General features: G+C 35.5%; 32 protein-coding genes, 3 non-coding genes and 5 pseudogenes across 41 annotated transcripts; 21 read left to right on the top strand and 19 right to left on the bottom strand.

The window, feature by feature from the left end:
• Positions 1 to 5,296: 5,296 nt before the first annotated feature.
• On the bottom strand, positions 5,297 to 11,062 carry LOC131842446 (uncharacterized). The gene is made up of 3 exons (XM_059190979.1): positions 10,319 to 11,062; positions 7,964 to 8,194; positions 5,297 to 5,485 (listed from the first exon to the last, which is right to left on the bottom strand). Exons 1-3 carry the CDS (start codon positions 11,060 to 11,062, stop codon positions 5,297 to 5,299), a joined length of 1,164 nt encoding a protein of 387 aa, XP_059046962.1.
• Positions 11,063 to 15,720: 4,658 nt separating this feature from the next.
• Positions 15,721 to 26,842, bottom strand: LOC131842187 (uncharacterized). Its single transcript, XM_059190724.1, has 3 exons — positions 26,081 to 26,842; positions 17,904 to 18,134; positions 15,721 to 15,903 (listed from the first exon to the last, which is right to left on the bottom strand). Exons 1-3 carry the CDS (start codon positions 26,840 to 26,842, stop codon positions 15,721 to 15,723), a joined length of 1,176 nt encoding a protein of 391 aa, XP_059046707.1.
• Positions 26,843 to 30,353: 3,511 nt separating this feature from the next.
• On the bottom strand, positions 30,354 to 31,322 carry LOC131842440 (D-erythronate dehydrogenase-like). The gene has a single exon (XM_059190972.1). The coding sequence runs from the start codon at positions 31,320 to 31,322 to the stop codon at positions 30,354 to 30,356; it is 969 nt and encodes a 322-aa protein (XP_059046955.1).
• A 2,388-nt stretch (positions 31,323 to 33,710) lies between these two features.
• LOC131842430 (uncharacterized) lies at positions 33,711 to 36,474 on the top strand. The gene is made up of 3 exons (XM_059190965.1): positions 33,711 to 34,481; positions 35,106 to 35,336; positions 36,286 to 36,474. The coding sequence occupies exons 1-3, from the start codon at positions 33,726 to 33,728 to the stop codon at positions 36,472 to 36,474; spliced, it is 1,176 nt and encodes a 391-aa protein (XP_059046948.1). The 5' UTR covers positions 33,711 to 33,725.
• Positions 36,475 to 38,699: 2,225 nt separating this feature from the next.
• LOC131842168 (nose resistant to fluoxetine protein 6-like) lies at positions 38,700 to 70,388 on the top strand. Its single transcript, XM_059190700.1, has 12 exons — positions 38,700 to 38,943; positions 44,684 to 44,823; positions 50,595 to 50,928; positions 51,031 to 51,145; positions 53,066 to 53,153; positions 54,501 to 54,667; positions 56,017 to 56,202; positions 56,489 to 56,662; positions 57,927 to 58,077; positions 58,758 to 58,944; positions 60,012 to 60,154; positions 70,216 to 70,388. Exons 1-12 carry the CDS (start codon positions 38,874 to 38,876, stop codon positions 70,375 to 70,377), a joined length of 1,917 nt encoding a protein of 638 aa, XP_059046683.1. The 5' UTR covers positions 38,700 to 38,873; the 3' UTR covers positions 70,378 to 70,388.
• Positions 70,389 to 72,240: 1,852 nt separating this feature from the next.
• On the top strand, positions 72,241 to 87,240 carry LOC131842422 (nose resistant to fluoxetine protein 6-like). Its single transcript, XM_059190956.1, has 12 exons — positions 72,241 to 72,310; positions 75,885 to 76,024; positions 76,316 to 76,649; positions 77,079 to 77,193; positions 78,094 to 78,181; positions 78,684 to 78,850; positions 80,768 to 80,953; positions 81,365 to 81,538; positions 82,264 to 82,414; positions 83,917 to 84,103; positions 85,351 to 85,493; positions 87,004 to 87,240. The coding sequence occupies exons 1-12, from the start codon at positions 72,241 to 72,243 to the stop codon at positions 87,238 to 87,240; spliced, it is 1,992 nt and encodes a 663-aa protein (XP_059046939.1).
• A 1,550-nt stretch (positions 87,241 to 88,790) lies between these two features.
• LOC131842410 (nose resistant to fluoxetine protein 6-like) lies at positions 88,791 to 112,425 on the top strand (annotated as a pseudogene).
• A 10,939-nt stretch (positions 112,426 to 123,364) lies between these two features.
• Positions 123,365 to 139,753, top strand: LOC131842399 (nose resistant to fluoxetine protein 6-like). The gene is given in 12 exon segments (XM_059190938.1): positions 123,365 to 123,434; positions 125,321 to 125,457; positions 126,550 to 126,898; positions 128,341 to 128,449; positions 129,391 to 129,478; positions 130,453 to 130,619; positions 132,036 to 132,220; positions 133,663 to 133,834; positions 136,638 to 136,782; positions 137,334 to 137,511; positions 138,297 to 138,439; positions 139,252 to 139,753. Coding segments are annotated over 12 exon segments (1,998 nt in total). The 3' UTR covers positions 139,507 to 139,753.
• A 27,832-nt stretch (positions 139,754 to 167,585) lies between these two features.
• On the top strand, positions 167,586 to 175,667 carry LOC131842096 (uncharacterized). The gene is made up of 6 exons (XM_059190603.1): positions 167,586 to 167,724; positions 171,446 to 171,512; positions 171,577 to 171,683; positions 173,493 to 173,641; positions 174,805 to 174,960; positions 175,318 to 175,667. Exons 1-6 carry the CDS (start codon positions 167,623 to 167,625, stop codon positions 175,484 to 175,486), a joined length of 750 nt encoding a protein of 249 aa, XP_059046586.1. The 5' UTR covers positions 167,586 to 167,622; the 3' UTR covers positions 175,487 to 175,667.
• Positions 175,668 to 199,180: 23,513 nt separating this feature from the next.
• Positions 199,181 to 204,528, bottom strand: LOC131842104 (glutathione S-transferase E14-like). Of its 2 annotated transcripts, none has more exons than XM_059190616.1 (5): positions 204,380 to 204,528; positions 202,620 to 202,779; positions 201,850 to 202,047; positions 200,700 to 200,816; positions 199,181 to 199,369 (listed from the first exon to the last, which is right to left on the bottom strand). In XM_059190616.1, the coding sequence occupies exons 1-5, from the start codon at positions 204,451 to 204,453 to the stop codon at positions 199,181 to 199,183; spliced, it is 738 nt and encodes a 245-aa protein (XP_059046599.1). In that variant the 5' UTR covers positions 204,454 to 204,528. The 2 variants fall into 2 exon arrangements, 1 of the variants encoding a protein (XP_059046599.1); XR_009357478.1 differs by having other exon boundaries at positions 199,279 to 199,369; positions 200,700 to 200,812.
• A 1,752-nt stretch (positions 204,529 to 206,280) lies between these two features.
• On the top strand, positions 206,281 to 211,357 carry LOC131842081 (glutathione S-transferase 1-like). Of its 3 annotated transcripts, none has more exons than XM_059190582.1 (7): positions 206,281 to 206,333; positions 207,360 to 207,498; positions 208,663 to 208,721; positions 209,117 to 209,258; positions 210,185 to 210,378; positions 211,028 to 211,125; positions 211,205 to 211,357. In XM_059190582.1, the coding sequence occupies exons 2-7, from the start codon at positions 207,409 to 207,411 to the stop codon at positions 211,300 to 211,302; spliced, it is 681 nt and encodes a 226-aa protein (XP_059046565.1). In that variant the 5' UTR covers positions 206,281 to 206,333; positions 207,360 to 207,408; the 3' UTR covers positions 211,303 to 211,357. The 3 variants fall into 3 exon arrangements, with proteins under 3 accessions (XP_059046565.1, XP_059046556.1, XP_059046574.1); XM_059190573.1 differs by lacking the exon at positions 206,281 to 206,333 and adding an exon at positions 206,479 to 206,558; XM_059190591.1 differs by lacking the exon at positions 206,281 to 206,333 and adding an exon at positions 207,205 to 207,280.
• A 600-nt stretch (positions 211,358 to 211,957) lies between these two features.
• On the top strand, positions 211,958 to 214,725 carry LOC131842040 (uncharacterized). The gene has a single exon (XM_059190476.1). It carries the CDS (start codon positions 212,370 to 212,372, stop codon positions 213,684 to 213,686), a length of 1,317 nt encoding a protein of 438 aa, XP_059046459.1. The 5' UTR covers positions 211,958 to 212,369; the 3' UTR covers positions 213,687 to 214,725.
• Positions 214,726 to 220,625: 5,900 nt separating this feature from the next.
• Positions 220,626 to 232,776, top strand: LOC131842388 (uncharacterized). The gene is made up of 5 exons (XM_059190927.1): positions 220,626 to 220,879; positions 220,967 to 222,600; positions 229,164 to 229,400; positions 231,175 to 231,410; positions 232,480 to 232,776. The coding sequence occupies exons 1-5, from the start codon at positions 220,684 to 220,686 to the stop codon at positions 232,703 to 232,705; spliced, it is 2,529 nt and encodes an 842-aa protein (XP_059046910.1). The 5' UTR covers positions 220,626 to 220,683; the 3' UTR covers positions 232,706 to 232,776.
• LOC131842005 (dnaJ homolog subfamily C member 2) lies at positions 224,354 to 228,737 on the bottom strand. Its single transcript, XM_059190440.1, has 2 exons — positions 227,629 to 228,737; positions 224,354 to 226,765 (listed from the first exon to the last, which is right to left on the bottom strand). The coding sequence occupies exons 1-2, from the start codon at positions 228,496 to 228,498 to the stop codon at positions 225,776 to 225,778; spliced, it is 1,860 nt and encodes a 619-aa protein (XP_059046423.1). The 5' UTR covers positions 228,499 to 228,737; the 3' UTR covers positions 224,354 to 225,775.
• Positions 232,777 to 235,261: 2,485 nt separating the features above from the next.
• On the bottom strand, positions 235,262 to 239,421 carry LOC131842110 (small ribosomal subunit protein uS4). Its single transcript, XM_059190632.1, has 4 exons — positions 239,336 to 239,421; positions 238,745 to 238,976; positions 237,778 to 237,964; positions 235,262 to 235,474 (listed from the first exon to the last, which is right to left on the bottom strand). The coding sequence occupies exons 2-4, from the start codon at positions 238,965 to 238,967 to the stop codon at positions 235,300 to 235,302; spliced, it is 585 nt and encodes a 194-aa protein (XP_059046615.1). The 5' UTR covers positions 238,968 to 238,976; positions 239,336 to 239,421; the 3' UTR covers positions 235,262 to 235,299.
• A 661-nt stretch (positions 239,422 to 240,082) lies between these two features.
• Positions 240,083 to 251,453, bottom strand: LOC131842132 (protein KRI1 homolog). Its single transcript, XM_059190655.1, has 11 exons — positions 251,164 to 251,453; positions 250,004 to 250,207; positions 248,926 to 249,071; positions 248,048 to 248,196; positions 247,642 to 247,786; positions 245,840 to 246,049; positions 244,858 to 244,993; positions 243,394 to 243,479; positions 242,593 to 242,877; positions 241,816 to 241,985; positions 240,083 to 240,974 (listed from the first exon to the last, which is right to left on the bottom strand). Exons 1-11 carry the CDS (start codon positions 251,276 to 251,278, stop codon positions 240,134 to 240,136), a joined length of 2,487 nt encoding a protein of 828 aa, XP_059046638.1. The 5' UTR covers positions 251,279 to 251,453; the 3' UTR covers positions 240,083 to 240,133.
• Positions 251,454 to 251,959: 506 nt separating this feature from the next.
• LOC131842151 (cleavage and polyadenylation specificity factor 73-like) lies at positions 251,960 to 269,068 on the top strand. The gene is made up of 16 exons (XM_059190677.1): positions 251,960 to 252,169; positions 252,637 to 252,700; positions 253,155 to 253,252; positions 253,758 to 253,886; positions 254,494 to 254,671; positions 255,275 to 255,364; positions 256,020 to 256,170; positions 256,530 to 256,705; positions 264,016 to 264,145; positions 264,958 to 265,133; positions 265,655 to 265,795; positions 266,108 to 266,216; positions 267,094 to 267,149; positions 267,591 to 267,851; positions 268,600 to 268,722; positions 268,907 to 269,068. The coding sequence occupies exons 1-16, from the start codon at positions 252,096 to 252,098 to the stop codon at positions 269,030 to 269,032; spliced, it is 2,082 nt and encodes a 693-aa protein (XP_059046660.1). The 5' UTR covers positions 251,960 to 252,095; the 3' UTR covers positions 269,033 to 269,068.
• LOC131842014 (delta(24)-sterol reductase-like) lies at positions 256,716 to 262,586 on the bottom strand. Of its 3 annotated transcripts, none has more exons than XM_059190460.1 (5): positions 262,524 to 262,586; positions 261,096 to 261,189; positions 260,273 to 260,463; positions 258,998 to 259,265; positions 256,716 to 258,329 (listed from the first exon to the last, which is right to left on the bottom strand). In XM_059190460.1, the coding sequence occupies exons 3-5, from the start codon at positions 260,459 to 260,461 to the stop codon at positions 257,182 to 257,184; spliced, it is 1,605 nt and encodes a 534-aa protein (XP_059046443.1). In that variant the 5' UTR covers positions 260,462 to 260,463; positions 261,096 to 261,189; positions 262,524 to 262,586; the 3' UTR covers positions 256,716 to 257,181. The 3 variants fall into 3 exon arrangements, with proteins under 3 accessions (XP_059046443.1, XP_059046433.1, XP_059046439.1); XM_059190450.1 differs by having other exon boundaries at positions 262,422 to 262,551; XM_059190456.1 differs by lacking the exon at positions 262,524 to 262,586 and adding an exon at positions 262,242 to 262,408.
• A 2,337-nt stretch (positions 269,069 to 271,405) lies between the features above and the next one.
• LOC131842159 (cleavage and polyadenylation specificity factor 73-like) lies at positions 271,406 to 290,962 on the top strand. Its single transcript, XM_059190690.1, is given in 18 exon segments — positions 271,406 to 271,639; positions 272,565 to 272,628; positions 273,168 to 273,265; positions 274,295 to 274,423; positions 276,599 to 276,776; positions 280,576 to 280,653; positions 282,735 to 282,813; positions 282,816 to 282,860; positions 282,863 to 282,895; positions 283,777 to 283,952; positions 285,113 to 285,242; positions 286,050 to 286,225; positions 286,501 to 286,641; positions 286,777 to 286,885; positions 289,191 to 289,375; positions 289,531 to 289,656; positions 290,475 to 290,597; positions 290,791 to 290,962. Coding segments are annotated over 18 exon segments (2,070 nt in total). The 5' UTR covers positions 271,406 to 271,565; the 3' UTR covers positions 290,917 to 290,962.
• A 3,589-nt stretch (positions 290,963 to 294,551) lies between these two features.
• Positions 294,552 to 305,973, bottom strand: LOC131842305 (general transcription factor IIH subunit 4). Its single transcript, XM_059190847.1, has 11 exons — positions 305,709 to 305,973; positions 305,241 to 305,345; positions 304,151 to 304,282; positions 303,302 to 303,487; positions 302,278 to 302,350; positions 300,878 to 300,985; positions 298,366 to 298,449; positions 297,030 to 297,232; positions 296,157 to 296,271; positions 295,331 to 295,471; positions 294,552 to 294,763 (listed from the first exon to the last, which is right to left on the bottom strand). Exons 1-11 carry the CDS (start codon positions 305,858 to 305,860, stop codon positions 294,623 to 294,625), a joined length of 1,440 nt encoding a protein of 479 aa, XP_059046830.1. The 5' UTR covers positions 305,861 to 305,973; the 3' UTR covers positions 294,552 to 294,622.
• A 493-nt stretch (positions 305,974 to 306,466) lies between these two features.
• LOC131842316 (pro-epidermal growth factor-like) lies at positions 306,467 to 309,400 on the top strand. The gene has a single exon (XM_059190859.1). The coding sequence runs from the start codon at positions 306,884 to 306,886 to the stop codon at positions 307,568 to 307,570; it is 687 nt and encodes a 228-aa protein (XP_059046842.1). The 5' UTR covers positions 306,467 to 306,883; the 3' UTR covers positions 307,571 to 309,400.
• Positions 309,401 to 364,661: 55,261 nt separating this feature from the next.
• On the bottom strand, positions 364,662 to 948,196 carry LOC131842522 (protein prickle-like). 2 transcript variants are annotated; one of them, XM_059191084.1, is made up of 8 exons: positions 947,873 to 948,196; positions 902,116 to 902,274; positions 897,145 to 897,384; positions 523,339 to 523,843; positions 512,075 to 512,188; positions 510,798 to 510,926; positions 381,988 to 382,191; positions 364,662 to 366,443 (listed from the first exon to the last, which is right to left on the bottom strand). In XM_059191084.1, the coding sequence occupies exons 3-8, from the start codon at positions 897,258 to 897,260 to the stop codon at positions 365,400 to 365,402; spliced, it is 2,112 nt and encodes a 703-aa protein (XP_059047067.1). In that variant the 5' UTR covers positions 897,261 to 897,384; positions 902,116 to 902,274; positions 947,873 to 948,196; the 3' UTR covers positions 364,662 to 365,399. The 2 variants fall into 2 exon arrangements, with proteins under 2 accessions (XP_059047067.1, XP_059047076.1); XM_059191093.1 differs by lacking the exon at positions 902,116 to 902,274.
• Positions 447,276 to 448,589, top strand: LOC131842572 (uncharacterized). The gene is made up of 2 exons (XM_059191150.1): positions 447,276 to 447,723; positions 448,007 to 448,589. The coding sequence occupies exons 1-2, from the start codon at positions 447,283 to 447,285 to the stop codon at positions 448,028 to 448,030; spliced, it is 465 nt and encodes a 154-aa protein (XP_059047133.1). The 5' UTR covers positions 447,276 to 447,282; the 3' UTR covers positions 448,031 to 448,589.
• On the top strand, positions 680,424 to 683,093 carry LOC131842533 (glucose dehydrogenase [FAD, quinone]-like). Its single transcript, XM_059191105.1, has 3 exons — positions 680,424 to 680,837; positions 681,465 to 681,580; positions 681,665 to 683,093. The coding sequence occupies exons 1-3, from the start codon at positions 680,472 to 680,474 to the stop codon at positions 683,091 to 683,093; spliced, it is 1,911 nt and encodes a 636-aa protein (XP_059047088.1). The 5' UTR covers positions 680,424 to 680,471.
• Positions 700,774 to 702,539, bottom strand: LOC131842563 (uncharacterized). The gene has a single exon (XM_059191138.1). It carries the CDS (start codon positions 702,476 to 702,478, stop codon positions 701,999 to 702,001), a length of 480 nt encoding a protein of 159 aa, XP_059047121.1. The 5' UTR covers positions 702,479 to 702,539; the 3' UTR covers positions 700,774 to 701,998.
• On the top strand, positions 720,847 to 725,803 carry LOC131842602 (general odorant-binding protein 1-like). The gene is made up of 4 exons (XM_059191181.1): positions 720,847 to 720,864; positions 723,774 to 723,848; positions 724,796 to 724,979; positions 725,622 to 725,803. Exons 1-4 carry the CDS (start codon positions 720,853 to 720,855, stop codon positions 725,801 to 725,803), a joined length of 453 nt encoding a protein of 150 aa, XP_059047164.1. The 5' UTR covers positions 720,847 to 720,852.
• Positions 731,465 to 733,834, bottom strand: LOC131842591 (general odorant-binding protein 1-like). Its single transcript, XM_059191171.1, has 3 exons — positions 733,691 to 733,834; positions 732,443 to 732,623; positions 731,465 to 731,646 (listed from the first exon to the last, which is right to left on the bottom strand). Exons 1-3 carry the CDS (start codon positions 733,817 to 733,819, stop codon positions 731,465 to 731,467), a joined length of 492 nt encoding a protein of 163 aa, XP_059047154.1. The 5' UTR covers positions 733,820 to 733,834.
• Positions 740,876 to 742,847, bottom strand: LOC131842580 (pheromone-binding protein-like). Its single transcript, XM_059191161.1, has 3 exons — positions 742,713 to 742,847; positions 742,133 to 742,313; positions 740,876 to 741,057 (listed from the first exon to the last, which is right to left on the bottom strand). Exons 1-3 carry the CDS (start codon positions 742,845 to 742,847, stop codon positions 740,876 to 740,878), a joined length of 498 nt encoding a protein of 165 aa, XP_059047144.1.
• Positions 744,673 to 747,599, bottom strand: LOC131842612 (general odorant-binding protein 2-like). Its single transcript, XM_059191193.1, has 3 exons — positions 747,343 to 747,599; positions 746,194 to 746,374; positions 744,673 to 744,871 (listed from the first exon to the last, which is right to left on the bottom strand). The coding sequence occupies exons 1-3, from the start codon at positions 747,475 to 747,477 to the stop codon at positions 744,693 to 744,695; spliced, it is 495 nt and encodes a 164-aa protein (XP_059047176.1). The 5' UTR covers positions 747,478 to 747,599; the 3' UTR covers positions 744,673 to 744,692.
• Trnaw-cca (transfer RNA tryptophan (anticodon CCA)) lies at positions 870,896 to 870,967 on the bottom strand. The gene has a single exon. It is a non-coding gene; the product is annotated as a tRNA-Trp (tRNA).
• On the top strand, positions 921,397 to 932,700 carry LOC131842543 (solute carrier family 22 member 1-like). The gene is made up of 7 exons (XM_059191117.1): positions 921,397 to 921,617; positions 922,085 to 922,283; positions 923,656 to 923,756; positions 927,242 to 927,393; positions 927,863 to 928,480; positions 931,255 to 931,436; positions 932,509 to 932,700. Exons 1-7 carry the CDS (start codon positions 921,451 to 921,453, stop codon positions 932,698 to 932,700), a joined length of 1,611 nt encoding a protein of 536 aa, XP_059047100.1. The 5' UTR covers positions 921,397 to 921,450.
• Positions 948,197 to 997,242: 49,046 nt separating the features above from the next.
• Positions 997,243 to 997,314, top strand: Trnaa-ugc (transfer RNA alanine (anticodon UGC)). The gene has a single exon. It is a non-coding gene; the product is annotated as a tRNA-Ala (tRNA).
• Positions 997,315 to 997,828: 514 nt separating this feature from the next.
• On the bottom strand, positions 997,829 to 997,900 carry Trnaw-cca (transfer RNA tryptophan (anticodon CCA)). Its single transcript has one exon. It is a non-coding gene; the product is annotated as a tRNA-Trp (tRNA).
• Positions 997,901 to 1,016,788: 18,888 nt separating this feature from the next.
• LOC131841976 (tafazzin) lies at positions 1,016,789 to 1,034,194 on the top strand. The gene is made up of 5 exons (XM_059190405.1): positions 1,016,789 to 1,017,037; positions 1,020,915 to 1,021,040; positions 1,032,370 to 1,032,518; positions 1,033,093 to 1,033,376; positions 1,033,945 to 1,034,194. The coding sequence occupies exons 1-5, from the start codon at positions 1,016,923 to 1,016,925 to the stop codon at positions 1,034,183 to 1,034,185; spliced, it is 915 nt and encodes a 304-aa protein (XP_059046388.1). The 5' UTR covers positions 1,016,789 to 1,016,922; the 3' UTR covers positions 1,034,186 to 1,034,194.
• A 6,457-nt stretch (positions 1,034,195 to 1,040,651) lies between these two features.
• LOC131841969 (enhancer of mRNA-decapping protein 3) lies at positions 1,040,652 to 1,043,105 on the bottom strand. The gene is made up of 4 exons (XM_059190393.1): positions 1,042,904 to 1,043,105; positions 1,042,676 to 1,042,824; positions 1,042,154 to 1,042,291; positions 1,040,652 to 1,041,801 (listed from the first exon to the last, which is right to left on the bottom strand). Exons 1-4 carry the CDS (start codon positions 1,043,056 to 1,043,058, stop codon positions 1,040,720 to 1,040,722), a joined length of 1,524 nt encoding a protein of 507 aa, XP_059046376.1. The 5' UTR covers positions 1,043,059 to 1,043,105; the 3' UTR covers positions 1,040,652 to 1,040,719.
• A 2,560-nt stretch (positions 1,043,106 to 1,045,665) lies between these two features.
• Positions 1,045,666 to 1,060,210, top strand: LOC131842375 (uncharacterized). The gene is made up of 12 exons (XM_059190921.1): positions 1,045,666 to 1,045,887; positions 1,046,201 to 1,046,348; positions 1,046,575 to 1,046,706; positions 1,053,586 to 1,053,742; positions 1,053,842 to 1,053,944; positions 1,056,878 to 1,056,998; positions 1,057,101 to 1,057,220; positions 1,057,622 to 1,057,807; positions 1,057,914 to 1,058,458; positions 1,058,839 to 1,058,931; positions 1,059,339 to 1,059,540; positions 1,059,621 to 1,060,210. Exons 1-12 carry the CDS (start codon positions 1,045,666 to 1,045,668, stop codon positions 1,060,208 to 1,060,210), a joined length of 2,619 nt encoding a protein of 872 aa, XP_059046904.1.
• A 10,156-nt stretch (positions 1,060,211 to 1,070,366) lies between these two features.
• Positions 1,070,367 to 1,073,474, bottom strand: LOC131842367 (guanine nucleotide-binding protein subunit beta-5-like; annotated as a pseudogene).
• A 642-nt stretch (positions 1,073,475 to 1,074,116) lies between these two features.
• LOC131842358 (transmembrane protein 209-like) lies at positions 1,074,117 to 1,082,989 on the top strand (annotated as a pseudogene).
• A 42-nt stretch (positions 1,082,990 to 1,083,031) lies between these two features.
• On the bottom strand, positions 1,083,032 to 1,084,232 carry LOC131842347 (pachytene checkpoint protein 2 homolog; annotated as a pseudogene).
• Positions 1,084,233 to 1,085,024: 792 nt separating this feature from the next.
• LOC131842338 (uncharacterized) lies at positions 1,085,025 to 1,096,215 on the top strand (annotated as a pseudogene).
• Positions 1,096,216 to 1,096,810: the final 595 nt, after the last annotated feature.

Below are 1,096,810 nucleotides of genomic sequence, written 5' to 3'. Positions count from 1 at the left end.
AAAATATGATTATTGCCGACGTGCCGCGCGACTGCAAACCGGACAATTGATAGGAATAAAAATATATATGAACTAGCTGTCCCGGCAAACGTTGTTTTGCCATATAAATTAATAACGCTATAAAAAATAGGGGTTGATGATAGAAGGGTGAAAATTTTGGATTGTATGTATTTTTGTATGTTCTATCATAAAAAAATAGAAACTAAATATTTTGTCTAAAAAATAAATAAAAAAAATTAGGGGTGGACTACCCCTAACATTCAGGGGGATGAAAAAGAGATGTTAGCCGATTCTCAGACCTACTCAATACGCTCACAAAATATCATGAGAATCGGTCAAGCCGTTTCGGAGGAGTATGGGAACGAAAACTGTGACACGAGAATTTTATATATAAGATAACCATACAAATATATAAATGATTATTTACCTTTTACTCTTATCTAATATATATTGTTTGTTTGTAGGGTGTATCTATAAGATTCTGTTTGTTACTTACCTGTATACCTACTTATCTGGTAATTAAATTGATCCCACCGCTTGTGCTTAGATAGCGACCCCTAAGCAGTTATCACTTCCCTCACACCGCAGGCCACTATCCCCACGCTATGCATATATAGCGCAAGCGACACGGACAGCTGTAAACTTCAATCATGGTTTCATTCCTGAGTATATCACCACTCCACGCTTACCTGCATCGGCATTAATGATTATTCTTTTACATTTTTAAGTAAACAACGTTTACGGATATTGTAATCTCAAAAATTGAACCCACACCTCTGCTATGTTCTTCAAGATGATGATTTCTAATAAGTAATAGAGGCTGCCTCAAAATCAGTGCTGTATTAGTGCACTTCACTTCGTATTGTCAATGGAAGCTGCCTCAGCTGTAGCTGAGTACATTATGTATGTTTTTTACTTATTTTGTGTGTGTTTGGTAATCTGTTAATGTTGGAAATAAAGATTTTATCTATCCATCCACTGTGCTGTGCTCTAGGAATTAACTACGTTTACTTTCATGGGAGACTTTATGGATAGTGATTGTGCTTGAGTGTCAAGCGTAACCAATACTAGCCGCTATTTCCTTGTTCCGTATTCCGAACCTCCTTAGTCTAAGCAGGTTGTATCACCGGCTTGCTTACTGGAGCAAAGGACGCTCGGTAAGACTGGCCACATAAAAACATGCGGCCACTTAAATTACAAAAAAGGAATAAAAAAACAATTGAAAATAAGGACTGGAATTAAAAGGACGCTCCGTATTTTTATCTATATAAAACAAGATAATTAAGGAATTATTTAACACAATATAATTGTTTTTGATGAAAATATACACTGTAGAGTGCGTGGCCACTAAACAGTACTACACATCGGGACGTTCCTGAGCAAAGGTGAGTAAGTGTGGTGTTACATTGCTTACTTTGGGGTGTTCGGAGTGTGGAAGACGTTCTTCCAGGTCGAAATCGTATTTTTACTTCCTTTTTCATTAATTATTTTCTTTTCAATAAATACAGTCCACTCTCTCTTTTATATATTAATTTATAAGGATTCGTAATCCAACATTCCTATTAGCAATTAATTATTATTTACAACTTGGAAAATGTGCATAGAGATCTTGCAGAGCAAGATTCAGAGCTCTGTTAAAACTATGTTCTGTGCTAATGTTATTAATTCTTTGATAAACCTACCTAACTAACCTATTGCATTTCAATTTTTTTATAAAGTAATGTACTTGTTTACGATTAACATGTTATCGCTATAATTTTGAATTGGTTTGAAAATATTCTTTAATTAAGTAAATTTAACGTTCCTTTTAATAAAATACGGACATTATCAGATTTCTGTTTAATTGTCAGATTTAGTAGAAATTCTTGAGAATATGCGATCCAAGATAACGTTTTTAACCATTCATTACATCTCAATATTTTCGATGGTAATATTGTGATAATATTAAAATTTGATTTGATTAGATTGACGTACGCGCAGAATGATTCTTAAAAAGTATTAGAATAGAATAGAAAATCATTTATTCAAATAAACTTACACTTTTGAATAGTCGTCACATTTTTTTTTATATTCTGATATTGGGCATAGTTTTATGTTTTGTACAGAGTGGTATAGGATATATCGAGGCCAAAACTAGTGTTAATAGATTTGAATACACTAATAAAAGCAATAACGTATGTTAATAACACACTGATTTTACCTAAATGTCGTTTCACACAAGTTTCTTGCTCATTCTGCGTTCCGAATGTGTGGTAGAATCAAAATATGACTATTCAAAAGTGCTTGTAATAAGTATATTTGAATAAAGATTATTTCTATTTCTATTTGAATCTGAGATATAGTTTGTAGGAGTTCCGTAACTCTATATGTAAGAAAGACATATAATATATCGGCGAAAATCAACACACTTTTGTTTATATATTTGTTGTAGCACAGGGGGTGTGATAAAGTGATGCAAATCAGCACGTTCTATAGTAGATTGTGACAGTGTACATTTTATCTAACGACACGTAGGTCACGCAGTTGCACATATACATAGTTTATGTAATTAGTGTAAGCTAGAGTAATTCAAGATGTAACAGTTAATATACAAGTTACACCCTACTGTGTGTGTTTACTCTCACCACCCCTCCTGTCATCACAGGGGAAAATAGTTGCAGCATCAAACATGACAATGTTGTAAGATTGCTGCCATCCCTTCGATGAATTTGATATGTCATTTGTGTTTTCCATCACCGAGAAGATGGTCGGAAATTGAAACAGAAGTTTTAATACCCAGATTTGATCTTACGACCTTATATGTCTATATATTAGTGTGTACACTAACATATAGACATACTAGATGAAAACCCGGCTTCGCTCGGGTGAAATGTGGGTAGATATTTCTGTAGTCATCGGTTCTCATGGAATATTAAAAGTAAGCAAGGCATAGATTTGTAAAGATTCGTTCATTGTGTTTAATAAATATAGTAAATAAAAAGTGCAAAAGTTTTTATACAAATAATTTTTATTTTTTGTAAATTTTAAGTTGGGCTAAAAAGAACTTGTATCCAGAGCCGTAAAACAAATTAATAAAAAAAATTGCCAAATTTGTCTCTCAATCGGTCAATTTCAGGTTTAAAGAAAAAACACATACTCATTTATCATAAAAAAGTGTCAAAAACAATATTTTCGCGAAACGTCAACGACCGAAGAAAATGCTAGTGAAATGAAAAGATGATTACGGCTGTATGGGCTTAGACTTGCCTTTCCATTACGGATAAATAAAACAAAAAAAAAAATGAAAAGATGGCGACTGCGGTTTGTTTGTAAGTGTCATTAGAATTTAACGAAATACTCCATAATCCGAATTTTGCGGATATATGTTGTCGACTCGAAATCAATATTTTTTTATGTTTTGTTATTCACATAAGATTTCGTTTCCGTCTACCGTACCCCTTGATGGAATTATTAATATAGATAAGGTAAGGTATAAACGAAGTTGGAACAAAAAATAAAAATCATTCACATGTCACATTTATTTTCAATAAATTATTAAATTAATTAATTACAAAGCAAAATACTATCATTTGTTAAGTTTCTCTCAATTTGAGCCCGAGTTTTATTATACTTTTTATTATTATATGTGTGCTAAAGGCAAATTAATTATTTATCACAGTAAAATTACGGGATTCTATGCTCCCGAAATATGACGAATTCTATAATAATAAACAAACTGTGATAAGATCCCGTGATCTCTTAACCTTACATGCAGTACAACCCTGATTATAGGGATCAAATAAAAGCAGGGGTATTCCGTAAGTATAATCCAAAATCTGGATAACCGATTTCAAAGACAATATTTAAATTTTAATAATTTTCCATTATATAATGGGTTTCATTTAGATAACACGATAATAATCTATGTTTGTAGTATGAAGACAACATTTATTAAAATATAGAACTTAAAATAGAGTATTGAGAAATGCTGGAATGTTCTACAGCGGAGAGGAATAAAATAGTTAAATAATGTTGTTTTTTTTTTTATTAATAATGGGTTTGCGCTTGGTCTTACCTCATCTGATGGTAAATGATGGTAAGACCTAGGATGTAGCGCGCTTACCCAGAAGATATCTATTCACCATAGACTTGAAGAATCCGGGGTTGTATTTCTCCGGGAACACAAAAGCTGGAAGTGTGTTCCACTCTTTTGCAGGAAGGACGATGCGAACCACTCAGTGCGAATGTGCGGAACGTGTAAACCTGATCGAGGATTTGAGGGATGATTGATAGACATTTATTATATTTATGAAATGAAAATGCAACGTTGTGTTAATGTCTCTGTTAATTTTGAATTTTATTCTTTTTTAGCTTTCTTTTTTATTATGTTTTGCGGACATGGCAACGCACATGTTTGTAGGCTGCCAGTTACATTTACTTCTTATATAGAAATTATACATTTCTTCTTTTGTTTTTTGGGTTGTTTTGATTATTGTCAGATTTTTGTAGCACCTGTAGTACAGAGACCTACATAGATCTATTGTGCTCGCCCTTTTCAAAGTTCGCTACCTAGACCCGTCAGGGACAAGAATTGAAGGATATTCTTAGGAGCGATGGTTTTTATCTCGTCCGGAAAGAGTGTAAACTTTCCAAAGGAGATATTTCGTTTATGCATGAGTGGGCTACAACCACATAGGATGTGTAGTGGCGTTTCCTCTTCAGTTTGGCAGAATATGCAGATTTTTGTCGTGCATAGGCCTAGTTTTGCCATATGCCATATAATTAGATGTTTCCTTAACGGCGTTTAAAGACAGACAAAAGTATATGACACATTGGGTACAGTGTCCTGTCTCGATGTGTCGCGTCCGATACCATGTTTTTTTTTTAATTTTATTTTATTCATTCATCAGTTAATGAATTTCATCAGCAATGCTCTTGTCAGTGGAGCTCTTGCCACTTTCCACGATCTTCCACCGTACTCTTTATACCTTTATACGTCACGACTCCATTCTGTATTTCACTTGCTTGATGTAGCTGTACCTTGGTCTTCACCTACCCCTCTTTTCTTCTATTTTTCTCTCAATCATATTTTTTTGTTTAGTGTTTTATATTAGTGTGAAAAAAGTACTATGACAAAATTTGATATTGTAATTGTATTTTTAATTCCCATTAATCGCAATGAATGTAAACAGATCTCTTTAAAACTCAACTCTAAAGCATTGAATTATATCTCAATATTCCTTAAACACCCAATGAGAATGCAGCATAAAATGTATGGCGAAAGAAATAGGTTACACAATACATAGTAAACATCATATTAGATGAGGCCCCATCTTAAATAATCATTGATGATTCCGTTAATCCTCTCTTTAAACCACGGTCCAGTTTTCGTTTGTGTAACAGGTTCGATACCACGGTGGCCGCGCTGCACCGTTGGTGCTTTCTCATCTTGTTCACTCACAATTGGCAGGAATAAAATCGCCATTATGAGTCCGTATGGTAAATACTGAAAGAAAGAAAACAATTTTTTATTTATATGTAGTTAACACTAAATGTAACAAGTGACTACGTCAGCGTGGATATAAAAATCTGAAATTTGAATTTTTAAAATTAGAATTATTTACTCCTTATAATATTAAATATCTGTAGGTGAAAATGCCATCAAATTTGATCCAGTCGTTTCGGAAATTAACAAGAAAAAACATACTAACAGAGAGACAAAAAAATATTATTTTCTGATGGAGTACCGTATATACTTTCATATCCATTTAGTAAAAAGCTGTTAATTTGATATTATAAACAAACACTACAATTTTATTTTCTTTTTTTAATGACAATACTTCCATATAATCTTTCATCTCCCCTATCAACTACCTACAACCCTTTTTTCGCATTTAAACGTAGCCTATGGCCTTTCTCTGGGTCTAGACTATCTGTGTACTAAATTTCATTTAAATCGGTTCAGTGGTTTTGACGTGAAAGCAAGACAGACAAACAGACAGATAGACTGAGTTACTTTCACATTCATAATATTAGTAAGGATAAATACGCCTACGCGTCTCAGACAGGCAAATATTTGGATATGTGTTTTTGTAATGTCGTTAGTTGTAGTAATAGTTTTGTAACATGATTTTATGTATAAATAAAATATAATATATTATATATTATTATATATCTTATTTAAAAAACAGCAATATTCATAATATTAATACAAGATTTAAAGACAAACTTGCTGTCCCCAAGTATCGTTTAGAAAAAGTTAATAGGTCTTTTATGGGAATAGGTATAAAAATTTACAATAAGATACCAAAGGATATGTTGGAATTACCCTTAAATAAATTCAAAACATCTGTTAAATCATATTTACTGAGCAAAGCCTATTACTCACTAAACGATTGCTTGAATGACGAGTGTGCATGGCAATAGTTGTTCATGCACTGAATTTTCATTTAATGTTAGACATAGACACCTATATAAATATACATTGTAAATAAACTGGCTTTAAAAAAAAAAGTAATTCAATTGAGTTTCTTGCCAGTTCTTCTCAATTGGATCTATATACCGAACTGGACGGTAGGGAAAAAAATAAAATTATAATGTAAAAATTTGACGTTCATAAGCGGCTAAAATGTCCTACATGAATAAATGATTTTTGAATTTTGAATTTTTGAATTTTATTATAATAAAATATAATACGTCCGGTGAAGCTGTAAAGGCCAACTGCGGCCAACAGCATTAGAGTAGTCCGAAAAACAAAACGGTCGCGCTCTCTTATGCATACGCCACCGGCGAAGAAACACCGCCGGCGCAACAACCAAGAAAACCCCACTCCGGCCGGCCGACCCATAGGATAAGAAACAAATAGAAAAACAGTCCACATATAGAAAATCGAAGATCTTTTATTTAATGTACCCCACAATATGATTTTATGTGGTCAGTTCGAGAATCATCTGACGTTTTACTACATAAGTGATTCATTTTCTTCAGTTCAGTCTTTCTTACAGGTAGCAATGTGCTTAATGTTTTCATTTAAATCGATCTTAAATTCTGTATGCATATTTATATATAGCGAATACGAATACAATAACTAAGACCGAAAAATTCTGAGTTCGGTTCTAACTGATACCAAATAACTTAATGGATAACGTCGATACTAAACTAAATTAATCTGAATTATGTAGATAGGCTAATCCTCTGCATATTATTCAAATATGCCCAGTGCAAAGTAGATATGTCAAGTATTGTCCAATGTTGCAATCATTACGACGTCATCAGTAGATAAGGTCTAAGAATTTTTATTATTAAATAAATTATTATTAAAAAACATCTATATATATATATATATTCTTGCCAAGTTTGTATATGAAATGCGTAGGTTTTATTGTATATGGCAATAAAAGAACAAGACAAGGTCATTAGGACAGAATAATTCACACAGCGCCATCTAGTCCGTAAGCTACCGTACTTCTGATGGTCGCGGGTTCGATTCCTGCACAAATACTTGTATTAATGACTATGATCCCACACCCAGATCGATACAAACAGTTTCGATCTGGGTGTTTTCTACATAGAATATACATATATTGCACACATAATATACCTACATAGAAAACACACAGACCGATACAAACAATCATACTCATTAATACTCATTTACACATAAATTTATTTCTTAAAATAGCATATGCTGGTTGTCACTCTATTCTCCCAAGTTTGAATATAAAAAAATAATCTGTATTATTGTAAACATGTACAACATTTATTTGAAAAGAATACGAGCTGAGTTTCTTGTCAGTACTTCTCAAATCGAAATCATTCCGAACTGACGGTAGATTTGACAAATCAGAAGAGTCTGTATTAGACCTACATGAATAAAGATATTTTGAATTTTAACTATGAATACAAATGTTTGTATCGTGCGAGGAATCGAACGTGTGCTAAAACTGCTAGACTACTTGACTGTCAAATGAATAACAATATTTACCTGTTTCAAATCATGCTCGAAGTTTGTTTTTGAGTATATATAATCTGGATTGAGTTTCAATGACCGCAATATATTGCTTAATTCCTTGTAATAGTGATCCATCAGTGCTTGGAAGTGTCTGCGTCGAAACTGCTCATCAGATCCCGTGAAGATGAAGTACAGAAGATCGGACAACGGGGAGCCACTCTGGATTGAGTGGAACGATGTGGGCACCACCTCGAGACTACCGTTCTGAAATAGCAAATAAACCAGTGCTACTTATAGTAATTTAATAAATGAACTTCAAATAAGTACCGTAGCTTGAAATTGTTGGGACATGCGTACAAAACAAGCTCGATCGATCAGATGAAGCAGGGATCGAAATTATGACGACGTTTCAAGCCCTAGCGGTGCTCTTACACTAAAGTCATATCCGTCAGGCGGGAGTTGGCCTTCAGCCATTCCATAAGTCCTTCCGCGGGTTTGAAGTGCCATCTGCACTCGCTATCGTCCGGTGAAACTGTAAAGGCCAGCTGCGGCCGAAAAAAGACACAAACTGGAGGCAGAAACGGGCGAAACAAAGAAACCACATGTATCCCATGTGGAATATGGGAGATAGATGTACAAAATAATTTCTCTCCTTTCTCCAAAGCAAAATTTTAAAATGTTGAAACCACTGTTAAGTCTATGAAGGTGGGACAGGCTATATGAATAAGGAAAAAATACCTAAATGGATAAAAAACATAGAGTGACCCAAGGGGATACATAAGAAGCAAAAGACAAATTAAAAGATGGGAAAAAGTAGGTCTAAAAGAGCAAAGGACCGGATACTACGGGAATACTTGGAGGAGACCTAAGTTACATCACGACATACTGTTAACATTCAGATGAACAAAAACAATTAATTAAATAGTAACTAACAGGAATACAGTTACTGCAAAATATATGTATAATTAGAATAAAAATTAAGCTTAAAGTAAACTTAAGTTAAGTTAATAGTAAAGGCTATTTGAAAAGAATACGAGCTGAGTTTCTTGTCAGTTCTCCTCTACTCGAAATTATTCCGAACTGACGGTAGATTTGACATATCATAAGAGTCTGTAATAGACTACATGAATAAAGATATTTTGAATTTGAATTGGAAATTTAAATTTGCATTAGTTCTCTTGTACCAAGCTCTGCTTCGCTACGGACTAGATGGCGCTGTGTGAATTATTCTGCCCTAATGACCTTGTCTTGGTCTTTTATTACCAAATACACTTAAACCTACACATTTTATAAATGCGAAAGTTTGCTAGAATGTATGAGTAATGTAGACGATTTTTAATAATAAAAATCATTCCGAACTGACGGTAGATTTGAAATATCATAGTCTTTAATTGTAGGTCTATTACAGAATGAATAAAGATATTTTGAATTTGAATTAATATTGTTTATCTTTCTCCTCATTTATTAGTTCTCTCTCTTATATTTCAATTTTTCTCATGACACTTGGCTCGTATTTGTCTACAAACACTTGGTATGGCGATAGATAACCATCTTGTATGGACTACTGAATAATTCTTACGTGAATCATTGATAGCTGATAATATTGCCGCATTTTAATAGCAAGACTCACAATTCTCATGATAATATAGTATCGTCAATATATTTATCAAATTGTTGTTTTACCCGCGACTTTGTACCTTTTTTGTTTGCTTGTAGTCTAATTTAAAATATATTATACCAGTCCACCACCGTCATTACCGTATTGTGGTATAGAATAGAATAGAAAATCACTTATTCAAATAAATTTACATTGAAGCACTTTTGAATAGTCAACACATTTCAACCTACCGCTCATTCGGAAAGCTGTCTCATCACAAGAAGAACGAGACAGAAACTTGCGTGTTGCTCTTTGAAATAATTTTATTGTTACTTTACATTTTAAGTTGAAGTGTGTGAATACAAACTACCAATTAATAATTGAACTAATTCCATTAAATACTCATTATGTATTGCAGCATATCGCGGATATTTCGTTTTTACTTAGCATTAATTTTGATTTTTTGCGTGATGTTAAATAGCTGATCTATACATATAAATAAAATTGGAGTGCCCGTTTGTAATATTGAAATAACCGTCTTTTAGTAGATGCATATGAATATAAATACGGTACATACACCAAAATAACATTTTTTACTATTTTTATCTGTCTGTCTGTCGGTCTGTTTGTTCCGGCTAATCTCTGAAATACAGTCATGTTTGCATAATGCAAACATTTGTATTCATAACTACTAGGATATTAGACTGTGTGCGACTGTACGATTTCTGCAAGGACTAGAACCCGCGCCTATCCAATATAAGATGGTCTGTTAAACTGTTACAATTACATACCTTATGAACTTTATGTAATATATTACTTGGTCTATAGTCTCCGTGGCACAGAACTGGACGTTGATATGACTTCTGAATATCATACAAAGACACTGCACTCACTTTATTCAGATAAACTTTCAATTTATTTTTATTTTGGTCCGATATTACGGCAAGAGTAGCCTCAACACGCTGTTTATAAGCAGTATCTGCAACTCCAGAATATATATCTTCTTGTGCATTCGCTTTCTTTACAAACTCATTAAACTCAACCGGGTTATTGTCTCTGTATGCCATAGACAACGCATGTATCTTAGCTAGAGATTCCACAGATTTGGCAGCGTATTTCCAATCTATACACTTTAGTCTGTTAAATGGAATAAAACCTTTTGGTTGTAAATCTTCAACCACTATTGTTTCTTCCAGTTCTTTTGGGTTGTATCCATACAATTTGGGCATAACTAATTTCTTTTCAGGTGGTATATCGCATGCATTTTGTATGTCTTCATATGTCTTGTGTAATTCCATGTGCATTGAATGCTCTAGGTCGAACATAGCTGTTTGTTTGGCATCTTTCTTGATGGCGACTCTTGCAAACATATGAAGATCTTCTTTTCCAACTTCAGTTATAGTGACTGTATACGGCACATATGAAGTGTAACTGATACCTTCATAGTAAACTAGATTGACAGCAACACTAGGATTCTCATATTTGTTCTCCTTAACGATTTCGTTCAATAGTTTGTGTAGAATTTGTGACGCCATCTCTAGTTCTGTTACTATCACGGAAGTTTGCAATACTAAAAAGAATTCAAGTAATTACATACTATTTATAGATGGCAGATAATATTTTATCGATTTTCTTTAACGCACATTAAATTTAGATAATTTATAAGTACCGTAATAAAATTGCAAGGTGCCAGAAGCGTGGAAAATGAGTTATTTTTTTAATTAAAAATGAATAGATAGAGGAACCGTAATCAGCGATTCATAATTGATAGATGGTATTGAGGTACCAAAGTTATCTTATTATGAAAAATATCTGATAGGATTTCTTTGAAATTTTATAATCGGTAGATATTCAAATTTCATCAGAATTGCTTTAGAAAGGTGCACCTTGAACTTTTAGTTTTAAGGGTCATTTTTTATTCACCCTCAATAGGTCCCAAATGTAGTTTCTTTTTTAAATTTGTATATTCAAATACCATCATGGACGTCATATTAATTTAACTTAAGATTTTTCATGTTTCATTCATTTACATCCTTATTTCCTTACTAAATACTAAACTTGAAACTTAGTGCAATGATGGCTGGCTCATCCGTCATACTCGTGAACGGGTGCTGCTTGTGGGGACTGGTCTGTTCGGGTTGTGAACACTGATTAAATTTTTTGTTCTTTGCGATAGCATATGCTGGTGGTCACTCTATTCTCCCAAATTTGAATTTTAATGACTATGTATTATTATAAACATGTTCCACTATTATTTGAAAAGAAAAAACGAGCTCAGTTTCTTGACAGTTCTTCTCATCTTGATATCATTGCGAACTGACGGTAGATTTGACATATCATAAGAGTCTATAATAGACCTACATTAATAAAGATATTTTGAATTTGAATTCGAATTTTGAATTTGAAAGTTTGTATGTATAGATATTTGTTCTTTCATGTAAAAATTTTTTCATAAGACTACTGATTTTGATAAAACTACAGTAATATAGCTTATATATCACAATAAAATATAGGCTATAATTTAAAAATATATTATATAAATTGAGAGAAATATAATGATAAATGTCAAGTGTGTGATGCAGACGAATAGATATGTGCAGATCAGCTAGTAATTAATAAAACTAATTTCAGTTTTAACATTTATTTATCAATTCTTAAATTATGTGCCGATACCGATTTTTTTACATTGCTTTTTTTTTAAAGATGATTATATACATCATCATCATCATCATCATCATCGCAGCCCGGAAGACGTCCACTGCTGAACATAGGCCTCCCCCAAAGGTCTCCACGACGATCGGTCCTGCGCTGCTCGCATCCAATGCCTTCCAGCAATTATATACATTTATTCTTTTAATTAACTATTTCATTAACTTACAAATTGATTATTTTTTAATTTATCAGTAATAGTTTTTTGGGGTTTTTCAAGAAGGGTATATTAAGGTTTCATAAGAGTCGGCAACGCGTATGTGACACCCTTGTTGTTTCAGGCGTCCATAGGCTACGGTAACCGTTTACCGTTTGTATAGAATATATATATATAAAATATATGTATTTACTAATAAATATAATTATATGTACAATATAATACAGTTTACATATAACTTTATTTATTTGGACATACATATATTTTCAACATCAATTACGACCTTGCGTAACCTTGACTCATGCTATCTATAGGATACAAACTCAATATATATATGATATGTATAATTTAACAATTAGCTAATGATATATATAATTACTAATATATAATTATTTGTTTGTGTCGCTTCATTTGATTTTTTTGTTTTGTATTAATATATCATTAATCAAGTTTTAATTATTTTTAAATTAATTAATATAGGTATTAATCATTGATAATAGTACAGTGTTTCTATGATATAATCAGTTAATAAGATAACATGCCTATTACCGATTTCGGCATTTTCAATTGTTATTGCTAAATAATATTATAGAAATATCTCTATTCATAGCTGACAATATTATCTGATTGTACAATGAGTGTGTAGCGGTTTCTATGTTGTTTTAAAACCACTAGTTATGATGAATAGAATAGAATAGAAAATCATTTATTCAAATAAACTTAATTTAAGCGCTTTTGAATAGTCAACATTTTTTTTAATCTACCGCTTATTCGGAAAGCTGTCTCATCACAAGAAGAATAAGCAAGAAACTTGTGTGTTGCTCTTTTAAACAATCCTTGTAAGTTCACATTTTACAAGTCGAAACGTGTGAATACAAACTACCAACCAGCGCTAATTTATTTAGGCTCAAATATAAAAACACAATTAGATTAAATCAGTCGTAGTTATAAGAGCAGACCAGTCCCTACAAGCAGCACTCGTTCACGAGTATGACGGATGAGCCAGCCATCACTGCGCTAAACCATATTTTAGGGAGCCCAATGACGCGGCCCAACACGCCGCCACATGTCTGGACATTTTAGTGAGCATGACTACTCATTCCACTCGACCACGTCACAGCTACAAAAATTACTATATAGTAGTTACAGTATTCGCACTTTACATGAGGATGCATACGGCAATCAATACAAAAGCCGCTACGCTATCATATATCAAGAAAGCAGTATGAAAAATAAATTATAAAGTTTTCCGCAAATAAACTTATGATGACTGATGACGACTTAGGCCCTGATGCCGGCCACCGAAGGTTCAGGGAGAGAACCCCAAGTGCCTGAGACAAGTAACACGTGTGTAGGTTAAAAGGGCCCTTTTAGAATGCATTAACACTCACCTTCACTACTTGTGGTATCCTCCCAGTCCCAACTGATAAACCCCCCAATGCCTACAATATTCACAATTACCTATCTCTTATTTGTTTTTATAATAATAAACACTCCAACCTTTTCGCTCCAAAGCTCCCGCTACGTCAGTTCCATCCATCAGTCTACTTGTCAATGTCACAAAGATTATTTAGGCTCCGCACTCTGCCGTTTCGTTTCAGATTACTCTGAATGCCTTAGATAAAGAAACATGATTATTGATTTTACCATTTTTAATTAATGGTGTTTGACACGATAGTTAACATTTGATTGTCGCATGCATCGTCCTTGATAATGTGTATTCATTAAAGAGGGAAGGGGATTGTTGAATGCACCATTCGGGTTGACCTCCACGCGGCTCTCCCGGAAATTTTCATCCATAAAAATTGTGTATTTATTTAAAACAACAATTATTCATAGGAGCAACACGCTAGTTTCTTACATTCTTTTTGTAATGAATCTGCGTTCTGAATAAGTGATAGAATAACAATTTTTATAATTGAGACTATGCACATCGATATTTCTATGTACATTTTGTCAGTCTATTATCATCTATAATATACATCCTTTCTACTAACAACATCATATTATTACCCTGCAACTCTAATATATCAACTATAATCTTAATATATATATATATATATATATATATATATATATATATATATATAATAATATATTTGATTGCCATATTAAATAAATCTAACATTTTTTTAGTTTTATTATATTATAATTTTGTCATTCGTCTAAATTACGATGTCATGAGAAATAAAAATCTTTAAACGAAAAACTACTAAATATGTATTTTGCTGGTATTTATATTTCATTTCTATCTTATTAATTAATATATAAAGGTGAAAGTTTGTGAGTATGGATCAATGTTTGTTACTCTTTCACGAAAAAGCTACTGAACGGATTTGGATGAAACTTTACAGTTTATACAGCTTACACATAAGAATAACATATAGACTATACATTTCAAGCAGGTGTAACCGCGGGCTCAGCTAGTATTAAATAAAACAATTATTTTTAGTTATGAAGTTTTAAATTTAGTCAATCATGTCATATCCTTAACAAAAATTTTAAAATATAATGTTTGTTTATATGAAAACTACACACATGCAATAACTACAGAGATTTATCATCACAGAGTACTTTCTGGAATTTACTATTTATATTCATACATTCTACATATAAATAAGTTTAATTACATATATAATTGAACATAATTCATTCATTTATTCTTTCATTACTTAATTTAATACAAATAGCATAATTACAATTAACATTAAGCATGTTTACTGAAATCCCTAGACCTTTTCAGTCAAAATACTTTATTTTTACTCATTTCGTGGACAGATTATCCAATAAATAAATTATTTTACAATTTTTTAAATACAACTGCATTGCATAATCCATTCTCAATTTATTTATTAGTTATAATTTATACTCAGATTAAATTAATTTAAAAACTACTACTACTAATAACATGCTTAAAATAAACGTTAAACTTTAACAAATTAAAAACTGTTAAAGCTGCTTTTACACGATATGTTTTTTCGCGCGTGATATTGCGCGCGAAAGTCAGCGGGCGCCATCTTGAGTTGATCTATTAAAAAAATATTTCTAGTGGTTTAATAGTTTAGCTCGGCGCTTTACTTCCGATGGTCGCCAGTTCGATTCCTAGCACGGCACAAACGTTTGTAACTACGAATACGATTGTTTGCATCGGTTTAGGTGTTTTCTTTGTATATTATGTATGTATTTTTAAAACAAATGCATATAAGTATTCTATCAGTTGGCTAGTACCCAAAACAGAAGTACGACTTAGCTCCGGTTGTCTTTGCGTGTATTGTCCAGGAAAATAAAAAAGTCTTGTCTATGTAACATTATTGTCTATGGTCTTCGCTAAATAATTTCGTATCGGATGCAATCCGCGATGAGTTCAGTGAATCTTTGGGCGAATAACTCATTTGGCTTCACGACGAAGCTGTCGAAATCTGCATCTCCGTCCATGCGGGGAGCACTTTCTGCCTCAACTGTTATTATTGGTAACAGGAACACACCTAGAAGTACGGCAAATGGCAGCATCTGCAATTAAAAAATATATAATTAAAGCTATAGCTTTAAACAAATACATACATAGAAAACACCCAGACCGATGCAAACAATCATACTCATGAATATAAGTTTGCACCGTGCGAGGAATCGAACCCGCAACCATCGGAAGTAGGGCGGTATGCTAAACCCTGCATCTTTTATAAAAGATACAGGGTCATACCCATTTGACGTCCTCGGTGGTCTAGCGGTTTACCTACTGCCGATGGTTGCGCGTTCGATTCCTCGCACGGTGCCAACACTTATATTCTTTGCAGCGGTCTGTTTTCTATGTATAATATGTATGTATTTATGGAAAAAACAAATCTATGTATTTGTATCAGTTATCTAGTACCCATAACACACGCTATAGCTAGCTTAACTTGAGCCTAGATGGCGCTGTGTGAATTGTCCTGAGATTATTATTATTATACATATCCTGGAAGGGTACAGGTTGAGGCCTCACAGGTTATTTATTATGGATGATAATAGAATGGTGCACCCGCCTGCGCTAACGGTTTACGCTGGCGGGGCACCAGTTGATGAGTATGAGGTCAGATCAGTTAACCCATCGTGGTAAATTCATGAGTAATTTAATATGATAATTTCCAGGAGGAACGTAGAGATCAATTTGCAAAGTTACAAATGAGGTTATTCGTCCACATTACTAACAATTCGCGTCCTCCAGTGCCTAGCGTGTTTAAAACATAGAATAACCCATATAAATCTCTCATTATTTTTAAATTTAATAATAAAAACTGTCAATTCACACAGCGAAACTTATACCCCCAAAAAAGTTGAGTTTTAGTCGAGTTGCCGATATTTCGACAGTTATCAACCGCCATGATTTTAACAGCAGCGGGTAGATGGGAAATATTTTTTTTTATTATTATATTCGTCTACCTTCACACGTCGTCATTTGTTGTTTGCTTTTTTTTCTACATTCGTCCATCACCTTTTCAATGATGGAACGGGCAAGGATCCTTAGACTGTACAGCCTAGTCTACTATTAAACTTCTTCATATTTGTATAAGTATATTTATTTTTCTAAAATAAAAGTAGCCTAAAGAACTAAAAATTATTTTGTTCGTTTTAATTTATTCTTTGCATTAGGTACTGATAGGTTCAAACTAATACATTTACATTCTCCATCATTCCTTATTTTATCCCCATTCAACCCCCATGATTGAATTTATCAAAATCCTATTTAAGCGAAAGTCTTCATCATAGTAGCTCCAATCTTTAATTTCAGTTCAATCTGGCGAAAATCTAAGAAGATTTATACAAACTTTCATCCCTTATTTTATCCCCTTAGGTGTGGAATTTATCAAATCCTTTCTTAGGGGATGTCTACGTCATAGTATCTTTATGCAAGCAAAGTCTCAGCCTGATCGGTTTAAAATTGACAAAGTTTCATACAAACTTTCATCCTCTATTTTATCCCCTTGGGGGTAGAATTAATCAAAATCCTTTCTTAGCGGATGCCTACGTCACAACATCTACCTCTACGCCAAATTTCAGCCCGATCCGTCCAGTGGTTTGGGCTGTGCGTTGATAGATCACAATGTCAGTCACCTTTGAGTTATATACATGAACAAAACTTAAATTCCTATTCAAAATTTAAGTCTTGTCCATGTCCTTATATCAATTATTTGCTACGTTTACATTCAGCCGCTTCCCCTGCCACTCGCGCTGCCGGGCGACAACTGAACGAGAGGGCTGAATGTAAAAACACGCTGCCACTCGCGCTGCCATTCCTTTGACTCGAGCACGAAAAACCGACTATCGAGGGAGCGCCGGGCAAGCGCGAGTGGCAGTGCCAATGGCATGGGAAGTGTTTCCACTCGTGTTTACACTCTCGCGCGGCTCACTTCCCTGCCCACTTGGGCTGAGTGTAAATTGAGCATAAAGTTCTATCGATATAGAGGTAATGTATAAATATATAGGTATATATATTTGCTACTATTGAAACTCTAAACAAAATATATACTAACTTCCTTAAAGTCAACGTCGAACTTCTCTCTCGGGTACACGTCTGCTGGGTCTATCTGGAACCTGGCCAGCGCCAGGCATAACTGCTGGTAGTAATGCTCGACGAGCTGTTGGTAGTGGTTCTCTCTGAACTTCTGGTCGGACCCCACGAAAATGAAGTAGATGAGGTCAGAAACTGGGCTGCCGGCGCGCAGAGTCTGGTAGTCCACAGGTATGACTTGGAGGGAGTCGTCCTGCAAATTACCGTAGATATTTTTGTAGCTGTATTTTGGCGTTTACTTATCGTAAAGGGCAGTACCATCGCATCAACATTTCGTCGGTTAAATAGAAAAATGACAGTATTGAAAATGTATTTTTTTTACAAAACAAGCATTTAAAGTTTTTAATTTAAATAAATTATTTTTCTTTTGCGTGTAGAATGTAGAAGGGTGAAAATGTAGGGTTGTGTTTTTAATAGCGAATCGTAAAAAATGATGTCAAAAAAAGGAAAATTATTTTTTCGGTGGGCCAACCTTTTCACTTAGGGGTATAAAAATTAGATAACAGCCTATTTTCAGATCTACTGAGTATATACATTATAAACTAGCTGTTCCTGCGACTTCGTCTGCGTAGAATTTAACTTTGTTTTTCTAAAATAAAAGTAGCCCAAGTTACTCCTTACTACATCAGCTACCTGCCAAACGATCTCCCGTCAAAATCGGTCTAGCCATTTCAAAGATTAACCGGAACAAACAGACAGACAGACAGACAGACAGACCAAAATTGTTTAAAAAAATATTTTGGTCATCATCATCATCATCATCGCAGCCCGGAAGACGTCCACTGCTGGACATAGGCCTCCCCCAAAGATCTCCACGACGATCGGTCCTGCGCTGCTCGCATCCAATGCCTTCCCGCAATCTTGACCAGATCGTCGGTCCACCTTGCTGGAGGCCTTCCCACGCTGCGTCTTCCGGTACGTGGTCGCCACTCGAGGACTTTACTGCCCCAACGGCCATCTGTCCTACGAGCTATGTGCCCTAATATTTTGGTGTATGTACCATATTTATATTCATATGCATGTAGTAAAAAACAGTTATTTTAATATTACAAACAGACACTTCAATGTTATTTATATGTATAGATGAACAGGTTTAATGCGGATCGAAACAAATTACACTTGACAAGATTTGGACTTGACTTTTTTAGCCGTCACCTTGGAGTCATACATTATTGTAAATATCACTAGCTATAACATAAAAAAACTAACAATTTATAAAAACATAAATTGTTACAAAAAGTCTTTGGCTAACGTCGCGACTCATTTTAGCTTACTTTTTGTAACAATTTATGTTTCGACTCAGCTGCAACACTCAACCGAGAGTTGGTAGGTACTTTGCCTAGAAGTAGAGTAGCCAGTTTTTTTTCAGCCTATAAGGGGCAAATGCATAAATAGGCAAAAACATACGGGAATATAGTTTTAAACCCGGGACAAATAAACAAAATTATATAAGTGACAACCTTTATTCTTTTAAATTAGGGGTACGAACTAGAGATGTGCCTACTCGTAATAAACTCGAGTTAACTCGAGTTGAAATTCAGGTAACTTGAGTTTTTTTTTGTGGATGATAATGGAATGGTGCACCCGCCTGCGCTAACGGTATACGCTGGCGAGGCACCAGTGGAGGATGATAAGATGATGATGAGCATGAGGTCAGGTCAGCTAGCCCATCGTGACAAATTCACCAGGAATTTAACACGATGGTTACCAGGGGGAACCGCGTGGAGGTCGACCTGACATGGTACATTGCTAGCAATGGGGTTATCAATCCACATTACTAACAATCCCCTTCCCCCCAGGTAACTTGAGTTTTTTTTTTATGGATGATTATGGAATGGTGCACCCGCCTGCGCTAACGGTTTACGCTGGCGGGGCACCAGTGGAGGGTGATAATATGAGCATGAGGTCAGGTCAGTTAGCCCATCGTGACAAATTCACCAGGAATTTAACACGATGGTTTCCAGGGGGAACCGCGTGGAGGTCAACCTGAATTGGTACATTGCTAGCAATGGGGTCATGAGACCACATTACTAACAATCCCCTTCCCCCCAGGTAACCTGAGTTGACTTGAGTGACCTGGAATAAAAAGGGTTATCTAATGTTTTTGGACGCAGCTAGCCTTGAAATCTTCACCGAACTATAGGGGGAGAGTAGAAATAACACTTTAAAGCCGCAGAAGGACTTATAGAACGCATAATCATTTTAATGATAACATAATCGGACGAATATGCGTAAAAAAATGATAACAACCTCAAATCAATGTTGAAATATTTGTGACGAGTGAAAATTGTATGATATGAAATGATCGGAAAATTTCATGTCATTGTCGGTTCGATGACAGAATCATGCTCTCACTCTTTCACTTGATTCATTCATTTACCAGTTGAATTCTTCCAAGTCGAGTTGGCAAAATTCAACTCGAGTTATGCCAACTCGACTTGGAAGAATTCAACTATCGAGATAACTCAGGTTGACACATCTCTGTAGTACATCTAGTACGAACGTTGCGTGCGTGAATATTTTGGACTACCATAGATCGATCAATTTAATAATAAAAAACGGAGCACAGTTCGAATACGGGACAGAGTCAGTCCCGTCGGGACATTTTAAACTAAAATACGGGACGTCCCGGGAAATACTATAGAAATAGAAATAGAAATAGAAATAGAAATAATCTTTATTCAAATAAACTCATTACAAGCACTTTTGAATAGTCATATTTTGATTCTACCACTCATTCGGAATGCAGATTCATCACAAGAAGAATGAGCAAGAAACTTGTGTGTTGCTCTTATATATAAAACTATATTGCAACTATACTGTATATAAAATTTCATTGGAATTGGATCAGTAGTTATGGCGTGAAAGTGAGACAGATAGACAGACAGACAGAGTTACTTTCGCATTTATAATATTAACTAAGGAAGTAAGGATGTATATATATAGACTAGACTATATATGACATACTGCGCCGACCCCAAATAACGGTGTAAAGGCAAGACAATGTGCGGATAGTGTCACAAACGGTGCTATTTTATCGGTACATTTAACAGCACAATACAATATTCTAGGAGAGGCCTTGATCTCCCTTGATCTCGGACGTAGTAAACCGCTGCCGAGGTCATCTCACAATTGGTACTGAGGAACACCGGTGTAACAGGCCTGGTGGCCTCATCAGGCGCGGATGAATGAATTCAATTGAGTCAATGGCCTAAATTTCACGCTTCACGATTATGTCCTATAAAACTTTCGTGGACTTTTTTAATGACCTTTATAGTGATATTTGGTTGTTAGTAAAGTGCCTTGAGTAAACAATTTCTCAAGTTGCATTGTGAGATATTTCTTTGTATGACAAATATTGCTCTCTCTTTCCTTTTTTTTTTTATTATGATTAATAAAATAATACATAATATATACCCTGGACAATACTGTACTCAATTTGACAGAGTCTGCACTCAATTTGCCAGAAAAAAATTCAAATGTGTTATAAAATATAAAATATAAAATAATTTCTTTGTAAAATAGCTTATTATAAAATTGAAGAATTTATAAATGATAATAATGTTTTTGTAGAAAATATCTAACTTAAAATTCATAGCGCTGACAATGTTATCTGATTGAACAGAGATTAAGTGCGTAGCGTTTTCCATGTTGATTGTCGCATGCCTAATCCTTGTTGTTAATTAAATACAAGCAAATCAATATTTATTTAAAAGAGCAACACACAAGTTTCTTGCTCATTCTTCTTGCGATGAGTCTGCATTCCGAATGAGCGGTAAAATCAAAAAACTTGATTATTCAAAAATGCTTATATTAAGTTTATTTGAATAAAGATTATTTCTATTTCTAAAAATTAACACAGCGCCATCTAGTCCCACGATAAACAGAGCTTGTGTTATGGGGGTACTAGACAACTGACATATAAGCGGCTAAAATGTCCTAAATGAATTACTTTTGATTTGATATCAAATCAAAAATAGTTATAATATAATATTTATATCGAATAAAAAAAAACATACACATATTTATAATAACATATAGGTATAATATTAATAGAAAACACACAGATACAAACAGTCGTACTTATGAATACAAATGTTTGTTCCGTGCGAGGAATCGAACACGCGACCTTGGACGACGTTAGATCGTCAAGCACACAAAAATACGTTTTTAAAGCAATATAGACATAGAATTTGAAAAATACTTTTTTTCCCCATTTACTATATATCTTTCTTATCCAAACCAGTTTATACGTTTTTTTTTCTCAAAATAAGATGGCAACCCTAGATGAGACTGAGGTACCCACGCGAACAATTTGTTACAAAATCTACCTTGTAATAACGTACACATGGTTGCAAATTCAATATTTAATACAGTCTAATCACAAAGTAGAAATGATTAGAACAATACTCATTACCTTTTATAGATATCATTAATTCACGCGTATTTCATATACTATCTTTTACTATATTTCTTTCTTATCCAAACCAGTTTATACGTTTTTTTTTCTCAAAAAAAGATGGCAACCCTAGATGAGACTGAGGTACCCACGCAAACAATATGTTACAAAATCTACCTTGTAATAACGTACACATGGTTGCAAATTGAATATTTAATACAGTCTAATCACAAAGTAGAAATGATTAGAACAATACTCATTACCTTTTATAGATATCACTAATTCACGCGTATTTCATATATTTCATGACAAAAACATATGTTTAACCTTAAGTTATAACTTAAATTAACACTTTATAACTAAAAACCCAGTCAAAGTTCAAGGTTTTCAACTTAAATCGTTTGTAAAGTTCCGGGATAGTACTGACATCTTATATAGTTGGTAACCGGCAGAATTTTAAGTTAATATCCCAAGATTATTGAAATCAAAGTCAAAATTATTTATTCCTATAGATATTTTCAGTCCTTTATAACGTTAATATTTATTACCAGCTGTACCCTCGACGTCGTCCGTGTGGAATTTAACTTTATTTTTCTAAAATAAAAGATTTTTTCTAAAATGAAAGTACCCTAAGTTACTCCTTATTACATCAACTACCCGCCAATTAAAGTCCCGTCAAAATCGGTCCAGTCATTTCAGAGATTAGCCAGAACAAACAGATAGACAGACAAAAATTGTAAAAAATGTTAGTTTGGTGTATGTACCGTGTTTGTATTCATATGCATGTAGTAAAAAACGGTTATTTCAATATTACAAATAGATACTCCAGTTTTATTTATATGTATAGATTTACTAGTAAAATATGTATAAAACATATATAGATAATTTAGATGTAATTCAGAATAAATCATTGGACATCATTCAATGTTTATACAACTATGTAATGTTATATTATCTGTGGGTATACGAAATATTAACGAGTTATTAATATTTCGTATACCCACAGATAATAAAATATTACATAGTTGTATTAACGTCTTCTCATAATATTAAAATACCTTGAACACAATGATAATACTGATGTACAATGTATTTAACATTGTACATGAGTATTATCTAGTAAAACAAACTAAACACATCTAATAATACATCTAATTGACGACCTCGGTGGTCTAGCGGTCTGGCACACCGCTTTACGACCGATGGTCGCGGGTTCGGTTCCTCGCACGGTACAAACATTTGTATTCATGAGTATGATTGTTTGTATCGGTCTGGGTGTTTTCTATGTATAATATGTATGTATTTACAAAAAAAAAAAATCATGTATTTGTATCAGTTATCTAGTACCCATAACACAAGCTTTAGCTAGCTTAACTTGGGACAAGATGGTGTTGTGTGAATTGTCCTGAGATTATTATTATTATTATTATATATTCTAATTTGTTTTAATATTAATTCTAGTGTTAATATTAAAAATAATTTTAATAATTATTAATTTATTCTTGATTTCACTTTTAATTATTTTGTTAAATTTCTTTAAATTCAGTTTGACTTTAACCACCAGGGGTAAGGAATTATATTATAAGTTGAGGGAATGCCTGGAGGTCGACTATTTTATATCTAGGATATTTATACATATAAATAAAATTGGTGTCTGTTTGTAATATGGAAATTTACTACCATACCGTTTCTTTACTACTTGCATATAAATATAAATACGGCACATACACCAAATTTTTTTTTTTCAATGTTTGTCTGTTTAAATGTTTGTTCCGGCTAATCTCTGAAATAACTGGAACGATTTTGACGGGACTTTTTTTGGCAGGTAGCTGATGTAATAAGGAGTAATTTAGGATACTTTTATTTTAGAAAATGAACGGTACATTCAGCTAGTCCAGTAATAAAATCTTGCAAATCATGTCTCCAAGCCATGTATGTGTACAACGTGATAAAATTGCTGGGTCAAAAAGATATTTTGGAAACTAATGGCAAAAACTTAAAGTATTTATATTGAATCTATATACTGAACTGGGCGGTAGGAAAAAAAATATAATACATTTAAAAAATGGGACCTTCATAAGCGGCTGAAATGTCCTACATGAATAAATGATTTTTGAATTTGAATTTGAATATATTTGATGTTCATTTATCTATCTACCAGCTACTCGCCCCGGCTTCGCACGGGTGTACATGTATTATATATATAAACCTTCCTCTTGAATGACTAGATCTATTAAAAAAAAACCGCTTCCAAATCTGTTGCGAAGTCTTAAAGATTTAAGCATACATAGGTACGGACAGACAGCGACAGCGACTTTATTTTATACTATGTAATGATTTTGTTTTTTTTTCTTCTCTTTTATTCTCAGCTTTTTTATAATTGAGAAGAACTGACAAGAAACTCAAGTGAATTACTTTTTTTAAAGCCATTTTGTTAATATTGTTTACTTATTTAGGTTAATGGTCAGTATAATTCAAAATGCTAACTACCACTTGTAAACATGAACATCAATACATTATTCCTGAGATCTCATCTGTTAAGGGTTGCCTGGCTCTAGCGTTGCCAGACGTCCTGAATTTTTCGGGACGTCCCGTATTTTAGGCTTACTTTAAAATGTCCCGGCGGGACTGACTCTGTCCCGTATTCGAATAGTGCTCCGTTTTTTATTATCGATCGATCTACGTTAGACAAAAATACTCACGCACGCAACGTTCGTACCCTTAATTTAATAAAAAGCGATTTGATGATGACATTTTAATTACGATTATAATTGTATTGATTTTTATAAATGTGTTAAAACCAATAAAAACATACAAACTGACTTGCTCCTCAGAAAAATATATAAAAAGATGTAGAATGTTACTATATAATTTTGTTTTTTATTTGTCCCGGGTAAAAAACTAAATTCCCGTATTTTCTTGCCTATTTAAACGTTTGCCCCTTCTAGGCTGAAAAAAAATCTGGCAACTCTAATATTCCCGGACATTACGTTGGTACGTTTTACCTTTCATACAAGGTTTAAGACGACGCATCACAAATATTGAAGGTAGTAATATTATTTTTTCTCAGCAATTACAAATCATTCGGGGCTGATAATTATATATTTCATTTTTGACATCTTTGATATCATATCCATTATTCTTGTTACAGGATTGATCAATATTTTTGTAGAAAATATTTATCTTAAAATTCATAACGCTGACAATGTCATCTGATTGAATAGAGATTAAATGTGTAGCGGTTTCTATGTCGATTGTCGCATGCTAATCATTGTTAATGTAAATGTAATTAAAATAATCTATATTTAGAACAGAAACACACAAGTTTATTGCTCATTCTTAAAACAATATTTATAAAAAAGATCAACACACAAGTTTCTTGTGATGAGTCTACATTCCGAATGAGCGGTAAAATAAAAAAAAATGTGCTTACATTAAGTTTATTTGAATAAAGAATATGTCTATTTCTATTTCAACTTTTGTAGTGAAGAAAAATCGCAAATAATGGTCTCATAAAACATAGATTTACATGGTATGAGAAAACGGGACTGATTAAAGACTAAAATTTTTCAATATACCTACATTATACTAAATACACACTTAAAGAAAGCCATTCAGATGTATATAATAACCAATAGCTTTGTAAAAGATGAGCCATAGGTAACCACGCAAGCAACTTCACTGTTATTTTATTTAATTAAGTAATATAAACACGTAGATAACATTTTAAAAAAACTCACCTGTTTCTTATATAATAAATTACTCGGCCGATAGTCTCCGTGAATTAATACAGACTTTCCGAGAGGTCTGTAATACTTCATGAATGATTCCATGCTCGTATGTTTCTCCATAAACTTCATAACTCGTCCCTTATGTTCATCATTGAGCACCTGTATTGAACTCTCTACCATCCTTTCCCAAACTTTCTTTGTACTATCTTCTTCTCCTCCCATCTGGTATACCAATTCTTTACATATCTTTTCGTGCTCTTCAGGCGATTCCTTCTCGAAAACAAATGACAATGCATGAAACTTAGCTAATGTCTCAATAGCTTTAGAAGCATATTGCCAGTCCACAGATTTGAATCTGTTATACGTCTCGTACCCACGTGCAACAAGATTATTCAGCACGACCGTTTCCTCCCCCCGTTTAGGGCTACCGCCGTAAAATTTCGGGAAGACAAACTTTTCATCGTCGGGTACCGAATATTTGGACTGGTAGCCGTCCCAAACCGTCGCCAGATCGTTGTAAAACGTCTGCTCGGTCGTAAACATTCGATCTACAGTTGATTTATTGCGTATTTTCTCACCAACTATTGCCACTTTCGCGAAAAGGTCCAGATCGTCTTTTCCTGAGGAAGAAATGGTCGCGAAGAATATAGCTGAGGTGTAGTTCGCGCCGCCACTGTTGAAACCCTTGATGTCGATATTGTGGTTTGTGTAATCATTTCTCTCCGCGATTTCAACGAGCACTTGACGAAGTGAGCACTCAGCGTCCGCCATTGTGGACGTTTATTTTAATACTGTTCGGTAATGCCACGTGATTGAGATATAAAGTGTAGTTTGATTGTCGACAAAATTCAGAGTAATCTCGCAGAATGCAGGCCTACTCTTGCGTATATTATCACAATATGTGTCACCTCGACTCTCCTATTACACCGGTATCTTTATTTGTAATTCTATATTGTCATCTACTATTTTTTCTCTTTCTTTCATTAGGATTTTTGTAGAAACTGTCATGTATATGTCAAAGCACATGTCAGTCCAATGGGACCTACCCTAAAACTAATAACTTTACAAGTGGGCAAATTACCTTAGCCGCATTATCTGACGAATCAGTTGTTTTATGCACACTATACAGCTTTCCGATTAGCGGTAGATTAAAAAAATGTAATGACTATTCAAAAGTGCTTCAATGTAAGTTTATTTGAATAAATGATTTTCTATTCTATTCTTATTCTATTGGTTGGTAGTTTGTATTCACACGTTTCGACTTGTAAATGTAAACTTACAAGGATTATTTAAAAGAGCAACACACAAGTTTCTTGCTCGTTCTTCTTGTGATGAGACAGCTTTCCGAACGAGTGGTAGATAAAAAACAAATTATTATGACTATTCAAAAGTGCTTCAATGTAAGTTTATTTGAATAAATGATTTTCTATTCTATTCTTATTCTATGGTCTCACTTTGTTTTATGCAGTAGACTCACATTCCAGACACATTCCATCAGTCATCATTTAGTGTAGGTATTTTATTCGTAGCTACGGGTTTGATCTGATCACTGTTTTACTTTCTATATTAACTTTTAACTTATCTTAGTATTGATCTGTCTGGTAGGTAGCTAGTACTGTTTATAGTAACAAATCTAAATGTTGATGATTAAAAATCTACAATTACCTTTACCCCTCCAGATTGAATATGCCGTACAAATAAGGATGTAGTTTAAAAATTTAAATGGCTTTTAAATATATCAACATGATGTTAATTTTACAAATTATTATTTGTTTTTTACTTTACATAAATTCATCTTTATCATTCACACTTCATATTCACAGTGAGTATGGACGGATGTTTGTTACTCTTTCACGCAAAAACTACAGAACGGATTTTGATAAAACTTTACAGTGATATATGCTTATATATCAGAATAACATATAGGCTATGATTTAATAATGTATGTATGTAATTAGTGTTTATAATTGTGTGTATTTGTATACAATCTTCCTAAGTATCTCCCTTATTGGGACTCTGTAAAGCTCACTTAGTGTGACGTAAATAAATAAATAAATAAGATATTATGTAAATTTTATGTTCATAAATTTTCATAAACTATTATATGTCATATATTATATGTATTCTACTTTATTTTCATTAATTTATATGGAAGATCAAGAACTGTGAAATCTTCATAATATGCGCTGTTGTATAAGAACCTAGACTTTTTTATTATTACCTTTACTTACGATGCTTACGTCGTAGAAATCTCACATATTTGCACCAAGCGGTTTTTTTTGTGGATGATAATGGAATGGTGCACCCGCCTGCGTTAACGGTTTGCTCATCTTATCATCCTCCACTGGTGTCCCGACACCAGTGGAGGATGATAAGATGAGCATTAGGTCAGATCAGTTAGCCCATCGTGACAAATTCACCAGGAATTTAACACGATGGTTTCCAGGGGAACCGCGTGGAGGTCGACCTGACAAGGTGCATTGCTAGCAATGGGGTTATCAATCCACATTACTAACAATCCTTCTTCCCTGCACCGAGCGGTTCACGTCATCATTTTGAATACGCATCGCCAAAGAGTGGAAGCTTTGTCCAGCTTTCGTGTTCCCGGAGAAATACACCCCGGATTGTTTTCTACAAATAAAATCCTGTATCAAGTATGTCAGGAAGAACTAAATGGATCAGAGAGCCTGACCATACACTTATTTAGCCACGTAAAATTATTAACAACGATATGATTACCAGATCCATAAAAAACTAGAAAATATTACTAATACGTCAAGTCTATAGTGTATAGATATCCTCTGGGTGTGCGCATGCGCTTTTCTTTATTTCTTTCTTCCTTTTAATTTTGTACAGTTGTTTTGAAACTGAATTAAGTAAATGTAATCCAAATAAATATTGTCGATTAATTCTTTGTTTGATATGAACTAACACAATTAATGAGGAAATCGAATCGAAGCATAAAAATGTAATTAATTCTCGTAGTATTTCAGTATGTATTTTCTGAAACATATTACTTGATCAATAAAGTCATAATTAAACGATCACTTAAATAACAAACGTGCATGGAAAAATTTTTTTAAAACGTGATTCTCATTTAGTGTTAGACATAGACTATATATATATTTTTTTTCTTTTGAATAGACTATATATGTAAACAAAGGAATCTAACTTTTAATAAAAAATAAATTCTGTTGTGTTTCTTTTCAATTGAAACTGTGTACGAGACATAAAAACTCTTTTGTGTTTATTTTAAATTTAGAATGCGCTGCGCATTTATTTGTTTTATGAATATAAATATTAGAGATATGTGAAAATACCATCATGGAGTTTCATTTATCTGCACAATTTTAAATTATGATTTATACAAACTGAATACTGAACTGGACGGTAGAGAAATAATATTAATACAAAATCTTGACGTTCTTAAGCGGCAGAAACGTCCTACATGAATAAATAATTTTTTAATTTAATTTGATTTATTAATTAATACATAACTTACATGAGCGCCTACTAAATTATAACTGCAATTGTCATCAGAAACTATTTTGCGTTATAAATTTAAATTCTTATTATAAAGCGTTTTGAAGATAACTCTATAAAATATTATACTATGCTTATCCTTCTACAGTTATGCTATATAACTAAGTATATCTTATAACTATATAAGATAGACTTTATACCGTTCCTTAGAGTCTTTGATTTCATAATGAAATTTGATGTCATGACATAAATTACCGTATCATCATTAATAATAACAATGGACATTTTTTTTAAATATACAGGTCGATACTAAGAATCAAATGCATGAATACAAATGTTTGTAACGTACGAGGAATAGAACCCGCAACCGTCGGAGGACAGGCGGCGTGACCACCGAGGCCGACGACAACAACTCAGCTATCAAATACTATGTTTATTTTATTTTATCCCATAATTTACATGTAGCATACACAGTATAATTAATGCGGTACGTTCATTTCATAAATTGCAGGAAAATCACAATGAACCTTGACACTAAATGACTACTTTAGTTCCGTATAACTACAGATTAAATAATAGTTCAACTATATTTGTATAACATGGAGGTCGTATAGTATGTACTTGTTACAATATTAATAAGGCTGAAGAGTTTGGTTCGTTGAGTTTTTAGGCTAGTCCAAAATGAAACAACCCAAATTAAATACTTTAATAAAAACATTACGAATTTTTCCACGAAAGAGGTTTGGTAGGTATTTAACAGTTAGAAAAGAAACAACAGAGTCAGTACTTAAGAGCATCTCTAAATAGAGCCTGATTTTTTGTTCTGTTCTTCCTGAATGTATTCCCTGAGAACATCAACGAAATTGGTGTCCACATGAAATCCCAGTTTCAGAGCACGGGAGTTGTCAAACTTAATCGGCAATGACTCGACCATGTGGCAGATTTTCTCGTCTCTTTTAAAACGCACTAATGCCACGGCCTTCGGACCAGATACTTCTTCCAGAGCTCTTAGTTGTTCTTCTACAGATACAGCGAACCCCGGCAAATTGATTCCACGCCAGTCTCCCAGAACATCAGCTGAGATGGTTGCAGCATGAATAATATTATGCACAACTGTACCAGGGCTGGATATCCAAATCTTCTGGTCTTCACGTACAGGACATACAGCTTGTTCTCCATTCAACGGTTCCCGAAGAATACCACTGGCGTAAGATGTCATGGCTGTATTGGGTCTACCAGCACGAATACTAACAGTAGGTAGCCGTACAAAGCGGCCATCTAAAAACTTCCTCCTCGAATAATCATTTATTAATAGCTCACACATCGCCTTAGCAGTCCCATAAGATGTTTGGGGCATTGTTGCTGTTTTATCGTTAATAACATCTGGCAGTTCACCTCCAAAAACTCCGCAAGTGCTAGCAAAAACGAATATCAGTGATGGGACGGTTCTTCTGGCAGCTTCTAATAGTGCTCTAGTTGCGTCAAAATTCACGGATAGTCCGAGATCGAAATCCGATTCAGATTGTCCACTGACGACGGCAGCGAGATGGAAGAATACATTGCAATCTGCATCAATGAGGCGTTCAGCAGCGCCTGGTATTCTCAAATCAAGGGCAAGTACACTAACTCGTGGATCAGAACGTTGAGCCGGGCGGATGGCATCCACTAAAACTAGTTGTGTAATAAGCAATGGAGAATTGGACTTCAGCAAAGCATCAGCCAACTGAGATCCTAGGAATCCAGCAGCACCTGTCACTACAACCTTCATGTTGACAGACAATGCGCAAACTGATCGAACCTATGATGTTCTATGTCTCAAAATATTGATAATGTTCATATAAGTCAAATGTCAATTAAGATAATGTTTCATTATTATCATATTATGTAACTTTTACTGTTATAAAATATTGATTGTTACCCAAGATTTCACCTACTTTTTATACGAAAATTTGCCTGTGTTTATTTGATACTAGCTGTGCCCCCGTTTTCACCCGCATGAAATTTATAGCCTATAGGCTATTCTAATGTACAATCTATATTACTGTAAAGTTTCATTAAAACTGTTCAGTAGTTTTCGCGAGAAAGAATAACAAACATCCATCCATATTTATAATATTAATAAGATTATCATAAACAATTTCGTATATTCACTCAAAAAATAATCAATTGATTGAGCGCTGTAACAAAATTGAAACTCGCTAACGTTTGTTTTGTAGAAAGTCCATACGTATTTTACTTTATAATTTTTTTTTTGTACCTGTATTTGAAACCGACCAATAAACCTTATATACACGAGTGTAGTGTTTTGGTTTATAGTACCCTTAGGACCTTGTGGTTTTATCAAGGTAGTGGACCCAAGATACTCCCAGCTTTCCCCTTTAGGAAAGCCTTTGGCCAGAGGATATAAGGATGACTTTCCTAAGGGGTTTTTTACCAGCTCTCGGGTCACAAGAAACCTCGATAAGCGCTGAAACACTGGTCAAAAATATTTTAGCTTCCTGGCTACATGAGACTAAAGTCTCCACGACAAAATGCAAAAACCAATACAATTCCCCCAGATTCGAATTCAGTCAGATTACAAACTAAAAAATACATCTGTTTACAGCTATAATACCACAGACAAATATAATTGACACATTAAAATGCGAAGATTATAAAAACTGGTTAAGTTCATTATTTTGCATCTACAATATTTTTTACGTGAACCACTCATGATATTCGTCACAACAATCATCATGATGATGACCGAGACATCAAAATCATGTTATCGTTTAAACGTGACAGTGGTTGTACATTTTATATAATATTTTTATATCATAAGATAATTATAATAAGGTCTTTCACATACGTTAGTTAAACTCATTCTGATTTTTTAAATATTTCTTTCATTTCTTATTTCTTACTAGCTACTCGTCCAGGTTTCTCACGGGTGTACATGTATTATATATAAACCTTCCTCTTGAATCAATCTATTAAAATTACCCGCTTTAAAATCCGTTGCGTACTTTTAAAGATTTAAGCATACATAGAGACGGACAGACAGCGACAGCGACTTTATTTTATACTATGTAATGATTTTGAACGGCGAAAGAATTTTATATATAAGATAATATTGAAACTACAGAATGAACTATTAATCAATGAGTGAGTATAGTGGCCTTCATTTTACGTGTAAAATAATTGTATTTTACACGTAAATAATAGTGAAAGGATTCAGCTACTCAGTGAAAAATTTGCTCAACGAGCAAAACACTGATTTTCAGTAGCAGCACAGCGGTGGTGCGTGCAGCGACATATTCACTTAGCAATCTTAAAAATAATAAAATAAATAAATCAAAATAAATATATGTATAATAATATTAATTTAAATATATATCAATATAAATTCAAATAACCGTTGACGCAGATCAGCACCTAAGCAACCAAAGGCTTTCAACTACATATATAAGTCAAATCAAACGAAATCAAAATATTATGTAGGTCTATTACAGACTCTTGTGATATGTACTATAAAGCTATGGAGAACTGACAAGAAACTCAGCTCTTGTTCTTTTCAAATTAACTTGTACATGATTACGAAAACACAGATTCATTTTGATTAGTTTGGGCGTATATGATTTATTTGATGTAAGTACCCACTATAATGAGACATCAGGAGATGAAAATCAAGGTTTCTGTAATCTTATAGAAACCATGAACGAGTGCCGCTTGTATGGACTGGTCTGCTCCTTCACTACGACTGATTTAATCTTATTGTATATTTATATTTGACCCAAAAAATTAGTGCTGGTTGGTAGTTTGTATTCACACGTTTCGACTTGTAAATGTAAACTTACAAGGATTATTTAAAAGAGCAACACACAAATTTCTTGCTCGTTCTTCTTGTGATGAGACAGCTTTCCGAATGAGTGGTAGATAAAAAACAAATTATTATGACTATTCAAAAGTGCTTAAATTAAGTTTATTTGAATAAATAATTTTCTATTCTATTTTATTCTATTTCTTGATTCTACACTGTTACTCGTTTGTCACGGCTCTAAATCATTCTTATCACCAACGTACGCACCTTGTATGTTTTATCATAAACTTGTTAAAAAGATAAGCCGATTTTATTTATTAATACAAATGAAATATCATTAAAATCACAACACTGAACACAACATGACGAAACATGTCGGAGCGCGAGGAAATTTTGCGTGAAGCAGTCGATATCATTGCTAAAGATTATAAATTTACAAACTATAATGTTACAGTTACATCCATAACTACGGGCGGTGCTAATTATACTGCAGTGCTATTTCTCGTTACTGTATCCGAAGTGGACAAGGAAAATTTAGAGTTATTCGTGAAATTCAATATATTCAGTGAGGAATTTTGTTCAGAATTACACTACCGTGGTTACGAGCTGGAGCGTTTTACTTACACGGAATTAGCAAATATATATAAAGCAATAGAAGATGAACACAAATTGGCAGCTGAAGATAGGTTTGTTATACCTCAATACTATGGTAATCCTAATATTACAAAGGATATTTTGGTTTTAGAGAATTTAGTAGCAAAAGGTTACACAATGCTGGACAGATTTGCATCAATAGATTGGGAATATGCTTGCAAAGCTGTGGAAGAACTTGCTAAGTTTCATGCTTTATCTATACCCCATAGAGACGAACGTTCTAGTAGTTTTAAAGCTGCAATGAGTAGAAATAGTGGTTTAATATACTTCCTTGAAAGTATTAGAAACTCGTATCCTGATGTAGTAGAAAAAGCTATAGATGCAACAGATGATAAAAATAAAGAAAGATTAAGAAAATTTGTAGAGGGAACAGATATTTACGAGAAACATGTGGGATACTATAATCCTTTGCGTAGACGATTTATAATACATGGGGACTACCGTGTCAGCAACTTAATGCACAAATTAAACGAGGTAATTTGAGCCTTAATAATACTATATAAAGTTTATTTTTTATTTTAATTACATTTAGCTTTCATAGGTCTTGTTTACAGACTACCTCACTTTCATAGAAACTATCGACATTGTAGTAGCGGCAAAAATAATCAGTTATTATAAATATCTATATTAAAAGTAGCCGTTCCGGCAAACGTTGTTTTGTCTTAAAATATAAAAAAAAATAGGGGTGGACTATCCCTAACATTTAGGGGAATGAAAAATAGATGGTGGCCGATTCTCTGACCTACTCAATACGCTCACAAAATTTCATGAGAATCGATCAAGCCGTTTCGGAGGAGTATGGGAACGAAAACTGTGACACGAGAATTTTATATATAAGATTAGGAGTTGAAGGTGGAATGGTAAATATAGTTGTATGATGTAATAAAGAGTAACTTAGGCTACTTTTATTTGAGAAAAATAAAGTTAAATTCCACGCGGACGAAGTCGCGTGTACATCTAGTAATACATAATGATCAAAATTCTTATTCAAAAATTCTTTACGCTGTATATTTTATGTGCATCAAATACTTGATTTTTTTTTGTCTTATAAGGTTTTTGCTTCATTTATTCATATGAATCTACAACATTTTTTTACAGGATGGGTCTATTCTTATTGTCCCGTTGGACTACCAAACCATACAGATGGGTAGTCCCGTACTGGATTTGCTGTACTTTATCTACACGGGTTCTGATGAGGCATTCAGGAGAGAGCACTATGAACGACTCATCGATCGATATTATACTGAACTGTGCCGGGCGTTGAGTAACCTGGATATAAATTCGGATGACGTCTATCCTAGGGAAGATTATGAGTACGATCTGAAAGAGGTATGAAGAATTTTTATTACCTCCAATTATATGTGTATTCTCTTCTCTAGTAGCTGTATCGCGGCGGTGCTTACCTTACTTTACCTTATAAATTTATGCAGTAATCGTAGATTGGACAAAATTTCATTAGAAGCTGTCCAATACTGTATTCTCCACCGTCCAGTTCTGTATATAGATCCAATTGAGAAGAACTGGCAAGAAACTCAATTGAATATTTTATTTTATTTTTTTAAAAGCCAGTTTATTTACAATGTATATATATATAGGTGTCTATGTCTAACATTAAATGAAAATCCCGTACATGAACAACTATTGCCATGCACGCTCGTCATTCTTTCATTGTTATCTTTGGTAATAGGCTTTTTACCATGGCTTTACCTGAACTAGACAAAACTAGGAGAAATTATTAATATGGACTAATATCCATATAGCCAGTAAATCTAGTAATGTAACCAGGTTTTTTTTGTGGATGATAATGGAATGGTGCACTCGCCTGCGCTAACGGTTTACGCTGGCGGGGTACCAGTGGGGGATGATAGGATGAACATGAGGCCAGGTCAGTTGGCCCATCATGAAAAATTCACCAGTAATTTATCACGATGGTTTCCAGGGGGGGCCGTGAGGGGGTCAACCTGATATGGTGCATTGCTAGCATTGGGGTTTTAGTCCACATTACTAACAATCCCATTTCCCCCCTAACATGTCAGGTTGACTTCATGCGGTTCCCCCTGGAAAATATCGTAATCGTCATTATAAAGTGGTCGTCGCGTCCTGTGAATTTACCACGATGGGCTAACTGACTTGATCTCATGCTCATCTTATCATCCTCCACCGGTACCCCGCCAGAAAGAATCGTTAGCGCGAGCACCGTTCCATTATCATCCATAAAAAAAATATCGGATTCTTGATTGATCTCGTCACAATCTACTATTACTAAACTAAACTTCAGTTTTCAGATTTCGGCCTCATTACCTGCATGTGTTTTCTCCCATTGATCACTGTGGAGACAGAAAACGCTCCCAAAGTGGGAGATGATCCCAATGAGATTCTCGAATTTGTGACACCCAAGTACAGCTCACAATTTTTGGAGAAATGGAATGGTGTTATCAACAACTATATCGAATGGGAGATAATATAATTGCACTGTCTTACTATCTCTGATGAACGCGACTGTTGACTGGTAGATAATGCCATCAGGCATTAAGTTCGCCATGTAATTTAGTGTGCAAAAGAATAAATAAATAAATATTTCAATATTTTCTAGAAAACATTACAGCTTTTATTATGGGGTTTTAAATTATTTGGTTTACTACTCTGATACAGTCCTGTAACATCTCGTAAGAGTCACACGACATAAAATACTTGTGTTAATCATTACATAGTATAAAACAAAGTAAAGAATACGAGCTGAGTTTCTTGTCAGTTCTTCTCATCTCGAAATCATTCCGCACTGACGGTAGATTTGACATATCATAACAGTTTGTAAGACCTACATCAATAAAGATATTTTGAACTCGAATTATGGAGTGCAATGCATAAATAAATATATTTTCATTTTGTATTTATCCCTACTAAAATAAACTCCTATAAGTATCTCACGTATGATTATTTGCTATTGTAATTTCATTAGGCGCTTTGTGCCATGTCTACACAAATTGTTTATTAAAGCCCTCTACACATTTTTACACTTAGACTATAAGCTGGTCAAGTCACTTTACTTAAGTGGAAGGAACCGATAGCTGTGGGTAGCACCAATACTAGACCTACCATGCTCCACAAGTTTGTATATCACAGAGAACTCACCGAGATAATGATCAATCATTTATTCTCAAGAGGACTATATCTAGATAGGTATATCTGGTATGTACACTCGTGCTAAAACCTGGTAAGCCGATTTAGATATATAAGTACATATATACTTATTATTTACGTATACTTTTCATGAGAATTAGTAAATAGTAACAACTGCAGTTAAGCGTCGAAATTCGACAAGTAAAACATACATAAGCAATATTTTAATATAGGTGACAAACAAACAATGACCATATTGTTTTAATCTATGTCAACCTTCAGTCAAATTCAAACGGGGATAGAAACTACCACGGCCTGTGCCGAGGTTCGAATCCCTAGCCCTATGCCCTCAGACTAAAAGCGTATCCATCAGCCGCTCCATATATAAGTCCATTCTCTTGTTTGAAGTGCCATCTGCATCTGATAAGGGGGGTCCTATAAAGTAATTACTTATATGGCAATATAGTATTTGCTATCCAGCTTATAAGCTTCATATTCTTAAGATGGATAGCATAGATAGATAGACCAAGGGTTTTCAAAATTAAAATTAGTTGCTTCGCATTACTATCTATTTAAAACTTTTCTTAAAATTATTCAAAAATATAACACCGTTAACCTTCTATGTAGAATACCGTAGCAAGAATGAATGTAATCTTTTCAATCTGTCAATCTTACTCACTCTTGCACATTCGTTCATTCTCGTCTTCATTTTCCGTTCCGTTACAACAAATTTTTGAACAAAATTACAAAAAATAAGAGCTAAGTTTCTTGTCAGTTCTTGTCATCTCGAAATCATTCCGAACTGACGGTAGATTTGAGATATTCATGACTCCTATAGTCTGAATTTTGAAAGTGAGGGAATTTTGAATTTTGAACACATTAAAAATATTTCCTATATTATATATATAATTTAATAGGAACCACGTGGAAGCCAACCTAAGTAAGTCCGTACTAGAATTGTTCAGATTAAAAATAGGTTGATCTAACTTTTTTGTTTATACGTTTGAAATTAAAGACTTGCTACAATATGTCTGTAATAGAGAAATTCTAATCGGTTAAACAGTTTTCGAGATTGCAAGAACAAAATTAAAAATAAAAAAAAATTTTTGACCTCCATAACACAAGCAACCAATTTAATATTCAATGTACACAGACACGGCTCATAAGATTTTATTATCTGTATGTTCTAAATTTAAACAATTCTAAATTTAAAAAACGAGTACATTTAAAAAAAAAAATTACAAGTATATGACATTTGTTATTGACGTATTCTAATTTCAAAACATTTTTTTAATTCTCCCATTAAAAACTGCCTGCAACATTCATAATTGCGTTTATTATATTATATAGCATTGTTAGTTGGGTACTAACGGCGTCACAATGCCACTAAGGTCAGTGCAAGTCGTAAGTAGATCAAATAAGGATAACGTTTAATACTCACATCTTAAGTAGATACATCACTGTGGTCTGTCACACAGTAAAAACAGACGTCCGTTGCCTCATTGCCAAAAAAAAAACAAATATTTTTAAGACTTAGAACATGCAAGTGGCCAGTGTTAAATAAATAATATTTTTGTGATATTTCAAACTTATTAAATTAAAGAGTATTTTGAACTTAAATAAAATTTTAATAACTAAATAATAAGTAAAATTAAGTTAAATAATTATAACATGCTCAATTAGATAAATATATTTTTTACCATTCATACGGTTCCTAAACGTTTTTTTAAATAATTGGCGGTAAAAATGGTGTCGGGTGTTTTTATATTTTTATTTCTTGTGAAATGTTCTTCGGCTGTGATTTATAGAATAAATGGTATGTTATTTGTATTCAAATACTAACTATATTTAAGCCAACTGGCAACCCTTCCGAGATTGGCGGGAAAATCGGGAGCCATTTTTCTTTCCTTATCTTGCAGCTTTGGCCGATGACGGCCCTGGTAGTGGTCTACCTGTTTAGCACACCGCTTTACTAAGTTCGCGGGTTCAATTTCTCGCAGGCTAACATTTGTACATATCATCATCTACTTCTTAAAAACATATTACGCCGACCACAAATAAATGGGATAAGCCATTTATTTGTGGTCGGCGTAATATGTTTTTCTCTTCCATTCATCCCTGTTCGCAGTCATCTCGTTCTTTACTTCCTTTCTTACACTTTCACACAGTCCATCCATCTCTTTTTCGGCCTTTCTCTGCCCTTATAACCATCCACATTCATATGTAACACCTTCCTTAAAATATTATCTTCATTCCTACGCATTACATGTCCATACCACGATAGACGATTACTCTTCAATCTTCATTTGTACATATAATATGTATTTATTTGCAAAAAAAAGTATCCACATATTTATATCAGTTGTCTAGTACACATAACACAACTCTGCTTATCTTGGGGCTAGATGGCGCTGTGTGTATTGTCCTGAGTGTTATTATTATTATAAAAAAAGTCCAGACATGTGGCGGTGAGGTGGGCCGGGTCATTGGGTTCCCTAAAATATGGTCGAGGGCTGTGATGAGTGGCTCATCCGTCATAATAATAATAATAATAATCATGGGGTTGGGATTCCGGGGCGGCTCACTCCCGGGAAAGATGCAGAAAGCGGTGCTGTTAGATTCTGCCCGCATTGTACGCCGGTTTCTCTCCCTGGGGCCCTGAACCCCGGCCGACTGTGCTTCTACCGGAGGTATGTTGCCATCTCCTCTCCTTAAGAGGGGAGATGAGAATATTTGGAAAATAATAATAATAATAATCTCAGGACAATTCACACAGCGCCATCTAGACCCAAGTTAAGCTAACTAAAGCTTGTGTTATGGGTAGATAACTGATACAAGTACAAAGATATTTTTTTGTTTCGTAAATACATACATATTATACATAGAAAACACCCAGACCGATACAAACAATCATACTCATGAATACAAATGTTTGTGCCGTGCGAGGAATCGAACCCGCGACCATCAGACGTAAAGCGGTGTTCTACACCGCTAGGCCACCGAGGTCGTCAAACATGAACAAGTGTTGCTTGTAGGGACTGGTCTGCTCTAATCAGTACGACTGATTTAATCTTATTGTGTATTTAATATTTCACCCTAATAAATTATTTCTAGTTGGTAGTTAGTATTCACACATTTCGACTTAAAAATGTAAAGTTACAACGATTATTTAAAAGAGCAACACGCAAGTTTCTTGCTCATTCTTCTTGTAATAAAACAGCTTCCAAATGAGCGGTAGATTAAAAGAAGGTTGACTATTCAAACGTGCTTAAATTAAGAATAGAATAGAAATCATTTATTCAAATAAACTTACATTGAAGCACTTTTGAATAGTCATTACATTTTTTAATCTGCCGCTCGTTCGGAAAGCTGTCTCGTCACAAGAAGAACGAGCAAGAAACTTGCGTATTGCTCTTTTAAATAATTTTATTATTACTTTACATTTTTAAGTTTAAGTGTATGAATACAAACCACCAATTAGCACTAATTCAATTAAATACTCAAATAGAAAAAATATTGAATATATAACCAACTGGTTAAACAATTAATAAGAGGAAATCAGTCATAGTGATTAGAGCAGACCAGTCCCTACAAGCAGTACCCGTTCACGAGTATGACGGATGAGCCAGCCATCACTGCGCTCGACCATATTTTAGGGAGCCCAATGACCCGGCCCACCGCCACGCCGCCACAAATCTGGACATTTTAGTGAGCATGACTACTCAAAACACTAGACTACGTCAAAGCTACTTACAATTGCTATCTGATAGTTATAGTATTCACATTTTACATAAGAATGCATGCGGCAATCAATACAAAAACCGCTCAAAATCAATTAAATCAAGAAAGCAATGAGAAATTTAAATTATAACGTTATATGCTAATTGATTTCAAGTTGATTTGAATAAAGGATTTTCTATTCTATACCATTCTTGGATTAGAGATTACAGACCAGCTTTTCTGACGAACTACTTCAATGTATCTCAAATCAAATCAAAATATCATTATTTGTAACGTTAATCAACAATCAACAATAATAATTTTATGGTAAATTGTTACGTTCGCGACTTCAACCTCGTTGGATAGTAAAGCGGTATGCTAAACCACTACATCTCAGGGGGATGGGGATTGTTAGTAATAGGGACTCATGACCCCATTACTAGCAATGCACCATATCAGGTCGACCTGCACGCGGTTCCCCCTGGAAATCATCGTGATAAATTCCTAGTGAATTTGTCACGATGAGCTAACTGACCTGACCTCATACTCATCTTATCATCCTCCACTGGTGCCCCGCCAGCTTAAACCGTTAGCGCAGGCGGGTGCACCATTCCATTATCATCCATAAAAAAAAAAAAAAAACCACTACATCTCTGAGGCTGTACACAAATATTGTGTGGATTTTACTTGGATATAGTAAAATTTTCCTGAATATATTAGTAGTAAATTTCACTTCATGGGGACAACACCAATCGCTCCCTTCGCACAACTAGAAGATTTTTACTTCATGTCCCGGCACATTTGTCCGGTTTTGTCCATCATTCTTTCGCCGTTCAGGCTATCAAACTTTGGAACGACTTACCCCTTGACATCAGGACTGCTGCGAGTAAAATTTCTTTCAAGCTAAGATTGCGAAACCATTGTCTTAACATCTAATTTTGTATACTATCATATATTATTTCTTATATATTTTTCTCTTTAGCATTAAGTTTCTTCATTTTTACTACAAGACGAATCATATATATGTTTTTGTATCTATTGTAATATGCTTACACTGTCGGCTGTAATCACTATTTCATTGTCAGATTATTGGTCCCCTCCAACACGTTGACTCTGTCAAGTATCTTGGACTTCACCTAGATCGTCGACTCACCTGGAAGAAACACATAAAGGCAAAACGGGATGAAACAAATATAAAATTCAGAAATCTGGAGTTCCTACTTGGCAGGAGATCATCTCTGGCCATGGAGAACAAACTTCTTATATACAAGGTTGCACTCAAACCAATCTGGACATACGGCATTCAGTTATGGGGAAGCGCCTGTCACTCGAATATCGAAATTCTCCAAAGATGTCAAAACTGCATCCTAAAGTGCATCTTAAAAGCTCCATGGTTCATCACCAACTCTGAGGTTCACCACTTTGCCAGCATCGCCACAGTCAGGGAAGAAATTGGGAAATCAAGTATCAAATATAAGGCCCGCCTTGCTATACACCCAAACGAATTAGCTCAGAAACTTCTAGCTAACAACCCAGCAAAAAGATTGAAAAGATCAAATATCCTTGAGCTGGATGAAAGATTTCTAGCTAGCTGAAACATGGGGACCTTGTCAAAGGATAGAGATCCTCCCACGCCCACTACCAACAACTCACCTGCTTATAGTACCAGTACTGATTGCAGATACCTACCTACCAAAAAAAAAAAAAAGATTATTGGTCATATATTTATGTGTGTATGGTATATTTTTGTATGTATATATGTATTTTTGTGTATATTTGTAAGAATATTTATGTATTTACATGTGTATATACATTATGGAATCACCTTCCAGCAATGGTATTTCCGAACCGATACGATATTGAAACCTTCAAGAAAAGAGCTTATTCCTTTTTAAAAGGCCGACAACGTACTTGCAATTCCCCTGGTGTTGCGGGTGCTCATGGGCGGCGGTAATCACTTACCATCAGGTTAGCCGCATGCTCCTTTGTCCCCTGAGTTATAAATATATATATATATATATATATATATATATATATTTATCTTATCTTATTTATAAAAATATATATACATCGCACCGCCAACAACTTATCTCTGCACAACTCATGGTTGACTGGTAGAAAATGCCATTAGGTGTTAAGTCCGCCATATGTACTTTTTACCTATGTATGACGTGCATTAAAGTTATTTAAATAAAATAAATAAATAAAGTAACTAGTTTCAATAAAACACAATCACACGAAGAATAGTGCGTATTGCAATCCAAGACATGGTCATGAACCGTAGTTCAAGTTTACAAATGGACCAGACACGGCTCGCGGAAACTTGTTACACATTCCTGCTGCGTCAACGAGACCTCGGTAACATTGTGATGTCGTTTTATTTCATCAAACAGCATATTTGCGAGGATCAAACATGTTATGCAACGAGGTTGTACCTTTTTCGGGCATAAGTTACGTTGCTGGCGGAAATTTATATTTATATACATGTATTTATCTAAGAATACTTGAAGGTCTCGGTTGCCTAGAAGTTTAGCATACTGTTTTCCTTCTGATAGTGACGGGTTCGATTCTTCGCCATTTACCATCAGGCGGGCCGTATTGATCGCCAAAAAAAAGTAAATTATTGTGACTATAATCTAAACTAATATTATACAGCTGAAGAGTTTGTTTGTTTGAACGCCCTAATCTCAGGAAATACTGGTTCGAATTGAAAAATTATTATTGTGTTGGATAGTCTATTTGTTGAGGAAGGCTTTAAGCTATATAACATTACGCTACGACCTATAGAAGCGGAGCATCAGTGAAAAATATTGCAAATGAAACACAGACGAAATGAGCAACTTCGTCAGCTATTCATTCATATATTAATGTAACTGGGTATTGGAACACGTCTCTTTATTGCGTACTTCCAGCGTCTGCTAACTTCGTTCAGCCATGTGGCCCGTCGGTAACCAGATAATTTGGAAAAATTAATAATGGTAGGCCACGTGGACGGAAGAAGGGGCACAGGTCCGTCATACTCGTGATCGGGCTGCTTGTGGGGACTGGTCAGTTCGGGTTACGAACACTGATTAGACTATTTGCTTTTGCTGGTGATCACTCTATTCTCCCGAATTTTAATTTAAAAATGAATCTGTATTATTGTAAACATGTACAACGTTTATTTGAAAAGAATACCAGCTGAGTTTCTTGTCAGTTCTTCTCTTCTCATTTCGAAATCATTCCGAACTGACGGTAGATTTGACATATTCTTTATTCTTTATTGTACACACACACACATAATAAAAAAAAATTATACAGAATAAATATAATGTACAAGGGCGAGCTTATATCTAAAAAGAGATTTCTTCCAGCAAACCTACAAAATGTTATAGGATCGTGTATTAAATAGAATAGTCATACATACGTGTACGAAAAGAGGAGATATTAAAATAGATTTGACATATCATAAGAGTCTGTAATAGATCTACATAAATAAATATTTTGAATTTTGATTTTTTTTTAAATTCTATAAAACAAAATGTCAAGCTTGATTAGTACCACAGCCTATAAACAATCAGTAGCCTAGAATATCCAAGGTATTAGGTATTGTGTGGCGACCCAGACAGGTCATAAGAGTCTGTAATAGACCTACATGAATGAATAAAGATATTTTAAAGTAGGGCACCTGCATGATGAACTGAATCCGTTCGATGCCGTCAAGCGACATACGCAGCAAAGATACTTGTAGAGATCTGGTTGGAAGAAGCATTCCTGGTGGTCACAAACCTCAGCCTTGAGGAATCGACAAAGAAGAAGAAATCGCAATATTCTTATGGGTTTTTTATCTGTTTTAGAGAGCGAGTATGACAGATTCCCGCCACTGTACGGTCTGGACGACTACGAGGCATGTATGCTGGACCCGGATGCTGTGTACTGCGTGGGAGACTACGATCTCTATTCTGATGAAAAGTCCGAACTGATGAGTCTTCTGCAGGTAATTCATAATCATTATATTTATTTATTTAATTAACTTTAATGCAGATAATACAAAATATAGTAAAGTAAATTTGGCAAACTTAACACCATACGGCACTTTCTACCAGGCAATATATTTAATTATAACTAAAATGCAACAAAATATAAACAGAACGAAAAATAAAATATATACCTACTGTATACATATCAGGTTCACCTCCACGCGGTCCCCCCTGGAAAAAACGTTATAAATTCTTGTTGAATTTGTCACGGTGGGCTAACTGACCTGACTTCATGTTCATCTTATCATCCTCCACCGGTGCCCCGCCAGGGTATACCGTAAGCGAATGCGGGTGCACCATTCCATTCCATCCATAAAAATAAACAAATGAAGAACAGTGGAGCATAATCTTATAACCAACAAAAAGATTTATCGATGTCGCCTTAAAGAATTTAGAATCACTTGGAAACACTACTGAAAATTAATAACGACGACCTCGATGGTCCAGCGATCTAGCACACCGCTTTACGTCCGATAGTCGCGGGTTCGATTCCTCGCACGGCACAAACATTTGTAACAATGAGTATGATTGTTTGTATCGGTCTGGGTGTTTTCTATGTATAATATGTATGTATTTACGAAAACAAAATTATCTATGTACTTGTATCAGTTATCTAGTACCCATAACACAAGCTTTAGCTAGCTTAACTTGGGACTAGATGGCGCTGTGTGAATTGTCCTGAGATTTTTTTTTTATATTTTTTTTATAATAAAAATTTATTCAGCATCATCGTACAGAGTAAAAAATAAAACTTCCTCCGAAAGGGCCTCCACTCAGCTAGTGCCGCAGCGTATAACTACAGCGCGATTAGGCCGTATGGTCTCGTACCTTTACCTAACCATTTGTGGATAAAATATACTACTAATGTTATCTGTGCTACTACTCAGATCTGTATCCATGGGTATTACCTGTGGTAATTCCAACCACGCGGTAGTTATTTAGGAATTTATTCACTACAAAGTTGATACGCACTTCAAGTAATTAATAATAGGCACATGTTAATAATAGGCAATTTACTATACAGGGTGGTTCACTATAATCGCTAATTGCGAAATAACAAGTAGAGTAGCAAATACATGTATTTCTGGTATATATTTTTTTTTATGAGTGTATAATGAAATGGTGCACTAAAGGTAACTGCGCTACGCTGACGGGGTGCCAGTGGATGATGATAAGATGAGTATTAGATCATATCAGTTAGCATCGTGGCAAATTGGTGAATTTGCCACGATGCAATGATGAACAAATGATTTGCAAATTGGTGATTCTAACTGATCACCTAGTCACGTTGTAGATCCCCTCCTCTACAATAGACCTATTACGAAAAGCCGTCATACTAAACACATGCCGAATAGTAAGAAAATTTCTTTCTTCGTCACATAAGTCATCCATGCTTGGCTAAGGCCCGCGTGTTTGAATATATTACCCCCGTAAAAAGGGAAATATAATATATATATATATATATATATAATAATCTCAGGACAATTGACACAGCGCCATCTAGACCCAAGTTAAGCTAGCTGAAGCTTGTGTTATGGGTACTAGATAACTGATACAGATACATAAATTTTATTTTTTTGTAAATACATACATATTATACATAGAAAACACCCAGACAGACAGATACAAACAATCATACTCATGAAAACAAATGTTTGTGCCGTGCGAGGAATCGAACCCGCAACCATCGGTCGTAAAGCGGTGTGCTAGACCTCTGGACCACCGAGGTCGTCGACCGAGATGTACCATGTAAGGTTGTCCCTGGAAACCATCGTTATAAATTTCAGGTGATTTTATCATGATAGGCTATCTAACTTGATCTTATGTTCATCTTATCATTCCCCAATGGTGCACCATTCCATTATCTATACATATAAATAAAATTGGAGTGTCTGTTTGTAATATTGAAATAACCGTTTTTTACTACATACTATGAATATAAATGCGGTACATACACCAAAATATTTTTTTTACAATTTTTGTCTGTCTGTCTGTTTATTCCGGCTATTCTCTGAAATGGCTGGACCTATGTTGACGGGACTTTTTTTGGAAAGTAGCTGATGTAACAAGTAACTTAGGCTACATTTATTTTAGAAAAATAAACTTAAATTCCACGCGGACGAAGTCGCGTTATATCTATAATCGTTATCAATTACAGCTTAGAGTAAATTATAATGTTGTTACACTTAGATTTAATTACAATGTCAAAAGGTTAGTATATATTCCACAAATGGCCATGCATTGTTTATTTAATAGTAGTAATTACTAGAGTTAATTACAGAGGAGTTATGTAGCGGAAGGCCGTATGTCAACAGTCAAATTGGATTAGGTTTGTTACCGGTGTGTCGCTTACACATACACACACAGGTCACATATTTTTTAGGGGATCAAATTCAAATTCAAATTCAAAATATCTTTATTCATGTAGGTCTATTACAGACTCTTATGATATGTCAAATCTACCGTCAGTTCGGAATGATATCGAGATGAGAAGAACTGACTCAGCTCGTATTTTTTTCAAATAACAGTGGAACATGTTTATAATAATACATAGTCATAAAATTCAAATTTGGGAGAATAGAGTGACCACCAGCATATGCTATCTATCATAGGATGATAATGTAATGTAATGTAATGATGTTGGACTCCAATCTCCGCGATTTGCCTCTCATCTGGGCCGTTGTACAAGTAGAGCCAGGGCACTATAGTAGCCAGCCAAGATAATAAAAAAAAAAATACGAATAGGTCGTATTATTTTGTGAAGATTTTATTTCAAACATTTATACATATTTCTTAACGTTATCGAGATTTTGAAAAAAAGCGTTTTTCAACCCTTTCTTTAATTGTTTCATCCCTTTCGCCTCAATTTAATTCAAAATTTCTTTCTGAATTTTGATTTCAGTTGAGGGGAAAGGATTGATATTTAAAAAACTTGTCACATCATGGTTTCAAAATTAAATACATTCAAAACTTTTACCATAAACAGACTGTCTTGCTTGATATATATATATATATATCAAGCAAGACACTTTTATGGTAAAAGTGTTGTATGATATATATATATATTATGATTTCTTTAAAAATAGTAAAGTACTGAATTTATAATTTTTCTTTTCTCTGAGTATATTTTTTCCATTTAACTCTCTATATATATATGTATATATTTGGTATATATTTAAGTTTATGTATATATATTATATTTATGTAATAAATTATAATATCTCTCAGGTGTATATATATATGGTATTGTTTTTTCTTGTTCTGTTTATATTTTGTTGCATTTTGTTTACGTTTATCATTTTGTACCGCCAACAATTATTCTCTGTACCACCTATGGTTGCCTGGTAGAAAATGCCGCATGGTGTTAAGTCCGCCAAATGTACTGTACTATTATTGTATTGTGTGCATTAAACTTAAATAAATAAATGAAGGTAAAAAAAATCGTCAAATAGCAAAATATTTACATGTTCTTCGTTGGTTAATGTCTCACACAATATCTGACCATACGTGGCGACATGTTATGTTTTTCCTTAAGCAAAGAGCTTTGCAAAAAGTCAACTTCCTCATTTTCAAATGGAACTATTTATTTGGTGGGAACGAAGACATCTTCAGGGTCGCCACAGAACGTAATACCTTGGATATTCTAGGCTACTGATTGTTTATAGGCTGTGGTACTAATCAAGCAGGCAGGATATTTTGTTTTATAGAAATAAAATTTAAAAAAACCATTCACCATTCTAAATATCTTTATTCATATAGGTCTATTACAGACTCTCGATATGTCAAATCTACCGTCAGTTCGAAATGAATTCCAGATGAGAAGAACTGATAAGAAACTCAGCTTGTATTATTTTCAAATAAATGTTGTACATGTTTACAATAATACAGATTCATTTAAATTCAATTTGGGAGTATAGAGTTAGCACCGGCATATGCTATTGCAAAAGCAAAAAGTCTAATTAGTGTTCGTCACAACCAGACCAGTCTCCACAAGCAGCACTCGTTCACGAGTATGACGGATGAGCCAACCATCAAAATATAAATAGAAGTATAAATAATCTTTATTCAAATGAACTCAATACGAGCACTTTTGAACAGTTTTGATTCTACCACTCATTCGGAATGCAGAACCCTTTACTTAACGTATCGTTATAATTCGCCCAATTTACATATGATTTTTTCAAATTAGGTATTCATTCATTCATTCATAATTTAAGAGCTACGCTCTTATCGGTGAGGCTCTTGCCACTTTCCGCGATCTTCCATCATGCTTTTTAATTCTTGATACGACACAACTCCCATTTTGTCCTCAATTTGTTTGATAAAATTAGGTATAGTCTAGTGTTATTCTGATGTATAAGCTATATTACTGTAAAGTTTCTTTAGGTATCTACATTTTTTTTTTATGATTATATCTTGTATTTCTGCTAAGTTTCTTTATCTAAATACATTCTTTTTCTATGATAATGGCATGGTGTTCTCGCCTGCGCTAACGGTTTACGCTTGAGGGGCACCAGTTGAGGATATGATGAGCATGAGGTCAGGTCAGTTAGCCCATCGTGACAAATTCACCAGGAATTTATCACGATGGTTTCCAGGGGGAACTGCGTGGAGGTCAACCTGACATGGTACATTGCTAGCAATAAGATCATCAGTTCACAGTACTAACAACCTCTATCCCCCTTATAACAAACTAGATTAACATACTACAACTAAATACATTAAGAAAATCTTTTACTAGATGCTTGCAAATATAAAAAGTTTTTAGTTTTTTTTTCTTTTTTGCACTTTGCATCTTTGAGAAAGTTTTCATGTAATATTTTTTATTTTTATTTGTGTTTAGAAAAAATATCGAAAGTTATATTATACAAGAATCTATCTTCGGTTCACTTACCGTGCATAGGGAGATACGTGAGTCAATGACCTCTCCGTATACCACTACAATAGAGATATGGTCCATGTGTATGCCAAAACTAAACCTGTCCTGTTGTTCGTAGGTACTTACTTTGTACGTGATGTAGTAACTAAACATTTAAAACAGGTCACACAGTCCAACCGTCATGAACACATTAATAATCATATTCTGACTTCAGAACAAAATAGAATATAAATTCTTTATTCGCATTGACGACCTCGATGATCTAGCGGTCTAGCACACCGCTTTACATCCGATGGTTGCGGGTTCGATTCCTCGCATGGCACAAACATTTGTATTAATGAGTATGATTATTTGTATTGGTCTGGGTGTTTTCTATGTATATATTTATGCAAAAAAAAAATCTCTATATTTGTATCAGTTGTCTAGTACCCGTAACACAAGCTTCAGCTAGCTTAACTTGGGTCTAGATGGCGCTGTGTAAATTGTCCTGAGATTATTATTATTCAATTCATCTTAAATATAAGCATATTTCGATAGTCATACTTAATTCAATGAACCTATCTCTAATATAAAAAATCACATCACAATAAAAACAAGAAACTTGCGTGTTGCTCTATTAAATAACTATTGTAACGTTACATTTTTAAGTTTAAATGTGTGAATACAAACTACTAGTTGGTAATGCTAGTCAAAATAGTTAACTAATTCATGAGAGTCAAAATATTAACAATACAATTAACTGGTTAAATCTGTACATATAAATAAAATGCAATAACTGCAAAATTATTTTTTCTACGATTACTGCAAACTTTATTCTATTTTACAATAAAAAAATCTAATTAATTGCAGAAATATTCGGATTATACACTCAAACATTTCAATCACACGCAAATACACCGTGGAGTTTGTGTTACGAAGACATGCAAACACTTTATGAACAAACAGACAGTTAATAAAACGGAGGACCTAGAATCGACCCTTGCGGCATGCCTCAACGAAAGTGTTTGGAACGATTATCAACTTCAAGTTAAACTCAATAAGATACAATATTGTAAACGAGCTGGTGAGAAACAAACTGTGGATATTAGTGATGCTATGATGGCGATTGTATGTTTGGTTATCATAGCATTAAATGTTATAGGCAGTTGTTATGATTCTACGTTCTGGAAGAAGGAAGACAAAGGTATGCCTTTTTGTATATTTAATAGTAAAATATACCATACTCACAAACTTTCGCGTTTATAATATTATTAAGATATGAAATATTTTTAAATTATTTTTTTAGGAAATCCATATTTGTTATCGTTTTCTGTGCGCAAGAATTGGAGTAAATTGATAGCGCCTAGCGAGAGAGGAACCGATCCCAGACTTGACAGGCTTAAACTTTTCAATGGATTGAGGTGAGTTACCATCATAATATTAATATGCGAAGAAAAACTTTGGACCTCTTTTTCAATGAGTTGAGGTGATTTACCATCTTAATATTAACATGTAAAACAAAAGTTTTGTACCTCTTTTTCAATGGATTGAGGTGAGATACCATCATAATATTAATATGCGAAGAAAAACTTTGTACCCCTTTTTCAATGAGTTGAGGTGATTTACCATCTTAATATTAACATGTAAAACAAAAGTTTTGTACCCCTTTTTCAATGGATTGAGGTGAGATACCATCATAATATTAATATGCGAAGAAAAACTTTGTACCCCTTTTTCAATGAGTTGAGGTGATTTACCATCTTAATATTAACATGTAAAACAAAAGTTTTGTACCCCTTTTTATGAAAATTACGCGGGCGGAAAAGTTATCAATTCTCGCACACTTATAGTTTATATAAAGAAGGAGTCCAGAAAGCTAATATTTTTTCTGAATTATGCATATAAAATACATTAAATCAATAAGTAAACCAATACACATACCATAACATTTGACATATACACGCATATATACTTTTAGTTTTTGACAATAGAAACTTAATAATCTTCAAACTTACAATTTAAATTAATTATGCTGGAATTTCTACAACTGGATGATAAACTTGTTCCTATAAATATATATCGATGTATATGTGCTTTCTTATGTATATATTAACTCACTACTACTTTCATTGACTAAGATGAACCTATGATTGAGATGCCTATGATTTTCTCCAACCCAAATACTGCGCGTATGCCATTCATCACGATTTGTTGAGCTTTTAATACACCAACAGGTAACAAATTAACAAGCTGTGCCCTCAGTTAGACCGCTGTATTATTATAAGTTTCATTAAAATTTTATCTCATTAGTTTTTACGTGAAAGAATAACCATTCACCCATTCACAAACTTCTGTGTTTAGTAATTAGTAAGATTCATACGCCATGTACAATCGTCATAAAAGTTGTACATATAAAAAAATATAAATAAATAATATGTCTTCACGACTAATATACAAGATGGGATAGTTATTATTAACTGAGTTCTTCTCATCTCGAAATCATTTCGAACTGACGGTATATTTGACATATCATAAGAGTCTGTAAAAGACCTACATGAATAAAGATATTTTGAATTTGAATTTCGAGTAATTTCGATATTATACATTTGAAAAGAATATAGCAAACGCGAAGCTACCGCCATCTCTCGAAATTGGGTTGCATCAGAGGCGAATCGTGAATTTGTGGGGCCCTGGGGTAAATCTACATCCCCCGTTCCTTTCGATAGACGCTCATTGCGTGGTCTGTTAAAATCTGCCAAGATTTAAATGTCAAATAAAACAGTTTCCAAAAAAAGCTTACTATAAAATTGAAGAATTCGTTAACGATAATAATGTTTTTATAGAAAAACTTATAATTAACATTCTAGATATTGTGTCTAAAATAGCTGTTCCCGCGACTTCGTCCGCGTGGAATTTAACTTTAGTTGTCCAAAATAAAAGAATTTTGTCTAAAATAAAAGTAGCCTAAGTTACTCGTTATCACTCAGCTACCTCTCAAAAAAGTCCCGTCAAAATCGGTCCAGCCATTTCAGAGATTAGCCGGAACAAACAGACAGACAGACAGACAAAAATTATAAAAAATGTTGTTTTGGTGTATGTACCGTATTATACCGTATATTCATATGCATGTAGTAAAAAACGGTTATTTCAATATTACAAACAGACACTACAATTTTATTTCTATGTATGCATACATATCAGTTTCAGTGGGGACTGGGGGCCTTTTGTATCCTCGGGGCCCTGGGCTGCAGCCCAAAAAGCCCTTAGGTAGATCCGCCCCTGGGTTGCATACTGACTTGAAATATTATAATAGTCTAATTTAACCTTCTTTCTGTTTCTAGAACAATAACGATGATCTGCGTCTTCTTTTCACATGCAACTCTTATCATGTCATACTCCTACATCTCCAACCCTCTGTTTGTTGAAAAGGTGAGTTACTATAACTTATTATTATAAAATATTTTATTATTTAATTTAATTAAAAATATTTTGTTTTAAATACAATACGAATATAAGCAAAGGAAATTTACATGCCAATTATGTTCTGACGGTCGGTGATTTTTTTTTAAAAGACAAAGAAAGTTCAATTTACTTACTTACTGGCAGCTACCCCGGACAAAGAATTAGTCTAGCTATTCAAAGAGGGAACGCTGCCAGTATCTTCGGAACGTTGCCTAAAGGGACCCCTTTTATTAATATATTTTAGTCATTCTATTATATTTTTTAAGCTTTTTAATTTTAGGTTCTTAGTTGTACAATTAGGTTATGAAAATAAATTGATAATATTTAAAAAAAAATACTTATTTATTTAAATATAATTACAATTAGGATTATCGATTGATTGGACTTATAGCTACATTAAGTTAATTCGTTCATCTGAAAGCCTCGGTAGTTTTGTATATCGCTTCACTTCCGGCGGTCGCGGGTTCGATTTTTCGCACGGTGCAAACATTTGTATTCATGAGTATAATTGTTTGTATCGATTTGCGTGTTTTCATTAATTACGTATGTATTTATAAAAAATGTATCTTAGTATTCATATCAGTTGTCTAGTACCCATAACTCAAGCTCTGCTTACCGTGGGACTAGATGGCGCTGTGTTAATTGTCCAGGGTTATTTTTTTTTTGTTATGTGCAACAAGGGTTTAAAATAAAAACTATTGGTTATTATATACATCTAAATTATTCTATTTAAGTGTGTACTTAGTATATTTATGTAATATTATATTATCTGTGGTATAATGCATACTGGAAAAATTGAGGCTTAAATCAGTCTGGTTTTCTTATACCATATAAATCTATGTTTTATAAGACCATTCTTTGAGATTTTCTCCCTGTTACAAAAGTTAATTAATCATGTAACGAGAACAATAATAATAAATAAATAAATAATAATAACAGGACAATTCACATAGCGCCATCTAGACCCAAGTTAAGCTAGCTAAAGCTTGTGTTATGGGTACTAGACAACTGATACATATACATAGATATTTTTTTTTGTAAATATATACATAGAAAACACCCAGACCGATACAAACAATCATACTCATGAATACAAAATGTTTGTGCCGTGCAAGGAATCGAACCCGCGACCACGGTCGTAAAGCGGTGTGCTAGACCGCTACACCACCGAGTTCGTCAACAATGTATATGATGTCAAAGATATGAAAAATGAAATACCTAAATATCAGCCCCGAAGGATTTGCAACTGCTGAGAAGAATTGAGATTACTAACTTCAATATTTGCGATGCGATTTGTAAAATGATGATTTACAGGCATATGATGATCCGCTGAAGCAATTACTGTACAATGGGAGTCTGGTGACGCATTCCTTCTTCGTGATGTCTGCGTTCCTACTGGCCTACAATCTTCAGATACACAGCGAAAAACACGTCATCACGTGGAAGCATTTCCCGAGGGGAGTACTCCTGAGGTGGCTTAGGTAAGACATGTAATATTATCTTGCCTATGGTAAAACTAACAGATTTTATACTTAACTAGCTATGCACCTCGATTTCGCACAATTATTCGCAATTATTCTAGTCTTTCAATATTTTAACCGAGCTTGAGTGGAAATAAAATTAATAAAATGTCTAAAATAAAAGTAGCCAAGTACTCTGTACACTTATTCACGCGCGAATAGACTTTCACGCGGGAAATACAAATAATTATAAAGTTTTTGATAATTTATATATCTTAGACATAATTATAGAGGTTTTGATTTATATATCTTATTACTAGGTATTATTAATGCTCATTGTGCGTATGGTTCATGACAGTTCACTTTCTACACGCGCGTAAAAAGTGCAATCACGCGCGCTGACTTTCCCGCGCTAAATCGCGCTCACTCCTGATTGCGCATGAAAGAACGTATCGTGTAAAGGCAGCAATACTTTACATTTACACGCACATTCTTTCTTGCGTAAAGCCGATTCCAGCGTGAAAGAACGTGTCGTGTAAAGACAGCAATGGTTTAAATATACATGCACATTCTTTCTTGCGTAAAGCCGATTCCAGCGTGAAAGAACATGTCGTAAAAAGGCAGCAATAGTACATTTACATGCACACTCTTTCTTGCGTGAAAGCCGATTCCAGCGTGAAATAACGTGCCATGTAAAGACAGCAATACTCATAGTTTACATTTACATGCACATTCTTTTTTGCGTGAAAGCCGATTCCAGCGTGAAAGAACATGTCGTAAAAAGGCAGCAATAGTACATTTACATGCACATTCTTTCTTGCGTGAAAGCCGATTCCACGTGAAATTACGTGTCGTGTAAAAACAGCAATGGTTTACATTTACATGCACATTCTTTTCTGTGTCAAAGCGGATTCCATCGTGAAAGAAAGTGTCGTGTAAAGGCAGCAATGGTTTACATTTACATGCACATTCTTTCCTGCGTGAAAGCCGATTCCAGCGTGAAAGAACGTGTCGTGTAAAGGCAGTAATGGTTTACATTTATATGCACATTCTTTCCTGCATGAAAGCCGATTCCAGCGTGAAAGAACGTGTCGTGTAAAGGCAGCAATAGTTTACATTTACATGCACATTCAAGGATTAGGCATGCGACAATCAACATAGAAACCGCTACGCACTTAATCTCTGTTCAATCAGATAACATTGTCAGCGCTATGAATTTTAAGTTAGATATTTTCTACAAAAACATCATTATCATTTATAAATTCTTCAATTTTATAGTAATAGAAAATATTTTATGACACATTTGATTTTTTTTCTGGCAAATTGAGCAAATTGAGTAAATGTTGCGTTTATCTAAATTGTTTATACAGACTAACCCCAATGTACGCGTTAATGTTGGGCACCATATCAACTGTGATGCGTCACATGGGCGACGGCCCGCTGTGGCAGCTGGTGGTCACCAGCGAGTCGGCCGCCTGCAGACAGTACTGGTGGGCGCATGTCCTCTACATCAACAACTATATCTACGACGACGCGTGGTGTACACCGCAGACTTGGTATGTAAACATCTTTAAAATACCATTTTATCATAAAAAAAAAAAATTTGAATATCTGACGAACTTATTCCCCTCTATTTTTGTTTTTTTTTAAATGATGATAATGATCCACCCAATGTGATGGTTTCCAGGGAGAAATGCGTGGTTGTTATGATATATTGCTAACTTCTATTGCTTCTATATCTACCAGATTCAAGTCAAATGTTGCCACCACGAAGTAAATAATTGATCATTTCTACCTACTTCTTCTGAGACAGTCATGATGGTATACAAAATAAATAACCAGGTACCTGGCATCGGACACTCAGATGTTCGGCCTCTGTCTGCTGCTGTGTGTGATGATGAAGACCCCTCGGTCTAGGAAGATAATGCTGACGGTGCTCTTCGTGTATTCATTGCTGGTGGTAGCTGCTCACACGTACTTCCAGAACTTGGACGCTGTGGTGTTGCAAAAACCTGAGTATGTAGCAGGAAATCTTATTTGGAACGATATGTAGAAAATTTATAATATTTCCCCAACAGCTGTAAGCTGTCTTTACACGATACGATCTTTCACGCGCTCAAACTAAAGCTGAAAAGCCAGGGCGCGCAATCCTGAAATATTTATTACAAGTAATTTAACTTTTTTAAATTAATTTATTTGTTATTAGGCAGATTTTTTTTTTAATTTTTAATTTTATTTATACTCTTTATTCCACCACAAAAACAAAAATTACAGAACAAAAAAAACAATTAAAATAGAAAATATACATTACCTAATACAAAAGGCGGTCTATTGCTAAGCAATCTTTCTTTCTTTTCGTTCAATCTCTCCCAGACTACCTTTGGGTGGTTAGAGAAATAAAAATATGAAAACATTTTTATTTTCCAAAGACTCATTTAAGAAATATAAATTATCAGTAATTCTATAATTACATTTTTCTCCAGTCAAATATCCGCCATTTTGCAGTAAATAATGAATTATATATTATAAGAAGGCGCGAAAGCACGCACGTTTGGAATGCGCTCAAAGTTTTTGAGATTGGATGGATAGAAGGATGGACAGTTGTTTGTTAGTCTTTCACACAAAAACTAGTTAAAGGATTTTAATGAAACTTTACAATAATATTACTTGTACGTCAGAATAACACGTAATAACCAATTTGGTACTGGGCTGTAATGCTCAAACGCCGATTTTTAGTTTCGATTGAAATTTGATTTAATTATGAATGTGGATGGTTATAAGGGTAGAGGAAGGCTGAAAAAGAAATGGATGGACTGTATGAAAGATGAATAGAATAGAATAGAAAAACATTTATTCAAATTAATTTAATTTAAGCACTTTTGTATAGTCAACATTTTTTTTTAAATATACCGCCTATTCGGAAAGCTGTCTCATCATAAGAAGAATAAGCAAGAAACTTGTGTGTTGCTCTTTAAAACAATCCTTGTAAGTTCACATTTTACAAGTCGAAACGTGTGAATTCAAGCTACCAACCAGCACTAATTTGTTTAGGCTCAAATATAAAAACACAATAAGATTAAATCAGTCGTGGTGATAAGAACGGACCAGTTCCTACAAGCAGCACTCGTTCACGAGTATGACGCATGAGCCAGCCATCACTGCGCCCGACCGTATATTAACGAGATGACTGCGAACATGGATGAATGGAAGAGAAAAACATATTACGCCGACCACAAATAAATGGGATGAAGCAGATGATGATGTCTATTCTTAATTCCAGATCATTCCGCAGCGTGTATGCTTATGACGCCACCTTCAGGCTGCTGTACGCCCGCGGCCACACCAACCTCTCCACGTACACCCTGGGCCTCGCCGGCGGGTTCCTCACTTATTATTTACAGACAGAGAAGAAAGACTTGAAAAATTATAAGGTAAGAGTGCAAGGAAATCATTTATTGACATGGCAACAAAGTCATATTATACCTAGTGACATGGCAACAAAGTCATATTATACCTAGTCGATATCTATATATATAAATGAAATTGGAGTGTCTGTTTGTAATTGAAATAACCGTTTTTTACTACATGCATATGAATATAAATACGGTACATACACCAAAATAACATTTTTTACAATTTTTGTCTGTTTGTTTGTTCCGGCTAATATCTGAAATGGCTAGACCGATTTTGACGGGACTTTTATTGGCAGGTAGCTGATGTAATAAGGAGTAACTTACGCAACTTTTATTTTAGAAAAATTCTTTGATTTTAGAAAAACAGAGTTAAATTCCACGCGGACGAAGTCGCGTGTACAGCTGATATATTAATATAATCTCAAAGTTAGCTATTCAAAGAGGTAACAGGTTACTAACCTGACAGTATCTTCGGAACTTTGCCTAAAGGGACGCCTTTTAATAATATACTTTAGTTATTATATTATATTTTTTAAGCTTTTTAATTTTAGTTTCTTAAGTTATTATTGTACAGGTAAAAATTAGAAAATGTGAAATGTATTTGGTTTTGGCAAAGATCAGTGTTTGGATATACTTTATGTGACCCATATAATATGTAATAAAAAAACATTAATCTCAAAGTTGTGTATCTTTTACAGAACTATCGTTGGGCATTTTGGTTGTTGTTCCCTATGGGTGTGGCCGTTATACTATCCGGTGGTATCTTCTACATAGACGGCGTCACTCTGCCCACAATCGTGACAGTCCTGTACGCGACACTCTACAAGCCGATCTTCCAAATCCTTGTAGTCGCTTTTATCATTGGATGCATTCTTAAATTTGATAGTAAGTATATTGAAATTTGACGACCTCGAGGATGTAGCGGTCTAGCGCTGGTCGCGGGTTCGATTCCTAGCACGGCACAAACATTTGTATTCATGAGTATGATTGTTTGTATCGATGTGGGTGTTTTCTGTGTATAATATGTAAGAAATACGAAAACAAACATTATCTATGTATTTATATTAGTTATCTGGTACCTATAACAGAAGCTTTAGCTAGCTTAACTTGGGACTAGATGGCGCTGTGTGAATTGTCCTGAGAATAGAATAGAATAGAATAGAAAATCATTTATTCAAATAAACTTACATTGAAGCACTTTTGAATAGTCATCACATTTTTTTAATCTACCGCTCATTCGGAAAGCTGTCATCACAAGAAGAACGAGCAAGAAACTTGTGGAAGATTGTGTTTCGGTAGTACGGTAAGATAAGGTAGTGAGAGTGAGGTATAGGGTAGTGAAATTATAAGATACAGGTAGGTAGAGACAAGATGGAACGTGTTATCACGCTCGTCCTATGATAATGTGATGTTCTAAGAAGGGGCTATACATAGGTTAGGTCATAATAATATTGAGTAATATTTTTGCTGTACGTATTTGTTATATAGCAGTAGTTGATTTGTTTTAAATTGAAATAAAAAGAATATTTTTAATGTATTGTACGTTGATTTTAATAATGACCCCACGGAATGTTCGAGAAGGAGTGCAAAATTGTATATAACATAACATCGATGTTCTGTGCCTGACGTTCGAAATTTGAAATTAGAAAATTTATTTTTAAATAAAGTAAAGGGCTATTTGTGATCGCTAGCAATATTAATGTAATGATTATTATTACTTTTCTTCTCTTCTTTTATCTGTTATAAAAAAAAATACTCGCCCACACGGGCCTTAGCTAAGTGTGGGTGAGTATTGTGTATATAATGTGGTATATGAAGATGTTATTACTAAGGACATTTTTTCTTTCTTCTTCTTCATTCTTTTTTCTTCTTTTCTCCTTCTTCTTTCTTTTTCTTTAATTGTTCTTTTTTATTTCTTTCAAGTTGTTATTATTGTGTGTTGTCTCCAACAGCGGTGTACCGCGGCATAGTGGAGTGGCGCGGCTTCACTTGGTGCGGCCGGGTATCCTACATCACATTCTTCGTGCACACACTATTCCAGCGAGCATGCCTCGGACTCCAGACCACGCCCTATCACATGTCGGAATATAACATCGTAAGTCTATATATATAAGACCTAAAATTGTTTAATCATATAGCTAGTTGATCCGGCAAACGTGAGGGATACAGTATTGTTGCAATGTATGTATCAGGCGTCCATAAGCTACGGTAACCGTTTACCATCAGATGAGCCGTATGCTTGTTTGCCACCTACCTGGTATAAAAAAGGACCATGTCAGATTGACCTCCACCCGGTTCACCCTGGAAACAGTCATGATAAATTTCTAGTGAATTTACCACGATGGGCTAACTGACCTGACCTCATACTCATCTTATCATCCTCCACTGGTGCTCCGTTGAGAATGTATCATTCCTTTAGCATCCAATAAAAAAAGGCCCGGCAAACGTCTTACCAAAAATAGGGTGGTGGTAGAATGGTGGATATTTAGAACCTATTTATCGACTGCATCGGTGGTCAGTTTAGCACACTTTACTTTCGTATGAGTTCGATTCCTCATATATTTACCAAAAATATACCCAAGTATTTATATCTAGTGTCCATAACACAAGCTCTGCTCAACTTGGGACTAGATGGCGCTGTGTGAATTGTCCTGAATATTATTGTTATTATAAAAAAATGTCCAGACATGTGGCGGCGTGGTGGGTTATTTTATATTTAATATTCCATCATCTCCTTCTTCCTTATCCCATTTATTTGGGGTCGGCGTAATATGTTTTCTCTTCCATTCATCCCTGTTCGCAGTCGTAGTTATTTACTTCCTTTCTTATCATATCATCTTTCACACAGTCCATCCATCTCTTTTTCGGCCTTCCTCTGCCCTTATAACCATCCACATTCATATGTAACACCTTCCTTAAAATATTATCTTCATCCTTAGGATTACATGTCCATATTACGTATCTACGTATTTAATATTTGACCCTAATAAATTAGTACTAGTTGGTAGTTTGTATTCACAAATTTCGACTTAAAAATGTAAAATTACAATGATTATTTGAAAGAAAGAAAGAAAGAAAAATATTTTATTCAGTGCAATGTAAAAAATACAATATAAACAACAAACGAAAAAAAAGAGCAAATATTTAAAAGAAAGACGCGAGTTAAACCGCGTAACGGGTGAAACCGCGGGCACAGCTAGTCTATACATATAAATAAAATTGGAGAGTCTGTTTGTAATATTGTAATAACCGTTTTTTACTACATGCATATGACAGACATGTGGCGGGCGGCGTGGTGGGTTATTTTGTATTTAATATTTGATCCTAATATATTAATACTAGTTGGTAGTTTGTATTCATTAACATAGTAAATTTGGACTTAAAAATGTAAAGTTACAACGATTATTTAAAAGAAACACACAGGTTACTTGCTGATTTTCTTGTCATAAGATAGTTTTCCCAATGAGTGGTAGATTAAAAGAACGGTAACTGTGACTATTCAGAGATGCTTAAATTAAGTTGATTTGAATAAAGGATTTTCTATTCTTGGAGTACAACCCAGTTAAGAGAGAATAAATTGTCGTGAAATATTTTTATATCTGCTTCTTCTTTTGTACGAGCTAGTATCGTACATTATTTTGCAGCACTAATATTGAGTTTTACATTTCATATTTCACCAAAATGAGTTCGCATTTGGTCATCAACAGCGCCGTGTACCCATTATATCATTAATCAGTTATATTTTAAGTTTTAATCAAGTATCTATCATTATCATTTATCAGATTTACCTATCAGAATCTTTATAGTGTTAACTATCGTGTGACGCACCATTAATTAAAAATGGTAAAGTCAATAATCATGTAACCTGAAACGGAACGTCAGAGGCCAGAGCTAAAGTAATCTATGTGACATTGACAAGTGGATGACGGATGATTGAACGTACGCAGCGGGAGTTTTGGAGCGAAAAAGTTGGAGTGTTTATATTATTATAAAAACAAATAAGAGATAGGTAATTGTGAATATTGTAGGATTGAGGTGTTTCTCTCCCTGACTAACCGGTATTACGCCTAAGTCGTCAGGATACTAGTGATTTTAAAAGTTCAGAAGCGGTACCAATCCCGCCTACAAATTCGACCGTAAGGTAATTCTGACTAGAAGTTGTGGTAAGTGAATTTACGTTAATAACACGCATACCATTAAACGCAGTATCTTACTTGTTTTATTGAACTTTTGGATGGATTGCTTTCTACATATTAAATAGATTTAGTATGTACGATAACTTGCGAGAGTAATGACATGACATGTAGCACGATATTGAGGTATACAATATACCTAAGAAAGAAGTATTATGAATACATTAAGTATAAAACAACATGGATATCTAATTAGTTTAAAATACAGAGTAACTATTGTTATGTTATTAATGCCTATGATAGAGTATGATAGGATATCAACAGATTGGAAACAGTCACATTAACTATGTTGACATACAGGTTGAACATGAGAATACGTACCATGTTATACATATAAACAGTGTAATGGTATTGCTGAGTTTGTTGCTAATTCACAGTAAATTAGTCAAACTTACTGTTCAGTTTTGTGTGTTTGTTCTACGTGAATTGAATTGAAGAATTGTTATTATTTCTTTACATAGGTACACATATATGTTTGATGATCCCATTTCAGATAAATGACAATCACAGGCATAGTCCAGGTATATGTCTTGATTGTGGTTATAGTCCCAAATTGAGATACTGTCATATATATATTATATTGGTTGATACTTTGATATGTGTTTATTAATGAATTAATAAAGCATATTAATATAGATAGACACAGTATTTTGTCGACATAAACTGATACAAGCTACATAACATGTTATATTTCATAATATTACATATTAAAGACATTTTAGATGCTATCTCATGATTAGCTGTGAAGCTCTCAGTGAAAATAGTACTTAACTCTGATAGTACAATTATTATATTTATTTCTTGCTGTGTTTTGAATTTTATAAATGTACATATATATAGCAATGGCTAACAATTGGTAGTAAACTCCAATGTTAAAAACCGAATAACTGTAAACTATTATTATTAATAGTTCCTTATTTAATTATTAATTAGTATAAAATCCAATTGAGATCTATTAGGATCCTCAAGGTTATCATAATCATATGATATTGATTATTAATGTGTTGAAAAAGCACCTAGAGATGATATCCAATTCCTCAAAGGTGTCATATTATGCTGGAATTATATATTATATGTATGCTCATATTGAATGTATTATACGTTTGAGCAATTGGTTCACTTCTTTGATGCTTCTCTTGAAATTCATTAGAATGGCCCTTAGCAGCCATTGTTGATCAATAAAGGTACTTAAGGTCCTGTACAGGTACCTGTAGCTATGTACATTTGTCATTTGAGACAATGTTTAGTAAGTGATTGTTGGAATTTATAAGCACCCAATTAATATGTGACATGTTAGAAAGTGATAGATTACAGGTAAGACTATTCTTACATGGTTCAGTTTTGTAAACTATGAAGTTGTCTTTTAACCTAAAGAAAGGCTTTTGGTAAAGCCAGAAATGGATGTTGTTGGGTCTTGATTGTACAAAAGACCTGTTGACTTTAGTTTAGTTTTATAATTTATGAAGTTGTCTTTTAACCTAAAGAAAAGCTTTTGGTAAAGCCAGAAATGAATGTTGTTGGCTCTTGATTGTATTATTGATTGTACAAGAAACCTGTTGAATTTTCTAAACAATACTTGAGCAACAAGTTTGTCTTTAAATTTACTATTAGTGTTATGAATATGAATAAAAGTTTTTGGAAATAAGTTAATATTTGTGTACATACAGAATGTTTGGGATATATATATATTGAGTCGCAACAGTGAGAGTATTTGCCTTTTGGTGAGTTATAACTCTCCATACAGTAAATTGCACAAAATGTCATGATTTTATAATATGAATATGTACAACATAAGACAATTGTTATCACAATAATGAAAATAGACTATTGTAATATATTGCAATGTATTGCTATATTGTCCAATCTTGTGTACTGCATAAGTTAATGAACTGAAGATTTGCTGCAAGGATCTGAGCTTAAGTTATCCATTGAGTTTTATTATTTAGTGTCATTTGTAGAATGACAGTACTAAGAAACTATAAAGTGGACAGATTCATTGTTAAATTTGTATTGGAATTGAAATGTCAACCAAGGAGGAAATAATAATTGTTTAAATTCAAATTGTATTATATATTTGTGAAGTACAGATAATAAAAAAAAAAATAGAATATATAGAATATATTATTGAATATTAATATAAATAAATGTATATCAGAAGATGATAATAACTGATTTAAAGCATTCATGAGTTAATAATGAACTCATCTTGAAGTTAGCACATGGATTGTGTCAAACAGTGTGGTCTAGAATTGTGAAATTTGGATAATAAACTTTATAATTCAGATATTATAGCAGGAAAATGGAAATAAATGAGTGCATAGCACTCTTTTGTTGTATATAGGTATGGACAGATGGGAGAGAATTAAGTGAATACATGTAAACTGTGATATGGTGAAATAGAGGAGAAAGGAATAATTGGATACTATTTTTAAATGGTTTATGTAACTTACCTTTTATGTATTTGTATACTACAGGATTATAAAATATTTTATGATTTGACTAATGAAGTTTCTGTATATTAATTAGTTATTATTAAATAGTCTCTGTGGGAGGCAATGTTAAGATATTCAAAGTACATAAGCTTTAAAATTATTATAGAGGAAAATTATGAGACACAGACAGACAAGATTGTTAGGAAAGTAAAGAGATATGGATATTCTAGAAAACTTTGCTGATGACCTTGGTAATGTGGTTATTAATAGGCTGTATAACTTTCCATGCATGGAAATTCGTTCCCATTCTATACAACCGTTATATATTTATGAGAATTCCTGATTGTTGGTGTTTTATGCTATGCCTTTATAAGCATGTGGTTTGTTTTATTTAATATAACTTTGTTACCAAAGAAGATGAGACTGAAGTTAGTCGGTTTTATGAAGATAGCACTCCTACACTGTGCCACACTTCCAATTATCTTCTGTGAATCTACTGTACTGTAGAGGACAGTGCATGGCGATTTCGGTATAGCTATGACAGGAATATATAAGTAAAAAAAAAAAAAAAAAAGAAGAATAGGAAAAATCCTCATTATCTTGTGAACACAAGTTAATCACTGCAAATGTAACTTAGATTGAAAGTGAGATGTTGGTATCCGTTGGGATGAACAGTGATTCACAAGCACAGTATCAGTATAATTTATAGAAGAAAAAAATATATAAATAGCAATGATTCAAAAGAAGATTGTATCATATGTACAGGTATAAATACATATAGTAATGCCTATTTAACATTTAAATAGTATTGTGATTGATTGGATTGTATGACGCCATATAATGAAATGAAAAATTTATAAGCCAAGAGACCAGTGATAGCCAAAGAATATATATATATATATATATATATATATATATAAGAAAATGGCAGAGACGACAGACAAAAGAAAAGTAGGAAAAAAAAAAAAAGGAAACAGCAGGAAAAGACTGGTTGCAAACTTCCATAGGGAGAGACGTGGATAGTCAGTATGGAGGAGCTGCTTTATGAATATGGATACTGGCGTAATTTATGACATTTTTATATGGTTTACTGATGGATAATAAACTACTTTATGAATAGCATATATGTAGAATGAAAAATAAATACTGCATGGTCTAAGTTGTAAGTTTTACATGTTATAGAGAAGTATTTGTTGAGAAAATGTTTGCGAGCTTAGCCATTGTTCTTTAATTATAATGGTATTATAGTGAATACAAATTTAAGAAGCACAGGTAGTTAAAAGAAAAAAAAACAAAAGGACAATTGATTGTTGTTAAATGTATGAGCATTAAAGTTTTGAAAAGTGTACATGGGTATACTAGATTTAAGTCGAAAGGATCCTATTGAACCTATAACTGTTTTAAGAGACCTTTATATCCAATTCAAATAAAATGAGAGAGAATATAAGTTGTGGAAGTAAGGCTATATCTGTCAATTTAATATATAAGAAAAGTTACTAGAGGATATAAATGAAAGTTAAGATATAAGAATGTTAAATATTGTTAAGGATTACAGTTTACAGTTATAAATTACTGTTGTAGATGGTTTTGCCAATTTTATTAATTTCTAGTTAACCTTTGTTAAATCTTGAGATATTGTATCTATTAAGATTTTAATTAAATAAAAAAAAAAAAAGAATAATCGAAGCGTATAATGATAAATTAACGAGCATGTAAGAATTGTTGGGATACATGTTGACTCAATTGACTTGAATATGAGATTGGATGTGTTGTATTTAGACCATTGTAGCTTTTGACATAATTGTTGAGTTGAAGTAAAATAAAAGTGTTAACTAAGGCTTTTAATAGTGAACTCATCAACATATAAGAATTGATGTTGTCACTTGCATAGCATACGAGAACGGATGTATTAAATAAGTGAGGGCGTTTTAATGTTGAATTGTACAAAATTACAGGTGTAGAGATATTGGAAGTTTATAATAATAACGGTGATGTTGTTTTCAAATATTTGGTTGATATTCATCAGATAAATAAGATTGAATTAAATTTAAAGCGTTGTCTTTGAATACGACGGAAGTTAAAATTTTTATAAGTAATGATCAACGCAATCAAATGCTGGGCATTTGATTCCATAGATTAGTCTGAGCACCTATGTGCACTTGTATGTGTGGCTCAACGCCCTTTGGAGAAATCGGATTGACTATTGTACTAACTAAATAGTTTAAATTGAAATTAATCCTTTCAGAACTGATTTTATGTGTCTGGAATTTAAATATAACTAATGGCTTGATAACATGGTCTGCTAGTAAGCAGAAAGTTACAGCCGAATACGCAGAATATTTTAGAAAATGTGTTGTAATTAATGGGAAATTAGAAGAGGTGCTAATTTATAGAACCCAGACACCGTATACAGACACTTTAGAAATATTATGAATAAAGCGCTCGAGGTGTACAAGATAGTTACACTGCAAGATTGTAGTAAGGACGATCACAAGGTAAAATTTGATACACCTCGATGGAAAATAGTCGGTAAATATACGCGGTGAAGAGTTGTACATGAACGAATAGATCTGAAAGATTAAGGAATGCTAGTGATACAATGATGAGTTACAATCGATGACAAGCTGAATTATGAGCAAAATGGCTAATAGAACGGGCGGTTGATATGACAATGAAAAATGATTTGCAATACTTCGATGAAATTATGAGATTAATATAATAATCATATGACTATGAATACGGTTTATGGATTTTAAGGTAAATGATGGTGATTTAGATTTGATGATATACTGATGAGATGATTGCGCTGAGATCGCGGCTGATGGTTCCGTATACGTTAGTTCACGGAGAAAATGGGGATCCGCGTATGCTCAATGCGACGTACAACGAACGACTCGCTTTTTGTTGATGCTACTTAAGATTTGGTAGATAATAATAGGAGTAGGGTACGTGGTAGTAATATATTGCAAGTTCGTTCAGAAATTGATAGATATATATCAACCAGATATATAATTCGAATTTGGTACATAATTAAATTGAATTAACTTATGATTAAATGTTATAAAGTCCTTTAAAGCGTTGGAGAAATAGTAAAATGGAACCAGGAAATCCAGTTCTTAAAGAAATGTAATAGAATAAAAAGTAATAGTAAAATTTGATGGGAGTGCATATAACCCATAGTTGAGTTGCAATGTAGAGCACTTGAGGCTGAAGTAAAAATAGCATAGTACCATAAAGAATATGACTAGTTGGAGGCCGTAACTCCTTGCGTGCGCAAGCGGTGAATGCCTCATTGAGAAAATGATCAGTTGTTAAATATTTGATGTGTTTCAGTTGGAGGCCGTAGTTCCTTGTGGCGGCAAGCGGTGGCTGAGTCTAATGAGAATCTGACCAGTTTGAGGCCGTAACTCCTTGTGTGGGCAAGCGGTGGCTGAGTCTAATGAGAATTTGACCAGTTTGAGGCCGTAGCTCCTTGTGCGGGCAAGCGGTGGCTGAGTCTAATAAAATCCAGATCTGTTGAGACCGTAGCCATAGTGGGCAAGCGGTGGCATTTTTTTAATGTTTTGTTTTAACAGGTATTTCACTAATTAGCTAGGCAGCCGTGTTTGCAGAGATGCTGACTAGTACCTGGTGTGAAAAATTAAGTGATACAACTTAAGGCGGAAAAATATAACAAAAACTGAATTCATGATGTTGAAATGTAATGTGTAGTTGTCAGTGGCAACTTTCATATTTTAAGTATGTAAATTATCTCAAACTAAATTTTATATGATTTTAATTTTATTATATTACCCGATGTTAACTGTTATGATAATATCGAATGAGGCCCTTCGATAACGTTGGATGGCCGAAGTGGCTACGAATACCATCGATTAAATATAAAGTGAATAGTAGGCTTACTAAACTCACGTTCGTTTAACGAAAGTTGGTAATTCGTTTTATGGAGATTGCGCAGGGTTTTGCAACGGACTCCCGGAGTCTGTACTCAATTTGCCAGAAAAAGAAATCAAATGTGTCATAAAATATTTTCTTTGTAAAAAAAAAAAGGCTTATTATAAAATTGAAGAATTTATAAAGGTCATCATTTATAAATCAGCGTATTTTTAGAAAATATCTAACTTGAAATTCATAGCGCTGTCAATGTTGTTTGATTAAATATAAGTAAATCAATATTTATTTAAAGGAGCAATACACAGGTTTCTTGTTTATTCTTCTTGTGATGAAACTGCGTTCCGAATGAGCGATAGATTAAAAAAACTTGACTACTCAAGGGTGCTTGTGTTGAGTTTATTTGAATAAAGATTATTTCTATTTCACATTAATCTGGAACAGTGGGTTTTGGTTTATGTTAAACTGGTGTTGTAAAGAAAATTTGGATCAGTATCTACAATCATTTATAGTCCCCTAAATGTACAGGGTTCAAAGGGTGCAATAGATTACTTGACCAGTGACCTGATGGTATTATTAAGTAAATCATAACAGAAATTCAATGAATTATGTTATATTAAAATAATTCTCTGGTAAATCAAGAGTATCGTCGAAGTAAAATAGTAGTAGTAGTATTGAGGGTATTAGAACCACTTGAATAATATTGACCTGTTATTTTCTATTGGTTAGGTGAAGGCAGACAGCGATTTTGTTCTAATTTTATGTCACGAGAATATTACTTTCCCTTTATATTTTTTTTTCTCTATATATGTAGGTAATTAAGTTTTACCTTTTGTAATGTGATATGTTAAACTTATCTGTTAAAATATTCATGCGAGAAATGTAAAGTTCTATTTTGGAGGTATAAAAAAAAATGCAATGTTCATAAGATCGGAAACTTACATTGTGATGGTGATATGTTACAGTCTGACTCATAGAAGTCAATCACCGCCAAATAATTGTTTGTTACTCTAAAAGGTTGTTCATGTTTTTGGGTGATTTGGATTATGTAAATTAATATATGTTATGCTATATTTTGTACATTTCTGAATGCATGCCGAAACTTAGCTCTGTTAGTATTGATTTTAGATTGTAAACCTTTGACAGTATACTAAGATAGTCAATGTTATGAAAGTAATGTATATCTTTAGTTTATTTAATTTAGTATTTGTTATATGATCCTGTAGACACTATATCCTTTGATAAGCATGACTACGCTCATCAGTTACCTATGTGTCTGGGCCAGACACTATTGCAGGATGGCCGACTGTTAACTATCGTGTGACGCACCATTAATTAAAAATGGTAAAGTCAATAATCATGTAACCTGAAACGGAACGTCAGAGGCCAGAGCTAAAGTAATCTATGTGACATTGACAAGTGGATGACGGATGATTGAACGTACGCAGCGGGAGTTTTGGAGCGAAAAAGTTGGAGTGTTTATATTATTATAAAAACAAATAAGAGATAGGTAATTGTGAATATTGTAGGATTGAGGTGTTTCTCTCCCTGACTAACCGGTATTACGCCTAAGTCGTCAGGATACTAGTGATTTTAAAAATAGTTTCGGTACAACCCGTACATATTTCTTTCTTACATTTCAGTCAATGCTGCTATTAGCAACAACAGCTGGTTCCTTCATTGTGGCAGCCATTTTGTGGGTCCTTATAGAAGCGCCCATCAATGGCATCACGAAGATATTCATGCAACCGCAAACAACAAAACCACCATCAACTCAGTCAACACAACAAAATGGACAGTTGTAAATAAATTTGTTGTTACGAAATGATTTTTATTGTTCAATCTCTTATGGCATCATAAAAATATTCGTGCAACCGCAAACAACAAAACCACCGCCAACTCAGTCAACACAACAAAATGGACAGTTGTAATAAAATTTGTTGTTACGAAATGTTTTTTTATTGTTCAATCTCTTATGGCATCACGAAAATATTCATGCAATTGCAAACAACAAAACCATCATCAAATCAGTCAACACAACAAAATGGACAGTTGTAATAAAATTGGTTGTTACGAAATGTTTTTTTATTGTTCAATCTCTTATGGCATCACGAAGATATTCAAGCAATTGCAAACAACAAAACCACCATCAACTCAGTCAACACAACAAAACGGATAGTTGTAAATAAATGTATTGTTACGAAATGTTTTTTATTGTTCAATCTCTTATGGCATCATGAAAATATTCGTGCAACCGCAAACAACAAAACCATTGCCAAGTCAGTCAATACAACACAACGGATAGTTGTAAATAAATTTGTTGTTACAAAATGTTTTTTATTGTTCAATCTCTTATGGCATCACGAAGATATTCAAGCAATTGCAAACAACAAAACCATTGCCAAGTCAGTCAATACAACACAACGAATAGTTGTAAATAAATTTGTTGTTACGAAATGTTTTTTATTGTTCAATCTCTTATGGCATCACGAAGATATTCAAGCAATTGCAAACAACAAAACCATTGCCAAGTCAGTCAATACAACACAACGAATAGTTGTAAATAAATTTGTTGTTACGAAATGTTTTTTATTGTTCAATCTCTTATGGCATCACGAAGATATTCATGCACCCGCAAACAACAAAACCACCGTCAACTCAGTCAACACAACAAAACGGATAGTAACATGTTTTTTATTGTTCAATCTCTTATAGAGCTAAGCTAGGACATAAAGTCAGGCACATTGCAGCCCTGAGAAGGCGGGCGCGTGTACCCTCGCTACTTCTCCTGCAGAACAGTAGTGGTCCCTTTATTAAGATGAATCCCCGCCGTCGGAACTGCGGATGAATGGACCCGTAGCTCAGGCAATAACCGGTAGAGGTCCACCTTGGGGATTCAGTCGTTAGTATGTCCGCGAATCTACTGAACTGATTGCAAATTCGATTTGCACATTGTGTGCAATTTAATCCAACTTAAAGATAGGATAACTTACATGTCAATTTATAGTCGCAATATTATTTTATTCAAGAACCTTAGCTACAGCAACGCGTGGCCGGGTATACTATAAATTTCAACGGGTAAAACCGCGAGCACAGCTAGTCTATACATATAAATAAAATTAGAGAGTCCGTTTGTAATATTGTAATAATCGTTTTTTACTACATACATATGAATATAAATACGATACATACACCAAAATAATATTTTTTACAATTTTTGTCTATCTGTCTGTCTGTTTGATCTGGCTAATTTCTGAAATGGCTGTACCGATTTTCACGAGACTTTTATTGCAGGTAGCTGATGTAATAAGGATTAACTTAGGCTACTTTTATTTTAGAAAAATAAATTCCACGCGTACGAAGTCGCAGGAACAGCTAGTAATAGATAAATTTCAAATCTATCTCATCTTTTTATAAATCATATACTATATTTTAATTCGTCAGCCTACACGAACCTGAAACGCTAGACACGTACTGTTTCCTAATAATAAACACACATTTGAAGGTTAAACAGAAATTAGCTAAAATATATAATATTTAAAAAATATATGAATATTAATATTCAACAGAACATAGTGTAGGTACAACGCGGGCGGATGTACTTGAGTTACACTTTATAAGTGGTTACCATCTCATTGTACTCTCGTCTGCAGTGCAAGGTGGTAGGTATGGTGTCGCGTGTGATATTCCTATTATTCCTCCTGAAGAGTTGTTCTGCTGTGATATATAGCGTAAATGGTGAGTACACTATCGTAATTCTTACATCACAAGCGATTGAAAAAGTCTGTGGAAAATATAGCGTAAATAATGAGTACCTACGCTATTGTAAATCTTATATCACAAGCGTCTGAAAAAGATTTTGGAAAATATAGTGTAAATGATGAATATACTATCGTAATTCTTATATGACAAGTGTTTGAAAAAATCTGTGGAAAATATAGAGTAAATGATGAGTACACTATTGTAATTCTTATATCACAAGCGTTTGAAAAAGACTTCGGAAAATATAGCGTACATGTTGAGTACACTATTGTAATTCTTATATCATAAGCCTTTGATAAAGACTTTGGAAAATATAGAGTAAATGATGAATACACTATCGAATTCTTATATCACAAGCGTTTGAAAAATCTGTGGAAAATATAGCGTAAATGATGAATATACTATCGTAATTCTTATATCCCAAGCGTTTGAAAAGACTTTGGAAAATATAGCGTAAATAGTGAGTAAACTATCGTAATTCTTACTTCACAAGCGTTTGAAAAACACTGTAAAATATAGCGTACATAGTGAGTACTGACACGTTTTAAAAATGCGGTGGAAAATCTCCCTTCGAAAATTAAACCAAGCAGTTATTAATATTGTTGCTACCTGCTTGATTTGCTTATTTTTAAACTTTCACCTTTAATACGCATTGGTAATATAGTTTAATGGGTTTTAATATTATTAATTTTATGGTAAATAAAAGTATTTACCTCTCGTTTCGACTAAGTTACACTAGCCGTGGTCATGAGCTGACTAATTCAGCTCGGACCTCAGAAAGTCAGCTTGTGAGCAGTGCAAGTGTATCATATCACACAACCACAGCTTAGAAAACTGGTTGGTTTGCGTATTTGTAAACTTTCGCGTTTAATACACATTATTAATATATTTCAACGGGTTTTAACACGAATAATTTTTGGTGCATTAGCTATCGTCACGAGGTGAGTCAGTCATATCGTGACCACGGCTAGTGCAACCTAGTCGAAACGTCAAGAGTTAAACCTTTATTTACCATAAAATTACTCGTGTTAAAACCTATTTAACTATGTTAATAACGTAAAGCAAATCCAAAATATTAAAAATAAGCAAACCAACCATCTTTGTAAGCTGTGTATCAATTGTAGACTGCAGATTAAGCAGTGAAATTATAGGATAAGAGGCATGGCATCTTAGTACTCTGGAATGACAACGCAAGAGTGGTATTACGAGTGTAACATGATTACGTGATATCCGTAGTGCTGTTCATGTATATAGGCTACGATTACCATTCACCACTAGGTGGGCCGTCAGTTTCGTTGTCAGTTTAGTGTGTTTACTTATACTAAACAACCGATAGAAATACTTAAACTGTTTTTTTACAAATACATAATACATAAAGAAAAGACCAATAAAAACAATCCTAAACGTAAACACAAATGTTTGTATCATGCGAGGAATCAAACCCAGGACTATCGGAAATAAGGAGGTGTGCTAAACCTCTAACCAACTGATACTATACCATTAACATCGAAATAGCAGGAAACACGTCTTCTAAACCAGAAATAGTAATCGTAATAACGAAAGCAAGTTAGTCATGAGACTTACTACGGAGTTCAGTCCATATTTTTGTCAATCTTCAATATCATCATATTAAATACAAAATTATTGAATTTCTGTACCCTCTTTATTTAATATTTAATTCTATAGAAATTGAACACATTAATCTCACTAGAAATATATGTCAATGCATTTGAATATAAGGAAAAAAAATAATCAATGAGCATTAAGACCATTTGAAAAAAAAAACAATCAAAAAGACAAAAACAGTCTCTTATTCCTTCGTATACAGAGAAAACATTAACAGTTGAATTAAATGTAATATTATAAAAAGAAAGAGTGAATTTTGTTCCTTCCCTATTAGTGACCAAATTCCTGTGACAAGACTAGAGCGAGTCGTATGACTTGGAAGCTATATCCGAACTCTGTTCTTTGCCTGAGGATGCCTATTCACCCATAGGGAAAGTCATAACGCTTCCAGTAGCGGTCGTCAGGTTTCTGCATTAAATATATGGAGTCTAACACATGCTAATAGTAGAGGAATTAAACACAATAATATGAATGCATTAATTAAAGACTTACGCAAACATACACCTAATTCGATAAAACAGAACATATACTTGCTATATTCGTTTGAGCTAATAGGAATAAGGTTGGATCATCAGATAAGGAATAAAACGGACAACGCAAACGCAAAAAGAATCATGTAGGTTGTTGCTTACGTACTGGCATACTTTTATAGTTCATATATTATATTTTTCTAAAGAATTTTATTATATTATATATTTTTGTATACAGAACATTTTAATATTAAATAAAGATTGTGACAGTCAAATAAAGATTCTATCCGTTCCAAGCCTAATACTGTACGAATACGAAATATAAGAGCCCACGAAACTGGACTATTCGCATGCGGTGATGAGACTATAAAAGTGGATGAATTTTAAACGAGCTGGTTAGGATTCCATGGATTAACCGTGCGGGTTCCGGGTCCATTGTGTGACAGAGAGGGAAACTCCGAGCAGTTCCCAGGACTTGTGAGATAGGTTTGAGGGATAGGTTCCCAAGTGTAGGTTTAATAGACCTCTTGCAAACGTACATCAATACTCACTTTCACCGCCTGTGTTTCATTCTCTGCCTAACCAAATCTGGTAGGAGCTTGCCAGTGCAACTTTAGACACACGTTCTAATATAAAACATACTGCAGTACTAGAGAGGCTATGATCTTTTTATTCCTCTTCCTAGTGTACCTTCCTTCGCTAGTATTCCCACTTCGACCATATATAAATTAACCATGGCTATTATTCGTTAATTTGTTTATTATTTCTTAATATTTACCAATAACTATCAAAATCGACCTCTGAAACTCTTCTAATGCTGTTTACATAGATATTACCAAGATAATTTTTATATCAATCTAAATTTAATGTTTTAATATTGAACACAAATTATTTTAGTAGTCTTGAAGTATTTTTTTCGTTAAATATCGTCACGTTAAACGTTCAAACACGTACTTTTTAAACGTTTACCTTGAACTGAAAGATCATCGCTGTTGTATTCTATTGTCATCAAACTTACGTAAATAGTGTGAAAAAATAACATGGTTAATAGATGAAAACATACATATACATATTCTCACAAGTCTAATCGTAGTTGTGGTAGGCAGAAGCATTATCAAACGATATAATCTTAATATAATGCTCAACATGACCTAATTTTGCTTAGACTATTCAAATCCAACGAAACAGGAGAGTCTATACCTGTATAGATTAATTTGGTTTGTTAACAATGTTAGTCTAATATTCGAGTAAAGCTAGTGATTTAGTTTTAGCTTAGTGGCCGTGATTCTCACTAAATGTGAGAATCTTTATCTACAATTATTTTTATCATCTTCAAAAGACCGTTCCTACGCTCGTGAGCGACGTTGGGGTGTGTGTGATTCTTACCCACAGGGTGTACCTACGAGCGCCATAAGTATATTAAGTTTTAATTTTTTTGTGTATTTTTTATTTAGAGAGCGAGTATGACAAATTCCCACCACTGTACGGTCTGGACGACTACGAAGCATGTATGCTGGACCCGGATGCTGTGTACTGCGTGGGAGACTACGATCTCTATTCTGATGGGAAATCCGAACTGATGAGAATTCTACAGGTACTATATTTCTTATTGTATTATTATATATTTTGTTGTGCTGATATTTTTTTGAAATATGTAGAAAAATGATCAACATTTTATAGTATTTTAAGTAATATTTTATATTTTAAGAATTCAAGTTCACTTAATACCAATCTTGACAACACACGAAGAATAGTACATATATGTATTGCTAAGAGTTTCTTTATGCATCTTCTTTACTATGCGTTTTAACTATCACTTAAACTTCAACCACAAAAAGGTCAGCTCATATCGAGTTTAAATTTATTAAAGTGCATTTGCTTATAGGAATACTCAGAGCATACACTCAAACATTTCAATCATACACAACTACACCGTGGTGTATGTGTTACGAGAACATGCAAGAATTTTTTGAAGAACAGATCACTGGGTAACGAAGCGGACCTAGAATCGATCCTTTCGGCATGCCTCAACGAAAGTGTTTGGAACGATTACGAACTTCAGGCAAAACTTAACAATATACAATACTGCAAAAGAGCTGGAGACAAAATTAAATTAGACATTACAGATGCTATAATAGCAGCAATATATTTGATTATAATAGCGCTGAACATCATTGGTAGCTTGTATGATTCTAAGGTTAAAAACAAAGAAGGCAAAGGTATTATGATTTTTATTAATATGTTATAAAATATACTCTTTTAAATTTTACGTGATCATTATTAATGCGTATAATTAAGAAAATAACAAGATGTAACCACGGAATATTTGCATCGACGCTACTGTTCACATTGTCCGTGAGCATGACGGTTGTAAGACTGCCGAAATAGCGGAAACTGAATAAGAATAAACGAAACGTGGTTATATCCCGTGATTTTCTTAATTACAATTATTAATATTATAAATGCAAAAGTTCGTAAGTATGGATAAATAGATGGAAGAATGGCTGTTTGATAATCTTTGACGCAAAAACTACTGAACCGGTTTTATCAGACTTTACAGTAGCTTATCCATCAGAATAACACATATAAACTTCGTCCGGGTGGTTGTTGTGTATTATAAAATATTCATCAAAAATGATAACTTTCAGGTAATCCATTTTTATTAGCATTTTCTGTGCGTAAGAATTGGAAGAAATTGATAGCTTCAAGCGATAGAGGAATGGACCCCAGACTCGACAGGCTCAAACTCTTCAATGCACTGAGGTGAGTTTATATTGACATGTTATAATATAATGAAATTAATTCTGAAATCATTTTATAAACAAAAATCAATAAAAAACAAGCACAAATTGCTATGGAATTCAGTGTTTTGCTACTTGAGTGATTCTCCGCACTGAGCTAAGAGCTATTTTGTATTGCTGTAGCACATACATGCAGGTGTACCTATATACGTATTGGTTTCAAGAATTAATAATATATACTGCTTCTAAGTAAACCAATATATATGTAATAAAGATACAAATAAACTTCTTGTATATATATCAGATATAATTAACCAATTTGTTAACAAAATAGTATACGCATATTTTTCCCCTCTTCAAATTTGAAGGAATAATGGAAAAGTCTATCGACTTATTTTAAAAGCAATATTTAAAAAATGTCTACCACTAATTCAACTTTAACAAGTTACATTTTCAATCAATAAAGGTCCATCTTCTATTTATTTAATTTCAATACCCTTAAAGATTCTTGTTGACACTACATTTTTAACTAGGTATGTTGTACATGTTTCTACATTTCCTTTTCTATCAATATATTCAATGATTTTTAATGATTGCAAGTCTGTTTTTTTTGACAATATAAAAATATAAATATACTACCTATAAAAATAAATATTGCTATTGAAAAATAGGGGTTGGTAATAGACGGGTGAAAATTTTGGGTTGTATCTATTTCTTAATGCCACCCTTAACACTTAGAGGTATAAAAATTAGTTATGAATCTATTCTCAGACCTACTGAATATACATAAAAATTCATCAAAATCGGTCAAGCCGATTTGGAGGAGTATAAACTCGTAACCTGACATGAGAATTTTATATATTAGATACATCAATTTACTCGTTTAAAAATTTTAAACTATTACGTTGTTTTTCATTTCTAGAGCGCTGACTATGGTGCTGGTTTTTTTTTCACACGCGAGTCTTGCAATGTCCTATTCGTACATATCAAATCCGCTTTTTGTTGAAAAGGTGAGTACTTTATAGTTATTTGGTTGTTTATATTTTTTGTCGCTCTCTGTGATTTAGTGGTTTAGGACACCGCCTCAGTTCCGATGGTCGCGGGTTCGATTCCTCACACGGCACAAACATTTGTATTCATGAGCATGATTGTTTGTATCGGTCTACGTCTTTCCTATGAACTGTGTGAACTGTCACACAGTTTACACAGCACCATTATTATTATTATTTATATTTAAAATTGAGATTTCTTTTATAGTTTTTTTGTATTAAATTTCTTCCATAAATATTTGTATTCCATTATATTCTACAAATTTTAAGAAATTACCTAACATTTGTTGTTCATTAATTTACATAAGTACCGTTTAGCAACAATTTTATGTTAACATTTCTAAGTTCTGATATTTAGTCTCTTGAGATGACCGATTATTTAATATTAAGAATACGTTTACAATTAGTTTTTCTTTATATTTACGTGTCGCCTACACTATGTAATGATTACTTTGTATTTCAGGCATATGAGGATCCAATGAAGCACTTGTTGTTCAACGGTACTCTAGTGACCCAATCCTTTTTCGTGATGTCCGCGTTTCTGCTGGCATATAACCTTCAAATTTACAGCGAGAAACATCCAATCACATGGGTCCAGTTTCCAAAAGGAATATTGTTAAGATATCTCAGGTAATAAATGTTTTTGTTTTATCATGTGGAAGAATCTGCAGAAGACCGTCCACTCACTAGAGGGGCAAGACGAGAGGGTGTGTTTACCTTGGGACTAGATGACATTGTGTGAATTGTCTATGGGTATAATTATTATTCAGGGCCCTCAACTTGTTTGTAATGTAATGTAATGACGATCTCGGTAGTCCAGCAGTCTAGTGAATCCCTTTACGACCGATGGTCGCGGGTTCGATTCCTCGCACGGCACAAATATTTGTATTCATGAGTATGATTGTTTGTATCTGTCTGGGTGTTTTCTATGTATAATATGTATGTATTTACAAAAAAAAACAAAAAATATCTAGGTATGTATGTATATGTATCAGTTATAAAGTACCCATAACACAAGCTTTAGCTAGCTTAACTTGGGTCTAGATGGCGCTGTGTGAATTGTCCTGAGATTATTATATTATTATTATTATGTAATGGACTCCAGATAAGTTGGACTCCATTCTCCGCAATTAACCTCTCATTTGGGCCGTTGTGCGTGTAGAGCCAGACTAACAAAGTAGCCAGCCAAGCTCCTCCTAAAAGCGCAGAGGTCTCCTAGTGTCTTCACAGGCTTCACAGAGCGACCTCACCGTTCCGAGGATTTGTTTTCGTTGTGTGGTCACTGCTTCTCCTTTTCTTTCTTCATCCATTCCATCCATCCAATTCTTCATCCAAGATTACGTGAGCAGCCATTTCTTCGGCTTCAAAGCAGCCCCGACAAAGAGGACTGTCGACTATGTGTATAGGTGTTTGTTTAAGGGACAGTGGCCCGTGATTGTTTAACATTCCAATTTAAAATGCTTGCAATATTTTCGTATCTCTAATTCAAAAGTCTCCGGAACAAAGAGACTCCAACATTTGACGACACAAGTGAAGTAGCAGCTTAGTGGCGGTATTGTAAAATTAAAATTACTAGAACAAAATCGTTGCACATTTAATCGCTGTAGGTAGATATAAGCGACTAGCTGTGCCTGCGACTTCGTCCGCATGGATCAGTGATCTTGACAAAATATAGAGAAAAATGTAATAATCGAACCCAATGTAGGATACAAAAAGTTTCCTCGTTATAGCTTCAAAAATGACGATTTTCTATACAAACTGTCATCCCCTTAATGATAACAATTTTACAAACTCAGTCATATTTATTTATATTTAATGAACAGCCTAAAAATAAGTTTCAACTTTCTAGTTTTAAAAATGACGACCCTTTCAACCCCTTACTACCCTTTATACGCATTAAAAAGTATCCTTATACGCATTATTCAGGGTCCAGACTATCTGTGTACCAAATTTCATTAAAATTGGTTCAGTAGTTTTGGCATGAAAGCGAGACAGACAGACAGACAGAATTACTTTCGCATTTATAATATTAGTAAAGAAGTAAGGATAAGAACGGCGACGTATAGGCGCTCCTAAGACTAACTGACTAACTGACAGGAATGAGTGCTGATGAGATGAGGTAGGGGGCAAACGGACCTCGGACCTGTCGTCGAACTGTTAGGAGGCTGACCCCGTTTGGTTTTTTAAAAAAAACCTTTTTAAAACACAACACAAAAGTCACTTGATTTCAGATAGTTTATTTCGAAAATGTGGTTTCACAAGTTATTATATTAACAAACTTATCCCAAACCATGTAGGTGCAAGTGAAATGAGTTATCGACGCGGACTGGTTTGACTAACTGTCTAAATTGTTTTTATATAACGATGTAAATCGGGAATTATTCAGGCTCAGCATTTTCTTTGTACTGGGCTCGGGCATAACAGAACGACGCAATACAATAGACAATAAAGTACTTGTTTAACAAACGCAATAGTTATAATATTTGTATGTTTACCTATTTTAAGAAACTATGCTACAAGTTAAAAAAATGTTTCATTGTTTGACAGATTGACTCCTATTTACGCCTTGTTGTTGGGAACAGTAGCAACACTGATGCGGTACTTAGGCGATGGTCCAATGTGGCAACATATGGTCACCAGCGAGTCGATCGTCTGCAGACAGTACTTTTGGGCGCACATCCTGTACTTCAACAACTATATATACGATGACGCGGTGTGTTCACCACAGACTTGGTAAGAATTCATTTATTCTTTACTATCTGTGCCCGCGACTTCGTCGAAGGCGAAGGTTTATATATATAATACATGTACACCCGGACGAAGTCGGGGCGAGTAGCTAGTTATATTACATGTGTAATAGTAGTAATATAATCTTGTAACTCAAAGCATGCTGTGGGTACCTTAAATATGAGAACAGTTAGTATCATCATCTGCTTCTTCCATATCCCTTTTATTTGGGCGTCGGCGTAATATGTTTTTCTCTTCCATTCATCTCTGTTCGCAGTTTTCTGGACTTGCTTCTTACGTTCCACCCGCCCGTTATGGTACAAGTATAAGACCATTAATTTCTATTTTATTAGAATCACGACATATTTTTATTGCAGTATCTTGTGTTGGTAATCCTTAAAAATAAATTATAATCAGGTACTTGGCGTCGGACACGCAGATGTTCTGCGTAGGTCTGCTGGTCTGTGTGATGGCTCGGACTCCACGGTCAAGGAAGATAGTGCTGTCACTGCTGTTAATAATCTCACTCCTCATCGTTGCTGGGCATACGTATTATCAACATTTGGACGCTGTCGTACTGCAAACACCCGAGTAAGTCATCAACCATTTCAATTCTTTATTCATGCGAAATTGGTTACACTTGATCTTAGCTGATCTGTAGAAGACCTACAATGAAGCTAGGTTAACTAAAATATGCCTATGTACCATCTGTTTGAAAAATAGAATAAAATAGAAAATCCTGTATTCAAACAAACTTAAATTTAAGCACTTTTTAATAGTCATATTATTTTTTTGCTTATTTAAAATGTATAATCACAAGAAGAACAAGCAACGAACTTGCATGTTGTTGTTAAATAATTATTGTAAGTACATTTTTAAGTTCAAATTTGTGAATACAAACTACCAACTAGCACTAATTCGAATAGTCAGAAATTGTATTGTTACAAAAACTTATTGCAGGAAGAGTATTCCATCATTCCATGGCAGTTCGTATTAAAAATACGAATCACGAAAAATGCTTCGTGCGAGTTTGTGAAATTTCAATGACCTGAGAATTCAGCTCCAGTATTTGGTCATACAAACCAATACTCATGAATACAAATGAAAAAAACAAAACAACAGAATTGTAGAAGCATAACTAATATAAAATTTTGCATGTCTTCATATAAGACGGATTGTATGGAACCATATGTACTTTATAACATCTGTGCACACCACATTTCTCGCAAAATAAAATCATTTCGAATATTCATGAGTATTGGTACCACCACCACCGCCACTAAGTAAAACTAAACCACTATACCACATATTTGCAGAACATACCGTACCATGTACGCCCATGACGACACGTTCCGGCTGGTGTACAGTCGCGGCCACACCAACATGTCCACGTACACCCTCGGCCTCGCCGGCGGCTTCTTCACATATTACTTGCAAACGGAGAAGAAAAGCGTGAAGGATTATAGTGTAAGTATAGCTTTACATTTAGTTAATATGAATTGCTTATTAGCAGTTATTTGTTTAGCTTACGAACATTCCGCACCGGATATGTCCTCAGATTTCGGATTTAGATTCGGTCGTCCGCCAGAAAGTCCTCAGAAAGTCTTTTCACTCTACCAGCCGCTATTGCCAAAAAGGTAGTGTGAGAATGATGGCGCTGCGAATTCCCGAGGGTAATACTGTCAGAGCTCCCAATTAGATTTCTTTATTCAAATAAACTAATGCGACAATAGTCTATTTTTTCCGTCAATCACAAGAAGAACGAGCAAGAAACTTGCGTGTTGCTCTTTTAAATAATTTTATTATTACTTTACATTTTTAAGTTTAAGTGTGTGAATACAAACCACCAATTAGCACTAATTCAATTAAATACTCAAAAAGAAAAAAAATATTGAATACATAACCAACTGGTTAAACAATTAATAAGAGGAAATCAGTCATAGTGATTAGAAATGAGAAAATAAAATTATAACGTTGTATGCTAATAAACTAATTATTTACTTGATATGTTGTCATCTATGAATTCGTCTATCCTGTAATAGGCTTTCTTACATAAAAATTGTTTAATATAAGATTTCAATTGCCTCTCTGTCAGATTTAATGCAGATTCTGGCAGTTTATTATAAAATCTTATGCAATTACCATAGAATGAATTACTGATTTTGTGCAGATGACATTTAGGTAAAATAAGCTTATTTAGATTTCTTACGTTAATGCGACATACTATTTCTTCCGTCAATACACCAATGGTTAAGTCATAATAATAGGTACCCCTTAAACTCCTATGGATACCATAGGAGTTTTAGGAGTTGAGTGTATACACTCAATTTCTAGACTGAAACCTGAGGACTGAGGTGCTAGACTGAAACCTTTAAGGGGCGTATACGCCCCTTTAGGATTTAAGGTTAGCACCTACTTCGTCGAGAACCTGGGAGCTTGAAATGATAGATGCGTGAGAGACAGAATAAAAGTGTTTTAGAAAATATGCTGCTACATACAGTAGTTTATTACTAATAAGTACTATTGACTACATTGCTAGCAATGGCAGGTTTACAATAGGTTTTCATACAATCTGCTTTGAAATTACCATGGTTTCTTAATGGAGAATTAGCAATTATGTCCAACATGTCGTGACATCGTTGTCGTTCTGTCATCCTTCGCTGGTGTCCCGCCATCGTAGGATGTAGCATAACCACCCATTAAAAGTATATATTTGATGAATATATTTTTATAAAATTAAATTTAAATTTGACGTCTCCAAGTCTAAGGCCTCCCTCAGGGCTCGTAACTCGGTCCTATACACATATAGACTAACATTTGACTGGGTTTGATAATGGTGTTTCCGTCATCGGGGAGTCCATCAAAAATGTAAATTCACACTTTTTTTTGTTTCGCACAGCTTTTATCTATAACCGTTTGAGTATAATTCAGGGTTGTAAAACACTAAGCAATGACGCTCTCTTTTACAGAAATTCCGAGTGCTCATATGGCTTACAGTGCCTCTGTGTGTTGCGGTGATAATGACAGGAAGCTTCTTTTACGAGGATGGTCACCCACAGCCTACCGTCGTCACTGTCCTGTACGCCACATTCTACAAGCTCGTCTTTCAAATACTTATGACATCTTTCATTATTGGCTGCATTCTTAAAGTTGAAAGTAAGTGCCATTCTATTCGTCACTACATCATTTATGTTTTATACACATTGTATGTGTAAATCTATACATCTAAACATATAAATAAAATTGGAGTGTCTGTTTGTAATATTGAAATAACCGTTTTTTATTACATGCATATGAATAAATACGGTACATACACCAACATAACAATTTTTACAATTTTGGTCTGTCTGTCTGTCTGTCTGTTTGTTCCGGCTAATCTAAACGATTTTGACGGGACTTTTTTTGGCAGGTAGCTGATGTAATAAGGAGTAACTTAGGCTACTTTTAATGTAAAAAACAAAGTTACATTCCACGCAAACGAAGTCGCGAAGCCTAGCAGTCTCAATATATAAAAATTACGTGTCACGTCCGCTATGGTCTAAACTACTGAACCGATTGCAAATTTGATTTGCACATTGTGTGCAATTTGATCCAACTTGAAAGATAGGATAGCTTAAATCTCAATTTATAGTCGCAATAATATTTTATACAAGAACTTTAGTCTAGCCGGGTCTGCTAGTAGAAATATAAGCTTTATTGAAATACACTTAACCAATAACAGAGCTGGTGCGGCATGTGAAGCGGCTGAAAAAGCCAAAACATGTAAATACAGGGGTCTAGGCTCCGAATATGATTTTGGTGTCGAGACTCTTAGTCCGTGGGGTCCTAGCGCTATAAGACTTTTCAAAGAAATAACGAAAAGGTTAGTCGACATCACAGAAGACCGAAGAGCTGGCAGCTGCCTCGGACAAAGAATTAGTTTAGCTATTCAAAGAGGGAACGCTGCCAGTATCTTCGGAACGTTGCCTAAAGGGACCCCTTTTAATAATATATTTTAGTCATCATATTATTATTTTTTAAGCTTTTTAATTTTAGGTTCTTAGTTGTACAATTAGATTATGTAAATAATAAATTAATATATTTATAAGAGATAAACTGTTGTCTGCGTCTTAACATAGGCAATTTTGTAACTTCAATTCCCGTTACAAATGAGAGGGGATCGATCGGAGCATCGAACTATTTAAAACCTAACAATACATACCTAAATATTCTTTTTAAATAAATGTTGTATCGTAAACCTGTACAACATTTATTTGAAAAGAGTACGAGCAGAGTTTCTTGTCAGTTCTTCTCATCTCGAAATCACTCCGAACTAACAGTAGATTTAACTTATCATAAGAGTCTGAAATAGACCTACATGAATAAAGATATTTTGCATTTTGAATTTTATTTGTTTTCTGCAGCGGTATATCGCGGTATAGTGGAATGGCGTGGCTTCACCTGGTGCGGCCGAGTGTCCTATATTTCCTTCTTCATTCACACAATGTTCCAGCGAGCATACCTCGGTCTCCAAACCACGCCTTATTACATGTCTGCATTCAATATCGTAAGTATATATTGTATTTTGAGGACATACATAAATCACACATTATACGCATTTTCATGAAGTTTGACACCACAAACAAACCGGAAGTGTGTAATATTACAGACTACACCCACATCAGGTATAACCACAGATAAGATATTACACACTTACAATAATATTTTTTCCGGAAACTGTTCGTCTGTACATAAATTCATTTTGAAGGTTTCACCCTCATTAGCAATCCAGAAAAATACAAATATGTTACATCCAGATCATTTTTGTATAATACCATTTTAACACTACGTGCAATTGCCAAATGGGACTCCTTTTAATAATATATTTTAGTTATTGTATTATATTTTTTAATCCTACCTATTATATATAGATATAGAATAAGTATTCTTTAAATTATGTATTTTAGAAAGATTAAATAAAATGTTAAATCAATATTTTTTTGTTATAGTAACATTATTGCAATAATTGCATAGTGTTTATTTCATATTTTTTAAGGCATGATAATGTAATAATACACCCTCTATACTAACGATATCTCCTGCTGGGGTATATCTATATCTATAATAAAAGATGATATGATAAGTGTGAGGTCAAGTCACTAGACTATCATACCAAATTCGATAGAAATTAACAACGATGGTCTCCAGGGGAAACCGCAAGAAAGTCGACCAGACATGGTACATTGTCAGCAAAGAGATCAATTTAACATTACTAACAATCCGCTTTCATACCGAAGTTTATCAAGCTGAAGAGTAGTCACACTTCTACATTTGCTGGACAGAGCAAAGCCACACTAATACTCACTGAACAACGACCATGCATGGCAATAGTTGTTCATGCACAGGATTTTCATTTAATGTTAGACATAGACACCTATATAAATATACATTATAAATACTCTGCTTTTAAAAAAAAAAATTCAATTGAGTTTCTTGCAAGTTCTTCTAAATTAGATAATACTGAACTAGACGGTAGGGAAAAGTTATAATTATAAAAAAATATTGACGTTCATAAGCGGCTAATATGTTCTATATTATATGTTCTATAAATCTTACGGCAAAGTAGTTGTACTACTATGTACTATATATTTAATGTTTATATTTATTAATGTTATTTTATTCTATTTTGTTATCTCTAGTATATGTAATTGGTTTGTATTTATTAGTTGTAATTTTGTTTTAATTATTATCATTAATATTTTAAATAGTGCCCTCTCTCTCCCCCCCTTTTATATATATATTTTTGGTGCCACTGAAAACCAGCTGTATGTTCACCTAGGACATACATTAAAGCTGAGTGGAGCCATTTCTGTGCATTATTGGATGTAAAAAATGTTTATTTTATGTTTATTTTCAATTATGGTAAATTAAGTTTAATTATATGTACATTTTATTTGCTCGTTTTTTCGTTTGTTGTTTATATTGTATTTTTTACATTGCACTGAATAAAATATTTTTCTTTCTTTCTTTCTTATATCAATAAATGATTTTTTCATTTGAATTTGTCTTTATTCCAGGCTAATCTATTGCTAGCAACAGTAGTCGTATCATTTATCGTCGCCGCAATACTGTGGATCCTAATAGAAGCACCAATAGCTGCTATCACCAAAGCAATACTACAACCGCAATCGTCACGGCCTAAATCAACACCGGCCCAAACATCACCATCTCTCTCATCACCACCTACATCATCACCGCCTACATCATCACCGGGCCTACCATCAGCGCCTCAAGAACAGAACGGTCAAGTTTAATATATGTATATACTTGTAATTAAAATAAAAAACGTAATTAGTCATATAATACCAAAATTTTAATGTTAACCGAATGTACATAAAATCGAAAATAAACGTAAATAAAACTAAATATATATGGTATTTAATTTTTGATTCCTTAATTTCATCTATTTTGTATTTTTCGAAATACAACTTAAATAAAAAACACAAAAAATTCTTCAGACTTTTTAGCGTATTTCAGTATGTTAGCCCTGATACATCCTTAAGTTTCCTAATTATTGGTCTCTCAATAATATTTGTACCTACTCGTTCACGATGAGAGGAACGAGAAATAATAATGTTTAAAGATGGAAGAAATGAAGATTTCTACCTTGACGAACCTGCCATCACCAAGGCAATACTGCAACAGCAATCGTCACGGCCTAAATCAACACCGGCCCAAACATCACCATCTCTCTCATCATCTACCTGCATCATCACCGCCTACATCATCACCGGGTCTACCATCTGCGCCTCAAGAACAGAACGGCAACTTTAATATATGTATATACTTGTAATTAAAAAAATATAGTAATTAGTCATATAATACAAAATTTTAGTGTTAACTAAATGTATATAAAATCAAAAATAAACGTAAATATAACTAAATATGGTATTTATTTTTTTGTTCACAATTTTGTTTGTTTAGTATTTTAATGAGTTTTTAGCGTATTTCAGTATATTAGCCCTGTTGTCCTGTTGTGTGTATGTCCCTGAGTTTCCTAATTATTATAGAAAGAAAAATAATAATGTTGAGATATAGTATTACGTAGATATACAATATATATATATGATAGATGAGGTATAGCATAGAGATATAGTAAAGGTATCTGTAACATAATAAATAAAGAATGACAACCCACACAGCGCCATCTAGTACCAAGCTAAGCAGAGCTTGTCTTATGGGTACTAGATAACGGTATATCCATTATCTAGTACCCATAATACTTAAATATATTTTTTTTAAAATACATACATAATTTACATATAAAACACCCAGGACAGTACAAGCAATCATACTCATAAATACAAATGTATGCACCATGTGAGATAAGTGTTATGTGGGAATGAAACACGCAACCATCGGACATGAGATGCTGTCCTTAACCGCTAGACTACCGAGGCCGTCAATTCAGTGCAACAATATATTTTGTACATCTTCATTCATTCACAGTTACGTGTCCACACTTTAGAAGCTGTGTTGAGAAATGGTAATAGATATGCATCTGTTGCAGTACCACGCAAACGGCAGTAGCTAATGAACGGTCACCATGTCTCGTCTTATAAAAAACAAGATCAATGGTAGCACGATTTCATAATATCACTCTTCATATACCGAGACAGACTCGTTCCCATATAAAAACACATATGAAATTTACATTTATATCTAATACAATTTATTTAAATTTAATTTATTTAATGAAATTCTTAATATTTATTAAATTCATAATTAAAATAAATGTGTAGGTAATATATGTAGAAGTTATAATATATGAAGAGAAATATATGTAGAATTTGAACGCTGTAAAATGAGTGTGTTAGTGTTATTAATTTTGTGCATTATTAAGGGAACTACTGGTGTTATATACAGATTGAATGGTAAGTATATATATGTAAATATCTTTAACATTATAAATTCAGTAAAAAATAAGAACAGTCATGAATAGTAATATTATGCAAGGATTGAACCCGGACCATATGAAGATGAGGTAGGGCTAAACCGCTAGACCACTAGTCTAAACTTTGTCATTATCAAAATTTATTAGACAGACAATATATGTACAATTAATTTATAAGAGAACTAACGATCTTTAACTTAAAGCACAGATGGTGAATTAGATATCTGTAACAATACATGTTCACAAATAATCAAATTATGTTTATATAAAATTGACTTCTAGAAGAAAAAAAAATACAAAAGAATTACAGTTACTTTTCTTCCAGATTCTTCTTAACTGAAGTTTAATATAATTAAATATTCGTTTATATGTAAATAAAAATAAATGTAATTGTAATGAGTTAAACTAGATGTAAATAAAACAAAATAATTTCAAAGAATACAGACCTATAGGTATATTTAAAATTAATTTATACTTATGAACTAGTAGAGAATCAAAATGACAATATCTTTATACATGTAGGTTTATTACAGACTCTTATGATATCATATAATACATTAGGTGTACCTTCCCAGGGTGCATTATTTACTATTTATCAGGATATTTTTGGTACACAAAAAAAAAGAAAATAAGAACATAAAGCCTAGCCTTGCCTTGCCAAGTTTTTACTTTCATTGCCGTTTACCACGCAATCCAAACCTGATATTACAAACGCGAAAGCTATGTTTATGGATGGATCGAAGTTCCCACGCGGTTTCCTTTGAAAACCATGATATTTTGAACAATTGTCCTCAGCATTACCTATGGTTGACTGGTAGAATACCGCATGGTGTTAAGTCCGCCAAATGTGCTTTTTTTTTTATTAAATGTTGAGGGTTTATTCCGGAGAATATGCCACCCGCATAGACGATACATAATATCTAAATTATGATACGTTTCTTTGTTTAATACCAACATTGACTATATTAGACGACTATACCAGGGCGGTATGATATAACTTGTTTTGTGAGCCACTAACCATTGAGTGTTATGAATTTGACGCAGAAATATAGGTGAGGGTCGCGTAAACAAACGTAAACAGTTACCTAATCAGTTACGAACTTGGATACCAAAGAAATTTAGAGTTGGAAGCCTTGGAGGGGCAGTGTTGCGACAACTCTGGGGTTTTTGTTGTGGTAAAGATGCGATCTAATCTGGTTCTAACTCACTCACTCACTCACTCACTCACTCACTCTAACTAACTCTAAACTAGCGGGAAACTTATTGAAATATTACATAACACTAGCAGTTCCCGCGACTTCGTCCGCGTGGAATTTTATTTTATTTTTCTAAAATTAAGACTTTTTCTAAAATAAAAATAGCCTAAGTCACTTCTTATTACATCAGCTACCTGCCAAAAAAGTCCCGTCAAAATCGGTCCAGCCATTTCAGAGACATGCCGGAACAAACAGACGTGTAAAAAATGTTATTTTGGTATATGTACCGTATTTATATTCACATACATGTAGTGAAAAACGGTTATTTCAATATTACAAACACACACTCCAAATTTATTTATATGTATAAATGAACAGCATTGGCATTATGCATGAGCAGCCAAAACACATCTTTTAAAACTGTGGTAAGATGGCGCTGTGTGAATTATCCCGAGGTATTATCATTATATAATAATAAGGGCAATGGAAGGCCAAAAAAAAGATGGATGGACTGTGTGAAAGATGATATGGTAAGAAAGGAAGTTAATAACGCGATGACTGCGAACAGGAGATGAATGGAAGTGAAAAACATATTACGACGACCACAAATAAATGGGAAAAGGAAGAAGCAGATGATGATTATCATTATATAATCTAAAAAATTTTGCGATGTATCACTGTATACAACTACTACAAATATAGTCAAAATAAACAAACCTGGACAATTAACACAACGCCATCTAGTCCCACGGTAAGCAGAGCTTATGTTATGGGTACTACACAACTGATATAAATCTTAATAATATAATATTATTATATAAACACGAAAGTTTGTGAGCATGGATGTTTGTTACTCTTTCACGCAAAAACTACAGAACGGATTTTGATGAAACTTTACAGTAATATAGCTTATACATCAGAATAACACATAGACTATATTTTTTATTGAAATTTAACGTTGAAACTTAGATATTTTTTATTTTAAATACATACATACGTAATGTACATAGGAAACAAAAAATAAACTATAATATTTTATTACAGAGCATGATTTCAATCGTATGCCACCTATATACCGCATGGACTCCTATGAACCGTGTCTCCAGAAACCTGGTGGACTGTACTGCTCAGTGGACTTGACATTAGTAGCTGATGAGCCTAGCGACCTGCTCACTATGATTCAGGTATACTTGTTACTAATATTATAAATATGAAAGTTTGTCAGTATAGATGGATGTTTGTTACACTTTCAAGCAAAAACTATTTATCGGATTTTGGTGAAACTTTACAGTAATAATAAAATATGGTCGAGCGCAGTGATGGCTGACTCATCCGTTATACCCGTGAACGGCTGCTTGTAGGGACTGGTCTGCTCTAATCACTATGACTGATTTCCTCTTATCAATTGTTTAACCAGTTGGTTATATATTCAATATTTTTTCTATTTGAATATTTAATTGAATTAGTGCTAATTGGTGGTTTGTATTCACACACTTAAACTTAAAAATGTAAAGTAATAATACATTATTTAAAAGAGCAACACACAAGTTTCTTGCTCGTTCTTCTTGTGATGAGACAGCTTTCCGAATGAGCGGTAGATTAAAAAAATCTAATGACTATTCAAAAGTGCTTCAATGTAAGTTTATTTGAATAAATGATTTTCTATTCTATTCTATTCTATTCTATTCTATAGGTTATAAAATTCATTCGCGTGAAACTGTGTGAGTACAGATGGATGGTTGTTACATTTTCACGCAAAAACTATTGAACTGATTTTGGTGAAACTTTACAGTAATATAGCTTTTAAATTAGAATAATACATCCTTACTAATATTATAAATGCAAAAGTAACTCTGTCTGTCTGTCTGTCTGTCTCGCTTTCACGTCAAAACTACTGAACCAATTTAAATGAAATTTGGTACACAGATAGTCTAGACCCTGAGAAAGGACATAGGCTACTTTTTAATGCGAATAAAGGGTTGTAAGCTTACTTTTAGGCTGTTCATTAAATACTACAAATAAGTTTGTAAAATTGTTACCCTTAAGGAGATGAACGGTTATATGGAAGTATCGTCATTTTTAAAACTAGAATTTTGAAACTTATTTTTAGGCTGTTCATTAAATACTACAAATAAGTTTGTAAAATTGTTACCCTTAAGGGGATAAAAAATAGGAGATGAAAGTTTGTAAAAATTTTTGAAGCTATAACGAGGAATCTTTTTTCTTTGCCCTTCTTGGGTTAGACTATTAAATATTTTTTCTATATTTGGTCAAGGTCACTGTAACACACACAGCTAGTCATTCATTAAAAAAAACATAACAAAACCGTATTATTCATATTTAAACCATCAATCTTTCCTTATCCATATCTTATCCACACACAGCATACTAACAACTGTTGCGAGTATACCTGATTGTCCGCTCCAGAGGCACTGGATATCGTTGCATTGTCACTGGGTCAGTGCTTCTGGACGTGGACACAGATATATGAATTAAATATATCTCTGTGTCTGTATATTATATGTTACTAACATAGTTTTATACGTTTTTACTAACACAATATGGATGTAATCCGAATTAAAATAAATAATAATAATTATGACTGAGTGTATGAATGTATGAGACATAAAAACTCACTTTTTAATTATTTTTAATTTCGAATACGCCTCGCATTCATTTGTTTTACAAACAAAAATATTATTAAAGAGTTGTGAATACACCATCATGGTGTTCCATTTATCTCCACAAATTTATAGAATGAGTTCTTCAATCAAGAATACTCAGTAATTTAATAGTTCAAGCAATTAACCAACCAAGTCATTTCCAATTAAATTATAATTGTATGTATGTATTGTATTGTATTTATAACTTTGAAACCTCAAAAGGTGCAGGTCAATTGTGCATAATTATAAATAGTAAACTATTAAAATATTATTGTGCCTACTTGAAACGGTTAGAATATTATTGTAGGTATAATATTTAAGTGTATTTTTTTTATTTATGTGGTTTTATATTGAATCTCCTTTTTTTTTTATTGGATTGATTGGGCTATTGTCAGATGTGTAGCACCTGTAGCACTGCGACCTACATAGATCTATTGTGCTCGCCCTTTTCAGAGTTCGCTACCTAGACCCGTCAGGGACAAGAATTGAAGGATATTCTTAGGAGCGATCGTTTTTATCTCCTCGGGAAAGAGTGTAAACTTTCTAAAGGAGATATTTCGTTTATGCATGAGTGGGTTACAACCACATAGGATGTGAAGCGGCGTTTCCTCTTCAGTTTGGCAGAATCTGCAGATACTTGTCGTGCATAGGCCTAGCTTAGCCATATGCTTGTTCAATTTGCAGTGTCCTGTGAGGGCCCTAGTCATCATGCATATGTTGTTTTTACTCAATAGCAGTAGTCTATTGGAGTATTTGTTCGAGAAGCCCGATATCGACTCCTTTCAATACAGCGTTTGCGCTATCGGTGTAAGCTCGCTAGTATTAGGGGTGAAACTTAAATTAATAATTTTTACTGGTCCGACGGACATGCAGCGAAATTATACTTAGTTAGTATAACTACCAACCACCGACCATCAGTCATTCAAAGTTGGTTTATGTCTGATTTTTTTTAATTCTCTGATGATATTATTAAGTGGTACTGACATTTTTTCTTGTAATATTTAAAAATACTAGTGTTCAAACTGTGGTCAAAATTCGCCCATAATAAAAAAATACAAAACGATCTTCGAAGCAGCAATAACTATTAAATAAAAGAGTATATATGAGTATATACTGAACTGGACGGTAGGGAAAAAAAAAGACATATATATTGTAAAAATTTGATGTTCATAAGCGGCTAAAATGTCCTACATGAATAATTGATTTTTGAATTTGAATTTGAGTGTGTGAAATAATCAATGTTTTTTCTATAAATTTATTAATCCTTACAAATGTTATGAATGCTAACTACCGAACCGATTTAAATGAAATTTCGAACATACATAGTCTAGACCCTGAAAAAGGTTATAGGCTACTTTTTAATGCGAAAAATTATTGTAAGGGGTTGAAAGGGGTGATGAAAGGTTGTATGGAAGTATCGTCATTTTTAAAGATAGAAAATTATTTTTTAGGCTCTTAATTAAATATAAATAAACTAGCTACTTGCACCGGCTTTGCCCGGGTGTACATGTATTATATATATAAACCTTCCTCTTGAGTTTTAAAGATTTAAGCATACATAGGGACGGACAGACAGCGACAGCGACTTTGTTTTATACTATGTAGTGATGATATGACATTCAAAGTTTGTGAAGATTTTATTTTACCTTTAGGCGGTAAAATAGGAAACTACTGGAATAGACCCACGCGGACGAAGTCACGGGCACAGCTATTTATGCAAATTTATTAAACATTATTAACATTTAATTATTTATTAAACGAAAATACCACTCTGCGCCCGTTTACATTACATAGTATAAAATAAAGTCGCTGTCGCTGTCTGTCCCTATGTATGCTAAAATCTTTAAAACTACGCGACGGATTTTGAAGCGGTTTTTTTAATAGATAGAGTGATTCTAGAAGAAGGTTTATATGTATAGTACATGTACACCCGTGCGAAATTTTACACTCCTCTATTATGTATGTTTTTATTGATATAATATATAGGATGCAAGGAGGACGTGGCTCAAAGACCAGTTGCCTGTTGAGACTGCCTTTATTATTCATATTATTTTTTTATAATATACTAGTTGTCCCGGCAAACGTTGTTTTGCCTTAAAATAAAAAAAAATTAGGGGTGGACTACCCCTAACGTTTAGGGGGATGAAAAATAGATGTTGGCCGATTCTCAGACCTACTCAATACGCTCACAAAATTTCATGAGAATCGGTCAAGCCATTTCGGAGGAGTATGGGAACGAAAACTGTGACACGAGAATTTTATATATAAGATTTTATAATAATTCACAATTACCTACACCTCCGTCCGCGGAATTTTCAAAAATAATGATTTTCGCTTCACGTATAATGACTATTTGTGGTTTTCTTATATATATATTTTTTTATAATATAACCAAATACCACAAGAAGACCTCGCCAGTTAGTTTTCATTAGTTTCGTTTTTTTTCGGACTACTCTAATGCTGTTGGCCGCAGCTGGCCTTTACAGCTTCACCGGACGATAGCGGGCGAGTGCAGATGGCACTCCAAACTAAGGAAGGACTTACGGAGCGGCTGAAGACCAACTACTGCCTAACGGACGAGTTTAGTCTGAGGGCACCGCTAGGGGTTCGAACCTCGGTTCTGGCTGTCATAATTTCGATCCCCGTTTGAATTGGACGGGGGATCGATCGAATTTTTAGGGGATTAGTTTCATGTGACGAGGTAGGTCGTTTAAATATTTCTAGATAGAATAATTATTTTGCTATTTGTTTCAGGAATATTCTGCGCACACAGCAAAGCATTTCAACCATACACGTCTCCATTACTACATATGTGTGACGGAAACTTGCGAACAGTTTTATACCAACGAAGCAGATCTCACGCGGACCATAGAGAAATGCTTCAACGATACTCTCTGGTCGGAATACAGATTAAAAACTAAAGTATCCGATGTTCTCTGTGACAGACAAGGAGAGAGCATACAGATCGATAATGTTGATCTTTTGATAGCATTTATTATTGTAATACTATTGTTCCTGAACGTCGTTGGAAGTATATACGGATATTTGCATGCTTCATATAAAATTGCAGGTATATTAGCAATATTTTTTTAATTCAAATTCAAATTCAAAAAATCGTTTATTCTCATAGGATATACTAGCCGCTTAAGAACCTAAATTTTTTAATATTATCATGTTTTTCCCTACCCTCCAGTTCAGTATATAGATCCAATTGAGAAGAACTGGCAGAAAACTCAATTCTATTACTTATTTTTTCTTTTTAAATGTCAGTTCATTAACAATGTATATTTATATAGATGTCTATGACTAACATTAAATGAAAATCCCGTGCATGAACAACTATTGCCATGCACGCTCGTCATTCAAGTAATCGTTTAGTGTGTAATAGGCTTTGCTCAATAAATATAATTTAACAGATGCTTTTAATTTATTAGGCATTTTATTGGCAGGCAGCTGATGTAATAAGGAGTAACTTAGGCTACTTTTATTTCAGAAAAATAAAGTTAAATTCCACGCGGACCAAGTCGCGGGTACAGCTAGTACAATATAAATACTCTCACTGGACCGACCTTGGACCAAACCTAATGTTTGGGTTGGGTTATAAAATGTATATTAATTAACTAAATAGAGGCCAAGATTGAATTGTAAACAACAAACAAGAAAAACCGGTTGAAAGTATCTTTCTAACTAAATTATATTACCATCACACGTAACATTCAATCTATGAATTAATGTAATCTATATTAATTGATAGATTGAATTTGACGACCTCGGTGCGGTCTAGCGGTTTAACACACCACTTGGTCCGATGGTCGCGGGTTCGATTTCTTACAAAGTACTGAGATTTGTATTAATGAGTATGATTGTTTGTATTGATCTGGGTGTTTTCTATGTATTTACTAAACAATATTTAAGTATTTATATCAGTTGTTAACACAAGATCTGCTTGTGGTGGGACTAGATGGCGTTGTGTTAATTGTTTTTGGGTATTATATATTTATTTATTTTAATAAAACTAAAGAAGAAAAGATAAAAAAATATATATATATATGCATATATAAATATATATATATATATATATATTTATATATGCATTTATTTCTAACAATTATCTAGTACATATAACACAAGCTCCACTTATATAGATGACGTTGTATCAATTTTTCATTTATATTTTAATTATATGTATATAATAGTATACATATAATTAAAATATAATTTATTCAAATGAACATAACACAAGCTCCGCTTAACGTATAGCGTAGCGGCTTTTGTAATGATTGCCGCATGCATCCTCATGTAATGTGCGAATACTGTAACTACCATATAGTAATTTTTGTAGCTGTGACGTGGTCGAGTGGAATGAGTAGTCATACTCACTAAAATGTCCAGACATGTGGCGGCGTGGTGGGCCGTGTCATTGGGCTCCCTAAAATATGGTCGAGCGCAGTGATGGCTGGCTCATACGTCATACTCGTGAACGAGTGCTGCTTGTAGGGACTGGTCTACTCTTATCACTACGACTGATTTAATCTTATTGTGTTTTTATATTTGAGCCTAAATAAATTAGTGCTGGTTGGTAGTTTGTATTCACACGTTTCGACTTGTAAAATGTGAACTTACAAAGATTGTTTAAAAGAGCAACACACAAGTTTCTTGCTTATTCTCCTTGTGATGAGACAGCTTTCCGAATAAGCGGTAGATTTAAAAAAATGTTAACTATTAAAAAGTGCTTAAATTAAGTTTATTTGAATAAATGATTTTCTATTCTATTCTATTAACTTGGGACTAAATGACGCTGTGTGAATTGTTCAGTGATTTATTAATATATACGAGTACATATAATAAAAATATAATGTATTCCAATGAATCTTAATTTACAGAGAATAATCTTCTTCTCTCATTCTCCGTGTGTCGTAACTGGAAGCAGCTCATCTCTCCATCTTCTTACCAGAGCGAGCATGCAACTAGATTGCGAAGTTTAAATGGTTGGAGGTAATTAAATTGTATCATAATTATCATCCAGTGGTCGAAATACGACCATTATTAATCTGTACATATAAATAAAATTGGAGTGTCTGTTTGTAATATTGAAATAACCGTTTTTTACTACATGCATCTAAATATATATAACTCAAAGGTGACTGAGTGACATAGTGATCTATCAACGCACAGCCCAAACTGCTGGACGGATCGGGCTGAAATTTAGTAAGCAGGTAGATTTTATGACGTAGGCATAAGAAAGGATTTTGATTAATTCTACCCTCAAGGGGATAAAATAGAGGATGAAAGTTTGTATGAAACTTTGTTAATTTTAAACCGATCAGGCAGAGACTTTGCATGCATAAAGCTTCAATGACGTAGGCATCCCCTAAGAAAGGATTTCGAAATTCCATTCCTAAAGGGATAACTTAACGCGAGCTTAGCCGCGAACAAAATCTAGTATGAATATAAATACGGTACATACACTAAAATAACATCTTTTACAATTTTTGTCTATCTGTCTGTTTGTTCCTGCTAATCTCTGAAATGGCAGAACCGATTTTGACGGTACTTTTATTAGCAGGTAGCTGATGTAATACGGCGTAACTTAGGCTACTTTTATTTTAGAAAAATTCTTTTATTTTGGAATAATAAAGTTTTATATTTATATGGATACCATAGATTAGATGCAATAAAGAGTTTTAAATAAACAACATTCCAAACCTTAAGGTGATACATTTAACGATCGTGATGATCATGATCATGATACATAATCGATTGCAGGTCAATAATTATGATGCTGGTGATCGTGGCTCACATCATACTACCAACGGTATTGTCTCTTGAAAATGTACAGCATTTTGAACAGGTCAGCTAACAGTTTACTTCAAATTCAAAAATCATTTATTCATGTAGGACATTTTAGCCGCTTATGAACGTCAAGTTTTTACGTTATAATTTTTTTCCCTACCGTCCAGTTCAATATATCAATATATTAGTTTTATAATATTAATTCATATATAGTGTTAGTCTATAAGGTATCTTAATCATTACATAGTGTAAAACAAAGTCGCTGTCGCTGTCTGTCCGTCCCTATATATGCTTAAATCTTTACAACTACGCAACAGAGACCAGAGCCCCATGGGGATGGGTTGTGCTGGTATTGGTGGACCTGTGTGTCCAACAGTGCCTCGGGATTGCATAGGCGCGACGTGGTGGCGCGGCGTTCAGGGAGACCCGGTGAAACGGCTAACCGCTGGCTGCCCGCATGTTGTTGGGTTCCCGAACCCAGGGATTACATAATCTCCGCCCTGGGAGGCTGAACCGCCGCCTGTGCATAATCCCTGGTGTAGTAGTCGTGCCGGAGGAGGAGACCGGAGTGGACCCGGCTGCTACACCAGTGGGGGGACCGGGGGCCCTTCCGGCCGCCGTGCCACCAAGTCGCCCAACCTGTGCAATGCTGGGGTGCGTTGATGCACCTTTTGCCCTTTCTGATACCAGCGCAACCATTCCCCTTTAACCTTAAAAAAAAAAAAAATACTGCCATACTACCATGACCAGAAGTAAAAAAAGGAAATTTAGTACTTCAGCGGCACCCCAATCCACATTAGATATGGATTTCTGTAATATCAGGGGACTTCACGGAAACATCAATGCGGTCCACCATCACCTTGAGACCGCAAAGCCGACCCTCTTATTCCTTACGGAGACGCAGATATCCTCTCCGGCTGACACTTCATACCTGCTGTACGCTGGGTATAAACTCGAGCACAAATTTGTGCGTCGTGCCGGGGTTTGTTTGTATGTCCGGGAAGATATCTGCTGTCGCCGCCTTCTTGGTCTAGAAGAAAAAGACCTGTCAATCCTATGGGTTCGCATTGATCAGGGTGACTACACCGGCATCTATGCGTGCCTGTACAGGTCTCATAGCGGTGACGAGGATACGACTCGTCTGTTTGAGCACCTTCAATTGACGTCTGATAAAGTTCTTGAGCAGTATCCCTCCGCAAGTCTAGTGATACTTGGAGACTTCAATGCCCATCACATCGAGTGGCTCCGTTCTCGGCTCACCGACCACGCGGGGAGAACTGCTCACGAGTTTGCTCTGGCCTATGGATTCTCGCAACTGGTTCATTCTCCAACGAGAATACCTGATATCGAGACCCATACGAGCTCCTTACTGGACCTTCTGCTGACTACACGACCGGACGGATATTCAGTGACCGTGGAGGCACCACTTGGTTCTTCGGATCACTGCCTTATCCGATCCCAGGTACTGTGCACAAAACCTGCTATATCCCGACCTCCTTGTCAACGTCGTATATGGCATTATAAATCTGCAGATTGGGACAGATTGCGAGAATTTTACGCATCGTACCCATGGAAGCAGTACTGCTTTGCATCAAAAGACGTCGATACCTGTACAGCCGCCGTTACTGAAGTCATACTTGCGGGTATGGAATGTTTTATTCCAAATCTGCTTGTTTCTTCAGGGGCGAAAAAGCGACCGTGGTTTAATAGATCATGCAGAGAAGCCAGACAGGCTAAACAAACTGCTTATCTGGCTTGGACCACGGCTCGTTCCAACAGTGATGTTGACGTATCTGATGCAAGGCGGAATTTAAATGCTGCATCCAGGTTTAGTAAGAGAGTAATTGCTAGAGCCAAATTCGACTTCGTCAGTAAAATTGGTGAACGACTAGCACGACATCCATCTGGAAGTCGTGCCTTTTGGTCGCTTGCCAAAGCTGCCGAAGGTAACTTTAGTCAGTCGTCCTTACCACCACTACGGAAGCCGGATGATAACTTGGCAATCAGTGCAAAAGAGAAGGCCGATTTGTTGTGCGCTCTTTTTGCCTCAAATTCGACTTTGGACGCCGGGGACACCATACCTACTACCATCCCATGGTGTGGTAACTCTATGCCGGAAATATCCGTAACGCAACGGCGTGTCCGGCGAGAGTTACTGTCTCTTGACGTCCACAAGTCGAATGGGCCAGACGGCATACCGGTATTGGTGTTAAAGAAGTGTGCTCCGGAGTTGTGTCCCGTACTCACGCGCCTTTTCGCGCTTTCGTACTCCTCTGGGCAATTTCCGTCTTCATGGAAGACCACCCTTGTGCACCCTGTGCCAAAAAAGGGCGACAGATCAAACCCATCGAACTACAGGCCTATCGCTATCGCATCTCTACTCTCCAAGGTGATGGAGCGTGTAATTAACACACAGCTCCTGGGATACCTAGAGGATCACGATCTATTGAGCGATCGTCAATATGGCTTTCGCCATAATCGCTCAACTGGTGATCTTTTAGTGTATCTCACACACCGTTGAGCTCTTGCCATCGAGAGTAAAGGTGAGGCATTGGCAGTCACCCTTGACATGGCGAAGGCATTCGATCGGGTTTGGCATCAAGGTCTTCTATCGAAATTGCCCTCGTACGGTATACCAGAGGGATTATGCAAATGGGTCGCTAGTTTTTTGTCTGGCAGATGCATCAAAACCGTAGTCGACGGTAGTTGCTCCGATAGCATGGACATTAACGCTGGCGTCCCGCAAGGCTCCGTTCTCTCCCCGACACTGTTTTTGCTGCATATCAATGATTTGTTAACTACAGTTAACATTCATTGTTATGCGGATGACAGTACTGGGGACGCATTTTACACGGGCCGTGCTAATATCCCTCTTTCCGTTGTGGAGGCAAACTGCGAACAGCTTGTGTCTGAAATCGAGAGTACTCTTACCAGAGTCTCCGATTGGGGGCGACTGAACTTAGTTCAATTCAACCCTACCAAGACACAAGCCTGCGCGTTCACCGCTAAGAAAACCTCTTTTGCTGTGGCTCCGCAATTCCAGAACACGTCCATTACCATCTCTAAGAGTATTGGGATTCTCGGTATCGACATCTCTAGCACAGTTGAGTTCCGTAGTCACCTCGAAGAAAAGGTTAAGCTGGCATCCAAAAAACTCGGTGTGCTCAATAGAGCGAAGCGGTACTTCACTGCGGACCAGAGACTCCTCTTATATAAGTCTCAAGTTCGGCCGCACATGGAGTACTGCTCTCATCTTTGGGCAGGAGCACCTGGATACCAGCTCGGTCCTTTTGACTCGGTTCAGAGACGTGCTATGAGAATTGTCGATGATCCCAATCTCTCTGACGGTATCGAGCCACTTAGTTTGAGGCGAGACTTCGCTTCGCTTTGTGTGTTCTACCGATTATACAACGGACTGTGTTCTGAGGAATTGTTCGACATGATGCCTACGGCCACCTTTCACCATCGCACCGCTCGCCATCGACAGGGAATTCATTCCCACACGCTGGAACCTAAGTGGTCTCGGACAGTGCGGTTTCAGAGGAGCTTCCTCCCGCGTACACTTAGATTGTGGAATGAACTTCCTGCCGAGGTTTTCTCACGAGACTACAGCTTGGGGTTTTTCAAGAAGGGTATATTAAGGTTTCTTAAGGGTCGGCAACGCGCACGTGACACCCCTGGTGCTTCAGGCGTCCATAGGCTACGGTAACCATTTACCATCAGATGGGCCGTATGCTTGTTTGCCACCATAGTAGTATAAAAAAAAAAAAAAACAGATTTTGATGCATTTTTAATAGATAGAGTGATTCAATAGGAAGGTTTATATGTATAATACATGTACACCCGGGCGAAGCGGGCGAGGAACTAGTAATATTATATAAACGCGAAAGTTTGTGAGTATAGATGTTTGTTGATCTTTCACGCAAAAACTACTGAACTGATTTTGATGAAAGTTTATAGTATTATAGCTTATACATCAGAATAATATATAGGCTATATATTTTATATTGAAATGTAACGCAGGTGACACAGCTAGTTTCTAATATGGCAGAGTATCTTGAAATAAATAATATATTATACTTATATTATTGATAACCTCGATGGTTTAGCAGTTTAGAATGCTGCTTTACCTTCGATGGTCGCGGGTTCCATTCCTCGCACAGCACAAACATTTATATAATCACTAGCTGTCCCGGCAAACTTTGTTTTGCCTTAAAATAAAAAAAAAAATTAGGTTTGGATTACCCGTAACATTTAGGGGGATGAAAAATAGATGTTGGCCGATTCTCAGACCTACTCAATACGCTCACAAAATTTCATGAGAATCGGTCTAGCCGTTTCGGAGGAGTATGGGAACGAAAACTTTGACACGAGAATTTTATATATAAGAGATGAGTATGATTATTTGTATCGGTCTGGGAGTTTTCTATGTAAATACCCATAACATAAGTTTTAGCTAACTTAACTTGGGTCTAGATGGCGCTGTGTGTATTGTCCAGATATTATTATTATTATTTGGATATTTTCTATACCTACATATTGTGTATGTATTTAAAAAAATATATCTAAGTAGGTCTAAAGTCTAAGAGGTATACTAAACCGCTAGGGTTTAGTATACCGCTTCACTGATGGTCGCAAGTTCGATTCTTCGCAAGGTACATTTGTGTTCATGAATCGAATAATATTTTCTATGTATATTATGTATGCATTTCTAAAATGAATATCTAAGTATTTATATCAGTTGTCTAGTACCCATAACACAAGCTCTGGTTACAGGGGCGGATCGACCTAAGGGCTTTTTGGGCTGTAGCCCAGAGCCCCGGGGATACAAAGGGCCGCCAGTCCCCACTGAAACGATATTTAGAACATAAAAAATATCTAGAATGTTAAAAAACCTTACATAAGGTTGGTTTGGAAAGGAACGGGGAATTTCTGGTCACTTGTTTTTGGTCGGTGTATTATTTTAGTTGAATAATATAATTAGGTACGTTAGGTAGGCCCCTAAGTAGATTTAGCCCAGGGCCCCACAAATTCACGATCCGCCCCTGTCTGCTTAGTTTAGAACTAGATGGCGCTGTATGAATCGTCTAGGGGTCATCATCATTGCCTTGCCTTTATCCCATTATTTGGGGTCGGCGCAGTATGTCATTCTCTTCCACTGATCTCTATCAGTCGTCATATCTAAACATACTCTTCTTTTATTCATATCATCTTTCACACAATCCATCCATCTTTTCTTAGGGCGTCCCCTCCCTTTACATCCATCCACATTCATATTATACACTTTCCATAAGACATGGTCCTCATTCCTCCGCATAACATGCCCATACCAGCTCAATCTGTTACCTCGTAACTTTTCTATAACCGGCGCAACTTTCAAACTTCCTCTTATATACTCATTCCTTATTCTGTCATTCCTGGTAACCCCACACATCCATCTTAACATATGAATTGTCTAGGGGTATTATTTTTATTTTACTTTCTGCTTTCTACACTCTGTTCCACCATAACTTTAATAAAATTAAATTATACGAAACAGATGTATGACAACGTGGGGTACCATATATTCTTCGACGGCGGTCTCATCATTCAGACCTTCTTCATAATGTCCGGGTTGTTACTGGTGTACAACCTGCTGAGCTACGCCGAACAGCACGAGCTGACGTGGACGTGTCTCCCGAGAGGGGTGATGCTGAGGTGGTTGAGGTTAGTTCTGATTGACGGTAATGGACTTATGAAACTCATACACTTATGTGGTTAATATTTTGACTGTAATGAATGAGTGCTATTTGGTATCTTGTATTCACACATTTTAACTTAAAAATGTAAAGTTACAATCATTATTTAAAAGAACAAGAAAGTTTTTTTTCGTTCTTCTTGTGAAGAGACAGAATGAGGGATATATTAAAACAATTATAACTACTCAAAGATGCTTAATTTTGAAAAAAGAATTGCCTAGTCTTCTTCTAGAATCTTCTGTAGATTATTATCTTGAAAGATCATAAATTGAAATGTATGTTTCTGCAGGATAATACCACCATATGCAATCGTATTGGCTTTTACTTCAACTTGGCTCAGGTTCGCAGGATCAGGACCATTATGGAAGGTAACGTACAAGATTACTTTCATTCATTGGGCTCCCTAAAATATGGTCGAGCGCAGTGATGGCTGGCTCATACGTCATACTCGTGAACGAGTGCTGCTTGTAGAGACTGGTCTTTTCTTATCACTACGACTGAATTAATCTTATTGTGTAATTATATTTGAGCCTAAAAAAATTAGTGCTGGTTGGTAGTTTGTAAAATGTGAACTTACAAGGATTGTTTAAAAGAGCAACACACAAGTTTCTTGCTCATTCTTCTTGTGATGAGACAGCTTTCCGAATGAGCGGTAGATTTAAAACATAATTGTTATGACTATTCAAAAATTAAGTTTATTTGAATAAATGATTTTCAATTCTATTGTATTGTACTTCTTATAATTTATTAATATTTCTTTTAGTTCTACTTAAATTGGCATATATATTAAGTAATAAATTATTTTTAATATTAACTATGAAATACATATTTTAATAAGGAAACATGTTTTTACCTGTGGAGCATTTTCCATCATACATTTATAGGTTAAGAACACTCTTTCACAACCCTTTTCGCCATCACCTACTGGCGCTGAGTTGACTGTAAAACTAATGGCAAACACGATTATGGTCACCAGATGTTAAGTGTTACTCTGTTACCATTCGCATTGTCATTCCTGATGACTAAAGTCATGCCTATGCCTAACTCGAATACAGCTTCCAATGCTCACTACTTAGCCGTAGCTATAGGTGACACTGAGAGGTGTAGATTACTTTGAACAACGTCCATTTTCTTTCAAACTGGAACACAAGTTACAAACTAAGCTGTTTCGGCAGAAATACGTGAATTGCTCAATGGCGAATTTATCACAAATTATTCATAATATTTTCCAGAGATAAACATATTTAAGGCAGGAATAATAGTATTCTGTGATTATATTTTTTATACCAGGAAGGTGGCTGTCAAGCATACGGCCCATCTGATGGTAAATGTTTACGGTAGCCTAAGGACGCCTGAAACATCAAAGATGTCATATGCGCGTCGCTGACCCTTAAGAACCTTTCTTGAAAAACCCCATGCGATCTCAAGAGAAAACCAAACACCAGAGTTGTTACGTGCGCATTGCAGACTCTTAAAAAACCTTTTATATACCCTTAAAAAACCTCATGCTGACTCTAGAGAAAACCTCAGCAGGTAGTTCATTCAATACAAGTGTTATTGAACAGTTTTACTTCCTTATTTTCAGAATCTTGTCGAAACAGAAGTCACCGCCTGCCACCAAGACTGGTGGTATCATATCCTGCTGATCAACAATTACATTGACAAGTCACAGTGTATGCCTCAAACTTGGTATAATATCTTTTATAATAGTACTAGATGCTCTTTCTTCTTTTGCCTGGCCTTGGTCCCATTTATTTGGGGTCAGCCCGTCTGGTCAGTCTTCGCCAGGACGTTCTGTCCTGGCTCGTCAGGGATGTTATTTTGGCGCTTTTTATATCCCTCTCAATAACGGACATCCATGTGAGACGGGGTCTGCCGCGTCTTCTAGGCTGGGTACTTATGTCAAGCACTGTTCTTGTCATGTGGTCTGATGGTCGCCGCATGACATGACTGTACCGCCTTAGGCGGCTCTCTGAAATGTTCTCCTGTATGGGAGTCACATTAAAACTACCTCGAACGTGGATGTTTTTGATGTGGTCCAACATTGTTATGCCACCAGCCCATCTTAGCATTCTCATTTCTGCGACTGCGAAAATTCTTTATATTATATATATATATATATATATATATATATATATATATATATATATATATATATAATATAAAGAATATATAAAAGATATATCATAATTTAAACTCGTATCATTTCACATTTATGTTTTTGATGGGATACATAAGAAAATACCCAGACCGATACAAACTATACTCATAAATACAAATGTTTGTGCCGTGCGAGGAATCGAACCCGCGACCATCGGACGTAAAGCGTTGTACCGCTAGACCACCGAGGTCGTATATTTTTTCACTATCATCCGTTCTCATTAATAACCCTTTGTATAAAGGTTATTTTTAATAACCCTTTTTATATTGGTTATTATTAATAACGGCTCAGCATGTCTTATTACTATTGCTAGATATATCAACTCCATGTACAGCACATCCTGTGCTCAAAGACCGAAAGCCGCGGCCTACAAAAACCCTCCCTTTTATACAGAGAAGATATAAGTAGGGGTTATATGCAACTAGTTTAACGATACCGAGTAATAATGAAACTACCTTCTTTTAATATAAAATATCAGATTTTTCGACAATATCGATGTGAACCCTAACAGATGCATGTAGAAAAAAACGGTTATTTCAATATTAGAAACAGACACTCCAATTTTATTTACATGTATAGATTAATAATGGTCGTATTTCGACCACTGGATGAAAATTATAACAATATTATAAATATATATGCTTCACAGGTATTTAGCTGCTGACATGCAGCTACAAGCTCTCGGAATGGCCGTCTTCGTCCTATTCAAAAGCGACAGAAGTAAAAAGCTGGCAATGTACACAATGCTACTAGCAGGACTCGTAATTCCACCACTTCATACTTATATACAAGGCTTGAACGGAACTCTCATTGTATCACCAGAGTAAGTACATAACTAGATATAATAATTGTTCTTTTTTAAATATTAAATAATAACAATCGAAGTATTTACTTTAATTATTTTATTTTTTATTCTGTGTCATTAGAATAGCGAGCAAGCTGATTGTCTATCGGCTATCTAATGGCAAATGGGAGCTTTAGCCTAAGTTCATACTTAACTATGTGACCGTATATACCAAATAATATACAAAATGTACATAAAATCATAAAAATATTATAACCGCGAAAGTTTGTGAGTTTAGATGGAAGTTTGTTACTCTTTCACGCAAAAACTACTGAACAAATTGTTTGTGAGTTTAGACGGAAGTTTGTTACTATTTCATGCAAAATCTACTGAACGAATTTGGATTTTAACTTCACAGTAATATAGCTTATATATTAGAATAACATATAGCTAGAAATAATAAATAAAAAACCCTGGAAAATATACCACACAACACGTACAACACACAACGTATTATTATTAGGAGAGATCCATATCCTGTAATTCCTGTGTTATCCTGTAATTTATCAATGGGATATTAGTTATGGCGGACACCAGTAGAGGATGAAGAGATGGGCATGAGGTCAGGTCAGTTGGGCTAACTGGCAAATTCACCAGGAATTCATCAAGATGGTTTCTAGGGGAATGCGTAGTGGTCAATCTGATTGCCACATTGCTAGCAATGGGGTCATCAGCCATATTACTAACAAGCACCTTCCCTTAAACAGGGTACTGTCATCTCTCTTCATGTCAGATCCCACCTTCAACAACGTGTATAAGCGAGGCCACACCAACATGGCAGGCTTCGCCATGGGCATGCTGACAGGATACTACGTGTATCGCTGGCAGAGGACTGGATTTGATATAAACAAATTCAAAGTAATGGAGATTTTCAATAATAATAATGACACAGGAAATAGAAATAGAAATAATCTTTATTCAAAAAACTCATTACAAGCACTTCTGAATATTTTGATTCTACCACTCATTCGGAATGCAGATTCATCACAAGAAGAATGAGCAAGAAACTTGTGTGTTGCTGTTTTTAATAGATGTTTTTTTATATAAATAATTACAGTATAACAAGTAAGAGGCATGCGATAATCAACATAGAAATCGCTACGCACTCATTATTAGTGTAATCAGATAATATTGTCAGTGCTATGGATTTAAAGTTTTTCTATAAAAACATTATTATCGTTAACGAATTCTTCAATTTTATAGTAAGCTTTTTTGCAAAGGGACTGTTTTATTTGACATTTAAATCTTTTTCTGGCAGATTTATAACAGACTCTGGTATTTTATTGTAAAACCTTACGCAATTGACATAAAACGAATTACTAACTTTGCCAAACGACATTTAGGTAAAATCAGTTTGTTATTGTTAATAAACGGACAATTTATTCATACAATAATCAGAACTTACTGCTATCTATACAAATAAATAAAAGTGTCTGTTTGTAAAGTTAAAATTCAAATTAACAAATATTTATTAATAGCTATGAATGTATATAAAGAACTTAGAATTTGTTTTATTTTAACTTTTACTTCTGTCTGTCTTGTCTTGTCTATTCTGCTAATCTCTGATTTTGACGACTATTCCACTCTCACACTCTACTTCTATTTTAGAAATTTTCTTTATATTCTTAACAAAGATGGCGCAGCTCATTCTGAGCACGGCGTACAGCTGTCTTACGACAGTGACGACAACTTTCATTTCATTCCGTTAATAAAACTATATTTATTATACAATAATCATAACTCTAATAAGAGCAGTAAATTAAATTAAATTAAAAAATAGAGTAATCTATTGCTAAATAAGATCACTCTAGTTCTTCACCATCTTCTTAATTCCAGAAGTGCCGTGTTCTGTACTGGCTGTTAATACCACTTGGAGTCTGTATAATTCTTATGATGATCATCTATCATCATCATCAACCATCTTAGCACGGCGTCCCATTGATTTCTGGCGGTGGTCTTACTTTTATTTGGAATGATATTTAAACTAGAAGGTAACTATGCATTACGTGTTTCTTAAAAGAAAATCATCATTTCATCATCAACCTTTATCCCATTATTTGGGGTCGGCGCAGTTTGCGCAATGGGATAAAGGTTGATAATGAAATGATGATGATCATCATGATCATCAACCTTTATCCCATTATTTGGGGTCGGCGCAGTTTGCGCAATGGGATAAAGTTTGATAATGAAATGATGATGATGATCATCATCAATTGATACCTATCAGCCATCGTTTCTTAAAAGTTTACTTTTTTATTATACAATTGGTTGATTCGCGCAACTTTCTCTGTACAACACTTACTGACATTTATCGTTATATTTCGCCCAATTTACATAACACATTTTTAAATTATAGCCTATGTGTTATTCTGATGTATAAAGTTCTGTAAGTTTCACTAAAATCTGTGTGAAACACTAAAAAACATCCTGGATGGATCCATACTCACAAACTTTCGCGTTTAGTATTAGTAAGATTAACTATAACTAATATAATAAAATTCGTGGAGCTTTGGGGGAACAAAAGACGTCTTCCGTGATGATGATGATGATGAAGAAACTAACTTAATATAATAAATTAAAAAATAAATCCAATAATCTTAATATCTATTAAAAAATAAATATGAAATATGTGTAGAACTAATTTTAATAATAATCTACACATAAAAATAAAATTGGAGTGTCTGTTTGCATTATTGAAATAACCGTTTTTGCATATGAATATTTTTTACAATTTTTGTCTATCAGTTTATCAACTGTCTGTGTTGCAGACTCTTTGCACATTTTTATATATTTATTTTTCTACCAATTTTAATTGTATTTTCTTTTAGAATTGTCATATATTTTTATTGTCACTTTTTGCCTACAACCGTTTGTACACGTACCTATCTTCATTATAAGTATTTACCATTTTCTATCCATTGTTTGATTTACATTACACATACAGTCCACTCATTCTATCACCTACAGTCTGTCTGTCTGTTTGTTCCGGCTAATCTCTGAAATGGCTAGACCGATTTTGTCGCGACTTTTTGGCAGGTAGCTGCCAAAGTTGCCTAAGTTACTCCTTATTACATAGGAGTAACTTAGGCAACTTTTCTTTTAGAAAAATTCTTTTATTTTAGAAAAATAAAGTTAATTTACACGCGGACGAAGTCTAGAGTACAGCTAGTGCAGTAATAAAAATATGTATTAAAAGACCAATATTATATATTTATTTCTATTTATATTTACAGATACATACAGAGGTATTTTCGAGTGGTCCGGTTGGACTCCAATGGGCCGGCTCTCTTACTGCGTGTACTTGATCCACATGCTGCCTATAAGGTGGCTCGGAGGACTGAATACTGAACTCACACATATCTCCTTCTATCAAATGGTTAGTAATTTTACCATCATCATCTGCTTCTTCCTTATCCCATTTATTTGTGGTCGGCGTAATATGTTTATCTCTTCCATTCATCTCTGTTCGCAGTCATCCCGTTATTTACTCCCTTTCTCACCATGTCATTTTTTACCACAGTCCATCCATCTCTTTTTCGGTCTTCCTCTACCCTTATAACCATCCACATTCATATGTAACACCGTCCTTAGGATATGATCTTCATTCCTACACATTACGTGCCCATACCACGATAGACGATTACTCTTTAACCTCTCCGACACCGGCGCCACTTTCATACTTCCTCTGATGTATTCATTAATAATGGTTAGTAATTTTAAATTAATATTTACCGTACCCAAGTAATTCACCACCCTGACTTATATGTCTGTTTGCGCCTTTTAGTGAGTATCGAATTTTTAGAATAATCGACTTTCATTAAAAATAAATTTTTAGTGAAAGTTGATTTTCTCGATCGTCTCGATCGACTCAAGGCTAGTCTTTAATTTACTTGAAAATGACTTACAATGTGGTTGCGTACGATAATGCGTATGCAATCGTTGACAGATTTTGAATATAAACTGTAACGGTTAACTTATTGTCTCTGGCCCTCTGACCCGACGTTGCAGAGTTGCTATATAGAAATAATATTTTGCGCCACATATAGTACAACCACAGATAACATAATATGGTACAACCGAACAATGTCCTAACCTCAATAATGTCCTAAGGTTCTAAGTTCGAATCTGGCCGATATGAATATTGTGTCAATATATATTTTGCGTTCGGATTATATGTATTTTGTTTTCATTTAATATCACACGGTTAACAATTATTTCTGCAATTTTTTATGGATGATAATGGAATGGTACACCCTCCTGCACTAACGGTTTACGCTGGTGAAGCACCAGTGGAGGATGATAAGATGAGTATGAGGTTGGGCCAATAAGCTCATAGTAATAAATTCAGCATGAATTTATCACGACGGTTTCTAGGAGTACCACGTGGAGGTCTACCTGACACAGTGTATTGTCTATTCTCTGCATTATATGGTCACGTCAAATGTCTACCTTTTGTATTGTGTGTGTTGAGGTTAAATAAATAAATAATTCCCCGATAATAGATACGTTTATAATAGACCAGCAGGCAGTAGGATCGTCGTCTGACAAGTTGACCTCAATATGCAACAGGTTATTGGTACGTCAAGTGTTGCTACAACTACAATATTGACAGGTGACTACCACATCGGGTATGAAGAATGTAATTTTAATAAAAAAAATGTTCTATTGCCTGGTATCTCTATATTAACACGTGAAGTAAAAACTTTGTACCCTATTTTACGAAAATTACGCGAACGAAGGCGTATAAAATTTTGCAGACTTATACATAGAGTTACTTAGAGAAGAAGTGCAGAATACTATTTCTTATTTTAATTATAAATAAATAAAAACATCATACACACTACCAGGTATTTGACACACACATGCATATATTATGTTTGTTGTTAAAATACATATTTTTTTATTGCCGGTTCAAATATCTTTTTGAATTTTTCCAGTTAAACGATTTCATTGCTATCCAGTGCATCACCCTTGCTGCATCGGTACCCTTCTGGCTGATGGTGGAACGTCCGATAACACGCGTTATAGCTTTACTCACTACTTCAAACAAGGAGATGGTTGATGGCCAATCCCAGTTAAAGAAGAAGTTAGGAAATTCTAAAAGAACTGATAAGAAATCTCAAACAAAAGTACGAGATTCCCACAAATAAATAAAAGATTTATATCCAAAAGTCTGTATGTCGTATGTAGTGTTTTTGTTCTTGTTGTATCATCTCTTTGGTTACCAATACACTTTTCAGTTACCATTCCCTTTTGGGTTACCAACACAGTTATCGGTTACTAACCCGGTTTTAGGTTACCAGTGTGCTGTAGAATATTTATAAGCTTTTATCTACCCCTAAATAATAAGTGGTTTAAAGAGTTATGTTACATTAAAAGTTTATTAAAGAGTTATTTATAAGCTATTAGTATAAATTTGTTCTTTTTAACAAAAATTCTAAAAAAATTCTAAAATTATTTATTCATGTAGGACATATTAGCCGCTTATGAACGTCAAATTTGTTACATTATATTTTTTATTTTTTCTCTTCCAGTATCTACACATATAAATAAAATTGGAGTGCCTGTTTGTAATAGAATAGAATAGAATAGAAAATCATTTATTCAAATAAACTTAATTTAAGCACTTTCGGAATCAATCGGAATATTAGCAAAAAAATCTTGGAAAATATGAACTATATCTTTTGTATAAACAAGTAATTGGGATTTCCTTTGTGATATTATTATAAATGCATAATTATTTAATTATTATTTATTAAGTGGAAGATACTATCGATCGACAGATATTGTACTCTTACTATTGTATAATAAAAATATACAACTAATAATAAACCCTATTTCTGTTAACCATCTTCACATTAATAAGTACGTGTACAGTCACGTAAAACCGCAAAAATGTTAAGTCCTATTTTATTACTAAAAGAGCTGCTATCTACAGTTTTACACGCTCATGGTGTGCATAAGTTTTTTCAAAATAATTTTTTAGCAGAGCAAAAAACCGATGTTGTAAATTTCAGCCTTCTAAACTTCGTTGATTTCCAGTGGTCTGTTGAAACCCCAAGTGTACATTAACTCTTATAGGATTTTCTCTTTAATTTCTTTCATATTTCGCGCACCATCTTCAAATCTTTCTTCAGTCTTTGCTCTTCGACGTCTGTTCTCATCTTCTTTCCTATTTCTTATGCTCCCTTTTTTGTGGCTAAAACATCTGCTAGAAATTATTTACCTGGCTCAAGTATGCCAAATGAGGGATCATCTCCCTTAGCTGGTGTCAATAGTAACTTTAGGGGGTTCATTGAAGCTTCGATCATTAAGAAGAAAGGAACTCCCACTAAGTATGTCATTGATGTAATACCAAATCGCGTTATTTCCTGAAATTATAATAAATCTATTAATTTTGACAGCTAACTCTTAATCTTTCTCTGATGGAGTTGATAAAATAGCATTGCATTTGGACATATTGATATTTGTCTTTCTACACAGTAATTACATGAACTCGATAAACGTACATTTGACGATTACACATACTTCGATCACATCATGAGTCATGACAAATACGCCAGCTGATCCATGGGAGGATTGATGAAAAAGAAGGTGACATTCCTGGTTGAAGAACTTGAGGGAAAGGTTTGACTATAGCACGATCGAAGTGCTCTTTAGAAAAGCAGCTTCAGGAACCAATATTGCCATGGTGTTGTCCAACCTATGAAACCATATGAAAAGCATATATATAGCATATATATATATAGTTTGTACAGTAGTGACATTTTAAAATTGGTTGGGCAGGGAGAGAAACACGAGCGGTGAAGGTGAGTATTAAGGGACTTAAACCTACACCCGGGATACAATTTCCGGAAACTGCTCGGAGTTTCCCTCTCTGGCACACGATGGACCCAGCATCCGCACGGTAAATCCATAGAATGCTAAGAAGTTCATCTCTAAGTAAATAACATAAATTACGAGTAGACTATAGAATTTATAGTTATTTTTAAACTTTCGTGTTCATCTGCGTGGAATCCAGTCATAAATAAATTTAAGCAAAGTTCAGTAGCATCAACAGTCAATAAGTGTACGGATACCGTGAGTGCTGTGGGTCGCGAACTTTCGTTGAACAATTTAGTGACGGTAGATGAAAAAACTGCTGTCACCTATCTACATTGACATCGCTGTTACTCCAGTCAGCTCGTGACCACGGCTAGTGCAACCTAATCGAAACGTCGAGAGAGGTAAATACATTTATTTGCCATAAAATTAGTTCGTGTTAAGACCCGGTTAATAATATATATCTTATATATAAAATTCTCGTGTCACAGTTTTCGTTCCCATACTCCTCCGAAACGGCTTGACCGATTCCCATGAAATTTTGTGAGCGTATTGAGTAGGTCTGAGAATCAGCCAACATCTATTTTTCATCCCCCTAAATGTTAGGCGTAGTCCACCCCTAATTTTTTTTTTATTTTAAGGCAAAACAACGTTTGCCGGGACAGCTAGTAATGTATAGAATATATCATTTACCAAACTTAAATAATTCAGAGTAATGAGTTCGGTCTGGAACCCTGCGACCATGTGAACAAAGTTCATATGCAGAAAGTATACAGTGTATGTGAGACGACCACTGATCACCCAGCCATCCCATTCCAATATTTTGACGAGGAAAACTAAAAACATAATTTTAAAAAAAAGTATGTCTGTTTGTTCTTGTTAATCTCTGAAACCGACCGATTTTGACGGAGCTTTCACCCGCAGATAGCTAATGTCATAAGCAGTGATTAATTGACCGATTTAAGCTACTTTTATTCTCTCTTTTTCTTCTCACAGTACAAACATTCTTATTCATGAGTATGATTGTTTTTTATGCATATATTTACAACAAAAATGTATTTAAGTTGTCTATTAGTTGTGTAGTACCCACACAAGCTGTGCTTAGCTTGTGTCGAGATAGCGTTGTGTAAATTGTTTATTTACAGTTTTATTATCATAATAAAACTGTAAAGCTCACTTAGTGTGTGACGTAAATAAATAAATAAATAATTTAATTTAATTTAGCCTTGGTTTTCCGAAAAAAAAAAATAAATAAAATAAAATAAAATAATATTAATGCGAGTAGTAAAATCTTAGTACCCCTTTTTAAGAAAACTTCATACTTCTCCGTCGAGGAGTATGAAATTTACACACTTCATTCATCATTACATAGTATAAAAAAATAAAACAAAGTCGCTGTCGCTGTCTGTGTAGCTGTATGTATGCTTAAATTTTTAGAACTACGCAACGGATTTTGAAGCAGTATATTTTTAATAGATAAAGTGATTCAAGAGGTGGTCATCCGTCATACTCGTGAACGGTTGCTGCTTGTGGGGACTGGTCTGATTGGGTTGCGAACACTGATTAGACTCTTTACTTTTGCAATAGCATATACTGGTAGTCACTCTATTCTCTGAAGTTTGAATTTAAAAGTTAATCTGTATTATTAGACGGCCTCGGTGGTCTAGCGGTCTAGCACACCGCTTTACGTCCGATGGTCGCGGGTTCGATTCCTCGCACGGCACAAACATTTGTATTCATGAGTATGATTGTTTGTATCGGTCTGGGTATTTTCTATGTATAATATGTATGTATTTAAGAAAAAAATATATATGTATTTGTATCAGTTGTCTAGTACCCATAACACAAGCTTTAGTTAGCTTAACTTGGGTCTAGATGGCGCTGTGTGAATTGTCCTGAGATTATTATTATTATTATTATTATTATCCAAAAATTCTCATCTCCCCTCTTAAGGAGAGGAGATGGCAACATACCCCCGGCAGAAGCACAGGGTCGGCATGGGGTTTTTCAAGAAGGGTATATTAAGGTTTCTTAAGGGTCGGCAACGCGCACGTGACACCCCTGATGTTTCAGGCGTTCATAGGCTACGGTAACCATTTACCATCAGATGGGACGTATGCATGATTGTCACCATCGTAGTATAAAAAAAATCTGGACTGTTTGTATTACAAACAGTGATACGCGTGAATAGAAATATTAGTATTGCGCGAGAATTGAACACGGAACTCTCTAATGGTCGTCTAATATTAATCACAATGGAATATTTACAGTAACATAGTATTACATATTATTTCTTTTTTTTCCAAAAATTCTCATCTCCCCTCTTAAGGAGAGAAGAAGGCAACATACCCCCGGCAAAAGCACAGTCGGCCGGGGTTCAGGGCCCCAGGGAGAGAAACCGGCGTACAATGCGGGCAGAATCTAAGAGCACCGCTTTCTGCATCTTTCCCGGGAGTGAGCCGCCTCTGAATCCCAACCGTCTGAGATGTTGCTCCAGACTGGTTGGGATAAGACCGTTCACCGATATAACGATTGGAATGATTTATTATTATTATTAATATTATTGTAAACACGTACAATATTCGACCGGCATGGCTGACGGCGCTAAACAAAACATGTTTGTACTCTCTATGTGAAACTGTTACCTAGATTAGAGATGTGCTAACTCGTAAACATGACTCGAGTTACCTGGAATAAACAGTTTTTTTTTTATTTTTCGAATAATACTAATGTTTTTGGCCCCTGTGGTTCGGTGAAGCTTTCAAGGTTAGCCTTGAAAGCTTCACCGAACCATAGGGGGCGAGTAGAAATGGCATTTCAAAGCGGAAGGACTTATGGAACGCATAATCATATTAATGATGCGAAAAAAAAAAATAACGACCTGAAATAAATATTGAAACATTTGTGACGAGTAAATATTGTATGAAAAGAACCTTGAACTAAAACTCGTTGTACGTGGATACCTAACTAACATACCTTTACAATTATGTAATAAACTAAAGTATAAATAAACCAAACTAAAAGTCACACATGTATAATGATATTGAAATACAAAAATAATGCATTTGGGTAATTTTAAGAATTAAGACACAGTTAAGCAATACTTTTTTTACCTGTTGTTTTTTTTTCTTTTTATTCGACTGGTAATAACAGAACAGAAAACAAAATAGTAACTTTTTTGGATTTAGTAAAAAAGTGAGAAAATAGTATTAAATGAAATCGCTTCCGGTGTCTGATCGCTTAGATCTTTTACTCTACGCAAGTTTTTTAGAATAGATACAGTAATTCAAGAGTAATATATATAAAATACACTCGTACGAAGCCGGGGCGGACAACGACTTGACGATTATTTAAAAAATATTCAGTTAATTTTGAAATACTCAAGTAGGTGGAAGAGAAAATAGATTAATAATTTAGATTTCCGTAGCAGAATATACCAGTCATCATCTCAGCTAGGAAGACGTCCACTGCTGATATACCAGTAATTCCAGCAAAATATCTTATTTCAATATGACTAAATTTAGGCACTTGGAATAAGTTAGTACGTTACATAACTTTTGTTTATTTTTAGAGCAATATTTCATCTCCCTAACCTTTAGCCTGTACCTACTAATATTTTAGAAAAAAAAACTTATCTTACACCGTTGATTGCCACCAAAATTTTGATTTTTGGATCTTCACTAGACTTCACTTGTGATTTATGGAGAAACATAAGAATATTCGAATGTCTGAAATTAAAAATAATAATAATACACGTGTTAAAATTACTAAAAAAACAATTAATTATTCATTGTTTTTTTAGTAATTTTAATAACAATTTAACATACATTATTTTTATATAAATTTCTAATAAAAAGTATTTTTGTTAGGAATTTTATCCGTGAAATTTGTTCAGTATTTTTATATTAATTAATTATGATTTTTTATATGTATTTCATTAAATTTATAAAGATGATTTTGTATGTACATCTAGATATATATAACTCAAAGGTGACTGACTGACATAGTGATCTATCAACGCACAGCACAAACCACTGGACGGATCGGATTAATTTTGATAAATTCCACCCCTAAGGGAATAAAATAGGTGATGAAAGTTTGTATGAAAGTAGAGTACAGTAAAGCCGCAAAAACTATACCTAGTAGTCTAGTTATCGTATATACTTTCAATATGCATTTAGTGAAAAGCTGTTAATTTGAATCTACAAACAGATAATTCAATTTTATTAATTCATATAGAAAAGTCACTAAAACCGACAGTGCCAAAAACCTCAATTGAAAGTACTTACCACTTATTTCAAAACCAAAACACTTTTCATATAGCAATACAAAAAGAAAACTGAAACAAATCATTTCGAAGAAAACACCTTCGACGCTAAGAATTGCCAGACGATAAATTTAATTATAAGTTATTTATTTTAATATTTTTTGTTCAATAACATATGCAAAACTGCACCAAGATCGACAAGAATAAGGTAAGATTTTAGTCACAGGTCAAAAGGTCGGTTTCTCTGTAAGTGCCTATTGTATGCATTTTCCATAATATATAATAAATAATAATACTATACTAATATAATAAATTCTAAAATATGTCTGTCTCTTTCTTTCTTTATACGAGTAAAGGATTATAGTTAGATTAGACAAAGATAGATATAGGTGCCAAGAAGACGTAATTTAATTATTATTGTAAAAATTATCTGGATGAAAGTAGATGCAGATAAAGTTGCAATTTGCAATTGCAATGCAGTAGCGAGTTAGATCCCTGGAGATTCCGTAGCCCCTCGTAGTTAAATTAAAAAAAAAAGTGTTTCACATATAGAAAGTTACATTATCAGACAATTAACAATTAATAATTAATTAAAAAAGGAAGAGACTCTCATATTAATTTTTCTGTATTTAACAGATTTATTTTAACCTTTCTTTATTTAACAGCTGGTCCTTCAAATTTGATCAAGTACTGTTAGTTTTTTGAGTTATCCTTATTAATACAAAGGTAAATAATGGAATGTGAATGAAGGAGATTGTGAGTAATGTGGACTGGTGATTTTATTGCTAGCAATGTACCATTTCAGGTTGACCTCCACGCGGTTCCCCCTGGAAACCATCGTGATAAATTTCTGGTTAATTTGTCACGATGGCTAACTGACCTGACCTCATGTACATCTTATCATCCTCCACTGGTGCCCCGCCAGCGTAAACCGTTTGCGCAGGCGGGTGCACCATTCCACTATCATCCATAAAAAAAGAAAAATTAATAATGGAATGTAGTAGTAGTACCTTATCTGTGTTAATGGTATTGAAGAGAGTTTTTTCTGATCTCTAGATGTTATTATCTTAATCTTATTAATATAATAAACACGAAAGTTTGTATGCATGGATCTTTGTTACTCTTTCACGCAATAACAACTGGACGGATTTTGATGAAACTTTACAGTAATATAGTATATATTCTATTCTATTCTATTCTATAGCTTATGCATCAGAATAATATATAGGCTATTTATTGAAATAGTATAAAATATAATAGAATAGAATATTCCTAATTCAAATAAATATAAATTTAAGCACTTTTGAATAGTAATTACATATTTTTTAATATACCTATTTAATTAGGGAATCTTCTATACTAACAATGAAAACTGTAATCACTAAACATATATCTTTAATTTGTAGCCTTAAATATATTTGTACTTCCAACCATTACATCACTTTGATAACTGTTATAATGTATTTATGTAATAAATGTGACAATATATACCTATATTTTCTCTACAGTTCCCTTCTGATCTCCTTTTTATTTTTATCTCTATAATTTTATATCCTTTTTATTTTTATGTCATTATATTTTGGCGCCAAGTTATTTTACCTTTTTAAAAGCAACGGAACAAACCCAAACAGCTTTAATAATGAGACAATATTCAAAGTAACAACCACTCATTCAGATAGGTTCTCATCGCAAGAAGAACGAGAATGAAATTTGCGTGTTTGTCTTTTAAATAAAGTAGCTGTAGTGTATATATTTTTTTAATATACCGCTCATTCGCAAAGGTTTCTCATCACAAGAAGAACCAGGATAAGTTCCGTATTGTTTTTTTTTTTAATAATTTAGCTGTAACTTTACATTTTGAAACTGAACTCTGAATACATACTACCAACTAGCACTAATTCATTACAGTCAAATCAACTAGTTGAATAACTAAATAAAGGTAAATCCAATCTATACATCTATACATATAATAAAATTGGAGTGTCTGTTTGTAATATTGATATAACCGTTTTTTACAACATGCATATGAATATAAATACGGAACATACACCAAAAAAACACTTTTTAAAATGTTTGTTTGTCTGTCGGTCTGTTTGTTCCGGCTAATCTCTGAAATGGCTGGACCGATTTTAACGGGACTTTCTTTAGTAGGTAGCTGATGTAATAGGGAGTAACTTAGGCTGTTTTTATTTTAGAAAAATAAAGTTAAATTCCACGCGGACGAAGTCGCAGGAACAGGCAGTTAATAAATATAATTTAGACAATCTGTAATTGCACTCAGGCGAGGCCGGGCGTTGTCGCTAGTGTTAATAAAATGGTAGATGACGCGTAAGGATTTTAGAATAATACAAATAACTTGGAGTGTCATGTTAGTCGAACATGATACCTACCAGTACATACGCTGTTTTCATCTCAACTTACAACATAGCACAAAGTTTAGCGTAGTGGCGTCACCTTCATATATAACATCTGTTTTATAACAAATATAGTTATTTTTTATCAATATAGACTTTGCACAAAATTGTCTATATGTGTAACTATCTCACCTAGAGTTAGAGTTCACATAAATATTTAAAAAAAAATCCGATTTTTAAAATGATATTAAAAGAAGGCAGTTTGTGTTTAGTATATTGGGTACTTCATTAAGTACCCAATATAAAGATTATTACAAATATTGTTAATAACGCCATCTAGTATTTATAGGCCGAACTAAGTTATTTGTCATAATCTTTACATTACTCCCGCTTCTCTTCCTACTACACTGATTTCGGTCTATAAATTCGGAGGTCGGTAGTTGAATAATCCTCTTTCGTTGGGTGAGCCACGGCATTCAGTCGACGAGCGCTGAGCGTGCCGGTTGTGTTTTGGATACTAAAGTGAATTGTATTAGAAATGGGTTTACCCCGGTCTTAGTTGGACCTGGGGGGAAGCTACAAGTAGTGAAGGTGAGTGTTAATGCATTCTAAAAGGTCCTTTTAAACTTACACAAGTCACGGGCGCTACTTGGGGTTTCCCTTGCAGTAGCCGGCTTCAAAGCCTAAGTCGTCATCAGTAATTTGTGCTTCTTACACTAGGGAGAGATTATTGGGGACCAAAACCCCATTGCCAGGGTACTAATCTTTCTTTCTTTTCTTCGACCCCAATAATTTTGTTTTCGTCGTACTCAGTTAATTCTTTGAGTTGATTATTATTGTTTTAGCTGCTGTATCATTTCCTCGACGTCTTTCCTTTATGTTTCGTATCCCCGGTTCCTCTGGAAACCATTGTGATAAATTCTTGGTGAATTTGCAACCATGGGCAAACTCATACTTATGAATGCAAATGTTTATATTGTACATGTAATCGAACCCCCGACCGTCGGAAATAAGACGGTATACTAAACCGCAAGATTACCAAGGACGGTCACTAGTGCATATTATTGACAAACCTCCTTGATGGAATTGTTGTTTTTTTTCAATCTTATCTTAATAATATTTAAAATGTGAAAGTTTGTTACGAATTTTGATGAATCTTTACAGTAATATACATAGTAGAATAACATTTAGACTATACATTTTATGCAAATGAAACCGCGGGCACAGTTAGTAGATCATAATGAATTCATGCACCCACCTGCGCTAACGGTATACACTGGCGGGGCACCAGTGGAGGATGAGCTTAAGGTCAGGTCAGTTAGTTGTGACAAATTCATCAGGAATTTAACGGATTTAAAAGATGGTTTCCAGGGGGAACCGCGTGGATGTCAACCTCACATATTCTATTGCTAGCAATGGGTTTATTTATCCACATTACTAATTCTCTTCCTCTTATTTATTTACTATAGGCTATACGAACAAACTAGAGTAAGACCTTAAAGCTGTTTCGGTTTAGCTCCTTATTTCAACCGGGGAGTCTGAACATAACTAAAATACGTCGTGGTAATTGTTGAAGAAACAGCAGCTAGTCTTCCTAACAATGAACTCAAAGTATTAACTGAACAAGAAGAAAACAAAATATTGATAGTAGTGATTCCGAAGAAAAGGAAGAAAGATATAGCTTTGTTTAACGCTGTTTCGTTTAGTGCTAGAACTTATTGGAACTTATCCCCCGCGCTATGCGGGGTCTTACTGTATCAATAAAATTTGCTATAGTTTGTTCAAATTTGGTAGACTATGGTCCGGTTGAAAACCAGCGCCGCACAGAAGCATCCTGCCAGCAGGCCTACGCGGAACCGGGTCCTTTTGCCTTCTTTAATTAAGTAAGTTTTATAACACCACTAGCTTTTGCTCGCAGCTTCGCTCGCGTTAATTTATCCCTTTAGGCGTAGAATTTATCAAAATCCTTGCTTAGGGGATGCCTACATCATAGTAGCTTTATGCATGCAAAATCTCAGCCCGATCGGTTTAAAATTGACAAAGTTTCATTCAAACTTTCATCCCCTATTTTATCCTCTTGGAGGTAGAATTAATCAAAATCCTTTCTTAGCGGATGCCTACGTCATAACATCTACCTGCATGTCAAATTTCAGCCCGATCCGTCCAGTGGTTTGGGCTGTGCGTTGATAGATCACTATGTCAGTCACCTTTGAGTTATATATATTTAGATTCTTTAAGATTTTTTTTTCTGCGACAAAAATTAATCAATCGTGTAACGAGAACACTTAAACAAAATAATGCAAATCCATAAAGTGATAACGTCGGTGTAAGTAAACGTAAGTGAAAAATGAAATACCTAAATATCAGCCCTGAATGATTTGTAATTGCTGTGAAAAATTTAGATTACTAACTTCAATATTTGCGATGCGTCGTCATATATGTATTTTCTTTTATATTGTATTCCATAATATCATTGGCAAAGCTATAAAAGATTCTTATTCTAATATTTCATAAGCAACAAGTGTATACTTAGTCTTTGAATGTTATACAATTACGTTACTTTACATATTTAAATATATAATTTTAGTTAGTTTTTTACATGTATCTATTAGTTTCACTGCGGTGTCTGTCTATAGCACAGCAAAGATGGGTCTCAAAATACTTGCAATTGTTTTAGTGTTGTTAAATAAAAGGTGTTTTGGATTCGAAATATCTGGTAGGTTTATGGTGACAGATTTTTAGGTATTCATTATTGTAACTCACACGGCGCCATTTAGTCCCAAGCAAATCTTGTGTTATAAGTACTAAACAACTGATATAAATACTTAGATACTTTTTTTGTAAATACATTCATATTATACATAGACTGTAGTTTTTAATGTAAATTTACCGAAAAAAACTTTGTACAAAATTGTTTGGCAGATTACCTCTAAAAAATTTCTATCAACATGACAACCTTGGTGGTCTAGTGGTTTAGCACACCGCCTTTCTTCCGATGGTCGCGGGTTCGATTCGCGCGGTGCAAACATTTTATATTTATGAGTATGATTGTTTATATCGGTCTTGGTTTTTTCTATATATGCATTTACAAAAAAAGTGTTTGAAAATTTGTTTAATACCCATAACACAAGCTCTGCTTAGCTTGATACTAGATGGCGCTGTGTGAACTGTCCAAGGTTATGATATTATTATTAATACCATTCAGCTTGCTATATAAACTGCGTCAGTTTGTAGGTTATGATAAAGCAATGAAATTTATTTTTATTTACTACGATGGTGGCAAACAATCGTACAACTCATCTGTTGGTAAACGGTTACCATAGCTATGGACGCTTGAAACATCAGAGGTATCACGTGCGCGTTGCCTTAAAAAACCTTATGCCCTTCTTGAAAACCCATGCTGTAGTCTCTCGAATTCAATCCTAAGTGTACGCGAGAGAAAGCTCCTCTGTAACCGCACTGTCCGAGACCACTTACATAGGTTCCAGCGTGTGAGGATGAATTCTTTGTTGATGCAAGCGCTGCGATGGTAAAAGATAGCCGTGGGCATCATGTAGAGCAATTCTTCAGAACAGAAATTACAGGGTACGTAAGATATAGGTATGATGTGACCAATTTAGCGGTCACATCATACCACGTCACATATAGTCGTCACAGGTCAGACTGCAATGTCTGCGAGAGTCACCTTGACTGATTATGTAATATTTTAACAGCGACAAACTACCGCCACGTCATCGAGTAACTATATAACCTTTGTATCTAATAATAGAAATACTAGCAACATTTCAGCAAATGACTATAACCAAATTACATTCATCAAACAAAATTTTTACGTGACTAAAATGGCCTACAAGCTGACTGCCCACCTGATGGTAAATGGGAATCTTCGTGGACAGCAGACAGCACTATGGAACTCATATCTTGGGATCGTATCACAATGTTAGTTACCATAATCCTACCAAACGGCTTGATCGATTTCTATGAATATTCGTATGCATATTTAGTAGGTCTGACAATCGGCTACTATCTATTTTTCATACCCCTAAGTGGTAAGGAATATCCACACTTAAATGTATTTTTTTTATTTTCTCGACATAATATTTTATTTTCATTTTATTATTATTTAGGTTTGAATTGAAAAATACAGACAACCCTAAATTTTTACCCTTCTAGCTATCAACCCCAATTTTAATAGCGATTTTAATTTATATGGCAAAACAACGTTTGCGTCAGCTAGTAATTATGTAAAAGTACTTATTTCTACTAGACTTACGGAATAAGCTGCTTGACAGTTCAAAAAGGTTAGAATAAAGTACCTAGCAGATGATATTTTCATCTGGTGAACACCATGATTGGCTCACCTGTCTTAATCTACATCTAATCTTCTTCCACTGGTATCCTGCCAGCTTCAGCACATGAGCATAAACTAAAACAGAAGCTGGGAGAATACCAGTGAACTAACTACGAGTGGGAGAATACCAGTGAACACCATGATGGGCTCATCTGTCTTAATCTACATCTAATAATCTTCCACTGGTATTCTGCCAGCTTCTGTTTTAGTTTATGCTCATCCACTGTATCCTTAATATTTCTCGTCTGCAGATGAGGAATATGACAAAATGCCGCCACTGTTCCGTCTCGACGAGTACCACAAGTGTATAAGATACGACGGCGTGTACTGTCAGATTAAGTTGGACCTGTTTGCAGAACCCGAAAACGGCCTTATGACATTTATCAAAGTATGTACCACATACATTATCATCTGATGTGACTTGCCTACGTTTATATTTTGTATTGGTTTTGAATTTAAAAAAATATATCTTTATATCTTACATTATCGTAATCTTTTTTATTTTTCAAGATATTAAATAGTAAACATGTCTACTTATCTAGTCGTAAGTTCTATTGTATTATGTACGTACTACATCCATTATATTTTTTATTTTTACACAGATTATAAATTGCAAAAATGTTATTTATCTGCCTGTATGTTAAGATTTCTCGTAAAAACGTTTGAATGAAATAGGAAATTAATTTTCAGATAATGTTGTTAAATATAGATAGATTAACTTAGAAACCTTTGGGTGTCTTTGGGTGATTTCTACTAGCAACTTTAGTTGAGACGAACTGGCAAGAAACTCAACCACTACATGTTTTATTAGATCTGTTAGATACTCCAGTGGAGAAGAACTGTTAAGAAACTCAACTGTTACATGTTTTATTAGATCTGTTAGATACTCCAGTGGAGAAGAACTGTTAAGAAACTCAACTGCTACTTGTTTTATTAGATCTGTTAGATACTCCAGTGGAGAAGAACTGTTAAGAAACTCAACTGTTACATGTTTTATTAGATCTGTTAGATACTTCAGTGGAGAAGAACTGTTAAGAAACTCAACTGCTACATGTTTTATTAGATCTGTTAGATACTCCAGTGGAGAAGAACTGTTAAGAAACTCAACTGCTACATGTTTTATTAGATCTGTTAGATACTCCAGTGGAGAAGAACTGTTAAGAAACTCAACTGCTACATGTTTTATTAGATCTGTTAGATACTCCAGTGGAGAAGAACTGTCAAGAAACTCAACTGCTACATGTTTTATTAGCTCTGTTAGATACTCCAGTGGAGAAGAACTGTTAAGAAACTCGACTGCTACATGTTGTTTGTTTTATATATTTTTTAAGATAGATTTTTTTATTATTTTTCTCCAGGGCTCGTCATATTTTTATTCACTAACCCTACCGTCAAATTCGGCTAGCTACTTCAGTTGAGAAGAACTGGCAAGAAACTTAAATGCAATTATTTTTTAATATTACTTTTTATTTTCCTCCAGGACTATTCTGAATCTACTCACTTAAGACATTACAATCACTCGTATTTGGAAGAAGGGATATGCGTCACAACAACTTGTAAAGACTACATCAGAGATCGGAACTTGGACGATCCTGAGGATGTGAAGTCTATCATAGAAGAATGTAGGAACGACAGCATCTGGCAGGAGTACGGATTGCAGGCGAGAGTCTCCTTGGTGTACAATTGCGACAGGAAAACAGACCAGAGTCAGGTGGACCTCCTCGACTGGCTGGTGCTGGGCTTGTTAATCACCATCGTACTGATCAACGTGACCGCTACCACTTATGATTGTATGCTTGATGATAATGCAAAAGTGAACTTGAGCAAAGGTATATTTCTCATATAATCTTATTTATTCTATTCCTAAATCCAGCAGTCAAAATTACTAGATGGTAACGGCACGCATAACGTGATATCTGTAATATCACGTTATCACCAATACCATTCATGCGTTACCATTCACGAAGATTGATATGTTGCGACTATCCTGCAATTTCACTGACCTGACCTAGAATATCAAACAAGCTGATGGATCTCTTCTGAAGGTAACGAATACCATATACGTCACCTAGAGACATCACGTTATCATGTGATACTCACACATGCGTTGCCATTTTGGTTGCTTGAGAAGTTGTGACTCCTTCTTATCCTGTTGTTTTTTTGTTTTTTTAATGTAACAAAAGAGCGCTTCTTTCTTCTTTCAATTCACTAATTCTTCTTGTGATTTAGACTTAGCTTTCCGAATGAGTGGTAGATTATAAAAAGTGCTTAAATTAAGTTTATTTTAATAAATGATTTTCTATTCTATTCTATACATTTTACACTGCAAGCTGGTTAATTAGGTGCAATAAATTAGACTGAGGTAGCCAAGCTCAAGTGTTTTAACATAGTCCACCATATAAGTGAAGTAAAATTATAGGAGAATCAGTTGCTTTGACTGACATTTTTAAATAAAATTCAATGTATACTTTCTCACTCTGTCTCGTTTCACTTAACACTATGAACTGAACTGGACATTGGGTTTTGGGTTTTATAAATATAAAATATATCGATAGATAAACATATTCTTTGTTCACCAAATACAAACATATAGCATACTAGCTTTTGCCAGCGGCTTCGCTCGCGTTAGTTTATCCCCTTAGGGGTGGAATTTATCAAAATCCTTTCTTAGGGGGTGCCTACGTCATAGTGACTTTATGCATGCAATCTCTCAGCCCGATCGGTTTAAAATTGACAAACTTTCGTCCCCTGTTTTTTCCCTTGGGGGTGGAATTTATCAAAATCCTTTCTTAGCGGGGATGCTACGTCATAACATCTACCTGTATGCCAAGTTTCAGTCCTTTGAGTTATATATATTTAGATATGAGTTACAGAGAATACATGTACAAATAAAAGAAACGATGGCTCTATGTGCTGCTAAGATGACTAGAAAAAAATAAATGTCATCATCATCATCATCATCATCATCGCAGCCCGGAAGACGTCCACTGCTGGACATAGGCCTCCCCCAAAGATCTCCACGACGATCGGTCCCGCGCTGCTCGCGCAATGTATCAATGCTTAAACTGTAAATGAATAAAGTTAATAACTTTTTAGATTATTGATTTTAAAATCCACATTTTTAAAATAGTGCTTTTTATAATTGTGATATATAAGTTGTGTAATGCTTATGTTTTAGTTACCTCCTCCTGTACTGACAGAGTACAAGATGAATACTATTCATCTTGCAAGCTTCTGTTTCACTACTATAATGTGTAATTGAATATTACAGGCCAGAGAATATTTCTGTGCTTCTCGGTAATTCGCAACTGGAAATATCTGAAGTCACCGCCCAGCACTGACCCCAAAATTAGCATATTCAAGGGAATTAATGCGATGAGGTAATTCTCTTTCATTTGTCACTAAAATCCTAATCTTATTAATATTCTTAACGCGAAAGTTTGTGAGTATGGATGGATGTTTATTAATTGTTCATCTACAGAAATGTAGTATAATCAACAAAAAAACAGCTGTTTTTTTTTTGTGTTGATAATGGAATGGTGCACCCGCCTGCGCTAACGGTTTACGCTGGCGGGGCACCAGTGCAGGATGATAAGATGAGCATGAGGTCAGGTCAGTTAGCCCAACGTGCAAATTCATCAGTAATTTAACACGAGGTCGACCTGACATGGTACATTGCTAGCAATGGGGTTATCAATCCACATTACTAACAATCCCCTCCCCCCAAAAACAGCTGTTTCATAATCTGAGCAGTTATTAAATGTTAATTTTATAATGTGACGTCATAAAAATTTAATAGATAACTCCTGCCGCTCCTGGTCAAATCGTTTTTACATTGCGTAACGAAATTTATTACTCCTGCCACCCCTTATCACATAATGTCACACTTCGTCACAAATTTGATAACTCCTGCCACCTCTTGTCACATAATGTCACACTACGTCACGAATTTTATAACTCCTGCTACCCCTTGTCACATAATGGTCACGAAATTAATAACATCTACCGCCTCTTGTAAGGCAGTGTCACACTACGTCATGAAATGGATAAATCCTGGCATACCTTGTTACAAAATATCACACTACGTTACGAAATTGATAACTTCTGCCACATTTTGTCACTCCATGTCACACTACGTCACGAAATTGGTAACTCCTGCCACCTCTTGTCACATAAAGTCACACTATGTCACGAAATTGATAACTCCTGCCACCCCTTGTCACATAATGTCACACTTCGTCAACATTATCTCCTTCCTTAACGTGTAACATAATGGTGGTGGCACATGGTGAACCTGATACTACATGTCGTAATATTTCAGAACCGTGACGTCATTTCTGGTCATACTGGCGCACGTAGTGTGTGTTTTCACATTGGGATCTGTGTACAACACACATGAATATGAACAGGTGAGTGGTACCTTATTTTTTCTTATCCTTATGTTGCACTTTTTATTATACCACGGTGGTGGCAAACAGGCATTCGGCCCATCTGATGATAGTATTATTATACTACGCCTAACAATCTGGATATATACCATATTAAATACATACATAATAAACATAGAAAACAACCAGACCAATACAAACAATCAGACTCATGAATACAAATGTTAGCACCGTGCGAGGAATCGAACCCGCGACCATCGGAAGTAAAGCAGTGTATTAAACCGCTATACCACCGAGGCCGTCGTGATATCATATCTGTCTAGAAATTCATATCACATCTGTCTTTTGTTAGCTTTTATCGACTAAGCAGTTGAAATTGAAAAGCAATTAAAATTATAATGTAAAAATATTTTCGTTAAAATGCAGCTACTAACGTGAATAATTATTTTTGAATTTGTATGGATTTTAATTAATTTTGGAATGAAAACATTATTTGTGATCATGCCAAAATTATATTATAAAGAGTTTTTCCATCACATTAAAAAAAACGCGGGAAACATCTTTTCTATAAGTTTAAACAAGCTGCTAAAACCGCTGATGTTCGCACTGATCACTCTCAGTTTTTTTGTGTAATCTGTGCAAATTCACAAGAACAACATTTATGACCGAAGGACTGTTTTGGGCTGGTAAACATAAAAAAAAAGGTAATAAAAGAATGACCAATGACATTTTCCTATATAAAGTAATAGACAAATTACATAAGTAATATATAAAGAGGTGCTATTACGGCTGGCAACGGCAGTGAAATAGGGTAATATAAATAAAATTACTTACCAAACTTATAGATGTATTTAGTGGTAGCGTATATGACACAATGTAGCAAAACAATATAATAAAAAATATATGGTTTAAAAATAGAAATATCTATAAAAAGAGGTCTGTCGCCAACATGTGCCTCGAGCACTATTGCATTTGATTACTGATTATAATTGCAGTCATTCTCGCTTCCACATTTCAAAATCCTGTGGCACGGGATGCACTCAGTCCAAATGTTCTTCGTGATGTCGGGATTACTGTTGGCTTACAATATGCAAGCAGGATCTGAGACGAAGAAGATTACGTGGAAAATGGTGCCGTATATACTGTTACACAGATTCTGGAGGTCAGTGTTGACTGTTATGAATGATATGATATAATATAATATAATATTTCAGGACAATTCACACAGCGCCATCTAGTCCCAAGCTAAGCAGAGCTTGTGTTATGGGTACTAGACAACTGATATAAATACATGGATACATTTTTTTAATTAATAAATACTTACATATTATACATAAGCAACACCCAGACCGATAAAAATAATCATCATACTCATGAATATAAATGTTTGTACCGTGCGAGGAATCGAACCCGCGACCATCGATACTAAGGCAGCGTGCTAAACCACTAGATCACCGAAATACATATATTATATACATAGAAAACACCCAGACCGACACAAACAATCATCTCATGAATACAAATGTTTGTACCGTGCGAGGAATCGAACCCGCGACCATCGGATAGTAAAGCGGTGTGCTACACCACTAGACCACCGAGGCTGTCAGGATATATGAATGATATGATAATGATATATGAGGAAAAGCTAGCATATTATAATATACTAACTTTTTTCTGATATGACTTAATCCGCGTGACAACAAAGCAAAATATTGACTTGTAAAAAGTTGAATTTTTTAATGAAATTGAATCTGATGAATAGGAATAATCTACATATTTTTTAAACAGCACTACTGTTACCACTTACCATCTGATGAGCCGGTAGGTCATTGTCCGATTTAATTACATAAAAATATAGACGACAATTAAGCTAATTGGTAGGTATGCAATAAGAAGCTTACTATAAAATTAAAGAATTCGTTAACGATAATAATGTTTTTATAGAAAAACTTTAAATCCATAGCACTGACAATATTATCTGATTACACTAATAATGAGTGCGTAGCGATTTCTATATTGGTTATCGCATGTTATATTGTAATTATTTATATAAAAAAACATCTATTAAAAAGAGCAACACACAAGTTTCTCGCTCATTCTTCTTGTGATGAATCTGCATTCCGAATGAGTGGTAGAATCAAAATATGACTATTCAAAAGTGCTTGTAATGAGTTTATTTGAATAAAGATTATTTCTATTTCTATTATTTTTATATTTTTAAAGCCCTACTAAAAAGAGATTTATTATAAATTGGTCGAGCTATGTTTGTTTAGAAACTGACTCACGATAGTTCTTTTTCCACAATATATTTATTTATTTCTGATAAACCAAGACCTATTACAAGCACAATAATACAAACATAATTAAAACATAGAAGCCGCTTACAGGTTTTCGCAAATAGAAATGAAGCAAGATAGAAATGAAATTTACAGGACTAAAACGAGAGGCCAAGATCCTAATATGAAAAATATAGTAATAACACAGATAACATAATATTACATAGTAATAATAAGAAATGTTTAATTATATCAACTTAACTATAAACCTAAAACCTAAAAATAATTTGATACCGTTGCAGATTAACACCAGGATTTGCAGTGATGCTCGCATTCACGGCCACGTGGCTCCGTCACCTGGGATCCGGCCCGCTGTGGACCAAACAAGTGGTGTCGGTGTCGGCCCAGTGTCGCCAGTACTGGTGGACGCATTTACTGTACATCAATAACTACTTCAGTGACAACGTGGTTTGCCTGACGCTTTAGTGCACACTCAGGTAATTTTGATCCCCGATTTGAATTGGACGGAGGATCATCGGACCCCAGCTAAACAGTTGTGTCACAATAATCAATCAACTAAATAGATTAGTCGTAAAAGTCGTAGATTTCCAAACTCAAAGGTTTAGTCTATTGTTCCAAATTATTTTTTACTAACAGTTAGAATAGAAAATCATTTATTCAAATAAACTTAATTTAAACACTTTTGAATAGTCATAACAATTTGTTTTTTATCTACCACTCGTTCGGAAAGCTGTCTCATCACAAGAAGAACGAGCAAGAAACTTGTGTGTTGCTCTTTTAAATAATCCTTGTAAGTTTACATATACAAGTCGAAACATGTGAATACAAACTACCAACAAGCACTAATTTTTTGGGTCAAATATAAATATGCAATAAGATTAAATCAGTCGTAGTGATAAGAGGAGACCAGTCCCTACAAGCAGCACTCGTTCACGAGTATGACGGATGAGCCAGCCATCACTGCGCTCGACCATATTTTAGGGAGCCCAATGACCCGACCCACCACGCCGCCACATTTCTGGACATTTTAGTGAGCATGACTACTCATTCCACACGACCACGTCACAGCTACAAAAATTACTATATGGTAGTTCAATCAATACAAAAGCCGCTACGCTATCGTATATCAAGAAAGCAGTATGAAAAATAAATTATAACGTTGTCCTCAAATAAACTTATAACAATCCCTTTCAAATTCAACTTCAAAAATCATTTATTCATGTAGGACATTTTAGCCGCTTATGAACGTCAAATTTTTACATTCTAATTTTATTTTTTTTTTCCTACTGTCCAGTCCTTTCTCATTTTTATTGAGGATTTTAGGCTATTGTTAGGTGCTAAGACCTATGACACTACGACCTGCATAGATCTATTGTTCTCGCCCTTTTTCAAAGCTCCATACCAAGACATGTCAAGGACAAGAATTGAAGGATATTCTTAGGAGCGATGGTTTTTATCTCTTCAGGACAGACTGTAAACTTTATAAAGGAGATATTTCGTTTATGCTTGAGAGGGCTACGAGCACATAGGATGTGTAGTGGCGTTTACTCTTCTGCTTGGAAAAATCTGGAGATATTGTTTAGCTAAGGACTAAATTTTGACGACCTTGGTGGTATAGCGGTCCAGCACACCGCTTTATGTCCAATGGTCGCGGGTTCGATTCCTCGCACGGCACAAACATTTGTATTCACGAGTATGATTGTTTGTATCGGTCTGGGTATTTTCTATGTATAATATGTATGTATTTACGAAAAAAAAAAACTCTGTATTTATATCAGTTATCTAGTACCCATAACACAAGCTTTAGCTAGCTTAACTTGGGACTAGATGGCGCTGTGTGAATTGAGATTATTATTATTATTATAATTTCGCCATGTGTTAATTCAAATAAACCCCGTCTCGTCTATAGGTATTCAGCGGCTGACACCCAGATGTTCTACATCGGTATAGTAGTGCATATATTGACTGTGGCCCAACACAGAAGCCTGGTGTTGGGTGGTCTGGTCGTCCTGGGCATGATACTACCCGCGCTTCATGCCTGGTACTACGACCTGCATGCTCTGATGGTTTTCTCCCCTGAGTAAGTATATTCAATCATACATCATAAAATTTTCTATCATGGAATTTTTATTAAATAATTTACAATTTTTAATACATACACACTAGCTGTAAACGTTGTTTTGCTATAAAAACAAAACCTATTTTTTGACCCTTCTACCACCACCTCAGTTGTTTTTTTTTAACACAGGGGACAAACAAAAATTGCTAGAAATACATATTTTTTGTAAACTAAATAAGGTTGCCTAAAAAAGTTACTCCTTATTACATTAGATACCTGCCAAAAAAAGTCCCGTCAAATTTGGTCCAGCCTTATTGTAAATATAAAAAATGTATTCTGTAATATTGTTTACTAGATACTCGCTCCGGCTTCGCACGGGTGTACATGTATAATACATACGAATCTTTCTCTTGAATCACTTATCTATTAAAAAAAATGTACCGTTTTAATTCATATGCATGTAGTATAAAACGGTTAATCCAATTTTTTTTTAATTTAATATATGATAATGGAATGATGCACCCGCCTGCGTTAACGGTTTACGCTGGCGGGGCACCAGGTGAACGATAATGAGCATGAGGTCAGGTCAGTTAGCCCATCGTGACAAATTCACCAAGAATTTAACATGATGGTTTCCAGGGGGAACCGCGTGGAGGTCGACCTGACGTATATTGGGGGATCATTAGTCCACATTATTAACAACCCCGTTCCCCCAAGTTTCAAAGATTTAAGCATACATAGAGACGGACAGACTGCGACAGCGACTTTATTTTATACTATGTAATTATATCTTTTCGATGTCTTTCCTTTACTATATGTTACAAATAAGGTATACCTGCACTATACTATACTTACACGGCGCTTAAGTTATAATAATAATACGATATTATTGATAAACAACATGACATACCGATTTTCGTTTGTTATTTTGTTTTGACCTTGACCTTTGTCACAAGTTATTTAAAAAAAAATCACAAATGTCACCCATTCAACTGTTTTCAAGTAATGTTCACCATGGAATGGTAATGTGATAATTAATTTTATGGTACAATGGGACTAGCATGTATTTTGAGTTTGTACAAAAATGTCCCTAAAATTTTTGTTTATTTTTTTTATTTTTTCTTTAAATTTTAAGAGAAATTAAAAAAAACCGTTTCTAAACGTCGACATGTCGCAAATTTTAAAAGAAATTAAAATAAAAACAATACTGTTTTCAGAACGTCGACTTGTCACAATATACATATTGCTGTTATATATAAATATATTTAACTACCTCCATGTAAAATCGTAAGTCCGTTGCTGTGCGTAAAAACAGATTCGAATTCATATCTCGGTCCGGTTATTTCTTACTTAATGCGCCCGACTTTTTCACATCCACCCCTATTGCTATATAATATGTGTATAGCAAATTCCACAATTCATGTTTAGCGTCACTATTGTGGCACATCTCTAGTGACGCATCAGTGTTCCGCTCTCAGTATCACTATGTAATATTGTTATCTGTGGTATCAGTGTTAAACCATATTGTAGCCTGTTTTTACTGTAATTTAATATTAATACTATAAATAATATATATATTATTTTATAATAATATTAGTCATTTATCGTTCGACAATGAACTTATTGTCTTATACATATAAATAAAATTGGAGTGTCTTTTTGTAATATTGAAATAACACGTTTTTTCCTACATGCATATGAATATAAATACGGTACATGCACCAAAATAACATTTTTTACAATTTTTGTCTATCTGTCTGTCGGTCTGCTTGTTCCGGCTAATCTCTGAAATGGCTGGACCGATTTTGACGGGAGTTTTTTTGGCAGGTAGCTGATGTAATAAGGAGTAACTTAGGCTACTTTTATTTTCAATTCCACGCGGACGAAGTCACGGGAAAAGCTAGTTATAAATACAACCAGAAGTGACAAGACATTCTACCTATACAATATAACAATTCATTCTCCCGACATTTATCATCCACCCGAACTGCTATAGAATATATGTATGCCATAATTTTTGTTTAAGCCGTTAAAACAAAGAGCGTAACAAATAAACATACTAACAAACTCATTTTCACCTTTATAATATTAGATACAATAAACTGTATACCTACTGGCCATTTTTTCGGACTACTCTAATGCTGTTGGCCGCAGCTGGCCTTTACAGCTTCACCGGACGATAGGGGGCGAGTGCAGATGGCACTCCAAACCAAGGAAGGATTTATGGAGCAGCTGAAGGCCAACTCCCGCCTGACGGATACGACTTTAGTCTGAGGGCACCGCTATGGGTTCGAACCTCGGCTCTACGTAGTCGGCTCGGTAACGACCCTTAAGAAACCTTCACCCTTTTTAAAAGCCCCATCCTAGTCTCTAATGAAAACGGCGTCAAGCAGTTCATTACAAAATCTAAGTGTATAAGGTGAGAAGCCGTCCTAATAAAATCGCCATGTCTGAAACGACTTAACTTCTAGTTTCATGTGAGGTTGAATTGTTATGTTTGTTATGAGTATTCCGAAGACATAAGTAAATCGTTCATCAGAAAAATAATGTTAGTATTTAGGATTAGGAAATATACGTAAGTAAATCTGGCCTCACATTTTTAGGTTCACTCGGACGATAGTTCTTCAGTTTTGTTAGCGGAGGAGTGTCGCATAGGATAGGAAAATCCTTTTATTGAACCTCATAATGTGAAACCAGATAAATAATAAAATTGTATATTTTCGCCCAAACTATAACAGTGTCGCATAGGATAGGAAAATCGTCATTCTGAACCCACTAGTGTGAGACCCGATTAACAAACCGATGTTATTTAAATTTGTATCAGATTCGCCCGAACGATAAACACGGCCGATTTCCGTCTGCTGTACATCATCGGTCACAACAACATAATATGCTACGTGTTTGGAATGTACGCCGGTTATAAGTTGTACGATTACCGTAAGAACGGCATCACACTTGCGGGTAACAAGGTATGTACTATATGTTAATAACTCTAGACATAACATGGCGCCATCTAGTTCTAAACTAGAGTAAAGATATACCGACATATAGTCGTTTATGTATATAGGCTATGGTTAACATTTACCATCATATGGGCAGCCCGTTTGTTAGCCAGTTCAATTACATAAATAATAAATTTAATTATATATTTGTACATTCAATGCAAGAGTTGAGTTGAGTAGAGTGACTAGAGTTGCCATGTTGCCAACCATTAATATTTGGATTATATATATGTTATATATATATAATCGTCAATACTTCCATATAACCTTTCATCCCCTTTCAACCATTTTTTCGGATTAAAAAGTAGTCTATGTCCTTTCTCAGGTTCTAGACTATCTGTGTACCAAATTTCGTTTAAATCAGTTCAGTGATTTTGGCGAGAAAAGACTGACAGACAGACACACAGAGTTACTTTCGCATTTATATCATTAGTAGAGATAGAAATTTATCATTGAAGCCAGAACGATGAAACTTCTAGTTTAGGTAGTCTCTATCTATAAAAAAGTTACATTTATAGGTGCACAAGTATATCTACTGGTCCTGCATACCAGCTATCATCGGACTGGCGCTAGTGGGTAGCATTTTCTACGGACCAACACCACTGCTGGTGAGGATGCTGTACCAGAGTACCCACCGCATCGTCATAGGAGGCGCTGCCGTCTACTTGATCATGGGCTTCACCATGAAACTAGACAGTAAGTAATCAACATGATATCATTATAATTTGTTTACGTGATAATGGAATGGTGCACCCGTCTGCGCACGATTTACGCTGGCGGGGCACCAGTGGAGGTTGATAAGATGAGCATGAAGTCAGTTAGACCATCGTGACAAATTAACCAAGAATTGTTAATGATGAGTTGTGTATTCCTTTGCCAAGTTCGAATTTACTGCCCCCAGAACGTGCAGCCCGGGGCATGGGCCCCGTGTTGCCCCCGCTAGATCCGAAGCCGACTATAACGATATGAGGGGGAAAGGGTATTGTTAGTAATGTGAACTGATGTTCTTATTGCTAGGAATGTACCATATCAGGTTGACCTCCACGCGGTTCCCACTGGAAACCATCGAGATAAATTTCTGGTTAATTTACCTCGATTAGCTAATTAAGCTGATCTCATGTTCATCTTATCATCCTTGACTAGTGCTTCGCCAGCGTAAACCGTTAGCGAAAGCGGGTGCATCATTCCAGAAATATTCATAAAAAAACCCATCTGCGTTTACTCTGTTATATGGTTATGAAGTAGTTTCAGTTTTTTTATAGCATAGGGGACAAACGAGCGAGAGGCTCATCAGATGGTAAGTGATTACCGCCGCCCATGAGCACCCGCAACACTAGCGGGCTTGCAAGTGCGTGTCCGGCCTTGTAAGAGGGGACATTCCCTTTTCTGGAAGGTTTCAATATCGTATCGGTTCGGAAATACTGGATAAATGCTGTAAGGCGATGTGTTCCACAAGTTAATATTCGAATATTGGTTGACAGCTTTCCTTACGAGCATATTCGATTGGGACGGGTGGGCGGTGTCGGGGCGGCTCACCTATACCGTCTACTTACTACACATGAACATCATCCATTACCTGATCGGGTCCAAGTCCGTGCTCATAGAAGTGAAATACTTCTCACTGGTAAGTAACAGTTTGACTCATACATATAATTAGTAAATCACGGTATCTTACCACGTTTTATTTTTATTGAGTTCCCCATATTTGGGCAGTTTTCCACGGCCATCATGATCACGGGTAAACTGAAGAGCAGCGGGTAGGTGGTACAGAAATCTACAAATAACAATTTCGTCTGTGTCACACTTTCACTGTTTTTGCAATATTTTTCATATGCAGTCCAATACACTCCTGTTGATCACAACGTGATGTTATATAACCACCCAAAACCGCCTTTCTTGTGTTAAAAGAATTTTCAAAATCGGTTCAATAAACCCAGAGTTTCCCAAAACCTAGTAATTCTAGTTTTTTTTTAATTCTACACTCATTAGTAGGTATGTGTGAGACCAGACCAGATAGATTCATTCTAGATCGGAACTCTATTGAATGCCTGATGATGCCGGCGAAACACGTGTCGCCATATGCGTGTAAACTCAATAACGGTCGGAATTTGATCACCAATGTTCAAAATACTTGTATCTAATGGTGGTAAAGTCTCCGTACTGAATATTTGTGGTCTCACACATACTAATGGTAGTGAAATATTTTACATTTAAATGAAACTTCTATATAGACGTAGGATTTTTCGGTCAAAAAGCTTTACCGTCGCATGGAAAGTGTAGACGACATATTGTGTTGTGACAGAAAGAGAAAGGCTGGTAGAAGCGGAGAGAGAACGGCAGTCCGTTGTAGTTCCACTTCTGTGTCCCACCACACATTCCCTTTTTATTTGTATCCATTTATATTCACTAAACCACAATATTTTTCTTCTTTTCCAGATGTTGCTGCTATTTGGAGTCCTGGTGATGTCATACTTAATTTCTATCCCATTCTACCTGATGGTGGAAGCTCCAATGGACCCCATACTTAAACTAATATTAGCCAAAAATGACGACAAAAGCATACCTGACCACGGCAAGTCGAATGCATCAGAAGTTAAAAAGAAGGCAGATTTATTTCAGAAAGAAATTCAAAAGGAGTTAATTAACACTGGTGTTAATAAACCCGTGAAAGAAGATGACAAAAATAAATAGAAATACTAATTAGGGAAGCATCAGCAATAAATATGAGATGTGTAGGAAAGGGAGGCAGAACCGAATCCTAACCTAACCAACCTCATGGGGGTCATATTTGGTCTTGGCAGATATTACGAATTTTTACATAACATACAATGTAAAATTTGCAAGTTATTAACCTAATTTAATTAAGATATATTTCTCAATTAAGACATGGCATTATTGTGATGTTTAATGTGTAAACCCTCATATAGTTGGAAATACAATCTTGATACTTTTAATTTCGGATAATAAATTTCATAAACTACTCCTATTTTTACATGTGAAAGTGGAAAAGTGTGGAAACCTACTAATAATAACCCTGGATGATTCACAGTGACATTTAGTCCCAAGCTAAGCAGAGCTTGTTTTATGGCTCCTAGACAACTGATATAAATAAATACATTTGTTATAATACATACATAACATACGTATAATCTACACAAGAAACACCCAGATCAATACATACAATCATACTCGTGAATACAAATGTTTGTACAGTGCGAGGAATCGAACTCGCGACTATCGGAAAATAAGGCAGAGTGCGATTGTTATCAGAATTCATTTACGATCTGAATAGCAGCCTTCTGTACTGCATATATGTAGTTATTTGCCGAAAGTCTTGATACAGGGATAATTCGATAATACTAGAAGCTACGGTGTAAATAAAACAAAGTTTTATAATATTTTCCCTTTTATTATCTCAGGAATTTTGTTTTCATATTAATATAATATCATAGTTTCATTATAATGAATACATGTCAGCAGGTAATGACGAATGCACGAACGCTGGTACCCGACTGGCTCCCTCATAGCATAACAAAAATATACATAAACATACGAGCTCATACCCATTAAAATTCCGCTTCTAGCCATTTTGCCGCCGAATAGCAGCCGGTGTGACTAGCGCACAAAATAAGAAAAACTACTACGACTGTACAAAACAGAAAAGTCGCAACATAACACAGCCATCGAAAGAAATTGATACATAATTAAATTTAAATTAGGTCGTTATTAGCGTAGTCGGCTACAAATTAACATTAACCTCGGAGTACCCACATTCAATAATAAAATTATTTGGTCGTACACGCTATATAGATTATTACAAACGTACACAACTTGTTTTATATAAACATTTAATTTACTTTATATACCATATTATGTACCTAGTAGAATTTATCTAACTTTTCATTTAACTACAACGAAGTGCAATAAACAGTTTGTATTCACGTAATCATATAGCTATAACGATTTAAAAATATAATAGTATATATGTATCTGTAAAAAAATGCAGTCAGCTTAAACGTAACCTTCAAGGTGGATGCACACATAAATGCGCCAATAACAAACGTATTTTTAACACGTTAAAGACCGCTCACAAAGATGCCCACTGGTGAGTCACCCCGCAACGAAAGAACATTTATACGTTGGGACCGGGTGATCACGCGTGGGCACTTTATTGAAATAAATCTAGGGGTTAAATAATGTCTACCTCAAATTATTGTACACTAAAAACATATTTAAATAATAGTATACGTAATTAACAATAAAAAAATGCCGGTCCCTATGTGAGAAATACTATTTTTCAATGCGGTCTTCAACGTGTTAAGGATTTGTTATATACATCTGAAGAAGCAAGAAATGCAAACAAAGCTTTTCAGACATATTACTCCGTACACCTACATAACACTAAAACCAGTGACAATATCGGAACTTTAGTCGGACTACCATAATACTGCTCGGAACTGTCTTTTACAGCTTCACCGGACGATAGAGCCCCCTCACTCCACTCCAAATCCGCGAAAGGACTCATGGAGCGGCTAAATGCTAACTCGCGCCTGATGGATACGACTAGAATGTCGTAGCTGTAACATGCTGAGCTGAGCCGAATGGTAGTGCTAAAATCAACTTAACGGACACAACTGTGAGAAATTGGTAGCGATTTCGCTACACATGTGGCGATCTAGGGAGATATCCGGTGCTTACTACCACTACTCCGATGTTGCCTCTGTTTTTAATTTCCCAATTAAAATACTAAGAATTCTGCGTTGTATGTTACTTGAAACGCGTTTAGATGTGTATCCACCTTTACAGAAGCGAAAACGCGATAAAACTATGTAAGTTGCAACTTACGATATGTGAATAAGTTTTTAAGCTACCATTTAAGGAATCACATCAGTATGTGAAGTTTATTTATGAGTTCGAAGGGCGTTTTCACAAATAACTACACTCGATATACATTTATTGTTAAAGATTTGAATAACGTCTAAAGATAAATCAAATAATGTTGCCATCTAAAAAAATAAACGTAGTAAGTAGAAAAGCACAAATTATGAGACAAGATATGAATTCAAGTCACATCGTTTTTTATGAAATATGTCGCCTAGAAATCGCTATGTGTAAATAGAAATATCTATAGTACGTCGCTAAATCACAATAACTTGATTATATACGTTTAATTGTATGTTGATATCTAATTATTGTATTCGGTGGACTAGTTTTGCGTCCCATGCGCCTGCGTAACACACAGCGTGATATGATAGTCAAATTGTACTTCGATATTGTTTAGCGTCTATATATGGGCTAATCTCATAATGACGACAATTTTAATCGTATAAAAAAATACTAAGACAAAATTAGACACAATGACAACTTTACTAAATATTTACCAGAAAAAATAAACGGAACTGTTGTGTTTATATTGATGATATAATACAATGGTCGAACCCTCGATCCCATGCTTTAATAACCGATTAAACAAACAATTATTAATTTGATAAACAACTTAAAATAATATTTGTGCCAAATATATTCTACTAAATAATTTAGTACCAATTTAATAATAGATTTGCTCTCCGCGTTACTAAACATTTTTAGTTTGCAAATAATTGCAAGAAAATTTATGGTATAATTAAAGTTTACTATTATATACTGACTTCCTCAGATCAGTATTAATTTAATTAATAATAAAAACAAAGTTATACGTTTCGTTTATGCGCGTGCCAAGATTTCATCATTTCCAAATTGTATGGTAAAACAGATGCTACCATCGTTGAAAAATAAAAGTCTATTACACAATGATCGTGCTCATTATTATTAGGGGAAAACTTCCTAGTACTAATCCTTCTATACTTATTAATACGTTTTAACAAATTTCATAAGTTACGACTCCTTACTAATAATAGCATAGCACAATCATGTACAATAGGCCCAGAATACAAACGACACAATTACGCCCCATAGGAAACGAAACGAAATGATCTTGACACTTCAAAACTATTAAAATATTTCGTTGCACGTACAAAAGCGGTGAATAAAATCGGCTAATCATAACGTACGAGATAAACATCGACGCTGCAAAACGTTTGAACATTTATGCTTTTAAATCTATAGATACATTACAACAACGATGGATATAATTTACTCAACAGACGTGATATCGCTACATTTGCGTGATAGATTTTGGGGACATCCTATACCGTAACATTCTTTCTATGGGTGCTACAGACCTAGAACCATGTTTTGTGGACTATGGCTCAGTATTCGAACATTCCCAAGCCTGGTCTCGCCTACATATCCCTAAGACTCATTCCACTTAAGCAATTAATGATAATATATTCCACTATACTACAAGCTAAGGCGCGCGGTCTCAAGTAATACTGAACGAAATAGCTTTCTTCCGCTATTAGTTGATAAATGATGCACGAGCGATTAGGACAACACATGGAAATTTCCCTAACAGATACATTTTAATTTAAAGCTTTAAGACGCTCAAATTACGACTAACCAGTGGCCAATACAATCCCGCGCACCGTCACTACCGACTTAGCTTACCTGTATTATATCAAATTTACTCATTCCATTATTTAGGTATTAGCTTTAAATACACATATACACGTCAACGTCAAGAATTAAAGTTTATTTTATTCCGCTATCACTGAAAGTACATATTATATTGTATACTTGATAACAGACACTGGTCGAACGCACCGCGCGGACCCTATCGAGTATAATAACTATTAAAAAAACTATCGATAAATACAAGTATACAAGAATATCAATTGACTGAGAACTCTTAGCGAAAATATACATTTCTATAAATTCCAACAACACAATAAACGTTTGAAATAATATTAAACATTTAATATTAATTATAGCTAAATTTATATGTTAAGTCGTACAGGTACCTACTTAAGTTATCCTAGTTAAGCAAAATATATTCTCAAGTATCAAGAACGAACGGTCGAAATAAAAACGAGCGGTCGCATTGTCCGCGCGACACGTCCAGCCACAAACAACAGCGCCTAGGAAAGAGATAACAACGTTAGGATATACCCAATAAACACATTGGTATTCAAATTATAGTTATATGTTTAGATTATAATTATTACCTATTAACTAACGGCTACTTGTGGAGACATTTAAAAAAACTTAGACGCCATATTGGCTTTTCTAGTTTTGTTTTTAAATATCTCCACAAGAGTGTGCTAATGTAATTATTGTACCGGAGGCGGCGCGTAGGGCCCGTGCGTACGTAAGCAAGTGGAGTTGCCACACTACGCATAAATACTACCATAGTGGTAGAAAATTATAATTTTTATACCAACTTTTTTTTCATATTTTATTGAACATTTTTATTTACCCAAAGGAACCTACGTTTGCGTATAATTTACTATAAATCATTATATGCAATAATTCACATTAACTTCTTATTAATCTATATTTGGATTGGATTGCAAACCAGCCGTTGATAGACCGTGAGCGGTGATTTGAAGCGACTATACTGCATCTTTTTCACTCGCGATATTATACGCTAATGCAAGAAAGAGGCGACGATACAAACATAGCGATTAGAAAGGCACTACAGAATAAAAATTCGCGCCGCGGTAGCCACCGTCCAGACTCCCAACAATACAATAAACGTTTGCGTATTAGTAGTTTTTTTATACATTTTTTTATATAATAGTGTGTGAAATTTGAGTGATTAAATGTTGCAGACTATGAAGTTTTCTACATAAGTGTACGATGAATCTTTCCAACCATACAAACGCCTGTCGACATAACTAATTCCTGCTGACTTCACTATAACCAATGTCTGCAATACTGAACATTACAAATTTATTTTTTTAATAATTTCAAATGAGTCACGTCGACTAAACCATTTGTATGATTACCACGACGTCTTCATTTCAACCAAACTGATACCACATTCAGCACACCGTGTAAAATATAACAAAAACAAAACAAACATTCGGTTAAATTCATAACAGTTGTACTTCGACAGACATTTTGAACAGTTTATACAAAACAAATATATTTTTATACAACGTAAGTATATTAGGGCCACCCATATATTACGCACAATGTCACAGCTCGACACATTTCTTAGACTCTCCCTTTAGTATTACATGTTACATGTTTTGCAATTTTGTACATTACTACAGACACATACTGTTTAAAATTTGAGGTGGTCATTATTTATACGTATAAGTACAGTATTAAATATACGTGAAGACTGTATGTGAACATCGAGCGAGTTCCAATAGCAACAAACGAAGACGCGTGAAGGTAGACGCATATGTCTGCCCATAAAAGATTTATTTACCATTTACCATCTACCCGCTGCTGTTCAGTTTACCCGTGATCATGGCGGTTGAAACACTGCCGAAATATCGGAAACTCAATAAAAATAAAACCTGTAAAGATCCCGTGATTTTTACTAATGATACGTATATTAGAGAAATATTTTTAAGTTTATCATAAAAATTCAAATATCGTGTTTTATATTAAGGTTTGAAATGTTACGTGAGGATATTTAGTACCCTTTTCATTCTTTGTCACAAAATTCGCTCTTTGTCAACCCCTTCTTAATTTATTTCCGTCATACTCGTGAACGAGTGCTGCTTCTAGGAACTGGTCCGCTCTAATCACTACGACTGAATCACTCTTATATAATTCTCAACCAGTTGGTTATATCTTTAATATTTTCTCTATTTGAGTATTTAATTTAATTAGTGCTAATGGTAGTTTGTATTCACACACTTCAATTTAAATGTAACAACAAAATTATATAAAAGAGCAACACGCAAGTTTCTTGCTCATTCTTCTTGTGAAGACAGCATTCCACGGTAGATTAAAAAAAACGTGATGGCTATTCAAAAGTGATTCAATGTAAGTTTATTTGAATAAATAATTTTCTATTCTATTCTTTCGCGTTCTCTCGTCAACATGTAGCGTAATGTATGGTTGGCCGGTTACATTTAACGGTGAATAAAAAGTACACATCTAAATATACAAAACATTATAATAACTATATCGAATAAATCAATTACTATACATATAATAAGTTAAAATATCTAATATACAGTTTTTTATATTGTACACATATTTAAATTGCCTAATTATATAAAGAAATAGGCAGATAATAGTTTGAAACGGTCAAACTTGATGGAATAATATTGATAGTCTTTGATAAATGGATTTATTTAAGACACCATTGGGCACCTGATACGTGTTTCAATTGAAATCCCTGAGAAATTGACAGGTGATTGTTTGGGTTATTCGGACCGACGTTAGGTCGCCCTAACAATGAAATATTCAGACGTTAGGTCGCCCTAACAACGAGATGGGGCCTGCCCATCACCAACTACGCGATCTCGCGACTACGGCAATCGCGTTCGTAAGTACTTTTTTAGATAGTTCTTTAGTTTTTTAGTGGTTAAGAAATTACTTAATTCCAATGGTCGCGGGTTCGGTTCCTCGCAAGGCACAGTCATTTTTATTAATAAGTATGATTGTTTGTATCAGTCTGGGTGTTTTCTATATATAATCTGTATGTATTTACGAAAAAAATATCTATGTATTTGTATCAGTTATCTAGTACCCATAAGCTAGCTTAACTTGGGTCTGGATGGCGCTGTGTGAATTGTCCTGAGATTATTATTATGAATACAAGACACCCCCTCGTCACCCATTCGGCAGGGTACGATATTTTGATATACGATAACAAAACTACTACTAAATTGTGATGAAATAACGCTCGACCCAACCCCGATAAATTGGGCCTACCTATCAAGTGCCAAATCATGTCCTACTTAGACTCTTGTTTGCAAATTTTATCTATTATAGAATTAAGACATCAATTGCGGATTTTCGAAATAACAACTATGCCGATCTGCAAAGTTTCTTGACAATAAATTTATTATTTATTAAAAGCAATTGGCAGAAGTTAAGTAAAGAATAGGTTTGAATTTACTTTATCTAAATTATCTCGACTTTTAGATAAAAAAATAATATTATTGATAATAATTGCATGCTGATTTGTTTGGATGTTTTGTATGAAATACAAAAATTAATAAATTGTTAGTAAATAGGATGTATAAATTAATTAACATAAAGATTTTTATTGGTTTTTAAGTATCTTTAAAGGAATATATTGTTTAATGTACGTAATGAATCTTATACTTTGTAGCTTTAGCAAACACAGTATAAACACTAATAAATTAAATAATTTCCAAAAAAAAAACTTCAATTACAATAACAATTTTAAGAAAAATAGTACAATTAAATAAAGTTAACGAGTCACACGAGTGCCTCAATCTGAGCAATTCTTAATTGTTAGGTAATTGAATTATTCCCGCTTAAATGCCAATAGAAATCATTATCAATAGAAATCATTAATATTTCTTGCACATAATAATAATTAATCAGACTATACACATGAAGCTATTAGGCCTCGTTACAGACAACAACAATATAATACATTTTTATTACTACATAACCTTAAAATTGCCGCAGTTCGACCAAAAAAATGTTTTTTTTATAATAATATGAAGTTTAAGTAAATAGTCGTAAGGTACTATTCATGTGAATAGGCGGCGGTGTCTATTTTAAATTAGGTGGGGTATCATTAGCTTCAGACTCGCAATAACAAATTGAGAAAATGTTATGTCGTAGTGTATAACAAATTTGAGAAAATCGTCTTTGTTTATATTAGGTATGCAAATTTGCTATACAATACTATCACGATGTCTTTGTAAAGCTTGTAAAAGAAATTAACTGTTTTTTCTGAAATATTTTATACACTGTGGCATAACAATTTTGAGAAAAATTAAGAATTTTCTATTTCTTCTATTGAACTTGATCCCAAAGCTGAATATGTACCCGTTTGTATTTTTTATATGTATAATAGTATTATATATTATATATAGCTTTGAAACTAGGATGCTTCACCAAACGTCGGTCAGTACAGCGTCAGTCGTAGATCATTCATAGCTTTAGATTGCGTGATGTATATGTTCCTAAATTGACTGCTTTGGAACTTATAAGTAAATAAATATTTTAATACCCTCCTATTTAAAAAAAAAACTCTAACATCTAACATATTTATTGAACGGTTTTGCCCTTTCTTTAGTCATATTATAAATCTAAGAATCAGACAAAACATTCTGACTGTTGTTTTTGTATTTATACAGATTCATTTTAACAATTTTTTTTACCGATCTGCGACGTTTATTACCGCGCTATTATAAGCTGTGGTTCGACCGGGACCCCTACAATTTGTATTCAAATTGACTAGTAATACTTTAAATTAAAAATCGCTAAAGGAATAAATAGTAAAAGAAAATAGTCTGTGCGTGTCTATGCCAATTCTGTTGTAATAGAATTTAACTCATGCCGTCCCTTTCTAAACTGGAAACAAATGAAGGAGGCATGATCTTCCCTTTTCGATTCGTAGAGTACCGAATTAACATTACTCTGAAATAAAAATTGGTCGATAAACAAATCGAATAATAGTATTATATATATCTATGATTTAATATCATAATGCAATTCGAGTGACATATGAGTATTACAATATTATTGTCGATAAAATATCTCGATTAAAACCGATCAATCGAGATACCTATGCGAAGATCTGTAGCTGCACAGACTAACGTTAATTATCTGATCTTAACAGTAAAACTTAGTCGTTTCAACTAAAATGGCCGTTCGTGGAATGCTGAATCTCATATCATACAAAACAATTATCCGACTGTACATATAGTTACGACGTAATCGTAAAACAAAGATGGACGAACACAAAAGTGCATTGAACCCTTGCATCGCGACGTCTCAACCTGTCTTACCGAGAAGAAAACCCAGCTCGGACCTCAATAAGGTCACTTCTCTTGCTTAGATATTGCTAGAGCCAGCTGCAACTCTGCGTCTTCCTGCCTCCGCCTGGCCTCGGCTTCGGCTTCCAATTTCTTGGATTCCGCTGACGCCCACGCCCACTGCTGCTCCTCAGACGGCAAGAACTCAGCGCTGCCGCCCTCCTGCGAAGCCGCCTTCTTCTTATCTTTATTATGTTTCCTTCCTATCCCGCCTATCGTGTGGACCAGCGACTTGGCATACTTGACCGGTTTCGGCGACTTCTCTTTCTTATTGGGTAGCGTGTTCGAGGGCCAGGTCTCGTTTAAGTTCTTATTGTGATCGGTGCCCCAGTCGGCCGCCCAGTTCTCGGACTTGTTGGCCCAGTTGTCCGTCTTCCAATCTGTGCTTGTGGAGTTCGTGTTCTTCGTGGTGGTGTTCGACCACGTGTCCTTGGGTCGGGCGGTGGGTTTGGACCACGCGTCGTCTGCGGCCCAGTCCTCGTTGGGCCAGGCCGCCCACGTGTTGCTGTTTGTATCCGAGAGAGAAGTCGCCTTGAACTCCGAGAGGGCGGTGGGCTTGAAGTCTGAAAGTACGGGCTTGAAGTCTGACCGCGTCGCGAACGGGTCGTAGGCGACGGGCGGGGCGGAGGCGCGGCCGCTGTGTTTGTCCGGCCGCGGGAAGCTGCCGTTGGCGGCGGGGGCGGCGGGGGCGGCGGGGGCGGCCCCGAACAAGTCCCCGGTCTCGAAGGTGGCGGCGACGGAGGTGGGCCTCGGGAAAGCATCCGCCTTCGAGTCGACGGCGTCGGAGAACGGGTCCGCGATGTTAAACGGGTCCTCGTATCTGTAGTCCTTGAACGGGTCCTCGGTGAAGTCCATAGTGTTGGCGCGGGTCTGGACGCAACACAAACGGTGTGAGTGAGAGGTGTGTGTGTTAGCTGGGTGTGAGGGAGAGAGATAGAGTGTACGCACGTGTCGCCCGCTCCGCCGCCGCGTCCACTTAGCGCTGCAATGTGGGGACAAGCACACGAGCAGTGGTTAGCATGTTAGTGGTCAACGTGATAGATGATAAATACTAATGGCCACCACCTGGTCTATGACTGTTATATGATATTACAAAAATTCTGTTAAAAGTATTTTTTTATACTGGTCATATTTAGTAAACAATTTTGAGATTAAGAAATCTCTACGTCAAACATCTATTAAATCTATGATATCTAAATTGTTTTGTCCTTATCTTTAAAGCCAATTTCTTAATTTCAAAACCTATGGACTACACAGTTATAATGTTAAAAATCCGTTTGCAGAAAGAGATAATGTTTATAAGGAGTCATAAATAATTTACGTCGCACGAGAATGGGGTCAATAAAGTTTACCAAGAAATGGGAAGAGTAGAATTATATATTAATTCATTTCGTAACATAATTAATTAATTTCAAAGTCTAGATTTGATTAATAAATATTTTAAATGTAAATTAAATCTAATTGTAAAACTACAGCTTGTTTGTTAATTCAATAATTTCTAGTTCTTAAATAGTATCATAAGAAAACCTATAACAAAGTTTAGGACACTTAAAAACATCACGATGTTCTTATGACGTAATTTATGAATGACCCCTAAACTGGAAAATATCTACATATATTACCATTTTAACTAATTTATAAATGGACAATTTCAAAATAAAAACATGTCAATATTGTTTACTAAACCGACCAGCTATAATAAAAATCTATTTTATCTTTTAAATCTTATTTTTTTTAACAACCACGTCGTGACCATATAAATACATTAGAAGAATATTAAATAGTTATTGTATAATACAGATATAATTGTTAGGTACGGTTTGTAAAGAAAATGATATAAATAAATGAAAATAATAATTAAAATATATGTAAAATAAAATAAATAAAATGGAATAGAGGAAGTATGGTTCATGCATGATAGCTAAAACGACGACCGCTACAAAGTAGAGCAAACGACGACAAAGTTTCTTGCAATAATTTTTGCTAATGTTTCAATTGTAACTGTCATATGCAACCAAGTTGGAATTGCTATTTAGTGATAAGGCCGCCCATTGTTACCTATATATTGTAACTAGATACTCGCCCCGGCTTTTCCCAGATGTACATGTATTATATATATAAACCTTCATCTTGAATCAATCTATCTATTAAAAAAAAAACGCTTCAAAATCCGTTGCGTAGTTTTAAAGATTTAAGCATACATAGGGACGAACAGACAGCGACAGCGAATTTGTTTTATACTATGTAATGATTGTTTTTTTTTATATTTGGTATACATATTAATTTATGTAATTGTTATTTTCTTTCTGCGAGAGGAAAAATAAAAAGATTTTTCGTTCTCTTTGTCTACATTTACATACACATTCTTTCCCGCGTGTCGCCAGTGAAGAAATGTACGTGTAAAGGAAACTAATGTCTTTATTAAAGAAATAATAATCCAATACTCATACAATAATGAACGAATTTTAATTAGGTTTTTCGGTTTCGCGCTTTAACAATCAGTAATTATGCCATAGACTACTACTTTTTATCCTTGTCAATCATTAGACATGGACAAAGACGCGTGCATAATCTAGTTACAACATCAACATTTTACTAAAAGATTACTACAACGAACTACTAAAACCATCTACTTTTCTATGTATAATATCTAAGAAAAAGCAGTAATAAAATAACGTAAATTAAACAAGACTTAATTCAACAAACATAGCTAACTTGAATCCTGGTAAAATCGTAATATGACTAACATTGAAAATTTAAATGCGTGAGTAACAAATATAATCATCAAAATCAGTCTAAAACTCAACAAAATATCACGTATACCCATAAAAAACAGTGGAATTGCTAACTTACTCCTTTTTAAAATCAGTTAAGCATATTTTAATTTATTCCCAATTTCTAATGTAATAATTTATATAATTATTACACAATATATGGTAATGGTACACAACATACTCCGTAATTAAATTTAAACATGAATCTGTATTCTTGTAATCATATACAAGCTCATTTGAAAAGAATACGAGCTGAGTTTCTTATCAGTTCTTAGCTCGAACGCACTCCGAACTGACGCTAGATTGGACATATCATAAGAGTCTGTAATAGACCTACATGAATATAGATATTTTGATTTTAGTACACTAACAAAGCAGAAGTGATTACAATACTAATAAATATAAAAAATTAAAATTATGAATGAGTTATTGTAATAATAAAAATACGATGCATCCAAATCTTTATGAATAAAATAGGCTACAACTGATAAGCTATACAGAATCCAAACTCATTCTGAGTTTTTTTTCTGTTAAGATATTAGAGATAAGGACTAACAGGAATATTTTTATATATTTATTTGTACACTTTACATCAATGGTTATAACCAAAATATTTAACAGCAACCCCTACACTAAGCTCAAGGCTTGTATCGCAGGAATCAGAAATCTTTAATTACAGAAATATTAATTTAAAACGAAGAATATATTGTTACGAAGCAGGTTTTATGACTATTTGGCGCTGTTTGGTCGCATAATAGTCAACTAGGCTACCAAGCTATATCCGAACTCTATTCAATGGCTGATGAAGCCTCGTTCAGATGAGAAACACGTGACTCAATAACGGTCGGAATTTAATCACCAACAGAAGGTCGTAACGCTTCCAGTAGCGGTGGTCAGGTTTCCACACTGAATATTTGTGGTCTCACATGCTAATGGTAGCGATTAAATAAAATAATATAAATACTTTAAGTATTACTAATAAGTAATACTATTTCATTATGTTGTGGTATTGTTATCTGGCACGTGTGATTAAGTATGCCTGCGTTAGGTACAAACTGAAAACCAGCGCTGGACGCCCATCAGTCCAGCAATAGCTGAGTTTGTACCTATTGCCAATCATGTTAAATATGTATAAATGTGTAGCTGTGTAACTGTGCTGATGTTGGCAATAAATGGATTTATTATTATTATTATTATTAAAAAAAAAAAGTAAACAGGAATATTCGACACTATTTTCCTCACTTACATAACATAAATTAAGCTCATTTTAATAAATATAATAATAAATGTCTAGTAAAGACTCGACAAAACTTCGTATGAGTGTATTTTATAGATATTTATTATATATCTTATTAATATTATAAACACGAAAGTTTGTGATTATTGATAAATATTTGTTACTCTCACGCAAAAACTACTGAACGGATTTTGGTGAAACTTTACAGTAATGTAGCTTATACATCAGAATAACATATAGGCTATAAATTTCACCCGTGTAAAACCGCGGGTATAGCTAGTATAATTATATTATTTGAATAGATATATTCGTTAAATCAGTTACATATTTTTAAGTCTATATTTATACATTACTCTGTCTAGTATTAACAAAGTACAATCCAATAGTTGTTTAAACAAGAACCACATTGCTATTCTACGACATTTTATTCATAAAGACCATATGAATGTTACATAAATGTTAGAAGCCGTGAAAAGCGAAGCCAAAAACATTGTACGACCTTCATATCTGCTTACAACACGTTGTTAAAAATATTACAACGACTTTAGAAAGAAATCCAGGTCATCGGGTCACGTTTAGTTTTACTGTACCGTGAATATATAATGAGATATTAACACATTATGAGCGGGACAGGTATATATACCTATATTAATCATTACATAGAATAACAAAGTCGCTGTCGCTGTCTGTCCGTACCTATGTATGCTTAAATCTTTAAAATTACGCAACGGATTTTGAAGCGGTTTTTTTTAATAGAATAGAATAGAAAATCATTTATTCAAATAAACTTAATTTAAGCACTTTTGAATAGTCATAACAATTTGTTTTTTATCTACCACTCGTTCGGAAAGCTGTCTCATCACAAGAAGAACGAGCAAGAAACTTGTGTGTTGCTCTTTTAAATAATCCTTGTAAGTTTACATTTACAAGTCGAAACGTGTGAATACAAACTACCAACAAGCACTAATTTTTTGGGTCAAATATAATCATGCAATAAGATTAAATCAGTCGTAGTGATAAGAGCAGACCTGTCCCTACAAGCAGCACTCGTTCACGAGTATGACGGATGAGCCAGCCATCACTGCGCTCGACTAGAATAGATAGGAGTGATTCAAGAGGAAGGTTTATATGTATAATACATATACACCCGTGTAAAGCCGGGGCGAGTAGCTAGTGAATATATATATATTATACTAGCTACTCGCCCCGGCTTCGCACGGGTGTACATGTATTATATATACGGGTATACGAGTGTACATACATAGGGACAGACAGCGACAGCGACTTTGTTATACTATGTAATGATATGTATATATATTTTTCCATTGTGTCACTTAAAATTACTTATTTTGAACAGGTAATATCTTCCTGGCTTTTAAACGACAATGTGCGGAACGAGTTCTAGTACCTTATATGTGGCAATAAGTGGCAATAAATGGCAATACACTTATAAGTGGCAATACTCAGAACGAGTATAAACAGCGGGGCAGATAGCCCTGCTCATAATGTGTTAAGTGTGGAACGGTGTCAGTTCGTAAAACTTCAATGAAACAATGCATTTCTTTATAAAGCAGATATGAATTCAGCCAAGTTTCAGAGAATGGCATTTTTAAACAGAGAAAGTAAAACATATTCGTGTTCTAATAATGCCTAACAAACTTAACAATGTATTGTTTTAAATTAAACACGGGCATTATATATACGTATAATTAGGAAAATTATTACTATATGTATATTATTATTTAATTTTGGACATTTAACAATTTAAATAATTATGATATTCGTTGTTAACATTTGTTACATTTTAATATTAAAAAGAATTTATTTAAATAAATAAGTACCGCATATATGTGTCATATGCATTTAGTGTAAAGCTGTTACTATGAACTTATATACAGACATCTCAATTTTATATATTTGTATGGATTGTTCTCTAAAACTCAGTATTAGGTATTATTATTTACTGAAAAGATAAAACGGATCCCCATATGATACAACTTTATCTGTCCGTCTGCGCCTGAATACAATTTAATTAAAAAAACAACGAGACTGACATTTTACGTCAAAATTAAAAAAATAAATTGCCATTAAATGCAATATATAAAAATTTAACTGTCCGTCTGCGCCTGAATACATTTTATTAAAAAAAAACAACGAGTCCACGAGACTGACATTTTACGTTAAAATTAAAAAAAAAAGCTATTAAATGCAATAAACAAAAATCTGTCTGTCCGTCTGCGCCTGACTACATAAATTTTAAAAAAAAAACAACGAGTCTACTTGATTGACATTTTTCGTCAAAATTAAAAATAAAATTGCTATTAAATGCAATAAATAAAATGCCATTCTCCGAACCTATATACAAGTATATACATACAACGGTGTGTTACATACATTTTACTTTCTCTGCCGCATAAACAAACAGAAATTATAAAGTTTAGCAGTCTCTACGCAGTACATCATGCTCACTCGCTCACATCACACGGGGGAGTGGGACAGGGGGTAAATAAACACTTGCAGTAATTAAAAAAAAACAAATAAATTGTACACATTACATAACCTTCTATTCTCGTGATCATTCATTTAATACTTAAAAATAATATCCATACGAGCGCCCAATAATTATTTATAAGAAATCTCGAAAACACTCCGAACTGAAGGTAGATTTGACATATCATAAGAGTCCGTAATAGACCTACAGAATAAAAATATATTCATTTGATTCGACAAGCACGTAGACGGCACCTATTTGATTTATGTAATTGTTTCATGGAAAAGAACAGTGCTGGCCGAGCGAGTTCCCATTTCTCTTGCGCTGAGTCTACTCAATGGTGTCGGGTAATCAATTTCCAGAGATAGATTTATTTATTTTAGCAGAATGGCAGTGGATAACAATTAAAAATTAAGTAATAAGTAAATTTTTATTGTTGTAATTACTTTTATTTTTTTAATATATTATATTTTTAATAAGTGATCGTAATGGGAAACTGTAAAGCTCTCTTAGTTTTTATATTAATAAATAAAATTAATACATAAGTATTCACAACTGGACGTATTTTTATTTAATAATCAACTTTGTCATTATCATTTTATCATTACCAACTAAGTGCAGCGATCAACCACTACAACATATATAATTTTTGTGGTAACAACTATAATTAGGACTAGAATAAGAATAACTTTTATTTCGGAAAACTTACCCGAGGTACAGTTTGTCTATTAACTCACACGAATCTATACTTGTATCGTGGAAGTCAAAGCAAGTGAAATTAATATTGTTACGGCATTAATATGATATTGTCATGAATATCAAGTATTATTCAGTGGTAATAGTAAAACAAGGAACGTAAAACAAAGATTAAGAAAGTAATAATTAATTGATTCCACTGCCGCCTCCCTTATACCTACGAATCCAACGCTCATAACCTCAAAAATATCAGGCGCTCCCAACAAACAAAATCACGACTAAAACCTATATGTAATATGTACAATTGTAAACAACTGTGAAATAAGTTTAAAACAATAATAAAATAATCTGAAAATCAAACATTAGCCTATACGGGTTATAATCATTACATTTAAATTAATAAAAATCTAATTATATCGCCGGTTTATAACTAAAAGATATATATTATATTATTCAGAAACACAATGTATATATACTATGTTATATATTCAAAACGCATTTAGTTTGCAATAAATAACTTACTTACTATTGAGTTTATAAACAAGATGATTTATCAGGAGAATATTTACACAATATTGTTGGCATAGTATAAACAGGCGATACAATATGATATAAATCTGTTCAATATAATTCATTCGAAACAGTACAGTAATTTTTGAGATATATATTAATGTTATATTTTTAAATATATATTGTAGTAACAAATGTAATTGGTATTAAATTTTTAAGTATTTTACAGACATAATAATCTACTTATCCAGCAATTCATATAGCTGTAAGTAAAAATAAAATTATTTCTGGTATTGAATTTTAATACTTGAGATGTTTTTTAAGATATTATAATAAGTAATAATAATTTGATTGTTTAGTAGTTATGTCAGTTGTAATGTTAAGTTTCTGAAGGAGTGTGTGTATGTATTTATAATTTGTAATAAATATATATTTAGTAAACTGTCTTGGTACGGTTTGATTGTTGTGTTAAGTATTTAGATATTGTTGTTATAATTGTACGGTGCAACCATACGTTTCTCAGTCTAACACGACCTTTCAATCGATGAGTCCGGGAAGGAACCTCAAAGAACTTACGCGTGCTTCCTAACATTACGATATCATAATTATTTTTATATATTGTATTCATTGTTTATGAATTTATGATTTAATTCAAACACACAACAATCAACTTATTTTATAAAGGTTTTTATTTAATAAAGGTTTGAAATGCAGCCGAGTATTATATTAAGTTATAAAACATATTTATAACTACTTTTGAATAGTCACAACAGTCCATATTGCACAGTTACAGTTATATATATATATAGTTTAGTCCAATTATTTTGAATTATAAACTAATGTGTAATGACAGTTTACTAAATACATAATAGCATGTGTGCATGTGTGCGTGTGTGTGCGTGCGTGCGTGCGTGCGTACCTTGTGCGGGGGCGCGGGTCGGGGCGGCGCGGGGCGGGGCGGGGGCAGCTTGTTGGTCTTGGGCGGGAGGCTGGGCGCGTGCAGCACCGCGAACGGGTCCTCCTCCCACGCTCCGCCGCCGCCGCCGCCGTCCACGCCCTGCCACGTACACACTCCTCACATTAAACTCTATCTCCACCATATATTCATAGTCGACATCCGTAGTCTAGCGGTGTGCTAAACACCGCCTCATTTACATTATATATTAACTAGCTCGCCCCGGCTTCGCACGGGTATACATGTATTATGTATATATCTTCCTCTAGAATCAATTCAGTCGCTGTCGCTGTCTGTCCCTATGTATGCTTAAATCTTTAAAACTACGCAACGGATTTTGAATCGGGGTTTTTAATAGATAGAGTGATTCAAGAAGAAGATTTATATATATAATACATGTACACCCGTGCGAAGCTGGTTACCAATATAAAAACAATACACAAATATAATTGTCCATAATAAACCATAGAGCACTCACATTGTTGTTATTAAGTTTAGTATTGTCTGTGGATGAGAACGCGTCGCCGGCGAACGGGTCCACGGTAGATGCGAACGGGTCCGTACTGAAACCGTCCTGTAACAATTAAATGCATACACTCGCCTTTCGTTCAAAAATACAGTTTAAAGTTAGACAAAACTCTTCGCTATGTACATTTTAATTAGAATAGAATAGAAAATCATTTATTCAAATATGTGTGTATATGACTATTCAAAAGTGCGTCAATATAAGTTATATTGACAAACTTTTGGATAGTCATCACATTTTTTTTTAATCTAACGCTCATTCGGAAAGCTGTCTCATCACAAGAAGAACGAGAAAGAAACTTGTGTGTTGCTCTTTTAAATAATTTTATTCTTACTTTACAATTTAAATTTAAGTGTGTCAATACAAACTACCGATTTGGACTAATTAAATTAAATAATCAAATAGAAATAATATTGAATACACAACAACTGGTTAAACAATTAATAAGAGGAAATCAGTCATAGTGATTAGAGCAAACCAGGCCTTACAAGCAGCACCTGTTCACGAGTATGACGGATGAGCCGACCATATTTTAGGGAGCCCAATGACCAGGTCCATCACGCCGCCACAAGTCTGGACATTTTAGTGATCATGACTACTCAAAACACCACCACCAATTAAAACACATACTAGTCATTGGACTCCTTAAAATATGGTCGAACGCAGTGATGGCTGGCTCCGTCCGTCATACTCGTGAACGAGTGCTGCTTGTGGGGACTGGTCTGCTCTAATTATTACGACTGATTTACTCTTATTTAGTTACTCAACCGGTTGTATATTTAATATTTTGTCTATTTGTCAATTTAATTGAATTAGTGCTAGTTGGCAGTCTGTATTTTCACACTTCAACTTAAAAATGTAAAGTAACTATAAAATTGTTCAAAGAGCAAGACGCCAGTTTCTTGCTCGTTCTTTTTGTGAAGACAATTTTCCGAATGAGCAGTAGATTGAAAAAAATGTGATGACTATTCAAAAGTGTTTCAATATAAGTTTATTTGAATATATCATTTTCTATTCTATTCTATAAATAAAGTGTGGTATGTTCAGTGTTAATTAGTCATTCCTGATATTATACTGCATTAAGATATACTACTTTGCTTGTTTCTGATTCAGGTTCAATAATAAACATGAACTAAAAAAGAACGTTAAAGTTATAAGTTTAAAGATTAGTAAAGTGTTGTACCTGCAGCTGGTCGGAGGGCGCGAAGGGGTCCGCGGGGGCGAAGGGGTCGGCCGCCAGCCGCCCCGCCGCCTCCTGCGGGGGCTCCTCCTCCTGCGGATCATTGTATATGTATTTTGAATATTTTTTAATTCTAGTAACTATACGTAATACAAAGTAGACAGTTAATCTATATTATGATAAATTATCTATATCAATATACGAAGCAACAATTTTGTACCCCTTTTTACTGAAATTGCGCATTGGACGTACAAAATTTCGCACTCTATTTTGTTTATATGGCGGAGTGCAAATGCTAATATTTTTTTAAAATTATACATATAAAAAACATAAGGGGGAGGATGCGAAAGAAGGAAGATGGAAGAGGGAGAGAATGCGACTTAGGGTCAGAGGGGTGGGAATGCAAAAGGGAAAGAAGGGGAGAACGCTAGTTAGGGTGTGAGCGAGTGAGAATGCGAGAGGAACAGAGGAGGAGAGTGAGAGAGAGCTGGAGTACTTACGAGAGCGTCGTTAGGCGTGGAGCCGCGCACGATGCGCTCGAGGTGGACCTGAGAGAACTGCGGCTGCAGCGACAGGTGCGCGTGGGCCGCCGCGCCCTCCGCCTCCAGCGCCGCCGTCGCCGTCTCGATCAGCCGCAGCTGCTCTTCTAAGTGAGCTATCTTTATGTTCGCCTGCGCAACATACAAACAAATTTGTTCAACCTTGTTATAATTCTAACGCAAGTCTATGTATATTTTGAACGTAATAAATAAGTGAACAAACTATAAGAACATAAATAAATTATATATTGTTTTCTATGTCTGTTGGCCGCGCGCTCGGTGTCCCGCAGCGTGGGGCGGCCCCCGCCCCCGCCCCCGCCCCCGCCCCCGTACCTGTCCGACCGCGAGCACGGTGCGGCTGGTGGCGGCGGTGGCGCGGTCGGCGGCGCCCTGCGCGGCCGCCAGCTCGTCCCGCAGCGCGCGCTCGGTGTCCCGCAGCGTGGGGCGGCCCCCGCCCCCGCCCCCGCCCCCGCCCCGCCCCCGTACCTGTCCGACCGCGAGCACGGTGCGGCTGGTGGCGGCGGTGGCGCGGTCGGCGGCGCCCTGCGCGGCCGCCAGCTCGTCCCGCAGCGCGCGCTCGGTGTCCCGCAGCGTGGGGCGGCCCCCGCCCCCGCCCCCGCCCCCGGCCCCGCCCCCGTACCTGTCCGACCGCGAGCACGGTGCGGCTGGTGGCGGCGGTGGCGCGGTCGGCGGCGCCCTGCGCGGCCGCCAGCTCGTCCCGCAGCGCGCGCTCGGTGTCCCGCAGCGTGGGGCGGCCCCCGCCCCCGCCCCCGCCCCGCCCCCGTACCTGTCCGACCGCGAGCACGGTGCGGCTGGTGGCGGCGGTGGCGCGGTCGGCGGCGCCCTGCGCGGCCGCCAGCTCGTCCCGCAGCGCGCGCTCGGTGTCCCGCAGCGTGGGGCGGCCCCCGCCCCCGCCCCCGCCCCCGCCCCGCCCCCGTACCTGTCCGACCGCGAGCACGGTGCGGCTGGTGGCGGCGGTGGCGCGGTCGGCGGCGCCCTGCGCGGCCGCCAGCTCGTCCCGCAGCGCGCGCTCGGTGTCCCGCAGCGTGGGGCGGCCCCCGCCCCCGCCCCCGCCCCGCCCCCGTACCTGTCCGACCGCGAGCACGGTGCGGCTGGTGGCGGCGGTGGCGCGGTCGGCGGCGCCCTGCGCGGCCGCCAGCTCGTCCCGCAGCGCGCGCTCGGTGTCCCGCAGCGTGGGGCGGCCCCCGCCCCCGCCCCCGCCCCCGCCCCGCCCCCGTACCTGTCCGACCGCGAGCACGGTGCGGCTGGTGGCGGCGGTGGCGCGGTCGGCGGCGCCCTGCGCGGCCGCCAGCTCGTCCCGCAGCGCGCGCTCGGTGTCCCGCAGCGTGGGGCGGCCCCCGCCCCCGCCCCCGCCCCGCCCCCGTACCTGTCCGACCGCGAGCACGGTGCGGCTGGTGGCGGCGGTGGCGCGGTCGGCGGCGCCCTGCGCGGCCGCCAGCTCGTCCCGCAGCGCGCGCTCGGTGTCCCGCAGCGTGGGGCGGCCCCCGCCCCCGCCCCCGCCCCCGCCCCGCCCCCGTACCTGTCCGACCGCGAGCACGGTGCGGCTGGTGGCGGCGGTGGCGCGGTCGGCGGCGCCCTGCGCGGCCGCCAGCTCGTCCCGCAGCGCGCGCTCGGTGTCCCGCAGCGTGGGGCGGCCCCCGCCCCCGCCCCGCCCCCGTACCTGTCCGACCGCGAGCACGGTGCGGCTGGTGGCGGCGGTGGCGCGGTCGGCGGCGCCCTGCGCGGCCGCCAGCTCGTCCCGCAGCGCGCGCTCGGTGTCCCGCAGCGTGGGGCGGCCCCCGCCCCCGCCCCCGCCCCCGCCGCCGCCCCCGTACCTGTCCGACCGCGAGCACGGTGCGGCTGGTGGCGGCGGTGGCGCGGTCGGCGGCGCCCTGCGCGGCCGCCAGCTCGTCCCGCAGCGCGCGCTCGGTGTCCCGCAGCGTGGGGCGGCCCCCGCCCCCGTCCCGCCCCCGTACCTGTCCGACCGCGAGCACGGTGCGGCTGGTGGCGGCGGTGGCGCGGTCGGCGGCGCCTGCGCGGCCGCCAGCTCGTCCCGCAGCGCGCGCTCGGTGTCCCGCAGCGTGGGGCGGCCCCCGCCCCCGTCCCGCCCCCGTACCTGTCCGACCGCGAGCACGGTGCGGCTGGTGGCGGCGGTGGCGCGGTCGGCGGCGCCCTGCGCGGCCGCCAGCTCGTCCCGCAGCGCGCGCTCGGTGTCCCGCAGCGTGGGGCGGCCCCCGCCCCCGCCCCCGCCCCCGCCCCCGTACCTGTCCGACCGCGAGCACGGTGCGGCTGGTGGCGGCGGTGGCGCGGTCGGCGGCGCCCTGCGCGGCCGCCAGCTCGTCCCGCAGCGCGCGCTCGGTGTCCCGCAGCGTGGGGCGGCCCCCGCCCCCGCCCCCGCCCCCGCCCCCGTACCTGTCCGACCGCGAGCACGGTGCGGCTGGTGGCGGCGGTGGCGCGGTCGGCGGCGCCCTGCGCGGCCGCCAGCTCGTCCCGCAGCGCGCGCTCGGTGTCCCGCAGCGTGGGGCGGCCCCCGCCCCCGTCCCGCCCCCGTACCTGTCCGACCGCGAGCACGGTGCGGCTGGTGGCGGCGGCGTGGCGCGGCGCGGCCGCCAGCTCGGCGCGCGCGCTCGGTGCGCGGCCGCCAGTCCCGCCCCCGTCGTCCCGCAGCGCGCGCTCGCGGGCCCTCCTCGTGGTGTGGGGTGGGGCGGCCCCCGCCCCCGTCCCGCCCCCGTACCTGTCCGACCGCGAGCACGGTGCGGCTGGTGGCGGCGGTGGCGCGGTCGGCGGCGCCCTGCGCGGCCGCCAGCTCGTCCCGCAGCGCGCGCTCGGTGTCCCGCAGCGTGGGGCGGCCCCCGCCCCCGCCCCGCCCCCGCCCCCGTACCTGTCCGACCGCGAGCACGGTGCGGCTGGTGGCGGCGGTGGCGCGGTCGGCGGCGCCCTGCGCGGCCGCCAGCTCGTCCCGCAGCGCGCGCTCGGTGTCCCGCAGCGTGGGGCGGCCCCCGCCCCCGCCCCCGCCCCCGCCCCCGTACCTGTCCGACCGCGAGCACGGTGCGGCTGGTGGCGGCGGTGGCGCGGTCGGCGGCGCCCTGCGCGGCCGCCAGCTCGTCCCGCAGCGCGCGCTCGGTGTCCCGCAGCGTGGGGCGGCCCCCGCCCCCGTCCCGCCCCCGTACCTGTCCGACCGCGAGCACGGTGCGGCTGGTGGCGGCGGTGGCGCGGTCGGCGGCGCCCTGCGCGGCCGCCAGCTCGTCCCGCAGCGCGCGCTCGGTGTCCCGCAGCGTGGGGCGGCCCCCGCCCCGCCCCCGTCCCGCCCCCGTACCTGTCCGACCGCGAGCACGGTGCGGCTGGTGGCGGCGGTGGCGCGGTCGGCGGCGCCCTGCGCGGCCGCCAGCTCGTCCCGCAGCGCGCGCTCGGTGTCCCGCAGCGTGGGGCGGCCCCCGCCCCCGCCCCCGCCCCCGCCCCCGTACCTGTCCGACCGCGAGCACGGTGCGGCTGGTGGCGGCGGTGGCGCGGTCGGCGGCGGCGCGGCCGCCAGCTGCAGCGCGCGCTCGGTGTCCCCAGCTGGGGCGGCGCCCCCCCCAGCGCGCGCCGCGAGCACGGTGCGGCTGGTCCGCGGTCGGCAGCGTGTCCCGCAGCGCGCGCTCGGTGTCCCGCAGCGAGGGGCGGCCCCGCCCCCGCCCCCGCCCCCGTACCTGTCCGACCGCGAGCACGGTGCGGCTGGTGGCGGCGGTGGCGCGGTCGGCGGCGCCCTGCGCGGCCGCCAGCTCGTCCCGCAGCGCGCGCTCGGTGTCCCGCAGCGTGGGGCGGCCCCCGCCCCCGCCCCCGCCCCGCCCCCGTACCTGTCCGACCGCGAGCACGGTGCGGCTGGTGGCGGCGGTGGCGCGGTCGGCGGCGCCCTGCGCGGCCGCCAGCTCGTCCCGCAGCGCGCGCTCGGTGTCCCGCAGCGTGGGGCGGCCCCCGCCCCCGCCCCCGCCCCGCCCCCGTACCTGTCCGACCGCGCGACGTTTATAATAGCTACCTTTACACGTATGCTCTTACACGCGCGAATTGGTTCTCACGCAGGAAATAATTTGCGTGTAAACGTAAACGTGGACAAAGAGAACGAGAAAGACTGTGCGCGCCGCCAGTTCGTTCCTTTTAGTTTAAAAAAAACGAAACGCCCAAACACGCGAAAGAATCAATAAAGTAAAAGATTAAATTCCCGCGCAAAATCGCGCATGAAAGAAAGAATGTGTCGTGTAAAGGCAGCTATTATGCTATACAATCATGCCTATATCCGATATACGCGACAACGTCTCCCGAAGCACGTTCTTATTGATTCTGACGACACTATAACGATAGTTATTCTCACTACAGGTCCACCCGTACCGTCCCGAACAGACTATCACACACACACACGACACCGTCCTCGCCGACGAAGACGACGACCTCAACCAAACCATACCCCGCAATAAACCGGACGGCTGCGCGTGCCCGGGTGCTCCACACCAGTGCCCCTGACGCTCCTCCGATTCTCCCGTCCAATTTAAACCGGAATCGAAATTACGACCAATCGTATCCGTCAGGCGGGAGTTGACCTTTAGTCGCTCCATAAGTCCTTCCGCGAGTTTGGAGTGCCATCTGCACTCGCCCCTTACGTCCGATGAAGCTCTAAAGGCCAGCTGCGGCCAACAGCATTACAGTTGTCCGAAAAATAAAACATTAATTATAAAAATATATCGGCATGATTACGTTCTAATACATTGCATTTGATACGATATTACTGAACGTATTTATTAAAAAAAATACAGACGCAAAGAAGTAATATTGCCACCGAAAAAAAACTGCTCCAAATCATATATGTTTTACTTTTTTGCCTAGAAAAAGATTATAGTATAAATATATACATAAAAATACTTTACGTATAATAAAAAAAACTGACGCTAATAAGTTGTAATAAACAAACCAACATACCTGTGACTTCAGATCATTTAACCTCTTTTGTGCTTCGCCTTTTTGGTTTTCTAACTGTTTCAGTGTTGCCGTCAGTGTGTCCAGCTCACTCTGTTAAAAAACACATTCTTATCAATAAATTTTGTTTGACCTTAATCAGAATATTGTATACCAGTCAAGTCAGTCCAATGACTACTGTATGGTGTTTTATTAAAAAAATTGAGATATTTATATAAGTTGTCTCGTACAACATTTATTTGAAAAGAATAAGAGCTGAGTTTCTTGTCAGTTCTTCTCACCTGGAAATCATTCCGAACAGACAGTAAATTTGACATATCATAAGTCTGTAATAGACCTATATGATTAAAGATATTTTGTTTTTTTTAATGTCTCTTGGGCACAGGCCATGTTATATGCTGACAATGTGATTTCCTATACGAATTTCATTGCTATATATGTTAACATTTTTATTGAACTCTCTGTTCTCGATAATTCTGTGTGTGTATGAGTGTGATTGTGCATGTGTGCGTGCGTATGCGTGTATATGTAGTACCTGGAGGCCGTCTGCTTCCCCGCCTTTGACGGTGAGCTCCCGCTGCTTGGTGGCCAGCTCGGCCTCCAGCGAGAGCCGTTCTCTGGCCAGCGCGTCCACCTCCCGCGCGATCACCTCCATCTCAGGCGTCGGCTGCGGGCCCAGGCTCACCGGCTCGATCTTCTGTTAAACAATAATAATTTGCATCTTTAATTAAGTTTGGGGTATTACTCGGTGCTACAGAAACCTGTAGCACTGCGATCTGCATAGATCTACTACTCTTTCCCTATTTAAGAATTTTCTGTCTAGGCCCGTCAAAGATTCAAATTGAAGGATATTCTTAGGAACGATGATTTTTATCTTCCGAGGATAATTAAATTGCTTACTTAATAATACAAATGCAGACAATTTCTGATCACAAACTACAACGGAATGTATGCTATAAGGACTACACGCTCACTGTTTTCACTATAAATTCAAGAAATTGAATACAACCGTGCGAACTTCCTATATTTAATACTATAAAATTTATTTTATTTTATGGAGCAGTTTTTTGTCACGAATTTATTTTATATCGTTTTTTTTATGGAGCAGTCTGAAGCAAGGCGTAACATATACAGCTTATTTTATTTTTATAAATCTAGTTTTAATTCTTAATTTGAAATTCTTAATTCGAAAATAGGTGTCGATTACTTTTTGTTTGATGTTTTATTCGAAATGTTGAAATACTGCATTTTAATTTGTTTTCTATTTTTGACAGTCACCAAAATTGTAAATTGTGAAAACAAAATAAATATAACATTTTTCAATAAGAGTATTGTATATCAATTTGATTATGATTCTGGAGATAGTTCGGTTTACACCAGTAAGTTATATTTTTTCACAAAATTTTCAGATCGAAATTTTTCATAATTTACACTAGCAATACCGCATGTCATTACCCGCGTGGTTTCCAGCCTCTGTTACTAGTTAATGTGGAGTATTTAAATTGTAAATGTGCAACAATATTTAAAATTGATCAAGCTTTCTTTGATTATATCCGTTACAGAAATAAAAATGTTCAAATTTTTCATCTTTTTAATAATAGTATTTTAAAGGTTAATTCCTGGCAAAATTAAGATATTACTAATAATAATAGAAATAAATAATACGAGCTGAGTTTCTTGTCACTTCTTCTCGTCTTGAATTCAATCCGAACTTACGGTAGATTTGACATATCATACATAATATATACAGAAAGACCCGGACAACAATCATACTTATGAATACAAATTCGATCCTTTGAGAAATCGAACTCGCGACCGCCGGTAGGAAAGCTTTAGTTCACTTATAGTTGGTGACAAACGGAAATTAGATCATAGCTGAAAGCAATGGTAGGTGAATACATGTGTTTAGTTCATATAGTGGACTAGCTGTACCCGTGACGCATGTAATTTTACTTTATTAATCTAAAATTTTAAAAAAATTCTAAAATAAAAGTAGCTTAAGTTACTCCTTATTACTTCAGCTACCTGCCAATAAAAGTCTCGTCAAAATCGGTCCAGCCATTTCAGAGATTAGCCGGAACAAAGAGACTGACAAAAATTTTAAAAAATATTATTTTGGTGTATGCATTACATGCATGTAATAAGAAACGGTTATTTCAATATTACAAACAGGCACTCCAATTTTATATGTAAGTATAGATAACGCGACCGAGTTGGACCTGCCGTCCAAGAGTGTGGCGGCGTACGAAGGCGCCGTGGTCACCCTACACTGTGAAGTATACGTCGCCGACAAAAGAGAAGTCACATGGCACTACGCGAGAAATACTAAAGTACTATTCACTATCATTATTTTTTACAAGCGGTACCCGCGACTTCGTCCGCGTGGAATATTACTTTATTTTTCTAAAGTAAAAGTAGCCTAAGTTACTCCTTATTACATCAGCTACCTGCCAATAAAAGTCCAGTCAAAATCGGTCTAGCCGATGAACAAACAGACAGACAGACGAAAAAGTAAAAAATGTTGTTTTAGTGTATGTACCGTATTTATATTCATATGCATGTAGTAAAAAACAGTTATTTCAATATTACAAACAGATACTACAATTTTATTTATATGTATAGATATATGTTAGGGAAGAGGGAGTAGGAATTTTAGAAAGGCTAAGGTGGCATAGCTCTAAAAAGTTTGGGAAACACTGCTCTAGCTGATCATTAAGTTTTTTTTTTAATGTGTAATGGGACTGCCTGACAACCAGCGCTGTATAGGTGCACCTCATTAAGGTTGTGCTTATATCAGCAACAGCTGAGACAGCTCCTATTGCCAACTTTCTATATTATTATTTATTACTCATTTTGTGTCTTATTGTAAACTGTATTATTTGTGTTATGTTGGCAATAAATCTATTATCTATCTATCTATCATGTCGGAGAACATTGCGGGTTTAAAGAGGTCTTTAGAGCAGCAGCTTTAAGAATCAAAATTACCATGATGTTGATGTTTCAGTCTTTATATAACCTGACATTCAACCTTGTTCATGGAGACACTATGGTCCAGGACGCGTATGGTCACTTGACAGTATACCAAATGACATCAAACGACGCCGGCGTGTACCGTTGCCAGGCTGGAAACAGTATTGGTGGTCTTGTAATATTAGAAGTGGTCGCAGACACCGACCGGTATACCGTCGTTAGTATATTTACGTAATTGGATAGGCTACCGGCCCACCTGACGATAAGTGGTGCATGAAGAGCGCCAAGAACATCATTATCATGTGATATCTGCAGGACATCCATGCGTTGACATTTTAAAGAATTTTAATATATGCTCTGCTCATATTGAACTACATGGTCGTGTGTGAATTGTCCTGAGATATTATTATATTGTAGAGCGGTGGTTATCACCTCACCACTGTAGTCTTATATATGATGTGATGAGGTGTCGCTACATAATATATTGTTTGGGGGGAAGGGAATTGTTAGTAATGTGGATTGATAACCCCATTGCTAGCAATGTATCTTGTCAGGTTGACCTCCACGCGGTTCCCCCTGGAAACCATCGTGTTAAATTCATGGTGAATTTGTCACGATGGGCTAACTGACCTGACCTCATGTTCATCTTATCATCCTCCACTGGTGCCCCGCCAGCGTAAACCGTTAGCGCAGGCGGGTGCATCATTCCATTATCATCCACAAAAAAAAAAAATATATTGTTTATTGTAGTATGTAGGTAGTGAGTATATTGTACATTGTGTGCGCTGCATGGTGCGGGTGACAGTTATAAATTTTACATTTAACATTTGCTACATTTAAGTTATCACCTCACCACTGTAGTCTTATATATGATGTGATGAGGTGTCGCTACATAATATATTGTTTATTGTAGTATGTAGGTAGTGAGTATATTGTACATTGTGTGCGCTGCATGGTGCGAGTGACAGTTATAAATTTTACATTTAACAATTGCTACATTTAAGTTATCACCTCACCACTTTAGTCTTATATATGATGTGATGAGGTGTCGCTACATAATATATTGTTTATTGTAGTATGTAGGTAGTGAGTATATTGTACATTGTGTGCGCTGCATGGTGCGGGTGACAGTTATAAATTTTACATTTAACATTTGCTACATTTAAGTTATCACCTCACCACTTTAGTCTTATATATGATGTGATGAGGTGTCGCTACATAATATATTGTTTATTGTAGTATGTAGGTAGTGAGTATATTGTACATTGTGTGCGCTGCATGGTGCGAGTGACAGTTATAAATGTTACATTTAACAATTGCTACATTTAAGTTATCACCTCACCACTGTAGTCTTATATATGATGTGATGAGGTGTCGCTACATAATATATTGTTTATTGTAGTATGTAGGTAGTGAGTATATTGTACATTGTGTGCGCTGCATGGTGCGGGTGACAGTTATAAATTTTACATTTAACATTTGCTACATTTAAGTTATCACCTCACCACTGTAGTCTTATATATGATGTGATGATGTGTCGCTACATAATATATTGTTTATTGTAGTATGTAGGTAGTGAGTATATTGTACATTGTGTGCGCTGCATGGTGCGGGTGACAGTTATAAATTTTACATTTAACATTTGCTACATTTAAGTTATCACCTCACCACTGTAGTCTTATATATGATGTGATGATGTGTCGCTACATAATATATTGTTTATTGTAGTATGTAGGTAGTGACTATATTGTACATTGTGTGCGCTGCATGGTGCGGGTGACAGTTATAAATTTTACATTTAAGTTAATACAGTTATTAATGATTTAATATATTACGAATGTGGTACAGCTGAAATACTAAGTCATAATTTGTAAATCGCGGCCACTTTTTAGAGTGAAACGAAACGTTAATCAAACTGTCACCCACACCATGCTATAGCGCACATGGTATACTTACATTTAACAATTGCTACATTTAAGTTAATGCAGTTATTAATGATTTAATATATTACGAATGTGCTGCAGCTGAAATACTAAGTCATAATTTGTAAATCGCGGCAACTTTTAAGAGTGAAACGAAACGTTAATCAAACTGTCACCCACACCGTGCTATAACGCACATGGTATACTAACATTTAACAATTGCTACATTTAAGTTAATGCAGTTATTAATGATTTAATATATTACGAATGTGGTACAGCTGAAATACTAAGTCATAATTTGTAAATTGCGGCAACTTTTAAGAGTGAAACGAAACGTAATCAAACTGTCACCCACACCATGCTATAACGCACATGGTATACTAACATTTAACAATTGCTACATTTAAGTTAATGCAGTTATTAATGATTTAATATATTACGAATGTGGTACAACTGAAATACTAAGTCATAATTTGTAAATCGCGGCAACTTTTAAGAGTGAAACGAAACGTAATCAAACTGTCACCCACACCATGCTATAACGCACATGGTATACTAACATTTAACAATTGCTACATTTAAGTTAATGCAGTTATTAATGATTTAATATATTACGAATGTGGTACAGCTGAAATACTAAGTCATAATTTGTAAATCGCGGCAACTTTTAACAGTGAAACGAAACGTAATCAAACTGTCACCCACACCATGCTATAGCGCACATGGTATACTAAGTATATTAGATAGTGTGCTACATGGCTTATTAGTAACGCGTTCAATCGACGCGGAGTCGGGACGTGGACTGATTTACACTGAACTTAAATATACGTTAATGAAGACGTAAACGAATGGAAGGGTCTCAGGTATTGACAGAAATATTACAAATGTGGGCGTAATACCATTGTAGGTAAAACCCCATAGCTCTAAAGGCCCGTACGGGTCATCGGAGCACGTATTAGAAGCGTACAATCTGAAATTGTTCACTTATTGGTCCGCATGGAGCGAGTGCAGTGCGTGCGGACATGTGGGAAGGAGACGACGATATGGCATGTGCTATGTTACACTAGCTAACCATCGGGTACGAACATATACGAGTATATACTATCTCACTCGTCCAACTTCGTCTGCATCAAATTTTCCCCGTTTTTGCGACATTTTTCAATGCAGCTCCACTTCTGTTGGTCCTAGCATTTACACGCCTATGACAATCACAAGTAACGTGTCTTTCTATTGATTGAAGAATTTTCAAAATCGGTTCTGTAGTAATTATAAATTTAATTATCTTTACAAGTTTAAGTTAGTAGATAAGTAAGAAATGATAGATATGTCCTACAACCTTTACCTTTTCATAAGATTAGAATTTATAAATCAAGGAGGTATTTGAGTTTGTTTATTATGTAAGGCAATCTCGGATACTACTGATCCGATTTTGAAAATCCTTTTAGTGTTGTATAGCCCAATTATCAAAGAAGGCAGTAGGCTATATAAAATCACGCTACGCGATACCAATAGGCGCGGAGCTGCGTGAAAAAATTTGCAAGAATGGGAAAATGTAACGCAGACGAATTAAATTATATGTTATAACTAGTTATGATAATAGTAATAATAATGTTATGTATGCGTGCCCTAACAGGGTCATGATCGAAAACTAATTATAAACATCTTTCATTGTAATATTATGGAATGCAATAAATATTGAGTATTGAGTATTGAGTTCATTCATTCATTCATAATTTAAGAGCTACGCTCTTGTCGGTGGAGCTCTTGTCACTTGAGTATTGAGTAAGTTGCATAATACAGTTTTATTACCTCCGATCGATTCCCCGTCCAATTCCAACGAGGATCAAAATAACGACGACCTGAGCCGAGGTTCGAACCCCAAAAACCCTTGCAATACCCTCAGACTAAATCGGTAGCTTGTACATGTTTACAAAAATACAGATTCATTTTTAAATTCAAATTTGGGACAATAGAGTGACCACTAGCATATAAAAAACATACATCTGTCTGTTTTAGGTTAAAACCAAGAAAAGAGCATATAATCAAACATCAACAATGAATAATTATTCAAAATTATTTCAAGGTAATATATTTTCATTTATTCAAAATTGCTTTACCTATTAATACATTTAGTTACAAACTTGCAGTGTTTCCGGGTGGACTACCTTGTCGATCCAAGTTTCTCCCGCGGTATATACGAAATATCCCGACCGTTCAGAACAGGAAGAACGAAATCATGATCGGCATGTGCAAGGTATGTTATATGCAAATGAAGTTTAAGATAAGGAAGGGGTTAATATACATATATTTTTCACAGAATTCATTTATTTGAAAAAAGTCCCAGCAAATAGAAATTAGCATATTTCCATTTATAGCATGGGTTCCATGGAGTCTTTGCGAGAGTGCTTTAAGGAATCAAATATCCTCACCGTTGCTTGTCAATATATTTATGAAAATATCATGTATGCCAGGAAGAATATAGACAGTTTCAAAAGAGTTAGTGATTGCACTAATAAAAGCTTACGTAACAATAACAAACTGATTTTACCTAAATGTCGTTTGGCTAAAGTTAGTAATTCGTTTTATGGCAATTGCGTAAGATTTTACAATAAAATACCAGAGTCTGTTATAAATCTGCCAGAAAAAAGAATTAAATGTCAAATAAAACACTTCCTTTGCAAAAAAGCTTACTATAAAATTGAAGAATTCGTTAACGATAATAATGTTTTTGTAGAAAAATTTTAAATACATAGCACTGACAATATTATCTGATTACACTAATAATGAGTGCGTAGCGATTTCTATGTTGATTATCGCATGCCTCTTACTTGTTACACTGTAATTATTTATATAAAAAAATATCTATTAAATAGAGCAACACACAAGTTTCTTGCTCATTCTTCTTGTAATGAATCTGCATTCCGAATGAGTGGTAGAATCAAAATATGACTATTCAAAAGTGCTTGTAATGAGTTTATTTGAATAAAGATTATTTGTATTTCTATTTCCTTCGAATTCACGCAATTTGACGGCCTCGGTGGTCTTGCTGTTTAGGAGTGTTACCTTACTTCCGATGGTCGCGGGTTCGATTCCTCGCACGGCACAAACATATGTATTCATATGTTTGTGCCGTGCGTATGATTGTTTGTATCCGGTGTTTTCTATGTATAACATGTATATATTTACGAAAAAAAAAGTATCTATGTATTTGTATCAGTTATCTAGTACCCATAACAAAAGCTTTAGTTGACGTAACTTGGGTCTGAATGGCGCTGTGTGAATTTTCCTGAGATTAGCTTAGCGGCAGTTTTAAACTGTCTGAATCGTCTTGTCATATATTTTATTATTTCAATATTTATTTTTTATTATATCATTTATTTAAAACATAAACATAATAATAGGTATTATTTGAGCTTGTGTGTAACAGCTTAGACCACAGCATCACTTAACATCAGGTGAGATTGCGGTCAAAAACGCTCAAATTATGATAAAAAAAAAAAATTACAAAACTACTGAACAAACGATGACATCCACAGAAATATAAAACTGTATTGCGAATATCGACACCATTCTACGAGTTTATATAATTCCAAAAAATATGTTATAACGTTACCTACGTCTAATAAAAATTATTTTTAATTAAAATTTATCAAAAGAAAGAAGACAATAAAGTTATAAACTGGGATGTAATGTATATGAAATTTCGGATACGGATAAGTTTCGCATAGGAATGATTATTATACGGATACGGATACGGATATGAAATTATTTCGGATTATCCGTTAGTTTCGGATAATTTCGGTTACGGATATAATTTTTTAAGGAATTTCAAAAATAAAATACAAATAGCTAATAAAATGGTTACATAACGTGTCTCAATTAGGCTCCGCCCCTATCCGATATTGTCAGATACTTTTATTTCGGATTAGGTTATGTAGATTAGGAGCTCCCTAACATCCCGGGTTATAAATAATAAAAAATAATGTGAAAGTGTGGAGATATTCAAGTCGTTTATGTCTGCGAGGATAAATGAAGTAATTTCAATTATAAAATGTCTACTCAGGTGGCATGCAGTACTAGCAGCACATTGGTCCTGACGAGAGGCGTCAGTGGGCTGTCCAGGGCTTGGCAGACGGCGGGGCGCCGTTGGCCGGCGGTGCAACGTATTATTTTTGCACCAGTCGGATCCCCACTCATTATACGCTGCCCGGGGTAATGTTTGTCATAAAAAAATTACATAAATTTCACTATATCCCAATTTTTGTTCATTCAGTTATCCATAATTTAGCGAGCCGTCCCAATTTCACACGGATAGGTACATCGCAAATCTTTAAATTTCTCGGTTTGTTCTATAACCGTGTTTCCTAACCTTTTTAATGGCAGGCCCTTATCCTACTTTCTAAAATTCTTATAAGCTTATATTCCCCCCATATTACATACGTAATTTATAACATTAAAACAATAAATTGTTTCAGGAAGAAATCACAAACTTATTCATAAGACAGTAAAAAACTTCATGAAATTTGATATTCACATTCCATATGCTTTTAATAAAGAATCCATTTTCAAATTGGCCGCCTTTGGGGAATGCCAGAAACACTGATCTATACTATATAACACGCATTTATTGTACACTAGCTGTCCCGGCAAACGTTGTTTTGCCATATAAATTAATAACGCTATAAAAAAATAGGGGTTGATGATAGAAGGGTGAAAATTTAGGATTGAATGTATTTTTGTATGTTGTATCATAAAAAAATAGAAACTAAAAATTTTGTCTAAGAAATAAAAAAAAAAATTTAGGGGTGGACTTCACCTAACATTTAGGGGGATGAAAAATAGATGTTGGCCGATTCTCAGACCTACTCAATACGCTCACAAAATTTCATAAGAATCGGTCATGCCGTTTCGGAGGAGTATGGGAACGAAAACTGTGACATGAGAATTTTATATATAAGATATAAATCTCTTGAATCACTATCTATTGCTGAAAACTGCATTAAAATCTCAGACCTACTCAATACGCTCACAAAATTTCATAAGAATCGGTCAAGCCGTTTCGGAGGAGTATGGGAACGAAAACTGTGACACGAGAATTTTATATATAAGATATAAATCTCTTGAATCACTATCTATTGCTGAGAACTGCATTAAAATCCGTTGAGGAATTTAAGTTTATTTGCATTGTTACTTATATAAATGCCTATGTCTAACGTTAAATGAAAATCCCGTGCATGAACAACTATTGCCATACACGTTTGTCATTTAAGTAATCCTTTATTGAGTAAAAGGGTACTTCAATATCATATCGAAGGCAAGTAGCCTTCGATATGATATTGAAGTACCCTGTTTAATACACACGGCTGTTGATACAGATCTGCCCTCCGTGATATGCCGCTATCATGGCGCGTGGGTACCAGTAGAGTTTGCCCAGCGAGACTGCGTGAGAACAGCGGCGGGAGGCTGCATCTCAATGCGAGGGATCATATAGTTATTTCTACTCTACAACCCACCGACAGCGCCCTCTACAGGTCACTTGTATTTTTTATTTTATTGTAGTAAAACTCGCTCTTCTGTAGATCTCGAATATTTCCTAACTAGACACACGTAACCTCTAGGTGAACTGTTTTAGTTAGACTCGCTCTTATGACTTTTCAAAGACCTAGATGCAGACTTCATATCGTATCGTAGAAATAAAGAGACAAAAACTAATTTACATATTCTTCTAAATGAATTTCAACAATTCATTTAAATACTTTAAAAAAGGAAAGAGACTATCTACTATCTATCTTTAACCAAAACTTTCTGGAGTTTATCCGGCTCGAAGGACCATATATTTTTATATGGTCCTTCGAGCCGGATAACTCAAGAGCTTTATTTATCGACAGCTGTTGGGAGAACGGTGACCTAGCGGGTACAGTGAAGTTGGTGGTATGGGATGGTGCTGCGCCCCGCTGGAACCACCGCAACTGTCTCATAACTTTGGTTTGCGGAGCTACGTTTGCATGGAGACTTGCACTTAGAGCGCTGCGTAATAAGCGACGCACGATACGCTGAATTATTCCTTTATGGTTTTACTCTGAATTCGTTAATTTTTATAACTAAGTTGATACCTCACCTATATGCGATGTGTCACTTAATGTGTGCGGTACATGTATAAATGTTATGTTCTCGAATTAATTTAAACGTTTGTTTATTTATTACAAGCGATACGATATCTTAATAAGTGTTCGAGTCATTTCAGTTTTTGTTGAATAAAAGCAATTTATAACCTAAATTTGCCTTTTATATTAAATATCTTTTCTTACACCTCCTCTAGAGTTTTGATACTCAACACTTTAGCCTCTCAAGTGAGGATGAGTGTTATAGTATATTTAGATGTTCACATTGTATTCAAGTCTATAGGCGACAAATTATCAAATCCTAAAAATATTGCTAAAAATATGAATTACACATTGTAACAAAATTTTCTGAAAAGATCAACCAATCAACCATTCTCGCGGACGATGTAAATTCGTTGAGTTCGAATGTAGGTCACCACACGCAGTACGTAATGTGCACGTACCTGGGGCGCGGCGAAGTTTGCGAATCCGGTGTCGGGGGCGGCGGGCGCGCGGCACGACGGCGGCACCATGTCGGGCGCCAGCGCGGCCGGCGGGGGCTCCCCGCGCAGCGCGCGCCGCACCAGCCACATCGACAGCGCGAACTGCTCGCGGGACAGCAGGCCCGCGCCGCCCGTGTCGCACAGCGCCCTGCACACACACACACACACACACACACACTCACACCGGCCACATCGACAGCGCGAACTGCTCGCGGGACAGCAGGCCCGCGCCGCCCGTGTCGCACAGCGCCCTGCACACACACACACACACACACACTCACACCGGCCACATCGACAGCGCGAACTGCTCGCGGGACAGCAGGCCCGCGCCGCCCGTGTCGCACAGCGCCCTGCACACACACACACACACACACACACACACACACACACACACACACACACACACACACACACACTCACACCGGGCACATCGACAGCGCGAACTGCTCGCGGGACAGCAGGCCCGCGCCGCCCGTGTCGCACAGCGCCCTGCACACACACACACACACACACACACACACACACTCACACCGGCCACATCGACAGCGCGAACTGCTCGCGGGACAGCAGGCCCGCGCCGCCCGTGTCGCACAGCGCCCTGCACACACACACACACACACACACACACTCACCCCGGCCACATCGACAGCGCGAACTGCTCGCGGGACAGCTGGCCCGCGCCGCCCGTGTCGCACAGCGCCCTGCACACACACACACACACACACACACACACACACACACACACACACACACACACACACACACCGGCCACATCGACAGCGCGAACTGCTCGCGGGACAGCAGGCCCGCGCCGCCCGTGTCGCACAGCGCCCTGCACACACACACACACACACACACACACACACACACACACACACACACACACACACTCACACCGGCCACATCGACAGCGCGAACTGCTCGCGGGACAGCAGGCCCGCGCCGCCCGTGTCGCACAGCGCCCTGCACACACACACACACACACACACACACACACACACCGGCCACATCGACAGCGCGAACTGCTCGCGGGACAGCAGGCCCGCGCCGCCCGTGTCGCACAGCGCCCCACACACACACACACACACACACACTCACACCGGCCACATCGACAGCGCGAACTGCTCGCGGGACAGCAGGCCCGCGCCGTCCACACACACACGTGCACGCGTGCTGCCCGCACAGCGCCCTGCACACACACACACACACACACACACACACACTCACACCGGCCACATCGACAGCGCGAACTGCTCGCGGGACAGCAGGCCCGCGCCGCCCGTGTCGCACAGCGCCCTGCACACACACACACACACACACACACTCACACCGGCCACATCGACAGCGCGAACTGCTCGCGGGACAGCAGGCCCGCGCCGCCCGTGTCGCACAGCGCCCTGCACACACACACACACACACACAGTGCACGCGTGCTGCCCGCGCAGCCGCTCCACCACTGCACGCACACACACACACACACACACACACACACACACACACACACACACACACACACACACACACACACACTCACACCGGCCACATCGACAGCGCGAACTGCTCGCGGGACAGCAGGCCCGCGCCGCCCGTGTCGCACAGCGCCCTGCACACACACACACACACACACACACACACACACACACACACACACACACACACACACACACACACACCGCACACACACACACACACACACACACACACACACACTCACACCGGCCACATCGACAGCGCGAACTGCTCGCGGGACAGCAGGCCCGCGCCGCCCGTGTCGCACAGCGCCCTGCACACACACACACACACACACACTCACACACACACACACACACACACACACACACACACACACACACACACACACACACACACACACACACACACACACTCACACGGGCCACTTCGACAGCGCGACCTGCTCGCGGCACAGCAGGCCCGCGCCGCCCGTGTCGCACAGCGCCACACACACACACACACACACACACACACACACACACACACACACACACACACACACACACACACACTCACACCGGCCACATCGACAGCGCGAACTGCTCGCGGGACAGCAGGCCCGCGCCGCCCGTGTCGCACAGCGCCCTGCACACACACACACACACACACACACACACACACACACACTCACACCGGCCACATCGACAGCGCGAACTGCTCGCGGGACAGCAGGCCCGCGCCGCCCACACACACACACACACACACACACACACACTCACACCGGCCACATCGACCGCGCGAACTGCTCGCGGGACAGCAGGCCCGCGCCGCCCGTGTCGCACAGCGCCCTGCACACACACACACACACACACACACACACACACACTCACACCGGCCACATCGACCGCGCGAACTGCTCGCGGGACAGCCGGCCCGCGCCGCCCGTGTCGCACAGCGCCCTGCACACACACACACACACACACACACACTCACACCGGCCACATCGACAGCGCGAACTGCTCGCGGGACAGCAGGCCCGCGCCGTCCGTGTCGCACAGCGCCCTGCACACACACACACACACACACACTCACACCGGCCACATCGACAGCGCGAACTGCTCGCGGGACAGCAGGCACGCGCCGCCCGTGTCGCACACACACACACACACACACACACACACACACACACTCACACCGGCCACATCGACAGCGCGAACTGCTCGCGGGACAGCAGGCCCGCGCCGCCCGTGTCGCACAGCGCCCTGCACACACACACACACACACACACACACACTCACACCGGGCACATCGACAGCGCGAACTGCTCGCGGGACAGCAGGCCCGCGCCGCCCGTGTCGCACAGCGCCCTGCACACACACACACACACACACACTCACACCGGCCACATCGACAGCGCGAACTGCTCGCGGGACAGCAGGCCCGCGCCGCCCGTGTCGCACAGCGCCCTGCACACACCCACACACACACACACACACCCCGGCCACATCGACAGCGCGAACTGCTCGGGACACACACACGCGCCGCCCGTGTCGCACAGCGCCGCGCTGCACACACACACACACACACACACACACTCACACCGGCCACATCGACAGCGCGAACTGCTCGCGGGACAGCAGGCCCGCGCCGCCCGTGTCGCACAGCGCCCTGCACACACACACACACACACACACACACACACACCGGGCCACATCGACAGCGCGAACTGCTCGCGGGACAGCAGGCCCGCGCCGCCCGTGTCGCACAGCGCCCTGCACACACACACACACACACACACACACACTCACACCGGCCACATCGACAGCGCGAACTGCTCGCGGGACAGCAGGCCCGCGCCGCCCGTGTCGCACAGCGCCCTGCACACACACACACACACACACACACACACACTCACACCGGGCACATCGACAGCGCGAACTGCTCGCGGGACAGCTGGCCGGCGCCGCCCGTGTCGCACAGCGCCCTGCACACACACACACACACACACTCACACCGGCCACATCGACAGCGCGAACTGCTCGCGGGACACACACACACACGCGCCGCCCGTGTCACACACACACACACACACACACACACTCACACCGGCCACATCGACAGCGCGAACTGCTCGCGGGACACACACCCGCGCCGCCCGTGCGCACAGCGCCCTGCACACACACACACACACACACACTCACACCGGCCACATCGACAGCGCGAACTGCTGAATATTGTGCGTGGAGCACTGGATTGACGCACACACACACACACACACACACACACACTCACACCGGCCACATCGACAGCGCGAACTGCTCGCGGGACAGCAGGCCCGCGCCGCCCGTGTCGCACAGCGCCCTGCACACACACACACACACACACACACTCACACCGGCCACATCGACAGCGCGAACTGCTCGCGGGACAGCAGGCCCGCGCCGCCCACACACACACACACACACACACACACACTCACACCGGCCACATCGACAGCGCGAACTGCTCGCGGGACAGCAGGCCCGCGCCGCCCGTGTCGCACAGCGCCCCGCACACACACACACACACACACACACACACACTCACACCGGCCACATCGACAGCGCGAACTGCTCGCGGGACAGCAGGCCCGCGCCGCCCGTGTCGCACAGCGCCCTGCACACACACACACACACACACACCCTCACACCGGCCACATCGACAGCGCGAACTGCTCGCGGGACAGCAGGCCCGCGCCGCCCGTGTCGCACAGCGCACACACACACACACACACACACACTCACACCGGCCACATCGACAGCGCGAACTGCTCGCGGGACAGCAGGCCCGCGCCGCCCGTGTCGCACAGCGCCCTGCACACACACACACACACACACACACACACACACCCCACATCGACAGCGCGAACTGCTCGCGGGACAGCAGGCCCGCGCCGCCCGTGTCGCACAGCGCCCTGCACACACACACACACACACACACACACACACTCACACCGGCCACATCGACACGCGAACTGCTCGCGGGACAGCACACGCCGTCCGTGTCGCACACACACACACACACACACACACACACACTCACACCGGCCACATCGACAGCGCGAACTGCTCGCGGGACAGCAGGCCCGCGCCGCCCGTGTCGCACAGCGCCCTGCACACACACACACACACACACAGTGCACGCGTGCTGCCCGCGCAGCCGCTCCACCTGCACACACACACACACACACACAGTGCACGCGTGCTGCCCGCGCAGCCGCTCCACCTGCACGCACACACACACACACACACACACACACACACACACACACACACACACACACACACACACACACACACACACTCACACCGGCCACATCGACAGCGCGAACTGCTCGCGGGACAGCAGGCCGCGCCGCCCGTGTCGCACAGCGCCCTGCACACACACACACACACACACACACACACACTCACACCGGCCACATCGACAGCGCGAACTGCTCGCGGGACAGCAGGCCCGCGCCGCCCGTGTCGCACAGCGCCCTGCACACACACACACACACACACACACACACACACACACACACACACACACACACTCACACCGGCCACATCGACAGCGCGAACTGCTCGCGGGACAGCTGGCCCGCGCCGCCCGTGTCGCACAGCGCCCTGCACACACACACACACACACACACACACACTCACACCGGCCACATCGACAGCGCGAACTGCTCGCGGGACAGCAGGCCCGCGCCCGTGTCGCACAGCGCCCTGCACACACACACACACACACACACACACCGGCCACATCGACAGCGCGAACTGCTCGCGGGAAGCAGGACCACGCAGAACCGTGTCGCACAGCGCCCTGCACACACACACACACACACACACACTCACACCGGCCACATCGACAGCGCGACACACACACACCGCGCCGCCCGTGTCGCACAGCGCCCTGCACACACACACACACACACACACACACACTCACACCGGCCACATCGACAGCGCGAACTGCTCGGGGGACAGCAGGCCCGCGCCGCCCGTGTCGCACAGCGCCCTGCACACACACACACACACACACACACACACACTCACACCGGCCACATCGACAGCGCGAACTGCTCGCGCGGGACAGCAGGCCCGCGCCGCCCGTGTCGCACAGCGCCCTGCACACACACACACACACACACACACACTCACACCGGCCACATCGACAGCGCGAACTGCTCGCGGGACAGCAGGCCCGCGCCGCCCGTGTCGCACAGCGCCCTGCACACACACACACACACACACACTCACACCGGCCACATCGACAGCGCGAACTGCTCGCGGGACAGCAGGCCCGCGCCGCCCGTGTCGCACAGCGCCCTGCACACACACACACACACACACACACACACACTCACACCGGCCACATCGACAGCGCGAACTGCTCGCGGGACAGCAGGCCCGCGCCGCCCGTGTCGCACAGCGCCCTGCACACACACACACACACACAGTCCCATACCGTGCCTCCTAACTCCATTCTCACTCATCTACACTCACACCGCAGCAACATTTCACCTCCATAAACACAGTACTTTAAACTCAAATTTTGACATAAATTTTATCACTGAGCACAAAAATCTCTGTAATAAGAGTTTTCAGCAGTATAATGGACTATTAGTTCACTTTTTTCTTTCTCTTGCCAAGTGCAAGCTGAAGAGTTCATAGATCTAATCTTAGACTGTCATCAAACAAACAGACACCTGATTATTACCAATATTGGTTTCATTAGACATACTTATTAGTTTTTACAAATAAAGTTATTGCGAAAATAGATATCTTGAACTGGTTTGAATGTATTTTGTAAGAGTATTTAATTGAACTGACCATATGTGCGCTAAAGTCTGCTGCGGCAGGCCGGTCTGCAGGAAGGTGTTCTTGATCTCGGCGCCGGACACGAACCCGTCCCGGTCCGCGTCCGCCACCGCGAACTGCGCGTCCGACTGCGCCAGCTCGCTCGCCGACACCACCCACGACGGGCCGCCCACGCCGCTCGCCGAGCTCAGCGACGATATTAGGGGCGCCGTTTGTGTGGGAGGCTGCCAGTTCAATTTTACGGTGCACATTTAAACAATCAGCTCGAAAGCACTCAGAACCGACAAAAGATTTGACACATCATAAAAGGCTGTAATAGACCTACACGAGTAAATATACTTTGATTGGATTTGACAGTCTAAACATAGCGAGACGAGAAGTCAGGTTCTATAGTCTAGTCCCTGTTCGTAACTTTTGCGTCGATTCACTAAAAACATTAATTTATAACAGTTTAGAAAATATGAAGCGACTCACACTAGAAAGATCCAGCAGCCCCTCGAGCAGCGTCGCGTTGGAGGATGGGGGCTGGTGCGGGGGCGCGTGCGGGCGCGGCGGGGGGCGCGGCTGCGGCGAGGGGGGCCGCGAGGGGGGCCGCGACGGGGGCCGCGACGGGGGCCGCGCCGCCCGCACGCGCAGCTCGGGGGGCAGCGTCGACGGCACCAGCCGTGTCTCCAGCGCCTTGTACACCAGGTGCATCGCCTGCCATACCACATGTTTGAGGTTAATTCAAACCGGCCAATATTATCCTAGGAAATGTCTATTAGGCATAAGCTGTGGCTTGAAATTCCTTATTTTATGGTCCGTTCGAGCCGGATAACGCAATTGTAATATGCAACAAAAAATACATTTAACGGAGACTGTAACAGAGGACCGAAAGGTAAATATATATTATGATGCACTGGTATACTAATGCACGAACTATGGCCTAAATGTGAGGGAAAGGGAGTCTATTATACATTATCTGTTTTTTATCATGAAAAACTAAAATTTTAATCAAAAACACATTTATTCAGTGATATATATTAAGAGGTAAACTTTATTTCATAAATGCTTATATTTATACTTCCCATTTGTAATAATGTTACTAAATATATTATGAATAAAAATATTATAAAATTAATATTATTAAAAAATACTAAATATAACTCACCACCATGAATTCATGCCTGTCCAGCATACCATCTTTGTCCTGGTCGGCCAGATCCCAGATCCTGCCCAAAATATCTATCGGCAATGTAGATTCCACAAGCATTCCTTTTACCTGAAACATTTAGAAATGTTATTAGAGGTTTAAAATCAAAGTATCTTCAGATTCATCATCAGATTATGTTTAAATTAAATTTGAAATAAGATCCTAGTATGTAACTTGGTAAACTGGTAATCAACGTCTTTGTGATAGACTCGACCCATTGACTCTGCGGCGAGATATTTCATCTCTGTGCATTTTCTACCGTATATATCACGGTGAGTGTTCTGAGGAATTGTTCGGATTAATACCAGCCGCTGAGTTTCATCACCGTACCACCCGCCAGAAACTAAATTACCATCCTGATCATCTGGATGAATGACGGTTTCCACAATGCGGTTTTCTAAATACTTTTTGCCACGTACAACAAAAAAAATTAGATGGAGAAAAAAATTAACTACTTATTAGTTACGGCACTTTCAAGCAAATCTGTCATGATGGGTTAACTGACTTGACCTCATGCTCATCTTATCATCCACCACTGGTGCCACGCCAGCGTAAAGCAGCGCAGGCGGGTGCACCATTCCCTCATCCATAAACAGATACCTTGTTGCCGGCTATGAGTCCGTTGCTGGGCTGCAGCGAGTCGAACAGCTGGTTGTACTTGTCGCGCTCGGCCGGCTTGATGGTCCAGTCGACGGCGGACGGGTCCTTGGGAGCTGCCGGGGACGGCGACGGCGCCGCCGGCCGCCCGGGCGGCATCCCGCCAGGGGGCACCTTCGGTATCTCACCCTGGGAAACATTACCCTACATAATACTAGTTGTACCCGCGACTTTGTCCGGATAAAAAAAGGACCTTGACCAAATAACAATAATCTCAGGACAATTCACACAACGCCATCAAGACCCAAGTTAAGCTAGCTAAAGCTTGTGTTATGGGTTCTAGTTGTTGTTGTTGTTTTTACTTAATGATTTAACACTAAACTTTACTATCAGTTAGAAATTTACAAAAAATCAAAACCAGATAAGAATGGGTGGTCTACCCAAAACCGATACATATGGCTAGGGGTCTACGACACAAATAAGTTTGGGAACCTCTGGTCTATGCACAGAATTTCATTCAAACCGTACAGTAGTTTTGGAGTGAAAGCCAGACAGATAGAGTTACTTTCGCATTTATAATATTAGTAAGTACCATTTTTTTTTCATCTTTATTTAAGTATAACAAAATCAATACAAATAGATATACATCTAAGAGTACACAAACATATTTTTTGCGTTACACAGACAATAAGTCTTTTTTAACATATAACAGTACCCAAATAATATATACAATAAATGTGACGATCAATAATTAACTCTATAAAAATATTTATGTACGGTTTGATAAATATACCTACATAATACAACAATGAAACAAAAATAATATACAACTAGTATTAGAGCTACAATAACATTAATTTTGCCTGAGTCATGTCATGAATTAGCAATTTGAGGGTAGAAGTGTAAAGTTTAGATCGGTCGGTCGCCAACAGTCCATACCCACTATTCATTAAGAAAATAGTGATGGGGTAAGCGATATCGACGATAAGTTGCTGAGTATGGTAAGTTGTGCAATCTAGTTTTTCCTATTGCTGAGACCAGAAGATTGGGGTGTTTTGGATTTTTGTTCAGGTAAAATCTTTTAGATATAGATAAGATATGTTTTTTAATAAAAGGGAGCTTAATGTTGTAATGTAATTTCTTTAAATTACACTTAAGCGGTGTATCAAAAGCTGTTTAGTAAGTACCATTGCATTAGGCGAGAATATAAAAAAGTCGGGTGGGCGAGTTCTAAATGTGGCTATTTATGTGCATCGATTTTACAATAAACGTTTTATGGCATTGCTGGCAAGCATTATTAGGACGCAGTTCAGTGCTCTTTAGTTTTATATGCGACTCACTGTAACCCGCGGCGATGTCCAAATCTTATTGGAATCCGTCCAGTAGTTTTCGAGGGAACGCGGACGAAGTCGCGGGAACAGCAAGTTATAAATACATTTTTTTTTTTCGAACTACTCTAATGCTGTTGGCCGTAGCTGGCCTTTACAGCTTCACCGGACGTTATGGGGCGAGTGCAGATGGCACTCCAAACCCGCGGTCTGAGGGCACCACTAGGGGTTCGAACCTCGGCTCAGGCCGTCGTAATTTCGATCCCCGTTTGAATTGGACGGGGGATCGATCGGAGGGGGACAATAAATACATCCAGATAGTTATAAATACAACCAGAAGTGACAAGACATTCTACCTATACAATATAACAATTCATTCTCCCGACATTTATCGTCCACCCGAATATGAACTGCTATAGAATATATGTATGCCATAATTTTTGTTTAAGCCGTTAAAACAAAGAGCGTAACAAATAAACATACTAACAAACTCATTTTCACATTTATATATAATACAAGTGCTCACCACTTTGGGCGGGGCCGTCTCCGAGTGTATGTTGCTCATGTTGATGTCCTTGCCGGCCTGCGCCAGCGCCACCAGTTTCAACGCCACGAACAAACCCGGCTGCAAACGAGACCATCACCAATTATTACTACAGCACTATAAACTATAATGACATATTGTTATAGTTACCCCCTTTTATTATAGTTATATATTCAAGAATTAAAGAGCATGATGGAAGATCGTGGAAAGTGGCAAGAGCTCCACCGACAAGAGCGTAGCTCTTAAATTATGAATGAATGAATGAATGTATTCAGTAAGGGGATTGTTAGTAATGATTCCATTCAAATTCAATGAGGCAAATATTCTCACCGTTGCTTCTCAATTTATATATCCAAATATCCTATATGTTCATAAAAATCTTGACTCATTTCCAAAAAACAGCAATATTCATAATATTAATACTAGATTTAAAGACAAACTTGCTGTCCCCAAGTATCGTTTAGAAAAAGTTAATAGGTCTTTTATGGGAATAGGTACAAACATTTACAATAAGATACCAAAGGGTATACTGGAATTACCATTAAATAAATTCAAAACATCTGTTAAATCACATTTACTAAGCAAAGCCTATTACTCACTAAACGATTACTTGAATGACGAGCGTGGATGGCAATAGTTGTTTTTTAGCACGGGATTTTCATTTAATGTTAGACATAGACACCTATATAAATATACATTGTAAATAAACTAGCTTAAAAAAAAAGTAAATACAATTGAGTTTCCTGTCAGTTCTTCTCAATTGGATCTATATAATGAACTGGACGGTAGGGAAAAAAATAAAATTATAATGTAAAACATTTGACGTTCATAAGCGGCTAAAACTATATATATGAATAAATGATTTTTGTATTTGAATTTAGTTGTACAAGCTTATAAAACTGTTTTAAACTTGACGCGGTCATTATTTATACGTATAATTAGTAAAAATCACGGGATCTTACCACGTTTTATATTATTTGCTGAGTTCCCGATATTTCGGGAGTGTTTCAACCACCATGATCACGGGTAAACTGTTACCCGTGATCATGGTGGTTGAAACACTACCGAAATCAGATCCCGTGATTTTTACTAATTAAAATATTAGTACTCTTGCATGTGCAAATATTAATATTTTATAACATTATTTTTTTAATTTTTTTTATAACAAAACACAGTTCAATAGTTTATATATTTTAAACAGATAATATATTTTAAATTCGTTTCCATAAAACAATGTTTTTATGACTAGTCTGTATTTACTTTTATTATATTACTGTGCCTTGGACGTGTGCCCTTTAAAGCAAAGTTTTATCTATCTATCTACACATAAATGGTGAATAAACAAAAATAATAGTTACTCTTGCACTACTGTTATCTAATCACGTCGGCTCATCTCACTTGTGATAATAACTACTACATACAACAATGTCCTTAGTACACTACAATCTATACAGACGTTATTTATCGCATATATTGAATAGACATATGTATATACTAGCTTTTGCCCGCGGCTTCGCTCGCGTTAAATATAGTTTTGGCGGCTTTAATTTTGTTTAGCGTGTGTAAAAAATTAAGGCGAGGAAATGTCTTCATCATAGTAGCTCCAATCTTTAATTTCAGTTCAGTCAGTCGAAAATCTAAGAAGATTTATACAAACTTTCATCCCCTATTTTATCCCCTTAGGGTAGAATTTATCAAAATCCTTTCTTAGTGGATGGCTACGTCATAGTAGCTTTTTGCATGCAAAGTCTCAGTGCGATCGGTTTAAAATTGACAAAGTTTCATACAAACTTTCATCCCCTATTTTATCCCCTTGAGGGTAAAATTCATCAAAATCCTTTCTTAGCGTATGCCTACGTCACAACATCTACCTGCATACCAAATTTCAGCTCGATTAGTACAGTGGTTTGGGCTGTGCGTTGATAGATCACTACGTCAGTCAGTCACCTTTGAGTTATATATATTTAGATAAATACTTTTAAATAAATTCAAAACATCAGTTAAATCATATTCATTGACCAAAGCCTACACTAAACAATTACTTGAATGACAAACGTGCATTATAATAGTAGTTCATGCACGGGATTTCCAATATTAGACATAGACACCTACATAAAAACATAATGTAAATAAAATTACTTTTTAAAATAAAGAACTTAAGTTGAGGCATATGCCAGTTCTTCTCAACTGAATCTGTATACTGAACTGGATGGTAGGCTAAAATGTACATACAAAAAAAATTTGACATAAACGGTTGAAATATTCTACATGAGTAAGTAATTTTTTACTTGATTTGATTGTATTATATTCAGCTGAGTTTTATTACACAAGAATTTTATATATTAGATAGTAAACTGAGATTTATTTTATCATTCATCGAATAAGATAAAAATTGTAAATAATATTATTTTGGTGTATGTACCGTATTTATATTCATATGCATGTAGTAAAAAGCGGTTATTTCAATATAACAAACAGACACAATTTTTATATGTATAGATTATGTATAATGTGTAAAAATTAAAATTATTTATTCCCCTAGTGTCATCGAACTATAAGCAGAATTCATTTCTCTGGCGAGCTAGCAACAATTTTAATAAACTATCTAAAACAGTTAATATAGATATATTTTGTAATAATATAAAATCAACGAGACACCAACTAAGTGAGCACCTTTTTAAATAACAATTAATTATTATTGAAAATCATGTATATGTATATATTTCTATAAATTTACTATTTGTTACTGTACTCTTGTTAATTAATTTCATATTCTCTGTTAACTTTATAATGCCTTTATACGTAGTGATGTAATTTTTTTAAGAATTAGTCTATTGTTATTAGTGAAAGCCTGTCAGTGGCTTACTATGACATATATATTGATTTTATTTAAGATGTACTTGAATAGCCTTGGTTTTCCTTTAATAAATAAATAAATAAATAAATATAGGAGAATTTAATTATACTTACATTAAGAATATCAAAAAAAATAGTCTTTAAATAACACATACATCCATCTGTGTCCAATGTACACGCTAAACCTCATGGCTTAACCATTTTCAATGCAATTTTAAGATTTCACCGTTTTAAATGCAGTCACCAGTACACAGTAAGACACTTCCTGTGACATTTTTATTTATAAATTCCAATCGGTGTACAAACAAAAATGTTAAAACATATTTTTTTATGTATATTTCTAAATATCCTTTCTTCCATACAACACGGAACGACGCTAACCTTCAATAAAGGCTCCAAATACAACACGGAACACATTTTTAATAAATTCCAATCGGTGTAGGTACAAACAAAAATGTTAAATCATATTTTTTATGAATATTTCTAAATATCCTTTCTTCCATACACGGAACAAAATCATGCTCACAGATAACTAATAAATCATAGAATTATCACAGCACTTCAGAATAAAATCAATTGTAAATATACACAGATATAAATATATATATATATATATATATATATATATATATATTACGATATATACACAAATAGAGTTACCTTTAATGTTATTTTGCAAACACCAACCTAGTGTTTATCGTAATTATTCCTATGAGTCTGTGTTCAATAGAAATGATAGTGATGTGACGACAAATTTATATGCATATCCATAATAACTGCCCACTCCAATAATAGAGAATAAAATATAAATAACATTTAACTTAACTTTAACTTTAACTTTGAAGACTGTATTATAAAATCTTATTGCTCACATAGGGACTGGCATTTTTTTTATTGTTTATCTATACATCTATACATATAAATGAAATTGGAGTGTCTGTTTGTAATATTGAAATAACCGTTCTTTACTATAGATATATATTTAGATATCAACTACCAATTCTCTGATAATGATAAGGGCATCATTCCTAACGGCTAGATGTATTTAGATAGACTTTTTTTTTTATAATTGTCACAACACTGTTTGTTTAGAAGGAAAAATATAAATGGAATATCATGAGGAAAAGTTAGAAAGTTTAATAAAAAAATCCCTAGAAAAATATATTAACAGATAGATATTTGAATTTGATATAGTTCGCAGCTTTTTCTATGTTGATTGTCGCACGCCTACACATTGTTAATGTGTATTTACTTAACGACATTAATTCAAAAGAGCAACACGCAAGTTATATGTTCATTCTTGTCAGTCGGCGTTCTGAATGAGTAGTAGAATAAAAAATAGCTATTAAAAAGTGTTTATATTAAGTTTATTTGAATAAAGTATATTTCTATTTTCTTCATTACTAGCTACTAACCTCTGCTTCGCACATGTGTACATGTATTATATATATAAAACTTCCATTAGAATCACTCTATCTTTTAAAAAAACCGTTTCAAAATCCGTTGCGTAGTTTTAAAGATTTAAGCATACATAGGGACGGACAGACAGCGACAGCGACTTTGTTTTATACTATGTAATGATTTGGTTTTATCTTCTCTCCATTTACCGAGCAAATATTGAAGACTTGATCTCATTTTCAGTTAGATAGTTTATAATATTATCAAAAATATTTCAGTTACAAAATAATGTAACTTAAGCTCGGATATCAACCGGTATCCGTTACATTGGTAACAAGTATGGCGTCCCTGTGGGCATCACTAGCGCGGCCGGGCGTCATGTTGCGGCAGATAACGTACTATCATTAAACTTGTAATTAAACATGAACATCCGCACCGTCTCCACTAAGTCAATATACATTTAATTTTATACTATTTGATATAAGTATAATTTAGAAAAAGTCAATGGGCCTTGTCAATACACATTTAATTTTATACTAAAAGTCAAAGTCAAGGTCTTTTATAGGAATGGGTATCAAATTTACAATAAGTATCTTTAATCTTTATAAATAAAATTGGAGTGTCTATTTGTAATATTGAAATAACACTTTTTTGAATACATGCATATGAATTTAAGCCCGCCTATTGTACAACGCAATAAAGTTTAAATAAATAAATAAATAAAAACATAAATATAAAAACATAAACATAAGGTAGATAATTTATTTGCTTCAACATTTACAACAACATTACAAATGTTCGCCTCATATTCAGGGGGCATGCAAACAAGAATTAATTAAGCATAAATAATTATTTTACAATTTTTGTCTGTCTGTCTGTCTGTTCCGGCCAATCTCTGAAATGGCTGGATCGATTTTGACGGGACTTTTTTTGGCAGGTAGCTGATGTAATAAGGAGTAACTTAGGCTACTTTTAGCTAAGAAAAATATTTTATTTTAGAAAAATAAATTTGCAAAATTCCACGCGGACGATATCGCGCGTACAGCTAGTAAATAATAAATTCTTTATTGTGAATCCAGATGAAATATAACAAGTAAAACATGATAAACAGAGTTGTATATTTAATTTACCTTTAAAGTCATAATTGCATTATTATTTCATGTCGGTTAATAATATTTTTAACACAAGTGTGTCTATATTAATTGCAACAGAACTAAAATTGACAGGCTGTGTCAACAGATCTAGTTTTATTATTGCACCACTGCGCTAGGTTCATGTAGTTTATGTTGTTTTGTACAATTATTGTGACACTTGTGATACCCCTGGTGTTTACGATGTTTACAATACGCGTCCATAGACCACGGTCACCGTTTACCATCAGATGGACCATATAAATGTTTGCCACCTATGTTAACATTTTTGGGAATTCGTAAATCTCCTCCGTCTCCTAATTAAAATTATATGGAATGTCAACTGCAATTTCTCATTATATATTGGAAAATTGCATTCTTCATTAACAACTTCCTAGTGATTTCTTCCTAGAACCTATTATTTAACTTTCTTAAGTGAACAATTCAAATTTTTAATGTTATAAATGTTATATGTTACATAGAGGGGGGGGGCATAAGAATTTTAAAAAGTGTAAGGTGGGTCATGCCCCTAAAAAGGTTGAGAAACACTGCTTAATATAGATTGTATTGAAATGAAATGAAATAATCTTTATTCAAATAAACTGAATATAAGCACTTTTGAATAGTCACATTTTTTATTCTACCACTCATTCGGAATACAGACTCCTCACAAGAAGAAAGAGCAGGAAACTTCTGTTTTGCTCTTTTAAATAAATGTTGTAATTTTTCAAGTTCACACAGTTATTAGGGTCAAAGAAGAGCACTGAACCGCGTCCTCTATTCTCCCAAATTTGAATTTAAAAATGAATCTATATTATTGTAAAAATCTAATTAAGATTTACACTGATGTTAGCTGGCCTTATATATTTTTTACTATCCATTCTTCAACTTTTTATCATTGTTCAACTGATTGATGTTTTAAAAAAACTACTATGTATAATTGTACTAGAATTTACTATGATATTGTACAGAGATAGATTTTATCTATTTGTTTGCATGCATACCTTAGTCTCACGTATTTCAGTCGCTTTGTAAGTTATTTCTATTTATTCATTACATACATAGTATAAAACAAAGTCGCTGTCGCTGTCTGCCCCTATGTATGCTTAAATCTTTAAAACTACGCAATGGATTTTGAAGCGGTTTTAATAGATAGAGTGATTCAAGAGGAAGGTTAATATATATAATACATGTACATCCGTGCCGGGGCGAGTAACTAGGAATTAATATAAGGCAGTGAAATTACAGGAAAAGTGGCATTATATTAATGGCATCTGAATGACGAAATATGAAGTCATGTCACTATTATTATCTATTATTATTTTAATATTAATTTATTTCATTTGGAAAGTGTATAATATGAATGTGGATGGATGTAAAGGGAGGGGACGCCCTAAGAAAAGATGGATGGATTGTGTGAAAGATGATATGAATAAAAGAAGAGTATGTTCAGATATGACGACCGATAGAGAGCAGTGGAAGAGAATGACACACTGCGCCGACACCAAATAATGGAATAACGGCAAGGCAATGATGAATTTGTTTCATACCTAACAAAGACAATAAACAATAGTCCTTTGCCATCAAATGTTTGACATATTTCATGATTATAAGTTTATTTAAGGTGTGACAACATAACAAACTAAGTTTCTTTTTATATTAGATAAATAAAAATACTTTATTATAATAATAAATGTGTTAAAACACATTTATTGTATTAGATAAAACTGCAATGTGATTTATATTGATTATTTATATTAATTAAGATTTCAATAAACAAACCTAAGCATTGAAATCAATAAAACCCTATTTATTGTAGAAAGAATAACGAAAATTGGAGCAGTCCAGGCGGACAAGTCAAGACTGTTCCAATTTTCAGAATAGTTCAGGATAGACATCCTAAACTTAACATTGGATTGTGGCGTTATACACTATTTAAACCTCTTAAATATATACTAGCATATTAAAACAACATAATGTAGTCAATAAAGATCTAAGTGACATTGTAATTAACAAAGATTTAAAAAAATACAATTATAATGAAATGTTCCTTTGGAGTTGGTTACATCAAGTGTACACATGGCATCTCTCTGAAAATCATACTATATAGTCACTGGGATGCAGATGAGTAAAGTTTCCAATGGGTAGCCAGCCACTCTACATGACAGCATCACAGAACATACAGTCCTGAAACTGATCGCAAATGTACTCAGAGAAAAAAAATACATACAGTAATTTCATACTGATATAGAATATAATAGTTTACATGAATTTTCTATTCTATTCTACACTAGCTGACACGCGCAACATCGTCTGCGTTCTATTTCCCCGCCTTTTGCAATATCTTTCATTACAGCTCCGCTCCTATTGGTTGTAGCGTAATGTTATATAGCTTAATGACTGCCTCGAGAAATGGACTATCGAACACAAAAAGAAGTTTTCAATTCAAACCAGTAATTCCTGTGATCAACACGTTCAAACAAATAAACAAACTCTTATTTTTAATATTAAGCGCGTTCAAACAAACAAACCCCTATTTTAATATCAGCATGAAATGACTATACAGTATTATTATCAGAGTGATACAATCTGTAATAGAATATAAACTACAAATATAGTAATAAAAACATACTTTGTTCATCAACTTTATCCCTCACTAACAATACTAGTAGTAGTACATAACCTGGTTTATACCGCTAAAGATATTGTAACCTGGTTTCCACTTTGTCCAGGTAACCCTTTCCAGTAGGATCAGATAGATCCCAGATCTTGCTGAGTACAACATCGCTGAGTTGGGACTTTTTGAGGAACCTCGCTGCCTCGGGAGCCTGTATGGCCCCAGTGCCATTGGGATCAACCTGCAATTGATCAATAAAATAGTACATTCATTGATTGATGTGACCCTGAAATGTCTGGCTATAAAATACACAGGACAATCTAGAAGGAGCATTCTGAAGGTACTTATAATGAATAGAATAGAATAGAAAATCATTTATTCAAATAAACTTACATTGAAGCACTTTTGAATAGTCATTACATTTTTTAATCTACCGCTCGTTCCGAAAAAAGCTGTCTCATCACAAGAAGAACGAGCAAGAAACTTGCGTGTTGCTCTTTTAAATAATTTTATTATTACTTTACATTTTTAAGTTTAAGTGTGTGAATACAAACCAACAATTAGCACTAATTCTATTAAATACTCAAATAGAAAAAATATTGAATATATAACCAACTGGTTAAACAAATCAGTAGAGTGATACCTTTCCAAATATAGTAATAAAAACATACTTACTTTGTCCAGGTAACCTTCTTGTATACAACATCGCTGAGTTGGGACTTTTTGAGGAACCAAGAGGAAATCAGTCATAGTGATTAGAATGTTTATGTTTTAGAATGTTTGCCATAATGTTGGTTCATAATTAAATTACTATGATAGTAAAGATACATTATCAACCAATATGGCTTAAATTGAAATTTATTTCATTAAAGGATTTTGTATTCTATTCTATTTGCAATGAGTGTTTTAATCAGTTATCCACTGGAGTGGCAAACTCATGTGACATATGACATGCAAAGTGGCAGTTGACCTCCACACTGTCCTTTCTAGACCTCAGAATGGATTATTACTGATGAATCCATCACAATAGGCTATGATGTTTATATTGTTATTCATATCTATAGGTCATGTTAACATAGATTTTTAGTAGATGATATAGAAATGTTGCCTATGCCTTTAGTTACTCCCCTCCGATTGACCCCCCGTCCAATTCAAACGGGGATCGAAATTACGACGACCTGAGCCGAGGTTCGAACCCCTAGTGGTGCCCTCAGACTAAAGTCGTATCCGTCAGGCAGGAGTTGGCCTTCAGCCGCTCCATAAGTCCTTCCGCGGGTTTGGAGTGCCATCTGCACTCGCCCCTAACGTCCGGTGAAGCTGTAAAGGCTAGCTACGGCCAACAGCATTAGAGTAGTCCGAAACAAAAAAAAAGCCTTTAGTTACTATATATGCTAATGGAACACCAGTGGGAGGTGATAATATGATGATGCAGCCAGTTGTGTCATTTAAGCCACTGTGATGGTTTACCAGGAACTAAGTACTTCTAGTAAGTAAGTATTTAGTAGATGATAGATGATAAATAATGTTGCCTACGCCTTTAGTTACTATATATGCTAATGGAAAGGTGAAGTGAAGTGAAGAAGTGAAGTGGAGTGAAGAAGTGAAGTGAAGAAGTGAAGTGAAGTGAAGAAGATAAAGTGGAAGGTGGTATGATAATGAAGCCAGTTGTGTCTTTTAAGCCCCTGTGATAGTTTACCAGGAACTAAGTACTTCTAGTATTTCTAGATCTTGTATGACTAGTAAATATTTTCTGAAGTAACTGCAATCACAGGTTGATTGCAGTTACTTCAGAAATACTTACTGTATGTATATATGGTATATTGCATGCAATGGAGCATTAGTCCTCATTACTAACAATACTACCCTCTGATCAGAGGGTTTACTAGAAATATATATTGTAGAAAAAAAAAATATTCTTACTAGAAACTATAGTTATGTAATTTGCAAACAAAACTTAACTAACTTGAGATAACATACTAAATAACACTAGATAAGCTAGTTTTTATGATCTCTGTTAACTAAAGATATTGTTAATAGCAGAATATGAGGAAATGTTTACTGTTAGACATAAATAGCTAACTTTGGCCACATTCTGCCTAATAGTCAGTGTTTTAGATTCATTGTAATAACTAAATTATGAGATACCTACAATGTAGGAGGCTACTTAGTAATGAAGACTTGTGTACCCCTTGTTAATATTGTACAATGACGAGTTGACCTCCACACTGTCATCTCCAGAAACCACTGTGCCTACTCTTGTAATATTGCCAATGTTTTTTTTTTTTGACAATTCACATAGCGCTATTTAGTCCCAAGTTAAGCTTTCTAAAGCTTGTGTTACAGGTACTAGATAACTGATACAAGTACTTAAATATTATTTTTTTGTAAATACACACATATTATACATAGAAAACACCCAGACTGATACAAACCATCATACTCATGAATATAAATGTGTGTGCTGTGTGAGGAATCTAACCCGTGACCATCATACGTAACATGGTGTGCTAGACCGCTAAACAACAGAGATTGTCAAACACTTGAGACCCTTCCATTAGTTTATGTCTCCACATTAAATAATTTAAGTTCAGTGTAAAACAGTCAACAACTTGATTCCACATCAAATGTATGTGTTACTAATAAGCCATATAGCACACTATCTAATAAACTTACTAATGTACAATAAATAATACAATTATTTCACTGTGAGTAGTAGTGAGTAGTAGGTAGTGAGTATACACTACCTAGATACTACAATAAACAATGTATTATGTAGCGATACCTCATCAGATCACTATGGATTATTACTGATGAATTCACCACAATAGGCTATTTAGAAAATAGTTATTTAACTTTTGTAGTCATTTAAGATGTGCTTTTCAATACTTTTTTATTTTAAATAATGTATTTTTTATGGATGATGTAATGGAATGGTACACCTACCTGCGCTAACGGTTTACGCTGGTGGGGCACCAAGGAAGGATGATAAGATGAACATAAGGTCAGGTCAGTTAGCCAATTGTGAGAAATTTACCAGGAATTTATCGCAATTGTTTCCAGGGGGAACCGCGTTAAGTAATGTATTTAAAAATACAGAAATAAATTCATCTTTATCCTAGTCAATTAAGATGACAATAAATCTGTGATGTAGTTATATAGATTTCAGTTAGGATGACAATTAATTTGAGACCACCGTAATAGGCTAGCTAGGATGTCCGTTAATTATCTTTATCCTAGGATAACTATTAAGTAAGTTTGATTAATTTGATTTCATTCACATATTATCAACCTCTACTAGCTCCCAGCCACCCCAGCTCCCAGGTGGCTACCCAGTCAGCTCATACCATTAGCACAGGCTGCACCATTCCATAATCACCCATTAAAGAACTACAATGTAGATAAAATTGTATAAGACAATAGAGTAATCACTGTAGTAACAATGAAGTGTCTTTACAAACAATATAATAATTGTATTCCTTATGTAGATGACTTTTTTATACTACAAGAAATGCATACAGTTTGTAGATCTGATGGAGTCACTAGCTATTAGATAGATAGATGTGCATTCATTTATATATTTAGGTGTTTAAACTTACACACAATAAATATATTTTTATATTTGCTAATTAGTTAACAAATAAATCATTTTAACTTGCAATAAATGCTGAATTAACATATTACTAGTTAGTATGTCCATATAGCTCATTCCTATTGGAAAATTTCAAGAATGTAATGTGGGTGCAGGAAACATACAAATCGATAATTTGACAATTTCCTATAATTCGATATGCATTACTAAACAATCATGAAGAAAAATTAACATCAGAAAGATGTAAGAAAACGATACTTACTTGATGGTAATAAGCCTCGTATATTGCACAGTGGGTCCCTGCCACCTGCAACGTTTCAATCCTCATTTTAAGAGCTATAATTTCACGTTAATACAGTAATACAACACATAATTCAAATTTATAAAAGGGTGTGACATTTCAACACTGTCCCTGACATTCGGTGTTCGCGCAAAAACTTTACTAAGTTGTATTATTTACGATACACTACATTCCCGTTTGAAACATAATCACTGCACATTATTTAGATATAATACTATTGTCGTCTAATCCAGTAGAGATAATAAAATTCGTTACTATTTGGAATAGCGTATATCTATAGTAGTACACTTTAACATGATATATTTCAATTAATTATGTACATATAGGTTAATTGAAGATCACCACTAATAAATTAAATAATAAACTTCAATTAGTGTTAAGCACAAACTAATAGGCACTTCGATAACTATTTAATTTCAATTAATTCTACCTGAGTAGGAGAAGGCAAGGCAGCCATTTTTCACATCTCTTCGTCGACCAATCAATAGCAGTCAGAGATTATAGACTTTGACATAAGAGACAGGACAAACTAAAGGAACTACTCCAAGACATGTCTATGATTCTAGAATATAGTACTCATCGATTACGACGTTGTACAATCAAATGAAAAATAATGTAACATTTGCTATATTATTATTCCTATATGTTATTGTTAGTTTTAAACATAATTTCACTACTGCTTTATTTACAAAATGTGCGTGAATTTACCGATAACACGTGCAACTACATGTTATTCAAACGTATATAATATTCCCTTTTACTTCAATGATAGAATATGAACGAATAACACTAATGCTTTTTTAGCTCACTGTTACATTTTTTTTGTGGATTATAATGAAATGGTGCATCCACCTGTGAAAACGGTTTACGCTGGCGGGGCACCAATGGAGGATGATAAGATGAGCATGAGGTTAAGTCAGTTAGCCCATCGTAGCAAATTCACCAATATATTTTTTTTTTATTAGATAAACATATAGTTTATTCTTCTCAATTCATCAATTTTGAATGTATTTTCTTGTCATATGTTTTTTATTGTCTCTTTTTTGCCTTACAACCGTTTGTACACGTATCTTCATTATAAGTATTTACCATTTTCTATCCATTGTTTGATTTATAGCACACATACAGTCCACTCATTCTATCGCATTTTGGTCCTACATCGGTAGAAATCCAACATTTACATGTTACAAGGTTTGTGTAGAAAGTTCAGATTTAGGTGAGACTTTCAATTGCTCTTAGACAACTCACAAAGATGGATAACAACAATTTTGTAATAAATAAAAACATATATGAATGTTATAGTATTGTTTTAATTTTTTCAACAAACACATTCAAACGTTTCAGTCCACGTCTGTTTATTTCGAAACAAGGCAACGCATCTAACTTTTGTAACCAACTTTTTAAATTTTTATGCCGATCCAATAAGGGCAATAAAAGCTGAAGAGAAGATATTGTCGCTGCGCAACAGATATCGCACAGGTATACCTGAAAAAAAAAGTATATCTATTATATCACAGGTGGACCAACTCTTAATTTATTTCTCCATTCATGGGGCTTTAATAATATCTTAGAGTGGAGAGGAGTTTCAGTAGTGGGGACCTTCGCTAATCATGTATCATATCAGTTAGTTGTTGTTAGTTGACGACCTCGGTGGTCTATCGATCTAGTACACCGCTTCACGTCCTATGGTCACGGGTTCGATTCCTCGCACGGCACAAACATTTGTATTCATGAGTATGATTGTTTGTATCGGTCTGGGTATTTTCTATGTATAATATGTATGTATTTACGAAAAAAAATATTATATAGTATATATATAGTATTTGTATCAGTTGTCTAGTACCTATAACACAAGCTTTAGCAAGCCTAACTTGATTCTAGATGGCGCTGTGTGAATTGTCATGTGATTATTATTATCAGTTAGTCCACGCGATTCATCCTGAAAACCATCGTGGTTAAATCCTTGTGATTTTGCCAGAATCCTCTAACTCACGTGACTTCACTCTCATCCTATCACCTTCCACCTGCCCCACCATCGTATTCCTCTACCGTAGGCGAAACACGTAGCATTATCACGATCAAAAATAAGACTAACATGTTACAAAAGTGAGTTATCATGGCTGTATTGGCAACACACTTGGATACACAATTAGATAGTGCTCAAAACGAAAGTAGGGGCTTACTGTACCAACCAATAGCAGCCACATGAATTTCAACTCATATATTATAGATACATTTCTTTAGCAATAATTGTTCAAGTAGCATTGAACCCTTTTCTTTAATGTACCCCTCAATCAACGAGTATTATCAATTTATTTAATGTACCCCTCAATCAACGAGTATTATCAATTTATTTAATGTACCCCTCAATCAACGAGTATTATCAATCAATCACGGAGCTGTAGGCTTAAACCCAAATATTCTCCCGACGTTGAGACTCGAATAAAGTACTCATTGACTTTAGAAAAGCAGCCTGTCTTTTACTACACCACTAAAGTGAATGTTTCTGGGGATAAAGAGGATTGTTAGTAATGGACTGATGATCTCATTGCTAGCAATGTATCATGTCAGGTTGACCTCCACGCGGTTCCCTCTGGAAACCATCGTGATAAATTCCTGGTGAATTTGTCACGATGGGCTAACTAACCTGACCTCATGTTCATCTTATCATCCTCCACTGGTGCCCCGCCAGCGTAAACCGTTAGCGCAGGCGGGTGCTCCATTCCATTATCATCCTTAAAAAAATGTGAATGTTTGTCAATAACTTTTGTGACCAACTTGCCGGTTTAAGACCATTTCCTCAAGTCATGCTTACTTTATCACCCGCTAACCAAGTACGTTCGCTAAGTCGGTTGTCTAAGTAATCCAAAAGGCGGTACCAATCTTTCACTTTTTCTTCATCAGCAGGCCATTTTCCGGTGAAGTATTCTGTCTGGAAAGAAAATATTATTAGAAAAATGGACATCGAATAAATAAATAACCCTGGACAATAAACACAGCGCCATCTATTCCCAAGAAAAATAGAGATCGATCACAGCGCCATCTAGTTCCACGGTAGGTGGAGCTTGTGTTATTGGTACTAGACAACTGAAAATATATATTTATTTTATAACTTGAAAATATATACATAATATACATAGAAAACAAACCGATCGATACAAACAATCGTACTCATGAATACAAGGAACTAGATGGCGCTGTGACATGGACGGAATATTTATTTATTTATTACTAACTGTGCCCGCGGTTTCAAGCGCATGAAATTTACATCCTATATGTTATTCTGATGTATAAACTATATTACTGTAAAGTTTCATCAAAATCCGTTCAGTAGTTTTTGCGTGAAAGAGTAACAAACATCTATCCGTACTCACAAACTTTTGCGTTTATAATATTAATAATAATAAGATTTATATGCATTGGAAATATCAATTTAATTTTATTTGTGTTTTGTTATTGCAATGACATCTATACATATAAATAAAATTGGAGTATCTGTTTGTAATATTGAAATAACCATTTTTACTATATTCACATGTATATAAATACGGTATCATCAAAATAACAGTTTTTACTATTTTTGTCCGTCTGCATGTCGGTCTGTTTATCTTTGGCATGTATGGACCGATTTTGACGCGATTTTTTTGGTAGGTAATGTAATAAGGAGTAACTTAGGCTACTTTTATTTAAAAAAATTAAATAATATTCGTACTTTACTACACGTATTTTACTACATGTATATGAATATAAATTCAGTACATACACAAAAATAACGTTTTTTACAATTTTTGTCTGTGTCTGAAATGGCTGGGCTGATTTTGACGGGACTATTTTTGGTAGGTAGCTAATGTAATAAGGAGTAACGTAGGCTACTTTTATTTTAGAAAAATAAAGTTAAACTTAATTCCACGCGGACGAAATAGCGCTAGTAATAAATAATGTTAATAAAATTAAATATGACTCACGTATATCGCACTGTCGATTGGGAATAATTCGGCAGAATTGAAGAATAACATCTGATCTATTTGAGCCTTCGTGGATGCGTCCCTGGGGTATATTTTTCTGGTTTTACTTTTACCACAAAGATATATTGCGATAGCGTGGCTGTCTCGTATAACGTCATCTCCTGCTACCAAAGCAGGCACTTTTTGTAAAGGGTTTATCTGAAAATGAAAGCAGAAATACTGCAGTATTTTTTTTAATAGTAATAATAATATAATCTACACATATGAATAAAATTGGAGTGCCTAGACTTGTAAACGCTGTTAGTATATTGCTACTAAATATATAATATAATAATAAAATAAGGAATTTACTAAAATTAGATTTAGAATAAATTACTATCAAATGAGCCAGCCAACTGTACTCGTAACTTCGTCCGCGTGAAATTTAACTTATATTTTTTTTTAATACAAGAATTTTTCTAAAAAAAGTAGCCTAAGTCTCCTTATTACATCAGCTACCTGCCGAAAAAAGTCCCGTCAAAATCGGTCGAGCCATTTCAGAGATTAGCCTGAACAAACAGACAGACAGACAAAAATTGTAAAAAATGTTATTTTGGTGTATGTACCGTATTTATATTCATATGCATGTAGTAAAAAACTGTTATTTCAATATTACAAACAGACACTCCAATTTTATATGTATAGATGTATAGATATATGTGATATTATAGTAAAATTTTGTGTATATCATTATTTAAGTAAGTAGAACACATCTTTATGTACGTACAAACCTTTGTATAAAATTTAGTCCTATGTTCCGAACAAAACAGATCAATGTGGTGAAACTTCAGCTCTATATCTAGCACCGACGCCGTCATCAGGACGAACCTCACGGGGGGTGACACCTCATCTCCATATAAAACAGGTTTATTTTCGAAGACGTGTGTTTTTCTGTAAATTAAGAAAATTATTCTTATGTATATAATAAATAAAGTCTATTTGCATTTGAATATTTAATTTCTAGATACGTAGTACTTTTTCGGATATACCATCATGACAGTAATCCCAAATGGGGTAATCAGAGATAGTGTCAATTATCAATGTTTTGCTGAACACAATACTTGACGTACCTATGTACATTTCACTTTGAAGCCAACGTGGAAGGGTGCAAGCTTGGTTTGGTTTATTATCGGTGCAATATGAAGACTCAGAAATATAAATTGACTATTTGATATAGATTTGAACTCACTACGTTTCGGCTAAGCGGTAGTAATAAACCATTACACCGCGACACTCTCAAACTGTGACCCTTTGTAATTAAATTTCATTTACAAAAGTTTGCCTTCAAACCTATGACCCCCTTTGTACCATACCGCTACGTTATAAATTTGGCGATGAAACACGACGAATGAGATAATTATGTACTTATTATTATTATTATATATATTTAATCTGTAAGTATGTATTGTTCTGGGTTCATTGAATACGAGAAACAATAAAATAAACAGTCTTTATTTACATTTTTTCTTTAATTGTTCCATCCACCCTTTTTTTACTGTGCGTATGCGCTCCTTAGTCGTGAATTTAACTCAAACAGTAAAGTAAGAATTCACTCAATCTCCTCTAGTGACGATACCATGTTTTCTTGTCTCACAAGCTACTTTAATAACTTGACTTAATTCAATTACAATCGGTACAGTTAGTAGATACTATTATATCATGAGTTCCATGTACTATGAGGCCCTGACATGGAGTGAAGGTCATGATTGTTTGGTGGGCGAGCTTACGCATTCATCATCTGTGGCGCGAATCAGAATCATGACCTCATTGTAAACAGGTATCAATAGAGCTGCGCACGCGCACGCGAATTCAATAATGGCTGACAAATTGACAGCTGACATATAAATTGGAGGGAATTGCTAATATCTACTAATAGATAGATTAAACAAAGATAGTAAACTTTATAAATATACAATTTAATTCAAGTGACTCTAATAAAATTAGCAACAAAATTAAACTAAAAACCTACGAGTTGATAGTTCTATTTTGTTAAAAAAAACATTTAATTCAATGGCCTTGACCTTGATCAAAAGTTTATACTGCAAAGTATTGGTTCAGTTGCCAAATAAAATACAATATTTACAATCTATCACAATTTCTTTTCATTAGACTGTACACAAGAATATTTTATAAAATGCTATAAGATGTTTTAATCCTTGTCATTTATTCAAGAGTTACATTCCTTTAATATAAACAATAAGAACAAAAAAAAATAGAGTGATACAATTATTAAAAAGTGATGATATTGAAATTCAATTTGATAAAGTAAATGAAAATTCTGAAATTAATATACGTATATCTATTAATATCTTCATTCAAGCGAAAAAATAGCAAATATAACTACAAATTCATGCCTTTTCGTTTACCTATATTTTATTAATTTAATATTTCTAATATACCTGCACAGATTCCAGAAAAATACATATCAGAAACTTTTGAAAATAAATAATCACAGAGTAAATAATTAAAAAAAAATAAAAACATTACTCACCTTGGAGCATTATGACTACAAAAGCGATTTAATGTACGTATTCGAATATTACTTGTGACGTTCCTAATGAACATTATACCATTTAACTTATTATAATTGTCTATTCGCTAATCAGTCTGTCAATGAAACACGTCCTTCTCGTTTTAATACAAAATAACAACAGCAAGTCTTGAACGCAACTCTCGTATATTATTAGGACGCTCGGTCGCGTCTATTTAGAATAGTGATGTAAATAATATTGGTCTCTGCTTATGGTGAAGTAATCTGTTTAAACGATATTAAACTGTAAATCGCATTAATAAAGTCCAAACTTGTATACAATGCATGAAATAAATGTGATTCGTTACCTTATTTCATTATTCATTCAGTGTTACCTTCCAAACAACCGTTAGACTTATCAATTGACTTTAAAAGATTGTATTTTTGTATATTACCATGAAATATTATCTTATCTGTGATATTACCAAAGATATATATACACATATACGTATGTGTACTGTACATATTGAATCAAATAAATCACTTGTAATTTCAAATTTGAAAGCTTTTGACTAAATGCATGTCAAAGTATATACAGCACTTACATACAAAGATTAATTTTAAAAAAATTGACTGTCTGTTCTTGTTCTCTGAAATGGCTGGACCGATTTCGACGGTACTTTCACTCGCAGATAGCTAATGTCATGAGCACTGATTAGTCTACTTTTATTTTAGAAATTTTATAAGTTTATTATCCATGCGAACGTTGTCGTTGATAACTGCTAGTTATGCAATAACTTCGACAATTTTCAAATGATTTTGTATATTCATATTTTAACAGATAGTTTTGTCTTTGCCACATATTGGATACCTTTTTTGGTGGATAACCTTGCGTTTTTAATCATACCGATTTATTTATAAAATATGGACGTGTTTTCTCGGCATTTTTCTAAAATAAGAATAAGAACGAATCCAATATTACCTGAAAATATAATATTGTGCTATAAAATAACAATTTTCTATTTATATGGTATATTCTAATCATCTAGATTAATATGTCTACTAGGTAATTTAGAAGTGGTTATATGGACGATCATATCTAAATTACCTTATGTACCTCTTATCAATACCACAGAACACGGAAGTAGGTACCTACTTATTTTAATCTATGGGAAAGGCAGCTGTCCTTCAGTGTAAATTACTATATATTAGGTATAAAAAAAACCGCTATCGGGCCTATAAAATCTGATTTTTTTATAACACAGGGAAAAAACGAGCATGCAGCTCACCTCATGGTAAATGATTACCGCCGCCCATGAACACCGGCTACACCAGTCGAATTGCAAGTACGTTGTCGGCAAGCTCTTTTCTTGAAGGTTTCAATATCGTATCGGTTCGGAAATACCATTGCTGGAAGGTGATGACACAATGTGGTTGTGCGTGGCAAAAAGTTTCTAGAAAACCACACTGTGGAGGACCGCCATTCATCCAGATGATCAGGATGGTATTTTAGTTTCTGGCGATTCGAACAATTCCTCAGAACACTCACCGTAATACATGCGGTAGAAAATGCACAGAGATGCAATATCTCGCCGCCAATGGGTCGAGTCTGTCACGTAGACGTTGATTACCAATGGAAGTAGCTGATATTGTGGTGCAGAGAGATGAGAACAGCATTCCATTTGTGGCCGGATCTGCGCCTTGTATAATTGCAAGCGATGGGCCGCCGTGCAATACCGTCTCACTGTACTGATCACACCAAGCTTTTTTTAGGCTATTTTAGCCTTATCCTCCAAATGACCGCAAAACTGAACGTCACTGGATATATACAGTGTATCAGTTTGAGTTTTGCGGACGCCAACACCCTTTTAAAAAACAAAAAAACAAATTAATTTCTTCTTTTTTACACAGTTTTGCGGACGCCAAGGACCTCGATATTAAGAACCTGACTTACCTCCCCTGGGTCAGAAACTGGGTACACCATTTATAATTTACATCAAATTTCTGTTTTCCTTTGTGTATGTATACTGGCAGTTAACAATTTCTTTTAATGTAAAAAAAAACAAGACGTCAAACCTGCAGTCTCTTTTATACTTTTATTTTTAATAAAAATTTATAATAATATATAAAAAAATGAAATGAGTCAGCTGTGAAATATGGGCGCAGGCGGTAGTAGAAATGCAGTCGCCAGTAATTTAAAGTTAGACATTTTGTTTTTTATTTTTAAATATAAAAATGACAACCTAAACTTAGTCTAGCTGCTTAGCACGCTGCTTTCCTTCCGATGGTAGATTCCTTGCACGTTGCGAGCATTTCTATTCATCTATAGACTGTGTATTTATGCATATTATGTGTGTATCTAAGTATTTATATTAGTTGTCTAGTACCCATATTACAATATCTGTTTATCTAGAGACTAGATGACGCTGTGTGATGATCCACGATTATTGTTATTTCGCTGAAAATATTCCAAAATGATGGGTCTTCACTGACTACTGGTTTAATTTTATATCTTGTCGATGTTTTGCATCGCCAGAAAGTTAGTCAAAAATGTCAATTGACATCAGTGGGGTAGTAGATAGTGGAGTCTAGATAAAAAAACATTATTATATTATCAAAAAAAATCAAAATCAAAATATCTTTATTCGTGTGATCTATTACACTCTTAAGATATGTCAAATCTACCGTCAGTTCGGAATGATTTCGAGAATAGAAATAGAATAGAAAATCATTTATTCAAATAAACTTACATTGGAGCATTTTTGAATAGTCATATATTTTTTTTAATCTACCGCTCATTCGGAAAGCTGTCTCATCACAAGAAGAACGAGCAAGAAACTTGTGTGTTGAGATGAGAAGAACTGACAGGAATCTCGGCTCGTTTTATTTTCAAATATGGTTGTACATGTTTACAATAAATTAGTAAGTAATTAGTGTTCGTAACCAGTAGACCAGACTTGCAATCTGTTTGTAATATTAATATTTAAACAAATTATTTTAGGCATTGTACGTTATGGAAAACTGACCGCAGTCCACCGTGCCGAGCAGTGATGATGGCTCTGGACGCCATGAACCTGAGCATCACAGAAGTCGACTTAAATATGGATAAGGGCGAGCACAGAACTCCAGAAATGGTTACTGTATGTATGAAACTTATCAGATTTTAAACCAATACAGAATGTGTAGATTAATATCTGAAGGAAAAACTTTGGACTATTTTTACGAAAAAAAATATATATATGAAAATCTAAGTATTTATGTCAGGTTTCTTGTACCCAGCTTGAGACTAGATGGCGCTGTATGAATCATCCTGAGATTATTTTTTTTTTAAAGCAACCTATACTAATTTTCTCTGGTCAAATTCCACCTCTCCTCTCAAAAACATCCTCTGTGTTTTTAATAGATATTAATTTGATAATGGAATGGTGCACCCGACTGCGCTAATGATTTACGCTGGCGGGACGGCCAGTAAAGCATATGAGCAAGAAGTCAGGGTAGTTAGCCCATCGGGCGAAATTCACTAGGAATTTATCACGATGGTTTCCAGAGAAACTACGTGGAATTCAACTTGACATGGTACATTGCTAGCAATGGGGCCATCAGTCCATAGTACTAGCAATCGCCTTTTCCATGTTTATAATTACGATACATCTACTGTGTTCCTGACGTTTATGAGGTTGTAAACTTTGTGTATTTAAAGTAGATGGAATGGCTACATGTTAAAAATATCGTCAGTATAAACATGCCGCTGTGCTCTGTATGTTTATCCTTTCCATTGCTAACTGTCAAAATGACATTAACGCGCCATCTGTGAGACCAAATACAGGACTCACATATGGGAGTTTGGGCCCAACTGTGGAGCATCCAATATCGCTTCGAAGGAGTTTTATTACACGAGAATTTTATATATTAACCTTTTAAATATTAGCTGTCAAAATAACATTAACGCCCCATCTCTGAGACCAAATACAGGACTTGGACTCATAGATGGGGCTATAAAAAATTGTCCCCCAATATGGCACTACGTTTAGTAAGCTAGTTTCCTTTTTTTTTAATGTATACTTTCCCTAGGGGCTTTGAGCTAGTCACCCCAAAGTTTGTTGCCCCCGGAGTAGATGGGGAAATGGCAATTCATAATATTTAATTATCAATTAATAACTAAAAATAATGATTGATTAACTTAAAATAATGAAACAATTTCTCCAATCGGCAGAGTCTACATTACATTATAGATGTGACTTAATATGTTTTAATGCATTGATCTGTAATATATTTTAGCAAAACAACTGTTTTCCATATTACAGATGAATCCCCTTCAAACACTGCCAATATTTAAAGACAGAGAATTAGTTTTATATGACAGGTTAGTTATTCTCATATTACCTAACACGTCTTCATATTAACCAATCATTTTTACACTAGTGCTTTTCCTTTTGAGTATAATTGTACCTAAAAAAATATAATGTACTTCGTCCGCGTATTATAGTAACTTTAGCCTATCTGTGTACCAATTTTCATTTAAATGGGTTCAGTAGTTTTGACGTGAAAGCGAGACAGACAGACAGAATTACTTTCGCGTTTATCCGTCCGTCCCTATGTATGCTTAAATCTTTAAAACTACGTACGATTTTGAAGCGGTTTTATTTTAATAGATAGTGATTCTAGGGGAAGGTTTATATATATAATACATGTACACCCGGGCGAAGCCGGAGCGAATAGCTAGTTACTTATAAAACCAAATTGTTTGCCAAATTTAAGCCAAGCTATAACTACCTACCTGGCATCGAGATATAATAACTGCGGCCGACTACTACCCCTGGACCCTGGAGGTCGAGCTATTGTTGACCAGCTACTGCATTTCAATAGCGGCATCTTATACCCACTATATCGTTCTGCAGCAGTTAGTATTATCCATTTTGTAAAATTTGTCACCAACCTTTAGTCGACGAGCCATAGGTGAATTTCGAGATGTGATCTATCATATTATTATCTTATCGAATTTTAGTAAAATGCTGATGAAACAAATATAGGCATCTTATGACCCGCATCAAATAGCCTGGTCTATTGGTTTAGCACACCACTTGACTTACTATAATCGCGGGTTCGATTATCCGCACAAAACAAACATGTTCATGGGTTTTATTGCACAACAACAAATCTGCAGATTTTGCCAAACTAAAGAGGATACGCCACTACACATCCTGTGGCTGTAGCCCACTCATGCATAAACGAAATATCTCCTTTGGAAAGTTTACACTCTTTCCCGACGAGATACAAACCATCGCTCCTAAGAATATCCTTCAATTCTTGTCCCAGACGGGTCTAGGTAGCGAACTCTGAAAAAGGACGTGCACAATAGATCTATGTAGGTGGCAGTGCTACAAGTGCTACAGGCACCTGACAATAGCCCAAACAACCCAATAAAAAAAATGGATTTCATATAGCTGGATGTTTTCTAAGTAAATTAACAACAAACACTTGTAATATTGTTTTCATTAATCTGGATGTTTTCTAAGTAAATTAAATAAACAATAAATGTTAAATACATTGAGTATTTTTATCAATTGTCTAATATTCGTAACACAAAATCTGCTTATGTTGTGACTAGATGGCGCTGTGTGAATTATTCAAGGGTTATTATTATTATTATTATTATATAATATCTTCCTAGAACGAGAATGATATTTGTTGTCCCCTATTAGGCAATTAATGGCTATGAATTCCATGCAATGCATTATTAAAAGAAAGAAAGAAAAACTTATATTGATTATTGATATAAATATACATTTGATTGATATAATTATTCATCATTAACTATTGTTCCAGCATCCAATTTTATATGACAACTGCAATTTTGTGATGCCGCAACAAGTTTGTAATATACAATGTGCGTACCGTGACTTGGAATGCATGCTAGTTGGACGGACGTGGCTCGGAGGCAGCTGGCCTACACTTGGGGACATATCCATTGCCGCCACAATCAGCACCCTACAGATCTTAGTTCCGATAGATAAACTGAAGTAAGATTTCAATTATTACTAGCTGTACCCGCGACTTCGTCCGCGTGGAATTTAACATTATTTTTCTAAAATAAAAGTAACCTAAGTTGCTCCTTATTACATCAGCTACCTGCCAAAAAAAGTCCCGTCAAAATCGGTCCAACCATTTCAGAGATTAGCCGGAACAAACAGACTGACAAACAAAAATTGTAAAAAATGTTATTTTGGTATATGTAGCATATTTATATTCATACGCATGTAGTAAAAAACGATTATTTCAATATTACAAACAGACACTCCAATTTTATTTATATATATAGATACATATGGGGTCGTTCAAGTATTGCGTAAGCAGATTTATTACAATTATTTACCCCCATCCCCCTTGTCGCAAAAGTAAGCAAAGCTCTGACCGCCTCCTCCCGTGATTACATAAAAATTTTTTGATTAATGTATTGTTTTTTTAACAAAGACAATGTGAGGTTTGCCATTCGTGTAAAAAAGTATTCAACTATCGATGACGCAATCATCATCTAGACTCCCCCAACCCCATGTCATCCAAAATAAGCAAAGCAAAGACCCCCCCGCCCCCCCTATAGTGCTTACTTAATACTGGAACGGCCTCTATGCTGATCAACTAATACTTTTTGATCTCTTTGTGTAATTCCAGATATCCCCGATTATCTTCCTGGCTGTACCGGATGTCTGAAGAACTATTTTACATCACAGCCAACAAAAAGGGTCTCGGAGAATTTTCGAGAAGAATAGGCGAGTTATTCCTATTAGAAAATTATAGTTCATAAAAAAATATTTATTTTTTTATAAACGCTAATTTTGTCGGCTCCAGATTCCGGCTGTGTTTGTGATGAAAGAGAGTTCAAGTGTCCGCGAAGTTCAATAGGAAGACGCTCAGGTGCAGTCGGCGGCAAGAACGAGGATATATAACCAATAGAAAATATTTTTCATTCATACTTTCTTTTACAAATAAAAGTGTAACAAATATATACTTGTCGTACTCATGTTAAGTCTGAAAATTTATAAAACAATTGTTCATCTGCAGCTGTTTGCGTGTAAAAAGTAATTTTTTTTTTTACACTTGCTTTATATATTAGTTTATATTTCAGATTTTTAAATGCGTTTCGCTGACGATTCGATGTTGAATAAAGAAAATGAATTTTAATCTATCGATTTAGATATTCTTATGCAAGCACTATTGTGGAATGCTATCTTTTTTTTATACAGCTGTCACTGTCAGTATGGAATGTCATTGTCGTTTATGACCTTGACACAACATCCGTATATACATCCGTGTTGTCAACTTAGTAAATATATACATGGCTGTATAGGCACAGTTCTATTTGCCTTTATTTTAAAGATAACGAAACGAAAATTAAGTTTATATATAGACTGATTTAACTATTTTTCTGTTTATCAGCTATCTTGGAAATAAAGTACTTTTTATAAAATAGGTATACTTTATTACTTTTCAATTTTTCTCTGATTTATCAAAAATTAAACTTTGACACTACATTCGCAATGGGCGTAACGACCTTTACCCAGAGCCTTAAAACACAAAGTATAAAAAAACTGACGTCAATCCTCTTGACACTTTTTACTCAACAAAATAATTTCAATTATTTATTTGTATGTCACTCACTTATGTGGAATGTACGTACATACCTCAAACGTCGGTAGTGGAGAAGGGATAATGATAATTATGAACGAGTTGTGAACATAGTTACGTTAATTGCTATTAGTTATGTAGATTATCAAACGTCAAGTCGCTATTGTTTGTAGCCGCGAGTTCACAAGTGCAATCTAAAAACTTCACCATCATATTTTCCCACGGAATGCAAAGAAAGTCGTGAAAGGTTTAAGTCTGAAGCAGTGTTATGATTGTCAGTGCCTTATATTTAAAAGTTTTTATACACAATTAAGAAAAATATTACGATATGTTTTAACTGTTGACTTATTGGTATTGAAAATTGTGTTATTTGTTACAATACACGGCCATGGCGGGATTTCAAGCCCGCGATACTATGCCAAAAATGGGCCACGTGACGGACCTCCGGGAACAGTGGCTGGTGCGAGCTGATGGTGCACTGGCGCACCGTTTGCAAGACCGAGAGATATCCTCACATTTGTGTGAGAACAGGTACCGTAACCAGCAGATTCGTGAAGATTTTCCGCTCGCTTTAAACGAACAGAGAGGGATAGACCATGAATTGCATTTGCGTGAGGCATCGCGTGTGCGTCAAGCCGAGATAGACGCGGAAATAGCTAGAGAAATAGCCGAGATTAATCTACGTAGGCAGCGCCGTCAGCATTCCGAATTACTGCAGCAACCGAGCTCCTCTAGAGCACCGCCCCCTGCACCATTACCGGAGAGCAATGATCTTGATCCTGTACAACTCGGGTTGTCTCCTGTTGAGCTGGAAGAAATGAGGAAACGACTGGAACAAGAGGAATATGATGCAAGGTTAGCCAGAGAATTGAGTCATGAAGTGCAAGATCAAGATGCGTTATTAGCCGACATGCGATGTGCTGTTGAGGCTCAGGATGGAGAACTAGCGAGGCTCCTGCAGGAACGGGAGTATAAGAAACTGCAACGAGCAAAAGAGAAAGCAAGACAGAAGGCATTGTTGAAGAAACAGCAGCGGTTGGCGCAGCAAAGAGAGAATGATCTACCTCAATCTCAACAAGCAACACTATGTGATGCATACAGTAACCCACGTGATATAATAAGAGATAACAGACTTCGATTATGCAAATCTGTTGATTCCGATCTGAATTATGTTGAGCCGTTTGAAAAGGAACATATTCAGTCCAAAGCCAGTGCTTTACAATCAAAGGAAATATCCAACCAGTACTTCTCTCAAGAACCTGGTACTTCAAACAGCACTTACAGTCATGGTAGATCTGATTTGAATAGAGAGAGTTCACCAAGTGGCAATAATGCCTCGTTGCTGCAACATAGACAGCCTCCTCCACCACCGATGATGGGGAAGAAGCCCAGATTCCCCGACCCAGTGAGCATCAGGCCCGCATCCCACTATCCGACTGATAACCCTATACCAGTTAGCGACATTCCCCCGAGTCCCCCAGATGTGTCAAGTATACCACATAGTTATAGTGAAAATAACAATTTATACAGCTCTACATTTCCAATGGATAATGGTAACAGTCCTGCACAGCGCTTGGCTCATGATGGCAGAATGGACAATTCGAAAAGACTGTCAGTTATATCAGATATAACTGCTGAAGGCCTAGCCAAGAAAAAGAGTAAACAAGAAATGCAAAAAAAACGAAGGGCCTGTAAAATACAGTGATCCCTTTAAACCTCAACAAAGGTCATGTACTTAAGATTAACAAAATGATGATTGGAAGAAAACATCCAGATTTATCTGATACACACTCAAACAAGAATTATTTTGTGATAGATAATTAATAGCAGCTGATTTTATAGTCAATAGCATTACTCATTTTATTGAAGCTAATTCAATATTATAATATTTTCGAAAATAACAGATTTACTAAGTCACTGGATGACACGACACATCTACAAAAAAAATATTAAATATGATAAATTTCCCTATAATATGATAAATATGACTATATTTATCAAAACTGTGGCATTAGTTTTTTTTCATTGCTTTACATTAATGACAATTAATGTTTTTTTTATTAATAAAACTGACAATGATTATGGCAATCGAAAGAAAACATGAAAAGAATGAAAAGATGCAGAACACAAAAAATAGATTTGATTGAATTAAGAATCTCATTTAAAAAGAAAAAAGATTCTCATTTAAAAAAAGAATCTCATGCTTTTTTTTAATTCAGTAAAAATTAATAACAAGTATTGAATTGAATGATTATTGCTCAAAAGTTTATACATATATCAAAACATTTCAGTTATTTGCAACTGTATACTGATTATCTTTATACATTTAAGCTGTTTATTTAGTGTAGGATATTATTTATTTCATAATCTTAATATAAATTATATATATTTTGCAGATGTACCTGCATGTACCAATGAGCCATTTTTATAATTCTAAGGTCTTGTTGTGCCTTATGTAGAAGTTAAGTACTAAATTACATTCCAATTTGTGATTGGTCATTATTTTGTAATTCTAAATTTGAATATTAAGAGCACTGTATTAATAAAAAAATAATAGGTATTTTATGTCTTTAGAAACTAACATAACAGCTATTTTCTCATCTATTGTTTACCAATATATATAGTGTAATATATTTACAATTACTGCAGTATAAACTTTTAAGACATGTTATATGTTGACTTGGAACCTGTTCTGTAACACTTGCAATTCTTCCTTATTTCAAACAGATTAAAATTAAGGATATGTGATTATATATTGATTTTACATTTTGAAATTTAACATTTGATTGTTGCTATCAAAGACAACTCGCTGTAATTTTTATGTAACTTGCTTTTTAGCATTCAATCTCAACCCAAGCAAGGATGTGATAATTTTACTGATCATACATGAGATAACTCAAATAATATCTGCTATACCATATTGCTATGTTAAACTTGACATGGCAAATTCATTGACGTTAGGTAGACAGACATAAAAACCAAGAAGTACCAGAGCATTAGCATTACATAGGGTTGTATAAAATTGCAAGCTTATCTATGTAGTGTTAATAAAAATTAATGCCTTCATATTCACGGTAAAACTATAAAAACTGTACGCCAAAAACAGAAATAATAATAATAATAATATCTGTAGCAGTTGCCACACAATTTGTTTCAGAAAATATCAAATAAATCAAATTAAAAATCATGAATGTAGGACATTTTTAGCCACTAATGAATCAAGTTTTATTTATTTTTATAACTTTAATGCATGTAATTTCATAGTACATATAGCTGATTTAACATCATGATTATTGTATTAATAGTGAATCACTGAACTTAGAAATTCAATCTAGTTGAAATAAGGAATTATTGCAACAGCTTTAAATAATGAAACCCATGGATTTTGATTGGTGTGTGTCAAAACACTAACTACTATTGCAATTATAAGTCTTAAGTAATTGGATACTGCATTTTATTAGGACATTATTGATATTTTTTGTACTATTTTTATTATTATATTCTTATTGTAATAACATATAAAAACATATTAATGTTATATGTAGTCTCACTATGTTATACACTGCTCAATTTATAATTATCTATAAGTACTAAACATGTATTCAATCTATAACTAAGACTGACAGATTTAAAGTTAAACCCGTGTAGGTATTGAAACTTCTCGAATTTTTTTTGGTTTTTATAGCACATCTAAATTACCTTATGTACCTCTTATCAATACCTCAGAACACGGAAGTACTTATTTTAATCTGTGGGCAAGGCAGCTATCCCTCAATGTACATTACTATATTAAAAAAACCGCTATCAGGCCTACGAAATCAGATTTTTTTATATAAGACGGGAAAAACGAACATGCGGCTCAACTGATGGTAAATGATGACCGCCGCCCATGAGCACCCGCAACCACAAGAATTGCAAGTGCATTGCCGACCTTTTAAGAAGGAATATACCTCTTTTCTTGAAGGTTTCAATATCGCATCGGCTCGGAAATACCAACGCTGGAAAGTGTTTACATATCATCGCTAGAAGGTGATTCCACAATGTAGTTGTGCGCGGCAAAAAGTTTCAGTATCTGTCTCCAACCGGTGCTGGATATGTTGCATTAAAAATTTGTTATTTATTCCAGTATTAACTTTCTAGTATGTAAATCATAATGTTTGTAACTACCCTAGATTTGCATATAATATGAATGTTATTATTATGCTCATATTAAATATTTACACTATTTGCATAATGAGCAGGTCTATACACTAGACCACACTTTCCCTTTTATTAATATTTTCATTGTAACTTTATAAAGTTAGATCTGTTATTGAATTCATAAGTCTAATAACTTCCTTATTAAAGTTTTACTAGTTATGGATAGGGGATTAAAAAAAAACATTTGAACTAAAAAACAGTTCAAATGTTTTTTTTAATCCACTATTCATAACTAGTAAGACTTACATTATTCTCACATTCTCTCAAATTAGAAATATAGATTGAAACATTGAAACAAAAATGTTCTTGTGTTATTAACCTAATTAAGTTTTTAATAACTTTATTTTTAATGTAATAAGGTATATATATGAGTAATTAATAAATATAAATATATATATATATATATATATATATATATATATATATATATATACTAGGACAATGAACCTAACAGTAAAAACCTTAAATAACTTCATAACTTGTGTTATACACACTTTGGTATATTTTTAACAAGTTACTTGAAAACACTTGACCTCGTCTTGACAAAATGTATGTACAAATGTATGTAATTGCTATATAATTAATAATATTAATGTTTTTCCAATACAAATAGTTATTTTAGCAATATATCATTAGAAATATTCTTATCTATTGGATCTTATTACATACAAATATTAGTGATTATTATAAATATAAAACACACTCAATTGATTATTGTATAAGATTGTAATAATAATAATTTTAAGTAATAAGCTTTAATGGAATCTATAGGCCTTTATTGTGCCTTAACGGAACGGAACCAAACTTCAATAACTTAGTTACATTTTTTATAATTACTTATTAAGACGTATATGTAGTCATTTCTCGTGAAAACACGAGAACTATATGCATAGCCATATGAATGGATGTATAAACATATATATAAATTTTGCTGGAGAGCCCCTCTATAAGTTTGCAATATGGAAGATTTTAATTACAATGAGTATTGGTTTTTTTAATCCAAGTGATTTCTGTCCTAATGTTATCCTGTGTCTATTTATGGGTTTATTTATATTAAGAACCTTCTTAGTAATAGGACAGCTAATTTAAAATATTAATATCCGGCTCGAAGGATCATTTGATTTATTAATTATTACAGTAAAATTGAACAAAGCCAGTGAATACGAACAGTTTAAAAAAATATTATTAGCTGATCCGGCAAACGTTGTTTTACCATATAAATTAATATTGCTTTTAAAAAATAGGGGTTGATGGTAGAAGTACGACAATTTATGATTGTATTTGATTTTTATATAAATTTTATTTTATTTGAAATCTTTTAAAAGAATAATGATAAACACATTCACTTATAATTTCGTCCATTGATTATATTATTATTGAACAACATTATTTGTTCTGTAGTAGATTATTATAATTTGAATACATATTATTTCCTTGAAACATTAAATTTGTCATTTTCACTCGAGCATGTCACTTTTATATATTTAGAAATTTCCATAAATAATACGAGAAACAAAAATTCTGTAATTTTTTTATGAACATTTTCGCGAACGCAGGTGATTTAGCATATTTGTAATTTATATAGATAGATAACTGCAGAATGCTAATTCTTATTTTGAAATCTTTATATATAAAAAATATATGTCACGTTGTTTGTCTTATAAACGACAGTGGAATGGTGCACCAGCCTGCGCTAAAGATGTTCACTGGCGGGGCACCAGTGGAGGATGATAGACTGAACATGAAGTCAGGTCAGTTAGCCCATTGTGACAAATTTACAGGGCATTTATCACAATGGTTTCCAGGGGAACTGCGTGGAGGTCAAACTAACATGGTACATTGCTAGCAATGGGATTTTCAGTCCACATTACTAACAATCCCCAACAGGTCGACCTCCACGCGGTTCCCCCTGGAAACCATCGTGATAAATTAGCGGTGAATTTGTCACGTTGGGCTAACTGATCTGACATCATGTTCATCTTATCATCCTCCACTGGTGCCCCACCAGCGTAAACCGTTAGCGCAGGCGGGTGCAGCATTCCACTATCATCCTCTAAAGAAAACAATCCCTTTTCCCCTACAGAGATACCAGTTAAGTATAAGTTAACTAGCTAACTCGGCAAACATTATTTTGCCATATACATTAATATCCCTATTAGAAATCAGGGGTTGGTCATAAGAGTTCAAAATGGCTTTATGTATTTTAATACCGAATCATATAAAATTTAAAACAAACAAATTGACAAAAAACATTTAAGGGTGGGTCACCCTTATCATTGAGGGGTATGAAAAATACATGATGCCCGATTATTAGATCTACCCGATATTTTTTTTTTTTGAGGATGATAATGGAATGGTGCACCCGCCTGCGATATCGGTTTACGCTGGCGGGGCACCAGTGGAGGATGATAAGATGAGCATGAGGTCAGGTCAGTTAGCCCATCGTGACAAATTCACCAGGAATTTAACACGATGGTTTCCAGGGAGAACCGCGTGGAGGTCGACCTGACATGGTACATTGTTATATATCCACATTATAACAATCCCCTTCCCCCCCTACCCGATATTTACAATTTCATAATAATCGGTAAGTGCGTGGAGTTTGGTAACATACACCGCGACACAGGAATTTTATATATTAGATATAGGTATGTACAGTTTTGCCATGCATTTCATCTATAATTCTACACATATAAATAAAATTGTAGTGTCTGTTTGTAATATTGAAATAACCGTCTTTTACCACACGCATATGAATATAAATACGATACATACACCAAAATAACATTTTTTACAATTTTTGTCTGTCTGTCTGTTTGTTCCGGCTAATCTCTGAAATGGCTGGACCGATTTTGACGGGACTTTTATTGGCAGGTAGCTGATGTATAAGGAGTAACTTAGGCTACTTTTATTTTAGAAAATGAAAGGTAAATTCCACGCCGACGAAGTAGCGGGGAATGGCTAGTGTTATATAAAAAAGAAATTTAATATGCTTTTAACGTTATTAAACGATGGAATAATTAATAGCGTTCACTTTAATACAGTTTATAGTAGTAATTGTTTATCTGGCGATCTGTGCTGTGATGCGACAAATAGATTTAATACACGAGTGCGCAGGCTGCAGAGAAAATTGGATTTTGTGAAATTCGTTTCTATTCGAGCAAGTTTATTGCCCAACAAGGTACATTACCAGTATTACCACAATAGAATTTAATGATAATGGAATGGTGCCCGTAGGTGCCTATAGTTTCCGCTGGTGGGGTACCAGAGGATGTTAAGATGATATATTATAATCTCAGGACAATTCACACAGCGCCATCTAGACCGATACAATTGTATTGTATTGTATGTTGGACTCCATTCTCCGCAATTAGCCTCTCATTCGGGCCGTTGTGTGTGTTAGACCGATACAAACAATCATACTCATGAATACAAAGGTTTGTGCCGTGCGAGGAATCGAACCCGCGACCGTCGGAAGTAAGGTAGTGTACTTGGAATGGAATGGTGCCCTCGCATGTGCTGACGGTTTACGCGCGTGGGGTACCAGAGGAGTATGGTGAAATGAAGGTAAAGTCAGGTCATTAAGCCCACCGTGGTGAATTCACTATGAATTTACCATGATGGTTTCCAGGGGGAACCGCATGGAGGTCAACCTGACATGGTATATTGCTAGCAATGGGGTTATTAGTACACATTACTAACAATCCCCTTTCCCCAGAGAAGGGAGTTAAAGAATTGTTAATAATAGACCTATTTCTAGCAATGAACTATAATATGTCAGCTCCACCATTGTGATTGTAATGCCTAGTAAATTCGCAATAATGGATTAACAACCTTTCATTCGCCATCCTATCAGTAATCTCCGGCCGCGCAGGTAGGGAATTTACATGTTCATTCATCATTAAAAATATACCTACTATAATATATAAACTACATAATATGTTTAACAACCTCGGTGGTCTAGCGGTTTTGCACACCGCCTAATTCTGATGCGGGTTTGATTCCCGCACGATGACATTTGTATTCAAAAGTATAATTGTTTATGTTAATCTGGATATTTTAGTAAGTACCTACATATATTGTGTATGTATTTACAAAAAAACATGTATACAAGTTACTAGGTACTAGATGGTGGTGTGTGAATTATCCATGGTTTTTATTATGTAGTACATATACATAAGTAATTTGTGATATTTTACATCTTGTCATGTAGAGATCCTCCAAGTTATATCACACTATAAGTATTGAATTAGCAATAATTCTTGTTTGAAATAAATAGTTTTATTTAAATGTAATTAATGAAATAGTTAAAATAATCAAACCCCGTTAAATCGAGTCTGTAATATCTATATACCAAGTAACATAATACTTTATAAAGAGCTATATACTCTGCTCTCCATATTATTATCTGTCATGCTAATGTCATGGTGTCGTTCGCATTACACTATAGCGCGCAAAGAGTATATTGAAAGAAAAAGAAAAAATAATAATAACAAAACAAAATGTCAGCGGCTAATGATAGTGATCCTCTATCTGATTCTCTTATTAATAATTTCTGTATGGACAATCAAGGAAAAGGCCATGGAAAATTGTGTAGCGACAAAAATAATTCAAGTTTTTTTGTTCCAGACTTACACACTCGTAGTTTTAAACAATATTTTGACAAAAAACTAGTTGAATATGATGAGCAGCACCAAGGTTTGTATTGTTTACGATTCCAATTATTTTTTTTCTCTAAATATTCACAACTATGACATGATATAGTCTATAATTTCTTTTTTTTAGGATCTCAACGTAAACCGTGGACGCAAGAAAGAACCCGGGAGATTATAGATGCAATAAAAAATGGTAGAGTAATTATGAATTCTGGACAGAGAAGAACTGCTATGGAGTATTACTGGATGTCCAAGTACGATATAATACAGGCCGGAAATGAAGATTATTTGATATCAAAGCAACAGTCGCCTACAGGACCCATAGTAAGAATTATACCTAGAGAACAATATTTCGATATTCTGAACCAAGTCCACGAGTCCTGCGGTCACGGGGGACGCGATAAAATGTTGTTTGATATAAAAAACAAATATTATATTCCAAAGAAAGCTGTAGAAATGTTCGTATCACTTTGCCCTGTGTGCGAATCAAAGAGGAATGTATCAAAACGAGTCATTTTGTCACGATCTATTGCATCACGTGAATTTAATTTAAGAGGCCAAATCGATCTAATAGATTTCCAGTCATGCCCCGATGGTGACTACAGATGGCTGCTAACATATCATGATTATTCTACAAAATTTCTCAATCTTCGTGCACTCAAAACAACAGACCCCGTTGAAATTGCTTCTGAATTGGTTAAAATATTCTTAATTTTCGGGGCACCCTGTATATTACAGTCTGACAACGGACGTGAATTTCCTAGGAGTGTAATCGCTGAATTGTCAGCGATGTGGCCTGACTGCAAAATTGTACATGGAAGCCCCATTTGTCCTAAACAAGATGGCGACACAATCTACCAAGACGTAGAAAGAACATTACAAGCCTGGATGAAAGAAAATAATCGTACGGACTGGTCTGTTGGCTGCTACTTTGTACAGTATAATAAGAATGCAGCAATCCACAATATGATTAAAAGAACCCCATATAAAGCAGTATTTGGATGTGAACCGAAAGCTGGTTTAAGTGCATCAGACTTTCCAGCGTCAGCACTAGAAACCATTGAAACAGAGGAACAGTTGGAAGCTCTATCTGAGCAGCAGTCCGCTGATGCTGCTTCTAGTGACAATTCTAATGACAATGATGACAATCTGAAGGCCTTTAACTCACCTGATGTCAAAGTTGAAAATTTTGAATCAGTCACTAATAATATCAAAATTGAGATTGACATATGTGAAGAGCGGATGTGTGAAACTTACGACAATACACTTGAAGCATCTAAATATGATGATGACAAGAGTGATAGTCTCGAAATTAAGGTTGAACCAGATATACATATTGAAAGCTATGCACCTCAAGCACTAAAACGGCCAGCTGAGAATACGATAGAAACTACAATTGTAAAGTTGCCAAAATTAGAAATTGGTACTGACGTCATCATTAATATTCCCAAAAGAGTAAAAAATGTGCAAGGAAAGATCGTAGACATTAGTAATGGCGTTTATAGAATTGGAACGAAAATGGGTACAATCAAAGATTGGTTTTTAAGACAAGATCTGCATATATCGCCTATAGCATATGGTAATGTGATATCCGACACTCAAATCTCTATAAGTGAAGCTGTGGCAAACCAGAGAGTGTTTGACGGCCAGATGTTCCCAAAGTGTGCATGTAAGCCCAACACGAGTCAGTGCAGAAACAATAGATGTGCTTGTTTTAAAAACAAAGTTCGCTGTGGCACTAAGTGCCACGGTCGTTTATCTTGTGTTAATATATAAGTTTTAATTTTATCATAAAACTTTCATTTTTTTACCTCATTATTTAGCTATGTTGGTGCGGTCGCTCCGTGAAGTCTGTGAAGACACCAGGCTTCGCTTCTGGGAGAAGCTTGGCTGGCTACTTTAGTAGGATCGGCTCTGCACGCACAACTGCTGATGTGAGGCTAAATATGAAGAATGGAGTCCAATTTACTTTACATTACAAATATAGCTGTTTTATGATCATGACACTGCATCTGCACATCTTCTGATGCTCGTACATTCAATTCCCGCGCAATATAAACAAATATTTTCATAGATATTAAACGAAGAATAAATATACACTTGTATTAGTCTAAGATTTAGATTAATACAAATATATATTCATAATAGAATAACTGACCAAGCAACTTCGTCTGCATTTCGTTTCCCCACCTTTTGCAATATTTTTCATTGCAGCCATGTTCCTATTTGTTGTAGCGTAATATTATATAGCTTATAACCTTCCACGACAAATGGGCTATCCAACACAAAAATAATATTTCAATTCGAAACGGTAGTTCCAGAGGTTAGCTCGTTCAAACTTCACAAGTTACGCGAATGTTACAGATAAAACAGAGATATATTTAGAAAAGAAAGAAAGAAAGAAAATTGTTTAATTGGTACACTGAAAATAATTTTTAAAATTAAATTTACATTTTATATTAATAATTAGAGTACCAACTAGGTCTCCGCTCAGCATATGTCGTGACGGGGTGCCACGACGCTGGTTTTCAGCGGACACCTTATATACAATTGTTGTTTTACCATATAAACTAAAATCGCTATTAAAAATTAGGGGTTGATAATAGAAGGGTGAAACTTGGTTGTATGTGTTTAAACTCTTCAGCTTTATAGTATAGATCTAAGGTTGATAATAGCCTATGACGATTCATTATGACTACAATAAAATAGCAGAGTAATTTGCAAATTGACTATATTTATCACAATAAACAAAAAATAAATACAAAAATAGGTATGTCACAAGTAAAATCTATTTAGTTTACGGCTAGTTATAAGGAGTAAAGGCCAATTTTATGAGGACTCCGCTATACTATAGTTATGTTAAATAAATTATAAGGGCACAATACACACTCAAATTAAATTAACCAGTGCAAGTTTGATAACGAATATAACGCTTTATATTGCGAATATACATCATGAAAGGGCTTCATATAAATCCCAATTTACACTCAGCCCGAGTGGGCAGGGAAGTGAGCAGCGCGAGTGTAAACACGATACTTCCCATGCCATAGGCGCTGCTACTCGCGCTGCCCGGCGCTCCCTCGATTGTTGGTTTTTCGTCAAAGGACTGGCAGCGTACGTTTACATTCAGCCCTCTCGCTTATTGTCGCTCGGCGTTTTAAGCGGAAGGTAAGGAAGAGTCGCCCGGTAAATAAGTATGAGGGCTGAGTGTAAACGACACTCACTCGCGTCGACTCTAACGCGGCAATAATTCCGGCAGCGCGAGTGGCAGGGGAAGCAGCTGAATGTAACGTAACATTAGTAGTCCTACTATTACAGTCATGAGTGGATACCTCTGACTCACCTACTTTTGAAAACGTGTTTCAGTTAGAAGGATGATATAATTTCACAAACTTTATTATCTGATACTGATATATAATAATAATCATCTCAGGACAATTCACACAGCGCCATCTAGACCCAAGTTAAGATAATTAAAGCTTGTGTTATGGGCACTAGATAACTGATATAAATACTTAGATATATATTTTTTGTAAATACATACATATTGTATATAGAAAACACCCAGACCGACACCAACAATTATACTCATGAATACATTTGTGCCGTGCGTGGAATCGAATCCGCGACCATCGGAAATAAGGCGGTGTGCTAAACAGCTAGACCACCGAGGCCGTCAAAATGCCAGATGTATCAAAATGTATTATTTATACATTTTTCATTATTCTCAATGAAGGCAGTATTATCACAGAGAATTAGATATATGTACAGAGTGAAAACTTTACAGCCAGTGCTCATTTTAGAAATGTATACCGAATGTATATGAACATGTTAACACATATTACATATTGTCGTTGATACTATTATTTGTATTACTTATCTCTTTTTTGATGTTTTTTAAACGCAAACAAGATGAGGAGTCGTCATCTTGTTTGCCATTAAAAAACATCAAAAATGAATCTGATAGTAAATAACCACCGCCTACATACATGGCCAGCAATACATGTTATCATATGCCCGTGATATCACTCCATCATCATCCCGGAGGACTAAGATGTTATGTCTTATCTTGTCTTACTGCCTTATAGCATTATGTCGACACAGCAAGTTTACTTAGATCTGAAATAGGTGAGACTGAGGTACCCAGACAGTCTTACAAAGTATGTGAGTGGTAATGTTCACAAGAATATTCATATCATTTACATTTCGTCGGATTACCAATTTCTAGATCGCCAATTATCAAACGCACTCTGCATATATACAAAGTAGTTTAAAAAAAAATCAATAAAAAATAATTTAAAATGGCTTCTATCAACAAAATAATTTATTGTGGTCAATTATACATTAATTTTTAAAAAGTGGTAAAACATTAGCTCTCATCCGCACCGAGTTATAGCGCGAGGAGTATGGTATATGTAACTTTACAATTTGATGAAGTTTTAAACTTTATCAAGACTCTCCACATTAAAAATATAAGATTATATATTCATTTGGTTTGGAGCAGAATATATTTTATTAAGGAATATTTCTGGGCTAACTGAGCCTCCGACTTTTTCCATAAAACTTTTTTTGTTTTTAAACTGAATAAAACTAAATAATTTTTTTACCTATTTCTGATGTTTCTGAACAATCCAAATAAATAAATCTTTTGTGAGATTAGTGCACCTAAAGGTACAAAAATGACAAAATCATTGTTTTTCGTATAAAATCCCATTAAAGATTTTTCTTAAATTATGGTATATTAGGAGTCATGTTGGTACGTAGTGCATATAAATTCTACGAGTGTTTTTAAGGCAGTATGTTTAAAGGTAATATATTTGTAACATGCAAAATATGTATTTTGTATCCAATGGTCCAGCTCGACAATTACTGTGGAACACTTATTTCCCATAAAATATGTATTTCTCAATTTGTTATACAACTAATTTGTAATTGAATGCTATTTAGCTAGGTTAGCGGCTTGTTTCTTTGCTTTAACTAACTCCACTAACTCTTTGTATCTCTTCATGCAGTCTTTTTTGGTACGATTAGGGATACACTGTGCTATCTTATCCCATCTCTCAGGAGTGCTAACTGGGAACGTTTTAATTGCTTGCTCTAGTAATTCCTGCTCTGTTTTTGTCCACTGCCTCTCCTCTTTGGAAGGCTCAGGTTTAGATACATCCTCTTTTGGTTTGGCTGTGCCATTAACTAATTTGGCTCCACCATCACTTTTAGATATACTATTATCATCAACACTGTTGACGACTTTCTTCTTTTCTTTCTCGAAGGTATCAAATGCTTCCTCATTGGCCGCCTTTTTGAGGCTGCTCTTTGAGAAATCAGAACTTTGCAAGTCCTTTGCTTTATTTAGAACATCTTTAGCAACAAACCGCTTGTCATCTGTAAATGTGCTGTGCTGATTAAGGAAATTGGCTACAACTTCCCATCTTTGATTGGTGCCAGCAGGGAACAAGTTGACAGCTTTTATCAGCAGCTGAGTCTGCTCCACTGACCACTCTATGGGTGCACGCACTGCGGAGTCCTTTTTCACTTTCAGTTCCTCTACTTTTTTTGTTTCAAACAAAGCTCGCCGTTCCGCCTCTAGCTTCTCTTCAGTATCTTTGACTGTTTTTAAAAATGCATTCCTACCATTCGATTCCAAATTCTTTATAAAATCCTGAAGTTCTACAACTTTCAGCATTTCACAAATCTTTTCTACAGCAGCCATGTGGGCCACAGATTCATCTTCAGTCTCAGAATAATAGTTATTTGCTTTGCACAGGTCTCTAAATGCTTTACGTTCTTTGCGAAGATTTTTCTTCATCTGTTCTCTTTCTGCTCTGGCTGCTTCTATTCTGGCTTTCTCAGCCTCCTCTGCTTTTTGTTTTGCTGCTTGTGCTTCTCTGATGAGACGCTCCTCTTCAGCTTTTTTAGCTTGTACGGCATCCTGAAATTACAAAATAATTATGTATTAATATCAGCATTAATTAATAGTATACCAAAAGATATTACAGATATACAAAAATAAAAATTTCCTTAAACAATAACTTAAACAGATTTTGAATATTTATCATATTATTCACATTTAATAAATATGCTTTATTAAACAAATAATCAAAATGGGTGTTTTTTAATTCAAACAATGGTTATTTTATTAATTAAAATACATTTCACAGTATATATTTAAATCTAAGGTGCTCTTGTCCTTACTTGTTAATATAGAGACAAGATTATCAATTTACTTATATCACTTTTAAATATGCCTGCTATTTACTTCCATTGTTACTGTCTTTGTGGTTACCACTTACCATCAGGTGGACTGTCAGCTTGTTTGCAAATTTATGCACTATATGAATGCATGTATCATTATATGCATATATATTTTTTCTCTTTCTCTCTTCTTATATTATAAACATATAAAATTCATAACTGAACTGGACACTGGTGTGATACTTGAAATATATTTATATATTATATAGAAGTGTTATGATTAGATTACTGAGTAATTATTAGCTCCAAATAGAGACTACATTCAGAAATTAATAAGTAAGGTGAATAAGAATACAAGCTGAGCTGAGTTTCTAGTCAGTTCTCATCTAGAAATAATTCCGAACTGACAGTAGATTTGATTTAAAAATGAATCTGTATTATTGTAAACATGTACAACATTTATTTGAAAAGAACATGAGCTGAGTTCCTTGTCAATACTACTAATCTCGAAATCATTCCGAACTGATGGTAGATTTGACATATCATAAGAGTCTGTAATAGACCTACATGAATAAAGATATTTTGAATTTTTTTACTTACTTGTCTGGCACGTTTGGCAGCTAACTTCTTATCTTTGTCCTCCTGTTTGAACCTCAGAATCCTAGGATCATTTGCATACGCCAAATCCACTAAACTCCTTATTCTCGCCATCTCCTCCTTTTTTAGCTTAGCTCTAGCCGCCTTATTCTGCTTCTCTATCCATCTACGCTCCTCTCTGTCTGCTCCCCTCTCTTTCTCCTCTTCATCTAAATACGAGAACTCTCGCCATGAGTCAAACTCGTACCAGAAAGCATAAAACTTCTCCACTTGCTCCCGTAGACTGTTTTCATTACCTAACAAAGGCACATGTCTCTTTTCAGACCAACGAGAGTTAATTTCAAAATACTTTCCAAATGCCTTGTAAAATCCTTCCTTTTTAATTTCTGTCGTTGAAGGTAATGAGTCATCAACTAAAGGATCAACTGAATCGTAAGACCTCCGTTTTACAGGAGTCCCAAGTATTTCATAGGCCTTAGTAATACAAGTAAAGTAGTCGTCATCACTGCGAATCTCTTCGCCTAAACCTTTACGCTTGTCAGGATGGTGCTTTAACACTTTCTGTCTGTACGCCCGTTTAATATCTTCATCAGTAGCGCTGTTACGAAGATTTTTCATACCTAGCACAGCATAGTGGTCCTGGTTCTTCCAGTCCTTAGGGTCCAAGCTCCGTAGGTACTCGACGTCGTCGTCGAAGATGACTTCTTCAGTCTTCTCTTTGGAGCTCGAAGTACTAAACAAAGCATTCTCACCGTGGCACTTTATGCTGTAGTATCTTAGGAATGCTGCACCAGCGCACTCTACTTTTCTCTTCTTAAACGGCCATGGCACAGCTATCACTCGACAATTGCTATTGGAATCTCCGTCACTCATTTTAAATTTATATTATTAGTAAAATGTGGAGAAGATACTAACATAACCTATAAGTATGGTAAACACGTCCGAAATGTGTCTCGTGTTCACCACTATTTCGTATTATATATTCGACAAAAGTTGACAAGAAAACTAGAGCATTGCAAATATCACAATTGTTACACTAAATTAATCATAATTCTGTCCTTAATGTAAACGCGCCATGAAAAGTTACAATTATCTTAAATCGGCAGGCAGACATTGAATGAATGAAATATGAATGAATGAGCATGAATGAATTTAATTAGTAACCATTAAAGTCGTAGATAGAGTATAGTTCTCTCTGTCTATGTGAACGGTAAATTATTGTCGAGCTTATTACCTAAAAAAATAAGTCAATGTAGAATGGTTTATTTTAAACTCTCAATTCAATTCTTCAGTTTCAAGTTTCGCCATGCAAATGCTAATGCGATGAAGCTTAATTACCTTCTATCTATAGTCAAGAAGGTAACAAAAAAAAATCATCATGGCAGCCAACATAGTAAATAGAGTCAGCTGACTAATGACAGTTTAACTATCGCATATGTCAAAAAATTTAAACAATTTTATGCATTGTTTAGATTTAATTGCATTTACTTATTATTTTTTATATTGAAGTATTTTTAAGTAACGCCTAAGAGTAATAGACATTAAATAAAATGAGTAATGATTTAGATAATTTATTTAAACCAATAGTAGTTGTAACAGGATTTGGGCCTTTTTTAAACCATCCTATAAATGCTAGTTGGGAGGCGGTAAAACTGATGAACAAAGAAGAAATCGAGAAGAAACATAACGTGGAACTTGTGCTGATAGAAATACCAGTGACGTATGAGAATGTGGATGAGTTTGTGCCCGCTATATGGGAGACTCATGAACCTAAAGTAAGTTTAATTACTGCCTTTCTTTTTGGTCTTTTCATAGAACTATATAGACTATCTGTTACTAGCTTTTGCCCGCGGCTTCGCTCGCGGTAATTTATTCCCTTAAAGGTGGAATTTATCAAAATACTTTCTTAGGGGATGCCTACGTCATAGTAGATTTATGCATGAAAAGTCTCAGCCAGATCGGTTTAAAATTGACAAAGTTTCATATAAACTTTCATTCCCTATTTTATTCCCTTTGGGTGTAGAATTAATCAAAATCCTTTCTTAGCAGATGCCTATGTCTTAACATCTACCTGTATGCCAAATTTCACTCCGATCCATCCAATGGTTTGGGCTGTGCATTGATAGATCACTATGTCAGTCACCTTTGAGTTATATATTATTTGTTAATTGGGACCTAAATAATATTAAAAAAAAAATATTAAAGATTTAATTAAGATATCTGTATATTTTTATTTACTCTTTGTGTTGACTGTAGAGATAAGACTTAGATATTGATAAGTTGTAACTGAATTATTCTTATATTTATTTAGGGATATATGTCGTGATATGATAATGCCAGTCCATTGTTCCTTAATACTTGTCTTATCATGTATTATAAACAAGACATTAGCAGACAATGATACAGTATCAGACAGTAAACTATTATAGTAAAACTATCAACATTGAATAAATAAAAGAATTTAATCTAATTTATTTTAAACAATGATTTCTCAATTATGAATATTATTGTTCACTAGCTGTACCCACAACTCATCCACATGGAATTTAACTTTATTTTTCTAAAATAGAAGTAGTCTAAATTACTCCTTATTACGTCAGCTACCTGCTAAAAAAGGTCCCATCAAAATCGGTTCAGGCATTTCAGAGTTTAGCCAGAACAAACAGACATAAATTGTAAAAAATGTTACTTTGGTGTATGTACCATATTTATATTTATATGCATGTAGTAATGGTTATTTCAATATTACAAACAGATACTCCAATTTTATTTATATGTGTAGATGCATAGCTTATGGATTTTCAAAATCTCTCTGTATTAAATATTTCACATCTAAATTTGCTAAAATTTAGATTTGTGTGTTAATAAACCATATACAAACAGAATGTCACAATCCATTAATTTTAATTATATATGTGTTCATAATTTAAAAGATGTTGGTGGAGCTCTTGCCACCTTTCACGATCTTCCATCATGGACATATATTTTTATATAATCTCTCTGTATTAAATATATTATTAAGATTTCACACAACTTAGTTACAGATTAAAGTGCAGATTTAGATATGTGTTTTATGTTGCAAGGAAGTCCAAACCCACAGGGTACAGATCTCATTCTTGTTGCCACTGTTATAACATACTTTCAAAAATATGTAATTTTTTGCTATAACACTGGCTAGAATGACATCCATAGACTATTTTCTCACAAAGTACCCACTTTAGTACATAAAAGATACATAGAAATTCAGATTAAAAATAAATTTAATCATGTAGCACATTTTAGCTGCTTATGAACGTAAATTTTTTTATATTATATTTTTTTCCTAGCGTTCAGTTCAGTACATAGATCAAATTGAGAAGAACTCACAAGAAACTCAATTGTATTACTTTTTTTTAAAAGCCAGTTGATTTACAATGTATATTTATTTATATAGGTGTCTACGTCTTACATTTAATGAAAATGCCGTGCATGAACAACTATTGCCATGCATGCTTGTCATTCAAGTAATTGTTGTAGGAAATGTTAAGTTATCCTACACGTTAATTACAGTTTATGCTACACGTTGGAGTGTCAGGAGCAGCTGATAAATTAACACTAGAGACGCAAGCACACAAGAAAGGTTACCAGCGTATGGATTACTTCGACAAAGTTCAGCCCATGTGCTCTGCCGAGGGCGCCATGAGGCTGTACACCAAGTTGAATGTGGAGAAGATATGTAAACAGTTCAATGATGGAAATCCACCTGAGGAGAACACTGCCGCTGTGCCATCCAAAGATGCTGGGAGGTGTGTATTTTTTAATATGTTGTGAGAATGGCAAACAAGGTAAACGCAGATCACCTCGGCAATAATGTCGCGTCATACAGCTCTATGAAGAGCACATTCTTATGTGACACCCATGATACCACTTATTCTATATACATTATATATGTATTTACAAAAAAAAAATATCTATATATTTATGCAGTTGACTAACACAAGCTCTGCTTACCCTAGCACTAGATGGCATTATGTGAATTGTCCTGAGATATTATTATTTCGGAGTACTAAAATGTCATGCTTTTAATTCTTTCGCTGCCTTATCTCTACTTTCAACCCAAAACAAGGCTTACAAAACAAGCTGGAATGAAAATATTTTAACAATGTATTTATAAAAGAATGGTATTTCCATTAGTCGTCTATCGCCTGGTACTTACACAATTTAGTTTTGGACTAGATTGCACTAAGTAAATTATCAGTTATATTAATACGTAAAGCAAAAACTTTGTACCCCTTTTTACGAAAATTGCGCGGATAGGAGTATAAAATTTCGCACACTTATAGTTTATAGTTTAAAAGGAGTGCAAAATGCTAAGATTTCTGTTTAATTATAAATAAAGAATAGATTAAATCAATAAATATGATGATTTAATTACACACACTACTATTTATTTGACACACCCATAATAATAATAATAATAATAATAATCTCATCTAGACACACATACTTAATATACATAGAAAACACCCAGACCGATACAAACAATCATACTCATGAATACAAATGTTTGTGCCGTGCGAGGAATCGAACCCGCGACCATCGGACGTAAAGCGGTGTGTTAGACCGCTAGACCACCGAGGTCGTCAAATACACATAGAACTTTTTATTTATTTGGTAGATCACTTATGATCACTAGCTGGCCCGGCCACGCGTTTCTGTGGCTAAGGTTCTCGAATAAAATAATATTGCGACTATAAATTGAGATGTAAGCTATCCTATCTTTCGAGTTGGATCAAATTGCACACAATGTGCAAAGCAAATCAAAACGTGACACGTAATTTTTATATATAAATATATTTTTTATATACATTTCAGATACATATGCGAATATACATACTACACGTCGCTAAGTGTGGACAACACTAGAACACTCTTCGTCCACGTGCCAGACTTCCAGGTGTACTCCTCGGAGCAGACAGCGAGAGGCCTAGAACGTATCCTCGACCTGTGCATGGAGCAGATAAACGACTTGGATTTGACCAAAACAACTGAAGATGTACAAAATATCGACCTAAGTGCTGATAAAGACAATGAAGTATAGTTCCTTATTACATTTTGTTAAGTAATTTACTAGTGTATATAATCATTATTATAGATCAAATATTTATAAAACTCGAACTATTTAATCATCTAAGATATTTTATACATTTGATGTTGATTTTATATATTAATCTAAGGCTGAAATGGTAACATACATACTTCCGTAAGAGGATCATCATCACGACCTATTGTCCCTGATTTTAACAAAAAGGAAACATGTGCTGCCCTCCTAACGGTACAAGTTGAAGCTTATTTGCTTTTGCAGTTACATTAATTACATTTAAAAAAAACTTCCATTTCGGCAGCTTCATTTGAAGAACTAGGATTCACTTCTCTCCAGTAAAATAGTAGAGTTCTACCCTTATTGGATTCTTGTCATGGTAATTGCTATTGTAAAGTTATTATAGGCAACCGATTTTCCTAAAAATGGCAAAAAATGGTTTAATTAGTATTATATAATATTATATTTATAAATAATATTAAGTACGTACTGTGATTGTGAACTAATGTATTGTATTGTGTACATATTATAATTATACGTAGTTAATTTGTATATAAGTGATAATAACGTTGTTAATAAATAATTACAAATAATGTAATTTAAGTTTTTATTTCACAGTAACTGTATGCGGCGGCGTAGCATAGTAGAATGAATATTATTTATTTATTTAACTTAAAATTAACTGTTACTAGATGGAATATAGCTTCCTTTTTTATGAATGAATACAGAATGGTGGATACCTGCGCTACTAATGAGGCGGGGCTCCAATAGTGATGAGCATATAGATGTATTCAAGTCTGTTGGCCCATAGTGGCAACTGCCTCCAGGGGGACCGCGTGGTCTTAGCAAGTTCTACGAACAATAACTAATAATTTCTGCCGGGGAGGTGGAGATGTGTTAGTTAGTAATGTGGACAATATCCACATTGCTGGCAATGTACCATGTAAGGTTGACCTCCACGCGGTGCCGGAAACAATCGTGATAAATTGTAGGTGTATTTGTCACAATGGGCTAACTGACCTCATTCTCGTCTTATCATCCTCCAATGGTGACCCTAAAAATTGCCATTGAATTATTTCCCGCCGTCTGTATGTTCTTTTTAATGGATGATGCACCCGCTTACGTTAACAGTTTAAACTGGCGAGCCTCCGTGGAGGATGACAAAATGAACTTAAAGTGAGATCAATTAACTCATTTTAATAAATAGCAATTTACCAGTGGTTTCCGGGTGAAACGTGGAAAACATGGCACATTGCTACCATTGGTGCTATTAGTCCACATTACAATCCTCTTCTATGACCTTTATTAACGAAAGACGAGAAAGGGGCTTCGTAAAACCGACATAACCAAGGATAATTCTAAAAACATGATAGTTGTGATGTAATTCACGGAGTCTACCCTTTTTTATATATACATTACGTGTATAGTCGTGGGGATTAGGACAAGCCCGTTTTTTTTATATATATTCAAATTCAAATTCAAAAATCATTTATTCATGTAGGACATTTTCATTTTATGAACGTCAAGTTTTTAAATCATTTTTTGTCCCTACCATCCAGTTCGGTATATAGATCCAATTGAGAAGAACTGGCAAGAAACTCAATTGAATTACTTTTTTTTAAAAGCCAGTTTATTCATAATGTTTATTTATATAGGTGTCTATGTGTATTAAATGAAAATCCCGTGCATGAAAAACTGTTGGAGCGTGCATCGCTCGTCATTCAAGTAATTATTTAGTGAGTAAGAGGCTTTGCTCAGTAAATATGATTTAACAGTTGTTTTTAATTTATTTAATGGTAATTCCAATATATCCTTTAGTATCTTATTGTAAATGTTTATACCTATTCCCAAAAATACCTATTGAATTTTTCTAAACGATATTTGGGGACAGCAAGTTTGTCTTTAAATCTAGTATTAATATTATGAATATTGCTGTTTTTTGGAAATAAGTCAATATTTTTATGAACATATAGGATATTTGAATATATAAATTGAGAAGCAACGGTGAGAATATTTTGCCTCTTTGAATTTGAATCTCATTAATAACAATCTCCTTACTCTTCATACAGTAGATCGTTCGAATGGCACGTTTTTGTAATATGAATATATTTTTAATATCTGCCGCTTTTCCCCATAATAATATTCCATATGAGAGTAAACTATGAAAATAACTAAAATAGACCAATCTAGCAGTATCAGCATCAGTTTACTGTCTAACCTTACGCACGGCAAAAGCTGCTGAACTCAGTTTCGCTGCAAGACTGAATTTGTGCACCCCATTGTGTTTTATTATCTAATGTGATTCCTAGAAAGACAGTAGATTCTATAAATTCGAGAGATTCGTCATTTAATTTAATATTGCAATTAGTATTAAAACTTTTAGACAGAGAGAAATTAACACATTTTGTTTTTTTAGCGTTTAACATAAGATTGTTAGTTGTAAACCAGTGCAGGAGACGCCGCAAAGCACTATTTACATCGTCATTATACACGTATATAGCTAAGTGGAGATTAGGACAAGCAGCAAGCAAGGACTGTTTAAAATAAAATGACGTGTTTGTGTATAAACAAATTGTTTATTTTAAGATGTTAAGTTAATCCTCTTCCTCGTCGTTGGTGGCGCCGCCAGCCTGTCCCTTGCGCAGGTTCTTCCTCTTGACGCGGCCGGGCCTGCCGCCGCCGAAGGGTGACTTCAGTGAGAAGTCAATATGCTTGCCAGAGTCCAGGCGGACGATGAACGATGGGATGTTTACCACTTGCTTGCGGACACTGTAGGGAGAAATAGGACTATTAATTTTTGTAAACTATATATTGAAAGCATAACTTCATTATATAATATAAAACAATGTTGCTGTCGGCCTGTCCGTCCCTATGTATGATTAAATCTTTAAAACTACGCAGCAGATTTTTTTAATAGATAACATGATTCAAGAGGAAGGTTTATATGTATAATACATGTACACCCAGGCGAAGCCGTGGCGAGTAGCTACTATATGTATAAAATAATTAAGCAACTCTGAACTGTGGCTGATTCTGAAATGAATTCAGGCATTGGGCCTTGAGAACTTAGGGATATAAGTGTATATAAATGTAACACTATTTTTTTCTACTTGGCACCGAAAATTTTAAGTAATGTTGAACAAAATCTTTAAAAGAAATAATAGGCTAGTTTCTTTATCAATCTTCTTGTACTGAATTTGCTTTCTGAGTGAGTGATAGAATAAAAAAATGATTATTATTATTATTTCAAGTATAAATACTTTCTATTTTTAATTTTGAATACCAAATTAATATATTACGAAATTACAGATAAATTCTTACATATAACTCACATATTTATATTTAATTAGTTAAACAAGCTACTGCTCTTTTTTATATTCAAGCACACTTGTTTGTTTTCATAATCGTTTCATAGTGTAATCGACCATGGTATTAGCAAAGACACATTTTACCACTGCTGGTGGCATGATGGTAAAATTACTATCTATTATCATATATTTATATATTTCTCTATTGTGTTTATTATCTCATTTTTTTTTATTTTAAAATTATTAACTACTTCAGCCGCGATTTGGCTTACAGCTAAAGTTTTAATTCTTTAATGTGTTCCTCTGGAGGGGATGTTAAATACATATATATTATATTATATATATATTAGATCTTGTTAATTCAAATGTAATGTGATTTCGCATATTTATATCTTTTGTTTAATCTTTTTGTGATTATTAACAATATGTTTAGCCAATAAGTCGTACGAATTCAGAGCTTTTTAATGATAGCAATGAGATCATAGGAAGAGCGCTGATACCAAATATTCGGAACGTTTGTTAGTGATCATGTTGTTCTTTGCTGAAAATCGGACATTCGCTATTCGATGCTCAAATGTTTTGTCACTGAATCCGTCACAGGGGCAACGCGCATTGTCCACGATGTGGAAACGATTAAGGTACATATATGTGCAAAATCTACCCTGTATCATCGTAAGCACAGATATTATATTATATTAAAGTCCGTTAGTTTTCTGTTCCCGCGCGTTTCCTTCCCCTCCCTAACTAGTAACAAACGGACTGGACAGCGGCCTTGAGGCGCGCGCGCATTGTGTTGTGAATTAAAATAAATTAGAACTGTGTTAACCTACTGTGAAGCTGAAAAGCTAGCGAAGATACCTTCGAGACCCTGAAGCCCAAGAAATCCACAGAACCATAAAGGTAAATAAATGACTGACGCTTCCCTAACATTTTGGTAGCAGAGTAGTTTCCCTAACAATATATGATCATTGGGTATACATTACCTGGTGAACTATACAGTTCAAACACATTTCAAGACATTGAATTCAACATAAGTTGAGAATCAAGTGGTCTCTATGACAAATGCTTCGCAGTACAAAACATTAACAGCCTCTCATGCTGCCTGTGGTCACCTGCATTTATATTTATGCTTGTAAGACTTTTATTTTTAAACATATTTTCATAAATATCAATTAAATTTTTATCTATTTACTAATGAAAAATTGTCTTTCTCTTTCAAGCTGGTTTCTTTATTTAAAAGAAAGGGATAAAACACTTGAGCGGCTTTGTAGTACTTAGTATTTATGAATTGGTGGTAATGTTACTTAGTAATGTGAGAGAAAATTATAATTATTATAATTATTTCAATATTTTATATTATGAACATATCCTGGAACTAGGACCAATGAGGACCTAGGACCACAGAACTGATATGCTCGTAATCTTAGGGCTGACTGTAAATATAACTCTGGGAAAAAAAAAATATATCATACTGGTTAATAGGTATATATATGTATATAATTTATTATATTAATAATTAAAATCAAATATTTCCAATCATGTAGGTTTATTACAGACTCCTATGATATGTCAAATCTACAGTCAGTTTGGGGTTCAAATTTTTAGGTGAGAAGAACTGACAAAAAACTCAGTCTATTACACTCACTTAGGAGTGAATTTGAGCCGAGAAGAACTGACAAGAAACTCATCTCATATTCTTTTCAAAAAGGGTTGCATATGTTCAATAAGTAAAAGTAACTATAGAAAGATTAAATCAATAATTACCGGATATGCCTCTGCCTGATAAGGATGCGAGCGTGATGGATTGACTTTGCCAGACCAGCCTTGAACACCTGTGTCTGCAGACGACGCTCCAAGAAATCTTCAATTTTCAGACCCAGCACGTAATCCAGTTTCATCTGCTTCTCGTCCAGCACACCGATTCTGACCAGTCGTCGCAGGAGGGCATTGCCTGTGAATTGTTTTATGATTAGTTGCAATCGTAGATAATAGTGAATGTTATTGAGTATGTATGTTGATGTCAGAAAACTATGTGATCAACATATATGTTATGACAAGAGGTTGCCAGTTATAATATCATCATGTAGGTTTTCCTGATTCTTTTTTATATGTCTTGCAATCGGCTCATTCGCCTTTATCTTTATTGTGGGAATCTGTTGATGCAAGAACTGTATCTCCAGTGAGGAAACCGTTGCATTTTACTTTTTCTGGTATATTATAGATGTTTCACTCCAGTGTCAAGTTCGGTGTTGCATATTATACCTATATCCCTTCCATAACTATTGCATTTTGGTACTTATGATTAGTAATGTGGACTAATAACCTCAATATACCATGACAGGTTAACCTTCGCCTCCATGAGGTTCCCCCGAAACCATAATGTTAAATTGTTTGTTAATTTCCCATGATGCACTAACTGACCTGACCTCATACACATCTTATCAACCTCAACTGGTGGCTCGCCAGCGTATACAGTTAGCGCAGGCGAGGGCACAATTTCATTATCATTCCTTTAAAAAAAAACTAGCATTCTCCCATAGCAAGCCACATATACTTTGATTCTCCTTGTATTGTATACACTAGACAAAAAACAAATTATTATATTATGCGAGGAATCGAACCCGCGACCATTAGATTTAAGCCGGTGTGCAAAACCGCTAAACCATCAAGGCAGTACGAGTTGAAAATTTTATAACCTAAAAAAAAGACATATGCTAGAACCGTGGCCTACCTTCAAACAATCTCTTGGGATCTTTCTCTTCAAGTGTGAGCAACTCACGAGCAGCTTTACGGATGCGAGCGAGGGTGTACTTCACCCTCCATACTTCACGCTTGTTACGCAGACCGTACTCGCCGATGATCTTCAACTCTTGGTCGAGACGCGCCTTCTCGAACGGACGCCGGGGCGTCACGTACGTTTTGGAGAATACCGATGGTACTCTGTTGTTCACCATTTTGGCGAGCTAAATACATTATAACAGTATGATTAAAACAATTGTAGCTAAGCATTAAACAAAAAAAATTTGATTGTAAATTTATGTCGCCACGCACTACTGCAAATACAAAACCGGTTAATGTATTTGGGTATCAATGCTAGTGGCTATATTATAGCCCCATTAATCCCACCTGTCGATTAATAATATTTGAATCACCAGGTTCTACTCGGAGGCATGTTATACAAATCAGTTTTAATCTTAAAAACTTACAGACCTTTAATTATTAAAATAAAAATAATAGCACTTGAATGATTGCATGTACTGAATAAAGTATTTATTTTCGATAAATATTACGTATTTTAACGCTTTTAATTATATTAACATACCTGAATCCGTCAGCACGGGTCGCCTTAAAAATGAAAAGAGAAATAACTTATACTTTTGACATCGACAAAAACATGATATGACAGTGACATTACAATTGACACTATGACAGCTTTTTTTTTCTTCTGTTCTACGGCTCTGAATACAAGCTTATTTTAAAATATTTGTGACATTCCCAAAAAATCACATTATGAAGAAAGCTTCTATTTATAAGGAAGTCGTCATAGTGACCCCCACAAAAAGGGGTTAGATATAAAAATTTGGTTCCTCATGATTCATCATTGTCAATTTTTTTATTAAATTGTTATTACCGCTCTAGATGCATTTTCAGGTTAATTTTTCTAGAGTCAATTTATTAAGGCATATTCTTTTCTATAACAATTAAAATGTATCGTATACTAAACTAAGAAATATTCAATTAGGCTACAGTTATGAATAATTGTTAAAAAACAAAGAATGTAATAAAACATTGCCGTGAATTTACTATACATAAATATTTTTATGGGCCTCGTTTACTTATACCACAGATAACATAATATTACATACTTATACAAAATGTCACAGTTTGATAAGAATTATTGTTAAAATTTAATTTGATCATAACTAAAAACAGGGAAATAACTGTTTCACAAATTTGTATAATAAATTTGTCTTGCTTTAGAAGCTATGTAGAAAACTAAGTTAATTGTGTTCGTTATAAAGAGACGAGGTGAAAATAAAAACATAAATTGTAATATAATCTTATTTTATTTACAAGTTCATTTTATAAACATATATAATATAGCAAATATTGCGATAGTTTAAAATTTCTTATATTTCAAGAAACTTCTATACTTCTTAGGATTTAATCCATACGCTTTTAGCCTTTCATCCGACAATTTGCCAAGGGGATTCTGTGGTGACTTATTTTGCGTCTGTTCATTTTTGAATTTATTTTTCTTCGATTTCTTGTTATTAAATTCCTTCTTCAATGTGTCTTTATTTGGAAGCTCTGTCTGTTTATTTTTCTTCTTTTTCTTTTTATTTGGCACCTGATTATTTGTATTTGAATCTAGTTTACGTTTTAAAGTGCCACTTTCATTTTTAATATCATTTTTTCGTGGTGTATCTAATATCGTGCCATTACTTACTTGACTAGGCTCTACATTAGTTATGGATTCCACAATAAATCCATCCTTACGTTTCTTTTTACTTTTCACTTTTTCATTAGAATTCATGGTTTCTATATGAATATTATCACTAAAACTGTTGCTAAGTTTCTTATTCTTTTTCTTTCGTTTATCATTTCCATTATGTAGTTTATCATTAACATCTGTTAAATTTTGATTTGAATTACTAAAATCATTTATTTTTTCTACATCATTATTTTCTACGAGTTCCTTTCCAGTTTCTTCAGCAACTTTTTCTTTACGTTTTTTCTTTTTCTTACTATGTTTATCAGAATTAGATGTAGTAACATTATTAGGTTTATTGTCATTCTCAGATTCATTATCATTAGCACCTCTATCAGAATTAGATACATTGACATCATTAGTTTTGTCATCCTGTTGACTTTCTTCAAGAGATACATCTTTATTTTTACCCTTTTTCTTTTTCTTCTTTTTAGTGCCTTCTTGGACAGGCACTACGATTTCTGGCTCCCTGAAAATATAATACTTATTACTTAAATTGACATATTCGAGTATTGTATACATATGTTTGAGGTAGACTGTATACGGGTGTTTGTGTGAGTACCTAATTTTCACACATTGTAGCCGTCAGCAGCTTCCTATAAAGATGTGTTTTGGTTGTAGGCAGTGAAATTACAGGATAAGAGGCATGACTTCATAGTCATCTGGGATTGCAAGGCATGTATGGTATCACGTTTCATCATCTGTTACATTTATTTGAATATGTTTTTCGCTTCCAATGTTCGATGTTATTTACTATCATCTTTCACACAGTAGTGCTGTTAAAATATTATCCTCGTTCCTACGCATTACATGTCCATACCATGATCGACGATTACTCTTCAACCTCCTACAGGCAAAAGTATGATCATATGTGTTCTCAATTGCAAGCCATGAGTGGTATGTTGATGTTACATGATGATCATATAGGCAAATATAAACACTTATGATCAGATGTGCTCTCAGTTTGCTGCAGCATGCTGGTCTATTGAAAAGTGCTAATCAAGCCAATTTGTTTGGATTATTGAAAAGATAAGAAAAAGAACATTTACTTAAAGTTCTTATTAAGAGAAAAAAAATGCTATATGTATTAGCTTAGAAAGTGCTTATTAAGCTAATTTATTTGGATTATTGAAAAAGGCTAGCTTTTATATATATATATTATTATATATACTATTTATAAGTTTTATTCTGACAGACAAGTTAATTTTGTTCCTCTTTATTTCTAATTCACAGCCTCAGTTCATCGGCTTGTCGTAAGACATAGCTCCTCTAATAGTCTTTTCATTCAGACAACTTAAAATTGTACTTACTCAGGTAAGTCCTGGAACAAGCTGGGCAGCATCTTTTTCTTAAGGCGATGGTCCTGTGCGCGTTGTGCATACGTCTTCACCTCTCCTCGCTCCACGTTTTCCGGTCGGTGCTTCACTATCTTCTTCAGAGGCACCCACTGTGTCAGTTCTTTGTCGTCTGCTAGCAGAATCTAGAAGCAATATATTTTTTACATAATACTAAAATATATGTAATATGTTTTTTATACCACGATTGTGGCTATCTATTATACAGCCCGCCAGCCCAGCCAGATGGTAAATGGTTACCATAGCGTATGAACGTCTGAAACACAGGGGTGTCACGTGCGTGTTGTTGATCCTTAAGAAACCTTAGTATTTCAAAAACATGTACTTTCAAAAGAAAACCTCAGCAAGTAGTTCCACAATATAAGCATATGTGGGAGGAATCTCTGAAACAGCACTGTCCAAGACTACAAGCTGTCTAATACCCATAACACAAGATCTGCTTATCTTGAGATTAGAGGGTGTTGTGTGAAATGTTCAAAGATATTATTATATTAGTATACTAGCTACCCGCACTGGCTTCATAAAACTTCCTCATGAATCACTCTATCTATTGCTAAAAACTGCATTAAAACCGTTGCGTATTTTAAACAAGCTTAATTGTTACGGGTGCCCTTAAATGATAATATGTAATTTTAGGTATACTAACATAGGCTAAGTACAATTGTTAATAACAAATTGGATCAATGTTATCTTAATAAATAAATTTAAATAAAATAAAAAAAAATTACTAACCTCCTCAATAGTCAATCCATAATCATTCGGCACGACTTCTCTGTATTTAAACCTAGTGGGCAGATCACCGCCTATAACATCCTCACAGTCCATCTTGTAATACTCATCCATATACTCAGCATATGTTTTCTCCGCTGTAGTTGGGATAAACTTGGGTTTCTTCACGTTAAGAAGATGGTGAAGCTTGGATTTTCGCTTCCGATTGCGACGTTTTTTAACCAAACTCTGTTGGATTTCTTCAAGGAGGTTCGCTCTGGCTTGTTTCGGGTCATAATCGGCGTCCATCTGTGTAATTTGAATTCATGCATTCATTTGAGTATTTAATTAAATTAGTGCTAATGCTACATATATTCTATGTTATTCTAGAATAATCTATGAGCCAGCCATCGGTCGAGCGTAGTGATGGCTGGCTCATCAGTCATACTTGTGAATGAATGCTGCTTCTAGGGACTGGTCTGCTCTAATCACTACGAGATTTATTCTTATTTAGTTGCTCAACCAGTTGGTTGTATATTTCATATTTTCTCTATTTGAGTATTTAATTGAATTAGTGCTAATAGTGTAGTGGTAGTTTGTATTCACACACTTCAACTTAAAAATGTAAAGGAACAATACAATAATTTAAAAGAGCAACACGCAAGATTCTTGCTCGTTCTTCATGGGTGAGACAGCTTTCCGAATGAGTGGTAGATTGAAATGTGATGACTATTCAAAAGTGCTTCAATGTAAGTTTGTTCGAATAAATGATTTTTTATTCTATTTAATTAGCGTAATTCATAATAATAAAAAAGTTACACGTACATTGAAATCATCATCTTCACAATGTGGTACAGCATCACCGTACTTTTGTTCGTCTTGATTGTCTGTCTCATATTTGTCCCAGTTTTCTGAAATAAAAAGAAAATGAATGGGTATTAATAAAACTGGTTAATAGAAAACAAAGTTTGTTTTTATGCTGTTTTTTATAACACAGGGGACAAACGAGCATGCGGCTCACCTGATGGTAAGTGATTACCGCCGCCCATGAGCACCCGCAACACCAGGAGATTTGCAAGTACGTTGTCGGCCTTTCAAAAAGGAATAAGCTCTTTTCTTGAAGGTTTCAATATCGTATCGATTCGGAAATACCATTGCTGGAAGGTGATTCCACAATGTGGTTGTTGGAAAACCGCACTGTGGAAGACCGCCATTCACCCAGATGATCAGGATGGTTAAAGTTTAAGCTGTTATCCAGGGGCGGATCGTAAATTTGTGGGTCCCTGGGCTAAATCTACTTAGGGTCTACCTAATTATATTACTCAACAAAAAAAAAATACACCGGCCCAAAATTGCTTGTTCCTTTCGATAGACGCTCACTTGCATGGGATTGAAGTCAAATTACATGGGTTGCAAACTTTATGATATGTTTTTTAACATTCTAGGTATTTTTTTTATATTCTAAATATCGTTTCAGTGGGGATAGGGGGCGCATTGTATCCTCGGGGCCCCGGGAACAAAATATATGCATTCATATAGGTGTATTAATGACATTTGTGATAAGTCAAATCTACCGTTAGTTATGTAATGTTGTTTGAGCTGAGAATAACTGACAAAAAATAGTACTAACTCGTCTCAAAACAGATTATAATTAAAAAGAAAACATATAAAACTAAAGAATACATTATTTATAATTTATATTCTGTATTATTGTAAACATGTACAGCATTTATTTGAATAGAATACGAGCTGAGTTTCTTGTCAGTTCTCTTCATCTTGAAATCATTCCGAACTGACGGTAGATTTGACATATCATAAAAGTCTGTAATAGACCTACATGAATAAAGATATTTTGGATTTGAAAAAATACATCATCATTAAATAGTATAAAACAAATTCGCTGTCTGTCCCTATGTATGCTTAAATCTTTAAAACTACGCAACGGATTTTGACGCGGTTTTTTTTAATATATAGAGTGATTCAAGAGGAATGTTTATTATATATATACCTTCCTCTTGAATCACTCTATCTATTGTTAACGAAGAAGGAAACTAGGTTCCTTTTGAAAACCGTCTTAATTAAGTCCTGGTTAATTAACCATGATGAGCTAACTAACCTGACTTCATGCTTATCCTATCATCCTACACCATGCTATTTTGATCCCTTAAAAATACATAATACATGTACACCCGTGCGAAGCCGAGGTGAGTAGATAGTTAAATAATAAAGTATATTAAAGGATGTCCTCTCCATTCTTCTTCAAAAGCTCAAATGATATAACTATATTACCAATCTCAAGTTCTTCATCCAAGTCGGGGAATCTTGGTTTCTCCGTATCTGCTTCTCCGTAGTATTCTTCGTCGAACAATGCGCGCATGCGGCGATCGTGTTCCTCAGGGTCGAAGTCACCCTCGATGTCTTGCTCCTAGTGGAATTAAATTTATTAATGGTTGAAAATCGACACCTATACATTTAAATTTACGGCCTCGGTGGTCTATCTGTTAAGCACACTTTACTTCCGATGGATCGCGGATTCGATTCCTCGTACGGTGCAAACATTTTGTATTTATGAGTATGATTATTTGTATCTATCTAGGTGTTTCCTATGTATAAAATGTAAGTGTCTATGTTTTATATTTTCTCAATTTGAGTATATAATTGAATTAGTGCTAGTTGGTAGTTTGTATTCACACACTTCAACTTAAAAATGTAAACTAACAATAAAATTATTTAAAAGAGCAATCTTCTTGTGATGACTGCTTTCTGAATGAGCGGTAGATTAAAATATGAAGACTATTCAATAGTGCATCAATTTAAGTTTATTTGAATAAATGATTTTCTATTCTTTTCTATCTGTTGTCTATAACCCATGCCACAAGCTCTGTTTTGCTTAGGACTAGATGGCGCTGTGTGGATTGTCTTGAGATATTATTATTATTAAATTATAAGTTTGAACATTATGAAGGTTCTATTGTCAAAGACTATACTCCTATAATCACAGGCACAGGCAATAAATAAAAGATTATATATGCGTGTATATCAAATAGTAGTGTAATGTTTTTTTTGTTTAATGTATTGTCTGTCAGGTATAATTAAAAAAAATATATATTTGTATTCTGCACTATATAACCTTCTCTATATAAACTATAAGTGTACGAAATTTCATAGTCTTCCGTCCGCGTAATTGTCTTAAAAAGGGGTAATAATTTATTATCACTGGTTATTGGAGAAGTTAATAATTGAATAAAAACAAGTGAAATTGTATTTTTACCTCAAAGGCGAGATCTTCATTTCCCGTAACCTCTTTGATCCTAGCGATCTTCTCCTGTATCTCTTTCAGTTTGAGCGCCTTCAGCCGCGCGATCTCTTCCATTTTCTTGTTCTTCTCCTCTTCCTTGCGGGTGCGCACTTCAGCTCGTTTCCGTGCGCGCCGGTCATCCTTGGGCCGGATGTAGTTCATTGTGCGCGGGAATCTTTTCAACTGTATTCATAGAAGAATAAAAATTATTTAATAACAAAAATAATAGGCTGGAAATTACAAAATTACAGGATAAGAGGTCTAACATCTTAGTCTCCCGGAATGCATTGTGTTGTGCCCACGTGAAATTTATAGTCTACTAGCAGACTCGGCCACGAGTTGCACTGGCTAAGGTTCTTGAATAAAATAATATTGCGACTATAAACTGAGATGTAAGCTATCCTATCTTTCAAGTTGGATCAAATTGCATACAATGTGCAAATCAAATTTGCAATCGGTTCAGTAGTTTAGGAGTCCATCGCGGACAAACACCGTGATACGTAATTTTTATATATAGGCTATATGTTATTTTGATGTATAGGGGCCGTTCAAGTATTACGTAAGCACTATTTGGGGGGGGGGGGTCTTTGCTTTGCTTATTTTGGATGACATGGGGGAGGGGGAATTTGATGATGATTACGTCATCGGTAATTATTTACTTTTTACACAAATGTCAACCCTCACATCGTCTTTGCTAAAAAAAATCAATACATTAAAAAAAATGTTTACGTAAGCATGGGGGAGGTGATCGGTAACAACGACAAAGGTGTGTGGGGGTTAATTGTAATAAATGTGTGTACGTTCAAATATATAACGGCCCCATAAATATATACCATCAAGTTTCATCAAAATCCGTTCAGTAGTCTTTGCGTGAACGAGTAACAAACATTCATCCATGCTCACAAACTTTTGCGTTATTAAAGAGACTGAATTTGCAGCTTATCCTGCAAATTCACTTACACACAACCAAATACATTTTAGTTTTACAAAATAAATCTAGATTAAAAAATAAATCTTAGTTGTCCGGATGTGATCGGTGACAACGACGGTGTGTGGTCGGGTGTTACATGGTAATATGATGTGTGTAGTGCCATTCAAATATATAGACATTTTATACGTACCATCAGATGTCATTCTCTTCAGCTTGTCTCTATCAGTCCTATATATTATACATACTTTTTTTTATTCATATCATCTTTCACACAAAATCCAAAGCTTTTCTTAAGGGACACAGTTACCTAGATACATCAAAATAATAATTCATTTAATAATGTCTAGTAAGACAAATTCAATATTGTCTACTAAGCATTCCTGTGTCTAAACATGTCACCCCACCTTACATTTTCCTATTGTTATTTAGTATGTAAGATCAATATTTCTATGTACATATTGTCAGTTTATTATAATCTGTAATATACATCGTCTCGACCAACAACATAGTATCACTCAGCCGTAACATGAAGCATTTTTTTTTTAATAAAAAGTATGTTCATTCTAATACCTCCAAGAAAATGTGTACAAAATATCATGACGATCGGTTCAGTAGTTTTTGCGTGAAAGCGTAACAGACATTCTTACTTTAACATTTATAATATTAGTAAGGATATTCCTACACCAAAGATATATTTTTTTAATATCTTGTTCATGTATTCACAGTGATATTGTACAATACCTTTATTTAATTTTCTATCAACAAATATATAATCTATGTTCTATTGTACAATATTTTTTGTCTATGTTTATAACTGAATGGTATTGTAAATTAACATACTTACATATTCCTCATCAGGTTCCTCGAACCGGAAGTTGTAGGCCCTCTCAAACTTGCCCTGCTCTTCCACCATCTTCTCATCAGCTTCTAGGTCTTCATCGTCACGCATCTGCTCTGCAGCGTCACCAATATCACCATCGTCTAAATATCTGTCACACAGAATAATTTGTTTGTGACGGTGTGCTTTTTACGTAAAAAATATATATGTATGTATTTGTATCAGTTATCTAGTACCCACAACACAAGCTTTAGCTAGCTTAACTTGGGTCTAGATGGCGCTGTGTGAATTGTCCTGATTATTATTATTTATATCAGTTGTCTAGTACCTATACCACAAGCTTTGCTTAGCTTGGGACTGGATAGTGCTTAAGAATTGTCCTTAAATATTATTATCATTTAACTGTACTTACTTCTTATTTAGTATGTAGTCTCTGAGGAAAGCTTCACCATCATTCAATTTGGGATCTGACCACAATGCCTTCAGGGGTTCCAAATCTTTCTCGGCTTCATCATCTATGTGCTTGGCTTTACCAATTAGGTAGTCCTTTAGTTTGCCACCCTGAATATAAAACACATTGATTTATTTCAAACTAGCTGTACATGCGACTACATCCGTGTGGAATTTAACTTTATTTTCATTAAAGAAAAGAACTTTCTAAAACAAAAGTATCCTAAGTTACTCCTTATCATCAGCTACCTGCCATTTCAAAGATTAGCCAGAACAGACAGACAAAAATTGTAAAAAAAAATATTTTGGTGTATGTTCATATCATGTAGTAAAAAACGATTATTTCTATATTACAAACAGACACTCCAATTTGATTTATAAGTATAGAAGATGTATAGATAAACATAGGTGTGGGACTGTCTGTAGAGCAGCCAACGATGGTGGTAATTAAAGGCGCAATATGAAAGTATAGTAGAAGGCAAGAGCAAAAAGGAATAATAAAAACATAACCATAGCAACTAAATATTCATATATAAATATTTAAAAATAAGGATTGTTGTGCCAGCCAGCGGCCCAAATGTAAGGAGTACTGTACAATAGGCATACATTACTTGTCATTGTAGAATATAATGTCCCATTAACTTTGCCTGTTTTAGGCATGCATAAGTTAAAATTAATTAAAGATTATTAATTATTAATTCTTCTTGTTTCAGCATATATTTGTCCACTGCTGGACGTATGCCTCTTGCATAATTATTAATTATTACATAAAAATTAGTTCATTATTTAAAACATTTGTCCTCAGAGCAATAATAAAAAATTGTATTAACAGAGACATACCTTTTGATTTTTTCTATTGTCATCTTCTCCATTATTCTCCACATTAACTTCGCATTTCTTCTCAATACTAAATATATTGCCGTCATTCTCATCATCATCATCATCACTGTCAGCAAATGTCAACGTTTTTGTTTTGGTCTCCTTTTCTGCAATTTTTTTAGTAAGATTACAATATTTTACATTGATTAGGAGTAGTCACAAATAAAACAGACATAGCTTTTGTATAAACTTGTTTACATATATACCTCAGTCTTAGAGGATATAAAAACCATCACTCCTAAGAATATTCTTAAAATCTCGCTCCCTTTTTCAGAGTCCACTACTTAGACATCATGTCATGTCATCCACTTACCACTTTCTTTAAAAGAGGGAAAAAATTATAAAATATTTATAAGAAATCTCAAGACATTGTTGATTCAAAAACATTATTATACAATTTTAGAATATAAAAGTGACATGTTGAATTAAGTATTATACAATTTTAATAATTTAATATATACAGTTTCAATTTATTAATTATTACTATTTTTATTATTATTATTATTATATATCATATAAAAAATAACTCGTCCTCCTCTCTTCTCTCCGCTTGCTGCCCAACAGGGTCCATAATTAACCTACTTTGAAATGTACCTGTGTATCTATCTACTGTAAAATTATGGAATGCAAAGCTTAAATAAATAAATAGACTCGTCAGAAGTCTAGGTAGTGGACTCTGAAAAAGGGGGAGCACAATAGATCTATGTAGATTGCAGTGCTACAAGTCCAAGCACCTGACCATAACCCAAACCCACTGTTATATACTAAAGTGGGTACTTTGTAAAAAAGAGTCAATAGATGTCATTCTGGTCAGTATAATTTGTGCTTCGAAAAATACGTGTTTTAGTGAGTATATAATACCCACCAATAAAAAAAAAATTCTGCTGTCATGTCAGGTGTTAGGATGATGTGTTGAAGTCAGAAGAGATATGTTATGAATTAAATTACAAGTTTATCTCTGTATAAGTGTGTATTTGTTTGGTTTAATGTGTATACATTAAACCAAATACTCCTAAATTTACTGTTATGGAAAACGTACCTGTTTCTTTTTTCACCTCATCATCAAAAAATGTATAATTTGTATCATATATCCTTGGGTCTTTAGTTTTTAGCAGTGCAAGGGTTTTGAGGAACTGTTTCTCCGTTTCCTCATTGACTTCCAGCTGCTCATCACTTTCATCTTCACTGTCAGATGTTGCCGATGCATTACCGTCTAATGCTTTTGAACCATACTTCTGTTCCACTGGAAAATTAAAGAAAAATAAAATAAAATGTGTAACATTATGTATGAATATTTTAGTAATAAAGATTATAAATAAATATTTATTTTTAGTCATAAATGTTTGTGCTTTTTTTGTTTCTCTTTTATTTATAGCTAGCAGTACCCGCGACTTTGTCTGCTTGGAATTTAAGTTATTTTTCTAAAATAAAAGTAGCCTAAGTTATTCCTTATTAATCAGCTACCTGCCAAAAAAAGTCCCATCAAAATCAGTCCAGCCATTTCAGAGGTTAGCCGGTACAAACTGACAGATAGACAAAAATTGGAAAAAATATTTTGGTGTATGCGCCATATTTGTATTGCACATTTTTACTACATATGCATGTAGTAAAAAAAGGTTATTTCAATGTTACAAACAGACACTCCAATTTTATTTATATGTATAGATAATAAGATTATGACACAGTCCAGTTTCTTCATCAGAACTTCACATCACCCATCATCATCATTATTTCAGGATATAACTATAAATTTTGTTGACAAAATTTATGGTTATCTTAATCCCTTGTCACAGCTGATCATACGTAAAGTATATTCAATATTTTTTTAAATAAAGTAGTTGATAATTATGTGAATGTCTCCTGCAAAAGCCACAAGCTACTGCTATAATCAGCCATCCACCTACTAAATGGTTTACTAAAAGTTTAATATTATGGCATACAAATAAATAAATGTTTAATAGGACAAAAGTAGTGACAAATGAAAATGGAAAAATATTAATTACAGAATTTGGTAAAAGTGGACAAGCTTCCACTAAGAATTATGCCGTAAATACAAAAGCAGGTACTTAATCAATTTGGCAGTAAATTTGATGGAAGACTTAATTAATAGATAACCATAATTTAGTACACATTTATTATAAATTGGTTCCCTAAACGGGTAATTAATTAGATAATTCCTTTAAGTACAATTATACTCACATTTATGCATTTCCTCCTTTTCGCGCCATGCGTCGTATTTCTTTGCGTATTCATTTTCAGTTTTAAATGAAACTTCTTCGTCGGAATCTTCTTCAAATAATTTATTTTTAGACATTTTTCACTATTAGACTATTTCAGTTAAGTCTATGAATTAGTGTAAATATTCATTTACCATTCCACAACACCATATGTAATGGAAATTGCAATTTAAATAAACATAAAAATTTAAACCATAATAATTGACGAAATTAACCTATTCAATTCAGACAACATTGTACATGTTTTTGACAGTGATTAATTTTTTCCATCTCTATTTTTGATAATGGACCAGGCAAAGATCTTTAGATCGTACAGCTTAGTCTTGTTGACGGCGTTTGATAGTAGTACAAGAGCGAATAAGAAACAAGCGTAATACGCTTTTAACTGTTTAAAATCGTACTTACTTGTAAATTTTTTTATCACAAACCACATTTTTATTTAATTGAACAAAATTAAAATTTAGTAAATTTAGAAAAAAAGAAGTATAATTAAAAATAAAATAAATCGAAAAGAAAATCGAATTTTGCCAAATTATTGTTGTGAAGTTGTAAAATTATTTTTATTAATAAACGACTCTTTGAATTCTATATTGTTTTTTTCTCTCTTCTTTTGACTCCGGCGGAATTCTATATTTAATCGCATATATTTATGAGTTAAAAGAGAGAAGATTATCACAGTGTAATTTGGATATTACTAAAAGACAAATAGTCTTTGTGATCTGTGATATACTCTGTGATTTCTGCATTGCTGATTTGAGAATACCGTACTGCACTGTACCGCTTATCATATTTTTGTATTATTACTGCAAATAAAGCAACCTAACGAATATTACAATAAAAAAAATATTTTCATTATTTTAAATATTGTTATGAATTATAAATTTTAGAGCTACAATGACTACTAACCCAAGAAAAGGCACCGATCCGGTACCTTTTGAGGAGAGCGACCAACTCACTATTAGACCATTGTAAATATACTTTTTATCTCGTAATATAAGGCATGTTTCTTAAATATACAAAGCTGTAGATAGCTGAGAACTCGTTTATTAACTAGTCATTAGTTTGTAATAATTTTTAGAATTTATTTCTATCTCTGGACCTTACGCCAGATCTCATACGATGTAAACAGAGAGAACCAGCTGATATGCCATCTATCTTTGATAACAACTGTAGCACTTTTTATTGATATATTTGCCCTGGCGAATTATAGGTTATGTAGTCCCGGCATTTACTCAGAATTTCAAAACAAGTTAAAAAGTTACTAGAAAGACTTCGATTTTTGTATGTCAATGTTTACATTTAAACAATAGTCACTTGATAAAAAATACGTTTACAGAACTATAGTAGCTTATATTTTTGTGAAGATATATTAAAGAAGGACTTGGTCTATTCTTACCTAAAAAAAGCACACATAAAATAGAGTTAATTATTGCAGAGGAGCTGGTCAGGAGGTAGGAAGATCATGTATAATGTTGGAGTTCAAAGGCAAAAAGATTATGGTAAGTTCCTGTATCTTGTCCTTATTGTAGTTAATTTACATTTTCTAGCAATAAATTAGACATTAATAATAATGTTGTATTACTGTATAATAATAAATAATAATGTCCCTCCCTCAAATATGGTTGAGTACAATGATGGCTGGCTCATACGTCATACTCGTGAACGGGTGCTGCTTGTGGGGACTGGTCTGTTCAGGTTGTGAACACTGATTAAATTTTTTGTTCTTTGCTGGTGGTCACTCTATTCTCCCAAATTTGAATTTTAATAACTGTATTTATCATAAACATGTTCCACGAGTTTCGTGTCAGTTCTTCTCATCTCGATATCATTCCGAACTGACGGTAGATTTGACATATCATAAGAGTCTGTAATAGACCTACATGAATAAAGATATTTTGAATTTTTGAATTTTGAATGTTTTTTGTGTATCTGTGACTACTGTTTCTTTTTTAGTTGGACTGTGGCATACATCCGGGGTTATCAGGCATGGATGCATTGCCATTTGTGGATTTGATTGAAGCGGATGAAGTTGATTTACTACTTATATCACAGTAAGTTTTTGTCTACTTTCTTATTATGCTAAAATGTAGTGTAATTTTACAATACAAATTAAAATGTAAACCAAATTATAAACTAGATATAAATTAATTTAAACATCTTCATATTCAATCAAATTGTAGAAGTTATTATTCTTATTAATTTGACATTCATAAGCTTATAAAATGTCCTACATGAATAAATTATTTTTTAATTTGAATTCGAACTCAATGTAAGCACTTTTAAATAGTCATATTTTTTTATTCTACCACTCATTTGGAATGCAGACTCATCACAAGAAGAAAGAGAAAGAAACTTGTGTGTTCTTCTTTTAAATAAATTATTTTAAATAAGTAAATACACAGTAACAAGTAAGAGGCATGCAATAGTCAACATAGAAACTGCTATGCAGTCACAAAGCTGTAGAAACAAGAACTTACAGTGTTTAATAAAAGTATTTACAATTTTAATCATTGTCTATATTTAAATATTAATAGAGTATTGGTTTCTATATTACAGTTTCCACTTGGATCACAGTGGAGCCCTGCCCTGGTTCCTGACGAAAACCTCGTTTAAAGGCAGAGTGTTCATGACGCATGCCACTAAAGCTATTTACAGATGGCTCGTGTCTGATTACATCAAAGTTAGGTGAGTATTCAGTAACAGTTCTTTTACATAATAATAAAATAATACAGGAGTATTCATGTAGCTCCATCTAGTCCCAATCTAGATAGAAATAGTACTATAATAATAATAATCTCAGGACAATTCACACAGCGCCATCTAGTCCCAAGTTAAGTTAGCTAATGATTGTGTTAGGGTAATAGATAACTGATACAAGTACATAGATATTTTTTTTCGTAAATACATACATGTTATACATAGAAAACATCCAGACTGATACAAACAATCATACTCATGAATATAAATGTTTGTGCCGTGCGAGGAATCGAACCCGCGACCATTGGACCTAAAGCGATGTGCTAGACCACCGAGGTCGTCAGCTATACAAATATACTATAGGTATTAAACAAATATACAGATATTATATTTTTAATATCCAAAAAGTTTCAGTTAATAAATATATTAGTTTTTATCAAGATAAGTGACCCATGAATTAGATCTAAGTATAAGTAATATGTATTAGATCTAATAGATGATTAGAATATTAGATTAATATAACAACATGCAGTTTGATTCTTTGCCTATTATTATTAAATTAAATTAGAAAAAAAACCATCTTTATTTTTTTCAGTAACATATCTACAGAACAGATGCTGTACACAGAGTCGGATTTAGAATCGTCTATGGATCGAATAGAAACCATAAACTTCCATGAGGAGAAGGATGTCCGCGGTGTGAGGTTCTGGGCTTACAACGCCGGCCACGTGCTCGGAGCTGCCATGTTCATGATCGAAATTGCTGGTGTCAAGGTGTGTACATACATATGAGTATACAATATAAATAAAAAAATATTATTTAATTAAATCTTTACATAGTATAAAAACAAATAAAAAAGAAAATTTAATCTTTACGTAGTATAAAATGAAGTTGATTCCGCTATGTGTTCCCTTAGATATTTTAAGCTACGCAAAGTATTATGCAGTTTTTAGCAATAAACAGATTGATTCAAGACTTATGTTTATACATATAAAATACATGTACACCTGTGCGAAACCGTAAAGTTACTGAGTAAGATTTTAAGGTTTGTTTGTTGTAGTAAAAAATTCGTTAATTTATAGAAAACTATGTTTTTTGCAAGTTACATTAGCAGTATAATTTTTTTTATCTCATGAAAAAATCTTCGAAAAACTGTCTTTCCGCCATACGGAGGACGAGGGTGTGTGGGATTCTTACCCAATAAAAAACCACACGGTGTACCTAAGTGCGCCATTGGCGGAGTCGAATATGAGCTCGCGTTAGAATTCTACTGCGGCTCATTACGTCCTCGCCTTCGGCTGAAAATCTGCTTCATGTGTTATACCAACATAACACTTATGTATATAGATATACTATAAAAAACTATTTGTGTACAGGTGTTGTACACAGGTGACTTCTCAAGACAGGAGGACAGGCATCTGATGGCCGCCGAAATACCCACAGTGCAACCCGACGTCCTTATTACTGTAAGTCATTAGGTGCATAATTGTCACTTCTCTTACGTGATCATATTTAATTTTAAAAAAGTAATATTATTTTCATGAGTAACAGGAAAGTAATTAAAGTACCATTAATGTATTTCATTTTTAATATGACTTTTTATGACATTTGTAATGTAAGGATTTTATTATAAAAACACGTCTTCATATAATATATGTATGAATAAACAACGGATCATAAAAAGAATAACTAAAATTGGTTTAGTACAGAAATAATCTTTAATCAAATAAACTTCATGTAAGCATTTTTGAATAGACATATTTTTTAAAATGTCCCTCATTTTAACGCACACTTATCACAAGAAGAAGGAGCAAGAAACTTGCATGTTGCTTTTTTAAATAAATGTTGTTCCTTGTTAATCGATTAGTTACACAATAAATAAATACTTAATTTATTTATTGTATAACTAATCCATTAACAGGGATTAATCATACAATAATCAACATAGAAACCGCTACGCACTTAATCATTGTGCAATCAGATAGTGTTGTCATTACTATGAATTTTATATTCCTGTATAGAGATGTACTTACAGAAATTACAGTTGAATTTATACCTTCGCTGCCTTAGAATTCGATTCAAAATTGAATACACAGTTTATGTTGATAACTTGTTGCGCAGGAGTCTACTTACGGGACGCACATCCACGAGAAACGGGAAGAGCGCGAGAGTCGGTTCACCGGATTGGTCAGCGAGATCGTCACACGAGGCGGCCGTTGTCTTATACCAGTGTTTGCACTTGGACGAGCCCAGGAGCTGCTACTTATACTCGGTTAGTATACTCATGAAGAGGAAACGCCACTACACATCCTATGTGGTTGTAGCCAATTCTTGCATAAAGTATCTCCTTTGTAAAGTATACATTCTATTCTGAGGAGATAACAACCGTGCCTCCTAAGAATATTCTTCAATTTTTGTCCCTTACGGGTTTATTGCGGTCTTTGAAAAAGTGACGAGCACAATAAATCTATATAGGTCGTAGTACATACAGGACTAAAGAAACTGGCAAAAGCCCAAACCCCAACCAAATTGTGTCATTTTATTAACATTATTAGATGACGACTACAAACACGGATGAAATCCCAGGCACTGGTTATTAATAAAGATCATCACAATTTGTTTGTCTTCTAGATGAGTACTGGTCACTGCACCCCGAGCTGCAGGACATCCCAATCTACTACGCGTCGTCGCTCGCCAAGAAGTGCATGGCGGTGTACCAGACGTACATCAACGCGATGAACGACCGCATCCGGCGGCAGATCGCGATCAACAACCCGTTCGTATTCAGACACATATCCAATCTTAAGGTAGGTAATTTTTTTTTAAATTAGTACTATTTTTAGGCACAGGAAGACAATTTTTAAAATATGTATATATAGTATGTACACACTGCTTAAACTAGTTGTAATGTATATGTACTAGGTTGAAGGAAGTGATATGCAGGGCCCCAGATATGGGACTTGCTTTGACGCCTGCTGGCTCTTGCTATATGGTGTTTGCTGGTAAGAAGCGAGCAAGCATTGGAATGGTACTTGTGGGGATACATGCACATCACACGCCCTTCTGAATATACGAGTTAACGATTACCCTTTGCACTGTTCCAGTTATTTCGGTGGTTTTCCTAACCCTTATAAGACAGTACGAATATCAAACAGTTGAGAAGGAGACTAAATGTATAAATAGTTTAAGAATAAGTTTAAGTTTTTAAGAATGGAAATAAATAAACAAACTATAACAATTACAATTTTAAACTTATGACTTCGTTACATATCATTACACATCATCAGTCTTTTATAGCGTGCTCTTCACCGATGGAAAACACGTCAATCTCGGGCTTCACTTTATCGTACAAATGCGGGAATGCGCCCTCCGCTTTATACTTCTTCCTCACTTTCTCATATAGCGACAGATCAAACATTTCTTCAAATTCTTCCCTCGTCATAAATAGGTCTGCGTATAAGAACGAATACCCGCCTACATCTCTCGTGAACTTCTCCATTTTCCTCATAGCGTCCACTGGGTTATACGCCTTTTTCTCTTTAACCTTACCAGGAACGCCATAAACTCCCAAATCGTTATACATCGCGTAATCAGTACCTGGAACTAGATACTTTTTATCAGGATGCTTAAGTTGACCAGACGATGGACCACGATCAATTATTTTGCACGGATATACCAGCAGCGGAAACTTCTCGAACAGTACACTGGCGGTTTCGATCTGTTTCTCCAATTCTTTGATTGGTAACACGATATCCTGAAACACTTGTCTCACGAACGTGTACGCCCTTATGCCGGGTGTTGTTGTGAATTTAAGGAAGGCCGGTTTTGGGGGAAGTAGCCAACCGAAAAGGAGTCTGAATAAAGGATTGTTACCGAACGATAACATGTCTTCCACTACCCAGAATATAGCTCTGTTGTGTCTCAGCAAATAATCTCGTAGTGGTATCAGCTCAACCGACTCTCCTTTCCTCAAGAAGCTCTCGACGTGTTTGTAAAACCAAGGTTTATGCCATTGGGAACACCGGTTAACTGTTATTTTTGGATCGTAATCAGCATAGTCACCAATCATAATTACAGCTTCTTCTTTGCTGAATATAGTGCCTTCAATGTAATCAGGGAAGACCTCAGGATTCTGTTCGTTAGCCCCAGAAAGTTCTCTGATCATGTCGCAGTATTTCTTCTGCCCTTTAACTGGAATGTACTTGATTTTGATGAAGGGCTTTATTTTGACTATTTTTAATGTCAGTGCTACGAGGAATCCTAAGCTGCCGTGACTCCAGGGTAAGGCTTTGTAAAGATCGGAGTTCTCGTTATTTGCCGTGGCTGTAACCAGAGAGCCATCGCCGAGAATCACATCGTAGCTGGTAATTGTTTCATGGTAAAGACCAGCTTTGTGCGAGTGTGTTGACATCCCCGTACCGAAGGCCAGACCTGGTGACAAGACGAGGCGTAGTTATGAATATGTCTACGTCGGTTTTTGAAGTAAATTAACATGAATGATGAAATGATGACGGATCTTTTGGCTCGATGGCTCGATGGATCTTTTGGATCACCTCACTACTGTAGAGTTATGTATGATGTGATGAGGTTGGTGTGTACTTCATTTATTTGTTTCCTCTAGTATCTAGGTAGTGAGTATACAGATGGAATGATTGTACTATATTAGTAAGTTTATTTGATAGTGTGTACATGGTTTATTAGTAACGCGGAGTCGTAACGTGAACTCACTCTACACTAAACTTATTTTTTTTTTGTGTTATGTTAAGGAAGTAAGGAAGTTTTGTTATGGAAGGGTGCCGAGTGTTGATAGAAATATGTAGTGGTGTAGGCAGTGTAGACACAATCTGTATCAGTCCTTTGAACGTTATATATACTTAAATTGTGTTTACACAATGGAATGTTTATTATAGGATGGCCTGAGCCGAGGTTCGAACCCCTAGTGGTGCCCTCAGACTAAAGTCATATTCGTCAGGCGGGAGTTGCCCTTCAGCCGCTCCATAAGTCCTAAGGGTTCGCAGTGCCATCTGCACTCGCCCCCTATTATCCGGTAAAGGCCAACTCAAAATAGTCAGAACACAAATAAATATCTAAGTTCTTACCTCCCAAAGTAGCGTCAGTGAGCTCTATGGTGACTGCTAAAGAATATCCCCTGGGTATCAAGTACTCAGTAATGGCGCCGATGGTGACCATTGGCTCCACCGTCACGGTCATAGCCTGCTCGTCCAGCTGCAGTATGTCGTACAGCGGTACTGCGACCTGGTGGTGAAGGTGCTTCGGGAAGAAGGTGGTAGACAGCGAGAGCCAGTTGGGCCGTGAGATGCAGAGCAGGCGTCTGTCTTTTTCTGGCAACTTGTTCCATTGTTGTACCTGAATTTAATTAGACATTACGCAACAGATTTTAATGCAGTTTCCAGCGATAGATAGATTGAAAAGAAATGTTTATGTGCATACTGCATGAATATTATAATAAAGAAAACCCGAGTTATTCAAAGATTTGTAACACCCGTGTGTCCAATTATTTTCAACAAATAACACAAAAATAATCAGGACATGACCTCCTTGAGGTAAACATAATGAAATTTATACAGAAACTAGTTTGGTTACACCGCCATTGATAGAAATTATCGACTACTCGTGTAAATTCAAGACGGCACGTGTGTCGCACTAACTAGAGCTGCTACAAAAAATCTGAGGGTAGATTCGAAATCATCGAAACCTCGTGCAGTAATAAAACAAGTTTCGTTCTTTACATGGTCTACTGTAAATGAAAGATTTCTTCACATTTTCTCCATTAATACACAAGTTGGGACGGCCAGCTGTTACATTGAATTACATTATTTATTATAGTTACATTGAATGTTTAATTTCAAAGCGTGAGTCTAATTGTTTAATTCAAATATCCAAAACCATCTTGTATGCCTGAAGTAGATGCGGTGATAGATCGTGGCCGTGGATACAGATTCATATATGTGTGAATTCGTGGTTTCATGTCAAATAAGTCGTACATTTGACCTTAGCCTGTATCCCCCTGACGGCACTGTCATGCCGGTTGCGGTTACTAACCAGGCTGTGCAGGGAGATAGATGGTGGCTATAGATATCATGTCAAATAAGTCGTACAATTGACCTTGGCCTGTGTTCCCCTGACGGCATTGTCATGTCGGTTGGGGTCGCTGACTAGGCTCCGCAGCGAGATAGATGGAGATAAATGGTGGCTGTAGATATCATGTCAAATAAGTCGTACAATTGACCTTGGCCTGTATTCCCCTGACGGCATTGTCAAGTCGGTTGGGGTCGCTGACTAGGCACCGCAGCGAGATAGATGGAGATAAATGGTGGCTGGAGATATCAAGTCAAATAAGTCGTACAATTGACCTTGGCCTGTATTCCCCTGACGGCACTGTCATGCCGGTTGGGGTCGCTGAAGAGGTTCCGCAGGAATGCTCGCACCCTCAGCAGCACCGAGAACAGGAAGCTGGCTGGCAGGCAGAACACGCATACGACCAGCTCGCGGTGATCCTCCAGCCACCGGACCAGCCGCTGCTTAGCTGGCGACGATAACATTGCTGTAAACAACAGGCCACAGGTGTAGTATTTTATCGAATGAGGTCTAAAAATAGAATAGAATAGAAATAATCTCTATTCTTTATCTAAATATAATTAGAACTCAAAGGTGACTGACATAGTGATCTATCAACGCACAGGCTGACACACACAACATCGGGCTGTAATTTGGCATGCAGGTAGATGTTGTGACGTAGGCATCCGCTAAGAAAGGATTTTCTTTCATTCTACCCCCAAGGGGATAAAATAGAGACTTTGTCAATTTTAAACATAAACTTTGCTTGCTATGCTACGTAGGTATCCCCTAAGAATGGATTTTTTGATAAATTCAACCCCTAAGGGGATAAATTAACGCGAGCGAAGTCGCGGGCAAAAGCTAGTTTACAAATAAAGTACAGCAACTAATCCACAATTCTATATTTTTCTAAATATGTACAAGCACATTTGAAAAGAATAAGAGCTGAGTTTCTTGTCAGTTCTTATCTCGTATGCACTCCGAACTTACGGTAGAATTTGACATATCATAAGAGTCTGTTTTATAATGCATTTTTGAATAATAAAAATGCTTATATTTAAATTTACTTGAAGAATTTTCTATTCTATTGTATATGTTGAGCGTATGATAGTTACATACCTGTTTTAGTTGAGGTTACACCGTGACTGCTAGGGTTGTAGTGTCGGTCAGATTATTGAGTGATTTGATTGCACTATCTAATCACATTGAACACCTGTGGGTTTAAAATAGTTAAGCCGACAATGACAGGTAGTAATTATAATAATGTTTACTTCAAAAACAATTTACAGAGATTAACTTACATAGGTCTTAAGAATATGGACAGGGGGAAAGGGTATTGGAAGTAATGTGGACTGATGATCTTATTGCTAGCAATGTACCTTGACAGGTTGATCTCCACGCGGTTCCACTGGAAACCATCGTGATAAATTCTTGGTGACTGACCTGACCCTATGCTCATCTTATCATCCTCCACTGGTGCCCCACCAGCGTATATCGTTAGCGCAGGCGGGTGCACCATTTCATTATCATCCATAAAAAAAATACCGAATGATAATGAAATAAATTGGTCAGTTGCGTACATTTACAACGATCTCAATATACGTAACTTTTATCACAGCTAGACTATGTTTTACCTATTATATTACTGTAATCGGTCAATAGGTAGGTTATAATAATAATATTTATATATTTATTTAAAAAATAATAATTTTAAATGAGACTGAATTGCATATATCTTAACTTACGTAGATCTTCACAATACAATAACAATGAAACAAAGTGATTTGTTGTGTACATTTACGTTTTCATCACTAAGCATCATCATCATTACATAGTATAAAACAAAGTCGCTGTCGCTGTCTGTCCGTCCCTATGTATGCTTAAATCTTTGAAGCTACGCAACGGATTTTTAAGTGATTTTTTTAATAGATAGAGTGATTCAAGAGGAAGATTTATATGTATATAATACATGTACACCCGGGCGAAACCGGGGCGAGTAGCTAGTTATTCATTACGGAGTATAAAATAAAGTCGCTGTCGCTGTCTGTCCGTCCCTATATATGCTTAAATCTTTGAAACTACGCAACGGATTTTGAAGCGGTTTTTTTAATAGATAAAGTGATTCTAAGGGAAGGTTTATATATATAATACATGTACACCCGTGCGAAGTCGGAGCGAGTAGCTAGTAGCTTGTATAACAGCTTACTATGTTTTATCTATGATATTACTGTTATAAGTCAATAGATAGCTAATATAATAACTTACGCAAGTCTTAACAATTCTGAATGACAATGAAACAAATTGGTTAGTTGTGTACATTTACAACGATCTCAAAACTAAGTGTCGCTTTTATCATAGCTGGACTATAGTTTCTTTATTCTATCACAGTTATAGGTTATAATAATGTTTATTTCAAAACAACAATTTTAAATAAGACTGACTTACACAGATCTTAAAAATACGAAATACAATGAAACGAAGTGATTCGTTGTCTACATTTACAACAATTTCAACACTAAACGTTTGTATCACAAGACTATGTTTTACCTATTATGTTACTGTTGTAGGTTAATACATAAACCATAGAGACTGCGATCTATATAATTGGATATGATCATTATTCACGTTGTGTGTAACTTCACACTGTTGGCAATGACCTTCGAATTAAAATATTTATCCTAGCATTATCAGCTCTATTGCTGTTGTAATAGAATTGAGAGTGGTATGCGACGTGCGGGTATGTTTATCAAATAGTGTATTACAATTTGTTGGATATTTTTGGAAATAAGAGATTTCAGCAGTAAATTAAATATTAAAATATATTAAAACTAGCTGTGTGAGCGGTTTCACTCGCGTTGAATTTCAATAAATTCAAAAATCATTTATTCATGTAGGACATTTTAGCCGCTTATGAACGTCAAGTTTTTACATTATAATTTTTTTCCCTACCGTCCAGTTCGGTATATAGATCCAATTGAGAAGAACTGGCAAGAAACTCAATTGAATTACTTACTTTTTTTTAAAAGCCAGTTTATTTACAATGCATAGGTATTTATATAGGTGTCTATGTCTAACATTAAATGAAAATCCCGAATATATAACTATTGCCATGCACGCTCGTCATTCAAGTAACCGTTTAGGGAGTAATAGGCCTTGCTCAGTAAATGTGATTTAACAGATGTTTAGAATTTATTTAAGGGTAATTCCAATATATCCTTTGGTATCTTATTGTAAATTTTTTATACCTATTCTCATAAAAGACTTATTAACTTTTTCTAAACGATACTTAGGGACAGCAAGTTTGTCTTTAAATCTAGTATTAATATTATGAATATTGCTGTTTTTTGGAATAAAAATATAGCCTACGTGTTATTCTGATCATCAAAATCCGTTCAGTAGGTTTAGCGGAAAGAGTAACACAGATCAATACTTACAAACTTTCGCGTTATAATATTAATGTGATGATATTATTTATACGTAGTTATAAGAAAAAAATCCTGAGATACAAAAATGGCATACTCTATAAAAATATACAATAGATTAATTCTGCGATACGATCTACATTATACTTTCAACAGATATAGTGATGTTTGTTCAGATTCTGGTTTGTTTTTCTTTTTGTTACGAGTCAAATAAATTTAGTTAACTGTATAATTAGGTCATATTATATCGCGACCAAAAAAGTTAATATATTAATTATAAGTAAATTCTTAATTAATGATGTAATGTCATTAAATAATTAATTATTCAGTTTAATATTCTTAAATATAATTAGTCAAAAACATATTCATAATCCGTCAATTTTCAGAAATTTGATAGATTTAAATTATTAATATTGTCAATTTAATTTGTTCTTTTCACCATTTGATTTCAACGAACACTTTAGGAGATATCTTAGTTTAATAAAAGAAGAATTGATGTTCTAGATATTGACCCCGTGCGAAGGCGGAGTGAACCCACTCCGCTAGTGTTTACATAATATTAGTGTAAACTAAGCAGTAGGGGTATATATATATATGAGTTGTGTTACTTGTTACAGGGTATAGATCATTTCGAGGACATAGGTCCGTGCGTGATCATGGCGTCGCCGGGTATGATGCAGTCGGGGCTGTCGCGCGAACTGTTCGAGTCGTGGTGCACGGACCCCAAGAACGGTGTTATTATCGCAGGTTAAATGTTACTTTACACGTATGGTCTCTGAATCAATGATTCTCCCTGAAACGGCTGGTTGGTAGGTATATGGGTGTAATGGAGGAAGGAAATTTATATAGCACAGGGGACAAACGAGCTTGCGGCTTATCTGATGATGTGAGTAAGTAGTTTAATTGCATTACCACTAGTATCAATACTTAAATTAAAATTAACATGTGTACGGTTGAATTTGAAATTAAAATTACACAAGTTTGTCACACTAGGCTTCCATGCTATATCCGAACTCTTTCAACGCCTGACGATGCCTCGTCCACAGGCGAAACACGTGTCGCAATATGGGTGTAGACTCAATAACGGTCGGATCTCGGAGATGTTAAAGAGTAATCGTCTATCGTGGTATGGGCATGTAATGCGTAGGAATGAAGATCATATCCAAAGGACGGTATTACATATGAATGTGGATGGTTATAAAGGTAGAGGAAGACCGAAAAAGAGATGGATGGACTGTGTGAAAGATGATATGGTGAGAAAGGGAGTAAATAACAAGATGATTGCGAACAGGGATGAATGGAAGAGAAAAACATATTACGCCGACCTTAAATAAATGGGATAAAAAGCAGATGATGACTCAATAACGGTAGGAATATGATCGCCATTAGAGAAGGTCGTAACAGTAGTCAAGTTTCCACACCGAATATTTGTGGTATCACACATGCTAATTGTAGCAGAATTAAACAAAATAATGTAAACTCATCAAGTAGTGAAATGGACTTCCGCAAATTAACATCTAATTCGATTAAACTGTTATAAAAATTAATGTATATGTCAGGCTACTGCGTGGAAGGCACGCTCGCAAAGACGATCCTATCGGAGCCGGAGGAGATCACCTCGATGTCGGGGCAGAAGCTCCCGCTGAAGATGTCGGTGGACTACATATCGTTCTCAGCGCACACAGACTACCAGCAGACGTCGGAGTTCATCAACATACTGAAACCGCCACACGTGGTACGTATATAGGTGATACTAAATTATTTGCGTTCGCTTCTACACCGAATAGTAAATGTCAAACATTTAAAACGGAATACTTCCATTTATTAGATACTATTGTTGAGAAAAATATGTTTAGCTGCCTTTGCACGACATATTCTTTCAGGAGCTCGAGAAAGCCAGCGTGCGCAATCGTAAGGGATTGCAATTTAACTATTTTTGTTCAGTCTTTGGCTTATTTGTGTGAATGATTCATTCCACATTCGTTTAAAATTTTTATTTCTTTTCAGATGTTTTATTTTTTAGAGATAGGTTTAAAATTTGTAAATTATTAATAACTCTATAGTTATGTTTTTGCTCCATAGTAAGATGCCCGCCATTTTGTAATGATAAAATTAATTATTAGAAGTTTAAGCGTGAAAACCGATTCGCGCGTGAACGAACGTACCTGTAAGGTAACTATTGAGCGTACGTGTAAAGGCAGCTAATGAGCCCCCGTGTAAAGGCAGGTAATGTATGTGGTGTTGTGTTGTGTGCAGGTGCTGGTGCACGGTGAGCAGAACGAGATGTCCCGACTGAAGGCCGCGCTGCAACGAGAACACCGCGGCCGCCTCGCGCTGCACACGCCGCGCAACACGCAGCTGCTCGCGCTCACCTTCCGCGGAGACCGTACCGCCAAGGTACGTACAACATACATTCATGTGAATAGAAAGTATATACTTAGTTATCCGCAATTAGCCTCTCATTTGGGCCATTGTGCTTGTAGAACTGAGAGTACTAAAGTAGCCAAACAAGCTCCTCCTAGAAGCTCAAGCCTTTTGGTGTCTTCACAAGCTTCACGCATCGACCTCACTGTGCCAAGAATTTGAATATGTTGTGTGGCCACTGCAAGCACTCCAGGATTACGTGTGCGGTCGTTTCCTCGGCTTCAAAGCAGTTCCTACAGAGAGGACTGTCTAGTTAATTGAAAATATTTTGTATGACATCACCAGGTGATGGGGTCGCTAGCTATGGACCCACCGAAGGCTGGTAACGAGTTACAAGGCATCCTCGTCAAGAGGAACTTCAATTATCACATACTGGCTCCCTCGGACCTCAACAGTAAGTTATGATATACATTTTTTTTGGACTAAAGCTATTTCACCGCTGTTTAAAGCTTTTTGTGTTCACCGGACGATAGGTGGCAAATGCAGATGACACTCCAAATCTTCGGAAGGACTTATGGAGCAGCCGACTGGCAACTCCCGTCTGACGGATATGACTTTAGTCTGAAGGCACTGCTAGGGATACGAACTTCGGCTTAGGCTGTCGTAATTTCGTTGTCCGTTTGGATCGGGGGATCATTCGCAAGAGGTAGCAAGTTACAGTTAAAAAACATTGCTACTCGCGATTGGCATTGTGCACATGCAGTGGAGGCTTCGAATGTAACAACGTTTATTGCGGACTTCAATCATATTATATGTTCATCAGCATATGCGTCAACATCGTGTGGTCATCATATCCCTATCCCGTCATTTTCTATTCTTTCCTCTTCCTTTCATCTTTCCCTCTCGCTCCTAATACCTCCACCATTAGGTTATGGCAAATGCGGGGCAAGAGGAAATGATTTTCTGGGGTTTTTTTAACGGACGATAATGGTGTGGTTCACTCGCCTGCGCTAACGGTTTATGCTGGCGGCCACCAGTGGAGGATAGGATGTGCATGAGATCAGTTCAGTTAGTCCTTTGGTAAATCCGTTTTGGCGTTGAGGGGGCAAGTGAGTGGCGTGGGAAACTAAGTATCTAGGTACCATACTTGAACCTGCCCTATTCTAGGAGATATTTAACCGAGTTACCTGGGGGTTGTTGTAATTTTAACTCTGGATACGATCAGTGTCCGCCAGATTATCGTATTTTTCTTTGGTTCCAGCTAATAAAAGGCTGTGAATTTGTAAGATCATAAGTGCGCTACACCATAAAAAAATTGCGTTTCTTATCAGAATACACGGAGCTGAGCCAGTCGGAGGTGACGCAGCGTTACTGCAGCTCGCGCCATGTGGACGAAGGTACCCACCACCACCACCACCACCACCACCACCACCACCGTCACCCGGTCGGACATTTCGCGGACTACGGGGGTCTACGCCCCGGCGTTACTGCGGCACCACCATGGTGTCGACATGTTCGCGGACGCGCTGGTGGCGGGCGTGCTGCGGCCGCCGCGCTGCCCGCGCCCCGCCACCTGCCGGCGCCCACTTCATCACGGAACCACCACCACCACCACCACCACCACCACCGCACAGCCGGTGTCGGACATGTTCGCGGACGCGCTACGGCTGCATAGCGCCCCGCCATCTCGCATCTTCGACCACGACACCACCACCACCACCACCACCACCTTGTACTACGGTGGCCGGTGTCGGACATGTTCGCGGACGCGCTGGTGGCGGGCGCTGGCATGTTATTTCCGCGCCCCGCCATGCCGCTCGCGCCCAAGCTCCGCATGCACTTCGCAGGATGCAAACATTTGTATTCGTGCTGGCGGCCGCCGCGCTGCCCGCGCCCCGCCATTGCTCGCGTATTGCGGACTGCACTTCAAGGTACACCACCACCACCATTGTTCCACCACCACCACCAGGCGCAGCCGGTGTCGGACATGTTCGCGGACGCGCTGGTGGCGGGCGTGCTGGCGGCCGCCGCGCTGCCCGCGCCCCGCCACCTGCCGCTCGCGCCCAAGCTGGACCGCATGCACTTCAAGGTACACCACCACCACCACCACCACCACCACCACCACCACCGTCACAGCCGGTGTCGGACATGTTCGCGGACGCGCTGGTGGCGGGCGTGCTGGCGGCCGCCGCGCTGCCCGCGCCCCGCCACCTGCCGCTCGCGCCCAAGCTGGACCGCATGCACTTCAAGGTACACCACCACCACCACCACCACCACCACCACCACCACCACCACCGTCACAGCCGGTGTCGGACATGTTCGCGGACGCGCTGGTGGCGGGCGTGCTGGCGGCCGCCGCGCTGCCCGCGCCCCGCCACCTGCCGCTCGCGCCCAAGCTGGACCGCATGCACTTCAAGGTACACCACCACCACCACCACCACCACCACCACCACCACCACCACCACCACCACCGTCACAGCCGGTGTCGGACATGTTCGCGGACGCGCTGGTGGCGGGCGTGCTGGCGGCCGCCGCGCTGCCCGCGCCCCGCCACCTGCCGCTCGCGCCCAAGCTGGACCGCATGCACTTCAAGGTACACCACCACCACCACCACCACCACCACCACCACCACCACCACCACCACCGTCACAGCCGGTGTCGGACATGTTCGCGGACGCGCTGGTGGCGGGCGAGATGGACGCCGCCACCAGTTACTCAGAGGTTATATTTTCCATGATTTGCTATGAGCTTATTTCCAATTTTAATTAATTAAAACTAACATTTGTTATATCCTTACTAGTCCTATACATCGCTAACTGTATATGTTTTTCCATTAGGAGTGCGTGATAGAGATGCTGCAAGAAATGTTTGGTGAGGACTCCGTGCCGAAGATGTTCAAGGGTGAAAAGTTATACGTGGAGGTGGACGGCAAACGGGCAGACATCGACCTGCTGAATATGGTAACGTGTCAAGTTTCCAAACTGAATATTTATGGTCTCACACATGTTATTTGTAGCGGAATTCAACAAAATAATATAAATCCCTTAAGTATTGAAATGGACTTCCGCAAAATAAGACCTAATTCGAATAAATACAGGTCGTTAGCGCCAGATTTAGTTTGCAGTGAATGTTTGTTTGGTGCAGGAGGTGAGCTGTCCGTCGGACTCGTCCCTGGAGCGCGTGGTGCAGTGCGCCGTGTCCAAGCTGTACGCGGCGCTGGCGCCCGTCAAGCCGCCGCCGCCGCCGCCGCAACCCTCGCAGCCCTGCTGATGACCTCACTTACTGATACTGACAAACCAAACTCCGCTGTTGTACCACTCATACTTCCGAACATCGCTTGTTGACGAACAATTATAGCTTTTATTGTCTATCCATACTTTTTCGTTTTGTTCTGTTTAAGGAAAGGGACCTGAGTGTCCCATACAGCTATATCTGCATGTTTCTGATATTCCTAATTTCATATGTCTGCCCGTAAATTTTTTTTTTGTTCTGTTTATCCTTTAAAGTTAAGCAAAGGGAACTGCATGTTCATAGAGTCTAGTCTGCATATTTTTGATGTCCCTAATTTTATGTTTCTGTAGACATTTTTTCCCCCATTCGTCTATTTACTTTTCTAATGATGAAACAGGCAAAGATCCTTAAACCGTACAGCCTAGCCTACTTTAAATCTCTTCATATATGTAGTAAGACCAAAGGCCAATTTTTATGTAATTTTTTTTATTATAGTTTCATTATTGCTTTCATTCATCTTCAAAATTGAAGTCTTGTATATTTGAAGTTCTATAGAGTTAACGTATAAATAAATAGGTACATATTTTACAAAATCATCGGAGATCATAACGTTATCATAACGGCTTATCGGCAAAGACTTCAACACCATACCAACCCTCTAGCAACAACTCTCTTGAACTCTAGGGATTACATATGCAGGCTAAAAAGGTCACGTCTGGCTACGATTTAAAACAGCAGATGTATATAAAAGGAGGACCACATTACTGGATGTGGTAACTCAAAGCGACAGATAACGAAAGCTATAAAATCTGATAAAAGCTAATTGCCTGATCGCAGATAGATAAGGAAATATAAAAAGAATGTTACAAAATTAGTCAACTTGTTTTGGGATGTCGTACAGTTTCTTGTAAATGTCCAGCAAATTATCAATAAAGACCAAGCGTTGAATATTATAAGTGTAGATTTTTCGGTTTTTATAAACTTTAGATTTAGTGAACCAAGGAGAGGTATGAAAATGTTTGTTAATGGAGTAAAACCAATTACCCTTGGTCTTTAGTCGACTGCTAGAGTTGCCACTGTTCAACTCATTTTTGATGAAAACTTGTAAAGTATAGAAAAAATGTTGGAATAAGGTATGGCAATAAAAACTATATCGGAACTTGGTTTGGCAACATCCTTAACAACGCCAATGTCATTGTTAGTGATAGTTCTTGCCAGGAAATCTGCGTTTTCATTTCTGGAAACGCCAAAGTGATGGTGTCCATAATAAAATATCATAACACACCAATGAAAGCTCATATAATAGTTGCTTAATGCTATCTATGATATAATTGGTTGTATAATGTACTTTGAAGAGCTGTTAAGACACTCACACTGTCTGTGTCAATTAACCAGAGCATTTCTATGAGAGGATAACAATTTTAGCATAAATCTTTGTTTTAAATACCAGAATCTCAGGTTTAATGATGATATAAAGCACTACTTGTAAGGAATTGATAGGGGTTGTTTTCACACATTTTATCCGTTTATGAACGTAAATTTTTTTGTACTAATATTTCTTCCCTACCGTCCAGTTCAATATAATAAACAAAATACCATTAAATAACATTTTATTTTGTAATATTAGCTGAAATTGTTTACGACACAGCAACAAATGAGTGATGTGTGGCGCGCTGTGACAAGACTGTTGTTATATTGTGTTAATGTAGACTTTAATATCTAGTAATAAAGGATATTTTTTATTATACATGATGTTTGATTATTTTTATATTAATATAAGGGAAGCAAAACTTTATACACCTTTTTATGAAAATTAGGCAGACAAAAGAGTACGAGATTTCAGACACAGTTTATATAGAGTGCAGAATGCTAATATTTTTTTATTAATAATAAAAAAAATATTAATAAACACTAAATAATTAAACATAAATCATCATCAGCCCGGAAGGCGTTCACTGCTGGACAAAGGCCTCCCCCAAAGATCTCCACGACGATCGGTCCTGCGCTGCTCGCATCCAATGCCTTCCAGCGATCTTGACCAGTTAAAAATAAATGTTACATTTAAATCAAAAGAAAAACGCGCCCGCTATGTTTAACGTTTCCCGCCTTTTTTTCTACTTTTGTTTTTTTTACAATGATTAATTTTTTTATCTTTTTTTTTGCTAATGGTCCAAGCAAAGATCCTTAGACCGTACAGCCTAGTCTAGTTGACGGTGTTTGATAGTGTGCGAGGCAAGCTTACAAGAGCGAATAAGGTACAATCGTAACTCGCCTTAAACTGCTTAAAATTGTACCTTGACGTCAATTTAGGTAAAAAGAATGAAAACGAAGATTATCACAGAATAATTACTAAAAAACAAATAGTGTTTCTGATCTGTGATGTACTCTGTGATTTTGCATTGCGCCTGCGCTTATTTGATAAAATAAAATGTTGATAAAGTCATATTGCTTATCATATTTTTATATTATTACTGTAAAGAAAGCTACCAAACGGATATTAAATGTTAATACATGTTAAAATATATTTGCATTAGTTTCAAACTTGTTATGAATTACTAATTTTAGAATTACAATGACTACTAACCCAAGAACGGGCACTGATCCGGTACCTTTTGAGGAGAGTGACCAACTCACTATTAGACCATTGTAAATATACCTTTTATCACATAACATAAGTCTTGTTTCTTAAATATTCCAACCTATAGATACCTGGAATCTCGTTTTTTAGTTGCTTAATAATTAATATGTTTTAGAACTTGAAAGCTGTAGACAGAAAACCAGCTGATATCCTATCTATCTTTGATAACGACGCCTTGCTTTTCAATAGTCTTATTTTAACACCTTTCCCCAGGTCAAAGGTCACGGGACCCTATATGATTATTGTTCCTCGTGACCTCTTTCTTTTGAGGCCCCTCCCATAGGGGTCCAGCGAAGGGTAGCAGCACCTAGCACTTTTTATTCGTACAAAATTATAGGTTATATAGTCCCGCCACTTACTCAAGCTTAGTCCAACCTATGTAATCATTTAGGAGTTTAAAACACAGGTTAAGAAGTTACACTAATATTTTAAAGAGCAGAGGCTTCATATTACTGTTTAAACTTAAACGATGTAGTCACCTGATTAAAAAAAATACATCTACAGAGCTATGATAGCAGATAGCAGAGATGTATTCTATGTGGTTAAGTTTCTATGGGGTACAGGTAGCACATACTAACAGTAAAGGTGAGAGTGTTGGTATGTCTGTCTATTTGTTACAAATAAATGGCTACATCATTACATAGTATAAAACAAAGTCTCTGTCACTGTCTGTCCGTCCCTATGTATGCTTAAATCTTTAAAACTATGCAACAGATTTTGAAGTGGTTTTTTTAATAGATAGTGTAATTCTAGAGGACGGTTGGTATAGATAATATGTGCAGACCCGTGTGAAGCAGGGGCGAGTAACTAGTTAATTTATATGAAGATGTACACTATATTAAGGAAGGACATAGGGTATTTTTATGTAAAAAAGCATACAAAGTCACAGTACGAGTCAAACAAGTAGTACTTCATAAAATTTAATTATTGCAGAGGAGCTGGTCAGGAGGTGGGAAGATCATGTATAATGTTGGAGTTCAAAGGCAAAAAGATTATGGTAAGTTGTTCTTTTATGGCAATTGGTCTTTATTTTTATGACCATTTATCATGTATCCGAGGCACACACTGGTTACAAAAAGTACATAAGTACATCCAAAATGCTAAATAATTTTAGTCTTTCTGATGTAGAAACTGGAAATGACAACACAAATTTGTTTAGTAATAATCTGAGTACATATATATAATATATAACTCAACTAGCTGACCCTGCAAACACTGTTTTGCCATATAAATTAAAATCACCATTAAAATAGGAGTTAATGGTAGGTATTTAGGGTTGTATGTATTTTTTAATGCCACATTATAAATAAATAAAAAAATATATTAGGGGTGGACAACCCATATCACTTAGGGAAAATAGTAGCCGATTCTCAGATCTGAATTCTAATTCTAAGTATTTATATCTGTGGTCTAGTACCCATAACACAAGCTCGTTACCATGGTACTGTGTTAATTGTCCAGGGTTATTAATTCATTTATTTTTTTATTTACTGTATATGAGTAAATAATAATTTGTGTATCACTGTTTTTTTTTAGTTGGACTGTGGCATACATCCGGGGTTATCAGGCATGGATGCATTGCCATTTGTGGATTTGATTGAAGCGGATGAAGTTGATGTACTACTTATATCACAGTAAGTTGTTGTCTACTTTCTTATTATGCTAAAATGTATTGTTGTTTTGCAATGTAGTCAGTTTTTCTCATATCAAAATCATCTCAAACTGACGGTAGATTTGACATATCATAAGAGTCTGTAAATTTGACAAATAAATATTGAATTCCTTGTTTCTATCGAAAGATATAAAGTAACAAACATGAGACAAAATATATTGACATGCCCCGTCTTTGCACGGGTGGCATAAATCTTTGATTTCTTAAATACAAGATGTTTGTACTGTGCAAGGAAATGCACCAGCAACCATCAGAAGTTATGTGGTGTGTTAAACTGCAAGACCATGAGGCTGTCGATGTCTAAATTAAATCCAATAATTTGATTTGGCTTTTTTGTATTAATATTTTTTCTCTACCTTCCAGTTCAGTAAAAATTAAAACTTCAACTTTAATAATGAGTCAATACTTAGAAGTATAGACTTATAATTAAATTTGATCTGAAAATAAATTACTATGCTAAATTACTTTTGCAAAAATACGCCAGTTACTGGCCTGGAAGTATTCAAAAACATATTTATTTATTATAACACACAACATACCTTACCAGGTGTAGATGTTAATTATGTTACATTGTTAATTTATTTAAAGAATTACTAAATAAATGTTATTATTCCACAAATGATTATTTAAATGATAATAATGGATTGTATTATTAGTTTTTAAAAAAATAATGTGATAATAATGTATTGTAATAATAATTTTAAATATAATAACGTGATAATAATGTAATATAAATATTATTGTAAGATTTTACACGCCAGAAACGGCAGGGCATGTTTGAAACTATTATAATTTTAAGACCATTATGTACACATGTTCCAGTAAATAAATTGAATTGAATTGTATTGTGAAATGCCAACGATGTGGTATGCTTAGCAATAGACATGTCTACATTTTCTTCTTATGATCATCAGGTACCAAGGCAGGGGACTTGGCACATCTGTCATAAATTACTTTGCTAATTAACAGAGTATTGGTTTCTATATTACAGTTTCCACCTGGACCACAGTGGAGCCCTGCCCTGGTTCCTCACAAAAACCTCGTTTAAAGGCAGAGTGTTCATGACTCACCCTACTAAAGCTATTTACAGATGGCTCGTGTCTGATTATATCAAAGTTAGGTGAGTACACAGTATTTAGTGACTGTTTTTCTGTTTCTTACATAATAAAAAATTATACAGACAATTTGACGGCCTCGGTTAGCTTAGCACACTGCTTTACATCCGATGGGCGCGGGTTCGATTCCTCGCACGGTGCAAACATTTGTATTCATGAGTATGATTGTTTGTATCGGTCTGGGTGTTTTCTATGTATATTACGTATGTATTTATAAAAAAAACTAAGTATTTATGTCAGTTGTCTAGTATCTAAAATACAAGCTCTGCTTACCGTGGGACTAGATGGCGCAGTGTTAATTGTCCAGGTTTATTTTTTTATTTATTATTCATGCAGCTCCATCTAGTCCCAAACTAGGCATAGACTTTTAGACAGGTTTTAAACTTGATATAATAGTTTTTATCGGTATAATTAACCCTTGTCAAAGTATTAGAACAAAAGTTTGAATTTATAGGTTCTATATTTAATAGATAGCAATGCAAATAAGGGTCCCCATACACACCGCCGTCTTAAACTACGCTGGGGTCCTTGGGCACGCAAGAATTCGGGGCCCTTTTGGAAAGAAAAAAAAAAAGCTCATTAGGTATAAGAACATAGGAATAGGTGAAGTAATGGGTATAATGACGTAGTATATGCCTTGTAAATACCTTCTGATAACATTACTGATTTGTGAAAAGTGTAGTGTGCCCGACAAAAATCTTTTGAGATTAAATGTGTGAGAAAAATTGTCAGACCTTCCGGGGCCCCCTGAGAATGGGGGCCCTGGGTACGGGCCCCGTGTGCCCTTAAAGTAAAGACGGTATTGCCCATACATTATGAAAGAACTTTTTATAAATGCATCATTGACAGAGAATTGAAACTTAAATCTAATAATGTAAATCGAAGTTACATATATTAATACTCATAACTCAATATTTATTACCTTCCATAATATTGCAATGAATGATGTTCATAATTGGTTTTAGATCATTATGGACCCTGTTAGGGCACGCAAACATAACATTTTTATTATTATAACTAACTATAACATATAATTTAATATTATTCATACATTTATCTATTACTAGCTTTTGCCCGCGGCTTCGCTCGCGTTAATTTATCCCCTTAGGGGTGGAATTTATCAAAATCCCTTCTTAGGGGATGCCTTCGTCATAGTAGCTTTATGCATGCAAAGTCTCAGCCCATTCGGTTTAAAATTGACAGTTTCATATAAACTTTCATCCCCTATTTTATCCCCTTGGGGGTAGAATTAATCAAAATCCTTTCTTAGCGGATGCCTACGTCACAACATCGACCTGCATGCCTAACTTAAGCCCGATCCGTCCAGTGATTTGGGCTGTGCGTTGATAGATCACTACGTCAGTCACCTTTGAGTTATATATATTTAGATAATATGACATTAATTAAATATTACATAAACACTAAAATATATCATTTAAATATTAATTTACATTATAATATTGTTTTTTAAATAGTAAATCCTTTCAGTATTTTCTAAATAGGCTATTCTTATTCAAAGTTCGTATAGAATAGTAAATCTAATAGATCGTAGGGTACAGATTCTTGAAGTCTTAGTTTAATATAACAGCATGCAGTTTGGTTCTTTTTTTTCTTTTGTAATGGCTTGGCACAATGATGCATTTGCCAACATCAAAGTTTGGGAAACTATAGAAAATCATTTATTCAAATAAACTTACATTGAAGCACTTTTGAATAGTCATCACATTTTTTTTAATCTACCGCTCATTCAGAAAGCTGTCTCATCATAAGAAGAACGAGCAAGACACTTGCGTGTTGCTCTTTTAAATAGATTTATTCTTACTTTACATTTTTAAGTTTAAGTGTGTGAATATAAACTACCAATAGCACTAATTCAATTAAATAATCAAATAGAAAAAATATTGAATATACAACCAACTGGTTAAACAATTAATAAGAGGAAATCAGTCGTAGTGATTAGAGCAGACCAGTCCCTACAAGCAGCATAGAATAGAATTTGGTATAGGATAATTTTGGATTTTGGGATATAGATCAGGGAAGATAAGGAGAGATATGAAATAAATGTTTGAAGATTATATATTTACAATAAATATTAATACTAATATTGAAAGATTGGTTCTATGCCGACTAAATTCGATTTTTTTTTCTGAATTAGAAAAAAAGTCTTTATTTTTTTCCAGTAACATATCTACAGAGCAGATGCTGTACACAGAGTCGGATTTAGAATCGTCTATGGATCGAATAGAAACCATAAACTTCCATGAGGAGAAGGATGTCCGCGGTGTGAGATTCTGGGCTTACAACGCCGGCCACGTGCTCGGAGCTGCCATGTTCATGATCGAAATTGCTGGTGTCAAGGTGTACATACAAAGATATATAACGTGTCAATATGTTAATTCCTATAAATATATAATAGAAATACGAAATGTAGTATTTAATTTAATCTTCACATACTATAAAAAGTTGCTTCCGCTGTCTGTTTCGCTTAGATCTTTTAAACTACGGAACGGATTTTAATGCAGTTTTTAGTAACAGATAGAGTGATTCAAGAGGGAGGTTTATATGTATAATATATGCACACCCGTGCAAAGCCGGGTAGCTAGTAATATACTAAAGAAAGTTAAGATTTTTATGTTTGTTTGTTATATTCAAAAATACTTTATTTCAATTCATTTATATATAGAAGACTATGTTGTCAGCTAGTTAATAGTAGCTTTATTACATAGTATAAAACAAAGTCGCTGTCGCTGTCTGTCCGTCCCTATGTATGCTTAAATGTTTAAAACTACGCAACGGATTTTGAAGCGTTTTTTAATATATAGAGTGATTCAAGAGGAAGGTTTATATGTATAATACATGTACACCCGTGTGAGCCGGGGTGGGTAGCTAGTTTAGTATAAAATGAAGTCGGTCCTGCTGGCCGATTGCTTAGATATTTTAAACTACGCAACGGATTTTAATGCAGTTTTTGGCAATAGATAGAGTGATTCAAGAGGAAGGTTTATATGTAGTACCCGCGACTTCGTGCGCGTGGAATTTTGCAACACTACTTTATTTTTCTAAAATTAATGTAGCCTAAGTCATTCCTTATTACATCAGCAACATGCCAATAAAAGTCCTGTCAAAATCGTTCCAGCCATTTCAGAGATTAGCCGGAACAAACAGACAGACAGACAAAAATTGTAAAAAATGTTATTTTGGTGTATGTACCGTTTTTACACTCATATGCATGTAGTAAAAAACGGTTATTTCAATATTACAAACAGACACTCCAATTTTATTTATATGTATAGATATATGTACACCCGTGCAAAATCGGGTAGCTAGTAATATAATAAAGAAAGTTAAGATTTTTATGATGTTTGTTTGTTATACTCAAAAATACTTTATTTCAATTCATTTATCTCTAGAAGACTATGTTGGCAGTAGCTTTTTTGTAATAAGAGTAAAAATCTTCAGAAAAGACCGTCCACCCCGCCAGGAGGGGTGACAATATGGTGTGTGAAATTCATTTATCTCTAGAAGACTATGTTGGCACTGAGTAACAGTAGCTTTTTTGTAATAAGAGTAAAAATCTTCAGAAAAGACCGTCCACCCCGCCAGGAGGGGTGACAAAAAGCTGATTGAGATTAATTTCTATTCATATATCTCTAGAAGACTATGTTGACACTGAGTAACAGTAGCTTTTTTGTAATAAGTGGAAAAATCTTCAGAAAAGACCGTCCACCCCGCCAGGAGGGGTGACAATATGGTGTGTGAGATTCATTTCTATTCATTTATCTCTAGAAGACTATGTTGACACTGAGTAACAGTAGCTTTTTTGTAATAAGAGTAAAAATCTTCAGAAAAGACCGTCCACCCCGCCAGGAGGGGTGGTGTGTGACAATTCATTTATCTCTAGGTTGTGAGAGATTTTTTGTAATAAGAGTTCTCCATTCATTTGTGTGATCTATTCATTTATATCTAGAAGACTATGTTGACACTGAGTAACAGTAGCTTTTTTGTAATAAGTGGAAAAATCTTCAGAAAAGACCGTCCACCCCGCCAGGAGGGGTGACAATATGGTGTGTGAGATTCATTTCTATTCATTTATCTCTAGAAGACTATGTTGACACTGAGTAACAGTAGCTTTTTTGTAATAAGAGTAAAAATCTCCAGAAAAGACCGTCCACCCCGCCAGGAGGGGTGACAGTATGGTGTGTGAGATTCATTTCTATTCATTTATCTCTAGAAGACTATGTTGACACTGAGTAACAGTAGCTTTTTTGTAATAAGTGGAAAAATCTTCAGAAAAGACCGTCCACCCCGCCAGGAGGGGTGACAATATGGTGTGTGAGATTCATTTCTATTCATTTATCTCTAGAAGACTATGTTGACACTGAGTAACAGTAGCTTTTTTGTAATAAGAGTAAAAATCTTCAGAAAAGACCGTCCACCCCGCCAGGAGGGGTGACAATATGGTGTGAGAGATTAATTTCTATTCATTTATCTCTAGAAGACTATGTTGGCACTGAGTAACAGTAGCTTTTTTGTAATAAGAGTGAAAATCTCCAGAAAAGACCGTCCACCCCGCCAGGAGGGGTGACAATATGGTGTGTGAGATTAATTTCTATTCATTTATCTCTAGAAGACTATGTTGGCACTGAGTAACAGTAGCTTTTTTGTAATAAGAGTAAAAATCTTCAGAAAAGACCGTCCACCCCGCCAGGAGGGGTGACAATATGGTGTGAGAGATTAATTTCTATTCATTTATCTCTAGAAGACTATGTTGGCACTGAGTAACAGTAGCTTTTTTGTAATAAGAGTGAAAATCTCCAGAAAAGACCGTCCACCCCGCCAGGAGGGGTGACAATATGGTGTGTGAGATTAATTTCTATTCATTTATCTCTAGAAGACTATGTTGACACTGAGTAACAGTAGCTTTTTTGTAATAAGTGGAAAAATCTTCAGAAAAGACCGTCCACCCCGCCAGGAGGGGTGACAATATGGTGTGTGAGATTCATTTCTATTCATTTATCTCTAGAAGACTATGTTGGCACTGAGTAACAGTAGCTTTTTTGTAATAAGTGGAAAAATCTCCAGAAAAGACCGTCCACCCCGCCAGGAGGGGTGATAATAAGGTGTGTGGGATTCATTTCAATTGATTTATCTCTACAAGACTATGTTGACACTGAGTAACAGTAGCTTATTTTGTAATAATAGTAAAAATCTCCAGAAAAGACCGTCCATCCCGCCAGGAGGGGTGACAGTATGGTGTGTGCGATTATACCACACGATTCTTAACCACTAAAATACCACACGGTGTACATACGAGCGCACTTGTCGAAGTTCGAGTTGAGAGCTTGCGTTAGCATTCTACCTGACTCTTCAGAAGTAATATTAGCTAACATCTATATATATAACTCAAACGTGACTGACATAGTGATCTATCAACGCACAGCCCAAACCACTGGACGGATCGGACTGAAATTTGGCATGCAGGTAGATGTTATGACGTAGGCATCCGCTAAGAAAGGATTTTGATTAATTCTACCCCCAAGGGGATAAAATAGGGGATGAAAGTTTGTATGAAACTTTGTCAATTTTAAGCCGATCGGGCTGAGACTTTGAATGCATAAATCTACTATGACGTAGGCATCCCCTAAGAAAGGATTTTGATAAATTCCACCCCTAAGGGGATAAAATTTTATTTATATGTATATATAAAATCAAGTGTATGGACAACGTGGTACTTTAGATATACATGCATATTTAACACACTCGGCTCTATTACGCCCTCGCGAGAAGAAGAGAAGGCGTAAAATCTGCCCGAACCGAAAGTTCGGGCAGATTTTACGCCTTCTGTGTTATAACCATCATAACGCACTTATTTCACAACCTTTATATACAAAAATTACATGTCACGTTGTTTGTCCGCGATGGATTCCTAAACTACTGAACCGATTGCAAATTTGATTTGCACATGGTGTGCAATTTGACCCAACTTGAAAGATAGGATAGCTTACATCTCAATTTATAGTTGCAATATTATTTTATTACAAATTATTTTTATATATAAAGAAACTTGCCACAGCAACGCGTGGCCGCGTTGGTAGTATTTCCACTAGGATATTGGTGTTCTGTGGCTAATATACTATAAAAAACTATTTGTGTACAGGTGTTGTACACAGGTGACTTCTCAAGACAGGAGGACAGGCATCTGATGGCCGCTGAAATACCCACAGTGCAACCCGACGTCCTTATTACTGTAAGTCATTAGGTGCATAATTGTCACTTCTATTACTTGATCATATTTTAATTTAAAAAGGTAATCTAAATATATATAACTCAAAGGTGACTGACATAGTGATCTATCAACGCACAGCCCAAACCACTGGACGGATCCGGCTGAAATTTGACATGCAGGTAGATGTTATGACGTAAGCATCCCGCTAAGAAAGGATTTTGATTAATTCTACTCCCAAGGGGATAAAATATGGGATGAAAGTTTGTATAAAATTTTGTCATTTTTAAACCGATCGGGCTCAGACTTTGCATGCATAAAGCTACTATGACGTAGGCATCTCCTAAGAAAGGATTTTGATAAATTCCTCCCCTAAGGGGATAAATTAACGCGAGCGAAGCCGCGGGCAAAAGTTAGTTTTAATATATATGTAAATAATATAGTAATATATATAATAAAAATCTTAATCATATAAACCAAAAGGTTTGATTAAAAAATTTATTTACCATGATACATAGTTGATCTAGATTATACTTGTATTTTTTTATAATCTTTTTAAGGCAAAATAAATAAAAAAATCATCTATCTATCTATCTATCTATCTAAATTTCATCGGCAAAGGTGCCAAATGTCAAAACTCAGAATGACATTTGTAAAGTAAGTATGGATTGTTGGGCTTAGACTCTGCCTTTCTTATAAGGATAAATAAAATTTAAAAAAAAGTAAGGATTTTGTTCTAAAAACACTCCACTTCACATAGTAGAGATGTGCTATCTCGTAATAAACATAACTCGAGTTAACACGAGTTGAAATTCAGGTAACTCGAGTTAACTCGAGTTGACAGTGTTTTTTTTAATTTTTCGAACAAATCTATTGTTTTTGGCCGCAGCTAGCCTTGAAAGCTTCACCGAACCATAGGGGGCAAGTAGAAATGGCACTTCAAAGCCGCGGAAGGATTTATAGAACACATAATAATTTTAATAATTATGACGAATATAGGACGAATATGAGAACAAATAAATGATAACGACCTCAATTGATTTGAGAATGAATATTATAAATATTGAAACATTTGTGACGAGTGAAAATTGTATGATATGAAATGATCGGAAAATTTCATGTCATTGTCAGTTCGACGACAGAATCATGTTCTCGCTCTTTCACTTGATTCGTTCATTTACCAGTTGAATACTTCCAACTCGAGTTGGCAGAATTCAATTCGAGTTAACTCAAATTCACCGCAACTCGAGTTGACACATCTCTATCACATAGTATATAACAGAATAAACAATGGATCACAAAAATAATGACTAAAGTTGGTTCTGTATAGAAATAATTATTCAAATAAACTTAATACAATCACTTTTGAATAGTCATATTTTAAAGAACATGCCACTCATTCGGAACGCAGACTCATCACAAGAAGAATGAGCAAGAAAGTTGCGTGTTAGCTTTTTAAATAAATACATATACAATACATAACATAGTATATAACAGAATAAACAATGGATCACAAAAATAATGACTAAAGTTGGTTCTGTATAGAAATAATTATTCAAATAAACTTAATACAATCACTTTTGAATAGTCATATTTTAAAGAACATGCCACTCATTCGGAACGCAGACTCATCACAAGAAGAATGAGCAAGAAAGTTGCGTGTTAGCTTTTTAAATAAATGCTGTTCTAAGTAAATACACATTAGCAAGGATTAGGCATGCGACAATCAACGTAAAGACCGCTGCGCAATCTTGTAATGTCAGTACTATGAATCTTATTAATATTATAAATGCAAAAATTTGTAAGTATGGATGTTTGTTACTCTTTCACGTAAAATTACTGAACGGATTTTGATGACACTTTGCAGTAATACAGCTTATTCTATTTATTAGTTAGTATATAGTCAGTATATATCCTATCTCTATTATTATTAGAATAACACACAGGCTATATTTTATATTGGAATTTAACGCAGATGAAACCGCGGGCACAGCTTGTATTTATATTCCTGTATAGAGATACTTACATATAGAAAATACAGTTGAATTTATTCCTTCGCTGCCTTAGAATTCGATTCAAAATTGAATACACAGTTGACGTTGGTAACTTGTTGCGCAGGAGTCTACGTAAACGAGAAACGGGAAGAGCGCGAGAGTCGGTTCACCGGATTGGTCAAGAGATCGTCACACGAGGCGGCCGTTGTCTTATACCAGTGTTTGCATTGGACGAGCCCAGGAGCTGCTACTTATACTCGGTTAGTATACTCATGGAGAGGAATCGTCAGTTTCAAAATATGGGTCAACATATAGGTTGCTATTATTGCTATACATTTGTGTTTTTTTGTTGTTTTACATTTCTATCAGTTGTCTAGTACCTATAACAAAAGCACTAATTATTTTGGAACTAGATGACGCTGTATTTATGAACACAGGACATGTTATTAAAAAAAACTTATTATATTAAATTTTGTCATTTGATTAACGTTAACGTTGCTTCTCAATACATTTATGAAAATATCATCTATGCCAGAAGGAATATAGACAGTTTCAAAAGAGTTAGTGATTGCACTAATAAAAGTTTACGTAAACTGATTTTACCTAAATGTCGTTTGGCTAAAGTTATTAATTCGTTTTATGGCAATTGCGTAAGGTTTTACAATAAAATACCAGAGTCTGTTATAAATCTGCCAGAAAAAAGATTTAAATGTCAAATAAAACAGTTCCTTTGCTAAAAAGCTTACTATAAAATTGAAGAATTCGTTAATGATAATAATGTTTTTATAGAAAAACTTTAAATATATAGCACTGACTTTATTATCTGATTACATTAATAATGAGTGTTGAATGAATGAATTATCGCATGCCTCTTACTTGTTATACTGTAATTATTTATATAAAAAAAAACATCTATTAAAAAGAGCAACACACAAGTTTCTTGCTCATTCTTCTTGTGATGAATCTGCGTTCCGAATGAGTGGTAGAATCAAAATATGACTATTCAAAAATGCTTGTAATGAGTTTATTTGAATAAAGATTATTACTATTTCTATTTGTTATTAGATGACGACTACAAACACGGATGAAATCGCAGGCACTGGTTATTAATAAAGATCATCACAATTTGTTTGTCTTCTAGATGAGTACTGGTCACTGCACCTCGAGCTGCAGGACATCCCAATCTACTACGCGTCGTCGCTCGCCAAGAAGTGCATGGCGGTGTACCAGACGTACATCAACGCGATGAACGACCGCATCCGGCGGCAGATCGCGATCAACAACCCGTTCGTATTCAGACACATATCCAACCTCAAGGTGGGTGATGGTGTAATATATTTTTTTAATAGCTTACAATTTTTAAGTACAGGAAGTCTACCTGCATCTCAGCCATGTGTCAAACTTGTGGCCATCGAGCTCCTTGTGTTCCTCCAGCAGAAGTTGGACGTAATGGACGAAGTAAGTGCAGTAAATCTTCAGCGAAGGCGAATATGCTGGTCGAAGACCGAAGGAAGGAAGGAAGACCGAGTCACCGTTTGATCAAAGGTGATCAAATGGTGTCTCGCAGACTTGACAGGACACAGAAAAGCTTGTAGGATGTAGTACCGCCGCTGAAGGAGATCAACCCTGACGACGTGCAGACTTTTGTGGCGAAAGACCTTAATAAACTTCCTCCCGACACATTCGACCATGTCGATGTAACCTGCTCACTAAAGGATATCATGTCCTTATAAAAGAGTTTAGCCGACGTGAGGTAATGTTTTAACGCGTCCGAAGAAATTATTCGTGAGCTGCGTAAGGAGGTGGACAGTTTACGGATTCACAAAACGTATCTAGGTCATCGGATGACGTTACAAATATCAAGACGCGGCGTGGAGCATGCCTAGATGTCTCTGCGGTGGATTCAGTATTTTCGCCGTCGACACTGACGTCATCGGTTATCGTGTCGCCGCGAGTCACTTCTCGGCTCGCGTCCCCCGCCCGCATGTCGCGGCTCCCGTGGAAGCATTGCGAACAATCCTCGGTGCAACCACATCGTCGAAATTTTCCCGCAGTCGTTGCAAAAACCAATTGCTTCAGTACAGCGACATGTGCTAAAATCGGCACTTAACATATAGGGTCATTATTTGTGCTGCCACTGGTAAGCGTGATGATGATCGCTTCGTTGTGGTACAAAAGAAGATGCGCACAAAGAGGGCCAATCAGAACCACTGTGGCCAACTTCCACTGCGCTTAACTTCCTGTTGCGTGCTGCAACATCGACCACGGCAATGTACCTGTCCCGTCTACACTACGACACCAAGGAGCGGGACATTGTCAACTACATACGGACCAGGAGAAACCTGACATTGAGTAGTCAAGTTTCCACACCGAATATTTGTGGTCTCACACATGCTAATTGTAGCGGAATTAAACATAATAATATAAATCGATCAAATACTCATACTATTAGTTTACAGTTTGTATGTTTGTTACAGGGTATAGATCATTTCGAGGACATAGGTCCGTGCGTGATCTTGGCGTCCCCGGGTGTGATGCAGTCGGGACTGTCGCGAGAACTGTTCGAATTATGGTGCACGGATTCCAAGAACGGCGTTATTATTGCAGGTTCAATGTTATATTATGAAAAAAAGTTTAAATGACTGAGCAAAGGAATTTCGACTTTTAGTTATTAACAGCAAATGTTGGTGACCTACTGTTTATTAGGTTTGGCTATTGTCAGGTGCTTTGATTAGCACTGCTACATAGATCCATTGTCCTCGCTCTTTATCAGAGTTTGCAACCTAGACCCGTCAAGGACAAGAATTGAGGGATATTCTTAGGAGCGATGGTTTTTATTTCCTCGGGATAGAGTGTAAACTTTCCAAAGGAGATATTACGTTTATCATGAGTGGGCTACAACCACATAGGATATGTAGTGGCGTTTCCTCTTCAGTTTGGCAAAATCTCTTTTTGTCGTGCACAGGCCTAGGTGTGCCACATGTTTGTTCAATTTGCAGTATCCTGTGAGGGCCCTAGCCATGATACATATGTTGTTTATACTCTATGGCCAAAAAAAATCAAAGAATGAATCAATTTGTATATTTTTATAGAACATGTAACTTGTTTATCTCAATAATTTTCTAATGTCAACCTATAAACCATATTTATATATGTTATATTTTATTTACTGCATCAATATCTATTTCCAAAACCTACCTGAAGGTAAGTGGTAATTCTTAAATATATACATGGACAGCATCACGGACATCATGTTTTTTTTAATGTCTGATAATGGAATGGCGCACTCGCCTGCGCTAACGGTATACGCTGGCGGAGCACCAGTGGAGGATGATGAACATGAGGTCAGGTCAGTTAGTCCATCGTGACAATTCACCTTGAATTTATCACTCATAAATTAAATGAATAAATCAGGCTACTGCGTGGAAGGCACGCTCGCCAAGACGATCCTATCGGAGCCGGAGGAGATCACCTCGATGTCGGGGCAGAAGCTGCCGCTGAAGATGTCGGTGGACTACATATCGTTCTCAGCGCACACAGACTACCAGCAGACGTCGGAGTTCATCAACATACTGAAACCGCCACACGTGGTACGTATATAGGTGATACTAAATTATCTGCGTTCACTTCTACAGAACATAGTAAATGTCAAATATATTTAAAACTGAATACATAAAACTACTACTACTGAGTGTGCGTGTAAAGGCAGCTAATGAGCTTACGTGTAAAGATAGCTAATAATTCACTGTGTAAAGGCATCTATTGAGCGTATGTGTAAAGGCAGCTAATGAGCGTAGGTGTAAAGGCAACTACTGAGCTTACGTATAAATGGCGGGTAATTAATATGGTAGTATATGCTGTGCAGGTGTTGGTGCACGGCGAGCAGTACGAGATGTCTCGATTGAAGGCGGCGCTGCAACGAGAACACCGCGGCCGCATTGTGCTTCACACGCCGCGCAACACGCAGCTGCTCGCGCTTACTTTCCGCGGAGATCGCACTGCCAAGGTACATACATGTGCCGCCTGGCGCTGCACACGCCGTACAATTGTATGAACTAGTCCGACATTGCAATGGAGATATTTCAATTTGGTTTGAGGAGTGTGGATGATTTGATTACAGTAGTTACTATTATATCACCAGGTGATGGGGTCGCTAGCTATGGATCCACCGAATGCTGGTAACCAGTTACAAGGCATCCTCGTCAAGAGGAACTTTAATTATCACATACTGGCACCTTCGGATCTCAACAGTAAGTTGTATCATTATTTGCTATAGAGCAAGATACATTTTTTCGGACTACTCTGTTGGCTGCAGCTAGCCTTTACAGCTTCACCGGACGATAGGCGAATGCAGATTGCACTCCCATGGAAGACCTTAAGGAGCGGCTGAAAGCCAACTTACGCCTGACGGATACGACTTTGGTATGAGAGCATCGAACTCAGACCCCTCTTCCCCACTGGGCATACTGAGCATGTGCCCAGGGCCCTAGTCTAATCTAGTCCCTACTCCATTACCAAACGATAACCGATAGCTAGTCTACTCTCATCTGAAATCAGTCTTAACAAATGCTTACCGAATATAGTCAACTTGTTCGTTTTTGTTAAATTTTTTTTATAAATGTCGAGCAAGACCTTGTACCCCTCATCACATAACGACTTTTTAAAAATTTTTTTGCCTGGTTTGTTTTGAAAGTATGGCATCCTCCTGTACATCTCAAAAGATTCATGATTAAAATGACTTTGTCTATTCTAACAAAATAGTGCTTTATTACTATGGTCACAGGGTCACATTATCCTAATGTGCCCAGGCCCTCTAATAGGTGAAAGACGGCCCTGACCGAACTATCGCACTAAGGGTTCGAATCTCGACTCAGGCTGCCGTAATTTCGAACCCCGTTTTAATCGGACGGGGGACCTTTCGGAGCAAGTTAACAGCGATAGAATGGAATCGCGCGCTACAATCATATGTTGGCCATCTTCACGAATGTAGTGATGTAGATTGCGCGCTCCATTCATATGTTGGCCATCTTCACGAATGTAGTGATGTAGATTGCGCGCTCCATTCATATGTTGGCCATCTTCACGAATGTAGTGATGTAGATTGCGCGCTCCATTCATATGTTGGCCATCTTCACGAATGTAGTGATGTAGATTGCGCGCTCCATTCATATGTTGGCCATCTTCACGAATGTAGTGATGTAGATTGCGCGCTCCATTCATATGTTGGCCATCTTCACGAATGTAGTGATGTAGATTGCGCGCTCCATTCATATGTTGGCCATCTTCACGAATGTAGTGATGTAGATTGCGCGCTCCATTCATATGTTGGCCATCTTCACGAATGTAGTGATGTAGATTGCGCGCTCCATTCATATGTTGGCCATCTTCACGAATGTAGTGATGTAGATTGCGCGCTCCATTCATATGTTGGCCATCTTCACGAATGTAGTGATGTAGATTGCGCGCTCCATTCATATGTTGGCCATCTTCACGAATGTAGTGATGTAGATTGCGCGCTCCATTCATATGTTGGCCATCTTCACGAATGTAGTGATGTAGATTGCGCGCTCCATTCATATGTTGGCCATCTTCACGAATGTAGTGATGTAGATTGCGCGCTCCATTCATATGTTGGCCATCTTCACGAATGTAGTGATGTAGATTGCGCGCTCCATTCATATGTTGGCCATCTTCACGAATGTAGTGATGTAGATTGCGCGCTCCATTCATATGTTGGCCATCTTCACGAATGTAGTGATGTAGATTGCGCGCTCCATTCATATGTTGGCCATCTTCACGAATGTAGTGATGTAGATTGCGCGCTCCATTCATATGTTGGCCATCTTCACGAATGTAGTGATGTAGATTGCGCGCTCCATTCATATGTTGGCCATCTTCACGAATGTAGTGATGTAGATTGCGCGCTCCATTCATATGTTGGCCATCTTCACGAATGTAGTGATGTAGATTGCGCGCTCCATTCATATGTTGGCCATCTTCACGAATGTAGTGATGTAGATTGCGCGCTCCATTCATATGTTGGCCATCTTCACGAATGTAGTGATGTAGATTGCGCGCTCCATTCATATGTTGGCCATCTTCACGAATGTAGTGATGTAGATTGCGCGCTCCATTCATATGTTGGCCATCTTCACGAATGTAGTGATGTAGATTGCGCGCTCCATTCATATGTTGGCCATCTTCACGAATGTAGTGATGTAGATTGCGCGCTCCATTCATATGTTGGCCATCTTCACGAATGTAGTGATGTAGATTGCGCGCTCCATTCATATGTTAGCCATCTTCACGAATGTAGTGATGTAGATTGCGCGCTCCATTCATATGTTGGCCATCTTCACGAATGTAGCCATGTTGATTGCGCGCATATGTAGGCATCAGTATCATGTGATCATTGTATCCCTAACCCGTCTTTTCCCTTTCAACCTTCCCTTTTGCCTTAGTCATAAGCTAATGTCCCCATTTTGGGGCTGCGCCCACGTGTAGAGCAAGAGTGTGCTGCACCATAAAAAAATCAGTAATTGCGTTTTTAATCAGATTACACGGAGCTAAGTCAGTCGGAGGTGACGCAGCGGCAATCAATTCACTACGGGGGGTCGCCGGCGTTACTGCGGCACGTGGTGATGCAGCTCGCGGGCCACGTGGACATCATCACGGAAACGCGCTGGCGGCTCTACGGCTGCATAGATCTGCATCTCGACCACGACACCATCACCCTCGAGGTACCTTGTACTACGGTGGTCTAGCAGTCTAGCAGTCTAGCACATGTTATTTCCGATGTTCGCGGGTTCGATTCCTCGCAGGATGCAAACATTTGTATTCGTAGTATGGTTGTTGATTGTCGTGTATTGCGCTGAGTGTATTGTTCGTGTTCCAGTGGCAGGCGCAGCCGGTGTCGGACATGTTCGCGGACGCGCTGGTGGCGGGCGTGCTGGCGGCCGCCGCGCTGCCCGCGCCCCGCCACCTGCCGCTCGCGCCCAAGCTGGACCGCATGCACTTCAAGGTACACCACCACCACCACCACCACCACCACCACCACCACCGTCACAGCCGGTGTCGGACATGTTCGCGGACGCGCTGGTGGCGGGCGTGCTGGCGGCCGCCGCGCTGCCCGCGCCCCGCCACCTGCCGCTCGCGCCCAAGCTGGACCGCATGCACTTCAAGGTACACCACCACCACCACCACCACCACCACCACCACCACCACCACCACCACCACCACCACCACCACCACCACCACCACCACCACCACCACCACCACCACCACCACCACCACCACCACCACCACCGTCACAGCCGGTGTCGGACATGTTCGCGGACGCGCTGGTGGCGGGCGTGCTGGCGGCCGCCGCGCTGCCCGCGCCCCGCCACCTGCCGCTCGCGCCCAAGCTGGACCGCATGCACTTCAAGGTACACCACCACCACCACCACCACCACCACCACCACCACCGTCACAGCCGGTGTCGGACATGTTCGCGGACGCGCTGCGGCGGACCGCATGCACTGGCACAGCCGGTGTCGGACATGTTCGCGGACGCTGCCCGCGCCCCGCTGCCCGCGCCCCGCCACCTGCCGCTCGCGCCCAAGCTGGACCGCATGCACTTCAAGGTACACCACCACCACCACCACCACCACCACCACCACCACCACCACCACCACCACCGTCACAGCCGGTGTCGGACATGTTCGCGGACGCGCTGCTGGAGGTTACATTTTCCATCATTTGCTATGAGCTTATTTCCAATTTTAATTAATTAAAACTAACATTTGTTATATCCTTACTAGTCCTATACATCGCTAACTGTATATGTTTTTCCATTAGGAGTGCGTGATAGAGATGCTGCAAGAAATGTTTGGTGAGGACTCCGTGCCGAAGATGTTCAAGGGTGAAAAGTTATACGTGGAGGTGGACGGCAAACGGGCAGACATCGACCTGCTGAATATGGTAACGTGTCAAGTTTCCAAACTGAATATTTATGGTCTCACACATGTCATTTGTAGCGGAATTCAACAAAATAATATAAATCCCTTAAGTAGTGAAATGAACTTCCGCAAAACAAGACCTAATTCGAATAAATACAGGTCGTTAGCGACGGTCATTAACACGATGGCGGCGAATGAATGTTTGTTTGGTGCAGGAGGTGAGCTGTCCGTCGGACTCGTCCCTGGAGCGCGTGGTGCAGTGCGCCGTGTCCAAGCTGTACGCGGCGCTGGCGCCCGTCAAGCCGCCGCCGCCGCCGCCGCAACCCTCGCAGCCCTGCTGATGACCTCACTTACTGATACTGACAAACCAAACTCCGCTGTTGTACCACAGAGTTTCAAAGATAGTTTGTTTTTTTTCGGACTACTCTATTGGCTGCAACTGTAAAGACGTTTGTTGACCAACAATTGTCGCTTTTATTTTAATAGAAACAAAATAGTCTATGGACTGAGAATTGTTTTTTCGTTCTGTGTATCCTTTAAAGTATGGGCTAAGGGACCTGCGCCTATACAGTCATGTTTTATGTTCTATCTTAAGTATTTCCCTGGCTGTATGGGCGCATTTCTTTGCCTTTCCATTTAATGATAAACAAATTAAAAAAAAGTATTTATACCGCCAAAAAGTGAGTTATGAAATATTATCTGATCGATCATATAAAAATCTAAATATAAATTTATACTTTATCTAATAATAAATTATATCTATTAAAAACGCAATGTTTAAGTACCATCTATCTATAATTATCATGTTTTAATTTACATCCTTTATTGTGTTAATTTAATAAATAAATGAACGAAATACCATTGCATACATTTTTTTTTTGGAATTTTAACAAAAACAGCCAACAAATGAGTGATGTATGGCGCGTTGTGACAAGACTGTTGTTATGTTGTGTTAATGTAGACTCTAAGGTCTCCCATCCTCAAAAGGTGGATGAATAGGAGATGGCCACTGACGTACCGCATGACGCAGATACTGTCCGGGCACGGCTGCTTTGGGCGGTATCTGTGTCATGTGGCGAGGAAGGAGCCGACGACCGGCTGCCACGAATGCGGAGGTGTAGAGGACACGGCGCAACACACGCTGGAAATATGTCCAGCGTTTGAGAGTGAGCGCCGTGTCCTCACACGAATAGTGGGGGACGATCTCTCGCTGCCGAATTTAGTTCGGAGGATGGTCAGTAGCGAGAGATCGTGGCTGGCGGTGAGCTCCTTCTGCGAGGAAGTTATCTCGCGGAAGGAGGCGGCGGAAAGGGAGCGGGAGTCAGCTCGTCCCGCTTCCCTCCGCCGCAGAAGAGCCAGGCCTAGAGGTGGGAGCGTATCCAACTCCGTCCCCCTCTATCCCCCACTGGGGCCGGGGTGACTGCCTTGAGGGAGGCAGTCCCCCCAATCCAAAGGCCCCGGAGGTGTGCGCGTGTACCCACACGCCTCCACAATGGAGTAGGGCGAAATAGGTCGCCCTAACCACTAAACGAGATGGGGCCTGCCCTACAACATCTACAGGGCGGGCCGTCGCCGTCGGAGCTGGGGTAGAATGCACTTGCGAATCCCCTGGCTCCGGCATAGGCGCTCGTAGGTACACCGTGTGGTTTTTAGTGAGTCAAGTCTCACACACCACCTCGCCATCCCTCCGGCGAGGTGACGGTCTTTTGAAGATTTTCCACACGTTAAAAAAAAAAAAAAAAGACTCTAAGGTCTAGTAAATAAAGGATAATTTTTATTATACATGAAGTTTGATTATCAATATATTAACACGGGAAGGAAAAACTCGACGCAAAGTTGTTGCGTTAGCTAGTTCATTATAAAAATATATAAATTTAGTTTGTTATACGTATTTAGCTTATTATATATAAATATATATAACTCAAAGGTGACTGACTGACTGACATAGTGATCTATCAACGCACAGCCCAAACCACTGGACGGATCGGGCTGAAATTTGGCAAGCAAGTAGATGTTATGACGTAGGCATCCGCTAAGAAAGGATTTTGATTAATTCTACCTCCAAAGGGAAAAAATAGGGGATGAAAGTTTGTATGAAACTTTGTCAATTTTAAACCGATCAGGCTGAAACTTTGCATGCATAAAGCTACTATGACGTAGGCATCCAGAAAGGAATTTGATAAATTCTACCCCTAAGGGGATATATTAACGCGAGCGAAACCGCGGGCAAAAGCTAGTTCAGATATATAGAAGCTTAACTCGTGTCGTGTTAAACTTCTCTCGTGTCACTAGAGCAAAAGGCATAGGCTAAATGCATTCCATTGCAAATACTATTGGTATGCAACTCACGATTATTCAATGAGTAGACAACACAGTTTTTTTTTTCTTAAGATTTCGAAAATAAAATACTAGTTGAAAGAAACAATATATTTACAAGTAGTATTAAACATCAACGCATTACCATTCATTCATTAACATTAAAAAAAAATATATTTTTAAACTATATTACACTATATCTTAGTATAAAGTGTAGTTGACAATTTATATAATACAAACATATATTTTAGCGATTTTGACATTAAAACTAGTCTGTACATCCTGCATTACTTTAATGTCAAAATTACTATAAACTGACACTGACATATATGTTTTTTTCTTTTTAATGGCTTGGCACTCCTGTGATTTTGCCAATATACAAAATTTGCGAAACAATCGTTCAGGTAAAGGAAATTTTGGACGATACGTTTACAGGATCAGATAAGTGGACAAAAGGATAAATTTTCATTTCATTGCATTCTTCTTGACGTCAATATTTGACAATGCCTCTGATTACACCATCTCGGATAGTAGTCGTGATTATATGATATTATAATTATGCTTTGTTACAATCAATATACTTGAGTGGAGAAGAGTACTCTTTTATATACATAGGATGTCGAGAGGCGAGGAATAGAGACACCGACCGTACGAAGTTTCTCGAATAAATACAAGATTTTTGGCCTTTGATAAGAGGACATTTTGGCAAACAAATGACGGTCCACATGATGGTAACTGGCAACCGTTGCCTATATACATGAACAGCACTACAGACATCAGATTATCATTTGAAAATCGTGATAGCACTCTTGCCAATGTTGCCTTTCCAGAGAGCTAAGATATCATACCATTGCAATTTCACTGCCTAACTGCCTAATCTCATAGTAAGCTAAACGATTTTTTATCGATTTTTTACAGTCTCTTTAGTTCATGTAAAGAAAACATAAATTTGAATTTTACGTTCCTTGTCATCTCTAAAAGACTAGATAATTGATTGATTTATTGATTTATAACTTACATTGAAGCACTTTTGAATAGTCATCACATTTTATTTAATCTACCGCTCATTCGGAAGGCTGTCTCATCATGTTTGGAGTGATTATATTAATAATCACTCTGGACAATTCACATAGCGCCATCTAGTTCCAAGTAGGTACTAGTACTAGATTGCACTATACACCTCGCAAAACAATATATTCTAGGGATAGGTGTATTACATCTGCAAAGATATTTGGCCATTAATTTTCATTGATAATTTGTTTATTTCGACGACTGGTGGCAACAGCTGGCGTTTACAGCTTCACCGGACGATAGGGGGACGAGTGCAGATGGCACTCCAAACCAAAGGACTTATGAGGATATGAAGGCCATCTCCCGCCTGACGGACACGACTTTAGTCTGAGGATTCCACTGGGGATTAAAACCTTGGCTCAGGCCGTAATTTCGATCCCCGTTTTAATTAAACGGGTATCGATGAGAGGGGTGATGGTAGATGATGCACTAACACTTGGAGGGGTGAAAAGGATTGTTAGCAATGTTGACTAATTACTCCATCGCTAACAATGTACCATGTCAGGACTTCCACGCGGTTCCCCCTGGAAACCATCGTGATAAATTTCTGGTGAATTTGTCAAGATGGGCCAACTGACCTGACCCTCCACTGGAACCCTGCCAGCGTAAACCGTTAGCGCAGGTGGGTGCATCATTCCATAATCATCCTTTAAAATAAAACTAGCTCTTGGAGTGCTTCTTCCAGTACTTCTTGACGTCGTCGTGTCCGCTGCGTGTGACCACCATGGTGCGGGTGCGCTCGTTGTGCCACGTCAGCACGCCCTGACTCTTGGCGTAGTCGCGGAGCACCACGAAGTCCGCCTGTACCGAGATCAAATTTAAATGTTAGATGATTACATACTGTTAGATGGTAGATTAGATCCTAGCAGCAGTTTGGTACATTGAGTTAATTTTCCGATGGTAAAAGATTCAATCCTCGATCAACACATCGTTTGTTAAATAGAAAAATGAGAAGACAAGATTTTAAGTTTCTTTTCATTTATTTAAATTATTTTTTCCTTTAAAGTTTTAAACTTACACAGAAGTATTATATATCATTTTTAGATAATGATTAAGATGGTGTAGTTAATTTAATTGACTTAAACTTACACAATGTCAGTATTACATATCATTTTAAAAGTGTTTAGATAATGATTAAGACGGCGTGGTTAATTTAATTGACTTATATGAAAGGTCTAGGCAATTCTAGCTTCTAGTTTTGAAACAATGACATTTTATTTAGTTATTGAGGGTTATTTATTTAATAAAACATTACAGATACTACAATGTACTTGACACACATATATATGTATTTCTTTCTTCCATAAGATAGACATATATCTATCTACTTCTCATTCCCATTAGATAGATAGATAGATAAGTGCTCACCTGTGATAGGAACTGATTGTACACGACACCCTCAGTGTAGGTGAACCGGTTCCTCTCCGTCTCCCACAGCCGTATCTGGTCCACCACAGTGGGAGGCAGCACGGAATTCGACCGGATGCCGCCAGTCTCTGTATTCAGCATCTATAAACATTAAAAAAAAGTATTTTAAGACGGCCTCAGTGGTCTAGCCAGGGGCGGATCGTGAATTTGTGGGGCCCTGGGTTAAATCTACTTATTTTTTTATTTATTTATTTAAGCTTTGCATTCCATAATTTTACAGTAAATAGATAGACAGGTACATTTCAAAGGTTAGGTAGGTTAATTATGGACCCTGTTGGGCAGCAAGCGGAAGAGAAGAGAGGAGGACGAGTTATTTTTTATATAATATATAATAATAATAAAAAAATAGTAATAATAATTAATAATTTGAAATTGTATATATATTTAATTCAATATGTCATTTTTATATTCTAAAATTATATAATCACATTTTTTAATCAATAATGTCTTGAGATTTCTTATAAATATTTTATCATTTTTTATCTCTTTTAAAGAAAGTGGTAAGTGGTTATATATATTTATGGATGACACCTTACAACACACTTAGAAAAATTACACAGATTAAAAATACACAGATCAAAAGCAAGCGACCAGAAATTCCCCGTTCCTTTCGATAGACGCGCACTTGCATAGGTTGATAGGTTTTTGAACATCCCACATTTTTTTATATTCTAAATCGACCGGGAAATCGATCGGGAATCGTAGATCCCCGTTTAAATTGGACGGTGGATCGGTCAGTAGGGAAGGGGTGGTAAGTGGTGATGACCTGCGGGTGCGAGTGGTGGTGCAGGTAGTGCAGTATCTGCTGCGCCGTGATGCCGCCACGCAGAGCAGCGCGGACAGACTCGCGGGTCAGTACGCCCACCACCAGGTTCGGGAACCTGCACACAGACAACTACAATGAAAGTCAAAATTAAAATAAAAAAACAATCAAATCCAATACGAAAATTTCGAAATTATAATCATGTAGTATGATTGTGTCTTGACACAAGTTTTAATTATATTTAACATCTTTCTTAAATTATTTGCACATTTTGACGCACTCAACACTTGCTATCCCACACTTGACTGGCCATGATCTCATTTAGAGATAGTCCGTCTTTGTTCACATTATTTCTAAAGAACATAATGTATTTGAGTGCTATAAAGAATATATACACTTTATTTAGCTTGGAACTAGATGGCGCTGTGTGAATTGTTCTGAGATGATATTACCATTATCTATACATATAAATATAATTGGAGTGTCTGTTTGTAATATTGAAATAAGCATTTTTACTATATTCAAATGAATATAAATATGGTACATACATCAAAATAACAGTTTTTACTATTTTTGTCCGTCTGCATGTCGGTCTGTTTATCATTGGCACGTATGGACCGATTTTGACGCGAATTTTTTTGGTAGGTAGCTGATGTAATAAGGAGTAACTTAGGCTACTTTTATTTAAAAAAATTAAACAATATTCCACGCAGACGAAGTCGCGGCAACAGCTAGTACTAAAATAAAATAAAAGATGTACCAAATGAACCTACATGAATAATAAATATATTTTGAATCGATTTGACACTAGTGCCTTACCAGTGTAATACCTTTAAGATATACAACAATTCTATCACGATTAATAAAAATACTGACCTATACATAAGCTCGGTGAAGAGTCCCAGCAATGCGACTTGTAGGTTGGTCTGTGTGTACGCATACACGCGGTAGTTGGTCTCCACCACGATGTAGCCGGGCTGCGCCTGCGACTGCGGGCCGAGCTCCGGGCCCGCACTGGAGCCCCGTACCCGCGCGATATTCAGCGCCAGCCGCGTCGGGTAAAAACGGCCCGCTTTACGCTGCAACCCAACATCAAGTTACGATTATAAAAAAATAAAAAAAATTCAGACTTGATCCATTTTTTTAGTAAAGCATAATAACATAACTTACCCTATGTTAGTAATAAACTCTATACATATAAATAAACGTTACGATTATAAAAAAATTCAGACTTGATCCATTTTTTTAGTAAAGCATAATAACATAACTTACCCTATGTTAGTAATAAACTCTATACATATAAATAAAATTGGAGTGTCAGTTTGTAATATTGAAATAACAGTTTTTTACTACATGCGTATGAATATAAATACGGCGCATACACCAAAAAAAAGTCCAGTCAAAATCGGTCCAGCCATTTCAGAGATTACCCGAAACAAACAGTCAGACAGACAGACAAAAATTGTAAAAAATATTATTTTAGTGTGTGCACTGTATTTATATTCATATGCATGTAGTAAAAAACGGTTATTTTAATATTACAAACAGACACTCCAATTTTATTTATATGTATTATTACATAGTATAAAACAAAGTCGCTGTCTGTCCGTCCCTATGTATGCTTATATCTTTAAATCTACGCACGGATTTTGAAGCGGGTTGTTTTAATAGATAGAGTGATTCAAGAGGAAGGTTTATATGTATAATACATGTACACCCGGGCGAAGCCTGGGCGAGTAGCTAGTAGATGTATAGATTAAACTTGTACTGTATGAATGAATAAATGAAACTCTTTATTGTTCCTCTCATAGAAAAGATTTAGACAATCTTATATATAAAATTCTCGTGTCACAGTTTTCGTTCCCATACTCCTCCGAAACGGCTTGACCGATTCTCATGAAATTTTGTGAGCGTATTGAGTAGGTCTGAGAATCGGCCAACATCTATTTTTCATCCCCCTAAATGTTAGGGGTAGTCCACCCCTAATTTTTTTTTTATTTTAAGACAAAACAACGTTTGTAGGGACAGCTAGTTATGTATAAAATGAAAAAAAAACCAATAATAAACAAGACTTATATATAACAATGCAGCCTTATCGCCTGCAAGAGATCGCTTCACGATCTCCTTCAGGCAACCTTAGTACTGTATTAAATTAAAACCCACTGACATCGAGGAAACCCGGATATTGATGTATAGTTAAAACAATATATACCTTTCTTTGATAAACCAGTCCAAATTCTCTCAAATGCTGCAGGAACACCAGCATGTTATTGCTCATACCTTCTGTACTGTAATCCTATAACATAAATTAAATATATATAAAAATCTCGTGTCACATTGTTAGTTACCATACTCCTCCGAAACCGCTTGACTGATTTTTATGACATTTTATATATGAAATACCATCCTGATCATCTGGATGAATGGCGGTCTTCCACAGTGCGGTTTTCTAGAAACTTTTTCCTCGCACAACCACATTGTGGAATCACCTTCCAGCAATGGTATTTCTGAACCGATACGATATTGAAACCTTCAAGAAAAGAGCTTATTCCTTTTTAAAAGGCCGACAACGTACTTGCAATTCCCCTGGTGTTGCGGGTGCTCATGGGCGGCGGTAATCACTTACCATCAGGTGATGCATGCTCGTTTGTCCCGTGTTATAAAAAAAAAAAAACATATTCGGCAGGTCTGAGAATCGGATACTGTCTATTTTTCATACCCGTAAGTGATAAGGGGTGTCCATCGCTAACATTTATTTAATGGACATTTTTTTTTGTTTTTATAATGTGGCATTAAAAACACATACAACCCTAGATTTTCACCTTTCTACCACCAACCCCTATTTTAATATTAGTATTTAAATTTAAATGGCAAAATATTAATTTAAATACTAATATTAAAAATAGGGTGTAGTTGGTACGTGTATGCTAGTATGGTGGGTGTTAGTAATATATAAAATCCTCGTGTCCTTGAAAAACCATTGTGTTAAATTCCTAGCGAATTTGTCTCGATGGACAAACTCACCTGACCTCACCTTCATCTTCCCCGTTAAATTGTAAGTGAATATATATTAACATCCATTAAAAAAACATATATTCATTGGATGTTGAGAAATAGAAATAATCTTTATTCAAATAAACTCATTACAAGCACTTTTGAATAGATGTCACACTTTTAGTAGTTTGTTAAAATAAGTTAAATAAAATCCGGATTGTGTGAAAGAATATAATTATGTGACATAAGTTATGTAATATATATAGTTAGCACTGTAGTTCGTAAGGAGGTTCTTTGTCCATTCACAAAATCGCACAATTTAGCATCTAGTAGCACCGAATACCACTGCCCTGGAGCATCCTGCGTCACACGACGGCAGTCGACACGGGTACTAGCGGTGTAGGCCGTTTAGCACTCAGGTCGTGCGGTGTTCCGGGCCGGAGATTTGAACCCCAATTCGGGGTTTATAATTCCTTTAAAAATGGTCTTGCAAGTATATACTAGTATATATTGCGAAACAGCAAAATAAAAGCGTAGAATTCCAGCTTAAGAATAGAATCGGTAGCAGAAGCAAGTACGTGTCCACCGTGTAGGTAATCTCGACCTAACACGTAGGCCGTTGCATGTTGATTTAATAAAATAATCTTTCGCATTTATTTTTATTTTATATAATTTTTAATAAAGTGCATAGTATGAGTAAATAAGTTTTTGAATAGTCATATTTTGATTCTACCACTCATTCGGAATGCAGATTCATCACAAGAAACTTGTGTGTTGCTCTTTTAAATAGATGTTTTTTTATATAAATAATTACAGTATAACAAGAGGTTATACTGATAACATTGTCAGCACTATAGATTTTAAATTTGTCTTTAAAAAGATTAGAGATTACAGGATAATGGTGAATGACATTTTAGTCCTTCGCAATGGCAACACATGTTACTATCACTATAACTTGTTGACCGCTGTTAATGTACAGGCGACAGTTTTTTTTATTTGTTCATATTTATTTTAATTTATTTGGCCTATTGTCAGGTCACCTATAGCACTGAGACCTGTATAGATCTATTTTGCTCGCGCTTTTTAAAGTTGGCTACCTAGACCCGTTAGGGTTAAGAATTGAAGGATATTCTTAGGAGCGATGGTTTTTATCTCCTCGGGTAAGAGTGTAAACTTTCCAAAGGAGATATTTCGTTTATGCATGAGTGGGCTACAACCACATAGGATGTGTAGTGGCGTTTCCTCTTTTGCTTGACATAATATGCTGATTGTTGTTACGCTGAGTCCATTTTGCTATGTGTTTATTCAATTTACGGTGTTTATATAGGCAATTGTTATATCAAATATTTGTAAATTAAACAAGCATATGGCTAAACTAGGCCTACTAGGCGTTATTCTTGTTGGTTAATTTCACAGGTTTTTTTTCATAGGCTTGTAGTCTATATGTATAATTTCCGTACATGTATATACTTGTTTATAGATTTGTGTATGTAATATTTTGAAACGAATAAAAATTTTATCTATCTCATCATCATCATCGCAGCCCGGAAGACATCCACTGCTGGACATAGGCCTCCCCCAAAGATCTCCACGACGATCGGTCCTGCGCTGCTCGCATCCAATGTCTTCCAGCGATCTTGACCAGATCGTCGGTCCACCTTGCTGGAGGCCTTCCCACGCTGCGTCTTCTTATCTATCTATCTAAGGAATAAATAAATTGTAATACTCACTTTGCCTAGGGTACTAAAACTGAGTTGATAAAGAAAAGCGAGGCACTCCGCAGCGCTCAAACTTCTTTTTTCAGCCGTGTGCAAGTAATGCTGAAGGAACAGCCACACCTGAAAAAAAAAGCAATAAAAAAATCAACACATTTATTTATTTAAGCTTTATTGTCCACTAGCTTTTACTCGCGGCTTCGCTTAATTTCTTGACAAAGTTTCATAAAAACTTTCATCCCCTATTTTATCCCCTTGGGGGTGGAATTTATCAAAATCCTTTCTTAGCGGATGCCTACGTCATAACATCTACCTGCATGCCAAATTTTAGCCCGATCCGTCCAGTGGTTTGGGCTGCGCGTTGATAGATCACTATGTCAGTTACCATTGTTTTATATATATTTGTTCATCAATTACAATTTTTATTAATATTTTAAGTTAGGACTAATTTATTTTCTTTATATATATGGTCCCATGTGGGTAAAAGCATCCTCCAGCTTGTTCCATTGTCCTCTATTCACAGCCACACTCATCCAGTTTTCCCCGGCCACTTCTTTAATGTCATCAGACCATCTTATCCTCTGTCGACCTACTCGCCTTTTCCCTGTCGGTCCCAGCCACTTTGTTAGTTGATAATCAACACATACAAATCATCATCATCATCATCTGCTTCTTCCTTATCCCATTTATTTGGGGTCGGCGTAATATGTTTTTCTCTTCCATTCATCTCTGTTCGCAGTCATTCCGTTATTTACTCCCTTTCTCACCATATCATCTTTCACACAGTCCATCCATCTCTTTTTCGGTTCCATCCACATTCATATGTAACACCGTCCTTAGGATATGATCTTCATTCCTACGCATTACATGCCCATACCAAGATAGACAATTACTCTTTAACCTCTCTGACATCGGTGCCACTTTCATACTTCCTCTGATGTATCCATTCTTTATCTTGTCTATCCTCGTCACACCACACATCCATCTCAACATTCGCATTTCAATTGCATGCAGTCGTCTTTCATGCGTCACATTTAGGGCCAGCACTCTGATCCATACAAAATAGCAGGCCGGATCATGGTCTTGTCAATTTTGACCTTAAGTTTAAGGGGAACTCGTGAGTCGCACGTCGTCGCCGTAACCTGCCGCCACTTCATCCAACCTGAGCTAATCCTGTGCTTTATGGTTCGGTCTAATTCGCCATTGCTTTGGAGGAGTGAACCTAAATACCGGAAATCGGAGCAGATCGGCAATGGAGCTCATTTAGTGATATGATATCAACACATACAAATAATAATAATATTTAATAAGCATAAATAAGTCATGCTGTCTATAAAGTTCGAACTTGTGGCGACTTCGACTATATGACATAGTGTAATAAATTTATACATAGTCTAAAAAGGTAGGTATGATACCTGTTTCGCAGTGCTAAGTAGAAGAAATTGAAATCCGGCACGAGTGATCACGGCAGAACCGTCTTCAGCATCTCTGTGGATTTACAGAAAAAAAATATTTAGTACCACCTATTTTTTTAAAGAAAACTGCATGCAACTGAAATGCGAATGTTGAGATGGATGTGTGGTGTGACAAGAATGGATAAGATAAAGAATGAATACATTAGAGGAAGTATGAAAGTGGCGGCGGTGTCGGAGAGGTTGAAGAGTGATCGTCTGTCGTGGTGGGCATGTAATGCGTAGGAATGAAGATCATATTTTAAGGAAGGTGTTACATATGTCTGTGGATGGTTATAAGGGCAGGGGAAGGCCGAAAAAGAGATGGATGGACTGTGTGAAAGATGATATGGTAAGAAAGGAAGTAAATAACGAGATGACTGCGAACAGGGATGAATGGAAGAGAAAAACATATTACGACGACCACAAATAAATAGGATAAGGAAGAAGCAGATGATGATCATAACTATCTATTATTTTTGTGGAATTTATATATATATTTTTAAATAAATAAAAGTAGTCACAGTTATTCTTTATAACATTAGCTAGCGAGTATAAGTCCAGTCAAAATCGGTCCAGCCTTTTCAGAGATTATGAAAAACAAACTGACACACAGAAAATTATTATTTTTTATGTAGAGAGAGAGTAATTTCAAATGCATACGGAAGTATACAACTTCCGTATGCATTTGAAATTACGAACATATGATACAATTTTATGTATATTTATAAAGATTTTTATCGTAGATAGCGGTTTACGCACCTTGGTTTACTTCTAGTGGTCGCGGGTTTGATTCCTCGCACGGAAACATATGCAAACATTTGTATTCATGAGTTTGATTATTTGTATCAGTCGTGTATAATAAAAAAATATCTATGTATTTATATCAGTTGTCTAATACCCATAACACAAGCTTTGCTCACCGTGGAACTAGATGGCGTGTTAATTGTTCTGAAATTTTAGTTACAAAAAATAGAACAGACGGTACCTGGTCATTAAGCCAGCATGGAGTAGTATCCTCACAGCATCAGCACTGATCCCCTCGGTCTGTGCGCTGCCCACCATGTAATGCAGCACACACTCCCACCTCTCTAGGGCGTACGCGTCGAGGAACGCGACGTCACGCGCTTTCCCATCAGGTTCTAGTGATGACGACATGCTCCATGGTCGACCACTGTAGAAGCACAATAATATTTAATACTAGATTTTCCTGCGACTTCGTCCGCGTGAAACTTATCTTTATTTTTCTAAAATAAAAGTAGCCTAAGTTACTCCAGCCAATTCAGAGAGTAGCCGGAACAAACAGACAGAGATACAAAAATTGTAAAAATGTTATTTTGGTGTATTACCATATTTATATTCATATGCATGTAGTAAAAAATGGTTATCTCAATATTACAAACAGACACTCCAATTTTATTTATATGTATAGATGTCGCCTATACGATAGTCGCCAGTTGTCAATGGCTCTGCCATTGTCAAATGGCGACACTGGGATGTCAACCCCACATCTGAAGATTGTTAGAAATGTAATTTGTTAATACAAAGATCACTTTGAAATATAAATTGACACAAAGTTTGCCTCTGTGGTTTAGCTGTATACCACCTTAATTTAGATGGTATTTGTGTCATATTAAGCTGCAAACCTTCACTATTCAGAGTTAATTGTAAACCATATACAAATCTGAAAGCCGGGTAGAATATTCAGGAGTAGAATCACCTTAAAAAAGGCATATTTCTCATTAATCCATAATTTATAAGCTACCCTCCTGTTGGTGGAGCTCTGCCACTTCCCAAGATCATTCATAATACACACATAAAAAAATAATAATTTTACCCTCCCAAAAGAGCAACCTTCAGATTCTTCTTAAAGGATTGTGCCAGCATCCAGCCGGGCATGCCTCCAGGGATCGGGGCCTCCTGCCATACTGAGAGTTCTGACAGAGCCTCACAGGCTTTGCTTTGTTCTCTGTGGAAAATATGTTATGAATTGATTTAATGCATATATTAATATTGGAGATATATGATACAATATGACCTCACTTAGTGGTGGGGATACATTCCAATAAGTTCCAGTGCTAAACAAAACAGCATTAAACAAGGTTATCTTTCTTTCTTTTCTTCGGAATTATTACTTTTTGTTTTCTTCTTGTTCAAAGAATTCTTTGAACTCATTCTTAGAAAGACTAGCTGCTGTTTATAGAACTATTTCCTCAATATATTTTTGTAATATTCCTTTATTTCAACCACGGGAGGGTTGAAATACAGAATTGCTATATAAAACAGTGTTAAGCACTTACTGAATTTCAATTTAATTTTATTGTAAGATAAAAAAAAATCTAAATAATAATATAAGAACAATAAATAAATGTGTATAGACAAACAAACATAAACACATAATATAATAAAAATGCTTGCACACTCTGACATAGCACTCTGGATATTATTAATTTTGCTACTATACAAATACTAGTAAATATATGAATTTTTGAGATAAAACAAAATTTGCTCATGAAGTAATAAAATAAATTCTCATTATGAAATTCTTAGGAACTCTGTATATGTCATCAAATTTAATTATGATTAATGTTGAAAGGTAACTAACAAACAGAAAATTTAAGATTTTACAGTGGATTCAGAAATTGTTTGTTTTATTATTGGTAAAACATTTTAGTAACATATTGTAAATTTTTAATACAAATGCACCCCCTTAGTTGCAGAAACCTTTCGCTTCATTAGTAAACTTATTAAACCTAGTTACTGTAACAGTTTTTTTTTATACTACTATGGTGACAAACAAGCATAACGGCCCATCCGATGGTAAATGGTTACAGTAGCCTAAGGATGCCTGAAACAAATTATTATTGTAATTGAAATAAATAAATGAATTTTAACGATTTTATATGACAACCTGGCACAGTACTTACTTGGCATATGTTTGGGAGACCCAGGACGTAACAACAGCTTGTGGCACGGGCTGTTCAACAAATAGCAACCGGATCACAAAGTGTCGAGCCAGTTCTGGCAATTCTCTGTGGGAGTAAGTATAATTTTGCTAAAGTAGGTTTTTTTTTTCTTTAACATCAAGCAATCAGTCTTCCGGACTATAAACAGATTTATTGACCGTTGTAAAATCTCGTGAGAGGCGATTCTGAGAATCCGGCCTCAGATATTCCAGCTTATGTCAGGTTGTTGAAGTCTGGTATTTTACGTCTGCCAAATAATCAGGCAATGTCAGTTGAACTTAAAGGTATCTTTTATTCTTCATAATGCTGGTTTTGAGCAGTTATAAGAACACGAAGGAAATATTAATAAAATAAAACTATTATAACCTTAAAATAAGAATATATAAACTGACAATGTTAAATACATAGTAATGTAGTGTGTTCACTTACCGGTAAACTGCTAAACATATCGTAGGATAATTATACAGTGTCTCAAGAAACTGAGGAGATCTACTTTTTAAATATTCGTGAAGATCTTTGCACTGTAAAGTTGGTGATGGATTTAAATTCAAAGAACTTTTCGATTTAGATGACTCAGACATTATGTGCAATATTATAAACTATGAGAAAATAAATGATGTTATGGAATAATTTAAGGGAACATTATGAAATTCAAAAAACGAAGTGAAAAACATATTAACATAACAAACAAAAGTAAAAACTGGGATTGATGCACAGATCAGAAAAAATTGATTGATTGATTTATAAGTGACATTTTTAGCACAGATCTGTAATGAATTTGACATAAGTCGATCAATAAGATAGTAATCACTATGTTTGTAAATTTAGAAAGTTTAATTATAAGACTTTCACTTAGTATTTGTTCATTCTAGTGTTATTAATTAAATTCACCGATAACAATTTACATTATCAGTAAAATAATTTGGAACGACAATAGATTCATTTAAAACTGTATTACATTATAAGATGTGTGGAATCACAACTAAATTATAAGATCATAAATACAGGATTGAATAAAAAAAAATTAAATTCACGCATTATTCCTAAGCTATATAAAATATTGTAAAACTATACAATGATATGAAAAGTTCATGAAAATATAATCATAAATTATTTGGTTTGATTCCACATACTTGATAATGTAATAATCACTTATAGAAAAGTTGACTTACATACACTATAATACTTTATGTTTGTGCGTACAATAGTTGAATAGCCACACCACAAACACTAAACGCACACAGAAGCAGAAAGCACCGAGTTCACCGCATTCATTCTCGTCGGCAGATGGCGGATGTAGTAGACGCCTTCCGTCAGTCGCGCATAGACAACTCGTCGAGCACAGTGTGATCGCGATTCGCTCAGCACCATTTTGTGTGTATCGTTTCGAACGGGACATTGTGTGTATATGTGCTCCGTGAATAATTGTAAACCACGACTATTCAAGTTTCAAGTCGTATTCTGTGTTTCACTTTCGACATGGCCACGGAAGGATCGATGTGATATCTCGGGCGCTCGTAGAAACCGCGCCTCCGTCATGAGCGAGTGATCGTCGTAAAAAAAAGTGAACACAGGAAACATGTCTGGGCGGACCGCCGACGCGGATGCGATCGAAGGGTTTGAGTTCGAAATTCGAAAGCGGTCATGTCATCGCCTCTCGGATTTCGTATAAGTCACCGTCCAATGTCAAAATCGTGCACGTACCGCGAGCGCCGACCCTCCGGATCGTGCGGAAAATGCGATCGTTGGTAGTTTGGTGGGCGGCGCTGTCGGCGGCCTGGGCGCTGGCGGCCGCCTGCTCCAGCTCCATCTCCAAGCGGCCCGCCCGCCCGCAGCGCCCGCAGCGCCCGCAGCCGCAGCCGCAGCCGCAGCCCAGGCTCAACGTCACCTTCCCCACGTTCAAGTGCGAGCCGGACTACTCGGAGTACTACTGCCTCAATGGCGGAGTGTGTTTCACAGTGGTGATATCGGACAGTCCCATCTATAACTGTGAGTGCCGTAGTGGTTTTGTGGGCCAGAGGTGTGAGTTCAAGGACCTGGACGACTCGTACGTGCTGACGAGCCGGCACCTCATGATGGAGACGGCGTCGATCGCGGGCGGCGCGACCGTCGCGGTGTTCCTCGCCATTCTAGTCTGTTTCGGCGCGTGGGTGCGCCTCCACCGGCGGGCGAAGGCGCCCCCGTTCTCGGAGGAGCGCGGCCAGGTCCAGCTGGTGGCGGTGGCGGCGCCCCGAGGCCGCGTCTCGCTGTGCAAGGCTCCTGCGCCGGCCCCCGCGCCCGTCCACCGCTAGGGCTCCCCTCCCGGTCAGTGTAACCGGCCACCGGACTATTTGCCTTGTTTATATTGTATCTGGTGTACATATAGATAGATTATGTGTTAAGTTATGTCGAGATAACAAAAGATATGAGAAAATTTATGTGATAATTATTTTACGAAGTTTATAATTTATTTCCAAGGAATTTCTTTTGTATATACTGATCAGATACCTTTGGAAGTTGTGGTTACATTGTGAAAAACTAAATTCGAGTCACCCAGTGTTCATTTCTTGAGTTCAACATGATTTTGTTGATGGCAACATGTTCAGTATATGTTGGATGTGTGAGATTGAACATCAACCATGTACCTAATGCTACTCGCTCCAAGTAGATCTGTTATAATGTTATGTATTGTTGTCGGCTCTGTATCACCAGGTACAAAAGCCTGCTGTCCTCTCGGGCTGAGGAGGCTCTCTCCAGTTACAGTCACAGTTTACATAGACTTAGCGCTGGATAAAGTGGAGAGATGCCTGTTCAGCCCGGGAGGGTGGTGTGTGCAGTGCAAGGTCTCCACTGTGACCGAGCACTGTGCACTGCATGTTATTGTTTGTTATTGTAGCAAATTACTCGGTACCCTAGGTACATGTGCAGGCTGACTGCTCTGCCACTGTACTATTTATGTAAATGTGAATCTATGTTAATTGTATTTATTAGTGTTGCATTCTATACAAATAGAATTGTGATGAATTTGTATGCTCATGCAATGTGTGGACAGCGAGTAGCGCACAGTTGGTTCCTGCTGTAAGAGGCATGAGCCCGCACATTCCATCTCGCGCATAGAGTATTTTACTGGTTCAGTATTATTTTGTAATACGAGAGTTAAGCTGGCAGCTTTACATTATTTTTAATTTATACCTGATATCCCATGGGATAGTGCTGTATTATATTTGTTTGAAGGCTGAAAGTGCCCTTGATGAAAGGCTTCTTGTAAATATAGCCTGTGTAGGTATTTATTAGATATTTATGATCGTTTATTTATTGACTGCTTTACTTAGTTAATCTTGATCTGTCGCATCGAACGCCTAACCGAGCGGATAACGGTTGCATTTTCATTTCACCCTGCTAAGCATGGCCTCGCGTCTGTACCCATTGTAATCTCATCATGAATCTCCAAGTCTTATGTAAAAATTGTAACATTACATTGGATGGTGTATAAATTGTCACTCTGTCATGTAAGCTGCAAGCTGTCCAGGCTTTCTTGTCTACGTTCTTGCCGCGCGGCGGTGTCCAGCATTGTTCAGAACTGCAGTGCAGTCCTACAGGCCTGTACCGATAACGTTTGTGTATCTGTGGAAAAACTGGTAGCTACCATCTTTGTAATGTCCAAGTCCAATGCTCGACAGCTGTCGCTTCTTAATTATATGCTCTCTATTTAACACGTAATGTAATTTCTTATTTCGTTTGGCAGCTTACATTGTGGAGCGATTACAAAAAAATAGCAAATTTTGTCTGTGGGCTGTGACATCACGGCGGCCAGGTGCTAGCGAGCCGGTGGGGTTTTTTATTCTAGACTGTTGGATAATATTCCTATGTATTTGATATGTGTGACGATCACGTTGGCCCACCGGCCCGCCAGCTCGCTGGCCGGCCTACTCTATCCTACCACGAGCTTGTGATGAAAGTGTCGACGTTGTGACGGGGAATCCGTGTTGTCAATTGATTCATATGAGATTGTTTATATGAACATTCCAAAGTATTTGTAAAATATTACCTACATTGCTAATTTTGAAGTATCTGTTAAGACACTACTTGTTAATTATACAGTTTTCTATTGATCATTTGTTAAAAGAAAATTATATGAAACTAAATCCTTAACAAATGTTTTTCATTCATCTCACAATACTATATGGGATTACTTCTATTATTCGGGCAGGCAGGTACCCGAGACTACTGGAGTTCTCACGTTCCGTTCATTATTACGTTTTCGTTCATTATTATTTTACTGTTGGCTAAATATATAAATTTGCAATAGCAGCATGCTGGTGGTCACTATTCTCCCAAAATTGAATTTAAAAATTTATCTATTATTATAAACATGTACAACATTTATTTGAAAAGAATAAGAGCTAAGTTTCTTGTCAGTTCTTCTCATTTCGAAATCATTCCGAACTGACGGTAGATTTGACATATCATAACAGTCTGTAATAGACCTACATTAATAAAGATATTTCGAATTGATTTGAAATGTTGCACTAAAAATGTTAATTGTAATAATCTTGAACTAGTTTTAGTTAAAGATTGGAAATATTAACGCATCGCGGTTTAGATGAACACGTTTGGTTTCTTTGATCTAATAAAATGTTGGGCAATGTTCGGAAAGTAGTGAGGTCAAAACGACGTCACAGCCGCCCACACCAGTGATTGGTTTTCGTAAACTTGTGCAATGTTTTCCGCACACCTGTACCGTGAGTACAATAATAAATACTACGGCACGTTCTGTGCGATAGCCTCAACAATATACAACACTGAAATTGACCAATGAACCGGCAGTAACATAATTGCTGACACGCGAACGAAAGTTTTCTATTGAATTAATTTCTAATCGAGTAGTCTGGTCGGGGCGATTGTAAAGAATCATGAATCACGGCCTCGTAGGAGCGTTCCGTGGTCCATGAAAGAGTTTAGAAAAAGTATAAGCAACGGCAAACAAGGAGCGACGCGACGGCAGTCCATTGAGCGCGTCTGGGAGCATAATTTTTATGAATACCCGAGTCGAGCGGACCGGTCCGCCACCGGCGTCGCTGCATAGAGTTCATTGAATGAGTGGCCGTGCCCGAGCGTTTGTTGACATTCCCCGAAAACCTGCCTCGCCCGGAATAGCTGAGTATCACACCCGCCTCCCGATGGACGGACACCGACCAAAATAAACGTACCACCGCACTACATTAAATGCCCTATTTGGAGCTCGATGCTAACATTACGAAGGTAGCTACTCATTCGTCATCTATGCAGGATGCCGAAGGATTACGTGCTTGTGTGTCACTTGGTTTCGCCTACGTCCACTCTTGTCGCAGTCTTGTAATGATTCATTGATATGTGTAACATGCAGATTTGGTTCTTCCAAACCACGGATGTTATGGATATGAAATTTCGGATACGGATAGGTTTCGGATGTAGGAATGATTATTATATATATTATACGGATGCGGATATGAAATTATTTCGGATTATCCGTAAGTTTCGGTTACGGATAATAATGTTAGAAGGAATTTCAAAAGTAAAATGCAAATAGCTAATAAAATGATTACATAACGTGATCCAATTAGGCTCTGCCCCTATCTGATATTATCCGTAACTTTTATTTCGGATTCGGTTACGGTTACGGAGCTCCCTAACATCCCTGGTACAAACATGTAAATAGGTCAACACCCTCGATGTATCAATACGGGAAATCATCTTACATAAGAAAATGCAATAGAATGAGAATATATTCAATCATGCTCATGATTAATCACTGTTTACTCATTCTATAAATAACGTTGCTACTTATAAAATACACCTGCGCGAACTTGTACACGTAGTTCCTTTCCCGTTATTTCAGAAATTTCTATCTATAATTAAGGGAATGTAATATTAAATTAAAATCCTTCGCTTTGCTCGTGTAAACTAAATTGTTTTCTATGTGTCTAGGATTTGATCTGTGTACCAAATATCTTTAAAATCTATACGTTCGGTTGATAATGAGACAGCTTTCCGAATGAGCGGTAGATTAAAAGAATGATAACTATGACTATTCAAAAGTGCTTAAATTAAGTTTATTTGAATAAAAGATTTCCTATTCTATTCTATTCTATTCTATTCTATTCTAATGAATGCATTCAATCCATTTTTTTATTACGTCAGATGTGTCTTAAAATTGTTTCTGTCTGTCCTGTAATGTCTATGGTACCTATAGAGATATATATACGTCTACAGGTGAGATATAATTCCTATCAGATCTATTATATATATAAGTATAATAATTATGAAAAGAGATGTTACATTAAAATCAAAACATATCTACATTGTATACGTTTTGTATTGCATCTTGATGCCTTATATTTTACAATTTTCAGATAATGTGTTCTACATTCTTTAAATTTATCCGATAGGTAGGTAGGTATATCGGGTAATTTTAGACGAAATACTATTTAATATAGTAGGTTAACTATGTAATACTATATGAAATCGTTTCTGTTGATGTTGTGAGGCAATACAAAATAACTTCAATTGATAATGAGGCAATACAAAAATGATATATTTAAGACGGAGCCACGCCCGTAGACGATTTTGAAAGACTGCTGCGGTTTTGAAGAGTTATCAACTCCAGGATATGTAAAAAATTTGTTTAAATTTATGGTTTACACATTGACATTAGAAAAAATTGCATAAATACAATTGACATCTTCATCATCTAATATTATAAATGCGAAACTGTGAGTATGGATGGATGTTTGTTACTCTTTCACGCAAAAACTACTGAACAAATTTGGATGAAACTTTACAGTAATGTAGGTTATACATCATAATAAGACATAGGCTATAATTTAAAAAGATACTATATAAATTGGGCGATATATAATGATAAGTGTGATGCAAAAGAAAGTTGCAAGGGTCAGCTAGTAGTCGAAAAAAATGTAGAAAAGATGATGCTTGATGTTCAATTAGATTCCGTCAGTCTTTATATTTTCTTTATGGTGGTCATTACGACGGTGGTATACAAGCATAAGGCCCATCTGATGGTAAACGGGCAGATCCGGTTTAACCGTAGGGTGTATGATTCAAGGCCTATTTACTATGTGGTTAAAAAAAAAACAGTTATAAGTTGACCATATTGTTCCGGTTTCAGTCTGTCTGTCCCAGTCAAAGCAAAAATGCTTATGTATTTCTAAACTGATAGTGTAAGTAAAAAAAAAACAGAATGGGATGTTTCCATGCTTCAAACAAGTAAAATGTACAAGTAAATTCCCTTCTGTACTTTCATATTTGATAACAAATAAATGGTAAGTGAAGCGGAGGTATCAAATGTGTCTGATGAGTGAGAGGTGCTGAGGGTTTTAATGAGGAAAATACGGAGATTAAATAAAATGCGACTAGTATGACAGCGATATATAATAGAAAGGTATATGTCAAAGAATATTATTACAAAATTTAAAAGTAGTATAAAATCTTATCAAGGAGTTCGCTACAGTAAGTTTAGATACAATCTTTTCTCTACTGATATTATTTTTATATTAATATGTAGCCCAGGGGTAAGCTACCTTTTTAATGAACAGACCAATTTACATAAAAAAATATTTAGAATAAAAATTTATAAAACTTGAAAAAAATAAAGATTCTCTGTACAAATTTTAATGCAAATTTTAGCTTTGCATGTTTAAACATGTCGCCGACAAGTGAATACATCATCACAAAAAATTGTTTCAGTTTAGAATGCTACAATTTAATTAAAATTAATTAAATAACAATATATTTATGGTAGAAAGTCGAAAATATATATTCAAATATAGAAATGCATGGCGGGTCGCATCAACATGTTTATTTGGCTCCAAGTGGCCTGCGGGCCGCGTGTTGCTTTTCCCTAATATAGCATATTTTTTAATGTGTAAAAAGCTCTTGCAAAGTCCATCCATCGAGTGACAGAGAGTGGACCTATGTGGGAATTTTACCCATTAAAAAAAACCACACGGAACGCCTCGAGGCGCCGTGGCGGTTCGGAGTCATGGGGTCGAAAGTATCCTTGTTGCTTAACCACAGATTATTAGCTCAAAATTTCAGAGGTATTTTGTCAAAACATTTTGCACAGGTTTCCTTGAATGTTTCATCTGTTCTTGCCGCTTGTATTAATAATAATAACCCTGGACAATTCACAGCGCCATCCAGTCCTAAGCTATGCCGAGTTTGTATTATGGGTATTAGACAATTGATATAAATACATAGATATTTTTTTTTGTAAATACATACATACATAATATACATAGAAGACACAAAGACCGATACAAACAATCATACTGATGAATATAAATATTTGCACCGTGGTAGGAATGGAACCTGGGACCATAAGACGTAAAGCGGTGTACTAAACCCCTAGAACACCGAGGTTGTCAATGAACTCCCGTATACAGTACAAGCCATGTTATTCCGACAATCTATATATGTAATAAATAGATTTTTATTCATATTTATTTTATCTACTACTGGTCTATATTATAAATACCTTATGGTATAACATACTTATGAAATAATGATATAAATTTTTTGTGTGATCACGGCACTGATGATGGTAATCTGCCACGGTAGCGCCGATACACCACACCTTTCGACCAGTAGTCCTCCTTCATGAAGGTGCAGCATGTTGGTGGGGATTCGGGCCATATTTTTAAATTCGCTTCAATATTCCTTGATTAATTAAAAGTCAAATCAAAATATCTTTATTCATGTAGGTCTATTACAGACTCTTATGATATGTCAAATCTACCGTCGGTTCGGAGTGCGTTCGAGTTAAGAATTGATAAGAAACTCAGCTCTTATTAATTTCAAATGAGACTGTATATGAATACTAAAATACAGATTTAGTTTGAGAGAAAACAGTGACGATCAGCATATGCTATTGCAATTTTGTCAAAAGGAAAATTAAATCTGTTTTCTTTGTAATCTTATTTTAAATGTCAGACATGAATGTACCCGCATTTTGGAAATATTGTATAGCGAACTGGATTCTAATAATAATAAAAATATACTAATTCAACCAGTTACTTTTCAGTTCTTCTCAATTGCAGTAGCTAGCAGATTTGGATTGTATGGTAGAAAAAGGAAATTAAAAAAAAATACATAAATGCCTAAAATGTCATATCTGTACAAATAAATAATTAAGTAAGTAAGTAATAATTGCAGTGTTTATAATTCCAATTTAACAGCTTTTTATTAAATGCATATGAAAGTATATAAGGGACTTAGGTACATCAAAAATTAATTTTTAACATTATTATCTGTATGCCTGTTTTTTCTTGGTAAACTCTGAAATGACTGTACCGATTTTAATGTGACTTCCACTTTCAGATAGCTAAAATTATAAGGAGTAACTTAGGATACTATTATTTTCGAGAATTTATTTATTTCAATAAAAACAAAGTTAATTTCAATGCGCATGAAGTTAGTCACGCTAGTATGACAATATGAATTGATGTGGTTTTCCTTCAACAAGTACAGACTTTATCGGCAAATGCAGACCTATACCTTCGTCAAAAATTACTTTATAGATACAAGAAAACATAAAATACAGTCAGAAGTATTTGAATAATCGCGAGCATACAGAAAACCATGGAGGGAACTTTGGAGAAATAGAAATAGAAATAATCTTTATTCAAATAAACTCATAACAAGCGCTTTTGAATAGTCGTATATTGTTTCTACCACTCATTCGGAATGCAGATTCATCACAAGAAGAATGAGCAAGAAACTTGGGTGTTGCTCTTTTTAATAGATGTTTTTTTTATATAAATAATTACAGTATAACAAGTAAGAGGCTTGCGATAATCAATATAGAAATCTTAGAAAAATTAGTGCAGTCAGATAATATTGTCAGCGCTATGGATTTTAAGTTTTTCTATAAAAATATTATTATCGTTAACGAAATCTTCAATTTTATTCTAAGCTTTTTTACAAAGGAAGTGTTGTATATGACATTTAAATCTTTTTTCAGGCAGATTTATAACAGACTTTGGTATCTAAATATATATAACTCAAAGGTGACTGACATAGTAATCTATCAACGCACAGCCCAAACAACTGGACGGATCGGGCTGAAATTTGGCATGCAGGTAGATGTTATGACGTAGGCAACCGCTAAGAAAGGATTTTGATTAATTCTACCCCCAAGGGGATAAAATAGGGGATGAAAGTTGTATGAAACTTTGTCAATTTTAAACCGATCGGGCTGAGACTTTGCATGCATAAAGCTACTATGACGTAGGCATCCCTTAAGAAAGTATTTTGATAAATTCCACCCCTAAGAGGATAAGTTGACGCGAGCGAAACCGCAGGCAAAAGTTAGTTTTGTTATAAAACCTTACACTTTTGTTTGTACTTTTGTTTTGACTTAAGTTTTGGTAAATTTAATATAATGCCTATTTAACATTGGTTTTCAGGTGCTATTGTATGCTGAGCGAAAGTATATGTACATATATACTTTCAACATCAATTACATAGTTCTGTGATAGACGATCCACATCAAAAAAGCCTGTGAATGAACACATCAACTCAAGGCGATTGTCTCACAGTCGCTTAGTGATATTCACCAACTTACGTATTCCATTCCGACCATCGTATCCTGACCTTCCTCACCTCTCTCAGACGGTGATGGGGAAGGCAAAAGCCGGAGGCTCGTAGTTGGCATGCGGGTCTGGCTGTTGGTTTTGAGGTATAGACGATGCGTCGTTCTGCCCACGCGTGGTTCGTTTATAGGCAACGCTAGTGGTCATTGAGTCCAATTAACATGCCTACGTGCCCAGCCCACTTGTCATTACCTTGCTCGCGAAAATTTAACGACGACTTGTAAGGCACTGCACGGCCCGGTATAGTCTACAAGGCTCTTTACCGTATATACTATATACTAGCTGATAACCGCGACTTCGTACGCGTGGAAATAAAATATTTCAATTTTCCAATATATAAGTCAATCCATATAATATTGGCTATCTGCAAGTAGGAGTGCCGTTAAAATCGGTGCAGCCGTTTCAGAGTTCTACAAGAACATACAGAAAGACTTTTTTTTTTGTACGTGTACGTAAAAAAAAAAATTTCTGTGTGGTATACACACGCCGCAAAGCGTAAAATACCCGGCAAAAAAACAACAACACAAAAACAACAGAACAAAATATACCAAGAATAATAATAATATCTCAGGACAATTCACACAGCGCCATCTAGTCCTAAGCTAAACAGAGCTTGTGTTATGGGTACTAGACAACTTATATAAATACATTTTTTTTTTTTTTTTTGTAAATAAATACATATTATACATAGAAAACACCCAAACCGATACAAACAATCATACTCATGAATACAATTGTTTGTATCGTGCGGGGAATTGAACCCTTTGACTTCCGATGGTCGCCATCGGAAGTCAAGCGGTATGCTAAACCACTACACCACCGGGGCTGTCAATAATCAATACGTTTATGATTAGCCAGTATTCAACAGATTCTCCTCATTCTGCCATCACCACAAATAGAACGTATTAAGGTCAGTAGTGTATTTTCCTTGGGTGCTCTCCATCCAGGACTGACACTGAGGTGAAGGTTGGGGCCTCCACTTTGCCCCGGCATCAATTCCGGGGCAACAACCCCTGGGTGTAATGGATTGTAAGCATTTTAAAACTTATCTATACATATAAATAAAATTGGAGTGTCTGTTTGTAATATTGAAATAATCTTTTTTTTATTACATGCATATGAATATAAATACGGTACGTACACCAAAATAACATTTTTTACAATATTTTCCTATCTGTCTGTTCTGGCCAATCTCTGAAATGGGTGGACTGATTATGACGGGACTTTTTTGGAAGGTAGCTGATGTAATAAGGAGTAACTTAGGCTACTTTTATTTTAGAAAAATAAAGTTATATTCCACGCGGGCGAAGTAGCGAGTACAGCTAGTAACAAATACAATTAAACTAAACTTAACCTAAATTAAGAATTAGTTAACGATTTTTCTTTTGAGATTCAGTGCCTCATATTGCGGGTTATTTGACAATAATTAACTTATAAATTAAACTTAACCTAACTTAGGAGTTAGTGCTATACTTGGAGACTATTTTTTTTTGAGGTTTTGTATTTTCATTGTAAGACCAAGTTAACTTGGGTTAACTGAAAAAAAAATTGAGATTTTTTGTTGTTTTTTTTTTCTACCTTTAAGTATGGCATTTATATAAATATTAAGTATTTATACCTTGGTTACCCTCTGTGACCTCTGGCTACTTGGTTACCCTCTGTGACAATGCAGGTAGCTACTAATATAGCACCTGTGTCGACGGGGCTGTCAGTTTATCTGGCTCGTCAGCCTGGAAGCCCATCTTCCAGCCGAGTGCCGCTTCCGGCGGCAGATGGCGGCGCGTGCGCGGCGTGCGTGCGCGCAACAAAAAACATCGTCATAGATTAAGCAAGTGAAGTTTAATTGGTCGTACAGCCATTTTTATTCATTTCTATTACAAGTTCGTAAGTAATGGCTTATTTGTTTTTTATAATTATTTTATCGCGTGTCGATTAAGTGTTGATTAGTGTACTTGTGTCTTAATAAAAAAAATATAGTGTAGGGGACAAATGAGCTTGTGACTTAGTAGGTTAGTTGTGCAAGTAGTTTCTTAATAAAAAAATCGGCTAGCATTTTTTATAGTGTAGGGGACAAATGAGCTTGTGACTTAGTAGGTTACGTGTGCAAGTAGTTTCTTAATAAAAAAATAGGCTAGCTTTTTTTTATAGTGTAGGGGACAAATGAGCTTGTGACTTAGTAGGTTACGTGTGCAAGTAGTTTCTTAATAAAAAAATCAGCTAGCTTTTTTTTTTTTTATAGTGTAGGGGACAAATGAGCTTGCGACTTAGTAGGTTACTTGTCCAAGTAGTTTCTTAATAAAAAAATCGCTAGCATTTTTTTATAGTGTAGGGGACAAATGAGCTTGTGACTTAGTAGGTTACTTGTCCAAGTAGTTTAATAAAAAAAAGGCTAGGATTTTTTATAGTGTAGGGGACAAATGAGCTTGTGACTTAGTAGGTTACGTGTGCAAGTAGTTTCTTAATAAAAAAATAGGCTAGCTTTTTTTTATAGTGTAGGGGACAAATGAGCTTGTGACTTGGTAGGATACTTGTGCAAGTAGTTTCTTAATAAAAACATCAGCTAGCATTGTTTTATAGTGTAGGGGACAAACGAGCTTGCGACTTATGTGATGGTAAGTTACCGCCGCTCATGAGCACCCGCTACACCAGGGGAATTGCAAGTGCGTTGCCGGCGTTTAAGAAGGAATAAGCTCATTTCTTGAAGGTTTGAATTCGGAAATGTTATTGCTAGAATTATTCTGTCTGCCGTAGGGGATTGTATTAGAGGCTAGTCTCCATATTGGGTTGACCACCACGCGGTCTCCTTTAAAAACCACCGTGAGTAAATTGCTTGACTAACTCCATCATGTTCCTGCGGGATATTCCATCAACATATACCGTCGAGGGAAGGGGATTATTAGTAATGTGGACTGATGACCTTATTGCTACCATGTCATAAAACAATAAATAATATCAAAATAATATATCTCTCAGATGGGATCATTTTCATCATCCTCCACTGGTGCCCAAGCTAAGCAGAGCTTATATTATGGGTACTAGACAACTGATATAAATACATATATACATTTTTTTGAGACAATTACAAAACACCCAGGTCAGGGAGGGGATAGTCAGCAGTGTGGACTAATGACCTCATTACTAGCAATGCACCATGTCATGCTGACTTCCACGTGGTTTCCCCTAGAAACCATCATGATAAATTGCTGGTGAATTTGTCTCGTTGGGCTAACTGACTTGACCTCATGCTCATCTTATCATCCTCCACTGGTGTCCTGCCAGCGTAAACAGTTAGCGCAGGTAGGTGTACTATTCCTTATCATCTACAAAAAAAACACCCAGGTGTATACAAATAATCATACTCATGAATGTTTTCACCGTGCGAGGAATCGAATCTGCCCCCTCTGGAAGTAAGGCGTCATCTGAAATATATATATATTTTGAATATGCCATCCATATATTTATTTAGTTTTTGAAATGTCCTGTCTCTTCAAATATCTCAAATTGCATGCTCTTTGTGCGTGCTTCCAAGCTCCTTGAACCAGTCCGGCAACTCGGGTGGCCTGAAAAAATCAACGCACGTGTCATCGGCTGTCATTGTTTAATCGAGTGCCATCGAATATTGATCGGACGATAACGTTGTATCGATACTTATCGATATATCTGCTCTTAAACTGTTTGCTTTGAAAGCTGTTCCGGTCGATTGCTGAGATATGGCAGTCAAATGATATGACACCTTAGTTTTTTTGAAACAGTGCTGGTAATAGAATATACGGTATATCTGATGGTAAATAACTATCTTAGCCTATAGACGGCTGAAACACCATGGGTGTCAATACGCGTTGATGCTTTTAAAGTAGTCCTTGAGATAAATAAATAAGTAACCCTGGACAATTAACACAGCGCATCTAGTCCCACGGTAAGCAGAGCTCGTGTTATGGGTACTAGACGACTGATATAAATACTTAGGTACTTTTTTTGCAATTATATACATATATAGATAGAAAACACCCAGACCAATAACAATCGTAATTCAAATTCAAATTCCCTGGACAATTAACACAGCGCCATCTAGTCCCACGGTAAACAGAGCTCGTGTTATGGCTAGACAACTGATATAAATATATAGATACTTTTTTATGTAAATACATACATAATAAAACCAGACTAATTCAAACAATATATTGAACACAAATGATTGCACTGTGCGAGGAATCGAACGCAATATCATCGGAGATAAAGCGGCGTGCCAAACCACTACACCACCGAGGCTATCATGAAGTACACTGGATATATTTTTTTTAATATGTCGTACATAATAGCTGTATTACGTGACCTATCGATCTTAACAGACATTAATTAAGTAATCCCATAATTATAGAAGCACAGCATTATTAGTACCTAGTAATAATTGAAAAATATGTCAGACTACCAATTGTACGTAATTTGCTGCATACTGTGGTTGCACATGACCTTTTTAAATTATTTATGAAGTTATTTTTTTTTCTGGGTATCATGGTTGATGATGTATGACGTTCTTAATCATTTTAATAATAGAGTGTATAAATATCTAAGAGATATTGTATTTATGCAATATCTTTTTTGTTTATATGATTATATAAAAAATTTAAAAACCCCGATGGTCTAGTGGTTCAGCGAAGCGATTTAGTCCGTACAAACATAGAATAGAATTTTATTAACTCGTTTTTACAGTAATAACATAAGAAGTACAAGACTAATTCACACATTAAAAAACGGAGTCAATGTGGAGCATAATGCTGGAAATAGTTTCCAGCGCTGATTTTCAGTTGGGCTCTCAGTACGGACGCGCATATATTAAGTAAGTAAGAATAAATTATTTAAAAGAGCAACACACAAGTTTCTTGCTTGTTCTTCTTGTGATGAGACAGCATTCCGAATGAGCGGTACATTAAAAAAAAAAATTTTACGACTATTCAAAGTGCTTCAATGTAAGTTTATTTGAATAAATGATTTTCTATTCTATTCTATTACAATTAAAAAATACGTATACATAAACTTAATAAATCAGATATTATAGAATAAAAATAAAAATAATCATATCAAGAGAAAAAGTATAGAAATAATAAAAAGGAAAATTATAATAGGAAAACATTATATACGTAATGGATAAATCGATTTGTATTTATGAGTATGATTGTTTGTATCGGTTTGTATGGTTATAAGGGCAGAGGAAGGCCGAAAAAGAGATGGATGGACTGTGTGAAAGATGATATGGTAAGAAAGGAAGTAAATAACGCGATGACTGCGAACAGGGATGAATGGAAGAGAAAAACATATTACGCCGACCACAAATAAATGGGATAAGGAAGAAGCAAATGATGACGATGATTGTTTGTATCGGTCTGAGTCTATGTATAATTGTATACAATATAATATAAATCTTTTATTTATATATATCAGTTGTCTAGTACAAAACACAAGCTTTCCTTGATAAAAAAATTGTATGTCAGATTTTTGGGCATGTATGATATATTTTTATATTTATAAAATTTGACGTTCTTAAGCGGCTAAAATGCCCTACATGAATAAATGATTTTTGAATTTTAAATTTTATATTGTAGGAATGTTTATAGGGATATATTTATTGTATGTATAATTGTATTTTTTTTTTGTGGATCATAATGAAATGGTGCTTCCGCCTGCGCTAACGGTTTACGCTGGCGGGGCACCAGTGGAGGATGATAAGATGAGCATGAAGTTAGGTCAGTTAGCCCATCGTGACAAATTCACCAGTATTTTATCACGATGGTCTCCAGGGGGAACCGTGTGGAGGTCGACCTGAGTCGGTCCATTGCTAGCAATGGGGTTATCAATCCACATTACTAACAATTCCCTTCCCCCTGTATATCATCATCATCATCTGCTTCTTCCTTATCCCATTTATTTGGGGTCGGCGTAATATGTTTTTTCCTTCCCCCTGTATAATGGTATTGATATTTATGTATATATTTATTTGTGTGTGTTGTTATAAAAATATTATGATATTATTCACGAGTATGACTGTTTGTATTGGTCTGAGTGTTTCTATGTATATTATGTATGTATTTAGAAATAAATAATAAAATAACATAATATAATATACTCAGATATTTTATTTGTAAATACATACATACATAATTTACATAGAAATCAGTTTAAGTTGTCTAGTACCCATAACACAAGCTCTGCTTACCGTGGGACTAGATGGCGCTGTGTTAATTGTCCAAGATTATTTATTTATTGCAATTCCATGAAGGACGTTTTAAAAGTACGTAGATATGATTTAATATCGTGATAACAACTCCACTGGAATGCACTGATTTCCCTTGTTCAAATTATTAAATGATTTTCGTTAATTTATTAAGGTATGATTCATTGATAATATATTTCGTTTGTATTACAACAGGTGTTGGATTGAGTGTTTTTATTATAATACTAGCTGTACCCGCGACTGCGTCCGCGTGGAAAAATAACTTTATTTTTTTAAACTAAAGAAGAACTACACGCTCCTAATTATGTTATTATATTGATTGTAATCTGTTTTGTATGCTAATAAATAAATAAATAAAAAAAGATTTTTTCTAGAAATGAAAGTAGCCTAAGTTACTCCTTATTACATCAGCTAGATGCAATAAGGAGTAACTTGCCAAAAAAAATCGCGTCAAAATCGGTCCAGCCATTTCATAGATTAGCCAAAACAAACAGACAGACAGACAAAAATTGTAAAAAATGTTATTTTGGTGTGTGTACCGTATTTATATTCATATGCACGTAGTAAAAAACGGTTATTACAATATTACAAACAGACACTCCAATTTTATTTATATGTATAGACAATTATTTCATTGTTAAATAAACATGTGTTTTTCTGAAACACCTTTCTGTGCCAGATATCGAGGCGTGACAGTAGCTTGTTGCTATTTGTTGTTTACTGCCATTTCTAACCGACTTTAAAAGTATTAAAGATCACAGTGGTCCAGCGGTTTAGCATATCGCTCTACTTTTGATGGTCGCGGGTTCGATTTTGCGCATGGCACAAACATTTGTATTCATGAGTATGATTGTTTGTATCGATCTGGGTGTTTTCTATGTATAATATATATGTATTTACAAAAAAAAATCTATGTATATGTATCAGTTGTCTAGTACCCATAACACAAGCTTTAGCTAGCTTAACTTGGGTCTAGATGGCGCTGTGTGAATTATCCTGAAAAAAAAAGTGTTTTCAATTTGACGGACGATATGTGCGTTTTAATAAAACTGCAATCTAGATGGCGCTGTTTGAATTGTCCTGAAAAAAAAACAGTGTTTGACGATAAGTGCGTTTTAATAAAACTGTAATGTAGGGCCCTAGGGATCCCGTGCTTTCATTAGCCCCAGGGCCCTTAGTTACCTAACGATGCTACTGATTATCATCCACTAAAAAAAATACAAATATAATGATGCGTAAAACGTTATCTTGTTAGTACAGAATAGAATAGAATAGAATAGAAAATCATTTATTCAAATAAACTTACATTGAAGCACTTTTGAACAGTTATTACATTTTTTTTAAACTACCGCTTATTTTGTTATCTTGTTAGTACTTAGCATAGTAATATAATTCGCTTAGAACATTCGCGAACAAAACAGCTTCCTTCCGACTGAACACAATAGATCCCACGACAGTCTGCCAGACTGCCGGCATGCTGAGTTGGATAGTTCTAGAGAAAATCTAATGGTATTTCTTTAATGTAATTGGAGTGACAAACAGACGGACTGACGGTAAACGGTAACCGTCGCTTGTGTATGAAAGAAAGAAAGACAAAACATTATTGTCAACCATTATTAACAAACATAAATATACTTAAGTACAAACATATATGAACAGCACTACGGACATTACGTTATTTTATTTATATTTATAAATACTTGCTGCACCCGCGACTGCGTCTGCGTGGAATTTTCTAAAATATAAAGATTTTTCTAAAATAAAGGTAGTCTAAGTTACTCCTCATTATATCAGCTACCTGCCAATAAAAGTCCCGTCAAAATCGGCCCAGCCATTTCAGAGATTAGGCGGAACAAACAGACTGACAGACAAAAATTTTTAAAAATATTATTTCTGTGTATGTATTTATTTATATTCACCGTATTATTTATATTACCGTATTTATATTCATACGCATTTAGTAAAAAACGGTTATTTCAATATTACAAACAGATACTCCAATTTTATTTATATGTATAGATATATAGACTACCTGACCCCGTAAATGTTATTTTGCCATATAAACTAAATAAAAAAATAGGAGTTGGTGATAGAAGGGTGAAAATTTAGGGTTGTATTATATATATTTAATTTATTTATACCTACGTATTTTTTTAAATTTATATGCTTAAAAATACTGCCTCCTAATTTCTGTTTGCCCTATAGTTGACTAGGAGAAAATACCTAAAGGTGTTAATGTCCATATGCACCATTATGTTTGTAATTGTGCATTAAATCTTTAATCTATATATATATATCTATGTATGTATATATATCTAAATATATATAACTCAAAGGTTACTGACATAGTGATCTATCAACGCACAGCCCAAACCACCGGACGGATTGGGCTGAAATTTGGCATGCAGGTAGATGTTATGACGTAGGTATAACTAAGAAAGGATTTTGATTAATTCTAGCCCCCAATGGGATAAAATAGGGGATGAAAGTTCGTATGAAACTTTCTATGAAAATTAACGCGTGCGAAGCCACGGGCAAAAGCTAGTAAATAAATAAAACCCGTATCGAGAGTGGTACGTTATTTTGTAAAATAAAAAACATAAGGTAGTTTAATGTATGGAGCAATTGGCATGTTTGTTTATTTCATTCACGATGAGTCAAACGTGTGTGATTTTTTTGTTACTCAATAATTGTCTCACTCTTATCTCGTTTTCAGTAAATTTACTAGGCGCGACGTATTGTTGTGCTAATTCTTTATTTATTTATATCATTAGTTAATTCTGTGCTCCTGGCCAATGATAATTAAAAATAAGAGTGTCTATGCCCGGACGTGTAGCCGCCATGTTTTTTATACGGTTGGCACTTTAGCTGTTCATTTGACTTGACTTCACTCATGTAGGTACCATTATACGGTATAATACGGACAAATATATTCCGATATTTTATTAATTCTTTATTTTTATATAATAGCTGATGGTTGACCTGTTGGAAAATAATAATAATATCCATAGACAAATCACACAGCGTCATCTAGTCCCGAGTTAAACAGACCTTGCGTAGAAAAAAGTAAAAAAAAGTATTTATTAGTTGTCTAGTACTAAAGGCTGTACGGTCTAAGGATCTTTGCCTGTTACATCATTGAAAAGGAGATGGACGAATATGGGAAAGAAAATGTCTATACTAGACAACTGATAGAAATACTTTTTTTTTTGTAAATACATACAGAGTATACATAGAAAACACAAATGTTTATACCATGCGAGGAATCGAAACAGCGACTATCGGAAGTAGAAGTATGCTAAATTACTAGACCAGCGAAACCTTCAATCGTTATTTTTCTTTGTTACGCTTCATTAGAAATAATAAACAACTTTCAATGATGTTCCCAAAACAGACCATCAAATTATCAAGCAATAATTACTTAATTGAAGGTTGAGTAACTGATGAATATCATTAACTAACTGATTTTCGCGCCCTTATTCATAAAAGGCCACATATCACTAATATTAATACGCGAAGCAAAGACTTTGTACACCAGATCTTTCTCTAGCGTTGAAAGTGGCAACGCTAGTACTGACAGAGTCGAAGAAATAATTTCAGGAAGGGCTTTTGACCAGATATCAGCGGGAGATCACCCTCGGCCGGTTAACCAAGGCGTGGAAGGTAAATGAAGAAACCATCACATAAAATTCCCTAATAAATTGAATACGTCAAGATCTCCATCGACAAGAGCGACGCTTTTAAATTATGAATGAAATGACCTTTTTACGAAAATTGCGTCGGCGCGGCGGAGGAGTACGAATTTTCGCACACTTATAGTTCATATAGAGAAGGAGTGCAAAATACTAATATAATTTTAAAAATATGGATAAAAAATACATTAAATCATCAAATAAAACATAACACATACTACCATTATATTATACGACTGATAACTAAACTTCAATGTCAAATATTTTCAATATTGTTAATTGTTTATAGAACAGGAGATTCTTAATCCCTGGAACATATATTTTTTTGTACAACGAGTTCTATGTGGAAGAGAAGACTTCTTGAAATCTACCATAGTGAAGAGATTATTCCGTGTTCTCTCCAGGAAAGTATATTAAGAAATTCAAGAACATTTATTACACTGAACGACTACATTATCTCAACAATTCAAAACATTTAAAAAATATATAAATATATCAAGAAAATAAAAAATATGTAGACATGGCTGTATGGGCGCAGTTTCCTTTGCCTTTCCGCTAAAAAATAAACAGAAAAAAAAGTTAATTTACAAATCATCGAATCGAGGTTTGTATCTGACTTTTTGGCGGGAAGTCAAATAGAGCGGGTGTTTTAAATATTTTTCCTTTATTTTATATTTTATTTATATTCAATAATTTGTATATATAGGTACAACTAACATAATTTGTAGTTAATTACAGTTCTAAAATGGGAAGTAAGCGCAGAAAGCGCAAAGCCGATGATAATTGCTCCCCAGAAAATTCGAGGGATGTCGACAGTCCAGATTCTGACTCCTCAATGGATGAGGATAAGTATAAAGTTTTTAAAATCGATAATTACTGTCGCCAATATCCTGAGGATGGAGGAAATTTTGAATATATAGTTATTTATGAAAGTACCGATACGAGGCCTTTAGGCGACAGAGACCTTATGTCCCTTGGCGCCTGTCTTAAGCGCCAAAGCAAGGGTATAAAACGTTTCAAGAGAATTAATAAATATAAAGTTGGAGCCATTTTTGAAAGGCCAGGTTTAGCCAACATAGCATTAAATAACACCAAAGTACAAAAAGATTTACATGTTAAAGCCACAATACCTGCAACATTAACAGAAATAACAGGGGTCATAAAAAACGTACCTATATACATGTCAAACAAAAGTATTTACAATGGTATTTCCAGCTCCAGAGACGTCGTCTCGGTGCGCCGGTTTATGCGAAGAAGTCGTGATGAAGATGGTAACACAAGTTTTCTGCCCACCCAATCAGTCGCCATTACCTTTGCCTGTCCCACACTCCCTACGAATGTCGATATCAGGTTTGTATCTGTATTTATTGTATCTGTGCTATTATCGAAGTAATCTATGAATCAAGTTTTTGACAATAGAACCTTAAACTTTTAATATAAATTATTTATGTTTGTCGAATTTCGACCATTGAGCTACTAGTAGTTAATTTGAGTTGACATTGCTGTTATCGGCAACAGAATCTTCTCATTAATGTGAATAATATGTTAAAACAACGCCCATGGATTGCCTAATTCGTATAAATCTGCTCTTCCGCTTGGTGGGTCATCTGAACGTCCTTGGAGTGTGGTCGAGCTGTCTGGAAGTGTTGCGGCCCAATTTGTTCAATTAAATAATACAGTTGAATATATTTACGCCTACTTGTCTCTAGTACGCATCAAATAGTCTATAGCGAAAAGCCAAACTAAACCATTACTCACTCTATTCTCACAAATTTGAATTTAAAAATCAGTCTGTATTATTTTAAACATGTTACAACGTTTATTTGAAAAGAATACGAGCTGAGTTTCTTGTCAGTTCTTCTCATCTCGAAATCATTCCGAACTGACGGTAGATTTGACATATCACAAGAGTCTGTAATAGGCCTACATGAATAAATGTATTTTGAATTGAATAAACTTGTAATTAATTGCATCTGTCAGTTGTTTATTAGTATTAACTAGCTGATAAAATATAAATTAAAATCACTATTAGAAAATAGGGGTTGGTGATAGAAGGGTGAAAATTTGGAGGGTTGTATGTGTTTTTAGTGCCACATTATAAAAAAATTACAAAATAAAAAAATATAATGTTACGGGTGGATCAGTTATCACTTGGGGGTATAAAAAATTGACTGTAGCCGATTCTCAGACCTACTGAAAATGCATATAGAATTCAAAAAGATCGGTCAAGCCATTTCGGAAAAAATGTAAAATGAAATGAAAAATATATAAGATTACTAACTCAATATTGACCACTGTTGAGCCGATCTAAGTCCCTCCTTTGGTTTGGAGTGCCATCTGCACTCGCCCCCTATCGTCCGGTGGAGGAGTAAAGGCCAGCTGCGGCCAACAGCATCAGAATAGTTAAAAAAAGTTAAATACATGCTTAACAGTAAAACTCATCAGTATAAGATCTGTACAAAGCTATACAACGTCATAACAGGACCGGTACTGTCGGCTGTAACGTCATCGCACCTTATATGGGGCGCATCTCCCACGCTGCGCGCGCGCAGATTTTTGCATCACATCCTTCGTAATCACCCTTTTATGTTTCATATTTTTGTCGTAAAACGATTGAATATATATGGTTATTTCTACAGAGTATACCAAGTTTAAAATAAGGTATAGAACTCGTGAAACTGAACTCTTTAAACGCGCGATAACCGATAATATTCTATGTCCACGCGGGCGAATCCGCGGGCGGATAGCTAGTCTATACATATAAATAAAATTGGAGTGTCTGTTTGTAATATTGAAATAACCGTTTTTTACTACATGCACATGAATATAAATACAATACATACACCAAAATAACATTTTTTTACAATTTTTGTCTGTCTGTCTGTTTGTTCCGGCTAATCTCTGAAATGACTGGACCGATTTTGACGGGACTTTTTTGGCAGGTAGCTGATGTAATAAGGAGTAACTTAGGCTACTTTTATTTTAGAAAAATAAAGTTAAATTCCACGCGAACGAAGTCGCGGGAACAGCTAGTAATAAATATAATAAGAACAGAAAAACGGACATTATTTCTTTTATTTATTATTTCTCTTTAGACTTTAGTATAATTATATCGTGATCATTTATTTATATGGAATGAGAGATGATATTTTACCGAACGAAAATCACACCGACACACAAGAACCCGAACGAAATCGCGAGTACAGCTTCGTCAAGTCATTCCTTGCACTTGTACGATGTTAGTTTCGTGTTTATAATGTAGGACCACTATTGAAGAGTTACGACTTATTCCTTAATCAATCTTATCGCCCACTGCTCGGGTCGGAGATCAAATCTGTACCTCGAAGTGTAATTTCTAAACGCAAAGGTTTAAGTTGACCTTACTACATGTTACTAATATTATAAACGCGGAAGTTTGTGAGTGTGGATGTAGGGATGGACGGGTGTTTGTTAGTTTGTAATAAAAACTACTGAACAGATTTTAATGAAACTTTATTACAATATAGCACATACATCAGAATTTCACGTAGGTAAAACTGTCCGCACAGCTAGTATTTTATGCTGCATTGTAATTAAAATATCTGGATTTAATTGAAAAAATGTCGATATTTGTGAAGGATAAGTACTTGCTCTGCAATTTACTAATTTACTTGAACTCTTGTATATCTACGTTATTTTACAAAAACTCCATTACCGACATCAAATCATCATTTTGTACCTCGTGGATATCTTTTGTTATTTTTAATTAACTAGTTCTGCTCTCAGTATCACTCGCATGAAATATGTAGCCTATATGTTATTCCATGTATAAGCTACATTATTGTAAAGTTTCATCAAAATCCGTTTAGTAGATTTTGCATGTAAAAGTCTAGTGAAAAATTTATCCATCCATACTGACAAAGTTTCGCTTTATAATATTAGTAAGATATTTATGTACATAAATACCTGTACTAACAACATTGTAAAACTGTTTATATCATAAAAAAAATCAAGTAACGTCAGTCTTGCCATTCCAGAGAACTAAGATGTCATGCCTATTCTGTAATTTCACTGTCTTATCTGCACCCTACAACCGATATAGTTTACAAAACTATCTGCTTGTTAGCCTAAATAGATGAAATATAGGTATCCGACGACTTTGTACCCTAAATTCTTGAGGCCCGAATCATGAGCAAGGTAAATCATCAGTATCCTGCTTACGGCAATTGTCGTAATGGCGTTTCCCGCGCAAAAGTGACGTTAGTTTACAAATGGCTGCCGGCGGCCGCCGCGGTCGACTTGAGGTTTGAGATGGCGCCTATGAAGTCACGTAGGTTTTACAAGGAAACAGGAAATTATAAATAGGTGTATATGAATAAATTATGCCTGTATATTATACCTACCTTCATTTTTTTTATACCTACAGGTATTAAAAAAAAGGTTTTCCACAGATATTTAAAAAAAGTCCTTTTAAATTTTTTGAAATTGTTTACAGGTAAGAAAAATATATACATATATTTTTCATCGGTTTTAGATATATTTTTGTTTTATTTACATAGATCAGTCATATAAAAATTGAATAAGAGAGGTGAACTTCCTAGTACTTCATGGATTCACCGTGCGGTTCCGGGGCCATCGTGTGGCAGAGAGGTAAACTCCGAGCAGTTCCCGGGACGGGTGTAGGTTTCAGGGGACCCTTGCGTACGTCAACACTCACCTTCACCGCTCGTATTTGTCTCCCTGCACAGCCAAATCTGTTAGGAACCTGCTAGTACAGCTTTAGATACACTTTCTAGTATAAAGCTTACTGCATTTCTAGACATACCAAGATCGTTTAGAATACAGTGAATCGATTTGATCAATAAAACGAAATTAGATATGGAATAAATTTAGTTTTAAAAAAAGTGCCTCATTTGGACTCCTTTTTGAAACTTGTTAAAAGTAGGTAGTGCTTTCAAAAACAGTTTAACTCAATAATTTTTCAGATCTGGGACTGTTCAAATTACAGTTTGATATTTAATTAATATAGACATTGTAATTTAATAATTTAGAGTTTCATTTGTGAACCATACGTAACTATATATATAACAGTTTTTCTTTATCAACAGTTTAAAAAATATACTTTTACAGCGTTTTCTCCAAAGCAGAGAGTTTAATAGAGTAATAGGTAAATGCAATACATATATGTAGTAGTATCAATTTATGAGAAATACACACTGTCAACTCAATTTATCAGAAATATCTTTTTATATTTCTTTAAAATTTTGGGCACTTTTGTTAGTACAAAAGTTAAGTTAAGTTAATCTAATAACTATATCCCTTCACCAGTGAGCAAATTGCCTTTGCAGCACTATCTGGAGAATCAGCCAAAATTTTTTGAAAGAAAAAAGATAAAAATACTATAACTACGGTATTATTCGCGTAGTAAGTATGTTTTCGAGGCGAATGTGGATCAAGTCGATGACTTCACTTCCCCGGCAGGAAGTGTGTGGGAGCGGTCAGTTCTTAGCTCTAGACAGGGCTGCGACTGAACTAGACACCTCGGCCAATATGTTTATGGCCAAAATGTTTGTATCAAACCCGTGACATCGGGAGTAAGGCAATGAGCTAAAACACTACACCACTAAGGTCGATGATGATGATGATGAAGACCATGACCTAGTGTATCATGAATGCAGGTAACAGCTGACCGTTTATGAATATTTATGTTCTTTTTAATGATTTCTTGAGACGAAAAAAAATCGACTCTTGTGTAAACAAAGACTATATTTTTTATTTCTTATGGTTAAAGTATGTAATATTATATTATCTGTGGTTAAACTTAACTTAACCGACTAACATGACCTAATTTATTTTCATAACACTAATGATCTGCTCAATAATTGTACTCCTACCAAGCCGGAATATAGTAGAAAGAAATTTATTTAAAGAATATTGGAATCCATAGACAATATTGGTTATAGAGTACACATCCTTGCGCCTAGAGTCTAGACACAGACCAACCTACCTACTTATAGCCCCCACCTATATTTAGGTCAAGTGGATTTACATTAAGATTTTAGAAAGAAAAATAATATTATTCTTGAATAAACATAAGTTAATTCATTCTGACTAATCATTGACTATTCTTTTAATTAATTCAGATTTCATTTTGACTAATCGTTATTTTATTATTCTAGCTCAGACTCCGGAAGCAGAATCAGCTAAGAAGAACATGTTTTACTCATCTCTAAGTAGTTTATAATTTATAAGAATTGCGACTCTGAAGTGGCAATGGGCAGGGCACATAGCTCGTAGGACAGATGGCCGTTGGGGCAGTAAAGTCCTCGAGTGGCGACCACGAACCGGAAGACGCAGCGTGGGAAGGCCTCCAGCAAGGTGGACCGACGATCTGGTCAAGATCGCTGGAAGGCATTGGATACGAGCAGCGCAGGACCGATCGTCGTGGAGATCTTTGACGGAGGCCTATGTCCAGCAGTGGACGTCTTCCGGGCTGTGATGATGATGATGAAGTAGTTTATAATAATACTAGCTACCCATCCCGGCTTCGCCCGGGTGTACATGTATTATACCTATAAACCGTCCTCTTGAATCTCTCTATCTATTAAAAAAACTCGCTTCAAAATTTGTTGTGTAGTTTTAAAGATTTAAGCATAGGGACGGACAGACAGCGACAGCGACTTTGTTTTATACTATGTAATAATTTAGTTTAACAGCCTCAGTGATTTAGCGGGTTAGCGCACGCTCTGCTTCTGATGATCTCGGGTTCTATTCCACGTAAGGTACAAACATTTGTATAATTGAGTATGATTGTTTGTAGTGGTCTGGGTGCTTTCTATGTAAGTATATATATTATGTACGCATTTATTGAGGAAATTTATATAACTGGACGGGAAGGGCTGAAAATTAAGCCCAGTGGCGTGCTACAGTGGGCTGATGATGTTGATGAATGAATGGATGAATGGATGAAATAAAATAGAAATAGAAATAATCTTTATTCAAATAAACTTAATATAAGAACTTTTGAATAGTCAAGTTTCTTTATTCTACCGCTTATTCGGAATGCAGATTCATCACAAGAAAAATAAGCAAGAAATGATGAATGAATGAATGTATGAATGGATGAATGGATGAATGGATGAATGGATGAAATAAAAACATTCATGTCATTGTAAAAATTATGCGTAACACTATAACACTATTGTATTTACTATTCTTGCTAAAAAAAGTTATCAATGAAATTTGTTATTTTCTCTTGTAACTACACCGCAGCCCAGGAATGTTGATGAACAAAAGATTTTTTTTTTCACAATTTTTACGCAGATTACTAAACAAATAGATCCACAGGTTCGTTTAAACTCAACAATAGTTACCCAATTGTAACCTGTGGCACAGGTGTCTGAGCTATTGTTATTCGAAATATTTAAAATATAATAACTTTTTTTTTCAAAACCAAGTAGGCTTGGGAATCGGTTATTTTCTCACGGAACGGCAGAAGACTATTTCGCCATTCATAAATTGAAACAAAACAATGTCGATTTGTGAATGAGTTACTGCAATATTTTACCTGAAACTATTGTTAGAGGATTGCAGGAGTGAATGTGTTAACAATAAACCAGGGTTTGTAAAATATTTAACTACTATGAGAAAGTACAAACTTGCTGATACAAAGTATCGTTTAGAAAGCGATAGTAGGTCTGTTATATGTACGTATTATATAATTATATATATAAATATATATCCTTAGGATATTCTAGAAGAATCTGTCAGAAAGTTTATTACATCTATACATATAAATAAATTGGAGTGTCCGTTTGTAATTTTGAAATAACCGTTTTTTACACATACATATGAATATAAATACCCTATTTATATTCATATGTATATATACCAAAATAACATTTTTTACAATTTCTATCTGTCTGTCTGTTTGTTCCGACTAATCTCTGAAACGGCTAGACCGATTTTGACGGGACTTTTTTTGGCAGGTAGCTGATATAATAAGGAGTAACTTAGCCTACTTTTATTTTAGAAAAATAAATATAATTTTCACGCGGACGAAGTCGCGGGAACAGCTAGTACATAAATATACTCGACACTTCATGGCTTAAATGAAACATATATGACGTTAGGTATTCTTGTGTGGGATTTTCAATTTAATATTTTATTTAGATTGATTTTAAAAAGTACAATAGTACAGTTTCTTGACTATTCTTTAAAGCTGGAAATTTCCTCAGTAATTTCAACATCATACTTCAGAGTTCTCATTTATGAAGAGCTCTTACAGCATTCTGGAGTCTTGGTAAAGAAATTAGCAGAAAATCAATGTGTTTTTGTTCATTATAAAGGAGCTCTTACTGTCATCTGAAGTGTTGGTAATGAAATCTTGAGCCGTGTTTTTGTATTCCCAGTAACAATTTAAGGATTCTAGCAATAGCTATGGACAATTTTCAAACTTCTAATGCAGTTGCAGCAGCCACAGTTGGCCTTCACAGATTCATCACATGAGAAAGAGGACGAGAGACTGCGCTCCAACACGCGGTAGAACTTATGGAGTGGCTGGAGACCAACTCTTGGCTTATAAATTTGCCTTTTGTCAGGACACTGCTATTGGTTTGAACTTCGAACAATTGTGTAGAGTATTATTATTGCCGGCCTGGTCTAGTAGTTTAGCATACCACTTCACGTCTTATGGTCGCGGGTTTGATTTCTCACACGGTACAAACATTTGTATTCATGAGATGATTGTTTGTATCGGTCTGGGTATTTTCTATGTATAATATTTAATTATGAAAAAACACGTCTATGTGTTTGTATCAGTTATCTAGTGCGCATAACACAAGCTATCTTGGGTCTAGATGGCGCTGTGTGAAATGTCCTGAGATTATTATTATTAGGGGCTGAGCGATATTTCTTTGTCATCATCATTGACTTGCTTTCATTCCATTATGTGTGGTCGTCGCAGTATACCTATCTCTTCCATTGCTCTCTATCGGCCGTCATATCTGAGCATACTCTCCTTTTATTTATGCCATCTTTCACACAATCCATCCGTCTTTTTAGGGGGTCTTCTCCCTTTCCATCCGATATTTTAGACGACCTCGCTAGACCATAGCGGTCAAGTACACCGCTTTACGACCGATGGTCGCGGGTTCGAGTCCTCGCACGGCACAAACATTTGTATTCATGAGTATGATTGTATCGTTTTGGGTGTTTTCTATGTATAACATGTATGTATTTACAAAAAAAAAATATCTATGTATATGTATCAGTTATCTAATACCCATAACACAAGCTCAAGCTAACTTAACTTGGGTCTAGATGGCGCTGTGTGAATTGTCCTAAGATTATTATTATTATTATTTCTCTTGTTTTCTCTTTTCATTTTGGGATTTTTCTACTCAAAATATGACAACGACAACCCCATTCTAATTATATTAAATAATAAAAAAAATTAAAAATCAACTTAAAAAACTTAAACTAATATACCATTATACCATTCAGAACAACATCTTGGCTGCATCGGATGCTGGTTCTGCCAATATTTCATGAAATACTCTTATGTCTAACCTATTTAACTTTAAAATTTGGAATCTGATATTTCTTTGTATATATATGTTGTTCTATATATGTTTGGCTTGGTAAATTCTGTCCTAGTATTTAAAGTACATAAGTAAATATTGTCAAATTTCTAAACATTACTCGCACTATTTCTTAACCGATAGCGTCATCAGTTTCACACGGTGAAACACCCACTAATCTAGTCTTATCATAAAGTTCAAACAAAAGGATTGTGTCATCGACGTCGAAAGATATGTGACACACGACCAACATGATTACAATGATAATCAACATGTAGCCAAATTGAAAGAATAACAATTCATAAACACAAAACCGAAATAAACAAAGACTTATACAAAAAAGTCTCTGGATGCACCGAGGACTCGACAAATCGCCCGACCGATCGAGTGACAAATCGACTTGGAAACCTTCCTAATAACAAGTGCAATTAAATATCTTACTAATATTAAAAACGCGAAAGTTTGTGAGTATGGTTGTCTGTGATGTTTGTTACTCTTTCACGCAAAAACTACTGAACGAATATTAATGAAACTTTACATCAGGAATTTATCACTAAATATTAGTGATCTCACACATTGTAGTAAAATAATATAAAACCATCAAGTAGTGAACTGCACTTCCGCCACTCCTAATTTGATAAAATTAATTCATTAGCGTACAGTTTAATTTGCAAAAAATTGCATTTGTCCAACCTATGATACAATATATCTACTTTTTAAATTACATTAAGATCTGTTCAAACGTTCAGAAAGACTCGAATTTGACTTACCTATATATCAGATACCTTACCTATATACACATAGGCTATAAATTTCTTGCTGGTGAAACCGAGAGCACAACTAGTTTTTTATCATGGATGATACTGGGATGGTTGACCCGCCTGCGCTAACGGTTTACACAGGCGGGGCACCAGTGGAGGATGATAAGATGAGCATGAGGTCAGGTCAGTTTGCCCATCGTGATTATTAACCAGGAATTAACCACGATGGTTTCCAGGGGGAACCGAGCGGAGGTCGACCTAAGGGTCCCCATTGCTAGCAATATACCATCATTGCTAGCAATGGGGACGCTAGACCCCATTACTCTACTCTACTCAACAGTGTCGTTAATCGATTTCCTGAGCTGGACATATTTACATGTGACTTGTTGAATTTTAGCAGAATGGCAATGGATTTCCTACATAATACGTAAAATTGTAGGTTGTTATTGTTTTAATATATATATATTTGTAATTTATCATATTTTTGTATAATTTATCCTAAGTCAGCATATTGGGAAGCTGTAAGGCTCGCTTTTGTTGTCAATAAATAAATCATTATTACACAGTATAAAACAAAGTCGCTATCGCTATCTGTCCGTCCCTATGTATGCTTAAATCTTTACAACTAGGCAACGGATTTTGAAAGGGTTTTTTTAAATAGATAGAGTGATTCAAGAGGAAGGTTTATATGTATAATATATGTACACCCGGGCGAAGCCGGGGCAAGTAGTTAGTAATAAATAAATAATTCCTTCCCTCCCGGGCGTAACTGGTAAAAAATAATTGTAAAAGTTTGACAATTAAATGTGTTCAGAAATCTGTGTTCGGTCAGAAATAAGGAGAAATTACAACATACGCCACTTAATACATCTTTTTTTATTTTTTTATACCAATAGGTGGCAAACAGGCATACGGCCCAGCTGATGGTAAACGGTTACCGTAGCCTATGGACGCCTAAAACACCAGGGGTGTCACATGCGCGTTGCCGACCCTTAAGAAACCTTAATATATCCTTCTTGAAAAACCCCATGCTGTAGTCTCTCGAGAAAACCTATGTTCAGTAAAAGCATATTAGGTGGCTCCTACGATATATAATAAAATACCTAAGAGAATAAAGCTTACTGATGACATTAGACATTTTAAATATTATTAGATAAGAATTATTATAGCGTAAATGAATTTCTCTACAACGAAGATTTGTACGCGTAATTGCAGAAGACAGGGGAACTTCTATCGATTTCTTAAGATCTTTGTAACCTGTAATTCACAAATGAAGAATTTGAATTTGCATTGTAAAAGTTTCGCGTGGTATTTTGTTGTTTATTAGACATGATTTTGTTATTACCTGTTTTGAAGAATGGCCGTAATCACAACGCCATTTCGCACGTGTTGTGACAATGGGAAAACTACAAAGAGCACAGCCGTAGATAGCAGCACTCAGGTAAATGGTCAGTTTACACCATCTGTTTCAGATATAGACAGTGCATCTTTGTTAACAGTAAGTCATATAGTTTGGTAGACAATAGTGTAAGTTAAAACGTTTTTATTTTAAAACAATGTTAAGTTAACTAAACTGCATAGGTATAAAACTACAGAAACAATTTTAAATTCACTTAATTTTTAAAATATTAGGTACTAGCTTGCCCGCGTGATTTCGTCTGCATTACACTTATCATTATATTTCGCCCAATTTACATAATATCTTTTAAAATTATAGCGTATCCGTTATGTTATTAAGCTATGTCACTGTAAAGTTTCATCACAATCCGTTCAGTACATTATATTTTTATGATTTTGTGTGAATTAAGATCTCCTTTTTTAAAGTCGAAATAAACATAATATTTTTTTACTTATTCGGAACGCAGACTCATCACAAGAAGAATGAGCAAAAAACTTATGTGTTGCTCGTTTAAATAATTATTTTATAGCGTTATATTTTTAAGATTCCGTGTGAATTAAGATATTTTTTTTTAAGTTGGAATAAACTTAATATAAGCATTTTTGAATAGTCATAGTTTTTATCATACCACACATTTGGAACGCAGCCTCATCACAAGAAGAATTTGCAAGATACTTGCGTGCTGCTTTTTCATTTTAAAAAGCGGCAAACGAGTTTGTAATATTGCCAGCATTATATTTTTAAGATTTCGGGTGAATTAAGACCTCCTTTTTTTAAGTCGGAATGAACTTAATATAGACTTAAAATGTAAATAAATTTTTGTCTGTCTGTCTGTCAGTCTGTTTGCTCCGGCTAATCTCTGAAATGGCTGGACCAATTTTGACGGGACTTTTTTTGGAAGGTAGCTGATGTAATAAGGAGTAACTTAGGCTACTTTTATTTTAGAAAAATAAAGTTAAATGCCACGCGGATGAAGTCGCGGGAACAGGTAGTTAAAAATAAAATAATGTTATCTGTGGTATTAGTGAATTGAGATCCTTTTTTTTTAAGTCGACTCACAATAAAGCAATAATTGAACCGGTACCTCAAAGCGAGTAACTAAGTGACACCCGCAAAATGTCAGTTACAACAATTTGAATATCCTGGCGCCACGCCTCACGTCACGCGTCCACTTGTGTGATTGTATGATTGCCTCATGATTGGATGATTGGCTCGTGTACATGTTACTGTCACTCGATGTGACATCCTCATCAGACGTATGAGTCGGTACTTGGATCACTCCGTTCACAATGCTGAACTAAAACAAAACGATGAAAGTGTGATATGATTATTTTACCGCGACTTCGGGGCTAAGTTACTCCTTAATACATCACCTACCTGCCAATAAAAGTCCGGTCAAAATCGGTCCAGCCATTTCAGAGATTAGCCGGAACAAACAGACAAACAGACAAAAATTATAAAAAATGTTATTTTGGTGTATGTAGCGTATTTATATTCATATGCATGTAGTAAATAACGGTTATTTCAATATTACAAACAGACGCTCCAATTTTATTTACATGTATAGATTTCGTTTGCGTGCAATTAAAATATATATTTTTTTCAAAGATAAAAGTAACCACAGCTAGTGCTTGTCAATATTTTCCAGAGATCAGTAGGAGCAAACAGTATAATAAAACTCATATTTCTTAAGACTATTAAAAAAATTGTAGTTGCTTATTTACTTCGTTCCTAAATAAAATTACAATAAAATAAAAGTTCAAACCGAGTACCTACCTATGTTAGCAAAACAAGTTGCTTGCACTAGATAAAATGATATAAGTTTTTTGTTCTGAAAATCGGTTATTCCGGTTTATTCCAGGTTTTCCCTTTCTTAGCACTTTATTTATTTTTTCTACTCAATTATAGGTTTAATTTTGTTTTTCTTTTGCATTGTATTGGGGCCTCGTTGTATTGTAGGCTCTTGTTTTTGTGTGCCTCGTATTTGTTGAATGTTTATCGATTAATTTTTTTTTCAATGGAGGGAAGCATGTTGGGTTACAACAGGAGAAAGAGAGCTACGGACATGAGTTATCACACGTTGGGACGAAGTCACTGTTGTAGCATGTAACCTCAATGGTTTATAATATTTTGACGTCGATCGTCACTCTACTTCTTGTATTACAATTCTACTAATGTCTACCAATATGTGTTGTTTTCTTTAATAATATTTTTCTCCAATAGTCACAACTAAAGTTAAAAGGTTGAAGTGGAAAGAGAGCTACGGACATAAGAGTTATCACAGGTAGGGACGAAGTCACAACAAAAGTTAAAAGATTGAAATGGAAGTGGACAGGTCACACACTAAGGGAAATATGAGATAGACGAAAACTGTAACTGAGTGGATTCCCCGTTATAAAACGAAACGAAAAAGAGGAAGACAATACAAGAGATGGTCTGATAACCATCCAGAAAGATTGCCAAACTGTGGCTCCGATTGACAAAACATAGGAACACATGTAAAACGCTGGAGGAGGCCTTTGTGTCTAAAGGACACGTTGACTCAGAGATTGATGTGCAGAATTAAAAGTAACATAAAACGTATATATAACTAATATTTCTTTTATCTTTTAAACTTTTAATTAAATATATTGTTAGATTGTATAATTTTGTGTCAATTAATAAAGGCTTTGAATTTGAATTTGATTTTGAATATTATTTTATTTTATTTCTTCGTGCAGCCGATTTTAATTAAAAATATGATAGTTATCATTTTAAACAGGTTTTAGGTGTACAGGTAGATAACATGCATCCGTCGATATATTTCTCTGTAAGCGCAGTTATCTTTGATTGGTCATTTTCCGCTGTTAGCTACTTACGTCAACCTGAACGCAAATAAAACTGTTTATTTGGGTCATCACACGGTGACAAATGCTCTGATATCTCACTTCCTTGACACTAGAATTGCTTGTGGAAAATTCTATAGAGGGTTTTTTTAATACTCATTATGTACTGAAATTTTCTTAAATACTCCGCAGTACTACACTAAATACATATGAAAGTATATAAGGCAGTTACATCATATTTTTTATTAAATGTCTATCGATCAGTTTATCTATTTGTTCTTGGTGTTCTCTGAAATGGCTGGACAGATTTTGACAGGACTTTCACTCGCAGATAGCTAATGTAATAAGGAGTAACTTAAATTTATTTCAATTTTCGAAAAACCTTGATCACGCATCAAGAATTAAAAAGATCAGTGAAAAGGATCATTTATATGCGAGTTCACAGCAAAGACAGATATGACGGCTTGTATGCACCTACATTTGTTACAGAAATATAAATATAACGATAGTGTATTTTGTTTTATTTTGTCATTGCTTCCTTTGTCGTTGGAGCCCAATAATTATATGTGGTGGTAGGCAGATGTTAAAATGTATATTACATTGTACACTTATTAATTTTGCCATTTAGTAATTCCAAGTGCGTCTGAATAATTAGGACTGGTGTTTTTTAAACTTAGACCGGCTACGTGCCGTGGTTATTCTCTGGTCGTTGTTTATGGATAACTATTTATTTATGGTTTATGATTTAACGTCTGAACGTCATTTAAACCTTCAAATAGAAATAGAAATAATCTTTATTCAAATAAACTCAATATTCGACTTCCTACTCATCAAGAATATTGAGTAAAAAACTTGTATTGATGAGTATTATTGTTTGTATCGGTCTGGTTGTTTTCAATGTATAGTATTTACAAATAAATATGTATATATATATATATATACATATATATGTATTTATATCAGTTGTCTAGTACATAACACAAGCTCAGCTTACCGTGGGACTAGATGGCGCTGTGTTAATTGTCCAGGGTTATTTATTTATTAAAGGACCTTTAAGCTTAGACCATACCATAAATATATCTCTTTATTGTTTATTAACAACTACTAATTAATTATAACTAAATAATAATAATAATCGCTCTGTAAGAATTACGCGTCAAGAAAATTACTCATTATATAAATATTCCGCAACTTCGTTGTCTGACACATGTTATAGAAGGGAAATACCTAATCTAGGTACATTATACTTAAAACGCATATTTATAAGTTACCCAGTAAAAATATTTGCATTATTATACTCCACTAGCTGTGCTCGCGGTTTCATACGCGTGTTTATAGAGTTTTTTTTAATTCTTACATTTATTTAGGGAATTTTGTCATAATATGATAATGCCAGTCCCATAGTATCTTATTACTAATCTTATCTTCTACTGTACAATGAAAATAAAAATTTTGCTGGCGATGATACAGGATCAGATAGTGGACCATGTTTATAGAGTTTCTTGTCAGTTCTTCTCATCTCGAAATCATTCCGAAGTGGCGGTACATTTGACATATCGTAAGAGTCTGTAGTAGACCTACATGAATAGAGGTATTCTAATTTTTTATAGTCTATGTCATTCTGATGTATAAGCTATATTATTGTAAAGTTTCATTAGAATCCGTTCAGTCGTTTTTGCGTGAAAGAGTAACAAACATCCATTCATCTATTCATCCATATATACAAATGTTCGTCTGCAACGCACTTCACATTTATCATTATATATTTCGCTGACTTTACATGATATATTTTTTAATTGTTGCCTATATGTTATACCTATATCTGGAGTATAGATTTAGCTTTGTATGCGTGTGAGACGTGGACATTAAATCAAAAGGAAAGAGACAAACTGGAGGCTTTTGATGTGGTGCTGGAGAAGGATGGAAAGAATTAGCTGGAAGGATAAAGTAAGAAACGAAGAAGTACCACACAGGGTAAAAGAAAAAAGGCAGATATTGAACACAATAGAAAATAGACGAGGAAACATGTTAGGACACTTGATACGGCACGATGATTTCATGAAAATTATTATTGAGGGGAAAATAGAAGGAGAGAGGGGGAGGGGAAGACCAAGGAATAGCTACATCAAACAAATTGAGGACAAAATGGGAGTCGTGTCGTATCAAGAATTAAAGAGCATGATGGAGGATCGCGGAAAGTGGCAAGAGCTCCACCGACAAGAGCGTAGCTCTTAAATTATGAATGAATGTTATTCAGATGTGTAAGCTATATTACTGTAAATTTCATCAAAATCCAGTCGGTAGTTTTTGCGTGAAAGAGCAACAAACATTCGTCCATACTCACAAACTTTAGCGTTTATAATATTAGTAAAATATATCTTATCATCAATACATAGTATAAAACAAAGTCGCTGGCGCTGTCTGTCCGTCCCTATGTATGTATATATCTTTAAAACTACGTACGCTGTGAGTGTGTGATTCAAGAGGAAGGTTTATATATGTAATACATGTACACCCGTGCGAAGCTGGGGCGAGTAGCTAGTTAATAATGTAAACACGAAAATTTTAAAGTTTTTATTCATCTTAATATTTTTTGAATAAAATTTATAACGGTACGGCTTTTTGACCATTACTTCTAATCCTATATTAGAAAAAAGTAAATGTAAAGATGAATCACAAGGACGTCCTTGCCACTGCTAAGATGCCACCAAAAAAAAATACAATTCAGTTTCTGAGCGCATTCCAAACGCATTCCAAATTCGAATGTATATTTGAATGAAATGACTCACAAGACGTAAACTTTTTCGCGGTAATCGAGTGAGTTTTCTCGCGATCTGTCAAACGTGTATGCGGTTTGAGTCATTCTGTACCGAACGGCCTTGCGCATCTAAACTGACAAGGTTCCAACCATTCTGTCTGTTCACACATTTGTGATTCAGTTGCAACTTTGTGTAATTAAGTCCGTGTCCGAGAAGTGCTACTATTACTGCTACCTGCATAACAAGTTTCTGTTGGACTTTGCACATTGCAGATATTCCTATGGTTATGATTTATGTTAGTTTACATTACGTATGATTTTTATTATTATTTATTTTCTGCATCTAGCCATGTAGCGTTCTAGTGTCAAAAGAGGTCAGTGAAATTATACGGTGGTATGATACCTTAGTTGTTCCGTATTCAAAATACTTTCTTAGTATTTTCAGATTGAATCATCGGCTTCCTAAATTCTAGTGTATTCGGCAATACTGGCCACTAAGAAACAATGTCAGCCACTTACTCGTAAATTAAAATAAATATTTAATTTAAAGTTAGATCTGTTATAAGAGCTCAAATTTATATTATACAGCTAGTGCAGCTAGCACTTGCGACTTCGTCCGCGTGGAATTTAACCTACATTTTCTAAAATAAAAGTAGCCTAAGTTACTCCTTATTACATCTGCTACCTGCCAAAAAAAGACCTGTCGAAATCGGTCCAGCATTCAGAGATTAGCCGGAACAAACAGACCGACAGACAGACAGACAGACAAAAATTGTAAAAACTGTTGTTTTGGTGTATGTACCGTATTTATATTCATATGCGTGTAGTAAAAAACGGTTATTTAAATATTACAAACAGACACTCCAATTTTATTTACATGTATAGATAAACAAGAAAGTAGTAAATTCATGTAATTGTTCAAAATTCAAAAGTGCTTAAATTAAGTTAATTTGAATAAATGATTTTCTATTCTATTCTATTGTTATTACTAACTTGATCTCATCTTATCATCCTCCACTGGTGCCCTGCTAGCGTAAATCGTTAGCGCAGGTGGGCACACCATTCTATTATAATTATCATTATCACATTCATTCAAAAAATTCATTCATTCACAAATCTTCTACTCTGTTAGACGTTCTAGCATTTTCGTAGCCAATTTTCTAGAAAATAAAAATCATTGAACTATAATTAAATTTAATGTATTTTTAATAATAAAATACAACCGAGTATTATATTTTAAAATATTAATAATAATTAATAAATGTAGCCTAAGGTACTTTTTATTATATTAGTTATCGGGTGAAAGTCCCATCAAAATTTATCCATCCGTTTCAGAGAACAAACAGACCGACAAAAATTTGTTAATTTTTTCGATGTTAGTAACGTATGTACTTTCATATGAATATTCTAAGTTACTCCTTATAATTTTAGCTATCTATGAGTGAAAGTGCCTTTTTTTCGGACTACTCTAATGCTGTTGGCCGCAGCTGGCCTTTACAGCTTCACCGGACGATAGGGGGCGAGTGCAGATGGCACTCCAAACCAAAGGAAGGACTTATGGAACGGCTGAAGGCCAACTCCCGCCTGACGGATACGACTTTAGTCTGAGGTCACCGCTAGGGGTTCGAACCTCGGCTCAGGCCGTTGTAACATAGGTCCCCGTTTGAATTGGATGGGGGTTCGATCGGAAGGGATGTGAAAGTGCCGTCAAAATCTATAGAGCCGTTTCAGAGATTAGCAAGAATAAACAGACAGAGAGACAAAAAAATATAATTAAATTTTAATGTACTTAGATATCGATTTTTTATAATTAAAATTGTAATGTATGCACCGTATATACTTCCATACGAATTGAGTGAAAATCTGTTAATTTCACAAACAGACACCTCAAATTTATATATTTGTATGGACAATTTAAGTATTGTCATACCACCAGATAAACTGTCTGTTTGTTTGTCTTTACGACTGATACCTGTCTATACATACTCATGCTTTCTCACTATTTAGAGTGAGACAAAAAAAGAGTGAGTACTCACTTTCACAAACTAGGCGAGCGAGTGACCACAGACTATCAAATTACATAGGGGGTCACTCGGATATCGATTTGACTGTTTGTCTGTTCGTATTACCCACCGGCAATTGTAATACTGTAGCATTTGTCCAAGGTCTGGTATTGTATTAATTCATATTTACCTTCGAGAATATTATTGTGAGTGCAATGATGGCTGGCTCATCCGTCATACTCGTGAACGCGTGCTGCTTGTGGGGACTGGTCTGTTCGGGTTACGAACACTGATTAGACTATTTGCTTTTGTAATAGCATATGCTGGTGGTCACTCTATTCTCCCAAATTTGAATTTAAAAATAAATCTGTGTTATTGTAAACATGTAGAACATTTATTTGAAAAGAATACGAGCTGCATTTCTTGTCAGTTCTTCTCATCTCGAAATTATTCCGAACTGACGGTAGATTTGACATATCATAAGTCTGTAATAGGCCTACATGAATTAAAATATTTTGATTTGATTTGATCTGGGTGTGACAGCCAGAGGTACTTTCGATGTTGCTTCGTAGGGAATGTAAGAATTCATTCCTCTATTGACGGCCTCAGTGGTCTAGCGGTTTAGTATGCTGCTTTACTTCCGATGGTCGCGGGTTCGATTCCTCGCAAGATACAAACATTTGTATTTATGAGTATGATGATATTGATATATATGTATATGATTGTTTGTATCGGTTTGTATGTTTTCTGTGTCTGTATGTATAATAAGTATATATATACAAAAAATAATGTATTTGAGTATTTCTATCTGTTGTCTAGTACCCATAACATAAGCTCTACTTAGCTCTATTTTTTTTGCTTTATGGTGCACCCGCCTGCGCTAACGGTTTACGCTGGCGGGGCACCAGTGGAGGATGATAAGATGAACATAAGGTCAGGTCAGTTAGCACATAGTGGTATATTCAACATAAATTTATCACGATGGTTTCCAGGGGGAACCGCGTGGAGGTCAACCTGACATGGTAGAAATGGGGTTATTAGTCATTACTAACAATCCCGTTCCTTTCTAGCTTGGAACTAAATAGCGCTATGTGAATTGTCCAGAATTATTATGATAACTATATGTATTATATCATTACATAGTATAAAATAAAGTTGAGTTACCTTGAAGAGGTCCTTGCGAGAACATTATTCCAAATTTCTTTAATAGTATTCAACCAAACTTCTATTGACATATGATATTATATAAACTCCATGAGATTACATGAATATTCATTATTTGTAGTTTAGATTTATATTTTTTTTTTATATGTAATCCATAAACTTATATATTTTATATTGGTATATTACTATTTTTATATATTTGCATCTGTATTATAATTTTTGTTTTTCTTTTTTTCTTTTAATTAATTATTAAAGTGCACCGCCTTATTATCTCTGATCAACGCGACTGTTGACTGGTAGAGAATGCCATCAGGCATTAAGTCTGCCATGTTTGTGTCCAAAGGAATAAATAAATAAATATAAAATAAAGTCGCTGTCGCTATCTGTCCCTACATATGCTTAAATCTTTAAAACTACGCAACGGATTTTGAAGCGGTTTTTTTAATAGATAGTGTAATTCAAGAGAAGGTTTATATATATAATACATGTACACCCGTGCGAAACCGGGACGAGTAGCTAGTCCTATATAAATGTAGATAATATATTTTCAATGCAATTGCTCATAAAGTTAAAAAAAAATATGTTAAAATTTCAGCGGATTATATATAAATAAAGTCGCTGTCGCTATCTGTCCCTACATATGCTTAAATCTTTAAAACTACGCAACGGATTTCGAAGCGGTTTTTTTTATTAGACAGATTGATTCAAGAGGAAGGTTTATATATATAATACATGTACATCTGTGCGAAGCCGGGGCAAGTAGTTAGTTATTACTAAACATATCACTGCCTGTGAGTGTTAAGTCCACGTGCAGCTATATTTGTGTATCTGTGCATTAAAGATTTAATTCATTCATTCATTCATAATTTAAGAGCTACGCTCTTGTCGGTGGAGCTCTTGCCACTTTCCGCGATCTTCCATCATGCTCTTTAATTCTTGATACGACACGACTCCCGTTTTGTCCTCAATTTGTTTGACGTAGCTATTCCTTAGTCTTCCAAGTTTTAATAAACAAAATAAATAAATATCTTCTAAGTTACTTGCCGGCTGAAATAGGTGAGACTGAGGTACTAAAAGAATGAAAAAGAAAAAACCTACAGAGTTGCCTCTCTAGGTTGTTTCTTTTCCTTTCTTTTGCCTCAGATTTTACCGCCATCTTAAACTAACGGTTCGCCGAGTTAACTGACATATCGTAACCAAAACGTAGTTGCGTGTTTCTAAAAAAAATCAATAGAAATCGGTCCAATTACTGGCACTGCGATAACATTACTATTTGACGCCAACGGCATTTTTAACCTCACGCGGTTACATGTAGTAGTTAAAAGTAGGGTTGCCAATATTAAAATAAGCGTCGTACGAAGAAATGCAATATATGATAAAATCTCGCATTTTGGGCCAATTTGCCTCTGAAACCTCGTATATATTTGTACCCATTTTCATACGCGTTTTATTACTTATATTTATATATAACTCAAAGGTGACTGACATAGTGATCTATCAACGCACAGCCCAAATCACTGGACAGATCGGGCTGAAATTTGGCAAGCAGCTAGATGTAGGCATCCGCTAAGAAAGAATTTTGATTAATTCTACCCCCAAGGGGATAAAATGGGGGATGAAAGTTTGTATGAAACTTTGTCGATTTTAAACCGATCGGGCTGAGACTTTGCATGCTTAAAGCCACTATGACGTACGCGAGATGCGTACGTCATAGTGGCTTTATGCAAGAAAGAATTTTAATAAATTCCACCTCTAAGAGAATAAATTAGCGAGCGAAGCCGCGGGCAAGAGCTAGTTATTTATATTCATATGCATTTGGCTCAATTTGCCTCTGAAACCTCGTATATATTTGTACCCATTTTCATACGCGTTTTATTACTTATATTTATTTTCATATGCGACTTTGCGACTTCCAGCGATTTCGCCCGCGTGGAATGTAACTTTATTTTTCTAAAATAAATCCTTATCACTGATCTTTTCAATTCTTGATGCGTGATCAAGGTTTTTCGAAAAGTGAAATAAATTTAAGTTACTTCTTATTACAACAGCTACCTGCCAAAAAAAGTCCTGTCAAAATCGGTCCAGCCAATTCAAAGATTAGCCGGAACAAACAGACAGACAGACAAAATTGTAAAAAATGTTATTTTTGAGTTACCGTACTCGTATTTATATTCATATGCGTGTAGTAAAAAACGGTTATTTCAATATTACAAACAGACACACCAATATTTATATGTATAGATGTGGATGAATTTCCTGGTGCGTTGGCATCCCTTGTTAAAACTGACGCGGTTTTACACAATGTGTTTAGGAATTTCACCGTGAAGTATTTCTATCGGATTCATGGGGTCGTTAGCGAGTTTTGGGTTAATTATTTGGTTTATAACATGCCCATTGTGTTAGGACTCTTGCATATTGACAGTAGCGCCCGCGGCTGTTCTCTGCACGCCTAAAAGAAAGGTCCCTTCGATGGGAACCGTACCCGTGGTCTTGGCGGATGTCTTGTGCGATCCATGGCCATTGCGGTATGTCGAGGAGGTTAGCCATCAGGTATTTAGCCGGCAGGAGTCCAGACTCCTGCCGGCTGCCTGCTGCCTGCCTAGCCCAACTTCTCAATAAAAAAAATAAACAGTAATTATTTATTCATGTAAAAAATCATTTATTCATGTAGGACATTTTAGCCGCATATGAACGTCAAATTTTAATTTTCTCCCTACCGTCCAGTTCTGTATATAGATGAGAACAACTGGCAAGAAACTCAATTGAATTGCTTTTTTTTTAAAAGCCAATTTATTTACAATGTATATTTATATAGGTGTCTATGTCTAACATTAAATGAAAATCCAGTGCATGAACAACTATTGCCATCCACGCTCTTCATTCAAGTAATCGTTTAGTGAGTATAGTCTTTGCTCAATAAATATGATTTAACAGATGTTTTGAATTTATTTTAAGGGTAATTCTAACATCCTTTGGTATCTTATTGTAAATTTTATAACTATTCCCATAAAAGACCTATTGACTTTTTCTAAACGATATTTTAGAATTTGGTAGTGGAGTTACGTATTACACTCAATATGGATGACGCAATTGTGTTGGTATACCGAAGAATAATGGCGACATTAATAAACGTTATCGTGATTAAAAACTGTTGTAAATAACGCACAAATCATGAACCCCCTACCCTGCAGACTATACGCGTCGTAAACCATACGTTTGGACGGTAGCCATGAGTTTATATGGATCATAAATACCTAATTAGAATAATACGATATTGGGAAAGATGATTGTTAGTAATGAACACATCACTTGAAATGTACTATGTTAGGTTGCCCTCCACGCAGTTTTATATAGAAACCATCTTGATAAATTTGAGCACAATAGATCAATACAGATCGCTGTTTTGAAACCTCGTCGAGGATTTGAAGGAAGGTTGTCAGATTTTAAAATGTTTATGAAATAAAAATGCAATGTTGCGATAATGTCTGTAAATTTGAATTTTGTTCTTTTTTTTCAACTTTCTTTTTTATTATATTTTGTGGACATGGCAACGCACATATTTGTAGGCTGCCAGTTATATTTATTTATTATATAGAATTGTACACTGTGCTACAAATTGTCTTTAGCATAGAGTAATAGCTCAAATCCCTTAATAAAAAAATAGTCGAAAATAATACGATTATATGTTAAATTTACATATTATACTTGTAGATTTAAGAATAAACAGCATAATGCGTTGTATTATAAATAGCTCCAGTCGGTATAGAACTAAGGATTCTAAACTCTCTAATCCACCCAAACCACTAATCCCCAAAAGCACCAAACAAAATTCGAGGCAATAAATTAGCAATTATTTAACGGGGGTTATATTTTAACGGATTTTATTTTCACTAGTTAACTTTGTTTCGTGACAAGTGACACTTGTAACTTAGCTATGTTAATGGCCAAAAACGTTTTATTAAGCAAAGCGGGCCGTATAATTAAGCTATAAATTATACTTCACCAGTTATAATAACAGATTATTAAGTTGTTGGCTTATTAACGGTTTGCTACTGGCCGAAATTGTCACGTACTTTAGCCAATTTGGCAATATCGCCATTGCTCTATCAGCAGAGTGACGGTTTTAGATTTTGTTCGTCAATTAAATTTTATTATACAGAAATAATGTATCGTCAATTAAATTTATTATAGAAAAATAATGTTTCTACAAAATACTTACCACGAAATTCCTAAAAATGTAATTTTGAACAACATCAAATAATAAAGGTGCAACACGCAAGTTTCTTGCTCATTCTTGTTGATGATTCTGCGTTCCGAATGAGTGGTAGAATAAATAAAATATGATTATTCAAAAATGTTTATGTTAAGTTTATTTGAATGTAGATTACTTCTATTTATATTTCTTCTCACTTTAATCGATTTAGAATTAGTTAATTAGTAAATTGAATAAAATAAATCAACAAAATTGCCGTAGAATTGGAGCTGTTATTTAGATAAAAAATCCGTTTTTAATCGATACAAAATTAGTAGGTATGGGTTTAAAAATGTTTAATAAAGTGTACAATTAAAAAAAAGGATCAGAATAAAAGTATAGTAACGTACATTGTGATCAATGGGTAAGTGAACTGTATGTATGAGATGAATGAAAGTATGGTAAAAGATAAAAAAATGGTAACAACTTTTTATGTAGACACAAACACAAGTGAAAAAGTGACAATAATAAAAATTTTAAATCTAAAAATAAAAAAAAAATATATTAATCTTGATACAAAAATAAATATTATAAATATATGCAAAGACTTTCCAACATTACAAAACAGAACATAAATTATTATGAACATATTGTTTTAAAGTCGTTAAAAAAACATGCGAAGACAGTCAATAATGAAAAGGGGTGGAATAATATTATAATTAGTTAACACGTCAGAATGTTGAACTATCGATTTCACACTTGCAATAAAAAATACCCCATCGAAGGGCACAGATCTGCCTACCCCCGTGCGGTGAGCGTGAATAAATGCATACCTTACAGGTGGCGTCACGGTGCGCGCGCGCACCTGATGGCTTATTGATTTTTACTGTCATTGGTACGTACTTGAAATAATCTGTCTTGACACACAGATAGACACAAATGCAGGTAGCTATTACATATTTGTTATTGCGTTTGTATATACACTAACTAACAGACACGGCCACGCGTTGCTGTGGCTAAGTTTCTTGAATAAATTAATATTGCGACTGTAAATTGAGATGTAAGCTATCCTATCTTTCAAGTTGGATCAAATTGCACACAATATGCAAATCAAATTTGCAATAAGTTCAATAGTTTAGGAGTCTATCGCGGATAAACAATGTGAAACTTAATTTTTATATATAAAGATTATAATATCTCAGGACAATTAACACAGGTCCAGCTAGTCCTAAGCTCACTCCAGTCTCACTGGACACTGCAAATTGAATAAACACATGGCAACTTTTGGCCTCAGCTTAATAATAATATTGCTAGAATAACTGCAGAATTTGACAAAGGAAGAGGAAACGTCACTGCACTATGTGGTTGTAGCCCACTCATGCATAAACGAAATATCTCCTTTGGAAACTATACACTCTTTCCCGACGAGATAAAAACCATCGCTCCTAAGAATATTCTTCAATTCTTGTCCCTGACGGGTCTAGGTAGCGAACTCTCAGGTTTTTAGCACCTGACAATATCCCAAAACCCTCAATAAAAAAAAATGGTCCCAACCTAAGCAGAGAGAATACACCCCTTGTAAACCTTAGAAGTTAATATAATGTTTATAGGTTTACTAAAATTATTTTTTTCTGGAATATTAAGCAGGCTAATCGATATATTTTTAACTTTTCGTTCGATTTTAATATTTTTAATTAAGTTAAATTTAATTATTATATTCTTCTAAATATATATAATTCAAAGTGATCTCTCAACGCACAGCCCAAACCACTCGACGGATCGGGCTGAAATTTGGCATGCAAGTAGATGTTATGACGTAGGCATCCGCTAAGACTGGATTTTTATTAATTCTATTCCCAAGGGGATGAAATAGGGGATGAAAGTTTGTATGAAACTTTGTCAATTTTAAACCGATCGTGCTGAGACTTTGCATGCATAAAGCTACTATGACGTAAGCATCCCCTAAGAAAGTATTTTGATAAATTCCACCCTTAAGGGGTTAAATTAACGCGAGCGAAGCCGCGGGCAAAAGTTAGTTTCTATATAAATTCCCAAAAACATTGTATATATTGTTATACCAATAACAAATGTCAACGCAAACTCAAACATTTAGCAATAACGATATTCTATATTACTCTATTCTGAAACACACAAAAAACAATCATCAAAATATTTACCCATTACGTACATTTATAATTTTTCAAAACACAGTCTTCAAGGGCATATATTTGCGTACAAAGTACAATTATCATTTTGACTCGTCCTAAACCTTGAACTTTGTATTATTCACAGCAAAAAGTTATATCAACTAATGTTATTTGAACCAATTAAGTGTTAATAATGCGGTGTCGTCGCTTCTTTGCGTGTAAGTGATATCAAGATAAAGTATATAATTGTCCAATCGACTTTAACTATTATAAATACCCCACTCGACAGAAGTGACAAAATAATAACAGAGGGTTAATTTCCACCCTAATTCGCTTCTATGCGCGGGTTCATTTACAAAGTATATTAAGGGTAGATGTGAGAGTCCTGCGTTAGTGAGTAAAAATGTGCATTTTGTGTATGTAATATATTAGAATGCACATTTATATTGATTCAGTATATATATTTGTTGACTTTAGATATCCGTATAAAATTAATTCAATTAGAAGTATAAATATCTTTAAAAAATAAAAAAAAATCGTCGTCAATAAATCAATCAACGTCAAATATTTTATATTAATATTTTTTCCTTACCGTCCATTTCAGACTGATTCAATTGAAGAACTGACTTGAGAAGAGAGACTTGACTTGAGAAGAAGAACTGACAAGGAACTCAACAAATTTCTTTTTTTTAAAAGCCAGTTTATTTACATTGTCACAATATTATGTATATTCACATTTATTTTTATTTACTCATCACATTTACAGCCACTTATGTAAATTTTTTTTATAAATCCGAACACATTATTATTTTAATTATTCTTTATTGCATGTAATAAAGTTTGTACTATTACATGCGAGCAAAATGATATTCTTAGGGTAGAAGATTGTTAGCGCAATATTGTACTCATTAATTTTTTTTTTATATAACATATGCTGGTTGTCACTTTATTCTCCCAAATTTTAATTTAAATGAAATAGTATTATTGTAAATATGTACAACATAAAAAAAAAATACGAGCTGAGTTTCTTGTCAGTTCTTTTCATCTCGAAATCATTCCGACCTGACGGTAGATTTGACATATCATAAGAGTCTGTAATAGACCTACATACATGAATAAAGATATTTTGAATTTTGAATTGAATTTGAATTCAATAATAATAATAGTCTTAAGACAATTCACATAGCGCCATCTAGACCCAAGTTAAGCTAGCTAAAGCTTGTGTTACAGGTACTAGATAACTGATACATATACATTTAGTGCAGGGAAACTAACAAGAAACTCAACTGATACATTTCTTTACAAAACTACATGAAGTGCCATTCCTGTTCTATAAAAAAAATCTAAATATCTTTATTCACGTAGGTCTATTACAGACTCTTATGATATGTCAAATCTACCGTCAGTTCGGAATGATTTCAAAATGAGAAGAACTGACAAGAAACTCAGCTCGTATTCTTTTCAAATAAGCATTGACGTTTATAAAATACACATTCATTTTTAAATTCAAATTTGGGAGAATGTATTGAAGGTACTCAATTCATTTCTGCAACATGTTTATTCTGTAACCCTTCCAATGTTTGTAGGACCGCGAAAAATCATTAATCACTATGTTAATACACATTTAATGACTTAATGACTGAGTGCGGTACACGCTGCTTAAAATATTAGCCACCCCTCACTATACCAAAGGGGTGAGTTATTATTGAAACTTCTGTTTGGAGCGTACCTTCAAGGTTATTAGCGACGGCTCCGCTAGCCGTTGATCCCTCTAATTGAGTTTAAAACATATAATTATAAATGCAAACGTTTAATCTGTTGGGAATTAGTGTAAGTGATATTATTTTGAAATAGTAATTACGATATTTATTTATTAATAACATGTTGTTAGTATTTAAATGATATCATTGAATATTGGTTGGTCATTTACAACACAAATGTTTGTAGTATATCACGATATAAGTGCGTTATGATGGTATATCACACGAACCGGAATTTTAGGGCGGGCGATGGCGTAATAAAATAGTGTGTTAATTTTTTACAACACACTTGCGTAGAATAAGCATTAAAAATCATGTTTTATTTTTAACTAGCTTCTCATTCCAGCTTCGCCCGTGTGTACATGTATTATACATACAAACCTTCCTCTTGAATCACTCTATCTATTAAAAAAACCGCATCAAAATCCGTTGCGTAGTTTTAAAGATTTAAGCATACATAGGGACGGGCAGTGACAGCGACATCGACTTTGTAATGTATACTATGTAACTATTATTGAAATATTTAGTGAATATATAAATTTTACAGTGATACGTATTTCCTGTTGTTTTACTTTTTAAATCAGAGCAATTCCTACTGGTTGACATTTGATAAAAAAATAGCAAATAATAAAAAATAGGGCAACACGCGTGCGTTATAAATGCAAATAGTGAAGTTATATCTCATAACAGCACATGGAAGCCATACACTTCACTATTTGCGTTTATAACGCACGAGTGTTTTATGAACTGCTTTATATATTGAAAATCGGTGAAATTTGTTCCACTTTACAAGCCAAAAACCGGTGAATTTGAAATTTTCTTAATGTACTCACGCAATGAGTTTGAAGTTATAATTTCTGTATATTATTTAAAAGTGATACGTAAGTGAAATCGAGTCAAATATGATAAGTATAGTATTGATAGTTATATATTGTTTTAGATATATTATTTGTAAAGGAAAATAACAATAATAATAATAGAAATAGAAATAGAAATAATCTTTATTGAAATAAACTTAATATAAGCACTTTTGAGTAGCCACATTTTTTTATTCTACCACTCATTCGGAACACAGACTCATCACAAGAAGAATGAGCAAGAAACCTGTGTGTTGCTCTTTAACAAGACAACTCTCATCTAGGCCCAATCTAAGCAGATTACTTTACAATAATCTTTATTATATAAAATATTATGACTATTAAATTCGTGTTCGGGATTTTCATTTAATGTTAGACATAGACACCTATATAAATACCTATGCATTGTAAATAAACTGGATTTAAAAAAAAAGTAATTCAATTGAGTTTCTTGCCAGTTCTTCTCAATTGGATCTATATACCGAACTGGACGGTAGGGAAAAAAAATATAATGTAAAAACTTTTCATTAATTTTCAAAAAATATATATATATTAAATAATGAAGATAATATTTAGTGTTACATATGAATGTGGATGGTTATAAGGACAGAGGAAGGCCGATAAAGAGATGGAAGGACTGTGCGATAGATGATATCGTGAGAAATGGAGTAAATAACGAGATGACTGCGAACAGAGATGAATGGAAGAAAAAAACATATTACGACGACCACAAATAAATGGGACAAGGAAGGAGCAGATGATGAAATATATAAATTAAATCATCTTTATTACATAGTATAAAACAAAGTCACTGTCGCTGTCTGTCCGTCCCTATATATGCTTAAATCTTTAAAACTACGCAACGAATTTTGAAGCGGTTTTTTTTAATAGATAGAGTGATTCAAGAGGAAGGTTTATATGTGTAATACATGTACACCCGTGCGAAGCCGGGGCAAGTAGTTAGTAATTTAAAAATATTCCAATATAGATATTTATTCTCCTTTTTCGTGAAAATTGTTTACTTTCATGACTTTTTTAGAACGTTTACGACAAATACCATCAATGTGTTTGGGAGTAAGGTATGAATTCAACCCTATTGTTATTTCCCATGGAGCATGGGTTAACGAAATGAAGTCTAGCCGGCGTTATGGCAACTTATGGCGGCAAGCCTGCCATAGGTTAAATGACGCATATTTCGTATCAATAGGGTTGTAACTTGAATAGAATAGAATAGAATATTGACATGATTTTTTTTCATCCCCGTAGTCGAAGTGTACAAATATACAACTCGATGTACAAATCAAAACCTGTTATCCTATATGGCATACGGCCAATCTGATGGTAAAAGGTTTGTCATATATTGATAGCTTGATTGTTTTATATCGTATTTTTTAATGACAATGAATGTAGTTGAATATTTTCTTTACATTACTGTAACTTGTGTGTGTGACTTTAACGCAAATTGAAGTTTTATCTATCTATCTTTATCTATATTTATTTGTCTTACCAGCGAAGTGGTATAAAAAATATTGTACATTGTCAGACAATGTACAATATTTTCGTGTATATATGAGACTGTAAAATAGTAATATTATATATATATATATATATTTTATCTATACATATAAATAAAATTGTAGAGTCAGTTTGTAATATTGAAATAACCGTTTTAACTACATGCATATGAATATAAATACGGTACATACACCAAAATAACACTTTTTACAATTTATGTCTGTCTGTTTGTTCCGGCTAATCTCTGAAACGGCAGGACCGATTTTGACGGGACTTTTTTTGGCAGGTTGCTGATGTAATAAGGAGTAACTTAGGCTACTTTTATTTTAGAAAATTCTTTTATTTTAGAAGAATAAATTTAAACTCCACGCGGACGAATTCGCGTGTACAGCTAGTTATAAATATAACATTTAGGTATTTTTGTCAACGTGGCTGTTAAGTCTCCTGCATTGAAATGCCTGAATTTTTCATCAGATAATTTCGAAATATTACATCTTTCAGCAATGGTAAACTATTTATTTATTTAAGCTTTGCATTCCATAATTTTACAGTAAATAGATAGACAGGTACATTTCAAAGTAGGTTAATTATGGACCCTGTTGGGCAGCAAGCGGAAGAGAAGAGAGGAGGATGAGTTATTTTTTATATAATATATAATAATAAAAAAATAGTAATAAATTAATAATTTGAAATTTTATATATTTAATTACTAAAATTGTATAATAACATTTTTTAATCAATAATGTCTTGAGATTTCTTATAAATATTTTATCATTTTTTATCTCTTTTAAAGAAAGTGGTAAGTGGTTATATATGTTTATGGATGACACCAGAAGACCACTTGAATGTAGTGCTAACGTGGAGGAAGGAAGAACTAGGTGACGACCTTCCGTCATTATTAATATTATTATTAATAATTAACATTATAACGTCATTGACTACTAACCATTTATTTATTTATTTATTTATTCTTTTGCACACAAAATTGTATACATGGCGGACTTAATGCCTGATGGCATTCTCTACCAGTCAACCGACGCGTTGATCAGAGATAGTATAGCGGTGCAATTTTACAAGTATTAAATAGATTAATACAGAAAAAATATGTATAAAGGTGTATATATATATATATATATATATATAAACGTACAAATATACTCTTAAAGTTATATAATTACATAAATAAAGCGAAATATATAACCATATAACCATCACTCAGTTTAGGTCGCAATTAAATATCTTTGTCATATAATTGGATTTGCAAAAACTTGTGTAAGTAATAAAGAATTTTTTATTTCAGTTGCTATTAACTTGACTTGGGACTATCTATCCTAAATGTATAAATGATTTAGTGTTATGAAACTTATAAGAAGTTTATTAAAGTTAACTCGGTGACCTCGACCTCGGTGGTCTAGCGGTCTAGCACACCGCTTTACGTCTGATGGTCGCGGGTTCGATTCCTCGCACGGCACAAACATTTGTATTCATTAGTTTGTATCGGTCTGGGTATTTTCTATGTATAATATGTATGTATTTACGAAAAAAAAAGTCAATGTATATTTGTATCAGTATCTAGTACCCATAACACAAGCTTTAGCTACATTAACTTGGGTCTAGATGGCGCTGTGTGAATTGTCCTGAGATTATTATATTATTATAACTAAAATTATTATTAAACGATATTTTAGTGGCAACCCTGGGCACATAGAGCACCAGACAGACAAATAGGCCGACATTGTATTGAAATATGACATTTTTACGTTGAACGCGATTTAGTTTGTTATTTTCATTACAGTACGTACTGGTACACGCGACTCCATCCAATGTATTTGGTAAATGTTTGAAGTATTAAGTATATAATCACAATCTGTTCCGGCAAACGTTGTTTTGCCATATAAATAAACATTGCTATTAAAATATAGGGGTTGGTGGTAGAAGGGTGAAAATTTAAGATTGTATGTATTCTTTCATGCCACATAATAAAAAAATAAAATTAAAATTTATCGAAAACAATGAAAAAATATTTTTTAGGGTGAGCCACCCTTGACACTTAGGGGTATAAAAATTAGTTATAAACCTATTCTCAGACCTACTGAATATACATATAAAATTTCATCAAAATCGGTCAAGCCGTTTCGGAGGAGTATAAACACGAAACCTGTAACACGAGAATTTTATATATTAGATATTACTAAAGCTAAGCCGTTAATAATATGATTATATAATGAAATAGAATAGAATACAGTAGAGTAGAGTGGAGTGGAGTAGAATAGAATAGAGAAATTATTTTATTGTAAGCACTTTTTCATATGTAATTCCCATTTTTTTAATCTACCACTCATTCAGAAAGCATCAATATCGCATGCTCAAAAAGAACGAGCAAGAAACTTGCGTGAAATGTTCTAATTTTACATTTTTAGGTTAAGCACTCATTCGTTAGAGTTAAAATATTAAATACACACATCCAACTGGTTGAGTAATTATAATTTTAGCCGATTTATAAAAATGTTATTTAATTTGACTGCAATTTTTATTCACTAGGAAGATTGTGTAAATATTGCGTATTAGTTTCATATAGCAGGGTTCAGTATATTTTTTTATGGAATGACAAGAAATTGTTTCAGGAATATTGGTCAATATCAGAGTTAAAATCATCATATTTTCATAAATATATTTGAGTATTATTTTTTTTACTTTAGGCTACTAGTGGCCGATATTTTTTTGCTCGATGATAATGGAATGGTGCACTCGGCTGCGTTTACGGTTTAGGCTGGCGGGGCACCAGTGGAGGATGCTAAGATGAATCTGAGGTGAGGTATTTGACCTCACATTCACAGTACATCTTGACAAATTTACTAGGAATATGTCATATTGTAATTTGAAAATGAACACGAGAAAATATGTGAAATGGCGCAAAATCGAATATAGTTTTTAAAATAATATACGTGTTCCAAATTCAAATTAATAAAAAAGTAAAAAAAAAAAATTTTTTTTTTTTAATTTTTAGCAGTATTTATGATTACACTAGTTATATATGTAACTAGCTCCACCCGAGGCTTTGTCCGCGTGGAATTTAACTTTATTCTTCTCAAATAAAAGTAGCCTAAGTCACTCTTTATTACATCAGCTACCTGAAAAAAGTCTCGTCAAAATCGGTCCAGCCATTTCCGAGATTAACCGGAACAAACAGACAGATAAAAATTGTAAAAAATATTATTTTGGTGTATGTACCGTATTTATATTCATATGCATGTAGTAAAAACGGTTATTTCAATATTACAAACAGACACTCCAATTTTATTTACATGTATAGATATTATTTTCGAGTAGACATTGTTATTTCCCTCCCCATACGTCTAGACCGGTATCAGTCTCCGGTTGGATGAATCTGCTATAAATTCTTTTGCAAGCACAGCACAGACATTGTTGTAGAGTCGGATTTTATACGAATTGGTACTTTATACTTTAAATATAATTCAGGGTTGTCTACTACCATACTTGTGTCTAGAAACATGACATTTTTAAAGGCCTCGGTGGTCTAGCGGTATAGGACACCGCTTTTCATCCGATGGTCGCGGGTTCGATTCCTTGGACTGTAACACTTGTATTCTTGGGTATGATTGTTTGTATTTGTCTGGGTGATAATATGTTATATACTTACAAAAAATATATATCTACGTATTTATATCAGTTGTCTAGTACCCAGAAAACAAGCTCTGCTTACCGTGGGACTAGATAGCGCTGTGTTAGTTGTCCAGGAATATTTATTATAAATTAATTTCCTCCCGGTCCAAAACTTTATGAATCTATTTTTTTTAAAAGGATCACGCATGTTTTTTCTCTTTGTTCTTGTGATGAGTCTGCGTTCCGAATGAGTGGTAGAAAAAAATATGACTACTCGAAAGTTTATTTGAATAAAGATTATTACTATTTCAATGCCTCAGATTATGTCTACCACCTCGTCACAAGGTCTGCTGAGGGTGGGACGTTGCCACAATGGATCTCTGCAGGTCGCAGTACTACAGGTCTAAGCACAGAGTAAGCGGAGGGTGGGATGTTGTGGCGCACAATGGATCTCTGCAGGTCGCAGTGCAGATCTAAGCACAGAGTAATAGACCAATCCCCTTTATAAAAAAAAATAATATAATAATAATACTAATATATTTTATGTACTACTAGCTAGCTGTGCCCGGGGTCGCCCGCGTAACATTTATAGCTTATACTAGCTGTCCCAACAAAGTTGTTTTGCCTTAAAATAAAATAAAAAATTAGGGGTGGACTACCCCTAACATTTAGGGGGATGAAAAATAGATGTTGGCCGATTCTCAGACCTACTCAATACGCTCACAAAATTTCATGAGAATCGGTCAAGCCGTTTCGGAGGAGTATGGGAACGAAAACTGTGACACGAGAATTTTATATATAAGATGTTATTCTGTTGCATAAGCTATAATACTGTAAAATTTCAATAAAATCTGTTCAGTAGTTTTTGCGTGAAAGAGTAACAAACATCCATCCATTCATCCATCGATATTTATAAACTTTCGCGTTTATATTATAATAAAATTATTTAGTAGAAATCTTAGTAATTTATAATAATATTACTAAGATTATTACTAAATGATGACAACCCTAGTTGTAGTAGCGTTTGCTTGTCAAACTTGGGGTTGCCATAAAACTCTCGAATTGTCTTCTAACTTTATAATGACTTAACTTCTTTCAAAGTGCTAGTAGATATTTCATATGAATTCTTTGTAGAAATTAAATACATTGTTTTCATAATTTGTTCCAATAAAATGACCAGCCAGTTCGACTTTATGATTTTTTTATTAACGACATTGTTTTGTAGTTTTCGATGGATGATTGATTTCTGTAAACTTTTAGAGTTTATTGACTTGGTGTAGCGTACTGCTGCACTTTTAGATTGTCGCAACTTCATTTCCAGTGCAATAGTAATTTTTATACCAACGAGTCTATGTATATACATATTTATATATATACATTCAAGTTACGAAATATTTAAGTTTTGCCTGAAGTTATCAATGAAAGTACATATCTTTCTGTCTGTCTGTTGTGCGTGTGGGAACCCGCCCACAATACACCACTGACAGACAATACGACCCAACTTAAAGAGAAATTTAGATATATCTATGTACAGGGTGGCCCATAAGTCACTTTATATTTTGAGTTATTTCATTTTCAAAATGTAAAGTGGCTTCTGGGCCACCCTGTAGTATGTACAGGGTGGCCCTATATTCATAACATTAATACTAGATTTAGGGGGAAAGGGGATTGTTAGTAATGTGAACTGTTGATCATATTGCTAGCAATGTACTATGTCAGGTTGACCTCCACGCGGTTCCCCCTGGAAACCATCGTGATAAATTCATGGTGATTTTACCACGATGGGCTAACTGATCCGATCTCATGCTCATCTTATCATCCTCCACTGGTACCCCGCCAGTATACATACATACATACATTTCATATTATACCAATTTCATATGTATGGAAGAATTAATAATAATAATATCTATTTCATATTACAGCACCGCAAATAAATATGATTTGATTTGATATATATGTGCTCTGTTTTACGCTACTTTAGGTTTTATTATCTTTATTATAATAACTAGTTATTACCTGTATCTTGCGTGTATTTCAACTTTTTTTAATTCAATTAATTAAATCTAAATTAAAAAGAGCCTAACTTATTCCTTATAATATTAGCTATCTTCCAGTATATATAGCTATAGTCTAAACTAAAGAGGAAACGCCACTACACATCCTATGTGGTTGCAGCCCACTCATGCATAAACGAAATATCTCCTTTGGTAAGTTTACACTCTTTCCCGAGGAGAAAAAAACCATCGCTCCTAAGAATATCCTTCAATTCTTGTCCCTGACGGGTCTAGGTAGCGAACTCTGAAAAAGCACAATAGATCTATGTAGGTCGCTGTACTACAGGTGCTACAAACATCTGACAATAGCCCAAACAACCCAAGAAAAAAATCCTCCAGTAAAAGTCCCGTCAAAATCGGTCCAGTCGTTTCAGAGATTTTCAAAAACAAACAGACGAAAATTTATAAAAATAATTTTATTGAAGAATCATATATACTTTCATATGCACTTAGTGTGAAGCTGTATTAAAATCCGTTGCGTAGTTTAATAGATGTAAATGAACAGATAGCGAAAGCGACTTCACTTTATACTACCTAAAGATGAACAATATGTTCATCATGGTAATAGGTATATGTTAAAAAAAACACGACGTTATTTAAAACCGTTTTAATCGTTTTTAGTTATTACAAATAACTTTCCAAACATTACATCCTTACATATTAATTGTTTATTTGTACATTATACGAGCGCATCCATATAAAATACTATACACTAATACAAATACGATATAAAATAAGTTTTTGGGGGAAACATTCTGACTTTAGTCGCTGAAATATGCTAATAATATTTATGTCTCCATAAAAGTTTTATAAATCACATAAAATAACCCATAGATTTTGTGAAACCCTATGCTTTACCACTTAAGTAATATTGTTTTTATTGTTTAGGTAGTACGGTTATTTATTTATTGGTATAACTTTATTGAACACTGGCAAGTCGCTTTGCACGAATGCATTATTTGGATTTCTCGGCTCGTTCTGTACTATAACACACATGTGTTATACATATAAATAATCCTCTTGAATCACTCTATCTATTGCTGGAAACTGCATTAAAATCTGTTGCGTAATTTAAAAGATATAAGCGAAAAGACAACGGAAGCGACTCCATTTCATACTATCAAGCTTTACACGGATGCATTACAAAACTTTGAATTTCTCGGCTCGTTCTGTACTATAACACACATGTGTTATACATATAAATATTCGTCTTGAATCACTCTATCTACTGCTAAAACTGCATTAAAATCCGTTGCGTAATTTTAAAGATATAAGCGAATAAACAGTGACGGCGTCTATGTTTTATCCTATGTAACTAGCGACCCGTCAAAGCTTTACACGGATGCATTATAAATATTTTAATTTCTCGGCTTATTGTTACTGTAACACACATGTATTATACATATAAATATTCCTCTTGAATCACTCTATCTACTGCTGAAAACTGCATTAAAATCCGTTGCGTAATTTTAAAGATATAAGCGAATAAACAGTGACGGCGACTTTGTTATACTATGTAAAGATTTAGGGAAGAATATAATATAAAATATAATATAATATAATATAATATAAATAGCAAAAGTGTAAGAAATTACTACCAAGGTTATGAAAGGAAAAGAAATACGCCATGCTCTGCTGACCCGTGAATTTGATCTGCGTCGCGTATTTCCCTAGTTTTTGCGACAGTTTCCATTGCAGCTCAGCTCCCACTAGTTATAGCGTGATGTTATATTGCTTATGAAACTCACAAGTAACGTGGTTTTCTGTTGGTAATTGAATTTTATAAATCGGTTTAGTAGATCCAGAGATCTCCACTACAATCTCACAAACTTTACATCTATATAATATTATATAGATAGATAGGTCTATCTCATCTATCTAACATTAATATAGATTTACACAGAGGTAATTCACGCAGGGAGTCCTTCAATTCTTAGAAATGTAGTATTACAAAATCCAGGGTATATTTTAAATTAAATAGTTGATTTTATATATTAAAAAAGTGATTTAGAATGCGAATGCGTCAGTATGTTTATCATCTTCCATTTATTAATTGTTATTATATTAGTATCGGGGTTTTTTTATATTATTCTATACAATATATCAAATTTTTACAATGTTACAATTGCTTAAATACAAAGGCAATTTTAAACTAATCGTAGCTACAGTTTCCCTTACATTATTTACATAGGTATAATATTTGAACACACGTTTTTCAAAATAGGTGAATTAAAAAATAATACATCGCCTCTTTGTACTTATATTTCGTTTTACATTTACAAAACGTTAACTTAACTTACACTTAAATAACTTACAGTTAGCACTAATCTAAGTGGCAAAGTGGGATATGTTTTAAATTAATCATTTAATGAATAAGATATGGTATTTTTTTTTTAAACATGTCGATTAATAATTTATATATTAAACTCCCGGATAAGTTAAAGCTGATGTACTTACAATATCAGATCACTAACTTAGGCCTCAACAACACTTTTACAAAGAAAAAACAGCGGTGCGATGATTCAACCCTTCCGTGTGACGTGAAAAGGTGTGGAATTGTATGAATGGAACGTCACATTTAGAAACGATTAACTACAAATTATGCGTTCGGATATAAATTTGTCGAAATCTCTATTCATAAGGTAAGTCTTTTATATAGATAGGGAATGCATTACGCTCGTGTGGACGTCACAACACGATTACTGTCATGCTGCGATCGCATGCCGCCGCACACCTGGTTTTATTACATAAATATTATTTGTTACTTACACCCTTTTTTGTAGTGCACCATTCGGCGAAGATAATGGGATATCATAAAGGAAGACAATTCGTTTTTCACTAACATTTCTTACAATACTATGGCGATCAGTGGCTAAACTACTTGAGTCAGTCTTCGTATCGGAGGTTGTGTCACTAGGAGGGACTTTGAGGCACTATAAGAACCCAAGATCACGAGATGATACAGTTCTTGTCGTTTTGAGCATTCTTCCTCTGTCGTTCACGTTTCGCACACGCGACCACGTCGTTGGGAATGTATGATATCCTAACGCCGCCGTATGCTCTCCTAGTCGGTAGTGTATAGGACTCTGCTGACGAGGACGAGGAAGAACATGTGCTGCAGTAGCTGCTCGCGTCGTCGTCTCTCACCTTCTGTCTTCTTACAGGCTCGTCAGGTTCGAATGCTTCGTTGTCGTCACCGCAAAACCGAACCGTTCTCCCGCCTCTAGGTTTCCTCGCAGATTTCTTTCCATCAACTAACGTTAACTCCGGCATTGATGAAGAATGCCCCGGAGTAACTACCGCTTGAGCTTCGACAGGATGCGGCGGCTTCCAATCCTCAGGCGATTCTTCTTCTACATGATCTTCAGAAGTAGGCGTAGGTTGTATTTGGTGTTCAGTCATGGACTGTTCTAATCTTAGATCTGCCAACGCTCTGTCTAGGCTAAGGCAAGCATGTGGCGGTGGCGGGGGATGAGGCGGAGGGGATTCTGGACATAGGGAGACACTTGGCTCGGAATCTGCATCTATATGTTGAGGTGAAGGACCTCTTTGTGGCGTTCGTGGAGGCGACTTCGGAGAAGGCGCTCTTCTCGGTCGAGGCACTCTTGGCGGTCGAGGTCCAGGACCTGAAGAATCGGAAGGCGTCGGTGGCTCACCTTTTGAACACGCTATGGAACAATAGATAGCCCCTTTGCGTGGTAAGAATGGGCGACCCAGTAAACTCGCTCTGCACGTATGGCAGGCAAAGCATCTCTCAGTTGCGTGCCAGTGTTGTCCTTCATGTGACATTTGGCCTTGATCCACACCCACTGGTTCTCCGCAGGCGTCGCAGTACTCCGCGAAGCAGTTATCGAAGCAAGGCAAGCAGTAAGGCCGGGCTTCTCTCATGATATACCTTTGCCCGCCGAGTTGTCTTGAACACTCCGCGCAGGCGAAATGTTTCATATGCCACGCTCGTCCTTCCGCTTCTGTGCACTCGTCTGCTAGGATGATCTGTGGGAGAGAAAAAAGTTTTTTAATATCTGCGTCAGCTTTTAATGAGGGGTAAATATCGCCTATATACATTATATCATCAAGACCGTCACAAAATACAGGGTGATTTCAGAGGAGTTTCCTTCCGCGTACACATAGATTGTGGAATGAACTTCCTGCCGAGGTTTTCCCACGAGAATACAGCATGGGGTTTTTCAAGAAGGGTATATTAAGGTTTCTTAAGGGTCGGCAACGCGCAAGTGATACCCCTGGTGTTTCAGGCGTTCTCCTACGTCCCCTCTCCCCATTTACCATCACATGGGCCGTATGCTTGATTGCCACCCTAGTAGTATAAAAAAAAAAAAGGGTGATGCCTGTGGTAGCTCTCACGGGATGCCTTTACGTAAGTGTAAGGTGTTATGCTGTACTCTGTAATATGACTGCCATATTCTTTTGATACTGAAGATAGTTTCAGAACCAAGCTGCTGACAGTAGAATTAAGCGAGACATTATTATTTACAGTACAGTACAGTATATGTACAACATATAATCAGCGTTGCAGCTTCGGCTGCAGCTATATGCTGAGAGTCCTTTTTTGCTAAATATATCTATATTCTTATTATTATACTAGCTGTACCAGCGACGTCGTCTGCGTGGAATTTATGTTTATATTTCTAAAAATTTTTTTATTTCTAAAATAAAAGTAGTCTATGTTTCTTCTTATTACATCCGCTACCTGCCAGAAAATGTCCCGTCAAAATCGGTCCAGCCATTTCAGTGATTAGCCGGGACAAACAGACAGACATACAAAATTGTAAAAAATGTTATTTTGGTGTATGTACCGTATTTATATTCATAGGCATGTAGTATAAAACGGCTGTTTCAGTATTACAAACAGACACTTTAATTTTATTTATATGTATAGATGTATAAATTGTTCAGTCTCTAGATGACAGACATAAAAACTACTTTAGCATTATGATGAGTTCATGGCGAACATTTTAACACAGTGTGTTTAGTTATCATTTTTATTAATTTATATATACGTTTCACACACGCAGTCTAAGTGAATTGAAATGACCAATCACTGACCAGTTTCTTGACTGGTCGTACTATAGCCAATCACAACAGCAATCAGCTGATCACGAAAAGAAGTCTTGTCTCTCGATTCGATGCGAACAGCGGTTGCAACGTAGCTAAGTGTTATAAAATACAAATTTAAGCCAAAGAACTCTATGAACCATCATCATTCCTCAAGTTGTGAAACCTGAAGTGGACAGCAGATCCGAAGTGGAAACCCGAAGAGCAAAACGCAACAAGGAAGAATCGATCCCCGGCTCTTCCAGGGGAATATACGACGATCCGGCTATATGTAAGTAGTGCTTGGTCTATCTTTCCACAGAGACTAGCGTGTGTCTTACAGAAGTCTCCCAAAGTATCACCGGTTCTACCGAATTGATACACAGTGAATCTATAATCCATTATCAGATATCAAGCTTCGTCTTCAATTTACCATGTATAAATCAGTTGTCTAATTAATTAGCTGGATAAACAAGTTTAATTACGATTATTATTCATCGTGGTTATCACTGATTGTGCGGGTCGACGGTTCAGTGCTGTCGACCCCAAGAAAGTTGTGCTGCCAACAATAGCTTGGGAAGTGTTCCCACGGTCCACGCTTGCTCTTGTTCATTAGTGGACTGGCCGCCCATTATTAATATTTCAAAACGGTATTTTGTGTCAAGAAATGCAACTGCTCTCGACATTTTTGTTACCTAAATCTATACTAATGTTATAAAGCTGAGGAGTCTGTATGTTTGTTTGAACGCGCTAATCTCAGGAATTGATGGTTCGAATTGAAAAATTCTGTTTGTGTTGGATAGTCTATTTGTCGAGGAAGGTTTTAAGCTATATAACATTACGCTACGACCAATAGGAGCGGAGCTGCAATGAAAAATATTGTAAAAGGTGGGGAAATAAAACGCAGACGAAGTTACGCGGCACAGCTAGTCTTATATGTAGAGTTTTACATTCGTTTGTAAAGAGCAACAGCTCGGATTCAAACCTATTAAGGTTCAATCTGCATTGAGAATGCTACGGTAGAATTTCTCTATGTAATTTTTTTATATAAGCCCGCATACTTAGTAATTATTACAGGTGAATTCTGTAGTCTTGGTAAGAGCTATTTTGAGAAAACTTTATTTATTTGACACTAGCTGTGCCCGCGACTTTGTCCCTGTGGAATAGACGACGATTGACAAATTTTCATACAAATGTTCATCGCCTATTTTACTTTAGGGTGTAATTTTTACAAACTGAATGTTATATTGAATAAACAACCTAAAATATAAGTTTCAAGCTTTTAGCTTTAGAAATGACGATACTTTCATTTAATTACAACTTTCAACCTTTTTTTCGCAATAAAAAGTACCCTATGACCTATCTCAGGGTCTAGACTACCTATGTACCAAATTTCATTTCAATCGGTGTAGTAGTTTTAGCGTGAAAGCGCGACTGACAGACCGACTTACTTTCGCATTTATAATATTAACTAAGTATTTAGATTTGGAAATGATAAAAGAAATTTTAATTTTAAACAAGAACAGACCAGATTTTATTTTATCATAATTGTAATGCGAAAACTTGATAGTCCACCGTTTTACGCGTATGAAAAACTTGTACTAAATATGAATTTAATACATCCAAGGTTATGTGTACGATATGAAAGTTTTAATAATACACTACAACGTTTCACCTTGTAAGTTTTACTAACAGGAATCAAAGTCGTACATCATTTATTCACGGCCTATAAATTATGTATCAACTACAAGTCAATGGTTTGAATTTTCTAATCGATTCCGAAGGTAACTTTGAAAGTATATTTAATTAAATGTATTAACACATATCACTGACAATATTATCTGATTACACTAATAATGAGTGCGTAGCGATTTCTATGTTGATTGTCGCATGCCTCTTACTTGTTACACTGTAATTATTTATATAAAAAAAAAAAACATCTATTAAAAAGTCACACAAGTTTTCATTCTTCTTGTGATGAATCTGCATTCCGAATGAGTGGTAGAATCAAAATATGACTATTCAAAAGTGCTTGTAATGAGTTTATTTGAATAAAGATTATTTCTATTTATAATATTATTTCTAAATGACACATATCCTCATTATTATATATTTTGGATGTACAGGAATCATTACATAGTATAAAACATAATCGCTGTCGCTGTCTGTCCGTCCCTTACATCTTTAAAACTACGCAACGGATTTTGAACCAGTTTTTTAATGGATAGATTCAAGAGGAAAGTTTATATGTATAATACATGTACTCCCGGGCGAAGCCGGGGCGAGTAGCTAGTTTAAAATAAAATATATTAAGAAATACTTATTAAAATATACGCTAGAAAAGTATGACGACCTCGGTGGTCTAGCGGTCTAGCACACCGCTTTACGACCGATGGTCGCGGGTTCGATTCCTCGCACGGCACAAACATTTACATTCATGAGTATGATTGTTTGTATATAATATGTATGTATTTACAAAAAAAAATCTATGTACATGTATCAGTTATCTAGTACCCATAACACAAGTTTTAGCTAACTTAACTTGGGTCTAGATGGCGCTGTGTGAATTGTCCTGAGATTATTATTATTATGTAAAATAATGTATGTAATTTTTTAAATCAGTTGGGCATTTCTTTTAGAGTTTATCCATTGTAAAGATTGAAAATTTTGCCTCTATATTATACCAAGTGAGGGGGGTGGGGTAGAGTACATAGCTCGTAGGACAGATGGCCGTTGGGGCAATAAAGTCCTCGAGTGACGACCACGGACCTGAAGACGCAGCCTGGGAAGGCCTCCAGCAACGTGGACCGATTGTCGTGGAGATCTTTGGGAGAGGCCTATGTCCAGCAGTGGACGTCTTCCGGGCTGCGATGATGATGATAATGATGGGTGGGGATTGTTCGTTATGGGGATTAGAGGCCTCACTAGTAATGGACCAGTCTGTTTGACCTCCATGCGATTCCCTCTAGAAACCACCGTGGTTAAAAAATAGTCTATGTACATCCCTATGCAGCAGCGCTCTAATCAAATAGCCCCGGAGATATGAGCGTATTGCGTACAGCGTGTACGCAATTGAGTAGGGCGAGATAGGTCGCCCTAACAACGAGATGGGGCCTACCCTACCCCATCAAGACAAAGCTGTCGTAGAGTAGAATGCTAACGTGACGTCGCAACTCCAGCAATGGCGCTCGTACCTACACTGTGTGGTTTTTTTAGTGGGTAAGAATCCTATACACACCCGGTCACATCCCCACTGGTGAGATAGTTTCGTGATGCTGTCCCACTGCTGGTGGTCACTGTATTCTCCCAAATTTAAATTTAAAAATGAATCTGTATTATTGTAAACATGTACAACATTTATTTGAAAAGAATACGAGCTGAGTTTCTTGTCAGTTCTTCTCATCTCGAAATCATTCCGAACTGACGGTAGATTTGACATATCATAAGAGTCTGTAATAGACCTACATGAATAAAGATATTTTATTTTTTGTTTTTTTTTTTATTTTGAATTTTTTTTAAATTTGAATTGTAATAAAAATAAAAATTGTGTGATACGAACTATTTTAATATTATATTTCTTTAAGCTTTAGTAATAACTTAGAAATCTTATTAATATTATAAACGCGAAAGTTTCTAAGTATGGATGTTTTTTACTCTTTTACCTAAAAACTACTGAACGGGTTTTGATGAAACTTTACAGTAACATAGCATAAACATCAGAATAACACATAGGCTATATTTTATATTGAAATTTAATGCGGGTGCACCCGCGGGCTCAGTTAGTATATAATAATAGTATGGAATAGTTTAAATAACTATGAGTTCTAGTTGGTATTATTGCTTTATGTGAGCACCCAGAACATGTCCTTATTCCCAGTTGGGGTCGGCCAGCTCTCATGCACCGAGATTCAATTATAGGGGCATGGGAGCGACGGTAATCTGACCATTATCAGTGGATTGCGCAACTGCCATTGTCTGCCGAATGGACCTAGATTCTGTTCCTGCTGTTTCAAGTTTTGCATCATTGGTGTACGTAACAATTTTTTTCTAATGTTGTCGTAGTCATTGACAGTGTCACATTTGGCTGGACCGATTTTGACGGGACTTTTATTGGCAGATAGCTGATGTAAAAGGAGTAACTTAGGCTATATTTATTTTAGAAAAAAAATAGAAAAATTAAGTTAAATTTCACTCGGACGCGGGTACAGCTAGTAGAAAATAAAATGGTAAGAAATTAGGTACAATTTCCCAAAGTTACGATGAGGCTAGTACCGACTCGTCCCCCCCCTCTTCTTCCAACTTTTCTCAAATCTGAGAAGTCAATTCAATTTTGCAATTATTGTAACTTTGACATGCAAAAACTATATCTTCTTTCTTATATATAAAAATGAAATGACGTTGTTTGTCTCGCTAGAACTCGAGACCGGCTGTACCGATTTGGCTAATTTTGGTTCTGAAATATTTGTAGAACTCCAAAGGAAGGTTTAAATAGGAGGATATTGCATGGAAAGTGGTAAAAACAACAATTTTATTTTTCCATGTAATCACAGAAAAAAAGCTTAAATGGTGAATTACCTAACTTCATTATTAATTTCAAGAAGATCTGATTACACTCAGACCAAGTGTGTAGATCATTTAAGGTACGCAGTAATATATCTCATTCAATTTTTTGTGTAAATCCACCGGATATACATCTTCTGGCATTTGACGGCAGAGGTGGCGATTGGGCGTGGTATATTAGGAATATCTAAGCGGACTGTTTACTTTACCAGTTTTAATTACCAGTGAGGTAAGTGAACTGCGGGTAGGGTTTTCGCTCGACATTTCTAGAATCGAGAAAAAATGAGAAATTGACGCAAAAGTCGAGACGAGTAAAATCGCTGATCAGAGATTTATTAAAATAAAATCTGTAAAATTGAATAAAAAGTGCGCTATTTTTTAACTCTATGTCAGTACACAGTACTATGTGTAGGCGAAGAAGCGGGGCGGGAGACAGTAGGCACTCTTCCTTTTTTTTACTACTATGGTGAATAACAACAAGCCTTGCTGCCAAACTGTTAGAACCTCAAACTTCCGAACTAAATAGAATGCCCAAAAATAACATTCTCTGTAATTAAACATTTCAAATATTGAATACCAAGAGTTTAAAAATTTCTTCCTGCTTATTTATCAAGAATCGCGCCCCTCTCTCACTTCACTCATCTAGATTCGACACGGAAAAAAAGGCAAATAATCCTAGACAAAAATTGTACTCCTAAATAAAAAAAATATAGTTTACTTCATGAAATAAAAAAAAAAAATATAGTTATAATTAAACTTAATTTACATGAACAAAACAAGAAAATGATTATATAATGCAAAATGGCTCTGGAGAAATTCTAGAAGAAGTAAGATATACCGAGAAATCGAAAACCCTAACTGAGGGCAAGGTGACCGATACGGTGTATACAAGCTTTATCAGTAGGTAACTGCAGACGACATAGGGGCGCAGGAGGTTGGTGTGTCATTGAATACAACCAGACAAATAGGTCGCGGTTTGGACGAAGAGTCAACACTAGGCTTCCAAGCTATATCCGAACTCTATTCAACTCTTGATGATCCCTCGTTCAGAGGCGAAATACGTGTCGCGATATGGGTGTAGACTCAATAACGGTCGGAATTTGATTACCATTAGAGAAGGTCGTAACGGTAGTCAAGTTTCCACACCGAATATTTGTGGTCTCATACATGCTAATTGTAGCGGAATTAAACAAAATAATATAAATCCTCAAGTAGTGAAATGGACTTCCGCAAAATGACATCTAATTCGATTAAATTAAATAAATAGGTTGATTTTATCAGACTAACTGACGCGTGCGACAACGTCTGTGACACATTTTCAACATCACGTAATGGAGCCGATGGTCAAACATTTGTATTCATGACTGATTGACACGAGGTTTTTTATTATAATATGATGTATTTACGGAAAAAAAATATCTATGTATATGTGTCAGTTATCTAGTACCCATAACACATGCTTCATCTAGCTTAACTTGGGTCTAGATGGCTGCAGAAAAAAATTTCAACATCACGTAATGGAGCCGATGGTTTGATTTAATACACGACGGTACAAACATGTGTATTGAAACACTACTGTTAGTGTTTGATTCCACGCACGGTACAAATTATGTATGTATTTACAAAAATATCTAAGAATTTATATCAATTGTCTAATATCCATAAATCTGCTTAGAGACTAGATGGCTTTGTGTGAATTTTCCAGGAATGTTATATAGTGATTAGTAAAATGGTTGGATGTTAACCACCACTCGAAGTTATTATACAATTCCTTACACTGACTGTCTATGAATATAATAAAACTAAACACTTCACCACGTTTGACACGTGGTGTATATCTGTATGACTAGTCCGAGAGCTGGATGCAAAGATTAATGTTAAACAATATACTCATATTTTGTTGGATATACCAAAATATTTACCGCAAAATTAACGTGGGACCAATACGGGAGAAAATTTCCGTCAAATGGAGAATCAATAATTAATTATAGTAAATAATATAATAGTTTATTTATTTACCAAAATTGCAGTATTACCAATACAATCACAATAGCATTGATTCCCACACTAGGCTGGGCCTGCAAAGATTAGGAACCGAATATATCTTATAATAATATTTAAGCAAAATTAACGTACAATTTGCTAAGCTAAAATATCAAAATTATCTAGCAAAAAATATAGTAATGTGTGAGGTCCGTCAAATGGAGAATCTGTGTGTAGGTGGTCCATAATTAAAATCCGTTTTCAAATCATCATAATTCACAAAATATTACTTTTATCTCTTCGATTTAGTTTTTTAGATTTGACAATTTGCTAATTTTATTGCTCAATATTAAACTACCAGGCTTTTAATTAAAATCCGTTTAAAACACACAAAATATACACCCAATATGAAATTCTAATATTGGCTTTTAGAAGAACATGCTTTTACTAAGCTGATTGATTGCTGTTTGACCTCCCTTTAAAAATATCTCTACTATAGTTCATAGGTTAGTAGTTATAATAACTTCCTAAGAATGCACCATACAAACTACCTCGCAATAAGAGTTTTTTTTTCAGACTACTCTAATGCAACTGGGTTTTACAGCTTCACCGGACGATAGGTGGCGAGTGCAGATGGCACTCCAAACCTGCGGAAGGATTATGGAGCGGCTGAAGGCCAACTCCTGCCTGACGGATACGACTTTAGTCTGAGGGCACCACTAGGGGTTCGAACCTCGGCTCAGGCCGTCGTAATATCGCTCCCCGTTTGATTGGACGGGGATCGATCGGGGAAAGAAGAGTACTCTTTCTTCTCAAAACAACAATTATAGGGGACTCCTCAACAATTAATAGAATAGAAAATAACTGTAATATTGTAGCAAATTGTTTGCAATAGACGTAATTTCTTATTTTTATTTTATTTATTTAAACAGCTTATAAATTCCACGCGGACGAAGTCCCGTGTACAGCTAGCATGAAATAAATGAACCCCCTCCAAACTGCATGTGTCTCTCGGTCTAGACGTTTTAATAAACACAACTGAGCTATGTTACAGTGACTACACAATGGACTCTCGCACCCGACGGAATTCCAAACCTGTTGAGACATGGTCACATTTTATGTTAAAACTATTACACATATGAACTACATTCACATATGCATAACTGTATAATATGGACTTATTTATTTATTTACTAGCTACTCGCACAGGTGTACATGTATTATATATATAAACCTTCCGATTGAATCACTCTATGTATTAAAAAAACCGCGTCAAAATCTGTTGCGTAGTTTTAAAGATTTAAGCATACATAGGGACAGACAGCGACAGCGACTTTGAAGTATATTGTAAACAACATAAACAGACAATAAGTTATAAGGCACAAAAGGCGGTCTTATCGCCTATAATCTCTGTAATGGCTGGACAGATTTTGATGGAACTTTTTTTAGTAGCTTATGTAATAAGGAGTACCTTAATCAACTTTTATTTTAAAAAATAAAGTTTAATTCCACGCGGAGGAAGTCGCGGCTACAATTAGTATAAAATAAAATGTATTATTTTTGCCTTGAAATTTTTCTAATTCCTAAATAGACTAGCACGGTCTATATCGACTGGGCCAAGGCTTCTATGACACCGTAATGGCGTTAGCGTGACGCAAACATCTTTATTTTACTACTTATCATTTGATCGTAATAAATTTCTTTCTAGATCATTAGCGTAATAGATAACTTTTTTTTTATAACACAAGGGACAAACGAGCATGCGGCTCACCTGATGGTAAGTGATTACCACCGCCCATGAACACCTAATACCAATAGCAAGTACGTTGTCGGCCTTTTAAAAAGGAATAAGCTCTTTTCTTGAAGGTTTCCATATCGTATCGGTTCGGAAATACCATTGCTGGAAGGTGATTCCACAATGTGGTTGTGCGAGGCAAAAAGTTTCTAGAAAACCGTACTTTGGAGGACCGCCATTCATCCAGATGATCAGGATGGTATTTTAGTTTCTGGCGGGTGGTACGGTGGTGAAACTCAGCAGCTGGTATTAATCCGAACAATTCTCAGAACACTCCCCGTGACATATGCGGTAACTGAATAAACTAATGTACGGATTTACTCGTGAATGTAACATCAAAATTATCTTGACTGAATGAAGGAATTGATAATGAATGAACTTTGACGGCCCCAGTAGTCTAATGCAGCACACACCTTTCTTCCGTTGGTTCGATTCCTAGCACGGCACAAACATTTCTATTCCTGAGTTTATATGATTTATATGTGTAATACACATGTATAATACACCCCTGCGAAGCTGGGGTGGGTAGCTAGTGTATTACATACATAAACCATCCTCTGGAATCACTCTATCTATTAAAAAAACCGCTTCAAAATCCGTTGCGTAGTTTTAAAGATTTAAGCATAGATAGGGACGGGCAGACGGCGAGAGCGACTTTGTTTTATACTATGTAATGATGTACACCCATGCGAAGCCGGGGCGAGTAGCTAGTAAATAAATAAAAAGAATAAAATAACCTTATTATGTCAGCATTGCGGGTGTGGATAGGTAAAGTTAGGCCGCAATTGCTACTGCAGTGCCAGTAAACTATGACATTTACTTGTCTGCATCATTAGTTTTATTTTAGGGTAAAATTTCTATTCAATGCTATAAAAATAATAATAATATCTTAAGACTATTCACATAGCGCCATCTAGTGGAAAGTTTTTGTGTTATTTTAGACAATTAATATAAAAACAGATTTTGTTAATACATTTTATCTATACTCAATTCACACAGCTCTATAAAAATAATAATAATATCTTTTTTTCTAAATAGATATTATAGAAAAAAAAAATATAATATAATAACCGGACAATTCACACAGCGCCATCTAGTGGAAAGCTAAGTAGAGCTTATGTTATGGGTACTTAGATAATTAATATAAAAACAGATTTTGTTAATACATTTTATCTATAGTCAGGACAATTCACACAGCGCCATCTAGTCGCAAGCTAAACGAAGCTTGTGTTATATGTAATTTGAAAGTAATATAAAACAGATTTTTTTTATATTTTTTTTTCTATAATATATCCGGACAATTCACATAGCGCCATCTAGTGGAAAGTTAAGTAGAACTTGTGTTACTTAGATAATTAATATAAAACCAGATTTTTTGTTAATACATTTTTTTCTATAATATCTCAGGACAATTCACACAGCGCCATCTAGTGGAAAACTAAGTTGAACTTATGTTATGGGTACTTAGACAATGAATATAAAACGTTGATTTTTTTGTTAACACATTTTTTTTCTATAATTTGTCAGGAAAATTCACACAGCGCCATCTAGTCTCAAGTTAACTTGGTAGAACCTGTGGACTGAGACTGCGATCCTGTGACTCCAGCAATAGGCGCTTCGTCGATCGACCTTGGAGTTTTTAGTTAGCAGGAGCTATGTATATATGTATATTTAAAAAAAATTGTATCTATGTATTCATTGGTTGTCTGCATAGCTAAATAGCGCTGTGAGAATAGTCCTGAGATATTATAGAAAAAATATGTACTAACAAAAAAATATCTATTTTTGAATATTAATTATCTAAGTACCTATAACATAACCTCTGCTTAGCTTTCCACTAGATGGCGGTATGTGAATTGTTCTGAGATATTATTATTATTTTAATAGTATCGAATATTTTCTGCATCTGGTACAATACAGAATATAAATAAATATTTCAACACAAACTGTCAGTATGATATTGAGAGCCGTCCTTTTCTTCTTTAAGACGGTACCGTCAACGGAGCATGACATGAACGTGGTACGGATAATGAGTCTTGTTTTACCTGACATATTAATATAATGTCGTGATAGATAGACATAAAGGCACAACGCTTATCACTGTATCGACATGCGACGGCTGTCTCGGTAAAAAGTTGCAATTTATGGGACCCACTGATCGGTTTATTATTTTGAGAACATATTTGTATTTGACTACATTGTAACTGGCTGTTTTCTATGTATTTATTATTATATAGCGTCCTAATTATCATTTGAGTAATTCTTGATACATCTTACAATAGATTTGTGACTTTATTTTGTGCATTCAGACAGATTTTACGATTTTTTTTATATAGCACGGGGTGGGATCATGTATTATACATATAAACCTTCCTCTTGAATCACTCTATCTATTCAAATAAACACCTAAAGTCGCTTGAAATGTACACGACATGTATACTAATAAAAATCTTATATTTGATGACTCTGATGATGATTTTTGGGGACAAACTAAGAACACTTAAGCATCATGTAACACAAATTCATAGTAACGTGTCAGATAATACAATTAGGATGTCTAACCAACAGCATACATAGGGACGGACAGACAACGACAGCGACTTTGTTTTATACTATGTAATGACTAGCGACACGTTATGGCTTCGCACGGATGTATTACAAATCTTTTAATTTCTCGTCTTATTCTATACTATAATACACAAGTATTGTACACACAAACCTTCCTCTTGAATTCTCTATCTATTTCTGAAATTTGCATTAAAATCCGTTGCGTAGTTTAAAAGATATAGGCGAACAGACACGTCACATCACAGCCTGTTTACGTCTAAACGGTTGAACTTGAAATAATCAAATTGGGCTTGAAGATAGACTGTATGATGAGGTTGGACATAGACTATTTATCTTTAAAAAGCAGGCGAAGTCACGGGAAATAGTATGCGTTTAATCATCATTGTGGAATCACCTTCCAACATTGGTGTTACCTATATGATATTGAAACCTTCAAGAAAGAGTTTATTCCTTCTTAAAAGGCCGACAACTTGCAATTCCCCTGATGTTGCGGGTGCTCAATGGCGGCGGTAATCACTTACCATCAGGTGAGCCGCAAGCTCGTTTGTCCCCTGTCTTTGCATAGTATAAAATAAAGTTTCCATCTCCGTTTGTTCGCTTATATCTTTTAAACTACGAAACTGATTTTAATGCAGTTTTCAGCAATAGATAGAGTGATTCAAGAGGAAGGTTTATATGTATAATACATGCGTGTTATAGTATAGAAAAAGCCGAGAAATTCAAACATTTGTAATGGATCTGCGCAAAGCCGGGACGGGTCACTAATAAATAATAAATAATAAATAAATTTGAGATTTATTCCACAGGAAAATAAACTTAAATTGGCATGGCTATTATAGCTAGCCAAAAAATGGCATTAAGGCTTTACATAAATTATTTTAATGTAAGGCTTATAAAATACTGATATGCTGAAACGTTCGAGTCACCCTCGACCCAAATATCGTTATCAGTGGTACACTTATTCAAGGCGATTCGTGTAGGGCCGGCCGACGTTTCCGTTGCCCACGGAACCCTGAAAGCGAAGGGTTCCGTTGATTTATTGATGCACAACTGTCGAGGTCGTTGCACTCCGCCTTGAAAGCCTGCACACTGTATTATAACTATATGTACGTTATTTTCAAGTAGCTATACGTTTTATATGCAATTCGAATGGAAAACTAGGTGGCAGTCTACCTGATGGTAAGTGGTAACCGTCGCCATCAGAAGTACAGACAATTTTATCAAGTAACACCCGTATTACCACTAATGCGTCGCCGTTAAGAAGGCCTAAAACGTATGCTTCAATACATTACTGCATTTGTGAATAGATTTTCTTGTGTAACTACAATTGAGAATGCCAAAACCAGCGATTGCAATGATATTATAGTTTTTATTCTGCGGATTTTACAAGCTGAAGAGGAAACGCCACTACATATTCTATGTGGTTGTAGCCCACTCATGTATAAACGAAATAACTTCTATGGATATTATGAACTCTATTCCGAGGGGATACAAACCAACGCTCCTAAGATTATCTTTCAATTAGATTTCCTGACGGGTCTAAGTAAACAAATTTGAAAAAGGGCAAGCATCTGACAATAGCCCAAAATCTTAAAAAAAAAATCTATAAATATTGTTTTATTTTTATTTATTTGCTTTATTTGTTTTTAGAGATTTTGGTATGATTATTAATGCAATAAAATGTCAATTGCCGCAATGTCGTTAGAAAGTTGATTGGGGGCGCCACTGTGTTATGCTCGGGGCTCACTAGCGCCATCTCTATTCTACATTACATTTCTGAAATTAATGTGATGGGGTTTTTGCGGATGGTAGAGAGAAAATACATTCTGAGGAGACTTTTAAGTCACGGCATGAAGCCAGCCCGGCGAGCGACAATTGAATTTAGCTATAGGACTCCTTCAGTCGGCTGCTGAAAAATAGCCGGCCTCTCCGCAAATAATTCCTAATTTTTATACATATTTGAACTTTATTAACAATTATCGCATATATAAAAATTAATTACTGTTCGTTAGTATCGCTAAAACTCGATAACGGCTGAACCGATTTGGCTAATTTTAGTCTTGAAATATTCGTGGAAGTCCAGAGAAGGTTTGAACGGTGATAAAATATGAACAAATTGCATGTAAAGTAGTAGCTACAAACGGCTGATACCTGTTAAACAGGGTGCGTTCAGAAATTTCTTACGTAACTACACTTCGAAAATTCTTAGACATATTTAATTTTGAGAAGGAACGTAGTTGGCGGGGTCAGCTAGTATATAATATATATGTCTGTCGGTCTGTCTCGTTTTCACGTCAAAACTACTGCACAGATTTAAATGAAATTTGGTACACAGATAGTCTAAACCTTGAGAAAGTACGTTTTTAATGCGAAAAAGGGATTGTAAGGGGTTGAAAGAGGACAAGTAAGTTTATATGGAAATCATCATTTTCGAAGGTACAACGATGAAACTTTGTTTCAATTGCGTTTTTTGATATTAGATAATAGATTATTTTTCTTTATTTGGTCAAGGTTTGGTCAATAGCACCAGGACGAAGTCGCGGGCACAGCTAGTATGTAATATAAAAGTCACCCCTTAATTCACACACCAGAAGGCTACAATTACGAATTGCCAAAATGGATTGGCGATGAACCTATATCCTGCCGGAACAGATACGAGATACCATCGCCAAAATGCCATGAGGGCTATCCAATACTGCAATTTCACCCTAATTTGCACCCTAATATATTCCATTATATTATTCTGCATTGTAACAATGTTGATTTATGACTGACAATAACTTTGCCAAAAGTTGTACCGACCCGAGCTCTTTTTGCCTCATATAACATGCAACTATTGCATGCATTCTCGTATCATTACATAGTATAAAACAAAGTCGCTGTCGCTGTCTGTCTGTCCCTATGTATGCTTAAATCTTTAAAACTACGCAACGGATTTTGAAGCGTTTTTGTTAATAGATAGACTGATTCAAGAGGAAAGTTTATATATATATGTAATACATGTACACCCGTGCGAAGTCGGGGCGAATACCTAGTTACATAGTATAAAACAAAGTCGCTGTCGCTATTTGTCCCTATGTAGGCTTAAATCTTTAAAACTACGAAACAGATTTTGAAGAGGTTTTTTTAATAGATAATGAATGAATGAATATTATTCTGTATGTAACCAATGTGACATACAATCATATCTTGTGATCACCTAGACCAGAGGTTCCCAAACTTTTGTGTGTCGTAGACCCCTTGCCATAATTTTCGGTTTTGGTTAGACCTGCCATTCTTACCTGGTATTGATTTCTTGTAAATTTCTAACTGTAGTAAAGTTTAGTGTAATGTAATGTAATGTATGTTGGACTCCAGTCTCCGCAATTAGCCTCTCATTCGGGCCGTTGTGCGTGCAGAGCCAGACTACTAAAGTAGCCAGCCAAGCTCCTCCCAGAAGCTTTAAGGTTTAGTGTTAAAAACATAAAGTAAAAACAACAAGATGACCGGTGTCGTAGACCCCTTGTAGTTTGGCATGGACACCTGGGGGTCGATATAGAACACTTTGGAAATCACTGACCTAGGCGCTTAAAATCTCACCTCATCACAAGCTGAACACCTGGGCTTCATCTTCTCAGCGTGATGGCGGCCGCAGTACAACAGCCCGTCCTTCCAGAAGTAGACCAGGTCGACCAGTAGTTCTTGGCAGGTGGAGCAGACGAAGCAGGCGGGGTGCCAGCGCGCCGAAGGTCCAGCTCTTGCCGCTGACACGCACATGTCTCCTGCTGACATGGACTCCTCGCACTGTGGAAGACCAGAATATATTATTACTTTACCAGATTTATATAAAGTCAGTTTTATACTGTTTTAAACTTGACGCGGTCATTATTTATACGTATAATTAGTAAAAATCACGGGATCTTACCACGTTTTATATTTATTTACTGAGTTCCCGATATTTCGGTAGTGTTTCAGCCACCATGATCACGGGTAGACTGAAGAGCATATAAGTTGTAGTTGTGGGAGCTCATACATCGGACAGACAAAAAGAACAATAGCCCGTCGCATTGCTGAACATATAAAAGCTATTAAAAACAACGATCCACGTAAATCAGCCATAGCGGAACACTTGTTGGGATCGGGACCCAATCACTGGATTGAACTACACCAACCAAAAGTGTTAACATCAGAACGGCATTATATCCCAAGAATGGTTAGAGAGGCCATTGAAATACAGAAATATAAAAATTTCAATCGAGAAGACGGTTATAGATTCTCTAATGCCTGGAATCCAGTGATTGGTTTAATTAAACAAATACAAAAAACACTATCGGAAAGTGTATTAAATGTACGTAAAGATACTGTGAGTACAGTTTGCCGAGATGAATATCGAGCGAGTTCCAGTAGTAGCAACAAACGAAGACGTGTGAAGGTAGACACATATGTCTGCCCATAAAAAGATTTCATTTTCATCTACCCGCTGCTCTTCAGTTTACCCGTGATCACTACCGAAATATCGGGAACTCAGCAAATAAATATAAAACGTGGTAAGATCCCGTGATTTTTACTAATTATACGTATAAAGTCAGTTTTATTTTTCGGAAATCCATTTCATTATTTGATGGATACACCGATTTACCTCCGTTGGTCGCGGGTTCGATTCCTCGCATGGTACCAACACTTTGTATTCATAAGTATGATTGTCTGTATCGGTCTGAGTGTTTTCTATGTATGTTATGTGTGTATTAAAAATCTTAGTATTTATATCAGTTGCCTAGTACCCATAACATTCACTCTACTTGCACACTCTACTTTTTGTGTGACTAGACAGCGCTGAGTTAATTGTCCAGGGTGAATTAATAAAAAAAAATTAGTAGTTATTAATGTTTGTACCGTAACTTTAAAAGTTAAAATATACAGGTAACTGAAAAGTGACTGAAGTGAAACTCAAAAGTAGCTGTTAAGCAGCTTGCTTTGCAGCTGTTTTTTTATTAAATATTAAAGGGTCATCACTACTTAATGGATTTGTTTAATTTTGTTTAATTCCGCTACAATTAGCATGTGTGAGACCACAAATATTCGGTGTGGAAACTTGACTACCGTTACGACCTTCCCTAATGGTGATCAAATTCCGACCGTTATTGAGTCTACACTCATACCGCGACACGTGTGTCGCCTCTGAACGAGGCATCATCAGGCGTTGAATACAGTTTGGACATAGCTTGGAAGTGTAGAGTTCACATTTCGGCTAGTCGCAGTTTGGTAGCGTATATGCAATTTTTTTGTAACGTAATTATCACAATTTATACACTGTTGACATTTTTATTAAGGGCCTCGGTGGTCGCGGGTTCGAGTCCTGTTGGAGATATTCAGTGGATTATATACAGCAGGAAATATAATTATTCCCGATCTGATACAGTTGCACGTTACATATCAACTGTTTACTTATTTTAAATGTGATGGATTAGACATTTTCTTCTAAAATCAATGTGTCTAATAATTCCTCGCACGGCGCAAATGATTTTGTATTTGTATTCATGAGTATAATTGTTTGTATGGGTCTTTATGTGTGTATTTACAACATATTTAATTGAATTAGTGCTAATTGGTGGTTTGTATTCACACACTTAAACTTAAAAATGTTATGTAATAATTAAATTATTTAAAAGAGCAACACGCAAGTTTCTTGCTCGTTCTTCTTGTGATGAGACAGCTTTCCGAATGAGCGGTAGATTAAAAAATGTAATGACTATTCAAAAGTGCTTCAATGTAAGTTTATTTGAATAAATGATTTTCTATTCTATTCTATACAAAAAATATCCAAGTATTGATATCAGTTGTCTTGTGCCCGTAACACAAGCTCTGCGTACCGTGGGACTAGATGACGCTGTTAATTGTCCAGGGCTATTTATTTATTACATTATTTAAATTGGAACATTATACGAGTAGATTACAAACAATTCAAAACTAGTTGAGTTGTGTCATAGTCTATTTATTTTTATTTATTTAAGATTTGTAGTCCATAATGTTATCTGTTGGGCACAGCAAGCGTAAGAGAAGAGGGAAGTACGAGATCATTGTTATGAAATAATACGTTGTTTTGCCTTATAAAAAAAAATAAAAATTAGGGTTGGACTATCCCTAACATTTAGGGGGATGAAAAATAGATGTTGGCCGATTCTCAGACCTACTCAATACGCTCACAAAATTTCATGAGAATCGGTCAAGCCGTTTCGGAGGAGTATGGGAACGAAAACTGTGACACGAGAATTTTATATATAAGATAACTCAAAGGTGACTGACTGACATAGTGATCTATCAACGCACAGCCCAAACCACTGGACGGATCGGGCTGAAATGTGGCATGCAGGTAGATGTTATGACGTAGGCACCCGCTAAGAAAGGATTTTGATTAATTCTACCCCCAAGGGGATAAAATAGGGGTTGAAAGTTTGTATGAAACTTTGTCAATTTCAAACCTATCGGGTTGAGACTTTGCATGCATAAAGCTACTATTAAGATTAGGATCATCTCATACTTTCATCGTAATTCACGCGGGATGTCCCGCGGTATATAGCTAGTATGTAATATATCTAATTATGTATCAACTATTGGTAATGACGTAATGTATATATTAATATAATCAGTGGCACACAATAAAATGACCTTGGCTTGTCACGGGAGGTCATCGATTGTTCCCGGTATGGTCTAGGAGCAGCTGTCGGTCCACATATGGTCATCAGTCATGAGTTTATTATAATCCGTTCACTCAACTCTTTGGATACTAATTGTATTGTATAATTTTAGGTATACCATTTTTTTTATACTACTGTGGTCGCAAACAAGCATACGGCCCATCTGATGGTAAATGGTTAATCATATAAATAAAGTTGGAGTATCTGTTTGTAATATTGAAATAACCGTTTTTTACTACATGCATATGAATATAAATACGGCACATACACCAAAATAACATGTTTTACAATTTTTGTCTGTCTGTCTGTCTGTTTGATCCGGCTAATCTCTGAAATAGCTGGACCGATTTTGACGGAACTGTTATTGGCAGGTAGCTACTGTAATAAACAGTAACTTAAGCTACTTTTATTTTAGAAATATCTTGGATCTATATACCGAACTGGATGTTAGAGAAAAAATTAAAATTACAATGTAAAAAACTTGACGTTTATAAGCGGCTAAAATGTCCCACATAAATAAATGATTTTTGTAATTGAATATGAAAAATAAAGTTAAATTCCACGCGAACGAAGTCGCGTGTACATCTAGTCAAAAATGTAATAAGTAATATCTCCTTACTGCAACATTATCTACAAAACGTTGATTGGTTGATAGCTCGCATTACTCGCATTCAAGTGCAGCAGAACTTGAAGCCGGAATGTGTGAATCACTTGTGCGCACCACTAAAATAAACACCAATGAAAGAGATTCCTCCACACTGTCGTACTAAGTCCATTGTTGTAGCATATATTATATAATATAGGTATGCATTTTAGCGTGATCATTATATCTACCATATATACATAACTCTCTTTGCATTCGCTGTAATGATTGCGCCAAACGGGACATGGCCACATTTCAAATAGACCACGTGGCTGGAAAAGATTGCAATCAGTAGAGCAGATTGGCGCAAACGCGTAATGGAAGGTCGAAGGGTTTGCGATGATGCCTGGCTTCAAAGGCTTGGTGACAAGAGATGGAAGCGCCACCTAGGCGGCTCAATACAGACTACTGCCAATAATTTCCCTTGTCGAGCCTGTAGTATCATATCATTCAGCAAAACTGTTAGAAACATCTAGAAACTTCCTCGACAAATGACATTCATTCATTTAGTTGAATGAAATTTAAATGTCATTCTGACGTTTAAATTTCATTCAACTACTAATGCGCGCCAAATTCAAATAATGAATGTCAATGACTTTCATTTACATATATATATATATATATATATATATACTAGCTGTCCAGGGAAACATTGTTTTGCCTCAAAATAAAAAAAAATTAGGGGTGGATTCCCCTAACATTTAGGGGGATGAAAAATAGATGTTGGCCGATTCTCAGACCTACTCAATACGCTCACAAAATTTCATGAGAATCGGTCAAGTCGTTTCGGAGGAGTATGGGAACGAAAACTGTGACACGAGAATTTTATATATAAGATTGATATATATAACTAACTACTCGCCCCAACTGCGCCCTTCAATTCCAACGGCAAACTTAAAAAGTATCAAACGTAAAATTAAAAAAAAAAACAAATAAATTTATCATAGTTCAGTATTTATATGTTCTCTAAAAAATCTGTTAATTACTAGAACTAATAAAAAATGATTATGAATAAAGGAATACGAATTTCTTATCTATTTTCAGATACGAACCTCGAATATCGCGTTGAGGTACTCGGAAATATGCTTGCAGGCACGTAGGGTTCCGTACCTTCTTAGAATGCATATTGTTAACAATACTGGCTGACTATTTAATCTACAATATATAGTTACGGGTGTCCCGTAGAACACACAGCTTATCGATGTAAAACATTCATTCATTGGGTCATTGGGCTCCCTAAAATATAGTCGAGCGCAGTGATGGCTGGCTCATCCGTCATACTCGTGAGCGAGTGCTGCTTGTAGGGACTGGTCTGCTCTTATCACTACGACTGATTTAATCTTATTGCATATTTGACCCAAAAAATTTGTGCTTGTTGGTTGTTTGTCTTAACACGTTTCGACTTGTAAATGTAAACTTACAAGGATTATTTAAAAGAGCAACACGCAAGTTTCTTCTTGTTCTCGTTCTTCTTGTGATGAGACAGCTTTCCGAACGAGTCGTAGATAAAAAACAAATTATGTTGACTATTCAAAAGTGCTTAAATTAAGTTTATTTGAATAAATGATTTTCTATTCTATTTATATCCTGCTAGATCAATACCCCGTGCATTCAAACGGGGATCGAAATTACGACAGCCGAAGTCGAAGTTCGTATCCCTAGCGGTGCCCTCAGACTAAAGTCGTATCCGTCGGGCAGGAGGTGGCCTTCAGCCGCTCCATAAGTCCTTCCGCGGGTTTGGAGTGCCATCTGCACTCGATCCTTATCTCCCGGTGAAGCTGTCAAGGCCAATAGCAATAGGGGCTGTTCAAGTATTACGTAAGCAGATTTATCACAATTATTTACCCCCCATCCCCCGTTGTCAGCAAAAGTAAGCAAAGCTATTTCCACCCATGCTTACGTAAACATCTCTCAATTATATATATTGTTTTTTTAGCAAAGACAATGTGAGGGTTGCCATTCGTGTAAAATATATAAATTACGACCGATGACGTAATCATCATACAATCCCCCAAATATGTCATCCAAAATAAGAAAAGAAAAGACCCCCCGCCCCCTATAGTGCTTATGTAATACTCCTGAACGGCCCCATAGCAATATAATAGTCCGAATGAAAATGGGGGGATTATTAGTAAAGGGAACTTGTCAGTTACCTGTCAAAATGAGCTTCAACTATTTGACGTTGTGGTAAGTAGGGACTTTCAATTATATATAACACTAGCGACTCGCCTCGGCTTCGCACGGGTGTACATGTATTATATATACCTTCCTCTTGAATCACTATTTATGAATACGTAAAAAATATAGTATGTATTAATATCAGTCGTCTAGTACCCATAAGTTCTGCTTAGCCTGGGACTAGATGGTGCTGTATGAATTGTCCTGAGTTCTGACTTATAATTATTATTACTGCACTATAGTCTAACACGTGGGGTCGTAAGAATCTCGCACACAAAGCTCTCCGTCTGGCTGAAGACAGCCGTAGCCACGCCGCAGACGCGTTCTGACTCACTCTGTTCCGCCCCGCTATAGCTAAGCTACAAGTTATGACGTTGAAGCGGGTTTTTTACTCATAATGTATTTAACTACCATTAGGTGCCAACGCCAGCGCTAACGGTTTACGCTGGGCACCAGTGGAGGATGATAAAACGAGCATGAGGTCTGGTTAGTTATTCCATTTTGACGACCTCGGTGGTCTAGCGGTCTAGCACACCGCTTTACGTCCGATGGTCGCGGGTTCGATTCCTCGCACGGCACAAACATTTGTATTCATGAATATGATTGTTTGTATCGGTCTGGGTATTTTCTATGTATAATATGTATGTATTTACGAAAAAAAAAATTATCTATGTATTTGTATCAGTTATCTAGTACCCATAACACAAGCTTTAGCTAGCTTAACTTGGGTCTAGATGGCGCTGTGTGAATTGTCCTGAGATTATTATTATTATTATTTTATCTCGATCACGATAGTTTCCGTTGAGGGGATCTCTGTAGAACTTCCCTGTAGAGCTCAACCTGACACCGTACATTTGTAATTTATTTATTTATTTACGTCACACTAAGGTGAGTTCACCGTTTCCCAATATGCCTACTTAGAAAGATTGTATACATATACACACACTCATAAACACTGGTTACTCATACATACACTAATTACACAAGAAAAAAATAAAATAAAAATAATAATAATCTTAATATCTCGACCTGGCTCACGAGGTACCGAAATGTATGTATGGTGTCCACGAAATCATTCAAATCGTTATATCGGTGAACGGTCTTATCCCAAACACAGTCTGGAGCAACATCTCAGACGGTTGGATTCCGGCGCTGTCCCGTGAAAGATGCAGATTAGCGGTGCTCTTATTATTTTGCCCGCATTGTACGCCGGTTTCTCTCCCTGTGTGAACCCCGGCCGACTTATGTAACTAGGGGGTATGTGTGTGTAAAAAAAAAAAATCTTAATTTTCCATACTACTTAAATAATCTACTGCCATCCTACGAAACTCCAGCAAATTACTAGTAAGGGAATCGTCAGTAATGTACCATGCTAGGTTGAGCTTCAAGCGGTTCGCCGTCGAAATCTTCGTGATTAATTCCTAGTGAATTTGCCACTATGTCCTAACTGACCTGACCTCCTGCCCACCTTATCATCCTCCACTGGTGCCCCGCCAGTGTAAACCATTAGCGCAGGCGGGTGCACCATTCCATTTTCATCTATTAAAAAACTGTATAATCGCTCGGAGTTGGTAACTTACGCCGACAGACTTAGCGTTCATTCATTCAAGATTTAACTATTGTTCAATATGAATTGAGTTATTTAAATCATTGAATTAATATGAGCATAGATTTTTATTTCAAAGGCATGTGTTGAGTTGGAAATGTTACGTACGTTAATTATGTAGGCTTGAGCCGAGGTTCGAACCCCTAACCTTATACACAAGTAGTGTCAGGCAGGATCGCTATAGTAACAGCTTTTCGCTATATGCATATAAAAATATGTACCGATTTACGGAACTTACATCAAAATATTGATTTAAAAAAAATGTCTGTCTGTTCGTTTGTTATTGCTGATGTCATCAAAACGGCTGGATCCATTTAAACGTAACTTTAAATCTCAGATAGGTGATATAAGGAGTAACTTAGGCTATTATATTAGAAATTTTATTAATTATAATTATGACAAAAATTCCACGCAGACGACTCCGCGAGTAACAGCTAGTTATTAAATAAAGTAATTTGTTAATTTTCCGACGGTTTCCTCTTTTACGCTTCCTCGCTTTTATATTCTCCTATAGACGGTATTTACATATTTATATCGGTCTAGTTCGATTCCTGTGTGAATTATCGCACGGTGCACACATTTATATATATATATATACTTTATTGTACTTATTACATTAATAAATAAAGACAGTTATACAAAAATACCAAGAAATTGAAGTTCCAAGACACACTTGCATCTGCCACTGTTCATACTTGGCTCTTAAGTAAGTGGGGTATTTTATTTCTCCCAATATAGTATAGTTATTTATTTATTTAAGTCACACTATCCCAGGATAGGAGAACCTTTATGTATCAACGTGCCATTTTTTCCAAAAAATGTTTAATGGGGTCATTGACGTGCCATCAAATAATTTTGACTTTCTGATTATTTGGAAAATAATAATAATAAATACTATAAAAACTCTCTTTGAAATAAAGTAAACAAAAGAGGTACATTTTGGATTGTTTTCATTACACGCATAAATTAAATTACTGTAACATTAGTGTGACTTCTGTTGCTGCAGGTTAGATGACAAATAATTTATGTCAGGCTTGTACGATGTTACTTTTAGCAAAATGCATGCTGAACTGGATTCATCTGTCAAACGGTTTCTAACCGAGTTTAGTGTTATTCATCTCTGAAAATAATGACTCGCAGGCATAGGTAGGTGGAAATATTGTTAAAATAGCATGAGCCAGCTTCTTCAAACAGTTTTATGATCGATGACCTGGCCAAAATATTGTGTCGCGTGCGTCAATGGTACTCGTGTCATTGGTTCGCCTACCCTGATCTACAGTTATTATTCTATGTGTGATACGTCGTGTTCCCTCTAGACATTTGTATTGCTCTGTGCGGTCAATCGATAATTCGGTGAACCAATCCTACGTCTAACTAATGAGTAACCATACCAGCTTTCACTGATATTGTTCTCGAGACGTGACAGACCGACGGACGAACAGCTGAGCGGCGGAAACGGCGCAGGACGTGACGTCACGGGATGTTACCGTAGGTTAGAGGAGGGGCTCTATGGTACCGCGGCTGAATACCTAATAGAGAGATGAGTAAGTAAGCAAATCCATCTTATTTAATAGTAATATACACATATAAATAAAATTGTAGTGTCTGTTTGTAATATTGAAGTAACCGTTTTTTACTACACGCATATGAATATATATGTAATAAATGTTATTTTGGTGTATGTACGGCACATACACCAAAATAACATTTATTACAATTTTTGTCTCTCTGTCTGGCTGTTTGTTCTGGCTAATCTCTGTATCAATAACAAATCCTATATATAAATCTCTGACACATAATAAAAATATGTAAATAAAAATTTTATACAAAATAAAAAATAATGTTAGGTATATATAGATATAGGAAGCCGTTTCGGAGGAGTATTGGAACGAAAACTGTGACACGAGAATTTTATATATAAGATATGTATCTAAATACAATATTAGCATCCGTACAAAACCGGGGCGGGTCGTTAGTCATCTCCAAATAGTATATATCATTTCGTGACAGATCATCGCTCAGTAATCGCATCAAAATTAACTCCAAGACCACACCGTAGATAGAGAAAAATAAGAGGTCAATCACGTAAAAATCTCATCACAACTTAAATAGGGTCTTGGAACAAATCGGCGTTAATTTGTTAAAAAACCCGAGCGGTGGACGATCAAACAGTGATCACGGTTACCGCCCCTCGAGACGCCGCCGTGATACCAGGGTTGCCACCCGTACTTTATGATAAAGAATTAAAACTTAAATTACTGTTTAATTATATTTCCTATTTGTAATTTGATATCTTTGGGATTTTGAAAAGTTTAGTCGTAAGTATCTTTTTATTAAACGAAATTTATCGATTGGTGCTGACTGAATCTATATTATACATTATTTATTTTAATTTAAACATAGACTGTAAAGATGCTGTGCAATTATTTAGTAGATATATCAATTTTATACAAACTGTAAGAAGCAAAAAAATATGTTTTTTAATATAATAAATAAAGAAAAATGAATTGTACTCTATTTAGATACTATATAAATTTTCTTTTTAAATAAAAAATAAAGAAAAATAAATTGTAGTTTATTTTGATACTATCTAAATTTTCTTTTTAAGTATAAAAATAAATTGTATTTTATTTTGGTACTATATAAATTTTCTTTTTAAATATAAAAATAAAGCAAAATAAATCATACTTTATTTTGATACTACGTCCTTTTCTTACCTATAATAACCAATGTACTTTAACTGTACAAAAAGGTGACAACCCTACGTGAAACGAAGCCGCTTTCTTAATTATATGCCAAAAACCCACAAAACTACAAAATATGCCTCCAACGTTTGATTATAAGGTGTACCGGCCAACTTTGAAATCGCTGAACACATCTTGGTTTGCTTCAGCAAAAACTGACAGCGATTGGTGCCGGGTTTGGACAAATATTTCGGCGAATTGATTACAAGGTGTCGCTCTGTTTTGTGATAAATTATTGCGCAAATATTGGTGTTGGTTTAATGACCGCCCACCAACATTGTGCGAGCTGATTTGTTAGTGTGGCTAGTTTGGTAGGAGTTATGATAATTTGCGTGATATAATGTAGGACCACCAACGAGATATCTTTTATAAAAGATAACAGATAAAAAGATAAATGGTAGTCGATCGGTTTAGCACTACGCTTTACTTACAATGGTCGTGGATTAGATTCTTCACACGGCACAAACATTCGTATTTCTTTTTATGTTATTTAGTTAGTTAGTTTTCTATGTATGTTATTTATATTTATTTATTCTTTAATGCAGTTTTAAAATTGTATAATTTGGCGAGCTTAATGCCATATCGTATTCTCTACTAGCTAACTATTAGGTAAGAACAGAAAGCGGTTGATGGGTAGTTGTGGCAAAGAACTAACTTATAATTTTACCTAAATATGTCTTTAAAAATACTTACAAATATACATACATAAATATATACCTACTATAATACATACAATACATAATAAAAAAAAAAAATGTATCTACGTAAACGTATATATCTAGTTTTGCTAATACAAAACTCTAGAAGCTTTGAACTAGATGGCGCTGCGTGAGTTGTCCTGAGTTATTATTATTATTATTATACATTAAAAAATATGTGTATAAAAGTTTCAGATGGTAATAAAATTCTTAAAGAAATAAATTAAAGAAATATGAAATTTCAATGTCTAAATATTGAATACTAGTTGTGCTCGTATATATACATCAGAATAACAAATATGCTATATTTTAAGAAGATATTATGTAAATTGGACAAAATATAATATAATGATATATATGTCAAGTAAGTATGATGCAGACGAAGTTGCGCGGCTCAGCTAGTATACACATATGTATGTTTGTATCTCCTAAAAGAAAATATCTAATACTAGCTCAGCTCGCAGTTTCATCCGCATGAAATTTATACCCCATATGTTATTCTATCGTATAAGCTATATTACTGTAAAGTTTCAACAAAATCCGTTCAGTACTTTTTGCGTGAAAGAGTAAAAACATCCATCCATACTCACAAACTTTCGTGTTTCTTATATTAATAAGATATTGTAGGGTACCAATATTTTTTATGTAACTGAAGTCGTCACCTATTTAGTTAAATAAATACATGCTCGCTCATGCATTGCTAATCTGGATTACTAAGATGTTATGCGTCGGTATTTTGTAATTTCAGTGTATTAGTAACGGATTGGTAGGCTTCAGACTTGTCTTCAAATCTTTCTTCCTTTATACTAGTGGTGGCTCAATTATTAGTAACGGATTGGTAGGCTTCAGACTTGTCTTCAAATCTTTCTTCCTTTATACTAGTGGTGGCTCAATTATTAGTAACGGATTGATAGACTTCAGACTTGTCTTCATAATCTTTCTTCCTTTATACTAGTGGTGGCTCAATTATTAGTAACGGATTGGTAGGCTTCAGACTTGTCTTCAAATCTTTCTTCCTTTATACTAGTGGTGGCTCAATTATTAGTAACGGATTGGTAGGCTTCAGACTTGTCTTCAAATCTTTCTTCCTTTATACTAGTGGTGGCTCAATTATTACTAACGGATTGGTAGGCTTCAGACTTGTCTTCAAATCTTTCTTCCTTTATACTAGTGGTGGCTCAATTATTACTAACGGATTGGTAGGCTTCAGACTTGTCTTCAAATCTTTCTTCCTTTATTCTAGTGGTGGCTCAATTATTAGTAACGGATTGGTAGGCTTCAGACTTGTCTTCAAATCTTTCTTCCTTTATACTAGTGGTGGCTCAATTATTACTAACGGATTGGTAGGCTTCAGACTTCTCTTCAAATCTTTCTTCCTTTATTCTAGTGGTGGCTCAATTATTACTAACGGATTGGTAGGCTTCAGACTTGTCTTCAAACCTTTCTTCCTTTATACTAGTGGTGGCTCAGTTATTAGTAACGGATTGGTAGGCTTCAGACTTGTCTTCAAATCTTTCTTCCTTTATACTAGTGGTGGCTCAATTATTACTAACGGATTGGTAGGCTTCAGACTTGTCTTCAAATCTTTCTTCCTTTATACTAGTGGTGGCGCAATGATCGAAATTCGACTATAATTAATTTAAGTTATAAGGTTGTTTTTAAAAGAAAAATATATTTGCTCCTTTTTTACTTTGTTAATATTGTATGTTTATACATACTTATATATTAATAGTGTATATAAATGTTTGTTTATATATGTATATTCCGTGAGGAGAAGAATAAAGAATTTTCATTTCGTTTAAATTATTTAAAAACCAATACAAAACAGAAGGCTACGAATAACGTACCGATTAATAACTTTACAAACTAGAGCCATAAGTTTGATCATTATTAAGGTACTACTGTCATATAATGGACATATTTCTATGAGTGTGTCAAATAAATGGTAGTGGTGTGTAATGTTTTTTTTATTGAAATAACGTGAAATAATGAGGTCAGATCAGTAATCACATGACAATATCATCATGAATTTGTTTATGGTTTTCAAAGGGATCCGCGTCCAGTATTCAAAATTCAAAAATCATTTATTCATGTAGGACATTTTAGCCGCTTATGAACGTCAAGTTTTTACATTATAATTTTTTTCCCTACCGTCCAGTTCGGTATATAGATCCAATTGGAGACTAGTATTAATTCGAGAAGAACTGGCAAGAAACTCAATTGAATTACTTTTTTTTTAAAAGCCAGTTTATCTACAATGTATATTTACATAGGTGTCTATGTCTAAAATTAAATGAATCCCGTACATGAACAACTAAAGCCATGCACGCTCGTCATTCAAGTAATCGTTTAGTGAGTAATGGGCTAAAGTAATTCAACTGAGTTTCTTGCCAATTTTTGAGTTTGAATAATGCCAATGTCAGTATATGGTATGGTATATACATTGCTAGTAATAGGATCAAAATATTTCTACGTAACTAGCTGTCCCGGCAAACGTTCTTTTGCCCTAAAATAAAAAAAAAATAGGGGTGGACTACCCCTAACATTTAGGGGGATGAAATAGATGTTGGCCGATTCTCAGACCTACTCAATACGCTCACAAAATTTCATGAGAATCGGTCAAGCCGTTTCGGAGGAGTATGGGAACGAAAACTGTGACACGAGAATTTTATATATAAGATAAATATTTATGTTACATCAAAAATAGAATAACAAAGTTGTAAGTAGTTTTGTATAAACTATTACTATTGGAACTCTAAAATTAGTTTTAGTATGAATTCGTATGTGTTGTCGATGTCTGGGGTATAAAGCAGGCTATCATCCGATGTTTGCCCAAACTTATCCACCGCTGTTTGCCTTGTATTCATAGCTCTCTAAACTATCGATGGGATTGTGTTATGCATCAGTGAAACAAGAAATCTATTCATCTATACATATAAATAAAATTGGAGTGTCTGTTTGTAACATTGACATAACAATTTCCTTCCTCCACTACCAAGTAATTTCAATCATTGGTTGACCACTATTATTAGTAATTATAGCTGTACCCGCGACTTCGTCTGCGTGGAATTTAACTTTATTTTTCTAGAATTAAAGTAACCTAAGTTACTCCCTATTACATCAGCTACCTGCCAAAAAAAATCCCATCTAAATCGGTCCAGCCATTTCAGAGATTACCCGGAACAAACAGATAGACAGACAAAAATTGTAAAAAAAATTGTTTCGGTGTATGTACCGTATTTATATTTATTTCAATATTATTTCAATATCACAAACAGATACTCCAATTTTATTTATAAGTATATTAATTACATGCATTTTTTTAATTAATAAACTTTGCACTCCTTCCATATGAAATGTAACTGTGCTAAATTTCACGTAACACGTATTAATATTATGATAACAATCTTTGTGACCGTTATCGAACACGCGACCATCGGATGTAAAGTGGCGTGCTAAACCGTTAGACCACCGGGGCCGGCAAATATAGTTTACATATTACTTTAAAATAGTCCATAAACATACAGTATTGGATATCTTGTATGTTTGTTACTAACGGTAAAGTTTGTGACTATAGATGGATGTTTGTTACTCTTTCACGCAAAAACTACTGAACTGATTTCTATGAAACTTTACAGCAATATAGCTTATACATCAGAATAACATATAGGCTATAAATTTCAAGCGGACCGAAACCGCGGACACAGCTACTATATATACATTTTACAGTAATGAAGAGTTACGAGTTTATTTTGTTAATCATTAATTATAAAAATCCTACAAATATTTCGTTTAATTAATTAACTGGACATAAGTAAGTAATTAAGCCTTCGTTATACCTCATTATTCACTTCCGTTACACTTGGAATATGTTTGTACGTCACACGATGATAATAAACCGTAGTAATCTATTAAGAAAAATATTAAAATTAGTTGTTACAACAAATAAGATCTAAGAGACATTAAAATCACCGTCACAATCATCCCTTAATCTATTATATATTCTCCATTATAAATAATCAATTTTACGGAAGTATACTTTGTAAAAAGTCGACAAATTAGGAGACAAATGAGCTTGGTTTATTAGGGGACAAATGAGCTTGGTATATTAGGGGACAAATGAGCTTGGTTTATTAGGGGACAAATGAGCTTGGTTTATTAGGGGACAAATGAGCTTGGTTTATTAGGGGACAAATGAGGTTGGTATATTAGGGGACAAATGAGCTTGGTTTAGTAGGGGACAAATGAACTTGGTTTATTAGGGGACAAATGAGCTTGGTTTATTAGGGGACAAATGAGCTTGGTTTATTAGGGGACAAATGAGCTTGGTTTATTAGGGGACAAATGAGCTTGGTTTATTAGGGGACAAATGAGGTTGGTATATTAGGGGACAAATGAGCTTGGTTTATTAGGGGACAAATGAGCTTGGATTATTAGGGGACAAATGAGCTTGGTTTATTAGGGGACAAATGAGCTTGGTTTATTAGGGGACAAATGAGCTTGGATTATTAGGGGACAAATGAGCTTGGATTATTAGGGGACAAATGAACTTGGATTATTAGGGGACAAATGAGCTTGGTTTATTAGGGGACAAATGAACTTGGATTATTAGGGGACAAATGAGCTTGGATTATTAGGGGACAAATGAACTTGGATTATTAGGGGACAAATGAGCTTGGATTATTAGGGGACAAATGAACTTGGATTATTAGGGGACAAATGAGCTTGGTTTATTAGGGGACAAATGAGCTTGGATTATTAGGGGACAAATGAGCTCGGTTTATTAGGGGACAAATGAGCTTGGTTCATCTTAAGGTAAGTGATTACCGCCCATGCACTCGCAACACCAGGGGAATTGCAACTGCGTTGACGGCTTTTTAAGAAGGAATAAGCTCTGTTCTTGAAGGTTTCAATATCGTATCGGTTCGGAATACCATTGCTGGAAGGTGATACCAAAAAGTTTGAGAAATGGATATGCTTTAAAGAGTTAAAGGGTCAGATAAAATCTAATGTTGATATAATTTAATGTAAGGATGACATCTTGATTCTGAAATATTCTGAAGCGCAAGTCCATAATTTATTAATACGAAAATGTGTTTTGTTAGGTTTCCTTCTAGATTCATTTCTAGGTCATTTTCTAGATTTATTCTTACTAATATTATAAATACGAAAGTAGGGATGTTTGTTACTCTTTCACGCAAAAACTACTGAACCGATCATCATGAAATATTGTACACATGCTCTTGGAGGTATTAGAATGAACATAGGATACTTTTTATTCCAATAAAACATGCGAGCGAAGCTGTTGGCAAAAGCTAGTATTTAATAGATAATAAATAAATAAACCTGGGCAATTAACACATCTAGTCATCAGTCCATCTAGTCCCAAGCAAACAGAGCTTGTGTTATAGGTACTAGACAACTGATATAAGTACATATATTTTTTTGTAAATACATACATAATATATATAGAAAACACCCAGATCGATATAAACAATCATACTCATGAATACAAATGTTTGTGCCGTGCGAGGAATCGAACCCGCGACCATCGGAAGTAAAGCTATGTGCTAAACCGCTAAACCAGTGGGGCCGTCTAAATAGACTTATTAATTAAAAAATGTGTTGATATATCCTGCATAATATGCTCCACGGTAGTATATATAGTGTGATGTATGTTTGTCTGTTTGTTTGTTTGTGGAGTGCTGGCGCTGCGACGGTGTGGGAGTCACGGCCGCGTCTCGAGTACGCTACACTCGCTGTTTGTTTGTTTGTCCAACCGAACGCACTTTTCATTCCAATAAAATATCTCTTACTTTATTTGAATATATTTAGGAGGCACTAAATAAATATGAGTTGGGTTATTTAACCCATATATGTTTTTATGAATAAAGATGTTATTATAGAAAATTATTACAATACACACAGATATCTATACAAATAAATAAAATAGAAGTGTCCGTTTGTAATATCAAATTTATTCTCACTAAATATATAAGTGTACACAGTAATAAAATTACATTTGTATTTTTGTTCTTGTTAATCTCTAAAATGGCTGTACCGATTTTAATGGGACTTTCACTCGCAGATAGCTAATATTATAAGAGATAACTAAAGTTATTTTTATTTTAGATATGCAATTTATTTTATTAAATAAAAATGTTTAATTCCACGCGGTCGAAATCGCAGGCAATATAAAAGAAAAACTTATATATTGGGATGGAAGCGTAGTTTTAGCATGGAACTTTTTATATTAGTATGGAAATTGTACATTTTTCTTCAAACTTAGAAGAATCTTTACATATTATAAAACAAAGTTGAGGCAGCTGTCTGTTCGCTTAGGAATATCTTAAAATAATGTAACGGATTTTAATGCAGTTTTCGACAATAAATAGAGTGATTCAAAACGAAAGTTTATATGTATAACTAGCTTTTGCCCGCGGCTTCGCTCGCGTTAATTTATCCCCTTAGGGGTGGAATTTATCAAAATCCTTTCTTAGGGAATGCCTACGTCATAGTAGCTTTATGCATGCAAATTCTCAGCCCGATTGGTTTAAAATTGACAAAGTTTCATACAAACTTTCATCCCCTATTTTATCTCTTTGGGGGTAGAATTAATCAAAATCCTTTCTATGGCGGATGTCGTCATAACATCTACCTGCTTGCCAAATTGTAGCCCGATCCGTCCAGTGGTTTGGGCTGTGCGTTGTTAGATCACTATGTCAGTCACCTTTGAGTTATAGTTAAATATAACTTTAAAATAATTTATAAAATATAACTTTGAGTATAGTTAAATTACGCAACGGATTATAATGCAGTTTTCAGCAATAGTATAAAGCTTTCTCTTGAAACACTCTATGTGTTTCAAGAGAAAGCTTTATACATGCGTGTACGTATAGTACGTATAGAATACGAGAAGCCGGAATGGGTCGCAAGTTATTTATAGTTATTAAATATGTAATTAAATTATGCCTTTTTCAGGTAAAAATAGAGTTGTAAAGATAATATAGAGCTTTTTTATAGCACAGGGGACAAACGAGCTTACGGCTTACCTGATGGTAAGTGATTACCGCCTCGTATAAGCTCTCTTAAGACTACAGGAATTGCAAGAGTGTTGCCAGCTCTTTAACAAGGAATAAGCCTTTTCCTTGACGATTTTAATATCGTATCGTTTCGGAAATCCCATTGCTGGAAGGTGATTCCACAATGTGGTCGTGTGTGGCAAACAGTTTCTAGAAAAATGCCTCATGGAGGACCGCCATTCATCCAGATAATCAGGATGGTATTTTAGTTTCTGGCGGGTATGATGGTGAAACTCAGCAGCTGGTATTGATTCGAACAAAAGCTTGATAAAATCAATATTAACGCGAGCAAAATCAAGGATAAAATCTAGTTTATTGTGTAAATGAGAACCAGTTTTTTAAGCAATTTACTGTCAAAATCCCGGGAACCCCAAACCCACACGTAGCGCCAGTAAACTCGTGGCCATAAAACTTATTTACTCCAATAAACTATCAGATCCACAATGTATCGACAGGCCTTATAAAATAGACGTCACTTGCAGGGACGGATCGTGAATTTGTGGGGCCCTGGGCTAAATCTACAATAGAATAGAATAGAAATTCATTTATTCAAATGAACTTAATTTAAACACTTTTGAATAGTCGTAACAATTTGTTTTAATCTACCGCTCATTCGGAAAACTGTCTCATCATAAGAAGAACGAGCAAGAAACTGGTCTGTTGCTCTTTTAAATAATCCTTGCAAGTTCACATTTTACAAGTCGAAATGTGTGAATACAAACTACCAATCAGCACTAATTTATTAGGGTCAAATATAAATAAACAATAAGATTAAATCAGTCGTAGTGATAAGAGCAGACCAGTCCCTACAAGCAGCACTCGTTCACGAGTATGACAGATGAGCCAGCCATCACTGCGCTCGACCTTATTTTTATTAGTTAGTTAACTAATCTACTTAGGTGCCTACCTACCGTACCTATATTACTCAACTAAAAAAATACACCGACCAAAAACAAGCGACCAGAAATTCCCCGTTCCTTTCGATAGACGCGCACTTGCATGTGTTGATTGCTCTCAGGTTTGCCAACCTTATGATAGGTTTTTTAACATTCTAGATATTTTTTTATATCCTAAATATCGTATCCCCGGGGCCCTGGGCTGCAGTCTAAAAAGCCCTTAGGTAGATCCGCCCCTGGTCACTTGTAAAAAATCGAACTTGGGGGTCTAGTCGAGCTCGTGTGGGAACGGCCGCCGCGTGAAATCTCTGCGCCACAGTGGACTTTAGAAAAAACTGTATGTCTCACTGTCGGTCATTGTGTAGACACGGAACTATTCGGAAATTGTTATAGTTGCTTGATATCCTATGAGGTTGTTTTTTAATGGATATTTCACAATTAAAAAAAACCTATACCTAACCTATTATTTGTCTAGCTAGCACCTAGCTGTACCCGCGACTTCGTCCGTTTGAAATATCACTTTATTTTTTTAAATAAAAGCAAGCAAACAATCATACTTATGAATACAAATGTTTGTACCGTGCGAGGAACCGTACCGTCAAAATAAAGGTACATTAAACATAATTATATACTTTCAAATATACAAAAACCTGTTTTTAGTGAAGTTTAAAAAATAATAATAATCTCAGGACAATTCACACAGCGCCATCTAGTCCCAAGTTAAGCTAGCTAAAGCTTGTGTTACGGGTACTAGATAACTGATACAAATATATAGATATTTTTTTTCGTAAATACATACATAATATAAATAGAAAATACCCAGACCGATACAAACAATCATACTCATGAATACAAATGTTTGTGCCGTGCGAGGAATCGAACCCGCGACCATCGGACGTAAAGCGGTGTGCTAGACCGCTAGACCACCGAGGTAGTTAAGTTTAAGAATAGTCTTACTACATTATTAAAATTATTTATTTCGCAAGAATAGCAATGCATGACTCCTCATGCCTACTCATACCACGGTCCTATCATGACCACATGACGCTATTGGCAATCCACGATTATAACCGAGTCGCTTTCCATCATGTGGGCTAATTGCCATTCGAGTTAAATAAAAAAATTGTGTAGAACGCTGGGGCAGTTGCTTTCCGTTGGTTCCACTAGCTGGTGTTTTTTTAATTGTCATTATTGAATATTGTCGCTGGGGCAGTTGCTTTCCATCCTGTAGACCAACTTGCCATTGCTGCTAAATAAAAAAATTGTGTATACTCTTTGTGGCGTCGGTTCCACTGTCCCTTGGTAAGTGTTTTTTTAATTGGTATCTTTGAAACAATGCGCCGGGGTATTGCTTTCCATCGTGTGGACCAACTTGCCATCAGTCATGCTCGCTATAAAGTTCAAACTTGTGGCAGCGTGGTGGGCTGGGTCGATGTGCTCCCTCTAATATGGTTGAGTGCAATGATGGCTGTCTCATCCGTCATACTCGTGAACGGAAGCCGCTTGTGGGGACTGGTCTGTTCAGGTTGCGAACATTGATTAGATTTTTTGTTTTTTGCAATAGCATATGCTGGTGGTTATTCTATTCTCCCAAATCTGAATTTAAATGACTGTGTATTATTGTAAACATGTACAACATTTATTTGAAAAGAATACGAGCTGAGTTTCCTGTCAGTTCTTCTCATCTCGAAATCATTCTGAACTGACGGTAGATCTGACAGATCATAAGAGTCTGTGACAGACCTACATGAATAAATATATTTTGAATTTGAATTTGAATTAACAGTTTTGGTTTACAATATTTTCCCATAAATTCAGGTTTGAAGAATCATCCCCTACTTTTCAAATAATGAAGGACTTTTGATACTTTTGAATTCATGTAAAATAAAAAAATTATGTGGAACCTTCGTGTGGTTGGTTCCACTCTCACTGGTCACTGTTTTTTTAATTGTCAACATTGAAACAATGCGCCGGTAAGCGATAATTAAGAGAGGGTCTCAAGTTCACATTTTTTCTACATTCTACATTTTTTGTGAGCAATATTTTTTGTTCGTAGGAATCTAATCCAATTCGCTTTTGAGGCGTCGACTAATTGATTGGTTTGGTGTTGACGCTGTTGCGTTATCGAGTCAGATATTTACCTACGACCATTGGACGTTTATGTTCATTTTGTTACTATAGAACATATCTAAGCTTAAAGTTTTCTTCGGTGAATGGACTATCTAACACAAAAAAATATTTTTTTTTTCAAATTCAAATTAAAAAATCATGTAGGACATTTTAGCTGATTATGAACGTAAAATTTTTTTCCCTACCGTCCAGTTCAGTATATACATCCAATTAAGAAGAAATCTTCAGCTTTATAATATTATTATTAGTGCTTGTTTGTATGAACGCGCTAATCTCAGGAACTACTGATTGGAATTGAAAGTCAATTGAGTTTCTTGCCAGTTCTTCTCAATTGGATCTATATACAGAACTGGACGTTAGGCAATATTATAATATAAAAAATTTGACGTTCATAAGCGGCTAAAATATCCTATATAAATAAATGAATTTTAAAATAAAACTATTTGTGTTGGATAGTCCATTTGTCGTGGAAGGCTTTAAGCTATATAACATTACGCTACGACCAATAGGAGCGGAGCTGCAAGTAAAAATATTGCAAAAGTTGTTGAAATGAAACGCAGACGAAGTTGCGTGGATCGGCTAGTAATGAATGAAATGGGGAATAAAAATAATTCATTTTCATTCATTCATAATTTAAGAGCTACACTCTTGTCTGTGGAGCTCTTGCCACTTTCCGCGATCTTCCATCATGCTCTTTAATTCTTGATACGACACGACTCCCATTTTGTCCTCAATTTGTTTGACGTAGCTATTCCTTGGTCTTCCCCTCCCCCTCTTTCCTTCTATTTTCCCCTCAATAATAATTTTCATGAAATCATCGCGCCGTATCAAGTGTCCTAACATTTTTCCTCGTCCTAACATTTTTATATGTAGAAAATCTATATATAAAAATACTATGTAATACAAAAGTATGACGTTCATAAGTGGCTTAAATGTAAATATATGTGTACATATATCTTTACTAGCTACTCGCCCCGGCTTCGCCCGGGTGTACATGTATTATACCTATAAAACTTCCTCCAGAATCACTCTATCTATTTAATAAACCGCTTCAAAATTTGTTGCGTAGTTTTAAAGATTCAAGCATACATAAGGACGGACAGATAGCGACTTTATTTTATACTATTACCCACCCCGGCTTTGCACGGGTATACATGTATTATACATATAAACCTTCCTTCAGAATAACTCTCTCTTTTTAAAAAGCGCTTTAATTTAAGCATACATGGGGACAGTCAGACAGCGACAGGGACTTTGTTTTATACTATATAATGATGAATAAGTGATTTTTTAATTTGAAATATAAATATTAAGTGTAGTATTTGTACAATAAAATCAAAAATATTTTTTATTCTATAAAACTTTTTTCTAAGAAAAAGAGATTTTAATTTTTACTAATTGGCGAACCACATCCTCTTACTTCCGATGGTCGCGGGTTCGATTCCTCGCACGGCACAAACATTTGTATCCATAAGTATGATTGTTTGTATCGTTCTGGATATTTTAGTGATTGGCCTGCCGCAAATATTTTTAAATATCTACTCCATAGTTAAGAAATCAAAATGAAGTTAAAAAATATTAAATTCATTAAGTTAAAATTCCGAGCCGTGTGGGGCGTGGTGAAATACAAAAACAATTAAAATGTATACACGCGCTAACCGTTTACCGGCTAAAGGTGGACGCACACTAAAACGAGTCTTTTTTTTTACTCTAATACTGTTGGCCGCATCTGACCTTTATAGCTTCACCGGACGATAGGGGCGAGTGCAAAGAGCTTGTATAAGAGACCTTTTGTCTATGACCTTACATTTTATCTGAATCACTTTAAAATACCTCACCCTTTTTAAAGTACTCTTATTTTTACTTTATTCATCACTAGATACTTGTCCCGGGTGTACATGTATCTAAATATATATAACTATGATCTCACTATCACCTTCGTGACTGACGTAGTGATCTATCAACGCACAGCCCAAACCACTGGACGGATCGGGCTGAAATTTGGCATGCAGGTAGATGTTATGACGTAGGCATCCGCTAAGAAAAGATTTTGATTAATTATATCTCCAAAGGGATAAAATAGGGGATCAAAGTTTGTATGAAACTTTGTCAATTTTAAACCGATCGGGCTGAGACTTTGCATGCATAAAGCTACTATGACGTAGGTAGCTCGTAAGAAAGGATTTTGATAAATTTCACCCCTAATTAACGCGAGCGAAGCCGCGAGCAAAAGCTAGTTATATATATAAACCTCCCTCTTGAATCACTCTATATATTAAAATAAACCACTACAAAATCTGTTGCGTAGTTTTAAAGATTTAAGCATACATAGGGACGGACAGACAGCGATAGCAACTTTATTTTATACTATGTAATTGATTGGAGAAAGTATTAATATTTTGTATGTATGTTACAGAAATAGGAAATTATAAACTCCCAGAGTCTGTACTCAATTTGCCAGAAAAAAAATTCAAATGTGTCATAAAATATTATCTTTGTAAAAAAGCTTATTATAAAATTGAAGAATTTATAAATGATAATAATGTTTTTGTAGAAAATATCTAACTTAAAATTCATAGCGCTGACAATGTTATCTGATTGTCGCATGCCTAATCCTTGTTCTTAATTAAATATAAGTAAACCAATATTTATTTAAAAGAGCAACACACAAGTTTCTTGCTTATTCTTCTTGTGATGAATCTGCATTCCGAATAAGTGGTAGAATAAAAAAATATATATATATATTATATATATATATATATATCTATTCTATTCTATTCTATTCTATAGGGACTTTGTAGAAAGTCGTCTGCATAGGCATCTTATTACCTATCTTCATATGTAGACATATCCCAAGCAGTCTATTTTAGGTAACTGCAAACTCAATATAATAACTCGATTCCTCACACGTATTATAAAAAAAACCGTTTGAATCCTGGACGGATCTTCTATAAATGTCGTAAATTCAATTCCATTCAATTCAAAATATCTTTACTCATGTAGGGGTTTTTTGTTTTTTTTTTGGGACTACTCTAATGCTGTTGGCCGCAGCTGGCCTTTACAGCTTCACCGGACGATAGGGGGCGAGTGCAGATGGCACTCCAAACCAAAGGAAGGACTTATGGAGCGGCTGAAGGCCAACTCCCGCCTGACACGACTTTAGTCTGAGGACACCACTAGGGGTTCGAACCTCGGCTCAGGCCGTCGTAATTTCGATCCCAGTTTGAATTGGACGGGGGATCGATCGGAGGGGGAATCATGTAGGGGATCTACAATAAATGTCTTGTAAATGTAAATGTATGTTGGACTCCAGTCTCCGCAATTAGCCTCTCATTCGGGCCGTTGTGCGTGCAGAGCCAGACTACTAAAGTAGCCAGCCAAGCTCCTCCCAGAAGCGCAGAAGACTCCTGGTGTCTTCGCAGGCTTCACGGAGCGACCTCACCGTTCCGAGGATTTGTTTTCGTTGTTGGGCCACTGCCGTGCACTCCAGGATTACGTGAGCCGCCGTTTCTTCAGCTTCAAAGCAGCCCCGACAAAGGGGACTGTCTGTAGCATCAATTTTGTATAAGTGTTTGTTTAAGGAACAATGGCCCGTTATTGTCCCTATCATTATTTTGAGGTTATGTCTATCTAGATTAAGTAGTCGCGTGAATTGTCACGTGTCTTAAATTCAATTCCATTAAATTCAAAATATCTTTATTCATGTAGGTCTATTATAGACTCTTATAAATATTGAAGTACCATTTATTACATACGATTAGTGCAAACTGCTGTTAGTGTATCTGTCATACTTTAGTTTCGTTTATCTTTTGTTTAATGTTGAATAATATGGTGTTTACAGTGCACTCATTGTACTGCGTGGGAACGCTGCAACGGTGAATACATCGCTATCTTATCGACAGTCGATAACGTGGTACGTGTAGCAGTTTTGCTCAACTAATCTGTCTTATGAAACCATTACTACCAGATGTTTGATTATGTAAAACGATTGCTAACTATGTTCATTTGAAACAGATTAACTGAAATTAAACATTTCGAAGAGTGCGTGGCGTGACGAGCGTGCATGGCAATACTACCGTCCAGTTCGGTATATAGATCCAATTGAGAAGAACTGGCAAGAAACTCAATTGAATTACTTTTTTTTTAAAGCCTATTACTCACTAAACGATTACTTGAATGACGAGTGTGCATGGCAATAGTTGTTCATGCACGGGATTTTAATTTAATGTTAGACATAGACACCGATATAAATATACATTGTAAATAAACAGGTGCTTACAAAACTTAAAAAAAAAAAGTAATTCAATTGAGTTTCTTGCAAGTTCTTCTCAATTGGATCTATATACCGAACTGGACGGTAGGGAAAAATTATAATATAAAAAAAATTACATTCATAAGCTAAAATGTCCTACATGAATAATTGATTGAATGATTTATGAATTTGAATTTGAATTTGGAATTCAGTCATACTACATACAGCCGCCTTTTTTTTTATACTGCTATGGTGGCAAACAAGCATACGGCCCATCTGATGGTAAATGGTTACCGTAGCCTGATAAGTTGTAATCTAATTATTAAATACTAGTTATTACCCGCGGTTTTATCAGCATTGAATCCACTAAATAAGTACCCTATGTTCATTCTAATAACTCCAAGAATATGAGTACAAAATTTAATAATGATCGGTTCAGTAGTTTTTGCGTGAAAGCGTAACAAAACATACCTACCTCACTTGACTAAACGTTTTTCACCTGATCATCGACAATTCGAAACGATTCTAGCTATCCTATACAATGTCCAGATGTAGGATATATATATGTTTACTTGTTTGTTTATACATAAAGGTATAAGAGAGTAAACAGATTTTAAAACAAACTTCACTTGTTCCTACGTGGTCGCCGCTCAAAACCCTCACCATTAATAAAACGCACCAAATATTGACAAAGATTTTTGAATTCACATTTCATGGAAATAAACACAATAATGTGGGGTGGTATTCATGGGCACAATGGCTCTGAGGCCATATCGACTTTGTGCCGCCGCTCGCCTAATCTTCGAAACTACGCATTCCTCACACTACGTGGTGAAAAAACTTCGGCAATGCTGTATAGGGGTCCCTTTTACTTGGTCCCGTACGTTGGTAAATAGTTACATAGGTGGAGTACATTTTATTATATTATACAATAGAATCCGGGCGATTTTTTTAAGGTTAAAATTGTTCTTTCCGATTTTGTAAAGTAAAGTTGACGAGCGAAATATTTTCGAGACTTGTGAAATTATTGAATAATAGCTGTCTATCTGTCTGTCTGTTATTTTGATGTATAAGCTATATTACTGTAAAGTTTCATCAAAATCCGTTCAGTAGTTTTTGCGTGAAAGAGTAACAAACATCCGTACATACTGAAAAACTTTCGCGTTTATCTATACATATAAATAAAATTGGAGTGTCTGTTTGTAATATCGAAATAACCGTTTTTTACTACATTGATACACCAAAATAACATTTTCGTGATTTCACCCTCGTGAAATTTATATATATATATATATATGTTATTCTGTATAAGCTATATCACTATACATTTCATAAAAATCCGTTCAGTATTTTTTGCTTGAAAGAGTAACAAACAAACATACTCATAAACTTTCACGTTTATAATATTTATATATATTCTTTATTGCACAGATAATAAAAAGATATTATAATTTAGAGACAATGTGAGCAAAGGTCGACTTATCCCTAGAAGAGATCTCTTCCAGTCAACCTAAAACAGTGGGATATGTGGTACTGAGTGGGTAATAACTGGTGCAAACAAAAAAAAATGTCAAAGGATAGATACTAAATAAAATTCAAATAACAAATTGTATAATCTAATAATAATAATATCATTAAGTTAAGATGATTTTTCTTTTCTTCTTTCCGAGTAATTTCTATATTTATCTGCATTATAGTGTTCACTTATTTGTTATTTATGTCTTCTTGTATGTAAGTTGTTATCGACGTAATATCGGCTCGTTAGCCATAGCTCCATATATATTTAAAAGCGGCGCTTGCGCAAAAAAAATGGACTCCCTTCCCTCTTGCGCACGGCGGTCCGTGTACGCTCGGCTCGAGACGATAGATAATAAACTGCTAGTGTTTCCACATACACTACATGCATGATGAAAGAAGAAGAAAGTTCGTAATATTATGAATATGAAAGTTAGCTTTACTAAGTTGTTAATTATATCTTCTAATCTACTCATGTTACAGCGTTTGTAACAAAACTGCTTCGAAGCGGCTTTACCGATTTTTAAGAAATTTTGTGTGTATATTCAGTAGGTCTGAAAATAGGAAGCAAACTAGTTTTCTTATCCTAAATAATAAGTGTTGTCCACTCCAGAAAAATATTTATTATTTTCTGGACAATTTTTTTTATGATTTCAATTTAAGGCGACGCCGTGATAAACTATTACTTCAAAATCGGGCCCCGCGGTCTGCGCACCTCATGCACCCCGATAGTTTTACGTATCGCCGATCGACCGCCAGCGCTCGCTCGCTCTCCCCGTACCACGATATCACGAACACGCGTCCGTGTCGCAATGTAACGCGTGAATCAAGTAGACGAAGCTTCGGTCCCCAATTGAACAAAACTATTACGGAGTCTTCCTGTTTGTTTATATAATTTATATTTATGAAGGCACATTGATATTTTAGAATTTACAATACAGTGGAACTAACTACGATACGAATTAATTATAAAGATTCTTAAAGTAAAGAATTAAATAGAAATATTGAGGTAGAGTTACATATTTCCGTGATTATAATTAACGTAAACTAGTGCTTTTATTACTATCTTTGAAAGAAACACCAAAAAATAATCTTTGTGTTTTCCGTATATATTGTAATTGGTAATTACGACGTTTATTTATTTGCCAACGACATTTTTTTGAAACAGCTAGATATTTTAATGTATACTACATTAACTTACTTACGTTAAATGAAATGTGAAAATATACGAAGGTTAGTTACTTTATAAAAGAGACAGTAAGTCTACGTTTCTGTGAATGATAGGTATATCAATTAAAAAATCTATATATATTATATATTTGATACAATAAACCTAAATTTAGCAATAATGTATGTGACTTTAATTTTATTTATTTGATACGCGTAGTGGACATTATTTCTTTATGTTTTAGAAAGTATATTTTTAAAAATGCGTAAGTAATTTAACATTATATGTAAGTAAAGTACGTAAAGATATACACTTTATGACAAAATAGTAAAACTTTTACAGTAATTTATAAATTATTATAATAAATATTAAGTTTTAATTACATGTAATAAGTTTTTTACTAACACTATATGTAATTCCGAATTAAAAATAAATAAAAATAAATAAAAAGGACGTGAACAATTACAACCTAAACATAAAAGATCTATTAACTTCATACAAATGAAATTATTGAATAAATATAGGTTTGAACATGATTATTTATATTTTTATGCATAATTTAATGACTATTCTGCAAACCTTCTCTATATAAACTATAAGTACGCGAAATTTCATATTCATCCGTCCGCGCTGTTTTTCGTAAAAAGGATAAAAAGTTATTACGATAAAAAGAAAAGGATAAAAAGTTGTCACGTATTAATACATACGTTTTAATAAATTTATATAATACTTTTCATTATTTCACTTTTTTATTTATTTATTTCCTTGGACCTACCAAGGAATCTTAATTTTACGGCAAAATAATAAGGGAGATGGATAGTGGACATGTTTGCCATGAGTGAGCGAGACAGATATGACGCCACTTTTACCAAAGGCAACAAAAGTAAGTAAAATAAAGAAAAATCTTAACCTAGTTTAGGTTTATTTAAATAAGGATAATATTGAGGAAAACTTTTAGTTTGAACTCGTTGTACGTGAAACGGATGCATTTCGGGTCTTTGTAAAATACGATGTGCTGTGCTATTACAATAAGAAAGAACGGGAAAAAGAAAAAAAAAAGAAAAAAGAAGAAAATTATTTTCGTTTGTGTACAAACGAAAATACTTTGGTCATCTGCGACCTTTTGAAACACTTCTTCCTCGTAAGGAAAGCGAGTTCTACCTCCAGCCCGTATTTGATTCGGGAAATGGCCGCCCTCCGTGAGTGCGGCCGGTACATATAAGCAGTGATCTGGATAGCGCTCTAAATTTGGATATCTTTCACGATAAAGCCTAGCGGCAGCAATTGCATTGCATCTGCATTCCTCATAAATGAGGTGCTTGTTCGCAATTTTTTGTGAAGTAAATAACAAGGATACCAACACAAAAGTCCAATTCCAAAAGAGACAACCCAAAGTTGTCGGTATGGAATCAACAAGTTCAATTCACAAAAATCCAAGTCCAAAAAGAGAAGCCAACAACAGCGAATACGGAAAGACGCGCAGTAGGCTGAGCTGAAGCTGAAACAGAATGAGCAAAATGTACTAACTGGTGTCAGACTGGTAGCGTAGCCATTTGCTTGGTATGGCGACTGTATCTGTTTCATTCGCGCGCGTTTAAACGACGCATCTCCGTCTCACTGCGTGGCACATCTGTCTCCCTCGCTCACGACAACATGTCCACTACCCATTTCTCTCATCATTTTGCCGTAAGATTAAGAACCTACTACTATAAGCTTGTGTGAATAAGAAACATTTGAACGGAATAAAATGGGTTAGCAAAAATCGGGTTACTTGAGGTTTTTTTCTCGTTTTTTTTTAGTATGAAACTAACAAGTATTGTACATTTATAATCCTGATTAAATGTCCGAACTTTTAATGGTACTTGCCAACGCACTTTAGTACATTTTTTTAAAAGAGGGCTTTTCAAACTCGACAATTTATGAAAATTTTAAATATAGTTTAACAAATAGTCTTAATTCTAGAAAACTTGGGGCAATTGTGTCATTATTTTTTACTGTGATTCTAGAAATGTTATTTGGCTTTATGGTTCCAAAGTTTAAATGAACAAAAATAATAAAAATTAACCACAATGACCGAATAATGGTTATAGTTTGACCAAATTTCTAAGTTTTTCTTTAATGCCCCTAATTTTCAAACTGCATGGAATAGATTTTTTTCTGATTTTTCTCATGATGGTTACAATCAATTCTCTCACTGCTTGAAATTGAGTTCTGGGACAGCCTGTATAGTATAATCGAAGCCAAATATTTCACCATTACTTTGATTTGCTTTCCATAGCTACAAAGAAAAGTGCTTATCTAGACTTACTACAGATAAAAAGTACTTATCGGGGAAAATAAAGTTGAAAATATGTCACAAATATTTATGTGATACTCCAACATATAGTCGGACAGACAACAATGATTAATTAAATAATATTTTTGTGAAATTATTGACAATCAATAATTTTTTGATTACACTAAATATGTAGTAACATTGAGAAAAAAATACTTTATTTTGGATTCAATATTATATATTATTAGTATTAGTACGTATAACATTTATTCGTATAAGTAAATAAAATAGTGTAAAAAATGTAAAAAGGGTAACTAAATGATTACATTACTTGAAATAGTAAAAGAATTAAGTTACAGCAATATTTAATTTTTGTATAAATTCATAGACGACTCCACGATTTTACTTTGTTATAATGAGTCAGTCGATTTTTTCTTTGGGTGTAGGGTTGTCACTTCGCCAATCCTAATAGCCGAACAGACCATCCAGTTTGGCGGGACATATTGGTAAAAAGGCCGGATACCCTACATTATTGAGGGTTTTGTGTCTCAATATCATGTAAATATTATATTATATATATATATAATTTTGTAAATTATTATTAATAAGTGTTACTTTAGGTGCGACCCGTCAAAATATTAAAAATTTAAATTGGCCCGTTGATAAAAAAGGTTGCTCACCCCTGTTCTAGATAAACAGTTATCAACATTTTAAAATTCTTCTTAACGTCTAATGAAAGGTAATTGCATAAATAAGTATTATTTACCTGTACCTGTTACTTCAGCAACTAACGAAATAAAAAAACATCTAAGCAAAACAAAACTTCTTGAGTTAAGAAATAAAAAATAAAATTAGTTTTACAATAAAATAATGTAAAATCCTACCAAACGGCGTACAAGACTATTTATTTTAGCCAGATGCCAAAAAAAGTCCCGTCAAAATCAGTGCAACCATTTCAGAGATCAGCCGGAACAAACAGACAGACAGACAGACAAAATTGGTAAAAAATGTTATTTTGGTGTATGTAACGTATTTATATTTATATGCATGTAGTAAAAAACGGTTATTTCAATATTACCAACAAACACTCCAATTTTATTTATATGTATAGATAATGGGAGTGCCCCATTTTTATTTATAAATAACTACGAAATCAAAATAATGTAAAATTTGTTTATATTTTCTTAACCATTTCTTTACATTAATACTAAAAGTTTTTTATCATTTTTAACAATTAATTGTCATACTTTACAAATTATTACTTAGTATTACATTCGTATTATGTACAATAAATCATTACTAACTGTATTAACTTAAATACAGTAATTGTTAAATGTAAAATTAGTAACTGTCACCCGCACCATACTATAGCGTACGCAGTATAGTATGACGAAATAATTTACGATTTGATAGCGAGGCGAGCTCTCCGCGCTAAGCACAGGTCCGACGTTGGCAGGGGCCGGGGACTGACTGACTTGCTCTAACTCTCATACAAAACAACTTGTGAGCAAGAGATTTTTTTTGCGGAAAAACAGTTTATCTTGTTTAAAATAAAAACTATTGGTTATTATATACATCTGAATGGTACTATTTATGTGCCTATTTAGTATAATGTATATTAGAAAATTCGAGTCTTAAATCAGTCCCGTTTTCTTATACGAATCAAAAATATATTTTATAAGACCAATCTTTGAGATTTTTTTCTCTGCTACAAAAGTTAATCAATCATGTAACGGGAACTGTCAATATGATGTCAAAGATCTGAAAAATGAAATACCTAAATATCAGCCCCGAATGATTTGTAATTGCTGAGAAAAGTTAAGGTATCTGAGGTCAATATTTGCGATGCGTCGCCTTAATAAAAAAACAATCTCAGGACACTTCACACAGCTCCACCTAGACCCAAGTTAAACTAACTAAAGGGTGTGTTATGGGTACTAGATATATAGAATAAATATTTTTTTTTTCTTAAATACATACATATTATTCATAGAAAACACCCAGACCGATACAAACAATCATACTCATTAATACCAATGTTTGTACCGTGTGAGGAATCGAACCCGCGACCATCGGAGGTAAGGATGTATGCTGAACCGCTAGATGCCTTAATAAAAATGCTTTTAATAGTACATAATATCTACCAAAAATCGCTTGATAAATACTATTAAATACCTTAAAGAACACACGAAGAAAGAACCACGAACCCTGATGAAGCGGTACCCGAAAACTGGCTACGATACAATAATGCTTACCTATGAATAATAAGATAAAAATAATAAAAAAAAAACGTCGCACACAATCGCGGCCGCATGCAGACAGTCCTCCATTATATATATACAATGCAGTACGCATGTACGTCTGTTTGCGGCTCACACTCACGTGGCATCAGGGTTGCCACATTTCATTTCTTTTAATTCAATCATAACGCATACAAATGTTATTAATTAAAATTAGTGACTGTTAATCATAATCTTATTAATATTATAAATACGAAAGTATGTAAGTATGGATGTTCGTTACATTTACACGCAAAAACTACTGAACGGATTTTGATTAAACTGTACAGTAATATGGCTTATGCACCATAAAAACACTTTTGAAATTTATATATTGAAATTTAACGCAAGTGAATCCGCTGGCACAGTTAGTGTAATATAATAACCCAATTCACACAGCGCCATCTAGTCCCAAGCTAAGCAGAGCTTGTGTTATGGGTACGAGACAATTTATATGTAAACTAAATGTGTGTTTAGTTTTTTCGTAAATACATACATAATATATATAGAAAATACCCAAATCGATACAATAATATCCATGAATACAAATGTTTGTACCGTCGATGAATCTGAACCGCACCCGTCTAAAGCAAGGCGGCATGCTAAACACCGAGACTCACGTTTTAATTAATAAAAAACTATTAAATTTCCATATATTTTTTTAAATAAGTGATTTTTTATTGTGTGACTTTAAAATAAGTATATTCCAGTTCTCTTCCACGTTGCGATGCACGCAAAAACTACTGAACCGATTATCATGAAATTTAGTACACATATTCTTGGAGGTATTACAATGAACGGAGGATATGGTTTATAAAAAAAACGAATATTTTTTTTATAAAAAATAAAAATATATAATATCAATATTTTACCACTTCAGTGCCATCTAGCGGCCAATAATGAAATTAATCAATTGACTATAGTTTCAGCTAATTGGAATTTTTGAGGTTAGGTGACACTACATTCACATTAGATGGAACGTTCCTATATTTAATAGATGCAATACGAGCGAAGCCGCGGGTTAAAGCTAGTATATTATAATTGTGTAACGCGTCGTATATAAATAAATAAGCACTTTTAAAATTAAAATCTAGAAATGTCGGTGTCGACAGCCCTATACAGATTATTTTGTCATCAATCGGATTGTATAGTTTGATGTCGTTAAGTAATGCGTGAGTTTATTGTGTGAGATCTCATACATTTTGTAAATAATTGTGTATGACTGGAGGTCACGGGTGTTTGGTGTAGTGGACTGAACTGTAGAAATAGAAATAGAAATAATCTTCATTCAAATAAACTCATTACAAGCACTTTTGAATAGTCATATTTTGATTCTACCACTCATTCGGAATTAGCTTGGGAGTAAGTTTTTAGAATGGAATTAAATAGAAAATCATTTATATTGTTTAAATTATTAACCGTGTCTTAACACGAATAATTTTATGGCAAACTAGCTGTTCTCGCGATTTCGTCCGCGTGGAATTTAACTTTATTTTCCATAATAAAAGTAGCCTAAGTTACTCCTTATTACATCAGCTAAATGCCAAAAAAAAGTCTCGTCAAAATCGGTCCAGCCATTTCATTGATTAGCCGGAACAAACAGACAGACGGATAAAGATTGTAAAATAAATTGTTTATGTGTATGTACCATATTTATATGCATGTAGTAAAAAACGGTTATTTCAATATTACAAACAGACACTCCAATTTATTTATATAATATAGATAAGAGTGATAGAAATAGAGATATATATCCTGCTATAAGTGCGAAACGTATAGTTGATATCAAATCTATTAGTATATAAGGTAGACCCCGCTGAGATGTTGCCAGTGAAATAAATATTTGTTCAAATTTCGTATTATCATTACTTATTATTATTACTCATACAAACAACATCGTTAACTAAACAAACTGTATTGATACATACAATAATGTAAAAAGTAACGTAGTTATGTCTTTGGAGGCCGCGGTGGTCTAGCGGTTAACACCGCTTTACTTTCGATGGTCGCGGGTTCGATTCCTCGCATTTGTATTCATTAGTATGATTGTTTGTATCGGTTTGGGTGTTTTCTATATGTATTATGTATGTATTAACAAAAAAAGTATTTATGTATTTATGACTTAAAGAATAAAACCATATCTTTTGCCATAAAAATGGCATTGGTAAAATTTGTCAAAAATTTAATTGTTATTTCGATTAATCTATACATCTATACATATAAATAAAATTGGAGTGTCTGATTGTAATATTGAAATAACCGTTTTTTACTACATGCATATGAATATAAATATGGTACATACACCAAAATAACACTTTTTACAATTTTTGTCGGTCTGTTTGTTCCCGCTAATCTCTGAAATGGCTGGACCGATTTTGACGGGACTTTTTTTGGCAGATAGCTGATGTAATAAGGAGTAACTTAGTCTACTTTTATTTTAGAAAAATCAAATCAAATTCCACGCGAATGAAGTCGCTGGTAAACCTATTAATAAAAGTAGTGGTCAACCATTGTTTGTAATACGACAATAATTAATTTAACATTCAGTAAGACTATAGACAAATAATATTAATAAAAAAACTAACATACACTTTAAGAAACAGTGACATAATAATACAAAGAAGTACCCCGCCTCTTGCCATCTATCCTAAAAAATACAGAAAGTTATCCATTTTTATACGACTTCATACACAATACTATAAGAACGCTATAGATGTAATTAATAGTTGATTTATATTTGTAGAATGTAATTGTTTGGCTGTAAGGAGATTTCCAGGGCCGTAAAATACTTAATAAAAAAAAAACAAATGACAAGGAACCTGTCACACGTCATCGCGCCACGAGGCGATATGCAGGCGAAGTGGAACAGTAACATGGGATAAAGTATAAGGGTGTCTTACAATGAGTATTTTATTATATCCACATAATCGTATGACGAACGAGTTAACAAGCCGCGAACGAGACATGGGTGTGTCTCGATGACACTAGTGATGGGACATGTACACTACAATCGAATGATTTAAAATAGAATTTGATTATAAATAAAAAATGGTATGGGATTTTTCAATAAACGAAGGACGACCTCGGTGGTCTAGCACAGCGCTTTACGACCGATGGTCGCGGGTTCGATTCCTCGCACGGCATAAACATTTGTATTCATGAGTATGATATGATATGTATGTATTTATAAAAAAAAACTATGTATATGTATCAGTTATCTAGTGCCCATAACACAAGCTTTAGCTAGCTTAACTCGGGTCTAGATGACGCTGTGTGAATTGTCCTGAGATTATTATTATTATTATAATTATAATAAGGGTATATTAAGGTTCTAAAGAGTCGGCAATGCGCACGTGACACCCCTAGTGTTTCAGGCGTCCATAGGCTACGGTAACTATTTACCATCAGAGTGTCAATTTATATTTCCGGCGATGAAAACACCGGTAACAAACCCAATGATGGAGGAAGACTTGCCGGATCTCTTATTGTATCTTATTAATATAACAAACGCGGAAGTTCGTTAATGTCTATAGATGGATGGATATTTGTTATTCTTATACGCAAAAACTACTGAATGGATTTTAATGAAACTTTACAATAATACAGCTCATACATCAGAAAAAAACATACAAATATTTAAAAAGATATTAGTAAATTGGGTGAAATATAATGATAAATGTCGAGTAAGTGTGATACAGGCTATATTACTGCAAAGTTCATGCACACAAATCGTATCGCATTTACAAATTCGTAAGATGCATCTTAGTCTATGTGTGTCACATCACTAGCTCGATTGAAAAAACTAATAAATATACAACCGTAAGTTTAGAAATTATTAAAAAAAAGTCTGTGATGATGCGTTATCTAAATAGGTTGTATAATAGCGTCTGTTGATTGTATTGTGCCTTCGTTGTCGAGGGTTTATCTAGTTTTATCTACTGATAATTTACTCGTTTATATTAGCAACTAACTTAAAAGGAAGGGGAAATACATACATACATATTATACATATAAAACACCTAGACCGATACAAAAAAAACATGCTCATGAATACAAATGTTTGTGCCGTGCGAGGAATCGAACCCGCGACCATTGGAAGTGTAGCGGTGTGCTATACCGCTATTCATTAGTACGATTGTTTGTATCGGACTGGGTGTTTTCTATATATACTACTAGCTACTCGCCCAAGGTTCGCCTGGGTGTACATGTATTATATATATAAACCTTCCTCTTGAATCACTATCTATTTAAAAAGAAAAAACCGCTTCAAAATCCGTTGCATAGTTTTAAAGATTTAAGCATACATAGGGACGGACTGACAGCGACAGCGACTTTGTTTTATAATATGTAATTATGTATGTATTAACAAAAATAATGTATGTATGTGTTCATATCAGTAGTCTAGTACCTATAACACAAGCTCTGCTTAACTTGGGACTAGATGGCGCTGTGTGAATTGTCCTGAGATATTATGATTACGTTTTTTTTTATTTTGGTCAAAAAAATATATATTTAAATTTCGTAAAAATAACTTATTAATATTAAAATATATTTTTTCATTTCATGTAATGAAGAGCTCATTAAGGAACGTAATCAATAAATACATCAATTAACTGTAAAATATCATTTAAATATATTGTTTTTTCTCTTAAATTGGTTCTTGGGTGTCCATATGTTAATATTATATTATATGCGACCATGGGAAGTAAGGCGGTGTGCTAAACCACTAGACCACCGTAAATATAAACTAATTTTGAAAAGAATCATCAAAATCGGCAAAGCATGTTGACAATTTTCAGTTCCAGAACTTATTTCCGAATTACCTCAGCAAGTTGATATACTGCGGGAATAAATGTTCGGATTATCTTAGTATAGAGCAAACTAATTACATTCATAAATTGAACAATTTAATATACAATATGACATATTATAATAATGATGTTATTAGTTTTTTTGATATTAATAAATTTATAAAAGACATTGTTTAACTAATTAAATTTATTGACTTTTACAATTAATTGATAGTAAAATGTATCAATTACATTTTATTACATTTTATTGACATTCAAAATTTATAATTATTTATCATTGTTATTAATTTATCTATTAATTGGACATACTGCCACAATTTTATTTATTTTGTATAATGTTTTTCTGTCATGTAAGAGTCTGTAGTCATAAAAATTGTTACTGGATGAGAGTATCCAATAAGTAGTGTAATTTACACTAAGTATCATACAGTAGATTAATTTGACTTGTCATAAGTGTCTGTGATGGACCTACATGAATAAAGCTATATTTGATTTGATTTGATTTGATAAAGGCAAGCATATGATGAGTCATCATCACCATACTAATTTTCTGACAATTGAAGTCTAATATTTGAAGGCCTCGGTAGTCTAGTGGTTTGGCACACCGCCATACTTATGTTGGTCGCGGGTTCGATTCCTCGCACAGTACAAACATTTGCGTACTAGAATACGTTATGAGGTGTCCTAACTAGAATGTTTCAAACAATACGTTGTCCTTCCTACATATAGCATATAAAATATATCCAATAAGGTTTTAATTGAAAAATTATAATGTACACATATATTGTTATTTTTTTGAAGTACTTGTCAACATGATTGATAGGTTCATGAGAGTTCACGTGTCAAAATGTCAAGTACATTCGTCGAACGTTAAATTTTCCGTGTAATAAATAATGGACAGGAGGAAAAGCTTGACAAATAATAGGGCTAAGGAAAATTCGGGTGGTCCAAGTCGTTTATCAGAGTCGAACATTGTCCACTTATCTGTTCAAACAACAAGCCCATTTCTCAATAGAATGAACGGTACCAAACACACAAATACAGAACATGGCAATAATATTGTCGATAGAAATATTCAGACACATAATATGTTTAGTAAAAAACTTACTAGCAAATCATATTCGGCTATATCTGAAGTCTTTATAAATGAAATTATTAATAAGACTGTATTTGGGCAAAATGATTCATCATACGATATAGAACGGTCAAGTGACAAGGAACAAAAAGGTAAAATTAATAAACTTATAGAAAATAAAGCAGAATTCACACATTCAACGCAAAGTTTTAATAGCAATTATTTCAGTACTCAATTTAATAACTCTGAAAAAGACACAAAGAAATTTTTAATATATTTACTTAAACAGAATCAAGAGTCTGTAAAAAGAACTTTAAAATATGGAATAGATGAGGTCACTACAACTGAAAGTTTCACTATATCTGACGCGAAAATATCTCAATCTATTATGAGTGAAAAGAAATATAAAGAAAAGATGACATATTGCCGTCCAGTACACAATTTCTATAACCAAGAGCTAATATATAAAACTATGCAAAGAAACGATAGATTGCAGAAAATTGTAAAGAAATTGGCAATAGCTCGACAAAAAGAGAAACAGAGTGAAGCTTGGAATAATTACATAAATGATTTGAAGAATAGACAATTGTATAATAACAAACAAGATAAAATGATATATCAAAATGATTCTGATGAACGCGAATACTCTGATGTTATTAAAGGCTATTATGGTACAGAAGATGCTTGCAAACAGTCAAATCCATGTAGAAACTTATTAAGAGATGTTTATGAAAATTGTAATACATTTTCAACAAATAATTTTCATAAAGACCCTAATTTTCATAAAAATGAAAATGGTAATACAGTAACGCCGTGTCACTACTCACCTTATCTCTATGAAAATAATTCTGATTGCTATCCTATGTCATCCCAAGGAAGACTGATACTGCTAAACAGAGAAGCACAAAGAAATCAATTTGTAGAACATTGGGAAAACCGTCCTGCTAGCGGACGTTACCACCAAAATACGATAATCGTGGATCCCAATTTATATAAAACCCGTAAAAGACTCAAAAGTTTTGATTCTAAGCGATCGCCAACAACTCAAAATCAATTAAATTGTTCATTAAAAAGTTTATCTATTCAAACAGATAACACAGTAATACCGTTTTCTCAGGTAACAGAGCATAAATGCATTAATACAGAAAAAGAAACTTTAAAAGATAGATATAATGCTGTAGCAGATAATGTTGAAAGATTAAGACAAAAAATATATGGTTCACAGAAACAACCGAAATGCAATTCCTTAGCAAGTATAGAAAGTAAATTAGATATATTAATAAAATCGATAAATACATTTATGCTTGAAGTGAAGGCAAAAAACAATTTGGACAAAGGTAATAAAATAAGTGCTTCAGTATCTTGTAAATCAAGTAGTACTAATAACAAAATTAACATAGCCACAAACGATCCTTTTGGGATTATTAAAACTGAACAAATAATTTGTGGAATGGTATGTAATAAATCTGGAAATAACATAGCAATTTCAGAATTTCAAACAGCGTGCAGATCAAAAAAGTCATCTAATTTGGACAAAATGTTAATTGAAGAATTGGACAAAAGTGATAAAGTTAAGAAAGATATAGATGACATACTAAATGGGCAAACGAGTCGTCCTTGTGCTGTTCAAATAAGTTTTGATATACCTACTAGAGATCGATCGACTGAGGTAACTAAATCTCTCTCGAAAGCTAAAGTAGAAAATATAGAAAATGAAATTATAGAGGAAATTGCGACAAATGGTTCGAGACACGAAAAGCGCATGACAATAGCTGTGAATACAGAACCATTAGGTTTGTTAGCTCTGCTCAGAGTATCTAGAGAGACGATACGACAGATTCTATCGTACATGCCAAATATACCGTACCAGTCCTATTTTTCAACGATGACAAGACCGCAATTACAGAGGAGCTGCACTTCGCATTATGTGTGCAATATTTGTGGAGCGGCTTTTGAGAAGCCGTCACAATTGAGTGATCATATTAGGAGTCACAATTTGGGTGAAACAAGGTAATGTATATAATAATAATATAATAATCTCAGGACAGTTCACACAGCGCTATCTAAACCCAAGTTAAGCTAGCTAAAGCTTGTGTTATGGGTACTAGATAACTGATACAAATACATACATATTACACATAGAAAATACCCAGACCGATACAAACAATCATGAATACAAATGTTTGTGCCGTGTGAGGAATCGAACCCGCGACCATCGGCAGCAAGGCGGTGTGCAATAACACTAGACCATCGAGGGCGTCAATCGAAATAATAAGTACCATTTCAGTATAATTAATTGACTTTGCATTGTAGATAAATAAACATTATTTTCTCAGTGTAGTAAGATTCTTAGGTTGTAATAAAGATGGATTTCTAATTCCAAAATCACATAAACTGAGAGCATTATGGTACAGTAGAATAATTATTCTAATATATAACAAAAAACATTAGGTCGATTTATATTTGTTTCTCTGGTAACATCGATGACAAACCAATAAAATTGAGTATTGGTGGTGGAATCGTCTCTTATTCTTCTTGTGATAAGACAGCTGTCCGAATAAGCGGTAGATTTAAAAAAAAATTGTTGACTATTCAAAAGTGTTTAAATTGAGTTTATTTGAATAAATGATTTTCTATTCTATTCTATCTACGTAGACTTTTTACAGTCTCGATATCATAATTTCTGTATTCTTTCAGGGACTGCTGTGTATGCCGTCACATTCTAGATGTTCAGCGTCGCAGTTCCCCTGGACTCTTCGCTTGCCGGTACTGCGGTCAGCGGTTCACAAGGGCATACTGTTGTGAGCTGCATCAGGAGTCGTGCGCCAGGAGACTGGGCAAACGTCATGATATTGACTCCAGCCTCATGCTGCTGAAGTAGTGTCCAAAGTTATGTTTGATGTCAATCAATCCCTGGCGACCATATTCTGTGTCAATGATTTGTATATCGCTGTATATTTTTTTGTAAATTATGTTTAATTTTGTCAATAAATTTGGTATTAATATTTTATATGGATTATTTGGACTTGTTCTTATTTATTGTTATAGTTATCTATATAAATAAATGGAACTAAAATGTTCGTTTGTAGTTTCAAATCAACAGCTTTTCCTTAAATGCATATGTAGAGTAAAGTGACTACATCAAAAATTAATAAATAAAGTGTTGTCTATTTTTGTGATTAAAAATCTGTGAAATGGCTGAACCGATTACGACGGGACTTTCACTCGCAAGTAGCTAATGTCATGAGTAACTTAGTCTACTTATTATTTTAGAAATTATACTCATTTTATTAAAAAAAATGCTAAATGAGAACAGACGAGCACCGCGCCTTAGTTGAGAATAAATAAATATACTGTCACATATATTTTGTTTATCTCAATATGTCTAGGCGAATTTCTCTACATTTTTTGTGGCCGATGCGGGGTGGACGAAATCTTTATTCTTCGACATAAGGGCATAATTGGGTAGAGGTAAAATAACGCTGTCAATAGAGCCTTTGTGATGGCCGCACACATCCATCATGCTTGTTTGTCAGCCTCAGGCCCATTATAGTGAAATGGGCATAAAATTCCGTCCATACATTTCAATACTTAATGCAACATTAAGTGTAATTAAGTCACATTTGAGGGTAATACTTAGTAATGATTTTACTATTATAAATACGATATGCAGAGACTATTGTGTTTATTTAAATGTGTGTTAATTCATATTGTAGTTTGCACTCTTTATTAAAACTGGATATAAAGGTTTTGACTATAGATTTATAATAAGTGATTCTGACGGACTAAAGATATATTTTTGGCGTATGGATGATTATAGAAATGAATCACATAATTACCTCAATTATACTTTGAAAGTGTTTTTTATAATGTTTTAATTTAACAAACATATGCACAAAATATTGGATTATTAATTTAAAAGTGGAACTATTTATTTCCTAGCTGTGCCCGCGCTTCGTCCGCGTGAATTCCGAATGAGTGGTAGAATCAAAATATGACTATTCAAAAATGCTTGTAATGAGTTTATTTGAATAAAGATTATTTCTATTTCTATTTAACTTTATTTTTCTAAAATAAAATTTTTTTTCTGAATTCAAGTTGCCAAGTTACTCCTTATTTTATCAGCTACCTGCCAATAAAAGTCCCGTCAAAATCGGTCCAGCCGTTTCAGAGATTAGCCAGAAGAAACAGACAGACAAAAATTGTAAAAAAAAATATTTTGGTGTATGTACCGTATTTATATTCATATGCATGTAGTAAAAACGGTTACTTCAATATTACAAACAGACACTCCAATTTTATTTAGTTTAGAAACATTCCTACGTGGTAACTTTATTAATATTATAAATCCGAAATTAACTCTGTCTGTTTAGTGAGAAAAAAGGGTTGTAAAATGGAATTCTACACACACTATATATAAATATATATGTATATATATAGAATTCCATTGGAAGATGGAAGGTGAAAAATTTTTAACTTATTTTTTAGGCTGTTGCTTGAGTAGGATGGAATTCTAGAATTATTATATATATATATAAAATTCTTAAAAAATAAGTTTTTTTTTTTTTTTTATATACATATATATACTTTAATATTATAATATTTATTTATTAAATAAAAAATAAGTTAAAAGCTTTCATCTCCCATATCAACCCATTACTATTGGAAGATATGAGAAGAAACATATTTTTTGTATAATATGTTTGGTATTTATAATTAATCTAACTTCCTAGTACAGATTTTCCATAGCTAATGAACGGGTGTTTTGCTTTCTTATAAATAATGTCAGTTTGTTCAGTACATAACGACGACCTCGGTGGTCCAGCGGTCTAGTACACCGCTTTACGACCGATGGTCGCGGGTTCGATTCCTCGCACGGCACAAACATTTGTATTCATGAGTATGATTGTTTGTATCGGTCTGGGTGTTTTCTATATATAATATGTATGTATTTACAAAAAAAAAAAATATCTATGTATTTGTATCAGTTATCTAGTACCCATAACACAAGCTTTAGCTAGCTTAACTTGGGTCTAGATGGCGCTGTGTGAATTGTCCTAAGATTATTATATTATTATTATTATTATAACTTACGTATGTAAACTTTCTTTGAACGATTGTGTAAGTATTTACGTCCTAGGTGGCCCTCTACGGTGCTCCAGTTTATTTATTTGCTAAATATTTTTTTATCAAATTCACAAAAGTTCGTGTCAAGTATAACACCATTTCTTAGTAAAAAGTATTTGTAACTATCAACAGCTTAGTCCATTCATAACAACATGTCGGTGTCTTTTTTTATTATTAAGTATCGGTATTTTCTTCATACAGTGTTGCCAACAAAGTTTGATTAAATCCACTAGATGGTGTTTAGAGGGTTCTCCTAACTATCAAATTAATAAATGTATATTAACACAGAGACAGAAATGTCTACTGATTTATAAATATATAATAATATTTATAAGGACTGTGCTACTATGCATATGAATATAAATATGGTACATACACCAAAAAACCAGTTTTTACAATTTTTGTCTGTCTGTCTGTCGGTAACTGTTTTTCCTTGTATTCTTAAATGGCTGGACTGTATTTTGACGGAAATGTCTACTTTTTTTTGGCAATATATAATAATATAATATATAAGGAGTAACTTTTGTATATTTTTATGTTTTTAAAAATATAGAAAATTTATATATTTTCCATCGTCATTTTTGTTCTGCTAGTTATATATACAAAGTTAATATCAATTTTAAAATTCATTTCTTCATCGGAATAGTAAGACGTAAACATGTGTACACCATCATCTGCTTCTTCCTTATCCTTATATTCGTGGTCGGCGTAATGTTTTGCTCTTTTTTTATACTACTATGGTGGCAAACAGGCATACGGCCCATCTGATGGTAAACGGTTACCGTAGCCTATAGACGCCTGAAACACCAGGGGCGTCACGTGCGCGTCGCGGATCCTTAAGAAACGTTTTTTTTATTTCTTTTTAAATTTAGAGACTTTTGTACCATCTAAGTACATGTCAGTCCCATTGTACCCTAAAACCAATCACTCCATTACCTCACCAGTGAACAAATTGCCTTTTATTTAGAAAAATAAAGTTATTTTCCCGAAGGATCGGCTAATATATACAGTTTGTATAAATGGCACCAACATCTAATATATTTATTTCATGGTCTCACGTTATTCCATGTCGTAGACTCTCATTCCTGACACACTCCATCAGCAAATAATATACTGATATGTATAAGGTGACACGGTAGTAATAGAAACAACTGTTATGCACAAGTACTGGTTTATTACTAACTGTGTTTGAGTTACAGGCTCTCTAACATTATTAGGAGGTAGTCATAATAGTAGTGGTAGGTAGGTAGCTACACATCATATACCCTTTTTAAAAACCCTACCTATAGGCTCTTCCATTCATCCCTGTTCGCAGTCATCTCGTTATTGAGATTACAATGAATGACATATTTCTAATTTGTATTATTTCATTGTTTCCAAGCCATTACAAACTGTCCACTGAAAGGGTACATTTGGTCAAATAATCTAATCCTAGTGGTAAAATCGTTAAACAGGCAACACTATTCACAACAGACAGGGGAGAATAAACTCATTTAGTGGACAATTTCCGTAGCAGTATCCTTTTAATAAAAAGGATTTTTTGCATACCAGTACGCGTGTGGAGGTGCAAATTCAATAATAAGGTGCAACACAATAGCTTTTTGTGCAGTCGGCGAGCACACGGCATCACTAAACCCAGCGGGTTGTCTGGCGGTAATTTTAGAGTTTTAATTTATATATTACCGTTAAATATTTGGCGGACACACGTAAGAATGTGTCCGCTCTATTTGTTTAGGTGAAACTGTATTGTGAACGTGGGAAGGGCTATAAAACAATTCTTAGTCTACTGACCGCGAGGTTTCTAGGTTTTTTTGTGATTTCTCTTTTATTGCACTTATAAGTTTGGTATGATGTCCAAGGATAGTTCTGACGGCCTCGGTGGTTTAGCGGTTTAGTACACCGCCTCATTTCCGATGGTCGCCGGTTCGATTCCTCGCACGGTACAAAAATCGAATTGTACGATTATTTGTAACAATGTTGGTGGTTCCTATGTATAATATATAAAAACATATAGATATTCATATCAGTTGCCCAGCACCCATAATATAAGCACTACTTAGCATCAGGCTGTGGTGCGCTATGCGTGTGGAATTGTCCTGAGATATTTTTACTATTATTACTAGCTGACCCCGCTGTTTTGCCATATAAATTAAAATCGCTATTAAAAAATAGGGGTTGATGCCAGAAGGGTGGAAATTTAGCGTTGTTTGTATTTTCAATATCACATTATAAAAAAAATAAAATGTTAGGAATGCACAACCCTTATCACTTAGGGGTATGAAAAATAGATAGTAGCCGATTTTCTGACCTACTGAATATGAATGTAAAATTTCATAAAAATTGGTCAATCCGTTTCGTAGGAGTATGGTAACTAACATTGTGACACGAGAATTTTGTATATAAGATAATGTAATTGGCATGGTTACATGATGGCTAGCCTGATGGTAGGTGGTAGCCGCGGATATATACATGAACAGCATGTGACCGTCATGCTTTGTCCTGTAATTTCTCCTTATCTCTATTATTATAGTTATGCTACTATAGTTACAACTTCCGTCAGGTGACGCGTCAGGTTGCTTGCCATTAGATAAAATAAAAAAATGCAGTATAAAAAAATTTAATAACAAAAACCAATAAGATAATGGCCCGTGCACAAGGTGTCTATCATATCTGAGGCACGCTCCCAAATATTGATTCTCGTATAAAACCGCCGCTTCAGTTATCTCTAAGTTTGTAAGTTTTTTCGTTTGTTTGTCACGGTGGCAGGTGCCTGTATTCATAATTAGGTTACCAAATAAATGATAAGTTTCGAACAAGTCACTTTTGTCATGTTTTTTGTAGGGTCCCGTGGCAAACAACCGATGCATCACATCCAGGAGTAATGACTGAACACAATCACTTGTTATGATTATCATTATGTATATGATGAATGCATACTGATATATTCGAAAAAGATCTATGTTAATACATTTATTGGGGCACATATAAATATGTTGCACGACTGTCTTACCACAAATAATTCCCTCTATATCTATACATATAAATAAAATTGGAGTGTCTGTTTGTAATATTGAAATAACCGTCTTTTACTACATGCATATGAATATAAATACACATACACCAAAATAATATTTTTTTAAATTTTTTGGTGTCTGTCTGTTTGTTCCGGCTAATGTCTGAAATGGCTGGACCGATTTTGATGGAACTTTTATTGGCAGGTAGCTGATGTAATAAGGAGTAACTTAGACTACTTTTATTTACAATAAAAAATATCCATTATAAATAGAAAACACCCAGATCTATACAAACAATTATACTCATGAATACAAATGTTTGTGTCGTGCGAGGAATCGAACCCGCGACCATCGGAAGTAAGGCGATGTGCTACACCACTAGACAATCGAGACCGTCTAATTATATTTATAAGACACTCCCCTACAGTGTGACGTCACATTTTGACATTTGAACGGTTTTCGTTAATATCACGTTTTAATATTATATCAACACTAGCTACTCGCCCCGGCTTCACACGGATGTACATGTATTATATATATAAACCTTCCTCTTTAATCACTCTATCTATTAAAAATACTGCTTCAGAATCCGTTGCGTAGTTTTAAAGATTTCAGCATACATAGGGACGGACAGCGACAGCGACTTTGTTTTATACTATGTAATGATGATGATAATCAACTTCCAACCCTACTGTGTGTTTACTCTCACCAATTCACCACCGATCATATCATCACAAAGTACTGCTCCCACGCAGACTTGTGATTATTTCTCGAATGAAATCCATTAAAATTTCAACTCGGCGTTATCTTTGTAATCGTACGCATTATAAAAATAATTTTGACCATTCTTTATACCCCGACCCAATCTGGACAGGTCCCAGCGCGCCCAAAATAAAATTAAGTTATTCAAAACCATCCCTTTGTGGATAAAACGATGCAATCCTTTTATCAGAACGTATCTAAATTGAACAATTAACATTCTGATCTTTATGTGTTCGGATTTAAAGTGTGGATTCGTTTAATTTATTTTATGATAAACTGAAGTAGTGCTAAGCAATTTCCTTATAAAGATAAATAAGGTTGAAATGTAAAATTGTTAGGTTTTTTAATAAACATGATGCTTGTTCTGATTTGGATGTAGCAGAACAACTGTATGATTTTTGGCTTCATTACATAGTATAAAAAAGTCGCTGTCGCTGTCTGTCCCTATGTATGCTTAAATATTTAAAACCACGCAACGGATTTTGTAGCGGTTTTTTAAATAGATAGAGTGATTCAAGAGGAAGGTTTATATGTATAATATATGTACACGTGTGCGAAGCCGGGATGTGTAGCTAGTTAAGATATAAAACAAGATATGCAGTTGACAAAATTGAGCAATTTTAATTCAACATAACCAAAATACATAATAAAGTTTTCATCAACTTTATTATGTATTTTGGTTATGTTGAATTAAAAAGGAGAGTTGATTTAATAAACAACATGTTTTTGTCATAAACTAACACAATACTATATTATTCAGCAAAATAAAGAATAATGCTTTTGTTACAAAAAAATAAAATAAATTATTTATACAATTACTAGCTACTCACCCCGGCTTTGCACGGGTGTATAATACCTGTATTATATATACAAACCTTCCGCTTGAATCACTCTATCTTTTAAAAGGAATCGCTTCAAAATCCGTTGCGTAGTTTTAAAGATTTAAGCATACATAGGGACAGACAGCGACAGCGACTTTATATTATACTATGTAATGATAAGGATTACCTTAGGTTTTTTTTAAAGTACATATTTTAAATTTTTTTATAATATATTTTGATGCTACCACTCATTCGGAACGCAGACTCATTACAAGAAGAATGTTTTTTTTTTCGGACTACTCTAATACTGTTGGCCGCAGCTGGCCTTTACAGCTTCACTGGACGTTAGGGGGCGAGTGCAGATGGCACTCCAAACCCGCAGACTTATGGAGAGACTGAAGGCAAACTCCCGCCTGACGGATACGACTTTAGTCTGAGGGCACCGCTAGGGGTTCAAACCTCACTCAGGCAGTTGTAATTTCGATCCCCGTTAGAATTGCACGGGGGATCGATCGGAGGAGGGTTAGAAGAACGATCTAGAAACTCACGCGTTGCTCTTTTAGATCTGTTCAGAATTAGTTTAGTAAATTGCAACTGTAATTTTAGCAAATTCAAACGCAAAAATCTCTAGTAGTCTCGCGTTGTATGAACTGGTATTATAGAAGCATTTATACATAAATGAGCATTCAGACTGTCTGTTTCCTCGGTATAGCGGAAACTGATGCAAATGTCCGTATGAGGAGCGCGCCGTTGTCATGTCGAACACGTGACTCGCATTACCAACATAGCACCCGACTTATAAATAGGATGTCTTGTCAAACACAACACTAACTTCGTAAGATTCTCTTATTAAATAAATTTAAATTAGCGAAAGTCTAAGGTAGTATGATCTATAATTTTTATCTAATAATATCTCAGGACAATTCACACAGCGCCATCTAGTCCCAAGCTAAGCAGAGCTTGTGTTATGGGTACTAGACAACAGATATAAATACATGGATGCATTTTGTTTTGTAAATAAATACATATTATACATAGAAAACACCCAGACCGATACAAACAATCATACTCATGAATACACATGTTTGTACCGTGCGAGGAATCGAACCCGCGACCATCGGATAGTAAGCGGTATGCTAGACCACCGAGCCTGTCAATATTATCTATATATACATACTAGCAGCGCCCGCGATTTCACCCGCGTTAAATTTCAATATAAAATATAGCCTATATGTTATTCTGATGTATAAGCTATATTACTGTGAAGTTTCATCAGAATCCGTTCAGTAGTTTTTGCGTGAAAGAGTAACAAACATGTAACCATACTCACAAACTTTCGCGTTTATTAACATTCTAGAGGTTTATAAAAATTCTATATGTGGACATTCTGTACATAGAAAAAAAACGCCAAAACTGACTCAGTGTCAGTGGGATATTAGAAGAGAAAAATGTAGAACAAATTTTGATTTTTTTCAAATTTATTGTCTCTGTTTGTACAGGCTAATCTCGGAAACTGTTGGACCGATTTAAATGAAATTTTAAATGGAGGTAGCTTGCATCCGCGGTCATCATCTTAGATACCTTTAATCACGGAAGATTAAAGAGTTCCCGTGGGATAGTTAAAAATGTACAGTAACTTATATACAACTTAGCTTATTCTTATTACACAACATCCTTAAGTAGTAAAGAGCATTTTGACCAAAGGCACAGAGTGAGGATGACACGCCAATTGTTAATTTTGGTCCAGTATTTTAGCTATCTGCTAGTGAAAGTTTCGTCACAATCGGTCCAGCCTATTCAATGATTATTAACAATTTGTTGGACAAAATATATTTTTTTATATAAGTACCGTATACACTTTCATATGCATTTAATGAAAAGCTATTTGAAGTTATAAACAGACACTTCTGTTTTATTTACTTGTATAGATTTATACAGTCATACTAGCTGTACCCGCGACTACGTCCACGTGGAATTTAACATTATTTTTCTAAAATAAAAGGAGCCTAAGTTACTTCTTATTACATCAGCTACCTGTCAAAAAAAGTACCGTAAAAATCGGTATGTTATTTTGGTGTATGTACCGTATTCATATGCATATAGTAAAAAACGGTTATTTCAATATTACAAACAGACACTCCAATTTTATCCCTTTCTACGCAGTAAGCCAGTGCTTCGAGGAGCTGGTTCAATTCCTAGACGTTTCATGTTTTTTTTTTATAACACAGGGGACAAACGAGCATGCGGCTCACCTGATGGTAAGTGATTACCACCGCCCATGAGCACCCGCAACACCAGGGGAATTGCAAGTACGTTGTCGGCCTTTTAAAAAGGTATAAGCTCTTTTGAAGGTTTCAATATCGTATCGGTTCGCAAATACCATTGCTGGAAGGTGATTCCACAATGTGGTTGTGCGAGGCAAAAAGTTTCTAGAAAACCGCACTGTGGAAGACCGCCATTCATCCAGATGATCAGGATGGTATTTCAGTTTCTGGCGGGTGGTACGGTGGTTAAACTCAGCAGCTGGTATTAATCTGAACAATTCCTCAGAACACTCCCCGTGATATATGCGGTAGAAAATGCACAGAGATGCAATATCTCGCCGTAAAGTCAATGGGTCGAGTCCATCACATAGACGTTGATTACCAAACACTCTTCAAACACTCTTATTTATATGTATAGATGTATAGATGAATCGACAGCATAAATCTTTGAATTAGCAATAAAGAACTATTTATTTCCAAAACATGAAGACGGCGCTCGTGTTAACAATACATCTTTTGTGAATGTCTTAACAATGATCCGATAGATATGTAAACGAGATGTGATCACTAATAGCCTATTGTTATGATTAACATATACAGAAATTATCAAGTACTCTATGGAGATTGAAAATCATATTTTCCTTAGGGATGATAACGGAATGGTGCACTCGCCTGCGCTAACGGGGTACGCAAGCGGGGTACCAGTGGAGGATGACAAGATGAATGAGCCCAGGTCAGTAAGCCCATCGTGGTAAATTCACCAGAAACCAAAGATCAATCTTGTGTGTTGCTTTTTTAAATCAATGTTGTTTTAATTAGAATAGAATAGAAATATTCATCATTCATTTATTCAAATAAACATAATATAAGCACTTTTGAATAGTCACATTTTTTTATTCTACCACTCATTCGGAATGCAGACTCATCACAAGAAGAATGAGCAAGAAACTTGTGTGTTGCTCTTTTAAATAAATGTTGTTTTAATTAGAATAGAATAGAATAGAAAATCATTTATTCAAATAAATTTAATATGAGCAATTTTGAATAGTCATATTTTTTTTATTCTACCACTCATTCGGAATGCAGACTTATCACAAGAAGAATGAGCAAGAAACTTGTGTGTTGCTCTTTTAAATAAATGTTGTTTTAATTAGAATAGAATAGAATATAAAATCATTTATTCAAATAAACTTAATATAAGCACTTTTGAATAGTCACATTTTTTTATTCTACCACTCATTCGGAATGCAGACTCATCACAAGAAGAATGAGCAAGAAACTTGTGTGTTGCTCTTTTAAATAAATGTTGTTTTAATTAGAATAGAATAGAATAGAAAATCATTTATTCAAATAAACTTAATATGAGCACTTTTGAATACTCACATTTTTTTATTCTACCGCTCATTCGGAACGCAGACTTATCACAAGAAGAATGAGCAAGAAACTTCTGTGTTGCTCTTTTAAATAAATGTTGTTTTAATTAGAATAGAATAGAATAGAAAGTCATTTATTCAAATAAACTTAATACGAGCACTTCACTTTCGAATAGTCAATTTTTTTTATTCTACCGCTCATTCGGAACGCAGACTCATCACAAGAAGAATGAGTAAGAAACTTGTGTGTTGCTCTTTTAAATAAATGTTGTTTTAATTAGAATAGAATAGAATAGAAAATCATTTATTCAAATAAACTTAATACGAGCACTTCACTTTTGAATAGTCAATTTTTTTTATTCTACCGCTCATTCGGAACGCAGACTCATAACAAGAAGAATGAGAAAGAAACTTGCGTGTTGCTCTTTTAAATAATCATTGTAACGTTACATTTCTGAGTAAGAAATGTGTGAATACAAACCACCAACTAGTATTAATTCATTACAGTAATCATTTTAAAACCAACTTTTTAACACATTTATTCTAAAGTCAACATAATTAAGTCATATATAAAGAACCATAACAAAAAATACTAAATTTTAAAAGCAATATAATACGGTGTTTTTAAATATTGGCACCGATAACCCAATCGTTCACCATTTAGTGGTATCTGATCACTTTATCTGCAAATTAAATGTATAATAAAATGACGGTGGGTCGAGCCGTGTCACTGATAAGCGGGTGGCGCCTTGGGGCATTCCACCATAGCTCTCACGCTCCTAGATGTGACATTTTCTTTGGATTTATATATTATACTAGCTGACCTGTGCAACTTCGTCTGCGTTTCCCCACCTTTTGCAATATTTTTCATTGCAGCTCCGCTCCTATTGGTCTTAGCGTAATGTTATATAGCTTAAAGCCTTCCTCGACAAATGGACTATCCAATATAAAAATATATTTTCATTTCGAACCAGTAGTTCCTGAGATAAGCGCGCTCAAACAAACAAACTCTTCAGCTTTATAATATTCGTAAATTCGTATATAATTATAGTATAGTAGATATCTAATATTCGTATATTAGATATCTACTATACTACGATATTATATATACTTATAACCAATTTTTTTATATAACTGGAATGGTAAGTTGGCAGTTTATCTGATTGATACTGGTAGCTCATATTTATATGTATTGATATTATAAAGAGGTAAAGTTTGTTTGTTTGTTTGGAGTAATCTCCGGTTTCTCTGATCCGATTTTAAAAAATCTTTCAATGTTAAAACGGAATATTATCCCCGAGTACTACTATATATGTACCTTAACAGCCTTTATGGTCTAGCATTATGGAACACCGCTTTACTTCAAATGGTCGTGGGTTCGATTCGTCGCACGGTGCAAACATGTAGTCTTATGTATGATTGTTTGTATCGGTCTGGATGTTTTCTATGTATATTATATATATTAAAACCATCTAATTATTAATATCAGTTACTAGTTCATATAACACAAGCTCTGCTTAGCTTGGGACTAGATGGCGCTGTGTGAATTGTCCTGACTTTTATAATTATCATAATTATTATTACATTGTATAAAACAAAGTCGCTGTCGCTGTCCGTCTCTATGTATGCTTAAATCTTTAAAACTACGCAACGGATTTTGAAGCGTTTTTTTTAATACATAGAGTGATTCAAGAGAAAGGTTTATATATATATAACATGTACACCCGTGCGAAGCCGGGGCGAATAGCTAGTTATTATTATATAACGAAGTTCGAAAAAATATTTTCTCATATTCACACTGTAATTAGATGTGCTCTTCCAGCATTAAATATACGCTGTAGATATATATTGAGGACATGGTCAGTACTGTACCATACATGTTGTATGGCAGCCATACATTAGGGAGCGCGGGCGGGTTGTCATTTTTTTCTGTCCGCTCGCGTCTCCATACTAAGCGACAATCAGTGTATTGTGTTCTTGGAACAGGTTCATACATCGGCTCAATAATGTTTTGGATGAGGCATTTGCCTAAACATGATGCTGTTTATATAAATAATTCAAATACAAAAATAATTTATTTATGTAGGACATTTTAGCCGCTTATGAACGAAACATTTTTTAAATTATATTTTTTTCCCTACCGCCCAGTTCAGTATATAGATCCAATTGAAAACTGGCAAAAAACTCAATTGAATTACATTTTTTTTAAGCTAGTTCATTTACAATGTATATTTATATAGGTGTCTATGTCTAACATTAAATGAAAATCCCGTACATGAACAACTATTGCCATGCACGCTCGTCATTCAAGTAATCGTTTAGTGAGTAATAATAGGCTTTGCTCAGTAAATATAATTTAACAGATGTTTTGAATTTATTTAAGGGTAATTCCAGTATATCCTTTGATATCTTATTGTAAATTTTTATACCTATTCCCATAAAAGACCTATTGACTTTTTCTAAACGATACTTGGGGACAGCAAGTTTGTCTTTAAATCTAGTTTTAATGTTATGAATATTGCTGTTTTTTGGAAATAAGTCAAGATTTTTGTGAACATATATTTATTTATTTATTGCAGTATCATAAAAATATAAAGCACATACATATAGCGTGTGGTTGAGTTTTTACAATTTTTTGTGACGCCCTGTAAGGGTATGGCAATATGACACAACATACCTATATTATATATATATATATTTACATATATATACAACAGGACCTCATAATATTATAATTCAAATGTCATAAAAAGGCTCCTATACAATATATAATAAATGTAAATTACAAAATATCATTGAAATCTAAAACCTTCCTATTCAAAGTCAATGATTATAATACCAATGTCTGCATTAAACCTAGTATAACTATAAATCTACATTGAAATATTCATTAATATTGTAATATATTTTATTGAAAAGGAATTGTTTCAGTATTTTATCAAATTGTCTATCTTGAACGGCTTTTGAATTAGGATAATACATATATGACAATAATATTAAAACGTATTATATATTCGAATTCGTGACCTTTAAATTGCAACAGTACACCACTGTGTTACGACGTTCTCTCTTTACAACATGTAGAAAATTTAGGGACCTTAAACTCAAATTCAAATTCAAAATATCTTTATTCATGTAGGTCTATTACAGACTCTTATGATATGTCAAATGTACCGTCAGTTCGGAATGATTTCGAGATGAGAAGAACTGAAAAGAAGCTCAGCTCGTATTCTTTTCAAATAAATGTTGTACAGATTTACAATAATACTATTTCATTTAAATTCAAATTTGGCAGAATAGAGTGACCACCAGCATATGATATCGCAAAGAACAAAAAAATTAATCAGTGTTCGCAACCTGAACAGACCAGTCCCCACAAGCAGCACCCGTTCACGAGTATGACGGATGAGCCAGCCATCATTGCACTCAACCATATTAGCGGGAGCACATCGACCCGGCCCACCACGCCGCCACAAGTTTGAACTTTATAGCGAGCATGACAGTTTCGAGTTACTCCACTAATAGTACTCGAATTTGAAAAGAATATTTCAAATAAATGTTTGATAATTTACAATTATCAAATAATTTATTATTTCGAGGCGGAACATACATATTAATGCCTGTCTATTATTTGACTTATACAAAAAAGTTTTTGTTCTACCATCGCAAAACAATATTTAAATTATTCTATAAACTTATTCACAACGATATCACTTCCCATCGTAAAATATAATTATTAAGTTTCTAAGATTGATGTATAGAAAAACGTCTATGCAGTTTATTATAATGGTTTTACAATAGAATAGTCTATAGCAGTGATTCCCAAAGTTACACTAATAATGAGTGCATAGCGATTTCTATATTGATTATCGCATGCCTCTTACTTGTTACATTGTAATTATTTATATAAAAAAGACATCTATTAAAAAGAGCAACACACAAGTTTCTTGTTCATTCTTCTTGTGATGAATCTGCATTCCGAATGAGTGGTAGAATCAAAATATGACTATTCAGAAGTGCTTGTAATGAGTTTATTTGAATAAAGATTATTTCTATTTCTATTTCTTGTCTATATAGACCCCCAGGGGTCTGTGACAAACTGCAAGCGGTCTACGACAGGTCATCTTGTTGTTTTTACTTTATGTATTTAATATTATTTTAAAACCTTTATATATTATTCTAAAAACACATAAAAAACGAAACTCTTTCATATTCCTAATAACAACCTACAGTTATCTTCATACACTTAAATTACACATGCACACACATTCTTTCTTACTACTAATTTAGATACTATATCTGTACTTGTTAAGTTATTCTTAAAATTGTTCAATTAGTTTTATATATTGTCAAATTTATAATGTTTGATTTGTACTTTTAAATTAGTCCTTATTCTGTTTGTCACGCTCTGTTTTATTTTCTTTTGCTAAGTCACTGAAAACCTGTTATTGGCTTTCTTAAGATATGTACTGTTGATTAATGTATTAGATTGTAAGCTGTTGGTTTTCTGATAAATAAATAAATAAATAGTAAACATTACTACAGTTAGAAATTTACAATAAATCAATATCAGGTAAGAACGGGGGGTCTACACAAGATCTAAAAATACGACACGGGTTCTAAGGGGTCTTCTAAAAGATTGGGAACCTGTGGTCTATGGTATTCTATTATTATCTATTGTTCAGAATACAATATGAATAAATCATCCAGACAAATATAAGAATTTTTATGTTTATGTAGTAAAACTCAGTATTTTGTATTATTCTAACAAAAACATCTGATTAGGATTAGTACTTCTAGTAGTTTCTATTTTCCTCTATTCTTTGATTTCCCATACAAACTTCCATCCCCTAGTTCACGTGCAAGAGGTGTAGCGGTTTAGTACACCGTTTCACTTCCGTTGATCGCGGGTTCGGTTCTTCGCACAGTGAGTAGTTTATTCAGAAATGTCTTTCAATTTAATTTATTTCGCAAATCGTTGTTGTACTGATTTCAAAGTTTATTCTCGTTACAATAAATTCAAATTCATGTAAATAATTATTTATTTATGTAACACAATTTTACAATTACAATCTATAGTTGTTGAAGACTCTTTTTAAGGATTTCTGTGTGACGAGAGGCTCCACTCTTCCATAGCATATATCATACATTTGCAAAAAGTTTCTAATTTATTACACTATATATTTATTTATATAATTGTATTTTAAAATGCATACATTATATATATATATATATGTATGTATGAGTGTGTGTAAATCTCCTCTCTCTTCTCTCTTAAACCTTTTTTTATTGCAGTAAACGTATTATTAGTGAAACCATATCAGTGGCTTAGTATGACGTCTATATTGATTTTATTTAAGACTAGCTGTTCCCGCGATTTCGTCCGCGTAGAATTTAACTTTATTTGTCTAAAATTTAAGAATTTTTTCTAAAATAAAAGTCGCCTAAGTTACTCCCTATTACATAAGCTACCTGCCAAAAAATGTCCCGTTAAAATCGGTCCAGCCATTTCAGAGATTAGCCGGAACAAACAGACCGACAGACAGACAGACAAAAATTTAGACAGACAGATAAAAAGTGGGTTTTTGGTATATGTACCGTATTTATATTGATATGCATGTAGTAAAAATCGGTTATTTCAATATTACAAACAGACACTCAAATTTTATTTATATGTATAGATGTACTTAAATAGCCTTGGTTTTCTTTTAATAATAATTATCTAATATGGTTGAGTGCAATGATGGCTGGCTCATCCGTCATACTCGTGAACGGGTGCTGCTAGTAGGGACTGGTCTGTTCAGGTTGCGAACACTGATTAGATTTTTTGATTTTTTTTTGTATAGTATATGCTGGTGGTCACTCTATTCTCCCAAATTTGAATTTAATTGAAATAGTATTGTTGTAAATATGTACAACATTTAAAAAAAAAATACGTGCTGAGTTTCTTGTCAGTTCTTCTCATCTCGAAATCATTCAGAACTGACGGTAGATTTGACATGAGTCTGTAATAGACCTACATGAATAAATATATTTTGAATTTAAATTTGAATAAATAAATAAGTAAAGTTATATCTCTTGGTTTCTCTGTGGCGATATCCTTTTGTTCTATGTTTTATTGTGTTGTCTATGTGTATTCCTCAGTTTTGTTTTTCTTTACTATCATCACAAAAAAAAGTAAACAAGAATAATAAAAAAAAGAAAGTAATGACTTTTTTTTATTATTTTTGTTTACTTTTTTTTTTATAAATATTACACTTTTTACTCTACTTATTATATATTATTGTTGGCCGATTCTCAGACCTACTCAATACGCTCACAAAATTTCATGAGAATCGGTCAAGCGATTTCGGAGGAGTATGGGAACGAAAACTGTGACACGAGAATTTTATATATAACATTATACCAAGGAATGTCCAAACGGAGATTCATTAGTAACTCGTCGACAACCACGACAGGAATCCGCCGTTGGCGGGCAATATAAGATAAATAAAAATATAACGATCTCTTATCAGATCGGTACACTGATAATGGATTGACCCATTTACTGCGTGAATCATCCATTACTAACGCACAAACTCGGTTTGTACCCGAAAACAGCTCAGGTTTAGGAGATCTGTGTGGAACGAGCGGAAAATACAAATTTGTCGACGCGTCTGACTGTTAATTTTGTAGGTATCTTGTTGGTATGTTTATATTGAAGTTAAAAAGACTAATTAGGACAATTTATAGTACATCATATTATCTAAATTCTGTTTTCTACTAGCTGTTCTCCACATAAGGACAATTTATAGTATTTATTTATTTTTATTTATAACTCTTTATTGCACCTTAAAAACAATCCAAAAAAAAAAACAATATTCATAATGTACAGAAAGGTAGGCTAGGCACAAAAGGCGGTCTTATGGCTAAAGCGATTTCTTCCAGACAACCTTTGGGTAGAGGAGAAAAGACAGAAGGACAGAAGTACATCATATTATCTAAATTCTGTTTTCTACTAGCTGTTCCCGACTTCGTTCGTGTGGAATTTAACTTTATTTTACTAAAATAAAAGTAGCCTAAGTTACTCCTTATTACATCAGCTATCTGCTAAAAACATTCCCGTCAAAATCGGTCCAGTCATTTCAGAGATTAGCCGGAACAAACAGACAGACAGACAAAAATTGTAAAAAATGTTATTTTGGTGTATATACCGTGTATATATTCATATGCATGTAGTAAAAACGCTTATTTCAATATTACAAACAGACACTCCAATTTTATATATATGTATAGATATTTTATAATAAATTAAATTTTATTTTCTACTAGCTGTTCCCGCGACATCGTCCGCGTGGAAGTTAACTTTATTTATATATTACTCATTTACTTTTTCACGCAATGGCTACTAAACGGATTTCGATAAAACTTTACAGTGATATAGCCTATACATCAGAATAACACATAGGCTATAATTTAAAAATATATTAAATAAATTGTGCAAAATATAATGATAAAAATCAAGTCAAATAGATATGCAGACAAGAGAGAATAGAATAGAATAGAAAATAATTTATTCAAATAAACTTAATTTAAGCCCTTTTGAATAGTCATAACAATTATTTTTTTAATCTACCGCTCATTCGGAAAGCTGTCTCTTCACAAGAAGAACGAGCAAGAAACTTGCGTGTTGCTCTTTTAAATAATTCTTGTAAGTTCACATTATACAATTCGAAAGACGTGAATACAAACTACCAGCCAGCATTAATTTATTAGGGTTAAATATAAATATCGAAATATATATAAATATATACAAATATCTAAATATATATAAATATCGAAATATATATAAATATCTAAATATATATAACTCAAAGTGACTGGCGTAGTGATCTATCAACGCACAGCCCAAACCACTGGACGGATCGGGCTGAAATTTGGCATGCAGGTAGATGTTATGACGTAGGCATCCGCTAAGAAAGTATTAATTGATTAATTTTATCCCCAAGGGGATAAAATAGGGGATGAAAGTTTGTATGAAACTTTGTCAATTTTAAACCGATCGGGCTGAGACTTTGCATGCTAAAACTACTATGACGTAGGCATCCCCTAAGAAAGGATTTTGATAAATTCCACCCCTAAGGGGATAAATTAACGCGATCGAAGCCGCGGGCAAAAGCTAGTACATAATAAGATTAAATCAGTCGTAGTGATAAGAGCAGATCAGTCTACAAACAGCACTCGTTCACGAGTATGACGGATGAGAGTAATGAGAGGAGTGTAAATAAACATTCGGAGTAGTTGCAAATAAATATTTATCACGACAATTTCTTAAATTAGTTTCTATCAATAACAATAATTCATTTAAATATTTAAGCATAGAAATATGTTACTGGCATTGTTATATAAGTAGTAACTCTTACAATGGTAACGTTTGTTAAAATCAAAATTCCCCAAACTACATCATATTATTTTCCATGCGTCGTTATAAATCGTAGAACTGATTGTAGACGTTGATAAGGGAACGTTGAACTAAATCAATGGCCGGCCAAATTGAGGGAAATGGGGAGAAAATCTAGACTTTTACATGCCTACAGAACATTAAGAGTACAATCACGGTGATGGATTTTTTGTATACGATTCTAGATATCATTTTGAGAACCTTTAGTAATATTATAAACTAACTTACAGACTCATATATAATACTTACTAATATTATTCGACAGCCTCAGTGGTCTAGTTGTTTAGCACACCGCTTTACTATGCGATGGTGGTGGGTTCGATTCCTTGCACGGTACAAACATTTGTATTCATGAGTATGATTGTCGACAGCCTCGGTGGTCTAGTTGTTTAGCACACCGCTTTACTATCCGATGGTCGTGGGTTCGATCCCTCGTACGGCACAAACTCGTATGTTTGTATCTGTCTGGGCATTTTCTATGTATAATATGTATGTATTTACGAAAAAAAAACTATGTACTTGTATCAGTTATCTAGTACCCGTAACACAAGCTTCAGCTAGCTTAACTTGGGTCTAGATGGAGCTGTGTGAATTGTCCTGAGATTATTATTATTATTATTCTTCTATCTATCGTCTCATTCTCTCAGCTTTTGCTGGTGTTTTTTTATTATTATTATTTGTATATTTTGTTTTATCAGTTTTTTTTATTATTATTATTATGGTCGTGACTACTTGGTGGCTACTAGTTCTTTTAATTACTTGTGGGTCACAATGAAACTCTCACTCCTTGAATGAAAGCTACTTTCATCTGTTTTCACAACTCTGTTTCAAATATTTGTTGTTACAACCGGGACATAGATATAGCAGGATTCAGTCAATAGTTAATATTGAGTCAAAATATGATTTCATTCATTCATAATTTAAGCTGGAGTCGGTGGAGCTCCCGCCACCTTCCACGAACTTCTATCAGTCCTTTTAGCTGTTGATACGACACGACTCCAACTTTTTCTTTCAAAAAATGATATTATAGCTTATTATAGATAAGATAGCAAATTCAATGTATCGTAAAAACATGCAAACATACAAAGTTAAATGTTCGACTATGGGTAGAGTTGGACCGACTCTACCCATAGTCAAACATTTAATACAATATAATATATTTACAAATAGATACCTATATAAGCATAAACTGTAAAAATAAATTGGTTTTAAAAGAAAGAAATTCAATCGAGTTTCATGCCAGTACATCTCAATCGAGTCTGTAACAAAACTTGACATCCATAAGCGGCTAAAATGTCCTAGACGAATAAATGATTTTCGAATTTCTATATCTATAGCAAATCCAATTTATACTAAAATATGCAAAGAAGTTAAAAAACTCGTCGCGTGCACAGAGCAACCCAATTCGATGGAATCTATATCTAAATATATGTAACTCAAAGGTGACTGACATAGTGATCTATCAAAGCACAATCTAAACCACTGGACGGATCGGGCTGAAATTTGGCATGCAGGTAGATGTTATGACGTAGGCATCCGCTAAGAAAGGATTTTGATTAATTCTACCCCCAAGGGAATGAAATAGGGGATGAAAGTTTGTATGAAATTTTGTCAATTTTAAACCGATCGGGCTGAGACTTTGCAAGCATAAATCTACTATGACGTAGGCATCCCCTAAGAAAGGATTTTGTTAAATTCCACTTTTCAAATAACAATTCAATTTTTTAAAGATACGAGCTGAGTTTCTTGTCAGTTCTTTTCATCTGGAAATCATTCCGAACTGTTATGATGTAGGCATCCGCTAAGAAAGGATTTTAATTAATTCTACCCCCAAGGGAATAAAATAAGGGATGAAAGTTTGTATGAAACTTTGTCAATTTTAAACCGATCGGGCTGAGATTTTGCATGAATAAATCTACTATGAATCTATATAAATAGGATTTTGATAAATTCCTCTCCTAAGTCTTCGATCACGTTAATGTATCCCACATTAACGCGATCGAAGCCGCGGGCAAAAGCTAGTAAGAAATAAAAGGGATCTGTTTTGAAACGCAACGAGTCCGAGCTGTAAACAAAACAATTATTTTGTCTTACTGTCTGAGAGGTATTCGGCGAACGAGTTAGCTCACGGCAGGCGAGCTGCGGCAATTATCCTATATTTTGTTTGTATATGTACATCAAAATGATATAATTGCGGAATCCTTCGAGATATCTCAAAGGATAGTTGAAAGTCTTACATTCAAACATAAAAAAAAATCCTATTTGTTATTCTGATGCATACGCTATATTATTACAGTAATATAGCTCAGTTTCATAGAAACCCGTTCAATAGTTTTTGCGTGAAAGAATAACAAACATCCATACTTTCAAACTATAGTATTACATCATCGTTATCTTTATGTAGTATAAAATAAAGTCGCTGTCGCTGTCTGTCCGTCCCTATGTATGCTTAAATCTTTAAAACTACGCAACGGATTTTTTAGTAGATAGAGTGATTCAAGAGGAAGGTTTATATATATAATATATGTACAGCAGTGCGAAGCCGGGGCGAGTATCTAGTATAATATAAATAAGATTAAGATTAGTAACTATAGCACGCGGTGTTGCGTGGAATACAGTACATATATTGTTACTTGCTTGTTGATAATTTTACTGAAAGGTAGGTCTATTGGTTTATCTTATATATAAAATTCTCGTGTCACAGTTTTCACAAGTTACTCCTTATTACATCAGCTACCTACTAAATAAGTCCCATCAAAATCGGTCCAGCCATTTCAGGGATTAGCCGGAACAAACAGACAGACAGACAAAAATTGTAAAAAAATGTTATTTTGGTGCATGTACCGTATTTATATTCATATGCATGTAGTAAAAAACGGTTATTTCAATATTACAAACAGACACTCCAATTTTATTTATATGTATAGATATAGATATATACATACACTACTGAATGTACAGGATTTGAGACAAGTTTCTTCCAAATTCTGAATAAAACTTTCATATAAAAAATTATGTGATAGAAGCAGAATTATATGTGTAAATGCTATAAAAATTAACCCGCAGTTTTATTTAATTTCAGCTATAATTAATGACTGCTGAATATTCGGTTCAAGACACCACTACGCGTATTTATAATTGTGTAAAAGTGATGTTAATAACTCTTTAGTTTATATAAAGAAAATCATCATCATCATCATCATCGCAGCCCGGAAGACGTCCACTGCTGGACATAGGCCTCCCTCAAAGATCACCACGACGATCGGTCCTGCGCTGCTCGCATCCAATGCCTTCCAGCGATCTTGACCAGATCGTCGGTCCACCTTGCTGGAGGCCTTCCCACGCTGCGTCTTCCGGTCCGTGGTCGCCACTCGAGGACTTTACTGCCCCAACGGCCATCTGTCCTACGAGCTATGTTCCCTGCCCATTGGCACTTCAAAGTCGCAATTCTTCAATAAAGAAAATATAAATTTGAAAATTGTACTTTCCTTGTCATCGTTAGAACAATAGAAAATAAAGACTTCATCGTGAAATATAATTGTGATATAATATTTTAGTTTCCTCTTTTATTGATGCCCTATCTACGAACCTAATTATAATTCAATATCTATTATTATATATATTGTGTTTGCTGTACTGCCCAATATTAAGTAATACCTTGACTAACGTGACCATTTTCTCTTTGACTCAAAACGGAAGATTGGTTTATTTACGTTTAATAGACAGGCAATGAAAAAACAAAATATTAAAGCTATTCAGAAAAAGTTAGCTTAAAAGTTAAGTAGTACCGGGTGAACAAATTTGCTTTAATATAGCTAGTGATGTTAGAACGAGGTTTGCAATCGATGTCTAGACTGGCTGGTATGGCAGATGAAGTATGTTTGAATATTTGAAAAGAGAGTGTGTTTTGTCATCTTGTCTGTTGTCGTATTGATGTATCTATAACTTATCTGTATATTGTATTAAATGTGTTTTTATATTATTTTATTTTGATTAGAAATATATTTTGTTTATCTTATTCTACGTTATTTACTTGAACACCACTATAGTTACTCTGTTAACGTGAGAAGTTCGGAGGTAACTTCCCTCACAGGTTATGGGCAGCAAAAATCAAGTAAATACGAATACAGGAGTGTATTAAGGATATATGATTTACGAAAACGGTGAGAGCATCCCTATTTCTATTCAATATAAAAACACAAGTACGGAGATGAGTATACCATCAACATCGAGTGCGGGATCTGGACTCCCAGCGATAGAGAAACTGCAAGGGAGTAGCAACTTCGATACATGGAAGTTTGATGTGGAGTGTATTTTAGTCCATGATGATCTGTGGCAGTATGTAGAAAAAGTACCTAACCCTGAAGATGTTGTAGCACGTCGAGGAGATCAAAAGGCACGTACTAAAATTTGTCTATTGATTGAAAACCATTGCAAGGTACATGTTCGAAAAGCAACGAGTGCATTTCAAACATGGAACAATTTAAAAACAGCATATGAGGATAAAGGCGTTAATAATAGGTGCAGACTACTATCAAAACTAGTAAGCCTAAAGCTTAACATGTTTAATTCAATAACCGAATATGTTACTGAGCTTATGAGAGTAGCGAATCAGTTAGCAGACCTTGGAAAGGAGGTTGACGATGAGCTGTTGGCAGCCCTGATGCTACAAGGTTTACCAGATAAATACACACCAATGAGGTTGGCATTAGAGAATGCTAATACTGAATTATCTTCAGATTATGTAAAAACAAAACTTTTACAATTGGATGACAACAAAGCAAGTACGAGTACAAGCTTTACAGTTTCAAATAATTCAGCATTAACAGCGAAACCGAAGAAAAAGTTTGTTCAGAGGAAACAAACAGAGAAAAAGAAAATAAAATGCTTTATTTGCGAAGGTCCACACAAAGCATGTGACTGTCCGCACAATCCGAGAGAAGCTAAAACTGCTCACACAATGACGGCATTAGCTTTAAAGCATCAATAATCTATATCAAGAGAACACGATGAAACATGGATTATAGATTCTGGAGCATCGACACATATGAGTTCTAGAAGAAATTGTATGTATAACTATGTAGAGGCTAGTAATAAGGTAGAAATATTTTGCGCGGATGGAGGTAAGGTATATGGTGAAGGTTTTGGTGTGATGACGAATGAGTCATTAAATATTACTATTGGAGGTGTAATGTATGTACCAAAGCTTGAATCAAACCTATTGAGTGTAAGTAGACTGGTCAAAAGCGACAAGGTTGTTGTTTTCTCAGAGAATGGCTGTAATATCTATAATAAGAATGAATGTATTGTGAAAGGTAAGATTTGGTTGGAAGGTGTGCTTGATAGAGGTGTATACAAACTAAAATCTTCTTCACAGGAAAGTGCATTAGCGACTACACAAAGCGGAGGCTTGGAGCTATGGCACAAAAGGTTAGCGCATTTAGGAGTACGTAACCTTAAATTGCTAAGAGATAAAATGGCAACAGGGGTAAGTTTCAAGAATGCACCTACTTGCAATTTACAATGTGTAGCATGCCTGATGGGTAAACAAACAAGACAACCATTTCTTAAATATACAAAGGCTACGAGAGCCAAAGAACTTCTAGAGTTAGTTCACTCAGATATTAGTGGTCCAATGACTGAGGAGTCTATCGGAGGTCATAGATACTATATAACATTTATCGATGATTATTCTCGAAAAACTTTTGTATACTTTATTAAGCATAAGAGTGAAGCTTTTGATAAGATTAAACTTTTTAAAACTTTTACAGAAAAACAAACTGGTAAAAAGTTAAAGGTCTTGAGAACAGACAATGGAAGAGAATATGTAAATAATCAAGTAGACGAGTATCTAAGGGAACATGGCATTAAGCGTCAACTCTCGAATGCGTACACACCTGAGCAAAACGGAGTTGCCGAACGTGCAAATCGCACTATAGCAGAGAAGGCACGTGCGATGCTACAAGAAGCAGGTCTCCCTACTCGTTTATGGGCAGAAGCGGTGAATACTGCAGTCTATTTGAAGAATAGAAGTCCAACAGTTGCAGTTAGAAATAAGACACCTGAAGAGGTATGGACTGGCAGAAAAATTAACCTAAACCACCTAAGAATTTTCGGATGTAGGGCGTTTGCACATATCCCAGATGTCAAAAGGACAAAATGGCTTCCTAAAAGCAAAGAAGTTATTTTTGTTGGATATTCCGAAGAATCAAAGGGATATAAATTATTCGACCCCTCAACAGAAAATTGTTACGGATCTAGAGATGTCATATTTTTTGAAAACCAGTATTACCGCATAAACGATGAAAACAAAGAACAAAAGTATACAACCGTCAACCTTGATAATGTTTCAGAGGAAGCTAAACAACCCAATGAGAACTTTCAACATGAAGAAGCAGTTCAGGAAGAGGATTTGCAAAGGAATGATGGAGATCATACCAATGTAATCACGGAAACTGAGAATGCTGAATACGAAGTTGACCGGTGTACATCATTTGAAGACAGTCTAAATGAAGAACCTACAACCGTAAGTGGAGAAGCTGAAGTGCAAGAAAGGAGATATCCGACTCGAGTAAGGAAACCTGTCCAATTTCCTGATTACGTCACTTACCAAGCGATATCAGAAGATGATCCACTTAATGTTAGAGAGGCACTGTCTAGAAAAGATGCCAAGCTATGGAGAGACGCTATACAGGAAGAACTAGATGCACTAAAGAAGAACAAAACTTGGGTCCTAGTGAAGCCTGACCAAGCGAGTAACATTGTTGATTCGAAATGGTTATTCCGAATCAAAAAGGAGGCGGGGAATAAAACTCGATACAAGGCTCGCTTAGTTGCCCGAGGCTTCAGTCAAAGGAAAGGCATTGATTATGATGAGACATTCTCCCCTGTAGTGCGACATAGCTCACTGAGACTGTTGATAGCTTTGGCTGCGCAAAATGGTCTACAGATAGACCACATGGATGTCAAAACAGCTTTCTTAAATGGTAATCTCAATGAAGTTGTTTATATGAGGCAACCACCAGGCTTTGAAGAAAAAGGTAAAGAGGATTATGTATGTCTATTAAAGAAATCTTTGTATGGTTTGAAGCAGGCACCACGTTCCTGGAACCTGAAGTTACATACCGAGCTAGAGAGCTTAAACTTCAAGCGCTGCAAGAATGAACCCTGTGTATATACAAGGAGAACAGAGAAGAATTCTATCATCCTTATAGTATATGTAGACGACATTCTTATCCTCTATAATAATTCACACGAAATGCAAAAAGTTAAAAGTGACTTGATGTCAAAATTTGAAATGAAGGATTTAGGAAAGGCGGAGTTGTTCTTGGGCATGAGGCTCAGACAAGAGAAAGGCCGCATTAAAATAGATCAGGAAGAGTATATAGAAAAACTCTTACGCAAATTTCGGATGGAAGACTGTAAACCAGTTGCCACTCCAGCTGTTCCTGGTCAACATTTTATAAAACCAGACAATATGCATAGGCCAGATGAGAAAGTTCCATATAAGGAACTTATAGGTTCACTCATGTATCTTGCTGTATGTACAAGACCCGATATTGCACACGCAGTGAATTTTATGAGTCAATTTTGCAATTGTTTTGAGGAAGTTCACTAGACAGCAACGAAAAGGATCCTGAGATACCTTAAAGGTACGAAAAGTTTGGGACTGGTATATTACAGGGATGAACGAGGAACAGTTCAAGGTTTCTGTGACGCTGATCATGCACATGATATAGTCGACAGAAAGTCCTATTCCGGAAATGTATTTAAGATGGCAAAAGGAGCCACTTCATGGCAAAGCACTAAACAAAGAAGTGTTGCCATATCAACCGCTGAGGCTGAATATGTCAGTCTGTCAGAAGCTTCCAAGGAAGCTGTCTTTTTAAAGCGTTTCCTAGAGGAACTCTTGGGTAAGGAAGAGCCACCGCTAACAATCCACTCAGATAGTCAGTCTGCTATAGCGATAGCAAATAATCCAGTACACCATCAGCAAACCAAACATGTGGATGTACGTTATCACTTTGTGCGAGAGACTCTAGAGAATGGAGTAATAGATTTGAAATATTTGGAGATAAAGTTAATGATTGCTGATATTATGACAAAGGCAGTGCATAGAGGCAAGCATGAGTTCTGTCGTAGTGAGATGGGTGTTGTGGATTAGTTTGTGTGTGAGAGGATTGTGAGGAGTATGCTACTGAGAGAAAGTCTGAAGGCAACGATTGAGGAAGAGTGTTAGAACGAGGTTTGCAATCGATGTCTAGACTGGCTGGTATGGCAGATGAAGTATGTTTGAATATTTGAAAAGAGAGTGTGTTTTGTCATCTTGTCTGTCGTCGTATTGATGTATCTATAACTTATCTGTATATTGTATTAAATGTGTTTTTATATTATTTTATTTTGATTAGAAATATATTTTGTTTATCTTATTCTACGTTATTTACTTGAACACCACTATAGTTACTCTGTTAACGTGAGAAGTTCGGAGGTAACTTCCCTCACAAGTGAAGCTAATAAGTAAGACCACAGATAATAGAATACAAAATTATTTATACAAATAATCTTAATTTAAGCACTTTTGAATAGTCATAACAATTCTTTTTAATCTACCGCTCATTTGGAAGGCTGTCTCATCACAAGAAGAACGAGTAAGAAACTTGTGTGTGCTCTTTTAAATAATCCTTGTAAGTTCATATTTTACAAGTCGAAACGTGTGAATACAAACTACCAAACAGCACTCATAAATATTACATAGTAAGACTGTGAAAGTTTTGGCATGTTTTTTCTATCTATTCACTTTAATTTATTAACAATAACATCACAACCGACCGCAACAGCAAAATCAAAATCGACTACACAACCTTTCGTGGAGTTTCCAAAAAGAGGACAATTTTGCATCCCCTTCAATTTGTGGACACCGGGACTCGTAATTATAAAATGGGACAGTCCCGCTTAAAATAGGACTTCTGGTCACGTTAACCATAAACCATAATCGTATTAACAAACGAAAGTTATTGAAAACTATACACGCAAACTATAGATGAGTATATAAATTAGCAAATTGACTATTTATTGTACTCTTGACTATTAAAGGCACATTACAACAATTCCTACGTAGAAAGTTTCGTTAGATTTTTAAGTCCGATTTTTTTTTATAACACCGCTTTGTTATATGTGTGTATCAGTTCGGAAATACCATTGCTGGAAGGTGATTCCACAATGTGGTTTTGAGTGGCAAAAAGTTTCTGGAAAATCGCATCTGGAGGACTGTGGAGGACCGCCGTTCATGGCGGTCCTCCACAGTCCTCCAGATGATGAGGATGGTATTTTAGAAAATTATGAATTATAGAGGACGCGTTACTCGAATATTATAATTAGGCGGCCGTCTGAGAAATAAGCAATGGCGAGGAAGAGTTAATGAGCAGCCCAGAGTAATTATATCCTAGTTTTTTTTACAATATAGTATGGTTGAGTGCATTGATGGCTGGCTCATCCGTCATACTCGTGACCGGGTGCTGCTTGTGGGGACTGGTCTGTACAGGCTACGAACACTAATTAGACTATTTGTTTTGCAATAGCCTATGATGGTGGTAACTCTATTCTCCCAAATTTGAATTTAAAATTTAATCTGTATTATTGTAAACATGTACAACATTTATTTGAAAAGAATACGAGCTGAGTTTCTTGTCAGTTCTTCTCATCTCGAAATCATACCGAACTGACGGTAGATTTGACACATCATAAGAGTCTGTAATAGGCCTACATGAATAAAGATATTTTGAATTTTAATTTAAATAACACTTGATTTGATAATTAATTATTTCATCATCATCATCATCATCATTTCAGCCCGGAAGACGTCCACTGCTGAACAAAGGCCTCTCCCAAAAATCTTCATAACGATCAATAGACCTACATGAACAAAGATACTTTGAATTTAAATTTAAATAACACTTGATTTGGTAACTAATTATTTCATCATCATTTCAGCCCGGAAGACGTCCACTGCTGAACAAAGGCCTCTCCCAAAAATCTTCATTACGATCAATAGACCTACATGAACAAAGATACTTTGAATTTTAATTTAAATAACACTTGATTTGGTAACTAATTATTTCATCATCATTTCAGCCCGGAAGACGTCCACTGCAGAACAAAGGCCTCTCCCAAAAATTTTCACGGCGATCAACGCAAGCAACGCTTTCCAGCGATCTTGACCAGATCGTCGGTCCACCTCGTCTGAGACTCTCACAATTACTTATTTATTTTTAAGAGATATAATATTATTACTAATTGAAGAATCTTAAATTTAAGCATTTTTATACAGCGATCTTGACCAGATCGTCGGTCCACCTTGTCTGAGACTCTTACAATTACTTATTTATTTTTAAGAGATATTATTACTAATTGAAGAATCTTAAATTTAAGCATTTTTAGACAGTCATATATATCTTTCAAAACTGTCATTAGTACTTCATAATGCGTCTGCGAGCCCTACTTGATTACACAATTATCTTAAACTAGCTGTTCCCGTGACTTCGTCTGCGTGGAATTTACCTTTATTTTTCTAAAATAAAAGTAGCTTAAAGAACTAAAAATTATTTTGTTCGTCTTAATTTATTCGTTCCATTAGTGATAGGTTCAAACTAATACATTTACATCCTGCATCATTCCTTATTTTATCCCCATGGGGGTTGAATTTATCGATATCCTATTTAAGCGAATCTCTTCATCATAGTAGCTCCATCTTTAATTTCAGTTCAATCAGTCGAAAATCTAAGAAGATTTATACAAACTTTCATCCCCTATTTTATCTCCTTAGGAGTGGAATTTAACAAAATCCTTTCTTAGGGGATGCCTACGTTATAGTAGCTTTATGGATGCAAAGTGTCAGCCCGATCGGTTCAAAATTGACAAAGTTTCATACAAAGTTTCATCCCTTATTTTATCCCTTTGGGGGTAGAATTAATCAAAATCCTTTCTTAGCGGATGCCCACGTCATAACATCTACCTGCATGCCAAATTTCAGCCCGATCCGTCCAGTGGTTTGGACTGTGCGTTGATAGATCACTATGTCAGTCACCTTTGAGTTATATATATTTAAGAAGATATTTCCCACGCCCATTCAGACACATCCCTAAACAAAGTAGGTAATAAAACACTCTGTGCGTGACATTATTTAGTTTAGCCTAGGTTTTAAGGCGGGGCGATATTTCGTGCCTAGGTCCTATGTAATTACCGGCCAGTGCTAGGTCGATGTAACGACCTTCGCGTTTCGTGGTGACCATTTGTTTTTTTTTCGAACATTATAAGTCTGCTGAGTTTGTTTAGTAGCCACTACGGGTACATAACGGTTATTGGACACACAATATTTGTGTTACCAACTTGTTTGCATAGTAACTGTTGGAAACTTATAAACTTATTTATTTTTTTAATTATTTTTTTTTTATTTGTTTTTTATTTTTTTATAACACAGGGGACAAACGAGCATGCGGCTCACCTGATGGTAAATGATTACCTCCGCTCATGAGCACCCGCTACACCAGGGATATTGCAATAACGTTGTCGGCCTTTTAAAAAGGAATAAGCTCTTTTGTTGAAGGTTTCAATATCGTATCGGTTCGGAAATACCATTGCTGGAAGGTGATTCCATAATGTGGTTGTGCGAGGCAAAAAGTTTCTAGAAAACCGCCATTCATCCAGATGATCAGGATGGTATTTTAGTTTCTGGCGGGTGGTACGGTGGTGAAACTCAGCAGCTGGTATTAATCCGAACAATTGCTCAGAACACTCCCCGTGATATATAGTAGAAAATGCACAGAGATTTTATAATCCTATACTGTTTTTACATGTGACATAAGTAAGTCATTCCGATATTCTACAACCATACCGATGCCGTTTTCTTTGCTTGTCGTATTTATCCTTCACAGGAACTTTCGATTTCGATATATACAATTTTTCTGAAAGTAGTTTTGTTACATTTCTTTCACGTGTAAAATCTGATGGGATAGTTACGAAGCATTGTCAACTGTGACGGTCTAGTGGTTTAACACACCGCCTTACTCCCGATGATCGCGGGTTCGATTCCTTACACAGTGCAAACATTTGTATATGTATGATTGTTTGTATCGGTCTTGGAATATTATATATGTATCTATGTAATTGACTAATCTTTGTACCAAGTTATGAGCTTTTAAGCATCGTAAGGCAGAAGCTTACAGAAGCCTGAAATGAATGACCGCGACATTTAAAAGCTGTCCGTTTGAACGACTGTTGATTTTAAGAGATGTTTAACGCTTATTACCTACTTCCTTCACGCGAACACGCAGAATGTCATATTGTTTTTATATATGTAAATAACGGAGGGAGCATTTCAACATTTCAAGAAAAGAAATGAAGCAAAAACTAATTGACCGCTTTAAGTACATATTACGCTATATACCTAGAGTTGAGGTGTGAGAGTATAATTGTAGGTTACAACGATCAGTAACTGCGATTGGTATTTCTGTTTAGAATTAAGTAAACTTTTTGACTTGATAGTATGTAGAAATTAAAAACAAATAAATGCTAACACGTTTCATTCATCATTTTTCATAAATTAACTTATTAGGAAGGGAGAATAGAGAACACAAGTTACAAAAATGCAATAGCTTATGCAGGTGGACTACATGCTTCTTAATTTAGAAATGATTTTCTAGTCTAGATATAGAATCTAGATTTTTTAATTGAAAAGATTAGGAGCCTAGTTATTTGTCAGTTCTTCTTAGCTCGAAAGCACTCCGAACTGACAGTAGATTTGATATATCACGAGAATCTTTAATAGACCAGTGTGATATTTTGATTGGATTTGATTTGGTAGAAGATGCTGACGAAATTTAATATAATTATAAGTTACTAATTGTTATCTAATGTAAATTTCGCACTAGTCTTACTAATATTATAAACACGAAAGTTTTTGAGTATGGATGGATGTTTGTTACTCTTTCTCGCAAAAACTACTAAACGGATTTTGATGAAACTTTACAGAAATGTAGCTTATACATCAGAATATCACATAGGCTATAATTTAGTAAGATATTATTTAAATCGGGCGAAATATAATGACAAATGTGAAATAAGTGTGATGCAGATGAAGGGCAGGTCAGCCAGTCTTATTAATATTTTATTGTACTATATAAATGCGAAAGTTTGTGAGTATGGATAGTAGTTTGTTACTCTTTCACGCAAAAACTACTGAACGGATTTTGATGAAACTTTACAGAAATATAGCTTATATATCTGAATACGTTATAATTTAAAAAGATATTGTTTATTTGGGTGAAATACAATGTTAAATGTCGAGTAAGTGTGATGCAGATAAAGTCAGGTCAGCTAGCATATTATAAAGAAAAATGGTTTTAAACTATAAGGACCGTGGCAACTAGTACTTTAAACGTAATTCCTCAAAGGTCAAAGAAAGCTACCCCCGGTTGTTGTGTTGTCGATTTCACGCTCGATTCGGATCGTGATTGTTTCAAACACACCTGTCTGTCCGTCTGTCCGTCATGGTACCTTGTTTTGGTTTTTATTGCGTAATTTACTTGAGCACTTATATTCCTTTGTACATTAACCTTTCTGCTTACGTTTCCTGTTGCACGATGAGAATGTATACGTTGATAATAAAATAAAACGTTTATGAAGCTCAAAGAGTCTGCTAAATATTTGTAATGTTACTATTAATTTAAATTAACCCTGGTTTCGAGATCCTGGGATCAAATCCTCCAGTTGTGATGCCGACAAATTTGCACAAAACAATCAGAATTCCGGTGCATCAAACACCGGATGTAATATATATATCGATGATATTTTTAACATTCTATCAACAGATGTGCTATACTTAGATCTCTTTTGTGCTATACTTCCTATGATTCACAAATGCGATCGATAAATTCGGATTAATTCAAATTGTCACTCACGTGCTCCTGCACCCACCGCAGAATTCACCTTTCTCCTATTTTTTACAACAAAACTTGCGAACATACCTGAAATGAAAGAAAAAACACCATTAGACGAGAACACAATGGGATATACAGAAAAGGTCGTGTAACAGATGGTGGATCTATAAAATTGAGCTCTCATTATAAATAGTGCAAGAAAGGTGCAAACATGTGAGCAGATCGAAAGGGAATCCGCAACTGTATAATTTGTGTATAACAGTGATCCTGCATTTATTGCGCACACGCATGATACAGTTTTGTGTCTTCTTATACCAGACATTACTATGTCATTTATAAAACATCTTTTAATTGTAGTTTTATTTGCAATAACGGCACTTTTTATAAAGGTACCAAATTGTTCTATAGTTCAAGACGTATCTGTTTTTATAAGTAATATATCGTATACGAAAAATAACACAATATTTTAACCAGTTTTTATAGTATTTGAAACAGAATAGTTTATTTATAACGTAACATAAATACAATGTCGCTTAACTTTAACTTGTGAAGTATTTTGTACATATTTTGTAACCTCAATATACAATAAATCAATAAACAATATGAAAACAACATCACTTTATGAAGGTAATGTAATAAGATTGATTGCAGTCATAAAATAATTAATTAATTAAGTATGATGTCCTTTATTCGATTTATTGTTGGCACTTTACTGTTTCTTGTAATAAAATTTTATTACTATTTAGTAAGTTGCTATTTTGTAATATCAATATTAAATTGTTCATTATATTTACTTAATTCTTTATTTTATTAGATATTTTTCAACATATCAATAAAATTGTTTTCATTTCTTTATCAAAGAACATGTCTCGACATGCACACCTTGTCGTCTATCGTTTGTTAAATCATAACCAAAGGGAGCTACGACTAAATATAATTCAATATACACCCTCTTCCTGCCAAATATACGGTCCGCACTCTCAATCACACACTGCAGTTCAATGGACTCTATCAAAAAGCAATAAGGATCGTTTTTGTATGTGAAATAATTGGGTTCTGACGCGCACCGACGCAGGTGTGCCACAAGGATCTGCTTTAGGACCGCACTTATTTTAGATTCACAATCTCGAGACACGTGGCTGAGGGTGGTATCGCAGAAAAACTAACACAGCTTTCGACTTCCGTATGGCACAAATATAAACAGAATTATCGCCATAATGTTTTTCCGGCTTTGTGAGTTTGTATTGCTGATTTAGTCCTTGAGTGGGCTTGTGCCAATTATAAGAGCTCTGAAGATTGGGTCAATCGTTTTTGATGGGGCGACGGCTTTGAGCTATTGGGGGAGTGTTGATACTTACTTCCTTACTAATATTATAAATATCAAAGTTTGTTGGTTTGTTACCTTTTGCCTCTTTATGTATATCAATTCTTATAAAATGAGTTATAAATGTATTTGTGATTATTTTTTTACTTTGTAAAATATCTTTATACATATTTTAATATTCATATTTTTAAACATTAAACATATTTACTGAGCAAACCCACTTATTAGTGACAAACGTCGTGATAGTAGTTGTTCCTGCATGAGATTTTGATTTAATGTTAGACATAGACATCTAAATAAGTAAACAATGTTACTAAATTGGCTTATAAACAGAAAATCAGTTGAATTTTTTGTCAGTTACTGTTAATTAATTCTATAGACTGCACTGGACGGTAAAACATAGATTAAATAATAATGTTTATACATGAATGAACAATATTGTATTTTTCATGCGCATGAAGTCTTTTCATTATTATACATACAAATATATTTAGAAATTTTTGCTATGCTACTATAATATCTGCATGTGACTTTGTCTGAATGATCATACTTGATATATCATAAAAGTGGCCTATATCTTCATCCTAAACATTACGAATATGTCCAATTTCATGCAGATTGGTTAAGTCGTTTAGATAAGAAAGCACAAGAACAAGCAAATTAATCTTCACATTTTCACCATCATATAGGATTATCTGAGTATCTCGCCAATTAATTAACTGGACATTCTCACAAATTAGTGCCATTTCTATGATTACTATCTGATTTGTAATGGTTGTAGGTTATGTGTGGGTTGGTTTACCATAAATCGATGGTTTGGTAGAGGTCGGGAGGAGACTGAGTGCCTGTCAAATCAGCTTGTATCGTGCGGCCGCTTACGGGCGGCGATTTTATAGCGGCGTTTTAGTGAATTTACGTTTCAACTAGGGTTGCCAATAATACTTTATAATAACATATCCTACTTTATTTTTGGTAATTATACTTTATAGTTTCACATAAACTACGCAATAATACTTTATTTTCAAGCTTTACTGTGATGCGTAAAACAAAATACTCATTATGGGTACTTAACGATTTAGAATTACTGAACGAAATGTTAGATGTCAGTTGTGAGTTGTGACATTTGTCACAGCTCTAGTGTTAAAAGCACACAATAATACGTCTTTAAAGCAATAAAAACATGAAATATGAAAAATATTTTTTTCCCCCTAATACTTTATTTTTTTCCTATCCAGATTAGTTTATACGATTTTTTGTATAAAAAAAAGTTGGCAACCCTAGTTTCAACTAGTCAGCTTTCGGGGTAATGCGCTTGCCTAGTCGGCTTGTTACGTATTGGTCGTTTCGTAGACTTTTTTGTTGGTGCGAGTTAAAAATTTCGTGAGCATGTATTAAAATTGGTTTTAGAAATTTACTAAAAAGTAAAGTAATACATAATATTTATAATGTATATAATAATAACATTAATAGAATATATTGACTGGTAGGAAAGCCATCAGGCATTAAGACCGCCGTTTTTTTTTGTGTGCAAAAGAATAAATAAATAATATTTTTTATTATTTAATAGATATATTAATTCATTAGCTTTTTATATTATTAAGACTAATGTATAAAATATATAGTTGCAATTATTTAATTTTTCTTAAACACTATAAGTATATATAGTATAAATGAGGCACCAAGAACTCTACTAGGAGGATATGACTTAAAATATCGTCGGTTAAATAGAAAAACAAATTACATTTTTGTCTTGTCTTGTAGACAAGCTTTTAAAGTTTTTAAATTTACACAGATGTATTATATAATATTTTAAAAGTATTTAGATAATGATTAAGACGGCGTGGTTAATTTAATTGACTTATATAAAAGGAGACATTACTAGCTTCTGATTTTGAAATATGTCATTTTTATATTTATTCAACGATATTTATAACATACATATTGTTTATGGTTTGTTGATCATTAGAAAAAAATCGTAAATAAATTAAATAGCTATTATTAATTTACATTATTCATTAAGTAATGTAATTTATTTGTGAATCATTAGGTATTGTAATTTGGCGAGCCGAACATTTGTAAACCTAAAATCATTAGTTAAATCATACAGAAACAAAATATAAATAACAAGCAATTATAAACAATATTTATCAGCAATAACTGTACACGTTAATTACGGTTAGTTTTAACATTTTAAATTTATGACTAAATATTTTTATGTTCCCAAAATGTGCCAATATGGCATAACTTCACAATATGGCGGCGTGATAAAAATCGGCCGGTTTGACAAATAGTGGCGGAGGCACGCCACATCACGTGTTACCGGGGGACCTACTTACAGGCTCACCGTCCACCGTCCACCATCCACCATCCACCCCCGGGGTGACCGCGCTCCGAGATCAGCTTTTGGAAACTATGCCGTTCATTATTGATCGGATGAAATCATTACATAGTATAAAATAAAGTCATAGTATAAAATCGCAACGGCTTTTGTTTTTTTTAATAGATAGAGTTATTCAAGAGGAAGGTTTATATATATAATACATGTACACCCGTGCGAAGCCGGGGCTAATAGATTGTTTGTTTATGTATATTTTTTACATTTATTTTTGACTCAATAACTGCAGAACATTTTATTGGAAAGATATAGACCAAATTTCCTAATACTACTACTTACTTAACTAGATACGTTTACACACATAAATATACATTTTTTTATACAGATATTTAACAATAATAAAAACCGTGGACAATTAACACAGCGCCATCTAGTTTCACGGTAAGCAGAGCTTGTGTTATGGGTACTAGACAACTGATACAAATACTTAGATATATTTTTTGTAAATACATACATAATATATATAGAAAATACACAGACGGATACAATTCTTGCAGTTATGGAATATAACTTCACTCACAACGCACGCGTTTTTTATGAGTTACATTATATATTACTAGTCTACTTCGTCGGCGTGGAATTTAACTTTATTTTTCTAAAATTAAGGTAGCCTAAGTTACTCCTTATTACATCAGCTGCCGTCCAAAAAAAGTCCCATCTAAATCGGTCCAGCCATTTCAGAGATTAGCCGGACCAAACAGACAGACAGACAAAAATTATAAAAAATGTTATTTTAGTGTATGTACCGTATTTATATTCATATGCATGTAGTAAAAAACTGTTATTTCAATATTACAAACAGACACTCCAATTTTATTTATATGTATAGATAATCAGCTAAATTACATCCACTTTACAAGCAAGTGTGTTGAAAAACCTACTAATTTGATATTACAAACTGACACATCAATTTTATTTATATATGTAGATTATCTCCGTAATCAATTAAGATGTAAATCTATTACAGATTATCTTCCTTATAAACAAATTCTGATATATCAAATTGAATAAATAATTTAATCAAATTAATTAATTTTTTATATTTCCCTCATAATTGTTTATTATGAACAAAACATATACATTGCGGCACGCGCAACTGTGCAAATGCTATATCTACCCTCTAATATCACCCTTATCTAAATTTAATCTTACATTTAAAGATGTGATATGTATACATACACAATAAAAGTACCTTCGATTTTGAATCATACCACCTTGTAATAAGGAAATTATCTTTTTGGGTAACCACTACCGACATCTTAGTCTAATTCCTAACCCCTCATATAAATTGCTTAGTTTTAAAATATGCCTATAAGTCTGTCTTGATACCTTATTCAAACGTAATAGGGGCTAAAATGCAATGTGATATTAATATATGATGTAAAAACTATATTTGTATTTTAACAAAAAGAGGCTTTTTTAGAAGGCCAGCCGTAGCCAACGCGAGCGAACGCCAGATGGCGTTGAAGGGGCATTGACTCTTTAATTTTTTTTTGTTTTTTTTTATTTGCTCCAAAAATCGCGACCCCTAAGTGCGGCTAAGGAATTATACGTCTGCCGCCATTTAATTTAGTTTAAGTAGCTCAATTGCGGTCGGTAACAATTTTCTTGTAAAACTCTCGCTTTAAGCTCTCAAATGATTGTTTAATGTTATTAATAACCATTTTGAGAGTGAATTTTGTATAGGAGAGCGCAACTTTGTTGAACAAAATGGTAATATGGTTGGAAGAAAAACAAAAAATAATTGTACAAACACAAAGTTGCTATGTTACGAAGAATAATCCTATGGAATTTACGTATTATATAAGAATAGAATACTTATACAATCGAATAAGATATCAACGACCACGTTTTATATCTATTACTGTTTTTTTTTAAATAACCAGTTCGGATACATTAACCAACCATAATCACACAGTCTGCATATAACTGGCCGTAAAATAAGAGCGAACTGGAATTAAGAAAAACTGCAACGACCGCAAAAGTTCAAATTTCAAAAATAGAACGGCACGTGCGTTTGGATACGCCTTCGAAAGTAATTGTACGTTGTTAGTGCTTCACCTGCAAGATATTCTGCGTGCTTTGCGTTTTGTTTTTTTTTTTAAATAAATGTTTAAGACAAATTATGAGTATTCAACTCAAATGTTACTTTATTTATATGAAACGAAGATCGTAAATGACAATATGGGATTCAGTAAACAAATCTATTTAAGGATTAATACATTTCCCCCTCTGATCGATTCCCCGTCCCCCTCCGATCGACCTCCCGTCCGATTCAAACGGGGATCGATATTACAACGGCCTGAGCCGAGGTTCGAAACCCTAGTGGTGTCCTCAGACTAAAGTCGTATCCGTCAGGCGGGAGTTGGCCTTCAGCCGCTCCATAAGTCCTTCCTTGGTTTGGAGTGCCATCTGCACTCGCCCCCTATCGTCCGGTGAAGCTGTAAAGGCCAGCTGCGGCCAACAGCATTAGAGTAGTCCGAAAAGAATACATTTTTGTTATGTAATCAAGAACAGATATTTACGTCTTCATTTACGTGGTTTTTTTTTATTGAAAAATGTATATATATATATATATATATATATATTTGTGTTCACTGCTTATAAACCGAGGTAGACATACCTCTGTCCCACTTATCCTAGTCAAGCAACCTATTTTGTAAGATGTTTGAAGAGTTTCTAGTCAATACTTGGCTCGAATGAACTGACGGTAAATTTGACACATCATAAGAGTCTGTAATAGACCTACATGAATATAGATATTTATTTTTATTTTGGTTTAATGTGAAATATACTACTAGTTGACGAATTAATACAAAATTTCCCTTTAGTGATTTATTGATTAAATTAGAAATAATATTGATTTGAAGCACTTTTGAATAGTCATTTTTGATTCCACATCTTCATTCGGAATGCGGATTCAGACACCACTAGTTGATGAATTGATAAAAAAAAATCATTTCAATGATTTATAGAATTAAATAGAAACAACATTGATTTGAAGCACTTTTGAATAGTCATTTTTGATTCCACATCTTCATTCGGAATGCGGATTCAGACACCACTGGTTGATGAATTTATATAAAAAAAATCATTTTAATGATTTATAGAATTAAATAGAAATAACATTGATTTGAAGCACTTTTGAATAGTCATTTTTTGATTCCATAGATTCAATGCGGATTCAAATAATGAATTGATTTATTGATTAAATTAGAAATAATATTGATTTGAAGCACTTTTGAGTAGTCATTTTTTGATTCCACTCCCGCATTCGGAATGCGGATTCAGCCAAGTATTACGTGCAAGATATAATAATCTCCACATTTGAATCATTTCATCTTCAAAACAATATTCTTTGGGCACGCACGGTCAAGTCGTTAGCAGAATTATGCAGAATCCCTCCACATCTGACCAATTATTTGTTGGTGCTCTTAAATCATTCATAACTAGCTGAACTCGCGACTTCGTCCGCGTGGAAATAAACTTTATTTTCCTAAAATAAAAGTAGCTTAAGTTACTCCTTATTTCATCAGCTACCTGCTAAAAAAGTCCCGTCAAAATCGGTCCAGCCATTTCAGAGATTAGCCAGAACAAACAGACAGACAGACAGACAAAAATGTAAAAAATGTTATTTTGGTGTATGTACCATATTTATATTCATATGCATGTAGTAAAAAACGGTTATTGCAATATTACAAACAGACACTCCAATTTTATTTATATGTATAGATATGATATTACGTAAGGGAGCACGCGATGATATGATGGCTGACATCACGATATATCCCGGAACATTTTTATGCATACACGAGATTTTCGAACTCCACTATTATTATAGTGGTGTTTACGAAAATGAGAGTGCAGGGCGTGTTCCAAACACGTGGAATGAAACTGCATAAAATGCATATTATTATTAATATATAACATAACATATCATTTATCTTATATATAAAATTCTCGTGTCACAGTTTTCGTTCCCATACTCCTCCGAAACGGCTTGATCGATTCTCATGAAATTTTGTGAGCGTATTGAGTATGTCTGAGAATCGGCCAACATCTATTTTTCATCCCCCTAAATGTTAGGGGTAGTCCACCATTAATTTTTTATTTTTATTTTAAGGCAAAACAACGTTTGCCGGGACAGCTAGTAATCTATCTATATATAGATTTATAACTCAAAGGTGACTGACATAGTGATCTATCAACGCACAGCCCAAACAACAGGACGGATCGGACTGAAAATGCAGGTAGATGTTATAACGTAGGCATCCGCTAAGAAAGGATTTGATTAATTCTACCCCCAAGGGAATAAAACAGGGGATGAAACTTTGTCAATTTTAAACCGATCGGGCTGAGACTTTGCATGTATAAATCTACTATGACGTAGGCATATCCTAAGAAAGGATTTTGATAAATACCACTTTTCAAATCACAATTCAATTTTTTAAAGATACTAGCTCAGTTTCTTGTCAGTTCTTTTCATCTGGAAATCATTCCGAACTGACGGTAGATTTGACATATCATAAGAGTCTGTAATAGACCTACATGAATATAGAAATGTTGACATTTTGGTATTCATCAGTTTGACATTGCAATTACATAAAAAAAATACGAGCCACAACTATCGATTGCTAGAATAATCATCGAAATCAGTGCAGTATTAACCAAGATGTTTGTGTAACATAATTATTATATTATTGTAGAGTATATTAGTTTGTAGATGTTATTTTGACATCTCCCATCAGCCGCGTAGCATATGTTTGATACATGCAAATTATGTCAAGTTGTCACGTGGATTCAGCGCAAAAACATCCCAGCTGCGCGCGCAGCTGCGTCGTGGACCGTGCTAACTGTATAGTGAGATGAGCCGCCAGGTGGCGCGCGCTTAAATGCAAGACGCGATGTGAACTCGGAGTTGCCAACCGTCAGGTTTTCTCAGGACATGTCCTAGTTATTGTAGTATTCTAAGACATCCTAATAATAATAATAATACTAATCACACACACTACACATATATACACGGCACACACACACACACACTCTGCACTTACTTGATTTCGGCCCGTAAGTGTTGCCATCTCCTCATCATTCATTTTAAGAGGTTTGGTGATGAGAATATTTCAAAGGAAATATAAACATATATATAATAACAAATGTTTTGACCCCCGACTGTAAATGGGAGATATATAATATACATATATAAAAAAAAAAAGCCGTCTCTCAACACATGGATAATTCACACAGCACCATCTAAGGCCCGCGTGTTTGAATGTATTACCCCTGTAAATGGGAGATATATATATATAATAATAATAACTTGTGTTATATATATTACACAGATAAGTGATACAAATACTTAGATTTTTTTCGTAAATACTGTATGTATTTACGAAAACATATCTATTATAAATAAAAAAACCCAGATCGATACAAACAATCATACTCATGAATACAAATGTTTGTGCCGTGCGAGGAATAGAACCGGCGACGATCTGAAGAGAGGCGGTGTGATACACTACTAGACCACCGAGGCTGTCAAATGAACAGTTTAACAGCCATTTAAGTATCACATAAGCAGATATATTACAGTTATTTACCCCCCCTCCCATCCTCCTTGTCAGCAAAAGCAAGCAAAGCTCTTACCCCCTACCCCTATGCTTATGTAAACAGTTTTCAATTAATGTATTGTTATTTAAAGATAAAAGATAATATCTAAAGATAATGTGAGGGTTGCCATTCGTGTAAAGAAGTAAACAACAGCCGATGACGTAATCATCATCTAGACTCCCCACCCCCCATGTCATCGAAAATAAGCAAAGCGAAGATCCCCCGCCCCCCCTCCATAGTCTAAATATATATAATTCAAAGGTGACTGACATAGTGATCTATCAACGCACAGCACAAACCACTGTACGGATCGGGCTGAAATTTGGCATGCAGGTAGATGTTATGACGTAGGCATCCGCTAAGAAAGGATTTTGATTAATTCTACCTCCAAGGAGATAAATTGACGCGAGCAAAAGCTAGTTCTTACATATTACTTGAACGGCCCTCTACCATCAGGTGGATCAGCAGAGCCTTCGTCATAAAGGTAAAAAAGATAAGAAATTAATACGGCCAATGGGCGATAACCCAAAACGGCTGGACAAAAAATCATAACCTACAACAACAAAAACAATAACTGGAAGCTAAGTGGAGCTTGAAATTCGACATGGAGACAGCGACGCGTGCGCAGAATTAAAACTCTACCCTGTACCTACGCATCTGCTGTGAAACCTGACACGCTTCTTACCATATGAATTTATTTCACTTCCGAAAACACACACGCACACGCCAAAATGTGCTTTATTACAATACACAAAAAAATCATATTTCTTATAGATACAGCGTCAAATTTCTCTATAATTTTCGCAGTCGATTTTGAGCTTAAACATTTCAGATTTAGATTACGATTTTCTATGTTGTAACGATAGAATAGTGATGTAGTAAGCAAGTCATATGGACAAAAAGACATGTGTATACTTCGGCAAGGCCCACCAGATGTCGCGTATAGTTGATTTCGAGACGACACCAGTGTACGAAGCTGTTTTTGTGTTTGCACATTACAATGTGTAGCGGTTTATCTGATCCTGTTGCTTGATTGAAAAAATATTATTCTTGTACGGTTATAAGTAGGTAAAAAGAATTCAAATGGATCCAGTTCTTTTATTAGAAAATAAAGTTAAATACCCGCGTAAATATAATATAATATATGTAATAATATAAAATAAAATTAAATTAAATAATTAAATTATTACATCAGCTAATTCTCTATTTCGTTGGTGAATTGATTGTTTAAAGTGTTTCGATTGTGCTATAGTATATCCTTACTTCTTACTAATATTATAAATGCGAAAGTAACTCTGTCTGTCTCACTTTCACGTCAAAACTACTGAACCGACTTAAATTAAATTTGGTACACAGATAGTCTAGACCCTGAGAAAGGACATAGGCTACTTTTAATTCGAAGAAAAGGTTGTAAAGGGGGTATGGAAGATTGTATAAAAGATTCTCCATTTTTGAAGCTACGAGTAGAAGATTGAAATTTATTTTTAGGCTGTTGATTGAATTGTATTGAAATTTGTATTCTCATTTTTGATGTTAAAACGATGAAACTTTTTATTTCTCTTTTATTGGTTAGGTCATTAAATATTTTTTCATTATTTACGCGGACGAAGCCGCGGGTACAGCTAGTAAAGTAATGTAAGTAATGAAGTTATAAACAGGCTGAATCTGCAATAACCCGAAGGCGATTGTGTTGGTAATAATTAAGTGATTACGACGCCCACAGTTATTTTTACCTTATTGCAATTTCCTTAAAAACGCGTCGTAACCTTCTTTTGTGCGTCTGTTCTAAAATAACTTTAGGAGGTGGACCAAGACACAAGCGCGAACAATCTTACAGGTTACTTATTGAGCGGTACAACCATATAGGAGGTTCAAATATCCTATGTGGTTGTAACCCTCTCATGCAGGGGGAAAAAGGATTGTTAGTAATGTGGACTGAAGATCTCATTGCTAGCAGTGTACCATATCAGGTTGACCTCCACGCGGTTCCCCCTGGAAACCATGGTGATAAATTCTTGATGAATTTGTGACGATGTGCTAACTGACCTGACCTCATGTTTATCTTATCATCCTCCACTGGTGCCCCGTCAGCGTAAACCGTTAGCGGAAGCGGGTGCACCATTTCATTATCATAAAAAAAAGCAGACAATTAGTAACGTGAAATAAACAAATAAAAAATATACATTGGCAGCCTTAGTGGTCTAGTGGTTTAGCATACCGCTTTACTATCCGATGGTCGCGGGTTCGATTCTCGCACGGTACAAATATTTGTATTCATGTGTATGATTGTTTGTATCGGTCTGGGTATTTCTATGTATAATATGTATGTATTTACGAAAAAATATATCTATGTATTTGTATCAGTTATCTAGTACCCATAACACAAGTTTTAACTAGCTTAACTTGGGTGTAGATGGCGCTGTGTGAATTGTCCTGAGATTATTATTATTATTATTATTATTATATATATTCCATTCTAGTCAATTAGTGTTTGTATATTTGTTTATTGACGGCGAATCTTTGCTGTGGGTTGTGTTTTTTCTCTCGATGATTTTACTGTTTGAATGGCTGATCGCCATATTTTGTAATTTATAGCGAAAGTTCGTTGTCTCCCTCAAAATGTGCTGCGTAGGTGACGTATGTACGCCTTTTGTATGTATTGTTAAAGCGAATATTATCTAGGGAACTAAATTAGATCAACAATGGTGCTAAATGTCGTAGGTCAAGTCACATGGTAGTCGACCTCGGTGGTCTAGCGGTCTGGCACACCGCTTTACGTCCGTTGGTTGCGAGTTCAATTCTTTACACGGTGCAAACATTTGTATTCATGAGTATGATTGTTTGTATAGGTCTGGGTGTTTTCTATATATAATACTAGCTACTTGCGCTGGCTTCGCACGTGTGTATATGTATTATATGTATATATATATTAGTTAACGTTATTTACATTAATAAGGTACATACATATTATACATAGAAAACACCCAGACCCATAAAAACAATAATACTCATGAGCACAAATGTTTGTATCGTGCGAGAATCGAACCCGCGACCATCGGATAGTAAAGCGGTATGCTACACCACTAGACCACCGAAGTTGCCAATATATATTTCATTTCATTTCATATCATTTGATTTCATTTCATTTCATTTCAAAATACTAGCCACCCACCCCGGCTTCGCCCGGGTGTACATGTATTATACATATAAACCTTCCTCTTGAATCACTCTATCTACTGCTAAAAACTGCATTAAAATCCGTCACGTAGTTTAAAAGATCTAAGCGAACAGACAGCAGAAATTTATTTTAAACTACGCAAAGATGGACGTATGAATACGGTATAAGATCCAGAATCGAATCTGTAACTAATAACGTTTAATAAACGAATCAAACAGTTATATTTAACTGATTGCGGTTAATTATTGTAAATTCACCAGACCTTAAATTATAAAGCAGTTACGAGTAATAAACGTTAACTTAATAAAGGTATAATTAAAAATATCTCAGAGTTGACAATAGGTTGTTAACAGACATACAAATTTTATTTGTTAACATTAAAGATTAAGGGGACAGACGAGCATGCGGCTCACCTGATGGTAAGTGATTACCGCCGCCCATGAGCACCCGCAACACCAGGGGAATTGCAAGTACGTTGTCGGCCTTTTAAAAAGGAATAAGTTTTTTTTTGAAGGTTTCAATATCGTATCGGTTCGGAAATACCATTGCTGGAAGGTGATTCCATAATGTGGTTGTGCGAGGCAAAAAGTGTCTAGAAAACCGCACTGTGGAAGACCGCCATTCATCCAGATGATCAGGACTTAGACTACATTTGTTTTTTTTTTCGTAAAATAAAGTTATATTCCACTCGGACGAAGTCACGAGTACAGCTAGTAATTAATGAAGTTATAAACGCGTTGAATTTTGTAATGATGGTATGTATTTTTGGTACCTAATATATATTTTGCCATAGGTTGTAGTCATTTCAAATAAATTTGTTATCAACATTGACTTCTTACCTTATAAAACAAGCAAGATATTTTTTGGATACTAAATGACTAAATACTAAACTGATTCAGCATTTTTCTGATGAAATGGCTTTATGGCGACAACTTATATATTAAGTACTAGCTGTGCTCGCGACTTCGTCCATGTAGAAAACGGACCTTGACCAAATAAAGCCAAATTTATACCAAATTTATTTTAAAATTTGTTTAGTAGTTTTGACGTGAATGCGCGACTGATAGACAGACTTACTTTCACATTTATAATATCACTAGTTACCCGCCCCGTCTTGGCACTGGTATGTAATATACATATAAACCTTTCCCTTGAATCATTCTATCTATTGCTAAAAATTGTATCAAAATTTGTTGCGTAGTTCATAATATCTAGACGAATAGACAGCGGAAGCAATTTCATTTTATACTAGCTGACCCAGCCAACTTCGTCTGCATTACATTGACATTTAACATTATATTTTGCTCAATTTACATAATATCTTCTTAAATTACAGCCTATATGTTATTCTGAGCATAAGCTGTATTACTGTAAAGTTTCATCCAAATCCGTTCAGTAGTTTTTGCGAGAAAGAGTAACAAACATCCATACTTACAAACTTTCGCGTTTATAATATTACTAGCTACTCGCCCCGGCTTCGCACGGGTGTACATGTATTATACATATAAACCTTCCTCTTGAATCACTCTATCTATTAAATACATAGCTTCAAAATCCGTTGCGTAGTTTTAAAGATTTAAGCATAGATACATAGGGACAGACAGCGACAGCGACTTTGTTTTATACTATGTAATTATGAAGACTATGTAACGAAGTAAGGTATTTATAGAGAAATTGATTTGCTAGTATTTAATGATGTTGGTATTATGATACCAAATATACATTATGTAAATCTAAATATATATAACTCAAAGGTGACTGACATAGTGATCTATCAACGCACAGCCCAAACCACTGGACGGATCGGGCTGAAATATGGCATGCAGGTAGATGTTATGACGTAGGCATCCGCTAAGACAGGATTTTGATTAATTCTACACCCAAGGGGATAAAATAGGGGATGAAACTTCGTCAATTTTAAACCGATCGGGCTGAGACTTTGCATGCATAAAGCTACTATGACGTAGTCATCCCCTAAGAAAGGATTTTGACAAATTCCACCCCTAAGGGGATAAAATAGGGGATGAAAGTTTGTAATAAATCTTCTTAGATTTTCGACTGATTGAACTGAAATTAAAGATTGGAGCTACTATGATGAATACGTCCGCCTAAATAGGATATTGATAAATTCAACCCCCAATGGGGATAAAATAAGGGATGATGCAGGATGTAAGATAAAATAAGGGATCATCCCTTATTTTATCCCCATGTATGCCCCCCATGTATGTCCCCATGTATGTATGCAGGATGTAAAGGGATAAATTAAGGCAAGCGAAGCCGCGAGCAAAATCTAGTTATGTAAATATATGTCTAGCTATAATTACGTCATAAATTATAAATGGACACACCTACATGATCAGTACAGTCACCGACATCCCACAATCTGATTATGTACACATGCAAACACAGGCGCCACAAGAAGGGGGTTAGAAGTGGAGGGGAGATGCGGCGAGACGTCGTCTGCGCATCTCGATGCACTCTTTGATGAATGCAGACTTGCGACAGATTAGATATGACAGCATCTTTGTTACATTTCTATAACCTTTGTTTTATTGGAGATAAATTAATATTTATCTCCAATAAAACAAAGGTTATAGAAATATTATATATAAATTAATATTTAATAACTTAACATGCCTTCTTCAACAATTTCAAAGTAATTTTATTGATTTAATTAAAAATTCGTATTTATTACTATATATTATTTACATAACCTAATTGTACAACTAAGAACCTAAAATTAAAAACCTTAAAAAATATTAATATGATGACTAAAATATATTATTAAAAGGGGTCCCTTTAGGCAAGGTTCCGAAGATACTGGCAGCGTTCCCTCTTTGAATGGCTAGACTAATTCTTTGTCCGAGGTAGCTGCCAGCTCTTCGGTCTTCTGTGATGTCGACTAACCTTTTCGTTATTTCTTTGAAAAGTCTTGTTTGTTTTAACGTGGGGAAAATCTTTTCTTATTTAATATATTTCTTTATTGCACTTTTAAATACAGTTGCAAATTTAAATATATACAGAGTGGGCAAAGGTCGACTTATTTCTAAAAGAGATCTCTACCAGTCAACCCAACAGTGAGGCAACTATTAATGAGTGGGTGACATATATGAAATTAATTGACTTAATAAACTAAACATAAATAAATAACTCTGGACAATTAACACAGCGCCATCTAGTTCCACGGTAAGCAGAACTTGTGTTATAGGTACTAGACAACTGATATAAATAATGTATGTATTTGTTGCTCATCAAAATCTTTCTTATAATAATTGTAATTAAGTTACATTAACTAAGTAACAAAGTAAGGAAAAAAATTTGACATTCATATCGTCCGCGTGGGATTTAACTTTATTTTTCTAAAATAAAAGTAGCCTAAGTTACTCCTTATTACATCAGCTACCTACCAAGAAAAGTCCCGTCAAAATCGGTCCACCTATTTCAGAGATTAGCCGGAACAAACAGAAAGACAGACAAAAATTGTACCAAATGTTATTTTGGTGTATGTCCCGTATTTATATTCATATGCATGTAGTAAAAAGCGGTTATTTCAATATTACAAACAGACACTCCAATTTTATTAATATATATATATATATATATGTATATAATCATATTAATTATAGAATTTTATATATAAGTTCTATAATATCAAAAGCGGAGTGTGCGGGTCGTGTCCTTACTTGACTCTGTGTGCATACGGTCTGTTGGGGGCCGACGTACAGTGTATGCAAACAAGAAATGCTAAAATCAAATCTATATTTAGTATAAAATGTATCGTTTTAGAATGGAATTATCAAGTGACATTTTATTTGTCGTATTCGATGATTGCAGGTTCGAGTCCTGCCACGGTAGTCACAATGACCAGTATGATAATTAACATTTTGTACTCATCATAGACCTTGGTGGTACTGGTTTAGCACACCGCTTTACTTCCGATGGTCGCGGGTTCGATTCCTCGTACTGTGCAAACATTTGTATTCATGAGTATAATTGTTTGTATCGGTCTGGGTGTTTTCTATGTATATTATGTATGTATTTACAAAAACATTTAAGTATTCATATCAGGTTTTTAGTACGCAAACACAAGCTATGGACCTTGGGACTAGGGACTAGATGACGCTGTGTTAATTAATTGTCCAAGGTAAATTATTATTTATTTACAATTGATTATTATTTGAAAAGTTAAATTCCACGCGAACCAAGTAGCGGACTTTAACTATATTTTTCAAAAATATAAGAATTTTTCTAAAATTTAGGTAGTCTAAATTAGGTTTAGGTAGCCTACATCAGCTAAACCGCTACATCATCGAGGCCCTCGAAGAAATAACAGTAACAGGTTAATCTAAATATATATAACTCAAAGGTGACTGATATAGTGATCTATCAACGCACAGTCCAAACCACTGGACGGATCGGGCTGAAATTTGGCATGCAGGTAGATGTTATGACGTAGGCATCCGCTAAGTAAGGATTTTGATTAAGTCTGCTCCCAAAGGAATAAAATAGGGGATGAAAGTTTATGAAACTTTGTCAATATTAAGCCGATCGGGCTGAGAATTTGCATGCATAAATGTACTATGAAGTAGGCATCCCCTAGGAAAGGATTTTGAATAATTCTACTCCCAAAGGAATAAAATAGGGGATGAAAGTTTATGAAACTTTGTCAATTTTAAACCGATCGGGCTGAGAATTTGCATGCATAAATGTACTATGAAGTAGGCATCCCCTAGGAAAGGATTTTGATTAATTCTACTCCCAAAGGAATAAAATAGGGGATGAAAGTTTATGAAACTTTGTCAATTTTAAGCCGATCGGGCTGAAAATTTACATGCATAAATGTACTATAACGTAGGCATCCCCTAGGAAAGGATTTTGAATAAAAAAGGAATAAAATAGGTGATGAAAGTTTATGAAACTTTGTCAATTTTAAACCGATCGGAGAATTTGCCATAAATGTACTATGAAGTAGGCATCCCCTAAAAGGATTTTGATTAATTCTACTCCCAAAGGAATAAAATAGGGGATGAAAGTTTATAATATTTCAATCCAATCATAAATGTATTATGAAGTAGGCATTATTTTGATATATAGTAGAGCTATAATATTTCAATCCAATCGTACATTATGATATATAGTAACTTGGCAACACTCGCAAAATTACTACAATTTATGCACTTAAGTAGAAAAAGAAATGACATTTTAATGTACGCGTACGATTTCTGATCGTGTACAGATAGACCTCCAAGCGCTTTCCTGTCGCTTTAATATCGAAAGCTTTAAGCTCTTACGTCCACGTCGAAATTAATTTCACTTTAATTGTGTGAATTTTTCCTTATCGCATCTCCTAAAGTGCACTTATAAAATATTTAACGATGCTTGCAAAAATGGCTTCTTTTTAATGATAAGTTTTGTGTCCACATTAATACAGCTGTATGGGCATGTAATTATTGTATTAATACGTGAAGCAACGTTGTGTTCCTTTGTATGACAATTGTGTGGATGGAAGAATAGGTTATTAATTTTTGCCACTAATCATCATTACAAAGTATAAAACAAAGTCGCTGTCGCTGTCCGTTCCTATGTATGCTTAAATCTTTAAAACTACGTAACGGATTTTGAAGCGATTTTTTTATTAGATAGATTGATTCAAGAGGAAGGTTTATATGTATAATACATGTACACCCGGGCGAAGCCGGGGCGAGTAGCTAGTAGCTTATATAGAGAAGGAGTGCAGAATGCTAATTTTTTTTTTAAATGCATAAAAAAGATATCATATCAATAAAAAAAACATTACACATGCTACCATATATTTAACACACACAGGTATATATACTCTCTTGTTTGTTTTAAAGTATGTGATCAAATTGAAAATAGATTATTTTACCCGCGACTTTGTCCGCGTGAAATTTAACTTTATTTTTCTAAAATATAAGTAGCTTAAGTTACTCCTTATTACATCAGCTACCTGTCAAAAAAAGTCCCGTCAAAATCGGTACAGCCATTTCACAGGTTAGCCGGAACAAACAGACAGATAAAAATGGAAAAAAAATATTTGGTGTAGGTATGTACCGTATATTCATAAGCATTTAGTAAAAAACGATTATTTCAATATCACAAACAGACACTCCAATTTTATTTATATGTATCAAAATACCCTAAAATATAATTATAAATATACATAACAAAATAGTCCTCACTCAGACATTCATACTTATAATTACAAATATACACCACAATGTATATTGAACCCGTGACTCGGACTCTGAGGCAGTGTGTCAAGCCACTAAGTCTCCAAGGTCATCACTAAGTAGTACTTCAAAGCTTAGTAAATAAATTCACTTACGTGCAATCACTAAATCTAAATGATATACATCCCTCAAACTGCCAGAGTGAAGTGTCGAAACGTCAAAGAGTTGGAAATGAGCTGTCTAGACTTGGCGTCCGCGCGAAAATATACTGTGTCACCGCATATAGCAGTCTATGTGTATTTGAAGACTAATTTTAGAGGCCCGTTGCTAAGTTGAGAGGGCTCTAAAAGGTGTAGTACATTATCATATGAAAGCGGTGCTCGCAGTTTCGCAATGTGGTGAAGTTTAAAAAAATAATTGATAATAACGATAAAGGATTCATTAAAGGCGCGTGGGTAGCGACACTTACCTTGGCTGAAACTATTTGCTGGTACCAGAGAGCAAGTGTTATGGATATTTTTATTTTAATACTGCGATACCGTTATTAGAATACGTAAAATGCACCGTACGCATCACTGTTATATATATATATATTTTTTAAATTTTATTTCTTTGTAATTGTTTATTTTTTCTTTTATCCATTACGTATATAATGTTTTAGGATTATTATTTAAGATTATTAATATATAATTTTACTTTTTATTATTTATATACTTTTCTCTTGATATTATTATTTTTATTTTATCTATTTGATTTATTAAGTTAATTTATACGTATTTTTTAATTGTAATATTTGCGCGTCCGTACTGGTCCCAACTGAAAATCAGCGCTCATTATGCTGAGTTGTTCCAGATTGACTCCGTTTTTTAATGTGTAAATTATTTTTGTATTTCTTATGTTATTACTGTAAAAACGAGTTAATAAAAAAATTCTATTCTATTCTATTCTATTAAAAATAACCAGGACGTTCAATTAATAATCTGCTTGTGGAGACTGGTCTGTTCTGGTTGCGGATACTGATTAGATTTTTGATTTTTTTTTAATATAGCATATGCTGGTGGTCACTCTATTCTCCCAAATTTGAATTGCATGTTTGTAACTGTCCACTTTTTGGCCATTGGACGTAGCCCTTTTTATGGAATAGCATAACAACAAAATATGAGCACTAATGTAACAAACACTAAAGAAACTTATTCTAAATTTAGTAATGACATATTGTAATTTAAATAATGTAAATTAAATATTGTAATGGGTGAAAACTGTAATTGTTACAGCCTATGTTGTAAGTAATATAAATGACTTAGTGGAGTAACTTGAAACAGTCTTGCTCGCTATAAAGTTCAAACTTGTGGCGGCGTGGTGGGCCGGGTCGACGTGCTCCCTCTAATATGGTAGAGTGCAATGAGGGCTGGCTCATCTGTCATACTCGTGAACGGGTGCTGCTTGTGGGGACTGGTCTGTTCAGGTTGCGAACACTGATTAGATTTCTTGTTTCTTTTTATATAGCATATGCTGGTGGTCACTCTATTCTCCCAAATTTGAATTTAAATGAAATAGTATTATTGTAAATATGTACAACATTAAAAAAAATACGAGCTGAGTTTCTTGTCAGTTCTTCTCATCTCAATCATTCTGAACTGACGGTAGATTTGACATATTATAAGAGTCTGTAATAGACCTACATGAATAAATATATTTTGATTTTTGAATTTGAATTAACAGTTTTGGTTTACAATATTTTCCCTTAATTTCAGGTTTGAAGAAGCATTACCTACTTTTCAAATAATTAAGGACTTTTGATAGTTTTTGCTTTTTCAGGGTGTAAATTTTTAGTTTTGTAGCCCTTATATGAATGTGTCAAAAATATCTACAACTGAGTAACATAGGGTCTGTTCTTATCACTACGACTGATTTAGTCTTATTGTGTACTAGCTGTACTCGTGATTCGTCCGCATGGAAATTAACTTTATTTTTCTAAAATAAAAGTAACCTAAGTTACTCCTTATTATAACAGCTACCTGCGAATAAAAGTCCCGTCAAAATCGGTCCAGCCATTTCAGAGATTAGCCGGAACAAACAGACAGATAGACAGACAAAATTGTAAAAAATGTTATTTTGTCGTAAGTACCGTATTTATATTCATATGCACGTAGTAAAAAACGGATATTTCAATATTACAAACAGACACTCCAATTTTATTTATATGTATAGATTTTACTTATATATACTATTTATAATATTTATATTTGACTATAAAATTTTATATTTGACAACAACACACACAAGTTTCTTGCTCGTTCTTCTCGTGATGAGACAGCTTTCCGAACGAGCGGTAGATAAAAAAAAATGTTATGACTATTCAAAAGTGCTTAAATTAAGTTTGTTTGAATAAATGATTTTCTATTCTATTCTATGGATGTTTGTTACTCTTTCACGCACGAACTACTGAACGGATTTTGATTAAACTTTACAGTAATATAGCTTAAGCATCCGACTAGCAGATAGACTATATTCTTTATTGAAATTTAAAGTGAGTGAAACCGCAGGTACAACAATACAATATATACATATTACAATTCCCTGGTTTCCTTTATCGCCCATATATGTTGATTACCGAAACTTATCGCATACTAAGTAAAACGGGGCCAACATAATGCTGGACAAATAGTTCATTTCATTCATATGTATGTTTGGGAGTACAAAACATACCGCTAGATCATCGAGGGTCGATCATTTATTGGGCATAAAGAATGACTTACAGCTAGCTATATTATGTACTGTATTGTATTTGATTGGATTGTGGCCGAGGGATCATTTATTATGCAATGAGATTCAGATGCGATACGATTTCTACTTAGTAGGAATAACAAATTTTATGAAATACGTTTTTACTACGTCATTTATATTATTTACATCATAAACTGTACCAATCATAGTTTTCAGTCATTACAATATTTAATTTACATTATTTAAATTACAATATGTCATTCCTAAATTTAAAATAAGTTTCTTTAGTGTTTGTTACATTAGTGCTCATATTTTGTTGTTATGCTATTCCATAAAAAGGGCTACGTCCAATGGCCAAAAAGTGGACAGTTACAAACATGGAGGGACTTTAGTCCCTAAGATTCATCTTAAGAATATAGTGGAGATTCTGTTGCCAAGCCATCCAACGGTCCTCGACCTTCCAGCTTGGGACTCCTCCAACTTAAATTACAGCCAACATGTCTCGACTTCCACGTAGTGCTGACAAAACTATCGATGCTTAAAGAGCAACACATATTTTGTATCAACTACAACCGCGTGGAATGTACTTTTATTTTTAAAAAATATAAGATGTTTTCGAAAATATAAAAGCCTAAGTTACTCCTTATTACATCAGTTACCTGCCAAAAAATGGCCCGTCAAAATCGGTCCAGGCGTTTCAGAGATTAGCCGGAACACACAGGCCGACAGACAGGCAAAAATTGTAAAAATGTTATTTTGGTGTACGTACCGTATTTATATTCAGGTAAAAAAACGGTTATTTCAATATTACAAACAGACACTCCAAATTTGTTTATAGGTATTAAACTTACTCTTAAACTCTTAAAATGAGCTTGTAGATGATTAGAAATTTTTTTTTTTTTAATTCAGTAACCGCTAGACCAGTGAATCTGTCTACTAATATGTGGCAACTCAGCTCTTAAACTTTTAAAATGAGAAAAAGTACATTTTTTGTTAATTCCGTTTAATTTGAAAGCAACCTTCATCGGAAATTGTTTGTTGCTTGTTTATGGTGACCATGATGCTGGTTCAACTACTGTGGGATCAATTAGCGAGTCATTATATATTCTACTACCTCTTCCCGCGACTTCGTCCGCGTGGAATTTAACTTTATTTTTTCTAAAATAAAAGAATTTTTCCAACATAACATTAGCCTAAGTTACTCCTTATTACATTACCTACCTGCCAATAGAAGTCCCGTCAAAACCGGTCCAGCCATTTCAGAGATTAACCGCAACAAACAGACCGACAGACAGACAAAAATTGTAAAAATGTTATTTTGGTGTATGTACCGTATTTATATTCATATGCATGTAATAAACAACGGTTATTTCAATATTACAAACAGACACTCCTTTATATGTATAGATAACAAACTGTACGCAATATTATCGTATGAATACACTAATTACTAACTACAGATATATCACTGTTAGGTCTGCTATTTAATAATTGCTATATTTTGTTGGATATTGCTTATTTTCTTGTCCATCTAAGCTAAATAATATCATCATCATCATCGCAGCCCGGAAGACGTCCACTGCTGGACATAGGCCTCCCCCAAAGATCTCCACGACGATCGGTCCTGCGCTGCTCGCATCCAATGCCTTCCAGCGATCTTGACCAGATCGTCAGTCCACCTTGCTGGAGGCCTTCCGACGCGTCTTCCGATTCGTGGTCGCCACTCGAGGACTTTACTGCCCCAACGGCCATCTGTCCTACGAGCTATGTGCCCTGCCCAGTGCCCCTTCAGAGGTGCAATTCTTCGGGCTATGTCGGTCACTCTGGTTCTTCTGCGGATCTCCTCATTTTTGATTCGATCACGCAGAGTAACTCCGAGCATAGCCCTCTCCATTACCGTCTGAGTAATAATAATCTCAGGACAATTCACACAGCGTCATCTAGATCCAAGTTAAGCTAGCTAAAACTTGTGTTATGGGTACTAGACAACTAATACATAGATATATTTTCATTTTCGTAAATACATACATATTATACATAGAAAACACCCAGACCGATACAAACAATCATACTCATGAATACAAATGTTTGTGCCGTGCGAGGAATCGGAAAAAAGCTTATGTAATAAATAAAATTTTCGTGTCACAGTTTGCGTGTCTATACTCCTCAGAAATGGCTTGACCGATTTTGATGAAATTGTATGTTTATAATATAAAAATTATATGTTTATTCAGTAGGTCTGGGAATAGGTTTGTAACTAATTTTTATACCCTTGATTGTTAAGGGCTCACCTCAATTTTTTTTTTAATTTTATCGACAATTTTTTTATTATGTGGCATTAAAAATCCATACTGCCTTCGATTTCCCTTCTACTACCAAATCCTATTTTTTTAATAACGATTTTAATTTATATGGTAAAACAGCGTTTGCTGTGCAGCCAGTATCGGTATATACTTTGTATAGCTACAATTATCGATAGCGACTCACCCCTATTCTTGCCAGACATGAAATAATCCGCCTACCCTTACAATTTATAAGAACTGGGAGGAAAGAGGCTCACAATAATTCCAAGTCACACTGAAGTGTTGCCAAAAGCAATAAATTGTTACATAGAAATTGTTAAGTTAACTCTCGTAACAGTGCATTCAACCCAATGTCACGGCCAGTCGATGACGGGGGTGAATGTTGTAATTATTAATAAAGGGACATTGACGTATTATATAGTAATGTGGTAGAGTAGACGCAGTGTGATATGAAAGAAATTAAGACATTGAGGTATTATATTGATGTGGTAGAGAAGACGCAGTGTGATATGAAAGAAATTAAGACATTGAGGTATTATACTGATGTGGTAGAGAAGACGCAGTGTGATATGAAAGAAATTAAGACATTGAGGTATTATATTCATGTGGTAGAGCAGACGCAGTGTGATATGAAAGAAATTAAGACATTGAGGTATTATATTGATGTGGTAGAGAAGACGCAGTATGATATGAAAAAATTAAGACATTGAGGTATTATATTGATGTGGTAGAGAAGACGCAGTGTGATATGAAAGAAATTAAGACATTGAGGTATTATACTGATGTGGTAGAGAAGACGCAGTGTGATATGAAAGAAATTAAGACATTGAGGTATTATATTCATGTGGTAGAGCAGACGCAGTGTGATATGAAAGAAATTAAGACATTGAGGTATTATATTGATGTGGTAGAGAAGACGCAGTATGATATGAAAAAATTAAGACATTGAGGTATTATATTGATGTGGCAGAGAAGACGCAGTATGATATGAAAAAATTTAAGACATTGAGGTATTATATTGATGTGGTAGAGAAGACGCAGCGTGATATGAAAAAATTTAAGACATTGAGGTATTATATTGATGTGGTAGAGAAGACGCAGTGTGATATGAAAGAAATTAAGACATTGAGGTATTATATTGATGTGGTAGAGAAGACGCAGTGTGTAAATGACATGAAAAACATAACAATTTTTGAATTGAGATATTTATTTTCTGAAAACAATACGTAATAATCATTTACATGAGAACTGATATTGATTATAAACGAAAAATTTTTTGGAGTAAATATTTAAGCATAGATAGGGATTAGGGACGGACAGACAGCGACAGCGACTTTATTTTATACTATATAACTAGCTGTACTCGCGACTTCGTCCGCGTAAAATAGTGACCTTGACCAAATATTAAAAAAAAGTATGACCTAACATCAAAAATCAGCTACCTGCCAAAGAAAGTCCCGGCAAAATCGGTCCAGCCATCTCAGAGATTAACCGGAACAAACAGACAGACATACAAAAATTATATTCATATGCATGTAACAAAAAATGGTTATTTCAATATTACAAACAGACACTACAATTTTATTTATATGTATAGATAAAGGTATTTACCTCTCTCGACGTTTCGACTAGGTTGCGGACTCCACGCGGACGTAGTCGCGGGAACAGCTAGTATGCCATAAGACCCGGTTAATAATAGAAATACTTATTATATATTTAATATTTTTAATGTTTTTTCTTTTTTTTTATGACCTTTTTGTTATCACTATTATTATTATTACTGTATGTATTGCATACGTTTTATTCCTTGGTGAGTGCATTGGTATTGTACTGTAATACTCACTGAGAGCATGTAATTTTATAAATAAATAATTATTTGTCTATAGTCTGGCTGAATGTTAAATTCATTATGGATGAATTTCGACCACTGGGCGATGACTAGTGATCCTAAACCTTACTAATATCTAAATATATATAACTCAAAGGTGACTGACATAGTGATCTATCAACGCACAGCCCAAACCACTGGACGGATCGGGCTGAAATTTGGCATGCAGGTAGATGTTGTGACGTAGGCATCCGCTAAGAAAGGATTTTGAATAATTCTACCCCCAAAGGGATAAAATAGGGGATGAAAGTTTGTACGAAACTTTGTCAATTTTAAACCGATCGGGCTGAGACTTTGCATGCATAAATCTACTATGACGTAGGCATCCCCTAAGAAAGGATTTTGATAAATTCCACCCCTAAGGGGATAAATTAACGCGAACGAAGCCGCGGGCAAACGCAAGTAGTATTATAAATACGAAAGTAACTCTGTCTGTCTGTCTCGCTTTCGCGCCAATACCACTGAGCCGATTTAAATGAAATTTGGTACACAGATAGTCTAGATCTTGAGGAAGGATATAGGCTACTTTTTAATCCGAAAATAGGGTTGTAAGGGGTTGAAAGGGAAGATGAAAGTTTGTATGGAAATGTTGTATATATATATATTATATATAAATTTTTAAAGCCAGAAGCTTCAAACTTATATTTTAAACTGTTGATTAAAAATATTACCCCTAAATTTATATACAAATTGACATATACCTACATACAATTATATTGCAGGCTGAAACACGTCAAGTACGGGGTCTTGGAGACGACGTACTTATTCGTACCGGTGGCTTTCGAAACTACTGGGGTGTGGGGGGCGGAGGCAAAAGTATTTATAAACGAGTTGGGGCGGCGCATTGTCGACAGAGGCCATGATTTCCGGATTGTATCTGGCGCAAAGGATTTCCCTAGCAATTCAACGTGGAAATATTATGGGAACCTTTGAGCCGGGTACGATACGGGACAATCATAGCAATTAACTTTTAGGTGTTTTTTTTTATGTTTTTTTTTTTTTTAATATTATCTGTATTAATGTAATTAATTTTAGGTTTAAATAATAACATCGATTGTATCTTGTGGAATAATTATATAAACAATCGATAATTTAATTAACTAAAAATTTGTACGCTTGATATAAGCAGATTTTGCAAGGGCCATGTTTTTGTATAACATCATATATGTATGTACCCAAAATCTATTGCAAATAAAATTATTATTATTATTATTAAATAAAATAGGGGATGAAAGCTAGAACGTTGAAACTTTTTCCTTTGGCGTTTTTGGGTTAGACTATTGAATATTTTTCTTCATTCGGTCAACATATAGTTCGATGCGTTTCAAATTTGTTTGTACTATACCGTGCGGGGTCATTGTTCAGAGATACGTTGGTGGGCGAGCCCAGTATGGTCCGGTACGGAACCCGGCACGGGCCGTAAGGTTCTACGTACCTTTTAGTATAAAACTATTGTGGCAAACAAGCATACGGCCCATCGGATGGTAACCTATGGACGTCTAAAACACCAGTGTGTTATTTAGATATATGATATGATTATTAAATTCCTTTATTTAGTATAAAAAAAATATGACTATACTATTTGCATAGTCGTAATTTTTTACAATATAAATTTAAGAAATAATAATGCTATATATATGCTATGTTACCAAACCGCTGTTGTAATATTGGATGCATTGTTGTATTGGGCATTTGCCTGTAAAGATAGTGTGTGTATAAATAAATAAATAAATCTTTTAATTGCATATTTTTATGTTTATTTATATTAATTTAAAAACCATTAAGACTTCGTAAATCTAGTAATATATTTACAAATAGCTACTCGCCCCGACTTCGCCCGGGTGTACACACATCATACATCATACATAAACCTTTCCTCCAGAATCACTCTATCTATTAAAAAAAACAGCTTCAAAATCCGTTGTGTAGTTTTAAAGATTCAAGGATACATAGGGACAGACAGCGACAGCGACTTTGTTTTATAGTATGTAATGATATATTATTATTAAAAGATAATAACAATGTATCACACGACCGATATTAGGGCTAAAAATGCCAGGATTGACACATTCAAAAGCCCAAATATCGGGCTACTCGAACTAATACTCCAATAGACTACTGCTATTGAGTAAAAACAACATATGCATGATGACTAGGGCCCTCACAGGACACTGCAAATTAAACAAGCATATGGCCACACTAGGCCTATCCACGACAAAAATCTGTAGATCCTGCCAAACTGAAGAGGAAACGCCACTACACATCCTATGTGGTTGTAGCCCACTCATGCATAAACGAAATATCTGCTTTGGAAAGTTTACACTCATCCCCGAGGAGATAAAAACCATCGCTCCTAAGAATATCCTTCAATTCTTGTCCCTGACGGGTCTAGGCAGCGAAATTTGAAAAAGCGAGCACAATAGATCTATGTAGGTCGCTGTGCTACAGGTGCTACAAACATCTGACAATAGCCCAAACAACCCAATAAAAAAATCACACGACCAATTATTTGCGATTAAATAATAATCTTTGTTTAACATAAAATTTGCATATAAAAGCAACAGGTGAAACAGTGTACTGCAACATGTATGCAGGATAAATAGGTACCGTTAATATTTTCATATGTGCCGGTGACAGCTGATGTTGAGAGCGTGAACAGTTATCAGAATAATAAATTGGACTGATAAGGTTATGATAAGGTAATGAACATTTTTAGGTAATTTAAAAATTTTAAAGTAATTTTAATTAATAGCATATGGACTCGCCTCGGGCTGTAGTTTAGATAGATAGATAGACAGAATATACTTTATTTGCAACATATAGTCGAGAAGAAGCACAAATAATATAACAACACAGTATAATATAATAATATAACAAGACAGTCTCAGTGTAAGCGCGATCCGATGTGCACGTATTATAATTATTTTATTTAATATCGTAATTGCTCAGCGCGGCATAAGCCGTGCTAGTCGAAGTTCCAGCCATGTGTGACAAACTTGTGGCCAACGAACTCCTTGCGTTCCTGCAGCAGAAGCTGGACGTAATGGACGAAGTAAGTGCAGTCCAGATCTGTGTGTCCAACTTCAGCCAGGACGACATCGCGAGAGCGAAGGCTCTACTCTTCGAGTCCCTAAATAAGACTGATCAGATGGTGTCTCGTAGACGTGACGGGACACAAAAAAGCGTACAGGACATTATAACGCTGCTGAAGGAGACCGATCCAGACGACGTGCCGACTTTTGTGGCGAAGGATTTAAACAAACTTCCTCCAGTCACATTTGATCACGTCGATGTTACCAGCCTACTCAAGGATATCGTGTCCTTAAAAAAGAGTTTGGCAGATGTGACGCTACGTTTCAATGCGTCAGAGCACATAATTAGTGAGTTGCGCAAGGAAGTGGACAGTTTGCGCGACTCGCGAAAAGAAACTAGGTCACTTGACGCTACGAACATCAACACGCGCCGTGGGGCATGCCGCGATGCGTTCACGGCGGAGTCAGCGGTTTCGGCGTCGACACTGACGTCACCAGATGTGGTGTCACCGCCGGCCGCCGCGCCCCCCGTGCTCCCCGCCCGCAGCTCGCGAGCGCCGATACCGCTGCATGTGGAAGCAGCGCTAACAAAATCCTCGGTGCAACCACAGCGTCGAGATTTTGCCGCCGTCGTCGCTAGCAAACCGGCTGCTTCAGTACAGCGGCGTGTGCCAAAAACGGCACTGAACATTGACCCTACGTGTGCTGCCACTGGGAACCGCGACGATGATGGCTTCGTCGTGGTACAAAAGAAGAGGCGCACAAACGGGGTCAATAGGAATCATTGTGGCACTGCACTCACTGGACCCAACTTTCTGCTGCGTGCTGCTACACCGACAACGACAATGTACCTGTCCCGTCTACATTACGTCACTAAGGAGCAGGACATTGTCGATTATATCCGTACCAAGAGTAACCTGACATTGAGGGTGACGCAGCTGAAGTCGAGTCACAACGCGAGTTTCAAAGCGTTTGTGGCCCTGGTCCCTACCGACTTGCTGCCCACCTTCATGAAAGAGGACTACTGGCCGAAAGGTGTGGTGTATCGGCGCTACCGTGGCAGATTGCCGTCTTCAGTGCAGTGATCACACAGACAATATAATTGTATTGGTTTTTATTATATTATTATATATGTATGTTAGTCTATAAGGTATTTATAATATGGGCCTAGTTGCCTGAAATAAATGAATAAATAAAATAAAAATAAATAAAAATAAAATGACATGAACAGGAGAAAACTGAAAGGTAACAAATATATAATGATGATGAAGGAAAATAATAACAATTATATGTACATAATAATAATAATATATTATACTAGATACACTTAGTTTGTATTCTGAGTGAGTATGGTTTCTATGTTGATTATCGCATGCCTCTTGTTATACTGTAATTATTTATATAAAAAAATTATCTATTCAAAAGAGTAACACACAAGTTTCTTGCTCATTCTTCTTGTGGTGAGTCTGCGTTCCGAATGAGTGGTAGAATCAAAATATGACTATTCAAAAGTGCTTGTAATGAGTTTATTTAAATAAAGATTATTTCGATTTCTGGTTTTCAGAACAACAATCAATTCTAATATCCTTACTCCTTACTAATATTATAAATGTGAAAGTAACTCTGTCTGTCTGTTACCATAAACCTACTGAACTGATTAAATGATATTTGGCTCACAAATGGTCTAGCGCAGTGTTTCAGGGGGGCAATTTGATTGTTAAGGTGGGCATTTTGAAAAATTTTGAAATTTTACTTACTGTTTCATTAACAATTTCCTAGTGATTTCTTTATATATTTTATTGCACTTTTAAACAGAGTAGAAAACTTAATTATATACAGAGTGGGCAAAGTGGAGTTATCTCTAAAAAAGATCTCTACCAGTCAACCCAACAGTGAGGCATAACTATTAGTGAGTGGGTGACACTAGTGCAACTAACAATATTATGTTGAAATGTCTAAAATAAAAAAAAATACAGTGAAATATCAACAAATTAAATAAATTCATATATTCAAATTCAAAATATCTTTCTTCATGTAGGTCTATTACAGATTCTTATGACATGTCAAATCTACCGTCAGTTTGGAATATATCATCATAGATATATATAAATATACATTTACATAAACAATAAATACACGACGACCTCGGTGGTCTAGCGGTCTAGCACACCGCTTTACGTTCAATGGTCGTGGGTTCGATTCCTCGCACGGCTAGTAGCTCATAGTTTTGCAAAAGTTTTAAAAATAAAACTGTGTTTACAAAACTGTTTAATATATTTTTAAAAAGTTATATATACATGTTAAAATGAAATAATGCGATTAGAAAAGTAATTTTCATATATTTACTCATTTTGTTATTTTCCAGTATTTAATTACACTTTAATCAGTGCTAATAAATCGGGGCTCAATGTTTTCAAAATGCTTTCATAGATGGCATTGTTGTCATTTGTATCGGCCTAATTAAATGTCTTTTTAATATTTTCCAATAATAAGCACTTAATATATTATTATTGTAAATTAAACATATAAAAAAAGTTTAAGTAAATTAAAAATAGCCGAACAAGCAAGTAATACTATTTCTATGAAATATTATGTTATCTGTGATAGAACCTTAGTTGTTTTTTTTTATAACCCAGGGGACAAACGAGCATGCGGCTCACCTGATGGTAAGTGATTACCGCCGCCCATGAGCACCCGCAACACCAGGGGAATTGCAAGTACGTTGTCGGCCTTTTAAAAAGGAATAAGCTCTTTTCTTGAAGGTTTCAATATCGTATCGGTTCGGAAATACCATTGCTGGAAGGTGATTCCACAATGTGGTTGTGCGAGGCAAAAAGTTTCTAGAAAACCGCACTGTGGAAGACCGCCATTCATCCAGATGATCAGGATGGTATTTCAGTTTCTGGCGGGTGGTACAGTGGTGAAACTCAGCAGCTGGTATTAATCCGAACAATTCCTCAGAACACTCCCCGTGATGTATGCGGTAGAAAATTAAGAAGAAAATTTATTTAGTGTTCAAACTTATAATTTTTAATTAATTATGCTCGATATTCGACCATTTCATTTCATGACCATAAATAATATCTGTCGGCAGTCCGAAAAACCGTAAACTCAACACCTCAAAGGGTTGAAACAAAAAACGGCTCTACAAATTGGAGAGCGCTATATCCCGTTGTATTAATTTGAACTGCTTAAGAATGCGTTTAAAAATATAATCGTCTCTCCCTTTTTAAATATAAAATATAGACTATGAAAGCCGCATATATTAGTGACAAACAGACGGTAAGATAAAAAAGGTAGCAAAAAAATGGTGAGCCCACAATATAGGGGCATTTTACTCTACCCGTCGATATGAGGGGAAGTGCATTTTCCAGATTATACTCTATGAAAAAATCTTTGTTTCTCAACCAACTTCATAAAAGGATGTCAATTCGACTGTATTTTTTTGTGTTGTCAAATGTTTATTTTTATTATTGACAGCCTCGGTGGTCTAGTGGTTTAGCACACCGCTTTTCTATCCGATGGTCGTGGGTTCGATTCCTCGTACGGTACAAACATTTGTATTGAGTATGATTGTTTGTATCGGTCTGGGTGTTTTCTATGTATAATATGTATTTATTTACAAAAAAAATGTATCCATGTATTTATATCAGCTGTCTAGTAAAACAAGCTCTGCTTAGCTAGGGACTAGATGGCGCTGTGTGAATTGTCCAGAGATATTATTATATATTATCTTTATTGAACCTTAGCAATAATAAAATACGAAAAAACAATATTTAGACTATATGGGTACAAAAAGAGGTGTTATCGCTTAAGTGATCTCTTCCAGACAACCTTTGGGTAGAGAAGAGAAGACAGAAGGTGGTAAATGGCGCATGATAGAATGATAGAAATATAAAGAATAATAATAGTAATAAACTAGCTGTGCCATCGACTTCGTCCGCGTGGAATTTAACTTTATTTTTCTAAAATAAAAGTAGCCTAAGTTACTCCTTTTTACATCAGCTACTTGCCAATAGAAGTCCCGTCAAAATCGGTACAACCATTTCAGAGATTAGCCGGAATAAACAGACAGACAGACAGATAGACAAAAATTGTAAAAAAATGTTGTTTTGGTGTATGTACCGCGATGTGTTCATATGCATGTAGTAAAAAACGGTTATTTCAATATTACAAACAGACACTCCAATTATAATTATAAATATAGATACAATAATATATATAATATGTATGTATGTACACATATTATAAACAATTTTTCTAAATGAGGCGATGTTGATGATTTTCTTCATTCGGAACTGGTGCTTCGTGTGGTCCCATATGAATTTGCTGAAGGTCTGACTGGAAATTTTGGAGTCTCTAAAAATATGATTGAAATTGTTTTTGTCGTGGCCTGAACAGCTTTTCAATTTTATTTGAGTTTTATATTTTATATAATAAATATGTATAATTTATATTTATACAGATTCTGTTTATATACGAAAAAAATTAGCTGAAAATCAAAATTTATATTATACTAGCTAATAAATTATTTAAATAGATAAAAAATTGCTTATGATCTCTTTCAATTAGAAAAGCTGTGTACGAATTTTATAACGATCCGGTAAGGTCTTAAGGCATGAATGAAATCTGATATGCCATTTCCAACCTTATATTTAAATGCTAGATCATTTTCAGAGTAAATACTTGTAATAATCTAAATATATATAACTCAAAGGTGACTGACATAGTGATCTATCAACGCACAGCCCAAACCACTGGACGGATCGGGCTGAAATTTGGCATGCAGGTAGATGTTATGACGTAGGCATCCGCTAAGAAAGGATTTTGATTAATTCTACTCCCAAGGGGATAAAATATGGGATGAAAATTTGTATGAAACTTTGTCAATTTCAAACCTATCGGGCTGAGACTTTGCATGCATAACTACTATGACGTAGGCATTCCCTAAGAAACGATTTTGATAAATTTCACCCCTAAGGGGATAAATTAACGCGAGTGAAATCGCGGGCAAAAGTTAGTGTAATAATAAAAAAAGAAATAATATTTGAAGTACACAGATTATTTCTCTATTAACTGGTATAAAACTTGCGAGTAAACTGCGCCGGAATAAGGTAGTTAACATTACTCCGTGGTAGTTAGACAATGATCGAAGGCAGTCTGGGCCGAACGCCGGTGTCTTTTATCCGAATAATAAAAAAAAACAAACAAAAACCCACTACAATATCAGCCCGCGCACATGCATCGCCATATTTGAATTTTGAATTTCGAATAGGATGCGAAAAAAATCAGACGCAATGTGCTCGGAGCACGCGCCGCGGCCGCGCCATATGCGGAACCTGGGTGCGCATAAAAACATTTTTTTTACTCATCAAACACCCAGAGCGGAGATAAGTGACTGAAAAAATGGAAACATAAGCATAATATTAGTAGACGGCAGTAGTTCAATAAAAACTTATCACAAAAAGCGCTCATTTTGAGGTTAAATAGAGGATGAAGGGAGGCGCCTGCCAACGCACCAGGGTTGGCACAAGTGTAAAATAAATATTATATAAACTCTACTAGTGTGAAGTAAGTGATTCCAGAAATCACTTTATATTAAGTCCGTCAATTATAGGTATTCCCGATTAATAAAAAAAAAGTTGGGGAACATTTTGATACAAAAGTAACTAAATAATAATAATAATAATCGCCCCTACTTAAGAGAATTTTTTTAAGTTTAAGAAATAATAATAATAATATCAGGACAATTCACACAGCGCCATCTAGACCCAAGTTAAGCTAGCTAAAGCTTGTGTGACGGGTACTAGATAACTGATACAAGTACAGAATTTTTTTTTTCTTAAATATATACATATTATACATAGAAAACACCCAGACTGATACAAACAATCATACTCATGAATACAAATGTTTGTGCCGTGCGAGGAATCGAACCCGCGACCATCCGACGTAAAGCGATGTGCTAGACCGCTAGACCATCGAGGTCGTCCGTGGTAGTAATTAAATTATAGTGCAAAATACTAGAAACAGCAATAAAGTAACAACAGAATTTCTTATTTACTTTTCTTACTAATGTTATATACGCGGAAGTTTGGGAGTATCGATGGATGGATGTTTCTTAATCTTTCACGCAAAAACTACTGAACGGAATATAATGGAACGTTACAATAATATAGGTTCATCAGAATATCAAATAAGCAATTTTACAGCTAGTATTTTATGAAAGCCTTTATATCTGCGACTGACAAATTCGATGTATGTAGATAGTGACATAATCTGTGAAAAGTTTATAAATAGTGACAACCCTGACGCTCGGTGCGCACGCGCAGGACATCTGTCGTGAATTTGTTAGTTGAACACAACTTGCCATTACTATGTAGTTTATGTGCAAAAATATGTGAAAAACGATCAGTTTAATATTTTATTGAAATGTCTCATAATCGTTTGCTTATAATTTCTGTAAACGATTTTTTTAATATCCCGGGCCACAAGTCCGGGAACTGCTCGCAGTTTGCTCTGTTACACGATGGACCCGGCACGGCAAGGAATACACGGAACATGTTATGGGGCGGCAGCAGCAACGAGAGACTATAAATTTCTTCTTTCACTTATATGTATCTTTCATTTCGAGCATCTAAACCGACCTGGTCTGTGCACACAATATAGTTGTTCTTTTTAAAGTCAGTAGGCAGGTGGGACTGTTATGGTCAAATCAGAACTTATACCTTGTACTCAATAATGAACATGATTATATCAAACTTCTGGACCATACATTTTATGTGATAATTATAATTAGATTTAATCTTTACTATTTATATACTTACTTTACAGTTTATAAGCATAAATAATATTTATTAAATAAAAATATATTGTGGTGGTTATCTCACTCAAACCAGATGGCGTTGTAGTCTACAGTCATCTATAAAAATATGCTAAGATGATTGTCGGACTACAGTACGTTCTATACTAGAACGTGTATCTGAAGCTGCACTATCAGGCTCCTACCAGATTTATCCGGGCTAGTAGTTAATAATTATAAGGAGTAACTTAGGCTACTTTTAAATAAATATTTTAATAAAAAATAGTTCAATTCCACGCGGACGAAGGAGTAACTAAAGCTATTTGTATCTGTATTATTGTAAACATGTACAAGATTTGTTTGAAAAGAATACGAGCTGAGTTTCTTTTCAGTTCTTCTCGAAATCATTCTGAACTAACTGCAGATTTGACATATCATAAGAGTCTGTAATAGACCTACATGAATAGAGATATTTTGAATTTAAACTTATTTTATTTTTAAATATTTATTCCATGAAAAGTCTACGCGGACGAAGTTGCGATTAACAGCTAGTAAAGAAATAAAACGAAAGTGTATTCTATATAAGAATTCATCTTAATAGCTGATCTACTTACACGAAACGATTATTAATATAGGCTGGAGCGGCGGTTTTGAGTGGCGTCTCAAACAAAACGAAACACTGTCGAAATTTCGCATGCTCACAACAAATTACTAGTTTGTTGCACGTGCAATTTTGTATACTTTCCATATAAGAAAAAACACGGCTCGATTGGGCTCGTTATGTTTTACCAGATACGCCCGAGTGCTTGTAATTTTGAGAGAATTTAGAGATGTAACATATACAATAGTAGATTGAAACATATACAAATTACCGTCCAGTACTTGAACATCAAGGGGTTATCTAAACGTCTAGATACCGCTGGACCCCTCATAATAAAAATTGCCAATTATTAAAACGCACAAGTTTGATAGTGTATATGGATACATGTTTGTTACTCTTTTACGAAAACCCTACTGAATGAATTTTAATGAAACTTTACAACAATATGATTTCGCCATTCAAAGGGGGAAACTGTCTATATCTTGGGAAAAAAGGACTACTTTTAATAATATATTTTATTTAATATATTTATTTTTTTATGTTATTTAATTGTAGGTTCTTTCATCATGGTATGGACATATAATGCATAGGAACGAGGATAATATTTTAAGAAAGGTGTTACATATGAATGTGGATGGTTATAAGGGCAGAGGAAGGCCGAAAAAGAGATGGATGGACTGTGTGAAAGATGATATGGTAAGAAAGGAAGTAAATAACGAGATGACTGCGAACAGGGATGAATGGAAGAGAAAAACATATTACGACGACCACAAATAAATGGAATAAGGAAGAAGCAGATGATGATGATAATTTTAGGTTCTTTGTTGTATAATTAAGTTATGTATATATAATGCTACGATTGTAAAAATTATATAAAGTGGTCGACGAACACATGGCATGATATGATTTATACATCAGTATAATACATAGGCTATAGATTTCAGATGGGGACAGGTAGTTTCGGTATATAGTCGTAATCATAGACATGGCCCGGCCCATAAACATCCTGCGCTGCAATTTTGTTGAATATACTTTTAATACAATGTATAAATAATATTCAAATTGTCTTCTTTTTAATTAGTTTAGAATATTAAATTTATGATAATTGGCTAAATATTGATGTTGTTTAGTAGATTTGCATAATGTGATATTAATAAAATAAAAAATCGTTTCGCACACTTGATGTCTTTATTCGTGACGCCGTGGAAAGTACGAGAAAAAATTGATGTCTCTATATTGACTAAAAAAAGGAAACAAAGTCTATAGTAATTCTATATTCAAAGCGACGTTCCATTTTTGAAATGCATTTTATTTTTAAGAAAACATTTTTGTTTCGACATTGTTTGGTATTCACACATCATACAATATTTCTCGTATAATGTAATAGAATTTGAAAGATTTTTTTATTGTTTATAAAAAAAATTTGTGTAAACACACTTGATGTCTTCATTAGCGTAGATAACATAATATTAAATATCAATAGTAACGCAGAATGTACGAGAAGAAGCATGTGCTCTTTATGTACAAAAAAAAACAAATCAATATGGTATCCCTATATTCGACGTTCCATTTTCAAAATTATGCATTTTATTTTTAAGAAATAATTTATTGACTTGTTGTAATCGCAAATACCTACATATTAATTTTGAAATTTTAATGTTCATTGTCCCTATTACAAATAGAAAATTATCAGTTACTTTTTTAGACAATGTAATATATATTGTGTATATATTTAGAAAAAAAAACAAATCAATATGGTAACTCTATGTTTGATGTTCCATTTTTGAAATGAAGTATTTTATTTTTAAGTAATATTTATTGGCTACTTGTAATCACAAACAAATATCAATTTTGATATTTTAATGTTGATTTTTCCTATTTTCTAGTATAAAATTATCAGTTACTTTTTTTAAGTCTATGTAATGCATATAAAAGGCATGGGACAAGCTGTTCCATCAGATGGCAGCAGGTGTGGAGGGTAAAAAGCCTCCCTCATGATTTGAATATTGTTTTTTTTTTTATCCAAAAAAACTGAGGACGAGAGATTTTTTTGGGGTATACTGCTGTAATGAATTTTATTAGCCGCAATCAATTTAAATGCAATCATAGTCTATAAAAGAAATAAAAGAAAAAAAGGAATGCTCGTGTAATCTTATCTTCTTTAAATAAACTTAATTAAAACGTTTTTGTATAGTCATTTCTAGATTCAACGTACTTAGTCATCCGTCATACTCGCGAACAGGTGCTGCATGTGGGGACTGGTCTGTTCAGGTTGCGAACACTGATTAGATTTTTTGTATTTCGCAATATCATATGCTGGTGGTCACTCTATTCTCCCAATCTGAATTTAAATGACTGTGTATTATTGTTAACATGTACAACATTTATTTGAAAAGAATACGAACCGAGTTTGTTATCAGTTCTTCTCATCTCGAAATCATTCCGAACTGACGGTAGATTTGACATATAATAAGAGTCTGTAATAGACCTACATGAATAAAAATATTTTGATTGATTTTTTGTCGATTCTACTTTTATATTTGAAGATTCTGCCCAGAACAAAGGACAAGGTACTTGGATGCTGTTCTTATATAAAAAAATATGGTATAGATATTTTTTTACTTACATTTAAATTATTTACATTAAAAGATTTATTCATAATTATACTTAATAGTTTGGATTCATGATAAACTAGAAAATAGTGGCCGTGAATATGAACCAATTATTCTATAGGTCAAAATCTCTCAAATCAAAATCAAAATCTGGTGACAAAATGATACGAAGATGTCGTATCATTTTGTACCAGATTTTGACCTTTATTATTTGATAATAATAATAATCTAGATAGCGGTAGATAAAAAAAATTGTTATGACTATTCAAAAGTGCTTAAATTAAGTTTATTTGAATAAATGATTTTCTATTCTATTCTCAGGAAAATTCACGCAGCGCCATCTAGACCCAAGTTAGTAGTTTAAGTGCAGGCGGTGTTATCATTATCTATACATATAAATAAAATTGGAGTGTCTGTTTGTAATATTGATATAACCGTTTTTTAAATACATACGGTACATACACCAAAATATTTTTTTTTATAATTTTTGTCTGTCTGTCAGTTTGTTCCAGCTAATCTCTGAAATGGCTGGACCAGTTTTGATGCGACTTTTATTGGCAGGTAGCTGATGTAATAAAGAGTAACTTAGGCTACTTTTATTTTAGAAAATAAAAAAATTTTAGAAAAATAAACTTAAATTCCACACGGACGAAGTCGCGATGGAATTTAAGTTACAGCTAGTCATCCATAAAAAAAATCCACGTTAATATAGTCGCGTCCGGCATTGTTAATGATTCAGGAGATAAATTTAGACATATAGTTTCATAAGCCCCGTTTTACAATGGCCAGTCATTGATCAAACATACCCAACAATTTTATGAATGGACGACGTAAAGCGATGTGCCTATATATAGCTTACCCAGAAATGCGTCGTGGCATTTTATGGCTGTTTGTATGAATGACTAATTGAATACTGCGGCGTTGCGTGGATGCGGGTATAAAGTATCCTATGTTCAATGTACAAGCTCATTTGAAAAGAATAAGAGCTGAGTTTCTTGTCAGTTTTTGTCAGCTCGAAATCACTCTGAACTGACCGTAAATTGACATAGCATGTGTCAAAATCAAATATTTATTCATGTAGGCCATTTTAGCCGCTTATGAACGACATTTTTTTTATATTATAATTTTTCCCTAACGTCTGCAATACAATTTTTAATATTTTGATTTAATATAATAATAATCATAATCTCAGGACAATTCACACAGCGCCATCTAGACCCAAGTTAAGCTAGCTAAAGCGTGTGTTATGGGTACTAGATAACTGATACATATACATAGATATTTTTTTGTAAATACATACCTACATATTATACATAGAAAACACCCAGACCGCTACGAACAATCATACTCATGAATACAAATATTGGTGCCGAGCGAGGAATCGAACCCGCGACCATCGGTTGTAAAGCGGTGTGCTGGACCGCTAAACCACCGAGGTCGTCAAATATTTTGACTATATTGTTAATCAATACTAATATTGTAACATTATTTTTAATTTTTTGCGTTTAGTTCACATATAATAATAGTAAAAAATAACAAAGAAAATTCACACAACACTATCTAGTTCTAAGGTAAGCAGAAGCTCTGCTGCGTATTAAGGGTCCTAGACAACTGACATAAACACTTCAATACATTTTTTGAAAACACATATATATATAATATATATAGAAAACACCCAACCCAGACTGACACAAATAATCATATTGATATACTGAATACAAATGTTCTGTGCGCGGATCGAATCTGCGACAGTCGGAACGTGGTGTGCAACCGTTAGACCAAAACCAGGCCTTATAAATATACTGTGCACACAATGGTAAAGTTTGTGGGGACTGGTCTGTTCAGGTTATATTAAATTTTTGTTCTTTGCGATAGCATATACTGGTAGAATTTTAAAAACTATATTTATTATAAACATGTTCCACTATTATTTGAAAAAAATACGAGCTGAGTTTCTTGTCAGTTCTTCTCATCTCGATACCATTCCGAACTGACGGTAGATTTGACATATCATAAGTCTGTAATGGACCTACATGAATAAAGATATTTTGAATTTGAATATTACACACGTAAAGTCATATATAACTCATTTATTAAAAGCCCATTATAAACGGGGATCGAAATTACGACGGCCTGAGCGCCGAGGTTCGAGGCCCTAGTGGTGCCCTCAGACTAAAGTCGTATCCGTCAGGCAGGAGCTGGCCTTCAGCCGCTCCATAAGTCCTTCCGCGGGTTTGGAGTGCCATGTACACTCGCCTCCTAACGTTCGGTGAAGCTGTAAAGGCCAGCTGCGGCCAACAGCATTAGAGTAGTCCGAAAAAAAAAGTCCATTCTAGGAATGTTATAGGCTAAATAACATCACGCTACGACCAACAGGAGCCGAACATCAATGTTACGTGTTGCTCATTTATAGTAAACTAGCTTTTGCTGGCGCCTTCGCTCGCGTTAATATATCCCTTTTGGGGTGGAATTTATCAAAATCCTTTCTTAGCCTATGTCATAGTAGCTTTAATTTCATCAAAATTGACGAAGTTTCATTTTCATCCCCTAGCAGATGCCTACGTCATAACATCTACTTGCATGCCAAAAATCAGCCTGATCCGTCCAGTGGTTTGGGGTGTGCGTTGATAGATCACTATGTCAGTCACCTTTGAGTTATATATATTTAGATAATTGTTGTAACTATACATGTTAAAGTTAAAATGTGTAAATAAATATATATTAGATACAATAACCAGTTAACTGCAATTATATATGTATTTTATTAAAGCTACTTGTATTTGTATGATATACAATAAGTTAGCAATAAATATATCTACCAAATATAGCGCTATAGTCGTTTCATGGAAATAAAAGTTGTTGGTAATCTGTTAGGAAAAAGCGTGAAGCCACGTCGCGCGTCGGCCCTACGATGCGCCATGGCAGCGCCGCGAACGTGATGCAACCAAAGAAAAACAACAATAAACCCATACAACTACACCGTACCTACCTATCTACTTTTACGACGCTCATTTTATACGAATAAATGTATACTACCTGACCCGTTCCCACGCCTAAATAACAGAATAAAAAAATATACTAAGAACAAAAATGATTTTCACACCTTCGCAGAAAGGTTTAAGGTGCTTTTATTACGAATGTAAAATATTAATGGACCCACAAACTTTCTTTGGGACGCGTGAAACTTTTATTAATGCGATTACTAGCGACATCTAGTTGCGAGTGCCTGTATCTTTAGGTGGCGCCATCTATTGTTTCGTAGTAACACTACTAAGTATCACACTGCGTTCTAAAACACTGGAGAAATAAGAGTGTAGAGTTGTAGTCTCTGTACGGTAGATGGCAGTAAAACTATTTATAAGACAATTAATATAAAACAAATTACATTAAAAAGTTTGAATATATATTATATATAGAATTGAGCAATCCTCAACTTATACTATATATATATTTTAATGTTGTTTTTCAATAAATAATATGTTTTAATATAGAGTTTCTATATTGGATTAAAGTATTTTTCTAATGTTTGGATTAGTATGTAAATTCTAGCAGTCTACATAAAAATCGTTTATAACTTTATTGAGAATAGCAAAATGTAGGAGAAAAATTATGAGATATTAATAGATATAGCAAAAATGTTGAAATAGAAAGGCTTTTATATTAATACTAAATAAACATTTGGTGTATCGCAACTTTTAGAAATAAATAAATAAATTTACGAGTACATAATTTCAAAACAGATTCGCGCCGCTGTCTATTCACTTATATCTTTTAAATTACGCAATGGATTTTAATACAGTTTACAGCAATATTTTTTTATAACTTCAATAATAACGTTTATAAAAATCTGATTTAAACTTACATGCATAATATTTTTGGTTGTCGTCACAGTCACCATATTGTTTATATTTATATATACAAGTTGATTATGTTATTATAAAATAAAACATATATATATACATATATTTTAAAATAAAACAAATTGTTAATACACAACTAAACTCTTTCAATGTTGTTCTAAAAATGCTAGGCTCACCATTTGATATAAGAAAATTGGAAATTCTTAGTGCAATATTAATATTTACTTTCTCTTCTATATTTTGTGGTTTATTACGTACAGACAATAGTGATTTTATATTATTACATGTTGGTAGTTTATTGGAAACAAACTTTCATTCTTTGTAAAATGATAACTTCTTAATAAAGACAGTATACCACAGTACACTCTTTTATATTATACTAGCTTTTTCCCGCGACTTCGTTTGCGTTAATTTATCCCCTTAGGGGTGGAATTTATCAAAATCTTTGCTTAGGGGATGCCTACGTCATAGTAGCGTTATGCATGCAAACTCTCAGCCCGATCGGTTTAAAATTGACAAAGTTTCATACAAACTTTCATCCCCTATTTTATCCCCTATATAATTCATCAAAATCCTTTCTTAGCGGATGCCTACGTCATAACATCTGCCTGCATGTCAAATTTCAATCCGATCCGTCCAGTGGTTTGGGCTGTGCGTTGATAGATCACAATGTCAGTCAGTCACCTTTGAGTTATATATATTTAGATAATTAATAATACGTCTTTTTATAATAAAAATAAGTTCGCAATTCGTACAAAACCGTGACAAAAGATAGCTGAAATCCTTGTCATTGCTCAAATAATAACCCTCTTTCAGTGATATTATTTATTGTTTATCTGCCCACCCCACGTAATAAATTCGCCAGATTCCAATAAACAACTCGTAGCGCCATCTGTTGATGACACGTGCTCATTATATTGCACGATAAATCATAACTCCAATAACAGAGGGCGCCACAAGTTTCCCGATGTATCTCGCGGAAAGTTGGGGAAAATTGTATTTATGAGCTCAGTTTCAGACATTGCCAGGTGTAAAGCTGTGTATAATTATAATAAGTGCTCTTGCTTTTTTGATGGAACTTTAGCTTGGCAAAATCATATATTTTGTTTGCAAGATTACACATAGGTATATTACTTAGTGATTTTTTTTTTAAGAATATATTGTAATTTCTTTCATTCCCAAAGATGCCGTAAGTAACAACTAGTATAACGCGTAACTAATGAAAATGTAGGATTGTATGTATTTTTAGTGCCACTATATTATAAAAAATAAATATGCATTGTCAAAAAAAAAATGTTAAAGGTGGACAACCCTTATCACTTAGGGGTATGAAAAATAGTAGCCGATTCTCAGACCTACTGAATATGTATATAAAATATCATAAAAATCTGTCAAGCGGTTTCAGAGGAGTATGGCAACTAACATTGTGACACGAGAATTTTATATCTAAGATTATACTTTTGCCTTGCGAGCATTTTTGGAATACTTATTCTACCCAAACGTAGTATGGAACAGTCTTATTTTGTATCAGTTTGTGTATACTTATTAATTTAATTATTTATATTATCTATAAGCTCTTCCCGCGACTTTGTCCGCGTGTAATTTAACTTTATTTTCTAAACTAAAAGTTGCTTAATTTACTCCTTATTACATTAGCTGCCTGCCAAAAAAAGTCCCGTTAAAATTGGTCCAGCCATTTCAGAGATTAGCCGTAACAAACAGCCAGACAGACAGACAAAAATTGTAAAAAACGTTATTTTAGTGTATATACCATATTTATATTCATATGCATGTAGTAAAAAACGGTTATTTCAATATTACAAACAGCCACTCCAATTTTATTTATATGAATAGATAACTGGTGGAATAAAGAGTGTAAGTAATAAAAATTTAGGCAGAAACTATTGATTACTAATCAGATATTTCACAAGCAAAATAAAGACGGTTTTAATGGGCATTGAAGGCAATTAACTCACCCCAGTACAGCTCGAGTACACCGCAGGGCTACAGTTAATAGACCGTTCTCTAACCACATGTGGCGCGGCGCCTTGCAGCCAACTACCGTCAGATTTTATCTCTGATTTATATGAGTTTCATGTTAATATTATTGTTTAATTAAATAACTATGTGATAGTGGGTTACTGATTACTTAGATTTTGTTTAGTACGCGATTAAAGCTTATTCACTAAACGATTACTTGAATGACGAGCGTGCATGGCAATAGTTGTTCATGTACGGGATTTTCATTTAATGTTAGACATAGACACCTATATAAATACCTATGCATTGCAAATAAACTGGAATTAAAAAAAAAAGTAATTTAATTGAGTTTCTTGCCAGTTTTTCTCAATTGGATCTATATACCGAACTGGACGGTAGGGAAAAAATTATAATGTAAAAACTTGACGTTCATAAGCGGCTAAAATGTCCTACATGAATAAATGATTTTTGAATTTGAATTTGACTTTACCCGCAACAAGAAACTTATTTCTTTCAAATAGAGAAACATGTTTTTGACTAACAATGAAACTTATTTTTTAAAACAGAAATATACCTACAGAACAATTTTTAACGGGAAAGTAATATATTGGATCTCCTTTCAATACAGCGGTTGCGCTATCGGTGTACGCTCGCTAGTATTAGGAGTGAAATTCAATTTAATAATTTTTATTTATTTATTTTAAACAGATTACAGTCAATATAATAATATAATAGGAGCGTGTAGTTCGGTACAGAACTGGATTGTAATCCAACACTATGTATGCCTTAAGATAATTAGATAAGGTTATATAATAAAAAGTAAACTAAACAGAAAATGATATATAACTACGTAATGCAATAAATTATCATGTTAACAGAATTTTATTTATATTAAAGAAAAGAAAATTGGTACAATGTTAAATATAATTTGTCTCTTTGCGGTGGAAATTTAATTGTCTCCGGAACTGGACCAGCGTTGAATGGAAAATATCTATATTTCTATTCGAGACAAGAATTTCATTGTATTTAATTTTGTTACATTTTTACTGGGCCGACGGCATGCAGCGCAATTATACTTAGTTTAGTGATATATTTGTGATTCACCATATAATTTACTTTATTACATATAGTGCACAATAAAATTGTTAGATACAAAACAACAGGTTAACAAAACAACTTACCGAGAAACATTAAACTAATTGTTTCTGCGACCCCGTTTCACCTGTACATATATTGGTGTATAGCGCCATCTGTTTTGTACCATGGGAATTAACGATCCAAGAACTTTACAGATTGTTTGAATAGAATAGAATAGAAAATCATTTATTCAAATAAACTTACATTGAAGAACTTTTGAATAGTCATTACATTTTTTAATCTACCGCTCGTTCGGAAAGCTGTCTCATCACAAGAAGAACGAGCAAGAAACTTAAATAATTTTATTATTACTTTACATTTTTAAGTTTAAGTGTGTGAATACAAACCACCAATTAGCACTAATTCAATTAAATACTCAAATAGAAAAAATATTGAATATATAACCAACTGGTTAAACAATTAATAAGAGGAAATCAGTCATAGTGATTAGAGCAGACCAGTCCCTACAAGCAGCACCCGTTCACGAGTATGACGGATGAGCCAGCCATCACTGCGCTCGACCATATTTTAGGGAGCCCAATGACCCGGCCCACCACGCCGCCACAAGTCTGGACATTTTAGTGAGCATGACTACTCAAAACACTAGGTTATAGTATTCACATTTTACATAAGAATGCTTATAGTTTGTTTCATCTCATGCGCATTAGTTATAATGTTTATTTTTACTTGACAATATATATATATATATATATATGTTTATTTATTAATATACTCTTTACTGGACTAGGAAAATTACAATAATTAAAATTAGGAGAGCACAAAAGGCGGGCTTATCGCTTATGCAACCTCTTCCAGACAACCTTTGGGCAAAGGAGAAAAGAGAAAGGGTTTTTTATTCTAGTGCCACCTACTAGAATAAAAAAAAACATAATATGATGCAAGCAGCAAGTAACTGACATATATCTAAATCTATATAAAAAAAATAATGTTCTATGGGGACCGACGTACGTCGGTTTAGCACTCTGCTTTACGATAGTCGCGGGTTCGACCCATGGTGTAAACATTTATATTAATGAATCAATGAAGATGATTGCTTGTCTGGTGTTCTCTGTGTAGTTCCAAAAAGAAATGTATTTAACTATTTACATCAGCAACTACAACAAACAATCATACAAATGTTAGAAGTAGATTCACTATTATTTCTTGTACTATATTTTTATATATATTGCTTTTCGACGCGTATTTTCTTATTGTACTTATATCCACCACTCCACAATTCCTTTCAGTCACTCAAAGGTTGACTGGAAGAAATCCCTCTTTTGGGATAAGTCCGCCATTGTACCATCTATTTATTTTTTAAGACATATGTATCTATTAATATTTTGTACAATAAAGAATTAAAAACAAACAATGTTTGTATTGTGCAAGGATTCGAATCCGCGACCATCAGAATTAAGGCGGTATGCCCCTTTTTATTGTCATCTTAAAATAAAAAACGGACGACTATCGGTGCAAGTATCTTAAAAATCCTTTGACTAAGAAAGTCCTTAAACATTAAAACCAAATGCATTTTCAAAAGTAAAATCAGTTCCACTTCAGATACCATTCGCAATAGAGAGGGCGCTAAATTCGACCAAACGAGTACCACTCGCGGTCATTAAAACCACTCTAGCGACAAGCGCTAGACTAGTCTTGTTCGCATTGTCACCCGTCATAAATGACGTCTCTAAATATATATAACTCAAAGGTGACTGACTGACATATATAGACATAGACGGACCGAGAATAGAATAGAATAGAATAGAATAGAAAATCATTTATTCAAATAAACTTACATTGAAGCACTTTTGAATAGTCATTACATTTTTTTTAATCTACCGCTCGTTCGGAAAGCTGTCTCATCACAAGAAGAACGAGCAAGAAACTTGCGTGTTGCTCTTTTAAATAATTTTATTATTACTTTACATTTTTAAGTTTAAGTGTGTGAATACAAACCACCAATTAGCACTAATTCAATTAAATAGTTACTAGGGAGAGTGAAGTGAGTTATTTCTAAGCAGAGAGCAAACAAACTGTGCTTACCATATCATTATTCAGACTTCAGTAGTGTACATTCAGAGTACCAAGCTTCACTACACCGACATGTTAATAATTCATCTTAGCTGAGATAATGAAAGTGTTCTCAGCCACTTGATAGACACAAGACATTGCGAAAAATTATAGATGAGACTAGCTAGCATCTAAATATATGTATATAACTCAGAGGTGACTGACATAGTGATCTATCAACGCACAGCCCAAACCACTGGACGGATCGGGCTGAAATTTGGCATGCAGGTAGATGTTATGACGTAGGCAACCGCTAAGAAAGGATTTTCATTCATTCTACCCCCTAGGGTATAAAATAGGGGATGAAAGTTTGTATGAAACTTTGTCAATTTTAAACCAATCGGGCTGAGACTTTGCATACATAAAGCTACTATAACGTAGGCTTCCCCTAAGAAAGGATTTTGAGAAATTCCACCGCTAAGGGGATAAATTAACGCGAGCGACGCCGCGGGCAAAAGCTAGTTCTGATATATAAGTTATATCACTGTAAACTTGCATCATCATCATCCATTCATCCATGGTTATAAACTTTCACGTTTATTAGTAAAATAAGACATTTATTACTTTGCAAATAAGTAATAATAATAATAATCTCAGGACAATTCACACAGCGCCATCTAGACCCAAGTTAAGCTAACTAAAGCTTGTGTTATGTGTCCTAGATAACTGATACAAATACATAGATTTTTTTTTTCGTAAATACATACATATTATACACAGAAAATACCCAGACCGATACAAACAATCATACTCATGAATACAAATGTTTGTGCCGTGCGAGGAATCGCTCGGTCGTAAAGCGGTAGAAAAGACCACCGAGGTCGTAAAGTAAGTATAAAATTAATCGTGTCGTATGAACAATGGACACGCGGGAGATCTTAAAATCAAAGAGTGCGGCGAGTAGACGATAAGATTGGTGGGCTGAAAGTATTTCCACTACATTAATCGCTAATTGGCCGAGGGGGTTCGAAGGGGGTCGCATCAAAGCACCGCAAGTTCCGACAGTGTAAATTTTAATAACTTCGTGCGACGTAGGTTTTGGAATTTGTGAAATTTCATTACTTTCATTATTAGACAGTTTGTAGAGATTTTCGTTGTGGCAGATTCTTCAGTGATTACGAATGGCATCTGCTTTCAATTAATTTTAGATTGTCTATTGAGTTTATATTTAGCTGTATACTCGCTTTTGGTTAGACATATTCTTATAAAATGTTGTTTTTGTATTATTTATAAAGTACTAGATAATATTTTAAGTAAGGTGTTACATATGAATGTGGATGGTTATAAGGGTAGAGGAAGACCGAAAAAGAGATGGATGAACTGTGTGAAAGATGATATGGTGAGAAAGGGAGTAAATAAGAAGATGACTGCGAACAAAGATGAATGGAAGAGAAAAACATACTACGACGACATCATATAAATGGGATAAGGAAGAAGTAAATGATGATATAGAGTACTAGCTGTGCCCGTGACTTCGTCCGCGTGGAAAAGTGACCTTTGATGGCATTTTTAATTATTTAGGCTAATTACAAAAAGCCAAAGAAAAAAGTTTAATCGTTTTATCTTCAAAAATTACGAATTTCAATATAAACCTTCAACCCCTATTTTATCCCCATATGGGTAAAATATTTATATACTTTGAATGTCATCTTTATTCATATTTAATCAACAGCCTAAAAATAAGTTTCAAACTTTTAGCTTCAGAAATGACGATTCTTCCATACAACATTGCATCTTCACTTTCAACCCCTTACAACCCTTTTTTTACATTAAAAAGTAGCCTACGTCCTTTCTCAGGGTGTAGACTACCTGTGTACCAAATTTAGTTTAAATCGGTTAAGTAGTTTTGGCGTGAAAGCAGGACAGACAGACAGGCAGACAGAGTTACTTTCGCATTTATGATATTAGTAAGGAAGAAAGATAGAAAGAAGATAATAAAGATGGACTTGTGTTAAGGGTAAGGTATCACTCTGGAATATCATTAAGTATAAAACAAAGTCGCTGTCGCTGTCTGTCCGTCACTATGTATGCTTAAACATTTAAAACTACGCAACGGATTTTGTAGCGGTTTTTTTTAATAGATAGTGATTCAAGAGGATCGTTTATGTGTATAATACATGTACACCCGTGCGAAACCGGGGCGAGTGGCTAGTACATATAAAAAGTGATATATATGATATATGCATAAAGTGACCAACATATAGAAATATATTAATCCGACTGCATAAAAATCGAACTTAGGATCTCGTATATCTAAAGATTTACTACCATTCTACCATAGAGCTTGTCGTAAAATAGAAATATTACCATAACTTAACCAATAAAAAATCAAATTATCCACCGTTCTCCAGGAAAGAAAAATCAACGTAAAAACACATTAACGAAAACGTTTTAAAGTTGGGACGATTAAAGCAAACGTCACGACGGGGGAATCGAACCTGCGCTCTGTCTGAACTTGATTGTAATAGTCGGGAAGTTTAATTACTGCTCTTAATTTGGGGTGGCAATGAAATTAAATATAACTCCGTCTTAACAAATTTCGCAGTTGTTAAAAAACTTGGGCAGCTCCGCGCGGGAATGCAAAATTTTAAGGGAGATATCTTCAATTGGATTGTATTTTTTAAAGCTTTTATTTGTTTTGTGTATGTATATATATATTTTTAAGGCTTCAAAGTCTTAATCACCGACGTAAAGTGGCTTGTCTATCGGTGCTAGGCTCCATTTTGGCGAATGTGCTCAAGAACTGCAGAACCTCATTCCTCCAGCACCGTTCCATCAACGTACAAAGTGGCTCCACCCATACACTGTTGGCATTCCAGCTCGAATCAACCGTTTTGCATCATCTTTCCTTATGCGAGCAGCTAAGGAGTAGAACTCTCTACCAGCGTCCATTTCTCCTGCCTCTTACAACACTGAGTCTTTCAAGTCCTGACTTGAATAATGTCACTTTTGAGTGAAGGTACTATTTGAGCTTGCACTTTCGCTTTAGGCTCACGCCTACCGGATGGAACGTGCTGTACCATAGCCAACCTTGCAACCTTGTTTGCCATTCAAATAATATTAAAAAAATAGTTTTTTATATAACCTCGACTCGTTGTAGCACGTGACTTCATTCAAAACTGATTAATAAGCAAACAACCTTTTCAACCCTTACACTCAATATTTTGGAAAAACAAACGTGTTACCCCAATATTGGCGATGGTAGCAGGCGGGGAAGTAAAGCAAAAACTTGGCTGTATCAATTGCAGCAGACAGGAGGGTTCCATATGATTTATGTTCAGTCGGATTAAAATGTTACCTACCGAGGGAAAACACGACGCGGTTCGGACTATGTGAACGGCGGATAGCGGGGCAGGTAGCGGGGCGGAAAGGATCTATTTGTGTTAATATTATAATAAGATACATAATATATATATACTAACTATATATATACTAAATATCTTATTCTGATGTATAAGCTATATTACTGTAAAATTTTATGAAAATCCGTTCAGTAGTTTTTGCGTGAAAGAATAACAAACATACATACTTACAAACTTTTGCGCTTATAATGTTATTAAGATTTAGATAAGCTATACAAATAAATAAAATTGAAATGTCCATTTGTAAAATATATGTGAAAAAATATTGTTTTGTAATTTCAAAATTAATAGAGTCTCACTAAATACATATGTAACTAGATATATTCGATATTTACATCAATAAGTTAATTTCTATAAATTTCTGTCTGTTTATTTTTGCTAATATTCAAAACGGTTGGATCAATTTTGGACCAATAAGGACAATAACTTTTAGCAATTTTTATTTCCAACAATTCATTTATTTTTACCACACGGACAATATAATGTGTTTCCTTAAATAAAACAAGAGCTGAGCTGGAGCTGTGGCTTGTTATTTATAACCAGCTATGAATACTAACATAATTATATGAATAAAAGTTCGTGATATTGTATAGAAAGTCTGATGTTACCTAATCTTTCATTCAATAACTACTGTATGGATTTGAATAAAATTTGGTACTCAGATAGATCATAATCTAGATATATAAAGTGTTAATTTTATTGGAATTAACTCAGGCAGAGTCACGAGATACAGCCATTATAGAAGTAAAGTTAGATAACGTTTATTATAGCCCTACATTACATATGTAAAGTAACAATAAAATTATTTAAAAGAGCAACACACAAGTTTCTTCCTTGTTCTTCTTGTGATGAGACAGCTTTCCGAATGAGCGGTCGATTAAAAAACATGTGATGACTATTCAAAAGTGCTTCAATGAATATATGCTTGAATAAATGATTTTCTTTCAGGGTCATTGGACTCCCTAAAATATGGTCGAGCGCAGTGATGGCTGAGTCATCCGTCATACTCGTGAACGAATGCTGCTTGTAGACTGGTCTGCTCTTATTACTACGACTGATTTAATCTTATTGTATATATATATTTGACCCTAATAAATTAGTGCTGGTTGGTAGTTTGTGTTCACACGTTTCGACTTGTAAATGTAAACTTACAAGGATTATTTAAAAGAGCAACACATAAGTTTCTTGCTCGTTCTTCTTGTGATGAGACAGCTTTATGAATGAGCGGTAGATTAAAAAAATTGAGTGTTTAAATTTAGTTTACTTGAATAAATGATTTTCTATTTTAGTCTATTCTATCTAACTACAGCTGATCCATATCTAAGTTGTTTTTATTTCAACTTATCCGCTTTTCTTTCCGCTTATCTATGTTTAGCGTGATCATACCCTAAATTGTGCAGGATAACGATAAAATAGCAACGTCGCCGTGTTAATACCGCTGTATTTAGATAAATTGGAGCTTTCACAGTTGACAGTTCACAACGTGGCCAGACATTTAATGAACACTTAGAGTTACAAGATTTTTTAAGTTACAAAGATTTACAAACATTACAAACTATGAAGTTTTTTGTTATATTTTTTTACAAATTAAGAAAATAACAGTTCAATAGCTAAACTTGACGACCTGGTCTAGCGGTTTAGTACATCGCTTTACGGGTTCGATTCTTGGCACGGTGCAAACATTTATATTCATGAGTATGATTGTTTGTATCGGTCTGTGTTTTTTCTCATCTATGTATATGTATCAGTTATCTGGTACCCATAACACACGTTTTAGCTAGCTTAACTTGTAGTCTAGATGACGCTGTGTGAATTGTCCTGAGATTACTATTATTATTTATAAAAAAAATATCAAAAAAGTATAGCTATACATCTATACCTATAAATAAAATTGGAATATCTGTTTGTAATATTGAAATAATCGTTTTTTGCTACATGCATATGAATATAAATATGGTACTTACACCAAAATAATATTTTTTTTTAATTGTTCTCTGTCTGTCTGTTTGTTCCGACTAATCTCTGAAATGGCTGGGCCAATTTTGACGGGACTTTTTTTGGCAGGTAGCTAATGTAATAAGTAGTAACTTAGGCTACTTTTATTTTAGAAATATTGTTTTATTTTAGAAAAATAAAGGAAAATTCCACGCGAACGAAGTCGCGGGAACAGCTAGTCTTAAATAAAAATAATAATCAATGTAAACGTCATACTAAGCCACTGACGGGCTTTCGCAAATAACAACAGACTAATTCTAAAAATTTACGTCACTACATATAAAGGCAACGACACATTATAAAGTTACCAGAGAATATAAAATTAATTAACAACATTATATTTGTTATAACATATTATATATACATCATGAGTGCTTTGCCATTGTCCCATTATTTGTGGTCGGCGCAGCATGTCATCTCATCTTCTTTCACGGTGAGGTAATGGAGTGATTAGTTTTCGGGTACAATGGGACTGGCATGTATTTAGATGGTAAGGTCCCTAAATTTAAATAGAAAAAAAAAATCTTCCACAGATTCCTATCAGTTGTGACATCTGAGCTTACTCTCCTTTTATACATGTCATCTTTTACACAATCAATTTCTTTCTACCGTCATCTTCTTTTTCATCCATTTATATTAATAATTTAATCACATGTAATCCTTCTTTAAGATAATCTTCTACATATAGTCTAAATTATATTTAATGTTACATATAAATGTGGATGGTTATAAGGGCGGAGGAAGACCGAAAAAGAGATGGATGGACTGTGTGAAAGATGATAAGAAAGGGAGTGAATAACGAGATGACTGCGAACAGGGATGAATGGAAGAAAAAAACATATTACGACGACCACAAATAAATGGGATAAGGAAGAAGCAGATGATGATACCTATATATTAATAAATAATAGAAAATACATTTCTTCTGTCTTAATAAAATGTTAAAATAATTCCTTAACAGTAATTTACATAAGAGTACTAGTAATTGCCGTACAGGTCAAGTGCATGACACAGAGTCAAGACTGGCATAATTATGCCTTCATACTAATTAAATATAATATGTAATTAATTTTTTTTTATAACACAGGGGACAAACGAGCATGCGGCTCACCTGATGGTAAGTGATTACCGCCGCCCATGAGCACCCGCAACACCAGGGGAATTGCAAGTACGTTGCCTGCCTTTTAAAAAGGAATAAGCTCTTTTCTTGAAGGTTTCAATATCGTATCGGTTCGGAAATACCATTGCTGGAAGGTGATTCCACAATGTGGTTGTGCGAGGCAAAAAGTTTCTAGAAAACAGCACTGTGGAAGACCGCTATTCATCCAGATGATCATGATGGTATTTCAGTTTCTGGCGGGTGGTACGGTGATGAAACTCAGCAGCTGGTATTAACCCGAACAATTCCTCAGAACACTCCCCGTGATATATGCGGTAGAAAATGCACAGAGATGCAATATCTCGCCGCATAACCAATAGGTCGAGTCTGTCACATAGACGTTGATTACCAAAGATTCTGGCTGCTCGGTTCTGAATATAGTATATGGTTGGTTGTACTCACCCTCTCACACGGCGCCGGCGCGTGAAGCTGCCTCGCCTGTCCCCGGCCTAAGGCATCCCGCTTACGCTGCGCGCTGAACAACCTCAGCTCCTTTCTTTCCTCGTCTGAAAGCGCGTGGCAGTACCGAACCTGGAATATGACAGATGGATAATTGATTTATTGCCAACATAACACCTTGATTAATAATACAAATTACAATAAGTAATAACAATAACATAGAAAGTTGGCAATAGGAGCTGCCTCAGCTGTTGCTGGTATAAGCACAACCTTAATGAGGTGCCTATACAGCGCTGGTTTTCAGGCAGCCTCCATTACTCATAACAAAAAATTAACATGCGGGTTTTTTAACTATATACAGATACATATAAATTTATTATATTTAAGATAACAAAAAAAATAAGATTAATATACATATACCCAAATGTAAATATATATAAAATGTATTACAATATTCAATGCTCATTTTTTACAAAAAATGTTTAATATGAGGATTGTTAGTATGTGCCATCCACCAAATAATTTTGACTTTCTGATTATTTGGAAAATAATAATAATAAATACTATAAAAACTCTCTTTGAAATAAAGTAAACAAAAGAGGTACATTTTGGATTGTTTTCATTACACGCATAAATTAAATTACTGTAAAATTAGTGTGACTTCTGTTGCTGCAGGTTAGATGACAAATAATTTATGTCATAAAACGGCTTGATAAGATCGATGTTACTTTTAGCAAAATGCATGCTGAACTGGATTCATCTGTCAAACGGTTAACCGAGTTATGTATTCATCTCTGAAAATAATGACTCGCAGGCATAGGTAGGTGGAAATATTGTTAAAATAGCATGAGAATGATTCTTCAAACAGTTTTATGATATATATGTATATATATATTGTCGCGTTCCGTCAATGGCACGCGTGCCATTGGTTCGCCTACCCTGGTCTAGTATATATACACAAATATAAATATATTACAATATTCAATGCCCATAAAAACCAAAATCAGTAAATATTGGGGGGAAAATGGGATAGTTATAATGTAAACTGATGATCATTATACTAGCAATGTACCATGTCAGGTTGACCGGTTATTACATAGTATAAAACAAAGTCGCTGTCTCTGTCTGTCCCTATGCTTAAATCTTCAATCTACGGATTTTGAAGCAGTTTTATTTAATAGATAGAATGATTCAAGAGGAAGGTTTACATAATATATACACCCGTGCGAAGCCGGTGCGTGTACCTAGTATGTGATAAATAAGATAGTTATTTCGGTTACCTCGTTGTCTTGCGGTGGCAACTGCTGTAACAGCTGCTTGAGTCGGTACCGTTCACCGACGCTGTTCACGTACGGAACCTTGTCTTCTGGGAGAGCCGAGAAGTACAGGTGCACCTGGAAACGTTCAAAGTAAACATTAATATTGATTTTCACTTTACATTGACATGCTGTGTTACAATTATGAATAGAAATAGAAATAGAAATAATCTTTATTCAAATAAACTCGTTACAAGCACTTTTGAATAGTCATATTTTGATTCTACCACTCATTCGGAACGCAGACTCATCACAAGAAGAATAATAATAATCTCAGGACAATTCACGTAGCGCCATCTAGACCCAAGTTAAGCTAGCTAAAGCTTGTGGTATGAGTACTAGGTAACTGATACAAATACATAGATTTTTTTAAAATACATACATTTTATACATAGAAAACACCCAGACCGACACAAACAATCATACTGATGAATACAAATGTTTGGGCCGTGCGAGGAGTCGAACCCGTGACCATCGGAAGTAAGGCGGTGTATTAAACCACTAGACCACCGAGGCCGAGTGAGCAAGAAAGAAAGAAAAAAGATAAAGTAAGAAATAAAGAAAAAATATTTATTCAGTGCTTTTCAACAAGAAGTAATATAAAAACATAATAGTTCTGTATTTTTTATTCTCTCATTCGGAAAGCAAACTCTTCACAAGCAATTCCTCTTGTAGGAAGCAACTTCAGTGTTGCTGTTTTAAATAAATTGTAATATGTATATAGTAAGAACTTGAATAGGCTTGGCCATCTTCAACTCGTATTTTCTTGAAGATGGCCTATTCAAATTAGCGATTTCTTGAAGTAAGAAGTTGAAGAATTGAGAAGAAGAAGAAGTAAGAAGTAGCTACTCGTACCTGAACGGTAGGTATACTGATAACACTGAGCTATGTACCATTTTTGTAGCACACACATGCAGGTTTATCCATATTGTTTTGACGACATCGGTGGTCGAAACCGCGGGTAAAAAATAGTTCATATAGAGAAGGAATGAAGAATAATGTAAGAGGTAAAATTTTATTTTAAATGATGCATTTAAAATACATTAAATCAACGGCGGATCCAGGGGGGTCATGCGGGGGGGTGGGGGGTGGTCATGACCCCCCTCCTGATCTCAGGACTTAGGTGGACCACTAATTGAATATTACGATTTTATTTATATATTTTGTCGACCTTACAGATTTTATGTAACTACATACCTTCAATATTTAATTAATTATATTTAAATAGTACTTCTCTGGATGTCTTCAAGAGAAGATGGCGATATGTACGTGTATATGTACAAGTTATTATGTGTTAAGTTTTTCAAGTGTACAATAAAGGATAAATATTTTTAAGTACAGTACTTACGTACATTAATAAAATAGCTACTTTTTACTTGTATCTATTGTTATCAAAATTAAATTATAAGTTCTTAACTTGACCACGACTATGTGACCCCCTCCTGGCGTCAAATTGGATCCGCCCTTGCATAAAATTAATAAAAAATAATCACACACACTATCATATATTTATGTTTGACAATATAATTATAGTAATGTTCAAACTTATAATTTAAATTAATTATGGTCAAATTTCGACCACTAGTTATCATTACATTGCATGAAAGTCGCTGTCGCTGTCTGTCCGTCCCTATGTATGCTTAAATCTTTAAAACTACGCAACGGATTTTAATGCGGTTTTTTTATTAGATAGAGTGATTCAAGAGGAAGGTTTATATGTATAATACATGTACACCCGGGCGCAGCCGGGGCGAGTAGCTAGTCATGTATAAAATTCTCGTGTCAATTAGTTGTCATAATTTTACAAAACGGTTTAACCGATTTTGATGTAATTTTATATGTATACTCGTTAGGTCTGAGAATAGGTTGTTCTCTATTTTTTATACCTCTAAGTTATAGGGGTGGCCCACCTCAATTTTTTTTTATTTTTTTGCCAAAATACATACATTCCTGAATTTTCACCCTTCTCCCACCAACCCCTATTGTTTAATAGTTATATTAATGAATATGTCAAAACAACATTTGCTGGCTAATCTAGTAGAGTATAAAAAAAATGACAGCTAATATCTCGGACATAAATAACGAGTTTATATTTGGTATTCTTACAAGGGAGCAGTTAAAAAGTTGGCGAAACCTGATTATTAACCCAATCTTTTGTCAATTTAAACGAAATTACCGTTTTTTTATCTCCAAGTCCATTACCAGAGAGATCTCAGCGCGGCTATCACGAAATCTGACTTTGTCATTATATGTGCATTACCCTGTTGTTGAGATGTTATTAACGCAGTAATACTTTTTGTGATCTTGTGGTCATATCACGAACATGTATATTTTTTATATTTTTTAAAATGGCATATAACTTTTTAATAAATATCCCCCATCTTGTGGTGACTAGTCTACTCAAGTTGTGGTTGCTGAATTCTTAGATGTAGGTCGTGTTTTAGAAGCAAGCCTACTTCGGCTAAGTTAATGTAATATTAGAGTCACTAGTGATATTGGTTTATTAAACTTAGAGTTACTAGTGATATTGGTTTATTAAACTTAGAGTCACTAGTGATATTGGTTTATTAAACTTAGAGTCACTAGTGATATTGGTTTATTAAACTTAGAGTCACTAGTGATATTGGTTTATTAAACTTAGAGTCACTAGTGATATTGGTTTATTAAACTTAGAGTCACTAGTGATATTGGTTTATTAAATTTAGAGTCACTAGTGATATTGGTTTATTAAATTTAGAGTCACTAGTGATATTGGTTTATTAAATTTAGAGTCACTAGTGATATTGGTTTATTAAACTTAGAGTCACTAGTGATATTGGTTTATTAAACTTGGTTTATATTGGTTTATTAAACTTAGAGTCACTGGTGATATTGGTTTATTAAACTTAGAGTCACTGGTGATATTGGTTTATTAAACTTAGAGTCACTAGTGATATTGGTTTAATAAACTTAGAGTAACTAGTGATATTGGTTTATTAAACTTAGAGTCACTAGTGATATTGGTTTATTAAACTTAGAGTAACTAGTGACTTTGGTTTATTAAACTTATAGTCACTAGTGATATTGGTTTAATAAACTTAGAGTAACTAGTGATATTGGTTTATTAAACTTAGAGTCACTAGTGATATTGGTTTATTAAACTTAGAGTCACTAGTGATATTGGTTTATTAAATTTAGAGTCACTAGTGATATTGGTTTATTAAATAGGCCTATTACTCACTAAACGATTACTTGAATGACGAGCGTGCATGGCAATAGTTGTTCATGTACAGGATTTTCATTTAATGTTAGACATAGACACCTATATAAATACCTATCTATACATTGTAAATAAACTGGCTTTAAAAAAAAAAGTAATTGAATTGAATTTCTTGCCAGTTCTTCTCAATTCGATCTATATACCGAACTGGACGGTAGGGAAAAAAATTATAATGTGAAAACTTGACGTTCATAAGCGGCTAAAATGTCCTACATGAATAAATGATTTTTGAATTTGAATTTGAATTTAAAATTGAATTCACTAGTGATACTGGTTTATTAATAACATTTTCATACTACAGTAATATAATAATATATTACTGGGTAATGTATAAGTATAATATATATATATATATATATATATAACTCTCTCTCTCTCTGCCTAGCCATTTCCCATTTCATTTGGGGTCGGCTCTCCTAGTCTTTCTTCGCCAGGCACATCTGTCCTGGGTCCAGGTCTGGTGTTCCAGGTCGTTCATGATAACGGACTGCCAAGTTAATAGGGGTTTTCCTCGTCTCTTTGGGCCGGTATTAAGATGCAGGACTGTTTTGGTCATATATTAATATTATATAATTAGCTATATATTATATATATACAGTTATATATATAACTGTATATATATAATATATAGATAATTATTTTTGCCTATATATGTTAATTTAATAACACAATGAATACTAACTGAGTAAATAAACTAACTAGAATATAAATACGGTACATACACCAAAATAACATTTTTTACAATTTTTTTCTCTCTGTCTGTTTGTTCCGGCTAATCTCCGAAATGGCTGGACAAATTTTGACGGGACTTTTATTGGCAGGTAGCTGATGTAATAAAGAGTAATTTAGGCTCCTTTTATTTTAGGAAAATAAAGTTAATATCCACGCGGACGAAGTCGCGGGAACAGCTAGTCTAAAATAAGAAGTGTGCTTAAATAGGTTCGAGTGTTTGATGAATCCCGCCCACCCTGGGGGCGACAGCTCGGGGCGGGAGCGCGGGGCGCGTGGCGAGTTCATGAGACGGGCCCCCGAGGGGCATTTTAATTTTTTGCTCGACTGCCTCTATCCCCAACTCCTTAATACTTTATTTTTGCTGTAATTATAAATACCAAGCCGGTATTTGGTATTCAGAGCAGTTTTATTGCTTTTGCGGTGGGAATTAAGAAAACTGTTCTATTTACCGACTTCGAAAGGAAGGGACTACAAATACGACTCGAAATTTTGTTATACATATTCATATTATATATGTATATCAAATGATATTTGTGACAAATTTGTTACAATGACTAACTAATCAAGTATAAACAATAGAGTTTGTGTTTTTTTTTAATGTATTAAGGTCAACAAACAGTAACACATTGTCAAATGGTTTTAGGCTATTTTGTTGCAATGTTTTAACAAATGTATCACCCACTACGTTGACCACTAAGGGATGACGGCCTAGGTAGTCTAGAGGTTTAGCACACCGCTTTACGATGGTCGCGGGTTCGATTCCTCGCACGGCAGAAACATTTGTATTCATGAGTATAATTGTTTGTATCGGTCTGGGTGTTTTCTATGTATAATATGTATATATTTACCAAAAAAATGTATCTATGTATTTATATCAGTACCCATAACACAGCTCTGCTTAGCTAGGGACTAGATGGCGCTGTGTGAATTATTATTATTATTATTATATTATACTAGCTACTCGCCCCGGCTTCGCCTGGGTTTTCATGTACTATATATATTAACCTTCCTCTAGAATCACTCTATCTATTTAAAAAAAATCAAAATCCATTGTGTATTTTTAAATATTTAAGCTTAACACAGCTTTGCTTAGCTAGGGACTAGATGGCGCTGTGCGAATTGTCCTGAGATATCTCTATAATATCTCAGGACATATTATTGTTATAATTCAGTACTAAATAATCCTGTTAAAGTAATTTAATGAAATTGGTTACATTTTTAATGCATTGTATATTTGTTTAGTTCCTTAGAATTCTAAATATAACTCTGCCATGCCATGCCTGCATTGTTTTTATTATAAGAAAATATACTTTTCTAGGTATCTTTTCTTATAATAAAAACAATAAGAGAGGACAATAAATAATGCTATAATACCGGAGGGACACTGGGCCTTCATTGCCGTCGTATTTAATAAGTGTGGCTAATGAAATTGGTACGTGTTCAGCATCTATTACTTTTGCTTTGTTTACTTCAGCCTAACTTTAGTACTAATATTTACTACTAATAATAATAATAAAAACATAACATTGTCCGTAAAAAAAAGAACAGATAATTACAAAAAAGAAAGAAAAATATGCGAACAAATGCGGCCGTATCGCTGAAAGCGATTGATCTAATATCTTACTATTAAAGAAGAATAGAAAATCATTTATTCAAATAAACTTACATTGAAGCACTTTTTAACAGTCATAACATTTTTTTTTAATGTACCGCTCATTCGGATTCCTGTCTCATCACAAGAAGAACAAGCAAGAAACTTGTGTGTTGCTCTTTTAAATAATTTTATTCTTACTTACAATTTAAGTTTAAGTGTGTGAATACAAACCACCGATTAGCACTAATTCAATGAAATAATTATTAGGTCCTTACATATGAAATTGGCGTTTTGTAATTTATGTATGTTGTTTTTTTAGTAAAGGGATCAATGTACTACCTATGAGATGGCAAAAGTGTATAGATAGCAATGGGATATACTTTGATTAATAAAATCTAAATATATATAACTCAAAGGTGACTGACTGACTGACATTGTGTTCTATCAACGCACAGCCCAAACCACTGGACGGATCGGGCTGAAATTTGGCAAGCAGATAGATATTATGACGTAGGCATCCGCTAAGAAAGGATTTTGATTAATTCAACCCCCAAGGGGATAAAATAGGGGATGAAAGTTTGTATGAAACTTTCTCAATTTTAAACCGATCGGGTTGAGACTTTGCATGCACAGAGCTACTATGACTTAGGCATCCCCTAAGAAAGCATTTTGATAAATTCCACCCCTAAGGGGATAAATTAACGCGAGCGTAGTCGCGGCCAAAAGCTAGTATATTATATTTTGAAAAAATCGACTTTAGGTTACTCCCTTACAAAACGCCAATTTCTTAATGTAGGACTTAATATTACCACAGATAACATAATATTACATACAGATACCCCATCCCATACAAGAAAATGGTTCCTTCCTAACTCGGGCTATTCTTCGGGCTATTTTATTTCGCCACCGTAGCCGCTAGATGTCGCTAGATCTGAAGCAGTTCGGATTACTAGTGGGTGCTTAGTAACAAAGCATGAAAATAGATGGCAGTCAATTCTGTCTACATGACATCTGTTTTGCAAAGATATGTATATAATAGATATGTAGGTAACTGTATCGTGTACCTCATTAGGGACGATTCAAGATTCAATGTAAATGTGTAGGTATAATATCGTTAGCCGACACTCTGCAGATATGGCTTATGTGCCAATGTATATACCTATTATGTTATGGTTTATATTACATTCCATGCCTATTTTTTTGATATGTTGTAACGCGTCTGCGCTATACGTATAGCCTGATTTTGATACGTTTATACTCGTACGTATCAAAATCGGGCTATACGATTTTTTATTTCAATCGTTATATGTATGAGACTGATTTTAGCTACAATTAATTTACTGGTATATACCTCATGTATTCTACGATGTACCCCTCTTTTCCCTAATGAGAATTCCGCTATATCTTATATATAAATTTTGTATCACAGTGTTAGTTGCCATATTTCTCCCACATTTTGATGAAATTTGATATGTATACTTGCCAGGTCTGAGGTAGGGTTGTTATCTATTTTTTATACCCCTAAGTCATAGGGGTGGCCTACCCCGAAAAAATATTTTTTTGTATTATGGACAATTTTTTATTTATTTATAATGTTACATTGAAAATACATACACGCCTAAATTTTCACCCGTCTTTCACCAACCCCTATTTTTAATAGCGATATTCTTACAAATATTAAAATTCTAAGGTAACTCAGTCTGTCTGTTTGTCTCGCTTTCACGCCAAAACTACTGAATTGATTTAATTGAAATTTGGTAGACAGATAATGTAGACCCTGAGAAAGGCTACTTTTTAATGCGAAAAAGTATTGAAAGGGGAAATGAAAGGCTATAGATAGATGAATTTATAGATGATAGCAATATATAGCAACAATAAGTTTATTTGCGGACAACGTTATAATTTTAATTTTCATACTGCTTTCTTGATATATGATAGCGTAGCGGCTTTTGTATTGATTGCCGCATGCATCCTTATGTAAAGTGCGAATACTGTAACTACCATATAGTAATTTTTGTAGCTGTGACGTGGTCGTGTGGAATGAGTAGTCATGCTCACTAAAATGTCCAGACATGTGGCGGCGTGGTGGGCCGGGTCAATGGGCTCCCTAAAATATGGTCGAGCGCAGTGATGGCTGGCTCATCCGTCATACTCGTGAACGAGTGCTGCTTGTAGGGACTGGTCTGCTCTTATCACTACGACTGATTTAATCTTATTGCATGATTATATTTGACCCAAAAAATTAGTGCTTGTTGGTAGTTTGTATTCACACGTTTCGACTTTTAAATGTAAACTTACAAGGATTATTTAAAAGAGCAACACACAAGTTTCTTGCTATTCTTCTTGTGATGAGACAGCTTTCCGAACGAGTGGTAGATAAAAAACAAATTGTTATGACTATTCAAAAGTGCTTAAATTAAGTTTATTTGAATAAATGATTTTCTATTCTATTCTATTCTATATGAGGATATCGTAATTTTTAAAGTCAGATCTTGTAAGATTAAGTGAACAGGGTCGGTCTAGGTTTTTCATTATTAGAAATGTGTAACGGGGTAACACGTTATTTAGTGCGAAATTGTGTATATTACAATAAAATTTAACGAGAAAATATTATAATGATGTCACTGGGACACTCATTGCCTTACTACTATATCGTCCGTTAGTCGCGAACTTTCTGGAAACACGAGAGGCGCGCTCCTATTGGTCGGTCGGCGCGGTTACCGCGCGTGAGTAGATGAGGTAGACGAGTCTCACGGCGCCGCAGCGTAAGTACTTACTATACATACGTAGCATACATATAGGTGTTACAAATGTTTTTATTACGAGTAATATTACTCTGTTATCTAAGCAAGTAATGTGTGCTTATTTTGAACTTGATAACATTCTGAATTACTCGTATATCTTTTAATATTTTTAGCGGTATAAACCAGGTTATGTACTACTACTAGTATTGTTAGTGAGGGATAAAGTTGATGAACAAAAATAAAACAATATTCGTATTAAAAATATGTTCATCTAATATTTTTGGCATTATTTTTAAGTTTCTTCCAAATACAAGGGGTCTGACATGGGGTGTTATGTACCTACATTAAAAGATACTTTTTGAAATGTATGTACCTACATTAAAATATAATTTTTGAAATGTATGAGATGTATGAAAGAAATGTATGTACCTACATTAAAAGATAATTTTTGACATGTATGAAATGTATGAAAGAAATGTATGTACCTACATTAAAATATAATTTTTGAAATGTATGCACCGTACAATAACAATACACGTTAAACATCATACCACAGAGTCATACGCAAGTTAAAAACAAACTGCTATGATATTAATGAGAAAGGAAAATCAACTTTATGGTATTCGAGTTAGGGTCGATTTCTCTCTTTTTTTTTTAAATACTATTTTAATCTTACCAGTTGCCAGTATTCGAAGACAGCTACGATTCGTACTCGATATTTTAAATTATTATGTAATCGATTTTTCAGTACAAATGTAAATAACCAACGACACTAATAATGTACTACTATATTCCGTTCTTTGAAACGGAACACTGCTATAATACAAAATAATGAAAATTTACTGTTCACAACGACTCATTAAAAGCATCATCGAATAATGCGCTGTAATAAAATCCTGTTATCGATTATTCAAAAAAATCGATAATACATGTATTTATTTTTAATATGACAACACTTCATACATAAGTATTATTGGAAATAGTAGGTATTACTTGCTTGTTCGGCTATTTTTAATTTACTTAAAAAATTTTTATATGTTTAATATACAATAATAATATATTAAGTGCTTATTATTGGAAAATATAAAAAAGACATTTAATTAGGCCGATACAAATGACGACAATGCCATCTATGAAAGCATTTTGAAAACATTGAGCCCCATATTAGCACTGATTAAAGTGTAATTAAGTACTGGAAAATAACAAAATGAGTAAATATATGAAAATTACTTTTCTAAACGCATTATTTCATTTTAACATGTATATATAACTTTTTAAAAATTGCAATGATTAAACATTTTTGAAAACACAGTTTTGTTTTTAAAACGTTTGCAAAACTATGAAGAATTCCATCGATACCAATCACGCCATCTATATGCAACTTTTAGCAATAATAATGGCTACTTCTTCATTGAGTGCCACTGATATTACGAACGCGAAAGTTTATGAGTATGGATCGCTGTTTGATGCTCTTTCACGTAAAAATGGATGGATTTTAATGAAACTTTGCAATAATATAGCTCATACATGGCCTTCTGTACATAAAAACATTATCTATCTATCTAACGAGAGCAGGTGATATCTGCCATCGTGTTTTATTTTACCATACCCACAATTTGTGAAACCGTCAACTAAATTACCAACTGCGCTGGCAACAGTAGGTAATAAATACAATTTTATAGAACATACCATCGTAAACACGACTGTTAATGTAATTTACTGTTTTCCCATGTGTTTTAATATTAAACGTATACGTTTTATGGCGCAGTGGATCATTACGCTCCCTACAACTGAGGTGTTTAGAAGAATCCGTTTGAAATCTCCCAACTTGTTACAGTAATAACAATCTTGTAATAAAATGTAAATTAACATTGTATTACACCATACATGTAATTTATAACTAAATTCCTGGCGAACATACTAGTTGTATACCACGGTGATGACTGGTATTCGGGTAAAATATGCTGACCAAATTCGTGATGCAATTTATTTGCATGTTAAATTTTTTAAAGATTGTTTAGCAGTTTAGTTGTAAATAAAAAGTAATAAATAGGCAGATAGATATGTATTACATACTATCTGTGCCCGCGGTTTTACCCTCATGATATTTATAGCCTATATGTTATTCTGATGTATAAGCTATATTACTGCAAAGTTTCATCAAAATAACAATGATTTATATCTTCATTACAGACTGCTAGATGGCGCTGAAAGGTATGGTAGGAAAATGTTGATATATTATTCTTTTGTTTTTTAAATAAAAATATCCTATGTTAATTCTAATACTTGCAAGAACATGTGTACAAAATTTCATGAAGATCGGTTCAGTAGTTTTTGCGTGAAAGCGTAATAATTATCAACATTCCTACTTTCAATTTTATAACATTAGTAAGGATTAAGATGTAGCCAGCAGCATGAATAGGATAGAATAGAATAGAATAGAAAATCATTTACCAAATAAACTTAATTTAAGCACTTTTGAATAGTCATAACAATTTTTTTTATCTACCGCTTATTCGGAAAGCTGTCTCATCATAAGAAGAGAGAGCAAGAAACTTGCGTGTTGCTCTTTTAAATAATCCTTGTAAGTTTACATTTACAAGTCGAAACGTGTGAATACAAACTACCAACTAGCACAATTTTTTTTGTGTCAAATATATATATATATATACAATAAGATTAAATCAGTCGTAGTGATAAGAGCAGACCAGTCTCTACAAGCAGCACTCGTTCACGAGTATGACGAGTATGACATGCTTTGCAAACTGACATATTTGATGAGATTTGGTAGTGAAAACACGATAAACGCGCAAAAATTAATACTTTATCTACGTAAAAAGGGTCAAAACTCAAAACCCTAAATCAATGACGTATGAATAATAATGAGTTTAAAACTTACTTGTTCTGGTCTTAATCCAGGCGGGACCCAAGTATACTCCTCCAAAGCACACCCTGAGTCATCATCAGACTGTGAATGTCTGTGGGGATCGCCAGGCTTCATCAATCTCTCAGCATGCTCCAACAACCCCCTGAACTTCCCCTGGGGAACGGGATGGGGTGATAACGACATGGCTGATTGGGGAGATTGTGGAGATTGATGATTGTGACCGGGCTGGTTGATTTGTGACACGCTGTGACTGTGCAGAAGGTTATACTCTGGGTAAGTTTGATTCTGAGCTGGTTGGTGTCTCCGAAAGTTTGGGTATGAGTACGGGTGGGGGGAATTCGATTGGCTAGGTACTGAGGAGCCGCTGTGGCTCGGTTGTGGTGATGGAAGGGAGGGCAAGAGTCTTGAAGAGTTGATCGGTGATGATGGCGCTGGAGGCGGTGGTGATGACGTCTGCTCGTGGAGTGGCGGTGGGGAGGAGCCAGTGGGTGACACGACACAGTTTCTGCAGACGGGCCTGGAAAGAAAAAAATCATTATATTACTATGTACCTAAGAATTACTTTTTTGCGTATAGGCTATACACACACCACGTGTTTTTTATGTGTATGATAATGGAATGGTGCACCCGCCTGCGCTAACGGTTTACGCTGGCGGGGCACCAGTGGAGGATGAACATGAGATCAGGTCAGTTAAATTCTCTAAAATTTTCAATAATCAATCCTTATATACTACTTACATACTAAGTACATTATTCATCCTTATATGAGTGTATAATACATGTATATGTAAAATGTCTGTCTAAATATATGTAACTCAAAGGTGAGTAAAGGTGACTGACATACATAGTGATCTATCAACGCACAGCCCAAACCACTAGACGGATCGAGCTGATATTTGGCATGCAGGCAGATGTTATGATGTAGGCATCCGCTAAAAAAGGATTTTGATTAATTCTACCCCCAAGGAGATAAAATAGGGGTTGAAAGTTTGTATGAAACTTTGTCAATTTTAAACCAATCAGGCTGGGACTTTGCATGCATAAAGCTACTATGACGTAGGTATCCCCTAAGAAAGTATTTTGATAAATTCCACCCCTACGGGGATAAATTAACGCGAGTGAACCCGCGAGCCAATGCTAGTGTAAAATAAACGCGTTCTATTAATAAATATATTATTAGTATGTTTATAATTGAAAACTAATAATAATCAATAGACGGGATGCGTTTGCATATGTATTAGATGTTTGTACGCCATGTAGATAGTGGGGCGCGGCAGAGGAAAGTTCGCGGTGTCAGACTGGTTTCTTGTATTACCCGCAAATGAACGCCAGGGACGGATTCGTACCATTGCAAAAGTTAAGGGCCGTATATGTTTTTCTTTAGTCTGACATTAGTCATTAAAAAAAAAATCGTACCATTGCAAAAGTTAAGGGCAGTATTTGTTTTTCTTTTTTTTCTTTAGTCTGGCATTAATCATTAAAAAAAATCGTACCATTGCAAAAGTTAAGGGCAGTATTTGTTTTTCTTTTTTTTCTTTAGTCTGGCATTAATCATTAAAAAAAAATCGTACCATTGCAAAAGTTAAGGGCAGTATTTGTTTTTCTTTTTTTTCTTTAGTCTGATATTAGTCATTAAAAAAAAATCGTACCATTGGAAAAGTTAAGGGCAGTATTTGTTTTTCTTTTTTTTCTTTAGTCTGACATTAGTCATTAAAAAAAAAAAATCGTACCATTGCAAAAGTTAAGGGCAGTATTTATTTTTATTCTTTTTCTTTAGTCTGACATTAGTCATTAAAAAAAAAGTATGTACTTATGTATTGAAAACATGTACGATATTTATTTGAAAAGAAAACGAGCTGAGTTTTCGCATCTCGGTATCATACCGAACTGACTAGATTCGACTTATCATAAGAGTCTGTAATAGACCTACATGAATAAAGATATGTTGAATTTGAAATAGAAATAGAAATATTATTTATTCTTAATATAATTTATAACTTAATATAAGCACTTTTGAATAGTCAAGTTTTTTTATTCATTTGAAAATTTGAATTTGAAACAAAGATTGAGTGCGTAGCGGTTTCTATGTTGATTGTTGCATGCCTAATCCTTGTTTATATATATCTACATGTACCTACATCTACATGTATATAAATTATGTTTTTTGCTGCCACTTCTATTTATTAAAACATTAATATATTTTGCATTCGTATAAGTAAAGTATTTGAGATAGTTGACTCGGTGGTCTAGCGGTTTAGCACACAGATTTGCTTCCGATGTGCGGGTTCGATTCCTCGCACAGTGCAAAACATTTGTATTCATGAGTATTGTATAAGTAGAGTATTTAAGATGACGGCCTCGGTGGTCTAGCAGCTTAGCACTCCGATTTACTTCGGATGGTCGCGGGTTCGATTCCTCGGACGGTGCTAACCTCCGCGAGGCGGGTGTACCATACTATTATCATTCATTACTATGTAACTCTATGAACTATGGGCTTTTATGGCCCTAAATAATTGTGGTCCAGCCCTGTTCAGTCGATTACATGCATAGGCTGCCGTACCAATAAAATTAACTTTATTGACTTGACGCCGGACCAGCTTTTATAACGACACCGGATTCGAACTGAGGACTGTTCAGTTTACTGTTAACATTTAGTAACATGAGATTTCGGCGCACCTGCAATTATATACACAGGTATGTAATAAGTTTTCTGTATTAAATATAAAAAGGAAGCTTTAAATTCTAAGTTAATCATACTTTTGAGAGATAAAAGTAATCTATAACCCCATGTGTTACTAAATATAAAAAAGAAATTACTCAGCTTGGAAAAATAGTTCAAAATCGGATCATTTCAGAGATTAAACAAACAGACACAGACAAAAATCAAAAATAATATTTTAGTTTTGAATATTCATACGATGCACTATTTCAATATGACAAACAGACACTCCAGTTTGATAATGAAATGGTGCACCCGCCTGCGCTAACGGTTTACGCTGGCGGGGCACCAGTGGAGGATGATAAGATGAGCATAAGGTCAAAGTATTTTGACAATAGAGATAAATTCACCAGGAATTTATCACAATGGCTTCCAGAGAGGACCGCGTGGAGGCCAATCTTGATATATTGCTAGCAATGTATCAAGGTAGGTCCACATTTTTAAAAATTCCAAAGTCACTGCAGATCGCTAGTTTGTTAATGTTCAATAATTTACAATAGATTATAAACAAATTTATATATAAACCTAAAACCTAAACATAAATGAAGAAAACGATCGTCAGAGTTAGTTCAGCAGAAATATTTCATTACATACTAAAGTCAAGTCTTCTCGTCGTCGCTACCACAAAGCCTTAAGACTAAGGTTTATAACCAGTGCGTCCTACCTGTTATACACATACGGTGCCGAAACGTGGATACTGACGATACGACTGGTCCACCAACTCAAAGTCGCTCAACGAGCTATGGAAAGAGCTATGCTTGGAGTTTCTCTGAGGGATCAAATCCGTAACGAAATAATTCGCCAGAGAACTAAGGTCACGGACATAGCTCTTCGTATTTGCAAGTTGAAGTGGCAGTGAGCTGTCATATCTGTCGTAGAACCGATGCTCGCTGGAGTAGGCGTGATCTAGAGTGGAGACCGCGAATTGGCAAACGTAGTGTAGGACGCCCCGCAGCTGGGTGGAGCGACATATATAGGGTTGCGGGTAAAAAATGGAAGAGAAGAGCTGAAGATCGTGCCCAGTGGCGTGCCTTGGGAGAGGCCTATGTCCAGCAGTGGACTGCAGTGGGCTGATGATGATACATACTAAAAATTGAGAACCCATCCTTATTGAAGTCGGTCAAAAACAAACCACAATGAGTCAGCTAACCCGTCGCGACGTCGGCGGCTGCGGGCGGCCGCGGAGCCCGATCTCACGATTCGATACAATCGACCAGATTGAATCGATACATCACTCGATTGAATGTAATTGCTCAACGGATGCACAAGAGCATCCGTTAAAAACTATAAGGAATACCACTGTGAGGTTAATACCGATTCGTTTTACATTTTATTGTTTTATCGATGTTCGGTAATCTTTCCCATCTCACAAAGTATATTGCCGACTGCCGACTGATTTGATGGTGTTGTAAAAAATTTACGATGACCTCTTGTTCGTTCTAGAATGAATCTTATACATCATAATGTCTTCTACACCAATTTATATTATACGGGTAACCGCACATGCAGTATGCAAGTATGCAGGATACTGTGCAATACACATTTGCCTACACCTGCATTTCACCTCATTATATGACAGCCTCGGTGGTCTAGTGGTTTAGCATACCGCTTTACTATCCGATGGTCGCGGGTTCGATTCCTCGGACGGTGCAAACATTTGTATTCATGACTATATATATATGGGTACTAGATAATTTGAATCAGTTATCTAGTACCCATAACACAAACCCATATAAAAGTATTTTTTTTCGTAAATACATACACAGAAAACACCCAGACCGATACAAACAATCATACTCATGAATACAAATGTTTGCACCGTGCGAGGAATCGAACCCGTGACCATCGGAAGTGTGCTTAACCGCTAGATAACCGAGGCCGTGAAATCTTTCGTCAAAATTACTAGAAAGTAATTAAATTAACTAAATGATTGTTATAATTCAAGTCGGCAGGTTGTAAGTGACAAATTGGCCCCACGAACATAGCGGTCGGGTACAAGGTGACCATTTATTGTTTGATTCAAAATGGGACATTGGTTTATATAGGTTCAGGTTTATTAGGTCAGTTAATAAAAAAAAACTTTTTTAAAGTTAGCTTAATAATTTTATAAAATACTACCTCTGCCCGCGGTTTCATTCGTGTTAAATTTCAATGAAAAACCTATGTGTTAATCAATAATAAATAAAAAGTTTCATCAAAATCCGTTCAGTAGATTATGCGCGAAAAAGTAACAAATATCTATACACAGAAACTTTCGTGTTTATAATAGTATTAAGATACTCGATACAAGTACAAATTTGCATTTCTTTTTATAACGTAGGAGACAAGCGAGCATACGGCTCACCTAATGGTAAGTGATTGCTTTAATAAATGTGATAATTTTAAGCAAGAATGAAATTCTTCATATTTGATGATGATGATGATGATCATGATTTTTTATATTCATCTTTATTATCAACGTCAAAACGTCGGTTTTTCTACCAAGATTTTCGCGGGGTCTTCGAAAACGGGACAATTTTGCGTCCCAAAGTTCATTCCGGGGGCACGGGGACTTGAAATTAGAGATGTGCCAACTCGTGATAAACATGACTCGAGTTAACTCGAGTTGAAATTCAGATAACTCGAGTTGATTCGACTCGAGTTACCTGGAATAAACAGTTTTTTTATTTAATTTTTCGAACAATTATAATGTTTGGGCCGCAGCTGGCCTTGAGCTTTACAGAACCGTAGGTGGCGAGTAGAAATGGCACTTCAAGAAATGGGACTTCATGGCCGCGGCAGGACTTATGGAGTGCAAGCATGGCAGCAGGTAACAACTATTTGACTGCTATTTTTTTAATATGATTCGATAACGAGCGGAGCGAAATGAATCGGAGCATTTTTTACATTTCAAATTCAAAATATCTTTATTCATGTAGGTCTATTACAGACTCTTATGATATGTCAAATCTACCGTCAGTTCGGAATGATATCGAGATGAGAAGAACTGACAAGAAACTCAGCTCGTATTTTTTTCAAATAATAGTGGAACATGTTTATAATAATACATAGTCATTAAAATTCAAATTTGGGAGAATAGAGTGACCACCAGCATATGGTATTGCAAAAAACAAAAAAAAATAATCAGTGTTCGCAACCTAAACAAACAAGTCCCCATAAGCAGCACCCGTTCACGAGTATGACGGATGAGCCAGCCATCATTGCACTCAACCATATTTGAGGGAGCACATCGACCCGGCCCACCACGCCGCCACAAGTTTGAACTTTATAGCGAGCATGACTGTTTCAAGTTACTCCACTACTTCAATTATATTATTTACAGCATAAACTGTACCGATCACAGTTTTCACCCATTACAATAATAAATTTATACCTCTATATATATATATACATCTATTCACTGGCGATTCGAAAAAAACCGAGGAATTTCCTCTAAGTCCCGGCATTTATAAAAATATACTATGGTATAATAGACATTTATAACAAGTGAAAATCATTTCAGATTGGTTTTCATAACATTCATTGTCATTCTTCCAACTCGAGTTGGCAGAATTCAACTCGAGTTAACTCGAATTCAGCGCAACTCGAGTTAACTCGAGTTGACACATGTCTACTTGAAATTATAAAAAGGTACAGTCCTGTCCAAAACGGGACATCTGGTCACTTTAGGTATTTATGACACCGGCCACGCGGAGGGTTATAAAAATTTATTTCGACACATTTTTACGATAGCCTGATAGTTCACTATCGAAACGTGGGCAGATTTGACTTGTAAAGTTTTAGTTGTCTAATTGGATATTGTAAAGAGTTTTACAACTTGTTACCTACCATACGACCTCGATGGTTTAGCGGTCTAGCACACCGCTTTACGTCCGATGGTCGTGGGTTCGATTCCTCGCACGGCATATACATTTCTATTCATGAGTATAATTGTTTGTATCGGTCTGGGTGTTTTCTATGTATTTATATAGTATATACTAGCTGTCTCGGCAAACGTTGTTTTGCATATAAATTAATAACGCTATAAAAAAAATAGGGGTTGATGATAGAAGAGTCAAAAAAATAAAAACTTAAAATTTTGTCTAATAAATAAAAAAGAAATTTTAGGGATGGACTACCCCTAACATTTAGGGGGATGAAAAATAGATGTTGGCCGATTCTCAGTTAATGATAGAAGGGTGACAATTTAGGATTGTATGTATTTTTGTATGTTGTATCATAAAAAAATAAAAACTAAAAATTTTGTATTTATATAGTTCTCAGTATATTTATATGTATCTTTCGGATTTACGAAAATATATAAGATTTATATGTATGTATTTACGAAAAAAAATATCTATGTATTTGTATCTGTTGTCTAGCACCCATAACACAAGCGTAAGCTAGCTTACCTTGGGTCTAGATGGCGCTGTGTGAATTGTCATGAGATTATTATTATTATAGAAACTTGAGTGAAATAAATCACACTTGACCAGAAAATAGTTAGTTAGGAATCTGTCCATATATATATTGACTGACATTCAAATATGTTATATTGGAATGTCAGTCAATTCAGTCAGTTATATAAATTCAAGACATCTGTTAAATCATATTTACTGAGCAAAGCCTATTACTCACTAAACGATTACTTGAATGACGAGCGTGCATGGCAATAGTTGTTCATGCACGGGATTTTCATTTAATGTTAGACATAGACACCTATATAAATATACAATGTAAATGAACTGGCTGCAGTAATTCAATTGAGTTTCTTGCCAGTTCTTCTCAATTGGATCTATATACCGAACTAGACAGTAGGAAAAAAAAATTATAATGTAAACAACTTGACCTTCATAAGCGGCTAAAATGTCCTAAAAAAATAGGAAGTGGTTTAGAAGGGTGAAAATTTAGGGTTGTATGTATTTTTTAATGACACGATAAAAAATAAAAAATAAATAATGTTAGGGGTGGACAACCCTTATCACTTAGGGGTATGAAAAATAGATAGTAGCCGATTCTCAGACCTACTGAACATGCCTACAAAATTTCATAAAAATCGGTCAGTCCGTTCCGGAGGAGTATGGTAACTAACATTGTGATACGAGAATTTTATATGTAAGATTTATTTCTATTGATTAGTACTATAAACATTATAATAACATTGCCATTAACTTCGACATGCTTTCTCTGAGATTGACTTATCACGATAATTAAACGGATATTGAATCTTGGATACGGAGCTATGCGGTCGGACTTTCTAACCGCTAAGGTGTTATGTACGTACTATAACATATATATAAATATGATACTTGGGAATATTACTTTCTGAGAGGTTACAACAACAATAATAAGATCCCTGGACAATTCACACAGCGCCATCTAGTTCAAAGCTAAGCTGAAATAGAAATAGAAATAATCTTTATTTACATAAACTTAATATAAGCACTTTTGAATAGTTAAGTTTTTTTATTCTACCGCTTATTCGGAATGCAGACTCCTCACAAGAAGAATGAGCAAGAAACTTGTGTTTTGCTCTTTTAAATAAACATTGATTTAATTATATTTAATTAATAACAAGGATTAGGCATGCGACAATCAACAGAGACACCGCTACGCACTTAATCTCTGTTCAATCAGATAACATTGTCAGCGCTATGAATTTTAAGTTAGATATTTTAGTTACACAGCCTCGGTGGTCTACTGGTTTAGCACACCGCTTTACTATCCGATGGTTGTGGGTTCAATTCCTCGCACGGTACAAACATTTGTATTCATGAGTATGATTGTTTGTATCGGTCTGGGTGTTTTGAATTGTTCATAATAAATATTAAAAGAATTTTAGGTGCATTATAATTTTTATTATTTCACATAATGTAATTGTTAAACTTCTTTTTTCTTCTTTTATCTGACTAGCTGACCTGGCGTCCCGAATAGCAGAATAAGTAGTACAAAAACTAAAAAATCAAAGAATCGACAGTTTTGCGGTACGAAGTTCGACACGTCAGCTAGTTGTTCATAAAGTATTAAAATAATAATGAATCGACAGTTTGAATTTCCAAGGGTCAGGTAGTTGTTCATAAAGCATTAAAAAAAAATTATCGACAGTTTGAATTGCGAAGGGTACGCTAGTTGTTCATAAAGTATTAAAAAAAAATTAATCGACAGTTTGAAGGGTAAGCTAGTTGTTCATAAAGCATTAAAAAAATAAATGACAGTTTAAATTTCAAAGTGTCAGCTAATTGTTCATAATGTATTAAAAATAATGTTGAATCGACAGTTTGAATTTCGAAGGGTCAGCTAGTTGTTCATAAAGTATTAAAAAAAAATGAATGACAGTTTGAATTTCAAAGGGTCAGCTAATTGTTCATAAAGTATTAAAAAAAATAACAATAATGAATCGACAGTTTGAATTTCGAAGGGTCAACTATTTCTGCATTTATATTTCTGCATTTTTAATTTGTAAACTTTATTTCTATTTACAAAAGGTATCTCATGTATGCTATGTGTTTGTAATTGTTGATAAAAACATTTATCTATCTATCTAAAAAATAAAAAGATAGTAATGAATCCACTGTTTGAATTTCGACGGGTCAGCTATTGTTCCTAAAAATATCATTACGAGTATGGTTGATTTGGATCTCTTCACTTGTGGGGCACAATTAAATAAAAATGGTAAATCAATAACCATGCTCCTTTATCTGTGGCATTCAGAGTAACCTGAAACGGAACGGCAGAGGCCAGAGCCGAAATAATCTTTCGTTTATGCATGAGTGGGCTACAACCACATAGGATGTGTAGTGGCGTTTCCTCTTCAGTTTGGCAGAATCTGCAGATTTTTGTCGTGCATAGGCTTAGTGTCGCCATTAATTTGCAGTGTCCTGTGAGGGCCCTAGTCATCATGCATATGTTGTTTTTACTCAACAGCAGTAGTCTATTGGAGTATTTGTTCGAGTAGCCCGATATTACTGCTTCTGAATGTGTCAATCCTGGCATTTCTTGCCAGTGATTCAGTGCTTCTCGTTTAGTTATATTGAACAGGGCCTAAGTCAGCACAATGACTAGTGGTTTTAAAAGTTGATTTTCTAGAATATTCATGATTTATTCATGAAGCGACATTAGTCAAATCAGTTGTCGCGTACTGTTTTGGACATTGTTTTTATTACTGACATCTTGTAGTAATGGTTGCTCATGTGAATTTTAAATAATTGACCTCTATCCTAGTGGATGGGTTTTTTTTATGGATGATAATGTAATGGTACACGTGCCTGCATTAATGGTGTACGATAGGGCACCAGGTAGGGATGACTTTATAAGGATGAATATCCGAATCCGAACTATCCCATCATGGCGTTTCGACTAGGTTGAGACACGTCGAAAGAGGTACGAATAATTTTATGGTAAACTAGCTACACCCGCGACTTCGTCCGCGTGGATTTTAACATTAATTTTCTAAAATAAAAGTAGCCTAAGTTACTCCTTACTACATCAGCTACCTGCCAAACAGTCTCGTCAAAATCGGTTCAGCCATTTCCGAGATTAGCGGGAACAAACAGACCGACAGACAGATAGATAAAAATTGTATAAAATTATATTTTGGTGTATGTACTCTATTTATATTCATATGCATGTAGTAAAAACAGTTATTTCAATACTACAAACAGACACTCCAGACGGGACGTTTTTTGGCAGGTAGCTGATGTAATAGAGTAATTTAGGCTACTTTTATTTTAGTAAAATAAAGTTAAATTTCACGCGGACGAAGTCGCAGGAACAGCCAGTTTACCATAAAATTAGTCGTGTTAACTATATTAATAACTAAATGTGTTCTAATTCACTTCTAACATCCATCTGAATCTGTTTTTGGCTTTTTATTTTCTATGTACAGAAATACGATCTCTAGAGTTTTATTATATTTATAAATGCTTCAGTACGTTTGCGTACAACCTCCTTCGTCAACACATTACGAATTTAAATCACATACTTTCATGTGATTACTGCCGGTAACATTATAAAAAAAGAATCATCACAACCTTGCGATGCATGTTTAGCAGTCAGCGTTAACAAACATTCCCACGCGCGTCGCGAGTTGGTGCGCGCGCGCATACTAAACTGCCGTCTTATGTGCATTGAAAGGTCAGTAGCTTTTGATGTGATAGTTCATGTGGAAAATAGCGGATCTAAGTATAGAAGTGGTTGCCCAGTGGTCGAATTTTAACCATAAATAATTTAACATTCAGTAAGAAGAGTATAAATCTGCCTAAAAAAAGATTTAAACATCATATAAACACTTCCTTTTCAAAAAAGCTTACTATAAAATTTAAGAATTCGTTAACGATAATAATGTTTTTATAGAAAAACTTAAAATCCATAGCGCTGACAATATTATCTTAATACATTAATAATGAGTGCGTAGCGATTTCTATGTTGATTACCGCATGCCTCTTACTTGTTATACTGTAATTATTTATATAAAAATAATCTATTCAAAAGAGCAACACACAAGTTTCTTGCTCATTCTTCTTGTGATGAATCTGCATTCCGAATGAGTGGTAGAATCAAAATATGACTATTCAAAAGTGCTTGTAATGAGTTTATTTGAATAAAGATTATTTCTATTTCTGAGCTCTTCTCTCAACATTAGATTTAAACTTAGATCTAAGGCGTTATTGGTACATAAGGCACCTAATGCAAATAGTGGGAAGGTCTACATCCACGGCACTAACCTTGAAGTAGACTTCATATAACATAATAGTACATTTAATTAAACTCATTTTTATTAAGGATGAGTTTAATTAAATTTTAACATTAATTAATTGGTAACATTAAGATTGTTGAGTGAATATGTCGCTGCACGCGATCGCACCACCACTGGGCTGCTACTGAAAATCAGTGTTTTGCAAATTGTTCACTGAGTAGCTCAACCCTTTCGTATCCCTGTGGCATCTAATATGTATTTTAATGTTTATTTTATGTGGAAGTTAAAGTATTATGTGTTGTTTTTTTTATAATTATTTACTATTCTTATGTGTTATTTGAATTTTGTTTGCACTCTGTTTGTTATCGGGATACGAATAAAGATTTTTATCTATCTATCTATCTATCTATCTACATTATTCGCTAATATATAAATTTATTTGAATAAAGGATTTTCTATTGTATGTTTGTTTTATTCACCATCCACCACCCTCTGTCTGTTCTCCTCTACTTGAATGTTGTGTGGAAGAGATCCCTTAACTGATACGACGTCCTCCTTTTGTACCTACTTCATCATCATCATCATCGCAGCCCGGAAGACGTCCACTGCTGGACATAGGCCTCCCCCAAAGATCTCCACGACGATCGGTCCTGTGCTACTCGCATCCAATGCCTTCCAGCGATCTTGACCAGATCGTCGGTCCACCTTGCTGGAGGCCTTCCCACGCTGCGTCTTCCGGTCCGTGGTCGCCACTCGAGGACTTTACTGCCCCAACGGCCATCTGTCCTACGAGCTGTGTGCCCTGCCCATTGCCACTTCAAAGTCGCAATTCTTCGGGCTATGTCGGTCACTCTGGTTCTTCTGCGGATCTCCTCATGTACCTACTTACTTACTTACATACTTTATAAATAGTTTTTTTTTGTATTATTGTATTTTTTTAATAAATTTTAGAATAAATATAGAAAAATGTACAAGAATTCCATGGAAAAATTTACTTTCTTTTAAGTAAATTACTAAGAATGTTTAATTAATTCAAATTACTAGATACTAATCAATAATTAACCATAAACATAATAACACTTTCTAATACAATCTCACGGGCACAAACAATGCTCAAATCATTTGAAACTTTCATTATAATTCTGTATTATTTAGTGTTGTAACTAGTTGTTGGTTAATAACCGTTATTTATTAACGTCGAGTAACCGTTATCAGTGAGAGTGATTCTTAATGTAACAGTTGTAACGTGATATCTTTTTGTTTAACTGTCATAGTTTAATTGTGTATGTGATTATTCCCACACTGTAAGCGCGGCGTATCAAAAAAATTGTTAGTTTTATTTTTATGCTGTGTTTCCACCAAATTGCGATTGTTACTAATTTTATTGTGTAGTAAACCAAGTAGAGGATCTGCGTCTGCGGAATATCTCAGACGCAAATCCTCTAGTTCTGCTTAGTGAATGGATTTATTTTGTTTAATTCCTCTACCATTAGTATGTGTGAGACCACAAATATTCAGTGCGGAAACCTGACCACCGACATTGAAAATCGACTTGTAAACACTAATTGCGTATAAACCTTAAGAGTTTATTCTCTTATCTTAGAAATGACGATTACCTACGTATAATTTATGATTTAATTATTTAAAAATAATAATTACTTTCCTTCAACTTCCGTTTTCCGTTTGTTGTCAATGACGAAAAACGTTAATGCATATTGTTCCGTATTCCGAACCTCCTTAGTCTAAGCAGGTTGTATCACTTGCTTGTTGTATGGCTTGCTTACTGGAGCAAAGGCCGCTCGGTAATACTGGCCACATATAAAAACATGTGGCCACTTAAATTTCAAAAAAAGAATAATAAAACAATTGAAAATAAGAACTGGAATTAAAAGGACGCTCCGTATTTCTATCTATAGAAAACAAGATAATTAAGGAAATATTTAACACAATATAATTGTTTTTGATGAAAATATACACTGTAGAGTGCGTGGCCACTAAACAGTACTACACATCGGGACGTTCCTGAGCAAAGGTGAGTAAGTTTGGTGTTACATTGCTTACTTTGGGGTGTTCGGAGTGTGGAAGACGTTCTTCCAGGTCGAAATCGTATTTTTACTTCCTTTTCCATTAATTATTTTCTTTTCAATAAATACAGACCACTCTCTCTTTTATATATTAATTTATAAGGATTCGTAATTCAACATATATACATACAATGAAGAAAAACTACTCACTCTGGGCTTTATTAATTAATATATGAAAAAAAAAATGGTCCCCAAATATAGAATTACTTCTTAAGTTAAGTTACTATTGCCGTTAGTTTTTTTAAGAAGGTATCTCGTCCTAAGAGCGCGTTTACGGAGACTGACAGTATCTATTGTCGAATAATGATATTTTTTTATTTCGGACTACTCTAATGATTGCTGCAGCTGGCCTTTACAGCTTCACCAGACGATACAAGTGCAGATGGCAATCCAAACCCGCGGAAGGACTTATGGAGCGGCTGATGGCTAACTCCCGCCTGACGGATACGACTTTAGTCTGAGAACACCGCTGGGGATTCGAACCTCGGTTCAGGCTGTTGTAATTTCGATAGTTTTGAATTGGATAGAGATCCATCAGACGAGACTATCAGTAACGTATGACATGACACAAGGCACTAATCTTACACGGCTTTTTAAAAAAATAGTTAAGATTTGAAGATTGACAAGATTGACATGATTATTAACATGATGTCTAGTAAAACTTACAATACAATGGAGACTGTGAATAGAACAAGTCGCGAACACTTGTAAGAGTTAAATTAATCAAGATGGTCTACAAATTGTATGGGAAAATTACCAAATTAAACGTACGCTCTACCAACTGGAACACTAAATGAATAAACGAATAACAGTAAAGTAACAGGTAAGAAAGAACATACGAAATAGAACTCAAGCCAAGTCGTCTGGCCTACGTAATAATAGACTAAAACAGGCTCTTGTGAGGAATAACTCATATTTATGAGACAATGAATGAGGCATACATTAATATGTTAATAAAAATGTCAAATTCAGATATATAAACCATAATAAAATACATAAAATAAGTCATCACATGATAGCTGATAAAAATAAAATAAAGATAAAGATAAAATATATAAAAATCTTACCCTGGTCAAGATATTAGGTATTAAAAAAGCTAAAATATAAACCTGTATGATCAATACAACCTACAAATGAATGTAAGAATGAAAAAAAAAACAAATGATCAATACAACCTTGTTGCTAAAAATGTTGACTATTCCTCTGTTTCATTTCTGGAATATAGCCCTTGTGGCCTTTAATTTATAATAATAATTTAAAGTCTACATAAGTTTAGAAAAACATTGCTCGTTTCTCACAACCAAAAATTTTAAGAAAATCTTTTGGAACAACTTTTATCTGTACCGAAAAAAATTACTAAGCTTTTTGGCAATTAGTTTCAAAAGTATGCTTATTAAATATAGATTCATGACGGGCAAATCGTTAAGCAAAGAATGAATCATATAGAAAGAAAGAAAGACAAAAGAAAGGAAGCATACATTTATAAAAACTATTAATAAAAATTTGTTTAATAACATCGCCAAACGTAAACATACAAAAAATTTAATCAAATTAAGAATAACATCTATTTCAGTTAAAAATAGCATTCATGATTGGACTAACATAGACGAAACCGTCAATACAAATAGCGATTCTGCAGAAAAAACTATTTTGCAGCATTTTGTTGAATCGGAGAATACCGATAATCGTTCATTCGATGTAATCATTTAATCATTCAACCTCGAAATAGAAACATGTTTAGAGATGTGTCAACTCGAGTTACTAACCCGAGTTAACTCGAGTTCCGCATAATTCGAGTTAACTCGAGTTCAATTCTGCCAACTCGAGTTGGAAGAATTCAACTGGTAAATGAATGAATCAAGTGAAAGAGCGAGAGCATGATTCTGTCATCGAACCGACAATGACATGAAATTTTCTGATCATTTCATATCATACAATTTTCACTCGTCACAAATATTTCAGTATTGATTTAAGGTTGTTATTATTTTTTTTTCGCATATTCGTCCGATTATGTTATCATTAAAATGCTTATGCGTTCTATAAGTCCTTCTGCGGCTTTAAAGTGCCATTTCTACTCGCCCCCTATAGTTCGGTGAAGATTTCAAGGCTAGCTGCGCCCAAAAACATTAGAATTAATATAAAAAAACCTTTTTACTCCAGGTAACTCGAGTTACCTGAATTTAAACTCGAGTTAACTCGAGTCATGTTTATTACGAGTTAGCACATCTCTAAATATATTTACTACACGAACACATTTCTCGCTTTACGTTTTTCCCTCATTTTAATCCATTACACTGATTAAAATTGGAGAAAAACGAATTTATTCCATTATAGCTTTACAAAGAGTTTATTCAGCTTCACTATTAAACGAGTCAGTCACTTTATTATCGAATGGTTAATTAATGTTTTTACCATCAACAATGTCATAGACCTTCAAATTGACAAAAAAAATGTAAAGTTTCGGTATATAATTAACAACTTTATTATCATCATGAGAAATATATTAAACTAGCCAATCGCCTCGGCTACGCGCGGGTGTTCATGTACTACATATATATATATAAACCTTCCTCTTCAATCACTCTATCTATTAAAAAAACCGCTTCAAAATCCGTTGCGTAGTTTTAAAGGTTTAAGCATACATAGGGACGGATATTGACTTTGTTTTATATGTAATGATGATTGGTACAAGGTACTAAATATTTTAGAAACAAGTTTGCAGTCCTTTGTTAGTAATTTGCGAATGTGGCTTTGTAGGAATGGGGGCGAAATCTGTCTTTATTGGTATACATATAAAATGGTCATAAATTTCAAGCCGCTTTTCGTGTTTCCCTTATTTTAATCAAACAATCATACGCATCGAACCCGCTACCATCGGAAGTAAAGCAGTGTGCTAAGTGCTGTCATACGTCTATATACATGTAGAACCTAGACCCAGATCGACACAAATGTCGGTCTGGGTGTTTTCTCTGTATACAGGTATTTACGAACAAAAATATATTTATATTTGTATCAGTTATTTATTTATTTATTTATTTATTTATTAGAAAACCAACAGCTTACAATCTAATACATTAATCAAAAGTACATATCTAGAGAAAGCCAATAACAGGTTTTCAGTGAATTAGCAAAAGAAAATAAAACAGAACGTGGCAAACAGAATAAGGATTAATTTAAAAGTACAAATCAAATATTATAAATTTCACAATATATAAAACTAATAGAACAATTTTAAGAATAACTTTAAGAATTACAAATATTATAATAGTATCTGAATTAGATACTATTTATTTATATTATTAGTCACTTGTGTGTGTGTGTTTCTGTAAGAAAGAAAGTGTGTGCATGTGTATAATTAAAGTGTATGAAGATAACTATAAGTTGTGATTAAGAATATGAATGAGTTTCGTTTTATATGTGTTTTTAGAATAATATCTAAAGGGGTCTACGTCTTTAAAGTATTTATTATACGTCGACATTATACGAGAAAATTTAGAATTTATTTTTAATTTAGTATCCTTAACACAAGCTTTAGCTATATATCACGGGGAGTGTTCTGAGGAATTGTTCGGATTAATACCAGCTGCTGAGTTTCACCACCGTACCACCCGCCAGAAACTGAAATACCATCCTGATCATCTGGATGAATGCCGGTCTTCCACAGTGCGGTTTTCTAGAAACTTTTTGCCACGCACAACCACATTGTGGAATCACCTTCCAGCAATGGTATTTCCGAACCGATACGATATTGAAACCTTCAAGAAAAGAGCTTATTCCTTTTTAAAAGGCCGACAACGTACTTGCAATTCCTCTGGTGTTGTGGGTGCTCATGGGCGGCGGTAATCACTTACCATCAGGTGAGCCGCATGGTCGTTTATAGCTAGCTAGCTTAACTTGGGTCTAGATGGCGCTGTGTGAACTGTCCTGTGAGTGTGTCCTGATTATTATACTTGTGTAAAACTTCAAAACGTTACTTTAAAAGCTACTGTAACTTTTTAATATCATCCAGAAAACCTTTGCTCATTTCAATTTTCAATCTAGCAACATTAATTACAAGTGCTGGCAACTAACTATTAGTAACAACTACGGAAACGGTTAACCGACGATTAACAGAATTAACTTATTAACAGGTATTAAGTTTTCCTGCCTGCGGCGGCAATCTTGATGGTACAAGTGATGAGAGGTCGCGATATTACGCACGAATCAATTATATTAATGGCCATTAGATTGTAATCAAATGGCTGTACATATTAGAATTTAAGAAAGTTCTACGGTTTTCTTAAATGTACCTATACCATATATACTTGTATATATTTACTGTTGTATCTGGCTAAACTGATTTTTTTTATAACACAGGGGATAAACGAGCATGTGTTTTACCTGATGGTATGTGGTTACCGCCGCCCATCAGCACCAGCAATACCAGGGGAATTGCAAGTGCGTTGTCGGCCTTTTAAAAAGGAATAAGCTCTTTTCTTGATGGTTTCGATATCGTATCGGTTCGGAAATACCATTGTTGGAAGGTGATTCCAAAATGTGGTTGTGCATGGCAAAAAGTTTCTAGAAACAGAATTCGCACTGTGGATAGATGCGTGTGTGTAATTTTTTTTTCCAATATTTAAAGGAAGTATAGATAACGACCGCCATTCATCCAGACTGTGAACATCCGACACTCACCCTGGTGTACGAAAATGATAGTAATCTAGATATATCTTATTAATATGATAAACGCATAAGTTTGTGAGTATGCATAGATGTTTGTTACTCTTTCACGCAAAAATTACTGAACGGATTTTGATGAAACTTTACACTAATATAGCTTATACATCAGAATAACATATAGGCTATAAATATCACGCTGGTGAAATCGTAAGTGTCCGAAATTCACTCCTGAACGGGTGCTGCTTGTAGGGACTGGTCTGCTCTAATCACTAGGGCTGATTTCCTCTTACTAATTGTTTAACCAGTTGGTTACATATTCAATATTTTTTCTATTTGAGTATTTAATTGAATTAGTGCTAATTGGTGGTTTGCATTCACACGCTTAAACTTAAAAATGTAAAGTAATAATTAAATTATTTAAAAGAGCAACACGCAAGTTTCTTGCTCGTTCTTCTTGTGATGAGACAGCTTTCCGAATGAGCTGTAGATTAAACAAATGTAATGACTATTCAAAAGTGCTTCAATGTAAGTTTATTTGTTTAATGATTTTCTTTTTTTTTTTATTAACAATGGAATTGCGCTTGGTCTTACCTCATCTGATGGTAAAGGATGGTAAGACCTAGGATGTAGCGCGCTTACCCAGAAGATATCTATTCACCATAGACTTGAAGAATCCGGGGTTGTATTTCTCCGGGAACACAAAAGCTGGAAGTGTGCTCCACTCTTTGGCAGTGTGTTTTTATTTCTATTTCTATTTCTATTCTATTCTATTCTAATTACATAATTCTCCGTGTGTTCAATTTTCGTAACAAAGTTTTTACTTCACGTATTAATATATTGACGACCTCGGTGGTCTAGCGGTCAAGCACACCGCTTTACGACCGATGGTCGCGGGTTCGATTCCTCGCACGGCACAAACATTTGTATTCATGAGTATGATTGTTTGTATCGGTCTAGGTCTTTTCTATGTATAATATGTACGTATTTACAAAAAAAAAATCTATGTATATGTATCATTTATCTAGTACCCATAACACAAGCTCTAGCTAGCTTAACTTGGGTCTAGATGACGCTGTGTGAATGTCCTAAGATTTTTTTTTTTTTTTTCCATTATTATTATTATATGTTAACAGCACCGCTTAACAGATGTTGTTCCAGACTGGTTGGGATAAGACCAGAAGATTATTATTATTATTATTATATGTTGTTAACAGTAAGGATTTTAACAAATACATCTTTGACCAACATTGTACTTCTAATTCCGGGTTCGTTGTTCATATTAATTTGTATGCGGCAGATGACGCGCCGTAAGCTGTAACGTAACAGCTTGGGGATACCAATGGCGGTCTGTATTACTTTATATATATTAAATATAGTGAGCATTACTATTATTTATTTACCACATACATGTCCCGTATATATTGTTTTAGCATATATTTCCTTTGTGCCGTTTTTATACATAAATAGTTATACTGTCAACCTATTAGTGTGTGTGTGTGTATATATATATATGTGTAAAGTGTACAATTGTCAAATGTGTATATGTAATAATGGTTGACAATAAATGTTTTTCTTTCTTTCTTTCTTTTTTCTTATTACGTTCTTGACATAGCATAGAGATGTGTCAACTCGATATGGAAGAATTCAATTAAATGAATGAATCAAGTGAAAGAGCGAGAGCATGATTCTGTCATCGAACCGACAATGACATGAAATTTTCCGATCATTTCATATCATACAATTTTCACTCGTCACAAATATTTCAGTATTGATTTGAGGTTGTTATTATTTTTTTTTCGCTTATTAGTCCGATTATGTTATCATTAAAATAATTATGCGTTATATAAGTCCTTCTGTGGCTTTAAAGTGCCATTTCTACTCGCCCCCTATAGTTCGGTGAAGATTTCAAGGCCACCTGCGCCCAAAAATATTAGAATTCGAAATAATAAAAAAAAAAACTTTTTATTCCAGGTAACTCGAGACAACTCGAGTTAACTTTTTTTGTGGAGTCATACTTTTAGTTTTGATTGACTGAAAAACACATACAATAAACTATGGGAAGCCACAATACATATTTTCGGGGAGCAAGAAAAGCGAGGAAAAATTGACCTTTAGTGTATGGAAAATAAGGGCTTAAATAATTAAAAAACAAAGTAAGAAATGGTATGATATTTTGCGTACAAATTACCTAAGTTATTCTATTATAATAATCAATGTGGAAATAAGGTAATAATTATAATTTTTATTTTACTGCTCACAAGGAAAGTTACAAAATGAAAAAAATATATATTTAAACTCACAAGTTATTCCTCGTGTGAGTCTGGAGTCTGAACTAGGTCGACACCTGATCTCCGTGTCTCCAGACTCAGGTATCGAATAATACGAATTAAATCGCTACCACCTATATACGCTTAAGCCTATGAATTGGGACAGTGCTAACTTAAGTAACATTTAATAGTTCATATTAAGAAAGCGTTTTTGTTAATGTGGTTCTCGTATGTAGTAAGTACATACAATATTAATAAATAATTACATAAGTTACTAAGTTATTGACGGACCCGGTGGTTTAGCGGTTAAGCACAACGCCTTTCCGATGGTCGCGGGTTCGACTCCTCGCACAGTATAGACATTTGTATCCAAGAGTATGATTGTTTGTATTAGTGAGGGTGTTTCCTATGTGTATCATCATTACATACTATAACATAAAGTCGCTGTCGCTGTCTGTCCGTCCCTATGCATGCTTCAATCTTTAAAACTACGCAACGGATTTTGAACCGGGTTTTTTAAATAGATAAGAGTGATTCAAGAGGAAGGTTTATATTTATAATACATGTACACCCGGGCGAAGCAGGGGCGAGTAATTAGTTATCTATGTATTTACAAAAAAATGTAACGTTTTTATATTAGTAGTCTAGTACCAATAACACAAGCTTTGCTTAGCTTGGGACTAGATGGCGCTGTGTGAATTGTCCTGGGTTATTTTTATTACAAGTGGTCGTGCAATAGTCGAAATTAGACTATAATCAATTTAATTGCGTGCGTGTGTGTGTATTATTATTATATAACTTATACTGTACTTACTTACTTTTTTTTTTGATAACACAGGGGACAAACGAGCATGCGGCTCACCTGATGATAAGTAATTACCGCCGCCCATGAGCACCCCGCAACACCAGGGGAATTGCAAGTACGTTGTCGGCCTTTTAAAAAGGAATAAGCTCTTTTCTTGAAGGTTTCAATATCGTATCGGTTCGGAAATACCACTGCTGGAAGGTGATTCCACAATGTGGTTGTGCGTTGTAAAAAGTTTTTGCAGTCAAGGCTTGTATTTTTGTGTCTTGTGCTTATATCTAGAAAACCGCACTGTGGAAGATATTTTTCCGCCATTCATCCAGATGATCAGGATGGTATTTTAGTTTCTGGCGGGTGGTACGGTGATGAAACTCAGCAGCTGGTATTAATCCGAACAATTCCTCAGAACACTCCCCGTGATATATGCGGTAGAAAATGCTCAGAGATGCAATATCTTACTTTATTACTTATATCAATTATATTACTTTATTATAATAGCTACTTATCTTAATTAGCATTTATTAGTTTGTACCTACATTTTACCAAACTGGTTGACTCATAACAGTGTCCCAATTTCACCGATCACTATTTATTTATCCATATACATTTTATTGCATTCTCCGAATATGTAAATAAGATTTTATTATGTATAATTGGTTTGAAAGTGTGGAAACGAGATCCGTTAACTATGTTAATGACCCGGCTCGGTTTGCCGTTAATCATAACCGAATGTTGGACATCAACTGGTCCAATTAGAATCTGTTTAAAAAGAGCAAGGAATTTCGAAGGTATGAGTTTGCAGATTTTTTTCATGCTCGCTTCCTTACTAGTATTATAAATGCGAAATTAACTCTATCTGTAATATCGCGCTTTCACGCCAATAATACTGATCCAATTTAAATGAAATTTGGTACACAGATAGTCTAGACCCTGAGAAAGGATATAGGTTACTTTTTAATGCGAAATAATGATTGTAAGGGATTGATAAGGGAGTTCAAAGTTTGTGTGGAAGTTTCGTCACTATCAAGCTTGAAACTTATTTTGAAAGAAAGAAAGAAAGAAAGAAAGAAAGAAAGAAAGAAAAATATTTTATTCAGTGCAATGTAAAAAATACAATTTTATTGGGCTGTTGATCAAATAAGGGTAAAAATATTTATATATTTTGTCACCATATAGATTTTATGTAACTACATACCTTCAATATTTAATTAATTATATATCAATAGTGCTTCTCTGGATGACTTCAAGAGAAGATGGCGATATGTACACGTGTATATTATGTACAAGTTATGTGTTATTATGTGTTAAGTTTTTTAAGTGTACAATAAAGAATAACTTTTTACTTGTACCTATTGTTATCAAAATTAAATTATAAGTTCTTGACTTGACCACGACTATGTGACCCCCTCCTGGCGCCAAAGCTGGATCCGCCCTTGGGCCCCACTGTTAGAGGGATCGGATGAACTGACATTCAAAGAATATAAAATTCTTTGAATGTCATATTTATTTAAAACGATGTCGCTGGTACTGTTAGTGGATTATTTATTATATTGATTAATTATGATGTTTCTTAGCCGATCTGACGTGATCGGTAATATTGGGGATATCCAGACATAATACAAATCCTCTCTCACTTAATATGTTTGAAATAGATTTTAATACATAGACACATACATAATGTCAAATTAATATTTTAATACTCAGTGCAATGTAATATATATATAAACCTTCCTCTAAATTTTATTGGGTTGCTGTTTTAAAGATCAAATAAGGACAGACAAAATTTTTATATATTTTGTCACCATATAGATTTTAGTGTATACTACATACCTTCAATATTTATATTAATTATATATCAATATGATGCTTCTGAACTAAATATATATAATCACTAGCTGACCCGCGCATGCATCACACTTACATATATCACTATACTTTGCACAAATTGTATAATATATTTTTAAATTATAGCCTATGTGTTATTCTGATATATAAGCTATATTACTGTAAAGTTTTATCAAAATCCGTTCAATAGTTTTTGCGTGAAAGAGTAACAAACATCCATCTATACTCACAAACTTTCTTATAATATTTTAGTAAGATAAAATCCGTTTGCATTAATTTGTAATTATAACAAATGAGTTCATTTCTATATATGGTATGTAGTTATGTGATTATTATAAAGTACTTATTAATAATAACTTTCAAATAATTAATTAAACATCAACATAATTAATATTATTGATTCCCGCCATAAATAATGCGCCATGTTTAAAGATGGCTGCCGATGGCGCCATGTTGATTTGTTGGTGCTGTAACAATTTCTAATTACCGTGGTAATAGTTTATATATAGGAATTTGTAATCTATGGTTATACATAATATTAATAATAATAATTGTTTTAAGTAATAATAATATTTCAGGACAATTTACACAGCGCCATCTAGTCCCAAGTTAAGCAGAGCTTGTGTTATGGGTACTAGACAACTGATATAAATACATGGATACATTTTTTTTTGTAAATAAATACATATTATGCATAGAAAACACCCAGACCGATACAAACAATCATACTCATGAATACAAATGTTTGTACCGTGCGAGGAATCGAACCCGCGACCATCGGACGTAAAGCGGTGTGCTAGACCTATAGACCACGAGGTCGTCTATTACCTATTGTATCATTAATAAACACTCTAGAAGCAATAATCATTATCTGCTTCTTCCTTATCCCATTTATTTAGTCGGCGTAATATGTTTTTCTCTTCCATTCATCTGTGTTCGCAGTCATCTCGTTATTTGCTCCCTTTCTTACCATATCATGTAGAAGCAATATTAAATTATTTTAAATTAGAATTGTTTTTGTAATCAAGTTTATAGATAGATAGACAAACATATATCTAGTTACCACTTCCACTTCGTTATTTCTATTTATTACTACCAGTTATTCTCAAAAATCACTAACTTACGATGTTATGACAGTTCAAAATTATCTTTAACTAGTTAACTTTGTATATTATTCAAATTAACATTATTTATAATGCATTATTAACATATGGACACCCAAGAACCAATTTAAGATAAAAAACAATATATTTAAATGATATTTCACAGTTAATTGATGTATTTATTGATTACGTTCCTTAATGAGCTCTTCATTACATGAAATGAAAAAGTATATTTTAATATTAATAAGTTATTTTTACGAAATTTAAATATATATTTTTTTGACCAAAATAAAAAAAAACGTAATCATAATAATATCTCAGGACAATTCACACAGCGCCATCTAGTCCCAAGTTAAGCAGAGCTTGTGTTATAGGTACTAGACTACTGATATGAAGACATACATACATTATTTTTGTTAATACATACATAATTACATAGTATAAAACAAAGTCACTGTCGCTGTCAGTCCGTCCCTATGTATGCTTAAATCTTTAAAACTATGCAACGGATTTTGAAGCCGTTTTTTTTAATTAGATAGAGTGATTCAAGAGGAAGGTTTATGTATATAATACATGTACACTCAGGCGAACCTTGGGCGAGTAGCTAGTAGTATATATAGAAAACACCCAGTCCGATACAAACAATCGTACTAATGAATAGCGATATAGCACACGACTTTACTTCCAATGGTCGCGGGTTCGATTCCTCGCACGGCACAAACATTTGTATTCATGAATATGATTGTTTGTATCGGTCTGGGTAAAACACCCAGACTTATGTATAATATGTATGTATTTACGAAAAAAAAATCATCTATGTACTTGTATCAGTTATCTAGTACCCGTAACACAAGCTTTAGCTAGCTTAATTTGGGACTAGATGGCGCTGTGTGTTTTGTCCTGAGATTATTATTATTTGTATCGATCTGGGTGTTTGATATGTTTACTATATATGTATTTATAAAAAAATGTATCAAAATTATATATTCCAGTGTTCTAGTTCCAATAATACAAGCTCTGCTCTTAGCTTACGACTAGATGGCGCTGTGTGAATTGTCTAGGGTTGTACTTTTTTTTTAATTTGTGTATTATATTCTTTTCATAATATGTACGCGTTTAGAGGTAACTTAATCTCACTTTCACGGTTCTGGGTTCCACACTCTTGGGTTACGTCGTTGTGCGCTGTAATTGTAAAACTGTTCTCCCATTGTTACAAAATTTCCGTTTGTCTTGAATAGTAGAATAGTGTTTCAGTAATTGAGATACTTCGTAAAAGGATTTATAAAGCTCAGTACTCGAAAAAATAATTAAATTTTCAATTATATTTATGTATAATATTTTAATGATATATATATAAATAATAAATAAATAAGCTTATTTTACCTAAATGCCGTCTGCACAAAATCAGTAATTCATTCTATGGTAAATGCATAAGATTTTATAATAAACTGCCAGAATCTACATTAAATCTGACAGAGAGGCAATTCAAATTTTATATTAAACAATTTTTATGTAAGAAAATTTAAATGTAAGGAAGTCTATTACAGGATAGACGAATTCATAGATGGCAACATATCACGTAAATAATTAGTTTATTAGCATACAACGTTATAATTTTATTTTCTCATTGCTTTCTTGATTTAATTGATTGATTTTAGAAATATGAAAGCGTAGCGGTTTTTGTATTGATTCTTATGTAAAATGTGAATACTATAACTATCAGATGGCAATTGTAAGTAGCTTTGACGTGGTCTAGTGTTTTGAGTAGTCATGCTCACTAAAATGTCCAGACTTGTGGCGGCGTGGTGGGCCGGGTCATTGGGCTCCCTAAAATATGGTCGAGCGCAGTGATGGCTGGCTCATCCGTCATACTCGTGAAAGGGTGCTGCTTGTAGGGACTGGTCTGCTCTAATCACTATGACTGATTTCCTCTTATTAATTGTTTAACCAATTGGTTATATATTCAATATTTTTTCTATTTGAGTATTTAATTGAATTAGTGCTAATTGGTGGTTTGGTAAACTCACACACTTAAACTTAAAAATGTATAGTAATAATAAAATTATTTAAAAGAGCAACACGCAAGTTTCTTGCTCGTTCTTCTTGTGATGAGACAGCTTTCCAAACGAGCGGTAGATTAAAAAAAATGTAATGACTATTCAAAAGTGTTTCAATGTAAGTTAATTTGAATAAATGATTTTCTATTCTATTCTATTCTAATGTTTCTAGGTACGCTTCCCTTACGATATAAATATTTGTGTACATGAGTACGTCTGTTTGTACTAGTTGAGTATGCTAGTTATTTTCAATATTGGATTACAATGATTGTTTTTTGTGACTGTATGTATTAATGTACTATATAGGCTACTTTTATTTAATATAAATCTGGTAAAATAGACATTTGTTTGTACCGTGCGAGGTATAGAACCCGCGATCATCGGAAGTAATGGTATTATTTTTTCAGACAATTATACGGACACTTACAAAATTAATCAAAATTAATTTTATATTGCAGCTATAATAGTAACGATATTACTTCGTGCTTTCATTTTTCCCGCTTTGATACATTTTTCCTTCCATTTCACAAATCGCAAGGATTTCATCTCATTACACATCAATGCTTCTTCCGATCGATCCCCCGTCCAATTCTGTCGGGGATCTAAATTACGCCGAGGTTCGAACCTCTAGCGGTGCCCTCAGACTAAAGTCGTATCCGTCAGGCGACTAGGCTTCAGCCGCTCCGGAAGTCCTTCTGCTCGGAGTGCCATCTGCACTCGCCCCCTATCGTCCGGTGAAGCTGTAAAGCCCAGCTGCGGCCAACAGCATTAGAGTAGTCCGGAAAAACATCAAGTACATGAAACCACAGACCATTCACGAGTATGACGCGAAAGAGGCAATCATAAGAAAGAATCTAAAAACAAGCAAACTATATGAGATATAGTGCAATATCCATTTGTTACAGAGGCTGCGGGCAGATAATTTGTTTCGTTTTAATGGACCGGCCACTAATATGCAAATACGTGTATGACCATTGCATGTAAACGGCATTCTATATTGCACTTTATTGCAATTAATAAAGAACACATATTCCTTTGAATATTAACACTGTTAAAAGGTTATTTAGGATCAGTATTTTGTACTGGACGTCTATGACGGTGTTTGTATTAAAATTCTTGAATCTAATCCACGTTTTAATGGAGTCTGGAGCTGCTCTAATATAATAACAAATCATTTATTTATTCGCATATCGTAGAGTTCCATATATATGTATGTATGTATATATTCACTGTATAGAAATTATCATTAAGTGCGTTAGTACTGAAATCTGCAAAATGTAAATATGTCTCTATCTATACGTATAAATAAAATTATAGTCATCATCATCGCAGCCCGGAAGACGTCCACTGCTGGACATAGGCCTCCCCCAAAGATCTCCACGACGATCGGTCCTGCGCTGCTCGCATCCAATGCCTTCCCGCGATCTTGACCAGATCGTCGGTCCACCTTGCTGGAGGCCTTCCCACGCTGCGTCTTCCGGTCCGAGGACTTTACTGCCCCAACGGCCATCTGTCCTAGGAGTTATATGCTCTCTCTGGTTCTTCTGCGGATCTCCTCATTTCTGATTCGATCACGCAGAGAAACTCCGAGCATAGCCCTCTCCATTGCCCTCTGAGTGACTCTGAGCTTGTTGATGGGGCCCATAGTTAGCGACCACGTCTCTGTTCCGTAAGTCATCACTGGCAACACACATTGGTCGTAAACCTTCGTCTTGAGACACTGCGGAAATTTGGACGAAAAGATATATCGGAGCTTCCCGAACGCTGCCCATCCGAGTTGGATTCGACGATTGACCTCCAAATTGATAGTGAAGTATACGTAGTGATCGACAATTTCGAGTGTAGAATCTCCGATTTTTACGGGAGCAGGTACGACATGGACGTTTGACATAATTTTCGTCTTGTCCATGTTCATTTTAAGACCTACTCCTTGTGAGACTCTACTGAGGTCTTCGAGCATTTTGCTAAGGTCTTCCAGGGTCTCAGCCATGACCACGATATCGTCGGCAAATCGAAGGTGATTGATGTACTCGCCGTTAATGTTGATGCAGTCCAGAAGCTAAACATCTTCCAACGCAGCGGTAAACAGCTTTGGCGATATGACATCGCCTTGTCTGACACCTCGCTGCAGTTGGATAGGCTTCGAATTCTGGTCGTGGAGGCGAACTGACATAGTGGCGTTTTCATACAAACATTTCAACGCTTCGATATATCGATAGTCAATTTGGCACCGCTGGAGAGACTGTAGCACAGCCCACGTCTCGATCGAATCAAAGGCTTTTTCATAGTCCACAAACGCCAAGCAAAGTGGCAGGTTGTATTCTTCGGTCTTCTGAATTACCTGCCGCAGCGAATGAAAGAGGTCTATGGTACTGAAGCCTTTTCGGAACCCGGCTTGATCGGGAGGCTGGAAGTCGTCAAACCTGCGCGCGAGACGATATTCGAAAACAACTTATAAACATGGCTCAGCAGTGTTACGGGTCTGAAATTCTTCAGAAGCGATTTGTCTCCCTAAGAACAGAACCACCACACCCCTTTGCCATGCTTGAGGCGTTTTGCCCTCGAGGATGACGGAGTTGAATAGCTTCTGGAGGATTCGTAGAACAGGTCTACCTCCAGCCCTCAGAAGCTCAGCAGTAACTCCATCATCGCCCGGCGCCTTGTTGTTTTTAAGTTGTTTAAGAGCCATACCAATCTCGTACAGGCTGACGTCCGGGATATCTTCGGTATAGTGTCGGGTTAATTTGGCTCTAGGGTCTTTCGCCGTGTTGTTAACAGGTGCCCGTGTTGTCGTGTATAACTGTCCATAGAACTTCTCAATTTCCCTCAAAAGTTCGGGTTTAGACGAAACGATCCTGCCGTCATCCGTCTTAAGTCGCGTCAGCTGGCTCTGTCCGGCATATATAATAGCCTCCTTTACACAATTTGTGTTAAAGTGGCGTATATATTAGAGATCTGCCTGCTAAGTTGCCGATACTGAGAAGCGTCAGTCGGAGACTGCAACCATACTTCGCCTTTCATCCATCAATTTGAGGGTAGAGATAGATATTTTTCCGGTTCTTTCTGCGCGGCGGGTTTTGAAGTGTAAATTTCCACGAACCTGTTGTTGTAATCGTCCACGTCAACGCAGTCACCAAGGCTTTCGAAACGGTTTTGCAATTCTAGCTGAAATTTCGGGGTTTTGGATCTGTATAGGTGTAGGGCGGAGCGTAGATTTCATCAGTCTGGATCGTTCGAGTTTCAGATTCAGATTCAATGTGCCTCTTACAATCCGGTGATCACTTCCAATTTTGACGGCATTGATCACAGAGACATCATTGAAAATCTGTCTTCTCGTTGACAAGATGAAATCTATCTCGTTTTTTGTGGCAATCGGGACTAATCCACGTCCATTTCCGTGTTCCGGCTTCCTGAAGAAGGAGTTCATCATAAAGAGGTTCTCCTTCTCCATGAAGTCGGCCATATCGAATCATACCAAATTGCCCCACTCTCAGCTCATCACCGCTTCGTTTGCCCAATTTTGCGTTAAAGTCCCCCATGATAACGTTATAATGATAATATTCTGGAGATATCCTCATACATAGCCTTCATCGTCGGAGTGCGTCGAAGTTGGAGCGTACACTTGGATGACCTTCAATGAATACCGTTTGGTAATTCTGAGTATCAGGTACGCTACCCTAGTCGACACGCTCTCGACCTTGATAACATTATTCACAAGGGACTTGTGGACGAGGAACCCGACACCGCCTTGGGACAGTTGATCGCCCTCCCGGAAGTAAAGCAGATTGCCCGATTTCAGGACTATCGAGTCCTCCCCTTTTCTTCGGACTTCAGATAATCCCACGACATGCCAGTGCAATCTGCTCAACTCTTCCTCCAGTTCAGTTAACTTTTCGTCGGTCCGCAGTGTTTGAACGTTGTATGTTGCCAGGGCCAGGGCCAGAAAATAAAATTATAGTATCTGTTTGTAATATTGAAATAACCGTGTTTTACTCCATGCATATGAATATAAATTCGGTCCATACACTAAAATAATATTTTTTACAATTTTTGTCTGTCTGTTTGTTCCGGCTAATCTGTGAAATGGCTGGACCGATTTTGACGGGACTTTTATTGCCAGGTCGCTGATGTAATAATGAGTAACTTAAGCTACTTTTATTTTAGAAAAATGAGTAAAACAATTTTTTTTAATTGTTAAATTCCACGCGGACGTTGTCGCGGGTACAGCTAGTATTAAATAAAATTGTTAGAAAAAAAAAATAATTCTACTTATTTTATCTAATATATAAAATTCACGTGTCTCAGTGTTTTCAACAAAACTCCGAAACAGCTTGACCGATTCTTATAATATTTTGTGTGTATAATCTGTAGGTCTGCGAATAGAACGTAACTATTTTCATAGCCTTAATCGATAAGGGTGGTCCACCCCAATTTTTTTTTCTACTGTATTTTTTATTAATCAAAACAACACCAAATTAGATAAGACTTTGTAAAGTTAACAGTAAAATAATTAATTTTACCCCATGAGCCTTTTTTTAACATAAAAAATAATGCTTCTGTAATCTGTGGTATCTGTTAAAGTATATAAAAACAAAGTCAAAGCTTTAAACATACATTAAGTTATTAAAAATATGATACCATCACAGTAATGAATTGTAAAACTTATTGAGTGGTAATAAAGACCAAATCTCATCTTACGTTGTCACAAGTTTTTGTAAACATCGCAATTGCACTCGTATTACAATGGCATAAAGTTCATAAAATTTAGGCAAGTTAATTAACACTATCTCGCTCAAAAGCAAGACATCTGTTGCACTGGAACTGTATAAAAAGTGGGATATCAAGTTTTGTCATCGTAATAAGTTTTTGCGAAGCGCAATAAACCTGGTATGTAATGTATAAATTATATGTATAAACTAGCTTTTGCCCGCGGCTTCGCTCGCATTAATTTATCCCTTTAGAGGTGGAATTTATCGAAATCCTTTCTTAGGGGATGCCTACGTCATAGTAGCTTTGTGCATGCAAAATCTCAGCACGATCGGTTTAAAATTGACAAAGCTTCATATTTCATCCTATTTTGTCCCCTTGGGGTATGCCCTAAATATTCAGCCAAATTTCAGCCCGATCCGAGCCGAATGATCTGTAAAAGGGGAAACATGTGTAACAGTATTAGTGCCTGCCTTATACAGGGTGTTTACTTACTTTTTACTATTTTTTTTTCAGTTGACAACGATCCAAATTAGTTTTTAATTCTGCGGCTAAACAACACCAGATAATAAAAAAATGAAAAGGACCCATTTTGTGCAGATTGTTTTCCTCTACAACTTTTATTTGAAATATTTTGTCATATTTCTTATCGTCATTGAGTTATATTGAAAAAAGGGATTTATCAGCCATTTTTTAATTTTTCATCCCTTTCCTGTCAACCTATAATGAGTGCGTAGCGATTTCTATGTTGAATATCGCATGCCTCTTACTGTTATACTGTAATTATTTATATAAAAAATATCTATTCAAAAGAGCAACACACAAGTTTCTTGCTCATTCTTCTTGTGATGAATCTGCATTCCAAATGAGTGGTAGAATCAAAATATGACTATTCAAAAGTGATTGTAATGAGTTTATTTGAATAAAGATTATTTCTATTTCTGAGCTCTTCTCTCAACATTAGATCTAAACCTAGATCTAACGCGTTATTGGTACATAAGGCACCTAATGCAAATAGTGGGAAGGTCTACATCCACGGCACTAACCTTAAAGTCAAATAACATAATAGTACATTATTCGCTATCTAAAATAACGTAATGACCGCCTCGCTTATCCAGTCATCTTTGCTTCGTAATTTACAATGTACCTTAGTCTGGTTTACACTGAACGTTATTGACGACAATATTACTGCAATTAATAATTAGTGTGATTAATATAATAGAATAGAATAGAAAATCATTTATTCAAATAAACTTACATTGAAGCACTTTTGAATAGTCATTACATTTTTTTTAATCTACCCCTCGTTCGGAAAGCTGTTTCATCACAAGAAGAACGAGCAAGAAACTTGCGTGTTGCTCTTTTAAATAATTTTATTATTACTTTACATTTTTAAGTTTAAGTGTGTGAATACAAACCACCAATTAGCACTAATTCAATTAAATACTCAAATAGAAAAAATATTGAATATATAACCAACTGGTTAAACAATTAATAAGAGAATAATAGAGTTACATTATACAAATAAATAAAAATTAAGATTAGAATAGAATAGAATAGAAAATCATTTATTCAAATAAACTTAATTTAAGCACTTTTGAATAGTCATAACAATTTGTTTTTTATCTACCACTCGTTCGGAAAGCTGTCTCATCACAAGAAGAACGAGCAAGAAACTTGTGTGTTGCTCTTTTAAATAATCCTTGTAAGTTTACATTTACAATTCGAAACGTGTGAATACAAACTACCAACAAGCACTAATTTTTTGGGTCAAATATAATCATGCAATAAGATTAAATCAGTCGTAGTGATAAGAGCAGACCAGTCCCTACAAGCAGCACTCGTTCACGAGTATGACGGATGAGCCAGCCATCACTGCGCTCGACCATATTTTAGGGAGCCCATTGACCCGGCCCACCACGCCGCCACATGTCTGGACATTTTAGTGAGCATGACTACTCATTCCACACGACCACGTCACAGCTACAAAAATTACTATATGGTAGTTACAGTATTCGCACTTTACATAAGGATGCATGCGGCAATCAATACAAAAGCCGCTACGCTATCATATATCAAGAAAGCAGTATGAAAATTAAAATTATAACGTTGTCCGCAAATAAACTTATTCTTGCTATATATTGCTATCATCTATAAATTCATCTATCTTATAATAGGCTTTTTTACATAACATTTGTTTAATATAAGATTTGAATTGCCTCTCTGTAAGATTTAGCGTAGACTCTGGCAGTTTATTATAGAATCTTACGCAATTACCATAAAATGAATTACTAACTTTGTGTAGACGGCATTTAGGTAAAATTAGCTTATTTTTATTGCGTAAGTTTCTACTTGTACAGTCTTTAAGTTTCTTGAAACTATCTAAGTTTTTCCTTGTATACATAATATTTTCATAAATGTACTGTGAGGCAACGGTGATGATATTTGATTGTTTAAAGCATTGACGTAATGACTCTCTAGAACCCATACCATAAATAGAACGTATGGCTCTCTTTTGTAAAATAAATATAGTATTTATATCGGCAGCTTTACCCCATAGCAGTATGCCATATGACATAATGCTATGGAAATAACTAAAATACACAAGTTTTGCCGTCGCCACGTCTGTTAATTGCCTTATCCTTCTAATTGCATAAGCAGCAGAACTAAGTCTACTGGCTAATTTTGAAATATGGGGCCCCCATTGTAACTTCGAGTCCACTGTTATTCCTAAAAAAACTGTATCATTAACAAAATAATAATAAATTAACTTAACAATAATATTAAATTAACAGCTTTTCTTTAAATACATAATATGCATAATATGAAAGCACGTACGTTAAATAAAAGAAAATTATCTCTTTATCAGTTTGTTCTTAATCCTGAAACAGCTAGACTCATTTTGATAGAACTTTCAATGCGAGATAAAGAGCGAGCGCAATAGATGTATAGAGGTCGCAGTATTAGGCAGCTGATAAAAGCCCAAATAAAAAAAAAAACTAAAATAACGATAACCGGACATGAAGAAAATTTATATATAGTTTTATTATATGTAGTAGTGTATATTGTCTGTAGTTTTATTATATTTGTATAGTATTGACAATAAAATAGAAGTGAAGTAACAAATGAGAGTGGAAAAAAGTAAAGGAACTATAAATTTAAATACAAATTTAGAACATAAAAAGCATTTCTTATTAGCCAGTTACAACAAGTAATGTATTGTGGTTTTTTTTATACTACTATAATGGTAAACAAGCATACGGCCCATCATCATCATCATCATCTGCTTCTTCCTTATCCCATTTATTTGGGATCGGCGTAATAAGTTTTTCGCTTCCATTCATATGTAACACCTTTCTTAAAATACGGCCCATCTGATGGTAAATGGTTACCGTAGCCTATGGACGCCTGAAGCAGCAGGGGTGTCACGTGCGCGTTGCCGACCTTGTGGTTGCTACATTGTATTGTGTTATTTTACTGTAACCGACAACTGCACACGCAGTTGCGGTGACAGGTACGTTCTGTACAATAGTGTCGCACCTCAAAGTCGCGTCCGTCCCGTCAGTGTCAATCAGACTTGATACACTAACCGCACCCTTATCCTCTCCTTGAACGCACACGATGCGATCGTCCAGTGTTTCTCAAAATGTGGACTAACTTTGTAAAAGTCGCCTGTATAGATTGTCTCACTTAATTCTATTACACAGTCACTCTATTCTTCCAAATTTTAATTTATAATGAATCTGTATTATTGTAAACATGTACAACATTTATTTGAAAAGAATACGAGCTGAGTTTTTTGTCAGTTCTTCTCATCTCGTAATCATTCCGAACTGATTGTAGATTTGCCATATCATAAGAGTCTGTAATAAATCTACATGACTAAAGATATTTTGAATTCTGAATCGTGTGTAAGATTAAAAACACAAAAATTAATGTTCATAAATCAAGTTTTCCTTGTTTATTTTTTGTTACTTTCATGTCTTGAATTTTGTGATATACGTAACGTTTGGAATGAATAAATATATTGAAGACCACCGGCCAGAAGATAATAGAAAATAGGTAAATATAATAATAATAATAATAATATCTCAGGACAATTCACACAGCGCCATCTAGACCCAAGTTAAGCTAGCTAAAACTTGTGTTATGGGTACTAGATAACTGATACAAATACATTGATATATTTTTTCGTAAATACATACACATTCTACATAGAAAACACCCAGACCGATACAAACAATCATTAGTATGAATACAAATGTTTGTGCCGTACGAGGAATCGAACCCGCGATCATCGGAAGTTAACCGTTGACCACGGAAGCTGTGAATAGTGAAGACCAATCTTGCTCCAGATCTACGTTAATGGGGGGAAATGGGATTGTTAGTAATAAGGACTGATGATATTATTGCTAGGCCGACCTCCACGCGGTTCCCAATAGAAACCATCATGACAAATTACTCGCGAATTTGTCACGATGGGCTAACTGACCTGACCTCATGCTCATCTTATCATCTTCCACTGGTGCCCCGCCAGCGTAAACCATTAGCGCAGGCGGATGCACCATTCCGTTATCATCCATAAGAAACCTCTAGTTTTCGTGGTCGCACTTTATACAAAACTTTGAGAACAATTGCCCCAGACAGATACAGTGCAAGATAGGGGAACATTTGCTGTGACATACTGTACTTGTATTGGCATCGCGATCTTGTGGCCGATAGCTGTGACTCGTTCACACAGCGTTTTAGGTTCAAATCCCGTTCGATGGAGGCTGATAATAATTGTGTAAACATATATATGTTACACTTTTAAAATATAGTGTGATAAATTTATTGCATAATCTATATATTACGTGAAACAAAAACTTTATACCCCTTTTTTGTGAAATTTGAGGACGGAGGAATATGAAATTTTGTGCACTTATAGTTTATACTAGTTGTACCCGCGACTACGTCCGCGTGGATTTTAACAAAAAAGTAAATTAGAGAATTTTTCTAAAATAAAACTAGCCTAAGTTACTCCTTATTACATCAGCTACCTGCCAATAAAAGTCCCGTCAAAATCGGTTCAGTCATTTCAGACATTACCAGGAACAAACAGACAGACAGACAAAAATCGTAAATAACGTTATTTTGGTGTATGTACCGTATTTATATTCGTATGCATGTAGTAAAAAACGGTTATTTCAATATTACAAACAGACACTCCAATTTTATTTATGTGTATAGATAGTATTTTCGATACGAACAGTTAGTACAAGGTTATGTCCAAGTAATAATATTCTTGGTAACTGTTTCATGTTTACTAATAAGATAAAATGCTATGGAGAGAGAGAAAGATAGAGAATATAACAAAAATGCAAGGAAACATCTTCAGACGATTTGTAATATTGAAATAACCGTTTTTTACTACATGCATATGAATATAAATACGGTTCATCAAGAAAACAGTCCAAGTAACGACTTCGAATGTACGCGTTACTAATATATACACTAACAAGATACAACAGAAATATAACTTAAGTAGCGACATATCATCACATCATACAGAACGCTACAGTGATGAGGTGATTCACGCTTAGAAATATATATTCTACAGTTTAAATTATGTTTATTTGGACAGGAGAATATTTCTGTTCGCAAATAAATAAAATATTTACTGTACTACGCTATTTATACAAAAGGCTGAGTGTAGCTGAGCCAAAGTGCTCGTGTAGTATAATTGGCAGTAAACTGTAAGTTATTTTGATATAAAAATATGATTGTATTAATTTTGACTCTACCAATGAAAAGCTGACTAAAGGACAGAAAGTCATTTTATATTACTAAGGATGCAAACATGATTTTCACTAAACATTGCAGCAATATGTTATCCAATGAGTTATGGAGAAGGTAATTCATATAAATACAACTAACATTGATATGTGAATATTTTACAATGGCGCAAACGGTTAAATTCCTAGTCGCTTAGGGCGCCCACAGACCTGGCAATCGTGAGTGGATCGCGGAGGCGTTTCTGTCCTGCTCCATAACCATTGGTTTTAAGAGGAACATGTAAAATAAATTATGTTTCAGTAACTATATTAAATACTAGTTGTGTCCCGGAGCGCAGTGCTAACTAGCACATATTATGATATATAGATACGTTACTTGTAAACCAATAAGATTTACAAGTAACGTATCATACGAGTTGTGTGTTGATACCAATAAGAGAATATGTGAAGAGATTGCTATCATTCAAACTAAACCGCTTCGTAAAAAAATTGCAGGGTTTGCAACCCATTTGATGAGGCGTCTCCGACACTAGTAAGTCCGTGGCATTTCTATCAAACTGCAGGAAGAGGAGCGTGAGAGACGTGATAACTATGTATCAGAAGTGTGTGCCGTGGAACATGACATCATTGAGGTGGAACCTAACACTAAGGATATGTTGGAAATGCTTGATTTCAATAACATCAATGACCATTGCAACTGACACAGCTGGCCACGCATGGTGATTATGGTGGTGATAGACGTAATTAAGTGTAATAAATAAATAAATATTCGCTGATAATGTAAGTACAGGTATAAGATTTTTTAGAAAATAGTCTAGTATTTATTTAGGTTATACTGTACGGAACACCGTACCATAACAATAATATACTTATAAATTATCACTTACGTAGCATATATCATTTCACTATACATATCTATACAATAAATCAGTGTATAACATCAAGCGCTCACTACGGGATATCTTTTATTTATCATCCCCGTAGATTATCAATTATAACTATCAATTATCATTATCAACAAGTGTAGGAACAACCCCTACATTTTTTTTGGTCCTTCGAGCAAGGAACCAGTTTAAAATCAGAACATTACTTTTTATTCCTTGGGAGACTTGACTTCTTGATTAAAAGAAATAAATAAACTATTTCCTCTTTTTAAACCAGCCAATTGGTCAAAATACTGGCAGATAGACTTTGGCATCTGTGATATTGTACTGTTTGTCTTCCTAATTGTACGCTCTCAGTTACACACCAGTATTCTCACAGCCTATTTGCCGCATGACGCCAGCAGTGTGTGCTTGAGACAAAAAATGTCTTCTTCTTTTTCCCACACACACTGAAAATATTACTATAGATTGTTTATCTAAATATATATAACTCAAAGGTGACTGACATAGTGATCTATCAACGCACAGCCCAAACTACTGCACGGATCGGGCTGAAATTTGGTATGCAGGTAGATGTTATGATGTAGGCATCCGCTAAGAAAGGATTTTGATTAATTCTACCCCCAAGGGGACAAAATAGGGGATGAAAGTTTGAATGAAACTTTGTAAATTTTAAACCGATCGGGCTGAGATTTTGCATGCATAAAGCTACTATGACGTAGGCGGGATGCCTAAGAAAGGATTTTAATTAATTCCACTCTTAAGGGGATAAATTAACGCGAGCGAAGTCGCGGGCAAAAGCTAGTTATTATATAGATATGTCTCAACGACGTCAAAAATAAACTATTTAAATATTTAACAGTAACTGAACAATTATCTGAATAAAATGATTCCTTCGATCTTCTTTCAATTAACTAGACATCCAAGTGATTACCTTCATAGGTTATTTGAATAAAAATGATTTTTATGTTGTCTATAGAAATATACTAAATAAATATATTTGTTTGTAATTTCCAGTTAACAGCTACTCACTTAACACATGAAAGTATGTACGGTAGTTACAATAAATTAAGAATTGAAATAAAATTTGTCTGTTGATCTATTTGTTCTTGCTAATCTCTGAAAAGGCTGAAGTGATTTTGATGGGACTTTCACTCGCAGATAGTTAATATTATGAGAAGTAAAATAGGTAGTAATATTTTAGAAATTTAAATTCCACGCGGACCATGACGGCTCTATTCGATTCTATAATAAAATTTAATACTATACTTGTTCGAGTCAAAATAGTTTTATACTAGTACAACTAGATGGCGCTGTATTTTTGCATACATATTTCTAAAACACGCTAATAAGATATTTTTGTTATTCCTTATATAGGTATGTAATTTTTTTTATGCACCCCCCTCCGATCGATCCCCCGTCCAATTCAAACGGGGATCGAAATTACGACGGCCTGAGCCGAGGTTCGAACCCCTAGTGGTGCCCTCAGACTAAAGTCGTATCCGTCGGGCAGGAGTTGGCCTTCAGCCGCTCCATAAGTCCTTCCGCGGGTTTGGAGTGCCATCTGCACTCGCCCCATAACGTCCGGTGAAGCTGTAAAGGCCAGCTACGGCCAACAGCATTAGAGTAGTCCGAAAAAAAAAATTTTATACGCTTAGATCAATATATACGGTTGTAACCTCATAACTGTATTTCATTAAGTGCAAACGCTCCTGATCTCCAGGACCTCGATTTTATACAATTCTAAAATAAGTTAATTCGAAGTTAACTATTAAATAATAAGAGAATATATTTTTTTTAAATATGATTTCAATTCCCATTCAAAAGCCAGGCTGCAGTTTGCAATATTTAGCGATGTGTGCCCACAGATAGTTGGCAAGTCCGAGCGCCGCCTACACAGCGTCGGCTGAGCCATAGACAAATGTTAGCCATACGTTAACATGCCACTTAGCATAAAGGTGCAGGTATTAGATGCAATTTTAATACAAAATACTTTCTTCTGATTTATATGGTCGACGGTGATCAAAACATTCTTCAGTTGTGACCATAAATATATTGATTTTATAATCTGTGCGAAACAGGTTTCCTTCTAAAACATTAACTACAAACTATCAATTTTGGGTTTCATTCTAGTATTCAATTATTGAAACGTTTTGAAGTAATTAAGTTAGATAAGTAAAGACATGACTTCTTCAAGTTATTTCAAAGCTTTTAGAAGACTTCGTGATAAACTCCAATATCATTCATCATCACTCCAATATCATCAAACTCCAATATAACTAATAGTTAGTGAACAACAATTTATAATTTCTAAAAGACTTACCAAAATAAAATTTTGCATGTTTCACATAAGGCGGAATAGAATAGATAATAATTTATTTATTTAAACTTAATTTAAGCACTTTGGTATAGTCATAACATTTTTTTTAATCTACCGCTCATTCGGAAAGCTGTCTCATCACAAGAAGAACGAGCAAGAAACTTGTGTGTTGCTCTTTTAAATAATCCTTGTAAGTTCACATTTTACAAGTTGAAATGTGTGAATACAAACTACAAACCAGCACTAATTTATTAGGGTCAAATATAAATATACAATAAGATTAAATCAGTCGTAGTGATAACAGCAGACCAGTCCCTTATCAATATTCAATTTTTAAATTTTTGTATGTCTGTCTGTTTGTTCCAGCTAATCTCTGAAATGGCTAGACCGATTTTGACGGGACTTATTTTGGCAGGTAGCTGATGTAATAAGGAGTAACTTAGGCTACTTTTATTTTAGAAAAGTGAAGTTAAATTCCACGCGAACGAACTTGCGGGTACAGTAATAAATACATGTAAAGATGTGAAAGCGTAACAATCACTCGTTCAATTATTCGCTTTATTATGTTAGGATTACAGTATCGAATTATCCGATTACGATTCGGTAGCAAATCGATATGCGTGCGAGTAATCAAGCAGTCACCGTGTGACAGGTAGCTGATGCGTACATAATCGAGGCTTATGGAAATGTGTGGGGCAAGCAATTAATTCGATTCTCGTCATAATGAACAATCGAGTTACTCGATCATAATTCTCGATTACATCGATTGGTCCTTGCCTAACTTCTTGACCTACATATATCGTCGATGTAACAATTTTTTATTTTTATTCCTTTTTCAAATTACACTCCACATAATTTGCGTCTCTGTTCCACGTCTGGTCGTCTTGGTTGCCTCGAACAAAAAGAAGGTCCTTACCTCTTTTTTTTCGGACTACTCTAATGCTGCTAGCCAGAGTTTTTATCGTTTCTCCGGACGATAGGGGCGAGTGCAGATGTCACTCCAAACTCACGGAAGGACTTATGGAGCGGCTGAAGGCCGGCGAAACTACAACGGTCTGAGCCGAGGTTCGAAACCCTAGCGGTGTCCTCAGACTAAAGTCATATCCGTCAGGTAAGAGTTACCCTTCAGCCGCTCCATAAGTCCTTCCTTTGGTTTGGAGTGCCATCTGCACTCGCCCCCTATCGTCCTGAAGCTGTAAGGCCAGCTGCGGGCAACAGCATTAGAGTAGTCAGAAAAAAAGAGGTAAGGACCTTATTTCTGTTCAAGGCAACCAAGACGACCAGACGTGGAACAGAGACGCAAATTATGTGGAGTGTGTTTTGAAAAAGGAATAAAAATAAAAAACTGTTATATCGACGTCTCATTTCTAAAACTTCCAATTTCAAATATCTTTATTCATGTAGGTCTATTACAGACTCTTATGATATGTCAAATCTACCGTCAGTTCGGAATGAATTTGAGATGAGAACTGACAAGGAACTAAGCTCGTATTCTTTTCAAATAAATGTTGTACATGTTTACAATAATACAGATTCATTTTTAAATTCAAATTTGGGAGAATATAGTGACCAATACTATTTAATGCAATTTTTTACCTTTTTTATTAACCAAAAATCTCACGCTGGTTTTAAAAATATGAGACTATAATCCATTTGAGAAGTATTAAAATTTTAAGGAAAAAATGCAATTAAGATTGCACTAACGAAGTTGAGCATAAAATGTTATTTCGTTGCAAATCCAATAAATACATAAAAGTTTGATGGGTTCTGTATTTATTCGAGATTGAGTCAATGTCCTGTGTTTATGTACTACATGTATTAATTTTTATTTGTGTATTTTATCCAATACATCAAATTCTCTTGTATTTGTAACAAAATCTCCTCTGAAATGGCTTGATTCCTTTGAAATTGGTTTTACGTCTGAGAATAAGACATACGTAATTCACACAACGCCATCTATTCCTAAGCTAAGCAAAGCTTGTGTTATGGATACTAAATAACTAATAGAAAAACTTAGATACATTTTTTTCGTAAATATACACATAATATAAATAGAATATACCTAGATTGATATAAACAATCATACTCATGAACACAAATGTTTGCGACGTACGAGGAATCGAAGTCGATTCTAAATAAAGCGGTGCGATAAACCGCTAGACCACTGGGACCGTCAAATCATACAGTATTCTTGTATTTGCTTTTAGAATAAAATAGTTTTAACTCAAAATAACATTATATAAGCATGTGTACAATAAGAAAAACTTCAAAACTATTCGGATTATTTAATCCATCTTTAAACACACAGAATTGCACGCATACTTTATTTCTCCGTTCAGTAAACCCACCGGTCTCATACCAATCAAGTATTAAATACCTTATCTCAACAATTTAACGACAAAACGAAATTAACACGTCCAGGCGCATGGTAATCGGTATCAAATCGTCTGAACATCGAGATGTCATCGCACCACACTAATCCCCACATTGCTACGTATCGAATAATCGAATAATCGTACGTACAAGTAATATCAACTCGCAGACTTGTACTCGGCCGATGACAGCTGTTATCGGATTAGTGTTGAAAAACTTGATATCGAATATTCTGGAATGCAAATTGTATTATAAAATTAATGTGTAGCTCGCATAATCTATATATTAAAACCTAAAGCAAAGGCTCTGTACCCGTTTTTAAGAAAATAGCGTGGAGGACTATGAAATTAGTACACTAATAGTTTCATCATCATCATCATCGCAGCTCGGAAGACGTCCACTGCTGGACATAGGCCTCCCCCAAAGATCTCCACGACGATCGGTCCTGCGCTGCTCGCATCCAATGCTTTCCTGCGAGCTTGACCAGATCGTCGGTCCACCTTGCTGGAGGCCTTCCCACGCGTCTTCCGGTCCGTGGTCGCTACTCGAGGACTTTATTCCCCCAACGGCCATCTGTCCTACGAGCTATGTGCCCTGCCCTTTGCCACTTCAGTGTCGCAATTCTTCGGGCTATGTCGGTCTCTCTGGTTCTTCTGCGGATCTCCTCATTTCTGATTCGATCACGCAGAGAAACTCCGAGCATAGCCCTCTCCATTGCCCTCTGAGTGACTCTGAGCTTGTTCATGAGGCCCATAGTTAGCGACCACGTCTCTGTGCCGTAAGTCATCACTGGCAACACACATTGGTCGTAAACTTTAGTCTTGAGACACTGCGGAAATTTGGACGAAAAGATATATCGGAGCTTCCCGAACGCTTATAGTTACAGTTTATATATAGAGGAATGCAGAATGCCAAATTACTTTTTCATTATGCAAAAAAAACATTCAATCAGTAACAGCAATAAAATTTAATATTGCGGTTAGTTATGGGGATAGTATTATTAATAAAAGTGATACCCCTGGTGTTTCAGGCGTCCATAGGCTACGGTAACCGTTTACCATCAGATGGGCCTTATGCTTGTTTGCCACCTAAGTGGTATAAAAAAAAAAAAAATGTTTACTAATAATAACCACCATCATACCAGAAACCATCGTGATAAAACCATGGTGAATTTTCCAAGATGGGCTAACTGACCTGACTCTTAAATAAATTCAAAACATATGTTAAATCATATTTACTGAGCAAAGCATATTACTCACTAAACGATTACTTGAATGACGAGCGTGCATGGCAGTAGTTGTTCATGTACGGGATTTTCATTTAATGTTAGATATAGACATCTATGTATATATACATTGTAAATAAACTGGCTGTAAAAAATAGTAATTCAATTGAGATTCAGTGGAAAAAAGAAATTATAATGTAAAAACTTGACGTTCATAAGCGGCTAAAATGTCCTACATGAATAAATGATTTTTGAATTTGATTTGGGCTAACAATTAAAACTTAACTTACAATTAGAAGATCTTTAAAAAAAAAGAAACAAAGTAAGAACAACAAAAAAAAACAACAAGTTAATAAATAAGACCACATCTCTACAGTGCATTACTGGTGACGTTATCTATATTAACATCGGGCCATTAAAGGATTTGTCAGTCTGTCTGTCACTAATAGAAGAGATTTCGATGGTGGCCACTTATGTTGCTCGAGAGGAATGGGTTTTTTTATTGTGTGGGAATTTCGACATCGTGTTCGACTCTAAAATGGCCGCCTGTATTATTTGTAGAAGTAAATTTATATAATTACTAGCTGTTCTCGCGATTTCGTCCGCGTGGAATTTAACTTTAATTTTCTAAAATAAAAGAAATCTAAGTTACTCCTTATTACATCCGCTACCTGCCAAAAGAAGTCCCGCCAAAATCGGTACAGCCATTTCAGAGATTTGCCGAAACAAATAGACAGACAGACAAAAATTGTAAAAAATGTTATTTTGGTGTACATGCATATGAATATAAATACGGTACATACACCAAAATAACATTTTTTACAATTTTTGTATGTCCGTCCGTCGGTCTGATTGTTCCGGTTAATCTCTGAAATGCCTGGACTGATTTTGACGGGACTTTTTTTGGCAGGTAGCTGATATAATAAGGAGTAACTTAGGCTACTTTTATTTCAGAAAAATAAACTTAAATTCCACGCGGACGAAGTCGCGGGAAAATCTAGTATACATTAAAAATACCCAGACCGACACAAACAATCACACTCACGAATACATTTGTGCCGTACGAGGAATCGAACCCGCGACCATCGGAAGTAAAGCGGTGTTAACCGCTATACCACCGAGGTCGTCACAATAAGCAAATATGTAATCCTATTATTATTTAGAGTAACTGTAACCTGTGATTTACGTTCTCATGGTAGAAAGGAAGCGACTTCCACTCATTGTGAACGGCCGCTTGAATTGCAACAAATAGATTTCAAACATTTATACTATAACTTAGACATAATCGCGCCAGCATTGTCATGTCGCCGTGAGACGGTGTACACTTTCTATAGAATACCATGGCATTTAACATAATTCACTTCGCTAAATGAACTTTTTATACAATAACTAAATTTTGCAGCTTCGCTCGCGTTAATTTATCCCCTTAGGAGTGGAATTTATCAAAATCCTTTCTTAGGGGATGTCTACGTCATAGTAGCAATATGCATGCAAAGTCTCAGCAGGTCAGTTTAAAATTGACAAAGTTTCATCCTCCATTTTATCCCCTTGGGGGTAGAATTAATTAAAATCCTGATGTCTACGTCATAGTAGCAATATGCATGCAAAGTCTCAGCCCGATCGGTTTAAAATTGACAAAGTTTCATCCCCTATTTCTCCCCTTGGGGGTAGAAGTAATCAAAATCCTTTCTTTAGCGGATGCCTACGTCATAACATCTGCCTGCATGCCAAATTTTAGCCGGCTCCGTCTAGTGGTTTGGGCTGTGCGTTGATAGATCATTACGTCAGTCACCTTTGAGTTATATATATAGATTTAGTTAAAAATGTATCAAGAAACTTAATGTAACACAGAATTTTTTTTGCCAAATATCCATTACAGTTCAAAACGCTAATTTTTATCTCACACATATATGACTGACATTATATATTATCAATCTTATATGTCATTTATTCATTATGTTGTTTGTAGTAAGCCAAGAAATTTTCAGGTATTGTTCCTTATAGGCCAAGCTTTCGAAACATAATGCAAATGTATCCCTTGTACCAAATCGCGTACGTCAGACATATATGTCTGACGTGGCTCATGTAGAAAGTCTTAGCGTCAGACACATATGACTGGCATGGCGATTAACGTGTTAAAACTTTAAAAACTAATTTAAATAAATATATGAACTTTATCTTATATGTCTGACGTTCATTTATTTCATTTTATTGGTAGGCCAAGCTTTCGAAACATAAGAAACCGTTCTACCAAATCGCGTACGTCAAACATATATGTCTGACATGGCTCATCGAACTTCTTAGCGTCAGACACATATGACTGGCATTGAAATCGCATTAACATGTGAAAACTTTTAAATAAATTTATAAACTTTATATGCTTGTCTCGTAAAAAAATTACATTTTGAATACTGCCATTTTACTGTTTAACCAACGATATGTAATATATGATGTTGACAGCCCTAAAGCTCTATCTTAAAGGCGATAACAGGCACTGAATCAAATCGCTTCAGGCCACAAAAAATGCTCCGCAGCTCCCGTGAGCAGGGCTGCCGCGATGCAATTTATTTCACAATCTGCTGTTCACCATCTCGACGGCCGGGGATTACATTGTACAAGTTATTTTATTGGTTTTATTGCGTGCAGTCGTATAAGATGTGGTTACAGAGCACGCAATCAATTCTTGCGATTTTATTTAACTTTCTACATCTGTATATACTGAATGACTATCATGAGTTTATATAATCGACGACCTCGGTGGTCTAGCGGTTTAGCACACAGTTTTAGGTTTGATGGTCGCGGGTTCGTTACCTCGTACGGTAGAAACATTTGTATTCATGAGTATTATTGTTTGTATCGGTCTGGGCGTTTTCTATGTATATTACTAGCTACACACCCCGGCTTCGCACTGATGTACATATATTATACATATAAACCTTCCTGTTGAATCACTGTATCCATTAAAAAACCGCTTCCAATTCCGGTGCGTAGTTTTAAAGATTTAAGCATACATAAGGACGGACAGCGACAGCGACTTTGTTTCATACAATGTAATGATGTCTAGTGATCGAAATTTGGCCATAATTAATTTCTTTATTAATCCTAGAGACAGCCACAGCGACTTTGTTTTGTGCTGTGTAATGATTATTTAATATTATTATTATTACCGTAAATTACAAGAGTATTTCAAAATGTGCTATATGAATTTAATTTGAATTTAATTTTTCCATTTCACATCCATCATAATTTGAAATAAACAAAAAAATAAACGTAACAACTGCATGAAATCAACTATATATAATTAATCATGCTTCCATCAGTTTGTAAATCCATTTGTAACGCGTACATAATTATAGTATATTACCATTTCAATTTATACGTAGATCTAATTACAACGGTAGATTGGTTCTAGATGGGAGAAAAAATAAGTGTGTAACGAATAAATTGAAGTAAGTTTGATTTTAATAACGTATATAAGTAGTTTATGAAAGGCAATCATAGTTGGTACATGGCCTATTGCTCCGGCGAAATTAGAATAAAATTGAAACATATTTTCCACTAGCTTTTGCCCGCGGCTTCGCTTATGTTAATTTATCCCTTAGTGGTGAAATTTATCAAAATCCTTTCTTAGTGGATGCCTACGTCATAGTAGCTTAATGCGTGCAAAGTCTCAGCCCGATCGGTTTAAAATTGACAAAGTATCATACAAATTTTCATCTCCTATTTTATCTTTATCTTTATTCAAATAAAATAAACTTAAGGTTAGGTTAGCATTTTTCCAATATAATTTTCTAATCTAATCTAATTTTATTCACTTTTGTTAATTTTGCTATTTATAAACTATATAAAACAAAACAAATATTTTTGAGGGTATACAGTTAAAAATCATTACCTCCCGTGCTAGTTAGAACTGTGTTACGGCAAGGTAAGAATCTCGTACTATATGAATAAGGCTCATTTTGCGATAGAATTAATTAAAATCCTTTCTTAGCGGATGCCTACGTCATAACATCTATATAGTCGTCGAAAGTAAGAAAGTACATCGAGAATTACGTCTTAACTAGTACATGAGTTTCAACATGTCTTCTGAACACGCTACAATAAAGATATACCATATTTGTGCCATAACTATATCGAGAAATTTTTGCCTACATGAATTTTTACACAGCGAATAATGTACCGACTTGAAAATGACCTTGTAAACAAGGTGAATAAGTTTTTATGAAACTTAATCATACTCACATACGGCCATATCATGTAGGACGGCTCACGATGATCGAACTGTATAGAAATCATAACTTACCTGTAACAAAATGAATATTACATTAATAAATAAATATATTAATCGTTACTACTATTATAAATGTGAAAGTAGAGATGTTTGTTATGCTTTCACGCAAAATCTACTGAACCGATCATCATAGATTTCGATGAAACTTTACAGTAATATAGATTTACTAGCTACTCGCCCCGGCTTCATCCGGGTATACATGGTTTATATGTAGAATCACTGTATCTACTAAAAAAAACCCCTTCAAAATCTGTTGCGTAGTTTTAAAGATTTAAGCATAGTTTTTGGTCCTTCGATATATTAATAACTATCCACCCCGGTTTCGCACGGCTGTTCATGTATTATACATATATCCCTTCCTCTTGAATCAGTCTATCTATTAAAAAAACCGCTTCAAAATCAGTTGCGTAGTTTTAAAGATTTAAGCATTTACAGGGACAGACAGCGACAGCGACTTTGTTTTATAATATGTAATGATGCATCAATATATAGGCTATATTTTTTATTGAAATTTAACGCAGGTGAAGTCACGGGCACAGCTAGTACAATATAATTTGGACCTATTACCTCTGTAATAGGTCCAAATTATATGGTACAAAGTATATTGGTACTCTTACCAAAGTTCGTTTTACTTTGTCAGGCAAAAAATAAAAAAAAATCTGTATTTGTGAATATCGTATAAAAATATCTTATTACAGGAATAAATATCGAGTTCAGAATCGAGACAGTTTCTAATTCAGTCCGACAGGTTTCATAGTTATTCAAAAAACGGTAGAAAGTTTATAATCTTATCAGTGTATCTACATAACCTTCGGTCTCACGCTAAATTGGTTCTAATCATTATTTATATATTCAAAATTAAACTGTACATCATTTACCTTACACTTCAAATTCGCGAATCAAAACCAGTTCTCAACGGCATAGGTTGTGAGGATTTTTTGGTAACAATAATGTAATTATGCAAATTTAGACTTCAACGCATTCGGATAATGTTTAATTTGAATTAAATAATCTTTACCTTTGTTACCTTTCCGTGTTATGGAAGTACAATAGTGAAACTCTAATTATCAAAGGTTAAATTAGATTAGCCAGTAAAATTCTTTTTTATTTGCATAATGCGATGTTATTTTTTTGTTATAACACAGGGGACAAACGAGCATGCGGCTCACCTGATGGTAAGTGATTACCGCCGCCCATGAGCACCTGCAACACCAGTGGAAATACAAGTACGTTGTCGACCTTTTAAAAAGGAATAAGCTCTTTTCTTAAAGGTTTCAATATCGTATTAAATGTTCAATTTAAATTAAATAATCTTTACCCTTCTTATCTTTTTTTTATACTACTATGGTGGCAAGCAAGCATACGGCCCATCTGATGATAAATGTTTACTGTAGCCTATGGACGTATGAAACACCAGAGGTGTCACGTGCACGTTGCCGACCCTTAAGAAACCTTAATATACCCTTCTTGAAAAACCCCATGCTGTAGTCTCATGAGAAAACCTCGGCAGGAAGTTCATTCCACAATGTAAGTGTACGCGGGAGGAAGCTCCTCTGAAACCGCACTGTCCGAGATCACTTAGAGACACCTTTTTGTGTTATGGAGGAACAATAGTGGAACTCAAATTTTATCAAAGGTTAAATTGGATTAGCCAGTAAAAACTCATTTTTATTTGCATAATGCAATGTTAAATTTGAATTAAATAATCTTGACCTTTCTGTGTTAACAAAGAACAATAGTGAAACTTAAATTATCAACGGTTAATTTGGAATAGCCAGAAGAACATCTGCATAAAGCGTAAACTATTTTTAGTTTCAGAAAGAAGAAGAAAGAAGTTTTAAGAAGTTTACCACAATATAGTAATACCCGCAACAGACGTAACGTACGACGTAAGTCATTCCAAAGTTTGATAGCCTGAACGGCGAAAGAACGGATGTGGACGAAACTGGATAAATAATGTAATGTATTTGTTATACGTATACATTTCTGTAACATAATCTATCAGCCAAAATAGAAGAGAATAGAAAATCATTTATTCAAATAAACTTAATTTTAGCACTATTGAATAATCGTAACATTTTTTTTTATTTACCGCTCATTCGTAAAGCTGTCTCATCACAAGAAGAACGAGCAAGAAACTTGTGTGTTGCCCTTTTAAATAATCCTTGTAAGTTTACATTTACAAGTCGATACGTGTGAATACAAACTACCAGCCAGCACTAATTTTTTGGGTCAAATATAAATACACAATAAGATTAAATCAGTCGTAGTGATAAGAGCAGACCAGTCCCTACAAGCAGCACTCGTACATGAATATGACGGAGCCAGTCATCACTGCGCTCGACCATATTTTAGGGAGCCCAATGATCCGGCCCACCACGTCGCCACATGTCTGGACATTTTAGTGAGCATGACTACTCATCCCACTCGACCACGTCACAGTCGACACTAATACTAACAATGAAATAATAAATGATCTTAATAAATTTAAGTTAACTGGATAGTTTTATGTATCTATGAACATAAAAACAAAAGATGTACAAATAGACTTCCGCACCGGTGCGGTGTTGGCCGGCCTTGTCTCCGCGTAGGAGCCCACCGTGACCGACACGGTTCCGTTACGATTCCGACCACGGACCGTGACGTGACGATTTATATATATCACAGTTACTATGTATCTGTATATTATATAAGGTGAATGATTTCAAGCGAGCAGTCTCGACCGAAGTGGATTTTGTACGTAATCGTTTGCTTGGGTAACTTTGCATCATTTAATTTTAGCCGAGAAGCAGGTATGTTATATTTAGGTTGCAGGGTGAGATATGGCAGCAAAATTTTGTATACATATTCCTAAAACCAATTCCAAGGCAAAACTAGGTATGTACGACAAAAATCTGCAGATTCTGCCAGACTGAAGAGGAAACGCCACTAAACGAAATATCTCCTTTGGAAAGTTTACACTTTCCTGAGGAGATAAAAACTATCGCTCCTAAGAATATCCTTCAATTCTTGTCCCTGACGAGTCTAGGTAGCGAACTATAAAAAAGGGCGAGCACAATAGATCTATGTAGGTCGCAGTGCTACAGGTGCTACAAACAACTGATAATAGCCCAAATTTTATTAGACAGATATGAAAATACCATCATGGCGTTTTTATTTATCTCCAGACATTGACTATGATTTATACGTAGTTTCTGGTCCTTCGATATAACCCTCGCTTCGCACGGCTGTTCATGTATTATACATACATACATATACAAACCTTCCTCTTGAATCACTCTATCTATTAAAAAACCGCTTCAAAATCCGTTGCGTAGTTTTAAAGATTTACGCATACATAGGGACGGACAGGCAGCGACAGCTACTCTGTTTTATACTATGTAATGATCACGTCTCTGGATCTCAATGATCAAAAAAAGAGATCTTTTAAACCGTATCTCATAGTACTGTAATAAGGCTGAATCATCTTATTTATATATGTAGTTTGTTTATAATATATATTATATATATGTATGTTATATTTCATTATTTAAAATATGTATATCTATTTAATACATTTTTATTTAATTTACTAAACCGCCTTCGAGTATCTCTGAACTCCCTAAGGTTGGCCGGTAGATAATGTAGCTTTAAGCTCGCCTATTGTACAATGCAATAAAGTTTAAATAAATAAATAAGTTACTATGATTCCTGTGAATTAAAGTAACTTGTAAGTAGCTCGTTGAAAGGTTTCCTCTATTACATTACGGTGTGTATGCTAAAATTATACGCCCATATGGAGAGTAGTTGAGCATTATAACCGGTTCGTGACCCGACTATGCACTACAAGTGTTACTAAAGCTTGTTTGTATAAAAATTCCTTTTGTTTCTACTGACTCGGCGAATTAACGGTTACTATGTTGAATACTGCACACGGGCGATACATAGATACAGTTTATAGATGTTTCTTATTTTTTTTATGACATATATATTAATAATTAGCTGTACCCGCGAATTCGAACTACTAATACTTCGCGACTCGCGAAATTTAACTTTATTTAAAGTAGCCTAAGTTACTACTTATTGCATCAGCTATTTACGAAGATAAGTCCCGTCAAAATCGGTCCAGCCATTTCAGAGATTAGCTGGAACAAACAGAGAGCCGGAGAGACGAAAATTGTAAAAAATGTTATTTTGGTGTATGTACCGTATTTATATTCATATGCATGTAGTAAAAAACGATTATTTCAGTATTAGAAACAGACACTGCAATTTTTTTATAGATTTTACATAATACATATAGTATAGATAATAATAAAATTCCGGGATAATTTACACAGCGCCATCTAGACCCAAGCTAAGCAGAGTATACCCATAGGTATTAGACAACTGATAGATATGTTTAAATATATTTTAACACAATCATACTCATACTCATACATGATGGGAATCGAATCCGCGATCATCTCTAAGGCATCACTTTATACTGATAGACAATATATGCAACATATATCTATGGGCATATCACAGTGTCCTCTAGTTACAAACATACAAACCAAGCTCGTAAGGTACTAGAACTTTAATAAACAATTGTGAATATATATAGGGCGAGATTTTTTTTTTAATTTTTATAAATTTAAATATATATATATATATGGGCCACACTTTTCAGGTATTCAGTCATTCATTTCATTCACAATTTCAGAGCAACGCTCTTGTCGGTGGAGCTCTTGCCACTTTCCAAGATGGAGGATCTTCATGCTCTTTAAATGTTGATACGACACGAGTCCAATTTTATCTTTAATTTGTTTAATGTAGCTGTGCTGCTGTGCCTTGGTCTTCCCTTCTTCCTTCTTTTCAGGTATAATTAAATTAATTATTAAGCTTTCAGCGATAAGGCCGCCCATTCTTGCCTCTTTATCTTTCTCATTGTTGTATGTTTATGCATACTCGTATATATTCTTCTTATATATAAACTTCTCGTGGTACAATGTTAGTTACCATACTCCTCCGAAACGGATTGACCGATTTTTATGAAATTTTATATGCATATTTAGTAGGTCTGATTTGTAGAATGGGCTACATCTATTTTTCATACCCCTAAGTGATAAGGGTTGTCCACCCCTAACATTATTTTTTAATTATTTGGGCAAAAATTTTTATTTTTATTTTTTTATTATATGTCATTAAAAAATACATACAACCCTAAATTTTCACCCTTCTAATATCAACCCCTATTTTTTTATAGCGTTATTAATTTATATGGCAAAACAACGTTATATATAACATATTGGTTTTTTTTCTGTTCTATTTAAATAGTGTTTCTTTTTTCTGTGAGAAGATCAATAAAGAGTTTTCCGTTCAATTTAAAATTAGTAGTAGGCACGACTAATCGCACGTGTGTAGTATTCCTACGACTGTTTTGTTCCTTCTAGCTGTAACTGTGGTGTTATACAGACCTTTTGTGGACAGCTCTTCATATAAATTAGCGTTGACCTTTATTATTCCCTTATTTATTGTCTCATTATTTATATTTCATCCCCTGCCTTATGGGATGCGCAATTTTAATTTATACTTAACTAGCTTTTCGCTCCGACTTCGCACGGGTATACATGTATTATATGTATATATATATGTTTGAGACACAAGCATCATTACATAGTAGAAAATAAAGTCGCTGTCGCTGTCTGTACGTCCCTATGTATGCTTAAATCTTTGAAACTACGCAACGGATTTTTGCTTCAAAATCCGTTGCGTAGTTATTTTATGTTACGTAGGTTATTTTAATAAATATAGTGATTCAAGAGGACGTTCTATATATATAATACATGTACAGCCGTGCGAAGCCAGGGCGAGTAGCTGGTTTATTTATAATTTTAAACCAGTGCTCTTGTCGGTGGAGCTCTTGCCACTTTCCACAATCTTCCATCATGCTCTTTAAATTTTGATACGACTCGACTCAAATTTTGTCTTTAATTTGTTATAAAATATTGACAAACTTTCATCCCCTATTTTATCCCCTTGAGGGTAGAATTAATCAAAATCCTCTCTTAGCGGATGCTACGTCATAACATCTACCTGTATGTCAAATTTCAGCCCGATCCGTCCAGTGGTTTGGGCTGTGCATTGATAGATCACTATGTCAGTCACCTCTGAGTTATATATATTTAGATGCTAGCTAGTCTCATCTATAATTTTTCGCAATGTCTTGTGTCTATCAAGTGGCTGAGAACACTTTCATTATCTCAGCTAAGATGAATTATTAACATGTCGGTGTAGTGAAGCGTGGTACTCTGAATGTACACTATTGCAGTCTGAATAATGATATGGTAAGCACAGTTTGTTTGCTCTCGGTCCCTGCTGGGTGCGATAATGACGTAATTTGTACCTTACAGTGGTAGGATTAAGGAAATTTATTATTTGCAGGTAAGTTACAACCTAATTATTCGTTTGTTTTATCGATGGTTATCTTCAAAATATTTTTCATTTGTTTTATCGATGGTTAATAACATATATAAACAAAATATTTTTTTTTAATTATAGTTTAATATATACAAATTCGTATTAATATGATACAAAGCCTGGCAGTGGCTTATTTCACACAAACTTTCATTCCTTATTTTATTTTACCCTACTATTATTTTATTTTTAGTGTATTTTTTATACAAACTTTCATTGTTATATTTTATCAACGACCTAAAAAATAAGCTACAGTCTTCTAGTTTTAAAAATGACTAAAGTTCCATGAAACCCAAAACTCCTTTTTCGCATTAAAATATGTCCTTTCTCAGGATCCAGAATATTTGAGTACCAAATTTCATTTAAATCGTTTCAGTAATTTTGGCGTGAAAGCAACAGACAGACGTTAATTTCGCATTTATAATATTAAGTAAGGATTATTGCAGGTAAGTTACTATCGTATTATTGTTTGTTTTATCGATGGTTATCTTCACAATTTTTTTTTAAATAAATTTTAATTCCTATAAATATGATATAAAACATGGCAGTGGCTTCTCTGCAAAAATGATGAACTTAAATTCCAATACATACACAAATTTCTACTATATATATATATTTATGGGCAAGTTAAAAAAATAATAATTGATATATATCCATTACTCCTCGACTCTGTGGTCTAGCGGTTTAGCACACCGTTTTGCTTCCGATGATCACGGGTTCGATTCGTCGCAGGGTGGTTTTTTACGCTTTGTGGCGTACCACCCCAGCATACCACACTTACGGGCCGAAACCAAGTATGTGTAGTGTAGTGTCTGTGTGTGTGTGTGTGTGTTCTTATTATGAGCCTTTTAATTAACATGGTAGGTGTTTATTTTTAATTGTTATCTTTCGTCTATTTTTATTATTATCAATTCTTCACATTCTGTTCTTACAATGTAACATTTCATGTACAACACATCGAGATCATAATTCAACAGCCCGTTTGTAACTGTATAGCATAAAAACGTCAATTAGTACGTGCCGTGCAGTGCAAACGCCAAGTCCATGTTATCTACCATGATTTACTGGCCTATTCAAACTCTACAATAATTACCTTTCACCAGTGCTTTCGTTAATCGTTAACTAGTTAGATGTTAGATAATAAAAGTCTATCACACGAGCTGTCTTGTTCTGGAATGTCACATTAAGAATATGCAAGAAAATGTCGTCCAATAAAGCGGGCTGCGGTACCGTACATGCCTATACTGCCTATACATGCTGGAGGAATATTGCTATGCTTAAGTTGTTAAAATAGTGAAATAAAAAATGGTTAGAATTTATTGTACATACACTGACTTTACTTTATATTCAGTGACGCAACGGAATGTTCGAGAAGAAGTGAAAAAATGTTTATAAAGTAAAACAAAACATCGATGTTCCATGCGTGACATTCCGAATTTGAACTTTATTATTTTATTTTTACACTACTGTACCCGAAACTTCGTCCGCGTGGAATTTAGCAAAAAGTTAATTAGAGAATTTTTCTAAATTAAAAGTAGCCTAAGTATCGCTTTATTACATCAGCTATCTTGCAATAAAAGTCCCGTCAAAATCGGTCCAGCCATAGAGATTAGCCGGAACAAACGGACAGACAGACAAAAACTGTAAAAAATGTTATTTAGGTGTATATTACAAACAGACACTCCAATTTTATTTACATGTATAGATGTATTTGCGATCGCAAACAGCCTCATTAATGTATAAATATCGTAGTACAGTAAATATTTTATTTATTTGCGAACAGAAATATTCTCTGTCCAAATAAACATAATTTAAGCACTGTAGAATATATATTTCCCATTAAGCGTGATGGTTATCACCTCATCACTGTAGTGTTCTGTATGATGTGATGATATGTCGCTACTTAATTTATTTTTCTGTTGTATCTCGGTAGTGTATATATAGGTGTAATAATTGTACTACATTTGTAAATTTATGACAGTTTGTTATTAGTAACGCGTACATTCGAAGTCGTTACTTGGACTGTTTTTACACTGAACTTAAATCGAAGTAATGGAACGGTGTCGAGTGTTGAAACGAATATATGTAAGAACTAACTTTTGCCTGTGGCTTCACTCGCGTTAATTTATCCCCTTAAGAGTGGAATTTATCAAAATCCTTTCTTAGGGTGCCTACGTCATAGTAGTTTTATGCATGCAAAGTCTCAGCCCGATCGGTTTAAAATTGACAAAGTTTTATACAAACTTTCATCCCCTATGTTATCCCCTTGGGGGTTGAATTAAACAAAATCCTTTCTTAGCGGATGCCTACGTCATAACATCTACCTGCATGCCAAATTTCAGCCCGATCCGTCCAGTGGTTTGGGCTGTGCGTTGATGACTAAGTCAGTCACCTTTGAGTTATATATATTTAGATACTCTGATAAATTTGATATTTCTCATGCTAAATCATAAGAAATTCACATTGTTCTTATTGATATCATTAGAAATTGTTGATTTTTATATGGATTATCTCGCGTGAGTGTTCATAATATACACTTGATTCATTAACACCTAGTTACTGAGGTTCTAACTTCTGAGACAATTGTTCTCATGGGAAATCATGATATGTTTAGAATTCATAGAGTTTTATTTAGTAACTGGCTACACGCCCCGGTTTCGCACGGGTGTATATGTATTATACATATATAAACATTCCTCTTGAATCAATCTATCTATTAAAAAAAACCGCATCAAAATCCGTTTTTTTTTTATACAACGATGGTGGCATTCAAGCATACGGCCCATCTGATGGTAAATGGTTACCGTAGCCTATGAACGCCTGAAACACCAGGGGTATCACATGCTCTTGAAAATCCGTTGCGTAGTTTTAAATATTTAAGCATACATAGGAACGGACAGACAGCTACAGCGACTTTATTTTATATGTCTATGTAATAAAGCCTATAACTTACTAATTGGTTACTTAAAATACAAACGTGTCTACCAATAGCGGTTCATGTACGGGATTTTAAATTAATTTTAGACATAGATACCTAAATAAACATTATAAAAAAAATCAGTTGAGTTTCTTGCTAGCTCTTCTCAATTGAATCTGTATACTGAAATGCGACGGGGAATAGAATAGAATAGAAAATCATTTATTCAAATAAACTTACATTGACTTTTGAATAGTCATAACATTTTTTTTTAATCTACCGGGAAATCTGTCTCATCAGAAAAATATTAATACAAAAAAATTTACTTCATAAGTAATACATAGATTTTGTTTTGATATAATTGCATCGACCTCGGTGGTCATTTTAGATACATATTTAATTTATATATAGTACAAATAAACATATTCATTCGTTCAATTCGTTCACTTAAATTTAAATAAATATGGATACAATAAATTCATTATATCTACTGTGTTATATATACTTAATATAGTATATTTGACGACCGATGGTCGCAGCACACCGCTTCGACCGATGGTCGCCTCGCACGGCACAAACATTTGTATTCATGAGTATGATTGTTTGTATCGGTCTGGGTGTTTTCAATGTATAATATGTATGTATTTTCGAAAAAAAATCTATGTATTTGTATCAGTTATCTAGTACCCTTAACACAATCTTTAGTTAGCTTAACTTGGGTCTAGATGGCGCTGTGTGAATTGTCCTGAGATTATTATTATTATTACATCTTGGAACAAATATTTACAAGCAATTTAACTTGTTTATTGATAGAAATATAGATAGATAGACCATTGTAGATAAAGTTGTTTCTATAGAAATTGTTACTCAACGATAAATTGCATGTTATTGATATATCGCAACGAAAGTGAACGTGGACAACTTATTCCTGAGTGAAACGAGGAAGTAATTGAGCTGCGGTGTATGTGGCTATATTGATACATTATTGTTATAAAGAAAGAAAGAAAATAATATTATTATAATTATATTTGATGGGTTGTTAAAATTACTTTAGTTGTAGTTAGTAACAACTAACTAGCTTTAATGTTTAAAGTTAAATTCCACGCGGGAACAGCTAGTATATTTAAATATATATAACTCAAAGGTGACTGACATAGTGATCTATCAACGCACAGCCCAAACCACTGGACGGATCGGGCTGAAATTTGGCATGCAGGTAGATGTTATGACGTAGACATCCGCTAAGAAAGGATTTTGATTAATTCTACCCCCAAGCGAATAAAATACGGGATGAAAGTTTGTATGAAACTTTGTCAATTTTGAACCGATCGGGCTGAGACTTTGCATGCATAAAGCTACTATGAAGTTAAGCATTCCGTTAGGAAAGGATTTTGATAAATTCCACCCCTAAGGGGATAAATTAATGCCAGCGAAGCCGCGGGTAAAAGCTTGTATACTATAAGTATGCGAAGCTTCATACATCTTTGTCCGCGGAATTTTCGTAAAATGGGTTACACAGTTTTTGCTTTAAGTAATAATTATCAATAGGTACCCTATTGAAATTTTCTCTATGTTGTAATTCCATGTCAAGATAATTAAATACATTGAGGGTTATAGTAAGAGAGCGGCGATCGCTGCAGGCGGACATCTCGACAGGCGAACTTTGAAAGTATTTGTATTACTAGCTGCGCATGCGCTGTATACGAGCAGCCGCGCAGTTATATCTAAACCAATTTATATGGAAACATATTATACATAATTTTTGACGGTCGCAATGGTCTAGTGGTTTAGCACTTCACTATTGGTCGCGGGTTCGATTCCTCACACGGTACCAACATTTGTATTCATGAGTATAAATGTTTATATCGAACTGGGTGTTCTTTATGTATAGTATCTTAGGTACTATATGTATTTATGTCAGTTGTCTAGAACTCATAACACAAGCTTCACTTAGCTTGAGACTAGATGTGTATTGTCCAGAGATATTACTATTATTATTTGCACAAATATCGAGTGCATAGCGGTTTCTACGTTGATTGTCGCATGCCTAATCCTTGTTAATATATATTTACTGTGAACAATATAAATTTAAATGACCAAAATTTCTTGCTCTTGTTCTTGAGATAAGTCTCCTCATCCTAATAAGGTCTTCCAACCCCCTGCCCGCGGATTGGGGGATTGGATTAACAAGGGAAAGACCTACTCCGAATGCAAATTCTGACTTATTTTGGCTTAAAAGAATAACTGCTAAGTTCCTTGATCATTGAAGAAACTTAGCAGTTACTCTTTTAAAGCAAAATTTAAAACAAGTCAAATCAAATAAAAAATATTTTTCTTCATTCCTTTGACAGAAATGCATATGCATATCATCAAATAAAACAAATAGAATATATTCTGTACTTAGTTATGAGAATAACGTGCTATAAAAACGTAGAAAACACCATAATTAGATCCCGTGCATTGCATTCTGCAGGTGTGTATTATTACATAGTACAAAACAAAGTCGCCGTCGCTGTCTGTCCGTCCCTATGTATGCTTAAATCTTTAAAACTACGCAACGGATTTTGAATAGATTGAGTGATTCAAGAGGAAAGTTTGTATATATTACACTAGCTTTTGCCCGCGGTTTCGCTCACGTTTAGTATTCCGCGAATTATTCCCTTATCGGTGGAATTTATCAAAATCCTTTCTTAGAGGATGTCTACGTCATAGTAGCTTTATGCATGCAAAGTCTCAGCCCGATCGGTTCAATATTCACAAAGTTTCATACAAAATTTCTTGCCCTAATTTATCCCCTTGGGGGTAGAATTAATCAAAATCCTTTCTTAGCGGATGCTTACGTCATAACATCTACCTGCATGCCAAATTTCAGCCCGATCCGTCCAGTGGTTTGGGCTGTGCGTTGATAGATCACTATGTCAGTCACCTTTGAGTTATATATAATATATATACATACGCATGCATATCATCAAATAAATACAATATTCAGATTCGAGAACGTCTACAACGTTTCTATAGCACGTCATTCTAAAACACCGCAATCAGATCCCGTGCATTGCATCTGCAGGTGTTCATAATATATATAAATAAAAGCCCGCGGGATGACTTCAATTAATTAATAGTTATAGTTGGACTTGGCTCACCGCACTGCGTGGCCATTTGCCTGTTTAGTTGCTTTATGATCGTGCTTAATTAGATTTTCATTGGATGGGCGGATCTCGTGATATTTGTAGTCTTTAACAGCTGACCATACTCACATATATTTATAACGTAATTAAAAAAATAAATTATGATACAACTGTTACTACTTGTAAGTTAATATTGTTTTTTTTTTAATTTCGTGATGATCAGAGACTATGTCATTTGATAAAAATACTGATGCGTTATATTCATGAACGGGTGCTACTGGTCTGTTTGGGTTAGGGTCACCTTTTGACTATTTGCTTTTGCAATAGCATATGGATCCTCACCATTGTTATGTATAAAACTGGGCTAACTGACCTGACCTCATGCTCATCTTATCATCCTCCACTGGTGCCCCGCCAGCGTAAACCGTTAACGCAGGCGGGTGCACCATTCCATTATCATAAAAAAAAAAAATAGCATTTGGTAGTCACTCTATTCTTCCAAAATTGAATTTAAAAATGAAACTGTATTATTGTAAACATGTACAACATTTATTTGGAAAGAATACGAGCTGAGCTTCTTGTCAGTTCTTCTCATCTCGAAATCATTCCTAACACCGCACCTTAAGGAAGGAAGTGTACCATGTCAGGTTGACCTCCACGCGGTTCCTCTTGGAAACCATCGTGATAAACTTATGGTTAATTTACCATAATGTGCTAACTGACCTGACCTTATGATCATGTTATATTTCTCCACTGGTGTCCCGCCAGCGTAAACCATTAGCGCAGGCGGGTGCACCATTCCATTATCATCCATAAAACCTGGCAATGTACCATGTCAGGTTGACCTCCACGATGGTAGATTTGACATATCATAAGAGTCTGTAATAGACCTACACGAATAAAGATATTTTGAATTTAAACTCCTGGAAACCAACGCCTAAATTCCTGGTGAAATTACCACAAAGACCTAATTGAACCGACCGTATATTTATCCTACCATCATCCACTAGAGCTCCGCCAGAGTATACCATTAGCGCAAGCGGGTGCACCATTCCGTTATCATCCATAAAACCTATTGCTGGCAATGTGCCATGTCAGGTTGAACTCCATGCTATCCTTCCTGGAAACCATCATGATAAATTTGTAGTAAATTTACCGCGAAGGTTTTACGGTTTAGCTATTGTATAAATTCATGGTGAATTTGCCACTAGGGGCTAACTTAACTGACCTGATGCTTATCCTATCATCCTCCACTAGTGCTCCGCCAGAGTATACCGTTAGCGCAGTCGGGAGCACTATTCCATTATCATCCATACAACATATTACTATAATAGAAAGGCGCCATATTGCCTAGGTGCATTCCTAACGCCACACCGCATATAGCTCTCTACATTTACCATATTGCTGGCAATGTACCATGACAGGTTGACCTCCACGGTATTCTAACTGACGGTAGATTTGACATACCATAAGAATCTATAATAGACCTACATGAATTAAGATATTTTGAATTTGAATTTAAATTTGTACTCCTGGAAACCATCGTATAAATTTCTGGTGAAATTACCACGAAGAGCTAATTGAACTGACCGTATGTTAACCCTACCATCCTCTACTAGTGCTCCGCCAGAGTATACCGTTAGCGCAGTCGGGAGCACTATTCCATTATCATCCATACAACATATTACTATAATAGAAAGGCGCCATATTGCCTAGGTGCATTCCTAACGCCACACCGCATATAGCTCTCTACATTTCGAGTTAATGCATACACACGGCTAATGAGGCAGTAATGAGGACGCGACACCGTCTCGTCGCCTGGCGTTGCTTACAATCGCGCTCATTAGGCTATTTATAAAGACTTGGACCTTATAAGGCTGTGCTGTAACTTTGTAGAGGAATGCCAGCTTCTAATGTGCGAACGAAATTAATAAACCCCTGTTCACATGCTGTAGAATGATTAAATGAGTCTTTTGGTCTTTTAAACCAACCTTTTAAAAGAGTTTATTAATTTCGTTCGCACATTAGAAGCTGGCATTCCTCTTCATTCATCAAATAAAAAAAAACTATCACATATAGAAACAAAAATGTGTATATTGTATTATTAAGAATACAATGTAAAAAAACTGGCTATTAAAAAAATCTATTGTGATTCTTGCCTGTTCTTTCCAATAGGGACGGTAGAGAAAAAATAATAAATAAAAAAAAAAATACATATTCATAAGTAAAATGTCGTACATGAATGATTTTTTATTTTATTTGATTAATCCAGACAATTGCCCGGATACTGTACTTTGCGAGGAATCGAACCCACGTATTAACAAGAGGCACGCATTTAAGCACAGTACAGATAAGACTTTAGTGAAAATCTGCTATGAGTATTTTATGATATATAGGTAAAGCTCTTATTGAAAGTTTCAATATCGTATCGTTACAAATGCAACACTAGCAATCCGAAGCTCATTACATAAGTAAAAGCTTTTTAACCGGAAAGCATTGCCAACTGCCACCTGCTTGACTGACGACCGGAGAGCTTGTCAAACAATCAAACATTAACCTGCCATCCCATACTGTCGTCCCTTTCACTCTTATGCGAAATATCCGTGTGGGATGAAGATGGTAATGTGAGAGTAAATAATTCGTGAGCACTCGATCTTGAAGTTGTTGGTTTGGTCTTGTTATTAGAATTGTATTGTGTATTTATGGCCATAGAAGTTGGAAGGAGGCTATGAGTAAAAGTCAACATACTCCTTGGTTACGCTACGAATATAACTGGCAGCTATCTTCATATATAAAAACTACGTGTCACGTTATTTGTCCGCGATGGACTCCTAAACTACTGAATCGGTTGCAAATTTGATTTGCACATTGTGTGCAATTTGATTCAACTTGAAAGATAGGATAGCTTACATCTCAATTTATTGTCGCAATATTATTTTATTCAATAACCTTAGCACAGCAACGCGCGCCATTTTTATGTCGTGGACCACTGCTGTGAGTAACGTTTTAAAATAAATATATTTTATTAAATACAGGTCAGACACTCGAAAATTATTATTAAATTTATTGCCATTTATTTTATCACTAGCTGTGCCGGTGACTTCGTCCGCGTGAAATTATCTTAATGAAATAAAGAAAAAGTATTGAATAATAATAAAAAAGCGAAAGAAAGTAGTTTCATTGTTCTAGCTTCAAAGATGACGAATTTCCTTATGACCTGAATGACCTTAGGGTAAATATTTACAAACTTTGAATGTTTATTCAAATATATAATCAACAGCCTAAAAAATAAGTTTCAAATTTCTAGCTTTAAAAATGACGATACTTCCATACAACCCATTATCTCCCCTTTCGACCCCTTACAACCATCTCCTTTCGCAGGGTCCTGTCAAATTAAATTTCAAAAGTTCAATCATCATTACATAGTATAAAACAAAGTCGCTGTCGCTGTCTGTCCCTATGTGTGCTTAATTCTTTAAAATTACGCAACGGATTTTGAAGCGGTTTTTTTTATTAGATTGAATGATTCAAGAGAAAGGTTTATATGTATAATACATGTACACCCGGGCCAAGTCGGGGCGAGTAGCTAGTATAGAATATATAACATACCCCTCTCCGATCGGTACCCGTCCAATTCGAAATTACGATGGCCTAAGTCGGGTCGAACCCCAACGGTGCCCTCAGACTAAAGTCATATCCGTCAGGCGGGAGTTGGTCTTCAGCCGCTCCATAAGTCCTTCGTTTAGTTTGGAGTGCCATCTACACTCGCCCTCTATCGTCCGGTGAAGCTGTAAAGGCCAGCTGCAGCCAACAGTAATAGAAAAAAAATTGTAGGTACGTAAAACGGTACCGTTACAATTATTACCAGCACACAATTACCGTCAGACAGTGTTTCGCGGTCAAACAGATATCAATAAGGCGGCCAATGCTGCGGTTTAAATCTTAAATCATACACGTACTGCGCAGGCGCATGTACCACAGATTAACTAACTCGGAATGTAGTCATAACATATTTGTTTATGGTAATATAATGAATGAATATCAAACTTGTCTAAAACATTTAGTATATATATTACTAGTTGTGCCTGAACTTTATTTTTCTAAAATAAAAGTAGTCCAAGTTACTCCTTATTACATCAGCTACCTGCCAAAAAAGCCTCGTCAAAATCGGTCTAGCCATTTCAGAGATTAGCCGGAACGAACAGATATACAGACAAAAATTGTAAAAAATGTCGTTATAGTGTAATACGGTACATACACCGTAACGTAGATACGGCTAGTATTCAATAAAATTACTATAAAATTTCTTTTCAGTTGCGAAATCTAAAATTGCGTCATATCCCGTCGACATACTGCATTCGTTTATACTGTTGTCTTCGGTTGAAATTATGCGCGCGCGCACAGGTTTATGGTGATCCAGCGTGGAAACTATTGAGTTATTCGCTTTATAATGGGGTTCAGTTGTTGGAACGCAATGGCGTATGGTGATTTATGTGCTAATTAAAATCGCTGATGAGTCTTATAGTACTAAACTAGTTATTACTCGGTAGGACTGAGGGGAAAGCATTCCCATGAATTTTGAATAATTATTTATTCGGTAGATATTAATAAAACTAAAACACACATTAAACAAACAAAAAAAAACTCAGAATATTGCAAGAATTACAAAAAAAAAATACATTTATGTTAGGGAAATTACTTTATGTGGAAGCCTCTGTCTCGTACCTGAAATCTGCGGATTTCTTTGGCTTTGACAGGCCAGGGTCTCGAATATTTTTTCTCTAGTTTTCCAGTTTCCCAAAGTTTAAGTTTATTTTTTTTTTGATATAATGCACGCGTGTCATGGCCGCGGTATGGTCAGTTATGTCATAGGTAAGGGGGGCGTGGAAAAGCGCGGGAACAGAAATAATGGACTCTAATATAATATACATTATTTAAATTATTAACCGGGTCTTAACACGAATAATTTTATGGCAAATAAAGGTATTTACCTCTCTCGACGTTTCGACTAGGTTGCACTAGCCGTGGTCACGAGCTGACTGGAGCAACAGCGATGTCAATGTAGATAGGTGACAGCAGGTTTTTCTTCATCTTCATCAAAGTTTTATTTCAACAGAGAGGATGGCTTAAAATTATCATCTGCGTGGAATCCAGTCATAAATAAATTCAAGCAAAGTTCAGTAGCATCAACAGTCGATAAGTGTACGGATACCGTGAGTGCTGTGTGTCGCGAACTTTCGTTGAACAATCTAGTGACGGTAGATGAAACAACTGCTGTCACCTATCTACAACAGCGGTGTGCTGTTACTCCAGTCAGCTCGTGACCACGGCTAGTGCAACCTGATCGAAACGTCGAGAGAGGTAAATACCTTTATTTGCCATAAAATTATTCGTGTTAAGAGCCGGTTAATAATTTAAATAATGTATATTAAACACGAAAGTTTAAAATTAACAATCTAATATAATAGTCTGTGCTTACGATGGTACAGGGTAGATTTTGAACAATTTATCAATTATCGTTACAAAATTACAAATTTACGTGTGTGCGCGTGCGTGCTTGTATGTCTGTCGAAGCATCTACAGAATAGGTCCGTGCTCAACATAATGCTGCAGCGGCTGGAGCGCTGCAACGCTGTTTTTCAGCGCAAGACCAGAGGTGGTGTGGTTTTAGCTGTGGTTATAAAAGTTGGCTGGTGAGCTGTGATTGGTAGTCTGACTTTGAGAGTTAAAATCGATACATACAAATAAAATTGGAGTGTCTGTTTGTAATATTGAAATAACCGTTTTTTACTACATGCATATGAATATAAATACGGCACATACACCAAAGTAATATATTTTACAATTTTTGTCTGTCTGGCTGCTTGTTCCGAATAATCTCTGAAATGGCCGGATCAATTTTGACGGGACTTTATTTGGCAGGTAGCTGATATAATAAGGAGTAACTTAGGCTACTTTTATTTTAGAAAAATAAACTTAAATTCCACGCGGACAAAATCGCGGATACTGCGAGTAAATAAATAAATGATAAACATTAACATGATCCCATTATCTTAAACCATATATCCCTTACTTTAATAATATTTAAAATGCCTTCTATTTTATTTAATAGATATAAAAAGGTAAGTTACTATAATAAATGCACAATGCGAAGTTAAAACTGGTCGTTAGTTACAATACAATTCAATACTCGCAATTCCTGTGCATTCTTTTGCCTTTTTAGTTTAAAAAAAAAGTGCAGATTTCCTGCTAACCTGCTCGTTGTGCCCACATGGCCAAGGAAGGATGTGGGGAAGCCATATCAGTGAGGTTTTAAACCTCAGGTTCAAGCTCAGCAATAATGTTTTTGTTTCGTGCTCGTTCTTTTGATTTCGATAAATTCCACCCCTAAGGGGATAAAATAGGGGATGAAAGTTTGTATAAATCTTCTTAGATTTTCGACTGATTGAACTGAAATTAAAGATTGGAGCTACTATGATGAAGACGTTCGCTTAAATAGGATTTTGATAAATTCAACCCTCATGCGGATAAAATAAGGGATAATACAGGATGTAAATGTATTAGTTTGAACCTATCAGTACCTATTGGAACGAATAAATTAAGACGAACAAAATAAATTTTCAGTTCTTTAGGCTACTTGTATTTTAGAAAAATAAAGTAAAATTCCACGCGGACAAAGTCGCGGGAACAGCTAGTCTCTAGTATATAAGTAGCATTTCCTCAACATATTGTTAACAATGATTCTAAAACGGGTATCAAATATGATAGAAACCAGTCGGATCTTAACATTGAAGCAGTTTATAAACAATCGATTAAATATAATGTGCTATTAAATAATAATCTCTGATCTTGGAGCTAGTTTTAATCTACATTTAAACTAGTTATTGCCTGCGGCTACTCACATGTATCTAGGCAACAGCAACATACAATTTGAATGTTTTTTAAAGACTGAGCAATCACTTTACATCGGGATGTATCATCGTACATATTAGGCTTTGATTACACTTGTTATGGAATGTTGTATGTCGTAAATACATGTATATATATTTAAATGATAATAATCGTAGATTGTGATAGATATGTTCTTATTCGTAATATAAGTTTTGGGACAAAGTACCTTGATCTTTGTTTCGAATTCGTCCAAATTACAAATTAAAATCTATTATTGACATAGTGTTCTATCAACGCACAGCCCAAACCACTGGACGGATCGGGCTGAAATTTGGCATGCAGGTAGATGTTATGATGTAGGCATCCGCTAAGAAGGGATTTTAATTCTACCGCCAAGGGGATAAAATAGGGGTTGAAAGTTTGTATGAAACTTTGTCAATATTAAACCGATCGGGCTGAGACTTTGCATGCATAAAGCTACTATGACGTAGGCATCCCCTAAAAAAGGAATTTGATAAATTCCACCCCTAAGAGGATAAATTAAAAAAGCTTGGTCTAGCATAAACTCCTATTTTTTATAGCTAAATTAATTTATATGGCAACACAATGTTTGCCGGGTCAGATAATGTGTAATATAAATATCAAAGCAAACAAAATTACACCGCTCAGGAAGAGAGGCATCCATCCATCAGGGCGACAGGGGACTGATGACATCGATGCCTGATGTAAACGGTAGCTACACAGATAGCATCGGCTTGTCTTCGCTCGCTCGCTTCCCGCTGACCGACGCGACGCCATCTTGTTTTTTTATTTTTTTATTTTCGCCGCCGGGCAAAGGAACCGTGTTTTTAATGTCGTTAAATTGTGGATTAAATTGCTATTGGCAATACATTATACACAGCTGAATAAGTGAGTTTTGATTTATAATGTTTTGTATCACGTAATTGCTTTTATGATAATATGCGTTATTTGTAAATTGCAGCTTAGTGGTTTGCTACCCTAACTTATAATTAATGGTTTTGAGATCTATTCTAGGTGTTATCAAAAACTAAGTTAAATGAAGTTTTATGCCTATCTCTCTGATGATAGAAAACATCGATATACCGGACTGGACGGTAGGGAAAAAATTAAAATTACAATGTAAAAAATTTTACGTTCATAAGCGGCTAAAATGTCCTACATGAATAAATGATTTATTAATTTGATTTTGATGTTGAACATGAATTAGATTTAGAATTTGTAATTTAATTTGAATTTGATAAAAATATAAAATATTTCGATAATCGGTCTGTCACTTTGTTTTCAAAGATTCTAGAGCCTATGTAGGTTTTTGTTTACCATAACGATAATTTACGTTAAGTAACGATAACGATAGTTTACAATTCTTCTGTAAATTTCCTTGGCATTACAATCATGTGGTATATTCTTCTTTATACGTTTACCAGGTCTTTCACTATTGTCTAAAATTATTATCAGTATGTTATTTTAGCGTCAAAAATTAACGGCAAACATTGTAATGCCATATAAATTGAAGAACTAATATGTATTCTTATAAAAAGTAGGGGCTGATGGTACTAGGATAAAAATCCAGAAGTGTATGTATTTTGTATTTTAATGGCACATCTTAAAAAAAAACATATATATATATATTTTGTCAAAAATAAAATGTTTTTTTGAGAGAGCTAACATTAGCACCTATGGGTATAAAAAATAGATAACAAGGTATTTTCTTTAATACATAATAAAAAAATAAATATGTTGTCAAAAAAAATTTTTTGGGAAACTTGAGACCACCCTTTTCTCATACGGATATGAAAAATAGATAAGAACCTATTCTCGGACGTACATATAAAACTTCATCAAAAACGATCAAGCCGTTTCGGAGAAGTATGGTGCAAGTAAACACGGGTGTAACATGTATTATACATATAAACCTTCCTCTTGAATCACTCTATCTGTTAAAAAAACACTTCAAAATCGGTTGCGTGGTTTTAAAGATTTAAACATACATAGGGACGGACAGACAGCGACTGTTTTATACTATGACATGATATAGAATAATTGAATTAAGCAAACGGTAATATAATAACAGTAAAACGTTCAGACCGCATCACAGGATGGCAGATCGCGTGTTGCCAATTATACGAATTGCCCGTAATGTTGCCAGTAATAACAGAAGCCCATGGAGTTTTTAGCGACTTCAGAGCTGGCCAGACTTGAGTGGAGCGTTGTATTATTTTTGGAATTAGCAAAAATACTAAAATAAAGGCAGACCAAGGAAGGGATGGAAAGATGTTGTAGCTAGGAACAGAATAGAAATAGAAATAGAAATAATCTTTATTCAAATAAACTCATTACAATTACAGAATAGAGCGTGAGGTCTCTGAAGACGATGTCTGGGACAGAATTAAGTGGCGGACAATAATAAGAAAGTTGACCCCACCACCAGGAATAGAATAGAATAGAATAGAAAATCATTTATTCAAATAAACTTACATTGAAGCACTTTTGAATAGTCATTACATTTTTTTAATCTATCGCTCATTCGGAAAGCTGTCTCATCACAAGAAGAACGAGCAAGAAACTTGCGTGTTGCTCTTTTAAATAATTTTATTATTACTTTACATTTTTAAGTTTAAGTGTGTGAATACAAACCACCAATTAGCACTAATTCAATTAAATACTCAAATAGAAAAAATATTGAATATATAACCAACTGGTTAAACTATTAATAAGAGGAAATCAGACATAGTGATTAGAGCAGATCAGTCCCTACAAACATGTGGGATATATAGCCAGGAAGAGAGAGAGAGAGAGAGCAAAAATTCTAAATGTTTTATTTTATTAATAATAAATATTATTGCATTTAGGATGTGACCTAACAAGTTTCTAAGTTTTTGCGTAAAAGAGAAGACTACTACACTGTACATAAGACTAGATTTAAGATACGATGGTACTGGTTTTATCTATACATCTATATATATAAATAAAATAGGACTGTCTATTTGTAATATTGAAATAACAGTTTTTTACTACATGCATATGAATATAAATACGGTACATACACCAAAATAACATTTTTTACAATTTTTGTCTGTCTATCTGTCTGTTTGTTCCGGCTAATCTCTGAAATGGCTGGATCGGTTTTGTCGAGACTTTTATTGGCAGGTAGCTGATGTAATAAGGAGTAACTTGGGCTACTTTTTTTTTTAGAAAAATTAATTTAAATCCCACGCGGACGATGTAGTTTATCATAAAAATCCTATAATAAGATTTTTAGTAGATTACTATTTGTTTGTATTTGTTGAATAATGCATTTATGCATTCATCTATCTATCTATCTAGATTAGTCAATATATATGTTGAATGTCTTATAACTTAAACCACACCTCAACCAGCCATTGCATGTATTGTAAAATTCCTGGTAACATCATTATTGCGAACGAATGGCAACACTGGCAACGCATGCGCACAATGCTATAAATTGTTATTGCGCGGTTTTGGGACGTGCAACTTCAAATATAGCCGTACAAAACTTTGGTCATTCGAAAGAAAACCATGGGTACATGTGACATAAGTACACTTTTTGAATAAATACAATACTCAAAACCATTGAGTAGGTAATCACTATGATTAAAAAGTAAAAATTAATTTTTATACTTATTTCATTCTAATATAAGTTTTTTAAAGTTTAAAAAGTAAATATTCATTTTTATTCTGATTTCATTCTAATTACTAAATATTATAAAACAAGGTCGCTGTCGCTGTCTGTCCGTCCCTATGTAAACTTAAATCTTTAAAAGTACGCAACGGATCTTAAAGCGGTTTTTTTTAATAGATAGAGTGATTCAAAAGGAAGGTTTATATATATAATACATGTACACCCGCCGAAGCCGGGGCGAGTAGCTAGTAATTATATATATTTTATAGCATAAGGGACAAACGATCTTGCGGCTCGCCTGATGGTAAATGCTTACCGCCACCCATGAGCACCCGCAAAACAAGTGCATTGCCAGTCTTTTAAGAAGGAATAAACTCCTTGCTTGAAGGTTTCAATATCATATAGTAATTTATGTATGTATTTATGTATGTAAAGTATGTATGTATTTAATAAATAAGAGTCTGTAATAGACCTACATGAATAAAGATATCTGAACTTTAAATTTTGAATTCCGAACTGATGCTAGATGTGACATATCATAAGAGTCTGTAATAGACCTACATGAATAAAGATATCTAAACTTTGAATTTTGAATTCCGAACTGATGGTAGATTTGACATGTCATAAGAGTCTGTAATAGACCTACATGAATAAAGACATTTGAACTTTGAATTTTGAATTCCGAAATGACGGTAGATTTGACATATTATAAGAGTCTGTAATAGACCTACATGAATTAAGATATCTGAACTTTGAATTTTGAATTCCGAACTGACGGTAGATTTGACATATCATATGAGTCTGTAATAGACCTACATGAATAAAGATATTTTGAATTTGAATTCATACTACAAAATGATCTGTGATTAGTATAGCAACAGAATTGGTTGAAATAGAGGAATCCAAGACAACGCTACATGGAGTTCTTAAACGCTAACTCTTATGACGCGCTACATTCATTCTTTGGTATGAAAATTTACGTCGCGATGTCTATAAACACTTGTGGTCTTGGTAACTTTATTCATACTTACATTTACAGCAGAACCTTAGAAAACTGTGAGCAATTTAACTGCAGTTTTAGAGAACAAACAGAATTTAAGTTAAGACAAAGTGTTGCGTGGAATATTCACAATTTCTCAGAAATTGAAATAGAAATAATCTTTATTGAAATAAACTTAATATAAGCAGTTTTGAATAGTCAAGTTTCTTGATTCTACCGCTCATTCGGAATGCAGACTCATCACAAAAAGAATGAGCAAGAAACTTGTGTGTTGCTCTTTTAAATATTGATTTACTTATATTTAATTAACAACAAGGATTAGGCATGCGACAATTACTAACTTTCGCCAAACGGCACTTAGGTAAAACTAGTTTGTTGACAGATCTCAATTTAGAAAAGTTAATATTTCAGTTCTGACGCCCTCGGTGGTCCAGCGTTCTAGCACACTGCGTTACTTCCGACGGTCGCTGCTTCGATTCCTCGCACGGTAGAAACATTTGTATTCATGAGTATGATTGTTTGTTTTGGTCTGGGTGTTTTCTATATATAATATGTATGTATTTATAAAAAAAAATATCTAAGTATTTATATCAGTTGTCTAGTACTCATAACACAAGCTCTGCTTACCGTGGGATTAGATGGCGCTGTGTTAATTGTCCTTTTTTTTCTGACTACTCTAATGCTATTGGCCGTAGCTGGCCTTTACAGCTTCACCGGACGTTAGGGGGCGAGTGCAGATGGCACTCCAAACCCGCGGAAGGACTTATGGAGCGGCTGAAGGCCAACTCCTGCCTGACGGATACGACTTTAGTCTGTCACCACTAGGGGTTCGAACCTCGACTCAGGCCGTCGTAATTCGATCGATCGATCCCCGTTTGAATTGGACGGGGGATCGATCGGAGGGGACAACCATTGTATATAAAAATTATAAATGTCTTTTTGGTAATTGTTCTACGTATGTATGTGTATGTATATATGTATGTGTGTGTGTGTGAATACATATATATGTTAAATGTACCAATGTCAAAATGTGTAAATGTATGTTCATATCAATAATGGTTGTCAATAAATGTTTTTATTTCTTTCTTTCTAAATACTGTATAGTTTAATCAGTTACATATCTATATTTTTTTTATTTCATTCTAATTCTTTCTCTTCTTACTCGTGTCGTAAGTCTTATCGTCATATTTAATAGCTTATATCCTTTATGAAGAACTCTCAAATAAAAAAGATTCCTTTAAAATAGATCTATGGTTGTAGAAAGCGCGTTCAAACAAACTCTATAACAGTATAGACTATGACAAAGTACTACCAGCTTTGCTTGCGAAAAGATCGATCCGTAATTACAGATAATAAAAATGTATGTACTCACTCATTACAGCAGGTGGTGGTGCTCTGTGTTACGGTGACCAGCGTCGTCGTGGTCGTCGTTAACTTATCACCAATACACTTCTTCCTCAAACATTCATCTAGCACTTTATCTTCTTTCAAAGGCTGCAACACTTCTTTCACTTTATTTGGCCCTGTCTTCACTGTTGATCTTTGAAACCTAAAGTTAGCTGATGTCTTCCCATCAGTTGATATTTCCGTGTCTTCGGTCACTATCGCACCTTTCTTAGTTCTACACACAGTCTTTGTAGATTTTCCAAACACATTTCCCTTTCTGAGTATCTCTTCTTTAGAATCTAATAGTTGCTTTGATTTCGATTCAAGAGGTAGACCGTTCTCTAACATACTCTTTATACTATCTGCAGTTATATTTGTACCTAAAATTTGGTCTAGGTCGGTCGTGTTTATATATTCTTCATAATTTTGCTGTATAGGCTGTCTTCTTTGGTCTCTTTGCCATGCTGTACTATAATCAAAACCATATATAGGTTCAGATTCTGCACCAAACGTAAATTCCTTTGCATTATCCGTTGTTTCAATTTCATCTGACGCTGGATCTATTTGTGGATTTGTGTTGGTTTCGAAAAAATCATCTGTCAGTTCAGTAATCTGTGCTCCTGGACGCTTAGTGTCGACTGATTCGAAATTGATAATGTTCGAGTTGATGTTATTTATTTTTCTCTTTCCGTATAATTGTCTGTAGTATTTCTCCTGGTCGCCGTGCATCCAACACACTTTCCACCACTGTTTGCACATAAGTATGTTTGCTGAGTTCGACGATTTCACATGACGTGTGGCCGTCGCGGACATGTTGCTTTTTCACTTACACACGGAACAAGATGACCTATTTGAAGGGTTCGATGGTAATGATCGAGATTGCATGATAAAATGTCTATATATTTTGTTATATTTCTAAGTTCTACGACTTAGAAATAAAATAAAATAGATGATAATAATAATAATAATAATAATCTCAGAACAATTCACACAGCGCCATCTAGACCCAAGTTAAGCTAGCTAAAGCTTGTGTTATGGGTACTAGACAACTGATACAAATACATAGATAATTTTTTTTTCGTAAATACATACATATTACACATAGAAAATACTCAGACCGATACAAACAATCATACTCATGAATACAAATGTTTGTGCCGTGCGAGGAATCGAACCCGCGACCATCGGACATAAAGCGGTGTGCTAGACCGCTAGACCACCGAGGTCGTCAATAAAATAGATGTCTATATAAATCTTTATTTAAGTATATTATTCTTCATTTCAATACGTTTGAGTAGTTTTTAGTAATTCTATCATTATTTTCAGAATATTAGGATAGTTTTAGTAATGAATAATACTGTTATATTTATAGTAAGTAAATTATAGACTCAAATGATAAGCATTTTCAAGAAAACACCTACTTTTTGTTTCAAAACCAAATAAGTAACGATCAAATTTTTTACTGCAACATTAGCTTTTGATGAAATCTAGTGCAATATAGACTTATCAATTATGAGAGTTACATGATTCAAAGCAATTTACTGGATCCAAGGTAGGAATCAGCGGCAAATGGCAGTCGAGCTACTTTGAAGTGTCAGTAATAATAGTGGAGCGGATGGAGGCACGCGGAACATCTCGCTATGAGATTGAAAACCACAGATAAAAAAGTTAATATAGCCAATTACATCAGTGACTAAACAAAAGTAACATTATTATATAACAACTATAACTCGTGGACGGGTTTCAATTATTTTCTTAATCACTCTTTGCATTAAAATACAATACATACATTCAAATAACTATATGAAGTTATAATCAATACAGCGTCATGGTCTATAGGTTTGTTAGCCCGGTTACTCCAAAAATCTTGAGTATCGATTTATGGTTCATTTAATATCAATTTTTCCAGAGATCTAAATATATATAACTCAAAGGTGACTGACATAGTGATCTATCAACGGACAGCACAAACCACTGGACGGATCGTGCTGAAATTTGGCATGCAGGTAGATGTTATGACGTAGGCATCCTCTAAGAAAGGATTTTGATAAATTCCACCCCTAAGGGGATAAATTAACGCGAGCGAAGCCGCGAGCAAAAGCTAGTTGAAATATAAACGTACTAAAGTAATTCGATAATCTACCATAATTTAAATATACTCGGCAAAATTAAATTTATTTTGATTACATCTTATGATCTTGGATCTAAATCCTTTTAAGCCTAACCTTAACAAGTACACTAAACTCATAAAAAGCTTTAAAACACAAAAGTTAAAGTCAACAAACGCACATAACTAAACTTTATGTATAACTAAACTGCAGTTCATTAGGATTAGTTCAACATTAAATTCTTGGCATATTTTCTTAGAGAGTTCGAGTATTACTACAGTAACTGCAGACTAGAGTCAGGAAGGCTAGATTACAGAACAATTTCATCTCGCTTCTGCGGTTATATCCCATTAACTTTTATTTATTTTATCTCGACTCTCCTTCGCAACGTGATTTACCGTCTAATTGTATTCTGATGAAAACTATACAACGTCTTACTTTTATTATTTATTACCGTCTGTTCTTTATTATGTTCTAGCTTCGGATAAGTTGCCGTTATTTTTACAACTAGCTTACCCGCGTATCTTCGTCTACCACCTTTTCACCATTTTTGTCAAAATTTTCATTATCCTCTGCTTCTATTTATCGTGACATGATATTATAGGCCTATAACCTTTCCCGGTTAATGGTCAAAATCTAAAATTTATTCTGTAGATCTAGAGATTACCATCTACAATCTTACAAACTTCACCTCTTTATTATATTAGTATACATCAGTGCTTTATCTGGATTGTCTTAATTACTATAATACTCATATACCTTTAACATTGTAATCTCAAACAGTGCTATAAGAATTGTTAACTGTTGATTTGCAATTGCTGACTGCTTATTTTTTTTCGGTTTTACTCGCAATGGATACAATGCTATTTTACTTACTACTTATGTATTATAATATGTTACCAAAAATATAAGATTATTAGATATTGCATCCAAAAAAATATTCAAAAAGAAATTATTAAACTTTGTTGTAAACAAACATTAGCATATTCTGCGGCATAAGATAACTGGTTCTACAGTAATGTGTTTATGTGAATGTATATGTGTGTATATATAGATTAGAATGAAGTATTAAGTTAAGCGCTTTTGCTGCAAACAAACTGCTGGGCAGTTTTGCGGCTTGATGTTTATATTTTATTCTGTATAAATAAATTAAAAAATAAAAACTTAAATCTTACAAGAGCAAAAGATTTTGCCGTATTACTAATACCTTAGCGTACTTTTAATTTTCCTTATCTTTATGTTCGTTATCTACATCATCATCTAGGTTCTCTTCCTACACACGTCACGTCTCATACAAGTCAACTATCTTTCAATCAAGACGTAATTTAGTATCGTACAAGCTTCACATTATAGTACGATACAAAATTGGTTCGATAAGATCTAGTACCAGTAATGTTTGAGCAGTTCTAATTAGGCGCACCGGTTAGGTTGGAGCGCGGTACACTGCAATTACGATGCTATCAATTACAGTACCATAGTTTTGTATGACATGATTGCTGAGATGTAGTTACTAGACAATATCAGATAAAATTATATCAGTACATTACTTTATTAGACTGTGTAACAAAGCCGTCTGCGTAGGTACCTCTGCTTCAGCTATTGCTGATATGAAACAGCTTGCTTTACTAGCTGTGTTAAAAGGGTGAGCTATGGCAGTGATATTACAGTTTTTTAGACTACGATGGTGGCAAACAAGCATACGGTCCATCTGGCAAACAGGTTCCAGCTCTATAGACGTCTGATCACGTGCGCGTTGTCGAAAGAAAGAAAGACCTTAAACTGTCGTGTTTAATATACATTATTTAAATTATTAAAGACCCTGTCACCTATGCTACTCCAGTCAGTCACGGCTAGTGCAACCTAGTCGAGAGAAAATAACATGCAGGAGAAAATTCAGCAGGAGGTTCAATTCACAATCTAGGTATACACGAGAGGAAGCTCTGTAAACGCCATGTTTGAGACCACTAAGGTTTCACCATGTTAATATGAATTCCCTGTCGCTAGCGGTAGGCATCATCAACAATTCCTCAGTATAACATCTTAATCCTTAAGAATATACCTTATGGAACAAACTACCTGTATAGATACAGGAAAGTCCATCAATTGGTTGCTTTAAGAAAAGGTTAAAATCGCACTATTTACCGACCTTACTATGATTAGTTTTGTCATTTATTTTGTGTAGATACTAGCTGTCCCGGCTAACTTTGTTTTGCCTTAAAATAAAAAAAAAATTTGGGATGGACTACCCCTAACATTTAGGGGGATGAAAAATACATAGATGTTGGCCGATTCTCAGACCTACTCAATACTGACCGTATTGGTCACAAAATTTCATGAGAATCGGTCAAGCCGTTTCGGAGGAGTATGGGAACGAAAACTGTGACACGAGAATTTTATATATAAGATCTATAATAATTGCATATATATCTTTTATTTATGTTTATTTTATTTATTATCGTTTATTTTATTATAATATAATTAGAACATTATTTAATTTGTTGAATTTTAAATGTTTTTTTCTCAAATTTTGGACATTTCTATATATTATTGTTAGTTGCACTAGTGTCACCCACTCACTAATAGTTATGCCTCACTGTTGGGTTGACTGGTAGAGATAACTCCATCTTTGCTCACTCTGTATATATTTAAGTTTACAACTGTATTAAAAAGTGCAATAAAGAATCTATATAACACCAATACAACGAACGTCACAATATGTTTTTGCAGAGCCTTTATATGTTACTATATACCCGCTCCAGCTTCGCACGTGTGTACATGTATTATAAACATAAAACTTCATCTAGAGTCACTCTATCTATTAAAAAAAAAAATCAAAATCCGTTGAGTAGTTTTAAAGATTTAAGCATACATAGGGACTTTATTTAATACTATGTAATGATTTTATAGACCTTTTGTACTAGGCAAAAAGGCAATCCTGCGACGTTGGTGTTCAGAATTACAATGGACCCGCGGTAATCCGGCCCCTGTCTAATCCGGCCCCCCTTGTAATCCGACATTGTCTATTATTTGTTATTGAATATTACTTTGACAATATACTTCAGATTGCATATACATACATACATATATAACATAGAATCTTATCACTGGATCTGTAATTGGTCGGATTACAAGATACTCTTTTGTAAAAAATTCCGGACTATAAGCAGAGGACCCTTAAGCAGCACTCTATAATCCGAGAAATACGATGGTCCGACACTGCCCTGCAAAACGTATGTCGGATAACCGGGGGTCCACTGTATATGTATATAATATAAAGAATCATCATTGGATCTATAATTTGCCGGATTACAAGGTAAAAAAAATTCGGACTATAAGGGGTCTTAGGCAACTACTCTATGATCCGACAAATTCGATAGTCCGACACTGCCCTGCAACATGATTGTCGGACTACCGGGGGTCCACTGTATATTATTGTTAATTACCATTCCTTCTGAACTCTATATATTCATTTTAACTGTTTATCCATATATTATTTAATGATTTAAAATACTTTTATAAACATTTGAATTTGTAAATATTAATATATTTAAATTATATATATCATGCAAAACATTTAGTGCTTTTTTATTGCGTTTTTGATAACTTTATACGTCTAAATATGTTTTTTACGAATAAGGTAGTGTGACAGGCGGCTCACGGAGCCAGTATTGGTTTAAATTAATAATACAACCTATATGAGTTTAGTAAAGATCACGGACAAACGACAATTTATTCAAATCTAGGCGAATCTTTGATTTAGACAATAATTTGTACCAGAATTTCGGCGAATTGCATAGTGTAGCAGTTTGAACATTGCCTTAATTCTCAAGTTGTGCGCGTTGGATTCTTAAACAATAAAAAAATCAACTTGAATTGAATATATGTTATAATCTCAGGACAATTTACACAGCGCCATCTAGACTCAAGTTAAGCTAGCTAAAGCTTGTGTTATGGGTACTAGATAGGGTTCATGATTTCTCGAGCTTTTCAATTTCTCGGGTCTCGAGAATTCTCGAGGTCAATTTCTCGGGTCTTCTCGGGTTGTCGAGAAATTTACATTTACGTACGTTTTCTCATATTATTTGGTTCCAATAACGTCAAAAATTCAGTGGATAAATAAAAGTATCAAATTAATCTTTTATTGAGTATATTTAAAAACATTAATAATATGAATATATTTTTTTTTAATAGAGAAATAATATTAGGTCCTTACATATGAAATTGGCGTTTTGTCGTACTGGCCACTTTGATCTTAAATATCTCCTCTTTGGTTAGGAATTCCATATCCAAATTTATACAGCTATTCACTTTGGGTCACTCACAGCATACAAAAACTTAAATATCGCGTTATTTACGAGTACGAGTTCCGCTGTGGCACCAGTGCTACACGGTTCTAAACGGCTCGAAGTATTAATGATGTGTATAGCAGTGGTCTCGCAAAAGAAAACACGTGCATATTTTGTTCCAACGTTTTCGTTCTGGAAATTTCGACCTGCAAAGCAATCTCTGTGGGCGGCCGGAATCCAAGGTGGATAATGAAGAATTGAAGACTATTGTCGAAGCGCATCCATCGCAAACACGTCCGAGTTAGCTGCAGGCTGCGGTGTTAGTGACAAAACTGTTTTATACCAAATTGGGATATAGGTTCTTCATATATGGAGTAAATCGACAAACGCGTGTAGCCTGCTGCGTTACATTAATCAACCGGCATAATAATGAAGGGATTTTAAATCAAATCATTTCCTGTGATGGAAGTGGATCTTGTTCGATAATCAGAAACGCTCATTGCAATGGCTAAACCCTGGCGAACCAAACAAATCCTGCCCCAAGCGAAATTTGGCTCAAAAAATTTTACTTAGTGGACTATTTCCGGTGTTATTCACTTCAGCTTTCTTAAATCTGGCCAGACGATTACGGCAAATGTGTATTGTCAGCAATTGAGAAACCATGATGGAAAAGCTAGCTGCTAAACAACCGAGGCTGGTCAATCGCCAAGAACGCTTGACCACATACTGCACAACAGACAGTTACCAAATTAGAAGAGCTTCAATTGGAAAAATTACCATTTTTTTCGAAATTTGGATAACTTTTTCACGGAGTTTAATTTTTTCCCTTGCAGAAAAAAAGACAAGGGAAAAAATTAAACTCCGATGGGGCAGTCCAAAGTGCAAAAACAAAAGGCAAAAGTGCATAAATAGAAATGGTACATACTTTGATTAATAAATATATTATATTTTCAAAATAAATACTTCAGGTTATTCCCTACAAAACACCAATTTAAATTTTTTGGGACCTAATTATTCAGACTTATATTTATAATGACAGCACCATTTTTGGCTGCTTATTTAGAAAAAAAAAACAACGTAAACAAAAATAGTTTCTACAAAATAAAAAAATAACATGAAAGAAAACAAAAACGTTAATATCTTAAATTATTGCGCCGCCTCGCAACAAAACAAAGGGCAATTTAATTTCTATATAGGTACATGATTTCTCGAGTTCTCGACTTTTCTCGAGCTTGATTTCCCGGGAACAAAACCCATGAATTTCCCGGGAATTCTCGAACCGAGAATTCCCGGGAATGAACCCTAGTACTAGACAACTGATACAAATACATAGATAATTTTTTTTTGTAAATACATACATATTATACATAGAAAACACCCAGACCGATACAAACATTCATACTCATGAATACAAATGTTTGTGCCGTGCGAGGAATCGAACCCGCGACCATTGGACGTAAAGCGGTGTGCTAAACCGCTAGACCACCGAGGTCGTCAAATGTTATATATATACATATATTATATGTCGAATATATGTTCAAAATCCCTATACCCATTGTAAACACAGATTATCATATTAGAGCCAGTTAGTTTCTGTTCTTACTGTCATATGTAAGGAATTACTTATAACAGTACGGACTGGCTTGTCTCGCGCGCTTGTTTTTTTTTATACTATTATGGTGGCAAACAAGCCCGTAGCCTATGGACGCCTGAAACACCAGGGGTGTTACGTGAGCGTTGCCGACCCTTAAGAAACCTGAATATACCCTTCTTGAAAAACCCTAATTATAATAAAAATTTAATTACCTAAATAATAATTATTAATCATTAAATAATATTTATTATGCACAGTTGCAAAAGTGAGTGAAAGCTAGTGAAAACATCATCTGGACGCTGGTCCGTGTTAAGGAGCCCAGGAAATCCTATCAGGAGCATACAGATACGGGACAGATGCTTAAACAATTACATTCTATATCACATTTATATTTCATCATCATCATCGTCCACTGCTGGACAAAGGCCTCCCCTAAAAAAAAGTAATTCAATTGAGTTTCTTGCCAGTTCTACTCAATTGGATCTAAATACCGAACTGGGCGGTAGGGTAAAAAAAATTATAATGTAAAAATTTTACGTTCATAAGCGGCTAAAATGTCCTACATGAATAAATGATTTTTGAATTTGAATTTGAATTTATTGTCACAGTTTTTCGCCAGTAATTCTACCTAAAGATTAGCTGGTAGAGATTGCCTTATGGCATTAAGCTCGCCTTTTGTACACGTGTTTTGTACAATAAAGAATAAAAAAAAACAATATAGTATTTTCCCTAAAATGGTATTTATCTGTTTTTTCAATATCCACAATACAAGCTGTACTTAGTTTGGGACATTGCCCTGTGTGATTTGTCTATGGGTATTTCTTGTTAATTATTTTACTCTATTATTAAAAAAAAATATTATTTATATTACAAAAGTATAGTTAAAGTATAGTAAAAGTCTACTTTGTAGCTATTTCTAGTTTTATGTGATTTGGTAGTTACTTGGCGAAATGGCATTCATAATGAGCTTGTATCTTGAACATCGTCTTATCTCCTTGCATATCCCATGGGATATTTGTTAATGACGGATGGTACGGTAGGGAAAAAAATTATAATGTAAAAACTTGATTAATCTGTTAAATGACTTATCTCCTTGCAGGATTTACGACTTTGAGTTACGGCCGAGGGATATTTTGTTTGTTTTTGAATTCCAATGCAGTAATGACGGACGGTAGGGAAAAAAAATTATAATGTAAAAACTTGACGTTCATAAGTAGCTAAAATGTCATGAATAAATGATTTTTAAATTTGAATTTGAATTTGAATTTGTATTTGAATTTGAATTTGAATTTGAATTTGAATTTGAATTTGAATTTGAATTTGAATTTGAATTTGAATTTGAATTTGAATTTGAATTTGAATTTGAATTTGAATTTGAATTTGAATTTGAATTTGAATTTGAATTTGAATTTGACTACTAGCTGTCCTTGAGTACGTCTGCAATGTTAAGATTGACGAGTGTTATGGATGTTATAAAAACGAATTAATAAAACCAGTAAAACTATTAGGTACTATTAAAAATTAATATTAATTAACATTAAAAACCTAAAAAAATATAATATAATAACTAAAATATATTATTAAAAGGAGTCCATTTAGGTAAGGTTCCGAAGATACTGGCAGCGTTTCCTCTTTGAATGGCTAGACTAATTCTTTGTCCGAGGTAGCTGCCAGCTCTTCGATCTCCTGTGATGTCGACTAATCTTTTTGCTATTTCCTTAAAAAGTCCTATAGCGCTTGGACCCTACGGACCAAGGGTCTCAACACCGTATGGGACAAAATCATATTCGGAGCCTAGACCCGTGTATCGGCCTGCTAATTGTAATTGAAGAGAAGAAATATTTAGGAGTATTTAGTGGGTAGAGGATTATTCTTGTGAATAACCCAAATTTTTACTCCAAATCATACCTCAAACGGGATCACCTCGGACGGCAAATGCCCTTGCAAACTATGGAGCATCTCGTTAAGGAGTGTCCGAGGTTTGGTGATTTGACGTATCATATGAGTCTGTAATAGACCTACATGAATAAATATATTTTGAATTTGAATTTGAATAACATAATTAATCACATTATTTACAGTTTATTCATACATAAGTTTAATATTTATTTATTTTTTAATAATAAGTATAATAACTACAGGAGCCAGCAGAATATTTATCTGCAGCATTATGCTGAGTTGGCTACCTTTTCACTTTTGCGACACATAAAGTCACCTACATTTCTTTTATTAATTCGTGTTTTTTCTGTATCTCATGTATGTTATGGGTCTGTAATTATTGAGTAAAGAATTTATCTATATATCTATCTATTCTGGATGTGACTAAAGTAATCAACATATAGAGACAGAGGGACTTCATATTTTATAATTCGTTAAAAAAATATTATTTTAATTTGTTTTTTAAGTACATTACAGCCACTTATTTATATCATCTATAAATATAAATAAAATTTGAGTGTCTGTTTGTAATATTGAAATAACAGTTTTTCACTACATGCATATGAATATAAATACGGTACATACACCAAAATAACATTTTTTACAATTTTTGTCTGTCTGTCTGTCTGTCTGTTTTTTTTTTGACCGATTTTGAGTACTTTTATTTAGTTTTTTCAAATTTAAAAATACTAAGAACTACTGTTTTCAAGAATTACTAGTTGATTACTTTAATCAACTAGTAAACATATAGAGAAAAATGTAAGTATAACGGGACATTATATTTTACAATTCTAACATATATTTGATTTGACGACCTCGGTGGTCTAGAGATCTAGCACACCGCTTTACGACCGATGGACGCGTTCGATTCCTCGCACGGTACAAACATTTGTATTCATGAGTATGACTGTTTGTATCGGTCTGGGTGTTTTCTATGTATAATATGTATGTATTTACAAAAAAAATATCTATGTATTTGTATCAGTGATCTAGTACCCATAACACAAGCTTTATCTAGCTTAACTTGGATCTAGATGGCGCTGTGTGAATTGTCCTGAGATTATTATTATTATTATATATATTGCAAAATAAATTTGATATATACTATTCTTAACTAATGTAAACTCACAGTGAAACTCGAAAGTTAAATTAACTTATTCATGTAACACATTTTAACCACTTACGTACATTAGTGTTTTATATATTTTTTATAACTTTACCGTTTAATTCACCATTTATTAGTAAAGAAAACTGAGTGAGATATATGTATCTATGTAAAATTAAAAACTGGAAATATGTAGATGAGAAAGTTGTTTGTAACATCGGAAATGTGTTACACCTTTTAACTTCAAGAACAGTTTTGATTGATTCTAAGTACAATTTCATTTAAGTACGTAAATTCGTTAAATTCTTGAAAACAGTAGTTCTTAATATTTTTAAATTTGAAAAAACTCTAAACAAAAGTACTCAAAATCAGTCAAAAAAAAAAACAGATAGACTGACAGACAAAAATTGTAAAAAAAAATATTTTGGTGTATGTACCGTATTTATATTCATATGCATGTAGTAAAAAACTGTTATTTCAATATTACAAATAGACACTCCAATTTTATTTATATGTATAGATGTTCAACATTAAAAAAATTTGATATTATTAAGGTTAAATTAAGGTTTAAGTAACTTTATTATATCGAACCTAGGACTAGTTTTCTTTGGAACTAACCAGCGCAGCTCCTCAGTGTCACAGTCGATCATCTTTTTACGATCACTGTATGAAGACATTAACCATTTAACGAGGGACTGGACAGAGATAATTAAAAACTCCTAGGGCCAACACATAACTACCATAAACACCATCTATACATATTAATAAAATTGTAGTGTCAGTTTGTAATATTGAAATAACCGTTTTTTACTACACGCCTATGAATATAACTACGGTACATACACCAAAATAAGATTTTTTACAATTTTTGTCTGTCTGTCTGTTTGTTCCGGCTAATCTCTGAAATGGCAGAACCTATTTTTACGGAACTTTTATTCGCAGGTAGTTGACGTAATAAAGAGTAACTTAGGCTACTTTTATTTTAGAAAAATAAAGTTAAATTCCACGCGGACGAAGACGCGTGTACAGCTAGTCTACTATATAAATACAAAAAGAGTTTATTTAATTCTTGTAATAATATAAATTAATATAACAATGTCTCGGTGGTACAGACCGTTATCGCGTTTATAAATCGACTTACACATGAAACAACCGAGACCTGCGCTTACGCATCAGACATGCAAATGAGAAAGCGAAACTACAGGTGTTACCTATCTTGCTCGCACATATACAACGAACCTACAAGTGAGTGTGACGGATATATATTTGCGTGTTCATTGTTGGGCGTAGATGATTATGGTAATCATTTGCTACCACAGAATGGAATTTTTAGTTGGAAATCTTATTAATACAGACTTAAAATATTCCACACGATGGATATTTTAATATGAGAATTATGGTTTCTTATTAATTACTAGTTCTACGCGCGACTTCGTCCGCGTGGAATTTAACTTTATTTCTCTAAAATAAAGGTAACCTAAGTTACACCTTGTTACATCAGCTACCTGCCAATGAAAGTCCCGTCAAAATCGGTCCAGCCTATTCAGAGATTAGCCGGAACAGACAGACAGACATATAAATAAAATTGGAGTGTCTGTTTGTAATATTGAAATAACCGTTTTTTACTATATGCATATGAATATAAATACGTATATACACCAAAATAACATTTTTTACAACTTTTGTCTGTCTGTCTGTTTGTTCCGGCTAATTTAAAATGGCTGGAGTTTTTTTGGTAGGTAGCTGATGTAATAAGGAGTAACTTAGGCTACATTTATATTAAGAAAAATAAAGTTAAATTCCACGCGGACGAAGTCGCTGGTACAACTAGTCTTATATATAAAATTCTCGTGTAACAGTTTTCGTTACCATACTCCTCCGAAACGGCTTGACCGATTCTCATGAAATTTTGTGAGCGTATTGACTAGGTCTGAGAATCGGCCAACATCTATTTTTCGTCCCCCTAAATGTTACGGGTAGTCCACCCCTAATTTTTTTTTTATTTTAAGGTAAAACAACGTTTGTCGGAACAGCTAGTATATATATATGAGAAGGATGATGTACAAGCTGCCAGCAGCACAGATCTTTGAAAATAATACAAATACAGAGAAATGACTAAATATAGTCTGTGATAACAGTGTGCTTTGTGATTACTAAACTCACTGAGCTCACTGTAGGGGCAAGACGGGGCCAACAAGGACCTCGGGCTATCATTACTCGTCCACCAAACAGAGCAAGCAATTCAATACCTTACTACAAAGTCATAAAGTGCATTATACTGCGAAGCTGCGACGGACAGCAGGTTGCTAGTTAGTGTTACAGTCCCGGTTTCGCCCGAGGCCACCACAGCTGCTACTTATATTGTTTTTTCTGTAATTATTTAATGGTCTCGAAATAGTTTGGTCGAAAATGGTTCTCGATTTTGATATGGATGGTGATTCAGATTTGGAAACGTGTGTTTTGTATTTATTACAGTACTAGCTACTCGTCCCGGCTTCGGCCGGGTTTAATAATAATAATAATAATCATTTATTCAGCATAAAAAAGAGTATAGAGTAAAAAAGAAAACTAATAATCGTCTATGCTGAAAAGGCTTCCACTCAGCTGGTGCCGCAGCGTGTCACTACAGCGCTGATTTTCAGTGGAGCCACTTGAAAAAAAGAAATAGCATTCCTGATGACTTTTAAACATATAAAATGAAGAATGAGTTAAATAGATGAATTATAAGTATGTGTGATAAATAGAAGAAAAATATATAAGGATAAAAAAGTGTTGATACAAAGACTTTTGTGTAACATAATATAGCTTGAATATATTGATTTATTTAATTAATATATATGTATATATGACTACTGTATTTATCTGCCACGTTTAAGATTTTTGTACTTTAAGTAAATATTTTTTAAAATGATGTTTAAAAGATGAGTAGTATTTTGAATCGGGGGTGGTAAATTGTTCCAGCATTTCAATGTTTACATGTAATATATATATAAACCTTCCTCTTGAATCACTCTATCTACAATAAAAAACCGCTTCAAAATCCGTTGCGTAGTTTTAAAGATTTATGCATACATAGGGACAGACAGCGACGGCGACTTTATTTTATACTATGTAATGATTAGCTGGAAAATGATTTATACTTCTATTGATACACATACAAATACAATTTTTGTCTGTCTGTTTGTTTCCGCTAATCTCTGAAATGGATGGACTGATTTTGACGGGACTTTTTTTAGCAGGTAGCTGATGTAATAAGGAGTAACTCAGGCTACTTTTATATTAGATAAACGAAGTTAAATTCCACGCGGACGAAGACGCGTGTATAGCTAGTGTATTATATAATTGATTGCAGACCATGCCACGAGTTGCTGCGGCTAACGTTCTTAAATGAAATAATATTGCGACTATAAATTGAGATGTAAGCTATCCTATCTTTCAAGTTGGATCAAATCGCACACAATGTGCAAATCAAATTTGCAATCGGTTCAGTAGTTTAGGAGTCCATCGCTGACAAACAACGTGACATGTAATTTTTATATATGAAGATATTAGTAAGTATCTTAATCTCGGTAACATATACGAGCCTTACATTTTACTTACAACGTCTGATTAGTTTAGGATATATACTTTTTTAAACCGATCAGGCTGAGACTTTGCATGCATAAAGCTACTATGACGTAGGTATCCCCTAAGAAAGGAAACAAAAGTGAAGCCGCAAAAACTATACCTGATAAGTGTTAACATATATATATATACATATATATATATATATGTTATGTATGTCTGTATGTATGGATCAGAGTGCTGGCCCGTAAAGGCGACGGATGAAAGACGACTGCATGCAACTGAAATGAGAATGTTGAGGTGGATGTGTGGTGTGACAAGAATGGATAAGATAAAGAATGAATACATTAGAGGAAGTATGAAAGTGGCACCGGTGTCAGAGAGGTTGAAGAGTAATCGTCTATCATGGTATGTACATGTAATGCGTAGGAACGAGGATAATATTTTAAGAAAGATGTTACAAATGAATGTGGATGGTTATAAGGGCAGAGGAAGGCCAAAAAAGAGATGGATGGACTGTGTGAAAGATGATATGGTAAGAAAGGAAGTAAATAACGCGATGACTGCGAACAGGGATGAATGGAAACGAAAAACATATTGTGGTCATATGTGGTCGGCGCCACAAATAAATGGGATAAGGATGAAGCAGATGATGATATATATATATATATGTTAACACATATCATTTCAAACTCATCTGAAAGTGGAATCCAATAAAAACTGAATCTCCGGCATATTAGTGTAATAAGTTTACACATTCGCAACTCTCAGGAGAGCTGCTTTCAAACTAGTTGTAGTTGATGCATAATTTCTCTCGTCTGCCAGGAGCAGGGTTGCCAACTATAAAATGTTTTCTTTTATATTATACTAGCTGTTGCCCGCGGCTTCGCTCGCATTAAGAAGTATTATTATTAATTAGGTATAGTTTTTGCGGCTTTACCATTGTTTCCTTTCTTAGAGGATGCCTACGTTATAGTAGCTTTGTGCATGCAAAGTCTCAGCCCGATCTGTTTAAAATTGACAAAGTTTCATACAAACTTTCATCCCCTATTTTATCCCCTTGGTACACCCAAATATTTGTATTCATGAGTATGATTGTTTGTATCGGTCTAGGTATTTTCTAAGTATAATATGTTTGTATTTATGAAAAAAATTATCTATGTATTTGTATCAGTTATCTAGTACCCACAACACAAGCTTTAGCTAGCTTAACTTGGGTCTAGATGACGCTGTGTGGACTGTCCTGACATTATTATTATTATCTCAAATTAATAACATACACTTACAAATTCGAATTCAAAATATCTTTCTATAAAAAAGATTATGACATCTATTAAAAAGAGCAACACACAAGTTTCTTGCTCATTCTTCTTGTGATGAATCTGCATTCCGAATGAGTGGTAGAATCAAAATATGACTATTCAAAAGTGCTTGTAATGAGTTTATTTGAATAAAGATTATTTCTATTTCTTTATTCATGTAGATCTAATACAGCCTTATGATGTGTCAAATCTACCGTCAGTTCGGAATGATTTCGAGATGAGAAGAACTGACAAGAAACTCAGCTCGTATTCTTTTCAAATAAATGTTGTACATATTTACAATAATACCGATTCATTTCTAAATTCAAATTTGGAAGAATAGAGTGACCACCAGCATGTGCTATTGTTAAAGCAAATAATATATCTTGAGGATCCTCGTTGGGAACCCTGCTCAGGTCTGCTTGAAGCAGTAATTTGTATGTAACGGCACCGCCGGGGACATGTGACGTGATGCTGCTGACGTTAGATAGCCAAACAGATTGAATTAATGATCTCCAATATGTAAAAGGCCGTACGTACAACGGTACATTGATATATTCAATATTTACTAAGCTACATGTTCAACTGCAGTTGAATCAACAACTATAGGACGTATCGTATCTATGTTTTGAGTCATGCTCACTAAAATGTCCAGACATGTGGCGGCGTGGTGGCCGGGTCATTGGGCTCCCTAAAATATGGTCGAGCGCAGTGATGGCTCTCCTCCGTCATACTCGTGAACGGGTGCTGCTTGTAGGGTACTGGTCTGCCCTAATCATTATGAATGATTATGTCTTATTAATTGTTTAACCTTTGGTTATATATTCTATATTTTTTCTGTTTGATTATTTAATTGAATTAGTGCTAATTGGTAGTTTGTATTCGCACACTTAAACTTAAGAATGTAAAGTAAAAATAAAATTATTTAAAAAAGCAACACGCAAGTTTCTTGCTCGTTCTTCTTGTGATGAGACAGCTTTCCGAACGAGCGGTAGTTTAAAAAAAATGTGATTACTATTCAAAAGTGAATCAATGTAAGTTTATTTGAAATAGAAATAGAAATAGAAATAGAAATAATCTTTATTCAAATAAACTCATTACAAGCACTTTTGAATAGTCATATTTTGATTCTACCACTCATTCGGAATGCAGATTCATCACAAGAAGAATGAGCAAGAAACTTGTGTGTTGCTCTTTTTAATAGATTTTTTTTTTATATAAATAATTACAGTGTAACAAGTAAGAGGCATGCGACAATCAACATAGAAATCGCTACGCACTCATTATTAGTGTAATCAGATAATATTGTCAGTGCTATGTATTTAAAATTTTTCTACAAAAACATTATTATCGTTAACGAATTCTTCAATTTTATAGTAAGCTTTTTTGCAAAGGAAGTGTTTTATTTGACATTTAAATCTTTTTTCTGGCAGATTTATAACAGACTCTGGTATTTTATTGTAAAACCTTACGCAATTGCCATAAAACGAATTACTAACTTTAGCCAAACGACATTTAGGTAAAATCAGTTTGTTATTGTTACGTAAGCTTTTATTAGTGCAATCACTAACTCTTTTGAAACTGTCTATATTCTTCCTGGCATACATGATATTTTCATAAATATATTGAGAAGCAACGGTGAGGATATTTGATTCCTTAAAGCACTCTCGCAAAGACTCCCTGGAACCCATGCTATAAATGGAGCGAATGGCCCTCTTTTGTAAAATAAATATTGTATTTATATCAGCTGCTTTGCCCCATAACAAAATACCATACGACATAATGCTATGGAAATAGCTAAAGTACACAAGTTTAGCCGTTGCCACGTCTGTTAATTGTTTAATTCTTCTTACCGCATAAGCGGCGGAACTAAGTCGACTCGCTAATTTAGTAATATGAGCGCCCCATTGCAACTTGGAATCTAATGTGATACCTAGAAATACAGTATCATCCACAAAATTAATAGGTTTATTGTCCAACGTGATTTTTGAATCTCCCGGCCTTACATTGGGGAGAGTAAATTTGATACATTTAGTTTTATTTGCATTTAGTAACATGTTATTAGCCGTAAACCATTTTAAAACATAAGAAAGAGCACCGTTTACTTCGTCCAAATCATCAATATGTCGATTGACTTTGAATACTAATGAAGTATCATCAGCAAACAGAACTATGTCAGCTATCTTTTCTACCACATAAGGAAGATCATTTATGTAAACTAAAAATAAGAAAGGACCTAAAATAGAGCCCTGAGGAACACCCATTTTAATACTAGTTCCCTCAGACTTTACACCATTTATTTCGACAACTTGCATTCTATTATTTAGATAGGATTTCATCATGCTTTGTGCTTCATATCTAATACCGTAATGTTCAAGTTTGAGCAAAAGTGTTTCATGTTCAACGCAATCAAATGCTTTTGAAAGATCACAAAATACACCGACTGCATCCTGAGACCTCTCCCAAGAATCAAATATATATTTAATGAGAGCTACACCGGCATCAGTAGTTGATTTACCGGCCGTGAAACCAAATTGTCGACTGTGAAGCAGTTTATTTACTTTAAAGTGTTGCAGCATTTGATTGAGCATAATTTTTTCAAACACCTTACTCAATACTGGTAAGATAGATATAGGCCTATAATTACCTACCACAGTTTTTTCTCCTGACTTAAAGAGTGGAGTTATTTTGCTATGTTTCATTAAATTGGGAAAAACACCATCAGAAATACATTTATTGAAAATAATTACTAAATATGGAGCAATAACATCTATAGCGGTGTTAATAACTTTAACAGACATGCCCCAATGGTCTTCAGTATTTTTTAAATTTAATTGTTTAAATGTTTTAGTAATTGTAGCAATGTCAATAAATGTAAATTTAAATGTAACCGGACAAGAGACAACATTGTCAATAAGGAATGATTTAGCTGTACTAGGAGAAGAGTCCAAAGAGGAAGTAATATCAGTTGGAATATTAGCGAAAAAATTTTCAAAAATATTGACAATTTCTTTTGTGGACGTTACTAGTTTATCATTATAATTTAACGTAAAATCGTTATATGGACTTTTAACTTTGCCAGTTTCTTTGTTAATAATATTCCACACTGTCCTTATCTTATCCTTGGACTCTTTAATTTTTTTATTTAGATAATTAGACTTTGCTACATTACATACCTTTTTAAAAGTTTTTGAGTATCTTTTTACATAATTTACGAATGTACTATCGAAACGGTATTTTTTTTGAGCATATAAATCAAATAATATATTTCTACTTTTAAGAATTCCCTTTGTAGCCCATTCTGAAAATTTTGTTTTGTTAATAATACTGATAGTTTTTTTGTTAAAAGCCTTATTATATTCGTTAGAAACAATATTGAAGAAATCTGTATAAAGTTTGTTAGGTTCATTAGATGGAAGATAAAAATCTAATTTACTACGAACTGATATTTTAAATTTATTTATCTTATAACTAGTCAAGTCTCTTTTTAATAAATTAATTTTCCCAATTTTGTTTAAGTGATTTGGAAAAATAACTATTTGACCACAGTGATCAGAAGGAAGGTTGTTTATTATTATTTTATCTAAATACTCACTGTTGCTAAATATGTTATCCAAGCAAGTAGCAGACGTGGCAGTGATACGAGTGGGTTCGTGGAAGACATTACTCAAGTCAAAAGATTGAAATAAACTCATTAATTTAGTTTTTGTGGTATTCTGTGATAAAATGTCAACATTGAAATCACCACATACTATAATTTTTTTGTTAATATTAAATACTCTTTTTAAAATATCCTCCATTACCTCTTCAAATAAATTATAATCACTATTTGGAGGTCTATATACGCATATAACTATATAATTGTCTAGTTCCACACAGGAAATTTCAATACAACATTCAACAGAAAGATTGCCAATATCACTACGTTCTTTTACTTTTATATTATTTTTCACCAATATCATAGAACCTCCTATTTACTATTTTTCTATTAAAGCAGCTGACAATATTATAATTGTTTAAGCTGAACATCATATTGCTCACTTTGAGCCAATGTTCAGTTAAACATAGAACATCTATATTATTTTTTTCTAAGAACAATTGAATAATTAATTCACAGCCGAGAAAACTTTGTATGTTCTGGTGAACAATTTTCAATTCTGATAGCTTTCCCTTTGTCTTTTTCAGCAGTTTAAATCTGCAGTCATATTAAAATTTTTGTAAATAAAAGGATTCTTACTAGAATCAATATTTATGTCAATATTTTCAGTATGTTTAGTATTAACATTAGTACAAGTACTACTAATTGGATTAATGCAACCCATTATATTACTTATAATGGGGTCATTTATATTATAAGCTAGTAAACTAGCTATATTTGTTATTTGTTTTTTAGGCAGATAAAATCTATCTCCAGTCATACAAAAGTTTGTAACAAATTTGTTACTATCAAAAAATAAAAAGTCATTATGACGACATGTCATATTATAAATTAAATTATTAATATAATATATGAACTTATTTTGTTCAATGGTCAGAGAACGACAGTAAGGAAATGCACATAATATTATTTTACCTATGCCCAGCTCAGCAATATTAAGCAAAGAGTTTACAAGTTTAATTACATGACTTTTTTTTACATATAAACAGTTGCCTAAAGCAATGACTAATGTGGTTAACTTATCATACCATTAACCACCTTATTTAAAATATTAGGCAATGAAGCACCAGGAAGACAATTATTTATGACATGTTGATATAGACTTTCTGATAATGAAGGGCCCAGACCCTTACCATATTCATCTGAATAAATAATTGTCCTTCGTACTGGTGCAACATTACAATTATCAGTTTTTAAAGACAAGTTAGAATTGAGTAAACTAGAACAAGGAGTGATTGACTCAGTCAAAACCGATGTAATTGACTTATTGTTATTTCCATTAGGGCTATACTGACAAGATTTAGGAGATTCAGGTGTCTCACAACAACATTTCTCTGTCAATGAGGTGAACCGCTCCATGTTGTAATTTCCCAACTCAATTAATTTATCCAGCGATTTACTATAATTATTAATTTCAAGTTGAGCACACTCATATTTTTTTGTTAAATTAGATAATGAAGATTCTAACTCTTGAATTTTACTCTTTAATTTATTTTGTTCTAAATCCTTATCATGTAAATTTGTTTTACAATTTTGAAGTTCTTGTAACAGGTCTAATTTTTGTCTTCTAATATTTATAGATTTTAAACATTTAGTATGAGTTTTCACTAACTTTTCTGACTTTTTAATAAATTTGTTTATTTTTATATATTTTTTTAATTTATTGACACTATTAAATTGACTAATACAACTGTTTGAGCTGGGTGTATTAGTTAAATCTATGGTCACCAACGGCTGAGTAGACTTTTGATCACAAGTGACATTTACCAATTCTGTATACAGATCTAAGGTGTTATTGTAGCTACTCACCCGTTTGTGTTCCAACATAGATTCACTATGTGCTTGTGCTTCCTCAAGGTGTCTCTCGAGGTGAGTGATACGCTGTAAATTTGACTCATATGTGTCCCTGCAGTGATCATATTCATTAACAAGTTCCTGAAGTCTATCCCTGTCAACGCGTAGGTCCTCACAGAACACATTAATGTCTACAAGTTCCCCCTTCAGGGCCACATATTTGTCAAATAGAGATTTCATCTCTATTTCACTATCATCCCGTTCCTGTAACAACACTTTATTCAAGTCTTGGGTTTTCTTTAATTCAACGAGTGCCACCTTAAGTTTAGCATCAAGATCACAGGCTCTTCGGGACATCATTATTAAATATGCTGAGTAATTAATTTAAATATAAAGGAACTTAATGGAATTTAGAATGTGTGCTATTTCCTTACAATATATTTATTTATAAATATATAATACCTATGTAATATGTAATATGTAAGTAATTTTAGTAAATTTGTTAATTATAAATAACAATACTAAATATTATTACTTGTAAGAATGGGTTTCTTGGGGTACTACACAAGCTCAAATAATAGAATTAAAAACAACCAATTCTAGAAGATTCAGTATTGTTATTGAAATATATATAAATAACTATTTAAATTAGTGAAAGTTTCACTCTCTTGTTGAGTATTTTAATGTAAGAATTAATTATATTTCAGTTAGTACTTACAATATTTGGTTAGTGGGTAATTTTTTTTGTCCTCGACGCACAACTGTAATTCACTTTTAAAGTTACCACAAAATTAACATGTAACACAAAATAAGTAATAATAAAGGAATGTTATAATAATTTAAATTGAATTACGCGATAACATGTACAAGATTGATGTAAATATAAGTTTATTACGAACTTTGACAGTTGACCGGTAAGAAATATTTATGTGTCGATTTTTGTACACAAATACTATATAAAAATGAACACAAACAACAATCGATACTTTTTATAGCTTAAACTCACTAATTATATCAATTACACTAAAAAAATTGAATAATAAATTAGATAAAAGTATTTAATTATTAGGGCCAGCTGACAAAGACAGTTTTTTTTTTTTTTTTAATAATGCTTTATTCATGACCATGGATACAAGTCCTTCAGTCGAACACATTTTTATAATGAATTTAATACAAAACATAAGAAATAAACTATTATATAAGCTTAGACAGTACAATTTTAGTAATAATTCATTAATATTAAATTTTTTCCACAGTATGTACAATGTAGTTATATATTGGAATAAAATATGCAAAGTGAGATAGCAAATCTTGAACGCGGCGGGGAATACTTTGTGAGTGTTCCTTTGCGATGTCACTAATGTCACTGACAAGAATCAACCGTTGTATGTTGAAAACTTGGCATTCAAATATAATATGGTTTATGTCAGCATTTATCTTGAAACAGTGGTTGCATCTGTTGTCATTTGTGATTTTAATTCTGTTGAGATGGGATGGAACTAAACAATGGCCGAAACGTAGACGATTGATGATAGTGATAAATTTTCTATTGTAATATTTGAATTTGCTGTACCAAGGTGTCACTGGTAAGTCTGGCTGTAATTCTGCATACCATTTTCCTTTATTTTCTGTGCTTATGTTCCAGTACTCTTTCCACACTCTTCGTAACTTACTTTTAAAATATTGGTAGTAGTCGGTAAATGGCACTTTCAAAATGTCTGTCTGATCTTCATCATATTGTTGACGAGTTGCCAAGTCTACGACCTCATTTCCAGGTATGCCACTGTGTGAGGGTACCCATACAAATTCTACATTCTTATTTTTACTTAAAGTTATTAACCTATTTTTTATTTCATATATAATATAATTTTGTTTATATGTACAATTGCCACTGGATAAAGTCTCCAATACACTCTTCGAATCAGTAACTATTAGTATATTTACATTATTTACAAGGTTATTACATATTTATATTATTACATATTTATATTATTACATATAACAAAGCACTTAATATAGCATAACTTTCGGCTGTAAAGATGCTGCAATTACTTTTGAGTTTAATACATTTAGTATATTTCTTTTGTGGATCATAATAAGCTGCTTTAACATCATTTAAATTTTTAGAACCATCGGTATAAATAACATAAAATTCTGATTTCTTATTTAAAAATTCTGCAAAGTCATATTTGTTATATATTAAATCTAAATGAAATGTAGTGTCAAGGAAACAGATTAGTGAATCATATGGACATTTGTATACTGGCCATTTGTCATTTATATATATTCCACCTGTAGCATTTTTAACATGTGTCATTATTATTGAAATTTCAGGTAATGATCCTGAAATAATAACAGATGCTGATATGGGGGAACCTACAACTAACTGAGAAAGCTGTGCAGGATATAAAATATTTTTAAGCACAATACTATTACTGGAAGATAATTCCTTTATACAAAATCTTTCTGCCAGTTGCAAACGTCTTAGAGACAATGGAGGTATACAATTTTCAACTTCCATACTATTTATAGGCGTGGAACGCATAGCTCCACTAATGATTCTCAACCCTATATTTTGTATAACATCTAATTTCCTCAACAATGTGGTACTAGCAGTCATATAGGCTAAACTACTATAATCAAAATGACTTCTGACTATGCTTTTATACAGTATATTGAGTGTTTTGGGATCAGAGCCCCAGTAAGTCCCTGCTAAACATCTCAAAATATTTATGCTCCTCATTGCATTTTGACAAATGTAATCTATATGTTTATCAAATTTTAATTTATTGTCCAAAACTATACCTAAAAATTTGTGTTGATGGACAATGGGTATTATTTTGTTATTATACATAATTTTAAGATTAGATTGTGTGAATGTATCTCTACTAAATACTAACACAGAGCTTTTTTCTGAACTGATTTCTAGTTTTAGAATATTTGAATAATACTTTTGTAATTGATTTAGTGCAGTATTTATATTATTTATAGCCAAAGGCAAACTTTGACTCTCAGTGTATAAAAGCAAATCATCTGCAAACTGTAGTATGTTAACTTTTGTAGTATCCACATAATTGAGGATTTCAGATGTATACAAGCCATACAATAGAGGGGACAGGGTTGCTCCCTGCATTGTTCCCCTGTTAACATATTTAGGTCCATGTAGGATATTATTATACTTAACATAAACAGTTCTGTTTTTTAAAAAATTAAAAATCCAGTTTAATATTTTGCAGGGGAAATTTAAATTATGTAGCACATGAATTAAGGATTCTATATTTACATTATCGAAAGCACCTTTAACATCTAAAAATACACACACAACATTGGAATGACTTAATTTTGCTTTTTTTAATAGGGATATAAGAGTTACAAAGCTTTCAGAACAACTTTTGCCTTTTCTGAATCCAAACTGAATATCTGGCAACTTATTCTGTGTTTCAGTAAAGTAGTCCAAACGTAATTTTAACATGTTTTCAAATAGTTTGCCTAGACACGATGACAAGGAAATGGGCCTATAAGATGATGCACAGTTAATATCCTTATTAGGTTTCAAAATTGGAATAACACACTGGGTTTTCCAGGATTCCGGTATTATTAAATTCTCCCAAAGTTTATTGTATATATCTAATAGTATTTTAATTGCATTTGGATGTAGCTGTTTTATTAATTTATATGTAATATTGTCCAAACCTGGTGTTGTATCTTTCCTACTCTTAAGCGAAATATGAAGCTCGGCCAGTGTAAAGGGTCTGTTGAGAAAGGAGTCACTGTCATTTTTATCAGATTGATTCAATATATCAACTAAATTTGCATCATTGCATTGTGATGGAGCTGTCAACATATCTAAGAAACTTTGTACCCAGTCATCATTAAAATTTTTGTTGGAAGATGTACCTATCCTTTTAAACTTTTTAATGGAACTCCATATTTTTGAAATAGGTGTCATTCTATTGAAGCTACTACACAACTCTTGCCAGGAATCTATGCGTTGTTCCTTTAGAATTCTTTTTTTTTTAGCATCAACTTTTTTATAATTTATGAAGTTAACAATTGTTGGGGTAACTCTATATTGTAAAAGGGCTCTCTTAGACTGTTGAACAGCATCATCACATGTTTTGTTCCACCAAGGCACTGGTTTTCTTAAAGTGTGTATAGTTTGTTTAAACTTTGATTTTGGTACTGTCTTGTCTCTGATGTCATATAAAATATTAACAAAATTATCATAAAATTGTAATGGTGTGTCATTATTTACATTATTATGTACATTTAAGTGGGAAAAAATACTTTCTGATAAAGAAAAATATTTCGACCAGTCTGCTTTATTATATAAAAATTTTTCTTCTACAGGTCGGACCTCATACACTGTTGGCCTCACATTTACACTTACGTGAGTTGGATAGTGATAGCTGCCCATCGGGTCATCATGGACTTTCCACTCACAGAGAGGAGCTATTCGGGGACTAACTAATGTTATATCTATTGCTGATGCCTGCCTGTTTGGTGATTGAATGGTGGTTGGACTACCATCATTTAACACACATAAGTCTAGTTCATCTATGAGATTGTATATGTTATTACCTCTACTATTGTTTGTATGACAACCAAACAAAATATGATGTGCATTAAAATCACCCATAATGAGACATGGCTTAGGAGCACTAAGTAGAACTTTTTTCAGTTTGTTGGTATCAAATCTTCCATTAGGAGGACAATACACACATAGTATGTTTAATTTGCCTATGGATGTTTCTATTGCAATACATATATTCTGAACTGATTCATAAAAAGTAGTAGTTATGATATTATATTTAAAATTTTCTTTTATTAAAATACCCACTCCATTGTGTGTATTTACTGAGTTTTTGAATATGAAATTATAGGATGTAAATTTAGGAATTTTACTGTTACTTTTAAGCCATGTCTCATTAATGAGACAGATATCAATATTTTGTTCATTCATGTATTTTTGCAACAGAGCTTTTTTACTCTGTAAGCTTTGTATATTAAACTGGGCTATATTTAAGTATGTATTCATTAAATTAAATTTGACAACAATATTTCTTTTATTGTCTTATTAGTTATTGACATTTTCTCTTTGTTGTTACCGAGAGCAACAAGAGATTTAACTAATGCATTAATTATAATTTCATTATTTACAATTTGATCTGCATTGAATGCAGTATTATTATTATTTACATTTTGTTTAAATTGTGAATTATATACATTTAAAGATTTCTCTAAAGTGGGATATACTTTTGGGGTTGTACTACTTGAGGGCATACTCACAACAGCGGCATAGGAGTGATTGACATATTTACTTCTTTTTCTTCAATTTTCTTCTTTTTAATGGGACAATCTCTCGAAATTGCTAAGTGGTTACCACTACAATTGATACAAACGATTTCTTCTACATCACATTCTTTGTATGAGTGTTGACCAGCACATGATGAGCACATCTGTGAGCTACGGCATACTTTAGCTGAATGGTTAAACTTCAGACATTTGTAACATTGGACTAATGGTGGAATATAAGTGTGTATAGGATATCTAAATAATTGTATGTAGGCATATTGTGGTAAAGTGGTAGCTGCAAATGTGACGGCTACAGTGCCCAATGGAGATAGTTTTCCCTCTACTTTTTTCATAAAACGTTTGATGGATATCACTTCGGTATCACAACTAATACTTTTATAAATATCTTCGTTGGACATGTCTGTCGGTACGTATCTTATGATACCAGTTTTTTCTGTGATATATGCTGGTACAAAAGCCTTGAATTTATACTTGTTTAAAAAATTGTCCATTTTTAAAAAATTATTGGCTGGTGCGGGCTTTCGAAAGGTCACACCTATTTTATAGGCGTTTACTCTGTGTACACCTGCAATGCCTTTCACATTTTCGGTGAATAACTTTGTTAAAGTAATGGGGTTTTTATTCCCAACTTTTTCATTTTCTGTAGATTCTACATAGACAACACAATCTACACTATGATTTTCAGGAAACTGTCTTTTGTAATTGGGTTTTGTATACATTTTATAGTCCTCGGATATAATTAAATGATTCGGCGACATCTTCCGTTTTTTGCCGCGTTGACTTTTTCCACGGTCGACGGGGTTTCCCCCGTCGCTACTATCACTCATTTTCTCTGCTTGATTTACTATTTAGGTATTTACAATAAGATATACAATATTTACAATAAAATTACAATTAAAATAAAAAAATCAAAAAGGAGAAAATTTAAAACACCCGCTCAATTTGACTTCCCGCCAAAAAGTCCAACAAAGACAGTTATCGGTAATGTTGCCAGTCGAGGAAAAAAAAAAAATTTGAATAAATGATTCTCTATTCTATTCTATAGTAATATTAGGACTGACTTTTTTAAATGCTAATTGATGTTTACTTGTGTTAGGAATCTTTAACGTTTTAGTCTCCTAGGAAGAAATGAAATATCTGATATAATTTATTTGTAATCGCCGTAGATAAAAATAAATAAAATAACATTTATTCAGTAAGAAATCTAGATGAATGTTTTTTTGTGTTTCTAGTGTTAGAACTCAATGTTAATATATAACACAATACAATTCATAAAACAACGAAATAATCAAAACTCAAAAATAATGTAAGAACAAATTTCAGTCCAAAACAACATAAGAACAGTAAGTAGACTAACACACAAAGGGAAATGTACATATATACTCCATCCACTACACTACACTACACACTACACAATACAGACGTGGATTTTTGGAAAATCCACGTTCATGAGTATGCGTCGCAGTCAAAATTTCGTGTACCAAGATGAAAATGTTCTAAAACCAAAGACCTGAAAAATCTGATAATTATACTAGTATTCTTGACCTTTAGAATCCTTGACCACACGTATCTTGGAGCGCTACCCTCAGGAATTCAGGTAAAACATTTCATAATTTTTCTAATAGCCCAAGAGCCCACGACTGCCAGACATACGTCATTTTAATAAACGTGAAAGTTCTTGTCTGTGTGTCCCCAACACAGGTAAGAACGATCCCCAAATATGAAACCTGGATCGTGGTTCCTTTGGCATGTACCAGGTAACAAAGGTGTAAAAAAAATCATACCAAATTCGTTATTTTAAGAAACTCCATATTTTCATATATTGTTCGTAGCACTATTATAACTTGCGCTGCTCATTGCCAGACACGTAGTGTGGTTCCAACCCCCCGCCGGACCCCCCTAAACTATACTATTTTAGAAATAAACTTACGTCATTTTAATAAAGCTGAAATTTATATATATTATTGAGAGTTCTCTCAAACTGAGTTTCCTAAATTGCCAGACAGTTTTCTTGGTTCCTTATCATACCAGACTCATTGAAACCGTATATTGGGTAACAACGGTGTATACAATTTCATATCAAATTCGTTATTTTAAGATGCTCCATTTTTTCACATATTGCTCGTAACAGTATTATAACTTGCTCTGCTCATTGCCAGACCCTTAGTGTGGTTCCAATCCCCCGCCGGACCCCCCTAAACTATACTATTTTAGAAATAAACTTACGTCATTTTAATAAAGCTGAAATTTATATATATTATTGAGAGTTCTCTCAAACTGAGTTTCCTAAATTGCCAGACAGTTTTCTTGGTTCCTTATAATACCAGACTCATTGAAACCGTATATTGGGTAACAACGGTGTATACAATTTCATATCAAATTCGTTATTTTAAGATGCTCCATTTTTTCACATATTGCTCGTAACAGTATTATAACTTGCCCTGCTCATTGCCAGACCCTTATGTGGTTCCAACCCCCGCCGGACCCCCCTAAACTATACTATTTTGTAAATAAACTTACGTCATTTTAATAAAGCTGAAATTTATATATATTATTGAGAGTTCTCTCAAACTGAGTTTCCTAAATTGCCAGACAGTTTTCTTGGTACCTTATCATACCAGACTCATTGAAACCGTATATTGGGTAACAACGGTGTATACAATTCATATCAAATTCGTTATTTTAAGATGCTCCATTTTATCACATATTGCTCGTAACAGTATTATAACTTTCTGCTCATTGCCAGACCCTTATGTGGTTCCAACCCCCCGCCGGACCCCCCTAAACTATACTATTTTATAAATAAACTTATTTTATTTATAATGTATATAAATTACAGCTTTATTAAAATAACGTAAATTTATTTATAAAATAGTATAGTTTGGGGGGTCCGGCAGGGGGTTGGAACCACACTAAGGGTCTGGCAACGAGCAGAGCAAGTTATAATACTGTTACGAGCAATATGTGAAAAAATGGAGCATCTTAAAATAACGAATTTGATATGAAATTGTATACACCGTTGTTACCCAATATACGGTTTCAATGAGTTTGGTAGGATAAGGAACCAAGAAAACTGTCTGGCAATTTAGGAAACTCAGTTTAATAGTTCTCTCAATAATATATATAAAGTTCAGCTTTATTAAAATGACGTAAGTTTATTTATAAAATAGTATAGTTTAGGGGGGTCCGGCGGGGGGTTGGAACCACACTAAGGGTCTGGCAATGAGCAGAGCAAGTTATAATACTGTTACGAGCAATATGTGAAAAAATGGAGCATCTTAAAATAACGAATTTGATATGAAATTGTATACACCGTTGTTACCCAATATACGGTTTCAATGAGTCTGGTATGATAAGGAACCAAGAAAACTGTCTGGCAATTTAAGAAACTCAGTTTGAGAGAACTCTCAATAATATATATAAATTTCAGCTTTATTAAAATGACGTAAGTTTATTTCTAAAATAGTATAGTTTAGGGGGGTCCGGCGGAGGGTTGGAACCACACTACGTGTCTGGCAATGAGCAGCGCAAGTTATAATAATGCTACGAACAATATGTGAAAAAATGGAGCATCTTAAAATAATGAATTTGACATGAAATTGTATACACCGTTGTTATCCAATATACGGTTTCAATGATTCTGGTGGAATAAAGAACCAAGAAAACTGTCTGGCAATTTAGGAAACTCAGTTTGAGAGAACTCTCAATAATATATATAAATTTCAGCTTTATTAAAATGACGTAAGTTTATTTACAAAATAGTATAGTTTAGGGGGGTCAGGCGGGGGGTTGGAACCACACTAAGGGTCTGGCAATGAGCAGAGCAAGTTATAATACTGTTACGAGCAATATGTGAAAAAATGGAGCATCTTAAAATAACGAATTTGATATGAAATTGTATACACCGTTGTTACCCAATATACGGTTTCAATGAGTCTGGTATGATAAGGAACCAAGAAAACTGTCTGGCAATTTAGGAAACTCAGTTTGAGAGAACTCTCAATAATATATATAAATTTCAGCTTTATTAAAATGACGTAAGTTTATTTCTAAAATAGTATAGTTTAGGGGGGTCCGGCGGAGGGTTGGAACCACACTACGTGTCTGGCAATGAGCAGCGCAAGTTATAATAATGCTACGAACAATATGTGAAAAAATGGAGCATCTTAAAATAATGAATTTGACATGAAATTGTATACACCATTGTTATCCAATATACGGTTTCAATGATTCTGGTGGAATAAAGAACCAAGAAAACTGTCTGGCAATTTAGGAAACTCAGTTTGAGAGAACTCTCAATAATATATATAAATTTCAGCTTTATTAAAATGACGTAAGTTTATTTACAAAATAGTATAGTTTAGGGGGGTCCGGCGGGGGGTTGGAACCACACTAAGGGTCTGGCAATGAGCAGAGCAAGTTATAATACTGTTACGAGCAGTATGTGAAAAAATGGAGCATCTTAAAATAACGAATTTGATATGAAATTGTATACACCGTTGTTACCCAATATACGGTTTCAATGAGTCTGGTATGATAAGGAACCAAGAAAACTGTCTGGCAATTTAGGAAACTCAGTTTGAGAGAACTCTCAATAATATATATAAATTTCAGCTTTATTAAAATGACGTAAGTTTATTTACAAAATAGTATAGTTTAGGGGGTCCGGCGGGGGTTGGAACCACACTAAGGGTCTGGCAATGAGCAGAGCAAGTTATAATACTGTTACGAGCAGTATGTGAAAAAATGGAGCATCTTAAAATAACGAATTTGATATGAAATTGTATACACCGTTGTTACCCAATATACGGTTTCAATGAGTCTGGTATGATAAGGAACCAAGAAAACTGTCTGGCAATTTAGGAAACTCAGTTTGAGAGAACTCTCAATAATATATATAAATTTCAGCTTTATTAAAATGACGTAAGTTTATTTCTAAAATAGTATAGTTTAGGGGGTCCGGCGGGGGTTGGAACCACACTACGTGTCTGGCAATGAGCAGCGCAAGTTATAATAGTGCTACGAACAATATATGAAAATATGGAGTTTCTTAAAATAACGAATTTGGTATGATTTTTTTTACACCTTTGTTACCTGGTACCTGCCAAAGGAACCACGATCCAGGTTTCATATTTGGGGATCGTTCTTACCTGTGTTGGGGACACACATACAAGAACTTTCACGTTTATTAAAATGACGTATGTCTGGCAGTCGTGGGCTCTTGCTCTATAAGAAGTAGTAACAGATTTATAGTTCACTATTCCCGTGAATTTAACTTTACTTTTCTTAAATAGAAGATTTTTTCTAAAATAAAAGTAGCCTAAGGTAAGTTTCCAATTGTAATGTGTTTAACTTAGAGCTCTGCTTAGTAAGTAGATAAGTAATAAAGACTTAACATAATTATTAAATACTAGCTGTTCCCGCGACTTCATCCGCGTGGAATTTAATTTATTTTTCTAAAATAAAAATAGTCTAAGTTACTCCTTATTACATCAGCTACCTGCCATAAAGTCTCGTCTTGGAACTAGATGGCGCTGTGCCAATTGTCCAGGATTATCATTATTATTATGAAATCTATACATATAAATAAAATTGGAGTGTCTGTTTGTAAAATGAAAATAATCGTCTCTTACTACATGCATATGAATATAAACAAACATACATACACCAAAATATTTATTTTATAATTTTTATCCTTCTGTCTATCTGTTTGTTCCGGCTAATCTCTGAAATGACTGTTGAAATGTTTGTGCCGTGCGAGGAATCGAACCCGCGACCATCGGACGTAAAGCGGTGTGCTAGACCGTTAGACCACCGAGGTCGTCATTCAAAACCTTTGAAGTCTAATTCGAATTAGTAACTAATAATCTCAAGATTCCTACGTTAGATTTCTTCCTTAGCAAACTTTAATCATATCTCTAGAATGTTCTTTAGAAATATTTTTATGTCAATAAAAAGAGGTGGCTCTATTAATAAGATGGACTTGAAAGCTAGATTAGATAGCCAATGTTGACAACTATGCGTACTTTTTACACTTGAGCATAGATGATAGAAAATTCTTAAAGAACTTGATTATATACTCTTTGTGTGGCAATATATGAAGACTGATTGTAATTTAGATTTATAAGAAAAATAACTGTACAATTTAGGAAAAGGACGTGTTATTGGAAACAATTTTTTATTAATCATTTATATATTAGACTAGCTGTTCCCGCGACTTCGTTCGCGTGAAATTTAACGTTATTCTTCTAAAATAGAAGTAGCCTAAGTTACTCCTTATTAAATCAGCTACCTGCCAAAATCGGTCCAGTCATTTCAGAGATTAGCCGGAACAAACAGATAGACAGAAGGACAAAAATTGTAAAAAAATATTTTGGTGTATGTTTGTTTATATTCATATGCATGTAATAAAAAACGGTTATTTCCATTTTACAAACAGACACTCCAATTTTATTTATATGTATACATTTCATAATAATAATGATAATCCTGGACAATTCACACAGCGCCATCTAGTTCCAAGTATGAATACTAGACAACTGACATACATATATACTTTTTCTTCAAGTACATACATAATATACATAGAAAATGCCCAGACCAATAAAAACCATCATATCATATGTGCGAGGAGTTGAACTCGTGACCATGGAAAGTAAAGCGTTGTGTTGTACCACCACCAAGATTCCACCGAGGCCGTTTATTAATAAATTGAGATTTATTATTTAAGCAACAGAATAAAGTCTGTCTCTAGAAAATGTAACTAGTGCTCTGTTTAATTTAGTTGTGTCATCTATACATATAAATAAAATTGGAGTGTCTGTTTGTAATATTGAAATAACAGTTTTTTACTACATGCATATGAATATAAATATACATACACCAAAATAACATTTTTTACAATTTTGTCTGTCTATGTTTGTTCCGGCTAATCTCTGAAATGGCGGGACCGATTTTGACGGGACTTTTATTGGCAGGTAGCTGATGTAACAAGGAGTAACTTAGGCTACTTTTATTTTAGAAAAATAAGTTAAATTCCACGCGGACGAAGTCGCGAGAACAGCTAGACATTCATAAATTTTATATATATGTCGTATTTGAATTCTTTAGCCTCTAATGAATGATATAGAGTTATGACAAAACTACACTCAACTAAAACCAGTTTTAAGTGAAAAGTTAACATTAAATGTTATAATATCTCATAATTGGACTTCAATAGGACCCGTTCTTGTTAATGATGTGGCACTTTCGCCGTTTCACTGCGGTTTTAGTATATTCGTATCTACTTGAGTAATATTTCAAACGCTTGTATTTAGGGTAGTCTGAAAAAAAAGAGGTAACGACCTTCTTTCTGTTCGAGGCAACCGAGACGACCAGACGTGGAACAGAGACGCAAATTATGTGGAGTGTAATTTGAAAAAGGAATAAAAATTTAAAACTACGTTTACATTCAGCCGCTTCCCCTGCCACTCGCGCTGCCGGAAATATTGCAGTGCGACAACTGAGCGAGAGGGCTGAATGTAAAAACACGCTGCCAGTCCTTTGACACGCGCACGAAAAACCGACAATCGAGGGAGCGCCGAGCAACGCGAGCGGCAGTGCCATGGCATGAAAAGTGTTTCCACTCTCGCGCTGCTCACTTCTCTGCCCACTCGGGCTGAGTGTAAATTGGGCGTAAGAAATAACTTGATGGAAACAGTCAAGTATAGCTCGGATATTCTACGAAAGACATAAAATGATATATATACTGAAAGACTAGGCAGTATGGGCAATGCTCTTCGCCTGTCATTTGTCAAATTGATCGATTTTAAAACAACAAATACTATTACATTGACGTGTCATTTCTAAAACTTCCAAATTCAAATTCAAAATATCTTTATTCATGTAGGTCTATTACAGACTTATGATATGTCAAATCTACCGTCAGTTCGGAATAATTTCAAGATGAGAACTGACAAGAAACTCAGCTCGTATTCTTTCAAATAAATGTTGTACATGTTTATAATAATACAGAGTCATTTAAATTCAAATTTGGGAGAATAGAGTGACCACCAGCATATGATATTGCAAAAGCAAATAGTGTAATCAGTGTTCGTAACCCGAACAGACCAGTCCCCACAAGCAGCACCCGTTCACTCGTTAACATTGCTTCATAAGTTTGCAATTGTAATGTGTTTAACTTAGAGCTCTGCTTAGTAAGTAGATAAGTAATAAAGACTTAACATAATTATTAAATACTAGCTGTTCCCGCGACTTGGTCCGCATGGAATTTAATTTCGTTATCTAAAACAAAATAAATTTTCTAAAAAGTAAGTGATAGAATAAAAAAAAATGATTTCAACAGTGCACTGTTGAAATATTTTTTTTAATTAAGTTTATTTGAATAAAGAATATCTCTATCTACCTATCTAAATTGGAACTATGTTACAACTATTAAAAATCCTTTATTCATTTTTAATTAACATAAACTTCGATGTTTATTACAAAAAAATTATGATACTTTCTGAATCGTCCAGCGATTATAAAATAAAATACATCCGTAAGGTTTTACAATAAAATACAATATAACTACAATATACAATACAATAGTTTTTATAGAAAAAATTAAAATCCATAGCACTGACAATATTATCTGATTACACTAATAATGAGTGCGTAGCGATTTCTATGTTGATTATCGCATGCCTCTTACTTATTATACTTTAATTATTTATATAAAAAAAATATATTCAAAAGAGCAACACACAAGTTTCTCGCTCATTCTTATTGTGATGAATCTGCATTCCGAATGAGTGGTAGAATCAAAATATGACTATTCAAAAGTGCTTGTAATGAGTTTATTTGAATAAAGATTATTTCTATTTCTATTTCTATTCACTAATGAAATATGAGATAGGTCTATTTGAGTTGCATAGAAACCCATTCCTACAATGTTACCGAGCCAGTTCTTCACTCGTTGTTTTAAATTTTAATAACTCGTTCCACTGATCGCAATTTATTATTCAGCAAACGAGGAGATACTTTGAAACTCTGTGTTTGGTTGTGATGAAAATATGTTTTTTTTAATGTAAGATTGTCTGATAAATATATAAATAATTGATGTGTTTTCTATAAGGATTCGGCTTTTTGCGTGGATAACATCGTGTGAAGTGTATGAAACAATGACTAATACAAAAACAGTACAGCCGAAAGCTACAGGTTCTTTCAATACCATTGTAATTTCTCTATATTTATTAATATTTCTTTTTATTGGGGGTTTGAGCTATTTTTTTTTACGGATGATAATGTAATGATGCACCCGCCTGCGCTAACGGTTTACGCTGGCGGGGCGCCAGTAGAGGATGATAAGATGAACATGAAGTCAGGTCAGTTAGCCCATCGTAACAAATTCACCAGGAATTTATTACGATGGTTTCCAGGGGGAACCGCGTGGAGGTTAACCTGACATGGTACATTGCTAGTGATGGGGTATAGATCTATTGTGCTCGCCCTTTTCAAAGTTCGCTACCTAGACCCGTAAGGGACAAGAATTGAAGGATATTCTTAGGAGCGATGATTTTTATCTCCTCAGGATATAGTGTATACTTTCCAAAGGAGATATTTCGTTTATGCATGAGAGGGCTACAGCCACATGGATGTGTAGTGGCGTTTCCGCTTCTGCTTGGCAAAATCTGCAGCTTGATGTTGAGCTAAGGTTTAATTTCGCCATGTGCTTATTCAGCTTGCAGTGTCCAGTGAGGGCAAATATAAGGAAAATAATAATACACTGTATATTTGCTTATCTCATACCTTTCTAAAGGAGAAGATTATTAATATAATAATAATAATAACCCCGGCCGACTGTGCTTCTGCCGGGGGAAGTTGCCATCTCCAATCCTTAAGAGGGGAGATGAGATTTTTTTGGAAGTTAGGAATAATAATAGATAATAATAATAATCTCAGAACAATTCATACAGCGCCATCTAGACCCAAGTTAAGCTAGCTAAAACTTGTGTTATAGGCATTAGACAACTGATACAAATACATAGATTTTTTTTTGTAAATACATACATGTTACACATAGTTAACCCAGACCGATACAAACAATCATACTTATGAATACAAATGTTTGTGCCGTGCGAGGAATCGAACCCGCGACCATCGGTCGTAAAGCGGTGTGATAAACCACTAGACCACCGAGGTCGTCAAATAACATCATATAACGACATTCATTTCATATTACATTGTACTTAGTTTCATGAAAACTGAACAGATATTCGACGTCCCATCGACCCCCCGTCCAATTCAAACGGGGATTGAAATTACGACGGCCTGAGCCGAGGTTCGAACCCCTAGTGGTGCCCTCAGACTAAAGTCGTATCCGTCGGGCAGGAGTTGTCCTTCAGCCGCTCCATAAGTCCTTCCGCGGGTTTGGAGTGCCATCTGCACTCGCCCCATAACGTCCGGTGAAGCTGTCAAGGCCAGCTACGGCCAACAGCATTAGAGTAGTCCGAAAAAAAAACTGTTTTATAGCAATTAATGCAAACTATTTATAATACATACTCATGTATATCGTCATACTCATTAAACTCTGCTCTTTATGTGACAGATTTTTATGATCCATAAAACCATGGTGAGCATTAAACAGTAATTTCAGTATCAATACCTTAATAGCGCGTAGCGTCTAGAGGAATATTAGTTTCTGCATAATAAAACTGTGTCCATCGACCGATGTAGCTTGATTAGTATTTTTCCTTTAATATTTACTAGCTTTTGCCTGCGGCTTCGCTCGCGTTAATGTATCTCCTTAGGTGTGGAATTTATCAAAATCTTTCTTAAGGGATGCTTCATAATAGCTTTATGCATGCAAAGTCTCAGCCCGATCGGTTTAAAATTGACAAAGTTTCATACAAACTTTCAACCCCTAATTTATCCCCTTGGGGGTAGAATTAATCAAAATCCTTTCTTAGCGGATGCCAACGTCATAACATCTACCTGCATGCCAAATTTCAGCCCGATCCGTCCAGTGGTTTGGGCTGTGCGTTGATAGATCACTATATCAGTCACCTTTGAGTTATATTTATTTCGATTTCGTTTGGAGGTCTGTTGATTCGTATTACAGGTTATACCTATTTCAGACACCAGTTTCTCACATCAAAGTGTGTAGTATTTTTTATAATAAATAAGCATTTTATTATAAAAAATACTACATGAATTGTTGGCATTATGTTTGTGATGAAAACTAAATAAATCATGTCAAATCATAAGAATACTTCAAATATATGAAATATATTCATAAATTATACACATATAATAAAAGATTTTTATAATGATAAAATTATTAAAGAGCTCCCGATATTTCGACGCTGTTAAAAACTACCTGATGACGACTCGACTCATCACCAGGACTTTTGTAACAGCACTCATTAGAATAGAATAGAATAGAAAATCATTTATTAAAATAAACTTACATTGAAGCACTTTTGAATAGTCATTACATTTTTTTTAATCTACCGCTCGTTCGGAAAGCTGTCTCATCACAAGAAGAACAAGCAAGAAACTTGCGTGTTGCTCTTTTAAATAATTTTATTATTACTTTACATTTTTAAGTTTAAGTGTGTGAATACAAACCACCAATTAGCACTAATTCAATTAAATACTCAAAAAGAAAAAATATTGAATACATAACCAACTGGTTAAACAATTAATAAGAGGAAATCAGTCATAGTGATTAGAGCAGACCAGTCCCTACAAGCAGCACCCGTTCACGAGTATGACGGATGAGCCAGCCATCACTGCGCTCGACCATATTTTGGGGAGCCCAATGACCCGGCCCACCACGCCGCCACAAGTCTGGACATTTTAGTGAGCATGACTACTCAAAACACTCGACCACGTCAAAGCTACTCACAATTGCTACTTTATTAATTAACATATCTGTTGCCGATGGCAACCTTTTTGGTAGTTTTTATTATTTTTATATATATTTGAATTTTATATTTTGACGTTCTGTTTTTATATACAGTTTGTTTTCTTATGCCATATTGTCTTTATATTTTTGCTAGCGAGCTGATTACAGCTATTTTACCTCACGTAGGAACGTGTCTCATTTTTAACCAGCCCTAATGCAGTCCTTCCTTCCGCAACAATATCGTTAAATACGTCACACATAATACGATTACCTTGTATGTTTATATTACTGGTAGATTTCTTTATGTGTGGTGAAACGTAACTTCGTTTCTTTTAAACCTCGCATACCGGTTGTAAATAGTGGGAATAACAAAATTCCATGAGGACATCTCAGACTCGTCATTTGCGAGCAACATGCAGACATGTAGCAAATTGCTTACAATTTAATGTCATCCAATTAACCGACTGCGGAGAGTGTGTTCTGCTATACATATAATCTTATGTTAATGAATGAGTGCCTGTTTGTAACCTTGTAGCGATTATACAGTTATCTTACTAAAGTTATATATGCAAAACTTTGTGATTATGAATGGATTGATGGATGTTTGTAGCTCTTTCACGCAAAAACCACTGAACGGACTTCGATGAAACTTTACATTAATATAGTTTATACATTAGAATAACAACTACAAATTAAGAGAAGAGAACAGCTAGTATTAAGTATTAAATAAATGATCTTCAAGAATACATATAGCGCCATCTTGTCACAAACTAAACTGAGCTCGTATCATAAGTAATTGACACTACTAGACAATAGATAGGTATTTTTTTTATATGATTATTACATAGGTATTATGAATACATATAGAAAACATCCAGGCCTGAATAGAAATGTTTATGTTTATGGTATCGAAAACATAATCATCAATCTTAATGTGCTTAACCATAAGGCTGTACATAAATATTTGAACTTATACTTTATAAGATAGATGAATTTATAGATGATAGCAATATATAGCAAGAATAAGTTTATTTGCGGACTACGTTATAATTTTAATTTTCATACTGCTTTCTTGATATATGATAGCGTAGCGGCTTTTGTATTGATTGCCGCATGCATCCTTATGTAAAGTGCGAATACTGTAACTACCATATAGTAATTTTTGTAGCTGTGACGTGGTCGTGTGGAATGAGTAGTCATGCTCACTAAAATATCCAGACATGTGGCGGCGTGGTGGGCCGGGTCAATGGGCTCCCTAAAATATGGTCGAGCGCAGCCATCACTGCGCTCATCCGTCATACTCGTGAACGAGTGCTGCTTGTAGGGACTGGTCTGCTCTTATCACTACGACTGATTTAATCTTATTGCAAGATTATATTTGACCCAAAAAATTAGTGCTTGTTGGTAGTTTGTATTCACGTTTCGACTTGTAAATGTAAACTTACAAGGATTATTTAAAAGAGAACACACAAGTTTCTTGCTCGTTCTTCTTGTGATGAGACAGCTTTCCGAACGAGTGGTAGATAAAAAACAAATTGTTATGACTATTCAAAAGTGCTTAAATTAAGTTTATTTGAATAAATGATTTTCTATTCTATTCTATTCTATTCTATTCTATGTTGACAAACACAATATCATATAGTTTTACAGTTATAAGAACCAAAAAATATTTATATATTACTTACTGTAACAAAAAAGTTAATTAGAGATTTTTCTAAAATAAAAGTAGCCTAAGTTACTGCTTACTACATCAGCTACCTGCCAATAAAAGTACCGTCAAAATCAGTCCAGCCATTTCAGAGATTAGCCGGAACACACGGATAGACAGACAAAAATTGTAAAAAATGTTATTTTGGTGTATATACCATATTTCTAATCATATGCATGTAGTAAAAAACAGTTATTTCAATATTACAAACAGACACTCCAATTTTATTTATATGTATAGATTATACCTTCATTTTTTCATAACAAAATATATACATACAGTTTTAGATATATGTATGTATGTTTTTAGGAATAGCGTAAGAAAGTTAGGAGTTGCAATTTTATGATTAAAAAAATTGTGGTAAATTGTGATGTTCCCAGTAATTCTCATACCTGTTACAGAAATACTGTAACAGTGTATATAATTAAAAACGAGTAACACTAGGTAGGTTGAGAATTCTCAATTACTGAGCCGATTACGAACTTTTTTTGATGCCAGGACAGATATAATCATGTAGGTAATAGGGGTGCCTCTCACCTACTTAAAATTATTAAGATAAGACTTATCGACTTGTGCATGTCATGTCGAAGCAATTCTGTTTTCATAATATATGTAAATATAACAAAAAACTCGAATAATATATGTTTATATCATGTTTATACCAATCTCTCAAACGGTATAGAACCACTTAGCTTGAGGCGAGACTTCGCATCGCTTTGTGTGTTCTACGGAATATACAACGGACTGTGTTCTGATGAATTGTTTGGCTACCTTTTACCATCGCACCGCTCGCCATCAACAGGGAATTCATCCCCACACACTGGAACCTAAGTGGTCTTGGACAGTGCGGTTTCAGAGGAGCTTCCTCCCGCGTACACTTAGATCGTGGAATGAACTACCTTCCGAGGTTTTCTGGAGAGACTACAGCATGGGATTTTTCAAGAAGGGTATATTAATGTTTCTTAAGGGTCGGTAACGCGTATATGACACCCCTGGTGTCTCAGGCGTCCATAGGCTACGGTAACCGTTTACCATCAGATGGGCCGTATGCTTGATTGCCACCTAAGTGGTATAAAAAAAAAAGTTACAACTGTAAAAAGTAACAGTATGTAAATATTTGTTTATAATGCAATCTCATCAATACAATCGTCTTCCCTGCAACTAAATTACCTATACAGCACTGTTCACGTGTTCACACGTGTTTTCCAACAATAATAATCACTGTAATCCTTTGTGATGAAGTCACTTTCTACAACGCACAAAAAGTGCGCACCTCACCAACACCACACGCGCGCACTACCGTGAATCCGGCGCAGCACTTTTTGATTGAAAATAAAAACCACATAGCACGCCGCAATTTGAAATCCGAACACAATACTGCCAACTGATGATGAACGCGCGAAAACAATTCGAAATTCAAACACGGTCGTTTCTCGCCGCTGCGTGTGCGCAACTGAGTAGCGACGTCGGAGGCAGTGCCGCGAAACGAAACGGTAGATAGGCTTTCGAGCGTAACAGAAAAGGGCGGATAGATACGAAACCCCATCCCTTTACTATTGAATTTTTTCTTTATTTTTGTCATTAATTCGAACAGGTTTTATCGCGAATATGTCACGCATCGATTCGAATCGTCATACTCGTAAATTATTCGGCCACCGAGCGGCTTTAGTCGTTTAATTAGCATCGACTAGAAAGTCCGAGATGAATTTAATCGATATTAATAACTCGCGGCGCTCTTGATGCCCGTTTAATGGAGTTAAGACCGAATAATCGTTATCGATACTCGATTGTGAATCATATTCGCTTTAGGCTCTCTGTACATATACAATAGTAATTTTAGCTATTGTTGGTGATGATTGTCTATTTGTTTCACGTATCAATTTATTTTCAACTAGCTGTACCCGTGACTTTGTCCGTTTTTCTAAAATAGAAGCCTAAGTTATATCTTATTACATCAGCAACCTGCCAAAAAAAGTCCCGTCAAAATCGGTCCAGCCATTTCAGTGATTAGCCGGAACAAACAGACAGACATACAAAAATCGTAATAAATGTTATTTTGGTGTATGTACCGTATTTATATTCATATGCATGTAGTAAAAAACGGTTATTTCAATATTACAAACAGACACTCCAATTTAATTTCTATGTAAAGATTAGCAAAAATTTTATAACTTACTACATATTTATTAATTTTATAACTTACTTCGTGTGCATCACACTTACTTGACAGTTATAATTATATTTCGCCCAATTTACATAATATCTTTTTAAATTATTGCCTAGGAAGAATATAGACAGTTTCAAAAGAGTTAGTGATTGCACCAATAAAAGCTTACGTAACAATAACAAACTGATTTTACCTAAATGTCGTTTGGCTAAAGTTAGTAATTCGTTTTATGGCAATTGCGTAAGGTTTTACAATAAAATACCAGAGTCTGTTATAAATCTGCCAGAAAAAATTTAAATGTCAAATTAAACAGTTCCTTTGCAAAAAAGCTTACTATAAAATTGAAGAATTCGTTAACGATAATAATGTTTTTATAGAAAAACTTTAAATCCATAGCACTGACAATATTATCTGATTACACTAATAATGAGTGCGTAGCGATTTCTATGTTGATTATCGCATGCCTCTTACTTGTTACACTAATTATTATATAAAAAAACATCTATTAAAAAGAGCAACACACGAGTTTCTTGCTCATTCTTCTTGTGATGAATCTGCATTCCGAATGAGTGGTAGAATCAAAATATGACTATTCAAAAGTGCTTGTAATGAGTTTATTTGAATAAAGATTATTTCTATTTCTATTTCCTATTTGTTATTCTAATGTACAAACCATAATACTGTAAAGTTTCGTCAAAATCCGTTTAGTAGTTTTTGCGTGAAAGATCAACAAACATCCATCCAATCCAAACTATAAACTTTTTATAATATTATTAAGACTGGTATTTTACACCTATCTTTATCTAATGGAATATTTCATCATTGGTCTTGACATCACTCATTGGGCTCCCTAAAATATGGTCGAGCGCAGTGATGGCTGGCGCATCCGTCATACTCGTGAACGAGTGCTGCTTGTACGGAATGGTCTGCTCTTATCACTACAACTGATTTAATCTTATTGTATATTTATATTTGACCCTAATAAATTAGTACTGGTTGTTAGTTTGTATTCACACGTTTCGACTTGTAAATATAAACTTACAAGGATTATTTAAAAGAGCAACACACAAGTTCCTTGCTCGTTCTTCTTGTGATGAGGCAGCTTACCGAATGAGCGATAGATTAAAAAAAATTGTTATGACTATTCAAAAGTGCTTAAATTAAGTTTATTTGAGTAAATGATTTTCTATTCTATTCTATTTAACAGTATAATTTTATTAAGTTTAGTATCTTTTCCAAAAGCATGTGCAAAATCCAAACGAGTCGCAGATAACTCTACCCGCAATCTGTTCAAGGCGGAGATTCTTTTAAGTTATCTCAACGTATAGCAATGAAAGTATTTCTTTGACAGCACATATCTGTATGTATGTGGAGTTATGTACAATGCACGACTTCGACCTATCATAATGTAGAATTTTCTAGAAATCTTTTTTTTTTATACAACGATGGTGGCAATCAAGTATACGGCCCGACGACGGTGGTCTAGCGGTTTAGCACTCCGCCTTACTTCCGATGGTCGCGGGTTCGATTCTTCGAACGGCACAAACATTTGTCTTCATGAGTATGATTGTTTGTCTGTCCAGGTATTTTGTATGTTTAATATGTATGTATTTACTAAAAAACAAAATCTGTGTATTTGTATCAGTTATCCAGTACCCATAACACAAGCTTTAGCTAGCTTAACATGGCGCTGTGTGAATTGTCCTGAGAGATTATAATTATAATGTACAATTCTGTAAAACTCTACCAAAATTTACAACCTTGTACCACTTTACCAAAATATAGAATTCTGTTGAACTCTACCAGCATGTAGACTTGTTATCTGACACTCTAAAATATGGTCGAGCGCAGTGATGGCTGGCGCATCCGTCATACTCGTGAACGAGTGCTGCTTGTAGGGACTGATCTGCTCTTATCACTACGACTGATTTAATCTTATTCTGTATTTATATTTGACCCTAATAAATTAGTGCTGGTTGGTAGTTTGTATTCACACGTTTCGACTTGTAAAATGTGAACTTACAAGGATTGTTTAAAAGAGCAACACGCAAGTTTCTTGCTCGTTCTTCTTGTGATGAGACAGATTTCCGAATGAGTGGTAGATTAAAAGAATGATAACTATGACTATTCAAAAGTGTTTAAATTAAGTTTATTTGAATAAATGATTTTCTATTCTATTTTATTCTAAGCCAGGTACAGTTATTTGTTACTTGGTTTACTAATTCTAGGTTACTTAGTGTATGCAATTAGCGGTTATATATTATACTGTAATATGTAACCGCTCTTATTACCCGCTGTATTGAGGCATCGGCAGGCAGGGGGTGAATTTACTTGACTGTAAGTACCTGCTTATTTTAAAGACAGGTGGCTGGCTATATAATTATACGGTCATTCACATAACCAACGGAAACTAGTCTTTACTGTATGTCACATGTACCTTATCGACGAAATACTAACTTAACTTGTTAACCGAGCGGGACGTATAAATACGTCAAACGTTAAACTTTTGTGTACCCCTCCGATCCCCATCCAATTCAAACGTTACACTTTTGTGTACCCCTCCGATCCCCATCCAATTCAAACGTTAAACTTTTGTGTACCCCTCCGATCCCCATCTAATTCAAACGTTAAACTTTTGTGTACCCCTCCGATCCCCATCTAATTCAAACGTTAAACTTTTGTGTACCCCTCCGATCCCCATCTAATTCAAACGTTAAACTTTTGTGTACCCCTCCGATCCCCCATCCAATTCAAACGGAGATCGAAATTTCGATGGCCTGAGTGGTGGTGGCCTCAGACTAAAGTCGTATCCGTCGGGCAGGAGTTGGCCTGCAGCCGCTCCATAAGTCCTTCCGCGGGTTTGGAGTGCCATCTGCACTCGCCCCATAACGTCCGGTGAAGCTGTAAAGGCCAGCTGCGGCCAACAGCATTAGAGTAGTCCGAAAAGAAATCTTTTATGTACGTGTAGTACATATGTATACCTACGTTCTTTAAAAGACTGCTGCGCCCTGGAACCTGGTGGAATATTTCATATCAAAAATATATGTATTAAATTATATTGTGCTGACGTACTGGCACGTCCTAGTGACCGTTTTTTTTTATTTATAAAAAAAAATTACCGTTATATGGTGCGTAATAAAAAAAGGAATTCCACGGTTAACCGGTTAAGTAAACTAATAATAAATGTAAAAATACAACATAACAATAATAGTAATAATTTCAGGACAATTCACATTGCATCTAGACCCAAATTAAACTAGCTAAAGCTTGTGTTATGAGTACTAGATAACTGATACAAATACATATAGATTTTATCGTAAATACATAAATATTATACATAGAAAGCACCCAGACCGATACAAACAATCATATATATGAATACAAATGTTTGTGCCGTGCGAGGAATCGAACCCGCGATCATCGGACGTAGAGCGGTGTGCTAAACCGCTAGACCACCGAGGCTGTCAAAATTTTCACTGCATATTTTAACATAATATGCAGTGAAAATAAGATTTCAAATACTCTAATTCTATTCTACATTCAACCATCCAGCTTAACAAATCGGCACATGCAGAAAATCATTCATATAACTAAAATAAACTAAAATAATAAACATATAAATAAAATTGTAGTGTCTGTTTGTAATATTGAAATAACCGTTTTTTATTACATGCATATATATATAAATACGGTACATGCACCAAAATAACATTTTCTACAATTTTGTCTTTCTGTCTGGCTCTCTGTTTGTTCCGGCTAATCATTGAAACGGCTGGACAGATTTTATCGGGACTTTTATTGGCAGGTAGCTAATGTAATAAGGAGTGACTTAGGCTACTTTTATTTTAGAAAAATAAAGTTAAATTCCACGCGGACGAAGTCGCGTGTACAGCTAGTCTACATATATAATATATATCGTACCAATTCTACAGTCTTTCAATTTCCGTTCTTAATATTATATATGTAGGTTTATTTTTAATCAGGTTTATTTACTTTTTATTTTTTGGTTTTTGGTTTATTCTTATCTACAAAACCGTGGATGCAATTGATCCCAATATAATACTCGTCGTAACGGTAAATAACTCATTATCGAAACTATGTCAATCGGATAATTATAAACTCAATTAATCTTGAACTTGAATATTTATTGATGTACTGAAAACCAGTTAGAACAACTCTACTAGACATTTCGCTGGTTTACTTGATGTTTATCTTGGACTAGAGATGTGCCAACTCGAGTTAATTCGAGTTGCGCATAATTCGAGTTAACTCGAGTTGAATTCTGCCAACTCGAGTTGGAAGAATTCAACTGGTAAATGAATGAATCAAGTGAAAGAGCGAGAGCATGATTCTGTCATCGAACCGACAATGACATGAAATTTTCTGATCATTTCATATCGTACAATTTTCACTCGTCACAAATATTTTAGTATTGATTTGAGGTTGTTAACCTTTTTTTTCGCTTAGTAGTCTATGTTATCATTAAAATGATTATGCATTCCATAAGTCCTTCTGCGGCTTTAAAGTGCCATTTCTACTCGCCCCCTATGGTTCGGTGAAGATTTCAAGGCTAGCTGCGCCCAAAAACATTAGAATTGTTCGAAGTAATATAGAAAAAAAAGTTTTTTTTCAACTCGAGTTAACTCGAGTCATGTTTATTACGAATTAGCACATCTCTATCTTGGACCGGTCGTGTTTACTTTCTAAACTAATGTTATTCGAATAATCGATTCTTGCTTCCAATGACGTAATAATTTATAAAAAATATCATTGAAAGCGTATAATTTATAATCGAAAGTCAACAAAGGGTACACTATAACACCTTGGAGATACTTTTTAAAGTATTAAAAAGTAATTTGAAAAGAATACGAGCTGAGTTTCTTGTCAGTTCTTCTCATCTCGAAATCATTCCGAACTGACGGTAGATTTGACATATCATAGGAGTCTGTAATAGACCTACATGAATAAAGATATTTTGAATTTATTTTGAAAATTATTAATTTCTTTACTTATTATGCGATACCAAAATTCAAGCATTGTTTTTAATATATATATATATATATATATATCTCTATAATTTGTAATATATATAATCGAATCTGCGACCATCAGAGATAGATGATGTGCTAAACCCCTATACCACAGAGGGTGTAAATATTTTTTTAAAGAAAATCAAATTTCTGTATACATGAATATTGAAATATGTTTCATTGATTTTTTTTAATTAACAACTAATGCACGACGGCTCTTCAGTAGAGAACGATTTTAGGTATCGACTGCAGTTTTCCATCACAATATATTCAAATTCAAAAATCATTTATTAATGTAGGACATTTTAGCCGCTTATGAACATTAAATTTTTTATATTACAATTTTTTCCCTACCGTCCAGTTCAGTATATAGATCCAATTGAGAACTGGGAAAAAACTCAATTGAATTACATATTGTTTTTTTAAAAGCTAATTTATTCACAATGTATATTTATATAGGTGTCTATGTCTAACAAATTCAAATTCAAATTCAAAATATCTTTATTCATGTAGGTCTATTATAGACTCTTATGATATGTCAAATCTACCGTCAGTTCTGAATGATTTCGAGATGAGAAGAACTGACAAGAAACTCAGCTCGTATTTTTTTTTAATGTTGTACATATTTACAATAATACTATTTCATTTAAATTCAAATTTGGGAGAATAGAGTGACCACCGGCATATGCTATATAAAAAAAATCAAAAAATCTAATCAGTGTTCGCAACCTGAACTAACATTAAGTAAAAATCCCGTTCATGAACAACTATTGCCATAATAGAAAGAAAGAAAGAAAGAATACTACACTGTAAAAAAACACTGTAAAAAAAAATAATACACTGTAATATTGATTGAAACGAATGAACTAATTACATCGACTGATGTCTGGTCTGTTGCAGGAATGCACAGAACATCACTTACGTTCATAGCAGGGATGCCAACATTATCAGGATCTTTGTACGAATAGGATCGCCTCTGGAACTCTCTACCACTCTCCATTAGATCCGCTCAAACACATGTAATCTTTAAAAATAGACTAAGATCTCAATATCTCTCTTCATAGTACATGTTTTTATTTTATTTTTTTCTCATTTCTTCCAATATGTAGTATATATATAGGTTTATATATGTATCCCTAATGTAAGTATGTATATCTAGTAGTATAATAAATAGTGTCTTATGTGTGCCACCTACCCTATTCTATGTACATAAGTCCTCTTTTCTAGGTTGTCAGTAAGAGATTGCATTTAGCGATAAGACCGCCTTTTGTAATTATTTTACTTGTATTTTTACTGTATTTTCTTATTATTTTATGTGTACGCAATAAAGAGTTTTATTATTATTATTATTACGATTTTTTTATAATACCTACTATGGTGGCAAACAGGTATATGGCCCGTCTGATGGTAAACGGTTAGCGTAGCCTAGCAAATTTTGATAGGTTTGTTCAAATATGTTTTTTTTTAATATTACGATGGTGGCAAACAGGTATATGGCCCGTCTGATGGTAAACGGTTACCTTAACCTAGCAAATTGTAATAGGTTTCTACAAATATTTTTTTTTTAATATTACGATGGTGGCAAACAGGTATATGGTCCATCTGATGGTAAACGGTTACCTCAGCCTAGCAAATTGTAATAGGTTTGTTCAAATATATTTTTTTTTAATATTACGATGGTGGCAAACAGGTATATGGCCCGTCTGATGGTAAACGGTTACCGGAGCTTATATATAGCCTAGCTAATTGTAATAACAGGTTGTCTATTAACTAGATGGCGTTGTTTAAAATTAATAAAAAAAATTGTAGCCCACAAGACAACCATGCATTTATCAAAAAAAAATTGCAAGGTCCTGCTCCTCAACACACCTTCGGAATCACATCTGCCGTTCCCTATCTGGCAAAGCCTATCACTCACTAAAAGATTACTATGAATGACGAGCGTGCATGGCAATAGTTGTTCATGTACGGGATTTTCATTTAATGTTAGACATAGACACCTAAATAGCTATACATTGTAAATAAACTGGCTTTTAAAAAAAAAAGTAATTCAATTGAGTTTCTTGCCAGTTCCTCTCAATAGGATCTTTATACCGAACTGGACGGTAGGGAAAAAAAAATTATAATATAAAAACTTGACGTTCATAAGCGGCTAAAATGTCCTACATGAATAATAGATTTTTGAATTTTGAATTTTGACGTACCGATGATGATTGTACGAGAAATAATCAGATTTTGATTTCTACAATGACAGGTGTAATGTTGGCAACCCTGATTGCAGTGATTTGCTACCACGATTTGCTACCAATCATCGTAATCATTCGGATGATTCCATCACAACCACTGCCCGCAGAAATCATTGGAATCATAATTAAAATAAAACAACTTGGTGGTATACCAGAAGTTTTGCAAGATATTGGTATCATTCTGGTTTCGTAATCATTTTTTAAAGTGAATTTGTAGAAATTGTCTACGCGGTATCTCGAGTTCTTTAGTGAGATCGCCGTTTTTTTTATAAAAACAAGCGTACGTGACCCCGACGACCCCATAACGGCAGGTAACCTCCCCACGGGCCCACCCGTTCCACCCCGACCACACTTTTACACACACACACGACACCGTCCTCGCCGGCGAAGACGACGACCTCAAACACACTATATCGCGCATTCAACCAGGCGCCCGTGCGCGCCCGGGCGCTCCACACCGGCACCGGCACTCCCGGGAGCCCCTCCGATCGATCCCCCGTCCAATTCAAACGGGGATCGAAATTACGACGGCCTGAGTAGAAGTTCGAACCCCTAGTGGTGCCCTCACACTAAAGTCGTATCCGTCAGGTAGGAGTTGGCCTTCAGCCGCTCCAAAAGTCCTTCCGCGGGTTTGGAGTGCCATCTGCACTCGCCCCCTAACGTCCGGTGAGCTGCGGCCACTAGCATTAGAGTAGTCCGAAAAAAAAACAAGCGTACGGCCCATCTGATGGTAAATGGTTACCGTAATCTATGGACGCCTGAAGGAAACGCCACTACACATCCTATGTGGTTGCATAAACGAATATCTCCTTTGGAAAGTTTACCCTCTTTCCCGAGGAGATAAAAACCATCGCTCCTAAGAATGTCCTTCAATTCTTGTCCGTGACGGGTCTAGGTAGCGTACTCTGAAAAGGGCGAGCACAATAGATCTATACAGGTCGCAGTGTTACAGGTCATAGCAACTGACAATAGCCCAAACAACCAAAAATCAATGGATGCCTTAACACCAGGGGTGTCACATGCTCATTGCCGACCCTTAAGAAACCTTAATATACCCTTCTTGAAAAACGCCATGCTGTAGTCTCTCGAGAAAACCTAGGCAGGTAGTTCATTCCACAATCTATATGTTCGCGAAGCTCCTCTGAAACCGCACTGTCCGAGACCACTTAGGTTCCAGCGTGTGGGAACGAATTCCCTGTCAATGGCGAGCAGCGTTTTTTTTATGGATGACCATTATCATCTATAAAAAAACACACACTACCAACCACCGTTAGTAACCGTTGCGGAATCCGTAAGAACTTCTTCACATACTTGTAACACAATGAGTCGTTGTCCTCAAATCCATAGACTACTGTCTGTCTGTATATATGTACATCTGATATAAAACTTGAACTGCGCGATACAGTTATTGCAACTGGTCCCTAAAAATTCTAGTCACACATTTAAATTCTGCACCTGCTTGCGGATGTTTTTCTAACGTCTTCTTACTTAATGAGGCCAGACTTTGTTTAAAGTCATCTATACAGATATCTCTCTATCATACATACTTTGGCCATTACTTCATGAGGCCAGACTTTCTCATCATCTGTATATATATGTCTTTAACATATACATTGGCCACTAACCAGATTCTTTATTTTTCTATACAAATGTATATAAGAAGTAACCGTTTGAAATTTTAAATCAACAGCTTTTCACTATATGTATATGGTACTTGTATTAAACAATATATTATATATTTTTTGTCTATCTGTCGGTTTGTTCTTACTAGTCTTTGAAACGGCTGGACCGATTTTGATGTGACTTTCATTTGCAGATAGTCATTGTTATAAGAAGTAACTTAGGCTATGCAGTGTTGTCAAAAGAGAAGTAAAAAGAGCTTGTGTTTTTTTTACATTGCAGCTCCACTCCTATTGGTCGTAGCGTAATGTTATATAGCTTAAAGCCTTCCTCGACAAATGGACTATCCAACACAAAAATAATTTTTCAATTCGAACCAGTAGTTCCTGAGATTAGCGCGTTCAAACAAACAAACAAACTCTTCAGCTTTATAATATTAACTAGCTACTCGCCCTGGCTTCACCCGTGTGTACATGTATTATATATATAAATCTTCCTCTTGAATCACTCTATCTATCCGCCGCTTCAAAATCCGTTGCGTAGTTTCAAAGATTTAAGCATATATAGAGACGGACAGACAGCGACAGCGACTTTGTTTTATAAAAATAGAAATATAAATAATCTTTATTCAAATAAACTCATTACAAGCACTTTTGAATAGTCATATTTTGATTCTACCACTCATTCGGAATGCAGATTCATCACAAGAAGAATGAGCAAGAAACTTGTGTGTTGCTCTTTTTAATAGACGTTTTTATTTATATAAATAATTACAGTATAACAAGTAAGAGGCATGCGATAATCAACATAGAAGTCGCTACGCACTCATTATTATACTATATAATGATATATAGATAGACGATGTGTGTGTGTATGTCTTAATCAAGATGGTATAGGTTTAGTTTTCTAACAACCATACACGTGTATGGATACTATTGTCACAATGTTAATGGCATCATTCAAATTCCATACAATTACAGCAGAACTTAAAAACTGTGCATCCACGTAACGAGGAACAAGTATTCGGTCAAAGAGAACAGGTTTCCTCACCTGCCATTAAAAAAACGGTCAAGTTCGAGTCGTAAAACTATGTTAAGGGTTCTGGACTGACCTGTGCTTATATTCTACTTGTAAGTTGGTATACAAACACTCAAACATATAGTATGTTATATACATATAATTATGTGATAAGGACTTAAGTTTACATAATTATATAGTATAAAACAAAGTTGCTGTTGCTGTCTGTCCCTATTTATTTATTTATTTCAGGCAACTAGGCCCATATTATAAATATCTTATAGACTAACATACATATAATATAATACTTAAAAACTAATACAATGATATTGTCTGTGTGATCACGGCACTAAAGACGGCAATCTGCCACGGTAGCGCCGATGCACCACACCTTTCGGCCAGTAGTCCTCTTTCATGAAGGTGGGCAGCAAGTCGGTGGGGACCAGGGCCACAAACGCTTTGAAACTCGCGTTGTGACTCGACTTCAGCTGCGTTACCCTCAATGTCAGGTAACTCTTGGTACGAATATAATCGACAATGTCCTGCTCCTTTGTGGCGTAATGTAGACGGGACAGGTACATTGTCGTGGTCGGTGTGGCAGCACGCAGCAGAAAGTTGAGCCCAGTGAGTGCAGTGCCACAATGATTGCTTAAATCTTAAAAACTACGCAACGTATTTTAAAGCGGTTTTTTTAATAGATAGAGTGATTCAAGAGGAAGGTTTATATATATATATATATATATATAATATGTACACCCGTGCAAAGTCGGAGCGAGTAGCTAGTATGACATAAAATGTATTTTTTATCCATTCTAATATATAGTATATAAAGTCGATTGCGGAAGGCACTTTAAAAGTACACACATTTTTTTATATCGTAACTTCTTTTTTATTAATTTTTAAATTAAATAATATAGCGTTCAATAGTGTATCTTCATATATGTGTAAATTATTATTAACTATCAGTGCCCGCGGTTTTACCTGCATCGAATTTGTAGCCTATGTGTTATTCTGATGTATACAATGTTACTGTAAAGTTTCATTAAAACATACTTCATCATCCATACATACACATACACATAAACTTATGAATTTATAATATTAATAAGATAATTTAAATTAATAACAATTAACACAGCGCCATCTAGTCCCAATTCAAGTAGAGCATGTATTATGGGTAATAAAGTCCTCGAGTGGCGACCATGGACCGGAAGACGCAGCGTGGGATCGGCATCTCCAGCAAGGTGATCGACGACCTGGTCAAGATCGCTAGAAGGCATTGGATGCGAGCAGCGCAGGACCGATCGTCGTGGAGATCTTTGGGGGAGACCTATGTCCAGCAGTGGACGTCTTCCGGGCTGCGATGATGGTGATGATATATTATGGGTATTAGACAACTGATAGTTAACAACTTTTTGTTAATGTGTATTTACTTAAAAGAGTAACATATAAGTTTCTTGCTCGTTCTTCTTGTGATGAGTCTGAGTTCCGAATAAGTGGTAGAATAAAAAAATATAACTATTCAAAAGTGCTTATATTAAGTTTATTTGAATAAAAATTGTTTCTATTTCTATTTCTTACTGATCTGAAATATAATATCAGTAAGTTTTATAGTTCGTGAACAGAACTTAATATTGGACCCTAAAACAATACTCCTCCCTTTCGAAGTCAGTTTTTATAACTGCGGGTTAGGAAGCAATTAGTTGAACTTTTGAACCGGAATAGCTTTTCAATAATCATCCCTTAGCATTTGTCATTAGGGTTCTATTTAATTATAAGTGACTTGAGGTGCACCTTTCTGGGCGAATTTAAATTTATTTAGTTTATTTTTTTATAAATTGATGCTTAATCATAACTTAAAATATGTGTAGAAAGAGAAAATGAGATGTTTTTTTATGGAGGAATATGGTGCACCCGCCTGCGTTAATGGTATACGCTGGCGGGGCACCAGTGGAGGATGATATGATGAGCATGAAGTCAGATCACTTAGACCATAGTACATAACTGGTTTTGGGGTCACTAGTCGCCATTACCAATAATCCCCTCCCCTAATTAATTTCTCAAGGGTTAACAACGCGATACCCCTGATGTTTCAGGTGTGGGAAGGCGATTGTTAGAAATGTGGACTCATGACCCTCTTTACATTGCTAGAATGTACCACGTCAGGTTGACGTCCACGCGGTTCCCCTGGAAACCATATATATATATATATATATATATATATATATATATATATATACTAGCTGTCCCGACAAACGTTGTTTTGCCTTAAAATAAAAAAAAAAAAATTAGGGGTGGACTACCCCTAACATTTAGGGGGATGAAAAATAGATGTTGGCCGATTCTCAGACCTACTCAATATGCTCACAAAATTTCATGAGAATCGGTCAAGCCGTTTCGGAGGAGTATGGGAACGAAAACTGTGACACGAGAATTTTATATATAAGATATATATATATATATATATATATAATAATATTAGCAGAATGCATATTAAATGTATGTAAAAGTATTGTAAATATATTACTTTTTCTAGTAACAGTTATGGATGGACTTTCATTTGTTTTCATATAGCTACACATCATTACTGACGATAATGGTATATCATCCACTGCTCTATCGTAACAACATAATACTGTGTAAATGAACTGTAAATCTCGGATAAGGCTGTAGCACTCGTGTATTTACGAGAAGCAAGTTTATCTCTAGTATTAGCAAGGCTTTATTGCCACTAGATATATTTCTCTCTTATCAATGACTTATAGTTGCCGGCGTGATAAAAACTACGTACCGAACTGACGAAAGTAAAATCCCTTTTTAAAAAAACAATTTATTTAATAAAGAAACTTGGAATGAGACTGACTGCCTACTAGAAATGAGTCAACTCGAGTTACTAACTCGAGTTATCTCGAGTTGAATTCTGCCAACTCGAGTTGACACATTTCTAGTAGGCAGAAGGCTAGAAGAAGAATTCAACTTGTAAATGAATGAATCAAGTGAAAGAGCGAGAGCATGATTCTGTCATCGAACCGACAATGACATGAAATTTTCTGATCATTTCATATCATACAATTTTCACTCGTCACAAATATTTCAGTATTGATTTGAGGTTGTTATTATTTTTTTCGCATATTCGTCCGATTATGTTATCATTAAAATGATTATGCGTTCCATAAGTTCTTCTGCGGCTTTAAAGTACCATTTCTACTCGCCCCCTATAGTTCAAGGTGCTTTCAAGGCCAGCTGCGCCCAAAAACATTAGAATTGTTCGAAATAATAAAAAAAACTTTTTATTCTAGGTAACTCAAGTCAACTCGAGTTACCTGAACTTCAACTCGAGTTAACTCGAGTCATGTTTATTACGAGCACATCTCTACTGCCTACAATGGTATGCTTCGCCTCGATGCCTAGTATTGCTGAAGTCAGCAGTACTGGAAATGTTCATTATGAGCATTCCCTTATGTTACCAGGTATAACAGTACGTACGAGAGACCAATCCGAGGATTTAATAATGGTTATGAAATAAAAAGAAAAGTTTTTCTACAAAGAATTTGGGGTGGGTGGGGGGAGGTTTTTTTTTAAATAGAGGGGAAATGAGTGAGAAAAAATTGTCCAGGGGTACCATCATCATCATTACATAGTATAAAACAAAGTCGCTGTCGCCGTCTGTTCCTATATCCGGTTAAATCTTTAAAACTACACAACCGATTTTGAAGCGGTTTTTTTTTTTAATAGATAGAGTGATTCAAGAGGAAGGTTTATATATATAATACATGTACACCCGGACGAAGCCGGGGCAAGTAGATAGTTAGTTTATAAAATTTTATACCAATATAATTGCAGTTAGTCTTATTGTAATAACATAAAACAGTTATAAACTATTGTTATCACGAATAACACGTATATGAAGTTCAAAACAGTGAATATTTTTTCTATGCATTGTAAATAAACTGGCTTTTTAAAAAAAGTAATTCAATTGAGTTTCTTGCCAGTTCTTCTCAATTGGGTCTGTATACCGAACTAGACGTAGGGAAAAAAATTAAAAATATAATGTAAAAAACTTGACGTTCATAAGTAGCTAAAATATCCTACATGAATAAATGATTTTTGAATTTGAATTTGAATTAGAATATGTAATTAATTTGTCGGAAAAAATTTAAATTAAACTCAAGTTCAAATCTATGGTAGGTACTATAGCGTCGGAAATTATTCCGTTCTGAAGCAACCGAACTGTTGCTCTATTACTGTTATTAAGATTGAACATCAGATAATAATTCCTTTATTTTCCATTCAATTTCATTGTTATTGTATCGAAAGTGAACGACGCGGCCATTTTGTTTCTTTTTAAACAATCGGTTATAAGTTCGGCTGTACGTGATTATTTTCTTTGCATTCAGTTTTATAGCGTCAATAAAAAATACTTTATCATAATAATAATTAATTTGTATACTCAAGATTTATGAATGACTAGGCAGTATGTAGCATGGTCTTTGCCTGTCCGTATAGGAGAAAAAAATAACAATCATATAATAATATGAATACTGAAGCAAGTACTTTATACGATAATTTTAGGATGGCACCTCTTAAAATATATGGAATTTAAATTATAATTATATTTAAGAGCCTCAGTACTCTAATAGTTTAGTACAATAGAAACATTTATATTCATGAGTATGATTGTCTATATTGGACTGGTTTTCTATGTATATTATGTACGCATTTACAAAATAAATATAACTAATCAATTTCTATCAGCGTATAATAAATACCACAACATAACAAGCTCTGCTTGGCTTCAGACTAGATGGCGCTGTGGAAATTGTCTTGAGTAATTTTATTATGACATTTAAAAAAAAACAAGATTTATAAAAAAAAAATATAAAAAATATTACACAGACTTGCATTTGTTTGACACACGCGCTACTAAATTTTGAACGTTGTTAAGGTTATATTAACACATTAATATAACCTTAACAACGTTCATAATTTTAAATTATATTAGATTTTTTTTTCTGTCTATTTTTGTTTCACATCAAATAGTATTTTTAAATGCCCCATATTGTTTATTGAATGTAACATTACATAATTTTAGTATACACTATCCAAGAACGTGTGCTTACTTGAAAGTAGATCGTTACATTCCCACGACATTTATGACATTTGCGGCACAGAGTAATTAAAAAAAATAGCGCAGCACTGGCGGGAAAATTGGTGTCATTAAATATGTAATTATTTACATTTAAGGAAACAGAAATAATAGTGTGTCAATTATGTAATTTACAATAAATCTATTTATTATTTAATTAAAAATTATAACCAAGATTAAGGCAATTGGATATTAAATTACGTAGAATGAAAATATGTATTTAAGTATAAATACTTAATGTGTTTTTTTCGGACTACTCTAATGTTGTTGGCCGCAGCTGGCCTTTACAGCTTCACCGGACGATAGAGGGCGAGTTCAGATGGCACTCCAAACCCGCATAAGGAGTCATGGAGAGGTTGAAGGCCAACTCCCACCTGGCTGATACGACTTTAGTCTGAGGGCACCGCTAGGGGTTCAAACCTCGGCTCAGGCCGTTGTAATTTCGATCCCCGTTTGAATTGGACGGGGGATCGATCGGAGGGGAAAATCTCTGTTTAGCTTGGAGCGCTGTGTAAATTGTCCAGCGAAATTTTTATTATTATTGTCTTTCATACAAAAAGACAAGCGTGCATGGCAATAGTTGTTCATGCACGGGATTTTCATTTAATGTTAGACATATACACCTATATAAATATACATCACTACATAGTATAAAATAAAGCCTTGTCACTGGCTGTCCGTCCTTATGTATGCTTAAATATTTAAAACTACGCAACGGATTTTGAAGCTGTTTTTTAATAGATACAGTGATTCAAGAGGAAGGTTTATATATGTAATACATGTACACCCGTGCGAAGCCGGGTAAGTAGCTAATATTTATATAAATGCTAGTTGTGCCCGCGACTTCGTCCGCGTATTATAGTAACTATGGGACACAGTTACCTATACATCAAAATAATAATTGCATTTAATAATGCCTAGTAAGACAAATTCAATATTGTCTACTAAGCACTGCCGTGTCTAAACTGTGTCACCCCACCTTACATTTTCCTATTGTTATTTAGTATGTAAGATCAATATTTCTATGTACATATTGTCAGTTTTTTATATCTGTAATATACATCGTCTCGACCAACAATTTAGTATCTCTCACCCGCAACAGTAACCTTGACCAAATAAAAAAAAAATTAAATAATCTAAACCAAAATGATAAAATCAAAGTTTCATTGTTCTAGCTTCAAAAATGTCGATTTACCGTACAAACTTTCATCTCCTCTTTCAACCCCTCACAACCCTAATTTTGCATTAAAAAGTAGCCTATATCCTTTCTCAGGTTCTAGACTATCTGTGTACCAAATTTAATTTAAATCGCTTTAGTAGTTTTAGCGTGAAAGCGAAACAGACAGACAGAGTTACTTTCGCATTTATAATATTAGTAAGGAGTAAGGATTTATTAACTTTGACCTGCATTAGTACTAATTTCTAAAGAATGTGAACATCCGACACTCACCCTGGTGTACGAAAATGATGGTAATCTAGTTGTACCAAACTATGATTACCAAATCGCTGATAATGATAGGGACCATTGATGTGTTGAACTTTTAGATCAACGACCCGAATCATCACTTCAGTTCAATAGACTAGGAATACAACGATATATATATTTATTTATATTAATCATTATGACAGCCTCGGTGATCTAGTGGTATAGCATACTGCTTCACTTTCCGTCGCGGGTTCGATTTTTTTTATACCACGTAGGAGGCAAACAAGCATACGACCCATCTCATGAATAGAATAGAAAATCATTTATGCAAATAAACTTAATTTAAGCACTTTTGAATAGTCATAACAATTTGTTTTTTATCTACCACTCGTTCGGAAAGCTGCCTCATCACAAGAAGAACGAGCAAGAAACTTGTGTGTTGCTCTTTTAAATAATCCTTGTAAGTTTACATTTAGGTACAAGTTGAATCGTATGAATACAAACTACCAACCAGCACTAATGAATAATACTAAATGATTACCGTAGCCTATGGATGCCTGAAAAACCAGGGGCGTCACATGCGCGTTGCCGACCCTTAAGAAATCTTAATTATTATTATTACCTTCTTGAAAAAAACCCTATGCTGTAGTCTCTCGAGAAAACCTCGGCAGGTAGTTCATTCGATTCCTCGCACGGTAAACATTTGTATTCATGAGTATAACTGTTTAATACAAACAGTTATGCTCATGAATACAAATGTTTACCATGCTTTGGATGTTTTCTATGTACATTATGTATATATTTAAGTATTTATATCAGATATCTAGAAGAAGCTTTACTTAGCTTGGGTCTAGATGGCGCTGTGTGAGTTGTCTTGATATATTGTTATACATACTGATTATGATATACTGTCTGTCTATCTGTCTCGCTTTCATGCTAAAACTACTAAACCGATTTAAATGAAATTTGGCACACAGCTAGTCTAGACTCTGCGAAAGGACATACTTTATAATATAATTATATTGGAAGCTGAATAGTTGATTCTATCAAAATATCTTTATTCATGTAGGTCTATTACAGACTGTTATGATATGTCAAATCTACCGTCAGTTCGGAATGATTTCGAGATGAGAAGAACTGACAAATTCAAATTCAAATTGAAAAATCATTTATTCATGTAGGATATTTTAGCCGCTTATGAACGTCAAATTTTTACATTCTAATTTTATTTTTTTTCCCTACCGTCCAGTTCGGTATATAGATCCAATTGAGAAGAACTGGCAAGAAACTCAATTGAATTACTTTTTTTTAACGCCAGTTTATTTACAATGTATATTTATATAGGTGTCTATGTCTAATATTAAATGAAAATTCAGTGCATGAACAACTATTGCCATGAACATGACACGAAAAACACATGACATGACAACAACATGACAAACATGACAAGAAACTCAGCTCGTATTTTTTTTAAATAAATGTTGTACATATTTGCAATAATGCAGATTCATTTAAATTCAAATTTATCAATGCCTCCCTTATTGTTTCCGCATGCCGATAATAAAAATCAAATTGCTTTTTCATACTCACAAATACACAAGAAAGTATTTTTACAGCGGATTTTATTACCTGAAACAAAAAAACAATGGTTACATATATTCCCTTTTTTTATGTTTATAATTATATTCATTATATTGTTTACACTTCATTCAAATATAAAATTTTATTTAAGTATTATACTATAAATACTCATATACATAGATTTTCTTTCTGAGGGCATTCAGCCGCTCCATAAGTCCTTCCTTTTGTTTGGAGTCCCATCTGCACTCGCCCTCTATCGTCTGGTGAAGCTGTATAGGCCAGCTGCGGCCAACAGCATTAGAGTAGTCCGAAAAAAAAAGCTATTATATAGATGCTCAAGATACAAATAAATCATTCATCTATCTATCTATCTTTGGTCACTTCCGCCATTTTGGGTTCAAAACATATCCATTCAAATTAGGAATACAATCATTACAATACAAATTTAAAATTATCAAAAGTAAAAGAGACAAAAGTTAGTCATATGTTTATTAAATTTAAGTTAAATATATTTACAATACAAATTAAAAATTATCAAAAAAGAGGCAAAATGTATTTTATAACATTTATAAATACGTAAATTTAAATTCAAGTCATGTGGCATGTTTCAAATAGATATTAATATATGTTTATGCATAAAATCTGTTTAAATTACAATATACCTACAGCCATTACATTAATTCAGTTTTGTACACTTAAACGATGTCTGAGAATAATATTGAAATATTGACACGATGTTAAAACGTATTTATGGGTATAATGACTATGTTTATATTAATCCCATCAAAAACATAAATGTAAAATGATAGCCGAGTTTAATATTATGATATATGCCTTGATTGTTGACTTCTACGACAAAAGAGGTGAGATCTAAATGGGTGCCAAGTTCAATGGTATGTCCTGAAATGTATTTATTAAAAATGTATTTAACAATATATAATATATTTTCTTCTTATAACTTAGGATAATATACTGTAGCCTAAGGTCTAACTTGGCCAGTTCTCATATACCAATTATTACTTTCGATTGCTAGTTACCACTAATAATAAAATAGGAACCGACAAGTAACATGTTTAGAACTTGCGAAGGCTACAGTATATTTCGTATATGTATGTAATACGTATTTTTCCTTTATATTCACCTAATTACCTATCTGCATGCCAAATTTGAACTTCCTAGGTCATCTGGAAGTGGGTTGTAATTTAGATCTATAGTTGATCAGTGTCATTTGGACGTTAATATCTAAATAACCGTTTGAGATATATTTATGAAATTTGGAACACATATTTATCTCGCAAGTCTCAATATATAAACCAAATTTGACAGGTTTATGTGAAAGAGTTTTTGAGTTATGAGGGGCTCAAAAGTGGCTCCAAATGGTTTGTGTAAATATACACACGGTGCTACTCGCCAGTTCTCTTGAAACTCGGCTTGACACGCTACCGCGTGTCTAGATACTAGCTTTACCCGCGACTTTATCCGCGTGGAATTTAACTTAATTTTTCTAAAATATACTTTATTTAAACATAAATAGACTTTTTTGGTCGGTAACTGATGTAATAAGGCGTAACTTAGGCTAGTTACGCCTTATTACATCAGTTACCGACCAAAAAAGTCTCGTCAAAATTGGTCCAGCCATTTCAGCCGGAACAGTCAGTTTGTTCCGGCTAGGAACAAACTGACAGACAGACAGACAAAAATGGTAAAAAATGTTGTTTCGGTGGATGTACCGTATTTATATTCATATGCATGTAGTAAAAAACTGTTAAACAAACAGAGACATTCATTTCGTTAAAAAAAATGTATTTCTTTAGGATTGGTTGGAAGTTACGTTAGTGGATGTGGAATGAACATCCGATCGAAATCGACCGTACCGATCGAGTGCCGATCAAACAAATCGTGTCATACATACAGGGGCGGATCTACCTAAAGGCTTTTTGGGCTGCAGCCCAGGGCCCCGAGGATACAAAGGGCCCAGTCCCCACTGAAACGATATTTAGAATATAAAAAAATATCTAGTATGTTAAAAAATCTATCATTAGATTGGCAAGCCTGAGATCAATCAACACATGCAAGTGCGCGTCTATAGAAAGGAACGGGGAATTTCTGGTCGCTTGTCTTTGGTCGGTGTATTTTATTAGTTGAGTAATATAATTAGGTAGAACCCAATGTAGATTTAGCTCAGGGCCCCACAAATCCACGATCCGCCCCTGCGTACATATACCGTGTAGTTAGTACAAGAAATATCAAATGGCTCTTGACATTCTGCATTTAATAACAGCAAACAAAAAGTTTTCCGTCACGCAACGTTAGATTATTACAGAAAAATTATATTATAGATAACTCTACAGACTATATTATACAAGCCTTTTTTGAAGCAATTACTCTTGTTGAAGATAAAATCGCAATTAAAAAAAACGCAGTCCCATTACGTACCACGAATCCCTTGTATTACAAAACGAGTTGCACCGGCAATAAATTGCGTGAACGTAATTTTATAAGACACTTAGATGATCGAAGCAAAACGTTAGATAACCAAGAGCTGTTGATAAAGGCGCGGTTAAACTTGTTAAACTAGTAAATAAAGCAATGGATGGGGTGCTAGATGTATGACGAGAGATTATGGCTACATTGTAAAAGAGGGCGTAGGACTGGTTGGGTCATACAAAAAGGAGAAACTATAAATTTTCAGTATGCATTGAATTGTCACCGTTGAAATGCGTAAGTTGATGCGGTACAGGCGATGGGAGGTAACAAAAAGCGAGTGATGGACGTTTGAGGAAGTGGATGGGAGAACTGAGGCAACCATTCTGATGCTTCAACGACAGTTGCAAATAAAATTAATAAAAATCTATACATATAAATAAAAGTGAATTCTCTGTTTGCAATATTGAAATAACTGTTTTTTACTACATATTATATGAGTATAATTATAACCTCGGTTCAGGCTGTCGTAATATCGATCCCCGTTTGAATTGGACGGGGGATCGATCGAAGGAGTAACAATCATACTCGTGAATACAAACGTCTGTGCCGTGCGGGGAATGGGGAATCGAACCCGCGACCGTTGTAAGGCGAGGTGCTACATCGCTAGACAACCGAAGCCGTCAAATGTATAGACGAACAGTTTGCAGTTATGGCTACATTATTTTATTTATTACTTGCTGTTCCCGCGACTTCGTCCGCGTGGAATTTAACTTTATTTTTCTAAAATAAAAGTAGCCTAAGTTACTCCTTAATACATCATATATAATAAATATATATAAATTTGGAGATGAAAAAAAAAGAAACATTATAACAATATTTTTATAAACATTTTATTATCAGCTACCTGCCAATAAAAGTCCCGTCAAAATAGCTCCAACCATTTCAGAGATTAGCCGGAACAAACAAACAGACAGACAAAAATTCTAAAAAATATTAATTTGGTGTATTTACCGTATTTATATTCATGTGCATCAGGGATGCTAGCCATAACCGTAACCGAAACAATCAGATATCCGATATAAAAAAATATCCGTAACCGTAACCGAAACTATCGGATATCCGATATAAAAAAATATCCGTAACCGTAACCGAAACAATCGGATATCCGATATAAAAAAATATCCGTAACCGTAACCGAAAATCCGAAATAAGAGTTTTAATATCGAATTTTAATTCAGACACGTTATGTAACCATTTTTATTAACTATTTGTATTTTCCTTTTAAAATTCCTTAAAAAAATATCCGTAACCGAAATTATCCGAAACTAACGGGTAATCTGAAATAATTTCATATCCGCATCCGTATCCGTATCCGGTATAATAATCATTACTATATCCGAAACCTATCCGTATCCGAAATTTCATATCCATAACATCCATGATGTGCATGTAGTAAAAAACGGTTATTTCAATATTACAAATAGACACTCCAATTTTATTTATATGTACAGATGTATAGGTATAAGTTCACGCAATGGCTACGCGAATTTGCCTATCACAGAGTTATCAATACATCTTTGTTATCTGCCGACAATGAGAGGTTCTAACACTAAATATTGCTATCGATTTTTTATATCTTCTTCATAACAAGGTCATAGGTCACAGTCATCTACAACTTATGCAAAAACCTAAGGTATGTATGTATTCTACCGCATATATCACGGGGAGTGTTCTGAGGAATTGTTCGGATTAATACCAGCTGCTGAGTTTCACCACCGTACCACCCGCCAGAAACTGAAATACCATCCTGATCATCTGAATGAATGGCGGTCTTCCACAGTGCGGTTTTCTAGAAACTTTTTGCCTCGCACAACCACATTGTGAAATCACCTTCCAGCAATGGTATTTCCGAACCGATACGATATTGAAACCTTCAAGAAAAGAGCTTATTCCTTTTTAAAAGGCCGACAACGTACTTGCAGTTCCCCTGGTGTTGCGGGTGCTCATGGGCGGCGGTAATCACTTACCATCAGGTGAGCCGCATGCTCGTTTGTCCCCTGTGTTATAAAAAATAAAAAAATAAAAATTACATTCTATTTTATTAATATAGACGCTTTAGTAATAAAACATATAGTTATCATCTACATATCTATACATGTAAATAAAATTAGAGTGTCTGTTTGTAATATTGAGATAACCGTTTTTTACTACATGTATGAATATAAATACGGTATATACACCAAAATAACATTTTTACAATTTTTGTCTGTCTGTTTGTTCCGGCTAATCTCTGAAATGGCTTGACCGATTTTGACGGGATTTTTATTGGCAGGTAGCTGATGTAATAAGGAGTAACTTAAGCTACTTTTATTTTAGAAAAATAAAGTTAAATTCCAAGCGGACGAAGTCGCGAGTACAGCTAGTTTAACCATATGTTTTTCAATTTGCAGTGAGTGCTTTATGATACATATTTTGTTCGACGGCCTCGATGGTCTAGCGGTTTAGCACTACCTTATTTCCGATGGTCGTAGGTTCGCTTCCTCGCACGGCACAAACATTTGTATTCATGAGTATGACTGTTTATATCCGTCTGGGGGTTTTTTATGTATAGTAAGTATTTACGAAAAACAAAAATATGTATTTATGCATTTGTATCAGTTATTCAGTACCCATTACACAAGATTTCGCGACCACGGACCGGAAGACGCAGCGTGGGAAGGCCACCAGCAAAGGTGGACCGTCGATCTGGTCAAGATCGCTGGAAGCGATGGATGCAAGCAGCGCAGGACTGATCGTCGTGTCAGCAGTGGACGTCTTCCGAGCTGCGATGATGATGATGATGTGTTATGGGTATTAGACAACTGATAGATATACTCAAATACAATTTTTAAAATATTTTTTTGTTAATATGTATTTTCTTAGAATAACATTTATTTAAAAAACAAGACACAAATTTATTGCTCGTTCTTCTTGTGATGAGTCTGCGTTCCGAATGAGTGGTAGAATAAAAAATGTGACTATTTAAAAGTGCTTGTATTAAGTTTATTTGAATAGAGATTATTTCTATTTTTTGGGGGAGGCCTATGTCCAGCAGTGGACGTCTCCCAGGCTTCGATGATGACTTAACTTGGGTCTAGATGGCGCTGTGTGAATTCTCCTGAGATTATTATTTTATTTAATAGTCATAGTAAATAAATTTAGTTTTAATATTCCACATTGGCTTAAGTATTTGCATAACTAATTGCAGTACAAGACAAACACATCCTCTCTGATTGACGTACACTCTCGTTTGCCTCTGGCCACCACTTATAATGCACAGCGTGATGTTATAATTGTACCAATTTGAAGAGTAATAACAGTTTATGCAATTTGTATGGTGTTTTAATGACTTTTAATACAGATGTATACGTCCATAACGATTATTGTTATTATGGCATCTAAATTAAATTTATTGGTAACTAGCTTTTGCCCGCGGCTTCGCTCGGGTTAATTTATCCCCTTAGGGGTGGAATTTATCAAAATTCTTTCTTAGGAGATGTCTACGTCATAATAGCTTTATGTATGCAAAGTCTCAGTCCGATTGGTTTAAAATTAACAAAGTTTCATACAAACTTTTATCCCCTATTTTATCTCCTTGGGGGTAGAATTAATCAAAATCCTTTCTATATCTTTCTAATATATCTTTCAAAACAATAATAATTTCATTTAATCTAAGTTTAATTTAAGTAATAAAATATGTGACGTCAAACTAGGGATGTCACAAATGTGACCAACCGTGACAAGGTCGAGAACAATTCATTGCATTTTTGTGACATAATTTATGTATATGGTCCTTTATTCTGGTTCTCGATATTGAAAATACAAACAAACAGAAACTAGGAGCGGTCGGTACACGCAAGCGCATCGATAGCATCTCAGCACGGGAATCGAACCTCGCTAATTAGGTAGCCGACTCGCTCAGATATGCGCTAACGCCTTTATTTAGTTGTTCCATTCGTGTTTTCGCGATTTATATATAACTAACTTTTCCCGCGACTTCGTCCGCGTGGAATTTAAATTCGTAGTGGTGGTGGCAGTGGTCACTCTATTCTCCTTACATGAATTTAAAAAGAAATCATATTTTTGTAATATATAAGCTCATTTGATATTAATACGAGTCAGTTCTTCTCATCTCGAAATCATTCCGAATTGACAGTAGATTTGACATATCAGTGAATGAAGTAGTAGTGAAGTGAGGCACAGAGCGCCGGTGTTAGTTGTATGTGTTCATGTTCATTCTGTTTATGTACCTATTTACTTGTAATGTAATACAATAATGTGTTTTTTTTATGTTCAGTGCAATGTATCACTAATTATATCGTGATTTACTATAATTGGCTAAGATTGGTAAAATTGTAATTGTAAATTAGTAATATAAACTGTTGTTATCCCGAAAAATAAATTAAAAAAAAATCAGTCGTAAAGCGGTGTGCTAAACCGCTAGACCACCGAGGTCGTCAAAAGATGGTAGAGAGTGAAGTGACATATTATATAATTTTGTTTTTATACTAGAATACAAGAAAACTTTAAATATATTAATATCAAAAGTTTCTCAACAGCAGGTCACAGTAATTTTACATCAAATATAATTTATAAATTTAGAATTCTTCGATAGAACATTATCAGAGAGTACATTAATATTACGAAAAATAATTTTAAATTTAGAATTCTTTGATATAACGACATTAAAGTACTTAAAAATAAATTATGATGACCATAAACATCAGTTCCACTCTATGGTATGGTAGTTCACTCAGGATACTGTTTCGTGACTATACCATAATGCACGGCAATAATATAACATTGTGTCACAAAACTATAATAGGTGTGAGAAAATGTTTCTAGAGATTTTTTCATTTTACTGCTGCTGCCAGAGCCTGTACTCAATTTACCAGAAAAAAATTGAAATGTCTTATAAAATATTTTCTTTGTAAAAAAGCTTATCAAGACGAAGGTTTACGGCCAATGTGTTTTGCCAGTGATGAGTTACGGCACAGAGACGTGGTCGCTAACTATGGGCCTCATGAACAAGCTCAGAGTCACTCAGAGGGCAATGGAGAGGGCTATGCTCGGAGTTTCTCTGCGTGATCGAATCAGAAATGAGGAGATCCGCAGAAGAACCAGAGTGACCGACATAGCCCGAAGAATTGCGACACTGAAGTGGCAATGGGCAGGGTGCATAGCTCGTAGGACAGATGGCCGTTGGGGCAGTAAAGTCCTCGAGTGGCGACCACGGACCGGAAGACGCAGCGTGGGAAGGCCTCCAGCAAGGTGGACCGACGATCTGGTCAAGATCGCTGGAAGGCATTGGATGCGAGCAGCGCAGGACCGATCGTCGTGGAGATCTTTAGGGGAGGCCTATGTCCAGCAGTGGACGTCTTCCAGACTGCGATGATGATGATGAAAAAAGCTTATAAATATATATAAATTTAGATGAAAAGAGAAAGAAACATGTTGCAAACAATAACATTTTTATAAACATTTTATTAACAGCTACCTGCCAATAAAAGTCCCGTCAAAATCGGTCAGCTATTTCAGAGATTAGGCGAAACTAACAGACAGACAAAAATTGTAAAAAATGATATTTTGTTGTATCATATTTATATTCATATGCATGTAGTGTTGTAGAAGGAGTAATGTTTGTTATAGTCTGTGCAATTATGTTATGAGTATTAGTCTATGCCCGGATTTGTCGAAGTCATTAATAAATGAAGACGTTCTCAAGTTGTCTTATTTGGAATCCTCAATAATCCTAAAAAGAAACACATCATCTTACACTATGGCATATTGAAGGCTTCAGTCAAGGTTCTTTGCCTTCTAAAATTAAAAAAATAACAGAAAGCGAACAATATCGAATCGAAATCGTTTCAATCTCCGAAATAATTCGATGTCAAAGCTCACATCGATCATAGATTTAGTACGGTTGTCGCTGGTCGACAGTGAATTCGCCGCGTCGACTTTAGTGATGTTCCGATACAAGTTAATATTAGTAAGTTATAAAATTTAACAAGTTAATATTAGTAAGGACTCGATTATTTTGTATCGATTCCAAATTTTAAATTCAGAACCATACTCGAAAATTTTGTTAGCGTATCCAAAGTTCTTATATCGAATAGATTGTATTTGTTACGTCACTTTGGTATGACTAAAATGTAAAAGGAAATTATGTCAAAGGTACTTGGATATGTACCAATAATTTAGGTGTACTCCTGAAATTTTTTTTTTATAGTACAATGTTGGCTATCAAACATACGGTCCATCTTTTATATTTTATAGCATAGAGGACAAACGAGCTTGCGGCTCACCTGATGGTAAGTGATTACCGTCGCCATGCAGGTATTTCAAGAAGGAATAAGCTCTTTTCTTGAAAGCAATATAGTATAAGATAGGAAATAATCTTTATTCAAATAAACTAAAAGTAAGCACTTTTGAATTCTCATATTTTTTTATTCTACCGCTCAATAGGTTGGAAATATATACGTGTCCTATGGATGCCTGAAACACCAGGAGTGTTACGTGTGCGTTGACGACACTTAACAAATCCTAATATATATAGAAAAACCTTATGCTTTATGATTCGAATAATAATTCAGTTTTAATTATTTATGACATTTATGCTACACTAGCCGTATCCACGACTTCATCCGCGTGGAATTTAACTTTATTTTTCTAAAATAAAATTAGCCTAAGTTAATTCTTATTACATCAGCTACCTGCGAATAAAAGTCCCGTTAAAATCGGTCAAGCCATTTCAGTGATTAGCCGGAATATACAGACCGACAGATAGACAAAAATTGTAAAAAATGTTTTTTTGGTGCATGTACGGTATTTATATTCATATGCATGTAGTAAAAACGGTTATTTCAATATTACAAACAGACACTCCAATTTTATTTATATGTATAGATTACTATTTGCACAATTTGACCCACTCAACATTTCCTACGCCACGCTATATTGGGCTGACTGGAAGAGATCTCTTTTAGAGATAAGTCCTCCTTTGTTAACATTATTTTTAAACAATATATCTAAAAATGTATTTAAGTGCAATAAAGAATATACATATAAGTTGCCGATACTATACTATTTATATACATATATAACTTTTATATTTTGACATATTCCAATAATAAAAGAAATGCAAATATAAATAAGTCGATATTTGGTATGTATATATCGGAACATCCCTAGTCGGAGTCAAATGTCCGCTAGCACTAGGGTTGCCGACCATACTTCATAATAACGTATCTTTATCTTTGGTAATTATATAAATAAAGTATGCAAAAATACTTTATTTTCAATCTTCACTGTGATGCGTAAAACAAAATATTCATTATGGGTACTTAACGATTTATAAATACTGAACGAAATGTTAGATGTCAATTGTGAGTTGTTACATTTGTCACAGCTCTAGTGTTAAAAGCACACAGAAATACGTTTTTTAAAGGAATAAAAACATATAATTTGAAAAATACTTTTTTTTTATCCAAACCAGATTTACGTTTTTTATTCAACCCTGCCTAGGCTGCTGCACTGCTGTTGGTTTTTTATATTAATTTATTATTGCGTTAATTTATCCCCTTAGGGATGGAATTTATCAAAATTCTTTCTTAGGGGATGCCTACGTCATAGTAGATTTATGCATGCCAAATTTCAGCCCGATCCGTCCAGTGGTTTGGGCTGTGCGTTGATAGATCACTATGTCAGAGATCACCTTTGAGTTATATATATGTAGGATTTGAAACTTGGCGGTATGAACGAATGGGAACGAATGAGTATGAATGAATGGAAACAGAGGAGCAAATGGATAGAAACGAAAGAGTGAATGGATGGAGAAAGGAATGAATGAAAAAAGAGGATGGGCATCGCTCTCGTCCTCGTAGACTGCCATGTAGTTAGGTCGTTTCATGTATAGTAAATTTTTTTTTTTGTAATTTAAATAAAAGGAGTTCTATAAAATAATCATCCTTGTTTGGGAAACTACTCTGCTACCAAAATGTTAGGGAATTTACTCTCTGTATATATATAGTGAAAAATGAGTGGAAGCGTCAGTTACGTACCTGTATGGTTCTGCGGATTTCTTGGGCTTCAGGGTCTCGAAGATATCTTCGCTAGCTTTCCAGTTTCACAGTAGGTTTCACTCAGTTCTAATTTTAATTCACAACACAAAGGCACGCGCGCGTCAAGGTCGCTGTACGGTCAGTTCAGTACTGGAGGTAAGGGAGGGGAAGAGAAACCGCGGGAATACAAACTAACGGACTCTAATATAATAATCTGTGCTTACGATGTTACAGGGTAGATTTTGAACAATCCTGTTATTCGCGAATCCTCATTCCCACACATATATATATATATATATATATAGATTAATTTCATTTTAATATCTGATGGTCATTTACTGTCAAAAAAAGTTGACAACCCTAGCTAGCAGTGCTGCCGGTTTTTTATATAAAATTAATTTCATTTTAATATCTGATGGTCACCATTCAAGTACCGATCTCATCGTACCGTTACCGTTTGATTGATAACGTGTAATCACTCTGTGGTAACATGTAGATTCCTGTATTAGATGAACATAGTAGCCCGTTGTTGAGTTTGTCGTTTCTCGAAATACAAGTAATTATTGTTGATTATGAATAATTCATGATTACAATTTTTGGGGAAGCTAATTATAAAAATGATTTTTTTTTCTGGACTGAAATGATGATGTAATTTTTTTCTGGACTGAAATGATGATGATGGTGATCAGAACGGTCTAGTGGTCGTTTTGCTTCCTTATGTCATGGTCATAGGGCTCCCTAATGCTATGTTTACATTCAACCGCTTCCCTTACCACTCGCGCTGCCGGAAATACTGCTGGGCGACAACTGAGCGAGAGGGCTGAATGTAAAAACACGCTGCCACTCGCGCTGCCAGTCCTTTGACTCTCGAAATCTCTTTGAAATTTAATATAAGCATTGCTGTTATAAAAAAATATGATTATTTTTTTATTCTACCACTTATTTTGATCAAGAAGAATGAATAGAATAGAATAGAAAATCATTTATTTAAATAAACTTACATTGAAGCACTTTTGAATAGTCATTACATTTTTTAATCTACCGCTCGTTCGGAAAGCTGTCTCTCATCACAAGAAGAACGAGCAAGAGAAAGAGAAGAAACGAAAGAGAAACGAAACGCTATTGATACTGTCACCTGCACCATGCTACAGCTCATGGTATAAAAACATCATCTATACATATAAATAAAATTGTAGTGTCTGTTTGTAATATTGAAACAACCGTTTTTTACTACATGCATATGAATATAAATACGGTACATACACCAAAATAACATTTTTTACAATTTTTGTCTGTCTGTCTGTCGGTCTGTTTGTTCCGGCTAATCTCTGAAATGGCTGGACCAATTTTGACGGGACTTTTATTGGCAGGTAGCTGATGTAATAAGGTGTAATTTATGCTACTTTTATTTTAGAAAAATAAAGAATAGAATAGAAAAGATAGAATAGATAATCATTTATTCAAATAAACTTAATTTACGCGCTTTTGAATAGTCATAAAAAAGTTAAATACTACGCGGACGAAGTCGCGGGTACAGCTAGTATAAAATAATTTCATTCAAACAACAAAACGCGTCTGACATTCCGTTCTCCAGACCCGTTCTACCTGTCAGAGCCCAATTTCGGTCACGCAGGCCCCGGGTCTTCGTACCCTGAAATTACTGACTATTATGAATAATATCTATCGAGATTCATGTCCGTCCGTACGTCGACCGGATGAAATTAGACTGTTGAGATTTTGATAACATATGGCGTTGGAACAATTGTAAAAAATAATTTAGTGTTTTAGAATTTATCCGGATTCTCATGAGTTTATTAAAAAGAAAAGGTACAAATTTCATTTGAAGAAATCACGGTCTAGTGGTTGACTACTCGATTTAGAGGTTAAATGTTGTCCTTATAAAATAATATTTTGGAAATTGTTTTTGTTATTACTGATAGCCGCATGTACCACTTACAACTTCACGTACACCTGGGGGTGCGCGTACCACTAAATGGGATCTTAGACGGTGCTTAGACCTTAGGAATGGCAACATAAGAGGGGCAAGGGTCACAAAAATGCACTTTTTGACGTTCGTGAGTTTCTTGCTAACAGACAAGAAACAGACTTAAACTTTAATGAAATAAACTTAATATAAGCACTTTGTATAATAATTTTTTTTTTGGCAACATAAGAGGGCAAGGGTCTCAACAGTGCACTTTTTAATTTTTATGAGTTTCTTGCTAACAGGCAAGAAATAGACTTAATCTTTAATCAAATAAACTTAATATAAGTACTTTGGATAATCATATTTTTTGGCAACATAAGAGGGCAAGGGTCTCAACAGTGCACTTTTTAATTTTTATGAGTTTCTTGCTAATAGGCAAGAAATAGACTTAATCTTTAATCAAATAAACTTAATATAAGTACTTTGGATAATCATATTTTTTGTCTTTATGAGTTTCTTGCTAACAGGCAAGAAATAACAGGATAATCAAATTTTTATGAGTGCTAACAGGCAAGAAATAGACTTAATCTTTAATCAAATAAACTTAATATAAGTACTTTGGATAATCATATTTTTTGGCAACATAAGAGGGCAAGGGTCTCAACAGTGCACTTTTTAATTTTTATGAGTGAGTTTCTTGCTAACAGGCAAGAAATAGATTTAATCTTTAAACAAATAAACTTAATATAAGCACTTTGAATAATATATTTTTTGGCAACATAAGAGGGCAAGGCACTTTTTAATTTTTATGAGTCTTAACAGTGCACTTTTTAAGTACTTTGGATAATTTTTTTTGTGAGTTTCTTGCTAACAGGCAAGAAATAGACTTAATCTTTAATCAAATAAACTTAATATAAGTACTTTGGATAATCATATTTTTTGGCAACATAAGAGGGCAAGGGTCTCAACAGTGCACTTTTTAATTTTTATGAGTTTCTTGCTAACAGGCAAGAAATAGACTTAATCTTTAATCAAATAAACTTAATATAAGTACTTTGGATAATCATATTTTTTGGCAACATAAGAGGGCAAGGGTCTCAACAGTGCACTTTTTAATTTTTATGAGTTTCTTGCTAACAGGCAAGAAATAGACTTAATCTTTAATCAAATAAACTTAATATAAGCACTTTTTTTAATCTACCACTCATTCGGAACGCAAACTCATCACAAGAAGAATGAACAAGAAACTTGCGTTTTGTTCCTGCAAGTGTAGTAGTTGCCATTTTGTATTATAAATTCCTCATTGTGTTTATGGTCAGTGAAATGAGGCGAGTGGCTATGAAAGAAACGTTTGATTGCTGCACTAAACTGTACAGTGGGAGGTATAGTCTATGGCCTTGGCTGTACTTTAACCAATAGTATAATCCATGAAATTATAGTAAAATTACTTACTATTATCATTATTACGTACTATAAAATAAAGTCGCTGTCGCTGTTTGTCCCTATGTATAATGCTTATATCTTTAAAACTACGCAACGGATTTTGAAGCGGTTATTTTTAATATATAGAGTGATTCCAGAGGAAGAGTTATATATATAATACATGTACACCTGGGCGAAGCCGGGGCGAGTAGCTAATTATATAAATAAATAACTCTAGAATGCCCTAGGGAATTAACACAGCGCCATCTAGTCCCACGGTAAGCAAAGTTTATGGGTACTAGACAACTGATAAAAAATAGTTAAATACATTTTCATTTTGTAAATACATACATAATATACATAGAAAACACCCAGAGCTATACAAACAATCATACTCATGAATACAAATGTTTGCACCGTGCGAGGAATCGAACCCGCGACCATCGGAAGTAATGTAGTATGCTAAACCGCTATACCATCGAGGCCGTCAATCATGCAATGGCAACTGAGTAAGTCCGTAGTGCTATCATGTTATATTCCATTTGGTGGACTATTAAATTGTTTCCATATTGAGTTATATAAAAGCATTATAATTCCTGGCAGCAACGTTAACAATTAATACATAACATCGATCATAGATGGCGCTGTTCATAAAATAGTGTATTTTCTGTGAAGCTATTCAAATATTTTAATTACTAGCTTAATCCCGTTACTTTGTCTGCTTGACATTTATCATTACATTATTTATGTATTATATGATATGTATATTATATAAGATTATACAATACTAACTACTCGCCCCGGCTTCGCACGGGTGTACATGTATTATATATATAAACCGTCCTCTTTAATCACTCTATCTATTAAACAAACCGCTTAAAAATCTGATGCGTAGTTTTAAAGACTTAAGCATATATAGGGACGGACAGACAGCGACAGCGCTTCGTTTTATACTATGTAATGATGATTAAGATATTATATATGTATTTTTACCAATTTACATACTATACTTTTAAATTATAGCCTATATGCTATTCTGATATATAACCTATATTATTGTAAAGTTTCATTCAAATCCCTTCAGTAATTTTTGCGTGAAAGAGTATCAAACATCCACCTATCCATCCATACACACAAACTTTCGTTTTTTTATACTACTATGGTGGCATACAAGCATACGGCCTATCTGATGGTAAATGGTTACCGTAGCCCAGAGTAGGCAAACCTTTATGCATCAACGTGCCATTTTTTCCATAAAACTTTTAATGGGGTCATTGACGTGCCATCAAATAATTTTGACTTTCTGATCATTTGGAAAATAATAATAATAAATATTATCAAAACTCTCTATGAAATAAAGTAAACTAAAGAGGCACATTTTGGATTGTTTTCATTACACGCATAAATTAAATTACTGTAAAATTAGTGTGACTTCTGTTGCTGCAGGTTAGATGACAAATAATTTACGTCAGGGTTGTACGATGTTACTTTTAGCAAAATGCATGCTGAACTGGATTCATCTGTCAAACGGTTTCTAACAGAGTTTTTAGTGTTATTCATCTCTGAAAATAATGACTCGCAGGCATAGGTAGGTGGAAATATTGTTAAAATAGCATGAGCCAGCTTCTTCAAACAGTTTTATGATCGATGATGTGCCCAAAATATTGTGTCGCGTGCCGTCAATGGCACGTTGCCATTGGTTCGCCTATACTTCCATTGCTTATGCGTTACAGTATTAGTAGAATTAAACCTTTTTGTATCTTACGGTTCATAACTTAATTATGGGGTATAATTATTACTGTTATGGGATATGCAATAATATTCTATTGTTATAGCTCATTTAATTCATCAGGTTTCCGTGCCTCGAGCAATAACGGAATGGGGGATTATTCAGGGGCGGATCTGCCTAAGGGTTTTTTGGGCTGCAGCCGAGGGCCCCCAGTCCCCACTGAAACGATATTTAATAATAATGATAATCTCAGGACAATTCACACAGCGCCATCTAGACCCAAGTTAAGCTAGCTAAAGCTTGTGTTATGGGTACTAGATAACTGATACATATACATAGAGTTTTTTTGTAAATACATATATATTATACGTAGAAAACACCCAGACCGATACAAACAATCATACTCATGAATAATGTTTGTGCCGTGCAAGGAATCGAACCCGCGACCATCGGTTGTAAAGCGGTGTGCTAGACCGCTAGACCACCGAGGTCGTCTGAAATCGTGTAAAAGAAATCTAGAATGTTAAAAAACCTATCATAAGGTTGGCAAGCCTGAGATCAATCAACACGTGCAAGTGCGCGTCTATAGAAAGAACGGGGAATTTCTGGTCGCTTGTTTTTGGTCGGTGTATTTTCTTTTCTTAGTTGAGTAATATAATTAGGTAGGGCCCTAAGTAGATTTGAATTCAACAAGTATATGGCAAAACTAGCCCTATGCACGACAAAAATCTGCAGATTCTCCCAAACTGAAGAGGAAACGCCACTACACATCCTATGTGGTTGTAGCCCACTCATGCATAAACGAAATATCTCCTTTGGAAAGTTTACACTCTTTCCCGAGGAGATAAAAACCATCGCTACCCGAATATCCTTCAATTCTTGACGGATAAAATCCATCGCTCCTAAGAATATCCTTCAATTCTTGTCCCTGACGGGTCTAGGTAGCGAACTTTGAAAAAGCGAGCACAATAGATCTATGTCGGTCGCAGTGCTACAGGTCCTGCAAAATCCTACAAAAATCTGACAAAAGCCTAAATAAACCAATAAAAAAAATAAGTAGATTTGGCGCAGTGCCCCACAAATTCACGATCCGCCCCAATCCGGATTATTGCTAATTTCTCAATCCCCCACATCATCACTTAACATCAGGTGAGATTGCGGTCAAACGCGATCAAATTATGATATAAAAAAAATGGTGTAACTTGAACGATATTGTTGCATGTACTTTAACAATTAATTAAATGCGTAGCTTCATCTCGGAATACTATTAGTAGCGATCTCTATTAAAGGTTATATATATTTCAAACACCAGCCAATCTTATTGTACACTAGCTGTTCCCTCGACTTCGTCCGCGTGGAATTTAACTTTATATTTCTAAAATAAAAGTGTGTTCAGGCCTAAAGCGCCTGATATATTTTAATAGCACCAAGAAGATGCATTATATAGTCGCATTGCTCTGGCATAAAACGCCTAGTATATTTTAATAGCACCAAGAAGATTTGTATAGCTGCATAATTTTTATTTTTTTCTTATATAGACGTTTGTCAATTATTGAGTTCACTTCTTTTGTACTTACCTAATTTGTAAAACGTTGTCGAAATTAAAATACTTAAATATATAAATCTGAGTTTCATTAGAAGCTCCATTATGTTATACAAGACAAGTAGCCTAAGTTACTCCTAATTACATCAGCTACTTGCCAAAAAAAGTCCTGTTAAAATCGTTAGAGCCATTTCAAAGATTAGCCGGAACAAACAGACCGACAGACAGACAGACAAAAATGATAAAAAATGTTATTTTGGTATATGTACCGTATATTCATATGCATGTAGTAAAAAACGGTTATTTCAACATTACAAACAGACACGCCAATTTTATTTATATGTATAGATGAAATAACCGTAGGTAATGCGCTTTCAAATGCATTCAGTGAATAATTTTTAGCTTTATATTTAAAATTACAAACAGACAATTTCATTTAATTGTTCAAATATCCACTTAAATACATTTTGAACTATAACACTTAGACATAAGGAACAATTTTTATTAACAACTTCGGTACTGTCAATATGGGTGGCATAGAGAGAATAGTTGAAACTAAATAATTATTATTTATGTTACACTTTAACAATGTTATTAAATTTTGAAATCACACGGGACCACAGCGCAATCTTAATTCAACCTATCATTACACAACTTAGAACCGTTGGGAGGCCATTTCGTGTTTAAAACAATTTCAAAATGGCGTCCTTCCTGTCATAACATTTTGTTCGTTTCAAATATGCACGTAATCACAGTTATTATGAACACAAGTAAAGTTCAGTATCTGTAATGTGTGTGTGATTTGACGGCCTCGGTGGTCTAGCGGTTTAGCATGCCACTTCTATGGTTGCGGGTTCGATTTCTCGCACGGTGCAAACATTTATAATATTTATATTCATGAGTATGAAAGTATGAATGTTTTCAGCCACCTTTAACATTAAGGGTTATACCCTTAATGTTAAAGGTGGTAAATTAGTTATAAACCTATTCTCAGACCTACTGAAGAATATACATATAAAATTTCATCAAAATCGGTCAAGCCGTTTCAGAGGAGTAGATATATACACGTAACTTGTGACACGAGAATTTTATATATTCGGTTAGCTGTACCGCGCATTGATCTGCGTGGAATTTAACTAAATTTTTATAAAATAAAAATAGCCTAATTTACTCTTTATTACATCAGCTACCTGCCAATGAAAATCCCGTCAAAATCGGTCCAGCCATTTCAGAGATTAGCCGGAACAAACAGACAGACAGACAGACAAAAATTGCCAAAAATTTAATTAGTCTGTACCGTATTTATATTCATATGCATGTAGTAAAAAACGATTATTTCAATATTACAAACAGACACTCCAATTTTATTTATATGTATAGATAGTAACACTTATTCGATAACTGTCCAGGCGTCTGCTTTTAGGAAAGTAGACGTTATGTATATGTATGTATGTATGTCACACCCACTTTAATCAGCTAATAGAGGTGGCGGTATGACTTGTAGTGACGTCATACATCGATAAAGCTTGACAAATAGGCTATTGTGGTTTCCCAAGTATTACAGTGTTATTACCTTACTGTTTTTTTTTTATACTACTATGGTGGCAATCAAGCATACGGCCCATCTGATGGTAAATGGTTACCGTAGCCTGTGAACGCCTGAAGCACCAGGGGTATCACGTGCGCGTTGCCGACCCTTAAGAAACCTTAATATACCCTTCTTGAAAAACCCCATGCTGTAGTCTCGTGGGAAAACAATCTAAGTGTACGCGGGAGGAAACTCCTCTGAAACCGCACTGTTCGGGACCACTTAGGTCCCAGTGTGTGGGGATGAATTCCCTGTCGATGGCGAGCGGTGCGATGGTAAAAGGTGGCTGTCGGCATCATGTCGAACAATTCCTCAGAACACAGTCCGTTGTATAATCGGTAGAACACACAAAGCGAGGCGAAGTCTCGCCTCAAGCTGAGTGGCTCGATACCGACAGAGAGATTGGGATCATCGACAATTCTCAAGTAAAACTATAGGCGTGTAATGTGTAGGAATGAAGATAATATTTTAAGGAAGGTGTTTAACGGATCCAATAAATTAATACCACTTACTTTTATCACCACTAATGTTTAATATTAAGTAATTTACAGAATAAAAATTGAATTATATGTTATCAAACTTTTGTTATAATAATTTTCAAAATACGAATTTCGAATCATTACGTAAATAAAAAGTAAAATGTACTTAGATGGCCAAGGAGGTTTTATATTCATACTTAATCAGAAGGTGTTACATATTAATGTTATAAGGCTATATGTATATGTATATATTTATACATTTTTGAAAGTTGCGCCGGTTATAGAAAAGTTGCGAGGTAACAGATTGAGCTGGTATGGGCATGTTATACGGAGGAATGAGGACAATGTCTTATGGAAAGTGTATAATATGAATGTGGATGGATGTAAAGGGAGGGGACGCCCTAAGAAAAGATGGATGGATTGTGTGAAAGATGATATGAATAAAAGAAGAGTATGTTTAGATATGACGACCGATAGAGAGCAGTGGAAGAGGATGACATACTGCGCCGACCCCAAATAATGGGATAAAGGCAAGGCAATAATGAGTCTACGAACTGTGGTAATACACATACATGTGTTAATCAACTGTTTGTGATTTATTCTTAACGTAATGTTGTAACAAATAATAACAATGACGTAGGAACTGTGTGACCATCGTAAATAATAATCATATTAATAACACCATAGATAGAATATGATATTCTATTCTACATAGTAGGTTTACACATCGCCTTCCTTCCGATGGTAGCAGATTCAATTCCTTGTACGGTAAAATATATTCATGAGCGTGATTGTATGGGGCTAGGTGTTTTCTATATATTTGTATCAGTTGTCTAGTACCCATAACACAAGCTCTAGCTAGTTTAGCGTGGTATTAGATGGTGCTGTGTGAATTATCCTGAGATATTCTCTTATGGTGACCATACAAAATTGGCTGTTTTATGCCTGTTTCAAATTTTACTCAACGTAGCGGATCAGCAACTTGTTGCTATCTAACTACGTCAGGCGGTATTATTAAATAGGAGTATATCCATTATATTTTACTAGTAAATTTATGTTAATACATAAATTTATGTTAATACATAAATTTACTAGTAATATATAATTATACTAGTACTTAATTGCTTAAAACTATTAGGCATATTGATTTTAGAAGAAAAAGTATAATCTATCACATTTAAAATAAGTAATCATGTTGCTAAGTAACAGTTTATATGTAACGTGCAACTGATCGGAACGAGAATAAATTATATTTACTGCTGTATGTCTGTAATCCACTGAATATCTCCATCAAAAACCCATTCCCGTGGACGTTCGTTGATATTTATTTTATTTATATAAGTGTATATAATTTTATATTTTTATATAGAAAAAATATTTAATAATCTCACCCAAAAAGATTCCTCGTTATAATTTCAAAAATGACGATTTTCTATACAAATATTACCATCCTCTATTTTTTACCCCCTTAAGGGTAACAATTTTACAAACTTAGTCATATTTATTTACATTTAATGAACAGCCTAAAAGATAAGTTTCAAGATTCTAGTTTTAAAAATGACGATACTTCCATAGAGCCCTTCATCTCTCCTTACAACCCTTTATTCGTACTAAAGACTACCCTGTGTCCTTTCTCAGGGTCTAGACTATCTGTATACCAAATTTAATTTAAATCGGTTCAGTAGTTTTAACGTGAAAGCGAGACATACAGACCGACAGAGTTACTTTCGCATTTATAATATTAGTAAGGAAGTAAAGATATGAATAATCAACAAATAAATGTGCTAAACAACCTTAAAATATGCCAAATCTTACATAAAGTATGCTAAATTGGCAACACTGTTAGTAACTTATTGGGCATAATGCCCAATTTACACTCAGCCCGAGTAGGCAGGGAAGCGAGCAGCGCGAGAGTGTAACCACGAGTGGAAACACTTCCCATGCCATTAGCGCTGCCACTCGCGCTGGCCGGCCCTCGATTGTCGGTTTTTCGTGCGCGAGTCAAAGGACTGGCAGCGCGAGTGGCAGCGTGTTTTTACATTCAGTCCTCTCGCTCAGTTGTCGCCCGGCAATATTTCCGGCAGCGCGACTGGCAGGGGAAGCGGCTGAATGTAAACGTAGCACTAATTTCTCGTTACTAATATCTTCAGCTTATACTGTCTGTGGTCAGACCTTTTAAATTCCTAACGAGAATATATTAATGACTAATTAACGATTGTAATTACCCACACATTATCCTCTCTATGATTTTAAATTGGTATCTAATTTTTGTATATTGTTTACGTAAATGTACTAATATTAGAAATAAATATTAAAATTGGTGCATGTTTCCTGAATCATTACATAGTATAAAACAACGTCGCTGTCTGTCCGTCCCTATGTATGCTTAAATCTTTAAAACTACGCAACGGATTTTGAAGCGGTTTTTTAATAGATAGAGTAATTCAAGAGGAAGGTTTATATGTATAATACATGTATACCCGAGCGAAGCCAGGGTGGGTAGCTAGCGATTTATGTATATTTTTTAAATTCCAATACCATTAGCATGTGTGAGACCACAAATATTCTGTGTGAAACCTGACCACTGGAAGCGTTACCTTCTCTATTGCTGATCAAATTCCGACCGTTATTGAGTCTACACCTATATTGCTACACGTGTTTCGTCCCTTCCTATCGATCCCCCGTCCAATTCAAAATGGGATCGATATTACGACAACCTGAGCCGAGGTTTGGACCCCTAGCGGTGCCCTCAGACTAAAGTCATATCCGTCAGGCGGGAGTTGGCCTTCAGCCGCTCAATAAGTCCTTCCTTTGGTTTGGAGTGTTATCTGCACTGACCCTCTTCGTCCAGTGAAGCTGTAAAGGCCAGCTGCGGCCAACAGCATTAGAGTAGTCCCAAAAAAACGTGTTTCGCCTCTGAAAGAGGGCTCATCAGGCATTGAGTAGAGTTCGGATATAGCTTGGAAGCCTAGTTTTGGCTGTTCTGCGACCAAACTGGGAGTCAGTTGATAAATATACAATGAAATGGACTTCCGCAAAATAACATCTACTTCATAATAATAATCTCAGGACAATTCACACAGCACCATCTAGACCCAAGTTAAGCTAGCTAAAGCTTGTGTTATGGGTACTAGATAACTGATACATATATGTAGATTTTTTTTTGTAAATACATACATATTATACATAGAAAACACTCAGACCGATACAAACAATCGTACTCATGTGTGTGTCATATATGGTGCATGTTTGTGACTATTTGACTCTAAAATGAATGAATTCTTATAAAATTGGAAACACAAATAAATCAGACCGTAGATTAATAGTTAATACATAGCTTTTTGCTATAATTCTTGTAGATAACATGGCATTGTACAGTTACAATTTTTATTTACAAATTCAATGTTATATAACACTAGCTGTTCTCGCGACTTCGTCCGCGTGAAATTTAACTTTATTTTTCTAAAATAAAAGTAGCCTAAGTTACTCCTTATTACATGGTGAATGAGTAATATTTAGAATTTATAATGACTTGATTGATTTAATATTTGTACGCTGCCAAAAATGATCTTACCACCATTGTCAAATAAATATATCATTATTATTATTATTATCATTATTATTAGGTCCAGCCATTTCAGAGATAAACCGGACCAAACAGACAGACAGACAAAAATTGTAAAAAATGTTATTTTGATGTATGTACCGTATTTATATTCATATGCATGTAGCAAAAAACGGCTATTCCAATATTACAAACAGACACTCAAATTTTATTTATATGTATAGACTATTTCAAGATACTTAAAACAGTCCGAGGCTGTCTGTCTTCAAAGGCTAATAATGGAACAACGGTAATAAAATTTACTGCGCACTTGCAATGCTTCTTGCTCTTGGAAATCAAAACAATGCTGTTTAGTCGTAAACAATAATCGAGAATGTAAACAAAAAATTCTTAGACATTCATAATGGGACGCACAATGACTTGAAAATCCGTTTGATTTGCGCGTATTAAAAACAGTGACATTTTTAAGTGAATTAGATAACGGTGATCAATATAACAAAACTGTGAGTGAGAAATTGTGGAATAATGTAATAAATAAATTAACTAAAATGATAGAATATCCTGATATATTCCATTCAAAAAGTAATACTTGTAAGAAACACGATAGTGGATAATGATTATGAAGAATTTGAAGGTAACAGTGATGATGTAAAAGATGCAATGACAGCTAATACAACTGATGACTTGTGCAAGATATGTGACGGTAGAATAGAATGTGCACCAACTGCTATACTTCTAATTTCTTTAGTGCATACATTATACGGTCATATTGGGAATGAGCCTGATTACTTTGGTAATAACAAAGCTGAATTAACTAGAAAAGAGAAAAGTAGAGAAGAAGTATATACAGAATCTAAATTTAGACCTTATGCATATTTTGATAACATTAATAAGGAGGAAAGAAGGGAAAGAGTGGTTGAGGAGAATTATGAAAGAATAGACGTTGATTACGACTTTATTATCGTTGGTGGTGGAACCGCTGGTTGTGTAGTTGCCAGTAGACTGTCGGAAAATAGAAAGTGGAAGGTAAGATGTTGCTACAATAATGATTAACATATTTTTATTGCAGGCAACTTATTATTATAACTATATTGTATATACCTTATTTAATACTTAAACTCAATACAGTATATACATCTTATTTAACATCTGTGTACATTAAACACAGCAAAGTTATCATTTATGCGGGTAGTTAAATATTTATATATGTACACCTTCTTTTGTATTTCCACTAATATTTAATTTTGTATAAGTTTATGCTTTTAGTTCTCATGTTAAGTGAATTATTTGTAATTCTTAATGAGAATAAATATCTAAAACCTAAAATATTAAATCTCCCAAACATAATTGCTTTAGAAATCTAAGAATTTCTTGACTTTTCTATAATAAATAATCTGATATAAACATTCCTCTTAAATAACTCTAGCGATTGCTAAAAACTGCATTAAAATCCGTTGCGTAGTTTAAAAGATCTAAGTCTACAGACAGCGGTGGCGACTTTGTTTTATACTATACTAGCTATCGCCCCGACTTCGCGCAGGTATACATGTATTATATTTATAAACCTTTATAAACAGTAAAGAAAATAGTATAATATATTTATTTATTTATGTAAAATTTCAATAACTATATTTTTATTGTCTAATTGTTAAGATACTACTGGTTGAAGCTGGGCCGGAAGAACCTAAAATGGCACTAATTCCAGGTCTAACTAGCGAATTTAAAGGATCTGCCTTAGATTGGCAATATAGCATGCGACCAAAGAAAGGGTGAGCGTTAAACTTTTTAACAAAATCAATATGTTCAACAAAATGTTTTATCAGTAGTATGTATAGTTTTTTTTAATATTCTAGGTTTTGTCAAAATCGGGCTGAGAAAGGGTGTGAAGTTGTCCAAGGCAGAGTACTTGGAGGCACATCTTCCATCAACGATATGGCATACATGAGAGGCAGTCCTGCAGACTATGATGAATGGGCCTTAAATGGCAATGAAGGGTGGGCTTTTAGTCAAATTCTTCCCTATTTCAAGTATTCAGAAGGGAATTATGATAAAGACATTTTTAAGAACAAAATATATCATTCGACACAAGGACCGTTAGATGTGGGAAGATATCCGTATGTTGATGATAATGTAGATGTACTACTTAGTGCTTTTAATGAACTAGGATATAATTATACAGATATTAATGGTAGAAATCAATTGGGATTTATGAGAATTCAGACTATGTCATATTTTGGTGAAAGAGTTAGTGCATCCACAGCTTTTCTTGAACCCATTAAGAAAATGCGGTCGAATCTGGAAATAGTTTCAGAAGCATTAGTGACTAACATTTTGTTACAAGAAGCCAGAGATAGTGTCAAAGCTTTAGGTATAGATTATATAAAAAATGGTACAAAATTTAGAGCGAGAGCTATTAAGGAAGTAATATTGTGTGCTGGTGCAATAAATTCACCAAAATTATTAATGCAATCTGGTATAGGACCTAGAGATTATTTAGAATATTTAAATATTAAAACTTATAGCGATTTGCCTGTTGGAGCAAACTTTCAAGATCATCTATCAGTATGTTTGCCGGTCATAAAATTAACCAAAACAGCAACAACATTCAAGTTTCCTGAGAAGCTTAAGGATATTACAACATATTACACAAAAGGCGTTGGGCCCTTATCTGCAAATTTTCAAGTAATCGCATTTCTTGAAAGTAGTGTTTCTGACATTTTGAGTACGCCTGATATTGAAATAAGATTCAAAGGTCATAATTCCAACATGTATTATGATAAGATAGATATGTGTGTTTCTCTATTAACACCAAGGAGCCGTGGTCAAGTAATCCTAAATGCAACAGATGCTATATTTGGTAAACCGTTAATTTATCCAAATTTTCTCAAAGATCCGAGTGACGAAAAAAAAATTTTAGAAGGAATACATGAGGTTGTTAAACTATTTGATACAGAAGTATTCAAGACAGCAGATTTTGAATTCGATCCACGACCCATTCTCAACAATGAATGTAAAAACTATGAAAAAGTTTCTAACGATTTCTGGTCTTGCATAATCAGGCATTTTTCGAGTCCTCTACATAATTATGCAGGAACTTGTAAAATGGGTCCATCTAAAGATTCAGAATCAGTAGTGGATAATAATTTAAGGGTTTATGGTGTATTTAATTTACGCGTAGTAGATGCATCAATCATGCCAAAAATAACAAGAGGATCCACGGCTGCGCCTGTAATAATGATCGCTGAAAAAGCTAGTGATTTAATAAAAACAACTTGGTATTAAATAATCACTTTAATTTTACTTAGACTATTACTAAATATTCATCAATGTCATCTAGTACTATAATAATGCCCTTTATTTTCCTTCCAGTCTTTGAATATTAAATGAGCTCCCTTTTCTGCAATCATCATCGTGGGAGCTAATATCCCTCCACGCACATGAGTAGGCATTACGGAAGCATCTACAATTCGTAACCCCTCTAATCCATGGAGTTTTAGTTCGTAATCAACAACTGAACTAGTTTTATTTACTCCCATTTGACAAGTCCCTATAGGATTACTCATAGCTTTTGTATAATGTCTTGATATGCAGTTCCATTGTTCTCTGTTTCTTAGTCTATCACAAGGAAACGTATCTATGGGAGCTAGTTTAATTTCTGCTTTCTTCATTTCCTTTGTAACAAGTAACTGTAATGCTATATCTATGCTATCCACTAATGTAACTAAATCTTCTGATTCTTTCAATAAGTTTGCTTGTATGACTGGTCTACCATACTTAGGATTCTTCTTATGTAGCATTACTTTTCCTTTACTTTTGGGTCTGAGCAGTACTGGATAAATATTTACTAAATTATAATAAGGCAACGGGTAATTTATTTCTTCTGATACATGTATGCTTATGTTGTTAAGCATGAACTTATCGCTTCTAACAAAATTACCTTCTAATGCTAATTCGACATCAGGAGCATTGACACCTTCGTACAATTGTATAAATGCAGATACTTGATTTATACCTCTAGAACCTAAGGGACCATTACGTGATTGAAACCAACTCTTGAAGTCATTGATTACATCACTTTCACTAACTGTAACATCATTTATAAAAAACGAAAGACCTCCAGTTGTTACTTGATCTTGATAATTTAAACCAACAGGAAGATCAAGTAAAACGGATATGTTGCGTTTCATTAAATCATCTTTAGGACCAATACCTGACATATGTAATAATTTTACATTGTTAATTGCTCCGCCAGTTAATATCACTTCCCGTTTGACGTACGCTGGGCTTTCTTTACCTTTTTCTACTTCATAAAGTATACCTTCTACATTTTTTTCTTGTTTGTTTATTACAATTTTTGTTACTATCGCATTTTTTATAACTGCCAAGTTTTTTCGGTGTCTAATAGGCTTCAGAAATGCATTGTTAGTACTCAATCTTGTGTTGTTAAAGATGGTAAATTGATGGTTGACTACAGCTTCAGCAACGTTCGTATTTATGTCGAGATTTCGGAGTCCCATCTCAGTAAATGCAGATGTAAATGTCTCAATAATTTTGTCTGCGTATTTAAACTTCTGAACGTGCATCTCTCCTTTTCGAGCGTGGTATAATGAGTTCAAAAGTATATCGTAGTCACCTTTAAAAAATATTTCGCAATGTAGTTATATTAATGTAAAATATTGTGTACTTATATGACAACTAGCTTTTGTCCGCGACTTCGCTCGCGTTCATTTATCCCCTTAGGGGTGGAATTTATCAAAATGCTTTCTCAGGGGAAGCCTACGGCATAGTAACTTTATGCATGCAAAGTCTCAGTCCGATCGGTTTAAAATTGACAAAGTTTCATACAAACTTTCATCCCCTATTTTATCCCCTTGGGTGTAGAATTAATCAAAATCCTTTCTTAGCGGATGCCTACGTTACAATATCTACCTGCATGCCAAATTTCAACCCGATCCATTCAGTGGTTTGGGCTGTGCGTTGATAGATCACTACGTCAGTCACCTTTGAGTTATATATATTTAGATAATATAGACGTTACAGCCAATCATATTGGCTACAGCCATTTACTTTTACGTGTAGTATAATTGAAAGAACATAAAAATGCGCATTTAATTTATATGACCCACGTCCCAATTAAACCATTGACTTTTCAGTAGCTATATTTTGGACATATAATAAAAATAAAAAATTACCACATGCAAAATATGGTAACGGGAGATTTGGCATGGACCATTCTCGGTACTCACTAGCTTGGCTGTGACTGTGTGAATAATAAGTTTATGAAGTTCAAATTTACTCTTCTAGTTTATAATAATACTAGTAGACTCGGCAAAGTGCTGCTGTGGTTAAGTTTCTTGAATAAAATAACATTGCGACTATAAATTGAGTTAATTGATTAAAGCTATCCTAGCTTACATCTCAATTTATAGTCTTAGTCTGTAGATAGAATAGAAAAGAATAGAATAGAAAATCATTTATTCAAATAAACTTACAGTGAAGCACTTTTGAATAGTCATTACATTTCTTTAATCTACCGCTCATTCGGAAAGCTGTCTCATCACAAGAAGAACGAGCAAGAAACTTGCGTGTTGCTCTTTTAAATAATTTTATAATTACTTTACATTTTTAGTTTTAAGTGTGTGTATACAAACCACCAATTAGCACTAATTCAATTAAATACTCAAATAGAAAAAATATTGAATATATAACCAACTGGTTAAACAATTGATAAGAGGAAATCAGTCATAGTGATTAGAACAGACCAGTCCTTACAAGCATCTTTTATATCTATTTAAAATATAGTCGAGCGCAGTGATGCCAGCCATCACTGCGCTCGTCATCCATCAAACTCGTGAACGAGTGCTGCTTATACGGACTGGCCTGCTCTTATCACTACGATGATTTAATCTTATTGTGTTTTTATATTTGACCCTAATAAATTAGTGCTGGTTGGTAGTTTGTATTCACACGTTTCGACTTGTAAAATGTGAACTTACAAGGATTGTTTAAAAGAGCAACACAAGTTTCTTGCTTATTCTTCTTGTGAAGAGACAGCTTTCTGAATCAGCGGTAGATTTAAAAAAAATTCTTGACTATTCAAAAGTTTATTTGAATAAATTCTAATCTATCTTTCAAGTTGAATCAAATTGCACACAATGTACAAATCAAATTTACAATCGGTTCAGTAGTTTAGGAGTCCATCGCGGACAAACGTAATTATGATATATAAAGATATTACGGTACTTTATGCTCACCGTTATCTTCGGAGGCTTTGAAAAAGTCTAGAACATTGTCGAATTTCCATTCCAAAGACCCTAGCGCTCCAGTGCTGTGCCACCCATCATAATCTACTTTGGAACCTCTTGTATACTTCATATCATTCGTGACACTGGACCCTCCTAATACCTTCCCAGTCCTCACTTCGCAGCTACCTCCAGGTCTGGACAGACATGAGAAGCCATTTCGTTCAGTTCTATAGTTCCACAGAATGGGTCTGTAATCTTTGGTTGGTACACCAGGAATGTCGTAGTCTATGTTTTCCTCATCGCCTGCTTCTATGAGTAGGATCTGATGATACAATGATGTTAATATTAAAAAAATACGTTTTTTTTATAGTATAGGGGACAGACGAGCTTGCGGCTTACCATATAGTAGGTACTTAATGTATTTATATTTTAAAATTTAAAAATGAACTTCCTCAAAAGTTCATCTAATAAAAATAACTTCTAGGAACGTAGTTTTTTTTATTGAATTTAATAACTTTAACAATAATAATAACAACCCAGTACAATTCACACAGCGCCACCTAGTTCTAAGGCAAGTAGCACTTGTGTTATGGGTACTTAACAATTGACATAAATACATAATGTATATATTTTTTGTAAATATATCCATAATATATTTAATCCATATATAAATAGAGCTTATTAAACAACTGATATAAATACTTAAATATGTTTTTTGTAAATACATAGTCGTAACTGGCTGGCCGCAGCTGGCCTTTACAGCTTCACCGGACGATAGGGAGCGAGTGCAGATGGCACTCCAAACAAAAGGAAGGACTTATGGAGCGGCTGAAGGCCAACTCCCGCCTGACGGATACGACTTTAGTCTGAGGGCACCACTAGGGGTTCGAACCTCGGCTCAGGCCGTCGTAATTTCGATCCCCGTTTGAATTGGACGGGAGATCGGGACGGGAAAATGTTTACACCGTGCGAGGAATCGAACCCGACCATCGGTCATGAAGCGGTGTGCTATAACCGCTAGAACAGCGAATGCGTCAAAATTTTTCTTAGTTACCTTCCACTCTGGTACAGCGGAGAGTCTGTTCGCAAGAATACATCCAGAGGTCCCGCCGCCTACGATGATAAAGTCAAACACGCTGTTCTTGAGGTCGCGATCGTCAGACCTCGACCGGGTCGCCTTCGAGAACAGATCGCCTTCGACCAGTTCAGTAGCCAGTAGCACAATCCACGTGTATTCAAGGAGGCTACAGTTATATACATATAATATAATATAATAGAATAGAAATATAATAATAATAGAAATAGAAATAATCTTTATTCAAATAAACTTAATACAAGCACTTTTGAATAATCACATTTTGTTATTCTACCACTCATTCGGAATGCAGACTGCACAAGAAGAATGAGCAAGAAACTTGTGTGTTGGTCGTAAAAAGTAAGAAAATAGATTTTTTTTATTCAAATAAACTTCAATAGTAGGTACTCATCAGGAAAGCTCTTTCTTCTTGCTCCTTTTTCTTGTAATGAGACAGTCAGTACAAGAAAAAGGAGCAAGAAATAAAACTTTTATTATAGTCCAAATTTAATAAGTTGAAGCATATTAATTAAAGAATTTATTCCAACCAAAATTAGATGAAATATAATGACAAATGTCAAGTAAGTGGGATACTGATTCATATATATATATATATACGAGACTCGTATATATATATATATACATGCATATGAATATAAATACGATACATACACCAAAATAACATAATAAATTTATATATATACAAATAAATTTACAATTATTGTCTGTCTGTTTGTTCCGGCTAATCTCTGAAATGGCTGGACCAATTTTGACGCGACTTTTTTTGGCATTTCGCTGATGTAATAAGGAGTAACTAGGCTACTTTTATTTTAGAAAAATACAGTTAAATTCCACGCGAAGTCGCGGGTACAGTTAGCAACATATAGAATTTGTAACCTCCTCTGTATTTCATAATAACAGTGTTTATATGTTGGATAACAAGTACTTTTTTTTATTTTTTTATGTATGTCGTTGTATGTAGGATCTCCTTTCAATGCAGCGGTTGCGCTATCGGTGTACGCTCACTAGTGTTAGGGGTGAAACTCAATTTAATAATTTCGTTACATTTTTACTGGGCCAACGGCATGCAGTGCAATTATACATAGTTAGCATAAAAGTACTACCAACCACCAACCATCAGTCACTCTAAGTTGGTTTATGTCTGATTAAATTTTTTTAATTCGCTGATATATTGTATATGTGCTATAATCGTATTTGTTATTTGTTGTGGTTTCTTTTCTTGTAATTTCTAAGCTATAGGGGTATTTTATAAATGTACATACACATGAATATAAATGCGGTACAATGTATGTATAGACTCTCTATATACCATTCCAGAATAAGATATTTTATTTTTTTGACTCATTCAAGATAAGTGCTTTGCGGTTTCTAAATTGATTGTCGTACGTCTTCTCTTTGTTCATCTGTATTTAATTAGTACAACCACAGATAACATAATATTAAAGTCCCCTCCGATTCCCCGTCCAATTCAAACGGGGATCGAAATTACGATGGCCTGAGCCGAGGCTCGAACCCCTAGTGGTGCCCTCAAACTAAAGTCGTATCCATCAGGCGGGAGTTGGTCTTCAGCCGCTCCATAAGTCCTTCCGCGGGTTTAGAATGCCATCTGCACTCGTTCCCTAACGTCCGGTGAAGCTGTAAAGGCCAGCTGCGGCCAACAGCATTAGAGTAGTCCGAAAAAAAAAATATTTTCTATCAATAAACAATATCTTAAGAAGAGTTAACAAATCACCCCACGGATCTACAAGGAGACTCCTCATAAATTCTGACCACCGCCCGTCCGTGGTAACTGTATCGGGAACATAAAACATAAACTATTGGTCAACTTAATTTCCGGTACAGTCATATCTAAACTAGGGTGGGCTACAGGGACCCGATCATAGATAATCCTTACTAATAATAGAAATGTAACTCTGTCTGTCTGTCGGGGTTTCAGGCCAAAACTACTGAACCGATTTATTTATTTATTAGAATAGAATAGAAAATCATTTATTCAATTAAACTATATCTAAGCACCTTTGAATATTCATAATATTTTTTTTATCTACCGCTCGTTCGAAAAGTTCTATCTCATTATCCTTATGATGAGTCTGCGTTCCGAATGAGTGGTAGAATCAAAAAGATCAACATCAGCTCGAAACACGTCCACTGCTGAACAAATGCCTCCGTCAAAGATCTCCACGACGATCGGTCCTGCGCTGCTCGCATCCAACGCCATCCAGCGATCTTGACCAGATCGTCGGTCCTGCTTGCTGGAGGCCTTCCCACGCTGCGTCTTCCGTTACGCGGTCACCACTCGGGGTCGAATCAAAAAGATTTTGCTTATATTAAGTTTATTTGAATAAAGATTATTTCTATTTATACTTAATTATTTGCTTTCGTATTGTTACATTTATTTTAATGTAATAATCTCATCATCTCAAATAAAACAAACAAGATTTCTAGTTGTATATATGCTTTATCAATATCAATAATCAGTATTATTGTAAACATGTACAACATTTCTAAACATAATAACCTATGGTAGTGATCACTCACTCTATTCACCTTCATTGAATTTAAAAATGAATCATATTTTTGTGATATACAAGCTCATTTCATAATAAATGGAGCTGAGTTTCTTGTCAGTCCTTCTCATCTTGATATCATTCCGAACTGACGGTAGATTTGACATATCATAAGTCTGTAATGGACCTACATGAATAAAGATATTTTTTGTATTCATGAATTTGTTTGTGTCGGTCTGGGTGTTTTCTAATTTATAATATATATATATTTAATTAAATCCTTTGTTATTCTAGGTATATCACAGAATTGTTTACATAACAAAACGGTAGGAAAAAAATTAAAATTATAATGTAAAAATTTGACGTTCATAAGCGGCTAAAATGTCCTACATGAATAAATGATTTTTGAGTTTGAAAAATAACGATTACTTCCACAATGAAATAGAAAGTGTAATTTCACCTTTATTTTAAACATGACACAAATATTCGGCTGATAACGTGTGATAACATTTCCGTAGCCAACTATGGTACATCGTAATTGCAATTTCCCTTGACGTAGTTTCCACAATAAACTGTATGTCTGTCTGATAACATTATCGTGGTTGCTTTAATTTAACATTTTGTAATTTAATTTCAAATGTTGTAATTATTTTATGGGTATGAGTGAAGAATAGAACAGAAGAGAATAGAAAATAGTTTTTTTTCTATGGACAATTCACACAGCGCCGTCTAGTCCCAAGTTAAGTAGACAGCTGATGTATATATATACTTAAATATATATATATATATATATATTTAAGACATGCATACTAAACATAGAAAACACCCAGACGGATACAAACAATCTCACTTATGAATATAAATGTTTGTACCGTGCGAGAAATCGAACCCGCTCCATTGGAAATAAAGCGCTGTGCTCAACCGCTGGACCACCGACACCGAACGAGGCATCATCAGGTATTGAACAGAGTTCGGATATAGCTTGGAAGACTAGTGTTGACTCTTCGGCAATCAAAAAGGACTCAGTTGCCCTGATGCCTTGTTCAGAGAACACGTGTCACCGTATGGGTGTAGACTAGTGTTGCCAGACGTCCCGTATTTTAGGCTTAGAATGTCCCGGCGGGACTGACTCTGTCCCATATTCGAATCGTGCTCCGTTTTTTATTATTAAAACGATGGATCTATACTATACAATTTGTCTTTTGATAATTTGTCGCGGGTAAAAAACTACATTCATGTATTTTTTGCCTATTATATAAGTATTTACCTATACCTATATTTAAGTATTTACCACTTATAGGCTGAAAAAAATCTGACAACTCTAGTGTAGACTCAATAACGGTCGGAATTTGATCACCATTAGAGAAGGTCGTAACAGTAGTCAAGTTTCCACACCGAATATTTGTGGTCTCACACATGCTAATTGTAGCGGAATTAAACAAAATAATATAAATCTATCGAGTAGTGATATGGACTTCCGCAAAATAACACCTAACTCGATTAAATTAAAACACAAAATGTTCTAACCTTAGCACTTTGACCATTTTAGCCACAATCCGTTCACAGAGCCACCACGTAATCTGAACAGCACCACTCGACTGCTCCGTGAAAAAGGGAAGTGCTGTTTTTGGATACGGTTGACTTGAGCTGCATATCCTGATTGCGTGTGGATTAATGATGGAGTTCAGGATGTAACGTCAGTTACGGTGATGTATTGCATTATTTGTAGTAATATATAGAATAGAAGTAAAAAAATCGAAGTGTCCGTTTGTCTGTTTGTAATATATAGTTAACTCTTCACGAAATACTTACATGAAAGTATTACGGTACATACATCAAAAGATTGGCGATTGGCCGAAATTTGGGGGGTGATATCCACCGAAATCATTCCAATCGTTATGTCGGTGAACGGTCTTATCCCAACCAGTCTGGAGCAACATCTCCCGGGAAAGATGCAGAAAGCGGTGCTGTTAGATTCTGCCCGCATTGTACGCCGGTTTCTCTCCCTGGGGCCCTGAACCCCGGCCGACTGTGCTTCTGCCGGGGGTAAGTTGCCATCACCTCTGCTTAAGAGAGGAGATGAGAGTTTTTCTTAAATTTAAAAAATAATAATAATATCTTAGAACAATTCACACAGCGCCATCTAGCCAAGCTAAGCACAGCTTGTGTTATGGGTACTAGACAACTGATATAAATACATGGATGCATTTTTTTTTAAATAAATACATATTATAAATAGAAAACACCCAGACCGATACAAACGATCATACTCATGAATACAAATGTTTGTAGCGTGCGAGGAATCGAACCCGCGACCATCGGATGTCTATTATTATTATTTTGTCTGTCCCTCTGTTTGTTCTTTTACTGGATATAAATATATAAAATTGAAATGTCTGTTCGTAATTTCGTGTTAACTAAAGCGTCAAGGATTGAAAATAACAAAGACAATAAAAAAATAATACCGACATTTCTATAAAAACGTTACGAAAAACTTAATTATTGTAATAATTAATAAAACAACTGAGTTATTGTTATTTAATTGCGTTACACGTAACAGTTCTATAAACTATGTTTTCCGGCGGATTTGCCTGCCTAATGTAGACTTCCTATTATTTAAATTTACTGTTTCACAACAAAATTACGATTATTGTGGTGACCCTGAGTTAGAAAACTATGGAAATATAACTTTACTAGCTGAGCCCGTGACTTTGTCTGCGTTTTATAGTGACTTTGGCCAAATAATAATAATAATTCAAACATTCAAAATATCTTAATTCATGTAGGTCTATTACAGACTCTTATGATATGTCAAATCTACCGTTAGTTCGGAATGATATCGAGATGAGAAGAACTGACAAGAAACTCAGATCGTATCAGCTAGCTAAAGCCTGTGTTATGGGTACCAATTAACTGATACAAACCTTACCCTGAACAAACATACATACAAACATTACCTCTATATATTATTAATATACTAGCTGTATCTGCGAATACGTCCGCATGGAATTTAACTTTATTTTTTCTAAAATAAAAGTAGCCTAAGTTACAAATATAAATAAAACTAGTCAAAATCGGTAAAAAAAACAACAAACAGACAGACAGACAAATATTGTAAAAAATGTTATTTCGATATTACAAACAGACACTCCAATTTTATTTATATGTATGATTCTGAAAGAACCTATATGAATAAAAATATTCTGACTTCTATTTTTAGCAGAAGTAAGTATAGAATAGAATAGAAAATCATTTATTCAAATAAACTTACATTGAAACACTTTTGAATAGTCATCACATTTTTTTAATCCACCGCTCATTCGGAGAGCTGTCTCATCACAAGAAGAACGAGCAAGAAACTTGCGTGTTGCTCTTTTAAATAATTTTATTCATACTAAGTGTGAGAATACAAACTACCGATTAGCCCTAATTCAATTAAATAATCAAATAGAAAAAATATTGAATACACAACAACTGGTTAAACAATTAATACCAAGCGTAGTAAGTAGCGTAATTTACCCTGAACAAACAAACATACAGACATCACCTTTATATAATATTAGTCTATGTAATACAAGCCCGCATTGTACAGTATTTAGCAACATGATCGAGGCCAGGGGCAAATACTAGAACGTCATGGTGTCAATATATATATAATGATATTTTCAGTGTTAATAAACTAAAATTTGTTTCTCTGTAAACAAAGAAATGTTTTATTTAATTTTAAACCACTACAATTGGGTCACTGTAATAATGAATCACACATATAACTCACCTGTAAACAAAGAAACGACATTTAAAGTTTATTACAATTATTATTTAACTATTACTGTCTTTTTATAATGTATTTTATATAACTTATTCACGCACACTTGTTTTTTCAAATTTTAGCTGTCTCATATTATATATTATAAAGAAATATATATAAAACTGACGGGACGGTGGTGCAGCGGTTTAACACACGCTTTACTGCCAATGGTCGCGAGTTCGACTCTCACGGCACAAACATTTGTATTCATGAGTATGATTGTTTGTATCAGTCTGGGTGTTATCTTTATACATTCCTGACTTATATTTACTATATATATTTTATAAATATAGATGTACTATTTAAATAATATTTATCAAATGTATAATTTAGTAAATAGATATATATATATATATATATATATTTTATGGATGAATGGCGCACCTGCCTGCGGTAACGGTTTACGCTGGCGGGGCACCAGTGGATGATGATAAGATGAGCATGAGGTCAGGTTAGCACATCGTGACAAATTTACCAAGAATTTATGACGATGGTTTCCAGGGGAAACTATGTTGAGGTCAACCTGATATGGTACATTGCTAGCAGTAAGATCATCAGTCCACATTACTAATTGTATTTACATCAGTTGTCTAGTACCCATAACACAGGGGGAAGAGGACTGTAAGCAATGGGAACTAGTAACTCCCATTGCAATTGCGTAAGATTCTATAATAAACTGCCAGAATCTACGCTAAATCTGACAGAGAGGCAATTCAAACTTTATATTAAACAAATGTTATGTAAAAAAGCCTATTATAGGATAGATGAATTTATAGATGATAGCAATATATAGCAAGAATAAGTTTATTTGCGGACAACAAATAAACTTATTCTTGCTATAATTAATATAAAAAAAAACTTAAGTCCAATAAAACCAAATTAATAATTTAAAAATAGCATAACATCTATTTCAATAATAAACGCAGATTGTTCCACGAGTACATAATATATTTTAGTTCATAACATTAACTTATTAATATCTACTATAAACTTCAAGGAAACAAATTACCATTTCAACTCATTATCATCTGAATTTATTATCACATGAGTTTACCACTTCAATATTATATACCAGCCACACGCCCCAGCTTCGCATGGGTACATGTATTATATATATAAACCTTCCTCTTAAATCACTTTATATATTGCTAAATACTGCATTAAAATCCGTTGCGTAGTTTAAAAGATTTAAGCGACTTCATTTTATGCTATAGTAGCTATTCGCCCCGGCTACGCTCGGCTATACATATATTATACAACTAAACCTTCGTCTTGAATCACTCTATCTATTATAAAAACTGCTTCAAAATCCGTTGCATAGTTTTAAAGATTTAAGCATACATAGGGACTGATAGACAGCGACAGCGAATTTGCTTTATACTATGTCATGATAAATATAAAAATATATCTAAAGATTTATATAATAAAAAAATAACAGTGAAGAACACAACAAATCAGTATGCAGAAGACGTCCTTTTTAGTGTTTTTTATTTTCCCGCGCAAATCTATTACTCCACAGATACCCAATATTGCACAGGACACAGATACAGTAGGATGACGAGCGCTTCATAGCTGTATAATATTTATTTCTACTTTTTACTGCACGGAATACAATAAAAATAGTAAATATACATTAATTGATACACAGATGTTTAAATATTTATACATAAAGTACAATAACAATGAAGAACACAACAAATCAGTATGTCTGCACAAGTCTTTTGTAGTATTTTTTATTTTCCCGCGTAAAACTATGCTCCACAGATACAGAATGTTGCACAGGACACAGATATACGGTACTGTATACGATTTATTTATTTATTTATACTCTTTATTGCACAGAATAAAAAATAAAAATAGTGATAGTCAATATATGTACATTAATTAATACAAATGGCGGCCGTATTGCTAAGCAATCTCTTCCAGACTACCTTTGGGAAGATAGAGAAAGTACAGATGAGTTAAGAGGTTTCATGATAGTACTATAAATAAGTAATAACAATAATCACTAAAAATAATAATAGTAATAATAATAATAAATCTATATATTATATAAATAAACCTTAGAAATGACTTGGTGTTAGATTGTTTTAATATTTGTATCGTACATTTACACAATCAATCGATTATTCATTTATTAACTATTTTTATATTACTTTACATTCTTAAATATATATAACTAGCTTTTGCTCGCGTTAATTCATCCCTTTAGGGATGGAATTTATCAAAATCCTTTCTTAAGGGATGTCTACGTCGTAATACCTTTAGGCATGTAAAATCTCACCCCGATCGGTTTAAAATTGACAGTTTCATACAAACTTTCATCCCCCTATTTTATGTAGAATTAATCAAAATCCTTTCTTAGCGGATGCCTACGTCATAACATCTCACTGCATGCCAAATTTCAGCCCAATCCGTTCAGTGGTTTGGGCTGTGCGTTGATAGATCACTATGTCAGTCATCTTTGAGTTATATATATTTAGATATCTATGATAGTAATATGTTACTACAATTCACACAGCGCCGTCTAGTCCCAAGGTAACCAAAACTTATATTATGGGTATTACAAATGATACAAATACATTTTTTTTTTATACATAATATCGAAAAAAACCCAGTCCGGTAGGAACAATTATTTCCATAAAATCTATACGTATAAATAAAATTGGAGTGTCTGTTTGTAATATTGAAATAACCGTTTTTTACTACATGCATAATGCATATACATATAAATACGGTACATACACCAAAATAACATATTTTACAATTTTTGTCTCTTTGTTCCGGCTAAATCATTGAAATGGCTAGATCGATTTTGACGGGACTTTTTTTGGCAGGTAGCTGATGTAATAAGGAGTAAATTGGCTACTTTTATTTTAGAAGAATAAAGTTAAATTCCACGCGGACGAAGTCTCGAGTACAGCTAGTGTTAGAATAAGGTTTGAAGCACGGCACACAGTTTTAAGCAATATTTTTTAACACACAAAGATTATAGAAGAACAAACAACAACAAGACAATGTTTATAGAAGAAATATAGGTATTATAGGGTTTGTTTTTGATCAAAACAAGTTACATTACACGCCTATGACACACATACTTATCTAAATTAGACATGTTCTATTAACTTAATTGAACTATCACTTAGTATATCACCGAAGCGTAGCGTGCCTTGGTGGGGCCCCGTATTAAATTTCGTTTGGGGGCCCTTACGAAAGGTAAAGGAATAAAAATAATCTTTATTCAAATAAACTTAATATAAGCAGTTTTGAATAGTCAAGATTAAACAAAAAAACTCGAAAAAAAAAATTGTATAAAACTGAAAATAATTGTATAAAATTAAAAAAAAATGTATAAAATTTAATTCATCATAACTATCTGTCACTTTTTTCAATTTTTTTAGAAATAATTCAAATTAAGTATAGGTACACTCTCCTTGTCTTTTTTTCGGCAAACTGATTTATTACATCTTTTATAGCTGTTGCGGGGAAATAAGAAATTTGTTTTTTGACATTTGTCATTTTTGTAATAAAAAAAAATATATATACGGCAGTAACATTGGTTTGTACCTGAGTGTAAGTTTTAATGGATAAATAATTACAGCATCATCTGCTTCTTCCTTATCCTTATATTTACATTGTAAATAAACTGGCTTTTAAAAAAAAAGTAATTCAATTGAGTTTCTTGCCAGTTCATCTCAATTGGATATATATACTGAATTGGATGGTAGGGAAAAAATTACATTATAAAAAAAAACGTTCATAAGCGGCTAAAATATTCTACATCTATTTTTGAATTTGAATTATATCATTGACTTTTGGGACTATCTGTATAATCTAAAGGTCTCAGTATTTAAGGATGTAATTATTATACACTCTTTCCCGAGGAGATAAAAACCATCGCTCCTAAGAATATCCTTCAATTCTTGTCCCTGACGGGTCTAGGTAGCGAACTTCGAAAGGGCGAGCATAATAGATAGTAAGTAGGTCACAGTACTACAGGTCCAAGCACCTGACAATAGTCCAAATCCCCCAATAAAAAAAATATAAATGTGTATGGTTATAAGGGCAGAGGAAGGCCGAAAAAGAGATGGATGGACTGTGTGAAAGATGATATGGTGAGAAAGGAAGTAAATAACGAGATGACTGCGAACAGGGATGAATGGAAGAGAAAAACTTATTACGCCGACTACAAATAAATGGGATAAGGAAGAAGCAGATGATGATGACGTGGAAACCAGTTGTTACGTACTGAAGTTGGTTGACTCATCGGTGGAGACCGAGTCAATGAATTAACATGTCTAGACGGCTCAATAGTGCTATTGAATGGTATCACAGAAAGGATATTTTGGAGGTCTAGAGGTAGATCTTAAGAGGTCATATTAGGCACATCGATTTTGGAATAAAAAATATAATCCATCACAATTAAAAGTAGTCACCTCCGATCGATCCACCGTCCAACTCAAACGGAATCGAAATTACGACGGCCTGAGCCAAGGTTCGAAGCCCTAGCGATGCCATCAGACTAAAGTCGTATCCGTCAGGCGGGAGTTGGCCTTCAGCCGTAGGTCCTTCCGCGGGTTTGGTGAGCAATCTGCACTCGCCCCTATCGTCCGGTGAAACTGTATAGGTTAGCTGCGGCCTACAGCATTAGAGTAGTCCGGAAAAAAAAAGTGTCTTTGTTGCTAAGCACTTATGTCTAATGTGCAACTGTGATGAAACCAGATGAAATTATATTTATTGCTGCATATCCATTAGTCAGCTATATTAGCCGCCAAGTAGCTTGCTTTGTAAGCTTTTTCGATTGTATGGTCAGATTAGGCATGAAATTGTAGGATTATCTTCATCCAGACAAAGGTCATCAGCGAGGATACCTCTGTCAGCTACATATTGTGTTGCAAGCTGTTTCGATTGTAGGGCCAGATTAGGCAGTGAAAACAGGGTATCAGGTATGACAATTTTAAAAATTAAATTATAATGTAAAAATTTTGACGTTCACAAGCGGCTAATATGTCCTACATGAATAAATGGGTTCTGGGCAAGGCATATGTGGTTTTTCTGACTACTCTAATGCTGTTGGCCGCAGCTGGCCTTTACAGCTTCACCGGACGATAGGGGGCGAGGGCAGATGGGACTCCAAACAATGAAACGTGATTGTTAGTAATGTAGATTGTTGATCCCATTGCCAGGTATGTAACAGGCAGGATCTCCCTGGAAACCATCATTATAAATTGAACAGGACATTGTAGATTATATCCGTACCAAGAGTAACCTGATATTGAGGGTGACGCAGCTGAGGTCGAGTCAAAACGCGAGTTTCAAAGCGCTTGTGGCCCTGGTCCCCACCGACTTGCTGCCCACCGTCATGAAAGAGGACTACTGGCCGAAAGGTGTGGTATATCGGCGCTACCGTGGCAGATTGCCCTCTTCAGTGCCGTGATCACACAGACACGTATCTACGTATTGGTTTTTAAATATTAAATTATATGTATATTAGTCTATAAGGTATTTATAATATGGGCCTAGTTGCCTGCAATAAATGAATAAATAAATAAAAAATAAAATAAATTCCTGGTGAATTTGTGACGATGGGCTAACTGATCTGACCTCATTCTCATCATCCTCCACTGGTGCCCCGTCAGCGTAAACCGTTAGCGCAGGCGGGTGCACCATTCCATTATCATCAACTCTCATAACTTCAGCTGTACCCCTCACAGGATTACTGATGGAAGCCAATACATTAGCACCAAACAAGAAACAATAAGTTCCAACCATTTTCACTGCGTCTTCTTCGATGTCTTCACGAATATTGCCAGTTTCTTCTAAAACTCCTCAATATATTATAGTTAAATTTTTTTGCACGCTAGAATATATTATTATCCATCCTAAAGTGTATTTATTTCTAAAACCTTTTGAGCCCAAATAAATTAGTGCTGGTTGGTAGTTTGTATTCACACGTTTCGACTTGTAAAATGTGAACTTACAAGGATTGTTTAAAAGAGCAACACACAAGTTTCTTTCATTGTAATTGTTATTATATTATTATATATATTAATTATTATATTTTTTAATATTGGATTGGATAGATGAATTGAATGAATCTTCTTGTGATGAGACAGTTTTCCGAATAAACGGTAGATTTAAAAAAACATAGTTGTCTATTCAAAAGTGCTTAAATTAAGTTTATTTGAATAAATGATTTTCTATTCTATTCTAAAGTTCTCTATGAATTACTGCTTAAGGTTCAAATTGGTTTGTTGTGGATTGTAGACGGTGTAATAACTACTACATTATAATCATTAAAAAAAGCCACTAAGGATTTATGGAGACTGATGACTGACGAATACGACTCTAGTTTGAAGGCACCGCTATGGGTTCGAACCTCGACTCAGGTAAGTCGTGTAGATTGTAGTTTCTATCTCCGTTTGAATCCGTTTACCATCAGATGGGCCGTAAGCTTCTTTGCCACCTATGTGATATAAAAGAAATCGATCAGAGGGGATATAAGGGAGGTTGTGTCCCGCGTCTGCATAAAGTTTCATCCCCTATTTCACCCCGTCCCAGATAAATGTTGACAAAAAAATAGTCTATGCCTGTCCTTGTAATACAGTCTATCTTTGTCGCAAATTTAATTAAATTCGGTTAAGACGTTTAAATATAAAAAGGTTTTCATTTACAATTTTATTGTGGATGTGTACATCATTATAGATTTAAAGTTTCAATAGATAGGCCCAAATCATATGGTCTATGGCCACTAAGACATAGACAAACTATTGTCTGTACTCATAACGCAACATTGCAAGATGTTTTTAAATAAAACGAATATAAAATAAAAATATAGTTTCACTTTACTTGGATTAACACTAAGTATTGTCTATTTTTACAATTTTATAATATATTAAAAAAAAATTTTTAGCTAACAAAATTTTTCTTATATCAGGAACTTAAAAGAAACTGGAGTGACTAAGTTATTATAAATATTGAAAATTCGACCTTAAAGTAGAAGACTTAAAAGTTGAGTTTTCATAATTTGTATATTTCGAGTCACGCAGTTTATTAAGCTTGCGAATTAAGTAGAGATTACGAACATCCAAACTTACAATTTTTTTCTCTATATTTATATATAATATTAGTATAGAGATTTTGTTAAGAAATATACCTAACAATATAAAATGGCACATTATTAAATAACAATAATTATAATGTAAGTACCCACTAATAATATAATAATGATAACAAAAAAAAAATCCAGTCTATAAAGGATTATGAGGAAATTAAATATTTTCCTTCTAAAAAACATTTAGAAACAATATACAGGAAAATGGTCGATATAAATAACTGTGTGAAGCTATCTTAAAAACCCAAAGATCAAATGAATTTAACTTTCATGTCAGTTTATGTAACTAACTTTCAAATTATGGAAACATATAGTATAATATAAGATATCTGTCTAAATTATTCTGAAAGATGGCGCCAGTTTCGTCATCTATCAGGTTGAACATTTCATGTACCTCTTTGTCTTACAATTAAAAATATAAAGAAATCTTGATTTACAATAAATATATATATATATGTATATAATATTAATGGACCTTTTACATTTATTTTTTTATATATTTGTACTTTACAACAATACAACTACATATTTATACACAAAGAAACAAAATATTAAAAGATTTGCTTCTGTCTACTCACTATATTTTTTTTAATTTGAGGCAATTAGATAGGTATTATTCAAGTACAGTGTATGGCGAATATTCGTTTGAATTATCTCAAACAAAACAACTTAAACAATTAAAAAATATTTTAACTCAATCGGAAACATTCACACAATTTGACATCAGAAAAAACAACATTTAGAAAGCACTGTGTACATCCCTAATTTAAAACATACAATATTCAATCTGAATTGCATAATTCCCCAGACTTCAACGTAAAAGTAAAAAAAAAATACAATTAGCGATGTACACTAGCCTCAGAATAATAACTAAAGCAATATGAATTACATTAAAATATCAAGTAAACACTATTCATCTCATTTTGTCTTATGGAGACACCGGCAAGTTAGAAGAGATCGACTATAGCTACAAATGACATTTCGAAATTCGAGAATTTTATTTCATTACTAGTTTATTGTCTATGTTTGTTGTTGTGACTGATTTTATTTGAGGGTTGGCATTATTTTATAATTTTTAATTAATAAATTGTAATGAAAGCTTACAGTTAATTTTTTTTTTCAGAATTTCAAATTGTCGTTTACATATGCAATCCGTTCTAATTTATTAGAAAGACCATAAGTGAAAGTGTGATAAATATATAAAACAATTCCGTTTCTATATCACTTTAGCTATTGTTGTTAGGCACTTTTATAACACGCTCAAGCACCAATTACAATAATCACTCAGTATATATAACAACACATATGCAAACTTACAATATTCAACAAACATTTGGCAGACCTCATTATCTCAGGCACCGTACCTATCCTACAAGGCAACAAAACTACCAGTATTATCACAAGTTCCAAAAAGGCGCTATTTCTCCAGATGCTGACACAGACCGCAGAGGTCGTACGTCTCCTTACTGCTGTACGAGGTGATCCTCGGCTCCATGCTGCATCTCCTCAGCTTGTTCTTCAAGCAATCCTCGCTCGATTCTATCAGATACCGCTTGCCAGGGTCCATGAACGCGGCAGTCTGAGATAGGACACTCCGATCGCCGTATACCAAGACTGCGTTGTACCCACTGATAGGTAAGAACCCTTTGTTGTTAGTAATAAAGCAGTTACCACAGCGTCTCGATTTGAACACGTCCGCGCCCTCGGGGTCCGAAAACACCGGCACGTTTGGCGCAATGAGGAACAAAAGCGGATACTTATCTCCTCGCATTTCGTCTTCTACAAACGTGAGGGTTGTATCCGGAGTGATCGCGTACAATATCAGTAGATACAATATTACGTAAAATAGCACAATAAATACAGTCTTTTGTAATTTGGACACTTGACGCCAGCACATACTGCGGCGTGACTTTATGTTTATACATTTTTCACTCGCATTCCACGACCGCCACTCGCTCGCGTCTCTGACAGAGTGAGACGGACGGAGTACGGTCGATACCCCGCGCACTGCTACAACTGCAGATAATCCGCGATGATAATAAACTTTAACGTCACGTGTTAGAGTCTTAATTGATTTATTGCTGGTGGTGACGTATACAGCGTGACAAGTTCGGAGGTTTTGCGTCTGGTGGAACGTCCTTCGATTTTGAGCTTAATTTTTAACGAGTGTGGATTGATTTTCGATTGGTTTTGAAGTGTACGCGTGCGTGCAAAGCGTGATGCGGCAAGATGACGTGTTTCTACGAACGTTGACAAGATAAGATTGCAATAACTATAAAAGCTACAAAACTTAAAATAACCGGAAATGAACCTATTTACACTAGGAATGTTTCCTCAACTTACATTATTTAAGGAGTGTAACATATATGTCATACTAGCTCTTACTCGCAACTTCGCGTGGATTTTTTAAATATATGGTCCAGCTAGTCAACTAGCACTTAGTCGAAACGTCGAGAAAGGTAAATACCTTTATTTACCACAAAATTATTCTTATTAAGATTCGATCGATTAACTATATCGCACATCCCGTGTAAAAAGGCCGCAACTACACTTGCGTCAAAAATGTTTTATTACATAAATAAAGCGAGCTTCACGGTTTACACCTTCTGTCAAAATCTCATGAAGCTATCGACGAAAAAATGAAGGATTAAATGCAAAAATACTAAAATTTTGCGACTTTAGAAAACATAAAATTCCAGCATAAAATAGAGGTATGCGTATTTGCATTTATTCGCTTTACAATTATCCCGTTCATAAAGTCATAATTGTATTTACGTAAATTTTAAAAGAAGATTTACAAAAAAATGTTTAACGTAAATATACTTAAATACTTGTTCCTATATCTTACAATCTAGGACTATTGTGTAATTCTAATTACTTACTTCTTCTACGAAACTTTTAGCTGATAGTTTATGTGTGATTATTGTTACATACTTTCCCCCCAGCAAAACTTCACAATGCGTAAAGTGTAGTTGTAGTTACTTCTTTATTACACCTAACATTTCATACCTGATGTTGGGTAATTTTAAATACAGCATGTATTTACAAGAAAAAAAAAATAAGAATATGTTCATGTAATGAAAAATTAAGTAAAAAAATAAACTATTTTTAGCTAATTGTATAAGCTGACGGGCACCAATGATGGATGATAGGAGGAGCAGGAGATCAGATGAATTTGCCAGGAATAGTAATAATAAATGATAGAAAAATCGATCTGCATTTAGACATTTATCATAGAAGAGCGAATTGATAGAAGTGTATATAAAAACAATAGATAAAAAGAATACTTCTACTTTAAATATGGATAAACGAATATACAATTGCCAGTGAATCTTATTGTAGGTCTAACAGGAATTAACTAACGATGGTTTCCAGGATGGACCGCGTGGAACTAAATGTACCTTATATTGCTATGTATATAATGTAATAATATTCAATATTAATTCCCACTGGTCATAATAGGTACACATACAATACTAGCTGGTCCCGCAAACGTTACTTTGTTATAAATTACTAGCTGTGCTCGCGTTAAATTTCAATAAAAAATATATCCTGTGTTATTCAGATGCATAAGCTATATTAGTGTAAAGTTTCGTAAAAAATCTATTCAGTAGTTTTTGCGTGAAAGAGCAACAAAGATCCATACTTACAAACTTTCACGTTTAGAATATTATATTAAGATTAAGATTTCTGAAAACTATTAAAGTACTAATCAACATAATTTCAACTTGTGTCTATCCACAGTTGGATATAGGCCTGTCCCAATTTGGCTTTGGTGGTCTAGCGGTTAAGCACACCGATTTACTTCCAATGGTCGCGGGTTCGATTCCTCGGACGGTGCAGATATTTGTATTCATGAGTAAGATTGTTTGTGTGGGTCTGGGTGTTTTCTATGTATATGTTTCATGTATGTATATAAAATCTAAGTATTTATTGATATAAAGCTCTTCATACCGTGTGACTAGAAGGCGCTGTTAATTGTTGAGTATTATTTATTTATTTCCCAATTTCTTACACCATGTGCGATCTTCCGCCTTTTGTTTCCATCGACTCCCGGTCACCTTCGTGATATCTTCGGTTCATCTTGCAGGAAGGCGCCGGACACTCCTTAACTTATATTAGAACTAATATCGCTATTAAAATATAAGAGTTGGTGGTAGAAGAAGGAAATGTAGGAGTTCAATGTATGTATTATTATGATTTTTTTATGATTCAGTTAACGATGAAGGTGGTCCAAATCGAGAAGGCTGTCGATAACATACTAATAGACCAATCAAAATAAGAAGTAAACCAAAAATGTCATTGATCAAATTAATATGTTTCCACATAAAGAATCGCATTATCTCCGCAATCTAACAATGATAAATTCTAGATGAAAAGCATAATTGCGCTAAAATGCATCGTTTATACTTATAGTGCATTAAGAAAAACCCAGATTATGTAAATGTTACTCCAGCCTCTCAGAGATGGTACTATAATATTAGGTCCTTACATATGAAATTGGTGTTTTGTCGTACTGGCCACTTTGATCTCAAATATCTCCTCTTTCGCCAGGAATTCAAAGTTCAAATTTGTACAGTTATTTACTCATGCATTTGTTTTTCGAAAACCGTAATCCATATGTTTTTTCCATCTTTGGTTTTTTCTTTACGTCACTGAGTTTACAAAATGGAAAACATAAAATATCACGTTTTTAAGAGTACGAATTCCGTCGTGGCACCAGTGTGCAGAAACGACTCGAAGAATTAATGATGTGTATGGCGATGGTGTCGCAAAAACACAGTGCGTTTTTGTTCCAATGTTTTCGTTCTGGAAATTTCGATCTGCAAAACAAGCCCCGTGAGCAGCCAGAGTCCAAGGTTGATAATGAAGAATTAAAGGCTAATGTGAAAGCGGATCCATCGCTAACCACGTCCGAGTTAACTGCAGGCTGCAGTGTTAGTAACAAAACTGTTTTAATCCACTTGAAGCAAATTGGGAAGGTGAAAAAAGCTTGAAAAGATCATGAATTGAATGGAGCAAATCGACAAACGCGCGTAGACTGCTGCGTTACTAGCTAACCGGCATAATAATGAAGGGATTTTAAATCGGATCATTACCTGTTATGAAAAGTGGATCTTGTACGATAATCGGAAACACTCATCGCAATCCTAGCAAACTAACCAAATCCTGCCCCAAGCGAAAATTCAAACTCAAAAAAAGTTACTTGTGAGCACTTAGTGGACTAGTGCCTGTGTTGTTTACTTCAGCTTTCTTATATCTGGCCAGAATATTACGGCAGATGTGTAATGTCAGCAATTGCAAACCATGATGGAAAAGCTAGCTGCTAAACAACCGAGACTGGTCAATCACCGTAGGCCACTGCTGCTTCAGGACAACGTTACGAAATTAGAAGAGCTTCAAATGTCCAATATATCCACCGTACTTCCCGGATCTTGCTTTCTTTCAAAATTTGGATAACTTCTTGCAAGGGAAAAAATTCAAGTCCGATTTATCGATACCCGTCCTAATGGTTTTTTAGTAAAGGGATCAATAAAACTACCTATCAAATGGCAAAAGTGCATGAATAGCAATGGACCATATTTTGATTAAATAAATGTATTATATTTTGAAAAACCACTGAAATTGGCGTTTTGTAATGGAGTAATTAGGTTACTCCCTTACAAATTTCATATGTTAGGACCTAATATATTTACTACACGAGTTGGAGTAAAATTAAAGAGATTTCGGCAGATCCTCAATGTCCGGGCAAATTCCAAATAAAATACGCATTCGCTGATGAGACACCAAATAATAGACAAATAGAAGGGGAAGAGTTATGAGAAAAAAAGAGCTGCACACAGTGAACCTTCTGAAATCAAGCATTAGTATGATGCACCGCTACCGATATCTAAAATATATACAAAGACTTGATGAATCTATATAAAGACAAAAACATACCACCACGCTATCAGATGTTTTATAAGAACTTAAGTACTAAGTCTAAGACTAAACTAAACTAAACCACAGAGTCCGATTCCAAAGTTGAGGATAATGAACATTAATAAAAATAATAAAAATATCACTATTTTGAACATTTTTTGATTAAGTTGATTATGGAGGCAATAAACATTTCTTTAAAAATAATAATAAATTAATAATAACCCTGTTTGTTTTCATATTCTCTAAATTAATTTGCCCCTATATTTATACTTTTGACTTACATGCACGCACATAATAGACTATTTACTGTAAGAAGTAGGTATTACATGATACAAATTAAATATTCAGTTACTTTCCGCATTATAAAAGCTATTTTTATAAATACACTAACTAAACTAAAATAAATGGCTCCCTAGAAATACGTAACTCGATCTACAAAAAATGATATTTCGTTAAATAACAACGTAATTATACTTGCAATTCTAGATTTTAATGAAATATAGGAGAGTATAAAGGCGTAAGTAGAGTTAAATTTGTTCATATATTTAAAAATACATAACAATAAAGCAATAATTGTAGTTACCCCTGCAAATGTTCTTTGTGTTTCGTGGAATACAGAAGTAACCGTGTTTTTTTAGATTATCTGGAAGTACATGAAGCTGTTCCTAAATTAAATGACACATGTAGTTGAAGGCAACTGTGACCTACGATTTTCTCTTTGAAACTTATTTCTAGAACTCATACAAAAAATATAGGACAGTTTTTTTAAGCTCCTGAAAAGTTGGTGAAAATCACTTACTTCGTTTTTCCACGAATGGTGCGATATCATTACAAAAAAGAGCAATACACAAGTTTCTTGCTCGTTCTTCTTGTGATGAGACAGCTTTCCGAACGAGTGGTAGATAAAAAACAAATTGTTATGACTATTCAAAAGTGCTTAAATTAAGTTTATTTGAATAAATGATTTTCTATTCTATTCTATTCTATTACATAAAAAAGTATAAAATAAAGTCGCTGTCGCTGTCTGTCCGTCCCTATATATGCTTAAACCTTTAAAACTACGCAACGGATTTTGAAGCGGTTTTTTTAATAGATAGAGTGATTCAAGAGGAAGGATTATCTTATATATACATATGTTATATGTACATCCGTGCGAAGCCGGGGCGAGTAGCTAGTTTCTAGTTCTATTATTTAAAAGAGAAACACACAAGTTTCTTGCTCGTTCTTCTTGTGATGAGACAGCTTTCCGAACGAGCGGAGGAAAAAAGAAAATATTGTGACTATTCAAAAGTGCTTAGATATAGTTTATTTGAATAAATGATTTTCTATTCTATTCTAATAAATAAATAAATCGGTTCAGTAGTTTTGGCGTGAAACCCCGACAGACAGACAGAGTTACATTTATATTATTAGTAAGGATTATCTATGATCGGGTCCCTGTAGCCCACCCTAGTTTAGATATGACTGTACCGGAAATTAAGTTGACCAATAGTTTATGTTTTATGTTCGACGACCTCGGTGGTCTAGCGGTCTAGCACACCGCTTTACGACCGATGGTCGCGGGTTCGATTCCTCGCACGGCACAAACATTTGTATTCATGAGTATGATTGTTTGTATCGGTCTGGGTGTTTTCTATGTATAATATGTATTTACAAAAAAAAAAAATATCTATGCATATGTATCAGTTATCTAGTACCCATAACACAAGCTTTAGCTAGCTTAACTTGGGTCTAGATGGCGCTGTGTGAATTGTCCTGAGATTATAAATAAAATATATATATATATGTTCCCGATACAGTTACCACGGACAGGCGGTGGTCAGAATTTATGAGGAGTCTCCTTGTAGATCCGTGGGGTGATTTGTTAACTCTTAAGATATTGTTTTTGATAGAAAATATTTTTTTTTTTTCGGACTACTCCAAAGCTGGCCTTTACAGCTTCACCGGACGATAGGGAGCGAGTGCAGATGTCACTCCAAACCCGCGGAAGGACTTATGGAGCGGCTGAAGGCCAACTCCTGCCTGACGGATACGACTTTAATCTAAGGGCACCAGGGTTCGAACCTCGGCTCAGGCCGTCGTAATTTCAATCCCCGTTTGAATTGGACCGGGGATCGATGGGAGGGGAATAGAAAATACATAGGTCCTTTCTTCAGTACTGTATAGTAATGTAATATACTAACTTGTCTGTTATTGTAATGTAATTCTAATTATTTAGTAGATTTATTGTGTGTAGATTTATCTTTTGTAACGAATGTTATATTATCACGCGGCAACACCGTTGCCTAGTTACGACGTTGAGAAGAAATAACAAGTCTGTCATTCGAGACCGAATCGCTTACTTGTATCACAGATAACATAATATTACATACTTGTATATATATATCCATTGTATATGTTTCGTTATTATAAATATGTACATAGCCACAACCATTGGGGGGAAAGGAATTGTTAGTAATGTGGACTTATGACCCCATTACTAGCAATGTACCATGTCAGGTTGACCTCCACGCGGTTCCCCCTGGAAACCATCGTGATAAATTCCTGGTGATTTTGTCACGATGGGCTAACTAACCTGACCTCATGTTCATCTTATCATCCTCCACTGGTGTCCCGTCAGCGTAAACGCGCAGCGGGGTACACCATTCCATGATCATCCATAAAAAAAACCTAGTCTCATTCTCTTCACCTCCCTCTTCCTGGTGCTGCTATTACAAAGAAGACAATATACATTAATAATAGTGGCTCCATTGTGGCCGCTGAACTTTGTTTAATTCCATCACTATTATTAAAATTGAAATGAAACATATCAATTTATGAAGTAAATTATTTAAATAATCATTAAACTCTCAATGTACAACTTTGTTTAGTCCGATCAGCGCCATCTATCAACGAATAGCCGTCAAATGCAATTGAAAATCTTACAGTTGCCGCCACTCATCGACAGATGTCGCTAGCTGTACGAACGTAATGTCGCTCGTAAACAGTCGTGTAATCGTGTCGTAAACAAACTTGGAGTGCAAACACCTCTGAACAAATAGATTCGTTTTAGAAAGTCACGCTTGACCGGCAATGTCAATAAATGGCGTATTCTGTAAATACATACAGACACCTGCCTCCGTGCAGCGTTTAAACTGCGTGACTAATGATTTATTTGAATCGGTTAATAGCTAGTAGGTACAATTGGTTTCGGTTCACAGGAATACGACCTCGACGGTGTAGGGATCATCACGTCACTGCCCTATAGTCGCAGGTTCGATCCGCACTGTACAAAGGTTTGTAATCGTCAGGCTTTGTAAAATTAGGTAGGTACGTAATTAAAAAAGGTAGAATTTTAAGATGTTTTGTTAATTGTTAATTGTAAACACAAATTTGTCATATAAATGTCGTAGTTTCCTATAAATAAGGTTGCGCTTAGTATAATAAATAGATTGTAATATATTATATATACATAATGTAACTGTGTTGGTGTAACCCTTGTTGGTGACTTAATAAATAAAAAAAAAATATTTCGGTATATAGAGACTAACATAATATAACATAATATTAATACTAGATTTAAAAACAAACTTTCTGTTCCTAGTACATAATGTAAATTAATTGGCATTAAAAAGAAAATAAATTCAGTTAAGTTTCTTGCCAGTTCTTTTCAATTGAATCTAACTGAACTGGACGGCAGGGAAAAATATTAATACAAAAAACTTGACGTTCATAAGCGGTTAAAATGTCCTAGAATAAATTATTTTTTATTTGATTTGATTAAAAAAGAAAAAAATGTAGGCAAATAGGTAAGTACTCACAACCCTTTTTATTAAAATTTATAAAATAATACTAAGTTACTCCTTAGCAGAAAGTCACGTCAAACTCAGTGTAGGCGTTACAGATATTAACAAAAACAAACAGACATACATATATTTTTTTTTAATACATTACCTGATATAACTACCGTTTCTACTTTCACTAGCTACTCGCTCCTGCTTCGCACGGGTGTACATGTATTATATATATAGACCTTCCTCTTGAATCACTCTATCTATTAAAAAACAGCTTCAAAATCAGTGCGTAGTTTCAAAGATTTAAGCATACATAGGGACGGACGGACAGCGACAGCGACTTTGTTTTAAACAGCTATTAATTTGAAATTACAAACAGACACTCCAAATTTTATATATGTACTAGCTGTCCCTGCAAATGTTGTTTTACCTTAAAATAAAAAAAAATTTAGGGGTGGACTACCCCTAACATTTAGGTGGATGAAAAATAGATGTTGGCCGATTCTCAGACCTACTCAATAAGCTCACAAATTTCATGAAAATCGGTCAAGCCCTTTCGGAGGAGTATGGGAACGAAAACTGTGACACGAGAATTTTATATATAAATTACAAATTACCTTATCTGTGCCAGTACTCACTATCCCCTCCTATGGGAGTCGTGAATATACCTACATATGTATTTATTGAACCCAATAAATCTAGAAACCACATCGTTGAAATTAAAACTGAAACTACGATAATTTAGGGTTGTGTTTAACGATAAATCATATCGGTTCCGTACACTAGTTAATTAACCGGGCATTTGCTGCATAAATCACACGTTATCGTAACTTTTCTATAATTTATGGCACCCCACTGTTATCGAACGGTTTTTCGACGTTTAACTCTTTAACTAGTGGTATGTAGAAGTAAACTGGTTAAACGTGAGTAGAGTTTTTATACCACGTAGGTAGCAAACAAGCATACGGCCCATCTGATGGTAAACGTAGCCTATGGACGCCTGAAACACCAGGGGTGTCACATGCGCGTCGCCGACCCTTAAGAAACCTTAATATACACGCGTACGAAGTCAGGGCGAGTAGCTAGATATACATATAAAACACCCAGAGCTATACAAACAATCATACTCATGAATATAAATGTTTGTGCCGTGCGAGGAATCGAACCCGCGACCATCGGACGTAAAGCGGTGTGCTTAACCACTAGACCACCGAGGTCTTCTCGTAGTTTTATAAATGTATGTTATTAGCCGATGTTATGCATAATGATAAGTCATTGGAATAAAATAAATACGACACTATCTGGACTGGACTGGCCGCCCGCCAAATGGTGACCGTTGCAGCAAATTACATACAATACATTAACTATAAATAGTAACTATATCTATATTATTAACTGTACTGACAGCCTAGCCAGGTCTAGTGGTATAGCCACTTTACTATCTGATGGTGGCGGGTTCGATTCCTGGCACGGTACAAACATTTGTATTCATGAGTGTGATTGTTTGTATCAATCTGGGTGTTTTATGTATATTATGTATGTATTTATTAAAAAAATATTTAAGTATATATATCAGTTGTCTAGTACCCAGAACACAAGCTCTGCTTATCTTAGGAATAGATGGCGTTGTGTGAATTGTCCTGAGATATTACTATTATTATTATCATCTAGTAGCTGTGCCCGCGGTTTTACCGCATTAAAATTATAGTCTATATGTTATTCTGATATATGCGCTATATTGTAAAGTTTCATCAAAATCCGTTCAGTAATTTTTGCGTTAATGAGTAATAAACATCCATATTCACAAACTTTCGCGTTTATAATATAACCCGCGGCTTCGCTCGCGTTAATTTTTAGGGGTGGAATTTATCAAAATCCTTTCTTAGGGGATGCCTACGTCATAGTAGCTTTATGCATGCAAAGTCTCAGCCCGATCGGTTTAAAATTGTCAAAGTTTCATCCAAACTTTCATCCCCTATTTTATCCCCTTGGGAATAGAATTAATCAAAATCCTTTCTTAGCGGATGCCTACGTCATAACATCTACCTGCATGTCAAATTTCAGCCCGATCCGTCCAGTGGTTTGGGCTGTGCGTTGATAGATCACTATGTCAGTCACCTTTGAGTTATATGTACCTATTTAGATTATATTTATAATGTTATTAAGATTAACAGCTTGCCATTGGTCGATCGCTTTAAAAACACAAGCTCTACTTGGCTCAGTACTAGAAAGTACTGTGTTAATTGTCGTGAGTTTATTATTATTATTTCATCACAAAAGCAAATGAAGTTAGGGAATGTAACTGGATGTCCTTCATACAGGTCATTATAATGACCTAGTAAGGACAGCAGTGACATAATGTTATATTGAGACTTAAATATTGTATCTGTTTCTTCTTTTTTTTATATATACTTTTTAATATACAATCGATTTGTCTACATAAAAATTTTAAATTAGTATAAAAAGTGAAGTTATATGTATATATAGTAGATTAAAAAAAAAAAAAAGTCACGTGTTTAATTAAACAATGAAGCAAATATATAAATTACACGAGAGCGTTACTGCTTCAGTTATCAATCAGTAAGTTCCCACAGGCAGACAAGCAGACAATAAATAAAACAGTAAATCAAGAGACGTGTCGCTACATGTAGCCCTCCGCTAGATTTATTGCTTGCACCATGCTGTGACGCGTCAGCAGATCACCATCATGGATGTACAGGCATAGACAAATAGCTCTGCATGCACTATTAATTGAGCACTAAAAAGTAGAACTACACACTATGTTAAAATAGGAACTAAACCTACATATATTTATCACCTGCGCTAGCGGCTAAAATGTTCAACATGAATAAATGATTTTTGAATTTGAATTTGAATTTGAAATTTGAACTAAATAAAATAGAATAGAATAGAATAGAAAATCATTTATTCAAATAAACTTAATTTAAGCACTTTTGAATAGTCATAACAATTTGTTTTTTATTTACCACTCGTTCGGAAAGCTGTCTCATCACAAGAAGAACGAGCAAGAAACTTGTGTGTTGCTCTTTTAAAAAATCCTTGTAAGTTTACATTTACAAGTCGAAACGTGTGAATACAAACTACCAACAAGCACTAATTTTTTGGGTCAAATATAATCATGCAATAAGATTAAATCAGTCGTAGTTTATTTATTAATATTAACTCCTTAACAAAAATTTTATGTAAAAAGTCTCTCAAAACCTGGCTAAAGAAGTTAAGTTATGACGAAACAGAAAACTTTATTCTGTAAATACAAATTATACTTTAAATACTATAAAATGGTTTGATTACGTGGTTATCGGCATATAATAAGTTATTTATTTATTATTTATCTGGCTTTATGTCTTTTTATTATTTCCTTTTTTTTTATCGAATATGTAAAGTTATGTTAAGTAGTATGTATGATTTTGTATTGTGTAAAAGTAAATGTTAATGAATGAAATAATATGCACCTTGGGAAGGTATGTGACATCTGAGATACAGTATAATTCTATACTAGTTCAGATAACACAATTACACTTGTATGTTAAAACTGTATTGACTCTTATGTACAACTTAATTATGTAACACAACCTATAACTGCAATTAATATTATTATTATTATTACTAGAAATATTGTAATGGGTGAAAACTGTGATTGTTACAGCCTATGCTGTAAATAATATAAATGACGTAGTGGAGTAACTTGAAACAGTCATGCTCGCTATAAGTTCAATCTTGTGGCGGCGTGGTGGGCCGGGTCAATGTGCTCTAATATGGTTGAGTGCTATGATGGCTGGCTCATTCGTCATACTCGTGAACGGGTGCTACTTGTGAGGACTGCTCTGTTCGGGTTACGAAAACAGTTTACACTATTTGCTTTTGACAAAATTTTTACAAACTTTTAATGTCATATTTATTTATATTTAAACAATAGCCTAAACAATAAGTTTCAAGCTTCTAAAATGACTTTACTTCCAAATTTTTTGAGCGAGCTCAATAGATTTATGTAGATTGCAGTGGCACAGGCCTAAGCACCTGATCCAAACCTCCTGATAAAAAAACTGTATTTGAGCAAGGATCTTATTCGAGTTACTAAAATCTTCTGCATAAAATGAACTCCAATTTGTATACAATACCAAACAAATACAATAATACTCAATTTGCCAAATAAAAAAACTGAAATCAAAAATTCTTAAAGATAACTCTATTTACCTTGAAGGATTTTTGACTTAAAATTTTTAGGCGAGCTCTATGTATATATAGGTCTATAGTATAGATCTGTGTAGGTTGCTGTGCTACAGGCCCAAGCACCTAACCTAAACCTCAGACCTTTTTTTTTTATAACACAGGGGACAAACGAGCATGCGGCTCACCTGATGGTAAGTGATTACCGCCGCCCATGAGCACCCGCAACACCAGGGGAATTGCAAGTACGTTGTCGGCCTTTTAAAAAGGAATAAGCTCTTTTCTTGAAGGTTTCAATATCGTATCGGTTCGGAAATACCACTGCTGGAAGGTGATTCTAACCTAAACCTCAGGCCCAACCCTTCTATTAAAAAAACTGTATTTAAGCTAAAATCCTATTCGAATTTACAAAATCTTCTGCATAAGATGAACTCCAATTTGTATATAATACCAAACAAATATAATAACACTCATTCGCCAAATAAAAAAACTGAAGTCAAAAATTCTTAATACCTTGAAGGATTTTTGACTTCAAATTTTTCGGCGACCTCTATGTATATATAGGTCTATAGATGCAAGTAGGTTGCTGTGCTACAGGTCCAAGCACCTGACCTAAACCTCAGGTCCACCCTCCTGTAATGGATCGGTGGACTGTATGGGTGCCTAAATGATGAAAACACGTAGTTTGCAATAATATATTAATATGTGCAATTGCGAACTATACGAAAGACAATAATAGAATGATACAATAAGTTGAAGTATATCAAATAACATGACATATAAAAAATAACTCTTCAACAAATATAAATTTAAAAATAATAAATATATCAAAAGAGTTCGGTGGTCGGTCGCCAACACCTCCTAATAAAAAAAACTCCGATTTGTAAACAATACAAACAAATACAACAACACTCCTCGGCTTAAGTTTTCGCATTTGTCCTGATAGATTCAACTAGGAGTCCCTGTTTGACCGTTTAAGTTAACCCTACGTATCCCCAATAAACGTAATGTGCCCGTACCCCGCTCACAACAGGGTACGGGCACAAATGTCCAGAAGATAAGCGTCTCGAGACAATTGCAGCGGGCACCGGTTACACCGCAGATATATGAACAGATTAGACACGGCTGTGGGATAATAAATGTTTTATTCAACAATATTATAATAGCTTTATAATAACTTCGCTCTACGGTTTTATGGCTGAGAATAGGGGAATGCTATTTAATTTTAATATATACAACGATATTTGCAAGTCCCAGTAGTAGTTCATTTTGTTCTCAGAACATCTGGTTGGCACATGTTAACCGCTTATTATTCATCTTATTCATTATTTAAATTATTAACCGGGTCTTAACACGAATAATTTTATGGCAAATAAAGGTATTTACCTCTCTCGACGTTTCGACTAGGTTGCACTAGCCGTGGTCACGAGCTGACTGGAGCAACAGCGATGTCAATGTAGATAGGTGACAGCAGTTTTTTCATCGAACCCGCGACCATCGGACGTAAAGCGGTGTGCTAGACCGCTAGACCACCGAGGCCGTCAATAACAATAAAATAAAATAACCGTCTTTTACTACATACATATGAATATAAATACAGTACATACACCAAAATTACATTTTTTACAATTTTTGTCTGTCTGTCTATCGGTCTGTTTGTTCCGGCTTCTTTGATGAATCTTTGAAATGGCTGGACCGTTTTCGACGGGACTTTTTTTTGGTAGGTAGCTAATGTAATAAGGCGTAACTTAGGCTACTTTTATTTTAGAAAAATAAAGTTAAATTCCACGCGGACGAAGTCTCGGGAACAGCTAGTTGACAATAATAATAACAATTTTTATTTTGCATCCAATATTTGCAATTTGTTCCCTAAACTAAGTAGTAATCTGCATTAGATTCTTAACTCTACGCTACAATGTCTTAAGGGCATTCAGACAAATCGCTGGCTATCGCTCAAGTCCAGATAAGCGTCGTTACACGCAGCTGTCGCCGTGAACTCACTATCCCGGGATTAGCCCGGGATTTCTGCAGGTGGACGGTGTGTAATGTTGTTAATTCTATGGATTTATGTCACGTACACTAGTCGTACGTTCGTGGTAGTTGTTCAGTTTTGGATTTATTTTGTACTTAGCCCCTAGACTATAATTTTGACTCATAACCACAACGGAACTGGGTTCAAATGGTTTTTATTTTTTATTTTGGACAATTAACACAGCTTCGTATAGACCCAAGTTAAGCTAGGTAAAGCTTGTGTTATGGGTATTAGATAACTGATACAAATACATAGATATATTTAATTTTGTAAATATATACATATTATACATAGAAAACACCCAGAGCGATACAAACAATCATAATCATGAATGTTTGTACCCTGCGAGGAATCGATCCCGCGACCATCGTAAGAAAGGCGGTGTGCAAAATTGCTAGACCACCGAGGCCGTCTTTGAAGATTATTAAAAAAAAGTGTAGCTTTTGGATAAACTCATTTCAGTTACTTCTATTGCCAAAAATTTGCTTCACAATCAAATATATATAAAAAAGTCCCATCAAAATCGGTACAGCGATTTCAGAGATTAGCCGGAACAAACAGACCGACAGACAGACAGACAAAAATTGCAAAAAAAAATATTTAGGTATACCTATGTACCGTATATATATTCATATGCATGTAGTAAAAAACGATTATTTCAATATTACAAACAGACACTCCAATTTTATTTATATGTATAGATGAATAATATATAACAATATGATTTTCATTTGAGGGGCTAGATATTGTGCTACAAAATACGTACCGAAAATCAATTGCAGTCTTTTACAGCATTCTAAATGATGTATTCAGTTCTTACCTGAAAACAAAAGAAAACATATAAAAAAAATATATTTTTGCTATGTTTTTTTAACAAAGCATGGGGTTTTTCAAGAATTAGGTATATTAAGGTTTCTTAAGGGTCGGCAACGCGCACGTGATACCCCTGGTGTTTCAGGCGTCCATAGGCTATGGTAACCGTTTACCATCAGATGGGCCGTATGCTTGATTGCCACCATCATAGTATAAAAAAAAACAAAAAAAAAACATAAATACTACGTAGTATAATTTTCATGTCAAACTCTGTATTCAAGAACAGAACAGAATAGAATAGAACTTAAGCACTTTTGCATCATCAGCTCAGCCCGGAAGACGTCCACTGCTGAACAAAGGCCTCCGTAAAAGATCTCTTTGACTTTAGAATACTATCTACCGCTCATTCGGAAAGCTGTCTCATCACAAAAAGAACGAGCAAGAAACTTGCCCCCCTCCGATCGATCCCCCGTCCAATTCAAACGGGGATCGAAATTACGACGGCCTGAGCCGAGGTTCGAACCCTTAGTGGTGCCCTCAGACTAAAGTCGTATCCGTCAGGCAGGAGTTGGCCTTCAGCCGCTCCATAAGTCCTTCCGCGGGTTTGGAGTGCCATCTGCACTCGCCCCCTATCGTCCGGTGAAGCTGTAAAGGCCAGCTACGACCAACAGCATTAGCGTAGTCCGAAAAAAAAAAACGAAACTTGCGTGTTGCTTCCCAAGTATTTTTTATGTGTGTTAAAAGAATGGTGCACCCGCCTGTGCTAACGGTTTACGTTGGCGGGGCACCAGTGGAGGATGATAAAATGAGGGGTCAGGTCAGTGAGTCCATTGTGATTAATTCACTAGGTATGTAATACGATGGGTTTCAGAGGTAACCGCGTAGAGGTCAACTTGACATGGTACATTGCTAGTAATGAGGTTGTTAGTCCACAACAAACAGAGTCTATCCTTAATTTGCCAGAAAATATATACAAATGTCAAAACATTTCCTTTGTAAAAAATCTAAATATATATAACTCAAAGGTGACTGACATAGTGATCTATCAACGCACAGCCCAAACCTCTGGACGGATCGGGCTGAAATTTGGCATGCAGGTAGATGTTATGACGTAGGCATCCGCTAAGAAAGGATTTTGATTAATTCTACCCCCAAGAGGATAAAATAGGGGATGAAAGTTTGTATGAAACTGTCAATTTTAAACCGATCGGGCTGAGACTTTGCATTCATAAAGTTACTATAACGTAGGCATCCGATTTCCGATCCGAAGAAAGGATTTTTATAAATTCCACCCTTAATGTAAATGTATTAGTTTGAACCTATCAGTACCTAATGGAACGAGTAAATTAAGAAAAATAAAGTTAAATTCCACGTGGACGAATTATAAAATTGAAGAATTTATAAATGATAATAATGATTTTGCTGAAAATCTATCTTAAAATACATAGCGCTGACAATGTTATCTGATTGAACAATTATTGAGTGCGTAGCTGTTTCTATGTTGATTATCGCATGCCTCTTATTTGTTATTATAAATAATTAATTTATATAGAAAAATATATATTCAAAAGAGTAATACACAAGTTTCTTGCTCATTCTTCTTGTGATGAATCTGCGTTCCAAATGAGTGGTAGAATCAAAATATGACTATTCAAAAGTGCTTGTATTGAGTTTATTTGAATAAAGACTATTTCTATTTCTATAATACTTGAATACCCCTCGTAAAGGGGATTGTTTGTAATATGGACTAAGTCTGATTGCACTCATTCTTAGTGCAATCAGATAACATTGTCAGCGTTATAAATTTCAAGTTTTTCTACAAAAACATATAATATTTTAAATAGTGCCCTCTATCTCCCCCCCTTTTATATATATATTTTTGGTGCCACTGAAAACCAGCTGTATGTTCACCTAGGACATACATTAAAGCTGAGTGGAGCCATTTCGGTGCATTATTGGATGTAAAAAATGTTTATTTTATGTTTATTTTTTAATTATGGTAAATTAAGTTTAATTATATGTACATTTAATTTGCTCTTTTTTTTCCGTTTGTTGTTTATATTGTATTTTTTACATTGCACTGAATAAAATATTTTTCTTTCTTTTCTTTCTATTTTTGCCGTTATCGTTAACGAACTCTTCAATTTTATAACACGCCTTTACAAAGGATGTGTTTTGTACGACATCTAAATCTTATAATGCAAAACGAGCCTTATAACAAAGACAAATGCATTAGATGGAGTGGGAGCACGGTGCGGGTACGCGGGCGTGGCCTATATAATGAAGAGTAATTCGTGTCGTGATGCCAGATTAGCGTACACAGAGTTATATGCTAATGTGACACTGTTCGCATTGTCTCACGGTAACACGGCAAAATGCAAATGGATCGATTTACTCTGAAGGCGAAATTAAAGCCATTGAATTTGAATTTGGAATGTGTAACTTTTCGTAATCAAAATCGAAGTATCTTTGTTCGTTACTAGCTACTTGCCCCGGCTTAGCGCGGGTGTACATGAATTATGCATATAAACCTTCCTCTTGAATCACTCTATCTTCCTTATTATTGATTAATTATACAATCCTTCCTTATATTTCGTATATGAAAACTAGCCAAGTTAGACCTTAGGCTACAGTATATTATCCTAAGTTATAAGAAGAAATGATATTTTATATTGTTATAAATACATTTCAGGACAGACCATTGAACTTGGCACCCATTTAGATCTCACCTCTTTTGTCGTAGAAGTTAACAATCAAGGCATATACCATAATATTAAACTCTGCTATCATTTCACATTTATGTTTTTGATGGGATATTATATGTACATATAAAACTTCATCTGTATAATTAGGAAAAATCATTGAATCTAAGTTTTTCTATTGATTTCCAGATATATCAGCAGTGTTTCAACTGCCACGATCCCATATTTTTTTCTAATTGTACTAATTGTACGAATATTATAAACCTTCCTCTTGAATCACTCTATCTATTAAAAAAACCGCTTCAGCTTAGCCCTTTGTTTTATACTAAGTAATGATTACAAAATTAGTTTAAAAATTATTTTTGTACATGTATTTTTTATACATATAAACCTTCCTCTTGAATCACTCTATCTATTAAATAATCAACTGTGTTTCAACTGCTGTTTTTTTCTAAAATCCGTTGCGTAGTTTTAAAGACTTAAGCATATATAGGGACGGACAGACAGCGACGGCGATTTTTTTTTATACTATGTAATGATAACAAAAATAGTTTAAAAATAATTTTTGTTATTCTTATGTGTGCCGACTAAACTTATTTTCTTTCTTACTTTCAAATTATGACCGCGCAAATTTAAACAATATATTCATTTTTAATTGTATCAATAATCAATACTGAAACGAAGCATTATCAAAATTTTGACGTTAAGCGTCAAGCGCTTAAAAAGCTTACTATAAAATTGAAGAATTCGTTAACGATAATAACACTTTTATAGATAAATTTAAAACATAGCACTGACAATATTATCTGATTACATTAATAATGAGTGCGTAGCGATTTCTATGTTGATTATCGTATGCCTCTTACTAGTTATACTGTAGTTATTTATATAAAAAAAATCTATTCAAAAGAGCAACACACAAGTTTCTTACTCATTCTTCTTGTGATGAATCTGCGTTCCGAATGAGTTGTAGAATCAAAATATGGCTATTCAAAAGTGCTTGTAATGAGTTTATTTGAATATAGAATATTTCTATTTCTATAATCAACATTAAAACAAAGATATATGAAAATGTTGACGTACTACGTCTGTCAATGGACACGTGCAAACCTCGCCGAGTTAAAATAAAGCCATTTCAGCTAATGCCACACTAAACGCATGCCCGTGTTTCTTCGCTGTACTTTATTACGTGCATAATTGTTTCATATATTATTTATCGCAAATCCCTAGGATTAATACTGATTTGCAGTGGATACGAAGTACCATTTGTAGCGAAATGGGGTTGAAAAGCCGTATCTTTGTAGCTCATTTATATGTGTTAGAGTTCACATCAATATTGTAGAAAAAATCCGATATTTTAAAAATATATTAAAAGAAGGTAGTTTGTGTTTAGGGCTAATGAAGTACCCAATGTAAAGATTATTACAAATATTATTGATTTTTTTTTGTCGTAAGTACATATTATACATAGAAAACACCCAGATTTATACAAACAGTCAAACTCATGAATACAAATGTCTGTGCCGTGCGAGGAGTCGAACCCGCAACCATCGGATGTAAAGCGGTGTGCTAAACCACTAGACCATCGAAGTCGTCAACATGATGAATATGAGCACTATATTTATATTCATTCTCATAAACATGGGAATAACCAGGTCGTACTCCTCGCGCCAGAAATTTTGTATTTCTTGCATTATGTTGTCTTCCACATTCAGTTGAAGGCAATGCAAAACTTTGTACACCCTGTATATTTATAAAGGGTGTACAAAGTTTTGATTCACGTATTAACAAATATAAATATGAGGATAAAAAATAATTTAAGACAATTTAAGACTGTAAAACAGCGAGCGAAACGTCTCTATTCAGTTTATTTTATTGTAGTTTCTATAGAAATCCAGTAAAATAGAATTTTGTTTTTTTTTCTAATGCTGTTGGCCGCAGCTGACCTTTAGCTTCATCAAACGATAGGGGGTGTGTGCAGATGGCACTCCAAACCCGCGGGAGGACTTATAGAGCGGTTGAAGGCCAGCTCCCGTCTGACTGATATGACTTTAGTCTGAAGGCACTGTTAGGGGTACAAACCTCTCAGATCGTCGTTTTTTTTTAGGCCTACGGAGAAGGGAAACAATCATGGAGCGGCTGAAGGTAAACGGTTACCGCCCTGACGCCTGAAACACAAGTTTGAAGGCGCGTTGCCTCCAAACCTTCATCATCATCATCATCATCGCAGCAGACGTCCACTGCTGGACATAGGAAGGACTCCACGACGATCGGTCCATCGCTGATGGTCCAAACGGTTCCAGCGATCTTGACCAGATCGTCGACGCCTGAAGACGCAGCAGGGAGCTTCACATGCGTCTTCCTCCGTGCCTTAAACCTTTATATACCCTTCTTGAAAACCCCATGCTGTAGTCTCTCGAGAATCTGAAATGTATTAGAAATGGGTTTATCCTGGTCTTAGTTGGGCCTGGGGGGAAGCTGCAAGTAGTGAAGGTGAGTGTTAATGCATTCTAAAATCCTTTTAAACCTACACCCGTGTCACAAGTCGCTACTTGGGGTTTCCCTTGAGGTAGCCGGCTTCAAAGTCTAATTTGTTTTTTAATTAGTGCTTCTTACATATGTATAGCAAGTGTAATTGCGCATAATATGTGTATTCGTCATATGCGCGTTGCCGCCCCTTAAGAAACCTTAATGTACCCTTCTTGCAGTATGTGTGTCTCTGGAGAAAATCTTTCTTTGGCAGGTAGTTCATTCAACAATCTAAGTGTACGCGGGAGGAAGCTTTGATCGGAAGGACAGACTTTGATACGTTTTAATGAACGTATGTCTCTAGCAAAGTGTTAAGAGCAAGATTATTGGTTACAAACATATTATTATGTCATGTCTGCATTGTTTAGCGTGTCCGGAACATGAAGCGACCAATAACTCTGCAGTATCACACTATTATTACAGCTTCATTCATAAATATATGTAACTCAAAGGTAACTGACTAATATAGTGATCTATCAACGCACAGCCCAAACCACTGGACGGATCGGGATGAAATTTGGCATGCAAGTAGTTGTTATGACGTAGGCAATCGCTAAGAAAGGATTTTGATTAATTATACCCCCAAGGGGATAAAATAGGGGATGAAACATTGTCAATTTTATACCAATCGGGCTGAGACTTTGCATGCATAAAGGTAATATGACGTAGGCATCCCCTAAGAAAGGATTTTGATAAATTCCACCCCTAAGGGGATAAAAGGTTGTATAAATCTTCTTAGATTTTCGACTGATTGAACTGAAATTAAAGATTGGAGCTACTATGAAGACTTTCGCTTAAATAGAATTTTGATAAATTCAACCCCCATGGGGTAAAATAAGGGATGATACAGGATGTAAATGTATTAGTTTGAACCTATCAGTACCTAATGGAACGAATAAATTCAGACGAACAAAATAATGTTTAGTTCTTTAGGCTACTTTTATTTTAGAAAAATAAAGTTACAATCCACGCGGACGAGGTCGCGGAATCAGCTAGTCATTCATAAAACTAATTAATGAAAAAGTTGGTTTAAACATTCAATTACAACATCCGATTATGAATTACAACGTACAATTAAAACAACCTACCATTTCGATAATTACTACCAAAGTTACCATAAAAAGTGGTAGAATCGTAGTTTGGTAGTTACACAAAATGGCGACGTGCGACAAATTGGATGGGATAGTTAGAATTGTTTTTTATTTAATGTGCTTATTATTTATCGTGCGTAAGGTGAATTCATCAGCTGAGGTGATGAAGAAATTGAGCATTACCTTCGCTAAAGAAGTGGATGTATGTCAGAAAGAGGTAAGATCTTTTTCATGATCATGATTCTTTAATTGAATTAGTGCTAATAATAATAATAATAATCTCAGGACAATTCACACAGCGCCATCTAGACCCAAGTTAAGCTAGCTAAAGCTTGTGTTATGGGTCCTAGACAACTGATACAAATACATAGATAATTGTTTTTTTTCCCTAAATACATACATATTATACATAGAAAATACCCAGACCGATACAAACAATCATACTCATGAATACAAATGTTTGTGCCGTGCGAGGAATAGGTAGTTTGTATTCACACACTTAAACTTAAATTGTAAAGTAAGAATAAAATTATTTAAAAGAGCAACACGCAAGTCTCTTGCTCGTTCTTCTTGTGATGAGACAGCTTTCCGAATGAGCGGTAGATTAAAAAAAATGTGATGACTATTCAAAAGTGCTTCAATGTAAGTTTAATTGAATAAATGATTTTCTATTCTATTCATCTGTTTCCATGAAATAAGAATTGAAAATAGTATTAATAGTTACATAGTATAAAACAAAGTCGCTGTCGCTGTCTGTCCGTCAATATGTATGCTTAAATCTTTAAAACTACGCAACGGATTTTGAAGCGGTTTTTTTAACAGATAGAGTGATTCAAGAGGAAGGTTTATATGTATAATACATATATAATACAAAGTGTGATATAAGTGTGCGAAATTTCATACTCAACCGTCTGCGCAACTTTCTTAAAAAGGTACTAAGTATTTGTTTTTGGTATTGATATAATGTTGTAGTAATAAGAAAACAGACTAGGTCGACGAAGAAAATATATTAGTATAGACATATTAGAATAGAATGAAGAAATTGAAGTATCAAAAACAAGAATGTAATATAAAAAGAACTATAAATTCAAATACAAATTTAGAATATAAAACATTTCTTCATTAACCAGTTACAACATATAGTAATAAAAAAAAATCCTTCAGCTGAACGTGGGAGACAACATAATGCAAGAAATGCAGAACTTCTGGCGCGAGGAGTACGACCTGGTGCACAGGGACACCGGCTGCATGATACTGTGCATGGCTTCCAAACACAACCTGCTGGTGATAGCTGATGAGAAGATACATCATCAGAACGCTCACGAGTTCGCGAAAGCTCACGGCGCTGGTAAGAGCTCATTGATGATTGTGTTCTTGTCTGTCACAATATTTATTAGACATTAGAATGTTCTCCATACAAAAATCTATACATATCAATAAAATTGGAGTGTCTGTTTGTAATATTGAAATAACCATTTTCTACTGCCTACAGGCTTATTAATACGGTACATAACCCAAAATATTTCTCTTAATGTTTGTCTGGTTGTCTGTCTGTTTGTTTCGGCTAATCTCTGAAATAGCTGGACCAATTTTGACGGGACTTTTTTTGGCAGGTAGCTGATGTACAGCAACCTGCCAAAAAAAGTCCCTTCAATTTTATTTATATATATAAAAATAAAATTAACCTAAGTTAATGCTTATTACATCAGCTACTTGTTAAAAAAAAGTCCCGTCAAAATCGGTCCAGTCATTTCAGAGATTAGCCGAAACAAACAGACGGACAGACATACAAAAATATCAAAAAATGTTATTTTGGTGTATGTACCGTATTTATATTCATATGCATGCAGTAAAAAACGGTTATTTCAATGTTACAAACAGACACTCCAATTTTACTTATATGTATAGATTACACACTACCTAGATGATGATAAACCCGTGCAAAGCCGGGGCGGATGAACAGTATATAACTATAAAATGAACTTTACAGATGACGAGATGGCCACACAACTGGTCAATATATTACACGACTGTGAGAAACAATATCCACCACAAGATGACGTCTGCTTACGGAGTCTAGCGGTCGCTAAGTGCTTCCGAACCAAGATACACAGCCTCAAATGGGCACCGTCGATGGAGGAGCTCCTGGCGGAGATCATGACGGAAATGTGAACTGCGGAGAATTAAATCACAAGACCCACTTGATGGAAAGTGGTAACCGTCATGTATAGACTTGGATAGTACCAAAAAATCTTAGAATATATTGCGAATTTTGGTTTGATGACTAAATGATTTAATAATTGGATGAATTTGCCAGATGTAGTCAGATTATAATTTTATGGACGCTGATCTGAAATAGAATTCATTGACTGCACTATGCAATAAAGTAGCATATAGTAATAATACACTGTTAATGAGTCATACTACATATCACACTAAATGAGGTAGGAAGCAGAAATAATATTATACTGAGATAGGTCCCGGGCATTCAAATATCGAAGGCAATGAAAATGCCGACCATCTGGCAAAGTTAGGGGCAAAAACCATCCAACTGGGCCCCGAACCCATCTGTGGTGTACCTCGTTGCCTAAAACTGGGACATCTCAAATTAATAACCAAATGAGATGCACTGAATCACTGGCAAGAAATGCCAGGATTGACACATTCAAAAGCCCCAATATCGGGCTACTCGAACAAATACTCCAATAGACTACTGCTATTGAGTAAAAACAACATATGTATGATGACTAGGGCCCTCACAGGACACTGCAAATTAAACAAGCATATGGCCACACTAGGCCTATGCACGACAAGAATCTGCAGATTCTGCTAAACTGAAGAGGAAACGCCGCGCCGCTACACATCCTATGTGGTTGTAGCCCACTTATGCATAAACGAAATATCTCCTTTGGAAAGTTTACACTCTTTCCCGAGGAGGTAAAAACCATCGCTCCTAAGAATATCCTTCAATTCTTGTCCCTGACGGGTCTAGGCAGCGAACTTTGAAATAGGGCGAGCACAATAGGTCTATGTAGGTCGCAATGGTACAGGTGCTATAAACATCTGACAATAGCCCAAACAACCCAATAAAAATATATATATATATATTCATTGTCAATGAATTAGACACTGTCAATGAATTAAATATTGACAATGAATTATATACTGTTAATGAATTAAACACTGTCAACTAATTATATTTCGGATCACCGTGAAGTTTTTTTTATTGGGTTGTTTGAGCTATTGTCAGGTGACTGTAGCACCTATAGCACTGCGACCTACATAGATCTATTGTGCTCGCTCTTTATCAGAGTTCGCTACCTAGACCCGTCAGGGACAAGAATTGAAGGATATTCTTAGGAGCGATGGTTTTTATCTCCTCAGGAAAAAGCGTAAACTTTTCAATGGAGATATTTCGTTTATGCATGAAGCAAAATATTTATATCCTTCAGCATTTCATTATTTGAAGCACCAGCGACGACCGTGCTTTGTAATAGTTTAAAGTTTTAGTTCAAAGGGCGAGGTATGGCAGTGAAATTACAAGGTATGAAAGCATGAAAGTTAATTCCTCAGGAATGGGATTGTATGAGAGGTATATACCATTCATAGGGTAATGAGATCTAGTACTATTCATGGATAAAGACGACAGTTACCACTAATCAGATATACCCTCAGCATTTTTGATGTTACTGTTAAATATTTATTATTTATACATAATTGGTGATGGGTTAATTATAATGTTTTTTAGCATAAGTCACAGTAAAGTATGTACATCTCTGCTATAATATGTCTACATGCCTGGAATGAAGTTATAGTATTTTATAGTACAGTAAATACTTATTCATAATATTGTCAGGGTACGAGGTGATCTATTATAAATTACAACACTGTTACTATACTTATTTTTTTTGTTTTATTTCTATATAAAGCTTTGAGTAAGTAAGAAAAAATGCCACAAAAAACTTGAGATTCATAAGCGGATAAAATCTAAATATATATAACTCAAAGGTGACTGACATAGTGATCTATCAACGCACAGCCCACACCACTGGACGGATCGGGCTGAAATTTGGCATGCAGGTGGATGTTAGACGTAGGCATCCGCTAAGAAAGGATTTTGATTAATTCTACCCCCAACGGGATAAAATAGGGGATGAAATTTTGTATAAAATTTTGTCAATTTTAACCGATCGGGCTGAGACTTTGCATGCATAAAACTACTATGACGTAGACATCCCCTAAGAAAGGATTTTGATAAAATCCATCCCTAACGGGATAAATTAACGCGAGCGAAGGTGCGAGCAAAAGCTAGAATCCTATATGAAAAAATTTCTGAATTTATTTGAAATTGAAATAATCTTTATTAAAACAAACTTAATATTGCTTATATTAAGTTTATTTGATAAGGATATAAGATAAAGATTGTTTCTATCTTTACCTATCTTTTGAATAGTTTTTTTTGTTTCTGCAAAGTCATACGCGAAGCTTTGTTAAAAATTCATCACCAGTAGAATGACCAAGAATATTGCGTGTTGATCTTATAAAATTAATTTAATTATTGTTAGGAATTATGTAATACTAGCTACTCGCCCCGACTTCGCACGGGTGTACATGTACATGTATTATACATATAAACCGGAAGGTTTTTCTTGAATCACTGTATCTGTTAAAAAAACCGCTTCAAAATACGTTGTGACAATAATATTTCGCTAAAAGTATCAATAAAGAGGGGCCATTTTACAATTCCCGACACGTTCGAAATGGGATAAACAATAAAACTAAATAAACACACGCAGGTGCTCCGGATTGCGGGGAAGATTCAAATGCACCAAATCTGTTTATCTGCCATTTATTTTCAATTTATGTGTGTATGAATATAAGTGGAAATTGGTAATTCACGTAAATTATATGATTCATTCGTTCATAATTCAAGAGTTGCGCTTTCATCGGTGTAATTGCAGGTTTTATAAACAACTAGTGACCCCGGCTTCGTCCGCGTGGAGTAGTGTCCTTCATTACATAGTATAAAACAAAGTAGCTGTCACTGTCTGTCCATATGTATGCTTAAATCTTTAAAACTACGCAACAGATTTTGATGCGGTTTTTTTTAATAGATAGAGTGATTCCAGAGGAAGGTTTATATGTATAATAGATGTGCACCCGGGTGAAGCCGGGGCGAGTAGCTAGTGATGAAATAAAGAATATTCAATAATCTAACCTAACAAAGGAAAGGGAAAAGTTTCATCGTTCTACCTTAAAAAATGACGCATTTCTAAATAAAGTTACATCCCCTATGTTATTTTACCCCCTAAACATACTTTGAATGTCGCATTTATTAGAATAGAAAATAATTTATTCAAATAAACTTAATTTAAGCGCTTTTGAATAGTCATAACATGTTTTTTTATCTACCACTCGTTCGGAAAGCTGTCTCATCACAAGAAGAACGAGCAAGAAACTTGTGTATTGCTCTTTTAAATAATCCTTGTAAGTTTACATTTACAAGTCGAAACGTGTGAATACAAACCACCAACTAGCACAAATTTTTTTGGGTCAAACATAAATATACAATAAGATTAAATCAGTCGTAGTGATAAGAGCAAGCCAGTCCGTACAAGCAGCTCCCGTTCACGAGTATGACGGATGAGCCAGCCATCACTGCGCTCGACCATATTTTAGGGAGCCCAATGACCCGGCCCACCACGCCGCCACAAGTCTGGACATTTTAGTGAGCATGACTATTCAAAACACTAGACCACGTCAAAGCTACTCACAATTGCCATCTGATAGTTATAGTATTCACATTTTACATAAGAATGCATGCGGCAATTAATACAAAAACCGCTACGCTTTCATATTTCTAAAATCAATCAATTAAATCAAGAAAGCAATGAGAAAATTAAATTATAAAGGATAGTCTTTGTCTCGAGACGTCTTATAGACACACAAGTCCAAATAACATGCATTTTTGTATATGTTAATGCGGTTACCTGGGGATATGTATCCCGAGAGATATTTTCCTTCGACAAGACTGCCATCACAGATCACGGGCAATACGGGCACGGAGATATAATGGAATGGTGCTCTCGTCTGCGTTACCGGTTTACGCTGGCGGGGCACCAGTGAAAGATGATAAGGTCAGCCCAGTTAGTACGTCGTGACAAATTCTCCTAGAACTTAACGGAAGTCGCGAGTACATTCATAGTTGTTTATGCACTGAATGTTCATTTAATGTTAGACATAGACACCTATATGAAAATACATTGTAAATAAACTGGCTTTAAAAAAAAAGTAATTCAATTGAGTTTCTTGCCAGTTCTTCTCAATTGGATCTATATAACGAACTGGACGGTAGGGACAAAATAAAATTAGAATGTAAAAATTTGACGTTCATAAGCGGCTGAAGTATCCTACATGAATAAATGATTTTTGAATTTTGAATTTTTTTGAACATTACTATATACTATATATATACATATATATTACTTATTAATGTTTTATGACCTGTTAGTATTAATTTGCAATAGACAGAAGCCACTATCAGTGCATCAGAGTTCTATTGAATGTGTGTTCTATTAAGTGAGTCCCGGAGTTGCATGCTGAATAGGATCTTGATGCTGTCGATTGTGCTGTCTAATACGATAAGAATTATGACGCAATTAACAGTTACGCTGCTGTTACCGTCAAATGGACTGCTATATTGTCGACAAGTAATAATAATAATCTCAGGACAATTCACACAGCGCCATCTAGTCCCAAGTTAAGCTAGCTAAAGCTTGTGTTATGGGTACTAGATTACTGATACAAATACATAGATAATTTTTTTTCGTAAATACATACATATTATACAAAGAAAACACCCGGAAAACACCCCAATACAAACAATCATACTCATGGATACAAATGTTTGTGCCGTGCGAGGAATAGAACCCGCGACCATCGGATAGTAAAGCGATATGCTAACCACTAGACCACTGAGGCTATCTTCTATAATATATACATAGGTGAGTTTCCTATCAGTTCTTCTCAACTGAAACTGTCGCTTGAATTTGCATGAATGTAAAGTTCTTGGATTTTTCACTGAACTATCTCAGTATTATACTGAAATGATAAATATAATATAGTATAATATATTGTAATATCATATAACATTTATTATATTTATAAATATCGTATACAATGAATGAAATTACAATTAAAAATATATATATATATTATTTGATTTATATTCATAATAAGCGGTTATCCGCGACTTCGTTCGCGTGGAAACTGTTTTTTTAATTAAAATAAATAAAAGTTCTTAAATAAAAGTAGCCTAACGTATTCATTATAACATTAGCTAACTGCGAGTGAAAGTCCCGTCAAAATTGGTCCAGCCGTTTCAGATATTAATAACAAACAGACAGGTAAAGAAAATTTTAAATTACTTTTTGATGTAAGTACCATATATCTGGATCTGAGTGTTCTTTATGTATTAAAAAAAGAGATCTAAGTATTTATATCAGTTGTCTAGTACCCAGAACACAAGCCATACTTACCGTGACACTAGATGGCGCTGTGTTAATTGTCCAGGGTTATTTATTAATTTATTTACATATTTTCATATACATTTTGTAAAAAACTGTAAATTGAAATTACAAACATACACTTCAATTTTATATATTTGCATAGATTATTATTACAATAATAAAAAAAAAAAATACACTCTACACTATCACTCTGAAGTTACAAATACAAAATTTCATTGTAAAACAATATAACATTTTAAAAATCTGAAATCAAGTTCAGACGATGCTGGGGATATATCATGTTGCTGAATTGCAGTAGCTTCTTTCACAAATCCGTAAGGATCTCGGTGATGAGGACATCCGCTTTTGGAGACCAGTCAAGACCTCTTATGTCGTTTCGGAAGCATTTCGCCACCTCCAGGGTCCGTGCACACTCGTCTTCTACAGCCAGAGACTGCTTCTCGCATTCGTGAAGCATGTTCACTAATTTGACTGCGACATCTTCCGCTACAATAGTAATAATAATAATTCAGCATAGCATTTTTTTTATTTCGTTATTTGGGCTATTGTCAGGTGCATGGACCTGTAGCACTACACCTACATAGATCTATTGTGCTCGCCCTATTCAGAGTTCGCTACCTAAACCCGTCAGGGACAAGAATTGAAGGACATTCTTAGGAGCGATGGTTTTTATCTCCTCAAGATAGAGTGTAAACTTTCCAAAAGAGATATTTCGTTTATGCATGAGTGGGCTACAACCACATAGGATGTGTAGTGGCGTTTCCTCTTCAGTTTGGCAAAATCTGCAGATTTTTGTTGCGCTTAGGCCTAAGTTTTGCATAGCATAGTACGGTATAAAAAATATAAAAGAACTTATATTGCACATCTAATGATGCTATGTAAGGGGGAAGGGAATTGTTCGCAATATGGACTAATAACCATATTGATGGCAATGTACCATGTCAGGTTGAATTACACGCGGTTTCACTTGGAAACCATCGTGGTAAATTACCATTTGACAAAAGAGCTAACTGACATAACTTCATGCTCATATTATCCTCTACTGGTGCCTAGTAAACTGTAACTGTCTAGTAATAAACTGTTAGCGCAGGTATGCATGGTGCAAAATCCATTATCATCCATAAAAAAACCAAAAAATTGCGCTACAAGCTAAAAGGGCCTTCAGTTATTCCACATATTTGTACAGTACACAAAGTCATTTCATATATACATGATTTTGATTATGTGAAGATAAGAAACAAAATACCAAACAACGCAAAATTTTATCCAAAACTGAACATACCAGCTCCATGTTGCATGGCGAAATCCTGCGCGCTGCCATGATGCAAACGTCCAGACGTATCTATCAAGTTTAACTTTCTGCTCATACATAGAATAATACAGCCAGTTTCTCTGTTCAGTAACTCGTATTCTTGCTTCCAAAAATGATACAAGTCAGATACGATATTATCGGAGAGGTTTAGCTAAAAACACATGTATAGATAGATAGATAGATAAAGTTAGTTATTCATCAATTATAGATAAATAGCATATATGAGATAAAGAAAAATATATGAAGAATTAAAAGAAACGTGCCGCAACGGTGAATAGGCAACCAACTCAGCATATAGCTACAGATAAATTTGCTGATATTCTGTTGTGTTTTATATTGCTGTTCACACAGTTATATTTATATTGATACAATTACATAGATTGTACACATGGATTATTTTACAAATGTTTGTGCCGTGCGAGGAATTTTCTAAATTACATTTATAAGTAGTAATATTAGAGAGTCAGGGCTCTACCTAAGTCCCCACTGAAACGATATCTATACATATAAATATAATTGGAGTGTCTGTTTGTAATATTGAAGTAACCGTTTCTTACTGCATGCATATGAATATAAATACGGAACACACACCAAAAAACCACTTTTTAAAATTTTTGTGTCTGTCTGTTTGTTCCGGCTAATCTCTGAAATGTCTGGGCCGATTTTGACGGGACTTTTTTTGGCAGGTAGCTAATGTAATAAGTAGTAACTTAGGCTACTTTTATTTTAGAAACATTATTTTATTTTAGAAATATAAAGTATAATTCCACGCGGACGAAGTCGCGGGTACAGCTAGTCTATACATATAAATAAAATTGGAATGTTTGTAATATTGAAATAACCGTTTTTTACCTCATGGTATGAATATACATTACGGTACAAAACACCTTAATATCATTTTTTACAATATTTTCTGTCTGTCAGTCTGTCTGTTTGTTTCGGCTAAACTCTGAAATGGCTAGACCTATTTTGACGGGACTTTTATTGGCAGCTGATGTAATATGGAGTAACTTAGGCTACTTTTATTTTAGAAAAATAAAGTTAAATTCCACGCGGACGAAGTCGCGGGTACAGATAGTACATAATATACACAGAAAACATCCAGACCGATACAAACAATCTCATAAATACTAATATTTGCAACATACATGGAATCGCACCTGCTACCATCGGTAGCGGTTTAGCCACTACACCACCAAGACCGTCAAATATATATACCTCATGTTTGCAGTCGTCCAAAGTCTTAAGAAATCCAGCTGTTATATACTTCATGACCTCACTCGAAGGTGCTGCATCTCTCACGACAATTATAACCAAGACCAGACCAATAAAAACCGCTCTCGCCATATCTAGTTGCAATGTTCTTGCAAAAAGTGTCAGAACATGCCACGGGCCCACTTAAATACAGCTTCACTACATCGTAATGGTATTTAATTGTCACTTCATTTGTTGGTGGTCATTAAATTTGTGATCCTCCTTTTAATCGCTGGGTATTTGATCAACTATGGGGTTACTAATAACGGTTCTAACGTCTATAGTGCATAACATGCACGTAGCGTAGAAAAATAACGTAATCTATTATCAGATACATCTAAAGCTGCACTAGCAGGCTCCTACGAGATTTGGACAGAGAGCGGTGAAGGCGAGAAAATCACGAGCGATTTAATAGAAAGGCTGCACTATCAGGTTCCTACTGGATTTGGCTAGACAAGGAGAGCAAAAAAGAAACATGAGGTTAAAAAAAAGTAATTTATTATCACAAGAAGAGAGAAAATCACGTAGCTGATTTAATAGAACGAAGGAAAAATTATTGCCCTGTGTATCTAAAGCTGCACTATCAGGTTCCTACTGGATTTGGCTAGACAAGGAGAGAAAAAAAGAAACAAGAGGTAGAAAAAAAGTAATCTATTTATTATCAGATACATCTAAAGCTGCACTAGCAGGCTCCTACGAGATTTGGACAGAGAGAGAATCATGAGCGGTGAAGGCGAGTGTGACGGCACAAGAAGCACGTAGCTGATTTAATAGAACGAAAGAAAAATTATTGCCCTATGTATCTAAAGCTGCACTATCAGGTTCCTACTGGATTTGGCTAGACAAGTATGAAAAAAAGGAACACGAGGTTAAAAAAAAGTAATTTATTATCACCTACATGTAAAGCTGCACTAGTAAGTTCCTACGAGATTTGGACAGGGAGAGAATCACGAGCGGTGAAGGCGAGTGTGACGGCACAAGAAGCACGTAGCTGATTTAATAGAACGAAAGAAAAATTATTGCCCTGTGTATCTAAAGCTGCACTATCAGGTTCCTACTGGATTTGGCTAGACAAGGAGAGAAAAAAAGAAACACGAGGTAGAAAAAAAGTAATCTATTATCAGATACATCTAAAGCTGCACTAGCAGGCTCCTACGAGATTTGGACAGGGAGAGAATCACGAGCGGTGAAGGCGAGTGTGACGGCACAAGAAGCACGTAGCTGATTTAATAGAACGAAAGAAAAATTATTGCCCTGTGTATCTAAAGCTGCACTATCAGGTTCCTACTGGATTTGGCTAGACAAGGAGAGAAAAAAAGAAACACGAGGTAGAAAAAAAGTAATTTCTTATCACATACATCTAAAGCTACACTAGCAGGCTCCTACGAGATTTGGACAGGGAGAGAATCACGAGCGGTGAAGGCGAGTGTGACGGCACAAGAAGCACGTAGCTGATTTAATAGAACGAAAGAAAAGTTATTGCCCTGTGTATCTAAAGCTGCACTATCAGGTTCCTACTGGATTTGGCTAGACAAGGAGAGAAAAAAAGAAACACGAGGTAGAAAAAAAGTAATTTCTTATCACATACATCTAAAGCTACACTAGCAGGCTCCTACGAGATTTGGACAGGGAGAGAATCACGAGCGGTGAAGGCGAGTGTGACGGCACAAGAAGCACGTAGCTGATTTAATAGAACGAAAGAAAAATTATTGCCATGTGTATCTAAAGCTGCATTATCAGGTTCCTACTGGATTTGGCTAGACAAGGAGAGAAAAAAAGAAACACGAGGTAGAAAAAAAGTAATTTATTATCACATACATCTAAAGCTGCACTAGTAAGCTCCTACGAAATTTGGACAGGGAGAGAATCACGAGCGGTGAAGGCGAGTGTGACGGCACAAGAAGCACGTAGCTGATTTAATAGAACGAAGAAAAAATTATTGCCATGTGTATCTAAAGGTGCATTATCAGGTTCCTACTGGATTTGGCTAGACAAGGAGAGAAAAAAAGAAACACGAGGTTAAAAAAAAGTAATTTATTATCACATACATCTAAAACTGTACTAGCAGGCTCCTACGAAATTTGGACAGGGAGAGAATCACGAGCGGTGAAGGCGAGTGTTGACCGCATAAGAAGCACGTAGCTGATTTAATAGAACGAAGAAAATATTATTGCCCTGTGTATCTAAACCTGCATTATCAGGTTCCTACTAGATTTGGCTAGACAAGGAGAGAAAAAAAGAAACACGAGGTAGAAAAAAAGTAATCTATTATCAGATACATCTAAAGCTGCACTAGCAGGCTCCTACGAGATTTGGACAGGGAGAGAATCACGAGCGGTGAAGGCGAGTGTGACGGCACAAGAAGCACGTAGCTGATTTAATAGAACGAAAGAAAAATTATTGCCCTGTGTATCTAAAGCTGCACTATCAGGTTCCTATTGGATTTGGCTAGACAGGGAGAGAAAAAAAGAAACAAGAGGTAGAAAAAAAGTAATTTCTTATCACATACATCTAAAGCTACACTAGCAGGCTCCTACGAGATTTGGCCAACCATTAGCTGATAATGATTGTAATACTAGAAGGCATCATTTACACGCACGTCCTTGTAACCTGTAATGAATGTTACAAGTACATTTGAATTTAATAACCGAAGGATTAAAATTACATTTTTATTACCCGTAAATTTGAAAGAAAAGAATTTTATATTTTACTAGCAGTCCCGGCAAACGTTTTGCCTTAAAATAAAAAAAAAATTAGGGGTGGACTACACCTAACATTTAGAGGGATGAAAAATAGATGTTGGCCGATTCTCAGACCTACTCAATACGCTCACAAAATTTCATGAGAATCGGTCAAGCCAAGCAAATCAAGTTTCGGAGGAGTATGGGAACGAAAACTGTGACACAAGAATTTTATATCTAAGATTATGTAAAATATTCACTATATAATTATAAAATCCGCCATATATACATTTCATATGGAGTATAAGTAATTAGTGTAGTAGAGATACACGATCGAGAAAAAAATAGTAATTTATTATCACATACATCTTAACCTGCACTAGTAAGCTCCTACGAGATTGGACAGGGAGAGAATCACGAGCGGTGAAGGCGAGTGTTGACTTACGTCGACAAGAGGCCCCTAAAACATACACCCGGGTCGTAAGTCCCGGAAATTGATCGGTATTTCTCTCTACCATGCTTTGGACCCGGTAGAAGCACGGTGGATCCATGAAATGCTAAAAAATACCTCTCTCTCTAATAACATGAATTTATAAAATTACTAGCTGTACCCGCGTAAAATAGTGGCTTTGACCAAATAATTAGAATAGAATAGAAATAGAAATAGAAAATCATTTATTCAAATAAACTTAATTTAAGCACTTTTGAAGTCATAACAATTTGTTTTTTATCTACCACTCGTTCGGAAAGCTGTCACATCACAAGAAGAACGAGCAAGAAACTTGTGTGTTGCTCTTTTAAATAATCCTTGTAAGTTTACATTTAGAAGTTTATTTAGAAAATATTTAGCCATTTATTATATTTTATATTATTTATCTATCCCACTAAAAAGTTTCATCGTTCTAGCTTCAAAAAGAAAATTTCCATACAGAATTCTACACAATTCAATCAACAGCCTACAAAAAAGTACGTGAATTTATAAGGAGACAATGGATTGACCATAATCAGTTACGTGCGCATGCGCATACATAGCATGCGCGCTGCTTATACAAATGACATATTATATGTTTATTTATGACATATGAGCGTTTATATGTCGCATATCTAGTACAATGCTGGTGTAATTCAGAAATTTAAATATTTTGAAATTATACTTTAATAACACTGTTATAGAGTGGTTTTTCCAAAATTTGTAATTTTTGTGTTAAGCCAAGCCAAGCATAAGAAGAACTAAGGTAGTTAACTCTATAAAATCTTCTTATGCTTAGTCAACATTTCTAAAATCCCACAAGTAATCGCCACTCCTGTAAAGGCTCTTAAATTATTATTGCTAAGAAGAAATGCAGGCGTAAAATATGAAATATGTATTTCACTGCATATGGTGTTGACATGTTGTTCTTACTGATCTTTGAATTTAAAAACAGCTTCTTAAATCAATATTATTCTAGTTAATAAATAACTGTCAACTGCTTTAGTTATCTATTATTTTATCTTTTTTATTTTATTGAAATAGAAATAATCTTTATTCAAATGAACTCATTACAACTATAAAATGTTAACTTAGTATAAGAAAGTTAATATATTTTTCTATTATTAATATCTCTTATTAATATATTGTGATGATATTATGGTATATGAATATCTATTGTGATGATTTGGTAAGCAAAGGAACTTATTATGCTGGTGAATATAATAGAACGACGTTAGGTTTTAGGAAGGAATAGTATTTTTAATTAGTATCGATATCAGATAAAAGAAGAATCATAGTAACAGTACAATATTTTTCTATATAAATTAATAGATAGTAAAAAACATAAAGCATGATAGTGATGTAATCCCAGCCGATTTTGTCCAGGCCGATTTCGTCCAGGCCAACCGTCTTCAACTCCGGTTTTGCCATTGACGTGCTCGCATGTGACTTATGTAGCCTACTTTGTGTATAAAAATCCTCGCACATTGAGGACATGAGAAAATAAAACATAAAATATATACATATACTATAAAAAGGGGCGTTGTGAACAACTTCGTTTAATAAAAAATATTTTAACATATACGTACGTCATTTTAGTGTCATACAGCATTATTATTATTACTGTTTTTATTGAGAAATTATAATTATTAAAAAAAAAAGAGATACAGAGAATGTCATAGTAAAATGATTAAAAATAATTAAACCGAATCAAATCAAAATTCATTTATTTATGTCTGACAGTGCAGCCGCTTATGAATGTACATTTTTCTGTTGTAATATTTTTGCCCTGGCAATTTTCAATTGATAAATAAGGATTGTGACTTTAGAATACGTAAAATTTACATAAAAGTTTTATAATTAAATGTAACGGAAGAAATAGTAATTCAAACGCAAATATAATAATAAAAAATTAAAATAAAGTTTAAAGATCACAAATAGTGAATATAATATATATATAATAATCTCAGGACAATTCACACAGCGCCATCTAGACCCAAGTTAAGCTAGCTAAAGCTTGTTATGGGTACTAGATAACTGATACAAATATATAGATATTATTTTTTTTTCGAAAATATATACATATTACACATAGAAAATACCCAGACTGATACAAACAATCGTACTCATGAATACAAATGTTTGTTCCGTGCGAGGAATCGAACCCGCGACCATCGGACGTAAAGCGGTTTGCTAGACCGCTAGACCCCCGAGGTCGTTATATATAAAATTAATAAATAAGCTTTTTTTTATTGGGTTGTTTGGGCTATTGTCAGATGTTGTAGCACCTGTAGCACTGCGACCTACATAGATCTATTGTGCTCGCCCTTAATAAATAAGTTATAATAACAAGACTTGATATTAATGCCCGTCCGTCGGTAATAATATCTTACATTATAATTTTAATTTTTTCCCCTACCGTCCAGTTCAGTACATAGATCCAATTGAGAAGAACTGGCAAGAAACTCAATTGAATTACTTATTTTTTAAAAGCCAGTTTATTTACAATGTATATTTATATAATAATAATAATAATAATAATAATCTCAGTATACACAACGCCATCTATATAAGCTAGCTAAAGCTTGTGTTATGGGTACTAGATAACTGATACAAATACATAGATATATTTTTTTTTCGTAAATACATACATATTATACATAGAAAATACCCAGACCGATACAAACAATCATACTCGTGAATACAAATGTTTGTGCCGTGCGAGGAATCGAACTTGGATATAAAGCGGTGTGCTGGACCGCTGATCGTCGGTACCATATAGGTGTCTATGTCTAACATTAAATGAAAATCCCGTGCATGAACAACTATTGCCATGCACGCTGGTCTTATTGGAACAATTAGAAAGAAAGAATAGAAAGAAAATTGTTTATTTGGTACACAGCAAAAATAAAAATAATTTTAAATTTTAAGTTTTTTTTTTATAACACAGGGGACAAACGAGCATGCGGCTCACCTGATGGTAAGTGATTACCGCCGCCCATGAGCACCCGCAACACCAGGGGAATTGCAAGTACGTTGTCGGCCTTTTAAAAAGGAATAAGCTCTTTTCTTGAAGGTTTCAATATCGTATCGTTCGGAAATACCATTGCTGGAAGGTGATTCCATAATGTGGTTGTGCGAGGCAAAAAGTTTCTAGAAAACCGCACTGTGGAAGACCGCCATTCATCCAGATGATCAGGATGGTATTTCAGTTTCTGGCGGGTGGTACCACCATACCACCCGCCATAAACTGAAACTCAGCAGCTGGTATTAATCCGAACAATTCCTCAGAACACTCCCCGTGATATATGCGGTAGAAAATGCACAGAGATGCAATATCACGCCGCAAAGCCAATGGGTCGAGTCTGTCACATAGACGTTGATTACCAATAATTCTGGCTGCTCGGTTCTGAATGTTACATTATATAGGTTTATATTAATTAGATAGTACCAAATAGGTCTCTGCTCAGCATATGTCGTGACGGGGTGCCACGACGCTGGTATTCTGCGGATACCTTCATACATATAATAAATATAATACATACATACAATTAAATGTAATTGAACTAAAAACTCACTAAACGATTACTTGAATGACGAGCGTGCATGGCAATAGTTTTCATGTTCGGGATTTTCATTTAATGTTAGACATAGACACCTATATAAATACCTATGCATTGTAAATAAACTGGATTTAAAAAAAAAGTAATTCACTTGAGTTTCTTGCCAGTTCTCCTCAATTGGATATATACACCGAAATGGACGGATTAATTATAATGTAAAAACTTGACGTTCATAAGCGGCTAAAATATCCTACATGAATAAATTATTTTTGAATTTGAATTTGAATTTGAATTTATATAGTTTGGTCTGTACTAGAAATGTTTACAATCAGAAAAAGCAAAATTATACTACAACATGTCCCGTCCACCGTGTATCATTGTATATTTCGAACATTACATTGTTATTCAATTTTAACCCTTGTATCTTCGTATTTGGTTATAATTCTGCTAAAAGCTCTGCAACCACGAGGTCGGTGCTCGGTGCCCAGTTCAGCTTGTGTATTTCTGCTTTGAAACATTTGACTACGTCCAATACTTTCAAGCATTTATCATCGTTAGGTGGACCAGAGTTTTCACAATTGTGGATTATATCGATGAGCTGCTTCGCCATTGACTCATCTGAAGTTTTATTATTATTAGTGTTAATTTATATAGCAATTATGTCGGATTGTCCACTCCAGTGGTACTGGACATCATTACACTCTTGTGGACTCAGTGCATCTGGACGTGGACATTGACAGTGATTAAATTGAAATAACAAGGATATATATTGTAATTTACTAATACAATTTATAAGTTGTTTACTAATATAATATAAATGGATATCTGAAATAAATTAGACTAATTCATCATTAACTTGCCCATATTTCATTACTTGGGTGCGGCGCAGTATGTCATTCTCTTCCACTGGTCTCTATCGGTCGTCATATCTGAGCATACTCTTCTTTTATTCATATCATCTTTCACACAATCCATCCACATTTTCAGGGCGTCCTCTCCCTTTCCACCCATCCACGTTTATATTATACACTTTCATTAAGACATGATCCGCGTTCCTCCGCAGAACATGCCCCTACCAACTCAATCTATTACCTTGCAACTTGTCACTAACTGATTACACTAATTAAAAAATAAAATTTTAATTTATTTCTTTGAGAGACCTACCACCAGTAGCTTGGTTTTCAAATGTGTCTTTAGATTGCATTGCGGTTAGTATCTTGATATGACAGTTAAATTACAAGGTACTGGTACAGATACAGGATAGACAATTTAATTCTAAGGAATATTAGAATGATACACAAGCTGATGGTGTACCTGATAGAAAGCAGTAATGTCGCCTACAAACATGAACAGCACTACGGATCACGTTATCATATGACGCCAGTCAATGATGCATGCATTGGTTTACTGGAGGACTGAGATACCTCTTATCCTGTAATTCCACTGCCCAATATGTACCCTATAACCGAAACAGCTTAAAAAGCAAGTTGTTAGTAGGCTGAAATAGGTAAGACTGAAATTGATATAGGTGATATGCTGATAACTTTTTAAGGTCTCCCAATGGTATAACAAGAGCATCACAATGTTCGTGATACCTGTATACAGACAACCATTTTCCATCAACTAGATCAACTATCATACCAATAAAGAACATTTATATCACCATGCATACTCGTCTTTAAAATAAACTAACCAGCGCCGTGTTTCTTAGCAAACTCTTGTGCATTGCCGTGATGAAGATTTCCTTCTACATCCACGAGTTCCAACTTTGTTGAGAGGCACTGTATAGCACAGCCAGTGAGCCGATTCGTAATTTCATGTTCCTCCTTCCAGAAGTTATAGAAGTCCGTGTATATTGATTCCGGAAGATTTAACTGTACAAAGAAGTTAAAATGCAAATTTGAACCTAATGGTTTTAAAATTAAATCTGATTATTTGTCAATCATAATCTATGATCTTGTCAATGTTCCTCTATTTTATTATACTTTTTAATATACGCCTTTTCACACAATTACATCCTTTTCTTCTACAATTATTACCGTCCTTATCTTGGTACTATTTTTTAGGGTCAACATAATATTTCGTCTTCTTTATTGATGTATACTTAATACATTATATCTACTCGTTTATTACACTTCTTATTTTCTTACCGATCCTTCTCCTATTGCATAGACTAAGGAGACCACAACTCTAATATTGTATTGATTCCAGATCTCCACATATCAAGAATAAGCAGTACCTATTTTTTACCCAATTTTTAAATTGTCACATACCTCGCTTTTACATGTTTCCAAAGCTTTAGCGAAATTTATTGTGAGCTTCTTCATAATATCCTGTGATGCATTAGCACTTGAATCTATAGCCGTACTAACTATCGCTAATGCAAGTACTATCTTTAAACTGTACATTCTGACTTCTGTGTGTGCAATTTCGAGATTGTTGATGTTTATTTACTCCTTTGTTTTTTATAGTCTTCATGTTTTAATTGTTTGCTTTTAATTGTATGTTTACTCTAGAACGGAGGTCTGCACTTATCCAACTTAATTCGTCGAAGGCATCAATCACTTTGTCATCGTTAGAAGTTAATTGTTAGGAATTTAGTAGAATTATTAATGTGTGTATATTCAGGGCTAATACTGTATTACTTACGTTAGTTGACTCCAATAAATACAGTGTACATAAGTTAAAACTCTAACGGGTGCATAGACAATCGAGTCAAGAGACGAATCTAGACAGGTTATGCGCGAAATGAAAATGTGAGTAAAACAGATTATAACGCAATGATTAAAAATGAACTGACATTTTAATAAATTTTAACGCAAAAGTTTTTGAGTATGGATTTTTTTTTTAATTTTTGCAGACTTTCTCGCAAATCCTCCTGAACGAATTATTATGAAACTTTACAGTAATATGACTTATACATCGGAATAACACATAGCCTATAAATTTCATGCGGTAAAAATGCGGGAATAGCTACAGATATTAGTATAGGGCAGTTTGGGCAGCCTTACCTCACAAGTTTCGTATGATATAAACATTTATGTTCATCAGTATTGTTGTATGTATTTATAATACATAAGCTATTTCTTATAGTGGTTTAGTATCTATAGTAGAAGTTTGGCTTAGATTAAGAAGAACAAAAAAAATGTATGTGATCTAGTACCCTTAAGCAGAGCGCATAGCTTGGGACAAGTTGGCGCTGTGTAAGTTGTTGTGTAATTGTTATTATTATATCATTAACTTTATGTTACCCTAATTTCTCTGTATACCAAAAGAGTTTAGGGATAAAGATAATCGTGTACCTCGAAATTGTCCTCAATTTAGTCATTGCGTTTGACCTCTATGACCATCATTTTTCCTCATTTTTAACCAAGTCCAGAAAAGCATTACACTGTTCTCAATTCGGTTGTATTTTTATTTCTTAATATTTTTTAAGTAATTTAAGTGTTGTGTTGATCACGCTAGTAGTATATTTATAAAATTAAGTGGTTTACTCTATAATAGCTCCTTAGAGATAGCTTAGCAACTCGTGTTCGCTTGGAACGCTGTTATGTGTTTTCCGCTCTTTTGGATGGAGTAGAATCATGGACTCATAAAGAATTTATGTGTAAGTTAATTCGAGCATTCGAGATTGAAGATATCTAGATAGAGTGCGAAATGAGAGTGTACTAGTGTGTACCCATTTATAGATAAAAGACTTTGAAGACGCTGAAGTATTGCTATACTATAAAGCATAGAAAATTACAAGTTTCCGTGGAATATAAACTTTTGCAATAATAATTAAAAGAAAAATCCAAGGCCGACGAACATCGGGCAGGCGCTGCACGTCATAGCTAAAGAACTAAAGTCACTGGTTCGGGATTAGCACCAGATGTCTGTTCAGAACAGCGGTGGACAAAGTTCAGATCGCGAGGATGATCGCCAACCTCCAGTAGGAGACGGCGCATAAAGAAGAGGAATGTTTTCATTGTAATTTATAACTCCGTCATTTATTTGAAACTGTATATTCCTAGATTGGTCCCATTCTTTTTCAGTGTATTATAATTATAGCAAGGGCATTTAATACAAAAATAAAAATGCCAAACAACTAATTTAAACAAAAAGAAGTTATTTCATTTTATTATTCATTTATATACATAATCCTTAATTAATATCTGAGCAATGTTTGTTATTATAATTTCACCTTCCTCCAAATATATTTTAATGTGCAATACATCATACGAAGTTTCGCAGTTCAGTTTAATTTGGTCGTTTTAGTATCTCTCCATGACAGCTTCAATCATGGCGACCTCTGGTGCAATACCCTCCTTTCTTGCATCATTTCTGAAGCAAGCAGCAGTCTTCATGACTCGAGTGCAGTCATCCTCGACATCATCATATTTCTTCTCGCAATTGTGGATGAGTTCAACCATCTTAGCGGCTAATACATCGCCTGCAAGATAAGCGATACAATATCATTACTGAGGCTACAGAATAGAGTTTTTTAAGATTATATTAAGAGTGGGCCGTGTCACTCGGCTCCCTAAAATATGATAGCGTAGCGACTTTTGTATTGATTGCCGCATGCATTCTTATGTAAAGTGCGAATACTGTAAATACTATATAATAAATTTAAGTAGCTATGACGAGGTCGAGTAGAAGAGTAGTTATGCTCACTAAAATGTCCAGACATGTGGCGGCGTGGTCCGGGTCATTGGGCTCCCTAAAATATGGTCGAGCGCAGTGAACGCTGGCTCATCGGTCATACTCGTGAACAAGTGCTGCTTGTGGAGACTGGTCTGCTCTTGTCACTACGACTGATTTAATCTTATTGTGTTTTTATATTTGAGCCTAAATAAATTAGTGCTGGTTGGTAGTTTATATTCACACGTTTCGCCTTGTAAAATGTGAACTTACAAGGATTGTTTAAAAGAGCAACACACAAGTTTCGTGCTTATTGTTCTTGTAATGAGAGAGCATTACAAATAAGCGGTAGATTTAAAAAAAACGTTGACTATCCAAAAATGCTTAAATTAAGTTTATTTGAATAAATGATTTTCTATTCTATTCTGTTTCTTAATTGTCGGCAACGCAAACGTGAGAAGAAGAGTTTATTAAGGTTTCTTAAAGGTCAGCACCGCACGTTAAACCTCTGGTTATATGCGTTCATAGACTATGATAATCGTTTACCATTCTTGTACCACTTCGGTAGAACCGATGATATTTTGGAAGACTCATCCTATATAAGACGATCACACATGCCAGACTTTGCGGAAAGGTATAGACCAAGCACTACGAACATATAATCGGATCGTCGTTGTTCCCCTGGAAGAGCCGGGGGTAGATTCTCCCTTGTTGCAAATCGAAACAAAATTCACAAAAACAATGACGAAACAATATCGGATAGGACGTATGCTTGTCTGCCACCATAGTAGTATCTAAACATATAACTCAAAGATGACTGACTGACATAGTGATCTATCAACGCACAGCCCAAACCACTGGACGGATCGGGCTGAAATTTGGCATGCAGGTAGATGTTATGACGTAGGCATCCGCTAAGAAAGGATTTTGATAAATTCCACCCCTAAGGGGATAAAATGGGGTATGAAAATTTGTATAAATCTTCTTAGATTTTGTAGGCCCTAATTTTTTACACACGCTAAACGAAAGTAAAGCCGCAAAAACTACACCTAATTACTACTAGCGCGAGCGAAGCCAGCGGCCCTGAGCGGGCAAAAGCTAGTCCTAAATAAAATCTAAAAGAACCCTTACCATTAGGGAAACTCTTCACGTAATCATTCATGTTATCATGGTGGATCCTGGTGTCCTCTTTCAATAGCGAGAACTTATTGGACATACAGATCATAGCGCAGCCCAGCTCCCGGTGGACGATCTCGAAGTTATCACTCCAGAAGTGCTTGAATTCTTCCATGATTTCCGTAGTCAGACCAGACTGTGGCAAAATTACGTAACAATTTTGTTATAGCTAGATATGTTTCCTATAAAGTCTATGGTAACAATCTGCCTCATTTTGTATGCCTATTTTATTAAGTATTACAGTTGTGAAATTAATGAATATGGAATGCACAATAAGAAACTCGCTGGTAAAGCATAATGCTGAACAAGCTGTACCGTTTCGTTGATTTCGTACTTTAGCACACCACTTTACTTCCGATGGTCTCAAGTTCGATTCCTTGCGTACGAGTATGAATTCATGAGTATGATCATTTGTATCGGTCTAGATGTTTTCTACGTATATTATGTATGTATTTAATTGCAAAATAAAATTGAATCGAACTATAATAAGTTGTCTAATACCCATAACCCGCTTTGCTTATTTTGGGACTAGATGGCACTATGTGCATCCAAGAATATTATTATTATTATTGAGAATTTCTTAATTAATTCTTAAATGGAAGATATAATAGCATGCTTGTATGGGATATTAAAGGTATAATAATATGTAAGTAAGGTATACATATATCAGTGAATACTACGACGCTCATGTATAAAGTCACGAAGTCCTTTTTATCCTATTGGGTTGACAGCTAGTCTGCAATTCTATAATCTATAAAAGTAACTTGCAATTTAATTAAAATACATACTTAATAGACTCTTTTAAGAACATTCAAATAAGAAATATTTAATATAGATCAAGTTACAGAAAAGTATCTGAAACAATTACTATTCAATAAACAGTAGTATATTATAACCGAATATTTTTTTTATAGTAAGCGGCAAACGAGTATAGGGTCTGTTAGATGGTAGACGGTAACCGTATCCTTTGAATAGTGAATTTGTCACTCTAACAGACCTGATCGGCTAGTTCATTCTTTCATCTTCCACTGACACTCCACCAGCGTATACCGTTAGCGCAGGCGGGTGCATCATTCCATTGTCACCAATAATAAAAAAACTTACCTCTTGTCTGCACTCTTCAAGTGTTTTCCCATAATGTGCCGTAACGTGACTCATAACTTCAGCTGTACCCCTCACAGGATTACTGATGGAAGCCAATACAATAGCACCAAACAAGAAACAATAAGTTCCAACCATTTTCACTGCGTCTTCTTCGATGTCTTCACGAATATTGACAGTTTCTTCTAAAACTCCTCAATATATTATAGTCAAATTTTTTTGCACGCTAGAATATATTATTATCCACCCTCAAGTGTATTTATTTATAAAGTTCTCTATGAATTACTGCTTAAGGTTCAAATTGGTTTGACATGGATTGTAGACGCTGTAATGACATATAAAATAGCCCGTTTCAGCCCGTGCACTGAGTAATGCTAGGTTCTTAATTGAATTGGTCCTGCAAGTCATGTTCCACGAGGCCGTGATTACAGTTGGCTGTTGCCGTCAATAATTATATTATTGATAGCAACCTTCAATAGCGTATATGTATATATGTATATACTGGCTGACCCGGCGAATGTTGTTTAGTTACATAAATTAAAATCCCTATTAAAAATAGGGGTTGATTGTAGAATGTTAAATATTTAATGTTATATGTATTTTTAATGACGAAAATAATTGTTAAAAAAATTAAAAATATTTAGGGGTGGGTCATTAGTTATTGAGGGATGAAAATAGATGATGCTTCTCAGAGCTACACGATATGCACACAAAACTTCGTAAAAATCCGTAAAGTCGTTTCAGAGTTTGGTAACAAACACCGCGACACGAAAATTTCTTATATTACATATTAATACATATGATGACAATGATATAGTAAATATGAATTAATGATGATTTAAATTCAGTAATATATCTAGGCATAAATTCAATAATAATATCTAATTATTTACAAAAGGCATATAAAACCATATATAACAATTATTCGAAACACCCCATTTCTTGCTGTTATGGAAACTATCTATGTATATATATAGGGAAAAGCTCTGTCAATTAGATTTCTTGGGCTTCACTCGAGAAGCTTTCCAGTTTCACAGTAGGTTTCACAGTTCTAATTTATTTTAATTCACAACAAATGCGCGCGCGCGTCAAAGCCGCTGTACGGTCCGTTTGTTACTAGGTAAGGGAGGGGAACGAAAGGCGCGGGAACAGAAAACTAACGGACTCTAATATAATAATCTGTGCTTACGATGATACAGGGTAGATTTTGAACACTTGCAAAACATCATAATAAACTCTTTAATACCAATCTTCATAAATTACTTTTTGGTAATGTGTATTTCAATAAAATTATAAATATATAATGTTTTATAGCATTATTCAAGTTAATAGTTTTTAAATTATTGTTTTCAGTTCATTCTACTCAACGAAGTTCTTCATGCTCTAATCTGAATTTCGTATGTTATATTATTTCTGGTGCAATAAATAAATAAAAAAATAAATTTGCGATCTGCATGTGGCTATAGATTTTATATGGCTATAGAAGTGCGTAGCGGTTTCTATGTTGATTGTCGCATGCCTAATCCTTGTTGTTAATTGAATATAAGTAAATGAATATTTATTTAAAAGAGCAACACACAATTTTCTTGCTTATTCTTCTTGTGATGAATCTGCATTCCGAATAAGCGGTAGAATAAAAAAAAACTTGACTATTCAAAAATGCTTATATTAAGTTTATTTGAATAAAGATTATTTCTATTTCTATTTCTATTAATAATAACAATAATCTCAGGACAATTCACACAGCGCCATCTAGACCCAAGTTAAGCTAGCTAAAGCTTGTGTTATGGGTACTAGAGAACTGATATAAATACATGGATACAATTTTTTTTTGTAAATAAATACTTATTATACATAGAAACACCCAGACCGATACAAACAATCATACTCATGAATACAAAGGTTTGTAAGAATCGAACCCACGACCATCGAATAGTAAAGCGGTGTGCTAAACCACAAGACCACCGAGGCTGTCAAATGTCTATTTCAGTTGTAATATGGATTATTTGTATTCTATTGCAACGTAAACCTATCATACAATAGTAGATTTGAAGTAAAGATTTATAATATATGTATCTACACATATATTGCAAATCTTTCTAAACACATCTCATTTAGTATTCACTCCACACATTCCATCACATGGGCCATTGGTTCTGGAATCACTTTACGAGCCGCTGCCCTGCTCCCAAATGTTCACCGTGATGTATGGATACAGAATCGTTCAAGCATCCTGATTTATTGGGTGACGATTTTTAGAAACGAAAAAATGTTTAAAGACCTCCATTTGTTACGTCTATTAATATTTATGCCAAGTTTAAAAAAGAAACAAAGTGTTCTGATAGTGAAATATAAAGTTAAAATAAAGGCTTCTCATCATAATATCAATAATAATTTTAATGAACTATTATTGTACAATTTTAAAAAGTGCAATAAAGAATAAATAAATCAATAAATAAAATACCAATATAAATAGAATAATTTTTTGGCGTATTTGTTTGGTAGAGGTCTGACAATTTGTAATCATTGTAATTGTAATATTACTATTAGATAAGAAATGCGAATGTTAAGATGGATGTGTGGGGTTACCAGGAATGATAGAATAAGGAATGAGTATATACGAGGAAGTTTGAAAGTTGCGCCGGTTATAGAAAAGTTGCGAGGTAACAGATTGAGCTGGTATGGGCATGTTATGCGGAGGAATGAAGACCATGTCTTATGGAAAGTGTACATATAATATGAATGTGGATGGATGTAAAGGGAGGGGACGCCCTAAGAAAAGATGGATGGATTGTGTGAAAGATGATATGAATAAAAGAAGAGTATGTTTAGATATGACGACTGATAGAGAGCAGTGGAAGAGAATGACATACTGCGCCGACCCCAAATAATGGGATAAAGGCAAGGCAATGATGACTATTAGATAAGAAACTATATTAGCATGAGATTTTAGGGCTCTTACTCCAATACAAATACAAATTGCAAATTGCAGCTGACACCAATACTAATTGCAAATATAATAAACACATTTGCAAACTTGGGCCTTTGTAAAAATCTGCAGATTTCGCCAAGGTGACGGGGCAACGTCACATCCTATGTGGTTGTAGCCCACTCATGCCTAAACGAAATATCTTCTTTGAGAAGTATAGACTCTGTCTATGCACTTGAGAATAGCTCAAAACCCTCAATAAAGAAAACAGATTAGAAAAAATATAACTAACAAGTGGGCTATTGGTGCCATAATAAACATATTTATTATTACTTATTAATTATTAACCTAAATTATAATTATTTATTTAATTCAGTGGCCTCTGTTCAAATCTTTCAAATCTGTTCAAAATTTGGTGGTCAATTGCGAAGTTAAAATAATAAAAGAATAGAATAGAATAGAAAATCATTTATTCAAATAAACTTAATTTAAGCACTTTTGAATAGTCAACATTTTTTTAAATCTACCGCTTATTCGGAAAGCCGTCTCATCACAAGAAGAATAAGCAAGAACCTTGAGTGTTGCTCTTTTAAACAATCCTTGTAAGTTCACATTTTACAAGTCGAAACGTGTGAATATAAACTACCAACCAGCACTAATTTATTTAGGCTCAAATATAAAAACACAATAAGATTAAATCAGTCGTAGTGATAAGAGCAGACCAGTCCCTACAAGCAGCACTCGTTCACGAGTATGGCGGATGAGCCAGCCATCACTGCGCTCGACCATATTTTAGGGAGCCCAATGACCCGACCCACCACGCCGCCACATGTCTGGACACTTTAGTGAGCATGACTACTCATTCCACACGACCACGTCACAGCTACAAAAATTACTATATGGTAGTTACAGTATTCGCACTTTACATGAGGATGCATGCGGCAATCAATACAAAAGCCGCTACGCTATCATATATCAAGAAAGCAGTATGAAAAATAAATAAAAATAAATTTAGAACCCGCAGAAAATCCGAGGGTTACATGACGTATTCTAAACGATTTACATAATGATAAATCTAAGTACAGTGTTTGCCACTTTAAGAACTTAATTTAGTAATAATTTAGCATACCCGTTCATAGCAATCCTGACGTATTGCAAACTCATGTATTCTTATTTCCGGTGACTGTCATCTTTAAGGTATAATTTGGAAATTGGAAATTAATATTTCATAGTCTTGGATATGAAACTATTATTTTATTTCGTGTATGTTTATATCATCAATCATACGTGCGTGAAGGTTCAGCAGACGAAACAATCTGTCGAGGAACGAACGCGGAAAATAAGTTGTAGCTATGGGGTCCGATGAAAAATTATCCAAGTTTTATTTTGGGGTTGTTTGGAAATAATTGGTGGATTTCCTTGTTTTTCTCGTAAGGTATGTTGGGTATGTGGTTAATTTATGCGATCTAATTGGAAGTGAGAGGTATACCAGCGAAATCTCAAGAATCTTTTAAAATATCTTGGCGTGCCTAGAACCACAGTAAGTTCAATTCTAACGTGTATCCAAAACTGCACTAGCAGGCTTCTACCAGATTTGGCTGGGCTGGAAAACACGAGCGCTGAAGGTTTTGATGTACGTCGGCAAATGGATCCATTAAACCTATACCCGGGTCACAAGTCACAGGAACTATTCGAGGTTTCCACCTCTGCCTCTGCCACGATTGACCAGCTACCAGCACGGTTAATCCATGGAGTGCTAAGACGTTTCTCTCTTAGTGATCTTGATTTAGTATTAAGTGAAAGTGTCGTGGACCAGAAAAAAACTGTGTACCAAATTATATTTCTGACTGACTTTTAAATGAAGCAAATAGTGATATCATAGCAAAAATGAATTTGAGAAATAGAAATAATCTTTATTTATGTAAACTCATTACAAGCACTTTTGAATAGTCATATTTTGATTCTACTGCATTCTGAAAGATTGCATACGGAATGTAGATTCCTCACAAGAAGAATAAGCAAGAAACTTGTGTGTTGCTTTTTGAATAGATGTTTTTTTATATAAATAATTACAGTATAACAAGTAAGAGGCATGCGATAATCAACATAGAAATCGCTACGCACTCATTATTAGTGTAATCAGATAATATTGTCAGTGCTATGGATTTTAAGAAACAACTGTAGACTCGCCCTCAACTACGTTAAATTTAAAGTATATCGAACGAAATTTGGGCTTTTACTTGAAATGCTGCGTTCACTTGAATATCGACCGTTGACAATACGTCTGATTACCCCATCTGGTATAACAGTCATGATGGTATGTTATGAGCACACGCATCTAGAGAATGTAGAATATTTCATTTTGTTTATCACACCGTCTACCTTCCGAAGGTCGAGAATTCGATTCCTCGCAAAGTACAAGCAAGTGTTCGAAGGCGCTACCATCGGAAATAAAGCGGTGTGGTAAATCGCTAGGCCATTAAGACCATCAAAAATATTGCATGACTATCTTATGATGAAACTTTACAGTAATATAGCTTATACATCAGAATAACATATAGGCTATAAATTTCACGCGGGTAGAGCTAGTCATCATTACATAGTATAAAACAAAGTCGCTGTCGCTGTCTGTCCCTATGTATGCTTAAATCTTCAAAACTACGCAACGGATTTTGAAACAGTTTTTTTTAATAGATAGAGTGATTCATGAGGAAGGTTTACCTTTAAGCCGGGTACGATACGGGACAATCATAGCAATTAACTTTTAGGTTATTTTTTTTTATCTTATTTTTTTTTTATTGTCTGTATTAATGTAATTTATTTTATATATTATTTTTAATATTTTCGAATATCATTACAATAGAAAACTTCATTACTGACTGCTTGATGGCGTTGAAGTAGCATTATGTTGATATTTTATTGTTTTTGTTTTATATTAAAAAAATTATCTATTATTTATTGTCAAAATGTCAAATTCATTCGCTTGCAAATTACTGATCTAAATGAGTTGTTAAATTAATTATTATTTGTTATTTTTTAATTCTGATATTATATATATTTATATGTATAATAACGTGCGAAGCTAAGGTGGATAGCTAGTCATTTATAAAACAAAATATAGTTGTTAATTGCCATTGTTATGAGTTCTAATCTATTCTAAATTCAATTATATAAAAATTCATATAAAAATTTTGTTTTAAATATTATAAATTGGATTCAGACCATAAATTTATTCAGCTTAATCTAATAACATCTGGGACATAATATAAAAAGCAACTTTCATATCTCGTTGTCTTGTTTCGTATGTTTATCACCGCGTGTTGCCATATCCGACGCCCCATTCTTATCACGTACTCTTGCCAGGGGAGAAATAAATATTTGGAGGAAAATCGCGACCTGTTTTATATGTAAATTTTTATATTTTCGAATAAAAACCCGCCGTGTGTTTGTCGATTCGGTTTTATTGTTTAGTATCGGGGAGACCAGGTGTGCATATACAATACACGAATGATAAACATTTGTATGGTAAATATAATATTGTTTTTTAATAATATATTGTACCAAGATGTGATTGGGACCAGATGCCGCAAAGATATGATGTCCTATCTCATATGTTTTTATGCTTTAAAAAGTTGAAACTTTTTATTTACTTTTTTTGGGTTAGTTTATTAAATACCTTACTAATATAATAAATGTGAAAGTAACTGTATGTCTCGCTTACACGCCAGAGCTACTGAATTGATTTAAATAAAATTTCGTACACAAAAAGGTCAAAGGTTATTTTTTAAGGTGAAAAAGGGTTGTATGGTGGTGACAAGGGGAAATGTATGGAAGTATCGTCATTTTTAAAGCTAGTACCTAGAAACTTATTTTTTAGGCTGTTGATTTAACTGTATGGAAATTCGTCATTTTTGAAGCTAGAACTATAAAGCTTTTTTTTTATTTTATTTTTAGATAGATAGATTATAACAAAGGACACATGTATCGTTACAATAAGGCGCCCTTATATTGGGTTAGTTTATTAAATACTAGCTGTACCCGCGACTTCATTCGCAAGGAATAGAGGACGAATGAGGAATTTCCATTTCATCCCCTATTTTATTTTACCCCTTTGAGGATAAAATTCGTACAAACTTTGAATGTCATATTAATAGTCAAAAGCTTAAAAAATAAGTTTCAAGCTTCTAGCTTTAAAAATGACGATACTTCCATGGAACGTTTCATCTCCTGTTTCAACCCCTTAAAACCTTTTTTTTTGCATTAAAAAGTAGCCTATGTCCTTTCTCAGGGTCTAGACTATCTGTATAGTAAATTTCAATTAAATCGACGCAGCAGTTTTTTTTTTGGCGTGAAAGCGAGACTGACAGACAGACAGAGTTACTTTCGCAGTTATAATATTAGTAAGGATTTTTTAATTATTTGCTCAAGGTCATATGTGTATGTATGTTAGATTTTTAATCATAAAGTTAATAAATTACATATATGCTAATATTTTACCTAAATTAATTGGTACCAACGATAAAAAAATTACAATCTTGTGTTAACTATCGTGTGATCATGTGATGTGCATCATTAATTAAAAATGGTAAAGTCAATAATTATGTAACCTGAAACGAAACGTCAGAGGCCAGAGCCAAAGTAATCTATGTGACATTGACAGATAGATTGAGGAATGATTGAACGTAGGCAGCGGGAGTTTTGGAGCGAAAAAGTTGAGAGTGTTTATATTATTATAAAAATAAATAAGAGATAGGTAATTGTGAATATTATAATGCATTGAGGTGTTTCTCTCCCTGACCAACCGGCATTACGTCGAAGTCATCAGGATACTAGTGATTTTAATAATTGAAATGAAATGACATTTATTCAGTGTTAAAACACACATTAGATAAACAAAAAAAAAAACTTAATCATTGCAACAATTACAAAAAAAAAAAAAACATTTTTCGCCATAACTTAGCGAGATGTCGTTTTAAAACACATTACCTTCGTAATGCGTCGTAACTACATTTTCCTACAGTACATTCGTTGTATTAGCTTTTCACTTTTACTGGATATTCCTACATTAGTATTCACATGGCGTTGTGTTTGTGAAAAATGGTTGAAATCCCTGTAGACTCCACTTCGCATAGAAACCAATTCGCTCTTGTAGAACGGAAGCAAGCGATTTGCGACCTTATCCCTTTCTGAAAAGTGCGATATTAAAAAATACATTTGTTACGTACATCGTAAATATAATGCGGTTCGAGTAACTTCTTATTTTCAATGCCTTCTTGAATTACTACGTTTCCGCTCTTATTTCTTTTGTGAAAAGGTTTATTTTACTTTGCAGTTTGTTTAGCAGTTACAGATATTTCAACAAAGTTAGATTTTGCAGCCAGATCGTTAATTCCAGTATGGTTTTGGATGACGTTAAGCAGAAAATATTTCTTGGTTTCATGCCTAAGTTGGACAGCTTGATGGATCGTTGTCGAGAACTGATGGTTTCATTACGACTTCATGTATGAAACTATGCATTTTTCATGAAGTTTTCATTGTCTTCATAATGTTCGTTACAAAGAGATATGTGCATAAATTTCTATAGTCTGTACTCGGTAGTCTAGTGGTTTAATACAGTACCTTACTTCCGATGGTCGCGGGTTCGATTCCTCGCACGGCACAAACATTTGTATTCATGATTGTTTGTGTCGGTCTAGGTGTTTTCTATGTGTAATATGTATGTATTTAGAAAAAGTACTCATAACGCAAGCTTTAGTTAGCTTAACTTGGGTCTAGATGGCGCTGTGTGAATTGTCCTGAGATTATTATTATTATTATTATAGAAACGAATATGAAATTGTACCAGCAACAAATAATAGAACTTTTGCATGACAATTTTTTGTGTATATAAGATAGAAATAAAACAATTACAATAATTTGACGGCCTCTATGATCTAGTGGTTTAGCCTTACTTACGTTCCGTGATTTCGATAACAGGGTTCCTTTCCCTGTTATTTCATTACCATATTTGTCCCTACAAACCAGCACACACAGCAAGATGCAAATTGTTATTTCTTATTTCAGTACCGTACAATAATAACATGATTACAAAAAATTAAATAATTAAAGACTATTTATACATTCTTATGTCACATCGGCGACACGTCGATTCCCTGTCAATTCAAATCAATTCGACGACGATCAATCAATCAATCAACGACGGCCTGAGCCCATGTTCGAATACCCAGCCTTGTCTTTAGACTAAAATCGTATCTGTCAGGCAGGAGTTGGCAAAAGATGAGACCACCATCTGATGAAGCTGTAACGGCCGCTGCGACCAACAGCATTAGAGTAGTAAGAAAAAAATGGCAGGATTTGTCTTCTCCATAAATTCTTCCACGGGTAGGAGTGTCATCTGCAATTACCCCCTATCGTTCGGTGAAGCTGTAAAGGCCAGCTGCGGCTAACAGCAGTATATAGTTCGAAAACAACACTATATATAACGAAAAAAAAAAAAAGAAATTCAATTGAATTTCTTGCCAGTTCTTCTCAATTGAATCTATATACTGAACTGGGTGGTAGGGAAAAAAATATAATATAAAAAAATAACGTACATAAACGACCAAAATGTCCTACACGGATAAATTATTTTTAATTTGCATTAATTTGCATGATAACTTACCTGGTGAATGTGTGAAGATGAGCATTATTGGCCACCTTTACCAGGGGCCTGTGGGGAGGCCGAGAGGGCCTGGTGGGAGGACTGTAGGTGTACTCCGCAGCCTCGGAGCCAGTCAACCAAGACCAATGCTCTGTCATAGCGTCACGTCACTTATATTTATTTATATATCACTATATATAATTTGAGTATCTCTAGATTTAAGAGAGTTTTTTAACTCATCAGGTAAAATACTTTTATTAGTACAAATGAGTTGTTCTTTAAATATTTGTTCAGAATTATGTGAAACAATCTGTGGATGGAAACTAAATTTGATTCAAATGTATGCAGTTGAATGCAACTTGTTCATGTATTAATGATTAATTCATAATTGTTGGAAACTATTTTATATATCTTATTTGTTGTCTATATTTTTATAAATATTATATTGTTTTTATTTTTTTAACAAGAAACTATGAATACAATTTTTAAATCATATGGACTTAACATAAATATAAAGAAAACTAAATCAATGAGAATAACAAAAGTCAAGACCCGTAATAAAAATAATCCAAGAAATAACAAAACACAGTTCGAGCAGGTAGACACATTCAAATATCTAGGCAGTTTAATCACCAGCGACTCCAGATGTACCACAGATATTATAACAAGAATAGCCATGGCAAAAAAAGCATTTAACAACAAAAAATACCTTTTACGCGCTAAAATATCAAAGACCTCACGGAAACAATTTATTAAAACCTATATCTGGAGTATAGTGTGAGACGTGGACATTAAATCAAAAGGAAAGAGACAAACTGGAGGCTTTTGAAATGTGGTGTTGGAGGAGGATGGAAAGAATTAGCTGGAAGGATAAAGTAAGAAACGAAGAAGTACTACACAGACTAAAAGAAAAGAGATAAATATAGAACACAATAGAAAATAGACGAGGAAAAATGTTAGGACACTTGATACGGCACGATGATTTCATGAAAATTATTATTGAGGGGAAAATAGAAGGAAAGAGGGGGAGGGGAAGACCAAGGAATAGCTACATCAAACAAAGTGGGAGTCGTGTCGTATCGAGAATTAAAGAGCATGATGGAAGATCGCGGACTACACGTCTTTATATTGTTTATTTATTTATTTATATCTTTATAACTATGATTAAATTGCACCTACTTATTATCTTTGATCAACGCGACGGTTGACTGATAGAGAATGCCATCAGGCATTAAGTCATATATACAATTTTGATCATTTGATTGTGCACGACCATCGACCGACCGGCCGACCGACGATTCACCCTTCTCTAGGTAGAGAAAAAAAAATGGGTCTGATATTGTTTATTTATTTATTTATATCCTAGAGAAGGGCTGAAAATTGATCGTGCCCTAGAGAAGGGCTGAAGATCGTGCCCTAGAGAAAGTCATATATAGATCGTGCCCTAGAGATGGGCTGAAGATCGTGCCCTAGAGAAGAAGGGCTGAAGATCATGTCCTAGAGAAGGGCTGAAGGTTGTGCTCAGTGGCGTGCCTTGGGAGAGGCCTATAGCAGTGGACTGAAGTGAACAGATGATGATAAAATTTTGTGTGCAAAATAATAAATAAATAAATAAATAAAAGCAGAATAGAATAGAAAATGATTTCTTCAAATAAACTTACATTGAAGCACTTTTGAATAGTCATCACATTTTTTTTAATCTACCGCTCATTCGGTAAGCTGTCTCATCACAAGAAGAACGAGCATTAAACTTGTGTGTTGCTCTTTCAAATAATTTTATTCTTACTTTACAATTTAAGTTTAAGTGTGTAAATACAAACTACCGATTACTGCATGCATTATTTTACTCGAATTACGGTACATTTCCCTAATAGATCATGTTTGTTCCATAAGTAGATATTCTACAGCTCTAATATCACAAAGTTAGCAAAGACGATGGCTGTGATATAAATTAAATTTATAAACAGACAGAAATGAAAACCAATATATCAAGCTGTGAAACTTTCGCAGCCTTTCAACGCGTCCATCCTTCAAATCTGGTACTTACAATACTTATTAAATTTAAGCCAATGATTGATAACGTTTAGAACAGACTGTCGGCAGACGCGGATGAATTGCTGATGGAAAATCTTTAGAAAATACACCCTCGGTCAAAGATTTTAAGGGTCAACGTTAAGGCACGGGAGAAATCTACAGTAAACGTACTCGTTACTGAAATATCCACCTTTTGTATATACAAATAAGGTTGAACAACAAAGTGCAATAATCTATTCAAGTCTTCAATCTCAAGAATTGCATTTAGCACCCTTCCGAAAATAGCGTTATTACTGTTCCCCCTAACATCGTTATTCTGGTTTAAACTGGAGCGCTTAAAGAAACGGCTCCATAGTCGTCTCTATCGTTGTGTATAGATTAGAGAAGGCACAAGATATTATAGATTATAGCTAAGGTTTCAGAATAAGACCGTGCTTTATGCCAAACGTTGCACGCGAGTAGTTTTCAAAGCAATAAATCCTAAACCCCTTACTTTCCATAAAGGTATATAAAATTCATAGCGTCACTTATGGGGCATTAAATTATGGCATTGCATTATATAGTTACTAGCTGTGCCCGCGACTTTCTTCGCGTGGTAATCAAAGGACATTTTTTTAGATCATTTAAACAGTAAGAATTCTTTCATACACACTTGTATTGTATTGGGTAACTTGAACCGTTTATGCAGCGCATGCAATGGAAATGACACTGTTTTTGCAATATTTTTCCTTGATGCTTCGCTTCTATTGGTTGTAGCGTAATATTTTATTTTTATTTTAACTTTAATACACAATAACAATGTGTACATATGGCGGACTTAATATCTTGCGGCGTTATCTACCAGTCAATCATGAGTGGTGCAGAGAAAGATTGTTTATTATATAACTTAAAACCATCCTCGATAAATAGACTATCGAACACAAAAATATTTTTTCCATTCGAACCAGTAGTTCTTGAGATTAGCGTATTAACCATAGTAAGTGTCTGGCAATGAGCAGAGCAAGTTATAATACTGTTACGAGCAATATGTGAAAAAATGGAGCATCTTAAAATAACGAATTTGATATGAAATTGTATACACCGTTGTTACCCAATATACGGTTTCAATGAGTCTGGTATGATAAGGAACCAAGAAAACTGTTTGGCAATTTAGGAAACTCAGTTTAATTGTTCTCTCAATAATATATATAAAGTTCAGCTTTATTAAAATAACGTAAATTTATTTATAAAATAGTATAGTTTAGGGGGGTCCGGCGGGGGGTTGGAACCACACTAAGTGTCTAGCAATGAGCAGCGTAAGTTATAATAATGCTACGAACAATATATGAAAATATGGAGTTTCTTAAAATAACGAATTTGATATGAAATTTTTTACACCTTTGTTACCTGTTACCTGCCAAAGGAACCACCATCCAGGTTTCATGTTTGGGGATCGTTCTTACCTGTGTTGGGGACACACATACAAGAACTTTCACGTTTACTAAAATGACGTATGTCTGGTCGTCGTGGGCTCTTGCTCTATTAGGATATCATCTTCATTCCTACGCATTACATGTCCATACCACGATAGACGATTACTCTTTAACCTCTCCGACATCGGTGCCACTTTCATACTTCCTCTGAGTACAGTTCTGAGACTACATTACAAAATATTGTTTTGTAATGTAGTCTCAGAACTGTACATTACATTACATTACATTACATTACAACTCAACCCCCAAACACCCGCCGGCCGCGGCGCGCCGTTAACATTTATAAACTGATGAATGTGCAAATACTGCGAGTGTACTCACGTTATTGTCATTGTATGTGACACTATTGCAATTAATACCAATTATTATGATATAATACTTTCGTTGTTTTAATTTTACCGTTACATACTCTATCTAAGCTCATTTATCTTATATATAAAATTCTCGTGTCACAATGTTAGTGACCATACTCCTTCGAAACGGCTCGACCGATTTTTATGAAATTTTATATGCATATTCAATATATCTGAAAATCGGGTACTATCTATTTTTCATACCCCTAAGTGATAAGGGTTGTCCATCCCTAACATTTTTTTAACAAATATTGTTTATTTTTTTATCATTAAGTATAAATTTAATTTTGAAATTAATTTAATTTATCATTATAAAATTGTTATTATTATATTTTGAATGCCTCACATTTGGCAATTTTTCCTCACAATTTTTGTGTGTGTATTTTGTGTATGTTCGTACTAATATTAATTATAAGAAATCTGTAATACTGTAATGCAAGTAAACTTGATAAGAAATACATTACTATTATTATTATTATCTACTTTAAGAAATTAGCATTCTACACTCCTCTATATAAAATTAAAAATGTGTGAAATTTCATACTCCATCCGCGCAATTTTCAAAAAAAGGGGCACAAAGTTCTTACTTAGATGGCAAAGATAAATACAATATTAATATAAATGCATTAAAGATTGCACAGCAATTAATTGCGCATAGTATCTCATATAACGATCATATAACTATGCACTAGATTAATAACACAAATAAACTTAACGATTCACAATCTCCACATGAACCCGGGCCGCGCGAGTCCGCGAGTAATTGATCACAAGTAACGAAGTTCGCATCCACGCCGACGTTACAGACCTCATAAAACCATGTACTTAACATTATATATTACCCTTTTAAATTAACTGTCAACATATTTAAAGGTACGATTATATATGAATATAATTAGTTATTAAAAAACACGTGAGAGCTGTTGAAAAGACTGTTCTAGCATTATTTATTGTTATTGGTCGCGTATAATTATTTACAATTAATTTAAACGTTTTATAAAAAAATCTGTTTGGTTGTCTAGTTAAATATCGAGTTAGATGTTAATTTGCGGAAGTCCATTTCACTACTCGATAGATTTATATTATTTTGTTTAATTCTGCTACGATTAGCATGTATGAGACCACAAGTACTCGGTGTGGAAACTTCTCTAATGGTGATCAAATTCCGACCGTTATTGAGTCTACACCCATATCGCGACACGTGTGTCGCCTCTGAACGAGGCATCATCAGGCGTAGAATAGAGATCATATATAGCTTGGAAGGAAGTGTTGACTCTTCGTAGTCTAACGGTCGTTAAAACAAAAAACGGCTTGACTGATTTTAATAAATTTTGTTTGATAGTACAAAAGTGCTTTAGAAAAAAGGTAGAAAAATCCCGAAGGCAACTTTCATTTGAAAAATTTAATTGCTTCTTTGAAATATTTTTATTACATGGTATTCGAGATAGATCGGACCTATCAGACGATATGTAAAATCTTCCTAAATTGTTTTAAATAGGTGATCCGGAACATCAAGTTCCGGATCGTAATCATCAACTCACTGCAGCCCACTGTTGGACATAGGTCTTTCCCAAGGCACGCCACAGAGTTCGATCATCGGCCCTTTTTGTCCAGTCTTTACTCGCAACCCTACGTATGTTGTCGCTTCACCTACGCTGCGAGGTGTCCTACACTACGTTTGCAAATTCGCAGTCTCTACTCTAGAACATATCAATTTTTTTATGGATGATAATGAAAGTGGCAAGAGCTCCACCGACAAGATCGTAATTTTTGAATTATGTATGAATGGAATGGTGCAGAGGGGAAAGGGGATTGTTAGGAATGAGGACTGATGATCTTATTGCTAGCAATGTACTATGTCAGGTTGACCTCCACGGTTCCCCCTGGAAACCATCTTGATAAATCTTGGTGAATTTATCACGATGTGCTAACTGACCTGACCTCATCCTCATCTTATCATCCTCCACTGGTGCCCCGCCAGCGTAAACCGTTAGGTTTACGCTGGCAGGGCACCAGTGCACAGGGGGGTGCACCATTCCATTATCATCCATAAAAAAAATGGAATGTTGCACCTGCACTAATGGCTTATGCTGGCGGGGCACCAGTGAAGGATAATAAGATGAGCATGATATCAAGTCAGTTAGTTCATCGTAACAAATTCACCAAAAAAGAACTCTATTCAAGTGACTATAGGTTCTTCGACAGATATGACCATTCTTCGCATCATTAGGCAAAAAATATATTAATTTAACTAGCTTTTGCCCGCGGCTTTGCTCGCGTTAATTTATCCCCTTAGGGGTGGAATTTATCAAAATTATTTCTTAGGAGATGCCTACGTCAAAGTAGCTTAATGCATGCAAAGTCTCAGCCCGCTTGAATTAAAATTGACAGTTTCATACAAACTTTCATCCCCTATTTTATACCCTTGGGGGTAGAATTAATCAAAATCCTTTCTTAGCGGATGCCTACGTCATAACATCTACCTGCATGCCAAATTTCAGCCCGATCCGTCCAGTGGTTTGGGCTGTGCGTTGATAGATCACTATGTCAGTCACCTTTGAGTTATATATATTTAGATAAGCGTGTCTTAGACAGGTTTTACATATATTATTTCTAATTGATAGACCAAAAGCGATGTAATTACCCCGAGTGGGCGTTTCACGCGCCCCTGCCCGGCCCACTGGGAACATAAACTGTATTTGTGGCACTTCACTGCATTTATTGAAGGACTTTAATCGTTTTCACTCCATCATACAACATGTTAATATATTTTATATGTATTATAAATTGTTACTTGTTACGTGTGTTTATAACGAAGCAGTCTAAAAAGATTTATACTATTTTTTTATTTATTTCTTTGTATATTGACGTCCTCAGTGGTTTAGCGGTTTAGCCTTACCTCCGATGGTCGCGAATACGGTTCCTCGCATGGCATATTTTGCCGTATCATTGTTTGTATCGGTCTGGGTGTTTTCCATTTACAATATGTATGTATTTACGATAAAATAATATATCTATGTATTTGTATCAGTGATCTAGTACCAGGAGTTAGCTAGCTTAATTTGGGTCTAGATGGCGCTGTGTGTATTGTCCTGAGATTATTATTATTATATTATACACATGTAGTGAAAGTTACTGAAATGAAATTTAAATAATTAAAATAACCTTATTTTGTAATAAAAGTATTTATATTAAATTAAACGCACTTCCTTTGGTTTTAATTTCCTACGGACTATTTACCGTAAATTAGGTGAATTTTAAAACGTCGGATATTGCTTAACAACTATTCAGGACATCCCAGGACATGTCCTAATGTGGGGTCCTGAATAGTTTCTGTGCAGTGTCCTAGGTTTTAAATTATATAGTAAAACAGGACACTTAGCAACTCTTGATAGACTACTCCATTTGGTAGAACAGTCATAATGTTAATGTTACTTTCTCTACTGGTAGTCTGGAAGAGATTGCATAGCGATAAGACCGCCTTTTGTATCAGTTTGTGTATTATATCATTTTGTGTGTTTTCTTTGTCTGGTGCAATAAAGAGTTTCAAAAAAAAAAAATGCTTTGAACATTTTCATGTAAACAATAATATAATATATAGAAAATATTTTAAGGAAGGTGTTACATTTGAATGTGGATGGTTATAAGGGCAGAGGAAGGTCGAAAAAGAGATGGATGGACTGTGTGAAAGATGATATGGTAAGAAAGTGAGTAAATAACGAGATGACTGCGAACAGGGATGAATGGAAGAGAAAAACATTACGCCGACAAATAAATGTGATAAGGAAGAAGCAGATGCTGACGTAATTATTCACTTATATTCGATATATATTACCAAAATTAAATTCGGAATTCGAACCTGTACTGTTAGACTTCGGTGTAAAAGGAGGGTGTGAGGCAGCCGCCCATACCCTACGATCTTTCCTAACTTACGGACAGCCTGTAGCCTACAGCCTATAGCTATAGCAATATTCATAATATTAATACTAGATTTATAGACAAACTTGCAGTCCCCAAGTCATCATGGCGCCTAAACCGATAATGTCTGCGTGAATTGACCAATAGCTTACCCCAAACTTGCAGTCCCCAAGTATCGTTTAGAAAAAGTCAATAGGTCTTTTATGGGAATAGGTATAAAAATTTACAATAAGATACCAAAGGATATATTGGAATTACCCTTAAATAAATTCAAAACATCTGTTAAATCATATTTACTGAGCAAGGCCTATTACTCACTAAACGATTACTTGGATGACGCGCGTGCATGGCAATAGTTTTCATGTTCGGGATTTTCATTTAATGTTAGACATAGACACCTATATAAATGCATTGTAAATAAACTCGATTTAAAAAAAAAAAAGTAATTCAATTGAGTTTCTTGCCAGTTCTTCTCAATTGGATCTATATACCGAACTACGGTAGGGAAAAAAATTATAATGTAAAACTTGGCGTTCATAAGCGGCTAAAATGTCCTACATGAATAAATTATTTTTGAATTTGAATTTGCCTGATGTGTTGATCAAAATTGATGTCAAAAATGCATTCAACTCGGTAAATATTATTCATCCATTAAAACTTACGTGTATAGGTACATTATAGTGTTACTATGTGATAGTAAAAAATACGAGCTGAGTTTCTTATCAGTTCTTCTCATCTCGAATTCATTCCGAACTGCCGGTAGATTTGACATATCATAAGAGTCTGTAATAGACCTACATGAATAAAGATATTTTGAGTTTGAGTAAGACTGAAGAATATATATATTTATGTACATAAAATTGGTTTTGTAATTTAACTTCTAATCTAAACTGTATCTCACACAATGTGTAAAAATAAAAATTGCCTAATCAATGTAAAATAGCTAATTGAAATGGCCGCATAGTGTTTAAGCAGCCAAATTGGCAATAAATCACCCAAACTGGCAACCCTGAAAATTACTATCTCTCAATACATTAGGTCTGATTAAAGTGAGCAAAAGTGACTGGGGGTTGAAAAGTGCAGTGAGGGGTGCACAACTGCCACACTGGCAAGTGCCTCTTCGTGATAATTCACCAATTTCCTTTTTTTATCCTTACTTAATATTATAAATGTGAAAATAAACCTGTCTGTCTATCTGTTGCTCTTCTTTCACGCCAAAACTACTTAGCCGATTTTAATGAAATTTGGTACACATATATTCTAAACCCTGAGAAAGGATATAGGCTACTTTATAATGTGTAAAAAGGATTGTAAGGGGGTTGAAATTGGAGCTGAAAGGTTTAATGTACCGTCATTTTTGAAGCTAGAAACTAGAAACTTATTTTTAGGCTGTTGATTAAGTAAAATAATAATAATTTTAAAATTTACAAATAATAATTCTGAAATTTACAAATATTTTTAACTATAATATACAAATTCTTTTTTTTTTTTTTGTTGATTAGATATAAATAAATATTATATTCAAAGTTTGTAAAAATATTTCTCTCTAAGGTCTTATAATAAAATAGAGTATGAAAGTTTGACAAGGGAATTCATCATTATTGAAGCTAGAACGACGAAATATTTCCTTAAAGATTATCAAAGTATTTATACTTTTCTCTTATTTGTAAAATAAATGATATTCCATGCGGACGAAGTCGCGGGCTCAACTAGTCTATTACATATATATTTCTTATCATACTCTAATATTATAAATATATTATAAACTCGAAAATTTGTCTGTCTGTTTGATATATTTTCACAGCTACAAAAAATCATACTCATGAATACAAATGTTTCCACCGTACTAGGAATTGAACCCGCAACCATCGGCACTGAAGCGGTGTGCTAAACCGCTAGACCATCGTGGTCTTCATATGTAATTTTAGTGTATTGTCATAATAGAACTCAATAACATCTTACCCCCATACAACCTCCATTGAATTCGTTTAGTGTATAATTTTCCTTTCCGCCTAATAATAATTTATTTCATCAATTTAACGAAAGTGCCATTGCACCGCCCCTTGCAAATATACACTATCTCACTCACTCGCATGTATTACGAATATATTTGTCCCGTACTACCATTGAAATGCTCAATGCATCTGAAAACACGAAAGCCGTAGAGAGGAACTGTATTTTTTTTACTACGATGGTGGCAAACCATACGGCCCATCGGATGGTAAATGGTTAACGTAGACTGTGGACGCCAGACACCAGGGTTGCCACTTGCGCGCTGCCAACCCTTAAGAACTTTAATCATACTCGTGAACGGGTGCTGCTTGTGGGGACTGGTCTGTTCGGGTTACGAACACTGATTAGACTATTTGCTTTTGCAATAGCATATGCTGGTGGTCACTCTATTCTCCCAAATTTTGAAAATGAATCTGTATTATTGTAAACATGTACAACCATATTTGAAAAGAATACGAGCTGAGTTTCTTATCAGTTCTTCTCATCTCGAAATCATACCGAACTGACAGTAGATTTGACATATTATAAGAGTCTGTAATAGACCTACATGAATAAATATATTTTGAATTGATTTGAATACCACAAGATCTTGCTTACTTTGGAACTAGATGGCGTTGTCTTATTTTATAAATATATATATACTTAATATAAACAAACAAACTGCAGACCAATGCAGTTTAAAATCATTATTTTTTTAATTTTACGGGATTCGAACCTGCTGTATTGAAGTGAGTCAAAAGTATACGGCTATTGGATCACCGAGCTTGTATAATACGAAATGCAATAATACACACGAAATATCTGTTTGTCAATTTGATCACTCCTACCTACGGAGCAGGCAACTAACGAGGGTGCCCCCTTCATTGTGCTAGTGATTTATAGAGCATTAAGATTACTGGGTACAGCTATGTGTTGTACACTGCATTTGGGAGATAAATTTATATCTGCACAGGGTTAGTCGCATACTAGCTGTGCGCTGCGGTTTCACTGCAGTGGTCATACTTAACACGTTGAAGATCACTTGACTATGTACTTGTGGTATCCTAGATTACTATAATTAGGACTGGGTGACCGCAAATTCAAATTAAAAAACCATTTATTTATTTTAGCCGCTTATGAACGTCAAATTTTTAACAATAAAAGGTGTATATTATGTACTTAAAAATTGTATCTATGTATTTGTATTAGTTGTCTAGTACCCATAATACAAGATCTACTTAACTTGGGACTAGATGGCGCCGTGAATTATCCTGAGATATTATTATTATTATATAATACTAACTTTAATATAAATTGAGACGCTATATTGTTTTGACATCGACCAGCCTCGAACTTACGACGTTTGGCACATTGTATGAGTCGGGGCCACCACTAGACCATGACGTTCTAATACATTTTTATTTTTTAAGTACATATTAACGTGTTCTTTTATATAGCAACATTTATTACGAAGGCGACTGAATCAAAACATGCTACAAAAACAATTAACTTTCCACCTACACACCACAAGATAAGGTGCAAATTGATTTAAATCGTCACCGAAGGGGTGAGATCCCCTAATTTAGATCCGTCTACACAGTTTTATATTGATAAAATTAGAGTGCATTTTTGCATCTGCACGGAAATTAAATGAAACATTTTAATTTCAGTACTGTTTGTTGGATTGTTGGTTTGTTGGTTTACGACATCACCTCGTCTGACGGTCGCGGGTTCAATACGCGCATAATATGAACAATTTTGTACTTATTAGTACATGTCTGTGTGTATTAGTTGAGCTATATATAATTGATATATAAGATGTTTTATTACTTTAATTTAATAATATTATTAAAGTTAGTTACAGTTGTTTCATTAAAAGTAACATTTGCCACTATCAAGTGCTACTTTTATTGGTTATTATCAATAGGTAGACAAAATAAATAATTTATAATAACAGAGACAAACGCCTGCAATTTTAGAATAGCAACGACGCAGCGTGACTCATAGTAAAGTCCAACGCACACAGGCGCCTTCGTGCCTTACGCCGCTACTTGCGACCGGTAAGGACTACGGCTTAGTGAGCAAGAAAAGGCAATTATACTTATTTATTGGTATGAAAGCTCTTATACGTACTAAAGAAACGATGCATGGCAAATGCCTAATAATTTCATTTAATCATTATTTAAATACATTGAAATTAATATTATCAGTTGAACTGAAATAATTAATGAGAAACATTGTCTCTTATCCAAGTACATCCAGTTTTAAACTTTTTCATTGCCTTAAGTTTGTTTCGAAGAATTAACACTTATAATTATAATACGTTTCATATTTAAAAAATAATCGAGAAGTGAATTATCTATATCAAATATATAAGTATAATTTATGCCAGAAAGTGCATACAAATAAATTAAATAGACACTAAATACTGAAGTTATTTCAATATGCATATTTCTGAAAAATGAACGTCCGCTCTCGTAAAATCCGCTACCGCTCTCGCGTCAAAGAAACCACTACCCTTCACAAGTTTATGTGAAATCGATGCACCGCCGCTGTTTGTAAACACTGCACTCGTGTGCACAACACTTTATATAATTTGGGCAGACAGATAGACGCCTTATGGGAAAGTTTACTATATATTGTTGAAACTTTTAATGGAATGGTTGAATATAAATATATCTACTAACATAAAATGCGTCATTTCTTTAGCACTCATTATTGAGTACTATCGTTATGTTTTTTTTATACCACGTAGGTGGCAAATAGGCATATTGCCCATCTGATGGTAAACGGTTACCGTAGCCTATGGACGCCTGAAACACCAAGAGTATCACGTGCTTGCCGACCCTTAATTAACCTCAATGTTCCTATGTAATTAATATACATATTGTAAATTTATTAATACCTATTGTTAAACAAAAAAACATATAACACAATAACTACAATTGAAGTTTCCAATTAGAAAATGGACCTAAGCATCAACAAGTTGCATTCATCGTTTCCAATTTGATTAACCTCTAATTCGAAATGTCAATTTTGACAGCTGTCAATGTCACGAGCACAGATAAACACACTTCACATACAGCTATCGAAGTAAACGTTATAGCTGCGTAAATTACACATTTTGATGTTATAGTGACGTTTTTTTTTTTAATTTTTAGCGCGGGAGGTCGCGCGTCCGGGCTGCCACGTTGCAAACTAACCTAACTTTACCTCGTGCAGTCGGGGCTCGATCGTAAAACTCCTATAACTGCTTTAATGATCTTGATCCTTGCCGGCTATATCGACATTTTTAGACGTGTTTTTGCATAAGAGTCTGTAATTTTGCATGCATTACTAGTCCAGATAGAATAATTCTAGTAGTATAGATGCTCGGTTGTTTTATTAATAGAAAATATTGTGTTAAATACATTATAACCCTCGCTTTGATGTTGTTAATTTAACGGATATTTGTATTGTTTCTAAAAGGCAATTCAATAATTGGTAGTTTGTATTCACAAACTTAAAAAATGTTAACTTAAGAATACAATTATTTAAAAGAGCAACACACAAGTTTCTTGCTCGTTCTTCTTGTGATGAGACAGCTTTCCGAATGAGAGGTAGATTAAAAAAACGTGATGACTATTCAAAAGTGCTTCAATGTAAGTTTATTTGAATAAATTATTCTTTCTATTCGTCAATAACAAGAAATTTGAGAGAATTAAGTCTAATCTTAGTTGTCTTGAATGACAACTCATCAAGATTTCCACAAGCGTTAAATGATGATGCTGTACATGTATAATAATAACTCAGTACAATTCATACAGCGCCATCTAGTCCTAAGCTGCTTAGCTTAGGACTAGATGGCGCTATTAATAGATAGGATAGAGTTATATACTACTAGCTACGCGCCTCGGCTTCGCACGGGTGTATATTATATATATAAACCTTCCTTGAATCACTCTATCTACAAAAAAAACCGCTACAAAATCCGTTGCGTAGTTTTAAAGATTTAAGCATACATAGGGACGGACAGACAACGACAGCGACTTTGTTTTATACTATGTAATGATTATTATAATAATTGACTGGCCTTTTTTGGCAAGCTGATGATTATAATAAATATTAAAAGATCGCGGGTTAGTTTATATTATTAAAAGATTTAGGGTAGTAAAAGTATCAAGACCCGTCTATCAGGGTAGGATAGTAGACAGCGCAGTTCACCCCGTATGTCCGGCTCACCCCTCGCTCGGTGCGTTCATTCATTTGGCGACTACAACCGCACAGGGGGAGGGGTGGAGCCGACCTTGTCATTACAAAACAAGAATATTAACAAAAAGAACGGTCGTTCAGTGCTCAAAATTAGACTCTAATTTATTTTAATAATAATAATAATCTCAGGACAATTCACACAGAGCCATCTAGACCCAAGTTAAGCTAGCTAGAGCTTGTGTTATGGGTACTAGATAACTGATACATATACATAGATATATTTTTTCTTGTAAATACAAACATATTATACATAGAAAACACTCAGACCGATACAAACAATCATACTCATGAATACAAAATGTTTGTGCCGTGCGAGGATCGAACCCGGACCATCGGTCGTAAAGCGGTGTGCTTGACCGCTAGACCACCGAGGTCGTCAATATTATTATTATATAATAATATTTTAATTTTAAGTTTAAATTTAGTTTCAATTTTAATAACCTTTGACGGTGGAACGTCAAAGTTTAAATCTACATGTCTGTCATATGCAGAATAGTGTGTGTAATGTTTTTTTTTATTATATTAATGTATTTTTTAAACATTATAAAAAATAAATATTTGCTTTCTTGCACTCATTCAATATACTGTTTTAAATTTCATTATTTATACGTATAATTAGTAAAAATCACGGGATCTTACCACGTTTTATATTTATTTGCTGAGTTCCCGATATTTCGGCAGTGTTTCAACCACCATGATCACGGGTAAACTGAAGAGCAGCGGGTAGATGGAAAATGAAATCTTTTTATGGGCAGACATATGCGTCTACCTTCACACGTCTTCGTTTGTTGCTACTACTGGAACTCGCTCGATATTCATCTCGGCAAACTGTACTCACATATCTTCACGTACATTTAACACACTTTTAGATCGCGTTTTTTGTTTTTGTTTAATTAAACCAATCACTGGATTCCAGGCATTAGAGAGCCTATAGCCATCTATAAAACATGATTTTTACTCATTCAATATTATCAAATTTCATACATACATACAAAATAGGGTACGTAATTTCCATACATGAACAACTAACACCATGTAAGTTTTAAGTACAATTACCTTTACTTATATAAGTAAAGGTAATTGTTTAATAGACTTTGTTCAGAGTATTTTTTAAGAAAAATTTTAGACGAAATGGTCCAGCCGTTCTCATGATTTACGCTTAACATGTTCAGTTGTTATATCTAACTTTTAGTAGAATATTTTAATTTTTAGACGAAATGGTCCAGCCGTTCTCATGATTTACGCTTAACATGTTCAGTTGTTATATCTAACTACTGCTTTAGTAGGCTTTGTTGGGAGTATATTTTAATAGAAGTTTTAGCCGAAATGGTTCAGCCGTTCCCGAGATTTTCGATTTAGCTGTTCCCGCAACTTTGTCCGCGTGGAAATTTATTTTTGCAAAATAAAAGTAGCCTAAGTTACTCCTTATTACATCAGTTATCTGCCAAAAAAAGTCCCGTCAAAATCGGTCCAGCCATTTCAGAGAATAGTCGGAACAAACAGAAATTGTAAAAAATGTTATTTTGGTGTATGTACCGTATTTATATTCATATGCTTGTAGTAAAAACCGGTTATTTCAATATTACAAACAGACACTACAATTCTATTTATATGTATAGATATAGATTTATTTACTTATATATTACAACAATAAGATATCAAGTGTTTAATTTTAATACAACGAAATGTGTTTCTATACGCGGCAAGTGCGTAGTTTTTTTCATTATGTTCCACCCCTTGGATGTAGAAAAACCCATAAACATTAACCATGGGTCCCGCGTCTATATGTCTGTTTGCACCCTACCCTCTAAACTATGCAAGTGTTGAATTACGTCCTGTACACCGTTGTCTAAATAAATTATCAAAATTATATTCACGACTATAATACGAAATGTTACAGTCAGAGGTATTGTTACAGAACAGCTCTGTTCTGTAGCATTGAACATCACAATGCCGTTAAAATTTCAGATAACTGTATTTCAGTGAGAAAGTATATATATTAGTTAACATCGCAGGATTAATTAGCATGTTAACTGTGTTTTCATCATCGGAGAGTTAGTCAGAAATTTAAATTAACAATAAACAAAAATCTCATTGTAGGTACATGACGTTTCCCGTATATATAATATATGATACATATATAGATTTACATACAGTAAAAAATAATTAATTGCATACTAACATCTAAATATGTATATATAACTCAAAGGTGACTGACTGACATAGTGATCTATCAACGCACAGCCCAAACCACTGGACAGATCGGGCTGAAATTTTGGCATGCAGGTAGATGTTATGACGTAGGCGTCCGCTAAGGATTTGGATTAATTCTACCCCCAGTGGGATAAAATACGTCCGCTAAGAAAGGATTTTGATTAATTCTACCCCCAAGGGGATTAAAATAGGGGATGAAAGTTTGTATGAAACTTTATCAATTTTAAACCAATCGGGCTGAGACTTTGCCTGCATAAAGCTACTATAACGTAGGCATCCCCTAAGAAAGGATTTTGATAAATTCCACCCCTAAGGGGATAAATTAACGCGAGCCAAGCCGCGGGCAAAAGCTAGTTATACATACATTTCGTAATTAATCTCTGTTTACGTTCATTCTACAAAAAAATAAAGTTTTTTAAGGCTTTGGATCCTTGCCCTTCTGACTTGTAGAAGACTGTAGTGTTACCAGATTTGTGATGTCCATTTAGGTTAATTCTGTTGATTGCCAAATGTAATGGTTGAAAACTGTATAATCTATACATATAAATAAAATTGGAGTGTCTGTTTGTAATATTAAAATAACAGTTTTTTACTACATGCATATGAATATAAATATGGTACATACACCAAAAAGCACTTTTTAACATTTTTGTCTGTCTGTCGGTCTGTTTGTTCCGGCTAATCTCTGAAATGACTGGACCGATTTTAACGGGACTTTTTTTGGCAGGTAGTGATGTAATAAGGAGTAACTTATGCTATTTTTATTTCAGAAAAAATGATTTATTTTTAGAAAAATAAAGTTAAATTTTACGCGTACGAAGTCGTGGGAACAGCTAGTATTAAATATAAGTACATACTGGTGTGTGGATCCAGAGGTGTTAGGACTGGGGTTCGTGTCCGTGCATAAATTAGGGTTGCGCCGGCAGATGGACCGCTCCGAATTAATTAGCCATGGGGTGAAGATGCTTACCTGAAAAAAACAGAAAATGATAATCAAGGCACTTAGTTACAAGTGTTTGTTTAATTAAATTATAATAATTGTTTAAAACTGGATGGCATAAAATAGAATAGAATAGAAAATCATTTTGTACAGGACTCCTTACATTCGGTCGCTGGCTGGTACGACTATTCCTTATTTTGAAATATTTATATTTTATATCGGTTGCTATGGTTTTGTTATTCCTTGTATTGCTCTTGCTTTCATATAGTTTGTTACGACATATATTTTTATAATATACTATACTTTTACATATTGCATCTTTAATTACCACCATCGTTGGCTGCACCGACCCCAGCGCCCTATACACAGACCCACACATTTATTTAAATAAACTTACATTGAAGCACTTTTGAATAGTCATTACATTTTTTTTAATCTACCGCTCGTTCGGAAAGCTGTCTCATCACAAGAAGAACGAGCAAGAAACTTGCGTGTTGCTCTTTTAAATAATTTTATTATTACTTTACATTTTTAGGTTTAAGTGTGTGAATACAAACCACCAATTAGCACTAATTCAATTAATTACTCAAATAGAAAAAATATTGAATATATAACCAACTGGTTAAACAATTAATAAGAGGAAATCAGTCATAGTGATTAGAGCAGATCAGTCTCTACAGACAGCACCCGTTCACGAGTATGACGATAGATAGCATAAATCGAAGATTGTCATGTTAGAAGCACAGGTAAGTGGAAAAAACCAAAGAGTAGTGTTTAATAAGATTTATTACAGAGTGTCAGTATCATTACATAGTATAAAACAAAGTCGCTGTCGCTGTCTATCCGTCCCTATGTATGCCTAAATCTTTAAAACTACGCAACGGATTTTGACGCTGATTTTTTTAATGGATAGAATGATTCTAGGCGATGGTTTAATAATACATGTACACCCGGGCGAAGTCGGGGCGAGTAGCTAGTAAATAATAAAAAAGGGAATATGTCTATTTAAACCGTCCTGTTTTCCCATTTGATACAAGTTCCAAAATATACACTTTTTTATGGAACACTAGCTATTCGTCCCTGCTTCGCATACGTGTATGTATTATATATATAAACCTTCCTCTTGAATCACTCTATCTAATAAAAAAACTGCATTAAAATCCGTTGTGTAATTTAAGAGATCTAAACGAACATATAGCGGAAGCGACGTCATTTTATGTGAAGATAGTGTATTACAGCTTCAAAATCCGTTGCGTAGTTTTAAAGATTTAAGCATACATAGGGACGGATAGCTAGCGACTTTGTTTTACACTACTGAAAATCTTGTGTCTGGACATCTAAAGAGATGCAGAGGTAGATAATAATAATAATAATAATAATAATAATATAATAATAATCTCAGGACAATTCACACAGCGCCATCTAGACCCGAGTTAAGCTATCTAAAGCTTGTGTTACGGGTACTAGATAACTGATACAAGTACATAGATATTTTTTTTTCGTAAATACATACATAGTATACATAGAAAATACCCAGACCGATACAAACAATCATACTCATGAATACAAATGTTTGTGCCGTGCGAGGAATCGAACCCGCGACCATCGGACGTAAAGCGGTGTGCTAGACCGCTAGACCACCGAGGTCGTCAAGTTCACAAGATAGTTCGATAATAAATCATTGAACAACACGTGCAGCACATTAGGTAGGCGATCTGTCTAATTTAAGATCTACCACGCTTCGCAATACCTTGTTATGTGGTGTATAGTGGTGCATGGTGCATTCACCTGTACTATAAATATCTTATATGCACCGCTACCATCATACGTGAACTTGTGTACTGGTAGTAAATCTGTCCCACTTAATTTACTAAGCTAGTGGCAATCAGTTATTTTTTTTTTATATATAATGGAACTAGCTCTTCGTCCCTGTCTTCGCACGGGTGTACACGTATTATACATATAAACCTTCCTCTTGAATCACTCTATCTATTAAAAAAACCGCTTCATAATCGGTTTCGTAGTTTTATTTATTTATAAAATTACATGCTCTCAGTGAGTATTACAGTACAATACCAATGCACTCACCAAGAAATAAAACGTATGCAATACGTACAGTAATAATAATAATAGTGATAACAATAAGGTCATAAAAAAAAAGAAAAAAATTTAAAAATAATAAAAAATAAAAACAGTAACTATACAAATTACAATAATATCAATAATCTAGAGATATACTAATACTGAGGCTCCACAAAATTTGTTACCGCTCTGTGAAACTCTGTGGCAGTACAATTAAATATGTCAAGTGGAAAAAATATATATAACTCACTAAGCAGACGGAGTGCTCTTGAGAGTGGTGCATGATCAGCATTTAAGGTTCTACAGATCTAAGGTTTTAAAGATTTAAGCATACATAGGGACGGAAAGACATCGACAGCGATTTTGTTTTATACTATGTAATGATGGAGTAGTACACTGCGCCTGCGCAAACGGTTTACGTTGGCGGGGCACCAGTGGAGGATGATAAGGTGAACATGGGGTCAGATCAGTTAGCTCATCGTGACAAATTCACAAAGAATTTATCACGATGATTTCCAAGTGAAATGTGTGGATGGCAACCTGAATGGTCCCTGCAAATAGATCAACAGTCCAAATTAATAACAATCAATGTATGTATGTATGTATTAGAGAATACAATGTATCTGTATTTCATTTCTTATTATAAAATTGAAGAATTTATAAATGATAATAATGTTTTTGTAGAAAATATCTAACTTAAAATTCATAGCGCTGACAATGTTATCTGATTGAACAGAGATTAAGTGCGTAGCGGTTTCTATGTTGATTGTCGCATGCCTAATCCTTGTTGTTAATTAAATATAAGTAATTCAATATTTATTTAAAAGAGCAACACATAAGTTTCTTGCTTATTCTTCTTGTGATGAATCTGCATTCCGAATAAGCGGTAGAATAAAAAACTTGACTATTCAAAAGTGCTTATATTAAGTTTATTTGATTAAAGATTATTTCTATTTCTAAAACTCAGAGGCATTGTACCTGTGTAAAGCCGGGACGAGGTGCTAGTATTGAGTACAAACCAAACGATTGCAATAATGAAATGTACGCAAACATAAAGTACATTCAAATAACAGATAATAAACAACCGGTACAGTTACTGTTTAAAAGCTCATTAAAGTAATCCAGCGATGGGTACACGGAACGATCAGCGCTGCAGCGCTGCAGCGCCGTAATAGCTTGTTCGTGATGCACCAAACGGATGCGCCAAATTAGGGCTGCCTCCACGCGAACAAGATACGTCGTTGGTTAAATATAAAAATGGCAATATTCAAAATGTACATTTTTTACAAGACATATATTCATCATCATCATTATCATCGCAGCCCGGAAGACGTCCACTGCTGGACATAGGCCTCCCCCAAAGATCTCCACGACGATCGGTCCTGCGCTGCTCGCATCATTTGTATATTCACATATATTCACAAGCATTTAAAGTTTTTAAATTTATTTCATTATTTTTTCCTTTAAAGTTTTAAATTTACCAGAAGTATTATATTCCTCCTCGTATTCACAAAGATTAATAGCCAGCACATTGTTATTGCGAATAGACTGCGTTCCGGACACATTCCATTAAATAAATTTGCTTATTTAAAGAAAAAATTGACATCTAATTGTGAAGCTGTTGGAAAGAAGATCTGCACCATATTTTGATGGAATGTGTTCTTAATGCATCTAAAAGGGAATATACCTGTACTGTATGTATGTATGTGTCTTCCACCAAAGCCGTTAATAATAATGCTGGCCGTTTTATTCCACTTTTATCATTCTCTTCATTAATATCATTTGCGGTGCAGTATGGAATAAAACGACTTTTGAATATGCTCCATTCCTGAGAGCGGTGGTCAAAGGTGAGACTACCGCCGAACATTATGTTTCCGTAATCAGCCATCACATACATTAACAATACAATTTTATTAATGCAGACTTAATTACACACGTGAATTATTACTCGTCGCCATTTTGTACTGTATTTAAATAAATAAAATGCTAAATTTCGCTTCACATTTAATTAGGCCATTCCCGCCATTTTTACAATCAGGCTCTGTCAACTGCACAGAGTACCCGCCATTTTTACAATCTGTCAACTGCACAGAGTACGTTATGAACAATATTAATTATGCCAAAGACTATATATACTACTGTACCATCCAAGCTTTAAAGTTAAATAGGTTAGACATAGGAGTATTCCATGAAATATTGGCAGAACCAGCGTCCGATGCAGCCAAGTTGTTGTTCTGAATGGTATCATATTAGTTTAAGTTTTTTAAGTTGATTTTTACTTTATTTTTGTTATTTAGTATAGGTACGATGTCACATTGTCACATTTTGTGTACAAAAATCCCAAAAAAAAAATATTATACATTTTAAAAGTATTTAGATAATGATTAAGACAGCGTGGTTATTAATTTAATCTTATATATAAAATTCTCGTGTCACAGTTTTCGTTCCCATACTCCTCCGAAACGGCTTGACCGATTCTCATGAAATTTTGTGAACGTATTGAGTAGGTCTGAGAATCGGCCAATATCTATTTTTCATCCCCCTAAATGTTAGGGGTAGTCCACTCAGTCCCTAAATTTTTATTTTTTACTTTAAGGCAAAACAACGTTTGCCGGTACAGCTAGTTACTTATATAAAAAAACATCTATTCAAAAGAGCAACACACAAGTTTCTCGCTCATTCTTCTTGTGATGAGTCTGCGTTCCGAATGAGCGGTAGAATAAAAAATATGACTATTCAAAAGTGCTTATATTAAGTTTATTTGAATAAAAATTATTTCTATTTCTATTTCCAAGGGTGGAAATATTCCTTCCACAGGAGAAAGGCGAGAGGGTGTGTAGGATTCTTACCCACTAAACGACACGTAGAACCTACCCTATGTCACTCCAATCGATTCCCCGTCCAATTCAAACGGGGATCGAAATTACGACGTTCCAGCCTAGGTTCCAACCCCCAGCGATGCTCTAAGACGAATCCGTCAGGTGGGGGTTGGCCTTCAGCCGCTCCATAAGTCCTTCCTTGGTTTGGAGTGGCATCTGCACTCGCGCCCTATCGTCCGGTGAAGCTGTAAAGGCCAGCTGCGGCCAACAGTATTAGTCCAACCAATCATACTCATGAATACAAATGTTTGTACCGTACAAGGATGGCTCGCATGACTTACTCACTCTTTACGAGTGAGTCAGTCTTGCGAACGGATAATGTTTGTAGAGACTGATTTGCTGTATTATTATTCAACCAGACTATACTAAATATTTTTATTTAAATTTATTGAATTTTTACACATGTGGTCGTTTGTACATGGAAATTAAGATTAAAAGCAGAGAAAGTACCATACATTTGTTGTCTTAATAAAACTCTTAAATGTTAAAGAAGAAGCTACTCTATTTCAATTTTGTTGGTATAACTTAAGTTAAAATAACAACCAGGTGTTAGAAATAAACGCAAATCATCGACACACCCTCGACGGCGACCGGATCGTACCACCTAGCATGATGCAAGAAGGTGCGCTACCGAGAAAGACACCTGCATCGAGCATTTCAATTCCCGCAGCAAAAGTACCCATTTCCTTTGTTTGATTTTATACAACTTCATTTACGGATCACACATCGATCTGATGACACTTATTATTATAGTAATTAATTTTAGAATAAATTTAGTTTTACTTATGTTAGAATTCACATCATTATTGTAGAAAAAATCCGATATTTTAAAAATATATTAAAAGAAGGTAGTTTGTTTTTAGTACTAATGAAGTACCCTATATAAACATTATTGCGAATATTGTAAATAGCGCCATCTAGTATTTATAGACCAACCTACTACACTGACTTTGGTCTATAAATACGGAGGTCGGTAGTTGAATAATCCTCTTTCGTTGCGTGAGCCGCGGCATTCAGTCGACGAGCGCAGAGCGTGCCGGTTGTGTTTTGGATACTAAAGTGAATTGTATTAGCAATGGGTTTATCCCGGTCTTAGTTGGGCCTGGGGGGAAACTGCAAGTAGTGAGGGTGAGTGTTAATGCATTTTAAAATGTCACAAACTTACACCCGTGTCACAAGTCACGGGCGCTACTTGGGGTTTCCCTTGCAGTAGCCCGGCTTCAAAGCCTCAGTCGTCCATCATAATTAGTGCTTTTTACACTTATAAAATTGGTTTTTATTGGGTTTTCCGACAGCAACTTCTATAACTTATGTGTTGTGACCCGGGTCACTAACAACATGTGGTCTACCTTCTTAAAGGGAGACTACTCGCCGAAGTGGGTGGCATATCGAGGCTACCATGGCATTTTGCAATCGTCAATGTTGTGACCATAGAAACAATTTACATCTAATTTATATATTTTATTATTTCTCTAAACAATTCACATTCTAGTCCCAAGCTAAGCAGAGCTTATGTTATGAGTACTAGACAACTAATACAAATACTGAGATATTTATTATTATATATAAATAAACATTATACTTAGTGGTGCATGATATTGTTAAGTTGTTTCGTTAAAGTCAGCCGAGCATCTGTCTAATGATATCCTCTGAACCACACGATACAGACTTGCATGTCTAGTGTGTGGTTCGCTGTAATGTGTATTAAATGTAAAAGTGTTTTATTGGCCAATAAAGTTTATTATTTTTTTTTTTTATTATTTTTCCTCTCGATTTTCGCCGGTAATCTTAGTATGTACGGGCCTTTTTTTTTCGAGGGATAGGTTTCAGTACCGAAACGTCCGCCTTTATGAATGGTAGCGGACGAATACTGTGGGACTGGACGAATCCGACCCACCAAAACTTCTTCTTTTAGCTCTGCATATTTGTTTATTTTTTTAGCAATTGTCTTCTGTTGATTATGGGAATATTAATAATTAATATTAGGAACTGCATTATTATTATTATACAAAAATTCTCATCTCCCCTCTTAAGTAGAGGAGATGGCAACTTACCCCCGGCAGAAGCACAGTCGGCCGGGGTTCAGGGTCCCAGGGAGAGAAACCGGCGTACATTATTATTATTCCTAACTTCCAAAAAAAATCTCATCTCCCCTCTTAAGGAGAGGAGATGGGATTATTATTATTCTTTATTTTTTCTCAGCTTTTGCTGGTTTTCTCCACACTATTATTAGTATGACGGCTTTTTGTAATAAGTCTATTGTAGAAGAGGGGATATGCAACGTGTCTAGGTGTTTGTTCAGACTTTTTGGTATAACTCCTGTGGATGACCAAACTATTATATATTATATATTATTATAAAAACCAGGACCACTTAATTGAGGCGCCACCTAAGTTATAGCAACCCTAACAGAACGCAATATCTAGATTAATGGTATTATTGGAGTGTTTATCACGTGAACAGTATGCGCTGAACACGACCTGTTCAATAATAATTACTAACTAGAAGTATCGATGGCTGATACTCAGCCTGCACACACACAAACACACACACACACTGCACAGATCAACATGGTACCGTAAGATAAGTACAGAACAGAACAGATGAAATTTGTTTGATGAATCAAATCAAATGCCTAACTTACTCCTTATTACATTAGCTACCATAAAAAGTTGCCGTCAAAACCGGTCCAGCCATTTCAGAGATTAGCCGGAACAAACAGACAGACAGACAGACAAAAAAAATGTTATTTTGGTGTATGTACCGTATATATTCATAAGTAAAAAACGGTTATTTCAATATACTCCAATACACAAAACAACCCAAAAAAAAAATAGATATTTGTACATATTAAATTAAGTTTAATCATATATAGATTAATAGCAAAGCCTACTAATCTATAATAACTCACTAAACGATTACTTGAATGACGAGCGTGCATGGCAATAGTTGTTCATGCACGGGATTTTCATTTAATGTTAGACATAGACACATATATAAATAAACTGGCTTTAAAAAAAAAAGTAATTCAATTGAGTTTCTTGCCAGTTCTTCTCAATTGGATCTATATACTGAACTGGACGGTAGGGAAAAAAATATAATATAAAAATTTGACGTTCATAAACGGCTAAAATGTCCTACATGAATAAATGATTTTTGAATCTGAATTTGAATTTTATTTTATTTTATTTATGGATTATAATACCTATAAAAAAATTACATCCATAAGCGGCTAAAATGTCCTACATGAATAAATGATTTTTGAATCTGAATTTGAATTTTATTTTATTTATATTGTAACTGAAAAGCACTGAATAAATATTTAAACTTTCTTTTGTACTTTGAAATATGTAAATAGATGAAATTGCAAGCAAAGACAGGTACCAAATATTGTGCAGACAGCAGTTGACGATAATGGCTATCCATTCAATTTGTGACAAACTACTCTCATATTTTCACGGGAATTCTACATAGACCTCGTAAAGTTACAGATAGTCCATTCCCTTAAATTAACACAAGATAAAATAAAAAAAAAATTAAAAACATGGAATTTTGTGAGTGTGAATGAACAAACAATGATGCTCATGAATACAAATGTTTCGAAACTGTGGTAAGTCTGAAATAAAACGATGTGCTAGACTATTACCACTAGATCACCGCCCCTATCTAATTTTATCTTCTGGATACAACATAGCTTATAGTATACTAATACTAATCTCAGGACAATTCACACAGCGCCATCTAGACCCAACTAAGCTAGCTAAAGCTTGTATTATGGGTACTAGATAACTGATACATATACATATATTTTTTTGTAAATACACACATATTATACATAGAAAACACCCAGACCGATACAAACAATCATGCTCATGAATACAAATGTTTGTGCCGTGCGAGGAATCGAATCTGCGACCATCGGTCGTAAAGCGGTCTACGCTAGACCACCGAGGTCGTCAGTCAGTCATCATCATCGTCAATCGAGGTCGAGTATAGTTAGATATATGGCACTAAAGAATAGAATAGAATAGAAAATCATTTATTCAAATAAACTTACATTGAAGCACTTTTGAAGTCATTACATTTCTTTAATCTACCGCTCATTAGGAAAGCTGTCTCATCACAAGAAGAACGAGCAAGAAACTTGCGTGTTGCTCTTTTAAATAATTTTATTCTTACTTTACATTTTTAAGTTTAAGTGTGTGAATACAAACTACCAATTAGCACTAAGTAACTAAAACTAGCAACTAAAATAAATCAAAACCGGTTCTAAACGTTCATAACCCACAAAATGTCATATCTCACGTTGACAGATTTGGCGGATGACGAAAATATGGCGAGTACCATCACATTGAGGGAAGGAAGGCCGCTATCTTAATAGAATATCGAGCCGCCAGCGGAGCCCGGGGACCGCGGCCCGCGGCGGGGGCGGCGCACTTTGCATAGGAAAGATTCTCGTAAGATTTGTAAAGTCGTTTCTTTCCTGCACCCTTCATAACTTTTCATAGTCATGTTGTGATTGAATACCAGAATTATTGTAATAAAAATATTTGTTCAAAATACTTAGATCTTTTCGTTTTATTTTCTGATGTGTATCTGGATAGACATACCTACTGGCATGGATGGATAGATATAACATAGTGTATGCTGGAATCTAAATATATATAACTCAAAGGTGACTGACATAATGATCTATCAACGCACAGACCAAACCACTGGACGGATCGGGCTGAAATTTGGCATGCAGGTAGATGTTTTGACGTAGGCATCCGCTAAGAAAGGATTTTGATTAATTCTACCCCCAAGGAGATAAAATAGGGAATGAAAGTTTGTATGAAACTTTGTCAATTTTAAACATATTTTATTAAACATATTGAGACTTAATCATATTTTATTTAACCCCATTGCTAGCTGTACCTTGTCCAGTCGACCTCCACGCGGTTACCCCTAAACCATCGTGTTAAATTCCTGGTGAATTTGTCACGATGGGCTATACACCTACCTCATGCTCATCTTATCATCCTCCACTGGTGCCCCGCCAGCGTAAACCGTTAGCGCCGGCGGGTGCACCATTCCATTATCATCCACAAAAAAAAACGCTTCTATGACGTAGGCATCCCCTAAGAAAGAATTTTGATAAATTCCACCCCTAAGGGGATAAAATAGGGGATAAAGGTTTGTATAAATCTTAGATTTTGTAGGCCCTAATTTTTTACACACGCTAAATAAAAGTTAAGCCGCAAAAACTACACCTAATTAATAATAATACTTACTACTACGCGAGCGAAGCCGCGGGCAAAAGCTAGTAATAGTATTATTTTTTAATTAATGTAATACAATGCAATGTAGTGCAGTGTATAGTGTAATGTAATTTGTAACTGGACAATAGGGATTGTGATATAAAATATGATTCATTCATTCATTCATAATTTAAGAGCTGTGCTCTTGTTTGTGGAGCTCCCGCACCTTAGACGATAAGAGACCTAAATAGAATAGAAAAACCTTTATTCAAATAAACTTAATTTAAGCACTTTTGAATAGTCATCACAATTTTTTAATCTACCGCTCATTCAGCTGTCTCATCACAAGAAGAATGAGCAAGAAACTTCCTATCTGTGTGAATACAACTAAATTTAAATAAAATTATTTAAAATTTGATATAATATATGTAAGTTTATATTCGTAATACAATCCATTTTGAGATTAATTCTCATTAAAATCAGTCCCGCAGTGGGTCGTGTAACAAACATACAGACATATCCACTTTTATATTTATAACTAGCCGTTCCCGCGACTTAGTCCGCGTGGAATTTAACTTTATTTTTCTAACATAAAATATTTTTTCTAAAATAAATGTATCCTAAGTTACTCCTTATTACATCAGCTATCTGCCAAAAAAAATTCCGTTAAAATCGGTCCAGCCATTTCAGAGATTAGCCAGAACAAACAGACCGACAGATAGACAGAGAAAAATTATAAAAAATGTTATTATTGTATATGTACCGTGTATATATTCATATGCATGTAGTAAAAAACGGTTATTTCAATATAACAAACAGACACTCAAATTTTATTTATATGTATAGATAATATTAGTATGGACTGCTCACAAATTCTGTGCAGTATATTAAAAAAAATTACTCGTACTGGTTTGGACAATGTAAACACAAGAAACCTTAGTCATTTGGATATCCGGCGGAGGTGAAACCGCCACGTGTCTACGTACGGACTCCCGGGTTGAGGAGCGTTCTATATCACTAAACCACTTGCTTACACCGAGCCTATAGTTGTGTAAATCCGTTGGTAAAAGCTTGCGTTGTATACCTCTAAACGACTTGCTTGCTTTATACCGATTACATATATAATAGTGTAAAGCCGTTACTAAAAATCAGCGTTTTCTACTACTAAACCTATTATATATTATATCGGTACATATATAACCTATTATATATATACCGAGCATATAATAGTATAAAGACGTAGCTAAGTATGAGCGTTTTATAGCACTAAACCACTTGCTTATACCGAGTATATAATACTGTAAAGCCATTACTAAAAATTAGCATTAAAAATCAATAAACTACTTCCTTTAACAGCAAGAAAAGAAAATTCGTCAATCAAATAAACTTATATTATATATATATGGGTATAAGTTATACCCATTCGAAAAACTGTTTCGTCACAATTGAACGCCTCTAGTAATAATTTGATTAAAGGAATCCTAGTGTATTACCATGATGCGGACTAGATGTTCATGATGTTGCAGAACACTGATTAGATTTTTTTGTTTTTTAATGCAATAGCATATACTATTTATTACAAATTTGAATTTAAAAAAAGTGATATCGATGTATATTTTAAACCTGTATTACCATATTTGAAAAGAATACGAGCTCCAATCAGAGTTTTTGTTGCGTTTTGTTGCTGCATCTCGTAATCATTCCGAACTGACGGTAGATTTGACGTATCATAATAATAAAATTATACAAATACAAATACAAATATCTTTATTTTGCCTGAAAAGTGGTTTATTAATGTTATGTAAGTAATTATCTCTAAATCGTAAAATATGTGTTTGAAATAAAATAATTTTATTCATTCATGAATCTGCCTCGGTCTTTTCGAAAGAGAGGTAAATTAAAAAATCAAAAACGTCTACTATGTCACATGATTAAAGAAACTATTTTAGATTTGATGCAATACAGTGTTAAATTAGTGTTCTTACACTTGTAAATATAAAAATTCTAGAGACTCTTCTTATTATTTTTATTTAATCTTATTATTATTTACACTATTTTCCGCCATGATAAATTAAGAGCTAGTATTTTGTATTCACATGTTTCAAACGTCTTCAAATGTAAATTAAAACGATATTCATCTTGGCAAACTATACTCGCAGTATCTTCATGTACATTTAACACTCAATAAAAATAAAACGTGGTAAGATCCCGTGATTTTTACTAATTATACGTAAATATATAAATAATGACCGCGTCAAGTTTAAAACAGTAAAAAAATTAAGTTTATTTGAATATAGAACACTATTCTATTCTAAAAACATCATCACCGCTGCACTGGTTTATCATTACATTGAAAAAAAAGTCAACTATCTAGTCAAAATTATTACGTCTGGGAAAACTATTAATATAAAAAAAAAAGTCTTTAAAACTGATTTGATCGATTTAATTTGATTAATGATAGATTCAATAAAGGACGGTTTATTCTGTATATAAATATTAACACTCGTGCACTGATTCATTGTATAATAATATTTAGTTAGTATTTAGCCAGCAGACAGGCAAGTAAACTTGCCAGTGTCAAGTGTCGTGCAGTGCGCGACAGATTTAATGTTTGTTTACAGCTTACAGTCGAAGCTGTATATTTAGACTTGCAGCGTGCATTAAAGATGTTGAACTTACAGTGAGAGTCACTGACAGTTTTAGGTAATATTTTATCCGTATTTAAAATCGTATCTCCAATTCATTAACTACTTTTCCTTATCCTTATTTGGGGTCGGCGTAATGTTTTTCTCTTCCATTCATCCCTGTTCGCAGTCATCTCGTTATTTACTCCCTTTCTTACCATATCATCTTTCACACAGTCCATCCATCTCTTTTTCCGCCTTCCTCTACTCTTATAATCATCCACATTCATATGTAACACCTTCCTTAAGATATTATCTTCATTTTTGTATTACAGTATTTACTTTTAATTAAAATTGCAGTCATCTTCTATCTTCACCCATATATATAATCTGTATTTATTATCTCCTATTAATTGCCTTATATATTAGAATAGAAGATCATTTATTCAAATAAACTTAATTTAAGCACTTTTGAATAGTGAACAATTTATTTTAAATCTATCGCACATTCGGAAAGCTGTCTCATCACAAGAAGAACGAGCAAGAAACTTGCGTGTTGCTCTTTTAAATAATCCTTGTAAGTTTACATTTACAAGTCGAAACGTGTGAATACAAACTACCAACCAGCACTAATTTTTTTGGGGCAAATATAAATATACAATAAGATTAAATCAGTCGTAGTGATAAGAGCAGACCAGTCCATACAAGCAGCACATTATTACTTATTGAGTATGAACACAAATGAATAGAATATCTTACTAATATTATAAACACGAAAGTTTGTAAGTATGGATGGATTTGAATTTGTTACTCTCACGCAAAAACTACTGAACGAATATTTATGAAACTTTACAATAATATAGCTCATACACCTAGGCTTTAAATTTCATACAGATAAAATTTGAAGTTAATGCTGTAAATAGTATTTTACAGTATAAAATAGTATATAATAGATCTTTATTAAATTTTAGGTTTAGCCATAACAAAGTTCAGTTGATAGAGTCAAAGTATTCACGAAGCACTACTGCTTTGTGAATATATCGATATATAAATAAAAAAAATTAAGTGTTTGTTTGTAATTTCAAATTAATAGCTTATCTCTACATATATATACAATTTGATACCATACTTAGACATAAAAAATAATTTTCATTATTTTTGTCTGTTTATTTTCCTAATCTCTGAAACGGCTGTGCCGATTTTGACGGAACTTTCACGACTTTATCTAATATTATAAGGAGTAACTTAGGTAATTTTTCTGTTATTTTATTTAGTCGCTGATAACAGCTAGTTATATATAAATTGATAATTCTTATAATAGCAAGTTAATAAAAAAGGAACTCACCTTATATTCTGACGATATGAACATATTACTCATAAGATATGCAAATATAACTCACTTTCAGTATTTCATCCACTAAAAATACTATCAACCACCAAAAATATACTTTAACCTCAATATAAATTCAACACTTTATGTTTATACAAAAATATAATATTCACAAAAACACACTGTTTAATATATTATTATTATTATCTATATAATCACTGATAAATAATTCCAATAAACCGCTAAAAAACCAAATAACACATTAGTTTTCTACTAAAATTAATAAAATAATAGTTACTATTGTTAATTTTAATTTTACACAGCAAAATATATTTCAAGTATTTTATTTTACGTGAATAAGATCGCGTTGGGCGGGCGGCGCAAAGTAAATGGCGTGTAGGGCGGGCGGCTCGCACGCCGGCTCGCGGCGAACTGTCTCCTGAACGGGAGGGCTCCGAGGGCGGCTGTACTGTATTTATACGGAGCATGTCCAAGAAATGTGTTTGACTTGTTCAGTTCAAAGAAGGCAATTTACCGTTAACCGGTTATTTATTTGGTTTCAGAGTTATGAATGTGAATTTAACACGTTGTGTGTAAGATACATAGATATAGATAATAAAAACACCGTATGGTCCGGGAGGCGATTGAAAAAAATATATTCATGTAGGACATTTTAGCCGCTTATCAACGTCAAGATTTTACATTATATATTTCTTCCCTAGGATATAGATCATTTGGCAAGAAACTCAATTGAATTACTTTTTTTTTTAAAACACAGGTTATTTACAATGTATAGGTTAAATTGAAATTAAGTCGAGTTTAAATATAAGTTTGTATTTGAATTTATATTGTAAATTCAAATTATTCATGTAGAACATTTTAGCCGCTTATGAACGTAATTTTTTTTATATTATAATTTTTTCTCAACTCTGAACAGACAGGGAAAAATTATATCAGTATATAATTAAGTTGAACTGGCAAGAAACTCAATTGAATTACTTTTTTTTAAAGCCAGTTCATTTACAATGTATATTTATATAGGTGTCTATGTCTAACGTTAAATGAAAATCCCGTGCATGAACAACTATTGCCATGCACGCTCGTCTTTCAAGTAATGTTTAGTGAGTAATAGAAATTAAAAAACATCCCAATTTCAACAGAGAGGATGGCTTAAATATATCATCTGCGTGGAATCCAGTCATAAACGAATTCAAGCAAAGTTCAGTAGCATCAACAGTCGATAAGTGTACGGATACCGTGAGTGCTGTGTGTCGCGAACTTTCGTTGAACAATCTAGTGACCGTAGATGAAAAACTGTTTACATTGACATCACTGTTGCTCCAGTCAGCTCGTGACCACGGCTAGTGCAACGTAGTCGAAACGTCGAGAGAGGTAAATACCTTTATTTGATATAAAATTATTCGTGTTACGACCCGGTTAATAATATAAAAAATCTAAATATATATAACTCAAACACCTTTGAGTGTCTGACTGACATAGTGATCTATCAGCGCACAGCCCAAACCACTGGACGGATCGGGCTGAAATTTGGCATGCAGGTAGATTTTATGACGTAGGCATCCGCTAAGAAAGGATTTTGATTAATTCTACCCCCAAGGGGATAAAATAGGTGATGGAAGTTTGTATGAAACTTTGTAAATTTTAAACCGATCGGGCTGAGACTTTGCATGCATAAAGCTACTATGACGTAGACATCCTCTAAGAAAGGAAACAAAAGTGAAGCCTAATTTATAATACGTAATTTAATAATAATACTTCTTAACGCGAGCGACGGCGCGGGCTGAACGGATTTCGATGAAACTTTACAGTAATATAGCCTATACATCAGAATAACACGTAGGCTACTCAAAATTAAAAAAAAATCAAAATATCTCTATTCATGTAGGTCTATTACAGACTCTTATGACATGTTAAATCTACCGTCAGTTCTCATCTCGAGATGAGAAGAACTGACAAGAGACTCAGCTCGTCTTCTTTTCAAATAAAATGTAATAGTACATGTTTAAAATAATACAGATTCATTTTTAAAGTCACATTTGGGAGAGTAGAATGACCACCAGCATATGTTAGATAAAGTACTATGTATATATATATAGGGAAAACTATGTGGAAGCGTCTGTCACGTACCTGTATGGTTCTGCGGATTTCTTGGGCTTCAGGGTCTCGAAGGTATCTTCGCTAGCTTTCCAGTTTCACAGTAGGTTTAACACAGTTCTAATTTATTTTAATTCACAACACAATGCGCGCGCGCGTCATGGCCGCTGTACGGTCAGTTCAGTACTGTAGGTAAGGGAGGGGAACAGAAACCGCGGGAACACAAACTAACGGACTCTAATATAATAATCTGTGCTTACGATGGTACAGGGTAGATTTTGAATACTATTGCAGAAGCTTTATTTTATATTGCGAGCACAGCTAATAAATAAATAAAATTGTAGTGTCTGTTTGTGAATTCAAATTAACGACTTTTCACTAAATGCATAATATATTAATCGTATATAATCATATACGGTACTTAAGTACCGTATATGATTATATACGATACTTACAAATAGAAACAATATTGTAAATTTTTGTCCGTCTCTTTGTGATTTCTAATCTCTGAAACCGCTGGATCGGTTTTGATGAGACTTTCAATCGCAGATAGCTAATAATACGCTTACTTTTATTTTAAAATTTCTACGAGGACTTTCGGGTAACAGCTAGGAAGAGATAAGTCATGTGGAGTTAAGAGGGCCTCGGTGGTCTAGCGGTTTAGCACACCGCCTCAGTTCCAATGGTCGCGGGTTCGATTCCTCGCACGGCACAAACATTTGTATTCATGAGTGTGATTGTTTGTATCGCTCTGAGTGATTTCTATGTATAATATGTATATATGAAAAAGTATGTATTAATATCAGTTATCTAGTACTTATAACACAAGCTTTAGCTAGCGTAACTTGGGACTAGATGGCACTGTGTGAGTTGTCCTAAGATTATTAGTATGTACCTATATTATTTCAGCCGTAGGACAATTATTTAGCATGTTCGTTACTAAGTTACTGTCCTTAGTAACGAACATGACCTATATTTTTTCAGGCGTAGGACAATAATCATATTCTTTAGTAACGAATATCTATACATATAAATAAAATTGGAGTGTCTGTTTGTAATATTGAAATAACTGTTTTATACTACAATATAAATACGGTACATACACCAAAATAACATTTTTTACAATTTTTGTCTGTCGGTCTGTCGGTCTGTTTGTTCCGGCTAATCTCTGAAATGGCTGGACCGATTTTGATTTGACTTTTAGGTAATGTAATAAGGAGTAACTTAGGCTACTTTTATATAGGAAAATTTCTTTTATTTTAGAAATAATATAGTTAAATTCCACGCGGACGAAGGCGCGGGAATAGCTAGTGCTAAATAATTTCAGTGCCGTATCCATGAACTATATCTGCTGATAGTAAAATAGATGTTAATCCTCATTAATCCTGTTTAAGGACCAGGAAACGCTGGAGACGCGTGGGCGGCTGAATTTATCTCATAACGGTCGTACCTCAAGGCACCCACTTGTGCCCGCAGCAAACTGACCGCAACCGTTCACTTGCTATTACTCTAACCTATCTAAAAATGGTAACAGTAACATTATTATTGACGGTATATAAAATATATTAACTATATCATATAGTTATATGAATAAAGTGTTAATTAATAGTGGTTTGTGGATTTTGTAAGTTAAAATACAATTAAAAGTAATCTTTATTGCAAGTGGATAAGTTACATTTTGTGAGTGTATTACTGAAAATGTTCTGTGCGTGAAATTGTTGTTACTTTTGAAGGATCGTGAATAATAAGTAAGTCTATATTATATATTACTAGCTGACCCCGCAAATGTTGTTTTGCCATATAAATTAAAATAAAAAAATTGGATTTTGTGATAGAAGGTTGAAATTTTAGGGTTGTATGTATTTTGAATGCTATATTATACCCGTGACGACCTCGTTGGTCTAGCGGTCTAGCACACCGCTTTACGACCGATGGTCGCAGTTTCGATTCCTCGCACGGCACAAACATTTGTATTCATGAGTATGATTGTTTGTATCGGTCTGGGTGTTTTCTATGTATAATATCTATGTATTTACAAAAAAAATATCTATGTATATGTATCAGTTATCTGGTACCCATTACACAAGCTTTAACTAGCTTAACTTGGCTCTAGATGGCGCTTTGTGAATTGTCCTGAGATTGTTATCATTATTATGAAAAATAAATTAAAAAATTAAGTGGCACTCGGGGACTGCCGTGGTTAAGCTATTGCATAGAAACTTTTATCAACTTAAGCAATGATAATTATATTATTTACTAGCTTTTGCCCGCGACTTCGCTCGGGTTAATTTATTCCCTCAGAGGTGGAATTTATCAAAATTCTTTCTTAGGGGATGCCTACGTCATAGCAGCTTTATGCATGCAAAGTCTTAGCCCGATCGGTTTAAAATTGACAAAGTTTCATCCCCTATTTTATCTCCTTGGGACTTACAAATTAATCAAAATCCTTTCTTAACCTACGTCATAACATCTACCTGCATGCTAAATTTCAGCCCGATCCGTCCAGTAGTTTGGGCTGTGCGTTGATAGATCACTATGTCAGTCACCTTTGAGTTATATATATTTAGATTTTTTAAATAATTATAATATTAGCATTAGAGTAGTCCGATAAAAATTATAACTTAAAACTTTCGATAGAACTAAATTTAAAAGAGCAACACGTAAGTTCCTTTTTTGTTCCTCTAGTGACGAGAAAGCTTTCCGAAGGGCAGTACATTATTCTCAATATATTTATGAAAATATCATGTATGCCAGGAAGAATATAGACAGTTTCAAAAAAGTTAGTGATTGCACCAATAAAAGCTTACGTAACAATAACAAACTGATTTTACCTAAAAGTCGTTTGGCTAAAGTTAGTAATTCGTTTTATGGCAATTGCGTAAGGTTTTACAATAAAATACCAGAGTCTGTTATAAATCTGCCAGAAAAAAGATTTAAATGTCAAATAAAACACTTTCTTTGCAAAAAAGCTTACTATAAAATTGAAGAATTCGTTAACGATAATAATGTTTTTGTAGAAAAATTTTAAATACATAGCATTGACAATATTATCTGATTACACTAATAATGAGTGCGTAGCGATTTCTATGTTGATTATCGCATGCCTCTTACTTGTTACACTGTAATTATTTATATATAAAAAAACATCTATCAAAAAGAGCAACACACAAGTTTCTTGCTCATTCTTCTTGTGATGAATCTGTATTCCGAATGAGTGGTAGAATCAAAATGTGACTATTCAAAAGTGCTTTTAATGAGTTTATTTGAACAAAGATTATTTCTATTTCTATTAAAAAAAATGACTATTCAAAAATGTTTAATACTACACTTTAAGAATTTTTGAGTAGTTATTTTTTTAATTAAATATTTTTTTTAAAAGCAGTCTCATGTCCATTTCAAAACTTTATTTGAAGAAATAATTTTCTTTCAAAATATTAATATTTCACAAGTTCTTTTATAATATCAATACGGATATGTAAATAGTGGATATGAACCTAGTACCGATGGATACCATTACCGTTGCATTGCGATGCACCAATTTGCATCCGTGGGAATGCGCCGGCGCCGCGGCGTACCGTAAACGGCCGTCTTATTGTTAAATGCTTCCGTACTGCTTATATTGCTAACAAACTTGCACCAACGCCACGTGGATATTCTGTTAATGTCCTCGTAATTGGAAATCTCAGGACAATTCACACAGCCCCATCTAGACCTAAGTTGAGCTAGCTAAAGCTTGTGTTACGGGTACTAGATAACTGATACAAATACATAGACTTTTTCGTAATTATGTACATAATATACATAGAAAACACTCAGAGCGACTGATACATAGATCTTTTTTGTAAATACATATTCAAATTCAAATTCAAAATATCTTTATTCATGTAGGTCTATTACAGACTCTTATGATATGTCAAATCTACCGTCAGTTCGGAATGATTTCGAGATGAGAAGTACTAACAAGAAACTCAGCTCGTATTCTTTTCAAATAAATGTTGTACATGTTTACAATAATACAGATTCATTTAATAAAAATGTTTGTTAGCTATATAATGATATTCTTAGATCAATTGACATCCCAAATTTGAATTTTAATGACTCTGTATTATTGTAAACATGTACAACATTTATTTGAAAAGAATACGAGCTGAGTTTCTTGTCAGTTCTTCTCATCTCGAAATCATTCCGAACTGACGGTAGATTTGACATATCATAATATAGACCTACATGAATAAAGATATTTTGAATTTGAATATGTATTTACAAATAAAATCTATGTATCAGTCGCTTTAAATATTTACAATAATACAGATTCATTTAAATTCAAATTTGGGAAAATAGAGTGACCACCAGCATATGCTATATAAAAAAAAACAAAAAATTTAATCAGCGCAACCTGAATAGACCAGTCCCCACAAGCAGTACCCGTTCACGAGTATGACGGTAGTATTATACATATAAAACACCCAGACCGATATGAACAATCACATTCATGAATAAAAATGTTTACACCGTGCGCGGAATCGAACTTGCGACCATTGGAAGTAAAGTAGGGTGCTAAATATATTAATAGTATAGATTATGTGAATAAAGGATATAATAGACATTTATAAATAACAATATCCGTATGTACCTGAATGAATTGAATAACTGGGAATCGAACAATATGGTGTGATTCTGTGTAAAAAAAATATAATGTATGTATTTACATTTATATAGTATTTAAAACACTAGCTCTACTTAGCTTGGGACTAGATGGCGTCTCGATAATATGTATATGTGTATATATGTATTTATATCAGTTGTCTAGTAACAACAATAATAAATTATCAAACTGATTTTACCTAAATATCGTTTAACTAAAGTTAGTAATTCGTTTTATGGCAATTGCGTAAGGTTTTACAACAAAATACCAGAGTCTGTTGTAAATCTGCCTGAAAAATAATTTTAATGTCATAGAAAACACTTCCTTTGCAAAAAAGCTTACTATAAAATTGAAGAATTCGTTAACGACAATAATGTTTTTATAGAAAAACTTAAAATCGATAGCACTGACAATATTATCTGATTACACTAATAATGAGTGCGTAGCGATTTCTATGTTGATTATCGCATGCCTCTTACTTGTTATACTGTAATTATTTATATAAAAAACATCTATTAAAAAGAGCAACACACAAGTTTCTTGCTCATTCTTCTTGTGATGAATCTGCATTCCGAATGAGTGGTAGAATCAAAATATGACTATTCAAAAGTGCTTGTAATGAGTTTATTTGAATATAGAATATTTCTATTTCTATTTCGAACTCATGATATTCAAACTGATGCAGTTCCCACGCGAGTGGACTGTACTTACCAATGCATTATGTATAAGTGTAGTCACCAGTCGCAAGTGCCTTCTGCTGACATATCCTAACACGGTTCTGATGGAAAACCGGGACAAGAACTTGTGTATCTGATCGTAACATTTATACTCTAACTAGCTGTACACGCGACTACGTCCGTCCGAAACTTTATTTTTTTTAAATAAAACATTTTTTCTTAAATAAAGGTAGCCTAAGTTGCTCCTTATTAGATTTTTTTTGTAAATGCATACATAATATATATATGCTTACATATACAAAAAAAATCTAACTTTTTATATCAATTGTCTAGTACCCATAACACAAATTTTACTTACCGTGTAACTAGATGGCGCTGTGTTAACTGTCCAGGGTTATTTTTTATTTCTAAGTAAAACTAGCTGTTCCTGCAACCTCGTCCGCGTGGATTTTAACTTTATTTTTCTAAAATAAAACTAGCCTAAGTTACTCCTTATTACAGCAGCTACCTGCCAAAAAAAGTCCCATCAAAATCGATCCATTTCAGTGTTTAGTCGGAACAAACAGACAGACAGACAAAAATTATAAAGAAAATATTTTGGTGTATGTACCGTATTTATATTCGTATGCATGTAGTAAAAAACGGTTATTTCAATATACAAACAGACACTCCAATTTTATTTATATGTATAGACGTATAGATAACAAACGAAATCCTGGAAAATAAGCTAGTATTAGATGTTGATAAAAAAAATGCTGTACAAACATATCGAAACTGACCGCCGGTATCACAAAATACTTTAGTACAAGGCAAGTATTTGAGAATACATAAAACGCGGACCTCAGCGAGTGGTGTTTATAGATCAATAAAGTTTAAGAGCACTTTCCACAAGCCCCGGCCTGGCCCGGGCTGGCCCGGCCTGCACCAGACTCAATTGAAAAAGGTCCATGAACGCGGATACTGAAATACCAATGAAAGGATAATTGCGCGTGCTTTTTGTATGAACAAGCTTACGGCCAGCCTGATGAAGAGCACTACGTACATTAGTATATCAAGATGTTATGACTCATATGTATTTAATATTTCAGAACAATTCACACAGCGCCATCTAGTCCCAAGCTAAGAAGATCTTGTGTTATGTGTACTAGACTACTGATATAAATACATAGATACATTTTTAAATACGTGAATAATGAATTTAAATATTTATACCGTGCGAGGAATCGAATCTGCGATCATCGGAAGTAAGGCGATGTGCCGGCTCAGGCCCCCCTGAGCCGGCACATCGCCTTACTTCCGATTTGGGGGATTGTTAGTAATGTGGACTGATGATCCCATTGCTAACAATGTACCTTGACCTCCACGCGGTACCCTCTGGAAACCATCGTGATAAATTCCTGGTGAACTGACCTGACTTCATGTTCATCCTCCACTGGTGCCACGCCAGCGTAAACCGTTAGCGCAGGCGGGTGCATCATTCCATTATCATCCACTAAAAAAAACCCCGGGTCAGACCGTCGTAATTTCGATGCGAGCCTAGCCCTTTCCTATGCAAACTGGTCGTCTACTTGACCTCATCATCGAACTTCATCTCAACTTTTAATGACTCTGTATTATTGTAAACATGTACAACATTTATTTGAAAAGAATACGAGCTGAGTTTCTTATTATTTCGAAATCATTCCGAACTGACGGTAGATTTGACATATCATAAGAGTCTGTAATAGACCTACATGAATAAAGATATTTTGAATTTGAAATAGAATCATTAAAAACTGAGGTATCTTTTTTTTAACCTCCCCCTCTGGTACCCTACCAAGGTTAAAAACGATTCCTTTTCAGGCCCGACCAATCCCCTCCGATTCCCCATCCAATTCAAACGGGGATCGATGTTACGACGGCCTGAGCCGAGGTTCGAACTCCTAGCGGTGCCCTCAGACTAAACTTGTATCCGTCAGACGGGAGTTGGCCTTCAGCCGCTCCATAAGTCCTTCCGCGGGTTTGGAGTGCCATCTGCACTCGCCCCCTATCGTCCGGTGAAGCTGTAAAGGCCAGCTGCGGCCAACAGCATTAGAGTAGTCCGAAAAAAAAAGAAAAGCCCGTCCATAATTAATGCTACTGTCCTTCCAGAAGAGTATACTATCATACATTTACAATGATATCGGTGTTATTTCGTCACTTCCAGACTCACTATGATGTTACACATTCAACAGAGCTGTGTAGTGGCAAGAGTGCGCCGGTCCCGCGAATCGCAGTTGGATTATCGCAGCGGGGCCGCGGTCGCTCCCCCGCGCACACTATAAATAAGTGGGGACACACGGACACATATTACGAGCGGGGCTGTTGCGTCTGAAATTAATGCTATTGTAAAAATAGAAATATTAAAGATTATTTAAATTGAATGAACTAAAGACTATTTAAAAAATATATAATGAAGATAAAAATTATCTAAAGTGTTCACATTAGTTTTAGTGTATAAAGATACACTTATATTTGTTTGATAGTTTTTTTATTCTAATAATGCAATGCTGATACTAGCGTAGTTGTAAAGATCTAAGCATACATTGGGACGGACAGCGACAGCAACTTTGTTTTATACTATATATGTATACTTAAGTAGTGATTATCAAAATTCTATTGCTCGTTGTTAAGTATAATTTTTATCAATAAATACACAGTAAGGCTTGATTCACTAGATTTTTAGTTCTTAAACACAGAAAACAACGCAGGTACATATTGATCAATTATTCACAAAACAACTGACTGATATTACAACACCAAAGCAACACCACCATCAATTAACTAACAAAAATAGATGGTGCACTTGGTAGTAAATTAGCTATGCCTAAAATAACACTCTTTAAATAACTGTTGTTCAATTGAATATTTAAGTAACAGAAGCATCGACCAAATTACAGATAGCCCAGTAACTCGACCCATCACGCCTCCACCAGTGATATGATATGATGATTAGATTTTTTTGTAAACTTCTTACAATTAACAACAATAAGAATAGAAATGTGGAACACCTTGACTTTTTTTATACCACTACGGTGGCAAACAAACATACGGCTCATCTGATGGTAAATGGTTACCGCAGTTTATGGACGCCTGAAACACTAGGGTCACGTGCGCGTTCCCGACCCTTTAGAACCCGAATATACCCTTCTTGAAAAAGCCGAAGCTGTAGTCTCGTGAGAAAACCTCGGTAAATAGTTCATTCCACAATCTAAGTGACTTATATGGATGGCGGCTATCAAATATCTATTAATATTAAATATAGACCCCTAGAATATGATGGTCCAGATAAGAAGTCTCTGGAGATGGATGATTAGGTGAGCCAACTCCAAATAAGACTCCAATAATTTAATAAGGCAGGAAGAGAGTAGGATATATTATTAACATTACAAATGCGAAAGTTTGTAAGTATGGATGTTTGTTACTCTTTCACGTAAAAACTACTCAATAGATTTTGATGATACATTACAGTAATATAGCTTATACATCAAAATAGCACGTAGGCTATATTTTATATTGATTAATTTAATGCGGATGCAACCGCAGGCAGATCTAGTCATTACATAGTATAAAACAAAGTCGCTGTCGCTGTCTGTCCGTCCCTGTGCTTAAATCTTTAAAACTACGCAACGGATTTTGAAGCCATTTTTTAAATAGATAGAGTCATTCAAGAGGAAGGTTTATATGTATAATACCGAACTGATACGATATTGAAACCTTCAATAAAAGAGCTTATTCCTTTTTAAAAGGCCGACAACGTACTTGCAATTCCGCTAGTGTTGCGGGTGCTCATGGGCGGCGGTAATCACTTACCATCAGGTGAGCCGCATGCTCGTTTGTCCCCTGTGTTATAAAAAAACATACATGTACACCCGTGCGAAGCAGGGGCGAGTAGCTGGTTCTGTAATAAAATAAATCTTAGTAACCGCTACGGTTGCGTTCACAATATAAGCCCGTGTAACACGAAATCAGTGATAATAAATAAGGCTTCAGGTGAAGCAGCCCCGTCTAGTTTGCATAGCAATGTCGTCGCCTGGAATTACTACCATCTACTACAGCCTCGAGTTCCGATCTAATATAATTTTATCGCAAAACTTATATATTTAACTAGCTGTCACGGCAAACGTTGTTTTGCCTTAAATAAAAAAAAATTGGGGTGGACTACCCCCTAACATTTAGGGGGATGAAAAATAGATGTTGGCCGATTCTCAGACCTACTCAATACGCTCACAAAATTTCATGAGAATCGGTCAAGCCGTTTCGGAGGAGTATGGGAACGAAAACTGTGACACGAGAATTTTATATATGAGATTACTAACTAAAACTGACGGGTTTACTCTGACGGTTTTAGTCTATACATCTATACATATAAATAAAATCGGAGTGTCTGTTTGTAATATTGAAATAACCGTTTATTACTACATGCACATGAATATAAATATGATACAATACACTAGAATAACATTTTTTAAAATTTTTGACTGTATGTTTGTTCCGGCTAATCTCTGAAATGGTTGGACCGATTTTGACGGGACTTTCTTTGGCAGGTAGCTGATGTAATAAGGAGTAAGTAGGCTACTTTTATTTTAGAAAAATAAGTTGTCACATACGCGTTTTCGTCCCTTAAGAAACCAAATAATATTTGACTAAATATACCTCCACGCGGCGCCCCTTGAATGAGCTATCTTACATACACATACCATCTTCCAATGATGTACACATGCGTATATCGCTAGCGCACGTGAGAAAATTTCAAAATCATCGAAAAAATTTTTTTGCCAGATTAGAACTCGCTATCTCTTTAAGTGCATATAGTAATCCACATGGCTACGACGCTCTCTCACGAATTAAATTGTCTACATATTTTGTATGTCTGTTCTCCATATCCACTTACAAAAATTTCAATACAATAGCGATTCTGTAGCGGACCAATTTAAAAGCCTTAAATATTGGATTGCCGCCCTGATTTACTCGCCTTTATATGCCAATTGAGTATGTTATTTCGTGTTGTATATTTAACACATACATCTTTATTATTTTCTGTTTGTTTTTATTGAGGTCATAACAGAACCTAGCGCGTCAAATATTAATTAAAACAATATTTATTTAAAAGAGCAACACACAAGTTTCTCGCTCATTCTTCTTGTGATGAGTCTGCATTCCGAATGAGCGATAGAATCAAAATATGACTATTCAAAAGTGCTTGTAATGAGTTTATTTGAATAATTATTGTTAAAATAAACAGGATAGTAATAGAAATAGAATTTCTATATTATTTCTATTTCTATTGAATAAATATTATTTATATTTCTCTTACTATCCTGTTTATTTCAATAATCATTTCAGATTTTATAAATTTTAATTTATACTACAACGGTGGCGACTAAGCATACGGCCGATCTGATGTTAAACGGTTACAGTAGCCTATGTACGCCTGAAACACCAGGGGTATCACGTGCGCGTTGCCGACTCTTAAGAAACCTTAATATAACCTTCTTGAAAAACCCCATGCTGTAGTCTCTCGAAAAAACCTCGGCAGGTAGTTCATTCCACAATATAAGTGTACGCGGGAGGAAGCTCCTCTGAAACCGCACTGTCCGAGACCACTTAGGTTCCAGCGTGTGGGGATGAATTCCCTGTTGATGGCGAGCGGTGCGATGGTAAAAGGTAGCCGTAGGCATCATGTCAAACAATTCATCAGAACACAGTCCGTTGTATATTCGGTAGAACACACAAAGCGATGCGAAGTCTCGCCTCAAGCTAAGTAGTTCGATACCGTTTGAGAGATTGGGATCATCGACAATTCTCATAGCACGTCTCTGAACCAAGTCAAAAGGACTGAGCTGGTAATCAGGTGCTCCTGCCCAAAGATGAGAACAGTACTCCATGTGCGGCCGAACTTGCGACTTATACAATAAAAGTCTCTTGTTCGCGGTGAAGTACCGCCTCGCTCTATTCAGCACGCCGAGCTTTTTGGACACCAGCTTAGCAGCAGCTCCTCTGAAACCGCACTGTACGAGACCACTTAGGTTCCAGATTAGGATGAATTACCTGTCGATGATGATATAGCTTGCTTTTAGTTGTTATATGGACGGTATCGGTGATCTAGCTTGCCTCGTATTTTGTAATTTTACAGCCGAATCTAGTTACGACAAAAACACAGCTTATATAGCAAGCTGATTAGCGGCTGCAAGCGGTGATACTGAGGTACCCATGTGTGCTTGACTCAAGTGTTTCTTTTTCAGAGGAATAAGGAGCTTCCGTATTTAACTGCCATATCTCAACATTAAAACCGGGGGGAAAGGGACTGTAAGTATAGTAACTGTGCAGATTTGAAAAAAAAAAATAAAAAAAAATACTCCTCCTCACTCAGAAAGCTGTGCCGTAATGTGTCTGCACTCCAAATGTAGGGCAATGCAAGGTGTCAGTCTACTAGTGTCACCAGAACTTTATGTTTGTTTTATGTTTCAGTGTGTAGTTATGTTTGATGTTTATATATATATGGTAGTATGTCGTAAATGTTACTGTGTTATCCGCCTAGGTCTATGTATGTATGTGTGTGTATTATTATTATTATTTTGTTATATTTATTATATATGAAGGTATCCGCTAAAAACCAGCATCGTGGCACCCCGTCACGACATACGCTGAGCGGAGACCTATTTAGTACGATATAATTAATATAAACCGATAAAATGTAAATTAAAATTTAAAAATTATTTTCAGTGTACCAAATAAACAATTTTCTTTCTTTTCTTTCTTTTTCTAATGTGAATTAATAAACCATACTAACTGACCTGATCTCATGTTCATATTATCATCATCCACTGGTGCCCCGCCAGCGTAAACCGTTAGCGCAGGCGGGTGCACCATTCCATTATCATATAAAAAAACTCCTTAAATCACACTATCATACATAAAAAAACCTTTAAAACCGGGGTGAAAGGAATTTTCAGTAATGTGGACTGATGATCTTATTGCTAGCAATGTACCATGTCAGGTTGATCTCCACGCGGTTCCCCCTGGAATGGTATCGTACCATCGTGATAAATTCTTGGTAATTTATCACGAGTTAACTGATCTGACCTCATGTTCATCTTATCATCCTCCACTGGTGCCCCGCCAGCGTAAACCGTTAGTGCAGGCGGGTGCACCATTTCATTATCATATAAAAAAACTCCTTAAAACCGGATCAGCTTACAAAGCAAGATGTTTAGCGAAATAGGAAATGCACGATAATGATCACGTTTCTATGGGCACCGCTCTATAAGTGTCCACGGCATGGAAACACCATCGAGGGCCCCCCTCGGCACGTGATTCAAACTCAAACGATCTAGTTTGCCCTAATAGCGCCATCTAGTAAACAGAACAAGCAATTTCAACAAGAATTCCACCTGCAAAACATAATGACATCTATGCGTATAGCTTTAAAGTCTATATTAGACGATGTACGAAATTGAACTGAATGTATAAATTTGTGGATTCCAGTAAGTGGACTACAAAACGACGGGGTTTAGATTCGATCCAATTGGAAGGGAAACTTAAAGAGATTTACAGGTTTTGGGATTTCACTGAGATTTTAAAGGGAAAACGAAAGTGTAACGTAGTCAATATACTTACTGTATATATGCATATCGTCGGTTAAATAGCAAAATGGCACTGATTAGTGCCATTTTGCTATTTATCCTTTAGATTTACATTATTATACAATCTATTAAACCCCCCAAGGGGATTAAATAGGGGATGAAACTTTGTCAATTTTAAACCGATCGGGCTGAGACTTTGCATGCATATTGCTACTATGACGTAGACATCCCCTAAGAAATAATTTTGATAAATTCCACAACTAAGGGGATAAATTAACGCGAGCGAAGCTGCTGGTAAAAGCTAGTATTTCTATATGTAGAAAGTTTCCAGTCTGTAATATTTATATATGTTGAAATTTTCCAGTCTGTAATATTTATATATGTTGAAAGTTGCCAGTCTGTAATATTTCTATATGTAGAATGTTTCCAGTCTGTAATATTTCTATATGTAGGAAGTTGCCAGTCTGTAATATTTCTATATGTAGAAAGTTGCCAGTCTGTAATATTTACATATTTAGAAAGTTTCCAGTCTGTAATATTTCTATATGTAGAAAGTTGCCAGTCTGTAATATTTACATATTTAGAAAGTTTCCAGTCTGTAATATTTCTATATGTAGAAAGTTGCCAGTCTGTAATATTTCTATATGTAGGAAGTTTCCAGTCTGTAATATTTACATATATAGAAAGTTTCCAGTCTGTAATATTTCTATATGTAGAAAGTTGCCAGTCTGTAATATTTCTATATGTAGGAAGTTGCCAGTCTGTAATATTTACATATTTAGAAAGTTTCCAGTCTGTAATATTTCTATATGTAGAAAGTTGCCAGTCTGTAATATTTACATATATAGAAAGTTTCCAGTCTGTAATATTTCTATATGTAGAAAGTTGCCAGTCTGTAATATTTCTATATGTAGGAAGTTTCCAGTCTGTAATATTTACATATGTAGAAAGTTTCCAGTCTGTAATATTTCTATATGTAGAAAGTTGCCCGTCTGTAATATTTACATATGTAGAAAGTTTCCAGTCTGTAATATTTCTATATGTAGAAAGTTGCCCGTCTGTAATATTTACATATGTAGAAAGTTTCCAGTCTGTAATATTTCTATATGTAGGAAGTTGCCAGTCTGTAATATTTCTCTACACAAATATGTATCGTCGATTTACAAAAAGGACCTTTTCAGACACACCATTTATTCCGAGTTGCAACAATAGTTTCCTGGTACCATTTCATTTTGCAGGCGAAATGTTTTCTTTTTGTGTCTACCAGACGATCGCACAATATCGAAAAGCGTGCACTTAGATTGGCTAGACACACAGACGTACATATCAATATATATGTATTGCTTACAATATTTAATTGAAAAGAATACGAGCTGAGTTTCTTGTCAGTTCTTCTCATCTCGAAATCATTCCGAACTGATAAGACTCTGTAATAGACCTACATGAATAAAGATATTTTGAATTTGAAATAAAAATAGAAATAATCATTATTCAAATAAACTTAATAATAGTAGATTCAAAAGTGCTTGTAATGAGTTTATTTGAATAAAGATGATTTCTATTTCTATAACACAAGCTTTGCTTAGCTTCGCATCTACTGCTTAGATGTTATTATTACTATACCTTTTGTGATGTAACTCTGTTAAAAAGACAAAGGTAAGATTATCGACAGGATAATCTTGTAAAACCATCAATTCAGTAGAATCTGGTGGATAAGGCGCAATCGATTGCGTTCGCTTTACACTGGTACAACTCGGTTCCCAATTGTGGATACTTCAAACATTTTTATACTATTATAGTGCAAACAAGCATACGGCCCATCTGATGGTAAACGGTTACCATGGACTATGGACCATGAAACACAGGTGTCACATAAGAAACTTTATTACACCCTTCTTGGAGAATCCTATGTAGTCTCTAGAGAGAACCTCGGCAGGTAGTTCATTCCACAATGTAACTGGAATGAACTACCTTAGAGGAAGCTACTCTGGAACTGTACGACCTCGGTGGTCTAGCGGTCTAGTCTACCGCTTTACGACCGATGGTCGCGGGTTCGATTCCTCGCACGGCACAAACATTTGTATTCATGAGTATGATTGTTTGTATCGGTCTGGGTATTTTCTATGTATAATATGTATGTATTTACGAAAAAAAAATATATCTATGTATTTGTATCAGTTGTCTAGGACCCATAGCACAAGCTTTAGCTAGCTTAACTTGGGTCTAGATGGCGCTGTGTGAATTGTCCTGAGATTATTATTATTATTATTATTACTATCCGAGACCGCGTAGATTCCAGCGTGTTGGGATGAATTAAAAAAAATATTAGCACCATGCACTCCTCTATATAAACTGCTAACTACTCGCCCCAGCTTCGCCCAGGAGTACATCTATTATATTTCCAAACATTCCTCTTGAATCACTCTATCTATTAAAAGAAACCGCTTCAAAATCCGTTGCGTAGTTTTAAAGATTTAAGCATACATAGGGACGGACAGACAGCGACAGCGACTTTATTTTATACTATTTAATGATAAGTATGCGAAGGTTCAACTGCTACGTCCGTGTAATTTTCATAAAAAAGGGTACAAAGTTTTTGTTTCAAGTATTAATATAATTATATAAATATTCACAAACTTTGAATGTCATATTCATTTATATTTAATCAACAGCCTAAAAACCAAGTTTCCAGCTTCTAGTTTTAAAAATGACGATAATTCCATACAACCTTTCATCCCCCTTTTCAACCCCTTTCAACCCTTTTGTTTTATTAAAAAGTAAAGTCCTTTCAAGGACTAGACTAGACTATGTATGTATCAAAACTCATTTAATCGGTTCAGTAATTTGGCATGACAGCGCGACAGACAAACAGACAGAGTTACTCTCGCATTTATAATATTAGTAAGGAGAAAAGATTTTTTATGATGAATGACTTTAAGACTGATCATCATCCATTAAAAACCCGTTCATCTATTCGTGAGCCTCGAGAATGTTACACTTTTAAATAGTTAAGGGCACAGTACACGTGCCAATGTCGTGTTGATGGGTTTCTTATTCAAAACAGCTCACGGTACTACGTGAGGGGCGGGTGTGGGGTGCGGAGGGGAGGGGTGGGATCTAGAGACACCGGAGCTGATAATAGCTTAATCAAATCCCCGAGAAAATGGAAATTAGAAAAGACGCCCGTTAATGCGTTTATTACACGATCCACTTTCCGTATAGATCGGTATATTGTGAAAAAAATAGGTAATAGTGTTGTGTTTTGGAAACTGGTCTTTTCAGTTTACGGCTGTTGATTACATTTATTTATATATATATGTATGTATGGGCCTATGTCCAGCAGTGGACGTCTTCCGGGCTGCGATGATGATGATGATGATGATATGTATGTAAAGTAGCTACTCACTATGGGGTTGAATTTATCAAAATCCTATTTAAGTGAACGTCTTCATCATAGTAGCTCCAATCTTTAATTTCAGTTCAATCAGTCGAAAATCTAAGAAGATTTATACAAAGTTTCATCCCCTATTTTATCCCCTTAGGGGTGGAATATATCAAAATCCTTTCTTAGCGGATGCCTACGTCATAACATCTACCTGCATGCCAAATTTCAGCCCGATCCGTCCAGTGGTTTGGGCTGTGCGTTGATAGATCACTATGTCAGTTGTGATTTTTTGTAATTGTTCTACGTGTGTATGTATGTATATGTATATAGAAAGAAAGAAAGAAAGAATATATATGTATATGTGTGTCTGTGTGTCTGTGTGCATATGTATATAATAATAATAATAATAATATAATAATTTCAGGACAAGTCACACAGCGCCATCTAGTCCCAAGTTAAGCTAGCTAAAGAATATATAACTGTATACATGTATTTTTTTTTTTCGTACATATTATATATATAGACCGATACAAACAATCATACTCGTGAATACAAATGTTTGTGCCGTGCGAGGAATCGAACCCGCGACCATTGGACATAAAGCGGTGTGCTGGACCGCTATACCACCAAGGTCGTCAGAATCTCAATATATATATATATATATGTAAAATGTACCTATGTCAAATGTTTTTATATCAATAATGGTTGTCAATAAATGATTTTCTTCTTTCTTCTAATCAGAGCAATTACCTATCGAACCGGCACTCGTTAGAATACATGCGACCACTCCTCGGTCATAAAGGTAGTTGACACCGCTGTTTCAATATTAATATCGCAATTCAACAAACCATAATGCCTCATAAATTTACCCCACATTCCCATTGTGGTCACCTTTCGGCGAGGGTTAGGACGACCAGGTGATATGGTTTAATTAGGATGTCCCGTCACAATTAGGAATGTCACACAGTATCAACGGTTATTAATTAATAAATTATTTTTTATAATATCGATTAATTAAAAATCTGAAAAAAAAATTTTGTATTAAACAAATAAATTATTTCAAAATATCTGTTAAATCATATTTACTGAGACAAGCCTCTATTCTATTACTCACTAAACGATTACTTGAATGACGAGCGTGCATGGCAATAGTTGTTCATACACGGGAGTTATATATATACACCTATATAAGTATACATCTATACATATAAATAAAATTGGAGTGTCTGTTTGTAATATTGAAATAACTATTTTTATTACATGCATATGAATATAAAAACGGTACATATACCAAAATAACAGTTTTTACAATTATTTTTTGTCTGTCTGTCGTTCTGTTTGTTTCGAATAATCTCTGAAATGGGTGGACCGGTTTTGACGGCCACTTTTTGTGGTAGCTAATGTAATAAGGAGTAACTTAGGCTACTTTTATTTTAGAAAAATAAAGTTAAAATCCACGCGGACGAAGTTTTTTTTGTATGATTAAATAAGAGTCAGGTTTCCTAGGCCAATGTGACAAATTCTGGTGCACTAACACTGGGCTGTTAGTGCACCAGAATCTGACCTGACCTGATCGTCTTCTCATCCTCCACTCGTGAGTGGTCCATAGCATTAGCGCGGTCGGGTGTAACAAACCATTATCATCCATAAAAAATTACCTTATCACACAATAAAAAAACTACTGTACTATATTAAAAATATGGCCACACTATTCATACGTAATGATATGGCAGTAATTTGCCTCCCGGGTACGCTCCACTCTGTCGGGAATGTACCCACGTGATATTTATGTTTTTTTCACGTGTTCACGTATCAAATGTCACGTTTTACTAATTTCCTTGCGTTTATGTGCCCCATGAAAGGTAGCCATGACTATAAGTAGTCATTGGTACATTCACAATGGTGTTAATCAGGAGTAGGGTTCATTCCCGGGAATTCTTGGAAAGAACTGACAAGAAACTCAGCTCGTATTTTTTTAAATATATGTTGCACTTATTTACAATAATACAGATTCATTTAAATAAAAATTTGGGAGAATAGAGTGACCACCAGCATATGCTATTGCAAAAACTAAAATCTGATCAGTGTTCGTAACCTGAACAGACCAGTCACAAGTATAACAGATGAGCCATCATTGCTCTCAACCATATTAGAGGGAGCACATCAACTTCACGACTACTATCGTAGATGTAGTAGGTACGTATCATGTCAACTGTCGATACCTGTGGATTTTCATTTAATGTTAGACATAGCTGAATGTCTATGTCTATCTATGTCTATGTATGTCTATGTATGTCAGTGAGTAACTTTTTTAATCAACGGGTAAATTTTTTTAATGTCTTATAATGGTAAAGCGCAAGCAAGGGTGAATATGCTTCCTTGCTTGGTCTTACAGTTCACGCTGGCGGGGCACCAGTGGAGGATGATAAGATGAACATTAGGTTAGTTAGCCAATCGTGCAAATTCACAAGGACTTTGTCACGGTTTCGGGGGGGAACCGCGTGGAGGTCAACCTGACATGGTACATTGCTAGCTACATTACTATCAATTCCCTTCACCCTCAACGGACTAAGTTTTTTAATTTTTAGTTTAATGGTCGCACATAAAGTCAGTAAAATTACATAATACCTATTAATAATATACAAAGTTTTATATATATAGTATATAAAACTTTGTAATATAAATTGTATATATAAAAGTATAATAATGTACAAAGTATTCTATATATAGCTGTATGCTCGACTTCGTCCGCGTGGAATTTTGCAAATTAGGTAAGTACCGTACCCCTCCGATCGATCCCCCGTCCAATTCAAACGGGGATCGATATTACGACGGCCTGAGCTGAGGTTCGAACCCATAGCGGTGCCCTCAGACTAAAGTCGTATCCGTCAGGCAGGAGTTGGCCTTCAATCGCTCCATAAGTCCTTCCTTTGGTTTGGAGTGCCATCTGCACTCGCTCCCTAGCCAGCTGCGGCTAACAGCATTAGAGTAGTCCGAAAAAAAAAGGTAAGTACCTAAGTTGCAAAATTCCACGCAGACGCGTAATAAGGAGTACTTTTATTGTAGAAAAATAAAGTTATTTTTCTACAATAAAAGTACGTCTTATTACATCACCTACCTGCCAAAAAAAGTCCCGTCAAAATCGGTCCAGCCATTTCAGAGATTAGCCGGAACAGACAGACAGACAAAAATAGTAAAAAATGCTATTTTGGTGTATGTACCGTATTTATATTCATATGCATGTAGTAAAAAACTGTTATTTCAATATTACAAACAGACACTCCAATTTTATTTATATGTATTGCGGTGTGCGAGTTCAGCGGGTCGCAGGTTCGGTTCCGTGCAGCGGTCCCGTGCCCGGACGCTATTAATTACCACGACCCGACTACCGCTGCTTCTGAAACATTACACCAATATGGAGAGCGCTTCCTTTATAATTATTAAAGTTATCCAGGTTAAAAATAGTTTTCGGAATTTCTGTGTATTTATTTGTGCACGCTCATTTCAGAAACACTGATGTGCTTCATACTGATTGTTGATGACTCGTAAATTCAAAATTCAAAATTCAAAAATCATTTATTCATGTAGGACATTTTAGCCGCTTATGAACGTCAAATTTTTACATTATAATTTTATTTATTTCCCTACCGTCCAGTTCGATATATAGATCCAATTGAGAAGAACTGGCAAGAAACTCAATTGAATTACTTTTTTTTTAAAGCCAGTTTATTTACAATGTATATTTATATAGGTGTCTATGTCTAACATTAAATGAAAATTCAGTGCATGAACAACTATTGCCATGCACGCTCGTCATTCAAGTAATCATATAGTGAGTAATAGGCTTTGCTCAGTAAATATGATTTAACAGATGTTTTGAATTTATTTAAGGGTAATTCCAACATATCCTTTGGTATCTTATTGTAAATTTTTATACCTATTCCCATAAAAAACCTATTAACTTTTTCTAAACGGTACTTGGGGACAGCAAGTTTGTCTCTTAAATCTTGTATTAATATTATGAATATTGCTGTTTTTTGGAAATAAATGAAATAAGTAGTGGACTGTGTGTAGTGGAATTATTATATTCAATACTACCAGTTAATATTACAAGGAACTAATTGTTTAATTAATAAGGTACGCGTGCAGTGAAGTTGTAGGCGCAAGGCAAAATGAAAGTGACCCGGCGGCCTAGCGGCTGTCAATAGCTCATGTTCGATAGTGCTCGAACACTGATGATTTAGCGTTTAGAAAATAATAGAATTGTATTGATTATACTTTATTTCAAAACTATTGTAAGTTTTGAAATAAAACATCACTATATGTACACACAAATATTCAAATAGCATAATATCATAGTAAGGTACTATATAAATAAATTCAAAACATCCGTTAAATCATATTTACTGAACAAAGCCTTACTCACTAAACGATTACTTGAATGACGAGCGTGCATGGCAATTGTTGTTCATGCACGGGATTTTCATGTAATGTTAGACATAGACACCTATATAAAACCACAGTGGATTATTTAATTATTAACTAATTATATCATTTACATAACTTAGTTGTACAACTACGACCTAAAATTAAAAAGCTTAAAAAATATAATATAATGACTAAAATATATTATTAAAAGGGGTCCCTTTAGGCAACGTTCCAAAGATACTGGCAGCGTTCCCTCTTTGAATAGCTAGACTAATTCTTTGTCCGAGGTAGCTACCAGCTCTTCGGTCTTCTGTGATGTCAACTAACCTTTTCGTTAATTCTTTGAAAAGTCTTATAGCGCTAGGACCTATATAAACAAACATTGTAAATAAACTGGCTTAAAAACTAAATTCAATTGAGTTTCTTGCCAGTTCATCTCAATTATATACTGATATAATTTTTCCCTGTCTGTTCAGAGTTGAGAAAAAATTATAATATAAAACAATTTGACGTTCATAAGCGGCTAAAATGTTCTAAATGAATAATTTGAATTTATTATATAAATTCAAATACAAGCTTATATTTAAACTCGACTTAATTTCAATGTAAACCGAGTTTATACATAACGACAGTAAAGCTGTCTCTATATAAACATACCATTTTTCCTGAATATTTTCACAGAGTCCAATTTATCATAGGTCCGTTATCAGTGGCCGCCCCACCGCTGGCCATTACGGATTAAAAAAAACACTTGCAGCACCATCTAGATACGCCTTTATATGACCTGCCTAATCTGGAAAACGGCTTAAAAACCTCGCATTGTGTTATGGAAAAACGTACCAAAAAAATCGGAGGATAAAGTTCAAAATTATGTGGCAGAAGATGTTACAGATTAAGTAAGTCTATTTAACGTGGGTTTGTTTTGAATTAGTAATGGAATTAAGTGGCCACTAGGGAGGCTCCTGTTCAAAGGTAGTTCATTGCGCATTGTTGTATTCATTTCGCGGGTTGTTTAAACTGCTCCCTACGTTACTGGCTGTTATTAATTTTGGAGATCCGTGTACCGTCCGTTTAGTATGATCCTTGCATTGCAATTGAATTATTTGAAGTCCATTCGAAATACAGAAAGAAACATATAGTGAAACTAGCTGTTTCCGCGACTTCGACATTTATTTTACAGAAATAAGTTAAATTCCACGCGGACGATGTCGTGGGTACTAGCTAGTTTTAGATACGTCTGAGTGATTCTATAGTCATCTAACCGCAGAATTGACCGTATCATCAAGTGGATGAAGGTTTTGTCAAATTGTTATGTCATGAAGAATTGTTGGTGTTTGGAATACTATTGTTTATCAGTTAAGAGCACAATATAATAGTTCCGAAAAGTGATGTCGCTGTCTCATTTATGTATAATTTCTAATCGCGGTGGCAAGATATTTTTGCATTATGTCTTAAGTTATAACACGTTTTGTAATCGGTGAGCGAAAGAGAGGAATACATTCTTATAAACGGAATATACACATATCTAGTTAATTGGAATAGGGTCCAAGATCTAGTACAGTTCAGGTCATAAGTACAGCATTGTACCATATATCTATATATATAGAAACTAGTCTTTCCCGCGACTTTGTCCGCGTGGAATTTAACTTTGTTTTTCTAAAATAAAAGAAGCCTAAAGAACTAAAAATTATTTTGTTCGTCTTAATTTATTCGTTCCATTAGGTAGTGATAGGTTCATCTTTTAGTTATATATATTGAGATACTAATACATTATACGTCCTGCATCATCCAAAAATGTTTTATTACTTATTTTATCCCCATGGGGGTTGAATTCATCAAAATCCTATTTAAGCTAACGTCTTCATCATAATAGCTCCAATCTTTATTTTCAGTTCAATCAGCGAAAATCTAAGATTTATACAAACTTTCATCCCCTATTTTATCCCCTTAGGGGTGGAATTTATCAAAATCTTTTTTTAGGGGATGCCTACGTCATAACATCTACCTGCATGTCAAATTTCCACCCGATCCGTCCATTGGTTTGGGCTGTGCGTTGATAGATCACTATGTCAGTCACCTTTGTTATATAACTCACACTCTCATTGAGATACGTCAAACTTCACTTATTTTTTTATACTGCTAACAAAGATGGATGAAAAGCAAATTGCGCTAAAATGCATCGTTTATACTTATAGTGCATTAAGAAAAACCATCTGAGAGATGGTACTATAATATTAGGTTTACATCGAAATTGCTGTTTTGTCGTACTGGCCAAAATATCTCCTCTTTCGCCAGGAATTCAAATTTCAAATTTGTACAGTTATTTACTCATGCATTTGTTTTTCGAAAATCGTAATCCATATGTTTTTCCATCTTTGGTTTTTTCTTTACGTCACTCAGTTTACAAAATGGGAAACAAAAAATATCGCGTTTTTTAACAGATATAAAGAATTAATAATGTGTATGGTGATGGTGTCAGAAAGAGATAGATCAAGATATGATAATTAAAAATTTATATAAATATGACGATATAAACTGATATAAAAAAGTTTGAAAGGTGTAGAATTGAATGGAGCAAATCGACAAACGTTTTGCGTTACATCCATAATAATGAAGGGATAATAATCATTACCTGTTATGATAACTTGTACGATAATCCACTCATCGCAATTTGAATCCTAAAAAACCAAATGACGAAAATTCAAACTTAAAAAAAGTTACTTGTGAGCGTTTAGTGGACTAGTGCCTGTGTTGTTCACTACAGCTTTCTTAAATCTGGTCAGACGATTACGGCAGATGTGTATTGTTAGCAATTTGGAAAAGCTAGCTGCTAAACAACGATGGTCAATCACCGTAGGCCACTGCTGCTTCAGGACAACGTTACGAAATTAGAAGAGCTTCAAATGTTCAATATATCCACCGTACTTCCCGGATCTTGCACTTTCAAAATTTGTATTCATGAGTTTGATTGTTTGTATAGGTCAATAAAACTACCTATCAAATGGCAAAAGTGTTAGCAATGGACTATATTTTGATCAAATAATATTGTATTTTAAAAAATCAACTTTTTTTGTACGAAAAAAAATATGTATATATATTTAGTTATAACATTAAAGAGATTTCGGCAGATCCTCAATGTTCGGGGAACACAAGCTCATTGTAGCTAGCTTATGAGAAAAAAAGAGCTTGCACACAGGTTTAGATGGCGCTGTGTGAAAATATATACAAAGACTTGATGATTATTATTATTATTATGATTTATATGTCTAAATCTGCTACCACAGTGTGTCAGTTGAGGATAATGAAGGTTAATAAAAATTAAAAATATCGATATTGATATGATTATGGAGGCTGTAAAAATAATAAAAAATTAATAATAACGTTCTGTCCCTATATTTATACTATTCAGAGACATAATGGACTATTTACTATAAGAAGTAGGTATTACATGATACAAATTAAATATTCAGTTACCCATTATAAAAGCTATTTTTATAAATACACTAACTAAACTAAAATAAATAGCTCCCTAGAAATACGTAACTCCGTTAAATAACAACCAAGAGAGATAGCAATACTTTCAATAAAGATTAAAAAAACATGACCTTTAAATTAAGTTTATTTGAACAAATGATTTTCTATTCTATTCTCCTTAAATTAAGATACATATTCAAAGAAAAAAATGAAATATATATGTTTGCTAATTAATTCCACTGTCAAAGCGTTAGGATGGCTGGAAAAGATCTCTTTCAGAGAGAAGCTCATAGTATATCTCTCTCTCTCAATATATATATATATATTTTTGGTGCCACAAAACAATAACGAATATATTAAAATCATTTTAGCGATATATGGATGTAAAAACCATTATTTTATGTAAATTTAAGTTAGTTTAATTACATGTACACGTGGTCGAGTTTGAATGATATTGTAGTTTTTACATGCTAAAATAAAATATTTTTCACTAAAATGATCAGACATGTATATATGGCGTCAAAGCGTGGTGGAAAAGATCTCTTTCAGAGAGAAGCTCATAGTATATCTTGCAACAACAACGCCACAAAACAAAATATGGTCGAGCACAGAGATGGCTGGTTTACCCGTCATACTCGTGAACGAGTGTTGCTTGTAGGGACTGGTCTGCTCTTATGACTACGACTGATTTAATCTTATTGTGTTTTTATATTTGACCCTAATAAATTAGTGCTGATTGGTAATTTGTATTCACACATTTCGACTTGTAAATGTGAACTTACAAGGATGATTTAAAAGAGTAATATACAATTTTCTTGCTCGTTCTTGTGATGAGACACAGCTTTCCGAATAAGTAGTAGAATAAAAAAAACTGTTATCTATTCAAAAGTGCTTAAATTAATTTTATTTGAATAAATGATTTTCTATTCTATTCTATTGTATTATTCATTCATAAAAAGGTGATGGGAAAATAATTCCGATGACACAGTGTGTTGTAGACCACCCTAGAATTGGTATAATGAAATCAATAGCAACACAATCGGTGCAGGGTGGGCGGTACATCATGACAACTGGCGTGGAGACTGATTGATCTGACACGCTTTTGACAACCAGCCGACAAAAGCGTGATGTAACTCTTATAGTAACACCACAATTAGTTCGGACACCAACTGACGGCCTCGATGCTCTAACGGTTCAGCGCACTGCCTTAGTTCCAGGTTCGATTCCTCGCACGGCACAAACATTTGTATTCATGAGTATGATTGTTTGTGTCAGTCTGGTTGTTTTCTTCTATAATATATCTATACATATGTATCAATTATCTAGTATCCATAACACAAGCTTTAGTTAACTTGGATATAGATGGCGCTGTGTGAATTGTCCTGAGATTTTTATTATTACTATTATTAAATTAGTAAAAAGTTAACTGACGGTAAGTGGTAACTGTCGCCTATATACGTGAATAGCATGAAGGATATCAGGATGTGATGTTGCCATTCTGGAGAAGTAAGATTCCATACCTCTTATTTTAGGATTTCTTTCTTTCTTTCATTAGCTTCTAGAATTAACTCAGCTTACAAAGCAAGTTGTTTGGCGTTTGAAATAAATAGACAGATGTACCCATGCAGATGACTTCTAACAAAGTCTACCTCTATTTAAGAGTCTGTAATAGACTTACATAAATAATGATATTTTGATGAAATAGAAATAGAAATAATCATTATTCAAATAAACTTGATATAAGCACTTTTGTTAAATAAAAAACAAATTGTTATGACTACTCAAAAGTGCTTCAATGTAAGTTTATTTGAATAAATGATTTTCTATTCTATTCTATTTTGAATAATGCATTTTTTAAATAAGATGAGCGCTGTCGTAGCCCATTTGCAGTTTGTCATAGACCCCTGAGGGTCGATATAGACCACTTTGGGAATCACTGGTCTATACGAAAGCATGATACTTCAGGCCTCATAAATAGCAGCGCATGAGCTATAAACCTGAAGCTACAATCTATTTCGTGATGACCTTAGTTCTACATCTGCATATAGACAACAATTACAATTTTCCAATTTTCTAATACAAAAAAAGTATAAATTAGATTATATTATACAAAACATTTATTAAAATATCATATATGCCAGGATGAATATAGACAATGTCAAAGGAGTTAGTGATTACACTAATAAAAGCTTGCGCAACAATAACAAACTGATTTTACCTAAATGTCGTTTGGCTGAAGTTAGTAATTCGTTTTATGGCAATTGCGTAAGGTTTTACAACAAAATACCACAGTCTGTTATAAATCTGCCTGAAAAAAGATTTAAATGTGATATAAAACACTTCCTTTGCAAAAGATCTTACTATAAAATTGAAGATTTCTTTAACGATAATAAAGTTTTTATATAAAAACTTAAAATCCGTAGCGCTGACAATATTAACTGATTACACTAATCATGAGTGCGTAGTAATTTCTATGTTGATTATCGCATGCCTCTTACTTGTTATACTGTAATTATTTATATAAAAAAAAGCGTCTATTCAAAAGAGCAACACACAAATTTCTGGCTCATTCTTCTTGTGATGAATCTGCGTTCCGAATGAGTGGTAGAATCAAAATATGACTACTCAAAAGTGCTTGTAAAGAGTTTATTTGAATAAAGATTATTTCTATTTCTATTTCTGTTAACACTAACAAGGGAATATTCTGTTCGCGGCATGTTAGCACTATCTTCTGTGTACGCGGGCGTATTGAAAAATCCAGTCACATGTTTCTACAACTGGTTAACCATTACCCTTTACAATAAACTATACAAAATACATCACATACTTCTTTGGATAACGATCTCAACACGACATCGCTAGACTTGGAGTAATTGCATATGCTTATAATAAATCAAAGGATTAATGCGAAAACGACCCTATTTATAACAGATTGCCGTCTAAATATTAGTCCCATGACGGTAAGTTCAAACTACTTACATCGCGTAAGCATGTATCATCTGTTTCCTCAAGCAGTTACCACATTCCAACTAAGGTATTTATTAGGGTGATTATAAGTTGGTAATTATAATTCTAAATTCACTAATTACACAAGAAATAAATGTAATCTAGATGTAAACGTGTCGTGATATCGTAAGTAGTAAAGCGTTCCAGACATGGCTTTTATAAAGCAAACTTGAAGTGCATTTCTCAGTTATAAGACAGGTTCTCTACTGTACCGGGCATTCCAGCTCGCTGCATATAAATGCAGACTATAAAACAACACAACTACCGTTATTAGGACGATATAAAATAAACCATGAGAGTGATAAAATAGAATGTACTTTGCTGTGAGCACGGGACCTAATAGAGACCCTTGCATCACCATAACGGGTTTCAGCGTTTCCATGACGTAAAACGTGACAAGATCAGAGCTATCACTCAATAAAGTGTGTTTTATTACGAAACTACAACAGACCAATATCCCGCAAATTTTTATTCGACGGCCGTATTGCTTTCTTTATCGACTGAGTCGAATGCTTTAAACAATTCAGCACGGACAGAAAAATTCGCAATATCAATTTTAGTACTAATGGCTATATATATATAAGTGCATATGTCAGTAGTAATGTTGTTTTGTCGGAATGTTCATCAAACATCAATATATCTTTATCACATAACCGGTACCTGTCATCAACACTATCAGTTGCCAATCTTAATAAATTAAGTTTTTTAACAGAAAATAGTATGTGTTCATTATTAACACGTGCTTCTATGTAGATAACAATGTTCGAATATGAAATTTAATCTATAATTAACATATTTGAATCGCAATTTTTTAATTGTGCCAATGTTATCTTTATATCAGTTAACAGAATAGTTGGTTATCAGATTGTCAATGAAGAATCATTTATGTCCAGTTTCTCGTTCCGGGTAATCTCTGAAATGGCTGGACCGATTTTGACAGGACTTTTTTTGGCAGGTAGCTGATGTAATAAGGAGTAACTTAGGCTACTTTTACTTTAGAAAAATAAAGTTATATTCCACGCGGACGAAGTCACGAAAAGACTAGTTTTTATATATATATAGGTATGTGGTACAATATAGTATTGCAAACACACCAACAATTCTTCATGACATATTACAACTTGACAAAACCTTCGTCAACTTGATGATACCATATCATCAATTCTGCGGTTAGATGACTATAGAATCACTCGGACGTATCTAAAACTAGCTGTACCCACAACATCGTCCTCGTGGAATTTAACTTATTTCTGTAAAATAAATGTAGCCTAAGTACTCCTTACTGTACTCCTTATTACATCAGCTACCTGCCAATAGAAGTCCCATCAAAACCGATCCAGCCATTTCAGGGATTAACCGTAACTTAGCCTACTTTTATTTTAGAAAACGAAAGTTAAATTCCACGCGGACCAAATCGCGCGGAACGGGTAGTATGTAAAATAAAAAGCAAAATAATTTAATTTAATTTAATCAGTCAGCTATTACAATCAATATTTCTTGTGAAGCTGTTAATGCTCGCCGTCGATTAAGAGAGATAAACCGTACAGCTTCAGATAATTGACCCTTTGCACAAATATTTAAATTGTATATTAATTCTCAGCTCCTCATATAAATGTCCACCATTAACTCCAGACTTGATTTAAATGTACGTACTCAAGTCTGTAAATTGATTTTTCTTGTCACTTCGACATTTTTCTTTATTCAGATTCAAAATTAAAATACCTTTATTCGTGTAAGTCTATTACAGACTCTTATATGTCAAATCTACCGTCAGTTCGGAATGATTTCGAGATGAGAAGAACTGACAAGAAAGTCAGCTCAATATTCTTTTCAAATAAATGTTGTACATGTTTACAATAATACAGATTCATTTTTAAATTCAAATTTGGGAGATAGTTACCACCAGCATATGCTATTTCAAAAGCAAATAGTCTAATCAGTGTTCGCAACCCAAACAGAGCAATCTCCAGAAGTAGTGCAAGTATTATTTCATCAGATGTCATATAAGATAGTAGAAATTAAAGTACGTCAAAGTTATGTAAAAATTGTGTAATTAAACCAACCATTGGGGAAGGAAATAACATCTGTAACACAGGGATTCCCTAGCACAGATGTCACGGCCTATAAATTAGTGACATTGTGTAAAAATTAATAATTTTTTTTTTTTATTAATTTTCCTCTCGACTATCGCCGGTAATCTTGGTATGTACGGGCCTAAACCTACTTGGCTTAGGCATAACAATATTATATTTTTAGGTGAATATATATAATAATAATAATAATTTGATTTATTTATTTCTCCTCACAAACATGATGGCAACAATACATGTAGTATTCTTTATAGTAAAATACTTAAATAGATTATATTATAACTAGTTTTTGCCCGCGGCTTCGCTCGCGTTAATTTATCCCCTTAGGGGTGGAATTTGTCAAAATCCTTTCTTAGGGGATGTCTACGTCATAGTAGCTTTATGCATGCAAAGTCTCAGCCCGATCGGTTTAAATCTCATCCCCTATTTTATCCCCTTGGGGATAGAATTAATCAAAATCCTTTCTTAGCGGATCCCTACGTCATAATATCTACCTGCATGCCAAATTTCAGCCCGATCCGTCCAGTGGTTTGGGCTGTGAGTTGTTAGATCACTATGTCAGTCACCTTTGAGTTCTAATTGTTTGTAGAAATTTACTGACAATGCGGCATGTGTTTAGAACTACTACTAGCCTTCTGTAGTTGGCGGTATATATTAGGGGGTAAGTTCAGGGTATTTATTGACTGATGCATCTGTTTCGGTATGACACCTGTAGTTGAGAGGACGATTGGGAAATACTGTTACTTTTTGTAAGTGCCAGAGTCGGGTTATTTCAGTTTGTAATTCTTTATATTTTGCTGTTTCGGCTATCGTATTTTGCAGGTTGTGTGTGTTAGGAACAGCGATATCAATCAAGTATCCAGTTTTGTCAGTTTTGTTTATTATTGTAATGTCTGCCCTATTGCAATGTGTTGTTCAATTTATTATTATTATTTTTTAATCTTTACAAGAATTCTCATCTCCCCTCTTAAGGAGAGGAGATGGCAACATACCCCCGGTAGAAGCACAGTCGGCCGGGGTTCAGGGCCCCAGGGAGAGAAACCGGCGTACAATGCGGGCAGAATCTAAGAGCACCGCTTTCTGCATCTTTCCCGGGAGTGAGCCGCCTCGGAATCCCAACCGTCTGAGATGTTGTTCCAGACTGGTTGGGATAAGACCGTTCACTGACGATTGGGATGATTTCGGTGGATATCATATATATTATTATTATTATTATTATTATTAGAATAGATTAGAATAGAATAGAATTTTATTAACTCGTTTTTACAGTAATAACATAAGAAATACAAGAATAATTTACACATTAAAAAACGGAGTCAATGTGGACCACAACTCAGCATAATGCTGGAAATAGTTTCCAGCGCTGATTTTCAGTTGGGCCCCCGGTACGGACGCGCATATATTACAATTAAAAAATACGTATACATTAACTTAATTATTATTGTGTGATACGTAAAGAGACTCAATAAATATACTATTCTAAGATGCAGAAGTGATTTGTAATGAACGAAAATAGATAGTAATAGACATAAATATATAATTCACCGGAACATCTATTGAGATAAAACTCCACAGCATCTGTTCACGAATAGATAACGAATGGGCGTCGTAAAACGTGATTGTTACCGAATTAGAGAATATGAGATAATCAATATAATGACCGTGGAAATATTTTTATTGGGTACGGCTAATGGAATTGATTTTCGTTTTAGCGGCTCACTCATAGGAAGAGATAAAATATAAATTCTTCCAGTATTTTTTTTATATCATAGAGTATAAACGAACTTGCAGCTCACCTGATGGTAAGTGATTACTGTCGCCCATAAACACCCGCAACAAGTACTTTTTTAAAGAAGGGTATATTAATAATAATAATATTAATCTCAGGACCATTCACACAGCGCCATCTAGACCCAAGTTAAGCTAGCTAAAGCTTGTATTATGGGTACTAGATAACTGATACAAATGCAGAGATATTTTTTTTAGTAAATACATACATATTATACCTAGAAAACACCCAGATTGATACAAACAATCATGCTCATGAATACAATGTTTGTGCCGTGCGAGGAATTGAACCCGCGACCATCGGTCGTAAAGCGGTGTGCTAGACCAATAGACCACCGAGGTCTGCAAAAAAAATATATTGAGGTTTCTTAAGAGTCGGCAACGCGCAAGGGGCACTTCTGTTACTTCAGGCGTCCATAGGCTTCGGTAACCATTTACAACTTGGTGGAAGATTGCCATTCATCCAGATGATCAGGATGGTATTTTAGTTTCTAGCAGGTGGTATGATGGTAAAATTCAGCAGCTGGTATTAATCCAAGTTACTCCATGGACCACTCAAAGTGATATATAAATATAAATATTAAACCTTATTCATTCATTCATAATTTAAGAGCTACACTCTTGTCGGTGGAGCTCTTGCCACTTTCCGCGATCTTCCATCATGCTCTTTAATTCTTGATACGATACGACTCCCGTTTTCTCCTTTAAACCTTATATAATATAAATATTATAGCCTGTTTGACAGGTATGGAAAGAGAGGAAGGGGAAGACCGAGACACAGCTATATCAAACAAGTTAAAGAAAAAGTTGGAGTCGTGTCATATCAACAGCTAAAAGTACTGATAGAAGATCGTGGAAGGTGGCGGGAGCTCCACCGACAAGAGCACAGCTCTTAAATTATGAATGAATGAATGAAGTTTGACAGGTATCAGCAGTTTGTATGGAAAAATATTTTTTTTATTATTTTCTAAGCAATTTTGTATAATTTAATGCAAATTTCCATCAAAGACCTATTAAAGGAAATCTGGGGACTCCAGTTTTATAATGGGACACTTAAAACTATTTCAAGCATTTAAAAGTACATTTTACTAATTTTATTGTCACGTTTTCTTACAAAGATAAATTGCTGTCTCTCTAATTTAACCCCGAGCAGATCAGAGACAAAGGGGGATGCGTGCAAGATGACGCGGGCACGTGACCAACTTACCAAGTTGCAAAAGGAAGCTGTTGGAATCTCCAGTGTGTCACGCGACCTGACTTATCTCAGTATAGTCTTAGACAATCCCATAACATAAATGATAGTGTCGTTTAGAAAAAGTCAATAGGTCTTTTATGGGAATAGGATATACTGGAATTACCCTTAAATAAATTCAAAACATCTGATAAATCATATTTACTGAGCAAAGCCTATTACTCACTAAACGATTACTTGATTGACGAGCGTGCATGGCAATAGTTGTTCATGCACGGGATTTTCATTTAATTTTAGACATAGACACCTATATGAATATACATTGTAAATAAACTGGCTCTTAAAAATAATAAATAAAATATTCAATTGAGTTTCTTGTCAGTTCTTCTCAATTGGATCTATATACTAACCGGGACGGTTGGGAAAAAATTAGTATACAAAAAATTTAATTTTCATAAGCGGCTAAGACGTCCTACATGAATAAATGATTTTTGAATTTGAATTTGAATTAGACATAAATTAAAATACAAAATCAAACATTTTGTATTATATTTTTTTGTTTCTATGTTGATTGTCCCATGCCTAATACTTGTTAATGTAAATCTACTTAAAACTACATTTATTTAAAAGAGCAACACGCAAGTTTCTTGCTCGTTCTTCTAATGATGAGTCTGCATTCCGAATGAGTGGTAGAATAAAAAATGTGACTATTCATAAGTTTAGAGTTTATTTGAATAAAGAATAAATTTCTTTCCTAAAAATCAGATCACCCATCTCGCTTGTAGTACGTAACAGATTTCCCACGTGTGGTCCCCGGTCGCAGCAGCAACTATGGTAATTGTGACAACTTATCCGAGAGATATCTGATAACACCAACTCTATTAATATAGATGAACGTGATTACGATAAAAATAAATTATTAACTATAACCAATTAATAATTGCCCCATATTAAGATAATCGTTGAATTAACTCTATACAATAATGAAAGCAGTGATTTTCTTCTTAATTTGTTTACATTATTGTAAAATCTTTAGATAAACGAGAATATATATACGTTCCATTTAAAAAATCTTGATGTTATATAGATAAAATTTTCCATACATTTCCATCCGTCATACTCGAGTTAACTCGAGTCAATTATATTACGAGTTAGCACATCTCTAAAACTGCTAATACACCAATGGTGTCAAATAACAAGGAACAGGACATTGTTGACTACATCCGGACTAAAAGCAACCTGACATTGAGGGTGACGCAGTTGGAATCGAGCCACAACGCGAGCTTCAAAGCGTTCGTGGCCCTGGTCCCCACCAACATGCTGCCCACCTTCATGAAGGAGGACTACTGGCCGAAGGGGGTGGTCTATCGGCGCTACCGTGGCAGATTGCCGTCGTCAGTGCCGTGACCATAGAGACAATTTTATTTACATATTTTATTATTATTCGTTATGTATGTTAATCTATAAGGTATTTATAATATGGGCCATGTAGCCTGAATTAAATAAATAAAAAATATATATATATATATTTATTATTAATAATGGGATTGCGCTTGGTCTTACCTCATCTGATGGTAAATGATGGCAAGACCTGGGATGTAGCGAGCTTACCCAGAAGATATCTATTCTCTTCTTCTTAGTCGGTACACTCTTGTCAGAGTGGTCGTGCTCAACATTTTGATTCACGATGAGTGAGGTTTTTGGTAATACGGCGCCATTCGTCGCGGACTGTAGCTTTCCTGGTACATTCGTAAATTGAGCACTTAGTTGCGTCTGGTCTGGTCCTTGATCTGGTCTGTTCATCTCATTGGTGATCTACCACCATCACCATAGACTTTATATTATATAAATTTTGTTTTATGATAATTACGCAACTGAAGAATCAAAAACCGAAATCAAAATTCAAAAGATAATATATACAGCAAGGAAAAGAAAGTAAAAGATTCGCAACGTAATAAAAAAACCCATACTGAAGTTCCGATAAATGGCTCCGGTTCTTTCGAGATAAAGACGGAATCGACTCGGATTTAAAGTAACCCATTTCGAGGGGAAGATAACGCACTTCTGCGGTTTTGTGAATCTAAGAAACGTGTATAGTTTCATCTATACATCTATACATATAAATAAAGAGGAGTGTCTGTTTGTAATATTGAAATAACCGTTTTTTACTACATGCATATGAATATAAATACGGTACATACACCAAAATAACATTTTTTACAATTTTTGTCTGTCTGTTTTTCCGGCTAATCTCTGAAATGGCTGGACCGATTTTGACGGGACTTTTTTTGGCAGGTAGCTGATGTAATAAGGAGCAACTTAGGCTACTTTTATTTCAGAAAAATAAAGTTAAATTCCATGCGGACGAAGTATTGAATAGAATAGAAAATCATTTATTCAAATAAACTTAATTTAAGCACTTTTGAATAGTCAACATTTTTTTTAAATCTACCGCATATTTGGAAAGCTGTCTCATCATAAGAAGCAAGAAATCGCGAGTACAGCTAGTTATTAAATAAATATGTTCATATCTAGATATTAAGAAATAAAGAAAGAATGAAAATTGTTTATTTGGTACATAGCAATAATAAAAATAATTTTTAAATTTTAAGCTAGATTATATAGGTTTATATTAATGTCATAGTACCAAATAGGTCTCCGCTCAGCATATGTCGTGACGGGGTGCCACGACGCTGATATTCTGCGGATACCTTCATATATAATAAATATAATAAAATATATATATACTTTAATGTCAAAACCCTTGTACCCTTTTTGCGAAAACGGAAGGAAATGTAGTTCATATGCATATATAATTGCTCATTTAACTAAATACGGCTCCACAAAAACAGTCCCTTTAGACAGGCGTGTCGAAAGCGCACATACATCAAGCGCCGCGCGGCGTCGCTCGCCTTTTGTAGCCGTTCATTTGTTTATTGCCGGCAATATGTTAACGACACCTGTCAAAGTGGAGGGTGCAGATGTAAATGGTTTTGTATTGTTAAAAGTCAGTTTAAATTGTTGTTTTCAGTTACCATTCGGGTTATGAATGAACACCAACGTTATTCACTATAATTGAAATGAGATTTTTGTTTACTAGTTAGTTAACTATTTAGTTAGATTTGTAAAATAACCTTGAAATGATATAATTAAACTTATTACTTTTGTTTTCTACATACAAACTTGCCTAAAGGGACTGGTTTTAATAATATATTTTAGTCATTATATTATATTTTTTAAGGTTTTTAATTTTAAGTTTTTTGCTGTATAATTAAGTTATGTATATATATCTAATATATTAAGTTATGTAATATATAAATGTAAAAAATTGTTAGAATTGTATAATAATCCTGAAATTATATTAAATGGTTATTAAAGAAGAAGGTTAACCTCAACTATTTAAACAATTTATATCACAATCTGAATTTTGATGTATACTATAGAGAAACTATTTTGTTAGATTTGTAAAATAACTCTAAAATTACATTAAATGAAAATCAAATAATCAACCAATTGGTAAATCAACTATTTAATCAATCTATAACACAATCAATCGGTCAAGCAGTTAATTAATTAATTATAAATTCTATCAATCACTCAACTGTATTACAATTATTTATATTGAATCAATATTATACACAAATACATTATGAACATATCACGGTGAGATAAACCGTTATCTACCGATTAGTATCAAAATCACTACATAGTATAAAACAAAGTCGCTGTCGATGTCTGTCTGTCCCTATGTATGCTTAACTCTTTAAAACTACGCAATGGATTTTGAAGCGGTTTTTTTAATAATTTTTATTTTTATTATTTTTAATTTTGTTTTTTTTTAATGACCTTATTGTTATTACTATTATTATTATTATTAATGTATGTATTGCATACGTTTTATTCCTTGGTGAGTGCATTGGTATTGTACTGTAATACTCACGAGAGCATGTAATTTTATAAATAAACTAGCTTTCCCGACAAACGTTGTTTTGCTTTAAAATAAAAAAAAATTTAGGGGTGGACTACCCCTAACATTTAGGGGGATGAAAAATAGATATTGGCCGATTCTCAGACCTACTCAATACGCTCACAAAATTTCATGAGAATCGGTCAAGCCGTTTCGGAGGAGTATGGGAACGAAAACTGTGACACGAGAATTTTATATATGAGATAAATAAATAAATAGATAGTGATTCTAGAGGAAGGACTGCTTTTTACAATTGTATAGTATTTCTTTTTATATTAAAGATAATATGATGCATAGGGTTGACCCAATGAAAAGGGGAGAGTCTAGAAAGATAAACTCTCTAATCTAATTATATTGTGTTAAAAAGGATAAAATAATAATTCAAATAAGCAAATACACGTGGTGGGGGTCCCAAAAAGCCCTAAACAAACTACTTGAAGACTTGCATTCAGTCAATTGCGGAACGCCTTTTGCATGTTAAGGAAATGTTACAGATAGATATCCTGAGGGGTGGCACATGATAGTAGACTATCTGATTAGCAGCAAGTGAGATTCATTTCCAGCGGAAATTAACTAAATTGTAACATTTTATGTTTTCCTTTTCGATGCGGATAATCTTGATTTTATTGATTTAATATAATGTAATATATCAATTCATACAGCGCCATTTATTTATTTATTTATTTATTTAAACTTGACGCGGTCATTATTTATACGTATAATTAGTAAAAATCACGGGATCTTACCACGTTTTATATTTATTTGCTGAGTTCCCGATATTTCGGTAGTGTTTCAACCACCATGATCAAGAGTAAACTGAAGAGCAGCGGGTAGATGGAAAATGAAATCTTTTTATGGGTAGACATATGCGTCTACCTTCACACGTCTTCGTTTGTTGCTACTACTGGAACTCGCTCGATATTCATCTCGGCAAACTGTACTCACAGTATCTTTACGTACATTTAATACACTTTTCGATCGCGTTTTTTGTTTTTGTTTAATTAAACCAATCACTGGATTCCAGGCATTAGAGAGCCTACAACCGTCTTCTCGATAGAAATTTTTATATTTCTGTATTTCAATGGCCTCTCTAACCATTCTTGGGATATAATTCTGATGTTCTGATGTTAATACTTTTGGTTGGTGTAGTTCGTATCGGGAACTCAGCAAATAAATATAAAACGTGGTAAGATCCCGTAATTTTTAATCATTATACGTATTATTTATTTAAGCTTTGCATTCCATAATTTTACAGTAGATATATAGACAGGTACATTTCAAAGTAGGTTAATTATGGACCCTGTTGGGCAACAAGCGGAAGAGAAGAGAATTTAGTCCCAAGCTAAGCATAGCTTGTGTTATGGGTACTGGACAATTTATGTATATAATACTATCTGTACCCGCAACTAGACCAAATAATAAAAGAATATTTAATTATCTCACCCAATACAAGCCAAATACAAAAGTTTCGTCGTTCGAGCAAACAAAATGACTTTTTCCATACAGTTGTTCCATACAACTCAATCAACAGCCTAAAAAATAAGTTTCAACCTTCTAGCTTTGAAAATGACGATACTTCCATTCAACCTTTCATGTTCCCTTTCAACCCTTTTCAACCCATGGCCTTTCTCGGGGTATAGACTATCTATACCAAATTTCATTTAAATCGGTTCAGTAGTTTTGGCGTGAAACAAACACAGACACAGCATGAGACAAACAGACATACTTTCGCATTTATAATATTAGTAAGGAGTAAGGATAAGGATAACATCTCAGGACAATTCACACAGCGCCATCTAGTCCTAAGCTAAGCAGAGCTTGTGTTATATGTACTAGAGAACTGATATAAATATGTAGATACGTTTTTTGTAAATCCATACGTAATATACATAGATAACACCCACAGTTTTTAAAAATGACGACCTCGGTGGTCTAGCGGTCTAGCACACCGCTTTACGTCCGATGGTCGCGGGTTCGATTCCTCGCACAGCACAAACATTTGTATTCATGAGTATGATTGTTTGTGTCGGTCTGGGTGTTTTCTATGTATATTATGTATGTATTTACGAAAAAAAATCTATGTATTTGTATCAGTTATCTAGTACCCGTAACACAAGCTTTAGCTAGCTTATTATTATTATATATATTATATCTCTCTTAGATGGCGCTGTGTGAATTTTCTTGAGATTATTATTATATATATTATATCTCAATTCATTAAATTAGAGATGAAATCATTATATATAAAGAAAAAAATAAATAAATAAATAAAAGAACAACATAGTAACAAACAAATAAATAATAATAATAGAAAAACCAATAATAAATAATAATAATAAAGTAAAAAATGCATTTCCTATCCACCACTGCGGAGCATCGTCACCGCGTCACTATACTGATGTGTGTGTAAGGGGCCCTCTCAGTTAAAATATATTTTTATATTATATAAAGATATAAAATTATAAATCGCTAACACCTTCAATAATTAAATACATCTAAATGTTTATTATTAACAGCCATCGACACTACATATTTTAATGTGGCGATAAATAAGAAATGTGGTTAAGTGAAGTTGTTTTTATCGGCTTTTTTGCGAGTTCAAATACCATCGGACCATCGTGTTCTATATGTTTGTATGTATGTATTGGAGGAGGCGATTTCCTTTGATGTAAATTAGGTTTAATATCCGCCGTTGAATTAGATAACGTTAGTGGAAAATGGGTTTGGAGTGGTACAGTTGCCGAGAAAAATATCGAAACGCTGTAGGAACTTTTTACCTACAACGTTTAGATTTTTTCGGTTCTTAGATTCCGTTACTGTATTCCACGTAACATTATTATATATGTAATATTTTTTTTGTCTGATAATTAAAAAAAATAGAGTTGATACAAGAGGGAACACTGTTAATGCGTTAAAAGACTCGGTTTTCGGATGTTTTGTGTGTAATACGAAAAACTTACTCTTCTGATAGTAAACCTAATGAATTCTACAGGCAGTAGTAGAGCTATTTCAGAGGACAAAGATCACCACCCTTCAAAAGAAACATAGCTCGCAAAGCAAGCTGCTTGGGGACTGAAGTAATACTAAAGTACTGTGATGACTTAATACATGGTTACTATCTTTTACCATGACTGACTTTACACTAAACTTAAATCTATGTTATGTGGAAAGGTACTAATAGAAGGATCTTGAGTGTTGATATTACAAGTGTATTAGTAATGTAATTAGTAATGTGGCTAACATTACTAATATTATAAACTTGGAAGTTTGTGAGTACGGATGGAAAGATGGATGTTTGACTTTCTCGCAAAAACTAGTAAACTGATTTCGACGAAACTTTACGGTATAATAGCTGTTTGGGAAACTACTCTGCTACCAAAATGTTAGGGAATTTACTATCTGTAGGGGGATTTAGTATGTAATCGTCTGGCGTACCTTTATGGTTCTGCGGATTTCTTGGGCTTCAGGGTCTCGTAGATATCTTTGCTAGCTTTCCAGTTTCACAGTAGGTTTCACAGTTCTAATTTATTTTAATTCACAACACAATGCGCGCGCGCGTCAAGGCCGCCGTACAGTCTGTTTGTTACTAGGTAAGGGAGGGGAGGCAAGGCGCGGGAACAGAAAACTAACGGACTCTAATATAATATAATATCTGTGCTTACGATGATACAGGGTAGATTTTGAACAATAGCTTATACATCAGAACAACACATAGGCTATTTTCAAGCGAGTAAAACCGCGGGCGCAGCTAGTTGATATGAACAGAGGTTTCGTGCGTGCAGTGTACTAATTCGGTTGTGAACGGTGTCGGGTCGGTTCCGACCCACACATAAACATAAACTATTATGGCCTGTTAACGACATTAAAGTAATAAACTGTGTTCACGTGTAATTAACTAGTTTTGATGAATTAATAACCTTCTAATTTTATACACTGGCCGCCAGGCTTCGTTGGGTGTTTACAAGATGGCGCGACTATGTAAAACAATGTTTAATATTTAAAACTAGCTGTTCGCGCGACTACGTCCGCGTGGAAATTAACTTTATTTTTCTAAAATAAAAGTAGCCTAAGTTACTCTTTATTACATCAGCTACCTGCCAAAAAAAGTCCTGTCAAAATCGGTCCAGCCATTTCAGAGATTAGCCGAAACAACCATTCAGACAGATAAAAATTGTAAAAAATGTTATTTTGGTATATGTACCGTATTTATATTCATATGCATGTAGTAAAAACGGTTATTTCAATATTACAAACAGACACTCCAATTTTATTTATATGTATAGATGTATAGATTAAAACTAGCGGCTGGGTCAGCTGCCTGGAAGCACTCGAAATGAATATGTTTGCCACATTTTTTCACTGCTGTTACGCTCACATTGCAAATATGTAATGTAGAAAACGTGTTTCTTTTTATAATTCAATATTATCTAAATACTAGCTGTCCCGGCAAACGTTGTTTTGCCTTAAAATAAAAAAAAAATTAGGGGTGGATTACCCCTAACATTTAGGGGGATGAAAAATAGATGTTGGCCGATTCTCAGACCTACTCAATACGCTCACAAAATTTCATGAGAATCGGTCAAGCCATTTCGGAGGAGTATGGGAACGAAAACTGTGACACGAGAATTTTATATATAAGATATATAACTCAAAGGTGACTGACATAGTGATCTATCAACGCACAGCCAAACCACTGGACGGATCGGGCTGAAATTTGGCATGCAGGTAGATGTTATGACATAGGCATCCGCTAAGAATTTTGATTAATTCTACCCCCAAGGGGATAAAATAGGGGATGAAAGTTTATATGAAACTTTGTCAATTTCAAACCGATCGGGCTGAGACTTTGCATGCATAAAGCTACTATGACGTACGCATCCCCTAAGAAAGGATTTTGATAAATTCCTCCCCTAAGGCGATAAATAAACTAATGTTTTTATAAACATAAATTAGTCGAACAGTTTAAAACTTAAACAAATAGTGGTCCTGCGCGAAGCCATGGCGAGTTACTAGTATTATTTTAATAGAAAAACGAATCAGTTATCAGGGTCCTTATTAAATGAGAAAACTAGAAACAAGTTCACCAGCCGTCTCAGGAACCTGTCACCGTATAATAACGTCTTTGTTCCTTCACCAGCTAAATGCTGTTTAGTTGTGGACAGACCGACTGGTTGATCGTTTATTTAAAACCACTACATGAAAGATATAGCTGTAACACTTTGTTCTGTCAATCTTGTATCGAGATTATTAAATGTATCAATGCAACTCACGCATTCCTTGGTTTTAAGCATGTTTTATAAATAACTATCTGTGCCCGCGACTTCGTCCGTGTGGAGTAGTGTCCTTCATTACATAGTATAAAACAAAGTCGCTGTCGCTGTCTGTCTATCCCTATGTATGCTTAAATCTTTAAAACTACGCAACGGATTTTGAAGCGGTTTTTTTTTTAATAGTTTTAAAATCACTAGTATTCTGACGACTTAGGCGTAATGCCGGTTAGTCAGGGAGAGAAACACCTCAATGCCTACAATATTCACAATTACCTATCTCTTATTTGTTTTTATAATAATATAAACACTTTCGCTCCAAAACTCCCGCTGCCTACGTTCAATCATCTGTCATCCACTTGTCAATGTCACATAGATTACTTTGGCTCTGGCCTCTGACGTTTCGTTTCAGGTTACATGATTATTGACTTTACCATTTTTAATTAATGGTGCGTCACACGATAGTTAACAATATATAGAGTGATTCAAGAGAAAAGTTTATATATATAATACATCTGCACCCGGGCGAATCCGGGGTAAGTAGCTAGTGATTAAATAAAGAATATTCAATATTCTAACCCAACAAAGAATAAGAAGAAAGTTTCATCGCTCTAGCTTCAAAAATGACGAATTTCTGTGCAAACTTACATCCCCTGTTTTTAAATACTTTGAAATGTCGTATTTAATTATATCTAACATTCATTTATATTTATACTAGCTTTTGCACGCGGCTTCGCTCGCGTTAATTTATCCCCTTAGGGGTAGAATTAATCAAAATCCGTTCTTAGCGGATGCCTACGTCATAGTAGCTTTATGCATGCAAAGTCTCAGCAGGAACGGTTTAAAATTGACAAAGTTTCATACAAACTTTCATCCACTATTTTATCCTCTTGGGGGTAGAATTAATTAAAATCCTTTCTTAGCGGATCTCTATGTCATAACATCTACCTACCTGCATGATCTTCAAATTTCAGCCCGATCCGTCCAGTGGTTTGGGCTGTGCGTTGATAGATCACTATGTCAGTCACCTCTGAGTTATATGTATATAGATGTAACAGCCTAAAAAATCCCCGACGACCCCATAACGGCAGGTAACCTCCCCACGGGCCCACCCGTTCCACCCCGACCACACTTTTACACACACACACGACACCGTCCTCGCCGGCGAAGACGACGACCTCAAACACACAATATCGCGCATTCAACCGGGCGCCTGCGCGCGCCCGGGCGCTCCACACCGGCGCCCCCGGGCGCCCCTCCGATCGAGCCCCCGTCCATTTCAAACGGGGATCGAAATTACGACGGCCTGAGCCGAGGTTCGAACCCCTAGTGGTGCCCTCAGACTAAAGTCGTATCCGTCAGGCAGGAGCTGCCTTCAGCCGCTCCATAAGTCCTTCCGCGGGTTTGGGTGCCATCTGCACTCGCCCCTATCGTCCGGTGAAGCTGTAAAGGCCAGCTACGGCCAACAGCATTAGAGTAGTCCGAAAAAAAAAAAGCCTAAAAAATAAGTTTCAAGCTTTAAAAATGACAATACTTCCGTACAGCAATTCCTATAATTTATTTATACATATAAATAAAAGTTGAGATGAGTTGATAAAGATCTATCAACACACAGCCCAAACCACTGGACGGATCATGCTGAAATTTGCCATGCAGGTAGATGTTATGTCGTAGCATCCGCTAAGAAAGGATTTTAATTAATTCTACCCCCAAGAGGATAAAATAGGGGATGAAAGTTTGTATGAAACTTTGTCAATTTTAAACCGATCGGGCTGAGACTTTGCATACATAAAGCTACTATGACGTAGGCACCCCCTAAGAAAGTATTTTGATAAATTCCACCCCTAAGGGAATAAATTACCGCGAGCGAAGACGCGGGCAAAAGCTAGTAATATTCGTAGCAAACGATAGCATGCAAGTAATATTTTTGCGAACAAACATACTCTTACCTTTTAAAGAAGCCCACTATAAACAAATACACTATCAATATTAATGAATTAACAATAAAGATAATTGGCATCCGCCGAGCCGGATCATCATAAGCCCGTTGTCCATTAGCGGTTATCTAATCCATAAATAACCGGGTGCCAAATGTCGCTAATTAGATGGATGGTCGGCTTATCTAAATGTATCGACATACATATGTACCAGACAGTTATATATGTTGTCATACAATAATGTCCATGTTGAGTATACACACTGAATTGGTTACTGTTTAATATGTGATTAGCATAGGAGAATGTTATGTTAACTGTTGCGGGTTTTTCATAAGATGTTGTTGGTCGAGACGATGTATATTACAGATGATGATAAACTGACAATATGTACATAGAAATAATGATCTTATATACTAAATAAAAATAGGAAAATGTAAGGTGGGGTGACACAGTTTAGATACAGCAGTGCCTAGTAGACAATATTGAATTTGTCTTACTAGACATTATTAAATGCAATTATTATTTTGATGTATCTAGGTAACTGTGTCCCATATTAACGAAACTGTCGTTTAAATAATGTAAATTAAATATTGTAATGGGTGAAAACTGTGATTGGTACAGTTTATGTTGTAAATAATATAAATGACGTAGTGGAGTAACTTGAAACAGTCATGCTCGCTATAAAGTTCAAACTTGTGGCGGCGTGGTGGGCCGGGTCGATGTGCTATCTAATATGGTTGAGTGCAATGATGGCTGGCTCATGCGTCATACTCGTGAACGGGAGCTGCTTTGCGAACACTGATTAGATTTTTTGTTTTTTACAATAATGCATGAGCTGGTGGTCACTCTATACTCCCAAATTTGAATTTAAATGAATCTACATTATAGTAAACATGTACAACATTTATTTAAAAAAAAAAAACGAGCTGAGTTTCTTGTCAGTTCTTCTCATCTCGAAATCATTCCGAACTGACGGTAGATTTGACATATCATAAGAGTCTGTAATAGACCTACATGAATAAAGATATATTAAGTTTGAATTTAATAACCATTACATTACCAACAGTTAAAATTTACCAATCAATCAAATTATTCAAGCGTTTTAATAGAAATCAAATAAAATCATAATTTCTCATATTAAGATTTTATTCTTTGAATAGCCACAGTTAGCCTCTGGGTAGAGTAGCTACCAGCTCTCGGGTCTCAGCCGCGCTGAAATATATGTTAAAAACAATTTGGCTCCCAGGTTCCATGCGTCTCCACACCATTATTAAGATTTATATTTTCTACTAGCTGTTCCCGCGACTTCGTCCGCGTGGAATATAACTTTATTTTTCTAAAATAAAAGTAGCATATAAGTTACTCCTTATGACATCAGCTACCTGCCAATAAAAGTCCCGTCAAAATCGGTCCAGCCATTTCAGAGATTAGCCGGAACAAACAGACAGACAAAAATTGTAAAAAATGTTATTTTGCTGTATGTACCGTATTTATATTCATATGCATGTAGTAAAAAGTGATTATTTCAATATTACAAACAGATACTCCAATTTTATTTATATACATATAAATAAATTACTTATTTATAATTTTTGGTATAGTATAGTGCATATCACTTGAGCTATGGGCGCTCAGCTGCTGAGTTTCACCACCGTGCCACCCGCCAAAAACTGAAATACCATCCTGATCATCTGATGAATGGCGGTCTTACACAATGCGGTTTTCTAGAAACTTTTTGCCACGCACAACCACATTGTGGAATCACCTTCCAGCAATGGTATTTCCGAACCGATACGATATTGAAACCTTCAAGAAAAGAGCTTATTCCTTTTTAAAAGGCCGACAACGTATTTGCAATTCCCCTGGTGTTGCGGGTGCTCATGGGCGGCGGTAATCACTTACCATCAGGTGAGCCACATGCTCGTTTGTCCCCTGTGTTATAAAAAAAAGCTATGGGCGCGAGGCACCAGAGGAGGATGATAAGGTGAGCATAATGTTAGGTCAGTTAGCCAATAGTGACCAAATACACTAGGAATTTGTCAGGGAGGTCGCATGAATGTCTAACATGGTACATTCCTAGTAATAGTGTAAACAGTCCATTTTACTAACGATTCCATTTCCCCATAAAATTAGAAATTTGGTTTTGTATATATTATAGTCAAATTTAATTGCATACAATTTGCTTCTTTGTTTGTTGTAGTCAAAGAAAGTTTTATACGCAGCCGACTGATGTATAGTATAAATATGTAATATTGTTATCTGTGGTGTAAGTATGCTCCTAGTAACAGAAGAGAACATAGAGACATACAGTCGTGTCTCATAAAGAGGTCGTTACATGTTATACAATTAACAATGTTACTGCAAAAAACAGGAACATCACTTACAGAATTCTGTTCAGTTAATTGCGGAATTTCAATCAGCTTTACAAAATTGTACATACCCACTGTTACATTCAATATCTACCTTATGACTAAGACGTTAAGATCTTTAATGAATTTTAATTTATACTCAATATTGAATTGTGCAATTTTGTACTTTATGGTTTTGTGTTTAAGGTGAAATATGGGTGTACGTTTCCAATGGAGTCATTGCCATGGCAACCACGACAGCACGAGTCCTGAATTTGAAGTTTCGAAGTGGAACGTGCTTGTATAGTCCTTCTAAAAATACTTGATACTTGCAGATTTTGTATTTCTATTATTCACATTCCTAAAATTATAACTTACTACCTGTGTCCGCGGTTTCACTCGCGATAAATTTCAATATACAATGTAGCCTATGTGTTATTCTGATGCATAAGCTATATTACTGTAAAGTATAGAATAGAATTGAATAGAAAATAATTTATTCAAATAAACTTAATTTAAGCACTTTTGAATAGTCATAACAATTTGTTTTTTATCTACCACTCGTTCGGAAAGCTGTCTCATCACAAGAAGAACGAGCAAGAAACTTGTGTGTTGCTCTTTTAAATAATCCTTGTAAGTTTACATTTACAAGTCGAAACGTGTGAATACAAACTACCAACAAGCACTAATTTTTGGGTCAAATATAAATATGCAATAAGATTAAATCAGTCGTAGTGATAAGAGCAGACCAGTCCCTACAAGCAGCACTCGTTTCACGAGTATGACGGATGAGCCAGCCATCACTGCGCTCGACCATATTTTAGGGAGCCCAATGACCCGGCCCACCACTCCGCCACATATCTGGACAAGTTTCATCAAAATCCGTTTTGTAGTTTTTGCGTGAAAGAGTAACAAACATGTATGGATGTTTGTTACTATTTCACGCAAAATATTAAACTTTGTGAATATAGATGGATGTTTGATCCATTATCATCCAAAAACTGCGGACAGAATCGTATTTATCAAAATACGATTCTGTCCGCAGCTTTACAGTTTACAGTTTTTTACACATCAGTGTATGAAATTTCAGTAATATAGCTTAAACGTCAGAATAATACATAGACACCAAATTTCAAGCGGATGAAACCAACTAGTACCAACTAGGTGGATTCAACTAGTACCATATGGATTACAACATTTAAAACAAAATGAACATAATATAACATTTATAATTAATTATTTGATCACAGTATAACACAAAAGGTATTTGTGTTGTATTATGATCAATAACTGAAAACTTTATTAATTAATTTTTAACCGTATTCTCGACACAAATAATATAAATTGCAATACAAAATTATAATCAGATAACTCATAAGATGAATGCAGTAATTCAATGATAACATCTTAATAAAGAAACGATGTAATACCGATCACTCAGGGTATGAATTATTAAGAGCTCTCTTATCGATTCACATATATTATAGATTATGACATACCACTCAGTGTCGGTTATGATTGCATGAATGGAGCCGATATATTTTTTGTTACAATTACATTTGAAAAGAAATTAAATAAAATTAATTGTCATCAACAGTTATTCATGATTACTATATTTATTCCATTTTAACTGCCTGAGGGTAGTACGCTTCTTTATCATATTTAATAACCATTTTATCAATTGCATTGTTAAAGTAAAAGTAAGTGTATTGACTATTTAAAAACTGGGAGCTACCTCCCAGTTTTCTATTGTACAATGGCGATGAGATCATTAAGATTGCAGCAAGCGTTACGAACGGACGTGTGGATAAGATTTTGTAAAATACTGTTGAAAATATAAGAAAAGTGATTATCAACTGTAAGTATTGTTTTATTTATAAAGTTATCTCTGACAGAATATTTATTGCTTAAAATGTGGTACACATGTGATTTTTAAGGTCTTTAGAAGTGGTCATTTCTAACATACAAGAGACAAAACAGATGTCAATTCTGGTTATTAAAAAATAGTTAAATGCAATCACTTACGATTGCGTGCGCTGATTTTCCCGCGCAAAATCGTGAACGTACATGATTGCGCGTGAAAGAATGAGCCGTGTAAAGACAGCTAAGTACGTAGTTATTATTAAAAAAATTAAGAAAATATATTAAAGAAGAATAAGTATTTGACTTTGAACAATCGTAGAAAAATAATACAGAACATATAATGTCAAAACCTACATCTATACATTTAAATAAAATTAGAGTGTATGTTTGTAATATTGAAATAACCGTTTTTATATAAAAATGGTATAAAAATAACATTTTTTACAATTTCTGTCTGTCTGTCTGTTCCGGCTAATCTCTGACATGGCTGGACCGATTTTGACGGGACTTTTTTTGGTAGGTAGCTGATGTAATAAGGAGTAACTTAAACTATTTTGATTTTAGAAAAATAAAGTTAAATTCCACGCGGACGCATTCGCGTGTACAGCTAATTGTAAATAAAAAAAGAAATATAAAAGGAGGTCTGCCACCAAAAAATCACGTTATAAAGTTAAGTATTTAAATGATTCTGCTATTTTGAATCGGAATAGGACGTATAAATTCAAGTACCAGGACTGTTGGGTCGCAGTACATTATGGGAGCGTGTTCACAACTCTGTAGAACTCACGGAGCACGTACATATCAATATGTCTGCCGTTGTACGACAGGCGCTGATGTTGGAAACTTGGCCTTACAACACACTGTAACCTATTATATCATTATTAATATAAACTTCAGTAGATCTTTGAACCTACCTCGAAAAAGGTGGTTCAGAATTAAGCTATATTACTGACGAAATCACCCCCCACCGATCGATCCCCCGTCCAATACTAAGAGGGATAGAAATTACGGCGGCCTGAGTTGAGGTTCGAACCCCTAGCGGTGCCCTCAGACTAAAGTCGTATCCGTCAGGCGGGAGTTAGCCTTCAGCCGCTCCATAAGTCCTTCATTTGGTTTGGAGTGCCATCTGCACTCGCCTCCTATCGTCCGGTGAAGCTGTAAAGGCCAGCTGCGGCCAACAGCATTAGAGTAGTCCGAAAAAAAAACGAAGTCACCATGCCATCATCTATACATCTATACATATAAATAAAATTGGAGTGTCTGTGTGTAATATTAAAATAACCGTTTTTCACTACATGCATATGAATATAAATGCGGTACATACACCAAAATAATTTTTTTTTGCAATTTTTATCTGTCTGTCGCTTTGTTCGGGCTAATCTCTGAAATGGCTGGACCGATTTTGACGGGACTTTTTTTGGCAGGTAGCTGATGTAATAAAGAGTAACTTAGGCTAGTTTTATTTTAGAAAAATTCTTTTATTCTAGAAAAATAAAGTTACAGTCCATGCGGACGTCGCGGGTACAGCTAGTCATCAATAAGGAAATGAGGTCTCATACCTTAATGTTTATCTACATAGACCTACCTTCGACAGCATCTAATGTGTTTATTGTACCATGTACCTGTAACAGAAAGGAAATACAAATTATTTCGTATATAAAAGACTATATCATATATAAAAGACATACAAGAGCAAAGAATAAAAACAGTTTAATAATCAGTTTATGGCGAATCATCATCATCATTTCAGCCCGGAAGACGTCCACTGCTGGACATAGGCCTCCCCCAAAGATCTCCACGACGATCGGTCCTGCGCTGCTCTGATAGAGATATTTAGTGGATTACGTATACAGTAGTAAATATAATTTACTTCGTTCCGATTGCAGTTGCACGTTACATACAAACTGTTACTTAGCAACAATACTTATTTTAAATGTGATGGATTATACTTTTTCTACTTCAATCAATGTGTCTAATACGGTCCCTTAATCCATTACATTTAAGACATTCTACATCTCTACATTTAAATAACATACATAATATAAAACAATATACAGAAGAGTAAACAATAGAACTACTAGCAAAAAACATATCCAAAATTAAATCTGTTAAAATACTAATAATTTCTGTTGGACCTATACCTTAGCAACAATACTTATTTTAAATGTGATGGATTATACTTTTTCTACTTCAATCAATGTGCCTAATATGCTCGCATCCAATGCCTTCCAGCGATCTTGACCAGATCATCGGTTCACCTTGCTGGAGGCCTTCCCACGCTGTTCCGATCCGCGGTCGCCACTGGACTTTACTGTCCCAACTGCCATTTGTCCTACGAGCTATATGCTCTGCATTGCCACTTTTGAATGGTTATCATTTTTTTAATCTACCGCTCATTCGGAAAGCTGTCTCATCACAAGAAGAACGAGCAAGAAACTTGCGTGTTGCTTTTTTAAATAATCATTGTAACTTTGCATTTCCAATTCGTATTTTATTATAAGCAATCCATATTCATAAAATCTGATAAAATAAAACGAAACAGTCAGTACTGTTATAAGTGAACACAAAATTAAATATACATAAATTAATAATTCAATGATAATTTATAAATTAATTTAAGAGCCTTCACAATATATGAAAATTTACTATTCATTTTCAAGATGATTAGGTAATAAAAACGTATATAAATAACTCCAAAGTGGTATAAAATAATTTAATGGACTCAACTCGTAAGGCAGTTTGAGACGTTATATTTTACGATCCATCGTCGGTAAAGCTTAAAGACTACAATAATATAATGGTAAAAAAAAACGTATCATAAAAAAAACATTACATAATCTGACACTGTTCGATTCTCAGTGAATCATTTTTCACATTTTATTTTCTTTTGTCTATGTAAACAAAGTCACGGTCGCTGTCTGTCGTCTTTAAAACTTCGCAACAGATTTTGAAGCGGTTTTTTTAATAGATAGTGTGTAGTGTGATTCTAGAGGAAGATTTTAATATATAATACATGTACACCCGTGCGAAGCCGATCGGTTTAGTATTGACAAAGTTTCAGTAAACAATATATATTTTAATAACGTGGCATTTTTATATTTATGGACTTAATCAAATGTTGGCCGCCTACGTCATAACATCTATCTGCAGCTTCACCGGACGATAGGGGTTTGAGGCAGATGGCACTCCAAACCAAAGGACTTATGGATATATATTTAGCTGTTATAGAGCCAAATTGAGCCTGATGGATACGATTTTAATATAATCTGAGGGCACCACTAAATTAATTATGGAGTTCGAACCTGATTCGGAAATCAAAAACAACAAGATCAGCCTACACAAAATTAAATTACGAAATTAATAATTCAATTTAAATTAATTGGACGGGGATCGATCGGAGATTAGGTAATAAAAACGTATATAAATAACTATATATGAAAACGAAGAACTGACAAGAAACTCAGCTTGTATTCGTTTCAAATAAATGTTGTACATGTTTACAATAATACAGAGTCATTAAAATTCAAATTTGGGATGTCAATTGATCTAAGAATATCATTATATAGCTAACAAACATTTTTATTAAATGAATCTGTATTATTGTAAACATGTACAACACTTATTTGAAAAGAATACGAGCTGAGTTTCTTGTCTGATGGATACGACTTCTGAGGGCATCACTAGGAGTTCGAACCTGATTCGTAATCATTCCGAACTGACGGTGTTACGTCCTGGATAGCCAGTGAAACTATGGACTGTATTAATAGGTTTAATATAAAAACTGTTATGAACAACGGACAGATTCAGATAAATTTTAGATTGGAAGGATTATTTGTAAGAAGTGTCGATTATATAGGTCGGACAAGAAATGAATCGGTGTCCGCCACCGGCCGCAGTTGCCGAAAAGCAATACGAGCTGAGTTTCCGCAGTTCTTCGGAGCGGTGCGTTGAGTGCGTAGACAGACGGTACATTTGACGTATCATAAGAGTCTGTAATAGACCTACATGAAGGATAAATAAAGATATTTTGAATTTAAATTATTAACTATATTTTAAACAAAACAAAATTAAATTCACTACCAAACTTTATTGAGCCGACTGTACTCGGTTCCCATGACTCAATTACCGTTCAATTAAGTTAATGGTTTTTTTTGTAAGGTCAGATATGATATGTGATGCCTCGGATGTTACAAAACATGTTATTTTAATATATATCGTTAAACAGACCTAATAAACTTGGTTAAATGGATAATGATAAGTTCAATTTTTAACTTAGTTGGTTATTTTTTATATATTCAAGTTTAAATTTCTTTTATATGCAGTAAGTAAGTAAGTTGTTTATTTGCATTACATATAAGATAAGTAAACAATTAAGCCACAGTGATGATATCAGCATGCAGCGCTGTAATATGCCTTTTTACAGTAGGCAAGCAAATTGTTATTACTAACCCTATAAATTACATATGTCATAACAATTATATTCTAATTTAATATTTAACGATTATTTCACAATGTTTTTACAATTATTATTATTATCATTATTACAATTACTATTCTTATTATTACACTAGCTTTTGCCCGCGGCTTTGCTCCCGTTAATTTATCCCGTTGGGAGTGGAATTTATTAAAATCCTTTCTTAGGGGATGCCTACGTCATAGTAGCTTTATGCATGCAAAGTCTCAGCCCGATCGGTTTAAAATTGACAAAGTTTCATACAAACTTTCATCCCCTATTTTATCAATTTGGGGGTAGAATTAATCAAAATCCTTTCTTAACGGATGCCTACGTCATAACATCTACCTGCATGCCAAATTTCAGCCCGATCCGTCCAGTGGTTTGGGCTGTGCGTTGATAGATCACTATGTCAGTCACCTTTGAGTTATATATATTTAGATTGGAGTGTCTGTTTGAAATATTGAAATAACAGTTTTTTACTACATGCATATGAACATAAATACGGTACATACACCAAAATAATATATTTATAAAGGGGATAAATTAACGGGAGCGAAGCCGCGGGCAAAAGCTAGTCATACATAACGCTACAGTGGTGAGGTGATAACCACGGCGCTACAAATGTGTATGATGTTAAAATGACATAAATAATGTTACATAACAAATACGAAGTGAATATTTATCGTTAACTTGATTTATTGAACGGTTCGATTATCTCCTTACTAATGAAACCCCACTTTCCATGAGTGATGGCGACCACTTACCACCAGATACGGTAACGACATCTCATCACCATCGCGTGTCACGCTATTTATATATAACTAGCTACTCACCCCGGCTTCACACGGGTGTACATGTATTACACATATAAACCTTCCTCTTGAATCCCTCAATCTATTAAAAGTCTTAAAGATTTAAGCATACATAGGGACGGACAGACAGCGACAACAACTTTGTTTTATACTATATTATAATCTTTAAAACTACGCAACGGATTTTGAAACGGTTATTTTAGTAGATAAAGTGATTCAAGAGGAAGGTTTATATATATAATACACGTACACCCGTGCGAAGCCGGCACGAGTAGCTAGTAAGCTATATTACTGTAAAATTTTATCGAAATCCGTTCACTAGTTTTTGCGGGAAAGAGTAACAAACATCCATTCATGTAACTATCCATACTCACAAACTTGGGCGTAATATAGCTTATACATCAGAATAAAACAAACTATAATTTGACGACCTCGGTGGTAAACCACTAGTTTAGCACGCCGCTTTACGTCCGATGGTCGCGGGTTCGATTCCTCGCACGGCACAAACATTTGAATATGAGTATGATTGTTTGTGTCGGTCTGGGTGTTTTCTATGTATAATATGTATGTATTTACAAAAAAAATATATCTATGTATTTGTATCAGTTGTCTAGTACCCATAACACAAGCTTTAGCGAGCTTAACTTGGGTCTAGATGGCGTTGTGTGAATTGTCTTGAGATTATTATTTTAAGTTTAAAGATATATTTTGTAAATTGAGCGAAATGTATATAAATGATAAATTTAAGTGTGATGCAGACGAAGTCGAGCGGCTCAGCTAGTTAAAAATAATGAAGCTATACAAAATGATTATCTCAATTAATGACCTATAATTTATACATGGTATCTTGTACCAGACAGAGGTGCGGGGCGTGGCTTGTTCCCACCGTAACAGAGTTATCGGGAACATATACAACTCAATCTGGTGCCTTCTGAGGTGATGCTGTCCAATCAATAACAAATTTAAATTCCCCTTTGGTTTAAAAGGAGATAATTTTAATCGAGCGGCATTCTATTTGTAGTCTAATAGGTTTTTTTTTTAATTAAATACAATTTTCCACAGACACATTCGTCCGTGTTTTTTTTAATTTATTTTAATTTAATATTATATTATATTTCTTTAATTTCCACTTTTGTACAGCATCCAGCCGAGATGTTACAATTTGCCTAACAGTGGCACCGAGGCAGACATTATTATTATAATCATTATTCATCTTTAAAAAACTATACAAGAATTATCTATGTATAATACTATTTAACCTATAAAACTTACGGCAAAGTAGTTGTATGTATTGTGAGTAGCTATGACGTGGTCTGGTGTTTTGAGTAGTCATGCTCACTAAAATGTCCAGACTTGTGGCGGCGTGGTGGGCCGGGTCATTGGGCTCCCTAAAATATGGTCGAGCGCAGTGGTGGCTGGCTCATCCGTCATACTATGTCCCTATGTATGCTTAAATCTTTAAAACTTTTAATAGATTGAGTGATTCAAGAGGAAAGTTTATATGTAAAAATACATGTACACTCGTGTGAAGCCGGGGTGAGTAGCTAGTTATTTATAAATAGCGTGACACGCGATGGTGATGAGATGTCGTTACCGTATCTGGTGGTAAGTGGTCGCCATCACTCATGGAAAGTGAGTTTTCATTAGTAAGGAGATAATCGAACCGTTCAATAAATCAAGTTAACGATATATTCACTTCGCATTTGTTATGTAACATTATTTATGCTTTTATTTAATACTAGCTATGCCCGCGGTTTTACTCTTGTTGAATTTCAATAGACACCTGTTATATACGTGTTATATATAGAACAATAATTTGTAACCATTTTAATACAACAGTGTGTAATAACTCTTACAGTAATGTAGGCTGTACTATCAGCTACAAAATTCTTCCACGTGCAGTTTCGCTGACGATGCAGCACTTTCCTATTAAATTAAAATTTATATTTCAACAGAATTATAAAAACTGGCCTCCATCGCGGTGCTGACAATGGTGTAGTAATTAATAAATAATTTTATAAGAAAATTATATTTTTTTAAAAGTCCTCCTCGGCTGTTATATAATTCACCTATATAAATATACATTGCAAATAAACTACCTTAAAAAGAAGTGATTCAATTGAGTTTCTTCTCAATTGAATCTATATATCGAACTGGACGGTAGGGAAAAAAAATAAATTTTAATGTAAAAAACTTAACGCTCATAAGCGGCTAAAATGTCCTACATGAATAAATGATTTTTGGATTTGAATTTGAATTTATCTATCTCTTTACATATTATACACCGCTTTACGTCCAATGGTCGCGGGTTCGATTCCTGGCACGGCATAAACATTTGTATTCATGAGTATGATTGTTTGTATCGGTCTGGGTGTTTTCTATGTATATTATGTATATATATACGAAAAAAAAAATCTATGTATTTGTATCAGTTATCTAGTATCCATAACACAAGCTTTAGCTATCTTAACTTGGGACTAGATGGCGCTGTGTGAATTGTACTGAGATTATTATTATTATTATTATCTCTATCTCTTTTGTACATATAAGTCTAGATAGAAACAGTTAGACCACAAGATTCATTCCTTGAAATTAATAAATTTTACGCAATAAACTACAATCTTATATATAAAATTCTCGTGTCACAGTTTTCGTTCCCATACTCCTCCGAAACGGCTTGACCGATTCTCATGAAATTTTGTGAGCGTATTGAGTAGGTCTGAGAATCGGCCAATATCTAATTTTCATCCCCCTAAATGTTAGGGGTAGTCCACCCCTAATTTTTTTTTTATTTTAAGGCAAAACAACGTTTGCCGGAACAGCTAGTATTTTATAAAATTTCATAGTGAAATAAAATTCCTAAAGAAATCTTCATATATCCGTTGTAAAAAAATTCCATTCACTCAAAAAGTCACGATTACTCAAAACAAAAGTATCTAATTACGGTCAGACAAAAAAACCTTCATAAAAATTATATAAACCACGCCGAGATGCTATCTGTACGGCACTGAGACGGGGCAGCCGGCAAGGGTTGCCATCTTTCAAAGTTTTTCATTCTATAAAATATCGCAAGTTACATCAAGTTAGGGACAGGTGTTTATTAAAATAGAAATACGTGGAATGAAATTTATTACACACTAGCTGTACACGCGACTTCGTCCGTGTGGAATTTAACTTTATTTTCTAAAACAAAAGGACTTTCTAAAATAAAGGTAGCCTAAGTCACTCCTTATTACATCAGCTACCTGCCAATTAATTTCCCGTCAAAATCGGTTCAGCTATTTCAGAGATTAGACGGAACATACAGACAGACAAAAATTAAAAAAAAAATTATATTGATGTATGTGTAGACGAGGAAAAATGTTACGACACTTGATACGGCACGATGACTTCATGAAAATTATTATTGAGGGGAAAAGAAAAGGAAAGAGGGGGAGGGGAAGACCACATAAAAACAAATTGAGGACAAAATGGGAGTCGTGTCGTATCAAGAATTAAAGAGCATGATGGAAGGTCGCGGTCAGTGGCAAGAGCTCCACTGACAAGAGTGTAGCTCTTAAATTATGAATGAATGAATGAATGAATGGTGTATGTACCGAATTTATATTCATATGCATGTAGTAAAAAACGGTTATTTCAATATTACAAACAGACACTACAATTTTATTTATATGTATAGATAGGTAAAAGGAAAAGGATTTGGTATCCAGAGATAGTATATATTCAGATAGTATTAATATAATGAATTTATAAAAGAATGTACAATCAAAGAAATTTGAAATAGAAATAATCTTTATTCAAATAAACTCATTACAATCACTTTTGAATAGTCATATTTTGATTCTAACAGATTCATCACAAGAATGATGAGCAAGAAACTAGTGTGTTGCTCTTTTTAATAAATAATTACAGTATAACAAGTAAGAGGCATGCGATAATCAACATAGAAATCGCTACGCACTCATTATTAGTACAATCAGATATGTCAGTGCTATGTCTTTTAAGTTTTTCTATAAAAACATTATTGTCGTTAACGAATTCTTGAATTTAAATATAAATTTAGAACTTAAAATACATTTGTGATTAGACAGCAATAGTTGACAGCCCTGTAGGTAGCCGTGTCAATGGGCCGTTCTCACGACGTTACGTGAAGATTACCTATGTGATAAGACCAGTTTGTCACGGGTCAGGAGCGGAGAGTAACGCAAACGAGGGGGGGCACATCCCCCATTTCCTAGTATCATTAGACAGGTTATTCAGAGTCGTAGAAAAAAAAAAAAAAATCTCAGGACAATTCACACAGCGCCATCTAGACCCAAGTTAAGCTAGCTAAAGCTTGTGTTATGGGTACTAGATAACTGATACATATACATAGATTTTTTTTGTAAATACATATATATTATACATAGAAAACACCCAGACCGATACAAACAATCATACTCATGAATACAAACGTTTGTGCTGTGCGAGGAATCGAACCCGCGACCATCGGTTGTAAAGCTGTGTGCTAAACCGCTAGACCACCGAGGTCGTCAGGTACCAGGTAGGTCTATTAAATAGCAATGACACGGGATTGGTCCACAGTTCCTTTATTATATAACTGGCGATTATAAAAAACATTGCTTACCCTAAAGTTATCAATAATTATATAACAATAACCTACATTTTTTTTATGGATGATAATGGAATGGTGCGCCCGCCTGCGCTAAGTGCCGAATGCATAAAATTGACTCCCCCTACAAGTTGACCAGTATCATTACGAAGCCGGAGACTCTGGCTTCTTATAATGCACTTGCTAAAACAATAGTGAATAATTTAAAAAAGATAAATAACACATAAGACTATAAATGCGTAAATACATAAAATATAATATTATATATAAAATAGCATATATATATATGTATATATAAACATAAACTATTTATTATATAAATAATGTAAATATGTATGTGTGTCATCTATATAAATATATATGATAAACACCTAGTGAAACACAACTAGCCCTACGAAAACTTCTGCTGTATCAAATCGCAGCTGAAGTCAATACATGTTAATAAAAAAAAAAAAATAATAATAATAATGTCAGTGAAACAAATAAAAAAAAAAAAAAAACGGTTTACGCTGGCGGGGCACCAGTGGAGATGATAGGATGAACATGAGGTCAGGTCACATCATTTAGCATAGAGTTCAACCTGATATAGTGCATTGATAGTGATGGAGTCATTACTAACAATGTCCGTTCCCCCACATAACAATATTAAGTTTATTGCAATAATGAGTGGTTGAATAAAACAAACATTTAATAAATTAGTGCTGGTTGGTAGTTTGTATTCACACGTTCCGAAGTAAATGTGAACTTACAAGGATTATTTAAAAGAGCAACACGAATTCTTGCTCGTTAGTCTTGTGATGAGACAGCTTTCCGAATGAGCGGTAGATTAAAAAAATTGTTATGACTATTCAAAGGTGCGTAAATTAAGTTTATTTAAATAAAGGATTTTCTATTCTATTCTATTCCAAAGTGCTTAATAAATGACACGGAAGTGGTTCATTATTATTACAAACTCTGATACTGATAGACTATTTGCTTTGCAATATCATATGCCAATGGTCACTATTGTCGCAAATTTGAATTTAAAAATGAATCTGTATTATTGTAAATATGTACAACATTTATTTGAAAAGAATACGAGCTGAGTTTCTTGTCAGTTCTTCTCATCTCGATATCATTCCGAACTGACGGTAGATTTAATATATCATAAGAGTCTGTAATAGTAGGTCTATTACAGACTCTTATTTTTTTTTACTTTATTATATTTGGTTTATTTGTAATAGTTCTTTACAGTAAAGAATTACAAATAAACCAACAAATTCTCATGACATACCACAATTTGACAAAACCTTCGTCTACTTTATGATATGGTCAATTCTGCGGTTAAATGACTATAGAATCACTCAGACGTATCTAAAACTAGCTGTACCCGCGACTACGTCTATAAAAGTAGCCTAAGTTACTCCTTATTACAACCTGCCAAAAAAGTCCCGTCAAAATCGATCCAGCCATTTCAGAGATTAGTCGTAACAAACAGACAGACCTCATTTTCTTATTGATGACTAGCTGTACCCGCGACGTCCACATGGACTGTAACTTTATTTTTCTATAATAAAAGAATTTTTCTAAAATAAAACTAGCCTAAGTTACTCCTTATTACATCAGCAACCTGCCAAAAAAAATCCCGTCAAAATCGATCCAGCCATTTCAGAGAATAGCTGGAACAAACAGACAGACAGACAAAAATTCTAAAAAAATGTTATTTTTGGGTATGTACTGTATTTATATTCATATGCATGTAGTAAACGATCCAGACATTTCAGAGATTAGCTAGAACAAACAGACAGACAGACAAAAATTGTAAAAAATTTGTTTTTAGTGTATGTACCGTATTTATATTCATATGTATGTAGTAAAAAATGGTTATTTCAATATTACAAACAGACACTCCAATTTTATATGTATAGATTAGGTGTCAAATTATTATTCCAGGCGACAGACTGACACGCCGCGGCATGTAGCGCAGGCCGTTTAATATACGTATGTATGTGTCACGGAGCCCCACGACAGAACAGGTACGGACTATTTAAAATTCCTGACATTTTCGCACACTCGCTGTCACGGGTGAATGAAGGCACACCTACGTGACAGCTACTCAGTTATATTAAATTCTCCTGCAGTTACATTAATTGTTTTATTAAATTTGTGAGTGCCTTAGGCAGCAATGGTACTGAGTTTGAATCTGGTTGAAATAAAAAAAAACATATATCATCATCATCACAGCTCGAAGACGTCATATAACGTCCATAAAACGAATTACTAACTTTCGTCAAACAGAATATAACAGAATAGAAAATCATTTATTCAAATAAACTTAATTTAAGCACTTTTGAATAGCCATAGTTATCATTCCTTTAATCTGCCGCTCATTCGGAGACTGTCTCATCACAAGAAGAACGAGCAAGAAACTTGTGTGTTGCTCTTTTAAATAATCCTTGTAACTTTACATTTCTAATTCGAAATGTGCGAATACAAACCACCAAACAGCACTAATTTATTAGTCAGATATTAAGTACACAATAAGATTAAATCAGTCGTAGTGATCAGAGCAGACCAGTCCCTACAAGCAGCACTCGTTCACGAGTATGACGTATGAGCCAGCCATCACTTTCATTTAGGTAATACTAGTTTAATTAAACGTTTTTTAAAAAAATTGTGTCTGTACACTGCTATAAATCTGCCTGAAAAACGATTTAAACGTCATATAAAACACTTCCTTTGCAAAGAATAGAATAGAATAGAATAGAAAATCATTTATTCAAATAAACTTACATTGAAGCACTTTTGAATAGTCATTACATTTTTTAATCTACCGCTAATTCTAAAGAATCTTACTATAACATTGTAAAATTCGTTAACGATAATGATGTCTTTATAGAAAAACTTAAAATTCATAGCACTGACAATATTATCTGATTACATTTATAATGAGTGCGTAGCGATTTCTATGTTGATTATCGCATGCCTCTTACTTGTTATACTTAATTATTTATATAAAAAAGTATATCTATTTAAAAGAGCAACACACAAGTTTCTCGCTCATTCTTCTTGTGATGAATCTGCATTCCGAATGAGTGGTAGAATCAAAATATGACTATTCAAAAGTGCTTGTAATGTGTTTATTTGAATAAAGATTATTTCTATTTCTATTCCTATTGGTTCCAATAAATAATAATAAAAAAAGTATGGCGTCGACAGTTGACCAAGACTGATGGTAATACCATCCGGCCTAATAGTTGTTAAAATGTGTAATGTCAAATATATTTCCAGTAACTGTAAATATATAAACGATTGCTTTCAAACACATATAAGAATTCTTGGCTGGCGACAGGTGCACTTACAATAACACACGTATAAAACAAACGTCAAATACAATCGCGAACTTAGAGCAAGAGAAAATCCAAGAGGGAGTAAAGCGTACAGTGGGCATGAGAATAAAACACAATGGTGGCAACAACAAGACAGAGAGAATCATTTATTCACTAACCTACATCAATTACAATATTTCTTACAACTACTACACACGATAATAGATGGCGTTAGTTGAAGTTTAAATAAATAATGTTTTTGATAATAAATTATAACACCTCCACTTATTATCAAAATTTCTGTTTTATTTGCTAAACAACAAAAAAAAATCAACTGCTAAACAAAAAAATACAACTTAAACAATGTTCTGAATGCCTAATTTTTTAATAAAGTAATTATGCTTTACTCCAGCTAAACCCTTGGTCAGTAAATCAGCAGGCATCTCAGATGTTGGCAGGTACACAATCTTAACTAGGTTATTCGCCACAGCCTCTCTAACAAAATGGTGGCGAACATCAATGTGTTTTGTTCTTTTATGAAACAATGGATTTTCACACAACTTCTGAGCACCCTGATTATCATTATACAAAACAATGGTATAGTCACAACCTACTATTTCAGAGAGCAAATTTTTTAAATATATGGCTTCCTTACAGGCTTCTGCGATAGCCATATATTCAGCCTCAGTACTGGATAATGCTACTGTTTGTTGTTTTTTACATTCATAAGATATAACAGTTCCTGACAATTTAAAGCAAAACCCGGTATAGGATTTCCTATCAATACTATCTGATGCCCAATCAGCATCTACAAAACCTATTAAATTATCATTATTTTTACTGTACATTAATCCATAAGACTTAGTCTTCTGTAAATATTTTAGTATTCTCTTTGCATGATTCCAATGAACTGAAGTAAAACAATTGTTAAATTGGCTTAAATAACTAACACTATATGAAATATCTGGACGTGTTAATACAGAGAGATACATCAAACTACCTATTAGCTGTTGATAAGGATACTGTTTACAAATAGTTTCTTGTTTTTCTAATTTTAAATTGGTTTCAATGGGAGTGTCAATAACTTTACAATTTGACATATTAAATTTCTTTAAAATGTGATTCACAAATTGCTCTTGATCTAATGAAATATTGCCATTATTATACATTTTCACTCTCATACCTAAACATTGTTTCAATTGACCTAAATCTTTAATCTTAAAATTTAACTTTAAACTATTTTTTAATTCATCTGTCATAATACTATTGTTAGAAAAAAATAAAAAAATCATCTACAAAAACAGCTATCATAATATGATCTGTTTCAATTCTTTTACTATATAAACATGGTTCTAATTTTGATTTTACATAACCTAGAGTAATCAAACAATCATTGATTCTTTTATTCCAAGCTCTAGCAGACTGTTTTAATCCATAGATTGCACGTTTCAATTTAAGTACACAGTTACTTTTACAATTTAAATTTGGAGGAACCTGCATATACACTTTTTCATCAAGGTAACCATTTAAAAAGGCTGTAGTTACATCAATATGGGTAATTTTTAAATTTAATTTTACACTGAGAGCAAATAATAGTCTTAAAGTAGAATACCTTAATACTGGAGAATAAGTTTCTTTATAGTCCACTCCTTCTTTCTGGGTAAAACCCTTAGCCACTAGTCTTGCCCTATATCTTACTTTATAATCACTTTCATATTTTTTTCGAAAAACCCATCTGCACTGTACCACTCTATCGGCTTCCTTTTCATCTACAATTTCCCATGCATTGTTGTCCTCAAAAGCTTTCAGCTCTACCATCATTGCCTTTCTCCACATCACTTTCTCCGACCCATGCATTGCTTCTTCATATGTAATTTCTTCGCCATAATTTTCTAGGTCACTTGTCATACACAAATTTGTGAAACCATAGTTTTTTGTTAATTTTCTCTCACGTTTGGTAACTCCCAAAGAATCATCTTCTATCTCTTCTTCATTAAAAGATGTAGAGTGGTATGACTCATCTAATGTTGAGTTTGAGCTGGTTGTATCACAGACATAAGTGGGGTCATCCTGATCTGTTGATATGGATGTCTCTTCCTCCACTGGTTTCAGTATATCATCTTGACTTTCTTGTACCACTATCTGAGCCATGTTAGAGTCAGGCTTCTCCATAATAATCACATTTCTGCTCGTAGTGATCTGTTTTGTCATTGGATTATACAATCTATATCCTTTAATATTTTCTGGATAACCAACTAATATGTATTTGGCTGATTTCTTATCCCACTTTAATCTCTTATTCTTAGGTACATGCACCATAACAGAACTACCAAAAACTCTGACATGACTGAGATCAGGTTTCATACCTGTCCATCTCTCAAATGGTGTCATGTGACCTAAACCAGAGGCCGGTGACCTATTTTTTAGATATACAGCTGTATTAACTGCCTCTGCCCAAAAAGATTTATTTAGCTCAGCTTCAAAGAGTAGACATCTAGCTCGTTCAACCACAGTTCTGTTGAAACGTTCACTAAGACCATTCTGCTCAGGAGTATATGGATTTGTCTTCTGATGGATTATACCTGCTTCATTTAAATAGCTTTCCATCTGGTGTGAACAAAATTCTCCTCCGTTGTCAGTTCTTAGTATTTTAATTTTATGTTCGGACTGATTTTCTGCTATTCTTTGAAATTCCTTGAAGCACTGCAATACTTGATTTTTTTCTTTCAGAAAATACACGAATGTCATTCTACTGGCTTCATCCACAAAGAGAAGAAAGTATTTTGCCTGACCTATAGATTTGGTTTCCATCGGCCCACACAAATCTGAGTGTACTATTTCTAATAAAGTATCACTTCTGTGATTAGATGCTGGAAATGGTAATCTGGATTGTTTTCCTTCACAACAAACTATACAGTTGGTCTTCTGAATATTATCTTTTATTGTGTAGGATACACCCTCTACAGCGCCATCCCGCATTTTCTCTAAATCATTAGTATTGATGTGCCCCAATCTTCTATGCCATAGCCTTGCTTTTACGGTCTGAACTGCCACCGCTGCCATAATTTTCTCTGACACCACAATATTTAATTTGTATACTCCATTTATTAAATCTGCTACTCCTATCAGCACATTATTTTGATTATGGATAAGACAAACATTTGTTTTGAATGTCACTTTGTTTCCATTTGCTATCAATTGGCTAACTGATAGCAAATTCGTTGTTAGGTTAGGAATGTACAAAATGTTTTTCACTGTGATGTCGAACTGAGAACTATTCACTTTCGTAGTGAGCATTGTATCCCCGGCACAAATTACTGGCACAGACATTTTATTTGCAACTATTATTTCTTTTATATTATGTACTTGTCGAACTCGCACTAATCTTTTTCGATCGGAAACCATGTGGGCACTCGCACCCGAATCCACATACCAATCGTCGGAATTGTATTGGCCATTTAAAAAGGCAGCACTAAAAATACCGGTTTGCTTCATTTTCTGTTCGGGGCATTGATTTTTATAATGACCAATCTTTTTACAATTATAGCATTTGATTTGCTTCGTTCCAAAAGAAATTTTTTTTGATGTCGACGTATGGCTTGATTTCCCGCTTCCGTTTCCACGATCAGTGTTGCCACTTTTTGATCGATGTTTTGACCAAAAAGCAGACTCATTTTCAGTTTTACCATGAACTCATGTCCAATAATTTTGTTTTTATGACGTCGGCGCTAATGACTATTCCGGAATGTTCTATAGCCATTATCATAGGTGCAAATTTTTCTGAAAGCCCGGCCAACAACAGCGAACCAACCCATTCATCATTGATTTCAAAGCCCGTTCCTTTTAATCTTTGAGCCGTTTCCACTAATTGAGACACGTAACTTGTCATGGATTCACAGTTTTCCAGGCGAATAGATATTAATGTACGAAGTAAACTGATTTTTCTTGAGTAGCCCGAGTCGTCGAATAACTGTTTTAATTTATTCCACAATGCACTAATTGTAATCTCATTCTTGATATGTGTATATAAAGACGGATCGATCGTCATCACAAGCTTCGCTTTAGCTTTTTTCTGTTCGGTTTCACTTAAATCTGGAATGGCGTCTATGTCGATTCCTTCCAACACCAAAAAGTTTCTCGCTGCAAACGCCCAATCATCATAATTTTCACGTCCTTTTAATTTTGGAACATTTAGTACAAAGCTTGAGGTCGACATTTTTTATATCACACGATAAAATTTATAAAAGATATTTGAGAAATAATTAATTACGTTGCTGGGCCCAGAACCTGAGAATAAAACACAATGGTGGCAACAACAAGACAGAGAGAATCATTTATTCACTAACCTACATCAATTACAATATTTCTTACAACTACTACACACGATAATAGATGGCGTTAGTTGAAGTTTAAATAAATAATGTTTTTGATAATAAATTATAACAGGGCATAGGTAGTGCCGAAAATAAATAATGGAGTTAGAACTAAAACCATACACGTGACTAATAATATATTTTTTTATTGCACACAGAATATTTACATCGCTCATTATGATATATAAAAATGAAAATCAGCGCTGGAAACTATTTCCAGCATTATGCTGAGTTGTGGTATACATTGACTCCGTTTTTTAATGTGTAAATTATTCTTGTACTTCTTACGTTATTACTGTAAAAGAGTTAATAAAATTCTATTCTATTCATATATGGCAACATTTTCAAAATTAAATGCTTTATTGACGTAAACTTAAATATTACCATAAAAGTATCGAAAGTGACTGGTATCATTTTTATTTCACTTCATAATAAATAATAGATGTTTACAATATATCTTTTTACAATATATTATTACAAAAACACAATGCAAAATTCATTATGCGTCGCTGGAATAAAGAAAGCTATTGTGATTATTGACTCAATCAAAATATAAAAAAACCATTAATTACTTATTCACCAACCCTGTAATCCGACATAAATTAATACTCCATTTGTTCTTTTCTTTCTTTCACTTAATAAATAAATATCTTAAAACACATTCATAGATAACTAGCTGTTACCCACAATTTAGTCCGCGTGAAATTGAATTTTAGCAACCTGTGAGTCAAAGTCCCGTCAAAATCGGTCCAGCCATTACAGAAATTAGCAAGAACAAACAAACAGTCAGACAAAACATTTTTTTATGTAAGTAACGAAGTATTTAAAATTACAAACAGATATTTCAATTAATTTATTAATTTGTATGGATGTACGCAATGTTCCCTCTGGAGATTTCTCTTGCTCTGTTCGCAAACTGCCTGCATCTTATAGAAAACTATGGCGCTATTAATTTATAGTCCAGGGGTCGGCAGTCGGCAGGCGACATGTGTTCTGCTCGTAACTGTTTTATTACCCACAACTCCCATGTTAGCGCTTTAGCTCGGGTTTTATGACGGAACAAGGATCAGTGCACGGGCGGTAGAGCTGTCAATAACTTATTAATACGACTATACAGTTATATTCCGCGATCCTGGCCTAACTCAAATGGGGATCGAAATTACGACGGTAAAACCGAGGTTTGTACCCCTAGCAGTGCCCTCAGGCTGAAGCGTATCCGTCAGGCGGCAGTTGGCCTTCAGCCGCTCCATAAGTCCTTCCCTTCCTCCTGGCCTAAACCAAGGTTTGTACCCCTAACCGTGCCTTCAGACTAAAAGCGTATCCGTCAGGCGGCAGTTGGCCTTCAGCCGCTCCATAAGTCCTTCCCTTCCTCCTGGCCTAAACCAAGGTTTGTACCCCTAACAGTGCCTTCAGACTAAAGGCGTATCCGTCAGGCGGGAGTTGGTCTTCAGCCGCTCTCTAAGTCCTTCCTTTGGTTTGGAGTGCCATCTCGCTCCCTATCGTCCGGTGAAGCTGTAAAGGCCAGCTGCGGCCAACATTATTAGAATAGTCCGAAAAAAAAATTAAAAAAAATCATTAAAACATAGGGATTATTTTGAAGGGGACAAAATGAATATTGATGAATATATAAACACTTTTTGAGAAAAACTGTACCTTACTTTTTTAACAACCCTGGTATGTGTGGCACAGCGCGTCGCAAGTCACGTGCACTCGTAATGCAGGAGGCGTGGTGCGCCCGCGCACACTTATCTTAATGAAATCCGACGCCGTGAAACACTTTCACGCTCTTTACAACCAGACAATGTTATTAGGCATTAATAAGAGAAAAACGCAATGAAATTATAAGGCTATACTACCTTCGTATATTGTTTATAACTATACGATTACTTGAATGACGAGCGTGCATGGCAATAGTTGTTCATGCACGGGATTTTCATTTAATGTTACACATAGACACCTATATAAATATACATTGTAAATAAACTGGCTTTAAAAAAAAAGTAATTTAATTCTATTGACTTTCTTGCCAGTTCTTCTCAATTGGATCTATATACCGAACTGGAAGGTAGGGAAAAAAATTATACTGTAAAAATTTGACGTTCAGAGGCGGCTAAAATGTAAAAATAAAAGATTTTTTATTTTAATTTTTTAATTTTATAAGTATACTAGCCGACCCCACAAAAGTTGATTTGCCATATAAAGTAAAATCACTATTAAAAAATAGGGGTTGGTGACAGAATGGTGAAAATTTACGGTTGTTTTTTAATATCACTGGTCGGGCCCGTAAGATTTGTTTCATTACAAAAATATATCTTCTAATTTGATGCCCCAAAGGTAATTCAAAATACCACTAGCGCCATCTGTGTTGGCGTATTGTTAACACTTTCTGCTGACTAATGAAGCCCTACTGTCGGCGCTGTGATTGGTTCCCACTTCTTCAAAATATGGCGAATTAACTTTATGGCACGCAAGAAAAGAGTCTCTGACGCATATTTGCATTGTAAATTAATATTTCTTCGTGATATACTGAAAATATATAGTGTTCGCGTGAGCTGGTGTTGTGGACGATTACGTCAAACTCTGGTGATCTGAACTCAAGCAATTGTTGCTGGCGGCTCGTGACCCGGCACCTGTACAGCATGTGAAGTGCCCCCGAGTCAGACTCAAGGTCAGTGGTGTTTTCCATTAAGTTTTTCACAGTGACCCTTGGTTCTATTGAATGGATTGAAATGGATATACCATCCATGAGACATCCGCGTACCTAATTGCTAGGTACATATGAAGTAAACCCCAGATGGTGACGGCTATTTACACGCCTCTCCAATCAAATTATAAAAAAAGTTGTCCAAATTTTAAAAAAATTGGGTTGTACGACCCGTATCACTTAGGGGTATGAAAAATAGATAGCCGATTCTCAGACCTACTGAATATGCGTATAAAATGTCATAAAAATCAGTGAAGCCGTTTCGGAGGAGTATGTGAATACAAACCACCAATTAGCACTAATTCAATTGAATACTCAAATAGAAAACATATTGAATATACAACCTATATGAAAGTGGCACCTGTGTCAGAGAGGTTGAAGAGTAATCGTCTATCATGGTATGGGCATGTAATGCGTAGGAACGAGGATAATATTTTAAGAAAGGTGTTACATATGAATGTGGATGGTTATAAGGGCAGAGGAAGGCCGAAAAAGAGATGGATGGACTGTGTTAAAGATGATATGGTAAGATAGAAAGTAAATAACGCGATGACTGCGAACAGGGATGAATGGAAGCGAAAAACATATTACGACGACCCCAAATAAATGGGATAAGGAAGAAGCAGATGATGATGATGAGATACAACCAACTGGTTAAACAATTAATAAGAGGAAATCAGTCATAGTGATTAGAGCAGAATACCTTGTTCATCATTCAAGTCAAAAAAGATAACCTACTGTTTTTTTAATGATGCAGGTGATAATTAGATATGCTTCAACAACATGGAGTAAGCAGTAATGGGGCACAGTGAAAGCGCGCTCCCACGTCATAAAGGCTTAGATGAGGCCCGAGATATGAGATTCATTATCATTCAGATTATATCCATTCAAACCGAATGATAATGACTGCGTCCGACGCATGTTTACTTAATTTCTTCATACCAAGCTCGATCCTGATGATAAGGATGTTTTGAGGTAATGATTGTTAGGGTTCACATCGATATTGTCGAAAAATCTGATATTTTATATTTAAAGACGGTAGTTTCATTATTACTCGGTATCGTTAAACTAGTTGCATATAACCCCCACTCATATCTTCTCTGTATAAAAGGGAGGGTTTTTGTAAGCCGCGGTACGCTTATAGTCAGTGCGGTCGACTACGCACCGAGGAGTAATATCCGACATACGCGACAACGTCGCCCGAGGCACGTTCTCATTGACCCCGACGACCCCATAACGGCAGGTAACCTCCCCACGGGCCCACCCGTTCCACCCCGACCACACTTTTACACACACACACGACACCGTCCTCGCCGGCGAAGACGACGACCTCAAACACTCAATATCGCGCATTCAACCTGCGCGCGCCCGGGCGCTCGACACCGGCGCCCCCGGGCGCCCCTCCGATCGATTCCCCGACCAATTCAAACGGGGATCGAAATTACGACGGCCTGAGCCGAGGTTCGAACCCCTAGTGGTGCCCTCAGACTAAAGTCGTATCCGTCAGGCAGGAGTTGGCCTTCAGCCGCTCCATAAGTCCTTCCTTTGGTTTGGAGTGCCATCTGCACTCGCCCCATATCGTCCGGTGAAGCTGTAAAGGCCAGCTACGGCCAACAGCATTAGAGTAGTCCGAAAAAAAAAAAGCCGCGGCATTCGGTGTTTGAGCACAGGATGTGCTGGTTGTATTTTAATTGCTAAAGTGAATTGTGTTAGAGACATAGTTAAATTAATGTTATATAGTTGTTATTTTATTATAATACATACTTTTACTAGTACATAGAGTTGATATATCTAACATGATGATCAAGTAGACAATTTTTTTATGACATATCAGCTGGTACGGCAAACGTTGTTTTGCTATATAAATTAACTAGCTTTTGCCTGCGGCTGCGCTCGCGTTAAGAAGTATTATTATTAGGAATAGTTTTGCCGCTTTACAGTACTTTCATACAAACTTTTATCACCTATTTTATTCCCTGAGGGGTGGAATTTATCAAAATCCTTTCTTAGGCATCCCCTAAGAAAGGATTTTGATAAATTCCTACGTCATAGTAGCAAAGCCACAGCCCGATCGGTTTAAAATTGACAATATTTAATCGAATTAGGTGTTATTTTGCGGAAGTCCATTTCACTACTCTATGGATTTATATTATTTTGTTTAATTGCGCTACAATTAACATGTGTGAGACTACGAATATTCGGTGTGGAAACCTGACCGACGACTTCTCTAATGGTGATCAAATTCCGACCGTTATTGAGTCTACACCCATATCGCGACACGTGTTTCACCTCTGAACGAGGCATCATCAGGCGTTAATTAGAGTTCGGGACCTACAGCTCGGAAGCCTAGTGTTGACTCATCGGCGACCAAACTGCGACCAAGTCGCGGTGTGGTCGCCTAAGCTCGGCCGTAGGCCGTAGGTCGTAGCGCTGGTCAGGTTTTCACACCGAATATTCGTAGTCTCACACATGTTAATTGTAGCGGAATTACACAAAATAATATAAATTCATCGAGTAGTGAAATTGACAATGTTTCTTACAAACTTTCATCCCCTATTTCATCCCCTTGGGGGTAGAATTAATCAAAATCCTTTCTTAGCAGATTTCTACGTCATAACATCTACCTGCATGCTAAATTTCAGCCCGATCCGTCCAGTGATATGGGCTGTGCGTTGATAGATCACTATATCAGTCACCTTTGAGTTATATACATATATTTAGAAGTACCTATTAATCTTATATAAAAATTATTCATTTATACCAATTGTCTGGTATCCATAACACAAGCTTCACTTAGCTTGATACTGGATGGCGCTGTGTGAGTTATTATATATTTGATCACTATATTATTATATTCTTCTTACATTGGATCATCGATATAGGGAGAAACAGCCAAAAACTGCGATTTTTTTTAGAAAATTGCGTTTGCTTTTTGAATAACCCATATTTATGTATGACTAATACACCAGATAGGGGGATAAAGGGAACAGAACCTGTTATTAAGCTTCATTATAATGGAGGATAATACAAAATTCGCAAAAAGACGCATGGCGCGCCTGACTTGTTTTGACCGACTTAAAAGAAGGGGTGTTTTTAGATAAACATTATATATACTTTATTGCACTTTTAAATACAAGTTTTGAATATATGTTATAAGTTTTGTTTATAAGGAGGACTTATCTCTAAAAGAGATCTCTTCCAGTCAAAACAAAACAGCGTGACACAGGAAGTGGTGTGTGGGGCACAGGAGTGCAAATAATAAAGTAAAGAAAAGATAAATTAAAAATTAAAACTAAAGAATTAATTAATAATTAAATTCAAATGTGATATATAGCTACAAATACAAAGTACATTTAAATACAATATATATATATATTTATATACATAAATATTCAATACAAAAATATATAACTAGAAATAAAAAAAATCTAATAGTCAGATATATATACATGAATAAAAATTAATACATACGATTCTACAAATGTAAGTACAGCGATGAAACTAATCACATGATGGTAGAGAGGCGATTATAACTTATCTTGAAGGACGTTATATACATAAAAAAAAAAAAAATTATGTGGTGGAATGGCCACCTTGTGATAAGCAACCGACGCCTATATACATGAATTGCATCACGGTCATCACGTTATCATGTGACGCCCTTTTTAACTACTCTAATACTGTTGGCCGTAGCTGGCCTTTACAGCTTCACCGGACGATGGGGGGTGAGTGTAGAAGGCACTCCAAACTAAAGGACTTATAGAGCGGCTGAAGGTCAACTTCCGCCTGACGGATACGACTTGAGTCTGAGGGCACCGCTAGGGGTTCGAATCTCGGCTCATGCCGTCGTAATTTCGATCTCATTGTCATCTTATCATCCTCCACTGGTGCCCGGACATCGTAAACCGTTATCGTAAGCGGATGTACCATTCCATTATCATCCACAAGAATATATAGGCCGATACAAACAATCATACTAATACAAATATTTATGCCGTGCGAGGAATCGAACCCGCGACCATCGGAAGTAAGGCGCTAAACCGCTAGACCACCGAGGCCGTCAGTGAGCAGAGCAAGATTACTAGTTGACTGTATCTTTTAATTAAAAGTAAAATTTACAGAAAATGGCCGCATAGAAAAAAACAGATTCAAAGTGGACATACCAGTTAAATGACATGTCACAATGTGCGTCTGTATGTAACTAAATCGAGATTCTGAGACGATAGTTGTCTGGAGGGGTCTGTCAAGTATTTGGAAGGTGGATTAAACAAATTAAGTTTATTACAAAATTGTATAGTTTATAAATGACTAGCTACTCGCCCCGACTTCGGACGGGTGTACATGTATTATACATATAAACCTTCCTCTTGAATCATTCTATCTACTAAAAGAAACCGCTTCAAAATCCGTTGCATAGTTTTAAAGATTTAAGCATATATAGGGACAGACAGCGACAGCGACTTTATTTTATACTATGTAATGATAATGTTTTTGTAAAAAAACCTATTTCAAAATTCATAGCACTGACAATATTGTTTATCAAGTATTTACAGTACAATAAAACTAGCTAAGATTATTATAATATTGTAGAATTTATAAATGATAATAAAATTATTGTAGAAAAATTAGTGCGTAACGGTCTCTATGTTGATTGTCGCATGCCTCATCCTTGTTAATGTGTTTGTTATTTAGAACAACATTTATTCAAAAGAGCAACACACAAATTTCTCTCTCATTCTTTTTGTGATGAATCTGCATTCCGAATGAGTGGTAGAATCAAAATATGACTATTCAAAAGTGCTTGTAATGAGTTTATATAAATAAAGATTATTTCTATTTCTAATTAAATATACTAAGTCGATCATGCGACCGCACATCTTTTATGAAATTAACAACTATAAATTATTATTTATGTTAAAAATATATAAATAGATATTTTTAGTTCACATTTTTAAGAAGGTAATGATGATTCTCTTTTCTTAGCTGCAGTAGGAATTACTTCCTACATCACCTCGTGTGCAGTGAAATCATCCTCAATTTCATATAGTGTGGTAACTACGTGAAACCTATATTACATCAGTATGTCGATATCGCTCCTAACTTCAGCGTCGTGTGTAGGCCGTTAGAATCTTGTGAACAAAATTACCAGTTATCTAATTATGTACAAGGAATATTTTAATTAAATATGCACTTTTTTGTACAGTAGAGACTTGACACCGCACTGGTTGTTCAAGCTCAAATGACAGCAATTACAAACCAGTTTCTGATATGAATACGAGATAATAATCACAAGAATGCAACATTCGCTTTGTAATAATTAAAATATGACGCTTGGAACGTAACACTTGATATATCACTTTTAAATATCCCACTATTAATATTATAATTTGTAAGATGTGTTTATTTTAAGTCCGATATAACTCTATAATATCATTCCTTTGCCTTTAAAATTCAAATTAAAAAGTAAAATAACTTTGGCGCCAAAAAAAGTAATAATATAATTTGTAAGAATGTATCAATTTTAAGTACAATATAACTCTTTCATATCATTCCGTTGCCTTTAAAATTCAAATTAAAAAAGTAGGATTTCTTTGGAGCCAAAATTCTGACAAAAAATAAATAATATAATTTGTAAGAATGTGTTAATTCTAAATCCAATATAACTCTTTCATATTATTCCGTTGCCTTTAAAAACTAAATTAAAATAGTAAAACAACTTTGGCGGAAAATTCTAAAAAAGAAAATATTAATTCTAAGAATGTGTCAATTTTAAGTACAATATAACTCTATCATATCATACCTTTGCCTTTAAAATCCAAATTAAAAAGTAAAATAATTTTGGCGCCAAAATTTTGATAAAAAATAATAATATAATTTGTAAGAATGTGTCAAATTTAAGTACAATATAACTCCATCATATCATTTTGAAAATCCAAAAAATAAATAATATATATAATTTGTAAGAATGTGTCAAATTTAAGTACAATATAACTCTATCATATCATACCTTTGCCTTTAAAATCCAAATTAAAAAGTAAAATAATTTTGGCGCCAAAATTTTGATAAAAAATAAATAATATATATAATTTGTAAGAATGTGTCAAATTTAAGTACAATATAACTCTATCATATACATTCCGTTGCCTTTAAAATCTAAATTAAAAAAGTAAAATACCTTTAGCGCCAAAAAATAAAAAGTAATAGTATAGTTTTTCATTTTCCCGGGAATTGTGACCCGGGTATAGGTTTAAGGAGCCCTTTGCCCGACGTACTTCAACACTCACGTTCACCGCTCGTGTTTCTCTCCCTGCTTTAAATACACATTGTAGTATAAAACTTACTACAATTGTAGACAGGCCAAGATCTTTTGGAATATCGTAGAGATTTCGCTTATATACCTCTCACTTTAAAAAAAAAGTAATTCTATTGATTTTCCTGCCAGTTCTTCTTAATTGGATCTATATACTGAAACTGGACGGTACGGAAAATTTAAAATTGTAATACAAAAAATTTGACGTTCATAAGCGGCTAAAATGTTCTATAAAAATAAATATTTTTTGATTTTATTTTTTGGTTCCATTTCGACCGCATACCAATTTAACCACACAGCCATACCTCCGATCCCCCGTCCAATTCAAACGGGGATCGAAATTACGACGGCCTGAGCTGAGGTTCGAATCCCTAGCGGTGTCCCCAGACTATAGTCGTATCCGTCAGGCGGGAGTTGGCTTTCAGCTGCTCCATAAGTCCTTCCTTTGGTTTGGAGTCCCATCTGCACTCGCGCCCTATCGTCCGGTGAAACTGTAGAGGCTAGCTACGGCCAACAGCATTAGAGTAGGCCGATTTTTTTTATTGCATGGCATTTAGGTATATTTGTTACCCATGGTTTTGCTTAAAAAACAGTGTATTTTTTTACAAAAACTGGAACACATATTTCTTTAGTCTCATAACATATTATTGGAAAGTTTCAGAAATTATACATCGATGCAGCAGTACTTTTATTTTATTCCTTTTTCAAATTAAACTCCACATAAATTGCGTCGCTGTACGACACATCTGGTCGTCTCGGTCGCTTCGAACAGAGAGAGAGCAGCCCGCTCCCTCCTTGTTCCCGGCCTCTTTATCTCTATTCCTATTAGTGGCGGCATAATCGTGACGTCACCAACGTCACGTGACTCGCTATGGTTCCAAATTTAAAATGTAACTAGTTTGTGAGTATGGATTATTGGGAAGTTTCAGAAATGATACGTCGATGCAGCAGTACTTTTATTTTATTCCTTTTTCAAATTACACTCCACATAAATTCCGTCGCTGTACATTCACGTGTGGTCGTCTCGGTCGCCTCGAACAGAGTGAGAAACCCGCTTCTTCCTTGTTCCCGGCCTCTTTATCTCTATTACTATTGGTGGCGGCATAATCGTGACGTCACCAACATCACGTGACTCACTATGATTCTAAATTTGAAATGTAAGTAACAAATTAGTCAACTGAGTGTTTATTATGCATTGAAGCTAACATTATTTTGTAAAAGTAAATTCATTTACACAAAGAATTTCTCGTTTAGATTCTTTTCCAAGGGCGTTATAACAAAATAGAGTTTAAAAAACAAATATTTGACTACCAAAATAATCCTTTCTCACGTTGTAATAACCCAGTTGGACATCGACAATGGGTCTGGTAATGAACAGCGACAATGCGGCCGTCTCGATGGTGGACTATTACGTTTGTTCCCACACTCTGAGCTCAATCTACGAGTAACTGACCATTTCACGGTCCGAGTGGTCAATGGAACGTGCCGTTGCTAAGTCATCAGCTGACCTCGAGCCTCAATATCCAATTCGATTGAAGACCTTGAATGTTTTAACCTACTTATACGTTTACCCACAAATATAAAATCGTAAATATGTAGGTAATATTGAACAACATCTACACATATTAATAACTAGCTGGTATTTTCTTTTATTCTTTATTGTACACACACAGGAAAAAAAAATAGCAGTAATAAAATAAAAGTAATGTACAAAGGCGAGCTTATCTCTAAAAAGAGATTTCTTCCAGCAAACCTTTTTTTTTTTTTTTCGGACTACTCTAATGCTGTTGGCCGTAGCTGGCCTTTACAGCTTCACCGGACGTTATGGGGCGAGTGCAGATGGCACTCCAAACCCGCGGAAGGACTTATGGAGCGGCTGAAGGCCAACTCCTGCCCGACGGATACGACTTTAGTCTGAGGGCACCACTAGGGGTTCGAACCTCGGCTCAGGCCGTCGTAATCTTCGATATTTGAATTGGACGGGGATCGATCTGATGGGCGCCATAATCCGGTGTGGAGACGTCGCGCGCAGGCGCCCGGTATATATATATATTGAGTGTTTGAGGTCGTCGTCTTCGCCGGTGAGGACGGTGTCGTGTGTGTGTGTAAAAGTGTGGTCGGGGTGGAACGGGTGGGCCCGTGGGGAGGTTACCTGCCGTTATGGGGTCGTCGGGGTCAATGAGAACGTGCCTCGGGCGACGTTGTCGCGTATGTCGGATATTACTCCTCGGTGCGTTGTCGACCGCACTGACTATAAGCGGATTCGGGTGGTATTGGGCAGAGTCGAAGTAGCGTCGAGACGCTTCCTTCATAAACTGCTTGATGGAGGGCAGATTAAGATCGCGGTGGAGATCTACGCTGCGAACGAACCACGGCGCACCGGTGGCTCGACGCAGAAACCTATTCTGAATGACCTGTAGTCTGTTGATTAAGCAGTAGGGTATGTGGGCGAATAAAACTAGCGTAGGTCATGATGAACGGATGCAAATAATGTCAGCTTGTTGCGAAGCGACATTTTACTGTGCTTGTTAATAAAAGGATAGAGTCGCCCTAGTATAAAGGCGGCTCGGTCGCGGACATGTGAGGACGAAACGTTAGTTTTCTATCTAGGGTGACGCCGAGATATTTTGTTTTCGAAACCCACGGGATGTTTTGGCCGAATAGTTCGATCGGGTGATTCATAGAGTCGAATTCCCTGATAAAGTACACTGCTGCACTTTTTTCGGGATTGACTTCTATGCGCCACCGACGGAACCATTCGCCCAGTATCGTTACGGCTTTCTGAAGCCGTCTGGCTATTGTCGCACGGGACTTGGCGGATGTAAAGAGAGCCGTGTCATCGGCAAACAGCGATATTTCGACTTTTAAGTCGGAGAATTTAGGGATGTCGTTGGTGTACAACGAGTAGAGCATCGGAGAGAGGACGGCGCCCTGAGGGACGCCGGCTCGTATGGGGTGCGGGTCGGATAACGCTCCGTTTATACTAGCGATAAGAGCGATTCGACAGGAAGTCTCGTACAATGAGTACTAGCCTGTCGGGGACACCTAACTGATGAAGCTTGTAAAACAAGCCGTTGTGCCAGACTTTATCGAAAGCCTTAGCCACATCGAAAAATAGGACGCCTGTACCGCCTTTGGGGGACTTGGTGGCGAAGTACAGAGTGTTTTTGTGAATGTGCTCCGTGATGCGGTGCACTTGATGGACGCATGAGTGTTTGGCTCGGAAACCAAACTGCTCATTGATGAGTAGGCCTTTGGAGTATATAAACTCCTTTAGGCGAGCGAGGAGGATATCGCTCGTACAGCTTGCCTATAGCCTTGAGGAGGCTGATAGGACGATAACTGGACGGGTCGGATTTATTTTTACCGGGCTTGGGGATTTTTATTTCAATGACCACGGCTTCTTTCCAGCTGTCTGGAAATATAGCGTTGGACAGCGCCGCGTTAAAAATAGCGACGAGTAATAACAAAAGTTGGGATGGCAGACTTTTGACTAATCTAATATGCGTCTGAGCCGGGTGATTTTTTGATAGTTAGTTGTTTAACTAGCGTTTTGACCTCATCAAGCGTGACTGGTGAGAGGGATTCGGTCGGGGTGGACGCGATGCGTTCGACTTCGGTGTCTATCTTCTCGAGATGACCTGCCTCGACTGGGAGCGTGCTGGGGGAGCATTGGGCTATAGTTGGACGCTAATCAGCCTTGTCTTCGTCGAAGAAGGCTATAGTGTTGTCGGGTCGGTCCAGCAAACCTAGAAAATGTTATAGGATAATTTGGTCATTAGATCAGCCATACATACGTGTACGAGAAAAGAGAAGAAAAAAAAGGGAAAGGAAGACATTAAAATTATATAAATATTAATAAGTCACACTATAAGAAGGAATAAACATACACAAATATATAAATATATAGACATACATAAATTGTACATAAATAATATATAAGGTTTCGGTAAATATATAATTGTAATTCATATATTATTATTATTATTATACGTATTTTGTTGTAAAACCTTACGCAATTGCCATAAAACGAATTACTAACTTTAGTTAAACGACATTTATGTTTACAAAAATACAGATTCATTTCTAAATTCAAATTAGGGAGAATAGAGTGACCACCAGCATATGCTATTGCAATGTTACCAAAAGGAAACAGGTCACATCAGTGTTTGTAATCCGAGTTTTGCATTGTATACATTTAATTCTCTGGTTAAAGATTCTAGTGCCATAATAAATAAATCTTCATTACTACCTACTTCTAATTATTAAAATAAATAGGTAGGATATCCTTCAAACGCAGGTATCCTCGACAAATGGACTATCCAATACAAAAATAACTTTTCAATTCAAACCTGTAGCGTGATGTTCTATAGCCTAAATATATATATATATATATATATATATATAGCTTTTCTAAATGGATTATCCAACAGAAAAATATATTTTCAATTCGAACCAGTAGTTCCTGAGGTTAGCGCTTTCAAACAAATAAATCTCCAGGTTTATAATATTAGTATAGAGGGAGGAAAGAGAATTGATAGTAATGTGGACTGATGATCCTATTGCTAGCAATGTACCATGTCAGGTTGACTTCCACGCGGTTCCCCCTGGAAACCATCGTGATAAATTCTTTGTGAATTGGTCACGTTGGGCTAACTCACCTGATCTCATGCTCATCTCATTATCCTCCACTGGTGCCCCGCCAGCGTAAACCGTTAGCGCAGGCGGGTGCACCATTCCATTATCATCCATAAAAAGAATATTAGTATACATGTAAACCTATTTATATGTTTACTCACAAAAGCTCTACGAATGAGCGGTGGATTAAAAAAAATGTGATGACTATTCAAAAGTGCTTCAAAATTCATTTGAATAAATGATTTTCTATTCTATTCTATTCTAATGATTGCCGGATGGACACAGAGAATAAAGAAAACTAAAACAGTATTGCCACAACTGCAACACCACTTTCAATGTTCGTAGTGATGTCAGCTGCCAAGTCATCTCGATGAGTGATCTGTGCTTCTAATATTGCTAATGGTGACACAGCCTTTGTTCAAAGAAGAAAGACATCTTCGCAATCGTAGCACGTTATTTACATAGCTATCTCTATAATAACCTCGGTTTAACACACAGCTTTACTTCCAACGGTTGCCACCTCGATTCTTATGCTACGTTTACATTCAGCCGCTTCCCCTGCCACTCGCGCTGCCGGAAATATTGCCGGGCGACAACTGAGCGAGAGGGCTGAATGTAAAAACACGCTGCCAGTCCTTTGACTCGCGCACGAAAAACCGACAATCGACGGAGCGCCGGGCAGCGCGAGTGGCAGTGCCAATAGTATGGGAAGCGTTTCCACTCGTGGTTACACTCTCGCGCTGCTCACTTCCCTGCCCACTCGGGCTGAGTGTAAATTGGGCATTAGCATGGAGAAGATATTTGTATTTATGAGTATGATTGCTTATATGTGTGTTTTCTATGTATATTGTGTATGTATATAAAAAGTACAAGTATTTATATCAGTTGTCTAGTACCCATATTTTATATTTTATTAAGGGTTTTGGGATATAGTCTAGATCTAAGATTTGAAGCACTGCGACTGTTTGTATGGGAAAATTAAATTGATGTTTTTACTAATTTACACGCAATTCCTTCATATTTTATCACCGTTTAAACCTTTCCTGGACTTCTACGAATATTTCAAGACTGAAATTAGCCAAATCGGTTCAGCCGTTCTCGAGTTTAACTAGACTTACGAACAGCAATTCTTTTATATATATACTAGCTGTCCCGGCAAACGTTGTTTTGCCTTAAAATAAAAAAAATTAGGGGTGAACTACCCCTAACATTTAGGGCGATGAAAAATAGATGTTGGCCGATTCTCAGACCTACTCAATACACTCACAAAATTTCATGAGAATCGGTCAAGCCGTTTCGGAGGAGTATGGCAACGAAAACTGTGTGTAAGATATAGATTACGTAAATTATTTTTTAAATATGTTGTTAACGAACAATAATTTGAGGTAGACATTATTTAACCCGCAGGTTTATTTCATTTAGAATGTTTATAATTTTATTTCAACGTGTAAATTTACTTTCGTTGCGGAATGTCCCACCGGTGGGCATCCGTTCTTTAACGTGTTATTAAAGGTAGATAAAAAAATAACACAATTCTATTTTACTGTTACAAACACAAAATCTAATAATTTCGCTTCATAATATTCCCTAAAAAAACTTAAAATAGTCATTAGTTTGTAATATAATAAAAAAAATGCACCCGCAAAACAAAAGCAATTCTGACCCCGACGTGATTTGAACACGCAACCTTCTGATCTGGAGTCAGACGCGCTACCGTTGCGCCACGGAGTCGTTGCGTTGCAATTCGAAATTCGCTATCCCCTTATAATGGAACGATTGACGTCATCATTGACGTAAACTAATTGCTATATATAATATTGGGCTGAATCAATACAAGATTAATATTGATATATTAAAATTTATTAACAAAATTCTTGCCAATTTCTTACCGACTCTTGATTTTATGACTCTGTCCTAAGGAAGGTGTTACATATGAATGTGGATGGTTATAAGGGTAGAGCAAGACCGAAAAATAGATGGATGGACTGTGTGAAAGGGAGTAAATAACGAGATGACTGCGAACAGAGATGAATGGAAGAGAAAAACATTACGCCGACCACAAATAAATGGGATAAGGAAGAAGTAGATGATAATGGAATTAAATTCTAAATTAAATTTAAATTCTGGAAATAAACTGGATTTAAAAAAAAAGTAATTCAATTGAGTTTCTTGCCAGTTCTTCTCAATTGGATCTATATACCGAACTGGACGGTAGGGAAAAAATTATAATGTAAAAACTTGACGTTCATAAGCGGCTAAAATGTCCTACATGAATAAATGATTTTTGAATTTGAATTTGAATGAGCTACAGTACCCTGTATTTCGCGACCATTCCTCATATACAAGTACTACTAGTTACTCACCTTTGCTCAGGAACGTCCCGACGTGTAGTACAGTTTAAAAACTATATAATACGCACTCTACAGTGTATATTTTCATCAAAAACAATTATATTGTGTTAAATAAATCATTAATTATCTTGTTTTATATAGTGAAAAATACGGCGTCCTTTTAATTCCAGCTCTTATTTTCAATTGTTTTATTTATTCTTTTTTCGACATTTAAGTGGCCACATGTTTTTATATGTGGTCAGTATTACCGAGCGCCCTTTGCTCCAGTAAGCAAGCTGGTGATACAACCTGCTTAGACTAAGGAGGCTCGGAATACGGAACATAAATATCTTCATTTTTTTTTCAATGTAGAAGTTCCCTTACCATCCTATGCCTTCTAATTATCTACTAATGCCTTCCAGAGTACACCACACGAAATAAAGAGTCGTCATTAATACTCCATCGTATAAAAAAACACAAACTAACCAAGTTCGTTTCATAGAATAGAAAATATAAAATCATTTATTCAAATAAACTTAATTTCATACTATATTTTGTAATATTAATATTATTAAAAAATTGTCAAACTCTACTTTGCCCTACACTTTATTTTTGTTATCCGGTTAAAAATAAATAATAGTACTGACTTTTACGTCCCAAAAAATAAATGAACTGTTTTACATAAGAATAGAATAGAAATCATATTCAAATAAACTTACATTTTAGCACTTTTGAATAGTCATCACATTTTTTTTAATTCAAACCTTCAACAATTTCCTTCGTAATCTATACTAATATTATAAAGCTAAAGAGTTTGTTTGTTTGAAAGCGCTAATCTCAGAAACTACTGGTTAGAATTAATAAATTATTTTTGTATTGGATAGTCCATTTATCGAGGAAGGCTTTAAGCTATATAACATTACGCTAAGACTGATAGGAGCGGAGCTGCAATGAAAAATATTGCAAAAGGTGGGGAAATTAAACGCAGACGAAGTTGCGCGGGTCAGCTAGTTAAGAAATAAAATATAGAATATCCGACAGTATTTCTGTTAATGAAAATATATGAAATAAATAAATAAATAAGACTGGACCACGGTGTGACTTGAACACACAGCCTCTGTTAGTGGTAATAAAAACGGCTTTTTTGTTTATTAAGCTTGTTGGTATTTACTCTTGTAAATGCCCCGGCTTCGCCCGGATGTACATGTATTATACATATAAACCTTCCTCTTGAATCACTCTATCTATTAAAAAAAACCGCTTCAAAATCCATTGTGTAGTTCTAAAGATTTAAGCATATATAGGGACAGACAGCGACAGCGACTTTATATTATACTATGGATTATATTATAGTAGTTAGTATTATATTAGTATATTTGAGCAGGAGCACCTGGATACCAGCTCGGTACTTTTGACTCGGTTCAGAGACGTGCTATGAGAATTGTCGATGATCCCAATCTCTCAAACGGTATCGAACCACTTAGCTTGAGGCGAGACTTCGCATCGCTTTGTGTGTTCTACCGAATATACAACGGACTGTCTTCTGATGATTTGTTTGACATGATGCCTACGACTACCTTTTACCATCGCACCGCTCGCCATCGACAGGGAATTCATCCCCACACGCTGGAACCTAAGTGGTCTCGGACAGTGCGGTTTCAGAGGAGCTTCCTCCCGCGTACACTTATATTGTGGAATGAACTACCTGCCGAGGTTTTCTCGAGAGACTACAGCATGGGGTTTTTCAAGAAGGGTATATTAATGTTTCTTAAGGGTCGCCAATGTGTATGTGACCCCGGTGTTTCAGGCGTCCACAGGCTACTGTAACCGTTTACCATCAGATGCTTGTTTACCACCTAAGTGGTATAAAAAAAAATTATTTAATGTTTCGTGTTCAATGTAAAAAGTACCTGATATTGACATTGTTTAATTCTAGTAAGTCTTTATTAAACAAAAAAAATTAAAACTTGATTCGAGATATAAATCATCAGATTTGAACTCACAGTTAATAAGCGACTTATTGACAGACTGAAATAAATAAATAACACTGGACCCCGGTGTGACTTGAACACACAGCCTCCTGCCTCTGTTAGTGTGGGAGCACGACTACGTAAGTCCCAACCTTTCAACCCTCAGATGTGCATCTTTGGGTAAGAAACGCAGAATTTAGTGCGCGTCCCACTCCCACACCTCCGGTGAGCCAGTAGCGCTACCATTGCGCCACGAGGTCCGGTTATAAACTCGCCGAATTAACCATCATATCAAACGTCTGCTGACGTCATGCACAGACTGAATTTATATACACATAATATTGTTTTGAACATGATCAATTATGTACCAGATAACCAGTACCAGTTTTTGCGGGGAGTTCTTCTTCATGCCAAAAAGGAAGGTCTTTTTTTTTTATTATCTCAGGACAATTCACACAGCGCCATCTAAACCCATGTTAAGCTAGCTAAAGCTTGTGTTATGGGTACTAGATGGATATTTTTTTTCTGTAAATACATACATATTATACATAGAAAACACCCAGACCGATACAAACAATCATACTCATGAATACAAATGTTTGTGCCGTCGAATCCGCGACCATCGGACGCATGTGACAACCACCGAGGTCGTCGGTTTTTTAATCGCATTATCACCAAATAAAATTGGAGTGTCTGTTTGTAATATTGAAATAACCGTTTTATACTACTAGTCGTGTACTATTAATGTTTCTTAAGGGTCGGCAACGCGCATGTGACACCCCTTGTTTCGCGTTTTTAGGCTTAACCGCCCCATCAGATAGGAATTTAACGTATGCTCGTTTTTCTAATAAAAAAAGAACTAGCGCGTTTTTTACTTCGCCCGCGTTACTCATTATTACATCAGCTACCTGCCAATAGAAGTCCCATCAAAATCGGTGCAGCCATTTCAGAGATTAGACGGAACAAACAGATATACAGACAAAAATTTTAAAAAATGTTATTTTGGTGGATGCACCGTATTTATATTCATATGCATGTAGTAAAAAACGGTTGTTTCAATATTACAAACAGACACCAATTTTATTTATATGTATAGATGTCGACAAATAAATGTGACGTCACGCTCAGATATACCGAGAATTGGAATTTCCAATATATATTACAATGTATTAGAATCGTATATTGAATGTTACTTACGTAAAAAGATAAGTTGAGAGAAATATTCCCCGCGCAGTATTATGAGTACCGGTGATTTAGCGGTTTCATTATTAGGGTCGCGGGTTCGATTCCTTCCTAAAAATGTTTATTGTGGAATACGATTTTTTTATGGATGATAATGGAATGGTGCATCTGCCTGCGCTAACGGTTTACGCTGGCGAGGTATCAGTGGAGGATGATAAGATGAGCATGAGGTCAGGTCAATTGGCCCATCGTGGTAAATTTATTGTAAACTAGCTATTCCCGTAACTTCATCCGCGTGGAATTTAACTTAATTTTTCTAAAACAAGAGATATTTCCTTATATAAAATAAAAGCAGCCTAAGTTACTCCTTATTACATCACTACCTGCCAAAAAAAGTCCCGTCAAAATCGATCCAGCCATTTCAGACAGCCGGAACAAACAGACAGACAGATAAAAATTGTAAAAAGTGTTATTTTGGTGTATGCACCGTATTTATATTCCTATGCATGTATTAAAAAACGGTTATTTCAATATACTCCAATTTACAAACAGACACTCCAATTTCATTTATCTATATAGATTTATCACGATAATTTCCAGGGTGAAACTATATATATATATATGTACTAGCTGTTCCCGCGACTTCGACGGGTTAAATTTAACTTTATTTTCTAAAATAAAAGTAGCCTCAAGTTACTCCTTATTACATCCGCTACCTGCCAAGAAAAGTCCCGTCAAAATCGGTCCAGCCATTTCAGAGATAAAGCGACACAAACAGACAAAAATTGTAAAAAATGTTATTTTGGTGTAAGTACCGTATTTATATTCGTATGCATGTAGTAAAAAACTGTTGTTTCAATACTACAAACAGACACTCTAATTCTATTTATATGTATAGGTTTTTAACATGCCGCAGATGATGCTTCCAATATGTAAATACCTAATTTCATGCTATACTAGTTCATACAATAATATTATTTCCAATATTTAATACACTTTTTCCTGTTGTATATCTTTATACAATATTCTTTAAGTCATGCTTTACATATATATTATATTTATTTATATATATATATATCTTATATATGGTTATGTGAGTGTATGCGAGTACAGCTAGTCTATAATAATAATAATAACAATAATCTCAGGACAATTCACACAACGCCATCTAGTCCCAAGTTAAGCTAGCTAAAGCTTGTGTTATGGGTACTAGATAACTGATACAAATACATAGATGTTTTTTTCGTAAATACATATTATGCATTGAAAATATCCAGACCGATAAAAATAGTCATACTCATGAATACAAATGTTTGTGCCATGTGAGGAATCGAACCCGCGACCATCGGAAGTAAGACGGTGTACTAAACCACTGTACCGCCGTACCACCAAGGCCATCATGTCTATATACACAATTCAAACATAAACGCTGCCAATATTGTAACTAGCGATAACAATATATAAAAAGATTTTATGTTAGACTAGCTGTACCCGCGACTTCGTCCGCGTTACAATCCAACTTTATTTTTCTAAAATAAAAGTAGCCTAAATTACTCCTTATTACATCAGCTAACTGCCAATAAAAGTCCCGTCAAAATCGGTCCAGCCATTTCAGAGATTACCCGGCACAAACGGACAGACTGACGAAAATTAAAAAAAACTATTTTGGCGTATGTACCGTATTTATATTCATATGCATGTAGTAAAAAACTGTTATTTCAATATTACAAACAGACACTCCAATTTTATTTATATGTATAGATAACACATGCTCGCTGCCAAAATACTCACGTCTATAATCATTATAATCATTACATAGTATAAAACAAAGTCGCTGTCGCTGTCTGTCCGTCCCTATGTTTAAATCTTTACAACTATGCAACGGATTTAGAAGCGGTTTTTTTTAATAGATAGAGTAATTCAAGAGGAAGGTTTATTTATATAATACATGTACACCGTGCGAAGCCGGGCGAGTAGCTAGTTTCATTATAAAACGTAGATCGAGTTATCAAAAACATCTTTTTTTTTTATACTACTATGGTGGCAAACAAGCACACGGCCCATCTGATGGTAAATGGTTACCGTAGCCTATGAACGCCTGAAACACCAGGGGTGTCACATGCGCGTTGCTGACTCTTAAGAAACCTTAATATACCCTTCTTGAAAAATCTAATACTAAATGATTACAGTAGCATATGGACGCCTGAAACAACAGGGGTGTCACTTACGCGTTAAGAAACCCTAATATATCCTTCTTGAAAAATCTCAAGCTGTAGTCTGCACTGAAAACCTTGGCAGGTAATTTTTTTTTTATGATAATTCAATGGTGAACCCGATTGAGCGAACGGTTGACGCTGGCGGGGCTCCAGTGGAGGATGATAAGATGAACATGAGGTTAGATCAATTAGCCCATCATGACAAATTCACCAAGAATTTATCACGGTGGTTTCCAGGGGGAACCGCGTGGAGGTCAACCTGACATTACTAACAATCTACCCTGGGGGGGGGCCCTCCCCTTGGCAGGTAATTAATTCTAAGAGTACGCGGGAAGATGCTCCTCTACTGTCCGAGACCACTTAGTGGCCACCGTGTGTAGAAAACCTCGGCAGGTAATTCATCCCACAATGTAAGAGTACGAGGGTAGAAGCTGATCTACTGTCTGAGAACACTTAGTGTCCAGCGTGTGCAGAAACCTCGGCAGGTAATTCATCCCACAATGTAAGAGTACGAGGGTAGAAGCTGATCTACTGTCTGAGAACACTTAGTGTCCAGCGTGTGCAGAAACCTCGGCAGGTAATTCATCCCACAATGTAAGAGTACGAGGGTAGAAGCTGATCTACTGTCTGAGAACACTTAGTGTCCAGCGTGTACAGAAACCTCGGCAGGTAGTTCATTCCACAATGTAAGAGTACGAGGGAAGAAGCTGATCTACTGTCTGAGAACACTTAGTGTCCAGCGTGTGGGGATGAATTCACTGTCGATGGCGAGCGGTGCGATGGTAAACAAGAATTAGGTTAGAAATCCAAATTTTATCAATCAATCAATCGTTATTTTTAAACTTTCGTGTTTAATATTAACACGAATAGTTTTATATCAAACTAACTGTCACGGCAAACGTTGTTTAGCCTTAAAATAAAAAAAAATTAGGGGTGAACTACCCCTAACATTTAGGGCGATGAAAAATAGATGTTGGCCGATTCTAAGACCTCCTCAATACGCTCACAAAATTTCATAAGAATTGTTCAAGCCGTTTCGGAGGAGTATGGGAACGAAAACTGTGACACGAGAATTTTATATATAAGATATAGGTATTTACTTCTCTCGACGTTTCGACTAGGTTGCACTAGCCGTGGTCACGAGCTGACTGGAGTAACAGCGATGTCAATGTAGATAGGTGACAGCAGTTTTTTTGTCTACCGTCACAAGATTATGAAGGTTTATATATATGACTCTACCTATTAAATAAAACCGCTTCAAAATCCGTTGCGTAGTTTTAAAGATTTAAGATATAAAAGATAAGATATTTAAGAGACAGACAGACAGCGACAGCGATTTTGTTTTATACTATGTAATGATTATCATTAAAGTAAGTATTAATTAATATCAAATTTTTAATTCCTTCATACAGATTTCGAATTGTTAACCCTGAATGACATGCCGTTTGCAGCGTTGAACTATCGAATGAAACTCGAATGCGTTCCCGTTCCGTTAACGCAGCACATCTCAAGAACCATAAAGGAAATATTCTAAGTAACGATGTGGAACCGAGCCACCACGCGCCATCAATCTAAGTGCACAATAAAACAGCAACTTTATATTCGGGCGTCGTCACGCGGTGTCTAAATCCGCCTTGAACCGCACTCCCGCCCGGTGGCGCCCCGGGGCGACAATCTTGCTAGCTCTTGTGGCCACGGAACTAGCGAGTTTTTGTATCTTCACGCCGTTACGTTATAGGGTTGACAGATTTAAATATCAAATTTTTAATAATATTAAATCCAATCTTATAAAAAAAAACAAATTGAATAGTGCTGACAATATTACCTAATTGCACTAAGAATAAATGCGTAGCGGTTTCTATATTGATTATCGCATGCCTATTACTTGTTATTGAGTAATTATTTATTTCAAATAACATTTATTCAAAAGAGCAACACACAAGTTTCTTGCTCATTCTCCTTTGATGAATCTGCATTCCGAATGAGTGGTAGAATAAAAATATGACTATTCAAAAGAATAGAATAGAATAGAAAATCATTTATTAAACTTACATTGAAGCACTTTTGAATAGTCATTACATTTTTTAATCTACCGAAAGCTGTCTCAACAACAAGAACGAGCAAGAAACTTGCGTTTGCTTAATTTTATTATTACACATTTTTAAGTTTAAGTGTGTGAATACAAACCACCAATTAGCACTAATTCAATTAAATACTCAAATAGAAAAAATATTGAATACATAACCAACTGGTTAAACAATTAGTAAGAGGAAATCAGTCATAGTGATTAGAGCAGACCAGTCCCTACAAGCAGCACCCGTTCACGAGTATGACGGATGAGCCAGCCATCACTGCGCTCGACCATATTTTAAATCTGGACATTTTAGTGAGCATTCAAAAGTGTTTGTATTGAGTTTATTTGAATAAAGATTAGTTCTATTTCAATTTTAACTATTCCTAAATATCTTAGGATCTCTAGCCTTCTTTTCTTATTATTTATTATTATAGACACTCAATTGCTGTTTTGGTCTGTCTGTTCGTTTCTTCATGCGCGGAATTTTCATTTAATGTTAGACATAGACACCTATATAACTACACAATGCAAAAATACTAACTTTTAAATTAAAATGTAATTCGTTTACTTGCCAGTTCTTCCCAATTCTGAATCCCAATCTGTTTGGGTTACGAACACTGATAAGACTATTAGCTTTTGCAATAGCATAAGCTGGTCACACTATTCTCCCAAATATGAAATTTTAAAAGAATCTGTATGATTATAAATATGTACAACATTTATTTTAAAATAATACGAGCTGAGTTTCTTGTCAGTTTTTCTCATCTCGATATCATTCCGATCTGACGGTAGATTTGACATATCATAAGAGTCTGTAATAGACGTACATGAATAAAGATATTTTGAATTTGAATTTGAATTGAATCTGTGTACTGAACTGGAGGGTAGGGAAATATATTATTACAAAAACTTGACGTTAGATATGATTTGAAACCGCTAGACCGATAAGCTGATGCTGTTATGGCCCGTCACTATATTCACGGCGCCCCAGTGAGGGGTGATCTGTGACGGAGCTTATGTCTCATCTTCAAGTTATGGCCCTTGTACCGAACCTCTCAAGTGTGGGAGCTGACTGCTGAGGACCGACACCCTACATTAAATACACTACATATACTAGCTCAGCCCGCGGCTTTGCACACGTTCCAATAACGGTATTTTGTAACTATAATAATGATGTCCTTGGACAATTTACAGAGCGCCACTAGTCCCAAGTTCAGGGGGAAGGGGATTGTTAGGAATGTGGACTAATGATGACCCCATTACTAGCAATGTACCATGTCAGGTTGACCTCCACGCGGTTCCCCTCGAAGTAAATTACTGCTGAATTTGTCACGATATGCCAACTGACCTGTCCTCATGCTCATCTTATCATCTTCCACTGGTGCCCCGACAGCGTAAACCGTTAGCGCAGGCGGGTGCACCATTATAGCAAAAAACTCATAGAAAACACCCAGACTGATACAAACAACCATACTCATGAATACAAATGTTACACTTTTAAAAGTCAAATTTTTTTTTAATCTACCGCTTATTCGGTAAGCTGTCTCATCACAAGAAGAATAAGCAAGAAACTCTTTTAAACAATCCTTGTAAGTTCACATTTTACAAGTCGAAACGTGTGAATACAAACTACCAACCAGCACTAATTTATTTAGGCCCCAATATAAATACAGTGATAAGAAAAGACCAGTCTCTACAAGCAGCACTCGTTCACGAGTATGACGGATGATAATAGCACGTTCCACCTATTTCTGGTGAGACAGACGGACAGAGAGATAGTACTTATCAGGTTATACCAGTCGGTCGTCTCACGTAGCGCGCCGATACTGTTGAACTCAATTTGCGGCTTCCTTTCTCTCAGTCAGTACGAACCGTCAATTTCAAACCAATTTCCTGAGATAAAGGCACTCAACCTAATCCACTGCATTATGCTTCCATTTTACTAGAACTATATTGCAACTATAGTATATAATATAAGGCGAGAGATTGTTAGTAATGTGGACCAATTTTAATTCAGTACATGTGATATTTACTGAGCATTATTAGGCACATTGATTTAAGTAGAAAAAGTATAATCTATCACATTTAAAATAAATATTGTTGATAAGTAACAGTTTGTATGTGGTACGTGATGATGAGTCTCTAATGCTCAGATGGCAGATGATATTGCGGCGATATGGTAGGTTGATGGCTTCAGCAGATTACAGGGTTGTTAAAATGATAGAATTCGCTTACTATCTTAAATTTAATGGTTAAATACTGTGATAATTACAATTTTGGTGGAGTGAACAAAAGTACGTTAGATCAATCGGTTGAATTTTGAAGTCTGTTACATTACGTTGCGTATTTGAATTGGATGGGTGTGCGGTCCAATCAGAACGCTTTGCTTGCGTTTTGTTGCTGCTTGCTGTACGCGACAGTATGTAACGTGCGACTGTGATCGGAACGAAAGAAAATTATAGTTACTGCTATATATGTAACCCACTCAATATCTCTATCAAGAATGACGAGCGTGCATGGCAATAGTTGTTCATGCACGGAATATTGCCATAACATTATTCGTGTTAAAATCCGGTTAATAATATAAATAATTCAAAATTCAAAAATCATTTATCCATGTAGGACATTTTAGCCGCTTATGGACGTCAAGTTTTACATTATATTTTTTTTTTCAACCGTCCAGTTCGGTATATAGATCCAATTGAGAAGACCTGGCAAGAAACTCAATTGAATGTATATTAAACACGAAATTTTAAAATTAATTATAGACACCTATATAAATAAAACTAATTGTAAATTAAACTGCCAAAAATAGGTAATTCAATTGAGTTTCTTACCAGTTCTTCTCAATTGAATCTATATACTGAACTGAACAAAAACTGGAAAAAATTATAATATAAAAAATTTGACGTTCATAAAAATAGAATAGAAAATCATTTATTCAAATAAACTTAATTAAGCACTTATGCCCTTCATTAATAGATAATTTTAGAATTTGAATTTAATGATCCCATTGCTAACAAAGCAAAGCTATTGCTAAACCACTAGACCACCGGGGGTCTAGTGGTTTACCACACCGCTTCACTTCCGATGGTTGCGGGTTCAATTCCTCGCAAGGTACAAATTTGTATACATCAGTTTGATTATTTGTGTGGTGTCTGTCTGTCAGTTGTCTGAGTATCTTCTACGTATATTATGTATATATTTAGAAAATATCTACAAACTTTTAACTAGTCATATGTATTAGTGGCTTTTCTTTTATTTAATTTAACGACCTCGGTGGTCTAGTGATTTAGCACACCGCTTTACGTCCGATGGTCGCGGCTTCGATTCCTCGCGCGGCACAAACATTTGTATTCATAAGTATGATTATTTGTACCGGTCTGGGTGTTTTCTATGTATAATATGTATGTATTTACGAAAAAAATATATCTTTGTATTTGTATCAGTGATCTAGTACCCATATCACAAGTCTTAGCTAGCTTAACTAGGGTCTAGATGGCGCTGTGTGAATTGTCTTGAGATTATTATATTAAACCTAAAAAACCGTAATTTAGTTTAGTAATTCAACATATTTATAATTATATTCTCGTAAGTGCCACCATGGGAATGTTTACTAAGTAAAACGTTGCAAAAACATTAGCGATGCAGAATTCAAATTGTGCGAACACGATTAACTGACTTTAAAATGTAGACAAACTGCGGAAAAAGCTGGCCAATTGAAGATAATTGGCCTCCTAGAATGAGCTACATTCACGTAAGACCAGGATATACGACTACAAAGCAGTGTTGCTAATAGAACGGTGAGTAGGCATGTGTTAATCTCTAGACAGGACTTGATAACTCTGTATTGTACACGAAAGTGGATATCATAATAACCTCTCCTTAAGAGGAGATAATAATAATAATAATAATGCTATATATATTTATATTTGTGATTGCACTAGATCTTATTTAATAACAATAACAAACTTTTTTTTGTCGTTTAAATTATATGTAATTCGTTTTATGTAATGTAAAATAAAATACCGCATTATAAATCTTTTTTAAATGTCAAATAAAACACTTCCTTTGCAAAAAAGCTTACTATAAAATTGAAGAATTCGTTAAAGATAATAATGTTTTTGTAGAAAAAATTTAAATACATACATACATACATAGCACTGACAATATTATCTGATTACACTAATAATGAGTGCGTAGCGATTTCTATGTTGATTATCGCATGCCTCTTACCATGTAATTATTTATATAAAAAAAAACATCTATTAAAAAGAGCAACACACAAGTTTCTTGCTCATTCATCTTGTGATGAATCTGCATTCCGAATGAGTGGTAGAATCAAAATATGACTATTCAAAAGTGCTTGTAATGAGTTTATTTGAATAAAGATTATTTCCATTTCTATTTCTATTTCTAATCATTTATTCAGCATAAAAAAGAGTACAGAGTAACAAAAAAAACTTAAAAATAATAATTAGCTATGCTGAAAAGGCTTCCACTCAGCTGGTGCCGCAGCGTGTCACTACAGCGCTGATTTTCAGTGGAGCCACTTAAAAAAAAGAACCACTTTTAGAAAAATAAAGTCACGAGAGCAGCTAGTATACAATAGTAGTGAAACATTTCTTTACTCCAAATCATTATGTTGGTTGACTCTGGCAGATGTAGATTCAAGATTTTACCGGTTTTTTTAATTATGTTTTTATTTTAAACATCTCATCATCTGCTTCTTCCTTATCCCATTTATTTGTGGTCGGCGTAATATGTTTTTCTCTTCCATTAATCTCTGTTCGCAGTCATCCCGTTATTTACTCTCTTTCTCACCATATCATCTTTCACACAGTCCATCCATCTCTTTTTCGGTCTTCCTCTACCCTTATAACCATCCTCATTCATATGTAACACCGTCCTTAGTTTATTTTAAACATCTATTAAAAATATATTAAACTATTGAAACATAAAAAAGAAGTGATAAAACATTGTCTCTGGCACACAGCGCGGGCAATATACGATATTACAGAATAAAACTGTCAAAACGTATTTTATTTGAATAATGTGATCTCATATAATACTTAAAGACCTTTAGTACTGAAATATGGACCCTAATAAATTGTACGAGATGCGGGTTTCGCTTGAAGACGTGTTTAAAATGACTTAACTTTTTTATGAGCCGTATGGTAAACGCCTGTGGGGCGAGTTGGGGCATGAAATGTGTGAATTTTGGGGAAATGCGATGGGACTCGGCTTACTGGCCTGATATACCATGATTCAATGGAGTTCATATCAAAGTGCTTCTCAGAAATCTTATATATGAAATTCTGGAGGAATTGTTGAGTGGTGGAAGTAGGTACAATAAATAATACGCGTCACAATGAAATATATAGGTATACAAAAATAAGCAAACATATATAAATTAATGTAGTATATATAATAAGAATATAACTACTTACGGGTTTAATAAAATAATATATATCTTATATATAAAATACTCGTGTCACAGTTTTCGTTCCCATACTCCTCCGAAACGGCTTGACCGATTCTCATAAAATTTTGTGAGCGTATTGAGTAGGTCTGAGAATCGGCCAACATCTATTTTTCATCCCCCTAAATGTTAGGTAGTCCACCCCTAAATTTTTTTTTTTATTTATTAGACAAAATTTTTAGTTTCTATTTTTTTATGATACAACATACAAAAATACATACAATCCTAAATTTTCACCCTTCTATCATCAACCCCTATTTTTTTATAGCGTTATTAATTTATATGGCAAAACAACGTTTGCCGGGACAGCTAGTACCTATCTATATATGAATAAAAATGAATTGCTGTTCGTTAATCTCGCTAAAACTTGAGAACGGCTGAACCGATTTAGCTAATTTTAGTCTTGAAATATTCAGGAAAGTCCAGGGAAGCTTTAAACGCGATAAAATATGGAAAATAGTAAAAATAACAATTTTATTTTCCCATACACACTGCTGATATCTGTGTGCACAGAATAGGTACGGTCAGAAGTTTAATGTGTAACGAAATTTCAAAAATCCTTTGACATGTTATTGTATACTGAAGCGGAAAGGAGTTCGGAAGGTCAGCTAGTTAGAAACAGAAATCATCTTTATTCAAATAAATTTAATACAAGCACTGTTGAATAGTGATATTTTTGATTCTACTACTCATTCGGAATGCAGATTCAGGTCATTGGGCTCCCTAAAATATGGTCGAGCGCAGTGATGGCTGGTTCATACGATATACTCGTGAACGAGTGCTACTTGTAGCGACTGGTCTGCTCTTATCACTACGACTGATTTAATCTTATTGTGTTTTTATATTTGACACTAATAAATTAGTGCTGGTTGGTAGTTTGTATTCACACGTTTCGATTTGTAAATGTAAACTTACAATGATTATTTAAAAGAGCAACACACAAGTTTCTTGCTCGTACTTCATCTGATGAGACAGATTTCCAAACGAGCGGTAGATAAAAAAAAACTGTTATGACTATTCAAAAGTGCTTAAATTAAGTTTATTTTAATAAATGATTTTCTATTCTATTCTATAGTATGTCCCTATGGCGCAGTGGAATCACTCTTGCCACGTCATAAGCCATCACTCGCGGTCTGAGGTTCTGGTCCGTGTCTGCCAACCGGCTGGTTTAATGACAAGAGTCATTCAATTACACGAACTGCGGTTACGATATTCAATTCACACTCTGGTTTTAGTATCTGTACATTAGGGTGCGTCCAGGGCGAGCATGGTTTTATTTTAAGTACATACGTTATATAGTCTTTGGAAATGATTAACTACATATAAAGCTGTTATAATAATAATAATGACCCTGAACAGTTCACATAACGTCATCTTGTCCCACGGTAAGCAGAGCTTGTTTTAGGGGCAGCAATAGCTTCAGACAATCGGACACTCCAATTTTATTTATATGTATAGATTCGTTAGTTTTGCTCGGTCTGGAGATGACTTTACATCTCATCTTGAGACGGTAATAGCTTGTGCAGTTCAACAATAGAGTCTAAACCACAATTGTATACAACTGACCCTTTATGGTTTGCATGAATGGGAAAAGCAGATTTACGATTAAATATTACAAAAGTGTGAACAGAAAATACAGTGTGTATAAGTTTGTTAATTTATATAGAAACTTTAGTACTCGAGCTACATACTAGATGGCGCTGTGTTAAAAGTAGATGGCGATATGGTTTCGTTGTATTACTGTGTACATATGTACGCCATTTTTTTAAAAAAAACTCTTTTTTTAAGTTAAACAATCCAACATTGCTGGTTGTTATGTTTATTGTCACCAGAGGACGCTGTAGTCCAGAGTTTAGTGTTGGGTTGTACACAGTGCAAAATTCAAATTTCTTGTAAATAAATTTTCCAGCATGCCTTTCATTCCATTTTAAAAACTTTTTTTACTTATTCAGCACGGTGATTGAAGTAGTTACTTTAAACACGCAAAAAAGATTTATTTCTAAATTCTGAGACCTAGTAATATCGTAGTAACAAAATATGATACCACTGCCTTTTCACCTACACAATACATCTATGAAATTCAAGAATAGAACAGAATAGAATAGAAAATCATTTATTTAAATAAACTTAATTTAAACACTTTTGAATAGTCATAACAATTTTTTTTATCTACCGCTCGTTCGGAATGCTGTCTCGTCACAAGAAGAACGAGCAAGAAACTTGTGTGTTGCTCTTTTAAATAATCCTTGTAAGTTTACATTTACAAGTCGAAAAATAAGAAATTTATTTAGGCTCATATATAAAAACACAATAAGAAGAAGATACAGAAGTATTATATATCATTTTAAAAGTATTTAAATTATGATTAAGATGGTGTGGTTAATTTAATTGACTTATAGAAAAGCCGGCAAATCTAATTTTTCAAAATTAGATGCTAAAATGGCTTATAATTTTGAAAAATGTCCTTTTTCTATTTAACCCACAAATTGTAGTCATGAATACAAAATGTTTGCATCATGCGAGGAATCGAACCCGCAACTATTGAAAGTGAAGCAGTGTACTAAGCCGCTGAACCACCGAGGCCGTACAAGAAACCTGATACTATTTACATCTCAAAACAGTAGCCTGTACACTATACTCACTGCCGTATCTCGACTGGCTGACCGCAGACACGTATCTTTCTAACATTTTAACCACATTTATGATTTTAGACAATAAAAAATCCGGTGAACTCTATGCCGAAGGGTTCATTTGATTTTTAATTCCCACGAAAATATAATAATGTAAGATTTTTTCGGACTACTCTAATGCTGTTGGCCGCAGCTGGCCTTTACAGCTTCACCGGACGATAGGGGGCGAGTGCAGATGGCACTCCAAACCAAAGGAAGGACTTATGGAGCGGCTGAAGGCCAACTCCCGCCTGACGGATACGACTTTAGTCTGAGGGCACCGCTAGGGGTTCGAACCTCTTAGACCGTCTCGAATTTCGATCCCCGTTTGAATTGGACGGGGGATCGATCAGAAGGGCTTAATGTAAGTATCACGTACGTAGGCTATAAGATACGTAGACTTTGTCTACTATATACGGACCAAGAGTAACCTGACATTGAGGGTGACGCAGCTGGAGTCGAGTCACAACGCGAGTTTCAAGGCGTTTGTGGCCCGGGTCCCCACCAACATGCTGCCCACCTTCATGAAGGACTACTGGCCGAAGGGTATGGTCTATCAGAGCTACCGTGGCAGATTGCCGTCGTCAGTGCCGTGACCATACAGACAATTTATATTTTATATACATTTTAATACGATTCATATATAAGTTAGTCATGATGGTTTTCAAGGGGAACCGCGTGGAGGTCAACCTGACGTGGTACACGCTACTAATGAGTTAACTTGTGGGATTTTATGTATGAATGAGTTTTTGCCCGGGGCTACGCTCGCGTTAATTTATCCCCTTAGGGGTGCTGGTGGAATCCCGTTGGGGGTGGAATTTATCAAAATCCTTTCTTAAGGGATGCCTACGTGACAGCAGCTTTATACAAGAAAAGTCTCAGCCCGATGGATTTAAAATTGACAAAGATTCATACAAACTTTCATCCCCTAATGTATCCCCTTGCGGATAGAATTAATCAAAATCCTATCTTAGCGGATGCCTACGTCATAACATCTACCTGCATGCCAAATTTCAGCCCGATCCGTCCAGTGGTTTGGGCTGTGCGTTGATTGATCACTATGTCAGTCAGTCACCTTTGAGTTATATATATTTAGATATGGAATGTTGTATCTGTTTGCGCATTTATATACTAAAAGAAAGAATACTAACTGGAAGGAATAAAAGAAAGAATACTCCAGTTATTTATAACTAAATAACTGGAGGGATTCGAGTGGAGAATGGAGTCAGGTCAATCAATATACCATGATACAATTTATATTTCATACTTATCCATTACTCTCTGAATACCATCTGAGGTTACAAATTATATACTGTACACGAGACTTCTTCCGCGTGGAATTTAACTTTATTTTTCTAAAATAAAAGTAGCCTAAGTTACTCCTTATTACATCAGCTACCTGCCAAAAACAGTCCCGTCAAAATCCGTCCAGCTATTTCAAAGATTAGCCAGAACAGACAGTCAGACAGACAAAAATTGAAATAAAATGTTATTTTGGTGTATATACCGTATTTATATTCATATGCATGTAGTAAAAAACGGTTATTTCAATATTACAAACAGACGCTCCAATTTTATTTATACGTATAGATATAGTGTTACCTCCCTATTGTAAAATATAGCTTACGGAAGATTATGAACACCATGAACACCATAGTACGTTGAATCGAGTACCATTATACTGGTAATAGGGAATAATTGATTCCCGCTGGTGCATTATTCATGTAAATAACTACCTTGCTGATACTCATAAAGCAGGGCACTGGCTATAGCAGTTGCAGTCTAAATATACATATATTAAAATGTACATTTAGACTGGCTGGAATAAACACTATAGGTCACGCGTAGCTATGTACCTGTAGCTATATACTGTATATTCCAATTGTCAGAATTTCTTAATTAAATTCAAATTCAAATCATTTATTCATGTAGGACATTTTAGCCGCTTATGAACGTCAAATTTTTACATTATAATTTTAATTTTTCCCTACCGTCCAGTCCCAGTTCTTCTCTTGCCAGTTCTTCTCAATTGGATCTATATACACCGAGTATATAGATCCAGTTGAGAAGAACTGGCAAGAAACTTAATTGAATTAGAGGGAAACCAGTGTTGTGCTAAAGTGGTCTATACTAGCACTCAATCAGATGATATTTTAAATCTAACCCAAGTCATGATCATGTAGTAAATTAGTTTTTTTTTTAAAAGCCAGTTTATTTACAATGTATATTTATACAGGCGTCTATGTCTAACATTAAACATTTAACGTTCATAAGCGGCTAATATGTCCTACATGAATAAATGATTTTTGAATTTGAATTGCGTAAAGTTTTACAACAAAGTGCCAGAGTCTATCCTAAATCTGCCAGAAAAAAATATCAATAAGCTTATAAAACAATTTTTTTAAAAAAACCTACTCTATATCATTTATATTCTCCAAGACAACCGAGTCTTCAACAATACGAAAGTGATCCTACGGTCACGGAAATATGTTCGAGGAGAAATACCCGTATATTTTTTAGCCGGTAAAAATCCAGCAGTCTACGAAATCGCTGGACCTCTATAACGTGGTAAGATCCCGTGATTTACTAATAACACAAAACTTCTAAGATTTTAGAAGTTCAGAAAATAATTAACGAAAAAAAGCCTCTGGCTCGCGGACTACAAACAATTGATTTGGAAATAGAAATAGAAATAGAAATAATCTTTATTCAAATAAACTCATTACGAGCACTTTTGAATAGTCATATTTTGATTCTACAACTCATTCGGAATGCAGACTCATCACAAGAAGAATGAGCAAGAAACTTGAGTGTTGCTCTTTTTAATAGATGTTTTTTTATATAAATAATTACAATATAACAAGTAAGAGGCATGCGATAATCAACATAGAAATCGCTACGCACTCATTATTAGTGTAATCAGATAATATTGTCAGTGCTATGTATTTAAATTTTGGTATATGATCTTTAAGAAATAATCAATGAAAACTTAATAGAGGGAAAGATTAATAGTCCACTCATTCATGGATTACATATTATTTATTAGGAATTCAATTATAAGAGATAAGAGAAATTTTATGGCAACGGGGAAGTAAGTTTCCTTGAGAATTGAACATTTTCCTGACGTAAAAAAAAGGTAAAAAAATTTTGATGCACCAATTTCACAAACAATGAACTACAGCCATAATTTAATATATAATGTAATACTATATTAATGTATAATTAAATTAATACATTAATGAAATGTTAAATTATCTCCCGCTTTAACTCTTGATTTGTCTTGATTGATTATGTCTCATTGTTGATTTGTATTTAGTATATGTATTTTTTTTATTGGGTTGTTTGGGCTATTGTCAGATGTTTGTAGCACCTGTACCACTGCGACCTACATAGATCTACTGTGCTCGCCCTTTTTCAAAGTTCGCTGCCTAGACCCGTCAGGGACAAGAATTGAAGGATATTCTTAGGAGCGATGGTTTTTATCTCCTCGGGAAAGAGTGTAAACTTTCCAAAGGAGATATTTCTTATTTCGTTTATGCATGAGTGGGCTAAAACCACATAGGATGTGTAGTGGCGTTTCCTCTTCAGTTTGGCAGAATCTGCAGATTTTTGTCGTGCATAGGCCTAGTGTGGCCATATTCTTGTTTAATTTGCAGTGTCCTGTGAAGGCCCTAGTCATCATACATATGTTGTTTTTACTCAATAGCAGTAGTCTATTGGAGTATTTGTTCGAGTAGCCCGATATTAGGGCTTTTGAATATGTCAATCCAGGCATTTCTTGCTAGTGATTCAGTGCTTCTCGTTTGGTTATTAATTTGAGATGTTTGATTATGTCTCATTGTTGATTTGTACTTAGTATATGTAAATTTGATATGTATATTATTATGTGCTTAAATGTATATATATATATATATATATATTTCAATTTATGAATATTCTTATAATTGTACCTACTTCCTTTTATTTATTTAGTTCATGTTATTATTTACTTAAATGTACCGCCCACTAATCTCTGTTCGCCTTATGTTCGACTGGGAGAAAATGCCTTATCGTATTAAGTCTGCCATATGCATCTTTATTTTGTTTTATATTTTTGCATTAAGTTTTTATAAATAAATTTTAAATTGTAACCTGAGGATCAACTAACAAGCCTACTGGCTGCTCATCTGACACTTGATATTACAATATATTACACTAATGTTGTATCATATTACACAGTTTCTAGTTAATGTCTTAATTATACAAACGTCTCGCGTTTAATGGACTGATTTAAATTTTAAAACACCGAACGTATTTTTATTTCATTTTTATATTTATTGAAAGCAAAGTTAGTTTAGCAGTTCCATTTTATTCATTACTAGCTGTTCCGGCAAACGTTGTTTTGCCTTAAAATAAAAAAAAAATTAGGGGTGGACTACCTCTAACATTTAGGGGGATGAAAAATAGATGTTGGCCGATTCTCAGACCTACTCAATACGCTCACAAAATTTCATGAGAATCGATCAAGCCGTTTCGGAGGAGTATGGGAATGAAAACTGTGACACGAGAATTTTACATATATATAAGATTTGGAAGGATTGTTACTCTTACTCTCACGCGAAAACTATTACATATCCATTGTTTGTATACGTTGTTATTGCTTAATGTAATTTTTTTTGTAATTGTTAATCTATACATCTATACATATAAATAAAATTGGAGTGTCTGTTTGTAATATAGAAATAACCGTTTTTTACTGCATGCATATGAATATAAATACGGTACATACACCAAAATAACATTTTCTACAATTTTTGTCTCTTTATCTATCTGTCTGTTTGTTCCGGCTAATCTCTGAAACGGCTGGACCGATTTTGACGGGACTTTTTTTGGCAGGTATCTGACGTAATAAGGAGTAACTTAGGCTACTTTTATTTTAGAAAAATAAAGTTAATTCCACACGGACGAAGTCGCGGGCATAAAATTGAGCATATGTCATTAACATAAAGCCTTGGAAACTTGATTACTGGTTTACAGCTCGAAAATTACACGCTATGTGTGGGCACTGAGTGGTCGAGATGATTTATATATTACTAAACAGCAGGTACTTGTGGTGTGAACGGTTTCGTTTTGTGACTCTTTATACTTTTATGTTCGCCATTCAAGCATTCACGCAATAATAGATTTAAAGCAGTGGTTCCCAAACTTTTTGTGTCGTAGACCCCCTTGCCATATTTTTTGGTTTTGAATAGACCCCCCTATTCTTATCTGATTTTTTGGAAATTTCTAACTGTAGTAAAGTTTAGTGTTAAAAACAAAGTAAAAACAACAAGATGACTGTCGTAGACTTCCTGCAGTTTGTTTAACACAACTTACTATAGAGGGCACTACAATAACTCACAACTATTTAGACTGCGTATATTCGTCACCGCCGTGACCAAAAAAAAACACTTTTTTTCGGACTACTCTAATGCTGTTGGCCGCAGCTGGCCTTTACAGCTTCACCGGTCGATAGGGGGCGAGCGCAGATGGCATTCCAAACCAAAGCAAGGACTTATGGAGCGGCTGAAGGACAACTCCCGCCTGACGGATACGACTTTAGTCTGAGAGCACCGCTAGGGGTTCGAACCTCGGCTCAGGCCGTCGTAACATCGGTCTCCGTTTGAATTGGACGGAGGATCGATCGAAGGGGGATTAATAATAAAAAAAAAATAAACTAATACAATTCCAGTACATGAGCTGGGACAAAAGTCAAACATTATCGCGTTTCAATTTTTCTAGTAGCGCCATCTAGTAACGGATATGAGAAACAAACCTAGTAATTTAATTCATCCCGCCAAGGACGTGTCCTTACAAATAATAATTTGACAAAACATAACATATTACGTATAACAAATAGACCAAAAGTAGTCTTAATAATAATAATAATATCTCAGGACAATTCACACAGCGCCATCTAGTCTCAAACTAAGCAGAGCTTGTGTTATGGGTACTAGACAACTGATATAAATACATGAATACATTTTTTTTGTAAATAAATACATATTATAAATAGAAAACACCCAGAGCGATACAAACAATCATACTCATAAATACAAATGTTTGTACCGTGCGAGGAATCGAACCTACGACCATCAGATAGTAAAGGTCATAGACCCCTGGGGGTCGATAGAGACCTCTTTGGGAATCACTGGTTTACAGAACATACTTACGATTTCCATAAATTATATGTTATGGCTCGGATGATAATCAAGTGTAATTAATATAAACAGTTTTATGGCTTTACTTGAATGTGACTTATTGTATTGAACGTTATATGAAATAAGTATATGTTTTCTTATTTTATGTTCCTATAATTGAAAACAACATGACGCAAAAGGAACCTTAGTAATTTTGAAATCAAATCTAAATATCTTTATTCATCTATTACAGACTGTTATGATATGTCAAATCTACCGTCAGTTAGGAGTGATTTCGAGGTAAGAATAGAATAGAATAGAAAATCAAATAAACTTAATTTAAGCACTTTTGAATAGTCATAACAATTTTTTTATCTATCGCTCATTCGGAAAGCTGTCTCATTATAAGAAGAACGAGCAAGAAACTTGTGTGTTGCTCTTTTAAATAATCCTTGTAAGTTCACATTTACAAGTCGAAACAAACTACCAACTAGCACTAATTTATTAGGGTCAAATATACAATACGATAAAATCAGTCGTAGTGATAAGAGCAGACCAGTCCCTACAAGCAGCACTCGTTCACGAGAATGACGGATGAGCCAGCCATCACTGCGCTCGACCATATTTTAGGGAGCCCAATGACTCGATGAGCCCAAAGAACAACTGACAAGAAATTAAGCTCCTATTGTTTTCAAATGTCCTTGTATGTATATGAAATAGAAATAGAAATAAACCTTATTCAAATAAACTCATTACAAGCACTTTTGAATAGTCATATTTTGATTCTACCACTCATTCGGAATGCAGATTCATCACAAGAAGAATGAGCAAGAAACTTGTGTTTTGAATAGATGTTTTTTTATATAAATAATTACAGTATAACAAGTAAGAGGCATGCGATAATCAACATAGAAATCTCTCACTCATTATTAGTGTAATCAGATAATATTGTCAGTGCTATGGATTTTAAGTTTTGCTACAAAAACATTATTATCGTTAATGAATTCTTCAATTTTATAGTAAGCTTTTTTTGTAAAGAAAGTGTTTTATATCCGTTGTATATTATATTCGTTGCGTAGTTTTAAAGATTGAAGCATATAAAATCGCTGTCACTGTCCGTCCCTATATATGCTTAAATCTTTAGAAACACGCAACAGATTCTGAAGCGGTTTTTTTAATAGGTAGTGATTCTAGAGGAAGGTTTATATGTTTAATACATGTACACCCAGGCGAAGCCGGGCAAGTAGCTAGTATATTACATATATATTTACAAAACAAATTACAAAGTATTTTTTATAAGTACCTATAAAAATCTGCAGAGCAGAGCGAAAGCAGAGCTTAGGTTGGGACTAGACTTTTTTATTTTTGTTCTTATTCAATTTCTGTCTGTCTGTGTGAACTATCCAGGGTTATTATTATTATTATATACTAGCTACTCACTCCGGCTTCGCCTGGGTTTACATGTATTATACATATAAACCTTCCTCTTGAATCACTCTATCTATTAAAAAAATCCGTTGCGTAGTTTTATACAGCATACATAGGGACGGACAGACAGTGACTGCGACTTTGTTTTATACTATGTAATGATACATAAAAAATCATTATTATACCTACAAGCGGCACGCCTACGATATGTTTAGTAGTTATATACTAATATACAAGCCAATACAAGATTTCACACTGTAATCATTTCCACAAATGTTTGAGATTAAATCATTGAGAGTTAACAGCATGTCAGTAAACATACGTCATGTTTGACGGCCTCAGTAGTCTAGCCGTTTACCACACAGCCTTACTTCCGATGGTCGCGGGTTCGATTCCCCCTCCAATTCAAACGGGGATCGAAATTACGACGGCTTGAGCCGAGGTTCGAAACCCTAGCGGTGCTCTCAGACTAAAGTCGTATCCGTCAGGCGGGAGTTGGCCTTCAGCCGCTCCATAAGTCCTTCCTTTGGTTGGGAGTGCCATCTGCACTCGGTCCCTATCGTCCGGTGAAGCTGTAAAGGCCAGCTGCGGCCAACAGCATTAGAGTAGTCCGAAAAAGGGTTCAATTCCTTGCACGGCACAAACATTTGTATTCATGAGTAAGATTGTTTGTATCGGTCTGGGTGTTTTCTATGTATAATATGTATGTATTTACGAAAAATAGTATGTATATGTATCAGTTATCTAGTACCCATAATACAAGCTTTAGATAGCTTAACTTGGGTCTAAATGACGTTGTATGAAATAAAAAAAATCCTGAAATAAAAAAGTTACAATCTATCGAGCAGTAGATACAAAAAAATTGTTATGACAATTCAAAAGTGCTTAAATTAAGTAAATTAGAAAAAAAAATATCGCAGAAAAAGTGATCGGGATTTGACCGTTTACCATTTGGGCAGATCGACATTCACTCGGATGGCGTGAAAACAAAGAATTGTGCAGAAAAAGTGAGCAGTATTTGACCGTTTACCATTTGGGCAGATCGACAGTCACTCGGATGGCGTGAAAACAAAGAATTGTGCAGAAAAAGTGAACAGTATTTGACCGTTTACCATTTGGGCAGATCGACAGTCACTCGGATGGCGTGAAAACAAAGAATTGTGCAGAAAAAGTGAGCGGTATTTGACCGTTTACCATTTGGGCAGATCGACAGTCACTCGGATGGCGTGAAAACAAAGAATTGTGCAGAAAAAGTGAGCGGCATTTGACCGTTTACCATTTGGGCAGATCGACAGTCACTCGGATGGCGTGTACAGTGTTACGAATATAATTTATGGTGACCATAAAGCCGGTGGAACGGCCCGTCATAGCACGACCGTGACAAATCCACACGGAGTATGGTATGGTGCATATTAATTGATTCTTTTAAGTGGAACAGACCACATTAAATGTTCTACTGTGATGTCATGCTGGCCATTAGCAATCCACATCCACCAATCACACCTTGGTGTGAGTCAAACCAGATAGAATGGTCAGAAAAAGGTATTGTTTTTTTAATTTGGCGCAATTTGACAGTTATTTTTGGCTAAAATAAAAGTAATAATAATAATAATAATAATAATCTTGGGCAGACACATTCACACATGCGTGTACATCTTACGAATATAATTTAGCTAAAGCCGGTGGAACGGGTCCTAGACAACTGATACAAATACCACAGATATATTTTTTTTTTTTTAAGTAAATACATACATATTATACATGAAAATCATGCTGGCCAGACCGATACAAACAATCATACTCATGAATACAAATGTTTGTTTTTAATTAATTACCATCGGTCGTAAAGGAATTTTGACCGCTAGACCTCTAAAATAAAAGTAGCCTAAATTACTCGTTATTACATCAGCTATCTTCCAATAAAAGTCCCGTTATAATCGGTCTAGCTATATCGGAGATTAGCCAGAACAAACAGACAGACAGACAAAAATTGAAAAAAATGTTATTTTGGTGTATGTATCGTATTTATATTCATATGCATGTAGTAATGAAACGGTTACTTCAATATTACAAACAGACACTCCAATTTTATTTATATGTATAGACTAGTTACTCTTTATTACATCTACCTGTCAAAAAAAGTCCCGTCAAAATCGGTCCACGGTTATATCAATATTACAAACAGACACTTCAATTTTATTTCTATTTATAGATTAATATTATAAACGTGAAAGTTCGTGAGTATGGACGGATGTTTGTTACTCTTTCACGCAAAAACTACTGAACGGATTTTGATGAAACTTTACAGCAATATAGCTTATACATCATAATAACATATAGGCTATAAATTTCACGCGAGTGAATCCGCGGGCACAGGTTATATTGGTAGATATAAATACCTGTCATGCAGCACCTCGGCGCGGACCCAGGGGACGGCGCCCCACTCCTCGTCCTGCTCCTCCGACTTCATCTTCAGCAGACCCGACAGCCACGTGTACGACTTGCTCCGTTTCATTATCACATCACAATCACATCATCACGGTTAGGGCCTCACTTCCACACTTTTAGCACTTTAACATCACTTTGGCGTTACACTTTATTGGGCACTTTGTTAATTTTTTTATCACTGATTGCACTTTCTATAGGTCATTAAATATAATTGAAGTTATATATGTTTCTCCAAAACGCCAAACCGTATCTGAGAAGTCGCATTTCGTTTTTTTTAAACTTAGAAATATAAATAGAAATAATCTTTATTCAAATAAGCTCATTACAAGCACTTTTGAATAGTCAAGTTTTTTTATTCTACCATTCATTCGGAACGCAGACTCATCACAAGAAGAATGAGCAGGAAATTCAGTGTTGCTCTTTTAAATAAATATTGATTTAATTATATTTACATTAACAAGGATTAGGCGTGCGACAATCAACATAGAAACCGATACGCACATAATCTCTGTTCAATCAGATAATCATGTAAGTTGCTAAATTTAGTCGGATATTGTAAGTGATATGGGTTGATTTTTTTTAACAATAGTGACGGTAGTTGAACATTCTGCTCGACGTTGATACTCCAGTCAGTACGTGACCACGGCTAGGATAACCTAGTCAAAACGTCGGGAGAGTAGTATAAGTAGTAGTATAAATGTTGCTATAGTAAGTAATGTAATTAACATTACTTATAGCAACATTTATATTACGATCCCACTAACTAAATTAATAATAGTCTTATTATTATATGAATCATTACATAGTATAAAACAAAGTCGCTGTCGCTGTCTGTCCGTCTCTAGTCCCTATGTATGCTTAAATCTATAAAGCCACGCAACGGATTTTGAAGCGGTTCTTTTAATAGATAGAGTGATTCAAGAGGAAGGTTTATATGTATAATACATGTACACCCGGGCGAAGCCGGGGCGAGTAGCTAGTACCTACATAAGATTGTATTATAGATGAGATAATTTCCAAAAAACAGCAATATTCATAATATTAATACTAGATTTAAAGACAAACTTGCTGTCCCCAAGTATCGTTTAGAAAAAGTTAATAGGTCTTTTATGGGAATAGATATAAAAATTTACAATAAGATACCAAAGGATATGTTGGAATTACCCTTAAATAAATTCAAAACATCTGTTAAATCATATTTACTGAGCAAAGCCTATTACTCACTAAACGATTACTTGAATGACGAGTGTGCATGGCAATAGTTGTTCATGCACTGAATTTTCATTTAATGTTAGACATAGACACCTATATAAATATACATTGTAAATAAACTGGCTTTAAAAAAAAAGTAATTCAATTGAGTTTCTTGCCAGTTCTTCTCAATTGGATCTATATACCGAACTGGACGGTAGGGAAAAAATAAAATTATAATGTAAACATTTGACGTTCATAAGCGGCTAAAATGTCCTACATGAATAAATGATTTTTGAATTTGAATTTGATAGTTAAATGAAGTTTCGCTTCGTAATACATAATTACGATTTCTTATGAAATCGAGTTTTATGATAAAGTTGCAATATGTAAATTTATATATTTCTTTTTTATAACCTTAATTATACAATGTAAGAAGGTATATATGTATAGTCTTATCTACTTAACTACGTATGAATCTGTAAAAAGATTATATTCTTGTATTCCATGTAATTTATTTATAAACTAGCTACTCGCCCTGGCTTCGCACGGGTGTACATGTATTATATATATAAACCTTCCTCTTGAATCACTCTATCTCATTCAATCATTAAAAGAAACCGCTTCAAAATCCGCTGCGTAGTTTTAAAGATTTAAGCATACATAGAGACTAGAGACGGACAGACAGCGACAGCGACTTTGTTTTATACTATATAATAAAATAATAATAATGTAGGAACAGTTATTTCAAAATTACTGTAAAAATATAACTGAATATTAATAAACCGGTAAATTTGTCATAACCACTAAGTAATTTTTTTACCGTCAACCACAACGACCTTTCAAATACTTGTGCACCTACTTGCTGTACGAGTACATACATGTTTGTTAACAGACAGTCAAAATATCAATTATTGTGCCTCATTAAAATTTTCCAATACAGTAGGTACCCAGTTAAAACCATTCGAGTAGCAGAGATGACCAACACGAGGCCCGCGGACCGCTTGCGACCCGTTAAACTCATTTTTGCGGCCCGCTGAGCATATCTATAATTGAATTTATTGTTTCGACTTTTTTGTTATCAATATGTTGTTATAAAATTAATTATAATAAAATGCTAGTATACTAAACCTTTTTTTTTTAAAAAAACAACGTTATTTTGTGAAGAATTATTCATTTGTCGGGAACTTGTTCAAACATGCAATATGTTTGCATTAATTTGTACAGGAAATATTTACCTTTTTAAATTTTATATCTTTTTATTGTAATGTAAGAAACATTGGAATAAACAGAATGAAAATATAAAAAAGTAAAGTAAGTTTTTAAATCAACTAAGATTTATACATTACTAGCTTCACCCCTTCACACTTTCACTTCATTCTTAGCCCACCCCGGCTTCGGTATCGTGTACATGTATTGTAAAACTTCCTCTTGAACCACTCTATCTATTAAACAAAACAGCGTCAAAATCCGTTGCGTAGTTTTAAAGATTTAGGCATACATAGTGCTGTCCCTACTGTCTGTCTGTCTATACAGCGACAGCGACTTTGTTTTACACTCTGTAATGATAGTGATAATAATTTATCAATAGGTATTACTTTATGTGCGACCCGCCAAAATTTAAATTTAAATTGGCCCGTAGATTATAAAAGTTGCTCACCCCTGGACTATAGCATTGTAATCGATGATTATATCTCGTAACGCCATCGAGTTAGACTCACAATTGTGTCCGTACGTCTATTCGATTTGTAATCTCATCGAATAAAATTGACGTTAACTATTAAACGGCAGAAAAAACGGACAAGTGGGAGCTGGTCACGCGCGGTTTGTGTTCACACAAAAAGTTGAGTCCGCAAAAGTCTATTTATTATATCAATAGTATTTCCTATAATTAATTACGTAAGTGCATGTTTTGTGACCTCAGTAGCGCAGTGGTAGACTGGTTGATTTGTATAAATGAGGTCCAAGGTTGGATTCTTTATACTAGTACAGATTTAGTAAATAAATATAAACACGAAAGTTTGTGTGTATGGATGAATGTTTGTTACTCTCACGCAAAAACTACTCAACGGATTTTGATGAAACTTTACAGTAATATAGCTTATATATCAGAATAACATATAGGCTATAAATTTCACGCGGGAATAGCTAGTATGTTAATACGTGAAGCAAAACGTTTGTACACCTTTTACGAGGAGTATGTAATTTCGAGTAAGAGACACTTATAGTTTATATAGAGTAGGACTGTAAAATGCTAATATTTTTTGTTAAATATATATTAATAAATACATTAAACCAATAAATAAAATATTACAAACACTAACGTTATATTACACGACTGATAACGAAACGACAATGTGAAATAATGTCAAGTTTGTTTATTGTCAAATCAAAGTAACCTATATATTTTTTTTTTTGTTCGGTTTTTCCCTCTTTAGAGAAAGGCAAAAGGACTTCGGTTTTGTCTTCAGTAATATTTTCTTATATTTTTTTCTTTAGAGAAAGGCAAAAGGACTCAGCCCATACAGCCATGTCTTCAGTAATATTTTCCCATATTTTTTTTTTATAATAATTCTTCACAAGTTACAAATCTTGAAAAGTTGATACAACGTACTCAAAAATGGGTTTGTAAGTTTCTTGGTTCTTCAATAGATTCTGGATGGAGCGCGGGATCTCCATTTTATCATATATATTGATCAATTTATCAATAAATATTAATCGCTGGATTGCGAAATGTTGACAGTAAAAAAACAAGTGATCTAATGATTGATCTTCGTCGGCAGAACACAAGTCACATATAGGAGACGAAAGCATTTTCATCCTATGCAAATGCTTTTTATATCTTCCATGTCCAAATATGTGAAGCAAATCTTTGACAATATAACCTCAATAATATTCAAACTTATCTATATATATAAAAATGAATTGCTGTTCGTTAGTCTCGCTAAACTTGAGAACGGATGAACCGATTTGGCTAATTATAGTCTTAAAATATTCGTGGAAGTCCAGGGAAGGTTTAAACGATGATAATATGAAGAAATTGTATGTAAACTGGTACGAACAATAATTTTATTTTCCCATACAAACTGCTGATATTGCGTAACTTTTTTTTTTTGTTTTCAGGAATGGCAAAGGTCTAAACCGTTCAGAAATTTATTGCGTAACTAAACTTCAAAAAACCTTTGACATATTTAGTTTTAAGGCGGAAAGCAGTTCGCGGCGTGAGCTATTTTAAATTAATTCTGGTCGAATTTTGATTCCTTTTAACGAAATAGTATCCTCCCAAATTATAATTTAAAAATGAATCAGGATTTTTGTAAACATTTACAAGCTTATTTGAAAAGAATACGAGCTGAGTTTCTTGTCAGTTCTTCTCATCTCGAAATCATTCCGAACTGACGGTAGATTTGACATATCATAAGAGTCTGTAATAGACCTACATGAATAGAGATGTTTTTGATTTTAAAGAAGAGTTAGTTTAAATTAAAACACAAAGTATTAGGATATGAATAATATTAAATACGTTTTATTTTTATTCAGTTCCTCACCGCCATGGTCGATGGCGGTTGAAACGCTGGCAAAATATCGAGAACTCAATAATAATAAAACATGGTAAGGTCCCGTGATTTACTAATTGTACTTATAAATAATGACCGCGCCAAACTTAAAACAAAAAATAATATTAAACATCTCTATTGAACCCTAAAACATAGACTACAACCTCTACTGACCCTTTAGTTTTTAACAATAGTCCCACTGATCATTTGTGATAACCCGTCCAAATTGAGTATTCTCTCGGTTTCTTAGTGTAACTATCCAGAGAAAGACTTCGCATATCGGTCGGTTGGCGTCTTGGAGAAAACCGTAGTATCTAATGACCCGAAGTGTACCTGCAACAAAAAATATATTGTTGTTAGGTGTCAAGACATCATGTGGAGTGTCGACAGCTCTCCGTAATTATGTTGACATTGTCAATGAGACCAGAGGATTGAGTGTTTAGTTTTAGTTTGGACATAGCATAATGTTTATGATTTGTAATAGCTTACACGGATCAACAAACAAGATGAAATGTTATTATTGGAGCATCAAGTACATATATATACGGATACGAAAGGCGGAAGTAAGTAAAACTCGTGGTGGAGGCTGTTATATATAAAGAAAGAGTTTCAGCCAACGTAGTACAGTAATAATGCTAACAAAACAGAGTGGTTGTTAATACCCATTGTGCCTTTATTATACTTTATAAATTACATAATTAGTCAAATGGGTAAACTGTCAGTTTATATATATCACAATTAGGTCGAAATATCGAACTCAGCAAATAAATATAAAACGTGGTATGATCCCATGATTTTTACTAATTATACGTATAAATAATGACCATGTCAAATTTAAATTCAGTTTATTAATATTTACTTCTTATTCAATATATTCATATTTATAAATTCAGCTTTCATAGAATAACTGTATGGTATAAAATATGGTAGGTCACGGTGATGGCAAAAACGAAGGCTTTTAAAACAATTGGATTTATTTTCGACATATAAATTTTATAATGTTAATTAGAGATAAGACGTGTAGTGTCGATCGCATCTAGGTACAGACTGCGTGGTGTCCGTTGCGCCGGTTAGTAAATTAATAGGGACAGTCACGAAATATTCGTTTTTTGTAAAACATTGGTCTATAATTATATTTAATAATATCAGACACATATCTTATAATGAATTTAGACTATAATTTTAATATTTGAACAACTAGAAAATATAAACAAGTATAATAAAAATGATGATGGGAAATTATTAGTATTTTGTCACATTTCCTTTTGCTTCTATCAGTGCTTGAATCCGCCTCGGCATACTTTCAATACACTGTTTAGCACTTTCTTTTATTTTGGGATTGTGAAACCATACATTTATTAATTTTTCAATTAGTTTTACTTTGGTAGTTATGATTTCCTTAGCAATTTCCGCCTTGGTAATTTCCCACAAGTTTTCTATGGGATTCATATCAGGAGAATTGTCAGGCCAAGGTAAAACTGGAATGTTGTGGTCTTCCAAAAATTTGGTTACACTCCTCGCTTTATGACATGGAGCTGAATCGTGCATAAACACGAATTCCTCCCCATTCGGGAACCATTCCTGAAGTTGCGGCAACAGGCGAGTTTCTAATACTTGCTTGTATTGGTCCTGTCTCATGGTTCCCTGGACGATATAGAGGCGCCCAACTCCTTTTGCGCTGATGACAGACCATACCATTATTTTTACAGGGTGTTTAATTCGTTCTACTATGCAATCAGGATGAAATTTCTCGCCTGGGCGCCGCCTCACGAAGTTACTTTTGTTGGCCAGAATTTCAAAAGTTGACTCGTCTGAGAAACATACCTAAAAAAATATAGAAACTATTTATAATTTTTGTAAATATGATTTTATATAACACAAATAAAATTAACCATAGAACTGACCTTATTCCAGTCTTCAACAGTTTTCAGGCGGTGCTCACGAGCCCAAGCAAGCCTTTTCTTTTTCATCGCCTCTGTTAATCGGGGTTTCTTAACTGGACGATGACCTGTCAGGCCTTCCTCTGCCAACCTTCGCTGTACAGTTCTTTTTGAAACACGTATTCCAGATTCCTGTACTATCTGAGTTAAAAATCCAGCACTTGTCTTTCTGTTTTGCAAGCCGATATCTCGAATTTTCCTATCGGAACGTGTTGTTGTGATACGTTTTCTGCCACATACTGATTTTGATCTAAATTTATTTTTATTTTATTGACGGCTGATTTCGATATCCCGGCCAGTTGTGCTATCATCCTCTGAGAGTGATTTGTGTGTAGGAGAAGGGTTTTAACCTCGGATTTTTTTTTTTCGAAGTCAAATGTAAAATCCGCTCCAAAATACTTAATATTATAGTAAAATATTACTTATATACCAGGTATTGATTATTTCACAAAACCACTAAAGAACTGTTTAAAGAATAATTTACGTGTTTCACTTTTACACGTGTGAACGACTGTGTGTCTCTCCCGTCATTAAAATATATTTCCAAAATAAACAAATCTCTCAGCACTTGAAATTCACTTTGAATTTGAGTTATAGAGACAAGGTGAACATAAAAACATATCAGCAAAAAACTTTTACCACTTAAAAACGTAGTCAAGACCACTTGAAGAACAAAAATTATAAAAAATGTGACTGTCCCTATTAATTTGGCACCCACTGTAAGTTTTTTTTTTCAAAACTACTACGACACCGCACGCAGACACTATAACATAGACAAACATCATTTTAATTATTTTGTTTTTTAAGGCACAGAACGCGTCGCTTACAATAACGTTAGTATATTTATAAAATAATATAGTTTAGGGGTGTCCGGCGGGGGGTTGTAACCATACTAAGTGTTTGGCAATGAGCAGCGCAAGTTATAATACTGTTACGAGCAATATGCTAAAAAATCGTGTTTCAATTTAGCGAACTTGATATGAAAATTCTTACACCTTTGTTACCTGCCAAAGAAACCACGATCAATGTTTCATGTTTGGGGATCGTTCTTACCTGTGTTGGGGACACACATACAAGAACTTTCACATTTACCAATAAGACGTATGCCTGGCAGTCGTGGGATCTTACTGTATCATCTGGAAATTATTCCGAACTGACGGTAGATTTGACATATCATAAGAGTCTGTAATAGACCTACATGAATAAAGATATTTTGAATTATGATCCACCGGAGTCACCCGGGTCACCGGGGCTCTATACAATGTATGAGCGAAATGTTTCTGTCACTAGGGTGAATACGTCAAAAGTATTAAAAAGTAAAAATCTAAGATGGCGGCCGAGTTAGGGTACTTAATTTATGTTAACAATTTTAGAGACTTTTTAAAATTCAATTTTGGGGTACCATTAATCCTTGCAGCGAGTTGACTTTTATGGAGCAGTGGGAACTCTCGATGGGAAATATAACCTGGTCTAAAAAAATTCCCCGATTTTGGGGTAGTTACGTAGAAAAATTAAAAAATGTGGGAAATTTTTTTTTCGTTAAGTTGAACAAAACAGTTATGAGCGTTGGTCCAAAATCATCACCATCACCCTGTTGGGTACAGTAAGCGCAAGAGACACAATATGCACTCATTATAGTGAAATTTATGCGTTTAACTACAGTACTATATAAAATTCTGGTGTGAATTCGTTACACTGTTTGATCGAGAGCTGTAGAACGGTTTTGAAGTGTATTTGTTGGGTATTCGAGTATCTGTGGAAGCACAAGTCACGGTAATGTGGCAGTAACTTGAGATGGCTAGCGGCGGCCCCACACCTCGCCTCCGCTGACTTGCAGTTCCCGTCAACTCATTAAAAACTTCGGCGGCGAGGGTAGTTTTTTGTCAAGTAATTCCATCTCAAAAGCGTCGTGGCGAAGTCGTTTGCAACCCCGATTTGTAACGAAAGGTTGTCAGTTCAAATCTGGACGACATTAAAATTCTGACTGAATCAAGGTTCACAGCTTGAGGGGTGGTACAGTATCGACAATGTGTGACATTCTGTGACATGCGATGAATATAATGCTAAATTTAATGATGTCACAATTCAATATATAAAATACTAAGCTATCCTGCGCAACTTTGCATCATAACCCGGTCACAATTCGAAATATAACATTTTTGTAACATTTCTTTTGCTGCTCCGCTCCTGTTGGTTATAGTGTGATGTTATATTGCCTTCATCCATAAATTTCTTATGTAACACTAAAAGATTTTTTCAGAACAGAAACAGTAAATCCAAAGATTTTCTCTACAACCTTACAAATTTACCTCCTTATAATATTAATATAGTTGAATCTAAGTATAAAAATTCAGGACCGATTGTCGTGAAGATTATTGGGAAAGCCCTTTGTTCAGCAGTGGACGTCTTCTGGGCTGAGATGATGATGATGAAAGCTCAAAAATTAAACTATTAACGAAAAATATTACCAATTCGTCTGCTGGTATCCTACTATACTCTAAAATATTTGACATCACACTAGAAAATGGAAGTGGGAATGCTACCAGAATAGAATAGAATAGAATAGAAAATCATTTATTCAAATAAACTCACATTGAAGCACTTTTGAATAGTCATTACATTTTTTAATCGTTCGGAAATCTGTCTCATCACAAGAAGAACGAGCAAGAAACTTGCGTGTTGCTCTTTTAAATAATTTTATTATTACTTTACATTTTTAAGTTTAAGTGTGTGAATACAAACCACCAATTAGCACTAATTCAATTAAATACTCAAATAGAAAAAATATTGAATATATAACCAACTGGTTAAACTATTAATAAGAGGAAATCAGTCATAGTGATTAGAGCAGACCAGTCCCTACAAGCAGCACCCGTTCACGAGTATGACGGATGAGCCAGCCATCACTGCGCTCGACCATATTTTAGGGAGCCCAATGACCCGGCCCACCACGCCGCCACAAGTCTGGACATTTTAGTGAGCATGATTACTCAAAACACTAGACTACGTCAAAGCTACTTGCTACCAGAGGATGGAGGGATCAAAAATTCGTGTATAGCCACTGTTCATTAAACGAGAAATCATCAGTAAATTTAATGATCAGGGCTTGAAAACTACAGTATTTTTTTTATTGACAGTTTTGAGCTATTGTCAGGTGCTCACACCTGTGGCACTTCGACCTACAGATTATCGCCCTTTTTCAAAGTTCGCTACCTAGACCCGTAAGGGACAAGAATTGAAGGATATTCTTAGGAGCGATGGTTTTTATCCCCACAAGATAGAGTGTATACTTTCCAAAGGAGATAGAATAGAACGTAGCTTTATTTGGAGCAAGCGTACTTCATCGAGTGGTACCTCGCACTGTTACGTTGTTAAATGCCAATCAAGCTCATCTACTGCCCAACTGGTGCGTCTTGTTTTAATTTTTTTCTTGATGAATCTGCGTTCCGTATGAGCGGTAGAATAAAAAAACTTGATTATTCAAAAGTTCTTATATTAAGTTTATTTGAATAAATATTATTTCTATTTCTATTTGTAACCCATAACTAAATCTTGATATAAGGTTTTGAATAACTGTTATCTCATAAGATGTAACACCGTTATTATGATATTTGCACGTTCTGTGAAAATATTTTACACCGAACTGTGTTGTTTGTAAATGTTTCTTCAAAGTAGTGTAATATATGTGTTGGTCAAATAGGTATCGGTCTGAGTGTTTTCTATGTATAATATGTATGTATTTACGAAAAAAATATATCTATGTATTTGTATCAGTTGTCTAGTACCCATAACACAAGCTTTGGATTGCTTAACTTGGGTCTAGATGGCGCTGTGTGAATTGTCCTGAGATTTTTATTATATAAAAATAAAAAGTTCAAAGTCAATGGATATGAGAGTACGTTATAGAGGTTTTTAGACAAACTAACATGTGAAGATGCTATAAACGAAGCCACTCAAACGCGGGGTAAACATGTTTGTTTACCCTTATTTGTTTGAAAATATTAAAAAAATAAGTTAATTAGAGAATTTTTCTAAAATAAAAGTAGCCTAAGTTACTCCTTAATACATCAGATATCTGCCAATATATATCCTGTCAAAGTCGGTCCAGCCATTTCCAAGATTAACCGGAACGAACAGACAGACAGAAAGACAAAAATTGTAAAAAATGTTAGTTTGGTGTATGTACAGTATTTATATTCATATGTATGTAGTAAAAAACGGTTATTTCAATATTAGAAACAGACACTACAATTTTCTTTATATGTATAGATATTGTTAGTAATATAATTTTATAAACATAAAATACTTTAAAAATTCTACAAAGTTAATGAAGTTTCTTAAAATAAATCTGAAAATTTATCTTCAAATAAAAAAAGAATTTTCCTAAATAACAGAGTTGTAAACTAACAAAAAAAAAATATAAAGAATACTGACCCCTCTTTTTTAAAGTCAGCTATAAAATCAAAGTATTTTATAGATTTCATTGTAAGAAATTTTGACTACTTTTTTATTTGGGCAGATACAATGAGTCCGTTATTTTGTGTGAAAAAATCTCGCGAATTAAATAAATGAAGAAATGAAATATATACTGATATTCAGAATACAACCCGAACAAAATCACTGACGCAGCTACTCGTAGTATCATATAAAATATTACTATGCGAAATGGTTACAATTGAGTCACACAAACATACGTTTGTGTTACTTGAGTTTTATTATTTCTACCTTATTTGCTGCCGTTCTGTTCAGCCGCGCTCTGTACACGTTAAAATTCACACCTCAGAATCTGTTTGTTTAACATCCTAAAATGAACGTCGGATCGACTACACATGTAATAATATTACCGTATTATGTAGATAAACCACGTTTATAACATCAGCAATATATTTTACCTAAATGCCGTTTAACTAAAGTTAGTAATTCGTTATATGGTAATTGCGTAAGGTTTTACAACAAACTACCAGAGTCTATTCTAAATCTGCCTGAAAAAAGATTTAATGTCGTAATACACTCTTTGTAAAAAAAAGCGATTTCGAGCGAAACCGCGGGTAAAAGCTAAGATATAAGCTCATCTTAAAATAAAACTTCAATACATAACGATCAACAGAAGCTACCTTTATTACACGGTCACGTAGACAATGAAACAAAACCTATGGACGATATTGGAGATATATTGTATCTCACAGATGGAAACAAAAACGTGATTCAATTCTGTGATTAGTTGCTTTACCAATTTACTTCTGCGGTGAGTGTCCACTGACCGCAGCTCAGTCTATTTCACGGTCAGCAACGAAGGTACTGAACCCACAAAAGCCAGTACTCAGTCATTACAAAAACTAAAATTACTATAATTTACTTATCATTAATCACTCAGTGAGAATCTCGATGTTCGCAATTACACGGTCGTCCGATCGTGATTCTGAAAGTGACCGTCGTTTGGATTTAAAATAATAATGTAACACAAAAAAAAATCAAAATATGTTTATTCATGTAGGTCTATTACAGACTCTTATGATATGTCAAATCTACCGTCAGTTCGGAATGATTTCGAGATGAGAAGAACTGACAAGAAACTCAGCTCGTATTTTTTTAAAATATATGTTGCACATATTACAGTAATATAATGAATTTGTCATTTAAATTCAAATTTGGGAGAATTCAAATTCAAATTCAAATTAAAAAATCATTTATTCATGTAGGACATTTTAGCCGCTTATATACGTCAAGTTTTTACTTTATATTTTTTTTCCCTACCGTCCAGTTCGGTATATAGATCCAATTGAGAAGAATTGGCAAGAAACTCAATTGAATTACTTTTTTTTAAAAGCCAGTTTATTTACAATGCAACACAGTGACCACCAGCATATGCTGCAAAAAACAAAAAATCTACTCTCAGTTCAGAAACTCAGCTCGTATTAAGAATACGAGCTGAGTTTCTTGTCAGTTCTTCTGCATGCATCTTCTACATGTTTATCAAGATCACCACCAGTAAATTTTCTTTAAAGCATAAATTCGCGAATTAAATAAATAAAGAAATTAAATATATACTGATATTCAGGATACATCGCGAACGAAATCACTGACGTAGCTAGTTTTATATAAAAAATTACTATGCGAAATGGTTACAAACAGTCATACAAACATATGTTTGTGTTACTTGAGTTTTATTATTTCTACCTTATTTGCTACTTGCTTATTTGCGTAAATTAGGGGAATATTTATTTTTATTTATATAACTTTAATGCACACAGTACAGAAGTAACAGTACATTTGGCGGACTTAACACCATGCGGTATTTTCTACCAGTCAACCATAGGCAGTACAGAGAAAAATTGTTGGCGGTGCAAAAATAATCATAACAAAAAAAAAAATAAAAATCAAGGCATAAAAAGTGATATAATCATATTTATACTATTACATTTACAATAATACATAAATATAAATATATATACATATACATAGAAGGAATATATAATATGATTAGAAGGTCAACCAACGTCACCGGCCTTATGAGAAATTAATTTAAATCGAATTTGTAACAATCTGTAATGCTTCTTAAAAAAAGAAATACATTCTTAGTTTTACACAAAGCACACCGCTTTACTTCCGATGGTCGCGGGTTCGATTCCTCTGAAGGTACAAACATTTGTATACATAAATGTGATTGTTTGTATCGGTCTATGTATGTTATGTATGTATTTACAAAACAGTCTATCTAATTTTTTTTCAGTTGTCTAGTACCCATAACACAAGCTCTGCTTAGCTTGTGTCAAAATAGCGCTGTGTGAATCCAGAACATTATTAAAGAAAAGAAAGAACTTTGTTTATTTGGTACATAGCAATAATAAAAATAATTTTAAAATTTTAAGTTACATTGTATAGGTTTATATTAATTTCATAGTTTTTATTAACATAGTTAAGAAAAGTAATTTCCTAAATAAACCCTTTACCAAACCCGGCCATTGTAGTACGTTTCGACTGAACCTCATCTTGTGAGACTGTAGTGAAAGGATACTTTCTTATCATGCTGATTTAAGTTAAACTTTTAACAAAACTTTACCAAACTCTTCGTCCATTATGTTAAGTAAAGACTGAACCTCATCTTGTGAGACTGTCGTGAAAGGATAATTTCTTATCATAATGTTTAGTGATAGTTAATTTTCTAGCTATTAAAGTACTAAAGTCTGTACCCCGGGTACATGACCTATAGCGGCCTTGCTCGCCCTTGTGCGAGCACAGCTGAGCGGCGCGACGTATCTACTGCCAGCCAGGGATGCCATCTGTATAATGATCTTGAAAATAAGTTGAGACTCGTAGAACTTTATACGAGGTTTAGATATACGAGACAATGCTTAATTTCAATAGAAATAGAAATAGAAATAGAAATAATCTTTATTCAAATAAACTCATTACAAGCACTTTTGAATAGTCATATTTTGATTCTACCACTCATTCGGAATGCAGATTCATCACAAGAAGAATGAGCAAGAAACTTGTGTGTTGCTCTTTTTAATAGATGTTTTTTTTTTATATAAATAATTACAGTGTAACAAGTAAGAGGCATGCGATAATCAACATAGAAATCGCTACGCACTCATTATTAGTGTAATCAGATAATATTGTCAGTGCTATGTATTTAAAATTTTTCTACAAAAACATTATTATCGTTAACGAATTCTTCAATTTTATAGTAAGCTTTTTTGCAAAGGAACTGTTTTATTTGACATTTAAATCTTTTTTCTGGCAGATTTATAACAGACTCTGGTATTTTATTGTAAAACCTTACGCAATTGCCATAAAACGAATTACTAACTTTAGCCAAACGACATTTAGGTAAAATCAGTTTGTTATTGTTATGTAAGCTTTCAATGCTGAAATATTAATATATTTGTATTATGAAGCGCAGATAGCTGCGATCCGAGTGTTCAATGAGGTGGTGAATTAGCATAATCATAAAAAAAATGTATTATATACATATTCTCATGAGATATAATTTTAAAGTTTAGGTTTCTATTTGAAACATTATTTTAACGGTTTAGCCTGGCGGGATACGAGTGGAGTATGATAGGATGAGCATGAGTTCAGGATTGAAACTCGAATTAATATCAAAGAAAAAAGAAATAGTGCATAAATAATAATTATAATTGCATAACTTGACAAAAAATGCTACGCAATAGCTTTACCGCGGTAGTCCCTGAGTACCACTTAATTTTTTTTATGGATGATAATGGAATGGTGCACCCGCTTGCGTTAACGGTTTACGCTGGCGGGGCACCAGTGGAGGATGATAAGATAAACATAAGATCAGGTCAGTCAGACCACCGTGAATTGACTAGAAATTTACCACGATTTTCAGGTTAAACCGTATGGATATCAAGCTGACATGGATGGTACAAATCACTAATAATCCCCCCCCCCCTCCCTAAGCTAATAAATACTAAACGAGATTGTATAAGATGTTATATTTCTTGTTTTTTTTATAGATGATAATGGAATGGTGCACTCGCCTGCGCACGGTACAAACATTTGTATTTATGAGTATGGTTATTTGTATTGGCCTGGGTGTTTGCTATGTCGACAGTCTCGATGGTCTAGTGGTTTCGCACACCGCTTTACCATCCGATGGTCGTGGGTTCTATTCCTCGCACGGTACAAACATTTGTATTTATGAGTATGGTTATTTGTATCGGTCTGGGTGTTTTCTATAATATGTATTTATTGACAAAAAAAATGTATCCATGTATTTATATCAGTTGTCTAGCAACCATACCATAAGCTCTGCTTAGCTTGGGACTAGATGGCGCTGTGTGAATTGTCCGGAGATATTATTATTGTTATGTATATATTTTTTAATGTATGATAATGGTATGGTGTAAACGCTGGCGGGGCACCAGTGGAGAATGATAAAATATAAAGTCAAGTCAGTTAGCATCGTGACAAATTCACCAAGAATTTATCACGATGGGGGAACCGCGTAGAGTTCAACCTGACATGGTACATTGCTAGCAATAAGATCATCAGTCCTCATTACCAACAATCTCCTTTCCCCCTTATATTTCTTATTACGGGGCTAAATGTTTTAAGCCTGGCAACCCTGGTGGCCGCATTGCATCACGCGCCGCGCCTGATATGCATGTAGGATGGGCCTAGGCATCCATCGTATCCGTCCATTGTCCACCAGCTTTACAACTATTGTTACATTTTATTACAAAACTAGCGACCGCTACTGACTCTGTCTGACTGTCAACATTGACTTTTAAAATATGTATTTCTTACTATTCTTATATACTTTCTTTCGCAGATTTTAAATATTAAGCTAGTATATATATATATACTAGCTAACCCCGCAAACTTTATATTTCCATATACATTAAAATCGCTATTAAAAAATAGGGGTTGCTGACTAAGACAAAAGGGTCAAAATTTAGAGTTGTATGTATTTTTTAATGCCACATAATAAAAAGAATTAAAATGTTTTTTAGGGTGAGACCCCTTTAACATTTTAGGATATAAAAACTAGTTATAAACCTATTTTCAGACCTACTTATTATATTTATAAAATTTCATCGAAATCGGTCAAGCCGTTTCGGAGTATAAACACGTAAACGGTGACATAAGACTTTTATATATTAGATATGTTAATGTATATATTTATATATATTAAGCTCCTGCTATTATTTGATACTTAATAATTTTTTTCATAATACTTTACCATGTGATTGTCACATATACGTATCCATCGCTCTCTTCAAATATTAACTCTAAGGGAAAAAGGATTGTTAGTAATGTGGACTGATAACCATATTACTCTCAATATACCATATCAGGTTGACAACGCGGTTTCCCCTGGAAACCATCATGATAAAATCCTGGTGAATACCACGATAGGCTAACTGACCTGACCTCATGTTCATCTTATCATCCTCCACTGGTGCCCCGCCAGCGTACACCGTTAGCGCAGGCGGGTGCACCATTTCATTATCATCTATTAAAAAAAACTCTTTATTTACTTTTTGTATTAGAAAATATACAGTAAGATAAAAATAACTAGATATAAAAAAAACACATCTATGTAATTGTACGTTATATCGCTTTATCGGCGTGAAAAAAAGGAGATCAACTCGAGCAAGGAAAACTGTGGTATAATCGAAAAATATTGTAATAGCTTATGTAAAATATGTAAAACGTATTTTTTTAAAAATAAATGTTGTACATTGTAAACATGTACAACATTTATTTGAAAAGAATACGAGCTGAGTTTCTTGTCAGTTCTTCTCATCTCGAAATCATTCCGAACTGACGGTAGATTTGACATATCATAAGAGTCTGTAATAGACCTACATGAAAATAAAATTGTGAAAGATCAAGATTAGGCGAGCAAAATAAAATAGCACTGGCATCGCAGAATATTGTCAAGATTTATTCATCTTACACGTAAAAACAATATAGTGTTTATAAAAACCTAGCTACTCGCTTCAACTTGTATTATATATATAAATCTTCCTCTAGAATCACTCTATCTATTTAAAAAACCCGCGTCAAAATCCGTTGCGTAGTTTCAAAGATTTAAGCATATACATATAGGGACAGACAGCGACAGCCACTTTGTTTTATACTATGTAATGATATAGATAATCAAAAAGGTTTACAAAACAGTTTCTAACAAGTATATTCCTTCATAATAATGCTTTGTCGGTATATTATGTATTATATCTTCCATCAGTCCTTTCAGCTGTTGATACGACACGACTCCAACTTTTTCTTTAACTTGCTTGATATAGCTGTGTCTCTGTCTTCCCCTTCCTCTCTTTCCATCTATTTTTCCTTTTATAATGTTGTTAATTTGTTCGTCGTGTCGTATCAAGTGCCCCAACATTTTCCCCGCCTATTCTCAATAATATCTATGATCTGTCTCTTTTCTTTAACCCTTTCAAGCACTTCTTCATTCCTTATTTTATCTTACCAATAAAAAAAACAAGTATAACATTATAAAAAATATAAATAATAAAAAATAGTTCGCAACAGTTGGTTATTTTAGGATTTTTTATCCAATTGTGAGTTTCTTTTATTACCCATTTCTTTCATTTAAACCTACTCAGATACACATAAAATATGTCATGAAAGTCGGTGCCGCAGTCCAGTGACATACATACATACATACAGATATAAATAACAGACACAGGTATCATTGTCGCATTTTAATGCTGCATCAAACAGAGCATGATGACTATGACGACCCACCTTTGTTTGTTCACGTATTATATGTAGATTTTGACGCAATATGTATAGAGAATCTCGTTCCGCCTCGAAATTAAATAAGTTTAAAATTAAATATTTATCTTTTATTTTAATACTTGGAAGCCAATATGCGGCCGCACTTTACAGTGTACAAAGCAAGAGTGAGGGATAGTCTTACAGTGGTTATAAAGAAAACTTTTTTTTACTTGGAGAAAATCCATCATGGAGACCCGCCCGCCCCGGGGCAGGCAAGCGGGTACACAGTACCCGCTTGCCTCCCCCGGGGCGGACTCCTACTCACTAAAAACTCCAAGGTATCCTGACGAAGCGCCTAATTAGTCAAAATAGACATTTAAGTTAGCCAAAATTCGCATAGAGCTGAAAATTGGTATACTTTAAATAAACCATTACAAATGAAATGTCAAAAATCCCCACTCACCTTCAACGAGCCGCGTTATTACTATCATAAATGCTAAAGAATGTCTGTTCTGTCTGTCTTTTATACACACACACGACACCGTCCTCGCCGGCGAAGACGACGACCTCAAACACATCACCGCGCAATCAACCGGGAGCCTGCGTGCGCCCGGGCGCTCCGCACCGTTGCCCCCGGTGGCTCCTCCGATCGATCCCCCGTCCAATTCACACGGGGATCGAAATTACGACGGTCTGAGCCGAGGTTCGAACCCCTAGTGGTGCCCTCACACTAAAGTCGTATCCGTCAGGCGGGAGTTGACCTTCAGCCGCTCCATAAGTCCTTCCTTTGGTTTGGAGTGCCATCTGCACTCGCCCCCTATCGTCCGGTGAAGCTGTAAAGGCCAGCTGCGGCCAACAGCATTAGAATATTAAAAAAGAAGTACGTCTGCTTGTCTATTACCTTTCTACAACTAAACCACTAAACTAATCTTAATAAAATTTTGCAAGAAGGTATATTTTAACACTAAGACGAACATAGTCTATTTTGTCACAAAAAGAGACGAAGTCGCGATTAACATCTAGTATATCAAAAGGTCGTCTTAATATTATCACAATAATTTATTACAAGGTAGCAGCTGATAGTGACAAACTGACAACTCAAATAACACATCATATATACCTATGTTTTAGATACTAGCTGCACCCGCGACTTCGTCCGCGTGAATATTAACTTCATTTTTCTAAAATAAAAGTAGACTAAGTTACTCCTTATTACATCAGCCACCTGCCAATGAAAGTCCCATCAAAATCGGTCCAGCCATTTCAGAGATTAGTCGGAACAAATAGATAGACAGAAAAAAATTGTAAAAAATATTATTTTGGTGTATGTGCCGTGTTTATATTCATATGCATGTAGTAAAAAACGGTTATTTCAATATTACAAACAGACACTCCAATTTTATTAATATGTATAGATTAAAAACAAATACACACATACTGCCACTTCTAATACCAAAATCTCTAGTTACTAGCTACCTCTAAATTAGATATGTTTACCATTTTCCATCAGGTGGGCCTTCAACGTGTTTACCATTACAATTAAGAAAGAAAGAAAGAAAATATTTATTGCCAACCATTTTCGCAGTTTCGACGACTGGTGGACCACTAGATCAACATCTATATATATATAAATAAAATTGTAGTATCTGTTTGTAATATTGAAATAACCGTTTTTTACTACATGCATATGAATATAAATACATCAGCTACCTGCCAAAAAAAGTCCCGTCAAAATCGGTCCAGCCATTTCAGAGATTAGCCGGAACAAACAGACCGACAGACAGATAGACAAAAATGGTAAAAAATGTTTGTGTGGGTCTGTGTATGTTATTTTAATTAAAGATGCAATATATAAAAGTATATATTATAAAAATATATGTCGTAACAAACTATATGAAAGCAAGAGCAATCATACAAAACCATAGCAACATATAAATATAAATATTTAAAAATAAGGAATAGTCGTACTAAATGACCGATGTTATTTTGATGTACTCATTTTTGGGACTTTTTTTGGCAGGTATCTGATGTAAAAAGGAGTAACTTAGGCTACTTTTATTTTAGAAAAATTCTTTTAGTTTGGCAAATTACAGATAAATTCGTACGCGGACGACGTCGCGTGTACAGATAATCCACTATAAAACAAATGTATAGAATGATTCTTACCATCCGGCACACCTATATATATATATATATATATATATATATATATATCACAAGACAGTAATTGCAAATGGATGGATCAATTTGTAAATCTATTTCCTATTTGGGTTACGTCTCCATTAGACGCGTGAGATAAATGATGCTGTAACGTAATTGACTCAAAGTATGATGTACTATGAATAATATTAAAGTAATCTATACATATAAATAAAATTGAAATGTCTGTTTGTAATATTGAAATAACCGTTTTTTACTACATGCATATGAATATAAATACGGTACATACACCAAAATAACATTTTTTACAATTTTTGTCTGTCTGTTTGTTCCGGTTAATCTCTGAAATGGCTGAACCGATTTCGACGGGACTTTTATTGGAAGGTAGCTGATGTAATAAGGAGTAACTTAGGCTACTTTTTTTTTAATAATGCCAAATTCCACGCGGGCGAAGTCGCATGTACAGGTAGTAATATATAAAAGTCAAGTACAATAAATAAATTTTAATTTAAACAATATGAAACAAAACCGCTGTCTGCTTTTGTTTTATTTCCTGTACCACTCAATAGGCTCGGACGTTATTCATTGCCATATTGCAATTAATTTTTAGAAGAAATTTTGTATGTATATATATTAACATACTATATGTTAACATACTAGCAATGTTTGTTTAACTGTTGTGAATTGAAAACGGGCCTCTAGCAGGTATATATTTCAATAGACTATTTAATTCGTAACTGATATTTATATTTTACTAGATGTCCCGGCAAACGTTGTTTTGCCTTAAAATAAAAAAAAAATTTAGGGGTGGACTACCCCTAACATTTAGGGGGATGAAAAATAGATGTTGGCCGATTCTCAGACCTACTCAATGCGCTCACAAAATTTCATGAGAATCGGTCAAGCCGTTTCGGAGGAGTATGGGAACGAAAACTGTAACACGAGAATTTTATATATAAGATTTTATCTTATACCATGTACAACACAGCTATACACGATCTCAGGTCTTGTGCTGAAAAACAGCGTTGCAGCGCTCCAGCCGCTGCAGCATTATGCTGAGCACGGACCTATTCTGTAGATGCTTCGACAGACATACAAGCACGCACGCGCACACACGTAAATTTATAAGTATGTAACAATAAATGATAGATGTATATTTTTTTTGTAATTGTTGCAATATTTTGAGTTTTTTTTTATTTGTTTAATGTGTGTGTTAGTTTTATTAACATCTACCGTATAAATATCATTTCATTTTTAGAATATAATAGAAAATCATTTATTCAAATACACTTACATTGAAGCACTTTTGAACAGTCATGAATTTCTTTTTATCTACCGCTCATTCGGAAACCTGTCTCATCACAAGAAGAACGAGCAAGAAACTTGTGTATTGCTCTTTCAAATAATTTTATCCTTACTTTACAATTTAAGTTTAAGTGTGTGAATACAAACTACCGATTAGCACTAATTTAATGAAATAATCAAATAGAAAAAATATTGAATATACAACAACTGGTTAAACAATTAATAAGAGAAAATCAGTCGTAGTGATTAGAGCAGACCAGTCCCTACAAGCAGCACTCGTTCACCCCGTTCGTTACGACGGATGAGGCAGCCATCACTGCGCTCGACCATATTTTAGGGAGCCCAATGACCCGCCCCACCACGCCGCCACAACATTTCATACATAATATGGTCTCATGGCCTTCAGAGAGTGGTTTGGCTGAATATTGTTGTACATAATAATTAAAAAAGACTTAGTGCTACTGTTGGAAAATCTTTGCACATTTTTAAGTTTATTTTCTACCATTTAGAATGTATTTTTTTATAGAATTGTCATATATTTTTATTGTCACTTTTTGCCTTACAACCGTTTGTTTTTTTTGTACTACTCTAATGCTGTTGACCGCAGCTGGCCTTTACAGCTTCACCGGACGTTAGGGGGCCAGTGCAAATGGCACTTCAAACCAAAGGAAGGACTTATGGAGCGGCTGAAGGCCAACTCCCGCCTGACGGATACGACTATAGTCTGAGAGCACCACTAGGGGTTCGAACCTCGTCTCAGGCCGTCGTAACATCGATCCCCGTTGAATTGGACGGGGGATCGATCGGAGGGGAGCACCCTGGCAACAACCGTTTGTACACGTATCCTCATTATAAGTATCATTTTCTATCCATTGTTTGATTTACATCACACATACTCGTACAGTCCACTCATTCTATCACCTACAGATATTTTAATATTATTAAAAACATATGTTTGGAGGTATGGTCTGCAACTATGGGGCAGCGCAAGTGATTCCAACATAAATATACTCCAGCGCCAACTAAACAAAATCTTAAGAACCATTGCACAAATACGATGGTACATAACCAACACTGAAGTCTATGACCACCTTGAAATAAGAACTGTGAAGGAGGAAATTCGAAGTTTGGCAGCCAAATATAAGGAACAGTTGATTCATCGCCCCAACAAACTTGCTCGACAACTCACCATAGAACAGCATGTGACGACTAAAACACCATCATATCCTGGAGCTAGAAGATCGGCAGTAGCTCTGGGATGCAGATGAGTAAGGTTTTTTTACGGATGATAATGGAATGGTGCACCCGCCTGCGCTAACGGTTTACGCTGGCGGGGCACCAGTGGACGATGATAAGATGAGCATGAGGTCAGGTCAGTTAGCCCATTGAGACAAATTCATCAAGAATTTATCACGATGGTTTCCAGGGGGAACCGCGTGAAGGTCGACCTGACATGGTACATTGCTAGCAATGAGATCATCAGTCCACATTACTAATAATCACCTTCCCCCCAGATGAGTAAGGTTTCCAATGGGAAGCCGCTCTAAATGCAGCATCACAAAACATAATAATAATAATAATAACTCTTTATTGCGCATACATAAACATAGGACAGTAAGTACAAAACAATGAAAATAAATGTTTTACTAAAGACGGTCTTATAGCTATCAGCAATGTCTTACAGACAACCCGGTGTTAACAGAGAGTATTTACATAAAGAGAGAAGGTAGGAGGCGCACTAAACACTCTATTTATTATACAATTACAGATAAAATTATTCCCTTATAGTCCTGGGACTGATCGCAAATGTACTCGGAGAAAAGAAAATGTATATACCCAATTAAAATATTTACTTTCACGTTATCTCATGTGACAGGCTACGCAAGTTACTGTTAGTAGTAATTAACAGATAAAACTTACATAATATAGTACCGCAGTTAAACATTTACTTCGCTGCAGTATATCCAACATAGTGGCGGTAAAGACTCGACGGTTAAAAAGTTTTTTTTTACGATTATTATTTCATATAACATTACGTTGTTATTAAGAAAACACGTCTAAAAATCAGTTATATTGATCAAGTCCTCTTTGACATCTGAATGAGGTTATATATGTTTTATTTTTGTTTCTTTTGAATAAATAAGAGTTGTAATTTTTTTTTATTTTCTTTAATTTAATGTACTAAAATCTATACAATTATATATATATATATACTAGCTGTTCCCACGACTTCGTCCGCATGGAGTTTAACTCTATTTTTTTCTAAAGTAAAAGTAGCCTAAGTTACTCCTTATTACATCAGCTACCTGCCAAATAAGTGTCGTCAAAATCAGTCCAGCCATTTCAGAGAAAAGCCGGAACAAACAGACAGACAGACAAAAGTTATAAAAAATGTTATATTGGTATATGTACCGTATTTATATTCATATGCATGTAGTAAAAAACGGTGATTTCAATATAAATAAAATTGGAGTGCCTGTTTGTAGTATTTACAATTTTTGTCTGTCTGTTTGTTCCGACTAATCTCTGAAATGGCCGGACCGATTTTGACGGGACTTTTATTGGCAGGTAGCTGATGTAATAAGGAGTAACTTAGGCTACATTTATTTTAGAAAAAAGAAATATTTTAGAAAAATATAATAAAATTTCACGCGGACGAAGTCACATGTACAGCTAGTTATAAATAAGAGTTTGTAAATAGTTTTTTTTTAATGCCGTTCGCGATTCATTTTCAGTACACGACATTCTGCAGCTGTGAGTGAACAATCTGTAAATTTTATATTAAATATGGTAGCACTTGGAAACATAGAGCAGTGCTCACTAACTCTAGGTTGGCAATGACCGTAAAACTGTTCGTTGTGTTGAGACTGAAAACGTTTGAAAATTTAAAATGGCCGAGATGAAGGACCAGTGTGTACATCTAGATGACGTGCTGGAACAGCTGGGGGCCTTCGGACGGTACCAGCTGGTGACCATGTGCATGCTGGCACTGGTGTACTCGACCAACTCCATGTACAATGTGAATTATGTGTTTGCAGTAGAAGATGTGCAGTACAGGTTAGTGATTACTTTTATTTTATCCGTCATTCTTCGATTATACAACAAAAAACGTTCTAACGATTATACAACAAACGGCTAAAGCTCGTGTTATGGGTACTAGATAACTGATACAAATACATAGATATATTTTTTCCGAAATACATACATATTAATAATAATCTCAGGACAATTCACACAGCGCCATCTAGACCCAAGTTAAGCTAGCTAAAGTGTTATGGGTACTAGGCAACTGATACAAATATATAGACATTTTTTTCGTAATACATATTATACATAGAAAATACCCAGACCGATACAAACAATCATACTCATGAATACAAACGTTTGTACCCTGGAAGGGTCGAACCCGCGACCATAACGTAAGACGGTGTGCTAAACCACTAGACCACCGAGACCGTAGTGATCATGGAGAAGTTTGCCAAAATTCTATAAAAAAACTTAGAAATTTTTTTTTATGGTTATAGATGCAAAATCCCTACATGTGAAGGATCAAGTGACACGACCTTCTCAGTACCATGGCTGGGCAACTCCTCGGAGTATCAGGAAAGTGTGAAGCAATGTTATCATTATATACCAGGGAGGAACTGCCGGGAATTCAACAATAGCGACGTGGTGCAGTGCAACGAGTGGGTTTACGAAGTACCTAACAGTTTTATGGCTGAGGTATATAATTAATAAATAGTTATCATTATATCATTACATAGTATAAAACAAAGTCGCTGTCGCTGTCTGTCCGTTCCTATGTATGCTTATATCTTTAAAACTACGTAACGGATTTTGAAGCGGTTTTGTTTAGTATATGGAGTGATTCTAGAGGAAGGTTTATGTATAATACATGTACACCCGTGCGAAGCCGAGGCGAGTAGCTAGTATACTAATAATAATGACAATCAAAGACTATTTATACAAAACAATATAAATAGTAAATCTAAATGTATATAACTCAAAGGTGACTGACTGACATAGTGATCTATCAACGCACAGCCCAAATCACTGAACGGATCGGGCTGAAATTTGGCATGCAGGTAGATGTTATGACGTAGGCATCCGCTAAGAAATGATTTTGATTAATTCTATCCCCAAGGGCATAAAATAGGAGATGAAAGTTTGTATGAAACTTCTTAGATTTTCGACTGATTGAACTGAAATTAAAGATTGGAGCTGCTATGATGAAAACGTTTGCTTAAATAGGATTTCGAAAAATTCAACCCCCATGGGGATAAAATAAGGGATGATGCAGGATGTAAATGTATTAGTTTGAACCTTACCAGTACCTAATGGAACGAATAAATTAAGACGAACAAAATAATTTTTAGTTCTTCAGGCTACTTATATTTCAGAAAAATAAACTTAAATTTCACGCGGACGAAGTCGTGGGAACAGCTAGTCTAACAACATTTAAAAATGAATCCTGGACATAACCATATCACTGCATCATTCTGTCCTAAGGCGATATTAAGCGGTTTAAAACCGTTTCTTTCTTTCTTTCTTTCTTTCGTTCGTTCTCTTTCTTTCTTTCTTTCTTTCTTAAAACTCTACTTCCAACGATTGTAGATTCAATATAAATTTTGTTTTCATAATTTTTTTTTTACTACTCTAATGCTGTTGGCTGCAGCTGGCCTTTACAGCTTCTCCGAACGATAGGGGGCGAGTGCAGATGGCACTAGAGATTTAAGGACTTATTTTTAAGTGAAGGCCAACTCCCGCCTGACGGATACGACTTGTCTGTCTGAGTCTGAGGGCACCGCTAGGGGTTCGAACCACGGCTCAGGACGTCGTAACATCGGTCCCCGTTTGAATTGCACGGGGGATCATCGGAGTAGGTCTTCATAAGTATATTTGTAATAGTAAATGGATTTTTAAGTAAGCGAGTAAGTTCCAAAAAACTACTATAGTTAAAAATGACTCAGAGCTCTTACTAAGTCATTTTAACTAATGTATATTAACTGCAGTTTGTTTGCAGTTTTTAGAAATGTTTGGTGAGAGATTTAAATTATATTGAGAATTAAACAAGAGAATTATTTTTGTGTTGCAGTTCAATTTGGCGTGTGAAGATTGGAAGCAGGCTCTGGTCGGAACTGTGCACAGCTTCGGAAATATGTTGGGGCTTCTCCTACAAGGACAGATATCAGACAGGTAATCATCTTATCATCTCATCATACATTAGGAATTAAAATTATTACTTCAGCTGACCTCGCGAACTTCGTTCCGCTTCAGGAAGGGAATTTTGAAGTTCAGTTACGCAATACATTTCTGAACACCCTTATTGACAGTTTGTATGGGAAAATAAAATTGTTGTTTTTACTATCCTCCATGAAATTTCTTCATATTTTTTCACCGTATACATCTTCCCTGGGCTTTCCCGAATATTTCGAGACTAAAATTAGACAAATCGGTTCAGCCGTTCTCGAGTTTTAGCCAGACTAACGAACAGCAATTCATTTTTAAGAATGTACTGTAGGCTAGCAACAGTGATACGCGACATCCATCTCAATCATCTCCTTATAATCGCAATATTTGTAATATTTACAGTTGCAAATAAGATTTTTTATACTCCAACATCTATCTAAATATATATAACTCAAAGGTGACTGACATAGTGATCTATCAACGCACAGCCCAAACCACTGGACGGATCGGGCTGATTTAGCATGCAGGTTGTTCCGTATTCCGAACCTCCTTAGTCTAAGCAAGTTGTGTCACCGGCTTGCTTACTGGAGCAAAGGGCGCTCGGTAATACTGGATATAAAAATATGTGGCCACTTAAATTTCATAAAAAGAATAAAAAAACAATTGAAAATAAGAACTGGAATTAAAAGGACGCTCCGTATTTTTATCTATATAAAACAAGATAATTAAGTAATTATTTAACACAATATAATTGTTTTTGATGAAAATATACACTGTAGAGTGCGTGGCCACTAAACAGTACTACACATCGGGACGTTCCTGAGCAAAGGTGAGTGAGTTTGGTGTTACATTGCTTACTTTGGGGTGTTCGGAATGTGGAAGACGTTCTTCCAGGTCGAAATCGTATTTCTACTTCCTTTTCCATTCATTATTTTCTTTTCAATAAATACAGTCCACTCTCTCTTTTATGTATTAATTTATAAGGATTCGTAATCCAACACAGGTAGATGTTATGACATAGGCATCCCCATAGAAAGGATTTTGATAAATTCCACCCCTAAGGGAATAAATTAACGCGAGCGAAGCAATGGGCAAAAGCTAGTTGGTATATATACGGCCCATCTGATGGTAAACAGATTTTTTTGTGGATGATAATGGAATGGTGCACCTGCCTGAGCTAACGGTTTACGCTGGCGGAGCACCAGTGGAGGATGATAGACTCCTCGGAGCACTCCACGCGGACGAAGTCGCGTGTACAGCTAGTATTAAATATATTACATGTAATAAGTATGGTATTCAATCTATAAGTAAAAGTATATTTAACATCTGTTTAATGACCTTTTGTCAGATCACACACAGTTAAAATATTAACAATTGAGTACATATACTAATATGACTGACTGCAGTAATCTATACATATAAATAAAATTGGAGTGTCTGTTTGTAATGTTGAAATAATCGTTTTTTACTACATGCATATGAATATAAATACGGTACATACACCAGGAATAATTTTTTTTACAATTTTTGTCTGTCTCTCTGTCTGTCTGTTTGTTCCGGCTAATCTCTGAAATGGCTGGACCGATTTTGACGGGACTTTTATTCGCAGGTAGCTGATGTAATAAGGAGTAACTCAGGCTACTTTTATTTTAGAAAATAAAGTTAAATTCCACGCGGACAAAGTCGCGGGTACAACTAGTGTAATATAAATATAACACGTGTAAGAAAAATTCTTTTTTTTTATAAGTATAAACATATGTATAAATATTTGCATTTGTGACGGTATGTTGAAGTCTACACCTTTAACAGAAGCAGAACATTTTTAAATATACGAGTAGATAGATTTTTTTTTATACATACACTACTATTGTGGAAATCTAGCATACGGCCCATCTGATGATAAATGGTTACCATAGCCTATATACCAAAAATGTTTAGGGTCATTGTCGTGCCATCAAATAATTTTGACTTTCTGATTATTTGTAAAATAATAATAATAAATACTAACAAAACTCTCTATGAAATAAAGTAAACAAAAGAGGTACACTTTGGATTGTTTTCATTACACGCATAAATTAAATTACTGTAACATTAGTGTGACTTCTGTTGCTGCAGGTTAGATGACAAATAATTTATGTCAGGCTTGTACGATGTTACTTTTAGCAAAATGCATGCTGAACTGGATTCATCTGTCAAACGGTTTCTAACAGAGTTTTTAGTGTTATTCATCTCTGAAAATAATGACTCGCAGGCATAGGTAGGTGGAAATATTGTTAAAATAGCATGAGCCAGCTTCATCAAACAGTTTTATGATCGACGACGTGGCCAAAATATTGTGCCGCTTGCCGTCAATGGTACTCGTGCCATTGGTTCGCCTGCCTATAGACGCCTGAAAAACCAGGGCTGTCACAGCGCGTTGCCGACCCTTAAGAAACCTTAATATACCCTTGACAAAACCGATGCTGTAGTCTCTCGAGAAAACCTCGGCAGATAGTTCATTCCACAATCTAAGTGTACGCGGGAGAAAGCTCCTCAGAAACCGCATTGTCCGAGACCACTTAGATAGATATAGATATTAAACAAGTTCTTAAAATAAAGCTTCAAAATACAGCTTACGACGAAATTTGACAGAGACTATTAATGAAAAAGGGAAAGCTTTTGTCCAAAAGCGGCCATCATTTATATCTCCAATTGATGGTCACGTTACAGCTGTCATATCAATTAACAGTTAAACTTAATCTGTAGAGACGTGGCCAGCACTCGGACATACTCGTAACAAGTTTGAACGTAAGTACCGGTTACTGAGCATCTACACACGGTTACAACGAACGGTCTGACGCAAATGAATGACTCTGAACAATCGAGCCAATAACCAATTAACACCTTGAGAATGTAACTGTTGATGACTTTAAAGGTCTTATTAATAGAAATCGAATTGAAAATAAAAATGAACAAGCCATAAAGATAAGACTAACAAATTGCGGCAACGGCAAAAAAAAAATTGGAAAGAAATTGTTGTATTTTTACATACCTAATGTTTTTTCTGGAAGGGATGAAATTATTAATGATGAAATAATGTGGGTCTAGTTTCTCCAAGGTAGGTATGTTTTGTTCGTGATCATGGCCCGTGTTCCCACGTGCCTGTGTCCATATTACCAGATTGCTTGCCCCGGGAAGGCGGATCTCCTTGAGGATTTTGTAAAATAAGACTGACATTGCGACTGGAGCAGGAACACAACGACTATTTTATTAAAAATCAGAATAATGGTGATAAATGTGTGTGTTTCCCAAAAGGGGTCACAACGAATAAAAAAAAACAACAACAGTAAATACAAATTTCATAAAAGGCATGGTAGAGAAGCTGGCAGCAACAGTAAGATGACTGTTGCTGCCAGCTTGTCCAGTCCCAGAGATAAGACAGAATGATTTTGACATCTAACCTTGCTTCTACAATTCTTAAACCAATTAATTACATATACGCTTGTCCACAGATTCGGCAGGAAAACTGCAGCTGTATTCGCGGGTACGATGGGGGCCGTACTTGGCTTAACAAAGAGTTTTGCTACGTCGTTTTGGTGGTATATTGCATTAGAAGGACTGGAAGCTGCCATCGGAGATGCACTGTCACCTATGTTTATGCTCAGTGAGTTACTACGTTTGTACTTATTAATATTATAAACGCGACAGTTAGTGACTATTTGTATGTATTGTATGTGTATGTGTATGTTATTATATGTATTGATGTTTGTGACTCTTTCATGCAAAATGGATTTTGATGACACTTTACAATACAGAACCACAACAGAATAATACATAGGCTATAATTTAAAATATAGTAAATTTGTTGATTTATAAATGTCAAATACTCATAAGTTGGAAGAAATCTTACAATTTCGAGCCATTCTGGCGTGCTCTATCAAAACCATTAGAGTTCCACGAGTATAATGTATGATGCAAATGTATCTCTTAAGTAGATCTACATAAAAGTCCGCAACAGCATATATAGACCCTTTATAGGAAAGCCGTTATGGAGAGATATTGTATAAACAGAGAAAATCCGGTGCTAGTTTAAAATATGTCAGAAATGTAAATGCAAATTCATTTATTTCCAGGTATCGAAATTGTGGAGAAAAAGAGAGCAGTGCTGTTCCAAATGATACTACTGAACTGTTACACTGGGGGGCTTATAGTCATGCCCTTCATTGCCTGGGCAGTGCCCTACTGGCGCAACTTCTTACGGGTTATATACGCCCCGACACTCCTCATACTTTCCTACTCGTTCTTCTTAGACGAGAGCATCAGATGGTTGTTCAGTAAAGGCAGAAGACGTGAAGCCATCAAGCTGATAGAAAAAGTGGCAGTACGAAACCAAGTAAAATTAGATAAGACGATGCTGAATAAACTAGAGTATATAGATGAGGAAACACGATCAGAACTGAAAGAAAAGAAATTGCTCTTGAAAACTTTCCGGTCGAAAGTAATGCTGCAAAGATTCCTTATTTGCATGGTGTGGTGGTTCACAATTACATTAATTAACTACGGAATGATGATCAGCTCTGTGTTTATAGACGGCAACAAGTACATTAACTTCGCTCTGCTCATGTTGATGGATATACCTGCTAATATTTTCTATTGGTTGGCATTAGCGAAGTATAAAAGAAAATTACCACTGTTAACATCGTTTATCGTTGGTGGTATTTTCTGCGTTTGTAAACCTTTCGTTCCTAAAGGTAATATTTCTATTGTAATGTTTGTAAATTTTTGATCTGCTACAAATATGTTAAAATAGTTATCATCAAAGATAAATTCTACTATATAACAAAATTCCCGAAACTAAATTAAGATTTAAAGAATTATGAATTGCAAAGAGTTAGCATACAGTAAATGAATTTTTAGCAAGCAAACTGTAGGGCACAGTAATTCGTTAAAGTTAATTTAGTCATTTCAAATGGACAGACGTACGTACACTTTTCGTTTTAATGCTATGAGTATGTCATATATCATATTGCTTTACCATTTAAACAAGGTCCATGTGTGTATTGTGAATTTATTGTATATGCATATGCAATTATCTATATACTAGCTACAGATCCCGGCTTCACACGGTTGTACATGTATTATATAAATAAACCTTCCTCTTGAATCACTTTATCTATAAAAAAATCGCTTCAAAATCCGTTGCGTAGTTTTAAAGATTTAAGCATACATAGGGACGGACAGACAAAGATAGCAACCTTTTTTATACTATATAATAAAACAGTAGAGGTCGAATTTCTGTACATAGAAAAATAACGCCATGAACCGAGTCTGAGAGATGTTAGAAGTGAAAGAGAAATTTAGATTTTTTTCAAATTTATCGTTTCTCTCTCTGTTCGCTGATCTCCGAAACAATTGGACGGAATTATCTAGACAACAATTGGAGCACCGTGTGTATATTTACACGAACCATTTGGAGCCACTTTTGACCCCCTCATAACTCAAAAACTCTTTCACACAAACCTGTCAAATTTGGTTCATATATTGAGACTTGCAAGATAAATATGTGTTCCAAATTTCATAAACATATCTCAAACGGTTATTTAGATATTAATGTCCAAAAATCGTCATTTTTATCACTGATCAACTATAGATCAAAATTATAACCCACTTCCAGATGACCTAGGAAGTTCAAATTTGGTATGCAGATAGGTAATTAGAATATAAAGGAAAAAATCTGAAACTGGTAAATTGTTATCATTTTACTACAATTTTTCACTTTAATTGATTCTATTTCAACTTATACTGGACGAATACTAAAATTCTATGAAAACGTCGATAGCCACCAATTGACATTGATCCCTGGCGAAAAATCTCATCTTGTACTGGACGGAAAGTAATATTGTATGAAAACGTCGATCATTACCAATTTACGTTGACACATCAGTGTCGATAACTAGCAAACTTCAAATATTGCATTGAGCGGTAAACACTAGTTGCTATAATTTAGATTCTGTCTAAAATATACTCGTACTTATAACTAGGAGTATAGTCGAATTTCGTATTTATTATGTTATTAACTGAGATTTGGTATTAATTATTGTTTCAATATTTATCGCACATCGATAGTGTAAAATCATTATTTTTATAAATAATTATTAAATAATAGGCATTTCGGTATAGGGCGCCGCGGCGGCGCTAGCGGTGCGATAAAACTCAATGTTTTGTTTCTGGATATCTAACCTATAAGGTTAAGATTTATGCTACGAAATTTATAGCTTTCTTAAATTATACTTATATATTTGTGGTTATATTATTATTACATTATTTTAGTAAATACGTATGGTATAGACAATAGTTTAAACGAAAAATTAATAACAATTTTAGTATAGTTATAAGTATGAATGTATAGTTAACTCGAGAATGAGAACTCATTGGTAACAAATTGTTTTCTTGAGAATTCAATAGAGAACAGTCAATTTGTTACATAATCGTCTTTACGAACTATAACGTGTCAATACGAAGTTTCAGATATTAAATAATGTATATGTTGACAGAGAACAATTCCGTATTTGCTTAACATATGCTATTACTATCCACAAATCACAAGGCCTTAGTTTTGGCAGTCCTCTTCTCAGCATAGCCTCCTCTATATTTAATAAAGGGCAGGTTTACGTTGGACTCTCCAGAGTTAAAACCTTAGATGGAGTAGGTACGTCTTAACAATTTAGATCCAAGTCACGAGAGCTCTATTGTAGAGTACAACCATCTGTGGACGTTATACCGCCCCGATTTGCCCAAAAATTCCTGATACTGAATTGGCATTGCACTTGAACATTTAAAAGTTACAAGAAAATATAGAAAAAAACACAAAAAAAGACAATTATACCCCGTAAATATACGAAAATACAGTAATTTATCAAAAATAATTTGGTATTAATTTAGTTATAAATAAGTACCTCGTATAATTTATGTACAAAAAGTAATGATATCCCATCAAAAACATAAATGTGAAATGATAGTCGAGTTTAATATTATGATATATACCTTGATTGTTGACTTCTACGACAAAAGAGATGAGATCTAAATGGGTGCCAAGTTCAATGATCTGTCATGAAATGTATTTATAACAATATAAAATATCATTTCTTCTTATAACTTAGGATAATATACTGTAGCCTAAGGTCTAACTTGGCTAGTTTTCATATACGAAATATACTGTAGCCTTCGCAAGTTCTAAACATGTTACTTGTCGGTTCCTATTTTAATATTAATAGTAACTAGCAATCGAAAGTAATAATTGGTATATGAGAACACCTTCTACAGTATATTATCCTAAGATAAGAAGAAATGATATTTTATATTGTTATAAATACATTTCCAGACCATTGAACTTGGCACCCATTTAGATCTCATCTCTTTTGTCCAACAATCACATATATCATAATATTAAACATTTCACATTTATGTTTTTGATATATGAAATTCTGCATGGAGGTAAATGTGATAACATATATGTTGGTTCCAGGTTTCGCGTGGATAGGTCTGACGTTGTACATGGCGTTTGAAATGCTCGCAACATTTTCGTACAATATCGTCTACATGTATACATCGGAGCTGTTCCCAACGTATACCAGGAACTCGATGCACTCTATATGTTCGGCTGTAGGTAGAATTGGATCGCTAGTCGCTCCACAAACTCCATTAATGGTAAGTTTTCTATGCAATTCATAATTATCAGTCTCTTATCAGTTGTGCACGTCCTTCTTACAATTACATCATCACCATCTGCTTCTTCCTTATCCCATTTATTTGTGGTCGACGTAACATGTTTTTCTCTTCCATTCATTTCTGTTCGCAGTCATCTCGTTATTTACTTCCTTTCTTATCATATCATCTTTCACACAGTCCATCCATCTCTTTTTCGGCCTTTCTCTGCCCATATAACCATCCACATTCATATGTAACACCTTCCTTAAGATAAATTCACAATAGACGATTATTCCAACACCGGTTCTTTCTCTAATGATTCATTCTTTATTTGTGTGTTCTGATTTTATGTCATTTTTTCATTTTCACTTTCCTTAATTATAAAAATTTAATTGACTAACTTTAATATAAAATTTGCCTTTATATTTTGAATCTGTATTTTGTAATTGTATAAAAATTTGTCACATCTTCTTGTATTTTCAAATATCATTCTGTTATTGAGGTAACGATTTTAATGTGATGTGAAAATTCCACTAAAATGATTAAAAAAATATTAAATAAGTTATTGATCTAGCTCTTCACGATTAGTAGATGGTAAATTGTGAGAAATGGATCACTGTCATCGTTTGTTGTTAGAATAAAAATAAAAAGTCACATATTTTGATTGTCTGTCTACTATAATTAAAGTCAATCTAAATATATATAACTGACATAGTGATCTATCAACGCACAGCCCAAACCACTGGACGGATCGGACTGAAATTTGGCATGAAAGTAGATATTATGACGTAGGCATCCGCTAAGAAAGGATTTTGATTAATTCTACCACCAAGGGGATAAAATAGGGGATGAAAGTTTGCACGAAACTTTGTCTATTTTAAACCGATCGGGCTGAGACTTTACATGCATAAAGCTACTATGACGTAGGCATCCCCTAAGAAAAGATATTGATAAATTCTATCCCTAAGGGGATAAATTAACGCGAAGCCGCGGGCAAAAGCTAGTTAATGATAAATATGACTAAAATTTCTAATGGATATTAATTAATATTGTTGCACATTTATTTCGGCAGATAGCGTATTGGTCGGGGCTACCAACTCTTCTGTTCGGTGTCACATCTCTTCTGTCGGGGGCGTTGACACTGTGGATACCAGAAACTGCCAAGACCGAACTACCAAATACCGTACATGAAGCTGAGAATATTGGGAAAACATTGCTCAACGAGTCAAACGAAGAGAATGAAATGACCAAATTATCTCGATAAAATTGTTTTGATCAGTATTGGTTTAAATATATTAGAAAATATTTGTTACCTTTTAGAATAAAATATGCTGCGTTCTTATTACAACCACAGATAACATAATATTACATATTACAACTAATTATAAGCAGTAAAAGTGACGTATTTTATTATATTTTACAGGTAAGAAAAAGAAAAGGTTATTCGATATATTTGGTATACCAAATATATCGAATAACCTTTTCTCTCTCCTAATAAAAATTGTTACATATACAGAATAGACTACTGACATGTAACAGAATAGAATAAAAGTAACAAACAAGAATCTACAAAAGGAACTATAAATTTTAAATACAAATTTATAATATAAAACACATTTCTTCATTAGCCAATTACAACAGAAAGACTGCACTTCATTTTAATAAAAAATATATAACATGAAAGAGAATTTACTCATATTTTTTAATAATTTCGTAAGACGTAGACAGACGGACATAAGAGGAAGTATGAAAGTGGCGCCGGCGCCGGTGTCGGAGAGGTTGAAGAGTAATCGTCTATCGTGGTATGGGCATGTAATGCGTAGGAATGAGGATCATATCTTAAGAAAGGTGTTATATATGAATGTGGATAGTTATAAGGGCAGAGGAAGGCCGAAAAAGAGATGGATGGACTGTGTGAAAGATGATATGGTAAGAAAGGGAGTAAATAACGAGATGACTGCGAACAGAGATGAATGGAAGAGAAAAACATATTACGCCGACCCCAAATAATGTGATAAGGAAGAAGCAGATGATGATTCGTAGGACTTCAAGGAAATAGCATAATGTGAAACACAAAATAACTGTTCATAGCTCTAAGTAGGAACCATAATTTCTTAGCGTTTAAGTACAACGTAAAATTTACAACGATGATGTAGGAAAGTCGTAAAACTTGATCATTCCTAATGCTTGAGTATTAAACGGAATTACAGCGTATATACTAGACTTACATGGACCTTAAGATTTCACTACAAATGTTTCACGTACAGTTATCTGCAAAGCGGACAATAAGCAAAGTGCACAGTACTTCACTGTACCACGTGAAGTACCTGTGATCGGGCTGGGACTTTGCATGCATAAAGCTACTATGAGGTAGGCATCTCCTAAGAAAGGATTTTGATAAATTCCTCCCCTAAGAGGAACTAACGCGAGCAAAGCCGCGGTCAAAAGCCAATCATAAATTAAAACATTTGCATCGTACTAGAATTGATCCCGCGACCATCAGGAGTAAACCAATGCGCTAAAAGACTAGACCACCGAGGTTATCCGTAAAAATAACATGTACCGGAACTGTTATTTCAAACGTAGTCTTCCAACCTTGGAAACCACGAGTATACGTTTAAAAGTACATACAAAATATTTAGATGTCCAACGAGTGTCAACACGTAATTGATTTACCGTACAAACAGACAGACGAGAGAATAACTATTGGAGCGCTCCGTTTGCCGTTGCATTAGCGAGACATGTCGAGCGGGGAACACAAACAAAGCCGGGCGCATCACCACCACTACGAAGCAAAGAAGCCGGCATTTATATGCACTTACTATTTTAAATTCTTGGACTTTAAAAGAATTGATTTCCGCCTTGGTGGTCTATTTCAGTCAATTATTGTTTACTGGCTACTCGCCCCAGCTTTGCACGGGTGTACATGTATTATATATATAAACCTTCCTCTTAAATCACTCTATCCGTTAAAAAAAGCGCTTCAAAATTCGTAGTGTAGTTTTAAAGATTTAAGTATACATAGGGACGGACAGACAGCAACAGTGACTTTGTTTTATGCTGTGTAATGATAACAAAGAATAAATAAATTTATAAAATAAATACGGTACATATACCAAAATTACATTTTTTACAATTTTTGTCTGTCTGTTTGTTCCGGTTAATCTCTGACATGGCTGGACCGATTTTGAAGGGACTTTTTTTGGCAGGTAGCTAATGTAATAAGGGGTAACTAATGCTACTTTTATTTTAGAAAAATAAAGTTAAATTCCACGCGGACGAAGTCGCGGGAACAGCTAGTAATGGATAAATTATTGTATTTATTTACTTTCTCTCATCTCAAGAGGCGCGCTGACAAGTAACCTAGTTCAGTAAAGAAGTGTTTCAATATCACAATTCTTTTATAACAGCGTAGAGATAATCTTCAGTTCAATAAACTTCATATAAGCACTTTTGAATCGTCATTTTTTATAATTCTATCATCACATTCAGAATATGGACACAGATGAAGAAGAATAGGGAAGAATCGATTGGTGTTTATATTATACTAGCTACTCGTCCCGGCTTCGCACCGGTGTACATGTATTATTTATATAAACCTTCCTCTAGAATCACTCTATCTGTTAAAAAAAACCGCTTCGAAATCCGTTGCGTAGTTTTAAAGATTAAGTATACATAAACGGTAAGACAGCGATAGCGATTTGTTTTATGCTGTGTAATGATGATATAAATCCATTACTAACATGTTCGTTCCACAGCAATTTATGTTATCTATTTCATATATAGTAATTAATATTGAAATAATAATCAGTTTTAAATTTGTCTCAAACTTAATTATGGGAAGAACAAAATCTTGTTAATTTATAAATACTGTTATTTTTATAATTATGACTACTCGCCCCGGCTTCGCCCGGGTGTACATGTATTATACATATAAACCTTCCTCTTGAATCACTCTATCTATAAAAAAACCGCTTCAAAATCCGTTGCGTAGTTTTAAAGATTTAAACATACATAGGGACGGACAGACAGCGACTGCGATGAATTAAAAAATACGAACTTCAACTAATACTTTTATTGAGAAATTACCACAGAGTAGACTTGTAACAAAAAAGTGTCTGTATTAAAAAAATAATTTGACAAGAACTGGAAGAAAGGTTCGGTTTTATTATTTTACAACTAATAAAAATAAAATCGAACGAAATAATAAAATTTTCTGAAATAATAATAATAATCTTTATATATAACTGTTGCCCATACAATAATATAATTTAAAACTAATGAAGGAGACAAAACGGTCTATAATTCAGTGAGGGCAGTGAGTCCACCCTCTCTGCTATTCTGTTATAGACTTTATCAGTAAAATAATATAATATGAGATCGACGACAACTAAACTACAACTAACAAAGTAACCATAAAACTTAATAATGCTATAATAAATTAATAATAATTAATACCATGTCTAGTGTAATACAGATCGTTGGCTCGTATGGCGATCGGTAAGGAGTACCGAGGAGCGAGGAGTTGGGGCCGACACACCTGCGCGGGTGCGCGGCCGAACTTGCACCTTTCCATATCAAACTAGCAAAAAGTATTTATATCACTTTTTGCAACAATGGTAGCATACGGCCCGCCTAATATTGAGTGGCAATAGTAACTTAATATATTCCGTATACTGTGCTATAAGGCATACATCAAGTTTTAAATTTATTTCTCATCTTTTACTCACTACCTCTCTTTTTTTTATACTCTTGTTATGACAAGTTACGACTTTTGTACACGTGTATTTGTACAATCTAGGGGTACGGTAGACTCGAACGAAACCTTATGTGAATAACAGAACATAAAAATATATTGATTTCGAGTCGACAACATAACATAACAAAATTCGGATTATGGAGTATTTCGTTAAATTCTAATGACACTCACAAACAAACCGCAGTCGCCATGTTTTCATTTCACTAGCATTTTCTTCGGTCGTTGACGTTTGCGAAAATGTTGTTTTTGACACTTTTTTATGATAAAAGAGCATGTGTTTCTTCTTTAAACCTGAAATTGGCCGATTGCGAGATAAAATTGGCTATTTTTTTTTTATTAATTTGTTTTACGGCTTTGGATACAAGTCCTTTTTAACCCAACTTAAAGTTTTACAAAATAATAAAAATTATTTGTATAAAAATTTTTGCACTTTTTATTTACTACATTTATTAAACAGAATGAACGAAGCTTTACAAATCTATGCCTTGCTTACGTTTAGTATTCCATGAGAACCGATGACTACAGAAATATCTACCCACATTTCACCCGAGCGAAGCCGGGTTTTCATCTAGTAAAGAATAAAATAAATCATTTTTAAGGCACGGAATGCGTTCAACAAAATGTCCATAATTTAAATATATGAGAAACAACCTCCAATTTTTGTTGCTCTTTTTCTATTCACATATATTTTATTCGGTATTGTTGCACAACGCTCTCGGTTTATTTGATGTCATAAACATTATCACATTATTATTCCCACAGTTAAGAATTAATTGTTCCATCACAATATGCTCAGCGCAAGAATTGCAAAATTGATGTGGCAATGGGCAGGGCACATAGCTCGTAGGACAGATGGCCGTTGGGGCAGTAAAGTCCTCGAGTGGGGACCGGAAGACGCAGAGTGGGAAGACCTCCAGCAAGGTGGACCGAAGATCTGGTCAAAATAGTTGGAAGGCGTTGGATGCGAGCAGCGCAGGACCGATCGTCGTAGAGATCTTTGGGGGAGGCCTATGTTCATCACGTTTTCCGGGCTGAGATGATGATGCTCAGCGCACAATAGCACAAACTTAATATTTATATTAGTCGTGAGAATTGTTTCATTTATCTAATCTAAATATATATAACTCAAAGGTGACTGACATAGTGATCTATCAACGCACAGCGCAAACCACTGGACGGATCGGGCTGAAATTTGTCATGCAGGTAGATGTTATGACGTAGGCACCCGCTAAAAAAGGATTTTGGTTAATTCTACCCCCAAGGTGTTAAAATAGGGGATGAAAGTTTGTATGAAACTTTGTCAATTTTAAACCGATCGGGCTGACACTTTGGATGCATAAAGCTCATATTATGAGGTAGACATCCCCTAAGAAAGGATTTTGATAAATTCCACCCCTAAGGGGATAAATTAACGCGAGCGAAGCCGCGGGCAAAAGCTAGTTTAACTAATAAGATTATTTCGTTATTTTTTCATAGACACTACCAAAAACTATGAATGAAGAATCATTTCGTAATCTTCACATAGTATAAAGTGAAGTCGCTTTCGGTGTCTGTGTGCTTAAATCTTTTAAACTACGCAACAGATTTTAATGCAGTTTAACAATAGGTAGAGTGATTTAAGAGGAATGTTTATATGTATTATACATATAAATCTTCTTCTAGAGTCATTCTATGTATTTAAAAAAACCGCTTCAAAATCCGTTGCATAGTTTTAAAGATTTAAGCATACATAGGGACGGACAGACAGCGACAGCGACTTTGTTTTATACTATGTAATGAAGAGTCCACGAACGTTTTAATCGGCGTTATTCTCTAGAAAGTTCTGTGAGTTGCGAGTATAGGATTATAAATGGTGTGGGCAGGTGCTATAAACAGCGATGAGGGTTCGATTCGTCAGAGGCATTCCGACCGTTCGTTAGTGTTATTGCTGAGCGATTTGAGAACATTATCACATTCGTTACAGTTCGTACGCAGTTATTACGGAAGGTTTATTCCAATTAACTGCCTCCTATCTTGGAACTCATTTACAAAGTTTTTTTGTAAGTTAACCTAAAACATTCTCATGGGAGAAATTAAGTTTTATATTCAAAAACTAGCGGCTTCGCTAGCGTTAATTTATCCCTTAGGGGTGGAATTTATCAAAATCCTTTCTTATTAGATGTCTACGTCATAGTAGCTTTATGTATGCAAAGTCTCAGCCCGATCGGTTTAAAATTGACAAAGTTTCATACAAATTTTTAACCCCTGTTTTATCCCCTTGGGGATAGAATTAATCAAAATCCCTTCTTAGCGGGTGCCTACGTCATAACATCTACCTGCATGCCAAATTTCAGCCCGATCCGTACAATGGTTTGGGCTGTGCGTTGATAGATCACTATGTCAGTCAGTCACCTTTGAGTTATATATATTTAGATATTCTAAAATATTTAACTATACAGACGTTCGTATTGTTTATTAACTGTTTACTTCAGTTACTTAGCCTTCCTCTCTATCGAGCCTACATGCTGTATACAGTTATTTATATTATTAATTATATGGCAAATAAAGGTTTGCTGACATATCAACTCGTGACCACGGCTAGTGCAACCCAGTCAAAACATCTCGAGAGGTACCTTTAATTGCCATAAAATTAGTTCATGTTAAGACCCGGTTAATAATATAAATACTGTATATAGGTTGCTTGCAACTGGTCCAGGTGACAGTGCCAGGTAGAACCGTTCACTATCTTCTTTGTAGTGTAGGCGTCCTAATTCCAAAAGAATACGAGCTGAGTTTCTTGTCAGTTCTTCTCATCTCGAAATCATTCCGAACTGACGGTAAATTTGACATATCATAAGAGTCTGTAATAGATCGACATGCATAAAGATATTTTGAATTGAATTGACTTTAAATAGTCTTGAACTGACGGTAGATTTGACATATCATAAGAGTCTGTAATAGATCGACATGCATAAAGATATTTTGAATTGAATTGACTTTAAATAGTCTTGAACTGACGGTAGATTTGACATATCATAAGAGTCTGTAATAGACCTACATGCATAAAGATATTTTGAATTGAATTGAACTAATATTATTTATATCTACTGCTTGAAATTTCAACTACTTTCGAATAAGCTTTTAAATTGTTGTCTGTAGTAAATGTCTGTCTGTCTGTGTATTCGTAAACGTATACATGATAAATGTAATGTATTTTAATATTAAAAACTAGCAGATGTTGGACAACTGACGATGTATTCTTGGCGTCGGTTGTCACTCCAGTCTCCCCAATAAATAAACGTTACTTGCATACCTGTAAACAAACTCCCCGCCTCGGCCGCGCCCTGTAATTTGTATATACCTACGTTTCCTGCCGACTAGCAGCACTCCTGACCCAAATTACTATGAAGATGATCAGCGATGACTAAGCAAAGCGAAATCGCTTACTACGGCGCCAACATAATTTTAAAATGCGAAAGGAATCTAAATATATATAACTCAAAGGTGACTGACTGACATAGTGATCTATCAACGCACAGCCCAAACCACTGGACGGATCGGGCTGAAATTTGGCATGCAGGTAGATGTTATGACGTAGGTATCCGCTAAGAAAGGATTTTTATTAATTCTGCCCCCAAGGGGATAAAATAGGGGATGAAAGTTTGTATGAAACTTTGTCAATTTTAACTTATTATTTAACTTATTATTGCTATATATTGCTATCATCTATAAATTAATCTATCTTATAATAGGCTTTTTTACATAACATTTGTTTAATATAAAGTTTGAATTGCCTCTCTGTCAGATTTATAGTAGATTCTGGCAGTTTATTATAGAATCTTACGCAATTACCATAGAATGAATTACTAATATATAATTATCAATTAATTAGATTAAAGGTTAGATCTCACCTAAACCTTTATAAACTTGCATAGTTTAGGAATTTGCGTGTTCTTACGTATTGATCACATTTATAATTATTATGTTCTAAAGAGAAACCACATAACAAGCTTATGGAGAATAGGATAGAATAGAATAGCACATTGAAGCACTTTTAAATAGTCATCACTTTTTTTTTTTAATATACCGGTCATTTGGAAAGCTGTCTCATCACAAGAGGAACGAGAAACTTGTGTGTTGCTCTTTTAAATAATTTAATTGTCACTTTACATTATTAAATTAAAATGTGTGAATACAAACTACCAATTAGCACTAATTCAATAGAGAGAATAATAATAATCTCAGGACAATTCACACAGCGCCATCCAAACCCAAGTTAAGCTAACTACAGCTTGTGTTATGGGTACTAGACAACTGATACAAATACACAGATATTTTTTTCCGTAAATACATACATATTATACATAGAAAACACCCAGACCGATACAAACAATCATACTCATGAATATAAATGTTTGTGCCGTGCGAGGAATCGAACCCGCAACCATCGGACGTAAAGCGGCGTGCTAGACCACTAGACCACCGAGGTCGTCACTATATCTATACAAAAGGAACAGATATAAATTTTGTTTTGTTACTAAAAGCAAGAAATATACGATATATTGTACTAACTCCTGACTTATTGATGATGATGTACGGATGATGAGCAACATATTATAATCATCATCATCTCAGCCCGGAAGACGTCCACTACTGGTCATAGACCACCAAAGATCTCCACGACGATCGGTCCTGCGCTGCTCACATCCATCGCCTTCCAGCGATTTTGACCAGATCGTCGGTCCACCTTGCTGGAGGCCTTCCCATGTTATAATATATATATTGACGACCTCGGTGGACTAGTGGTCTAGCACGCCGCTTTACGTCCGATGGTCGCGGGTTCAATTCCTCGCACGGTACAAATATTTGTATTCATGAGTATGATTGTTCGTATCGGTCTGGGTGTTTTCTATGTGTAATATGTATGTATTTACGGAAAAAAAATCTATGTATTTGTATCAGTTGTCTAGTACCCATAACACAAGCTGTAGTTAGCTTAACTTGGGTCTAGATGGCGCTGTGTGAATTGTTCTGTGATTATTATTATTATACAATTAATTCATCCGACAAAGGTCACTCTACATAATGCTTTAATGATGAAATGATTAAGCCAAGATAACAACAATAATGTTTCTTTACAATTCAACAGATCTTTTGAAACAGTTCTTTAGAATTGGCAGCTGATTTCAAGCTAGACCTTCAATCGTTGGTATAAAGTTTAACTGAAACGTTCACTAGCTGAGAATGGCTGACGTCATTAAATAATTGAATTCTTACTCATATTATAAACGCGACAGTTTGTGAGAATGGATGACTATACGTACGGATAAATGCTTGTTTTTTTATATATGACTTGCTGTTCCCGCGACTTCGTCTGTGTGGAATTTTATGTTATTTTACTAAATTAAAAGTACGTATTACATCAGCTACCTGACAAAAAAAGTCTGGTCAATATCGGTCCAGCTATTTTAAGGATTAGCCGGAACAAACAGACCGACAGACAGACAGACAAAAATTGTAAAAAATGTTATTTTAGTGTATGTACCGTATTTATATTCATATGCACGTAGTAAATAGTTATTTCAATATTACAAACAGACATTCCAGTTTTATTTCTATGTATATATAATGAAATGATGCACCCGCCTGCGCTAACGGTATACGCTGGCCGGGCTGATGATTATGCTGATAAATGTGAATGGTTATAAGAGTAGAGGAAGGCCGAAAAAGAGATGAATGGACTGTGTGAAAGATGATATGGTAAGGAAGGAAGTAAATAACGAAATGACTGCGAACAGAGATGAATGGAAGAGAAAAACATATTACGCCGACCACAAATAAATGTGATAAGGAAGAAGCAGATGGTAACCTTAAATAATATATTTATTATATCGTTATAGTTCGTTTCCTGGGCTGGGTACTTATGTCAAGCGCTGTTCTTGTCATATGGTCTGATGTCAAGCGCTGTTCTTGTCATATGGTCTGATGTCAAGCGCTGTTCTTGTCATATGGTCTGATGTCAAGCGCTGTTCTTGTCATATGGTCTGATGTCAAGCGCTGTTCTTGTCATATGGTCTGATGTCAAGCGCTGTTCTTGTCATATGGTCTGATGTCAAGCGCTGTTCTTGTCATATGGTCTGATGTCAAGCGCTGTTCTTGTCATATGGTCTGATGTCAAGCGCTGTTCTTGTCATATGGTTCAGACCACTCCCTTCCTTACCATATCATCTTTCACACAGTCCATCCATCTCTTTTTCGGCCTTCCTCTACTCTTATACCATTCACATTTATCAGCATAATCATCAGCCCGGCCAGCATATACCATTAGCGCAGGCGGGTGCATAATTTCATTATATATACATAGAAATAGAACTGGAGTGTCTGTTTGTAAAATTGAAATAACTATTTACTACGTGCATATGAATATAAATACGGCACATACACTAAAATAACATTTTTTACAATTTCTGTCTGTCTGTCTGTCGGTCTGTTTGTTCCGGCTAATCTCTGAAATGGCTGGACCTGATATTGATGAGACTTTTTTTGACAGGTAGCTGATGTAATACGTACTTTTATTTTATTGGTTCAGACCATATGACAAAAACAGCGCCTGACTTATGTCTTGGTCGCCGCATGACATGACTGTACCACCTTAGGCGGCTCTCTAAAGTAACTAACTTCTCCCGTATGGGATTCATCTTAAAACTACCTCGAACATGGATGTTTTTGATGTGGTCCAGCTTTGTTCCGCCACCAGCCCATCTTAGGTATACATATTACCTTCCTCTAATCAATTAATTTGAGGAAATCATTTTACTAATTGACTTTCTAATCAATTTTTAATACTATTATATCCTGTCTAAATTACTGTTCGCTACTTAAAAGATTAAAACAAACTTTACTGCTAAGTTTACGGCTGCTAACCCAGTAGCCTAATGAAGGGCCTATATTATAAACCACTAATCAGGGGTCCACAATTAAGTTAACGAGTTAAATTGGTCTTTCAGTAGATACAAACATATTCGATGTAACGACACTATAACAAATTTTAATTACTATTATATTGAATACTAGATATTATTCGTGACAGTTATTTTTAAACTTTCGTGGTTAATATATATTACTAGCTGTCCCGGCAAACGTTGTTTTGCCATATAAATTAATAACGCTATAAAAAAATGGGTGTTGATGATAGAAGGGTGAAAATTTAGGGTTGTATGTATTTTTGTATGTTGTATCATAAAAAAATAGAAACTAAAAATTTTGTCTAAAAAATAAAATTTAGGGGTGGACTACCTCTAACATTTATGATGGTAGAAGGGTAACAATTTAGGATTGTATGTATTTTTGTATGCTGTATCATAAAAAAATACAAACTAAAAATTTTGTCTAAAAAATAAAATGTAGAGGTGGACTACCCCTAACATTTAGGGGGATGAAAAATAGATGTTGGTCGATTCTCAGACCTACTCAATACGCTCACAAAATTTCACGAGAATCGGTCAAGCCGTTTCGGAGGAGTATGGGAACGAAAACTGTGACACGAGAATTTTATATATACATAAGATTTAAATTAATATACATTAATAAAATTATTTAATTGAATTAGTGCTAATCGGTAGTTTGTATTCACACACTTAAACTTAAATTGTAAAGTAATAATAAAATTACTTAAAAGAGCAACACACAAGTTTCTTGCTCGTTCTTCTTGTGATGAGACAGCTTTCCGAATGAGCGGTAGATTAAAAAAAAATGTGATGACTATTCAAAAGTCCTTCAATGTAAGTGTATTTGAATTTGATTTTCTATTGCTATTTCTATTGTATTAAAAATTAATTTATTTTATTGAAAATGTTGTAATTATTTAAATTACTAACCGGGTCATAACACGAATAATTTTATGTCAAATAAAGGTATTTACCACTCAATGTTTCGACTAGGTTGCACTCGCCCTGGACACTATCGCGGTTTTTGCTTCCTGTAAAGAGGGAAGTCGTAGACCATGTCACTCAACGTCAATTGGAGTGTCTGTTTGCAATATTGAAATAACCGTTTTTTACTACATGCATATGAATATAAATATGGTACACACCAAAATAACATTTTTTACAATTTTTGTCTGTCATCTGTCTGTTTGTTCGGGCTAATCTCTGAAATGGCTGGACCGATTTTGACGGAACTTTTTTTGGCAGGTAGCTGATGTAATAAGGAGTAACTTAGGCTACTTTTATTTTAGAAAAATAAAGTTAAATTCTACACGGACTATGTCGCGGGTGCAGCTAGTAAAAAATAAAATAAAAGTTATCAGCTTTCGGGCCTTCGATACTGAATCATAGTAACGCATACCTACTTCATAGTAGAGGTAAATATGGCTACTATACCACGTGACTCACACAAAAAATCTATTAATATTTAATACACTTGGTTACTACTCGTGTTCATATAATGAATATCTAGAATGCAACCGGACTTGCTAATGTCAAACTTGTAATAAAATATACAGACACGACAGCCTCCGTATAACAGGGTCTGTCTGTTAGTATTATTGTAATAAGAGATAACCGTTTATTTATAGCTAAGATGATAGTATTCTCTGTTGATTATAATAATCTGAATATTCTTATTAAGAACATGAAATGTTTTTTGCCTCTGTCAGTACTGGATCGCTGACAAATCACAAAGCAAAAAAAATTGAAACAATTTTTTTTTTAAATGTTATTTCAATCGTTATAATTTATATATTAAAAAAATACACCCATGATTCTAGAGTTAACACATAGATATACCACTTATAGATTTGTAAAAAAAAGTAAAAATATCACAGTGAAAATTTTGATGAGCTCTCCTGTAAAATTCACCATTAGCGTCATGTGGCCGTTTACCATTTAATCAGCGATTTGTTAGCAGAGTTATTTATTGTTAGTAAAGAAAATAATCCTTATCCTTTCTTATTGCTAATATTATAAATGCGAAATAACTCTGTCTGTCTGCTTTCAGGCCGAAACCACAGATTTAAATGAAATTTGGTACACAAATCGTCTAGACCCTGAGTAAGGACATAGCCTATTTTTAAATGCGAAAAAGGTTGTAAGGGGTTGTAAGGGGTTGAAAGGGGTTGTAAGGGGTTGAAAGGGGAGATGAAAGTTTATAAGGAATACTGTCATTTCTAAGCTAGTAGCTTGAAACTTATTGCGCTCGTCGACTGAATGCCGCGGCTCACGCAACGAAAGAGGATTATTCAACTACCGACCTCCGTATTTATAGACCAAAGTCAGTGTAGTAGGTTGGTCTATAAATACTAGATGGCGCTATTTGCAATATTCGTAATAATCCTTACATTGGGTACTTCATTAGTACTAAAAACAAACTACCTTCTTTTAATATATTTTTAAAATATCGGATTTTTTCTACAATAATGATGTGAATTCTAACACATATATAATACCTTCCTTAAGATATCATCTTCATTCCTACGTCCATTTCATTCACTCATAATTTAAGAGCTGTGCTCTTGTCGGTGGAGCTCCCGCCACCTTCCACGATCTTCCATCAGTCTTTTTAGCTGTTGATACGACACGACTCCAACTTTTTCTTTAACTTGCTTGATAGAGCTGTGTCTCTGTCTTCCCCTTCCTCTCTTTCCATCTATTTTTCCTTCTATAATGTTGTTAATTAGTTCGTCGTGTCGTATCGAGTGCCCTAACATTTTCCCCGCCTATTCTCAATAATATCTATGATCTGTCTCTTTTCTTTAATCCTCTCAAGCACTTCTTCATTCCTTATTTTATTTCATTCCTACGTATTACATGAATAATCTACAATCTAAGTATCCACGTACATGAAGATTATGCATTAATAGACTGATATTGCCGATTGAATTTACATTGTGAAAATGCATGTTTAAATTACTAACCTGTGCGATATATGAATTCAAAACGTTCATTTTCGTGTTGTACAGTTGGATGATAGAATAACGTTATTTGTGGTATAGAAGAGCGGTTATTCGAGTCGTAATACACTAGTTCTATGAACAGTCATAAAATAATTTTAACAACAACAGCTTAGGCGGTTACCGCAGTAAATATTAATAGTTAACCGAACTAAAGATTAAGAAATAGGAAAGCTGTATCTTACTAATATTATAAACCAGCTATGCAACCCGGATTTGCACGGGTGTACATGTATTATATATATAAACCTTCCTCTTGAATCACTCTATCTATTAAAAAAACCGCTTCAAAATCCGTTGCGTAGTTTTAAAGATTTAAGCATACATAGGGACAGACAGCGACAGCGACTTTGTTTTATACTATGTAGCGATAGTAAGATTATTAATATTTCGCAGAAAGCAAATCCTACATTAATCTATTCTGTAAGTACTTAGTTTACTGTTTAGTGTTTTTTTTTGTGGAAATTATGATAAAACTTGAATTGCTAGCATCGGTGGCTAACGAGGTTTCCTTCTCATCAGTTCGGACAGAGAGCTCCGTTAACAAGCTGACTTCGTGAGTAGTTGGTATCCATTTGCAAAACACATGAAGAAATTCAATTAGGGAAATAGAAGCAGAAAATTACGCAAGCGTATTTTATATGCTAAAGTATGTTTTGGATTTTAACGTTATTTTTCTAAAATAAAAGAATTTTTCGACAATAAAAGTAGCCTAAGTTACTCCTTATTACCTCAGCTACCTGCCTAAAAGAGTCCCGTCAAAATCGGTTCAGTCATTTCAGAGATTAGCCAGAACAACCAGACAGACAGACAAAAATAGTAAAAAATGTTTTTTTGGGGTATATACCGTATTTATATTCATATGCATGTCGTAAAAAACGGTTATTTCAATATTACAAACATACACTCCAATTTTATTTATATGTACAGATGTATAGATGAGATAGTTAACAGAAGTTAGAAGTTTCGCGCCAATATATGTAATTACTTTTTTTTAATGAAATCATCATTGCATAGTACGAAACAAAGTTGCTGTCGCTGTCTGTCCGTTCCTATGTATGCTTAAATCTTCAAAACTACGCAACGGATTTTGAAGCGGTCTTTTTAATAGATAAAGTGATTCAAGAGGAAGTTTTATATGTATAATACATGTACACCCGGGCAAAGCCGGGACGAGTAGTTAGTACCTACATAAGTTATCGTAGATCGTTAACAGTTAGAAGTTTCGCTCCATTATATATTACGATTTTTTATGAAATCAATAATAAAATAGCCCTTGAAAATTCACACAGCGTCATCTAGTCCCAAGCGAAGCATAAGTTATATTATGGGTACTAGACAACTAATATATTATATTGTAAATACATACATAATATACATAGAAAACACCCAGACTGATACAATCATACTCATGAATACAAATGTTTATACCATGCAAGGTAGCGAACCCGCGACCATCGGAATTAAAGCAATTTGCTAAACCTATAGGCCACAGCTGCCGTTTTTATTCATTCAATTCATCAATTGGCCTGATAAGTAATTTGCTGGTAAGTGGTAACCACCATCCTATATGTACAGCATTATGGGGAAGATATATGTACATAGCGATGCCCGCGGCACCTCTTCCGTCACAAAGAGGACTGCGCTGCCCTGAAGCTTCTCAAAGATTTTAATACAAATTTCTTCTATATTACCTTATAATAACTTGGTATGGACTGCCCTACTTCAATAGATAATATGGGTAGTTACCGTTTATACGCAACGACACAAATACAAGCACGGCCGTCGAACCTGCACCCGGTCAACGCACCAAGATTTATCTCTTCATCCGCTGCACCAGCCCTGCAGCCCTCATTTAAACTGCACTCACTGTTTTCATGCGTATTTTTTCACTCACTCACACTCACACTGCACATTCTATTTGCGAACTGGATGCGGTAACGAATTCACACGCGGCGAATGAGTTGGTGACGGGCGGAATCTTTCACTCCCGATTTTGACAGTACCTTTTTAAATTGGCCAGTAAAGTGCGCAGGCTACATGCGCATGCGCAACACGTGGTACAGAAACGGGCGGTGCTCGCTCACTGGCCCGCGATCCGGCTCGGCGAGGACCCCGCGCGTCTCACCGCCACCGCACCAACCTGCTCCGAGCTTTTTTGCGGTAAAAAGCTTACAGATAAAAGTAAAATTATTGCGCTCCCACGCCACCAGCAATTTGACTGCTAATGGCGCCCCTGCTTCCGATCGATTTGAAATCCTATTAATTGTTATAATAAATATAATTATTACATAGTATAAGACAAAGTCGCTGTCGCTGTCTGTCTGTCACTATGTATGCTTCAATCTTTAAAACTACGCAACGGATTGTGAAGCGGTTTTTTTTAATAGATAGAGTGATTCAAGAGGAAGGTTTATATGTATACATGTACACTCGGGCGAAGCCGGGGCGTGTAGCTAGTAATCTATAATACACTAATACCTAACCTTATAAAATTTTATCGATTCCTATTTAGATCTGTTGAAATCCTAATTGATATTTTATTAATAGTAGATTTCTATATAGCGCTTTACGGCAATACAGATTTTGTTATAAATGTGTTTTCTCTTTTCCATATAACTGACGAGTATGATCTAAATATATATAACTCAAAGGTGACTGACATAGTGATCTATCAACGCATAGCCCAAACCACTAGACGGATCGGGCTGAAATTTGGCATACAGGTAGATGTTATCACGTAGGCATCCGCTAAGAAAGGATTTTGATTAATTCTACCCCCAAGGGGATACAATAGGGGATGAAAGTTTGTATGAAACTTTGTCAATTTTAAACCGATCGGGCTGAGACTTTGCATGCATAAAGCTGCTATGACGTAGGCATCTCTTAAGAAAGGATTTTGATAAGTTCCACCCCTAAGGGGATAAATATACGCGAGCGAAGCCGCGGGCAAAAACTCATTCATACATAAAATCCCACAAGTTAACTCATTAGTACCAGTGTACCACGTCAGGTTGACCTCCACGCGGTTCCCCTTGGAAACCATCATGACTAACTTATATACGAATCATATTAAAAGTTGTATAAAATATAAATTGTCTGTGTGGCACAAATTGTCTCAAGGCACTGACGACGGCAATCTATGCATAAAGCTCTATGACGTAGGCATGCATTAAGGGGATAAATTAACGCGAGCGAAGCCGCGGGCAAAAGCTAGTATAAATATAATGGATAATGGATAATTAGATTTTGATTAATTCTACCCCCAAGGGGATACAATAGGGGGTGGAAGTTTGTATGAAACTTTGTCAATTTTGAACCGATCGGGTTTAGACTTTGCATGCATAAAGCTACTATAACTCTCGCGCGGATCACTTCCCTGCCCACTCGGGCTGAATGTAAATTGGGCTTTAAGTATAGAAATATAACGCCATGCGTTCATTTGCTTATTTACAAATGCACACTCGATTTATAAATCTACAAAGCTCCAAAGGATGTTTCGACGTTGAGATACAAGTTTAAATTGATTCCAAAAACTAGTTTGACCGCGTTCGTCCGCGAAAAAACTGAACCTGCGATATGTGGCCATACGATTCCAGACATCAACCAATGACCTGCATGATTAGTGACGATTCGATGTCCAGTTGGTAAAGAACTCGGTCGAGTCTCAACTCAACTGTTTTCAAATTGGATGTTACGATATGACGATTATTATGATGTATATTTTTTAAGTTTCGCATTTAGTACACATTATGAACAGTTTTAACGGGTTGTATCACGAATGATTTTGAATTGACAATTATAATCTTATTCTTACTAGTATTATAAACACGAAAGTTTTTGAGGACGGACCGGAAGACGCATTATGGGAAGGCCTCCAGCAAGGTGGACCGACGATCTGGTCAAAATCGCTGGAAGGCATTGGATGCGAGCAGCGCAGAACCGATCGTCGTGGACATCTTTGGGGGAGGCCTATGTCCAGCAGTGGACGTCTTCCGGGCTGCGATGATGATGATGATGATGATGAAAGTTTTTGAGTATGATTGGATGGATGTTTGTTACTCTTTCACGCAAAACTCTGAACAGATTTTGACGAAACTTCGCCTTAATATAGGGTGTTCATCAGAATAACACATAGACTATAATTTAAGAATATATTATATAAATTGTAGGGAAGTATAATAATAAATGTCAAGTAAATATGATGCAAACGAAGTTACTCGGATCAACTAGTAAATAATAACAAAAATAAGAGCTTAGATTTCATTAAAACATAACATATTATTTAGAATTTCCCTTGTACTCCAACCAGCTGTGTACTAACTGCGACATAAAATACATGCACATTACTTACTCAATAATTATACTTATACTAGCTTTTGCTCACGGCTTCGCTCGCGTTAATTTATCCCCTTAAGGGTGGAATTTATCAAAATCCTTTCTTAGGGGATGCCTACGTCATAGTCGTTTTATACATGCAAAGTCTAAGCCCGATCGGTTTAAAATTGACAAAGTTTCACCCCCTATTTTATCCCCTTGGGGGTAGAATTAATCAAAATCCTTTCTTAGCGGATGCCTACGTCATAACATCTACCTGCATGCCAAATTTCAGTCCGATCCTTCCAGTGGTTTGGGCTGTGCGTTGATAGAACACTATGTCAGTCATCTTATATATATTTAGATTGCGATTGTTTGCTGCAGGAATATTACTATATTTAAGTTGTTATACATTGGAAATAAAGAATGCTTACAATTTATTGTACACTGAATTTACTTTACATTAAATGACGCCATGGAATGTTCGAGAAGAAGTGAAAAAATGTAGATATATAAAGTTAAACAAAACAACATCGATGTTCCATGCGTGACGTTCCAAATTTGAATTTTATAATTTTATTTTTAAATGTATTATATGGCTATTTGATATTGCAAACAACGATATAAACATTTTTTTTTTAATTTAAACTGAAGATAAAAATCACCACCCGTACGTATTATGGAAACTACAAACGTAACTACAATCTCTTGTCATATAACACTAGACTTTATTCACCGATAAAACAGTAATTAAGGAGCTGCGAATGCACATTCAGTATCATGCTGCAACATTAACGGAGTACAAGATGATACAGATAACGCAGTCGATCTAATTTACACTCTTATGGAGCCGACATTAACGCGAATCTTATTAATTTGCTGTAATAAAAATAATTACATATAAAACACGTGTTCCAAAGTTATTATTATGACGAGCGTGCACGGCAATAGTTGTTCATGCACGGGATTTTCATTTAATGTTATACATAGACACCTATATAAATATACATTGTAAATAAAGTGACTTTTAAAAAAAACAGCAATATTCGTAATATTAAAATTAGATTTAAAGACAAACTTGTCGTTTAGAAAAAATCAATAGGTTTTTTATGGGAATAGGTATAAAAATTTACAATAGGATACCAAAGGATATACTGGAATTACCCTTAAATAAATTCAAAACAACTGTTAAATCATATTTACTGAGCAAAGCCTATTACTCACTAAACGATTACTTGAATGACGAGCGTGCATGGCAATAGTTGTTCATGCACGGGATTTTCATTTAATGTTAGACATAGACACCTATATAAATATAGATTGTAAATAAACTGACTTTAAAAAATCATAGTTTCTTGCCAGTTCTTCTCGATTGAATCTGTATATTGAAATGTTAGGGGAAATAAATATAATATAAAGAAAATTGACGTTCATAAGCGGCTAAAATGTCCGACATGAATAAATGATTATTGAATTTTAATTTTAATGTACCCGTTCTTCTCAATTGGATCTATATACTGAACTGGACAGTAGGGAAAAATTATAATATAAAAAATGTAACGTTCATAAGCGGCTAAAATGTCCTACATGAATAAATGAATGAACGAATTTATTATTATGTTCTACGGTAACTTTGCAAAGCGCTGGGCGTTATCTAGTGTTTATGACTTTATGGCTACCTCGTAAACACAACATAGATGTTACATGTAAATAGCTCGTAATAAAGCTACAGATTGCACCTCATCCGCTAACTACGTTATGTTGCTAAGTTGCTGGATTACACTCGTCGGCCACTGTTCTGTACCTTTTTTTTTTCTTGGGGAAATCTGTCATGGAGACCCGCCCGTCCAGGGGTAACAAGCGGGTACTGCCGGACTCCTACCGGCTTAAAACCCAAGGTGTACCTCTACTGCTTATTGCTGGAGCTCCGGGTGTGCGCGAGCATTCTTCCACAGCTCCGACGGCGGGGACCCATCTCAGTAGACGGGTCATCGCGGGTATACGCGCGCACCTTCTCAAGGCTGCGATGTCGACGGGGAAGCAGCCGCCCCTACGCCCCTGGCCCGTGCGGAGGAAGGGGAACGACACAGGAACGACCCTCCTCCGTCTAGCTCGTCTCCGACGAATTGGGTCGGCGGAGGTAGTAATTTCACGTCCTCTCTCTGCCGCCTCCTTATTGGCCATTACCAACTCGCAGTATGCGACGGCGGCTGACCAGGACCTCTCGTTACTCACCATCTCACGTATAACTGCTGGCAACGAGAGGTTATTTCCTATGACTGCAACCTCTTTGGCGAATGCCGAACTATGTAATATTATGTTATCTGTGGCCGATCATTCTTGCAATGTGTATTGCGCCGTGTCCTGATTACTGTTCGGTACCTACCACAACCTTCCTGTTAGACTCAATATTGGTTGATGATTTTACAGCTGTCCGTGTCGGTTGCGCATATAATGATAATAACAATAAGACGACCTCGGTGGTCTAGCGGTCTAGCGCACCGCTTTAAGACCGATGGTCGCGGGTGCGATTCCTCGGCACAAACATTTGTATTCATGAGTATGATTGTTTGTGTCGGTCTGGGTGTTTTCTATGTATAATATGTATGTATTTACAAAAAAAAAATCTATGTATTTGTATCAGTTGTCTAGTACCCATAACGTTTTAACGTCAGTCGCTATCAAAGATGATAGTAGACAAAACATATTTTTTTTATAAAATTGTATAAAAAATCTGCAAAGTTTCGACGACAGCCGCCAGCGAGAATAGTCAAATCGTATTTTTTTTATAAAATTATATGAAAAAAACTGCAGAGTTTTAACTTCAGCCGCCAGCAGAGGTGAGAACAGTCAAATAGTATTTTTTTCATAAAATTATATGAAAAAAAACTCTATGTAAAAATCTATGTATTTGTATCAGTTGTCTAGTACCCATAACGTTTTAACGTCAGTCGCTATCAGAGATGAGAATAGTCAAATCGTGTTTTTTTTTTTTATAAAATTTTATAAAAAAAATCTGCAGAGTTTTAACGTAAGCCAGCTTGCGTCGCGGCGCGGCGGCGGTGCGCAGACGCAACTCGACACCGAGTGTTATTGTGTCGTTGTTGGCCACTAACGCACTGTGACAGGCCCTACTCCGATTACACGGATTTATCTACAGCTCCGCACCTATAAAAAATATACGCTACGTAAATTACATATACTAAAGGTCCTGTACAGAAGATTTTATAAGTAATCAAATGCGTCTTATTTGATACGTAACATTCACTAGTGATATAAATTGTTTCTTAATAAAAAAATACAATATACATATATACATACACTAGCTTTGGCCCGCGGCTTCGCTCGCGTTAATTTATCCCTTTATGGATGGAATTTATCAAATTTATTTCTATGGGGATGCCTACGTCATAGTAGCTTTATGCATGCAAAGTCTCAGCCCGATCGGTTTAAAATATGACAAAGTTTCATACAAACTTTCATCGCCTATTTTATCCCCTTGGGGGTAGAATTAATCAAAATCCTTTCTTAGCGGATGCCTACGTCGTAACATCTACCTGCATGCCAAATTTCAGCCCGATCCATCCAGTGGTTTGGGCTGTGCGTTGATAGATCACTATGTCAGTCAGTTATATATATATTTAGATATGGAATATAATACATACATATGGAATATAAAAATAATAATAATGATCTCAGGACAATTCACAAAGCGCCATCTAGTGTCATCTAATCCCAAATCCCAAGTGCCAAGTCCCAAGTTAAACTAGCTAAAGCCTGTGTTATGGGTACTAGATAACTGATACAAATACATAGATACTTTTTTTATAAATACATACATAAGATACACAGAAAATACCCAGATCCACAAAAACAATCATAATCATACTCATTGGAAGTAAGCCGGTATGCTAAACCGCTTGACCATCGAGGTCATCAAAGAAGCAGCAGAAAGCCGTCAAGAAAGCAGAAGAATATATACTGCTTTATATTTATAACTAACTGTCCCGCGACTTTGTCCGCGTGGAATTAAACTTTATTTTTCTAAAGTAAAAGTAGCCTAAATTACTCCTTATTGCATCAGCTACCTGCCAAAAAAAGTCCCGTCAAAATCGGTCCAGAGATTAGTCGGAACAAATAGACAGACCGACAAAAATTTTAAAAAATGTCGTAAGGGTGTATAAGCCGTGTTTATATTCATATGGATGTAGTAAAGAACGGTTATTTCAATATTACAAACAGACACTCCAAATTTATTTATGTTTAGATGTAATTTTTACTATACTATACTAACCCTGGACAATTCAAAGCGCCATCTAGTCCCAAGCTTAGTGTTTGTGTTATGGGTACAACTGATACAAATATATAGATAATTTTTGTTTTCGTAAATACATATATATTATACATAGAAAACACCCAGACCGATACAAACAATCATACTCAAATGTTTGTGCCGTGCGAGGAATCGAACCCGCGACCATCGGACGTAAAGCGGCGTGCTAGACCACTAGACCACCGAGGTCGTCAATAATTTTTTTTTTAATAAATACATACATAACGTTTAGGCCTTGGAGGGAAAAGGATTGCCAGTAATGTGGAATGTGTTAATGAACCCACTGCTAGCAATGTTAGGTTGAACTCCCTCTGGAAACCAGTATGACACATTCCTTGTGAATGAATTGTTGTCACGATGGGCTAACTGACCTGATCTCATTCTCATCACATCATCTTCCACTGGTGCCTCGCCAGCGTAAACCGTTAGCGCAGGCGGGTGCACCATTCCATTATCATCCATAAGAATATCCAGTCCTATACCATCATACTCATGAATACAAATGCTTGTACTATGCGAGGAATCGAACCTGCGACCGTCGTCGTTGTGCAACTGCGCTCTTGTCAGTGTAGAATATTTTTACATTTTTACACTTAACTTAAGAATAATTAATTTGAAAACGACTTTGGTAATATTCTCTGCTTTGTACCTACCTTTCCCTACTTAATTCTGCTGCAATAATCTCGGGTTTATGAATTAAATAAAATATAATTGTGCAATTAGTTAAACTAAGTGTACGCCTGCACCTGCAGTGTACGCGGGGACACGTAGCGTCGCAGCATGCAGGCCGGTGTTGCCAGATTTGGGAGTACTCCCGGAAATATAGAAGCCTTTTTACAATGGTAGATATTTAGGGAAAATAAATTATTTGTGTGAGGATTAAAAAAATTAAAATGATGTTTTCGACAAGACGCACTATCAACCAGACCTAAATGGCTAAATAGAAAATTAACAAACTTAACAACCAGATCTAAAAAACGTAAAACAAATCCTTCGATGCTTGCAGAACAAATTGAAAAAGAAAACATAAAACTACTTTTATTTTTTTTATTTTTGTATATTGTGATTATTCTATTCATTTCATTCCATTCAATAGCAGTGGTAAACTAATGATAGATTGTCTTTTATATGTATGTTGTCCATCTTGCTTTTTAGTTTTATATAATGCATAAATAAGTAGACTATAGTACACAATGCTACGGTAGTGCAGTTATGCCGTTAGAATAATTTCTGCTGCTTTAATAATCTGTATCTGATGGGTTTATTATTATTTTTTTTTTTATTATATTCATTAGAATACTATTTTAATAACTGACTTATTAATATTAACTGAGTTGTAGTAGTTGTATTTGTATATATATATATTTTACATTAACTGATAGGTGATTGAGTGGTAGGTGCAATGTCTTTGCCGACTCCTTCAGATTCGGCCTCTAATGTTAACGTCACTGAGGATCTGTCGATGAATGGTTACGAGCGATGTACAAATTGTGCTCATCCGCGTTTTTTAAGGGGACGAAGGGGTCTAAATATACATATTGGAAAAGTACATAAACCACAGTCACAGTCTTCTACTTCAACTGGTGCCAATGTTGACCCGTCGGGGGATCATGTAAGCATTTTAAATGGGATAGGATATACAAACTCGGACCTACCTTTTTGGAAAATCCTAAGCCATAATAAACATAATGTTACTGTCTTAAAAAGGATTCCACGGGGTGCCAGGGTAGCGGTGGCAACTGCTCTTCGAAAATGCGTAGACAGAGTGGTCTCCGATAACAATAAAGTAAGTTGGGAACAACTAATGACTTTCAGTTACAGAGTTCTCCATGTAAATAAAGATAAAGGGAGCAGCCTTTCACTTACACAGAAAATTAAGAACAATTGCTCAGATGAAGTTGTGTTTTCCTCTAACCATGCATTTGATAATCAGAATCAGAGAACAGATAGGGAAAGATCCAATTTCGACATTATTAAAAAGATAGAGAATAAGATAAATGACGGTGATATAAGAGGCGGTGCGCAAATGATTTTTTCTAGTGACACAATAGCTCCAGTGAATGAAAATAGTTTACAATCTTTAGTTGCTAAACATCCGGCTGCATCTATTCAGACACAATTGCCGAATCCACCGCAGGAGTCTAATCTCAAACTGCAGGTTTCGATGAAGGATGTTGAGATGGCTATTGCGAGCTTTCGGCATGGATCTGCAAGCGGGCTGGATGGGTTATCTCCTCAGCACCTTAAGGATTTAACATCAGGAATAATAGGAGACACTGGGAGAGCCTTACTGTCAAGTCTGGTTTGTTTGGTTAATAGCATGCTTGGGGGAACGGTATCCGAGGATATAACGGACGTATTGTATAGCAAATTTGTGCGCTTTGAAGAAAAAAATGCTGACATTAGGCCTATCGCTGTTGGCACAACTTTAGGCGTTTGGTTTCGAAAGTTTCTGTAAAACATATTAAACCTAAACTTTCGGACCAGTTTCAACCCAAACAGCTAGGTTTTGGTACTAAAGGAGGCAAACAGCAGTCCATGCTGCAAGAACATTCCTTAATAATGCCGGGTGGGAAGTATTTTTAAAGTTAGATGTTAAAAATGCCTTTAACTCGATTGACAGAGGTTCTTTTTTGAGGGAAGTGGAGCAAAATATACCGGAAGTGTATCCGTACCTTTGGCAGTGTTATGGCTCGTCATCAGTGCTCGTATATAATCACCATCCAATTCTTTCGACTGCAGGTTGTCAACAAGGGGATCCATTGGGTCCAGTTGTTTTTAGTTTGGGTATAAATCCTATAATAACCCGTCTTAATTCGCCTCTTAATATTTGGTATTTGGATGATGGCTCTCTGGGGGAAGTGCGTCGGTAGTGTCCTCAGATTTAGAGGTGTTAATAAATGATCTGGGTAGGTTGGGTCTACAGTTGAATTTTGATAAATGTGAGGTCTTTCTAGAAAGGTCACTGCCAGAATCAAGTAAACTAGATATTATTTCCAAATTTAATTCTCTAGCTCCAGGCATTAAAGTCATAACAGAGGACAATCTTCGATTATTGGGTGTACCTCTTTTAAATGAATCTATTCCAGCCTATGTAGATGAAGAAATTGGAAAGTTTCAGCAATCATGTGACCGCTTATTTTGTATAAATGCTCATATGGCTTTGTTTATATTAAGATTGTGTCTTTTTGCGCCCAAATTCACATACGTGTTACGAAGCTCAATGGTGTGGAAATTCCCAGAACAACTTGAGAAATTAGACATAGTACTAAGGGAAACTTTAATAAAAATTTTAAACTGTGAGTTAACTGATAATGCCTGGCATCAGGCTACATTGCCGGTACGCTATGGAGGAGTAGGCGTGAGAAAGGTTTCTTCTATTGCTCTTCCAGCATTTTTGGCGTCTGTCCATGCTTCTATTTCTCTTTGCGGTAAAATCATTAGCCCTTCGTCAGGTTCCGTGGAGATTTGGGGTATGGCTGAGGCTGTGAATGCCTGGCAAATAGAATGTCCGTCAACTGATACGCCGAATACGTGTCTCTCGCAGAGACAATGGGATGAACCACTGTGCATTAAAAGTCAGCAAAATATTTTGAGTCGCTGTGAAGCGGCTGTATCACGTGCTCGTCTTCTGGCAGTAGCAGAAAGAGAGTCAGGGTATTGGCTGCAAGCATTTCCTTCAAGTCATACCGGTATGCTTCTGGATAATTGTACCCTCACACTGGCGGTAGGTTTGCGGCTGGGTGCTAAACTAAATCAGCCTCATCGCTGTAACTGTGGTGCTACTGTTGATGAATTAGGACACCATGGTCTCTCTTGTATGAGAAGTGCTGGTCGAATACCTCGTCATGCCATGATCAACACTATTATACATAGAGCATTGGCGACGGCACAAATACCGGCAGTACTAGAGCCTAGTGGCATTGTTCGCGAAGACGGGAAACGGCCTGATGGTATGACCCTGGTCCCGTGGAAACTCGGAAAATGTTTAGTATGGGATGCCACGTGTGTGGATACATTGGCACCAAGTCATGTGTCTGGATCGTCCTCTCGTCCTGGCACGGCAGCAACACAGGCGGCAATTTTAAAAAGACGAAAATATACGAATCTGGATCGTATTGGTTTTTACCATTTGCCGTGGAGACGTTGGGCCCATGGAGCCCGGAAGCCAAATTGTTTTTGACATATATTTCAGCGCGGCTCATTGAGGTTACTTGTGACCCGAGAGCTGGTAGCTATTTTGCCCAAAGGCTAAGCATGGCCATTCAAAGAGGCAACGCTGCCAGTATCTTGGGTACGCTGCCTCGATGTGCCGCGTTGGATTACAATGATTGTTTTTTGTAATTGTTTATATAGAAAATTGATATTGAGGAAAAAATAAAATAAAACTACTTAAATAGTCACGTAATGTAAGTTGGACTCCATTCTCCGGCACAGGCTTCACGGAGCGACCTCACGAGGTTCCTTCCGAGGATTTGTTTTCGTTGTGTGGCCACTGCAAGCACTCCAGGATTACGTGAGCAGCCGTTTCTTCGACTTCAAATCAGCAATGGGGACTGTCACCTATTGTGTACAATGGTCTACGGTAACCGTTTACCATCAGATGGGCCGTATGCTTGTTTGCCACTTACATGGTATAAAAAAAATGGTCCCACAATTTTAAGATGATTTCAGGCACAATCCTAGGATGTGTTTTGATCAAAATGAAAAACAAAACCACAAGACTATATGGTCATCTTGTCTTAGGGGTATTTTAATAATAATTTCAGGACAATTCACACAGCGCCATCTAGGCCCAAGTTAAGTTACCCAAAGCCTGTGTTATGTGTGCTAGATAACTGGTACGAATACATAGATTTTTTTTCGTAAATACATATTAAACATAGAAAACAGCCAGACTGACACAAACAATCGTAGTCATGAATACAATTGTCTGTGCTATGTGAGGAATCGAACCCTCGACCATCGAAAGTAAGTTCGTATTTTAGATTACCTAAAATACGACGACCTCTGTCCTCGGCGGCGCGGCGGCGCCTTACTTTTGAAGGTCGCCGCTTCGATTCCTCGCACAGGGGAACACACAACGGTATCTGGCAACACAGAGGTCGGCGGCAACGGTGCACTCTATTGATAAATGCCTCTCGACTCGAGCGATTTACTATTCGATACCGGTGAGAAAACTATTCACGCATCGATTATACAATTCGAATGTTATTCGGTACCAAGAATCGAACACTCGATAGAGATCTCAAATATTTTAAACTCTTATTTATAAATGGCCGCTGTCTCCCAATGAGAATGAGATTATACTTTTGAGTTTTGATTAACGTTGTAATAACAAACAAGTGATAACATAATCACTTATTATATCTTCATCTTATATATAAAACTAGGTTTTGCCAGCGGCTTCGCTCGCGTTAAGAAGTATTATTAATTAATTACGTATAGCTTTTGCGGCTTTAGTTTTGTTTAGCGTGTATAAAAAATTAGTATGTCGGTAAAAAGTTACTATGTCAGTCAACTTTGAGTTATATATATTTAGATTCTCGTGTCACAATGTTAGTTACCATACTCCTCTGAAACAACTTGACCGATTTTTATGAAATTTTATATGCATATTCAGTAGGTCTGAGAATCGGCTACTATCTATATATACCCCTAAGTGATAAGGACTGTCCACCCCTAACATTATTTTTTTATTTTTTTTGGCAATTTTTTTTATTGTGTTATTAAAAAAAAACACTACCCTGAATAAAAAAATAGGGCTTGGTGATAGAACTTCTATCACCAACCCCTATTTTTTTATAGCGTTATTAATTTATATGGCAAAACAATGTTTGCCGGGACAGCTAGTTTATAGTATAAAATCATCATTACATATAATAGTACAAAACAAAGTTGCTGTCACTGTCTATCCATCCCTATGTATACTTAAATCTTTAAAACTGCGCAACGGATTTTGAAACGGTTTTTTTAATAGATAGAGTGATTCAAGAGAAAGGTTTATATATATAATACATGTACACCCGGGTGAAACCGGGGCGATTAGCTAGTAAAATTTAAATGCACTATCGCAACGAGTCGGATTGTGTGAGTTAACTGCGGCCAGTTGTTCTAACTACTTGCTATTAAAGGCACCTCATCAGGTGCGTCGTCCTGATAGCGAAATAATTACGTTATGGTTGCGTGCCACAGCTCTATATACCACCTCCTGTAATCTAGTTATGTCTTGTACACGAATATAAGGCATATCGCACATTGCGAGACAAAAAGTTCACCAGAGGTAATCCATAAAAGGTTGTACGGTGCACATTAGGCAGTGATAGCCAACTGGCCTTTACAGCTTCACCGGACGTTAGGGGGCGAGTGCAGATGATACTCCAAACCCGCGGAAGGATTTATGGAGCGGCTGAAGGCCAACTCCTGCCTGACGGATACGACTTTAGTCCGAGGGCACCGCTAGGGGTTCGAACCTCGGCTCGGGCCGTCGAAATTTCGATCTACGTTTGAACTGGACGGGGGATCGATCGGAGGGGCGACCGGGGCCACCAGTGTGGAGCGCACGGTTGATTGCGCGATTCACACACCATGTGTTTGGGGTCATCGTCTTCGCCGGCGAGGACGTAATATCGATCCCCGTTTGAATTGGACGGGGGATCGATCGGAGGGGCGACCGGGGCCACCATTGTGGAGCGCACGGTTGATTGCGCGATTCACACACCATGTGTTTGGGGTCATCGTCTTCGCCGGCGAGGACGTAATATCGATCCCCGTTTGAATTGGACGGGGGATCGATCGGAGGGGCGACCGGGGCCACCAGTGTGGAGCGCACGGTTGATTGTGCGGTTCACATGTGTTTGGGGTCATCGTCTTCGCCGGCGAGGACGTAATATCGATCCCCGTTTGAATTGGACGGGGGATCGATCGGAGGGGTATTTATTAGTTAAAAATACTAGTCGCATAGTGTATGAAGGAGAAGGTCCTTTAAAATACACGTTGTAATGTAAAATATTTCAAGCCGCGTACCTCAGGCACAGAAAAAGGAAAGCACACACGTCGTTAGTTTTTCATTACTTCACATATACTTAAGATGTTAAATAATTGTTATTTATAATGCTATTTAGATATAATGTTTAGCTGTAATTGTGCAAGTTTATTTAGTACAATTAGTTCAAACTACCCAAGAATATAATTGGTCAATTACATAAATTATAGATGATGAGAAATGTTTTGTAAATATTGAAAAGAAACGGAAGCATAACTCTATCTCAGGATAGTCCACACAGCGCCATCTAGACCCAAGTTAAGCCAGCTAAAGCCTGTGTTATGGGTACTAGACAACTGATACACATACATAGATAATTTTTTTTCGTACATACATATTATACATAGAAAACACCCAGACCGATACAAACAATCATACTCATGAATACAAATATTTGTGCCGTGCGAGGAATCGAACCCGCGACCATCGGGCGTAAAGCGGTGTGCTAGACCACCGAGGCGGCCAATAAACTTGATGTTGATGATGAAATGTTGAAATGTTTTTATTTTCATATATTACCAGCTTTTGCCCGGTAGGCCACCAGGCAAGAGAAGTAAAGGAAGAACTTTGACTGGCTGGGAAGATAATATCAAACGAGTAGCTGGCTCATACTGGACAGTAGTAGCACAAAACAGAGACAAATGGACATCTTTGGAGGAGGCCTTTACCCAAAGTAGGGTTCTTGATAACTGAATATTTGTAAATGTACAAATACATATTAGTAACAAATAGATGAATAATAATAAATACATATAGTAAATAATAATAATAATAATAATAAATAAAAATACTTGAATAATTCTAAATTAACAAATAGAGATAAAATATATTTCTAAGTTTCTAACACCAAAATTTTGTAATAAGCAAGAAATAAAAAGGCTTTTTTATTTTATAGTTTATTTTCATATTTTATTTATTTTATATTACTAGCTTATCCCGTAAACGTTGTGTTGCCATATAAATTAAAATCGCTATTAAAAAGTAGGGGTTGATGGTTGAAAAGTGAAAATTTATGGTAGTATGTAATTTTTAATACCGAATCATAAAAATTGAAATAATAAACGGACTACTCACTTCCTGATAGCTATAGATGATCGTCGAAGATACTTAGGTAAATTTAAGAAAGGTCATATAAGGAAAAGATTTAACGTGAGAGTTTCTAAGCTCTTTTGTTGCACAGAAACATGTCCCAAAGCTCTTCGGTTTACCATATCGCGAACACGTCTGTATCAATCACAAGACTAACAAAATACGATTGCACAAATGAATCAAAACATTAATGAATGCAACAAAATGTAATGAAGCAGGTGCCCTTTAATTGGTCGGTAAATCACGGATAACAAACATGGCGCCGTAAATTGTGTTAATGGCATGGTTTGATTTAAAATGCAATCGCGGAGATAAGATGTCGGGTACTCGTACAGGCCGGTGATATGACCGCTACAACACTACTTTGCTGTAATATTCATTTAAAACTGACTACCCGATGCTGGCAGTTCGTATAGGTATTTTGTTTTATTTAGGTAATCAACAGCTTATATCTATTATATTCATATTATATTTATATATGATATTATTCATATATTCATTTTTATATTCATTATTTAGTAATTCTTAAAAAGTCAGTCATATCTGACTATATTGGTCAAATATATCACGCCTTTTCTTTAATCAACGCAAGTTTTCAGGTATTGTTAGTTGCCCAGCGAATTTATTTGGGTGCCTGCGTGTTAGTGTTTCTCACTGTGATATAATTATAATGCATTTAAAATCAGTAAAATTAATAATAAATGATAGACCGTGTTGACAGAAAGAAAAGATGTTTTTATTTATTTTTAATTACAACTATTTTATGGCTTTTATACAAAAAGTGATTCATGTGCTAACATATTGCCGAGGGTAAAATAATGGTACAAGAATATTATAATTAGTAAAACACAAGAAACCTCTTTTTGTATAAAAAATAATTGTGATTAATAATAAATAAAAACTTCTTTTCTTTCTGTCAATACGGTCTATCATTTATTATTAATTTTATTGATTTTAAATTAATTATAAATAGATCACAGTTAGAAACACAAACAATAGTCTAAAACAAACAAGCAAACATAAATATTATATAGTACATCAGCTACCTGCCAATAAAAGTCCCGTCAAAATCGGTCCAGCCATTTCAGAGATTAGCCGGAACAAACAGACAGACAGACAAAAATTGTAAAGAATGTTATTTTGGTGTATGTACCGTATTTATATTCATATGCATGTAGTAAAAGCGGTTATTTCAACATTGCTAACAGACACTTCAATTTTATTTATATGTATAGATATTAAATTCTAATAACCTGTGGAGGTTTGACATTTAAACTGGCTTCCATATATCACATTTTCGAATGAAAACAATTTGCTTATAAACACTAACATAATAGATACTAAATTAATTCATAAGTGAATATTAGATATGTCTAATGTCTGTAGCTCATAAATCAAATGTTCAGTTTATTAACAGATACGTAGAAATAATGTTAATTCGTTGTTTGAATCATTCGATGGTGTATGAGATTATTGGAATTATCAAAATTCCAGCGTAGAGCGCCAGGCAAACAGTGATGTTATTTTTTATTGGTTACTAAATTTCTAACTACATATATTATATGTATTTTTATGTGTCTTGTAGCCGAAATCTTAATATTATTATTTTTTTTATACTAGCCTTTGCCTACGGCTTCGTCTATGTCTATCACCTTTGATTTTGATAAATTCCACCCCCAAGGGGATAAAATAGGCGATGAAAGTGTGTGTGAAACTTTGTCAATTTTAAACTGGTCGGGCTGAGACTTTGCATGCATAAAGCTACTATGACGTAGGCATCCCCTAAGAAAGGAAACAAAAGCCGCAAAAACTATACCTAATTAATAATAATACTTCTTAACGCGAACGAAGCCGCGGACAAAATCTAGTTAGAAATAATGTTAATTCGTTGGTTCAAATATTCGATACAATATGAGATTGTGGGGTATATTGGAAATATAAAAATTCCAACGTAAAACTCCAGTTAAACAGTAATGTTATTTTTTATATTATACTAAATTTATTACTACGTACATATATCATATGTATTTTTATATGCGTAGCAGCCGAAACAGATAATATAAAAATATGCTCTTTTCTTGAAGGATTCAATATCGTATCAGTTCGGAAATACCATTGCTGGAAGGTAATTCCACAACGTGGTTGTGCGCAGCAAGTTTCTTGAAAACCGCACTGTGTATGGTAATGTTTGTTAAATATCCCACTTTTAATATTATCTAAATATTATAATTTATACAATTTAATTGTTTATTTAATGTTGTTAATTAATATCAATTATTTGTTATCAATTTTAATATTATAAATATAACCTTTTGATGTTGTTCCGCTGCCCTAAGTCCATATAAAAAAAAGTAAATTAACTTTGGCGCCAAAATGATGTGAAAAAAATAGATAAAAGTAATATTATAGAGACCAGAAGGGAACTTTAGAGCAAATATATATATTATCATATTTATACAACAGTTTTGAAGTGCATGTAATTGTTGGAAGTACATATTTAAATCTATAAAATAAAGATATTGTATGTTTAGTGATTACACTTTTCATTGTTACTATAGAAGATTCCCTAGTAAAAAGTGTTATAATAATTGACATAATCATTTAAAAACTGACATAATATCAGTCGGCTGTGTTCTCTGACCGTGATATGATCACATAACATAATCGTATATTTATCAGACATTATGTAAATTATCGTATAATGAGATATGTGCATGGCCATAGTAGCCACAAGTTGAGCGATAGCGGAAGATGTAGCGATTTTTACAACTTCAGTCTGATGGCACTAGGCGATCGAACCTCGGCTCAGGCCGTCGAAATTTCGATCTTCGTTTGAACTGGACGGGGGATCAATCGGAGGGGCCACCGGGGTCACCAGTGTGGAGCGCCCGGTTATATGCGCGGTTAAAACACCATGTGTTTGGGGTCGTCGTCTTCGCCGGCGAGGACGGTGTCGTGTGTGTAAAAGTGTAGTCGGGACGGAAATGAATTGATGCAACCCAAACTTTACTGGATAAAAATTGTCGAAACGAAACAACTCGATTATAGCTTGCCGCAATCACTTTATAGCTCTACAACGACATTCGTTCTTTCACATGACCTTGAATTATCTAAAAGTATAATGTCATACATTTCGGCAGTTGATTAAAGATTACGTTTTACTAATATCAATTTACATACATATTAGTATTTACTTGACACAAATGTCTATGAAATGAAATGAAATAATTTATTTGCGAAATATTGGTACAGTATTATAATTAATATGATGTTACATGAAATTGCATGCATGCATGCATGAAGGGCTATAGAGAGAAGTATGATCGGCGTACGAAGACTGGACCGGGTAAGGAACAGTGATCTTAGCTTGAGGGCGAAAGTAACAGATATTTTGTCAAAAATAGACCAGCAGAAGTGGCGATGGACTGGCCACATAATGCGTGATACTAGAGAAAAATAACGGAGTAGTATCCTAGAGAAGGAAAGAGAAAAAGGGGAAGGTAGATGATGAAATGGGAAGATGAGTTGAAGTCAACTGTGGGCACAAAATGAAGAAGAGTTGCACAGGATAGGAGTCAATGGAAGTCGCATGAGGAGGCCTATGCCAATAGACACACTGAAATTAGAGATATATTATAAAAAAAATAAAATAATTTGTATATTATAGTTAAAACCATTTGTAAATTTCAGAATAAATGGCTTTATTATTAATATTATTATATTACATGAAATTGATTGATCAGCAATATTTACCATACAGGCATGCATACATGAAGGTGTTTGTGTTGCTTAAATATTCTTGGACACTGTAAAAATTACCAAGTGACAGCCAATTCTTTAGTTTGCGTTTGAATAACGTATGAGACCCCAGTTCTTTAATCTCTCTTGGAAGATTGTTGTATACTTTGATTGCCATACAGTATACATTTCTCTTATGTAAGTCTAATCGACGCATTGGTGTGTAGTTTATCTTTAGGTCTCATTACTCGCGGTGTTGTGTCTGTTAATTTCTTAAAATATTCAGGATGTTCCCTTACAAATATAGAAATGTCTTTAATATACATATATGGCAATTGCCCCTCCGATCGATCCCCCGTCCAATTCAAACGGAGATCGATATTACGACGGCCTGAGCCGAGTGGTGCGAACCCCGACGTGGTACGACTTTAGTCTGAGGAGACTAAAGTCGTATCCGTCAGGCAGGAGTTGGCCTTCAGCCGCTCCATAAGTCCTTCCGCGGGTTTGGAGTGCCATCTGCACTCGCCCCATAACGTCCGGTGAAGCTGTAAAGGCCAGCTGCGGCCAACAGCATTAGAGTAGTCCGAAAAAAAAACATGGCAATGGAAATATGTTTAATTTTTTTAAAAGTGGTCGTTAATACATACATGCATAATATTGTTATTCACTCTCACTGATTATTCTCGATGGAAAGGCCAGAAGCATTAGCAACTGTAGACGTTGTAATAAATGCTAATAAGCAATTCAGGGGGCGTATTATGAACTCTTTAAAATCCAGTCAGTTTCCAGGCAGTTCAGTTTACGGCCTTAAACTGACTGGGAATAAGAGTTCATAATACGCATGCAGGAAACATTTCAAGTGTAATCTATAGATACTAATATATAATATAATAATAATAATAATCTTTATTTGTCTCAAACAAAAGCTTTTTTTGTACAACTATTGAACATTGAATAATATAATTTAAAACTAATGAATTAGACAGAACGGTCTATAACTAAGTGACGGGCACCAGTGAGTCCACCCTCTCTGCTATTCTGTTATAGCCTTTATCAGTAAAATACAATGTGAGATCAACGACGACGGTAGCATATTAAGCTAAGTTTTAATCTACAACTAACAAAGTAAACATAAAAACTGATAATAACAAACTTAAATATATATAATCTAAACATTATTCAGGATTAGTTACAACATTAAATAAAATCTAAGTTATTCAGGGTTATTTTATCATATATACCATCAGACGCAGACTTTTGTACACACACATATCGACACAACTTATAAATTACAATACAACGACACAACACAACACAACTAGTAAGTACAGCTATTAACATTACAAATGAGAAACTAGGTTTGGTTTTTACGATTTCACACAAAAACTACTGAACCGATCATCATAAAATTTTGTTCACATGTTCTTGGAGGTATTAGAATGAACATAGGATACTTTTTATTTAAAACAAACAAATAATTTTGATTCAATGCGAGCGAAGCCGAGCGTAAAAGCTAGTACATCAAATACCTACCTTATAGCAATAACTTCACAGTAACACCTATTGTAGACTCCATTAATACTCACAGACAGGCCCAATAAGGTTACTCGAGTCCATAAATCACATCGCCTCCACATTTGGGTGAAATGACGTAACAGTTCTGATCCGCTATTGGTAGATGTAACAATAGAGTTGGGCGGTGCGCGTGCGCAGGCGTCAAGTGCTCGGCCGCGCCGCGCCGGACATTGCGCACGCCCATAGAAAACTCTACTCACTCATATATATTTATAATTAGTATTTATATTAGCAATCTATACATATAAATAAAATTGGAGTGTCTGTTTGTAATATTGAGATTGAATATAAATACGGTACATACACCAAAATAACATTTTTTACAATTTTTGTCTGTCTGTCTGTTTGTACCGGCTAATCTCTGAAATGACGGGACTTTTTGGCAGTTTGCTGATGCAATGAGGAGTAACTTTTTTTATTTAAAAAAATAAAGTTAAATTCCACGCGGACGAAGTCGCGTGTACAATTCACACAGCGCCATCTAGTCCCAAGCTAAGCAGAGCTTGTGTTATGGTTACTAGACAACTGATATAAATACATTTTTTATTTAAATTAATACATATTATACAAAGAGAACACCCAGACCGATACAAACAATCATACTCATTTTGTACCGTGCGAGGAATCGAACCCACGACCATCGGATAGTAAAGCGGAGTACTAAACCACTAGACCACCGAGATTGTCGAGCTCAAGTTTAAACTAACGGACTGTGGCATTACATGAAAGTGTAGTTATGTGAGTGCAGTGTGATATATTATTAAAATACACGTCCACTTGCAATATCCCTGAGTAGATAGTGTGTCATGCGGCTGGACTTTAGGGCGCCTTCAGATTGGCCGCAAGGTGCCGCGCGGAGGCAGCGCGTAAATAAAAAACACGCGGTTACAGCGCTACACCCGCGCTGCGGTCACGCATCAGATCATCGATCGACTAGTGCACGTATTTTTTTGTACAAGTCAGGTAGAAGAATTTATAGATGAGTCCATCTGACGCCGCAGGTTGACCTTGTCGTCACCCTGGCCAAGGCCGCGCGCGCTATGCTGCAACCAAACTGCAGCTGCGGACGAAGGTAAGGATCTACAAGACCTACATTCGTTCCCGGCTCACATATACCTCCCCCGCATGGTACGCACTGTGCTCGGCGACACAGCGGCGGAGACTGCAGGTCCAACAAAACGTCACCCTCCGTCTATGCACAAATGGCGGACGGTACGTCCGCAATGACCGGCCGCGATCTTAAGGTCCTCACGGTGGAGCAATTTGTCGCCTGGTTGAGGCGCAGGATGTTACCGCGCGCGGACTGTGGGCGTGAAGCACACCTTCGCGGACTCGCCTTCTCTCCATCGTGGAAACACGTCATTCGCGGCAAGGTGGCGTACGAAGTCGGCCTGGCGAGAAGACTAATTTCCCTCCATACCACACCACTCCCTCAGCCTCATAATAGTAGCCGGCCTCGCCAACTAACGCCATAAATGATCGACGCTGAGGTGGTCCACCCCAGCAGTATGCCCGGGTAATGAGCATATGCTCGAGGCCCGTACCCGGCGGCCCAAAAGGGCCCGCGGAAGAACCCCCTGCTGATGAGTTCATCGTGAAACTATGTACTGCACTACGATTCTCAAACCTAGCGACGCAAACCTAGACGCTGCCACCGCGACAATTTGCGGCAAATTTGAAGGCGCCATTACTGCAGTTCTGAGAAGCGCAGGCAATAACAGAAGAATTTATCAGTAGAAGAATTTATCGAAGAGTCCATCGTGAAACTATATACTGCACTACGATTCTCAAACCTAGCGACAGCAGTGCCGCTGCAGCGCTGCAGACACGCTACCACCCCTCCGATCGATCGCCCGTCCAATTCAAACGGGGATCGAAATTACGACGGTCTGACCCGAGGTTCGAACCCCTAGAGGTGCCCTCAGACTAAAGTCGTATCCGTCAGGCAGGAGTTGGCCTTCAGTCGCTCCATAAGTTTGTAGAGCCATCTGCACTCGCCCCCTATCGTCCGGTGAAGCTGTAAAGGCCAGCTGCGGCCAAAAGCATTAGAGTAGTCCGAAAAAAAAAAAGACTCGCTGCCGCGCTACAGGTCGCGCTGGCACCGCGCGGCACTTTGCGGCATATTTGAAGGCGCCCTAACTGCAGTTCCGAGAAGTCAATAACAGTGGCACTCGCGCCACGCAGCACAAAGCGAGCGGCGCGGAAGCGAGCTTTACAAGCTATGCGAGCTATTTGAGCGCATAAAATAATTCTTGCATTACACTTATTTTTTGTCCCTTTTTGCACGAGCCGTGTGAAATCCTTGGCGGCTGGTAACGCGTCTATTTGAATAAATATTGGAACAAATTTAATTTAAGTTTGCAGGTATGGATGGATGTTGGTTACTCTTTCAAACAAAAACTACTCAACGGATTTTGATAAAACTTTACAGTAATATAGCTTATACATCAGAATAACATATCTTATTATTATTATTAATGTTATAAATGTGAAAGTAAGGATGTTTGTTACGCTTTCACGCAAAAACTACTGAACCGATCATCATGAAATTTTGTACACATGTTCTTGAAGGTATTACAATGAATATAGTATACCTTTTATTAAAAAAATTAAAAAACAAAAAATTCAATCTTTTGGTACTTTAGCGCCATCTAGCAGCCAATAATTAAGTTATGCGAGAGAAGCCGTGGGAAACAGCTAGTAGGCTATAAATTTCACGCGGAAATCGTTACTATTTGTATATGTAGATTATGCCTCGCCTAAGCACTATGAGATGTGAGAGGACACATGTGTATATGTGTGTGTCTATCTGTTATAAATAGTATAAGGTTGCATGAAAAGATCGCTGTTAGCGATAAGGCCGCCCGTTGTTTTCCCTGTGTGATCTATCACATGTAATTTTTGTTTTTATGTAACATGATCCTTCGGAGGGAAAAAAAAAGATCGCCTCGGTTTAGTACACCGCTTTACTTCCGATAGTTGCGGGTTCGATTCCTCGTAAAATCTTTGCGCCGTGCGTGTAATTATGAGTATGATTGTTTGTATTTGTATAAATCATAATTGAATATTTGTGGAGATAAATGAAACGCCATGATGGACTTTTCACATCTCTTCTAATAATATTTTTGGTCTTAAAACAAATGAATGAATTTAAAATAAATACAAAAGAGTTTTTATGTCTCGTACAGTAATGGCCGGGTTTTTTAATGTATGTATTAACAAAAAAATATATAACAGTATCACTATGTAGAGCTTCTGTTATGGGTACCAGATAACTGATAAACTAAACATTTATATCATACGTAGTACCTATAACACGAGCTCTTGTTCACTCCACTCATTGTTATTATCCGCGACTTTGATTATCACTACATAGTATAAAACAAAGTTGCTGTCGCTGTCTGTCCATCTCTATGTAAGCTTAAATCTTTAAAACCACTCAACGGACGCTTCATTCGGCAATGATATATTTTTACATGAATTCACACAGTCAATATCATGCAAATTGTTTCCAAATTAAATATACCTAAAGATTTTCTTTATAAAAGTAACTTCCTGTTAAAACATCTGGACGAATGGCGATCCTCCACCATGCGTTTTTTCATAAACTTTTTGTTACTCACAACCACATTAAAATCACCTTCCAGTAATTTCTGAACTGATACGACAATAAAACCTCAGATCATCATCATCATCATCAACATCTCAGCCCGGAAGACGTCCACTACTGAACAAACTTATTCCTTCTACCGGTATATTAACCGGTAACGTACTTGCAATTCCCCTGATGTTGACCCCATGGGCGGCAGTAATCACTTACCATCAGGTGAGCCGCAAGCTCCTTTATCCTCTATGATATAAAAAAAATTAGCTACTATTATACTTCGGAACCGATACGATATTGTAACCTTCAACAAAAGATAGATAGATAGATAATTGATTTATTGCCAACATAACACAAATAATACAATTTACAATAAGACACAAAACAAGAAATAAATAATAACATGGAAAAATGTTATTTTGGTGTATGTACCGTATTTATGTTTATATGCATTTAGTAAAACGGTTATTTCAATATTACAAACAGACACTCCAATTATATTTATATGTATAGATTAGCTGTTCCCGCGAATTTGTCCGCGTGGAATTTAACTTTATTTATAAAAGTAGCCTAAGTTCCTTATCTTATTCCTTCTTAATATACCGTCAATGAACAACATCAGGGGAATTGCAATTCCCATGGTGTTGTCCCCATGGGCGGCAGTAATCATTTACCATCAGGTGAGCTCATTTGTCCTCTATGATATAAAAAAAAATTAGCTATAAACAAACATTAGAAGTGTGCCAGTGCAGCGGCAAATGGTTCCATTTAGTCAGTCGCCGCTTGCAACACGGCATAGAATGCAACTAATTCGTCACAGATGCCCACGGTGTAAACACGAGTTAAATGCCTACAACTACGTCTCATCGATGTGCCAAGTATCTACACTCGTTGTTGATTGTATACTGTCTCCAAGAGACATTGTAACGACATAATCATTATCATTACGTAGTATAAAATAAAGTCGCTGTCGCTGTCTGTCCGTCCCTATGTATGCTTAAATCTTTAAAACTACGCAACGGATTTTTTTCTTCGACTAGCAACACCAACGACAGTTGTCATTTTCAGCTGGCCGTAATAAATAAATAATTTTTAATAGTCTATCACACGAATATTATATTTTCAACATCGTTATTAGTGATATAATAGTGCAATAAGTGTCGATTATTGTTTGTGTACAATTTGGTAGTGTATTATTTGCAAAAATCGACATCAAAATAGTGTACCGGCCATCTGTCAAACTTCTTTCGTTGGTAAACAACTAATTTTAAAACTATTTTTATTACTATTTGTTGGACTTATTCAAAGAATTTCATAATATATACAAGTTTTATATAAATATTCACATAAAGTTAAATTGATATTAATAATTGTGAAGTTCAGTTGTTGCGTACGTCGAAGGAAAAAATATACCCACAAAATATATTGTAAGTAATTTTATGTTTTATATTAATATAATTTGAAGGAAAGGAGCACAATCTAATTCCATTTACTTAATCTTGTAAAATATAGGTTGTATAAATATATCTAACAGAAATTATTCAAAATTTTAACACAAAATAAGTAAGGTTCAGTTGCTGTTCTCGTTGTGATACTTTGTTTCTTTTAGAAATAACTCACTTCACTCTCCCTAGTAACTATTCATATATTCAATAATGTCACTATCTACCCGTTCCACAACTGCACGGCAGACAGAGATGAAGCTTAAAGTGGCCCTACAAGAACTTCAGGCATCCAAAGATCTCAGTGACAAGTTGATCAGGGAGAGAGAAGAGAGTGAAGATGAAATTTTAAAAATTATAAATAAAAATACCCAATTAAAATCAGAATTGTCAGAACTTCATAATAGCCATCAGGAAGTTATTGAGCAGCGGGATCAGCTTCAAGAACTAATAAGTAGCTTTCATCAATGTAGTGACACTCATGAGCAAGCCTTGAGGCGTATCACTGAATTGGAGCTTGAGTTAAAGCAGGCATATTCTAAAATCAATGATCTAGACACAAGATTGGAATCTCAACAAAATAATGAGATTAGTAATTTATATGAGGAACTTAGTAGTGTTGACTGTGTGCCTCCTTCTACTACAGTTCCATGCACCCATCCTGTTGTAATTGACCTTACTAGTGATACATCACCTAAATTAGGTAACTATAACAGTAACATTTGTATGTTGAGTAATAATAAATTAAAAAAATATTTAAAACTAAAAAAGTTTATAATTAAGAATCGGAATATATTAAATAAGCGTTGCAAAAAGGGACAGTTATTGAAAAAAAACACTTTAAATAATTTAAAATTGCATGATTACATTAATATATGTAATAATAAGTTAGTGGAAAGCCAAAAGTTATATGACATTGATACAGACTACCTAACTTCAAAAATCAATAGTTTAGAATCTTCGCTTCATGATTTAAATACAAAGTATATTATCTCTCAGAAACAAATCCAGGAGCATATTTTAGCAATGGATGATCTGATTGATGTCAGTAAATACAATGCTGACCGTTTTGAGTCGTTGACTAAGCATTGTACATGTAATCACACAAATATATCAAATAATAATTCAGTTGTAACTGTGCTGGAAAATGAAGTTCAGGGTGTTTGTGCCAGTGACTGTAACCCTAAGAGTAGCACAATGGTGTTCTCTGACAGAATAGGCTGTAACTTTGGGTCTATTTTGAAGTATCATCTTAAGGGTGATTTATTAAACTACTGTATGCCAGAAGCATCATTTACACAAATAATAAATAAAATAAAGTCTACGAAAATGAACAATATGACCACAATTGTGTTATTTTTTGGTAATAGTATTCAATTAAATAGGCAGGATGTAATTAAAGGAATTGAATATTTATTACAATTAAATGTGTATAAGATTGTATTGTGCGCTTTTCCTTACACAAAAGGACATCTTCATAAAAAAATTAACAGTAAGGTACATTACCTGAACAACTTATTACATACATTGACATGTCGTCATAGTGACATTTTTACATTTTTTGATACTAATAGTTTTATTAGTGATTTTTATTTGACAAAAGATACAATGTATCTCTCTAAATTATCTAAAAATAAAATAGCCACTTTAGTGGCTTATAATATTGACTACATGAACAGTTTACATGGTAAACTTAAACATAAAAATACTGACATAACAAATAATTCTATTAATATTTGTGACATAAATACTATGACTGCAGATTTAAACTGCTCACAAAGACAAAGGGAAAGCAATCAGAATTAATAATTGTTCATCAGAACATACAAAGTTTTCCCGGCAGCGAGTTAATTATACAATTATTTTTAGAAAAGTATAATATTGATATTGTCTGTTTCACAGAACATTGGCTTAAAGAGAGCAATATGATGTTCAATTTAAATAATTATAACGTTGTCAGCTGCTTCAATAGAAAGTCAGTTAACAGAGGCGGGTCTATGATAATTGCAAGAAATAATATTAAAGTAAAGGAACGTGCTGACATTGTTAGACTTTCTATTGAGTGTTGTATAGAATTATCTTGTATAGAACTAGAAAATTATATCCTTATATGTGTGTACAGGCCTCCTAATAGTGATTACAATGTATTTGAAGGGGTGATGGAGGATATATTAAAAAAAATATTTAATAGTATTAAAAAAATTATTGTATGTGGAGATTTTAACGTTGATATTCTTTGTAACACACCCACATGTACAAAAATTATTAGTTTATTTCAATCATTTGATTTAAGTCATGTCTTTCATGAACCCACTCGTGTAACTGCCACGTCTGCTACTTGTCTTGACAATGTTTTTTGTAACTGTGAGTATACAGAAAAATTCATAATAAATAAACTTCCTTCAGATCACTGTGGTCAAGTTGTTAAGTTTAACAGTCAGATCAATAAAGTCAACAATAATAAAAAATCAAAAAGACAAATAAATGTTTACAATATTAACAAATACAAAAGCGCGATTAAAAATAAATTGGATTTGCTGTTACAATCTAGTAATAATCCTGATTATCTTTACACCAAGCTAATTACTATTCTATCAGGAGAATATGAACAATTTTTCAAGAAAAAAGAAGTTTATGTTAAATCTAAATTCACGGAATGGGCAACAGTAGGTATACTTAAAAGTAGAAATATTTTGTTTGATTTATACGATCAAAAAAAATATCGATTTGATGACAAATAACTTATGTGAAAAATTATTCAAAAATTTTTAAAAAAGTTTGTATTACGGCTAAATCTAATTATATTAATAAACAAATTAACCAGTCTTCTGATAAAATTAAAACCATCTGGGGCATTATAAATAAAGAAACCGGAAGATCTAAATTAGCCTATAATCAATTTGCATTAAATTATGATAATAAATTAATAACAGCAACAAAAGATGTAGTTAATGTTTTTGAAGATTTTTTTGCTAACATTCCGATTAACATTACATCTTCTCTGGACTCATCTCCATCTCGAGCAAAAGTATTACTAGAGTCTAATATCGGTTGTTGTGCTTTAAGATTTAAATTTTCACATGTTAGCCCCGTTCATATCATAAAAATATTCAAACATCTAAATTTAAAAAATACAGAAGACCTTTGGGGCATGTCTGTAAAAGTAGTTAGTTCTTTCATAGATATTGTTGCTCCATATCTAGCTACTATTTTTAATAAATGTATTGATAATGGCACTTTTCCACAATTAATGAAATTTAGCAAATTAATCCCACTATTTAAATCAGGTGATAAATTTGAGCCAGGGAACTATAGACCTATATCTATTTTGCCAGTTCTAAGTAAGGTGTTTGAAAAGATAATGTTAAATCAAATGTTACAACACTTTAGGGATAACCGACTGCTTCACAGTCAACAATATGGTTTCACCGCCGGCAAGTCTACCACTGACGCAGGTGTAGCGCTGATAACACATATTTTCCAATCATGGGAGAAGTCACAGGATGCAGAGTTTTTTGTGACCTATCAAAGGCATTTGATTGCGTGGATCATAAAACACTTTTGTACAAGCTCGAACATTATGGTATAAAAGATAATGATCTAAAATTAATGAGAACTTATTTAGAGGATAGGGTCCAAACTGTAGATATTGACGGTATAAAATCTAAGGGAGCTAATATTGGGATGGGCGTTCCACAAGGGTCAATCTTAGGCCCCTTTCTCTTTTTAATTTACATAAATGACCTTCCCTTTATGGTAGAGAAAATTGCAGATATAGTGCTGTTTGCGGATGATACTTCGTTAGTGTTTAAAATTGGACGTCAAACTAATCAATTAGACGATGTAAATTGTGCTATGTCTGCTATATTAAATTGGTTTACATGTAATAACCTATTATTAAATTCCAGCAAAACAAAGTGTATAAAATTTACACTTCCTAATGTAAGACCAATAAATACACAGTTATTGCTTAATGATGAAATAGTAAATTTTGTTAATGATACAGTTTTTTTAGGTATAACAGTGGACTCGAAATTACAATGGGGGCCCCATATTTCAAAATTGGCCAATAGACTCAGTTCAGCTGCATATGCAATTAGAAGAATTAGGCAATTAACAGACGTGGCGACGGCTAAACTTGTATACTTTAGTTATTTCCATAGCATTATGTCATATGGTATACTACTGTGGGGTAAAGCAGCCGATATAAATACTATATTTATTTTACAAAAGAGAGCCATACGTTCTATTTATGGTATGGGTTCGAGAGAGTCATTACGTCAGTGTTTTAAAGATTCAAATATCCTCACCGTTACTTCACAATACATTTATGAGAATATCATGTATACACGGAAGAATTTAGAGAGTTTTAGAAAACTTAAAGACTGTACAAATAGAAACTTACGCAATAAAAATAAGCTAATTTTACCTAAATGCCGCCTGCACAAAGTCAGTAATTCATTCTATGGTAATTGCGTAAGATTTTATAATAAACTGTCAGAATCTGCACTAAATCTGACAGAGAGGCAATTCAAATCTTATATCAAACAATTTTTATGTAAAAAAGCCTATTACAGGATAGACGAATTCATAGAAGACAACATATCAAGTAAATAATTAGTTTATTAGCATACAACGTTATAATTTGTTTATCTCATTGCTTTCTTGATTCAATTATTTTAGAAATATGAAAGCGTAGCGGGTTTTGTATTAATTGCCGCATGCATTCTTATGTGAAATGTGAATACTATAAACATCAGATGGCAATTGTGAGTAGCTATGTCTGGTGTTTTGAGTAGTCATGCTCACTAAAATGTCCAGACTTGTGGCGTGGTGGGCCGGGTCATTGGGCTCCCTAAAATATGGTCGAGCGCAGTGATGGCTGGCTCATCCGTCATACTCGTGAACGGGTGCTGCTTGTAGGGACTGGTCTGCTCTAATCACTATGACTGATTTCCTCTTATTAATTGTTTAACCAGTTGGTTATGTATTCAATATTTTTTTCTTTTTGAGTATTTAATTGAACTAGTGCTAATCGGTGGTTTGTATTCACACACTTAAACTTAAATTGTAAGTGAGAATAAATTATTTAAAAGAGCAACACACAAGTTTCTTGCTTGTTCTTCTTGTGATGAGACAGCATTCCGAATGAGCGGTAGATTAAAAAAAAAATGTTATGACTATTCAAAAGTGCTTCAATGTAAGTTTATTTGAATAAATGATTTTCTATTCTATTCTATTCTATTCTATATATAGCAGAAACAGAAACAGAAATATATATGTAATATTATGTTATCTGTAGTATTATATAATAAATAATATATAATAATAAAAAATGTCTTATATAATAGAAATAATCTTTATTCAAATAAACTTAATACAAGCACTTTTGAATAGTTAAGTTTTTCGATTCTACCGCTCATGCAGACTCATCACAAGAAGCATGACCAAAAATCTTGTGTGTTGCTCTTTTAAACAAATATTGATTCAATTATATTTACATTAACAAGGATTAGGCATGCGCCAATCAACATAGAAACGACTACGCACTTAATCTCTGTTCTGAAGAGAGAGAGATTATATTATCTGAGAGACAATGTTATCCATGATGAAACGAATAAAGTAGTCAGTCTGTAATAATTTCACTGCTATTCTATAATCTGTGGGAGTGCACTTAGAGTGCCAAGTTTGCGAGTTAGAAAACTTGCTCCCAGTAATGCTAATGTATTCCGAGTAAGTTGGATTCAAGAAAAACTAGAGGAGCCGACATCCTACATAGTAAGGTACATGCTCACAACTGTAACATATTACAGGACAGACAGAGGTATATTATTTCATGTAAAATTCAAATAATAAAATTGTGGCTATCTGAAGAATAAAATATAAAATTCTTTATTCAAATAAATACAATAGAATAGAATAGAAAATCATTTATTCAAATAAACTTAATTTAAGCACTTTTGAATAGACAACAATTTTTTTTTAAATCTACCGCTTATTCGGAAAGAAACTCTCATCACAAGAAGAATAAGCTAAAAACTTGTGTGTTGCTCTTTTAAACAATCCTTGTAAGTTCATATTTACAAGTCGAAACGTGTGAATACAAACTACCAGCCAGCACTATTTTTTTTGGGTCAAATATAAATATACAATAAGATTAAATCAGTCGTAGTGATTAGAGCAGACCAGTCCCTACAAGCAGCACTCGTTCACGAGTATGACGGATGAGCCAGCCATCACTGCGCTCGACCATATTTTAGGGTAAACTTAAATTTGAGCACTTTTGAATAACCGTACTTATTTTTTTTTAATCTACCGCTCATTTGGAAACCTATCTCAACACAAGAAAAACTAATAAGAAAATTACGTTGCTATTTTAAATAATTGTTGTAACTTTTCATTTTTAAGTTGAAATGTTTGAAAACAAACTTCAATAGCATTTTTTTCTAAATATATAGATCTATACATGACGACGTCGGTGGTCTAGCGGTCTAACACACCGCTTTACGTCCGATGGTCGCGGGTTCGATTCCTCGCACGGCACAAACATTTGTATTCATGAGTATGATTGTTTGTGTCGGTCTGGGTGTTTTCTATGTATATTAAGTATGTATTTACGAAAAAAAATATCTATGTATTTGTATCAGTTATCTAGTACCCATAACACAAGCTTTAGCTAGCTTAACTTGGGTCTAGATGGTGCTGTGTGAATTGTCCTGAGATTATTATTATTATTATTATACATATAAATAAAATTGGAGTGTCTGTTTGTAATATTGAAATAACCGTTTTTTACTACATGCATATGATCTAAATACGGTACATACACCAAAATATTTTTTTTTACAATTTTTGTCTGTCTGTCTGTTTGTTCCGGCTAATCGCCTGTCCGTCCCGGACAGGCAGCGACAGCGACTTTGTTTTATGCTATGTAATGATGATTGACTATAAAAAAAATAATTAGTTAATAAATACAATTAAAACATCCACATTATCTAACATAAGTTATCGCAGCGGGTGGTCCTCATAAACAAAAAATAACAACTATATGCGGCTTGACATCGGCTCACAATCGCTTTTTGCCCATACATCGTGTGCTACCGGCATGCCTCGTTTGTCAGTCTGTCTGTCCGCCCGGGCCGGCCATTCGTAGCGGGCGACCTCTCTATATCAAATATAATTGATCGTTTGCTACACGAATGTATTTGTTGTGCCTATTAGTGAACAAATTATAATAAAAAAAATTATTCTTAATTGGGACCTGACCCTATACACCTATTGGAAGCGTTATGACCTAACGCGTCCAATAGGTGTATAGGGTCTGGTTAAAGAACTGAATATTCGTAGTCTCACACATACTAATTGTAGCGGTATTAAACAAAATAATATGAATCCATCGAGTAGTGAAATGGACTTCCGCAAAATAACACCTAATTTGATATAAAAACGCATGTATTATATTTACTATTAGTTATTCCCGCGACATCGTCCGCGTGGAATTCAACTTTATTTTTCTAAAATAAAAGTAGCCTAAGTTACTCCTTATTACATCAGCTACCTACCAAAAAAAGTACCGTCAAAATCGGTCCATTTCAGAGATTAGCCGGAACAAACAGACAGACAAAAATTATAAAAATTGTTATTTTGGTGTATGTACCGTATTTATACTCATATGCATGTAGTAAAAAACAGTTATTTCAATATTGCAAACAGACACTCCAATTTTATTTACATGTATAGATGTATATATTTGATAGAATGCGGAGAAGAATAATTTATGTGACTTTTTTTATGAAATACATAGAATAACAATTATGCTGTCGGGAGGCCCACCTGATGGAATGTGGTAACCATCACTGGCCACATAATGGAACAATAAAAGAATTTTAAAAATGACCTCAGTAGATCCAGCAGTAACAACAGTTAACAACCTCACAAACTATACCTCTTTATAATATAATAATAATAATAATCTCAGGACAAGTCACACAGCGCCATCTAGACCCAAGTTAAGCTAGCTAAAGCTTGTGTTATGGGTACTAGACAACTGATACAAATACATAGATATTTTTTTTTCGTAAATACATACATATTATACATAGAAAATACCCAGACCGATACAAACAATCATACTCATGAATACAAATGTTTGTGCCGTGCGAAAAATCGAACCCGCGACCGTCGGACGTAAAGCGGTGTGCCAGATCGCTAGACCACCGAGGCGGCCAATAAACTTGATGTTGATGATGAAATGCTGAAATGTTTTTATTTTCATATATTACCAGCTTTTGCCCGGTGGGCCACCAGGCAAGAGAAGTAAAGGAAGACCTGTGTCTGCTGTGTCGTGCGAGGAATCGAACCCGCGACCGTCGGACGTAAAGCGGTGTGCCAGATCGCTAGACCACCGAGGTCGTCAAATAATATTAGTATATATGTTATATACCAGGGATGTTAAGGAGATCCGTAACCGTAACCGAAACTATCGAATATCCATAACCGTAATCCGAAATAAAAATTTCGGATAATATCGGATAGGGGCGGAGCCTAATTGAGACACGTTATGTAACCATTTTATTAGCTATTTGTATTTTCCTTTTGAAATTCCTTAAAAAATTAATATCCGTAACCGAAATTATCCGAAACTAACGGATAATCCGAAATAATTTCACATCCGCATCCGTATCCGTATCCGATATAATAATCATTCCTATATCCGAAACCTATCAGTATCCGAAATTTCATATCCATAACAGCCACGACGTGGTGGCTAGGGTACTGCTACAACCTACATACACGATGGAACCTATAATTACACTCTAGTATCTTTGGTTTGTACATTTATATGCAAATAAAAAAATAATTATTATTTTTGTTTCTTTGATATCATATTTACTGAGCAAAGCCTATTACTCACTAAACGATTACTTGAATGACGAGCGTGCATGGCAATAGTTGTTCATGCACTGGATTTTCATTTAATATTAGACATAGACACCTATATAAATATACATTGTAAATAAACTGGCTTTAAAAAAATAAGTAATTCAATTGAGTTTCTTGCCAGTTCTTCTCAATTGGATCTATATACCGAACTGGACGGTAGGGAAAAATTAAAAATTTGACGTTCATAAGCGGCTAAAATGTCCTACATGAATAAATGATTTTTGAATTTGAATTTGTTTGTAATACTTTATTGTACAATAATATTATAAATAAAACGACACAATTGACTTAGAAAAAAACATGCGTACAATGGCGGACTTATCCCAAAAGAGGGATTTCTTCCAGTCAACCTTTGAGTTACTGAGAGAAACTGTGGTTGAAATAGGTACAATAAATAAAATGCGTCACAATGTAAATAAGTACACAAAATAAGCAAACATATATAAATTAATATAGTATAAATAATAAGAATATGGGTTTAATAAAATAATATATATCTTATATATAAAATTCTCGTGTCACAGTTTTCGTTCCCATAGTCCTCCGAAACGGCTTGACCGATTCTCATGAAATTTTGTGAGCGTATTGAGTAGGTCTGAGAATCGGCCAACATCTATTTTTCATCCCACTAAATGTTAGGGGTAGTCCACCCCTAATTTTTTTTTTATTTTAAGGCAAAACTACGTTTGCCGGGACAGCTAGTAAATATATATATATATATACATACTTACATACATGTACATATACACACACCAGAAATTATATATGGTTACACAATAAAAAAAACTTATTTAATTAATTAAGTTCATTCTTGCGACGTACTTCGAAATTATATATTTTTTTTAATACTACCTCTAATAATACCCGCGGCAGTCCTTATTGAGCGACTCGTAATTTTTCTGTAAGTGCCAATTAATCCTTTATATACTCCGATTGCCTGCAGAGGCATTTTAACTCGTTATTACAATGTCTTTGTTTATATAGCACTGAATATTGTATCGCAGCGTGGGAAGGCCTCCAGCAAGGTGGACCGACGATCTGGTCAAGATCGCTGGAAGGCGTTGGATGCGAGCAGCGCAGGACCGATCGTCGTGGAGATCTTTGGGAGAGGCCTTTGTTCAGCAGTGGACGTCTTCCGGGCTGAGATGATGATTGTATCGTACAATTATTTGACTCTGTCTGTCGCCTCCGATCAATCCCCCGTCCAAATGAAACGGGGATCGAAATTACGACGGCCTGAGCCGAGTTTCGAACCCCTAGAGGTGCCCTCAGACTACAGTCGTATCCGTCAGGCGGGAGTTAACCTTCAGCCGCTCCATAAGTCCTTCCGCGGGTTTGGAGTGCCATCTGCACTCGCCCCCTATCGTCCGGTGAAGCTGTAAAGGCCAGCTGCGGTCAACAGCATTAGAGTAGTCCGAAAAAAAAGGCCGTCCAAAATTAATGCTTATGTTATTATAGAAGACTATACTATCATACATTTACAATGTTATCGGTGTTATTTCGCCACTTCCTGACTCTCTGTGATGTTACACATTCAACAGAGCTGTGTAGTGGCAAGTGCGCCGGTCCCGCGAATCGCAGTTGGATTATCGCAGCGGGGCCGCGGTCGCTCCCCCGCGCACACTATAAATAAGTGGACACACGGCTAGCTGCGGCTAACAGCATTAGAGTAGTCCGAAAAAAATCTGAATAACACATAGGCTATAGTGGATATTTAAACACACACATAGTAATCAAAACCTCTACTTGAGTTCTAACATGAAATATATGCCTATTTTGATTAATTCTACCCCCAAGGGGATAAAATAGAGGGTGAAATTTTGTCAATTTTAAACGGATCGGGCTGAGACTTTGCATGCATAAAGCTACTATGACGTAGGCATCCCCTAAGAAAGGATTTTGATAAATTCCATCCCTAATGGGGTAAATTAACGCGAGCGAAGCCGCGGGCAAAAGCTAGTATGAATATAAATACGGTACATACACAAAAATAATATTTTTTACAATTTTTGTCTGTCTGTCTATCTGTCTGTTTGTTCCGGCTAATCTCTGAAATGACTGGACCGATTTTGACGGGACTTTTTTTGGCAGATGTAATAAGGAGTAACTTAGGCTACTTTCATTTTAGAAAAATAAAGTTAAACTCCACGCGGATGAAGGCGCGTGTACAGCTAGTATTGAATATAATTATAATTTGTGACAGCTAGTGAATAAGTCCGAGGTTGATGGGAATAAAAATACTTTCTGTAACAGTAAATTTTCCGTATATTTCCCGCGTTATTTGATTCTAGAATTCATATTTTCTTTTTATAACTATATGCCAACAGAATAATCATATACAGCCTTAACAGCTAGTTTATAGAAAAAACTATTGTTTACTTCAAGAATCTGTAAATAATATATCACACAGCGCCATCTAGTCCCACGATAAGCAGACATAATACACAGAAAACACCCAGACCCATACAAACAATCATACTCCGGAATACAATATTTGTCATACTCGTGAACGGGTGCTGCTTGTAGGGACTGGTCTGCTCTAATCACTATGATGATTTCCTCTTATTAATTGTTTAACCAGTTGGTTGTATATTCAATATTTTTTCTATTTGAGTATTTAATTGAATTAGTGCTAATTAGTAGTTAAAAATGTTGAGTAAGAATAAAATTATTTAAAAAAGCTACACGCAAGTTTCTTGCTCGTTCTTCTTGTGATGAGACAGCTTTCCAAAAGAGCTGATTAAAAAAAACTATGATGACTATTCAAAAGTACTTCGACGTAAGTTTATTTTTTTCAATGGTAGTTTACTAATATAATGCAAAAGTAGTTCTATCTGTCAAATTCAAATTCATGCCAGCCACGGAAACATTGATTTTTTGATAATAAATTTTGCAATAAATAGGAACGTAGAGATCAAATATAATAATAAATAATTTATTCATGGAGGACATTTTAACCGTTTATGAACGCCAACTTTTTTATTAATTTTTCCCTACCGTCCAGTTCGGTATATAGATCCAATTGAGAAGAACTGGCAAGAAACTCAATTGAATGTTTTTTTAAAGCCAGTTTATTTAAAATGTATATTTATATAGGTGTCTATGTCTAACATTAAATGAAAATCCCGTGCATGAACAACTATTGCCATGCACGCTCGTCATTCAAGTAATCGTTTAGTGAGGGCTTTGCTCAGTAAATATAATAATAATAATAATAATAATAATCTCAGGACAATTCACACAGCGCCATCTAGACCCAAGTTAAGCTAGCTAAAGCTTGTGTTATGGGTACTAGACAACTGATACAATTACATGGATATATTTTTTTTCCTAAATACATACATATTATACATAGAAAACACCCAGACCGATACAAACAATCATACTCATGAATACAAATGTTTCTACCGTGCGAGGAATCGAACCCGCGACTATCGGTCGTAAAGCGGTATGCTAGACCGCTAGACCACCGAGGTCGTCAAATATGATTGTTTTGAATTTATTTAAGGGTAATTCCAATATATCCTTCGGTATCTTATTGTAAATTTTTATACCTATTCCCATAAAAGACCTATTGACCTTTTCTAAACGATACTTGGGGACAGCAAGTTTGTCTTTAAATCTAGTATTAATATTATGAATATTGCTGTCATTGGTGAATGATTGAATGAATGATGGTATATGAATTAGGTGAAAATGTTTGTAAACATATAGAATATTTGTGTATAAATTGAGAAGCAACGGTGAGAATATTTGCCTCTTTGAACTTCTCTCTTAATAATGTCTGTTGTATAATCTTAATGAAGCTTGATTGCATCATTAAAACGACTATAGACTATTCTCTGTCTCAAAAAAGCAGACGAAGAGTCGCTGAACAGGCCGTGTTGGATAATAAGAGATGTTTCTCTGGCTGTACTGATAATTATGGAATTTTGCAGAACTCATTATGCATCGTTAAGATGTCAGCTCGGTATTCCGGCCGTCTGAGATGTCAATCACGATCGCTCGCAATTGATCACGGCTTCACGCCACATTGTATGTGCATAGTTTACAAACCAACACACCAGATCACGGCAGCTCGATGTATGAAAACACAAAGGTGGTTGCTCCAGTAAATAATGTGTTACTTATTACTTTATTTTGTATGCGACACAACTTTGCGTGTACACTATTTTATATGTATAAGACAGTATAAATAATAAAAATTAATTATGTTAGATTAGGTATATATTTAATATAGGTACGTGAACTGTCATCGTTACACTACTATGAAATCAGTGACAATTATAGAGAAAATAGATAATTAAAAAGTTATGTCATAGACATAAATTGGGGGCCCGCAAGCAATACATATTAATTTTATGTATTATAATTTTAATTATATTACATTATAAATTAAATTTATATTAGAAAAATACAAAATACAGATCCATTACAGTATGTATGACTCACGTTATGTTGTCTTAGACATATAAAATACACACAAAGTTGTGTCACAAACAATTTGTAATAGCGATTTCGCACTTGAATTAATTGTTTCTTTTTATGTTTGTATGATACTGCACTATGACAACATAACAATGCAATTTCACTAAACAAAGATGTTTTTGAGCAGCCTGTTGGAAATAAAACCTCTTTGTTAATACTTGTTCATAGTTTTACACTTTTTAATGTTCTTGTCATTGATCTTCTTTTGTTTTTTCACTTGATTTTATCTTTATTTTATCCACAATTACCATGTTTTATTACAATCTATAACATATAAAAAAAATTGAAGAATTCTTTAACGATAATAATGTATTTATAGAAAAACTAAAATCCATAGCACTGAGAATATTATCTGATTACACTAATAATGAGTGCGTAGCGATTTCTATGTTGATTATCGCATGCCTCTTACTTGTTACACTGTAATTATTTATATAAAAAACTATCTATTACAAAGAGCAACACACAAGTTTCTTGCTCATACTTCTTGTGATGAATCTGCATTCCGAATGAGTGGTAGAATCAAAATATGACTATTCAAAAGTGCTTGTAATGAGTTTATTTGAATAAAGATTATTTCTATTTCTATTTCTAAAAAAAATCACCATAATAACCAACTGAGAAATCCATAACACACCCAAAATGTCGAAATTTTAGATCATCCGTTGTAAATTCACATTTTACAAGTCGAAACATAACATTTTTTTTAATGTGAATACAAACTACCAACCTGCACTAATTTATTAGGGTCAAATATAAAAACACAATAAGATTAAATCAGTCATAGTGATAAGAACAGACCAGACCCTACAAGCAGCACTCGTTCACGAGTATGACGGATGAGCCAGCCATTTAGAATTTTCCACAACGGATTTCCAGGGGAAATCGCGTGGAAGGCAACCTGACATTGCTATCAATGGGGTTATAAAAAAATATAGAATAGAATAGAATAGAATAGAAAATCTTAATTTAAGCACTTTTGAATTGTCAACATCTTTTTAAATCTACCGCTTATTCGGAAAGCTGTCTCATCACAAGAAGAATAAGCAAGAAACTTGTGTGTTGCTCGTTTAAACAATCCTTGTAAGTTCACATTTTACAAGTCGAAACGTGTGAATACAAACTACCAACCAGCACTAATTTATTATATACTATTTTATTACTAATTTACTATGTTATATAATATGATGACTAAAATATATTATTAAAAGGGGTCCCTTTAGGCAACGTTCCGAAGATACTGGCAGCGACAATGGCTAGACTAATTCTTTGTCTAGCCATTCAAAGAGGTCGACTAACTTTTTCGAATGGCTTTTAATCTTTTTAATTTTTTGTCGACGCATCGCAAATATTGACCTCAGATACCAGCTCTTCGGTCTTCTGTGATGTCGACTAACCTTTTCGTTTTTGATTTAATATTTTTAATTTTAAGTTCTTAGTTGTACAATTAGGTTATGTAAATAATATAATAAATGGTCATGGAATTATTAATTCACATTACCAACAATCCAATTTCCCCTGGCACCTGATAATTAATACAATACTCAGAGCTAATCTTGGTAACAATGCTCTGAGAGTGCGGTAATTGGGGTGTCGCCATTTGGCAATCGTAAGTAATATATTAGGTAATGTCAATAATTATAGAAGCATCTAAGCCAAATCTAGCCCCGCCCTGAACACCCACGCGGGCCGTCGGCACATCAAAGGACCCATTACCTGCAATTACCGCTTTAATTACTACATAATAGTTATCCAGCGCGGTAAACGCGCCCGCGCCGCAGATGCCGTGCAATTTTTGAACAAAACATTTCGTTCTCGCGGCGGATATTATAAAATAAATTTCGTGTATTCCATACTATGTACTATGTACATATAAATAAAATTGGAGTGTCTGTTTGTAATATTGAAATAGCCGTTTTTTACTACGTGCATATGAATATAAATACGACACATACACGAAAATAACATTTTTTACAATTTTTGTCGGTTTACAAACAGACTGCTGTTTGTTGCGGCTAATCTCTGAAATGGCTGGACGATTTTGACGGGACTTTTATTGAGGTAGCTGATGTAATAAGTAGTAATTTAGGCTACTTTTATTTTAGAAAAATAAAGTTCAATTCCAGATGGACGAAGTCGCAGGTACAGCTAGTTATAAAATAAACTCCGTGTATGTATTAAAAAGTTTACGCATCAACTTGTTATAAACACTCGTTCTCATTAAGTTTTTTTTGTTATTAATTACCAATTTATTTTCCAAATTTAGTTGGATTTCATTAAAGTTTCGACGGTAACAATTAAATGTTAATTTGATGCGCTCGTTTGGTGACCGTTTGCCATCCGCCGTCCGCTCCGCGACTTACTGATCTCATCTCATTAGCTGTTCACAGTGTTTCTTACCAGTAATGGTATTCTGTAAGCGATTTATCAACTCATTTCACTGATCACTTCACTCAAGGTATCGTCTCCATTTGCTAATATAAAGTTCCTACTGAGCTATCGAGTTTGCCTATATTTTTAACTAGCTACTCACCCCGGCTTCGCATGGGTAAACATGTGTTGAATCATATAAAAAAAAACGATTTCTTGCTTTTTTTTAAGCTTACGGACTCGACAGCGACAGCGACTTCTAATGCCGTTGGCCGCACAGGTGTACATATATTACAGTCTTTCTCTTGAATCACTCTATCTATTAAAAAAAACACTTTAAAATCTGTGTAATTTAAAGATTTAAGCATACATATGGACAGACTGCGACAGCGACTTTGTTTTATACTATGTAATGATATAAATCACTAGTGCCTGATTTACCTGTAACCCGCCGTCGAACGTGTGGCGCTGCAGTCGCTATCGAGTTTTACAGAATGCCAATGTTCTCTCTATCTCACTGCGGATTCCGCTTTCGAATTCGCAAGTGATGCTTACAGAATAGGTCTACAGATCTCATTAATATGTTTATTTTATTATCCACCATAATCGGGCAGTTAATACCTGGCCACCGCGACCACCCGCGCGGACGGCGACTAGCGCTGCCACTGTTTTGAATTTAATAAAATGTTACTAACACGGATTTGTTTGATCGGTAATTAAACTATTTGTCACAGTTGTTAATATCTAAATTTAACTGTAGTTTACTCACCGTTGCTTCTCCATTTATATATTTAAACTAACTGTTCCCGCCATTTCGTCCGCGTGGAAATTAACTTTATTTTTCTGAAATAAAAGTAGCCTATGTTACTCTTTATTACATTAGATACCTGCCAAAAAAAGTCCCATTAAAATCGGTACGGCCATTTCAGAGATTAGCCGGAACAAACAGACCGATAGACAGACAGACAAAAATTGTAAAAAGTGTTTTTTTGGTATATGTACCGCATTTATATTCATATGCATGTAGTATTAAACTGTTATTTCCATATTACAAACAGATACTTCAATTTTATTTATATGTATAGATATCCTATTTGTTCATAAAAATCTTGACTCATTTCCAAAAAACAGCAATATTCATAATATTAATACTAGATTTAAAGACAAACTTGCTGTCCCCAAGTATCGTTTAGAAAAAATCAATACATCTTTTATGGGAATAGGTATAAAATTTTACAATAAGATACCAAAGTTATACTACTACCCTTAAATAAATTCAAAACATCTGTTAAATCATATTTACTGAGCAAAGCCTATTACTCACTAAACGATTACTCGAATGACGAGCGTGCATGGCAATAGTTGTTCATGCACTGAATTTTCATTTAATGTTAGACATAGACACCTATATAAATATACATTGTAAATAAACTGGCTTTAAAAAAATAAGTAATTCAATTGAGTTTCTTGCCAGTTCTTCTCAATTGTATATACTGAACTGGACGGTAGGAAAGAAATTAAAAAAATAATGTAAAATATTTGACGTTCATAAGTCCTACATGAATAAATGATTTTGATTCTACCACTCATTCGGAATGCAGATTCATCACAAGAAGAATGAGAAAGAAACTCGTGTGTTGCTCTTTTGAATAGAGTTTTTTTATATAAATAATTACAGTATAACAAGTAAGAGGCATGCGATAATCAACATAGAAATCGCTACGCACTCATTATTAGTGTAATCAGATAATATAAATGAAACATTTCAAGTTTCTAAGTTCAGTCTAAACGACCTATGTATATGTTGATAAATCAGTCAATTTATAATTATAAATATCAATATTCAGTTTGCGATGACAGTTAAATCATATACATAATTCATAACTAAATCTATACATATAAATAAAATTGGAGCGTCCTTTTGTAATATTTAAGTAACAATTATTTACTACATGCATATGAATATAAATACGGTACATACACAAAAAAAAACATTTTTTTTAATTTTTGTCTGTCTGTCTGTTCCTGCTAATCTCTGAAATGGATGGACCGATTTTGACGGGACTTTTTTTTATAGTTATCTGATGTAATCAGGAGTAACTTAGGCTACGTTTATTTTAGTAAAATCTTTTATTTTAGAAAACGAAATTAAATTCCACGCGGACGAAGTCGCGGGCACAGCTAGTAATAAATATAACAGATAGGTTATTAAACCTCTGATCACTTCCGATGAACATTTTTATAGGAAACTACTTATGCCCTGCTGTTTAACGGTTGCAATTTAGCTACCTGTCATTCATTCAACTTCTAGTTCGATTTCCTGGCGAGAATTAATTTAAATACTAATGATTATATACCATTTCATTTGTGCTACCAAATTTGAATAAATTTTAGCGTCAAGTCAATGTTTGTTTGAGATTCCTAATAATTAATAATTGAATTTCCTATTCTTCTTAAATAATTTCAAATTCAAAAATTATTTATTCGTGGACTTAAAGATTTAAGCATACATAGGGAGTAGGGACAGATAGCGACAGCGACTTTGTTGTATACTATGTAATGATGATGCATGTACACCCGTGCGGAGCCGGGGCGTGTAGCTAGTGTTACATATATGATACGTACCAGCTCGGTGTTCCAGTGATGGCGGAGCAGCATTCCGAGCTCGTAAACTCGTTCGTTATCACGGCTCTAATAGTCGTTTAAGCTCACAACCACCACATTGGACATTAATTCTATAATTCTAAACTCGTAATGATGCACTTACGTAAAGAGTCAAATTATTAATATATCGGATCTTCATTACGTAGTATAAAACAAAGTCGCTGTCGCTGTCTGTCCGTCCCTATGTATGCTTAAATGTTTAAAACTGCGCAACGGATTTTGAAGCGGTTTTTTTTAATAGATAGAGTGATTCAAGAGGAATATGTGTAATACATGAACACCCAAAGCCAAAGGGTAGCTAGTAAAGTGGGTAAAGATTTACTTTAACAAGGATTAGGCATGCGACAATCAACACAGAAATCGCTACTCACCCAATCTTTGTTCAATCAGATAATACTGTCAGAGCTATGAATTTTAATATCAATTATTAGGTATTTTCTACAAAACTATTATCATTTATAAATTCTTCATTTTTATAATAAGCTTTTTTACAAAGAAAATGTTTTATAAGACTAGTCAGTTTCCTACCGCAGAAACAAAAATTGTCATCAATTACGGCCGGTATTGTAACTCCATCTAGCGGTGAGTTGCCGTAACTTCAAGAGAATGCTTTTATCAATTTACAATGACCACCAATCATTTGCAACTGTGACTTTTACTTTAGATATAGATATGTATGTACGTGTAGGTAGTTTCATAATGCGGCGGATCCAGGGGGTCATGGGGGTCATGACCCCCCCCCCCCCCCAGCTGGTTTCAGGACTTAGGTGGACCACTAATTGAACATAATGATTTTATTTATATATTTTGACACCATACCGATTATATGTAACTATACCTTAAATTTTTAATTAATTTAATATAATATAATGACGTACATTATTAAAATAGCTACTTTTTACTTGTATCTATTGTTATGAAAATTAAATTATAAGTTCTTGACTTGACCACGACTATGTGACCCCCTCCTGGCGTCAAAGCTGGATCCGCCCTTGATCTTAACAGGCCATACGTTGTATGAACGAGTTGTTTTATCTCAATTGGTAATCACAGGTATTAAAAGCAAATATCAAACACGACGTTAAGTAAAACAGGTCCTGTTCATATTGTTTATTTTTAACGGCCTTTTAAAGGGAGTTTCAATTCTACGGTATTATTCTGGTGTCAGAATACAGACATTCATGGCAAGTTTGTTCGATTTAGTTAAAGCAAGTTGGGGTTTAATTATTAATACAAAAATTTAACGTTAATAGAAAGCTAGTCACTGAAATATACTACATGAATAATTTAATGTTAATTTTTATTTTTTGATAATATTTTTTCCAATGGATAGCGATATAGAGATCAAATGTATGAAAAATCATTGATTGATGTTGGACAATTTAGCCACTTAGGCAAGATTATTTTATGAAATTGTTTTCTCTACCGTCCAGTTCCGTATACAGATTCAATTTAGAAGAACTGGCAAGAAACTTATCTGCAATTTTTTTTTTTAACCAGTTTATTTACATTGCATATTTATGTAGGTGTCTATGTCTAACATTAAATGAAAATCTATTTGGTGTGGGTTAGCTACATCGAGAAAGGTTATATAACAGAACACTACGACTAATAGGAGTGGAGAAATAATGAAAAATGTTGCAAAAACTAAAACGAGGCGACGCAGACAAAGTTGCACGGATAAACTAGTTAAATATTTTGTAGACAAGTAAATCGATACATATTATTAGAGATGTGTCAACTCGAGTTGCGGTGAATTCGAGTTAACTCGAGTTGATTTCTGCCAACTCGAGTCGGAAGTATTCAACTGGTAAATGAACGAATCAAGTGAAAGAGCGAGAGCATGATTCTGTCATCGAACCGACAATGACATGAAATTTTCCGATCATTTCATATCATACAATTTTCACTCGTCACAAATGTTTCAATATTGATTTGAGGTCGTTATCATTAAATTTTTTCGCATATTCATCCGGTTATGTTATCATTAAAATGATTATGCGTTCTATTAAGTCCTTTTGAAGTGCCATCTCTACTCGCCCCCTATGGTTCGGTGAAGCTTGCAAGGCTAGCGGCGGCCAAAAGCATTAGATTTATTCGAAAAATAAAAAAAAAACTGTTTATTCCAGGTAACTCGAGTCAACTCGAGTTAACTCGAATTATGGAGAGCTAATTACGAATTAGCACATCTCTCCATATTATGTTATCTGTGGTCAGTACATATTAATTATTATTAAAAAATATGTATATTTAGGATTGATGTTCTAAATCGATTAATAATTTTGTTTTAACAAAAATAACGAGCTACAAAAGACAAGATATTTTTTATACAAATAGTAGGTACATTCCACTTGAAATCTGTCTACATTCCATACGAACATACATGCTCAGCGTAAACCTGTCCACTCGCATTACACCGCACTAACCTAGAGTTGCCAACCGTACTGTTTTCCCAGGACATGTCCTAGTATTTGAAGTGTCCTGGGAAGTGCTGAATAGTTATTTGTCAGCGTCCTGGGTTTTTAAAATATGCGCGCCTTAATTACTGACTTTCAACACTATAATTTTATCAAATACTGTTTATTAATAACCTGATTATATTAATTACTTGAATTATACTATATATTAATATAACTAATGCAACACTATCACTGCGTTCTGTTTTTAAATTGGATAGTCCTGAATTTTTGAACTTTCAATCCTGGTTTTTTAAATTTGGCCTTGGCAACCCTACACTGACATATTACATTCATTGGAACCCGTTCATACCACTCCAAGACGCCAATTACGTTGAACAAATTATTAAAAACTGACAAAATTCGAGAGTATCGTCCCGTACGATATTATAAAGGTCGTGGGATGCCTTCCTAATTAACTTAGGTTACCTACATCTCGGCTTCATAATATGTCACTGCAATTTGAGCTCTATTAACAGTTGTATAGTGTACATAGCAGTTGAGCTGTAGTTCATTATGTTAGCACGCAGAGCTGTATGGCAGTATGGCACGCCTCGATCCGCACACAAAGAAATACCACTTAACTGTGATTATGGAGAATAACTGCGAGTTACCTGTGTACAGAAATACTTTAATTTCTCACATACAGCCATAATAACAGTACCAGCTTTTACGCAGCGTTTATCTGTATGTCTAAGGATTTCTGAGCCAGTTTTCTTACAAGATAGACTAAGATGATCAAGGATTGAGTGATGACTAAGATACGCAGCGTGGGAAGGCCTCCAGCAAGGTGGACCGACGATCTGGTCAAGATCGCTGGAAGGCATTGGTGCAACCAGCGCAGGACCGATCGTCGTGGAGATCTTTGGGGGCGGCCTTTGTTCCGCAGTGGACGTCTTCCGGGCTGAGATGATGATGATGATCAAGGATTAAGATCTTCTCGTGTGGTAAGTATGTTTAATACAGGAAACGAACTTGAAGCATTCAGGTAACGGTGTAGGGTCTGGTCACCCACACAGGTGACAAAATACTATTTCAAATTACAAAAAGCAATATTACTGCGTACCTATTGAGTAAACATCATAGTTCTATTATATATATATAAGAATAGAATAGCAATGTATATATGTATATAGGACGGCGTCGGTCATCTAGCTGTTTAGCACACCGCTTTACTTCCTATGGTCGTGGGTTCGATTCCTCGCACGGCACAAACATTTGTATTCATGAGTATGATTTTTGTATCGGTCTGGGTGTTTTCTATGTATAATATGTATGTATTTACGAAAAAAAAATTATGTATTTGTATCAGTTGTCTAGTACCCATAACACAAGCTAGCTAGCTTAACTTGGGTCTAGTTTTTTTTTTTATACTACTATGGTGGCAAACAAGCATACGGCCCATCTGATGGTAAATGGTTACCGTAGCCTATGGACGCCTGAAGCACCAGGGGTGTCACGTGCGCGTTGCCGACCCTTAAGAAACCTTAATATACCCTTCTTGAAAAACCCCATGCTGTAGTCTCGTGAGAAAACCTCGGCAGGAAGTTCATTCCACAATCTAGTTATTTAGTATCCATTACACAAAGGTTTAGCTAGCTTAACTTGGTACAAGATGGCGCTGTATGAATTGTCCTGAGATTATTATTATTATTGAAACCATAATTAAGAATACTAGAGTTAAAGTAACACATTAAAGAAGACATTTGCGAAATACGGACGTTTCTGTTCAGATCCGTGTCTGAATACAAAACATAACCTAAATTCCTAACATCTAATAACAGGTTCTTTATAAATATCTATCAATACGTGGGCACTAAAATTTCGTGTGATCAGAGCGTGTAATAACAGTGTGAGGGGTCACGACTGTGAACACATTGCATCCTATCTAACCTGTAATTTTCATAACTGCGCCGACTACAAATTTTAGTTCACACGAAATATTTATAAAAAAAAAGATATCATGTCAAAATACGACAGATGATTGCATTTATTAGAGAACTAGTCTTTCCCGCGACGCGGCTGCGTGGAAAGTAACTTTATTTTTCTAAAATAAAAGTAGCCTAAAGAACTAAAAATTAATTTGTTCGTCTTAATTTATTCGTTCCATTAGGTACTGATAGGTTCAAACTAATACATTTACATCCTGCATCATCCCTTATTTTATCCCCATGGGCGTTGAATTTATCAAAATCCTATATAACTTCCGAATGTACATCTTCATCATAGTAGCTACGCTCCAATCTTTAATTTCAGTTCAATCAATCGAAAATCTAAGAAGATTTTGATTACAAACTTTCATCCCCTATTTTATCCCCTTAGGGGTAGAAGTAATCAAAATCCTTTCTTAGCGGATGCCTACGTCATAACATCTACCTGCATGCCAATTTCAGCCCGATCCGTCCATTGGTTTGGTCTGTGCGTTGATAGATCACTATGTCAGTCACCTTTGAGTTATATATATTTAGATATATTCTCAATAAGAATGTGTGAGACTAGAGAGGTAAAAAAATATGTACGGATGAAGTATTGAAAAGATTCAGATGATGATTTTACTCGTGCAAGCGAATATTCGTTGTGTCCTGACCCTTCTCACTTGATATCTACTTCTACTTCTTGATATATACTGCTTAACGGCCTCGGTGGTCCAGCGGTTTAGCACACCGGTTTACTTCCGATGGTCGCGGGTTCGATTCCTCGCACGGTACATACATTTGTATTCATGAGTATGATTGTTTGGTCTGGTCTGGATATTTTCAATGTATAATATGTATGTATTTACGAAAAAATATATATCTATGTATTTGTGTCAGTTGTCTAGTATCCTAATGAATTAATAGATAAAGTGATTCAAGAGGAAGGTTTATACAGATAATACATGTACACCCGGGCGAAGGCGGGGCGAGTAGTTAGTTAGATATATGATACTTGTTTACTACATTTTCAATATATGTCATACTTTTACTATGATATACTGACCTTCATTCAAGTTCATATGGTAAACTGACAACGTAGGCTTCGCGCGTAATTGTCAATTTCGCTTCATATAAAGCACGGGGATGTAGCTCAGTGGTAGAGCGTTCGCTTTGCATGTGAAAGGCCCCGGGTTCGATCCCCGGCATCTCCAAAAATGGTAGCTTATTTTTTTTAATAATTTCGCTTTGTAGATAAGCAATGATTATTAGAAATAATAATATAAATAATCTTTATTCAAATAAACTTAATATAAGCACATTTGAATATTCACATTTTTTATTCTACTCATTCGGAAAACGGATTCATCACAAGAAAATCGAGCAAGAAACTTGCGTTTTGCTCTTTTAAATAAATTATTGTTATTGAAATTATTATTTATTATTTAATCTACACATATAAATAAAATTAAAGTGTCTGTCTGTACTTTACATCAAAAATATATATTTTTAATTGTCCGTCTGTTTATTCATATTACTTTCTGAAACGACTGAACCGATTTTGACGGGACTTTCCCTCCCTGATAACTAATGTTTAACGAGTAAATTATTCTACATTTAGAAAATGTATATATTTTAATTATACAGTTAATGAGTATATAATTAAACAATTTATTATTTAAATTATAAGTTCCATTCGTAAAAATAGTTAACAAGCACAAAAGACTTTGACCCCGACGTGATTTGAACACGCAACCTTCTGATCTGGAGTCAGACGCGCTACCGTTGCGCCACGGAGTCGATGTACCAAATAGTCGAATATTATATACGTATAGTACAATCGTAATTTATGATTAATTTAAGACTACATTTTATTTATGATTATCTGTACCCGCGACTTCGTACGCGTGAATTAAACTTTAAAATTGAATTTTTCTAAAATAAAAGTAGCCTAAGTTAATCCTTATTACATCAGCTACCTAGTACCTACCCAAAAAAGTCCCGTCAGAATCGGTCCAACCTTTTCAGAGATTAGCCGGAACAAACAAACAGAAAGACTATCAGACAAAAATTAAAAAAAAATATATTTTGGTCTAAGGACCGCATTTATATTCATATACATGTAGTAAAAAATGCTTATTTCAATATTACAAACAGACACTCCAATTTCATTTATATGTATAGATTCATTGGTTTAGTAAAAAAGTATGTATGTACTTTTGTTCTTCTTTATGTACCGTCTCCTACTGAAGGTTGGTGATGATCCTGGCGATCTTAACTTTGTCCAGAGCTGTTCTGAACAGAGACCTGGTGCTAATCGCTAACCATTGTCTTAAATTCTTTAGCCATAACGTGCGGCCCCGGTCGTCCGTTCGGTTCTGTATTTTTATATGTCATAAATATTTATTTATTTATTTATTTAACTTTAACGCACACAATATAATATATAGTATAGTACATTTGGCGGACTTAACACCATGCGGCATTTTCTACCAGTCAACCATTGGTGGTGCAGAGAATAATTGTTGGCGGTGCAAAATTATAAACATAAACAAAATGCAACAAAATATAAATATATATACAATATATATATATATATTATTATAAATATATCGGAGGGAATGAGAAGAAAGTTAGTAATGTGGATGGATGGTCATATTACTAGCAACGTACCATGTCAGGCTGACCTTCAAGCGGTTCCTCTGGAAACCATCGTGATAAATTCCTGGTGAATTTGCCACGATGTGCTAACTGACCTGACCTCATGCCCATCTTATCATCCTGCACTGGTGCCCCGAGAGCGTAAACAGTTAGCGCAAGCGGGTGCACCATTCCATTATCTTTTTTTTTTCTCTTTATTTTGGCAACAAACAGTCGTTATATAAACATATATATATACAAATAAACATATTTTTACAATAGACATTGAGTGCCGAAAATTATGTATGAAAAAGCAACTATAAATTTATCTAGTAATGTTATTAACAATTGTTAGAACTATTAATAAAGTTTCACTAATAAATAGTGAGTTAAATTTATAACTACAATTATAAACAGAAAAGTTATTTACGTTTATAACTGTATTACGTTGTTCAACTTAGAAAATATTAAAATATTTAGCGACTACTAGCGCCATCTGTCTGAATATCAGTGTAATAAAATAACAGAGCGTGCTTAACAGTGTACTAAGTGATTCACTTGAATACACACATGCTTTTGTCCTAGTCACGTCGTCGATTAAATAGAAAAAAAAAACATTTTTCAAAGTTAGAAGCTAGAATTAAGAAAGAAGAAAGAAAATTGTTTATTTGGTACACTGAAAATAATTTTTAAAATTTAATTTACATTTTTATATTAATAGAATTGCCTCCTATATATCATTTTAAAAGTATTTAGATAAGGATTAAGACGGCGTGGTTAATTTAATTGTCTAATCTTAGCCGTCTTAATAATTATCTAAATACTTTACTTACTTCTGTGTAAATTTTAAACTTTAAAGGAAAAAATGATTTCAATAAATAAAAAAAAACTCTTAAAAAAAAGTAAATTTTGAAAACTGCCATTTTTTATTTAACCGACGACCATAAGGGCACACGGTGCTCGTGCCCAGGGCCCTTCTCCGCCCCCGAAGGACTGACATTTTTTCTCACACATTTATTCTCAAAAAATTTTTGTTGAGCACACTACACTTTTTTCACAAATCAGTAATGTTACCTTCTGGTTATCACAAGGCATATACTACACCATTATACCGATTACTTCGCCTATTCCTATGTTCTTATACCTAACTAGCTTTTGCTCGCGGCTTCGCTTGTATTAATTTATCCCTTAAGGGTGGAATTTATTAAAATCCTTTCTTAGGGGATGGCTACGTCATAGTAGTTTTATGCATGCAAAGTCTCAGCCCGATCAGTTTAAAATTGACGAAGTGTCATATAAATTTTCATACCCTAAGGGGATAACCCCTTGGGGGTAGAATTATTCAAAATCCTTTCTTAGCGGATGCCTACGTCATAACATCTACCTGCATGCCAAATTTCAGCCCGATCCGTCCAGTGGTTTGGTCTGTGCGTTGATAGATCACATGTCGTCACCGCCGGTCGGTTCAGTCGGTAAATTATTGGAATTATTTACAATATTTATCATAATATTTCCTTTTATGAATATTACAGATATATTGCCTTGTTATTTAATGATTAGAAATTATAAATTACACTATACCGCGTGTAACAAGACATGTTGTTTTTGTAATTTTCATATTGAATCATGTTAATATTCGCATCTGTAGATTACTGTTATTACTAAGAGTATAAATATGTAAATATTATCTTATCTGTAGCATAAGCACAGATAGATACCAAAACTACCGGCAAAAGACGAGAAGAAAAATATTTAAAAAAAATTTAAGCCAAGTACATAGCAATGTTATATTTTTGGGTGTTATAAATATCGGTCTAATCTATTTTTTAAAAATTTCTTATTATTATAAAATATATTAAAAACAATATGTCAGTCAGTTGATCTACCATTCTGTCGGATAGACCAAAATATATAGAGTTCAACTCTATTTTCTTAGAGAACTGTCTACTTGCACACAAGTTGTATAGAACTATAGACCTACATGAATAAAGATATTTTAAATTATGTATTTGAATTTTAAATTGTATATAGAAATTAATATAAATGGATCCAAAAGATTGTCGGATAAAATAAATAGGTAGTTTCAATATTGCATTTTATATTAATTCCATATGCGTGAAATTTATAACTTTTTTTGCTCAATCAAAAATTCTAGTCCAACCCCGATGTTTAATTTTTTTTTTTATTTTATATGTAACACAGGGGATAACGTGCATCCACCTGATCACTTCAGACTAGTTATAAAAAAATAAAGATGCATAATTAGTTTATCAATTATAGTACATAGGGGTAAAGGAGTTTGTTGGTAATGTGGACTGAAGATCTTATTGCTAGCAATGTACCATGTCAGGTTGACCTCCACGCGGTTCCCCTGGAAACCACGTGAATTTGTCACGAGCTAACTGATCTGAGCTCATGCTCATCTTATCATCCTCCACTGGTGCCCCGCCAGCGTAAACCAGTATTGCAGGCGGGTGCACCATCCTATTATCTTTAACCTTACTAATATCATAAATGCGAAAGTAACTCTGTCTGTCTGTCTCGCTTTCACGCCAAAACTACTGAACCAATTTAAATGAAATTTGGTATAGAGATAGTCTAGAGCCTGAGAAAGGACATAGGCTCCTTTTAATGCGAATAAAGGGTTGAAAAGGGAAATTAAGGGTTGTATGGAAGTATCGTCATTTTTAAAACTAGAAAGTTGAAAATTATTTTTTAGGCTGTTCGTTAAATACTATAAATAAATATGACTAAGTTTGTAAAATTGTTACTCTTAAGGTAAAAATAGGGGATGAAAGTTTGTATTGAAAATCGTCATTATTAAATTTATAACGAGGAATCTTTTTTCATTGCCTTTTTTGGGTTAGATTATTAAATATTTTATCTATATTTGATCGTGACCTTGATATAACACGCAGGTGAAGTCGTGGGCACAGCTAGTCATCCATAAAAAAGAAAATTATAGTACATACGAAACTCGTTTCGTCTATAGATGCTATGTGCGGACTTCCTTGTCTGTTTAGCACCAAATGTTTGTGTATTATTATTTAGGAGGTGAGTGCGAATCGACAGATACAATAACACGCATGACATCATTTTAATATTTGCAGGTGAATCCACATTACCTGTGCATTCCACTCAGGGTTGCCACCTTCGCCCGGCAAATTGTTTTTTACTTTATTTATATAGGAAGTTAGGATCACAATAGAGAGCAATATATATATATATATAAACCTTCCACCTGAATCACTCTATCTATTAAAAAAACCGCTTCAAAATCCGTTGCATAGTTTTAAAGATTTAAGCATACATAGGGACGGACAAGCAGCGACAGCGGCTTTGTTTTATACTATGTAATAATGATCACACAAACGTTGAACATCATCAAAACCACCATAAGTGTGACAATTGGAGGAGTCTACTTTTTTCATCAGGTAACCAATTTAGCCTGGTAAATAAAATAGTATATTAAGAATTTTGTATACAAATTTATCGGCGTCGTTAATGTATATTAATTTAAAACAACATTCATTCAAAGTAGCAACACACAAGTTTCTTGCTCATTCTTCTTGTGATGAATCTGCGCTCCGAATGAGTGGTAGAATCAAAATATGACTATTCAAAAGTGCTTATAGTAAGTTTATTTGATTAAATATTATTTCTATTTGACATCTTCTTAGTTCTTGTCTTTCGTCCGGTCATGATATAAAGGCCAAGTACAGCCAACAGTATTAGAATAGTTCTCGAAATCCATACATTTTTCTATTCTCCGCCTCTTTTAATTGGAGTGTTACTAATATTATAAATGAGAACTCTGTCTGTCTGGCTATCTGTCTCGCTTTCACAAAAACAAATGAACCGATTTAAATGAAGTTTGTTACACAGATAGACACAGATGCCCTAGCATAGGCTACTTTTTAAAACTTCTTGCGAAAAAAGGGTTGTAAAGGGTTCAAAGGGGAGATGAAAGGTTATATGGAAGTATTGTCATTTTACGCAGACGAAGTCGCGTGCATACGTAGTATTTAATCAATTATAAAAATAATTATATATTTATAATTATTTTATAATGTTTATTAAATTAAATACATGCACTTTACTTGAATATGGAATTCTAATTGATGCAACAAAATTTTAGGTGCAGTGGAAAATTCCACTCATTTTTTGTATGTTGTCCAAAATTATAAGTCTGAGGTCCCATCGTTTAACGAACAAAAAAGTCATACCAATACGAGGATCCTTATATACGGTTGATAACCCTGATTCCAGTTTTCCTCCTCATTTAAAAGGAGCCACTAGTTGTGTATCCAAGCATTTGAGACGACCGGTTTACTGCGAGAACATGTCAGCCGTGATCTTCATTCTGTTCTGGACTGTGTGTGCGGTGTGTACTGTCCACTGTCAAGTAGAAGGAGACATCTATGCGCAGTTGGTGTACCCACCATTACCTGTTCTGAAGCAGACCTCTGACGTTGACGTCATTCCGCCAGTTCCCGGACCTGCCGCGCTCAAAGTCCCTGAGGATCGACCCAGGAGGAATACCTTCGGAAGCGATGGCAGTGGTGGCAATGACGAGGATATAGCGCGAGTGAAACACAGGATGCAGGACCCCAACTGGATCCCAGACATTTTACCGCGAAATTATTTTTATTGATCTCTTCTACTGGAATATACAAAGTTACAATACAATTCAACAAAGTCAAGCTCGTTTTTTTTACATTTTAATTGAATATCACATTGGCAATCTTTATCTATATCTTATATATAAAATTCTCACGTCACTCGTGTGTTTTCGTTTCCATACTCCTCTGAAACGGCTTGACCGATTCTCATGAAATTTTGTGAGCGTATTGAGTAGGTCTGAGAATCGGCCAACATCTATTTTTCATCCACCTAAATTTGCCTCCCCCCCCCCCCCCCAATTTTTAAAAAATTGTCGGGACAGCTAATATATATAACTCAAAGGTGACTGACATAGTGATTTACCACCGCACAGCCCAAACCACTAGATGGATCGGGCTAAAATTTAGCATGCAGGTAGATGTTATGACGTAGGCTTCCGCTAAGAAAGGATTTTGATTGATTCTACCCCCAAGCATATAAAATGGGGGATGAAAGTTTGTATGAAACTTTGTCAGTTTTAAACCGATCGAGCTGAGACTTTGCATGCATAAAGCTACTATGACGTAGGCATCCCCTAAGAAAGGATTTTGATAAATTCTACCCCTAAGGGCATAAATTAACGCTAGCGAAGTCGCAGGCAAAAGCTAATCTTTATGTATCACGTATGAAGCAACTGTTGCACTGCTGCACCATGCTACAGCGCACAGAGTATAAAGTAATAGCAGGTAATGTCTCTGTTGTTCTCTCTGTACTTGTAATGACGTAACGTTTGTTTAACCACAGATAAAGTAAGTCTATAACTCACCAGAATTCAGTGACCTTTTTTTAGTATTGTTGCAAACTCTTTGCACATTTTTATATGTTTATTTTTCTATCAATTTTGAATGTATTTTCTTTATAGAATCTAAATAGGTATATATAACTCAAAGGTGACTGACATTGATAGATCACTATCAACGCACAGCCCAAACCACTGGACGGATCGGGCGGAAATTTGGCATGCAGGTAGATGTTATGACGTTCTTCTCATCTCGAAATCATTCCGAACTGACGATTATGCTACGTTTACATTCAGCCGCTTCGCCTGCCACTCTCGTTGCCGGAAATATTGCCGGGCGACAACTGAGCGAGAGGGCTGAATGTAAACACACGCTCGCGCTGCTCACTTCCCTGCCCACTCAGGCTGAGTGTAAATTAGGCAAAATGTTTCGTCTTACAACGTCTACAATAAAATAATTATCTCTATTCTTAATGGAGTACCCGTTAGTGAATTTTTTTTATGTGTGACTAGCTGCACCCACGACTTCGTCCGCGTGGAATTTAGCTTTATTTTTCTAAAATAAAAGTAGGCTAAGTTACTCCCTATTACAGCAGCTACCTGCCAAAAAAAGTCCAGTCAAAATCGGTCCAGCCCTTTCAGAGAAAAATTATAAAAAATGTCATTTTGGTGTAGGTATGTACCGTATTTATATTTAGATGCATGTAGTAAAAAACGATTATTTCAATATTACAAAAAGACACTCCAATTTTATTTATATGTATAGATGTATCGATAATAGAATGGTGCACTGCCGCCTGCGCTGGCGGGGCACCAGTGGAGGTAATAAGATGAGGCATGAGGTCAAATCATTTGGCCCATCATAACAAATTCACCATAAATTTATCACGATGGTTTCCAGGGGGAACCGCTTGGAGGTCAACCTGATATGGTACATCGCTAGCATAGCAATGGGGTTATTAGTACACATTACTAAGAATTCCATTCTGCGGGTGCACCATACCATTATCATGAGTGTGTGTGATTGTGTGTGTGTGCATAAATTTACATTTGACATAGGTACATTTCACATATGTATAATATGTGAAATGTACCTATGTCAAATGTGTAAATGTATGTTCATATCAATAATGGTTGTCAATAAATGTTTTTCTATTCTATTCTATTCTATCATCAGTAAAAAAAAATTTAAATATACAAACTTGATGGACTTGGAGATATTCAGTTGATTACAGATATACAGCAGTAAATATAATTTATTCTCGTTCCGATCAGTTGCACGTTACATATCAACTGTTACTTAGCAACAAGATTACTTATTTTAAATGTGATGGATTACACTTTTTCATCTTAAATCAATGTGCCTAATCATAATCACCATCATCGCAGCCCAAAAGACGTCCACTGCTGGACATAGGCCTCCCCCAAAGATCTCCACGACGATCGGTCCTGCGCTGCTCGCATCCAATGCCTTCCAGCGATCTTGACCAGATCGTCGGTACACCTTGCTGGAGGCCTTCCCACGCTGCGTCTTCCGGTCCGCGGTCGCCACTCGTGGACTTTACTGCCCCAACGGCCATCTGTCCTACGAGCTGTGTGCCCTGCCCATTGCCACTTCAGTGTCGCAATTCTTCGGGCTATGTCGGTCCGTATTAGGCACAAGAACCAGAGGTTCTTGTGCCTAATACGGTCCCTTAATCCATTACATTTAAGTAACATACATCACACTTAAATAACATACATAATATAAAACTATATACAGAAGAGTAAACAGCAGAACAATAGTAGCAGAAACATATCCAAAATTAAATCTGCTAAAATACTAAACACTAATTATAGTTGGACCTATACTGGGCCCATAACCTGATGGAGATATTCAGTGGATTACAAATATAAAGCAGTAAATATATGTAATTTGTTCTCGTTCCGATCAGTTGCACGTTACATATCAACTGTTACTTATATCTGCTTCTTCCTTATCCCATTTATTTGTGGTCGTCGTAATATGTTTTTCTCTTCCATTCATCTCTGTTCGCAGTCATCGCGTTATTTACTTCCTTTCTTACCATATCATCTTTCACACAGTCCATCCATCTCTTTTTCGGTCTTCCTCTGCCCTTATAACCATCCACATTCATATGTAACACCTTTCTTAAAATATTATCCTCATTCCTACGCATTACATGTCCATACACCTATGTACTGTATATATTTGTATTATAATCATTGCACGTCATTACCTCTGTTCATGACCGCTGGCCGCTTACAGATCAGACAGACACGATCCATATTTCACCTATAAAATATTCTCACGACATCCGTCACTCACCACATACAACTATAATTCTATATAATACTAGCTGTCCCGGCAAACGTTGTTTAAAAAATTAGGGGTGGACTACCCCTAACATTTAGGGGGATGAAAAATAGATGTTGGCCGATTCTCAGACCTGAGTAGGTCACAAAATTTCATGAGAATCGGTCAAGCCGTTTCGAAGGAGTATGGGAACGAAAACTGTGACATGAGAATTTTAGATGAGGGTCTATTTTGTTCATATTATACTTACAACTACTACCGACCCCACAGACCTCTGACTGCGCCAAAATTCTAGCGTAATATTTAATTCAAGCGAAATGATTATTCACTGGTTTTTCTTATCAAGTAAGTATAAAAAATAAGAATTTGACGTCATCCACAATTTGCTGATCAGTCGAGCACAGGTTGGTAATTAATTCATTAGATTAACGACTGGTTACATATATTCGCCGCAACGGGCTTTCCCATACATCGTATAGAAGCACACTCACATACATACACACATTCATAATATAATGAGTAGTATTAACGAGGGCGACCGTACCATTGGACTGATATTTATGTGTACGTAACTCACACGTGACTTTGTAGTGAGATAAATGCCGCCAGCGACCAAATCAGGGCTAAATCATAATATTAATTTCACATTTTACATGTACCTTTGTGATCTCAATCTATACATATAAATAAAATTGGAGTGTCTGTTTGTAATATTGTAATAACCGTTTCTTACTACATGCATATGAATATAAATACGGTACATACACCAAAATAACATTTTTTATCACATTTGTCTGTCTGTTTGTTCCGTCTAATCTCTGAAATGGGTGGACCGATTTTGACGGGACTTTTATTGGCAGGTAGCTGATGTTGTAAGAAGTAACTTAGGCTAGTTTTGTTTTAGAAAAAGTTAAATTCCACGCGGACGAAGTCGCGTATACAGCTAGTAGATAATAAGATTCATAGAATTTACATGCTGTGAGAATTGTCTGGGTCTATTATTATTACTAGATTCTAGTCACAAGCTACGAGAGCTTGTGTTATGGGTACTTGTTATTAATGATAATGGAATGGTGCACCCGCTAACGGTTTACCCTGGCGGGGAACCAGTGGAGGATGATAGAATGATCATGAAGTCGAGTCTGTTAGCCCATCGTGGTAAATTCATCAGAAATGTATCACGTTCGTTTATAGAGGGCACCGCGTGGAGGTCAACCTGATATGGCACATTGATAGCAATAGAGCTAATGACCCACATTACTAACAATACCTTTCCTCTTTATTATGAGTACTAGCTCAGATAATATAATATTACATAGTACTAGATAATTGATATGAGACAATTTTTTTTTTGTAATTATTTACATGATTTACATAGAAGACACCCAGGCCAGAACAATCATAGTCATTAACACAAATGTACAAACAAGGTACTCACAAGGTACAACTTGCAATTAATCGAACCCGCGACCATCGAAAGTAAGATGTTTTGCTAAACCGCTAGACCACTTTCGCCGTCAATTTTTTATTTTAAATTGTAAAGTTAATAAATATACATAATGTTAATGATATACACCATGTCCAACATTATATTGAAAATACTTGAACAAACACCTTGCAAGTTTCTCATTATATAGGTAGGTAATCGTTTAGTTCATTATATCCTACTATAATATTATAAAATACACGGACGTTATGTGACATAAAAACTTGTTGATTTTTATCAATTGTATGTACGTAAACAAAACCCCCGTCCAATTCAAACGGAGATCGGTGTTACGACGGCCTGAGCCGAGGTTCGAACCCCTAGTGGTGCCCTCAGACTACAGTCGTATCCGTCAGGCGGGAGTTGGCCTTCAGCCGCTCCATAAGTCCTTCCGCGGTTTTGGAGTGCCATCTGCACTCGCCCCCTATCGTCCGGTGAAGCTGTAAAGGCCAGCAGCGGCCAACAGCATTAGAGTAGTCCGAAAACAAAATCGTAGGCAATACTTTATTTACAAAAAGTACACGCTCTGCTAATTGCTGTCTTCAATAATTTTGTAATAACAACATAATGTTTTGTTTACAATTCTGTTTTGTAATTGTTTGCATGCCAGATTCTAATGCAACGAGTTTATCATCATTGCATAGTATACAACAAAGTCGCTGTCGCTGTCTGTCCCTATGTATGCTTAAATCTTTTAAACTACGCAACGGATTTTGAAGCGGTTTTTGTAATAGATAGAGTGATTCAAGAGGAAGGTTTATATAAGTATAATAGATGTACACTCGTACGACGCCGGGGCGGGTAGTTAGTATATTATTAAGGATATTGTCTTCTTTATTAATTGGTTATATTTATTACACATGTTGTTCTCCGAATACTCAATATAAGGCACCTTGCCACCGGTTTCAACTGACGAGGACTGTTCGCCTCAAAATCTGCGCCTTGAGGCATAAATCTACTACTTTGAAATATACCTATCTATCTATCTACTATAAAACTATGAATGAATGAAAAGCTTAAATTTATACATATAAATAAAAATGGAGTGTCTGTTTGTAATATTGAAATAAACGTTTTTTACTACTTGCATATGAATATAAATACGGTACATACACCAAAATAACAATTTTTGTCTGTCTGTCTGTTTGTTCCGGCTAATCTCTGAAATGGCTGGACCGATTTTGACGGGACTTTTTTTGGCTAGTAGCTGATGTAATAAGGCGTAACTTAGACTACTTTTATTTTAGAAAAATCTTCCACGCTGCGCAAAAGATTCCACGCGGACAAACTCGCGCGTACAACTAGTAAATGAATATAATATTATAAATCAGGGTGTTGCTTCAAATTCTTGGTACATTAGTAACGTTCCCGAGTGGCAGCTCTTTCAATCGCCGCTATCTGGGCTTTCCCAGTGCATGCCGTGTCGACATGTTGCCCAATACACTGCGCGCCCAAATTACGTATACACTTACTACAGAAACGATACACAACTAGTGCCCTCTAATGTGTCTGTCTGTGCGGGGACAGGGGCTTTACATCTGTGAATATATTTTACGTGTATTTTATTTTAATGTGATGTATACGATATTTGAGCTAATAGCAAAACTAGTTCTGCCACATACCTAACGATTTTATATTTAACTAACTACGTGACAGACCGACAGATAGACAAAAATTATAAAAAATGTTATTTTGGTGTATGTACCTTATTTATATTCATATGCATGTAGTAAAAAACTGTTGTTTCAATATTACAAACAGACGCTCCCGGTTCCACCTACCACCTACTGACTTTAAAAAGAATCACCATATTGTATGCACAGGAGGGAGTTGGCCTTCAGCCACTCCATAAGTCCTTCCTTAGTTTGGAGTGCCATCTGCACTCGCCCTCTATCCTCCGATGAAGAATATAAATTTCAAATCAATTTTACTTAATTTAAATAAATTTCGGTAATCAATAGTTAAGTACACCGTATATACTGAAATCTATATATAATACTTTTGAAGAGAGAAATTATATATAACTAGCTACTCGCTCTGGTTATGCCCGGGGTGTACATGTATTATATATATAAACCTTCCTCTTGAATCACTCTATCTATAAAAAAACCGCTCCGAAATCCGTTGCGTAGTTTTAAAGATTTAAGCATATATAGAGATAGATTGCGACAGCGACTTTGTTTTATACTATGTAATAATAATTATGATTTTGACGGCCTCGGTTAGCGATTTAGTACACTGTCTTACGATGGTCGCAGGTTCAATTCCTCGCACGGTTCAAACATTTGTATTTATGAGTATGATTGTTTGGATCGGTCTGTGTTTTCTATGTATAATATGTATGTATTTACCAATATATATATATATTTGTATCAGTTATCTAGTATCTATAACATAAGCTTTTCCTAGCTTAACTTGGGACTAGATGGCGCTGTGTGAATTGTCCTAAGATTATTATAGACCTAAAACGTAATCGCTAAGTCTGTAACCGCCTTTACATAGATACAATTTAAAAAATATAACTCATAGTAACGATGCAGCGGGCGAGTAACCAGTACTTATTAATTTGGTATAGCAATAACGAAACCACATCATTATCATAATAAGGAAACTTATTTTTTTATTAGAAATCATCGTCGGTACCTACTCGTACCTGATAGCGACTGTACCGTATCCGGTGGGAATTCTGATGACTTCACGTGACCACGTGAGTACATACGCCATACCCTCGGATTTGTCAATAAAATCTACAAGGATCACGTACTGATCAAAACACAACAACGGGAAATTTTATTGTTTACATATGGTCATCAGTCATCAGTCATTTAATTGCATAAACAATCGATCGTAATCATTACTTTGTAAGAGTTACATGTAAACATGAATCATTCTAATACACATATAATACAGCTAGTATTATACAGGTTGCAAAAAGAATCATCACATTTTTTTATGGTTAAGGAATACCAGGGCACACAATGGAATACAAGGCATCAGTGGAGGATGATAAGATGAACATGAGGTCAGGTCAGTTAGCCAATAGTGATAAATTCATCAGGAGTTTGTTATAATGGTTTCCAGGGAAACGCGTGGAGGTCAACCCGAGTTAATACATTGATAGCAATAGTATTGTCAGTTCCTATTACTAACAATCCCCTTTCTCCCTAATCACAATATATTCAGTTAGAGGGAAAAATGCATTAGAAGGGAGAGAAACAGCAATTCCAATGAAATTTCATTGTAACATATAAGTGACTCCACGGGCATAACTATGTACTACGTCATATCCGTATTACTGTCCACGTATACAGGTCATGGTTGAAAGAGTTTTAAATTCGTTATGAAGTTTATGAAGACTAGCCGTTCCCGCGACTTCGTCCGCGTGGAATTTAACTTTATTTTTCTAAAATAACAGAATTTTTCAAAATAAAAGTAGCCTAAGTTATTACATTATTGTTATTACAACAATTACCTGCCAAAAAGTCCCGTTAAAATCGGTCCAGCTATTTCAGAGATTAGCCGGAACAAACAGACCGACAGACAGACAGACAAAAATTGTAAACTGGTTTTTTGGTGTATGTACCGTATTTACATTCGTATGCATGTAGTAAAAAACGGTTATTTCAATATTACAAACAGACACTCCACTTTTATTTATATGTATAGGTGTATAGATAAAGTTTCAAAATACATAATATCGATTTGGGATTAATCAGAATAGAATAATGGATAAATTGTAATCCAATCAATGTTCTAAATCAATTTAATGATAAATTGAAAATAGATTACTTATCATTTTCAAGATAAATTATTGATAATGTTTTTTTAATTAATTTTTTATTATTATTGTTATTAATATTATGAACATAATAATTTAAGATACTCTTTGTACACAGAAAGAGTATCTTAAATTATAGACCATTATACAGTTTTTTTTTAATTTTTTTATATCATAGTATTATCTGCCGCTTCTTTTGTGGCGACATCCTTTTGGCCTGTGTATATGTTCCATTTTTTTTTATTATTAACATTCTTAATATTTGTAATACCCATTAATATTCAGTTATAAAAAAGTTAGTCTATTATGTCACATAACATACACACAAATACAATTAAATAGACAACCTTGTCATGTTATGAGACAGTTTAAAATGTTATTGCGTTAATTCGGAAGCTACTCATTCCATAGACTCAATGGACTGTCACAAGGCGAACTACAATCAATGTTTACTGTTTACTGTTTATAAACTTATCTAGAAATTGTAAAATGAGATACAATAAATCCGACAAGGAAATTTGTGTGACCACTTTATCTGGCACGCGCTGTACGCGGGAAATACGGCGTACCCACATATAAATGTAGTACAGATATCAGGAAAACCAGTTACACATCTGACAGCTGGCGACGATGGTTGCGGCCCGTCTCCACGCCCTCACTGTCTGCGCGCTGCTGCTGCACTGGGCGAGCTGGGCCAGCAGCCTGCCCGCGCCCCAGCACCTTCACCAACAGTCCTCGCAATACGCAGACCAGTTCTCACAACCGATGTCCGTCGCTTCACCACACCAACTCGACATCAACGATGCTTCCAGTTCTAAAGTGAATTTAAAAAAAAACAGTGTGTCTGACCATCGGAATATTTTCATTGTGAAATCGCCGTGCGCCGGCAAACAGTGTGACAAACCAGAGGTGTTCGAGTTTCTTTTGTTGGGGAACGACTCCGGAAACTTTAATACTTAAATCTCATTTGAAAAGAAGTGCTACCTGGCTGTAATTTATCTGTCACAAATCATATGAGGAGCTAATACAATGAAGGAATCGATGCTTGAAGATTTAAAACAATACAAAATTGCAAGATTGAATTCCAGAATTGGAGCCGTATAGTGAAATTTAGAATAATTTAATTTAAATAAGACTGCCTTTACGAGTGTTCCTATTTATTTGTCTTAAATATTTACGTGCAATTTATATGTAAATATTATGTAGATATTTATTAGGTACCATTAATGTTAATGTTAATGGTTATTTAATAACATATGTTTAAGTTTTAAGAGCCGCTAATTGTTAGCAGCAAGAAATACAAGTGTTTTTTTTATTATTTTTAAACCGTAACCAACCAGTTCAAGCGGCCATCTTGGAAATTATGATTTCTTTCTACCAAGGAGCTGTCTTTGAAATTAAACATTTACTGTTACTATTGTCGACTCAAAATGTTTTTATTTTAGTTTGCCATTAAGAACTTATATTATGTATGGACTTACAAATAAATGTATACTTATTTTTAAACTGGCCTTTAGTACACATTATTATAATATTATTATAATAGTTAAACATGAATAAATATATGGTAAACTAGTGGCCCGTCCCCGACTTCGCACGGGTAGACATTTTTACAATATTTTACATTTTTATCTGATCATATTTATAGATAATTTCTTCAATATTGTAGAACATAATTTTGTTCTATCACCAATAGTATCCGCAGCGCGCGCGACGAAAGATATTTTACAACATTTTGTTACCTTGAGTATGTAATATTATGTTATCAGTGCCTTGAGTTACGTTACTAAAGTTTTAGTGAGGATCCCTAATCTTTTCTAGCAATAAATATAGCCTATGTTATTCAAGGTGAATGTAGCTTACTAATGGTGAAAGTTTTTTAAACTTGGCAAAGTAGTTTTTGAGTTTATTCATTACAAACATACATACACACAAAAATACAAATCTTTCCTCTGTAATATTAGTACAGATAAAGACGTAATAGGACTCTTGACTTTTAGACTGGGTTGCACTAGCTGTGGCACGAGCTGACTGCAGCCGAGTTAAAACCCGTTAAACTATATTAATAAAAAATTTTAAATATTCCATCAGTTATTTAATATCTAAAGCACTAGCTCCAGCTTACATTAAACGAAATTTAGTGTTAGACATAGACACCTATATACCTACACATTGTAAATAAACTGGCTTTAAAAAAAAAAGTAATTCAATTGAGTTTCTTGCCAGTTCTTCTCAATTGGATCAATATACCGAACTGGACGGTAGGTAAAAAAATAAAATTATAATGTAAAAACTTGACGTTCATAAGCGACTAAAGCGTCCAACATGAATGAATGATTTTTGAATTTTGAATTTTGAGATGCGGCTGTGTAACTTGTCCAGATCTAAAACACTCCAGACCGCATATGCTGATGACGTCATCACATATGATTATAATTATAAATATAGCCAATACCTATACATGCCGCAGATTAAAGGATTATTACCACAGATAACTTTATTTCACACGTTACGTTATGAGGGGGGGGGGGGGGGGGGGGGGGGGGGGGCAGAGGGGGGGAGCACCCCCGGGAAGAGGTCTTTGTAACGTCAAGTTTTAATTGTAAATTCAAATTCAAAAATCATTTATTCATGTAGGACATTTTAGCCGCTAATAAACGTCTAATTTTTTACATTATAATTTTAATTGTTTCCCTACCGTCCAGTATTTAGATCCAATTGAGAAGAACTGGCAAGAAACTCGGTTGAGTTTTTTTTAAAAGCTAATTTATTTAGAATAGAATAGAATAGAATAGAAAATCATTTATTCAAATAAACTTAATTTAAGCACTTTTGAATAGTCATAACAATTTGTTTTTTATCTACCACTCGTTCGGAAAGCTGTCTCATCACAAGAAGAACGAGCAAGAAACTTGTGTGTTGCTCTTTTAAATAATCCTTGTAAGTTTACATTTACAAGTCGAAACGTGTGAATACAAACTACCAACAAGCACTAATTTTTTGGGTCAAATATAATCATGCAATAAGATTAAATCAGTCGTGGTGATAAGAGCAGACCAGTCCCTACAAGCAGCACTCGTTCACGAGTATGACGGATGAGCCAGCCATCACTGCGCTCGACCATATTTTAGGGAGCCCATTGACCCGGCCCACCACGCCGCCACATGTCTGGACATTTTAGTGAGCATGACTACTCATTCCACACGACCACGTCACAGCTACAAAAATTACTATATGGTAGTTACAGTATTCGCACTTTACATAAGGATGCATGCGGCAATTAATACAAAAGCCGCTACGCTATCATATATCAAGAAAGCAGTTATATTATTAATTAAAATTATAACGTTGTCCGCAAATAAACTTATTCTTGCTATATTGCTATCATCTATAAATTCATCTATCTTATAATAGGCTTTTTTACATAACATTTGTTTAATATAAGATTTGAATTGCCTCTCTGTAAGATTTAGCGTAGACTCTGGCAGTTTATTATAGAATCTTACGCAATTACCATAAAATGAATTACTAACTTTGTGTAGACGGCATTTAGGTAAAATTAGCTTATTTTTATTGCGTAAGTTTAGTTTAAAATGAACGATGTAGTCTTAAAACATACAGTTACACGTTCCGGAGGCTCCAGTAATAAATGGCCAGCCTTTTTATGCCCTCCCTGGCCATGGTGAAGCGTTTTAGGAACTATTTTGTTAGAGTCAGGCTCCGCCATAGTAAGTACGTCATGCAGAAAAATCATCAAAAACCCAAACTAGATGCCTTCTGTTGGTAGGAACGAGTAGGTATCATCTATACATCTATACATACATATAAATAAAATTAGAGTGTCTGTTTGTAATATTGAAATAACCGTTTTTTACTACATGCATATGAATATAAATACGGTACATACACCAAAATAATATATTTTTACAATTTTGTCTGTCTGCATGTCTATCTGTTTGTTCCGGCTAATCTCTGAAATGGCTGGCCGATTTTGACGGAACTTTATTGGCAGGTAGCTGATGTAATAAGAAGTAACTTAGGCTACTTTTATTTTAGAAAAATAAAGTTAAATTCCACGCGGACGAAGTCGCAGGTACAGCTAGTGACAAATATGTACATAAGTTTGCTGGAGATGCTATAAGATTGCGGTAAAACATTATTTAATTACTTAATGAAGGCCGATGACCTACTCGTGACCTTGTACGATATATAAAATATATGTCTTATTAACATCGTAGTTCTTACAACCTTACTACAATGACTGGAAATTATAAATTCTCGGTGGCCTAGGGGTTTAGCACACCGCTTTACTTGTAATGGTCGCGGGTTCCATTCCTTGGACGATACAAACACTTCTATTAATGTTTGATATTTTTTATGTAGTTGTATATTTTTTAATGTTGATAATGGAATGGTGCACGCGTATGCGCCGGCAGTTTACGCTGGCGGAGCACCAGTGGAGGATGATAAGGTGAGCATAAGGTCAATCAGTTAGCCTTGTTATTATTGACGCGCACTACCACATACGTAGTCAGCATCGTGACCCAGTGATTTACTATCACTACTTACGTTGATAGACCGTATTTAAATCTGGACGTCAAAAATAATGTGTACAATATAAATTTCTGAGCGACTTGCCTGATTACCCTGATTTTTACTGGTTGTATCCTGTACTCCAACAGTAAAAAGTAGGAAATACTAATATAATTAACAACTCCAAAATCATGTTCAAAAACAAAACAATGATTGTTGATAATTAATAGTATTACACTCACTCAGATTATTACACTTCTAGTCGTATTATTATACCTCTCTACCTCTGCAACTTCACAAAAGTACGAGCAGGATAAAAATACTAAGTTGGCAATCTCACTTGAGAATTCATTTTCTGTAATATGAACTAAACAAAAATACAACTCTTTTTATGTCTATCATAAGGTTAAAACTCATTTATTTGTAACTTACATTCATACACTCATAGTTTGTCAACTGTCAAATCGAGACGTCATTTTCAATTTCATTCGTTCAATATAGTATTTGGCACTTTGCTTTGTTCAGTGATTTATTCATTCGCAATTCGCCAAATACTTTAAACGTATCGACTAGAGAAGTTTGCTATTAATTGATTTTTTATTTAAAGTTTGTCACAGTAATGATGTTATTGTAGTGTTCTAATAGGTATATCTAAGTGCGTGTTACCATGGGATATGATATAGGATGGATAATTCCGAGGCTACGGAATCCAGGACGACTTTGGAATTGTGCTAGTACAATCACATTGGCTGTCGTTGGATTATTTAGCAAGATTATCATAGGTGCGTATAATCTTCCATCTGATCTAAACTCTTTGTCTTCCGTACAAAGGTGTGAGTGGGTAGACATTATATTGAGGGAGTCAGCAGTCGTTTATATTAACTAGAGCTAAGCCCATTACACGTATACCAAACCCCTGTCTGCATCAGCGAAATGCGAACCAGCTGACTGTGCACTCTACACATTACGACGTCAGCATCGTAAGCGTGTTTTTATGACGTCGAAATAACTAAACACCTTGTTCCAAACTGTCACGCAATACGTATATAATTTATACACTACCGTTATGTATTACTGATCATATTAGAAAGAAAACTGAATAGAATTCCCGAATGATATCTGATAAAGAGTACTCTAAAATAATCAGTTTATCTTTTATTCATATATAGTTTTAAAATGCATAAAAAGAAATAAATATTTAAGTATGTTTTCCTTTGTTTATGACTTTAAAATATAACTATAAACCAATGTAATAATGCCCAGTATAACTAACTATATCAATATTATATGCAATACACAGTATTGACTCATTGAAGTAGGACAGTAATGTTTATTTATTTTATTTATTTATTCATTTATGTCAGGCTACTATGCCCATATAAATACCTTATAGACTAACATACATATAATTTAATATTTGAAAACTAATACATTGATATTGTCTGTGTGATCACAGTACTGAACATAGTAATCTGTTTATGTAGAGCAAATCAAATATTTATTTTGTAATTAGGATCTTTTAAACCTAAATACAAAATATAAATTAGTAGATCTTTACAATTATTAAAAATAGAATTATTTCTTAGCATAATAAATATTGAATTTGAATGAATATATAATTTGTATTATGTTAAAATATAATGGAAAGTATACACTTGGTGTTGTACAATTATATGTAGTGTCACAAGTGAAGTAGGTAAAGTTCAAGCAGATCATCCATTGTGTAGGAAGTGATTGATGGTATTGACTAGAATATGTATTGTTTGTTAATATTATTATTAAATAACATATAATTATAAATTTTATAATATATTTATAAACAATTGTTGCCGATTGTTTGAATTAACAGAACATACCGTTGAGAAGGTTGATTTTAGTGTATTTCTAATAAGGTTCCCATTAGAAAAACACTAAAATTGAACTAATTTAGGTTTATTAAAATATATGTATACATTAAACTAATAGACCCAGCCACGCGTTACTGTGGCTAAGGTTCTTGAATAAAATAATATTGCGACTATAAATTGAGAACTAAGCTATCCTACCTTTCAAGTTGGGTCAAATTGCACACAATGTGCATATTAAATTTGCAATTGGTGCAGTAGTTTAGGAGTCCATCGCGGACAAACAATGTGACACATAATTTTTATATATAAAGATAAGTAATAAAATTAAATCCATACAACCAATAATGACCAAAGCAGATCTATCTCTACAAATGCCTCCCAATTACTAGTATGACAGATGTGGGCTATATTGTTTATTTATTTATTTTATTTATAGCCTTTGTGCTGATGATAAGTTATAGTTGGTTTTGTTTGTTTATTACATCCCTGCCTAGGTTCATCAGCTTGTCCTAAGACATGCCTCCTCCAGAAAACTCCAGGTTCCTCTGTCCAACGCCTTCCTTCACCATGTTGGTCCAGCCACTGCCCTTATATCATCCTCCCACCTCTGTTTTTTCTGTCACCCTTCTGACCCACCCACCCACCCTTCTCTTCTTTTTTGTTCTCTTTGATACCACTCTATATCATATTGTTTATGGTTTACCATTACTAGCATTCCACAATAATTACTGTACTATGATATTATGTAAGCTATTGGTTTAATGTCCACTATCATATTGATATTTCTCTTGCACTACTCTCAACCACTAGAACTAACCTCCTATCATCATCTGCTTCTTCCTTATCCCATTTATTTGGGGTCGGCGTAATATGTTTTTCGCTTCCATTCATCCCTGTTCGCAGTCATCGCGTTATTTACTTCCTTTCTTACCATATCATCTTTCACACAGTCCATCCGTCTCTTTTTCGGCCTTCCTCTGCCCTTATAACCATCCACATTCATTTGTAACATCTTTCTTAAAATATTAAAAAAAAAACTGTAAAACTAATCTCCTACTCCAGCATATAATATGTGTGGACTAGATGTTAATACACAATTCATTCTATTGTCTCTAATTGAAACTATTACTGTCATTATGTTGTGATGAAAGTGGTTGCTAGTTGCTGCATGTTGCAATTATTATCTTTATAGTACTATCATCTCTTAGGATATTTCTTCACTTTAATTATTACAATAATCTAGCCCTTTTTTCTGAAATGTGCTGCAACTAGGTGTGCCTTTTGGTGTAGGCCTCCTCCAGCTCTCTCCGCTATCTGTGTCCCACAATTATTTCTTTCATGAAACAGTATTTCTTCCCTCTTATTGCAATTCTATAGTTTATTTCCTTGGATATTAAGTTTATGGGGGAGAAAGTTTTCCCTAGATAAACATTGTCTTTTACATAATCCAAGCTGTCAACCTTTATGCTTCCTTCTGTGGACTTAGTCATTATTAGCCTTGTTTTATTTGGAGTCATTTCTAATCCTACATCTCTACTTTTGTCTGATAGGGTTTTTGTCATAAGTCCTAGTTTCTTGGGATCTTCTTCTAAATGGACAGGACTTTAATTGTTAGAATTATATTTACCTTTTTAATGTACATATTATTATTAGTAGTGGGAACTACTTGTCTGTTTCCTAGTAATGTAATTACCCCCATGCTGTCTTCTCTGAAAACTATAGGTGATGTGTTAACCAACCTGATTTCATGTTTTTCTCAAAAAATATTTATCTTTTAAAGTGGTCAATCTAATTTAAATACAAAATTAATGATAATGACCAAGATTGTATTTATCTGTTAATCTTTATTTAATGCCAGATGTTGCCTAATCTGTTGATAACTGTATCTCTTGCTGTATTTTTAGAATTTTTGAATACTCTGCAGTTCCTGTAGTATGTTTGTACTCCATATCTTCGCCAACACTGTACCAATTTTAATGGGTTTTTATTCATATCGCTGATTAAATGCCACAGAGCCACAATGCAAAAAGAATGAAACTATTTTTTTCCAAAAATTGTATCTAAATCGTTATGATTTTTATATTAAAAAAAGACACCCATGATTCTAGAGCCAACACATAGATATACCACTAGATACATAGATTCGTAAAAAAAGTAAAAATATCGCAGTGAAAATGTTGATGAGCTCTCCTGTAAAATTTACTGTAGCGTCACGTAGCCCTTTGGCTTTTAATCAGCGATATGTTAAACATAAAGAGAGAGAGAAACATGGACACCAGGCAGATGGCATTATACAAAACAAAGTCCTCCTGTGATGGTTATTATTAACTGTTATCGCAAGTTATCAGCACGTGTGAATCATGATATGCTATTTTTATCTCCCAAATATTTCCAAAATAATAATAAACACATGATGGATTACTAATAAAATAATTAATAAATGTGCTTTTTTTATACCACGTAGGTGGTAAACAAGCAATACGGCCCATTTGATGGTAAACTGTTACCGTAGCCTATGGACGCCTGAAACACCGGGGTCACGTGCGCGTTGCCGACCCTTAAGAAACCTTAATATAACAACGTCATATCATCTATCTGTATGCCAAATTTCAGCCCGATCCGTCCAGTGGTTTAGGCTGTGCGTTGATAGATCACTATGTCAGTCACCTTTGAGTTATATATAGTTAGATATAATTTGTATGTTAAATGTGTCAAAATGGTTGACAATAAATGTTTTTCTTCTCTCTTAACCTGTCACCTTCGGATGTAAGTTCGTGTGAACATCATTATAGAGTGGAGTATATTGTTGCAGAGTTCCTGAACAAGACTACTGTGTACAATAAGGAGATCCTGACGCGCGCCGTGTACCGGCCTGAGGGAGTACCACTACTCACGGTCTCCAACCATCACTCGTGCTTCGATGACCCGGGACTCTGGGGTGAGTACTGAATAGAGTTGCCAGTTTTTTTTTCAGCCTACGCATAAATATCTTGGACATATTGTTACATCCACATTAAAAGATGATATGGACATAGAACGTGAAAGAAGAGCATTGGCAGTTAGAAGTAATATGTTGGCACGCAGGTTTGCCCGGTGTACAAAACAAGTCAAAATAACACTTTTTAAGGCATTTTGTCAGGTTTTCTACACTGGCGGCTTGTGGGTCAACTATACTCAAAAAACCTACAATGCTCTTCGCGTTCAATATAACAATGCCTTTCGGGCACTGTTGGGGCTGCCCCGCCACTGCAGCGTCACATATGTTTGCGCAAGAGCGCACAGACGATTTCTATGCTATACGGCGGAAGCGAATAACGTCCCTATTAGGCAGAGTGCGGGCGAGTTCCAACAGTGTCCTGAAGACAATTATAGTAAAGTAGACTGTCCCATTCTAAGACACTGGGCGGGACAGGGGACAGGTAAAAGTTACATTTTTATTTTATTATATGTTTTATTACTAACATAGGATAAGTTATGTCATTAAGCTGTTACTAACACAATGGATCATGTTGTCTGAAATAAAAATTATTATTATTATTATTAAATCGGCAAAAAAATACGGGAATTTAGTTTTTTGTCCGGGACAAATAAAATTATATAGTGGACATTCTTTATTTTTTTATATATTTTTCTGAGAAGCAAGTCAGTTTAACATATTTTTATTGATTTTAACGTATTTATAAAAATCAATATAATTATAATCGTAATTAAAAAACGGTGATCCACTCGCTTTTTATTAAATTAGAGGTATATTAGAGGTAAATAAAATATTATTAATTTTTATATTCGTTTATCCATATTTAAAATATGAGAGTTCTTTTTATACATTTTGTTTTGTATCACTTCTGTCACTGCGCTCTGCTATAATAAACGTCTACAAAGCATCTCTATTATTTTCATTCATTTTTACTCTATAGACAATTGTTCTTGATTATTTCTCACTATCAACCAGACAAACTCAGTACTCGTAATTGACAGATTCGTTCTCAGATGTAATGAGTTCATTTGGTCAACACTCGTCTATTAATTTCAAGGTCTCTCCGGTGATAGTACACACTGTTAACATACGTAACAAGTAATCCAGGAGACTTTAGTAGGTGCCTATGCGTTCAAACACTTTCAATTATTATTAAAATTTAAAAATTATTTTCAGTGTACCATTTAAACAATTTTCTTTCTTTCATTCTTTCAATTATGAAGAAATGCTTGATAATTTTGATGAGTATATTTTTTGTTATTGAAACACCTGCCTGCTTGGTATAAAAAAAAATACCGACCGCACTTTGTCTAAGGACCAAATTATAATGTGGACTTTGTTGATAATATTAGATATCTAATTAATTATTTCACGATAATGCATTCAAATATCAAACTCACTACCTACTAAAAGTGTAGAGAAATTGGAAATAATGTTGCTCAGTCACGCAGTACAACGGCAGCGGTGTGACGTAAGAAACGCAAGTAACGTACAGTCGGACTGCGCATACGCATCTATCGTATATTCACTTCGATACCCCTCCGATCGATCACCCGTCCAATTCAAACGGGAATTGGGGATTTTTTTTATTATTTTTTTTTAATTTAGTCTTTAACAAACACGACTGTGTGTGTACTGTCGGAAATAATCGATTTTTTTATTTTTTAAGAGATTACGTCAAGTTAAGGGACAAAAACCTTGTTCCTTTAATTTTGAAAATTTTCATCGATTGGTCCAAAGAAACCGTTGAACCGATCGATTTAAAAATTTAAGAGGCTCTTTGGGGTACATTTGTCTGTAGAGTTTCACTTCAACCTTAACTTTACCGTCCATATCAGTGAAGAAACAGCCAATTAACCAAAAACGGAGAAGAGGGTGTTTTTTACTTTTTTCAATGAAATGTTAGAGGTGATAAAAAATTTTTCATCACCTAACTCTTAACTGTATTTTAAAGGAAGTTTTCTACAGATAATGAAATTCGATGTCCATTCATGGTGCGATCCGTAGTGGAATGAAAAATGATCCTTGGCATTTAAAAGTCGATATCTCAGAGAGAAATGGTCATATCGGGGTCCTGAAAAAAGCACCTTGAAGCCGAATAAACAGGCTATGCGACTCATAGCTCAAAATTTAAAATGTAAAAAATAAAAAAAAAATATCATCTTCATCTCAAGATTGCATGAGAACAGGAGGTCTTAAAAATTTTACCCAAAAATACTGAAACTAGAATTTAAAGCTTAAAAAAAATAACCTTTGAAGCTTTTTTTTTTATTTTCTGTAACTAAAATAGAGCCTAAAATCACCAATAAATTTGGAATTTTATTCTGTTCCCTCAATTTTTGCGAGTAGTGTATAAAGATATAGAAATAATCTGTATTCAAATAAACTTAATATAAGCACTTTTGCTTACCAAGTTTTTTGATTCGATCGCTCATTCGGAATGCAAACTCATATAATTGTATACATTCTAATTACTGTATAAAACGTTTAAAATGAGTTCAAGTGCACGTTTCATATCAATTAAACAGATGCTAATTTAAATTTCAAATTGTTATAGTAATTGTTTAATGACATTTAATTTTGTTGATTACAAGATTACAAGGCGACATGTTTGGTAAACTTGCCGCTGATTTGTTTAATTTAATATACTTAATTACTTATACAACAGTTCAAAGATCACAATTATCAATTACACCTAGACGTGAAGTAACGAAGTTATCTCTATGGAATGCATGCTTTAATTTTCGTCTGGGTTGTCTATTGTTCATTGTTTTTCTGTCCATGACTTCGGTGGTCCAGCGATGTAATACGCCACCTTACTTGCGATAGTCGCGGGTTCGGTCCGCGCACTACTCGAACAATTCCTTCATTATTTGATATGATATTCATACGTAGGGACGGAGAGACAGCGACAGCGACTTTATATTATACTATGTAATGATTTACCCATGATTGATTTGATAATGATTTATATATGTACACCCGTGCGAAGCAGGGGCGAGTAGCTAGTAATACGATAAACATTAAAATAGTAACTTTTAAAAGTCATGTATGTAGGACATTTTAGCCGCTTATGAACGTCTGTTTTTTTATATTATAATTTTTTCCCTACCAGTACCAGAATATAGATCCAATTGAGAAGAACTGACAAGAAACTCAATAGAATTACTTTTTTTTAAGCCAGTTTATTTACAGTGTATATTTATATAGGTGTCTATGTGTAACATGAAATGAAAATCCAGTGCATGAACAACTATTGCCATGCACGCTCGTCACATAAATCTACTAAGTAATAAAATGGACTTCCGCAAAAAACACCTAGTTTGATAAAATATACGTAACTCTGCTAGTGTTCCAAATAAGTGAAGCAAATTGATAATACGTCCTTACAGCGTTATCAACAATAGATTACCTATGATTGATGCTGTCAACTGTCGTACAACACAACTCCACGTGTGTTACATTGGTTTTCTAATCGTATACCAGTCATACTCGTGAACGGGTGCTGTTTGTATGGACTGGTCTGCTCTTATCACTACGACAGATTTAATCTTATTGTATATTAATAATATATTATTGTAAACTTATAATAATAAATTAATTAATTATTTTCTATTTTATTCTATCTATACATATAAATAAAATTGGAGTGTCTGTTTGTATTGAAATAACTCTTTTTTACTACAAGCATAAATACGATACATACACCAAAATAACATTTTTTACAATTTTTGTCTGTCTGTCTATCTGTCTGTTTGTTCCGGCTTATCTCTGAAATGACTAGACCGATTTTAACGGGACTTCTTTTGGCAGGCAGGCAGCTGCTGTGATAAGGAATTACTTAGGCTACTTATATTTTAGAAAAATAAAGTTAAATTCCACCCGGACGAAGTCGCGGGTACAGCTAATTCTATATATATTACACTAGGTATATATTACTCTTACGTCTAATAAAGATGTAAGAAATGTGCCGCAGCTACATTTGCATCGACGTTACCTACTTTGATCTGAATTGTGTCGGTCTGTTCCAGTCCAAATATTACATGAAATGTCCGACCGTGCGTGATATGAACTACTTTATGATAATTATAATGCTGCATTAATAAATTCACTCGTAAATTATTCTGAAATCGACCGTGTTTGGACGATTTCAGAAACGGGAGAGTCCTTCAAAAATGCGTGTAAGCGATGTGCTTACTTGTGTAGGCAAATCGTCAGAGATTAATAATAGTGATAGTGATCAGCAGAGATCGGATTATATGCAACATAAATAGCTTGTTATATGCATGCAAATATGCACGACAATTGGCAGGATATGCAATATTAAATGAAATTTTCGAAAACCCAAAAAATAAATAGAAAAAGTATTCTTTTTTTTATTTCAAAATCAGCATAAAATTAGTAAATTATTTTTTGATAGGCGATAATAGGTAAAGTAAAATTATATGACATTAAAATTATTTAAAATTTGAATATTTAATAATTTATATGCGTAATAGGTGGAACGACTTTGTAGTAGGCCGACGTTCTTGTCTCTTTCATTTTATTATAGTAACTGTCAAAACAAAACACGCACGCGGCTACTGACTGCGTTCCGAAATGCAGTAAAAAGTCACAATTATTACTCAAAAGCTCTTATATTTTGTGACTGTTATTATATTAAATTTGGCCGCAGTTCAGAACGCAGGGTGAATGAAAAATATTGTAAATGTACCGATAATATGCATCATAACTAGATCTTAGGTAAAATATGCTATTACCTCTGCGAATGGCTAAAGTATGCAAATGCATATGCGAATATGCAATTGCATATAACCCGGTCTCACTAGAGACCGGGTTATATGCATTATATGAATTTGGTATTGCATAGTGTTGAATCTGGTGATTTCCAGTGTGGGTGTAAAACTAAAAAACCTACAACACAGCCTGACTGTCCTAAATCTACCGAATACATAGATCACAATGCAAAAAGCAGCAATATTAAATACCTGTCGTATCGTGCGTATAGTTGTACAGGAAACAATTAATAAAAATATAATCTCAGGACAATTCACACAGCGCCATCTAAACCCAAGTTAAAATAGCTAAAGCTTGTGTTATGGGTACTAGATCACTGATACAAATACATAGATTTTTTTTTCGTAAATACATACATATTATACATAGAAAACACCCAGACCGATACAAACAATCATTCTCTTGAATACAAATGTTTGTGCCGTGCGAAGAATCGAACCCGCGACACTCGTTCAAGCGTCAACGTGTCGTCAACTCGTGAAGCAGCACTCGTTCACGAGTACGACGGATGAGCCAGCCATCACTGCGCTCGACCATATTTTAGGGAGCCCAATGACCCGGCCCACCACGCCGCCACAAGTCTGGACATTTTAGTGATCATGACTACTCATTCCACTCGACCACGTCACAGCTACTTAAAATTACTATATGGTAGTTACAGTATTCGCACTTTACATGAGGATGCATGCGGCAATCAATACAAAAGCCACTACGCTATCATATATCAAGAAAGCAGTATGAAAAAGAAAATGTAATCATATGATCATCCAAACCTCTTAACAAACATTCATTTCATAACATTAGTAAGTTTAGTATCGCCCTGTGAATAACCGGAAATAATTGATGCTAATTCTATTATCCCGAAACAAAGTAACTGTGTAACTTCTCATAGTTCAGAGCCATGTTAAATATAGCAACACCATTATATGGAACTCACGTGACCAAAACACTACAACTATACTCTTCTAAACATATGCTCCCTAATTATATATTGTAGGAACTCAAAATTTAAATTTTTACGTAAAACAACTTTAACGGTAGAAGTTTAAAGTCGATTTTCATAAAAAGTTTGTTTTGAGTTATTACGGTTCTTATTTTGATTAAGCGTTTTCTTCAGTCTATCTATATATATAAAATGAATTGCTGTTCGTTAGTCTCGCTAAACTCGAGAACGGCTGAACGGATTTGTCTAATTTTAGTCTTGAAATATTCGTGGAAGTCCAGGGAATGTTTAAACGGTGATAAAATATGAAGAAATTGTATGTAAAATAGTAAAAACAACGATTTTATTTTCCCATACAAACTGCTGATACCTGTAAAACAGGGTGCGTTCAGAAATTTTGTTGCGTAACTAAACTTCAAAAAACCTTTGACGTATTTAATTTTGAGTCGGAACGGGGTCAGCTAATATTGTCTTAATTTTCTTATATATAAAATTCTCGTGTCACAGTTTTCGTTCCCATACTCCTCCGAAACAGCTTGACCGATTCTCATGAAATTTTGTGAGCGTATTGAGTAGGTCTGAGAATCGGTCAACATCTATTTTTCATCCCCCTAAATGTTAGGGGTAGTCCACCCCTAAATTTTTTTTTTATTTTTTAGACAAAATTTTTAGTTTCTATTTTTTTATGATACAACATACAAAAATACATACAATTCTAAATTTTCACCCTTCTATCATCAACCCCTATTTTTTTATAGCGTTATTAATTTATATGGTAAAACAACGTTTACCGGGACAGCTAGTCTTATATATAAAATTCTCGTGTCACAATGTTAGTTACCATACTCCTCCGAAACGGCTTGACCGATTTTTAAGAAATTTTATATGCCTGTTCAGTAAGTCTGAGAATCGGCTACTATCTATTTTGCATACCCCTAAGTGATAAAGGTTGTCCACCCCTGGCATATGTATATTTTTTTATTTGTTGGACAATTTGTATGATTTTATAATGTTGCGTTAAAAATTCATACAACTCTAAATATAAAATAGGGGTATTTTGGGGGCTGTTTTTTAATAGCGATTTTAATTTATATGACGAAGCAAAGTTTGCGAGGTCAGCTAGTCTATACATCTATACATATAAATAAAATTGGAGTGTCTGTTTGTAATATTGAAATAACTGTTACTACGTGCATATAAATTTAAACACGGTACATACACCAAAAATCCACTTATTATAATTTTTGTCTATCTGTCTGTTGGTCTGTTTGTTCCGACTAATCTCAGAAATGGCTGCACCGATTTTGACGGGACTTTTTTTGGCAGGTATCTGATATATTAAGGAGTAACTTAGGCTACTTTTTACTTAGACGAATTCGCGGGAACAGCTAGTATTGTATATAAATATAAAATTGTCGTCGCCGTGTTCTCGACTGACTTTGACTGTTGGTTGTGTTTGACCTGTATGTCTATTTGTATGTAGATTATAGTGAAAACTCACCAAAACCGGTCAACGATTTTCACGCTCTTGTTAAAGTTATTCACTGGCGAACGATCGCAACGTGAGCGGTATGTGGCTGATTTAAAAACTAAGAAACTATTATAATTGCGAAAATTGACAGTTTGTCTGTCACGTACATACAGAAACATTTTTTTTAATTTGTATTGATTCAAACTAAATGAATCCGAAGAAGTGATTTCCTCACGCTTGCGGTTTTCCACAGCCAGGAATAGGCGAGTTGGCTGGCGAAGGGGGGCGGGGGGCGAGGGAAGATAGATATACATTATTGGTATTTTTAAGTGGTGAATGCATCTTATATATAAAATTCTCGTCTCACAATGTTAGTTACCATACTCTTTCTAAACGGCTTGACCGATTTTTATGAAATTTTATTATGCATATTCAGTAGGTCTGAGAATCGGCTACTATCTATTTTTCATACCCCCATGTGATAAGGGTTGCCCACCCCTAACATTATTTTTATATTTCTCGGGCAATTTTTTTTTTGTATGTGTCATTAAAAAATACATTCAACCCTAAATTTTCACTTTTCTATCACCAACCCCTATTTTTAAAAAGCGATATAAGCATCTGAATTTATATGGCAAAAAATCGTTTGCCGGGACAGCTAGTATATTAATATAATTTTGTGTAATTGAGTATATATGTGTATGTCAATAGCGAAAACACAGTGAATCACCCTCACACAAGTGAATTAGGTCATGCGCCGGTTTCATGTCCACCACTATGCACCATACGTATTTGTTGGCCTACCGCAGACATCACTTAATTCATCTATACATACATACATACATACATACATATAAATAAAATTGGAGTGTCTGTTTGTAATATTGAAATAACATTTACTACTACATGCATATGAATATAGAAATAGAAATAGAAATAGAAATAATCTTTATTCAAATAAACTCATTACAAGCACTTTTGAATAGTCATATTTTGATTCTACCACTCATTCGGAATGCAGATTCATCACAAGAAGAATGAGCAAGAAACTTGTGTGTTGCTCTTTTTAATAGATGTTTTTTTTATATAAATAATTACAGTATAACAAGTAAGAGGCATGCGATAATCAACATAAAAGTCGCTACGCACTCATTATTAATGTAATCAGATAATATTGTCAGTGCTATAGATTTAAAGTTTTTCTATAAAAACATTATTATCGTTAACGAATTCTTCAATTTTATAGTAAGCTTTTTTGCAAAGGAACTGTTTTATTTGACATTTAAATCTTTTTTCTGGCAGATTTATAACAGACTCTGGTATTTTATTGTAAAACCTTACGCAATTGCCATAAAACGAATTACTAACTTTAGCCAAACGACATTTAGGTAAAATCAGTTTGTTATTGTTACGTAAGCTTTTATTAGTGCAATCACTAACTCTTTTGAAACTGTCTATATTCCTTCTGGCATAGATGATATTTTCATAAATGTATTGAGAAGCAACGGTTATTTGATTCCTTAAAACACTCTCGCAATGACTCCCTGGAACCCATACCATAAATGGAGCGAATGGCCCTATAAAGTAAATATTGTATTTATATCAGCTGCTTTGCCCCATAACAAAATACCATACGACATAATGCTATGGAAATAGCTAAAATAGACAAGTTTAGCCGTTGCCACGTCTGTTAATTGTCTAATTCTTCTTACCGCGTAAGCGGCAGAACTAAGTCGACTCGCCAATTTAGTAATATGAGCACCCCATTGCAACTTGGAATCTAATGTGATACCTAGAAATACAGTATCGTCAACAAAATTAATAGATTTATTGTCCAATACGATTTTTGAATCTACCGGCCTTACATTGGGGAGAGTAAATTTGATACATTTAGTTTTATTTGCATTTAGTAGCATATTATTTGCCGTAAACCATTTTAAAACATAAGAGAGAGAACCGTTTACTTCGTCCATATCATCAATATGTCGATTGACTTTGAATACTAATGAAGTATCATCAGCAAACAGAACTATGTCAGCTATCTTTTCTACCATATAAGGAAGATCGTTTATGTAAACTAAAAATAAGAAAGGACCTAGAATAGAGCCCTGAGGAACACCCATTTTAATACTAGTTCCCTCAGACTTTACACCATTTATTTCAACAACTTGCATTCTATTATTTAGATAGGATTTCATCATGCATAGTGCTTCATATCTAATACCGTAATATTCTAATTTGAGTAAGAGTGTTTCATGATCAACGCAATCAAATGCTTTTGAGAGGTCACAGAATACACCGATAGCATCCTGTGACCTCTCCCAACAGTCAAAAATGTGTTTCATTAAAGCTACACCAGCGTCAGTAGTTGATTTACCGGCCGTGAAACCAAATTGCCGACTGTGAAGCAGTCTATTTATTTTAAAGTGGTGAAGCATCTGATTGAGCATAATTTTTTCAAACACTTTACTTAGTACTGGTAAGATAGAAATGGGCCTATAATTACCTACTTCAGTTTTATCCCCTAACTTAAAAAGTGGAGTTATTTTACTATGTTTCATTAAATTGGGAAAAACACCGTCAAAAATACATTTATTGAAGATAGTTACTAAATATGGAGCAATAACATCTATAGCGGTGTTAATAACTTTAACAGACATGCCCCAATGGTCTTCAGTATTTTTTAAATTTAATTGTTTATAATAAATACGTTACATACACCAAAATAACATCTTTTACAATTTTTTTATGTCTGGCAGCCTGTTTGTTTGTTACGGCTAATCGCTGATGTAGCTAGACCGATTTTGACGGGACTTTTTTGGCCTGTAGCTGATATAATAAGAAGTAACTTAGGCTACTTTTATTTTCTATGTATATTATGTATGTATTTACAAAAAAATGTATATATGTATTCATATCAGTTGTCCAGTAGACATAACACAAGCTCTGCTTAGCTTGGGACTAGATGGCGCTGTGTGAATTGTCCAGGTCAAGATATTATTATTATTATTGTACCTTTTAAACCGGCACTACACTACCGGCACGACCCAAAAAAAAGAATAATATACATTTATGTATTTATTTCGTAATTTAGCATTACAGAGGAACTCATTACTTAAACAATTAAAACGTTGGCCGTATAAAATCGCGGCTGAAGTACTACTTAATATCATAATAAAAAAAAGTCATAATAAACACGATAGAGAAACAAATAAAATTAATAAATAAAAAATGACGCCGTTGTCCTAGAATTGTCCCGGATTTGATAAGTTTCCATCTGGCAACCCTAACTGGCACACAGCTTACAAAGTAAGCTGTTTGGTAACAGCAGACAGACCGGTCTCTAGTTATAGAATAAATATATGTAATTATTATAAAATACTATGTCGCTACACGACACAAATAATTGATACCTAATACGTATAAATCTTGCAAGTTCTCCAACGTGTTGCGACAGTTTCTACCGTATTAGTGGTGCGCTGAATGTAATTGAATATCGACTACAGTGTTTGTAAGTATTATTAACTGCTTAAAGATCGGCTAGTGGTCCAGCGGTCAATATATCGGCTTACGTCAAATGGCCGGGGTTTGATTGTTCGAGGTTCGACACGTCTGTTATCAAATTCACAATATCTTTATTCATGTAGGTCATGTAGGCTATTACAGACTTAAGATATTTTTCTCTGCTACAAAAGTTAGTCAATCATGTAACGAGAATAATGTATTTGTATATAATGTCAGAGATCACTCTATTTGTATTTGAATTCATAAATAATAATCTTTATTAAATTCAGAAGGATCGTTACAATATTATTTATACAATAGGTACACATTCCAGACAATATCAATCCTTTCAGTATTTATTGGATGTATCTATTCAGTATTTATGGGAAAAATAAAACTGGGGTTAAGTCCTCATTTATACATCTCGAATAGCGCTGGCATCAATCGCACCTGCCGCCCGGGACCTCGCAGACTTGCCGTCCGGGGCCTCGCAAAGACTTGCCACCCGGGGCCTCGCAATGGGTATGGCCGCCACTGCTACCTGTTGACTGATGTGTGTGTGTGTGTCTGTGCAGGCGTGCTGGACTGCGTGTCCCTGGTGCGGGGGTCCCGCATGCGCTGGTCGCTGGCCGCGCACGACATCTGCTTCACCAACGCGATGCACGCCTACTTCTTCGCGCTCGGACAGTGCGTGCCCGTCGTGCGCGGCGCCGGCGTCTACCAGGTATGTACACACCGTCTCACGATGGTCGCGGGTTCGATTCCTTGCAGGGTACAAATATTTGTATTCTTGTGTATGGCTGTTTGTATCGGTCTCGGTGTTTTCTATGTATGTTTACAAAAAACATAACTATGTATTTATATCAGTCGTCTAGTACACATTACACAAACATCTGCTACTAAACGGCGCCGTGTGAATTGTTCTAGGATACTTAATGAATCTGTAAGCTGTACACAACTTGTTAAGAGCCTAAACTGAAGTTAGTTTGTGTATATTTACACATCATATAAACGAGATATGTACCATGCTAATATTGTTAATGAGCTCCCGAAATTAGAGGTTTGTAACAGTTTCGAAATGTCGGAAACTCATTGAAATAGAAATAATCTTTATTCAAATAAATTTAGTATTAGCATTTTTATATAATCACATTTTTTTATTCTACCGCTCATTCGGAATGCAGACTCATCACAAGAAGAATGAGCGAGAAACTTGTGTGTTGCTCTTTTATCATTACCGATATCATCTTAAGTACACAGTTATATAACATGAACGGTGGTGTGGGGGACATGTTCAGCCGGCGATCGAGTTCTGCGTGGAGCGGCTGTCGCGCGGCGAGTGGGTGCACATCTTCCCCGAGGGCCGCGTGAACGTGGACAAGGAGCACATCCGGTTCAAGTGGGGCGTGGGGCGGCTGGTGGCGGCGGCGAGTGCGGGGGGGCGCGCGCCGCTCATCGTGCCCGTGTGGCACGAGGGGCTCGACCGCGTGCTGCCCAACCGGGAGCCCTACCTGCTCAACTTCCGCAAGCGCGTCTACCTGCACGTCGGCGAGCCCATACAGATACACCATCTGCTCGACAGGTACGCACCCGCGACGCACTAATACGCACCCGCGACGCACTACTACGCACCCGCGACGCACTACTACGCACTACTACGCACCCACGACGCACTATTTCATACCCGCCACACACTACTACGCACCCACGACGCATTATACTGAATACTAATTAATGCATACATATTTGGAAGAAATAACAGATATTTCTAATCCACTCTTCTTGACGATAAGGTCACAAGGCCGTAAGAGTACTATAAATGAAAATACTTTAATCATGTATGGAAGGATTTATTTATTTAAATAAAACTTCGGCGCTATGTAATGAATAAATGTATGACTATATAGATTGTAAAGAAATTACTTAGAATTATTTTCAATGCACGGACTACTAATACGAAAATATAAATTAAAAAACCTGTGACATAAATCAAATTAAATTTCTAGTAAATATTACGTATGTATTGGACAGTACTACCAATATACTATTATTGTTTCAAACCAACGCTTTGTATGTAGATCCATTTTTATTTGATTCTATATTGAATCCTTTACTTTGTATTATACAATATAAGTTTACGTAATTTACAGGTTAAAACAAGCGAACGCCAGCGAAGAGGAGACGCGGAAGGCGATCACAGATAGAATCCAGAACGAACTGCTGCGGTTGCGCGAACGCACGCACGCGCTCGTGCGGCGCGCGGCCGGAGACCTCGGCCTGCTCGAGAACCGAACCGACGTGCTCGTGAAGCCCGAGCCCGACCTCGACCACGACCACGACCACAACCACCCGCCGCACGCCAACGGCAAGCACGCCTCTCTCGACCAGTAGCCCCACCACCACCACCACCCTCTCCGACTGAACCGAGCACGCGCTCGTACCGACCCGGTCGAACGGAGCGACTCCGACGGCTAGTGCTAGTATTATTAGATAGCTAATGTATCAGGTGACCGTACCGGCGTCGTTACGTTAAGTTAGTATTCGAGCGGTGGGACCCGGAGGTCCCGGTGCGCGGCCGCCACTTATTTTATTCGTAAGTTATATTACGTGAAATGTTATCGGTAAGGTATCATGTGAATATATGAGTTTTGTATGTAGCGAGGTGAGAACGCTCGCGTAAAATGCTCGGTGTGTGTGTGTGTGTGTATGTGTTTACAAGTGATGTCGCTGTATCCACGCGGGGGAATTCAGCAGTGATATATTATGATATATAAAATGTATTAAAGTGAATACCTTATTTATTATTTTATTTATATTTATTATAGTAATATATTTTGAGGCTCGCGTGACTTGTACGGTATGGTTCAAGGTATTTCTGGCACGTACTATTATAGTACTGATTAGAGATGAAACGGATAGCAGTTTGGCCGTATATTCGGCCAACCAGGTGACTGAATAGCCGGATATCCGGCGGAACTTAGCTAATAATAAATTAATTTTCTTTCTATAACAGTCATTTACTATTGACTGATTAAAAAATTAAAACTAAAACTAATTTTATTCCTTATGTAATACTAAAACTAACTAAATAAAGCAAATGTATACTTTAAAAAATTACCCAGATTTTTTTAATTCGGCCGGATGCCTATCCAGCCGAATAGTAGTGTCGTATAGCCGGTATCCGGCCCATCCGGCCGAATACCGGATAGTCACCGGATATCCGATTCATCTCTAGTACTAATGTATAAATGGAAACAGAGATTGCTCCGTGAAAGGGATATAGATTTTCGCTTCAAATTGCATCGCAGTCATTGTTCAATATGATAGACAAAGTCAGCGTCTCTTTCAGCCATCAATTCTGTTGGAATTAGACCGTATTTGCTAATTTGACGTGTAAAATATATAACTGAGTGTTGCAATCTCTATTTGTGTAAATCCTATATCACTGAAATCCCTCGCGCTACAGTGGCGCCACCTATAAACGAATATAAAGTCGATATTTTTCATGTGAGACGATTTACAGTGTATCGTTCTGTATGTATCCTTTTAATGTCTGTGTACAATGTACAGTGAATAGGCTACGTATGTGTGTGTGTAAGAGAGAGAGAGAGAGAGAGAGAGGAGGAGCTTGTGTCGCAGCCCCCGCCGCCTCCACACGTAATTTTGATATCGTGTTTTTATGTATTTTTGACACAACTTTACATAATTGGTATCATTTACACCCCGTAGGATAACGAGCGGTGGTCGCTCGCGCCCCACTCGTGGTGGGGCGTTCATATCGAGTCCAACTCATGTTCTGTAAGCTTGCAATGTATATGTATATAATTTTGCACCGATACGCACAAGCGTCTTTGATTGAATGTAATTAATTGATATTAATTCAATGTAATATATTAATTTGCATATTTTTATAGTTTTAAACACTTTTACACGCCCATGTAATGTGATGTCTCCCACAAAACTAATTTATATTTCCTTGGATATCAGTCGCAAGCACAAAATTTTAACTTTACTCGCCCCAGCGAAGCTATAATCCGTTGTCCGCTTATATAATGACACTATTGTACAAGTAGACAATATTTATTCTCAATTATAATTTAAATAACTTCGCATAATATTGTATTTTGTTTGCACTGTTAATCAAATGGACACACTTATGTTTAAACATTAATATTAGAAAGAAAGAAAGAAAGAGAAACATCTTTCTCTTTCTTTATTAACCTTTCGAATGTCTGTCGTCTGTCGCAGCGACCGAAAGTGAAGAGGCGGTATGCGCGCGCCAGCTGTATTTTTTCAAATGCGATTCAATCTTATTATGTTTTAAATAAGGACTAAATTGGTTAAAAAGTAGTCACGGTTTTGCGGCCACAGATCTGTGACAAAACGTTCGAAGGGTTAAATGGACACACTTATGTTTAAACATTAATATTACGGGTTTTACTAAGAATTGGACGCTATGAAATGACAGGAAATATATTTTGTCTATATTTTAATGTATTTTTACATACCACAGACAAAACTACTTAATCTATAAAAATTACTGTTTTAAAAACAAGTATTTTTACAGATGGAGAGTTTTGTATTGTGAAATTATTGGCGGTGATACATGTCGTGTTGCCGCAACTTCCGGGAGTTTTCTCCCATCAGCCCCGGATCTAGGGGGGCAACTGGGGTACCGTGCCCCGTGAGGCAAGTTCGAACTTGGCAGATCACACATCTCATCGTTAACTTTGATAACTTAACCACTAAGATGTTAAGTAAATTGTTTGTGTTCAATGTATTTGAAATGCCACAATAATTAATAGCAATAATAATTAATAGAATTGGACAATTGTATGTTTATATATTATAAAAATGTTGGTCGCAGGGGGAGCGCGGGGGGCTTAGGGGGGCGGTGTTTTTTAATTGCCTCACCTCGAAAATATGTAGATCCGGGGCTGTCTCCCAGCCGTGTCACTGTCCTAACCTTGTTACCAAATTATATTTATAAATCAATGTTGTATATGTACCTATTTTATTATAATATTCGTATGGAATATCAATATTCTTTTATATCTGTGAACATAGTCTTCCGTACTCTCTGTGTATATCTAGTTACCTCTATACCTTGTCCTCGGCGCCACTGTATTGTGATTTTACTTTTTCTAGTATGTGCCATCTGTACTGATAGCAGAACTGACTCGTATAGTTAGGGGGACATTGAACAAATTGTCTGTGACGTTTTATAGGCTAAGGTAAACAATTACGGACCAGGCTGTACAGAGCAGACACGTACTATATACATACGTGTATACAGAGTGGTTGCTTTAACATGAGTATTAAAATTTATGTAATACTAGCTGTACTCGCCACTTCGTCCGCGTGGAATTTAACTTTATTTTCTAAAATAAAAGTAGCCTAAGTTACTCCTTATTACATAAGCTAACTAAAAACTATTTCCAGCATTATACTGAGTTGTGGTCCACATTGACTCCGTTTTTTAATGTGTAAATTATTCTTGTATTTCTTATGTTATTACTGTAAAAACGAGTTAATAAAATTCTATTCTATTCTATTCTGTCAAAAAAAAGTCCCATCAAAATCGGTCCAGCCATTTCAGAGATTAACCGGAATAAATAGACAGACAGACAAAAATTGTAAAAATGTTGTTTTGGTGTATTTATATTCATATGCATGTAGTAAAAAACTGTTATTTCTATATTACAAACAGACACTCCAATTTTATTTATATGTATAGATGAATATTAATTATTAAGCGTTGTTCATAGTATATACAACGGTTAGTTAGTTCATATACAACGGTTATAAATTACCTAAAAGAGTACTCGATGAAAAGCAACCACTCTGTATATATGTAATCCTTTGTAATTGTACTGAGCACGCATTTGTCGTCCCGCTAACGTTGCCAATACGCTACCACTCTATTGAGAACTGCACTCTGACTGACCAATATATATATATAAACACAGGAAATAACTTCAATCGATATATATTAGTAACTAGCTACTCGGACGGCTTCGCCCTGGTGTACCTGTATTTATTATACATATAAACCTTCCTCTTGAATTACTCTATTAAAAAAAAACGATTCAAAATCCGTTGCGTAGTTTTAAAGATTTAAGCATACATAGGGACGGACAGACGGCGATAGCGACTTTGTTTTATAATATGTAATGATGGAGTATTACATCGTAGCGAATTCTTCAGTTACGTACACGTTATTTACTGAAGAATTTTCCAGAATGGAACGTAATGTAAAAAAAAAATTCTATCGAATTTACAAACTTCCATTTTCCAATCTTATGCATGATGATGGAATGGCGCACCCGCCTGCGCTAACGGTTTACGCTGGCGGGGCACCAGTGGAGGATGATAAGATGAGCATGAGGTCAGTTCGCTCATAGTGGTAAATTCACCAGGAATTAACGATGTTCCTATGGGAACCGTGTGGAGGTCAACCTGATAACATTGCTAGCGATGGAGTCTCAGCCCCCATTACTAAGAACCCCCTCCATTTGGCAGTCATTTGAATACAGTTGTTACAGTAGCAGCGTGTTGACCGGCGATGCGTAGCTCTTAAGGGTTAAATTAACCCCTTTACACATATCCTAATAGGATTTGCTTTGTAAACCGCCGAATGTAAGAGTATCGGTAGCTGAAATAATTACGTCTCGTGTAAAGTTGGACGTGTGGACAACATAACATTGTGGTGAGTGACTCGCGTGTCGTTAGTTTACCAGATACAACAAAAACAAAAAAAAAAAAACAAGCACTCTAGTCACGCCATGTGTTTAAATTGGTCGCGTGCAGTGTATAAACACTGCCATAGCTCCGCGCTCGGCCACACGTGAATGTTGCTTTGTCCGGCGCCCAGCGCAGCCTCGGCTCCTTGTTGATGTTTCCTGTTATTTGTAACAATTTTTATCAGTTTTTTGAGAATCTACAACTTAATTTAAACAAAATAAATCGGTGGACCTCTAGTTGGAATTTTTATTTATACCCTCGACTTCTACCTATATAATGGTAGCTGTGCCCGCGGGTTTCGCCCGCATAAATTTATAGCCTGTATGTTATTCTGATGTATAAGCTATATTACTGTAAAGTTTCATCAAAATCCGTTCAAATTCAAAATATCTTTATTCATGTAGGTCTATTACAGACTCTTATGATATGTCAAATCGAATCAGAAGAACTGACAAGAAACTCAGCTAAGTTCAATAGTTTCTGCGTGAAACTGTAACATCCATCTATATTCACAAAATTTCGCGTTTATATTACTAGATACTCGCCCCGGCTTCGTTCGAGTGTAGATACATGTATTATATATATATATAAAGCTTCCCCTTGAATCACTACCTATTAAAAAAAAATGCTTCAAAATCCGTTGCGTAGTTTTAAAGATTCAAGCATACATAGGATAGACAACGACAGCGACTTTGTTTTGTACTATGTAATGATTAAGATAAGATTTAATACAGCAATATATTTATTTTTGACGTCAGAAAATTCTTCATAAAGGGTCACTGTCTTAGGACCTGATGGGGTCTACAGGATTCTTACCAGCTAAAACCTGACGGCTATTCCTCAAACATCGCCGTGTCCATGAGACCTTTATAGCATTCACCCAAGACTCGTAATTCCAGAGATCAAACATCGCCGTGTTCATGAGAAAATTTGCTCGATACTTATACAATAATCTGTATGGCTATTATCAAACATCTTTATAGACCCACACGAAACAAAGTCAGAGAAAATTTGCCGATACTTATTTTATATTATCCCTTTTTATACCGTCATTCACACAAGACGGCAATGCACTTGCTATTACATTTTTTTTTGCAAAGTGATATATTTAGTGATCTAATAATTAACAAAATGACAAAATCTTTCAAGGGCCAATTATGAGACCATGTTGTTAATAAATATTGATTGTAATAAATTAAAATTTCAAAGTCACGTATAGTCAACGAAAGATAAGTTTCCTTTCCTGTGAACCACATTAGTACGCACCCATTTGTAGCGTAAAGTTCCACGTTTTATTTTGGGGGAAAAGAATATCTAGGTATATATAGCCTTGACTTAGAAAATGAATGGTGTATAAAAATATGTGTAACGGAAGTACGTACATATACCTATATCATATTCTCCGAGAGTAATCTATGAACTTAGTAATCCAACTGCCATGAAACTTGCTTAACAAGGTGCAAATATGTGTTCTCTTATGCGAGCTAACTTTCGTTTAACTTAGTTACTGTGCTTGCATCCACCACCTGTGTCCTACACAGTCGGTTAAGTTTCCTGCCAGTTCTTCTCAACTGAAGTAGCTGGAAGAGTTGGAAGGTAAGGATAGTGATAAAAATTATGATTCGATAGCTGTTATATCAATTAATATTCTTAATTTGATTTGTAAAGCGTTGAATATGAACATCTAAATTACAATTTCCTTATTTTTGAAGAAGGAAGAAGGTATTGAAATAAGTTAGAATTTCAGTATTGTATTTTATTTTCTGATCTGAGTATCGATTTAAATCATCTACAAATATATATTGAGATACATCCATTTTCGTCTACACTTCAATTATATATCGGACGACATAGTTTACAACAAGCGAGTTGTCGGCTGTCAATTTTAACGTTATATCACAAGAGTACACAGCGCTATAATAATTAAATATATCATTACTCTACACGAGGCCGCAGAGGATCGGTTGGAGCGGGCGTCGTGAGGCAAGTCGAGTGACACGCGTGCCTCGCAGACCGCACACTATGTTTCAATACGCCCGATCATCTACGTACCGCACATCGCGCGCGTATAAGCGTACCGTAGCTACGTATAAATATATGATTTCAAATAATTTTACGAGCGGTAAAAAAATAAATTCAAAACGATCTCGCTCGTCGGTCGCACGCGGTGCGGTCGCCGCGTCAGTCGCAGAGCAGGTCGCCGTCGTCGGCGGCGTGCAGCGGCAGCACCGACGCCGCGCCGAACGGCGGGCGGTACTCGATGCCCAGCTCCGAGAACAGCGACAGCGGCGGCGCCACGTTGGCCAGGAACACGCGGCCCAGCGACGGCGACAGCGCCGCCGGCAGCAGCGCCACCACCGCCGCGCGGCTCGCCGCCCCCGCCCCCGCCCACCCGCGCTCCGGCGGCTCCAGCGACACGCACGCCGCCCGCGCCGCCCGCGCCCACGACACCGCCGCCTCCTCCGCGCCCCCCGCGCCCGCCCCGCCCGCCGCCTCCTCCCCGCGCGGGTCGTGCAGCGCCAGCAGCACCAGGTCGGGCGCGGGCAGCCGCCGCAGCTCGGGCTCGAGCGCGGCGCCGGCCAGCCGCGCGGCGGCCAGCTCGCGGCGCAGGTCGGGCGGCGCGGCGGCGAGCGCGGCGGCGGGCGCGGCCACGTGGAGCGCGGCGCGCGCGCCGTGCGCGGCCAGCAGGCGCGCCGCCGCCGCGCCGGCCGCCGCCGCGCCGTGCGCGCCCAGCAGCGCCACCACCACGGGCGTCTGGTGCGCGTTGCGCGGGTCGAGGCGCCGGCCGCCGCCCACGAGCCGCAGCGCCACGTCGGCGGCGGCGCGCGCCTCCAGCGTGAGCGCGGCGGGGGCGCCGCCCGCGCGCCACACGGCGTCCCAGAGGCGGCGCCGCGCGCGCGCCGACACCGAGCCCACCACGAGGCCGCCGTCGGTGACGTAGTCGGCGCCGCCGGCCAGCGCGGGCGGCACGCGCACGGCGCGGCGGGCGGGCGGCGCGGCGGCGGCCAGCACGTTCTGGTCGTGGCGCAGCTTGCCCGCCTCGTCGGCCTGCCGCACCAGGTCCGGCTTGTTGGCCTGCGCGTTCATCTGCTCCCACAGCGCGCGCTTGTCGAACAGCGCCAGGTTGCCCTCGAAGTCGAAGTCGTCGTGGAGCGCGGGCTCGGCGAGGTCCCCGAAGCAGGCCTCGTTGCGGCGCCGCGCCTTGTCCCCGCCGCCCGCCGCCGCGCGCCCCTTGGGGGTCGAGCCCGCGCCGCCGTAGCTCCCTGCACAACGCGACCACTCACTACACTATCTCTCGATGACCACTACTTATCCACCAGTAAAATATTCCAGAGATTCATATACCAAGGAAATAAAAAATAAATATCAAGGAATTAAATATATTTAATATCATTTAATACCATACCTATATATCCTTTAATATACTATGCAAATATACAACAATAGTAATAAAAATATTTTGTAAAAAGAATGTTTATACCATTTTATAATATTTAAGGAATCTTTGAATAAAAACTAATATACAAAATTTAACTCACTTTCCATATTTCCAGTCAATTACATAATGTTAAAGATAATGTTAAAATATTGTACCAGTTTGGAGTATCAAATCACCTGCATGTGTGTTATTCTTGTTGGTCCGTGGGCCCTGTATGTCTATGGGCTTGCTCCGTGCGGGACCCTGGCCTTGTACACGATTGTTTCCAGACTTGTTAGTGTTCACACCACTAGTAGATACTGCTGGTTGGTTACCTGCAAGTATTATAATATCAATTATACATAACTCCTTTGATGGAAAATCACAAGATGTGGTATGGTCTTCTAGAAAAGCCTAGATTATGAGAACAACACACAGAATTCATGTGCCTATACAAAGCTCAGTTAAATGGTTTAAAAAGAAAACACCATCATAAAATAATTAAACATGTATAAAATTAACTAGTTAAAATGCTCTGTAATGTGTTTGTGTGCCCATCGGTAAATGATTACTGTAGCCTATGGACACCTGAAACACCAAGGCTGTCACATGCGCACTGCCAACTCTTAAGGAAACTTAGTCATAAGAATGGATGTCAAAAATATACATTATCTTTTTTTTCTTGATTAACTACCCAACTGTGTGGTGTGACACTATACCTGAACTACTGGGGTTTGCCTGTAAGTTCTCGCAGACTGTTGCACGGTGACCCTTCTTGTTAGATTTTGTAACTGCTACAGTACTATGGGTCTGCTCTGCAGGCTCTGAACGAGTTTCTATGATTTTCAACTCTTTTATATCTGCAGCACTATAAATATATATTAGTATTAATAAATTTATATCATTCACACTTAATTTTTTAATAAGTTCAGCATGCTGATACGTACTTTAGCGTAACCTGAGGTTTAGGGTATGGGAATCCATTTCGAAAGGCTTTGGTGAGTGTAATTGTAGTGCCATCTGCTTGTAAAATAGTGCCTTGGTAGCAGCCGAGGGGCTCGCCGCAGTTGACCGACACCGCGTATCCGATCCAGTTCGACATTGTTTACCACAACATATGTACATGTGCTAATATTACTAAACATATAGTTTTCTTTCTCTTAAACTATAAAACCACTTTTCTTTAGTACCTTTTGGAACAATTGATAATGGAACAAATTAAAATATACACATATCAATACTTAGCATCACATTTTTATACTGACTGCTTATTATTTATAAAAAAATAATAAATAAGAAAAATAACGTATGTTGAAGCAGGCAAACTATCATGTGTCATGCCGTATTAATGTCAATGTCATATCTTTTATTAATTTTCGAATTTCATTCGATCAGATAACGCAGTTTTCTTAGTCTGTGGTCTATAATCATAATTCATTCACTTGAACACTGCACTATTCAGTTAATTTCAGTTTTTCAGTCAGTTCTCCTTAACACACATATTAAATATGTTTTCTTGTCTCATAAAAAATTTTGTTTTTAATCTTCATGGAAATTAAAATTAAACTAAGAATTAAAATGTGTAATTTTTATATTATTTAAAATTAATTGTTTAAACATTTTAACAGTGAATCATATTCTAAAAGCAAATTAAGCTGTGGATATATTTTATAAAAGGTAAGATGTTAAATAAAGCTTTTAAATATTTCCTTAAAATTCAAATGCACATCACTGTAAAAAATATCTTTGTAACACTAGTCATTAAAAATGAGTAGATTGTACAAACATTGTTTTTATTAATTTTTATGCATATTGAATACATAATAATCCTAAGTTTATTAGTCTAAACTTGACAAGTTTACCGACTTTTTAAACAATATAAATGTATGAGAATATACAATTCTTTTTTAATGGCTGGAGTGGATTTTATTTTATATTTGAATATACTATGTAGTTTCTTAAAAAGGTATTTAAGCTACTAATGAAAGTATGTATTGTACATGTATATACCCCAGATCACAGGGGTAATCCCTATGATAACAAGTTGAATTCACACACATTGTCATTAAATAATAGATTTTATGTCCATGCTCGAACATTGATGTTAGGCAGAATGATATAATTATCTTGGTCCAATTTTAGACCGGGATAAACATAATAAAACTGTATTATTATAAGAAACACATAATATATTATTTAAAAAAATATATTTGTTAGAATCTGTCTAGAAGTTCATGTAATTCTGCATTTATTGTATCATAAGTCAATTACTATAAATATGTTTATTCATTGGTGTATAAAGAATAACTTATATTTTTTTCTTAGGGGAATCATTTAACGTTAGTATCAAATTTAAATCCATTAAGTAGTAAATTAAATTAATTACCTAAATTGTCAATGTAACTCTACTTAAAAAAAGTAGAGTTACATTGTCAATTTAACAGACAATTTAATAGACAGTTATTCAAAAAGTAACTTTACCCTTAAATTATTCCCCCCAATGATGCAACCCATAATAATTGGTAATAAGTTATTTATTTGTACTACAAAAAGAATACACATTTAATTTATGTGTAACTACAATTAAGAAAAAAACAATTTTAATATGGTTATTCTAAAAAATATTTAGACTGTGATAATTTTTTACTTGTTTGTATTATATTATTGAACTAGCTACCCACCCGGCTTCACATGGGTGTACATATGTTATAATATAAAACTTCACCTTGATTCACTCTATCTATTAAAAAAAAACAAGACAATCTATTGTATAGATTTAAAGAATTAAGCACACAAAGGGACTGACAGACAGTGACAGTGGCTTTGTTTTATACTATGTAATGATGGTACAGGAAAACCTTTACGACTACCTATCATACTGTACCTTTCAGGTTAGTTGATTACACACCTAACATATAATATATTCACTTATTTAATGTAATTGTGATTCTTTGTTATTGATGAACAGACACTAATGATGTTGGGAGAATACTTTAAATGGTAATGAGTCTAAAACATCTTGTGTGTAACAGTTAATTTCTTTGTCCATTGTGTTAACAAACAACCCATAACCATACACACTGTAAGGCCTGACCTGGGTGTAGTAAATTTATTTACTGAACATCTAGTAACTACTTTTTAAGTACAGAATGAAGTATTCCACAGTATGGAATAATACATTAATTATAATTAAGAAAAATTATGGAGTAGGGTTGCGGAAGACAGAGTTCAATGGAGAGAGCAAGAGGAGGCTTATGTCAAAAGACACACCAAGTTGCGGGACGTTTTATAAACCATAAAATGTACCTCAACTTTGGAACAAAGGCTATATTATTATTATTAATTAAATTTATGTATAAAATGCAGCATTCAACATGACAGTATATGTAACCCCATCTCTTTGTTTGATGGTCACAACCACATTATGGAATCACCATCTAGCAATAGTATTTCTGTACTAATACAATATGATATCAAGAAATGGGTTTATTCCTTCTTAAAAGGGGATGGGGATCAAAATTACGATGGTCCGAGATTCGAACTCCTGGCAGTGCACTTAGACCAAAGTAGTACCTACTCGTCAGGCAGGAGTTGGCCGTCAGACGCTGCATATGTCTTTCTGCGAGTTTGGAGTGCAGTAAAGACCAGCTGCGGCAAACAGCAGAGTATTCCGAAAAAAGAAAGTGCAATATTGAATATTTGTCGTCAGATGTCGGGTAAGGTTGTGAAGGAGAACGTGTTGGCGCAGCCGCCGCTGTCGACGTGGTGGCTGGCGGCGGCGATGGCGGCCACCGTCGCCGCCTACCACCTGGTCACGCTGGTGGACCGCGCGCTGCCCGAGCCCCTCACCAGGGACTCCGCGCCGCCCGACCGGTTCATAGGCGAGATCGCGCACGAACATCTCGTCAACTTGACTTCCATCGGCCCCAGGGTGTGTTGTCTCAACTTTCACTAACTTTCGAGCCAGAGGCTTTTTTCTTCAATCATTTATTTTAGGTCGAAGATAGTTAAGAAAGTCAGCTGTGGTTTCGACGGTAGGTTAAGGAGTAACATCCTTGCAAACATGTAATCAAAATTCTATCAAATCATCGTTAAACATATAAGCTCTGCTGATAGCACGAACATGTAGAAAAAAATCAATTAACCTTGAATTGTTGTCTTCGTACCCGGCCATTTCGCGTCAGTCTTGGAACCGAGACATAGCTCGTGTGTATAGTAAGTTGTTTGGGTGTGCGTGATGGTAGGTGGCCGGCAGCTACGAGAACGAGGTGGCGGCGGTGCGCATGCTGGTGGAGGCGATACAGGAGATTGCCAAATCCGCCTCGCGCCACAACCGCGTCGAGCTCGACGTGCAGAGGGCCAGCGGAGCCTTCGACCTCACCTTCTTCGACGGTCTGCAATTTGTATTGTATTTAATTATTAGTGTTACATCAGTAGTATCAGTACAGTTATGATGATATACTACTGATGTAATACTAATAATTGCGTCGAATGTGATACATTGGATGATGTCATTTAAATTATTAGTATTAAGATTTTGTGATTTGAATAAAAAAGTAGGTCTAGATTCAGTAAGTGGAAGACGGCGTATGGTGATGTGTATGCTGTGTGTGTACAGGGATGAACAACGTGTACCATGACATTCAGAATGTGGTGGTGCGCGTGCAGGGTGTGGGCGAAGCGGCGGGCGGCGGCAAGCGCACCGCGCTGCTGATTAACTGCCACTACGACACCGTCACCGACAGTCCCGGTTAGTGCACTCACTATCAGTACTACTGCAGACCCACTGTCAGCAATAGCATTACATATATGTATAAATAGCATGATAGAACAAGATAGATCTAAGTCATTTAGAATTTAATAAACAGAGGTGGTCCTAGAATCGCACCTTGCGATACTCCCATTCGGTCATGATGATATTAAGAATTAATATTTACTTATTGTACGCTAACTCGTATAGGAAGTAAATACTAATTATTCACATTACATTTTAATATTATTTAATATTTTTTTAAATAAACTTAATTGAACATTTTTCATAAAAAAGGCATTTATAGCAAAGACATGTTTTAATAATTGTGTTACGATGATAGCGCAGTAAGATTAGAATAAACTTAGTTCCTAATCAATAATGATTTCTGAAAGTTTTGGAAGTCATTATCGAATGTCAACTCTCAGTGTCGATAACACATGTTTGACGCTGTCCGTATTTACATGCGTCCGTGAAGTAGGTACAATAAGCGCTCATACTCTAACAGAATGTAAGAGAAAGCTTCTTAGCATTCTATGGATTCACCGTACGTGTGCCGGGTCCATCTTGTAGCACAGAGGGAAACGCCGAGCAGTTTGCGGAACTTGTTAAAAGTTAGGTTTAAAAGGTGCTTTGCCGAAGTACATCAACATTCACCTTTACCGCTCTTGTTTCTCTGCCTGCCCAGACAAATCTGGTAAGAACCTGTTCTAAGTCATTCCGTGGGTTTGGAATGCCATCTGCACTCGTCTCTTACTGTTTCATGACCAATGGCATTAGAATAGTTCGAAAAAAATATATACCATGCTTTATTACCACCTGGGTACAAAAAGAGTAAAAAATATATGTATATTTCCATACAATCTACCGTCAATGAACCAGTGTAATGGTTATGGTAATATGGTACCTCCGCCTGCGGGCCTCTGACCTAACCTGTTATGATATCCTTCATAATAAAATCAGTATGTACACACGTACGTATGCATTAATAATTTAATTAGTAGTCTATTTGCACTAACGCCGGCGCTGTGGCTCGTTAGGCTTCGTTTACACGAATAAGCGGAAGAGGGGACAAGCGCGATTCTCAGAATAATATCCAAACAGCCGCTCGTCCGCAGGCTTAAGCGTTATTACTACTGGATATTAGTAAATCTTTGTCAGTCCGTCGAAATTGGACCTTAACAAATATAAAGCATACGGTAAAACAAAGGACGTCCGTGGAAACCAGTTATATTATGAAAAAATGAACATCATATGGAATATAAACCTAGGGAAAACTAAAACTACTCAATTAACGTGGAAAGTTAAATCTTCCTTTTTATTGGTAACTAGCTACCGGCCCCGGCTTCGCTCGGGTGTACACGTATTATACATATAAACTGCTTCTTGAATCACTTTATCTAGTAAAATAAACCGCTTCAAAATCCGTTGCGTAGTTTTAAGGATTTAAGCATACATTGAGACGGACAGACAGCGCCAGCGACTTTGTTTTATACTATGCAATGATGTGAATGGCATCAAGTATTTGTAAAACTCAACTAAACTTGTAGTAGACACTTATACCTACGGTATAACTGCTCCAGATAGATAAATAAATTCTTTATTCGCCGATTACAAATACATAACTTAAAACGTGAGGAAACCGGGTTATAAAAAATTAAAGTCAGTTCACTCACTTTCATGACTGCGAACAGGGATGAATGGAAGAGAAAAACATATTACAATAAATGCAGATGATGATGACTTTCTTGTAATATACTGAACTGGACAGTAAGAATAAAAATAATATATAAATAAATTATTTTGATTTACATTACTAAATACATATAAATATATAATCTATACATATAAATAAAATTGGTGTGTCTGTTTGTAATATTGAAATAACCATTTACTACTACATGCATATGAATATAAATACGGTACATACACCAAAATCACATTTTTTCACAATTTTTGTCTGCTTGTTTGTTCCGGCTAATCTCTGATATGGCTGGACCGATTTTGACGGGACTTTTTTTTGGCAGGTAGCTGTTGTAATAAGGAGTAACTTAGGCTACTTTTATTTTAGAAAAATAAAGTTTTCCCGCGACTTCGTCCGCGTGGAACTTCCACGCGGACGAAGTCGCAGGAACAGTTAGTAATTTATAAAATTACGATTTTAACCTTCTCTTGTAATATAAATATATCGACTCAAGATAACTTGCTTATTTAAGTCAATAACATTATCTCAATAGGTATAGTGGTGTGCAAGTATTTAGTATTTACACTAGATAGTAAGTTCAAATCCCGCTCAGTCCATATCGCTGTCGCGTCGCCACTGCACGCTGCCTTATGCCGGCCGCCATGGAAACGCGTGAATACCACGCGCCGTACTAAGTGGCAATTGAACACATTACATTCAATTGATATAATTTGTAGAGCGGCCAATTAGGACGGACTAGATTTGTATGGCTCATTAAGTGGTTCACAATCACTGATTGATTACAAATGTATGTGGACACCGCGGGAATAATACCTTAGTGTTGTCAGGTGACCCGAAATGCGCGGGACGTCCCAATTTTCAGGGGTCTGGGGACGCGTCCCGATTTGTACCTGATCCGGGCGCTATATATCTGATTAGACAAGACTGTTTACTTGTTATGTAAGATTAACGCCCGAAATTAATAACGTATCCACAATCCAAGATCGCTACCAATCTTAGACTGATCCCTATCTCCAGATCGGTTTCCAATCTGCATCCCAATATGACAACTCTATTTTTTTTTGACACTCGATAGGCATCGATCCTTGTATCTTCCTAAATACATATTTAATTTAGGTAATTAATATAATACTATACTTGCACTAGTAGTTTAAAACGCAATAAATTAAATGCAGACTTAAAAACCCTTTGTTTTTTGTTTACTGTCCCGATCTGCAACCCTAAATCCCAATTTTTTTTACCACAAGTACTGCTTTAAAACAAATCAGATCTGGCAACACTAGTCCACCCTCTCTGCTATGACTTTATTAGTAAATGAATACAATAAGAGAATCGACGACGACGATAGCACATTAAGTTCTAAACTACTAATATTGTAACAAAGTAAACAGCAAAACTGACAATAGAAATAGAAATAATCTTTATTCAAATAAACTCATTACAAGCACTTTTGAATAGCCATATTTTGATTCTACCACTCATTCGGAACGCAGATTCATCACAAGAAGAATGAGCAAGAAACTTGTGTGTTGCAATAGCTTAACAAGATCACAAACTAATAAAATTGGACAATAACAAAGTTAAATAAAATCTAAATATTATTCATGATAACTTACAAAATTAAATGAAAACTAAAAATGTATGATGATAGTTTAATAATTAGAGATGATTAATTATTAAATCATCAATTATAATCATAAATCTTTGTCCTCATCAACATTCAGCTGCGGGTTCTTGAATTGCATCAATATCCGAATACTCGATTGTTTTCTGACATTTTAAAAAACATAGGCAAAGTATGACATAGTATAACGATCATCGAGCAGACTGCCCAATAGAAAAACTTTTAAACTCCATAAATGGAGCACTAACTATGGTAAATACAGGCCGGTTTTAGATATTCACATAATTTTCAACTGACTCCTAAATCCCATAATTGTATACTATAATCTTTTAGTATAAAATTATTTCCGTTTCCGGTTAGTATGTGCAGTGGCTTTTGATACGGAATTCCCTGTGTTATAAATCTTTTGTAAAATTAGTTTATCTTTGTATTATGTGCAATCATTACATAGTATAAAATAAAGGCGGGCGCTGTCTGTCCGTCCCTATGTATGCTTAAATCTTTACAACTACACACCGGATTTTGAAGCGTTTTTTTTAATAGATGGAGTGATTCAAGAGGAAGATTTATATGTATAATACATGTACACCTGGATGAAGCCAGGGCGAGTAGCTAGTAATATTATATACTAGCTGACCCGACTGACGTTGTTCTTTATTAACTCTGCGTATTGTACACAATAGTCAGTAGGCAAACACTAAAGTAAATTTAAAGGTCATATTAATTTTTCTAATGTTCCGGGCAACTTTCTTTCATAAGAACCCGCTGACATATGATAAACAATAAAAAAAACCTCAATTCACCTCCCGTGTCCGAGGGTAAGTATAGGGATTAATAAATATTCAAAGTAGCAAGAGACCAAAAGTGCTCAAAGTTGGGATCTATGTGTAAAAGAAACCTCTACCAGTTAAACTAACTAGCGGATAATAACGAGTAGTGAGTGCGTATAATTGAAACGAAACATCATAATAATGGGCACGGTCGGGCTTATGTCACTGCCCACTCAATCTAATCTCGCTGAACAAGTTAATACGACAAGGTACGATAACTAGACGAGTACATGTGCACGGCACCAGATAACTCTTGTATGTATTATGTATGGTGTACATCGGATTTCTTTAACTCCTCAAGGATTATAGGCTTTATTGACCATGGAGCGAATGCCTTAAAAACTGACTAACGTTACAGCTAATAAGGTACCTACTATAATAAGAAGTATACTGTAGTATCTAGATATAAATAGTATGTACATATATATATCTAAATATATATAACTCAAAGGTGACTGCCGTAGTGATCTATCAAAGCACAGCCCAAACTACTGGACTGATCCGGCTGAAATTTGACATGCAGGTAGATGTTATGATGTAGGCAAGAAAGAAATTTGATTAATTCCACCCCTAAGAGGATAAATTAACGCGAGTGAAGTCGCGGGCAAAAGCTAGTATATACATATATGTATTTACTAGCTGCATCCGAAACTACGTCCGCGTGGAATTATTCTAAAATAAAAAAATCCGTCTAAAATAAAAGTAGCCTAAGTTACTCCTTATTACATCAGCTACCTGCAAATAGAAGTCCCGTCAAAATCGGTCCAGCCATTTTGGCTAATCTCTAGCCGAAACAAACAGACAGACAGTCAAAAATTGTAAAAAATGTAATTTGGTGTATGTACCGTATCTATATATTCATATGCATGTACATAGTAAAAAACGGTTATTTCAATATTAAAAACAGACACTCCAATTTTATTTATATGTATAGATAATTGGAGTATTAAAAGAGCGCAGTCTCGGAATGACCCCAGAGCTTGAAAAGGCGCCTTTTAAGGGTGCTAGTCGAAAGCGATAATTTAATATCTGTAGGGAGTGTATTCCATAGTCGGGCAGCTTGAACACTTAAAGATTTAGAATAGAATAGAATAGAAAATTATTTATTCAAATAAACTTAATTTAAGCACTTTTGAATGGTCAACAATTTTTTTTAAAATCTACCGCTCATTCGGAAAGCCGTCTCATCACAAGAAGTATAAGCAAGACACTTGTGTGTTGCTCTTTTAAATAATCCTTGTCGTAAACAAGTGCTGCGTGTAAGGGCTGGTCTGCTCTTATCACTACGACTGATTTAATCTTATTGTGTTTTTATATTTGAGCCTAAATAAAGTGCTGGTTGGTAGATTGTATTCACACGTTTCGACTTGTAAAATGTGAACTTTTTGAACCAACCAGCACTTTATTTAGGCTCAAATATAAAAACACAATAAGATTAAATCAGTCGTAGTGATAAGAGCAGACCAGCCCTTACAAGCAGCACTCGTTTACTAGTATGACGTATGAACCAGCCATCACTGCGCTCGACCATATTTTAGGGAGCCCAATGACCCGGCCCACCACGCCGCCACATGTCTGGACATTTTAGTGAGCATGACTACTCATTTAGTGTACCGGTGACCATTATGAGAAGGAATTGTGACTTTTTTTCGGACTACTCTAATGCTGTTGGCCGCAGCTGGCCTTTACAGCTTCACCGGACGATAGGGAGCCAGTGCAGATGGCACTCCGAACCAAAGGAAGGACTTATGGAGCGGATGAAGGCCAACTCCCGCCTGACGGATACGACTTTAGTCTGAGAGCTCCGCTAGGAGTTCGAACCTCGGCTCAGGCCGTCGTAACACCGGTCCCCGTTTGGATTGGACGGGGGATCGATCGGAGGGAATAATTGTTACGTAAATCTTGACAAGAGCGTATAAGCTCACCAGCTCGAAACCGAAATCTCTCTTGTAGTCGTAAATATTAGAAAATATACACCGCAGGGTCACGAGTTCACGACCGATATGATTATGTAAACACTTCTCACACGCTTAGAGCTAAACTGTAATAAGTCAAATAAAAAGTATATTTTATTTTAATGTTTTAGATTTAAAGTCGATTTTTCAAATTTACTTTGGTTAGTGCAGTTTTTATACCTCTAGTACTTTGTCATAATAACACGTATTGTCACATAGCTTGTTAAAATTAGGTGTCTATGGATATTACACAACTAATAGACAATATTGCGTTTTGTTATTGTTGGGACCACCTTTATTTATGTACAGGAACTGTAACCAACATGTAGAAACCATTAGTAAATATATTTTTATTTCGCCAACATGGATAATAGCAACAGGAGATAATTATTACTATTATGAAACTAACTCACATTCATTTGTAGCAGCCACTATTTTATTTTATTTTATTAAGGTTAAAATTTTGAATGTGTTGAAATTAAAATTTATATTTAATTAACTGCGTAAAAAATAAGTTTCAAGCTACTACACTCGCGAGCTTTACTTGGAATTTATTCTGCGCGGTTTTGAGTACTTAATAACTAGTTTCTAATAATTTGAAAGGTTAAACTGTTAACTTTAAACGTTTTGGTATCACCAAATTCATTTTTAATATTGATTCCAAATTGTTATGCTCGCGAGTGTAGTTTTAAAAAGTTAGTGTGCGGGGTGTGTACGTGTGTACGTGTGTACGTGTGTACGTGTACGTGTGTGTGTCGGGCGCAGGCGCGAGCGACGACGGCGCGGGGTGTGCGGTGGCGCTGGAGACGCTGCGGGCGCTGGCCGCCACGCCGCAGCCCCTGCACCACCCGGTGCTGGTGCTGTTCAACGGCGCCGAGGAGAACATCATGCAGGGCTCGCACGCCTTCGTCGCGCACCACCCGTACGTGTAGCGCGCCCGCCACGTGCCCGCCACGTGCCCGCCACGTGGCCGCCACGTGGCCGCTGTCGGCCCCACCTCACGTGCACGTGTGTGTCGCAGGTGGGCGCGGTCGGTGCGCGCGTTCGTGAACATCGAGGCGTGCGGCGCGGGCGGACGCGAGGTGCTGTTCCAGGCCGGCCCCCACGACCCCTGGATTGTGGAGGTGACACACACACACTCACTTATTATTATTATATATTTATACGAATTGAGCTCCGCAAACGTTGTTTTACCATATAAATTAAAATCGCTATATAAAATATGGATTGTTTATAGAAGGGTGAAAGTTTCACCCTTATATCCATGATATGTTATAAAAAAAATGACAAAAAAGTGATATCCATGAAATAAAAATAACATATTAGAGGACGAACCTTTATCACTTATGAGTAGTCACCTAGTGAATATGCATATAAAATTTCATAAAAATCGGTCAAGTCGTTTCGGAAAAGTATGGTAACTAACATTGTGACACGAGAATTTTGTATGTAAGACTGATGGTCGCATATATACTTGTCTTCATTGTGTACATTATACGTGCTATGTATTTTTAATCTGAATTTGCAAACAAGCTAATGGCCTAACTTGACGACCGCCTGTATGCATGAACAGCAACATTCATACCTCTTATGTGAGGAGTTTCCGGAGGCCAAATCATCACATAGTATAAAACAAAGTCGCTGTCGCTGTCTGTCCGTCCCTATGTATGCTTAAATCTTTAACCACATACTTTTACTATTGAACAAAAACAATGTGTACAAAAAACTGTTTTCAGCATCAAAACCTCAGCATTTATTAAGAAATTTCAGTAATTAATGCTAAGTGATGATAGACATAGGGCATCTATTAATATAATAAAAAATGAGCTCCTCATTTATTTTAATTTCAATTATAATTGTGGTGAGGCGTATGAAGTTTGACTTGCGGCACAGAGACGTGGTCGCTAACTATGGGTCTCAAAAACAAGCTCAGAGTCACTCGGAGGGCAATGGAGAGGGCTATGCTCGGAGTTTATCTGCGAGATCGAATCAGAAATGAAGAGATCCGCAGAAGAACCAGAGAGAGCGACATAGCCCGAAGAATTGCGACACTGAAGTGGCAATGGGCAGGGCACACAGCTCGTAGGACAGATGGCCGTTGGGGCGGTAAACTCCACGAGTGGCGACCGCGGACCGGAAGACACAGCGTGGGAAGGCCTCCAGCAAGGTGGACCGACGATCTAGTCAAAGTTTTAATAAATAGTTCCCTCTCTGCTCGATTCCTATCACATTCCATCAACAGGTGCTGGACATATACTTTTTGACACAGCACAGAATCGGGTGAATTCTTTTTTCATTAAATATCCATACTTTCTTGATGGATAGTGACCGGATCGGATACTAAATAATAATTTCAATTTACATCTCCATTACCGAAACGTTGGCAGCATTAGAATCAATAATGACGGAATGTTATTCAGTGTCCTACATATATATATATATATCGTATTGGTGTTGTGTGTTATCATAAGAAACAATCAATCAATGCGGACACTCCCAAAAATTACGTTATCGCAGAAAATATGATTTAAAATTTCTGTTTCTTTCTGTAATGTCCATACTAACTGTTTAACACAAAACATAACAAAATACCTAAACAATCTATCTCAACATTAAAGAAAAAAATTAAATATTAATAAAGATTCATTTTAAAAAAATCATATTTATAGATTATCAGCAAAATTGCAGTTGTAGTGAATTCAAAAATACAACAAATCGTATATAAATGTACGAATGGAAAAAAAAAACCAACGAACTCCAAAATTGCACTAATAGTTTGTATATGAACAATTTTAAATAGTAGTTCACAACATAAATGTTATAAATAATCTTTATTCAAATTAACTTAATACAAGCACTTTTGAATAGTCACATTTTTTTATTCTGTCACTCATTCGGAAAGTAGACTCATCACAACAAGAAACTTTCATGAAAATTGATTTGAGCGAAGCGAGATTGTGATTTATAAAATTATAACTAGTAATAAATGATTGTCCGATTTGATATAACCTATATGTACGGTGCGTCACCGTACAGCCATCAGCATTTTACACAGCTCCGCGTCCATATAACGCCCACACATACCGTTTTCCCTTCAGTACACCAAATACTCACAAGCAATCATTAGTCCATACTCAATCATCGTGTATTCAATACCGTCTTTATCATAAGGGCACACGGGGCCCGTGCCCAGGGCCCCCATTCTGAGGGGACCCCCGAAGACTGACAATTTTTCTCACACATTTATTCTCAAAAGATTTTTGTCGGGCACACTACACTTTTTTCACAAATCAGTAATGTCATCAGAAGGTATTTACAAGGCACATACTACGTCATTATACTGATAACTTCGCATATTCCTATGTTCTTATACCTAATGAGCTTTTTTTTACTTTCCAAAATGGCCCCGAATTCTTGTGCCCAAGGGCCCCAGCCTGGTTTAAGACGACGTGATTTAATACTCAATATATCAAGTTGGAAAGCAGCCCGGACTTATCATTTATACATCATAGCATTCAGGTTGTATGGGTCACAGCAGACTCATACAGTATACATACTGAGATTGTAGCTTTTTTTTCGGACTACTCTAATACTGTTGGCCGCAGTTGGCCTTTACAGCTTCACCGGACGTTAGGGGGCGAGTGCAGATGGCATTCCAAACAAAGCAAGGACTTATGGAGCGACTGAAGGCTAACTCCCGCCTGACAGATACGACTCTGTCTGAGGGCACCGTTACGGGCTCGAACCAGAATTGGACGGGGGATCGATCGGAGGTGGGATTGTAGCTGTAATATATCCAGTCTGTATTGATTCTTAGGTGACATAGTGGACGCTGTTAGCAGTTTTTTGAATAATTCGATGAGGCTGTAACAGCAAGACGAAAGTCGTGGGAGAATGTAGGGACAGTATTGGCGTCAGTCGTGCGTTGAGTGGGTGGCGGGGAAGGGGCGCGGGGCGGAGTGCGAGCGGTAGTGACGTCACGATATGTGCGTGTGAGCGGAGGGCGCCGCCCCCGCCCCGCCACGATATGTGTATGTGTGTGTGTGTGTGTGTGCAGGTGTACGCGGCGACGGTGCCGCACCCGTTCGCGTCGTCGGTGGCGCAGGAGATGTTCGAGAGCGGTCTCATACCCGCAGACACGGACTTCCGCATCTTCCGGGACTTCGGCAACCTCTCCGGTGAGTGTCCGCGCCGGGTGGACGACACTCGACTCGACACATTTTGAAAATGATTAGTCGCGCGTTTTTGTGGTGTGGTATATAACGGATGTGCATGTGCAGGTGTGGACCTGGCGTGGAGCAGCAACGGGTACGTGTACCACACCGCGCTGGACGACGCCAGCGCCGTGTCCGCGGCCGTGCTGCAGCGCGCCGGGGACAACGTGCTCGCGCTCGTGAGCGGCCGGGGACAACGTGTCGCGCTCGTGAGGTGAGTGGGGGGGGCGCGGCCGTGCTGCGCTCGTCAGCGCGCCGGGGACAACGTGCTCGCGCTCGTGAGGGGTGAGTGAGGGGGCGGCCGGGGACAACGTGCTCGCGCTCGTGAGGGGTGAGTGGGGGGGCGGTCGGGGACAACGTGCTCGCACTCGTGAGGGGTGAGTGGGGGGGCGGCCGGGGACAACGTGCTCGCGGGAGTCAGGGGTGAGTGAGGGGGTGGCTGGGGCACAACGTGCTCGCGACGGTCACCACAGTCTTATGTTGAAATATGAGACACCTAAGTGCGACTGATGATTGTATGTAGTTCACGACATACTGTTAGTGTACGACGACGTAGTTCAGACAGTACAACAGTTCGTCAACTGCAGGTCTGCTGTCGAGCCCCGAGCTGTCCCGCGCGGGCGGGGCTCGTGACCGGCAGCCGGTGTACTTCGACGTGCTGGGCGTGTTCGTGGTGTCGGCGCGCGCGCCGCTCGCGCTCTCCGTGGCCGCGCTCACGATCGCCCTCCTCGTGCTCAAGATACACGTCAACGCCACGCTCGCCGCACGCGACCGTGAGTCCGTCCGTTTATACTGATACGACTCGGTCTAATAGTTTCAATTCGGCTACCTTGTAAAATTTCTATGAATAATTTGGTTTCGAATATAAATTTGTGTCAGTGTTCGTGTCGCGGGCGGAGTGGTGGCGCGCGGTGGGGCGGGCGGGCGCGCGGGGCGCGGGGGGCGCGGCGGCGGGCGCGGCGGCGGGCGCGGCGCTGGGCGCGGCGCCGCTGCTGGCCGGCGCGCCGCTGGCGTACTACGCGCGGCCCGCGCTGCTGGCGCCGCTGTGCGCGCTGCCCGCGCTGGGCGCCGCGTGGGCGGCGGAGCTGGCGCGCGGCGGGCGGGCGGGCGCCGGGCGGCTGGTGCGCGGCTGGTGGGCGGCGCGCGCGCGGCACGACGCGGCCGCGGCGGGCGCGGGGCTGCTGCTGGCGGCGGGCGCGGCGGCGGGCGCGCGCTCCGCCTTCCTGCCGCTGCTGTGGGCGCTGCCGGCGGCGGCGGCCGACCTGGCCGCGAGCGGCGCCGGCGCCGGGCCCCGCGCGCGCGCGCTGTGCTGGTGCGCGGCGGCGGCGCTGCCGGCGCTGCAGTCCTGCTACCTGGCGGCGGGGTCGCTGGCCACGCTGGTGCCCATCGCGGGCCGCGCCGGCTCGCCGCCGCTGCCCGCCGACGTCAGTATACCGCCCGCTCTATACTACCATCGTAGATTCTCGACCGAAACGAACCGAAAATTTTGTCACGATAACGTTTAGTTTAGTCGATGCTCCCCTGAAATTTCTCGACGTATAGCCTATACGCTATCCGAGACTAAAAAGACGAACGGACGAACGGGACGCTGTAACCTTATGAACACAAAATGTGTGTATGTGATATATACATATCCGTATCGCTTACATCTGATCTACGCTAAGCTTTCAAAACTTACGATACTGCAATACTATTTAGCAGTGCTTAATTAAGTGTTTTGTATCTACTACGAGTGATATAAGTAATAAATTTATACACCTACATAATTTTACAATACAATGTGTTGACACTGCGTGTGCGTCAGGTGTTAATAGGTTTGGTGACGGCGGTGCTGGCGCTCACGGTGGCTAACTGGCTGCTACCGTTCGTGCTCGTGGTCAAACACTCGCGGAAAATAGTAAGTACAAGTTAAAATAAATGTCATAAATAAGTCATGGTAGTTATTATTGTAATATAAAAACGATAACATGTCGAGGAATTGAAAAACAGAATTGGATGCAAGCTTCTTGCTTTATTTATGCTTATTCACTGTAAAAAATAATTAATGTCGGTCCTAATATAAAGCCCTGTGGAACTACTCTTTGAATTAATTTAATTTAAATTGAGATTGTGCATATTATGTTTTTGAGTTTCAACAGATACATGAGATAACTAGTGAACTATTGCAAGGTGTTTTTATTACAACGATAGAACGCAAGTATATATATTAGAAGTTCTATATCAATAGTATCGAAAGCGTGTAAAAAATTTACGTGTATTATGTGTGTATCGGTGTGGGTGTGTGTTGAGTGTGCGCGTGTGCAGGCGTGGTGCATGATGGCGGCGGGCGTGGCGGCGGCGGCGCTGGCCACCACCATGGACCCCTACACGGAGCGACGCCCGCAGCGCCTGCTGGTGCTGGACACGCTCCGCACGCTGCACGTGCCCGGCCGCGAGCCGGTCGTGCAGCGCTACTACTGGGCGCCCGAGCTGGACGCCAACACGCGCCGCACGCTGCACGCGCGCGGTCAGTACCCCGCCTGTCGCGGCCGGCGATCGACGAGGTGGCGGCGAGCGAGCGTCCTGACCGCAGTTTTCGGTGCACAGTGTCGATGGCGGACGCGGCGGGCGCGGCGTGGGAGGAGCGGCCCACGGCGGAGGAGTGCGCGGAGTGGGCGTACTGCGGCGCGCCCTACTACCTGCCGGTGCTGGCGCTGGTGCCGCGCGGCCACGCGCTGCCCGCCGCGCCCCGCGCGCCCCGCGCCGCGCTGCTCGTGCGCGCGGCCGGGGCGCGGCTGCGGGTGGCGGCGCGGGGCGCGGCGCACGCGGTGGCGGTGGTGGCGCCGCCGGCCGGCGCGCGGCTGCGGCGCGGCGACGGCTCGCGGCCGCTGCGGGCGGCGCCCTGGGGCGCGCGCGACACCTACTTCTTCGCGCTGCACTCGGCGCGCGGCGAGCCGCTCGAACTGGAGCTACTGATCGACGGGGCACCGGACTTCACGGGCACGCAGGTGAGTGCCAATGCTGGAGTCCGCTTCGGGTTCGACTCCCCGTGTGACCGCCGCTCGTTGCAGGTGTCGGTGGCGGCGCACGCGCTGGCGGCGCCGCGGGCGGAGCGCGAGCCGGGGCTGCCGGCCGGCCCGCCGCCCCGGGTCAGCGTCACCGGCTGGCCGGTCGACCTACACCTCTACCGGCTGTAGCGCCGCCCCCGGCCGGTCGACCTGCACCTCTACCGGCTGTAGCGCCGCCGCCCGGCCGGTCGACCTGCACCTCTACCGGCTGTAGCGCCGCCCCCGGCCGGTCGACCTGCACCTCTACCGGCTGTAGCGCCGCCCCCGGCCGGTCGACCTGCACCTCTACCGGCTGTAGCGCCGCCCCCGGCCGGTCGACCTGCACCTCTACCGGCTGTAGCGCCGCCGCCCGGCCGGTCGACCTGCACCTCTACCGGCTGTAGCGCCGCCCCCGGCCGGTCGACCTGCACCTCTACCGGCTGTAGCGGCCCGATGAGCCCGGAAGACTCACTATCCCCTCGCTCACGCTCTGTGTAAAAACTTTCCTCCTTTTAAAAAGCCATCATAGACATCTGTAATAGTATTCACTTTCTTTACACAGTAGTGATAGTGGTGACTGGTGCTCAAGACGACGACCCTATACTACTGTAGACGTTATATATTTAAGTAGACAATACAAACATAATTACTACTCATCACAGTTCATATTATATTAACTAATAAATAGTAATATTAATGTAGCGAGGCGGGTTGTTAACTGTACTCAACTGAATACTGAACATACACCAATTAATTGTAAGTAATTGTGAAAATATCACATATAAATAATAATAATAATAATAATAATAATAATAAAGACATTTATTCAGCATTACAGTATTCTTAGATGCTATCTATCTTATATACTATACAATTTAAAAGCTAAAAGCTAAAACATACTAGTAACGCTGAATGTGACTCCCAATGACAATGTTTCCTTTCTTGTACCTCATTGCTAAGGTACATAAACTGAGGATTTAAAAAAATAGAATCTTCTTATCCAATTCTAAGTGATTTGCTCTCTAATGCCATGAAAGTAGAAAGTGATGTCACATTATCCATAATTTTATGATAAAAATGGCACAACGAAGCAAACACTGTCTACCAGCACTTGCAATATGTACAAAAGTAAGCAATACATTTGTATTTCTGCATATTTTTCATCCAAACGTTTGTAGTCTAGTATAAAACTTATTAAAAAGTATAACTTTAAAATACACATTGGATTGGTGCGTCTTGGAGCTACTTGGTGTGAAGAGGGTGGCGCCTGTATGATATGAGCATTGAACATAATGTTCAACACTTGCTGGGAAACATTGGCCTAAAACGTATTAAGTAATAGGCAGCATCACTACTATAGTCTGTTTCTTAATCCCGGAGACTAAATTGACGGGTGTAAATGTCAAATTTCCAAATAATGTTACCACCTACAGCGGGGTAGTGGTGTACCTGCGATACCAATTTGTTTAATCGGAAACTTTTATTTAAACATTAGTTTTAATAAAGCTTTAAAACTAATAATGACGTTTCCACAAGAAAATTTTAAAATTTACGTATATGTACTAGTGGTTCCATTACTCTGATCGCGTTATACAGCATAAAAATATATTTTTGTCGTTTCCGTGCAAATAGTATTTTTTACAGTATTAAGCTACAAACCAACTTTTTTTTTTCTTTCATACCTAAAATTTTTAATAGGTGTTTGTTTTATGATATATGACACTACAAAAAGGTAATTTATTTTATAGAAAGGCAGTCTTTATTATAGTGAAAAATACAATAACTATATATTTATGAATACCTATTGATACTTTATTACTTTTGTGTAAATGCGGTTTAAATGACACATTATTTCTGAAAAAAAAAACCTGGCAACATCGTAAGTGTCAAATTTGTCTCCGGGATTAGAATAACTAGTAGTAGCAGTACACAGACTATAATTATGTATATGCCGAGTGATCGAAGTGAGGTATGAGAATTTATACCTATACCAATGTGGTACAAGGTGATGGATTGACGCAATATTATTTTATTGTTGTTATTAATTTATGTATAGCTATTTATGGCCACGAGAGATTACTTACGGAGCACATACTCTAATTACGTGAACATATCACACGCATTCTATGCTATTAACGTAAAGCTGTGTATTGTTAAAGTTAATTACGTTGTGTACCTACTATGACACGTACATAATTGGGGCGTCCATAAATTACGTAAGGTGTTTTTTTTAATTTGACCTCTCTCCAACGTAAGATTAGATTAGATTTGACTCGACCCCCTTCCCTCATAAACAGCTCACGTAATTTATGGATGCCCCCTCATACGGTCACGGTGGGTGGTAACAACTGATCACGCCCGCTCTGTATTCTAACTAAAAGACAGATTCATTTTGTTATATATATATTTTGCATTTTATAATAATTAGACTGAACCGAATCGTACTCGCACTTTGCAAATGAACAAACAACTAAATGTAAGTGAGTATAGTGTCTAATTTTACACGTGTATGTTTGTAGGTAATATGCTGCTCACTATTGTATTTATATTTGTGACCATTACATAGTGTGATGATTTTTTAATGTATACAGTTGTTAAATTATGAAATAAATCAAATCATTATTACACCTGTTGTTTTATTTGCTGTTTCACCACGGCGAGCGTTCAAACCTGTACCCACTGTGTTTACACTTTTCACAACTTGAGGCCTCGATAGTCTAACGGTTTTGCTCAGAGTCCTTCACAATACATTTATGAAAATATCATGTATACACGGAAGAACTTAGAGAGTTTTAAAAAACTCAAAAACTGTACAAGTACAAACTTACGCAATATAAATAAGCTTATTTTACCTAAATGCCGTCTGCACAAAATCAGTAATTCATTCTATGGTAATTGCATAAGATTTTATAATAAACTGCCAGAATCTGCATTAAATCTGACAGAGAGGCAATTCAAATCTTATATTAAACAATTTTTATGTAAGAAAGCCTATTACAGGATAGACGTCTTCATAGATGACAACGTATCAAGTAAATAATTAGTTTGTTAGCATACAACGTTATAATTTTATTTTCTCATTGCTTTCTTGATTTAATTGATTGATTTTAAAAATATAAAAGCGTAGCGGTTTTTGTATCGATTGCCGCATGCATTCTTATGTAAAATGTGAATACTATAACTATCAAATGGCAATTGTGAGTAGCTTTGACGTGGTCTAGTGTTTTGAGTAGTCATGCTCGCTAAAATGTCCAGATTTGTGGCGGCGTGGTGGGTCGGGTTATTGAGCTCTCTAAAATATGGTCGAGCGCAGTGATGGCTGGCTCATCCGACATACTCGTGAACGGGTGCTGCTTGTAGGGACTGGTCTGCTCTAATCACTATGACTGATTTCCTCTTATTAATTGTTTAACCAGTTGGTTATATATTCAATATTTTTTCTATTTGAGTATTTAATTGAATTAGTGCTAATTGTTGGTTTGTATTCACACACTTAAACTTAAAAATGTAAAGTAATAATAAAATTATTTAAAAGAGCAACACGCAAGTTTCTTGCTCGTTCTTCTTGTGATGAGACAGCTTTCCGAACGAGCGGTAGATTAAAAAAAAATGTAATGACTATTCAAAAGTGCTTCAATGTAAGTTTATTTGAATAAATGATTTTCTATTCTATTCCTCGTACCGTAGAAACATTTGTATAATTGTTTGTATCTGTTTGGGTGTTTTCTATGTATATTGTACTAGCTTTTACCCGCGGCTTCGCTCGCATTGAATCCATTAAATATGTATCGGATATCATAGTCAATCAATTTTAATTTATTTATAACTTCATTATTGCCTGCTAGATGGCGCTGAAGTAGCGAAATGATGATATTTTATTTTGTTTTTTTTTTATATAAAAATATTTGTTTTTTTAATAAAAAGAATATCCTATGTGCATTCTAATACCTCCAAGGACATGTGTAGAAAATTTCATGATGTTCGATTCAGTAGTTTTTGCGTGAAAGCGTAACGAACATTCCTAGTTTCACAGATATAATATTACTAAGAATGTATTTAGAAAACAAATTGTACCTAAATATCAGTTATCTAATATACATAACACAAACTCAAGCTTAACGGCTTAGCTTGGAATTAGATGAAACCGGTGAATTCTCCAGGGTTACTATTATTATATCTTCTTCGGATATGACGTCACGTCACACTGGTATTAACTCTGCCCTGCCAGCAGCAAACTGCTGCTAAGAATGTTAACATAAATAGGATTTTAATAATTCTATAATGGATATAATTAGTAATCGAGTGTATCGTCAGGCGACCTCTGGACGCAGGATCATGCTGACCCATAAATTATATTCCAATTCAAATTAAAAAATCGTTTATTCTTGTAGGACATTTTAGCCACTTATGAACGTCAAATATTTTATATTATAAATTTTCCCTACCGTCCAGTTCAGCATATAGATCCAATTGAGAAGAACTGGCAAGAAACTCAATTGTACTACTTTTTTTTTAGAAACCAGATTATTTACAATATATATTTATATAGATATCTATGTCTAAAATTTAAATGAAAAAACCGTGCATGAACAACTATTGCCATGCACGCTCGTCATTCAAGTAATCGTTTAGTGAGGGGCTTTGCTCATATATATCATCTGCTACGGGTGCATCGCTAGCGTATACCTGTATATATATTAGTACAGGTGGGTGCAGCATTCCATATTTATCCATTAAAACAAAACACAATGTATCAACACACCACGGATGTCTTTGCACTTTATGATCCCGTTGTATCTACTGTCCTACCGAGTTCTATCAGCTCGTTTACCTATAAACATTTACTAAAACAAATTAAACAGGAGAATACAGTACATTGTTTACTGCAGGTGTCAGTGCTCCAATTCAAAATTAATTAATATTGTAGTATTAAGGTTGTAGCGCGGGGTTATGACCTCATCACTGGAGCGTTATATATGATATGATGAGGTGTCGCTACATATTTGTTTCCTATAGTACCTAAGTAGTGAGTATACAGATGTAATAATTGAACTACATTATTAAGTTTCTTTGAGAGTATAGTACATGGCTTATTAGTAATACTTACGCTCAACGTGGAGTTGTAACGAGAACTGACTTTACACTGAACTTAAATGTAAGTTATGTGAAGAGGTTAACTTATGTGGAAGGGTAATGGAATAAAACAACATTAAACATTTAAGTATATTATTAATTTAATAGAACGTGGCTATAACACTGAGCTAATCGAGAGCGACGCTACGCCGGCGCGGCGCCGGCCATGTCCATACATTGCAATCATTAGATACCTACATATTTATAAATAAATACAAGATCATTCTTCGACGTGCTTAAATAATATTTACATAGAGACGTGAACTTTACACTGCAACGCAACAGAGACTACATCATATATACTCTTATAGGACAGGACACGAAGCACGCCAGTGTACACGACAACGGCCATACCACTGACCACCGGCCACGTAACGCACCACTCACCACTGACCTATTGTAATTGATGCACATGTACCTACTCATTTATATGAGTATGAGTCACTTATAATAGCAATAAGAGTAGTATTCAACAACTCTGCTACTATTTCTCTAACAAAAAAACAATTTTACATTCTCTTTTTTTCATCTCAACTGCCTTTACACGATTGAACTCATCATTGCCCACAAAACTCATCGCTCGCAATGATGAGTTATTGTTATCCTTTTTTCATCTCTTTCTCGCGTGAATGCGCGCGTATTTCATGTCATTACACAAATGATTTTTTTTTTCAATGACACGTTTCACATTTTATAAATTATCAATAATGCTATAATAATGATGTTGCTCCATAAACAGATGTCGGCCATATTGTAATGACAATTAATTATTTTTTAATAATGAACTGTCGCTTACAAAATGGCCGACATCGGCGCGGAAGCACGACGGACTGCGTGAATGCGCGTGCGCTCTTTCTCGTTCTCTTTGTTTACATTTACGTGCATTCTTTCCTGCGTGTATGGCGATTGGCGCGTGAAGGAGCGTGTGTGTAAAGGCAAGAATGACAGTATAGGAACCATTATATCAAAATAAATGATTCCAGTACGAGTACGGCTCCGATACCGCGCGTAGGAATTAAAAATTGAAGTGTAGTGATAATTGTACCGAAATCACAACGGCGGGTGGTGTTGTCGTGTTCACTGCCCGCGGCCACTACGCAAATAGACACACCACTAAAAATAATCAACACTAAAGTCTTTGGGCTTTCTTACTTTTTTATATTAGTAAATGAGACTCTTCCATATTCATAATAAAACTCTAAGAGTCATTAAAGTGAAGTGAGCGGGCATCGTAAGGTAGGCAATACGTAATACTTGACGTCTACTTATTATTCACCTGTAATCCATGAAATGGCTTTTGGGTTTATGTAAATAAAACGTGCAGACAAACCCCGAGACAGATTATCGACTACTCTGTGTACTGCCAACATTATAAAACAACAATATGTCACGTGCACACGCATCTCTTTGGTGCTCCACTCCTACTGCAGAGCGACTTTACATCTTGTTAGATTTTACGTTTACGATTTATTCTTCAAAATTTAGGTTTCAATTTCAAACGTTTCAAAGAATATGGGCCGGCCTCACTTGTGTCATCTAGAGCTCAGACCATTCAGAAGTCCCTGTTTGATAAACTCTAAGCGTTTCTGTTATTAAACTCATTGCCGAACTAGTATTTCATAGTTGTAATGTTCTCCTTGTTCGGGCAAACATATAATACGGAAACACTGAGACTCCACTGCAGTCTGCATACGGTAAACCGTGGTTCAGGACCACGTTCTAGCTTGTGGAATAGATAAGATAGTAAACAAGATGAACCATGAGATGGAGCAACCATAACAATATACCACGTGAGGGAGGTTGTTAGTAATGTGGACTGATGACCCCACAGCAACCCACTATCTACCAGGACAGGTTGACGTTCGCGCGGTGTTCCGTGGAAACCATCATAATATATTCCTGGTGAATTTGGGCTAACCGACATGACCTCAGGCTCATTCTATCATCCTCGACTGGTGCCAGCGTAAACCGTTGGCGCAGGCGAATGTAATCTATTATCATCCCTAACAACAAACACGTACCACGTGACACGTGACACGTGACACGTGACACGTGCCGTGCCACGCACTACTACACATCGAGAGAAACATGTAAATAGCATTAGTATTATAGTTCGCAATAGATGCCAACCGAGATTTATAATAGTTAACCTTCTATTTTACAAATATACAATTCATAATATAGCACAAACTCTCAATAACCGCCTTACATGTGACGTGCGAGTGTGTACGTGACCCGAGCCTCCGCCCGCCGCCGACACGACTCACACCACACACGCGCCTCGTACCACTACTGCTAGAAATCATCTGTCAACAATATATCAATACTGAGGGACAGACGTTTAAATATACCTACTAAACTATACATACCTAGTACCTATATACAGTGGAAAAAACGCACCAGCCCTTGAGATGAATGTTGTGAAGTATAAAAAGTAGCTGCGGTTAACGGCCACAGGTATTTTTTATACCTACTTGGCTACATGTATTTTTTATAATTTAAAATATTTTTAAGTTCATCCTATCATTAAAATCAACTGTATTTGTATTTCACAATAAAGAAATTGAATATATGCAATGAGAAACAATCTCATATAATATTCTCCACGAGAATCGCGTCGGATAATGTTAATATTGTTAACTAGATGCATTATTTTATTCAACTACAATGTTATGCACCTTTTGGTCAGTGGGAACCGTTGTCTATATGCATGGGAACTGCACCACGATACATATTTTAATCTTCTTTGGTATATCTTTTCCTCTATATCTATAATACTTAAGTGACTCATTTCGTGGTGAGCCAACGCACGTTTTCCACCGTGTATGTCCTGACTCGATTTAACCGTTCGTCTCTAGATCAGAGCGGCGGCCGGGCTCGCCCCAGACACAAGTTGTCTTCACCTATACACTTTGCTTCTAGAAGAAAGTTGTAGTTTCATAAACGCTGGCTTTCCTATAATAAGGCTGAACGCTGAAGACCCTAAACCTGAACTGATATTTCGAAACTAGAAATGTTGCGCCTGGTTCCTTACGTGACACAGGCATCTACTAAAGATATTTTAAAATCTCTGCGGAGATAAAATGATTAACGATTTCTCCGGGATTTCGGGCGGAATTTATTTGTAGATTACAATATATACGTAACACAGATTATCGAGTACTTGGAGCACCAGCACACGGGGCAGACCAACACAGAGGTGTGCATCGGCCGACACCACGCACAGAGTGGGCAATTCTTTGGCTGTGCTCACACCGAGTACTGTTTGCTAAACGAAACATCATCCACAATTCGTACTATTTATTGCATCAAAGATATTTTCTGCAGGCATTCAGATTATGTTCTTACACCGAGCTGATCAATGCCACTCGACCACAATAATTATGTAAAGTGTAACAAGATCTCATAAAGCTAAAAAACCAAATAAGTACTCTGGTTAAAACTTCCATTTCAATCACCAACATAATCTAAGGATATAGCATTCAATACAAAATTAACAAAGAACGGTGAGTTAGCCTAAATAAACCTACGGACACGTGTGTATTTGGCTTACAGTAATGGACTTTCTGCATTTTCTTGAGTCCGGACACTTGTGTTGTGCGTGTGATGAACGAAGTTCTCACAACATAATGACGATAATTTGAAACAAAAACTTGACTCGGTTTCAGTAGCATCCGTCCGCTCACACGTGGAGAGCGACTGGTCGGCCGGCGGACGGACCGGACGCGACTTCAGACGGGCCGGATGGGACCGCAGCTGTCCGCCACATGGTTGCAGTCGATGATGCTGGAATGTGAGGGGGCGCTGGGTGACGGTCCATCTCGCTATTACGCCCAGATCTGTGGGAAAACGTATTATTTTAGATTTTCGTTGTTGTGGATACAGGGAGAGACAGCGAACTGGGGGGAGGGAGAGAGAGAGAGAGAGAGAGAGAGAGAGAGAGAGAGAGAGAGAGAGAGAGAGAGAGAGAGAGAGAGAGAGAGAGAGAGAGAGAGAGAGAGAGAGAGAGAGAGAGCACGCACCCACGTCCCGCGCACCGCGCACGCGTGGCGTCCCGGGCAGGCGGTGGCGGCGGTGGCGAGCGCGGCCCCGTCCCGCGCCAGCTGCACGCGCGCCACGCGGTGCTCGTGTCCGCACAGCACGCACACGGGGGGGAGGGAGACAGAGAGAGAGAGAGAGAGAGAGAGAGCACGCACCCGCAGCGTGGCGTCCCAGGAGGCGGTGGCGAGCGCGGCCCCCTCCCGCGCCAGCTGCACGCGCGCCACGCGGTGCTCGTGTCCGCACAGCACGCACACGGGGGGGAGTGAGACAGAGAGAGAGAGAGAGAGAGAGAGAGAGAGCACGCACCCGCAGCGCCGTGGCGTCCCCGCACAGGAGGCGGGAGAGACAGAGAGAGAGAGAGAGAGAGAGCACGCACCCGCAGCGTGGCGAGCGCGGCCCCGTCCCGCGCCAGCTGCACGCGCGCCACGCGGTGCTCGTGTCCGCACAGCACGCACACGGGGGGGAGGGAGACAGAGAGAGAGAGAGAGAGAGAGAGAGAGAGCACGCACCCGCAGCGTGGCGTCCCAGGAGGCGGTGGCGAGCGCGGCCCCGTCCCGCGCCAGCTGCACGCGCGCCACGCGGTGCTCGTGTCCGCACAGCACGCACACGGGGGGGAGGGAGACAGACACAGAGAGAGAGAGAGAGAGAGAGAGAGCACGCACCCGCAGGCGTGGCGTCCCGGCCCGGCGCCCCGTGGCGCGCGCCACGCGGCCCCGTCCCGCACCGGGGGGAGGGAGACAGAGAGAGAGAGAGAGAGAGAGAGAGAGAGAGAGAGCGCGCGCCCCAGAGACGCGGTGCGAGCGCGGCCCCGTCCGCGCACAGCGCGCACACGGGGGCTCGTGTCCGCAGACAGACACGGGGGGCAGCGCGAGAGAGAGAGAGAGAGAGAGCACGCACCCGCCGGCGCGTGGGAGTCCCGCCGAAGAGGCGGTGGCGCCACCGCGCAGCCCCCGTCCCCGCCAGCTGGAAACCCCACGCGCGCCACGCGTCGACAGCACGCACACGGGGGGAGGGAGACATAGAGAGAGAGAGAGAGAGAGAGAGAGCACGCACCCGCAGCGCCAGCTCCGCGCGTCCCACGGGGGGGAGGAGAGAGAGAGAGAGAGAGAGAGCGCGGCCCGTCCACCGCACGTCAGACGCGGTGCTCGTGTCCGCACAGCACGCACACGGGGGGCGCAGGTCCCGACAGAGAGAGAGAGAGAGAGAGAGAGAGAGAGGTCCAGCGCCATTACGTCCCGCGCCCTGGACTGCACCGCGCCACGCGGGGCGCGCAGTGTCCGCACAGCACGCACACGGGGGGAGGGAGACAGGAGAGAGAGAGAGAGAGAGAGCACGCACCCGCAGCGTGGCGTCCCAGGAGGCGGTGGCGAGCGCGGCCCCGTCCCGCGCCAGCTGCACGCGCGCCACGCGGTGCTCGTGTCCGCACAGCACGCACACGCGCGCGGCCCGCAGCGCGTCCCAGGCGCACGCCGTGTAGTCGCTGTAGCCGGCGAACAGCAGCCGCCCGCTCACCGACCACTCCACGGAGTTCACGCCGAAGATGATGCTCTCTTTTCGTGTACCGCGCCACCTGCCGCAGTATACTCATTCGTACATCCCACTATTGCGACGGAAACCTCATCTTCGAACGAATCATCGAAAGAACATTTATTATTATATTATATTATATTATATTCTATTATATATATACATATATAGACAGTAGACACCGACCTCGCGGTCCGCGCGCAAAAATCTTTGTCGAATAAGGCGGCATAATAAAAAAGTCGTCGGAGCCGGAGGCGAGCGAGTCGCCCGAGGGGTGGTACTTGACGCTGTTGACGTCGGAGAGGTGCGTGTCGAAGGCCTGCACGGCCTGGCCGGTGCGCAGGTCCCACACGTTTACACACGGAACGGTCGCAGCCGCCGGACACGAACGTGTCTCCCATGTCGGACGGCGCCAGGTCCAGCGCCATCACGTCGGCCGCGTGCGCCTGGAAGCTCTGCAGCAGCTGGCCCGACTCCACGTCCCAGAGCGCGCACGTGCCGTCGCCGCTGCCCGTCAGTATCTGCCGGTCCGTGTTGGGGAACATAGCACGACATGTAGGACGTGTGCGTGGCCACCGTGCGCTTGCGTGACGCCGGCTCCTCCTCGCCCAGCGGGAATCATTCAGTCACCTTGTTGTCCAATGAAAATGTTTTTCTCTGTGGAGCCACACCCGAACGCTAACACAATCAGGCTACACATATTTTTTTATTTTACGAAATCATTGACATTGAGACAAACAATGAACAGTAATATCTGTAAGTCTGAAATTTAAAACTAATATTATATTATATTGACTGCCTTCTTACCATCTGCTGCGACCATGTTCCCGGAGGCGCCTCCGCAATAGTCACGCCATCACCCAAGTGCTAGGCATAGCGATGGCAAGTGCTCTTTAGTAGCTGTGAACAGCATCCCAAACATTATAAATTGTATATAAACACCTTACCATCCTGTTATGCCGGAAATACAAAATGTCAATTACAATATTAAAGGATAGAATTTCATTGAAAAGTTACAATACTGTTACAAGAAATGTCTTATATCTTTATCTCTGTAGGAACAGGCCTGCATGAGACAAGTTAACAGAATATCATATACAAACTATATATTAGTTGATTAAACTATTACTTCACTTACATACAGCAGCATTACACATTGTTTTTATGTTATTTAAACTCTACTGGCCTCTTGACTTCAAATGCAAAATATTGATAATTAGTCAGTTATTTTCAGACAATACCACAAAAATCTTTGATTCTGATTTTATTATATAATAATAATAATAAAAAGGTCAATAGTTTAGCCAACGCAGCCATACCAGTGCTTAGTAGTTAGCTTAGTATGTGGCCTTATGTTCGGTCACACTATCTGGCAAGTAGCCTATTTCATTTTATTTGAAGTTATATTTTTAAAGTATTATGGATAAGGATAACAAATATAGATTATAATTGAACACCCTACACCTGTACAAGTCAGACAGTATTATTTTTTTAATTTTACATTACATAAATTTATTTATACAGTACAAACAGAAAAACTGGTTGACTGTGCAGTATCACAATATTACTATTGTATTAATTATGAATAAATGCTTTATTGAATAGATGTGATTACCTGTGAGGAGGAGACAATGTGTCGCTTGTCTGGTGACCAGTCCGAGCACAGCACCTTGGCCTGGTAAGATTGAGAACTCGCCGCAGCTTCAGGTTGGGGAAGTTTATGGAATTCCGCTATATCTTATATTACAATCTCCAACCGCTCTGCCACACATGACACTGGCACACAAAACACAACTACACAGTTACACAACAACTCCCTCCTACCACATGTAAGCTATGAGGATCATATCATATCATTTATAGACTTCTGTAACACTCACTAGTTCCTCTGACTGACAATAAGGTCAAATTAATGTAGAAACAGAACTCAAAACATGTATGTATCACAAATGACACACACATGTTTATATTGCCGCTCGGACTATTTAGAATCATTCAATGTTAAAATAGATTAAATTAAAATGAGCATCCCTAATGAGAATGTTTTTCTCAAAATAGCTAAATAATAATGTAATAATTAATATTTGTGCTATGTCAACTTGTTATAGAACAATAATACAATCCTGACACTATATTGACAATTAACTGCTTACATATTTTTTTATTATTTTATATGAAAGTAGAGCTCATTGCACCAGATCATTAGTTACATAGCATGTAACTGTACGACTATTAATAAAATCATTTCAATTATTTAATCTTACTGTATTTATATTATATTTATATTGCTACTAAGTACAGTAAGAGCTTTGTACTAATTAAAAGTAACATCGTTGAGCTTCTGCGTGTCCTCCTCCAATTTCTGTTTAAGCGCCTCCGCTTCACGCAACAGTGACTCTAACGTCTCCTCAGGGCTGGCAGCCACCGCTGTGTCCGCCAGCCATCCTGCATACAGCCTCGTAACACTCACTGTTCACTGCCAGTTCACTCCCATTTTACCACGGCATTGTAATTAAACAGAGACGCCAGTACATGTCTCCTCCTAGAGGTACTGTTATGCCGATTTTTAACGGCTCGATATTAATTTATTAAAGGATTAGAATTTATATTAAGTTTTGAACCTATAAAAAGAGTAAGAAAATATAAACCGTATAGAAATTATTGAATCGATATCACTATTACCAGAAATGTCAAATAAATATATATTTGACATTGACAACAAAGTCAACCGCAACATACCAATCTGTCAGTTATAACATCTGTTGTATGTATATACTTTTTTCTAATTTTTTGTAATTTTGTAATTAGCAAGTCAGTGCCTTTTTTTTATTTATGTGTTTGTTAGATGACTCTGTAGGGCTACGATAGACATATGTCTATTGTGCTCTCGCGCCCTAGACCTGTCAGGTACAAAATTTAAGGATATTCTTAGAAGCGAAGGTTTTTATCTCTTCAGGATAGAGTGTATCATTTCCAAAGGAGGTATTTCGTTCATGCATTAGTGAGCTACAACTACATAGGATATATAGTAGTATTTCCACTTTATTAATATTTTTTCCACAAATGTGTTATCCTGCTTTTAGCAAGAGTTTTTACGTTTTATCAAACAGTTCTCTTTACGAGACAGATATTTTCGTAAGATTTCATGCACTTTGGTTGCCTTTGGTAGCGCTCTTACAAAATATGTAGAATGGAATAGAAAATTATTTAATCAATAAACTTTATTTAGTATGATCTCAAACTACGCATAGAATATTAGTGTTCTGTGACGCAAGCTGACAGTCTGACAGTTCACTATAATTGTCTGATTTACTTTATCTGTGCTTATAACCAATATATACAAATCTAGTCTGTGTTGTAACCTATTCAAAATTGTATATTAATGTAATCGACTGTTTAATGTTTTTTTCTATTCAATTTAAATATTAATTATCAATTTACTTGGGCAGAATTAACGCTCAGTGAGACCTTAAAAACCCAAGTGTATTTTTTTTTATTACAGTAGTTGTGAATATTTATTTTTGTTAATTGTTAAAGTAACCGGCTTCGGCATTAACGGTTATTGTTTCTCGAAAAAGAAGAAAATTTCTATCAAATATGATCTAAATCTTTTCTTAATAGTAGAACCCTCTGTAATATATAATACAGTGACAAGTGGGCATCCATGGTTTATACTTTGTTAATTTTCTGTCTTATCCATTTTCTGTTTAATTAATAGTGATGTAAGTACCATGTATTCTGAATTATTATCATCGTTAATTTGTTTTACTTAAGTACTTGAAATATTTCTTATTGCAGGTCACAACCCCAAAAAGGTAACATACTACAACGGACAATAGACTTAAACTATATGAACAAGAAGTGTTCTAGCTCTTTGAGATGGAGCATTGTGAATGGGGCCGTCCTGTTATTGTTTGTATATGATCTGTGAGTCTATAGTTTCAGTACTATGTGGTTCAACTGCTTGTTGTTGTCATAAAATTAATTATCTATTTACAATTTGTTTTTCTGTATTTTAAAAACTCTAAAAATGTTTCAGTTAATATCGAACATTTGTTGTTGAGTAGGTGCCTAATTGTGTTATGACACCATATATACAGATTATTTCAACACTATCAAATCTATATAGATATTGTTGAATATCCAACCATCTATGTATGTAATTGTTTTACATAATCTGTATAAAATTACCCTGTGTAAAATTAAATAAAATAGGGAAATTATCTGGTGATAATCAGGCAATGTAGTCCCCCTGTGCTGACAGGTATTAATAATACATATGTGTGTGTGTGTGTGTCTGTCTGTCTGTACTAACACACATGTGATATGTATGTACTCCGTTATTAAACAGAATTAAACAATTCATTCAGCATTGGTATTAGCCCAGTATAGTAGGAGTAGTAGTAGCCTAATATCAATAGTTCAGTATGCATCCACTTCTTGTCATTGCTCCATCTTGTTTCACCCAAAAGTTTTAGATATTTATAAAATATTGCTTTTTTGGGTTGATCTTTTCAGACTTAACACATTATGTGTGGGGCAGGTATTTGTACCCATAGTAATAAATATATATATTATATGTATTATTAATAAATATACAATATATATGTATTATATATTTTTCCTTTGTGTCACTTAAAATTACTTATTTTAAACAGGTACTAATACCTTCCCCGCTTTTAAATGGCAATGTGCGGAACAAGTTCTAGTATCTGCCCCACTCAAATGTGTTAAGTCTTCCTTTGTTAGTCCTAATCAACTAATACAATGATGCATGACTTTTAGTTAAGTTGGTTGTGAATTTTGTCAGATCTAGCAAATGTGAGGGCTACACGTCGGTGTTACACTATGTGGAGGTGGTGGTGGCGGGCGTGGCGGGGGCCAACCTGGTGCAGCACCTGCTGCGGCTGCTGCTGCGGCCGCGCCTGCCTCTCGAGCTCACGCCGCGACAGCACGCCCTGCTGGGCATCTCACGACAACATCTCGGTGCGCTCTCATTACATCGACCAGTCTATTGAAAGTACATAGAACAAACCCATCCATGTGCACTCCCTACTACTGTGTTCCTTTTAATATTGTTAGTAATAGTATTTGAGTATATTTCTAAAAAAATGCTGGTTGTAAATTTTTATTTATACCACATAGGTAGCAAACAATGATCAAATGGCAAATGGATATGGACACTTGAAATAACATGATGAACATCTGAGGCATATTTACATGGAAAAATATATACACATCATTGTAGGCTTTTCATATTTATATTGTGAAAACTTAAACTTGAGTTATTTTCAAAATATCCATGATTAAATAAAGTTCAAAGTTTTTATATAGATTTTTTTAAACTTTACAATATTGATTCAAGGCCAATAAAGAAATTCCTTTTTGAATTTATAACAATAACAACAGCATTTTAAGATTCTTGAAAGAAAATAATAGGGTATAAAATGTAACTCTGTAGAACGTATATGACGAAATAGGAAGGAATCAGGAATGTATAGACTCGATAAAAACATCGCTTTAAAAATACTTATCCCCGACGGAAAACTTTGAAAAAGGGGAGCACAATAGACCTACGTAGGTCGCAATGCTACAGGCTTCGAGCACCTGACAGTAGCCCAACTTTTATTTTGTGTGTGACGAGCGGAGGTGACCGTGGGTACAGATTCGTCGGTGCGGACCGTGACCGCGGAGTCCACGTTCATAGAACGGAGCGTGGAGTCGAGCGCGGAGGAGGAAGCGCTGTCGCTGTCGCTGTCGCCGCGCGGCTGGCGCCCCGCCTCCGCCCCCGCGTCCTCGCCGCACTCGCCGCAGTCGTACTCGCCGCACTCGCCGCACTCGTCGTACTCGCCGCACTCGCCGCACTCGCCGGCGACCGCGCGGCCCGAGCGGGACGAGTTCATCGCCGACCCGGCGGCCCTGGCGGCGTACGTGCGGCGGCACGAGGCCCGCGGCCGGTTCCTGGCGGCGCCGGCGGCCGCGGGGGGTCGGCCCGCGCCCGCGCCGCACTACCACCTCGCCGCGCTCGACGCAGGTCGGTGGACAACGCTCGACCGGTCACCACTATTTATATCGTTACTTATAAAAGGGACAGTAACGAGATCTATCATATCATTTCAACTCTTTTCATTTTAACTTGTTCTACATATATAAGTTACTGGAATGACGATACCTAGTGGTCGTTTGTCACCTATGTATATATATGAATATCATGTTATCACGAGACGCACGTTGTATACGTCGCCATTCAGGTGGAGACGTGCCTCCGAACACTAGTTACTTTCTCGTACGTCATACTTTAACCGAAAATTTTTGTTTGTTCCGACTAATCTCTGAAATGGATGGACCTGTCAAAATAATGACAGGATTTCCACTCGCAGATAGTCAATGTTATAAGAAGCAATTTAGGCAATTTACAAGTTTACTTATTTTAATATTATTAATATTTCTATTTAATGACTATTTGACAGAAGCCATGGATGATGGACACCAAGTAGACGTTATTTATACAGATTATAGTAAAGCATTCGATCGCATTGATCATTGTTTGCTTTTATCTAAGCTTCAGTATGTAGGAATTAGGGGCGATCTTCTTAGATGGTTCTCGTCATATATTGATAATCGTTCTCAAGCTGTTGTAGTCAATAATTATGTTTCAAGCTGGGTATTCTATGTTCACAGCGGCATTCCTCAGGGTTCATTATTGGGTCCTTTATTATTTATTATTTTCGTCAATGACATCAGTAAATGCTTTCATTTCTCTAATTTTTTCCTGTGTTTTGCTGATGACATGAAAATTTTTTTTAAAATATCAAATCTATCTGATAATGCAGCTATTCAGTCTGTGTGCTTACATAGACTAGACAACTACTGCGTCACTAACAAGTTAGATTTGAACCCTTCCGCGCAGTGTTTTTCGCGTTACATTTACACGCAACACACACACACACACACACACATACACACACACACACACACACACACACACACACACACACACACACACACACACACACACACACACACACACACACACACACACACACACACACGCACACATTACACACACACACACACACACACACACACACACACACACACACACACACACACACACACACACACACACACACACACACACACACACACACACACACACACACACACACACACACACACACACACACACACACACGCGCCCGCGCTGTGTCGCGGGGGAGCTCCCGCCCACGCGGCGCCGCCTGCTGCGGACAGGTACACACACACACACACACACACACACACACACACACACACACACACACACACACACACACACACACACACACACACACACACACAACACAAAACACGCACACACACACGCACGCAGATTTACACACACTCTATTTCTATACCTTCTGTATCATCTAACTATAGGCAAACACAGTTATATGTGGCGAGCAAGTAATAACTTCAATAGGTTAAGTAGGGTGTTAGATGTGTGATTTGTTTTCCGATGGAATATCTTTAGCGAGGGCGAGCGTGATGAGCAGGCAATTCTTTGAGTTATAGGTATTGAATTCTACTATGTTACTTATATGCATTTCCATTATTCAAAAATGTTTGTTTGTTAATTTCAGCATATGTTTTAATTTAGTGGATTGTTATTGTTTGATATATGATTTTATGAGTATTTATAACACAAACACGCCTCTCGTGTTAGCACTGTAATTTTTTTTTTATATTACGTTTCTATCCGTGGAAACCTATAAGTGGCCGTTATCATTTAATTATGTTTATAACTATGTTTGTAAATAGCCTTGGTTTTCCGAAAATAAATAAATAAATAAATAAATAAATATTTAGTTGAAAATTGCACATCGGCGTTGCAGAGGGCGGGCCGCCGGAGGAGGGTGCGGGCGGCGGTGCGGGGGCCGGGGGCGGGGGCGGGGGCGCGGGGTCTCCGCCCTCGCCGCAGCTGTGGCGCCGCCTGCAGCTCACCCGCGCAAACTCACGCAGTTCAACCTCAACCTGCGGCTGGTGCGTACGGACATTACGACAGACCACCGGACACAATATTCCTAACAATTCTTTGTCGTTAAACATTATCATATCACCGTTTGAAAAATTCCAAATAAATAATATTTGTAACACATTTTTTATATGTCAGTTCAAGTCTTTCAATCGGTTGTCACACACAGTACAAACACAGAGAGACATCGTCGTTTTATTTAAATTTTAATATAGAATTCCACTACACCGAAACTAACTGAAAAGCAGCCTAAATACGTAACCTACAGTGTATGGAACTGAAAAAAAAATTTAATGTTAACCACCCTGGGCTACAGGCCGTATTTAGAAATTAATGTTCACGTACTGTCCGGCCCTGTCGGCTGTCTTTTCTTTTAAAAGCCAGTTTATTATAATAATAATAACCTTTGACAATGCAGCATGTAAGAGGTCCCGGTGTGTGTACCGGGCGCGTGTGCATATAGTGTGATGTGGTGTGGTGTTGTGCAGTGGATCCACGTGACCATCCTGGAGCGGCTCGTGCGGGAGATGCGCGCCGCCGACGACGCGCTCGCCGCGCACGGACTCGACGCGCGCCTCGGACAGGTACACGCACACACGACGCGCGCCTCGGACAGGTACACGCACACACGACGCGCGCCTCGGACAGGTACACGCACACACGACGCGCGCCTCGGACAGGTACACGCACACACGACGCGCGCCTCGGACAGGTACACGCACACACGACGCGCGCCTCGGACAGGTACACGCACACACGACGCGCGCCTCGGACAGGTACACGCACACACGACGCGCGCCTCGGACAGGTACACGCACACACGACGCGCGCCTCGGACAGGTACACGCACACACGACGCGCGCCTCGGACAGGTACACGCATACACGACGCGCGCCTCGGACAGGTACACGCACACACGACGCGCGCCTCGGACAGGTACACGCACACACGACGCGCGCCTCGGACAGGTACACGCACACACCCACACACGCACACACACACGCACACACACACACACACGCACACACGCACACACACACACACACACACGACGCGCGCCTCGGACAGGTACACGCACGCACACACGACACGCGCCACGGACAGGTACACGCACACGCACACACACACGCACACGCACATGCACACGCACACGCACACGCACACGCACACACGACGCGCGCCTCGGACAGGTACACGCACACACACACGCGCACACACACGCACGCGTACTCATACCCACACTCGTACTCATTTTATATCTCGTAGTTAATGATGACACTTGGTGGCAGTAGCTACTTTTACACACGTTTTTTCGAGGGCGTACTAGAGTGCGTCCGAACGGAGCAAAGTCTGTATGTATATGCATACTCTAGGCGAGAATACACATTCACGCGGCAATTGTGGTGGAGACGTGTGTGACAAAAAAAACGTGCAGGTGGGCGTGGACTGTGAAATTAAACAATCAATAATTAAACAAAACCTGGCGGGCGAGCGAGTGCGGGCTCTGCTGCCGTACCTGGAGCCCTGCGCCGACCAGGCCTACATCGTGCGCCGCTACCACGGTCAGATGCTCTCTACTATTGTGCTACTATAAACCTACTTCCAAATAAAGTCGGTGGCTATTGCAGTGGTAACTGATAACCGCGGTGGTTCGATTCCTCGCACGGATAAGGTCAAAATATTTGTAATCATAAGTTTGATTTTATTTGTATCAATGTGAGTGTTTTATATATGTATATTACTGACAATAATGGAATGGTGCACCCGCCTATGATAATGGTTTTCGCTAGCCGAGCATGATGAGCCGAAAGATGATCAGATGAATTTGAGGTTAAGTGTCAGATGGTTCAAGGTGATGAGGTCGAAATGCATTAATAAAACAAAATGTAATCGTTAATTAATATTTACCATATGGATTATATAGTTTTAAAATTGGGCGATATTCTGTCGAAACACTGAAACACAATAGGCTCGTGTACAATATCAAATTAAGAAGCGAATATCGTTGTAATTTTCTAACGTTCCCGAGACGGAACGTGCACCTCTCTCTCGACTCGTGCCGCCCCGTGACCGTGCGTGCGTCCGCAGAGCTGGCGCGCGGCGGCTGCCTCAGCGCGCCTACAAGTGGAACGGCGGCGGCGCGGACTGCGGACAGCCGCGCCGCCCCGGCGCCGCCGACGCCGAGCTGGTGCTGCACCTGGTGGCCACCTACCTCGACGGACAGCTGGCCGCCGCCGCGGGGCCGCCCGCGCGCGCCATCACCGCCGCGCGTGTCGGACGCGCGCGCCCCCCGGGGGTGCGGGCGCGGCGCGGGGGGCGGATGCGGGGGCCGTGGTCGGCACGAGCGCGTCGCGCGCCGCCCGCCGCACTGCGCGAGGATGGTGAGCGCGGATCGAGTCGGCGCTGGAGGTGGGCGCGGGCGCCGCAACGACCTGCTGCACGCGCTGCTGGTGCTGGTCCTCCGTGCTGGCGCGCCGCCGCCCGCCCGCGGTGCGCCGCCTGCAGCTCGGGCCCGCCGGCCTCACCGCGCTGTGGGTCATCGGCCGGTGTCGGGCCCTCCCGCACCCGCTGCGGGCCATCGGCCGGTCGAGGGCCCACCCGCGAACCGCTGCGGGCCATCGGCCGGTGAGGGGCCCACCCGCACCCGCTGCGGGCCATCGGCCGGTGAGGGGCCACACCCGCACCCGCTGCGGGCCATCGGCCGGTGAGTCCGTTTCCCCCGCGAATCCCTTGCTGCGGGCCATCGGCACTTCAGATTTGTGATGGGCCCACCCGCACCCGCTGCATTATTGTCTTTTATCGGCCGATTGTTGTAGGGGCCCACCCGCACCCGCTGCGGGCCATCGGCCGGATATAGGGGCCCACCTTTTCGCACCCTTCTGCGGGCCAATCGGCATAAACTATTTCAATGCACTAAAGCTTGACAACTCAGACAATGATTTAGGGTGATCGGCATTCAAGTAATAATAGGCCAAGAACAATGTCTGCCCCACCGCTAAATGCATACACTAATTATATTTTTTATGAAGAAATGGCGAAATTTAATTAGTAAATATATTATTTTACTAGTATCTTGTTGTTTATTTTCAACCCAACATCCCTATTTATGTAATTTTTTGTTTAATAGGCGAAGAAAAATAAAATAGTTTTTCCTTTAATACTTTACTATCGACTACTAATAAAGTCACAGTACAACTTACATATACTAATAGTATACAGAGAACCAACCTACCAAGAAAACCAATAGTATAATTCGTTAATTTGTACAGAGCAATCTCCGGACCTGTTAAGTTGAGTTGTAAATTTGTTTTAATATTAGATTAACCATTTATCGGGGTAAGTCACAGACACCATGACGAGGAGTTTCGGTAAATAAAATCGACGGTTGAATGCTACTTTAACTACTTCGGTGATACATAACATCCATATATATGCAGGTAGTAAAAATTATGTGATGAAATTTGCATTGTTAGTTTTATTAAAAAATAAGAGTAATAAATTATTTAATATGTATAACTGTATGACAGGTGGCAATAACAATATGATACAAACTTATATGGATAACTATAATATTAAAGGTTTCAAAAGAATAATATCACCACCAAATAGTTCACAAACTTGTAGTCGTTATATCCATATATACAGTGAAGTGACTGTGGCAACAGCAATATATGCTTATTCACTAATTAATAATTTTCTTAATAATTTACCTTATGGATTATATAATAGGTAATTTAAAATTATTATTAGGGGCGTCATCGTCGGAAACTGAAACACAATAATATATGTTTGCAACTTTTAATAACAGATATATAAACGTGTATGTAGAGATAGCTGCAGCTGTCCTACACAGGGACTCGTAAAAGCGGAGCAGTTCGTCAGCAGTCGGCCACGTGAGGTCTGTCGATTCTCTGCAATGATCAAGATAAACGCCTGCAGCGCGCGCACACTTCGTTGAAGCGCTGCAGCGGCGGCGCTTGAAAAAGTCCGCGGTCTACAGGACGTTGACCGAGACGAAATGCTCTTCGGAGCGCGCGCCTGCAGCTTCAAAGGCAGCCGGACTACAGATTAAAAAATCAGCGTTAAAACCCGCCGACAGCCGCGCCGCCTCCGCCGCGCGCGCGCCGCCGTTATCCATCGAACAGCCGCAGGGGGGGCAAGAAGGGAGTGCCGCCCGCCTCCTCGCTTCTCCGCGAGACCGCGACCGTCATTAATTGAGGTACATGCTGGCCAGCACGCGCGCAGCGCCCGTAGTATTAAAATGGAAACAGCCGCTCGCGGGGCGCCACCGCGCCGCGCGCCATCAGCTCCTCGCAGCAGCCGCGCAGGATCTCGTACGCGGCGCGCGCGCGATTTATCTTAAATCTAAAACCACTCAACCACCAGCACTTTAAAATGGAAGATCATCACGTCCGCGCGGTCCACGTAGATCTCAAAGAGGCGTCGATGGCGCCAGGAAAAGTCACGTTGGAGGTGGTCAGCACGAGCGCGTTCGGGTGCCGGCGCAGGCGGTCGAGCTGCGCGAGGATCGCGTTGACGGCGCGGATCGAGTCGGACGGCTCGAGGCCGGCGACGAGAAAAGCGGCGCGCCGCGCAAGTTTTTAGGCCAGCGACTCCACTGCCCATCGTCCACGAGCAATCTAATCGCCGCCAGCAGCCTGCGGTCCTCCAATTAATCGCGCTAGTCTCTGCTTGTCGCTCAGCCGCGCCACGATCTTGCCAAAAATATTTGCTCTCACAACAGACGATAAACAAATAAAATTAACAGAATCAATGTTACCAGAATTAGAGAGTGGAGAAAAAATATTATTTCATCCACCAACACATGCGCGTTGATTTTCCAGCAGAACGCGCTCTGTAATGGGAACTTGTCGCCGAGTCGTATCGACAATTTCTGGGCGAGAGCTCGGCAGAGGCTCGTCTTCCCGGTCCCGGGAGGGCCGTGCAGTAGTATTACGCGATTGCAACCGACTATGGTCGAATTGACGCCGCGATCCGCGAACTCGAAAGCGGTCTCTGCGAACCGTAACGTATCTTCTTTGAGGCTGGAATCGTAAATGAGACTCTCCCACAGCCCGTGGAACTCCTCGGACGGTAGAGTCCACACGTCCGCTGCCGGTAGCTCTTCGCCGGACCCGCTATCGGTCAGTGTGTCCGTTTCTACCCCGAACGAATCCAACTTGTATATGTGATATACGAGTTCGGTGTTTGTCATTTGCACTTCAGATTTGTGATGTATGTCGCACAATGTAATCGATTGTATATGCTCCTGTAGTTCATTATTGTCTTTTAAATCGCTTTCAGCGATTGTTGTACCAGGATTCAAACAAGCAAAATTACTAAGATAAGAATGTACCATTTCCTTGATATAATCTTTATTTGCACTACTCTTTCTTTTCTGCACCACTTCTACATGAAGTGGATAATCCATAGCATAAACTATTTCAATGCAATTAAAAACTTGTAAATATTAGAAACAGATAATGATTTTGGAGTTAGCGAAATGATTACATTCAAGTAATAATAGAATTCAAGAACAATGACAATACCTTGAAGTAAGTCCAAAGTCGATAAATTGAAGAACACTAATTATATTTTTTATGAAGAAATGGCGAAATTTAATTAGCAAATTATAAAAAAAAATTTAAAGAAATACTTTACTACAAAGTATTAAGTATTTCAAATTAAACTGTTGACATACAGATAATAAACTAATGTAGCATAAACACTGCCACTTTTTTTATTTCAGCGATATCAAATTGAGACTTTGGCAGCTTGATTCGTTCCGCATTAGATATTATAAAGGTTCATTCTACATTATATAAACCTAAATCCCAGATTTTATATTTGAGTCTCTAAAATATGGCGATATTTAGACAAAGAATAAAAATAAAAATAAAAGCGATAACTTTTCATTGTACCTCTAACGATGGTAACATAAATAGCTAAATACTACTTCTAATTATTACTAACATACTGTAATATTGCAACTACTTCGTTTTTAAGTAATGAATAAAGATATATAATAATTTAGACAATATTTTCTGATATTGAGATATCTTCAGTCAGCTTAATCCACTGACTGACAGTCTTACTGACTTAACCCGATTTCACCTTGAAAACTCTTTTGTCTCTGTTTCTTTGTCATCTTTGTCCGCCATGTTAATATAATTAGTGCCATTAGTGAATTAGCTCTTATAGTCCTACGTGTTTTATTTTAACTAAATAAATTTCATTGCCTACTTGGTTTTTGCGAACATTATATTACGTTCTTGTAGTTATAAGTGTTGTGTGAAAAGAAACATCATGCGTTTAGAGTTTTGTCTGCCTCTGGCACTTCTATTTTTAACCAATGGAGCTCCGTCAAACGCACAAAGTAAGTGAAAAAGATAAGTTCGAACTCTTAACAGAATTAGATATATTAACTATTGACCCTGTTATTTCTCTTGATATTCTATATAACAATAGAGAAGCGATATACTACATCACAATTTTAATCAATAACAATAAAAATAATGTCTACCATTTTTGAGACCTTGGGTATTCGAGTTATTTTTGTATTTCTAGGATTCAAGTAAATCATGTAAAGGTAACTCTCGTTACTATGAACGAGCGTGGTATAAAAATTATATCAACAATTTATTTTAAAAAGTTTGTACATTTATAGCCACAATGTATGTGTCGTACTAGTTCGGCCAGGTCTGGAGATGACGGCGTGCTGCAGTTAGAAGTACTATTTGTTTGCACACATTAAAATCATTAGATAAATGAAATATCTAGTTGGAGAAGGCCTGCATATGTTTAAGCATCTTCATATTGTATACTTCAAAATGAGATCATCATTTCAAAGTATATTAGTAATAAGTATTAAATAAAGTATTATTATTAAGAATATATATTTGTTTTGCCATAATGGTGCTACACTTTGTTGGAGTCATCAGTAAGAGTAAGTTTATGGCACATTTACTATATTACTACTCAATGTGTGCAACTATTTGAACACACAATGCTTAGTTAAATAATCTGGTGCTCTTTTGATATCACAGTGACATGATATTTGTTAGCAGATGGATCAGAATCAGAGAGAAGAATCAGGTGGCTATTTAGTATAGATATTGACAATGGTGTCCTGCAAGATTCTATATTGTTACTCAATTATGATAAGTTATCTGCGCATGAGAATAGTGGCAGCAGAGTGAGTGCAGCATGTCAAGGTTCATAGATCAGTTGTGGTCTCAAAATGTGAACACTTTTATGTCTGAAATTGACTTTCAATTTCATCTTGCCTGTCTCCTTTTGTCATTATATAAAAGACTAGTAATTTTAACTTAGTGGAGTTAAGCCATCAGTCTGCATGTTGTCTGCCAAGTAATCTGATTTATTCCTATGTGTAACGGCTTATAACAAGGTATGAGTCTTTTCAATGGTCCCTCACTCACAGACAGGGCCGCTATGTTTGCGTAAACATTTTGCCTCTGAATAGTGTGTTGTATTACATTATAAATATTAGGAAGTGTATAGTAAGGAACCGTCTGATAGTGGAAATGGTGTAACCACCCCCTCCCCCCGCCCTCCAGCCCTATTCTGTGATAACAGCATTCATCATCCACAGAAATTTATACCTAAATATTGAAATATCATGTGTACTAATTTAACAAACCCTCACTCACACCAAGCACGGACAGTGTAGTGCATTAATATTGTTATGGATAAAACATGACATACAAGAATTTTTTATTATTTTTGGAAACAGGAATTCCCAATAGCGAAGGTACACTATTGACATAGTGTTAGCAATAATTATTGGTAAATAATGTCTAACCTTGAGTCTGCTTATTAAATTTTCAAATTATTGCTACAATGTCAATGTTTAGCAATAGGACTGCCTTCCTGAACATGTTTGACTGTACATGTCTGGGAGCTATATAGTAGGTATGTCCTTTGGCCTGCTTAATAATCAATGAAGCCAGTTAATACATAAATATTTTCCGCATACTTATCTTAACATACAAAATGTGCTGATAAGTATCTACATTATTTTATCTTGCGTTTTGTTTATCTGCAATGCGTATAGTAAGTACTACCACACGTTTCCTTAATATAAAATATAACATTTAGAATGATGATAATAAATCCTAGCACTTGGTACCAACTGAACCACAGTATAATTTAAATTAATTTTCGTTTCTTTCCTTCACATATATAATACACAATGTTAGGATGACTTTTGCAAAACCATTGTTAAGAATTAGGAAGAGGAATGCAAATAAACCGGACTGGTAAATAGTTGGCAGGTTCATTGTGTCTCACTGGAGGGGAATGTATATGTATTTAGAAATGTAATTATACTCGGACTGAAATACAATCTTGTGTTGTTATGTAATGCGATGTTACACACGTATATGGAGAATATAAAATAGATTATCATTAAACAATTGTCTCTCATGATAAATTATTATCTTAGCAATTAGTGATAATTCAGTAACTATACATTGGTATCTACCAAGTTTAGTTACGTTCTGACGCTTAAAAATTGTTATCAATTTGCAGCTGTTATTTATTTAGTTAAATTATATCTTTGTATAGTCCTCTATTACCCCTGTTTTTGGTTCGTAATCTGTTTTCTGGGCCGTTTAGAAGGGCGATGCAGTCCGCAGAAATGTCAATGTATAAGTGGTAAACTCGATTTTTATAGTTTGGTTTACTTCATTTGACGTATCTCATCTCCGAGTTCTCAATATTGACGATTTTAAACTGGAGCGTAGACACGAGCGGCAGCCGGTTGCACTGATTTCAATAGTGGCGAGTCTTCAGTCATGAAATTAGGGCAATAGTGGGGAGTCTTCAATTATGAAATTAGGGCAATGTGGGGTCAACATAACTCTTTCTTCCCAACGTATACGATCAATATCTGTGTTTGTTGTTAAATGAATTTGCATATTAATTATTACTCTCCAGTACCACTTAATTCACAGGGTCCACAGAGTTTATTAAAATCGTGTTTAAATGTTTGTTGAATGTACTATGTGCTGTTCCCATATAGTCCTAGGTCGATTGAATTTATCGTATTTATCTGGATACCTGGGCGGCGGTGTCTTTTCTTTCGATAAAATTGCGTCTTCTAGGTCTCATTGCGTCTCTACACTGAAAAAGTAAAAAGTCAAGTTTTGAAATGGATTGTTAACATTTATTCGTGGCCTCATTCTCATAATAGTAGCGAACGACGCGTCCGCGGCGAGATTCGCTCGCGCGGCCCCGGCTCGGCCGGCGGCAGGCGAGACGAGGCACGGCGGTTGTTGTTGAGTGACCCTGCGCAGACGCCGCGGAAGAGAGGCTGGTGTCGGTGGCGGCCGGCGAGCCGCTGACGGTGGAGTGCGCGCTGCGCGTGGAGCAGCGCGTCGAGTGGCGGCGCGACGGCGGCGCCGTGCCGCGCGACCTGCGGCCCGCGGGCGAGCGGCCCGCCGCCGGCGGCCTGCTGGCGCGGCTGCACGCGTCGGCCGCGCGGCCCGCGCACGCCGGCCTCTACACCTGCAGCCGCCGCGCCGGCGCGCAGCGCGTGCGCGTCGCCGTCGCCGTCGCCGGTACCGGTACCGGCCGCCCGCACGCTCGCATGCCGCTCCGTACGTCGTCGCACCGCCGCGCTCTCCTCGACCTCTCGCGCCCCTCTCAGCGCCCGCGAGCCTCTATCGCATCGGCCGACGGTCGAGACGGTCGTTCGGACACTATGAGTGCGGAGAGACGGCGCGCCCGCACCCGCCGGCGTAGGCGAGCCGCTTCTGCCGCTTGCGATCCGTCCGCTTGTTGTGATCTGAGTAGTATGCGACTGGCTTTGTACGGTTTAATCGACCGGGGCAGCGGCGTTTTGTTTTATCGTCAGTATTGTTGTAGTGCAATGTCGTATTTGGTATCGTCGTCGTCGGCCATCGCCGAAGCGCTCGCCGCTCGTCTTCCCCGCCGGTACCGTGGCGACGTCGTCCTCACCGCTGGCGGCCGCGTCGCCGTCGGCCGATGCGATATGACACCTAACCGCTGTTTTTATACTAATCTTGATCGTAAATATGAGCTAATCAGTTGTTTTCTGTCCGCACCTGGCTCTATTATTGTGGAAAAGGAGTTTTTATATGTCTAACTTTTCAATATTTCCGTAAAATACGTGTCGACTTAGATCGCAGGCCTACCAAACGTCGTTTAGTTTGTTATTAATGAAATTTGTATGAATTTTTATTAATTATATTGATTTAATACGTCATATATTGATGTGACGTATTATAGACCCGACTCAATCATCATTTGGAAATTTTTGTTACAAACAAAACGCGTAGCGGGATACGATCATAGCGGATAGGTGGTTCGGATCCGGCTCGAAGGACCAATTTGATGTACGGTTTTATTACACAGGACATTAAATTTATACAAATAATGTTTACATAGTAAAATGTAAAATTTATTGGTATTTTGGAAATTAATAAGAAAGGAGTGAGTTTGGTAGCCGAACGTCCACTAGTTTTGGTAATAAGTTATTGATGCGATATGAAAGTAATGCTGACGCAGCGCACCACTTGAACTTTTGAGTCCTCACATATCGTTCATTATAAAATAAGTGACGTCTGGTAGGCTGCGGTCTTACTCTAATGTAACATAAGTACAGTAGAGAGAGCGACCGAGAGCTCTCGTCAATACAGTTTGTTTTAAATGATTGTAATAGCATAGCTAATTGTTACAACCGCTATTAATGGCTCAAATAACTATGCTACGCTCCATATTTATGTCTGTGTAACGCGCTATTAACTGGGTAGTTACCTCGCACATGCTGCTGCTGGTATACTATATGTACCTGTTGGCGCTAATTTAAGTTTTTTATATATCGTATTATAATATTAAAGCACGAAGGTATCGAAGTGTTCGAGGAGTCGGTGGTGACGCATACTCACTTCTATTTGTAGTGCGTGACGTCACACCAATGATATCATAAAAGTGCCCTAGCTTGCAGTAGAGCAGTGGTAGAACGTAGAGCTTAGATTTAGTTATTTAAAGTAAAGAAACTTACAGTAGATGCTCATAATGTTATTAGTTTATTTTGTGGATGATAATGAAATGGCGCACCCGCCCGCTCCAACGGTTTACGTTGGCGGGGCGTTACCAATGGAGGATACAATGAACTCGAGGGCAGGACAGTTAGCCTATCGTGACAAATTCACCAGGAATGTATCACGATGGTTTCCAGTGGGAACCGCGTGGAGGTCCAGGTTGACATGGTACATTGCTAGCAAAGAGTCGCAGTATCAAGAGTCCACAGTAGAGTAGTTAGAACAAATAAAGAGTGGTAAATTTGTGTAGTTTCCCGTAGATGAGTAGTAAGCGGCGAACGAAATAATAAACGTACGACCATAGAGAGGAAAGTTGAACTGTGTTGTTAGTTTGTGATATGTATATATAATTGTACATGTACAGTGAGTGGCGTTATCTCATCGCGTAGAGGTCGTTGCGACTTGTGACGTCATGTTGCGGTAGTTACTGAGCCAGTCAATATTTTGTATATTATTGTATTTAGTGGGTAGATTTGCTTGAGATTATTTTGTTGTTTTGAAGACGTCAATTAGTTAGTACCATTATCGTATTTAGCATGGGTTGTATATGTATACTGGACACACTGGGCCACCTATATGGCCGTCCAGCTGTTAGATTATATGTATTGTAACTATGTTTTATATATAAGTATGTATATTATTATTATTACCATTTTGTAGGTATTTTATAAACAGTCGGGTGTGTCCTGAATAATCGTATCATATACTAAGAAACCCTGAGATGGAACACACTAGTATTTCGTTCGTATGATGATAGATTTAATGTAAAAAGTTACAAAATTATATTGATGTAGATACTTGTAATGTGGTCCCCATCCCCATGGCTCGCAGTGGACCGCGTGGCTCGCAGCCATGTTTAGATTCACCTTTTTCTTTCCACTTTGGCATACCAATGCAGATATAGATATATTCCAATATTGCTTCATTTGTTATTGAGTATATCAGCAGTGAGTGATAACGTTATATTATAATCACAATCTGATAAGGTCATTCCTATAACTATTATCACTGTGTTCCAATTTGCAATGAACAAGTTAGCGACATAATTATCTCACACTGTGGCACCCTCACCCACACATGCCGTATGTATATATATTCTCTCTTAGGACATTGTTGTGTGCGTAGGTCAGTACCTAAACCTAAGCCTGAGTGCTAGAGACTAAGTATAACAGTTAAAGTGGATTTATATTTGTCTGATGTGTCGTGAACTCGTGACATCACGCGACACAACGGTATCGGGTAAGTACATTTACATTTAGTATGGTAACTTCCATACTAGTAAAGCGCAATGTGTTGTGATGACTTCTGGTGTGTCTCATCATCATCAGAAACGATGCCGGTTGAGTAGAGCGGAGGGGAGTGGGAACGGGGCCTGATGACCCGTCACGACACATCACACATATATAAATCCACCTTACAGTTTAATGCCTACTGACAGTTTATTGTTTTTTTATTTTCACTGCACGCTATCTATTGCGTCATTTATCACCGCCGAGTGATGTAATGACGCACTCGACACCACTTGAATGTTACTATGTTATATGACCCGATGTTTTTGATATCAGGTTTTTTCTCGAACTATTCTAATGTTGTTGTGCGGCCGGCCTTTAGATTTTTACCGAACCATAGGGGCCGAGTGCAGGCGACACTCCCGCGGAAGGAATTATGGAGCGGCTGAGGACTACCACCGATCCGACAGATGCGACTTTAGTTTGAGGGTACCGCTGGAGGTTCCAACCTCGGCGCAGGCAGTCGTAATTTCGATCTCCGTTTGATATTGTATGCGGGATCGCTCGGACGCATCCGTATTAGGTGTTGCTTCCAAAGTTTGCACGACAGAGCTCAGCAGTGAGCCCTACAAGGTAACAACACTCCACAATAAACAAATACGTGTGAGTTGAGTGGAGCTGCGCGAACACACACACACACACACATAGCGACGGTGTGCCCCGACGGGCACGACTCAAATTTCAATTCAAATTCAAAAAAACTTTATTCATGTAGGTTTATTACAGACTCTTGTGCTCTCCGTCAGCTCGGAATGATGTCGAGATGAGACGAACTGACAAGAAACGCAGCTCGTATTCAAATAAATGCTGTACATAATTGTTATGATTAAGAGATTGTGAGAAGAGAAGAGATTGAGAGAGAGAGTGGACACTTGTCCACTGGATTTCATAAGATTTTCTCTTTTCATTTAGTTTCTCTCTTCCTATCTGCCAACAGCCTTATGGCTATAATCCGTTTTGTTATTTGAAACTTAATAAAAAAAGTATATCATTATACTATACAGTTCCAACGCGAATAGGGTATACCGATAATAACAAATACCTAAAAACCACAATAAAAACATTTTAATATACTTAATTATTTGTAATTAAAGTAGTCCTGTGAAATGTCGCCTCTGTTTCGATTTTGGCACCTTCGTGTGACATGTTTAGTGTCCGGTGTCGGACAATTACTGTGCCATAGTACATTACACATGTATGGGCCTTGTGTCGCATACTGCCGACACTCCACTTGGTATCCAGCGCGGTGATGTGGCTGTCGCACATGATACAGTGGAGCGTTATCGAAGTGTAGCCAGCTGTGTCTAAACTGTGACACTGTAACAACACAATACAACTCTAATAAATAAATAAATAAATAAACAGCATCGTGCATGTATGACGTCCACATGTACAAGGATCTGATGATCATCACCGCCACCCGCCGCCACCGCTGCCGCCGCCGGCGCGCTAACGCTGCTTGTGCAACTAAGTGTTCATTTACAGCGGCTGAAGATGTAACCGTCCTTTACCTGAACCGATCAAACCTTAAACGCTTTGGATCATGTTATTATATATTAATAAAATAGAAATTGTTAGACATATGTTATTGATATTGCAAATTCAAATTAAAAATATCTTTATTCATGTAGGTCTATTACAGATTATTAGGATATGTCAAATCTACAGTCAGTTCGGAACGATTTCGAGATGAGAACTGAATAAATGTTGTACATGTTTACAATATGGATTTTTTTTTTTTATTTCAAATTTGGGGAATATAGTGACCACCAGTCTATTGTAAAAGCAAATAGTGTAATGAGTATTTGCATATTTATTATGTATGGATTTATGGGCGTATAGTTTGTTGTGTGTTACATATATTGTGGTAGGCGTGTATGAGACAGTCCGCCAGGGCCGACGGCACGTTATGTAGGCAGTGGCCCGGTCCCTGGCCGGCTGTACATGTGCGGGTGGTGTGTGTGCAGGCGAGGCCGCCGCCGCGGACGACGCCGCCCCGCCCCCGCCGCCCCGCCGCCCGCCGCCGACGACGAGGTGCTCGAGTACGACGTGAAGGGACTCCTGCAACTCAACTGCTCCGCGACCGGCGCACCACCAGCCGAATACAAGTGGTAGGCGACCTATTTGTTCTACACTGTTTTAATGGACGACACTAGAATGGTGCACTCGCCTGCGATTACGATGGCCTCGGTGGTATAGCGGTTTAGCACGCCCATTTACTTCCGAAGATCGCGGGTCGTACCTGGTGTTGTTGTTGTTTGTTGTGTTGTCTATGCATTTACAAAAAAAAAAATTATCTATGTTTTTGTATCAGTTGTCTAGTACTCGTAACACAAGCTCGGTTTAGCTTAGGAATAAGTGACGATATGTCTAATTGAAAAAAAAAACTGTATAGATTGACGGGTACTAGTGTGGGATGATATGATGAGCTCATTCTCATTCTCATCATATCATCATCAGGTCAGTTAGCCCATCGTTGTGAAATCACTCTTCGACTGGAGGTCGAGCTGACGTGTGGTACATTGCCGGCAATGGGGTCCTAGTCCCATTAGATATCAATGCCTTTGTCTCCAGTGGAACTATATTTATTTGTATATCATTAGCAGATACCAGATACGTTCGCGTGTACGGCACACACACCAGTTGACACGAGGCGCCGCCGCTATCGGCCGAGTGCCATCGGGATCAAATCCAAGTAGTCTCCAATATATTGATGATTCATCGTTTTCCTCTATGTGACATTATCAAAGATTCGCTTTACAGATACGCATTATACATAGCTTGGTATATTAATTGACATGTCTGTAACATTTTATATGCACCGTTTGTGATGGAAATTGTAATATCGTCAACATTTCGATGAGAAATCAATTCCGTTTAATTTAAAGTTAACAATTCTGTCGGTGGGATCGACCAGCCCTGCACATGGAATGTACCCACACCCGCCTCGCATCATGCCGCTCGGTTTTTCTCTCATTGATAGCGTTTCCTCGATTATATATCTCGTTGGTATTGTTTAATTACCTAATGACTGGTGTTAAGTGTTACAAGCGTATTTGCACATTTATATCAATGTACAAACACGCTAGTATAATATTACCAACTAATATTGTAAAACATAATTACGTGACATATATTTAATTAACAAGGAAACATAAATTTGTTTCTTTGAGATTCATGGAAAATATGTTGTTCGTTTTAAATATTACATTAGTACTAAGTCATAATGTTTTAGTATGTTGACTTGTGTTAGTTGGTTATTTCAAGTATTCATCATTGTACAGTGGCGCCATCTCGTATCTTGGTTGCATGTGTAGACATGTCCGGCGCGGTTGGCTCTGTAACTACTGCATCAGTGTCGTGATAGTACTCCATAGTCTCTTAAAGCTTACGCGCCCGCTGGCATCGCTAAGGAGTCGTGTATGAAATATTGTACCCCAATTTAAGATACCTATAGTACTAAATATGTTAGATGTTGATATGTGACGTCAAGTATATTATACCATTCCTCTCTCGATGTCATCGATCCTCGAGGGCGGGGCTCACTAAATCTCATAGAGCACATCGAGGCCGTCGATTAAGAAAATAAAAATGTATTGCTTGTCTTTTTTTTTTTTAATCTGAATGGCACATATGAGCGGTGCGGTCGGTTCGTTCCAGGACTAAGAACGGCACGGACGTGAGCGCCGTGGCGGAGCTGAACAGTCCGTCGGCGCGCTACCGGCTGGCGGAGGGCGGCGCCGTGTTCCGCATCGAGCACGCGCACGAGGACGACTACGGGAACTACTCGTGCGGCGCGCGGCGCTGGGACGTGCGCGGCCGGCCCGTCGTGCGGCTGCCGGCCGACTCCAACGTGGTCGAGGGCCAGAAGATCCGCATCCAGTGCCGCGTCGTCGGCAAGCCCTACCCGCGCGTCTCCTGGCACTACGCCAACGGCTCCGGCGCCGAGCCCGCGCCCGTGGCCGAGGACGCGCGCGTGCGCCTCGAGGACAGCGAGGCGGGCGTGCCGGGCGGCGCGCTGCTGCTGGCCGAGGCGCGGCGCGGGGACGCGGGCGCTACGAGTGCAGGCCGCCCGCCGGCGCCGCGCCGCAGCCTCCACCACGCTGCGCGTCAAGGACATGTACGCCGCGCTCTGGCCCTTCCTCGGCATCTGCGCCGAGGTGTTCGTGCTCTGCGCCATCATCCTCGTCTACGAGAAGCGCCGCACCAAGCCCGAGCTGGACGACTCCGACGCCGACAACCACGACCAGTGAGTGCCGCCCGCCTCGCTTCCCTATCCTACCTATACCCACATCTAATGAGGTCACATCACATCTAATGATGTCCGCAAAAGTGACCCAAGTTACTCCCTATTACATCGGCTACCTGCAGAGACCGGTCCAACCATTTTAGAAATTAGCCGAAACAAACGGACAGACAATCAGACAAAAATTGTAATAAATGTTATTTTGGTGTATGTACCGTATTTATATTCATATGCATGTAGTATAAAACAGTTTTTTTTTCAATATTACAAACGGGCACTTCAATTTTATTTACATGTATAGATTAAAGTTAACAAGTTGCCTACTACTCACTAGATGGCGTTGTCATACATATGTAGATCATAGAATCGACGCTAACTTGATTACGTCATTTAACTGTCCACGACGCCATCTACTGAGCACTGAACAAACTAATAAGTTTTTTTTTTTTTTTTTAAAGCTTGTGTTGTAAAAAAACAAAACAGAAAAACAAAATGTTTGCGAAGCCCCTACTTCTCAACCCACCCTCGGAAGTATCCTTCTATATTAAATTGGTCACTTCGACTCGTCGCTGCCGTGGATCATTCTAACCCCAATAAAAATTATCTGGTTACTTAAAATTTATAATAAGTTTGTCACATTGGTCTCGTTACTTGTTGCAGGAAGAAGTCTTAAGTGCGATGTCCGTGGAGCCGGAGGGGGCGCCGCCGGCCGCTCTACGCTGCGTTGTGTTTTCGTTTGCTGTTGAATATGTATTTATTATCACGAATTAACCAAAAAAAAAATTGTTTTATAATAATATTAATTATAAGAAGTTATACCAATTGTACAATATTTAGAAATAGTCCCGACATAGAGTACAATGTGCTTAAAAATGTTATATTATATAGTTAACTTACGAGCACACACATGCGTCGATCGCTAGCGAGCTCGGTGTGTGTGTGTGTGTGTGTGTGAGTTTTATTATATATTGTATTGTATAGATTGTAATAATACTGGCGGGGACTTCAAGTTTTTATTTTTGTACTCGACATAGTTGTCACGATGTGGTACGTGTAGTAATAGAGAACATTCTTGATTCAGTGTACATGTAATAGTGATTTGTTTAATTGTAATATTACTAAACTAATATATTCTCCGTAGATAATGTAGTATATACTTAATTCATAGATAATTTAATATATGCTTCATAACGTTTTGTGGCTACAACAGTTGCTCACTGAGCATTCGTCGATCGTATTCAATAAAGTGCTAGTTCAAATGTTATATATGATCTAACCGAGAGGTGGCTGTAATATAAATATATGTTTTATAGTTGTAACAGTGTACTGTACATATTGTTTACGTCACGGCGCGGCATGTAGAAATGTAACATATATTTGAATGCGTTAGTTACAAACGTAGGTGATTTAGAG

This window comes from Achroia grisella, unplaced genomic scaffold (assembly GCF_030625045.1).
Source record: "Achroia grisella isolate CSIRO2021 unplaced genomic scaffold, CSIRO_AGI_Agris_v1 utg1080, whole genome shotgun sequence".
Classification (NCBI taxonomy): Eukaryota; Metazoa; Arthropoda; class Insecta; order Lepidoptera; family Pyralidae; genus Achroia; species Achroia grisella.
The sequence above is the reverse complement of the archived record's forward strand: the minus strand, read 5'-3'. Positions and strand labels throughout refer to the sequence as shown.

Coding starts and splice junctions, on each gene's coding strand:
- LOC131842422 (XM_059190956.1), top strand. CDS start 72,241: ATGGTGTCGCGTGTGATATTCCTATTATTCCTCCTGAAGAGTTGTTCT. Junction 78,851..80,767: donor ATATTGTTAAGATATCTCAG/GTAATAAATGTT, acceptor ATTGTTTGACAG/ATTGACTCCTATTTACGCCT. Junction 84,104..85,350: donor CTGCATTCTTAAAGTTGAAA/GTAAGTGCCATT, acceptor TGTTTTCTGCAG/CGGTATATCGCGGTATAGTG.
- LOC131842168 (XM_059190700.1), top strand. CDS start 38,874: ATGGTGTCGGGTGTTTTTATATTTTTATTTCTTGTGAAATGTTCTTCG. Junction 54,668..56,016: donor GTACTCCTGAGGTGGCTTAG/GTAAGACATGTA, acceptor TTGTTTATACAG/ACTAACCCCAATGTACGCGT. Junction 60,155..70,215: donor ACATGTCGGAATATAACATC/GTAAGTCTATAT, acceptor CTTACATTTCAG/TCAATGCTGCTATTAGCAAC.
- LOC131841976 (XM_059190405.1), top strand. CDS start 1,016,923: ATGGGATATGATATAGGATGGATAATTCCGAGGCTACGGAATCCAGGA. Junction 1,017,038..1,020,914: donor ATTTAGCAAGATTATCATAG/GTGCGTATAATC, acceptor ATATTGTTGCAG/AGTTCCTGAACAAGACTACT. Junction 1,032,519..1,033,092: donor GCGGCGCCGGCGTCTACCAG/GTATGTACACAC, acceptor GGACATGTTCAG/CCGGCGATCGAGTTCTGCGT.
- LOC131842602 (XM_059191181.1), top strand. Junction 723,849..724,795: donor TGGATGTATGTCAGAAAGAG/GTAAGATCTTTT, acceptor AAAATCCTTCAG/CTGAACGTGGGAGACAACAT. Junction 724,980..725,621: donor CGCGAAAGCTCACGGCGCTG/GTAAGAGCTCAT, acceptor TGAACTTTACAG/ATGACGAGATGGCCACACAA.
- LOC131842187 (XM_059190724.1), bottom strand. CDS start 26,842: ATGGCGGACGCTGAGTGCTCACTTCGTCAAGTGCTCGTTGAAATCGCG. Junction 18,135..26,080: donor ATTTATTATATAAGAAACAG/GTGAGTTTTTTT, acceptor GGTAATTTGCAG/GACGACTCCCTCCAAGTCAT. Junction 15,904..17,903: donor TCGACGTTGACTTTAAGGAA/GTTAGTATATAT, acceptor TTTTAATTGCAG/ATGCTGCCATTTGCCGTACT.
- LOC131842572 (XM_059191150.1), top strand. CDS start 447,283: ATGAGTTCTAGAAGAAATTGTATGTATAACTATGTAGAGGCTAGTAAT. Junction 447,724..448,006: donor GAGATAAAATGGCAACAGGG/GTAAGTTTCAAG, acceptor AAACTTTTACAG/AAAAACAAACTGGTAAAAAG.
- LOC131842375 (XM_059190921.1), top strand. CDS start 1,045,666: ATGTCGGGTAAGGTTGTGAAGGAGAACGTGTTGGCGCAGCCGCCGCTG. Junction 1,046,349..1,046,574: donor CGACCTCACCTTCTTCGACG/GTCTGCAATTTG, acceptor GTGTGTGTACAG/GGATGAACAACGTGTACCAT. Junction 1,056,999..1,057,100: donor GGACTTCGGCAACCTCTCCG/GTGAGTGTCCGC, acceptor GTGCATGTGCAG/GTGTGGACCTGGCGTGGAGC.
- LOC131842104 (XM_059190616.1), bottom strand. CDS start 204,453: ATGTTCATTAGGAACGTCACAAGTAATATTCGAATACGTACATTAAAT. Junction 202,780..204,379: donor TGTAGTCATAATGCTCCAAG/GTGAGTAATGTT, acceptor CTTAATTTACAG/AAAAACACACGTCTTCGAAA. Junction 199,370..200,699: donor CTTGGTTAGCGGGTGATAAA/GTAAGCATGACT, acceptor TTTTTTTTTCAG/GTATACCTGTGCGATATCTG.
- LOC131842580 (XM_059191161.1), bottom strand. CDS start 742,847: ATGTACAGTTTAAAGATAGTACTTGCATTAGCGATAGTTAGTACGGCT. Junction 742,314..742,712: donor TGGAAACATGTAAAAGCGAG/GTATGTGACAAT, acceptor TTCTTTGTACAG/TTAAATCTTCCGGAATCAAT. Junction 741,058..742,132: donor TGCTAAGAAACACGGCGCTG/GTTAGTTTATTT, acceptor ATAAAACTTCAG/ATGAGTCAATGGCGAAGCAG.
- LOC131842522 (XM_059191084.1), bottom strand. CDS start 897,260: ATGAAACGGAGCAAGTCGTACACGTGGCTGTCGGGTCTGCTGAAGATG. Junction 523,844..897,144: donor GCCGAGGTGCTGCATGACAG/GTATTTATATCT, acceptor TTTTCTTTCCAG/GCCCGTCTGCAGAAACTGTG. Junction 510,927..512,074: donor TGCCACCGCAAGACAACGAG/GTAACCGAAATA, acceptor GTCATATTCCAG/GTTCGGTACTGCCACGCGCT.
- LOC131842543 (XM_059191117.1), top strand. CDS start 921,451: ATGGCCGAGATGAAGGACCAGTGTGTACATCTAGATGACGTGCTGGAA. Junction 922,284..923,655: donor CTAACAGTTTTATGGCTGAG/GTATATAATTAA, acceptor TTTGTGTTGCAG/TTCAATTTGGCGTGTGAAGA. Junction 931,437..932,508: donor CTCCACAAACTCCATTAATG/GTAAGTTTTCTA, acceptor TTATTTCGGCAG/ATAGCGTATTGGTCGGGGCT.
- LOC131842388 (XM_059190927.1), top strand. CDS start 220,684: ATGTCAGCGGCTAATGATAGTGATCCTCTATCTGATTCTCTTATTAAT. Junction 229,401..231,174: donor GGGAGACTCATGAACCTAAA/GTAAGTTTAATT, acceptor CGTTAATTACAG/TTTATGCTACACGTTGGAGT. Junction 231,411..232,479: donor CCATCCAAAGATGCTGGGAG/GTGTGTATTTTT, acceptor TATACATTTCAG/ATACATATGCGAATATACAT.
- LOC131842440 (XM_059190972.1), bottom strand. CDS start 31,322: ATGAAGGTTGTAGTGACAGGTGCTGCTGGATTCCTAGGATCTCAGTTG.
- LOC131842563 (XM_059191138.1), bottom strand. CDS start 702,478: ATGTGCTGGCGTCAAGTGTCCAAATTACAAAAGACTGTATTTATTGTG.
- LOC131841969 (XM_059190393.1), bottom strand. CDS start 1,043,058: ATGTCGAACTGGATCGGATACGCGGTGTCGGTCAACTGCGGCGAGCCC. Junction 1,042,825..1,042,903: donor AAACCTCAGGTTACGCTAAA/GTACGTATCAGC, acceptor ATATATTTATAG/TGCTGCAGATATAAAAGAGT. Junction 1,041,802..1,042,153: donor CAAGAATAACACACATGCAG/GTGATTTGATAC, acceptor CGCGTTGTGCAG/GGAGCTACGGCGGCGCGGGC.
- LOC131842305 (XM_059190847.1), bottom strand. CDS start 305,860: ATGTCTGAGTCATCTAAATCGAAAAGTTCTTTGAATTTAAATCCATCA. Junction 298,450..300,877: donor GTTTTAGTACCCTAGGCAAA/GTGAGTATTACA, acceptor TTTATGTTATAG/GATTACAGTACAGAAGGTAT. Junction 297,233..298,365: donor GACTGGTTTATCAAAGAAAG/GTATATATTGTT, acceptor GTTGGGTTGCAG/CGTAAAGCGGGCCGTTTTTA.
- LOC131842081 (XM_059190573.1), top strand. CDS start 206,515: ATGGGCGCAGGCGGTAGTAGAAATGCAGTCGCCAGTAATTTAAA. Junction 208,722..209,116: donor GAATTAGTTTTATATGACAG/GTTAGTTATTCT, acceptor GCCAAATTTAAG/CCAAGCTATAACTACCTACC. Junction 211,126..211,204: donor AGAATTTTCGAGAAGAATAG/GCGAGTTATTCC, acceptor TGTCGGCTCCAG/ATTCCGGCTGTGTTTGTGAT.
- LOC131842096 (XM_059190603.1), top strand. CDS start 167,623: ATGACATCAAACGACGCCGGCGTGTACCGTTGCCAGGCTGGAAACAGT. Junction 167,725..171,445: donor ACACCGACCGGTATACCGTC/GTTAGTATATTT, acceptor TGTCTGTTTTAG/GTTAAAACCAAGAAAAGAGC. Junction 171,513..171,576: donor TTATTCAAAATTATTTCAAG/GTAATATATTTT, acceptor ACAAACTTGCAG/TGTTTCCGGGTGGACTACCT.
- LOC131842316 (XM_059190859.1), top strand. CDS start 306,884: ATGCGATCGAAGGGTTTGAGTTCGAAATTCGAAAGCGGTCATGTCATC.
- LOC131842430 (XM_059190965.1), top strand. CDS start 33,726: ATGTCGGAGCGCGAGGAAATTTTGCGTGAAGCAGTCGATATCATTGCT. Junction 34,482..35,105: donor TAATGCACAAATTAAACGAG/GTAATTTGAGCC, acceptor ATTTTTTTACAG/GATGGGTCTATTCTTATTGT. Junction 35,337..36,285: donor ATGAGTACGATCTGAAAGAG/GTATGAAGAATT, acceptor ACTAAACTTCAG/TTTTCAGATTTCGGCCTCAT.
- LOC131842014 (XM_059190460.1), bottom strand. CDS start 260,461: ATGTTATCGTCGCCAGCTAAGCAGCGGCTGGTCCGGTGGCTGGAGGAT. Junction 259,266..260,272: donor TCAGGGGAATACAGGCCAAG/GTCAATTGTACG, acceptor AATTAAATTCAG/GTACAACAATGGAACAAGTT. Junction 258,330..258,997: donor CACTGACGCTACTTTGGGAG/GTAAGAACTTAG, acceptor TCTTGTCACCAG/GTCTGGCCTTCGGTACGGGG.
- LOC131842612 (XM_059191193.1), bottom strand. CDS start 747,477: ATGGTTGGAACTTATTGTTTCTTGTTTGGTGCTATTGTATTGGCTTCC. Junction 746,375..747,342: donor TTGAAGAGTGCAGACAAGAG/GTAAGTTTTTTT, acceptor ATTTTGCCACAG/TCTGGTCTGACTACGGAAAT. Junction 744,872..746,193: donor CGTGAAGAGTTTCCCTAATG/GTAAGGGTTCTT, acceptor CTTATCTTGCAG/GCGATGTATTAGCCGCTAAG.
- LOC131842446 (XM_059190979.1), bottom strand. CDS start 11,062: ATGGCGTCACAAATTCTACACAAACTATTGAACGAAATCGTTAAGGAG. Junction 8,195..10,318: donor TATTACATAAAGTTCATAAG/GTATGTAATTGT, acceptor TTGCTATTTCAG/AACGGTAGTCTCGAGGTGGT. Junction 5,486..7,963: donor TCGAGCATGATTTGAAACAG/GTAAATATTGTT, acceptor TCTTTCTTTCAG/TATTTACCATACGGACTCAT.
- LOC131842040 (XM_059190476.1), top strand. CDS start 212,370: ATGGCGGGATTTCAAGCCCGCGATACTATGCCAAAAATGGGCCACGTG.
- LOC131842132 (XM_059190655.1), bottom strand. CDS start 251,278: ATGTCTAAAAATAAATTATTTGAAGAAGATTCCGACGAAGAAGTTTCA. Junction 246,050..247,641: donor AGGAACCTGATGAGGAATAT/GTAAGTATGTTA, acceptor CTATGAATACAG/TTGAAAAGATTCCCGCGCAC. Junction 242,878..243,393: donor GTGAAGATGATGATTTCAAT/GTACGTGTAACT, acceptor CAAATTACACAG/ATGGACGCCGATTATGACCC.
- LOC131842151 (XM_059190677.1), top strand. CDS start 252,096: ATGACTACTAACCCAAGAAAAGGCACCGATCCGGTACCTTTTGAGGAG. Junction 252,701..253,154: donor TCAAAGGCAAAAAGATTATG/GTAAGTTCCTGT, acceptor TTTCTTTTTTAG/TTGGACTGTGGCATACATCC. Junction 267,852..268,599: donor TGGACCGCATGCACTTCAAG/GTACACCACCAC, acceptor TTTTTCCATTAG/GAGTGCGTGATAGAGATGCT.
- LOC131842110 (XM_059190632.1), bottom strand. CDS start 238,967: ATGGTGAACAACAGAGTACCATCGGTATTCTCCAAAACGTACGTGACG. Junction 237,965..238,744: donor TCCCAAGAGATTGTTTGAAG/GTAGGCCACGGT, acceptor AACAATTCACAG/GCAATGCCCTCCTGCGACGA. Junction 235,475..237,777: donor ATCAGGCAGAGGCATATCCG/GTAATTATTGAT, acceptor TTCTCCCTACAG/TGTCCGCAAGCAAGTGGTAA.
- LOC131842591 (XM_059191171.1), bottom strand. CDS start 733,819: ATGGCGAGAGCGGTTTTTATTGGTCTGGTCTTGGTTATAATTGTCGTG. Junction 732,624..733,690: donor TGGACGACTGCAAACATGAG/GTATATATATTT, acceptor ATGTGTTTTTAG/CTAAACCTCTCCGATAATAT. Junction 731,647..732,442: donor CGCCATGCAACATGGAGCTG/GTATGTTCAGTT, acceptor TTACTATTGTAG/CGGAAGATGTCGCAGTCAAA.
- LOC131842533 (XM_059191105.1), top strand. CDS start 680,472: ATGACAGCTAATACAACTGATGACTTGTGCAAGATATGTGACGGTAGA. Junction 680,838..681,464: donor CGGAAAATAGAAAGTGGAAG/GTAAGATGTTGC, acceptor CTAATTGTTAAG/ATACTACTGGTTGAAGCTGG. Junction 681,581..681,664: donor AGCATGCGACCAAAGAAAGG/GTGAGCGTTAAA, acceptor TTAATATTCTAG/GTTTTGTCAAAATCGGGCTG.
- LOC131842005 (XM_059190440.1), bottom strand. CDS start 228,498: ATGAGTGACGGAGATTCCAATAGCAATTGTCGAGTGATAGCTGTGCCA. Junction 226,766..227,628: donor CTGCCAAACGTGCCAGACAA/GTAAGTAAAAAA, acceptor TTGTAATTTCAG/GATGCCGTACAAGCTAAAAA.